Source organism: Lagopus muta, chromosome 4, assembly GCF_023343835.1.
Source record: "Lagopus muta isolate bLagMut1 chromosome 4, bLagMut1 primary, whole genome shotgun sequence".
NCBI lineage: Eukaryota > Metazoa > Chordata > Aves > Galliformes > Phasianidae > Lagopus > Lagopus muta.
Window position 1 is genome coordinate 68,341,338 of NC_064436.1, and position 1,153,433 is coordinate 69,494,770.

A 1,153,433-nucleotide genomic window follows, 5' to 3' on the forward strand; every position below is an offset into this window, starting at 1 on the left:
GGTGCATCAGAACCTTCTAATTTTAAGAACCTCTTGGTAAACAATTGCTAAATTTAGTGCCTGCAAGAGAAACATTAGCCTTGTTGTAAAGGCTTAACTGCTGGTGATGGAGCAGAGGAACGAGGAGGCCAGGTGGGGTTGCCCCACTTGGTTTTCCTGGAGAAAGGAGGCATAAATTAGAAGACCTCACACAAAGGGAGCAACTCGCAGACTCATTTGAACATCCAGCAGCTGTTGACCTTGCCAGTCCCATTTGGCTCATTGCATGATAGAGGGCATCACAGCAGGTTTTGCTTATGGATGAACGCTTTGAGTTTTGTTGAGAAATGCTCGGCAGTCCTGGAGCAAGGGCAGCCCTATGGAACCGGATGGTGGAAGAACAAGGTGACATCCTTCTCTTGTGGGGTTTGTACCCAAAGCCAAGAAGCAAGACATAGAGGGGAGACCCTTCACTCTTCCCACCCTGACACAGTTAAGCAACGTGACTCCCATCCCAGATGCTTTGTAGGAAACCACAAGGAGAATACACACACTTCTCTTGGGGCAACTGATGCCAAAATAGACACATTCTTCATTTTGCTCCTTGAAAGGTCCTTTGGGCAGCAGCCAATCTTATGGATAAATGACATGCAAAGAGATGAAGCAACAGCTTAAGCACGTGTCTCTTCTTTATCCTGCAAACTTTTTTATCTTTTGGAAAAACATTGCTTAGACATTATAAAACTATGCTGATGACCACATTTTGCTCAGCTGACTTTGAAAAGGATTTATGTGTCTAAGAAAAAAAAAAAATCCTCTTGTTCCAGAAGGCACTCTTAGCAAGGTCAAGCCAAAATCTGGCTAGGGACTAACATCTGTGCATACTGACACAGCCCAGGGGATGCTTACACTGGGGAGAGTGCTGCTGTTCAGCAGGACATGCAATTAAAGCATGAGGCAGCAAATGGGACATGCCGTGTACAAGTCCTCATGGAAGTTGTTGTCCCAGGGGAAGAGCAGAGCTCAACATTGTTGGGGTTAAACAGAACAGCTCTCAGCAGCAAGCTGCTGGCCTAGATATACCATGGTTTGTATATCCCTGCAACCTGGGTGAAGCTTAAAGCTGGCCTGGGTTACCCAAAGCCATCCCTCTGAACCCCAACAGTTTGGGGGATCCCAAGAGCTGCAAACCCATCCATCACACCTGACTGCACCAGCCTCCTCTTCAGGGCATACTGGGGGTGAGAACTGCTGCTGTTGGCTTACTGTTAAACAAAGAAACACATGGGCTGGCAAATCCTTGCCTGTACAGATGGAGAACCCTTCGAGGGAAACAAAACATGCACACACACACACATATGCTCCAGTGACTGAAGCTAGAACCCATTTACAAATAAACAAGTTTCTTCTCAGGAAGCCTGTTTTGGTCAGAGGAGAATTCTCTTGCTGAAAGCTTGAATACAGTACACAGATGGTTTCTCATTTATCACAGTCCTGTTAGCTTTGTACCAGCCAGACCTTTTTGGTCCAAATCTTGTTGCTGGAATCAGAAAACCCCAGTTCTGAGGGATTCGACCATCCAAAGCAGAGTTCACATGGTGTATTTCTGACACTGGGCAAACACAGCTGTTAATTTCCATGAGGGTCTTTGGGCTCTAATGCAAACCAGGTCACCTCTCCACCCCGACATTCTAGCCTGGCTGTTTTCTCAATTCTAATCACATTCAGTCAGGCTTGTAATATCATCTTAATTCACTCACACCAAGTCAGTTCTCAGATCATTTTCCTTATAAATTCCACTTCTTACCCACCTTTTTCAAGTACATTTGAGGGCATTTTCGAAGTTTGATTTGCTCAGTACAAGAGCTGTCACTGCCTGAGGTGCTCTGCAGGTGAAGATGTGCTCTCCAGGTTACAGAAGGAGAAGCTGCTAGGCTCAAAACCAACCCCTGCCAGGTATTTCTTACCCTTGGCATGGCGTTCAGTGTCCTCATGACTGAGCAGCATGCCTGCACAAAATATGGAAAAGGAAGGAGGGAATATGAAGGAAGGGAAGGGAAGGGAAGGGAAGGGAAGGGAAGGGAAGGGAAGGGAAGGGAAGGGAAGGGAAGGGAAGGGAAGGGAAGGGAAGGGAAGGGAAGGGAAGGGATCTATTCAACCAGTCTTCAGACCTCGTCTGGCCTGGCAATCCCCCAAAAAAGCAACCTAAATCATCATCTCCTAGCCACTAGTGTTGCTGCAGAAGAGTTTATCATGACAATGAATCCTGCTGGCAAGCTGGGAGCAATTAGACTGACCACAGAGCTGATCACAGAGCTGATCACATAAAGGAAGGGGTGTATCAAAGGTTCTAGAACGTCATCTCCTGTTGGAAAAAGCACCGATGCGAAAGATGCAGCACCCCTGCAGGGTTAGTTGAGCTTTCCCATCTTGAGGAGAGATTTTGTCCTTACCTCTACAGAGAAAACCCCTCTATGTGGACTAAGAGAAAATCTGGGATAATTGAATTTTGAGAGATTTAATTGAAATCCATGTCAGATTCTATACAGAGGCTCCAAGGGATATATATGTATTTTTTATCCAGATATAACATGACATGCTTTCTCGTTCCTTCAAAAGTCAGTGGCAATGGCCTTGACCCCCCCGAGAAAACTCTTCAGTATCAGTGGTTTAATTTAGACTTCTGGGCTCTTCTCAGGAGGCAGGGGCTGAAAACCTCACCTGTTTTGGACACCATTGCCCGACAAAACATGGAGTTTCATCACAGGGGAAGTTTGAGAACGCATCTTCTCATGATCCTCCTTCGAACACACATCAGTTTGAATGAAGTCTTCTATTTGGACTGCTTACAACTCCAGCTGTAGATTATGCTCCAGCTGTATCTACATTACCAAGGTGAGCACGACCAGTGTGTTTCAAGAAAAAAGCTCAAGGAGGGAAGGTTTAGATTGGATGTCTGGGATAAGTTGTTCATAGAGAGTGGGGAGGTGCTGGAACAGCTGCCCTGAAAGGCAGTGGATGTCCCATTCCTGGAGGTGTTCAATAACCAGGTTGGATGGGGCCCTGGGCAGCCTGGTCTGGTATTAAGTGTGGAGGTTGGCGGCCCTGCATGTGGCAGGGGGTTGGAGCTTCATGATCCTTGAAGTCCCTTCCAACCCTGACCATTCTGTGATTCTGTGACTTACTCCAACTTGCTCCTGACCCCCTAAAGCAGCTGCTTGATCCTGAACAAATCAAGCCAGCTCCAAACTCATCTTCTTGCAGGACATCTTTCCAAACCTTACTCTAGCTGTGCACTCCCCACACTCCTCCCTATTCTATTCAGCCCATGCATGGCACATCCTTGCCATGCTGTAGTGTCACTGCAGCCACGTGGGTTGCACCAGAGCAAGAATTCCCACTGAGAAATGCAAGGATGGAAGAGGAGCTTTGCTGAGCCCACCGAGGCTCACTGATGCATACCTTGAGACATGGGCCTACAGCAACTTACCTTGACTGGGGACATGGCTTAGTGGGCATGGTGCAACAGCTGGACTTGTTGATCTTAGGCAAAAGTATTAAAAAACTCTGACCAGACAGAGTTTCTCGGATTTGTGTAAATCATTGTGGATCCACCAAATTATATGTAACCCCAAAGACTTTAAGTTCTTGACAGAGGGAGTGGTGAGGTGCTGGAACAGCTGCCCAGAGAGGCTGTGATGCCCCGTCCATCCCTGGAGGTGTTGAAGGCCAGGTTGGATGGGGCCCTGGGCAGCCTGGGCTGCTATGAAATGTGGAGATTGGTGACCCTGCATGTGGCAGGGGGTTGGAGCTTCATGATCCTTAGGGTTCCTTCCAACCCAAGCCAGTATATGATTCTATGACTCTATGACAAGGCATAGGTTAAGACAATCCCCAACGAATTTCCACACGAAACTACAGAAAGGTTTCCACGAAGGCCCACAGCAGCTGACAGGCAGATGACACTGAGTTAAATACACAGTGATGCAGAGGGATCTCAGTGCTGACCTACATAAGGCAAACAACACTGTCTCCAGGGCACAATTCCTTGAACACATATCAATCAACTGATACACAGAATCATTCTCAAGATCTCCCTACTCCAAATTTCGTAGATAGGAAGAAAACCTCTGTTTTTGACATCACTGAAAAAACACGTAATAACTTACTGAGATGACTATCCAGAAAGCACCGAATCATGCAGTCTTTTTATTACAACATTTATTTTAGTATAGAAGGCACTTACAATACAGAAAGGAAAAAAATGATAGGCACTGAAAGTGCAGTTAGAATTAAAATGACAACAGTTCAACAGACAAAAAGAGCACCCTTCCCTGTTAACAATACAGCACACAGAAATGAAGCTATTGATGACCAGGCTTTTAAAACAGGGCTTTTTTTTTTTCTTCTTTTTTCTGTTTTTAATAGGAAAAGATAAAGGCTGTTCTACTGTGAACTGAAATAAAAATAAAATAATAGTAATAAAAAAAAAAAAAAGGAATCTCCTCCACACACCTGGAAAATGAATGGGGAGTTGGTGGTGGTTGCAAACATGGGGCCTTTTAGCTCCGGCACTGCAGGAGGTCCTGGTACATCTCAATGAGGTGAGCAGCCTCTCTCTGCCCAGAAAGCACAGCACCGTGGGTAGTGGAATAATACTTCCTGTGAGTGGCCTCCCCTGAAAACATCACCTGCATCGGCTGGAGGGGATAAGAAAAGTGGGAAAGCTCAGCAGAGCTTACTGAAAAGCACGCACAAGGCAAAAAGGAGATGATATTTTTGTGCCCTCCCACATCCCCCATGAGCTGATATGCTATAGGTGTTCATAGGTGGCTACTGAAGCCCCAGTGTAGTGTAGGACAGGCATAGCACATCTGGGAACATGCAGCTAACCCTTTCTGGAGTGCCTGCATGTGGTTCTTGGCAGAGCTGCGGCACCATCCCAGCTCCCACAGCTTCAAACTAAGCTGCACAAGTCACTGAGCATCCAACTTCTGTGCTTTCTGTCCTCTTTGCTTCCCCCAAATCACACCTCAGACTTCTGGACATTCAAGATTTATTTGGGAATTGCAACTTCAGAAGGAAAGGCAGCCACATCTCAAAACCCACAGGGTGAATCAGTGCCTTCTCTCTCACATCAATAGTTCAGTGCTGGGTAAAATTGCTCCTCGCTCACTTTTGAGGATTTCAGATCCCACTCTTCCTCAAGAATGAATGCGAAAGGTTCCTAAAGCTTCTGCTGTCTTTTTTAATAGATTTCCATGCTGACCAAAATTACACGGTGGCTCTGGGTGCTTGTATGGCTGTTTGGAGGCTGCATATCCATCAGACATTGTCTCTGGATTTGGATGGGGTGAGTTTGGATTAATTTATTATTGCTTATAAATTGAGCTGCAGTAATAATCTCCATGTGTGCTCTCACTCTCTTTAAGAAAGTGAAGACAGTATCTGGGGAACAAATCTCTCTGTCCCCTGCCAATGCACGAGTCCCTCAGCCAAGGACTGGATTTCCATTACCCTCTCCTGCCAAAACATAAGGATTTCCTAATATGCTCCTCTGAAATATTAAGACCTAGCCATTAGCAGGGGTTATGCACTTAATGCTGTATATTCTGTGTATGCTTTAAATCAGAATAACTTTTCCTAAGGAGCTCTGAACAAGCTAATGATCCCAGTCACAATTTCAGAAGCCACCTGGAAGCTCAGCTCTTGGTAGTTCTTTGGGAGAGGTAGGAATCCCAAGGTGTTGGGATTCCAGTCACTAAGGAGGTAAAATCCTACATCCATCACTTGTCCAGATGGGTATGTATAAAAACATGGAAAACACACTACTGAAGGCCCCAGAATCTCTCTCTTTCAATCTGCCTCCCAGAAAACCCACTGCCCGGTGTCCTATTAGTCTTCTCGTCACTCAGCTGATTCGGGCCATACTTACAGTAGTTTTGGAGCTCTCAGCATAAGGCAGTGGCTTAGCAAGTTTCTCCACGTCGGCCCCACTAGACCCAACTTGGGTGTAGGAGTAGGATCCACGGAAATTGGGATTGCTGCCCCAGGAGGACCGCAGGATCCGACGAGGTTTTGGAATGTTTGGATTCCCTGGATGGAAGGCAAGAGGAGAGAAAAAGTGAGCCTGCATTCAAGAGAGAACATCTGTGCAAGTTGTGAGTGGCTTGTATTCAAAACACATCCAGGCAGAGCCTACAGGCTACATGGAAGAGAACCTCAACCAGATCTCCTTTCTAATGCTATGTTCCAGGTATCTAAATAACAGAAACTGCATCCCTCTTAACTCCAGTCATCCACTCACAGCCTCGCATTTTAGGAAAGATTGTTAAAACACACAGAAGAGATTTGGGAGCTCCAGAGAACCCAGGACACGTTCTAGGTGAAAATATACAGCATTCCCTGCTTTCATTCAGCTTCTAGACCCTGGTGGTGATCAAGCAATTCATCTCACCTAATTTTAGGTATCTAACTGGGTGCCCACTCTAAACCGGATGATAGTCTCATAAGAGACACTCCTCCAAAAAGAACAGTAATAACATGAGAAGGCAAACCCTCATTATGCAGGTGCATAGGTAAGCCTGTCAGAAAGTTCTCAAAGCCTGTATTACTCACTCTAACTGCTACTCAGTCACCACCCCAAAACAAATCTAAACTCCAGCACACTCATTCTGTGGGATGCACGTGGCATGGAAAGGAGAATGATGCTGGGAGGAGGGTTTCTAGATTGCTGTAAGATTTCAATGTGGATGCAGGACATGGAGGTGAGGGTAGCTGAGAGAAAAAATTCTAAGAGGCAAAGTGATTGAGAGTTGTCACAGCTTACACAGCTCCTGTGGCTGCTTCAGGCCCTGGCTTGGTAACATTTCAACATGCTCAGCCTAGCACAAAGACTATCCAAACTCTGCTTTCTTCATAACAGCTTAGAGTGGGAGATGCCCAGCTCTAAAGATTAGTGCTAGTTAGTTCTACTACACAGTCAGTGCCTTTAATTCCTTAAAATCAGGAGCAAATTATTGCCATGGTTCAGCTACCACTTTTTGGAGTGCGATGCGTCTACCAGAATGATGAAATATAAGGCTGAAGCACAGCAAAGGCACCTGGGTGGCTTGCTGCTGTACCCTGTGAACACTTTCTAACCACTAATACACAGATCAAAATATGGCACACAGCAAACAAATACATCCTACAAACAAAATACACCCTATAAATGAATGTTGTTTCAGGACTGAGCATAACAAGGGCTCCAAAACACGCTCCTCCAAGAATCATCAAAGCGAGAATGCCTGGGATGGAAGTGAGAAGCCCAAGGGAGTCTGAGAATAGGGAGCTCTCAGATGCGTCAAGGAAATAAGTTATCTTGTTTTATTTTGAAGGGCTGTGGGAAAGCTCAGGAGAATACACCACAAACACCACGAGAGGACACAACAGCATCCATCCATTGTGCTGCATTACAAGAAACAATCATACAAGTGAAAGGAGTCTCTGCAGTGGGCTGATGATGCTTCTCCTGCATGTTCTTATATTCATTCCACTGCCAATGTAGAGTCAACATGTAAAGCATGCCTGCAGAATCATAAAATACCTCAAGTTGAAAGGGACCCAGAAGGATCACCAAGTCCAACTCCTGGCTCCACAAAGGACCAAAGAAACATCAAGTTTCTACTAATGTAGAAATACTACAAGCAGTGAGATGATGGCTTGTTTGATAAGGCCACACATTTGAAAGACTGAAATTTGTTAACAAAATAATTTTGGAGTCGTCAGCTCAATTAACAGTGGTATAAATCCTGTAATATTTGATAGAATAGTCATTCGAACCGGTAAAAGCAACAGCTTTGCATCTCTCTTGTGTTTCCCATGGATGATCGTGTGCCACATACACACAGAAGCAAACATCAGCCTTCCCAGGAGGAAATTATTCTTCACATAGTCACTTCCATCACAGGGGAAACCACAGCACGGCAACACGAAGCACATAGATCTATCTGCCAGCACGGACCTAAGGAGCCCTGGGTACTTTATATGGCTTCTCTTCTACACAGCTGCCAATCTCCTTCCTCAGCACCACACTGTGTGGTGCAGACAGCTCTCCTGAGATCCCCTAAGGTTTTCCTTCAAGGTTCTCCAGCACACCAGACATGATGCAAATGTCTCCTGTTAAACCTCTTGTGCTGCCGTTTGCAACACAGAAACTACAAAGACTGGCAGACTCTTTCAAGGAATACATTTAATTGGGCTTTTTCAATCTGCTTTTAAATAGGTGGGTAAATATGGTGCCTTTGCCTACAGACAAAAGTAACAACCAGCACAGATGTGGAAACTTGTAAGAACTGAGCACTCATTCACTGTCCAAACAGAGATAAAATGTCTGAAAAAAGAAATCAGCCTTCACTAAAATAGGACACATTTTTTATGCCACTGAGTCCCATTTGTGAAGCTATGGAAGATAAATTCACATGCTTCCAACAGTCCTCTCTTCATTCTGCACATTCACTGGTTATGGGACTGATACGAGACAATGAAGCATCACAGAATCAACATATACCTATCAGTTGAGACACCCAAACTTTGATTATCCACCAGCAGAGCATCTAAAATCTCATCAATGTTACAGAGATAGGTGGTACTATCCCTATACATCAGCATCCACAGGCAGCAAAGGGACATCAGGACATCCTAGATATCACACAGTATGGCACAGCACTGAAAAGAGATCCACTGCCTTTTGGAGAAATAGCAGGGGCACAGGCAGGACTCCTCAGGGCATCTCCAGCCTAAGCTTGGCAACTCAGAGGGAGCAGGCCTGCAATTATACCTTCTGGCATCTAATGCTCAGAGCTCAGCCAACAAAGAAAGCAAAGAGCAAGAGCAGTAATTGTCTGGAGGCATCCCATTTAATCAGCTCTACAGGAGCCTGCAGCCTTCTGTCATCCAGTTGTGAAGAGCTCTGACTGCCAATGGTTCTGAGGCTAGAACAATCCCAAATGTTTTTTAATCAGCAAAGCCAGATAAGCCCCAGCACTAACCTGCAAGTGAAATTTAAGGTCACAAAGGTACGTTATCTTCTCTTAGAGAGAAATACTCAGCATAATATAACACTCTAAAAGAATGGATTGACCGTAGGGCATGTCCAACACCCTCTGAAGCCAATGGAAAGGGCTCCACAAGCAACAGACCAAGGAAGATCTGAACTACCTTCCAGAAGAGCCTCTCTTTCCACCCTGAGGAGCAAAGTTAAAATTAGGAACCCAAACAATTATCCCCAAAAAACTCACAGGTGGGCTTTTGTTGTTGTTTGTTTGTTTGCTTGGAAAAAAGTGGAACAAGTCATGCTATATAATGGGTGATTCAAGGACAAGCAGGAGACTTTTGCAGTCTTAAGCACAAAACGTTCACCGCAGGGCGAAGCTCAGTAATATTCCATGTGAATTTCTCCAGGGTTAGATAACCCAGGATTGGAGGTTGAGACAGAAACCATTCAGCTGAAGAGTCTGATGGACAGTGACCAGGTGCAGCATCAGCTGGAACAGCAACTGTAGCACGTACCAATGACTCAGTGCCAACCTATTTCCATTCCAGGAGGAAGAGAAGAACATCCAACACACACAAAACAATAACAGCAAAGGAGCACAACAAGGAAGAGGGAGAATAAGAGAGTATACTCCCATCGGCCAAATTAATACAAAGCCAAGGAATCAACTCTCTTAGATAAATTGAGATGAAAAAGGTGATTTAAGTGAGAAGAGCTGCAGCAAACAAGGTTGTTTATACTCTCAGGGAGACGCCAGCACTAGAACTTGGCTTTAAAACCTCCTGCTGTGCTTCCACAGAGCAGCAGCTGGCCTGCTGAAGTCAAGAGGAATGAAGGCATGTGTGTACTGCTACTGTGACGTGACGTAGGGATACCCAACACCACTTAAAACAAACAGCTCAGGAAATAGAAGCTGCAGCACAACCACAGGGCCATCATCCATCACGGATGTATCACTGAGAAGAATGAACCAAGGATTCAGTTTTGGTCCCCGCAATGGAGTTTGTGAAAACAAAGTCTAGCCAATGTTTTCTAAAGAGAGTACTAAAATGGTCAATGGTCAGCTATGCAGGCAGTCCTCAGCTTCCAGGTCCCCTTCTATAGATCTCTGCCCTGACAGCAGCAAATGGTCTGTAAATGCAGGGGAAAGCTACACTCATGAAGGCAAATTTCTTCAATTAACTAGAGATCGTGGACAAGAGGTAGGGCTGGAAACTCACTGGGTGTTGAGATTTGGGTAGCATGAGGTAACAGATATAAATAGGTTAAGTGGGGGACTTGTTTCTAGAATAAAACATATCTAATCTTGAAGGACGCTGCTCTTACAAATACTTACAATTTGTGATTAAACAAAGCAGAGGATGTGGAATCTTCAAGCACTTCAGTCCACCACTTCCTGAGCTGGTTATCAGCCCCTCTGTATAAATAGCTTCCAGGCACACCCAAGCAGGAGCTATGCTGGAAGCACTTACCCAACCCAAGCAGAGCAACATAAGATGCCAAAGAACTAAAAATTACTCTAGCACACTTCCTTCCTAATGGTTATTCAACACCCAACCCCCATTCTCCCACTCTTCCCCACTCACCCAATGAACCAGGGCATGGCTGACCTGTAAATTTCCGTAGCATTTCGGTGCAGGTTTCAGCCACAGTTTCATCATCACACTTCTCCATGATCAAAGCCTCTTCTCCACAGATCCAGCCGCTCAGCACGTGGCCGTACCGCTCAGGTGGGTAGAGTACATCGAAGCTGCAGATCTTCTTGTACCACAGCTCCTCGGGGTAAGTCAAGCTCTCGCTCTCTGCCTCATCTTCCCAGACAAATTGGATGCTGTTGCATTCAGAACTCCAGAAAGGCTCTTCGAACTCAAGGAAAATCTTGTCAGTGGTATTGATGCCCAGTTTCTCAATGGCCATCACCTTCTCCTCGGGCAAGCGGGGATGGAACAGGCTCTCGTGGCGTTTCTTCAAGACTCCCAGGGACACGGTCACAATGACGTGGTCAGCTGGGATAAACTCACAGTCCTCGCACTCCACGAAGACATTGGAGCCCTTGTCCTCCTCAGGGAGGTCACTGTTGTGGTCAGCCACTCTCTCAATCTCCTTGCTGACCGACTGGTTCCAGTGGATGCATTTGACCGGCTTGCGGAGCTGAATGACAGATTCAGGAATGGAACGGGCTAAAATCTCCACGATTTTAATGAAACCACATGGAATGATGTGATGAGCCCCAGGGATCTCCGTCCATTCCCCAAATTCACTGAGCGAGACCTCATCCATGCTGTGGGAGCTGCTCTCACAACTCTCTACCTAAGGAAAAGCAACACAGAAGCAACATTGCCACAGAGCAACTCACTTTGCAAGGGCAAAAAGCAGATGCTTAAGCTGGGAATCCTGAATCCCTCTCTTAAAGCGCATTATTGTCACTAGTAAAAAAGTGTTCTGCAAGACCTGATGAAATCTGTCCCTTAACCTTGCTTCTAGTTAGAGAAACCACTTTGTTAAGATCACAAGCTGCACTGGCCTTGGTTGCATTGGCCACAGTTTCATCAGCCATGGTTAAGAGATGATGTGTCTTCTTCTGATGACACTGGGTTACAGTTCTGACTGTCTCCTAGCATTAAAAAACCACAGCCCTGTCCAGGACTTGCTGTTTGGCACTCCCACAACAGAAGCTGGAGTTGTGTTAATCGGATGCTCTTCCCCATGTTAATAAACGGCCTCTTGAAGAGCCAGGAAAAAAATCTGGCAGCTATTTCTGCTGTCTGCAGCTTTCAACATGCTGTCAGTCAGCAATCAGCACGCTAACTATCTGCAGGAGGTGGCAGGACCCAATACAGAAGGAACTAAAGGAGACAGGAAAGGCAGATGTCAAGATGTGAGACACTTGCAATTGGCTCTCTTGATGTGACTATCAAAGCTTTAGATCCACAACCTGTAGGTCAATGTTAGCAAGAGCATTAGATAGAGATGCAGCTTGCATCAATCCCTCAAACAAAGGCAGAAATGTTTGGTTTGCCTCATGATAAGTTTCTAATAACAATGGCTGGCACACAGTGATCTAAGAATCTTCAAATCACCATTATTCCCACATTGCAGTTCTTTAAGCATTTTAGATGAAGGGAACTTTACAGTTCCATGCCTTACCCTTTCACCCATTTTCCAGGTGCTTCCACACTTTGAAGACTACCTTTGGAAGCTTGGAGCACCCTGATGCAGGGCAGGAATCTCCATGCTGGGCTAAGACATCATGCAAACAAGTCAGATAGCTTTTTAGGAAAAGGTTAAAGTTGCACTAAGTAGCTCACAGGCTGCTCCTGGGAATGTATCAAGATGGTTGCCCCAACCTGAACAATGCACAGGGAAGGATTAAGCAGGAACTGCCACTGGGCCACACTGCCAGCAGATATTGAAGATCTGTCCTCTGAGTCTGCTGTGCTTCTGCCCCTTCCGTGCCACTCAGGGTCAGTACTGCTGACCTGTGCCCTGGGTCACACAGCAGAGCCACTCGTCTGGAGATGAGTGACTCATTATGGAGATAACAAACAGTGATGGCTGTTGGGTTATTTCAACCATGAAGGAAAAGGGCAAAACAGTTAACAGGGAGAAAAACAAGCAGCTACCATGCTTCATGACCATGCTTCAGCTGAAATACTGGTTAATTCTCACCTTCCCAGCAGCCACCCTGATCTGAGCGCCTTAAGTCTCAGAAGCTTTATTGTTCTCAGGTGTTTATATGAGAAAAGATTTGCAAGGGCTGCAGAAAAGACTTTGGCTGTAGCAACCTGTAGAAGCCACAAATGCCACCACCAGAAGAAAAACAGGAGTGCATCAAATGAATAATATCATCTGCACTGGTAAAACTGCATGAATAAAATAGTAACTAGTCATTAGGTAATGGAGCTGCCACTCTACACAAGTTCTTCATTTAGGATTCTGAGATACGAGCAAAGTTTTATGATGCCTGAGTTCAAATCTCAGCTTTATCACAGACCTCTTGGGATACTCTTTAAGTCTTTATCTCTGTTTCAGCTTTCCCACCTAATAACAGTGAATATCACATACTTACCCATGTGACAGAATGCTGCCTGGCTCCCCTGTCTCATTTCATAAGCCTTTAAGTCATTATAATTGAAAAAGGAATGACTGTTACACTTTACTTGTGGAGTGCTTGATGCAGCATTAACTCCTTGTCCCACAGAGATCTCATTTAGGCCAAGGCATCAAGGAGATAAAAGAACTAGGGAAGCCGTGAGGAAAGACGATTAGGACATTGGTTTATATAATCTGCCTTTGACTTTATTCCTTTACCTTTCAAAATGCTTTCCAGGGATTTCTTCAGCAAATCACTCACACCAGAGATACATTTCTTCTGGTCTCTGAGATATGGGCAGAGGCAGAAGGGGGTAAAAGATATTTGGTGGGATTATGGGGTGCCAAGTGTAATGCACAAGACAACACATCACTAAAAGAAGATGGCAACAGAATAGCTCCCGGTGTAAGAAAACCTTAAATCAGACTAGAAGATTTAACACGACCTAGGAAATCCCATTCTAATTAAAAAGCTAGAAAGCTAAGAAAAAAAGCAACGAATGCATTGTTTCCTACAGCACACTGTCTCAGCATATGTCTCAAGAGGAAAGGTTGTCCACATAAACAAAAAACTGCCCAACAGCAAGAGCCCACAGACAGTGATTCCTCAGTGATGGGACAGCAGTAAAAACAATGAAACAACGATGTGTACACACACCTTAAGGTACTGCTGGATCATGGCTAGTTTCAACCTCTTGACAGCCTCTGTGTCATCTGGATCAGCCTTGACACGTTTCCGGACTACATCCCGTGTGAAGACACCCACACTATTCTGGCTCTCAGCATTGACTGGTTTACCTCGTTGGAAGAACTCCTGAGTCAGGTTATAGACCTGTAAGAGATGGGACAAGGAAAATGGACATTGTGATTCAAAACAGCATCCGAGCACCCACGCAGGACGCTTTTTCCTCCATCCAAATCCAGCATGTTCAGGTTACCTTCCCTTGCCAACCTCTGAGATTTAGTTCATTGCACGCTCTGCTCCAACACCACGTGTGACTGCACCCACAGCTGTGCTGGGTAGAAGGAAGGAAACAAGACTTCCCTCCAGGCAAAGACTAATGGCCTAAGATAATCACCCTTACTCACCGGCAACAGCCTACTCACCATACTTCATTATTAAGTTAATATTAACTATTCAGTGATTATTTATTGGAACATGTGTTTTCTATCACTTGCAGAAGAGCAGGTGACGTAGTCCATTCAAAGTCCTCTTCCACCTCTGTGTCCCAGGTGCAGTCCCAGATCCCTGACATTTTTCAGTCCTGGATTTCTACTGTATCAGCTACTTAAAAGCAAGAAAACAACCATCCACCTTGGCCACCTGCTTGTGGCTGTCCGGAATACATCAATATTTCTGCCTCTTAAGACTCTCAGAAGAGCATGCAGTTGAATCACGGCTCTTCATCTCAATGGAAAAACTCTGAGGAATCTTTTAACAGAGGAAAGCTTTTAAAAAGTGCTTCCCAGAAGGGCAACTCATCCCATTACTGACTTGTTTGCCCAGAATGAGTCACTGTCGTCACCATCCCTGGAGGCTGGGGACATGGTTAGTGGGCATAGTGGTAATGGGTTGACTTGATGACCTTAGAGGCCTTTTCCAACCTTAATGATTCCATTCTCTCACTTACATCTCTGCTCAATTTTTCCCATCTAAGTTGGTTTCACTAAAACTCATCATCTTTCTATGGAGACAGATGAATTAAGCAAACTGAAGGCTTCAGCTCATAAATAAGAGCTTGGCAGGCAGCTAGCTGTCCATCAAAGGCTCCAACAGCTTTTCATTGTCTACTGATACAGATAATTAATCATGTTCCAGCTTCCTTCACCTCAGTGCTCCTCAGAAGCTTGATTTCCCCTGGGGTTTTAGAAGTACTGTGAATTTCAGGAGGCAAAACGGAAGAATAATGAAGATGGGAGGGTGCTGAGAGAAAACATACAGGAGTGGTAGGAACAAGAGAGAGCAGGTCTGTGAGTAAATGGAGGAGAGAACAGATGAGGACAAGTAAAGAATGAGGAGAAAACTAACAAAAACATAGGGGAAAAAAGGGAAGATAAATTGTAAGAATTAGAAAAATGAGTAGAGGAGCTGAAGATAAGTGAGACTTGCAGACACTGAGACATTAAGGCTCTCCAAGGAGATTTCCAGGTGAGAAAGGTGAAGACCAATGCCCTTTACAAAACAAAGGCTTCCAGCAAAAGAAAGGGAATGGTATCTTGTCTATCTCCTAGAGACAGCAATAGAATTTGGCAGTTTCAGCACCCCATTACTCTCAATCTATAGATTCCCAAGGCCCAGACCATCTCCAGCAAGTACAAGCTGCAAGGACCTTGAGTCAACACAGCTCAGCTTCCATAAGCTGATTGCACACTATAAGCAGATAACACATTCACAAGACAAGCAAAGCTGTGTTAAAATCCAGCTACCATTTGGCCAAAAGGATACATGAGCCATGGGTATGTTTTTATTACTCTTCATTGCCCAACAGAGAAAAGAGCAGAAATGCCCCCAACTCATTGTGCTCACCAAGGAAAGCTGCTCCTATGGATGTCACCCCATCAATCAGATAATGGATGAGCATGATTGGCACCCAGATTTTTTTTTTTTTCCCTCAGAATCCCTGTTATTTCAGTGCTTTTATCCATTATCAGGAAAGAAGCTTGATAATAGATGACAGCAAATCCCACATCGAGACATCCTACATCTGGGTTCAGGCAGTAAAATTAGCCCAAAAAGCACTACCAGCAGAAGCACAAGAAGTAGAATATCTCAAGCAGCTACACATTCTAGGCACATTTCATCCCTAGTTCTGAGGATTTACATTCAATCCTGAGGTTACATGGGATTGAAGATGAAATATTAAAATATGATCAGGTGTTAATGGAAAGGGTATGATCCTACAATGGCTTCACTTCTTCTGTCTCCTTTCTGACTTGCTTGGAAGCATCCAATAACAGGGGTCTTTGAAGAACATGGGCTCTACCAAGGACGTCCCCTCTATTACCTACATGTGTTTGTACGTCAGTGCTCACTTACCACAGGAAGAGGCAGTTTCTTAGGAAGAACAAATCTAAATAAAGAAGCTTCTCAGGGCTGAAGGAGGTCAGGAAAGCACATCCCAAGCCACACTTCTTCCTGTCAGCGCCAGTGATGATCCATAGCATTGCCTTTTCCTCACTTTGTTAAAAACTCAAGTGATTTAATCCCCCATCAGCCCTAGACCTTGATGGAAATAGGCTCCTGTTGTTACTAGGCCAGACATCTGCCAGTGCAAAGAAAGACAGGGAGGGAACTCTGACTCTCGATGGCCCTTCGGTCCACCTCTCTAAATAACACAACACACTGGAGCTTAATTGGAGATGGCACAAAGCCCAGCACAGGGTGGGGGTGTGAAGGGTGAAAAACTTTGTCATTCTTTGTCTGCATCCCTCCCCCAGTGCACAGGAGAGAGATAACGAGGCCATTAATTAGCTGATTGTTAAAGAGAGAGCTCCTGAGAAGCAGACCATTAGGGACTATGGCCTAACTGAGAAGTCTAAGTAAAATCTACTGCTGGCCAGTAGAATGCAAAATGCATGGGCAAGCATAGTGCATTTAACTGAAGCTCACCACCTCCCTGCCATCCTTCACAAATACCTGGGAATTGGCAGTAAATGCTTGTTTGCAGAGGAAAATGAGGACTAAATAGTGACAGAAGTGACCCATCTTAACTCTAAAATAGGCTGTCCTCAGTTACACTTTTCCCCATGCACACACAGATACTCAAGCTGCATACATAACCCCGTCCTTCCCACTCCTGCCCCTTTTCTTTGTGGGTCACACATAAGGAAATAGAGTCCTAAACACTTCCCAGCCCCAGGCTCCCCAAATTATCCTATCCAGAGCAGAGAGAAAGATGAGAAGACCAAGAACGTGTGGCATCACACCCTGGTGAAGCAGCCAGTGGCACTGAAGGACGTGGTTAGTGGGCATGATGGTGACGGGTTGATGACTTGCTGATCTCAGTGCTCTTTTCCAGTCTTAATGATTTTATGATTCAGTGCTGGTGCACAACTTTTGCTCCTTTCTTTGAGGGCAAATGGACCTCATGGACCTGAACAGTGCCAGTGCTGCACAGCGCAAGGTCTGAGACAGTCTTAAAACAACAGTTGTTCTCAGCTAAGACAGACTCTCATAGGAAACTTTCTGCTATAAAATGAAGATGGCTCAGCTTCCTTGTAACCAGATAGAGGCTTCTGTGAGGCACCCTTTCAGCTGTTAGAAATCCAAGCTACTGCAAACAAAAAGGAGCAAAACTCACATAGAAGCAGAAGCCAGCCAAAAAAGATTGGATAAGTGCCTGGAAAAAGCCTCAGCGCTCTCCAAATGAATTAGCGAGGCTAAGCTGGAGATACTGGGATACACTGCTATTCACACAGGGGGAATTCAGTATGCAGAGGAAGACCTCACCTTGTTGGCTGCAGTCTCAGTGATCCCATATCTCCAAGTGAAACACTTGAGGGAGATCCTCTGTGCTTTGCACTCACTTGAATTTGGTATCCAAATGACAAGATGGCTGAGACTAGAGAAATACACACAGAGAAGCAGAGGTGGAGGCACACACAGAGCCTAGGCACAAGGCTGCAGCAAAAGGAGAGCAGTCTGAGAGCATGGGAAGCAAGCATGCTGTGCAGGGGAAGGCAAGCGTCTGAAGCTGTGACAAATTTAGCCTCTGTCCATTCAGGACTACATTTTCCACTGTTAATGCCAGTGCTCCATCCCTGATTAGGCTTTGCATCATATATATATATTTTTTTCTTCTCTTTTTTAAGTCAGGACAGCTTGTGTCAGTCACAGCCTTTGCTATACGAGTCTTTTCTACAGGGGGAGATGCAGCCTGAGAGATGATGTTGGACCAAGGCTTCAAGAAGGGTCTGGGAGCTCCTATAAGGCAGAGCAGGAGCCTGACGACAGGGTTTGGTGATCTGTAAAATGATTGTTTGTGTTGGGCAACTTCACAGTATTCTAACACCTAGAATCCTATCTCCTAAAAGTGAAGAGTGGCAGAACTGAAGACCAAATTTCCACTGCTTCTTCCCAGCACCCATTTCATCACCAGAGAAAACAACAGGATATTGGGCAGCTGGGACCAAAAGGAAGTTGGAATGGACTCTTGTGAAAATGCAATTAAAAAAAAAAAAAGAAAAGAAAAAAAACAAGAGTGGGGTAAGAAGGAGGAGAGGAAAAAAATAGAAAAGCACCAGGCTGACTCAGCACATGTAAACAGAAACATTCCCTGCATTTATGTCAGAGTAAAGGGTTCCCAAAGCCGCCTGCATACTGCACATGTTCCTGTCTTCCCCCTCACTGAGGCATTTGTATATACATGCAGTCTTTTTAAGTGGTGATTTTCAGGTCACAGAAACCACTCTTCCTGATGGGTGCAGGGAAGAGCTCAGTCTGCCCTCTTAACTCAGATTGTCCAATCTGACACCTTGGAACAAGAAGCTAAATAAAAACATGGGCTGCCCTGCAAGAAATTCGAGCACGCTTTGAGGAACTGAAGAGAAAGCAAAGCAGTCAGAGGCTGCCTGATGTCCTCTCCTTGGGTAAGCTGTCCCTCGTAAATTCTTTACTGTAGAGAGTAGCTGTAGACATTTTTACAGTTCATAAATGTGAAACCATTCTCTGTTTCCTAGCAATAAAGATATCCTGTGGCAACGATAAGCTAATTACACGCTGCATACAGAAGATTAACTGTAAATGTGTTGTTCTCTCATGTCACTGGCTGCCTCCTTTTTCTTGCTTTAAAAGGAAGGGCAGATTTAGCAAATTAATCATTTTTAAAACACTGGCACCTTGTTACAGCCTCTATCTTACTGACTGTATCTCAAAGCCAAGTAGCTCTCATCTTTGCAGTCCCTCTTCCTTTCAGAGTCAGCACCTGACACCCTCCCTTTGGTGGAGACTTTCTTAATCATCTCTGAGATAGGATGATCACTGAGCAGTGCAAGGAGTTGGTGGAGTTTCATTTACATAAGTAATGCTGCTCACTGAGGTATTTTCACTTACTTCCTCCTCCTCTTCGATTCTTATATGCTGTTAATCTTGCTGCACATATTTAACCCATCTTTCTTTCTGGCTGGTTGTGGTTCTGTTTTGACCCAGTAGTCTGAAAAAGCAGTTCAGATGAATTATCCCCGCTTACATTTGTCCAGAATGATCTCCTTTCCATGCTGAATTACTAAATAATTCCATACTAAATTCCTAAGATTGCTAAATTCCTCCCATAATGAGGCTTCTTTGAAATTCCTATGACTTTTCTCTAAAACTGATATAATTCTGTGCCATCTCATCACAGATTGCAGTTTAGAGCCCCAGGATATATTACTAAAATTCTTTCCAAGTGAAAAATCCACATCCCTCCTCCACATTCAGTTCTTAATAATTCTTTACAGGCTACAGTGATTTTTCTCTTGGAGACTTTCTAAATTTTGATGGACAGATTTTTTAAACAGAAACTATCCAAGGGTAATTCACCCTACTGTGTGTTTATCCATGCATCAGATGCTATGAAGTTCAGTCAGATGAAAATATGAAGGTTGTGGGCATGCCTACAGACTGATGAAAATAATAATGTTTGGCTGTGATTTGGATCACAACTGTGTTGCCCAGTTATATCAACGTAGAGTTGGTGATTCTTGTCTAAGAATTTAACGCTGCCTTACAGCTTCTTCAGCAGAACTTAATCTTTCCATTAAACATTTATTTCCATTTCCATCTTGCAGTCTCCCTTTCAATATTTTTAGGTTCTGTATGTGTAATTGTGCGGGTTTTTTTTCTCCTGTTTGGCTCTTCTACCACATCCTGAAGCCCTCTTCTGTTCAGTGTATATGAGGAGATCAGTAAACACTGAGCAAAAAAAAGTTAGAAAGACTTTAAACCAAAGCCAATGCTGGCCTGAATCTACAATAAAAGATGTCCTTTCCCTTCTGATGCAGGAAAACTTGCAATTCCTACGACACAGAGTTGACTTTGGCACACTGCACTGTACACTATGGTATTTATAACATCAATAAAATGTCACAGGGCTACAATGTTTAGCTGGTTGTTGCTAAGCTTTTGCATTCTGCTTTGTTTAGTAATTTGATCCCTCCTCTTACCCTTTTCATTAAGTAGCAACTTTCTAGAGCAGATGATTGGGTCTCCCCAGCAATCACTGGAAGCGATTAAATTGACGTCGTGGAAAAATTGTTCAACAACAGTAATCCCACACCAGAGACAAACGGGTTGTGCTTGAGATGATGAGCAAAAACTTAGGGTTGATTTTTTGAGAAGAAATTCAAGACATTACTGGATTTCTACCTCTGTAGAAATAGCAAAGTCTCCCAGTGTTTCATGCAGAACTGCAAGCTCACCTAGTAGTACGCAGTACAAGCTCACACTGAATACCAACCTCGTTGTATAAATCACTGAATTCTTCAACCACATCTTTTGGGATCCTCTGCCCGTTGTTGGTAAGATGATAAGCCACCCCATTCTTGGAGTAAAGACTGATCCGGCCAACGCTTCTCTCACCATCAGTAGTCTCTTCAAGTAAACCATTGTCTTCTGCTAGATGATAGACTGGGTTTCCATGTGAACCATGAATCCACGTAGCTCCCAGTTCAAAAGTGGCGTGCCCTGCAGGACAGTAAATAAAGCACACCAGTTTTGGAAGCACATTTTTTTTGAAAGCATGAAGGGATGCTTCCAACAAAGATACATTACAGTGACACTCCTCTGATACTTAAGGTGAAATACAGAATCCTTTAGGTTCCCAGTTCTTACCATCATTGGTTGTCAGCTGCTCTAACTTTGCTACCCTGCCTGTCTAAATCATCTCCCCTAATCCTAAAACCTAAGAACACAAGTGAACAGCAGAGGATGTACTGCTCGTGTTGAAGTTTAAGCTGTGTGAAGAACTGGGGAGGGAGAAAAAGAAAAGAGCTGTAAGGAGCCACACTGCAACGCTGCAAGATATGAGGACACATAAGAAGATGGTTACATAATACAGAAAGAGAATCAAAGAATCATTAAGATTGGAAAAGACCTCTAAGATCATCAAGTTCAACCATCAACACATACCACCATGCCCAAGTAGGAGAGAAAGAGCATGTATACAGCAGGTTACTTTCAGGTACCTGCTGTACTCTAAGCAGGGGATAGAAGCCCAAACACATGGAGAAAAAGCAACGACAGCAGGGAGCAGGAAGAAAAACTGGACTGCCTTGGGACAGCAAGACTGATCTACAAACTGAACCCATTCCCATAATTAAAAGTGAAAGTTATTTACAAATATGGTTTGTGTTACAGTTGGTTAATAGTCAGACTAAATGAAATAGAAAAATGCATTTCCATTCTCCAAATGAGGGAACAGATCCCATTTTACTACTGATTCCCTTGAAAATTTCTGTCAGGTTCTTTATAAGCTGCAGGTTAAGCATCAAACACATTTTGCCTTCAGCACTGCTAGCAAAACAGAAAGAGTTTGGTCAGTCCCACTGTCCTCCTTTCCTTATGACTAACAGAGTCTGAACCAGCACTGGGCTGATGGCACAGGACAGTGTTCAGCAGCTGGAAGGAGGTGCTGAAAATAAGCTGAGGTCATGTCTCTTACCCACATTTCTACAGATCCTCAGAAGTCCTGTAGCAAAGTTTAACAGAGCAGCGTCCCAGGCAACAGCACACTGTGCAGCTCACTCTGCAAAGGTGTGCAAATGCCTCATTAAGTGGGATGCTAATAGGATCCGGCTCGATAAAGGAAGGATCAGGCAGTTAGCAGTCATCAGATACTGTTTAAGATGTAAATTGATGCTCAGCTAGAAAGCCACTGCAGCACCACACTCACGCAGTCAAGTTTAATAGATGAAAGCTTCAAGAAATGTGGCTGAGGCATTGCCTCAAAGAGAAACTCTACATATAACCTCATTTTTCTGAGCAGACAACAGCCTTGTCATTGAACAGCACAACTTTCCTTCAAAATACACATCAGAAGACTTGAGTGCTACATGTTCCTCACATGCATCCCTATGTGTCTTATGTGCTCCTATCACAAAGCGTGGGGTTTGGAGCGTGCAGCATCCAGGCACAGAGATGAATACTGAAGACACTGCAAATCCTAACACAGTCCCTGCACACCCAGCCTGGTGGAAACGACTGCTGCACATTGGCAGCCAAAGGTACAAAGCTCATAAATATTGCATGTGGCAGTCACCTCATTAAGGCAATCCTCCTGCGAGTCATCACATGCCAGATCAGTAGCAGGAATAGTGCCTGCTGCGTTATGTCAGGAGCTTGCTCTCTGCAGCACTAACAATCTTCCTGCATGGAGCTCTCATTTATGGGGGCATCTGAGCTTCGAAAGAAGATTGGTGCTCAGTTGCATGAATGATGCATTGCTATTTTCAGTAGCTGCACGGAATGTCATCAAATACCAACACATTGAAAATAGTCATTCTTGCCTGTGGGACTTAGAAAGGCACATTCATCTCCAAGTGGATAAGCTAGTCGTTACCTAATGTAAGTTACATGAGCAATTATTTAAAAGTGTCACATTAAAGAACACATTTTTAAGCAGAGAAAGTTAATTTATAGAAGATTTTTTGTTTCAATTCACTTGGAATGAATCCATCCATACAACAAAAATAAAGTCTACTTCCTACTCTGCAAATGAGATTACCGAGACACAAGCAGCAGTCAAAACAGGCCTGTGCACAACAATACACCAGAGCAGCAGCTTTCCAAAGGAATGCACAGATTGCATATCAAGCCTTCTGACTACGCACAGGAACTCTCCCATTTCCCTTTGAAGCCCTGACTATTCCTTGCGTATCCTGTGGTGAAATATCTGCAGTGGGGACAGATGTCATGGTTGGTGTACAATGAACACACAGTCCAGAAACAGAAACCCTTTGCCTCACCTGTCCTAGAGGGTTCTCCTGTTCTGCTGAAGATTTAAAGCAGATCTTCAGACAAGGAGTGGCTAGGGAAGTGTAACATTTAAATGCTGTTCAGACAGATGCAGATCAAAGTAGTCACATGTTGAAAACCCAGAATAACCACTTTTGTAACCATTTTTGGAAGTTTTAGGCAATTCAGAAAAATGAGCAGGTCTTGCATGCCCCAGGTGCAATCTTGCTGTTTGGAGCAGTGTGGAATGGAAAAAAAATAGAACTCAAGATTATACTGACCTTTTGCCTTGTATCAGCAAATAGGGAGGTTGTGGGCACTGCTGCTGCTGAAAACTTCACCACTCAACATAGCTCCAAAATCATTTAGCTAAAGGGAATGTGAATCTGTAAAGCATGCAAGGGGCCAGGACATGCTCCCACCATGGGAAAAAACTGCATACAGTCAATCCCTGAACAATATAATCTTGACAACTTGAAAAAGATCACTTGAGTTGGAAGGGAGCTTTAAAGATCCACTGTCTCTCTTTTGCAATGAACAGGGACACCCACAGCTCCACCAGGTGCCCAGAGACCCATCGTGCCTGACCTTGAGCATCTCCAGGAATGCCTCACATCAGTTAAAGTGATAACCAAGTGGAAGTAGGTTTCCAAGCAAAGGTAAAGAGATGATGAGTAACTGATGAAGGTGTCCAAAGAAAGAACAGCTCTCTGTACAAGTAGCACAGAATTATTTCACAGGTGCACTGACAAAATTATATATTGTTCCCTGAAGATTTCAGATCTTGACACTTCCCTCCTCTTGCAGACACGATCCAGGATATTTTTAATACAGTGCATTGTGTGTAGAGGACACACTTCCCATTTTAAGCTCTATGCCAAGTCTCAGCAGAACGTAAAGTGCCCTATTCAAACCCTGGAAATCAGATTTGCCTTTTTATTTATTTCCCTTCTAAAAGTTCATAGGACATCACTGTTTATTTATTGTGATGAGTTTATAGAGTAAAATATAGAAAGTGATGTTAGATTAAAAAAAAAAAAAGAGGCCAGCAAGAGGCCAAATCTAATAAATATACAATGATATCAGAAACAGAATGAGTTAACTGAAATAAGGATGGCAGTTCAGTAGAAGCAAAGAGTTTTTTGCTCTTGAGAACAGACAGGCAATGCCCTCCTAGATACCAAGGGAAAGCTTCACTGACTACTGAGCTGCAAAGGGCTACACATATCATATCATATCACATCATATCATACCATATTATGGAATGGCCTGGGTTGAAAAGGTCCTTAAAGATCATCTAGTTTCAACCCCCCTGCTGTGGGCAGGGTCACCAACCACTAGACCAGCTTGTTCCACTACTTTGCATTTGGAGATTTTACAAGCCCTCCTAACTGACTTGAGAAAGGAAGCCACAGAGGTAGGAAAGTAAGAAGCCAGTATGAAAGGATACACTGACGAGGGTTTTCCAGCAGCCTGATTCGCAGGGAGCAGTTCTAGGGAAAGTAATGGGGCTATCAGTGAAACAGAACAGCACTGAGCTTGCCCCTTTGCTGCGATGTAAGCCACAGAGAAAGAGACTAACTGGAAGATTTACTGATTGCTTCTAGTCAGCAGTCCAGCTGAAAACAGTGGTGCAAGCTGTCCTTTACAGTTATTTAATCATAGAGCTTCTTTTATAGAGTGAGTGTTATCATCAGTAAGACCTTCACTGTACAGAAACATGGTCCATTTTGGAGCAGCCCTCCCTTGCAAAACAAAGGTAAGCACACTCATACCAACTCATTCACCCTGCAAGGAGCCCAAGATGCACATGCCAAGAAACCTTTTGCAAGTTTCGTCAAATAAACTTCATAACAATACAAAAACCTGCCAACATTAAAAAAGAGAGCCCAATGGATGACTAATTCCCCTTGAAACACAGCTCTTACCAAGTTTCACACTTTGGACGCGGCCTCCAATTCGATCGGTCGCCTCAAGGATAGTTACATCCGTGAAACCGCTTTCCAAGAGCGCTTTTGCTGCGGACAGGCCTGCAAGCCCAGCACCAATAACTACTATTCGAGGCTGTCGTTTTCTCCGTAGGCCACTACTAAGAGGATCATCCGTGCTGTCTCCAGATATTTCACAACTTTGCATGCCGTCCAAGCTCTCTTTCTAAGGAACCTAGGGAAAAAGCAGAGAAGCGCGTTGAAGGAACTCGGCTCAGTGGTATCCTCATCAAAATCTCAAAGAACTCTGCAAAAAGAAAAGTCCAGCAGGAGAGATAGTGAACTTGGGATGTATAAGAAGGATAACTGAGGTCAAATTGGGTTGCAACAGCCTTTTGGACTGGAGCAGGCTACTGGAAACTGGAGAAATCCCCACCCTCTATTGCCATACAGACTATTTCCAGTGAAGCCAAAGGATTTTCAAACTCCCATCTCTTAATATAACCTTTAGAAGTGGCAATTTTGTGGTAAAGACTTTAAAAGAATGAATGAGAAAAACACATACCCACTGCTGACATGCTCCACAGCACACTAATGAAGCTTCACTTTGCCTCTGTGGCAACCACAAAGCACCAGCTTCAGATCACATAACGATGGGATAAGCTAGAGAGGATTTAGCTCAAAGCACAGAACTCAGATATCAAAACCAATCATTACCTAAGTGGTACAGATGGACAAAATGCTTCAAATGACGAAAGCCAGCGAGAGACAGTTCAAAAATTCACAGCCATGTGATACAGATCTTAGAGCCAACACTGTCCTGACAATCAGGAATTGCCTTATTCTTAGATGAGGAGAGGTTCAAACCCGCAATAGACCTAAGTAGAACAGCTTTGCCTACCCAAAATATCCAAAACCTTCTCCAAGCAGTATCCCGTGTTTTGCTTTGCAGACTCCTAAAGGCCATCTTTTTAACTGTGTATGCCATTACTTCTCAAATCCCATTGCCCTCTTACAGTACACAACCTCAGCTTTGTATATGAGGGTAGACCTTAATCAGAGATCTCCAAGTAGGATGCCATTATACACACATGTCAACGTCAGGACATTTGGCTCATACCAATCACACCAAGAAACTGGGCGCAAAGTCCCATACTCCTCCAAGTCCAAGAAGATATCAGTCCTGACTGACAACAAGAAACACACAGCCCTGGATTCTTCAGCTCAGGCATCAGACGGCGCCCAACAGTTTTGGACAAAACATGTACAAAATTCCCAGGTTTCTTACTGCTCTCTTACCCAATACTTACTGAAACCCAAAAAGTTACTATTGCTGCTTACCTGCTGCCAAGCTGCTGGATGCTCTTTTCTGAGCTCTTTCCCAATTCTCCAAACATCTGGCCAGCATCAAAGACTCCTGTTACTCCCTTGCATCACCAGGAGAAGTTTCAAACCTCTGTGCTTGAGAAACTGCTCAACTATTTTCATATACGACCCTGCGTGCTAATTAAATACAAAGCAACAGTGATTTCATTTGGAGAGTCCCTTTTACTCTGGGATCTTAAAGTATTTATGCATGTTGTCCAAACATCTCCTGCCCTCCATAACGAAAGTGACACCAGACTGCAGTCTACAGAGATTTCAGCAGTGGTGTGAACAATAATGCTGTCCTTCTGGTATTCCCGACAACCATTTTGAAAATGTGTAGTTTCAGCTTGAGCAGCTTCAATTCAATTCACTCTATGTGGGCTTACCTGCAAGGGATAGCAGCACAGTGGCTACAACAAACTGCCCATGCACTGTGCTCCAACTGCCACCAGGCAACGGAACAGGTGACACAGAGCCACATCAAAAACTGCCACTGCTGTTAACAGCCATCACCTCCTGATGTGCAGATCTTGGCTGGCAGATATTTGTCACAGGGAGCCAGCCACAGGTATTTGAAGAGTTATTTCCAAGCCCAAGTCAAACACGTCAAGCACTCAGTGCTTTCTAGTCCATGTGTGGTCATTTGGCAGGTAGGAAAGCTGTGAGCTGCCAACACGAGGTGCTGGACTTACTGCTGAACAAGCCGTCCTCAAAAGCACTGCAATACTTTGAGGAAGTGTAGCAAGAACATTTTCCCCCTGGTTTTGCAATCATCAGAAAAGTTCTTGAGTAGAAAGAGATGAGGAGGATGCAAAGCTCCCTCCCTACAGCAAGCAATGAGATGGGTTGAGATCCCAGCTGCACACAACTTCCATCATTGCTCATCTTCTCTGCAGATTAGGTGAAGCCACTGTATTTCATGGGACTTTGTACCAAAGCTTCTCAAGAAGCAAACAGCCCATGGATCAACCAGTACTACCTTACTTCCCAACCCAAGCATGCCAATTTATTGACTTTTCATCTAACAAGGTAAGAAGTGAGATTTCTTCAGCTTCTTTTAAGATCTTTAAAATTGGCCATGAACACTGGGACCTCTTTACTCAAAGCCTCAGGGAAGTCCATCACTGCGTATGAAGGGCAAAGAAAAGAATGCCTAAGAAAGGCCATAGAAAATCATATTGAGGAGTATGATTGGTACAAATAGGAACAACACTCTCCTAATTTAAGGCCAAAAAGGTTCCAGCAGCAAATCCAGTAGGGATGTCATAAAGTAGAGCCAGCATCCACACCTCTGGCTGTAACAACCCCTGCGGTCTTCTTCCCCTTGCATTTGCCTGCTCCTTTTTGAACACTAAGTAACAAGTATGGAGCTCCACAGTCTAATAATAACCCAGCCCTTAACAGAAATGCCTTCCACACTTATTACAAGCCACAGACGTTTACAACGCTCTCCACTTCTCAACCAGTCTCCAGACAACACATCAATGCAAGTGTTTCAGTTGCCACAGTAAAGAAACATCTCTTCTGCCACCTACACCCCATACGAACAGCTGTAGCTCAGCTTTTTAAGTACAGCTTTCCTAATCCTAGCTTTGGCGAGCTCGTGTGAATTCTTCGCATGAAAGCTTCAAGAAAATGTTTTTCCCTCCTGCTTCAGAATTTTAATACTGGATTAGGTGAGCTGTCTAGACAGATGAGAAAATAACAGGTTGTTTTGTATGTTCAGAATCCTGATTTAGAAACCACTTTTAATTAGCAAACAACCTTTACTGCATGATCAGCAGGGGAAGGCAATTAAGATTTAGCAAGAACCTGGGCTTCCCAATCAAATGCACGCTTCATTGTGAAATGAACAGACAATAAAGCATCTATGAATCCCCACTGCACTTGATTTCAGTATTATTTATACAGTGGGAGGTTCATAAGTAAGATAAGCACATAAAATACCTTATTTTTTTAGTGTGCGATGCCCTACCGTCATTATTTGCCAAGCCACCAGCCAGGGTTACACCCAGTTATGATATATATATGCACATCATCTCCATCGTGTCTTACAAATGCATCCTTGATCCTCTTACCTCTTATTTATGAGTGCCTTACTCATGGTATTCTACTCAATTCATTTCTTCTCACTGTCCATCACCGTGCTGCCCACACCTCCCTCAATGCCACTACCCTTCATTTGCCCCTTCTCACTACTGTCCTGTTACCCCCATTCCAAAAAAATATCTTTAAAAAAATCCCTGAAAACATTCCCAAGAAAAGACCTGTGCTCAACTGCTGCTTCCCAGCAGGCAAATCTTTACAGCAATTTACTTTCTCCAATGCTCATCGCTGGATGACCAACTTGGAATCTTAAGTTTCCATTCCTAGCATTGCTCCCTGGATGCTGGTATTATCTCCCTCTAAACCAGCAGCAAAACCACCAAAGTTCAGAGGTGTGTCCACTTAAAAATTCTCTTCTAATTTTGCCAGCAAAAACTGGCACAGCTCACAAGGAAGAAGCCAGGGAAACAGGGCTGTTCACAGCTGCCATCCTTATGACAACAATACTCTGTATTCTTCTAGGACCCTTAAGGGAAAGGTCAACGAGGTTCAGACAATATAAAATACAAAAATAAAATAAACAAAAACATTTCTCAAGGAAATCTCCTATTCTTAGCTCACTCGTATACTACCCTCATGGCAGCACTGTCGTAGCTGTGATGACACATGGCAATGCTCTGGAAACAAAGCTTGCATGCTTAAAAGTTTGTCTATCAGCTAGCTTTAAGAAAGACCCTCCTCCTTCAGGTTTTGCTTCATATCACAAAGTTATATGCAAGCAGGGACTGCGAGCTTCCAGCATGCCACAGACAATAATAATGGTCCCTTGAGGTGGGACTGTTCTCCTCAGTTACATTTTGGATGTCAATTTTGCATCAGCTGTCTGCAATCTGTCCATCAGCGGAGGCCACCACAGGGTAATCCAGCCTGCTGATTTTCACAGGATCACAGAATCACAAAGGTTGGAAAAGACCTCTAAGATCACCAAATCCAACCCACCGTGCCCACTAACCATCTCTCCAAGTGCCACATCTCCAAGGTCCTGGAACAACTCCCAGGCTGGTGACTCCATCACCACCCTGGGCAGCCTGTGCCTGGGTTCCCATTGGGTCTTCCTATGCTAGATATTAAGCATCATCCTTAATCAGCAAACTAAACAACAGCATTCACTGCTTTGTCTGTTTGTCTGAAAGGAACTCGGATAAAAAAGAACAAGATCTCACTTGATAGGAAAGACTAAATGGAAGCAGAAAAATCCACCCTTACTTTTATTATTATTTGAATTGCAACTATTCAGAATATATTCAAGACATGACAGGGCACTACATATGTGTTTGTAATGGAGGTTCATTGCTCTCAGTCCAGAGAGTGTTTACAAACAATGAATACTTGAAAGCAACCATCTAATTTAATCCAGGCAAAGATAAAGCAAGATTGAGCAACCAAGAGCAGAAGCCAGACCAATTCAGAAACAGAACCAAAATGACTATTTTTAATAGTGACAGTAATCAGCTGTTGAAACACTTTCCATTATAGCCAGTGAGGATATTGTTTGAAGCTTTTAAATCAGAATTGAACCTCTCAGAGGCTCCAGAACCACCTGGATACAGAGTATGGTGCTGCAAGTTAGCATGGTGCTATAGGGACAGTGCACACACGGGAGGTTTCTAGTGGTGCCTGAGAAATGGGAAGTAAAAAATAATAATTAAAAAAAAAAAAAAGCAAATTTTTGGATTCTGTTTCAAAAGCTTTTCTTTTTTTTTTTTTGTCCTAATAGCTGTTATGATCTCCATTATTTCATCAAATGCATACAAAAGAATGGCAGTGCTGCTGGCTGTGGTTCTCCCCAGCTCCTGGCACAACAAATGCCCGTTTTGTAACTTCTTCCCTTTTTCCCCTTTCATCAGCCTTCTCAGAAGCCTGTTATTTCAGGATGCTCTTTCCAAGCTCTCCAGGCTGTAAACTTGTCAAACTGGAAGATCCTTCTCTTTCTGCCTTCCCCTCACTCCTCTCTTTCCTAACCCAGCCAGCTCCCCGCCAAACTCACTCACAGCCCTTTTCAGAGTCATTTACACCATCACAGGTAAAGCACGGAAGCAGAAGGCAGGAGAATTATTAATTGAACTTAAGCCCTCCACATCAGTCAGATGCATGAGCGAATGGAACAGGCAGCTGTTAAATCTGCCTTTTGTTCCACAGTTGTGCAAACACCGACCCAGTGAGATTGCAACAGGTTTACTGCAGTGGAAGCAGGCACGCCTTGTTTGCTCTGCTACCTGGAGAGCTGCAGGAGCAGAATGGTCCTCAGCCATCCACAGACACACCAGGGCCCTTCCTGAGCTTGTAAACCTGTGACACCGACAGCACATGCACCAGTGAGATCGAGGTTAATTCGTGTTGGCTGCACATGCTGGAAACTCACCTCCTGCAGAGCGCTGTTTCGTCACCATTCTCCTGCTCAGGCTTTATCCAAGGCAACATTTCAGTCTGAACAAGCTTGCCAGCTGGATATGGGCAGTAGGAATAAGTCACCCAGCCCCAAAGCAGTCCTGCTGAGCTCTCCTGCAGGCTGCAGGGCTTGCTAGAGGAGACCCATTTCGACAGCTCACCAAAAGTGGTGGTCAGAGGCAGCAATTTTGAAAGCAGAATTTTCCAGGGCTTGAAGCACAGATCCTTGTGATTTTTTTTTTATCCCCCATCATTGCAACTTCAGCCCCTCGCTCCTCAGCACCTCTTCTTGTGCTGTTCATCTTCCCCACAAGGCACAAAGAAGACAGGCAGCCTTTCACAAAGACAAGCCAGCATTTCCACTACCTGTGCCCTGCCTTATGTTTCTGTGGCTGGAATTTATAGGGGTGGCTGTGAGAGAAAGGCAAGTTTGAACCTCAGTTCATCTATAGAATAAACAGAATCTCTTGACTGGAAGGGACCCTTAAAGGGCATCTCATCCAAATCTCCTGCAATAAACAGGGACATCTACATCTCCCAACCCTACAGGGACATTCTGAGGGTTGGGGCTTTTCAGTCTAGAGAGGGCTCTGGGAAGACTTGAGAGCAGCCTTTCAATATCTGAAGGGAGGCCACACGAAGGAAGGGGACAGACCGTATAGCAGTGTCTGTTGCGACAGGATAAGGGGAAATGGTTTCAAACATTATCCTCAATTTTCTGAGATATGACCAGGTGAAAGCTCAGGCTGTCAAATGTGTCTCGAGGCACTGAAAATGCTGCCCTTCAGCAGTGCTGCCCTTAACAACAGCATCGACAAGCCCCACTTACAGACTGCTGACCCACCCCAGTGACACACAGCACACAGCTGGATCAGACATCAAGGAAGGAAGCACAGTAATAACACACCATGTGTATTCTTAGACAGCAGCACAAACAGGATGCTTCCCATTTTATCTGTACGCCAAACCCTCAGCCTTCTGCTCCAAGCCTCCTCAGCATCAGTTTTTGGAAAGCAGCAGAGACGTTCAGGCTGATTTGGCATTCTTCTCCCTCCTGAAAATACCCCCAAAGAGACAGACGGAAATCATAGCGTTAACTTTTGCCTATCCAAACTCAGGTCTCCTCTAGTCTAAGAAAATGACCTTACCTGGGCTGACGAGATCTGTAACAAAGCACTTCAAGTCTTACCTACAATAAGACCTCACTGCCAGCTATTTCACCTGTATGTGTTGTATTTAAGACAACTCACCTGTGCAAAACAGCTCAACTAGTAATGAATTTTGGGAATGCATTGGCACAGCTGCACAGTGAAGTTGTGGAGTCACCATCCCTGGACATAGTCAAGAACCTTGGAGACACAGCACTTGGAGACATGGTTAGTGGGCATTGTGGTGTGGGTTGGGGTTGGATTTGGGGATCTTAGTGGTTTTAATGATTGTATGAATGAGAAAAAGCCCAAGGCTGCTCTTAGAATCTTAGAGTTGAGGTCGTGAGACTTTCTGCAGGCCACAGGCTCCAACAGCAGTTCCATTTGTAGCCCTTACCCTGCTGGCCTTGAAAATGAAGCAGAAATGTCTTAAGTTCTCCAACACAAAAACAGAAAGTTCTGAGAAACAGCATTTTTCATTTCTTTGCTGAATCAACACTCTGTAGTAAGAGCACTTAGTTGAGGCACAGTTGAGGCACTGGGCACCTCATTTCCTGAGCAGACAACATTTACTGGAAGCAATGTTGCAAGAAAAGACACAGCTGTATGGTATCTGCATCTCTGAGTGCCCAGCCCAGCAGCCCACGGACCATGGGAGATGTGAACACAGAAGAATCTACAATAACACACTCTTCGAGACAGAAAGAAGCTCAGGAAGCCTCCTCTACACTTCAGGCTCATCACAAATTTGCTTATTGGGAAAATCTCTACACTTTCGAATGCTTAGAATAGAAGGTTCTTTTGATTTTTGGGTTTTTTTTTTAAGGGTTACCAGCTCGTGCTTTTCATCAGGAGACCACTGCACATACTTTTACCACTGCAATCCAACTTGTTTTAATGCCTCAAACATCCCTCAAGTCAAATGAACTCGTTCAAAACTGATTCATACCAGTGCTACTTTTTCAATTGAGTAGCTGCTGACAAGCAGAATATATTTAACAAGCCCCAAGCATCTTGGCATGCACTGGAAAGACTTCTTCCTATTATGAGGTGGTTTTTTTTAAAAGCCAACATATGGGCAGAGCAGGTTGTCTGCCACAGGGCATTTCCATACAGCGCTTGGCACTAACCAGACTGCAAAGATATCCAAAAAATAAACTAAAGAACGTCATGCCAAGAACACAGGGAATGAATCACACCATTTATAGTGCTCTGATATAATCCTCCATTATGTGTTTTTCAAATCCTTCTCATCCGAGGGAAAAGAAAATAAATCAAAATAATTGGCTGGCCTGCGGCTGATTCTCAAGCCTGTTCCTCTGGCTGAATGGCAGCATGAGAATAGAGCAGGTTCAGCCAGCTCCCAGGTGCTGGGAAGGGAGCAGGGTATCTTCAGTATCACAGGTCCCTCCGACAGCATGGTAGAATGCAGCCTGTCCAGCAGGTCAGCACCATGAGATGTGGGCTGTAGAGCTCTTCCTGCTCACACAGCTGATGAGAGCAGTGCTTGTGCCAAAGGCTACTGCCTTACATAGGACACATTCTAAGGAGTCACAGCAGCAATAAAAAGCAGAGCCAATAAATCCTCTGCTCTACAAATCCCCCAAAGAAAAAACAAGTAGAAGCTGCAGCTGGCACACCAGCATGCCCTTTGTTTTAGGAGATTGTGGGGATAGGTACAAGGGCTCCCTTAACGAGCAGACATCTCACAACATCTTCTCCATCACCAGAGAGCTTACACTGTCACAACACTCTGCTCCCACACCAGGAGAAGCCGGAGAAAATAGAGGCAACTGAATGGTATCCAACCTGCTGCAGTGAATGGGATATTCCTATCACAGAATCATGAAACAGCTTGGGTTGGAAGGGACCTCAAAGATCAAGTTCCAACCCCCTGCCACAGGCAGGGCCACCAACCTCCACATCTGGCACTGTCCAGGTTGCCCATGGCCCCATCCAACCTGGCCTTGAACACCTCCAGGGATGGATGGGGCATCCACAGCCTCTCTGGGCAGCTGTTCCAGCACCTCACCACTCTCTCAGTGAAGAACTTTCCCCTGACATCCAATCTAAGCCTTCCCTCCTAGAGCTTAAAACCATTTCCCCCTTATCCTATCCTAACCCTAGTGATGGGAATCATGATCTAACCTTGAATTCTGTAACCTGTGGTGGTAGAAATCATCGTGTTTCTGCATACTACAGACTATCTGGGACTCACCAACCCCATGATTTGGCTAGAACCTCAATGAGCAGGGCAAGATGCAGAGGGTAAAGAGCTCAGGAAGACAGCTGTTGAGTTACCTGAGACAAACAACCCAACTGGACTCTCTTTTACTGTGTACCTGCATTGTTGTTCAGGGTTAGTTTGGAGACTCAACACAAGCTTGGCAAGCACTGGTTCACCCACTGCTGGGAACCTTCCCCTGATTTCCAGCTCTCAATGACATTTAGCACTGGGAGGCATCTGCTGCTTTTATGCTTCCCGTCAATGGCTTGGTGTTCAGGACTGTAAAAGGAAGGAGAGAGAGACAGCAAACTGAAGAAAAAAACAGAGGTAACAAGCTGAAACCACTGTATAATGGATCAGAACAATGCTGCAAACAAGTTTCCTGCAAAACTTACGTTCTGACTGCCAAAAAGAGCTGTGCCCTATCCCATCTGCACAGCCATGCGATGTTATCTTCACCACCCTACTTCTCTCTTCAATTGTTTGGGAAACTTAATTGATAAAACCCAGCCCTAATTAAATAGGAAACATGCCCATGTTTGCACAACTCAGAATACAATGGGGTCTCAGTCAAATAAACACTGGTGTCCCTGTTGCATTTGGGAATTCTTTGTGGTTTGGGGTTTTAAATTCATTTCAGCAAGCAGCAAAGTTTCAACAGGAATTTTCTCCTCCTCCTATCCTGCGTAATAGAAGGGTGAGACAGGGAATGAATCCACGCAGTGCTCCGCTCCAACTCAATGTGTACATGAGGATTATTTCAGGACACACCATATGAGACATGCTAGCCCAAAAGCAATTATATTTTCTCACCACTTCTCAGAATCCAGACCCAACAAACTGCCCTGAAATAGCAACACAACTTTCTAAACAACGTCGTTTATTCCCCCTGTTTGAAAACAACACCCACACTGAATCTTTGATTTCAAGCCATCCCCAAGCACTTACCACATCTTTACCATTCAAGCCACAGGGAAAATCATTAAATGCAACAGAAACACTAGGGGATGAGAACCAAAATTAGAAGAGCCAAACGCTGCACTGATTTTCTCCCACAATAACTGGGCTGGCTTCATCCTGCAGGAGGGCAGCCATGAATCCAGGAAATCTGTGTCTCTGCAGGTGGAGCAGTTTCCAGGGGACTTATCTCAGGCTGTGCTCTGCTGGAATATCACTTGCAAACAACTGTGCTCCAGCTCTGAGACAGCAGACACGAGCAGGGCTGGCTCAGCATGCTGTAACACACAGCTTTCTCCATTCAGCTCTCTGCACTGACACGCTCACACATCAGACAAGAGCCCAAGGCAGGGGAAATCAGGCTGGGAAGTGTGTTCTTAGATCTCAGTGAAGTCTAGGCTGTGGCTGGCAATGTTTTTCTGAGATTTTTACCCACCAGAGGCTTCCTTTGAAGAAGAAGGGTGCTTTTCCCCATGCTCCTTGAAGTGTGGGATTTGCATATGCCACCTCCCTGTGCTGATGTTCCTAATGTTTCAGTGCAAAAGCACAGACATCAAACACTGTCTGCATTCAGGTCACCTCGATGTACTCGCAGAAATTCTGTGACTGCCATATCCTACATGGGAACGTAATGAATAATGCAGCAAGTCACCCTGCTGAGGGATTTCCCTGCTGAGCGCTCACACGGAGGCACACCAAACAGAGCAGAAAGCAGAAGCAGCTGGCAAAAGACAACGGGTGGGAGAGGGAAGCAATGAGAACACAGCAGTGACACGTTTAGCGTTGTATCTACCTTGCTGCAAACATCAAAACAAAGCCCGATGATGAAACGTTGTCCTCTGGCTGAGTTCTTGTGCTCTGGGGTTGCTGAATGCCCTGCAGGGAACAGCAGCCCGAGTGCTGTGGGACGTGCACGAGTGATGGATTATCCCCCTCTGCAAGGTGCCTTTCATCCCTCCTGACACATCTGAGCTCAAAAGCATTTCTCCTGTGCAACGATCAAGACATTTTACTGAAACAAAGGGAAATTTGGTTTTGCTCTTTTTCATTAAATCCTCACAAACCGCTTTACAGAATTAAGATGAAGCACTGCACAGAAAGGAACAAATAAGACAGATAAAAACACAGGTATTTTAGATCTGAAGTGGTTTCCACAGAGCAGGAAGGTTTATCATGTGGAAAGCGGCAACGAGTGGGAATGGAGACACTTGTGTTTGATCTGCTCTCCCACAGCCTTCTCACATGATGAGGGCAACAGAATTACAGCCCTATCCACAAAGCAGCTAAAAATACAGTGAAGTTTCAGTGTATCCAGACGAGAGCTCATTGTGCTCAATGTGGCTTGCCTCATCCCTAACATACTTCAACTTCGGCGCATATAAAACAGCATTAGCACCTCACTGTGCCAAAGAAAGCATTTTGACTAATGCCCTGAAATGAAAAAGAATTAGTATAAAGCACTAGATGCTCAACGGGGCTACCGAGCTACGTGGAAGTCAGGAGAGATAACGAGCCAATGAATTTCAGATCACTCTCTGCATCCCTCCTGTACCGACACACTGAAACTCACAGAGCCTGCATGTCGGCAAGAAGAAATTGTCATCTCTAAATTTAGCACACACTTCAGCTATTGTGTGATGCTTCAGAAGCAACAGAGACATAAAGTCGAGTTTGTAGGAGATGCATTTAAACTCGACTGAGAGCTCCTCACACTGAGCAAAGTCTTTTCTGAACTGCCTTCCTGTTTGGACAATTGGATCCACTTCATTTTTTCCACCACAACCATGAGGGTCTGTCCTGCAGTGAATGGATGGGGTGTTTTTTTTTCCCCTGGGATAACTTCCAGGTTAAAGAGAAAGGATTTACACTTGAATGAAACATAGGCTCTGTCTTTGGAAAATTTGTTTTGAAAACTTGGGAAGGAAGCAAAGCCTCCTCCATTTCAAAAGGGACTCAATTAACATTCTCCAACAAATCTTCCTATAGAAAGAAAAGTACTCACTGGAGTACATGTGATCTGAAAGTTTTTCTCCCTGCTCACAATGTCCCTTTCTGAAATAGAGGCCACTGTTGTCGAGGATCTTTGCACAGCTTTCCAAAGAACTGCCCACCACAGCCCTTGACTCCAGGCGTACAATGTTCTATGATCTAGGCTCAGAAACTTGAAATACTACCTTAACAGGGAGAGCCTGGGGGCCATGGTTTTAGTGGGCATGGTGGTGATGGGTCGATGGTTGGATTTGATCACCTTAATACTCTTTTCCAATCTTAATGATTCTGTGGTTCTAATGAAGACCTGGGCTGGTGCACCCTCTCCCTGAGCACCGTGGATCCCTCTGCAGCAAGAAGGCTGGTCAAGAGAGTTGTCAGCCACAAGAACTAAGCATCATCACACATCTCACCACCTCATCTCCCTGAAAACATACATGTCTGGGTTTGGTTCCAAAAGGCTTTGTAAAAAAAAAAAAGAAATAATAATAAAGACACTAATGACCAACTGAGCAGGTGCTCTCCTTTGGAGGCATGTGGGTTTGATTTGCAGCAGGCAGTGGTCAGACAGGACCCCCATAGTGGTCCTGACAAACAGCTCTGAAAGCATTGGGGCATGTCTCAATAATGCCAACACAGGAGGAGGAAAACAGCCTATGCCATTATTTGTTTCAAGCTAAAACTATAGGGAAAATAAGGTCATTGATGATTTAACATCTAGTTTCATGTCTGAATTCCTTTATGCCCTGCATATGACAGAATATTCTTCACCCTTTAATAAGTGTAGGCTGAAGTCAAGCCCAACTCAAAGTTGATGACAGATTGAGTATAGGAGTTTAACACGATAAACAGCAGATCAGGATGAGAGAGAAGAGTATTATTACTGTATATTGCTACAGAAAGTATGCAGCCTCCACCTTAACGCTTTAGGGAGACTGTCCTTAACAGACCACACTAATTCATTTCTTCTGTGTGCCTCAGAATGAATTCTGGCCCAGACACGAAGCAACAGGAGGGAACTTACCTGCAACTCAGCCAGACTGCAGTGAAGACAAGGACACAGCCTGTCTCCAGAGGTCTCCAAGCTGTTTAGATGCTCAGATGTGAATTACCCTCCAGAAAAAAAGATCCTTTTCCCTGCTGACCATGCTCTTAATCCAGGCACTAAATTAACTGTGGATAAGCATCAAACCCCTCTGCACTCAACAGCTACTCCCTACTCCATCCAAAATAAAGTGATGGCTTGGGAGTTTGCCTACACATAAAAGGACCAGAACAGTTACCCTACAATCTTTTCCCTTCATTCAAAATAAAAGAAAATCTGAAGACACACGCTAGGCAAGGCAAGCACTCTGGAAATGAAGAGCCCTCAGCACCTCACGCAAGACACAAAGCCTTAAATTGGGCTTAACTTGAGCCTTATGTCAGAACCTTCTTTCCAAGAGAACCTAGGAAACATTTGGCTAGAGCGTGTTTCATTGACCCCATCACATTCCTTTGGGGAAGGATCCCCCATTGGGAGATGCAGTTCTTCCACCCAGAAATACGTCCCTTGGGAAACATGCTCTCCCAGGAATAAGAGGCGGTGACAAGCAATGAAATGTGCTCATACTTGCACAGTAAAGAAGCTGGCTGCTGGGAAAATCTAAACACACCTCTTCCACAAGAGTCCAACAGTTTCAATTACAGCTTTCAAGACAGCCAACCCACTTTCAAAACTGATAAATCGAGCAAATATACTTTCTCTGAAGGAAAGGGAAGTGTATTTCCATCATCACAGCACCTTCCTTCCATTTATAGAATGGGTCATGCCAACCCCCGGGAAAGCTTTCTGATCCTGTCAACCCTGCATCTTCTTCAAGCACTGGAAGAAGCTTTAGGACCAGCTAACGTGAGCAAAGTCTGAAAGCATCCCAGCTCTCTGCTCTGGGACCCAAATTCCAACCTAAATGCTGTAAACGCACCCATAAAGCTCCAGGAAATGAAGTGATGGGGACAGAGGGCTGCATTTACACTGCTGCTCACAGTCCAGCTTCTCATGTCCATTTGTCACCAAGCACAACTTCCCCTCCCTGCTCAAAGCAGATTAAGCTTAATATACTTATGTAGTTGTGAAGTGCACTGTCTATTATCCAATTAGACAGCTAACGAGATCTGAGTAACAGCACGTAGGCACAGATAACAGTTGGCTGATAGATGGGACAGATTAGACATGTTCTTTATTTTTCCAGCCCTTGCAGAAAGAGGGTTGGGATTCGTTCAAAGGCTGCTTTGAAGACTGGATCCAGGTAATTGTTTTATTTTGTTTCGGACCCATAAACACATCATGATTGTTTCCTCTTGATCTCCCGGAGCTGTGATATGGGCACTGTCCTGTTATGAAAGTCCTGATAAATCTGGAATGGTTCCCACAATTAAACTTTCAGTGGGTGCATCTCATCAGCTTCTGTCTTCAAAAACAGCCTATGAGCAATGCAGGATATATACATCAGCAGGAAAATAAGTGTATGTTTGTGCAGAAGTGATAAGGATATTCCAATATGCAATCTTTATTCACTCTTATGCTGTTCCATGTCACATTCCCATAAGATCCAGCTAAGAAAACATGATCTAGATGTAATCATCGTAAGATGGCTGCTTGACAACATATTTCTTGCAGCATAATTATCAAGAGTTTGCTATCTCACTGGGTTTTGCACAGGCACAAGAGCCACGCAATATTTTCATCACCAATCTGGATGATTGACTGGAATGTATGGACTTAACACCAAGAGATGATTGAAAGCTGGGAGGATGCACAAGCACTATGGGGTACAGGTTCCAATTTCCAAATTTGAAATGTTGGCCCAACATTAACAAGAAGAAATACTTACGAAAGAGAAATCACAGGTAGAAATGCAAAAATGGGGAGACTTCCAACACAGCAAGACTACAGGAAAGGCTCTTCCATTTTAGAGAATCAGAGTACAATAGCAAGGCAACGTTCCACTTTTGCATCAGTGCAAACTTTAGCCTGCAGTGTTAAAGAGATCCTAGAGACACTTAACCTATCCCCATAGATAGAAAGATGCAGATGCTATGGGAAGAACAGAAGGTGGTGAACATTTGTTTGGAGAACTGAGGTCAAGGGGTAACCAACAGACTGAAGTATTAACGGGCATCCTCTGAGGAATGGTGCTCCTCAGAAACAGCCAGCACTCACACTAACACTGTCCATTCTTGACCTGAATGATGGAGCAAGTTCAAGGACTGCATCATGCTGGGAGGGCAGGACTGCCCAGCAAGCTGGAAGAAAGCTCACGAAACTGAAAAATACCAGTGTGAAGTCCTACACCTGAGACAAAGAAAACACACCGTCAACACACACTGGGGACTTATTGGCTCTTCACTAAGGCCCATGGGAATTCTGGCAGACAGTGAATAGGAATTAACAGAGCGCCCCTGCAGCGATGAAAGCCAGGCAAATACTGGGCTGTACTGGGAATGGCAATAGCCAGGAGCTTAGGGACACAGTTCCTCTCTTTGGAGGATACACTCGGAACACAGTCATTCCCCAAGAAGGCACTGACAAACTCAGTGATGTTCTGATCACTGGAATACATAAAGTAAGAGATGAGCATGAGGGAGATGGGCTTGTTTAAACTGGAAAAGAAATGGGAGCTAAGGAGGGATCTGATCTCCATCTTCACCTGCCTAACTGGGGGTTACAGAGAAGGTGGAGGAGACTTTATGACACACAGCAAAAAGAGATAAGCTGCACATTTTGCAGCAAGGGATATCCTGATCACATAAGATGTGAATACTCTTCACCATGAGAGCATTAAGCACAACACTAACTTGCCATGCTTGACTGAAATGGTCCAAAACTGGATAGATGAAGGTCACAAGCAACTCACCTTTGCATTTGGACTTGCTTGGAGCAACAGGTTGGATTAGAGAGCTCCAGACATCCTATCCTACCTAAGATACTCTAACAGTACTCCTAGCAGTTCTAACAAAATCATCATGAAGAAACGCTGAACACAAGATTTTGCACAACAGCCTACAGCACTGTATACACCTGCTCAGTGTTAACAAGTGCTTTAGACTCAAAAGCTGTCAATAAAATACTTTCCACATGACTGAAGTTCCCTTCATCTGTAATTAAGGGAGGAAAAAAGAAAGCAAGCAGTAGGGCTGTCACTGCTATTTGAAACTGAACATGAGACACTGGAGACTCACATTATACGTGTTATCACAGAAAAGCTCTGCAAGAAAACTAAGGAGAGTTCAAAAAAGAAAGAAAAAAAAAAGATATGCACTAATAGTTTAAGCAAACAAAACCCAGACTGCTCCTCCCTACCTGCTCTGTCTACCACAATAAACACGAGTTGATGCCAGGAAGGATTTCAGACCTGTACAAACCAGCCTTCATTGTGGAGCTGAGTCTTCCTTTGTCTCTGGATGAAGACTCTTTCTATGCAGACATACCTTTCTCACAGGCTTTCTACTGTCTCCCACTGAAAGGTGCAAGAGGTGTTAATAGATAGATTGAAAATGCCTACAACAACCTACAGAGGAAAGTAAAGAGGAAACCCCCCCCCCCTTAAGAAAAGCACTCCAGAAAGTGAAGCCCTCCGTCACAGTTCAAATGAAACTGCTGCCTTCCTCTGAGTATCCTGCAAAACAAAGCCTACAAAACCTGAAAAAATAAATACAGCCACAGCATACAGCAAGGCTAATAACTGCAAACTGAGGTGTTTCATGCAATGTGGACATCCATCCACCTGTAAGCAGCAAGAGCCAAATTCACCCAGAAAGGCCACATAGCCCTCTGATGTGTGATGGAGCCAGACAACAGCTGTTTGGAATCATTTTCCTAGCCCTGCAATTACCAAGCAACAATCACTTTCAAGGAAATGTCTGATCACTGCTTTAAGGCAATCTGATACGTCAACCAGTTTACCTTAGCAAGTAATGTTCTAATGCTTACCCACTGTATTTTCTGTCACAGTTTATGTTTGAGTACTCTCTGAAAGATCTGCACAGCCACACTTGAACAGTTTTGCAGACGCAAGGATAACCTTATCCTACACAGAAACAGAGACACTGCCTACAAAATGAGAAGTACACAGTGTGACCACTGCAGAAGGTCACTCATAAAGCACAGCAGGAGCTCAGATCGGGAGAGCAACATTGCCCAAAGTGCAGCCCAGCTCACCACGGGGAAAGCCTTGGTGATAGCAGCTGGCAAGGACCTTCCTCATCCAGCTCTGGAATAGCTGGTGAAGATCCTGGGGACCTTTTCCTTGGGGAAAAGGCAGCATTTGAGCCAGAAAAGCCTGTGCTTTTTCTTTTTTCCCCTTTAATAGTGAGTAGAGGCACAAACCCATCATGAAGCCTTTCATGACAAAACATGTTATCTGTGCAGATGCCAGAAAGAAAACAAACACATCCAACATGCCCCAAAGTCTCCATATGGGCATCATATGTGTCTGTCAGCTCCATATAGGTTCGTGCCAGAGGCACACTGCAGCCCAAGGCAGTCTCAGCCCAGCTGCAGCTGTGGCCTATGCACAAAGCCTGCAGAGAGGGAACTTAACTCCTTTTGTACAATAACAAAAGGGCAAGAGGTCAGCAATTCTCAACTGCAGCAACAGAAACCCAAGTCAGAAACTAGGAAAATCTTGCTAATGCTAAGAACAACACAAGAACTTCGAAGGATCACCCAGGAAGAATGGGGAAAGCCCATCACTAGGGGCTTTTAAGGACTGGACAAACATCTGCTGGGAAAGTTTGGATAGATGTGACCCAGCCTTGGGGCAGAAGGTCAGATCAGACAACTTGCTAAGGCCCCTTTTGGCCATCTAGCGAGTCTGTATTATTCCTAGCACTTTGCTTCCTTCACACTCCACCCTGCAGTCAGAAGAGCTCTCTTTTTTCCTCAGATCTTCCTCTGTTCCTCCCTGGAATATTTTCATGCATAAATATCTTCAGGACTGGATCCCTTTCATGTTCTGAGAAGCTCAGAGCAAAATGCCTGTGAGTCTAACAACAAAAAGACCTTACAGATCATTCTGCTTAGTGTTACACACTGCTCTCCTATCCAGCACAGCTTGTCCACAGTAAGCCTGTGGAAAATCCCACCTGCACCAACTCTTCATGCAGAAATACCTAGCTTGTATCTCATCCCCAAGTTGTACAACCTTCAGTGCTTCCTCCCAGCTTAACCCTGGCAGTCAGCAATTGAGAACAAAGCTGACTTTACTCTGGACCCCCTGCAGGGCAATAGAACCACACAATTCAAGATCTTATCCCATGGGAATCAGAAGGCAAAAAAAGCGATGATCCAGTCCTTAACCCTAAAGCCCACTGTGTAACACTCAGCCACTTATCAGAGTGCCTCTATCAGAGACACCAGATGCTATTGTATAACTACAGCAATAGTGTGAGCTCCCTGTGACAATAAAGAGGACATTTATTTTGGCATATGATACTATTGGAAGCACTGTGCTTCTGCAAGTGTTAATTAACGGCACATAGCATTGCATGAGATCAGACAACCCAAGCAGCAGACTGCAAACTTAAAGTCTGGGAGTTCTAACCTTTATCTCAGGGTTAGAGCTGGAACTACCAACTTCAGCAGCAAGAAGGACTTATGAGCCTTTGATTCCTCATGTGCCTTATACAGCTCTTCCAGCTCATCCCTGGAAACACGAAGCCAGCTCACAGTCCTGCCTGTCTGTGGAAGCAAGCAGGGAGCGTGAGAACAAGATGTGATCAGAGGCAAAGACATCCACTCCAATTTGTGTGCACACGTGCGACAGCACATGAAGGCACAGTTTTCCAGTGTCAGGAAAATCATCCAAGTTTGCTGTCATTAAGGACAGCCCTGCTCTTTCACCAGCAGTGAGAGCCATAGGGTGAGCAAGGGATAAGTCCCAACTGAAAAACGACCCTATAAAAATAAGTAACGATCTGCTGACAGGGATTGGGAGCCCAAATCAGGATCTCTTGGCCACCAGCAGATAAGCAAGAATAGGACCAACCTCTACACCAGCAGCAGTGCCTTAAACTGCCATCTGTCAGCTGTGGCACTGCGTCCCGATGGGACTGGAAAGAGCTTACACAAGAGAGGAAGCAAGCAGACAGACAGCACAGTGAAAATAGCTTGACGTCGTTTCGCTGCTGAAACCACTGCCCTGCCAAAGGAGACTCCTTCCAGCAGCCCAGACTTTCTGAAAGGGTCTGTGGCTCTCAGGATTTCAACCAAAGGGTTACCAGACACGTTAACGACGCGTGTCTTCCTGGCAGCATCCGCTGGGATCATAACTGTGACTGATTCCAAAAACAGTATTGCTTGAGAAAGAAATCTGGAGATCAAAGCAAGAGGTTACACCTACATCCTGGAACATGCATGCTTATGGGACAGAAGAATTTTACATTCAGCTTCAGAATAAACGTCTGTTTGTCCAACAGAAACATGAGGTTAGCATGCAGCTGTATCTTACACCTGTACAAGATCTTCTGGAGAAGAAGCTGAGTGTTCCAGCATTCCTCACCTGCTCTGAAACAGGAATTAAACTGAACCAAGGCATTACAGAAGCAAAGAGCACTCTTCTTTCCCATGCAACAGCCAGCACAGGAATAAGCCAGCACTCCTGCCAACCTCAGTGCAAGGCATTTTCTGGATACCTAAACTACAAGGTAGTTTGAGTTGATGTTTCACAACAGAAATGATCCAAAGCAAAGCTTTTATTTCCCCTCCTCCAAGTGTGCAAACATCATCATATCCCATCCAATATCTGAGTCATTCCAAGCATGCCAGCAACCTACGCTGCTAAATGCCATTCAGCTAAATCTGGAGAGCACACTTGAAATAAAAATCAGAAAACCAACACACGTTATGCAGAATAATGAGCTACGCAGAAAAGAGTAAATAACCATCCATTGTTCAGAGCTGATCTACCTTTATTTAGTTCTCTACTTCGACGGCCAGGAAAGCAAATATTTTATTATTTATTACAGGGTAGTTCCTGCCTTTGAACTCGCAGATTTTAACAAAATTCTCAAGCCGCTATAAAGATCTTGCAGCCCTTGAAAGATCTGTTGGATAGAAGATGTGAGTGATCAAAACCAAAGACTCCCCACAAACTGAAATGAGCCTTGTTTACATTCAGTGCAGCTCCCTGGACATTGAAATGCTCACTGCAACCTCTGTTCTGCCCCCTATCTGCTCCGTGGCCTCCAGCTCTCTCCATCTGACCTCCTCAGAAGTGAGATAAAAATTGTCCCCGAGGACGATGTGGAAACAGGCTCTGCAGATGGAACACTCAACAACCAAAGCTCTGTACAGCACCACTCCAAGGCTGCAAAATCTGTTTCCCTCAAACCCACCGAGTTCCCAGACACTGTAATTCTGAGCTATCTGAAAGCACACTAACCATAGGAGTGTTGTTTCACTGACACTTGCAGAAAGCTTTAAATGATGGCGCAGTCACACTCTGAAATAGCTCAGAGACCAAACTCCAGTGTGAAAAGCAAAGGATGTTGTTATCCCCTGCTGTAAGGTTTTACTAGTATCTCATTACCTTCAGAGCAACCCAGGCCTTTCTCAGCCACACAACACTCCCTGCCGCATCCATCCTTACAACCAGCATGCCATAAGGATGCAATATGCACACACACATTGTGGTGATATGATAGGCATGCTCTGATCAGTGCCATCAAATCCACAAAAGCACACACCTCACATCACTCCAGCGATGATATCTTACTTCAGAAAAGACAATTGCATGCTTTAAATTAAACCTCCAGAGAACTATAGTATCATTAAGGTTGGAAAAGAGCTCTAAGATCACCAAGCCCAAGCCCAACCCACACCAACCCATCCCCATTAACCATGCCCCTCAGTGCCACATCTCCACAGTTCTTGAACATCTCCAGGGACAGTGACTCCACCATCACCCTGGGCAATGCCCACTCCAATGTCCAACCTCTTTTCTGAGAAGAAATGTTTCCTAATATTCAGTCTGAAACTCCCCTGACACAACTTAAAGCCATCACCTCTCACCCTATTGCTGCTAGGTGGGAGAAGAGGCCAACCCCTACCTTGCTTCAACCTCCTTTCAGGGGGTTGTAGAGTATAATAAGGTCTCTCCTGAGCCTTCTCCAGACTGACCCATCCCAGTACCCTAAGCCACTCTGCAAACTCGTGCTCCAGACCCCTCACAGCTCCACTACCCTTCTCTGGACACCCTCCAGGGCCTCAACATCTGCCTGGTAATGAGGAGACCAAAACAGAACGCAACACTCAAGGTGCAGCCTCACCAGTGACACTACAGAAGGACGATCACCTCCCTGCTGCTGCTGGCTGCTCTACTGCTGGTGCAAGACAGGATGGCTCTGGTCTTCTTGGCCATCTGGGCACACTGCTGCCCAGAGGCTTTATTACAGTGTACCCAGACTCACAGAAAGAGTACAAATGGGAGGTGAAGCATACAGAAATGCAACTGAGACGCAGAGGGGCTCGAGCTCAGGTTCGTACAAAGCCATTCATCAGACTGCTCATCCCATGCTGCACCAACTGGCTCCCAATGGGGGACTGTCACTCTTCTGTACGACTGCTGTGCTACAGTGAACCCTGCACCAGAGCAGGGCAGAACCCTTAAGACAGATGGTTTAGACACTGTTAGGAAATAAGAGTTCAAGTTTGTTCCCAACCCACTTCATTTCCAAGAGGTAATTTTTGTACTTCTTCATTATTTACCACTTTGACACAACTTTTTAGCTCATCAGCAGAAGCAAAAATCTCAGTTATTTAATTTCCATAGACCTGACTTCATGAACTTCTAAAGAGAACTGATGCTTGGAGCCACTGGGAATGGCATTTCTACATTTTTTCCATTTTCTGGTCTGTTAATTATGGTTACTAAGAGAAGGAGACAGAAGTTAGAGTTGTGAAATACTGTACTTTAATATTGGTCAAAGAAACAGAGAAAATGACTTCTAGCTCCTTTTGGTGTAATTCAATCACACAAACTAAGTAAAGCTACGTAGTTCAGAAGTCAGCATCGCCATTCTCCTCAGACCTTCATTTGGGCCAGCAGAAAACTGATGGAGAGTGTTAGACTTCGTTAGTACGATTATTAATTTATTATATTATTTATATTATTAATTAATTAATATTATTTATTTATTAAAAAAATACGAAGCGATATAAACCAGGTGCTGGGGTTTAGAGGACAGGCAGCTTTACTCCTGCAGCAAGCAGCAGAAAAACATCAAGTGTAGAAATATCCGTCCTTCAGTGGTAGAGATGGGGAGGAATCTTTTGCAGGTGGAGAACTGCAAAAAAACCCAAATCATCCTACTTGTCTGAGGTAGAGATCAATGCAAGAGCAGGACTCACATCTTTTAGACCAAAGGGTAAACACTCACTGTCATAGACTCACAGAATGGCCTGGGCTGAAAAGGACCACAAGGATCATCTGGTTTCAACTCCCTGCTATGTGCAGGGTCACCAACCAGCAGACCAGGCTGCCCAGAGCCACATCCAGCCTGGCCTTGGATGCCTCCAGGGATGGGGCATCCACAGCCTCCTTGGGCAACCTGTTCCAGTGCATCACCACCCTCTGTGTGAAAATCTTCCTCTTTCTATCTAACCTAAACCTCCTCTCTACCTGAGCTTCTCCATGCCCATCGAATTGAGTGATGTTCCCCCATGCAGGAGAAGACATGCTTAAAAAAAAAACAAACACCACAGGTAGAATCATAGAGCCATAGAATGGCTTGGGTTGGAAGGGACCTTAAAGATCATCCAGTTTCAAGATGATCCAGTTAATTGATGCAGTTTGGTGGGATAGACACAATATATTTCTGGGGGGAAAAGTAGGGCCTTTCAAGTGAAAGCTACAGAAAGTTATCCAAGTCTGCAGAAGAGAACAGGACACAGGCTCCCAGGACACAGGCTGGATGTTTGTGGAAAGCAATTGCACTGAACAGTACAGCTCAAGAGCAGCAGCTCTGCTGAGCCCAATGGGAATAACTACCAATGACAACAGCACCCAAAAGCAGCCAGCATTTTCAGGACTTAAAAGAGACAGATCTCCAGTCTATTTCCACACATATAATTTGGCTAAAATACCAGTGAGTTGCTCCTCCAAGCCCAAAGATGCCCACGTCAACATTGGAGTAGCTCTGCTACAATCCAGGAACTGAGTCAGAACAAAGAATCCTTTTGCCAATACTCATCTGTGCGTTTCCCAGCCCAGTTCCCCACTCCACAAAGGGCAGAGCAAGGGGACAAGGGAAATCAGTTCTGTTTATAAGAGGCAACACCAGCTGAAGCTATGGACTTTGCCACTCATAGAAAAACACCGTACATCTGTCCCACAGGAGCACCACGAAAGATTAGCTCAATCGTTCAGCTAACAATCCGAAAAGGGAAAAGGACCCAGGAGAGCACAACGTTATCGCTGAGTCAACAGAACAACATTTGTAGAAGGCTGAAAACATTCTTACACAAGGCAAGGCAGCACTGGTGAGCTGAGTTCACATCCTCCACTAAACCAGTCCGGTAAGTCCAGGAATAATCACGTACCCGTGTCCGACAGGCTGAGGGAAAAGTGGATCAGCGGGGTGAGCTGAGGACAGGGCACGGCTGTGTGCGGGGTAGCAGGGTGGACGTGGAGCTGATACATATGGTTTCACTTTGATGTAAAGCTTGCATGTGCATCTCATATAACAGGGCAATTACAGCTGGCTCAGCACTGCCTTTAGGTTGGACTTTAAGCTGGATCGGAGACCGCACGCCTACAGAGCGAGGAAAGGGTTTTTAGGGGCGCTCAGACAGCTAAGATCAAGCTTGCTCAGAAGCTTGGCTTGGAGGTTTGCTACCTCACAACCTGCAATTCCTGAACCGACGATGGAAACAACGCAGCGACTCGGAGGAGTCCAACGGATGCGACCGCAAGGTCCCAAGGCGCAGCCAAGAGCCGTGACAGCACCGACATCGACACAGCGCAGGAACACAAACACCGAGAAACACGTGAACCCTGCCCTGAGGGGATGCTGCACCTCAGCCCGAGCCTCGCACACCCGCAGCCGCCCCACAGCAGCCGCGCGGCTCCCAGCGCGGCGGAGGCAACGGAGCGAGGCGGCTGCCCTCACGCCCCTCACTGCCACCTCAGCGCCGGCTCTCTCCCTCCGTCCCCGGAGGCCCGCAGGTGGCCGATCCACCTCGTCGGTCCGTCAGGACTTTGCGGAGGGCCCCTTCTCCGAGCCCTCCGAGAGAAGCGGGAGCAGCGCGGAGCTGCAGCCCGGCGGGAGCGGTACCTCTCTCTGCGGTGCCGGAGGGGACGGGGCTCTCGCCGCCCGCCCGCTTCGCCTCGCTCCCCGCGTCTCGCTGCTCCCGGCCCGGCTGCGGCGGCGGCTCCTGGCAGTGCGAGGAGAGAACCAGCGCCGGCCTGTTTACAGCCGCCTCCCCTTCGGTCCGCCCCGGCCCCGCCTCGAGGATCCCCCCCCGCTCCTCCTCCTTCTCCGCCTCCTCAGCGCCGCCCGCCCCGAGGGGCCCGAGGGGAGCTGGGGTGAGGCGTCCTCGTGCTCCGTCACCCAGCGCTGGAGGGTCAGCCCAGCTTATCACAGAATCGTAAAGGTTGGAAAAGAGCTGTAGGATCGCCCGACCCATCCCACCGTGCCCACTGACCGCGTCCCTCGGTGCCACATCACCATGGTTCTTCAACGTCTCCATGGACGGTGACCCCACCAGTCCCTGGGCAGATGGACCTTCAAGGGCCATCTATTCCCACTCCCTGCTCTGAACAGGGACACCCACAGCTCCATCAGGTGCTCATAGACCCATTTTGCTTCACATTGGGTGTCTGCAGGGATGGAGCGTTCACTGCCTCTCTGGGCAACCTGCTCCAGTCCCTCTTGCCAATCTGGAAGCTATGGCTTTCCTCATATCTTCCCAGTTATCCCCCATTATCATCCTTTAAGGGGCCATACTTCCACTTGGATAGTCCTTTCTATCTCATTCCTGCACAACAAGCGACTCAGAATGGAGACCTGAAACCCTTCTGACACTTTCCACGATTCTAATTCTTACCATGATGCTCCAACCAAAGAGCATCCTTCAGCTCAGAGGAAAAACTCATTTCTGCGGCTTTCTGATGTTCAAAATACAGAACTGAGCCTGGAAACAAACACACCATACCTACAGTATTGTCCCTACTTGTTTGATCTATGTGACTTCCCATGAAAGCATCCAGCAACTTGCACAGGCCAAGGAAATCCACATCCGTCTCAATTGCAGCCTACAGCCAACCCTGTGCTGCAAATTGCTTTGAAAAGTCAAAGCCCTGGGTTTAATAAATCCTTGAGTACTTCTTTAGGACAGATCTGGGTAAAGAACTGCTCTGGGAAACACAGCGCTAACCCACAGTGCCTCTCAGAGATAGAATCCAGGCTGCTGTAGGATATACATTCAAACACTCCCCTCAGGGCACAAACCTTCATAGTACAGACATTTCCCAAAGGAAGGGAAAGCAAAAACCTCATTAGGGTTTAACGAGCCAGGAGAGCCCTGTAACAAAGCTCACTGTGGTGATGGGGCTTTCCTGCCTCTCAGATTGATGGCTGTCATGCCACTGCTGCAGGAGGTAAAACTCCAAGCAGCAGCCCTATAAACAGCACATTTGATTATAGCCCTTCCCCCAAAAAGGTTTGTAACCAAGAATGGGTGAGAAATATCTAACACACAGGATGAGGATTTGTGGTAGAACAGAAGATGGAAGCAGTCGTGGATGCAAATTGCCCCCAAGCACAGCATTCAGCTGCCTGCCTGAGGTTCACACCTGCAACACTGGGGTGAGGTTGCTCGGCCAGCCAAAACACCTGGAGAAAACAAGAATAACACGGGATTTTGCTTTCCCAGCTTCAACCAGAGACTTTTTTTCCATTTCTTCTATACAGTGGTTGGTTTTCTTTCAGACCTCACATTCTCATGACTGCTCTTACCCGTGCTCTCATGTCTGGAATCGATCCCTGCAAGGCACCTTAAGCACCCAGATGCAGGAACCTTGCTTGTATTTGACAGCCAGTGTAGGACAACAGGCAGTTCATGGCCACACACTGCTTATATATGTTTTGAAATGTGGTTTCAGAGCCTGCAAGCCACGAGAATGATTGCCCCCAGCCAGCACAGCCATGTCTGGGTGCTTTTGGATAAGAGCAGTGTTCTCATGCATGCCCCACAGCACAGGGTCTCCTACAGATGGAAGCAGAGCTTTGCAAATTAAAGTATTTCGGGGAAATGAGCCATATCCCTGTTTTAACTGGCTATATCTGGAAAGAGAATTGGCAACGAGGTGGATTATGTTGGCTGGAAAGAGCAGCCTCTCCCACAGGACCGGACAGAGTCTAGGATGACGAGGAAATAGGGTCAGTTTTATGGTCCAGCTTGAAGTGCCTATCTGGAGGGGATGGAGAGGAAACCAGGATTTCCTCAGCATCTCATAGAGCAATACCTGCCCCTGGGGGGCCATCTCTAATCAGAGCCTTGTCTCTTTATAGCCAAAGAGAAGCCGCAGTGCAGAGCAGACTGGTGTTCCCTGTTCCCACGGAGAAGCTGACCCATGAGAGATGCTAGTCATCCAGCAGCTGGGAAAGCTGGTGAGCCAATTCCTACTGAATGGCACTTCTATTTCCTCCATAGCAAATAAATAACCATTCTCCAGGACTGCACTAGCTGTTAGCTCTCTTGGCTGCAATCAGAAGGATTTGAGCTAATCTAGAAAGCTCAGAGCAGTTGGGGTCCCCTGGGCTCTACTCTCATTTTCCAGTTTCATTCTGGCAGCAGAGCCCACCAGCTCGAAAGCCCTGGTTCTGTTTGCAAGACGTTGTGAGGGTACATAGAAATGCAATTACCTATGAGAAAGTAAAGCTAAATTGTTTAGTGCATTAAGAAAGAAGCCTTGACAGGTACAGCTGATGTTGGTGGCTTATTGAAGCAGCAGTTCCAAAATTATTCCATGGGATAAAATCCTCAAATAAGCACTACTTGTGCCTCTGAGATTAGCTCTTAGCTGGTGGTCTGTGAGCAGCTGGCTTTCAAAGCAAGCAGGGCATCTTTCCTGGGAAGAGCCCATGGACCACAGGTTCGTGAATGAAATTCAAAGTGAAAGAATAAAGTCCCTAGAGTGCAACCAGTATGCCAGGGAGAAATACCTCCTTGTGCAACACAACTGAGGAGACTGCCAAGACATAATCCACATAAAGAAGGAAAAAGGTGTTGTCTGGGAGGTCTCGTTCTGTGTGGTTGTTTTTTGCACCACAAGGCCTCCCAGTGATAGATGGAAATAGCCTGATCTCCTGTCCTTCCTCACACACACTTTCAAAAGGGAAAAGAGTGAAGCAAATTAGAACAGGTCATCGAATGATAGAATCATTAAGGTTGGGAAAGACCTTTAAAGTCATCAAGTCCAACTGGCAACCCATCACCACTATGCCCACTAACCATGTCCCCAGCCTTCAGGGATGGTGACTCCACCACTTCCCTGGGCAGCCTATTCCAATGCTTGACCATTCCTCCTAAGAAATTTATCCTAAAATCCAACCTCAACCTCCCCTGGGACAACTTAAGACCATTACCTCTCATTCTAATCATGATGGGCAAGAGGAGCATGGAAAGATACCTGTGCACTGTATTAACCTGTTCTTTTGGGTTTGGTGGTGCTTGAAGTCTTGTCAAGGGGATCTGTTGGATTGATTAATGCTTTTTGTTCTGTCAAGCAGAAAGCTATCTGGTACAAACCACAGGGCATGATGCATGGGAGTGGTGAGGTGCTGGAACAGCTGCCCAGAGAGGCTGTGGATGCCCCGTCCATCCCTGGAGGTGTTCAAGGCCAGGTTGGATGGGGCCCTGGGCAGCCTGGGCTGCTATGAAATGTGGAGAAGTTGGTGGCCCTGCATGTGGCAGGGGGTTGGAGCTTCATGATCCTTGAGGTCCCTTCCAACCAAAGCCATTCTATGATTCTATGATTCTATTCTGTGCACTTGACAGACTGCCTACGTTTGCTGTGAGATTCAGAGTAGACTTTAAGAGAATGACTCTGTTACAAGCCAACAGTTAGGCACCTGCTTGTGCCTTCAGGGATCCACTTGTGCACTGACATCCTGCAGGACTCCCTCAGATTTAAATATAACTCAAAAGTAAATATATGTAGCATAGAACACGGCTTTTCTGATTTTCTTATCCAGGAATCATTATCAGAAGGGCAGCTGGCTGCTGCTTTTGGCTCCAAGGCTCTCTGCTCTGGATTGGGCAACACGCAATGGCAGTTTGTGTTCTTCCAGTAATACATGAATTACAGTTTGGAAATGCCTGTGTTAAACAATGACATTACGATTCTAAACAGTCTATCTGACTTTTCCATCCTCTCCATGGCTTGTTTATTAGAGAGACACTAATCCACTCTACCTGTTCCCGACACAGCAGGCAAAGCAAACATACCGATAGGGCTCAGATATACTGCTTTGTTATCTTTCCATGAATACATGCTATGGAATTTCCATGATTCATTCACCCATTTCAGGGACAGTAGAATAATCAAACAAAAACCATACATTCCCAGGAGAAAAAGCAAAATCACATCCGGTACAGGAGAGAGAAACATTTGAAAGTAAATACAAAATCCCGCTAGAAGTCTTATCTGAAGAAAAAATACTGATCATAAAACACAATGGGGAAGAGCAAAGATCAAACGGTATCAGTTCTGGTGACTGTGTTTCCCCTGCTTCTCGCAAGCCCTTGATAATAAGTCAATAAAAGGTTTTACCGAGGCTACAAAGGGGATCTGAAAACCCTGCTGCTTCCCTTTGAGAGTATATTCAGGCTACAGGCAGTTTCAAAAGCTGCTTCACTTTGCTAAAAAGCCTTGTGACCTTCCAGTCATTCCAGCACAGCTATAGTAATTCATAGGAATGAATATTTATGATGTTTGCTATTCAGCCATCATTTGACAAGCTGCCTAGGTGACAGGAGGATCCATCACAAATATGACAAACAAGATGGACAGAGAGTAGCCATGCAGCTCAGCTTTACAGTGAGAAACAAAACAAGCCCTGGTAAGAAAATAACTCCTGGAATTCCTTATTCCCATATAGGATGGTGACTTCCAGAATGATACAGCTCAAGCTGTATCTTCTAATAACCTGAAAGCTGCTGGCTTGAATACTTTTCTACATGAATTCTTGGAAGGATGTAGCTGCTGAGATGAGACTGAACTGTTGACTTCTCTTCAAGCCTCTTATGGTTTTGTACTCCTCTACTACACCCTTCTTACACTCTTTGTAGAGTCATAGATTCATTGAGTTGGAAGAGACCCTTTAAGGTCACCTGGTGCAACTCCGCTGCAGTGAACAGGGACAACTACAGCTCCATCAGCTTGTCCTGGCACTGTGCCTTCACATGAAAGCAGTAGCAGAATCTCTACTCCGCTTTGTCATCAGGACAGCATAGTTGATATGAAATTTGAAGCCCCTCAAGCTATTCTGACACGAAGAGTCTAAAAAATGAAAATCTGTCAGACTCAAAGGGATGGGATTGAGTGTGGAAGTCAGGGAGGGGGAGGTTTTGCTGATGATAGCAATGCTGCACCTGCTTGAGAGCATCGCATAGCAGGTAACAGAGGGAAGTGCAAGCAATAGCAACTGCAATGAGAACGGAGGTGGGGGGGGGGGGGGGGGGGGGGAAGAAGGCAAACCAGTCCTAAAAGTCACAGTTTTACTTCTTAGCTTTGAGCAGGAGACAGCAGGACTGCCACGTTTGGCTGATGTATCTGTTTGGATGTTCCCTCATGAAGGTAGATATCTGCCAACACCAGCCAACAGCCTGCAGAGCCCTGCTGCCCTCATCGCCGTTTCCATCCCCACCTCTCCTTTTGCGTTCCGTTCTGTGGTGCCTGCAGATGCCAGCCCACGGCGGCTTTCTCTGAGCAGAACGGCCCCGTTGTTCCGCGGTGCTGCGCTGTCTGCCTGTGCCTGCCTCGGCTGCTGGCCACATCGAGGTCACAGGGCGCTGGGACAGAGAGGGGCTTTGTCTGCTGCACATCTATGCTGCCAAGTGCAACGGGCCAGCCTGGTACTGTGCTTCCTAAAAATAGCTTGCCCTGCAGATAACCTGCAGCCTTTAAATCTCGATGATAAGCCTTCACGTCGCTTGTGCAACATCAGGAGTACAGGTTCTCCTCCTGGGGCAAAGAGAAATGCTTGGAAGAAATAGCCACAGAGCAGAACAGAGAAGCAATACAGCCTACATACACCCATAGGGTGCAGAAGGAACTAGTGCTGAAGGGCTTGGGGAACACAAGTGTGTACCCTGTACCTGCATGCAGATATAATGGAACAGCTGCTGAGCCACGGACTGCTGTACACAGAGCCTCCAGAAGACACAGCGTTGCTAGCCCCAAAAGTGATCTGAAGGAACAATGATGCACCTAAATCATCTGGAAAAGCACTCCAGTGTAGCTCCTTCTTTTCTCAATGGTATGTATTTTGGATAAAAAAGTACATCCAGATTGCATTTTACCCTTCCACGATTTGCAGCAGAGCCATTTACTCTTTCACATTTTATTTTAATAACAGGGGAATCAAGTGAGCTCGACTGACAGGTTGGTTCCCAGGGAAACACAAGCAACTTATTTCTCTTCAATAGCAGGCACAAATGTTTCCTGTGTTAAACACAGGCAGCCTGCTGTGACATTCAGAGCTCTGGGATATTATATAAGGACACAGTGTGTGTGCATGGGGTGGGGAAGGAGGATGGTGTCAGCACCTGCAGAAAGGCATGCAGAGGTGGTGAGCTGCACCAGAAGGAATCTGGCCCCTAAATCAGATTGGGAAACAGGTCCTAGTTCCCAGCTGTGGGTCTGCTGGACTTCACCCATGAAACCTCAGCAAATCTCTCTTCCAATCATTTGCCCACTGACTTCTTGAACCTCCCAATACCCACAGTAATCTTCAGCAAGCAGTTTGCAGCTCAGCCACCCATTGCATGAGGACTCATCTCCTTTGGCTTTCCATATCCCACCAATGTAATCGCTGGCACCCAGCTTTTGCATGTGCTGTGACACCCCATCCCTGGCACTCAGGATTTTCTAACCTCCCCAGTGTGCTCCTTCAGCATTTAAAACTGCATTCTGCTTTCACTCATCTCCCCTCACTTTGCTTTTGGCTTAAAATTAAATAAAGAAGAAAAAAAAGAATAACAAGATAGTGAAATACAAGTTCAGCGTGCCAGATTTTCCAGGTGCCCAACGTCCTGTTACCGGGACACTGAAAAAACAGCCAACAAACATGGGCCTTTGTTCTGCCAGCTGGAAACCTCAGGTCATGCTGCACCCAGACACCACTGTGACAGAATCCTCAGGAGAAGGTGATGTACAGCTGAGCAAAGCACGACAGGGCAACGCTTTCATCTCTAAAAGGATACCCAAAGAGACTTGGATTTTTTTAATGGAATTTCTGGGTTGTTTGGGTTTTGGGTTTTTTTTTTTTTAAAGTTTACCAAGGAACATTTTCAATGAAAAGGTCTCTGTCCATGCAAGTGACTCAGCCCAGCTCAACATCTGTGATTCATTGCCTTTGAGCGTGCCAGTGGTGCTTGGTGAACTGTGTGATGCAGGTCTCTTCCTCCCCCAAAACAGCCTTAATAAATGACATAGGCAACGTGAGATAGCCAATACGAGCACAGACAGCAGGCATCTGTCCCTTTTGGGTGCTTGCTCCCCATATCTCCCTTCCCAAGGCAGCTTTTTCTCTTCCATTCCATTTAGCTGCTGTCTGACTCCCACCTGGGCTGAATTTACCATCCAACCAAGCGATGAATTCACTCAGACACAGTCACTGTAGAATTCAAACCACTACCCTGAGCTTTCCATGAGTGTAAGAGAGAAAAAAAAACAAGGTTACCAAAAGGAAATTATGTGGGCCAAACATCCAAGGTGAATAATGAGCTTTCATGGAATTACTTGCTCATGGACACACACTCAGGTCATCTGTCCCAGCCGATCCCCAGTTGGAAACTTCTTTTATCAGGTCTTTTTGAAAAAATGAAATGAAAGATGAGATAGGAACTCATTCCTCTTTTCTGCATTCAGGCCAAATACCCAAATAACCAGCAGCTCTCAATGGCTTGATGTTCCATGTCCGTCTGAATCTTGCAGATATTTTCCAGAGAAGGAGAAAAATTGTCTCAAATGGAACAGTTGTGATCCCAAGCAATTTAAGCATAAATCTTTGAAGATAAGAATGGCTAGTTGGTGGTCAGGTTGGATATTGGGAAAAAGTTCTTCTCTTGGAGAATGGTGATGTATTGGAACAGGCTGCCAGGGAGTTGGTGGAGTCACTGTCCCTGGAGGTGCTCCAGAACCGTGGAGGTGGCACTGGGGATGTGGTTAGTGAGCATGGTGGGATGGGTTGGGTTAGTGAGCATGGTGGGATGGGTTGGGTTTGGGTTTGGGGATCTTGGAGTACCTTTCCAACCTGTCTGATACTATGGTTCTAAGTACAACAAGCCTAAAAATAATGGGTCTTTTTCATCTCTTACAACTGCCACTGTACTTAAAGGCCACTGTGAGATTCCTGCTGCCAGGGCATTGAGCAAACCATGGACTTCACACTGGAAGGCTCTTAGTTCATGCACATTTTTTTCCCTTTTCCACCCAGATAGAGCAATTAATCTCATTAGAGCCCACCTCTTAATGAAAGCCCAGCCTGTAGCCCAACAGTCCACAACCCACCATGACCCTGTACAAACACCATCAAATTTTCTTATTTCCTATCACCTGCTTTCCCCCTCTGCCACTCAGCCCTATTAACCTTCCACAGGGCCATGCAATACACAGAAGCAAAGCATTTTAAAAATCCAAAAAGATTTCATAGCTCCAACCTTTTCCATTTTGCAGACTACGGCCCCTTGTGCCCGAGTTCCCTCCTGCAGAAACATACAGCTCACGGATGGGAGCAGGGCCCTTTAAGTCCTTTGTTGTGCTTGCACAAGTGGAAAACAGAGCCTATAAAAAAAAAATTCCCTCCGTTTGCCAAGCTGTGTGTAGAGATTATGAATCATTAAATGGCAGCCACGTGTCAGCAAAAGTAGCAGGAAGTGTCTTGCATTTGACCTTTATTTGTAATAGCAAGAGCACTTCGCGGCATATAGTTACGGTGATGTGATTTAGCCTTGCTCAGATCCCTTGCCTGCATGGTATGTTTTTTCCATTAGAAAGAAAATAATATCTGGTTAATAGCTGTGAGGCTGGAGGGACTCTGAGAAGGTCTTCTTGGTTTCGTGTGCTTGGAAGCTGTAGGATTTCTTCCTTTGGGATGCTCGTGGAGTGGGGCAGCTGGAATGAAAGCTTGACAAGCTTGGTGGCTGGATGCTGGCACACCATTCCAGCACCAAATCCTCTCCTGGCTGCATGCAGGGAATAAGAAACACGTGCTAATTTTTTAATAAATCCCCCACATGAGAGAACATTACTGAGTCATGACAGAGTAGCTCCAGGCTTCACTGGGAAGCGTGGAGACGTGTTAGAGCTATGTCTTGCCTGGCTCTCATTGTGCACATGTGAGTTTTTGGTACCTGCTCAAGCAAAGGGCTTGATTCCAGCAGCCATGGCGAGTTGAATTAACTCTTGAACTTAGTTAAAACTTGAATTAACGTTGGATGAGGTTCATGGTCTAGTGGTTGGCAACCCTGCCCACAGAAAGGGGGTTGAAACTAGATGATCTTTAAGGTCCTTTTCAAGCCGGGACATTCTATGTTCTATGATTAATCCTGCTGTCCCCTTTGCCTCTTGCTGGGAGCCAGGGTTGGGAACCTGCTTGGCCATAAGGGAGCAAGAAGGCTGAGATGACCCACGTTAGAACAGCTCACTTACACCCAAATAGCCCCAGCACCATCCAGACCTCACCCAGCTCGCCTGTGGCCTCCCTGTCAGCTCTGCACCACACAAGTGCATTCTTGGAAAGGATGCACAGCACCCTGACGTGTGCTTGCTGCCACAAACGTCATCACCTCTCCCCACGTCCACTGCTGTCACACAGGAGGTTGTGAAAGCCTCTCTGACCCCAACAGGAAGCAAAGATTTTGGTGGTTTGGGAGTGGACTCCTATTCAAGACCAGGACTGTGAGGAGCAGATGTGTCATGTCTGCTAAAAGCTGGGTCAGAGGGCATGGTGCTGCCTAGCACAGCACCAAACGTGCAATCACATATCAAAACAAGCAAAGAAAAGCCCTCAGCCATCCTGCTGCCTCCAACACTGCGAGGCAGTGGGTGCACAGCTGGCTTGGCAGCACCAAGATACACTCCACAGGTATCTGCAGCCATTGCATAAGGCTGAAAAGCACTTTTTCCTGCAGAGTTCAGACTACATATCCCAGCATATCCCAAAATAATGGCATTCTTGTGGGAGGTGAATCCTGGAGCTTGTTTTACACCTCTTAGACAACTGCAGACAGCACAAGACTCTGCGTTTGGTGGTAATCGTGGCCACTTGACAACTAGGACAGAGTCTGGATGACAGAAATCAAGTTTTTTTGTTGTTGTTGTTTTTGTTTGTGTCAGATATGACAGAATCTTAGAATGGCTTAGGCTGGAAGGGATCTTAAATTCCATCCAGTGTCATTCCCTCTGCTGTGGGCAGGGTTGTTACCCACTAGACCAGTCTGCCCAGGGCCCGGCCCTTGAGCACCTCCAGGGATGGGGCATCTATACCTCCTCTGGGCAGCAGTGGCAGGGCCTCACAGCCCTAATGTGATGCCTTTTATCCACCCGTGGTTCTTCTAGGATGTGGACATTGTCAGCTCAAATATTGACAACAATACTGTCCTGATCCTCAGCATCTTTCCTAATGCTCAGCCTTGCACTTACACAGTTATAGGAGATATCCAGGTTTCAGGCACGCACAAAAAACACAAAACTCATTTTAATTTTGCCACCATCCAGTTTGGTGCTCTATGCTGAAGAGGCAGATAAACCTAAATTTTCAGTTAAATGTCAACTTTGTGATGAAGAGAAGAAGGAAAGACTGATTTACGAATTTCAAGTGTGTGCACTGGCTGCTCCTGGCATCTCCTTGCAATCCCTGGAGGAGCGCAGGCAGCAGGAATTTTCCAGCAGGGAGGTTTGTTTGCCCAGCAGGTGCTTCTGGCCAGCTAAGCCAGGAGTGCTTCATTAACATGAAATATGAACGACTCATTTTGCAATGCTGCAGAACCACTGAGGGCTTGGGAGCAAGACCTGAAGGGCAGCTTCGTGGGCAGCTGTCACCATCATATGGGATGCTGACAACCCTGAAGCATCCTTCTTCCATCCAAGGATGGAGACCATAGGCTTTCCCTATTAAATGTGGAGCCTGATGATCCTTGAGGTCCCTTCCTACCCAAGCCATTCTATGATTCTGTGATTCCCTACCCACCTCAGACTCACCCTACAGGGACAGAAAGTAGGGGAGTAAGTACAAATCATTCAACACGCATCGGACTTAATAATACTCAATGACTTCACGTGGATTTGAACCTTGTGGTCCAGCTGGCTGCCAACATGGGAAAGCTTTATTCCTATGACTCTTCTACCATGAAATCTATTGGAAAGTGGTTAAATGCTTCAATAGATGTTGAAGAAGAGGAGGACATGGATGAAGCCAGTCCTCTCATCCAAATATATGAAGTGTGCTCACAGGAGCTGTGTTTCCTTAAGAGAGCAAGATAAAGCTATCCCTATGGTGGGCAGCCTTGGAAATAAGGCTCCTCATTACAGAGCAGGGCAGAAAGCCAGAGCCTTTAGCCAAGAGCAACAGGTTAGGCAGGTCTGGGGTGAGGTTACACCCAGGAGACGGGATGGATGGCATGACACAGTCGTGTTTCTCAACATTACCTCACTCTCAGGCCTGCTTCACACCACTTAAGCCCAATCAGGCTATTTAGGAATTTTCCAGATAAACATTTTTTTCCATCAGGATGTGCAGAATCATGCAACACTGAACGTTTCACAGAAAGCACATTTCATGCAGTGAACCTCTGATGGAACACAAGCAGGGAGATATTTCCACCGGACAAGACAAATTTCCATAGGGAATCTGACTGCCAGCTCAAGTGATGGTGGTGATGAGCTCCTTACAAATCCTTACAAATCCCTTCTGGAAGTTCAGACTTCCAGGGAGCCAGATTTGCAGTCAGGACCCCAGATTATCCAGCTCATCTGGACAGAAGAACTCAAGGCTTCTACAGATTCATCTCTGATAACTGGTCAAATATTGGGATAAACTGAGTTTTGGGGAACTTCACTGTCCTGTCATTCAGGCAGCCCACAGACCCATCAAACCGAATGCCATAGGAAGCTCTAACTAGTTGGATCGCTGAGGCCATCACTCCTTCTTTTATCCCTAAATATCCCTGAAGCCATCCCTGATGAGAGCAACACAGTTCTCATCAGCTTTAAAATTTGGCAGACATCATACGCGTTTCAATCAGAATTGATGAGTCCTGGGGTCCACCCTGAGTCTGAAAGCAGTTGGGTTTGGCATGGCTTCTGATAAAAGTGTTAGGATATTTCCATTTGGAAAGGAAAATACGTCTGTAGTCAGCATCTGTAGTCTGTAGTCACAAACGAAATGTACAATTACCCATGAATTTCTACTGCTGATTGTATTGACCAGAACCCATTAAACTCATCTGCCAGCCATGCCTTTCTATGTTGCATAGGATCCCATCGAGCTACATTTTTAATGTAGTAGAAGACCACCTTCCCCTGACTTCAGGGCAAAGGATTAGTGAATCTAGGCAAAAATCAAGCATTGGAACAGGTACCCAGGGAAGTGGTTCCTCCTTCTTCCTCCTTCTTCTGAGATCTCCTTCTTCTGAGACCTCCTTCTCAGTCTCCCCCTCCAAATCCCTGAGACCCAGTGCCAGATAGGAACTTGCTCTTGCATAGGCTGGTCACTGAATTAAAGAGGCACAGAAGGGATGTGACAACATTTTATGTTTCAGGTTAGTCAGAACACAAGAATAATGCATAACTATAAAGAAGCATTAAGGGAGAAGTGAGACAGGAAGAGAAATTCACTCCTATCTTTAGGATGCTGTATCAGAAACTAGAACTAGGAGTTACTCACTCCCTCACACCCCACATTCACTATTGGATGAGGGAACACTACAGTGGTGTTATGGATAACTCCAGGAAGCATTTCAGATCATACACTAATCACCCCTGACGTGTCTATTAGCATTACTATCTATATACAGATATACTCACATATCTTAGAATCACCTTTAGGTTAAAACTCTCTGGTCCAAGCCCCTTGACCAGAGCATACTGCAGGGCAGTGAACTGTTTGCTGTCCACCAAGATCCTCAAGCTCTTTCATGTAAGATTTTGGTTTTATTTCGTTCTCCAGGAGACTCCTGACCAGCTTTTATATCCACATACACATTCTCTATCCACCTGTAAATCAAAAAGCCAAGGTGGCTGGGGCTGCTCCCAGGAGAGGGCGGCAGGGGCATTTCCCATTCTCCTGCTGGGAAATCCCATTCACTGCTCCTACTGCAAGGAAACACACAGAAACACCCAAACAAAACCAAGCCATGATAGTCAATTACCCTGTTTCAGCTTCCCATTGCAGATGAGGGACTTGCAAGTCAACTACCTGTATGGCCAGTCCCATTCACTAAGCTACAATGCTTTTGCAGGGGCTTAGACCTTTGGTTTTTATTCTGTAAAACTAGGCTTCAGACTTTTCATCACAAAAGGTCAAACAAACCCTTCACGCCCTTTGAGCAAGCTATAAATGATCTAATTAACTTGAACTATCTCCCTACTGCCAAAGCCACCCTCTTCATCAAGCAATTTGTGGTTTCCAAGCTCAATCTACATCTACACCACTTAGAAATATTGTTCACCTGGAACAGACTAACCATGCCCACTCCGAACAGTGATTGCTGTGAGTCTCCTAAGCGTCCCCTATTGCCTTTGTGCACAAAACTGTATTATTCTTTTTGCTGTAAAGGTTGTGCCATGGCCCACTAGCGTGGTGCTCAGGGTATGTGCTGAGTGCTCTTGGACAAAACTGCAGGCATATGGGTATGGCAGATGGTGCAAGACGTGCTGGATGAGACCATGCATACTGGCTCCAGGCACTTCTAGCACATGGCTTGGATGCTTTTAGCCACAGTATCCTAGCAGGGCAACTAGGAGATGGGATGTGCTGGCCATGCACACAAGGGGCACTCTGAAGGGAACCTACGAACCATTACTTGCCCTACTACCACATGAAGTACAGATGCAGCTGGTTCCTTTCACTTCATGCTGGTGAGCCATGTTACTCAAGGTCAGGCTATTGAACCACCAGCCGCAGTGCTAGCCTTGCTTTTTTGTTGACAAGAAGACAGTTTCAGAATGTACAGCACTTCCTCCTTTGAAGCATTAGAGGACTGAGGCTGTGACCTTTGGCTGATGTTTGAGTTCAGCAGCTGGAGATGGAACAGTCAGTAATCCCAGGGGTGAGAAAGGGAAAAGCCCTCTTTCTCCCCCTTCATCTCTTTATGGACAAACTCAGACCAAATCAAGCCAGCTGCAGCTGAAAAATACCCTGCAACAACATTCTCCACACAGCACTAAAATAAAGCTTGTCCCTAGGCTCCTTCAGTATAGGAAGGAGACTTGTCCACCTAGGGATCCATCCCATCCTTCTAAGATGAACAGGGCTCTGAGCACTTGATGGAGCTGTAGGTGTGTCCCTGTTCATTGCATGGGAGTTGAACAAGATGACCTTTAAGGGTCTCTTCCAACTCAAACAGTTCTATGATTCTATGAAAGTAATCCCAATGGAAAATCTTTGCACCTAAGTACAAAATAGTACCCAGAACAATGCAGCATTTCAACCAACGTCTATGTTTGTATTTACCCATTGCTGAAGCCTTTCTGTAATAGGAGTGGTCAGGAATCATATCAAAACAGCATAAGCACAAAGGTTCAGGGAAAAGCTGGAAAGGTCAGGAGGGAATGCTTCATGTTTGGACTGATTTTGGCTGACTGCTCTTAGAGATGGTCTGCACACGAACAGCATGCACAGCTTGATGGACTCATCTATTCCATGCAAGAGAGCAGTCACGTAGTACAGAGCTGCCTTCCTGGCAGGTACCATAAAACAAAACAAGGTTCTGTCCTTTTGTCCAAAGTCCAAAGATGTTTATCAAGCTTCTAATAAAAATGCAAGTGACCACAGAAGGCCAGATAGCACTATCTACCTTGGCAGAGCCAACTGAGGGTACAGCTGAGACATGGAAACAAACCATTCTCAGTCTTCTGAAAGAAAACAAAAGGCAATGATCATCTTGTAAAACTTAGCTGCCCTTCAGATCCACCTTGGTTCGGTCAAAATTGTGATGAGTCACCAGTTTTGCAACCCTGGCCCAACTCAGGTAAACTCATGCTGATGTCCCTACCGTACAAAGAGGGCAGATCTCACTTAGGCACCAAAGCAGAGCATGGATTTTCAGCAGAGCATCTAGCAAACGTGAGAACTGCAAGCCATGACAGCCTTTGGACTGTATTTTAAGGATGCATGGGCATCCTTCCCACTCTGCACAGACTGCTGCTGTCAATCTGTCTACTTGTTTTGATACCTGATAAGAAAAACGTGGCTCCATATTTTTCTCAGACATTCATCTCAAGATGTCCTGCCTGGGCACTGACCAGGTGGCATATCTAAAACAGAGTCAACTCAAGAGAGAATTTAACTCATTATAAGAGAACGTTTTAAACAACACTCCGGTGCCTCATCGATGTACTTGACAGAACACCTTGTCTATGGAGAGGAGAGGAAATGGGAAAGGGAAGAGAGAAGCACTGGAAGAGAAGCACTGGAATGCAGACCCCAAGCTGCCTGCTCACAGTGTCCCTCTTCTGCCAAAGCAGGCAAACCTCCAGCCTAAGAGAAGAGTATTTTATGCTCCTTAGTGAAACCTGCTCTTGAGCACATAAAAATCCTTCTGAAGGCTCCAGATGGCTCAGCTTTAACATGTGTTACATGCACCACTGCATGTTTCCAGTTGAAATTTCCATCTGTTATTAGGTAGCTTGATATATGGCCTATAAACTTCACACCTCTGGATACCAATAATGTCATTTACCTTGTAACAAACTAATTAATACCCTGTTTGCAAGAAGCAACTCCCACACAACCCTGTACCAAAGGCTAATGAGCTGGGAGCTTGCAGGTGTTTCTAATCTGAACAGATGAAGAGAGATGTTGGAATTTGGGGTAGAAATGATCACATTTAGCTGTTGGGAAGGTAAATGTGGAGGTAACAGATGAATTTAAGCATTTTGTTGTGAACCCAAGGGAACAAGAGGTCTCTGCTGATCTGAAACTGGGTAGGTGCTTGAGACTGGCCTTTTGGGACAACCTTCAGTGCTACTCATGAGTTATGGCACTCATGAAGATTCTCACACTAAAGAGGCTCACTGCCTTGATGGGATGATGTCCCCTGAGTGTGAATGCCAAGGACTGACAGAAGTTTAACTTCCTCTCCAAATTTCAGTCTATCTTTTGTACCCTCACCTCCAGCCTTCAGACCGTCCAGCTGCGGAACAGCAAGAGCTGCCATGAGGACAAGACATACTTCTATGACAACTAGCCAGCCTTGTCCCTCACTACATTGACAGTCACTACTCACTGTTGGCTCTGTACAGGCCAGTTGTCAGCCAGCTACGGTTCTTGGCTTGTTCTGGGATGCTTCTGATGTGAAATGTCTGCCTAAGCCATGCAAGGGGAAGCCAGATGGGGTAGCCAATGTTAATTTGCAGCTGCAGCAAGGCAGAGGCTTGCAGCCGTCAAAACAACAAGTGCTGGCATTGTGACTTCTTTCCTCCCTTGTGATCTGTGGGAAACAGAAGGAGAGCCAAGCTCTTCATGGGCAAGCTCGATAGCCTAGAGGTTCCCAGGCACAAGAATCTCTTTCTTTGCCCCAGTAAGTCACCTATTGGTTACACAGGTTGGATATTAGGAAAAACTTCTTTGAAAGAGTGATCAAGTGTTGACGCAGTCTGCCCAGGGAGGTGGTGGAGTCCCTGTCCTGGAGGTGTTCAAGAACCATGGAGATGCAGTACCAAGCGATGTGGTTAGTGGGCATAGTGGGGATGAGTTGGTGGGTTAGTTTTACTGAGCCATTTGATGTGTATTCTCTATAGAATGATTTGTGTCTAGTTAGTAATTAATTATAATTAATTTTAGCATCATATCCACTAGAAGACAGGAGAAAACCCAACAGCGTACCAACAAAACTCCCACAGCATCCTCTCAAGTCCTGATACCTAAAAAGTATTGAGTGCCCAAACCTACCATCCAGTATGGAACTATGAAATGGCCAACAAGCTCCTTTCATTCTGGTGACTTGTCTTTGGTCACAGCCAAGAGCGGCTGGCGAGAGCAGAGTGTCAGAATGCAGCAAATACTTTGCAATACTTCCCCCAAATATCCAGTCAGCTTCCAACAATCTGTGGCTTCCAGACTTCCTGTGCTATAGATTGCTTTCATATTTAATTATCTACAGTGTATTTTTCTTCTGTGAGTTTATCTAGCTGCTTTACGAACCGCCACAGATTTTCAACATCCACAATATCCTGTTGCAAGGAGTTCCACAGCCTAATTACGCCTTGGGAGAACCACCTCTTTATTTGTTTTGGGTTTGCAATTCACTGGTTTCATCTGATGTCCTGTAATTCATACTTAGGCAGAGGTGGGGAACATGCTCTCCCAGCCCACCTTTCACATACCACTCAGTGTTTTGGCCATAGCCCTGTTCAGATATCTCCCTTCCAAACTGATGAGTCTTCATCTACTTAGTGATACAGTAGCCACTGCAGAGTTCTGAGCATCCTGGTGTCCCCATCTGAGTCTCTTCCAACTTCATTTGCCCACAGCTGGAATGTGCCCGGGGTGTACAAACATGAACAGCCCTTCCTGTGAGCACAGCTGAACCCTTATGGGGCTCAAAGAGAGCCACAAAATCACCAGCAGATGCTGGCTGCAGCCATCTGATGTTGGCTGCCCATAATAGCTTGTCTGCCATGCACGTCTGCCTGTCTCCTCACTACCTGTGTATCCTTGCCCAGGGATCCAGGCTCATTTCTATCAATATCACTACCAAAAAAAATCCAGGCTCACTCAAACCCCAACCCAAGGAATGATAAAAGTCTCTCCATAAGCCTAGGGCTTGAGTATGGATGGTCCACCAGTAGACACCAATGTGAATGTCACAGAAAGAAGAGAGAATGGTGGGACTTCCCAGCAAGAAGGCTGCAGGCACCAGGAGCTCAACAGAAGCAGGGGACAAACTTTCCGTACAGAAAGGCAGAGAGAAAAGACATCAAGACTGCACAGAAGGAACCTATTAGCTCTGCTGGGCACAACCCAAAATTGATGATGTCTTGTCAGACCCAGGCCAAGGTTTCGGTGAAGACATGAGCTGGGTCTTGGCACCGTGTGCGCACAGAAGTGGCAATCAGTTCATGTTGGAGAGGAAACGGAGTCTGAAGGAGAGTTGTTTCAGATGGGAAATATTAAAATGTTTTTGGGAACCAGAAGCCAGTGGAAGGCTGAGCAAAGGGAGAGCCAAAGCAGAAGGGAGCAGTGAGCGACAGTGCAACGGGGTGGTATGGAGAGGCCTAGCTATGCTTGGTGCTGGGCAGGAAGCGGGGTGCTGGGGAAGAGGAAGAAAGAAATTTGCTCTTTTGCCAAAATCTCCCTGGAAGAGAACAGCAAATTCTTTTGGAGCCCAAATGGGAGAGGGGGGGGAGGGTCATCATAGGGGGGACCTCAGCTCCTTGGGTTACACAGGACATAGGCAGGTGGCAATGCCAGTCTGACTGCCGGCACCTGCAGTAACAAAGAGGCAGGGGGGTCATCATATCCTCTGGCAATGCTGTGGCTTTCAAGCAATAACACAGAAAGCAGTGTTTGCTTTGGCTTGGATGTGAAGTCAGGTTATGACAGCAAACAGATAGACGCTGGGACTTAGGAAATGTGATGGTTGGACTAGATGATCTTAGTGTTCTTTTCCCAACTTAATGATTCTATGACATTGGCTTTGCAGTTCTGAAATAATTGAAATGTTGCACTGGTACTCACCAGATTAAGAGGATCAGTGGGCTCATGTACAGCAAGCAGCTGTGATATTACCCACAGCTCTACCCGGACAAGTACCTGGCATTCTGGACTCCCACATTTCTCCTTTTCTTCATTCCCAGATGTCCAAATATCTCAGCTCCTCTGACGCAATGTGCTCAGATCAGAAATGTGGTGGCACCTGGGAAGGTCTCACAGCCAGAGCCAGAAGTTGTTTCACACTGATGAGGTTCCAAGGGAGCCACCCCACGCGTCCCCAGGGTCACCACTAGCTATGCCATCACCACCCTCTAGTGGCCACCTCTCATCTCACGGGGTATCCCCGTTTTCCACTCTTGCCCCTCGTTGGTAAGAATGAGATTTGGACATTACTCCACTGAGGACAATTCTCCCCACTGTGAAGGCATCTCAAGCAGCCCATAAACACAAAGCCACCTAAAGCTTCACCCCACAGTGTTTGTGTTGGTCCCCAGGACACTGTGAAGGTTACCCAGTGGTTGCAGCTTGAGTTCTGCTAAGCTATGACCCAAACCAGAGCTTGTGAAGTCAAACACGAACAGAAGTGTAAATGTTTTTTCAACAAAATATCCCATGGAGATGCTAAAAAACAAATACATCCTGCTGTGTGAGCAGGCAAAAGAGAACTGGAACCAAACTGGGAGGCAAAAAGGAAGTCAGCGACTGATGGGGTGGCACGTAACTCAGACTGCTTGCATCACTCAGGAGCCTATTGCAAAATGTCTGCAACAAAAATCTGCCTGTTGTCCATCTCACTCGGATTGCTAAGAAGTCCTTGAAAGGCAACCAAAGCGAGGTGAAGAGATCATCACAGAGGATTACTGAGCCTGAAGCCATTTGTCCTGCCAGCTTTTCCTGGTGACCTCTAGTCCTTGAGTTGTGTCATACAGCATCTAACCAGTCCTTGTCCTCCCCCAGACCATCCATGACCTTCTGGACCACTCGTGAGTCTTCCCTTGCTCATCTCTCCAAAACTACAAGTGCTTACCTGGCTATTTCTCATGGGCATGTCACTCCATGCCTTCGCTCTCCTCACTGCCCTTGTCTGGACATTCCTCCACTCCAACCCCTAGGTGAGGCATCCTTGGTTGACATGGAGCTACTGTGATATCTCCCTTCTGTTCTTTGTTCCATCATGAGAGTTCCAGACACCCCACCTGCTCCAGAGATGCTGAACTGGCGCCTGCATTGGTTAAAAATGTCAGTTGTTGGGTATGGCTTGGTCTCTTCAAGCCCCCACTGAGTTCATACATACAATAAGCAGTAATCCAAGAGCACTGAGCAGGAAAGGTGTGGGGAAAGTGGGTCAGGTGGGAAGAAGTCAGTAAGTGTGCTTAAAGCTGAGCTACTGAGAGTCAGAACAAGAGTAAGATCTCAAGGACATGAAATGGGGGCTTGGAAAGCTACTGACAGTGCAGAGGAGGGCAGGAAACTGTGTGGGCTTGCAGAGGAGTTCAGGGATGTGTGCATGACCCTTGTGCTGAGCACCTATTGTGAGCTCACAGCAACAAGGAGAGGCAGCTTTCTTATCCAAGAGGGGATGGAAAAACACAAGTGGCCAGTTCCTGTGGCTATTCTTCCTTGTGAAAACCCCTCTGGACATCAGCGAGCTCCTCACTGATCTCTGTGCCTCTGGATTTGCAGAGTGCCTGTGTGCATCCCAAACCAATGCAGCATTTGTGGCAGGACTGGAGATGGTAACATCAGAGAAGGATACAGAGTAGTGTCCATGGCAGAGCATCTCCTGGGACCATGACACAGCCCATTCTTGGCTCCCCCTGCTCCTGGATGGGGATGAGTACAGGGAAAAGGACAGGTTTGTTCCCAGGGTGACGAGCTGTTTCTGTCCTCCATCCCCTCTCCAGGTGCTCTCTGCTAATCTTCCCTGCTCACACCACAAGCCCTTTTGTCTTTTCCTCCCCACCAGGCTAGGTTGATGAAGCCAATTTGGGATCACATGTTGCTAAGCAACAATTATTATCCCTGACAACAGGAATAAATTGAATTTCCCCCATCTCCAGCATTTTATCTGAATTTTATCTACATTTGCATTTTTTGTGACACTCAGGCCTTGTAAGAAGGGTACTTGGTGATGCTCATCTTCATCTCCATCACTGTCCAAGCTTTTCTATCAGGGGCAGGTCTTTACCACAGCAGGTCCCAAATCTCTGTTCTGGTTCCGAAAACTTAGAATCATAGAATCAGGGAATTGTTTGAGTTGGAAGAGCCTTTTAAAGGCCATCTGGTCCAACCCCTATGCAATGAACATGGACACCTACAGCTCTATCAACTGCTCACAGTCCCATCCAGCCTGATCTTGAATGTCTCCAGGGATGGAGCATCTCCCACCTCTCTGGACAAACTTATGGGGATGGAACTATCACTGTCTACATGAAGGCAGTCAAATTGAGCCAAAAGTTGAGTTCCTACGGAACTTTCATCAAGGGATCCTGGAGAGCTATTCACAGAAAGCACCTGCATTTGGTTGGAGCAATTACTATCCAGGCATTAGTGCCTGCAGTGGCATGAGACTCAATGGGGCTGCCAGAATATAGATGTGTCGTGTACTTGGTGCATGCTGTGGTACCTGGAACATCCTATTGGGGTATGTGATGTGTATGTGACTGCCAAAGCAGCATGGTGAGAGGAATGTGAGACCCTGGTTATCTAAAACAGCACTGGCAACTGAACCATTATCGTTGAACCATAGAATCATTAAGGCTGGAAAAGACCCCTAAGATCCCCAAGTCCAACCCCAGCCCATCCCACCATGCCCACTGACCACATCTCCATGGTTCTGGAACACCTCCAGGTTTGGTGACTCCACCACTCCGTGAGCACGTGCCAGTGCCTGACCACTCTGTTGTAGAAGAAATGTTTCCTAATACCCAACCTGAGCACAAAACAACAGGATGATGAAAGCTTGGGCTGCGCTTGCTCTGGCAGAACATCCAAGATGCCAACTTAGCAGGTTTCAGAAAAGCCAGCTTCCTTTCCAAGAGAACAAGCTTCGCCCACGAAGGAAAGGAGCAACAATAGCTCCATTCTGTGGCAGCCCCAATAAACAAAAGCGGTGTCAGAGCTCCGTCCATCAAGGAGGCACAGAGGAACAAACTGCCCACGAAAATGCAAGGAATTTCCTGGCATGGCCAATCCTCCTAGCGTGACCCAAGCTCACGAGCTAGAAATCTGAATCCTCACATTCGCTAGGTAGGGATTTCAGTTCACATACAAGCAGCAATTAGCCATCGTTAAGCAGTGCTGTAAGGTGTTGAATCCTGGAAAAGGCAGCAGATCAAATAGAGCTGTGTTCAGAGGGCAGGAGGGGGCTTGTGAGGGACTTTCCTTGTGAGGGAGAAGGGAAGGTAGCAAAGCAGTGGTTTTGTGGGCTATGAGCGGCTTTGGAGTGGAGAATAGAGTGGAAAAGCCACAGAGCTGGGAAAAATACTGCAGACTGTGGAGGATGGTAACAGCATTTCTGCACACAGAGCATCACTGCAGGCTTTTGGGAAAGTGAAATGAGTGCTGTTGTGTAACAGCAAGGAAAGCACAGGGACTTCAGTGACAAGCACAAGGAGGAACACGGGTTACCACGCAACACTTCCTCCTTGACCTACCTGCAAGGTCAGACTGCTCCTCACCACGTTCTCTGGGCTAAAAATCAAAGTATTCAAGTAGGATTTCTGCAGGCACATCCAGGACTTCCTGAAGGTTGCTGCAAAACATGGAGAATGGCCAAGACTGTCTCTTCCTGAGCAGAAAAGAGAATGAAGGCAATGCGTGAAATCCTTTTCCTTTGCCTGCTGTGGCCCGTAGCTAATGTGACCCAGCACTGTAAGGCAACCCACAAGCTTTGCCAGGCCCTGGAGCGCTGAACTGAGGAGCCAGCACAGCACTGACACCATAAATTCCCAACTCCCCCAAGGTTATGATGGTTACAGAATTGCATAATCATTAAGGTAGAAAAAGAGCTCCAAGATCCCCAAGCCCAACCCCAACCCATCCCACCAATGACCATCACTGCCACATCTCCGTGGTTCTTCAACACCTCCAGGGATGGGGACTCCACCACTTCCCTGGGCAGCCTCTTGCAATGCATCACCACTCTTTTGGAGAAGAAATGTTTTCAAATATCCAACCTGAACATGTTGATCTTTAAGGTCTCTTCCAACTTAAGCCATTCTATAATTCTATGAAAGGAAACTGAGGCACACAGATGAGCTCCCACCTCCATCCAAAGCACCCAGCAGCAATGGCACATGAACTTGGGAGCTTCCAGACTAGATCCTGCTGTGGATCCATGTTAGCATGCATATGATAGCCCAAATGAAAGATCTTCCTACTGACCCCGCTCTGCCTGGAGCTAAATGAGGATGCAGCCCTCAAGCAAACAGCTTGGCTGCAACCTGAGCCCATGAGCCCACGAGCCCAAACCCTATTAGAAACTATGAGAGAAAGATAAGCAAGCTCCAGAATGTAGCCTCGTCCACTTCTACCCATGAAAAAGGGACAGGAGGGATAGGATGTACCCTGATTGCACTGCCCTGAAAACAAACTGCTTACCGGCTGTGGTTCCCTGCCCACCTCCCTGCACTGCCCTTGCTGCTTGTACTCTTGGCACAGCCCAACTGACCCGGGAGCTCGAGGACATTCGGAGGGCTGGGATGAGAAGCAGGCCTGTGTTGGGGCTGAATAGCAGAAAGGGACTGTGTGGGTTTCCCTTTCAGAGATGGCTGAGAAAAGGTTTTGTTGCGATTCTTGGTCAGGCCAGAAGCAACAGGAAGCCTTGAATTCTGATCTGTTTGTGCCGATCGCTTTTCATTATTTACCCTTTAGCCTCTGCGAGAGCTGAAGCAGCTCAGAGCTCTGCAGAAAGAGCTCCAGTGGTCCTGGCCATGAGGCTTTTTCATCTACAAGATCCAAGGAGCCCAAGTTCCCACTCACCGCCTCCAGAACCCAGGCACTAACACATGCAAGACACCACTGCTATGGGAATGGCCCCAAGGATGGCCACATCACCCCACAGCTTCCATGTCATCTTCCATTCCCCCAAGCTTACCAGGAGCCACAGTGGGAAAGATACACTCCATTCCAGCCAGCCCTGACCTTGTTCCAGCAACTCATCATCTCCTTGGGGCTGGCTGTTTCCCACAGATCTCAAATCTCCAGGCACAACTGCTGTAACTCGCTCTGCCTTGGAAGGAGGAAACACACAAGTCATAAAAATTCGTCTCTTTGTGATGTCAGCACCACAGGAAGCCACAGGTGCTGTGCTGGCACATCTTCCATGGCCCCTAGGTCCACCACTGCATGACTTGTTGTGGCATCCTTGGAAGAGGGACTGTCCTCAGCCACGTGTGTTCCTTTGCATCCTGAAAGCATCAGCCATAAACTGACACTGCATCTTGGCATGGAAACATCCATGGAGAATGTGCAAGGTTTTGTTTTCTTTTCAGCTTGGATATTAGGGAACATTTGTTCTCTGAAAAAGTGGCGATGCGCTGGCACAGGCACCCAGGGAAGTGGTGGGGTCACCATCCCTGGAGGATCCAGAACCATGGAGATGTGGCAATGAGGGACACGACCAGTGGGCACGGTGGGATGAGTTGGGGCTGGGGATCTCAGAAGTCTCTTCCAACCTTCACGATTCTATGATTTTGAATACACTATCCCCAAGCTCACTGCTCTGGTGCTCCAGACCTTGCATTCCTTCCCCCAGACAGAAATCAGTGGGGTCATCCCCTTTATTTCTGCTACTGAACTCTATCAGGTGCTTTGAAGTATATATTTTGACTTATTACAGGTAAACAAGGAGCTCTGAGGCAGTTCTAATTGATGCCAGGTGCCAGCCTCATCATGACCTACTGCAGGACAACATATGGTGCACCATGAAGGAAGGAGAGTAGAAAAGAATGAATAAATATTATTTAATGAGCATTAATAGTAACCAGAACCTCAGTCCTTGGTTAGGCTGTAAATTTAGATGTGATGTTTTTAAGTAGGATTTTAGTGCCTCATCATCTTAGGGAGGCAATTAATTAAAAGAGCCAGCCTGAGATGCAAGCCACTAGATAGAAAGCAGGATAAGCAAAACAAGTTTGTATGACAGAATAGTGATTTATGAATAACTTAGAATGAGCACAGGAGTCCCAATTAAATTCATAGAACCACAGAATCATACGTAGAATGGTCTGGGTTGAAAAGGACCACAATGATCATCTGGTATCAACCCCCCTGCTGTGTGCAGGGTCTCCAACCAGCAGACCAGGCTGCCCAGAGCCACATCCAGCCTGGCCTTGAATGCCTCCAGGGATGGGGGCATCCACAGCCTCCCTGGGCAATTCAGTCCTCCCAGAGGGAAATGTGGATCTAAGATTTCATATAGATTGGATTTTCTGGAGCACGAGAAGTGGCTCAGCATAAATCCTTCAGTCTATCAGCACTGCCACTGCACACACGGTGAATCCAGTGTCCCTGAGGATCTTCTTCTTCCTGCTCCTGGAAATCTGACCTCAGCACAGCTCGGCTCCAGCCCAGGGAACATCCTGGTCCTTGTTTGTCAGCTAGGGTTGATGTGGGGACAGTGTCTTCCACTCTGCACGTGCATGCCGAGGAAGGAGGTGACCCCAGATGGGACTCAAGGCTGCTCCGTGCTGACACTTTGCTCCCTGCAATTCCTCACGTGGCTGTGCAAGCCCAGAGAGACGTGGGGAGAGATGTTCCTGCAGGAACTGAGGGCTCCAAACAGGCACAGGCTCTCTCTGCAGCTCACGTACACATGAATGAAGCACTCACATACGCCCCAACAAGGCATCAGATAACGTGGGTGACAGAATGGGGCCACCAAGCTCATGGAGGGGAGCCCTCATTTCCCCGACCTGCTCATCCCCTCACAGTGTTGTTTACTTAGAATCATAGAATCATTAAGATTGGAAAAGAGCTCTCAGATCCCCAAGCCCAACCCCAATCCATCCCCACTAACCCACATCCCTCAGTGCCACATCTCCATGGTTCTGGAATACATCCACGGACGGTGACCCCATCATATTTCTGGGCAGCTGTGCCAACACATTACACTCTTCCTGAGAATAAATTTTCACCCACCAGAAAGCAATTTTACATGATTACACAGCCTTCTATTCTGCTTGGCAGTCACAAATTTATTAGTTAAAAGCACCCTGTAACTTTGAATTGTGACTGCAGTAGGAGAAGCACTTAACACCTCACCATCATCTCAACCTCTGATGGGTCTCTGCCTGTGGCACAACTCAGTGTGCTCACTGTGGGAATGGGGAGAGGTGAGAGGGGAAGAAGGTGATGCTGCTCTCAGCACAGAGAGCATCCATAGGGCAGAGAATGACAGCCATCCTGTATAGATGAGGTTCCATACATACTGATCTGCTTTAAAAGGACATAAATCTTCATAGGAGGTATTGGAGTCACCGTCTCTGGAGTTTTTTAAGGGTAGATGTCACACTGAGTGACATCAATCTTTTACAGTCTTTAGATTCATAGAATACCCTGAGCTGGAAGGGACCCATAAGTATCACCGAGTCCAACTCCTTTAGCTGGAATGCTTTTTCAAATTAATCAATGCCAGCCCAATGTAGAGGTGTTCAGCAGCATTGGGTAGAAGTTAGAGCCACTCCTGCACCCAAATTTTCCCCTCCATGGCCCCATGTGAGGCTTACACTCGAGCCAGGCAGGCTGCTACAGGAGCACAACCCTCGTGCTTTATTTATCCAGCACAGGCTGTGCTAACAGGCTCCCTGTGAGCTGCAGGGTTGCTTTGCAAGGACATAAGGTCACTTTCCTGGGCTCAGTGCAGAATTGAGCCCAGCACGCAGCAGCAGGGTGCAAATCCTGCACAGCCCCAAAGCGCTCAGTGAAATGAGAACCTTCTTTAAGCAATGCTTTTCCAGCATCTGCCGGCCAACCAGCTCCCTCTGCTGCTACTTCTCCCAACCTGACCCAGACACCATTTCCAAACACGAGAGGCCACCATGAGCGGGTGATGGGGGGTCAGCTGGGATCAGCCGCCTGCCTGAAAGATGCTGAGGAATAACTTAAATATCTGCATCCATCCCCCACAACAGCTGAGGGCCAGGAAGGTCCCAGGGCAACAGCTGGCTGCTGAACAGGGCTGAATCCCACCATCCACACCAATGGACTTCCCACTGACTTTAAAGGAACATCCCTGGGCTCAAGAGCTGTCAAAACTCCCTCAGCGTTGGATCACACCCAGCTCACAGCACAGGACCAGAGGGGGCACAGCAGCCTTCCCCTGGTTTCTGTTGAATCATAGCATAGAACAGCTTAGTTTGGAGGGGACCTTTAAGATAATTTAGCTCCAACCCCCTCCTGTCACAGGTAGGGTTGCCAACCACCAGGTCACTCAGGATCCCATCCAACTCAGCCTTGAATGCTTCCAGGTAATGGGGCATCCACAACTTCTCTGGGCAGTCAGTTCCACTGAAGACATCACTCTGATCACTGCTGCTGAGAGCTGTGTCCTGTTGACATTGTAGGAGTTCCCCTATACAAGCAAGCACCAGCCAGAAAGCACCAAAAGATCTCTTTCATGAAAGCTTCTATTTGTTTGGAGAGAAGGCCTTGATTCTGTTGTCTGTCTGCTTTTCAATTTCATCCACAAGGAAGAAAACTCTTGGAGCTGGCTGGCTTGGTTTTAAAATCTCAGTTGGACTTAGCGTCCTCTCCTCAAGATGTTCCATCAGCCTGGCATTTGCAGTGCTGACTGTTGGAGATATCAGGATGCCTGCACTTTCTGAGCTGGCAAAAATGGGGATTAGCAGCAGGAAGGTGAAAAAGAAGATCTGCTGACCTGCTTTACAATTAAGCCGTGCCCATTGCAGAAGTTATTATCTGTCATAGTGATGGGAATCCTACAGCTGCCAGTTGTCCCCATGAGACCCAGCATATTCAGCTGTGCATGTGATGTAGCAGGAGACAGGTTGGGCTGAAGAGCAGAGAGGTGAAACAGCTCCAGTTCACAGCTGGGGAAACTGAAGCATGCATTGGTTTGGAGAAGTCTGTGGTTGCATAGAAAATCAGCAGACGGAAGTGTGCATCTCTGCCTTGAGGGTGAAAGTGCCATGGAGGGTTGGTTGGGTTCAGTGTATGCTTAGAAGTGAGCAAGGCAATGCTTGGAGGGCAGGTAGTCCTGCAGGCAGGAGAGATGCAGGAGGGTTTCCACCCACCAAGAACATGAAGTTTGCTCCATTCTCAGCCATGCAACCCATGCCAGACGCAGCTGTGCTCAGCCCCTCTCCTACCCATGGTTGGGACCTGATAACCCTGGGTTGTTTGAAGTGCTGACTGGCAGCCAGACTATGCTCAGAATGTTTATTCAGATAAGGTGGCCATCCTGCAAAGAAAACAGCTGACATCCCGTATTAGAGCTGCACTGTGCTGCAGAGGGGTAGGAGCAGGACACAAAGCCCTGGCTGCAGGGTGTTGGAAATGTGTTGTACCCAGTGTGGTCCTAAATTCTTCTCTCCAGGCTTCTGCAGATGCCCTCAAGTCCTGCAGGCCCTGTGCCATTTCCACCAACTGCCCTGCCAATGAGGAGTAACATGGAGAAGGATGCACCTCCACGTCCTTCTGCTTGCTTTCCTTCTTGGCAGGCCGTTTCACCTTCCATGCTTGGAAGATCAACCATGGCATGTTCCCACCATGACACGAGAGGGGTGGGAATTCATAGAAGGAAGAGCACAAAGAGAGCCAGAAGGTTGGAGAGAGAGATGCAAGAGCCAGACAGACATTTCCAAGTGTTTGTCCAATGATAGAAGACTTGTTTTGGAAGGTGGTCAAGCTCCAGGGGAAAAGATTTATTTTTTTTCAAAAGACATAAAATGGGAAAGGAAGAATGCTTGGAGCAAACATCAGAGAGCTGCCTATAAGAAAGCTTTGTGGTCCTGCTTGGGGCAGAAGACCCAAGGGAGCAAGGTCAGGGTGATGAAAGAAAAGCAGTTCTTCATTCTGCCCCAGCTGCAGCCAGGCAAATTCAAGCCAGGACTCAAATGGCAGTGTTTCATTGTAAGGGGTGTGGTGCCTAATGTGAAATAAAAGGAATCAGGCAAAAAGCTGTATTGAGCACAAGCCTATCAGCCTGCCTGGAATGGTAGCAACAAGTCAGAATTGTTATCTGCTGGCTCTGGAGTGGAACAACCTGGTGATGTCAGCCCAGCAGCCCTAGCAACAGCTTCACAGGAGTCATAAATCATCAGCAATAAGTTAATCTCTTAACCTACTTGCTAAGAAGACAAGGAATGCATTGTTCTAAAATGAAATAAAATTTGACAGAGACAAAATATGGTATTCCCCCTCATTGCTTTCTGCTGTTGCCATTGATAGAAGAGCAGTCCTAAAGAGATTGGCTATGAAATCACTGCCTCTATCCCAGCTATGCCTGGTGGGGCAGCAGCAAGACTCAAGCAGTTCCAAAGTGAAGATCTCAGTGCCACCAGGTGGGTCAGAAGAGTTTCTAAAAGAAAAAAAGACAGGATAGCCCATGTCTCATCATAGAACCATGGAGGCTGGGAAAGAGCTCTAAGATCAACAAGCCCAACCCCAACCCTTGCCACCATACCCACTGGCCGCGTCTCACAGTGCCACATCTCCACTGTTCTTGAACACCCCCAGGGCTGGTGACCCCACCACTCCCTGGACAGCCTGTTCTAATGCATTACCACACATTCAGATAAGAAATTTTTCCAAATATCCAACCTTCACTCAGCAGCTGAAAAGATCTAAAGAAGCATGGTTCAACCTCATCCAAGGTTGCAGGCAATAGAGCCTAACTCTCAACCCTCCTACCCTAACTAAAGCATGCTGAATCTCAATTCAGCAAGGCAAGACAAGTCCTTCCATCCCTCTCTAGTGATGGATGCCATTTCAATAAAAAGCATTCAAAGCATTCAATAAAAGCCATTCAAGGCCAGGCTGGATGTGGCTCTGGGCAGCCTGGTCTGGTGTTTGGAGACCCTGCACGTAGCAGGGGGTTGATACCAGATGATCATTGTGGTCCTTTTCAACCCAGGCCATTCTATGATTTCTCCTCACTCTGAGCTTTCTGTGAGGTTTTTAAGCATGTTGTTCACTATAAGCTCTGACAGCAGATGCACAGCCCTCCTGAGCTGGATGTGCCTGAAGTCAGAACAGGAGAGGGACCAGCGCTCCCTGTTCCCAGCCCTCAGTCGGAATCACACTCAAGAGGGTTTAAAATAAAAGCTTTCATCGTGTGAACTTTCCAGAGGAAGCAAGTTTTCTCCTGGAAAGGACAGAACGTGTGTGTGGCAAGAACAGGAGGCTCCATGGGGGCCGCCTGTGCAGGAAGGAAGATGTTTTGATTTATTCTAGGTGTGAAACTTGGCCAGGGAAGCTTGCCAGGTGTTTGTATTGGCTCTGCTTCATCACCAGGCTGTGCTTCCGTTGGGAACTTTGCTCTGCTTCTCCCAGCTGGCCTCCTGATACCCAGAGCCAGGAGAGGGGATGGCCAGCAGCAAGGCCTGGCTTCGTCATGAGAAGGGCTGAGGGCTTCTCACAATCAACCTTGCTTCCACTTCCTCAGTGCCACAAAGAAAACCGAGGATCACAGAATGCTTGGGTTGAAAGGGACCCTAAAGCCCCCCCAGTTCCAACCTTCACCGTGTGCTGGTTGCCACCCACCAGATCAGGGTGACCATAGCCCTATCCAAGCTGGCCTGGAGCACCTCCAAGAGGGCACAATTAGCTCTCTACAGCACCCAGTTTATCACCAACACTTCAGTACAAGTTTACCCAACAAGGGAAAACAAAGCAACTCCTTCAGCTAGGTTGGGAGAAGCCAACCTTGCAGCAGCCCGAGGCATCGAGGTGACGTGTTTTTGCAGTCACAACACAACAGCTTCCCATAGATGGGGCCAATTCCCACTGGCCTTTGTGCTTTTGGACAGCATGAAACACAGCTGGGCAGCAGCCACCCACCTCCCCACTGCAGGAACGGGAACATTCCGAGATAGCCTGGCAGCAGGCTTTAAACAAACAAAAGGAAATGCTTTTTCACACCAAACACAAGTAGGAGGTGGAACACAATGCCAACAAATCCAGCCAACCTTCCTTCCCCTCTTGGGATGTGAAAGCACAGATTTGCTGCTTTTAACTCTTCTCCTTCTCTTTCAGTCACCTTTTGGCACAGATCTCATGGAGATGAGCAACCTGCTACCATTGCCTTCTTGCTCCGATCTTGTTGCTTTCTCACCATATCTTCTCATGTATGTACATGAGAAGGGCTGTAAGGACAGGTTGGAGAGTGTTTTACTCATCTAAACTCTCTTGCATTACATTTTCATCCTCTTGCCTTTTTTCCCTTTCTCAGCATCCCTAATCTACTGTGAAGGCAATGAGAATTCACCCAACTCCCCACTGCATCACCCAGCACTCGTTTTCCCATTTGCCTTCCATAGCTTTCCTGGGGCCAGGACATGACACAGTGCCTTCTGTTTCTGCTCCACTTGTAGAAATAACATCCTCAGAGAGTTTGAACAGCATGACTGCAGGGTGCTGCAAAGCAGCACGGGCTGGTATGAGCACTCTAAGCCCAACTTTCACCGTCATGAAAAGGATATCATGGTGCATGCTGTCACTTCCCCCCACTGTTGAGAAATGGATCTTGCAATGAACTTGAACTCCTATTTCCCAGAGTACTCACTCAGCTATTGCTATTTGTACATGTATTTGTTGCTGTTGCTAACACGTAGGAGCAGTTCTTCCTCAGAGCCCTAGGAAAAGAGCTGCATTAACAGAGACCTGGTCCATCAAACCCACCTGTTTGGATCTTCCCAAGGCATAAGCAAAAGAGCCAAGTGAGCAAAGCAAACCCTGTGGCTGAGCTCCACATTTCACCTGAGCCCATTTTCTTGAGGCTCCTGGTTGCTGCCTTATGTCATGGAACTCCCAGTGCAGGAGAGGAGCTGCTGGAGAACCCATCCCAAAGACCTCATCAACAGGACAAGCAGCAACAAAGCCTTATAGGAAAGCACCTGGCAGCCCTCTGCCTGCTCCCAAAGCCTCTCTGCAGAGTGGGGAGATGAAAGCAGCCAGCTGCACACGCAGGCAGCTGCAAAATGTGCTGGAGACCATTCTTGCATGTGCAGAGTGCCATGATTCTGGAGTAGGGTCAGGGTAGCAGAACCCACTCCAAAAGCAGACAGGCAACCACTTACCCACTTGGCTCATCAGCTGGGTCATTTTGAACAACCTTTGGATGTCTCCTGGGCTCCCTTGGACCCCCACCACCACCCAGAGGGCTCTGATCTGTAGAAGTGGGCATCAGCATAGAGAGAGGCAGCTTTGGAGATCAGTCAGGCAGCACCTCCCTTCAAACTGCAAAGTTGTGTTTTCCCCAGGAGCTCTCATCACTGTGAGATGATCGATGGGAAGTTACCTGGCAGATATCCCCATGACAGTCCTATATCCCACCCTATCCCCTGACCCAAGCATTATTTCCAGCAGGATCTGTCTAAGCATGCTGTGATATATGGCTCGAGGTGACGGCTGCTGTTTTGTAGGAATTAACCTCAAACACAGCCACAGAGTTTGAAAGAAAAGATTAAACATCAAAGCTAAACCTGCTAGAAACAGAACCCTGAAGGGACAAAATCCCCAGCCTCAAAGCAGGGGATTACACATCTCAAGTTCCTGGTGGTTTTTTGACTAGCTTTAGCTAAATCCTGCCGTGCTTCTCTCCCAGACAATGTTTTCAAAGCATGTTGCTTCCTTGCTGCAAAATCACTGCTCCTCTTTTCCAAAGCACATTTTACCTACAGGACCACCTTCCTGAGAACTACTGGTGATGGGTGGATGGCTGGGCTGGGTGATCCTGTGGGTCTTTTCCAACCTTGGTGATTCTATGATTCCATGATTCCCCAGGGCCTCTTCTAGCATGTAGTTGTGGATGCCCCATCCCTGCAGGCATTCAAGGCCAGGCTGGATGTGGGCAGCCTGGTCTGGTGGTTGGTGACCCTGCACATAGCAGGGGATTGAAATGATCATTGTGGTCCTTTTCAACCCAGCTCATTCTATGATTCTATGATTCTATGCATGTCTCGATAACAGGCATGGATGTGTCCCCAAAGCCAACAAACAGTATCAGCTCTTGGAGGCACTTTCCCCATGGCAGCCATCGGATCCAGTGCTCCAGCACAGATCTCGTGCCAGCATTGGCTATGAGCCACGGCTTCTGTTTACCCAAACAGTTTACATTGCCTCTCATTCAACACTCCCCACAAACAGCCCCTGCACCTGGTGTGGGAACATCTCCATCCACATCCAGGGGACTTCCTAAGTTCTCTTTGCAGGGGACAGCAAACGCCACGTTCTGCAGAATGGTGGGGATAACGGAGCCACAGTATGAGACAGATCCCATACACAGATCCCTCAGATCAAAGCAGGGCTCAGACACTCCATGGAGACACATCCAGGAAGGAACTATTTATTAATCCCTTTGGGATTTCATGATATTACAGCCTACATTTCCTCTGCGCAGATAAGTCCTTTCCCAAACACACCTGCTGAAGCAGATAGAAGCTGTTGATCCTACTTTGTGGGGTTTTCTTTGGAACCAGTGTGCAGTACATGACACAACCAGGCCATTTCAGCCATCTGATACAATAGTGCTGTGGGTACCAGAGAAAATAGCCACATCCCTTGGGAAAGAGGGACAAGGCTGGACAAGGCTTTGAGCACCTGATGGAGCTGTGGGCGTCTCTGTTCATTGCAGGGGATTTGGACCAGATGGCCTTCAGAGGTCATTTCTGACTTAAACTATTCTACAGAAACAATCATTTCAATAGGAAAAAATAGGAGGCATGCAATGTGCACAGAGGAGAGATGATTCCCAAGGGATGGCACGATCAGAGACCTTAATACAGGATTGCAGTTTGAAGTACGTTGCAATGCCCGTGGTTTCTAATCTTCTTATACAAGGCATCAGGCTTCTGAAAGCTCAGGGTCTGCTAAAGTTGGGATTTCTGAGGACCTTCTTCTTCATTACAAGTTCCTAATCTGTTTCTTCAGTGCTTGAGAGGAACAAGTCTTTCTTCTGCCTTCAATCCCTGATTCAGGGCATACAGTGCAGATCCAGACCTATCACTCAGGGTCAACACCCACTGTGGTCTTTATGATGCTTTCATAGCTCCTTTCTATCACAGATGAGAAGAAACCCATGAGTGGGAGGAAAAAACAAAAACTACCAGCCAGATGCCTCCACCTGCCTAAAAAATGGAGCAGACAGATAACATTAAAGCAGAAACATGCTAGCATAGCATCCTGTGGCTTTCTGTCTTAGTTCCAAGTGGGGCAAGGAGCCCATCCAGGAGGGCAGCAGCTAAATAGAGCTCGTATCTCTGAGAAAGATGGGATTTCCTGCATGCAAGGGAAAAGCTTTTGATAATAACTGTGGCGAAGCAGTGGCACAGGTTGCCCAGAGAGGTGGTGAACGCCCCATCCCTGGAGACACTCAGGGTCAGGCTGGAGCTTCGTGCACAGAGCAGCACAGCTCTGTGGCTGCAGGAAGCAATGGCCCCTGACCTCCACCTTCTGCCTTTCTTTTACAGCACAGGGAATTTCCAGAGATGAAACAATCCCTATGTTTTGTTTGATAACGACCCCCTGCTCGCTGCTTCCCTTCATCTCCTGTTTTATTCTGATACGTTCACCATCCTCCTTTGATCTCCTGCTTAGCGGTGACACCCTGGATAATAATTTCCAGCAGAGATTAAACATTTTGACACCTCCACCATCAGCATTTGCTATCACTCTGTTCTTGTACGTGTCCTCCCTTGGGCTGCTGGCGCACGGAACAGTTAACACTTGTCCTCATGCTAAGCAAAGCAAGGTCTGCCAGGGTCAAAGCAGCTTTGGGACTGAATCTGAGCTGTACAATAGGAAATCAGAGCCTGTAAGTGTTGGGAGCAGTGCCCTGCACAAGGTCATTAAAGGAAAGGACCGCTGCTTTCCACATTAATGCATGTCACCTGCAAACGCTGCATGAACCTCTGTCATTGTGCTGCTAAATCACCTGAACTAAGAGGAGGATGAAGGGATTGCTTATTGCTTATTATTCCATTACACACCTGAAGGACAACATAAATTTTAGCAGGGGCGACCTGGCATCCCTCAGCTTTCGAGTTCTTGGCTGGGCAACACTCACTGTCAGAAGGTCAACACCAACAGCGATGCTCAGCAGGAAAGAAGGGTGATGTGGGAAGGTTTCTGCAAGCTCAGACAGTGGGACAAGAGCTGATAGTGGCAGAGGTGGTGACAAAGCTCCTGTGGATGAGGTATCGAGGAGTGGCTCAGATTGGAAGGAACCTTAAAGCCCATCCACTTCTAACCCTTGTTATGGGCTGGTTGCCCCCCCACCATATCAGGCTGCCCAGAACCCCCCATCTAACCTGATCTCATGCACCTCTTGGGATGGGGCACCCATAGCTTTTTGGGCAGCCTGTGCCATAGCTCTCAGCAGTGAGATCACTTGGAGCCCTCCTTGCATATAGCTTTGAAACACTGCTTGCAACATGGACTGAAGTACTGAGACAGCACTACCACCCAGTTGCCACATTGCTCTCAAGCCCCAGGGTTTTGCTATCAGCCCACTGCAAAAGCCCAACTGTCCAGTGCTAATAACCAACAGCTGCAGTCTGAGCAGCGTGTCACTTTCAGAAACTCAACTCCTGCATTCAAATAGGCAGGATTTCATTACAGGGCAGGCTTACATGACAAGCCCTGAACTAAAACCAACCTCCTGGAGAACCCTGGTGCACCTGAGAGCCATGCCAACACCAGCTGATGACAGGGACGTGGCACAGGTTCAGTTCTGGGTGGCAACCTGCCATGGCATAGTGTTTCTGATCCAATCCTACAGCATGAGGAGCATGCCCTCCAGCCAACCTCCCTTGGCTGCCCTCCCATTTCATGGCCCTGGGAGCCACGCAGCTGTTGACAGGTCATAGAGCAAACTAAGCAGCTAGGTTTTAACATTTGGGATGCTGGAGCTGAAGAAGAGACCTTAGTTGGGTCTTAGGAAGATGCATAATCTGAACATTGTGTCTCTCGCTTACCCCACAACCAGCTGAAGCCATTGTCCCAACCAGAAGAAGAGAAGGCAACAAAAAGGACAGTATACCACCAAACAAAGCCCTAGGGCTGCTGGTAACATCCTTCCCATAGCTACAGGTTAGAAGATGATAGCAGTTGTGAGGTTGGAAGAGGAAAGGTGTTAGCAAAGGGCACATCTGGAGGACACATGTAGACTCATTGGGGTTGGAGAAGACCTCTAAGTTCACCCAGCCCAACCCATCCCAACTAACCACATCTCCATGGTTGTTGAACACCTCCCCAGGCAACCAGTTCCAATGCATCATCCCTCTTTTGGAGAAGAGATGTTTCCTAATAGCCAACCTAAACTTCCCCAGTGCAAGTTAAGGTCATTAGTTCCTACCCTATACCTCACTGTAGCTTAAGACATCCAGCTAGAGATCTCTTCACTAGCAGGCTGGAATGCCTCCATTCACAAGCTGAGCTTAAATAGAGTTCCTGGAGCCATGGGTGGGATGGAAGCTCCAGGTGTAACTATCTGGGGCTAGTCAGGCTTATGAGCACCCTCAGAGCCCTAATATCAAGAACAATCTCTCCACGTTTGTGTGTTGTGAGCAGCTGAATTGTGCCTGATTTTTGGGGAACAAAAACAGTGTGTTCGTTTTTCCTGCTGTTCTCACTTGCTCTCAGGATGTCTTTATTTTGGCATTGCCTTCTTCTAACTGTAGGACTGGCGCTGTATCTGTTTAATGAAGCATTAGAGACCCTCAAGCAAGGGATGTTTCCTTACTTCAGGACACAAGGGCAGACCATGAGACTGCATCATCTTTCCATCACTCTTTGAAGCGTGGCAATCATCTAATTAGTGGGGAAAGCAACTGGAAGCTATGGAGCTTAGAAATCCTGATGTTTGTGTTCCAAGGTGCCTGGTTTTATGGCAGCCCAGCAGGGAAACTTTTCTGCTATGATGCCAAATGATTGCTTTGGGGATGTTATCTCTTCTGAATGCTAATGGCCATGAGCAAACAAAGGCATGTGTCTGAAGGGGAAAAAGTCCCACCCTAGGAAGGAAGGCAGTCTTCTTTTCACGCGTTTACATTAAAAGCTGATTCTAAATTCAGCTTTGGGAAGGTCAGCTTCCATGCAGGTATCAACGTGAAGCATCTGTGTCCACAGGAAGGTTTATGGGTTGTGACCTTACCACCAAGGTGTTGGTCAGTCTCTCAGAAAGCCTTATAGCGAGCAAAAATCTCTTTACTGATTCACAAAGCAAATGCCATGGTAGTGTGAGCTGTCCCAGAATTCTTGATAGCCTTGAGATCATAGAATGGCTTGGATTCAAAAGGACCACAGTGATCATCTGGTTTCAACCCCTCTGCTATCTGCAGGGTCACCAACCAGAAGGCCAGGCTGCCCAGAGCCATCCTCCATGGATGGGGCATCCACAACCTCCTTGGGCAACCTGTTCCAATGCTTCACCAGTGAAAAAGTTGCTGACAGGTGAGTTGTACCTCCAATCACCTCCGTCCAGGCTGACTGCTGCCTCCCTCCATTGCTGATATGAGGTTACTCAAGGATCACCGTGACAAAAGCAGAATTCTCACTTTGTGGAGCAATAACTTTTTCAACCTTGCAAACCTTCAGATATGCAAGCCTGACCCAAAGCCCACAGAAGCACAAAGGGCCACTGGTTTCTGAGGTCAATAGATGGGATGCAAAGGGGAGGAGGAACCAAATCCTGCCGATAGGTGGAGGACACGGACCTCCAGGTCACGTCTACCACGCATGGGAAACGTGTTGGCCTAGGAAGGCCAACAAGCTTGGAGGCATTTCCCACTATCCTTCAGACTGCCTGCTGACTGGCAGCAATACAAACAACCCTGCCTGTAGCTAACGGTAATCTGAGTGGGAAATCCCTCTCCTTTCAGTTCTGCCCACTGTTACAAGCCCTGGGTGAAGCTGGCTCATTGCAGGTTGTGCAGCACCTGCCAACAGCTGAAGCAAACAGAAACCAGTACCAAGCACCTCATCAGTCAGGGTTGTCCTTGGCAAGATCAGGCCCTACAGATCGGGCTGTTTCTGTAAGCCTTGGCTCGTGCTGAAGAAATGGTAGAAGGACATGCAGGGCTCTTTCTGGGAGGGCTTTATCCATGGAGGGGGCTTGGGATACACCTGATTACCCGTAAGGACCCCAGATCTCTGCCTTACCCCAGGCAGGAATTAACAGCACCCAAAAGGTAGCATGATGGCATCCTTCCTGCCCTAGAATCCCGCTCTTGAGTGTCTCCAGATTTTCTCCTCTCTGATCCCTCATGCTCCTCTAAGACAGGGAAGCTTAAAACAGAGTGAAGCTAATTGTGGGAGCAGCAGTAAAGCATGAGCTGGCTGGGAAATGGTCACTTTGGAGAGAGAAAGTTTTAACACATAGAAGACATGAGCAAGAAGATGGCAATGCTTCCCATCTGTGAAGCATCACTGTGCCTCCACCCATCACTCCTTTCCTCTCTGAAAGCATCTGCAACCAGTGCATGGAAATTCATAGAAGCTTAGCAGAAATCTTTCCTCTCTTGTGTTCTCCAACTCCAAGATGGGCACACAAGGCCAGGAAAGCATCAGGTTCCATCCAGAGATGCTCTCTGGGGCTCAGAGCTGTTGCCTTCACTTCAAAAAAGCTTCACCTCAAGCATCCTTATTTGCCACCCAGGAGAGGAATATGTCCCCTAGGAAGGAAGGCTGCATCCACCCACCTTGCAACTCACTCCACCATGTGGGTCCTGTGGGTAGCAAACCCTTCCACGGCCCCTGTGCTTGAGGAAGACAAAAGGAGTGGATTTAAATTATCGTGATGTCAGGGCTCAGCCCTGCCCAGATGCTGGGGAAAATGGAACTCAGCTCCCAGGTGCTCCTGATTTTGGCCATCAGAATCTGACTACCCAACATGGACTCTAGCCACTAACACCTCTCAGGAGATGTTGATGATCATGGGCAAACAAAGGCAGCTCAGGGCATGGTCATAGCTGGTATTTCTCTGGGAGAGGTGGAAAAGTCTTTGAGATGGTAACTCCTGCTGGCAGTGTAGGACCAGGAAGATGATGTAGGCCCTCATGGTCAACCCAGCTTGAACCTCAACAGCTTTGGTTGCTGCCTCTTCCTGCAGCTCCCGACCCCACTTCAAGCTTCTTGGCTGGCTGACTGAGAGCTGTGCATGGCTGTAGGGTTTGCATGCATTTTTAGTGCCAGTGGTTCCAACTGGTCTGCTTCTGCTCCAGAGAGCTGATAGAGACAGAGTAGGAAAATAGCAGAGGAAAAAGATGTGACCACAGCTCCCTTTTGTAATCTGTGGGTGCTCTGTTTTTAATCTAGCTTGGGAAAACCCTGAGGGCTGTCTCTGCAAGGAAAATAGAGAGAGCCCTGAGCTGTCAAGGTTAACCAACTCCACCTGTTTCAGGATGGGGCAGGCAGTGCAGAAACTTGGCCACATACAAAGCCCTCTCTGAGCTATGAGGTGAAAGCAGGCCCAAGGCAGCTCCCATGTACTGAAAGCACAAACCATGGAGTTGCCATCACAGTGTGGGTGAACTGAGGCCAAGCCAGCCTGTGTCAACAGTCCATTTAAATCACTGCAGCTTCAGCATCTGTCTTCTAGGCCAGGCAAGACCTTGGAGCACTGGAGTCTGGAGCTGCTGCTGATGGCAAGGTGCCATCATGCTCACAGAATCATAGAATCATTAAGGCTGGAAAGACCACTAAGATCATCAAGTCCAACCATTGACCCACGCCTGCAGCTGCTCTAGACCTATGTCACTCGGTGTGACATCTACCCTTTTCTTGAAAACCTCCAGGGATGCTGTTTTCACCACTTCCCTGGGAAACCCATCCTGACTGCTCCTTTTGAGAAGAACTTTTTTGTAATGTCCGTCCTGAAACACAGAACATGGGGCTCCTCCATGGAGAAGGTGTGTGAGGAGCAGGTCTAAGGGGATGACGTTCTTTGAAACCCAATCTCTGTACAGACATCAAGGATCAGTATGGGGACATCTGGAGAATCTTTTAATGTCCATAAATCCCTGCATGGAAGTGCAAGGAGTCATTTCTCTCTGGCCCACGGAAGGCTTTTTGTCCACTCAGGAGCTCTCACTCTCATTTTATCCCTTCTCTGCCCAGTCCAGCCTCAAACCAAGGATATGAAGGTGTTCAAGACCAGGCTGGGTGAGACCCTGGGCAGCCTGATCTGGTGGGGATCAACCCACCCACAGCATGGGTTGGAGCTTGATGACCTTTAAAGTCCCTTCCAACCTAAGCCATTCTGTGATTCTATTGCTGGGGAACCAGGCACATATACCCATGCCTCTGCAATGCCCAGCCCATGGCTTACAGGCTTCAGGACACCATCCAGTCAGGGATATTTGGACAGATTCATTTTAATTCCCCACCAAAATAACAGGATATCTGGATGTGTGTCTCCACAGAAGAAACTCAATTTCATTGCCTTTCTCAGCTTGGAGGAACTGGGGAAAGCTGTTGTGCAAACATCTTTCTAAAAGGCAACACTGTGGGGAAGGGATGATTTTATTGGTTTAGTTTTACTATTTTATTCCAGACTGAAATGTTTGCACTCATCACTACACTAATAAAGTGGGTTGTTACACATCTCTAGGAGAAGTACTCAATGCTCAGTCCCTCCTTTAGGACATGCAGGCCATTTATTTCTCAAAATGGCATATTTGTAGGGCTCCTTGTCCCCAAAATCCCTGACTCCCCATATAAACCCTTAGCAATGAGGTCTAACCAGGTCTCACAGGCCTCCTTCTCTTCAGCAGTAGCAGAGGCTGAAGGCAGCTCATCACAGGGAGCCCAGTACAGCCAGACACCTCTGAGTCCTCCCACCTGCAGTATGGAAGGAGGGAGCAAGGGGCCTGAAATCAGGCACTGGATCTTTCCATTGCAAATGGCCCAACGGTGCCAAGAGGTTTTTTTCCACTCTACTATAGGGCTAATGAAAGAAAAGTTAATTATATCAACATCCTGTTTACTCACCAGCATGAAACAAGAAGCCCAGATATACTTGGGGTGTGAGAGCACGCTCTGATCAGGTTGCATGAAAGAAAAATCTCAGCCATGCAGCTCAGTCGTCTTCTTTTGCAGGCAAGGCATTACAGGCTTCCATTGACCCAAACTTTGGTAGGATTCCTATGGAAAGAAAATCATACAACATCTACTGGGCACAACGTGTCACTCCCTGGCAAGTTGCTACCATAATTTGCACTCAAACACCTTGACCTTACGGGTCATGGGATATGGTTGATGGGTTATAGGGTACAGGTTATGGTGGGCGCTTACTGGCATCAGTGGTGTTGGGTTTTCCTCCCTGAATATCAGCATGTTGTATTTTAAATGCAAACAACTCAATCTGTACAGATCTGGGGACAAGAAAGTGTCAATTTGTTCTTGCCCTTTCTGCTGGATTAGGAAACAGCAGGAGAAAACAACTTTGCCTCCCCTCTCTTGGCCAAAAAAACAGTGGTGTGACGTGATGGAAAGAGCTGAAAGGCACAAATTCCTGAGCAGGAGCTCAGCAGGCAGGAGATTTGTCACCTGGATGCGGTCCAAAGAAAGTGCTCAGGCCTGCCTGCAGATGTCATGAGTTAACAGCACATTTCTACCTGCGTATCGTATTGATGAAGCTGAGAGATAGAAAATCAGACAGGCAGGCAGACAGACGCCCACATCTGCATCTGAATTTCATCAGAGCGCCGGAGGGCCCAGCAAAGTTTGCGGTTGGGTCCATCCTGGTGAGAGCTCATTGGAGAAAGGAGGGCGTCTGGTGGAGCCGCGGTCCTTGTAGCTATCCTTCAACCCCCTCAGCCTTTCCCTGCAGGCCATGTGCCCTAGGCACCCATTTTCAGTGACCTTCCAGTGTTTTTGGTGAGGGCCATGCCTTTAACAGTGACCCCCTGGTAGCTTCCCAAAGCACAGTTCCCTCCTGCCTCCTGCAGATCCTGCTGCAGTTGCCAAGGGTTGTGCAGCAGCCCAAAATACAGCGTGGTGATGCAGGGTATCACCACTGTGACCACTACATGGTCAGATGCCCCCCAGCAGAGGGGTTGCCTCTCAGTGGTCAGGGTAGAAGCAGCTTCACATTAATGTCTGCATGTTATGAAGCTTTATGAATTGGCTTGCACAAGATGCTCTGGAAAGAGTAATTGAGAAAGGACAGATGGGCAAAGAGTAAGTGAACCTGAAGGACCTTCACACCCAAAAAAAGCAAGAACCAAGAACGCCTCAGCCAAGACTGAGTTAAGTCAAAGATTTTGCTCTTCTTGTCAAATGAAAACCCGGTCCTAATTAACATGAAGCCAAGTGCCATGGCCAAGACTTCAGAAGAAAACTCTTGTTGCCAAGTAGATGCAAAACTGAAAAGATGATGGGTTTTTCCAGGCTTCGTTATAAATTAACAAGGCTACCCAGGTGTATTTATCATTCTGCAACAGAGAAATGTTTTTGCAAAACATTGGGCCTCTTTCTCAATCTTCTCTCATGCCCTTTTTCATTAAGGCCATCTGAAAAGGAGGGGGAGATCCATTTCAGTCCCTGAGATGCATGTCATCTGATGGGGAAGATTGAAGCAAGAAGATGGAGTGGGCTACAGCTGCCCACTGCAGACTCCTGGACCATAGTGAAGCTCCAGGCACCACCTGCAAGGAGCTACAGGATCTGAGAGGACCAAAGGGACATCCACACCTTCACAGAACAGCATCTGGAGACCTTGAACTCAACAGCTCTATGGGTCAGTGCTTGCACAAGCGTCCCACATGAGCCATTGTGCCTTACAGCAAGCAGACGTGGATCAGATGGCCTTTTCCACCAAGAGATGTGGATTGAAGTGGTCAGAAGAATGCACCAATTTGGCAAGTCGTCTGACCAGATGAAAAAGATATACACAAAAGTCTGGGTTGTTTTCTTAGTTGTTGTTTTTTTCTTCGGAAAATTCAACATCTGCCACAGCTTATTCACACCAGCAGTACTAAATCAAAACGAGAGTTAAGGCTAGAAACAAAAACAAAACAACTCTTTTGTTTCGGGTCAAATTTCATCTTATTTTATTATTGTTTTTTTTTCAGTCTCTGTTTTCAGTGGAAGAGGTTCTTCTGTTTATTTGCCTCGTTTGACTCAGCCCAAAATTCCCTTTGATTTTGCAGGGTGAGCTGCTGAACACCGCACTGGGTTATTTGCACAGCTGCGTGCCCCACCACTGAGAACAAGGCCCTCTTGCTGGAGGACATAGGGGCCACCATTCAGGGTCACCACACATGACACGTCCTGTGACAGATCAGAAGGTCCTCCAGTGTTCCCATCCAACCCTTGTCATCATGCAAAGAAAGGAGTGTGGTAAAGCAAAAGAGCTGGAGGGTTCCTCAATGACAGCTCTGGCCACGTTGCCTCCACTGGATGCCTATGGATGGAGGGAGAACTAGGTCCATAAAATACATATTTTAGAAACTTCTCTGGGATTGAAAAGGAAGACAGAAAGAACTTCAAGGCAGCCACATGTGATCCTATCCGCTCTTTTTCTTGACCAAGCACCACAGAAAGGAAAAGCCCCAAAGTTGCAATGGCCAACAGAGGAGAGTTTGTTACCAGCCAGTGAGGAGATCTGCTCAAGGACAGAACCTTAACCATGGCAAACACTGCTGCATGATGAATGCAAGGACTGATTCCCAGTCCCCTGGCTTTCAGCCCCTCTGATGCACAAGACACAAGTTGTTTCCAGAAAACAGCTGGAATCTTCCCTTCCCACCCAACAGAGCAAAACATTTATTTTCTCTTAACCTCATTCTTGCAGAACGCTGAACAATTTTAGCTGAAACTTTCAATAAAAATAAAAATAAAAATAAAAAGGCAGCCAGCCTGAAAAAAAAAAAGAGTCTGACAGAGCTATTAAATTAAGTAATGAAAGGCAAAGTCTTATAATAGGAAACTAGGGGCACAATAGTAGTAGATACCCACTTTCTCTTACAGACATTGAAATATAGCTGTCCTGGGGTGTGCTGTAATGGAGAGAGTTATGGATGGATGGATGGATGGATGGATGGATGGATGGATGGATGGATGGATGGATGGATGAAATAAAGTCGTAAAAGGAAAAGAAACCCATTACTTGTAAAGGGCAAAAAGCAGGATGTTCTTCACAACCAGAGAGACTGTTGGGCCTCTTCCCTGAGGATCTCCAATATCTGCCAGGATGTGGGGCACCCTGCTCTGTGTGTCCCTGATGGGGCAGGGCTGGGACAGAGGGGCCTGGGGGGGCCTACAGCTTAAGCCAGGGTGGGATTCTATGAAATGAGTTCAACACTGCACAAAGCAAGCTCTACATGTGTAACTTTCTATAAAGCAGTTCTATTTGCCCTGGGAAATGCAGGCTCATGACTCAAAAGACCACCAAAAGCATTGTTGGGATGCAGTCCCAAATTGCACAGAGCACCTGAGGCTTCCAGGCAGCTCAGACACATATGGAAATGTAATTGCAGAACTCTGGAAGTTGATGCTCCGGTGAGAAATACATCCAGAAACTGTAATCCAGTGAAAGACAGCTGGAGGGTAGCAGATTTCCACTGTAACCACAAAACATCAGAACTGCAGATACAGCAAAAGCTGTGAACAATCTGAAAACCTGCTTGGGCCAAGAATATTTACATCCCATTTGGGATTAGCAGACCAAATCATTCAGACCTCAGGGGCATTGGCTCAAGAATTTTTGGATTGTCAGTGTCTTGTTTGGGCTTTATCTATTCATTTATTTATTTATTTTGTCTGTTTCCTTTATTCTGAATGATTATGTCCTATCTTTTCAGCTGCCTGCTCTGGAAAGCCAATGGGACCAGATGCTTTTCTTGTCTGAAGATGCATCTGTGCCATATGCTTGTGAAAATGTGCACACACAAGCCAAGGCTGCAAGGAAAAGCAGCCAACATCCTGCATCCCCTGTATCGTTCCTAGTTAGTTTCTTTAAAGAGTCTTTCTATTCATTGATTTTATTACTTTGGTTCCTGAGTGATCCTTTCACTGAGCAGGACTGCGCTGTGCAAGATGCCATGCAATGAAAAGCAGTTTCTAGTGCAAAGAGATACAATTGCCACTCCTTTTCCAAGCCACATTCCAGGTTTGCACCAAGCTTCAAAAATTGGGTGACATTTCCAAGCGTTGTTGAGCAGGAGAGTGACAGAGTGATAGGGTCAGCATCCCAAAAGCAGAGCCGAGAACATCTCCCACCAAGGGGCCAGAAGATGCAGTGACACATGCTAAGTCCCCATCCCTTCTATCATGCCTCAATTCCCATTTCATCACGTCGGTTGTAGCTGAGATGGACCACGTCCATCACTGCAGGAAATCCTGCACTGAGAAGGGATCACATCTGAGAGAGGAAGGAAGGCTGAGGAACGAGGCTGTCTGGGTTGAAAGCAAATATCCTGTGCCAATCACGTCATGAGTCCCATGACGTGTCTCACCAGGCTTCCCAAGCCAGGGTTCTCTTGTCCTGCACCCCTCTGCTCCCTCCATAACCCCACAGAGATGCTTCCTATCATGTTCTCCCTTCATCCTGGCACAAGCCATAGGAAGGTGCCAAGACCTAGCACGCTGGTGGATTTGGGAGACTTGGTAAAATCCTGGCTTTGCCATAAGCCAAATGGCTTCACTGGTCACCAGTCCATCACTCCTGCCAACAGACTGCCTAAATCCATCCCTCTAGCAGGAGAATGAGACGGATGTGCAGTCCAGATGCTGGCTTGCAGCTCTCCAGATGGGTTCTCAGGGTAAATGGTCAACAGAGGCAGTGGGGTGTCTTTCCACCATCCCTGAAATACAACCTGAAGTCTTACAAGCACAACACTTGAATCCAAACACGGATGCTGAAATCAACCCCTTTTACTTCCTATCATCTCTTCTCCAGCTCCCCTGTAAAACAGCTCCCCATGCTTTGGGAAATGTTAACCTTGCCCACTGCTCATCCATCCTTCATTCATCCCTACTGCAGGACCTCCAGCCTCGCTGCTCACTCCTCAAAGACTAAAAGCTCCTTGTCCCTAGAGCAGCTCAAAATATGATTTCTTCTGCTGGAAAGAGAGAACAAAAGATTTTCTGTCCTTCCCAGCAATACACAGCTCCTAGGTAGTAGGTTCTATCAATATGAACGTCAGCAAAGCATCAGTTGGACGAGATGATCCTTACGAGTCCCTTCCAGCTCGGGGTGCTGCACGGTTCTATGATCACCAGCAGGTTTAAATGCAGGTTTCTAAAGCCCTCTAGTAGCGCTGCAGAGAGCTGCTGGCAGGGAAAGAGAGCTGCTGTGCTTCTGGATACAGCCACTAGAGGATGGCAGTGTCCCAGGTCACCTGCTTCATTCTGGAAATCCCCGAGATCCAGATTTGGAATATAGGCTGTAGAGCAGATCCCAATGGCATGTGGCTCTGAGACCACTAAAAATGCTCTAGTGGGTTACTCTGAGATTCCCATGCAGTGACGGAGCCCAAGGAGTGTGTTGGGATGCACAGGAACCCAATGATGGAATGCCATCCCCATGCCAGGGAGAGAAGAATGCAAGAGGGAGAGTCGAACTGTGCCCCAACAGTGCTGCCTGAGGTACAGCTCAAAGATGTAGGAAGCATGCTTCCTCATGAGGAAGCATAGAAACTGAGCAGGGTTTGAATGAAACAACCTATATGAAATAGCTCAGCTGTTCTTCCAAAATAAGGCTGTGGTTAAGAACGACAAAATGTGTGGCTAAATGCACAATATTCGAGGCTGGGCATGGCCACAACACACTGCAAGTGGGTGATCATAGAATCATAGAATCATTAATGTTAGAAAGGACCTATAAGATCCCCTAGCCCAACCCCAACCCATCCCTACCATGTCCCTCAGTGCCACATCTTCACATTCCTTGCACACTTCCAGTGTTCAAGTGGTGACTCCACCACTTCCCTGGGCAGTGTGTTCCAATCCAGCCACACTGAGCCATGTCCCAGCATGGTGCCATGCTGGGCTGACCCCAGTGCACCCAGGTCCCTCTTGGACTGGGGAACCCCAAATGGAACGTGGTCTCGTGTTGGTCCCAGGAGCTGCTCCATAGAACTGCATCCCATCTGGGTGCCCAGACACATGGGATTATCCTGCCCTGGACATCTGCAGATCTTCAGGTGGGTCCTGTTGGATTGTTTCTCCATCCTACTGTTGGGTATGAGAGCTAAGTCCAGCCCAGGACTGCTGCTCCCTGCGATTAGATGCCCATAACACCAGTTTCAATGGGCATTGGAGAGGGATATCTGCTGGCATGCTATCTGCCTGGAGCATCCCTGAAATACTTTCCCAGTGCTAATTAAAGCCTCCGACGTAAGTTGCTTTATATCATGAGGTTACATAACACCTGGGGGTAGTCAGAGCTTCCCACTGTGCCAAAGGCAGAGGTGGAAATAGATCCCTCAGCTGCCATCTCCACACTCACTACCTGGCACTGGAGGGCTGGAGGATCTGCTGGCTCTGGGGAGGATGTTGTGTAGCTTGCAAACAAAGTGCAGGTGACAGCAGAGTGCTATAGAGCAGACGGCCCACCCTGTGGTGCCTTCAGATGGGGACCTCAACCCGTCACCCTCATATAAACGGTGTCGCCAAGCATCCAGACCCCACAGAATTCATGCCATGGCTCAGCTTCCTCCACCCAAACAGAGTTATAAAAAGACACGGTGAGACCTGAGCTCCATCCAGTGCATTCCTTCCAACAAGAAGAGTAGGTTTTCACAAGGGACCAGGCTGAAGTTTCAGAGCTAGAGCCAAGTCTTTCTGAGTCAAAGCTCCCTCCGGGTTCGCCAACTGGATGCGATCACTCTGGTTTCATGGAAAAGGCACCTGGCCAGGAGGTGGATGAAGCATTGCTCAGAGCAAGTGCTTCTCACCCGTGTGTAAAATGGGGCCTCGGTGACACGAATGGGAACAGGTGCCTCCTCTGTCAATTGGGAATCATCCCAAAGATGCACAGCTGATGAAGCACTAGCCTACAGGGAAGCCCATGGGCAGAAGGGTGCTATGGGTCTCCTTTAAGTCTGAGAACAACTCCCTTTTATTTTTGGGGGGGGTCAGTTCAACCAGACTGGCCTCTCCCAGTGCCTCGGGACAGCTTTGTGTTGGGCTGCAGCTCTCCCTGCCCTGTTCCTCTCCAGCTCCAGCCAAGGCTCTGCCCATGAATATTCCTGTCTTTTGGGAAATGCAATATGTTTTTCACATCCTTCTGCTCTCTGTTCTCCATGAGATGCTCTTCTACATCTTTCCTATGGACCTAAAAGGAGCAGCTGATCTTTTCCCCTTCTATTCCCAAGGGTGGTGTGGCACAGCTTCTCCCAGTGCCCACACAGAATCACAAAGCCAGATGCCTCAAGGGAGAACAGGTCACCTTGGTGGGCCGTGCCTCAGTTTCCCCATCTATCACAAGGGGATTAGTTGATTTCCAGGATGTTGTGAGGCCTGTTAATAAATTGAGCATCACATCAACTCAGCACCACCCAGGAAGAGAAGACACAACAGAGCCTCATATCCTCAACCAGCAAGGTGACAAGCAGAGACATCACATGGCTGGACATGCTGAGTTCCCCTATGTCCCAAACCAACTCCAGTTGCTGTGTCCCAGCTCTTCCACTCCTCTTGTTTATCCAGAGGGGTTATGCTTGGGTGCAGTGGGGTGGTGATGGTGCTGGGGGCTGCAAACTCCCATTGAGACATAAGGAATACAAAGAAATGGTCTCCAGTTGTGCTAGAGGTGGCTTAGATGGGACAGTAGGAAGAATTTCTTCATGGAAAGGGTGGTGAGACATTGGAATGGGCTGCCCAGAGAAGTGGTAGAGACAAGGTCCCTTGAGACCTGTGGATGTGGCACTAAGGGGCATAGCTTAGTGGTAGACTTGCCGTGTTAGGGGATGGTTTTACTTGGTGAATTCAAGGGCCTTTTCCAACCTAAATAATTCTCTGATTATAGAACCAACAAGGAAGCTGGGCTCACATCGTGTGGCAACCACCTCATAGCGGTACTGCAGGTGCAACATCACATCTCTGTGGTGCTTTAGTGCCTAGATCCAAAGTGGAGGCTCAGCAAGTGGAAAACCACCCAAAGGTGAACCATGGACCTTGACCCAGCTTGTTCTGAGCATACCAGGTAGGAGAGCAGCTGGAGCTGGACAATGCTCAGGGCAGCGACCACATCTCCTTATCCTCCAGAACCACAGAATGGCTTGGGTTGGAAGGGACCTTAAAGATCTCCCAGGTAACCCAGTGATAGAATGGCATGTAGTGACCTCGAGTTGTGCCATGGGAGGGACAGGTTGGATATTAGGAAAAATTTCTTCTCCAAAAAAGTGGTGATGCATTGGGACAGGCTGCCCAGGGAGGTGGTGGAGTCACCCCTTGTATGTGATCAAATACTGTGGAGATGTGGCACCAGGGGACACGGTCAGTGGGCACGATGGGGGTGGGCTGGGGCTGGATCTGGGGATCTTAGAGCTCTCTTCCAATCATAATGATTCTGTGATTCTACCATCCAGCCCCAAACCCTGCTGTGGGCTGGTTGCCCCTCACCAGACCAGGCTGCCCAGGGCCCTATCCAGCTGGGCCTTAAACACCTCCAGAGATAGGGCACCCAGAGCATTCTGGACCAAAACATGAGCAAAATCTCACAAAACCACAAAGCTACGGAAAAAAAAAACACCAAGATCAACCACCCTCAGGAAGCTGAGCTGATTTGCAAACCTGAAGGAACAGCATAAGAAGAAGGAATAGGGAAGATTTTTGGTTCCCCCTGCTGCAGATGGATCAGTCAGTGCCATCTGTTCTGTTTCCTTCTCCAGACCAGGCTCAACCTGCTGGATGGGAAGCTGGTGGTGCAGCGCTCCGAGGTGTTTACCCATGCTACGGTCTGTCAGAGCACGATGCTATCAGCAGTCACCGCCTTGCCTGTACTTGCAGCAGGTAATATGCATTCAGCACGAAGGGTGGGGACTTTCCTCCCTCCCAACTTAAAGGCAACTTCACAGAGCAGCATCTGTCTCTAATCAATGAGAGCAGACGTTTGATGGCTACTCTGCCAAATGTTTCAGGCGTGCACCCTCTGGCTGAGGGCCACTGGTAGCCATGAGAACGGGGCTGGAGATGACATTTCTTGCAGAGGCTCACAGGGATTTATCCTCCTTCCTTTTTCCCTTTTATTCTTTTTATATTTTATATATTATTTTTGTGTGTGTGTCTGGTGGAGAGCAATGCTGTGATGTCCTCAAGCTGACTAAAGGGATCAAAACCACTCTGCTCATCCCAGTGTTGTTGGATGGCCCTGCACATCCACCATTCGCCCAGGGAGGTTGTGGATGCCCCGTCCCTGCAGGCATTCAAAGCCAGGCTGGATGTGGCTCTGGGCAGCCTGATTTGGTGGTTGGTGACCCTGCACACAGCAGAGGGTTGAAACCAGATGATCATTGTGGTCTTTTTCAACCCAGGCCATTCTATGATTCATTGGCACTGCCCATTGAACGAGCACCCAGCTGGCTCCTCACAGATCATAGAGTCATAGAATCACAGAGTTACAGAATCATTTCAGTTGGAAGGGATCTTTAAAAGCCCAAATCCCCTGCAATGAATAGGGACAACCACAGCTCCACATCAGGTTCTCCCCATCCAGCCTGTCCTGAATGCCTCCAGAGACGGGGCCTCTACCACCTCTCTGGGCAACTTGTGCCAGTGCCTCACTACCCTTACCTTCAAAGAATTTTCCTTATATCCAATCTAAATCTCCTCTCTTTTAGTTTGAAACCATTTCCCATCCCTAAAAAATGCTTAAACTCCTGAGTCTCAGGGGGATGCTGGTGAGGTGGATGGGGCGGCAGACCCTTCAGGCACCTGGGTGTGATGCACCCATTGCTAAAACCTCAGCAGAGGTTTTGGGGGAAGCAGCGTGTGCATGTGGGACCGTCTGGGTCTGCACAGGGCTGCTTGGCCCCGTTCCTAGATTGGAGCATTCCTGCCTCTGTACGGCTGATGCTCTCCAGATGTTTCGCATCGCAGCCTCGTGTAGAAACATACGAGTCCAAACAGAAAGATATGCGTACAGCCTCTGGCTCAGGAAGTCCCGAAGCAGCAAATTGCCGGAAGCTGTATGAATATAATGTGGAAAGCATTTCCCTGGCTTGGCCCTCGCCTTGCATTCCTCCCCAGCAGCTCCTTGCAGTCCCCATCAGTGTCCGGATGCTGGAAGAGACCAGTGGTGGCTGGGGGCCAGAAGGATCTCTTACCACCTTGCATGCCTCTGGGTCTGCTGCCTGAGCTGCCAATTTTCAGTGGATTTTAAGAGCTGGGACAAGGCATGGTGCACCAAAGGGTGTCCAGGTCTCACCACTCATCTGGTCCCCGTGGTGGCTGCTCCCCATCAGCGGAAGGAAGGCAGAAAGCTTTCATGGGGTATGCAAGGATCTTGTTGAGTCAAAGGAATTCCCAAGCACAGCTCGGGAAACTGCCTGCATCCCAGGAGCAAGCATTCCCTGTTCTGGAAGAAGACACTTGAAATGTTTTCCTGACATCAGTGGTGGGAAAATGCCCTTGGCAGACGTCTCTCTGTCCTGCCAGATCATGCAGATTACAAGAGGTAATGACCCCATGTTGCACCAGGGGAGGTTCAGGTTGGATGTTAGGAGAACGTTCTCCTCCGAAAGAGTGCTGATGCATTGCAACAGGCTGCCCTGGGAATGGTGCAGTCACCATCCCTAGAGGTGATCAAGGAGAGGTTTGCATTGAGTGACACGGTCCAGAGTGGCCGTGGGCATGGGCTGACGATTGCACCTGATGATCTTAGTGGTCTTTCCAACTCCGGTGATTCTATGATGATTCTAAGAAACGTGGAGATGTGGCACCGAGAGACAAGGTTACATGGATCAGCTGTTGGACTTGATAAACTCTTCCAACCTAAATGATTCAGTGATTCAACCATTCTATGATATTTCCCAGCGTGGAGGTGAATGGTGATCATTCAAATTCCCCTTTCCTATTGAAACTGGCAGCACACCGTACCACTGCTGAGTACCACAGCGTGCAGAAGGGGAGGAAGAGCCTCGGGGCTTGGGTTGCCACCCATGAGCAGGACCTGCTCCACTCGTTGGGCTGGACCTGATGCATAAATTGTGTGGATGGGTGCGTGGAGGTGGGTCAGCCGTGGGCAAACCCAGAGAAAGCAGCCTTGTCCCTGACTCACAAAGCAATTTGTGAGTCAAAGCTCTTGGTTGAACGCACCCGACCACAAGGAGGAGGGAGGAAACAAAGTCCTGCTGATGCCACAGAGGGAGTGGAGAAGAGTTCAGAGGAAGAAGCACTGAGCCATACTTCCTCAGATAGGATCTTCCCAAGAAGGAACTTCTGAAGGTCTTCTGTATCCCACCTCAGATGTGGAGATGGGGTGGGAACTCCCTAAACACCTCATCTTTGCTGTCCATGCCGCCTCTTGGTTCAGACAGCAAAGCTACCCTACAGACCTCAAGGGAAAGGAGGGAGAATAGGAACCAAGGAGGGACCAAATGGCTGCTACATGTCCCCATGACTGGGCAGAGACAAGGTACAGGGCAGATTGGCTGTTCTTATGTCCCTTCTACCACTGTCACACACCAAGACAACCAAAGCCCATTTCTGCTGGCTAAGGTGAGCACACACCGCATCACTGATAGAGGGGCTGAGATTTCAGCAGCATAGACCTCACCCAGAACTACAGTTTGGGAAAAAGCCCAAGGGAAACAGCCTCCTTCTCCATGCCCAAAGGTGAATCAACCACAAGGAGGGAAGGTTGAACCAAAATCTTCCCACCAGAGCTGATGTCTTCTGTTCATCCACCTTGGGTTGCATGTGTGGATGCAAGCCTAACCACAGCAAATCCAACAATGTCACCTCCTACAAGCAGCAAAGAGCCTGGCCCTGTCCCACAGCCCTGTTGTGATCCTCCAAGGCAAACCCATAGGAGCAGGAGAATTTCACGGGACAAAATCGGGTCCCATTCCCGGCTTGTCACCTCATTCCTCCTGGAAGGACAACAAGTTTTCCACCTTCCCAGGAGGCAGATCCACCCTCCCTTATCACCTCATCTCTCCACCATAAGGTCTGGGCATGCAAGCCTGCTGGATTTCAATTGCCTTCACCCATCGAGTAGGAAAAACTGGATCTTCCCATTAATAAAGAGCAGTGTGATTAGCGGGAGAAAGTGAATGCTGTGGCTTTCTCTCAATCGAGGTGACGAATCAGAGCTTGGACATGCATCTTTGCTCCCCTGGACATCCTGTTTCGGGGTGCTGCTGTCCGACAAGCACTGTCAGCCAAAGGGGAAACTGAGGCTGGAAAATGTACAAATAGGAGCTGATGAACAGAGGCAGAAGCCTTGCTGGCCTTCAAGAGGAGCACCCATGATGGCCATAGAGCTGCTCCAGACCCAGCCACAGTCCTGAAATGCCAAAAAAAGCAGATTTTTCTCCCAGGATGTGCTGAGGACACACTGCATGCACGGTTCCAAGCTTTTCCAAGGGAGGAATGGCAGAACCTGATCTCCAGCTGCATTTGCTTCCCAAATTGATCCCAACCCTGCAGGGCCAAGGCTTGGCAGGCTCTTTACCTGGAGCACAAGCAAACAGCCACAGGCACTGCCAGCAGGTTTGGGCACACCCCTCTATGCAAGGTGAGGATTCCCACACAGCAGGAATAGGACTTCAAATTCCAAAAGTCAGCTCCTTGCATCACCATTCAGGCCGTGCCCACTGCCCTGGGCAGCCTATTCCATGCCCACCATCCTCTGGGGCAGAACCATTCCCTAACCCCCCCAACCTGACACAACCCAGTGCCACTGATGGCCATTCTGTGGCTCAGGAGGAGCTGATGCGAGGCGTGATGCCCACAGTTGGGCATTTTATGGGTCAGTTTCGTGTTGAGCAACGCATCTCACCCAGGAGGGAGGTGAGGTCACAGAGCATCCAACCACACCTTGGGAGGCTCTGACACCTCCTGCCAACCCCATCATCGTCTTCTTCATCACCACACTCACTGGCCTCCAATGCCACCACCTGCTCCCACTTCACCATCCCCACCTCTGCTGCCACCAGGAGCGTCCCCTCCTGTCCTCACACCGCTTCTATCCCCGGTGCCATTCCATCCCCAGGGCCACCCTATCCCCTAGCATCTCATGCTCCCACAGCCCCCATCCCCATGGTCCCCCTATCCCTATTGCTCACGTTAACTCTCCATTCCCCTTGTCCCCTCCCCCCCCCATCTCTACTGTCCCCATATCACCCCTACCCCCACTGCTCTCCATGTCCCCATGGTCTCCAATGCCCCAGTTATGTCCCCACTATCACTTCGTCCCCGTTATACCCCCCAACGTCCCCATCATCCTCTCTGCGTCCCCACTGACACCCCCGTCCCCTACGTACCCACATCCCCACTGCTTCCTATGTCCCCATTGTCACCCCATCCCCATCACGGCCCCAACATCCCCATCACCACCAAGATCCCAATAAAGTCCCCATCGTCCCCCAAGCCTCCATTACGTCCCCAACGTCCCCCAGCCGCCCCCCCCCCACTTATGACGTCACTCCGCACCAACCCGGGCCGCGCCGCGCATGCGCACTCGGAAGCGCGGTGGCCGTGCCCACAGGCGGGCGGGCGGGCGGGCGGGGTCAGGCGGGGGCGGGGCTCCATCCGGGTCCCTCCCCGCCAGCGGCAGAGCGGCGGCCGGGCTCGGGGCGAGGCGGTGAGTGCGGGCCGGGATGGGGCTGAGGGCTGCGGCTTTTTGGGCACCCCGCGGAGGTACGGAGTCCTCTTTTGTGCTGCTCTTTGTGTTTTCCCTATGGGGCGCGCTCTCTCCCCTAGGGCGGGGATTCCCCCATCCCGTTGCACCGCTCTGTGGGGCACGGATCTCCTTCCAGCACCCCTGTGGGGCAGGGATCTCTTTCCAGCACCCCTGTAGGGCAGGGCCCTGCTCTCCTGCATCCCCGTTGGGCAGGGCTCCCCCTCCAGCATCCCTGTGCTTCAGGGCACCTTCCCCATGCAGTCCTCTACGGGGCAGGACCCCTTTCCTATGCACTGCCCTATAGGGCAGCCCCCTCTCTATGCTGTCCCCTATGGGGCAGCCGCTTCCAGCACTCCCTGAGCAATCCCCTATGGGGCAGGGATCCCTCCAGCACCTCTGTAGTGCAGGACTCCCTCCCTGTGCACTCTCCTATAGTCCCCTCCAGCACCCCAATGGTGCAAAACCCCATCCCTGTGTGCTGCCCTATAGGGCTGCTGCTGCCCTCTCTGCTTTGTGCGTTCTCCTCCTATGCACCCCCCAAGTGCTGTCCTCTATGGGGTGACAGCACCCCTATGAAGCTCCCCACTTGAAGGCAGCGAGGACACCCCCACCCTGTGCCCACTGGAGACAGCCTTGTCCTGCATTAAGGGTGGGATTAAGCATGGCACGAACCCCACAACCCTCAAAGTGCAGCACAAAGGGACAGGAGACAGTTCCCCACCCCGTGTTTTCTCCCTACACCCCAAAAAGAGGATCCCCACCACCGAGCCCCGAGGCAGCGTGCCACAGCAATGTGCTGTGGGCTGCTTGGGCTAAAAAAAAAGAAGCCCAGATAAGGGGGAAAATTAAGAAAAAATGAGATTTAGGGATGGAAGCGGTGCAGCGGGGCGGGCGTTCCTGCCATGCAGGCACGTACTGAGTTTGCTGCTTTTGGCACCAGCTGCGTGTCGGTCCCTTAGGACTGTGAGCTGCAGGGGAAAAATGCACCTCTTGGGGTGGGTTTTTTGGTGTTTTTCTTTATTTTTTTTGTTCTTTTTTGCACTTTTTCTGCTCCTCTGCTCCTCTTTGTTTGGGGAGGAACGCATCTCCCATTCCCGAAACCCTTTGCACTGCACGTAGTGGGGTTTTGCTATTCCCGTGATGCCCACTAACAAAGCACAGCCGGACCCCGTGAGCCATTCCCCATTGTGCATATGGGGTTTTGTTGTTCTTTTTTTTCCCATTCCCCCCCCCCCCCCCACCTTTGGCAGGAGCTGTGCATTACATACAGCTCTGGCACGCTCCCCGCCTTTGATCTGGAGCTTCCTGCCTGCACAACGTGTTCAGCAGCACGCGAGCAGGGACGCGGACGGGGCTGTTTGCCTCTCCTCATCCTCCCCCCCTCCTTTATTTCACCCCATAAATCTTGCAGGAGGTGTACTCTGGCTTCCAGGTGTTGGGACACATTTTGTGGGATGTGGGGTGAAATAATGTCAGGTTTGCATGATGTGCTCGCAATGGGACTGAGGCTCATTCGTGGGCTTTTTTTTTTTTTGCAGGACAGTAAAATGCAAGTTTTTAATACTTCTTCAATATTGGATTCAGTATTGAAAGCTCTATGAGAGTCATAGAATCATTGGGGTTGGAAAATACCACTAAGATCATAGGGTCCAACCACTGACCCTTCACTACCATGCCCACTATCCCATGATTAAGGTTGGAGGAGACCTCTAAGATCACCAAGTCCAACTGTTGACCTGTCACCACCATGCCCACTAGTACTTTTCCTTGTGTTTCTCCAACTTATCCCCCTCCCCCATTCGCACATTCGGTTTAATAGTGAAACTGTAGCCTGAGTTCGTAGCAGTGCTTTTATTTTTTTATGATGGGTGTAAACAGAGCAGCCTCGAGCAGTGCTGGGTTAGTGGGGCGATGGGCTCTGTTGCTGTGCTCACAGAGGCTCCAGCTGATGCCTCTGCAGTACAGTGCCATCTGTAGCAAAAATTAAACAGATTTGGCCTGGAGCCTGGAAAGACAACAAACTTTTGGCCTCAGATAACTCAGGGAGGAAGGGTATAGCTCCCAGCAAATGGAGAGCTTGGGGGCAAAGTGGAAGGAACTCAAAATGCAGTAATTGGTGTATTTAGAGGGGGGGAAAAAAAGGGAGGGCGGTGCTGACATCGCCATGGTGTGTGCCTGATGCATCTTCATAGAACCGTATCATCTAACGAGATGGGTTGGAAGGGACCTTAAACCCATCTGGTCCCAGGGCTTTTAGCAACCATGGATCGAAATTCCCAGCCATCCTGAGGGCTTCTGTGCTTGTGGACCCCCCCCCTCTCTGCACCTCTTCGTGGAATCGTTTAGGTTGGATAAGACCTTTGGGATCAGCGAGTCCAAGCCAACCTCACGGCGGCTGTAGTAGAGAGGATGCGCTGCACGGCCCATCCCACTCCCTTGCACCACAGGACCTCAGTGGAGCTGCTTAAAGAACATCTGCATTGGGACAGCAGAAGGCATTGCAACCTCCTCTCCGACCCTGCCCCTCGCCTGCTACCTCAAAGATCCACGTGGCCCCATTCCGTGGGTGCACAACAGTAGGCATCCTGCAGCCATCCCAGCGTTGACGTGACCTCAGCACGAGGCTTTTGCACTTGGTTGCTCGGTGGTTCCCATGGAAAGCGTGCGTCAGAGCACAGAGGGCGGGGTTTTGGGGAATTCCCCTTGCACTCGGGTGTTTCAGAGCACGGGGGTTCTGTTTATTTTTGTTTCCTGCAATGGCTCATGGAGAAGTCATCGTTTGTTGATGTGTGATAACCTTCCTTTGCTTCCAACGTCCCTGTGCCGTGGCTCAGACTTTGCCTGGGGAGTGACGTGGTGTGCTTTGGCTTGGGAAACTCAAGGCTGGAGGTGATGCTGGGAAAACAGCAGCAAGGATGGGCGCTGAGCAGCTGATGGAGCTGTGGATGGCCCTTGTTTGTTGCAGTGGAGTGGCACCAGAGGGCTTTTAAGGGTCCCTTCCAACTCAAACCATTCTGAGATTCTATGACAGAAAGCAGCAGCACTGGTGTACGGTTGTTGCCTGTTGTTTTACTTGACAGCCATGCTAAAAATTCATTTTTTAACCTGAAAAGTGGGAGCGTGCTGAGCATCTTCTCCGCATCCAGGGATGTGTGGTACCCAAGTGCTCAGTGGGACTGGAGTCGCATTGTTCTGGTGCTCAGAGCTGCTTTTTCCTCTCCATCACGCCTGCAAGTAACTCAGATTTGCGTGTCCTTAAGCCCTCATTAGTTCACTGATATCTGCAAGTGGTTGAACCTGAGTGCTTCATGAGGATGGATCAACACAGGGTTGTGATACCGATGCACGTACCCACACCTCACTGTGGCCCAAACCTGGATGCACACCCGGGCAGCGAGAGGTAATGACCTCATGTTGTGCTGGGGTGGGTAAGTTGGATACTAGAAAACTTTTCCAAAGAGTGGTAATGCATTGAAACAGGCTGCTCAGGGTGTAGAGGGCTCACCTTCCCTGGAGTTGTTCCAGAACCGTGGGGATGTGGCAGTGGGGGACGTGGTGAATGGACGTGGTGGGATGGGTGAGGCTGGGCTTGGGGATCTTTGTGCTCTTTCCTGACCTGAGTGATTCATGAAGTGGCCTTGGATGTCTCAGTGCTGCAGCTGACGCCTTGCTCATCCGGCTTAAAGTTTGCTGTCAAAGCACAAGGAGCACACATGGTTTGTTTTGCAGCTTTTGTGCTCCCTGCATCACTGCTTTTGTGAGGAGGACGAGACCGGAGCAAAGGGCTCGTTTGTTTCCATGCTCGCTCCTTCTGCTCTGCGAATGTGGGAAGCAGCCAAGCCCTACTCCGTCTGGTTTTTATTACCGTGGAGGATCAGGCTGCAGGGATCAGGCTGCTTTTAACTCACAAAGCACCCGGCAGGAAACCACGCCAGTTCCCAAGCAGCGAGAGAGAAACTGAAAGCTGTCGGCCAGGAGATCAGCCTTGAGTTTATTTTAGCTGTTTCCCAACACCGGTGCTCCGGCTGCTTGGAAATAGTGGAGTGTTTCACAGCTCCCTGGCTGGGAAGAGCATTTTTGGGGGGAAGAAAAAAAGCCAACAACAAACAGCTGTGGGGCTGGAGCGGAGCAGGGAGGTGGATTTTGACCTATCTGGCAGAATGGAAGGCAAAAGGTAAGAGGGTGGGAATGCAAATATCCCATGCGATGGGGTTTGGGGAGCCCTGGTTCATTCTGGTTGGCGCATTAATCATAGAGTCATTAAGGTTGGAAATGATTAATAAAGTCCACAAGTCCACCCCACCCCACCATGCCCACTGACCATGGCCCTCAGTGCCACATCTCCACTGTTCTTGAGCACCTCCAGAACCAGTGACCACCAGGACAGCCTGTTCCAATGCATTGCCACTCTTTTGGAGAAGAAACGTTTGCTTATATCCAACCTGAAAATGCAAGCGTTGAATATCCAACCATTCAGTGCATCCTGTCACTGGAATGGCTCCTCCTGCTTGAAACAATATCCCGGCGCTGGGTCGGGATCACAGTCAGCTCCTTTCTGCTTGGAGCCAGTTTTGCAAACGAGCAAATATTTCTGCCTGCCTTTAAAGATGCGCTTTTGCCATTGTTCTGCAGAAAGCCCTCAGCTGGGCTGGGCTTCCCCTGGGGCAATTTCCTGGCAGATTGGTTATGAAGGCAGCTGCGTTTTTAGTTTTTCTTTTGTTTCCCTTTTGCGAGCTCAGCTGAGCATGTACACATGGCGTGGAACAAAAGCCGGCCCTGATCTGCGCCGGCGCGCGCCCGGCAGCTGGCATAAAAGAGAGGGTGGTCCGGGCTGAAACTGTGGATGGAATGAGTTAGCTTTCTTCTTTTGGACGGAAATTTGGATGTTTTGTATCTTGTATCTGTGCGTGCAAACCTGTAGTGCTGGTGTGAATCTGTGCTCCCATTTGTTTTTGTCTTTTTGGAGTAATGCTGCAGGGAACTTGCTTTACCAGTGGGGTTGGACTGGATGATCCCAAGGGGTCCCTTCCAACCCCTACGGTTCTGTCATTCTGTAATTTCCAGTCAGATCAGCCCAAAGCTCAGACCTCAGAGAAAAGAAGAGGCTGAGTTTATGCAACCCCTCAAACGTCCATCCCAAAGCAGATGGGACACTGGTACAGCATCCCCCAGATGGGATCCAGCCCCGTGGACATACTGCAAATGCCCCTTACCCTCATCCAAAGGGCTTTCAGCGCGGGCTGTGCTCTGCTTTTGTTGACATCTGGTTGGAAACTTCTTAAATCCTCTGGCGAGGGGGTAATTCTAATCCCTCTCAATGAGATCAGCGGATTAGTGTCTTATAAAATTGGAGGATTAGCTTGAGCCATTTTTTCTTTATTTTTTTTTTTTTCCCCTTCCTTTCTGTGCAGCATCGGGTCATTGCCGTACCGCTACTAAGAGAGATGAGGGGCTTTGCACTTTAAAAAGCTGAACCAAATTATGCGATTTTTCACAAACCAAAGCATTGAAAAGTATATCTTTAATCCTCGCCCATGGATTTTTGTGCAGTATCAGGGTTTTTTTAGCGCGCTGGCATCGCACTGCGTGAAGTCACTCAGCTGTGGATGGTTTGCAGCCTTTGTACAGGTAGGCATTGGGCTGAGTTGGAGGGTTTCCTTGAAGGAAATCAGCAAAACTTCTTGGGAGTGGCATTGCTGATCCTCTGTTGGTTATCACAAAGAGTTCAGGACCCATGGAGAACGTGGCTACGTCATGATGGGATGGAGAAACTCTGCATCGTGCACTTATTACAGCCCATGCCTTCGTCAGCATGCGATCTACAGCAGCTTTCATGATGCACAATGGAGGTTTTGCTCCAACGCTGCTGCACTGCCTATGTTTGCAGGGTTTCCTCGCGTAGCTCTTTCCTCAACCCACAGCAGCTGTGATCTGGGAATGCCTGGCTGCCGCCCAGAGCTTTTAAATCCCTACAAAGGCAAACTCATCGCTTCCACTGCCCTAACGAGGCCATGGGGCTCTCACTGAACTGTGCCAGGAGCCGCCGCGGTGACATTTCAGCAGCCTTCATCCCGTGAATTCAGATGTGACTTAATGCAGTGGCCCCGCAGCGTGGAGAAAGAGCTCCTTTCCTTCCCCTGCAGAATGCAGAACGGCACGGCTGCGTAACCCCATCCTCATCATCTCATCCTGGGGCTTTTTTTTCTTTGCCAAAAATGAGCATTTTGCAAATGCAACTTTACATTTTGCTAAGTTGGGGAAGGCGGAGAGTGGGCTGAGAGAGCTACAGTAACGTTAAGAGTGTGAAGATCTGGGACCTCACCGTTTGGTTTTAAAGGATGTGCTGGCCATGCAAGACTGCAATTTAATACTTAGATCAACTCAAATTGTCTTTAACTCATAGTAAAAGCATAAGCAAGGTTTCCTGGGCATCATGTGGTCCCCTGACCTTTAAGAAGATACTCGATGCAGCCCTGTGCTCGTCACTGAAGCAGCTCGTTAGCATCAGTGGTATATTATGCCTTCTAGGAGTTGATTCAGAGTCCAGGAATGCATGGAGCTCTGACGGCTGTGTTGCATGGCAGAGAGCCTCACTGCTGTCCTTGTCTTGGCAGCCTTGGGAGGGGGGTGGAAAATAGTCAGCAGGCTTTGTTCAACCTACTGCAAAACAAGAGATAATGGCCTGAAATTGTGCCTGGGGAGGGTCAGGATGGATGTTGGGAAAAGTTTCTTTGTAGGAAGAACGGTCAGGCACTGGCACAGCTGCCCAGGGAGTGGTGGGGTCACCATCCATGGAGGTGGTGAAGAATCGTGGAGATGTGGCACTTGGGGACATGGTCAGTGGGCATGGTGGGATGGGTTGAGGTTGAACTTGGGGATCTTAGAGCTCTTTTTCAACCCTGATGATTCTAAAAGCAACCCAGATGCTAAGCAGCGTTCTCTCAAGCCTTTCTGTGTCAACAGCAGGGCCTTAACATTCATCTGTACTAATTGAGGGTTAAATTGAGGAGGAGACCTGTATTTCTTTGGGTGAAATGATAAGTTTGGGCAGAAGATGCTCAAAGTGCTTCTCTGTCACCTCCTGGCTATCAACACCCGTGGACTCTTGGTGTTCTCCATCTCACTGCAGTCACGGAATCATAGAATCACCAAGGTTGGAAAAGACCCCTGAGATCAACCAGTCCAACCATCCACCTATCTTCAACATCCCCCACTAAACCGTGTCCCTCAGTGCAACATCTAACATTTCTTGAACACCTCCAGATTCCACCACCTCCTTGGGCAGCCCATTCCAGTGCCTTAACACTCTTCTCAGAGAAGTATGCAGAACAGGAGGACAGGGGATTTTCAGTGACCCCAAATGCTTTGCAGAATCCATTAGCAGAGCAGAACGAATGCTGAAAAATTTCCCTAAAACCCAGTAATTTTGTTAAACCAGAGGAAGGGCAGGCCAACTGCACAACTCCTTTTTTTTTCTGTAGATAATAGGAAAAATACCATATGGTGGTGACATGGTGACGGTATATATTCCCAGGAGGCTGAGGTTTGGGTTATTTGGGTTTTCCCAAAGAGTTTTTGGTGCTGTCAGCATCTTAACATCCAGCCCTCACAGAAATATTGAGGCTTTTTGGGCTGCTGTTCCTTAGGGTTTATTGGCGATTTGGGTTTGGTGTCCAGCTTTTTGCATCAAGCTGCTTGTTCTTGTGACATTTCTTACATTACTTATTATAATACTTACATTACTTATTTATTACTTTCTTATATTCTTGTGAAAATTAAGAGAATGGATCCACTGACAGCATTTTTTTGAGGACCAAAATCCAGGTTCTGGGCTTGAAGAGAGCAGCAGGCAGTAACATAAAGGCTTTTTTTTTCCTTTTTTTTCCATTAAAGGGGCTTAGGAAGCAGGGGTGAAAGGATCTCAGGGGGTTATAGAATCCATCTGCTTGTCAGTGTTAAAGAATGGAGAAAGCTGGTTGCTTTTTTGCTTTGCAGAAAGTGATTTGCTTTTGTTTAGCATGGTGAGGTTGTCTCAATCAAAGCCAGATTGTTTTGCTAGTAAGGATATCTTTGGAGCATCTGTTGTCTGCATCCCTCTGCTCTTGTCATCCAGATGTAATTTACAGTCCATACAATCATAGTATGGCTTGGGTTGGAAGGGAACACAATGATCATCAAGTCTGAACTCCCTGAATGGCTTTGGTTGGAGAGGACCTCAGCGATCATCTAATTCCATTTTCCGTGTGTTTCAACGCTGGGTTTCGGCTGGCGGAGCTTCCAAAAAGCCCATTAATTGGGGAAAACCCAGTAAATCAGGAAATTAGCACCTGAACAAGGGATGGGGCATGGTTCCAGGGTGAGCACCACGAGGGATGCTGCCAGAAGGAGACGCAGCGCATCCTTTCCCACCGCATCTTGAGCTCAGCAGGTCGTGACATTGCATCTGGGACAGAGCCACGTGCCAGGTAAATGGGCAAAAAAAAACTCCACAGAGCCAAAGGGAGAAAATTCCTCAAGCATTATTTCATCACGGAGCTGCAATTGAACCGTATTTGGACAGTCTGTGTGCATCCAGCATCCAGCGTCGGTTTCCCGAATGCAGAGCTCCGGACGCACGGATCCTGTGGCCACTTGACGAACTTCCTGTGGCTTTACCAAAACTCACTGCATTGCCTGGAAATTCCAGCAAAACAATTGCCAGAGCAGCCCAACAGCTGGCTGCTTTCCTCCTTCCTGCTGCCGTCATCCAAGGGCAGCACAAACGCTGGGTTAGCCTGGATAAAAAAGCAACAGTGTTTGTTTTGTTTTGTTATTATTATTTATTTTACCTTTTTTATTGTCTTTTTTTCCTGGAATTTGCAAGATCTGCCTCAGCAACAGCGTGGAGCTGATGTAAGCTCAGCAATGGGAGCTTCTGCTGACCTATTTTCTGCATCTTTCTGCACCAGCAGCACTGAAAACCTTCTCCCATCTAAAGGTGCGCTTTGAAGGTCACAGTGTCTGCTCAACCAACTGAAAAGCATCCCAGAAACTCACCGAATAGCACAGCACTGCTGGTGAAGCTGCCTTGGTTTTTTTTCTTCCATTTATTATTTGTTTGAAGACTTTTAGACCTTTCTGCTCGCTGATCTCTTCACTGTATTTCCACACTGAGGGGGTTAAATCTCAGCGCTCAGCATCGTCTAACCGAGGAGCAAAGCCAGGGAATCTTGATTCCTGTTCAAAAAGCATCAAATTCTCTCTTGAAGGGAGGGAAATGGGGATCAAAGGTCCGGAACGGCTCCTGCTGGGAGTCCAGTTGGATTTCTTGCTTGTGCATGCACCAACGACCAGCGTGCAGCCAAAATGGGGAAAATGAGCAGCTTTTGTTCCATCTGACAAGAGGTTTTATGGCGTTGGTGACCCAGCTGCAGTCCCACGTTGGGCAGCATCCTCCTGGACGAGCATTGCTGCTGTTTCAGGTTGGAAAGCTTCTCTGAAAGAGTGGTCAAGCACTGGCACAGCTGCCCAGAGAGTGGTGCAGTCACCGTCCCTGGAGGTGTTTAAGAGCATGGGGATGTGGAGCTGAGGGATGTGGTCAGTGGGCACGGTGGGATGGGCTGGGCTTGGGGATCTCTGTGCTCTTTTCCAACCTTAATGACTCTGTTGTGGTGGTGGCGATGGCTTGCTGGTTGGACTAGGTGGTCTTTTCCAGGCTTAATGATTCTAAGGGACATCAAAGATCATCGTGTTCCAACCAGGGCTGTGATGTGGATGAGAGCTTCCCTCCAGCCTGCTGGCTGCGCATCGCTGTCTCCCTGCTGGTGTCAAAGTGCCCAGAAAGGGGAAAGTCTGGAAGTCATCCCACTAAGCACACACAATGAATAACATTTATGTTGTGGATTTATCGCATGGAAGAACACCCTGCTCCGCAGCTGACACCAACCTCGGGAATGTTTTGCATTCATTTTAACTTCCACCCAAGTTAACAGCCGAGCTTTTGGGTCAACCTGTGTGAAACACTTTGTGGATTTGTGCCAATGCCTTTGGAACAGGAGATGTGTGCCTGTTACCCAGCCAACCAGATGTGCTGTTGACCCCCAAACCAGCCCTCCACCTGGGCTAAACTTAATAGAACGCTCAATGCTCGCATGGCCCATTTATACAGTGGTAAAAATTAATAATAATTAAAAAAAAAAATACATCTCCCAGCAATTCAGTGCAGGTCTGGTCCCCCCTTGCTGCAGTTCGTCAGTGCAGGAAGATAATTGCCAGCCTTGCTCATCGCTTTGAGATCTTCTGATGAAAGCTGCATGTAAGAGGCTGGCTGTGCTTATTCAGCGCATTAAGTGCTTGCTGTTATTATAATAGGGATTAATTTGGCTGCGTGGCTTATTTGGGTTTGCCTTTAACTGCCTGGCTTGTAATCAGAGCAAAGTGAATGCTGCTGGAGCTTCGTTTCCTGACTTCCCTGCTTGTTCACCTGGCATTAACCATCACTGGGGTTTTAATTAACGTGTACAAACCAGCATCTCCTGCTGGGAATTTGGGAATTTCCTACTCCAGACAGGATCCCTCCCCACGGGGAAGTCTCATCCCTATCACAAGGACGCTGAAATCCCTTTAATTTTGTAAGCCATCACGTCTTTCAACAAACATCTTCATGGGAAAATCTGATTTTCCCTCCTTTGGTTTCATCCTGGCCGTTGTATCGGCGCTGTGTGGTTTTATGGTTTTGATGGGTTGATGGTGGTCTTTTCCAATAATGTTTCTATGATTCTGTGATTATTATTTTGTCCAGCCCACCCTTGGGTCTCTCATAGGGCATCCCTGGTTTGGGGTTTTTTCACTCTTTTCCCAGGTTTATCCGTGTGCAGGTCAATATTTCAAGCCAGGAGCATCCAGCATCTTCCTACCCACCAAAGTGGAGCTAAACCCAGCCCAGGGGCATTTTCCAGGTCCTGTTTTGCCCCAACGTGGGTGCTGGGGACCCTCGGTTGGGAGAACACAGCATGAAGGCTTTGGTTTTGCCTCAGAAAGCAGCCGTCCTTCCCTATGGCACTTTTTATTTCTCTTGGCTGCGCTCTTGTAAAGCTGGAGCAGATTAAAATACGGTTCCTCCCCTACCACGGTCCCAACAAAAAAAAAACAAAACAAAAAGAATACCAAAAGCTTGGCTCCTCAAAATCATCCAATTTCAGTCCTTTTAAAGTTAACAGTTTCCTGGATCCCTGCACAGGATTTTTTAGCTTCTAACCTCATTTGGTCGCAGGACCAATGTAGAGGATGAACCTGTTGTGTGTTCCTTGTGTACCTAGGGACTGTCCAAAGGAGAATGAACCCCTGTAGGAGATGATGGCCACTTTGGGGGCATCCCTTTGGGGCAAAATACTGATAACACTAGAAAGATGGAGCTCTCATTGTAGAGATCTTTGAAGGGCTCGCTTGTTTTCCTATGGCTTTGGGCCAGCTGCGGTGATTTGAGGCCCTGGAACTTGTCCAGAGAAGGGTAAAAGAGCTGTGAAGGGACTGGATCTCAAGTCTTAGGAAAGACAGCCAAGGAACTGGGATGGGTCAGTCTGGAGGAGAGAAGGCTCCAGGGAGACCTTATGGCTCTGTATGAGACCCTGAAAGGAGGTTGTGGTCAAGTGTGGGTGGGCCTCTTCTCCCACGTAACAGTGATGAATGGTGTTGGCTTCATGTTGTGCCAGGGAAGGTTCAGGTTGGATATCAGTGGTGATGCATCTGCATAGCTGCCCAAGGAAGTGGTAGAGTCATCATCCCTGGAGGTGCTCCAGAACGGTGGAGATGTGGCACTCAGAGATGTGGCCAGTGGCCATGGTGTGGGTGGGTGGGATTTGGGGATCTTGGAACCCTTTTCCAACCTCAGTGATTCTGTGATTCTATGGTTCTGTTTCTGTTCTGTTTGAACAAAGCCATGGAAGTTCAGGGTCTAGATGAGATTGCCCAAAATGCCCAAACACCACTACTTTGTTCTCAGTTCACCATCAGCACTGCCTGTAGCCCTCAGTCTGATTAGGAGGAGTGTTACAAGGAGTTTAAAACAGAATCAGTCCTGTGCTGGTTGGTTGCACTGTTTCTTCTCGGAGATCTCTGCTGGGTTTGAGTGCTTGGCTCAGTATTGAATTGTTTTGTGGATAGGGCTCAGTGCAGCATCCCAGTAGCACCATCTTCAGCTGCTTGTCTTCCTTCAACCTTCAGTAAACCATCCTGCTTTTTCTCCCAGCCTGTATTCTCATAGATGATTTACAGTCCTCAAACCATAAGAACACATTTTGCTTACATGCAATCACTGACCATAGTGGATTCCAGAGCAGTAGCTGGAGTAGAAGAGTTGCTCCCAGGGTGCACTGTGGTGTTTGCATCCTCTTTTAATTCCCTTAACTCTCTCACCCTACAGAAACAACTCAGTTCTTCGAGGCAAGTGCCACAGCTGCAGAGTCTCCTGTGCATTCTGGTGATGGGGACAGGATCCATCCATGCTGATCAACTTGGTTGAGTTGAGTTGTGCTAGTGGTAGGATGGAGCTCCTGTTGTAGGGACTTTTGTAGGGCTTTGGTTGAGTTTGGGTTAAACTCTGTGTATATAGGTGCTGCTTTGCTGTGGAGCTGTGCCAGCAGCACTCGATGGTATGGGTAATTTCTGAGAGTTCCCCTTTCTTCTGAATGCTGAATTCATGCCTTCTGGGAGTCCCTGTTCACTGCAGGTGAGTTGGACTACATGACCTTTAAAGGTCCCTTCCAACTCATATGATTCTATGATGAATCCAGGCCATCCATCCAGGCTGGATGTGGCTCTGGGCAGCCTGGTCTGGTGGTTGGTGATCCTGCCTGTGCCAGGGGGGTTGAAACTGGATGATCATTATGGCCTTTTCAACCCAGGCCATTCTTTGATTCTGTGATGACTCCAGCAACCTGCAGCTCAGATCTGGTGCTTTTCAGCTTTCATTCCCCAGGATATCCTTACCCAGATCCCATGCTTTTGCCCCATCCTCACTTCCTCCCCAAAACCCACATCCACACACAGCTGAAAACTCCCTGCTTTGGGGGAATTTTGTTGTTCCTCAGGGCATTTAATCTGCAAAACAGGCTGCAGGTGGTTTCCCCGTGTGTTGTGAAGCTGGCACTGCCCACCTCCCGTGGGCAGTAACTGATGAAAGGAAAACCAGATAGGCTTTGTGACTTCCTCCTTGAAGCTGCGGGTGGGGAACTTTGTGTCTGGCCAGAGGTGTTTGTGGATATTCAAGGGTGAACGGCTCCGCGCTGAAGATTTGGCAGCAAAGCAAAGTCATTGGGCTGCTCTTCCACCCGGCTCCAGAATGAATTTGATTGAAAAAGGGACATTGGGGGTGTGCTGAACATGCCTCCAATCCATCATCCCACAGGAGCAGGGATGGGGCTTGCGCTGATGCTGGAGGTCGCTCGTTGGTGTGCAAACTCTGCAGGGGGATTTCTGCAAAGTGAGGGATTGGCCTTGGAAGCTGCCAGAGGGGAGGGGAAGGAGAACTTTCCTAAGGGCCTCCCATGCTGCTGACCCTGCAGACAGAGCCTCACGTCCTTCTGTTTTCTCCCTTTCCTCGCAGCCTACCCATGAGCTCGGATTTCCAGCATTACAGTTTCAGGATGCCGAACATCGGGTTCCAGAACCTGCCTCTCAACATATATATCGTGGTTTTTGGCACGGCCATCTTCGTCTTCATCCTCAGTTTACTGTTCTGTTGCTACTTGATCAGGTAAGAGAGCTGCCCTGGCTTTCTGCAGGAGGTGACCTCCTTCAGGTGAGGATATCCCACAGTGTTCAGTGCACAAACTGTTCCTGTTATCCAGCATCGAATCAAAATGGCTTAGGTTGGAAGGGATCTTAAAGATCACTGAGTTCCAGCCTGTGGACTTAGGCTGCTCATGCAACCCTCAGGAAACGTGTGTGGTAGGCTTCAATCTGGGTGCAGAAGTAGGATGAGAGGTGATGGACTTGAAGTTGCAGCAGGAGAGGTTCAGGTTGGATGTTAAGAAATATTTTCTCTCCAAAGGAGTGGTCAGACAGTGGAGAGGGCTGTCAGGGAGAACGATGGAGTCCCCCATCTGTGGATGTGTTCAGGAACCATGGAGATGTGGCACTCTGAGAGACAGTGGGCACAGTAGGGATGGGTTGGGGTTGGACTTGGGGCTCTTGGAGCTCTTTTCTAACCATGATTCTGTAATTGTATGGAAGTACTCACCCACACTGGGAGAAATCGATGCATTGGTCAGGAAGCGACGGCGTCACCTTTGTGCAGGGAGCTTCATCCTCTTGTGTGGTGACAGCTTGATGTGACCCATGAGATAGTTTGTATTTCCCATTCTAAGCAAAGAACGTGCTCAGCACTCTGCGTCACGGTGTTCAGATTCAAAGCAGCGCCATCCATTGCATCTCAGAGTGAACAGTTCCACAGGCAGTAAAAACAGCAGATAAGTATTTTGGGGAGCTCCTACATGGGAGTGAAGCGTGGTTAACCAGGTGGCCTTCTCCAAAAGACTCAAAAGCTGTGTTTTATGGCTCCTGCTTTCTGCTTAGTGTTTCAACACGTCTCCCTCTTTAATGAGTAACTTATGTACTGTGCACTTAAGAAATGTTTAATACCTGCTCCGTTCGTTACTGTACACAAATTGCTCATTGAACAAAGCTGTTTGGAGATTAATGATGCAGGGGTGATTTGTTGACCTGAGCGATGGGGAAAAGGAAGGGAGATGGTTGTTCCTATTTGGGGTGTGCTTTAATTATTTTACAGGCTGCTGGGAAGGGAATTAAGCCGCTAACTGAGAAGCAAAATCCCTTTTGCTGGAGGGAAAATGGAAGGCAGGTGGGGGAAGATTGGGAATCGAGGCAAATTTGGTGATGTGCTAATGGTGCTCAGAAGGCTGAAGGCTGTATTTTCCCCAAGTACAGCGGAATCTATATGGCTTCCCTGCAGAACTAAGAGGTGTCTGGACTTTCAGAGTGTTTTCCTGGGCACTGGGTCTTGCTGGGTGTGTTCTGCCCTGAAGAAGAAACAACAAGTAGTAATGTCTGAGAGACCAAGCCAGAAAATCTTTAAATTTAGAAGTTGGAGGCGTGTTGTAAGAGAGAGGGTGAGTAACCACAGGGAGAAGCCAGCGAGGGAAGTGGTGAGTTCTGTCTCTTGCTGTCTTTAGATGAAGACAGAGTGCCCTCCTGGAAGAGGCGTCTTGGCTCCCACTCCCAGAAGTAACGAAGTGCTGTTTAACGACCCATGATAGACAGGAGGCTGGATTAGATCACCTCATGATCCCTTTATAGCCCTTAACTGTTGCGAGTCGGTGAATCAAACCAGCAGCACCAGCAGCTCTGGGGTTGGAAGTCCTGCATGCCCAAAGCAGCCCCGTGCCCTGGATTTGGGCTGTGCTGTTGTTCCTCTGCAGCACTCACCACCTCCTTTGGATTTGCCACAGAGCTGAGCTCCCACATCTCAGCTTGGGTGAGGTTTTTTAAGCTTGAGGGTCAGCTTGTAGCTGGGCAGTGAGTAAGGACTATGCACAGAGCACCCCAAGTGATTGCTTTCGGATGGGTCAACCTCAGTGCTCCACTGCTGTGGTGGTGAATGGCGGAGCACTGCTAGAGCCTGGCTGCATAGCAAGCAAATACCCAGAGCTCTGCAGGATTCCATAGGAGGATTGGATATACGAAGCAAGATATTGAACTCAAGTTGGATTTCTCCCCCTCCTGAACCAGCTGCTAAAGCCTCCTGGATTACTGCACGCATTCCTGACCCCTTCTACATGGCTTTAACATGGGGTCACAGCTGGAGGCTGCAAAAGGTGAGGTGTTAATTTAATAGTGGGTCAACCACGTCCTCCCAGAGAAGCAGAGCATTGAGTGCATGCAGTGCATCCTCTCCCTCCTGGTCTGCAACTCGCACATCTGCAAGAGCTGGGCTAACAGCAAGCAGATCTCATGGGATTTTAGATGGTAGGGATTTAATGGGGCTGGGTGTGAGCTCCAGCCAAAAGAAAGGAGGGAAGGATTGCTGCAGAGCTCTGCTGCACAGCATGCATCCCTCCCCCCTGGCAGCCGCCTTCAGATGAGAAATAGGGAAAAGGAAATGAAACTTTGCTGGAGCTGTCTGTGTCTGCTCTCTGCTGCTGCTTTCGGAGGATAAGGCTGCAAGAAGGTATAGGCTGGGATCTGTGGGCTGAGGTCAACTGGATGGGCTTCAGCAAGACCAAGCACTGGGGAGGCTGCACCTCACATGCTGCATTCAGTGTTGGGTCCCTCTCTAAGGGAAGGACATTGAGGTTCAGGATTGTGTCCAGAGAAGGGCAACAGAGCTGCAAGGGGATCTGGAACACAAGTCTTCTTTTGTCTCCTGAAGAGTGGTGAGTCATACAGTCTCAGAATCACAGAGTGGCCTGGGTTGAAAAGGACCACAGTGATCATCCAGTATCATCCCCCTGCTGTGTGCAGGGTCACCAACCATCAGACCAGGCTGAGGTATTGGCACAGCAGCCCAGGGAGGTGGTGGAGTCACCATCCCTGGAGGTATTCCAGAACTGTGGAGATGTTGCACTTGGGGACCTGGTGGAGATGGGTTGGGCTTGGGGATCTTAGAGCTCTTTTCCAGCCTTCATTATTCTATGAAGGGGATAGACCCTGTAGCAGGGTCTGTTGTGATAGGAGCTGAGGAAATGGTTTCAAACTAACAGAAGGCAGATTTAGACTGGGTTTAAGGAAACCCTTTTTCGCAGTGAGGGTGATGAGGAGCTGGCACAGGTTGCTCAAGAGAGGCAGTGGGTGTCCCATCCCTAGGGACATTCAGGTCAGGCAGGATGGGGCTCTGAGCACCTGATGGAGCTGTGGATGTCCCTGTTCACTGCAGGGAGTGGGACCAGATGGCTTTGAAGATCTCTTCCAACTCGAATGATTCTACGATTCTATGATTTCCTCTGTGTTTTGATCTGTTGCCATGTATTTGTGGCAGATGTGTGGGTAGCAGCAGTGGCTGGAATTCCTGCAGGGTCACAGCTCCTGGCACGGCGTGGATGCTCACCACAACCTGGGGGCTCACATTACAGCAGTTGTGTGGGGTGGGATGGACCCATCTGGCCCAGGATCCTCTCTCAAAGCCACGTGCTCAGTGTGTGGATGCCTCCCCCAGAGCTCTCCCTGCTCCACGCACCTTGCACACTTGACTGTTCATACTGTTCATGTGCTCATGCTGTTCTCAAGAGGTTTTTAAGCAAAGTTATCCCATGCAGACCTTCCCACATAGCACCCGCACTCATCTAGCAGCACTGAGCTGCTTTTCCCCCTTGTAGGCTGTCTCCAGCAGCAGATTTCCCTTTTCCTATCTGTCTTCCATAAGCAGTTTCCCAGCCTCAGGGCTCCTTGTGAACAGAGCTGGTTCCATCCCACTTGCTCCACTCTTTGCACATTGCTGCCAGGCCCATCCTTCCCATTCCAATGGATTTACCCTTGGCTTTTAGGTCACCCAATTTCTGAGAAGCATCTTCAGAGAAGGCTTCTGAGCTCCAAACCGGGGCTCCAGAGCTGCCTTCCTGCATCCCTAACCAACCTCTGCTGCATTAAAGTGCATTTTTTTTTTTGGTTGTGTTTTTAATTCCAGCATTTTTCTGGAGGGATCTTTGCATGCTAATAGGATGGAGATATATATTTTTACATCTTGATGTTTGCATGGAAAATCGTGGAGTTCAGAAAAGGGAGATTGTGGGAGGTCCTGTGCTGACAGCTGGATGCAGATGTCATGTATCCAGCTATGTACAAAATCACAGCCCAGACTCTTGAAACGAGTGCACCATTTCAGGAAAGAAAGAAATGATTCCATAGGAGAGGGAGGGAAATGGAAGGGGGTGTTGGGTTGTTGTGGTGATCCTCATTTTCACTTTTCTCTCTGTTTTAATTCCAGGCTCAGACATCAAGCACACAAAGAGCTTTACGCCTACAAACAGGTGAGGTGATGAACAGTCTTCTCCCTTCTCCCTTCTCCTCCCTTCTCCTTCTTCTCCTTTCTCTCTTCTCTCCCCTTCTTCTTCTCTTCTCCTCTGTTCTTTTTTCTCACTTCTTCTTCCTCCTTCTTCTCCCTTCTCCCTTCTAGATTGGCTGACAACCAAATCCACATAAAGGCTGTGAGTTCCTTGGTGTTAACACCTTTAGGTTGTGCTTTCAATCCTATTGGGAGGTTCTTTCCTGTTTCTTTCTGTTAATGGAACCAACTCACCTGGTTTGAAAGATCTTCAGGGTCACCGAGTCCAGCCCACCTGCTGAGTGCCACCACTGCACCACATCCCTGTGCTCCTCACTCCCCACACATCATGCTGCTGATGCTCTGATTTGGGATTTTCCTGCCAGCTGGGCACCCCATGAGCATCCTGAGCTGCCTGTGGTTGCCTTCAGGTGTTGGCCCTTCAGGGGCAGGTCTTGGTGCCATCAGTTGGATGCAACCCAGGGTTGAGCCCAGAGGCAACAGGAGGGCTCAGCAGGAAAACAAAATAATAGAAATACAGGTATTTTTAAACAGTCTAAAATAAGAGTTAAGTCCCAGGAGCGTGGCTGCAAGATCCCCATATGGTGGGGACATTTCCCACCTTGGAGCCCCCCCTGGAGACCTCAGGGCTTTCCAAACCTTTTGTGAACAGTAACAGCATCGCAGCTGGAGGTCAGAGCAGCCACAGCTCTCCTGGGCAGCACATCTCCAGCTCTTGTGTGCAGCCACCCACACAGAGGTGAAAATAAACACAGGTTCCCACTGATGCATCCTGTTTTCTTCAGGGTTTGTGTCATTTTTCTGCCTCCATCATTCAAGCAGGAAACCTACTTGACATGGGATTGGGCTGATATGGTGTTGTGTACGGTGTTACAATGTGGGGAACCCCCTGGGGAAGGGGTGGAAGTGAAGCTGTACAGCACAGCTCATTCCCCCTGTGCCAGCCCAGGAGGTCTGAGTGCAAGAGGAGACCTCCTGGATTGTGTCCTCTGATCATTTTGTTTGTTTCTTTTGTGCTTTTTGGGTCATTTTTGTGCTCATCCTGTCCTTGCACTGGCTTGAGAACCATCTGTAGGTGGTTTCTGGCTCCTCTGGGGTGTTAAATGGGATCACTGCAGCTGTTACAGCACCAGAGTGCTCATGGTTGTGTATTTGCAATGACAATCATTGCTGATAATATCCAGCAGAAGTCATGGTTTGGTGTGCTTTTAGATTTTAGGCTACTTCTACGCTCTTTCTGCTGTTGTGCTGTAGAAGACCTCACCCTCTACCCAGATCTGTGTATGGAGCTTTGCACTGCACACAGCTGGGGAGAGGCTGGGACTGAAAGCAGAGGATTTTCATTACAATCAGGTGCAGTGGAAAGGGAAAATGTAATAGAAATGGGTTGCAAAACGTGACTTAAAGAGATCTGAGATGCTGGAAACGTGTGTTCAAAGCAGCATCCTGACCCCATCTCTGCCTTGCAGGTAATACTGAAGGAGAAGGTGAAGGAGTTGAACCTACACGAGGTGAGTCCATGTGTGGGTTTGCTTCCAGGGGGGGGTTCATGGCATCCAGACCTTGTGTGGTCCTCACTGCACAACCCTTGAGCAAATTGATGGGATTTTGCTCTGCAAGTGAAACTGTGGGCTCTGGGAAGTTTCCCCAGCAATTAGAAGGCAGATTAAGCCTAAATTGAGCTTTAAACTTCCTTTTATCGCTGTTTAATGACCTCTGGAGCTGCAGGACTTACCACCCCCAGGCTCACAACCCAGGGCTGCACAGAGCTGTGCTAAGCCACACTCTGTCACACTGCCAAGCCAACCCACGAGGCAAAGGGCCCTTTTTTTTTCTTTCCATGACCAAAAGCAATGGGATGAGACAGAGATTTTTGGGGAGCGTTGCCTCAGTTTTGCCAATCTGTGTATTTTTGGCTTGCAGAACCACTGACTTTGTGTGACTTGCTTTCAGATCTGTGCCGTTTGCTTGGAGGAATTCAAGCCCAAGGACGAGCTGGGGATCTGCCCGTGCAAACATGCCTTCCACAGAAAGTGAGTGCAGCAGGCCAGGGGCTGTTATTTACAGCATCACAGAGTGGGAGGGTCAGAAGGGACCTCAGGAGATCCCCTATTGCTAAGATTCTCTCTCAGCATTCTGTTCCCCTGGTGAACAGCCCCAGGGCTCTCAGCGTTTCCTCCTAAGGAAGATGCTTTGGGTCCCTGTTGCATCTGTGGCCTTCTGCTGGGTTCTCCCTGTCTGCCACTACACCGAGTGCGGTGCTCCAGGTGGAAAATCCCATTATCAGATACCTTGGAGCATTTGGAGCAACAAAAGCATTTGGAGCAAAAAAAAAAGGAGCTGGTTTCTGTGTATTTATTTGCATTTTATAAGGTTGGATGTGGCTCTGAGCAGCCTGCTGTGGTGGTTGGAGACCCTGCACGTAGCAGGGGGGTTGAAAGCAGATGATCATTGTGGTCCTTTTCAACCCAGGCCATACTGTGATTTATTGAGTCGTAGGATCATTAGGCTGGGAAAGACCTCAAAAACCACCAAATATAGAGCAAATATATACATTATCACAGAACCACAAGGGGTCAGAGTGGACTTCTGGAGATCATCCAATCCGACCCTCCTGCTATATGTTATTATAAGTGATTATACTCTTGATTTGTGTCATATAGTTGTTCTACATGATGTATTTATGTATATATTTTACATATAAAAGTACTTAAATGATGAATTAAGAACATACCGTTAACAACACTGCAAGGAGGGATGAAAATGGACCAGACCTGGCACGTGGCTGTGCCAGAAAGGTGCTGCTTTGGGGTCCTTATGACCTGTCTGTGCTTTTTCCCCCCCCAGGTGCCTCATCAAATGGCTGGAGGTGCGCAAGGTCTGCCCGCTCTGCAACATGCCGGTGCTGCAGCTGGCACAGCTGCACAGCAAGCAGGACCCAGGCCCTCCTCAGGGTCCCCTACCTGGAGCAGAGAACATCGTATAGCTCTGCATCAGCACAGACTGCCCCGGGGCTGCTGGGGGGTACCTGGAGACGACCAAAGCACTACGGCACCAGCAAAGGAGCCAAGCTGGGGACGGGAGGATGGAGAGCTGAGAGCACTTTAGGGAAGTAGCATCCCTGCGCCCCAAAACGGTGCTTGGCCTCGGAATGGGGTTTTCCTCAGCGGGAACATGGAGCTCAGTGACTGTCGGGAAGCCTCAGCATGATGCCTTGGGATGGAGCTGTGCCTGAATGCACTCATCCCCCTTTGAGCATCACCCAGGAGAGCCGGTGTCCGTCCCGCGCGGTGCTGTGGGCTCAGTGCCATCCAAGGGGGGAATTTTTCACCCCTGATTGCCATCCCTACTGAGGATTGCAGTTTCTCCTCCCAAAGGGCCGCCCAGGGTTTGGGGCCGGGTGCTTTTTGGGGTGGCTTCCCCCCCTCCCCCCTGCTCAGTGCCACGGGCTACCTCAGGGCTCCCTTCATCCCCACCATGGGGCAGAGCATCTCCCATTGGTGCAACCACCTGGTATCACAGCAAGGTGGGGGCAAACCCTGCCCTTTGGGTTCACGTTGAGCCTGGCTCTTTAGGTTTCCAAGCACGGATGGCTCAGCATCACCCAAACTCCCTCCCCAACCCTCCCCGAGTGCCAAAGCTGCTGGGGGCTGCACCACCCCCTCCTCTCCTTTCACCCCATGGGGCAAATTCAGCCCTTTTCCAGGCATCGTTCCCCCCCCTCCAATCCCACAGCTCTTTATGGAGGCGGGGGGGAGGTCCCAGTTTTACCCCACAGCGGGGCTGGGTGGGCTCTGGGGGGGTCCCTCCTGTACAGACCTTGCAACTCCCAAGCCTGTTTATGGAGCGTGGAGCCTCATAGACGTGTTTGTACACTACAAATTCTGCAGCAGAATATTTTTTTAAAAACATTTGCTGTTTTTTTTTTTTGGAGGGGGGAGGAAGGTGTTTTTTTTGTTGTTGTTGTTGTTTTTGGGGGCTTTTTTTTTTTTTGTAAGCTCTATTTTTGTATATTTAATTGCTATTTCAAGATTCTAACGCGTCTTGTTTTGCTAATCACACTATTCTTAAGGAAAAAAAAGAAAAGCAAAGGAGGAGGTTTGCATGTGATTTGACTTGAAATGTAAATAAAGGCAGGTTTTGGATGCAGGGTGTGTTTGAAGGGGGGACTGTGGCCACGGGGAAAGGATCCCATCCCCAACACCTCGCTCTGTGCTGTGTCTGCACGACCTGCATCTCCCAGCACAGCTTCAGGGTCTCATCTGAGACAGGGCACAGCTGAATGTATCATTTCAGACCCAAAGGAGAGGCACAGCAAAGGAGAGCACCAAGCAAGGAGTTTACAAATGGGATGCACTCAGCTTTTCTGGTTGTAAATATTATCCATTGTCAGCATCTCTGTTGTTCTGATCATTTATTGAGGAAGCAGTGTGCTACTTCCAAATCCTTGTCCTGAGAGCAGAGCATCCTCAGAGGTTGCAAAGTGCACAGCCTAATTCAGGCTGTGTGCAAGGAAGAAACACAAGAAAGAACAACTGCTGTGTATATGGGAAGGGCAGCTTCACCCCCCAGACTACTTTAGTGTATAAGCACTGAATGAAGCATTACAGAACAAATCCCAAATACATGACTGAAAGAAACAGTAAACTCTTTGGTATTGTTATATGCAGCCCTGCTGATAGCATGACTGTGTCCAGCAGAGCACTGTGGGGTCTGGAGGGAACAGGAATGGTCCTTATGCTGTTATGTGCTGCAGTTCTCACCCCTCCACAGATTTGTAGGACAATGAGAATGTGACATCTTTCATCTGCAGAACACAGAACCTTGCAGCTGACACCTGTAATATGGGAATTAAACAGACATACAGCACTCAGAGGCATTGATGAAAGTGCTTTAAAGCTTCATGTGGGCACTGTGACTTCATTGCTCGAACGTATGGAACCTGGATGGATCAGGCTGAGTCCAGGAGCTCCAGCAGAGCACCAACTGCACCAAAGTAACCCTGAGGAGCAAACAGATCTGTTAACAGCCCAAAGGCGGGCACACGAGCGACACGGGGAAGGAATAACAGGAAATGATAGGTTTGACAAGAGAAATGTGAAATGGAATCTCACCTCGTGTTCCAAGAACAGTGCTTTCAGCTGTCCCTTCGACCAGTAGTCCAAAGCATAGGCCAGAAGCTTCATGGAGATGGTGTTGATCCGGAGGAAATTGCCAATGAAGACGACCCGGTCGATGTTCTGCAAGCGTGGAGAAAAAGATGGGAACGTTAAGGCTGGATTCCATGGTTCTGCTTGTAACAATGGCAACACCACCTGAGGGTCAGAAGAAAAGCAATGACACTTTGTAGTGCTCTCTAAAAGGCCATCTGTAGCCGTTCAAGTATGTTTTCCACTGAGATGTTCTGTTGGTATGGTGCTTACATGGTTTTACAAGTAAATAGCAGTAAGTACAGACAACAGGAAGAGTGGAGTGTGCTTCCCTCTGTCAGCTCGGACCATAGGAAGAGGCTCAAACTCAAGAGCATGCCTCTGTTCTTTCATAGCCCTGTACAATGCTGCTTGACATGAACGCAACAAGGCAGCACTGTAAAGAAGCTGAAAGCACAGAGATACAGTCATGTCCAGGAAAGTGGTGCTGCTTGACCAGGAGAACAAAAGCAAGTGGTGAAAAGAATGTGGGAAAGGTCTCCCACCTCTCCCCCTCCACCCCAACTTCAGTGCTAAATACACAAGAAAACACACAGCATTGTGGTGGAAAAGGGGCTCTATCGTGCTGCCAAAGAGAACCTCCCAAGAGCCAGCCCCAAATTCATGGGCAGTAACTCAGCTCACAGTGATCTGCCTCAAAGTACACAGACAAGCAAGAACAAAATGTGGATTCAACACCAATGAATCCAAAAAAGGGGCAGATTGCAAAGATCCAGAAAGACAAGAATGAACACGCAGCCACAGGAAGGCGTGCAGGGAAAGAGAGACAGCAGAACAGCAGTACAGGAGTGAGGCTTCAGAGGGGAAACAGAATGGCTTTCCCCCATACCTCATTGAGCGCACACATCCGCGCGATGGAGCCGATGTTGTTGGTGATGGTTATCAAGGTGGCCTTGGCCAGGTCCTCTTTGCTCACAGATTCCCTCTTCTCCTTGCTCATCATGTTTCCAAAACTGTCAAGAAAGTTTTAGGGTTAAAGGTTTACTTGCATCAAAATTCCAGAAAAAAAAACACCAAAGGGAATTGCTGGGTTAACTCGAATGATAGTGTAAAAGAATCAGTGTAGACTTAAGACATGCACGTTTGGTTTTTCATTGCTGCACAACCTGTGCTGAGAACAACCCAGCAGTGACCACCATTACCTGGATGCTACGGCCCAGCCTGGCAGCCCGAACCGCTCGTAGTCTCCTCCATAAATGTCCCTCACCAACTTGTCCACTTTGGTGCTGTCCCCACGGGATGCCATCTCCATGGCCTCCTCAAAGGTGGAGCAACCCGTGAGAAGGCAGCAGAGCCCAAAGAAGGTTCCCCCTCCGAGACTGCAATGGAAAGCAAGAGGAAAGTCATTCACTGGGCTTTGGGGAAACGCGACGTGCCGTCACCTAACTGTGTTATTCACCATTAGTGATGTTTAATAGGAGTAAGACCTGTGCTGAGGAGTTTCATCAATGCTCATTTTCATGAACTTCAGGGAAGCTCACAGCCACAAAGCTCTTTGGCTTCACTGGGCAACAACAGTCGCATTTTCAATGCAGCTGTCCACAGAATCACAGAAACATCAAGGTTGGAAAAGAGCTATGAGATCATCCAGTCCAACCACCCACCTCTCACCAATAGTTCTCACTAAACCATGTCCCTCGACACAGAATCCAAACGTTCCTTAACGTCCAGAAGCTGTCTGGGGAACTAAGATTGTCCCAGCACATCTGCTGAACTGACTGGAGCTAAACGTTGTATCTCTGATACACCCAGTTAATTCCTGCAGCTGAGAAACCAGCTTCTAAAGATGCCTGTTGCAGTAAGGAGGCTGAAACATGAAATTCAGATTCCCATTTCCAGGAGGAATCTCTGTTGGCAGAGATGAGGGACTGCAGTAAAAGCTGGAGTGTGACACTCAACACAGCACCTTCGATGCAGCTTGCTCAGTGCAGAAACACACTGCAGGCTGAAACAAACTCCAAAGTGAACGCAGCCCGTTGCAGCACTCACCTGGTGCCCGTCACCCGTCTGTAGTTCTCCTTCGAATACACAGCCAAAATGCTGACCCCTGAGCCAATGTTCACCAGAAGGAGAGGGTAGGGATTCCTCAAAGTGAACGGGAGCTTCTGACAGCGTTCGGTGTCGGTTGGGTGTTGGAAATAGTAGCACTCTGAACGGCCATTGAACCCAACGGAATCGATGTACAGGACTCCTTTAATAAGGCAGTCGAGCTCATCCAGCTTACGAAGCTGAAGGTCACCCATCTGGCAGGGGAAAAAAAGAATATTGAAGAAGTAGTTAGGGATGGGAGAGTCGATGCTCACCGCCAGCTAAATTCCAGCTGTCTCCATTCCTCCCTATGGGGACAGAGAGAGAAGTGCAGATGATAGCAAGGCTGCGTCTCACCCCCGGTGGACTGCTGACTGTCCTGGCCCTGAAGTGGAGGGCAATAAACAACCTGAACCATTGGTGGAGGCCAGGAGAATCCAATCCCACTGGGACTCGGAGGGACTGGCAAGAAAAGCAAAGGAGATTTAAATAGGGCGTAAATGTTTGACAAAAAGAGAAAGAAAAGAAAAAACAAAGCGGGAGAAATCAAGATTGTTCTTCCCTTATGTCACCGCCTGGAGAGTGCCTTAAAAAGCCTCTTTATTTGGTACATTTTTCAAGCCTTGTTTAAATATTTAGCAGACACATACTTCACCCATAAACAAGAATCTAACTGATGATAATGGAGCCACGTGACGACGTCAAACTCCAACTGCTAACCCCTTCCAGGTAATTCACCACCTTATTTGCCTGAACCTCCATCAGCAGCACAAGGTGTGCTAGAAACGAAGCTATGGGAGCAAACAAAGAGTGAAAATTAAGCATGGGAACACACAGCAATGAGGAAGAAAGAACACTGAGCTGAGTGTAATCGCAGAGCGGCGATACAAAGCCCTGTAAGAGCACACGGCGGGGAGGGCAGGGAGCAATTTTAGAGTTACAGGAATGTTGCATGAGCTTTCAGGAGAGAACACAGCCTAATTTAGAGATGTGAACGTGACTCCACACCCTGCTTCCTGAGCTGAGTTTAATTCCAGTCTAAGCTAAGGCTTAGAAAAGCTGAGAGGCTGCAGAGAAGGACTGGGGGCATTTCTAGCTTTAAGCTTCAAGTTTCGCTGCCAAATCCGAATTGTATACAAGCCAAAAATGCCTACTGTGAGAAAGTCCTGCTCAAATTTGTACGCTCCACCTCCCGTGGCACATAAGGTAGTATGGAGGCTCGAGAAGTGCTTTTCGCTTCCCATTTGAATAAAAGCAGGCATGTCATGGGTAGGAAAGCGTATAAAGTGCAGATTGCCTTTACGTCCACACAGGGAAAGGTCCTTTAGTTCAAGGTGCACATCCCGAATGCCTGTGGATCCGTAGGCCACGTTTGACGTCAGGTACTTGCGGATGTTTTTGAGGTTTTCCACTTCTTCGTCCTCCTCTTCGGCAGTGATGTCCTTTGGTTCAAAATAAACAAGTTTGACCAAGGTCCCACCGATGTCCAGGCCGAACCAAGGGAAGACTGAAAAGAAAGGGGGAAAAAAAACAGAGATGGTGAAACACAGCAGAAGGAACTGCACACACTGCCTGCACTCCAAATCCTTACTACAACCCCAGGAGCACCACGAAGGCAGACGCATCCCAGGTCTTGCAGTATCCCTCCAGCAACCTGAATCCCCAGCTATTGCTTTTTTAGAGAGCCAGAGCCAAGGATAATAGTGGTGCTCCGACATCAAAGCCGTGCACAAACGGTAACTAATTACAACACACAGCACCGAGGTAGGCAAGTAGTCTAAGATGCCCCAGAGAGACAAAAACAAATGTCTAATTGGATTATTTTATTAGGCAAATTCCCCCACGGTACAAAATATGCATTAGTGTCAGGCCCAGCAACATTTACAGCTGTATGAGATAATGAGCTTCTTGGAAAAGATCAAGAGAAAACCCCCATCAGATGGAATCTGAGATTAGAGCTGAGAGCTGGAACGGATTAATATTGCTATTAATGAGCTAAAGGATAGGCTGGAGCTAACGAGATACCGTAGGGCAAAATGCAGCTTATATTGGCTTATAAACCCAATATACTGCCCTGCTGCCAGAAGTGCAGTGTACCCTCTCCCTGGTGGGTGGACTCAGAGAGCATCCCCACCTCCCCAGCAGCTGCTGCAGCCAGCAGCTTCCCAAGCTCTCCTTCAAGCATCAAATAATTTCTATGGATTTACAGAGGCCACCCCCAGCCATCACCAAGGGACAAAAGGAGGCGTGAGGTCTATTTTAGGAAGCACGTCCAAACCCCAACCACCCTCTGTTTCTGATGCATTCACCTGAAACAAGAAGAGAGAGAAAAAGAACAGCTGATGGATGAGAGAGGGAGCAACCTGCATGGCTGGCCAACAGAGAGCAACCCAAGGACTTCTGCACTAACACTGCTGCTGCTTTCCTTTCTCCTCACTGCCTCAAGGTTCTGAACCTTCACAGAACCACGGCATGGTTTGGGTCAGAAGGGATCTTCCAGACCATCCCATTCCAACCCTTTTGTCATTTCATTCCAAACCTTTGTCACTACATCAGCTGGGAGGTTCACACCCTAAACTGCAACCTGCAGAGACAGAAACCTTCCAGATTTTAGAGCACAAGAATGGCTTTCCCAGTCCCAGTAGAGGAAAAGCTCTTTAGAAACAGCACCCCAGGTCGTTTTCAGTGTTGGCAACATCTAAAACATCGATAATCTATGGGATGATCTGGGCAGCAGGAGATGGTGCTGCTCCCAGGCCTCCCAGGCTGGAGAGAACCATCACAGACAGCTCTACAGACACCTTATGCAGGTAATTAACTTCAATCAGACAGATTAGTGGGCATGGTGGGAATGGGTTGAGGTTGGACTTGATGATCTTAGAGCTCTTTTCCAACCTTCACGATTCTGATTCTTCATTACGGATCAGAGAATCGTAAAGGTTGAAAAAGAGCTCTAAGAATCCCAACCCGTCCCCACCGACCACATCAGTGCCACATCCCAATGCTTCCCAAACTCCTCCAAAGATGGGATCTCTCATCATGCACAAGTTAAGAATCCGAGGAATGCTCAAAACGCTCCCAAGAAAACAGTTCTTTGGTTTACCTATGCAAACAAACACTCAAATAACCAAGATCATGGTCAAAACTTCTCCCATGTGCCATGGGTTCGATTCTTTTTGGAAAGGGGTGTGGAGCACAAAATTATTTCCAGGTATGGAGAACTGTGCTTTTTCTTACAGGAAATCAGCCAACACGAGAATGCAAGGCAGCCACAGCCATTCCCTATCCGAGAGCTAGAAAAATCCAGGCCTTCAAAGGGAGGAAGCTCTGTTGGATGAATGCCATCACCATCTGCTATCGAGATCTGTCTTCAAATGCTGATTTGTTCCACCGTTTCTCATGCACAGCTCTCTCCCTCGTGAGCCCCCAAAGGCCATTCTGAGAGCTGCAGCACAGCACACATAGGGCTGGGGGGCACCAGGACCCTTCGGGCACTGACAACCATGAGCACCACTGCTAAGGTGAAAAAACAACAAATAAAACACAATGCTGTTCCATGTGGAAAGTAGCAGGGATGCAAGCAAGGAGCTGCAATCATAGAACCATGGAATGGTTGGGTTGGAAGGGACCTTAAAGTCCATTCAGTCCCAATGTCCTGGGATGCCCAGGGATGCCACCATCCCTGCCCTGTAAGCTCTTGGGGGCAAGAAAACCAAAAATGCCTCTGCAAAATAAATTGCTTTATAAGTCTGGATGGGTTATAAATAATAACAAAACTCAACAGATTTCTTCTGACTGGGTTCAAATTTGGAGAGCTGTGTCAAGATGAACGAGGTGATACAAATTACAGACCCCCAGGGGGGATTTTCTCCATGTGAGAAGTGGCGTTGCAGGTTGATCCTTCAGTTAAGAGCCAATTATTCTGGAAGCTAAGGAGATCTGCCTGCAGAGCAGTGAAGACTGATGGTTTAGCTGAGGGTATGACAAGGCTGCCACGTTCCCTCTCAAATACCCAGCATTATATTGTAGTGGAAATTTAACAGCTGGAAAAGAAATCAATAAAGGAACATTGGTCGGCATTAAATACAAAGTGACACCAAGTCTCCCTCTCCTCACATCTCTAAAAATAGGCTCTGCTGGGAATTCACAGCTTGTATGCAATTCCAAAACAGAAAAAGGGTATTTAAAAAAACATATATGTCAAAGCTTGTTTTGTATTGCAAAGCAGCTGCTGATGGTTTAGGTACGGGCTCCACTTTGGAACTCAGACACTTCCTACAACACAGATACAACGTCCTTCCCCTCTCCTTTTGTCAGACAGCACAGCACTGCGGATGGTGCCTGCCAGAAGCACCAGAACAAGCTGCTTATTATGATTATTTCCAAAGAACTACAGCCTGCAGAAAAGAGAAATATAACTTGTTTCTCAGGGAAACAAGCTAAAGCCATCTCTGCCAAGGAAAACTTGTTTTCAGGCAGGAGCAGAGCAGGGGAGCACAGGCAGACGTGGGATGGGAGAAAGCTGCTGAACCGAATCGCTGACCTATTTCTCTTATCAGAAAGAAGATTCTTTAGAGGAAAAAAAATACATTCCACTGCTCATTACCATTGGGTATCACCAGCTTCATGCCTGGCACTTCGCCCTGCCTGCAGAAAGCCACTGGGTACAGCTGTACTGCAGCTATGTTAGAGTAAACTCAATGTGAATGTCCTCTTTATTCACCTGCGGTGCTTCCAGTCCAGTGAGGCTGTCCTGGTTTCATCTGGGACACAGTTAATTTTCTCCATAGTGGTTGGTGCGATGCTGTGCTTTGGCTTTGGGAGGAAAACAAAGCTGGTAACGCAGCCATGTTTCAGTTTTGGCTGAGAGGTGCTGCACAGAGCCAAGGTCATTTCAGCTCCTCGTGCTGCCCTGCTGTGAGGGGCTGGGAGGGCACAAGGAGCTGGGAAGAGACAGAGCAAGGACAGCTGACCTTAACTGGCCAAAGAGACATTTCATACCTTATGGTGTCAAGTGGAACTATAAGACTGGGGAGGCTGTGCAGTGCTGAGCTGCTTGGTAGCTTGAAGGCCTGTAGCTTCTTCAAGAGCAAGGCTGAGGTGCAGGAGGGCACGCAGCTCGACACCCACTGCATTGCTCCAAGTTTATCTCTGACAGAGGATATCACAGACAGAGCTGCACTGATGACACCGTGATCCCAAATCATACCATGCTGACCTTCCAAACGTTCTGTCAAAAACCATCATCTTGTCCTAAAACCACCCTCGCTACATTTTATGGAGCCCTTAGAGTTGCAAGGGACCTTTAAGGATTATTTATACAACAAATCTGAACCTCAACAGAGATGGAAATACCCTTAAAACTTCCCAAGGGTGAAGTGGAAAGGGATAATTCACTCACCAAAAGCTGCCTGCCACCTATTAATGAGCACATCTCTAATCAACAGCCCTGAAGCTACAACTGGTACCTTCAGCTGTCATATTCTTACAGTATAACTCTGCCACATTGGAATGACAGAAATTACTACCGTCACCATGGTCCTTGCATCCCTCTGTGGAGCTCCTCTCCCATCCTCCTGGCCCTTCAGCATGCAGAAAACCCCACGATTGCCTGAATTACTTCACACAAACAACCATTTCCCAAGTGCAGGATGACTCCCACGGTCTGGGAATGAACGAAAGGGAGCACAGCCTCAATGAGCTGGAATGAGAACATCTCAAGGAAGACTTCTGATAGGAACTGCTGCACCTTTTGATTGCAATTCTTCTGTTTTCGGATGCACTCCTTTATTTCACAGTAAGAGATCAGGAAAACAAGAAGAGACGCTCCGTCCCCGAGGTCATTTCACAAACCTTCTCTAGGCAGGAGCCATCTGGCCCCGCCCCCTATTCTAGCCACGCCCACTTGCATCTCATTACCGATTACCCCACCCCCTTGGTCAAGCCCCGCCCCCTTCCTGCTGTCGACCTTAGACTCACTCCCTCACCCCCTCCCCTTTGGGCCCCGCCCCCCCTCCAGGCCCCGCCCCCGCGCCCCCTCCGCCTCACTCACGCGGGCGGTTCTTGCGGACCGAGTCCCGCCGAAGGCCGCAGGCTGCGCCGCCCCCCTCGCAGTGCTCCGGTCCCGCCGCCGCGCTTCCAGCGCCCGTCCCGCCGCCGCTCCATCGCCGCGGCTTCCCCGCTTCCGCTTCCCGCCTCCGAGGTTTCTCATCCGCGCCGCCGCCGTTGCGCCGCGGCTCCATCCGCCGCACGGCCCGGCCCCATGGGCCGCTCGCGCCGCACCGCGCCGCGCTCCTCAACGGCCACCGCCGCAGCCACCGCCCGCAACGCGCCTGCGCCGAGCGGCGCCGAGCGGCGCCCCCGGCCCTCGGGAAGTGGGAGGGAGAAGCTTCTGAGGCGGGCGTCCAATCGGAATCCTTTGTCGAACTTACCGACGGGCGGTCTGGCCAATGAGAAGCAAGGATCGGACAGAGAGCCCGCCTACAGCGTTATTGATAAGTCCAACTGTCCAATACGATACGGGAGCTCGGAACAGGGCGGGGATTAAGGAGGCCGAGAGGGGCGGGACGGTATGCGGCGCATTGGCCTATGGCGTCCCGTGGGAAAGAGTGACGCGGCAGCTAGCCAATGACGTGAGGTGTCTGATGGTGGAGGCAGGCTGATTGGCAGGTCGAGTAACCATGGCAACGCAGATGGGTGCTGAGGCCTTGCACATCCCTTCACAGCCAGGGGACAGTCGGGCATTAATTCGAGACCAAAGAGATAAATGCCTGACTGTCACTGTGCCACACAGAGGCTCTGAAACATGAGATTTTCCCTCAAGTTACAAACACAGCACCCTCAAAAGTTTTGTGGAGTGGCAAACAGTTTTTATTATGTATTCCATCCTAGGTATCCCTTTTGCTGATTTCTGTCTTTAAAGTGCTACACGACAGCTAGGAAAATAGAGGCACTTCACAGCAAACACCAAGAAAAACAAATGCTTTATGTGCTAATAAATCAGGTGTGTTTTCATAGGGAGTGCAGGAGCTAAAAAGCACTGGGAAAATACATGAAGAAATCTGCAGGCAGAGAAGAGAGCCTTGGTATGGATGCTGCTGGCTTGAGATCTCCCAAACACCCTCAAAAATGGCACAGAAAGCAGCAGGAGAAGATGTAGGCCTCCTCTTTCTCATGGTGAGAACAGCCCCTGTGCCCCATCTCTGAGAAGAGGATGGAAAGTGCATTTAAAACGCCCTCTCTCATCCATGGATGGGTAAAATGCTGGGCACTGAGCAAGAAGTGAACATCTCGAGTTCGCTCTTGGGCCCTGTCAGAGCAAACTCAACCACCTCACTCTTGCATGTATTTATTGCCCTTGTCCATTTATAAGGGAGGCATTTTGTGCATTTTGGGGCAAAAGGAAAAGTTGTCAGCCCTACTAAACCGAAGCAGAAGTCCCCCAGCCTACTGTGCTGTGACAGAACCATTTGTAATTTGGAGACCATTTACCCAAGTCAGAAGAGGCTAAATGATCTTATAGGTTGTTTCCAACCTTATGATTCTATGATTCCTCCAGACTAATAGGATGTTAAGGCAATCAACCAAAAATAAGGCAGAGCTCTGGGAAAACCAGCACGTGGCTCAACAACCTGGGAATATGGGACTGGAAAGAGGTGGGCAGGTGCCTTCCAAAACGCATTTCCTTTGGAATATATAAGAACCCAACTCATGCAAATACTGTGGTCAGAGCAGGTGACATCCAGCACCCCAAGGATACTATTCCATCTAGAAAAGCCTCAGGACACCTCAATTCTGGACACAGAGCCATCAGAGGAGTGCTCCTGGAGCAGCCCTGGAGGAGGAGCAGCCCTTTGTCCCACAATTGGGCTCACTGACCCTCTGCACCATCAGGTCTGTGCTGAGCTCTGGGCACAACAGCCATACCCTGCAGCCAATCCCAGGAAGCTCAGCAGTAGGGACAGGTCTTGGGAAACTGTGCTGAACAGCAGGGATCCAAGGGAAATAAATTATCAAATCAAGGAAAGCAGCAGCTTTCTGGATCAGGACTGCAGCCCAGATCAGGCTTGCAGCTCAGTCACTGCAGTGATTTAAAGCCCATAGCACCCTGGCCAGCCAGTCACATTCAAGCCATGGCTGTCCATGATACAAGCCTTCTGCTGTGCAAATCTGTCTCCACATCTCCATACTTTTTGCCCAACTTTGCCTCCTGCCATGGCTTCCATTTCCTGCAGCTCACAGGATTGCAGGGCAACCTAAAAGTCCATGCTGGTGCATTTAGAGCTTAAAAAAAATTAATAATCTCTAACTAAAATAACCCACTTTCTTACTTTTGTGCCTCTGTCCTTTTGGGAGGGAGCAGGTGAGTGATGGTGAACAGCCCACAGCCATAGCAACAGAGGAAACAGGCAGCGCAGCTTGGGGTGGTTCAACTCTGCCTGGAGTTGGACATGAAAGCAAACAGCAACTAAACAGGATCGCTGCTGCCCCTGAAAGCTGTCCTGAGCTGAGGGAACCAAGGGATGCTTATTTGGGTTTGGGATTTTCTCTTATCTGGAAGTGTTACGGCCCAAGCCCCTCAAACTCTCAAGGTGATCCCTGGGAGCAGTTGGGAAATGATGGACTGAAATTTTAAACAGAATCCTCAAGATAACTCAGAACATGTGGACCACCAGCTAGCACTGATGTATGGCCTCCCTGCATCACACAGAGCTGACCCTATTTATGTCCCAACCTCAACATAAGTTTCTATCTCATTGCACCAGGTACTGGGAAATGTGAGAATTACATCCACTCTCCTAGCCAGGCTCACTAAATACAGCCTGTAGATCAAAAGGCACACAGCAATCCTAGGTGAGAGCAAGTCTGGCTCATGCTGGTATTGCATGAAATTGTCTTCTGAAAGCATATGCTTAAATCCTTTCTCCCCCTGTCTGGCGGAAAAGAGAGGTAAGATTGATCCATGAGAAAGCTGCACAAGGGTATACACAACTCCTTCTGGCTCCACTGCTCCATCCCCAGGGGTGTCAGTGCTGTGTGTCAACATCCTGGATCCTGTGCCATTTCTGACCCACAGGTGCAGGGCACGATACTCCAAAGGAAAGCACTGAAGCAGGATGAGGGCTCCTGGGAGAGGGGACAGCTTGCACACAGTCCAGCCTGGCACATCCTCATCACAGGAACATTTCTTGGCAGGAGAGGGGCCATCCAGAGCCAAATGTGAAGATGAGAATGGCCAGGAAGGCTCTGATTTTGACCTCGAGGGATCACCTCCTGAAAGACACCCTCACTGTGGGTGAAAAAGAAGGCAGCACAGACAGGAAGGTGGTTGGGAATCAGACCAAAACCCAACAGCATCACACAACCAAGGCCTCTTCCAGGAAACTTTCTGGGAAGAGATTTAACAAAGCCCCTACAGTCCCTCTAACTGTTCTTCGGGCTTCAAACATGCTGGCCAACTTCCTGCTACGAAGAGGAATCTCCCTTTGGTAGCTGTGGCATCTCATCTTCTCTCTGCTGCTATTTCTGCAATCGTCTGTACACCAGAAACACTGAAATCAGTGCAATGCCAACAGCTGGGAGGATGTACAGCAGGGACGGCCCATTACTGTCCCCTGATGTGGGGACTTTGACCTGAGATGAGTTGGTTGCAGCATTACTTCCCTTGTTTGAGTCAGGAGAGCCTTCAAAGGGGACTGCTCCATCTCGGACATCATTGCCTGCTGCCAGCACAGCACTGAGGTGATGTTCCACATGGACCTCGTGGGTGCCCACAGAAGGGCTGGCCCAGCTCAGAGGTGGATAAGGGCTCACTCCAGCTGCCTTTTCTCCCCCAGGGTCTGCATGAACTGCTGGAGTTGCAGACCAGCGCCCTGAGTTGGCTCTGGACTGTGCTTCTCCAGGCCTCAAGCTGTCTGTGCTCACCATGAGCGGGTCGCTGCTCAAGCCAAGGTGACTGGATGTGTTGGAACTGGGGCTGCCCAGGTATCTGGCAGCTGCCTTTTTTGGGCTCTCTCCTGCTACAGACTGGAGGGCACCTGGCTTACTGAGCTCCACGTCTTCCTCCTCGTTATCATGAGATGCCCAGATGCTGGTAGCAGAGCTCACTCTTGAGGGGGTCTTCCCAGCTGCGCCTTCAAAGCTTCCTGCAGCATTCATAGCTGAGAGGGAGGCCACCGAGGCAGAGAGCACCTTTGGAAGACAAAGAGAGGGGCAGTCTCAGCTGGGTGCTGTGGGGAGCACCCGTTCAGCCTGTCTCAGGCACCCACATCACACAACCGAGCACACTTCTCTATCATTTTCTCCAGCTACTAACAGTGTGGCTGGGCCATGAAACAACAAGGGCAGGGAAAGCAGAAGGGGTAGGAAGGTGTTGAGGCTCTGGGGAGCCTCTAGGATTTGTGAGAGATGCAAGGAGAAAGGGGAGACAAACAGGGATAGAGATGACTGGGGTGGAGATGGGCATCTGGACTGACAGAGCCAGTTCTTTCCCCCATATACCTGAGGGCTCAAGCAGAGCCACAGAATCATTTGGGGACACCCCAGGTGAGTTTTGGGGTCAGGACCCCACTGGGATCACAATCTGATCTAAATGTTCTTTGCAACACCCACCAGCCAAAGCAGCTCTCCCAGGCATGCTCTGAAATACAGCAGGACAGAAAGAGGAACACAGCAAAGAAAAACCCCTAAATAAACCCCCCATCAGCTGAAAATCTCACAGTGCAGCAAAAACCATCCTTGCCACAGGGAGTTCACAAGGACCTGAAGGAAATGCAACCAATAACTGAAAGGTCACCTACTTGCTCCTTCTGTGGCATGGAGGGGGTGCTGCTGGCTGCTTCCTCCCCAGGCAGCATTCTCTCTCGTACAGGAGGCTTCAAGGAGGTGTCACAGAATGGGGAAATATCTCTGGGTGCAGAGGTTGAGACTGAGGTGGCTGTTTCCTTCCAAACATCTGAAGGAGAAAACAAAGCACGCTGCGTTAACCAGGAGAACTCAAGGTGAGCCTCTTCTCAAGGGATGCTGCAGTAGGATACATCACTTCCAGGGCAGGTTCTTACCTGCGTTCATGGGTTTTCATCTTTTTCCCTCATCACATCTCTGTGTTAATTTGCACAGAATGGAAACTGCAGCCTGTGCTCAGCACAGAGCAAGTGCAAGATGTGGGCAAGGGACTGGAACCACAGAGAAGCTCAGGGCAGTTGAGCTTTCCCAGCAGCAGGTGCAGGTAAAGCAGACAGCACCAGTGCAGCCTGCACCTCAGCACTGCCAGCCTGTTCCTCTCTCTTTGAGTCTGGGCTGTTCCCAGCCTGCTGAAACAGGAGGGCATGGACACAGAGCTATGAAGTTTTACAGCAGAAACAAAGCAAGCACGTCTGCCAAGTATATGAGGGGAGGAACAGCATCTGGAGAGAAAACTAGGGGAAAAAAAGCAGTCAGGTAGATGCCTGCACAAACCAGCTTCCCTGCCTTCTTAGAGGAGGTAACTGGGATCTCCTAAGAGACAGGAGCTAACAGCCATAACCAGCACCTTAAGTGACTGCAGAGCAGCACCTCCAGCCCTGCCCCGTCTGAACCTGCGGACTACAAAGGAAGGAAACCCACCTCCACCTCCTTCACGCTCTCTCTCAATCTGCTTCTGCTCTACATCAAACTGCTGTTGTATAAGCAAGGGGTTGTGCACATCCACAGAGCTGCTCAGGGGCCCGTCGTGCTTGGAACTGTGCACAGGTCGTTGCTCCTGTGTCCTCACAGAGGCTGGGGGCTGCAGTCCCCCACTGCCAGTGGTCTCCACCAGCCTCACAGGCAACTCGCTGGAGATGTAGACGTCTTCTTGGGGCTCGTTCCTGGTTTGCTCAAGGCCAGAAGCAGCACTCAAATCCTTTGGTGGAAGAGAGCCCAGATCCAAGTTTGGCACGCCACGTTGGAGGTGGTTTGCATTCCCAAAACACCCGTTGTCCACACACACCGGATGCCGGTGGCTCAGCCACTCCTGGCCCTGCTCAGGGGACACAGATGGTAAAACTGTGCTGGATGCCCCAGGGGTCTCCACTGCCTCTTGAAGCTCTTTGGTGGGGTATGGGACAGGTTTCTCTTTGCCATCACAGACCGTGTTCATCATCAGCGGAGGCTGGGGACTCTTTCTTTCTGGGTGCTGGAAGAAAATGAGCTACGTTAGATTACCATGCAGCCCCACTTCAGTTAGGATGAGGGCACATGAGGCCACCAGGGTGTCTCAAAAGCAAACCTGGTGACCCATGTGAGCCTGAAGACGAGTTGCACCCACTGAACAGGTCACAGAAGCAGTGAGCTTCATGTGTCAGAGAATACGGAGAGGCTGTAAGGCTGCACTTACATGCATGGAGGGGAGTAGTTACAGCCTTGTATAAATGCTATAAGAGAACAGTTGGCTGCCTCTCACCAGCAGCAGCTGCAAGAGCTCTGTGTGGAAACAGCAGACAAGGTGCCCTCTGCTTCTCCTCATGGGTGAAGCTGCCAGGCACAACGAACACACAGCAGAGGTCAGCAACAAGAGCCTAATTGTGGCATCCAAAACACCAACCCTCCAGTCCAAAAAGGATCTTTGCAGTCCCGTGTGCTCTGCTCACCGATTCCTGCACCGGTGCCCTGGCATCCAGTTCTGTGCTGGAAACATCCGAGCTCACAGCTGAGGTCGCAGTGGTGGCAGCAGCAGGTGAGAGAGGTGGATGGCCACCAGCAGATGGGTTGGAGCGTGGTGGCTCAGCCTTTGGGGCTTCTGCAGAGCTTGGCCCTGAGAATGGCTTCAGGGCACTGTCGGAGGAAACAGCAGGCCAGGCAGCAGAAGCTGAAGCACTTGGAGGAGCCAAGGCACCTGGAGGAGCTGAGGCAGCCCAGGAAAACCAAGGAGACAGAAGATGAGCATGGGCCCAAGGCAGCCCTTTTCATGCCCACGCTCCACCCCCATAACAGCCAAGCCCACAGTGCCTCCTAATTCATTTTTCCATCTCCCCTTAAGACAAGGAGAACAAGACACAAGCCACTGTCAGCCCAAGCAGCTTTGGACAAGGAACCCTGCAGACATTCTGCCATCCCTGGGCATGTCACAGGGGCAACACATCTTTGGGGACAAGTCACAGATACCCATGGACTCCTGCACGAGACACAGTTGTTGTATACGGACTCCCCACCAAGAACAGGAGCTAGACCCTGAGAGAAACAAGCATCCAAGCATGCTGGGGGGACCCAGGGGTGTTGAGGCCACTTACGGGCTTGGTAGAGGTCATAAACCTGCTGCAGCTCCTCAGCCAGGTGCCCTGCATTGTTCTGGTGCAGTGCGTTGATCAGATCCATCACCCAGCCCTTTCGGCACTTCAGGTGCTGGTAAAATTTGTACACAGTGGCACGGATCCCCCGCATCTCCTGCCGGGTGTGAAGCTCATCCTGAACAAAACACATTGAGAAGCACAGGCTGCCTTAGAAACAGAATCACGAAATGGCTTGGGTTGTAAGGGAACCTAAAGATCAGTCAGTTGCAACTGCTGCCGAGGGCAGGGACATTTTCCACTGCTCAAAGCTCCATCCAGGCCAGCCTTGAGCACCTCCAGGGATGAGGCACCCACAGCTTCTCTGGGCAGACTGTGACAGGGCCTCATCACGTTAACAGCGAGGAATTCCTTCCTAATATCTAATCAAAATCTCTTCTAGTTTAAAGCACTCTTTATCTTATCTCCACGTTCCCTGATAAAGAGTTCCCTGATAAAGAGTTCCTCCCCAGCCTTCCTGTAGGCCCCTTTATGTCCTGGAAGGCTGCAGTGAGGTCTCTCTGTAGCCTTCCCTTCTGCAGGCTGAACACTCCCAGCTCTCTGCCTGTCTCCACAGCAGAGTTCATAGTATCACAGAACCACAAAATGGCCTGGGTTGAAAAGGACCACAATGATGATGTAGTTACAACCCCCTGCTATGTGCAGGGTCACCAACCAGCAGACCAGGCTGCCACATCCAGCCTGGCCTTGAATGCCTGCAGGGATGGGGCATCCACAACCTCCTTGTTCCAGTGCTTCACCACCCTCTGAGTTGCTGCAACCTCTGAGCACCCTCATGACCCCATCCCAACTCACTCCAGCAACTCCACATCTTTGTGCTGGGGGGCTGAGAGCTGAACACAGCGCTGCAGATGGGGGCTCAGGCAGCAGAGCAGAGGGGACAATTCCCTCCCTCACCACTCTGGGCACACGTAAAGCAGCTGTACACCAACCCACGTCATACAAACATTGGGCAGAGTGCCCACGCAGCCCAGCAGCACTCAGAGCAACAGAGAATTTACCCTGTCAGCATCGGTGAGGCAGCTCAGGGAATCGACCAGCGACGCCACGTGGATGTTACAGAACCTGCTCATGTTCTTCAAGATGTGGTTGTACACTTTGTCCTCAGCAAAACCCATCGTGGCTCAGTGCCTGCAGGGACAAGGACTGAAGGTGAACAGAGCTTAGGAGCAGAGCTGCTGTTTGCCTCTTCTCTTAGCAAGCTGGGCTGTCAACAGCAGGAAGGGCAGTCGTTGGGCTGGGGAAAGAGCACAGGGGAAATCTCACATGAAATACACATAAAATATGGATAAATGGGCAGGGTTAAGGTTTAACTCTTGGCAGAACTTCGTTTTTCCTTCATGTTGGACCCACGGCCCTGTGTTTGCACAGCTGGCTGCACTCGGGTGATTCTTTTTGTCTTCAAAACGCTTTCTTTTTCCCCCCTCAATAACATTGAAACTTTCTCAAATCCAACGGAAAGAGGAAGAGAAAGCGGGCACAGCGCCCGGCCCCAAGGCGGCAGCTTCCAAAATCCCACGGACACGAAGGAAAAGACAGATCAGGCCTCCTAACCCGGATCCCAGCCCCGGTCCACGACCTTCTCCCGGTCTCCGTCCTTCTCCCTGCCCTTATCCCGTACCCGGCCCCACCTGCGTCGCCGCCACCTCCGCCCGTCCCGGGTCAGCGCCGAGCCCCGCCCACCACCTCGTGCACGCTTCTCATTGGTCACCGCGCCCGTCCGTCCCCGATGGAAGGGCGGTGATAGGCGGAGCCCTGGGCGGAGAGACAGGCCTGGCCCGGGCCTTCGGGCCCTAATGTGGCTCGGAGCGCCCTAAACTCGAGAGTCTGGATGGGTTTAATGTTCGTAGTGCTGTGTTATCATCAGCTTTAAATTCCTGACGCCCCGAATCGTTCTTTGCCACCACAAATCACAGAATCACGTCATAGAATCATAGAATGGCCAGGCTTGGAAGGGACCTCAAGGATGAAGCTCCAACCCCCTGCCACATGCAGGGCCACCAACCTCCCCATTTCATAGCAGCCCAGGCTGCCCAGGGCCCCATCCAGCTTGGCCTTGAACACCTCCAGGGATGGACTGGGCATCCACAGCCTCTCTGGGCAGCTGTTCCAGCACCTCACCACTCTCTCTCTCAAGAACTTCCCCCTCACATCCAACCTCAATCTTCCCTCTCTCAACTTCAAACCATTTCCCCTTGTCCTGCTGTTATCAAACCTTTTGCAGAGTTGATTCCCCTCCTGTCTGCAGGCTCCCTTTAGGTACTGCAGGCTGCAATGAGGTCACCCCACAGCCTTCTTTTCTCCAGGCTGAACAAGCCCAGCTCCCTCAGCCTGTCTTCATCTGTCTTCTCCAGCCCTCTGATCATCTTTGTAGCCCTCCCCTGCACTCTCTCCAACAGCTCTCTGTCTTTCTTGTATTGGGAGCCCCAGGCTGTCCCTGGGTACAATACCAAGGGTGCTGCAGATGGGGCCTCACAAGAGCAGAGTAGAGGGGGACAATCACCTCCCTGTCCCTGCTGGCCACCCTTCTCCTGATGGAGCCCAGGATCCCATTTGCTTTCTGAGCTTCAAGAGCACACTGCTGGCTCACGTTAAGCTTTTCATCCATCAGGACCCCCAGGTCCTTCTCTGCAGGGCTGCTCTCAAGGGCCGCTCCTTCCTGTCTGTATGGATGCCTGGGATTTCTCCAGCCCAAGTGCCAAACCTTGCACTTTGCTGTGTTGAACCTCATTAGATTCACTCGGGCCCACATTTCAAGTTTGTTGAGGTCCCTCTGAATGGCATCCCTTCCTTCCACTGCGTCAACAACAACCACCAGAAAAAAAAAAGTCCAAATTCAGAGTCACACGTTTTCCCCAAAAGCCGTGACTTTGAGCAAGGAGAACTGCTTCACAACCCCGGGCACAAGCCGGCAGATGGCAGCAGTGTGATATGAATACGAACACGAAACGTGGATTCTCCTTCTCTGTGGATATTCCAAATCCATCTGGAAGCTTTCGTGTGTTACCTGATATAGGGAAGCTGCTTTAGCAAGAGGTTGGATATCCAGAGGTCCCTTCCAACTCCTGTGATTCTTTAATATCCCCTTGTCATGAGGACGGGGTCCTGGAGGGAGAACACTGAGCCCTCAAAGACCCAAGCTAAAACCCAGGTTTCAAACAGAGCGGGAGAATACTGATGGAATGAGCAGAGCACAGCACATCCTGGTTGGGTCAGGTTGATGTCATTTTGTGTTGAAATAAAGGTAAAAGCTCAGCAGAAAATATTTCTCTGCCCCTTAAGCAGTTTGTGAGATTGGCACCAAGCTCAGGTGGTGACTTCTGTTGCACCCACTCAGCAATCCCCATAGTGCTGCTGTATGCATCTTCATGAGCTTCCAGCTCATGATTGGGGATTTATGTGCTAAAATGGGTGGAACGTTCTATATTTAAAGGGGGCTATGAGAAGAAAGGTGGCAGAACTTCAGCAGGGTCTGTTGTGGTAGGACATGGGGAAATGGTTTCTATCTAAAAGAGGGGAGATTTAGATTGGACATAAGGAAAATGTTTTTTTATGGTAAGCATAGCAAAGCACTGGCAAAGGTTTCCCAGAAAGGTGGTGGGTGCCTCAGCCCTGCAGACACCCAAGGTAAGGCAGGATGGGGCTGTGAGCACTGATGGAGCTGTGGGTGTCCCTGTTCAGTGCAGGGAGTGGGACCAGATGGCCTGCAAGGGTCCCTTCCAACTCAAACCACTCCATGATTCTATCCTATTAATTACGCGTTCTCATCCCTTCTCCAGCTTTCGGTGTGAGCAGGAGCCCCATCCCCAGCTGAGCTCGCTGCAAGCCGTGCTTTCAGCACATGGAACCCGCCTGGAAAGGACCACAGCACTACGGGATCGCCTGCCAAACTCTCGCCCCGCCCACTACCGGCCGTAGCCCCGCCCATTAACCCATCCTATTGGCCTTGCCTGTTGGCCCCGCCTATTGATCCCTCCCATTGGTCCTGCCATTGGTCCCACCCATTGGTCCCGCCCATCTGTCCCGCCCATCGGTCCCGCCCATTGGCCCCGCCCATTAGCCCCGCCCATTACCCGTAGCCCCGCCCCCATTATCCCCGCCCCTCGTCCCGCCCCGCCCCTGTCAGCGGTGCGCGCCCTGCATGGAGCCGCACCATGGCGGCGGCGGCGGCGGCGGGAGCGGGAGCGGGCGGGCGGCAGCGGGGGCGCCGCTGATGGCCGGCAGCCCCGCGGCGGGGCGCTGAGAGGCGGCGTTGGACAGCGCCGGGCCCCGCACCAAACCCCCTGCGGCCGCGTCCCTTCCCTCCGTCCATGCTCCCGGCCGTCGCGGCCTCGCAGCGGAGCCGTTGGGCGGCGGCGAGAGAGGCGGGGAGAGAGGGAGAGAGCAGCGGGCCCGGCCCCGCGCCCGCAGGTGAGCAGCAGCGGCGGGGGGGGGGGTTCCACGAATGGATCCTTTTCCCTTCTTTCCGTGCGGTGGAGCTCGGCCTCATCGTTCCGGGCTCCTGGGTTCGCTTAAAGGAAGCCCCCAAACTTTTTTTTTTGGGGGGGGTCGGTAGCGATAAGTCGAGAGGCGACGGCCTTAAGTTGGGCATTTGGGGGTCGGTTGGGTTGCGGGGATCGTTTCTCCTCGTTTCTCCTCCAAAAGAGCTGTGATGCATTGGAGTGGATCGGGCAGGGAAATAGTGAGCGTCCCTGGAGGTGTTGGAGAAAAGGGGCAGACGTTGGTTGGGTCCGACGATGGCAAAGCTCCATCCCAACCTTCACGACCACGCTGTGCTGCTCTCCTCCCGGCCAACCTTTGCTCGTCTTTCCCCTCCCACGCCATCGAGAATGAAGAACACGACAAGAAGGAAGGCAGGCTTTTTAATTATTATCATTAATATCTTTTCCTCTTGCTAAACACCTCCTGTTAAGATCCGGAGGCATCCCAGCCCCGTGTCAGGGCTGTATGAGGAAAAATGAGAGCTGCGAGGTTCCAGCTGGGCCGTTTCGTAAGGAGGAGGGATGGGGTTCTGAGAGCCTCAGGAATTTACTCGGGGCGTTTGCAGAGCGTTTCTCTGTGCAGCTCAAATATTACTCATCCCCTCTGTGCCCGTGGTTGGTGGGAAGCTCGCTGTGTGCCTTGAAAAGGTTTGGAGGTTTGCTTTCTGGACTGGCTGGAAAAGAAACGGGCGTTGCTGTGCCCTGTCCTTTGGGGTGGGGATATCCTGGAGGGGCTTTGGAGGGGGTGTTCTAGAGTTTCTGCTCGGTGTTAGTTAGAGAAAAGAGATGTTTCCAGGGACACCGCTGTCCTGGCATTGATCTGGCTGTATTGTTTTCGAGCTAATAGGATACATGGCTCTGCTTTTCTGAAATGTCACCCTCACATAACTGATGCTTTGTGCAGCTCCGTGCCGTTGGGTCACGTCCAACGTTAACATCCTCATGGAAGAGCATTCTGAAATCCTTCTCTCCGTGTCTCCGCTGTCTGTTCCTCTCAGACCCTCATTGCTGGGGGATTTTGGAGGCTGAGCTCTTCAGCAGGAGGGGGATCCCAGGTCAGCAGGACGGTATGCATGGACTGAGCCATGTCAGCCACTTTGCTTTGCATGCAAAGTGCTGGGCGATGGCTGTGCAGCGAGCGTGGGAGCTGCAGGGTTTTGTATGCTGCTCGTCTCCCAGATAGGTTTGAAACCCCACGGAGTCACTATGGAATCGCTACAATTCAATGCAGTGCTGGGCAGAATACCTTTATTTTTCTATTTTTCTCCCCATGGTAACACTTTGTTCATGCTTTCTGGCCAAAACGTGGTGCCCGTATGCTTCGGCAGAGCCGCAGACAGTAGAGCAGATGCACCAGCTCCTGGCTGACACCTCCGTGTTGGTGCTGGATGGGAGGGAGGTTGGCCTTTATGGCCATTTTCTGGTCTCATTCACAAATTGGGTTTTCCTCTTAAAATAAACCAAATGCCTCTCTTTCCTGTTGCGGTGGAAATCATTTGAATGTGACCAGGTACACAGGCATCTCGGAAGCCTGCGGACAGGAAGAAGCACTAGAGCTAAGAGGTAGGAAATGTCTCTGTTTATGGCAGGGGGCTGATTCATCTCTCTGCTCTTAACTCCTTCCCTGCTGCTAGGCTGTTTTTGGGGCCATCCCATTTCGCTGTGAGGCTCAGGGAGTATCACCAGATACCAGCCTTGTTCTCTAATTGGGTCACAAAATATTTCTGCTGCCTTGCACTGGGGTTTGTGTGTTGGATTTATGTGGTTAGGGATGGAAAAGGGATTGCATGCTGTGAGCATTTCATACCTGAGCTGGATAACCAGAACATCGGCAGCCACATTAGGAAGGATTAATATTTAATATATGGGGTATGTGCCATTGTGTTTAATCACTTTATGCAGGGATTAGGAAGAGATTTCCTGATAAGTAAACGGTTCTCTGGCTGTCTGGAGTGATTTCTTGCATCTTCCTCAGGAACAGCTGCTCCCAGGTATTGCGAGCGCCTGGTCTGAACCAGCTGTGCTTTCTATTTCTCTGACAGAGAATGGCTTTCTTCCCAAGTCTTCCTTTCCGTAAACCCATAAAGCCACTGGAAGGCCTCTTCTCAGACACAGCATGTGCCACGTTACACATCTGCTCAGCTATCACTCTTGAGGTTGTACATCCTTACTGTTCCCTGGGCAGCTTCTTTCATAGAATCACAGAATGGCCTGAAAAGGACCACAATGATCATCCGGTTTCAACCCCCTGCTATGTGCAGGGTCACCAACCAGCAGACCTGGCTGCCCAGAGCCACATCCAGCCTGGCCTTGAATGCCTGCAGGGATGGGGCATCCACAGCCTCCTTGGGCAACCTGTTCCGGTGCCTCAGCACCCTCTGTGTGAAAAACTTCCTCCTCATATCCAACCTAAACCTCCCCTGTCTCAGGTTTGGTTTTTTACAAAGCACACATTTGTGTGCTTTGTAGCCCAGCTGCAGTAAGACTGCCTCTCTGGTTTGCTGCAGAAGCACAGAATCATTAAGGTCAGAAAAGACCTCTAAGATCATCAGCCCCAACCCATCCCCACCATGCCCACTATGTCACATCTCTGTGGTTCTTAAACGTGTCCAAGGATGGTGGCCCCACCACCTCCCTGGGCACCTGTGCCACTGCATCACCACTCTTTAGGAGCAGAAATCTTTCCTAATATCCAGTCTGCACCTCCCATCGTGCAACTTGAAGCTGTTACCTCTTGTTCAAGCCAGGATGCCATCGGCTTTCTTGGCCACCTGAGCACACTGCTGGCTCACCGTGCTCAGCATCAGCACCAACAGATCCTTTTCCTCCATACAGCTTCCCAGCTGCTCTGCCCCACTCCTGTCGCACCACGCGGGGTTGTTGTGACTGTGCAGCACGCTTGTGAATGTGGCCACGTGTCAGAGCAATCACAGTGGTGCTGATGGTGCTAAGCTCAGCGTGGGCAACTCCAGATCTGTGCCTGTTTCTGGATGCATGCCTGCTCGTTGGTGTGTGCTGAGCAGCGTGCTGGTTTCGCCGCAGCGCAGTCTGTGTTTATGTTGAGCAATGAGAGCTGGCTGTGAATGAATGAGCTGCATTTGTGGCCTTGGAGCTGTGGCAGCAACCAGAGTGTGATCACAGAAACCCACGTGGCGAGGATGGCCTGTGATCCCTGCGCTGACCCAAAGCTGTGATCAGTGGTCATCAGCTCTGCTTCTGCCCTGGTTACACACATAGGAGACCTCTGTGTTTACTGTGGCTGCAGTTTTGATAGCAATACTCGAGAAGGTTGTGTGTGGGTTGGGTTTCAGTGTAGGAAGCCCTGGTGGCTACTGTAACAAGCACTGAGGTTGGCCACTTGCTAAAAATGATAGTGGGGACAGTTTGTTTCCACCATGTATGGCTGGAATGCCCTTTTTATTCCGCGTACAGGCAGATTGCTTCCTTAAGCATCAAGTCCTCTCTATTCCAGGATAATTTGTTGTCCTAATTTCCTCCTGTTGAAGCAGCTCCATTTTGTGTGCAGTAATTAATGTTAATTTGGGCCCAAGATGGAACACAAGTGTTCTGCAGCTTCAGAAGCGTTGACAAGAATGTAACCTCTGCCTCCTGCATGAGTCAGGTTGTGCCACGCCATCTCCTGCAACTCTAAAGCTAAATTAGATCCTGTGTGCAAGACCAAAGGCAGACACTGCAGGTGGGAGGGAGCAGGGAGGTGGAGCTGAGGGCATATTTGGGAGGGAGAACCACGTTCCTGTGTCTTCTGGTTAGACAGCCCTGATCTCTTTTCATTTGCTTGCCAAATTCCTTCCCCTGAAATTCGCCTCTGTTTGACAAAGGCGAGGTGCAGGCATCCTTCCTGGCTTCCACTGCGATGACCCGTGAAGCACAAGATGAATAACACCACCCTGTGCTGGTAGGTTCATTGTTGCCACTGCAGGTAGTGAGAACAGAGCCTCATCCTGCATCCCTACTTGGAATGGGACATGCCTGAGAACCTCAGCAGCCATGGGATGTGCTACAACTGAGATCACAGTATAGTTGGGTTGGAAGGGACTTTAAAGCCCACCCAACCCCTGCAATGGGCTGGTTGCCCTCCATGAGATCCATAGCCTTGGGCATCTGCAGGGATGGGGCACCCACAGCTCTCTGGGCAGCAATACCAGGGCCTCACTGCACACTGAGTGAAATATTTCCCCCTAACATCTAATTTAAACCTCCCTCTTTCAGTTTGAATGGGTGCTGAGGGACGTTAAGGCCCATATCTGTAACTTGGGGGTCTGAAACATTTGCCACTCTTAACACCCTCTTACTGGTTTACCTCAGAGGCCAGATTGGAAAGGTGCTGAGGAGCCGTGGCAGCACACAGTGTGAAAAGGAGGAGTTTGACGTGTTCAAGCTTGTGGGCTCTGTGTATCCACATGAAGTAATAGGTGACAGGAAGCCTCGGCTCAGGTATGAGCAGTGAATCAATCAGCACTGGGTTGTCCTGCAGCTGAGAGTGCCTCCTCTTTTTGGTGGCTGCCTTCCCATATCACGCCTGCTGTTTCGAAACAACCTCTCAGAGTCAGGATCGTCGGGATGATCTCAAGCCCAAGGGTTTAGCTCAGTCTGGTCTCCACCCCACCAGCATTGACCTTGCCCTGGGGCCAGCTGAGGTTCCTGGGCCACGTGGCTCAGCTGCAAGAGGTCGGAGGTCTCTGGAGTTTGCCCATATGCTTGCCCTCATTGAGTGCTTATGCAAGAAATTGGGATCTCCTGACTACAGGTAATGTGGAGAGGGTTCCCAAGGCTTGTATCAAGCACCCCCAGCACCCAGTTTTTCCTCTTACTTTGCAGCATGCAGCTTGGTGTATGCACACATTCTTGCCTTTACCTTTGTGGGAAGATCAGCGATCAGTGGTGATGTGTATGGGATGGGCTGGAAGGAGAGTGGGTAGCTTTGGGGCTTTTTGGGATATTGCTGCCCTTGGGAACACTGATAACAGCTGCAGTTCTGTGATGGGGCTGTGTGATGAGCCTCAAAGTGCTTGCAAAGGGATCCTCCTTTCTCTCTGCGTTTGTGTGGGGTCCATCCCTCGCTCGAGATCCTGCTGTTCAGAGTCAGTGTCTTGATTTGTACTCTGGGAATTTCAAACACTTCATTCACAAATTGCAGCTGGCTGAGGGGTGCTATTACTAATTTGTGTTAGTAAATTACGTCATAGTTCATGTTAGAGAGCTTTCTGCAGCCAGGAAATCTGTTCCTGGCCTCGATGTGCATTACACCAGCCTGAAGTCCTGCTATTAATCACAGCAATGGCTTGCAGGCAGCCGGGCATCTCTTAGCTCACCCTGTGAAACAGCAATCTTGTCCTTATGGGCTTTCTGATAAGCAATATTGTGATAACTGATGATGTGACCCAAGGAGAGGTAGGGAAGGTTTTCAGTTTACTCAGCCCTATCCATGGAGAAGGTGGAGGAAGGAGTGATGTGGCCAAGTGATGTCCCTGCTGCAACTTCACACCCACCTCCTAGAAGGTGCTAACACGACAAACACCGAGCCTGAATGATGAGTGTGAGATGAATAGAAATGAATTGGGAATGAATAATAAATTGGAAAGCACGGATAATCCTCAAGATTTTCTCTTGAGGGGACTTTAAACCTATTTAGTTACAGACAGAGAGATGTTTTTAATCCCAGTCGCCGTGTAGAATTTGCATTTTCATTCTGATGGCAGGTTGGGAAGCCGTGGCTCAGTGGTGGGGGCTTGTTCTTAGGCACTGGTAGCTGGAAAACAGTTGGTGAGCTTTGGTTTCTGAGGTTAAATTATTTGCTAAGGTTATGTAGGGGAGAAATGGGAAGACTGTTTTCACAATCAGCATTGTTTTAGTTTGAGGTTTTGTGTATGGTTTTCCTACATTCTGATTTTGCTCCTCTCAGTCTCCCACTACAAGGCAGTGGATCTGTGTATTCCTGTTTGTTCTTCCATTAGTTTAACCTTTGGAGGCTCGTTGATTGGAACAGTTTGGTTCTCACCTTTTGATAATTTGATTCAGTTTGGGACAGAATGCTTAAAATCACTTCTTATAGCCTTTCAGGTTGCTTCGTTAACGTGCTTTGCAGTGCAGCTTTCCCAGCAATTGCTGACATGAGGACTCTGTGCTGTGTGTACTGGAAGCTTATTGCAGCCCAGCAGGTCAAGGAACACGATGTAGAGCAGGGATTTGATGGATCTGGTTGCTGAAATGTTGTCTGCCAAAATGCCATCCTCTTGCATTGGAGACGTATTGCTGGACCACTGAGACGGCCTCTTTATATTTTATATTGAATTTTTCTTGCTCTGCTGCTTCATTAAGGCAACGCAGCATCAGAACTGCAAGTAATTAATGACAAACGTGGACATCACCCAAGAACCAGCTTTAATTGATACATGGAGGTCTTTTCCCCATCTGCATCCAGCACAGAAAGATCTTCTCAGGGTAACTGTGCCATGCCAGTGGTGGCTGTGCCTGGTCCTATCCTACAGGTGACACTGCCCACGTCACTTCAGCCTCTATTGCCACTCTCACAAGCTGTCCCTGGAGACCCTGCACACAGCAGGGGGGTTGAAACTAGATGATCATTGTGGTCTTTTTCAACCCAGGCTATTCTATGATTCTACGAAAGGAAGGCTGAAGTAATGGGAACTGCTGAAATAACAGGACTGGAGCATTCTTGCCTCTTTATCTCCCCTTCTCCAGCATCTCCAATGGCACGAAGCCGCAGAATCACAAATCCTCCTTCCCAGGAAGATGCTTTTTGGCCGTGACAATGTTAAGAGGTTTTTCCCCTGTCCTTTGATCCTATGGACTGGCTGCCATCCTCGGGATGCGGGTAGTGCTGACAGCACGTGTGATTCCAGAGAAACAGGCTGGGCAATTGCTTTGTGCGAGATGGAGGATGGGGGCATGGTTTCAGACTAAAAGAGGGGAGATTTAGATTGAACACAAGAAAAAAGTTTTTTAGATAAGGGTGGTGAAGCACTGGAACAGGTTGCCTTCCTCAGACTGCGACACAAGCTCATCTCTTGAGCTTGGACTGCCAACTCGTGTCTCTGCATTCTGAGAGCTGTCCCATCAATTCCTTTTGTCCAAGGTAAGATGGTTTTTCAAGTACCCGTCAAATGAGTCTTTTGGGGACCTTTTGGAGCTCTTTTGGGGACCTTTTGGAGCTCTTCAGCCTGTTCTCATGCTTACCCTGCAGCCCCAGTTTATCTGTGGTCATTTTATGTGTGGTTACAAATGACCCCATCAGACTCTAGTGTTGGGTGTTACATTGGAATCAATTTTCTCATTGCTGATAGCTGGGACCTAGTATTGCTTTGAAGAAAGCACTACACTGGATTAAATGCTCCAAAGCCTATGAAGAATTTGAACTATCTGAAGTGCATTCTCCCTCTGGATGTTCTAAAAGTTGTTTCTGTGTTGGACATGACACCAAACTCCATCTCTGTGCTGATCCCAGCAGTAGAAGCATTTGGCAGAAGGGAGAGGCCTGGTGCATAGGAAAGTAGTGGTATGGGGGAAAAGAAAAGAGCCACTTGAATGCATTTCTGAGCACAGTTTTGGTCTATCCTAATTTGGACCTAGCTTAGAAGTTCCTGGTTCTCCTTCCGTCTTTGCTTCAGCTGCCAAACCCTTCCTCCTCACTCTGTCTTCAACTCCAGGTCTGCAAATGGGACCACAGAAGATGCTGTGGATCCGTTTTCATCCATTTTTACCTCCCTGCTCTGAGCTGTTCTTGGATCCTGCCTCTCCATTGAGTTCTTGAGCATGTGTCCATGGCCAAGAGCCAAAAGGAGGTCTTGTAATGAGGTATCTACAGGCAGAAAGTTTGGCAGTACCCATCTGGCCCTTTCTTCGCCCATTCTCCTTTCCTTTTAAGAATCTATTCCATAAATTGTGTTCACAAAAATCACACTTGTGTTGAGCACTTGCTCACTTCATTCTTCTACTTGTAGTTTTCCTCTGAGCAGCGCTGCTTTTTGGCACCTTCGAGTGCAAAGGTGCCTAGTTGTCAAGTCTTCCCTGGCTTCAAACAGAGGAGCTGACAATCCTTAATATTCCTTTCTTTGAGCTCTCTTCCATGAACTCTCCTGCCCTTCCAATTGTGCTTCCATTTATTGATGCCTGCCTTATTTGCAGGCTTTTGTGCTCGGGAAGGGGCTGGGGTGAGTATTCCTGTTGGATCAGACCAGCCTGCTTGCTGTCTGGGGAGGGAAGGATGCAAAATTAAATATGAATTTGTGCTTCTCTGGTTGCTGGAGTGCTGGCTTTTGAAATACACTAAGCCTCACATCTCTTCTCCAAGGAGAAGATGTCTAATGCCTAACGACGCCGCTGCTTCCCACTCGAGCCGCCTAATGCTTGATATGAAAGAGATTTACTTGTTCTGAAGTGGGGCTCATTCAGTTCCATTTATATAATGGGCAGCTGAAAAAGCAACACTTCTCCTTTTTTTTCCTAGCAGGCAACACACTGAGGAGGATTCATTATTAATAATTAGATGCCAAACCTTGACATCCTTGAAGGCCAGACGTGGCTGATTTCAGTGATTCACTCCTGTGCTGTGACCTCCTCTTGCCACCAGCTGAGCCTATTTCACCGTTGATATTTGTGCTTAATATCTGTACTTTCTGCTTAATAACTGGGGGTCAAGCCCTGTCTCATCATAGCCAGGTGTTTTCCTCTTTTAAAACGGAGCAGGGGCTTGGTGGAGTTCAGGCACACCATCACTGCTTCAGGAGTTAATTCTCAGTGGAGCAGGCAGTGCTATTTCCCCACTGTCAAGAGGAAATCAAGGTGTGCATAGAGCTGATAAGCTGTCACGTGGCAAAGGTGAGACGGAGTAATATTGAGGCATTCTTGGTTTGGAAAGGCTGCTTTGTTGTTCCATCCATCCTGTAGGTGTTGGACCACGTCTGGCACAGGGTGGGACAGCCTGGGCATGGGGAGCTGAGGAAGGGAGCACTCCTGCTGGTTGCATCCTTTGGTTTTTGGCTATCCAGTGTGAGGGGGCTCTGAGTGAGCTGCAGCCAAACGTGTGACCCTGATGGGTGCCCTTTCTGTCCTTTTGGTAGAAAATGTGGAAACCAGATGTGACCCAACAATGCTATCTTGTTTAACTATTTAGATCCAGATGTTTCCAGCTTGTAGTGGTAATTTGCACTTAGGGTTATACAAAAGCTACATCTTGCAAGATGCTTTGCAGCCTTTGTATCCAGGAAGAGGAGTTGAAGCTACTATAACTTTAGTCTCCTGCTCCATGACTTTCCTCAGCCAAACATCTCTTGCATCCAGAGGAGATGCGAGTCTAAAAACCTCCTTTATGTAGGTGAGATTTTACTTCACTAACTGGATGAGAAGATTGAAAAGCAAGAGGAAGAAGTCTGTTTTAAAAGTAGTGAGCATTTCAGGGTAAGTACTTCTCAAGGGCCTTGCATCATGTGCTTTTTAAGACCACATGGATGGCTTTCTGTAAGGGATGCTTTTCCCTAGAGGCTGCACATGCCTTTCCTGCATTTTATTGGCGTGTGAACACTGAGCTCTGAAAGACTTGTATTAATTTTTCTAACTCCATTTGAAAAGCAAGCTGTTCTTCCAGCCTCCTGCAGCAGAATCTGTGTGACAGGAGATGCTGCAGTCAGGCTGCCCTGATAATTGCATTTTTAATGTGAAAGACAGAGCAGAGCTTCAAATTCTCATCCTCGACAGGCTCTGCGGGGACGAAAGCTAAAAAGCAAAACCCCCCCAAAAAAAGCAAAAAAAAACCCCACATTACTTTTGACATTTGAAATTGGTCTGGGCAGAACATTAGGAAACAACGTACTCTAGGGGACAGGATGATCTAATAGATCTGTCTTTAAAGAAACAAGCTCCTGTGGAAACTCGTTGCTGTGCCTATTCCAAAGCACTGGCTGCTGCCCTGGTTTCCCCCTGTATCAGCTCAGAGTAGTCTCACAGTTCTGGTTAAACTTCTCTTGTACTGTGTGCACTGTCATACAGTAGAAGCTTATCTGGCATTGACTGTATCCTGCCTGCCTCTTGAGCCTTTAAGGTTGCTGAAAGATTTGCTTTTGTGAAATTCACCCATAGCAATGAAACCCTGCAGCTTCCTGACCTGAGAAAAACCAAAGAACTGCCCAGACTGAGTTGTATTGGTATTTGGGTTTTTGGTTGGGATAAATGACTCAGCCTGTCTGTAAGCACATCAGGACTATCAGCAACACTTGGTCAATGGTTTCCTCTTGTTCTGGAGGCCTGTGACTGACCATAGGAAGTATTACTTTTCAGAAAGGGTGGTCAGGCACTGGAATGGATGCCCGGGGAGGTGGTGGAGTCACCGACCCTGGGGGTGTTCAAGGAAGGGTTGGATGTTGTGTTGAGGGACATGGTTTAGTGGGAGCTATTGGGAATAGGTGAACGGTTGGACTGGATGATCTTGTAGGTCTTTTCCAACCTTGGTGATTCTATGATTCTATGATAGAAATTGCCCTTGCCTCTTTCCTAATGCTTGTTATAAAGTGGATGTTTCCAGCTTGCAAAACTATGGAGAAAGAAGGAAGAGTGCTCTGCTAGGCTGTACAGGTTTGAGGGGCAAGTTTTCTGTTCCCTATGCTCTTGACCCCAAGTGCTACGCTGGCGATTGGAGCTTGGTGATCCTTGAGGTCCCTTCCAACCCCAAGCCATTCTATGATTCTAAGTCTCAGAACTTATAGATGTAAAACCTCTCAGCCAGTAGTAATGGGACACAGGAATCTTTTTGCTCTTGCCATTTTTCAGGGGAGCATGGATCTTGCTTCGATACAGAACTTGCCATTTACTGAACTCACTTAGGTGTTTCTCATGGCACGCCTGGATCTCAGCACACCTGCTGTAATCGTGATGTTAAGCTGACTGCACCTCCTCCTGACCTCCTTTCCATTTCCTTTCAAGTTGCAGAGCAGCTTAATTGTGTTGCTGCTGATGCTTGGTGTTCTCCATCTCGCATCTTGTCTTGCCTCCTTCACTGACCTGTGCTTCAGTGGGGTTTCCTGCTTCCTCGGTTTTGTTACTCATTCGTTCCTTTTGGTTGAGACTTTTAGGGCACAGAATCATAAAATCATAGGGCATGTTTGTGGGAGTTTGTCTGGGTGCTTCGTGCTGGTGGGACTCTGTGCTTTGACTCTTCTCTGCCATTCATTTCCAGGAGGAGCACCAGGAAGACACAAGGATGAAGCCCTTGTCTAAAGCTGATCTTTGGGAGTTGTAACGCTAAGTGCTGACCATAGGGAAGTACAGCTACTCCACAAATAAATCATTATAAATCATCCTTTACTCCAGCACTTCATTTGAGTTGATTGCAAAGTCACTTAAAGCGTGACAGAGTAAATAATGTCAGCATTTATGAGGTTATGGCCCTGCAGGAAGATAAGCACTTATCTAGGGCCGTGGAGAGCAGCTGGCTGTGAAGAGTTATGGCAAACTCAGATAGAAATATTGTGTTTCTAGGCTTTGGGGGACCATCCTTTGCACACAGGACAGTGGTATCTTCAGTTGTTCATCCCTTCTTCCTATAAGAACATAAGGGTTTGTGGTGATGCCATAGGGGAACATATGTGCCCGGGTGCTGAAGGCACGCCGTCAGCTTGTCAGCACGCGAGAATATCCGTATGGAAAAGGGTGCTTGTGGATATGGGAAACATCGTGACTGAAGTCAAAGCAGATGGGATGCACAGACTAAACCAGCCTGTCGAGTTTGTGCTTTATTAATTAGACGTGTTATCGAGAGTCATCTGTATTTTCTTTCCTCTTCTCTTTTCAAACCAGTTCTTCTGCTTCTTTGCCCGCCGAGTACTAATGAGGAGCAGAGTTTGAGTCTGGAAGGTTTGTATGGCAGTGCTTGTTTGTATCAGTGTGTATGAACACGGGAAGCCAGGGTGAGAGCTCAGGGGAGCACTGAGTTGCAGGCATCGTCAGACTTGAGCTGCTGGTGCTGCCTCTGTAGCATCTTCCCCTACGTGCCATCACCTGAGTGATGGCCCCACATCAGTGGGGCTGAGCTGTGCAAGTTGCTGTAGGATATTTTGCATGTTAGAATCTTATTTGGATGGCTCCAGGTTGTGCCCAGTACCTCAAAGCATGGGCTTGGGCAGCACTGAGCAGAGCCCAACTCCATGCCAGGATTTGTGGCCATGAGTAAGATCCCCCTGAGCCTCCCCTGCAGCAGAGCTGCTCCAGACCCTGCAGCACCTCGGTGGCCCTAGACTGGGCTCTCTCCAATATGTTTAGCCCTCCTGTACTGAAAGTGAATTGATGGGTCTTAGATCTGGTCTGTCATGAGCATTCTGACAGCATCAGGTACATACTAGTTTTTAGGAGCTGAATATGGAGCAGCTGGGAGCCGGGGATCGATGCTGCCTTTCGAATTTCCATCACCCAGAGGTGTTCCCAGGTTGGTATCCTAAATGGCAGTGCCACTTATCTGCCTGCAGAAGGTGACATGGATCATAAAACCCTTTGAGCGTGACGTGAGCTGCTGCAACCTCACAAAGCCAACGCTGGCTGAGGGAAGCACATTTCAGACCCACGCTTTGGGGACGTGGTTTAGTGGGCACGGTGGTGATGGGTTGATGATTGCACTTGATGATCTTAGAGATCTTTCCCAACCTTAATGAATCTATGATTTGTTTCCCAGCCTGCTGGTTAGAGGGGATTCTGCTCATTAGCCCTTGACAGATGGGTGGGAAGTGGCTGTCCGTGGTTGGTGTGGCAGCTGGCTGTGATGCTGCACAGATCCCTTCCAGCAGGACGAGGGATGGCTGTGTCCAGACTCTTCCCTTGCACATACCTCTAATGTATGTTCCCCTTGAAGTCCTTTCCCCAGGTGTGCATGCCTTTATGCCTGCACAGCGTCTCCCTTGTTAATAGGATACAAGTTGGCTTCCATCGGTGAGTTAATTGGGTCCCTGGGTGTGGGGATATTTCCTGCTGCTGTGTCTTTTTTTTTTCTCTAGAGCTCTGCATCCACCTCAGGTGCTTTGCTGCTGGTGGAGATGCGTGGTGCTTCATTATCTGCTGAGCCTGAAGGCAGCAAAGGTTAAGTCACAGCTAACCCTCCGGGACTGCCTGCAGGCTGGGGGGCTCATGCTCAGAGTCACTTTAATTGCAGCACATTTATTGTGATTACTGTAAACAGAGCAGGAGCTCTGTAAGCCCCTTTATGAGCTTCATCCTCAGCTGAAAAAAAACCTGAGTCGGATGCTTCCTCTTCAGCTTGTTTCAGACTTGAGTAACTTTGCCTCTAACATGTGTTTGAGGTTGATTCTTGCATCTGAAAGCAAGCAGCCCTGTTGCTAGGGGGAGGGAAAAGCCTCTGGAACGCTTATCTTCAGCAGTCCAAAACTGTAGATAACATTGAGTCACTGTTGAAAGCCTCAAAGCAAAACAGATGTTGGGTTTCTAGTGACTAAGTATTAAAGGTGCAAGATGAGCATCGTGTGTCTAGTTTTAACTGAAGTGTTTAATTTGTGGTTGGCAGCTTAGGCAGAGCATGAGCAAACAAGGTGCCAGGCAATAACAAGAGCCGGGGAATATCCTAAAATGAAACCTGTGAGGAGTCCTGAGAAAGAGGAGCATCCCCAGAATTCCTTCCTGGATGGGTGCATTAACCCTGTGTATTTTGTGATGTGGAAACTTGCATGGTTGGCTGCTTAGCATCGTGGCATTGGGAAGGATGGCTGAGCCATCGCTTCTCCCAGCTCATGGGGACAGCAGGGCTGCATCCTGGGGCTTTAGCAGAGCTTAGCTGCACGTATAGTTGGCTTTTGAGATCTCTCTTCTGATGGTGCCCTCCTCTATAGGTTTGCTTGGGAGCTTGTAAGCTGAGCTTTTAATCTTTCATTCAACTTAAAGGGTAGAGGAGCAGACATCAGCCCTTTTTGGCGCCTTATTTCGTTTCATTCTTGCATTTAATTGTTCTTGATTGGGCTCTTAAGACTTTCTCTGCCAAGATCAGGAAGCTGCAAATTAAAATAATTACCAGGGTGATGGAAGTAGAGAGGCCAGCAGATTCCAAGCCACTGTGCAGAGGAGTGAGTTGGGTCTGACCTGCTCTCCTGGGACATGCTGGCCTTCAAAGGTTAATTTTACTTCCAACTTGTGACCACGAGTAATCCATTCCTGCTGGTGGGGTCGGTCTCTTCTTCCAGTTAACTGTGATGACAGGGGATGGTCTCAAGTTGTCCCATGGGAGAGTCAGGTTGTATATGAGGAAAAATGTCTTTTCCACAAGATGTGCACTGACACAGCTCTCCGAAGAGTGATGGAGCCACCATCCCTGGAGGTGTTCCAGATCCATATGGCACTGAGGGATGTGGTCAGTGAGCATGGTGGGGTGGGTTGGGGTTGGACTGGGTGATTTCAGAGGCCTTCTCCAACCTCAGTGACTCTGTGACACAGGGAGATTCAGGTTTCCCTGTAGTATTCAGCGATGGGTTGAACCTTCTGTAGGGAGATGAGTAGCTGCAGAAATCCAGCTAAATTTGAATCACAGAGCACTTCATGATCACAGCTTGCTGGTGGATACAGTGGCGTCCAAACAAGAAATGGCCAGATAATTGCTCTCTTGCTGCTTTGAATTAACTTTTTTTTGAAATTTCTACCTGCCACTGTGAATGCTGGGATGGTTTTTAAGCAAAGCTCTTTCAGAATGGCATTTTTAGTGCTTTTTGTAAGGGTGGAAGGAAAGGTGTAAAGGTGCTCCACTTTAGCAGCAGTAATCTATCTCTCACAAGTTGTGATCTGTGTGCCCACCTACCACTGAAACCCAAATGAAATAGAGATTCGTGCAAGGGCAAGAAGCATTTTGGGTGTAATTGTTGGTAGACCTTTACTTTCATCATTTTGGTTTCACCCAAGAAAGTAACTAAACAATAGTGTGGTTCACTTGGGTGAATTTATTATGAGCTCTGACTGTGCTCTAATTTGATGTTTTTGGCAGCTCCGTGGGGGTTTTTAAAGCCTCCTCTGTAACATGTTCCTGGCTTTGTTAATACAGATGGAAGGGAGAGGAGCACGGTGCCCCAGTGCTGGACCTTCCAATGGGTTCCTTTCCATTGGCCTTGAGCATCTGCTTTCATAACCCTTCCCTTGTGCATGGGTTGGGGTTATCCCAAGCCCACATTGACTGGGCTGAGCTGGGAAACTGATCGCATCCATCATCTGAGCAAGGTGACGTTGGTGGAAAGCATTCAACCAACTATAATCAGATGTCCTCAGTTGTATCAGAGGATGGGTTTGGGGCAACTTTCTGGAGGCTGAAAAACCAAACCTTGTCCAGAAGCATAGTGAAAACTCATGGCTCATTGAACGCTGCATGCTGCCCCACAAAGCCCTGTGTCATGGGTGAGGTCTCGCCGTGAAGTCATCGTGGCTTTTCCCCATGTATTTCTCTCTTGTTCTCATTAGTTTACCCACCCGTAATTGGGCTGTGATTTACCATCAGCTCTTTAGGGAAATCTGTCACAGTGCTGTATAATAGGGTAATAAAAGTGTAACTGCTTAGCTTTAATGTGTCAAAATTGCCCATTTAAAATAGAACATTGGAGCCGTGAGAGTCTGTGAAACAGCTAAGGCTTGAGTGGGGAGGGAATATGGGTTAATGGACCACAGCTAGAACTGGGGGAAAACCCTTCCAGTTTGGGTCTGAGGGAACAGTTTATCTGCTATGGTTAAATTGCTCAAGCATCGATCCTTTTTCCATAGCTGTTTCAAATAAGCCACTCTAAAAAGCTTCAGTGTTTCTGGCCTCAGGAAGGGTGTGGGTATTTTTCCCCCATACTCAAATCAATGGTAACTTTTCTCACCTTCTTCCCTCTGTTCTCTATTTGTAATATTTGCCCTATTGTTGTAAACGACTGCTTGGCCCCATCCCAGAGCAAATGCCAACTGCAATTCTGTGTTATAGGGGAGCTGAGGTCTGGTAAGTTGCCTGTATGCTGCATGTCTGTGGCTGGGGACACGGGGTCTTAGTGATAGAACCTGTTTGGAGATAGGATTTGTGGAAGGTGAAATACGAGGGGATTACTCCACGTTGCTGGGAGGCTGCAGTCCAGTGATTTATACTGCAGGCTCTCCCTGTGAAGTCAATGAGATTTGCAAAGCGTGTAAATCACTATGGAATCTGGCATTTTCCTAGGAAAATAGGGAATATTTTCTTGCTTGCATATAAATTACTTGTAATAAGACTCTGCAGACACGACTGATCCTTCTAATCGCACCGTTGCTCTTTGCAGTCCCAAAGTTACTCTTTTTCTCCTCTCCCTTTAAATCACTGTACAAAAATGAAATCAATATAAAAGCAGCAGAGGTGTTTGAGCTATCTCAGACCAACCCGGCCTCATCACAACGCAGCTTGTGTGGTTTGGTGTTGAGATGTGTGGGAGGTGTGGTGAGCTCTGGTTGAAAATGAAATCTAAAACTGGGAAGAGCAACACACAGAAACTGAACGTGTGTAGAACTGAATGGCTGAGAAAATAACTGGGTCCCATTAAACTCGTTGCCAAGGGAATAATCCACTTGTCTCTTCCACCAGCTCAGGGGAATTGTTTTTGTTTTCATTCCTCCTTGCTAACTTACTCACAGCTCCAGAAGAGCCACTCACCTCCTCCCTTAGATTGGAGATCAGCTCTCACACGCCTTGTCCTACAGACCCTTCTCCATCTCCATAGCCCTCCATTGGATGCTCTCTAATAGTTTGATGTCTATATATTGTGGTGCCCAACCTGCACACAGTGCCTGAGATGAGGCTCTGCCTGGCCCAGTAGAAGGTCCCGGTGCTGCTCCCAAACCTTACGTTGTCTAGAGAAGATAAAACAAAGTTGTGTTTAGGGTTAAGTGGAGTAGTTTGGGATGCAAAATCTGATATGGCTGGAGATTTCTTCAGCATTAGGCCAAGCAATGTATGTTCTTTCTGTTGTTCTGTCTGTAAAACAGAGCACTTCAGGACTAATTTTTCATTTGGTAGGCTCCTGGTTTATTAACTGAGTGGATAACATTGGGCTACACCCCAAATGGTCTCAGCTCTTCTTACTCTACCTGGCTTCTGCAGTATGGTGTACTTCCAGATGTACTTAATATAATCATGGAATTATTAAGATTGGAAGATCCAGTCATGTAAAATGACCAAGCCCACCCCATCCCACCCCACCATACCACATCCCTTAGTGCCACATCTCCACAGTTCTGGAATACCCCCAGGGATGGTGACCCCACCACTCCCTGGGTAGCTGTGCCAGCGCCTGGCTGCTCTTTGTGAGAAGCAGTGTTTCCTAATATCCAACCTGAACCTCCTCTGGTACAATGTAAGCCTGTTACCTCTAGTTTGTAGTGCTAGAAGTCCATGGATTTATTCATAGAATCATGGAACCATAGAATGGCTTGGATTGGAAGAGACCTAAATATTGTCATCTAGCTAAATATTGTCATCTAAGCCCCTGCTGTGGGCAAGATTGCCCAAAGCCCCATCCAGCATGGCCTTGAGCACATCCAGGAATGGGACACCCACAGCTTTTCTGGGCCTCACCACCTTAAAAGTAAAACATTTCCTCCTAACACCTAACCCAAATCTGCCTTTTTTAGTTTAAAATCATTCCTCCTTGTCCTGTCACTATCTACTGGCATAAAAAGCTGGTCTCCCTCCTGATTATAAGCTGCCATTAATACTGGAAGGCTGCAAATAAATTTAAATAACAAGTATACCTTATAAACACTGTGCTACAATTTTAGACAGTAGGATCTCATAGCTGACAAAACTCAAAAGTTGAACTACATCAGAACTAAAGTTTTCTTAAAATCCAGGCTTTGTTATCTACGCTTGAAATGCAACATCATTCAAATACAATCATGGTACTTCACAGTCTTGAGGTTGATTACACTCCTTCAAATAGAGAGTATATAAACACAAAAGCTTCAGATTGGCCAGTGGGTTTGAGCCTTTTCCTCTTTTCTCCTTAAATTTGTGAGCATTTTTAATGCAGCTGGTAGTTATTTCACTTCTTTTTCCAAGTAATGCACACAAAAGCTTTCCTTACTCATGAATGCCTTGGAATCTCTACTAGGATGCCACCAGTCAGAGAGAATCTGGAAGTCACCTTCCATTTGGAACATGCAGCTGGAGACCATAGGCAGACTTTGATATTTCTTATATGTTCAGGATCTGTTGTGTGAGAACAGCCCCCATCATTCACAGTGAAGTTGAAACCTTTGGGGGCAATTAAAAAAAGAAATAATTTGCTTGAAGTGGCTGATCTGTGAGAGCTGGCTCACTTAGCTTGGCACAAGCCAGTAACCAGGTGTTTCTCTCTCCCAGGGCGCATCGAGGATAATCATCAGCCTTAATAAGGATTGATTGTGTGCTACTCATCGTCGTCCTGATTGGATACCAAACAGAAGAGCTTTGGCCATTGCACTGAGGAGGTGAACAGTTGGATGAGCGTCCCTGCTAAGGTACAGTGTGACCCTGGTGCTTTGAATGTGAAACTGGGGCTGCTGTAGCTCAACACTGGCCTTTGATGGTGCAGAGTTTGCAGAAGTCTCGTGGATTCACACCTCCAAGCCTTGCAGCAGCCACTCTGTTTTCCCCAAGTTTGTTCATGATGAACTAAGCTTTCTAAGGCTTTGATTTGATGCAAACCTTCATGAGAGTCTAGTATTTTACTTTTCCTTGAATGAATCTGTCATTTTTGGAACTTTTAGTTCATGCTGCAAGTTGTACAGAGTTGGATGTTAATATTTGCTCTATTTTGAAAAGGGTTTTTCATAAGGCTATTTTTTTTCTTGGTCATACAAACCAGCATTAGGTTGAAATTACCTGGGCACAGATGTTGCATAATTCTGGTGTGAATAGATTTGTTAAGGAGGAAGAGAGGAAAGAAGAACAGAGCCTCTTTGATGAAAGGAGGGTCATGGAGTAAGAAGGAAGGTCATGAAATAAGAAGCAATGTTACTCAGCATGATAGTGAGTTAAAAACCAGCATCCAGCAGGGAGGCTGTGGACAGTTCTTGTGATTGAAGTTCTTCTAGGATTGTATAGCAAATTCAGATGTGTGTTTGAAATGGGGAGATTTTTATAAACAGGGCTTTTCCAAAGCATTTTTTGTTGCTGTGGCTTTTATGTATGCAGATTCACACTGTCTAGAGATGAAGTTTGTGTATGTGGTTTGCTATTTCCTTAAAACTTTCACGTAGGTTCCTGTTGACACAGCAAGCTTCACAAACTTGACCAATTTATGGTTTCATGCAGAAATTCTTTGAATTCTTTTGCAAACCTGGTGTGATAACCTCTGTTCCAAACTGAAGAGAGTTGTAGCTTTCATGGGTGACTAAATGCTTCTCTTTGAATCTGTGGGATGCTTAGCAATGCGTTCCAGGTCTAGAAGTGTGTGTGTATGTGTGCATATGTACTCAAAGGAATTTCATACTGTTCTACTACGTGTATTTTCTGTTCTGCTTGGCTCCTACTGGGCTCGTTCTGCTGTTTCAGGTACTGTGAGCTGTTAGACCAAGCACAGCAGTGGATGCTGTTACTGTGTCACATAGATCCTGCTGGGCTTTTTGACTCTCATGGGCTATTGGAGAGGAGCATTGGGCTGAGTGGCTTTTCACTCTGTGGCTGTGAAATAGCCATTACCACCTGGCAGTGTTACAGCACTGTTTTATGGGTTATTTTTTAGTGTTTCACCTTGATTCAGATAACAAAGCATTCCGTTTTGGATGTTATGGTGGAAAACTACTGCAAGAAGAATACAGAAAGGAATCCTGTAGACGTATCCCTACTCTTGTTGGGCACTGTTTTCTCTGGTCACGTTTGCTCGTCACAGGCTACTTTTTTAGCAATGTCACTCATATATTCCTGCTCAGATTTACCATAGGGTGTAGCAGTGGCAAACCTAGGGAGTTTGCATTTGCAGTGTGCAGGTAAGAAAGTTTAAAACCTCATTGGTTTTTCTCACTGGAAGCTTTGGGATCCCAAGTGTCCTCGTGCTCTCAGGTTGGACAGCTCCTCTGTGCAGAGTGGTCTCATGGTTACGAAAGCAACAACACTCAGATAACTAGTGATAGGATGAGAGGTAATAGCCTCAAGTTATGCCAGAGGAGCATCAGACTGGATATTAGGAATCATTTCTTCTCCTAAAAAGTGGTCAGGCACAGGCACAGCTGCACGGGGAGTGGTGAAGTCACTGTCCCTGGATGTGTTGAAGAACTGTGGGGATGTGGCGCTGAGAGATGTGGTCAGTGGGATGGTGGGGATGGACTGGGGTTGGACTTGGTGATCTTAGAGGTCTTTTCCCAACGTTAGTGATTCTGTGATTCTTTGAACACTGCTCTGTTCTTTTAACATCCATCAGTACCTCCTGTCTTGAGCTGCAGCATCGCATTGCAGGGCGTTGTTGAGGGGTGAAACTTGCTCAGTCCTGCTGGATCCCTAGGGTTTGGTGCCTGCCCCACTCTACCCTGGTCAGGAAAGTTTCACCCTGCCACTCCTGGGTTTGCACAGCTTGTTCCAAAAGAATGACTTCTCTGATCCCAGCAGGGTAGGAAGGAAGCACTGTGGGTGCTGCACAGAGCTGGCCAGGAAGTCCAGTGTTTTCTGGGGCACGGCTGGGCTCAGCTTGGTGCCTCGTCCTTCAGCAACCAGGCTTCCACAAATAGTCATGTTTAGAGTAATGCAGCACATTGTTCAAAAGCTGTGGTATTTCAGTCTTAGGCTAGCAGAAAGGATGATTCCTTCAGAATCCACGAAGAAGCTGAGCTGCAGGTCAGGAGCTGCATTTGAGGATCATTGCCAACAGAGCTTTCTTGGAAACTCTTCCATGTTTAGCAGAGTTGGAGGTCTCAAGTTGAACTCAGGATGATAAACCACGGAGGTTTTGGCAGGGTGACATGTTTGGATGCTTTATTCTTGGCCTTTCTGGCTTGGATATGTAGGTGAACCCCCGCCTGGGCTGGCTCAGAAACTTCTGTCCAAGTTCGTAGCAAGCAATTTTCCACTGAAAAGGGAAGTTCTTTAAGACTGAAACATTTTGTTTTTTTTCTCTTGCATAGAATTCTCTAACCCTTTGACAACATATGTTCTAGTTCTCTGCTTCAGATCAGTGCTCAACCTACCCTATAAGGTCATCATTTTTCTTAAAACTGATGTTCTTCTTCTGTGTCTGCACCCTCTGCTGTGCAGCTCACCTGCCTGCCTGCACCTCTTGTGGTACACCAAGACCTTCCTGTGCATAGAAAATGTCTTATTTCTGGTAAATCTCACAGCAAATGGGGGTGATTTCAGAAGAGTACATGGAGAAGAGACAGCTGTGGACATAGCCTGGATTGGGAGTTAGCCTCGAGCCTGGGTAAGACTTGTCTTGGTCTTTTTTTTTGTATGGATGTCCATCACTTTCTCAGAGTATTATCATTCAGTTTTTCAGAAAACTTTAACAATTATGTTCAGAAAGCAAGAAAAATCTTTCCCTTACTCCAAGGGCCATTTTATCACCTCTGAAATCCCCATGAGAGCAGTTTGTCAGAATACACTGGGGAATGCGGGGCGCTCAGCCTGAGCTTGAATGCTCCATTGATTTGAGCTCATCTGTATCAGCGAGATACAATGGGAGCAAAAATCTTTTTATCAGTGACTGCACGGGGTTAAGAAGGAAGATTTCCCTAAGGTTCTTTACCACATTGTGTTTTCCAAGGAGGCCCTGAGAAAAGCAGCTGCACTGAGAAGCTGGTAACTGCAGGCAAGTAGCTGCACGTGCTGGTGTGCATACCCACATGTATGTACCCAGAGCTCTCCCAGATAGCCTACAACCTGAGAAAATGGAGATAAAATCAAAAGACAAGTGATGTTAATTATGTTTTCAAGGCAGTTGGAGATTGATGGAAAAATGCTGGGTTGAAACCTTGTGGGATTTGCGTCCTCCCAGCGAGGTTTCTCCTTGCAGCCCTCCCAGTGCAATTTGGTGCTGGGTGTGGGAGGAAGGCTTGGTGGTTGTGGCTGTCACCTATTGTCGGGGTCAGATGATGACAGCTTTTGTGTTTTGGATGACGCAGATGTTACCACCAAAACACAAAGCAAATGCTTCTTCGTGTCCCGTGCTGGATGTATCCTGTCATGGCGGAGGAATGTTCTTCAAACTGCACAGCACAAATTTGAATTCAATAGAAGTTTTGGCTTTAGATTCAAAAGCAAAAAACAGCCACTCTGAAACACGACTGAACTTTTTCTTCTACCCACACTCTTTTCCCTTCCTTTTCATCCTCACCAAAATCTGGCCTGCGTTTTGGGTTTGGGACAATGGTGAGGTTGCCAGCCCAACTTTGCATGCTGAATGAGCTTCTCAGAAGCAAAAAGGCAATTCTGAGAAGTCTTGGATGTCCCTTTTCTTTATAGAGGAACAGGTAGACAACCAAGCTAACAAAGGCCGGATGTTAGACACTTGGAGTATAACGGGCAAGCCAGTGTGGATTAACTAAATTACAAATGAATCCATTGTGATGGTTAAATGAAATGGATTTTGTGATGTGAGCTGAGGAAACAAAAAGAACAGCCATGTGTAAGGACCCCAAATCAGGGAGACCACAACATACAGACATGAAAACCTGTATGGGGGCAGTTTTTCTTGCCATGCCCTTCTGTGTTAGAGTGATCTTAGGCCAAGAACTGGCTTCAGGTTTTTTTCTGATCAACCTTTTGTGCCTACAGACACATTATAATAATGCTATCAAATGTGTTACTGTGCTGAAATTGCTCTGTGCATCTTTGACTTGGACTGGATGACCTTTATAGATCTCTTCCAACTCAAATGATGCTCTGGTGCATTTGTGGAAATCGTACTTCACCAGTAGATAATATTTAAAGGATAACACAAGCTTGTTTTATATCCTTTAAGATGGAAGGCCTTCCTTCAAAGAATCATGACTAGACAAAGTCAGTGCCTCATAGCAGATATAAAGGGGATAAAGAAAGTCTTTGGAATGGTCTTTCCCTCTGGCATCTTCACTCAGGTTCTTCAGTCAGTCATGCCAAGGAGGTTTCATGGAAAGGCGAGATGCAGAGCTGATACGACTTCCCCAGGGCTGAGAACTTCTAGAGCTGAGACCCAAACACTAATCTCTTTAATTCCAGATCGGCACTTCACCATGAGATAATTATTCTGTGTAATTAATCCATGAAATGCCTGTAAAGCCATAATGCTGTGTATGCATTGAGGGAAACCAACTACAAGTCCTCCTTTGAGCCGTTTGCTGTCCACAACGCCTTTCTGCTTGAACTGCCCTTTGAATACAAACGTGTGCATCATCAGTGCTGAAAAGCTCCACGTATTGCTTGTTATTCATTATTTTCACCTAACAGTGAGCAAAGTTATGTTTGTTCATCTTAGTTTCCTGAGGATCCAAGAGTGGTAACAGAAGACAGCCTGCACTTACCCTTCTGTCCCAAAGAGCCTTATGAACCATCAAGCGATCGCAGCCACATTCAGAGAACATCAAAGTCTTCCAATTTTGCAAGTGCTGTGAAAATTGAGAAGCAGGGAGGTTGAATGGAGAGATCAGAGCGCTTCCCAGGCTTGATGGTGTTCTGTAGTGTAGATTGACTTCTTCCCTGCTGCTGGGTAATCCACGTCTGTAGGATGACACCGAGTTCCCACTTGAGGTCACGAAGTCACCAACACCGTGTGAGTGATGCTGGGCAATCATTTTGCCCCTCTGCTGCCTATAACTCTTAGGGAATGTATGGATGGCTTCTTTGTTCACTCGGAGGCTCATGCTGCCTCTTTTACAGACATTAGCAGATTTACAGCCAGCAGCTCGCAAACTTAAAACGCTGTAAATGCTGTCAGTGCCCCACGGCTGGAGACCCTCAAGTATCTAATGCACCACGCTGCAAGCTGTGAAATTGGAAATTCAGCACAACTTGAATGCTTTTAGGTGGTAAGCAGCAGAACTAATGAAGCTCAGCATGCTAATGAGGGAGGTATTTATCGTCAAGTGCAGTGCTGCTAGGGAGTAGGCAGCGTTCAGCTTCACCCTTGGAACCCTTCTGGGAGGCTTGCAAGCAAGCTGCATTGCAGCAGAAGGAGCGTTGCCAGCAGCGGATCCTCCAGAGGGAATCCTGGTTCAGGAGAAAAAACACAACCAGAGGAGCTCCACAGAAATGGCCCAGAAAATAAAATCCCGTGTATAATTTATAAAAGAGCTTAAGGAGGAAAGAGGAGTGTTGATGTGGAACTGATTGTTCTTGCTGGCTAGAAAGTGAAGATGAAACTGAGAAGAGACCCAAGGCAGTAGTTTGCCCCTGGGATAAGAGAGATGCTAACAGCTTATACAGTAGCAATTGGGAGTATCCAAAAATATTGGCGTTTCCACATTGGAGAACTCGTCCCTTCTCCAGTGCTGCTCATGGGAGTCACTGTCATCCCTTAACTTTAATTGGGAAATGTCAAACTGAGCGAACGTGTTGCTTTTAACCTTCTCTGTACTTGGATGAAAAGCGTTTAGAGCTGGAAGGAGGCTTCACTGACTGGAGGAGGCTTCACTGAGAGGAAAGGCTCTTTTCTAAAGGCAGGACTTGAGGAATACACTGGCTTTTATTTTTGTTTTTATTTCTTTCAGTCTTTGCATCTCTAGGGGCTCTTTGGGAGGGAGGAACCATTTACACTTTCCGTATTTGTCATCTGGGAGGCTTAAATTAAAAGGAGAGGGGATTACTGGGGAGAATTTTGCTTGCAAGGATGGCTGTCAGTGAGACAAAGCTCCCATCCGAGGGGGTGTGGTGGCTTCTGTGGCTTTGTATTAATCACCACCAGCCCCAGGAGGCAGGGTTAAGGACGGCAAACCTCAGCCTTGTGTGGTCTGACAGCTGAATGACATGGAGCCAAGATGGACTCCTGAGCTTCTGTCTGAATGGAGCAGGGCTGCCGATGGTTTCAGTTTAGATACCCTTAGCAGAGAAATGTGCATCCACAAACCAGCGCACACAAATTCTGCTTCAGTTGCTTCGCATCTCCGCGTCTGGCTTGGGATGAGCTTCGTTTGTTTCCAGCAAGAACACGAAATTCCTGCTGAACCACATTGTGCAGAGCTCAGAGCCACGCGTTGACGCAGCGTTGGTTGGGAACACGAAGAGTTGGAAGAGAGTGGTGGGAAAATCACAGCAACCAATGCCTGTTGGCAACCAGCGGCCAAACCCGAGTCCTCTGTGAGCACAAGGCTCTACAATTATAGCAGCTTTCCCAGGTCAGGAAACGAATGCTGTGACTGCTGTATTCCTGTGTGCGATATTTATGACACACAATGTTATCTTTGTAATTGTTACGTCTGCTTTTATGTAGTGCAATTAGGGTGGAGCTGAGGTTAATGCTAATGTTAATCGTTTTCGCGTTCCTAATTTAGACTCCAAATGCTTTCCTTCAGCAGCGATTGAGTAACAAAAATTATTCATGCTATTGTCCTGCTGTCACATCTGTGATGTGGGGAGATGGCAGCAGAAATCGCCTCCATCCTGGATTTGCCCACTGAAAAGATCCTGCACGTGAGCTCTGGAGTGTTCTCCTGCTTGAACCACGCTGGGAAGTCCTCTGGGTCTTAATAGATGGAGATGCTGTGAAACTGAGCCCTGTGCTTCAAGAGGCATCCATCTGGATGGGCTTCAACCTGGCTGAAGCACAGGAACTATTTATGATAACCTGGTTCAGAGAAACTCACCTCTGATGTGAGGTTACTGGTGCCCTCAGCTTCCTAATGAGTTGAGATATGTATTTTTGTACCAATTTAAAGTTAAAATCATCCTGAGGACCAATCAGCTTGATGTTCTATCAACAGCAATTTCACAGCCATCTTCTTTGGCTGGTTGCAAAAGAAACGCATGCAGCCATTTTGCAGATGCTCAAACTTTGGTTTTTTTTTAAGTTGTGTTCACAAATGAAAGACTTCTTTGCTGAAGGCCGTTTGCTTTTCCTGCAACCAAACCAAAGGGCGTGAATGGCTGTGCTCACGGAGCACCAGAGAGTTGGCTGAGTTATGAAAGAAACAACTTCTAAGAGAGCTCTTCATTTTGTGCTTCCTCAGTTCAGGGCTTTCAAGCCTTTCACAAAACTGAGATGCATCCCATGGGGCCAAAGCCATCCTGGGGTGGTGGTTTGAATGACTTAAGTATCTTTTTTTGGTCTGATTTGTGACTTGTTTTAATTTATTGCCTCCTCTGTAAACCACAGATATGTTTGTCATTTGCAATTACATGGAAGGGAAAAGCAACAAGAAAAAAAAGAAGCAGAAAAAGCTTTATTTGGATTTTTAATTCATTCTTTCTCCTTGCCTTGGCGTTGGGTGCAGTGAATTCTTTTCATGAGAGAACTGGATTGAAATAGTTGCTCAAAGGGCACATGAGAGGTGGAGGTGATGCAAGCCCAAGGATAATAATGAGTTTTATGCCTTTGTTGAGATTGATTCAAGGAATGTTTAGACATTGTCTTGAGGGACGTGGCTTAGTGAGAAGATTGGTGATAGGAGGACAGGTGGACTGGATGATCTTGTAGGTCTTTTCCAACCTTGGTGATTCAATGATTCTGCTGCAATCTTCCACCAGGTCTGTGTTGCATTGAGTAATTTAAAATTGCACCTATTTTTTTTTAACCCTGTAAATCCTCTTCCTCTTTTATTTTCGCTTTTACGTCTTAAATTTAACCTACAAGAGCTGAACTTTGGGTTATCTTTCCCAAAGCTGCAACTAAAGTAGGCACAGTGCCTCCAAAGCCAAAGGTATCCACTCTACACCTAATATAGTACCTGGTGATGGGATCACCAAATGCACGTAGAACAAGACTTCTTGTTTAGTTGTTCTAATGCAACTTTAAAATCCCTACACTGAAATTCCCATGTCTCTATCACAATTTTTCTGCTTTACTTAACCCAATCTGGTAGATTTGGTCTCAGAAAGAGTAGTTGGTTACTGGCACTGACTGCCCAGGAAAATGTTGGAGTCGCCATCTCTGGAGGTGTTAAGAGCTGTGGAGATGTGGCACTGAGGGACGTGGTCAGTGGGCATGGTGGGATGGGTTGGGCTTGGATATGGGCATCTTTGAGGCCTTCTTCAGCCTTAACAATTCTATATGTTCGTTTTTGAAGTGGAGAGAAAATTGTGGTACAAATATTTTGGTGACAAAATACTTTGAGCAGATTCAGCGCGTGAGCTTTTGCATTGCCATCGATCAGTCTTACAACAGGGAGGGAGCAGAGCGTCACGTGGGTTGTTCTGTAAGGTTATTCAGTGTCTAAAGAAGGTGAAACCTGCTGCTTTCCCAAAAAGTTTTATTCTGTAGAACTCTTGTTGTGATGACTTTAAGCAGCAGCGTTGGCTTGGCAATGATTTCAAGATGCGGCGTCAGGGTGCCAGCCCTTATGGGGACCGTGGACACGGTGCTTGTAGTAATTGGGCTGCAAACAGTGGGAAAAGTGGAGTTTGTCACAAATATTTTATTCAACTTTAAGAATATAGAACTGCAACTGCTTTCCTAGAGTTTGTGCAAAAATAACGTGTGCCAACATAAACCACAGGGGAAATGGGAGAGGGTTTAGTGGGAGAAAACCAAGTTCTCTCTAGGCCGTTATTATAGGAGCTCATAGTATTTTTATTAGGAAAAGCATTGCTTGGGTTTCCTTATGTTTTCTATGTCATCTGGAGCTGTTTGGGGCGGGCTGTGCACATAGCATGCCTTAAAACCCTTCTGCCTTATTCATGGAGCAGCCTGAGCTGGTGGGTGGCAACCAGCAGTGGTTGGAACTGTATGGGCTTCAAGGTCCCTTCCAACCCAACCATTCTGTGGCTCTGTGATTCTACAACTCCGTGAAGCCATCGGTGCTTCTGATGCCCTTAGATGTTCTCATCCTCTGATGTTTAAAGGGTTCAGTGCTGTGTTTAGTGAAAGACTTCAGGACTGGAAGCTGCAGGTCTCTTGGCAGCACTGGCTTTCCGGTAGGAAGGTACTTAATCACCGTGATGCATCGAAAGGAATAGTAAAAGCCTTTGCTCATAAAATAGGAGGGAAAAATAAATCAAGTTGATTTATACAACGGCGTGATGGTATTGCTGGAAAAAAAAACCATGCGGACCTCAAAGATAATGGGAGCAGCACTGGGTTATATTTAAACAAACTTTGCCATTGCCTTTTCTTTATCAGATAGGGAGAATTGCGTGGGAAGAAATAATGGTAGAATCTGCTCTCCTCTATCAAGAAATCCCTTAATAGGTTTCACCAAATATTTTCACAGCGAATTGAGATTGCGGAGGAGATAAGATGATAGGGCTTAAAATGCCTCGAGGTCCCCGTGTGAGGGATGGTGAATGGGGTGTTAGCGGGGAGATGAGGTGATACATGCAGGATTAATGCCTGCCTGTTTGCTTATGGGGAGCAGAGCCATGAGATGGGAGAGGTGGGGATGCCAACGCTGGGAGGAGCGTTGGTGCATGCGCAGCAGTGAGAAGCTGCTTCCTGAGCAGGGAAGGGATGGATTCCATGGGCACTGCAGGTTGGAGTCCTATGGGAGGCTGGCATTCAAGGCCAGGCTGGATGTGGCTCTGGGCAGCCTGGTTTGGTGGTTGACGACCCTGCACATAGCAGGGGGGTTGGAACCAGATGATCATTGTGGTCCTTTTCAACCCGGGCCATTCTGTGATTCTATGGGAGCCTTTCTATTGCTGGTTGCATTCCCCCTTTTTGTTGGGTGATATTTATTGTTTCACTTGGCTTATAACTCCCTCATTGGTGCACGGGGGTGTGGGAGGGGGAAGGAAGTGACAACTTGCTTTCTTTGCGGGATGGTTTGAAGACCTGCAGATGAAAGGCTTGATGCGAGAGCCAGGTGTCAGCGGAAGCGATAGAAATAAATGCACTTTGGGAAGCAATTCCTGCAGGTACAGCGGGTGAAGTAACCTGAAACGCAGCACTCGGGGTGCAGCGGAGGAGCACTCGGGAAGATTGCAGCCCATCCAGTTTTGCTTCCTAACATTACACACCATGGAGAACAGCCTGGTGCTTTTCTCTCTGGGGTTTGCAGTGGTCGGGCGGCACTCCTGAACTCCTGTTCCTGGAGAGGAATGGTGGGAGCTGCAGGTTTGCTTTGTTTGCACAGTCACAGAGCCCTGCTTCCCCTTGTAGCACAGCAGGAAGCAGGCTGCTTGGTGGCAGGGCCAGCCCTGTTTTCTCGACAGCGCTCTGACAAAGCTGTGTCCACACCGAGTCCTGCTGGGAAGGGCTCCCATCGCCCCTAAGCACTCCCAAACTCCTCCCAAAGCGAGCCGAAGCTTTCTTACCTCACCCCGAGCCTTGTTTTTTACCCCACTGCGCCAAAATAAGAATTAAAAAAGACCCAAAAAAACACAAAAACTCAACCGTTTTCTGCTTCTTTCAGTACTGTTACATAAAACGTGGCTGTCACACCCACCAGCTTCCTTTTTGGTTCTGCCCGGCTCGGTGTTGCTGAGCTTGGGGTGCCTTCAATAAAGCATTTTGTGCTGGGTCGTGGCAGCAGCAGGCTTTTCCTACTGACACGACCAGACTCTCAATGTGACATTCAGGGCTTTAAAACACTGCAAACAGCTTTCTGACAATAGCTGGTGTTGTTCAAAGAGCGACAGAAATAATCAAGAGGATTTTTTTTCTTTTTGGCAATCTCCGTGGGCTTTGCCTGAGGGGAAACAGCCTGTTTGCATTGACAGCACTGGAAGAGTGATGTTTCATGGAGGGGAATGTGAGAATCACAGAATGGCTTGGGTTGGGAGGGACCTCAAGGATGGTCAAGCTCCAATCCCCCTGCTGCAGGCAGGTCCAACAACCTCCACATTTAATACCAGACCAGATTGCCCAGTGCCCCTTCTAACTTGGATTTAAGCACCTCTAGGGATGAGGCATCCACAGCCTCTCTGGACAGCCTGTTCCAGCACCTCACCACTTTCATAGGAAAGAAAAAGGGTGAAGTCAAAAGGAGGGGACTTCATGTCGTGATCTGGATGGTGCTGGGATGTTTCTGAGATTGTGGATCCAAATTTTTGTGTGTTTATAGCATCACAGGCTGGCTTTATGGCATATGCTTTGACTGATCACTGGATGCTTGGAAAGGTAGGGTTATTGGGCAATAGGCTTGGTGGTTGTGGGTGGATGGTTGGACTAGACGATCTCCGTAGTCTTTGACTCCAGAACAGGTAAGCTGGTTAGTGGGCATCTCTTCAGGTCTCTAACCAACCTCATTAGGGCAGGATTGTGTTGCTCAGGACTTCATCCATTGGAAACCTCCAAGGATGGAGGTTGTACAACCTTTCTGGGCAACCTGTTGTCCTCCTTCACCAAACAAATGTTGATAAGGTTTCTCTCTGTAGTTTGGGTGTCTCTTGTTTCTGAATGGGTCAGGATCCCTGGGGACAGAGAGTACAGAAAAGGCAGAGACACTGAACGCCACCTTCATTTTTCACTGCCAAGGCCAGCCCTCAGGAATCCCTGGTCTCCTAGGCCAGAAAGTCTGGAAAGAGAAGGACTTTGTTTAGTCGAGGAGGATCAGGTTGGAGTTCATTCAGGGAAACGTAGTGTCCATAAATCCATGGGCACCAATGGGAGCTGGTGAACACTATTGCTGGGTCACTCCATCATCTTGGAAGGGTTATGGAGAACAGGAGAGGTGCCTGAGGACTGGAAGAAAGCCAGTGTCACCTTGGTCTTCAAAAAAGGGCCAGAAGAAAGACCTGGGAAACTGCAGGCCAGTCGGCCTCACCTCCATCCCTGCAGAGGTGATGGAGCAGCTCATGCTGGAGGCCATCTCTAAGCATGTGGGGGAAGGAGGGTGATCAAGAGTAGTCAGCATGGACTCACAGGGAGATCACACTTAATCAAACTGATAGCCCCCTGTGTGAAGACAACGGGCTTCTTAAATGAAGGGAGAATAGGAAAAATGTTTTTCTAAGACTTCCTTGCTTCCAATCTTGCCATGCATTCCTGTTGATGCTCATACCCGTGATACGATACTGCTGCTGTGATGCCAGCACCCTCTGTCAGTGAGGCATTTCTTGGTGCTGTGCCCTGAATAGGGAACAGAGAATTGCTGCTTTTATTCTTTGCTTTCCAACACGATTCGGAGTGTTTTAACACGATTTGGAGTATTTTTCTGTTCTTTCTGGTAATTTATTACAAAAAATAAAAAAAGTCAAGAGCATAAACATTAGAGCAGCTGATTTCTTGGTAATTTCTCCAATATTATGGGTATGGCAAACTATAATGCATTCACTTTGCACACTGAGTGTGTACGCTGAGGAAAGAGCATTTGCGCTTCGTTTTGACTCAAATCAACTCCAGCCTCATCTATTGAAATCACTTCTTCCTCCAAACAGACTTAAATACTTCTAAGAAGAGAAACCACTCCAGAATGAAGCTTAAACTGGAAAGGCAGTGCGCGGCGGCTGCGACCGTGCCACACTCGGCCTGCTGCGTGCTGTGGGTGCAAATGAGGCTGGTGGTTTTGTCCTGCTGATGGATTAGGCACAGTTGCTACTGGTTACCTACACGGCTTATGTCTGCAGGGCTCTGCTTTTCAGCTTTCCCTCCCCGAAAGCATCGCCGGGGCTGGGAACTGGATGGGTTGCCACCGAGAGCTTCCACGTTGCGCTCGTCCCTTAATGTCACTCATGGGGCAGTTCTGCAGTTCTGCACCCCAAGAGCATCCAGGGGAGGGGCAGGATGGGGGTTAAGAAAAGGTTCTGCCCCACGGGGCGTTGGGCATGGAACAGGCTGTTCATCCTAAACTGCTGGAGCTCAGGGAGTGCTGGGGCACCGCTCTCAGCTATGGGGTTTGGGTTGGAGCTGGGTGTTGGACTCAGTGATCCTTGTGGATAGGAAAGGGCAGAATGACACCCACCACCTGTTGTCCCAGTGCTCAGGTTGATTCCCCCTGGAAAATAGCCCAAGTATGGAACCTCCTGCATCCCACCCACAGCTAAAATAAAAGCAGTGTTGGTGACCCAGCTCCAGCCTTGTTATGTGATGAGCTGGGGAGATGTGCTCAGCTTTTATCCATTCTGCCAGTGTTGTCAGGTGAGGTGCTGGCACAGACTGCCCACAGCAGCTGTGGGTGCCCCATTTCCAAGGATGCTCAACACCAGGCTGATTGGACCCAGGGCAGCCTGACCTGGTGCCTTATCTAGTGGTTGTGCAACCCTACCCACAGCAAGGGAGTCGGAACTAGATGAGCCTTAAGACCCCTTCCAACCTAAGCCATTCTATGATTCCATATGATTTCTTTGTCTTTGAGCGTAGAGCTGGAGAGCAACTACCACTCCCTTGCTTTGCTCTAGGCAGCCACATGCTCCTCATCCCCCTCTGCTGCCAGAGATATTCACAGCCCTTCCTCGGTGCCGATCTCCAGCTCTGCACTACACTGGGGATCATTTCCTAAGCCATGTTGTGCAATACAGAGCGTGATCCCACACGCATTTTGTGAAAGCAAAAGAGGATTTTGTGTGTTGCACTGGAAAATCAAAGCTGTGTTTGGGGGAACTTGTGGTCTGACGATCCAGTCGGACGAGCTCAGCTTTCCTTGCTATTTAAATATACTCTCCCAGAATTATAATGGTGCCTGGCTCCATGGCTATGGTTTAACACTTTAGGAGTGTGCAGGATTTCCCTGCTACGAACCTGTTTCCCTAAAGGTAGAGCCTTCATTCAAACGGACAAGAATAGCAAGAGAAGAGGAGCAGATCAGGGAAAACAATATATGTTTTTGTTAATGCTACAGGCCAGCAGTGCATCCACAAAAAGGAACCCAATCTGCTTTTTCCTGTGCTTAGAGCACACCAAGGAGGTGGGAAACAGATTTCTTTGCTCTTTAGGAACGTGAGGAGTTTATTGCAGCTGCTTGTCCTGGAAGCCTGGATACATCTATGCACAGGACAAGGTCCTGCCCTTGCAGACGCATCCCACTGCCCAGCTTTGGTGAGCATCTCATGCCTGACCATCCATCATATGATCTGCAGCAGCAAATTTCACTTCCTCAGTGCCTAATAAATGCAGGGAAGAAAAAATAAATAAAAATAGATGATATAGCGGAAAAAAGAAACGCATTTAGCCCTGTTCCAGTGCTGCATCAGGGGAACCTGTTATGTTCCAGTTTAATCCTTCACCCTCGTGCCTCCCACGTGTTCATCTCCAGGAGGGCCTCCAGGTGGGCTTGTGATATACAGGCCATATATATACAGGAATTAGCTGGTGGAGTGTCTTCTCACCTCTTAAATACGCAGCTGCTTGCTTATAGAGACGGCTGCTTGCTCATAGGGATTTTGTTGCAGTTGCTGGTCCTGGCAGCCTGGACACATCTATGAACTGGAGAAGTTCCTGCTGAGATCATAGAATCACTGAAACATAGAATGGTTTGAGTTGGAAGGGACCTGTAGGATTATCTAGTTCCAACCCTCTGAAATAGGCAGGGACACTGAACAAACCATAGCAGGTAAGATAGGAATGGGGCGCCCAGGTGGGGAGGCAGTGGTTTAAGCAGTCCTGGTTGGAACCTGGCTTTCACCTGGGGGGAAGGACATGAGTGAATTTGAATTGAAAATATCTGATTTTAAATAATAAAAAAAACCAAACAAACCAACACATCCCAACCATTTAAAGCAATACTTTGTACTTATAAACAAGGAATGCGAAGATACAGAGAAGATCTCCAGAGAAGCAAGCCGCTTCTGCAGACCCTGCACCAATGAAACAAAGCAGACACCCCTGAACAAAACCAAAGCCTCCTTCGTTTGGTCGTCTGAAGGCTGCAAGGGATTATGGTGATGGATTACAGTGAAGCCCTGCAGCTGCGTGCAACATCTGGCACCGCAGTTCGGTCGTAGATTTTCCATCCACAGGGCGGTTTTGTCCACGACTTTTGACTCCAGTTTCCATCTTCAGGCTTAACACCGTGCATCCAAAGGTTACAGAATTCCCATGGTACGACTCCTCGTGCAGCATTGCAGGGACCTTGCTACTGGCGTGATGAGTCCCATAGGTTTTGTCCTGCTGCCCTGCCAATAGCAGCATCTCGAGCAGAACTCTCCCAGCTCGTCCAAAGAATCTGGTTTGGGGTCTCCAGACACTAACCCTATAGGCCCTTTGTAATGTTTTTTTACCCCACGTAGTGAGATGCCTGCTGCTTTTGAACTTGATGCATGTAAAGATTTTGGGAGGTAATTCTTCTGATCCTCAGGTCCATGAAGATCCCACAGATACCCGTGGTATTAGGTCTGTGTGTCTGCTCAAACTGAATGTCCCCCAGCCTAAAAACTGCAGCAGAGTGAATCACAGAGTCACTGAGGTTGGAAAAGAGCTCAAAGATCACCATGTCCAACCCCAACCCATCTCCCCATGCCCACGGGCCATGTCCCTCAGTGCCACATCACCACTGTTCTTGAACACCTCCAGGGACAGTGACTCCACTACTTTGGAGATAGTAATAGGGCAGCCCCTGCCACACTTGTGGTTGTGTTGTTTCAAGGTGGTTATAAATAAATGTAAGCAAACACTTTTGTTGGTGATGCCTGAAAAAAGTGGGTGAATTTACTCACAAATTTTGGATAGCAAATCTAACATTGAATTGTTTGGGCAACAGATCTAAAAGTTGAATCTGATGGTCAAACCCGTAGGTGAAAATCTTCCATTAACAAACTGAGATAGAATCACAGAATCATAGAATCATAGAATCACCAAGGTTGGAAAAGACCTTCAAGATCATCCAGTCCAACCGTTCACCTATTCCCAATAGCTCCCACTAAACCATGTCCCTCAACACAACATCCAGCCTTTCCTTGAACACCCCCAGGGTCGGTGACTCCACCACCTCCCTGGGCATCCATTCCAGTGCCTGACCACCCTTTCTGAGAAGTAATACTTCCTAATGTCCAGCCTGAATCTCCCCTGCCGTAGCTTGAAGATGGTTGAGTTCAAGAGCCAGGAGTGAAAACACTTCTTCCTTTGCTGGGTTTATTTTGTTGTCTGATTTCAGCCTTCCTTTCATAGACTCATAGAATGGCCTGGGTTGAAAAGAACCACAATGATCATCTGTTTCCAATCCCCCTGCTATGTGCAAGGTCTCCAACCAGCAGACCAGGCTGCCCAGAGCCACATCCAACCTGGCCTTGAATGCCTGCAGGGATGGGGCATCCACAGCCTCCTTGTGCAACCTGTTCCAGAGCTTCCCAATGGGGAGCCCAGTTTAAGATGATGAAACATCTTGTAGCTCCGAACCCTTTGCCCATCAAAATGTGCCGGGGAACGTTTATGGAGGCCATAAAGGACTCACTGCTCTTTGAACACTGCCACAACTCTGAACTTGTGACCCGGAGGAGCAAAGCACAATATCCCATCTACAACAATGCCGTATTTATATCTGAAGCTCAGAAATCCATCTGCGCGGAGGAATGAAGAACATCCTATTGCTGTCTGAAGCTATAACCATTTTTAGAAATCTGGCTGGGGTTTGTTTCTTGCCGCAGCTTCCTGGAGGGCTGCTCCGTGTCCCAGCCCCGGGTTCGTATGCGAGAGGCTGCAGGAAATCGCCGCTGGAAGAGCTGCATCACATGGGTCTGCCTATAAAACACAGCTTGGTGCAGCTCGAGGGGCTGGAATGGAGGGATAAGAGGCACAGATATCAGCACCGTTTGCTCCAAAACCTGGTTGGTATCAAAGTCAAGAGCTGTGCCACCATCACCGTTGCAGTCCGTGTCCTCATTGTGCTGATGTCACCCCGAGCTGCTCCCAGTCAACCTGGAGCGTGGGTCTGTAGGGAGGATGACTGAGTCATGTGTTGTTTTTTCTTTTTTTTCCTTCGTAAGTATTTATATTCATTAAGGAAGTCTAAAGAGGAAGAGGAATTAAAAGGTTGCAAATGTTTTCCTGGGCTGGACATGGGACCTTAGCTACTGCACTGCACATAACCCCTTGCACGACGCGTTCATCAGCTCTCACACCCATAGCACAGAGCTCGGGGGTAATGTGCCATCCCCAAATGCATTCAGGTAGGGTCACAATTCCTGTACATCCCTACTGACAGCCAAATGTCACCCAGAGTGATCTGTGTGCCCATCGGGAGACGTGAGCAGCCTGCTGCAGTGTTGGCAGCCCTGCCCACGGCAGGGGTATGGAACTACATGATCTCTGAGGTCCCTTCCAACCCAAGAGAATGCGAGGGAACGATTCCTGTGTGCACACACAGATATGGCAAGGGAAGGAAAGCAGGGATGTTTGCCAAGGGAAACGATTTGTTAGGCAGAGTGTTTTCTTTACAGCTTTCTTTCACCCCTCGTTCTGGGTACGTCAGTGAGTTTTGAAGGTTGGAACCCTTCTGTTTTATCTCTGGGTGTGTCGTTGCTGCAGACTCTTATCAGGTGCGTGGCAGTGAGCTAAGCCCTTCCAACAAAACCCTTGCACATAGGCTGGTGTGCTGCATGCTGGGTTAATGTGTTTGGTCAGGGCTCGGTGTCTGCACCATTTTATTGCAGGATGGAAGTCCCAGGGCAGCCGGGGACAGCTGAATGGAAGATAGAAATGCAAGCAAGGATGTATGGGAGCGCCGGCACCAAAGCAAAGTGTTAGCTGCCTTGCTTAGGAGCGTGGTAAAGATTTACCTTCTGCGAGCTGCCAGCTTGTTCAGTTGTCAGGGAGGCAGCCAGATGCTTGCTTTCCTCTTGCCTGCTTGTTTAGCTTTGACATGCTTTTTGCTCAGATGAAAGGAGAAACATCAACAGGCGAAGCTGCAAGGATCGCTGGTGCTTGCTGCTGTCATGCCTGCGTGGGGGTACTTCCAGTGCAGTGAATGTGCAGGTAGAGTAAACATACCTTTTTTTTGTTGTTGTTTTAACAAGGAAGAAGATAATAATTGGATGCTGTCCCATTTCAGAGCAGCAATTGTTTGCCAGGCTTGAATTACAGGAATTGCTGCAGTGAGTCGGAGCAGCGGCTCGTGCCATTAACTGGCTCCAAGTTGGGCTCCATTTGAAGCAACTGCAGAAACTGTTTATGGAACTCTTTAGCAAGATCTATTGTGATAGGAGAAGGGGAAATGGTTTCAGGCTAGAGGAGGGGAGATTTAGATGGGATAAAAGGAGAAGGTTATTTACAATAAGGGTAGTAAAGCACTGGCACAGGTTGCCCAGAGATGTGGATGCTCCATCCCTGAAGGCACCCAAGGTCAGGCTGGACGGGGCTCTGAGCACTGATGGAGCTGTGGGTGTCCCTGTTCATTGCAGTGGAATCCCATATAGGAGTGGAATCAGATTACCTTTAAGGGTCCCTTCCAACTCCCACCATTCAGTGTTTCTATGATCCTTCATAGGGAGGCAGAGATGGGTTTGCAGCAACTCATTTCTATTCACGCTTCTGGGATTTCTGTTTAAGAATGGGGAAAAGCAAAACCACAACTCAGCAAATTGTACTCAGTGGGCGTGGAGGGGATGGACTGATGACTGGACTTCATCTCAGTGGTCTTTTCCAACCTTAATGCCTCTATGATTCTATGCATGGAGTGCCCCCAATTTTGACACGCCGACCCCCCATCCTTTGAGTATTTCCAACCTTCGAGGCAGCCCTTGATTCCACTTCCCTGCGCTGCCTCATTTCTATTCCTACTCCTTTTGCCTTGGGTTGCTTTTGGTTTGCCGTGTCTGACTGCGCACAGCAGCAATGGTAGCTTTGATCATCAATCCTCCAGGTGCCTCCACAGGATTTTGTGCTGTTTGCAGCCCGCGGGGTCCTGGGGGTCTGCCCTGCCTCCCTGCCGCAGACGTGCAGCTTCTGGGTGCTCCGGAGAACCATCTTTTGATATTTATAATATCAAAGGGCCAAAGAAATGCAAGAGTGCAACAGCACCGAGGCTGAGGGCGTTGAGCAACCTTTCACCTGGGCTGTGTTGGTTTTTAAGCATTGCTGTTCTCTGAAAATCCATCATTTTGGTTTGGTTTTTTTTTTACTTTGTGCTCTAAAGAGCGCATTGTATTTGCTCTCACCTGCGGCGTGATAAGTGTTACCATATGCTTTGTCCAAACTTGATTATGTTTAGGGTTCTTTTTTTTTAAGCACTTCTAGTGGTAGCTTAGTGCTCAGTGCTCTTCTGCAGTGTGTTTTTGAGCCAGGCAGAGTGCCAGCGCGTCTGTCGGAGGAAATACTCCTGGCTGGATCCTGGAGAATAGGAGCTCGAATTCCCTCTGAAGTGTGAGAGCTCGATTCCCACAGGTAGGATTTTTCATCGTAATGATCCCATTTGGCAGCTAAATTAGTAACTGGTTTAGGTATGAAAATTGAAAGGCTTCAGGAGCTCCCCTGGTACCAGCAGGGAGGAGCAGAACCCACAGCCCTGCAGAGGATCGTATCCTGCTGAGGATGGCTTGGATCTGTATGGCAGGTTTGATAAAACAGAGAAGATTTGAGTCTCCTACCCTTTATTTTTCTTGCATTCACATCAGCATTGTTTGCACCCCGGTGGTTTATTATTCTGGCAGCTTCTCCCTGCCTCCATCCATAGATCACTGCTTCATGCATCACAAGGGGGACAGGGTGCAATCTTTAGGAAGGAGAGTTTCAGACAGAGGAAATGCAGAGTGGCAGCAATCCCCACAGCTCTTCTCACCCTTTCTCCTCACCATTTGGGTTAGCTTTGGGAAGATGCCCCTGGTGGACTTGCAGGATGCCATCCTCTTCCTCCAGCTCACTCATGGCTCCCTCCCAGAGGATCATTGGCAGACTGCAAACACAATCCTAAAGTCTAAATCAGCATCATGACGCTGCCTGATTTATGCTCAAATTGTCCCAATTTATGTGTGTTGATACATATGATTACACCAAGCACAGGGGAGAAGTGTGTCCTGTTTCAACACGGGCGTAAAGCTGCCTGCACCACAGATCCAACATCAGTCTTTTGTGTCCCATTGCCCCCAAAGCTCCAGCAGCACAGAGGGGAGTGCAGCAGGAGTAACCCGCAGCAGGAGGCAGGAGAAGAAAAGATTCCTGTGCTGAGATTTGTATGGATTAAAGGCAGCTTTAATTTCCCTTGGAACACTTGGCTTTCAGGTGGATTACGCGGGCGGTGGGATTTGGGCTGTCTAGCCAGCTAATGCCTGGCTTACTGCTACTTTAATTATTTTAATAAGAGACAGAGCAGCTCGATAACTGTAGGCCACTTTTGTCAACCCCATACGAGTGGGGAGCAAATCTTAAGCATTTCAGCATGCAGCGTTATTTAGCATTAATGTGCTTGAATAACAAAGCTGCTGGTGTCGTCTGAAGTTTGGATATTAGGAGACATTTCTTCTCTGAAAGCAGTCAGGCATTGGCACAGCTGCCCAGGCAGTGGTGAAATCACCATCCCTGGAGGTGGTGCAGAACCATGGAGATGTGGCACTGAGGGGATGTGGTTATGGGCATGGTGGGATGGGTTAGGTTTGGATTTGAGGATCAACCTTCGTGATTCCGTGGTTCTGAGTCTCAAAGCACTTTCTAACTGGGCTTCTTCCTGAGTTTCTATTCCTCTTTTCATAAAACAAATGACATTGGACAGTAAAATCATTCCATAATGATGTGGATAGTCCAGCTCAGAAATGGCCAGCTTGAGTGAAGCTCTACTTTTGGATCCCTGTTTGCAGGTGTTAGTTCCCATAGCTTCCTTCCAACCACAGTATTCAGTGATCCAGGATTCTATAAGCATGGCTGAACTCTCCTGGCACACCAGGCATTATCAGTCATTGGATCTTCTGTTGGACCATCCCCTCTCCAGGGTTTGGAGCCTGCAGGTGAGCTGGAAAGCACGCAGCTCTTCATCTTCCACTTAGCTGTTTAAGAAAGCATGCAACCCATTCGCCTGCTTCTTAGCAGTAAAACTCATTTTTCATTGAATCTGAACAGAATACAAGAGTATGAGAATCACACTGCACATCTACCAGCCCAGGCTGCCCAGGGCTGCACCCATGGCCCTGAGCACCTCCAGGGATGAGGCACCCACAGCTCTCTGGGCAGCAGTGCCAGGGCCTCAACACCTTCAAAGTAAAACATTTCCTCCTAACATCCAACCTAAATCTCTGCTCTTTTAGGTTAAAACCATTCCTTCTTGTCCTATATCCACCCCTTCATAACTGAAGCTCTTTCTCCACCACCTTTGGGTTACTGCATGGCTTGGGTCGGTGTTGGGTTTCCCCATGCTTTGGGTCTTGGAAAACTGAACTTTGGTTACAGAAAATGGAATCTCTTTCCTAAAGGTGACATATCTTCCTTTCTATTGATGTGCCGCGAGAATGAATAGATATTTACCCAGCTGAATTGTCTGCAACCAAACATGGCAGCCAGGTACAACCCTGGGTGCAGGCAGGGCTGGGGAAGCATGGGGCAGTCCTCTCTTCTCAGTTCTGTTGTACATTTGCTGTTTGAAAATGAGGTTTCCTCTGCGATGGCTGTGTGACTGTTGTCTACAATGTGGCTGCAAGATATTCTTGTATTTGTAACACGAGATGCTCCTACTGTGATGTACGTGACAGTGCATGTCTGCGCTGTGCTCCTTACCTGTCAGAAGGAGAGGGTGCGTGAGTCACAGCCTTCTGAACACACAGCCTGCTCTAAAACCCACTCAGATGTGTTGCACTGACTTTGATAAGCATTTGGAGGCCCCCCATGCAACATCTTCAGGCTTCTCGTGCCCTCCTCAGTAATGTGCGAAGCTGTATTTACATCATAGAATCATTTGAGTTGGAGGGGATCTTTAGAGGTCATCTGGCCCAACTTCCCTGCAGTGAACAGGGACATGTGCACCTCTCCTATGAGGAAAGGTTGAGGGAACTGGGCTTGTTTAGCTTGCAGAAGGGAAGGCTCTGGGGAGACCTCATTGTGGCCTTCCAGTACTTGAAGGGAATAAACAGGAGGGGAAACAGCTGTTCATGAGGGTGGATAGTGAAAGGACAAAGGGGTATGGTTTTAAACTGAGACAGGAGAGTTTTATGTTAGGAAGAAGTGTTTCACTCAGAGGGTGATAAAGCACTGGAACAGGTTACCCAAGGAGGTTGTAGCATTCAGGGCCAGGCTGGATGTGGCTCTGGGCAGCCTGGTTGCTGGTTGGTGACCCTGCACATAGCAGGGGGGTTGAAACCAGATGATCATTGTGGTCCTTTTCAACCCAGGCCATTCTGTGATTCTATGTGCAGTGCAATCTGAGTTCTCAGAGCATGGCATCTTTGAAAGATGGGTATGTTGTGTATACAAATATCGATAGCAGCATTGCACACTGAGGGCTTTAACAAGAGCAAGCGTAGAGTCTTGCATCCAAGGAAGAATAACTGCATCCATAAGTATGGGCTGGGGGATGACCTGCTAGAAAGGAGCTCTGCAGAGAGGGACCTGGGAGTCCTGGTGAGCAACAGGTTGGCCATAAGCCAGCAGTGTGCCCTGGTGGCCAAGAAGGCCAATGGCATCGTGGGGTGCATTACAAAGAGCGCGGGCAGCAGGGTGAAGGAGGTGATCCTCCCCCTCTGCTCTGTCCTGGTGAGGCCACATTTAGATCCTGTGCCCAGTTCTGGGCTCCTCAGTTCCAAAAAGACAGGGATCTCCTTGAAGGAGTCCAGAGCAGAGCCACCGAGATGATGAGAGACCTGGAGCATCTCCCACATGAGTAAAGGTTGAGTGGCCTGGGTCTGTTCAGCATGAGGAAAAGACTGAGAGGAGATCTGATAAATGTTTATAAAGATGTAAAGGGAAGTGGGAAGCAAATGGATGAGGCCAGGCTCTTCTTGGTGCTGTGCAGCGATAGGACAAGGAGCAATGGCCTAAAACTTGAACACAGGAAGTTCTGTACTGACGTGTGGAAGAACTTCTTTATGGTCAGGGTGACGGAGCACTGGAACAGGCTGCCCAGAGAGGATGGGGAGTCTCCTTCTGTGGAGATACTCAAGACCTGGCTGGATGCTGACCTGTGCAACCCATTGTAGGGAACTGCTTTAGCAGTGATTGGGACTCAGTGATCTCTTGAAGTCCCTTCCAACCCCAGTGATTCTGTGATTCTCTAATCAGAGTCAGCACGATCACCTGCTTTCACTTCTTTGAAAGTCCTGATTGTATTACACTCAAAAAACAAAACCAAACAAAAAACAGATTTTTTTTCTTCTGTAGAGTTAAAAAGCATTCTGTGTGTCCATCAGATTGAAGTCTGATGGAGCCAACCCTTGAGGCAGGTGAGGAGCAGCAAAGTGATCACCCAGGGCTTGTGCTGAGCTCCACGGCTCCTTGGCATCAGATGGCCTCAGAGGCTGAGAGATGTCATTAGGTGGAGAAAAAATAGCTTTCATTTAGTTAAATATATTCAACTCCAATTTTAGAATTGCTTCGGGTCTCTAATTTTGTACTTTGTAGCATCAGCTCACAGAATGGGATTGGGGAAAGGAGGGCTTGGCCATGCAAGGAGTCTGCTGCTGCGTCAGAGCTGATGTAGGGCAGCAAAGAGATGCAGAGAGCCTTTGGGCTGCACTGACCCTATAATCTGTGTCTGGGGACGCTTGGATTTGGGGAAACCCATGGGTGCATGGCCGCCAGAAGTCATGGTGATGGATGTGCCTCTTTCCTTGGGGTGGGAAAAGATGAACTCTGAATATGATGAACTCTGAACCTCTGCATGCTCAAGGTTCCTTCCTTCTGTCCCCAGATGCTCTAGCTCGGCCAGTAATGAAAAATGTTGCTCTGCATATAGATAAAACAAAGTGAAACTGCCTTGCTGGCAGCAGTAGTAATTCTGTTGTGCAAAGATCTTGCTGAATTGTAACTGTTTGGTATTAAAAGCTTGGCGTTTCTGGCTTGTTTGCAGGGGCACCGCTGGAAGAACCTTTATGGGCTCCTAATGACATGCAGGTGGACGATTTGCTTACGATAATTAAGGTAAGAAGGAGTGTTATTAATTTTGGCATCGTGGAATGCGTTGTCTCCCTGAAATAAAATGGAGCTCACTGGTGGCAGACCAGTCATCGTTCTATTTTAGGGCTAAGCACACAACGACAGCAGTTTGGAGTGGCACTAAGGCAGTAGTTTGTTGTTTTAGAGCAAAGCGTCCCTTTAAACACAGGGGGAAGGGAAATCTTATTTAAGAATTACCTGGGAACACAGCTAAGTGGAAAAAATCCGACTTCCTCCCCCAAAGGATAATAAGGTCTCTGTTGGCGTAGCGTTGGAAGGGGCATGACTCCTGTTTGGGAGCACTCAGCACAGGCATTTTTTTGTTCTGCTAAAGCCCAGTGGTTGGGTTGGAATTCAGGTTCTAACTTCCCATTTTGAAAAAAAAACAACAAACCACCAAACAACCGAACACAGAAACCCTAAAAATACGTTTTATGAGTTTTTATTTTCACCATCTTGAGCTTCTGCGGAAAGCTGGTCAGCCTCCAGATGCGGTGAGGGAGCACTCTGTTCTTGATGAATGAAATAGAGGAAAATCCCTGATCTTAAATGTGATGAACTATTGGGCAAAAGTGGAAAGCACTGTAGATACACTCCAGGACCATCTACACACTCCTGAGCTCTTAAAACATTTCAATTTACGAGCTTGAAAAGCTTCCAGGCTCCAAGTTCCCACCAGCATGGCCAACCCCTGCCATGTGCCCATACCCAACGTGTAGCCAGGTTGGGAGAGAGCCTTGATGAGTGCAACGTCATGGGTTGGATGATGTGTTTATGAGGGCTGTAAATGTTTTAAGAAAGTGTTTGGGGTGAATATGGAGCGTGTTACATCTGTAGTCCTTTCACAGCAGTGTTACCTTATATCATAATTGGGGCTTAAGCTTCTTTTTAGTGCTGTGGAATTGGTGGTTTGCTTGTTTGGTGTTGCTGGGTAGTTTACTGGCAGAGGAGTCGGAGGCAGAGGGGGAAATTCAAGCTGTAACAAGAACAAATTCTTTTAATACAGGTTTATGGATCTCAGATGTATCTGTACTTTTTGTTTGGCTTGTGATAAGATGCACTCCTGTGGAATTTGCTTGGAGCAGGGATTTGCATGAATTATTATTTCTTACAAAAAGAACATCTGTGCAAAGCATTCTCCTTGTGTTCTGCGGTACCGGAGCGCCGTGAGAGGGGTTTGGTGCCTGGATGCAATGGTCAGCAAAAGCCAAGTGCTTGGGGGAAAGCAAGATGTGATGGTTGAAACAAAGCTGCTGAAATCAAGGGGAAAACTGCTTCCATACTGGGCGGACTGGGCTGTGTGACAGCATCCTGATGTGTGTGTTTATTTTATGCTCTGACCTCTTTCCTTCTCATCCCAGCATGATTTTTAGAAAGCCACATCCCCCAGTTAGGGGGAACCCGGGACAATTATGTTTGACCTCTCGTGGAGTTCAGCTCCATCGCTGGAAGGAACAACTCCATCAATGGCAGGAACTGCTGATTGAAACAGTATGGCCCAAAACACATAGAAGATGGGAGTAAACAGTCATTATGGATGGGCTCTTGATTTGGCACTCAGAGCATTTCATCTGAAGGGTTTTTGGTTCTCTTGGAGAGATCTTTCTATATATTCCTAATTAAGCATATTAGGTATAGTGTCAGCAGTCTGTCTTCCAAAAGCAAAAAGCTGACTTTTGGAAGAAACCTTCGAGCTGCAGGCTCAAATTATCCAATATTTAAAATTGCAGTGTCTCAGAGGAATAGGAAGAGCTATGAAAGAATCACTTGAAGCTGGAGTGACTTAAAACCAGGTTTTCAGAGGTTGACTTATTTTACTCAGAATTCTGGAAACAGGAGGGGAGTCAGCTCTGTGAAAGGGTTGATAACAGCAGGACGAGGGGAAATGGCTTTAAGTTGAAGGAGGGAGGATTGAGGTTGGATGTGAGGGGGAAGTTCTTTACTATGAGAGTGGTGAGGTGCTGGAACAGCTGCCCAGAGAGGCTGTGGATGCCCCGTCCATCCCTGGAGGTGTTCAAGGCCAGGTTGTTTGGGGCCCTGGGCAGCCTGGGCTGGTATGAAATGGGGAGATTTATACTATGGTAAGATTGCTGTTGATAGGGGAAAGTGATGAAGAGAATTTCTTTCTCTACTGAAGAGCTGAAGCTCATGGTGTGTGGCTGAGAGCTGAACCTGGTGGGTGGTGCCTCAGTGCTCCCATCACTCACTTTGAGAAGAGCACAGATGCATGTAGAAGGCAACACATGTGGAACTGGGGATGTGGTTTAGGGTCGCACTCAGTGTGCCAGGTTGATGGTTGTGCTTGGTGACCTTTGAAGCTCTTTTCCAATCGACACCATTCTGTGACTGATGATAGTGCAAGTGGTGTGCTTGTCTTGGCATGAGCTTTTCAACTCATTAGAAGCTATGGGTGAGCAGTGTGCTGCTCCAGAGTCCCAACATAAGCTGCTCACCACCTTCAAGCCATCCATGCCCTTCCCTGCGCCTCTCCCAGCCGTGTCTGCCAGCATCTTTTGGGAGGTGGGAGCCGAGACGCCATGCCCTGTGGATTTGCACAATAGCTTTAATGCGTGTGGTTTTCTTCTCGCCGTCACCAGCAGCGCTGATCGCTGAGCTGATGTTTCCTGCGTTACCCACAATAACTGAAAGATCTTTCCTGAGAGATAATAGTCAGTAATTGTGGTTGGCTCGCCCCTCTGGTATGCGTTCCCTTATTAACTTGAAATTTAATTTGTTGTCAGAGCGCGAGCAGGGGAGGCTGTGAAGAGGCACCGTTTGCTGCAGCCGTTGGTGGGGAGCGAGGAGATTTCCAGGAGCTAAGGGAAGTTTGGGGGCGTCTGCACAGCCCTCCTTTGTGTGCTGTGTGGCAGTTTGATGGCCTTATGCTGTGTGCCAAATCTGGTGCGGGAGGTGAGGTCCCAGCAGCACAGAGCAGAGCAGGACTCACCCTTCCCTCGCCTGGTGGCAGTGCTGGGCCTGGAACACCCCAGGGTACGGTTGGCTCCTTTGGCTCCGGGGCACAGTGCTGACTCAGATTCAACTTGCCTCAACCAGAACCCCCAAATCCATTTCCTCACTCCTCAGGAAGGAGCACCGTGCCATTGTTTTCATTACCTGGCAGCTGCGAGCAAACTGCAAGAGAAGCAAAGGGGAGGTGGCAGGTCAGGATCCAACCTCGTCCTTCACCATGTGTCACGTAGCCAGGAGGACCTTCCTTTGCTTTCAAAGCTCTTCACCCTGGTGGCATTTGCAGTGGATGGTGACCAAGCTGAGAAGAACAGAAATCACAGAGCACCAGTGCTTGTGCTCTTCAGTCCAAAGTAGCTGTGCTCTTTCGCCCAAACAAGCTGGAGGTGCCCCATCCCTGGAGGTGCTCAAGGCCAGGATGGATGGAGCCCTGGGCAGCCTGATCTGCTGGGGGCACCCAGCCCATGGCAGGGGTTGGGGCAGGGTGGGCTTCTAGATCTCTCCCACCCCAACCATTCTATGATTTTAAGTCAAGCAGGCTTCCCCACGACCCTTCAGACTTCCACGCTGAATTTGACATTGCTGATGCATGCTTTGTGGCCTGTTACAAACCAAGAGCACCCAACCATCAGCAGTGAACACACGCTGCCAGCATTGGGCTGCGGACTTGAATGAGACAGCTGTTTACAGAAGCTGTGCTGGGCTGCATGCTGGGACCTGCTGGCCATACCTGGAGCTGCTGCCTATAAACAAACGTCTCTCCTCCCTCTCTCGTTGCTGTCAGCAACCTCCCTGAATAGCAGTTCTTTTCTCCTGGTGGTTTGTTCTGCAAACAGGTTTCCTCCTGCAGGTGTTTAAGAAGACCCAATCTCAGGGCTGCCTGCACTCTGGTTGTTAATTTCACGCAACGATCGGTGCACAGAATGCAACAGCTCTTGTGTAATTTTGAGAACGGGTGACTTTTTTATTATTTTCTTTTTGCAATATGATCTTGAAAGCATGTCAGCTGCGTGGGACGGGAAGCAGCACCGGGTCGGTGGTTGCTCGCCCTTTTGCAGCAGCCACAGCCCAAACTTTCGGGAGGGTTGCAGCTGCCATCTGCATCCTGTATTCAGCTTCTCAGTGGTGTTTCTTGCTGAGTTTTGAGGGTTTCCTCAACATTATGTCTGCACTGAGGTCAAGCAACAGTAATTACAGTCAAACATGGTTGCAATTGAATCTGGAATATTCTTTTTCGCGTCAATGGCTTCAGACACATTTCCATTTTGATTGCATTGGTTGCATGAAAGGAGTGAGTTGATCTGTGTCTCCTTGAAAAGAATATCTCCTTCACATCAAGCAAAGAACGCACTGAGTGATTTAAGTGATCTTTTTCTGAGCAGGTAATGCTGATTTAGCATCAGCAAATCAGTCTGCGCTCCTCCAGTTGCGTGATATTGTGTAACAGAGGTGAGCATGAGCACACATTCCTTGCCACCAGAGCTTATCTAATCATGGTAAAAACAATGAGAGGAGGTGACAAGTTGAGGAAGTGAGAACACAGAAGGGAAGGCATTCAGTCTCCTTAGTCATTGCTGGAAGCTGGACGTGCCTCCGAAGGTTGGAGCCGTGCAGTGCTTCCTTTCTTTTAAATCACCCATTCCTGCTCGTTCAGGGCGTCCTCAGTGCAGATGTTGGCTTTCCATCCCCCATTTTCACCATTCAGCAGAGAATGTCCCTGCTGTCAGATGACAGAAAGCAAACAAAGCATCAGAGCAGATGAAAGGTCTTCAGCAGGAAACCCCAAGTGGCAATGGCTGACCTGTGGCAAAGGTTTCCATCAGTGCCTTCACAGAGCTTTTTGGGTGAACAGGGTGGCAGAAGTTCCTGCTACGTAATGCAAGGAAAGGAAATGTCATCAGCCTTGCTTTGGGGTTTTGGTAAAGAGTGCAGTTATTTCATAGACTGTTTGGGGCAATTTTTTCTGACCAGTTTTATCACAGTACCAATAGGGAGGATGCTGAAGGTAGAGGGAATAGCTGTGAACATCTCATAGAATCATAGAATGGCCAGGGTTGGAAGGGACCTCAAGGATCAGGAATCTCCAGCCCCCTGCCATGTGCAGGGCCAGCGACCTCCACATTTCATAGCAGACCAGGCTGCCCAGGGCCCCATCCAACCTGGCCTTGAACACCTCCAGGGATGGACGGGGCATCCACAGCCTCTCTGGGCAGCTGTTCCAGCACCTCACCACTCTCATAGTAAAGAACTTCCCCCTGACATCCAACCTCAATCTTCCCTCCTTCAACTTCAAACCATTTCCCCTCGTCCTGCTGTTATCAACCCTTTCACAGAGTTGAAGTCCCATCTTACACAAACCAAAGACCAAGAAATCACAGAGTTGCACCCTACAGCAGAACCTCATATGCTGCAGGAAGGTGTTGAGCACCACGGGGCCTTCTTGCATCTCCAGTCCATGGTTAGGCAGATTTGTCATGCTGCACATGCATGCATGATCTCCTTGCGGTGAGGAAGCACTGCTTGGTTGGGGACCTGCTCCCTTTACACACCCAGTCATTTTGAAGGCAAATAAATAAACATGTATGTATTATGTGGATGTGCACTGGAGGATAAGGCAGGCTGGAATAGTTACTCTCTGGAATAGCAGTGTGTTTGCAAGCTGCCATGTTCCACCCGTGGTGATGTACAGTAGATGTGGTTTATGGGAAGCAATATCTGCTAGCAGGTAAGCTGCAGCAGCTGGGGAGAGGCAGAGAAGCTTTTGATGCGTAAATCCTCCGGTTCTGAGACAAAAAGCTTCATCACTCTTACCCAGAGAGCCAACTGCTCTGAGCTTGATCTGAACGTGAGAACCCTTAGACCAAGAGAGAAGCCAGCTGCTACCTGCGGAGGCGCAGGGAGAGGTAAATTATTCCTGGTGCAAGAAGGAAGGATAATGTGGGGGAGGAAAGTGATAAAGGGAAGCTTGGTCTTGCTTGACTGCTGCTTGTTGACAGTGAATTTAATTCCCAGGCTTGCATTTTGAGTGCACTGCGTAGATACCTGTCAAGCTCGATGTATTTGCAAGGCGTACGCCCTGTCTCTGTTATTTATCCAGGTGCTTCTGTGCAGGCTCTGGTTTCATGAGGGCAGCGGTGTGCATGCTACACCTGGGGAAATTAATATGGCAATCTGTGGGGTTTTGCTGCTGCAGAGAGCGTTCGTGGCAGCATTCTGAATGTCTGCAAACCTCACAGCTTGGAAGTGAGGCGCTGCCATTTGATGAGCAAACCAGCAAGGTCAAGGAGCTCTTTGAAGAGCTGGAGAGAGGGAAAAAGCTCTGGAAAGTGAAATGAGTGATGATGGATGGAATTTATACTATAAAGCTGTGTTTAGGAAGCAAGGAATATCCAAATGCGTTTGGAAATGCGCTTTGTGTTTGGGATGGCAGCTGAATTTCCATCTGGGCTTCTGAAATGTAGGTGGGAGTGAGCAGGAAGGTCTCTGCAGCTACAGACCATTCCTACTTGGCTGCTATTTGGAAAGGGAGATGAGATGAGATAGCAGGAAGGATGGTTTGAGAAGCTGAAGCTGAGGAATACGGCTGGGGCAGTGGGGAGAGGTGCTTAGGACCTCTGTATGGTGGAGCCTTACATTTGCTGGACAAGAGGAAATGGTTTGAAGTTGAAGGAGGGAAGATTGAGGTTGGATGTCAGGGGGAAGTTCTTTACTGTGAGAATGGTGAGGTGCTGGAACAGCTGCCCAGAGAGGTTGTGGATGCCCCGTCCATCCCTGGAGGTGTTCACGGCCGGGTTGGATGGGGCCCTGGGCAGCCTGGGCTGGTATGAAATGTGGAAGTTGTGTTGAGGGACATGGTTTAGTGGGAGCTATTGGTAATGGGTGAACGGTTGGTCTGGATGATCTTTTAGGTCTTTTCCAACCTTGGTGATTCTATGATTCCATGATTCTAAATGTGGAGGTTGGTGGCCCTCCTTTTGGTTGGGGGTGTGGAGCTTGATGATCACTGAGGTCCCTTCCAACCCAAGCCATTCGGTTATTCTGTGATTTGCAGAGGAGTTGGACTGGATGGCCATTCAAGGTCCCTTCCAACCCAAGCCATTCTGTGATTCCGTGATGCAGCCTGTGCAGGGAGGGGTGCATTGCTGAAATGCTTTCTTTCCAGTCGGCATCAAGGCAGCAATGCACAGCTGAAGCCCTCAGCGAGGACAGGGGTTGTCCTCCCTTGTCTGGACCAGGTGTCCCCTTGAAAACACAGCTGAACCGTGCCCGAAATTACAGTTGAAAAAGCATTCTGAAACTACAGTTACAACGGATCGCTGCCTTCAGCTGTGTGGGTGTTACTTCGGGCAGCTCACCGTGTGTCACAGCTTGGGAAACTGCTCATCTTGAAGGAAGGCAGCCCATGGGCTGGCAGCACCCATAAGAAGAGCTCAGCACCACCAGGATGGAGCTGTGCCTCCTGTTCGGCCGGATGAGAGCTCGTATACACGGTGTGCATTATGAAGATTTGTTTCCCCGGGTGACCCGAGCACAGGAAATTAATTTCTTGGGGGTTAGAAAAGACCTCCAAGATCTTCAAGTGCAACCCCAACCCACCCCACTGCTGCTCCCTCATCCATCACCCACCATCAGGTATGACATCGAGGCCACAGCCAAGTGTCCTCAGGCACCGAGCAAACCAAGACTCCTGGCATGCCTCTGCTTTTCAGCTGGGTGCCCATGGATGATCAGCTTTGCCTCCTCTTCTTGGTTGTTCCTTCCCCAATTACACTTTGCTTTGCTTTGGGGACGGATGCGTTCACTTTTAAAAGGCTTTCCTTTTCCTGAGCATGAGCCAGAGGCTCCATCCAAACCCATTTAATGGCTATTTCTTTACTTTTATGTGTTTTGACTACAGCCTGAAATGTATCATTTGGGAAGATGTTTTAGGGAGATGCCCACTTTCTCTTCTCCATTAACTGCTTTAAAACATCTTTTCCCTGGTTCAATTTTATTTGCCCTTTAATAAAAAAGATAATATCTGCTAGACACTACTTTGTTCATCCCTCAGGCAGGTGTTTAAGAGTTTTCATTGTTTTTAAAGTGGCTGTTGCTGTGCTTTTTGAATGGCTGTCAGCTGGCTGAAGATGATGATTAATCTTATCAAGTGCTTAATTGGAAATGCTGTTAAAGCTGTGTAGTGCAGATCATCACTGAGAAGCCCAGGCTCACCTTTGGTCCTTATTCTGTGGTTTGGGCATCACTGCTTCAGAGCATGGGGAAAGGAAGTGTGCATTGTGAGTACTAAAGGGAGGGGAAGCTCTTTGGTTCATGGTGTGCTTTACAATATCATTATTTTGTTCATGCACCTATTTTTATGAACAGACTGGGGAGGAATGCAGTTCCTCAGGTGTAGGCATTTGCTGAACTCGAAGCTCATCCCAAGTGAAAGATAGCTTCAGTGCAAGCTAAACAGAAAGCAAAAGTAAGTGTGAAGCCTTTCCATCGGACAGCAAACAGGCTGACTTGTGGAAAATGCAGCAAGGCATTGGCTTGGAGCAGGAGCAGCAGGGAGGGCTCCCTCTGGCTTTAATACATGTCTGCAGAACTGGGTATCAGACACAAATTCCCCTTTGCCACGTATTCACATTAAATCACCTGTTAATCTGGCAAGTGCTCTACCTGGGTACATGTGCATGTGTTCAGCAGTTGGACTGGGTGATGTTGGTGGTCTGTTCCAACCCTAATAATTCTATCATTCTATGTATATCCTGGGGGAGGGTGATAAAATACCCAGTATTTTTTGTTTGATGAAGAACTAAGGAGGTTGAGATGCTCTGGGGACTGACATTAGTGAGGGCAGAGCACTAAAGCTGCTGGACACGTGAGAATGCCTTACTAGAGTCAGGATGAAAGGTGATGGCCTCAAGTTGTGCTGGGGGGGTCAGGTTGGATATTAGGAGACATTTCTTCTCCAAAAGAGCAGTCGGGCACTGGCACAGCTGCCCAAGGAGTGGTGGAGTCACCATCTCTGGAGATGCCCCAGAGCCATGGAGATGTGGCACTGAGGGACGTGGTCAGTGGGCATGGTGGGATGGGTTGGGGTTGGATTTGGGGATCTTAGAGGTCTTTTTCAGCCTTAATGTGTGCCAGGATAGGACAAGCACCTGTACTGCTGCTTTTCGATCATCTCTCATCACCTGCCTTGAGTGGAACAAGATGAGTCGAGGAAGGTGGACAAAATGGGGGATGGAGACTGGCTGGGGACCCGTTCTGAAAGCCACCATCTCCAGCAGCTCATGTTGCACTGGAATGTGTTGCACACAGATGTGGTGGATGCTCCATCCCTGCAGACACCCAAAGTCGGGCTGGATGGGGCTGTGAGCACTGATGGAGCTGTGGGTGTCCCTGCTCATTGCAGGCAGTGGGACCAGATGAACTTTAAGGGTCCCTTCCAGCTCAAAGCGTTCTGTGATTCAGCGATCCTGCTGGCCCTACTCCTGTCACATCAGCACCCTGTTCTTCACTCGTATTTCCAGAGGGATTTGGCTCTGAAGTGATCTAAGTGCTCTGAAACATTTGGATATCCCAATCAGCGTTTATTTCCAATTAAAGCCTTATAAAAACATTGTGAAACCTGAACCATCACCTCCATCCTGCTTTCCTTTTTGGAGAATACCGGGCTTTGATCATCTCCTGTCCCTGTAGGTTAGAGCCATCTCCACTCTGGTGTGCACAGGTTGAAGCAGCAGCAAGGCACGTCTCAGCCCTTCCCAGGGCCAGCCCCTGCTGTGAGATGGTACCAGCTTCAGCACTTCAAAGCAAGGTGTCAGCAATGTATAAAGAGCAATTACAGATTAATCTGCTCGTGGGGGTGGGTGCCTGCCCCCCTCCTGACTGCACTGCAAATTAGTGGTTAAGTTGAGCCCCGCAGTGCAGCTATTTATATCTGCAAGGGCTGAGTTATAGCTGTGTAGATTATATCATCCGTTTGTTTAATCCCTTTTCCTTTTTCTGTCGTGCTTTTGACCTCAGTGATTTTCCAGGCAGCGAGTTGCATTCAGTGGTTTGCTTGTGATGGAACAGCCTATTGGTTTTTATCTGCAGGAAAGGGGAGGGGAATTGGACGGCTTTGTCTGTACTGTTTTATTTTCTCTATTGCTCTCCCTTATTCAGTCCCTTTTTCTGAACACCTTTGCAAGGAAGGGGTATTCCCTTAAATCCCTTCAGGTGCAGCAGGGGGTTTGAACTGGATGGTCTTTAAGGGCCACTGTCCCACCCATTCTGTGATCCTGTGACTCGCCTGCAATGCTCAAAGCCTGTTTAGGGCTTTTATTTTGCCTCCTAGGCTTTGAAACAACAGAGCTGTGGGACAGCCTCTCCCCATGCTGCTCCTGAAGGGCACCATCAGCTCCAAAAAACCTTGAGAATGGTGCTGCCCACCCGTAGGTTCATGTCTCCTCCATTCCCACCACCAAGGAGCGAGCAGTGCGAGGGAGGGTTCCGTTGCTCTTGGATTTATTGGCTGTGATTTTGCAAATAAATGCTTTATAATCACTTCCTCGCCGTGCCTTGCAGCCAAGAAAGCGAGCCGTGCAGCGAAGGAAGGGCAGGCTGCCTGGTTGTGCTCCACGTTTCCCCTCCAATTTGCATTTCCTATTTCCAAGACCGCTTTATTTCGGTCCATTAAGAAGCAGTAGAGCACTCAAAACGTGCATTTATTCTCACAGCTCTTTCTGATGCGTATTTTAAACAAAATTCCAAGCTTGGCACTTCTCCACGAGTTCCTGGCTCTTCTTTTCCTTGGGACAGTCTTGCACTTCCCAGAAGCCAGCAGCAAAATAAAGGGCACAGGAGGTGTGGACACTCTGAGGTCAGCTGAATGTTTTTCAACGTTAGACCATGCCGTGCAAGGGTGGGAAATGACTCTGCAAAACTGAGAGCCCTTCTGCAGCACGAGCTTCCCACCCATCCCTCTGCGTGGCAGCTTCCACCTGAACCCTCCCACCAAAATGCTCCCTTTGGCTTTCATAGAGTCGTGCAATCGTTTGGAGTTGGAGGGTTTGGTCCAGTCTCAACCTCCCCCATTCTGGTTTGAGAGCATTGCCCTTGTCCCATCACAGCAGACCCTGCTGAGGAGTCTGTCCTTTCTTACAGCCCTTCTTTAGACACACTTGCATGGCAAGGCATTGGCGTAGATGAGCCCAGGATGGCAATTCAACCTTCATCTTTCCCCATTGCTTCTCTTCTTGGTCCTTCACTTTCGAAGCTGCTGGCTGCCGTTTGGCCATAAGTCAGCCTTTCTCTTCCTTGATGCATAGTTGGTGTATTCACAGAATCACAGAATGGCCAGGGTTGAAAGGGACCTCAAGGATCATGAATCTCCAACCCCCCTGCCATATTTAGGTGAAGAGGCTGTTGCCTGCCAATCTAAAATGGAATTAGGGATATTCATAAGACAAGGCTTCGGAGCCTGCATTTCCATGTGCTAGACAGGTCCAAAGGGATGATCCCTCTCTCTCTCCCCTAATTCTGCTCCTTCCCCTTTTTTCTCTGCCTTCGTCCCTTCTGCCTTTAAAAGAATGGGGAAAAGGAAAGGAAAGCAAATTAACTTGTATGGATAGAGGGGAGGTGTAATTATGAGCAGTGGGACCAATTTAAGAACGGAAGATGTCAGAGAGTCTCAGACTTACTTTGACATCTTGGGCTTTTTTGTAGAGGATAAAAGGAAAACACGCTAATTTATTCCTAAATTGTAATTCCTTTTTAGTATTAATCTGTTTAATTAGTGTAGTTCATAAATGCACATACGTGGGGGGGAGGTGGGAGCTGCCAATTGAAATGAAGATATTTTCAAGAGGAAAATCTGATAGGAAAGGCCTCCTGGCAGCGAGGTGTTTCAGTCTGCAGGGAGAAATAGCATCCCAAGAGAAGAGGTGGAAACTCCATTGCTTTGGACCTCTTTGAGTGAGTCAGGATGGAGTATTTGGGGAGCTGCTGGTAGGGAACAGCCCTGTGCTGTGTGATGGGTAGGATGAGATGATCTAATCAATCCATTCCCTGTCCAGGTCATCTGGTTTTCATTTCCTTCCGCTGAGAGGTCTGGGAGGGAGGTGGGCTGTTGCTGCTGATGTTAGGGATTGGATTAAAAACTAGCACAGGTCACAGCCATTTGTCACAGAGTTAATGTGTTTCTGGGCTGTGATTCTGTTACTCCGTAGTGTTTTAAATTGGAAAAGCTTTGTTAGCCTTTGGGCTCTTCCTAGATGTAGAAGGGTGTAACCATCATAGCAACGACTGCTCTTCTGAGAGCGTAGCATCTCCCAAAAGTGGCTCGTGTCAGTAGGGTGTCAGCTCTGGAGCTTAGCAGCTGAGTGCTCTTCCACTGAGATTTGAAGAGTTTTTCCTTTGCTTTCCCCCACAAAAAAACTTTCCCCCTCTGTGCTGTGTGCTGGGGTCACAAATTTGGGCAGAGCATAGCTGGCTATCGACCTTTTATTTCCCCTTTCTTCTGGTCTTGGTCATCCATGCAGATTGGTGTCAAGAAAAGAAGCACGCTAGGATTTAGGCTGTTGGTAATGCTAAATGATGAGGTTAATAGCTCTGAATCATGGCCTGAACACCACAAGTGGTCAACCACCAGCCTTGTTATCTACAGCGCGGTTCTGCTTCTGCTAACAGGAAGGGAAATGAGCATCTCTGGCTGCATGTGAGTTTCCAAGGAGGAATGGGGAGATCTGAGGGTAATTTCTTACCTAGAAAGAGTGGCTTTGCCACAAAGCTATATACTGGATGGTAGAGCAAGAGGTTGGAGGATGTGGGAGGAGGGAAAAGATAGGAGGGCATTTAGGAAGGAGATGGATTGAAGTTTGGTTTGGTGCTTGAGGCAGGGAAGATGAGGGTTGCAGTGTTGGATAAAGCAGCATTGCAGGGAGTTGAGGTCTGTGGTGTGCTTGAGCAACAGGATGCTGTGTTTGAGCATTCGACCTAATCCCATAGGGCTCGTGTGGAGAACCTGTACAAGGAAACCTGTTATTTAACCTCAGTGGAAAAAAAAAAGAGATTATTCATTACATCTCTGAAGAGCGTCGGCAGCACTGCAGCTGCTGACTTCATGGTTATATTTGTCCTTGAAACACCAGTTTCAGCGTGCAGTGTATTACCCCACTGCCTGCAGGTCTATTTCTGAGGCTGTATGAGCTACAATATCCATCTTTAGCTGATCCTCTGCTATAGGGCTGGTATTCCCTTGTCTCAAGGGTGAGAAATCGAATCAGACAAGGCATTTCTATCTCGGATGTCCTCTCCTAACCAAGACTTCAGGGGCTTCCCTTGGGTCCACGCTTGTGAGCAGCACAGAGCACATCCATCTCCTTCCCAAATGGGTTCGTTCTTGGGAAAGGAGATGGCTTTTCAGTAGGAAAGGTCCTTCACAGCAATTTTAGCCCCCCTGACAGCTTTAATTCCTTCTGAATTCTGCCACTTGCGAGGGACGGCAGAAACTGGATGCTGCATAATCTCCAGTCCCCTGCCAGTTTCTGCGCGCCTCTTCTCAGTAACGAATCCTGAATATTGTTTTAAAAGACACTTCAATCCTCCTTGGCAACAGGAGGAGTATTTTTCTGCTACTGCTGTTGTATGAAATCATAGAGTCGTTAAGGTTGGAAAAGACCTCTGAGATCCCCGAGGCCAACTCCAACCCATCCACCGTGCCCATAACCACATCCCTCAGTGCCACATCTCCGTGATTCTGGAGCACCTCCTGGGATGGTGACTTCACCACCTTCCCTGGGCAGCCTGGTAAATATCACTCCATATTACAAATCGTATCGTTAGAAATGCTGCTGTGGTATTTTCTTCCTAAATTACCCATTCCCTTGCATTGCCAGGGGTTACAGCTTTATTGCTACGTGAAGTCCAGAACGTGAGCGTGAGTAGAGCTGAAGATCGCACTGAAATAATCTCATCCCTTTTCTCCTCCCCTGTGTTGAGAAGGCAAGGTGTGTGCGAAGGGAAAACCATTGCCAAATGCATGGGAGTTTACAACTTGGCAGAAAATAACCCAGCAATTGTGGGCTGCTCTTGCATTTATTGCTCGGGCGAGGCAGGGCGATTATGGGATGTTGCTTCAATTTAGCTAATTCTTAGCAGCACAATGGTGATTTCATGGAAGTTATTTCAGTCAGTATCAAAACTGAAACACAATACAGATAGATTTCCCGATAACAGTTTCGAGCAAGGTTTCCTTTTATCCTGCGACTCTTAAATAATTGCCCCATTTGCTCTTTGCTTTTGTTGTACTTGAGATTTTATAAACTGAGGTTGTTTATGGAAACTGCTAATTTTAGGCACATCTTGATGCTTTATTGTTCCCTTTATTGCGCTTTTTGTAATGCTGTGGCAGAACCTCGGCGGAGAAACGGAAGTCATCTGTGTCCTGGGACTTGTAAGTCTAGACTGGATGAAGGATGAGAAAACCCAGCTGGAATCATCCCCATCCTTTTGAAATCCTTTTGTTTTCCCAATCCAAAATTCGCCACTGATTGCCTTAATGCACCCCAGCGTTAATTGGACAGAAGTACACCTACGTGGAATGAGTGTGAAACTGGGAGCAGCTTTCCAAGTCAGTAGATATGTATAATAGTCAACGTGGGCATTACAGACACAATGGAGTGGCCAAGGCAGGGCTTTCCAATGCTGCCTCGCACAGCCCCGTATCGTCTAATTATTCCGCTTCAGCGTCAGCTGACAATGAAAGGAAGATAAAAGCTTGGCAACCCGTTTGCTCAGAGGGGTCAATTTATCCCAGCTCTTTGTAGGGCAGTGTCATTTTAGGCTTTTACGTGGCGGATAACGCCGTCCCCCCCAAGGGAACACGAGCTGCAGCGCTTCCCTCAATAGGTTGGGAGAGGACAGTGAGTCGTACACGCCGAAAAACGTACCTTGGCTCACATGAATTATGTTTTCTCAATGGAAATAATAAGGTCTTGTCCTTACGCACCCAGATTTTGAGAACTGGGTCAGTTGGACACCTTCCATGCTGTGCTGGGAGGGCAGGGCTTGTGGAGCACGGCGTTGGTGTGTTCTCCAGCAGTAGCAAGGAGTGGTTTCTTTTTTTCCCCCCAAGAGAAATTTCTTCTGAAATAATGTACAGCAGGTGTTTCAGCTCTCTGAATGTGAATCCAGTGCAGTGGGCTTGTTTTATGAAACAATCATGGCGCTATTTACTAGCTCCAGTACTTCTGGGCGACCTTGGATCTGAACTTTGGAAATAGCTTAATCCCTCTGACCCCGGCATCCGAAAAGAAGGATCTCAGTTTTCTCTGACAGCTTCGATGTTTTCCAGCACCGTGACAAACTGCTGCTGTTGGCCGTGGTGAAGGGTTTGGGTACAAGTGGCAAAAGACCTGAGTTCCTCATTCCTCGTTCCATTGCCAGGCTGGATGTGGCTCTGGGCAGCTTGGTCTGCTGGTTGGCGACCCTGCAGATAGCAGAGGGGTTGAAACCAGATGATCATTGTGGTCCTTTTCAACCCGGGCCATTCTGTGATTCTATAATTCCTCCCCTCTCCACCATCCGGATACTCGTTACTTGGGGAGGAAATAGGAGGACTCCGGAAGGCTGAGCATTGGCAGTCAGGTGCCAAGGTAAATATAGCCTGGGCCCTGCCTTTAACTGACTCGAGGCCATCCTGATTACATGAGGAGCCCTGCTTGAAAACAGCTGGAACGGTGTGGCCTGAGGTGGACAGATGGCTTTGAACATTGGCGAGGGAGTGCTGCAAAATCCCAAGACCTTCTTCTCTCCCTCGGCAGCAGGCTGGGACCTGTCCCCCCCCGAGCTGCCAAAGAGGATCAGAACGCTACAAAAGATCAATTAAAAATAAAATATTAACACACTTCTGTCTGCCTCAACATGGACCTTGCTCCAAAAACCACACAGGAGATAAACAGGCGTGGAGGGGAAGAAGTTGCATTGGAAACCTTGGGATCTTCCACCCAAACCACAGATGCTGCTGGTGGGTACAGGATAGCTAAATGCCAGAGGTGCTTTTCATTTTGAAGTCTTGCTGAGGAAAAAGAGGGGAAGAAGAGCCACTTCTGTTAAGATTGTTCTGCAGGATCTCTGGGACCTGGATCAGCAGGGATTTAGCTCCTGGTTGTGGTTCTTTCACTTCCTGAGTATAGCTGCCTTTCATTTTGTGCAGCCAAAGGACTTCCAGGCTAAGAATTGAAATCCAATTTTCCTTTTGCAGTAAAACATGAAGGGCTGTTTGAGGATGACCCAGCGCAGTCACATGAGTTAGAAGAAAGAGGAGGAACTCATCCTTTTGTTTTGTCACTCGGTGCTTTCATTAATCCAGATGTACCTCTTTTTTTTTTCCCCTCCTTCCTCTGCTCTTCCGACTCTTCTGCATTGATGCTCAGGTTACGTGGCTGGAGGCACAAAACGTTTGGCAATTCTGCTTGAGCCAGGAGGGATTTTGGAGCTGACCCCTCGACCTGCTCAGCCCCTTACCTGTAAATCGAGCCACCTTTCATCCCTGCACTGTTTGGGATGGATGGAAGGAGGCTGGACAGCCAACTCCCACGGTCTGGCAGGGGGAAGGTGGCTGCACAGCAAGGGTTAAAAACAGCAGTGCCATTATTCATGCATGCTCCAAACAGTAGCTGGCTCCCTGAGGCAGCAGCTTGCACACAGTGAGGTACAACCTATGTTACAGGGAAATCAAAGACTGGGATTCAGGACACCTTGCTGTCCTTGTCTACCCAGCTTGTCACCCGCATTCCAGCTTGTCAGGGCAAGCAACCAGTTCCTCGACCAGAGGTGGGGAATACTTTGCTCTAGGAACCCACTTCTTGCCAGCAGCTGGGAGCAAGTGGTGCCAGATTTCCTCACCAAGCCCTTAGGTCCTGCAAGCTTTGTGCAGTTAAATAGCCCTGTGTGCTCCTGTGTGTGTGAAGCTCAGCTCCTGCCTGCCAAGCTGGGAAAACCCCAGCTTTGATGTGCTGCACCAATGGCTCTCGTGACGTTTCAGACCTTTAGAGGTGAGAGAAAAGCAAAAACTGCCCCACATGAAGATGCTGTCAGCTGCTGGAGTGTAGAGCCATGGTCTGCTCCAGGCAGGACTGATGCTGAGCAGTGGGGATGCACCAAGGGTAGATCACTCTGGGTAGATACACTTATGGGTGGGGACAACCTTTGGGACGTCTTGATGAGGTTGACCTGACTTGATGACAAGTTGGTTGGTGTTTTTGTGGCTGAGTGTGACATCTTTCGTGTGAGGTAGGTTTGACTTACCTGCTCTACTTGGATTGTAAGTACCAAGATCACCGCCACACCTTCGTTGGTAAGATCCAAAATAGATGGAAATGTTGCTTGAGTCCCACCCTGGCCTTAGCACTAATTTCTGCTGCTTAACATTGGAGCCAGTGAGAGTCAGTCTGAGAAATTAGGAAAGCAACATGAAGGTTTTGGGGTTTGAATCACAGTCTCATCATTGGGTGAGGTTGGCAGGGACCTCTGGATGTCAGCTGGTTCAACCCTCGCTCAGTCAGGGTGCCCATAAGCATGTCTAGATGGCTTTTGAAGGTCTCCAAGGATGGAATTATAGGATCATAAAGTGATTTGAGGACCTTAAAAATCATCAACTCATTCCATGGCTTCTGTTCAAGCGTCTGCAGCCCCACATTGAGATCTAAGTAGAGAAACTGAATGAGGAGGGAGAACAGAGGTGCTGAGACGTGTGAAATTACCCTGATGCTGGGATGTTTGGAGCCCCTTTGGTGGGGGATCAGACTTGAAATGCGTGTCAGTTCTCTACCAATAGTCTGAGATGCGTTAGACCTGGCTGCCACCAAAGAAATATTTAATCTTCAGAGTGAGAGTGAGGACAGGTGTCAGCAGGGGGAAAATCTGCTGCAGCTGAGAGCTGGCAGAGGGCTGGGAGGGTGTTGAAAGGGATGACATGGAGCACATGCATCCTGATAGGGCCAGGAGCAGAGCAGGAGGGCTCCTGTGTCTCCTATGGTGGGGTCTCCTTTAAAGTACCCTGTTGGATCAGCAGTGGAAATGCTTCAGTGTTCATCGTGAGATTCCAGCATCTTCCTCCATCTGCATTTTAGCATCTCATTCCCTGGGAAAACGCATTACCTGCTGCAGCCCTGCTGTTTTTCTCAGCTTCCTTGGTGTAGCTTTGGGGAAGGGCTGGCAGGAAGGTCACGGGGGAACGTGGGAGGAAGGCTGAGGTTGGCCCAGCTGGTTTCAGCCTGGTGCCCAGGAGCCGGACCTGCTGCAGGAGCAGTGTGTGCAGCCCTCTAATCCACGGCAGTAAATCACATGCAGAAATGTTGGCTGGTGGGACCCAGTCCTCCCGGGCTATCTTATGTAAAGTTATTCCTCTTCTATTACAGGGCTCAAGCTTTGCTCCCTGTCGCAGAACTGCAACATCTTCAATTACAGAAGCAGTATCTGCCAAAGCAGTGTTTGGATGCGCTCATCAAAGCATATGTGTTTTGCTCTCCTCTTCCAAGCTGCTTCTATGAGCTCACGCCAAAGTACCCAGCACTCCCTGTTGTTTGCATGACACATTTCTGCTCTCCCACTTCCCTTGTTTCTACATCCACGATGACCTTAGAGGTCTTTCCCATCCTTAATGAGTCTACTATTGTTTTTCCCCTGCAATCTCTCAAACCACTTTGCCCACAGAAGGAGGAGAAGAGAGGAGCTGGAGTGGGGAGGAAGGAAAAACGGTGTCTCTGTTTGGTGAAACTCTAACAAGCGATTTGGGATGTTCCCCCCCCCCCCCCCTCCAAACACATTGATCCAATTTGAAAAGCCAGGGCTTAAAAGTGCAGATGTTTGGTGTGACACAGACGTGGCAACTTCCTGGCAAGAGAGATGGCTTTGCTGCTGGTGAGTTCCTTGGGGCTAATCTGGGGTGAGAGGAGTTAAAGCATCCTTAAAGAAGCTCACCCGAAACTTTCCTTCCTTCTGTGCACTAAAACAGCTTTCACAGCTGCTCCTTATCCCTGTGGCCATCCCTTGGTGTCCCCAGGGCAGGACCAGCAGTGGGATGTGACCTTGCCCATGGTTCCATTGTAGTTGGCTGCTGGCAGTCCTTCATGCCCAAAGAGAGCAGTGGGGAGATGGTGGGGCTTCATTCTGTCTGGAGTCACATCTGGTAGCACTCAGAAGCACTGAGGATGCGAGGTGGGATGGTTTGCTTGCAGCATGGTTGACTGCTTTATTTTTTAACTCATTAATTTTAATCTCAGCCCACGCCACCGAGGATCACAAGTCAGGGGTGCTGCTGATGTTCGTTGCTTGACTCTGAATAAACATCTGCCATTTGTAACTGGTTCCTCCGGCTCCTGTTGGAGCACTCAGCACCTGAAATGCCTCTGAGAGCATCACGTGGAGACTGCAAGCGCTGTTCCCTTCCTGCAGCACATCACACATAGGGCAAAGTGTGCTTTTGGGACCGAAGTGTCTTTGCTGCCAGTCCAGTCAGTGCATGGCTGCTCTGGTTTGCCATCAGCCTGCTCTCACTTCATCTTGTGGGCTGATTTTGGAGCGCTTACTCTCATGCTGCATGCTGGCAGCTCCTGCAGAGTGCTGGCTGTGATGTGAGGCTTTGCTTGCAGCACTGCAGCCTTTGGGCACCTTGGATCTGAATTCTCTTGTTCAGCTCACATGATACTTGAGAGGGAGGGAAGGTGGCACCACCCATACCAGAGCCTGCAGATCTGCCTCTGCTGTAGCACATGCTCAACAAGATGCAGAATCGTTTGAGTTGGAAGGGACCCTTGCAGGCCATCTGGTCCCACTCCCTGCAACGAACAGGGACACCCACAGTTCCATCAGTGCTCACAGCCCCATCCAGCTTGACCTTGGGTGTCTGCAGGGATGGGGCACCCACTGCCTATCTGGGCAACCTGTGCCACTGCTTCACTGCTATGGGTAGGACTCAATTTTCAACCCATGTGCAAAATGACATCTCAGAATGACATCTCTTGCTTCCATCCCAGCTGAGGTACCCTTTCCTGCCTTTGGTTGTAGCACCATTTGCAGAGGGTCTTCAAATAATCACTCCTCTTCCTCTGCACCTGCTCCATGCGGGCACAGGGAGGTTTGAGGTGCAGTATAGGTTGGCAAACCAAGCACTGAGATAAAGAATCTGGAATTTAGAATCATAGGATCATCAATGGATTGGGTTGGGAGGGACCTTAAAGCCCATGCAGTTCCAGCCCATGCCAAGGGCAGGCACACCTGCCAGCTGGATCAGGCTGCCCATGGCCCCATCCAACCTGGCCCTGAGCACCTCCAGGGATGGGGCATCTTCAGTGCCAGGACCTCACTGCCCTCTGAGTAAAGAATTTCCCCCTAACATCTATTGTAAATCTCTCCTCTCTTAGTTTAACACCATTGCCTCTTTTCCCATCATTGCACCCTCTGTCAGTGAGTCCATTCCCATCTCTCCAGACTCGCTCTGCCAGCCAGGATACCAAACCAGTGCATTGTGCATCCTCCATTTGGTTCAGATTGGAGGCAGGTTTGCCCCTGGTTGTTGTCGGGCTGCGTTTTGCGAGGTCAAAATGAGATGAATTTGTTTGGCTTTGCCACCGAGCAGACAAATACAACACTGGGCTTCATCAACAGGGTTTGTCTTGTGTTCACAAAGCAACAAGCAGCTGGACAGAGAGCCAGCTCTGTTCTGTGTGAGCTCCTGTACCATTTTACGCCTGGCTAGGGGAATCTCTCATTTAATGGCAAGACTGAGGAGCCTTCTGTGTATTATGCTGCTAGCAAGAGGGTGGTGGGAAGGGGTGTTTGTGTGGGAGCGCTGCTTTTCAAAGCCTTTTCAAAAGGCTGAGACAGGGGACACTTTCAAAGATGGGGATGTCTCTGGTGCTGTCCGTGGCCATTGTATAGAAATAGAAATAAGGTGGGTGGAATTCTCTGTCAGCCCAGATAGGCCTCAGCGAGTTAAATTGAGCAGCGTCGCAATGGTCCAGCTGGAATTGTGTGTTTGCAGGGGGGGATGCTTTTATACAAGAGTTGGGTGCTGCAGGTTTGCCTTTATTGCTTGCTAATATGGAGTGTTTGAGCTCTGCTGTAGGTTCTTCATGTTTGTTGGAATATCAGTAAAGTAGAAGTGACATGAGGTGATGTTTAATGCCTGGTCAGGAAGATGGTGTTTATTGGCAGAAGGGAATGGGCCATAACAGCTGAGTTCCAGCATTACCTTCTCTCTGTTGTCTCTTTCATACGCACCCAGGCTGCTGTCATCAAGGAAACCTGAAATTCTCTGCTGGTGCTTTTGCACACAAAATGGCCAGAGATGCTGTGAATCCGTGGCGGAATGAAATATCTCTGATCCTGGTGCAAATTAAACCTCTGAAAATCTCAAAGAAACCATTTCTTTCAGCCACCCCATCAGTATCAATGGCTGCCCCTGCATCAGGCACTGGGGCACCATTTTGGGCTGAGAATTGCCCCAGTGAAGGACAGGGAGATGTTTTGTCCTGAGTGTGATGCGATGGCCATTGCTGCAGGAGGGAATCACCAATCTGACAATGTGCTGGCTTTCACCCTGGGTTTTTTCCAAAGCAGATTGGGTTGCAGGCTCAACCTCTCTCCTTTGTATTGGGAAAGGGACCTCAGGCTTCTCCTGGAGCTCCATCTAGAGGGGAGGAAGATGGGCCCATCCTGGTGGCCTCCCTCAGGTGTCCTCAAGGAGCCTTCCCATTGCTCTGGTGTTTCTTTTCCTTCCTTTGTGTTCACAGTGGTGCTGTGTGGAGCTGGGCGTTGGACCGGTGATCCTTGCAGGTCCCTTCCAGCTCTGTTATTCTGTGACTCTACAAACTCATACAACAGAGCTGTAGTTACACCACAGACACAGTTCCTCCTGCACCAGTGAAGGGGATTTCTCTACTGGCCCCACAGGTGCAGCCGTCCCCACTGAGGATGTAGAAACCACACCGTGCTCTGTGGTTTCTTGTGGGTTTGATGACAAAAGACAATTGGTTGTGGTTTGGGCTGGGGATTTCCTGGCGAAACAGGTTGGAGATGACGTTCCTGTCATGATGCTCCTGCAACACAGAGAGCACTTTGCCCATGCAAAGCTAAAGGGAAAGCCATGGAGTTGTTGCACAGAACTGAGCTCACAATGCAGCCTGGCTGTCAAGATAGAAACAATCTCACAAAACATTTCAGCTCCAGCTTGCCCAATCTGCCTTCACAGGATCACAGGGGTTGGAAAGGATCTCAGATCGTTGAGTCTAACCCCTTGCTAAAGTGATGTATAATAGGTTGCACAGGTCAGCATCCAGCCAGGTCTTGAGTATCTCCACGGAAGGAGACTCCCCATCCTCTCTGGGCAGCCTGTTCCAGTGCTCCGTCACCCTGTCCGTAAAGAAGTTCTTCCACACGTCAGTACAGAACTTCCTGTGTTCAAGTTTTAGGCCATTGCTCCTTGTCCTATCACTGCACAGCACCAAGAAGAGCCTGGCCTCATCCATTTGCCTCCCACTTCCCTTTAGATCTTTATAAACATTTATCAGATCTCCTCTCAGTCTTTTCCTCATGCTGAACAGACCCAGGCCACTCAACCTTTACTCATGTGGGAGATGCTCCAGGTCTCTCATCATCTTGGTGGCTCTGCACTGGGCTCCTTCAAGGAGATCCCTGTCTTTTTGGAACTGAGGAGCCCAGAACTGGGCACAGGATCTAAATGTGGCCTCACCAGGACAGAGCAGAGGGGGAGGATCACCTCCTTCACCCTGCTGCCCACGCTCTTTGTTAATGCACCCCACGATGCCAGGGCACACTGCTAGCTTATGGCCAACCTGTTGCTCACCAGGACTCCCAGGTCCCTCTCTGCAGAGCTCCTTTCCAGCAGGTCATCCCCCAGCTCGTACTTATGGATGCAGTTATTCTTCCTTGGATGCAAGACCCTACACTTGCTCTTGTTGAACCTTACCAGGTTCCCCCCTGCCCAACTCTCCAGTCTGTCCAGATCTCATTGAATGGTAGCACAGCCTTCTGGTGTGTCTTGCCACTCCTTCCAGCTTTGCATCCTCAGCAAACTTGGATGTACTCTGTCCCTTCATCAAGGTTGTTGATGAAGATGTTGGACAAGACTTGGCCCAGCACTTGCCCTTGGGGAACACTGCTTGTTACAGCCTCCAGCCAGACTCTGCACTGCTGATGAGCACCTTCTGAGCTCTGCCAGTCAGCTGGTTTTCCATCCACCTCACCATTCACTCATCTATTCCACATTTTCTAAGTTTCATAACAAGGATGTTATGGGAGATGGTGTCAAACGCCTTGCTGAAGTCAAAGTGCACAACATCCACTGCTCTCCCCCCATTGAGGAGGGGGAGAGCAGCCATTGATGACATCCAGCCATTGATGACATCACTGAAGGCTATCAGGGTGGTCAAGCATGATTTCCTCTTGGTGAATCCATGTTGACTACTCCTGGTAACCTTCTTCTCTTCCAATTGCTTGGAGAGGGAGTTGGATTCCTTCTCTTCTTAGCCATGGGATGGTTTTGCTTGGGTTGTGCCCATTTTCTGCTGGTCACTGTTCCCCACCGTGCCCTGAACACTTTGAAGGCTGCTGTGGAAGTCTTCACAGGCAGTGCTGCAGTCGTGTTGCTGGGGAGATTAAAATACAGAGTGAATCGTGAAGAACATGGCTCAAAGTGAACCACCCCATTGGGCCATTATGTAGTCACTAAGGACAAGAAACTGCATTTTTCTTTTAGGTTCTGCTTCAGTATCCCCAAGGACTGACGACTCTTTGTCTGATGGCAAAGCCATCGTGCCCAACAGCTGTCCTGAAAAACAGGAAAAATACAAAAAAGAAACGCGCATTTTCTTCTTCCACGATCTGATTGTTTCTCTGCCCTTCACCCGGTGAAATGCTGTGCATAGCTGCTGGCTATTAGCATCTTCTGCAACAGGAGAAGGACATCCTCTGCTCCAGGGGATGCGTGGCAGTAACCATGGAAATGCGCCGAGGCTTTTGTCTGAGCAGTGCCTCTTCAGATCAGCCCCACTTATCCCAAAGTAACAGCCTTTCTTGGCTGCCTTTTTGTTTCAGAGCGTGATCATGGGTCTGCATAACCCTGTGATGCGCCCAGCACCGTGGTGGGGCTCTGAACCCTTCAGCATGGCTTCCTTCTGGACCAGAACACGTGGAAAGAAAAACACCCGCGTGGAAATAGAGCCACCGGAGGCAAAACAGGAGTTTGGTCGTTGTTCAGGAGCGTGGGCTGAGGAGAGGAAATATTTGGGAGACGGATCTGTTTTTATAGCTGTAGCTTCTATATCATTATTTTTTCTAACGAACCATTTCCCAAGCCTTTTCAGACAATATTTTTGCAAGAGCAGAAGACTTCTGCATAAGCCTGCTGGCCGCAGCATCCTGGTAGTGCGGGCATTGCTGGGCATTCTGGAGCACCCGCTCTTTTCCCTTCATCTCATCCCACTCCTTCCACGCTCGTTGGCTCCATGCTGCAGATTCTTCCTCTGCGATGCTTCTAGTTGTATAATGTGGAAGATTTGGGCTCTCTCAAGTGTTGTCTGCACACAGATGATTCCGGGCTGTGACCGTAAGGCTCTCCTCAAATTGCTCCGCGTGCAGATGTGCTGATCCAGGAGTTGGAAATGAATTGAAATGGCTTCCAAAGGACACGAGAAAAGCTTTGCTTCCAGGAGGAACGTGTCAGAGGGACCGTCAGGACATCCCTCCTCCTAGGACTGCCTTTTGCACGTTTGCTTGCGCTGCTCTTACCTGCACTCCCCCTAATTGACGGTAATTTGGCTAATTGCTCACAAAAGCAGATGTTCTCTCTGTGGTCGCATCGGAACGGCTTACAGTGCGCTGCAGACACGAGCGCACAGCATTAAAAGCCTAATTCCTGTAAACGAGTCTGTTGGAGGGTTAGAAACGACGCCTCCAGCTGCACCAGATTCATTGAGGTTGGAATGACCACTGAGAACACCAAGCCCAACCACTGACCCATCACCACCACGCCGCTGAACCCCGTCACTCCAAATTCAAGCATTTCTTTTTTGCTTTAAGGCGGCAGTCACTCTTTTGCAGCTCTGCCGAGCCGTTCTCCTCGCACTTGCTGTGTGCTCTGCTAACCTACTTGTAGGTTGAGCTGGAAATGCTCGCATCCAGCAGCATTGCAGATTCTCAGCTTAGATTCTTGGAGCCTTGAGCACAAGATGTGCTTCCAGCGCTTTTGGCAGTCCCGTACAGCAGCGAAGGAGGGAGATGTTTTCAGCTCCAGTTCACCTCGTTTGCAAACTTCCTAATGTGAGAGGCTGTGGGCTGGGAATGCATCCCTGCACCGCGCTTGGGCTATCTCTACGTCTGTCCTCTTGCAAATAAGGGCATAATATATGCAACACAATGCAAATGTATGTAAAGAGTAAGGTCTGCTCTGCTGAGTCTTGCACGTAACCAGAAGGAAAACAAGCCAAATTGTTTAAAACTTCCCCAAAAGCTTGCTGGACAGGCAGCACCTCAGTGCTGAGCAACGTGTTGCTTTGTGGCGTTCGTCTTCGCCGCGCTCGCCATTGTCACATCGCTCACAGGGAGCCATTTGAGCACTGGAGTACACCCTAATTAGCAGTTTCATAATCAGTGATCTCGGCTACACCACAAGTGTTACTGTGGCAACAGGGCTGAACCGTTGAGCGGTGCAGAACCACCGCAGGTATATCGGGATTGGGCTTTGGCAGGGGCTGCTCCCCGCTCCGGCTCCTCGCCGTCGTCCCGGCCGCGCTCAGGGTAAGCACAAAGCGCCGCGTCGCCGAGCGGTGCTAAGCTGGCAGCTCAGCCTCCAGGAGGAGATCTTAAAGCTCTCGTGGGAACGATCCCCTCCAACACCGTTGTGTGAAGGAGGATGCTGTGCCTGTGGCTGCCCAGCGCTCGATCAGCTTGCAGCGTAGCTCAGATCCGTGCAGCGTTTGCCTTCGGTTGTTTTATTTGGGTGTTTTCTTGTTTTCCCTCCCCATGCACTGCGTGCTCGCTCTCCAAAATGTATCATAATGGCTGTGCTTCATCCTGGCTCCCAAACCAAAAGCAATTGGTCCGGTTTGACAATCAGCAGCGATATGAGACGCATCTTCCTATTGCTTTCTCACTATTACAAATGCTGCCTGGAACAAAGGAGAAACCTTAAAATATGATCTTTAAAACGGTAAACAGTCCGGTACAATTTGAGTTCTTTATTCCAGTTTTTGGAGAATCAAGCTGGGGTCACGCAGCCCCACTCCTGCCTGTAAGGATGTGCTCTTTGCTTTCCAGTCCTCCATCTCCGACAGCTCTCTTCCATCGCATGTTTCCCATTTTTCTCCATGTTTTACCTTTTCTCAGCTTTAAGGCTCCCCTGTCCTGTGGTTCCCTCTTCTTGTGGCCAGGAAGGCCAGTGGCATCCTGTCTTGTGGCAGCAGTAGTGCAGGCAGCAGGAGCAGGAGGGGTGCATCCTGCTGTACTGACACAGGCGAGGCTGCACCTCAAGTGCTGCTCTCAGTGTTGGTCCCCTCGCTATAGGCCATTCATTTGGGGAGTTAAAAAGCCCATTTGTGAGGCTGTGCAGCAGTAGGTGAGGCTGAGACTTGGAGATTTGCACTTTGTAGCAGCAGAAGAGCCTTTTAGCATCACTCTGACAGCACAAAGGCTTTCTGCACCCCAGAAAACCAGGTGGGATTGGGGTCCCTAATTACCCCTTCTGTGCACATTCATTGAGATTGCTGTGTCTTGCTTTGAAAGAACACTCCGTTGTAGTGAATGGAGAGTGGGAATTTAGGATGTGGAGATCCATGGAAGGTTGGGCAGGTGTTGGATGATGCAGAAAGCAAAGCCCTGAGCTCATCCTTCTCAGCATTGGTACCAGGGAAAGCAGGGCGGAAAGACCCCCGTTAGTGGGTGGGGGGAAGAAAGGAAGAAAAGAGAAGAAAAGAAGGGAGGGAGGGAGGGAGGGAGGGAGGGAGGGAGGGAGGGAGGGAGGGAGGAAGGAAGGAAGGAAGGAAGGAAGGAAGGAAGGAAGGAAGGAAGGAAGGAAGGAAGGAAGGAAGGAAGGAAGGAAGGAAGGAAGGAAGGAAGGAAGGAAGGAAGGAAGGAAGGAAGGAAGGAAGGAAGGAAGGAAGGAAGGAAGGAAGGAAGGAAGGGAGGGGGGGAGGGGGGGAGGAAGGGAGGGGGGGAGGGGGGGGAGGGGGGGAGGGGGGGGAGGGGGGGGGGAAGAAGGAAGAAGGAAGAAGGAAGAAAGGAAGAACGAACAAGTGTGTTTTAAGGGTGAATAGTCGCTGTGATTCATCTTTTCTGTTCAAGAGTGGAAAAGCAGAGGGTGGGGTGAGGGAATAATGCTCAGTGACACATCAAAGCCTTCACTCCAGCTTTGGAGAGGCATGCAGAGGATTAGTCACCCCGTGGTAGCACAGCACCACGAGCAGCAGCTCCTGTCCCACGATGGCCAACTCTGCTGTAACACAGCCTGCTGCAAAGCCAGAAGTTGGGGATGACGGGAATCGGTGCTGCGAAAGCACTCTGCAGTCGGACCAGCCTGATCCCAGCAGGCCAACCCAGAGCTCTCCTCCTCCCTTTGTCAGCTTTCTCTGCTTTGCAAAAGGATGGAGTGAGATGGCAGACACTGCACGGGGCTGGAGGGAGAGGCCAGACGGCGCACAAACCCGCTGCTCCAGCAATGTAAAGGAGCAGCAGGAGGGGACAGGGAGTGGAGGGAGCGGCAAGATTGTCTTCCAGCACAGCTGAGCTATTCTCATGGCTCTCTGCCACCCTTTCCTTTTGCACTTGCTCTTGTCTAACCCTACTGGGAGCTGCTTCGCCGAGCTCAGCACAAACCACCACCACTTGTTACATTGCAAAGCTCCTGCTGCCTTTTTTATCTTCTCCCCCTCCCGCTGACGATCGCCTGAACGAGATCTCCTTGTTTTCACAATCCTGCAGCCCAAACCCAACCTTCCTCCAATCCCGGGGCACAAAACCCCTCCTGCTTTTCTGGGAGCACCTCCAGCCAACCCTTCTGCTTGCTGATAGTTCCCCATTCCCAGCAAACCCAGCTCCTCCTTGGCAGAGCCCGAGACATGACGTCAGGGTGTTTTTCTGCAGCGCTCACAGGATGCCGCAGCCGGCCAAGAGCTGTGTTTATGTTGATAACATTACAAGTATTTCCTCCCTGTTTCCGAATCAGCAGGGAGGGAGCAGAAGGGGGGGGGGGGGGAAGGGAGGCTCGAGTTGCTCTGGTGTTGGGGTAGGGCTCTGGAGGCCCTTTTTTTGTCATGTTAGGAACTGGGCATGGTGAACCGCTGGCATTTGTTTGGGCTGCCCTGGGGGATTGGGAGGATGCAGAGAGCAGAGGCTGGGGCAGAGCTGGCCCTGCCTTGGGGATTTTGTACTTGCTTTCTCCTCCAGATCCATTTTTACAGTGATAAAACAGCTGATGGCCAGGAACAGGAGCAGCTCCAGGGGTTTTGTTTGATGAGCTGGTGATGCCCTAGGGGCTGCCTGGGTTCCTTTTGCTTTTCATATTCACAGCCTTGTCATAAAGCCGTAAAAACTGTTAGAATCATCAAATCATAGAATGGTTTGAGTTGGAAGGGACCTTTAAAGGCCATCTGGTCCCACTCCCTGCAGCGAACAAGGACACCCACAGCTCCATCAGTGCTCAGAGCCCTGTCCTGCATTACCTCCAGGGATGGGGCACCCACCACCTCTCTGCTTAGAGCTTACCTAGGCCTACCTGCATTTTGCTTTCTTTATAAAACCAGGCCAAAGCTCAGCAAAATGCAATTATTTGGTGCCACTTCCCCCTCACACGATGCTGGGGGCTGGAGGGGCAGGCAGTACCTCACTGCTGATGTCTCTTCACTCGGCAGAGCATCACCCATCTTGTCTTTTCTGGGCTTTTCCAGCAAGAGCCATGGGCTGGTCCAGGAATCACAGAATTGTTAAGGTTGGAAAAGAGCTCTGCAGTCCCCAACCCATCCCCACCACATCCCTCAGTGCCACATCTCCATGGTTCATTAACACCTCCAGGGATGGGGACTCTCCCACTTCCCTTTGCAGCCTTTGCCAACTGCCTGACCACTCATTGGGAAAAGAAATGTTTCCTAATATCCAGCCTTTCCTCCCAGCCTGTCCCTGTCTGCCTCCAGGAAGCAGGAGATGGCACAGATTGCCATTCATGGGGATTCTCACCAGCAAGAGCCAGCTCACATCATTCAAACTCTTAACAAGGGTTTGGAAGTGATGAAGATGTGTTTCTCCAAGAATGGGTTCACTGTGGGATGTGCAGAGCCCATGTGAATCATAGAATCACTGAATGCCCTGGGTTGAAAAGGACTGCAGTGGTCATTTAGTCCAACCCCCTGCTATGTGCAGGTCACCAACCAGCAGACCAGGCTGCCCAGAGCCACATCCAGCCTGGCTTTGAATGCCTGCAGGGATGGGGCATCCACAGCCTCCTTGGGCAACCTGTTCCAGCACCTCACCACCTCTGTGTGAAAAACTTCCTCCTAATATCCAACCTAAACCTCCCCTGTCTCAGTTTAAAACCATCCCCCCTTGTCTTATCACTATCCACCCTTGTAAACAGCCATTCCCCCTCCTGTTCACACATTCCCTTCAAGTATTGGAAAGCCACAACGAGGTCTCCTCAGAGCCTTCCCTTCCCCAAGCTAAGCAAGAGCCCCTCCTCCCTGTGCAGTGTGGCCATAGGATGAGCTGCATCCTGGGTCTAACAACAAGGAACGCCGTGCTGCCAGCAATGTTCTCCACTGATCACTTCCATTTTTGCCATGTCTTCGTTAGGAGGGAGGCGAAGAATGTAGGCGGGTGGTGCTGGTGGGAGGATGCTGCTGGTGGGGCTGCATCTTTCATGACATCAGCCTTGTCCCCTTGCCCAGAATTTGGGATGGGTCTCAAGTGAAGCATATTTGAATCGATACGACGAGAGCAAACAAGGCAGGGTGAATGAAAGAGGAAGGAGGGATTGCAGGAATGAAGCCCTTTCTGGAAGGGCTGTTTCAGGGGCTTGCAAGCTTGGGGCTGGATGATGATATCCGACCTCATACTTTTGATTGCCTCTGGATCCATACCTGTTTCAGAGCAGATAACCATACCCGTTTCTTAGGAGCTTTTTGGAAGGAAGAAACAAGCAACAGACGCCTTAAAAAAACTTTGAGCATGCATTTAAAAGGGCTGAGGGAGAAAGGTTGGGGATTGTTCTGGGAAAAAAACAATTTTACTGATGTCATCATCCTGTAATTTAATTTTTCAGGACGCTTCCTGAGAAGAAATGCACGGCACAATGCATGCACAGCACAGGCAGAGCTTGCAGATTGCTTTGGGTTATTCTCTGTAGCATGGCTGTTTGGGGCTTTGAATTAGGCTTCCCCAAATCCAGAATAACCTACAAACCTCCACCATGTGCTTGAGTGCAATGTGAAAAAGGGGATGTGGGTGTCCTGGAGATGGGTGATGGGGGCAGGTGAGCCAACCTCCCCTCTTTTGTGCCTTTAGGATCACAGCTCCTTGCTGTGTATTGCATTTAGGTTTCATCATGGCACTCTGACGTGTGCACTGTTACATCAACTCCCTGCTGATTTCCTTTTCCAGGTGGGGATGTATGAACATCCAGATAAATCCTTCCATCCACGTGCATACAGTGACTCCATCCACACGCTCACTCGTCCCTTCCAGCTTTACACAGCAGCATCCCCAGTGTGAATTAGTTTGGGATAACAGTTCAAATAAGTGTTTTTTTTGCTCTTTTTCTCAGGTCAACATGGATCTATGGTTCTTTGTCCTTTTGCTTGGAAGTGGCCTGATCAGCGTAGGTGCTAACAATGTCACAACAGGTAAACCTTGCTTATTGTCTCCTCTCTTCTGCCCCTGAATCCTCTTCAGGATGGAAGGAGGAAATGCTCTTGTTCTTGTGATTCACCCCTTCTGTTAGTTGTGCTGCAAGGGTGGCAAACTGCAGGTGCTCATAGATGGGACCTGCAGGTTTTTCCCATGGCAAACATCGATCCTCTCTTACAGGGGCACTAATTCTTATTCCTTCCCTACATCACAGTATGTGAGCTGCTTTTGTAAGACTGGCATCACCGTGCTGTGCAAAGTGCTCTCTCTCCTAGACTTGAGATGTGTTGGTTGTTTTTCTGCTTGTAGTTACAGCAGCACAAATCTATAGCATATAAATCCTCCAGAAAAGTAACTTACGGATTCTCCTTTGTGCTCCTCATCCTCACAGAGCCACCCACAACAGTGCCCACCTCCACCAGGATCCCCACCAAAGCTCCTACAGCAATTCCTGATGGTGGGACGACGCTGAGAGTGAGCAGCCTCACCGTTAGCTCTCCGATGACCACTTCTACCCCGGCGTCGGAGCCTCCTACAACCACAGCCACCAGCATCTCCCCCAATGCCACCACTGCCAGCCTCAATGCCTCCACTCCAGGGGCATCAGTGCCCACCTCTGCCTCTGTGGCCATCTCTCTGCCACCCAGCGTGACACCGTCTGCCCCGCACACTGCACTGCCCAGCACAGAAGCGGAGACGACCGAGAGGAACGTCAGCGCGACGGTGACGACGCAAGAGACCTCTTCTGCATCCCACAACGGTAGGTGCCGTGCTCATAGGATCACAGAATCACAGAGCTGTAGGAGTTGGAGGCACCTCTGGAGTTGTTGCATTCCTACCTACCCCAAAAAACAGGTTCTGCGCAGCAGGTTGCTCAGGAAGGCAGCCAGGCAGGTTTTGAGTATCACTAGAGAAGAGCCCAGCACGTCTCTGGGCAGTTTGTGCCAGGGCTCTGTCACTGTCAAAGTCAAGAAGTTCTTTCTCGTGCTCAGATGGAACTTCTCGGGTTCCAGTTTGTTCCCATTGCCCCTTGTCCTGTCTCAGAGCACCACCAAAAAGAGCCTGGCCCCATCCAATTGGCACACCTCTGTTGGTCCAGGCTGCCCTAATTGTGGGCTTGTTTCATGGAATAGAATCACAGAATCATTAAGGATGGAAAAGACTGCTAAGATCCCCAAGTCCAACCCCATCCCCACCATGCCCATAACCACGTCCCTCAGTGCCACATCTCCATGGTCCTTGAACACCTCCAGCAATGGTGGCCCCACCACCTCCCTGGGCAGCTGTGCCACTGCCTGACTGCTCTTTCCGAGAAGAAATGTTTCCTAACATCCAGCCTCTTCATCTTCTCTTGTTTTGCTGAGCAAATAGGAACGAGAAGACACTTTGGGGCAAATTCCATGGCAGTGTGTAACAATATGATACGCTGAAGTGAGTAAGTGCAAAAAGATCCATCCCCTCCTTAGTTCAAACAAGGGAGAAAAACAGTCCCAGAACCACAGAATTGTAGGGGTTGGAAGGGACCTCCAGAGATCATCGAGTCCAACCCCCCTGCCAAAGCAGGTTCCCTACAGCAGGTAGCACAGGTAGGCATCCAGGCAGGTCTTGAACATCTCCAGAGAAGGAGACTCCACCACCTCCCTGGGCAGCCTGTTCCAGTCTACAGAGAGCAGCCTGTAGAAGAGATAAGGCTTCAGGAAGACCTCCTTGGGGCCTTTTAGAATGTAAAGGGAGTTGATAAAAAAGATGGAGAGTGACTGTACGCTTTTTGCACCGTTTTGTGATTCTGTGATTCTGATTCTGAAAGCTGCAGTTTCTTGCCAAGATGTTGGGTGTACCAGACTCTACAATCTCATTCCACTTCTGTCACAGATGAATTTCATTGCCTTTTGTAGTTTCTTGGAACCACAAAACAGGGCTGGCACCCAGACTCCAGGTGCTGGCTGTAAAGTTGGTCCTCAACAGGTTTGTGTAAGCAATAGTAATAAATGACTTTGGGATGTTGATCAGCTACAGAGCTTGGGTTATTCGTACTGCTGCTCCACAAAGCAGTTATTTGCACTTTGACACCAGCCATGGGCTCGAGGCATGCTTTTTAGCACTGCACATGGACAGACACAAGAAAGCAGTCCCTGACATGACAGATTTAAGGCTTAGACTAGATATCACAGAATCACAGAACGGCCAGGGTTGGAAGGGACCTCAAGGATCATGAATCTCCAACCCCTCTGCCACATGCAGGGTCTCCAACCTCATTTAATACCAGCCCAGGCTGCCCAGGGCCCCATCCAACCTGGCCTTCAACACCTCCAGGGATGGACAGGGCATCCACAGCCTCTCTGGGCAGCTGTTCCAGCACCTCACCACTCTTTCTGTCAAGAACTTCCCCCCGACATCCAACAGCTCCTAGAGAGCTGCCATCGATCAGGCTGTTCCATGCACTGAATGTCTCAATTTTGCATTTCCCAGCAGATCCAACAACGCCTCTGTTAGCAGTTTTTATCCCTTACCTTGGGCCGCTTTAATCTTTCAAAGATCTGGATGAACAGATGTCCATATGGTCTCCCTGCTGTCGTTGCCCTCTTGGCACATCGCAGAGGTGACCGCCAGGCATGTGGAGTTTGGGGTGATCTAAGCTCCTCTGTACATCTGTGTGCTGAGTGCACCCTTTTCCTTTGGGCATTTCTGGGAACTGCAGCCTGGTGAGTCTGCCATCACGTTGTCTTTGCTGTTGGCATTGAGATTGAGGCTGAAGGACGTTCACGGCCCACAGAACACTGCTGAACTCATCCAGTTTGCTCCTCAGCCCCAAGCCCTCCAGAGTTTTTGTGACTTGGTTACTCCTTGTGCACTGCAGCGAGTTGGCCATGGAATCAGCAAGGCTTCTCTCTTGCTGTCAGTCCCTAAAACAAATGCCCAAGCTGATTCTTGCTTTATTTCAAATGATTTGTCAAAGAGCAAAATTAGTTTTAGGGCTGCCTTTTCCATTCATCTTAATGGGAAATTTGGAAAGCAGTCATCAGAGCATTAAGTGCTGCTCAGGAGATGGAAAAGGAGAAAAATAGGAAATGCTTCTCCCAGTGGCTCACAGACCAAAAAGTAAAGTCATAAATTTTCAGGTTTCTCCTTCTAATCAGCAAAGCTACAAATGTGCATTTTATACCTTTTTTCTTACGACTGAGGGAAAGCTGGAATGCATTTCCATATCATGGCTTCGGGAGCAGATATTTTAATAAAAAGATTTGCAAGGAGACGGTGACAGTTACTACATTTGTTGCTATTTCAGTCTTTGATCCTCACTTAGGAAAATGTTGGTTGCTAAGAGACCTCTGTTTTCTTTTTCTGCAGGTAACTCTGACAGAAGAGGTAAGAGATTTGTATTTCATTACTCTTTATTCAAGCCCTAAGTAAAGGCATTTTCAGAAGCGTTCTGCTATTAGACAGCTCTCCTTATCACCCGCTTTCAAAATGGCTTTTACAAAGCATATCGAGCTCTTTAGAAGAGGCATATTGATATGTTAATAAGAGTTGGGCTCCTGCTTTTCAAAAATAAACAATTCAGCACCAATTTGTACTTATCCTCTGAGATAGGAGGAGTTCCTGCTGCACTCACTGAGTGTATCAGCACTGCCTTCTGCAGGGCTGGATGAAAAGGTTACAAGCTGCTCAAGAAACATCCTCTTTTTTTTGCTTATGAATTGTCTTTATTGACCGTGACTTGCCCTGTTTGATCAGGACCCGTTCTGCAAATGATGTGAATACTTATCATTCTCATTAATTTTGCTGGCAAGAAGTAGCAGAAATCCATTTCTGGTAATATAATAGCACTTACACTCATTTTTCCATCTCTGATTCAATGACTGAGTTCTGAGAACCAGCGTTGCTAACAGAGTATTTGCAATTACTCATTGCTTTAGCAGCAGAGGAGCCAACAGACCAACAGCAGGGCAGCCTGTTTGCTTTCTTTGTGTTTTCATCATGGTCCTGATGGCGTTGCAGCTTTGCACACTACATGGCACTCCAACTCACTCTGCTTCTTCCTGAAGTCATGTGGAAATTGGTGCTTTGTCACTGTCTTTCACAGCAACACCAAACTCTTGTGTTGTCTGCAAGTCCTTCCCCATCCCTTTTTAGCCTTGTAGGAGCTCATAGGATCTTGGTCTTATAGGACATCTGTAAGCTGTACTCATGCTACTGCTGATATGGTGTGATCCATTGCAGAGAGAAAGGGAGAAACTAACCATGGAGTCCTTGGCAGGCTCTTTAAAAGGCACTGCCTGCTTGGGAGCAAAGCTGCACAGGTATTTAACACTTCACTTGTTCCAGAAGTGATGCTTTCAGTGCCGTGTGATGGGGCTGTGATATGGTTTGCACATACACACCGGTCCTACAGAATGAGAACAGATGGCTGGGTTTGCCATTAGGTAAAAATCCCCTCTGATTTTCTGGTATCTTGGTTGGATTTTAGATTCAGAAGTGACTGGGATATCCTCTGCTTTGAGCCCTGTGCAGCTGTCCTTGAAACATCACACAGAACTGAGGTTTTGGTGCAGGAACTCAGATCCCAATGAACTGTCCTGCCTTGGCCATGATAGAGATAGGCACAGATCAGTGGGAACTTCTTTAACTTACTGCTTTGCTTCAATGAAAATGGAGCCTGCTCATGCCAAGCTCAATGACTTATCCCAAACTGCAGTGTCTGTTCTGGCTTCTTCTTATTTTGCTTCCCAAGTGCTACTGGGAAGGGGATCCACCAAGAAACCAAACGGAGGCTTTGTCATGAATCCGGTTCTGTGGGCTCTTGATGAATCATGGAGTCATTAAGGTTGAAAAAGGCTTCTAAGATCATCAAGTCCAGCCCCAGTCCATCCCCACCGTGTCCCTCAACACCATATCTCCACTGTTCATGAACACCTCCAGGGACAGTGATTCCACCACTTCCCCATGCCAACGCATCAGCACCCTTTCTGAGAAGAAACGTTTCCTTATATCCAAGCTGACTTTCCCCTGATGCAACTTAAGGCCATTATCTCTCATCCTTGCCATGTACCTGCACCTCATCCAACCAACGGTGTGTCTGGGAAGCCTGGCAGGCATCGAGCAGGGCTTTACAGCAAGAGGGTTTGATAAATTCAACAACATGAACCACGAAGATGAGCCATGGCAGGGGGGAGGTGAGGGCTAGGAACAGTTACCGGGTATGCAGGAGACAGAAATGTGTTCAGATGAATTTCTTTTTCACTGCTGGGCTTTGGGGGGATGCAGATGGAAAGAACAAAGACAGGGAGAGGTGGGTTTTTTATTGTTTGCAACAGTAGGTCTCCACCTTCACATCACTGTGCATAAGTCAGATCTTTTGTTCAGAATCACTTTTCTAGAGCTTCCAGATTGAGTGAGCTGATGGAAAATGAAAATACCCCTCTCTGGCTCTGCTGCTGCCCATATTTTTCTGGAAATATGCCCTTTAGGGCTGTTTTCCTATCTGTTAGTGTGGCTTGTCTTCCAGCTGCCTCTGGGTGATGAGCTTGCTCCAAGCACTGCTGCTCTGACTCCAGGGGCAGGTAACAAATAGCTGGCAGCAAACCTCAGCCCTGGGCTGAACACAATTGGAGTCAGGGCGTAGCATGGAAACATTGCCTGGGCACGAAGCTGGAAGAAAAATCATGGCTATCTTAAACAATATGGGATCTGTATGGTCCTACAAAGGCCATCGTTTTCACCTATTGTAATATAAGGATTCTCACTGAGCTCTTGGACGAATTTAGAAACTTCATGTATGGGCCTTTATAGGGCACTTTTAATCCTGTTTTTGTCTTGTTTTTTTATTGTGGGGCACTTCTAATTGTGTCCCAGTCGTGAAAACCCTGGTGTGGCCACTTCTTCCCCTCTCACAACTTTCTCAGCAGGAGTTTGCATCCATGATGCCACAAGGTTTCCCAGCAGAACTGCTCTTAGAAAAGATCAGGGTCCTGTGACTGGTGTTGACAGCTTTTAATCTAATCTCAGCACGCTCCCTTAGATCAAGTATCCATCTTCACCAAACCACAGAATCGTTAAGGTGGGAGAAGCCCACTGAGATCATCCAGTCCAACCAGCCGTGACAAATGCAACCCTATGGAACAAGTGGGTTGTTTTAAAAGCAGGAACTGTAGAGGAATGGTAAAGTGATGGCACTGGGTGGGTTTGGATAGCCGTTGGTAACTGCACCTTTCTTTCTTTGTTGCAGATGAGACTCCAATTATCGCCGTGATGGTGGCCCTGTCCTCCCTCCTAGTCATAGTATTTATTATTATTGTGCTGTACATGTTAAGGTAAGAAGGGCTTTCATGCTGACTTATTTGACAAATGATGTATTAGATGGTTAGCTGAAGGACTGGCTGCTCTCTATCGTGAGCTTTTTGTTCTGCTTCCTAAGCTATGCAAGCCTGACACAGGCAATGTTATAAAAAGAAATCTGGAAGGGTAATGAAAATTATATTTGGGGCTATTTAATAATTGTTGCTTATTCATTTCATTTAAAGCTATTCCTCCTCTGTTCAGTTAGTGAAATGGTAACATTGAGAAGGATGGATTAGTCAAAGCCCTGCTTGTGCAGATAAGAGCAGGCAAGGTCTCCTTCCAAAGCTCAGGTTGATGAATTGAGGAATCTGGTGAAGCTACACAGAATTCCCCAGCCATAAAATCTTCTGCATTATTCCCTCATTCCCATCACGATATCAAACATGACCCAGTGCCCACGGACAGCCTTGGGTACTAAAGCTGCGTGCTGTGGGAGCAGGTTTGTCCCAGCAGAACCATGCAGGGCAGTGGGTGCTGCAGCTGTTTGGACACACAGGGCGATGCAGCAGCTGGAGCTGCAGCACAAGAGAGCCTTTCTAAGACAACATTTTAAAAATCCAAGCATCTGGGCTGCTCCAAATGATGCCTTCAATGAACCCAGCTCCTGAGCGCACGTCTGCTCAGCTGGAAGAGAGCGTTTATTCACCTGCAGTAAACATCTTAATTTACTCAATGTTTTGATGATTAAATAATTAAAAGGGGAAGAAAAAAAAAAAAAAAAGCAATTTCCTTAGCAATGGTGGAAAAATTCCCTTCGTCTCTTGGCTCGGGGCCCATCTCACTGCACTGAAGCTGAGGAGGGTTTGCTATTCCAGAAGGTTACCTGGCATCTCGATGGCCAATTCCTGACTTTCTCCATGCCCTTTTCTTCTTTAGGTTCAAGAAATACAAGCAAGCAGGGAGTCACTCCAACTCCTTCCGCCTGCCCAACGGTCGGACAGATGATGCAGGTAAGGCATGGCGTGGGAACAGAGGTACAGATGAATCACCACAGGATCATTAAGGTTGGAAAAGACCACCAAGATCATCAGGTCCAACCATCAACCCATCACCACCATGTTTACTAAACCACGTCCCTTGCAAAACATGCCATGTGCTTGCAAACCACGGCATGCCAAGCATTCTTCAGAGTGGACCATTCATCCATTATTAATGGATTATTTGACTTGTTTGTTTTCTTTCCATTTGTAATCATACAAAATTATGTTAAATCATCAGAAAACAGAGCTCTGTAGAAGCTCCAGGAGCCCCTGAGCTCAGCACTGAGCCCAGTGCAGTGACAGCACCCAGCGAATCACTGCTGGATGATGCTGTTTTAATCTGTTCTGAACTCTCACTGTTTTCCATGATTTTAACAAACCTAAACCAACAATTCTCTTCCTAACTTTAATTCCATCAACAAATGTTTTCCCTCAAGTGTTTTAATAGATTGTGATGATCACTTCCAAAACTGAACTGCTGGCAGTTCCCCCTTTAAATTAGGATGACAGCTGAATAAAACTCTTGTGAAGCTCTTCACATTGACTGCAGGCACCAAATTAACATTGTGGAGATAAAGCTGGGAACACATCGTTTCTTCCTTATGAAAACCTTGAAAGATAGGCAGAATTTACAAGTGCAATTAAAAAGTCTTGTGCCAGCCTGCTGTAACGTGCTTATCTACTGTAGGAGTTGAAGAGGAACCTCAGTGTCTCAGGGGCAGTCTCAGTGATCCTTGTGGATCCCTTCCAACTCAGGATATTCTATGATTCTCTGAGTCAGACTCAGTTCAGATCCTTTTTCTGAGCTTCTTCCGTATTAACCACACACATACAAGGGAGCACTAACTGAAAATCAGCAATGTTTTTTCATGCTGGCAGCTAAAACCTTCCCTGCCCAAGCTTTATATTGCTGTAAGCTAAGGTGTTAACTTCATAAACCCTCAGTTGTGTTGATATAACCCTCCTGTGGCCTTTCTTGGCTTCGCTGGCGTTGCTCAGCAGAAACCAAACGCAGCAGCTACCTTTACTGCATTCACCTGGGAGCTGTGGCATGGTCATTGTGCCAAACTTCCCATGTTAAGGAGGGAATTCAGAGTCTTCATAATCAAATGGTTTGGGTTGGAAGAGAACCTTAAAGCCCATATGGTTCTGATCCACTGCCAAGGGGAGACACCTTTCACTGACCGGGTGCCCAAAGCTCCATCCAACCTGGCCCTGAGGATCTCCAGGGATGGGACACCCACAGCTCCTCTGGGCTGCAATGCCAGAGCCTCAGCTCCCTCACAGTGAAGAATTTCATCCTAATATCTCAGCTACATCTCCCTTGTTTTAGTTTAAAGCCATTACCCCATGTCCTGTTGCTGCAGACTCTGGTGTTCATCCCCCAGAACTGATGACTCGATCCTCATTTCAGCATCCTGGCTCTATAACAGGGCAGTGCTCAACTCCAGGCTGCTGATAGAGTCCCAAGTTATCACAGCACCCCCACATTTTCATGGACATCCCAAAGGAGGAGCAAATCACAGGAGCAGGGACAGCCGAGTGTCCCTAAACGCGGCGTGCCCACAATGTGGGAGCTCTGTGAGGATGGGTACTGGGCACAGAGGAGCATCTGGGGACAACTCTGACCCTTGGGTGTCATTGCAGAGCCCCAGAGCATGCCGCTGCTCGCCAGGTCCCCCAGCACCAACAGGAAATACCCACCTCTGCCCGTCGACAAGCTGGAGGAGGAGATCAACCGCCGCATGGCAGATGACAACAAGCTCTTCCGAGAAGAGTTCAACGTGAGTGTCTTTGCTTCTCCTCCTCTCCTGCAGCACGAGGGATGGGTGGGAGTAAGGAGGTTGTTTACTCCAGTTCATTCCAATGGACACAGCCGAGCCGGTACAGAGTGGCGTTCGTCTTTCAAAGCGACGCAGAGGTTCCTCTGTTACTCTGCAAAGCAGTGGGTGTTTATTGCAGGGTGGACGGTGGTTATCTGCAGCCATGGAGCAATTTCATGGCTGATGAGATGAAGAGGTTGATGGAGAGAGAATTGAAAAGCAGCTCTGTCTTCTTTCCCTTAAATTGCACAGCTCGAGCAGGATGCTATCTGTAAAGCTTATGACACACAACAGAAGAATTCTGGTCTCATTTTGTAGAACAGCAGAGACAAAACAGCTGGTACATCAAAGGCGAAGCCACTCGGAGATTTTTACATATTTATTGCAAAGCACACAAAGAGGTTTTCGCCCTTGTAACTGGTCCCTGGTATCTCTCTCTTGTTGCCTGTGTCCCACCCAGCTGCTCTCGGCTTTGCTAGCAAGCAGCACCATGGGGTTACATTCTTCTGTGTCCAGGAGGTCTTGGGATGGAAGAGCTCTGAAAGAGTTTCCCTGCCTGCTGGTTTCCTCCCAGATAGAGCCTTCCCTCCTCCTCCTCAGGGCTGTGACAGAAACACTGCCAACATGAATTGCTGGTAAAGCTGTGTCATGGTGTTGTGTCAAATGCAGAAACAGCCAAAACAAGAAATTGAAACAACTCTACTTAATGTGAATAAGCTGGTAGCTCTGAAACTGAATGATGACCACTTAGAGCACAACAGCTGGCCTTCAGCACTGATCAGTCTTGGCAATAATTCAGATATTGTCATTACCCCACAACACTTCATCATCTCTTCTGAGATGTCTGAAACTTGTTCCTGATGTTGCTGAGCTCTCTGATTTCTTGTGATGCTGAACCTGGTATGGTTTCATTTTGGCCGTGCAGAAATAGAAGTGATGAGGGAGGGGACACCGTTAACTACTGGCTGGAGTGTCATAGCATATTGCTTAGGAACTGAACTAACTGGATTCCCCATCGGCTTAATTAATGAAAGAAAATCCACTGCTGGTCTGATTGCACTGCAGGTGCTGTCTGCAAATACATAAAACCTTAGGTGCAAGGTGTGATAAGCTGATATCAGGACTATGACAAGATTAAAAAAGAAAACGCAGCCGACTTCCCCCAGCTGTCGCACAACTCGATACCCTGCGTGTCAGAGGAGGCTGTGAGCCCATGAAACCAAATCCACATGCTGAATAACAAGGGAAGCAATCACTTGGGTTATAAATCCTGGATCCTGGGTTGCATGTTGTCGTGCCAGCTGAAGGAAGCAGCACATGCCATCCTCCTGGCTATTACAGGGTCACGTTACAAGTGATTCCAGCACCCCCATTTGGAGGTCCTTGATGCTGCTGGAAGGACAGCAGATCCCTACTGGGGGTGGGATGGTGCAGCTCTCTCCCAGCCCTGCAGGTGCTGGGCAGTGGAGTTTTGGAGCAGGGAGGGTTTGGTTGGGTTGCACAGTTAGCATCGCTGGTAATGGAGGAAATGTCAGCAGGAGCCTCCCTGTGAGCTTCCAGAACCCTGTGTTGGTGGGTTTGGTGTTGGAGGCTTTGCTGCCACCTCGTGTTTGTGTGTCCAGAGGCTTGGGATATTGCATCTGAGATGGGATTTGCTGTCTGGTACAGCTTGGGCTGTTCAAATGATCACCCTGAGCTGGGTCGGGGCACAGAGCAGCACAGGAGTGATGCTGAGGGAGGTGGGTCGAGGGGATTCATCCTTGTGCAGGACTCCTTGTGCCTGAAAATATCACATAAAACCCCATTTTCTGCCATTACAGGCTCTCCCAGCGTGTCCCATTCAGGCCACATGTGAAGCTGCTTCCAAGGAGGAGAACAAGGAGAAGAACCGCTACGTGAACATTTTGCCCTGTAGGTATCAGTGGGGCTGGGGGGCTGAGGGAGGGCTCACCCAGAGGGGCTGCTGCATCTGCATTAGCCTTAGATGCACACTAGGGACTCCCTGGAGCTGTGAGCAGCCAGGAGGATGTGGAAAATGAAGCTGATGGGAAATGCAGATGATCTCTGTGTAAGGAAGGTCCATCATCTTCCTGGCTTTGAGCATGGAAGGATTTCAGGGCATAAAGTCACTTGCGTATTCTGGGAACCCCCTAAGCCTGGGCTCCACTCCAGAAACTCAGCTCAGCTCTGCAGGGCTCTGGTTTTAATGCAGAATTGTCATCTTTCTCCAGATGATCATTCCAGGGTTCACCTGACTCCTGTTGAAGGGGTTCCTGACTCTGACTACATCAACGCCTCCTTCATTAATGTAAGTGCCTGTCCTGCCTTGAGTGACTCCCATCCCTAAAAATGAGGCCTGGCTGTGTGTGTGGCCTTTATGAAGTGCAACTTTAGTCTGGAAGAAGCCAAAAGAACACGGTCCAGCAACTGGAGTACAAGACAGAGGGCTGGGACTAATAAATTCTGGCCATAGTCCTGCCATGCTCAGTCCCATCTCTTCACACCTCTCTTTTTTTGCCACTTCTAAAGCCATGAAAAGCTCCTCAGAGTGTTGCAAAGGCAAGCTGGCTGTTTGGGATGGGGTTTGGAACCATTCTGGGGTGAACAGAGGATTTCTGATTAATGGCTGATGAATCCTGAGGCTGATTAATCACTGGTACTTCCCAGCTTGCAGGGCTGGACATGTGAAGGGCATGGAAAAAAAAAAAGAAGAAGCAGCAACACAGCTAAAATATCCTTCAAAGCAACTTTGCCCTACTCTGCTCCTAGGAGGCAGCAGGATTTGTGCGTTTGCCAATGGCTTTTGTTAGTGAACTCATTGATTTCTGAGAGGGAGAGAATGCAGTCCAACTTTTCCCTTTTGTCCATGTTAGCTTTTATAGCATTCATCTGAATACAAAATGCATTTTATTAATTTAGTGTCCCGTTTCTTGGGAGATGTGTTCTGTCCACAAGGCACAGAGGGGAGCTGCTAACGTAGCCCACATCAGTGTTACAGTGGGAAGGGTAATATGAAGAAGTTGACTTTGAGGGAGATGGAGGCACATGAAGAAAAGCAAGACCCCAAAGGGTTTTTTTTTTCACCTTCTTCAGCACTAACTATACAGCCATTAGGAAATAATCCGTATAACTCACTGTGGGTTCAACAGCCTGAACTCTTGAAGATTAATGCTGATTTTCAGATGATGCCAGCAGAAAGGTACTGAGCTACCACCTCAACCATGCTTTGGGCCAGCAGCTGACAAATTACATGAGTGCAGGCAGTGCAACACTTCATGACCCTTAGAAAAAGACTGGCCTTTCATTTGTCTTCTTTTTTCTCCTTTTCTCCATAGGGGTACCAAGAGAAAAACAAGTTCATTGCTGCACAAGGTAAATGCTCAATTATTTTAGGAGCTCTGCCCTATTGGATTTGGGTCCTTCTGCTCTATGAAACTGCAAATAACCCAAATAACCCCAGTACAGTGCCATGTGAGTGTCTCTGGTCAACATGAAAGGAGATCTGGCCAGGCCACAGGTTGTTGCAGGAATGTTTTGTTCCTGCTGGGTGTACTGGGGAAGAGCAAGAAGCCTATGGAGTCCCCATTGCTGGATGGTTTCTTCCATCCTACCAGCCCCAGATCCTCATCCTCCCCCTGAGCCACAACTGCAGGTGGCTGTGATCTCTCAAAACGTAGCTAGCTAGATACTTAATTAAATTTCCTTAATAAAGCTGAGAAATCATTTATGTCAGAGCGAGCACCACACCGATCCAGTTTCATTATGCTCCTTCTAAACCCTCAGCTTTTAAGAATGTGGGCTTATGTCCTTGGGGAGAGACTGAGCTGTAATAATCTTCACATGGGTGGCAGGACTGTTAGCTGCAAGCATCAGAGCCTTCCTGAGCTCAGCTGCCCACAGGCAGAGCATCACCATCGTGTGTGCAGCTTTCCCTGCTGAAACTGAGATGCCCAGGCATGGGACCTTCACACTAGCAAAAATCATAGGAAGTTTTCTCTAATCCCCCCCTTTGTTTGTGAGTTGGATTTGCTGCACCTGTCCGCCACCAGCCACTGTCACAGAGGTCCCAGCTTGCGTGCCTCGGTGCAGCCACCCTGTTCTCTTGGCTCTGGCTGGAGAAGGAAGGCTGCATCTCATCAGCAGTACCAGGCTGGGGTGAAGCTTTGGCTCCGTTTTCCTCCTGGCTCACCCTCAGCCTGGGGCTTGGCAGGGGATGTTGGGGTGAGTCAGCTCCCTGTCTGGCAAGGCAGTGAGAGCTATTCCTGTGCCATATTGAAATAGGATCCTGTGGTTAAAGCACAAGGCTCGGGGGCAGGACTTGTGCATGCTATTTGTGACAGCCACAATTTCCCAGTGTGACCTTGGACAAGTCGTTTCCATGCTCTGTTTGTCTGGTTTCCCCTTGTTGGGCTAAAAATGGAATTCCTGATAATAAAAAAGTATCCAGTCCCTTAGAAAACAAAAAAAAACAAGAAAAAAACCCACCTGCTCTTGTGCAATATGATTGTTCTCTGGGTTCCCAGACACCCATGGAGCATCCTGTGCTGACATCTATCGGCAAAAAGAGTGCTACACTCCACACTCTGCAATGGATTTTAGTCCCACTGCCTGTGGAGTCGATGCCCCTTTCCTAACCACGATGCATCCGTTTCCCTTAGGACCAAAGGAAGAAACAGTGAATGACTTTTGGAGAATGATTTGGGAGCAAAACACAGCAACGATTGTCATGGTGACCAACCTGAAGGAGAGGAAAGAGGTAGGCACCGTGTCGTCCAACGGGCATCGTCTCAGTGAGCACAGAGGCTGTGCTGAGCCACGCAATGTCTCAGCTCTCACCACGCTCTGTTCCCAGGCTTGCTGGGTGCTGAAGCTTACCCGTCTGCCTTCTCTGTCCCTGCAGTGTAAGTGTGCTCAGTACTGGCCAGATCAGGGCTGCTGGACATACGGGAACATCCGCGTTTCGGTGGAAGACGTGACGGTGCTGGTGGACTACACCGTGCGCAAGTTCTGCATTCAGCAGGTGCTGCTGCCCTGCCCTGTCCCTCCCTGCCCCTGGCTGCTCTGCCACTCCTCAGGGTTTCACCTCAATGACAGCAACATCCCTCTTCATAACTGTAAGAACTGTACTCACCTCCAACAGAGAGCTGTAAGAACGTACTCACCTCCAACACGCGGGACCCCATTCTCCGCGTCTGTCAGCGGCGTTGCATTGGAAGAAAAGGAAGCTGGTTGATTCCAGTGAAAATGCAGTCCTGTAATCCTCCAGGGCTTGTTGTTACCACAGCAGGAGGGCTGGAACTGGATGATCCTTAGGGTCCCTTCCAACCCAAGCCATGCTGTGATTCTGACCCACAGCCGCTTAGTGCCTGCAAATAAGTCAGTTTCATCTCGTGAGCTGAGACAAAATCCAGCGCTTTATGCGTTGGGTTTTGATTATTTTCCCATCTGTCGCTACACTGTCACATCCTCCAAGCTCAGGATTAGTCACTCTGTTTGTTTTCCTGATGTTCTCGGAGGCAGGCAACAAAGCACTGATGCAAGGGAGACCGAGTGCCTTGATGAAAGGCTGCCTAGAGTTAGATCAGGCTCTCCTGGACCCCGCTTTGTGCCTGGTTCCTTACATGCTTTTAATGCAAGGATACTGCATCATCATCTTTATTACTGAAAGGAGCCATGCCTTCTTTTTGAGCTGGGCCCATTGGCATTGAAGTGTCACAGATTCTGCCAGGCTGGAGCCATCCAGGTGGCATCTCTCACCTGGGTGATGTTCTGCTCTACTATTTCGCAGCTTCAAGGCCACCCTTAGGATGCAGGATATGACAGAGAGCAGAAAAAATGTCATGCCTTTAGAGCCTCATATGGCCCTGCAGCCTGGATCCATGTCCTTTAAGCTTCCAGGTGGCAGTGCTTCCTAAACCTTCCAGTTGAGCCTTGGGACTGTAGCTCCCTCTCTGCCTTAGCTTTTGGGAAAAGAGAGGAAATGTGAAGCGTTTGTGATTGATCTGAGCACGCATTTCCCCTGCAGGTAGGTGACGTCACGAACAAGAAGCCTCAGCGCCTGGTGACGCAGTTCCACTTCACCAGCTGGCCCGACTTCGGGGTGCCCTTCACCCCCATTGGGATGCTGAAGTTCTTGAAGAAGGTGAAGACGTGTAACCCCCAGTATGCAGGAGCAATAGTAGTGCACTGCAGGTGAGCCTCAGCCACGGCTGTGGCTGCCTCTCCTGGCTTGTCTGGAAAGCATCTGCTGCAGTGCTTGGTGATGGCGTGCAGAAGAGACTGCATTGTTGGAGTCCGATGCTCAAAGCAACTCTCCAATGGAGACAGGCTGAGGGAGCTGGGCTTGTTCAGCCTGAGGAAGAGAAAGCTTTGGGGAGACCTCATAGTGTCTTTTCAGTATTTAAAGGCAGCTTATAAAAAAAGATGGAGAGTGACTTTTTACACGGTCTGACAGTGATGGGACAGCGGGGAATGGTTTTAAAATACAAGAGGGGAGATTTAGGTTAAATGTGAGGGGGAAATTATTTACTCAGAGGTGCTGGTACTGCTGCCCTGAGAGCTGCTGGTGCCCCATCTCTGGAGGTGCTCAAGGCCAGGTTGGATGGGGCCCTGGGCAGCCTGGGCTGATGTGAGGCAACCAGCCCACAGCAAGGGCTGGAACTGGGAGTGCTTTAAGATCCCTGGATGCTGGATGTGGCTCTGGGCATCTCTGTCTAGTGATTGGCAACCCTGCACATAGCAGGGCGTTGAAACTAGATGACCATTGTGGTCCTTTTCAACCCAGGCCATTCTATGAGCCTATGATCCCTTCCAACACAAGCTATTCCGTGGTTCTGTGACCAGAATGAGCTTGCTGTGGAGCTGTGCCCTGATTGTTTGCCCTTCTGCCATTGCAGCGCCGGGGTGGGACGCACGGGCACTTTTATCGTCATCGACGCCATGCTGGACATGATGCATGCCGAGAGGAAGGTGGACGTTTATGGCTTCGTGAGCCGGATCCGGGCTCAGCGCTGCCAGATGGTACAGACAGATGTAAGTGTGCTGCTGCAGGCTCCCTGTGGTTTTCCTTTGTGTTTTCCCAGCCTGCAGCGAAGCCACCTGCAGCAGCCCTGTGGGCAAGTTGAGTGGCATCCTTAATTTTGGAAGGAACACTGTGTCAAGTGAGCTGTTGGTCCTGCACTTTGTTATCTGCAGTTTGTCCTTGAGCTTTGTGTCAAATCCCTGCAGGTCATGTGGCAGATAAGGTCGTAGACCTCTTACGAGGGGAAGTGCTTGGGCAGTGGGTTTGCAGCCAGATCCCATCCCTGAGTGCAGCTTCTCCCTGTGACCCTTTCAGATGCAGTATGTGTTCATATACCAAGCACTGCTGGAGCACTATCTCTATGGTGATACAGAACTGGAGGTGACCTCGTTAGAAATCCACCTCCAGAAGATCTACAACAAAGTGCCAGGGACCAGCAGCAACGGGCTGGAAGAGGAGTTCAAGGTGAGCCTGGTTTCCTGTGCTGGCAGGTTTGTTCAGCACACGCTGGGCAGCAAGGACTGCCCATGCATTTGCTTCTCCTTTAGTGTCTCTGCAAGCTGTCACTGCTTTCCTTCCTTCCTCTGCAGAAGCTCACTTCCATCAAAATTCAGAACGACAAGATGAGAACGGGCAACTTGCCAGCCAACATGAAGAAGAACAGGGTGCTTCAGATAATTCCATGTAAGTTGTGTTTGTCCAGTTGAAAGAAGAATGGAGACAGAGGCATCTGTGGGAGTGGGGACACGGAATGGTTGAGGTTGAAACGGACCTCCAGAGGCCTCCTGGTCCATTCCTTGGTAGGGAAACCATGTAGGGATGGGGCAGAGTCAGGGTGAGGTGGGTTTTCATGGACAGATTTAACACTGCTCCAGAGCTTTCTTGCTTTGTTCTGCCCTGCCCCTGCCATGACTTTGTTCTCAGAAGGTTGATCCTCCCCAGGGCTTTCTGCCTTTGGAAGAGGGGAATATCTGCTGAGCAGGTCCCGCTCCTTGAGTCCTCAGTGCCTCCCTTCTGCCCTGGGCTCCCCAAACCAGGGCATGGCAGAAGGCAGAGCTGAGTCTCCTCGTTGCATAAATGGGTGCTGTGGACACAGGGCCCCCCTTCCCTCATCTCAGCACTTGGTCTTGGTGACTTCCCAGCTGAAGGCCATGCATAATTATGTTTTTAAAGTGTTTCCCAAAATGCAGTCGTTTTGCTTTTGTTTTAGATGAGTTCAACAGAGTAATCATTCCAGTGAAGAGAGGTGAAGAAAACACAGACTACGTTAATGCTTCTTTTATTGATGTGAGTCTTCTTTGATCTTCTTTCCATCTTCTCTCCCTGGAAACTATTTACCTCACACTTCTTCATATTGAAGGTTTTGTCCTGAAACACTTCTGTAGGTAGAGGAGATTTGGAGCCTAAGCTTGGCCTCTAAATCCTGGTCCCACTTCCACAGCTGTGGGGTTTGATGATGGATTTGAGAAGCGGATGCACAAAGCCAGGGAAATAATTACTTTATGGCACTGTTCATTTGGTCAGAAAACATCCTCTAGATTAGTTCTGGAGCAACAACACGGATCCCAAAACCCCTGAGAAAACCAGGTCAATCCTATTACACCTGTCTTGGTGACTGGAGGAAATGAGGCAGAGAGGTTAAGTGCTTTTTCACTCCGAGGAGGAGATAGGTGATTGCACATCCTTTGCTTGTGAGTAATCCTGTTGACTTCAGGGCTCCATCTCATATGAGTATTTATCTTTGTGCAGTGATGCCAGCACTGGTTAAGTAACAAAGAAACCTGCTCTTTTCCAGCCCAATTCCTACTTTCATTTCCTAATGGCAGTGTTTTTTCCCCCCGAAGTGTGATGACTGCTTTGTGTTGAACCAGTAAAACCAGTATATTCCCAGATACAGCCTTCCAAATGGTCTGCTCCCCCAGATCTCACTTGCTGGCTCCCCACATTGTGCTCTGGCTGTGCTCTGGCTGTGTCAGCTTCTGACAAAACGCAGATGTGAGCAGCCTTCTCATTCTGCATCTAGATCAGAAGGCTTAAATGTCATGTAAGCAATTTTGTTGAGGATTCAATTTCCTGCCTCTGCTGAACTTTGCTTAAATGACAAACGCCAAATGACGAAGCATCTGCATTCACAGTCTGCTGTGAGGTCGCAGGGGAATAGTGGAGGTTTTCATTCTTTGTAACAGAAGCAGTTCTTGTTGTGGAGCAGAGTCACCCTGACTTAGTACAGAGCCTGGTTTTGCTCACTTCTTCCAAAAAGCCTAAGTCTTGGTGCTTAGGCATGATGGCTGGCTCTGCTACAAAATTCAGACTATGCCAGTGTCCTAGGAGTACTGGAAACAAAACCTTCCTTTGCCAGATGTGATCCTACTGCAGCTGCATTCCCCCAAAAGCAAAGGTCTCACCGTGGCAGCATCTCAGCTGCCAGGTGTTGGGGCAGGGGAAGCCAGGTGGTGGCTCTGCTCAGGCTGGGGTTGTTCACACAGTGGTGCTTTGGAGTTCAGCTCAACTTGGCAACTCGTCCAAGAGCACATTGATGCATTTGCAGACCTGAGCTGCTGCCTGCATCCTCCAGTCTGCATGAGGCAGACCTAATCCACTGGATTTGCCTCTTTTTGGTTGAGTTGGAAGGGAGAGCTCACACACAGACCTTGAGGCAAGCATGCAGAGCGGCTGGCACAGGAAGCAGTGACCAGCAGCTTGGACACAGCAGCCTTAGCCTCGCATGTAGAAGCAAGGCATGGAGAGAGAAGGATTGCTAAGCTGGCTCGCTCTTTTTTCTTGGCACTTCTAAGCAGGATTAAGAGTGCCTGCACTGCATTATTTGCTGAGTTTGATGTATCAAAGAGCTCCACAAAGGTGGTGCTCCAGTCTGTGTCTTGCAAAGAGTTGGTGCTGTTTCATAATGACGACACCCGTGCTAAAGCTCAGCCCCCAGTAGGTACCACAAACACAAACAACTTGTTCTGGGGGTGTTTTCCCCCCAGACCAAGTTGTTCCTTTATTTCCATGCATCTACATGCACTGTCATTGAACCTGCTGGGCTTTTTGTGGTCGTTGTGCCTGCAGCTCTGCTCTGCACTCACCTCCTCGTGCTGCCAATTCTCTCACTGCCATGTTTGAAATCACAGGGCTATCGCCAGAAGGACTCCTATATCGCCAGCCAAGGGCCACTGCAGCACACGATAGAGGACTTCTGGAGGATGATCTGGGAGTGGAAATCCTGCTCCATAGTGATGTTAACAGAGCTGGAGGAGAGAGGTCAGGTAAGCATTTGCTGTAGCGGCAGCAAAGGAAATCAGAGCACATCCATAAACCCTCCAGTGCTGTGCACTGTGCTGTTCCCAGTGCTGTGCACCTTCAAGGCAGCGAGAAAAATGTGTGTTTTCACCCTGCCTCCTCTTGCAATTCTTTCTCAGGAGAAATGTGCCCAGTACTGGCCTTCTGATGGCTCTGTGTCCTATGGAGACATCAACGTGGAGCTGAAAAAAGAGGAGGAATGCGAGAGCTACACAGTGCGGGACCTGCTGGTGACAAACACCAGGGTAAGGATCTGCCACTGCCCTTTGGGGAACTCTGGTTGTCTTTTGGTTGCCTTATTCCTGTGCCTGCTATCCCGCTTTCCTCGTGCTCCCCATTCCCACGTCATGCTCTGCCATACACCAAGCAAATGACTCCTCCCAAGCACACACACCTCCTATGGGTTTCCATGAGGCATTCAGCAAGTTGGTTCGTTGGTATGAATTGGGCCGTGCTGAGTTTCTGCCTGTGCTCTTCTGCCAGGAAAACAAGAGCCGACAGATCCGACAGTTCCACTTCCATGGCTGGCCAGAGGTTGGGATCCCCAGCGATGGGAAGGGAATGATCAACATCATCGCAGCCGTGCAGAAGCAGCAGCAGCAGTCAGGCAACCACCCCATCACTGTGCACTGCAGGTGAGCCTGGGGAGCTGCTTCAGGCTGCAGAGATTTGGGGTTTGCTTCACCTCAGTGCTGCGGTCTGACTGTGCATCTTGTGCATGGAGATAACAAAACCAACCTGACAAACCTGGGCTGCTTGGGAACGATGGATGGTTTCACCTTCTGGTTTCTCTTTGCCAGTGCCGGAGCAGGAAGAACAGGAACCTTCTGTGCGCTGAGCACTGTCCTGGAAAGGGTGAAAGCAGAAGGGATTCTCGATGTCTTTCAGACAGTGAAGAGTTTAAGACTACAGAGGCCGCATATGGTGCAGACACTGGTAAGCCCTGGACCTCAGCAGGAATGAGTTGGGGACTCAAACCTGTTAAACTGTCGAGATAAACTTCCCCAGCTGAAGGTTTGCTCCCTCTGTGAAAGAGTAAGGGATAGAGGTGGGGCAGGAGGGATCTCCCTGTCCTCCTGTGGTGTGTTCAGAAGAGAGGAGCTGGCCTGGCTGGTTGCATCAGCCTCCCTCTGACATGAGCTGTAGGAGCCTCCCTGCAGACATCCTCATCTACAGTCCCTGGCATTCTGGGCTCCAGGAGCCTGGAAACCATATTTAGGTTGGATGTGAGGGGGAAGTTCTTGACAGAGAGAGTGGTGAGGTGCTGGAACAGCCGCCCAGAGAGGCTGTGGATGCCCCGTCCATCCCTGGAGGTGTTCAAGGCCAGGTTGGATGGGGCCCTGGGCAGCCTGGGCTGCTATGAAATGTGGAGGTTGGTGGCCCTGCATGTGGCAGGGGGGCTGGAGATTCGTGATCCTTGAGATCCCTTCCAACCTGGGCCATTCTATGATTCTGTAGGAGCAAGCTGTAGGGATGGCCAGCCCCATTTTGAGGGGGAAGGCAAAACCAAGGTGGCATCACCACAAGCCCTCCATTGGGAGCTACTCGTGGCTGGGAATCCATGGCCAGCACTCAGTGCCCAGAAGTGCTGTCCCATCACCCATCCCAATTCTCCACGGGCTTCACCCTTTTCCCAGCACTGTGAGAGAGATGAAGTGCTTTGGTGTGCAGTAATAACTCAGCTCAGTCCCCGCTGCAGGCCAGGAAGCACCAAGTGATTTCTGAAACATGGTTTTCCTCGGGGTAACGCTGTGCCCTCTCTGCTCTGCAGGAACAGTACGAATTCTGCTACAAAGTGGTGCAGGAATACATCGACGCCTTCTCAGACTACGCCAACTTCAAGTGAAAAATTACAACAAACAACCTGAAACAAATGACAGAAGAGTTGCCTTCTTTAATATTTTGTAATATTCTGTTTGTTAATATACCCCTCCCCCAAAATATGTGTATATATCTTAACTGTTTTAGAGGTTGGTACCATAAGCTTCATATTAGCTGGAGATTTTATATGTAGCAAAGTGTTAGTGCAGATACTGTCAGCTCCTTTTTTTTCCAATGTTTTATTGGGGAATTAAATAGCGTGATGTTTGGATTAATATTGTCACACCATCTCTCTTCTGGAGAGTTGATACAGGCTGTTATTTTGTTTGTAAATCTTTTTTCTTTTCTCTTGAGGGAGTAAAGCCTTTTTTAAGAAAAAACAAAAACAAAAGGAAAGAATAATTCTGGATCTCATCTGAACCAATAACCCACAAGCAAGCACAAGCTTTTGCAGACCTGCAGGGAAATGGTTTCACATTTTTCTGCCAGTCAGCTCTTTAAAATAAGGAGAAAAGAAACCAAACCAACTTATTCTGTGTGTGTGTATGTATCTAAATATCCTGATTTTTGTTTAAAAAAAAAGAGAAAAAGCATTCTCTCTCAGGGTCAGGCCATCACATTGGGGTTGGAAAGCTGAACCTGGCAGTGTCTGTTGGGATTTCAAGCAAAACGAAGAGGGGGAAAAGGAGTTTTGCTCCTTGAAGGAGCTCTGTCCCTTTGCTGGTGGGATGTGGGGGTGCCTGTGCCCGTCCCTTTCTCTCCTGTTGGTGCCATTTGGAAATAACTGGCATACAAAATGAATTTGGGTTGTCAGAGCAGAAGGTGTAAAATAACTGAGTTTGGAAGTTCCCAGAAGAAAAAAACATGTAAAAACTAATGTTTGTGGCAAGCCAAGGTGCAAGAAGAGCCCTAAGGGCAAAGAAAAGACCTGAGGGCAGAGGGGTGCAGGTGACCATAGTTTAACAGTTTTTGTGGCATCGAGAGCCATTGGATTAATTGCACAGATGTGATTTTAATGAGGTTTTTTTTCCCCCTCCTCGGTGCTCAGAGCAGTGTTTTGGGGCCTGGGGAGCATCCCTGCCCTTTGGCCATGTGCAGAGCTGCTGGAGCATCGCTTTGCAAACAGCAGACAGCTGTAGGTAATCCGGGCTAAATCCACTTCCCACACTCTGCTCCTCTGCTACAAACCCAGAGCTGTGGCCAGGCGGAGATGCAGCATCCAGCCCCATGTTTGGAAAAACTGGAGGAGAAAAGGGAAAACAAGGGTTGCCAGCAGTATCTTCTATACCATCTGCTGCGGGAGGGGGCACTGAGATTTGCATTCCCCCCCACCCCCTTCCATGAGCATCCTCAAGCTCTGGGGTGGGCTCCCACTCAGCAAGCACTGGCTGCCATCTCCCCAGGGAGTGGGGTCGACGTCAGCACTGCCAAGCCCAGCCCTACAAAGAGTGGTGGCAAGCCCAGCCCTACAAATAGCGGTGCCGAGCTCCTGGGCAGGACACAGCACCAGCCACCGCCATCCCAACAGGTGAGTGCGATGCGGGGAGCAGGGTGGTGGGACCCCGATCAGCCCTAGCAGCCCCCGGGTACTCGGCTTTGCTCGTGGGTGCTCATCCCCTGCAGCATCTCCATCCTTCCCCTGAGACTTTATGGTGCCTGTCCTTGCTGCACCCAAAGCCAGCTCCATGCAGCATCCTGGAGGTATTCGTCCCCTCCATTCCCAATCCCAGCCCCAAACAGCACCCTGTGGGTGCTTACACCCCCTGCCATCTGCATTCCCAAACGTGACCCTGTGGTGTCCGTGCCTGCTGCACCCAAGCCAGCACCCACGGATGCCTGTCCTATCCAGCATCTGCATCCCCAAACCCAGCTCAGGTGGCACCTTGGGGTACCCCTCCTTGCTGCACCCAGTTTAGCCCCAAAGAGCACCCATGGGTGATCATTCCCTCCAACATCTCCATCCTGAAACAGGACTCTGGGGTGCTTGTCTTTGCTGCATCCAGCCCAGCCTTATGCAGCACCCATGGGTGCTCTTTCCCTCCAGCACTTCCAATCCCCAAAACAAGCCTAAGAGGCACCTTGGGGCACAGCTTCTTGCAGACCCGAGCCCACACCAAGCAGCACCAATGGGTGCTCTTCTCCCTGTCACCTTCATCCCCAGGTGGGACTGTAGGGTGATCAGTGTTACTGCAACCCAATCCAGCATCCATGGGTGCTCATCCCCTGCAGCACCTCCGTTTTCTGATAAAAATGTGGAGTATCCATCTCTGCAGACCCAAACCAGCCCCAAGCAGCACCCACAGATGCCCATCCCTGGGCACCTCCAACCCCAGTCCCAAAAACCACTCAGGAGGTTCTCATCCCTGCTGACCCAGCACTGGTCTGGGCACTGGTTGGCTACCAGCCCCATTCCCCTATTACCTCTCCATTACTTCCCATTACCCCGCAGCCCTGTTTGGTGCCATGGCTCCTGGTGGCTGCCTGCTGCTGGCCCTGCTGCTGCTGGCAGGCACTGTGCAGGGCCAGCACTGGTCCCACGGATGGTACCCAGGGGGCAAGAGGGACCTCAGCGCCCCACAGGTAGGGACCCTGCGTCCTTTCCCACATCATCCCCTAACCCTAATCCTGTCCTCACGTATTGCCCCCTCAGTGCTCTCACCACCTCCCTCCAATAACCCCCCCTTTGGGTTATTCTCCCCCTATTGCTACGACCACCCCCATTCCCCCTTCCTCAGGGTTATTCCCCTTCTGGGATTATACCACCACCCTCCTTCTATGGGATTATTCCCATTCATATCAATCCCCATTGAGACTCTTCCCATTCCACACACACGCTGGGATCACCCATCCCCAGAATTACCCCCACATACACAGATTACGCCCTTTCACATAGGATTATACCCCCACATGGGATTATTCCCACATAAATGGGATGAAACCTCTTCATAACTTCACACCCTTCCACACAGGATTTACCTGACACAGGGGACTACTATCTCACAGATTACCCCTCCATAGGATCATCAACCACTCACACATGGGGGTTTTTTACCTCACACACGGGGGTTTTTACCTCACACTCTGGGTTATTACCCTCGGGACAACCCCCCACCCGCAGGTCCCCGCCGCACTCCGGCCCTGCCCGACCCCGCCGTGCCGCCCGCTCCAGCCGATGCCCTCAACCCTCCGGGCCGCAGTGTGGCGCCCTCTGGAGGCCGCCCTGCGCCAACCGCATTGAGCAGCCCCACGCACTACATTTCCCATCGTGCCTCGCTCCGCGCTCTCCTCTCATTGGTCCGCTACTCCCGCCTTGTTCGCGTCACATCCGGCCTGCTGCTGGCCGCCATGTTGGCGGCGCTGAGGTATTGCGGTCCGCGCTCCTTCCCCTCTGCTGTTACCGGGCCTGTCCCTGCTTGGAGCCCGTGGTTGGTGCCGTGTCGGGGCCGCAAATCGCGGCACGATCCCCCCGCCAAATCTAAAGCGTCGCGGCTGAAAGTGCCTCCTCCTGTCGACCCCGCCGAGCTCTATGTGGTCACCGAACGATACCGGCAGCACCGCCTGGTGCTCAGTGCCCTCCGGTACCGGCGGGGCTAAGAGAGGGTGGGGTGGGCGGGTGTGGGGCTGTTATGGGGCAGGAGGAGTTTTGGGGAGAGTGTGGGACGACTGTGGGGTGTCTCTGTGAGGCGGCTGTGGGACTGTTTTGGGGCAGAAGTCGGGCTGATGGTGGAGCTGGGGCTGCTGTCAAGGCATGTGGTGGATATGAGCACTGCTTTGGGGCAGGGTATAATTCGGGGAGTGGTCCAGAGTGGCTGTGGGGCACGGATGTGGCTATGGGACTGTTGTGGGGTGGAATGTGGGGTTGTGGTGTGGTATGAGGCTGCTGTGGGGCAGGGGGAGGGTTCTAGTCTGGCTGTGGGACTGCTGTGGGGCAGGATCAGGTTGATGGGACCGTTTTGGGGCAGGGTATGTCACTGTGGTGGGGTAGGGGAGGGTTTTGTGGATGCAGGGTGCATGTGGTGCAGGGAATGGGTATAAGGCTGCTGTAGGATGAGATCAGGATGGTTTGTATGGAGGAGGATTTGAAGGGTGGGTAATAGGGTATCTTAAGGGCAGAGGAGGACTGGGGAGATTCTGGAGTGACTTTGGGGCAGGATTAGGGTATGGGGGTATAGAGTGGGACTGGGACTGTGGAACTATTTTAGGCCAGGATATGGAGTTACAGTGCATCTGTCATTCACAATGTGATTGGGTATGGGGCTGTTTTGGGGCAGGGGATGTCGGGGGGAGTCCAGAGTGGCAGTGGGGCAGAGGAGAGCTGGGGGGAGTCTGAAAGTGATGTGGGGACTGGCTAAAGGGTTACACTGGGCTGGAAGAGGGGTGGGTGTTGAGCATCGCTGGGAATGTGGGCTGAATGTGTGGGGGCTGAATGTGGGGCTGTGCTCAGTGCCCTGCTCCTTGGCAGCTCTATCTTCAGGTCTGAGGTGGTGCAGAGGAAGCATGAGGCACAAAAGGATGCTGAGGACTCAGCAGCACTGTCAGAGGAGCACCGTTTGCTGATGGCCTGGAACGATGCTGAGAATGCACGACAGCGGGCACGCAGGTGAGGGCAGGCAGCCTCAGTGCTAACTGCTGCTTCAGGTTGTGTTTCAAAACCAAATAAAACATCCAGATAACCAGGCCATGTTTTTGTAAAAATAAACCTGAGTGGTTCATCCCTGCTTGCCGCTGGTGTGCTGTGACTGTCACAGAAAAAAAACACTAAGATCATGAAGTCTGTCAACCCATCCCCACAGTGCCCACGGGCCATGTCCCTCAGTGCCATGTCTCTGTGGTTCTTGAGCACCTCCAGGAACGGTGATTTCACAACTTCCCTGGGCAGCTGTGCCAATGCATTGCCACTCTTTCTGAGAGGAAGTTCTTCCTGATTTTTAACCTGAGATATTTCTCTGTTTTCACTCCTATTCTGCTCCCATGGAGCCATCCCCTGGTCAAGCATTGGAAGTGCACTCAGAAAGTCAAAGTAGTCAGCAGATGAATTCAGGCAGAGGTTAAAGGGATGAAGCCTGTTGGTCTGCTCCTCCATTTCTGCTGCACTCAGACCTGCAGGCATGGTGCCCCAGGGATTGATGTGTCTCACTCAGGTCATAAGTACCTAACATAAGTTTTCTTCTTTCCCAAATGGCAGAGAAGAAAGAATTAGGAAAGAAGAGGAAGAACAGAAGATGCAGAAGCTGCAGGCTGCGGAGAACAAAGCCAAAGTGATGGAGGCCTTTCTGAAGGAGAAAGAGAAAGAAGTCCTGCAACTGCAGGTGAGAGAAGCTGGGGGATGCTGGGCAGATGGCTGCCACCATCCGTGTGAGTGATGCTCTGATGGCCTGTGTTCTGTGGAAGGGAAATGTTGGCTCCTTCCTGGAGCTTGAGGAAAGGACGGAGGTGAAGTGAGAGCTCAGACAGCAGGGATAGGAATAATCACAAGTGAGGGAGTTACAGTGCTGTCTTTCAGACTGACTGCTGGGATGTGAGGTTGGCACATCTGCAGGAGCCCCACAGCCAGCAGCGGTGTGTGCAGAGGTGCTGGCAACCTGCTGTGGTGCCGATGTGCCCAAAGGCAGATCCTGGTGACCCTTGGGGCTTTCTCTGGTGGCGTGTGCTAACAGCCAACACTCCCCTCTTTCCTACAGGAGGAAGCAAAAACCTTCATCACTCCTGAGAACCTGGAGGCTCGGATTGAGGAGTGCCTGGACAACCCTCGCAACTACAACTTCGCCATTGACAAAGAGGGACGCATCGTCAAGCGCACTGCACTGTCCTAGCAGCTCTGTCTCATGGCTGAAGGGGATCTGCTGGCCTGGCCTCCACCTGGAGGCCGGGGTTCTTCCTTTTAATGCACAAATCAGCCACAGAATTGATGGACAAACAGCCTGCTTCCTGTGCTGCTGTTGCAGAGGTAGGGGGAGAGGAGGGAAATGGTGTTATTTTGAGGTGCAGAGCAGCACTCTGCCTCAGTCCTGCAGTAAGGCAGGCAGGAGGAGGAGGAGCTGCTGGTGTTCTGCTCCCGTTGCTCTAAGTGGTGCTCTGCAGTTCCACCTCCCTCTGGTTGGATCCCCACTGCCCTTGGCTTGGAGGTGAGGTGGAGCAAAGCAGACTCCAGGGCAAATCCTCAGTGGTTTTGCACTGGAGAGATCTCATCCTTTTGTCTCCTCTGCTCAGCTGAAGCACCTCAATCTCTGGTCACTCTCCCTTTATCTTTGGCCTTCTGATTTGTTTTTCTGCACTCAATTGGTCTTAAATACGTGCAAGAAAAAGGCACACCTGTTGGACCTGGGCCTTGCACAGTAACACATTGCAGGGAGATTGTATCTGACTGGTTTTGCACCCTTACCTCTGTGGAACCCTGTGACTACATCTGCTTCTGGCACAAGCCCATCATGGCCTCTTGTGCCAGTGGCCCCAGCACTGTTTGCATTTCTGCCCCTCTGGATGCCTTTGATGGAAAACAAGGTCTGGATTGTTTTGTAGAAAACACAGACGCTGTGTTTTTTGTTGCTAGGTGAAATAAATCATTGTTTCTGTGTTTTCTGCTATGGTGGAATGACCTGTTGTTCCTGTTCATCCTTTAAACCCTCCCTTGCCTTTCGGTACTTGAAGGGAGTTTATAAACAGGAGGCAAACTGATTTTTCTTTTTTTAATTACATGGTGCAATAGTGATAGGATAAGGGGGAATGGTTTTAAACTAAAAGAGGGGAAATGTGAGGTAGATAGAAGGAAATTCTTTACTCAGAGAGTGGTGAGAGAGTGGTGATAATGCTGCCCAGAGAGCTGTGGTTGCCACATCAGTGGAGATGCTCAGAGCTGGGTTGGATGGGGCCCTGGGCAGCCTGAGCTGGTGAGTGCAGCCTGCCCACCCAGTGGAACTAGATGGATTTGAGGTCTCCTCCAACCTAAGCCATTCTAGGATGACTTTTAGCACAACAAAACAAGAAAACCACAGAGGACTTCTGAACAGCACCGTCTCAGTAGGATCCTAGAGCTGAACCAGGCAAGGATGGAGAAAAACACACAAATACTTTTTTTTTTTTTTAATTCTCTCCAAGTTTTATTTCTAATTAAGAGCATCACTTCAATCTGAGTCATGGTGCTGGGTGCTGCGCTGGTGCAGCCCATGGGACAGCAGATCCTGCTGGTTTTTCCTCCTATGCAAACAGCATTTCTTGGTTGCAAGATGAGTCAAGCACGCAGCCCTCTGCTCAGGAAGAGAAGAGGAAATGAGCACCAAGCAGCCCTCAGAGCTCCATCCCTGTGCTGTTTTGAATAACATCAAACAACTTGGCCTCGGTGCCCCGCAGTAGCGACAGGTCCATCCCCAGTAACATCCTCCCCCTCCCTGTTCTGTACCACAGCCCTGGGGTGGATGTGAGGCCCCCCCTGGTCTCCCCACGTTGCTCACCACTGCTGCAGCAGATTCCTGGTGCTGCACAGCTCGCCCCATCCTCGCCGCAGGCTTTCCTCCCAGACTCACAGGGTGTTGGCAGGAAGTTCTCCTCCTGGCACCGCAGGGTTTCAGAGGTGCCCAGGTAGCAGCCCAGCTCCTCCCCACAGCAGATGTTGGGGCCAAAGCAGTGGCCTTTGTTCCTGGGGCCGCAGGGCAGGCACTGCACAGGGCATTGAGGAACAGCGTTAGGGATTGAGCCTGATCTCCCTGCCCTCTGCCAGTGTGCTTGTCCTCATCTTGCTCTCAGCTCAGTCCTCATCCCAGTGGTTTGCTCTGGAAGGCTCTGGGTTTGTTTTCATGTAGGAGTGATGAAAAGATGTTGATCTTTTCTCCCAGGTAACAGTGGTAGGATAAGAGGGAATGGCCTCACACTGCACCAGTGGAGGTTCAGGTTGGATATGAGGAAAAAATTCTTCAAAAGAAAAGGCATTGACACAGGTGGCACAGAGAGGGCTGAAATCCCCAAACCTGGAGGTGTTCCAGAACTGGAGATGTAGCACTGAGGGATGTGCTGGGGTTGGACTTGGTGCTCTTAGAGATCTTTTCCATCCTGAATGATTCCATGACGATCGTGGCTTTAGTCAAGTGGCTGATCATGCACCAAATTCACCCTCCAGAAGTTAACATTCTACATAAAAATGGTGCCACTGCCCCATTGGAATTGTTTTTTTTCCCAGCATTGAGAAAAAGCAATGGGTTTTCATCAGCATATTGCGTCTGGCTGCCTTTGCAGCTCCCTTTTGCCTCCCCATCCCCAAACTGCTTTACTTTAAGATTCCCCCTGCTCTGAAACCCCGTTCCTATAACATCCATGCACCTCACCTTGCTGTTTGGCAAGCTCAGAGCTGCCTGATGAAGGGGTGGCAGGCGCTCTCACAGCCCACCCAGCCCACAGGGACCTACCTTCCTGATGTCCATGTCTGGCACGGCACGCTTGCCCCCGATGGGGCAGTTCTGGATGTAACAAGCTGAGGAGAGAGCCAGGAGCCCCAGCAGGCAGACGGTGAGCGCCCTGTAGGACATGGCTGCAGGATCAGGATGCTTCTGGGTCCCGTCCTGGCCAGCAGCAGTATTTATAGGCCCCCCCTGCTAATTATACACGCCAGCACCATCGTCATTGATTTCCTGTTAAAAACACAAGGCGTTGCTTTCCACACCAAAGGGCTCGGCTAATAACTGGAGGTCGAGGACGTGAGGTCAGTGCTGTGGTGCTGATTTGCTTAGTGCTCGCTTTGACCGCTGTAAGGGGATGCACAGGGGCTGCAGGTGCTTTTTTTTGGGGGGGTGAAACCTTCTTGGATGGCCACGCTGTGGTTTTGTGGCTCCTTGTCCTGCTTGGCCAAACCCTATGCGTTGGGTAGGGTTGGAGTTTGGTGATGTGTCCTCCTGGTAGCAGGGTGAATGGGGTGAGCTGAAGTGAAACTCTGTGCCGGCTGGGATTTGAATCTCTTCTGGTGGGAGGAAAAAAAGCAAAGCTGGAGAGCTTTGGGTTGTGATATGTGGTGCCTGGTCATTCATGCCCGTCTCTACCTGGTGTTAGGGGTGCTCAGCAGCATGCATGTCCCATCTGGGAGCATGGTGACATCACTGAGCATTCCCTAGACCATCCCACCTTCTCAAAAATACCCAATTTACCCATTGGCAAATGCTTGAAAACCCAAATCTCCTGTAACTTCTGCCCTGGAGCCACACACATGGCATGAGTACAGCCAGCCTCCAAGGCCTGAACCTCCCTGCCTTTGTTACTGCAATTAAGGGCTTCCTGACTTGAATAAATCCACTCATTCTGGACAACGGCTTACGTCTATGGAGACCGTGACCCCAGTCCTTCCCAGTGCCTGCTTAATTGGGGAATGCAGAGCCCAGTGCCACAGAGCTGTCACCTCTGCCATCCCCTTTGCCCTGTGTCTGGTCTGCCACTTAGTGGGGTCATGTGGAGCGGGCTGAGGCTGCAGCTGGAGCGCGGGGCTCCATACTAATGGGGTGGGATGGGGGCTGGTCACCGTGTCGGGGTGACGTGGGCCAATGGGAGCACCACTACCCCAAGGTGCCACCTCCCTTTGGGGACATTATAAAGGCCAGTTGTCTCCACAAAGCAGCCAGATGCCAGCCCAGGGGGACAGGCGGATGATGGGAACAAGGGACGTGGCTCCTTTTGGGGACGCAGCCCCCAAAACGCCACACGGAGCCTGGAGCAGGGAACCCAAAAGGGTAAGAAGTTTAGGCAGCATCTGCCCAAATAGCCCCGGGTTTGGGGGTGTTGTGGGAATGATGTGGGAGCAGTTTGGTGAGTGTTGGTAGTATTGCTGCCATGGGAAGATCATACGTGTGATCGGGTTCAACTGGGAACCCAAAGCTTGTGGCTTTGGGATGTTTGGGTTTTTGAGTTGGAAGTATTTTGGGAAGATAGTTGCTGGGGTTGGTTCAACTGGGAACCCAAAGCTTGTGGCTTTGAGGGGTTGGGGTTTTGGTGTTTGGGGTATTTTGGGAGGATAATACGTGTGATGGTGTTCAACTGGGATCCCGAAGCATGCAGCATTGAGGGGTTTGGGGCATTTTGGGAGGATAACACACGTGGTTGGGTACAACTGGGAGCCCAAAGCTTGCAAATTTGGTTTTCAGGGTTGGGGAATTTGGGATGGTTTTTCTTCTTTTTATCCCATTTAGGATGTTGGACCTGGCCAAAACCACAAATCTCACGGAGGGGTGAGATGTGATCTGTACGAGGTGTAAGCCCCAGAACCTCTGCCAGGACCTGAACACCAAATCCTCACTTCCCAAAGGCAACAAAGCCCCAGAGTGCAAGGAGGTGACGGCATCCAAAGGCAGATCCCCCATCACAAATCTGAGGACAGGGTGTGAAAGGGAGGTTGGAATCCATGCATGCTGATGGGATCCTGGGGTGAGGATGGATGGCCTCAAATCGTGGCTCTGGATGGGATTTTTCCCTTTTAGCACCAGGGGGCACCAGCTCAGCAAAATCCTGTCGAATGGGAGCTGAGCCTCCAAGGTGGAAAACAGTGGAAATGGGAAAATGAGTTCAGGGAGTCAGAGGAAGGCATGGCACCCACCTGCATGGCCCCATCCTGCCCATCCCCAAGCTCCCAATGAACCCTGGAGCTCAGTACTCCCCCCCCCTTATCCCCAACACCTCAGACAAAGCCAGCACAGTGCAAGAGGACTTTATTAGATCTGCTATTTACAACGGGTCCTGCTGATATCCCAGCTGCTCAGAGGCCGGGCTGCTTGCCCTGCTGCTGCCTGTTGGCCAGGTGCATCAGCCTCAGCAGTAGGTCCCCAGCTGTGCCATCCAGCACCGTCAGGTTCTTCTCCTCTGCCTCTTCTGGCTGTTCACTGCCTTCCTCCAGGCACACGGTGTCCATGGCACATGTGTCTGCAGTGGGGAAAGCATCACAGTTAGGAGCAGTTGGTTTCAGGTCGTAGAATCATAGAATGGGTTGGGTTGAGTCGGGTTGGGTTTGGATGAGTTGAGTTGGGTTGAATTGGGTTGGGTTGAGTTGGATTGAGTTGTGTTGGGTGGAGGGATCTTAAAGATCATCTGTTTCCCATCAGAGAAGCCCAAACTCCAGCTTTATTGCTCCCATTAATGAGGAAGCAGGGATTTTTTATGGTTTGTGTGTCCAGCAGAGGGATGTCTCATGGTGGAGACGTGGGAGGGAGCTCTGAGCTCCATCTCTGTCCCAAGCTGGCGACATCGTCTGCTCTGTGCCCCCGTTTGGAGGATGCTGGTTCAGAAGCTGAATGCTAATTTTGGGGGATGCTGATTTTAGAGAACGCTGGTTTGGAGGATGCTGCTGCTTTGGGGAGGGGCGCCGATCCTTTTGCAAAGCACCAGAGCACTCACCAACCCTTTGCAACCCCCCATCCACCCCAGTCCCCATTAACCCTTCCCACCCCCAACCACCTCAGCTCCACCCACTCCCCATCTCCCACCACCGAGCATTATCACCCCCAAAACTCCCCCCAGCCCCCCTTACCAGCACTGCAGCAGACACCGTTGGCAGCGCAGCGCCCTCCGGAGCCGCAGGGCTGCCCACCAGCCTGGCAGGGTGAAGGCACATAGTCCTCCTCAGCGCAGCGCCGTGTCTCTGCCGTGCCCAGGTAGCAGCCCAGCTCTGCACCGCAGCAGATCCCGGGTCCAAAGCAGCGACCCCTGTTCCCTGGTCCACAGGGGAGGCACTGCAGGGACAGAGCATGTTTGAGTGCCCATCTTTGAGCTCACAGACCCCCTATAAGACATCGCGTATCGCACAGTGATGCCTGGCCTGTCCCCACCTTTGCCATCTGACGCAGTGGCTTGATCCCGATGCCACCCTTAGAGTCCTCCTTTGTCCCCCCACAAATGCTCCTGTACCCCCAGCTCAGCCATCGCTTCGGGACCATGCTCTTGGCCCTGTCTCCCAACCCAAAGATTGATTGGCACCAACCAGCAGATGCCAACAACCCCCAGCAAGTTCCAACACCCAGCAGTTGTTGGGCACCTTCCACACCCCACACAGCCCCCATTTACCCCCGTGCCTCCATACCTGCCGCAGGGCTGTATCACCCAAAGCCCTCTTGCCACCCCGGGGGCAGTTCTGGATGTAGCAGGCGGAGGATAAAGCCAGGAGACAGAGGAAGGAGAGGGGCAGCGAAGGCTCTGCCATGCTGTGTGTGCCCAGAGCGATGCCACGCGTGTGGGGAAAGCTGCCCTGCTGTTCGTTGGCTGCTGTGTGTCTGGCACTGTGCTGTGCTGGTGCCTATTTATGCTGCTGTCTCCCCTTCCCAGGGGGAGGAGAAGGAGAAGGAGGGCGGGCTGTTGTCTTTTTCTTTTCTCCCCCCCCTTGTTTTCTTTCCCAAATTGCATCCAAGTGAATCTGTAATCGAGGTGATTCAGTGCTGAAGCGCAAGCGGCGGCGCTCAGGGACAGCGAATCCCCCGGTGTGGACAAAGGGAGGGTTGTGGGAGTTTGGGAAGGGCTGAGAGTTTGGAGGGAGCTGGATTGGCAAGAGAGGGTTTTGGGAGTGTGGGTTTGGAGGGTATCGGTTTAGGGGGGATGGTGGTTTAGGGAAGGATGCTGGTTTGGAGGGTGCTGATTTAGGAGGGTACCAGTTTGGAGGATGAGGATTGGGGGTGAGATGTGGTTTTGGATGATACGGGTTTAGAGAGGGATGCTGGTTTGGGGGAGACTGCTTTGAAAAGGAACGCCGGTTTGGACGATGAGGGTTTGGAAGATGCTGGCTTGGGGAAGATATTGATTTGGAGGATGAGGATTTGGGGAGGGATGCTGGTTTGGAGGATGTTGGTTTAGAGCAGGATGCTGGTTTGGGAAGGGATGCTACTTCAGAGGATACTGGTGTAGGGAGGAATGCTGCTTTGGAGGGGGATGCTGGTACAGAGGATGCTGGTTTAGGAGGGAACCAGTTTGGAGGATGCTGGTTTGAAGAGGAATACCAGTTTGGAGGATGAGGGCTTGGAAGATGATGGTTTGGGGGAGATATTGATTGGGAGGCTGAGGATTTGGGGAGGGATGCTGGTTTGGGAAGGGATGCTACTTTGGAGGATGTTGTTCTGGGGAGGATAACAGTTTGGAGGATGAGGATTTGGGGAGAGGTGTGATTTTGGAGGATGCTGGTTTGGAGAGGGGTTTTGGTGGAGAAGGGATGCTGGTTTAGGGACGATACTGATTTGGAGGATGAGGATTTGGGGAGAGACGTTGTTTTGGAGGATGTTAATTTGGAGGATGCCAGTTTAGCGGGGATTTTGATTTGAGGGTTGTTAGTTTCGAAGTGATGCTGGGTTGGAGGATGCTGCTTTTGGGAAGGGATGCTAATTTGGAGATTGCAGCTCTGGGAGGGATGTAGCACTGGGAGCAGGGCTGGACCACGGCTCACTGTGATGCAAAGACCCCCACTGCAACCCGGCCCAGGGGACAGCCATCCCCTGCCATGAATATTCCTGCTGGTCTCATGTTCCCACTCCAGCAAAGCTGAGGGCGACCTCGACGACGTGAAATTAATATGCAGAGGGGAATCAGGAGCCTAATGAGCATCCGCCGTCCTGGTCCCAGCGGCGGTGAGGAGGGGCTGTGGGAGGGATGGGGACAGGCAGTGGGGATGCTGTGATCCCACTGCTGGGATGATTTCCTGCTCTTTAAGCACCCCCTGAAATCATCTGCACTAAAGATGAGGGACAGGGGCAGAAAACTACAGAAAAAAATAGGGTTGCAAAGGGGAAACTGAGGCACGGAAGGGTAAGGGTGGGCTCACAGCTTGGGGGTGATGCTTACGGTGTTGGCGATCCCAGTCCCAGCCTGGGATGGATGCATCCTCTGGGAGTGTTGGTCCTGGATTTGAGAGCTCGGGGATGAGGGCAGTGGCAGTGATGAATCATTAAAGGCTGTACCTTAATGACCAACATCGTTAGTGTTGCCCAGCCCGGCCCTCTGTGCTGCTCACAGCGGGTGCCCAACCCGCTGGCGTTGCAGGGCCGGGGAGGATGTGAAAGCACTCGGATGGGAAAACTTTTCTTTAAAGAAGCCCAAAATGTCACGTCTAAATTGGGAGTTTCGTGCTCATGCTCTGTCTCTTCATTACTGTATCGTAAAATTACATTAGTCAGAACGAGCTGCATTCAAATGACTCTGTGTCTGGAATGATAACGCGGGAATATGAGATTAAAATGTAATTATGCTCTTTAAAGTCAAGGAAGGTTAATAAAATGTTTTCCAAGTTGCAGAGGCTCCGCAGCCACAACGCAGAATCACTTACTGAAATCAAGGGGAGGACGGGGAGGGATGGAGCTGGGAGGGAGGATGGATGCAGAGCACAAAAAGAGTGTTTGGGGGGTGAAAACATTGGGGGTCACAGTGGGGGGACATCAGGAAGGCTCAGGCAATGGGGCTGTGGGGCAGAGATGGTCAGGAGCATCCTGCAGGGCAGTGCTACCCAACGCCCTGCAACACTACGGGGCTCCCTGAGCTCATGGGATCCTTTCTCTGCATCCCCAGCACTGCTGTGCCACGTTCCATTTCATCCCCAGGCTCCTGCAGGCCCCTTCGTTAGCGCTGAGCTCCTAACGATGTGGTTACGGCTGCTTTCAGGTGATTAACCAGCACAGTTAGCTGCCTGCAGGGAACTTTGAGAAGCCTTTGCTCTGTGCCAGAGTCACTTTCAAGTCACGCTTGCAGAGGGAATGCGTCCATCTCCTGTCTGGAGAAAGTGATGCTCCCCAAATTGGCCCTTTTTTCGTGGTATTTAGCAGCGACCGGGGCTCCTCCACGTCCGTCAGAGGAGCGTCACTCGGTCACCGCGCTCTGCTGGCTGATGGGGCTTAATGGTGGCAATGGGGAGGGGATGCAGGGGACATCAGCCCAGCTGACGGATGGGGACAACAGCCTGAGCAGGCAGAGGGCCATCGGTGGCTCTTCCCCAGCTCCCAAGGAGAAAACATCAGCCTGAACCACGCTGCCTGGCAGCAAGGCTGGGTGAGAAACTCCTGGGCAGAAGGGATGCTGCCACAGCTTCGAGCTCCATTGGAAGCAGTGCGGACAGGGAAGGAGATGGCTGCACAGCTGGGCGCTCGCTGGGGAGCTGGGAGCTTGGGGCGGAGGAGGTGCGAGCTGAATCACTCCTGGATGCTTCCTGCAAACCCAGCAGCACTGCATGCCAGCGAGATTTCTGCTGGCCTCCGAATCGCATGACTTTGAGGAATCTGACTGCTGGTGAGTTAAAGATAGGGGGCTTCCAATTTTGCTGCAAATGGAGATGGATGATGAACACCCACTGGTGCAGACAAGGAGAAAGAGCAGCTCAGCGCCGGCACGGAGCGGTGTCCCAATTGCTGGATGAGGCTGATATTTGCTCAGAGCAGAAAGCCAGCAACATTATGGGCTGCTCAGCACGGCAGCACCTGTTAAGAGAACAGGTATTACACGTAGGTGGTTCAGCTGGAGGCTCATTACCCCAGAGAAAGTGGCACAGAACATCAGTAAGAAATGTTGGCTCTGCAGAGAGAAATTATCAATGAAGTGGCAGCAGTGGAGGGGGGGGGGTGCAGGTGACAAAACCCTCTGCTGTCACCCTCACTGAATTCAGGATGTGCTGCAGACAAGAATGCATCTGAGTGATTTTCCCTCTGGCCTTTTTCTGAGCAGCTCTGTGAAGAGCAGGACTCCTCCGAGCAGGATACGTGAGGTTCAGTCCCAAAACCCCACGGTGAGAGCTCACAAAGCTGTGCCACAGTGCCTCTGAAAGCTGCGGGGCTACAGCTCTTCTTTTCGTGTCGACGTGGCTTTTTCCAGCCCATTTATTCAGCACTCCGCCAACAGATTCACCACACGAAATCATTAACACACACAGTGAGGCCAATTACGAGTCAGAGAGAGAGAACCTGACTTTAACCATAATTTTATTAAGGCTTAAATGTCTATCAGCCAGACGGGAGCCGGTCCAGTCACACGACAGAAACCGAGAGGGACGTCCTGTGTAATGCAATGACTTTTCTACACGAGTCCAGGGATGAGATCCCTGCCAGCACTCGGGCACCGGCTGCTCCTCTCCTGCCTTGCTGCAGTGGGGAAGGATGAGTGATGTGCAAGGGGAGCTGGAGGGGGGGAGGGGAGAAGTTGGGTCGTTTGCACGTTGCCAACCACGAGGACATTTCCTGGTCCACGGCCGAATGGCTGCTCGTCAAATGTTTAAATGGTTTTAAGTCACAGGGAAGCTAAACTCACTGTCCAAAAAGGCACCTATGCTAACCACTGAGCCACTGGGATGGTGGTAAGAGGGCGGGTGCGACAGGTGGAAATCAGTTCTGTATAAATACACGTTCCTTGTTAAAGAAGCTATGGCTTTTATTATCCTCAAGATCGCTTTCTGCTCCGGCACGATGCTCTAACCCCCCCCACTACTCTGTAAGCACAAGGAGACTTCTCCACGATGCTCATCTGGCCGTCGTCCTTGCATAACCCACACAGACACGTGGGACAGCAGCAGCTCCTGTTCTCCTCCCCAGGCATTGTTAGAAGTGGACCCTCCTGATGTCGTGCGTGGCCACCGACCTCTTGCAGCTCGCACACAGGATGGACAGAGCTTTCTGCTTCTCAGCCAAGCACGGGCGACACATGAGGTGGCCGCAGGGAAGCTGGTAGATGGGCTCTGTTTTGAAGTAAGATGAGAAGGTTTTGCCACAGGACGTGCATCCCTGGGTCTGGCTGCTCCTGCTGTGCTCTGCGAAGCCAAGAGGAGAAGCAGTGTGGTCAGGGACATGTGACAAGTGCCACCCCGAGCCGGGCACAGAGGGCTGGAGGTGCCCATAGCTCAGGACCACAGCCTCTTTTTCCCAAGCCTACCATAAAGTTTGGTGGGCATGGTGGTGGTGGTAGGGTAAGGATTGGACAAGATGACCTTAGTGGTCTTGTCCAGCCTTAATCTTAGAATCATTTGTGTTGGAAGGGAACTTTCAAGGCCATCTGATTCATCTCCCATAATGAGACCCACAGCTCCATCAGGTGCTCAGAGCCCCATCCTGCCTGCCCTGAATGTTTCCAGAGACGGGGCACCCACCACCTCTCTGAGCCTCACCATAACAATCTTTTTCCTTATATCCCATCTCAATCTCCCCTATTTCAGTTCAAAACCGTTTCTCCATGTCCTATCACAACAGATCCTGCTCAATAACCTGTCTCCTTGTTTCTCACATGTAGGTATTGAAAAGCTGCTATCAGGATTCTGTGATTAAAAAAAAGGGAAGGCTCTGTCTTCTGGAAGGGTTGGAGCCCAGGTATGGGCTGGATCACATCAGCCTTTGCACCATCAGGCTTTTAAAGGATGACGATACAGCTTTTCACTTTTTTTCTGAGATTGAATTGGCCTCCCTTCCTCTTTTCCAGCACTTGAAACAAAATCCCTGATTCCCACGTGAAACACCGTAGGCATCATCTTGCATTCCTGTCACACGCTGCCTATAAAGGGCTACTCAGTCAACTCTTCAACAGCAGCAATTTAAAAGGGGACAGTAAAAAGCTTAATGGCTTAATGCCACTGTGAAACATCAAAAGCTATTCAGAGAGACAGGCAGCCAGTGGGAGCTGCCCAGCCCAGTCCTGCCTCAGGGACACAGGAGCCTCCTCCAGGGAAAGCAGCAGCCAGCAGTGAGCACATCACCTTGTGGAGGGGCATCTTTTAGATCCAGGGCTTCCAACCCAGCTTCTCTGAATCCCAAAGACATCTTTTTGGATGGTGCCATTGATCAACACGTCTAGCTTCACAGCTGGCACGTATACATTAAAATCTGATGGGACTCTGAGAACAACCATGGCTCACCGGCCAAAGAGGCACGGAAAGATGCTGAGCTGCAGCACAACCCTCCCTATAAACCTGGTCCCTGTTCTCCTTTCCCATTTGCTGCTCACCGAGGATGGAGCCCATGTTCCACGAAGTGCTGCAGCCTCCCTCGCCCTGCTGGCTCTTCATCAGCTTGGCTGTGAATGATGGCATGGAGCTGAGCGCCGAGTTCAAGGCGGTGTCCAAGCTCTCAGACAGCTTTTGTTCGTGAGAGAGCAGATCTGCAACAAGAAGCACAAGTTTGAGAGGCTTGTGCTGGGGAAAGGCTGTTGGTGTGCAACAAAAACCCTGTGGTTACATCTCTCAAAGCTTTGCCAATTGCTTTCTGAAGAAGCCTCGTCCCCATCACGGTGTTGAGATGGGGATGTAATGCTTCAACTTTGAGCCCTCGGGAGGAAAACTCCTCTGGATTCACACAACAATGTCATAAAGTCAAAAAGACCACAAAGCCCATCAAGTCCAACTGCTGACCCATCGCCGCCGTGCCCACTAACCTGTGTCCCTTAGTGCCAACCAACATTCAGGCACCTCCTTATATCTCAAAGTCTGAATGAGGTAAAAGATTCATAAACGTTCTTCAGAAGCCCTGAGGCTGCTAACAAAATCAGAGGCACAACTCTTGGCTCCGGAAAACCAGCATTGCATCAGTGGATAAAGCCAAAGGTACAGGGCTGGATCCTTCCTGAAGGGCACGACAGTGTTTTGTCTGATGCATTCCCAAAGCCCTGCTGTTAATTGAGACTGTGCATTAGGAGCACAGTGTCTGCATCACTAATTCTGCTCAATCCAGCTCCCACAGGGATCCTGTGTGCGTTACCCCTGCACATTTGCTGCAGCAATCAAGGCTGACAAAGAACTATCCCACGAGGCTGTGTCTGTGTTCACACGCAGGCACGGCTCCCTGGGAGCACCAGCACCCAGCCTGCAGCAATCCGCACCACTACCTCCAGCATGGAATGATGGATCAGAGCAGGAAAGCACACTCCAGCCTCTGCTCTTGCTGGTACTGATGAAAATTAATTACTTTAAGTCTTTAATGAGCTTGTTTTAAGTCAAATACCCATCTAAGCTTTCTTGAAGCATTACCTTTCAGCAGTTTTGGGAGTGGAGTGCTGCATACCTGCAGGATACAGCAGCTTTCAGGAGCTGTGGAGCATTGTTTGGTGCCACTGCTTCCTAGGGAAACTCAACTTACCTGCCCAGAGGGACGGCCCTCTGTGACCGCCCTGCACACACCTGACTGCCTGCAACACAGCTCTGCTGCTCCATCCAGCCTCACACAAATGTGAGACAGCAACCAGTGGGGCTTCTGCCTGCAGCAGTGACTGTGTTTAACAGCATCAGAGGGAAGATGCAAGCATTGCTGTACAAAGAACAGTTATATGTACAGAACAGCTGCACACCAGCAACTCCAACACGTTTCAGGTATTCCTGCACAAACAAGGGAGAAAGCAGCCGTGCAAAAACAGATGTGGATTCTAGCAAATCATCTGGCAGGGAGACAAGAGAAGCAAGTGCTTGGGAGCCAGGCTCTTCAACCAGGGAAAGGGGAGCAGGATCAGCACAGCCTGCTGCCCCATTCCTGTTTTTCTCCTCACTTCAATCACCACCTCCATTGGGTTTTCCCATCCTGTCAATCCCAAGCACTTGTTTTTCCCAATTACTGCATGTTTTCTTGCAAGCTCAGGCACCCAATACGTGCTAACAAATCATTGATGATAAAAAGAGACATCTTCAAATCAAGACAGCACATTATGAGAAAAAGGTTGCTTTCTTAGCAAGAAGGAGAAGAGAAATGAAACCCTGAAGGGAAACAAGGCAACCTGAGCTAACAAGAGGGCTGTGAAACGGACTGTAGATAATACAGGAAGAACAACAAGCCTAAAGGTGAGGAGAATGGGAGTAACCATCACCCAGTGACAGCAGGTTGGGCTGAGGAGAGGGGATGTGAATGAGATGATGAAGCCACTCCTGTGACATTGATACAACAGCCTCAAAGCTTTCTGGAGGCGGCAGGGGAAATCAGTGTGGGAGCCTCCTGACTTGGAAAGCTGGCCCTGGGCTGCCAAGACACTCAAGAAACACAAATGATTCAGGGAGCCAAGGTACCTGTAGAACAGTCCATCTGGATCAAATGCGAGTCACTGTCAGTTTTCATTTTTTTAGCACTGTTCTCTGAGGTAGATGTGACAAGTAAGTTTGTAGAAGAAAAATAAAGTGGCTGCACAGAACTCGGATCCATACAGTCCATCTTCCTTTTCAGAGAAGACGTTACAGAGGAAGGTATGAGCATTTCGGAAGCGTGAGCCCTGCCGAGCAGGTTTGTGCCAGGAATGCTGTGCTGTAAGAGGAAGTGATCTATCCTGGCCTTGAGGGTGGGGTGAGGTAGGGGCTGTGAGTGCTGGCTGAAGGCCACCCCAGTGAAAGGATCACTGGGCACCCTGCCCCAAGACGCCTCACTCCGGTTGCATTTTTCCAAGGTGCTCTGGTCAATCACCTTCCCAGAGGGCAGGAGCATGGGGAAAGTCATGATCTCCAGAGTGATGGGGTCCAGGAACTCTTCAGGGATGTCTTGGACGACGTCCACCAGCTTGCGGAGGGCCTGCTGCTCGCTGTCATTGGTGCTGAAGGGCACGCAGTCGCTCTCCATGGGTGTCCAGAGCTCGGGTTTGAGGGTGCCAACGTCCTGGGCGACGCACTGCGAGGCCACCTGAAAGATGCCCTCGATCACCTCCTGTGGGCACGACTTGGCAGGCTGTCCCCACACCTCCAGCCTCTTGATGCCAGGCAGGCCGCCTCCGGCCACGTGGGTGATGCAGATTTTTAAGTGCGACACGTTGCTCAGTGAGGAAGGCCCTTTGTTCCAAAGGTCTTGAGACACGGCGCCAGGGTAGGAGAGGACATTTTCCATCTGAAGGAAGGGAGGCCTCGGTTTGAAGCCTCTGTGGCCAAATGTCACTTTGCTTTGATTTTTTAAGACAGCTTTGCCCACCAGTGTGAAAACATCTTTGTCCGACACAGGCTGACCGGCCAGACCTGAGAACTGACCCTCGGGGCTCTGCCAAGAGGTTTTATTGCATGAGGTAGAGGTGTAAACTTCGAGCCCGGAGAAGGCTTGGTATCCCCCAGATGAGATATCGATATTAATCCTGCAGATCTCAATGTTGAAGGGAAAAGAGATTGTGACATGGACCGGAGGCTTGATAAAGTATTCGCTGCGGAAACCACGATTCCTCCTGGCAAGGTCTTCAGAGATCAGGTTCTCCACTTCGTAACCATCAGCAGAAATCTGCGTTGCAAGAGAAAGCCAAATTTACATTGAAGAATGAATGTAGAGAGTGAACTAATTTCACGAGCAATTAAGATGACACAAGTGAGGAACCGTGGTTCCATGCACAAGACTGGAGATCCCTGCAGATCTACTCCTGCCCTGCTCCCAACCACATGGTGTCACTCCCTCTTCTCTGCACCCTCTGCTATCTACAATCATAGAATGGCTTGGATTGGAAAGGACTTCAAGGATCATGAAGCTCCAACCCCCTGCTGCATGCAGGGCCACCAACCTCCACATTTCATAGCAGCCCAGGCTGCCCTGGGCCCCATCCAACCTGGCCTTGAACACCTCCAGGGATGGACGGGGCATCACAGCCTCTCTGGGCAGCTGTTCCAGCCCCTCACCACTCTCATAGCAATGAATGTCCCCCTGATATCTTGTCCCCATTTCAACAGCACTGAATAGTTATGTCAGCTCATCGTGCCCTGTAAAAATGTACTCTGAATCAGCCAGCTCCAGGATCCCTGCAAAACCTCTGGGCTCAGCTAGCAGAATGCCTCATCCTGCTTGGGGTCAACCTGCCCAACACTGAGAAAGCTCTGTGTCAGTCCTCATATTAATGAGTAGAGGCCATTCAACAAACACTGTCAATTGATGCACAGTCTACTTGGCAAAGGGAAAGCTGTGACATTGCAGGGAAGAACATCTACAGTCAAAGCATGCACATCTGTGAGCACATAACGTCATCTTGTTATGAGATCCTGCAAAATTAGGGCATATATCCTCCAATAATTACTGTGTGCCACAACAAAGCACTCACAGAAGGCCACCCAGTGTTCTAGCATAACTACTAGTTAGTGTTAATTAATAAAAGCACAGGAAAGGCAAACCAAGGTGCTCCCTAAAGCACCGTGGTCTCCAGTTTTACCTTGTTGCAGTGAATTCTTGGCTTGAACTGTGGGAGACAGACGTTTATTACCATCTTTGCAGCTGGAGAGAGCTCAGTTCGTGAGCATCGGATTCAGCTTTAAAAAAAGAAATAGAAGGCAAAAAGCATCAGTGATCTGTAAAAGGACCTTGTGTTACAGCACCTGCATGAATTACAGGCTCAGGAGCTCCTGAAACACAGCTCGGATCTGAGTCTGGGAGGTGAGGCCAACGTTAACTGTGGAGAGATGGAATGGGAAGAAAAATGTGTTAAAAATATTAAGTTGTGAACCCCTGGAGAAACATCAGAAGCTGGAAAATGGCTCTTTTTACTGAAAACCTCCTACCTATGCTTAAAGAAGGTGCTTAGATCAGATCTGAATGCTAACTGCAGGAGGTTTGGCAGCCATAGTCGAGCAGACCACTTGCATGCCAAGGCTCCAAGAGGGTAAGAGCAGCCATTCCCAGTGCTGCCATGAGGAGATGTGGCTCCCAGGGGCTCAGGGAGCCTTGGATACAGGCAAAGATGAAACACCAATATTAATAACCATTACTGGTTGCCCCAAGGGAGCATTTAATAGCTCTAAGGGAGATTATCTGTGTTCTGGACACTGAGATGATTCTTCTAACAGTGCTCAAGTGTGTGCACCATCTTCACTGAAAGAACGTGACTCGCATTGGTTGCATCCAACTCCTTTTAAGAATGAAATTATCTGCGAGGTAGGAGCTTTAACCTTACATTAACCTTAGTTTTAATATGTTACTGCCTCGGGCGACCTCAGGAACCTCCTGCTTCCTTCAAGGACAAGCTGCCTTTTAATGCTCCACAGCCTTTTATTGGTTCTCAAGTGCTGATGTTCAGCATCTGAGGTACAGCTCAGAGTGGCTTGGATTGGAAGGGACTTTAAAGACCACCTATTTCCATTCCCCTGTTGTAGACCGAGTGGCAGTGTTCAAATAAACATGGAATCATTAATGTCAGGAAGGAGCTCTAAGATCACCAAATGCAACTCCAACCCATCCCCACTGTGCCACTGAACCACATCCCTCAGTGGTGCTTGAGTCCCCACATGGAGATGGTGACTCCACACTCGTATCAGCCCCTCTTCTACCCCAGAATCTTCTCTGATAGGGATTTGCAATAACACAGGTGCTGGGCAAGCATGAACCAAAGCTCCTCCAGCATCACTTTTCCTGCCTTTCTGAGCCTGATGCGTTCCCCATTGCTACAAGGGAGGCAGCGAGGAATTTTCTCAAGTAGGCTTTTGAACTGCTTTGACTTTTGGCACTCACATCTAATGGCAGTAACTCTGACTACTTGCTGTCTGACAAAGCGACTGCTCTGAAGTTCATTTTGAACCTGCTGTCAGTTTAGCCCTTTCCCACATCCCCTTCCAACAGAGCAGATCGCTGCATTTGCACGTGACAAGCCATGGTGATGCCTTCTTTAAATGAAAATGAGCAGAGAGGTGCCTCCACCCCTACCTTGCTGCAAACTCAAACGTTTTGAGACCTCATTCCCACAAGTTGCTGTTGAAATTTTGCTTGTGGGGGTTCCCAAGCCCCTGGGGGTCCTGCAAGTGTGCTGCCTGGTGCCAAGCAGGTGACAGAAGCCACCCCTTGGAACAGAGTCACATTGTGACCCAACAACATGGGAAAGCTCCTTCCAAACCTGAGGCTGTTACTGAGATCACATGATTCTGTTATTCTTCATCTACCAAGCTCTTCATAACCTCTGTCAATTAAATTGTCAGTGACAGCCCAGGCAGCTGTGACATAAGGAGGCTCCGAATTTACGAACGCTGTTAAAGCACAACACCCACAGAACAGCAAAACAAACCCAGCAAAACAAACAGCTCAAAGATTACGAAGGACTCAAAGACCCCAACCCACCCCCACCATGCTCACTGACCATGGCCCTCAGTGCCACATCTCCATGGTTGTTGGAGCAGTGACTGCATCGCCTCCCTGGGCAGCCCATTCCAATGCCTGACCTCTCTTTCAGGGAAGAAATTTCTCCTGATATCCAACCTGACCCACTGGAGCACAACTTGAGGCCATTACCTCCTGTCCTACAGTTACCTGGGAGAACAGACCAATCCCTAACATCTATTCCAATTGTTTCCTAAAGATCGTGACACTGTTCTGCACTCAGAGCAAACAAATCCATCGGCTTTCATGAAGAATAGAGGGGGGGGAAAAAAAGGTAATAATGGAAGAAAATTAATATGAAGGTAAGTTTTATTTGTCACAGCAGCATTTGCAGATCGATGTAACAACAAGGAGCACGGGACACGTGGTCATGAACAGAGCAGAATTATCTAAGACAAGGCAGATCCAGCACATAAAGCACCTACAGTAGCTTCACCAGCACTCCAAAGATCATTTCTAACCAGCACCTGGGAGGCTGCAGCAGCCCCCCAAGCAAGCACACCCCGGGCTGTCAGCCAGCCTTGCTGAGCAGCACTGGGTTGAACACCTTGTAATGGAGGTAGCTCAGTTTCTCCAAGCGTGTGCGTTTGAGCAGGGGGAACCATTCCCAGAAGGGAAGCTCCACCACCACGTAGCCCAGCTGCTTCAGCTGCCGCCTCTTCAGGCAGTGCAGCCCCAAGAGCCGCTTGGACAAGTAGCAGTAGTGGTTACGGTTGGACACCTGGATGGCCAGCCTTATCCCTTGGGGCTGCTGGAGGGGCACAAGAGAAGGGGAGGCCCCAGGGCAGCTCCCTGATGGAGCAGCGACTTGCAATCCGGTGCCTGTGGTAACGGGTCCACCCACAAATGATGCACGTGGCGTTGGTGCTTTGTTCCACTCCTGTCTAGGAGCCGTGGCTTCAGTTTCCACCTCTGCAGAGGACTGGCTGTTAGATTTCCCTTTGATAAGCTGAGCCATTAGGTCATCTGTTAGACTAACTCCTATGTCTCTGAGCTTCTTATTTGCAACGGCGTCGCTTGAGTTGAAAGGGATGGGATGCCCATCCATGGCCAGATGAACCTCCAAGTCGCTCGATCTGGTGTGAGGCAAAATCATGTGGTTTTTCACATACTCAGCACCACCTAACATGCTCTTGAGAAGAGACACGGCTTCCACGATTTCAGGCCTGACAAAGATTTCCTGCTCTGCAAAATTCAGAACGATCTCAGTCATCTCTTCATAAAGGTGAGGTGAAAGACGGCTGCCTCGGTAGCCTGGGCACTCAATTTCAACACTCTTCCCAAGCGTGAACAGGTCCTTTCTGAGTTCATATTTACTTCCTCTCACCTTATGGACAAACTCATCCCTCAAAGCATAATCTATCAGCTCCTCCGGGAAGCGTTTGACAAATGCCAGGCCAAGCAAGCCAGTAAGGAGATGCTCTGGAAACTTCTCAAATTCATGGCGTTTTCTAAGCATCTGCTCTATCAGGCTGGAGTAAAACTCTTCTTCATTTGGAGGTTCGTAGTCCAGGCATCCAAACGACCATAAGAACTTGGCAGCATCCTTGCTGCGGCAGTAAGACACTTTGGAAGGCAAAGACGCGGCGACAGCAGCCAAAATGCCTTCATCATAGTAGTGCAGGGATGAACAGCTAAGAGTGATGTGCATGATACCCTGGATGTTTGTTGTAGGAATTCGAGCAGGGACAACCTTCCCAAGTTTCCTCAGCAGGGGCAGGTGATCCATGCGAGTGTAGCGGAGCATTTTAAGCACGTTCACTAAAGCGTAAGTGCCCATATCTTCCATCTCCAGGGAGACTCTGTCTGCAATCTTTCTCATGACGTGGTCAGAGATACCGCTGACGGATTTGAAGAGCCCTAAGCAAATAGCACCCACCTCCTCCAAGGTGCAGGAATCCAAGTACTTCAAAATCACACTTTCCAGCTTCTGCATCAAGTCCACGGGTGACTTGCGGCCTTCGCCGATGATATAAACAAGCTGAACAAACTGGGGCAAAGTGAGCTCTGTCCAATGCATGTTGGCATAGCTGAACAAAATGCTCAGGTAGGAAGGCACGCTGCGCCCCAGGCAGCGCCAGCAATCTGCCACCAGCAGCAGCTGGTCCAGGTTCATGTCCCACACGCGCCGGCAGAATTCACTCTCGCAGGCGTTCAGCACAGGGTGGGTGGGTGGAACAACCAAACGAACGCAGGCCTTTAAGATATCAGTGAGTTCTGAAGTGCTGAACGACTGGATGTTCTCAATAGCACAGCAACACAGTGTATTAAACCTGGGGTCAACCATCAACCCTGCGCGTCGTTCCACCGGCAAACGACTCAGCTTGCAAAAATAATCTGTGACAGTTCCTGGGCTGTGGCTGCCCTTGGATATGGGTATGCTGTGCAATATCAAGTCACCTTCTTCCGAAGAGAGGGTCTCTATTGGCTCAAATTTATCATAGCTGAGAGATTTGTACTCAGGCCTCCCTTGCTGGAACACACGAGGGTCCTCCTTGGAGTCGTGCATCTCTGCTTTTTCCATTTCTATCTCCTTCTTCATGGTCTGTGCTGCAGAGAGTTGTGCTGGTATGGGCTGTTTGAGGTGCGGTTTGGGCTTTGGCAGGGCATTTCTGACAGGTGGCAAAGCTTGAGCAGAGGTGGCAGTGAATGTATGCTGAACCTGGGAGGTGCCAGTGCTGGTGGAATCATCAGTGAGAGCCTGGCTGCAGCTCCTAGCAGCATTCTGCTGGGAGGCTGCTCTGCTCTTGGCATAGGCAGAGGGATTATACAACACTCTGTAGTCCAAAGGATCCAGCAACTGGATCGTGGCTGTGGATTCGGGTCTGCTGTTGGATGTTTCTGGGTTCTCTTCCTCCTGCTTACTTTCGTTGCTTCCGCTCTCGGCCTTGAATTTGGCAGTAGTCAAAAATGTAGTCACCCTGCTCAGCCTTGGAAATCTTCGGCGTATTAACACCGTAGCCATGGATCACAACTTACTGGGGTCACAATTGCTTCCAGGTACTGAAAAAAGGGCAGACGAAGAATGAGTGGCTTCCACCTAACACGAAGCACTTTCTAACCTATCCTTCTCATTACTGAAAGTTAAGAGATGGCAGTGCCTCCCTTAGTGAGAGCAGCTGTTTCCCTGCAAGTCACTATCGAGCATCACATCATGCAAAGGCAGCTCAAGACAAGCACGCAGGTGGCCTGACACACCTGGAGATGTGGTACTTGGCAGGCAGGTATCACCAGCTACACAGCAGTTACAAGTAATCTGGCAGAGACTGTAGGATTTCGGGGGGAAAAAGTCATCTCTGTCATTCTGTAAGAGGCCCAAACTGCTTTTCTTTTATTTTCAAGAATGAAAACGTAGTTCTGTAGCAAAGCCTTTAAAGGCTGCAGCTGCATGTATTCAAACTGGGCATTCTGCTGCTTCGGTCAGCAGTATGAAGCACCGACCACCACCCAAGAAGCTGTGGAAGTATCTGTGGTGCCACTCTGCTCCTTGCATGAGAACACCTGGAGTCAGCACATGAAGGCTGCGAGCAAAGAGCCTCTGAAACCAGCTCATGCTGGAAGGTAGGCTGCCCATAACCTGCAGCAGGAAGGAGAAACAGCCGCAGAACAACGTGGGCAAAGAGCATGGAAGAAGAAACACAGATTAGAACAAGACACTGCGTCTCGAGGAGAGAACTGGAGGGATAAAAGCTTTACTCTTCAGGCACAGGAGCTTTTCCCAGTGTTAGGGGGTGCCTTCCCAACTCCTGTCTATAACAGCTACAGCAGAAAGGGCGAGGATGAGACATCTGTCAGGAGTTAAGCTTTGTGCTGCCAGCATGCACGAGCTGCCAAATGAGCCTGTTTACGATGATTCAGACAAGGCTGAAAAAAAGCTCTGGGTCAGCTCTCTGTGTAACACACCCTCATCCCATCTCGGGTGTCCAACACCAAGGATGAAGCACAGCAGGGGTTTTCACCTTTAAAATCACTTGTGCTCTCACTGCACAGAGGGCACATGCTAGAACCAAGGGGTGTCAAGTAACCAGGAAAACCAAAGCCTGGCAGAGACACGGCAACACAGATATGCATTAGTTGCTGTCCTCCCAGCACTGGGGAAATAAATCAAACGCAGACACTCCCTGAGTTAGAGGTGGATTGAGACGCCCTGTGAGAGCAGGCAAACCCAATCCTACAGCAGGACAATGAGGAAGAGGTGTGATGAATACTGTTTTTGCAGAGTAGGAGAGAAGCTGCAGTGGGGTCTGGTTGAACATGAACTGGATTTCATTTCGAGTACAAGGCTCGCACGAGCCACCAGGTGATTTATTCCAGCACAACGGTGAAGCATCAGCTCCTTCCAAAGAGAATAAAATAGAGAAGGAAGAGAAGAAAAGAGGGAGGGATGCTGGGGAGAGTCTAAGCAACAGACTTTGCTCCTTGTTAGTGCCAGATGCAGAGTGCTGCCTGCTTGGGGGTTCCCTGCAGTAGCCGCTGCTGTCACTCCTACGCCATGTTACTGCAAAGGCAGTAACAGCAATAGGCAGGAAGCACATCTGTGCTCTGGAACAGGCACGAGCAGCCTGCTGCTCTCTGAAGGCTGTTCTCTCACCACGTAGCCTCGACATGGCTGTGCTTTTGTCCAAGCATCTCCACACAGAATTGAAAAGAAGTAAAAAAGCGTAGGAAAAGCTGGAAGCGCTCAAGGACGAGCTCTTGCAGCCCTCAGCTTCTCTTTTCCTCAATGCCATGGCACAGCATGTAACATCCTGCCTCTGGAAGAACAACAGTGAGGAGAGGAAGAAGACAGAGGGTAAGGGCACACACACATTTGCTTTGCAAAGGGCTCACCAGATGCAGCATCACAACCACTGTCTGCAAAGAAGAAAGGAGCAGGACAGGCAGGCAAGAGCTCCAGATCCACTCTCCTAGCACACAGCAGAGTGGTTCAGTTTAGTTCTCTGAGTCCTCTCCACCAGCCTGTGTAAGGAGCCAGGCAGAAAAACGGAAATACTCTCTTCTGGCATGAGAAGTGACACTGTGACAGGAGGAGAGATACTGTCCTTTCCATACTACTGCCTGGTGAGCATGGGAAATAAGAAGCTCGCTGAGAACTGGGCCACTAAAACCCTGCCCAGTGCAACACCACTCCCAGTGCTGTAAGCAGCAGCAAGAAAGCACTGGATTTCAAAGCTCTCCAGCTTATTGCATATAAATGTCAGATTAAAATGTAATTTCCATCTCTGCTGGCTACTTTCTTGTCTGACTCTGCTTTGCACGCTTTCTATCCAGTTTTCTACTATTGACAGGCAAGCAGTATTAAGCCACATCTTTAAAACATGTTCTATTTGCTGTTAAAAGGTGATGCCACCTACAAAACCCAGCACTGCACTGTTACCAAAACCACCCCCTCTCAGCAATGACAGCCCTGCTTCAGAGACAGAGAATCAAAGCCGTGGCGTCTGCACACCAAAGGCAAATGCTGCATGTAGCTAAGAATATCATCCACACAGCTTAGCATTAAGCTCCATGACGTCTTCAGGAAGACATTCAGTAAGTATATTTTTTCTTTCTTCTGTCCCACATTCAGCAAAACAGCCATGGAAAAGACCATGCAGAAAACAAAGCAGGAAAGAAACTAGATGGGTCAAGGTACTTGAAGCACCTTAGGAACAAGCATGTCCACGTGGCTTTTTGCCCATCTTCAAGTGCCCAAACTTGTTATGATCTATATTTCTACAGCATTTCCAACTCAACCTACATCTCTGCTCATTTCTCCTCTCTTCTTGCTACTCACAGTAATCAGCCTCTCTTTCTCCCACCACTGCAATTCTCATTTAATAGCGTCCAAGCTCCCTTCTATCCCTGCCACTAACCAGAAAATTCACTCCCAGTGACTCATCTCCAAAAAGGCTGCAAAGCCTTGGAGATGGGCCCTGCAGGCTGCAAATGCTCTTTGTGGAGGCCTTTTGGGATGGAAACATCTTTGTGTTTGTGCTTGTGCCATTCTTACAGCTGAGTTTCCAGCCAACAGGGAGCTGAACACCAGGACAACAACATTCCTGGAGAGATGCCACATGCTTCTGGGTTCCAGCTTTGTGAGAGGGGAGCATCTGAGTCTGAAATACATCCTTTGGAAACACCCAAACAGCCTCACTGTACCACTGGAAAGTCTGTGAGTGATCCAGGCTCACAGATACGTTTCCCTGATAGTAAGGCCTCATTCTGCATTCCTCCTGCCCAGCAGCCCAGGCAAAGGAAAAAAAAAAAATATTATGGCTCCCTTTCTTTCTATTTTTCCCCATCAGATCTGCTCAAATGAGAATGGCTTAGGATAGGACCGTTCAGCTAGAAGGACCTTCAGCGATAACGCAATCATGAAATATCCAGGGCTGGCTGGGACCCACAAGGACTACTGTGTACAGCCCCTGGCTCCACATAGCACCACTCAAACCAGCGGGCGGTTCCGTGTCCCAGCTCCGGGCCGTGCCAACTGCCACATGCAGCCTGTTCCATGCACTGAGGCAGAGCCTTTCTGTAACCCCCTCCTGCCCCCTCCCCTGACGCAGCTCCACGCCGTTCCCTCCGGTTCCATCGATTCCCAGCGGCAGAGACCGCACCTCGCCCCCATTCCCCTTCGACAGGGAGCAGCGAGTTTTTCTCTCCGCCTCTGCACCCCGGCTCGCTCACCAGCTCCCCCACGCCCCTGCCCACCCCGAACGCCTCCAGGCCTGAGGACCGCCGTGGCCGCAGCTGGGGCCGCGGAGCCCCACTCACCGCCTCACTCCGATCCCCAGCCCGCTCCTGGCTGAGACCCGCACAGCCCCACCGTGGCCGGAATCCGCTCGCACTCACCGGGGCCCGGCGCCGTCGCCGGCTGTGGCCCTGCCGCCCGCCAGCCCCACCGCCACTTCCGGCCACCTGATAGTGACGCACTTCCGGTCGTACGGGAGCCGAGAGGGGAGGGGTGAAGGCAAGGCGAGCGACTCGCGGTACCGGCAGATGGCGGCGGCGGATCGCCGTACCAGAGTCACGTGGTGCACTGCTAGAGGCACGTGACAAGGGCGCAGAGCTACCTCAGCGGGGTGCCGCCATGTTGGGGCTCATCGGGGCTGCCCTGAGGGGTCGCTCCTGGACTCCAAGTTGTGTCACCGCTGCACTGAGCCATGCTCCGTCTCGTTGCACCTCCCTGCAGGGCTTTATGGCCGTGGATAGGATCCCCCTGAGTCTCCCCTGCTCCATGCTGAGCAGCCTCTGCAGGGCCATGGCTGACATCTCTATCTGGGTTGTGTCATCCCCAGGGCGTCCCCACCTCAGGTCTCATTCAAGTTTGGATGGGCTGCTCGCATTCAAGCTCAGTATGAAGGAACACATCACTCCAGTTTTATCTCAGTAATGCCTGACGTCCCAGTGGCTTTGGATCAGCCTTGAATGTGATTGTGAGAGCTTGATGTGGGAGGAATTCACAGAATGGCCAGGGTTGGAAGGGACCTCAAAGATCATGAAGCTCCAACCCCTCTGCCACAGGCAGGGCCACCAGCCTCCGCCTTTCATACCAGCCCAGGCTGCCCAGGGCCCATCCAAGCTGGCCTTGAACACCTCCAGGGATGGACGGGGCATCCACAGCCTCTCTGGGCAGCTGTTCCAGCACCTCACCACTCTCTCCGTCAAGAACTTCCCCCTCACATCCAACCTCAATCTTCCCTCTCTCAACTTCAAAGCATTTCCCCTTGTCCTGCAGTTATCTACCTTTTCAAAGAGTTGACTCCCCTCCTTTTTGTAGGCTCCCTTTAGGTACTGCAGGCTGCAATGAGGTCACCCCGCAGCCTTCTTTTCTCCATGCTGAACAAGCCCAGCTCCCTCAGCCTGTCTTCATAGGGGAGGTGCTCCAGCCCCCTGATCATCTTCGTGGCTCTCCTCTGGACCTCTCCATTGATTTGGGAGTGAATCAGTTGCCCACATGGAGGGGACTGGATCCGTCTGAGTGCTGAGAGACACCACGTCTATGAGAGGTGCTGCTCAGACAGCTGTGGAGCATCCCCGTCTAGACTGAGCCAAGGTTAGACCTCAAAAAAATCATAAAATCATTGAAGTTGGAAACGAGCACTAAAATCATATAGTCCAAGCATCAGCACATCACCACCATGCCCATTAAACCATGTCCATCACATGTTTCTGTCTCACCATCGCTGCCACTACCGTGGGTTTGTGCTGCCCACCAGTTTGTGATGCTTGCTCTCAAATGCATGCAGAGCCTGAGCAGCCCTTGTGCCCCGGGAAACACCCCATCCCTGGAGGTTCTTAAGGCTAGGTTGGATGGGACCCTGGGCAACCTGATCTGGTTTGGGGCAACCAGCCCATGGCAGGGGTTGGGACTGGGTGGGCTTTAAGGTACTTTCCCACCCAAACCATCCTATGATTCTATGATTCTGTGAATGCAGGACTGGAGATGACCATCTGCTTGGAGGGAAAGACATGGACACGTCCGTTTCTCCACTCTGCTCCACTTATCCCCTTCTCCTCCATGATGCCAGCTGCCTCCTCATCCTCTGGGCTGTGCTTTCATCCCACTCAAATGGGCTACAAAGAAGTAGGAATCTGGCTGTCCTGGTGTGGCTTTCCCTTATGGGGCCATCTCCAGGTAGCCTCCCAAGCACCATTCCCCAGCCCACGTCCCTCCCAAAATCCCTCATGGTCTTGCTGCTTCTCCCATTTGCAACACAACCAGGCAAGCCACACAGTCAGGTTTTTAAAAGGGGCCTTTCTCCATTTTATTTTGCTCAATAAAAATCCTTCACAGTCAGATAGAGATAGGAGAGTGAGAGATACGTATACATATAGATCTTCATATATATTTATATATATACATACCTCTGTACAGATATATATATATTCACTGTAGAAAATCGCAAAGGCAGTAGCTCTTCACATCTTTATAACCCCATGGAAACGTACAACAGACTAGCAGTAGATTGTGAAGTGTGGTATAGTTTTAACAAGAGTTTTCTAAACGGATACACCTTCGCTGCACAAAAAAAACCCAGAATGCTGCATTTTATCTCTTCATTTTTCAACCTCTTCTCTTTAAATACACTGACCAGAGGCAAAGTCAAGACAACAGTGTTTGGAAGTGATTGGTGGACAGGAGAGACACCCAACCTTATGGAATTCTTTTTAAATACTTTATTTTTAAGTTTATATATAGATATATATATATAATTTTTTTTCTTTTTCTTTTTCTTTTTTTTTTTTTTCTTTATTCTTTTTTTTTTTTGCAAAGTCTCGTTAAACGCAGTTCAGAGAACCAGCAACAGTCAACGCAGAACAAACAGTAACAGAGTCAAGTTCAGAACACTTCTGGTTTGAATTCACAGTAAGAGCAGAGAGAGATCGAGGCTTCAAGAAACAAACAGAGGAGGGGAAGCACAAGGCTGGGGTTGAATTTACAGTCAGGCAGGTCCAAAACGTTGGACAAAGGGTCTGATGCAGAGATCCTACACACACACACACAGCCTGGAAAGCTCTGGCTGCTCTCCCACGGGGCTTTTATTGCTGGTGAGATCAGACAACAGGCTTGCTTGGGGCACAGGCTCGCCCAACCTGACATCCCACTATTGGGGAGCTGGGTTTTAGGGGCCTATTCTCCTGGAGAAGAGACACAGAAACCAGTGATTAAGAATGTGCATCTATTTTGGATGAGGAAACCCTCGCAACCGCACTGCCCTGTGCAAGGTGAAGGCTGAGAGTGAGTCCTGAAGGGCCACCTCTCAGCTCACAGCATTTATCGGGTCCACATGAGTGCAAACAAAGACACCTCGGAGGAGACCCAGCCTCCTTGGGCTGGGCTCTGCAGGGACACTGCTGTGTGGGAAAGGACTGCATAGACTCATTGGTCAGTTGTGCAGCATTTTGGCACCGGCGGCAGTGCGTTTTTGCACCGGTGTCTGAGCTCTACCTGGACATGTTTGCTCCCTTCGGCTACTGGAAGGGAACCTGTGTGCCACCATGGGCATCTTCATCTCTGAGCGAGTTCGTAGGACAGCCTGGCTCCCAGGAATGGGAAAGCCTTGTTTCCCATTGGTGCGTGGCTGTCATCAAATATGACTTTTGGGTTCAGACACCTCTGGGGACCCAGCGGCTCCCATGTCAGTGATCTGCAGTGAGCTGACTGGCTGCAGGCACCCAGTAACAGTCACGGGATGGGCACCAAAGGAGGATGGTCCACACATCCCAGGGACCCACACTGATTGCCTGCTGGACGTGGGCTCTCTGAAGGAATGGGGACCACCAGGCTTGTACATTTTTCACATTCCTAATATGGAGCCAGACCTGGCCTCACATCGCTTTTTGAAGGAGAGCCCAGAACTGGAGTTATGATGATATTTAAGAGAGCACTGGATTGCCTGCAAGTATCAGAGTTGGGAAGTGTCCTTTTTAAACCTCCCCAGAAAAACCTATTGCTTTGTGACAGAAAGCAGAGACTTTCTGCTTAGAAAAGACATCTGTAGAGGAGCCCTGAAAACACAACCATACGTGTCAGAGGTTGTCCCAGGATCCAGATCTGATGCAATCCCCCTTCATGGAGAGAAACTGGGAAGAGGCTTATCCTGAAAGTGCACAGGCTCACTTCTGTTTTGCTGACAGTTGTGCTGCCAATGTGGAACATCTGATTGGGAAGCTGGCATCTGAAAACTGCTGGATGTGATCCCAGTGCCTCATTGCCCCCATGGGGACCCAGTGGCACGGGAGCTGTGTGATCAAGGTTACTTTTATGTCCCTTACACCCCTGCCTTTGCAAAGGGTGGAAAGACTGGGGAAGCCTCAGTGCTGGCTGGGTTTAGTATTGTGATGGTTTGAAGTCCCGTGAAGTGATCTCAAAGGATTAAAGGCCACGGAGATGTTCTTCAGCATGAAGCAAGATCTCTCATGGAATTAAAACAGGGCTGATGTAGCTGACATGGGAATGATGGAGAGATGTGAGGATCAGTAGTCTAGGAAGGTCCTCTAAGGGCAGGGTCAGGGCAAGCTGCTCTCAGTGTAAGCTCCTGCTTGTTAATGGAAGTGTCTGGGAGAGCACTGGGAAAGGCAATGAGTGTTCCTGGGACAGTGTTACATCAATGAACTGAAATCAGGCAGGAGAGTCTGGAGAGCTGATGCAGAGGGGCAGCAGGACACAGGCAACATTGTGAGCAGATCTTGAATGAGGGATCTTGGTGAAAGGTAACTCTGTGAAGTGCCCTTTAAGGCTTTGACTGAAAAGATGGGGTTATAGTAACAGCAAGCAGGACATGCTCCCAGACAGAAGTGAGGGCTGCCACTGCCCATCAGCAGGCTGTTATTCCTGTCAGAAATGGAGCAGAGCTCAGCACAGCCACGGGGCAGAAGCATGGTGCAGGGGCACATGGCAGAGGCTGAGGATGCTCAGTGGTGATCTGGGGAGGGAACAAGGGGACAGTCAGAAGGACCTCTGGCTCTCACATTTTCCTGGCCCATTCACATTGAACCAGAACAGGCCTTCGACTGCTAAACTACAGACCTGTGGCTCTGAAGACAAGTGTAATGGCGCGGTGTGCATCCTTACAGATGAACTCCTTACTGCTCAAGAAAAAAGGGGAATCAGATCCATCCTGCCTGCTGAGTCCCTACTCACCCTGGGTGACACATGGAGATACTTGGCACCAAGGAGGACACTGGCATCACCAGCTGGGGACACCCTGGAACTGTGAAAAGTACCCTCCTTTCTACCCTGTCCTCTCCCTCAGCCCACATCAGCCTCTTCCTTCCTGGGAAGGCTGGGAGTCAGCTCCAAGCACACAGTCCAACGCTTTCCAGAGATCTTTGGTCACATTTCTCAGAGCTCGCTGTCTCAAGCAAGCTGTAAAGTGCCACAGTGAGGGACAGGACGGGGGTGGGTTGGTCCTTCCCATGGAGCTTGGGGGGACACCACTGGGAGCCCCAGTGCAGGAGGTTTTCTGGGGATATAAGATGGGCAGGGGGACTTCAGCCTTAACCTGGGGGCAATTGTAAGTCCTAGCTCAGGGTGAAAGCAAGCATGGAGGCAGCGCAAAGTGACACCAGGCTGCTCTCTTGGAGCTGATCCCAAGCAGATTGCTTTCCTGGGATTTGCTGAGCCTTATCCATTTTCCAGTGCAGCCAATAGAAGCTCAGAGGGTGCTGAGCACCCTCCAGATAATGCTCAGTGCTCAAATGCAACATCTGCTGCTACTTCCAACCCCTTCACTGGTGTAGAAGCCACAAAGCTTTCTTGTCTCTTCATTTAATCATCCTTATATAGAGCTGGGCTGTTACTCACATCCAAGTACACTTGTCTCCATATAACATAGCAGTGTAAGAACAACGACTGAACTCCTATCTTGAGTGGAAACCCAGAGGAGATCTCCCTGTGGCATTACACTAGTGACAGCTGGAACTCCAGCTGGTTGCCACGAGACGCTGGCAGAACCTGAGTGGGACTGTGTGAAGCAAAACGTGTGAAGCATCACAGCCAGGGAGAGAAAGAAATGCTGTCTGTGCAAAGGGTGCTACCTTAGTTGGGTGGGCACCTTGTAGCAACAGGATCACAGCAGCCTCACCGTGATGGTGGAGCAAATCAACTTCACTCCCAGGAACTGGTCAGAAGGGCTGCTTGCTCCTCTGCTTGCATCAGGAGAGCTGGTCAGCCTAAGTCCTCATGGGTGGAATTTGCTGGAGTTAATCAGTGCCCTGCATTTGTTCATATAACAGCTGTGTGCATGCAGCATGACTCAGTTTCCTGCATATGGGTTGTATTCCACTAGGAATGCTCCAGGTCTTCCCACCTCTGGCTCGTTCTTCCACAGGGCTCGGGTAATGTTGGTCTGCCCCATGTATCAGGTATCTCAGACCATCTCTAGTGGCTCTAAATCCTATCTGTGGACAATTGACCTGAACCCCTTGTGACTCAAAGCTCTTACTGTTAGAGACAAGTTATAAAACAATTTATCTCTAACTTGCTTCAGTAAAAACACTGATCACATGCAAGATTTTGAGGGCAATACCAGAACCTGAAGAATTACACCTGAGTACATCACATGGATTCCCATCAGCTCTAGAGCTGGATGAGCAAAGATGGACGGGGTACCTGGGATATGGTCAAGCCCAAACTCTCTAGGACAGAAGCTTTTTACCAACCCTGTCTGAACTTCAAAGGAGGACAAGATGTGACTCTTCTTAGCTGTTCTTCGGATATGTCATCAAAACACTATTTTGGCACCTGGGCAGCAATCAGACAACCCTGCTGCTTCCAGGTTTCGCTGGGACTGTCAAGACACATTCATCCTTGAAAAAAAAAACCAAACCCAAAAAACAAAAAAAACAAACCCTAAACATCTGGGAAAAAGATGACAGAGCAAGCCTGGAACACTGGAGGGCTTGCCTGATTGCTGCTGGGGGGATTTGGGTACGTGGGGAGCCTGTTTTTCCTGCCCCTGGACTAATGAGGAGCTCTGGTGAGAAGGTGTCCCACAGGATGATGCTGGTGCCAGTTCCTCTTGGATGTTAACGCAGTGGGGAAACGTAACGTACACCTCCTCAACATCAGATACTCAAAATTCAATCACTGTAGGAGTTCTTGAGCCACTGACTGAAAGCCTGGTTCTTGCAATGGTTAATAGGAAACCAACCTCAAATTCAGCAGGGCTGTGAAGAACGATGACCCAACAGTGAAATAGATCACTGGACCCATCTTATGGCCAGGGTACTTTCTGTTGATGGACTGTTTCCTTTTTGTGTGGTGGCTTCAAAATCATCAAGAGACAGGCATTTGAGACTTGAAACTTCTTGCATTTCTTACATTTCCTCCATGCTTTGCCCTTTATGTCCAAGGACTGCAAAACCCTTCACAAGCACAAGGCCCTGTCAGCTGCTTTGGGATGGAAGACGATACAGATGTGGAAAGAGAGGCACAGAAAGCTGAGATAACACAAGACATCATAACTTCAACCCTGACATTGTGGGGTGTTCTGCTCCATCTACAAAGCTCAGTGTATGAAATGGAGGAAGCCCAAGGATCTACCTGCTAAGGGTGTATGCAGCATATGTAGGATGTCTTTAGAGCCTCTGGCTCAGGCTGCAGCCTCTGAAACACCAAAGCAAAGAGGAGGGCTGGCATGGGGACCAAGGACCTGCTCCATTGATTCCAGCAGGTTGAAGCAGTTCTGTGCCAATGACCTTCTGCCAGGTCCTTGCTGGAGGACTGGAGTCTTGAAATACCCTGGTCTCATTGCACATCTCCATTTGTTTTACAGCTCCAGGGATCACTGCCAGCTACCAGCAGCTCCTCACTGTAGCACTGTCTGTTGACTTTGGCTGGAGGTTGGTGAAATCAGTGGAGTCCCTTCTGTCCTGCTCAGCCTCTTTGCTCAGTCTGTAGCTCACCATAACACCACATCACCCCAGCATGAAGGTCAGATCTGGTGACAGAGAGGGGAGTGCTCAGAGGGAAGGGAATGTGGAAGGAAAGTGGCTTCTGGACTTTTGTTTGAAAGGTCTTCAGCCTCTCAACACTCTGAGGTTCTTCCTTATTGTGCAGGCATCATCAGTCCAAACCCTCCCTGAAGTCACCTCATACAGGCCTCCCAAGGTATAAATTCTGCCTTTGTTCTTCTAGCTGCTCCTCAGGGAAAAGAGCCTAAATTTCCACTTGCATTGATCCTTTGGCTACTGCCCAGTCAGTACAAATCCCACTTTACAGCACTTTTTATTCTTTGCTGTAGATCATGGTAGAAAAGTGTCTGTGAAAGGGAGAATTTTGCCCACCTTTTAAAGTGAAATGCTGTGTTTTGGTGTCTGCATCATGTTCAGTGAGTGCACATGTAGGATTTGGTTATTATTCTTCTGCCAGGGCATAAGCACTTGTATGATCTTAAGCACTGTGTCTTCTTATGAATGCTCTCATACTCTGAGTTAGTAGCTGACAATTTTCTTAAGCTGGCCCTGCATTATCTCTAATCCTGGAATAGATGATGCCATGTGGGATCACGATGGGCACTATTCCAAATGGTTGTGCTGAAGGCTGATGCTCACTTCCCTCACTGCAATCTAGTGGTAGTGCTGATATGTGCTCCCTGCAGCTCCTGAGTGAGGCTTGGATGCCATTTGTAAATAGACCCTGGGCAGAGAGAATGCACCAAACTGTCTCTCTTTTGGGAATGGGTTAGTACAATTGTCCACTATTGGGAAATTGCTAAAGCTTCTGTTTGCATAAACAACCCACAGGTTTGGGGGTTCCCCAAACCTTGTTCCATTGACTGTGGGAATTCAGAGGACTCTGGAGAAAGGGAACTAGCTTGGATCTAATATTTTTTTTTTCTTTTCTGTATCCAGCATGAATATATTTAAGAACAGAGGGATCAAGGCAGAGGTGGGAGGGTATTTATGCTCCCAGGATCAGGTCACAACCCAGGAGGCAAGTGGAAATGAAGACAGAAACCACAACAAAACGAAAACACAGCATGTACCAAGCTCTGTTGAGTCTCAAACAAGGCTCCTACTGAGTAACCACTCCTTGTTGGCTTATGTTACCAGGACTAGCTCACACTGCTTCACAAGTAGGTCCTAACCTCTTGCAACCATGCTAGCCATGGGCTGCAAGAGAGAGTCATCTGCTGGAGATATGTCTGGTTTCAGTGAAATCAGCGGCCAATCTCCCACTGACTTCACTAAGACCGTTGTCTAGACAAGATACTTGATGCAAAACAGTGAGTTTGCTCATGATCCCAAGAGCTCTGCTTCGTTAGCCAATGTGGCTAAAAATGCCCTAGAAAAAAAAAAATTAAAAAAAAACCTGCCAAATTTGCACTGCTTTGCTGCACAGAAGTGCTTGGAAAACCAAAGAAACCAAGTACAACCCTCCAAAACAACCAACCAAAGAGGGGTGAATTGTAGGAGAGGGGATGGCAGCCTCTAGTGAAGTAACAGTCACGGCAGATTACAAATGAGCCAATTGACCCTCACCAGCTGTACTAGGAAAAAAAACCAAACAAAGAGATGTCGCTTTATCGATAGAAAAACAACGCACGTCCACGGTTATTTACCTACAGAGCACAGAAGAATAGAGTAAGGGTGATGGAGCTCAGTGCAAGCCACCTCACACCGCTCCTACGGTATTGTGTTATCCTTCAGAGGACCACTGGCTTGAGCAGGTAGTACATGCACAGCAATAAAAAGAATCACGGGTATTGTCCTGGTCCCACCTCAGATCTCAGTGGACTCTATTCGCTCCAGCCTGGAAGGAGTCCACGTTTTTTTCTCCTCGGTGTGCGGCGGGCTGGTGGTCTTTGTGTTCATCTCGTTCACCTTGTGCTCCAAGAGTTGGTTCTTCTGGTACATCTCCACGTAGTTCAGCTGCAGCTGCTTCTGGTACTTGATGACTTTCTCCTTCTCTTCTTGCCACGTGCGCCGTTCCTCCTCGAAGTCCATCACCTGCTGCTCCCGTTGCTGCCGCTCCAGCTTCAGCTCCGTCTGCAGCCTCTCCACCTCCTTCCGCAGCGCGTTGACGCTGTCCTCGCTGCTCTGCCTCTGCATCTTGGCCTCGTCGCTTTCACAGGCCAGCGGGTCCTGCAGCTTCTCAGCCAGGTCCCCACCAAAAGGCCCCGGAGGTCCCATGCTGGCAAGTGTCCGCTTCAGTCCTGAGACCTCCAGCTCACAGTGGTTCAGTTTTTCCCTCAGCACCTGGACCTCGCTCATCTTCCGCTGCAGCTCGCTCTCGCAGATCTCCAGGTTGACGCTCTTGGAGCTGTAGGAGTCCTTCAAGGTGAGGATTTGTTCCTCCTTCTCCCGGAGGAAGTTCTTACCTTCCTTGAGCTGTGTCCGCAGCCCCACAATCTCGTTCAGCTTCTGGGAGACGTCTGCTTGGGAATCCTTCAGTTGCTGCTTAAGCAGGGAGATCTCACCCGCCTTCTGGCACACCTGTGGGGAGAGCTTTCATGAGGCAGGGGGAAGGCAGCAAGAAGGCACCACCTTTGCTTGCCCTACAGGACCTACAGGTTGTTTCTGTAGTAGTGGGGGACATTTGGCTCTCAGGGATTTGATGGTGTTCCCAGAGTTAACCAAAAAGCTAAGCTAAGCACTGTGGTCCGCAGTGAGCTGACACCAGTGTTTCCCTCCATTCACATTCCACACATAACCACAAGCTTGTGGTGCCTGACCTTAAACCCTCTGCACAAGTTATCCCACTGGCCTCAACGGGTGCTGGACCTTGAGCAAGCCTGAGATGGAAACATCTCAGACCCAGAGACCAGCCAGGCTCTCCCGAAACACTGAGGACGTAGACAGGATGCAGAGACAGTGGATGTTAGCTATTTGCTGTATGATGCTCTCCTTCCCAAAGGTTCCTAAAGAACCCAGTTGACTTTTAGTGTTCACTGCACTGGGGGCAATCCAGGGACTGGTAGCTATTTAATTCCTTTGGGTTAGTGCATGAAGAGTGACAGCCCTCCCTGCTAAAGATCAAGGTGAGAGATGCAGCTCACTCTTGCTGAACTGGGGCTATCAAGCACAGGTTTCATCCTGACTGCCTCCAGTCTCATCCATGTGGTTAGGAACAGAAGTCCCATGCAAACACCTAGTGGAAATACCCCTGCTGTGGTGTGTGTATGTGCTGTGTAGATGGCACAGTTATTACATGACACATCTCTAGTTCTGCTTAATCCAGCAAATGTCCACAAAAGTGTTGAAAGGGATCTATAAAAATGACCAAACCCTTATTTTCCCATGGACTTGGGGGTTTCCATGTCTTTGTATTAGCAGATCTATCTCTGGATGATTGCAGAGAAAATCTGTGCTGACAGGAACCTGGGCAGGGAAGCAGCATGAAGGGACTAGCAGTGATCAGAGAGGATGAACATAATTAAAAACAGACTTGGTAGCCACCTCCAGGACTGGATGTCCTGCCTTCCTGAAGCCCCTGTCTCTTGTCACACGTGACATATTTGTCCTTTTCTCCATTTATCAGCATCTGCAAGAACCATTCCTGTTGGGAAGGATGCTCCTCCACTGCCTTCATTGCAACCTTAGTTTTTCTCAGCTGTAGAAAACTACTCTGGTGCATAATACTGAGCAAAGCCTTTAAGCTTAGCAATCCGGATGGCCCATTGTCAGCAGCTGAAGAGCTAGGATACATACCCACAGTCAGTTCCTGCAGATACCAGCTTTTTCTGGAGCTCAAAGACATAAATCTGAGTACTCACATCCACCCCAGTGTTTCTCTGCAGCAGATGCAGAACAACATCACGCTGGTTTAGCCGTAGTTACAGTGACACAGTTAATGCTCAGCTAAAAAAGTGCACAATCCCAATCGTGGGTTTACTGGAAGTGCTCTCCGTGGGCTAGCTTTTCCCAAAAGGCAGAGAAATACGTGATGAAGAACAGCTTGGATAAGAAGCAACTAACAGATTAAAACACTTAAATTTTGGTCTTTAGTTGCGTGCTGGGGAAATTTAGGCAATACAGTCTGTGGAGTCTGGAGTGTATCTCAGTCAATGAGAATAGGTGTCTACAAATTTTAGGTGTCAAGATCCATCAGCTGAATCGCATCTCTTTGCATCTCTATCACTGGGTTAGCTGCTGCAGACTGAACTAGAGCAGCAAATAATCAAAAATCATTTGGTGGTTTTACCAGTGCAGAATCAGGAAGCTTTCCAGACCTAACTTAATTGGAAGACACACAAAACCTGGGCAGAGCACCTGGTCAAAGGAGGCACCATGTTGGACAAGGCAGCCTTGCTTGTCCTGCATGTAACTTGCAGAAATTTTAGAGCAAGCCTCTAATAAGCTCTGCTGAATATCTCCAAACAGTGTGTTGCAGAGCCCTAATTAATCCCACTTCCACTGACTTTTCATCAGGATTAGCAGAATAGGGCCTTCATGATTCTAGAGCTACTTCTTTTTTTCCTCCCCACTGCAGCCTTAATGAATTTCAAGTTTCTAGCCAGTCCATGGAAGGATTAAAATTCTTTACACGATCAAGCTGAAAAAAAAAACCACCCAAACTGTGTTAGCACTGGCTATTCAAATGGGTTTTGATAAAATGTTCTAAAAATAAAAACAGAAGTAAAAAATATGTAAAGAGGAATTTGCCTTTCAGCCTTTTGAACGAGATCAACTTATTAGCAACCGAAAACAGGGCACTGCGATGGAAAGCATGAGGTCGACTTGGCTATGAGTATCATCCTTAGCTCATTTGCTTTAGATCTTCAGCAAGAACAGAAATCAAATATTTATTTGAAAAGCCATTTCAAGCTTTGCCCAAACGCAGGTGTTAGAAGAATTTAATTAAAACAGGCTTAAACCCAATTTTGGGAGGCACAAATACCTGTATGGAGAAATCTTTATTCACTGAAACTGGATTCAAATCTCCCACATTGCAGTGACCTGACTGTGAAGCCTAATTATTAACCAGCACAGGACATGCACACAAAAAAATTACTGCACTCATTTTATTTTAATTGAAAACTGTAGGTTTGAAGCTCAGACACGGAGAGGTGGCCAAAGTGTCTCCTGTTATCTACAGGCCACTCACCCACAGCTCTTGTCTTGGGCTGCTCATGGGACCAATGCAGGTACTTTGGGTTATCGATGAAAGCCTCATTCAAGATTTCTTACAACACCACGCTTACCTCCCATTTGGTCTCTTCAATCTTCGGGAGAAACTCAGCCTGCTCCTTCTTGAAAGCCACAAATTTCTTCTCCAGCTCCTCTCGCTGCTGCAGGAGTTGCCCCATGTCATCCTGGAGTTTTTTTTTCTCCTGCTGCAGCTTGAATATCTGGAGCTGCAAGGCCTGTTGCGCCCGCTGCGCCTTTTTAGAGACCTGCTGCAATTTGTTGGCGTAGTTTTGCCTGAGATCCTCCATTTCCCGCTCCCAGATCTTCTGCTTCTCCTCAAACACTTGGAAGATGGCTGCCTCGCTCTTGTCCAAGTTTCTTCTCATCTGGAGCACCTCCTGCTCCTTCTCCCACAGCCTGTCTTCCAAGTCTTGGATGATGTCGTCGGTGGAAGGAGAGTGGAAAGGCATCGTTTCGTTGAGATGGTTCAGTCTGTTGAACGACGAGGTGCTCTTGCTCGAGGAGCGGCCGCTGTCTGAGGTAGATATCCCGTTGTACCCCACGATGTTCTTGTCCGTGTAGGTCGTGCCGATGCGGTTGATGTGGCTGGTCGAGGCGCTCATGGGGCCCACGTGCTGGCTGTAGCCTGTCCCATACGTGGGCAGACTCGTTAACGAGTTACGGCCCGAATCCGAAAGGCCTCCCACTTGGTTTGTAGTCCTGTTAAGGCTGCTCTTGTCGAGTCCACTTTTGGGTGCGGATGGGCTATTGCTGTTGGCGTGGTTCAAGCTCTTTCTGTTCTCTGTCACCCCGTTGCTCTGCGGCGGGCAGAGGTTCTGCATGGAATGGAAGTTTTTAGGAACTACTGGTTTAAAGGCTGAGGGTCTAACTAAGGGCTCATTGCTCTGCAAAAGGAAAAAGGATCACGCATCAAAGACAGCAGGACGTTTGATAATGACACACACAAGAGATACATCAACACAGGCTGAGTCTGGCAGAGCTGAGGCCACTCCAGCTAGCTGGTTCAACATTTCTCAGCCTTAACACACCCCGGGTCATTTGGGATTTAACATGTGAAACCTGAGGAGTCGGCCACTCATAAATTAACACTTCATCTTCCTTGGCCCAAGTGACAAAAGAGCTTGAACCTGTCCCAAGTCTGCATGATTTTTTCCCAGAATACCCCACTGGTCCTCTTACCATTGGTTGCTCTTTGCTAAAAGAACAGCTGCCACCTGCTTACCAGACCTGATCAAAACAACTTCGATTTTGGCAGATTACATTCTGAAGGACACCTAGATTGGAAGGTGCATTTTTCTTCTGCTGAAAACTGAATTAACCCCATGGATGAACAGCTGTCCTGCTCTAGAAGCACATGGCAGTCGGCTCTCCTCTACATGGATATCATATCCTTCATGCACTGGGCAGGAGCAGGTGGGATCTACAGCCCCATCATAGTGATGCTGGGCAAGTAACGTGCTGAAGCTGCTCCTGATTTAATTTTTTTGTTTCCTGTGAACAGACACAACGCTGGAGGGAAAATGGATTGCAGCTGCAAAGGATTTACAGAGGATTTTAGAACCTCTGAAGTCTTGCACATTCCTCTCCCCATGAGTGCACCTACAGAAATAAAATTTTCCTCAAAATAGGATTGAGTCTCCCCTACTGTGGGTTGGGCTGCAGGTGAAAATTAGCCCAGAGGAACCAGCCTCGTATTTGAAAATGCCTTGCAGAAGAAACAAAACGAGTCCTGGTGAGCAGGCAAGGCTGGAGACCAAAAATCTGGCATCTGTCACGTGGGATTGAGATGGACTATGGGAGGCATCAGGTTAATGGCCCACGAGACAAGGCCACCAAACGCTGCAGAAACGACACTGCTTCTGGCAGCCTCCCCAGGACACAAATTATAGGATCTGCTGGAGCAGAGCAGCAGGCTGCATAAAACATCTGGGCTCTGGGCATCCTCTAAGCTGATATGAGCCATGAGGACTGTGCTTGGACAGGGAATAATGTTTGCAGAGGTAGTTTACAAGCCTCATCAGATTGCCCCTCACCAGATTTTGAACAGATACACACAGCTTCATTCAAGTAAGACCTTTCTGTGGCAGTGGGCTGTAGAAGATGGTTTGTAAATGGCCCCAGAATAAGAATTTGACTGATGCTGGGCTGACTGGAAATTGAAGCAGCTCCGGCTCTCCCTTCTGTCAGTAGGAGAGATAGGCACAGTAACTGAGGTGGGTTAAATAATTCAAAGAACTGGAAGCTTAGCTGTGAAAGAGTTGTTATCATGCTCTTGGATCCCTCCAGAACTAGCATTCTCCTTTGCTCAGCCCCACGAAAATAGTATTGCATTAACTGTAAATAAAAACTGCGCCATCTACATAGTAAGAACTAAGACTAATTGTCAGGATTACTCCATTGCCTGGGTTGTGCTTTTAGAGCCAAGCCACAACCAGCACACTGCTCCAGGAGGCAGGAGTTCTCACCTGGTCTAGTTTGCCGGAGATTGGCAATATCTTTGGTGGGTTACTGGGCTCTCGGTACTGGGGAGGAGGTGGCATGTTCTTCTCGTTGTTGGTGGTCACATTCCCACAGATGTCCATCTTCACCTTCTCGCTCTTACGCAGGTCGCCGTTGATGTAGAGGGAATTGGAGACCTTCTCTGACTTGTACGTCTTCTCCTCGCCGGAGTAGCGGTTGGAGATCTCCCTTGTGGAGAACCCATTGCGTGACCCCTCCATCTGCCGGCCGCTGCTCTGCGTTCGGGTCCCCACGCTCTTCATGGCAAACTCCTGGTCGTTGGCCACTCCGCTCCCCACGCTCCCCATGATGCTCCGGGAGGTGTTTTGGGATGGCCGAGGAACAAACCCGTGGAAGTGCTCTGGATTGGGGTACGTTGGGTCACTAAGAACTGGCAGCGTCTCTAGCGTGGCCATGGCAGCTCACAGGTGAGGTGGAGGCACAGGTCAGTGGCACTGGAAGAAGGAGGAAAAGCGGAGGAATTTTAAAGAGATGCCTTTTTGCCTCCATACCCTTTTGTAGATCGGCATCATGCAGAGATGAGCAGATCCATGGGCTGGGTGGCACAAGGGCAGGAGCTGTCACAGCTCAGCGTGTGGCATGCAGCAGATGATGGGGCTGCCCTCCTTTCTGTGACCTTCAACCCTCCTAAGAGGAGCAGCGCTCAGTCTGTGCCTTGGACTGACCAAAACAAGGGAGATAACATGCTGATAAATGGTTGTTTTGACCTAGTTGCAGTCCCATAACACCTATTTCTTTTCCTCTTCCATTGGAACCAGCCTTCACACGACTGGATACTGTCCCCAAGCTCTATCACCACCTGAAACCCCAGCCCTGTGATTTCAGCCCTGGCTTCAAAGACATCCAAGCTCTGTGAACATCTGTGTTTTGGGGAAACACCTGAAACATCTGTATTTTAGGGAAATTCCCCAAATAGTGGTGGTTGCATTAGTGTTGAACTTGCTAACAACTGAGGGGATCAAGGTCTAGAGCTATTGATGCCCAGACAAGTCTTGTAGGAATACAATTTATCACTTCCAAAAAAATTCAGGCCTCTTCTTGAAAATCCCTTCTGAAAATAAAGCTGTCCGTGCACTCTTGCACCCAGCCTTCAGGATCTACTCTGCATTGGGTCTTACCCCATTTCAAGAAATAAAGGCTCACAACAAACCTTTTTTGATTGCCTTATTAGATAATGAAGAATCTGACACCAAATCTTATTACACTGTACCTTTGATGCAGGATCCTGTTACCTGATACGTTGCAAGGGGAGGGAGAAGTCACATTGCTAAGTTTGGATGATTGTAATGAATCCTACAGTCTCTATATTTTGTGAAAACCAATGCACTTCTCATTTCTAACTTGCCTTGTAGGGTCTGCATGCTCTTCCCAGTGCTGCTCCAGAAGGGCTTTAGTCTATCTGGAGTCCCATCTTTGATCTACCAGCCCGTGCAGAGGTCTCTGATGCCTTCAGGTGTTTCAATTCACACTGGGCACAGCTGAACCAAGCCTTCAAGCTCTCAATTTCAGAATTTCCAAGGTGAATCATCCTGCCAGGATGGGTACTAAAGCAAGACTTAGGAGCAGTGGGGGATGCAGGTTTCCCTCTGGATGAAAAAGACACTGAGAAAGTATTGCCCTTTGGATAGAACATTGGTGATAGGGAGGCTTAGGCAGGGCTGGCAGGAAAGGGAGATCAGGAGGGTATTTCAGTGGGGTTTCCCTTCTTTTTGAGGTGGAGTTGTTAAGTCAGCTCTTCCCCAGCTCCAGCAGAAGAGCTGAGCTTATTTCTTTGGAGAGCTTACTTAGCTGTAGAGCTCAGCTCTGATGTAATATTGGTATTTATACTAATAATGGGAAACTTGTACTAATAATGGAAAAAATCATGAGTCTGTGCTGCTTGTCATTGCATTTCTACAGACTTCCTTCTGGGTTACTGCTTGTAGCCTCCTCTATGTCTCCAGAGCCCTGACCTTAAAGAAAACTGCCATGAAACGTGGTCTGAGTAAGGTGGGGCTGGCACCATGGTGCTGAAGGGAAATGATGCAGAGCCCCTCTGGGCCAAAATAGGGAAGGGAGAGAAAGTTGTGCCAGGTGGGTTGGAAAGCCAAGCTCGAGTCCTGAGTGGACCTGAAGGAGCCTCTGTGAGCTGAGACACACCAGGTGTGTCCACCTGTCCATAACAGGATGCGGCTGGTGGTGTAACCTTCTCCATACTGAAAGGACATCCAAAATCCACCCTGCAACACTGGTCTGGCACTGATGCTTTCTGCGTGATCCCCTGATTGATTCTTAGTATCTCCATCCAACACTGCAATCAGAGAGATTGCTACGAGAGGCAGTTATTTATAACAGAACACATTTACGTTTACACACTTGTGCTGATTTCTGCTCTGTCCATGGATGTGGCTCAAGGTCAGGATGGAGCTTTGGGCTCCTGGTCTGGCAGGAGGTGGCCCTGCTCATGGCAGGGGTTGGAACTGATTGGGCTTTAAGATCCCCTCCAACCCAAACCGTGCTGTGATTCTGAGGGCAGGATGAGATCATTGGAAAGTCTGATTCTTCAAAACAAAACAGAAAAGCCAGCACAAAAGCAAGCAGTGTGAGCTAGAAAAGAGAAATGTTCTTCTCTCAGGAAGGAGCTTCGGTCTGGACAGAGAGATGACAGTGACCTTTAGGCCACCATAGAGGAAGGTGACTTATCAGCTCCACCATCAGTGGTCCTCATCACAGCCTTTCTCAGCCCTCAGAGACCCCAAGGATCCCAGGGAATGGTTTTCACATCAAGAGGCTTTCGCTTAGGATCACATCCTTACAACACTGAGACATTGTGCTGACATTCCTGTTCAGCCCCAGCGACCCAAGGGCAGATGCTTCAGCTGCTGTCTCACGGCATGGGATCAAAGCTGTGTCACAGAGGCAGTCTCTGCAAATAGAACTTTTTTTTTGCATGATTTCTTCCCCCCCCCCCCCCTTCCCTTTTAACTGGAAAGAATCCAAGAAAATATTCTGAGAAAAAAAAAAACCACCAAAAAACTGGCTATTAGCTTATGTTTACTGTAAACCCAGGAGCTGATAAGCAGAGCATACGGGCAAGCATTTCAAATATGTTTTCAAGGAGATTCCAGAAGTGCCAACAGATCCCCAGCATTACAGCTTTCTTTGCCAAAAAGGGATTTTTTGGGGGGTGGGGGAGGATCTGGGGGGGAACTTTTGTTTCTTTTGGCCAGCACCAATTCTTAGCCAGTTTTTGCCTTGCTCACCCCTTAACTGAACTGTGAAATCAGGTTTTGAGCATGGCTGGGGTGAGGGATGGGTGCCATGGGAATGCTAACTAAAATTGGGTTTATGGATAATTCCCAATGAAAGAACCAGCCAGAGCTGAGCTGGGGCTGTGGCTCGCTGCCTCCACGTCTGATTTCTTCTTTCGTGGTCCTGCAGAGCTTTTCACCCTGTGCTCATCCCCAAGGACCTCAGCACACTGTGCAACAGCAGCCACAGTATTTATGAACCCCCAGATTTCATTAGATTTACGGTCCTGTGCTCCCTAGGAAGCCTCATTAAACACAACCAGTCTAATTAAAGCGTGAGGCGGACGAGATGAGGTAGCAAACAATGCAGACATCTGTCCTGCTGCTCCATCCATGGTGGGACCTCGGGACTGGAAAATTCCCACTCTGCCCTCCAGCACCTGTAAAGCTGATGCAGAACTGGGGCTGTGCTGGCTCTCTGGAGACGCAGCTGTTCTTACACTGCATTAGCAAATTAAAGATGGAGCATCAGGCCGGCGTCTGCTTTTTGGCAGGGCTACAGCCCATCTAGCGTGGCCTCCCAAGCTATTCTATTTTTTTCTCTGCAAAGAGCTTTGACTTTCACCCACCCCTGGGGAGCCTGTGAAAACTGCTTGGTTACCTTAACCCAGTTAGCTCTGCACAACCCAGATCTCCTTGGCACAAACCAAGCAGCAAACCTTGAGAAGGTTTTTTTGCTCCCAAGTTCTTTCTTTAGTTGATGAAGGAATGAGAAGCATCATGAAAGTTGGAGAAGACCTCTAGGATCACCAAATCCAAACCCACCATGCCCACGTCCCTCAGTGCCATATCTCCACGGTTCTGGAACACCTCCAGGGTCGGTGACTCCACCACTCCCTGGGCAGCTGTGCCAGTGCATCACCATTGTTTTGGAGAGGAAAGTCCCCACTTAGCATGGCTGGGTGGTGAAGAGATTCCCCAAGCCATGCAAGTAGGGTGGAAGTGGATCTGCAGGAATCACCTTGGGAGCACCAGGGCTGCCTTCTTGTCCTCACTGGGCCCTGGAGAGCACACCTGTTCTATCCCACCATCCCAATGCCCATTGCAGCTGCAGCCACCTAAGAGCCACCCCTCAGCCCTTGCTCTGCCCATGGCTCCCCAAAGCCCCTTGGCAACAGCTAACCCAAAGAAACAGACTTTCTGCAGGAGGAGAACCAAACCATTCCAGAACAATTCCTGATCTAATTGCCCCACTTCCAAGCATCTGCGTGTTCAAAAAAGCTGAAAAGAGTTTCTTTGTCTGCCTGGATCGATGCTTGCAGGCATCTTCCCAACACCACATGTCCATGGGTCCAAGCAGGTTCCCTCTCTTTCCACACCCTTCTCCATATTGCATGAGTTGCTCGTTCCATCTCACTGCAGGGTTATGCAGACTTTCCCTGAGCAGCCATGCCTTGTGCACAGTGACAATTTTGCATCTAATGCAGAAAACCTGAGGTGAGATTTCCTTCCTCTTGCATGCGGTGGGTGAGTCCTTCACGGCTGCCTCTTAGCATAGTTTTCATAGATTCCTGGGCTACAGCTCCACTGCCTTCACACTTTGCCTTATCCAAACGAGTTAGCAAACGCCTTCCAGTTAAGCAGAAGAAAAACTGCTCTCCGATAAGCAGCTGAATAGTTAACTAAGCCTAGATTATGAAGGCCTGGCTCCATTTCTGCCTGAGCAGGTTAATTGTTAACACTCTAGTAACAAAGGCCTTTGGGAGACATACCTAGGCACTGTGCCACGTGGGAGGGAAATCAATCGCTGCTCGCAGGCAGGGCAGGCGACAGCAAACAGCCTGAGAGCAATGCAGTGCATTGGAATGCTCACGTGTGGTTCCCACTTTCCTCCTCCTGCAAAGGCACCCAAAGGTCAAAAATCCCCCCCCCATGCACCTCGTAACAGGTGTGCCCACGACCTTCAGCTGTCAAGTTGGTTTGCTTGGGTTTTAATGAGCACGCAATCAGTGGAAGGGCATAAACACTCGTTTCTGTAGGACCTACACCTGCACAGTGCCTAGGGCTCTGTTGGTTTTCCAGTTTGTTGGCACTGGTGCCAGAGAGGTGTCTGGAGAACAGCAATTCTTAGAACAGTGGAATGGTTTGGGTCGGAAGGGATCTTAATAAACCATCTGGCTCCAGCTGCCATGGGCAGGAATGCCTTCCACTAGACCAGGCTGCCCAAAGCACCATCCAACCTGGCCTTGAGTCACCTTGGTCCAAGGTGATGGAGCGGGATAGGAAAAGTGTCACAGTTTGAAAGGAAAGTGCTGTGATCATATCAGCTTCTTACAGAAAGATGCATGGATGAAGAAGGGAAGACCACTAATAGGCTAGCTGTGGGATGACAGCAGACTGTAGGGAGCAAAACCACCTGTGTTTGGAGGTTAACAAGCCCTGGAGGAGAACCAGCACTGAAACGCAAAACCTGCAGTTAGGCTGGGCAAGAACCTCCTTGGAAGCCCATAGAATCATTGAGGTTTGAAAGATCAGTAAGATAATCTAGTTCAGCCACCCAGTCATGTCACTTTAGTGCAACATCTACCCTTTCCTTGAACACCTCCAGCAATGCTGACTCCACCACCTCCTTGGGCAGCCTTTTCTAATACCTCACCACTCCTTCTGAGAAGAATTTTTTCCTCATATCCAACCTGGTGTTTGAGCCTGAGTCTCAGAAAAGCACCACAACCTCAAAGGTTGCTGCTGGGGTTGGTATGGACACCCTGCATCCCCAGGAAACACCTCCAGAAGCAGTAATGAGATGGGAGCCCACCTCCTGTCCCTGCATGGAGGATTGCTGCAGAGGTTGGATGGACTTGCCTCATTTCTCCAGCAAGGTTTTCTTTGTTACTGCTGCTCATGTGCTACCTTCTTATGGCCATGCTGGGCCCAAAGCAGGCCAATCATAGAATCATTAAGACCAATAAGTTCATCTAGTCCAACTTGTTAACCCGTCCTCATCATGCCCACTAAACCACGTCCCTCAGTGTCACATCTCCATGTTTCCTGAACACCTCCAGGGATGGTGACTCCACCATTTCTACCACCATGCCCACATGAGTGCATGCAAGAAGCAGGGACACCTCTGCTCTGCTCTGATCTGGCTCCAGCATGTCAGCATCTCCTCTTCTCCTTCACCCTTCTCAAATTGCCTCACTTTGAAGAGGAAAACAGAATGAGGTTTCTCAACTGCTCGCTCCCAGGCATTCTTTCCATCCCTCAAATCATTGTTTCTGCACCTCCCCCAACTCCTTCTCCCCTCTCCTGACTTGGTGGCTGCCAGGTTTTCTTCCACCACTGAAATATGGCACAGAAGCACAGCCCTGCTTGACGTGAACCTGTCTGCGGACTGTGCAAATTGCTGACTTCCCTCCCACAAGCTTTTTCCATCGCCAGAATCCAGACAACGTCAGGAGAACTCCCTGTGCTTTCCAAGGACCTGGAGCTCTCCTCCTTTCCCCAGGCCACTCATCTCTGCCATTTGCACCATACCTACACTATCATCTCAGCTTGGGAATCCTGCTGGGAAATACTGCTTTGGGGAATAGGGGACCCACAGCAGTCCTGGAGTTACTGCTCTCAGTTAGAAGCCATCAGCCCCCAGGATGTGGCTGGGTAGGAGACATCAGGACCCACTGTGCCTCTCTGTGCATGAAGTCAGGGTGGCAGGAGATGGGACACTGAGGTCACCCTTGGGGGCTGCACTTTCTTGAGCTTCTGTGGGAAATAAAAGCAAGTGGCTCAGAAACGCTTCCTTTTCCTTTCTGCCTGCTAATGAGATAATTACAGCCTTTTGTATTCTGGGAAACTACTTTCTCATTACAGGGGCTGCATCAGCTATTTACATAATAAGCCTGAAACAAAAGAGATGAGATGAAAAGACCCAGGCAGCAATTCAGGGAGAGCTGCACTGCTGCCAAGGGGGAGCCCACAGATGGTGGCTTCCTCCATCCCCATCCATCCCTCTGCTGAGGTCAGGAGCGGGTGGCAGTGCCCAGTGTGGGACATTCCCAGCATGGGATGCTGTCTGTTCTCAGCTACAAAGGGCCTCAGCTGGGTGTCCCAAGAGTCCCACCACAGGGGATGCAATGGGTACCAAACTCTCTCATCCCTCATGTCCCAGATTCTTCATCTTGCCAGCTGGCCAAGGAACATGCCCCATCCCATATCATATTTATCTCTTCAGTTGGCCAAGGACATATGGGATACAAGCCTGTCCCATCCCATGTCCCATGTCCTAGTTCTCTCTCCCTACATCTAGCCAAAGGACACAGTAGGTACCAAAATATCCCCTCCCAGTTCCTTGTGCCCCAGCCAGCCAAGAGACACACTAGATACCAGTGTGTCCCATCCCATGTCCCAGTATCTTATCCCTCAGCCAGCCAGGGGACATGCTGGGTTGTCGAATATCAGATCCCATGCTCCATGTCTTACTTCCCTGTCACGACAACTGGCCAAGGGACACATCAGGTACCAAAATGCCCCATCCCACATCCCATGGCCAAGTTCCCTATCCCCTTAGTTGGCCAAGAGATGCTCTGAGTTCCAACCTGTCCCATGTCATGTCCTTTTTCCCCAAGCTAGCCAAGGGTTAGCACTGGATACCAGCCTGTCCCATCCCACATCCCACATCTCAGTTCCCTGTCCTTCCAGTTGTCCGAGGGACACTTTGGGAACCAACTTGTTCCATCCCACACCCCTACATGCTGTCCCCCCAGCTGCCTAAGGGACACTGTACACCAACTTATCCCCAGCATGCCAACCCCACCACCTCCCTTCCCCAATAAAGGCCCTATTGTTCTTCCTCACAAAGCCTGAATAGTGCAGCCTGCTCCACCTTCTCCAGCTAATCCTCCCGCTTTGCTATCAGTTTTCCCCCAGCTCATCGCTGTGCTGAAGGTACACACTCTGCTGCCATCAGGAAGTGGCAGGAGGGAAATCACTGCAATGCAAACTGAAACCTGTGCTGCAACAGATCAGTGGGACGTTATATCCAACCCTCTGCTCAGGAGCCGCTTGCCCAGGATCACATCCAGACGTGCTGTGGGGTTGCTACAGGTTTTGCAGTCTCCATCTGGAGGTTTTCAAGCTCCCTTCCAATGAGGGCAACCTGTGCTTGGAAGACCCCAATGGGGACCCATGTGCCTTTGGGCCACCCTCCTCCACCTGCAGCATCTCCCGATCATCCCCACTCCTTGACCCCCCATGGGATCTCCTGGGCATCCAAGCAAAATTCAGAGGGGAAGGACCATGGGGTGCCCCATTGGGCCAGGGTTGGCTGTGAACCAGCCCTGTGCCAGCCGGATTCCATCACCATGGGCCTGGCTGTGATTTATAATTAACTCACTCACAGGAATTTCAAGGGCGTGGAGCAGCTGCCTCGTGCTGCTGGGAGAAACTGTGCTCACATTTTGAGCTGGGAGCCCCCCAACAACTGATACACCACACTGAGATGTGGGGATACTGCATCCCCAGAACGAAGGGGAGCAAGGTGCTGGTGGATGCCAGCTAGATCCAAGATGAGCATGCATGGCGGGAGGGGGAGGGGATAGCATTTCCCCCCAGAGCAGCCCACAGCTTACATCCCACCACACACAGCTTGGGGACAAAGCACGTCCCACCCCGGTGCCACTCCAAGCTCTAACAAAGACCCCAAAAGCTGCTGCAAGAGGGAGAAGGAAACAAACCCCCTCCCCCCCCCAAAAAAAACCTCCCCCAACTCTTTGGGGTTTACCTGGTGCACCCAGTGCTCTGTCCTCCCGCATTCCCCGTCCTGCTGTGGGCTGTCTGCTCATCATCCACCTGCTCAGCACCCCCAGGAAAAACTCCCAAATCCTACCTGGCGTAAACAACGCGCCCGCACTTTGCTCTGCCTGATTGGCCTCCGCCAGCCCTGTGCCGTGCCTTAACTCTTTCTTTGCATCTTTGCACCCAGAGGCCAACAGTGTGAGGAGGAGGGAGGCACCCAGAGACCATCCAGCATCTCTGCATCTGTCATGGAAAGGTGCTGGGGGTTCTCACAGCACAAAGGGATGTGCGACATTTCAGGTGCCGGACCCACTACTATTAGCCCTGGGAGAGAGATTCCAGCCCAATAGCTTTGAGACAGTCTCAGCTCTTCAAAATTTGGGTTAATTCATATTTTATATCTTACAACGCATGCAAAGATTTGGGTTAATTCATATTTTACATCTCACTGACAGGCACGGAGGAGGCGGATTCTGGCTGTGTTTTCTCTGTGCCAACGCTGCCCTACCTCAACCCCAAAATCTCTGATAAAGCCACGTATCAATTAAAACAATAATTGAAAACAGAAAAAAAAAAACCCTTACTGATGGTGGGATATGATCCCTGCAGCCCATTTGCACTTTTCACATTTCAGCACAGAGGAAATGGAAGGGGCAGTTGCTGTCTCCCATGGAAGCGAGCAGTAAGCGGTCACGCTGCCCATCTGTCCATAATTGTGGCAGGTTCTGGCTTCCTTTAGGCCATTTGGACAAATAGGTTGGAGAGGTTTCCCTGTGCACACGGATAGGGGAGGTGCTGTAAGTGGGATGCTCAGTGTGGGATGCTCTATGGGCAATGCTCTACGTGGGATGCTCTAAGCATCCAGGCTTGGCTGCCAACCAATCAACTTGCACAAAGTGGCCTCAAGCCCAGGCAGAAAGAGCTCTCAGCTGTGGCCAAAGAGCAATCAAACTTCTCCTGGGGGGCCAACCAGCCCCCAGCACTCATGTGGGATTATTTGTAGTTACACAGCCACACAAAGCTGCCGTTAATTTGGACTTACTTGCTCAAGGGAATTTGCTGTCAGCAGGATGGCTGCGTGTCAAAGGAGCTGTTGGTTGCAGCCTTGCAAACACAGCATCGCCCACCACATGCTAATTGCTGCAAGAGTGGTAAAATAGCAATAATGCTAACAATAACCTAATATGGGCTACATGTGTATTTAAACTACAGCAACACACGCTGCTGGGGTGCATGGAGAAGGTGTAAATCATGCAGAAATAGATTCCTACAGAGCCTCAAGCTCTTAATTTTGCCCCTTGACTTCAGAAGTGGGGGATTCCCAAGAGGCAGTGGCTGCTTTGGGCTTTACTAGAAGACCCCCACCAGCAGGATTCATGGCTTGCACCTTGGAAATAGAAATACTGGAAAAAAGCCTTTCCCACCCCAGGGAGAACAGCTGGGGTTGTGCAGGTTGATGTTGCTTGAGGTTATGCTCATTCTTTCTTTGGGAGCTTTGCTATACCTAAGCACTTCCTGAAGATGAATAAATCACAGTGGAGGAGGCTGTGGAGAACACCAGGATCTCCACCACGACCCATGCTCCCGGCACTCTCAGACAAGCCATAAGCTTCTGAACCCTAAATTCCCATTTCTAACCAAGGACAATGAGTGTTGAACCTCCCATCCACCAGGACCACCTCCACCAAAGCCTCTGCACAGCCTGAGAGACATCAGAGACCCCCAGCTCACAGTATTCTATCTTGCAGGGGTTCTTGCACGTCCAGTTGCATCTACACCATCACGTTTTCCAGTCCCCAAAGGATATAACCACCAAGCCTCTTCGATTTTAGGTTTTATCTGGATCTACACTGCCCTTTTTGGGCAGCTATGGTCAGTTCCAGGTAGTGACCACCCTTCTCTGCCACGGGTCAGACCACGAGTCTGCCAATGCGCTTTTAAATGCTGTTTAAATTCAACCAGATCATGGTTATCAGCACAGATTGCACCCTAATTAACAACTCAGCTTGAACTCTAATTAGCATTCTGCAGAGCTCATCAGCAGGGACAACTTTCAGCCTTGTGTTAGGGGTTAGGAGTTACCCACCTGCCTACCCAGCAATGATGGACTGTGTCTTCCTGGGGGAAGATACTTTGAACACCCACCAAAACCCCAGAGTTCATCCTGGAACTCTGGACGCCCATGCCAAGAACAGCATGGATTTCCACCATGCACAAGGCTGCAAAGCATCTAGCAGTGCAGAAGAGGTTAAAATTAGAGGGGTTTGCAGATTTGGGGTGGGAGCCACAACAGAAAGAGCACCTGTAGTTGTTCAAAAACAGAAAGAAAGGAAGAAGAAGGGCAAAAGGAAAGAAGCAGATCTCCTTTCCCCGCTCAATGAATCTCCTGGACTGACTGCTATCAGATGGGACCCCAGGGACTCCTATTCATTTTTTCTCTTCTGCAGAGAAATTCTCTTGTTTGAGAATTATTTCTATGGAAATGTTCTGGTGTTTTTCTCTCTCCCTTTTTTTTTTTTCCTTCTCTTCAATGAAATAGGGTGTGTGTTGTTTTCTTTTCCAATGCCCTCTCCTTCTCTTGAATAAAATTCAGTTTTCAGAAAGAAAAAATACCGCTTTACCCCCCAACCCTCCCCCCCCTCTTTTTCTTTTCAATGCCTTTTCTTCCTCTTGAGGCAAAGAAAAATAAACTCGACTCAAAACCAAACGCTTTGTTCCTTGGATCCTTTGTTTCCCTTTTCCTTTCTCTTGCAGCAGTGGCTCTGAGCAGCTCCCTGGCGGGGTGATCTCACTCCTGCTGGAGCCATTTCGGTTCAAGATCTCTAAGCTTTGAGGTCCCCGAACTGTGGCTATAAAAGTGGTTAAGTGTTTTCTGCTCCGATCAGAGCAGGAGCAAAAATGTCAGCAGCAAGGAACGTCACCGGGTTGGGATTTTCCCCTGGGGTTTGTGGGCAGAAAGCATCAATGTGCTTGGGGAGAGATGGAAATGGGAGCAGACGCCTGGCTCCCCGCATTGGGATTTCTTCCTTAAAGAAATGCTCAGTCAAAACACCCTGATGTAGGCTAGAGCCATCCTTAGACTCCTTTATTTACAGGAGTAATCACTTTCAAAGTCTCGAGGAGATCAAAACCCCAAACCTCCCAAATGGGCACCCTGCCCTGACTGTGGGGCAGGGTTGTAAATCTCCAGAGTTTTCCAGCCAGCATCACTACAGCTTAAATTCAGTTCCAGCCCTCAGCTGGGAGCCAACTCCACTTGTTGTAGAATCACAGAATCGTTTGAGTTGGAAGGGACACTTAAAGGTCATCTAGTCCAACACCCCTGCAATGAATGGCAAAAGTAAGCAGATAGCATCCAACAAAGTAAGTGAATGGCGTCCAACAGTCTACATCCAGAAGGTCAATCTCATGCTGTAACTCCAAATCACCCCTTGGGGTGAGCTACAGCAGGGCTACAGCTTGTGGAGGGGTTTTATAGGATCACAGAATCATTAAAGATGGGAAAGATCTCTAAGATCACCAAGTCCAACCCCAACCCATTCTCACCACGCTCACTGTCCCTCAGTACCACATCCTTAGGGTTCTGGAACACCTCCAGGGATGGTGACTCACCACCTCCCTGGGCAGCTGTGCCAGTGCCTGACCACTCTTTTGGATAACAAATCTTTCCTAATATCCAACCAGAACCTCCCATGGCAGAACTTGAGGCCATTACCTCTCCTTGAGCGTTCGCAGCTTCATGTCTTGATGTACCTTGTTGTAAGCTGCCTTGAATCTGTGGCTGTTGTTTGAAGATTTGGACTAGATGATCTTAAAGGTCGCTTCCAACCTTGTGATTCTAAGATATTCCCCACTATAAAAATCACAGAATATCCTGAGCCAGAAGGGAACCACAAGAATCACCAAGTCTAACCCCTGAGATGTCATCCCTGCACCGGTCTGAAAGCTAAAACGCTGAGGGAATTTGATCGTGCTCAATAAATAAAATTGAGGCACTTCCATACTGCCCCAGAAGTGTGGATTGGAGGGGACCCTCTCCAAGTCACCGTGGAGGACTGGTGGGGGGGTCCTGATCACTGCAGAGCTGGGTTGGTGCCATTTGTTGCAAGGGGGGTGCTTTCTGTCTCCAACCCATGACAGCATCTGCTTGCTCAGCTTGAGGCAACGAGAACAAGCCAAAAGACTCTGGTTCCTGTTGTCCAGAGAGATGGTTTCCTATTCTGGCAAAGCAGCCCTGCTGGTATAAGCTGTCTCTTCCTGAGAGGGCTGTGTTGGCTCCACACTGAGCAGACAAGCTTATGCAGTGCTGGCAAGCCTGGAGCTGGTGCATAGCCCAGGCCTTCCCGTAAATCACAGCTCCTGCAACTCCAGCTGCAGATGATGAAAGCCTGGTGTGTGTGCTGTGATGCTTCAGCATGGTGGCTTGGCCATGCTATGTAGGTCAGTCTGAGCTGTGTGGGGGAGCATGTGATGCCTGTCCCTGGCCATATGGCACTCCCACTCGTGCCTGCTAATCGTAGCTGCTCTTAGGCAAGAAGAAATGCACTTTAAATGGTCACCTTCCTTCCTTTAGCTAATGAGAGGAAAAACTGGAGGGTTTTCTTTTCACTAGCCCTTCACACCACACGTCCTTTGCCTGGGAAGAGAGCTCCTGTTTCTCTCATGGGAGCTAGAACCACATAAAAGCTGGACAAGGTTCTCATCTTTTGAGCTGAAGAAATGGTGTAGGCAAGCAATGCTATCCTTTTTCCCTTCTCTTTCTTCATGCTTTGGTGGAGCTACCCCAGGATCAGGAGACAGTGACAAAGTCTCCAAAAAGAGGAGTCAATATGCCTGGAGAAAGTTGGGGTTAGTAGCTCTCCCAGCTGATTTTTAGGCTGGAGAAGCTTGTCTAAGCATCCGGCCCTGAGTGCTTATCCAGAAGAAAGGAAGCAAACCTCCTAGAGAGTGCCCAGGCCCATTCATAGTCCCAAATCAGGAGGTCAACTCCGGTAAAAATTAATTGGAGCAAAACAAATTGCCACCAGAAGAGCTAGCTTTCCAATGGAACGAGCAGGTCAGCATGCATCCTGTTTAAAAGGGCTGTTTCTATCCACATTGGGATTCAGGGATTGGAGGCAGCCCCCTCGGATGAGGATGGATGGCACTTTTTTTGGCATCACAAGGGAGGAGAAAGGCTAAATCCTCAGCAAAGCCTCTCTGGGCTTCAGCAGGAGCAGGAACAGTGGGATCTGCTGGAGGTGCAGGCAGCCTGGAGCATCTCAGTGGCCCCAAGCTGGTGTGCCTGCCCTGAGGTGTACGCTTTCTTTCTAGTTCCTGAGGATCCAGGTACAGATCACAGAGAAGGATTCGTCTGAAGGTGAGTGGGAGTTGAAATGCCATCTACATCCATGACTGATGTGCCTGACAGCAATGGGCTCTGGCAGGAGTTAGTTTACAGTTAATGAATGACACGAGTGTAACAAACATCCCTCAGCTATTGGCTTCCCCATAGATGGCTTCTTTGTACTCAGAGCAATGTGGGGATTCCCTGCCCTAAACACAAATTCCTGTGCAGTGGCTGGCACTGAACCATGACTGGAAACCAGTCTCTCCAGTAACGGCCTTAAGTTGCACCAGGAGAGGTCGGATACGGGGACACGTGGTTAGGGGATGGTGGGGATGGGATGACTGTTGGACTCCATTTTTTTCTTTTCCAATCTTAATAATTCTATGGTTCTAACTGGAAACCACCAGTTTTGTCTCCACTCCCTGCTCCCCTTCCTATCACCTACTAATAAAAAAAAACAGCAAGAAAGATCCTTTGGAGCAAGCAAAGCTTCCACCATACTGCCCTTCTGCTTACATACTGCTTGCCTGACTGATTCACCCATTGCTTTCTGAATAATCCATAGAGACTTTAAAGTGAAAGAAAAAAAAGGTGTTGAGAAGAAAGCCATAGATGGGCCAGAGAAGGAAAATTTCCATAATTGCATAATAATAACATCAGATTACATAAGGACATCTCGCATCATCTGTGGAGAAGTAATTACATCTACACCACACATCCAAAGAAAATATCATCACGTTAGCTTCCATATCCTATAATTAGACCTCACAAGATATGTGCCAGGGGTTTTATTATTTTGTTTACGTTGACTATTCCATCTTTTTTCACCAGCTAGGAGAGTTTTTGGAGTTAAGTGTGGCAGCTGACCCAGCTCCCCATGGAAAGGGATGCAATGAGTGTCATCCTTGTGAATGGGATGGTAAAATATTTTAGCCACCTCTCTCAGTGCCAACTAGGATGATGGGGACCCTGGTGGGACAGAAAGGCAAAGCCAGGGCCTTGGTTTTCAATCCTTCAAATGGTCTCTGATTTCTACCCCTGTGCTACAAAACTTGGGAAGCCACTTCTCACTTGCTAAGAAAATGACCTGATTTGCAGGGAGGTGTTGCTCTCATGGGTTCCTGAGGTGTCTGCACAGATTCATTAAACAAACACTTCTGCTCGCCTAGCTTTGGACTTCACAACAAGATTCGGGCTTTGAACACTTCTCCCTTCCCTCCAGATCCTCTGCAAAAGGAAAATGAGGCTTTGAAATCATTACAGGGCTTGCAAATGACTTGGTTTGATGTAGTCTTTCTCATGTGCTTTGTCTTGCTTGTGCAGCATTTGGATGAAAAGGAGCCAGAAACAGCACATGACAATTCTCTTCTCTCTGGATCCAACAGCACGATGGACACAGCTGAAAGCTTTGGGCCAAGGAAAGAGGACCAATGAAACACAGTTCATCTACAGTTCTGGTTTCCTCCTTGCTTTCCATTTGCCAATAAATGGGTTGAGAGCACTGGGAAATACCATCAGCCCTGTTGCAAATGCAACAGATTTGTCCAAACTAGATGATCATTGCAGTCCTTTTCAATCCAGGCCATTCTATGAAATCATGCCAAAGAGGCTCCTCCAGCAAGATGGCACATTTCTCTAAGCCAATTGCATTCCCAACACCATCATCAGCTGCAGAAAACTCATCTCTACCCTGGGCTCTTAGGATGGGTTTTGTCCCCATTTCTCCTTTTCACTATCTTCCATCTGGAAGACTCGGAGAATCACAGAATGGCTTGAGTTGGAAGGGACCTCAAGGATCATCAAGCTCCAACCCCCCTACATGAGGGATGAAGGAAGAGAAGGACTACCAAGCTCAACAGAGCTGTCATAAGGGCCAGATCTAATGGAGACATAAAGCCCTGCATCACTGAATAAATAACCAGTGGATCAGTGGTGTTTGAGGTACTCCATGCATGCCATCACATTGTGTTTTGTTCCCATACCTACATGAAGAAAAGCCAGCTTGCATTGCCCTCATGGTCTAACCCCACTCCTATTTCTTTTTCGCTTCACTTTGTGCAAAAGCAAAGTTAGGTTATTTACAACCATGAGAAAATGCTTCCTATGGTTTCACGAGGAGTAAATTAACTGTGTAGATAACCTGCTAAGCAAACACTCCTTGGGATGCTGCACTCTGAGCTGCCAACATTACTTGTGCTACTGGGAGAACACGACACCCAGTTTCTGGAGCACTGTCTCCACCCCAGCACTGCTTTCAGGAATGACTGTGCTGTACCCATCCAGCCCTGCTCACCCTCAGCCTTGTTGGACTAACACCACTGAGCCCAGAGTCCCACCTTAGCCATTGCTTTTCCAAGCTGAAGAGTCCCAACCTGTTCCTTACGGAGAAGCCATACCCCTTCCATGTCCATCTTAATGTCCCATTCCCATCTCAGATGATGTCCTCCTGTCCCTATCTCCCCTGTGTACCACTTTGTGACCACCCTGAGCTGCACCATGATCAGGTCCCAGACGCCTCTGCTCCTGCCTCAACGCCAGGCACCAAAATGCATCCTCCACTGATGCCCTTTGATGGCAAACGCAAAGAGCAAGAAACCTCTAAATGATTATTTGAGAGTCCTTATTCTTGCATTATGAGGATTATTCCTCCTGACAGTGATGATTTCATAGAGCCTCATACATAGACCTCCTCCTGAACCATTTATTTTTTTACCTAGTGCTTTGTGCTATGTGCTAGGAGAGAACCAAGATGTGCAAAGGGGAAATACTGCTTGGGGCTAGGCCCTCACCAGCTCCCAGGACTCCTGAGGCTTTGGTTCTCAGCATGGGGCAGCAGGATGCTTCAGACCTGCAGGTAAGCTGGGAAGCTCTTGTGAAACACGTTCCAGAGGAGCCTGGCATGTGTTGAAAGCTTGCACTTCCTATCTTTGGGGCGGAATTCCTTCCAGCACAACATCCTTATTAATTTGCCTGGGCTGTGAGCAGACAACAGCAATCCCACGCCGTTCATCTCACCTGTGCTGCTGACAGCAGCTGCCGCGGGATCTGCTGCTACAACACCAGATGTATTTTCAGCATCATTCCTCTGTAGGTTTTTAAGTGAATCCATGCTGGAAAAGCACTCAGGGAGGGTTTACAAGCATGCTTTAGGGCACTGCTTCAGACAGGACCACAGCCACAGTCAAATTATTCACACAAGTCGATCCCTGACTTCTTTTTAGGGTGGGAAGAAGGAGCACGAAGCCAACTGCCATCAGGAGCCAGAGAAGGGAAGAAATCAGGAATGCCCACTGCTCCAGGAAGGTAGAAGGGTGCAGAAAGGTCTGGGGAAAACCCAAATGATCATGATCCAGAGGGTCATCTGTGCATGCTACGAAAATAATACTAATAAACGCTAATATTTTGCTAAGTGTAAAATAAGCAGCAATTTTTCCAGACCAAGGGCAGACTATATGGCAAGAGGGCAGAGGGCTGCACTTGCTTAAAAAATGAAAAATAGAGAGGAATTTTCTTTTTTGACAGGACCATCCTGCACACAGGACTCCCTGCAAACCCTGCTGGGGAAACCTTGGTGTGTCATCCTCTGCAGAAGGTGGTGGCTCCCAGAGACATCTTCAGAGTAGGAGCTATTGTGCTACAACAAGACAAAGCACTGGGGGTGTCCTGGGTCCATATGAAGAGATGACTGGACACCTCTCATTGCATTCTCAGTGCAGCTTGCTGGCTGACCTGAAGCTTTTTTTGGGGCTCAATGTCACATCTTGTGCAGCTCAGTAGACCACAGGCCATCCATGTTCCACAGCTGGCATACAAGGGGTGGCTTGACTCTGAGGGTGATGCTGTCCCAGAGCACTGGCAGCTGGACAAGTCCCGTGATGCCACGCCAGCAAGTAGCTATGCCAAGCTGCGTTGACTCCTGGGGAGAGGATGCCAAGAAATGCAGGAGCTGGCAGCTCACCAGCACACAAACTGTGGCACCGGGCAGAGCTCCGTGGGTCATGCAGGTACACAGGCATCCAGGCCAGGTCGACATGGTCAAAGGATTGGACTCTAGAGAAGCTATTATAGAGCAGTCAAGCATTGACACGGGCTGCTCAGGGAGGCGGTGGGGTCGCCATCCCTGAAGGCATTTCAGAGCTGTGGAGATGTGGCACTGAGGGACATGGTCAGTGGGTGTGGGGGGGATGGGTTGGGATTGGACTTGATGATCTTCCAACCTTAATGATTCTATGATCATTCATTCTCTCTTCCCAGTCTCCTTGACTCCTCCATCTGCTCATCCTAGCAGGCAACATTGTATAGTACCTATTTGCCCAGGGAAAGGTCTCTGTTACCTGCTACAAGGCTTGCACTGCCCCCAAGGAGCCAATTTTTACTTATGTCAGTATGGCACTGGGGATGGCTGTTGAGCAGTGCCTTTGAGTTCCCTCCCCGTGCAAAGCAGGTGCACCACAAGCTCTGCATGGCTGAGATGCTGGATGTGGGAGGAGGGAGAGAGGCCAGTCACCCCCAAATAGCAGCGGTCCTAAAAATAGGCAGCCTTTTCCTGCTCACATTGACTCAGCCTTCACAGACCGCAATTTTGGGTTCATCCCTACCAGTGGGGTCTTCTATGCCTGAAGATGCCCTTCTTCACCACAGGGAGATGGAGCACTGAGAATCATGGAATCATTAAGGTTGAAAGAGACCATTGAGATCATCTAGTCCAACCCATTATTTACACCCATCTCCACCGCAGCAGGTAACAGGACCACATGCATATCTGTTCCTTCCAAACTGGATTTCAGCTGTCTCTCATTCCAACCCTTCTCCAGTCCTCTCCCATCTCTTCCAAGTGCTAGCACTTATCCTCCCGTGGGAATGGCTTGAAAACACCTCTTCAACTCTAGGAAAGACACTGCCCCAATGATTTCAGAGATGCTCCATGTAACTGTGGCCACCTCAGCTGGGATCACAGCCTCAAAAAGCCATCACACGACCCTGAGAGCCCACAGCCATGGGGTCCCACTGCTCAGAGGGACAGTGGCCACAGGAAAAGGGGCAGAAGGGGCTTCATGTTGTGTTTTATCCTGTACAAAGCAGATGCAAACAGCTCTGTGATCTTTGGTGCCAATCCGGTCCCACTCAGCTCTTTTTCAGCCTTCTGCCCATCCAGAGATGTCTCCTCCCCAGCACCTGCATCTTCACATTTTTAACCCAATCTGCACCAAACTCTCCAGTTTCATCACTGGGGCCATATCCCACCAACACAGAGGTGCACAAGTGTGTGCTCTTATCTTCTGCCCTGTGAGGTCCTGCTGTTACAGAGACATCCAACCTACAGCCACAGCTAAAGGAAGGGTCATCATTGATATTTCAGAAGCCGCTTCCTTCCCCCCCCCTCTCTTCCAGAAAAGCCTTTTGTCTCTGGGTTTCTTTCTCTCTTTCATTAAAAGGAAACGCTTTGAATAGATTCAAATGCAGCACTGAATGCCTCTCGGATGGGGCTCTTCTGGGCAAAGGAGGGATTTTCATTGTGTCCAACTTTGGAAGTGAGGAAACCTGTCTGCTTCTCCCACTGCTCCCTGCCTGGGTCCCACATCCTCACCCAGCTCCTGCCTTAAGTCCAACTGCCCACTCCATGAGTGTTCAGCACATTAAAAACAGGCATCCCCCCCACTGGCAGGGGTAAATCTCCATAGCAGTGCTGCTCCAACCTCTGAGCATCCTCGTGATCTCCTCTACCAGCTCCATAACCCCATTCTGGGGGTCAGAACTGCCAGAGCAGAACATGCCATTATTCTGCCTCGAGAAAGTTACAGCATTCACTCTGCAATCCAATTTGCAGCGAATCTCTCTCCCAGTCCCGTATCAGATCTCTCTCAGACGTTCACAGACAACCAGAAGGAACCCTCCTTTTATTTTGCAAAACGAAGAACACAAAACAACTGAGCTGCAACAGCGTTCCCAGGACTTGGCTGGTGATCAGAAATAGCTGGTAACAATGGAGAAGAGGCAGAGGCACTCAATAATTTCTCTTCTGGCTTTGCAAAAAGCAGGCTGATGTTCTCGTATTGCACAGGGGCGACAAAGTGCTTTCCAGTCCATTAGTATCCTAGGAAAACACTCAGTAGCATGGCCTAGGGATAAACATTTTTAAACAGCGAGCTCTCATAATGTGCTCCCAAGGGTCCCATAGAAGCAGGGTGAGGAGTGCTGCGGACTGCTGCTAATCCTATCTAAGAAGTCCTGGGATTTCTCTCCGATTCCAGCAGACTAGGAGGATGCTAATTGCAGGGCAGCAGTCAAGAAAAGAGAGAAAAGTGGAAAAGAAGAGCTGGAGGGGTGCATCCCAGCCCAGCAGAACGGATGCAGGACTGGAGGGATGAAGCACGGGTAAGCGTAAATGGATGGCTCATGCTGAATAAGACTTTGCAGATCCATTCAGCTCCATTTGGGGCAGGCTGCATTAGATGACCCAAGTAGCTTCACAGATGGGAATACACTTGTATGAGGTCTGATCACAGTCTGATTTTTGGCTGGTTCTGCATAGAGCCAGGAGTTGGACTCAGTGATCCTTTATGGATCCCTTCCTACTCAGGTTATCAATGATGCTGTCTGGTCCCTCCTCACTCAAACCATTGGCATTTTGGCCTAGCAGCTAATTTTGCCAAGGAGGGATGCTCTCATTGCCCTTTCACAACATCTCTGCAGGTCACAGTGGTCCCTGTAAGGTGGCCCCAGAGCAGAAGCCTTCTTGCAGCACAAGGCACCGTCCACTGCAGACCCTCCGATCAGCACAGTAATTTATGCCAATTGCTGCAATCAGCTAATTATCACACAAGATCGATTCAAATGAAGTTAGGTGTCAACTGCTATTATGAAAGCTTGCCACGCTGGAATAAAGCTGTGAAAGCTGTCAGGGCCCAAAAGCCATTCTGGCAGTGAAGTGGGAAGAGCTGGGTGGTTAGACTGAGATTCTCAACCCACCCCCACCATACCCACCAACCATGTCCCTCAGTGCTACATCTCTATGGCTCTTGAACACCTTCAGGGATGGTGACTCCACCATCCCCTGGGCAGCCTGTATCATAGAATCCCTTACAGTTGGAAGGGACCTTCAAGGGCCATTTAGTCCAACTCCCCCACAATGAAGAGAGTTATCTACAGCTCCATCAGGTGCTCAGAACCCCATCCACCCTGACCTTGGGTGTCTCCAGGGATGCAACATCCATCACCTCTCCATGCAACCTGTGCCAGTGCCTCACCACCCTCACTCTAAAAGACTTTTTCCTTCTATCCAACCTAAATATCCCCTCTTCTGGTTTGAATCCACTTCCCCCTGTCCTGTCACCACAAACCATGCTGAAGGGTCTCCAGTGTGAGGTCATCCAGGCTGAGCACATCAGCCCATCCTGCCTGGTGGGTGTGGGACATGGGGGACCAGAGCCAGGGGCAGGCACAGAGCCCACAGAGACATGGGATAATCCTTCCCTAAGCCGTCTGCGACAGATTTAAAGGGTGTTTGTGTCGGTGCCCCGGGATCAAGATCCTTAAGGGATAAGTGTGCGAAGGAAATGAAAGGATTTGAGTTCTCAAGGCCAGGCATGAAACAGAGACACAGCTCCAGGGTGGTGTGCGGGGGGAGAGCAGGTTATGTTTTGCATGCTCTGCCTTGTTGGAGCAGGATACTGGCCCAAATCCCTGCCTGTCTCTATGAGGCTGAGCCATGCAAGTCCTTCAGGGTACAACAGTGCTTCCGTCCCCATGCCAAGGTGGGGAACTGCAGCAAAAGGTTTTGTCCCCATCCTACCTGGTGCCATGGTCCCCACATCCTCCCCTCTGCTGCTCATTCATTCACCCAATGGGTCTCTCCCAAGCCACCACACTACTGCCTCTTCAAGGGTTAAGGAAGAGGGGGAAAGCCATCAACAGATTGATGGAGGAGTTCATTAAAGAGGGAGCAATTAAATTCCAGCAAGGAGGAATGACCTGCACATTTATGTAGCCCCAGGGAGCAATGCTGGTAAGGCTGCACAGGGCACACGTGGTCATGCTGGGGGACAGGTTGGTGACCAGCAAGACTTGTTCTGAGAGCAAACACTGTGCTGCATTCCCTCCAGGATTGTTTGCAGTCCATGGGCTGCCTTGTTTGCTCAGGGTTGTGGTTTGTTTTACTGATATTTTAGAAAGTTATTATTAAAAGCTACTTCAGGTCCCTGAGAGCATGGAGGGAAGACGAAATTCTGGTTGTCCCTAGGGAATGTCAGTGGTGCTGTGTTTGCCATGGATGAGATGAGTTTGGCTGGGCTCTGCTGGAAAACAGAAGTGGTCTTTCGGCTGCAGGAGATCACCTGCCCCCCAAAACACACGTGGCTCATAGATTAACTGAAATAAGGTATTAGCATAGAACCATGGAAACATTAAGGTTGGAAAAAAGCTCTAAGACCATCAAGTCCAACTGTCAGCCCACCCCCACCATGCCTACTAACCATGTCACCCTTTCCACCATCCAGACAGCAGCTGGCTTTCCCCACATCCCACCTCCTTGCACAACCTCCTGGGTACCATTGCTCTGCCATGTCAGCCTGGCCCTAAAACACCACTTGTGCCTATCAGAAGTGAAGTTCTGGAGAGCATTATGGAGAAGCAGGGATGGGTGGTGGGTCTCCATCTGCCTTAGTGCCCCTGCTGCAGGGATGGCCCTCCCTGGCTTCCATCCCACAACAGTAAGGCAAGGTGCATTGTCTGCCTTGAATGACCACCAGCATAGAATCACAGACACATTTGAGTTGGAAAAGACCTTCAGTATCACCAAATTCAACCATTGACCTGACCTACTAAATCACAGAATATCATCAAGCTTGGAAAAGTCCTCTAAGACCATCAAGTCCAACCCCAGCCCATCCCCACTATGCCCACTGACCTTGGGCCCTCAGCATTATGCCTCCATGGTTCTGGAACACCAGACTCCATCACCTCCCTGGGCAGCCTGAAACATATCCCCATTCCTTGTTCCCTTACAATTCCTTGCATTGTAGGGGGGCAGAGGACCATGATCCCAAGAGCAAGAGAGACAGGGCAATGTATGTGGTGGGATATATAATCCTCCCATCCTTATGTCTTGGGTGGGATGGTTTTGTTAACACTCCAAGTGCTTGTGAAGGGCAATGCTGGGGATATAATTAGGGCAAGGCCCGTAGGGAGCACAAAGAGCTTGTACTAGATCAACTGATATAATTAGAAAGCAGGGACAAGGAGATGAGCTCCTGTGCCCACGGCTGGTCTATTTTTCCCATCTCCAATTGGGCTAATAAAAGCTGTGACCCTCACGTGCACATCATAGAATAGAATCATACAGGTTGGGAAAGGCCTCTATGATCACCAAGTCCAAGCTCAACCCACCCCCTCCATGCCCATTGACCACGTCCCTGAGTGCCACATCTCCATGGTTCTTCAGCACCTCCAGGCACGGTGACTCCACCACCTCACAGGGCAGCTGTGCCACCACCTGACTGCTCTTTCAGGTAAGTTTTTCCCCTGATATCCAACCTGCACATCTGTTTTGCACATCCCAGCCCCCCTGTGGCACACGCAGACATCCCTGCACAGCCCCATGCCCTCCTGCCTTTCCCCAGCTGGTGGACGTGCAGTCAGAAGTTGCTTATCACACATTTTTCCTGGCTCAAATCATTATTATTGTTCCTGGTGCTGTGCTTCCAGAGGAAAACATGTCTTTGGGCCACATACCAACGGATTTGGTTAATTCGTCACCCGCAGACGCACATATATTTATTTAAAAGCGCCTCTTGTTATGTTACTTGGCAACTTCTGAGCCCAAGTATTTCTCCAGCTGATAAATATTTGGGAGATTGTGTGCATCTGTTAATGAGACCATCAGCTTTCTCCTGAGCTTCCCTGGCCCCATTGCATCTGGGCAGTCCCAGAGCGGTGCAGGGACCAGCCAGGCTGATGCAGAGGATGCTCAAGGGTTGGAAAGCAACTGAAGAAAAAGATAAAATTAAATCATAGAGCAAAAAGTCCAGCTCGGCTCATTAAATAAATCCCTGAGCTACTACTGCTGGAGGATGGAATGCTTTCTTCCAAAGGGGAATCCAAACCATTCACAGCTCTCTGGGCTGTCCCAAAGCTTAAAGCAGGTGCATGAGAAGGGTGGCCACTATAAAGAGACTTCATGCAATAAAAGCAGCAAGATGAGAAAACCCACAGGTTCACTAACAAGACCACATGAGAGGGCAAAACTCAGGTTTCCTGAGATGAAGCAGGGGCTTGGAGGCTCCCACATGGGATATGAGGGGACTTCCACCTCCCTCCAGCTCATGGCTTCAACCTAACTTGATTATAAGGACATCCTTCCCAATGGCTCATATAATACTCATATTTTTGCTACTTAAGGAGGCATAGGAGAACGAGGGAAGGCGATCCTGTCCCATTGCCCCAGCCCTAAGGGGACCTGGAGGCACCAGGGCTCCCAGGCATGTGCCTCCATTTCACTTTCAGATCCCTCAAATAATAATAACTGTGTTTGCCAGCTCCTGTGACAAGAATGACTAATGGGGAAAGATCTGCCGAGAAGGGAAGGAAAAAAAAAGAAAAAGATTTCCTCTTTTCACCCTTCATTTGCTGGATGTCTCTGACAGCCCTAGGCACATCTGGGATTTCCCTGGTGCAATCCTATGGGTTTCAAAAGCCTCAGCATAGCTCCAGAAACACCCTTGTCACACATCAGCTTCCTCAAAGGGACAGGAATCCATTCAGTAAACTTTTTGCAGCCTGATTTACCCAAATTCCTGCTCCACAGTGAGCTATAATGCCACGATTTTCACCGTGTGTTTGGAAACCACTCTATTCATCTGCTTTTCTGCAAGGGAATGGAGAGGTGCCCTCCCCATACACCACATCATGGCCTGGACCCTGTGGTGATGCAGCAGAACCTGCAGAGGTTGAGGACACTGGCAACACTAAAAAATGCTGGGGACGCTGAGGGAGATGGCAGAGGTAATGGGATGGAAAGCTCAGCAACGACAGCAGAGCAACAAGGTCCTGGGCTACAGCAAGAGAGGATTTGCTCAAATACAATAGCCACAGAAATAAAGGAAAGACACTGCTTACCTTCAGAAGGCCTCAGGTAGGCAGGGATCTGCAGCAAGATACCCTTACCTCCACTGCCAACCCTTAAATGAGGTCTGGGAAGGGGTGGATCCTGGCTCCACCCTTTCCAGTCACTCAGGTGCATGCAACGCACCTGAGCTCCCCTGGGTTGGCTTTGCCTTCCTACCAGATGCTCAATCACTTTTTCCAGCTGTGACAGCATTTCTGCTACAGCAGTGTTGGGGACATGTTGGGGAGATGTTGAGGCAGATGGCAATGTTGGGAATGCTGGAAAGGCTGGGGATTTTAGGGTTGTTGGGGACGCGGGGATGTTGAGGACATTGGGGGTGTTGGGGAAGACGGCAGTGTTGGGGATGCTGGGGATGTTGGGGAAACTGGCAATGTTGGGGGCTTTGGGGACATCAGGGATGTTGGGGAGCCTGACAGAACTGGGGACTCTGGGGATGCTGAGGATGTTGGGGAAGCTAGCAATGCTGGGGACATTAGGAAAGCTAGCAGTGTTGGGGACTTTGGGGACATTTAGGATGTTGGGGATGTTGAGGAAGATGGTGTTGGGGATGCTGGAGATGTTGGGGAAGCTGGCAATGCCGGGAACGCTGGGGACATGGGGGACACAGCGGGGCTTTATGGGATGTTGGGGACGTTGGGGATGTTGGGGAAGCTGGCAGTTTTGCAGACTTTGGGGATACTGAGGATATGGGGGATACTGGGGATGTTGGGCTTTCCTGCACTTTTCAGCCTCCTCCTTTTGGATCTGGGGGATACTCCTTAGGACATCAGCCTGCTGACCCAGCAAATATTGCCTCGGGGATGGGGGATCCCCTCCGTGAAGCCACACACCTCCCTGTGCTGCTCTTTAAATGCCCCACAAAGCCATGGGGCGATTTTCATCCCCTACACAAATCCCTCCCACGCTCCCACATCCCCACGCATGGAACACAGGGGAACCACGCCGTCACTACGCCGCTCCCCATCTCCTTCCAAACCATTGCAAGCAAATCCATTCCCCAGCCAGGCTGAACTCTGATGACAGCATTGCATGCTATATATAGCGACAGCGGATCGCCGCTCCATCCAAGCGGGGCCACACATAAACAAACGGCAGCGCGCGGATACCTCCGTAGAGAAGGGATGGTGTGTGATGGAGGAGCCCCCAGACCCCATAGCAAGGGTCCCGAGCCCCTGTTTTAATGCCTGCATGGCTCTGCTGCTGGTGTAATGTGGGTTTGAAGATGAAGGATGTGCTGGAGGGTGTTGGGAGAAGAGCTAAAGGAGGCACCAAGGGTTATCCCGTGGGGCAGAGGCATCCCCAGGATGGGGTCGTGCTGAGAGCTCAGCATCCTTCTGAGCATGCCCTCCCCATAGCATGACGCTGCCACGGGGTCCCCGGGTTTGGACCCACGGACGGATGGAGGGATACATAGGGGTTGGCACACCCAGATGGGGCACAGTGCTGCACTGCAGCACAGCCCAGGTCTTGCCCTGGCTTTGCCATGGGGCCGTGCCATGGGGACAGATGGAGCCCACGGGGTTGGGGAGCACCCACATCCCTGCCAGCGTGCACCCACCCCTGGGGGTCTGCACGAGCAGCACAGCCATACCCACATCCCCTGGGCAAGGTCCCAAGCTGGGAGCCCCGTGTCCCCCCCATGACCCCCCAATCTCCCCCCCTCGTCCCTCCCTGCTGCCACCGCTGGGCCACCCAGCGCCGAGGCAGATGACATAATTCCCAGCAGCTGCACACGGAGATCGCTCGGCCCCTTCGCCGAATCCCACCCCAGCCCCTTCCCCTCCAAAATAAGCTCACAAACGAAGGAAGCTGGGGAAGAGGGGAGGCGGGGGGGGGGGGGGGGGGGGAGCGATGGGGATTTGGGGGGTGAAGGGGGGTACAAACAGGTTTGCAATCCCCCACCCTTCACCGCCCCTCCCCTCCTCGCACTCTATTTTTGGGTGCTGTCATTTCCAAGCAGCTGTGACTTTAGGCACAAACAAGCAGCACCCCCAACCCTCTCCCCTCCCCCCCTCCCCCCCCCCCCAAAATAATTAATAAATAAACCAAACAACCCCAAACATTTTCCATCACAGAGCTCCCCCCTCAGCAAATTCCTCATGGGTGGGTGCTTGGGGTGATATCCCCCCTTCTCCCCACACATCTCCCCTCTAATCTCAAAGCCACTTTGGCAGATGCAGGCAGAGATAAGGGAGACCCACCCCCCCCCCCCCTCCCCCCAGCATCCCCCCCAATCCTCCCGCAGCCTTCTCACCAGTATCTCCCAGTTCCTCCCCACCCTTTGCCTTACTGGTGGCGGGGACTCTCGCCGGGCAGAGCTGCGGGGTGGCGGTAGGGCTGAAGCCTGGGGGGCCCCTCCGGCCCCATCGGAGAGCTCTCATCTCATTTCGTCGCGCGTGTCACCCCACGCACACGCACACACACACGCCTCTCGCAGCCACGTTCCCCCCCTTCTTGCGGCAAAACGGCGGCCGGCCCCGACCCCACCCCCTGTCAAAGCTTCAGCCTAACAGCGAGGGAGGGAGGGAGGAAGGATGGAGGCAGAGCTGCTCGCTGGCCCTTTAACCCTTCCCTCTCTGAATCCGCTGGGGTGCAGCCTGGGGACCTCCCCCCCCCTCCTACCCCCCCCCCCCCAAATAGCCTCCTGCTGTGCCTCGCTCGTCTGACGGTACACAGATCTGAGCTGATTCCCCCAAATCTTCCATACGCCGAGCTGCATCTGGAGCGCTGTGTCCAGTGCTGGGCCCCAGCACGGAGGAATCACAGGATCACTGAGGTGGGAAATGACCTCTGAGATCACCAAGTCCGATCGTCAACCCATCCCCACTGTGCCCGCATGTCACCCAGCCATCCAGGCTGGTCACTTCATCCAGAAGCATTGAGACCACTGTGAGATGGGCTCCAAGTCCCCTCTGGAAGGGGGCACTCCTGGGTACCCCAAGTGGACAGGAACAGAGAAGCAACCCCAGTTGTCCTCCCCAGTGATGGGACATGCTCAGAGGATGCTCAGTGCAGCTCCACCAGCAACCTATCTGCAGTACAACTGTAGATGGACACCCGAGGGAAAGCAAAACCAGGACAGTATTTTCCCCCAGCACTCTCCAGTCATCTTCAGTTTAGGATATTCCCAGTGGGTGAGCTTTCAACCAGCAGAATGAAGGTCTCACTGTACCCCATGTTTGGAGCATCAGCAGTTCCCAACTCCGCTTCCACACTGTTACAAAAGGATGGGTTTTGCAGGGTGCAGGGCTCAGTGAGATGTCCAGGTTAGATATTAGGAACAATTTCTTCTCCAAAAGAGTGATGGGGCACTGGCACAGCTGCCCAGGGTTGTGGTGGAGTCGCCATCCCTGCAGGTGTTCCAGAACCATGGAGATGTGGCACTTGGGAGCACAGTTAGCTCACATGGTGGGGCTGGGCTGACAGCCTCTGTAGAAGCATCACCCCAGGCTAGCATTGGAGCAGCAGGTTTTGCAGCTGTTGATCTCTTTCCACAAGTGCTTGATGAGGAAGTTGGCTCATGCAGCAGCCCAAGGTGAGTGCTCTGTCCGGGGGACATCGCTGTTCCTCTGCTGTTTGTCACCATCACTGCCCTGCCAGCATCTCGAGTGGACTTTGTTTTCCCTCATCCTCTGAATGTTTTGTGCATCTCGATGCGGTTATCGTGCTCCATCCGTCAGATTGCAGCGAGTCCCAGGGAGAAGGTGCCAACTTTAACATATGCCTGAACAGTTCTTTTCAGACATATACAAACTGGAACAATGCCTCGCTGAGAATATGCTTGTTGATGCAATTTGCCAACTGTGGTTTCAGATCTGCTCTTTTCAGCAAGTACCAGCTATGTGTAGACAGTGCAGAATCTTGGATAGCTGCGATCTGAAGGGCTCTCTGGAAGTTTTCTCCAGGCATGGGTGAGCTAATGGGGAAGAGAGTGTAAGGATGAGTGAAGACTTCCATGCATATTGCAAATAGCTCTCAGAAAAATGCAGCTCTGCCTCTAGGAACTGCAGTCCCACTTCCCTTTGCTTCTCTCTGCTTTAGGAAGTGGCCAACACTGGTTTCTCTACAAGGATTTAGAATCAGAGAATCATTAAGGTTGGAAAACACCTCTTAGACCATCAAGTCCAACCTCACCATGCCTACCAACCACATCCCCCAGTGCCACATCTTCTCAGTTCTTGAACACCTCTGAGGACGGTGACTCCACCACCTCCCCTGGCAGCCTGTGCCACTGCATTACCACTCTTTCAGAGAATACATTTTTCCTAATATCCAGCCTGAACCTCCTCTGGGATGATTTAAGGGCATTCCCTATCAAGCAGGACTTTGCTCGGCTCCTCACACCCCCTAGGTTCAGATACCTTCACCATCAGTCCCCATCATAGAACACGGTTGGTTATTCAATGGGTTGATGGTTGGGCTAGATGACCTTAGTGGTGTTTCCAACCTTAAGGATTCTATGATTCTATGATACCAAGGTGGGTTTGGAGTTGTGTCCAAGCTTGCCAAGCAGGCAATGAAGCCTGCTGGGTCTGATGAGGCAGAGATGGTTTCTCATCACCACCCTTCAGGACGTGGCTCTACTTTTGCTTCCATGCCCTTCAGCTCCCTGGGGCAAAAATCACGCCTCGTTCTTTGCTGATGGAACACCCTGAGCAGCTGTAGGGTTGGCTGTGGGCAATTGGTGAGTCAACCCAAGAGCAGAGGGTCAGTTCTGAATGGCCCATTCTGCACAGAGCACTGCCAAAGGCAATGTGTGTTTGAGGCAGCAAATAATCAAGAGACCATTGTTCATAGCAACCTCAGTGGAAATATTTTTGTGTGTGTATGCATGTGTGTGCTGGCATCCAATTTGGCAATGGTTACTCAGCACTCGTGGGCGGCCTGTCCCTTTCTCTCAGCTGGAGTCTCCTCCTCCTCACAGGGATCCAGAAGAGGGTTGGAACTGGAGCAGATGGTTTGGGGGTGCTCAGAAATACCACTGCCAAGGGCTGTCTCATCACCAGCTCCAGCTCTTTGGTGTGCTGAATGTGCTTGAGACCAAGGAGGTCTCTCCAAGGAAGTGGGGACATGGGGACATGCCAGAAGATCCTGGAGACATCATAGAATCAGAATCGTTTGAGTTGAGGAGGACATTTGAAGTTCACTTAGTCCAACTCCCCTGCACTGAACAGAGGCACCTACAGCTTGATCAGGTGCTCAGATGCTCAGAGCCCTGTCCAGCCTGGCCTTTGGTGTCTCCAAGAACGGGGCATCCACTGCCTCTCTGGGCATCAGCTCTTGGTTGGATTTTGAGAAGGAACAGAAATGGAGATCTTTGGATCTTTGGAGATCTTCCCTACCCACACCCAAGAAAATTTAACCTGCCAACACTGGGAGGACAGAGAGACCTTGCTGAGCAGTTTTGCTGTGAAAAAAAGTTTTTGTCCAGGTGAGAATCCAAGGGTGGAAACCTGGATAGCGGACGAATGCTGGAATGCTCCATACATCCACATATCTTCGAGTACAACGCAAGATCTACCACAGAAACTCCAAGGCTACCATTGAAAGCCTCACTGCTGCTCTCATTCCCACAGAAGTGAATGGAGAATGACTTTCTCCTGATCTCTGTCCCCTCCACAGCTCCTGGCACTTTGCTTTCTCCAAAGCAATGCTCTGAGATCAGCCGAGATGAAACGGAGCAGCTCCTACACACCTTGGGAGCTCAGGCAGGGCTGCTTCCCACGCAGTGTCTTTCACCCAAATTAAGCAGCTCTCAGCTGAGCTCTGCCATCCATCACGCCAACCCGCAGGCACAGCTCGCTTTTGGCAGCTTTCTACACATTTTGGTTCACGTTCGGCACAAAACAAGCTGGGACCTTTTTTGTGAACGTGTTGCAAGGGGCACACAAGGCTACAAAACTGCAGGGCCATCCTTGAAATGGCTCACATTGGAGTCAGTGGGAGGCTTGCAGTCATTAAATATAGACAAGACCTGGGTAACTAGTGCTGTATTCAGACCGCCCACTACAGGGGAAGGATGGATGGGGTCTGTCCCCAAGGGCTGGGTCACTCCATGGGAGGTATCACTGAGGTACTGGGTTTCCACTGAATAAAACAGCCTGGGGACCTTGGTACAGCAAGAAAGTAAATAACAGCAGGCTTCTCTGGCATCTGCATCCAGAAGGGTGAGTGCACTCTGTTGGTGGTGTCTGGAAGCATTGCAGAATCATAGAATGGTTTGAGATGGATGGGGCTTCTAGAGGTCATCTACTCCAACTCCTGTGAGATGAATGGGGACATCTATTGCTTGACTAAGGTGTGGTCCAGCCTGACCTTGAACATCTCCAGCCCCAGGGGCATCCACCACATCTCTGGAAAACCTATGCCAGTGCTTCGCTAGCTGGATGTAATTCAGCCACATCTTGGTGTCTGAATTGATGCATTGCCCTACACTGTATTGGTAGGAGGCCCCTTCAGTGTCTGAAAGCACTGTAGGTGTCCCAGGTTATTACAGGCAAGGAGATGGAATATAGCTTCTGTGTTGGCATCACTCAGTGGAGATCCTTGGTGGAGACCAAAAGCTGCTTTCTCATGTAGGCTGACATCTGTGGTGACAAATGCCACAGCCCCCCGTTCACATCCAGCTGCTTCAGGTGGGAAACTGAGGTGCTCCCAAGCAACCTGTGCCAGAAACACCTGCACTGTTCATGCCCAGATCCATACTGGGTTTGGATGGCTGCATTTCAGAAGAAATCACCATTGCATTTTTAGCTCTGCATCCTTAGCCAGGGCTAGCAAATCCTCCATCCCCTCGCTGCCTGCTCGCCTGAGAGCAGCCCCAGGGAATGACCTTAGACTCAAATTGCATTAAGAAAGGTCCTGGTGAAGCAAGGCGGCTCTCAGAGCCAGAGTTTGCTGGCAGCCTAGGCAACCGCCTTGGGCTCCTTCCAGCCTCCAGGGAGAAGCACAGTCCCCAGGAATCAATAGCTGAGTGCTTCTAACAGTCAGCAGGGCTTTGGCTTGATCTAAGCCATTCTGTTTGGTTATTTTCCTCTTCTGAAAGCAAACAAGGTCCCTAAATGAGGGTTCTGGATTCAGGCAGCCTGCAGAGGATCAGCCCTGACCCATTGCAAGGGGAGGGTTGGGTTCATGCTGGCTGATCACATTTGTCCCTCTCTTCTCCTGGCCTCTGGAATGCTGAAATCCTATTATGGGAAAGTTGGGCAAATAATAAAAGATCCTATGTGATGCCAACTCTCGTAGCACATGGGAGAGGTAGGCTGAGGGGGTCCTGCTCTAATCTAATCTGGGCCATATAAAGCCCCCATGGAATCAATTAAGGCTGAAAAATACCTCTACAACCATCAGGTGCTCCAAGAAACCTGAAAAAGAAACCCTGAGAAATGTGGTTCATGGCCAGAGATGGCAGAGCTCAGCCCGGTTCATGCAAGAGGGGTGGAAGGTGAGTGGGTCACGTTGCACACACTGCACTGGGGAGGCTTTTCCAGGGTTCAGAGCTCACCAGCATAGCTGGGAAAAGGCACAGAGAAAGGCAGCGAGGAGCTGTAGCTGCCTGAATTCCCAAGTTCACCCATTTTTCAACAGTGAGGGTGTTTCACCAGCTGGACAACTTGCAATTGGAATCTCTCCCAGTCTTTAAACTGAGCCCATCTGTGTTTTTAAGTACTGAGTTTAACCCCAGAAAATTATGATCTGGATGGAAAAACATTGAGCTGCGAGCCGCGTTCTGACAAGGTTCAGACGAGAAGCACATAACGACCCCCCAGAAACAACATCCAACCTATGCACAGCTCCGAAACTAACTCCAGGATGTTTTAAGATCTGTTTGTGCTACGCCTCGCATCATGTAGCAACAGCTGAAGGTCATAAGCGCTGTATAAATAGAAAGGAGATTTTATTGTGACATGTCCATCCGGAGCCATTGCTCTTGGGGATGCCATCTGGGACAGGGGAATGGGATCCTGCACATTGCCTCTGCAGTAGAGAAAAAGCAATCCTTGTCGTTGCAGGAGTGTAAGATGATACTGTGGGTGCAGGGAGGTTGCAACTCTGCTCTTAATTTTGCTGTTTCTCAAGAAGAGCTGGATGTGTGAGAGCCACCTTTGGAATGCAAACAGTCTCCAGTGGGGCTTAAATCGTATACCCAAAAAGGAAAGTTTTCACCCATAAAAAGAGAACTCCTTAAGAGTGACTTATAATGACCGTGCTTCCCATGTGTGCACATCAGTGCTCCCATTGCATGGGGTGCCTGGGGCTCTCTGATGTGCTGAAGGCATTTGTGCCTGCAGAGTCTGACACATTGTTGGAGTATTTTCTAGAGATGGCCAAATCCCTGCGTCAAGGAGCTTTTGTGCCACCCATCAACTCCTTGCAGCAGCCCTTTGCCTTCCTGGTGTCTATGGTGAGCTCTTCAGGCTCTGAAGCAGTCCATGCTGCACCTTTGGTCTCTGCCAGAAACGATGGCGGCTCTGGGAAGTCTTCAGCAATCTGAAAGTTGACCTGGAAGTAGGAGAGAATGGGGAACTATGATGGAGGAACCACAGAAATCACAGCAAAAATGGAGGGGCAAAACACATGAGTTTGATCCCAGCTGCCTGGCTGAACGTTGGTGGAGGTCCCTGCTAGGGAGGGTCACCTCAACACCTGCTGTTCCTGAAGCAACACATCAAGGTAGCCTTGGAGAGGAGACGAGCCCTTCCCTTTCATTGCTTGGTGCTGAAGATAACTCGTGGTATTTACTTAAGGAAAGCAATCTGAGAGGGATGTTGGCTGTAAATCTTCAGGCGTCGTTGCTGGACGAGAGCCAGAGAGCCTCTCAACTCCATCTGTGCAAGGACCCAGACCGTGCCATGGCTGTGTTTGCCCTCCCATTGAGGGCAGCAGCATCACATCCTGTCCCAGGACATCATCCTGCTTCCTCCCAGAGCCACGCTCCCCCTGTTCAGTGCAGGGGAATTGGACTAGGTGACCTTTAAGGATCCTTTCCAACTCTAATGACGATTTGATAAGGAGGATGCCAGTGCTCTGCAGCTATAACTGCTTCTTCCCCTCCTTGAAAGACAGCCCTGTGCGTGGCATTATAACCACGGGGAGGAAAATCTTTCCCCTCCTGCTATGATTGCTGATACGGTATTGGATTGTGCAATGGGTCACACCTATTGATCACAGCAGGCTGAAAAAGAAACAACTCATAAATAACTCCTGACATCCCCAGCTGTGCCAGAAACCCTGGCTGAACAAAGAGCTCTTGGGAAAGCTCTTGTTGGTATTTCTCTGTCCCTTTCCTTTGGAAAATACTTGGGACAGTTTTGGCTCAAGCCAGATGATAAGGACTCACTAAATGCTATTGCAGATGTTTTCACAGTAAAGCTGAGTTATCTCAGCCCTTAATCCAGCCCTTTCTGGTAGAGCATCATCAGCCTAATTAGTTTGGGGCAGTGCTGCTCGTGTCCAGCCCAGTGCTGGTCCTGTGCCCTCTCTCACTGATGCTGGAGCTGGTATGTGGGCAGATGGCACGGCCAGAAGGCAAAGAAAGTCACAAAAATGAGTGAATTTGGCAAAAAGAACTGTAATAAATGTATGCTAGGGAGGCTGAGGGGATCATTCTTGGGTTGTGCTTTCTTAAGGAAACTCAGCCCTAAATGGATCTGGGGTGATGAAAAAAAAAAAAAAGCATGGTCCATGTAGGGCACCTGAGACACATCCAGTGCCTCTGCTGGAATGCAGCAATAGGAAGCAATTGGGCTGTTCAATGGATGAGAAACTGGTTTCAAGATTGCACCCAGAGAGTGGTGGTCAATGGCTCAATGTCCAGATGGACATCAGTGATGTGTGGTGTCCCCTCAGGGGTCAGTACTGGGAGCAGTGCTCGTTAGCATCTTCATCAATGACACTGACATGGGATTGAGAGCATACTCAGCAAGTTTATGGGTGACAGCTCTTCTATGAGGACAGGCTGAGAGAGCTGGGGCTGTTCAGCCTGCAGAAGAGAAGGCTGCAGAGAGACCTTCCAACTCAAAAGGTTCTATGCTTCTCTGAAGGAGCAAGAGGAGATGCAGTGGGGCACAAAGAGTGGCTAACAACAAGAAAGGGCGGACAGACAGACATCAGGATCCCTGGCAGCAGTGCCCTCCGTAGAGCACTCACTGGTGCTCACCAGATCCCATGTGCTCTTTGCAGAATGACCACAGTGAGGGACATGTGAGAACAGGGAATTCCCAAGCACGGCATCTCTCCTCCCTCTGCCTCGTGCTCCCTTTCTCCCTCTTTTTTTTCTTTTTTTCATGGCAGAAAACAAAACAAACAAACAAAAAAAACCAACAAACTTTTCCCCACATAATGATGATTTGGCCATCAGGTCAAGCATGAGAGATTTCATTTTCAAGCTTGGGTCAGGCGGTAAATTGCTTTAGTGCTGTTGGCACAGAGATCACTGTGCTGAAAGGCTCTTTCCTTACAGCATGTTGTAAGGGTGCAGAGCAATGCACGTCCTTGGTACGTGAGTCATCTCATGAGCAACATACAGTGGCCATACACCATATAGCTGGCAGTTGGACTGGGTGTTCTTAGTGTCTTTTCCAACCTTAAAGATCCTGCGCTTCTATGATCTCACTGACAATGGCCCTGTGATGTATATTAGGGCATGCTGGTGCTGAGAGAGCTCCAAGAGACACCAAAGCCCTGATATGAACTTCAGAAATAAATCCATCTCACTGCAGAGGGAGATGGAGAATAAGCCAGGGAGGGGAAAGTTTATTTAGAGAAACAACCGTGGGCTGCCTGCCCACACCAGGCTTTTAGCTGATGAGCTGCACGTGCCATGCTTGGGGGTGGCTGGGGGAAGGAGGCTGTGGATATGAGGCACGTGGCATCTCCTGCAGAGCCCCAGGGCTGGTCCAGCAGGACCTCACTTGTAGCATCACCTCTGCCAAATGAGATAACCCCAGCCAATCCTACCTCTTTTAAAGGTTCAGTGAGGAAAATCAGAGGTGCCCAAGGCCATGGATGGAGCCCTGGGCATCCTGATCTGGTGGGGGACAACCAGCCCACAGCAGGGTTTGGGGCTGGATGGGCTTTAAGGTCCCTTCCAACCCAACCATTGTATGATTCTATGATTGCTTTGCTGTGGGTGGATGAGCACGCAGACAAATCAGCCTTGGGAATCCCAATGAGTGTGGCTGTTGTGGGCTGCCATGTGTTTGGATACGTGGAGGAGATGGATGGCCAACATGCTCATAGCTCTTGGGGTCCCAGATGTGCTCTAGGATCAACCACATCTGTTTGCATGGGAGCAGTGGGGAAGCTTTGGTGCAGGGCACAGGACTCAGTGGGCTTCCACATGTTGTCACTGTATGATGTAAATGGGTTTTCCATTCTCCTCCCAAGCCCATCAGCTTGTTCAAGGGCACCTGGCTAACTGCTTTCCCGGCCCCACGCTGTGCATTCTGTATCCCAAGAGAACTGCTCACACGCCTTTAATTAAATGTCAAGTTGTGCAGGGTTTTTAAGAGCCCTGGAAGATCAGAAAGATTCATGGAGAGCTCAATTATGGCGTAAGGAGGAGGTGGGCAGGGAGGAAGTGATGGGTAGTGAAATTCACGGCATTCAGTTCTGCGCTGTGTTTCCCACCCCTGGAACAGGAAAACTGAGGAATGTGGGGGTGCTTCCTAATGCAAGACCCTTAGAGGTGTGGGTAGACGCCACCAGCCTTGCATCTTCTCCATGCCAAGTCCACTGAAATCTCCTTCCTGTCCTGACTGCCTCCCCATTAAGGTTGGGCCATAAGAAGTGCACTGGCTGATTGGGAGAGATGCCAGATGAGCTTTCCTGCAGCTCACTGTACAGGGCTGAATGCCAAGTGCTGGCACTCCCAAAGGAGTTCGGACTTTTCAGGACAATTTGTTCTCCCAAGGAGACCTGGAGGTGGCACAGGAGACAGGCAGGCAGGATGGAGGGTTGAAGGTAGGACACATCCATCATCTTCCCATAGGCCATTGCTAATGCTACATGCAGGCAACTTCTGCCCCGGGGCTGCTGCCTTGGGTCAGAGGATGCCCTCAACAGCTTTTCCCCAGTGAAGAATCTCTCAGTGCCTGTGTAATGTCTTGTTTTTGGTGGCAGAGCTTTGAGTTTGATCTGGTTTTTGCAGAGCTCAAAAGGTTTCTGTGCTGCTCAAGAGTGCCGGTGGGGAGTGATGGGGTATGGAAATCTGAAGTTGTGTGTCTTCCCTCTCCTTTCCCAGTGAGAATCTTTGACCTACGTGTAAAGGACCAACAAAAAACACTTTCTGATCTTCTGTGATATGAACAGCTTCCTCAGCTTTTTGCTTCAGCTCCAGACCTGTCAGTCAGCACTGGGGTTGGGAAAAGCCTTTTTAATCTTGATAAACTTTCTGATCCCAACATAAATCTTGCAGTGATGACAATGGGATTGTGGAGGTGCCCTGATGGGATGTGACACCTTTTTGCCAGCTTCTTGGGAGCCCAAAATACGAGCCAAGTTGGAAGACAGGGAAATTCAGTGTTCCAAAACAATCATAATTTCTCCTGAAGATCACTTAGCGAGGCTTTTCAGCTAGCACTTGGTCCCTTTGAGTAGGCAATTTTCTGCACTCCTGGACTTCTGCACTTCTGGACTCCTCTTCATCCCTAGGCTGCAGTGGGAGGAAGTGTTGGAGTCACTGTGCCTGGAGAATTTAAAGACCCGTGGAGTTGTGGCACAGAGGGATGTGGTCAGTGGGCACGGTAAGGGATGGGTTGGGGATCTCAGAGGTCTTTTTCCAACCTTAATGATTCTGTTTCTATGATCCATCTGCACATAGCCCAGAACCCAGGGGAGGTGACCTCCATGACACCTCTGTCATCTCCTCTGCCCATCAAAGCCCTCAAACACGGCCCCGTGACCCCAGCATGAACCTGAGGATAGGAGAGGCTGGATTCTGTTGTGTGCAGCAATGGGGACATTTTCCTATTGCACCACAGCTTCTGGTGCTTCTCACCCTCCCTCCCAGAGCTCTTCAGTTCACAGTCCCGTTCTGTTTTTGATGCCAGTGACAAGAGAGATATCCCAATTTGTGGGCAGGAGGAAGGAGGAGTCACTCCCTTCAACAAAACAGGGAGAACAGTGCTTCTGCCTGGACTCTTGGAAAGGGAACCAAAGAGAAGAACACCCAAACTGTGGTGGAACACTTCAAAATGTCTGTGCATCTCTGCCTTTGAGATGGCTTTGGTAGGATGCCAGAAGGACTAGGAAAGCTCACAGGGCACCGGTGTGTTGGTCTCACCTTGGGGAAGCCATGGTCTCACCCAGTGTCTTCACCTTCCCCCTCTGGGATGCTCAGCTATGCGTGGCCTTGATGGAACTGCTCTTCTTGATGTATTTTGAAGGCCTTGGCTGTCTGGGAGGCATCCTAATGTTGTTCCTCTGGTGGGATCTCATTATGTGATGAGCTGAACATCTGGATTAAAATAGATCAAATAGGCACTAAATCCTAAATAAGCCTGAGAGCTCAGTGGCAGCCATATGCTTCCTACTGAAAAGCTCAAAAAAAATATCTCTCCTTGCCATCAGCTCACACTGCATACGGTGTTTTATGCTCCTCCAACCCAACTCTGGGACCAAACTCTTCTGCCCTTCCTCCCCAGCCATCCCTGCTTGGCTGTTCTCTGAACCTGTAGCCTCTACCTCAGCAGGGCTGGCTGAGGGCACACTGAGCTCTGCTGGTGAGAAGATGGGTGGGCACTGACACCCTGCACAAAGCATTTGTGAACAGCAGGTGGTGGAGTCCCCATCCTTGGAGGCGTTCAAGAAAAGGGTCAGTGTTGTACTGGGGGACACTGCTTAGTGGGCATGGTAGTGAAGGGCTGATGGTTGGCTTGATGATCTGAGTGGTCTTTTCCAATCTTCATGATTCTATGATTCTGTGTCCTTAAGTGTCCTTAAGAGGAAGCTGTTCCTGGGGGCTGAGCCCTCTGTGTTCCTCTTGACTCCAAAAGAACGCAGCTAACAAAACACTCCCATGTTCCATGTTGTTCCAGGATTTTTTTGCTAGCTGAACCCATTTTTAATCCAACCATGAACTGTTAAACAACAAAGCTCTGCATGAATCAAAGAGTCGTTAAAGGTGAAAAGACCTCTGAGATCATCAAGTCCAATGCCAACCCACCCCCAGCATGCCACTAGACCATGTACCTCAGTGCCACATCTATCTTCTCCTTGAACATTTCCAGGGTCATGGTTAGTGGGCACGATGGTGAATGACCTTTGGACTTACTTAGAGGTCTTTTCCAACCTCAGTGATTCTGCAATTCTTGTTTGGGGAACCTCATAGCATAGAAAATAAGGCATGGACATTGCCTCAGGTCATGAGCCTTATTGAGCTTAGTAAGACAAGGCCAAAGGTCTTGTGAAGTCAGAGACCTCTTAATGCTCTCAGCCCCACCAGCACATTGCCCAGTGCTCAGATGAGTGCTGCCAATGCAGTCATGCTGCTGGCATCTTGCTTGCATGCAGCTTTAGCCAAGCTTTTGGCTACAGGGTGGTTTCACCCCAAAATACCCTGCCAGATGGCAAAGGTCAAGCAGAAATAAGTGATCATACTATAACCCAGTCTACTGGCTGATTGGAAAGAGGTGTCAGCACTGGTGAGAAGTTATCAGCAGTGATCCCAGCACCAGGGTGACAATTCCTAAAATTTTGGGGTGCTGGTGACTTGCTGTGACCACAAAGGAGAGGTAAGCACAGTGATGCAGGAAGGGATGGACGGCAGGAAGTCTGAATATAACGGTTGTAATTGCATTATTAATGGGAATTTGCACTAATTGGATAATTTGAATGCTACACGTTGGCCTCATTGCAACAAGGCTAACAAAAATTACTTGCTTTATCTGGATGTGGTTGTCAATGAGGCTAACACCAAGCTCCCCACTCTGTGCATAAGGTCTGTCCCCTTTGCCTGCCACCAAACTTCAAAGATAATAATCTGGAAAAAGCACCTGAAAATAAGGGCACCCACAACCACAGCTGGTCACAGAAACCCTCCTGTCCTCTCCAGGCCCGGGTTTTGCAGGGGATTAATAATGGGATAAGTGTGGGGGTCCTGCAGGTGCTCCTTTCCCCACACTACCCATGGTCACGGTGGCCATTGGGAGACACGAGTGGCAGCCTTTGTGCTGCCATGGGGCTGCTGGGGAGGTCAGAGGGCCCCATTTGGGCTGATGCCATTTGGCAGAAGGAAGGATGCGGCACCCACCATCGGGTTGCACAGCCTGGAGGAACCACCATTTCCAGACACATCTCTCCACGCTGCCCCAGCTCCCCGTTTTTTGGCAGAAGAGCCCGGCTGTGCTGCAGTAGCACAAGATGGACACGCTTCTTTCCCCCTTTGGGGCAAGATCCCCATGATTTTACAGCTGATCTCCCAATTCTTTTTGAGGGGAAACAAGAGGAAATGACATACCCCAGGATGGGAATTACTAAGTCAGGAACTCCCCCAGGCTTTGTTTCGGCTGGAGAATGTTTTCCTTCACCTTCCCCCTCCCTGCTTGCCATTCCCTTGGCTTGTTGAGAAAGGTCTGAATTTCAGGGTGGTGGGGGAAGGGATGCTCTCCGCGCCGCCTCTCCTGCCTCCGGTCGTGTCTGCTTGTAGCCGATCCCTTCGCTGTGCAGGGTGATGCTGATGTGGAGTGACACTCGACCGCGCCATGCAGGGAGAGGGCAGCCCCTGCCAGCTCTCCCCCTCCTGCAGCCAACGTTGCTCGGGGAGCTGACCCCTTGGCGGGGTGGTGGTCGGCACCCCACTGCCCCCAGTAGGGTCCCCAAGATGTGGGGCAGGGCAATGAGGGTTGGAGTAGGGCTGGGAAAATGCTCCTGTGTGTCTGCTGGTGAAGATCATCCTTGGAGGTGCTGGAGGGCAGAAGGAATCCTGAGGCTTGGGCTGACGTGGCTTGCAGATTTGGATGATAGGCTATGGGAGATGTAGCCAACAGCTGAGGGCTAAAGGTGACCCAGCCTCCATCCCCAGCCTCTTTTTATCCCCACCCACCATCTATTCTCCATTCCATCCTCCTCTTCTCCATCCCTGTCCTCCATTCCTCCATCCTCAGTCTCCCCTTCTCCATCCCCATCCTTGCCTTCTCCATCCCCAGCCTTCCCCTCTCCATTGCCAACCTCCATTTCTCCATTCTCAACCTCCTCTTCTTCATTCTCAGCCTCTCCTTCTCCATCCCCACCCACCATTTCCCCATTCTCAGCCTCCTCTTTTCCATCCCCAGACCTTTCCTTTTCTAGCCATAGCCTCTCATTCCTCATCCTCAGCTTCCTGGTTCCTTCTGTTAACCCTGTGCTTGGGAAAGACTCACTGTTAGCTACCTCACTCTGCTCATCTGCCACGAGCTTAACTTGGCTGCATACATCCCAGCTCTGTGAGACACCAAGGTCTGTGCTGTGAAACAGAAACCAGGAGGAGAAAAAGCAGAGCCTCTGTGTTTCCACTTCATACCCAAGTTCAGTGCAGGGTCTGAAAACGCCAGCTGCAGAAAACAGACCTGATTTCTCACCCCCAAATCAAGAAGACACAGGGCAAGGGACATGACCTAGTTTTCAGTGGCAGAATTTAATATTTCCCCTGCAAGGAGAGCCAACCCAGCTTCCTCTCCCTCCTGCTCCCTGGCCAAGCAGAGAGGCTGGCCCACTGCCTTCCCACCGGCATGGGACGGAGGGGAAAATCTTACAGTGCAGCCTCATCAGAGCCCAGATGCGCTGCTGATTCATCCAGCAGGGAAGCATCTGTTTCCTTCTTATTGCTCTATTTGTGTTCAGCTGCAATGGCACTGGGGAGATGCGCTCCTCAGGATAGCACTGAGGGGAAGGAGCACCCCATCCCATGTCCAAAAGTTGTAGAATCATATAATTATTCAGTTGGAAGGGACCCTTAAAGGCCATCAGGTCCCTCTCCCTGCAGTGAACAGGGACACCCACAGCTCCATCAGCTGCTCAGAGCCCCTTCCAGCCTGACCTGAATGTCCCCAGGGATGGGGCATCCATCACTTCTCTGGGCAACCTGTGCCCAAGCATCACTAGTCCTCATATGGCGTCGTCTGAAACCCAGAGAGGAGTTTTGCCAGCCTGAATGAATGCGATGGCCTTCGCAAAGCAGCAAGGGACAACTCTCTATGGGATGCTTGATGCCCTCATTCAGGTAATTGGGTGGATATAATTTGATTATTCCTTCCTAGTTGTTTAGCATCACAAAGGGGAAAGCTGCCCTCCAAGATGAGCCCGTGGAGCCACCACTGTGAGAGTGGTCTGGGGAAAAAAGCTTCCCTTGTTTCACCTCGTGCTTTGTTGAATTATATAGGGAAGGACTTGGGTTACTTGTGGCACAGTGTTTCCAGGTGTGGGCATCAACCTGAACCAGCTGGAGGCTGCACAGAGGCTTACCAGCCCGTCTTTACCACCAATCAATGAGAAACAAAGAAAATTTGGATGGCTCCTCCGATCAGTTGGAAATGTTTAGGAGCAGCAGGGCACTGCAAGAACACCTCAGCTGCCATAAACTGTGTTGGTCCTCACTCACTATAGAGCAATCAATGGCTGTTGCTGGATCCCAGATGTGTTGCTCCTGAAACAAAGAGGTTGGGCTCTTCTGGAGAAAATGCAAAGCTCAGGCACCGCTTTTGCCTCAGGGCTGATGGAAGTTCACAGGATCATTAAGGCTGGGAAAGGCCACTAAGATCATCAAGTCCAACCGCCAAGCAATCACCACCATACCCACCACATCCCTATGTTCCATCTGCCCTTTTCTAGAAAGCCTCCACGGACAGTGACTCCACCACTGCCCTGGGGCTGCCTGTTCCAGTATCACTCATTCAGGGAAGACATTTTTCCTAATATCCGACTCGACTTACTTTATTTGCTTTCCAGTGCAGACGCCAGAATCAACACAGAAAGCAGGGCAGTCTTCTGCCAGGGATAAAAATTCATCCTGTGAAGTGAAGAAGTTTCAACAAGATCCATAAACTCCTAATCTGGCTTAGCAAGAGTGAAATCAGACTGAGAAATAGCTGGGATTTTAGCTGGGGGTGTTTTAGCAGGAAATCTGATGGCAGATGTGTGCATCTGTTGAGTGTGTGTGTACACACAGAATGCAACAGAGGTTTTAGAGAACAATGTTGTACAAAAGAAGAACAGCATAGGTTATTCCTTATCAAAATAACACTGTGAAGATGAGTGGGCTGGTTGCCTCCCTCCAGCTCAGGCTGCCCAGGGCTCCATCTAACCAGACCTTGAGCACCTCCAGGGATGGAGTACCCACAGCTATCTGATCAGCAGTGCCAGGGCCTCACTGCCCTCTGAGTAAAGAATTTCTACGTAACACCTAATCTAAATCTCCCCTCTTTCAGCTTAAACCCTTTGTCCCATCACTGTCAGATCACGTAATAAGTCAGTCGCCCCACCAGGAGATGAGCAAGACATTGGCCAACCAACTCAAGAGGCTTTGGGCCATCTTATGAGCCGCAGATCCCAAATCAGAACTGCTGTGCAGGGGAGGAGCCATAAAAATGCTGGACCTGGAAGTAGCAAGGGGGAAAGAAATCTTCATGCAAGGGAGCGAAGGAGGCAGCTCAGCAAGTCGCTCAGGACCCAGAGCGGTGCCTGGCTAAGCTGGGGCTTTAGAGTGATTATAAGCGGCTTTAAGAGCAGCGAACGCGGGAGTCACACACAGAAAAAGTCAGCAAGGAAAAACAAACAGTGTCACTGGTTATGTAAGGGATCAGAGAGGCAATGAAGCGGCAGCCGGCAGCCACGTGCGCTGCCCGGGGTTTTCCAAAGCGCCGATAACGCACGAGTGGTCTTTTGGCCCATTAAGGGTTTAGGGGAAGATGCAGAGAAGGGTGAAAGAAGGTTTGAAGGTAGGTGGCAGCTCGTGTGAGAGTGCTGACAGAGCGGGGTTTGAACGGAGCTGCAAAACCAGGAGTGGTTGGGATTATAGAATGGTTTGGTTGGGAGTTGTAGAACGGCTTGGGTTGGAAGGGATCTTGAAAATCATTGAGCTCCAACCTCCTGCTGCAAGCAGGGCTGTCAGCCACTGGATCAGGTTGCCCAGGGTCCCATCCAACTTGCAGGGACGTCTCTTCAGTATCCCATCCATCCATCAAGACAACCAGAGCTAGGAACCCAATGCCCCACCAAATGGGATGAGAGTAGGGCAGGTCCAGGCTGAAAAGGGAGCGGATCCTCATCACGTGCACTGAGCTTAAACTGAGGAATCACTGCTGCAGTGCAAAAAGAGTTCATGTGGATCCCAAATCTGTAGCACACGATCATCCAGAAAAGACTCTTCCACCTGAAGATCCCACCTCTACCTTAGAATCATAGAATGATAGAAGCACACAGCTGCAGAACATCCCAAATTAGAAGGGACCCACAAGGATCAGAGTCCAACCCCTGGCTCCACACAGCACCACCCAAACCCTATGGCTGAGAGCAAGGTCCCAGCACCCCCTGAGCTCCAGCAGCTCAGGGAGAAGCACCAGGACTTGAGCAAACCCACAGCAAGACTGACCTCAGCAGCAGCAGAGTTCAGCGGAAGCAGCCAGAACAACATGTGCTGAGCCCATCTAACAGACATCCCCTCCAAGACAGACACCCTGAGCTGTCTTTTTTTGCTTTTTTCTATTGCAAAGATTAATTTCCCTGGTTGGAAAGTTTGTGCAATATTGCATCACTCCGTTGTTTGGCTTGGCCAGTGAGCAGTAAGCACCAGGACTTCAGCTGGGTTGCTTGCCTGGAGCTGACCCCATAAATAGCAGTGAGGTGGGGAGATCTGCATGGAAATCCATCCAGGACAGCAGGGGCCAAAGGCACCTCTGGCTTCGTTGTGTTGCACTCCTGTAAGCAGTCTGCAAGCAGTCCCTCTATTTGGAGAGTGGTCAGTTATAAAGAGAGGTGATAAATAAGAGCTGAGAGATGTTTTCTTTTTACTGCCCTATGTCCAGGAATCTTGCTTCCTAAAAGGGAAATGAGGAACGCACAGCTCCAGGAGGGCTGGCAGCAAGTAAACCAGCAGCCAGCATCTTTTATAGGAGGTGGAGAGCAGAGAGTTGGCCATATATGGTCAACTGGGGTTGCCCACAGGACCATGTGGGCAGGAAATCATGGAATGGCTTGTGTTGGAAGGGATTGCCCACTTCCAACCTCCACACTGTAGGCAGGGTTGAAGACTGCTAGATCAAGCACTAAAAGAGGCTTCCTAGGGCCCCCCATCCCACTTTGGCCTTGAACACCAAATCAACTGGTCACATCCCTGATCATTTAGCTTGATTTCTCTTTGTGGGAATCTCAGCACAGGAGAGATCTCATGGGAGTATCTCAGAGCTGCTGTGTGCCTCAGTTTCCCCTGCTTTGAAATAGGGCAGAGAAACACCTCGTGTATGCTGAAAAATATGCAGAAACAACTCGGATGAGAAGCAGAATAGATAGTTAGGAGGAGGCGTTTGCTTGCTGCATGAAGTTTCAGCTTTTCATTAAAGCACAGCCAAAAAAGCCTCATTTAGAAAGGATGATGAGGAAAGGTTTCCACTTCTCCAGCTGGACAGGAAGGTTTGCCTCCTAAAGTCGCCTCCCAGAGCTGCTGGTGGTCTCTGGAGGAGAGGACAACTCTCACCACCCCACCCCTCTAACAACACCTTCTTTGAGGTCTGATGTGGCACCATCCAGCCATGCCCAGGAGGTCAAGGGACCACTGAGACAATAATCCCTTAATGATGGGGCATGTAATAACAGGACAGTAATCCCTTAATGGTACTAAAAGACCTGCTGAGCTAATTGTGTTCTCCAGGTGAGCGTTTTGCCTTCTGTCATGCCATGTAATGATTCCCAGCTTTCGTTAATGTCCCAAATGCTGTAACTTCTGTCAGAGCTACACTTTCCCATCCACTCCCAGCAAGCACCATCCTCCTTGTGGGGATGTTCCGTGCCTCCAATCTGCCCTTGTTTCCCTCGTGGACCACAAATAGTTGTGCCAGGGGGAAGCAGAGCATCATCCCTTGGCACGGGCAGACAGACAGACCTGTGGTTTCTATGGCAACCAGTTCAGGTGTCAGGATGCTGATGTGGGCTGGGATGGTGACAGCAGTGAGGATGGGGATGTAGACGTGGATGCCTCTGGCCCAGAGGAAGACCAGGATGTTGGGATGCTCAGGGGCTGTGCTCTGCAGAGAAGCAGCAGTGCTGGAAATCTCTGGCAGATGTCAGCGTGGAGCTGGGAGCAGCCTCGCCCAGCGGGCTCGGTTTGGCACGTCTCAGCAGTGAGCTCATGTCTCCTGCAGCCCTCGGGACACGGCGGGGCTGGATGGAGGACCGGACAGACACGGTGGTTGTCCTGCTGGGAAGGTCCTGCAGCCTCCTGCAACCTCAACACTGGGCTGCTCCCAGCCCGGCTCCATCTCGCCCATCCCAGCCTCCAACCTCTTTGGGCTGCAATCCTTAACAGGCTTCCTGAATCCAGGCCAAAATGTTGTCCTAGAGGCTTCAACATAGCATAGCATGAGAGAGGGATCTGGATCCCAAGTAGCCCTGGAGAGGAAGAAAAAAAGTCCTTGCATAAGTGAAGGTCTACTGCCCTGGTCACAAGCTTCTGCTTTGTCCAGGGTCAGTGTTGGGTCCACACAGGGTCTGACAGAAGGTTTGAAGAACACAGGTTGGAGGCAAAGCCCTGCTTCTGTGGCCTACAAGGGACAGAGGGGAGCAGTGCCTGGGGTTCAGGAACAGCATCACGTTCTTGGAAGTGCTGGGCTGACCTATGATATGACCATATGACCTATGATTCTATGACCTGGGGTTGTTCATGCAGTCACAGTTTAGACACAGGCTCTCTCTGATGTTGCTTCAGACAGCAGCATGGACTATTACTTCTCCTCACCTCTTCACCCACATAACAGTGATAGGAGAAGAGGTAATGACCTTAAGTTGAGCCAGAAGAGGTTCAGGCTGGATATTAGGCAACATTTGTTCTCCAAATGTGGTCAGACGCTGGCACAGCTGCCCAGGGAGTAGTGGGGTCACCATCCCTGGAGATGCTCCAGAACGGTGGGGATGTGGCACTGAGGGACGTGGTCAGTGGACACAGTGGGATGGGTTGGGGTTGGACACGTGGATCTCAGAGGCCTATTCCAACCTGAATGTTCCACAGTGATGTCATTGTGTTCTGCAAATACTGTTTTCTGCTGCCTACATAAGCAGTTTACTTTTTATTCTAGCCTTCTATTTATCCAAAATGCCTTGGTATGCAGGAGACAGACAGTTCTCTGGGATGACTGCATAAACTCAGCATGAGTTCTTTCTGCCAGTCAGGCAAATAATCTCAGCAGGGAGAATGAGAAAGGAAAAAAACACAAAGCCATGCAGCATCTCTCAGGAACGGGCCTGGTGATATGGGGCCATTTGGGCCACATGTCCACTGTGTTGTGAGGTCTCTGAGGTGAGAGCTGTGAGCATGAACTCCAGCTCCCACTCAATCATTAAGGTTGGAAAAGAGTGCTAAGATCATCAAGTCCGACCCTCAACCCATTGCCACCATCTCCCCACACCCAGAGCAGAGGTTGGCACAGTTTTGTATTGGATCCCAGCAGCTTTCCCCAGGTCTGTGTTTGGCAGGCACCCTCTCCATCCCTTAGGGATAAGGGCAAATCACTGCTGACAAAACCTTTTGTAATTACAAAAGGAAATAAGGTGGGACCTACCCAATGCTTCCTCTCCAAGGAATAAAATGCTCATACTGAAGAAACTCAAATCTATAAAGAGCCAGAGCCACCTGACAGATACCTATAGACCCCCATAGCCCATGATGTGCTGTTTTTTTTTCCCTACAGAGCTGTATCTGCTGTGTTAGGCCATAGCTGGGACATGAAAGCACAGCAAATTCAGCAGCCAGAGCAGCTCAACAGAAGGGAAACATAGGGTTGTGCTGCATCAGGTCCAGGGGTGTCACAGCACTGTCAGCACCTCTTGCTGGAGCTGCAATTCCAAAGGGAATGATCCAGAGAGAAGAGCTGGGGCAGAACCTGTGTCACTCACTGGCTTCAGGCTTAGAGCTGGCAAACAGCTCAGAGAGCAACTTGCTAAATAACATTAGAAAAGGGCTTTAGAGAGCATCAGGTTGAGTGGCCAAATGTAAAGCGTTAAGGGAGCAACCAACCTTAAGAACCTCTTTCCAAAGCTCCTTTGCCTTCCTGGAGGAACTCTTTGGGCCGTGCCCATGGTGACTTGGTTACGCTCAAGACAATTTCACTGCAGCCTCTTGGTGCAGGCTGAGGTCCCAGAGCTTCACCCCGATGCGTGTGCCCCCAGCCACTGAAGGACAGGTCCCTAGTGACAGCCAACATTTCATGGTGCTAACTGCAAAAAATTCAGCGTGCAAATCTCCGGTGAACGGCCACGATGCTGTAGCAGCAAAATGTTGTTAGCATGCCTATTAGTGCACGCTAATTAGCTCCCACCGCTGCTCCTGCCTGCAAGCTGGAGGATGGATTATGCCATATGCACTAAGCAGCTTAGTTTGGGTGGCAGCTCACAGGGAAGCAGGGAGCAGAGAAAGCGGCCAGCTTACCGAGCTCTGCACATCAGCTGTCTGTGAGCAGCACGACGGGATCCAAGCTATGGCTTGCAAGTTTTGCAGCAGCTTTTCCCTCCTGCAAAAAGAAAAGAGACTGATTCAGCAGAAACACCCTGCTTGTCACCTCCATCACGTCACCGTGCTGCCAGGCGAGGAGCAGAGCAAAGACAAGCAGGCAGAAGGGCTACTTGCTGGGAGGCGATGCCTTTCCCTGTCCTTATGATCAACCCCCCCAGCCCAGGGATGCACCGCTCCCGTTGCCATAGGGATGTGTGAGGGATGCTGCTGCCACCTCCTGGATGGAACCCACAAGCGTTGCTACCACCCATCCTTTACTCCTTATAAAGGGATAGAAACTCAGACAGAGAGGCTGTGGGGGTCTTGGGAACCTCCAAAAGCCACCTGAGCGTTGGCAGCCTGCTTTGGGTGTGCCTGCCTTCAGCCTAACCACGTGAATTCATAACGTTGGTGTTCGGTGGGCAACCTTATGGGTTCACGTGGCTCGTGCCAATGGCCAAAGTCATGGTGGCAATGTTAAATGCCTGAATGGAGGAACACGATATACTGACTGCAGCGGGTCACTGGAATGAGATGAGAAATGCTTGGATTTTTTCCCATGGTTGCCTTACTGCAGGCTCTCTATGCTCACAGCCTTCCTTCCATCTCCACCAGTGCCCTGCTCCCACTACGCCTTCCTCCAAGAGCTGATGCAAAGTGGGATCATAGAATGCCTTTGGTTGGCAAGGACCTTAAATCCTATCTGGTCCCAAGCCCCTGCTGTGGGCAGCTTGCCCCTGACCAGATCAGACCGTCCACACCCCATCCAGCCTAGCCTTGAAAGAGATGGAGCATGAGCTTTCACATTGTCCAGGGGAATATCTTGTTAGCAGGAAGAGATAGAGGGGAAAAAAATGTGTAATGCAAAACCTTCTGGTGCAGGAGGCAGCCCAAAGGTACCAGCAAAAGCAGAGCACCTGTGTCCTGCACCATGCCACCCATGCTCCTGGCTGCAGGTTCTCTTGGCAGGCTGAAATGAGGCCATCTCTCCGCCACATTCTCTGACCTTCATTTGATGCTGGCAGAAGATTTTCTGGTGGACAAAGCAGAAATCTGTCATCTGTGGTGGCCCTGGGTCCAGGTGACATCTGTCCCTCCTGCAGCTCTGGTCTGATTTGTCACTGAGCAGGCAGTGTCAGGCCACTGACATGGGTGACCAAGGGGAATTCTGAGTCCCACACTGCAGAACCACGTAGCAAAAATAAGGTCTGAGCCCTGAATCTCCATCAGATCCTCTATCAGACCCAAGCTTCAAGATCATCAAACCCAACCTGCTGAGTCCCACCACTGAATCATGTCCATTAGTGCCATGCCCACACATCTCTTAGTTACCTGCAAGGACAGGGATGGTTACTCCACCACTGCTCTGGGCAGCACGTTCCAATGCTTGTCCACCCCCTCCATGAACAAGTTCTTCTGATATCCAATCCAAACCTCTCCTGGTGCAACTTGAGGCTGTTGTTCTGCTCAAGTTGCTGGGCCAGATCCATAGGAGCAGTGCTGAGCACAAGCATGGATCTGTGTTTGTTCCTCTGTCTCACCACCACACCAGTCTGCTTTGTAGTGAGAAGCCTTTTGAAGGCTTATTGTGATGACACAGATCAGGATGGAGTGGGAGGGCTGAGAAGTGTTGGGGCAAACTCTTCTATGGATACAGATGCATCCATAGGGGTTATAAAGCGTTGGGGCAGGAAGGGGAGTTTTTGCCCCTTATTTTAAGAGAATTTAGAAAAGATTATAAGAATTAAGTCTCTACAGTACCTCAAGCACAAAACTTGCCTGGACAGCAGCTCTTCTGGTCTGCTGGTGGGAATCCCTGCATTCAAGCCTAAAGTTGGCAGAAATGCTCAGTAGTTTGCTTCTGAGGTTAAAAAAAACAACAGATCTGAGAGCCCAGAACATGGCTGCTTCTGTGCAGAGGGGAATATTGCAGCACTGTGACTCACTGCCAGCTTGTGATAGCCCCCATTTCCCTAGAAGGATCAACACAAAGTATCAATTAAAAAGATCAGCCCAAATCCCCCAGAATCTCCCTGATATCCATAGCTACAGACAACAGCTGGAAGCCACAAGGCTGACGGGCTCTAAAACTCACATCACAAACAAACTAAACAGAAAGTTGTGACATTTGTTGCTTTTAAATTTTTATGATGCTTCACATAACCTATATAGTGGGCAGCTGCTCTGTTCTTGCACTGAGATGCATGAAAAAGAAGAGTTCTCCTTGATTAGATCTCACACAATGTGAAATGAAAACAGGGTTCTGAATTTAATTTTTTTGGCTTTTGCCTTCAGGTGGAATGGCAAAATTAGGACAAGCTCAAATGAGCTAGTAATTATTATTATTCCTTCCATGAACAACCAGAGTACCTTGGAGCTCTTGTACTCATTCAGAAAGGAGCATGGTGATAAATGCTGCATAATGCATGGCTGAAGCTTAACAGAAAAGAGGAATGTTTTGTGCAGAAAGAAACAGGGGAATGTTCCAACACTTCCTAACAGTAACAGGAAATTGGAGAACGAATTATTTGAATACCTGAATTTTCCTGTTAATGCCGGACATGACAGGAGGACCAGGTCGACACAGATGAGCGCGGTGGCTGGGTTCTGTGCTTGACCCCATAAAATTTTCCATGTACACGGACAGGATTCAAGATCAGTGCTCCAGGTGAGTCAGAAATGGCTGGATGAATCAGCCTCGGGTTCTCCTGCAGGACAGCAAGAGGTCAGGGCTTGTTCTGAACGCCAAGGAAGGGGAGGAAAGCGCAGAGGGTGCCCTGCTGCCAGCACAGCACAGACATGCTGACATCAACTGGGTTTCTTTGCCCTGGCTCACACAAGTCGTTGGCCTCTCAATGCACACACAGTAAAGATCAAATTGCACACACAAAAAAATAACAAAGAGTGAGACTAATTGCTGATATGATGCTACTTAGGTCCCCCAAAAAATACAAAATGGAAATAGTGGATAAGGACTGCAGGACAGATTGGCTGCTGGCACAGAGTGACATCTTACCCTGACGATTCATCTGAGATAATACAGTCAAGCTAAACGGCGCTGGCTCTTTCACAGACCATCCCAAGCCCTGTGCTCCAGTTTCTGCACAACTCCACAACCTTAGAAACAAAATGGAAAGGGTTAGGGTCCAGCATGCAGATACAGTGATGGAAGAGTAGTCACTACTGGGGAATCACAGCTACACTCAGGTGCAGACTCTCAACAGGCGTAAGAACAGTACTTGAAGGGACACAAAAGTCCAATCTCACCTTCCACAAAGACAGACAACAGATGAGATTTAGTGAAGAAAGAGCTACAAGATTTCTTCTGTTACACTCAAAGAAACACTTTGGAGTGATTCCAGGGGATTTAATGGAATACCTCCAGCCCTCCACAAGCACTGAAGTCTATGGTTGCTGGCTCCTCTTACACACACACACACCAAAACAAATGCACATTTCTTCAGTTCTTTCAACAGAATTTATTTTACTGCAAAAATAGTTTAGGACAGAACCAGAAACATCATGGCAAAACCAAATGTTGAGTAATTCAGAGGCTTTAGAAGCCTCCCATCAAGTAACCTCATTGAGCTAAGTGGTGCAACCCAGTAATAATGACTTGCTGATCTTACATAGCATGGTGCTGTGCTGTAGCCCAGCACTCTTGCATAGCATCACATTGAGCAGCAGTGCAGAAATGAGACAGCAATCAAACAACGGAAGGAAGCATATTTCCTATCTCATCCCACTGATAACACAGCTTTTAGCCTACTCAATTTACCTCTAACTTTGGAACAGACAAAACCAACTCCTTGTCCTCCCCAGTTATTGTGTGGATACACAGATTCAGTTGAATTCAAAAAAGGGAATTAGCAAGCATCAATTAGGTTATTAAAAATAAATATTCTTATGCAGGAAACACATTGACCCCCTAGAATTAAGATATTAGTAATCATTTACTTGCAACTTCAATTGCATGATTCATGCTGCCAGACCTTTTTAATACATCAAAAAAACCAAAGGCCATGAAGTGGGGGTGTTTGGGGTCCCCAGACACACTGAGCCAGCTTGTACTTCACAGGATGAATCATCAGAACCTGGTTGCTATCAGAATTGTCCTGCACAATACATGAAGCAAGTTAGCCTTTCCCTGGAGGCGTGTGTGTCTCTCAGCAGAAGACAAAACCCCAAAGCCTCATTTCCTAAGTCCTACTGTTCCAGGCTGCATTTATCACTGCCACGACATTATACTCTGCAAGTGCAGAGCATGCCTGGCAAATTCAGAAAGGGGTCTGAACCAAATGTATTTGATATAGATTAGAATTTGGAAACAAGTATGGGTACAGTCACGTGAGAGTGCCTGCCTAGATAAAGTAACTGGGTGCCAGTTACTGATATCCCTGGTGTACACATGCATCAGAGTGCTTAAGCCCCACGTTCTTGACTAGCTTATCTCATACGAATTTTTTATCAGCCCTAAAAGAACCAAAAGCAAAAACTTCTGATCAATTCTTGCAGTTAATGCTTAAACAAAGCGCCCTATTATCTCCAAACACTGCACAGAGACTGGAAGGGTTCTTGTTTGCTTTTCGTTACGTGGTTTATTCATTAAAAAGTTCAACTCCTGCATTTTCTCACGCCACAGTTTCATGCCACAGTTGGAGCAACAGCTTGGCTGTCAGGCTGGAGGTTGATCAGGGAATTGCTTGCTTGGACCAGCTCTGCAATGGATACTCGTCCTCTCTGTTTGATAAACTGAGCCACAGCAGCCATCTCCTCTGGCGTAATATAGATGAACTTTCCTCTGTCATCAATTACACCTACAGGGGAAAAAGAAAGGACCTTCAAGTCAGCACTTTGGCTCTTCCCACTTCCCAACAGACATTAGTTACTTCTTTTTGGATGGGGCCTTTGAACTGCTGAGGCTGCATTTCGTATCTAGGGCAGACAGAACAATGTGCTAGCAGTCAGTTAACATCTCTACTGTTGAGCTTTTGAATAGGGTTTTGACAATACCTGAGTGCCTGGGTAAGACTAATTTTGTTCAGCAAGTAATGCATTTTTTTCCCCCCACTGTGTGTAGCTAGTTGGGAATATCACAGCAGTGCATTCAGGTACATTGCATTAGTGTTGATATTCCAGGGTCAGACAGCCAACTGAGAAAGGAAAAGCAGAAAGACCCAGGCAATGAAATCTGGAGCCCCTCTGGGAGGTCATGAAGCTCAACTTCCACATTTTGGTAGCTCCATCAAGAGTGAGAACTGACCTCTTTGTTCTCAATGTCTTATAGGATCACATTGTAAAGCAGGGTGCCTTACTGGCACATCTTTTAGCCAGGACAGTACACATTTTTGATTCAGATCACTTTTAGGTCATTCAAGTGGGTATCCACACGTACCCATTAAAACACAGCTGCCCTGGTTGGCAAACAACTATCAGGTCAGCAATGTTTGCATTGGCACCTTCCCCTACTTCATCCTTGGGAAGAAAAAGACTGACCAGCAATAAAACAGCCTTGTTCAGACAGGGAGCTACCTACACACTCAGTCTCTGCTTACATTCCAACCTCGAGTGCATAGGCACATAGTTAGAAACAAGCACTTCACTTACTACAGCTCCTAGTTTTGGAGTGCTCTGGGATGTTTGCTTCTCCCAGAGCGTGCCATGCCTCGATCCTTGTGGGTCCCTTTTAACTCAGGATATTCTATGACTCTATGACACCCCATATCAGCTTTAGCCACTGCAGTTTTAAAACAGGTGTGCAAACAAGCCTCAGGATACCCAAACAATTCCTCCAAATTCAGAGGATGTAACCTGCTAGTAAACCCAAAGGCCCCTCAGCAGGGTTAATAACACGCCGAAGCCTCGTGCTGAAGCATTGGGACCATTTACCCCCCAACTTCTGTAAAATATATCACTGAAGCAATTATCTCCCATATTGCTTTCAACAGCAGTTTCACGTCTGCCAAAGCAGAAATAATACAGCTTTTGTTCAAATCCTGCAAGGGTGCTCTCCAGTTTAAAATGGAAATTACACTGGATGTCTCTCTAGCACAGAGGAGACATTTTCTGCACCAGCTGAAGAATGGGTGTTGTGGCTGTCACCTGTTAGAGTGCCATCTGCCATCAGGTCCTGGATTCTGTTAATTGCATCCTGTTCAAAAAGGAAAAAGGAATAACCAACCGATCAAGAGGAAGGCACAAAACATTCTGCATGCTCAAACTAGAGGATGATGCTTACATTTAAATCCTCAGCGTTAAACACTTCAGTGAAGGATACACATTGGTGGTTCCACAGAGATGGATGTAGTAAGCCCTTTTTAGAAATGGTTTGGTCTTAGAAAGTCAAAGTGAGCTTCTGCAGCTTGGGGTGTTCAAATAACTTCCTTGCCAGCAAGGAGTTTTTATTATTAAATTATCTGACTCTATCATGGAGGGGGAGCTAAACACATTTTCCCAAGGAAAGGCTGTCCTGTGCCCATGCTACACACCAGCTCCATGAAATGATGCACTTCTCCAAGAATCTGGCTACACTCAACACACTGCAGAGCTTTTTAGTTTTTCCTGCTCCATTTCAGAGGAAACAGCTCCTTACCAAGCCAAAGAGCAGCTTGTTGAGTTTATTGCTGAGTTAACTCTATGGTTACTCCAAGCACACTGTTCTGCTGCACCTAGAACTGGTATCTGTGTGCCAATAACCTTGGTTTCTGCAGTCCTGCCCCTCTCTCTCCCACCAGCATTTACAGGACTGCAGAATCAAGCTAGGGCTTGGATTTCAACTTTAACTGGGCTCACTGCATGCAAATTAAGTTCTAGGAAAGCAGAGAGAGGCAGGAGGCAGCACAGCCTGGATGTCCAGCTCTTGATTCCCAATTATCATGAATTGCTCTATTAAAAGAGCTGCAAAAATCTGTACAATCCATTGGCCAACAAGCAGCCACACTCTGCCCTTTTCACTAACATCCCTGTGAGCCAGCAATCCTCTGTGGCTCTCTGATGAATATCCACTTTTTAGGGCTGAATCCACTGAACACCACCAAAGTAATGCCAGAACAGTAACACAAACAGTACCCTTAAGTAACCACTTTCTCTCTTACCCTTTTAAAGTCATTGTTCTTGTACCCCAAAAGGTAGCACTTACCTGAGTTCTTAAGCCCATATGTGAAGCTAAGTCCTCCAGCTGAATTACCTTTGTTTTCTATGGAAACAAACAACAGTTACATGCAGCTGATGAATTAGAGGGTTAGCAAAACATACAAAATAGAACCTGCCCTTCCAACTTATCCTAGTAGGCACTTTTCTGTGTTAAAAAAAAACCCTTTAACTTACATTATTTAAACCAATCTGCTCAGTGCAAAGACTGGATGCTCTGACCCATTTAAGTGAAGGCTCAAATACATTAGCTAACATCCTTGAGTACATCCCCAAGAGCCTTACATGTATGGCCACACTTACATTATTGGATGTCATACTAGTGATAAATGCATTTGTTTCTGATCTTGAGAGTACACTGAAGAATTAAACAGAGGCTGCGATAGAAGAATCTTTTTCATCAGCAAAATCAAAGACTTAGCAGTTGTGAAGTTTGATGCAGCCAAGCTAGAGAACTGAATACCATGGACTGAAGGCATGGAATTGAAACCAGTCCATGGAATTCAGTTCTCAGAGCTGGGAACTGCCAAGATTCGTCACATCTTCTTTTAAAAGGAGAGGGGGTGCAAAGTCATTACATGAGAAAACCAGGCTTTACACCTTTGCTTCAAGATGTTTGCCCTCAGTGACAGAGCTCACTGGAAGCTTTCTAAGACAGCTCCTGCTGCGGGTAGCAGAGCAGAGGATGGGATGGAATGGGGATCCAGTCTCCACCCACTCTGAAATATAGCAACACTGCGAGGTCCCAGCTCAGCAAAACACCACAGATTTCATGTTTTAAAGACAGGCTTAACTCTCACAGAGCAATATACATCCATCCACACTTCACCAAATTCATTTCACTTCATGTATTTTTTTCTGCAGCTGTCTCCAACAAGGCGTGAACCAGAGCAAGGGCTCCAAAAAGACAGACAGAACCTTTTCTCTTATTTCTACATAGGAAGCCAGGTGTCAAAGCACTTCTGAATTTGGTTCTTCAGCCTGTGCTTAATTTCTCTGACGTCAAGCCAAAGTGACTAATATACAACTACATATGTGCTTAAACAATGAACTGAGATGGTGTGACTAATCTGTTCCGTCCATCACAGCCACCAGGGCAACGTGCAGAACCAGAGCCTATTGTATCAGCCCTTGGAAACCCTTCCAATTTCAATGGAAGATCTCAAGGGACACTGTCACAAGTTATGTTTATTAATAAAGAGCAGCATATTTTCCTGAATCCAAAGCTTTGCTTGCAAGACAGTGCTGTAGATAGGAATGTGCAGTTAGCAGTTGAAACAGGATGGTCTTAGCAGACACAGCCACAGTGAAGTCCTCCCTTCTTCCAAGAAAACCCCTCTGACTTCTATGGAAAGCAGAATATTGAAGTCTCTGCATGACTCCAAAATAAGATGTGCCACCTGATGGTTTGTTTTCACTCTATGGCTTTTCTTAAGCTCTTCAAACATGCTACCTATTGCTTTTCCAACCTAGTCTCAGCTGTCTCATCTGCCTTGGGTGGTGGTTCTGATCCCAGTTGATCACCTTACGCTGACGACTCAGTGATCAAGAAACATTTTTGCTTGGGCTGCAACAAAGAATACACAGCCTACTACCAGCTCATACATTTCCAAATGACCTCCAGAGATCCCATATGATCTGAAAGCATTTGACAAAAGCAAACGTAGCCTCACTGCAGCCCAATGGCAACTGGATGCATCACCAGGTCCCAGTGGCACAAGAGACAGAGAAGAGCACAGCAAAAGATGCTTGCAATGCGGCTTCGCAGTAACCCTGGAATGCTGTTCCTGTTTTCCAGAACTAGACAGCAATTAGCAAATTGATTCCTTATGGAGAGCTACCAAAGAGCCAGAAGTGGGTGCATCTCTAAGCTCTTGGTGGAGATGCAAAACGAGTCCAGAATTTGACATTCTGAATTAAGAAAATGATCAGAAGGTCACTAAGTGTGCAGGAGAAGTGCTTACTAATGAAGCCTTTCACACACACATACAGTATGTTCACAGAGTCCAGTTTCCAATAAAGGCCAAAAGGGATTAATTAGGACAAAAAAATAATCACATAAGTATGCTTTAGGCTAAGGGTAAGAAATCACATTTCAATTTTGATACAACAGTGGTTAAAGCAGCATTTGTTGTTCCAGATCACAAGTGGAAATCTTCACGAACACGCCACAGGATTTAGACAACCAAGCATATAACATCATGAAAGGTAAACAACCCCTGTCAAGAAAAGTCATTTTTGTTCTTTAAACACCCCTATGAAACATCAGTGCTGTAAATAGCACAAAAGAAAGAAATCACACAGAGTCTGACTGATCTTTACAACACCCGCGTTTCAAACACGCGCATCCTGCACGGCAGGCCACATGCTGGTACAGCACCTCTCATTCATGCTGAGCTCAGATGCAGAGACTGTGAGTATCAGCTATGATGTAGGCAACAAACAAAAAGCTCAGCTGTCCCAAATCCCACGCTGCAGCCAGCATTTCTGATCAGAAGCCCTGACAGTGAGTTTCACACGTCTATCCTTATGAATTAGGCTATGGGCTACAATTTCATCCCCCCAGTAGCCAAGATAAAGCTGTAACTACAAATAACTTCAGCAATGATTAGCATATTCATGCACAATCAACTAAATAATGCGGACTTCATCTCAGGCATTCCTTTTTTTACTTGCTGAGTATTTAAGTAAATTGAAGTAGTAAAGATTTCCCTTCTTTCTATCACTCAAAGTTATTTCACTTATTCTAACAGTATGGAAAGAGGAGAATAAAATAACTTACCTTAACGTATTCAATAAATTCCTTCAGAAAGCTGCGAGTCTGGAAAGGAAAAGAATTGTTATTTTAAATTTATACATATTGAAAGCATCACAAACTTGCACAGTATTTAGCCTGTCTACATCTGAAATTTATATATATATATATATATATGCATAGAGAAGACTTTGAAGCGGGGAAAAAAGGCATCTAGATTTAATCTCAACTAGGAATTTCCAATAGGCATTTTCTAAGCCAGAATATGGCTCAAGCACAATTTGTTTTCTGAAAGATGGTTGAACCTTTTCTTCTTCAAATCATACGTACCCTGAAACACTCACATCTGGGTGAGTCTGTGTATTAAGTACGTCCACTGAGGACCTTTTGTATGGAGGGAAAGTACAGAGTGATTCAGGAGGCAGCTCGTGCAGATGGTGAAGTGCAGCACACAGCTGCGCAACACATGTGGAAGCTCAAGCCCTTCTCAAAGCCATGCACCTGAAATCCGGCATTTTAATGTAAGCAGCTCAGTTTTCAAAGGCCATGCAAAAAACATGCACTGAAGTGAACAGGAGGTCGAGTTACTCCGCAGCCCTGAAAATCAATCAGCCTTAATTAGCTGCTTAACTCTGCAGCCTTAGCTTCAAGCAGGAGTTTCAGCACGCTGCTCTCATCACCACATGGCAGAGTCAGCTTGTACCAGGACACCAAAATGCTTCATGTGCATTACCCACCCTGAGACAGAAGGGTGGCTTGGCATTTTTGCAAGGCTGATGCTTCCAAATAACTACATACCTGTGATCACTTCTGAACATGACTTTCAAATTGCCTGCTATTAAAGCTTTACCTCCCCACCCCTATAAAGATATATCTGTGCTGAGATCCATGCACCATCAATTGCCTCCCAGGCTCTTTTGGAGTGAGGAACACCCTTCCCTGTTCCCACATACAGAAAAATTAATTTCTCTTCACCTGTGTTCCCACAGCTGCCTGTCAATAAATACTCTCTACCTTTCAAGGGAGTCTGAAGTGGAGAATTTAATGTTTTAGCTACTTGATCTTCTAACAGAACAGACACAATATAAAACGGGTTTTCAAAAGCAAGTACTTGTTTAATTCTTCTCTGCATCTTAGGAAGTTTCCCATCATCACATACAACTCCTCTTGGTGCTAACCCTGGCACAATAGAGGAATTTCTGTTAATAGAAAGGGTTCCATGGTGAGAATCTGTACCCATGGTCAGCGTATACTGACTAATTGCAAGCCCCTCAGCCCACGCTCAGTGATGCTGAGTGCAAATGTATTTAATTCAAGAGGGTCACTTAGGCAGAGGAAGGAGGGGAACAAATCTACATGGCCCCCCCAGAAAAAAAGTACCTATCATGTAATCCACTGGACAGCCCAAATTTGGCAGCTGAAACTCCAGAGCCATTTCAACATTTGACTGCAATTAAAATTAACTTAACACGTTTTCTCCTCGGCAAATTGAGGGTTCTACCTCCCACAAGAGAACCTTTTCAAGTTTGCTGCGCTATTATGTCAGCATCACATTTCAACCACCATCGCCAGCAGCTCGCCTGGAGGCAGCCACAGGAGGAGCACACTGGAATATTATACTGAGTTTGAAACCCTATCAATGACTTGCAGTCATTTGCAACACTGAGCAGTTTTCCAGTGGAAAGCCCACAAGCACCTAGATTGTGTCCTGTGATTTCTCCAGCTTTCTCTCAGCTCGATTTTTCATTTGATTTCACACCACCTAACTCCAAATCTGCTTTCATCTGTCTTGCAACCACACGGGACAGCAGTAGGGTAAAGCTGGGGACAGTAGAAGAGAATCTGCCTCCTCAAATTAGTTTTATTTCAGTCCTTACACAAAGGGAAGACAGAACTCATTCTCAGTGATGTGCACTTGCCTGAGCACTCTGAACTAAGTGAGAAAGTCTAGAATGAGGAACTGTAGCATTCCCCAGGAAATTACTCCAAGTTAATACATACTACATACACATCTCTTCAAAGCAAAACCATTTGTCTGGATCCCATTTTGAAGTCCATTTTACAAGAGACAGAATGCAGTAAGGACAATCTGAATTTAACAGTGATCAAGAAAGCTACAATAACAGACTAGTTAGTGTACATACCTCTTCCTCTGTCATTGATTCTTCAACCCCTTCCTCTTCAACTACAAAACTCTCCTTCAGCTTCAGGTACTCTTCATACTCTCTCTTCTCCTCTTCTTCCTTTGCCTTCCTTTTCTCCTCTTCCTAGAGAGAAAAGATGACATGTGGTCAGCATGCTCCTCCCCAAAGGGGGTTTAGTTTTAAGTACAGTTGCGTTTCCTTTATCTGCAGTTTGGTCCTACTATGGCAGACTGCAGATAAAAAGCTTCTAAAACACATGTGAGTTCTCCCTTGATGGTATCATTCATTTCAAAAGCTGCTCTGACACTCTTCAGATTGCAGTCATCCTAACACGGTGTTGTAAGCCTGCACAAGACACCTAGGCTGGCTCTTAACAGGTCTGACACAGGGGAGAAAACCACTCCTATATAGCAAGCTGCTTTTGTAATTTGCATGAACGTGTTTCTTCTGAAGACCGAGCGACAGGAAGTTCCTGCCCCTAACTGCACTTTGATGCAACACCCACATTTCTGTATCCAGCCCCAATTCTGCTCTGACATGCACCAGTGTCCAACGGGAACGAATACAAAGAGAACTGGAATTACACTGGTCTCCATCTGCGTACATGAGTAAGTTGGACTGCAAGAGCTTCAAGTAAATCACTCGTGCCATACAGCAAAATACGTCCACACTGAACGTGAAGAACTGTGCCAGCTGCTTTATGCCGAGAGAAGTTGTATTATCACATAGAAAGGAGTTTATTTTGTAGGTTTTGATGAATGGTCAAACCTAAGTTCCACTCTTGGTTACTCACAACAAGAATAGTATCAGTTACCTATGCTGAAAGAAATGGTTTTCAAAACCATGTGCCACAAAGCAATAAAAAACAACCAGAAAACCCTAAACGCAACATCAGTGGGGCAGAGAAACTGATGCTTGCACAGCACCTGGTACAATGAGATCCCAACTTCACAAACCTCTGCTTGCTATTACAGCACAAAGGATTGATTAGTACTTAGAAACACGAGTTCTTCAGATTTTAGTGTCAGCCTCTGTCCTTTTCCTTTACTATTAGCACGGGAATCGATCTCCTAAAGAACAACTCTATTGATTCCTATGTGCTTGCCATGCTACATCTTCAGCACTAATATGGCAACTGCTTCCTTAAACAGCTCGAAAGCAAACACTTGTCCTATTAAAACAGGGGGAGACAGGAACAAGTCATTAAGTATAATATGAATGGTTTTCAGTAAAGGCATCATGTGAGGTGCTGAGCTGCCAGAAACAGGTGCAGCAGTATTGCCCTTAATTAAAATCACTGAAAAAGTCTATTCAGCCTTAATTGCGTTCAGCCAAACCCTGAGCAAGTCCTGAGGAGGAAGCATTTTCCACAGTGACATTCAAGGATGAGAAAACCAGAGCTGAAAGGATCTTACTGAATGTGAAGAGTCAAAGCCATTTTTAACCATTATCTCACGAAGGAATCCTGCAGATCTGAGGAAGCACTTGAGACAAAATGAGACCATTTTCTAGGTCATTCATCACCATAACGATTATTAATAAAAGCTCAGCACTAATTTCTGTCCTTGTGTTACAGGTGCCAAGAACAACACAACCATAGATCATTCAGAAGTGTTCAACTGGTCTTTGCTTGAAAGTACTTCAAATTTAATCTTCATCCTGGAAATGCAAGAGTAGGGCACTTAGCTAAGCATTTCCAGAAGCTTTTTCCATCACCCAGAAGAAAAAAAAAAATGCAGCCACTCTTTGCTTCACCCACCTAAATTCAACCACAATTTAAGCTACAGAAAAAGAAGGATTTAGAGAAGCTGCAAAGTGATTCAGAGTAAAGGGAACCAGCAACAGCAGTAGGAGCAGGGCAGGGGGGAGTCCTGCTGAAGTCATGTTGTTTGTTAGCACTCATTTTCAGCTGGTGTTCCACCACCACACCAGCACTCTTTCACATGCCCAAGTCATGCAGCAGCTGCATGGAAGGTGCAGAGTCAGACATAGCCAGGTTCCCATGAAAAACAGCCTGTGGGTTATGCATAACCCACACATGGAAACACTCTCAGCACCCCAGGGACTACTAATTAAACAAAGCCCAATACTCGCTGCCTACGAGTCACACAGAGGGCACAAAGCTCAAACAAGACTTTTATAAAGCCTGTATTTTTATCAGTCAGGAGGGTTTTTTTGCTTACCCCCATTCTAATTTCCCATTAAGTGCTGTGGATTTAAGTGGCAATGCACGTCTGCTTGGAGGAGAGAGAATAGTTGGGCCACCTCCCTTCAGCAATGGGTGTGGTGGTGGGGAAATCCCAGCTCTATGGAAATTTGGTAACTGCTGATGTTCACCTTCAACTGCTTTTTTTTTCCCCTAAACTCTGCAATGGGTCCCCTGCTCTCCTCACCCACTTCAACCTTACCAAAACCAGGGGCTTGTTACAGCATAGATTTGTGTTCTAACAGCTTTCTGTACCACGCTTGAGGAATGTGGATCTGGGCAGCCTGGTCTGGAGGGTTGAAACTAGATGATCATTGTGGTCCTTTTCAACCCAGGCCCTATCTATGAACTTACCTTCCCACTGCTCATTGCTTACCTTGAATGCAATGATTATTTCCTCCATCAATGGCACAAAATCCCAATCTTCCATCAGCTCAAACCCAGAGGGACCTGAAAACCCTCTCAGATTTATAGCTGGAAGCAGACTTTTGGGACCACAGAGCCTTCTGGAGCCCTGAGATGCTGCTGAGTAACTGAGAGATTACAGCCTTTGAAGGTTTACTATGCATCACTATTTTTAACAAAGGGTGAAGACCCTTACAGCACCATTTAGCCAGAAGACAGCAAGCTACTGCTCCTAGCTTTCCATGCAGTAACCCATTTAAGGTGACACTGACACTGAGTGGTATTGGCCTATACACTAAGCAGCTCTTGTGAGAGCTTTGCCTAAGCAGCTTTCCCAGAGAGCAAACTGCTAGTTGTGTGCTCTGCCATCTCTCCTCCAAATCAGATAAAGGACCGACTTGCTGACAAACAAATCATTTATAGGCAGCTTATTGCACTGTGCAGTGGAAGAGATCTCACTGTAAGAGGAAGGGAGAGCAAAGACCAGGCTCTCTACAACCACCACCTGCTTGCAGTCATTCCTTGCCTGCAGCTTGCAGGAAAAGCATGGCAGTTCCTATGCCAAACGCTTTGAGGTTCACAGAGCAAAGAAATCCTCCTCATAACCACTCTATGATATCACATCCAGCTTTTGTGCTGTTAGTACAGCATCTGCAGGAACCAAATAGGGACTTCACAAATAACTGATATGACAGAGTAGACTGAATCTAGGCTGGATGTGGCTCTAGGCAGCCTGGTCTGGTGGCTGGCGACCCTGCACATAGCAGGGGGGTTGAAACTAGATGAGCATTGTGGTCTTTTTCAAGCCAGGCCATTCTATGATTCTATTCTGAATTAAACATTCCTTCCCCATCACTGTTCAGACAGAAATAAAACCTTTAGGAAGATGCAGCGTCTCCTAACAGTTCTCATCTCACCAAGATCTGAGTAGGATGAGTCTTCTGCAACCTTTTCAACCTGTACTTTCTTAAAATTAACTTTTGGGAAAGCATGTATTCCACAGTTAAATAGCAAATAACCGAAACTTTAGGGTCTCAGCTTACAACAACTTCAATAACACCCTGGGGACCACGAGCCACTCCTCCACTCCTGAAGTTTTAAAGATCCAGACCACTCTTACTCAGGTACTGAAATGCAAAGCTGAAAGCCTAATTGACATTTCCTGACTTTGGAAACTTTGGGCACAGCTGTCCTTGAGCAATACAAACCTTGTTCTAATACAGCAGTGAACAAATGCCAGCCCCCACTCCCACTGTGGCTTTTTATTTCACAACCACTGAAAGCTCGCTCAGTTGAAGATCAGTAGTTTCTCTACTACAAACTGTGCTTCAAGAGCAGCTCACTCTGCAGTGCATTTGCAGGCAACACACCCTGATCAACACTGCATTTTAGTGTAGAAAAGAGATAGAATCACCGTGAGCCCTGCATCTGCATAAACCATATGCAGTTTCCTTAGCACAGCAGAGGTAGGCTAAGGAACTAAAATCTACAAAAATCCCTGTGCAGGGTGAAGAGAAAAAAAAAACCAACACAACTTTCTGGCTAGCAACCTGCAAGACTTTTTGATGAAGACACTGTTTTGCAACATCAGAGGAAGTTCGCTCTCATTGATAAGGTGTCAGTTGGTAAACCATCTCACCACTAAAAAACTCCAGGAGTGAAAGGGAAATCCCCAGGGTAAAGCAGAGCTGAAGCAAATGCCAGTTATAAAGGAGCTTCCTCACATGTGTAGCCAATCAGGTCATCTGAACACTGGAAAGGAAACTTGAATTTAAAAATATGTATTATTTGGTTTGCAACACAGGAGTCAAGGGGCAACCACATTTTATTTATTCGTGCATACAAATATGTTTAGACAGAACCAGGGGGGTGTTTTTCTTCATGAATACACAAGATCTTAGCCCCTGCAGTCCCCATGGAAGGGAGAGTTCCCATTTATACTGCATCACAGTATAGAGCTGCCCAAAAATAACTGCAGAGAGCTATCTTTGCCTATAGAAGAAAGAGGGCTTTCATGTGACTCAAGAATTCATTATTTCCACTAGTCTCCCTTTCTCAAACCACTTGCAGGGGATGCGTGTGAAAGGCTTGGCAACTCCAGTAACTTATCAAAGATCAGGACCAGGTTGCCCAGGGAGGTTGTGGATGCCCCATCCCTGCAGGCATTCAAGGCCAGGCTGGATGTGGCTCTGGGCAGCCTGGTCTGCTGGTTGGTGACCCTGCACATAGCAGGGGGGTTGAAACCAGATGATCATCGTGGTCCTTTTCAACCCAGGCCATTCTATGATTTCTACAGGATCCACAACACAATTTTGTATCTTCTTCTGTTTGGCTTCCCCCCATTATTTGAGGGACTTTCAGACAGCATTTAACAGAGCAGGAATCATCCAGAGCTGCTGAATAGGCCTCAGTTGTTGAAAGGCTGCAAAGCAGCTCTCCTTGACACAGAGCCAGTCTCAGCATTCATGGAAGTCAGCACAATTGTGGGAGCACTTCTTGGAAGAGGGAGCAGGGGAAAAAAAACCAAAAAACATGCAACTGAAATTTCCCCTACTATTGCACAGGCATGACTAAAGCAAATATGAATAGCAAGATAGATTTATGCATCTGAGTAATATTCGAGCTTCTAGCTGTCCTTTGGAATACCAGGCACAAAATTGAGGTAAATCAAAGCCTTAATTCACATTCCTCATTTTCATTTGGCCTTGCAAAATGAAGGTGAAATCATTGTAGTACAGTCTTTATTAGGTATACTGAAGATCAAAATGAAACCAAATGAGATTCCCCTCGTTCAACCAAAATAAATTATTCAGCTTTAAATTGAAAAGGAGGTGATGATTAAAAAAAAAAGTTAACTATGTTAATAAGCACTTTCTTCATGAAGAGATCTCAGTCTGGGTGGAATTACACCCTTATTTGCTACCCAGCTCTTCAACTGTGTCCAGGTGATCCTGATTAGCCAGCTGTACTGCTAAGCCCCAGGACAAACTTGGAGGTAACCAACAGGACAACAACTTTGTCCTGGATTATAGCTCACTTTGAGCAAGCTGGCCCAGCTCAGCTGCTGTGTGATTAGCAATCCACCTGTCTTATGGACTGCCACTCTGGAGTTGAACTGTTCTTAGCCTTGTCTAAAGGAACTGACACCAAAGCAATGCTAGCATCCAGCCAGGGTGCCTTCTTAATCTCCCTCAGAGCATTGGACTGTTCTAGTTCATTTCAACCAACTCTTCAGGGTTTCAGGGATATTAAATTTCTAAAATCTTAAGAAGGACGACAATACACTTATTAAAAGAATACACCACTAGAAGAAAACATGCCATCTGTGTTCTCCCTTATGCTTTGACCTGAAGGGTGGAAAAGTCCCCCAGTAAGCAGGAAGGACAACAGATGGGTGCTTTAAAAACAGCCACAGTTCACCTGGCCTCTTTCCGAGCTGGAAGTATAGGGAGAGAAATGAGAAATGTTTAGAAGGGGAGCGATCTGCAAGGCAGAAGATGGTGCTATTGAAGTGCAAGGGCAGGGGGAAAGTATTGAGCAGAAATCCATAGGAAGCCAGGTCTGACAGTTTTGCTGTTGTGAAACAGCTCTGACTAGCCAAAATTAGACTTCATACCCTCAATAAAAGAAGGGAAAAATTGTCTTTTCTTCTTTGAAAACGTTATCAGCAGAACACCTCACTTGCACAATCTGTGCTTACAATGAATTAAAATAAATCTGCTCACCACAAAGCACAGATTTGCACATTTAAGCATCATGGAAAATTCATGCTGAACGCTGGGGGCTACACTCCCCTGGGACTGCAATTACTCAACGCAGGATTGCACAGAACACCTTGCTCCTTGCCTCCCAAAGCACGCTGCAAAGCTACCACACAACTTACACAAGCACCAAAGAGCACGAAAGCTCCAGTTCTTAGCCAGCAGCACTGACTCCTGGAACACACAAAGCAGCTCTGAAATGTTTGCCACCCTCACTGATGAAAGGTTTTTCCACAAAGACACTTCAGTCGCACAGGATCTGTTTTTCTGGGTCACTCCTAACGTGCACCTTCATATATACAGGTTGAAAATCTTTAATTATAAAGCACATGTAAATTTGTGTAATTAGAACTAAACAGTATAATTTTACATGACAGTTGCAGAAGTGGTTGATAATGCCTTTCGCTTTCTGCCCTGCTGGTTACAGCTGTCAGGCAGGCAGATCTAACAAGCATCAGCAAAAGACACAAGTTGCAACATGAAAAATGATCAACTATTGGAACTGGGGCTCAGCATGACTGAGACATTTGCTACCCCTGGAGACACCAAAAGCTTATCTGGACAAGGTTCTGAGCAACCTCCAGAGATCCCTTCTAACCTTTGCCATTCTATGGTTCTGAGAACTAAACTTTTATCAGACATCAAGCCAACTTCTCCTGCAGCTGAATACAACTCCTTCATAAACGTGCATTGAAATAGACTCCATCAAACTAAGGGCCAATTTTAAAAGCTACGTTTGTCAACATAAACTGACCAAACAATCTGTCACTATGGAATAGGAAGCTACTGGATCCACTGCAGGAGAGGTTTCATATAGCCCTGGCCTCGACTGTGGGTTGGTCCTTGCTGCTAAGATGTGTGCTGATGTTTGGAGGAAAAGCTTTCACTTCTGCCAAGCACTTGGGGAAACAAAACTGGGTCCTGCAGTTGAAATCACCAAGTATCACTGTAATTCATAAAAAAATGGAGCAACAAAACACAAGATGTAATAGCATTGAATACCAAAGAGTTTTGCTATCAGAGAAGCCATCTCCAAGACAAACTTGGTTCAAAATTTCCTCCTATAAATGCAACCAATCCCACCTGCCGCTCTTCCTCAAGGCGGATTCTCTCCTCTTCTTTCCTCCTTTCCTCCTCTCTCTTTGACTCAAGTTTTCTCCGTTCTTCTCGCTCTGCTTCCTCAGCCTTAAACACAAACAACAAAAAAGACCTTTAAACAACCAAAGAAACACAAGACAGGCTTTAATCTCCCTCAGTATACATCTTTTACCTTCATATTGGAAAGGCTAAGGGGGACGTTCCTGACTATCTTCCTGTATGCATGTTCAGAAATAATAACCTAATACAACAAGTCACTATGATTCAACTTTCCTCACCCCCCCAACCTTCAGAATATTTAACATTGTGGTAAGTTTAAAAATTACTCTTCTGACTTGAAAATGCTCATTGAGAGGGAGACAAGGCAAGCTTTGTATGTGCACATACCTTATAATTAGAGCGATATTATGGAATATCATAATTATTCTGAGGTAAAGGGAAAAAAAAAAAAAAAAAAAAAAAAGAGAAAAAAAATCCCTAAAAGCAAATAGATGAATTTTAACATGGGGAGAATCTCTTAAAGAGAATGTTGTACTTGTCTCTTCAAATCTACAAATTCCTACTATTTCTAACCAATCTCAGCGAAGGGAGATTGTCCCAGAACAGTAAAAATAAAGATATTTTGTGTATTGTTTAGAAACCTTTTGTTTCTTAAGTTGTGCTTTAGTGGATTTGTGGCTTTGAACGTTTCAGCAAAGACGACTTAACCGAAAAATTTATTTGTCTACGTGGGAAAATAAAAATCAGCACGTTTTAAAATGAAACAGAAAGATTCCTCGCTCAACCAAGCGATGCTTATCATTCAACTTTGCTCACATTTTCCACAAAAAGAAAAGCAGCTAATTAAACAGAATCACTGTGGAAAGCAATGATAAAACGCTTCAAAGGGAGCGAATGAGAAAAGGATGGTAAATGTATACAACACTAATCAGGTTGGTTGCTAACCAGCCATCCTTTCTATAGGACAAACCACCACGGTGGTGGTAAAGCAGGAACTGCATGCATACCTCAGGTACCTCAAAATTCTCCTGGGTTTCTGTCACCACCAGTTTTTGCTGAGTATCACTGTTCAGGTTTTGCTCTGAGCTTTGCACGTGGCAGGAATGCTTACCTCTCTCTGAGCTTTTCTGGCTTGTTTCTCTTCTAATTTCCTCTGCTTTTTTGCTCCAATTTTCCCCGTCACCTGAAGTTCTGGCACCTCCTCAGCATCATCTTCCTCTGCAAGATTGTATTAAAGGGCAAACAACAAGTTGTAAATTGCACGTGAAAAGTCCATTCAGGAAACATGAAACATGACTACTTCCTAGGAAAACAGCAGCACATGAAAAGGATGCACACATGTATTTCAAACAAGATAGATGGAAAAAGGCAAAAAAAACCAACCTTCCAAAGTAGGAGTAACGAGGCAAGACAAACTCAACTCAGAGGTGAAAATGTAGTTGATATTTAAATCCTGGGTTTAATTGCAACAAAACCATACGTAAATAGTTCACTGTTGTATGACAAATGGTTGTTTATAAAGATGATCTCTGTAAATGTGGAATATGAAAGAAGAGCTTTTAAAAGATGGCTGTTTCCTTTCCCCTCCTCCTCCCTCACATATTTCACAAGTATTTGGCCACTTCATTTCCTAAACAAAATTTAGCCCTCAATCTTAACACAGACTGACCATGGCCTTCAAAGGTCATCAGCTCACTCCATCAAACCTCACCTGGAGATGACTGTGGTGTGGCAGTTGCCAAAGTTAGTTTGGCAGGGCTGGCAGCAGAATATTCCCCCATAGAGAACTCTCTCCAGAGAAAGTGGTTCCTTTCTATTGCTGTGAAGGAACCCAAGGGAAGTGCTGTTTAAGAAGCACGTGGATGAACAATGCTCACCCTTCTTTTACATGCAGACCTACCTCTGAAACGCTTTTGTTTTACTAATTTCAATACACAGTATGGTGCTATGGTTAAGCCACTGAGACACATCAACAGAACCAAATGTAATTGAGATCTGTGTAGGTGGCTCTCAAGCAATTTAGATGTTTTCAGGATATGGAAGTTGAGATGAGGCAGGCTTGCTAGTTTGGGCTTCAGAAACACTGGCATCTGATCACTGATGCCCTTCCTCCATCTCAAAGAAACACTGTCTAATCTGAGTGTCCCCAGCACACAGTTGCTTCTATAATTTTGCTGAACCTTAAAATATATTGATTTTTAATCCTAGGCCAAGGGGAGGTCCAAATGCAGTAGGTGAGCAGCACAGCATTAGCAATTACTACTCCCAGTTGACAGGTTGCCCAAGGAGGCTGTGGATGCCCCATCCCTGTAGGCATTCAAGGCCAGGCTGGATGTGGCTCTGGGCAGCCTGGTCTGCTGGTTGGTGACCCTGCACATAGCAGGGGGTTGGAACCAGGTGATCATTGTGCTCCTTTGCCACCTGGGCCATTCTATGATTCTAATGCTGGTATTATCCCCTAGAAAATTATTTCTGGGAAAACACCACCTCCAACACAATTCAGTTCGAAGCTCTGAGTGCTTCCCGGATTTCATCTACATTGAAGATACCTGAGCCAGAGGTCAGGCAGAAGCTTTTAAAGCATTTTTCCAGTCCTGCATCAAGCATGCCTATGTTCAGTAGTGTCTGCTTTCCTTCAATTTAAAGCATCTGATGTGATCCCTTAGGTCCTGCTTCCCTCCAAGCTTCTTCTAGTGCATGGAGTTACATCTAACAAAAGCCAAGAGACAGTGATGCAGATGCAACCCGTGATTCAGCAGAGCATTAAATGTTAACAATGCACTCAACCTGGGTGCAATTAGCATCTGCTAAATAAACCTGAATACGCTGACAAGAGGATGAGCACTTGGTATGAGAGTTTGCTGAATCAATCAGTTATTACAGTGCAAGAATAGCTGCACCAAAAGCAGAGAGGATGCTGCACAAAACCAGATTGTTTTCTTTTCTTCAACAGAAAGAAGCTACTGGAAGCTGTAATTTCAGCCACATGAAAAGTGCTTTTCACATATGTAGCTGACAACAGTCCACTGTACCACACACCGTAACTGCTGGTGTGCTTCAAATGTGATGTGACACAAATACAGCTTTCAGAGAACCTCAGCTTTCCCTTAGTGTTTTAGAGGCCAAACAGCATTCAGTAGTCATGCAGTTGTTTGAACCTCTTGAAATTTAAACAGTTCCTTTTAAAAATATCTCCCAATACCATTAGATAAGAGTTAGTATACTGATGCTCTCTGTAAGGACAGGGATTTACACAGTAGTGTACAGAGTAAGTAAAAACAGCAAGTTGAAATGTGCCACATCATGACTTTGGATACTTTTGACATCAGTGTTAGAAGGCCTTGCTTCCTCCTTAGTTTTGGAAGTGAAATTTCAAGGTCAGGCTGGAAAGGGCTCTGAGCACCCAACAGAGCTGTGGGTGTCCCTGGTCACTGCAGGGGGGTTGGACCAGATGGTCTTTATGTGTGTCCCTTCCAACACTAAGGCATTTATGATTCGATTATTCCCATCCCCCAGAAAGAGTGCTAGCAGTAGATATGGCTACTCACACTTCTGCTTGATTTACTGTTTACACAACACCTTACAAAAAAGGGTAGGAAAAAGAAGGGAAGGTGCCAGGCAAAACAAAATTAATCCTGGAGACACCAGACATATGCATGCTATTGAGACTGAATATATGACACCAGCTACTGGAAAGGAAGCAGTCCACCATATGGAAAGGTGTGGGCATTCATAAGCAACACAACATAATAATGACTTTTTGTTTTTAAAAGTCTGATAGGTACCCAGTCTAGGAAACAAATAAGACCTCATGCTTATTAATCTGCAGCTGCAAAATCAGTCTATGCTACAGATAGAAAAAGGACAGCAAATAAAGGACACGAGCCCCTGTGAGCTGAAGTCAAACAACTTCAAGCTCTCTCTTGAACCAAGCCATATGGCATAACTGAGAAACCACACACCTAACCTCTTTCTACACGCCATCTGCACTTGTCTGAAGGGCAGGAAGAACACTGTGGATACTTTGATATCACTGAGGCTCTATATGAAGAGTAGCAAGTCAAAAGTCACTTTTGATTCACTAGTTAGGATATTAGTAGTCAAAATTTAACTGTACTAAAAAGATTTTCCTACTGATTAAGCACTAAAATTATTCCCATTACGTGCATTAGTATTACTCTATTTCCAACTGTTTCACAAGAACACCATGGGATCACATCAGCATTTATGCACCACTAAGTGGAGATAACGATTGCAATTCATTTTAGATATTATTCCTCCCTCCAGATATTCATGCAAGACCCTTTCATGGGAGATTTTTTCATGTAAGATTTGAATGCTGGATTTAAAAAGCAATAATGGGCATTTTAACATGGCCAATCACTACAGGTTATAAACATACATAGATTTATTTTTTATACATACATTTATTATTTATTTTGTGCTTTGTTTCTCAGTTGTGATTGATACTTGTAGAGGAAAACATGCAATCCTAACCCCCAGTGTCTTGCCAAGCAAAAGAAGAGAGGAATCTATGATTTAATTTATGTTGTAACCATTAGCTTTACCTTATATTTTAACTCATAAGCTAGAGGCTATGACAGGACTATTAAAAGCTCTTGGCTTTATCAATTGTGTAGAAATCATTTACATTTAACCCAGCTTTCACTGCACTGCATATTCCAGTATCTGTTCTCAGATATACAGGCCTAACTACTGAGAGAAAGGCAAAGAAAACTGGGCTAACTACTGAGAAAGGCAAGGAATAAGATGCCCAAAGAGGCTGTGGATGCCCCATCATTGTCCTCTGACAACAAACAAATGGGATCTGAAATTAACACTACTTATTCTCATTACTCCATGCCACAAACAATCCACAACCTGACTCCGATTCATCCCTTTTCCTTCCACTGCTTGGCCTCTCCTGCTCCAATTATTAATACTGGAAATCTACACATTCATTCCTTGCAGTGAATTGTTGTCTTTGCCATAGCTAGGCCCACAAAGCCACCTCTGTTTGGGTTTAGTTTAAATTAAGATGCAACAGAGGCAATCAAATCTGTTATCAAACTGGGCTATCAGGAGCAAGCTAACCACACAGATACAGAACTATCCTTCCAGACTCATTTTCCATTGGGAAAGGCACATGCACTGTGCTACATGCATGCAGTACAGATACACTTTGAGGCACACAGGTTTGAATGACAGCTGCTTCCATTGCAGTGGGCTGCAAGACAGCAGCATTATGACTAGTTTGAAGTTGTGCAACACAAGCCAAACTCTTCTAAGTCACATCGAAAGAACACAGTTCAGGGGCTTCAGTCATTTGGAGAATTACTTTGTAGCCCATGAAAAGCATCTCCCCAGCAATCTTTGGTCATCAGAAAATATTAATAGATGTTGACTTTCTCAAAGGAGATGACCTCCTTTGAGTATTCCACTAACCACTGAGAATCATTACTCAGCCAAAACCCAGCCAGCGTAGGCAGCTGGCTAGCAGCTCTGTCCCCACGGTGCAGTGCAGCCCACATGGAACCCATGAATAAGGGACCTACATACACAGCGTGGGCTGCAATTCTGGTAGGAAAGTCAAGGCATTTATTGCTTTCCTCTTTGCTTTCTGTCTGTACCAACCTGCAAGTAATTTAGTAATTTAGGTGCCTTACCCCACCCAAGCTAGAGGAAGAAATTAGTCTGACTTAGATCCACTTGCAATGGTTGGAGATTTGAATATTCAGTTACTATCCCTGTCTGTATTAAATGACTCCTCCCTACCTGGACATGCAAGGAAATAAAGCTAAGCCTAACAACTACAGAAAGGATAATTAAAGGCTACCAAGGTTCTGATCCTAATGCCACAGTTTTTGCCTCCCCCTTTCCCCCCCCATTACTCTGTAAGAGTTTTCGATACTGGCACAATATGACAGCTCAGCACAGGCAGCACAAACTGTGGGCTACAATTTTACCCTTGAAGCTCAGGTTAGATGGAAAACAGAAAACCTTCACGCTAACCACAACTCCAAAGCCTGCAAGGGTTGCGTTGAGCCCATTTCTTAACATCAGCAGAACTGGCTCCTGGCAGGCAGAGTGCTGCAGTGCTAACAGCAGCTCCTACCTGACACCATTTCTATGTCTGTGGCAGTAACACAGGCAGTGAAAAAAAATCCTCTTCAGCTTAGATGTCTAGAAGCCTTCTAAAGCAACAAGAACACTCACAAGTCAAGACGGAAGAAACCAGACTGGCTTGTTCTCAGTATGTCTCTCTACACCAGCAAATAACTTCACTCTTCAGCCATGAGTGCCCCAACTGGTCCTGCACTGCACAGCCCTGCATGCATTCTGGGCACTTTTCTCATGCGAGTCAACTCATTTTTGTAACACAGAACTGAGCTGTGGTTGTTGGGACAACCTGCCATTTCAATAGGTTAAAGGGAGGCAGCAATGACACAGCTAAAATAGCCTCTGCCCAGAGGAGACAAATCCTAGAGGATATTCCAGGATTATGCCACGTGGCCACAGAGGGGGCTTCAAAACATGCCATTCAGCCTTCTTCAAGGGAAGAAGCAACTAGGGGGGAAAACTAGGGACAGATGCTTCTTTTCACAGCTATACTATCAATGCCTACATGCAGTCTCCAAAGGCTGTGTTACTGCTGCATAGCAGCGCTCAGGCACTTGGAAAAGCCATCCCAGCATATGAATGGGAGACAAACCAAAAATATGTGGAAGTACAAAACAGAAGAAAAGAGCAAGAAGTTGTTTCAATATGAAAAAGATTAAAAAATAGAAGAAATGTCATTTCAAAGAAAGCTTCATGCAAGAGCTGCAGCGCTTGCATCTGATATACAGAAGGCTGCAAAAGAATTATTTATAAAGCCCAATGACACAGCCTCACAGTGACAAAATAAGAGAAGTCATTTGCTTTGACAGCCCACTTTCAGCCTTTGGCATGAAAAACTTTTGATGTCTGGAGTTTAAGGAAAAAGCTTTTTCGATTTCATTTTTCTTTGCAGGATGTTATCACATGGAAAGAAAGAACCAAAGTTGAAGAGTTCAGGCCTGTCAGTTTTCCATTTGCACAACTGTTGGACATAATTAACTTGGAGAGCGTGTTTACCTGCCAACGTAAGTGGAAAATGCTTCCTACAAACTGCATGACAAGAAAGCCAAGAGAAAGTGCAATTATCCCCCAATTATGGCATCGCTCAGATGAGTGCTCACCACTTCTCACTAGTCTAGGCCAAAGCCATTACCTGGATCCCCTCTGCAAACTCAAGTGAAGCAAGGTCCACTTCTATTAATACCCGAGTAGAAACCTTAAAAATTTAACCTACTATCTGAGAGCAAAAGGAATTCAGTTAGAATCATGGTGATACCATCTTTGTGGAGTAACAGATGTGTGAAGTTTCACCAGAAGAGTGAGTGGGACGTGTGTGGTATAGAAAAATGTTATTTATCACCATTTTCTTGCCTATAACCACACTAAAGAAGTGTAGCTGTTAACTGCAGATCCTGCACCAGGACCAATGGACTCATTGCCAACAATCTGCTGGCAGGCAGAAGAAATGCTGCAGTCAGCAGCGATCTCAGCTAATTGGGCTTGATCCTGATCATCAACCAGATGGTTTCTCAGAAAGTAAACTCCAGATTTTGCAAAGGTTACATTAGGGAATTAATGCTTCCCACCAATTTACAATAAACACTGTAGAGCAAGGTGATGATTCTATTTACCTCAATTTCACCTGCATGTCTAAGAGGAAATACAAAAGGCAGCTTCTGTGAAGCAAGAAGAGAAGCTGTAAAGACAAACAGAACAGGGTCAAGCTGCATATGGTTCCCAATCTATTGAAATGAACACTTTTCTTCAGGAGCCAACTGTACCCCGGCATCTGCTGCTGAGGCCCAGTTTAATGCCTGGAAGCTGAACTGCACCAAGCATTACCTTCCACCCATTCCTCTGCCTGTTGTGCTCTCCTCTGGGCCATCATCCGGTTCCCCAGGTTCCTCCGGCGCCTCGGCATCCCATCGCCCCGCTCTTCAGCATAGGGCTGAGGTCTGACTGCTGCAGCCACATCTTGCTGGTGCTCCTCATCAGCTGCAGAAGAGAAATAAAACCAATGAGAGCTGTTATCCTTGCTTGCTACAGTTGTCCAGTCAGTTTTTGCAACCAGAAGCACAGTACTAATGACACGATACATACGGCGCTGTCTCTGTTCCACCACATTGATTCAGACTACAGGTCTGCCAATAAATCTGCATACAGAAGGAGAGCAGAAGTCTGCCTACATCTTCAAAGGTCACTCATCGCCAATATACTTGTCACTCTCTGCATATACTTGCTGTTAATTAAGACTGGAGCAATATAACAGGAACAGTTGAAAGATGGTACAGGAGGAAGCAATGGACTGTGGGCTTGGTTCAGAAGTTCTCCTCAGAACCCCCTCCCCCCAGTTTCTCCTTGAGATCTCCATGATCCCACTGTTACCAACTACAGCAGCCATGCCAGAACAGTGATGATAATCCCAGATTATCCTCGATAGCTGCTTTGCATATTCCTTTGATAACTGCACATTCTGTTGATAAGAGAAGCTCGTATTTGTGTATGTTGTTACTTGCTCAACCCTGCAAAGTATTAAACACTCTGACCCTCATACAGCTCAGTATTCAAAATGTCTCTGAAAACCACAGAACTCCTCATTTATTTAAACTGAGGACACATTTTTGGGCTTTGCTGGATTATGTGGTGTCCCAGCAGGAGCATAAAGTGCTCTCTACGCTCTGCCAAATCTCTAGCAGCCTCTGATCCAAACAATGCCTTCTAAATAAAGCTACCATTAGCATATCTGTCATCAGAAAATAACATTCATTATGACTACATCTACATGACGATCAAAGGTGTGCTTGCAGCTCATCCCAGTATACTTCAATTAGCTTCAAAGCAGCCAACTTCAGTGCTAATAACAACATAGCTGCAGCAGCACCGAGCTCAGAGTGAGCAGGGGAAGTATTGGGCCAGCAAAGCTATTTGCAGTTCAGGCCTGCTGCAACAATGCTGTTAGCAGACCCCCAGGAAGCTCTGAGCACAAACACACGCTGTGACATTTTGAATTGAGTCACTGCTGTCACCCTCCTGTTCTCATCCACTCCTTCTGTCTGGGGACCAAACCAGAGCTGTAATAAATGACAGCACACAGGCTCTAGCAATCAGATAACTGCTTCAGGACTTGCCCGGGCTTATTTGTAGTGTGATGATGCTTATTCTGAAGGCTATTCAGCAGCGAAGGAAGCATTGTACTGCACAATAGCAGTTCACTTACTGAGAACGTTACTAAGTGCCAGAAATATTCTTAGTCTGCAAAAAGACTTTTTATACAGATGCAATATTTCTCTCCATAAATTATTGAGACACCCTGCAATTCAAACCTTGGCATCCCTCCAGCTGAAAGCTTCGCTGTGTCTACCTCAGTATTTTCCAAAGGTGGTTCTAAGCACAGCAAATCACCTGTGAAACTCTAACGTCCATTCATTCTGAGGCTTGGTTTTGGTTTCTATCGTCCTGTGAAACAGAGACTGCTTTGCATTTTATGAAAGAGGAATCTATTTATGAGCCATGCATTCATTTCAAGCTGACATTTTTAACCCTTCACAGAGAAGCACGTGTGAATGAAGCTATCCTGTTTCCTCAGATTAATTCTCTCTGAGTGACACGGCAATATCTCAAAGCTGACTACTTTTAATGGGGCTCAGAAAATAGTGAAAAAACAGAACCTGACCTATACAAATGGTCAAATCCATGAGGCAGCTGTTGGACAATACTTATCTGTTCAGATCTCCAAAGTATTCAGACAATTAACAGAAGACACCTAGACATAACAGGTTGTAATTCAGCAGAAAAAGATACACTTTACTGCATCTCTTTCTTTCCCACTGCCCTCAGCTCAGCTTTGCAAAGCATTCAGCTGGAAATCATCTGGGAAACATGATGTTTATTCCTTGCATATCCATCCATCCCTCATGAGAGGGAGGAGAAAAGAATCACCTCATCTATGTGCAACGTGCCTATACCTGCAGTTTGTCCGGGGTCAAAGATGTGTCTGTGCAGCTCAGGACTCACCTGCTCCTTCCAATTTCTAGGAATTTAATGTGCTCCCCTTCTCTTTTCACTCCCTCCTGCACTGGAAATAACAGACTGAGCAGAGGTATGACTGGTGGTTGCAAACAGCACAGAGAACAGACTTAAAAACCACCTTACTCATATTCTCAGAACCGGATTGACTGTCAGATTTGGGGTCAGGCATGATTTTCTGTCAGGTCAGGCCCTGGTGTTTTTCACCCCCCTTCTGCAGCACAGGGTGTGGTTCAGCTGCTGTGATTATCTGGATATATCTCAGTTCATTTTCCTGTAGCTGCAGAGGTCTCAGACTGAGCGGCACCCCAGGCTAGCCAGTTCATGCATAGATTAGTCACACAAGAACTAATTAGGCTTGATACAGAGCCATCCAAGTGAAATTCAATGACCAACATTATATAGGTCAGACAAATTGATCCGGGAGTTGCTTGGCGGTTTGCAGAGTGGCAGGCCAGAAGAAATTAATTAGATAAAGCCTTCAATTAACAGGCAATACAAACAAAAAATTAAAGAGACGTCTGGAAAACGGATGCAGCTTCAAAGCTTGGTTAGCTTTTATTCTAAGCTTTAAGATCTCTGCTCTCAGCTTTCCAAAAGGCCAAGGAGCCAAAAAACAGGAACAAAAACCTCATTTCAGGGGACAGGTTTGCTGCCACACTGAGAGCTCTGTGTTTTCAGAGACATCAGCAAAGTGCAGAGGCAGTAACATTATTTCACACAGTTGCTGCGAGTCTGCACTTAATCAGAGCTCTTAGAGAAACAGCTCTGTTCTCTGAGCAAAGTTCTGCTCTCTTTCCTAATCTGGATGTGAAGCACCACTGTCATATCACTACAGTGAATACTGTGAAATCTTTTGGCATCTCTGCTTTCTAGGACCTGATTTTACAACCTCCATGTAGAAACCTGCTCCTTTCTGAAACTATGCAAACTTCTACTTGCTCAGAGCAAATATATTTTTTCCTGATAAGCAATCTTTTGCCTATCACAGCACGTTACCTTCAGTTCTATCAGATAAGCACATCCATCAGTGTAACACCTGGGCTGGCTAAGTTTCGAGGCAGTCTTCAAGACAGCAGGGAGAGCAGAGCTCCACCTGCTGCACCCTTAAGCACCAGCTATGCTTTCCTCAGCATTTACAGCATCCTTCACCTTCCTGCAAACCCATCCTGTGAAATTCAATGAGAAAGTGACTCAAAATGCAACAGGTGGAAGTTTACTCGGTGTTCCTGAAGAAGCACTTTTGCACAGTGCTGCTTATCTTACAAGAGCCCGTTTACAAACATTTATGCCACACGTGTGTCAAACCCAGCAACGCTGCCTTTTTTCTACCCTCAGCAGAACAAGCTCAGGCATGAACTTGCTGGAACGACCTTGCTGCCTGAAGTGACCTTTCTCAGGAAATACAAAGTCACAGCAGTTACCTGATCGCCAGCCCCTGAAATGATGAGCAGCCTATTTTTGAAGATGTTAAAGGGTAATTTCGCAAGCCAGAGCATAAAGAGTCCTCATTCCTCAAGTCTCAGTCTAAGAAGGGAGGTCCCTAAGGTCAAGTTTCCCTTGTTTCAAGTTCTTTCCATGCAATAGGATACATTTAGTAGCAGGACCGCAGCAGCTTCCTTTCCTATCTAAGACAAAGGAAAACAAATTCCCCTTGAAGACTTAATCTTGCAGAAATCCAAATACATTTAACCTCAGTGGTTGTGAAAAATAATCTGTTGTGCAAGGAGAATGAAGTCATCCCCACACACTGAAATACCATAGAAGAGTTTTTACTGATAGAAAACAGGCTGTCAATTTTCTTCAAGCAGAGAGTAAAATAGGGCAAGACCAATTATGTCACAGAGATGACGCTGAAGAAGCAACTTCAAAACAATTACATTATTCTCAATATAAACTAATTGTAACCAGACTGCTCAAAAATAGCAAGGAAGCTTCCTGAGGAGTCAGATAATTTAAAACAACAGTTTGGCCTTCAATTTAGTTAGGATTTTATAAGCTTGAGAGGGAGAGAAAGAGAAATCCTCCCCAGCCTCACAGCTTATGATTTGTGTAAGTTATAATACAAGTCAAGCTCAGGAAATAATTCATCTTCAGCAGTTTCATTTCTCTGGGGCAGGAATCACACAATTTTCCCAGATTAGCTCTAAGCAACAAGGAATCAAGATGATCAGAGGGCTGACCACCACTCCTATGAAGAAAGGTTGAGGAAACTGGGCTTGTTTAGCTTGGAGAAGGCTCTGGGGAGACCTCATTGCAGCCTTCCAGTACTTGAAGGGAGCATACAAACAGGAGGGGGAACGCCTGTTTACGAGGGTGGATAGGACAAGGGGGAATGGTTTTAAACTGAGACAGGGGAGGTTTAGGTTGGATATTAGGAGGAAACTTTTCACTCAAAGGGTGGTGAGGCACTGGAACAGGTTGCCCAAGGAGGCTGTGGCTGCTCCATCCCTGCAGGCATTCAAGGCCAGGCTGGATGTGGCTCTGGGCAGCCTGGTCTGCTGGTTGGTGACCCTGCTTCTAGTTGATCAGTATAGACTCTTATGACTCTTTGCTTGCACTAACAGTATTTTCTCCCCACGGAAGAAAAAAGCAACACGATTAAAGCTACCTGACTCCCCACAGCAGAAAGAGAAACAACCAATGCCAAAACCAACTCCCAGTGCTGGGCTCCCCAGTTAGGAGCAGGCAGGAAACTGCTGGAGAGAGCCCAGCAGAGTGCCAACTATGGCAATGGGCAGCTGGATGGGAAAAGGCTGAGAGCCCTGGGGGTATTCACCTGGAGAAGAGAAGGCTGAGAGGGATCTGATCAGTGCTTATCAGTATTAAAAGAGTGGGTGTAAAGCAGAAGAGTCCACGCTGTTTTCAGTGGTTCCCTGCAGGCACAAAGCGGAGCCCAGGAAGTTCTATAGAAGAGGGGAGAAGCGGGGGGGAAGGAGGGGAGTTGTACTGCGGGGATCTCCAGCCACGCAGAGGTGGAAATGCTGCATCATCCCATCCCCAAACGGAGCTGCGTGTTCAGCGCTGGGATGGCCGGGAGAGGAACGGGTGAACCGTGCCTATTGCAAGGGAAGGCCCGAGGCGAGGCCTCACCCCACACCCCCCCCATACACACACTGTTACCATGGAGATGCCCCCCTTCCCTCGCCCCCAGCGGAGAGGAGAACCAGAGCTCGGGGCTGCGAACCCGACCGTACCGCCCCAACCCACCTGCCGGAACCGAGCGGCTGAAGCGGGTGGCGAAGAAGAGAAGGACGGCAAGCAACGCGGCCACAACGGCGAGAAGCACCGCGTCCATCCTGAGCGCCGGCACGGCCCGCCCCGCCGCAACCACAGCGCCCGGGGAGAGGGGGGAGGCAGAAGGGGAAGGGGGGAGGCAGCACTTGGTACGTTCCGCTCCGCCCCGCTCCGCGCGGGGTGGAGGCGCCTCAGGCGGAGGGCCGGCCCGCAGTAGCGAGGCTGTGGGTGGTTATCGTTGCTCTGATCCAACCTAACCGTGCTGTGGGTTGGAAGGGACCCCAAGGGTCATGAAGTTCCAACCCTCTGCCACAGGCGGGGCCACCAACTCCACATCTGGCACTCGCCCAGGCTGCCTAGGGCTCCATCCAACCTGGAATGAAGCACCCACAGTCACTCATGGGGCTGTTCCAGCACCTCACCACTCTCTGTGAAGAACTTTCCCCTGATATCCAATCTAAACCTTCCCTCCTTGAGCTTAACATCATTCCCCCCTTGTCTTATCTCTATCTACCCCTTATCAGACAAGGAGCTGTTGGAGAGGGACCAGAGGAGGGCCACAAAGATGATCAGGGGACTGGAGCACCTCCCTATGAAGACAGGCTGAGGGAGCTGGGCTTGTTCAGCATGGAGAAGAGAAGGCTGCGGGGTGACCTCATTGCAGCCTGCAGTACCTAAAGGGAACCTACAGACAGGAGGGGAATCAACTCTGCGAAAAGGTTGATAACAGCAGGACAAGGGGAAATGGTTTGAAGTTGAGGGAGGGAAGATTGAGGTTGGATGTGAGGGGGAAGTTCTTGAGAGAGAGAGTGGTGAGGTGCTGGAACAGCTGCCCAGAGAGGCTGTGATGCCCCGTCCATCCCTGGAGGTGTTCAAGGCCAGGTTGGATGGGGCCCTGGGCAGCCTGGGCTGCTATGAAATGTGGAGGTTGGTGGCCCTGCATGTGGCAGGGGGTTGGAGCTTCGTGATCCTTGAGATCCCTTCTGACCCATCCTATGATTCTGTGGTTCTGTGGTTGGGTTTGATGATCTTGGAAGTCCTTTCCAACCAAGCTGAAGCTCTGAAATCTCCATCCTCCTCCACCCCCAAATCACAGCCTAAAGCATAAAGGGATATTTCAGGCCCCAAATTGCCTCCATGTGACCAGACAGCAGCTGGGCAAGCCAGGGAAGGTGCCAGGAGCTGCTGGTGGCTTTATTGGCTCCATCTTTCCCAGCTGCAGCCTCACCCCCATCCTTTCCAGGGCTGAATGAGCCCAGAGCTGGACTTCTGTTTGCCCAGAACAGAGCATCATTTTCATACTTAAAAAGGACTGATTGCATTAAAAGACCTTGGAGGATGGAGACTCCTCAGGCACGAGGGAGCCCAAACTGCCAGCTTTCTCTGGCGTTCAAGGCCAGATTGGATGGGGCCCTGGGCAGCCTGGTCTGGTATTAAATGTGGAGGTTGGTGTTCCTACATGTGGCAGGAGGTTTGGAGATTCATGATCCTTGAAGTCCCTTCCAACCCTGGCCATTCTGTGATTCTGTGATACCCAAGTCAAAAGTTGATTCCCCTCCTTTCTATGACCCCCTTTTGAATACTGGAAGGCTGCAATGACGTCTCCCCACAGCTTTCTCCAGGCTGAACAAGCCTGTCTTCATATGCTCAGCCCTCTGACATCAATGCTGCTGTCCTGCCATAGTGGAGCATCCCAATGACAGGGCAGGTGTGGGGGTCCTGCACCTGGGGAGGAAAGATAGCAGGATGCATTAGTACAAACTGGGGGCTGAGCTGCTGGAAAGGAGCCCTGCAGAGAAGTGTCCTCCAGAGGTCCCTTCCGACCCAAGCCATTTTATGATTCTCAGTGTGACAGCCCAAAGCAGTCTGGGTGCTCAAATGCCCTGCAGCCACACACCAGCACAGAGCAAGTAAAATGTATCCAGAAAGAAGCATTATTGCAGTGATTTTACTTTGTTTGTTTGACTGCCTAACTTGCTGTCATTTCTGCTCTGCTTGTTAGCAGTAGGCTACTGTAAAGGGAGCTGGTTGCTCCTGGATGCTGTCATCATCCAGCTAATGGCCTTGGTCTGCAGCCAGCCCTTGTTTGTACGAGTGGTACAGCTTTTATTTGCTTACTTGATCCTTACAGCCTTTAATAGCATGGTCATGTTAAAGATGCGCTGTCATCTGAGCCACGGTGGGATGCAGAGGTAGAAGATGATTTTTTTCCTGTAGGTGTCACCATTATGCCATATAGAAATAGCTTCAACTCTGCAGGAGATGAAACAGTGACTCAGTTGCTCAGCTCGGTTTGGTTGTGCCACCTGGGTCTTCCTTAGAACCATGTTACATCCCTGGGGCTCTATCTCTCAGATGCCTTTCTATATTTTCCCTTGTTTAGATCTGTGAAAGTCGCTCTGGTTCCTTTAATGAGCAAAGCATTCCTCTGGTTTCTTTCATATTCAAAGGGCTTTGAGGCTGACTCCCTACCAAGGCGCTAGGAAAACCTACATGAATTAGGAGGGCAGTGTGAAGGCTGTGATGAGCTGTGGGTGTTAGCGAGTTAACCTCGTCCCACTCAGTGCAAACACTGCACTACAGTGGGAATGAAGCAATCCCAAATCTGCAAACCCAAGCGATTTCCTCATTGCTTGGTCCTGACGCTGACAGTTTTTGGGCCAGGAAAGAAATGTGCCCTGAGCCCTGTGGCCAGCTGGCACAGAATGCCCTCTTCCTTTCTGGTCTTGGAAAGCATCTCGCTTTCCAGAAGAAGGTGACTGGATGTGAGCTGGCTGCTGGGAGGTATTCTTGGACTGTTCTGTAGCTGGGAATTATCTAGGAAAAAGCAAATGAACACCCAAATTTGTCCCAGGGAACTTGCTCACAGTTTTCTTACATGGATGATTATTTTCCAGTGCTTCAGCGTGCCCAGATTTACAGTATAGATGTAACTTTCGTGTAACAATATATTTACGTGGTGAAACAACGCTTTTCTGTGCCTGCTCCCCTGCCACTTGGATATGTACCTTTGGTATTCTTCCAAACACTCACCCATAAATGTGTTAGCGAATGGATGCATTTCTGCATCCACTCCTTTGTGCCAGCACCTTCCAGGAAGCACTCAGAATGGCAGGATCAGATGGTGGAAGGTCTCCTATCAGTGTGCCAGAAATGCTGTGTGCATTGAAAGAGCTACAGATGTATTTTATTGATACGATGAGCTGATACCTTATATGTGGGAGTGACCAACTGGGACTGGGGTGAACCAAGTTTTAGCTCAGCACCTCCTCCAAGCTCCAATATGAGCTAAGCTTGCGTTCTGTTTGCATTTGTTTCTTGTGCTGGAGTTACAGAAATTTTCATGTGCACAGGTCAGTGTGTCAGGGCTTTTGCTGCAGAGCAGAGCTGCAGCCCTGAATGTGGCTCTGGGCAGCCTGGTCTGGTAATTGGCTGCACATTGGGTTGAAACTAGATGATCACTGTGGTCCTTTTCAACCCAGGCCATTTTATTATTCTATGAACTCGTTTCTCACCCTGGGACAGTTCCTATTCATCTTCCTTCTTTAGAGTCCATGGCATGTCAAGAGGTGCTCTAGGTTTGAAGCCATCGCAAGGTTTGCCTGATGGTGTTGTGTTTCATGGCTGTTCATTTCTGCTCTGGAGATCTGAGTGCCTGCTCATCCCAGCTGCTTCTGGGACAGATATTCAGGTATTCCCAGCTGCTGTCTGGGGCAGATATGCACCTGAGTGGTGCAGGCAGTAAGATCTGGAGATCAGCTCAGGGCCTCTTTTTCCTTAGAAGCTGGGGGAAGATCTGAGCCAAATAAAGCCATAAAAATAGAAATCTAAAAGCAACCCAGTGAGGCTCAAGATTTCCTTGAGCGAGTCTTCAGAAGTGTTTGGAGGTGGAGACTGCTGAGCTTATAGGGGATTAAAGACAACACATTCGTGAAGCAAAATCTGTAGGACTGAAATTCCGAGGCTCTCCTCCTGTGTAGCTGCAGAGGAGGATTTACCTTTGTGGTGTGACTCAGCCCAGCAGGCAGGGCGCTGGGTTAAGCTGCGTGAGCAGTGTGGGTGAGAAATGATTCTCCACCATTTCTTGGTGTGTGCTGAAGCAAAACCAAGACCTTAATGAAGCTGTGCAGGGTGTGCAGGTTTATATGTCCTGCCCCATAACTGGGGCTGTCCCTGCTTAGTGCATTAAACCTCCTGGTTCAGGAGTTTGACTAGGGCTATGTGAATGTCCTTCCACCTATTTGCGCTGTTTTATTCATATCTTCTGGCTGTAAATTGTACAGCACAGCTCCTAGATGAAGTTTCATGGAAACAGAGGCATTCCCAAAAAAGAGCCACAGTTCCAGACTTGTGCTTCCTGCTGGGAATCACCCACAACTAACGCCATGCAACTCAACCGAGCTCCCTCAACACCAGGGAAGTTACTGTTCTGTGCCTGGCATTTTGTGGCTGAACATCGGAGATAAAATCATTGAGTCAGACCTGGGGAAGACAGCCATGACACAAACAGCAGTGTTATTAACCTCCAGTAGCTGCTATCGTTCTGGATATCTTTCAACCAGTGTGGCTGCGGTGGCACAGCCGCTTCCCCCCCCAGCCTGGCCTGCCAAGCTGTTTGTTCCTGCTTTAATGAGCTTCCTGTATCTTTTCAAAATGTAAATCGTAACCGCTTTAGAAGGCATTAGTTAAGAAGTCTGTCACTGCAGCCGCGGTTTAATTTCATCTGTCGGTTCACTTGTTTCAATTAAAACCCATTTAATTAAAAAAGCTGTCTTGTTCTCAGGGCATTCATTTCCATCTGAAGCTGAGGGGTGACAGAGCTGTGACTCAGATGGCAGTGTGAGTGGCCGCTGGTGCTTAATAGCACTGCGATCGAAGTGGTGGAAAAAGTGCCTCTGTGATTTTAGACGGTCTTGTGTGGCACTGGAAATGGTCCTCGTGGGTCCCTTCCGTCCCTGGAGGTGTTCAAAGCCAGGTTGGATGGGGCCCTGGGCAGCCTGGTCTAGTATTAACTTAGAGGTTGGCAGCCCTGCTTGTAGTGATGGGGTTGGAGATTCATGATCCTTGAGGTTCCTTCCAACCCGGGCCATTCTGTGATTGGGGTATTCTGTGACTCCATACCTACCAGCACTAAGGAAAAGAGAAGCAGTGATGTCGAAACATGGCTCTATTCCTGCTGCACACAGGCACACTGGAGAAATCCAGGACAACCTGCCCTGACCTTTCCTGTGCCCAACCCTGCTAGAGGAGTATGGTTGCTAAAACGCAGCAATATATCTTGAATTGGCCCCAGGAGCTGATGGGAATTTGCAAATCTAATGTGATTACTGCTTGAGGTAAGGCTTTAGCTGCAAAAATATGTTTTTCTAGCCAAGTTACTTAGATCGAGTGTGCTTAGCTGGATTGCAAACTCCACTTAATGTGAGTGTTGCTCACCATTTAACATTTGGTTTCAGCATTAGCTGCTTGAGTCATAGCCTGCATTTCTCTTTCTGGATGCAACACATGAGCCGTTTTTGCTTTGCTTTGGCTGGAGGTGAAGTTCTGGTCCTCCTAGATGTTGCCTCTGGGGCAAAGTCTGGCTCCTCCTCAAGACTTCTTGCTTTTCACACCATTCCTCTGCCTTCCCATGGCCTCATGATGAAATGGGCCAGGGAATTTATCTTGCTTTCTGATAACTTTTTAACCACCAAAAGAAGTGTCTATGGAACAACAGCCTTACAGAAATACTGGTGTAACCTCAAAGTGTACTGTTTGCTTGAATTCATCTCCCTTTCAGCCTTCTTCAGCGAGGCTGAACAAACCCAGGTTCTGCAGTGCTTCTGATGATGCCAGACTGCTCCACACTTCTTTCTGCATCTGTCTGTCCTGAATAAGAACGAGTACCTGCATGAAGGGATAGAGTGCACCCTCAGCAGCTGATGGCTGGCCAGGAGCTAAGCAAACTGCATCACTGAGGTGAAATATTTGCTTTTCTTCTTTAACTACCTAAAGCTCTGAGAGCTGGCAGGCTGTCTCTCTCTCTCTCTGGGACTGATCTAAATAGATTATGTTGCTGGAGGGAGCTGGTTCTGTTGAAAAGGTATTGTTTTTATTGGGAAAAACAGTCCTTAAAATCAGAGCTCTTTGCATGGGTGTCCAGCAGGATTGGGAGCTACTTGGAGTTTTCTGGTGTTTATCCCTTGCCTTGCACATCTCAGCTGAATTGCCTGCTGTCTCCAATAAGTGGTGCTCCTCACTAGTGTTAATTTGGCAGTGTAGGGAAAAGAAGAGAGCAACTGTCTGTGCTGTACCAGATCTATGGATACACAGGGGAACGTAAGGCTGTAAGGAATGTTAGGCTGAACTAGGCTTGGGGCACGTTTCGTTGTGTACCTTGCTGCCTTCAATAGCCAACACAGCAGGGTTCCAGGGCTCATTTCAAGGTGCAGAATGTTTTGGAGGAGGAATCAAATCTTTCCCTGAAATATTGTCCTGTCTGCCTGCCTTGTGGGGTCAACTTAACAGGCTGCCCAAGGAGGTTGAGGATGCCCCATCCCTGCAGGCATTCAAGGCCAGGCTGGATGTGGCTCTGGGCAGCCTGGTCTGCTGGTTGGTGACCCTGCACACAGCAGGAGGGTTGAAACCAGATGACCATCGTGGTCCTTTTCAACCCAGGTCATTCTATGATTCTATGATAACTTTCAACAGTCAGAACGATTTTGAGGGCTCTGTAACACGTTTTGTTAGGAAACACAGCTTGCTCCCCACAGGTAGGTGGGAAAAGATGAGCACTGATGGATAGCCAGGGGCTACCAGGAGCCTTTTGCTGCCTCTGTATGTCTTACAGCATGCACTGAAATGTGAAAGCCTGGAGCCTCTAAAAAAAAGAACAGGGAATCCTAGGTACCATTTGTGCCCACATAGCAGCCACAAAAACACTTTTTCAGGTGTCTGTTTCTGCAGAGTTCTGTCTCCAGCAGAGGCCAAGCTGTTCAGAAACAACCTTTGCTCCAGGAAGGAAAAGAAGTTGAACTGGATCCCCTGGAGAGAGACACAAAAGCAGTGGTCCCACGAGAAGATTCACTGCATTTCATCTGCCACTCAAAACCAAATGATTAAGGAAAAAACAGGGTATGAGGTGAAGCAGTTTCCAGGTTTGTACTGGGGTTTAGAAGGAAAAGTTACCGCCAGGATTTGAAATTACATTTTTCCTTTATTTTCTCAGCTCTGTTCCACACAAGATGACCCAGCAAAGGAAAACCCTGGCATTGAGACTTCATGATTTCTGGTTTGTTGAGAAATAAGTGCTTGGTGCTGGAAGCCATCAACTTCCACAGCATAGCACCCGATCCTGTTCTTGCCTTAATAAAACCATGAATTCTGAAAACAGAATCTGTGACAGCTCCGTTGGCTGCCCGTATTCCTGTAATGGCTGGCCTTTCAGAGGGCTTTTTGCTACTTATTTTCTTTGTTGATATGCTGTTGTGAAAATGGAAACATGCCTGCCAGCAACAGTACTGAAGAATACCTACTTTCCCTGGTATGATTTTCAAAAATAACAAGTCCTTTGGGGCATATATGGGCTTGATCCGTTGTTTATTATGGGCTGTCGCTGGCTGGCGATGATGCAGGTATTTCCATTTGCTCTCATCTGATGGAAGGTAAATGTTTACCTGCTTGCTTTGCCTTTGGAAATCAGCTTTCTGAGGGATATTTCCTGTGACACATCTCTGGGGTTGAATCCATTGCTTGATGTTTGCTAGATTTGATTTCTGATTAGGCTGCTCATCTGGTTGGTGATGGCTCACAATTAGCACGAGATGTGAGAAGATGGGGGGGGACCTGCTGAATTTTAAGCATGACCCAAAAGATCTTTCAGAAAGATACCAGGGGTTTATCTCAAGTTCCTGATGAAGTCCATCCTAACTTTTCTGTCTGCAATATTGGAGAACACACAAAAAGATTTGGGAGCTCACAGTTCCACTCCCTGGACAATGGAGGGTTTCTCACCAGACCCCAGCAGGACTCAGTGAGGTACTGTTTCCAGTAGCCAAACACATTGACATAGGAACTGGATGAATAATAGATGCAAGATCCCCGAGGATGAGTTCTCAAAGCTATGCTTAAGGAGTCCCAAAACCAGAGCAACCCATGCAATGTCATTGCAGAGCCAGGACACAACACAAATGGAAAGCAGCACAAGCATGATGTTTGCTGCCTGAGGCGTGTGTTTGTTGCAGGGGGCAGCCTGCATTTTTCTCCTTTGCCTCCAGAGGAGATTAATGATGAATCCATTCAGGATTATCACTAGGGTGATAGAGATGAGATCCAAGCTAACAGGCACGTAGGTGATGAACTTCATGATTAAACTCCATGGAGAACTTAAACATATGCTGGTAGGCAAGCACTTAAAAGTTTCTTTAGAGGTCCTCTTGGCTGTAGTGTTGTGCTGAAGGTAGGGGATTTGGAAGACAGTGCTGAAGATCCAGCAGCAAGCAAGGATGCTGTTCATGTACTGCCCCTGGTGACTGATGAGCTTGGACCAGGGATGTCAAGTATGTGGATCTTTACCAAGTGAAGGAAACCTCTCCACTGTCCATATGCTGATCAGCCTCAGCACGTGATACGCGTAGAGGAGGATATGACATTCCCTCTCAAAAAAAACAACAACAACAAACACTGCTTCCAGCAAAGGAGAGGAATACTGAGGCCTCTTTGAAAGCAACAGAGCAATAGGTTCACCAGGGCCATACTGATAATGATCCAGTCCAGGGGCTGAAGGACTTTGTACTGGATGGTGTTGTTGGTAAAGGCAAAGAGCGCAAAGAGGTTTGCCTGTTGAGCCTATAAATGCCAAGAGAAGACAGAAAAATTCTTACATACCATCACTGGTGTGTGGAGAGGGATCAGCTAGCCTTTCTTAGCTTCTTTCCTTGCTTCTTTCTGTTTGCTTTGACTGCTTGAACCCAGCACCTCTTGCTCTGTGCCCTGGGCTCCCTGCTCCCAGCAAGGCATGCAAGCTGCAGCTCCTGTATGCTCTCTCTGTGCAGCTGCTGTTACCTTGCATGGGATGGTCGAGGGGGGGCTGAAAAATGTATGTATGGAATTAGAGAAGTTTGCAGATGGAAAGCCCCACGAGGAACAGTGGGGCTGGGGGTGAACTGGAGAACTGCAGAGAGGTAAAGCTTTCATGAAGTTTGAATGCAGAGATCCTGCTCTGATCAGTGCTATCAGAGCACGTCAGGTGTTATTAGCATGGCTGGTATCAGCTCATCAGACCTGTGGCAAGAGACAGGTGTAGCTGCTCTGCTAAGAAAAGCAAAAGTCTGGTGCATTAAAAACAAGAGCCAAAATCTGGTTTCACATCACTGCTGTCTAAAATAAAAGTGAGAAGAGCTCAAGTGAGCATGTATCTACCTCTCAGTCTGTGCTCCCAGGGGGAGGATGCAGTGCAGCTGGTGTAAGCACTGAGGTGCTGTGCTGCAGGGTGGGTGCTGGTTGTCCTGCAATGAGGTGAGGGCTGCAGGTGTGTGCTGGTGGTTAAAATAAACTCTGAGAACAACAACCAGGACCTGGGGCTTGTTTGTACTTTCAGACACCCACAGCAGTCATTCATTTTAAGGTAATATTTCAGCCTCAGTAGCAGTATATGTATGTATATATATTCTCATGCAAAACATTAGCCCTGAGAGTTGTTTCTATTTTAAACTTTAAAAAAATCAAGCAATCATTTATTTTGCCAATAGGAAGTGGAACATTTGATTTTTTCCTCTCCTTTCTTTTCTCCCAGATGACATTGGCTCACACTGGCTGGATCACAGAGGGAGAAAGAAAGCTCCCATGGTGGAGTGCAGCACGGTGGTTGAGGCTCTGTGGTCAGTGAACCTTTCCCCCTTAGATTTGCATCTTTGTTTTTGAACCCATTTAAGGCAAAGCCTGCTGCAACAGGAGGCTGCAGACACCACAGCTGGAGGACGTAGGGCTGTAAATCCATGCCTGAGAGCCCAGCCTGCTCTGCAGGCACATCTGACCCCACTGCTGGGCATTATTCCACCCACAGCCTGGGTGCAAAGTGTTGGGGCTGAGCTCAGTGCAGCTGCTGGAGGATTGCAGGGAGATTGATGGGCACATAAAGGCTGTGCTGGGGAGAGGTGATGTCTTCTGTGCCATTAACATGGGGATGGAAGTGTGCATTGCTGGCTGCTGGTGACAGCCTAGCTTATGGGTTGTCTTCTCTTTGATTTAATCACTGGATGATTAGACCAGAGCTTGAGAATTAGGCTATTAAACATTATGCTGTTCCTCTTATTTGATTACTAGTGGTAGAAGTCATTGGAAGGCTTCCAAAGCTCTGTTCTCATGGTATGCAATGAGTAGCTAGCAGCACATCTCTGTGCCCCAAACCAACCTTAGCTCTGTCCACTGCACCCCTGGTGTTTTTCCATCTGCCCCAAGGCCCCCATAAGTGGGACTCATCCCCCACCCCAAACCCTTCCATCTCATCACACTCCCTGGCACAGTAAGGGTCTTCCTAATGGCTGAACTAAGTGTTCCTGGGGACATCGTGAGCCCAGTGTGATCACTGCTTGGCAGTGAATATTCATTATCATTCTGTCATGAATAACGAAGGTCAGTGCTCCTTAATAAGAAAGAAGAAAGGCATACAGGAGGATCATTCGGTGACAGAAGTGGCTGGTATATGAAGCTGTGAGATATTATAATTAATATCACAAGAATCACAACGTGCTACGACAACTCCTGGTAACCAGATGAAGGGATGCCATGAAATTTTAGCTTCAAGAAGTTAAAAAGAGCACTGACTGAAGTTAAATGAAATTCTGCCTGCATAAGAGACACAGGTGGAAAGGAAAATCGGCTTATTTTAATCAAAGCAAGAGGAAAAGCCTAATTTAAATCAGTCCAAGTGATTGCAGACTTAATTCTTTCTCCTTATTAGACTCTTCAATCCTAACCCTACAGCCCTAAGTGATCTCTTAACACTGGAGATGCGAGAATTTGATTTGTATGCATGTTGACCCTGCAAAGTGCTGCAGTGAAGCCATCCTATCCCAGCAGGGTGGCATTCAGGGTCTGTTTTCTGGTAAAGGTGATTACACTGAAGCTATTTATTTCTGTATTTTGTAATGGACAGGGAGAAACTATAGAGCTGAAGAGTCAGCTGTGCTCTGTATAGCCCCATGTCAGAGGGGGACAGTATCATTAGAGGTAACCAGATGGCTGGGAAAGGTGGTATTGCTGGAGCCAAGAATATGTTGGTGCAAAGGAAATTTCAGACAGCTCTCACCTTCCCTCATTTCCTCTTGACAGCACAGCACAGCTTTGCCACCCTTCCATTTCAAGTCTCATCAGACTGGTTTAGAACTTGTTCTGGGCTCTTCAGCATTTTCAAGAAGAACGTGTTTGTGTTACTGAGATGGGCTGGATGCACGTGGCCCCACTGTGGTGGCTGACAGCAGATCAGGAGCTCTTCAAGACAGGTTCTGTGCCTTGCCTGGCCGTTGGGAGATGCCCCTAATCAAAGGAAGCACTCAGCTCTGTGGATTCGATAGGGAGGGGAATGGTTAAGCAGGAAATCATAGAATCATCATATCATAGTATCATGGGATGGCCTGGGTTGAAAAGGACCTCAAAGATCATCTGGTTTCAACCCCCCTGCTGTGTGCAGGGTCACCAACCAGCAGACCAGGCTGCCCAGAGCCACATCCAGCCTGGCCTTGGATGCATCCTGAGACATCCACAGGGCATCCACAACCTCCTTGGGCAAATGGAAGTGTTTATTCTGTTCATTTATATGTACATATAATATCATATTCATTTTCTGTTTCTTTTTTTTTTCTTTTCCTTTTTTCCATCACAAAAATGGCATAGATGGAGAGGTTTTAACTAGCCAATTCAGCTGGATAAATGGAGGAGAGACCCCATTTCATTCTGGCACTCCTTCTGGAATTGAGGCCAGCTCATTATCTAGAGATCTCTGCATCTCAGCTCTGCTTTGCTCCCTGCCCTGCACGTGTGAGTTCCTCCTGCTCTCCTAGAAGTGCTGCAGTAAGTTGCAGTAAGACTACAACTCAGTCTTAGAGCCTGATCTCATGCCATATTTATATAGATTTGTGTTGGTAAATAAATAGATAAATGAGCTTGCTTTTGAGAACATTTTTATTCTTCAGCCTTCCCATCCATCTTCCCTGTCCTCAGGAAACATCCAACCCTGAGAGATTCAGCCAAAAAGAAGTGGAAATATCCTGGCGTGTTGTTGCAGTTACATTGTGTGGCTTTCTTTCTTTCTTTCTTTCTTTCTTTTATAGGCATTTCAACAGAAGACCAAAAATAACCCTGAGAAGTAGAGCTGAAAGCAGACTCCTGTTCCCAGGCAAGGAAACACCAAAATGCTGTTTTACCTCCACTTAGCTCCGTCCCTTCAGTTATCATTGGGTTCAGCTCTCAGCTTGCTTTGTCCTCTGATGCCACCTACAACCCTACAACCAACAGCTGGGAAAATTGGTTTTGGAGACTTCCCCAGAGATGGATTTTCCTGACATCCTGTAGTCATTCCTTTTTGAAGTCCCCGAGGTGGTCTCCATCCTGTAGCAAGTCTGGGGAGAATCATAGAGTTGTTTGCCTTGGAAGGGACCTTTAAAAGTAATCTAGTCCCTGCTATGAACAGTGTCACTGATTAGGCAACCAGAGCCCAATCCAGCCTGAAAATCCCCATGGTACCCTATTTTCATGCGTAGCACCAAAAAACCTATAGAAATTGACCCTTAGATTTCGAAAGGACGCATGCAGGAAGGCTGGGAGGCCAAAGAGAAGCTCCTCAGCTCATTCCAATGGGTGCTGCCTGCCTGAAATCAGTCTCGACTCTTTGTGCCTCAGTTTCCCCAGGTGCAGGATAGAACCTGCATGGAGAGATGCTGCAAATGCTCATGTGGTCCCAACAGGTCCCTGCTTAAAGCTTGGTGTTCGCTCTTGGCTTTGAGTTACTTGCTGATGGAGTCACTTAAACAGCTTCTAAGTTTTGGTCCAAATCCACTCACTGAAACCCTGGCCAGAACCCAGCCATGTGCTAGAAGCTCCAACACCAAGTATTTCTATAAGAAAAGCCAACTGAGATGCTGTTTCACCTTCTGGGTCTATGCACTGTGTTTGCATCTATGAATAAACCAGCCAGGACCAGAGTTGTTCTTTGCCCTTGAGGCTAACTGGCCTCCTCCAGACATCTCAGCCCTTAAACTGATCTCAAGGATTGCTGTAGGACTGGCTCACTGGCTCCAGCACTGGCGATTTAATTGCTTGGGCAGTTGTTTTAGTGCTTCAACAACTAGTGTGGATATAGCATGGCAGATCATAGACTCCACAAAAAGCAACACCTTCTAGATGATGTATTTCAGCACTGAGGATAATTCTGTATTCCCATCTGCTTTATTTTAAGCAGTTCTGGGGATCGAAGGAGCCACCTTAAGAGAATATAGCCAGAACCATCCTGCTCCATCCACCCACGGGCTGACAGATAAAATCTCGTTTGCTTGTGCCAGAAGTCTTGCTCACTTGTTTGTCATTATCAGGAGCTTTGTTAGGCCATGTTAAAAAAATAAATAAATACACAAAACAAAACTTTTGTTGTTTTTTTTTTTAAATAGAAGCAAAGACAGGGAAGGAGAAAGAGCAGACAAACTTCCACAGAGCAGCTGAGGATCAATGCCATGATACCTCTGCCAAAGACATTGGAGGGACATATCTGGAAAAGCAACAGCAGGAACATCTGCAGTGCCATGCACCCCATCTTGGTCACCCACCTGTCCCCACAGCCCAGCTGCAGGGCGTGCAAATCTTCCTCCGCTTCTAATTGCAATTTGCCTTTCAAAACGTGCTGTTAGCTTCTAGATGCTAGGTGCTGTTAGATGTACTGCTGCACACCTCCCACCCACGCTGGACACCAACACTGGAATACCACAGCAGATTATATTCTCCATTAAGATACAAAAGAAGTCCAGATAAGAGCTGAACTAACACATTATGTCATTATGTGTTTAAATGTTCCGTGTTGGTATTCTCATCTCTTTGACTTTGCTTTTCTTCCCCTTTCTTTTTTTCCTTTCTCTGTTGGCTTTGCATCCCGATCCAGAGTATAGATAAGGTGTACTTGACTTTGTTACTTGGAAGGCCACCAGTTTCCAAGCACATGCCAAATACCAGCTCTTCATAACCTCACCATATGCTGCAGAGCTAATTTTGACAGTTATCAAAAAAACTTAGACCCAAAAGAGAAGGAAGAGATGCCCCCACATTCCCGTAGTTCATGTAGCCAAACCTGGCACCCCATCCTCTGGGACCCACGAGGTCATCCAAGTAGTGAAGTGCACATCTGTAATACAGCTGTGCAGCTCAAAGCACAGCCAACGTTTCCCTTGCTGATTGCAAGCCAGCTCTGAAGGAGAGACCATAAAACTGGGAGAGAAAATTAACTCTGAGATCCTCAAATCCTGACGGTGTAGTGGCTCTTACTGTGTGTGCAGGTTTGGGCAACACAAGATAAGGATATAAAACTATTAGAGAGAGTCCAGTGGAGGACTACAAAGATAGGGAAGGGTCTGGAAGGCAAGAGGTGTGAGGAGTGGCTGAAGGCCCTTGGTTTCTTTGGCCCTTGTGGGTCCTTTCCACCTTGAGCCTATGATTCTGTCATGCTATAATTCCATGACTCAGCCTCCACAACCCAATCTCCCTGCAACCCAACAAGCACTTTCTTAAGCACTGGAAAAGTTAAATTGTCATTAATTTTGAATGATTCTTACCCACTCTGCTATGTAGTTAAACATGACCACGACGTCTCAGGTTCTTCTGATTGCTCACTAAAACATTGGTTAACAGAGAGTTTGCCCAACTACATCTAAGCCTGAGTGACTTTCTCAGGGACATGGAAAGTGACACTGGCAGAGCAGGGAGCAGAACCCACATATCTGGATTTCCAGAGGGCTGAAATTCCAGCCAGACATTCAGTAGGCTATGCAAAATATCTACATCATGAGCAAGGCCAATTTTAAGCCTCTGTTAACATCCCTCGCAGCCTGTGGTACATAAGCCTCACCAGCACAATCACTAAATCATCCCTTTTCACTAATGGGAAGGAAAACCCCACAGACAAAATCAACTTTTCCATTTCTCACTCCACCGAAACAGCACTTGCAAAATTTGAGAGATGGAGCTGTACTTATCTCCAGAGTGACTGGCAATATGTTAAAGCAAACTGCTCGAAAGAGCTGGAAGAGTTATTCTTTTATCATCAGGGATAGAAACAAAGAGGGACATGAACAGCCTCTGGATAGATTTAAGCATGGAGCATCTTGTTTTGTCTTCACAGCCCATTTAAATGTTATTACATCTAGTCAAATAAATTGCCCAACAATCAGGCCATTCCTTCTATTGACCTCTAGAGACTGAAGACAATAAAAGCTCTAGCACTTAAATCAGGCCATAATGAGAAGATTAATGTCTTTGGAAAGGCTTGCCGACTGCAGTCTGGACCACTCTGTGTCATGAGTTCCATTTAATGGACCAGCATTGCAGAGGCCAGTCTGGCTTCCCCACCTGCTCCTTCTTGCCTGCAGCCAGGCCGTTCTGGGGCCTTTAGCCAGACAGCCCCAATGGTTATGCCTGAAATTCCCTCACTTGGCCATAGAAACAGAAAACTGTTTTAGTTGGAAGGGACCCTTGAAGATTATCTAGTCCAACTTTCATGATGAATGGCCAAGGTTTTCTTCACATGGAAGCTCCTAGAAAGTGGCTTTGATTTGAGTAGTTTTTTCTTTTCTTTTTTTTTACTTTTTTTTTTTAATTTGGTTTGTTTTGAGAAGAAAAGATGGGGAAATCATAACAAAGATAAGAAATTCATGAGGTGGTTGGAGGTTTCATGGTGAGACCAGTCCTATGCGGTTCCAGCACGGGGCAAAGCCAGCTCTCTGCTGCTGGCATTGCCCTGGGGCTGGCATCCAACATCCAAGCTCATCACACAGGTGGTTGGAGAAGGACAGGGTTTTGATGTCAATCCAAGGGCTGGGAACTGGATTTTACCATCAGGGGCTGCCTGAGGCTGGATGCAAGCCCCACAGTGTGGTGGGTATGAGCATATTTGCACGTTTGTGGATTTTCATAGGAGCATCTACAAGGAAACTTCTTACGTCTCTAAGTCTAGGTTTCTGTACCCTGTTTCTCTATCAGCTTCGCTGTGGTTTTGTTGCTTCAGAGAAAAGCCTGAAGCTGTATTTCAGGTTGTAATCAACACATTATGCACCAAACCGGTGTGTTGATTGGGGGTAATAAAAGCTTTCAAGGAAAGGAATTTATTTCCAGCCAAAACCCTGGTTTAAAAATGCAAATCCAAACCTGTTTTCAGAGGCAGTGCTTGGATGAGATTTACAGCTGGGTAAAAAGGTGAAGCTTGAGAGGTGGGAGAGCAGAGTCATCCTCAGCCAGGGCATTGAGTATTTGCTGACACAGCATCCTTGGAGCTATTCCAACCCAAGCCCCAGTTTGCTGTGGCAAAATAGTAGGTCTTGGCTCAGGCTGACAGAATATTTTAAGGCATGAAAAAATGCATAAGCAAAAACCCTGCAAGAAAAGAGTAAGACCAAGCAGAAGCACAAAGACGGTGATAGCAGCTTGAGGAGTCAAGGGTGAAAATTGTGCAAAATGGTATAAGATGCTAAGGAAAAAGCAGGAGAATTGGAAGGTGACAGCTTGGCAACACCCAGGATGAATTTCCAGGAGCTTGTGGGACAATCCCTCCCTCATTGGAGATGGTTTGAAATGCTTTGGTCTACTCTGGGTAATAGCCAGCAAGATGAGCACCTGAACTGTGCATATTGAGCTCACAAAATCTCTTGGTGCGTGGAGAAAAATTGACCTTGTGTTTTTACCTTCTCATCATGCCATCCGTCCTTGAGACAAAGCACAGACCCAGGAGCTCTGAGCAGCTGAGCTCAGGGCGCTTTCATCTCTGAATCTCTCAGACCAACCCTGATGCTCTCACCCCAGGGTAAGCACACTGCCCTGCAACAAGCTGGTGCGTTGCTAGAAACAAGCCACAAGGTTTGCATTGGATTTGCAAGTTGTCATCCATGCTCTGTCTGAACTTCTCACCTGCCTGCAGCTCCCTTGCACTTGGCTTAGCCCTGATAGCAGTTCCTCTAATTCAGCACATGTCTAATGCAGCTGAGAAGCGGAGATGTGGGATACAGGAGGGCAGGCAGGGGACGGTAAGAGACAGGGGACCAGAGACCCTATGGCTATAAACAACACATTCATGGGCAGGAAATAAATGCAGCCCTGTAGCTGGGGAAAAAATGGCTTTAGTGATAACAAATGGAATATAACCTGCATTAGAGGAACCTCATATAGTAAATTTTGATGTAATGTGGATTTGTAGACCAATGAAGAAAGTGCAAAGGTGTAAAATCATGTTAGCAAAAGGGACTCTCAGTAGATCCTGGAACAAGCAAGAAAAGACTAAAGACATGAACATCATATTCCTCCTAGCAAAGAACTCCAAATAAAGCTGAACCACTGTGTCATCCACAGAGGAAGAAATTCAGTATGCAAGTTTTTGGTAATAATTAGATATGGATAATGATTTTACATTATTTAGGCCTTTCTCCAGTGTCAGGTGAAGCTTGCAAGTGACAAGGGGACCACTGAGTCAAAAAATGCTAAGGGAAACAAATATAGAGCAGCATTTTAATCCCTTTGAATTTCTCCGAGATGAGGCAGGAGATCTGATTTCATTTTTTCCCCCTCTCACTTTGCAGCCTTCCTCTACTTGCAGAACTGAGCTAAAAACCCACAGAACTGCTAATTGAAAGCTAAGTGTCAACAGCAGCTCAGCACAGAAAGAGTTTCAATTAAGAGCAATTTCTGCTTGCCATCCAAAGTAATATTTTCCCTCCTGGCTAAATTTTAAGTGAAGCACAAAGTGGTTGCTTGTCATTGCTTTAATGGGCTCTGAACTACAGTGTGGGAAAACTTCATTTCACTTGGAGGCTAAGGAGCTTTAATTTATCAGCACTGAGTGGAGGATTGCTTTTCTGTATGATCTGGCCACTTTGCTTTTACCTTCTGTGCTGTGGGGCGAGGAGTACTGAAGGTCACACTGAGAAGACTATTTAAGAGTTAGAGCTGGATGGGAAGAATCAGTTTTTCCTCACCATCAGTTCTTCTTGGATCTCCATCTGTCCCTCTCCGTGTGCTCAGTTTGGTTCTAGCATCCAGGCTGGCTGAGCTGGGACAAGCCATGGTCAGGAGATCCCAGGTGCCAGCAAGCCTTGATGAGCTTCATTTGGGTTTCTGACCTCATGTGGATGAGCCACTCAAAAGCAGGAACAGAGAATCTCCAGGCAAGAAGAGAAGAGGAAGAGATGCTAAGAGGATGGTGAGAGATGCAAGGAGAGAGCTGGGTCTGGGGATATGAGGAAGGTTGCCACAGAGGCTGGTGGCATCTCCTGTGGAAGAAATCCACAAGGGAGCTCTTGGAGCAGCTCCTCTGGAGGAGTTTGGGATGGAAACCACATGGCAGTAATGGAGAAGCAGGGGAGGAGGGGTTGTGGGCTGGTGGATATGGTTGGTAATACTGGGAAGGAGCCATGGGGATGGAAACATGAATGTAATACAGTCAGACTGAAAGATTTGCTGCCCCATTGTGGTAGCAGAGGAGGATATCTGCATGGCCAGGCTTGCATGCTGAGGGCAAATTCTGTGGCTTCTGACTGCTACTGGAAGTAACGAGGAAGCAGGACCTGTAATTCCACCAAATACAGCCTCAGATACCTGGTCTTGTGTCTTGCTCCCTCCAGAGCCAGTCTGGATGGCCTTGCATCAATCACTTCTCCTCTTAGTCCCCAAGTGCAGAGACAGGATATGGCAGGGTATCACCTTCCCTTACTCTATGTAATAACAACTAATCAAGTGTGCAGGTTATTAAGAGCATTTCCAGATTTATTTTCCTGAAAAAGTGTCTGAAACCCACTAAAAGGAAGTGATAAAAAGTGACAGCTGAAGAATAAAATGCTCTTAATCATTGCAAGACATAGAAAGTGTTCTGCCTAGTGTTTTAGGGCTCGCACATAAAAGGCATTCAGAGAAGGTTATGGGGGTTGTGTCTCTTTGAGTCGCTCAAAAGCAGCAGATCCTTTTAGGAATACAAACACTAAATGCTTCTTTGTGCTCCAGCTTCAGTCTAGCCAGCACTGAAATCTGCTTTAGCACAAAATTAAGGATGCGAGGTTCACATTACTGCTGCTCCTGGGCAATCAGTGGGGAGCAAAAGAGGTGAGCAGATTCTCAGTTTCATCATGATTTTTTTTCTTTGCAGTTCAAGTCAATCTACTCTAACTACTGGTAGGGACTGCTGATGATGGGCACATTGCCTACAGCCTCACTCCGTAGGTTGGATGTTTGAAAAAGCTTCTTACCTGAAAGAGTGAACAAGCAGTGGCACAGGCTGCCCAAGAAGGTGATGGAGTCACTGTCCCTGAAGGTCTTCCAGAACCATGGAGATGTGGCACTGAGGGACACAGTCAGTGGGCATGGTGGGGTGGGGTTGGATTTGGGGTTCTTAGAGCTCTTTTCCAGCCTTGATGATTCTGATTTCTTTCTGCTTTAGAAAATGAAGGAATCTGCAAGCCTGTGAAAACAAACTGAATGCAAGTCAGACCAGCATTTTGCCTCTCCTTCTCAGTGCTTGCTCATCTGTTACCTTTGGGGAAGGCAGCTATTGAGCAGATATTGAGATCCTGCAAAGGATGAGCTCTATGGATACCTCCATTCCAGTTTTGCACCTGGATTTTTTTCTCCCTCCTCCCCCCTTCCTTTTTCAGGAGATGAGCCACACGTAATAGACTGAAATTTGTCCCTGCAAATGACACGTGCATTCAACAATACCTGTAAATCACTGTTGAAGCAGGTAGAGTGTTAAGAGCTGGAGCATTTTCATTTTCTTTTGCTACAGAGCCTGGAAGAGTCGTGGCAGGATGCTACACAATGAAGTTGATAAAGAGCTGCCACGCAAGGTTGATGTCAAGAGAAAAATCTCTGCAAGACAGATGGGGCTTGGAGCATTGAACATAAATGTTAGCAGCAAAGTTTAAAAGCAATCTGAGCAGTCACTAGTTGTCCTTGCGAGTTGTAAAGAGGATGATGATTGCTCTGGATGGTACCCTGAAGACATTTCTCATGGCAGAGCAAACAGTGGAAAATAATAGGGAATTGGGCAATGCTCCCCACAGAGTGCTGCCACTCCTATGCCATGGTGGGCATCAAACCAGAGCCCATCTGAGGCTCCCTACCTGTAAATCACAGATGTTTCTGCTTGTTGGCAAGATTCAGTTATGCTTTATGTCCATCTGTCCAGCATAGTCCTTCCACCCAGTATGTTCAGACATCAATCTAGAAGTAATGTGTCTCAACAGGGAAACAGAACCCATGTGGCAAATTCAGGTGGAAGAGTGGTTTTTTTTGTTTGTTTGTTTGTTTTTTTTAAGGCTTTGACTTTTCGCAGAGCAAAAGTCTCTCTGCCAGAGCAGACAGGCAGTTGCTCCCATTGCCAATAGCTCCCCATTTTCCTGGCAGCAACGTGTATATTTTGGTCTGCAGATGTGTACTTGTGATCATCAGCCACCCGATGCCCACAGGGTTAGAGTCATAGAACCACCAAGGCTGGAAAAGAGCTCTAAGATTACCAAGTCCAACCCCAAGCCATCCCACCATGTCCATTAAACCACGTCCCCCAGGTGCCACATCTCCACAGTTCTTGAACACCTCCAGGGATGGTGACTTCATCACTGCCTGGGCCAATGCCTGACCAGCCTTCTGGAGAAGAAATGTTTCCTAATATCCAACCCGAAACTCTCCTGGACATAATCATAGAATCATTAAGATTGGAAAGAGACCTCTGTGATGTTGGAGTCCTTCTCCCATAAAGCTCTCACTACAAGGGTCTGCATATAAAAGAAATCATAAAATCATAGAGTACCCTCCATTGGAAAGGACTCATAAGGATCAAGTCCAACTCTTGACTCCACGCAGGAATCAGATCATATGTCTGAGAGCTTTTAAACCCTCTAATTTTCTTACAGTCCTCAGAGGATGGCAAGCTATGATCCAGGCATAAGCTGATGATTAATAGCTTTTCACTGCTCTTGGCACAGTAGGACCAAGGTCACATAGAGGAAGCAGATTTGGGACTCCTTTGAGATGCTTATTTTCCAGGAACATGGAATTGGGTGTAGATTCCAGCTGCAGAACCTCTAGATGTCAGATATGGGGCTAGAAAAGCAATTGCAAAGGACAATTGCTTTGATATTCCCATGCTCAGTCATGAGATAAGCCCATCATCAAGGTTCTGTTCTTGCTCACCAGACTCTATATGAAACGATATGCAAAGAGCAACGTAAGGGGAAAAAGTCCTGGTCCTGATCTCCCTTGTCTTTGCAAATCTGCTCTTGCCAGAGGTGTGCAGAGCACACAGCAGCCCTGTGCATACCTCCAGGCTGTGAACATGCACACTAGAGTGAGAGAGCAAAGTGGGGTTGATGTCTCCCAAGAAACTTTCTGCATGACATCCTGGGGAACTTTTAGCCCTGCTTTGTTTTTGAGCACTCATAAACCCTTCACTCACAGTGACACACCATCAAATTTTGATGTCTAACGAAGGAACAATTGTCTCTTTGCCTCTCTTTTATAGCAGCTGATGCTTTCAGTAACATTATCCTGCCATGTTTTGACATCTGGCTCGTCAGCGAGAACATTATCTACCACAATATGTTTTTTCCACGAGCAAAACTTTGACATAAATTCACTGGCAGGCTGGCTTAGATGCTGCTGTGTGCAGCAACCACCACTTCCAAACAGTAAACACATCCCCAGATGCAGAACTTCGACCTTTTGTTTTAGTCCTAGGAAAAGCAAAATGTGAAGCACTGCACTGAGCATTGCATTGACCACCATTGGACTATGCAAAAATAGAATCCCAGCAATTTGTTCACTTTATGTGTAATATCTGAGGACAGGGTGCTCTATGCAACACTGAGTTGTCCACGGGATATTTCCCATGTTGTAGTGAACCTCCAGAAGAATCTGTTTGGCTATTTACCTCACCACCAGCTGGTTTTGTTTTACATACTCTCTCAAGAATGCCGTGCCTCATGGACGTATCCCCATCATCATTGTGTTTCCATGACTTGGAGCCATCCACTCCATTCCTGGCACCAACACCTCTGCCACTGAAGGTCTCTGGGACTTCCACACACTCTCAGAGCATTACACCATCATCTCTGCCCTGGGCCAAGGGCAGCTCAGTCACCTCTTTATCATAGAGTCACAAAGGTTGGAGAATACCACTAAGATTACCAAGTCCAACCACTGACCCATCACCACCATGCCCACTAACCTATGTCCTGCAGTGCTGGGATTTGCCAAGAGCACAGATCTTGGGAACATCTCTACCAAGCCCAGATGGTACTTTCACTTCCCCTCAACCTCCTACCCATGCTCTGACCAGCACAGAGGGTGAGTCTCTCCATATTCATTCTTGAAGACTACAGGAAATTCATGCTAATCTCCCTGGTACTCCAAAAGTACATTAAACCATTCTTCTGGAAAGAAACTCTTGAGCAACCCTGTTCTCAGATTTCTCACTGCTTGGGATAGAGAATGCTGGTCGTAGTTAGTCACAATGGGAAAGCTTGCCTCATCTGATTCTAAATACATAGAAGAGAGATAGCAACATTCTAGCTGGTCTTTGTCTGCTCTTGCCAGCTAGATCTGGGAGGTGACACCTGATTTGGACATTGATTTAGAAGGAGATAATTTGCACCCCAGAAACATGCTCTTCATTGACTGCAACAGGCCTACCCTGTAGATCACTACCGAATCACAGCTAAAGGCATTTCATAGACTTCCCATAGCAGGGGAGCACAAGTGAGATGATCTTTGAGATCTCTTCCAACCTAAGCCATTCTGTGACTTGTACATAGTCCAGCTTTCAAAGCTTGCCCATCATATCCTTCTTGTATAAAAACCAGCACAATGTTAGCACGAGGCTCAGCTCAGTCCCACCAACACCTTTCCCATCAAACTGACCTCTCTCTTGTTATCCTTGCAGCTTGTAAGGGAAGTTGGTAGATGCATCTCCTTAAGCCTGATCACTGAGAGTGTTCTCCCTTTTCCAACCTTCTCTCCCTTGGAATTTTAGACATTCAGGGAAGGTCTTCAGGGTCATCACTCAAATCTCACTTGCTGCACCCCAGATAATTAACCTGGGTACCAGATTCCTTACCCAAGTTGTTGAACAACACTGTGAGAGAAAAATAAGAACACATCATTGAAGGAATGCAGTATTTCAAACCATGCAGGAGGGATTCATCCATTATCTGAAGGGATCATACAAGAAGGATGGGGAAAGACTCGTTGTCAGGTAATAGGACAAAGGATAACAGATTTAAACAAACAAACAAAGGTACATTTAGGTTAGTTATTAGGAGGAAATTCTTCACAGCAAGAGTGGCAAGAGATGGGAACAGGCTGTGCAGAAAAGCTTGTTGCACAGATCACATATGCACACAGGTACATGGGCTGATGCCAGCCATAAATCCCCTTGCTTTATCTCCCTACTCTCAGCCTTGCCAAAAACAGAGTGCTGTAACCAGTTGAAATTTTAATGCTGAGATCACAAAATTGTTCCAGCCTGGATCTGCTCAGGGCTCTTCTGTCCCTGCCTTTAATGCTTGCAAGAGGAGTTTGGGGATGGATTTGTCTTTCAGTTAAAAAAACATGACCACAGCCTGGCTGTCACTGAGCTCAGTGCAGAGATGCTGGGTCACCAGGGGTATGGAGTAAATGAAAAAAAAGTATTATCAGCACTTAAATGCCAAACTTTCCCAAGCACAGCTGAATCAGTGCAACAATCACAGTGAATCAGTTCACCCCCTCAAGGCCCAAGAGATCTTAGATATATGCTGCAAGGGATATTTGCTATTTATGTCATGGTTGAGAAGCCTTCTTTGGATGACCTGCAAGGGTCAGGTGTGGATGATTGGGGTGAAGATGCTGCACAAACACACCCACCTTAAGCTGCTTCCTCATCCCCTGGGTTCCCTTTTCTTTATTCCATATAAAAACCTCTATGTAAGGAAAGACTTGAAGAATATCTACTAGGATCAATCTTCACTGGCCTTCCTCAAGAGACCAACATCTTGATTCAAAGCAGAGAAACCTGTTTTCTCCTCCTTCAGCTCCTCTTCCATGGGACTAATCATTCTGAAGCTGGGAAGGGGCCCCATCTCAGGCAGGAAGAGATGTCCCTGTTGTGTCCCCAGAGGGAGACAAGCTTTGGACAGAGGATTTGTACCAACAGAAAGATGTTGGGTTAGCAGCACATTTCTCCTATGCACTACATTGTCTTCCACTACCAGACAGAATACCTTATTCAGAGGCTTCTCCCACTCTGCAGCCCTGGGTGCTGACTCTTCCTAACACAGTGTGAAGGCAGGCAGGCCCTTTGCTGTGGCATGGGGCTATTTTTGGCTGCAGGAGAACTGACTGCAATTCCTTCTAATTGCATAAGCATTTGTATAATTCATTGGCACTGGATTTCATCATTGTGAGCCTGGGTTTACAGAATAAAAAAGGACTTGTGCATTTCCTCTCTGTCCTTTATTTTCTCTCCAGCAACTATTCTGCAGGCAATAGGTTTCATGCCAGGTTAAATTCACTTCATCTGCTCCTCTTTGTCAGCAGAAAATGCCCTGTTTCATTCCTTCCTTTGTATCTTAAGGAATTCAGGACTGACCCAGCTTGAGCAAGCATTTCCTCTAGCAGATTGCAAGGCACATGCCTTAGATCCATAGCTTAAAGCCAAAAGGACAAATTGGCACGCATGGAAAGGCTTATAGAGTGACATGGGCCAGTTGTGTACTGGAAGTGACACACCTCTAAGTCTGTGATCCCAAAACACCTTGAAACAATACAAAAAAAACCAAGCTGCCCCTCATGTTCCCTCTTTAAGATTAGGAAAGACCACTAAGATCATCAAGTCCATCCATCACCCTATTTGCTACTGTGCCCACTGATCTTGATGTCCACAGCCCTGCACCCATTGAGAGAGAGCCCAACCACCAGCCCAAAATATTTCTGAGGTTACAGTTGTAAGGTTTTGGGGTGAATGAAGATGAATGCCTCAAACAATCAACAAAAGGGTAAAATTAAGGTGAAATATGTCTTGGAAGCCAAAATGAGATAAGATCCATGCAGGCTCTGACTGCATTATGTTGGAAGAGATGTTTTAGCACAAAGCATTCACATCATTTTAAAAGAAAAGACCTTCTAGGTCTCATAGCATTATATTTTAATGCTTCTAAGGAAAATGACCACTGTAAGAGAAAATACATCTCAATACTAGAAAGAAAATCACCTACCTGCTTCTCTGTCTGATTTCTCCTTCAGAAGGCCCAACCTCCCTTACACCCTTCCTCCAAATGCACCAATCAGTGGCCTATTTATACCTGAGCTGCCAGGTGGGTGAAATCCAAACATTTAGGGGCTGTAGTGCTTTCAGCTGTGGCATTTGTCTTCTCTATTAGGGGGTGCTAATGGTTTCCTTGTGGTGCATGCTGTGATTGATGGAGCTGAGAGACGTTGGCTATGTGTTATGTGATGTCCTATGTGACTATTCAGTTCTTTTTTTGGCCAAAAATGTTGCTCTTTCCCAACAGTTTACGTCTGCTGCTGAAGATGAGCAGATGGAAAGGTGTCTGTGAGTGGGGTTTCTCCCTTCCCTTCCCTAGATTCACAGATCTGGCCAGCTATCTGCACAAGAAAACAAGTTTGTGCTCATGTTGTCTCTGATGTTTATGTGACAGTCTAGACTGTCTAGTTTTCAACCTGGAGCTCATCTGGCTGAAAAATACCTCCAGAGGCACATCTGCTGCTACACTCCCCATTCAGGTAGAGAGGACGCCCTCCTTGAAGTGCACCTAGGGCTATATCAGCACAGTATGTTCCCCTAGAGAGCTTTTGCTTGGTGATGCCATGTAGCATGTGTGACAAGATGTCTGTCATCCCATGGCTATGTCTTCACTGACCGATGTCTTCTTGCATGAACATTCCCCTAGCCTGGACACCAGTCCCTTTTGGCTCTTGCAAGGAGACTCTTTAAAAGCTCAGCTCATCACCTCACAGCGCATACCTCCACCCAAATGAGAGGCACTGAGTCTTCCTTCATCCCATCTCGCTTCTGGCTTTTGGTGGTAGGGACCACCCCAAGTCTGTTCTGAGCAGAGGGCGGTGGCGTCTTCTGAACAAATAAAGGTCTGTGCTCTCCACTAGGGGCTGCAAAGCAGACATTTCTGTCCATTCTCTGTAGGGTTGTCCTGGACGTAACTTTCTACACAGCTCTGTAGCAGGAGCCATTCTTTCAGGTTACAGCACTGAGCATGGCTGGAAAAGGAACGATGGCTAAGAGATGGTGCACAAAAATATTATGAGACTGTTCCACACGTGCCTATGGTTTTGTGTCCCTCTCTCTTTGACATATGAACAGGATCACATATTCCCCCCAGATTTCTCTCCTCCCTTAGGATGTTATAACTAGTTTTCAAGCATCAGAAAAACCATTTCAAGGGCCTTTTAACACCTTAGCTGGTTTGGGTCATGTAAAAGCTCACTCTTCCTTCCCATCTCTCCATCACCCATTCACAGCAGAGGACAGTCCAAGGAGGATGTGCTACTCCATTCTCCGGAGGTATTTCTGGGAATATCTGTTTTGCTGATATTCCTATCAGAAGTGTCACTCTGCCTCCATCCATCTCACATCTTGCAGCTCATCCTGGAGCTCTCTGCCTTCTGTTTCTTATCTGATGTGAGTTAAACATTCCTGGAATTGGTCTTAAGGAAACTCGGCTCCCATCTCAGGTTTGCCCCTCCCTGTGTGGGAGGAAGGAAGAACTGATGCTCACATAGAGAAAAAAACAGTTGCAGAGGGAGCTTCTGCCCAATGTCCCACATTTGCAGCTTGGACAACACAGCTGGTGTTCAACTCAGCTTAGCTGGGAGCTAAAACCAGAGCGGGATTTTGGGATGATCCGATGGGAAGTGGATATAAATAGTTTGTTCTCGAATCTGAAGAAGGCGTAGATAAATCTATAGGTTTGTACAGGAAATTCCTGTATACAGGAGAATACAGGAAATCCTGAACCAAAGACAGTGCACTCATGGGAGGAGCAAGGAAAGGATGGAAACAAGCAAGCTCTTCTCCCTAGGCAGCAGGCTTATGCTCATTTCATTTTCGCTTGAGGTCTTGTTAGTGCAACAAGTTTCCTGGTCAGAAAAGGTCACCCAGGGTAATTTGTGAGGAAGGCAAAAAAATTCCTGGAAAGCACAAGGAGTGCTCTGCTATGTCTCTATGATGGAACAGGATTGTTTTGGGAGCACCCAAGTTGGTAGATGCAGCGGGAGCCTGAAACCGAGTGGAAAGCAATGCAAATAAAATTGACACCCTTCGTGCCCACGTTGGACTTCTAGAAGCAGTGAAACCCCACAAATGGAGGCAAAGACACAGCTATCCATGCCAATGAGTTTGGTGGAGATGTTGCTTTGGTCTGTAGCAGTGCTCAGGAGGCAGCACTGGAGGCAGCTCCATCAGAGATGGAGCACTGGGTGGGGAGCACAGTGTCTTCCACCCACTGAGGGCCACCCTCACCTTGAGTGGTGCCTCTGCCTGGGGAAATGAGTGTTGCCAGGTCTGCAAAAGGCTGGGAAGGGCTCGTTCCTGGGTGGGAGAGTTACTGTAGGAAAGGAAGAGGGAGATGGGGTTTAGCGTGCCCAAGTGTTTGGATGGAACTGATGGTTTACTGGATGGGACATCCTGCAGAACATTCCAACATGAGCATTTGTACTGATCCTTGTTTCTTTTAAGGATGAAGAACTCTCTCAGTGTGTTAAGACTCATTGATTATAGGTTTTGCAAAGAGCTTTGCTGGCTCATATCCCCAAGCACATCTGCAAGAAGGGATGGATTCTGCCATTCCCTCCCACTGTGGGTTCTGTTTGCATTTTGAATGCTTTCCATGTTCTGCCCACTGGCATGGAGACACAAAGACCTCTTCAGCGTCTGAGTGATGTGGGCTTTGCAGTCACAAAAGTGTCAACAGCAGACAGTCATGGTTTGGGTGTCTGTAGGAGAATGAGCAAATCAGTGGAAAATCCACCGTGGTGGAGGAAGTCAGGAAAAAAGTATTGAAGAGGTGTCCAAAGACACTCTAATAAGCTCTTCAGGTCTGGGGAAGAGTCAGTAATAAACTATCCAAGCAAGTTCTGATCTGGTTGTCTTAATAATATCTTTGCTAATTAACTGCTGTTCATTTTCCTCATCAGTGGACAGATTTCAGAGTGCATTAGCAAACAGTTTGACTTAATTATTCTCCTCCTTTAATGAGAGAGAATTGAACGAGCCTTGGCTGCCTCTCCACCCCTGGGACAAATGTGGTCAGAGCATCCCCTGGAGAGGACAGAAGGGAAATCCTTCCATGGACATTTCCCAGGAGGTGCAAAGGTAACAGATACAGGTGTGGCTGCTGGGCCAGGCTCTGAGCACCTGATCAAGCTGTAGGTGTCCCTGCTCATGGCAGGGGAGTTGGACCAGATGGCCTTTAAAGACCCCTTCAAACTCAGATGGTTCTATGTTCCTAGGATTTACATCCAAACAAAGGCTGTTTGCATATTTCATGCAGCTAGGGTTACCGTACAGAGAGGACAAGGCTGTACCCAGAGCTGTGTTTTATTTGGGAGCAGGGAGGAAAGCAGAGCAGTCCCAGTTGCCCCTCATTCTCTTCCAGTCCTACTCTCCCTCCGGATGAGCTGCACATTTCCGTCCGCAGCCCAGGACAGCCTGGCCTCAGATGAACGCCAGGGAAAGACTCTTACATAACCCCTCTTCATCCATAATGGATGAACATCATCAAAATTCAACGGCAGCCTCCGGAGCCTTTCCGGTGCCTCGCCTACAGATTTCTCCAAGAGGCTCAAAATCCCTGATTGAGCACTGCACGTTGATCAGAGAGAAAGCTGGCAGTTTGGGCTCCCTCGTGCATGGGGAATCTCCATCCTCCAAGGCCTTTTAATGCAATCAGTCCTTTTTAAGTATGAAAATGATGCTCTGTTCTGGGCAAACAGAAGTCCAGCTCTGGGCTCATTCAGCCCTGGAAAGGATGGGGGTGAGGCTGCAGCTGGAAAAGATGGAGCCAATAAAGCCACCAGGAGCTCCTGGCACCTTCCCTGGCTTGCCCAGCTGCTGTCTGGTCACATGGAGGCAATTTGGGGCCTGAAATATCCCTTTATGCTTTAGACTGTGATTTGGGGGTGGAGGAGGATGGAGATTTCAGAGCTTCAGCTTGAATTGCTCAACTCAGAGAGCACCACTGAAGAGTCATGGAATCATTAAGGTTGGAAAAGACTTCCAAGATCATCAAACCCAACCATAGAATCACAGAATCACAGAATGGCGAGGATTGGAAGGGATCTCAAGGATCATGAAGCTCCAACCCCCTGCCACATGCAGGGCCACCAACCTCCACATTTCATACCAGCCCAGGCTGCCCAGGGCCCCATCCGACCTGGCCTTGAACACCTCCAGGGATGAACGGGGCATCCACAGCCTCTCTGGGCAGCTGTTCCAGCACCTCACCACTCTCTCCATCAAGAACTTCCCCCTGACATCCAACCTCAATCTTCCCTCCCTCAACTTCAAACCATTTCCCCTTGTCCTGCTGTTATCAACCCTTTCACAGAGTTGATTCCCCTCCTGTCTGTAGGCTCCCTTTAGGTACTGCAGGCTGCAATGAGGTCACTCCACAGCCTTCTCTTCTCCATGCTGAACAAGCCCAGCTCCCTCAGCCTGTCTTCACAGGGAGGTGCTCCAGCCCTCTGATCATCTTCGTGGCTCCTCTGGACCCTCTCCAACAGCTCCCTGTTTTTCTTGTACCTGGACACAGTACTGCAGATGGGGCCTCACAAGAGCAGAGTAGAGAGGGACAATCACCTCCCTGTCCCTGCTGGCCACCCTTCTCCTGATGGAGCCCAGGATCCCATTTGCTTTCCGAGCTGCAAGAGCACACTGCTGGCTCATGTTAAGCTTTTCATCCATCAGGAACCCCAGGTCCTTCTCTGTAGGGCTGACCCAACCACATCCTGTCCCCACCATGCCCACTAATCACATCCATCAGTGCCACATCTCCATGGCTCTGGGATACCTCCAGGGACGGTGACACCACCATTTCTCTTGGCAGTGTGTTCCAGTGGCTTTTGGAGAAGTTTTTCCTAATATCCAACCTGAATAATGGGTTTCTCCTATTCTCAAACCTCTGGACAAGTTTTGTAAGCAGAGCCGTGATTGCTTGTTCAACTATCTGTGAGAGAAAACAGGCTCATCTGCAAACAATCCCAAGATGCTAAATGGCAGTTCAGTGCCTGCTTAGGAATCTGTGATGATGATAATTCCTGTGGTTTATCCCAATTTAACATCTGCGGTGACTCTGCTGACATTATGTGACAATGGGGGAGGGAGCATAATTTCCAACACCCTTCAACATGAAAGCATATGTGCATGCAGCCTCCAAGGGAAAACATTTTTGCTTCCAGTGATGCTGAGCTTGACTGAAATGGACCATATCTGTGGAGTACAGCATCTCATACTTCTTTCAGATTGGATATAAGGAAGAAGTTTTTTACAGTAAGGGTTGTGAGGCAGTGGGACAGGTTGCCAAGAGAGGTGGCGAATTGGAGAGACTCAATTTCAGGCTGGACAGGGCTCTGAGCACCTGATGGAGCTGTGGGGGTCCCTGTTCATTGCAGGGGATGTGGACCAGATGGCCTTCAAGGATCCCTTCCAAATCAAACAATTCTACCTTTCTATTACTCTATGCCAGACCAATGTTGTTTATTTGGTAATGGGTCTGGCTTGGACCAGATACAGGTCTTTCCTTAATTCCCATACCTCAGGTCAGCACCAAAGCTAGTAAATTCTTGCAATGGACACTCATCATGTAGTATAAACCATCTCAGATTTAGCTGTGTCATCTCAGCCAGCTTTCCATGCTTTCTCTGTAGGCAGTAGAGAGAGCTCAGTACCTGCAGGTGATTCAGCCCTTGCATTTTGCCTGATCACCATCGGGTGGGTGGACTTCCCTTCATCAAAGCCATCTCTCCCTATGGACTTCAGAGGGAATCCACGCAATGTTCCGAAGCAAATCCCTCCTCCTAAATTCTGGAATGAAGTGTGCTGTCACATTGGTACGAACAGCCAGAGCTCAGGCTCTGGTTAATGTCAGCATCCACTGGGCTGCTTTTTGGCATTTTCATCTGAGACACACACAAAACAAGCTCCTTTAGGATGTTAAACAGGGGCTCCTTGGATGCAGACTTGCTCTCCAGGTTGGCTGACAAATGAGCATGAGGGCAGAAGTCACAACTGGGGAAGATATGAGTCAGGTCTTACCTCATTAGGGCTGTAGCAGCAACGGGGGGCTGTTGGTGGTGCACAATATGATCCCTTATCTCGAGAGTCTGAGGCAATAGGAGCTACTACCAAAAAGCTGATCTGGGTCGTCAAAAACACCTTGTGAATTCCTGCTAATTCACCCATTACTTCAGCTGGAAGGAGCCCTGCAAACGCTGAAACATTTTGACAGCTGAAATATTTTAGCACTCTTGCATGAAAATGCTTCAATTTTCTCATTTAACAGCTACATCTAAGTTTTTCCAACTAACTTCCATTTTCTTCAGTAAAAATCCTGGGAATAAGCTTTTAAAAAGAAACAAAATTAAACAATTTAGGTCACAGATACTTCATGAGAACCTGTTTTGGTTTTCTTTTTTTCTTTCTATTGCAGATGAACTATTCTTTTTTTTTCCAGGTGCAGTAATAACTACAGCTTTGGTAAGAAAATGATGGCAGCCATGTAGCATCAGGTCTTGAAGTAGATGCATGTAGCATCAGGTCTTGAAGCAGACACCTTGCACCGGTGTCTGTAAGTCATCAGAAAGTGGCCTACATCACGATTAGAAGCAATCTTCCCAAGTCTCAGGTTGCATATTAGGAAAGTTTCTTCTCTGAAAGAGTGATCAGACACTGGCACAGCTGCCCAGGGAATGGTGGATCACCATCCACAGAGGTGTTCCAGAACCATGGGGATGTGGCACTGAGGGACGTGGTCAATGGGCATGCTGGATGGGTTGGGATTGGGCTTGGGGATCTTAGAGGGACTTCCCAACCTTAATGATTCTATGGTGGAGAGAAGGAAGTGGTCCTTTGGAGCTCCACAAAGGATGCGTGTCGGCATGTCCGAGTGACCCAGGGACCAGCTGTGGGCAGACAAAAAGCACCAGGGTTTCTGCATTTCAGGTCTCCATCTGCAAAAGGTCAACTGCCTGTGCTGTTGGCACTTCTTCAGAAGGAGGTGTGTCCCAGGCTAAATTGGAAGCAAAGTTTGGGATGATAAAACTAAGCAAGCAGCAAAACCCATTATGCCAAAACCCCTGACAGTTCTTTAGATTAGATCCACTGAGGCGCTAGGAAAGAAAGAAAACAAACCATCGCTCTGAGGCCTTTCGATGCATTTTGCACAATCACTGCCTTTTGAAATGTAAAAAGGAACACCCAGATTCTCACCGGGAGTGCGTGCTCTATTCACATGCAGAGCTGAAGGATTCTCCCTTACCATTTGTGCTGAGATGAAAGAACACCCGGTCTGTTGTTATTCAGGAGCAACTTTCCAGCTCGTATGTAAACCAGCACAGTCCTTGGGATAGTACTTCATAGCTGCTCAAATGGAGATGGTTTGATAAAGACGTGCAAGCCAGGGGGGAACCTGAAAGATGTGCTGTGATATAATGAGAGTTTTCATGAATTACAGAGACCCGAAGGGAAGAGGGATTACGTTTTAAATTATGCATCATTTGTAATGAAGATGTTATATAGTGCAATGGATCATTGACCTGTGCAAATAAAGCATCTATCACACCCAAACAGAGCTGTTATGTGCTTCATCCTTTGGTCTTGTTTCGCCTTCTCCTTGGCTTTCCAGCTAAATTCATGGTTTAAAATTGAATGAAATAGGGTACATTCAGATCTGCTGTCCCCAGAGTTCTGTAGCATTGATTTTCAGGTCTGTGCAGTGGGAACCACTGAGGTAAACTCCTCTAGTGCACGACTTCTGAAAATGCGTGGAGAAATAGGGCAGTTCAAGTCCTTGAAGGAAATGGCGATCATGGAGAATTTGATTGAGATGCTGTTTGTAGTTCTGGGATAGGTGTGGAAAAAAAAAGGTCAGGAGTAAAATATTAAGGTAGTCAAGTGAAAAAAAAATAGCATTCAGCAACCTCCATTGCTGTTTGCCTTGTCTCTGCATGAGGTTCCTATGGGTGTGCTGTGTGTAGGACTCACCTCAGCCAGCATTAAATTCCCAGTGCTTGGATGCAACTGCTTGAGCTTCAGATCCTGGGCTCCTTCCCAGGCTGGTGGAATAAAAAGTCACTGAAAAGGGCAGTTCACCCAACCTGTTCTGGATGTGTTTTGCATCATTCCTGGGAAATGCTGCGTTGTGTTTTTTGGCTATAAGATCTTGTTGGCTGCGGGTCTTCGTTGGTCATGGAGCAAAGCAGCGATGCTGAGATGCAGGCGACCACCTGGAAAATGCTTGCAATGGGGCACTCTGCCTGTGACCACAGACAGCTCTTGAGCCCCAGATTTGATGGAAGGGGAGCAATCTCAGAAGATATTTGTTCATGAAAAAAATGGCCAGAAAGAAACCTCGGTTGTGCTTCCACTGAGAAGAGGATGCAGACTGAGATCTGCAGTCCCTCATGCCCAGTAATTCCCATTGGGAAACACTTAACCCAGATTGCTTTTCGATTACAACAAGCGAAGCCAATCATCCATGAATAGAAATACAGAGAAAGCCAGCTCTTACTGTGTGGTACACATAGAATTATGTATTTTCAACCCAAGAATCACTAAAGTGCTATTTGCTGTCTTAGTTGCCCATTGGCTAAAGAACCCAGCTGGTGTGATTTTGTCCGAGAGAATAAAAGACTGAAGACTTAGGAATCTTGGATCCAGGCTAGGGAAGGACTGTGTTTTTGGTCCATCTGTGTTAAAAAAAAAAAGAGAAAAAAAAAAGCAAACAGAAAACAGTAGAGAGTATATCATTCTCCAAATATTAGTGCTTTGATGTCTTTTAATGTCACTGACGTAGGTTGCCCAGAGAAGTGGTTGATGCCCATCCCTGGAGACATTCAAGATCAGCCTGGATGGGGCTCTGAGCACCTGGTTGAGCTGTAGATGTCCCTTTTCAGGGCAGGGGAGTTGGACCTTTAAAGGTTTGGACCTTTAAAGGTCCCTTCCAGCTTGAACAGTTCCATGATTCTATGACCTGAGATCCCTGAGACATTCATATAAGCCTTGCAGCAGCAACAGAGGAGCTGTGGGATGCTCTCACCTGTATTGAGATGTTACTGGAGGTCGGTTGAGATAACTCAGAGCATTTCCCACAGCTCTGTGTTTAAAGAGGTGAACCCAGTCTGAGCGACTACTTATCTTGTTATTGGAGTTATCTTTCATGCTTATTTTTGTGATTAGGGAGTAGAAGGCTTTGTAGGAACTCGAGATAGCATGCTGTGATTGGCAGGGTGTGGGAGACATGAATCCATAAATCTGTGCCAAGGCATAATTGCTCGAGAGAGTTTTTTTTCCTAGCTCTATCCCAGTGAACATATATCACAGCATTTTTAGGTGGGCCCCTTGAAGACCTGAGAAAATCACTTGCTCTGTGCAGTGGGAAAACAGCACAAGGTCACCAGGAATCATACTGGAATCACAGATTCCTAGCTGAGGGATAGAAAGGGTCCCAGGGTGTTTTTGGTCATTGGGATGCAGGCCTGAGGTGCAGAGCAAGCCACGTCCATGTCGTAGGTAGATGGTTGGACTTGATGATCTTGAAGGTCTTTTGCAATCTGAACGATTCTGTGATTCTAACTGCTTTCATGCTCCTTACCTGGGCTGGAGATGCAGCCCTGTCCCTGCACAGCCACGGCAGAGACAGAAATAAATTGTTGTAGACAGGTAAAAGAAGATCCCCTCCCCTATTTTCATCTTCCTGCCTCTAGCATTAGTTGCCTGAGACACGGCTTGCTGTGCTGTTATTGTTGCTTTTGTTTTATTTTTGTTTGCAGAGACAAACCCTCAGAGGCCAGCTTTGCAGCGTAACAAGCAAAATCCAGCTGACAGGTAAAGACAGGCCTGGAGAGGCGAGCTGGGTCATATGGGCTCATATGACTCATATTTGAGAGGCAAAAGCTTCCTCCCCCACTCTTTCCCATCTCGTCCTCACAACAAAACACACTGCACAGCATCAAAACAGTCCCAAGAAGTCTCTTGTCAAAGCCACTCGCAGTGATAAGAGGTGCATTTCCCACTGGGGGGCCAAGCCCTGAGATAAGTAGAGATGCTCTTAAAGGACACGGCTCTATGGGCAGCGCCATGAAGTGCCAGGAGAAGTCTGCAGGAGAGGGAAATGTCTGCCTCTGGAGATCTGTTGGGGTGATTATGGCTGAGCTGTGGGCAGAGCTGAGCTCCACAGTAAAGCCGTGTGTCTCCAAATTCGGAGAGGGGCAAAGCTGTGGTCAGTAGGGCTGCCCTTTGGGTCCATGGTTTAAGGGAGTGCAGGGATGTTTGCATGCCTGCGTCTGCGAGCTGAGAGACCCCAGTTTCCACAGGTTTTCCCTGCTAAACATTAAAACGGATGCCTGTTTTCATTTACCTGTACATCTCTTACACTCCTCGTCACCAGACAGTTCCAATTTGGGTGCCAGCTGTGGAGGAAACATGAATGTACGTATCAAGCAAACAAGGGGAGGAAGAGTGTCACAGAATCTGATTCATTAAGGTTGGAAAAGACCTCTAAGATCCCAAGTCCAACCCTAACCCACCCCACCATGCCCACTGACCACATCCCTCAGTGCCACATCCCCACAGTTCTGGAGCACCTCCAGGGATGGTGACCCCACCATTGTCCCAGTGCCTGATCACTCTTTCGGGGAAGACATTTTTCCTAATATCCAACCTAAACCTCCCCTGGTGAAACTTACCTTTCCTTTACACGTGGTCCCTGATGAAGATAGCTCATCACTAAAGAAATACAATCCCCTTAGCACCAGAGAAGCATTTCGTGCATTATCACAGTCTTTCCTAGCATAGAGTTCTTTTGCCTTCACAAACACTCAAAGTTCACAGGATTTCCCCCGGGAGCTTTAACATATGCATTTATTTTAATGCAAAGCGTGTTTCACATGTTTTTCGTTGATGCAACCAACCTGTGGCCTATGTGAATGTTTCTTGGGCATTGGTCAAGTTGGATGAGCAACTGCAAGCATCTTGTCCATGTGAGGTAAAGCAAGTCTGCATGAGAAATAAGGCTGTGATGCATGTAGTGTCATTTGAGATGCATAGGGGGAAAAAAAGGAAGCTTGGACCACTGTAGACTTCATCCCAGCTCCAATCAAAACAAGGGAAATATTTTCTTCCTTACTTTTCTTGTGTGCAAATTCGTGAAAGATCTGTTCTGATAATTTTCCCCCTCCAGAAGAGACTGCACATTCTAATTGCTTGATCAGGAAGGGTTAGGAGGAAGTTTTTCACACAGAGGGTGGTGAGGCACTGGAACAGGTTGCCCAAGGAGGCTGTGGATGCCCCATCCCTGCAGGCATTCAAGGCCAGGCTGGATGTGGCTCTGGGCAGCCTGGTCTGCTGGTTGGTGACCCTGCACATAGCAGGGGGTTGGAACTGGATGAGCATTGTGGTCCTTTTCAACCCAGGCCATTCTATGATTCCATGATTCTATGGTTACCATCCAGAGCACAGTTGTAGGCGGCTTGCAAGACTTTGCAATACGCTTTGGGATTCCTGGATGAACAATAGACTGGGATTGGCTCTTGACATGGGGTGTGAACTCATCTCTTGTTGTCTTAACTGCATCTGTCAGCTTAGATATCAGCCCATAGCTTGAAGTTTTGCAGTCCAGTAAAGAGAAAAGTTCACTTTTGGCTGCAATTTTTGGTCACCATGAGTAAAGCAGCAAGAACTTAAAAAAAGACTTTGGTCTTAAAGATTTCATAAATAGCTGCTTTCAGACACAGATAAGCAGCTGAAATCTTGCTCGAGCAGCTCCAAAAATAAATGGCTTCCTGCTCCTTCAGCTCAAGAGAAAATCAACAGCTTCTATGCATGAGCAAATTAATTTTTACCACTTGCAAAGCCCCTGTGATGGATGATTATGCATACGAAAGTGATATTGCTAGCGGGATAAAGGGGGGTTCTCCCCAGGCTTTTGGCCAGGCTTCCCGTGCTGCTGATGTTTTCCTTGGCATTTCTGCTGAAGCTTAGCTGCTCCAGGGGAAGACTTTGCTGGCAGTTTTCCCTAACCAACCCTGCTGTGACAGCTTCGTGCTGTTGCCTGTCACTGCCGTGTGCGATGCCCATCTCTTGGGGTTGGGAAGGCAACGGCTGGGTGATCCTCAGGTCACCTTCATCCAGGCTGGATATTAGGAAAGATTTCTTCTTAGATAGAGTGGTCGGGCACTGGCACAGCTGCCCACGGAGATGGGGGAGTCACTGTCCCTGGAGGTGTTCCAGAGCCATGGAGATGTGGCACTGAGGGGCATAGTCAGTGGGCATGGGGGGATGGGTTGGGCTTGGGGATTTTAGAGGTCTTTTCCAGCCTTAATGATTTTATGATTCTACTATTCTATTTGCTGAGCCCTGGGCTCACTGGGACTTCAGCAACAGAAAAGATAAAAGATGCCTGTGGCCAGCCTTGATCTCTTTTAAAAGGGGAGGAAATAAGGACATGAAGAAAGCTAGCAGCTCTAGAAGCCCTAACCCAACTGGATCTGGGGTTCCCAGGGCTCTGCATCACGCTTCGAGTAGCAAGGAGCCTCTATTCTGCATCTCACCAGGCTCTGGATTACCCATGTCACATCAGACCTGGACTCTGACTCATTTTCATAGAATCATTAAGGTTGAAAAGGACCTCTAAGATGATGAAGTCAACCATCAGTTTGTCCGCACAGTGCCTAGTAAATTATGTCCTTCATTGCTGCATCTCCACAGTTCTTGAACACATCCAGGAACAGTGACTCCACCACTTCCCTGGGCAGCCTGTTCCAGTGCTTGATCCCTCTTTCTGAGAAGAAATTTTTCCTGATATCCAACCTGAGCCTTCCCTGGCACAACTTGAGGATATCACCTCTCATCTTGTCTCTTTTACCTGGTGCAGAGGCCGACCCCTACCTCGCCACAGTCTCCTTTCAGGCAGTTGTACAGAGCCATAATGTCTCCCCTGAGCTTCCTCTTCTCCAGACTGAACCATCCCAGTTCCCTCAGCCATTCCCCATAAGACCTGTGCTCCAGACCCTTCACAGATCTGTTGCCTTTCTTTGGACACGCTCGAGGGATTTTGGATCTGTGCTGCCACCTGCACTGATCCATCTGGCACACTGTTTTCCATCTGGCAAAGCACAGATGTTGGTCCTACTCTCCAGCTGTCCCAAGCTGTCCCTGGAGATATCTCTTAGGGACAATGGATCTTCATGACCAACACAATGGAGGAGCCCATGAGGCCACAGCAGCTTTGTCCCACCACAAGGAGCTGAGGACAGATCCTGGCCAGCCACACTGCAGGGCACCTTACCCGTGCTGAATTATGCAGTGGTTGATCCCGTGCCACCTCCATCTCAGAAGGATGCAATAGATTTCCCTTCCCACCCAGCATCACACACCAGGGTTTGGGTTTCCAAAGCACCCTGGCGTCTGCCAAGCCTGTTGGTGTCAGTGGGAGCTGCTGGCACCCAACCAAAACTGTGCCCATTCAAGGTGACTCAGCTGAAATACAAAATTAGCCAGAAAGGTAGGGCTGAGTTGGAAGACTTGAGCAGTTCTGCCTTGATTTTAATTCTGGCCATGCGTATCCTTGCAACGTTACAAAAGCTGCTGCACAGACTGAGGAAGGCAGAGACACACACACATCTGATTTTCAGAGTAGTACAACAGACAAAAGGGCCATAGATGGGCCATAGCATCCCGCAAAGAAAAGGTTGGCTTCCACATGACTCAGGAATGTCCTAGAGATCAGCTTTATCTATTTATATATTTATTCCGGCTGGCATCTGTGAATCACTGCTAATAGCAAAGGGTTGCATAATTGCAATGAGGATGCTTTTGTGATGGCTCTGACCAAAGAAAAATACATCTATTTTGGCTTGTGTCTATGAATAGCTACTCTGCTCTGACTCTCTGCATTTGCAAACCTCAGATACTACTGAAAATAAGATATGATTGGCAGGTACAACCTGATTAGCATGTACAAATTGCTGTGGCCTTTCTCCAAGCAATCATTTGTACAAATTGTTTCCTCTGCTTCGTATCTGAACAGCAGCAGAGCTATTAGGTAAGTTGAGACTCGAGAAGAAGCAGCACGAGGCGAATGCTCACACCATCTCATTTCACACCCTTCTGAGTGTTTGGCTTTTTCTGAACTGTGCTCTTTTCCCCTCCCTCAGAAAAAGGCCAAAAAGGCTTTAGGCAAAGAAGGAACTGTTTTATGGTGTTTGTTTTTTTCTCCTGAAGATAATCCTAGCTTTTTCCTTTCTAATTTTTTTTTTTCACAATCTTCTTTATTTTTCTTTTTCTTTTTTTTTTCCTCGCAGCAGCTGTTTCTAAAATATTTGCTCATCCTGGGTTTTCAAACAGACAAAAAATACCTCTCAAAGTTTTGAGCCTGTGTATTTCATTCCAAATTGCATCAAAATGGAAGAAGGGGAAAGGAAGAGAACCTTGCCTGGTGGAAAGTGCTTCAGAGTGGGCTGGGATTTTATGCCTCCTTTCCTTTCCAAGCCAGGAATAGGTTTCATGGCACTTTTTTTGAGTCATTTCATTTCTGCACACTGCTCTTAAGACATTTGCCAGTGCCAGTCGTGGAGATGCAAGCCACGAGTCGGATATGCCAAGCAGCTGAGACTGGCTCCAAAGATGTGCGCTCCCTCCCACTCATAGGAATAATTTGCTTGGCTTTATGGGATTTGGAGATTGTGTTGCACCATTCCTGGCAACCAAGAGCGATCAGACAGTGGGATTTTAGCAGGGTCTGTTGTGAGAGGACATGGGGAAATGGTTTCTAAGTTAAAAGAGGGGAGATTTAGGCCAGGTATAAGGAAGAAGTTCTTTACAAGAGGCACTGTGAGGCACTGGAAAAGGTTGCCCAGAGATTTGGAAACATGGTGGATGCCTCAACCCTGAAGATGTTCAAGGTCAGCCTGGATGGGGCTCTGAACACCTGATGGAGCCGTGGGTGTCCCTGTTATTGCAGGGGAATTGGGCCAGACAGCCTTTAAGGGTCCCTTCCAACTGAAATCATTTTATGATTCAGTGATTTCCATGGTGGTGAAGGTTCCTTTGGCTCCAGGAGACGAACACTTAGGACCTTCCTGTTCCCTGTAGGCAAAGCGAGGGGCAGCTGGAAAGTGAGTCAATGGAACCCCTATCACTGGCTCCTTTTGGGTGAGGATGTCACTCCAGGAATTTGATCCTACCCAACGTAATTACAATAACAGCAGCACTTTGTAGAACAGCCCATCCAAATTTCATAGGCTTTTGAATCAATAATTAGGCATCTTAATGCCGGTTACGAATACCGAGCTGAATTCTGGCTGCAACCTTAATTAAAAACATCTCGCAGCGGGATAAATAAATAATTCCCTTTTAAGTGTGAGGCCATTTTGTGCTTCAGACTCTGCTGGGCTGCAGGAGGGCTGGTGTGTGGGAGAGGCACGATAGCTCTGCCTCGATGAGATAAGCACTGGAGAGGCAGCATGCGTTCTCTGATGCACTGCAAACCACGGGTCTTCCTGAGCTCTGCAGACTTTCTGGCCACGATCGCTTTGCTTTTTCTCTGCTCTCTCAGTGATACGTAAGATATATTTATTTCTACCCTGGTCGGTTCTCTGAGGGCTTAAAAAAATAGAGCGTGAGTGGGTGGGTGGGTGAGGGGAAGAGGAGGCGCTGGGAAGCCAAGAGAAGCGTGTTGTGTTGACGCAGTCATCATCTCCCATTTGCACAGGGATTGTGGTGCAGTGCTGCCCATCCCAAAGCACGGGTCATCCCCTGAGCCCAAAATGCCACGTGGGATACGAAGCATCATCCTAAAGGGCTCTTCCTGGCCGTGACATTTGTGCCGATAACTCAGACGGTGATGCAAAATGAGTGATGGCTTCAGCTGGGAAAAAGATTACTGGTGTAACGTGTAACGAAGCAGGGCACACAAAAACACTGTGAGTCATGTGGGAAGTGCTCTGAACAGTGTTTCTGAAATAAATGAAGAAGTTTCAGAGGCCACAATCCAAAATGAGCTTGGAACAAGAGCGCGTATGTCAGTTCAGATCAAGGAGAAGATGAAGGCAAAGCAGGACCCCGAAATGACAGTCCTTAAGGAGCAATGCTGAGAAATTCAAGTCAGTGAAATCATAAACAGGTTTTCAAAATGCATTGCTGCACGGAAAATCTCTGAATATGTGTATCTGGGTGACAGCTCCAGGTTTGCTGGACAAATTTGAGCTTTGGAATGGTAACTGGTGATATAAAGGAATAAAGGAATAGGAAAAATACAGGGTAGTGCCTGAGCAGAAATGTAGAATGGATGAATCCAATGAATCGATGGCCCCGATGAGCACTCTGTGTTGCTTCTCTTATTGAAAGCTGGGAAAATGTGAGTTATGAAATGGGAATTTCTGATCTGAGGTGAAAAGCCAGCTCTGTTTTGGATAGCTAACCTTGTCGTGGAGTGCTGAAGCAGCCAGCATTCCAGCTGGCACAGGAAATTTAATTAAAATCAGACCTGGGGATGGGGTGTGACTGGAGAAAACAGCAAGTAGTCTCTCTGTCTGAAAGAGGAAAAAAAAAATGATCCATGCAACTGCAGACCTTGTAGTCTGCCCTCAGTTGTTCATTGAGGAGCAGTGTTCAGGCTGGAGGAAGAGCTGGAGTTGGGAAGAGGGATGGGGAAAAAACCTTGGGGAAGAAGCAACTGAGCCCCAGCTTTGGACTGGCTTCAAGGTGAGCAGGAAGGTTTCCACCCCAGTGCACAGCAATAGGATGAGAGGTGATGGCCTCACATTGCACCAGGGGATGGTTGGGTTGGATAGGAGGAAAAATTTCTTCTCCTAAAGAATGGTCAGGCAATGGCACAGCTGCCCAGGGAATGGTGGGGTCACCATCCCTGGAGGTGCTCCAGAACCATGGGGATGTGGCACTGAAGGACATGGCAGTGGGCATGGTGGGGTAGGACAGGACTTGGATCTGGGGATCTTCTCCAACCTTAATGATTCTATGGTTTTATGATGGAACTCTGAAGGAAGGCAGTCCCAATCCCCAGTGCATCTATTAATTGTGGAGCATGCTCTGTATTTTGCTGGCTGTGGTTTTGGTGGGCACAAGGGTCATCCTCCCAGCTTTCCAAAGGGTCTGGCAAAAGTTGAGTGTCTGCACATCGATTCTTTATGCTGGGACATACAGGGACTGATAACATTTAATGCATTTCTTGTTGTTTGAAGGTGAACATTTATTCCCCTGCAATATTTAACACCTTGCTATGGATCCTGAGGAATATCTGCAGCTTGATCATTATAATTAACAATAACACCATGCTGCAGGGGATGAGACTTCTCTAAATGCTTTCAATTGTTAATGACTCAGACCTTAAGGTTTAATTCATCCTATTCCCTCCTCATTAATTAAAGGCACTTGGTCTCAGCCAGATTAAAAAAGGGAGACTCAGGGCAGCTGTTACAGCCATGGCACTTCCATAAAGGTTATCCCAGCCCCAGATACTTTGGGAATGGGGATCACCGTGGGCAGTAGTTTGCTCCATCTGACTGGCTGCAAAGATGGAAAATGTGCAATGTGGTGATAAACCTCCCTTCCAGAGCTCCTTAAATCCCTTTCTTTACAACCCAGAGATTATGGCTACAGCTTGATTTCAGCTCCGATCCCTTGATAGCCAGGGATTTCTTATTTTGCAGCTGTCAGATTGTATTTGCCACATGCAGAGCTCTTCTATTTTGTCTGTCTCAGATATCCTGGGGTTTTATACCTGAGTTTATGTTGTCTGAAACTCCCTTAGAAATACAACGAAGCCAAAAATAATTGTGTTTATTAAAACTCGTATTGCAGTTTTACTGCCAAGAGGTAGCAGAGGTCAGGACCCGGTGGGACGCTTTCCAGGCAGAAAAGGGGTCAAGGGAAAAAAAATCAATGCATTTTTAAGGGTGGGTCATATATCTGCAGCAGTGCTGTATCAAATCCAGCTATCATTTCCAAGATCTAGATAAGATCCAACCCAGACTCCACTTGAAATTTAGTGAAAGTGAAAATTTATTTGCACTACTCTATTCAACAAGAGTAGAGTTGAAGCCAAAGGCGCCTTTGGTTGGTGGCACCTTCTCAGCCCCTTTCCATATATCCTTATATATTTTCAGTCCTTCCAACTTGGCAATGGTTTGGTGCCAGTGCCAAAATGCTGTTTGGTAATGGAAGGCTTTGTCAGTCCCCTCCAGGGAATACATGTGAATAAGAGGGGTTTGGCACGAGGTCTAAATGGTGGCACGTTCTTTGGGCAGAGCACAAAAAAAAAGAAGAAAAAAAAGAAATCAAATAATTTTTCTCTGCTTGAAAAAAAGTGCTTTCATGTTAGACTGCAAATATCCTCCTGGTATTTTTGTATCTCCGGAGTAGCTTGGAAATGAAAGCAGCTTTGCAGAAAGGGCTTCAGAGGGGAATTTGTAGGGGTCTGAATTCTCTCTCTTGGTCCTGCCTGGGTTCAGGCAAAATTGGGAATTTTTGCTGCAGAAGTTAAAATCTGCTCAGGGATTTGAACCCACTCCCTGTCCCTCCCTGGGCCCCTGCTGCCATGGGAGAATCACACATTCTTTACCCTTGAAAACTGAAAAGCACACACAGAGATTGATTCATCCTTTGCCACTTGATAAAGTGGATAAAGAGAAATTTAAAACCTCTGCACATTTTGAGAAGATGCCACTTCTCCAGGTTTGCTTACCTCCCTACAGCAATTGCTGCTTATAACAAACTCAAAGCTGCAAGAACCAAGTTATCAGTGGTTAATCCTATTAAAGCAGGCACGAGCTGAGGCATAAGGTGGGTTTCTCTCCTCCACCAGTCATGGTGCCTGCCAAGTTATTTCTAAGACCCTTCACCTCATCTGTGACGTTTTGCTGAGCATTTGCTTGACCAGTAGGTTCAAAAGTTAGTAGCAGTGGGATGGACACAGAGACAGGGTGGACAGATGGACAGAGATCACAGAATGGCCTGGATTGAAAAGGAGCACAGTGCTCATCCAGTTCCAACCCCCTGCTATGTGCAGGGTCACCAACCAGCAGACCAGGCTGCCCAGAGCCACATCCAGCCTGGCCTTGAATGCCTGCAGGGATGGGGCATCCACAGCCTCCTTGGGCAACCTGTTCCAGTGCCTCACCACCCTCTGGGTGAAAAACTTCCTCCTCACCCACACTTCAAAGATCCCTATTTGCACTGCTTTGCGCTGATCTAAGTGCACACATCTGGAGCACTGACTGTGTGTACAACCAATCACTGTACGTCAGCCCACAGCTGGATTTTCTTTGGGTTCATTATTCAGCACTAATATTTCGGCTTAGAAAAGATCTCTTTCACCATGATCTCAGTCACCATTTGATGCTCTGTGCCATATTTGGAGTTCACGTTTTTATATACATAATTTATGTACATATTTATATACGTAAGTTTTGAGTGAAATCTTTTGAGTGCAACTACATGTCTTTCACAGTGAACATATTCCCAGGGACACAGGGAGAGAGCAGAGTTCAGCAGAGCTGCCATGGGAGAACCAGAGCTTCCAGGGGAAAGCCAAGGTCCTCTTCAAGAGTTTTTACAGTGGTCACAAATCAAAGAATCATTTGAGTTGAAAGGGACCCTTGAAGATCATCTGTTCCAATACCCCTGCTTGGAGATATGATTTAGCAGAGGGTTGTTAGAGCTACTAACCATAGTATGTTAGGCTGTGGTTGGACTTGATGATCCTTGAGGTCCCTTCCAACCTGAGTAATTCTACGATTCTATGAATGGACAGTGAAATCCACAGCTTGACAGGATGCTCAGAGCCCCATCCAGCCCGACCTAGAGTGTCTCCAGGGATGGGGCATCCATCCCTCTCTAAATCAGAAAGAAGTCTTTTCTCTGGAGTCACAGAAATATAAAAAGAATATATGGAAGATCTGATTTTTTTTTAAGCTAACTTCCATGATGACAACCAACTTGACCCCAGAGGGGAAAAGAGCTAAGAAAGCCTTCCCAAACCAAACTTCATCCAGATTTCAGGGCTTTTACAATGAAGCCAGAGGTTTGTTTGGGACATCTGAGAAGAAAGTCTTTGCTGCCTGCCTATGTGTGAGATATCTGCAGCTTAATGGAACCTCCAGCCCTTCCAACGCATGGTGCCAATATCCCACCATGCCCTCAGATCCCCCACACCCCATCAGATGATGGAATTACAGCAGTGCACCCACACATGGCATGGGAGAACAGATGGAAACCCACCATGCCTACGTAAAACCCAACACTGAGTTAAGCAGCCAATTTCTTCCAGCACAGCAGGACTGAACCCATAACAAGCTGCTCAGCAGCTCCTGCCCCATCCAGCATCACACTGTGCACATGATTCACTGCTGGCACTCCTGTGTTTTTAGTGCACAGATGTTATAATCAAACAGTCCCACTAAAGCCCCCAAGACTTGAGTATCTGCAGTCATTAGAGCACCAGAAATGCATATTGAGCAACTGTTTTAGTTCTTCAGAGGGCAGAAAAGAAATTGAGGCGAATGCAGGATTACTGTAAGGGTGTTTGAGTGTGACAGAAGGGTATGCAGGGTTACAGAGAAAGGCTGCAGTCACCAATGGGCATTGTGAGGTGATGGGGACCATGATGCCATCATCTGTCATGGTGGGAAGAAGCCACCACACCTGCCCACGAGCACTTTAGCCTCTTTCTCCATTGCCAACTGGATTCTCGGTTTCATTAAGCCAAGCATGGCCAAAAGGTTAAGGGAGGTGATCCTTCCCCTCTGCTCAGCTCTGCTGAGGCCTCATCTGGTGTGCTGGACCTGGTTCTGTGTCCACAGTACAAGAAAGCCATAGACATAGCCCAGCACAGGACTGCAATGCAGGGCCAGGGGGACCAAGAGGGGCCTCCAGCATTGGCCAGGATGGAGTTCCTGGATCCTGGTTTTTCTGGGATGTTTGAAATTCTTTGCCACTACAGTCCCGGGTTCCCAGAGATGTAGTAATCCTCACAATGATGGAAGGAAAGAAGTCTCACCACTATTATGCAATTCTTTCCAGGCCTCTTAGAATCACTAAGGTTGGAAAAAACCTCTAAGATCACCGAGTCCAAGCATCCCCTCCATGCCCTCTGACCACGTCCCTCAGTGCTGCATCCCCACAGCTCTGCAACACCTCCAGGGATGATGACTCCATCACCTCCCTGGGCAGCCTGTGCCTGGCAAATTTTTCCTAATATCTAACCTGAACCTCCCCTGGCATAAATTGAGACCATTACCTCTTGTAATTCAAATCATTCTTTCAGCTGTAAATGTTCTCAGGGAAAGGAAGAGTGTCCTTCTTTAGGACAAACTCTCCAATTGCAAGAATGCAAAGCACTGCAGGGCAGGAATCTATTGGAGGAGCAGTTGTGCCTGCAGAGAGCTCACAGTGCCTTGGGCATGGCTAAGCCATGGTTTTGGAAATTGCTTTCTGTCTCTTCCCTTTCTCTGCTCTTCTGGGGGTTGGCATCAGCCCAGGGTGGAGATGGCAATTTGTTTCTGGAAGCTCAGAGAAAGGTTCTGCTGTGCAAAAGGATGGAAAGCATAGATTTCTCTGTGGAATGAGCATCCTGGGGAGAAGCCAGCCTGGAAATGCCTTTGAGCTACCTTGTTCTGTTGGTATCTAACTACCACTTACACTACTTTACCACTCACCCTACTATCATAACATTGACTCATCACGAGGGCCCAGCACTGGGTTATAAGGAGCATGCATATTGGAATTAAGCTAAGTGAAGGCAAAGAGGCTCATTCAGTGTATCAATATCTAACTACCTTTGTGAATCTCTCAGTCCTTCTTCCACGTTTGTGTTCCCCAGCATGATGGCCTGGAGGCAATAAAGGGTTTCTTAGACAGTGAGAATTATTTTCACTGAGAGAAAGGAAGAGAAGCTGCTATTTTATGCATGAAGATGCACGTATTTGCTTTGCAGCTCAGGAAGAAAAGAGAGATGGATGAAGATAAAAGGGGAAATAAACCCTGCCAGCAATTCAGCCACCGTGACAGGAGAAGGTTGTCTCAAGCAATTAGCAGAAGCAACCAACAGCAAGATTAAGTAGAAATAGGATCCCTGGGCATGCCAGCATTCATACATTCCTAAACCAGGTAGCTGGCCTCCGCATTCGGGAGGGTGGTCCTTTGGTCCTCTACTATGTTACCTGCAGTGCTGATGTACTCTTTGAACTATTTGGACAAAAAAATAAGGAAGGCTGTGTCAAAGTTCTCCTTTTAGCTATTTTTGCTGTGGGGTGGAGGTGAGTGACTGCTTTCATCTTGGAGGACTGCTATGGGCTTCACGTTAGCCCAGTCTTGGATGGAATATTTTTCGTCCAGGCTTGGGTCCCTCCCAGTGAAAGAGACCTTGGGGAGCTGGATGTTCTGCCCAAACAGGAAGGAGGCTAATGCATCTAGGGAGCACACATCATGAGGACAGTTAAAATGAACTGAGATAACTTATTTTAGAAGGGATGGGGCTAGGAGGTCAGGAAAAGATCAGCTTCCCAGTAGCTAAAGCATTGTGACATATAGGACTGACTGAATGCTCTTGACATCCACTAAGGAAGGGCAGGACAGAACATCAGAAAAAAAGAAAGATTTTTTTGTCTAGTAGTGAGGAAGCATGAAAGGCTGTGAAAAAGCTTGGAACTAGCTGTGAATATTTAAGGCTTTCTCTGGGAGCAGGCATCAGAAATAGGTTTAAAATACCACTTTGAACAAACAAGCCCTGTTAGTGACCAGAATGACCACGCTGTGGGGTCAAAGTTACAGGACAAAATCCACAGGCTTGTAGCTCACAGAGGAGTATCTCCATCCCACTAAGAAAAGAAAGTGAACAGATGCTCCTTTGGGGCTGTCCAGATGGCCAAGTAGCTGCAAAAGGCATAAAGAAGGATCATAGCCTACAGCAGCTTTCAAGTAGCCAAACAGATCTAAAATGAACAACGACCTTCATAAACCCACTCGATGTAAAATACACCCTTGCAGCAGGGTGAAGATGAGGGGGAATCTCTGTCTCTCTCACTACATAGATATTTCAGCCACAAAAAGGATTTCGGAGTGAGAACAATGTGCAGTCTGCTCTCACCACCAGAAAATCCACTTTTCCACACCAACTTCTTGCTTTCTAGGCAGGGTGCCAATGGGTACCTGGCAGCCCGCTTGCAGGGCACCACTCCTAATCACATTAGAGGAAAAGCACTTCCTTGGAAGGGAGACAGACGTTGCAAAGAAAGGAGAATGTGGGCTGATCTTGCTAAGGGAAGTGAGCAAAATTACCACCCGAAGTGTGGTGTGAAACTTGGCACTGCAGAAATGGCATCTTTGTCTCCAGATGCTTATTAGATACAGAGAGCCTGGAGACATTTGTAGAAACAATAGATGATTGGGGTTTTGGGGAGGTCTTGCATCCATCCTATGATTCCATCAATCCTATGATTCTATGATTCATTCTCCTTCTACAAGGACCATCCCCAGTCCTGGGGAGAATTATCTGTCCCAGCTCATAAAACCTTCAGGAACGGACCTGATGTGACCTGGTGGTGTCCACAATGGCAATAAGGCTTTTGTTTTGCCTTTAACTATCCTACATTGGGACTTTTCTATATCACCATGGAAAAGAGTGACTCTAACAGCAGAATTGTGTAAAACATTGATCTCTGCCATCAGAAAACCTGGGGCTGTTCATTTTACAGATGGTGTAACTACAAAAGGCAGCTATGTTTAGGCAGCTTCCCACTTACCTGGTTGCTGGAAGGAGTTGCAAATGTCAGGACCCAAGAAGTTATAGATGTTATGGCCACATCTGCAGCACTTCCAGAGGAATTCCTGTAAACCAGCACGTGAAAGGAAAGAACAGCATATAGGCAATGGGAAACATGGTCAAGTAGAGGCAATACACTGATTTTGGGGAGAAAATGTCAAACAAGCAAAGGCAGAGAGAAGAGCAGGGCAGATCTCAAAGGATGCATGTACCTTGGCACACTTGAATGAGTCCCACCACACCTTTTGCTTGCACAGCCATGCAAAACCTCCTGCTATTCCATGTCTACTCCACATCCATCACTCCTCCTTACTGTTTCTCCCATTAGGTGAGAGCCTGGAGCCCAGATCTTCGATGTCTTTACAGCACTGCTACAGAGGAGCTCTGGTATTAGATGGTTTGTTTAGGGTCTGGTGCTCACATGCAGCACAGCACAACTTGGACATTATCAGTGCTTTTGGAGGTTTTGGGACAGTAGATGGTCATGTTATGAAGTAATGCAAAAGCCATTTAGAAAATGACTTCAAGAAAAGAGTTGATGTGGCACTTTGGGGACATGGTTTAGTCAGCATGGTGGGTTGGGTTTGGACTTGGTGATCTCGGTGGTTTTTTCTAACCTTAATAGTTCTATGAAAATACTTACAAACAGACCTTTAAGATTTCCTAAGTTGTGTGTTTAAATGCCTTCCACATAAAACGTTCCTCATTAAAAAATCATTACAAATTTCTTTCTCTGGAATCAGACTCTCTTTGATGTAAAACAACGTCTTCCATGGGAAAACTCCAAGCGTTTCAGTGGAAGATGTCCAGCCAGCTCTCATGTCAGATCTCACTGGAATGGTTCATGTGCAATAAAATGAACGCTCCTCTGCAGCAAAATGCATGTAACAGAATTAGCTTTTGCAGAGGAGAAAGGTCTGGTCAACCACCCAGTTGTTAAGAAATTAAGTTACTTTCTGTGAAGGACTCTTGCTTATCACAGTGTAAAGTTGCTCAAACGCTTTTCTGCTGGCAGGGCTCCTAATCCAAGTGAGGACTGATGTCAAGTCAGGGCTCTTGCTTCTGAATCTAGCAGCACAAAGTGAATGAAGACGTGCATGAAATGGAAAAGACAAGATTGTCCCTTTACACAGAGGAGGGAAGAGCTTCTGAAGAGCTGGGCTTTCACAGCTCGCCAGTTGGAAGCAGAGCCGCTGGATGAGTTTTATTTGATGTGAGCAGATTCCTCCTACTGCTGCACTTGAAAGGCAGATGGAAAGACCTTAATCTGGTCACTCCTGTTTTAAATTATGCATCCTCCATCTGCTGACTAGAGCACAGACATGCTGACAGTAACTGCTGCGCTTCTTAAAATAATCTCCCTGCTGCAACAGCTACTTGTGGAGAGGTTTACACATCTTCCACCTATGAATGGCATCTGCACACCACAGCTGAAAGCCTCTCTTGAGGGCCAGAACCCAACCTTGAGCCCTGCAACACTGGAAATCTCCAACCCCTGGTCTGTAATACTACTTGCAATGGGTCTTGATGGCTTTTGAGACCACAGCAGCCAAGCCTGGTTTCCCATCTCGTTGGAGCTCATGGGAATCTGGATTCAGATTCCAGCATGTGGGTCCATGGAGCAGAACCAGAACTTGGATGGGGACTGATGCCTGTACTCCACACTGAACACTCTCAATCTTTTGCCCCTTTCTTCCAACTCTAAATCAGTTCTGTCAGCTCCTTAATTATTTTAATTTTTCTTCCTTCTCCAAATCCCTTAAATATATTTTATACATAGGGTACAGGCTTAAAAAGGAAAGCTACTGCTGTGCCCTTTCCTCTGAAATATTACCAGAGAAATGCATGTATTTCATCTCTACCGTTCATTTTCCCAGACAGTTTTTGCTTTGAAGGAGTTTGAAACAGTAATAGACTGATGGCTACTTTCCAGCTCTATTGATTAACAGTGAATGGTCAAGATCTTCAGTGCCTGAGAATATATCCAGAAATAGGGACAGGTGAATTATTGCATTTTCCCACACAGGGAAGGAGCAGGGGACGATGAGACCTACAACAGGGAGTCCAGAAGATCAGCCTACCCCACCTGGGTGCAATGTCGCAGCGTGGGGAAGAATCAATGATTATTTGTTTTAGCACAAAACAAGGCTAAATCATTTACAGATCCTGTGATTTCAGAGCGTTTCTGTGGGTTCCTCCAAGCATGAAGCAAAGAAGAGGGTTGGATCTAGATGATCCTTGAGATCTCTTATAACCCAACCCATTCTAAGGCTTGGCGGCCACCATTGCCCCTCCATCTCAGTGCTCATCTGATAGAGGTGCAATTTTTCCACCGACCTTCCAAGAAGGTTTTTTTTACTACCAGGAGGACAGAGAATTTTTGAAATTAAGTGCTCTCCTGGGATTAAAAAGCATTTTCTCATTTCTCCCATGGCATCCCAACACTGAAGAACGAGGGAGGGCAGATGCCAAGGGTGATGGCAAGCAACTGGTCCCCACAACGTGCACAATGAGCCTGTGAGGAGTTGGGAGTGAAGTTGGAAGTGTTTGGATCTTCTCTGCAAGCTGTTGGTGCTGGGGGTGTTTCTGAACTGCCTTTCAGCTGGGCATCCAAGTGAAGTTTTTGTCTGCACATTAAGTGCTGCCACATCAGCCTCCAAGGCCATCAGAGCGCTAGAAAGCTGCCATTTCCAATCCCAATGCAGCTAATAGTCAGTGATGCCTGCTTCTATGATATATATTACAAAACTCAGATCCTGGCAGGATTAATGCACTGTGAAAAAGACTCAAGATCTTCAGTGTGGCAGGATGCTATTTTAACGCATCAGCTTTATTGGGCCCATGAGTGCCCAGTTTTGGAAGAATCAGGAATCCTTAAATGCAAAGAAATGTAGTGAAGAAAAACAGAAATGACAGCAAAAAAAGATAAAAAGCACCTGTAGAAAGTAAACTATGACAAATTTTTTGGTTTTTGTCTGTCAAAATGCTTAAGTCAATAGCTAACTGAGAAGTACTAGCATCAATACATATTGGAAAGCTGTGGAGTCCAAAGGAAAACAAATCTTTGTGTACTATAAAGTGATACATGGTGATATATATCACCAGGCAGCTGAAACACTACAAGAAAATCTTGAAGGCATGTTCTCCATCTTTCTACTTATCTTTTTTATGGAATGAGATTGAACTTATATTATCTCCATTAAATCCAAGAGAATTTGCCAAGGGGGTTTCATCTGTTCTGCAGAAATCTAAACTACCATTTTGAAGACAACTTTTTCCACAACGTTTTTGCAGTAGGAATAATGCATCTCTTAGGCTGTTCTGACTTATATCTTGCCCTGTTCACCCTCAGCTATGTATGTGCACCTCTCTTTTCTCTTCCCCTTTCCTTGGAAGGTGCCTGCTTGTTATCCACATGCACTGACATCGCAGGAGGATCAGCAATTTACGTACTCACCCAGGCTTGGGTCAGCTCTGCTCTCTTCATTTCTGTCCACTGATCTCAACAAGAGTTGGGTTCGAGCCACATGGTACCCCTGGGGATTACTCATGATCAACCTAGGGCTGAGATAATACTTGATCAGGTTTAGGATAAGCAATAAGGAGGAATAAACTAAAGCCATACATCTTTGACATTAGTAGTCAAGAAGTATCCCAGAGTGCTATTTCACTGATTTCAGTGGAATTATGTCATGCATTAATTTGAGCCAAAACCACAATACATATTTCAGTGCTCCTGAAAGCCCTCTTAGAATTTATTCTCCAGTGGATGTTCCATTAAAAGAAAAATACACGATTTTTAGCCATTGATCAGAATATATTGTAACACATCTGAGCAGAGAGATTACAGAATACCTCACGGAAGACTGACCTTTTGATGTGTGACAGAAAGATTGCTGGAAACGAGGGAACAATCCAAGACTTATTAACTGAGAGCACCCAGGGGCATTAAAATCACTGCATTATGGCAGGCTTGGACTCTCGCCGTGCCCTTTATGTGCAGCTAAAAGAGACTTGCAAAAGAAGCTCCTCTGAAGAAATAGATACAATATTTTTGCAGCCAGTGACAAGAGAGTTTTGACAAATTTTAGATCAGCTCACTTGGAGGGAACAAAGGCTGCCGAAGCGAGTCAAGTTCACTCTTCAGTAGTCATGACAACACTTTCAGGAACTCACAGTTTAGGGAAGAAGAAAAGGAAATAAATACTGATTGGAGACACAAAGCTATCTATTATTGCTTGTACGTTATCTCTCACCATCTGTGTGGCTTTGAAGCTATGAATCCAATGCTTGGTAGCATCCTGGGGTCCTGGCACTACGTGGTACATCACAGCCGAGGTCAGAGCTCAGCAACTGCTGGGCAAATATAGGATCACTGTGCAGAAGTCCCATGGTCAGAGCCTGGGATGTTGTGGACTCATCGTGGGAGCGAAGAGGCCAGATTCAGTTCCTTCCAGCTCTTCACCCGGGCCACTTTGGGAGATGATAGCATTGGTGGACAAAGGAAGGGTAACCGATGGCTACCTGATATCCTGGGTGGCAACCCAGGTTTAAGATCTCTTTCAACTTGACTTCTATCATTCAGTGTTACACCTCCCAGGGCTGCATCATAGGAACACAATGGCCATCTTGAGGTGGGCAGAGTTGAAGGGGTAGGTCCAAACTACTGCTGCTAATGCAGAGCACTCAGATTTTACATTGAGGGCAATGAAGAACGCTGGGTACGCTCCATCCTGCTGGCCCCTGGCCTGGTGGTGGCGTGGTTACAGACAGCTGGAAGATAGGAATATCAGAAACAACACCAACTGCTTGCTAAATGGAAGCAGATCTGTGCAAGTGCTTGCTTTGCAAGTCACATCTGTTCTTTGAAAGTCTATTTCCCTTCTTTCCATTCCCCCAGGAAGTTTCCTAGAGCATTATTAGATTTTCTTTTTCCTTTCTCTCTCTTTTTTTTTTTTCCCTTCATCTCTTTATATGTAATAGCTTCCCTCCAGCTAAATCTCTTCTTTGCTTCTTATCCACAGAGCTTCTGCTAATGCCCAGCTGGACAAATGGAAACCAGAGTCCTCACTGGGCAGTGATGGGCCAATGGAAGCTGGAAAGGCTGCATGGCAGGGGAAAAGGGATTGGGATTGACAGCCCTGGTGCCCAGGCTTCCTTTGCAACCCCTAAATGGAGTTGGAAAATAAACAAACAAACAAACAAGCAAGCAAGCAGCAAAGAACCAAAATAACAGCAAACCAAACTGGACAGAAATTATGGTTTCATCTGTTTGTAGCACAATGAAGGTAGGTGTCAGAGCTGTGCTGAAGCAGGGCAGAGGAAATGAGAATCTTCCATGGAAACTAATCTGGAGAGGCTGTGCTTGTGACCTGCGACCTCTACCAACAACAGAAATTGTCAAGTGGGGGACTAATTGGAAGGGAATGGATCCCAGTGCAGCTGAGGACATCTGTATCTCTTTTTAGTCTCTTGAGAGCCTCCTTGGACAGCAAGGTTCAAAGCATCACAGAAACTGAGCCTTATTGGACAGAGGCAAGAGATTGCATCCCTTTTGTGTGAAGTTTATGTACTGTATGTGTGTGCTGTAAGTGCCCACATGAGCACTGAGAGTACCTTGGCTGCATACCCCACTTTAAAGTAGCAATTATGGGACCCAACCAGAGCAAACACAGTTGTTGCAATGTCACCTTGTGCCTAGTGTGCCAGAAGAACCACATCCAACAGCAGTGATAGATAGAAGATCAGCTTTTTTATGGTCACCAAAACATCCGAGAGATTGCAAACGTGCATGCACTGCTTTCCTGGGCAGGCTGTGAGATGGTCTTAGGGATACTGAGATGAAAAGTGGGTGAAATGCACAGCAGACCCAAATCCCAAACTGCAACAGGTCACAAGCACAGCCTCTCCACATTAGTTTCCATGGAAGATTCTCATTTCCTCTGCCCTGCTTCAGCACAGCTCTGACACCTACTTTCATTGTGCTACAAACAGATGAAACCATAATTTCTGTACACATCAATTATGTTTACTATTATGTTGATCTAGAACATGAAATTTCGACTAACTCTAAAATGCTTGCTAACAGTGAGTTTAAATCTAATCCTTAGGCAAACAAACAATACCCACCCCTTCTGGTGAGTCAACCAACTTGGCTGTACATGGAGGTAATTCTCATCACCACATTGAGAGCCAAAGGGAAAACTATTGCTATAAGCTGTACAGAAATCTGCAATTCTGATACCGAGTTTTGTTCCAGAAAGGATAAACTTTCCAATCTTACCCACAAATAAAAATGCAAGTTTTCCATCAGGCCAATGAAAACTTCCTCCTCTTCACTCAAGCAAAATGTTTCACTCCAATTTCAGTCTTTTTATAGGTTGCTCTTTATCACGTAGAAAGAAAACAGTTTTCTTGCTGGTTTGTGGCAGTTAACAAAATTATATTCAGCAGCAAGCAAATAGCCTGTTAGAGGAAAGACATAGTTATAGGCATTATAATTCCTCTCCCAACACCATAAATGTCAAATACCTTCAAAACCACAACGTTTTCCAAGAAGCAATGGATAATGCCTTCTGTGAACATCACCACAGAGAGTATGGCTGCATATGGCAAGGAGAGAAACGTGATATAGGGCTGGGAGAGACACAGGTGCTCTCTGGGTGGTGCTAGGGCTCATTAGCCCACCCATTACTGTTTTAGCTCAGGTGATTCAAGCTTTCAGCACTATGTTTTCCTATCAATAACGATGCCACTTGGCTGTGTTTGCTTGGAGCTTTGCAGCACATGGATGAATTCTGGGTTAGCTCATAGAATCAGAAGGTCATTAAGGTTGAAAAAGACCTCTAGGATCACCATGTCCAACCCCAACCCATCCCACCATGCCCACTGTGTCCCTCAGTGCCACATCTCCATGGCTCTAGAACTCCTCCATGGATGGTGACTCCACCAGCTCCCTCGTGCCCAACCAATCTTTTGGAGAAGAAATTTTTCCTACAATCCAACCTGACTCTCCCCTGGTGCAACTGAAAACCATTAGCTCTTGTACATTGGTTTGGAAAGTGAAGGCCTTGACCTTTCTAGTGCTTTTGCTGAGGGCATTGGGCAAAACACTGAGAAGTGCAGTTAATGGCCTAAAAACTGCCAAACATCCCTGCAAATTTAAACAAGGAAAGATCTGCTTTTCTCCATCTTGGAGTCACAATAATAAAGATGAGACCAAACAGCTGTTAGACTTGGTTGTGCCTTTTTCCCCCCCTGTATACCTAATGACATCAGTGAAAATGTCAAGTCTTATAGCAGCTCCTTCCTCCCTTTCCTGTTTCATAATCCAGTGTAAAATGCAGTTAGAAGAGAGGCTAGGAGCTGGTTTCCACCCAGATACACCTATCCTTGTAGTTTTCCCACACAGAGCTAGTGTTAAGTAGAAAAACTTAATATTTTAACCCAAAGCACTCACTGTTTCATCTGCCTTCACCCATGCCCAGCAGCTGTGGCCTCCAATCTTTACAGACCAGCATATTTCTCCAATGCTTTTGGGTACATACTATTGGCAACAGAAATAACTCATTGGGGGACATCTATTTTTCCAAAGCCATGACCCATCCATGGACTGTGGTTTGGAAACCAGATCCTTAAACAAAACACTTCCAACCCTTGAAATCCCTCCTTGTGCCTGGGGCTTTGCAAGCCTCCACTTCCTTTTGGCATCCATCTCCAGATTGTGTCACTTGCCAGCTTAGTTAAGAAGCTGATTTGAATGTTGTTTTATCACACTGTGCTTCTCAGACAGCATTGAGTCAGCTTTAAACCAGCGCAGTGTGTGCTAGCTCCCAGTTAATTATAGTCATAAAACATAATTTACTCCAGTAGAAGGAAATACTTGAATCTGGAGGGCTCTTTGTTGCAGACACCAAATCCTGAGTTGGGTTTTCTTTTCCCCCTTTATCACAGTGTTAGGAAGTGAATTTTCTGACTGTGGGATGGCAAATCACTGAGGACCACATCCAGACGACCCACAGTGCACGGACGATCACAGCAAGGATGCTTTGTCTCCAAATATCTTTAATGCAGCCCTGAGGAAGAGAGGAAAGGAAGTTGCACCCTCAATAATTAACAGTTTGCATCTTTATTGGGGCTTCTTGGCATCCACCAAAGCCCCCAGGTACCCATCCTCCCTCCAATGGGACCTACCTCAGTCCCCCATGGAAATGCCTCACAGAGTTGATGCTTCCTCCCATTTTCACTTTCCAGGGAGCTGAATTATTCCAGTACTAGCATTCTAATGGAGAACTTGATTTCCCAAAGACCACATGCTCTCAGTGCAAAGAGCTGCATCCTATTTGTTGTCCCTACCACAGCTGGACTGAATTCACTTCATTAAACCCATTCCTTACATCCATGTCATTAAGCAAATCCATCTGATTAAGGCACCTGATGGTTTGAGAGCTGAAGGTGGAGATAAGGAGAGATCAGCGCCCTCCTTGCTGTAGTTACAGCTCTTGGAAACATCCCAAGTACAGGACTCAGGGTTATTCTGGGATCATTTGCATGTGTTAGAATCTCTCTGCCATTGTCCAGAAGGGGGTTTTTGGCCAGAAACCAGGTTTAAGGTTTACACAAGAGGTTCAGGCTTGTACAGCTCAGCGTTTTCCCACCAAGAGGTTGCCTTGGATGAGTGCCCAGCTACAAGGAGACAGCTGGGGAAGGAGCATGGTGGAGGACATACGGTAGAGCTGCAGCAACAGCAACCCACTCTCTCCTTCAAACTGTCATGAGTGTTTGAAATAGGTGGGAGAGGTGTGGGCACAAGCTGGAATATCTTGTGAGAACTCCAGTGGGAGCAGCTTCTGCTGATGGGCACCTTGGAGGGGGCAGCTTGTTCCCAACAGTGTTTGAGGCATATAAGAAGGGTGAGAGCAAAGTGGATTTGCTGATGGAATGGCATATAACCGAGTCCCTTATCCTCACCTCTTTCCTTACTCCTTGCTGCTGGATGAGAAAGTCATCTCATCCACCTGCTTTGTAGCCAACACTGCATGAAACTGTGGCGCTCTCAGATCTCTTCCCTCCAGAGCTCTCCCAAAACAGAAGGAAGAGAGGCATGTAGAGGATACGTTGGCTGTGACATCATAATGGTGAACTTGATCCTCTCCAAATATTCCAGCAGATTCCCTTCTTGTTTGTTTCTCCAGCACTGATGCAGAGATGGTGGGTGGAAAAGCAGCTCTTTTAGGTCTATCTGGCCTATATCTTGTGTCTATCTACCTCAAATCCCAATAAACCCTTAGGAGATCCCAAATAGAAACTGGCAGTTGTGGATTCAGCAAGAACAACCAGCCAGACACTCTCCTTTAGGTTTAGGTGCTAACCAACCAGAAATGTGGTTCTCTTCCTTATGGGTATACACCCAAGTCCAGTAGTGTCATTTATCATTATGTCCTCTGCTCCTTCATCCAGCCTTGCTGGGGATGAAAGGAGTTGCAGGACAAGTAGGGAAATAAAAGCAGCTAGAAGAGAAATACACCTCACGTTTCCTCTTTTATCATCTTTCCTCTTCTGCTTTTTAATCCGATATTAGGAGGTGGGAAACTTTGTTCCAAATTTGGACAGGAAAGACCCTGGAGATGTGAATGCCAAAAGGAAAGGCAAGCCACCTGCAAGACAAAAGCCAAATGCAAGCTGTGGAAGCACAGGCAGATGTTTGCAGAAACAAAGCAGGGGATAAAAATAAAAACAATCTGCCAAATTTACCCTTAATGTGTTGGTTGGTTTCTCTTGCAGTGGGTTATTCAATTGCAAAGGATTTTGAAGTTCTCCATTTCCTGGGTGTGTTACAGGAGCAGCAGAGTTGAGACACAAGCTTTTAATGAAGTTTATGTAAATTTGGGTATGTTTATATTTAGTGAACCAGATTTAGGAGCACTAATAAAGCAGCAGATGAAGCGTAGAAAAGAGCTGGTGCAGTTTTCCACCGCTGTCATCTTCTAGCTTCCTCCCACCATCCCCAACAAAAAGAGTCTGTTTCTGTTGCCTCTTTCCCTTGCAAACAAGTGATTTAAAAAGCCCCTTTTATCACCGAATGCTGTCTCCTGAGAAAGCAGCAGGGTCTGTATCTAAAGACCACAATGGAATGTGGAGAAAGAGAAAAATTTGGAGATGCCAAGAGTGGTGACCCCAGGTCCTCACGTATTCCGAGGAAAAGCTGGGTAATTAACCATTGCAATTAGCCTAATGACAGACGTGAGGTGTGTTGACTCCTGTCCATCTGCACAGCACTGCAACCTGGCTGTATAGTTCTTTGATTTTGGGAAGTGAGTGTAGTTGGACAGCCTGAAGAATGAAGTGAGAGCCTACAATGACCTATGTGGGGTTAAGCTGGAGACCCATTGTGTCCTGATGCCTTGCTGCAACTTCTTTGGAATACGTAATTCATCCAGTCCAACCATCAGCTCATCAGCATCGTACCAGTAAACCACGTCACTCCATGTGACATCTGCTCTTCTTGAAAACCTCCAGAGATGACCTCCTGGATCTGAGCCACCCAGGCATATTCAAGCACTTGGATGGGGCTTCCAAGGAGCAAAGGATGATCCCACATTGAGCAAACCCTTCCTTATCAGAAAAGAGCAGCACTCCTTTGTACACACAGGAATTCATGTTGAATACATCTGCCAGTCACAGGCATAAAAGCCAAATGAGATTTACAGGCTTGTGCTTGTGTTGGCTTGATGACCGGTGCTGTTTGGGTTGCATCCAGCCTATCTTAACCATTTATCTGGTCCTGTTGATTCCCTCTCTTCCACAGGGATCCCTCATTGTGACCATAAAAGTGCATCCATTTGGGGAAAGAAAAGTCTTTAGTACTAGAAATTTCTATAGTCAGAGGTTGGCATCCAATGAAGTGTGACAGAGATTGTTACAGAATAGTGGGCAACAAATGCTACAGAAATGCAAATAATTTCTCTTGTTTATGCCATCTCCAGCTTCTTATTTTATTAACAAAAGGGACAAAGTCTGGTTTTAGGATTAGCATGGTCAAAGCTTAGGTTTGAGATGGAGCTTACCCACATCCCATCTCAAAAGAGAAGCAACGCAGTGCAGCTGATGACAACAAAACAGCAAAACCCAAGCGTTTCCTATCTGCTTCTTACATCACAGCAAGGCAAAATTGCTGCCAGGCAGAAAGATAGCCAACAGACGGGAGCCTTGCTTCTTGTCTGCATGATTTAATGGGCGGTAGACATGCTGCATGAGAAAACCACAGCCACTTTCCTTGAGCCCAGCCTAAGATAGCCGATCGTTCATGTTTTCCTCAGGGATTCCATTCCTACAACACAAAGAGAGTTCTGAAAAACATTTTAAGAACTTATATGTTGGCAAGCACTCATGATATATATACATTTTACAGGAACCAACCATCTGCTTTAACAGCATTCACTGGTGCTTTAATGCTCACCAGGGAGGAAGCCTGCCAGTGCTGTGTGTTTTAAATCAACACCACCAAGCTGAGCATTATATCCAGATCTTGGCTGAAAGGCTCTGACATGGAATCACAGAAACACAAAAGCTTAGAAACATAGATTTGTGTGCACTAGAATGGACCTTTAAGGGTCAGCTAGTCCAACATGAGGAGCATGGAAATAGGCTCCACTCATCATGCAAGTATGTTAATCGGGGAGTTTTGTTTCTGGTTGAACTTTGGGTCATACAGTGGTTGCTGGGCCCATCTGAATCCTTCTCTTCCCTTGTAGGACTTCAGAGACTGTGCATCTGTCCCTGTGTGGCCCATTAATGGATGTTACCTGGTCACCTCCTCTTTGCTTCTGCTTTTCTTCAGCTCATCAGGGAGCAACCAGCAGTCCAGCTGGATCAGCCATTCTGACAGGGCTATCTAACATCCAGATACCACAGCTAAGTAAAGATGAACATATTCAGTGCATCTGCCGTGCTCTGGAAATGTTGAACTCGTGGTATTTGCATCTCAATTAATGAGCATTGCTTCCCTGGAGTGGAAGTTACAGTCCAAAGGGATCAGGGGAACCTGGGTGGGCATCTCTTAGGAATGGGGGTTTCTTGCTTAATATAAGGTATTTTTGGAGGAAATGGGCTTTTTCATCAGCACTCAAATGTGGTCTTGGACTCCTTAGTGATCCAAATGCATGTGGTGATGTAGAGACAGGAAAACAAAAGCCTCTCAGGACTGACAGACTCACAGCATATGGACCGAACGCTCAACCTCACTTGATTTTTCAGCTGCAGCTTTTTTCCTAATGAATCTAAAGGTGCTGGAGGAGGAAGAGGACACATCTGGAAAAGAAATTTTGGATCCAGGAACCAGCTGTGATTACTGAACTAGAAGACACAGGCACATGAAGAGAACAGAAAGAAAAAAAGATGAAAAAGCCAAAAATACAGCCCAAAAACACAGGATCTACCTAGGAGCTGTATTTCATCTTTCTTTCCTGTAGGCTCATCCAACCCAAGGAAGAAGGGCACTGCCATCACAAACCAGACCTACAAGGTTAATACCTATGTGAAAGATAAAAGGGAGCAGGAGAGAAGCCAGAAACATCCCACATGGTGACCTTTGCCATCTGGTTGTGGTGGTCCAGAAGGGAAGGACCTGGGGTAACTGGTTGGAATCACATTGGGCAGGGGATGCAGCAGATTAGTGCATCCAGCTCCTGACATGTCAGCGAGTCTCGTTAATCCAAGTTTACATTTTAAACAGAGAATAGTAGCTTCCAACCAAGAGGATTTATATGCAAGGACTTAACAGTTAAATTTATTCATGGCTAAACTGAAAAGCCCAGAGTTATTAAGGCATGAAATTGTGCCAGTCAATTAAAGCGTCAATCACAGCCAGGCTCATTTAGTAGAGCTGCTTTAATCCCAAGAAAGGAACATTTTTTTTTTGGCCTAGTGAGAGAACGCACTGACTTGACTTTGGTTTTAGTGAAATAGCTGTTCCTCAGTTACTGTTCACAGATTTGCCAATTTTCCATTAATTTATTTATTCAGATATTCTGCTGCCATGCTCCTTCCAAGGTGATACGTGTAGAGACATAGGTGCAGTTTGAGCTGGAGGTGGGGTAGCTCTATTGAGCTACACAGCAAACCAACCAGCAGACAAAGAAACGGAACAGAGAGGTATTTAAACTGGCAAATATTGCAACTTCGGGTCACCTTTTTTTTTAATTCATACAATGGTTCTTCTTTTCTGTTTAAAGCTCAGCAATTTGATTATTCTACTTGTCATTTCATGCAACATCTGTTTGTTTTATTTGCTCTTCAGACATTTTTTTTTTTCTTTCTGATCCAAATGCTGAATGCTGACTTCATTCGTGGCACAGTTTAAACAAACGTTGACTGTCATTTGGCCTTAGGTGAAGCATGGCTATAGAGAGCAAATCTCATACCTTATTGTAATGAGTTTATGGTCAGAAGAAATGTCTCCAGGGATGTTTTACATGGAAATGCTGGAAGAAAAAAGGAATAAAAGACCATATTCAGCATCTGGGCTCACATTCATTTCTGACATAGGGCTGGAGAGTCAACAGGAGCTCAGGGAGGTCCAATAGCTTGGCCAAGCTTGCACTGGAAGTTGTACATGGAGCTTGGTAGAGAGCTGATTCTCCTTCCAATGTATGAAGCTTATGTTTAACGTGGGGCCAACACACATCTTTAAGCAACTGTCAGAGCCCTGCTGGCAATGCAGCAGTATCTAGGACCACATAAGCAGTGAATTTAGTGAATTCAAGTTCTCTGGTTTAAGGAGGTCAAAGCATTGTCCTCAATATCTGCTGTAGCAGTGGAGCATGTAGGTGAACCAACCCCACCTACAATAGCAGGGTCTGTTGTAATAGGACCAGAGGAAATGACTTCAAACTAAAAGAGGAGAGATTTGATTGGATCTGAGGAAAAATTTCTTTACAGTAAGGATAGTGAGGCACTGGAAGTGCCAGAGAAGTGATGGATGTTGCCCAGAGAAGTGATGGATGTCCCATCCCTGGAAACATTCAGGTCAGGCTGGATGAGGATTTGTGCTCCTGATGGAACCATGGGCATCCCTGTTCATTGCTATTTGAGGCCACATAAGATGAAAACCAACAGTTGTGCTGGGTGGGCACAGATGTGGTGTCACTGAAGAGATTAACACTGAGCACTGTGGCTATGAGCCCTTGGCACTGCTTGGCTAAAGGGCTCAAGATGTCTTCCAGGAGTGAGTTCACAGAATCATTAAGGTTGGAAAAGATCTCTAAGATCTCCAAGTCCGACCTCAGCCCATCCCACCGTGTTCAAAACCACGTCCCTCAGGGCCACATCTCCATGGTTCTTGAACACCTCCAAGGATGGTGACTCCACCACCTCGCTGGGCAGCTGTACCAAAGCCCAATCACTCCTTCTGAGAAGAAATATTTCCTAATATACAACCTGTATTGGAGAGAACCCTGTAAGTCTCCCCAGCCCTCCACCCCTGCCTCCATGAAGAAACACCTCAAGCCTTGCAGGGGGATGAGGCACTGAGTACATTACAGATGGAAGAACGCTGAGGTGTGACAGTGATTGGAGCATTATATATACCTGAGAAAGTTGCATCTAGCTGTGATTTGCAGTATTAAAATAAGCCAATTTAATTACTAGGCTGCAGACTATTTTTTCCTGCTCCCACCTGCCACGAGATATTGTGAGGAAAAAATAGCACATGTGAAAAGAGAGCCTTAATAAAAAGTTGGGAGAAATTTAAGTGGGTCTTATCTCTGTTAGTATCCAGGTAACTCCTTTTAGTACTAAGGAAAAATTTCTGAGGTAGGCTGTTTGATTTATTGTCCGGGTCTTAAACTAGAACATTTCTGTCTTTAGCTCTGACAGTAAGAACAGAAGTGCTAAGCATAAGATGTCCACATTGTTCTTCATTTTGCTGATGGATGGTTTGACAGTCGAGAGACTTGTCACTGCCATCTCTTTTTTTCCTACCACTGATTTTTATAGGATGTTGGCAGGGGGAGAGAACTGAACTTGCCATCAGCTGGTGGCATTTTGTCCGTCAGGTTTTTATGGTGAAATCTCAAATAATGTCTTGTCAGCTTCCTAAAAGCTGCGATGTTTTTCAAGTGTCACAGCCTTACATCCTTTGCGGCACGCAAAACGTTGTGTGTGTGCATTTTTAATCACTGACTTCAGAGAAAGTTCTTCCTTTATTTAGGATGACCTTGTTTAAATCCACTTGGACCCTCCTGGGTCAGCTTTCACCTTGATTTGTCAGGTTAGCGAGGCTGAGTAAGCTAAATTTGCAAGCAATGAGACTTAAAATTCAAGCAGACACGTCTTTTGGGTCAGTGCATCACTGAAGGGAAGGCTGGTGTCCCACAGTCCCTCTGGCTAGCTACATTTACATGGCCAGCTAGGCATTTGAGCATAAGCCACACTCAAATTAAACCACAAGACTGCTTTAAATGGCCACTTCAGCCCAAGATCTTGAGCAAAGGGCAAAGAAGGGAAAACCAACATGCTGGGCCATGATTCCCTGTGTGTCTCATCTACAGAAGTAGGGGGAGATATACCCACAACGGATGGACACTACAGTTTGGTGCCTTGGCTTCATCAAGGACCAGCCATTTGAGAGTTTTGAGCGTGCACTGTGTGCCCACAACTTCCCCATCAATTTAAGGGCTTCCATTTGTTATTTCTCTCTACTTTTCTGTGTTACTTACTGGACGGAATGTTTCTAACTGATACTGCCGTCTGATTTTAACGACATCACGGACACAGACTATGGCAGTCCCTGTGTATGTGGGATTTCTGAGTCACCACCAGACACTTCTGCCAAATGTTTTGACACAGCTTTCCAAGACATTGAGATATACACAGGCAGTATAGAATTTATCCATTCAAATGCAGGTAGCTCCAGGGTAGCCATCTGCTCTGGGCGAGTCCCTGTGGGCTGTTTTATAGCACTTGGAAACAAACAGGCAGTGAAATGCATCTCATCTGCAACAGACAGCTAATTTTGGTCAGGAGAATAACTTCCTTAAAAGCATTTATTTCTCCACGGCAATGGCAACAGAAGCACTGTGTTACTACCTCAAACACAGGCATTAGGCATCGATGACTCTACCTCATTTTCTGATCCATGGGCAGCTCTAAATGGAACCTTGATGGAATGTTTTGGTGACCCTGGGTGCCAAGGAGGGAACCGTGCATCTTTACACTGCAAGAGTTTGGGAAAGGTGAAAGAAACTTATTTTCTAGCCAGCTCTGTTTATATTCTTTTGAAACATTTCCTGGAAGAAATCCAAGGGAGCATCCAGCCTTTTGTGTCTAGAGATAGTCCCCTATAAGTTTAGATCCTAAAATGTTCTCCTGGCAAAAAGCTGCAGGAGGAGATGTCTCTATCAGGCTGTGTCATGACCCAGAAGAAGAAAGGGAGTACAGCCTCTTCAAAGAAATTCCACTTGTGCCCTTTGGTTCCGTTTTACTCTGCTGAATTTTTACTGCTATGCTAACAAAGCTCGTTTGGATTGCCTGGACTGGGTGCCTAAATTCTGTGCAATGGGAGTGAGCTCAGCCACGGGAGTTGTGTTGAGGAGCAGGTCGTGGCTGCTCTCTGTGCAACTCACAGTGCAAGAGAAACTCGGATGGGTGACATTTGTGTGACAGCTCTTATGAGGAGAGGTTGCCAAAAGAATATCTCCCCAGGCTACAAGTGTCCTTAATGTCTTGTGAAATTATCCATTAGAGCATGGGCTGTGCTGAGTTTTGGCTAGCAATTGGCACATGGAAGTGGCCACGCCAAGAGTCTCTCACCTTTAGATTTGAGCGCAACTCTTTTTTATCACTTATTGCCATGTCTCTCTGGAGCAGGGGGAGGCACAATTCCCCTCCTCATTCCTCTTCCTACCTCCTCTTGCAGCTCTATTTAGTGATTTAGGAGACTGAGCCATAGAATTCAAACCTAATAATGGGATCGTGCTGATGTATTGATTTACTCTACATCTGATGAGCAGTGCTGCTTTATTCTTCTCTGGGCTCAGCAGTATTACTTGTAGTTCATCTTCGATGAGATGTCTCTCCTTGAAGCTTTTTTAAAAAATGTATTAGTGAGCATCATAAAATGCACATGCAATATAAAACACGGGGTGAAAATGTACTACATCACACTGATTTCCAAAAGCAACACATCCTGGGTTGTTATTCGCTTCATTTTCTTTCCTTGATCCTTGGTTCTTGCAGCATTTTCTCACAGCGGTGCTTTTGCTTTCTCTGTAGCATTTCTATTACTCCTGCTAATGTTTTTCCAGCCACCTTCCTTAAAGAGGTATTATGGAGTTTTCCCTATTAGAAGACAACCTTAACTTGTAAACTGATGGGACAAAAGAAGTCTGAATCCATTATTGGAGGGTCTTTGGGCTAAATTGTTATTACTGTTATTATAAAGAGGAGGAGGTGGAGGAGTATGGTTAGGGCTAGTTCTCACATCAGTGCTGGATGCCCAAGAGAGAGAAATGTTTCTTCTTTCCAACACTCTTGAATGTGTCATAATGTTCATGTTGTTAAACTAAGGACTCATCATCATTAGACATTTCTCCTCAGTTGCCAGTGGAAAAACATAAAGAAGTAAGCGAGGAAAAGCAGCAAGCCAAACTTCAAGCCATTGGTGTCCTGATAGGATTTTTAAGTAAATTTGACATCAAAACATGTATGGGGTGGTGTGCAATGAAGTCTACACCTGCTGGGGAAAGATGCCTCCTTGGTCACTATATCAGAAGCACTTTTTTTTCTCCCAGAGAGACATGAACATCTCCTTATAGAGACAAACATTCCCTGAAACCATTTTCTTCTCAGCTATTTTGAAGGCCGTTTCATCCCCTGGTTCGATCCTGCAGTCCCAAACTCCATGCTAATTACTCTTCATTTAGATGATGCATCAATTTATTTACACTGCCGTCATGCAGACCTTGAGTTTGGATTTCCAAAGTTTGGCAGCAGCCTTGAATACTCAGGGGATCTATTCACCCTTCTTCTCCCAACAGTCCTGAGATCCAAAGGGCTGATGGAATGCTTTCCCCATGGACTGCTGTGTTGGAGTCATGTATTGGTGGGCTTGGAGGGCTGGGTGAGCAGTCAGTGAGCCCCAGGGTGCTGGGAATTTGGATCATTCCCCAGGGCAGTGTATCTGCAGGCCCCACTGAACTTATCTGACTGTTAGCATGTTGGATTTGTTGTAGCTAAAGGCTGTTGGCATTCTGATGTCTTTTGAGGATGTAATAGAGAAGTGAGTCCCGAGGAGTGACAGCACTAAACTCTGAGTAACGTCTCCAAGGACCTAGATATTCAACCAGAACCGTTTTCTTTAAGCTGCATCAATTTCCATATGCAGCTCAGATTTTATGACAATGCTGTAGAAATATCATGCTTGGAAAAGAGCAGTTTATTATGAGGAATGTTTCTCCTTCAAAAGGAAAAAAAAAAAAAAAAAAAAGACTGAAATCCTTTAAAAAAATCCCTGAACATTCTTTCAAAAGTAATTAAGAGGTGACATTCCCACTCACTCTCATCCACTCTCACCTGAGAAACATCAAACGCCCTCAGCCTGGAGGTTTGCAGACAGTCGTGAGATTAAAGGGAAAAAGCAGGGTGATAGGAAGTGAAAGACTGGTAGAAGCCACAGGTAATCATGGAATCATATGATAGTATCATAGAATGGCTTAGGTTGGAGGAGACCTTAAAGATCTATGTAGATCTATGGATAGTTCCAACCCCCTCCATGGGCTGGTTGCCACCCATTAGATCAGGCTGCCCAGGGCCCCATCCTACCTGGCCTTGAATGCCTGCAGGCATTCAATCACATGTGGCTTTACTAGGACATTTCTGCTCCCAGTCTGCCATTGCTTCTCTGCTATTGCTTCTCATGTCAGGAGAACCTCTTCCAGACCGTGGCTCATCTGGGTACGTTCATGCCAGGCACATGACGTAAGCTGCTGCCCAGAGCTTTGTCTGTGAGTCAAATGGCTGAGGCGTTTAGGAGTCTAAAAATGTATATTTGGCATTCAGATTGTCTGCATTCAAACAGGAAAATCACAGGCTTGTGAGCTGTGCTAATGGTTTACGAGCACGAGGCTGTGTTACCAGGTACTGTCACCAAGTGCCTGGCATGTGGCCACTCTCTTCCTCCCTCTTCTCCTCATTGCTGTATTAATAGACCATGATTGCATTCAAAGGTTCAGATACATGAAGCTAGGAATTGCAGAGAGGCTGAAAAATGGATCTAAGTAATGTGGTTCTTAGGCAGTTTTTCTCATCACCTGGAAAGAGTTAACTTTCATCACCTTTTGCATGGGCTGAAACAAGGGAGGTGGTGGAGTCACCATCCCTGGAGGTGCTCAAGGCCCATGGAGACGTGGTCAGTTAAGGGTCAGCTAAGGGACGTGGTCAGTAGGCTGTATTGGCAGTAGGAGGATGGTTGGACTCGATGATCTTGAAGCTCTTTTCCAACATTAATGGTTTTATGATTCTATGATGTCAGACCCTATTTCAGTTTGTGGTGCACTTAAAGCCACATAGACTGTGACACCATGCTGTACAACATCCCCACCTTCCTTGGGCTGGGACGCTTTTGTCACAGGGAAGCTGATATTTAAGTAGGAAACACAAGGAATCAACCCTGATGGGAGTTTTTGTCCACTGAGAACAGGAACCCATTGGCAACAAGGGACCAAGCCCAAAGTTCATCCAGGGCAAAGTACTGGAGAGAGCTAAAGACAGCTGTCTGTTTGCAAGATGTATTCTCCTTCTCCCAGAATAAGACATTTGTGTAACATCATCTTTCAATCTCCACTTCTTTCTTGTTTCCTTGCAAAATTGCACATTCTATGTGAAAGATCTCATGGCCATTAAAAGAAAGTGGGCCCATGGAATAGGTGTCTGTTTCCTCCCCTGTGTGGGAGAGCAGACACTTCTTTCCTGATGTTTTGCTTAAGCTTTGTCTCAGAATGATGCACAAGATGGAGAAAAGGAGCCGAGTCTGACGACTGAAATTCTTGCATGCTGAATGTGAAATATTTGCAGATAAAAATGGCAGTAAAACAAACAAATGGAAAATCATTTCTTATGTAAGAACACAGGAGGAAAGTGTCACAGTGCTGACAGTTGTATCAGACATGCAGCTTAAATACTGCTAAGAGAAGGTTCAAAACAGAAGGAGCTGTTTTACAAGGCAGGTAGGAGAACTCTAAATTGTCTTGCCCAAGAGCAGAGTTGCTAAATATCTATATGAGTTTGAGTGGGAGAGTAGACAAATCATCCAATTCAGGAAATAACTTGGTTGGAAGGGAAAGCTTGGTATCTCTGGTTTTATGAGCTGCTCAAAGGATAGACAGCTTCAAAGGTAGATGGAGTTACTCAAGGTCTGCTCTAGTGGAGATCTGAATGACTCCAGCTGTACCTTGGGGAGCACCAGGCCCAGCATTGGCAGCTGGTAGAGCATTGAGATGCAACAAGTGAGGGTCAGGTGGGGGTTATGGAAAGGCTCTGTTCCACAGGGCAGTAGGGATGGCCCTGAGCTGCTGGAGCTCAGGGAGCAACACTGGGACATTGCTCTCAGCCATAAGGTTTGGGTGCTGTTTGTAGATGGGGGTTGGACTCAGTGATCCTTGTGGGTCACTCTCAGCATCTCACTGATAAGGGTACTGGCCCTTGCTGAGCACTGTGCATCCCCTAGGAGAGGCAAGATGTCCTGTCCCTTTATTTTTTGCCCAACTACATCTGGGACATCCCAGCTGCTGGGAGACCAAGGGGAGAAATAAGACAGAGGTCTTCAAAAACATAACTGACCTGGGAACGGTGCATGGAGATGATTGGTTTCAAACTTAAAGAGGGTAGATTTAGGTTGGATATAAGGAAAGTCTTTCACAGTGCGGGTGGCAAGGCACTGGAACAGGTTGCCCAGAGATGTGTTTGATGCCCCATCCCTGGAGACACTCAAGGCAAGGCTGGATCAGGGTCTGGGCAAACTGATCTACCTGTGGTGTCCGTGTTCACTGCAGGGAAGATGCACTGGATGACCTTTAATGGTCCCTTCCATGCTCTAAGGATTCTAGGGACCTCTAATGGTCCCAGCTCTAAGGATTCCATGGTTCTATAACCACTCACTCACCTTTCTAAAGGCAGGGCTTGAGTGGAGGTGAAGAACATGGGGATTTTGCTGAGCTCTCCATGCAACTCTCCAGCATGCGTTTCTCAGCTGAGCCCACCTACAAAGTGCTGACTTGAGGCAGCTGTGAGGTTTTGTACCCTTTGAGCAGAGACACACTGGCTTTCACTGCCCTGGGCTTTTCGTTACATCTCTAGCTGATCTCCACCAGCTTTGCTCAATGTCATTGTCAAAAATTTCCAAACCCCAGCTGGGGTGGCTGTAGGGGTTTGTCAAAATTGTCTTTTCTCTCCAGATCACTTCTGTGTGTGTTTCTGTACATATTTCCTCTGCACGCAGAGTGGGATAAAAAGCTGACTTGAGACCTACTCATTTTATGCCTGAATTACTTCGATTTTCTCTGCCCGAGGCTCCTCATTCTTTTCCACCGTGTTGCTACCGGTCTGCTGGGAATCTCTTCTTTCCTGTGAAAGTTTCTTTTGTCCTCCAAAATGTGCACTTTTCCCAGTGATCTCCAATTTCTGCCCCTTAGATCTCACGCAGTTCTGTTAGACACTTGTGTATGCACGCTCGATTTCAAAACGGCTCAAATTTATGTCCAGCCATTTATATCTATTTATTTTTTGGGCGATGATGCACTGATTCCTGTCTGATATAAAACAAAAAGTGCAACAAAACAGAGTGCATTTTCAGCATGGTTTAGCAGTGCCTCTGCAAGAATCTCGAGTTGCTTAGCTAAACGGTGGGTGCTCACTTGGGCGTGGAAAAGGCCTTGGTGTCTTTGGATGCGTATGGCTTTACTTAACCTAAGTACAGTCTTACCCTGGAGAGTCAAAAAGCAGAAGGCGAAGGTGATATCACCACAGTTTGGGTAACACTGCTGGAACGTTCATAAGAGACTCCTCAGTATTTTGAGCAAAATGCTTTGTTTCAGTGAAGCCGTCTCCAGCGTTTGGGATTCTCAAAAGGCAGTCTTAGCACTAAAGACTGAGGCAAAGGAGTTATTCAGTTGCTCCACCGCATTTAGCAGCAGACCTGCATTTTCCCTGGTCTTCCTTCTGTTACTGACACACTTAAAGACACCTTTCTTGTTATCCTCCATCTCCCTGATCAGGTTTAATTCCAAGTGGGCCTTAGCCTTCCCTGTTACATATCTGATGGCCTCACAACCTTCCTATATTCCTTCCAAGGGCCCAGACCCCTTTTCCAAATTATGAATACTTTCTTTTTCCACTTGAGTTTTTCCACGAGCTCTTTGCTCATCCATGTGGGTCTTCTGCCACCTTTGCCTGACTGCTTACTCTTCAGACTGCATCAATCTTGACCTTGCAAGTGGTGCTTGAGTGTCAATCAAATCTCTTGTGCCCCCTACCTTCCGGTGCTTTAACCCATGGACATTCCATCCCAGGACAAACATTGATTTTAAGAAAACCATTCTTCATGATCCTTAACTTACGAGAAGTGTTGTATTGGATCATCCAGAATCATATTCTTTCCTCCTTTTCCTCCTGAGGAACAATCAGTTTGGAAAAAAAACCACCACTTTCCATATGCTTTCACTTAAAAGGATCAAACACTTAGTCTTCATAGCTCCTCTCCATTCTGTTTTTAAGCAGTGCTGGGCATACCATCAGAACAGGGATGTTCAGAGGAATTAAGCAAGATTACAAACTCTGAAGGCAGTTTAAGAACTCACAACACAGAAAACTAGTATAAACTTGTCATTACCACCTTATGCATATATATATATATATATACATACATATATATATATATATACCAGAGCAGAACAAACCAGATTTTTGCTATGTGCTGTCTATGAAGTGTTCCATCCTGGGGGCTTTTGCATTCTGGCAAGACATTCTGAATTAGCATCTGGTTAGTTTTAATCCTGACAGTGCAGTCAAAAGGGCATCATTAGCTCCATGGCAGGGAAGAAGATGGAGAGCTTAGGGAGGAAATCAAACCCTGAAGCAAAAACACATCCCTGTGGCCAGTCAGATCCAGTGACCAGCTGCTATTAAAATGCTGTGACAGAGCTGATGGTGGCCCAAAGTGTTTTCTGGGTGGAGAAGACTTGTTTTTGATAAGTCAGTCCAGAGATGGGCAGTCAAAGGATGACCTAGAGACATGTGGGTGTGAGAGTGCATATTGCACTAGCTTGGAAGCAGAGTCATCATGAAAATTGCAACCAAGATGGGGAAGGGTGATGGGTAACAAAGTGCACTAAAGTGACAAGACAATGACATTCTAAAGTAGGGAGGTTGTAGCACCTGTTGATGTTCTGGAAATGAACAGAGAGTGAGGGTATGCTCATGTCATACGGTGTCTCGTTGCATCCCTGGGATCCACGTTTTGCAAGGTGAAAAATCACAGGAGAATCTCAGGGATACCCCTCCATTTTCCCTGGGCGATGGCAATCTTCTTCGGAAGAACACTGGAGAACAAATCTCAACTTCTGGCATTGCTTTGTGTTCTGGGCAGGAACATATGACTGTAGAGATAAACAGCATCTTTGGAACATATGGAACCTTAGACTCATACCGTATGAGTCCCTGTTCTTTGTCTTGCATCAGTACTTACCATGGAGGCTCCTATAGTGGAGGGTGGACTGTAAAACTCCTTCTCAAGCCCTTATCTGAACAGTAGAACTTTCTTTCTGATCAACATCTGACCCCATGGAGCATTGTTTATGTCCTCTTTCTGTTGAGGCATGTTTGATGCAACAGGATTGGTCAAGAGCAAAGATGAATGCAGAAAAACAAACCCCACCAGTACATAAACACAAAAAGACACTTTAAAGCCCAAATACCCGAAGAAATTACACCAAAATAAAGAAACCAGTCTTGTATATGTATTTTTTAAAAAAGATACATCAATTTTAGTGTATTTTTTCAAGCTTGCTGGACATCGTACTGAAGCACTGTAAAGCTGTCAGAGAAATTATATACTTTTTTTTCTGTTGTCAACCAAAGCGTGCTTTCATGGAGTCAATTAGCCACAGATTATGAACACACATCACTTGTCTGAGAATGAATTACAGTACACCCCAATAAACATACCCATCTTTGCTCACTGGTTATCCCCATGATGGGGATGGCATCAGATTTTCCTATCCAACCATAAAGGAAACTGCATGTTCCTGTTTCATCCTGCAAGTGTGCCTCTTTCAAATGCTGCAGTGCTACAGTGTGAGGGGAAAGAGGGTCATTGGTGTTACTGCTCTGGCGTGCAAACCTGGACATGAGCTCAGTGTGAAGACTGCATTTACACCGGTGGAAAAAGTTCGTATAAGCTGGGATGGCATGAGTGCTTGGATCTACAATGGAGCCTATAACTGCTGTTGTATCTGATAGAGAACTGCAGTCAGCATCATCTTTACATGGAATATTATGTGCTTTCCACCGACCTTAGAGCCCTTTTTGAAGGTGGAGAGCCACAGTCCTATTGAGATTTTTTTGTTCGGTTGGGGGGTTGCTTTTTCTTTCCTCTCTTTTTTATTTTTTATTATTATTATTTTTTTTAACAGGTGGGGAAACTGAGGCACAGAAAGGTGGTGTGATTTGCCCACAGTTGGTGATAGACCTTGAAACCCCCAGTCTCTCTCTCAGCTGCTCAACTCCCACCTGGGACACGGTGGAATGGCTGTTTGCTTGGTTCTCTTGGGGGAGAACTGCATCTCCTCCAGGAGAGAAGGGAAAAGTGTCACTCTCAGTGGCAATGTCTGGCAGTGGGCAACAGCACCCACGGTTTCTGCCACCCCAAGAGGCAGGAGAAGCAAGGAACCTGAAATGGAGGGGCAGGAATTTGCTGGTCAGGCACTGAATTGGAGGACACAGCTCTACAGGATGCATTCGTGTCTCTCTGTGGCTTTCAGGGCCTCGTGCATGCTGGCGGCAGAAAGTCTCCTGTTGATATTCCTGTACCTGCACCTCAGAAGGTTCCAGAAGGTAGTCCTCAAGTCTCGGTTAAAGAAAGCATAAATTAAGGGATTGATGAGGGAGTTGGTGTATCCCAACCAGAGCAGAGTCCTCTCCAGCCTCAGGGGCAGGCAGCTGCAGTGTATACCACAGATAAAAGGCCGAGCCGTTGACATAAGGAAGAACGGCAGCCAACAAAATGTAAAAGCCCCCACGATTATACCAAGGGTCCTGGCTGCTTTTTGTTCCCGTTTGAAGATGGAAATATTCTTCCGGTCTTGCCGGAGCAGTTTGGAGAGAGTGGCACATTCCTCCACCGCCTTGGTGCGCTTGGAGCTGGGATGGCCGCGGCTGGAGGCCTCCAGGCAGTAGACACCCTCCTCTTCGTAGTGCTTGGAGAAGTTCATGAAGCGGTGCTTCTCAGCGCTCACCTTGGCAGCTTTGTAGATCCGGCTGTACATGACGAGCATGACCGCCATGGGGATGTAGAAGGCGACCCCTGTGGAATAGACGGTGTACCCAAAGTCCTGGCTGATCAGGCAGACTCTTTCCACGGTGACGTTCTTAGCCCAGCCAAAAAGAGGAGGAAGCGTGATGGAGGCGGACAGGAGCCAAACGATGAAGACCATCTTGGCCATCAGCTTCCCGTTTTGTCTCACGGGATACGTCAGTGGCCGAGTGATACCCAGGTACCTGGAAGAAGAACAGTTGCAAAGCTCAGGAGGGTTTTGAGGCATAAATACTTCTTACAGAATCATAGAGTCCTTAGGGATGGAAGAGACCTCTAAGATCATCTAGTCCAACTGCTCCTCTGCCACCAGTATTACCCACTAAGCCGTGTCCCTGTGTATCACATCTACACATTTTGCTTAGTGTTGGGTGATTTTCACTCCTAACTAGTGGTGAGGCCCTGGAACAGGTTGCCCAAGGAGGCTGTGGATGCCCCATCCATGGAGGCATACAAGGCCAGGCTGGATGTGGCTCTGGGCAGCCTGGTCTGCTGGTTGGTGACCCTGCACATAGCAGGGGGTTGAGACCAGGTGATCATTGTGGTCCTTTTCAACCCAGGCCATTCTGTGATTCTATGAACTTCAGCCCGGAAAGGGAGTAAGAAATGAATTTCCCAAGTGAAAACATTCCCAGGGATCTGCAGCATCTTCTGTGAAACTTATTTCATACTCCTTCAGCTCTCTTGCCTAAAAGCCCTTTTTCAACTATTCCCTGCTGCATTCTTGCAGCCTCTCCATGCATGATACAAGAAGTCATTGAATTTATGAGCACAATGTGGGACCCGCATGGTTTCCTTGGGAATAAAAATAAAGCTTAGTTTTCCACCAGAGATAGTTTGCACAGAGAACACGCAACAAATTCCAGCAATAAGATGTATGCTTACAGAATGGTTTGAGTAGGAATGGACCTTTAAAGGCTATCTGGTCCCACTTTCCTGCAATGAACAGGGACACCCAAAGCTCCATCAGGTGCTCAAACCCTCATCCAACATGACCTTGGGTATCTCCAAGGAGATGGGCTATCCAACGAATGGAGGATCTTATAGGAGGCACCACAAGCATGCGGTGACCTGTGGGCACACGTGTTTTAGTGGCTGGAGTTCTGAGTTACCTTATTAGGGTACATCAACCATCAGCTCCCCTATCAACAGCAACGCATGAATTTGAAACACCCCCAGTGTCGAGGGGGTTTGTATGACTAAGAAATTTTGTCAACTGTTAATTGGGAAATTGCAGTTGTACAAATGAGTAGGGAATTAGCCACTGTCGGCAAGGGTTCCCACTGGAAAACTTCTGCTTCCTATTCAGCTCCAGTGAGTGCAGCAAAACCCTCCAGCTGTCGTATGGATTTCTTCCATGTTACAGCCAGTTTCGTACGAGCCCTGCCTGCTGTCAGGAATTTGCAGGCATTTTTAGGCAGGATGGAGTCACCTCCTAATTGTCTTGGATAAACTGGGTCAGGCTGGAAAGAAAGTGAGAATGGCAGCTGTATGGGCAGCTTTTTGCTGAAAGCTTTCCCAGTGAAAAAAAGGCTTTTTTTTTTTTTTTTCCAAAAGGAGAATTTCTGTGGAGAATGATACCCTTGATGTTTCAGTTATTTCTCTCCAACATTCCAGCCACCTCACTGTAGGTGTTAGCAGGTTTTTCTTCCCTGATTCTTTTCCCTTCTCCAAATCCTCCACCAAGAGTGGAAAAAGACAGAAATAAAAAATAATCCAATTCTCCCTTCCTTCACCAGCACCAAATAAATTCTAAGCTGGAGTATTCTCCCCTGAATTCCAAATGAAATGAGTTCTACCTCACTGAATTACTCTTTACCTATTTTCCTCTGTATTTTCCTCAGCTGGCCTTAGTTGCAAAAAGCAAGGCAAACCTTACACAACCACCTACACTGCTGAGTGCCTCACACTCGCACAGGCTGAAGGATGGTGTTCGTAGGCACAAACTCAGTGCAGCCTCAAAGGAAAGCACTTCTAACTCCATCACCCCATGAGAACATGTCTGATCACTGCAGAGGAGTTGGACTCCACGACCTTTGAGGGTCCCTTCCAACTCAAACAATTCTATGATTCTATGCATTGAGATGAATGAGATCTGATGAGACAAAGATGGACAGTGGGACTGGTTTTGGTGCTGAGCTTCCAAACAAATTATCTTCTCCATCTTCCTGCCTGATCCGAGCTTGGTGAGAAGTGATGAGCTTAGATGGGAGATGAGGCTCCAAGGGTGCAGGGTTAGGACAACAGGCTGAGAGGGAATGGCCTCAAGCTGCATCAAAGGGGGTTCAATGTTGGATATTAAGAAGCATTCCTCCAAAGGAGCGGTGATGCACTGGCACAGGCTGCTCAGAGAGGTGGTGGGGTCACCATCCCTGGGGGTGTTCAAGAACCACGGGGATGTAGCACTGAGGGCAGTAGCTGGGAGCATGGTGGGGTTGGACTTGGTGATCCCAGAGGACTTTTCCAGCCTTAATGATGCTAACGAATGTCCCTCCTGCTGTAGGAACCAGCTGCAGACTGGATGTCTTTGGAGCTAGGGGAGCACCATGCCCTGCTGCTACATCCCCAAACACAGCACAGAAAAAAATAATCACTCTTTCACATATCCAGGCCAAGAACTTTGCACGCTAATATGTGCTGCACTGTGTGATATCCTTTGTTACGCTATTACCCAGTCTTCAGAAGCTGATCCCACTCGGGATTTGCTGAAACTTCAAGGAATTTACAGGCTAGCCAAGCAAATTCACAGTGACAAGATTAGAAAGGCAGGCAAAGCCAACACATCTCTACTGTGGGTGCCTCGTGCCATCTCTGCTGGAGGAAATGGGGCCGTTCTGAAGTCTTTGCTGATGGCTGTGATGAGAGCGGGGAGAACTCAAAATAGGGCAGCATCTGCCACAGAGCAGAGACAGGCACTGAAATTCAGATCAAATTCCCTCGCTTTGATTCATTCTCATGTGTGTGTGTCTGTGTTGCAGTTAATCGTGTTTAGTGGTAACGAGGAATAAAGGGCAGCTCCCACAACAGGGATTTCCTCGTGCTTTGTGTGACTTTGCTGTTCCATCAGTTGCTCCAGCTTCCTGGACCGGCCACTTCAGCACATTCATTCCATGCCCAATGGCAGCTACTGGCTCCTTACATCAGGGATTAAATAATAAAGGGAAGGAAAACCTCCCCAAGGTGCCCCCTGTCTCCATGCTGCAGCAGCTGAACAAGAAGAGGAAAAATTGCACTCACTTGGGTCACCCAAGAGGACAAGATGGAATCGTTTCAAGTTGTGCAAGGGGAGGTTGAGGTGGGACATTAGGAAACATTTATTCTCTGGAGAAGTGGCTGGGCACTGGCACAGCTGCCCAGGGAGTGGTGGGGTCATCATCCCTGGAGATGTTCAGGAGGAGATGTGGCACTGAGGGACATAATCAGTGGGCATGGTGGGGGTGGGTTGGGGTTGGACTTGATTTTAGAGTTCTTTTCCCACCTTAATGATCCTGTGATTTTAACTGAGCCCAAACGAGCCCAGAGTTGAGGTTTCTTGCAGCCCGCTGTTTTACCTGTGCATTCCTTGTGGCCAAATTCCAGCATGATGCTTTGCCTGCCCCATCCTGCTAAGGGAAAAGGGACCTCCAGGTGGAGGACAGCGGGCAGCTGGAGGTTGTGGCTTCATATATCCATCCCCAAAGCATCCCTGGGAGCTGCTCATCCTGCTGTAAATACACCACAAGGGTCTCCCTGGCCAGGGGTACGTTCGGATGAAGCAACAGGAAAAGCAATCCAGCAAAATGCTGTGCAAGTTTCATCTCACCAATGCTTTCATAGAATCATGAAGGTTGGGAAAGACCTTCGAGATCATGAAGTCCAACCATGAACCATCATCTATGCTCACTAAACTTTCAGGAGGCATCCCTTCTATTGGAGACAATACCAACTTGGAGCTCATCATGGGGTAGAAAACACCAGGAAGAAGGGAGAGCCCCACAAGGATTGCCTAGGAAATGGATGGGGATTTCATCCTCCGTTCCTCCACCAGGAAAATATAAGGCATTTTGAGGGCCTTTGTTTATCCACAGCTTGGATTCTTTACAGAGAGCTTCATTTAACCTGAGTATCCAAAAGGTTTTGGTTTGTTTTTTGTTTTTCGTAATAACGAATCTGTAGCTTTGGCAGGCATTTATATAAGAAAAACGTAGGGGAAAGATGGATGTTTCCAGCATTTTTCATTCTTGATTTAAAGGAAAATCAATCAAACGCCACTTCAGACAAGATTTATTCTACCAGCTTCAATCAGGAGGCTTTTAGAAAGCGCTCTGCATTAATAATCAATAATAGCAGCCTACATTTTAAAAGTAGCCATCATCTTGGACAAACTGAGCATCTTTTATATCTAAGCTAAGCAAAGAGTGAGGACACTTCAGCCATCAATAAAAAGGCAGAACCAGGCAGCTGCCCAGTGGTGCCGACCAATTCAGCATTCAGGAGGGCACCAGAGGAAGAATTCATGTACCCTAGGATGTGCCAAGGGAAGGATGCACAGGTGCTGTCCCTTCTTCTTGCAGGGCAGGAGGAGCAGCTTTGGGGAAAATTCCAGCAAACCCTTCACTGAACAGCGCTTTCATCTCTTTTAGAGCAAGTATTGCAGGCTCTCTGCAAGCTCAGCAATCCTTTTGCTTCAGCTTTACATTAGCACAGAAGATGAAACGCATGCTTTTAGAGATGTTTCTATCAGGGGTTAAGCCTCAAATCCCACCCATCCCAAGATCCTGGATCCACGCTCTCCCTCCATTCACCTCCATCAGGAGCCTGATGGGAATAGAGCAGATGAAGGCTTGATGAGGAGCAATAGTGACTTAAAGGGTGGTTCATGCAGCCCATAGCCCTTTCCTAGGGATACTTGAGGGAGAAAGCAGTGGGAAGTGCCTCATTCTCTCCTCAGGGAATCAGAGAACATCCAATATATTCCCCTTCCTTAGGCACGGGATGGACTGAACCCAAGTTGAGCTTGGTCAAGAGGTTCACCCACCCATCCCTCTGTGTCAATGGTCAGGCACTGGCACAGACATTCCAGGGAGCGAGGAGCTTGGAAGCTGAATGAGATGGGTTCAGGTGGACTGGCCCCATTCCTAGTCTCCTCTAGCCCAAATCCACATGCCCAGTCCCACCTTCGTGGTGAAGGACAGATCAGTGTTATCCAGGACATTTGCTTGCACTGTGCCTGCCCGCATTGACAGTGGTATTGGGCTGCAGAGAAGTGGTAAACGTGTGGGGGATGAGATGCAGTGATTTTCATATAGGGTTTGTTCTGTTTACTTGTGCGTTTGGGAGAGCGTTTGTGTGTAGGAGGGAAAGGGATAAAAAAGGAAGGGGAAAAAAGGAAGGGGAAAAAAGGAAGGGGAAAGAGAAATTTGGAAACTGAAGCCAATCTAGTTAATGTTCAGCTGCTGCTTCACTCCTCACGCATCGAGAACAGAATTTCACCTATTACTGCATTTGATCTCACTGACACAGACACGCTTTCCTCCTGACTCTTCATACACCTGCTTTTCAGGAACAGCCTGTTTGTGAAAACCACCAGTTCAGCCGCAGAGCTGTGAGGTTGGTGGGGATTTTGCTTTCTGAGCAGCAGCACCCCGTGCAGAGCAGCAGCTGGCAAAGAGCTCGGGTGCATGATGCTGCAGCAGCCAGCTTATGACTGACCCTCCTGCTTTGTCACCCACTGCCACACCTGGGTGAGCCACCAGGGAGCTGTGACAGTCACTGTGGCCAGGGAGCGCGTCTTGCCAACCCTGTCCCTTCTCAAGCTGCTTACCACAACCCAGCCTGGCTCAGCAGTGCCAGCACAAAACCAAATCACCCTTTCCAGAAAGCCAGCATGCGTTTCAGATCTGGATCCGTCCCACTGGCTCGTCAGCACAATGTCCCTAATGACGCAGGCTGCTATAATTAGACCCAGAGGGTGCTGGCTTGCCTGAGTCGCGTTGCTTTGCCAGACATGCTCAGCCTTTCCCTTTGCACTCCAGGTGTGGGAGCTCAAACCAGCAAGACCACACTGAAACATGCACTAGGCTACATCAGGGTCTTATGGAACTTGGGATGGGGTGGGGAGATGCCAGCAATCTTGGCCAAAGCACAGGTCCTGAGAGCAGCAGAGCATCCCATAGGGTTGGGCTACAGGAGCTCCATAACCTGAATGGCTCTGAATCTGTACACTTCTTTGGTTGAATAATTTCATCGAGCTGGACTCCATGATCTTTGTGGGTCCTCACCTGTGCCCTCCAACTCAGGATATTCTATGATTCTAACGTTATGAACCAACCCCCTTCCATGGTGATACAGATAGACAAAGATCTAGCGTCGGGGCTCTGTTCTGCAAACCAAGAAAGACCAGCATGCTGTCCAAAGGGTGAGGATGAAGCAAGTACTTTGAGAAGTTACTTGAGCTGCAAAGGGCACCTAATTAATACAGAAAATCCTCACTCCTCCTGTGCACTTGGAAAACACATGCAGCAGCACTGCAGAGAGAAGTTGTGGAAAACCCACCTCTGGAGGCATTCAAGGCCAATTTGGATGGGATCCTGAGATGTAGTGGTTGGCAGCCCTATCCACTGCAGGGGGGTTGGAGTTCAACAATCTTTAAGGTTCCCTCCAACCTAAGCCATTCCATGATTCTATGATCTTGATTCTGGTGGCCCTCAACCAACAGAAAATCCCCGTACCCAAGCACGCCGCTGCCCCATTTCCCTTACCTGTCCACGCTGATGATGCACAGGGTCATGATGGAGGCAGTGCAGCACATGACATCCATGGCGATGAACACGTTGCAAAACACCTTCCCAAAGAGCCACTCTCCCCCCACCAGGTCCGTGATGGTCACAAAGGGCATGACAGCGAAGGCCACTGAAAGGTCAGCGGCAGCGAGGGACACCACCAGGTAGTTGGATGGCTGCCGGAGCTTCTTGACAATGCAGACAGAGATGATGACCAGACCGTTGCCTGCGATGGTCATGAGGATGATGATGGAGAGCACAGCTCCAATGACGATCTTCTCAGTGTCCCCATAGAGCAGGATCTCCTCGCCGCAGTCCGTTGCGTTGGTGTGGTTGGAGGAAGGCAGGTCTGGCTCGGCAGGGACGGAGGGTTCCTCAGTCATGAATGGATTCGGGAGCGACTCCCGAGCTGGGTACTGCTGCTCTGCGTTCTCCACAAAGAGAAGATGGTGCTCCAGAAACCGCCGGGGGCTGCCCCTCAGCAACATGCTCTGAGCTCTCTGCAGCGGGCAATGGCACAGGCTTTCTCCCAGCAGTGACACCTCCAGTGGCAAAGCAGAACATTTTTTATCACATGCAGGCTAAGAAAATAAAATATCACCTTCCAGCCCTACCTCTTGCCTCTCGTAGCTGCAGATGGAGCTCATGTGCTCAACGAGGAGCTGTTTCCCAAGTCTGCCTAAAGGCGCACAGTTTGCTGGATCTGGAGGATGCTCGGAGGAAGCTTGCTCCACTTCTGAAGGAGCACAAGCTGCCCAGTCTTCCCGCAGCGGCTGCCTAATTGCCTACATGCTTTTCCAGCAGCACAGATAGCAGCAGCTGATTGCAATTGCTCATGGCATTAAGCACTGCTGCCAAACCGTGATGCTGGGTTCGCACTTCCCATGCACATCTGTGTGCCCTGCACATACCATAAGTGAATGCAAGAGAGTGGGTGACAACCTCAGCCCCAGAACGATGCCCATGCACCACCAGCTGCATCTCCTGCGTGTGTCAGTGCACAAACTTCACCCTACAAATCCATGCAGTGTCAACACGGTGACTGCACACACTGAGCTGCATCGGGAATACACGCAGCATCGCTGCCACCAGTACAGGCAAAGGGAGGGCTGGGGCATCCCCGAGCTGTGGGGTCCTCGATGTGCACACAAGCAAGCAGCAGTGCTCCCACCCATAACATTCATCCCTGCAAATATTTCCCCACCACCGATGGGGAAACTTTGGGGCGAGGCTCACCCTAAGCAGAGCTCTGAGCATCGCGCACGCCCTGCATCCTCCCTCTTTCTGCTTTCCCCTTGAAAGGAGTTCTATTTAAACCCAAGGAATCCCGCAGGTCCCTATCTTCCCCTTTTTGCATTCTACCCCCAGGGGGTGATGAGGATCCCGTCTTACCTGTGCCGAAGGGGTGAGACATCCTCCAGTCGAACCCCGCGATCTCCGGGCAGGAGACGAGCCGAGAGCCCCCGGAGCATCATCCTCTCTCCCCTCCCCGGTCCCTCCCACCGCCTCCCTCCCGCCTCTCCCAACAGCTCTGCCTGAGCCCCAGGAAGAGCAAGGAGGGCACAGAGTTATAAGGGGGACAAAAGCAACGGCTGACACTGAATCAAGCCCTACCAGTGGAAAAGCTGGGGGGCACAGCTGGAAGTCGAGCAGCCATCCCTGAGCGCGGTGCTTCGGGTGCAACACAGCTCTGGGGCTGTGCAGGACCATCAGCATCCTTCCCCACTTCTTTTTGCTGAAAGGAATTTTGCAGGGAGGGGTTTCTCTCCCTCTTCCATGCCGTTCTTTTTTTCCTTCCTTCTCCCCCTCCCCACTCCCTGCCAGTAGGAGGTCCCATATTCATACAGCTTTATGCTAAAGAGATGAGAACAGCTCAGGCTAAGCCTTCTGCTAAGGAAATGGAAACAGAGGAAAACCCAACCTAGCAGGAGCATGCAGCCAATTCCATGGGTTGAGCCTGGGAGCACTGGGCAGTTCGTGGAGAACACACTTGGGGAAATACAATGGGCACCTCTAGCATCTTCTCTTTGCCCAGCCCAGCCCTATACAAGCTCTCCCAGTGTGCAGCACCTGTGCACTGATCACGGGGAAAAGCAGCTTTAACCCAAGGTGCTGCACATTGTGACACCTCAGGTCATTGCCAGACGTTCCCTTCAAAGTGCATCTGAGAATGAAGCTGCATTGAGCTGAACTGGGGCTCAGGCTGAGCTTACCACTTGTGTTTCTCCTTTGCTGTGTGTGTGGGAGGATGGCTAAAATAGCTGCCTTGCCAGGGCAGGCTGTGCTGAAGCGATGGCTCTTTTGCTTATTGCAGTAGAAGTTGCTGCAGCCAGGCGTTAGGATGGGATGGGGTTGATCCCAAAATTTCTTCTCTGAAAGAGCCCTTCCCAAAGAAAAATCCAAGGGTTTCAAAGAAGCAAGTCCAGGCCTTGGTAGGGGGCGTGGAACTAGATGATGTTTGAGGTCCCTTCCAACCCAAGCCAGCCTATGATTTGGCTTCTCTGTGCTTGGAGGGGTCTGTAGTAGAATATCACCCTCACATCCCTTAGCAATGGCTGCAACCAAGCCCTTCAAGGTGAATGAATTGCAACAAAATCCACTTTCTGACCTTCTGGGAGGGAAACCTGCAGCAGGGAACATCTCTGTACAGCACCACAAAGCACGTTGGTTTTCCCCTTCCAGCAAACAAGAGATGAACCGAGCGCCCCAATCTCTGCCCATCTGTGTTCTTCCATCTTCACCTGTGGCCACCGAAGCAGCTATTTTAATAACTATTAATTGTCGACATTAATCTCTATTATCGCTAATGATGAGGTAAAAGTGATTAATATGCAAATTCTGAGAAATCTCATTAACTCCAAGGTCTTCGAGCTCCCAAAGTTTGTGGGATTAGCATCCCAAATTAGGCTTTCCTGCATTGCAGGTGCTGATATTTCTCCCTCTGAGGAGGCAGAACCAATCCAGAGCAATAAAATTATTCACTTGGCCCTATCAGTTTTCAAGGAGCATCAGTAGGGACTGCTTTTGCTCCTAGGGAGCATCAAAACCTTCTTTGATTTGGAAACAGGGGAGCAGACAATAATCTGACCCCATGGTTCTTCACTGGTGGCTGAGGTCAGGAATGAGGTTGCCCGGAGTGTTTTAAGGATCTGTAAAGCTTCCAATGTCACCTCCTCCCCAGGGGTTCTTCCAAAAGACATCCCTGTCTCCTGATGGGTGTATAAGCTCAATTCCCAGAGGTTCCAGCAAACACCATCTGGGTATTGTGGGTACCCAAGAGGTGGTTTAAGCCTCCAAGATACGGCAAAGCAAAATTAACCAGACACTTGAGTTGCCCAAGATGGCAGTAGAATACATCCTTCAAAAACCAACCTACAATGCTAAGAAGGGAAAAGAGTATTCAAAGAGTCCCTAAATGAGATATGTGGATGTAGAAAGGGATCAATTTTGGTTGGACTGGGACAAGATTTCTCGACCCTCTTCCTCAGCATGAAGTCCTCAGCCCAGCCTAACATTCTCTACTCTCCCATTTCCTTGGCTTCCCCCCAGCAGCAATACAAGGCATTTCTACAGAATTAAGGTTGGAAAAGACCACTGAGATCATCAGAGCCAACCTTCAACCCATCACCACCACGCTCACAAACCCTCAGAAACTCATCCTCAGGGGAGGAGATGAAGGCACAGTGATGGGACACTGCTCAAAGTGCCCTGTGGGGACTCAGGGTCTGGTCCCATAGTGTTGACAATGGTAGCCAAAAGATTTCAACAAGAGAATCCAGCTAGCAAAGAGCTTCCTGCATAAAATTCTCTTTCCATGTAAGGAAAAGCCAAAGGAGATTTAGGAAGTTCACAACCAATCTGTGATTTGAAGTCCTCAGAGCTAGGCTGTTGTGGTTTTTTTCCCCTCTCTTACTGGACATTTCCCCAAAATAGTCAGAAAAAAATAAGAACTTTTGTTACAAAGTGATGCCATGAATTGTGCTGCCAGAATAGACGGGGAGCAACAGGGAGCCTTGTAGAAAAACACTGTCCCAAAGAGACGTGCAAACAGCTCATCTCAGCCTAGAGAGGTGGAAGATGCTCCATCCCTGCAGACACCCAAGGTCAGGTTGGATGGGGCTGTGAGCACCTGATGGAGCTGTGGGTATCCCTGCTCACTGCAGGGACTGGGACCAGATGGCCTTTAAGGGTCCCTTCCAACTCAAACACTGTGATTCTATGAGATGGGTGTTATAGCATCAGGCATGGCCACGCTCCCTCTGCTGGAGTCTGCACAGACAGCACTCAGCTTTCAGCATTCACGTTGCCAGAGATGTGCATGTTTTGAATAACCAGGAGAAATTACCATTGGGAGTTACCTGTGCACCCCAGTGCAGCCAACCCATGTGCTAGTGGCATCACAGGGTCTTCCTGATGGCCTGGAGAGATGCAAGTGATGAGGATGAGGCAAAAGGATGCAGGATGGGAAGGAGAGGAGCCCCCAGCAGCACCTGGTGGTCTGCAGATCCAGGAGAGGAAAGAACTGCAAAACTTAGAGAGGAAAGGGTGAAAAAATGAGAGATTTAGTTGAAGTTTCTGATGCAAACCTCCAGCCACACAGTACACAGGCATAATCACTCAATTGCCAGCTTTTATTAGCAAGCTGCTATCATTACTGCCCAATCTTTACTCCAAGTGGTGGCCACATGTTGGATGTGCAGCATTTTCACCTACTGCTCTCCCATCCACCACCTCTGGGGTAGAGCCTGCCTTTAGATATCTGCAGTGACACGTGGACTACTTTATTTTGGGTTGGGGGGGGCATATAAAGAACATACCATCCCACCTCCATCCCATCCAAACGAGAGATGGAACAAAGCAGGTGATACAGAACATGGTTGGACTTGGTGATCTCGGGGGTCTTTTCCAACCTTAATATTCTATGACTGCCCTGGTCGACCCTCTTCTAGATCTCAGCTGGATACAGACCTCTGGAGAACAGCAGGGAGGTTCCTCTAGGATGCCCCCACCAGATGGGACCAAAGCAATGGGGACCAACGTGGTGGTGGGCTGAGGACCTTTGGAGGTGGCAGATGCGTTGGGGTCAGGGAGCAAACAGCATTGGTTTGGAAATAAAACCCTCCTTGTCTTCTTTGGTCTGTCCCCTAGATGGCACCTGCTCTCAGCAGATTAAATCCCTGATGGAAAGCAGTAGGAAGAGATACATTAAAAACAAAACAACCCTAGAAACCTAAACAACAACAAACCGAGAAAAGCAAAGAAAGAAAACCCCAAACATCAAATGTATATATTTTGATCGATGTATATATATTAAACAAAACCTAGAATTTATAGCTGTTTCATCATTTCTGCTGCTTTTTCCTCTCTGGGTGTTCAGTTCCCTCCTCAAAACACCACTGGGAGAAGGTTACTGGCCTCACCCCAGCTGCTTTCTGCAGCAGTGAGGGGTCATCTGGGGGCAAGAAAGGCCACCATCAGATCTCAGCACCTCCATGAACACTTCATCCTTATCGTTTTGGCTGAAGGATGAGAACCCCCACTCCTGCGCAGCAGCCATCAGTGTGTCCTGGTGAGGAAGGGAGGATGAGGTGCAGGGAACACGTCCCCATCTGACCCCTTCCATCCCGAGCACTGAATGGTGCTGACATTCAGGCTGACTATTCTTAGATCTGCTTTGAACAGGGCACTTGGCACCTCAGAGGGTTACGGCCCTGCCAGGCTGATGCCCAACAGCCACAGCCTCATGTGATGACAGCCAGAAGGCGAGATGTCCTGAACACCCCTTATCAGCTCCTCATGTATTTAAAGTCCTGCTGTAACATCAAGAACATCATCGCACTGCTTCGGCAGTTTTGCAGCCTTCCCAGTTCACCCCTGCACCCAGAATGGACCTGAGGGATGTCCTGGTTGAGGCCCTGTCCTGTGGGCTGAGGACAGAGACCACAGGGGAGGCACAGGTTTCCCTCTGGAGCTGTTGGATTCACAAACTGACGCATGAAGGTCTGCGTAGCAGCTGGCTTCTCCTTCCCTAGGGAGCCCATCTGCTCTTGGTTAGCTCATTTATCCCTTCCCAGCCATCACTGCAGCCTCACACATGGAAGAACATCATGCTGGACCACTGGAATCATCCAAAGCATTTGGCTTTGACATCCCAACATCCAGCTCTGCACCCTCACTCACCTCAGACCAGGACTTCCAGACTTACTTACTACCATTGCTTACCACTGTAGGAATGCCTCCTTTCATAGAGTCATTAAGCTTGGAAAAGAAAAAAATCAAGTCCAGCTGTCAATGCATCAGCACCATACCATCAGCCCTGTCAGGCTGGATGGAGCTCTGAGCACCTGATGGAGCTGTGGATGTCCCTGTTCATTGCAGAGAAGGACCAGGTGGCCTTCGAGCATCCTTAACTCAAACCATTCCGTGAGTCAATTCTGCATGTCCAGGACAGACTAGTAAGAACATGTTCTGGCTTTCTAGTCACCTTGCTAGAAGTAGACAGCAGGCAGCTTCGTACTGAGCACAAAACCCATCAGGGCCTCAAAATTTGGTGCTGTTCTCACACTGAGCAATGAAAAAAATCACCAGAACTGTCTCTGGGACCCATACAGTAGGGCAGAACACGCCTCAAGATTCCTCAGAAGCAATTCTATCATTGCTAAGTTCTCAGCTGTGAGGGTCACACAATGCTGAGGAGTCTTTGGGAAGAGCTCTCAGCTGCCTTCCAGGTATCAGAGCTGTGTGCAGTGCTCAGCTCTTAGCACAGAGATCTTGCTTTCTGAAGGATGATCCACTTGCTGAGTACAGGTGGTTGGAAATCACCTCTCACTCCTTCCTCCCCAAACCCACAGCCTGTCCACGTGCATATGTAAGTTATTTCAAAGAGTCAGTTGTAGGGCAGCTCATGCTGACAGAGGGAAGAATTGATCCTCTGGCCAGAGACCTGTGAAGATGCAGAACCTTCCTCCTTGCAGAGGATGCCACCATGCTCGTGCTGTCCTATCTTTGCCTCAATCTCATGTCCACGTCTGCAGTGCAAGACTCTTGAGGACCCTGGTAAACTACAGGGAACTGGAGAGAAACTGTTCAAGCTTGGGTTCCATGTAGATAACTAATGACATCATTTCCAGGAAACAGCTCATCCTCAGGCTCCCACAGTGCACCATCTCACTAATTTGAGGCTCGTCTCCACGTTGGGCAATGCCAACACAGAGCCATAAAGGCAATGGTAACCAGGCCTTGACTCTCTCAGTGCACTGCATCAGCTGAAAGGTGCAATTATTTCTTGTTCTTCTCCATTAACCATAGCATATCTCAAGTTGGAAAAGACCCATGAAGGATCACCACATCCAACACCTGGCTCCAAGCAAGACCACCCAAAAATCAGACCCTAAGACACGAAGCAATCCCATTGTGGCTGCCCAGACGCCTGCCTACAAGATAACGCGTCTATTTACCGTCACAGTTGAGATGCTCAAATACTGCAAGCATTGGGGATTACAGAATTAATCTCAGCTACAGGGATACCCACAAATAACCAAAGAAATGCATACATCTGTGCTGGGACAAAGACCCAAGCTGTGCTGGGAGCTGAAGGTTAAATAAAGGACACTGATTAGGCATGAAGTAGAAATATATAAACAGTATATTTCTTTTTATTTTGCTTTTAAATACAATTTCCTTACACAATAAAGGAATCCCCTTTCCCTCCCCCTCCCCACGTCCCAAAGCAACTCTTATCAAAAGAAATCACCCACTGTAAAATCAACACTAGATAGAGGCATGCGCTTTGAGAGCATATTTAGCAAGTGCAACATCTATAGGTCCTACCTCCATAAATAGGAACGTGTGCTTTCCCTCACAATAGTTCCCCAGCAACCTGGGGAACAAACTTCCCAGACACCAAACCCAGAGATGTTTAAACCAGCTATGTGCCATGCAGCAGGAGAAGTGGCGCCGAGGGAGGTGGTCAGTGGGGTTTGGGAATCTTTGAGGTCTTTTCCAACCTTAATGATTTTGAGAGCAGAATGGGGGAAAATGAGGAAGCATTTGAGATGCAGCCCCCTTCTCAGGTGGAACCAAGGGTTTGGTTTGCACTCATGTAGGACCACACATTTTGGGAGGGAAGGTTGCTGGGTGTCTTACTTTAAGACAAGCCTTGCTTTTAAGGGTAATTCCTGTGCGGAGAAAAGGCACGGCCCCACATCGTTGAAGAGGATGGAGGAAAACAGAGACTAAACAATTCTGAAAGTAACAGAGCACAAAGGCATCTGACTCACTGAATCAGAGCAGCTCCACCAAATGCACGAGGCTGAGATCCTGCAGGGGTCAACAGCACGATGGGTTTCTCACTCTCCAGCAGCTGCATGATGCTTTCTCCCACCCTAGGATGGGAATGCCGTGGTCCCACATTGGAGAAGCTCAGAAAGACATGACGACACATTAATAAAAGAAAAATGAAATGGAAAGGTGGCCAAACTGCTCCTAAAGGTAAGCAGTTAATGGAGGAAGGGCACGCTGAGTTGCTCAGATGTCCACACCAAGGGCTGCACACTTTGCTCCATTGGGCAGGACCAGCATGGCCATGTTATACCACCATTGCCTACGTGGACAGTGGCAGAAACTGCCCAAGTCATCCAACCTGGTGAAACCGATGTAAATTTGATGCTGAAACAGCGATTGTTGCTGATAGGCACGGTGACAGCTGATCACAGCCACCAGCGAGCTGCCGAGCGCTGAAACCAATACCCCAGCTGCTGAATTTGATACACTGCTTCTCAAAGCCCACATCACGTAGCTCCACTACTGCCACAGCCCTTCTGTTTTGACGTGCGAGAAGCAAAAATTCAGCGGAGCTCAGAGGTTCAGAAGGAGAGAATTTAATTGCCAACTATTTTTTCCAACTCTTTGCCTTTTTGTTCACTTTGAGACTCCCACCTGGGGCAAAGCAAGGGATGCTGATGGCCTTTGTGTAGCAGCAAGAAGCGTCACATGGAGGACAGAGATGCCACACGCATCCCCTCCTCCTGCAAGCAGATCTTTGCAGCACAGATGCAGATGGGGAGCAGAAGGCAGCACGTCCCTTGGGACAAGCTCTTAATATTTAACACTGCATCAGAACTGTGCCAAGCGATCCGAGCTCATGCAGAGTTCTCTACAAGGGAGAGAGTCACAGCCAAGGATTGTCTTTGCTTGGAAGGAAAACACACAAAAGCTGAAAAGGAAAGTGCTAATTTGTAGTTCTTAAGCATGTGCTCAGGCAGCTCCCTTGTATGTCTGCTCCTTACACCATATTGATGGCTTGCTCTTTGCAACTAGAGCCAGAGCCAGTAGTATAATGGTCAGGGTTGGCATTTAAATGCCTCAATTAGATATGAAAACAATTAGAGAAGGTTATTCTCTTCAAACATCCACAGGCTGCAGTACAGATAGAAAACTGGGCAAACCCCTCCCATACTGCCTATTTAAATTGTTTTGGAAGCATGACAGATGAAAAAGATGACAGCCCGACTGGAACACTGTGCCATAAAGTAATCAACTAAAGAGATGCAGAAGACAGAGCAACAGCAGGACAATTACAAATCCTTCCTAATTGCCCATTATGGCAGAGCGAGCCCCAAGGGAGCAGCCGCTGCCACGCTGCTGCTCAAACACAGGCTCGTGTTCTCCAGAGAAAAATACCCACTCAGCATTTTGTCAGCATTCCTGCAGTTGGGGATGCCAGAGAGCTTCCAGGAGAGAGCTGGAGAAGATGAGATCTATGTCAGGAGATGGCATCAGAAGCAGTGAAAACACTGAAGTTTCGGAGGAACGCACAAAAGTTTGAGCCAACTCCCATTTTTTCCCTGTTAGGCCATTTTGGTGATAACATACCAAAGGACAAATACAGAAAACAGTGGATAAGATTAAGGATAAACATGAGCACACCCCAACCGATGGGGCAGATCCTAGTCTGTGACCCATTAAGTATCCAAGTGGAAGGAGCTCCAGGTGACACAGCATGTCTCAGGTTCTCCTCCAGCATCTTCTGCAAGCGTTATCCAACTTTGACCAACTTCACGTATTTCTCTGTTGTCGTTTTGCTTCTGTCCCCAAAGAAGGTCCAGAAAAAACACAGTTCAGCAGCAGTTTCTGAAGCAGACAAATACAACATGCAAAAGTTTACAAACTGTTTCAGTCTTGGGGATGGGGACCTTTGAAGGACAATTATTTGAACCACAGCATGTGGGTGCGATCGTCTACCGTATTTGTTTTTTTGGAGCATCCCAGTTCACACAGGTCATCCGGAAGCATGCATCACATCTGACAGCTGTTGGATTCATCTTGAAACACTTCACCAGGTGGTACAAACTAGTTGAATTCGTTTTCTCCACTCCTATCCTTCCTCAGTGATGCTTTGACGTATCACCTAACTCCAGTTTGACATTTATTAATAGCTTCAGATGTTGATGCCAGAGAACACGGGGGGTTGTTGTTAGTGATGTTGCCAGACTTGCTTTCTAAGCAATCCAGAAAGTGCTATATTGCCTGTTCAGCAGCCCATGTTTCAACAACTGCCCTTCATTTACATGGAGAAACGACTATTTCCATACATTAGAGCGTCAACATCATCTTTGAAGGCAATAAAACGAGTCTCAGACCAACAAAGCTATTCAGGTACAAATCCAATTTTAATTATCAAGCTAATTTCTAGCTCCTACATTCAGTGCAAGGATCAAAAACTACAAATTCAAGAGTAGAAATTTATTCTATTCTCAGTTTCCAATTGCTTTGGCAACTGTCAGAAGACAACTCCCAAAATGCATTTATTCCAGAAGCATTCTGCGACCTCTGTGGTTCCAGGTGAGCATCACGGACTCTCAAAAGCTACCAACATCCTTCAAACCCAACTCTTTGGCAACAGTTATACATAGCATTGTGCGTATATAAAGAGCTTATAATAAAACTTCTTTTACATTCTAATCGTCTTAACCTTCACAGAAGTATTAAAGTGCTCGATCAACTCTGAACAGTCCCTCCTTCCCTAGTTAGCCTACTTCCTGGAGATGCCTGCCTACACTTACGTCAGCAAAACCAGAAGCAAACAAGAGAAAAGGTACTTGTAGGAGGAAAATCCTCTGCAGGACCATTGCAACTCCTCAACAGCCACGAGGCCTTGGTAGTCTTACATCTCTCCATTACCCACATCTTTAGACACGGGTCCGAAATATTCACACAGGCTAAACCAGCCCCCCATCACTTGATTCTTTGGCCCCACGCATTCTGTAGAAAGAAAACTTTGCAAAACAGAATCCTAGGGATGCTACTGAGAAAACACAAACACTGAAGTCATACTGGCAAAGCAACAGCAATGAATCCCCAACCCAATAATTGTGATGGCTATTTAACTCCCCCCAGTTATCTGGATTTTAAGAGACCTTCAATTAAGTTTGACTCAAACCAACGTTTTCAAATTGACGCTTTTTTGGTCCTTGTGAGGAGAGGCTTGGAGGGCGCATCTCAAAATTAATTCTTCTTGCAACACTTGCATGCCAGCCCATCTCAGCTACTCTGCACTGGAGGAGATTTCATCCAGGGCCTCGGAGAGGACCAGAGGTTCATCCCAGCAAGCACACTGTCTCCTCCTTCCAGCCACAGCATCCACAATACAGTTCAAACTACCCTGCAGGATGACTTCTCTCAGCCAAGAGCTGAGACACCAGCAATGTACTCCCAAGATAGGTAATAGTTTACTTGACCATAAGTTAACACTTGTCATTCTAGTTCTGGTTAAGTATAACATCCCCAACACACAAGCATTGTCAGGCCTGTGCAAGTGCTCTTTCACAATAAGTACTTAATTGTTTGCTGTCATCTTTTTCTGTTGACTGGAGATCAGAGATGCTTTTACCGCCTCCACCCAGTCCCCAAAATCCTGTTTGCCTATTGCTCACCTTCTCTTTCTACATGTAGACCTTGGTAATAGCCATCAGCAATTTCACCACAAAAATGACTCAAAGCCCAGAAAACATTGATGAAGGCAGTCAGAAGCCATGCACAGATTTGCATTTAGTATCACACCACTGGTCAGACATCACATGAGTTACCCCTGCTGCCTTCAGGACCAACTGAAAGCCCAATGTGTGACGTTTACCTGCTTTCATCTGCTGGAGTGTTACCTTGACCTGCAGCCTTCTCAGCATTCACAGAGAATGGGCTGTGACATGAAGGCCTTGCTGCTGCTTGGCTTGCTATGAAAGCTGACAGCTTTCCCTGTGTTAGCTCTGGGATGCAGTGACCATGCCCACAAGGGAGCACATTTAACACTCTCTTTCATTAAGACGAAGAGATTCCACAAGAAAATAAACCTTTTCACACACGTGTGAAAACCATAGGTAACTGCATCGAGATGAAATACCACCTGATATTTAGCACAGAGACAACAAATCATCAGCGGCTCGAGTCTGTTCGTATGCTGAGAAATTCTCTCTGCAGCTCTCCTCCCTCTCATTACAAAGTTGGCCTTCCTCATCGTGCAGAGAAACACCCAACCCGTAGGGAACCGAGCAAGCAAGCAACATTTCTCTCTGCTAATTTACAAAACAATTTCCCCTTTTCTCATTTTTTGCTGTTTTGAAAGTTTGTCATCATCAGGACTCCACTTCCCTTGAAGTTTTGCCTGCAATCTGTAGCGTGCAGCAATGGGCAGGCATTGACATAAAGGGCAGCTGGTTTCACAGTACTTCAAATAAGAAAACTGACCACTGTACAAGCAAAATTAAATAAACTGAAATATAAAAGACTGCAGAAGTTAGATTCATCCAGAAATATAATATAATGTCTGGGAGCAGGGGAAAAAACTGGAGATTAGTCACAGAACAGAAACAATGAAATGAGCAACAAATATTGATTAGGCAAAGGAGGAGAACTTTCATTGCATGCTGTACATTAAAATTAAATGCAAAATTCACATATCAGACCACCAAGACAGAATGATGAAGGTCTCAAGCCATGGGAAAAGGAAAGTAAAGAAACATCTTGAATAAAGAATTATGGAAAAATAATAGTGAACAAGCAGCTTCAGAAGAAAAAAAAACAAGGGACCATACAACAAATGAGAAAAAGCAGCACTAAAGCAGAGAACAAGTATATGGTCAAGACACCACAGGTAACACTGATTGCACAAAACACTTCTGATATTTTGAAAGAACCAGGCCTATTTGAATATCTATGCAAAATATATACACAAATCCATATGTATATATGTACACAGAGGCACTACTGTACATATGTATATGCAATCATTAACACAACTGCCCTTCAACAAGTTTCAGCATCTGACTCTGGGTGCAAGCAAGGACATTGCAGTTGTGCAAAACTACACTTCTGTGTTTGATTACCAAGTGGTAAAATCAGAAAGAGCCAAAATAATTCAGACCCAGATGCAGTTCCACCAACATCACCACGTGAGCCCAATTTCTGAATGCTTCCAGGTCATCTGTGGGACTTAAACACTCATCCAAAGCTGTGGGTTGTGTCAGTACAAACTAACTTGATTCCAACCCTTCTGCTAATGAGTCTGAAGAGACAGTCAGACATTTCCCCTGACAACAGTTTGCTATGAGGCCATCCCACCTGGGATACCAATTTGGGAATGCTGGATTAATAGGAAATGGAATTCAAAGGCCAAACTAAATAGGACTGTCACTCTGTAAAAGGGTCAGCTGTTGTCCTTACAGTGCTTTGGAAAAAAGGGACGTGATGCATACAAAAGGGATTTTCCCCCACCCCTCAAACAAGGGAACACATAACAACTCTGAATGCATGCTCCAACTGTATGGCATGCTGTTTTTCCAGGGTTTCCAGTTTGGGGATGAGAAAAGTGGCATTTCCATCGAGCTTGCTTGCCTCACAGCTCCAAAGATCACTGGCCTCCCAAGTCCATGGCTGTTTTGGTCTGACACTCCAATGCTCAATTGGTCTTTGATATGTGTATTACCAACGCCATATTAGAGCAGAAAGAAAGTGGTGAAAGAAAGAACTGCAGATAGACTGTCCTATGCCTTGGCAAAGACGCCCCATCCTTCCAACTCCAAGAGAGCCATCCTCACAGCTCCGCATGCAGCAGATCTTGTTTAGTGCTCTGCATCCATAGCATCCAAGTACTTGGCTTCAATGATTCTAGGGAGCAGGTTATACCTAAGAACGAACCAGAGAGAGTGCGTTAGAAACTGTTCAATTCAAGTGTTTTGTTTGCCAAGTCTGATTTTCATTCGCCTGCAGACACACTCATGTTTTGTGCTGGGGAGGCAAGCAATAGCTTCCTGCTGTCCCCAGCTTGCTAGTGGACGGATTACTTGTCCACAAGTCACAATTTATATCCTGTTCCTGTTTTCTTAAGCACTCTCCCTACAGTTTTCCAACACACAAACCATACCTGATGCAGCCTTACATCCAGTACAACACTTTTAACAGCAAGTATTGAGGGTCCACAGGAGAAACCCTTCCCAAAATTTCAGGGCTGGCACAAGCTTTAGGATACAAGGGTATTTATCTTGCATTTCCTCAGTCCTCCAAGTACATCAGGTCACTCTTTCCAGCTCTCCCCACGAGGAAGTTTTAATGGGAACCCAGCAGCTTCAGAGAGTCTTTTAATAAGCACAGAATACATCAAGACTTGAGATCAAGAAGTTGAGCAGGGCAGTGACATTCCAGCTGCTGGTAAGGCTCCATGCCTACCCAGCCCTTAGCATCCATTTGATCATGGAGGTAGTGATGCCTCTATTCCCTTGCTTTCCTCTATTCTGGGGGGTTTGTTTTTTGTTTTGGTGTTTCATTTTTGTTTTTTGTGTTTTTTTTTGTTATTTTCTTCCTCCCCACAAACACCTTCATCAATTAATGTATTTGGGTGAGAAAAGAAAGCCACTAAGAACATGGTAGGAAGCTGCTCTATCAGATCCCACTGCACATTTGTAGTTTGACACTTTTCTTATTCAAGGAGGAAGCAATTCAGCTGTTCTGATAGTGTACAGTGCTAGAAAGCCAGTTTACGACCTGAAGGGTCTTTTCAAGAGCTAGAAAAGAGATCCCAAACAGCACTTGCTGCTGAGAAATGCCCCACCTGCTTCGACTGACCTGCCATGAAGTAAAATGCTTGAAAGCTGTGAAAGCACAGAAACAGAATGTCGAAAGATTCTTCCTCTCTGAGCAACTCTAAGTACGTCCCAGGGCAGGGATAGGAGTGTAACAATAAACACCAGACACCCCCCTGTTTTGGCTCAACGCTTGGAATTGGGCACACCAAAAAAATAAATATCATTTTCTCCCAACAGACCATTCCACTGCAATAGTAAGTCACTGAAATCAGTTAGGTTTCAACACTGACACTGGAAAAAACATTGGACCCAGTAAATGACAATGCAAAGCACGTGTTTAAATGCAGTTGGAAGGAAGGGAATGCAGCCTTGAGACAAGCAAACCATATGGCAAGTTTTCTGGATGGGACACCGAGCTGTGACTCATTCAGCTGGGTTTGATTCTCAACTCTGACCCCTGGCTATTCTCTTCTTCCTCCCTCTGCTTCTTTAAAAAAGCATTTCTTCTTTTCTGCTTCATCTATTTAGAGCGCCAGATCTCCATGAGAAAGTCATTATTTGCTACAGAGCTATGCATCATGGTGCAGCCTTCTCAGCTGGAGCCCACAGACATTGCATGAAAGCAATGTGGAATTCAGAAGGAAGGAAGCAGAGGGCAGCTTTCCATTCCAGGTACTACCATTTTCCCCTTAGCAGCAGGGCCAATTACAAAGGCTATTTGAAAAGCTGCTCTGGCAAGGGAAACAACTTAGTAGATATAGCATAAGACGACAGTGCCTTATTTAGTCAAAGAAAACATGTATTTGCACCATTAAATTACCCAGCTTTTTGAGAAATTCAGGTTCTCTGACACAGCATTCTCCACAGTAATTTACCTTATAACAATTTATATTAACTGAATATTTATACCTGCCCAGAGATTGTGAATACCCCATGCTTAGAGGTGTTTGAGGCCAGGTTGGATGGGGCCCTGGGCAGCCTGGTCTGGTATTAAACATGGAGGTTGGTGGCGGCCCTGCCCGTAGCAGGGGTTAGAGATTCATGATCCTTGAGGTCCCTCTTCCAACCCGAGCCATTCTATGATACTGTGACTTAAGTAAGAATGCCCTGAATTTTCTTTCCTGTACTGAGATACTCTGCAGAGGCTTGGAATTCCCACAAGAATCCGTCATCCACAAATTATTTGCCAGCCATTTAACCAGGCATCCCTAGAGCCACCTACCTGAATGGTGGGAGAGCATCTCCTACCATAAGAGCAACCATTTCAGTGCTCTCTACTGGCTGGTTCATCTTCAAACACCCAGCCCAAATAGCTCTAACTGGGATCCTGCTGAAAGCCATGGCAGCTGACATTTGCTTTTGTTTTGGAAAGAACTGAACCCAGCTTTACCAGCCAAGAGGATTGCCACCACAATAGCTGCTTTTGCAGATTATCACATCGGGAGCACTGAGCTTCCATATCAGATGCAAAACCTCCAGCACTGCAAGCTCAAAGAGAACTAGATATCACTGGATGCCATACAGGCCTAAAAATAATCAAATGGACTGGAAAGAGATATGTTCTAAGATCTTATTAAGGCTTCTCATTACAGCCTAAGAATGGAGAAGAAAGCATGATTTAACTGAAGAATGATGGACAGACACTGTTTAAAGAACATTAGGAAAACACTAAACTTCAATTATTCCCTTTCAGGGGTTGGACACGATGATCATTAAGGGTCTCTTCTAACTCAGGATATTCTGTCACTGAATGAGGATTGCAAGATATTGTGGGGTTCCTGTAGTTTTATGTTAGATGCATTTTGAAGATTTCAGGTGGTCTGTCTGAGCTGATTACTTACAATGGCATTCAGCAACACAGGTGGTCTGTAAGGTCACTGCATCCCAGCACTATATAAAAGATAAGGATTCCTTCCTCTTTACATTCATGTGGTGCAAAAGAGAGTTTCCAGCTCTGCCCTGACTGCAGGTTTTGGGGAATCAGAATGCAAAGCAAGATGGAGCATTCTCAATACCAAGAGGAAAGGCTCAGATGACTGCAGCTACTCAGGAAGACATGTGCTCACAGGCACTGCAAAGGGAGACCCAGGTGCCTCTTTGCCAGCTAAAAAGTGACAAACCAGACCAAATCCCTTTGCACAACACTTCGTGTTATTGAAGTCAAAGGCTCTCTGTGCTATTCCTCCTCAAGTCATCATGTACTCAGGAGACCACTGTGTCTCCTCTTCAGCCACTCAGGCTTCCAACAGCTGGAAGACAAGAAGCATTGGAGATAGTAAGAAATACAGCCAAGCTTTGTTGGGAAGAGTTTCTTACCTGATTGGGATCATTCCTATCATGATGAGTGGGAAGATCATCTTCATGTAGGGCAACGGTGACATGCCAAAACCACATAGGATGAGGAGCTGCAGGACCTGCAAGCCTGTGAAATAGTGGATCTTTCTCTGGGGCACTCTGCGGATGTAATGAGTCGGAGGATAAGCAGTCTGGGAAGAGAAGAATGATGTCTGAGAAATGCAGCAACCTGGACTCGTGACTGCAGGACACAATGCAGGCTTCAGAACAAGGGTTTTAACAAACCCAGTTTACACCATGCTGTGCATTAACAGTCCTTAATGTGCTCAACAGCTGAACGTAGGATTTGTAGGGTTAAAGCATGCAACAACCTGACTGCATTGGCAACAACACACAGATGATGACTGGGCACGAGAAACCCGGGGGAGAAATAACACACAATGAAGACTGCCTCAGGGAGCATCTGGAGTGCAAGAAAATATCTTGATAAGTACAGTAATGAGATTCCCCTGAGTAGGATTATCAGGGCTTTGCAGCAACACATGAAGTGCCTGAGGGGGTGCACAGAGAGTGATGGGAAGCAGAAATATTCATCCAGCAACCCCATCACTTGTTTCCACACCTGAAACCCAGCTCTTCATTATTACATAGCCTTCCTCCTGCTGATCAGACTATGCTTGCCCTGGTGGTCCCATTTTCCATCCGAACCTTGCTACGGGAACAGCAAGAGATGAGATTGTGGAGGTGCTGGAAGAGGCCAGCCTCCAACAGCCATGATTCTCCACTCACATGAACTACTCGCTTTTGAGAAAGAGCAAAAAGTGACATTAATAGGCTAAATATCACTCGTGGTTTACACTGACAGTGACTTGCTCATGTCTGAGTACAGGCTTTGACTCACTGTCTATACATCAATGAAGCGTATGAGCGACTGTCTGCTGGCACTGATACAGACTCAACGGATTCAGATTGTGCCATGACTCATTAAAAGGTTTCCAGAAAAGTGAGAGTTCCATATTTAACATTACTTTTTAATTTTCCAAGCTGAAGCTCGGAAAATTCCACAGAATTTGTATTAAAATCAGAAGTAATATTCCACAGCATCACTATTCAACCGCATAACTATTCAATCTCCATTCAAAAAATCAACATGACAATGGTAATCTTTACCCCGATTTCACAGTCTTGATCTCTGATGTTACATCTCAGAGGTTAAGACAGATTAGCAGAAGCACCAGGCTTGCTAAGCCCTTGACCCATTACATAAGAGGTGAGCTGGAGGCTCATTATTGCTCCCAGGTACTGCCCACAGTGCCAACGAGGGCCTTAATGCACTTGTCATACAGATGGCCTGAAAGCAGATTTCCAGATTTGTTTTCATCCCACATCAGGAGCATCTCAATAGCACAAGTCATTTCATTTTGAGTGTACTATCTCATGACACTTTGCACATGTTGAGACAAAAGCATAAAACGAGGCACAAGTGACCTTTTCTGAAGCTTTGTCAGCAAAACTGAAAGTCATCATCGTAGATTTGTTTCTTTTTTCCTAACTATTCTTAAGACACACATACTCTGCAGCTGACAGACACTGGGGGGGTTTTAAGACTAACACACACCCCGTGTGCAATGGTTCTGCAACTATCACAGGCAGTGTTTGAATGCATGTGTTGTGTGAATGTGTTTGTGCCCTACAGAGTTCAGAGCAGGTCTTCTCCTGGTTCCACCCATGCACTCATTCTTACCCTCCTGGAGAAAGGCTTTCTAGAGCAATCCTGAAGCAAACTGAGAAGAGTGGGATTATCTGGGACACTACTCCAAGCAGGAGAACTCAAATGCTTTCACAGCAGGGAAACGAAATGCAGAAAGCAATTTATGCAGAATTTGAAAGGAATGAGATGAGGTGTAATTCTCTGAACAATTCAGCTACCACTTTTTTCTAACCCAACAATAACCTTGCCACTTTTGTTGTTTGACACAGCATTACTCTCTCACTTGTTCATCTGCTTTCACACAAAAGAATTCTCTTGCTCATGTCTCAGTGACAGTCAGACTCAGCCAGAGACATCATCTTTCACTCCCTCCCCTCTCTGCAGAGAAAGGTGAAATGGATACGCAAGGTGCAGGTGGAAAATGGAAATCAATGGAAATCAAGATGGAAGATGGAAATCAGCCTCACGAGAACATGAATTCTGGGGGTAAGCCCATTCCCAGCACCATCAGCTTGCCACACCACGTTAGCTCTTGGCACTGGCTGGCTCCCAGGTTGTAAGCATGATTTATTTACTCCACACCAAGCCAATGTGTGAACATTACCTGTTCCTTGAGCAGCAGAGCCACCCTCTCAAAGAGCTGGTTCCCATCAATGGAGGTCAATGCAATGTAGAGGAAGAGGCCATAGAGGACTGGTTTTGGAATCCACTGAAGAGGGAAAGGGAGGAGCAGGAGCGAGAGGCCAACCAAGAAGTTTGCCACCAGACTCGTCAGCCGGGTCTCCTTCACACTCACAATCCTGGAAGCAGAAAAACAGGAATTAGTGGAGAAGGATAAGAACCCCAGTACCCACATAAACTTCTTACCGGGGCACACAGCTCAGAGGGAGCTCAGGACACGTGCCACTCAGGAAAGGGAAACTCATCTCCACAGCACTGAGATCAGCACTTCTGGCCCCACGCTGACACCGAGAAGACAGAGCTCTGCTGGATCCAGGCCAGGCACTTAATCCACGACTCAAACAGAGCACCTGGAGAAGTGCCAAATTCCCCTTCTCCGAAGCTGCACAGATCCCCATCCTGAACTAAATTGCCCTCTAAACTAATTCTATCCAGCACATTGCAAGAAAATAGGCAAGAATCCTTTTTCTGGGCATTAATCCTTCCCTCAATTTACCCAACGCGTATGCAACTGGCTTTTATCCAGAATAAAACTCGTTGGCTTCTACAGGAACTAATGAACGTCTTGGAAGGAAAAAGATGGATCTGCATTCTCAACTGAGAGTCAACGGATGTATGCGAGGATTGCCTTGTTTACATGGAGGGAATGCTGGAAGCACTATGCATGGAGCTAGAAATTTAATTCTGCTGTGGATTACAGCAGCAGTGCTGTGAATTGCCTACCACCATGTAGACCTTATAATTCATTAGTGCAAATTTCATAGAATTTATGAACAATTTTTAATAAATAGCAACAAAAGATTGGCAGAAAAGTGTGCAGCAAATTCCAGAGCCTACTCAGGGGTGAGAGGGTTGTTTTGTTTTCATTCAATGTAAGCCCAAAACAATGGGAGGAAACAAAACCCTCATCTCTCAAGAGTACTTATAGAGAAAAAAAGAGATTCTTAATGTAATTCATACTTATACACATATTTAGAAGATAAATCCACAGTATAAGCGGGTGAATAAATCCCCTATTATTGGTGAAACTCTTGCCACAGGCTCTCTAGGCATCATCTGGTGGCTGCAAGACATTCTGAATTAACCCTCTACACAAAGCACTGTGAGGATTAGCACAAGATCTATGAGAACATTTCCCTTTTTTCCAAGTACTGCTGACACTTCGTAATCCCTTCTGTACTAAAGAAGGTTCCTTCTCAGTGAATTCTTTCAGTATTGAGAGCCTTTCTTTTAAACATGGTCAGGTTGAACATCTGAAATTTTGGTTTTTTTTGCATTCAAGAACGTAACGATGCTGTGGGGGAGCTGGATGAAGGAATCTTCCACACCTGTATTTAGGGTCTGAGGGAAAGCACAACAGGCCAAGGCTTGCTCTTAGCACTTGGATAACACAGAATTTACATGAAACCTAAGGAATAACAACTATTACAAACAGAACACCAAGTCCTGAGGACAACACTTAAATTTCCCAGTGAGTGTTGAGGCAGATTCTATGTGTCATCCAAGATTACCAAAAAAGGATACGCAGAAGAGACAGGAGGTATTAACCTCTGTGGAACTCCCCTTCTTCCTTCACATCTGAATTTAAACAGTCAAAACCACAGCCTTCCTCCTTCCAAACACACTTTTGCAAGTTTCTTAATGGGATGTCCCTCCCATTGCCTGGAGAAGCCAGAGGAGGAGAGCTGCTTCCCCCTGTTATCTGCAAACTGCTCCATCAGCTCTGGAAGAACAGGAACATCAGCTGGGGGATATCATTTGGCATCATTTGCACAGCCTCCAGGCCTGCATCACTGCAGAACAGAAGTCTCAGAGACAGAGACAAGCAAGCTTTAAGTGCAACTGCAGGGGCTATTTCAGATTAATCTGATAGTCCAATAAGGAGCAGTCAGACCACTTTAGTGCCATCAGAACCACTATGAGCCTCTCGAGTGTTGCAGTAAAGCAGGAGGGAAGAGATGCACTAAGTGATTCAGTCCATCCGTGTGCAGTAAGAGCTCCCCTAGTTTTGCCTTTGGGCAAGCTACCAAGGAAGCATTTCTTGTTTTGGGAAAAAGAAGATGTTCACAATCTGCAAACAGAGCATACACAAGGTTGCTAGGTTCCTTGTGAGCGCAATGATGGAAACTGAAGAGCTCAGGATCAAAGCTAGATATGAAACCAACACATTTCAATAAGATATAAGCCTGCACGGATGGGAACAGCCCAGAGCAGCAGCCTTTTGGTAACAGATTTTTGAAGCTCATCACATTTTGTCGTCTTCTCTTAGGGATGCAGCAGTCACAGCATTGAGGAGTGTCTGAATGTACATAAGTTCTGCAATAACTATGCTCACTTGCTGTTAAAGCCATATAAAGTAGCCTGGAATCTCTTGCCAAAATAGTTAGAACTGCTCATTATTTATCAAATTCCATGTTTTTGAAGCTGAACTTCCCACCCTTCAGATGCTCCTTTGCCAACTCTGGCACCTTTCTAATTTCCAGGAAAAAAAAAACCAACAGTTCAGAATCTGGTTCGTCTCTTGAGGAAGCAGTTCCAGAAAGTCTGTACTGCAATGGAAATGATGTAATTAACAGATTATAGAGCAGAATCCAGGCTCGTTTCCCTAGGATCCTTTAAAATGGTTAGCATGGGATTAGCCATTCCCCACCTCCTCCGTATGCCTATTTGCAGATTGCCAGATTCCCATCAAATTCAAGTGGTTCACCCACAGGGAAGAAGAAGAAAATTCCGCTTTCATTGTGACGGAGCTTTATTCCTGTTAGTGCCATCATCCTCATGGAGCTTTGATTCGAATGCAGGAGAGGAACCTGCCAAGGGAGTCAGCACCAGAACAACTCCCAATTTTCTAATTGAGCTATGGTACGTTTTCTTTTTCAGCAGAGCTAAGAGAAAAAGGTGACAGCATTGCTCAGAGCCTCCTGTTTATGGCTCAGCGCTTTGCAGAGAACAAGCAGCTTCAGTCTCAAAGGGAATTCAGACAAGCAGGCAGCCCTTATTCCTGTCTTTGCTCCCTGTATTTGGTTCAAAGCACAAATTTACACAGAGGCAGAGCAGTGCCACAAGGGAAAGTACATAGAGAGATTAGGTCATCTCTCAGTTCTTTTTAGGGTAATCACTGGACCTACATCTATGTTAACAAAGCAAAGGAGGGCTCTCCCCTGTTATTTTGGGGGCAGCTGGGTGACAGAGCAAAGGACAAGGACAGAAGGCCCTTAATTTGCACAAGGAACTGAGCTTTGCCAGGAGAAAACAGCACAGCATAAAGACAGTGGGTGGCAAAAGATGAAAGGAGCCACTAGGTATCTGACAGCAGAAAATAGGGAGGCTTGGCTTATGGGTTTCAAAGGGAAAATGATGCATCTCCTGGACTATAGTTGTCTATAATCTCTTCTGTAATGCATCAGGAGAAACAGACGGATCCCAAAAACGTTTCTTCTCCAAAAGAATGGTGATGCACTGGCAAAGAGGAGTGGAGTGGTGGAGTCACCACCCTAGGAGATGTTCAAGAACCATGGAGATGTGGCACTGAGGGACGTGGTCAGTGGGTATGGTGGGGGTGGGTTGGACTTGTTAATCTTGGATGTCTTTTCCAATTTAATGATTTTAGTTTATGAATACAAGCCTACAAACCCCATTAAAGCAACTCAAGTTTTATTCTTTTTTTCCCCCCCTTCTCATAACATAATGCTTTCCATGGATTCAAAGCAAAGATACAGTTGTAGGAACAACTAATGCCAACACACACTAATGGGAATATGAGCCCAGGAGCTGACATCCCAACAGAGGGCTACAAAAGCACTGCAGGGAACAGCAACATATGGATGTCATGTGAAATATCTACCAGCAACCCAGAAAGCAGACAAGCCCAACTGGGCTGGGCCCAGAACATAACAGCATAGAGGCAAGATTGAAATTAAAAGACAGATCCACTCCATTTCCCCAAAGTAAATGACCACTTAGTCTCACTTATGAGAAGTGAGGATTTTGAAAATGGAAACAAAAAGATAGCATAATTAAAACTAATGGCATGTGAGTGGAAATTACCACTTCTGAGGTAAAAGCGTTCGAGTGTAATGTGCCGAGATCAAACGGACCAGATAATCTCTATTCTGGAGGAAGTTTCATAAGAAATTGGATTTTTTAATTATTATTTTCTTAAATAAGACCCTGATAAGAAAGCATTTGACAACTCAGAGCAGCAAAAAAAAATCTTGCCTTAAATAGAATGGTGTGACCCAGGCATGGTTTTTACTTAAGGAAAAGAGAATTTAATAAGCCTCTTGCCTTTCCAAAGCATGGTGGAAGAACATAGGAGCTCTGAAATGCTGCTGCATTTTTCCTATCCTTTGTAATAACCACTAGACAGGTCCCACGGGATGAATCAGACTGGATTTTTTCTGGTGAAGATATCTAGAGAAGTCTGGCCAAAACATCTCAGCTTCACACAGAGATAAAAGCAAAGAAGGTCTTGGCTGACTCTCTGCACCTAAATTTGCTGAATTCCTTCAGGCTACTTCCTGCCATTGAGAAAAGCACGAGTTTGTGGCTCTTCTAGAACAAGTGATTCGGGGAAGGGGGATGAAGCAGAGCAACAAACCGTAGCAGCTGAGGTGGCTTTGTTTGGTCCACGTTCCCTTCCACTTTCATCTCTCAGAGCGTTCAAGACAAGCTAGATCTCCAACCATACCCTATATCCCATTGTACCCAAAGCATAAGGAAAGCTCAAATCAAACCAAAGAGAGCCATGGTAGCTTTGCGGTTCCTACTTACGTCTCGTAGATGTGCCCGTTTTCAACCCTCTCCTCTACATAGGCCAGAGCACGGACGTGCATTGGAGAGTGAGGGAAGGCAGCATGGATCCATGGAAGGCCAAAGATGGACAGCCCCGTATTTATCAGCGCCACAAGGAGGAGGTCCCAGTGGTAGGCTGTTCCCTTCACCAACCTGAAACGGGGTACGGTTGAGAGCTGTCAGATTTGGTGCTAACAGCAGCAAGGCTGCTCTTCCTGAACCTCAGCTTGAATGTTAAACCAAGTGCACTTCCATGCACTGAGCAATTTTACACACCTCCTGTCTTACAGCTAATGTTACGTGAACACAAACTGTAATGGAACTTGATAGCTTTCTCCCAAAGCAATCAACTTCTGGAAAGAACAACGCTGAGCTAAAAGGCAATCTGCTAAAATAACAGCCCATAAGACTCACATCAACATTTTGCCACTATTGTTTATTGCTAAGTCAACTCAAAATATGCAGGTACGCCTGCTAACAGAGCTGACATGGGCATAGGTTGTCAAACTAGCAACACTGAAGTTTCCTCATCTGCCCTGCTTCTATCCCTGATCTCTCTCCTTCCCCACAAGCAGACCCAGGAGCTGAGTGCACGCTTAATACGCTGCAGTCATCTCCCACAATTATTGCTTCTGCATGATAAGAAAATAGGACATGAATTCATTAAACTTCAGCTCCTCCTCATTAGTCAGCCCAGGAGATACGCTCCTAACTTCAGTTAACGCTGCAAACCCTCCCCCCACTTTAGTTGGAGGGAAAACAGCCCTTAAACTGGAATGTTAACCAAGGTGTTAGCCACATCACATTCACTTTGGGCTCCATAGAGAACAACTGCTAACACTGAACTCACAGCTCTTCTAACACTGTGATTTTTTGTAAGGTCCCCTTCCCAAACATACCACTGTGTGCTCAAACAAGTTGAATCAAGTTCACATTTTTATGGGTGGGGAAATTCAGCCCTCAGACTGTGTTACCTAAGTTAAGGGTCCATCATCATTCTGTCTCTGGGTATCAGAGCAAGATAGCACTTGGGCCCTCTCTGACACAAGTAAAGGATCAGCTGAAATGCTCCCCAGGCACCATCAACTACAAGGCATGCTCAGATATCATTTAGGTGTCTTAACACACAACAGTTCCTAAGCAGAGACCTGGAGCCATCTCAGATGCTCCGGGATAGTAGGTACCTGGATTTAGCAAGCAATCCAGCACAGAAAGATTGTCTTATGGGTATGAAAACAGCACTCTCAGGTGGAGTTCAGCTTTGGAACAAAGACACGTCATACTGAAAGTGCTCACCTCCATTGAGGGAGGAGGCAACAGGGTGACTCAGTCAGATGGATGTCTACACTGCTTTGCCTCTGAAAGTGGAAGATGCTGGCAGGAAGGGTGGGGTTCAGAAGGGTTGTACACTCTTCCTGTGTTGGCTTATACTTTGAAAGCATGGCCTTTGCCCATGTGCTGATTTCTCAGAGCACAGGGATCACCCACCTCCCACAGGGTCATCACTGCTTGTCCTATCTGCTGCTTTCAAAGGGTTTTCTGTGTACAGAGACCATATGTTCAGTGCCAGCATTGTTTTAATACTTGTCTCAATCTCACAGCATTGACTACACTCAATGCACATGCTTCTGAGCCTCTGCCTAGCTCAACACACACAATAGCTCTAGGTGTCTTACCCTGGGTTATTCTCACACTATCCAACCAGTCTATTACCTCTTGGACTGTCCCATAGCTTTCTTCTATTATTCTTTAGCAAAGCAGCGTGCTCTCAGGTACATAACATTTTCCCTGCTCATTCTATAGGAAGACACTGCTATATTTAGTAGGACTCCAAAAACCGTATTCTCTTTGGTTGCAATAGGTGATGGAATTTTTATTCTGTGATGACACCACAGAGCAAGCTGTCAGGCTCTATTTTCCTCCTCTCCACACCCCTGCCCTGAAACGTGACCAGCATAAGCTCAGCTCTGTACACAGCATTATGAAAAATGCTACAAAGAAATACAAAATGTTTTACGTTCCTTAAGGGCACCCTATTGGAAACAACAACCCACACTGGGATAAAGATGACCCACTTACATTACAAACTTATGTAATGCTTTACCTGAAAGGGGGATGATATAATCAAGATAACAGGAATAACCATGTAGTCAAAGAAAGTCAAATTGGTTCAACTGAATTTGAGCTTATCTTTTCTCCTCTAATTGTGTCACTCTATCTACAACATGGACTATAACACAAATTAGTGTTCAAGGAGAACCCTCCCACATATCACAGCAGTGAAAAACCCTGAAACACAGTATTTTCTGGAAAGAAAGTCACACACATTCAACTTTCAATATCATCTGATTGCAGTTGGAAGAAAAAGAAATGAATATTTTCATAATCTTGTAACTTTAAACACAAATCAGATCTACTAGATAAAAGTGAAGCTACACCAGATATAATATTTTACTTCTCTTCCCCATTCTCATTAGAGATAAATAGCTTCAAACACTCTCCTAATTCCCTAATGATAGTTGTGCAAATCACTGACTGGTCATTTATAAAAAAAAAGCATCCTTTCTGAGAGAGCTGTGTACATATCCACACGGATCAGATGCTCCATAAGCCGTATCTGGATGTACATCCATAGAAAACCATAGCAAATACCAACAAAACTTTCACACAGGGGCAAAGAAGAAACAGGCAGAGGCATTGAGCTTATCAGTGCTCTGCATTACTGTTTGATTCACTACAATATCAGGTTTTGGGGGATGGTGACGAGAAGTTCTGAAAGGTGTCCTGAATATTCCAATAATCAAGCTGGATTTTGGATAAAGCTATCAGAAGACAGATTTGCTCGAGGAGCAAGGTGTAGAACATAACTTGAGAACTTCCTTTTGTTTTGTAGCACTAGTTGAGATCCCACTGGTACGGGTCAATAGGATAGGAAGAAGTTTCCCATCACAGGGACAGCAGAAAGTTGAAAGCATTACCTGTTCTCTGGAGCATTTGTGAGCGATGCCACAATGTTCTGCTCTATGAAGAAGAGCATTGAGAGGAGGAACCCCAGCCCCATAGCACTCATCACTGAACCAATGGAGAGGGACTGGACAGGAGCCAGCACAAACAAGCTCTCAGATGGGTTGTAGTTAAATTTGGACACTGCAAAGAGGAGAGGAATGAAATTAGGGTCTGCCTTCTTGCCAAACCATCTACAAAGACTCACATTGTTCTACACACGTTATCATCTACAGGGAACCAACACAAAGTAAGCCGTGATGCTCTGACACGTGGGAGCCAGAAGGCCATAGAAGACAGCTCTATGTGGCTGCTATAGTTCAGTTTTCCTCATCCCCTAAGAGCTTGGCTACCATCCTGACTTGTTGGGTTATGGCTCATTCTAGTGAGGCATTCCCTTTTTTGAACAAATGAAAAAAAGGGGAACTCATTTTCCACAGACACGAAGCATTTTTTACATTAGAAATACTTCTAACTAGCAGTCGACTCCTGTTCATCAGCTGACAGGTATTCTACATAAAACTTCCCCATGTGCAACAAGCTGTGCCCCTGCTTTCTGCCAGGGGAAAAAAAAATATCTATCAGTATGGGTAAATTTCATACAGCCAAACATTCTGCAATCCAACTGAATGGAATGGTCAGAAAAAAGCCATTTCTTATGCGTTTCCATACATTTCCTCATATCACCCACTCACGTCACCACGGGACAATGCAATTCCTGTCCCCATTATCACTTCCTGACGTGGAAAAGCTGATCAGTGTGGCCAATGAATGGTGTATCATTTTTAGATTTCCTCATGTAACTTACAACTGCCCAGATGCTCTGCACTGTTTCACCTACATTAGGAAAACGTCAAGTGGAGACAAAGAGGACAGACTGGGATCATCAACTCTACGTCTGCACAACTGGCAACAAACCCTTCCTGCCTGCTAATTACTCTGCCCTTTGTTCTTTGCCAGAAATTGTTGATTCTCTTTATTGTAAGAGATACACACCTAAATCACAGCTAAATGAAAAGGCAGGCTGAAATAACTCATCTAGAGAAAACTTTAACCAGTCCTGCTTGATTATGGTTTCAAATAACTTATATCTGATACTGATGAAATTAGAACTCCTGGAGTGGGAGGCAGTAGAAACAGTGTCTGTAATATTATATGGAGGAACGTAGATTATTATTTATTTACTTGTAGCCAAACTTCCCCAGATTCAACTTTTTCTTGAATTGCAGACAGAATAGCATCCCTTAGCACTGCAAAGAATAAAAACACAACTTACTTTCAATTTCCTTGAAGATATAGGAACCCACAACAGAAAAAGTCAACACTGAAATGGGTAAGGCACAGTCGGACAGAATTTCACGGACTCTCGCATGCAAATATGGGCTGTAATTTAAAGACAGAAAACTTCCATCAACATTACACTGAAAGGACAGTTGCCCAATCCAGAGTGTTAACATTAACAAATGAAAAGTCAGTCCAATCTTACCATTCTAAAGAGACATTTGAGGTGAAGAAAGTCTTTAATTCAGCCTAAACCCTGTGGAATCTATCTTTGAAGGTTGATGAATACATAAGCAAAATCCCAGAAAGAACAAGAAAATAAGACACAAGCTGGTCCTCCAGCATCAACTGGCATCTAATTTTCATAGCAATTTTAATTACTTGCTTGGCCATTTCAAAGAGTTTTAAAGGCAATAGTATTAAAACCACATTAGAACTGGGCACCTGGCTTCCAAGAGCACAACAGAGGTACCTTCCCAGTAGGCTTTCCTATACCATCAGGAGTTTCACCCCCAACAATGGCTTAATGCTTATTTGGGGAGAGTTACAAGTTCCAAATGTTTAATATGATTCATCCAAAGCTTTCCAAAAATTCACCTGTGATGCCAAATCAAATACGGAAGGGCATCAGTCAGTGACAGAACATTTTGTCCTGCTCTAACATTTTCCAGGTGGCCAGCCAAGGTCACATCTGGTTTTGGCTTCCACCACCACCACCATTAATGGGAGAGTTCCACCTGATTTCACCGGGTTACAAGAATTTGGACCTAAACCATTACTGATGCCTCACAGGTAATATGAAATAATCAGTAGTCTGAGCTCTAAGGCTGAAGTAACTCACCTTTTCTTAAACTGATAGAGCGTATGACCAAGCCAAAGGGTACCCAGCATCAACATGAGACTAAGGACGGCAGTTTCACGTCCATAATGCACATCATGCGTGCCTGTTTGATTCTCTAGGGACATGGATCTGCTCACTGATGAATTCATCAAGAAGGTGGTATTGATGCCGAGGCTTGGAATAGCATCAGTTCGTGCTTTTTCCAAGTAACTGTCTCCTGTGCGCCCATGGTAGTAATATTTCTTAAAAACTGTACAAACAACCAACAGGCAAGCATTAGGATAGGTTTGTGACAATCAGAGCAAGTAAAATAATGTGTTTTTTTTTCTTGCTTGATCATGCAGTATTATTAACGTTATGCTTCACCAGGTTTATAGCTCTATCCCTCAAGCCAGAGAAAAGAAATCAGGAGAGCTGCCTCTCTTACAAAGACAGCACTTGACAGATTCTTCTTTTCATTCCTTTTCACCAAGTGAAAATTACACTCATCTGAAGCAACAGATATGAACTGTAAGAACTTATAGCGCTAATTATTTACGTTATTTTGTTCCTCATTGGAATCACTGCTCTTAAACATAAACAGACATCAAATTTCAGCAGGCCGCTAAAAAATTACATCAAAAAATTAAGAGCAGACAGGCTACTTAGACCCTTAAGAGGACTGCACAATGCACAGTAATTACTTTTCCTCCAGGACCGCTCCAGATTTGAAGATAAGTGTTAATGATATGCAAAACCTGGCAGAACATTTAAAAATCACGCTGCAAATTGAGATAGAGTTATAAAGCATCTGAAGTAAACCTGAACAAGTGAAATAGTAGTGCCTCTGGAACTTCCCATAAATGTATTAGATTTAGCTCAGTTAAGAGTCATTTATACAAGTAATTAACAGTTCTAAGTGTACTCTTGCTCTTCAGTATTTAGTCAAGTTCCCTTTTGTATGGCATTGTCAGGCTCCAAGCATACAAACGCAATACTGGGATAATTTTGCCTCTTTCTGGAGTAAAAGCCTGGAGGTATCACAAAGAAGTGAGAACAGATGGGGGTTGGCCCTTGTAGTCTTCCTGCAAGAAGTAGGTAATGAGAGGTAATGGCCTCAAGTTGTTCCAGGGGAGGTTCAGATCGGATATTAGGAAACATTTATTCTCCAATAGAGTGGTCAGGCACTGGCACAGACACGTCTCTGGAGGTGCTCAAGAACCGTGGAGACGTGACACTGAGGGATGTGGTCAGTGGGCATGGTGGGATGGATTGGACTTGGTGTTCTTAGAAGTCTTTCCCAGCCTTAATGAATCTGTGTTGCCACTGGTAGCCAGCAGACAGCTGGTTCTCCCCTGACAGGGGAAACATGGGAGGATGGAAACCACCATGTCAGAGCTTGGAAGCCCCTCTGCCTTTCTTTGCTTTAGGCAAAATACTCATTCAGGCTTCACGAGGGAAACTCAGAAGTTTAGGGCAAGAGCTTCTCCTTCAGACAAAAATACAGCAATCTCAGTCCAAAACTGCTTGTTTTGGACTTCCATAGCATTCTGTACCATGCACTCTTTCCACCCCATGAAAAACCCCAAGCACCTCGTTGGTTTTTTTTTTTTTCTGATGCTGTTCTCAGCATGAGCCAGAAAGGAGGAGAATATTGCAGTTTTAATTATGAGAACCTCCCCCAGTAAGGAGCAACCCCGTTACGACCTCCCTTCACACCACGCACTTCTGCATCGCGTGCTGCGGAAGAGGCTCTGCTGTTATTTCCTCCCTATCCTCACAGCTGCATCCAGCCCAGTCAGGACACCCAGGTCTGCTTTGCAAATAGGTAAACTGAGGCACAGAGCACTGCTGCAACTAGCATGAGACAGGTTGTTGGAGTGTTTGCTGTTTCTGGCTCTGAATAATATAAAGGATGCTTTTGTCATCACAGAAATGATTACTGGAGATCAGTAGCTGATCAGGGCTGAAAGCCTGCTCACTGTCTAAGCAGACCCTCACAGTCACTAAGCCCTAGAGATGTACACAATTACTGAGCCTATAATAAACCAGCAGTTGCAGAATTGCATGTGCTATGCAGAATATGCTGACACGCCTCTATTTAGATTTGAAATCATACAAATAAAAATTCAAGTTATTTACACAACAATGTTTTAAGTCTTGGGGATTTTCTGTTTCCCAAGGGATACTGCATTTCTCACACATTTTAATAGATTTAGGGTTGATCACAGCTATGTGCACCACCTCTCAGGCTGCAGTTGAATTTGCACCCACCTCAAAACTGGGTAGGGCTGCTCCAGTTAACCCTAAATATAAGAGGAAGAAGCGTTCTGTCTTATTTACCCTTGGATTTTAGTGCACTGAGGATGTGTCAAGGCAGTAGCATATCGAGGGCTTTTCTCTGAACGACTTGCTATAAAATACTAAAAAAAATTGCTATAGGTTTTGTCATTTTTGGTTGTTTTTCTAACTGAGAGCTACATGGATCTTGCTGCCCCATTCAGAGCAAAGCAGGTGGTGCTCCAATTGAATCAGAGCCATCCTCAAGCCCAGCGCACACTCAAGTTCCTTCCAACAACATTAACTTGTGTTGTTTGCTTCAGCCAGTCAGTCGTCGTTTCCTGCAGAGTGCAGATGTCAAGATCAAACAAATACAGCTTTGGTGGCTGGGCCACATGCTGAAAACAGTGTCAGTGGGGATGGCTGGTGCACCTGGCCCAATTCCTCTGTACAGGGTTGCAGCCCTCCCCCATCTCTTTCCTGCGTGCATATAGTACCTTGCAAAAACCAAGGCTATCAGCAGGCTAAGGAAAATACATCTGAGCAAAAGGAACATATCCATTAGCCTTAAGGAAGACGATGTTGCTGATAGCTTTTACCAATGCCAGCTTTCTCCTTTTACCTAACTGTTCAATCCTTATTTTGAGAGTTAAGTGAGCAAGTATCTCCTCCTGCTATAAGACTGGAGCGGAAGAGGAAAGATGAGCACGTGGCTATACTGGTGTCATCTGTTTAAATATGAGCACCAAGAGGGTTTAGGATCAAGGCTGTGCCTGCCAACATCACTGCCCTTCTGCACCTGGGAACCTGGCTGGACATGGGGTCTCATCTGCTGATGAATTCAGTGCTCCCAGATGCAGCTCAAGCCAACAGGAGCTGCTGAACAAGCTGTGTGCTGGCTTGAATTTATTACCATTGTTCATATAAACAGCCCTTTCCAAGTTCAAGGGAAAATTAGACTAATTAGGCTAATTCACTAATTAACATCCAGCCTCTTCTACTGTCCCCAGTGCAATGCACTGATTGAGCTACTACTCCCATATTCCTGAAAGTTTGGTAGCAGAGGTAAATGGATGCTTTCCTCACCTTTAACCCATATCCCATGCCTTTGCTATGCAGAATTAACTCCACACTACAGAACAACTGCAAACATGTACTGATTTTCACAGAGCAATTGAATACTGCTGAATAACAGCCTAGTGCCACAGGTAGAATGCTCCATGCCTGCAGTGCAGGGCACTGACAGGACACACTTCAAGTACCACACAGAGCTGCATCTTAAGCAAGAAGGCAGCAAAATATCCCAGAGCTGCTCCCTCCTTCACCAAGCTTTTAACTTTTACCTGAGAGTGCCATAGAAACGTGAAGGCTGCTCATGTAAGTAACACAGATTAACCCATAAATGGGCAGGTGGTGGCTGGAAAGGGATGAATAGTTTGGGAGCATGCTAGAAGGCACTGCAGTCACTAGGCCACCATTAAGGGAGAAGGAGATCTCAGCTCATAAGGATGGACAATCTCAACATATCTTTTGCCTCCCATTCAACACATTCAACAATGTGGTGTGGAGAAAACTCTGCATTTAAATAAGACTTTTTAGCATGGGAAGACTCTCACTGAAACCTTGGTGTGGTTTCTCTACCTAATCCCATCTCAGCCAACTGAAATGAGAGCTAATAGAAATTTTGCATTTCCAAGTAAACTGCTGACACAGAGCTGCTTGTGTCTCAAGCACTTTGATTTTTTCCCCGAAGACTCTGAATGAACATGGATCAAGGAAATGTCATGCATATTTGCAGCCTCATATTTCCCTGTGGCAACAAAGCAAAACAGAGATCTGGACTGAAGAATACTGTTGCAAGACTTACCTTTAATAATACCTTTGAAGGCATCAAGCACAAAAGTGATTGATATAAAAAGTGCAATTATTTCTTCTGTTGACCTGTGAAAAAATTCCATGAATTAATACAGCTATTATCAGAGCATGCATTCAACTCCATTCAAAGAAAATCAGCATATTCAGGCATTCACATCAAAATATACAAATTACAGTTAGACTCTAACTCAGGAAAGAAAACCCAGTGAATCTTTTAAAGCTTCTTTTCAAGCTGGAACAATAAGCCAAAATGATACGAGCTTCATCTCTCAAAATACATTTTGCAGCAAGTTTGTAATTAAGGAGCTTGTGGAATGTGTAATTTTTCCATTTGCTGAATAATCCGATCAAAATATGACTTTTTGAAAATAGCTACCTTTTAAAGAGCTTCATCAGAAGACTGAAATTAAAGAGGGAGTACATCACAAGGAAAAAGCTGTTCCACAGTCCAATCCAAGCATAGAAAGCACTGAAATCCAAGTTGTAGTCATCACAGATTCCTCGAATGACTGCGGAATTGAAGCATTCACACATCAGATTAAGCTGAGATTCTCATTTGCTTGATGGCAAGAAGAGAACTAATTTTAAGACTTCGCCCAACCACACCTATAGCAGACACCATTAAATCTGTTCTTATACTCCATGTACAAGTATTGGATCAGTCTTTTTTTCCTCCTCTCCCCCAGCCACTAGAAATAGAGCAAAAAATATTTGGAAAACATTCTCCCACACTGCTCAAAGCATCCTTCCTATGTATTAAGGCCACAAAATCCTGCTTAGAATTTGCTCTTCATGACAACTCAGGTGCTGTTGAGAAAAGGATCTCATGCATGTTTTTGGAACACGTTTACTCTATCAGTGCACTGCAGACTAAAACTTCCCAACTTAATTGGAGTCCATTGAATTGTTCCTAGAGATACTGATTGAGTTTGCTCCTTTTCATCTCTGGCTCAGTAGTATAATCTCCCAGCTGTAACTGGAAAGCTACTTATCACACCATATCAGAGTGATAAAGATCCCTCGTTGCTGGCTCTTATCAAGGTGGTGAAATGCAGCTCCATGAGAAAGTAGCCAGATAAAAAGATTTCTTTCTTGAAGCACAAATGCTTATTCTCATGACTTTTTCTTTTCCCCAGATCATTCCATTAAAACCAAGTCTCTTTAACTAAACATGCATCAAGCTTCTTCTCTCAGCACCAAATGTAGCCCTTTACAATTGACTTAATAAAAAGAAATGCAACTAGAACTCTAGTAGGGTTGCAAGATTCTCACACGGAGCCACTTTTCACTAATCTTAATCAAATCAGCCCCCAGCATACACATTTAATAGGCTTACCATTAATGTAGAGTGCTAAAGGAGCTGTAGTCAGGAGCACGACAAGAGGCTGCCCTGAGAAGAGTGCATAAAGCAGCCCTCCAATACACTGGCCAACGATTGTCTTCTGCACATCTATGAGTAATTGGGAAGGAAGGAAAGAAACTTTTTTTCTTCTAATTGACAGAATTCTGTATTCACAGAGCAGACTCACTGATGAATAAGAGGAATGCTTTGAATGCGTAGAGGTGAGAAAGCATGAAGTGACCCTACGCCTAGTAAAACTGAATAGCCAAGCGTGGGACCTACAAAGGTCATCAAGTCTAACAGTATAATAATTTAGGATGTCAACAAGTTTAATCCAGAAGACCTTTGGGACAGAATTTTAACTCAATCTTATGAGCTGCTTCAGGGACACAACTGGGGCAGAACAAATCCACCACTCTATCAGTATTTTGGACACTGCTAATCAAATTTGGATTAAAATCCAGCAGCTTGCCTGGGGAAAATGTACACGCAGTACACTGCATAGTTAGAAAGCAAGTGTTATTTAATAAAGGCAGGGTATAATTCTAGCTGTTCAGGTCTGATGATATTACCCCCAAATAGTCAACCTGACTTCTCAGAAAAATCATGAACTTAAGATCACTCAGTGATGCTTTATTAACAAAGAAGTATAAAAACTGAGTGATTAGGGCTACCCAACTTGAACACACTGGATCCTAAAGAGATAGAAAGAGGATAAACTTACCAATAGCTCCTCGGGTGTTTTCATCATTGAGGGACCCGAAAGCAATAGATGGAAGGAGGCAGGCGAAATACAGAAAAATCATAGTTGTGATGTATTTTCCTATAGCCTTGTTGTTTCCAATAATACCTAGTGTAAACCCAAAAAGTTGTTAGTGCTGCACACTTGGAAATCATTGAAACCTTGTTCAGAAAAGGTGTCTGTGCCATTAGATCTTTTAATACTGAGACACATCAGGAGAAATGTAGTCCACTTTAGTCTAAGAGTCTAGGCAGTCTTTGGCACTTGCTTCTGCACAAGTGCATTCCTGTGCACCTAGTACCAGAACAAGCACTACCAACAGCACCACATTACAGGCTGCTTCAGCTGGCACTCCTGGCATCACCAAAACAGGAAATCCTAGGAGCTGCTTGTTCAGTTTAAGAAGCTCGGAAAAGGATCAGAGCAGAAGTCAGAATGTTAATGTTCATAAACCCCGACCTCCTGCCTTTTTAATACCAACTTCATAGGTATTCTGTGCTATGGCCCTAACAAGCTTCATGATGATCACTTGCCATTGCAACTCACAATGCTCAAGGCAGGAAAACATGAAGCACTTCATTTCTCCCTAAGTAGAAATCTGAGATTATAAGGCTTGAATCAATAAAGTGCTTTTCTGAGCCAATTAGTGCTAGCAGACTTATCAAAACAAATAGCACAAGAGGTCAGGAATGCGTACATTAATAGAGTTTTGCTTTAAAAAAAAGCCTTTCTGAAAGAATGGCTTCTTTTCCAGCCACTCACCCCTTCTCATCTCCATCGGAAAAAACACATCGGGCTGTAACAAAAGCAGCCAGAAAGAGAATTAAAGTGTCATAACATGAATTTAAGGGCCTCTGAAGTAGCTTCCCTTCCCTTTCCTGTTTTCAGGCTGATGTCCATCCCCAGTGAGCTCATATCACCCCTGAGGGAAAGGATACAAGATGACAACAGCTGACATTGCTCAAGAAGAAGCTCAAGAAGTTTTTGTGAGCTTTTTTTCTTTCCACTGAGCAGCCTCAGAATGGTTATGGCAGAAAGAATCTCCTCCAAAATAAAAAAAAGCCAACAATTAGCCTTCAGTCTGCCTGTGCCACCATTCTCAATGATGCCTCTGCTGAAATACTTGGGCAGATTTGGAGTCATCCATTTTTCCCTTTTGTGGAAGTCACTTGAGTAGGGAGCTCCCACCCATCTGCCCCCAAGCTCCCAAATGCCTATCAAAGCCTCTGCTACTATCAGGCTCTTGCCAAAGGAAGCTACCAGCACAAGAGTTGGATCTGAGAAAGGTATTTTGCATCTGAGGCTTTTGGTGTCACACAGAAAATCAGGGCATTGCCACAACTGATTGCTTTTCAGTCCAGTGATTGTCAATCACTCAATGACTTCCAGATCCTTATCTAACATCTGTTTCGTGCACCGCTTGCAGTGCAGAGATAGATAGAAGGAGGATGCAAAAGCCAAAAAAAGATGTGTAATGATCGAGCAGCCATACGAGTCAAGGACACCTTGTGAAGGCTCCCGTTTGCAGACCTGAGAAGTAGACACAAATAGGAACGATGCTCAGCATCCTTAAAAAAGTAATAAGAAAACAGGGAGAGCTGAAACTTGACAGGAGACATCCCAAGCATGCAAATATAAGCCTGACCTTCCAAGAGTCATGGGACCAGCTGTTTCAGGGCAGATTCTTTTCAGTGTATTGTGAAGATTCAGAAACCACAGACCACATTCCTGACCACTCTTGGCAACCGCAGTGCCTGAAACGTTCTTTTTCCAGATAAAGTGTTCTCATGTGATCAAGTTAAACAGCTACAGGCTCCCACCTCACACTCCCAAGTGCCTGAGACCTTTAGAAAGGATGAAAGGTTCTGTAGGGCAAAGAGGAGACTAAGCATTAGTTTCACAAGTAGAGATTGTCACTCCTTGCTCTGAGAACAACATGGCTCCAGAACACAGGTTTCTTTGGACAAAGGAGTCTTTCCAGTGTGAAAGATCAGAAGCAGCAGTTCTTGAAAGCTTTGCATTCATAAAAGGACAGAGAAACAACAGATGAAAGAAAAGGGTCATTTTCTGAACACAGAAAGGTTTGTAAGTGATGAGGTTGTAAAACCTCAGTTAATTAAACCATGGTATAAGCAGGTGGAAAGAAGAAGCCTTGAAGGGACTCTCTAAAACTTATGCATGGCTTTTGGCTTCAGCCTTGCTTTGCAAGCAACTGTTAGAGCAGGAGTCTTTGCTGATCATGGAGATCCTTATGCAGCATTATGGCTGAGTTCAAGATTCCCAGCAGAAGCAAACTTTTAGTCCATTTTCAGTCACAGGAGATCCAAAGAGCAAAGAAACCCTTCCGGTTGCAGAAAAATTCACTTCATAATGGAGATAACTACACCAAATTTAATGTACCCTTTCATAAATACTATCGATCACTCCCTATTCGCAGTTAAAATCATGAGCAAGTACCTCCTCGTTGTACAGACACCACTGAGACAAGCACTAAATTCCAGCATTAGTCACAATTTACCTTTTACCTTTTTGAAATCAACATCTGGCTACATATTTTCAGGGTTTATTAGCAATCTGGAGACTGTCATTATTTCATTTCATCTCTAAAAAGGTGGGCTGCATTACGACAGCATTTCACCTGCAGCAGGCTCATAAAGCCATTGAAAAATGTGTCACTCCAACTGCAGCACATCAATTTGTAGCCACAAGTCAACTTAGTTCAGCTGTGAAATTTGAGTAATTAACTATTACTGGAGCAATCCCTTGAAATTAAGGTACATCTACACATTGAAAGGGGAAGCGATTATGTTCATCAACATGACAGTTCTATTTTACTTGCCTGAATTTCAGAAGTGACTTTTTCTTTTAAAATGACAAGGTTAGAGGTTCACAGAATACCACGTTGTTGGCCTCACTTTGCCTGGCATTCTGCAACAGTATTTAAAGACTTACAGGTCCAGGGGCTGGCACTGAAGCTCCTTACGTCTACTAATTGTACATTTACCGAATCCAACTTGAGATGGACAGTCCATGATTCATCTGACAACTGAAGTTCCTTCCCAATTCTCCGAAATATCTAATGCAAAGTAGGCTTAATTAAACCAATTCGCATCACAGCAGCAAGGATATGTCTATTAAAACCTTGACAAAAGAAATACCTTTCAATGGTTAGAAGCTAATGATAACACTATCTATAGCCTTCCACGTATTAAGCCATAAAAAGGCAAAACATTATAAACCTCTGCTAAAGCTCTCAAGCTGGGTTTTTACTTCTGTTAGCAGCTGCTGGACTCCACCCAACTTCCTAAGGACACACAGAAGATGAATCTTCCCTAAGTCCAACAAAGAGTAAATCACACTACAACAAGCAAGACTAAGAACTAAAAAAGTAGATCCAGCTGATCTTGGGGCAGAGAAACCAAGAATACGCTCAGACTAGGGAACAGTGAATAAACAAGTAGCATGTACAAATGCCACCAACTCCTGAGGATGTCACTGGCAGAGGAGCTCTCACAGGAACTGATTGGGAACGGTGCAGGACCAAGGACAGGGAGAAGCCAACAGATCCAGCCAACTCTCAATCCACCACAGATAGGAGCAAACAACCTCATAATAAACCTCACCCTTACCTCTTCTATTCACCTTCCTTCCCCGAGAGGTGAAGGGATACAGCAGAATCCAACACTGAAGCTCATCTTAAGAGTTCAGAGAGAATTCTCTTAAGAGAATCTTAAGAGCTTCAGACACCCCAAGTTTCCTCAAGCACTCCACAGTTTTAATTCCTCCATGTTGTACCAGGAAATGTAAGCCAAGGAATAAGAGTAGGGTCTTCAAGGGGTGGCAAGTAACTTGTAGCTGAGTCCAGGCTTCTTCTGAGAGTCCCTTCTTTCACTCAAACCAGCCTCAAAATTCAAAAGTTTCAAGAAGCTAGTAAGCTTCGATTGAATTTTAGAGTAATAAATAATTGGTAGCACAAGTGTTTTGAAACTGTTGACAGGACAAGATCAGGAGGAAGTTCTGTACAAGTTTTGCTTCAAAAAAGAAAGAGCCTCGAATAATGCAGCCATTAAGAAAAGACTACACATCACATTGACTAAACCCTAGCTTTAAAGGAAAATCACACGTTTTCCTTAGGCTCAGCATAATCACATTTTTCATCTTCAGATGCTCCCACCAAAACCTGTTTACTACAAGCCACTTGTACCATCAGTTCTGGAGAAAACCAGAAAGCTCTTTGTTATTTGCACATTCAGACATTGAAGACTTCTACAATCCAAAGCAAATTTAAGCTTGACTAATTCCTAATCTGGGGGAAACTAAAAAAAAGACTCCTTTCTGCTCTTTCCCACATCACAATAGCTAAGGACAATTTAAAGGCCAGCTTTCTGCATCATGTGAATAAGATCAATCACACAAAAAAGTCCAACTGACAAAATACTTGCTGGCCCTACAAAGGCCTTATTTATCACCCAGCTGTTAATCGGTTTATCCATCTCAACCAAAATCCCAGGATGCTTCTCAGATTAAGGATTTAGATTCCAGCCATTCAGCAAAGAGGCATCTTTGCTATTCAAAGTTCTTTGATGATGCACGTGTGATTGTCTGGAGTACAGATATTTGGATAGCTCAATTCCCTAATGTTTTGGTGCACTGCTGCTTTGAGATGGTCCAGGAATTTCACATTGTTGATCACCTTCAGTCTTGGTGGTTTATGGCAGATATTTTCTACTCCATATGGTTTTCATTCCACAGAGATCTTTTTAAAAGAATTTATCTTAATTTCCAGTTTCTGGGAAGTAGCACATAGAAATACTTCCAGGCTTTTAGAAATTCTCCTCCCTTCCCTGTATCATACATGAAAGAGAGCATGACTCCTTCTAAGGTGAACTTCACTTTTGGGCTGAAATAGTTCTCAAGTTCAGCTTAGCTCACTTCAGCATCTTCTCTCTCCAAGAGCTGTATAACATGATAAATGACTACATGCTATATTTACATTTTATACCAGAACAATTCTCTGCAATATTTGCAATGCTGCATTCTCACCATGACAGTATTTCAGAGGCAGCCAAATGAACAGTGCTCCCAAGCCAATCAACCCCAGCATCTTGTCTAGGGCAATCTAGATCTACTGCATGCATTGGTGTGCAAAAAGCTTGCCAACTTGGCTATAGTTGGCAGGGTCAAGACAGAAGCAGAGGAATAGTTACTTTGGATGCATGCAGAGCATCAACATGAACCCAAAAATGGATTCCCAAATCTGCTGTCAGCCTGTTGGCTACACGACCATCATACAATGCACTTTTGCCTGTTAACCTACTGCACACTCAGGGTATGGACAGCTGTAAGTATAGCAAGTAGCTACAGCTAAGTCTCAGCTTTCCTAAAAGGATGTTTCTCTGTGCTGCAAGATCCTTATTCACTTCCCTTCCCCTTACAATGATCAGTTGGAATCTGGAGGCCCTACAAAGAAATAGCCATGGAGACAAAGCATCCTGAAACCATTTCAGGGGTGTACAAATTAGGAGCTCATGTCCTCTAACAGATCTGATGCTGCTAGCCAAGAAATCATGCTTGTGTTTTTCATCAGGCTCCTTGCTGCAACTGTGAAAACAACTTCTTAACGCTCTTCCTTCTCAATATGCCCTCAATCCCCATAAAAACATAGCCTAAGCTTGACTTCACATAGAGCCGCCCTCTGTTAATCTTAGGCCTCACAGAAACAGTTCCATTCCAGCAGTTACAAAGCTCTTGTAAAGGGTATCCAGCACAACCACGATACGAAGTGACAGCAAATTCCATTTCATTCTTTACAACAAAATGGGTGCCACCAACTGCAAAAACGCTTGTGGTATGCACCTTGTCTTCTTACACCACCTGCAAAAGGGCAATGCAGGGAGTGTACTGGGATAACTCTGCCTTGGGCTAAAGAGTTGAATAGCAGAAAGGCATTTGATGATCTCCCAGATTCTCCTTGCCTACACTCTACATCTTTTGCTTATGCAAACTTTTTTGGGGTTGATTCCAGATGACTGAATTATTAATAGACTCCCCCAAAAGCTGTAAGGAACTGAACAAGCTTTGATGTCAGGCAGAGGCTCTGAAGTTATGGTTTGCTCTGAAGACTTTTCATGGCTATGAAGAACCTCTAGAAGTAAAAGCCCACGAGTAGAAAGGGGAGAAAACTCTGAAAAGCAACACTGCTGTTGTGGGAACTATACAGGGCCCCACACCTGAGGCTCAGTATAAACATCATGTTACTGCTTCTATGATCTGACTACAAAAGACAAGCTATATCCTGTTTTTAAGAGGCACTGAGCTGAAGTTACTGCAGCTCAGGTTTTGTTTAAGCACTCTCTACTCCCACTGCATCACCATAATTACTGTTGAAGCTGGCTTGCAAGGACAGCAAAAAGGGTCTATTAGGCCGCTGCTGACTAATTAGGTTGCAGTGAGTTGAACTGTGTTTGCACACAACAATAATCAATCTACTTAATCGCTTCATAGCTTAATAAGAATTAAAATCCTCATCTACACACAGCTATCATCTTTATTTAGGGAATACTGCAAGCTTCTCATCTACAATGTGTGCTGCTGCCTATTCATAGGCTTTAGTCAACATGCTTGTTTAAATAAGAACTAAGAGAGCTATTACACATATCAAAGAACATATTCAATGCACACTGTAAACAGGACATCATATCACAAATTCAAAAATCAGGCCAACGTTTCCATAAATACTGGCCAACATACCATCAGTGAAGTCCAACGCGTACACTGGAAATCTTCGTGCAATGTCATCAAAAATCCCCTTGCCAACATTGAGAAACTCATGCAGCTGAAGAAAGGAAGGAAGTGCTGTGTCAGTTTAAAGGCTCGTGTATTGTCAAAGAGATTAACCTCCTTATTCAATACTGATAGGAGCAACACTGGTCATTTTGAATAGGGCATTCAAATTGGATTTCGTAATGATAATAAAAATAGACCCTTCACTCTTCAAACTATATCTTGAAAAGCACTGTAAGAGAAAAATCCCCAGACCACCCTATTTTCCTCCATTCCTTCCCTCTTTCTCATCCTATTCATGTCCACATCCCTGCTTTGTAGATGAGGGAGCTGATGCACAGCATTGAAGAGACCTGCCAAAGACACCCCTTGGCCAACAGTTGGATTAGACCTCAGGCACAGGGATAACATCTGGGTACCCATAGCATAAACATGAGGATAAAGAGCCCTCCCCCACTGCTCCAGACAACTTGCTGATATGTCCCACCAGGAAATTCTTCCCAAAAACCACATGAAACACGTGTAAGAGGGTCTGCACATTGTGCTCTTTCCTTTAGCATGGCCACAAAAGAGAACATCTCAAACTGGTATAGTCTGGGAACTAAGACTATCTACATCCCCAACTCAGCTCAAAGGGAACGGGCTGAAGTAACTTCACACAATCAAACAGTAGTTTCTGTCTATTAAAAGCCAGTAAGAACACTGTGAAATGGTTACAGAAACCTGACATGTTCCCTTTTACTTGTGCTCTGAGGGCCTGCAAGGTGCAATATGCTTGTGTATATGAACTGATGCATAACACAAGCAACAAGGAGCTTTACAGAAATAAAAGACAGCTGTTATTGACTTACAGCCTCCCAGTTCTCAACTACATCATTAAGAAAAACACCAGTGTTCCCTGTTATCCTCAATTCAGAGTACACATGCTATTCCAAAAAGAAAATGCAGCCTAATACGGTGCTAATTATCCCAACTGCCTCATGAAAAACATTGTATGTTTCCTGCAGAACAAGGGACACCACTAAGGAAGCGTAAAGCGAAAGTCACAGATGAATTCTATATTAACAGACCATCTTAAGCCAGCACAGAGGTCATCTTTCTACATGTTTGGTTGTTTTATGTAGAAATGGATGGAAGCTATTGCTATGGAAAGGACTGACCTTGCCCCGCTCTCTCAACAGACACACAGCTTTGCTTTTTCTTACCTGCCTGGCAGTACCTGGAAATTCAGTCATGTCACAACATCAAACAGAATAAGAAAATGTCTCTTACAAAGGGAATACACCATAGCACATCAAACACTTAAGGTTTTTCAGGTGCAAAAGCTCTCTCAAAGCTCTAACTCTTTTATCAGTCCTTACCACATCTTAGGTCCCAAGTAAGTCAAATTCTGTTGCATTTTGCCAATATACCTCCAGTGCTTGTAGAGAGTTTCAGCTCTCTGCAATGAACAACCAGGAGGAAAGGAAAACAAATGGTATAACATAACTGCATTTTAAGTATTTCCGGAAAAAACAACAACTATGAACTCAAATCAACAGGCATATTTGGACATCAAAGCCATATGCACTTAAAAAGCAATTTAATTTCTCCCCCCAGAAAGACATTCCTAAAGGCACGAGTCAGCCAGCAAATCACAATGGCTTTAATGACTAATATGTTTACTTGTCTCACTGCAGTGACTATGGGAAAAGGATGCTCAGAGCAGCTCACCTTTGAGGGGAAGAAGCCACACACTCACTGCTTGCCTGAGGCTGAGCAGGATGGGGTTGCTCATGCAAGCTGCCTGCTTGTAGGAAGCAGGGAACACAAAAATGTATTGATCTTAGTGTCCCACAAGGCACACTGAGGCAAATTTGAGAAAAGGTGAGGCAGCAGGTTATGTTTGAGACCTTTGAACCTTTCTTTACGCATTTATTTCTTGCCTGTGGGCAAGTTTGGCTTGGAGTGAGGATGTCAAGCTAAACCTCAGTGCTGTTTCTATAGAGACCACTGACATAAAATCTGTGGCTAAATATGGGGAACATTGTTTATCCTGCACAAGTTACCCTCTTACTTTCCTCTTGCTCTAACTTAACACTGAACTCTTTTAAGTTTGAGCCTCCCTTAAAAATATATATCTTAAGGACAATGCTGGCACTTCATTTACTTCATCCTCCTTCTTCGAGTTGCTTCCTCACACCCTCAAGAGCTGGTGATCTCTTGGGCTGCCATTCCTTGCTTCTTTCCCTGTCAGTGGGAAGAGTTTGCTTGGACCTCTTTTCCACTCCCATTCATGGCAGCAGCTCTCTCACGGCCCTATCATGTTTTTGGCATGACACACCAATCCCAGGTGGCCTTATCCTATCCATTTTTCTTCCATTTTCGCTGCATCCACACAGCAAGCTCACAGCTTTCTACCTTCCATTCTACATCTCCTTCCATGCCTCTTTCACAAACTACCATCATTTGAGTTAGCCTATTTCTCTACGTCAGTACTATAAGGGATAGAAGAAAATATTAATTGTGCTCCCGCTCTCCATCAACACCCTAAAGCCCCATTTCTCCCCCATCACTACAGGATCAAGAGAAAAAGGGAGTTAGGAAGCAGCTTTTCATGCCTTCAGGACTTCACCCTCCCATGGGCTGCTTGCTATTAGAAGCAGCTCCAAATTAGGGTATTTATTTCAGTCAGGGGAGGTTCACAGGTTGAAATTACACTCTTGGTCTCATATGAGCTTGTTCTCATATTAAGTGGTTCCTTTTTAAAGGACTATCACACAGGGCAGACAGGAGAGGAAGGCTTCTGCATAAGGCTTTCATTAGAACTGATAAACACAGGCTACAACCTCAACTCAACTTCACTTGTCCAGGCAAAGCTTTGCCAGGGACATGGGAAGGGGTCCAAAGTCTATCTCCCAAAATCGATGCTGGAGAGTCCCCTTTCAGGCAAGGGCAGCTTCTTTCAAGAGACATAAGAAAGCAGAATTACTATTGCACAGTCTGCATCCCTGGGGAGCTAGAACACCTCTAAAAAGCGATGAATTACCAAAGTCAGACTAAGAGCAATTCAATGCTAAGAGTAAGTGTTAAAGAAGCAAGTGTCACTGTTTCCTGTGCCAGCTCAGAGCTGTGGAAGCTCTGCCTGGCCATGGTTGCAGGCCCAGCAATGCAGGCAGAAAACACCGCTTCAGGGCCCACAAACATTGCATCCAGCCCTTCTGCTCACCAAACCAGAGCAGAAATGCCTCCACATTTTAAATAGGCTGCTCTTAGAAGACTTAATTTCTCCTGTGTGTATGAAGTCAGACACCTCAAATTCTCTACCAGCACCATCTTTGTAAGTCCACATGCAAAGAGTCAAGCTTACTTTTCTGCAATTACTCCTACAAAACCACCACTCTGAACGACCTCTGCTTGAGAGCATTGCAGGACTTGTCCTGCAAACTTAAGGGCTGGTATGGTGTCTACCAAAGTTAAGTGCTACCTATAAGCAAGGGGATTATGCTGGAAAAAGAGTTGCTCATTTCCAGATATGCAGGTCAAAGCCCCTTAAGTCTACTTCAGTTAAAAGAGTTATATGTTAGCCAGTCTCTGCACTAGAGACAACCCAAAGCTTCAAGGTTATTTGCAATCCAAGGACAGGAACAGCAGGCTAGGGATGATACAGTTTGTTTTTCAGGTATGCTGCTTGGTTGAAGAATGAACTTCTGAACGGAAAAGCAAAGCAGTGACCAATACACAGGAAATTCCAGAAAAGAAAGTGGAGTTACAGCATTTCCCTCGAACTTTAGAGTACAAAGCAAGTAACGTTTTACAGAGCTACAGATCAAACAGTAGGAAGCCAAGCCAAGAACTGACAGGCAACTTTTAAGTGAAATTACTGTGCTGGGACAGCCAAGAAGTCTTTTGGCTGCAGGAAAGACAAGCAGCAGCTTCTTCAGAGACTTCTGATTGTAAGGATTAAGTACCTTGGACTGACAGCACACAGTGATCCATTAATCCCATCCACAACTAAGCATCTGGATTCAAAATCCTGTAACCATTTCAACCCCCTACTGTTCTGCATCCCCTCGACACCTGCATCTTTGAAGTGCTTTCTTGTGATTTACAGCAGGAGCTGAGGAAGGTAGGCAAACATACTGGAAACATTTAGAGCAACCTCAGTCCTGAGAGCTCTAGGAAAGTCTGATGGATGCAAGCACCACAGGCGCTTCAACTCCTTTCCTGAAAACCCTTGCATTTATCCATTTTGACACCAAAGCAGTGGGAGGACAGCTGGAAATGTTGGCCAGCCTTACCTTGAGTGGCTTAGGACCGTGTGGCATGTGCCCATCGCTCATTGCTGAGGGTCTCTGATTCACCACCGTCAACAAGTGGCGTTGGTGGACTAAGGCTTCCTTGAACTCCTCTTCAGTTTTGGTTTCTAGCAGTTTCTGCCGAAAGGTTATATCCGAAAACATCGTGGCAAAGGTTCGGCCCACTTCTGTGGCTGTTTTGGTACTTTTCTGAATTAAAAAGAGAAGGAAATACTTAAAAGCTATTTTCTTTCAGTTCTAGAAGGTAAAGTTACTGATTTGCCCCACTGGGCACGATATCCCAGAGACACCCAGGGGAAAACGGCACATCCCTCAGACACACCAACCAACATCTAGGCCCTGACCAGAAATACAGATCAACCTGTCTTGATTGACCTGAACCAAATCTGAATCTAACTGAACATTTATCTTATCCCCTCGCCCTTCCCTTCAAGGCTGAGGAGACTAAATAGGAGCCTTTGCTAGCCTTAAGGTATCTCAGCCTTACTGCCACCAGGGTGGAAGGACACCGAAGGCTCCTGCAGATTGAGATGTCTGGATGTTTTTTCTTGGAGACAGATTGCTGTGCACATAGGCATGATCAGCTTCTTATTTTCTGGGCACTAAAACTCAATTTGTTTGCTTCTTTGCAACAATCCCAGCAATGTAAGTACAGATACAGGCAGGGGAGATTCAGGCTGGACATTAGAAAGTATTACTTTTCAGAAAGGGTGGTCAGGCACTGGAATGGATGCCCAGGGAGGTGGTGGAGTCACCGAGCCTGGGGGTGTTCAAGGAAAGGCTGGATGTTGTGTTGAGGGACATGGTTTAGTGGGAGCTATTGGGAATAGGTGAACGGTTGGACTGGATGATCTTTTAGGTCTTTTCCAACCTTGGTGATTCTATGATTCTAGATTCAGGGCTCTCAGCTCAAGTAACTACTAGAATGGAGAAAAACAGAGCAGAAAAGCAGTTGAACACCCACAAGCAGCAGGGTTCATCTTCACCAAATACCTGCAAGGGACAGAAGGCCTGAAATAATGAAAAAGGAGTGTGTCTAATCAGTCCAACATTTCTGTGAGTCACAGATCTGGTCTTTGAGAGATGAGCTTTAATGGTATCAAAAGCCTGCTCTCCTGTTGCTCCTAGCACTTTGGAAATTAGACATGAAGGAAACAGTAAAGGAGACTGAGCTCCTCATCCCCACACAAACCCACTAAATTCAGGCTCTGCAAACTGATCTGCTCAACTGTTTGCATACTTCAGTCAAGGCAGGCAAGTTACCTACTAAGTTACACAGAATCAGAGCTCCTTAAGAGCTTCTTTTTGATGAAATGTTTTTAACTCCCACTTCTCTCAACTATATTCAACAGCCATAATGCAGCCTTTGCTCAAGATACCCAAACAACCACCTTCTTTTAGACATATTCCTAACTCCTTGCCTTACTGTCGGAAGTAGTGACAAGCATGTAATTAATCTAAATCAATTATTATTCATGAAGTAGCTGAACAATTTCTTCAAGAGCAATTCAGTGCTGCTCAGTGCAGAGGTGTAGAAATGCAGGCAACGCTACGCTAGTCCTATCATTACTAACACTATACTTGCATTGTCACTCATGGAATCATTATAGCTGGAAAAGACCCCCCAGATCCCCAAGCCCAAGCCCAACCCCAACCCACCCCTCCATGCCCACTGACCACAACTCTTTGTGCCACATCTCCAGGAACAGTGACCCTATCACTTCCCTAGGCAGCTGTGCCAGAGCCTGACCACTCTGAGAAGAGTTTTCCTAATACCCAACCTGGACATCATCCCCAGTACAACTTAAACCTGTTACCTCTCATCCTCACTTTGCTCTGTGAGCGCTCAAGTCTTTCCATCCTACATATTAGAGAAGGACAAGGATCCAGGTTCCTCAGTACAACAGATGCTCACTCTCTGGGCTTTTTCTCTCCCTCCCCAAGCAAGACTCATTTCATCTGTTAATGTCAGCAGGTTAATTATTTTAACTGCTGTACCAGAAATGCGTACTTAGTGCTGGCTAGATACAACAATTTAAAATAAAGCACATTGGCAACCGTGGTTCTGCTTGGCGTCCCCTCCCTTTCCTTAATTTGATGCTGTCCATTGGAACTGCAAACTTTCAGGATAGGAGCGGATGCAGAGCTGCTTGTTTGGCGCTTTGCACGTAGTTGGCTGGAGATAAGCTCACTGCCACACATTAAAAGATCAATGCAATCGTAAGCAGGTTCAGATTTTGCCTGCTGTTTCTCATAGGGAACGTCAATATGTTTTAAGCCTGCTGGGTTTGAGATCTATGCCAAAAGCACTGAACTGCTCAGGTGGGAAAGAATCTGCCAGAAATGAGGAAACACCACTACTTCCATTTAAACAAGGGTGATGGTGGATGCACAGGAGACAAATCAGACCAGAAGGTCCCAGGGTCACTCAGATAGCATTGAAGAGCAGGAAACTGGATCTGAACCTGTTCCAGACAAGGTCCCAAACCTCCCCATTACCTCTCAGGAGCACAGACCTAGTAACCCCAAGGTGTGAACAGCCAGCTTAAGCATGAAAAGGTCTTTAGCTTTAAACCTTTCAATCATTAGTTCACAGGACACACTGATTTGATTAAGCCAGTGCTTTCTAGGAAGGGAAGATGCTGATTCCCAATTGACCTTGATGTCTTCCCCCAATATTGTAATAAATGAGCACATTAACAGGTTATTAGTTCAGCATGTCTGCAACATGGAACTACTAAGCACACCCAAACTTTAACCTTGCTGTTTCAAGTACGGAAAGCTAAGGAAATGCTTCTCAGAACACCTCAGCATAATCTGACCTTCCACAGCACTCCCATTCCACATGTACACTGTCTGGAATAAACAGTCTGGGCAACAGCATGGAAAACCTCAGGCTTTTTGGTGCCCCATTTGCCTTAAAAATAATGCATTACCATTGACTCTACAGAAAGAGACAAAAAAATGACATTGGGAGAATCCGCTTAAGTAAGAAAATGAAGAAGAGAAATAGTCAGGTATCATGCAGATGATTGAAGGGCTGGAGCACCTCCCCTGCAAGGACAGGATGAAAGAACTGGGGCTCTTCAGCCTGGAAAAGAGAAGGATCCAGGGGGAACTTATTGCAGCCTTCCAGTACCTGCAGGGGGCCTACAGGAAAGCTGGGGAGGGACATTTTATAAGGTCACATAGCAACAGGATGAGGGGAAATGGTTTTAAACTGGAAGAGGGAAGATTTACACTAGATATTAGGAAGAAGTTCTTTACTGTGAGGATGGTGAGGGACTGGAAGGCATTCAAGGCCAGGTTGGATGGGGCTGTGAGCAACCTGGTCCAGTGGGATGTGTCCCTGCCTATAGCAGGGGATTGGAGCTAGGTGATCTTAAAAGGTCCCTTCCAACCCGAACCACTCTATGATTCTATGAATACTCACCATTTTAGGAGGCGCCAGGACTAATATCACAAATCTGACTTCACAGGAGTTCTCACCCCAGTTCTGAGGCCTCTCAAGGCGACTGATGCAAACATGACGCCGCTGAAGGGACTTTATAGTGCAACTGTGGGGAAAGATGGCATGGTTACACACAGCACTACAAAGCACACTGAACACAATTCTCCCTCTTCCATCTGCTTTCTAATAACAAAAAAAAAAAAAAAAAAGAGATAGCAATGTACCTTTATTTGTAGTACTACAGAAACTCTTGCAAAGTAGCCCTCAAAATCCAACACCTACATTAAACAAACACAGTTCACACCTGATTTGATGCAATCTTCTAAAATGCTTTTGGAGATGCAAAGGCAAGATGCCAAACACTTCCATCTCTTTTGCCTTGGGCAGATCTGTTTGAATGGCTTTCCCTCTTTGCTTTCAGCTGTTATTTTTCTACAAACTGTACCAAGCCAGCTTTTAAGTTATCACCAGCCCAGACTGCAGCTCTCCTTAATAAATAAAAGAGACTTAGAGTCTCACAATACTTCCCAGCTCCTCTGGAAGGTACAATGAGATGTATCTGCCTATCAATACTGATGTACGACTTCCCATAACAGAGAGTGGCATTTTTTTCTGGTTTGAAGTCACTCACATTGCTTGTTCCATTTGATTTGTCCAGCAAGATCAATATCATAGTCCTTAGACCATCTTCCCTCTAATTTCTCTGCCATTAAACCAGGCCATCTTTCCTTTTAAGAGATATTCTAATGCTTTTACATCCTGATAGTCGTTCCCAGTCATAGCAGCTGAAGATCCTTGGCTGGATATGTACTAGTTAGAAGCACATTACATTCTTCACAAAGTTCATAACCTGCAAACCAAATCAGCCCAGCAAATATCTCCATGCTGAGTTCGCCTCCAAACTGTCATCAGGAAGTCAAGTCACCTATGCATATTAGTCTCAGAAAAGCACTTGTCCTAAAGCAACCCAATAGCTTCATTGTAATCACATAGGTTATGACTATGAGGACATTATTTTCTATTTCCCTTTCACCAAGGCCTCTTAACCTCTTCCTAGTCAAATCATCTGAAGTAGCCTTGAGAGAGGAGGGAGTGGGAATAGAAATAATTTTTAACAATCCAAACAGTTAACATTAAGAATAAGTCTCTAAGTCATGGAAATAGAATGCAAGTTATCCTTTTTCCACTAAGCCTGCAGTTGGTCTCCAATACACTTCAGAATTGCAGCCATTTTTACCTTTCATGTCAAAGGAAGAAATAAACACCAGTTTTCACAAGCAAACAGAAGCCGTCAGTAGCAATCCTGCTGCAGCTGGACAGCATACAAGATTATCATGGTTCAGGAAATCAAAAGAACCAACACATGAATTCTGCATCTAATAGGAAAGCCTAAATCAAGTGACCTAACACCTTAATTCCTCTTACCTCACCTTCATCCATTGAAAGAAGTGCACAAAAATGAATAGTTAATACACTAGAAAAAAAATAATGAGCCTTTTTTTTGTCCTCTTCTCAGCATTTTCAGACCTCAGTTGAAAAATGCTTTGGAAAGAATGGATTTCTGGACATTTTGTACATAATTGTCAGCTGGACCTGTTGATCTTGTACAGCTTTTCCTAATCATAATGATTCTGTGACTCTATACCCGTTCTAGAAATGGCCAGACAGATACTAGACACCTATTGCTCACAGTGCTGTACCAACACTTTACAAACAAATCTTTCCTTTACCACATCTATCAAGCAGCTCCCAGCATCTCGAGAAACTACTGAAGCCCAAAGCACAGCCAAAGACAGCATCCTACAGGCCAAGGGTTGATCACACCAGCACATGGCCAACTGCCAGAAGTAGGGCAGGTTACCAAGGCATGCATGTGAACACATTTGCAAGTGATGACATAAGTGCAACTTATTGTCACCTCCCAGTAATGCTGCTCAGCAGTACCTGTTTGCCTGCTCCTCCACATTTGAGTGAATCCAAGAGCTGAAATCTTGCTAAAAAACAGTGAATTTCTGCTCCTACCTGAGGAGAAAAAGTAAGTGTGTGGGAATGCCTGCCTCCCTGGATATGATATGTGAAATCACATTGCAATAAAGTTATTTGAAGAAATAAATATTATATAGGGCTATAATTAAGCCAGCTATTTGTTCTTCAGATTAAATGTCACAGCTACTGTTCTCCCTCAACTGGCAGTAAGATGCTCGAGCTCGACCAAAGGTGCCTTAAGTTGCAGTAAAGGAGGTTTCAAGTTAGATATTAAAGAAAAATTCATCCTGGAAAAAGCAGTCAGGCCTTAGAACAGGCTGCCCAAGGAAGTGGTGGTGTCATCATCCCTACAGGTGTTCAAGAACCATGGAGATGTGGCACTTGGGGACGTGGTCAGTGGGCATGGTGGGGATGGGTTGCGGTTGGACTTGATGATCTCAGATGCCTTTTCCAACCTCAATGATTTAACAAAACCAGAATCAAAGCTACCCAACTGAAATCCAGCTGTTTCTTTGTCTAGCACTTACTGTCCCCACTTCTTTGCTTTAATTCTGCAAGCCAGATAAAATGAACCCAATCTGGAACCCTTTCTAGAACTGTGCAAATACTTGTAAAGAAAATAAAGTCTATTTGGCTCACATGGAGTTGCCTTAAGCTGTGCAAATTCGTAAGTAAAACTGTGCAGTTCAGGCTAAAAATGTCACTGGAGTAGCACTTGAATAAATTTCCACTTAAAGAGAGACATTTGGACAGTAAACAGCCAAAGCTCCTCCAGAAGCCTGAGGACTGGCAAGACATTTTCAGCTGACTAAATCAAGTATGGTTCGGCCAAAGCCTCCAAGTTGCTTTTTGGTTTAAGTGGAGCTAAATGCGATTCTCTTCTGGTTTGGCCAACAAGCAGAAAAATCTATTTTCAACCCATTATTACTCACATAAGGAAACATTTGGTTATGATTTAATGACATGTCAGGTTGCATTCTCAGCAGTTTCATCATTATTCGCCAATAACTGAGCTTACAAAAAAATGGCCATTTGAATTATAGCACAAATTCCTGCTTCACTGCCCTCCTCCTTCCGGGCTGCATATCTTGCAGCACCCAACGTGGCACTTAAATGGTGAGAACTGGCAGCATTCCACCAAAATCACCAATATACAAAGTCACACATGCCGCAGTTCTGCCCTATGCCCAAGATATTATCAGATTAATAATATCTCTCAGAGAAGCCATAAAATGGGTCAAACTATGGAGACCCAAGAGAAACAAAAAGCATCTTTAAGCTGGGCAAGAAAGGAAGTCATTTGAGAAAGAAATTATCCCCTGCAGTAAGAAAAAAATGCCCAGTAGAGGTAATGAGCTAGCCAACCTTTTCCTGTCCCAATGCAGAACAATAGTGACACTGCCTGTTCTCATCCACTGCAAATAAATCATTGGCAAAGCAGCTCCAGGCACAGGGCTTTCAAAAAGCAGAATTTACAAGCGAGGAATGGAGCTGCAACCAGCAGGCCAGCTCACCAGCAGTTTGGCACTGGGACGGTTCGGAAGTACAGAGCAAAAATCAGTCCAGGATGAGGATTATTTCTGAGCGACAAACGCACTGTGCTCTAGAAAGAACATCCTCTCTAGTGGTTCATCTCCAGGGGAGTTAGGGAAAAAGCATTTCCTACAGGACAGCGCAGCGGAATCCACCCCTTCCTCCCTGAACACACTTGTAGGCACTGAGATTTGTCACTGTTCTTGTCAACAGCTCTCCTTCAAGACTCAAACTCCCAGTGAAGGGTTTGGATTTCACAAATCCCTTGAATAACACAGCATGCACAGGAGTTTTGACTCTAACACCAACAATAGTACATTAAACATCACTACTTTGAACCAAGCAGCACTTAATGATGACAGCTTTGAAGTTTGGGGGAAAGGTCCTTGTTTCCAGAACTCAAAGTCCAGTTAAGCTGTTCAACAGCTGCGTTGTTTGATATCCAAAGTAACCTCAAGCTACTAAGTTTTGAAAGGCTACCTGGTATTTTGAATTGTCCTCCTCATATGGATTTTTGCAGTAAGGTTATATGAGAATAAACAACTTTATAGCAACGTGGGACACAAGCCATTGCATTTTCAGTTGCAGAGAGGCTTCTTCCCCAGCTTTACCTGTTCAAACAGCTCTAGCAAATCAGTTGAATGCACTGAAATTAAGCCCTTCACCGACCAGCACACCAAATCAAACCAATTTCAAACCAAAGGAAATAGTTCTTCATTTACTCAATACAGACTACAAAGCAGCCCCCCAGTTTCATGTGTTTTTTTCTTTTTTTTAATAAAGGATTCAATTCTGGAAAGCAGAAATTATATTCATCTCCTGGCAAGAAGAGTATTGCCTGGAGGTGGTACTGCCTGAGGAGTTCCACTCTGCTCAGGCAGCATTTGTTCAATAACGCATCAGCTGGCATTTCTCACAGAGGACACCAGCAGTTCACTGTCAATGACTGCAATACCCTTAGAATTACAGGTTCTACATCACATCCCAGGAAACAAAAACGTTGGGCATTCACATCTGCACTTGCCACATGATAAGGGTAGTAATTGGGCTTGATAAGACATGTTTGCAATCAAAGCCACTTTTCCATACAGTGCCTGCTGGAAAAGGGGGGCTATCCTTTGACTTTGAAATTTGGCAAGACTAAACCAACACCTCTTATACTGGCTTCTTCCCCATCTAGACATGCAAAGCATCTACTCTACCTCTTCCAGACTCTGGATCACAGTGAATTCAACTGGTTCCTAGAGAAAGCAGACGTTCTTCCCAGCAGTACATGTACCTGCTGCAATCATTGCTTGCTGAAAGAATATCAGTGTCTCCACAAGCTCCTACTAAAAGCAGAGCTTCCTCATGTCAACTGATCAATTAAACATGATGGATGGGGCACTGGGCAGCCTGACTTTGTGCTGGATTTAGTAGTTGGCAACCCTGGGCAGGGGAGAGTTGGAACCAGGCAATCTTTGAGGTGCCTCCCAACTCATTTTACAATTTTATGACATACAAATACATAGCAACCTTCACTTCTCTGCAGGTGAGCACCACTTGCTAGCGGGGCATGCAGCCCTGCGTTGCTCTCAGCTACACAGCATTTTAATGAAGGAATCCCAAGGTTTCCATGTGCTCACGTACCCTGGGTAAGGCTGTGGTGAGAACAGGTAATTCTGCAAATAAATAAAATCTCTGAAGTCTACTGTGAATCAGAAGTCAGTTCTTTTCCTGGACCTCACTGGAGCATTCAAACCTTGAGATCTTCAGTTCCAACAGCTTATTCTGTCCCATGAACGTGGCCAGGCTCAGATAGTACTTCTGACCTTGCTAGTGGTTTAACAGACCTGAAGCTGCCAGGAGAGCATCAATTGCAGCAGAAGCAGAATAGCTACTTTACCCTAGGTTTTCCCCACCTCTCTTCTCCCTGAGGTTTGAATGAAAGGAAAGAACACACCCTCGTTCCAACAAGAGGAGAAATGGAAGCAAGTTTTTGTGTCTGTGAAGTATGCAAGAACTCACTGAAAATCCCCAAAAGCATTTTGTCTTCAGGAATATTTCAACCTTGTACTTCTGCATTGCATCTGAGGAGAAAAAGTACTACCAAAGCTCTATCTCTGAGCTGCTCCTCCTCATTAATATAATCTTATTATGATACCTAAACTCCTTTCATTTGCTAGGAGGAAAAAGTTAAGGTGCACAGAAAACAGCAGAGCTAATTTAAATCTGTACTCTTCGTTAAATTTAAGTGCAATATAAAACAGTAAAAAGCTATCTTAGATTCTTCCCACTCGCACAGGAAAAAAAAAACCATCAAATTCCTTTTACTTCAGAGTTTGCAGTGTTGTTTTGCAATCTGACTTCAAGAAGAACGTAAGGTCTAAAAATACCATTCTCAATCCATTGCACAATAGCTACAGCAGCAATACAGTGCAATAATTATATAATTACAGTTAATAACTCATCACTGCTTTCCCACCACTTTCTTCTCCCTCTTTAGAGTAACAAAAAGAAGAAACAAGGAAGTTTTGCACAAGACACCTTCAGGCTGCAAGCTTGTTTTTCAGATCATGTCTTGTCATGGAAGCTAGCATTACTCAGATGGATATATTCAAGCCTTTGATTCACCTTCTACACAGAAATACTGATCCTACCCTTTTCAGCTTCATGTATATCATCACAGCATTTGTATCATGACCTCTACAAGTGCTTTGTTATTAAATCAGCGCTCTCTACAGCTTTGCACAGAGCCATATCACGTGCCATAGTAGGAACTCCCACCTCTGTACTCCCTAAAGTTGCATGCACATTCCCTATCATATCTATGACATGCAACACAAACAAACTGCTCAGAATCCCTCTATGTTGAATCATAGAATGACCATTTTTGCTATGTGAACTCATCTCCTCAGTTGAGCAAACTATTCTGTGCATCCCAGGGATAAGAGTAGAGGCTGACAGTAGTACACATGGCACAGACATTATCCAATTGACTTGCTCCACAGGACAGACACCTCTGACATGCAGGAGTCCTCTTTTGTAAGTGATTAAAAAATTAAAACAACACAACTGTCTCCAAGGCAGAATAGTCTACTTTTCTTCCAGCTGTAAGCAGAAACACTGCTAGGAGAAGAAAAGCTATTGTGACAGCTGTCCTACAAACCAGTTATGAATTTTGCTACGTGCTCGTACTCCTTGAGAGCCTGTAGGCATATACACAACATAGGTTAACCCCATTCCCAGATAAATGACTTGGATATCTCATGACAACTTGACTAGAGATTACATATGAATACAGAAACAGATTGAAGTTAGATTGTTTCAGTTAGCTCAGTGACTCAGACTTGGGCATCTCTCCATGAAGGGACAGTTTGGCTCACCCTACACGCTTGACTATGGGACAATGATTTGAAAACCAAGCAACCCAGCTTCAGTCAAGTGGAAACTGGGGTGAAGTCATCCTGGCTTCTAAACACTAAGTGACAAAGCCCTTACTGCCTTATGGGGCTGCTCCAATGTTTAGCAGTGTTGACAGCGTCTGAATTAATTGCCAGCAAACAATCAGTGTCTGAATAGTGTCTGAATTTCTGAATCCAATTTCTAGTTGCAAGGTTTTGATGTTTGCAAAGGGCTTAAGAAGTCTTTCAGTACAAGGTCACAGGCTTTGGCAGTCAAAGTAGTCCATGATCAAGTTCATTTGTCCTTTTCTCAAGAGCTCCTAATTAACATCCGTAGTAATTAGAATAACCGGGCTCTGAATTTTTTCAGCATTGTTTGTTAACCCTAGATTTAGACAGCATCCAGCAATTTAATGCCTTGTGGAGACTGTGGTCATCACTGCCCAAACTGCTGCTTGCAATTCGTTTGCAAATGAGCCCAATGCTCAGAGAGCCCACCAGGTCAGGACAGATGGTCAGAGAAGGCCTCATCACCTCAACTTAAAGAGTGTATTCTCAACTGCTATTCCTCTCTGCAGTAGGAGTAGTTGCAAGTTTTGAGCAACCTGCATGTTCTGATAATCAACAACCCAGGTACTTACATGATACAGAGCCAGGACTGCTGATACTGCACCCCTGTGACTGTCGCTGTGACCCCTTGAATTGTATCTGATAAGAGGTGAACTAGGGGAGAAGGAAAGAAGCATTACAAGCTTGTTCATATTAGCATGCAACTACAAATTACATTTCCTTTCAAACTGAAGCTAAATGCTAATACCAAGCATATTTAGCTGCATACTGGATGGATGCAAGGATTGGGGACGACAATAGGAAGAAGTGGAAACATTTGAATTGATGCCTTTGAATTCTGCCTTAAACTATTTGCAGCTTGAAGAGGCAGCTGTTTTCTCCCTCTAACATCATTCTACCACAATATTAAGTTATTAGAATAGCATTATTCAACACACACAGGACTAAAAGAGACTTCATCTTCCAACTCCCATGCCCTCTCTCCTCTCTTTGCAAGTATTGTTCTCTCAGATTGTTTGATGGCACCGCTTAGTTTTTTCTTATTGGCAGAAAGCCTAAAATCAAGATATAAATGCAAAGCACTAAGACAGGCAGCAAGAAGTAACCAAAGCATGAACATGCTTACTACATGCTCAGAACTTGACATATCTGTTAAATAAATTCACTCAGGCTGTGACAGTTACATTTGAGGTGCGATGTACATGTTTGTATATTCATTCCTGTTGGCTCTGAAACGTCATGGATGCCTACAGAGAAACAACGCTTAGTTAAGCTTCTTTACATCCTGGGCTAAAAGGCAGTGTTTTAGGCTGTGCTATGACATTCACTGGTAGATAAGGTGACACAAGCCAGTGTTTTTAAGTCTACCCCACTTTCGAGTTTCTAGAGTAAACCAGTGAGCCTCTTGCCCCTTCTAGTGAGCTAGGGTCAATGTGAAGGCTCAGCCTTCCCCCCAAAGAACTGCTCATTCAACTCAGAATTCCTCAGCCTGTGTGAATTCAATTGGAGAATCACAAGGCAAAAGGAGCCACTTCTGACACTAGAAAGCATCTCCCTGCAGAAGAACATCTGACACTTTTCTAAGGACAGTCACTCCTAATGTGATTGTCCAACTGACAGGAAATTCCAGTGCTGGAGACCTCTCCCTCAGCAGAGCATTAGTGCATCTAAATGGAACAGTGACAAAATTCCACTTAAACAAAACTTTGGAGACGAGGCCCTTCAGCCTAGCTGACCAAAATAACCCCCAGCACTGCATGCAACATGCACATTTGGGAAGCATGCATTAGTGAGTGGTCAACACGCCACCAATGAAAAGGATGGCTAATAACTGTTATCTGGAAACTAATCAAGTATGGATTACCATTCCCTTCTCGCGGGGTCCCTGAATCTGTGAATAAAGTGCTCATGATTTTTTCAAAGTTACAGCTTGGCTCCGTGTTCTCGGGGTCTTCAGCAAAATGTTTCAGCATCTCTCGAAGGACGTCATCCAAAGAGGTGGCTGTTTCATCAAGGATGATGCTGGCTCTGGCCAAGAACCCATCCAGGTCTCTGTGGGCTCTGACTTCTTCCTCAAAATTCTTTAATTTCAGGTACTGTATTAAGAAGACATAACAGCATTAGATAGGTGTACCAATACCAGACAAAGGAGTAAGGTTTTGTAGTTCACAAGACAACAGCTTTTTCTGATATTACTGTCAACAAACCAATGATTTTAGAATCACTTTTTTCAGATCACATTGCAAAAGTAGTTTGTTTTTTTTTTTTTATATTGTTAATGCATTAAAAGGCAATTTTGAGGCTTATGCTAATTGAGTCTCCATGGGTGATTGCCTGGTCACAGCTTCCACCCTGATGTTGAATGCAGTGATGAATAAATAAACCAATTTCATTTCCTAAGATAAAAGATAGCCTGCTTATGGTACCGTCTTAAGCCTTCTTCTGGTTTAAACAATTCAACATGTTTGCAATGACACGGGCAAAGCTGTCAGGAAGAAATCAAGTCCCAGCTCAGCAGAGTAAAGAACTACTAGCGTGCATCTCTAGGCATCCTATGTCAGCTCTTCCCAAAGAGCCATCTCTCCAAGTCTTCCTAATTCAGGAGCTTGGAGAGGGAGATACGGAAATCCCATGCAGCCCAGTGTCTTTTTATTCTTCCTACATTCTTAGTGTTGTCCCAAGGAAATTTTCTTCCTCTCCACATAACATTTAGCTTTGAATCAGTGTGTGAGAGGAGGAAAACCAGATGGCAAGAAAAGGCCAGTACTGCCTCAACTCTGCTGGCTCTGTCTGCTGTCCCAGTCAGACTCGCAGACCTTGAAATGGAAGAAACAACCACGCTGTATTACAGAAGCTCAATTCCTTTCTTCATTTGTCAGGTATGACATTTGTTAATTGAATTATCAAACTGCAGATTTTGTTGTTCCCATTTCACAGTTCTTAGAAATCCACGCACGCAGTTAACACTCTCAGTAGTGAATCAAGGACTGACAGTCCTGTCCTACCCTTCAACAGCTTGAGATAAAACAAGGAAATAGGACTTGCATTTCATTATATGGATCTTCCATCCCACAGGAAGCTAGACAAGACATTATGAGTCGGCGGACCGGATTTTAAAGATGCATTTGATTCTACAACTCCCCTTAACCTCAGTAAGATATACACTCCAAATTGCTTTAATAAAACTGAAACCATGCTGCCTGCACAACAAAGACCTTGGCTCATTGCTCCCCCTGATATAGGGACCACTATACTGCTTGAGTCCCTTCCTCTCACATATACCCACTCCACCTTTTCCATTTATAGGCTAGACACTAAGAAAAATGCTAATATCTCACTAATTACTGTAATTATCGCAGCAACTATCAAGTTGTCAGTACACATCCATTGCAATTAACACTGTTTTACTTTGCATCAATCATTTCTTACACAGCCTTGGAGGACTGAGACTGAGGATTCTCTGAAGGATTTCATTGCCACCCCCGAGGCTTTACTGCCATCTGCTCTTAGGAGAGGAGACAGTGACACAGCTATGTCACCATCCCACCTAAGGTGGGAGGTGGTAGAACTGCAAGTGGCCAATCCATCTTAGGCTATCACTGCATGAAAGCAGGTTAAATACCTATCACCACCCGTAATATTTGTGCTCATGAGTTCACCAGGTGACAAGAACTTCTCTCAAAGGCGTCCTGTTCTGGCTTGTTTAGCACAGAGTCCAACCTAGGATGGATGTTCAAACAGTGGAAAGATTAAACAGTCTACAGAGGATTTAGAGGAGGTTCTAGGTGGATTTTGTGAAACAACTTTTCCTAAAGAGCAGTCAGGCACTGGCACAGGGAGGTGGTGGAGTCACTGTCCCTGGAGGTGTCCAAGAACCATGGGGATGGGGGCACTTGCAGCCACAGTCAGTGACCACAGTGGGGATGGTTTGGGGTTGGACTTGGTGGTCTCAGAGGTCTCTTCCAGCCTTCTGGATTTTATGATTTAACAAAAACAGAAGAATATGGAGCAAAGGAAGTATAAGAAAGTTAAGGACAATTGGAATGCTGCAGCATCAAGATGGTCTCAAGAAAGCAAAAGTTTTCATGTCATCAATTTCTCACATGCTTGAGAGAAGTCATCAGCAACAGAATCATGAAAGCAAGAAGTTGGCTGATAGATAACAGAAATGAATCAGAGGCATTCAGCAGATGGCTATTATCTGCCCACATCACGTCAATCAACGCCGATCCTCCACTGATCTGCACAGGACAGCAGCATTTGCTTGCTGTGTTAGGACACCAATGTCAGCAGCCTTGATGCAAGTCATGAGGATTTGACTCAAATGCAAGACCTTGCACATGGGTCGAGGCAATCATCACTACAAGCTTGGGGATGAAAAGATCGAGCACAGCCCTGCCAAAAAAGAACTGGGGGTACTGGTGGATAGGAGGGGGAGAAATGAGTCAGCCCTGAAAGCCCAGGCTTTTAGTTGGGTCTGTGGTGATAGAACAAGGGGAAATGATTCAAGCTTAAAGAAGGTAGATGTAAGTTGGATATAAGGAAAGTTTTTACAATGAGGGTGGTGAGGCATTGGAACAGGCTGCCCAGAGATGTGGTTGATGCCCTGTCCCTGGAGACTTTCAAGGTAAGGCTGGATCAGGCCCTGGGCAGCCTGATCTAGCTGTACCATCCCTGTTCACTGCAGGAGAGATGGACAAGATGAACTTCAGAGGTCTCTTCCAACTTTAAGGATTCTTTGATTCTATAACTCCAGCTCTGCAACAATCTTCTAGCAATGCCTTCTGTAAATAATTTTCCATACTACACCCCTGCTTTATTCCGCTGCTCCTGTTCTATTATATGAAATAAGCACAATAACTACCCCTATTACCACTCCTATAACACTAAGATATACACACAGAACACTGCAAGGCAGCATGCCACTATGAGAGGATATAAATACATTGCTCACCAGCTGAGACAAAGCAAGAGCAAATTAGTTGAATTGCTGGTACAGCAACACCTCAGAGATAGCTCAAACAGAACCTGTTTCAGGCAGGACACCCACTGTTTTGAAGAGAAATTAATGACTACTCCTTCACAAATATTTTTAGCCAGATAGTCAAGTCACACCAGGATACTGCATGGTGGAAACTTCCTAGCAAGAAACTCAAGACAGCTACTCAATAGTCATTTTAATAGTACGCGTATCCCTAATTGCAAAGCTGTACAGTGCATCATAGCAAGAAGAGAGGCTGTCATTTCAGGAATAAGAATGCACTGGAAACAGCCTCCCCTAACATCACACAAGCAGGACCCTTGGCCAACATCCATTAGACCAAGCAGTACACAATCCATGCAAAACAAAGCTTTCAACACTTATCAAGACGACCCAAAATCAACGTCATCTGCTGGCCTGCTGCTCCATAGACAAAGTCCACTTACAGAGGGCTGCAAAAACCTCAGGAGAAGGTGTTCCCCAAAACCACATTGTCCTGAGCACAGTTCCACCCCTGCTGCTGCCAGATACTCACAGATGTTTCCTCAGAAGCATACTGAGATGGTGATTAAGTAATTCAGACTGTGAGCAGATTCCCTGCGCACCCATCAAGGGACATACCAAACTTGTCCAAGACATGCATTGCCTTTCCAGCACTCCTCAAGGGAGGCAAGAGCCATGGACTATCATCAGAGGACAGGGACAGTCCTGAAGAGAAGTGTCTCTCTGCACATAAAACATCTGACTGAACTCTTTTTCTTCTAGGGATGCTTTCTCCTGTGACCCAGGACCCAAATTCCTCTACATTTGAAGCACAACAATTTTACTTGTCCACCATGGCATTTTTTCCCCTCTAGCCTTGCTAAAGCACGCTATCCCCTCTGGTATTTGTTGCTCTATAGCACACTAAAACACTCATGCATGAACTACAGGCCAGAATTGCAAGAACCCTACAGCTCTGAAGAAAAATGCTGGAAGACAAGATATTTCGAGCTTCCAACTATTTCTTATCAGAAGCAGATCCTGCATTTGGACTTAGAATTTTCACCTTAAGTGATCAAGTTCTTAGGTTACTTTCAGTCAAGTGCAACCAGCTCAAAGCAGCTTAGGCAGTTGTATTAGATGAGACAAATCAAACAAGCCTGTAATATTAAATTGGCCAACATCAGTGATGTTACAAGTTTACACAGCCAGCCCCTCCAGCCCAGGTGGGACAAGAGATGACAGCCCAAAGCACCACAGGTCATGCTTCAGCCCCAAAGATCAAGACTGCAAGTGAAATTAAATATCAGTTCATTTCCTCTCTGCATACTTTGTACTTTCATAGTTGGAGGTCTGCAGTAACACAGCCTATGGGAGGTTTCTCATGTTTCTGCCTTATCATTATCAAGTTACTGTCTCAAGAGTAAACTAAACACTGTTTCCCAATTGTCCTCCTAAACCCAGTGTTTCCATGCATTTCACTCCTGCTGAACCTCATGGATGCAGATCTGATTAGTGGGAATAAACAGGAAATCAAGTCACAGCAGTGTCTACGGGGTGTTTGTACTTTCAGCTGGAAAGGAACTAAGCAGCCCGGGTCTCTGTGGTGTATGCTTGGATCCCTTCGCAGGCAGCTGCAGAAGAGAAAGTGATGAATTAACATGTCAAGGAATTGTCTGGGACAAAACACAGTGAAACAATTACAGAGAAATCGTTTGGAGAACAAGCAGCATGTTGGCTTTGTATTCTTAAATGAAGACTGAGGAATTTAGGGAAGAAGGTATTAACATATCCTGCTCTGGCCAATAAAAACCATCTCCCCACTCCCACAGCGTGCTTCAAAATCCTTTGCTCTGCTTCTCGATGAAGTCTATCACCGGGAATCCCTACTTACCTTCCTCGATGTGTGTAGTAACACGCAGCCAGCACTTTCATTTTCAGCTGGAAAAGAAAAAAGTTAAACAGTGTTACTCTCACAGGCATCTGACAGGCAGCACAAGGCTCAGGACAAGGTGAAGTATCACTCCTGGCAGAGGACTGTATCTAGAGAAAAAGCAGAGATTCAATTTTCACAACATTTCCCCTATAGGAAATACAAACCAAGTACAGAAGCAGCCTTTTACCAGTCTGATCAGCCACAATTTGAGTCCTGTAGTTTTCTGTTTTGTTTTTCATATTCCCTATGTATTTTTACCCTTTACTACCCACCCCCTTTCCCCGCTGCTTCCCCCTCAAATCTAATTCTTAATACTTTAGGTAATCATTTAATCCCATGCATCGCTGCTTGATAGATTGAGGCTAAGATTGCATGAGTCACTCTCGTTTGGAAACCATTCTTGTCCTCGTTAAAAAGTCAACAATAACACCCAGGCACTTCCAAGGGAGCAGGCTGTGAGAGATCACACGCAGTGACTTGAAGATGAGCACATTAGTGTCCCATCAACTCACCACTCTGCCTCCATAAATCAAAGCGTAAAGCAACAGAGCTCTTGAGAAAGAAAACCGCTATCTAGAGACTATTAGCTGTCACTCATTATGAAGTCGAGCTGCAGGGACAGAGGTGTCCAAGAGTTCCTGGTTGGAAAGATAGTGTTAACGTCATCTTAGGGTGTCTATGAAGCAGATCTTGTGATATAAACTAAAAAACAAATGAAATCCCACTGTTTTTGCCATGCCCCCTCCACTCTTTGCTGCCTACAGCATTACAAACACTGCAGGTACTGTTCACCCTTCTCCCTCAAAATCTTCACCTTCCAACTCTTCCAAAGAAACCACAAGATTGTGCAGCTACTGAAATTATGAACAATTCTTGTCCAAATAAGCACAGTGACATGGAAAAAAACTACTCAAGACCAAAAAGCCCTTCCAAGCTGTGGAAAAGTACAGGGATGTAATAGAGAGTTGCAGACATTCATGGGACATTTGTTTCTTCCACATACCTGATTTTCCAGGTCTCAGCCTCTCAGAACTGCTTCAACCCCACTCCACAGGATGATCCCACTACAAGCTCAGCCCTGCTGCCCTCTGTACTCAGCACCTTGAGTGCTGTGTTCTGTTTTGGGTCCTACACTAGGAAGGGTCTGGAGCACAGCTCTTATGGGAGCAGCTGAGGGAACTGGGATGGGTCAGCCTGGAGAAGAGGAGGTTCAGGGGAGACCTTATGATGTCCCACAACTGCCTGAAATGAGACTACAGTGGGATGGGAGTTGGTCTCTGCTTCCAAGTAACAGTTACAGGGACAGACATGATGTATTTACTTTGCACCAAAAGGTGACATACACAGTTAAACGGTTAAAACACTGGGAATCAAACTGGAGACAGAGTTGACTCCACAGTAGAGAAAAATGGGGAGAGGACTGCATTCATCTTTAAATAAAATGGTTCAGAGGCTTTGGTTACATCACTCAACTTCTTCTAAAGTTCACTTGGACACTCTACACGTGATTAAGAGCATCACTTAAGTCTGCTGGCACAGCTGTTCCAATTATTACTGCTTTTGACACATTCTTTGGAAAGCACAAGCTGTTTTATCTTGAAAATGCTATTTATTATTAAGAAGTAAGCACGCAACTAAACCAGAAACATCAAGCATTTTCCTCAGGCTTTTCCATTTGTAGTTCTCCAGCGCTCACTTACTCAATTTACAGCCTAATTACACATGCAGAAGTATGCTGGAAGATTTGGAAGCCATAAATATTCATTGAAGAGAAAACATGTTTCGGTTTTTCAGCTTTTGCATAAAATGAATCTAGAGAAAAAAACACAGTCTTGAACAATAGCAAGCACGTGCTAAAAGCTGGTATCTGTGGTCTGTCCTTCACACCACGCCTTCACTTGCATGCAAATGCAACAGAAATTTATGTTGTCCTTTTATCATGCAGCATCTCTTGGCTCCTCTTATCAGCTTCAAGTGCATATCAACCCTTTCTGCTGACAGCTCTCTCAAGTACTCATCGGGAACGAGCTCCGAGTGCTGCTTTATCAACACAAGCAAAAACATCTAATTACTTCTGTTGGACCAGAATCATTCAAACTTCTCAAAAAAAAAAAAAAATAATAATGCTGTTTTGGGCATAGAGGTGATGTTTTGGGAGCCTCATTCATCATTTCACCAAAGTAATGCAGTGTTCAAACTCAGTCCAGGAAGAGGAGACTGATGGATATCACCGTCCCAGTTCTGGGCTATCATCTGGAAGACCCACTGGCATGCTATAGCATTGCTGAAGGACAACTGCAAACTAACAGCAATATAGAATCGTGATAGGACAAGAGGTAACGGCCCTAAGTCGCACCAGGGGAGGTTCAGGTTGGGTATGGGAGAAATTCCTTCTAACAGCAGTGAGGCACTGGAATGGGCTGCCCAGGAAGGTGGTCACCATCCCTGGAGGTATTCCACAACAACAAGTGGCACTTGGGGATATGGCTTAGAGGACATGATGGGGATGGGTTGGGCTTGGTGATCTTCGAGGTGTTTTTGAACCTTAATGATTCTGTGAAGAATGGGGAAAAATACACACATTTCCCAAGAGCGTTTGTGTCTGGCTTAATGAACATCTGGCTTCATGTCACCTACCACAGACAGAAGAACCTGATAGGCAAACCAGGATAAAATCATGCAGGAGATTGCCCATGACATGTCTATTAAGTGATAATTATGCTCAAGCCTAAGACCAGCATGCATCTGCCTGATATCTATTTTCCTCAGCCTCCTGACACTGTATTACTGCTTCCCCCTCCAATTTTGGAGGAGCCATAACAATGCAACACCCTCAACCTTTGCACTCACACACTTCACTCGGGGCAGAAAGGGCATGGATTCACTCCTTATCTACAGGGAGGCAGGTTCCACCTACCTGTCAACCATCAACTACACCTTGCTACCAGGAATAATTTCACACCTGAGTGTCAAGATTAAGTATACCTAAGCAGAGAGATCAGGGTCACATAGCATCCCCATTTCTATTTTCATGGTTCTGCATGCTGGACAAAGCAGGCTGCACCAGTTTATATTAGGCAGTCAAGTTATGGGCATTTTATCATCTTTGTCCTCTCACACAGTTAGAGCAGAGCTGCCAGGCCTGCTGACCTTAGCTGTTAGGCTGTGCTCCAGGTTCCACTCAGGATAACCAAAAAGTCAGCAACACATCTCTGGCATCCCCTGGGATCACACCAAGGCAACACACACAGCCCAGATTTCTAGGAATCACGCATCCGTGTGTGCAGCAAACGCACTGCAAGCAGCTCTCTGGGAGCGAACATCAACATTAGCAATGGTGATGAATTGCCAACATTAGACTTGCTCTCATGGCCTTGTGTGAGCACACTTAGACCCCCGGAGGGACAAACATGGCATGCCTCCATTTTGTCCTATCCTTCCACTTGCAGAATCTGGATGGGTCCTGGATGTGAGCAAAACTTCATACATGGAAGCAAGAAACGCAGCAGGAAATCTATTCCCTGTAACTTGAAGCAGTTCCACTGCCTGCCTTAATATATAATTACTGATAGCGACACAGACAAATGAAGTCTAATTGCAGTTTTTTAGCCTCTTCTACATAATGAGATCTATGAAAAGGCAGCCCTGAAAACAAACCCACAGAAGCCTTACGCCAAAGTTTAAGGCTATTCGCATTCCATCTTAGACATGGTAGATGCCCCTCCTTCAAGATGCCCAAGGTCAGGCAGGGCAGGGCTCTGAGCACTTGATGGAGCTGTAGGTGTCCCTGTTCACTGCAGGGGAGTTGGACTAGATGACCTTTAGGGGTCCCTTCCAACTCAAACAATTCTGAGACTCTACAATCTCCTTTCCATTTCTTTCTTGCAATGGTCCCCAGTGCCACCCTTAACACCTGAAGAGACCTAAAGCCATTGGATCAAAGCAGCTCTGCAGGAGATATTTGCAGTATCTTTTCTTTGGAAGGTAGGAAAGCAAATCAGATGAGGAATGTTTTGGCTGTAGAGGTGTCAGCAGAGTTTATTTTGGATCTACGTGAGGCTCCCCAGCATATCTGGGTGAGCAGGCTAATAAATGACAGCAGAACACTATATTAGCATTTTCACAGTCCTAAAAAAGAGAAAATGCAAGGATCTGATGTAAGTGGAAGCACTTGAGCATGGATTGTTCTGTTTTATAAATGAAAAATCTCATCTAGGTATCGGTGATTTCTCCCGGGCCCAAAGCAAATCTAAGCTTCCACTACTTGCGTAAGGCAGATTTGCAAGCAGCAAAAACACTCTTGCTGTTACAATTTCTTGCCTTTAAAACAAAATTAAATCCCATCAACACATGTCAGGAGAAGAGCTCGTTAGCAGTAGCAGAGGTACCACTTGCTCCTTGCTGGCAGCAAGGTATTGCACAAGCAGGATCTCAAGGGGATTCTTCACTGTTCTACAATTACTGTGCTGAGTCTGGCCTCATTCCCATCAGACTTGATGGATTTGGGTTGGATAGAAAGCTTTGATAGTTGTGTCTCAACCAGCCCACATTCCTAAGAGAGGGCAGTGGGCTAAGGAGCAAAAGAAAGCTAAATATAAGCTGAGTTCATCCCTCTGGCTGACAACCAGGTTAAAGGCAGGTGGCAATAAGAAACAGGCTGCCAGTCTGGTTCAGAGAGGGTGGGGAGGAAATCCTCACCTGAATACTGCTCAGCACAGGCATTGAAACAACTGACCTTTGAACTTCTCTCCTGCCACTGCAGAAGGATTGGAAAAAGGCAGCACAGAGGTATCTTGCACAGACAGGGCAATAGAGTTGAGTACTGTGCCACTCATCACACCTCCTAACTCATAGAATCATGGAATGGGTTGAAAAGGACCACAGTGATCATCTGATTTCAACCCCCTGCTACATGCAGGGTCACCAACCAGCAGACCAGGCTGCCCAGAGCCACATCCAGCCTGGCCTTGAATGCCTGCAGGGATGGGGCATCCACAACCCCCTCGGGCATCATGCACTCCAACATTCACACATCACAAAAGTAAATTTTCAACAACCAAAAAAAAAAAAAAAAAAAAAGAAACAATAGTTTTCATGATTAAATTAGAAGGGGGGGGAGGGGAAGCTCATTCCTATGCCAACTGGCAGGATAAAGCACTCCAAATTTTGGAGAAGCTGTCCCAAAGCAAAGGACCCAAAAAGGCGATTGCTGCTTTTGTGCAGAGCAGCCTGCACTTCCACCCCCACCTCCCTCAGCTTTGTGAGTGCTGCTTTGAAAACACCCCAGCCAGGAAATTGGGAAGGAGGCCATCCATCCCCCCCAGCACAATCGGTGCATCCACTTTCCATTAGAGTATAGGAAGCTTCAGGAGTCCAACATCCCACCCTGACATCAAACTGCTAAAACAGGAGTTATCAGATGGAACGCGTGGGTCAGCATTGTGCCTCGAGACATAAAAAGGACCTTGGTATTAATGTGAGGAAATGTGACTATTGTGTGCAGAATGATACCCATTCAGGCCCAGACCACTTGTCTCTGGACGCTACTCTCTCTGGAATATCCTTGGCGCCAGCATCCAGTGTTTCTCCTCATCCCTTTTAGGAAAGAAAAAAAAAAAGCCATCTCTGCAGGGGCCGAGTGTGAGCTGGAGCCCCGTGTTTTGCAGGGAGCAGCGGTGCACGTGCGTGCCTCTGGAGCGTGTTACAGGAAACCGTTCATTCCCCGTATCTAGGAATGATCAATTGTCCAGAGGGTGGAACAGGCTTTCATTTCTCGTGAAGCGTAAAGCGTGTTCCGCTATTCGCCCCCCATCCCTGCTCTAATGAAGCCACATCCTGCCTCCCCATTGGCTTTGGGTTGCCAGTGGGATTTTGCCCACCCCCCTCGCCCCCCAAAGCCCAAAAAAATGCTCCAGGCACCTCTCTGCAGCCAAAGCCGCTGATAAAACCACCAGCTGCAAGCAGAAATGCATGATACAAAAGCTGAGCAACTACAGCTTCACCCATCCCTGACCAACTGTGCTTGGGTTCGGGGAAACACTACAAACCCCTCTACAACAGTCCAGCAAAGGGAAGGCAGGGAGGAAACAAAGCTGTTTCAAAACACCAGGGTGTAAAAACAAGATCTCAATCACAAGGCTATTTGCCTAGATGATTTAAGAGCCCTGCCAAGCAGGTGAGAGTGCCACAACTGCCTGCAGTGCCATCACCCCACACAACGTGCAGACCCACTGCAATGCCAGACTTGAGCTACCCACACGTGCCAACCTTCAGAGCCCAACTAAACTGAATTGCTGTACTAATTTGTGGGGATTTACTTCCCAGGGTGTTGCAGATGAAGCTGGAAGACAGCAGTTGAGCCACTGAGTTCGATATTTCAGCAGCAGGTTGAAACAACACCTGCAGACTCAGCTCCAAGGGAATTTAGGTACAAATTTACACATAAAACACACAGACTCCAATGCAATTCTAGACAGCACTAAAGCAGAAGGCTTAGCATGCTTCTAGGTCAGATGATAGGGAAGGAGCCACAAAGCCATGCAAGGATGCCTGCAAGACAATACACAGCTAGCCTGCCAGGTACTTCACAAGTTGGACTTGATGCCCCTTACAGATCCTTTCCAATTCAGGCTATTGTATGAAATATCCATGGTTTGTAACACAGATCTGGAGAAGAAAACTTCCCCACTGCACACAGACTCATTGATGCTCCCCATCCTCTCCGGTACCAGAGCTGGAGCACCAGGCTTGATTTCCTCTGTTACTTGATTTTCTCTAACAGTGCTGTGGGGATTCCTAACCCAGGACAGGGATGGTAGGGAAGAAGTACTTCACCCAGTGCAGGACCTCAGCACCAATTCCTGCCAAAATACACATGATGGGGTACAGACCATTAGAGAAAATTTCTCTCCCAAAAGAGCAGTGATGCACAGGTACAGGTTGCCCATGGAAGTGGTGCAGCCTGGTCTGGTGACCCTGCACATAGCAGGAGAGTTAAAACTGATGATCATTGTGGTCCTTTTCAACCCAGGCCATTCTATGATTCTATGAGTTAAGAGATGTTGTGAGTGGCACAGCACTCATACCAGCTGTTGAAGAACTGTAGAGATGTGGTACCGAGGGACACAGTTCATGGGCATGGTGGGATGGGTTGGGCTTGATGATCTCAGATGTCTTTTCCAGCCTTAATGATTGTATGATGTTACTGTATGCCTTCACTGCTATCTCAGCTCACGTCTCAGTCTCTTTATAAACCATCCTGATCTTTGCTCAGAAATGCAGATTTGAGACTCTAAAGCATCCAGCTTCAGAGAACAACCCACCTTCATGGCAGAGCTACCAATACTGGAGTTGGACTCCATCCTTCTGAGTCCCTTCCAACTCTGGATATTCCACAATTCTACATTTGCTGAAAACAGATGTCTTATCATCAAAACACAAGCTGGAAGACTCAGAGGCAAGAGAGAATAAAATAAGTTTTTATTGGCTTCCACAAGGAAGCAATAAAACACCCAGGATAAAGGACCCAAGTGTCAAGACTGAGAAGCATTTTAGTGCCTGTGCATCTGCACTGATTGGGGCTCAACATTCAATGCAACAACAGCCAGTATTAACTAAAAATCAGACAGGCAATACCTTAAGCCCTAGATTTCTTCAGGTTATCCTGTATTAAACACATCTGTGCAAGCAGCCCAGCATTTCATGACAATGGTTAATTGTCAGGGTTTTATGGGCTGTGCTACGTTTTGTTGGCTCAGTACTTAATCCCACACAGAGGTCTTTTTAAAAACAGAATTACAGTAAAGTGCATCCAATTATGCTTGCAGCAAGCTGTACATCCATCATACCAAGATTAACATCTCGACAGGACAATGGCAGAGCTGTTACCATGCCTGTGATTTGATTGAACATTACCTGCCAGCACCCAGCCCCTTTGCAGGGGGAGATTTTTGGATTGTGGACCAATGCTACGCTAAGGTAGGAGGAAACTTTGTAGCTTGCCATAAGATCTCTAAAAGAGAATCTGGATACCACCTTCAGCTAAGAAAGCAAACTGCAATGACCAGATAAGCCATGTAGAGGCTCACAGATAGTCTCCTTTTTAAGGTTTTCCTGCCAGAGATTAAGGAACTATGCTTTAAGCATCAAACACCAGGGACCAAACCAACACAGACAGCATTGGAGATCTCTCTACAAATGGTCTTCAACGGTCTGCATGGCACAAAAGGGTAATACCAAGCTCCTTAGCACAAATAGGAAACAAAAGCTTCACAGAGTGACCAGGCATTGGCACAGGCTGCCCAGAGAGGTGGTGTAGTCACCACCCCTGGAGATGTGACACTGAAGGACACAGTGGGGTGGATGTGATGACCCTGGGAGGTCTTTTCTAACCTCAATGATTCTACGTGAAAGAGACCTTTAGACTCAAGGGCTTCTTTCAACCAGCTTTAAGAAAGCAAGAAAACAAGATGAGGATGAAAAGATATCATTCCCACATTCACTTTTCACCGTGTTTAAAGAACATCAGAATCTTTGGTGCATGAGCTCATTTTGGAGTTGGAAATGAGCTGTGCAAGGGAGGGTCTTGCACTGCCTGGAAAAATCTTAATGCTTTCCTCACTCCCCAAAGCTGGAAACAAGTGCTATAAATGCACAGCATTCATGGGTTAGGGATTCAAAGCACAGATATAGAAGAAAGTAACCAGAGAGCAACAGCAATGCAAGGGAATTTCTGAACTTCTCCACTCCCTTACAGAGTTAAGCAAGTAGCATTACATGCAGAAATACCTTGGCCATGGCATAGTTAGACTTAATTTCTGGGAATAACTTAGATTGAAAACAAGGATTGTTTCCTCGCTGCAATCCCTCTACCCCTAGCAGTTCAGGCTGCTTTCACAAGTCAAGTTAAGCCCCAGCAACTCTTCTTTCAACCACCCAAGAAATCAGCCATGCCTCCATGTCCAGAGACTGATTTGATATGTACAGAAATCAACTCTGGAAGATGCTTCATCAAAAGCACCTTTGATGAAGAGCTGACAGCCTAGAATAAATTAAATACACGGATTCTGAGGAGCCCTATGCTTGATAATCACTAAAGAACCTGGATTTTTTGATACCTGGCCCAATTGGTCACTATCAAACAAACAAACAAGGCTCACTTTACGCCTTTCCTTCTTAAAGCCTGGTTTTAAGATTACCACCCTTGTGTGCTGGAGTCTCCTTTCCGAAAGTCAGAAGCCCATTTTTTTCTTTAAGCATCCCAAACAGCTGAAGAAAAAGGATACGACTAATTCCACCACAAATATCACTGCTAGAGGCAAATACACAAATGTTTTCTTTTTGTCCTCTTTTGAATGGAAGGGAAAACATTTACAAAAAGCCCAGGAGGACACATAAGGAAAGTCAAACTTCTTCACATGCAGAAGAATCCACAGCACGTACATTCCTTATCCCCAGAAAACACACCCCAAGGCATTAAGTCCAGACTCATCACAAAGCAGTGGGTCCCCTTCAGTCTTTCAATTAAGATGGCATTTGTAAAATTGCAGGCTTGAAAATTGCTAGATATAATCCATAAAAAGTCACCACTTAGGTTCAGAAAGCAGACCTGATGTAGTCAGGCACAGGTTTGCACCACAGCACATGTTTACTGAATCAACATTTCTAGTAAGTGCACTCTGTAGATCTATCAGGATTTGCACTTGCTATGAAAGCCAGGTTTGCTACACGGTCTTCTTTACCACCTGCACATGCACTGTGGGCTTAAAATCATGCAATGGGAGCAAAAGCACAGAGGGTGGAAGTGCTAGAGTAGTGCTGCACTGTGCTTTTAGCACCAGTGCCAACGAACACCACTCCACAGACCCTCCTCTCCTGCACAAAGCTGTCCTGCAGCTGGCATAAATGTTTAAGATTTAGAGGAATTTGGCACTTGGAGACAAAATTCCTAGGAGCAGGTAACTATGTTTACAAATAGAGCCTGGCACATAACAGTATTTCTACACATTGGGGACATATTGAGGATCGTTTCAATGCAACATTGGACGCCCACACACAATTGATGCTTTTTGTTGCCACTGTTCAACTAGCCAATTTCTCAACAAATTGTCTGCTAACAACACCCAAAAGCAACCAACCTTCACCAACGCCATGTTGTCCTGTGGCTTGCACCTTCTCTAGGAGCCAAGGGCAGGGACCAGCCTCACTCAATACACTTATCACAACAAAACACAACTCATGGCTGCAGTCCTGGATTCACATGCTCTACAAGGCAAGGCAACTAGAAATATCCATTAAATTTGCTGATGCAAAGCTATGTTTGCAAGAGGGGATTTCCAGCTTTACACTGCAGGCACCTGACCTCTATCAGAATTATCTAACAGGTCATTTTCCCCCTTATTTTCACTACATGCCTCAATGCAGAAGGTGTGGGGATTGACTGCAGCCAGCACAGTTAAACCCAGGAGGCACGGGATACACCAAAAGCCCCTCTGCACTCTTGCTTTTTATAAACTAGCAGCTGCTGGAGAGCAAAAACTGACCTGAACTCACCTCTAACATTTTAAAATAATGAAAAACAAAACAAATTTCACACATACAACCAGGTTTTAGAAGTGTCAGAATGACACTGAAGTTAGAGACAGTATGTGCACCAAAAATAAATTGCTCAGTGGAAAGCATCTCTCCACCAGCTACCAGCCTGCTATTGCTTTTGCTGCTGCAAAACCCCAGGCTCTAAACTCAGAACCATTTCCCTCCAGGCCTGCCCCAGGCTTCGGGCCACATTTTAAGAAGCAAGATCTTAATTTTGCAGGGGTGGTTGCAAAGTCACCAAGCCCAATGCTGTGCTGTACAGCCTAAGTGGATGCACTGGGGAAGCGCTTCATGTTTTGGGAGAAAGGGAAGGGAAAGATGATGCAGGTGGCTCGAGAGCAGCTCAGCAGCCAGTTTTTAGTGGGTTTTCCTATAATGACACAAAAGAACTCGGCAGCTGAAAACCAAAATGCTCAGAGAGGAGGGGGAGGAACTGCTTTCGTCCCGCCGAGCTCCATCACTCACCAGCAGTGTTGGGCGGCACCTCCAGGTTGACGTTGACGAAAAATCGGATGCTGTCCCCTGAAACGATGGAGGAGTTCACGGCATCAAAGAGCTCCTCTCCCCCCGTCTCCTCCTTGGCCTCGCAGCCATCGTCCGTGTCACACTTGAGGTACCCTGCCAACGAGAGGGGCACGCAGTTACAACCTTGCCAAGAGCTGCGCTGGGCCCATGCGGGCACACATACGAACCCATGGCTGTCGATAAGGGCTGAAGGTGCAAAGCCTTCGCGGCCCCACAGCCTTGCAAGGGCCTTTGCCGCGTCCTCATGGGGCAGCTGCCACAGGGAAGAGACAAAGGGCTCCCACATGGGTCCCCAGAGCAGGCAGCAGGGCCAGCGTCCAACACAGCTGCCCTGCAGTCCGGCCACATGCTTGTGGCCTGCATTTGGGTGCAGGAGGGTGGGAGGTCTGGCACCAAGCTGCAGCGCCACTAACGGCCTAACGGCACCAACTGAACCTCCCTGGCACCAACTGAACCTCCCTGCAGCTCAGCACCAGAGCCTGGAGGAGGGGGGGGGGAGGGGGGTGGTCAGGTTTTAAGACCCCATTGGTGGAACTGACACACAGCGCATCTCCAGGTGCACCACTAAGCAGCTGTGCCTCCTCACAAGGATGCGGAAAAGTTAAGGCTCTGCCTGCAGCAAGCCAGGCCTTCAGCAGAACACCACCAAGCAACAGGCTCTTTCAGACCCCAAATCTGGATGAAATCTTGGCCTGCAGACCCCAAATGTTTGCATTTTTCAGCTGTGCCACTGCCTTAACCCAAGGTGTTCACCCACTCCACACGCAGCAGGGCAATCACTGTGCTGCCAATCCAGCAGTTTTAACCCCAGGGAAAAGCAGTGGTTTCCAAGGAGATGCAGATGGACAGACAGACTTGGAGCTCCCCACAGAGCTGAGCAGCAGGTCACAGGAGGGGACAGCACAGAGGAGAAGAGACACATTTCTTAATTACAGCAGACAACTCCTCACCCTTTTGCAACATTTTAATTAGAGTTTAACCTAGTTGCATTCAGCAGCAAAGCTGGTTTGCTGTGATGCTTTCTTGCAGGGCAGCTGGAGGATTCTTGTGGTGTGCCCCAACTTTGTTCTATTAGAAAAATTAGTGACATTATAGAACGTCATTTTATTATTATTATTTTTTTACGCATTGCTAGGATTATTCAGCAGCTCCTACCCATCTCCTGACAAGTCTCTGATGCCTAATTTGAAGCAAAAAGGAATATATTTCATTAGCTCGCTTTGGCCACTGTTACACAATAAAGACAGTGAGCTTCAAGGCAGAAGATTCAGTGGAAACTCTCAAATATTGATCGCTTTTAAAAAGCAAACATGAATGCAGCAGCACCAAGAGAAGCAGCTAAAAGCAGTGCATAGAGTCTTGCAGGGATCTCAAGCCAATTGCTCAGCACTGCAAAAAAAAAACAAAAAACAAAACCAACACTGCGAGCAAGGGAAGCCACAAACAGGAACTCTGCAAGGCAGGACAAGGGCTGCAGCCCTTCCTGCTGCAAGCTGCACACCAGTGCGCTCCTCATGAGCGCTCAGCATCTCCCAGGAAGGACTTGGAGGGCACAAGGGGCTCAACGAGCTCTTACACAGCTTCTTATTTGCTTATCTGAGGCGTGGGATGCCAGATAAACTCAACCCTCCTTCACCACCTTTGCCTCAATGACTGGAGAAAAACTGACCCATCTAAACTGCTCTGAAGGCTCTAAGAAATATCCAAGCTCCTGCTGTCTTCCTTCAGCTCAGACAGCCAGCACTTTGCACCAAGTACAGTTCTCTGCTGTTGCTGGTGCTTAGGCAGCTGTTTGTATCCCTGTTGTATAAAACAGCCAGAAGAAAGGGGGATGATAAGAGCACAGAAGAGACTTTGGCATCACAGCCACCATCAGGCATGAAATAGGGCTGGCAGATGTGCCAGGACCAAGGGGCAGTCTGTGTCCTGGAAGGACAGACATGGTGCCAGTGCTATCAACCCCTGTGCAAACATTTCAGTCCCAAGCAATATGCTAGACCTGGGGCTTGGCTCTTCTGAAATACGTAGTAACCATAACCTCTCCTCACCAATGCAGAGCTCTCATTATTGGTGTTAACACCACCCCGATGTCACAAGAGCTCAGGCAGCCCTACAAAGGGAAAAATCAGAAGAAAGATCAAATCAGCCTAGGGTAAGCCAAAAATCCACGATCCTAGCTTCTCCATCTCAACCATATCTGAGATGGTAGCCCCAGGGAAGATGTCAAAACAGGTCTCACATCTCTATCCTTTGTGCTGAGTGGGTCAGACAGAAGGTACACGAAGTGGGATTTAAGCACGCAGCACATGGTTGACCTTTTTCTCCCCCTCAACCTATCCCTGTGCAATTAAGGTTCAGGTAAGAACAAAGCAGGAAAGCTTATACATTTGCTTTCCAAGCCCTGAAAGCAGAGAAGGCTGGAAATGGGAGAGAAATGGTGCAGGAGCTGAAAGAAGGGCAAGGGTGGAGTAAGATCCCAGGGTTGGGCAGAGGTCAGCAAGGACTCTGGCAAGGGAAGCATCCTCAGTTCCTCCCTCCTTAGGGGAGGAAAGAGCAAAACAAAAGGCAGCCGAGCCACACGTCCCCTGGGCAAGGGACAGACAAAAAACACTGCTTGCAAATAATCCCAAACCTGGGCTGTACAGGAACTGCACTCCCAGACAGGTGTCTGCTTTATCACTAAACCCGCTCCTGTTTTGAATCCAGCAGCTCATTAAATCTGCCAGGTATTAAAATGTGAGCAGCTTATGCCTGCTGAGAGCAGGAGCACCTCAAGGCGTACGCATGGCAGATGCACCTTCACTCCAAGGACAGCACAAAAGTTGTCTCCATCCCTAGCAGCTGCTTTCTCCCATCACCCCAAGGATCACTGTGTCACTATACATGACAGGGTCAATATGTCAGACTGAGCACAGAAAGTGCCACTTCAGTCTCAAACAGGAGGTAGAAACACCACACCAAAGATTTTGCAGTCTGAACCCAGAGTTAGGAATCAAGGTCATGTTGGCTGTAAAGATCAATCAGCAGAGCCCCTCCAGACCTTGAAAAAACACCTACGGTCAAGAAAATTCCCCTCAGCCCTTCAGGACTCATCTGATAAGGGACAGAAACAGAAAAGAACAAAAAAAGTAGCCAAGAACAGGTACAATCCTGCAGGAACAAAATCCCCTCTTAACTGCAGCTAGCCAGAACCACTCTTGACTTTAAGTCCCTCTGTGCTTCAGCCCATTATCTGCAATGTGAAAATAAGCCACTACCCCCCATTTTATGCAGGTTCTGGGAAGAAAAATACAGTTTTTCCTCACCATTCTCCTCTAAATCATCATCCTACTCTCAGTAAACCATGCCTGGCTCAGAACTGACTTCTTCCACCTCAGTATCCATGCCAGTCTCTCTCTTTATTGCCATCCATTTTGTCAGAGCTTCTCCAGTCCTACTGCTATCAGCTATCCAAACATAGATGACATGATTACACTTACAGCTTTTTTATTATTATTATTATTATTTTCTTTTGAAAATAAAACAGGGTCTGTGAGAACCCTGGGCTCTGACTGGGAGAGCAATGAATTGGCCTGCAACCATTGGAGGTGGCAGTATCTCTCCTGCTGATGCGTTAGCAGCACCTAGCAGCTGCAGCAATAAAATCAGGAATAGCTTTCAGAAAGTACAACTTCATCCCCATTCCCTAGAAAGGGCAACAGAATCCAAGGAAACAAGGTCTTAAAAAACCTTCTAGGAAAAAAAATGCAGCTATTTTCCTAACAACATCCCAAGGTTGGAAGAGGCTCTGAGCAGCCTGGTCTGGTGGCTGGCAACCCTGCCCACAGCAAGGGGGTTGAAACTAGATGATCTTTGAGGTCCTTTTCAACCCAGGCCATTCTTTGATTCATTCTATGACATCATCCCATAACCCAAGCCAGACATAGCCCATATCATAGCCCTTGGGTGTATCTCAGAAGAAAGCACGCAGCCAATCATGGTATTAACCAACATCTGCCAGCATGAGGTTAGGTTTGCAAATTCATCTACCCACTATGCTTCAGTTTAGATATATTGCTTTCCTGTGCTATTCATCCACATAGCTGGAACAGCAGAGCAAAATAGGAAGATGAGAATCAGAGCTCATCATTTGCTTCTGGCAAAATCCCTGCAAAAACTGCAGCCTTTGTTTTTGAAGTGCCACAATGTTAACACTACAAATACTTAAAGCAATCTCTTTGAAACAGCCATCTCACCCTCAAGGTAAGATCTACCCTTAACTATCCTCCCAAAGGTAGCCTAAGCTACAAGTCTGGAAAAAACCAAAGTAGTGCTCCCACTTACAGCACCTGCTTTGCACAGCAATGCCAAATCCTTCAGCCAAATCCATGCCCCAGCTCCCTGCTCTTTTTCCAAAATGGTAACGTTCCCCTCCTGAAATCTCTTAAAGCCAGGAAGCTAAGTGGCATTCGAAGAGATCTTTTCGAGCACAGAGTTGGCAATTCAACAAGATCAGCTCATCAGATTTAAGAAAACAGATGATTTTTAATGAAATTTCTAGGCACAGATGGTAGCTAGTTGCAGGACAGTCATTTTTCCATTGCAGCATTGGTCACCTCACCAGAATATCAATAACAATGTGCACTGCTCTCCTGTCAGATTCAGCCAGACATTTTACCCTGGGAAATGCAAAGGCTTTCCTTCCACCTTCACTGCTTTGGATATTGGTTTGGTTTTTTTTTTTGGTCACTAATCCTAATCCATCCCAAACTGAAATCAAATGTTTTGCCTTCCTCTTTGCAACTCAAGCCATGCACTTCATACAAGCCAAATGCACATCTCTGCCACAGTTAAAATTCAGAGAATCACTAAGGTTGGAAAAGACCACTAAGATCACCAAGTCCAACCATCAACCCATCACCACCACATCCACTAAACCTTGTCCTCCAAATCAAGCATAGGATTTTACAGGTTCTTGTTTTGAAAGAGCCTAGAAGCATATCCACTTTCTCAAAAGGGAACTCAGATTAATTGGGAGATTAATTATGGCAAGATCAACAATAATAATATATGTCCTACAGTTTATAAAAGTAAGGGGACACAGAATCATAGAAAGGTTGGGGTTGGAAGGGACCTTTAAGATCATCTAGTTCCAACCCCACTGCTATAGGCAGGGATACCTCCCTCCCACTAGACCAGGCTGCTCAAACAGACCTCCACTGGGATGTGGCATTACCCATATCTACCTACAAGCTAGTTCTGATAAAACAAGCCACTTCATCTGATTTTTCCAGTCCTGGGGATTTTCAGCTTGCTTTAACTAACAAAAAGCATTAATTTTCAAGAGCACGAGGCTTTAATTAGCCTAAAGCCCCCCCCCCCCCCCGCGCTGCAAGTTATCAGAGGGTTTGCTCTGTTTCCTGAACAGTAGATTCATCCCATCTCAGAAAACACCCCAATTCCCCTCTGTTAAGTGCAAAGTAAACACAATAATGGAGCCTCCACCTCCATATTGACCTTTACATGCTGCACAAAAATGAGGCTCATGCTGCCTCCAAAGGGCAAATAACCTTACACTTGGTTAACATTGGCAGGGATAAAGTAATCAAGGGATGCAGGAGATGGTTAGAAGCATTACCAGTTCTCCAGAAACAAGAATTGAAATTGCATGCCTACACACTGATAAAATGCTAACCAGGGTGAGCTTCTGGTCACGCATCATGCTGATTTAGAATCAGAGAATCCTTAGAGTTGGAAGGGACCTTTAAAGGTCACCTATTACAATTCCCCTGCAACGAACAGGGATACGCACAGCTAAATCAGTGTAATTACTAAAAGCAAAGTCATTTGAGACAGAAGAGCAACTGTATGGATATAAGAGCAGATTTTCAGGTAAATGTTCGCCTGGATTTTACATCTTCCTGCTGAGGTCAATCTTCAAAGCCATTTTTGGTTTGGTGGTTGGTTGTGTGTGTGTTTTGGTAACTCACAAGCCTGAAAAGCAGTCATAAAAAAAAAAAAAGCTCCTTCTTCCTAACAAATTATGTCAAACAAGAAAAAAATCAGTTCTGTAGCCATAGAGCACCACTCTCCGAAGGCTGCTATCAACTCACATTATGCAAGGCTCTCTCCAGAATTAAAATTTTAAGCCACACTGATTAAACAGAGCAGTTCTGCATACAGCTGGATGCCTGCTAGAACATTAAGCTTTTCCTTTGGTTCACAGTTGAGAGATCCCCTGGCAAAGCTCACTATTTTCAGCCGAGGGAGGTTTACCCACCCTGTGGCAAGCAGCCACGTGGAAAGGTTCTGCCAACTTTCTCAGGAGCTGTCCATAGGCCACGATTTTGGACTGCTTAAGGCTTGCTGACAACAAATTGGCAAGAAGGGTCCAGATCTGACTCCTGTGCTTGTGTAAGGAGATCTCCTTTATTACACCGAATGCTTTTTGCTAGCACAGGGAATCATTAAGGTTGGAAAAGACCTTCCAGATCCTCAAGTCCAGCCCCAACCCATCCCCAGCATGCCCCTCAGTACCACATCTCCATGTTTCTTGACGTGCTACATTCAGGATACCCCACCTTCCCACTGCCTCCAGCATGGATTTGAGAGGAGAAAGACATTATCTATACACACTGCTTGGAGAAGAGCTGTAGAGTAGCTGTGCTCAAGGAGATTTTTCTGTGTTTTTGTTTTTGAGAGGACATGATTCTCGATCCTGAGCAAACTGGATAAATGTGAAATTAAATCAGTGCACTACAATAGTAGAGATGCCCCACTAGGGAATACATTCAAAACACCTCAAAGCATTTGAATGAACGCACCAGGTCATCTTTGTCAGCGTGCATATAGCTGTTCAGAAATACTGGATGGTCCATGCTGACTTCTCTAGATCATTTACATGGGATTTAGAGAGTGTCTTCCAACTCCATTCCCTCTACAGGTAGAGACTGATAGACAGAAGATCTGGGGAAGTGTTGATGATATTTCTTGGCTCCAGAGCAACTATTAGGATCCCAACAAGAACAGGTTTGTGGTCTTTTGTAGTAATGACCCCATGCTATGTAGATGTCAACCCATCGCTTAAGCTTCCAGCCTGCTTCAAGATGACACATGGAACCAAAATTTCCTCAGGTAAGATTAAAACAAGGTAGTGGCTAGCAGGTGAGTCACTAGACAAAAAAATCCCACATCTTCCACATAATAAATACTTCCACTACTGGCCAGCCATAATTTCTCACTTCCCCACTTCCAACCTTATTTCAAGCCTGTCTTTTGTCATGAAGAGCCAGATGGAAGTATAAACTTTCCCCTGCCTCCTCAGTAATAATTCATAACAGAACTGAAAGAACAGATCTGCTACAGAAAACACCCAGGCACTTTTGAATTAATTCCAGTATTGTATTTTGCAGCCAGATTTCTAGGAAATGTTGTGAATAATCCAAGTAATTCAGTGGGGCTTTATTTTTTATTTAATTTTTTTCTTTAAAACACAGCAGCACGTGGAATTTCAGTTCTGCATCTGAACCCACAGAAATCAGGAATGTTTGTTTAATTCTATGCCTCCTGATAGACAGTTCTTAAAAAAAGAAAACACATCTGCAAGAGATCCTCTCAATCTCTCCATCCATAGGTAGCAGTAGCACATCTCCTACTCTTAAACACAACTTCTCATCGGGGGGAACCCTTTGCAAAAGGATTCGTTTCATGAAGGCATTTAGATTAATCTCTTAGTCTTGCAAACAATTCCAAAACAAAGACAAATCTTAAAAAAATACACAAATGCACTACACATACTGAACTAACTGCAAGCTGAAAAACAAAAACAAGTAGATAAAATATATCCAAACATCCCAAGCCAGACTGGGGCCCTTCAGCACAACTGCAATTTATTCTGCCAGCAAAACCAATTAATAAGTCAGAGGAGACCAAGCAGTGAGGGATTTGCTCGAGAAGACAAAAATTTATGCTGCAGTGACTGTTGAGCCAGCTTTAAAACAATGCAGCAATTCAGATATCCCCAGCACTACGCTGGGACTCCTTCCCTGGGATTTTGCACCAGAAAAAACTTTGGTTTCATATTTTAGAGAATGCTCATGTCAATTAAAAAGCTCATCACACACTGGCAGAACTTAATTGCTTGCAGCTAATACTGATGCCTTCAGAGCTAATCCACTCGTAGTGAACACTGGATGCTCACCCTCCCCATTCCCTCATTATCTGGGCACAGGAGGTCGATGGCCAAGAAACAAGACAGTGCAGGGTTTGACAAGTTATTCTCAAAACTGAAATGCAGCTCAGCATCTCTCATCAAGATTCCAATTATCTTTAAGTTTGGATTTGGTCTACAGTCATCTCATTAGTTACTTCAATTTGCCAAGAAAACTCATTTGAGAAAACAACCTGAAAAGTCAAGTGACTTAAATGCACAACCTGCATCAACACATTACCACAGCGTGCCAGATTTTTTGTTCTTTTTGTGTGAGAAAGGCTCAGTTCTACTCCATGCTCTTGTCTGAAAACAGATTTTCAGCAAGACGCTGCTGTCAGAAGACAGCTACTAAATGTGATGAAACATGACTCAAAAGCAGAACATGGCCAACAATACCACCATACCTGCTGTCACACCGTGCTCTCCATCATCAGAAGCTTCTAACTGGGTAGATATGAAATTATTTCCTCATTTTTCCTCTTAACATTGCCACTGCAGAGCAGCTTTCCATTTGGTTCCTCTAGCAGTAGCTGAAAACTGGAGGACGCCATAAACCTGCAATTTGTCCCCAAACACATGGGCTCCCTTTGATCATCATTCCAGACTATTTTTTTAAAACAACAAAGAAGTTCATATGCTTAACACATACCAGGAGACCATAAAAACCCCCCTGAGCTTTCAGAATAGCCATATATCAGCATCCATTCTATGGAAATTCCTTCCTGGGCTTTCCTCAGCTCCTCACTATCTAATGAAGAGAGCTACAAATTACTAAATACCACACTAAGTTCCTATCCAGGGGTGTGTTACAGAACACTGTGTTGGTGCCACAGCAGCCATTACCCTTGCTACAACACCTTAGAAGCTGAAATTTCAATTTCAGCTTATGTCTTAACATTGCTGCAGTTGTTGTTTAGAAGACGAGTAAGAAACATTCGCTGGAAAGATAATCTTTGAATAGTGCCTAAGATTTGCCCTGGAACAAAAACATCCTTATTATAAAATATACAAAAAAAACCCACATGTATACACAAGATCTCATGAGGAGATAAAGAGAAATATCAGCAGCACAAAGAGAAAGTATTAAGAGATTTTTTTCAATCATTGAGGGGGAAAAAAAGAAGTGCTAAGCAAACCAAAAGGAAGAGTTGGTTTTGTTTTTGTTTTCTAGTCGTATGTTTTTTGCAGCTTGGGGTTTTTGGTTTTAAAAGAAAAAAAAAAAAAGCTTAATTTTTCTGTTCTTTGAAACTTTCAGGGTGGGGCAAAGAGCATATGTTGGTCTGAATGCCAAAAGAGGCTGAGCTAAACAAGTGGTGCCAAGAAGCAGCTTAATGATGACAGTTTCCAAACAAGCTGCTTTGCACCAGGTTCAGGTTGGATATTAGGAAATGTTTCCTCTCCAAAAGAGTGGTCAGGCACTGGCACAGCTGCCCAGGGAGTGGTGGGGTCACCATCCATGGAGGTGTTTCAGAATCATGCAGACATGGCACTGAGGGATGTGGTTAGGAGCACAGTGGGATGGGTTGGTGCTGGAGATCTTAGAGGCCTCTAGCAGCCTTAGTAATTGCATGGACACAGCCACCTTTCTGCAACCTGTGTTCTCTGTTCCCTGCACCAAGACAGATGAGCCTTCTGACATCTATATGCATCTGCAGGCCTCAGTAACAAGAGTATTTCAGTCCTTTGGCTTTCATCATTAGGAAATCCTGAATGCTTTGAGTACTACTTCTAAGGGCAAGAAATCCCATGCCTTCAGAGGGCACATGCCACTGGGACTGGCCTTGGGTTGGTACCTCAAAGCAATCTCTCCTTAACAGCATTTCCCCAAAACCACAAGTTGGAACTTCACTGCACTTCAACTTCAGCTGTACGCAGTTTCTGCCCTTCATCATTATAATGCCTTTTAGAGCTCAGCCACCTTTGCTAAGGCAAATGATACAAGCTTACAAATGCCTCAACTTAATGCCAGTTCAAAGAAAAATCCTTGAGAGTATTCTGCACTGAAACATGCATTTGCTGAGACTCTCATGTTTGATGCTCTTGGTAGAATGTCTCCAAAGGGATCTGACACTTCTGCTGCTTCTCCACTCCAAGAAGATTGAAATAAATACACTCACCAGACTGCAATACACGAAGCCATCCTAAAAGGACTGGGAAAACAAAGCCACCCTGAATAGTCAGTGCTGACAGCATGAAGGTGATCATTTACTAATTTGAATATCTAAAACATCTACAGGATATAAAAATGCAGAGTCTGCTTCCAGTTCTAGATTACACAATCACCATGCAAGCCTGCATTCACATCCTCCTTAAGCTACACATTTCGTATCAGCTGTTTCAAGTTCTTTGCTCTCCTTTCAATACAGTGATACAGCACATAAGTAAGTCAAATAATACTTGCCACTCTCTTCAAAGAAGTATCCATTCCTTGACATCGCTGCTGGTGGAGATTCTAAAAAGGGGGGGGAGAAAAAAGGAAGCACATGAATCATCGAGATGCTGGACGTTTTCACTCCGTTGCTATGTTCCATTGTAAGCCCAAATTACAGCCCCAAAATACCAAGGGCAGAGACTTCCCTCAATGTGGCAACTTTAGCCTTTTGTTTACTGACTTCAGCATTTACCTGAATAACTCACGCAATTGCAATTACTGCATGAAAACAGTTAGGCAGTCTCAGACAACCTGGGCTGGAAGCACAAAATAGCAAGATTGAAGATCAGGACAAGCCTGACTGTATCAGAATGATCTATTGAATCTGAACAAATGCATACACAAATAGATGCTAATTATCCACGAGGCTCCTTTTTAAAAAACACAAGGCATAATCAAGTCCAGTCCATATCCCATATCCCAATAAAGAGAACCAGTTTAGTGTAGCAAGAAATTCAGATGAGAACATGATTTCCACATCTTATTCCACTGCTCCTAATCATTAGGACATCCCTAGAATAGCCCTTGGTACACAAGACAGGCACCAGAATTCTGCAACCTTTGCAGCCACCAACACTCGTACTGAAGTGGTCTTACAAGCACATCACGAATGGGAGATGACAGCAGCCAAGAGCAAATCCACACATAGCAGCAAGACAACCAAATCCTGGAAATTCATTTTAGAACACGTTCTGCTTATTAGCAAGTTAGTTATCTGCAATTACTGCTGGTAAATTGGGTGCCTAGCATGCACAGAGAAATTTCAACAGCATGGGAGCACCTGATATCAAGTCTGGTATCTCAACCCTGTCTGGTTGTTAGCAATGTTCAACAATTCAGACTGTCAGCTAGAAATACCAACTTTTCCCTACAGGTGCATGCTGTTTTATAACAAGTTAACAAAGCCCTTTGTTTCAAGCCTTATGAGTCAACTGAGCAGTCCCTTGCTAAGCAACTCCTAGATGCCACCTCATTGTATGTAGCTTCCCAGCCAAAATGCAATCAGAAAGAGGAATAGATCTGCTCCATCTTTCCCCACTTCATCAGGCTAATCAAACATTACCTACGCAAGCCTGAGATGAATTTGGGCCAACAAGGAAAGAGGTTTTGCCTGCTTTATTGTTCTACAGATTAGGTTTCCTGCTTTTCGTTTGAGGTATGAGACTATATTTCCCAGAGACCCTCTTTCTATCCCATAACTTTTGACTTACAGGTTACGTGCATGATTTTTTTTTTCCCCTTTCCCTTTATTGTCACATTTTCAAGCAACATAATTCATCCTGGTCCACTGGGAGCTTTTGTGCACCAGAAAGACCCAAGTCACACCACTGACAACAGCATCTTCCAACCCCACTGCTTGCTACAGCTCAGCATGGCTCAGAGCATACAGCATGAGCTGCACAGTTCCAGGAGAAACACCCTGATGGTCATTTAACATCACATACAAATCCAAGGGCAATTCAAATGTCTGGTTCAAGAGAGAAACACGATGTTCCAAGTTCACCCCAGAACAATGGGCTAGAGGAACAAATGCACCGTGGCCAAGGGGCACCCATTACATGAGTCAATTGTTTCCCTCCACCTGGAAGGGAAGGAGAAGATCCATCCAGGCTGATTAACATGCTAATGATCAAAGGAAAGTTTTTTTGTTTTTCTTTTTTTTAAGAGGCTCTTATTGTGTAATGATTGCATTTACGTATTTCAAAGAAACAAACAAAGTATGCCTAGGCAGATGGATTACCCAAGGAACGGAGGTCAGACTTCCCCCTGGGATAGTATATCAATTTCTCACGTCTATTAGGGCTTCTAAGGGAGCCTGAAGCAATGTGTTCATCCATCACTAGGCAGAATGAAACACTGCTTGCTCTTCCTTTAGCTGAACACACCCATTCCTATGGGTCAGATGACACCCAATGAGCAGGCTTTCAGAGTGGGACACCTTCTTTAGAAATGACTTCAACTGCAGCATTGCCTGGGTTGACACGGCCCCTTTACAGGAGTCTGTGATCAAGTGGCTTCCTGGATTCAGAAGAGTGAAGAGCAAGGTGTGGGATTACTGAGGGCAATGCCATTTCATTAGATGGAACTCATTCCTCCGAGTCACAAATGAGTGATAGTCCTCCAGGCAACGCTCTCAGGCAATTATTTTGAGGTGCTGTTTGTTCAGGTGAGTCATAAAACAGAGGTCTTAACCTTGTAATTAAAGATGCAATGGCACATTTAGGAAAAAAAATTGGGCGTTCACCCTACAGTGTCCTGCCCCATTAATTTGCCATCTTCCTATGTCACACTGCCCTACAGCACTGATGGTATTTGGTCTTCATAACAGTTGTGCCAGAGCCCTTTCGACAAGTTCCACAGAAGGAAGGGGTTACACATATTGACATCAAGAACAGTGTGGAACATGCCCAGGAGGCAAAAGGTGATAGGGGCATTTACACAAGTCCAGACACTTGCATGAAGCTATAGGACTAAATTAAATGTCAACATATTCACAGAAGTGGAGGAATGGTGAAAGTAGGAAGGGTGAATTGAGGACTACATTACCTGCATGTCAGAGTATCTAGAGACAACAAGATACACTCAACTTTTTAACCACATGGAATGAAGGAGGCATTTGGGAAGGAGGAATATCTTTCTATATACCAAGCTCCACACTTTGACCCGTCAAGCTGTTGGCACAAGCAAAGTAGTATGCCATAAAAAGCTATGCTAAGACCAAGGCCAGCTCCACTGTATTTAAGTAATTGCTCAGTAGCCATCAGAAAGGCAAACTGTATCAGCAAACTCCATATGCCTCTCCTTTCACAAGGCTTACAGGAATTTAATTTCAGAGGTCTCAGCTCCTTAGTCATGTTTTGCTCAAGACTGGAGCAATGGGTTTGAGCTGTCTAGAACTGACAGCAAGGCTGTTATCTTTTCAGTGAGGCACATACCCACGTCCTGACACACAGAACTGCATTTCCTCTCCCCATCTCAACTCCACTCCTTGAAATTAAATAAGCTCAACCAAGAGGCCGTTATGAAACACCACTGTAATCAATGTATTTGCTTTGCTGAGGATAGTCTGGCCAGGGACAAGTCTCCAAATACGTTAAAGATCAACATCACAGCGCCCCAGGGTTTGCCTGGAGTTGCAGAATTGTTTCCATGCAGTATAAATCAGAGCCTGCTCCTTTTCAGGCTGGAGGAACAGACCACCTGGGCAGCACTTTGTTATTGCAGGATGGGAGTTCTCTCCCTGCACCACTTCTATCAGATCCAAATCCATATTACTGTACTCCCAAGTCTTCCTTTAGATTTCAACAACTAAAATCCAAGCAAAACCATTTCAGCAAGACATAAGTCCAGTCTTCTGAGGACAAAGTTGGAATACATTACCCTGAAGGGATAAGGTACTCCATACAGCAAGTTCCCTCTCATCCAATACCTACAAGGACAATCACTCTTGAATTTCTTTTCCTATTCAAAGGTACAAGATGCCACCACCAATTATCTGCCAAAAAACGTGGAACTCTTCTGATAACTTTGCTGTTTTTAAGAGAGTTTACTCCAACAGCAACATTTCTACTGCCAGCCCACCTAATTCCTGCCAAGGATGTCTATTAAATATGACCCAGTTGCACAGGCATCAAGACGCCACAGTCACTTCTTCAAAGATAAGCTTCTGACTAGTACCTCATCTCTTTAAGAGCACTGAATTCAAAGGCAAAATAATTGAAGTGCTGCAAAGTGGAAAACAAGGCTTATTTCTCTAAACTCAGGGATACAAGCTTAGATTTCAAAAGCAAGCCACTGCCCTTTGACTTGAAACCATTGCAGTGACTCAGAGGCACTGAGGGGGAGATGAAGTTCACAGCACTTCTAACAGGTAGGACATTGAGTTTGATGTAGCATGAGGTGCTTGTTCTTCAGATTAAGATGATCCACAGGGGGAAGCATCAGCAAGAAGCGGGCATCCTTCCTGACTTCCTGCATTCTTACCATTTTTACATTTGCATTTAACAACAAATACAGACAAAGCCCTACCGTGCCATCTCCCATTATTAAATTCCTGCAGGAGATGCTTCTCAGATCTCTTAATAACCCATTTTAAGTCTCCTGTTTTAAGGTTAGTAATAAGCTCTCTTAAGCCTTGCAATATTAGTGGATTACAAATAAAAACACATTCTCTGGATACTTTGATAACTCAATTAAAATGTTCTGCTGCTGGCATCTTCCAAGTAAACAGCTCTCTGCAGCTCAAGCCTCGTATTGAAGCAAAAGGCAGCTCTAACAAGTTTATAGCATGGGTATTCCTACAAATGGTACTACAGCCTTCGTGACCTCCTATATCCCACTTCCTACCACTTGCAACTGATCAAAACATCCACCTGTCTTACAGAGAATTAAAGAAGTGCAGATCATTTGAACAGACTTGTAACTTCTTGTTCAAGCGCTCAGCTTGAAATTCCCAGCTCTCATATTAAACAACACTGAATATACCAGATAGCACTGGTTATCTGGAAACAGGTGCTCTGTCCATAGGACACACAGTGTTTCAGCTTTGAAGCAAGGTTTTAGGCCACTTCCATTTGAGTTCCATGAACATGTTTGTCAGTGCTAAAAGCATCCATCCCTACCATCATAGGGTCATTAAGGTTGGAAAAGACCTCTAAGCTCATCAAGCCTAACCCCAACACACCCCCACTGACCACGTCCCTCAGTGCCACATCTCCAGTTCTTGAACTCACAGAATGGCCAAGGTTGGAAGGGACCTCAAGGATCATCAAGCTCCAACCTCCTGCCACAGGCAGGCCACCAACCTCCACATTTCATACCAGCCCAGGCTGCCCAGGGCACCATCCAACCTGGCCTTGAACACCTCCAGGGATGGACGGGGCATCCACAGCCTCTCTGGGCAGCTGTTCCAGCACCTTACCAGTCTCACAGAAAAGAACTTCCCCCTGACATTCAACCTAAATCTTCCCTCCCTCAATTTCAAACTATTTCCCCTTAGGACAGCGATTGCCCCCATTTCCTCCAAGGACAGCAATGTACCTGACCACTCTGAGAAGAAATGTTTCCCAATACCCAATCTGAATCCCCTCTCCCAACTTCATCATGAGACACATCATTCCTATGCAGTGAGGTAACTTGGAGTTGGTTGCCCTACTTCATGCTGACATCTAGAGCAAGGCCTGCTTTAGTCAGGACCATGGTGCCATTCAAAGCTTAGACCAGACAAGAAAAAGATTTCCCTACCCTGGATTCCACTAAACCACTTATTTTAATATTAATTGCAAGCTCAATCATCATTCTTTGATTCTCCCCACGCCTCCATATACTAAAAATCACAGAACAAGGGACTGCAGCTGCACAGGTGAAAAGAGAGCTGCACCATCATCTATGTGATTGGGGAAGAAGATAAATAATTTGTTTCACATGCCCACTAAATCATATTACTTCCCTCCTCCACCTGAAGTCTGTAGAAAAATCAAAGAGAGGTGTAAGAAAAAAAAAAAAAGAAAAAATCCCAAGAGAAACCTACAGATTTTTAAAAAAGGATTATTTGGAGCATTGAGTGAAAGGAGCCTGCAGTTGGAAGTCTGAAAAATCTCCGTATGCAGCAAGAGCTCAACAGCAGCCAGGGGAAGGAAGCTTCAAACCTCTTTCATAACAACTGCATCACCACAGAGGAATAGAAAACAAGCTCAACAGGCTGCAAGTCTGATCACACCGACCCACTGATCAAGTTCAAAGGGTATCAATATTGCAGGATCTTCCTGCGTAGCATTGCTCATGCCTACAAAATAAGATTCGGTAATTTTCATGGAAGAACCAAGCAGGAAGGTCTCCTGGTGTAAACACCTGCTGCAAGCTATTTAAAGCCATTCAAGTCGGCAAGAATGAATGGACAGCAGCATGTGAGAAGCTGTTTTGCCTCAAGTTACCACTTCTCATTGCCGTCTACACAATTAAGGAGTTGATCTATTCCCACTTCAACTGGAGAACGCTGGTGGGAACCATCTCTTACTGGCAGTCGGAGATGAAGTGTGATCGTATGCTGCTGTTCTGGGCAATAATGATCAACACACAGGACAAAAGCTTAAAGATTTTACTCATTTTCTCACCACCTAAGAGGTGTGCCCAAAAAAAGCCAGAAAAACACACAAGAACTGATCACCCTGATTAAGGGAGGGTAATGTAAGCAAAATAACATGTGTTAATACTTGGCCAAGAACGTAGCTGGTAAGCACAGCACACGAGCACCACTGCCTGTGGCAATCCCAAACCTAGGTTTCTCCTCCTGAAAGCATTCCTTTGCATTAATAAAGGCAGAGGAAAACATGATAAAGTCATTACCAGTAAATATCAGCAAAATGGCCTTTTGCAATTCATTACATGGGCAGTATGAACACTTACCTCCTCCTAAGGACTTTCTTCCTTAAAGGGATAAAAGTCAAGATCAAATGATGACTTCTTTTTTTTTTGACTCTAGTTTTACAGCCTTGCTCCCTGTGCAAGCACCACACAGTGCCGAAGCCTATAAGCATCTCTTCCCAAGGGAAACATGAGAGGCATAAATCCTTTCACAATCATAGAATGGTCTGGATTGGAAAGGATCTCAAGGATCATCAAGCTCCAACTCCCACACTGCAGGCAAGGCCACCAACCTCCACATCTAATACTACACCAGGCTGCCCATCCAACCTGGCCTTCAACAGCTCCAAGGTGCATCCACAGCCTGTCTGGGCAGCCTGTTCCAGCACCTACTGCTCTCCTAGTAAAAATCCTTTACAAGACAAGCAAAGAAGCAAAAGGCTCCTGCTTGTCTTCTATTCATCTGAGTGCAACAGCCACTTTGACTAAAAGTCTTCCTAACACTGCTTTCTACAGAACTGTTTGAAGAGATGCTATCTTCTTTCAAGACCTTAACCAAATAGGTTTAGTACAACTGTGTGCAAACACCTACACCAAATCAATGTGGGAATTCCTGAAGATAATCCAGAAGGCAGTCATGACCCAAGGAGATTTTCATCTACTCCAACCCCCCTCTACCTTAGTAAGCTTTTAGAGAAGTGTCCAGAGCAGGCATGAAGGAAATAGTCCAACCTTATTGCCAATTCCTACTCCAGTTGAGAGACTCAGATCCACTGAGGCATCATCTTTGCTCTCCTTACACGTAGGCATGGCCACCCAACAGCACTCTTAAATATTTATATACATATAAATACTTTAAATACTCCTCTTACAACAAACCTGTGTAGATGCAGCATCCTCTTCCAACTCTTATCTCTAAAAAGAAGCAACCCCAAAGGATTTGCCCTGCTTCTTTGCTTCCCAGATAGGTTACAAAGCCCCATATTATTATTTATTATTTATTTTACACCACGGTCTGGGTTACCTGAACCTAAACTCTAAAACTCCTCGAGAAAGCTCAATTTTGTTGGGTTTTGGAAGACACAGCAACAACAGTCTGACATCTCCTAGGGCAACCCATGGTGCACTGGATTCACTTGGGTCCAGCTAAAGTATTCACCACAGTATGACCACTCTAGGATGCCAGTACAGCAATTTTATGGCTCCACAGTTCAGGAAGCATTAAAGCATTTAATCTGGGCCCATACATGAGGAGCTGGATATTCTTCTGATGCAGGGAAAGCAGTGCAAAGAGACCTTAAATCATGCGATGGTCACTCCAGCAAACAAAAAACCCTAGGACTCATTTTCACAGTCGCTAGCTGTAAAAATAGAGAAACATCACACTGAAAGAATAGAGCAGGAAGCATCCTCCTGCCTGCTCATCACTCCCAGGCAAACACCCACCCACACACAGGCTCAGGGATCAGACGAGCCTGCTTTCAAAGCATTTTCCTTACTGCATTGAGTAATTCCCCCTCCCCTTCATCCCTTTCCCCAGCTTCCTCCAGAACACCCATTGCAATAAAACTACCTAATGAAAAATAGTAGTTGTCACTGTCGCAGCTGGCAAGACCTCCTCTCCCCCAAAAAATACGCATGCAGAAAGCTGGCAGCAGGCTGGCCAGGTTGACTCATCACAATTGAGCTCACCCCAAGCAATTAACATCCAAGGGTGCCTCCCAGAGGTGAGGAGGCAAACACTGGGAAATAAGAGCAGTGCAGCTGCTTTGCTCTTCCTCCTTGGACAGGTTTCTTGGCCATCATCTCACAGGTGACCAAAGCAAGCCACGGAGCTGGGGGACAACAGCACTTTGGGATTTGGCTGACAAATGAACAATTTGGGTCATTAGTTTTATTTAACTCCCAGGTTTTGTTGGGACCTCTAAAAATGTGATTTAAGACTTGTAAGGATTTCTTCCATGAGTGCTACCTGGAGAGGAGTGAAAGCAAATACCTCCAGAGATCCCACAAGCTGGCAAAGACCCAAGGACCAACCAGCAGAAGCTTTCCAGTAGACCTTTCCTGAACACTTAAATAATTTAGAAAGCTTTAACTCTTACTGACAGCTTTTCAGATGGCTCTTTTCACTTGCAAGGCCCTATCAAAAAAAATCTCATAGCTCCCATCGAAAGAGATAAGGCTACAACCCCAAATCTTGGTCAGGACTGGATATGGGTTGAAAAAGGGTGGTTTTAAAAGGTGACTGTTGTGTTTTTGGTTGAAATCCTTCCCCACACTTGAAGGTCTTTCAGAGGCCATCTGTGCTGCTGCGTAAAACATGCCAACATGGTTTAAGTCAGTAGAAATTCCACCTGCTTGGGGCTTAAAGGAGTAGAGCTGCTCCCTGCAATGGTTCAGCTGGATTAAATGCTGTAAAAATTAAGCTGCAAAGTGGAAATAAGGAACTACACACCTCAGGTTTGGGATTCTGGTGGAAGAAGTGTTCCAACAGCAGCAGTACACACTCTACCATTCCCCAGGACACCAGGACCATGTTTGGGAATGTAAAGTACATTACTACAAAGTTTTTATTGCCACTAAGCAGGAAAAATGTTGTTAAAGAGACAATTGTGGATGACCAAGCTTTGTGTCAAAGCTTATCCTGTACCTCTTCCCAAATCCACTGCCCAAAAAACCATCTGAATGGATCAGAAGCCCTGCTCTCATTCACACAAAACCAGAAGATTGAAACCAAGATCTATACTGAAAGCAAGAAGGGATGAAAGTAGAGCAGTGGTCAGCCAAATGATCACCAAGCACATCAAATTTTCAGCTGTGGAAAGATACCAGGAAATATTTTCAGTCAGGAAAGATACCTGAAAGGAAAGCATCCCCCAGTATTAAAAACAGCCGAAAGGAAAAAGCAAAGGCAGGCAGCTGATTCCTTCAGCCTCAGCCCTCCCCACAGAAGTGATTTCATATCCCAACAGGCTCGACTGGATGGCACGAGCAACACCATAGCATTTCGATATCCAGGAGCCACTAAACAGCAAACAACAGTGACAAGAACAACAACGTGGGCAAGGGGAGAGCCAGCAGCTCCACATCAGTTCTTGCCATCCATCATCAACCCAAAATAAAAATGCTTTGGTCCAGTGATGAAATAATTACCAACTGACAACACATGTCAGAGTGTTTATCAGTAGGACACTGTTTATGGTTCGTCTGCATGGCTTCCATGGCTACAGCATCAGGAACGATGCTTGCTAGCATTTTACATCACACGCATGCATTTTGTTTTCACTCAGCACTGCACTTTCCCCACGTGAAACACATCAGTATGTAAAGCCTTCTCCTGCAAGCTGGGAGGATATTTCAGCATTAATTTGAGAGGAAAAAAAATAAAAGAACAGGCAAGACATGCATAAGGAGATGAGCACAAGGTACCTTGAAACTAAACCCAACCCCTGAAAGGCAGCACTCTGGCTAAAGTAAACTGAATTCAGGAGGTACACTCCATCCTTAAACACAGCACAGACATCCAGCACAGCAATAGACAGCATCACCGAACAGCAGAGCCCACTGAAAATCCATCAAGCACTGCCTTACTTTAGTGAATTAAATAATTCAAGAGCTGGCAGAGCTGCCTTTCTGGATTTCCTGTTTGAACGCATCACCCGGCATCAGCAGCGTTCCAGTATTGTTGCTTCAGACCACAACTTACCTGCGCTACTTCTTCAGTAGAGATGCTGCTCCCATCCAAAGAGCCTCCGCTCCTCTCCTGGCTGCTCTGAGCCAATTCACCCAATCCCCAGTGCCACTTGCTCAGGTGGCCGAGGCAGCAATGGCTTGTGTTTTTTCAGTGCCTCCAATATTAATCCAGCCAGAGCATCTTTCTCTCTCACTTCCAATTGGTGAGCGGCAGATGGGTGGAGTGAGAGCGTGACCCATTAGCTCCCAGCTGGGCACCTCCAGCCCAGCACCCAAACCCAATGCCGGACAAAGGATGCCAGCAAGCTGCTAACTTCACACCAAGATGGGATTCCTGTTTTCTCCTCCAGCCCCCACCCAAGATCCAGAGATTTTCCCCTCTGGGAGCAAAGCAGAAAAACAGATTAAAGCAACCCTGCACTTGGGAGCCGGAGCTTTTTGCTGGATGCTATGCAGAGAAAGCTCATGTGCCTCCTTAAAGAAAAAGGCTTTGTGGCAGCCAGGCTCAGCCAGAAGTGAGATGCTGTACCTTAGGAGAGAAGTGCAGGGAAAACAAGAGGATGCAAAGATGCAAAAGGAAGAGAGGGGAGAAAAGCTGCTGCCGAGAAGTGGATATAGCGAATCTCTTAAAGACATCGCTGCTCTACTCTGACTGCACAGCTGCCTCCAGTGTCTTTTTCCCAGCACAGGCAACAGCAGCACAAGGGTTAACGCAGGCATTCAGCAGCAAACCAGGAGCCTTTGTAAGGGAATGGGAAACAGAGCACTAAGTCCGGGCTGTTACAACAAGTTGCAGAAAACAGAGCTGAAGAGAGCTCACCTCATCCAAGGAGGTTTATCACCCAGTCCGATAGCCCAGCACTTTGCTAAGCAGCACCCACAAAGCTTTGGGGGGGGAGGGAGGAGGGTGAAGATGCCACATCCTCTCCCCCACACTCCAGCCCGTTCTATTCCTACCGCTTTACTTCCCGTACAATGCAAGATTCTCATTACAGCAAGGCAAGTCTCCCCCAGCTGGATGCTTACAGCCCAGAGTAGCGACCTATTCCAGCCAAGAAGAATGAAGGAAGAATAAAACAGCTCCCCAAAACAGCATCAGGTCAGCCTCCCAAAAGGCAGAAAGCTACGGAAGAGACAAGCAGCAAGTTCTCCAAACACCAGGTACTGCCATCTCCGAGTCCCTTCGATCACAGCAATCCAAGTTGCTGTAACAGTCCCTCAGCAGTCATTATTTACCAGGAGGCAGCCAACACTTTCCACGCACAGGGAGGTGGGGGAAAGGCATTGCTTTTAGCAGAGGGATTTCAGAGCCACACTGCCCATCCTCACTCCTCCTGCTACAGGCTTGCTTCCGCTGCATGAAACCACAGCTCATGTTTTTAAACACCTCCCACGCATTCTCCCTGCTGAGACTGCTCAGCTGCTTTTCTCCATTTCTTTACATGCCACCTGACCAGCTTTGCCAGGTGAGGTGCATGGCTGCTGGCTCGTTAAGATGCAAAGCAAATTTGCTTTAAGGGTGGGAGATCTTTGGAGGTGCCCAGCAATGCGATCCAGGCAATGCAGCCTTAGAGCCATATCAAAGCTGCTCGGGACCTCATTTCACCAACTGCAATATCTCTCTTGAAAAAGTTTTTACAAAATACAAACCTTCAGGATGGGCACTTCAAGCAGTCTCAGCTCCTACAACAGGATTTACCATTTCCCCATATAGATGCCTTGCAATAACAGTGTTGACAGCTCTGAACCAAACTAACGCGCGTATAAGGAACTTCCCTGTAGTGCTGAAATCTGCAATAAAGGATCTTAATCACCTATCCCCACACTTGATAACTTTAATAACAGTTTAAGAGATAAAGCTGAAAGCAATGCAGCCCTAAAGGTGAAACAAGCCTGCTGAGCCTCCAGCAGGTATTTCAGGTTTCAGACACTGATGAATTCATATCAGTGAATGAGCAAGCTTGTAAGACAAAGGACTGCCAAAGAATGGTTTCTATTTTTATTTTTTCCATGCTGAGGTTGTTTATCAGCTCCCCTGGTTGAGGTACTCCAGCTGCTCCACGATGGAGGTGGCAGCAGCCAAGCAAGCATCACTAGGAGAGATCTAGAGGAGGGAGCACACCAACAACCCCACACCAGCACAGCCACCAACCCTCCGCGCATCACCTCCCTCTTCCATCCACCATCCAACTCCAACCATCTCAGCGCTCATCTCGGCTTCCCAATTCCACCCTCCTCGGTCCCCAGCCCACTCACATACCATCCACCGGCCCGCTCCATCTCTGTGGCACTAAGCGTTGAGGCCACGGTGCCAGGTCCTGTGAAGAGCCAGCACTCGCCCCAAACTGCCCATAGGGTGAGCGCAGGAAGGTAAGCTGGGGGTAGCAAAAAGAAGCCGGCTCCATGAGGACAGAGAAGAGAGGAGAGCCAGGTACGAAACAAACCGCGTCTGCCTTCACCTCCTTCAGCTGGTACTGTTGGGACATGCAGTCTCAGAGCCTTCTTCCCAACAAATCCCTTTCTCAAAAGGAATTAATGCAAAAGGAATAATAAAAGCCTCTTGAGAAGCCCTGTTCCTGCTGACACGGCCTCACGGAGAGCACTGGAAGGCTGCGTCTCCAGTCTGTATTTAAACGCGCCTCTCAGAAAGCAGAGATGCAGCACAGGAAGAGACAAATTCCAGCCCTGCGTCGGGCTGATAAGCCAGGTTTATAATATTCAAGAAGTATTGGCATTACTACAGTTCCTCCCTCCACCCCTCCCCAACGAGGATCTCGGGCAGTAGCTTGTTGTGCACAATAAGCAAAAAAGCCCAATCCCTTAAAAGAAAAAAAAAAAGCCTGTTCCGGTGGGAACAGCCAACGCGTTGAATAAAACAAACACACGCGTGCTAAACCCTGGGGATGCAATTAGGCTCAGAGCAAGGAAGAGGCATTCAGCTCCAGGAGATGGAGACGAGCGGGAGGAAAAGGAGAGTAAAGCTTAATCCTGAGGCAGTGCCCCTTCAGGTGGGGTTTTTCCCCTAAGGGGGTGATCCTGAGCAGCAGCCCCTGCTTCTGTGGGGTGCCAGCAACTGTACTGGCACTAGAAAGGAAGAAGAGCTCCTCATTTTCAGCCCTTCCTCCTAATTCTCTCTCCCACTTGTCTGCACCTACTGGTAACTCACTCCATCACCTTTACTGGTCAAGGTTGGATATTAGGAAGACTTTCTTAAAGAGCGGTCAAGTATTGGCACAGGAAGCTGGGGGGAAATCACCATCCCTGCAGGTGTTGTGAGCTGTGGAGATGTGGCACTGAAGGTTATCTGTTATCATGGTCAATGGGCATGGTTGGGTTGGGGCTGGTGACTTTAGAGGTCTATCTCAACCATAATGATGCTATGATTCTACCTATGCACAGGGTCTCAAAAAAGCTGCCCAGATGAGATTCAGATCAATGAATTTCCCTCATTACCAACTGTCCCCGTCCACCCCACCATAGGGCAGCCATAAGGATGCACGCAGTTCCAGCCTTGCAAGCCAGACTGCTGCAGTTTGCATCAGCTTCAAAGTTGGGAAACTCAAAAGCACCCATAGGAAGAAAGCTCAAGTGTAACATCAGCGCTACCCACTCCAGTGGCTTTTCTCCCTTCCTCTTCTTGCAGTTTCTCCAAATCAGAGACGCCCAAAATGCCCTCTGTTCCCTGCGCCCTACCCAAACCACAGCTCTCACCAGGAACACAGACCCTTCCTCAATAATGGAGGGAAATCCAACTTCTCACTGATTTAATCGCAGGTTAGAGCCAGGGGTGAGTTCAGAAAGGAGGAATAGAAAAACCCAGTTAGAAGTGCCAGCTGAGCGCTTTGATATCAAAGCCAGCACTGACAGATGCAGGGCTCTGCTCCTGGGCCAGCACATCACCATGCTCAGCACAAGGGCGTCATGGAGAGCTTATGCTAGAACCATATCTAGGAAGTGACTTTGCACTGAGAAAAGTTCTCCCATTTCACCCAGTCCCAGCACAGATTCCTGAAGGAGATGCTCTGCAAAGTCACAAAACCCTGCTCGCACTCAGATGAACTTGAAGGAACAGCCTCAGCACTCTGTTCCCAACCTTTTTGCAGTGCATCATTGCAGAGGACCCCCTGCTCCCAAAGCAGCAACGGCACCGTGCCGTGCTCAGCCACCACAAAGGTAGCTGGGATGGAACACATGCTGGATATCTGCTGCACTTGGCAGCCATCTGCGTGTTTACAGGGTGGATGACAGTTTCACAATGACAAGTCATTAAAGCATCCCAGACTTGCTTACTCCCAGAGAAATCCCACAGAAGGAAATGGGACTTCTCCAGAAGTGGTTTTGCACTTGGAGCATGCTCGGTAGCTCCGGTGACACCTAAGCTCAAGTCACTGAAAGCTTTTGGATAGCATAGCTGTCACTGGGGCTTCCTAGAGAAGCACAGTACGAGAATAACTCAGTAGGGAAAAAGAAATAAGTGAGATTTCTCCTTAGATACAGTTTTGGAGTTGTCTTTAGGCATAAAGCCCACACACAGAGCATCACTATGGCTCAGCAAGGGCAACATTTAAAGTTTCAACATTCCATAGGGTCTAACAGGCACCAATCAAACCTCACAGCTCCCTTCAGCAAGAAACACCAAACTTACCAGCAAAACATATTTTTGAAGGTTGCACAGAGTGCTTCTGGCTTTGAAAGAATCTAAAACAAGTCACCCTCATTTTTGCTTTGAATCATTGAATGGCTTGGGTTGGAAGGATCCCCAAGGATATCAACTCAAAGATGAAGCTTGCTTTAAGGACCATTTACAGCCTGAAGTGATTTATTATAGCTTTACTGTAAGTCCAGGCACTCTGGGTTTAAACACAGCTCTTCTTTGCCACTTGGCGAGTCAAGTGAGCACCACAGTGAAAAGCCCCACTCACACTTCAGGCTCTGCTCGTTTGAATGAGCTGAAGTGCTCCAACTGCCAAGGAACAACAGGAGAGCCAGAGAGGAACTTCCACTGTGGTACAGAACTCTTGTGGAGAGGCAACCACACAAAAGCCACAGATGTTTCAGAACCAGAAGCTGCGGCCACGACGGATTGGCCAACGCATCCCAGTTACAGCAGGGAAACAACAGCATGCAGGGATGGCAGCAGTGACTGAGGTTGACAAGAGTGAAAGCATTGCATCACCATTTCCTTCTAACCTAAACCTACCCAAGAACTGAACAGCCCCAGAACCAACTCCAACAGCAGCCCAGGTGAGGTGGCTGAAATGCTGCTGGCCTTGCACAACCCATGGGTCAAGCAGTTTATTACTTCTTTCAGCCACACTCTGTGGGATGGGAACTATACTCAGGAGAGATAAGGCTACACTTACAACTCGAGAAAACCCAAAGGTTTATAGAGAAATCTTGCATAGGAAGACATCACAGCAGCTTGGAAAGAGTCTATATGCTCCCAAGTAGGCACTGCTTGTGTGCATCTTGCTGCTGGTCAGCCCTCACCATAAGTCCTCATAATGACAGCCCTGGACACAAAAAACAACAGTACAGGAAGTTTTCAGGAAATGCATCAGAACTGAAGCAACCTTTCTTTCCTTCCTTAAACAGAGGTACAGCCCTCCCTCCCCAGGCTGAGATCCCAGAGTGAAATCTATAGCCCATTCTCCCCGATTACAGCTTTGCAGGCAAAGCTGTTGTGCCACCTACAGTTGCTTTTCCACCAGAACGAACTTCTCTATGCAAACTCAACTCCCCGTCATTTAATTTAGTGACAAATCAGCACGAATGCAGCCACGCTGAGTAAGGAAGCACTCCCTGTGGGAAGGCACTGGGGGGGGGAAAAACACAGCAGAAGGTAACTTAAAAGTTGAGCAAAAGCCAAAGAGCACAACTCAACGTGCATTTAAATCCACCCGGTTGCAAGCACTGCAAATTGAAGCTCACAAACACATTGCTGGGGTCCTGCCAACAAGCATCGCTGTCCGAGTACCTCTGATCGTTCAGCTCAAGCTGCTTCACTTCATTGTTTTTAATTATTACTATTAATTACACCGTTGCCAAAGTGAAGCCAAACGACCGCATCCGCAAACAGAGAGCTGGAGTGGAGCTAACAGCAAGCCATGCCCTCCTCCCATTTGAGGTATAAACAAAGTACACAAAGAGGGGAAAAAGACACCCAGAACAACAAAAGGTCCCGAATTTAAATCGCTCCTTCATCCTCTTCCACGCTGTATTTGTGCCCCCTGAGTTCACCCACTCCAAACCCGTGCCCGCTCGGTGTAAGCGGCTCGGTGCTGTCCAACGAGCCCAGATGCAAAGTGTCATCACCTCCTCAAAACAACAGCCGGCTCCCATAAAAAAAATCCCCAAAACAATGACGCAAAGCCAAGTTTCTCCCACTTTCCTCCCCCAGAAAACCCCTTCCAAGAGCAGGGCACCAGCACGCATCCCATTGCATCCCATCACCACGCATCGCACTGCCGGCATTCCCCCCCCCCCCCCCCCCCCATCTCCCCATCCCTAACGAGGGGACAAACCGGGGACACCCCCCACCCTCAGCCCCTTTCCCCCCCCATGTGCCGTAACACTCATCGCACTGGTGTTGCCGCTCACCGCATGGCTGGAGGTGGAACACCCGCCTGGCTGCCATGGCTGCCTCTCTTTTTCCTCTCATCCCGTCTTCACCATCTTGACACTTTAAGACTTTTGTCGCGGTTTCGGGGTCGGCGGCGGTGTTTTTATTTTTACTATTTATTTTTAACCTTTTTTCACCCCCCTCCACGGAGAAAAAAAAAAAATTAAATAAAAAGACGCAGCGCAGCCAAAACTGAAAGTCCCCCAAGCGGGAGTGCGGCTGAAGGGAAGGGCCGGGGGCACAGCCGGGTCCTAGCGCCCTCCCAGCCCGACAGCAGGGCAGCTCCACGTGTATTCAAACGAGCAATGTTTCAGGCTTCAATTCCTCTTTTTCCTCCCCCCCCCTTCTGCTGAACTCTGTGTGCTGAGGTTTGATGCTACAGGTGTTGGCAGGTGAGGTGCTGCCTGTAAGCTCGCAGCTGGGTGGATGCACCAAGTGGGGGAAAAAATTATCTCACTCCCCTAATAGCAAGGGCTGATGGTAGAATGGCAAGGATTGGAAAGGACCTCAGAAATCATGTAGTTCCAACCCACTGCTGCAGGCAGGGTTAACAATTGCTAAACCAGACACCACCTCAGGCTGCCCAGGGCCCATCCATGGCCTTGGGCACCCACAGCTCTGGGCAGCACTGCTGGAGTCTCACCATTCTCTCACTGAAAATTTTCCCTCAACGCCTAATACAAATCTCCCTTTAGTTTAAAGCCCCCCCCCCCCCCCTTTCTCCTATCACTCTCAGACACATACAAAGTCACTCTTCCCTCCTGTTTATAAGCTCCCTTTAAATACTGGGAGGACACACAGATGTCTCCCCAGAGCCATCTCCGGGCTGAACACCCCCAGCCCTCAAGTGCATTCTTATGACCTCCTCCCAACAGCTTCCCATCACAAAGTCCTTTCCACCAAGTCACTTCTCTGCCCCTTCAGAACTACCCCAGACACATCCCAACGAAGGTACATCTGAGCCCAAAGCAGACAGCCAGGTTTCAAAACAAACCCTTGGAGCACATCAAGCCTCTCTGCAAAACCACACAACAAACACACACTTCCACAAGACGTAGAGCACTGCTCCCAGCCTACAACCTTTAAGAACAAAAGCAGGCAAACATGACTAATTATTTCTTTCCCCCCTCATTTGCTGCTACGTTGTTTCCTCACAACCACAGTAAACCTCAATGCCTTTTGCCCCAAATCCCTCTCCCAGCAGCATCTGAGTGCCACCACCAGGAGCAAGGAAAGAAATCAGAACAGGGACTCAGCCAGGAGCCCTGAGGTGTGAACACCTGCAGGGAAAAAGCAGAGATTGAAACGTAATGCTTGTGCTGGAATAAAAGCAAGGTAGCAAATAGAGGACATTTGCACTGCCTCCAGAAGCATGTGAGGATAAATAGCAACACAATCACACGAGCTGGATGGTTTTATTGCTTCCCCACCTCTCCTTCCTTTAGGACAGTCAAAGTTCCCACCTTTTGATCGCAGTCAGGAGACAACTGGGAAAAGCTATGAAGTGGGCTGCTTTCCTAGAAATTAAAGTCTACTGTATTCCATAGACTTACAGCTCTTCCCTCCAGCCCCATAGCAGTGAATCATAGGATGGCCTGGGTTGAAAAGTACCATAATGATCATCTAATTTCAACCCCCTGCTATGTGCAGAGTCCATCGTGAAGACATCAAGACTTGAGTCAGCCAGACTGGTGGGGGAAAGGAATAGGTTCAAAGCTGCAGAAGTTTGGAGAATTCCTTCAAGACATCCTACAGACACAAAGCCAACTGTGGGCAACTGAGCCCAGTGTTCTTTGTCTTTTATACCTCAGACCTAACCATACCTCCCCAGGATGAAGAATTATCTAACAGCATATATCCCTTCCTGGAAATATTACCCCACCACCAGCACAGCTTTCTGGACAATGAACACAGGTATCAGCTTATCTGATTTGATGTGTGGCACCACAGAAGATATCAGATACCTCCTGTCTGGCGCTATCTGGTCCATCCCAATGGCTCCAGCTCTCTTCTATGTCCATAGACTCCACCAGCCCAGCTAAGCAGTCACCCACAGGGAGCATGATCCAAGGAGCAGAAATTAAATCCAACCCTGAGCCTAAATGAGAAAATAACTTCATGCAAAGACAACTTCTCTTCAAAGTGAATGTTTGTTTTCCTCGTAGCAAGGTTATTTTTCCCCTCAAACATCCAATTGGCTTTCAGGAGCTCTTTGTTCCAAGGCTGGTTTGTGACTGCATTCAGTCCTGACAGATATTGGGCATCTGTGCTTTTTAGTGAGACACTTCCAGCAACACCATGGCTTTTGTGGTGGACTAGCACCAGAGACTGTGAGAGTTTGGAGCCTAGAAAAAAAGGCTAAGTGGGATCCAAGCATTGCAGAGTGATTCCTACCAAGTACCCATGCATGAAGTGGTGCTGGGATTTCCATGCCTGCAACACAGCCAAGACTTTTCATTAAAAGAAAAAAAAACATCAAAAATTGCTCATGGGATCAAAATAAGTAGTAAACTAAGTACAATCATAAACTGCAGTTTGTGTTGGTTTATCCTGTTTTAATCACGCCCTGAACCCCTTCAATCCCTCCTGCAAACTGAAGTGAAACCAAGCTGCTTTGCACCAAGCTCCAACGGCACAGCCTGGTCTGACCCCAGCTGCAGGAGAGCAGCTCTGCTTGCAGGACCATGCAATAAATGCTGCAGCACAGCAGAGGGAGCACAGGGTCCTGCTGGAAGACCCTCTAGGGGAGCAGCAGCAAGATAACATCTCCCTTTTTTAACACCTTGTTGATGAGGATTTCAGCATCTATCCCAGTGAGTCCTCCAGAACCCTTAGGTTTCACCCTTGGAGCTGAACACCACAAATTGCAATCACAGCACTCAGGATCCCATTGAAGGACACTTGTTGGAAGTCACTCTTGCACAATGGTGTGCAGAGACCTATGTTGGGTTGGGGCCCCATATTTGCTTTGGGAAATCAAGGGGATTCAATATCAGAGGCCAAGGTGACAAGTGGTCTTGCAGGTTGAGACACCAGAGCAAGTTGTCTGGCTGTGAACGCCATTCCATGCCTGGACCAACTGACAGCAAAAGCAAGCAAGCAAATTTTAGGCAGGACTGAACTGGTGCCTCCAGATGCAAAGGTGCACAACTAAAGTCACCCTGTAAGAGCCAAATCTTTTGCTCTTAGGGTTGTTCTCCCCACCACCACCCAAGGGTTACTCATCCAAACTGGATATAAGACTTCAGAAGTGGCCACAGAAAGGTAACTCAAGAAAAGGCATCTCAAGAAAAGGCATGAAAGCAGCGCATTATCCTTCATTTCCCTCCTGCAGATCTGTTTTTCTACAGCTTCCCAAGCCCCTCAGCTCTACAGGTTCTGGAGCTCCACAGGGCAGCAAGGAGCAGAGCTGGCACCCAGCCGGAGAGTTGCTGGGAAGGGCAGGCTCCTGGAGTGCAGATTGCACCCAGATGCCCATTTCCTCCTGGCTCTGGTAGGAGCTGGAGAAAGCAGCCAGCCTCTCCAGCATGCTCTGCCAGAGGCAGAAACTCTTTGGCAGAAGTCAAGCCGGCATGCCCCTTTTATTAGGGCCAGCACCATGCATTCAACTTGCATTGCCACCGATTGCAGAGAGATGCAAGCAGGACCAAGCCATCAAAGATCACAACTGTATTTAGGATAAGCACTGCAGTAAATACAACTCCCTCCCCAGGTCCCAAGATATGCATCCTTCAGATTGAGGAAAGTGCTCTCACCTTTGGAGCACGCTGAAGATTTTTTGTTCTCTTTGGAGGAGTGCTCCAGCTAAGCCTCATCACTACAGGATGAGAAGGGATAAAGATTCCCTTAAGAAGCCTGGATGATCCTGTAAACACAAAGGTCCATCTGCCAGTAGAGCTAGGGCCAATGATGCTGGGCACTGCAACGCTAAAATGTGGTTCATGCGGTGGACATTAACATCACCAGGCTTCTGACTATGCAGGTAAGCAGAACAAATCCTCTTCTCCTTGCCTGGAGGCATAAGGGCCAAAACACTGACTAGGATCTACTTGGCCATACCTGAAAACTGGCTGATCACAGAGTGAGAAAAGCATCCCTTGTTCTCAGGAATGGGGGACACTCAGGTCTTTCCCACCACAGGGACATTAGAGATGGGAATTTCTTTCCAGGCTTCCCTAGGGAAAAAGTCAAGAAAGAACCTAACTTATGATTCTAAAGCTTAACCTAATCCTTAATCCACACCTTGGAGTCCTGCCTCACACCAAACACCATCTCAAGATGTGGTTTAGTGGCAGGTGCACAATTGGACAAGATGATCTTGGAGATCTTTTCCAACCTTGGTGATGCAATGATTTTAAGTCATTCTATCTCTTATAGGAAGGCAGAAGAGCAATAGGCAGGAAGACTCAATATGGCAAAGGAAAGCACAAGCAGAGCAGCTCAAAAAAGGCACAATAGCATGTGAACTTGCACAGTCTCATGCCCCTACAGTTGTGGTTTGTTCTCCAGCACCTGAACACAACCTGCTTGAGAGAAGGACTGAAGCCAGAGTTTGAAGCAGTGTTGCTCATGGCTAATCCAGAGAACAGTGCTTTTAAGGGAGTGTGGCGCCGAGGTTCAGCTCCTACCAGCAAGTGAAGCTCCAATCACCCACTTCAACAGAGTGTCAGTTTTAGCTCTCTGTAGCAATTAGAAGGACCTCTCCAAGAGCTTGTCAAAGCACACTGTAGCTTATTAACAACAACAAACCACATCTCTACCTCTAACATTGCTCTCCAGGCTTCATAGCAGACCAGGGACTGGGAGCAATTACCAGCAGGGAACTTCACCAGGTAGCACCTCACCTTCCTGCATATGCCTGAGCACTGGCACATCTCATCACTATAGGGCACAGCATGCCCTGGCACAGCAGGATAGCTGAGCTCCAGCCACCGCAGCTGCAGATTACAATATGGAAGATGTTTTTCAGCTCTTTGCTTTCTATGCAGAGATGATCATGGGAAAAAGGACAGCCTTACGAGATGCTACAGCTATGCAATGAGCTCTGTTAGCCTAAATAGGTCCCAGACAGAGATAAACACACAAATGCACAGAGCTGCATCTGAACAGCTGAGTTCAGCCTCAGAACATTAAAAGATCGTTGATTCCAGTAGAGAAGACACTTGCCAGCCTTTTTTTTTTGTGCAGTGCAAAGAAAAAACCTCTCAGTAACCAGTCCAGACACAGAGAACCCACCCTCCCTTTTGCACTCAGCAGCAACTCAGTGTGAATCTTCTCACAGCTGCTGGAGGCAACAGGCTGGCAATAAGGATAGGTTAGTTATTTTCATGGCTAATGGATTTAGAAATAAGTGATGGTCCTTACCCAAGACTCAGCCAAACATGTCGTGAAGCTCAAAGGACAGACAAGAGCAGCAGATCCAGATGATGTCATATAATAGAGAAATAAAGAATGATACAACTGAAGGCACCAGATAAACAAGGACACTCAGCAACATCTAAAAGGTTTAATTGAGGAATAACCTTCGGTCTCAGCTATGCACACCAGCAAAGCCCCTTGCCTAATATCCACCTAGCTCACACTATATTCACAGATGTAAATATATACCTGAAATCTTCATGACCAAGAAGGGAAGGGCACCAAGGATCGGTTTCATACCAAGCAAGAGCACGCAGGAAGCAGAGGAGAAGAACACAAGACAAACGAAGACCAGCATTTCCTGGCCAAAGCCATTTCTTGCAGACTCAGCAGCAGGTTCATGAGGACTCGCATGGAGGAACTAAAGCCAGCTTGAAACAGTCTAAAAACCCCACTTCTGACAGAAGAAAGGATCATATGCTGCGATGCGGTTCTGAGGATTCTTCACACTTTGGGATGACAACTTTCATCTCCCTGAGCAGATACAATTGCTGGCAGCAAACACACAAGAACAGAAAAAACCTCAAGTTCCACAACAGGCTTCAAAGCCCAGTAGTGTTTTACTTGCTGCTAAAACAGATTCACAGTTTGCTATGCTTGTTTAATTTAATTTGAGTTGCATGAAAAGCCTCTTGCTTCTCCTTGAGGTGCCGCCCTCCCAGCAGCATACAAGTAGCATGCACTCATTTTCTGCCTTCTGTGATTATGATTCAGCACCCCCAGTTTTGGCACTGCACAGATTGGAGTCAGGATTGGGTACTTGGGCAGACAATGCAATAGAAGAGCTGTTAAGTTTGCCAAATGCAAGTAGCCAGCAGAGGGTTTGAGCTGAGAGCATGAAAGCCATAGAATCATAAAAGCTGGGGAAGATCTCTAAGGTCATCAAATCCAACTGCCTACCTACCACCAATATTGCCTAATAAACCCTCTCAGCCACATCTCCATGATTCTTGAGTACCTCCAGGGATGGTGACTCCACCACTCACTCCCTGGGCAGCCTGTGCCAGTGCATTACCACACTCTGGGAGAAGGAATTTTTTCCATATATCCAAACTGACCCTCCCCAGCACAACTTGAGGCCATCACCTGTCATCCTATTACTGTTCCTTGGCCTTGACCTCTGCCTCTCACAGACAGAAGTTTGGGTTGTGCTGTGTGGATCCAGAGTTTGGACTTGCAATATTCTATGACTGTGTACTCATGGATTTTTGCACCTGCTCACATTTGTGAGCTATCAGTTCAACAGAACATCAATTCTCGACAAGACTCCTGTCCTTTAAATACAATAAAAGGGAGCTGGAAGCTAACAGCACCACAAGCCAGCAGGGGAATGACGCTATGGAAGATAACTCTTATTAGAAAGGGAACACGGATAAGTAGTTACACCTGGTCCCTACTGGAAAACTGGGGAGCCTCTTGGCCAACCAAATACGGTATTTCATGGTGATCTGGAGACCCCATCAGCTATAGCTTTGTGTTTTAACAATGTGTTTTCACAGAGATGATCAGATTAAGCCAAGCTAATTAGCAAGTTAATTCTCACCCCTGGACAGATCAATAGGCAGCTTTACATCCCCACCACCAGCACAAACACAGCTTCCAGGGTTCAATTAAGAAACAAGGGGATCCATTTTTTTCCCCACTGTTAAGAAAAAGCCCCCACCACAGGAGCTACTAAGGCATCTCAATTGCACTGTTAGCTGTTAAAAGAGTTTTGTCCTGTTAAAATTTGTCTGGAATACAAATGATCAAACCTAGAGCTGTATGGCTTGCAGTCCCCTCTTTCTGCTAGGGAATGAAGGTGCTCTTTGGTCACCTACAGGACAGGCATAAGGAGGTGCCAGTGTTAGCCCTGAGCAGTCAGGTAGAATTCACATCCTTTAAACGTTGGTTGAGTTTTAACTGAAACCAACCCTGTTCCAGCCCTATAAATGTAGAACATAATTCTCCCATTTACAAGTGAGACTTTCAGAGCTAATTAGAGCATGAAAGCAGTAGTGGGATGTCCACATACCAAAGTACAGATGATTAAAATTGTGCTCTTGTTACTCAAAAGCTTAAATCCTTTGCTGATGATCTGGGCCATAACAGACGACAGAAGCCACTGCCTGACGATACAGCCACAGCTTTGCCTTATTTCCACACACAGGTAGGAAAAGTGGATGCAGAGGGACCATCACCTACTGTGGTGATTTAGGATGCCTGTACAGTCCTTGCCACCACTCCAGCATAAGCACTAGTTGCGCCTCTCAACAGCAGATTCAAGATTTTGTAATCTAACTCCCATACAAAGTTACCCTCCCTACTGCCAGATTAAACAAAACCAAGCTCTTCTGATGTTAAAAAGCCCAGCTGACCCAAATATGCGAGCTATTAGATAGCATTTGTTCTTTAAAACTAGTTTAGACCAGTAGCATTCCCACTGCTTGGAGAACTGGATAAATAAAGCCCTTAATGCCATTAGGGAGCAGCTCAGCAACAGCAAGTTTCCGCACTGAATGCTATACATTAATGCCATCAAGGCCTTGTCTTTCTATGAATAGTGACAAAGCCAAGCAGAAGAGAAAATAGTTATTTGCAATGACTGTAGAACTCTTCCATGTTCTTACATAGCTGTACAGTTCTGCACAGTTGCAGAAGAGAACTTCTGGTTGTTAATGCAAATGGTCACACTGCATCTTGGTGCTAGCTGCAGTCAGCTCAAAGCTCTGTTTTGGTAGGTTTTCATCTCCCCTTTCCAAGGGCTGCCACATATTTCCATTTTCCATAGGAAGGCTGTCCTCATTCTCAAGAACACATACACATATCATCTCTCACATGATTAAGGCTGCTTTATACAACCCTTCATAAGAGCTCTGAAATGTGGTGTTATCTGAAGCCTTCTACCTTTCTTTTCAGTGTTTGTAAGGCAGAAGGAAAAGATTTAAGCATCTAGTAACCAAACACTACACTTGAAGTCACCAGGCAGTCTGCAAGGGGCTCGAGGAGAAGCTCTTCCATGAAAACTTCCAGGCAGACTGATAGACTTGCATGTTTTACATCATCTCTTTCGTGGGTTACATTTGTCCTGTTCATAATCAAGCAGCTTAATATTAACAGCCAGAATCTTAAGTAACAGAGCTCCGTTGCTTGGCATTAAATGTTGGGCAGGTAGACTCAAAGCATGCAATTGGAAGCACTCACTCCACCACTGTCGGCAGAACCAAACAGGATCCTCAGAGCAAACAATAAAATGATTTCTCAGAAAACTGACCTGTGACGAAAGCAATTGTGGATAGGCTTCAAGACAGGGAAACTGGAAAAGAAGAGAATAAATCCAAGCAAGGTAATTTTGGCTGACTAGCAGGAAAGTTTTCGATGAGGAAGCAGATAGCCTGCACTCTACCTATCTTCTCCCAGGAGATTATTATTCCTGCACAAGCTGGAAAAACCTGAAGGCTGCCATATAGCAAAAAAACTTTTTTTTTTTTTGAACAGCAGAGTTGGAAGGAAAACAATTAGTTCTTATCTCTGAATTCAGTGTCTTACCTCAAGTTCTGTGCCAGAATATAAAGTTACCTCCTTGTGACAGGAAAGATCTTGGCAACTAATGGGATGCAAGATACTCACTGTAGGATTCCTCTCTGAACCTGGTGCCTGCACACTATATAGCCATGTTCAGATGCACAAACACTTCAAGGCAAGTTTAAATTTTGCCAATAGCAGCTTTTCTTACCTAATCAAGAGTCTGTAACCCATCCAGATTGTTTCAACACTTCACCAATGTGAATGGGCACATTCAGCTCCAGTGCACAACACTCAACCCACAAAATGTCTGGCCAAGGTTGAAAGCCACAACCTGTTTCTGGGACCCTACCACTTACTTTTGATTTGTTTTAAGATAATTCAGCCATGCTCTAAAATTTTCCCTCCTCTTGCCTCGTTCTTCACGTGAGATTGCAGAATCAAGCTTTATGCACCCAACTGGGCCCTTATTTTGTTTGAGAGCTGCATTCAGAAACATTCACCACGATAGACATGCATACATCAAGTTGCAGAGCCTGTTGTACAGACAGCTGCAATTATGACACTTATCCTCCATCCTTTGCTTCCAGATTTTTTGGGTATCCTAGCTAAAAGATAATTAATAGACTCTGAAAGCCACCTACAGAAGTGCTGGCACACCACCATCCATTCAGATGGCTTCCTCCTGCAGACAGACTGGCTCCTGGCTGGGGATCCTCAGGAAGTAGATAGAAAAGACTGAAATTAAGGCTGAGAGTAGCCTGAGAGTAATTTCCTCCTCTGGGGAGCTCCCACATGCCCTGCCCTTTTACCAGCAAGCAAGAAGGTCCTGAAGTCCAAGGATGTAGCAAGTGATTACACTGAGAGCTTGAATAAAACATCTGGAAAACAACTCCTTTGCAGCAAGGCACCATATGGCCACCCAAAACCAAGAAAAGTCCACAAGATTTCAACCAGTTTGAAGTAGCCACAAAGATCAGCCCATAGGCTTTATGTCATTTCTGATCTATCAGCACCAGGACAGCCAGATCTAGAGCTCTGCTTACAGACAAAGAATTTTCCCATCCACTGCCTTCACATTAGATACAAAACTACATTTGCCCTCTCACTGAATTACCCAATATTGTTGGTAGACTGAAGGGTTTACTCAGTCAAATACTGGAGAGAAATCATGTGCGTTCAAGCTTCTGAAGGCTTATAGAACCTGAGAACAATTCTACAGACAGATATAAAGGCACACAGCTAGATTCAACAGAATGTTTTCACAGCCTGGGAAACCAGAAAGTGGTTTGATTTCAGAAACTTTTGAGTTGAGAGCTAGAAACAGCTCCTCTATTCACAGTATTTCTTTTCTCCTGAAAACCTGCTTGTCACTTCTTGGCTTTTCTCCAAGCAAGTGCCATTGTTTTGTCTCTGAATATTGAGATCTTGAACTAGAGGTCAGCTTGGAACCAAATGAGGATTAGGGTCATCGAGTTGACATAATTTAATCAACTAATGCACAATACCTGCTGTACAGAAGATGTCCTTACGTGAACAAATTTACTGTAATTTATTTGTATTCTAGTCTTCAGAGGAAGAAGAACAGTGATTCCTCTCCAAATGCAGCAAGTGACCTCCCATCCCCTTCCAGGTACCCAATATGTCAATGCACAAGAGACCTCAAACAAATAACCTCTCCCAAGCAGTAATATTACAGATGTATTTGCCTTCATATCAATGTGCCAAGCACATCCATTAAGAAACTAGCAGGGCTCTTCTCCAAAGCACTGTAAGCACATTTATTTCAGAAGCAGTATACACATTATCTCCTTGGCCATACAATTATTACAACAATCAACACAAGCTTTATTCCCTCAAATCTCTCATTTTCAGCCCAAGCTACAAAAAAGTTCTGTACTGCTGTCAGCTGGTGAAAACAGAAGGAAGCAAATCAAGGCAGCACTGAGTGAGGATGACTTGGGTACATTGCTACTCTTGCACAGTTCTCTTTTCAGCTTCGAGACATAAAAGCAGATACCTACAGTGCATCTGAATAGAGGACTTCCCTGCCATTACAAGAATTTTGACTATATACTAGAAAAGGAAACAGCAGTTAACTCCATCTTCTGCCAGTAAGTGCCCCAGGGCTCCCTTAGCTTGCTCAGGCTATTTTAACGATTGCTACCTGAATTATCACTGTCAACATACTTTACTATACTCTGAGGAAATGCTGTGAACATCACTAAGCACTGGGAGCCCAGTTGGGATCATAATTTGTTGAACAATATCTCCCCAGGCCTCTTGCCTCTTCCTGAGTATAGAGGAGTCAGAGTACAATAGTTTGGGACTAAGATGCCCATCCAGTTATAAATTAAGTGCTCTTGTTAGCACTATACAGAGATCCTCACTGAAGGGTTGACCCAAGCTTGCTATCCACCTCCAAACAGCCCACGTACACATTGTCTCTCTGGTTTCTGTAATCCAGCAGCAGATGGAGAAGCTATTGAAGTCCAGATTTGTGCCTTTCCACACCAGAGTCACGCTGGCTCTGTCTCAGTACCAAAAGAATTGCTGTAGGTTTCAAACTCTACCAAAAAAAAAAAAAAAAGCAGGTAAATTACATCTGACAGTCCTTGAGAAATTCAAAGCCTGTTGTCTTGTCCCTTATTGCCCAAGCTGAGTTCCAGCTCACAATTGTCTAACAACTGGCAGCTGATGTTAGTGCACATCAGGCTTATCACTGCCTAGATCTAGCGTGGATTGAGTCAGACTGTTTTCAACTGCACTCATGAAAGACACCGAAGTCACTAAATAGCACTGTCCCAATTCTAAACAGCATATTCAAGTGCTGAGAATACCATCCTAGCCAGATTCAAGGCAATTATCTGTCTTTCTGAAAGATGAGGTAAGTCATCCTCTTCATTTCCACCAGAAATGCTGAGGTCATCAACAAGCAATAGAAACTGTGGGGAAGTAGTTCAGCAAGTCCTGTGAAAAACTTAAGGAAGATCAGTAATAATTGGACAAGAGATCAGGATGCAGACAGAAAAGCCCATCTTACACCACCCATACACAGTGCTTCTGGCAGTACTTCCTCCAAAGACACTGTGTTCATGTTTTGGTCCTGCAGAGAAAAGTAGGCAAACCCTGGGCCACTCTTACTGCTGATACCTTTGAACATAAGGGGAATTGCTGGGGATGTTTACAGGGCAAAGCAAAACTGTCTTTTCAGCTCTTTTCGTGGACCAACAAAATCTGCATCCAGTAAAGCACCTTAGTTGCCAAAAAAAAAAAAAAAAAAAAAAAAAAAAACAAAAAAAAACCACAACCACCACCAGCAGATACCTAGGAGAGAGCTTTAGCACCAGCAGAGCAGTCTGGGAAGAGCTCACAGGGCATCCTGAGCTTCCTACAGGTCTGACAACCAAGGCCCTTCCAGTGATGATCCTTTCAGTGGAGATGGGTCTCCACACTTCACAGCCTACAGCACCTTCCAAAGAAGGGGTCATCACTCTTTGATGCTACCTGCGCTTCAGCACCTCCAAAATCCTGCAACATGGAAACTCTTCTTGTGACAATATGTTTTGTGAACCAATATTCACATTCCTTTAATTCCCACCTTTGTTCAGTTTCTTTAGTGACTGTTTCCAACTCAGAAGAAAGTTAATTACTCGCTATTCCTTGCACACAACCCATTTTTTAAGGCTCTTTTTTGCCTTTCTGCTCCCACCACCAATGCCTACGGCTGCTGGATGGGCAAGCACAGGCACCACTGCATTTTGGAGCACTGTATGTTAAGGTAGACAAGCCAGGTTCACAGAACAAAGGGAGCAAAAAGATGAAGACACTTCCCCTGGGCTCCAAGAGATAAGTGCTTTTCTTCCCCTATCATCTGGTAAGCCACAAATTTTTCCACTCCATTTCCAAGAAGCCCAAAAATCACAGAAAGATCATACCATAGGAAGCCATTCAGATCTCCAGTAGCTTTGAAACAGAATTAGCCATAGCCTGAAGGAATACAACTTTGATAAGCAGAGGTATGCTAAAGCAAGCTGGGCTCAGTAACACATCCCCATTCCAGTTCCCTTTGTGATCTGTCCTTCAGTAATAATTCTGGACACAGGTTTGATGAAGCCTGACCTGGTTAACAGTTGTGAATAGCAGAAATATAGAACCAGAAGGTTGAGATGATAAGTAGTTGTCCACTGATTATCCTAACAATAGTTACTACTAACACGAGACTTACAGAAATTGGGTTATTGTTGAGGCAGTAGCACCTGTGCCCCAACATGAGGTGATTTGCACAGCAACCACAGCAGTTTGGTAACATTTTTTTAGAAAGGTACAAAACATGGCAGCCCACATGAACAGAACTGAGAACTCTGGGGGAAGCAACTGAGGAGCTTTGGAGTGGCTTTCTTCAGATAAACATTTCCCAGTCGCGTTGAGATGCATACAACCACGCAACCTTTCCTAGTAACAGGCTGTGCATACGAGTAGGTTCCCAACACAAGAATCAACAAGTTTTCCCACACTATACATTCCCCAAACTTTACAGCATGAGCTTGCATGTGTGCTGGAACAAGTGGTCTGTCTACTGCTAGACTGTTGTGCTAATGGAAGATGAGTACTGTGTCCTACCAGTGGCTGGAGATGTGTACCCAAGAGACCTGAAGGCTGCCAGGGGTCTTCTTAAGACTAGAATAGTAGAATCATAGAATATCCCAAGTTGGAAGGGACTCACAAGGAGCAATCAGGAGTTGTGCTCGATATCTCAAGAACACAGTTTGTTGGTGCAACCTCGAAAAGGCTAAAAGCAACCCTTTTCTGTACACATCCTTCAGAACCAGTTCTGAAAACTGGAAGTTCACAACACATCTGAGACCAGCAGGGTATGAGCGGGCTCTGAGTACTCCTCACCACCAATGCTCCTGAGAGATGTTGAGGGTTGTGAACGCCAGACACTGGCAACACTGGCTGCTTCCCTCTTTGCTGTGCTCTGGAGAATGAATGAAGCTCTGACTCCCATAGGGTTGCTACAGGACAAGCTCAGGAGCTCTCCAGGGTATCCTCAGAGCCCTCCTCCCTCTTGCTTCACATGCATAGAGAGCAAAGCATCCCTGACCACATCCCAGCACGTGACACCTTATCTAACCTATAGGGCATTCATTACACAGATACGCTCAATTTCCTATATTCAAGTCAGCAGTATTGAGCGCTAATAATGAGTTATGAAGTAACAGCAGTCACCTTGCACTAGTAGAAGCTTTCACCATTTGCTTCACAGCGCACTCAAGACTTCTCCTTCCAAGGGGAAGGCAGAAAGACACCAACCAAGCAGACTATCTCAGGCTGGCTTTGCCTCCAGCCTATCCACTTGAGGCCAATACCATTTACCAGTCCCACCATCCCCATCCTGCCACTGCGGAGGAGGCAGCCCACAACCACAACCCACCACCTTGCAGCCACTTCACCTCCAGCAGACTCATCTCTTCATCTCAGCTTAGAGGGATGAAGGAGTTGTTCCCCTTCCACACCAGTCAAAATACAGACACCCTTTCCAATCTTTGTTCTAAGACCATCAAATCCAACCACCAACCCATTCCCACTATCTCCCTCAGTGCTTGAACACCTCCAGGGAGGGTAAATCCATTGTTCCCTTGGGCAGCCTACTCCAATGTCTGATCACTCTTTCTGGGAAGAAACTTTTCTTTATATCCAACTTGATCCTTCCCTGGCACAACTTAAGGCCATTACAAGAGTTACACAGGGCCAGGCTGCATCGCTTTTCCAAAGGCAGCTAAGAAAGAGGTGCAGGAAGGACACCTTCCCCCACCTCTAGAAGCAGCTCAAGGGGAAGTTCCTTGCTCAACAGCTTCCTGGCCATGCAGGGGAAGTTGTTTGTGCTGTCAGCCCTGGCCAGGGGAATGCTACAGCATTTTGGTTCAGCTTGCATTAATTACCCATGGCAGGAATAGCTCCAGGGCTGTCATGCAGCAAAGCAAAGCCATGAGAGTGGTAAGAACACTCGAAAGAGTGACTAGGACTTTCAGCATCTCCTGGGGAGGAGTCCCAGCTGCTTTTCACTCCTTCTCTCCTAGCCTCAAAGAAAAAATGGTTGCAAACAGAGCCATAGAGATACAGTAGCTTGCCTGGGTTCAAGATGTGAATAGAAAAGCGAGAGCAGAGCTTCACACCACTCTATGCCACACATGCATCTGGGTGATCCTTCCCCAAATCCTCGCACAGATAAAGTTCAACTCCCCTCATCTCTGCCATTTACCACTCACAGAGCGACTGCTGCTGGGACGAGGCCCATATCTGCCAGCAGCAGCAGGGAAGAAAGCCACAGCTGAGAACAGCACATTTCACTTGGAGCCTCCTGGCCTTTAGGGGGCAAAAAAAAAAAAAAAAAGATTAAAAAACATAAGTCAGGAATTGTGTGCAAGAAGTGCTGTGTTTTATTACTGAATGAGTTGGTCCATAAGGCAGATCCCAATTAAGGATGTCACTTCTGAGTGCCACAATATTCCCAGTGCAAACACAGCCTGCTCACATCATTCAGTTCTTAGAAATATTGAGGCATGCGGCATGGGAGGGTTTTTGAGGGTTACTCTCTAGGTTTTCAGCCATCCAGACAAAGTCAGAGGCACACAAAGCTCTTATAACTGCTGCTCTTTAAGTGTGTAGATCTGTAATAGGCTTTCTTTAAAAATAGTTTGGGCAAGATCCCTGAGAGATACTTGAGATAAAAGAGGCCTAAGCAGGTGTAGACAGAAGCAAGAGCTCTGCAGCTCTGCCATCAATTCCTCTTCATTCAAAACCACTCTATGTATATAGCTCAGGTTTTGGAGCCTTTAACCCAACAGCAATGCATGATGCCTCTTGGGCTTCTCCTTTTCTCTTGCACAACCAGGGCCACCTACGGACTTAGTGATCTCAGTGGTCTTCCCAACCTTAATGAATCTGTGATTGTAAGTGTGTTACACCGAGCTCCCTCTGGCCACACCATCCTGACATGCATTCTTACTCCCAAGGTAGAAGGTGGCCAAAGCCAAGGCATCCACAGCAATTTCAATAGGCATCTGGATTTTAATGCACACTGTGGCAAGGCCACACATAATAAACATCTTGAATTTGTCAAAATGGACTTGAATACAACTGAAAAAAAAAACCATAATAGTTAAATATAAGGAGAAACATAAGAGTTTCTCCTTATAAAGAGGCACCCTGCAGTACCCCAAGAAAGTCACCATTTAGCAAATGGATTTCCACTTTTTTCCCAATGTGGTCAACTCTTCTGTGCCAGACTGTTTTTGTGCTACAAAGTTAACTCTTCCAGACAAAAGAGGGAACAGTGAGTGGGTTATGACTTCCTTCTGTTAAGTCATTTAACAAGAAAGGAAACCCCAGCAGAACACACAGCACAGCATGTCCTGCTTTGTCCCACACCGTAGGATTCCTGTTCTACACATCTTGAATTTGACTGAATTCAATTGCAGAGCTCTGCTTCCCCCCACCCTCTTCAGAGAGCTGACACGTCCCAGCATGAGTGCCTTTGAGTGTCAGGAGGCCTTTCTGGGGACATCATATTTCTACAGCCAGAAAAGCATGAACAGCTTGCTGAGAACACCGACCACCATGCAACAACCAAGCTTTTATAACGCAACCAAATGAGGTCCAGAATAGGTATGCATGGTCTACTCTGCTCAGTTCTGGCTAGCACTCCTCTTGGCTTTGCTCTGACATTTGTTGCTTCATAGCGAAGTCTCCTGTGACATTACACAAGATTTCAACCTCTCAACCTTGCCAACCTCACACATCATTACCCCAGCCACTTCTCATGCCACCTCCACACCACTACCTTAGCCTACAGGCTCGCAGCAGGAGTTGGCCATCAAACCCATAACCAAGATGGCTTGACAAAAAGCTGTCTGAACTGGGCCTGAACTCTCAACATTTCAGATTACAGATGAGTAAGTTCTGAATTTTTCACACACTCTAAGTTGAAAGTCCCTCAGATGCGAATCTGAACATTCAGCCAGAAAGAGTTGCCAGAGGCCAACTTGAAAAGTCTCTCAGATCTACTCCAGATTGCCAAGCTGTGTGACCCAAGAGAGTCTTAAGAGATTAAACACTGCATCTCTGAAAAAGGGACATCCTGATTCTCACAGGGGGATGTTTATCCCAGGGGTTAATTTCAGATTTTTTTTTTTTTGATTAGCAGAACTTACTCACATGGTAGACCTTAATTTTCTGCACGTTGCAAACCACCAGGACTTTTGCAATGCTTTAATGCTTTTCTCCCAGAGACATACCTTTCATCTGAAAGTTCATTTGGCTTGAGAGAAATGCCATTGCCAAGAGGATGGAAGGACTGCTACCACATCTGGGTGTATTGGTTTCCTGAGAACATCCTGCAAGATGTACAGCTCCTCCCTCTTCTACACCATGAAGGAGGAAGGCTCACAGGCAGAGCAAAGCATCTCAAAGCCACCTCAGCACTGCTAAAGGAGAGGTGCAAATAGGCAAGAGAATAAGGAACACCTTTGGTTTACAGCAGTTCTCAAGCCACAGCGCTGATGCCTTCTCTCTCAAAAGACCAGGGATCAGAAGGAAATGCCTACTCAAGGCAAAAGTCCCCAAAGTCCAGATGGCTGAGAATATCAAGGGACAGTTATTAAGAGGGATTGGGATGGTTCTGGTTGGCAGGTTTTTGCTGCCTTTACCTGTGGGATGAACCAGATGTCAGCTACTCACAGGGAATTTCAGATACCCTGAATACAAACACACTGTTCACAGTGTATGCAGAAATCAAGATGATATTAGGGCTGTTGAAGCTGTTTATGCCTCCCATCCACTCTTTTCCACATTGAAAGCACACTTGCAGATATTTCAGTCTATCACCCAGTACCATTTGTTTTATGAAGTTCTTACAGACAAAACAGGGTGGGTGTTGGCTTTTTCCCTCCATCTCCCTTTCTGCTTTTGCTACTATTTGCATAGAGTAGACAGATTGTATTTTTTTTCCCCACAAAAAGACAGCAAAAAAAAAAATCCTATGACAAATTCATTTTTAAGCTGTTATTGCCAGATTGGCTCCTAGCTGGACTCCAGAGACAGCTAAACCTTTGTAATGCAGCATGTTTTTATCTGAGGCTGGGCTGCTTATCTGTTAGCCCAAAGTCAGATCAAGCAGACCTTGCTGCCCCATATCAGAAGTCACTGAGCTGCTGGATGGCTGTCACCTGGGGAAGATGTTGCTTCATCTCACCCCATGGAAGCAAAGCAGTGCTCTTTGCTTCTAGACATTCAAGCAGCAGCTAAGGCTTCAAAAGCCATCAAAAACGATCAGAATTGAAAAGCTTAACCAGAACTGCAATTAAGCAAGAATCCAACAGTCAAAGCATTGTAAGGGTTACTTGCATAGCCGTGTTTCTATATCCAGTCTTTAAAACAGAGCTCGTTAAATACACATTGGAGACTGCATGCCCCACCCCACATCTGCTCCCAGCCACTGGAGCCATTCTATTAGCTGCTCTCCAAATTCATATTTCACGCTACAAGTGGTGGGTTGAACAGTCATCCAAGCAAGCAAATAAACACACATTCTTCTCCAACACACACAACTACCCGCCTCCATGGATACATACTTAAATACCAAAGCAGCCTACTCTTTAAGACTCCTCCAAAAACATGTCATTCTCACATTCTCTCATCTGCAAAGCAGGAGAGACCAAGTGACCATGGCACACTCATGACATTTTAATGCTCTCCAGTAAATCTTAATCTGCATGTGAATTTTAAGCCTGGGTCAGAGTTACCCAGGCCTCTGTTCCACCATCTGTGCAATGCTGCCCACATCATGCTTCCCATTATTTCTGATGGAAGACAACAGTCCAGCATCAACACAAAGATCCACCTAGCCATTCATGGGGTGTAGAAAGACAATTTCTAAGTGAACCTCAGCAGCCTGCTAATGGGCAGAATGCAGCTGGAATTTGTCTGAGTCACACATCTCCCACTGCAAGCCACAGGACCTTGCGTACTTTTGCAAACCTTGTTCCATTAAAACACCTCACTTCTGCCCCAAAGGAGGATGCTCACCTTGCACAGACCCCCAGATCTCCAGAAAGCTTCTGCTGAACTTGAATTGCACAGCCTCATCAGCGGCACGGACAAAACAGAGAGCACAGTTTAGAACCAGTCAAGACACTGCAGTGTTGAGGTCTTGGGTCGTGATGTTCTAAGCACACTCAGGTGACAGCATTGCTGCAGACTACTGACATTCAAAGGTGAAAACAAAGCTACCCCTACTTCTAAGCACTTGGACTTTAAGATAGACTTCAGCTCCCATCAGCTTTGTTTCAAGAGTCATGTGTCCTTTGGTTCTCATTCCCAAAGAGCACTATACCAGTTCTTAAAGGAACTGGTCTACTTCAGGGTCATCATAATTAACATGTCTCCTAGCTTCTAGGTGAGCTGCATGCACAGCAAGGGAGAAACACCTTAAGAACCCTGCAAATGGTGAAAAAAACAAATTCTATCTATGTAAGTAACCCATCTGTTTTCAAGGAGGAGAACACTGATACAGAAAAGCTACATTTCAAAAGATTGTGAACAATATACAGGAAACCCACAGCACACAGGGGATCCTGCAGAATCTGAACTGGAGGTTGCCTGGTGGAATAGGGGCATCTGGCAAGGACAGTTAAACTCCCCTGAGCTTGGGTTGATAGTTGGCCTCAGACATCAGAATTTAGTTTTGCAGGAAAGTTACGACTTCCACGCGTCAGCAGAATTCATGTTTTCTACTAACAACAGATTGAGAAAGAGGAGAGGGACTTACAGCATCACAGTGCTCTCAAGGAGATCAGCACTGCAAGTCAATCCCACTTGAGATGGGGAAATCAGTAAGCACCAACACCAACATACAGGAATTAGTGCTGAATCTATGTGTATATATATATATTAGCTTGCTAAAGGAACGAAAAAGCATTGCATTTTCAAAAAGGGAACAAAGGCAAGCTAACTAGATGTTAGTACCAGCTGTCAAAAAGAGGTTACAACCATGGGAATGAGGAAAAACAAACAAGATCTGTAACTGCTCCCACTCAGGGAGAAAGGAGCTGTCAGCCACAGACACAACACTGATGAAACGAGGAGGATGCCAATTAGACTAGAACCTTGGTATTTAAAGAAATCCACCCTTCCTTCTGCCAAAAGGAGATCTGCCAAAGGAAAGGGGTTTGTGCTTGTTTAAAAGCAACTTGGGCATAACGAGTAGCATCCTCAGACAGCGAGATTTTAAATCTGCATTTTGGCAGTTCTGGTTATAAGCCCTCATCTGCTAGAGGGGAGCACACAGATCAATGTAGTTACAGCCCTCTCCTGCAGTGCATTTACCCAGCTCCAGTACACCATGTACTATTTAATATACCCACATGGAAGAGTCACAGACAAGAGCTACAGCTGAAAATTACTCAAGAAATACATCTACATCAATAGAAAACCTGCCTCAGGGAATTAGTGCTCATCATTTCTAGTTTCCTGTGCCTGTACTGGTCTTACTAGATAACTGTGTCACTCTTGGGTTACCTAACTACCTACCAGACCCCCCTCTTTTACTATTTTAGGTGCAATGACTCAAAAGCATCACCTTCACTTCCTGCTGACCACCAAAACTTCATTTCCTAGGAGTTACAATAGAATGTAGCATCCATTCAGTACTTATGAGCCAAAATGTTATTTAAATGCCACCCTCAAGGATGAAGAAAAAGAGTCATTTTTAGAAAATCTCAGGTAATTCAGCAGGGAAAACCACTGAAGTTTCTCAAACAAAAGTTTTCTCTTCCAAGTGACTTGCCAGAAGAGGTATCTAAGATATCTAAGAAGAAAGTCATGGGTTAACAATTGGACTTGGTGACCTGAACAACATTTTCCAACCTTCACAATTCTATGACTTTATGATGGAAGTCATATATACATTTAGACAGAACTCAGTAGGGAGCAATATCACTGCTCATCATACTTCCTTAGTCAACCTAAAAAGATCCTCATTATAGGAAAAAAACTTGTCAGAAACGAGTGTTTAATGCACTGTCAGAGCTAACATCACAGAGGCCAGCTTTTTCTAGTCCTCTTAAGCTAATCCTACCCTGCTAACCTTAAACCCAGGAGGAAGCCTCAACTTCAGCACCTAAGCTTGCTGTACTTTGTGTCCCTACTTGTTTTCCCAAAGCATTCATTACCCCCAGTGCACAATACCCAAATGATGGCATACCCCTTCCCTTTAGAGGACAGAAAGGCTGAATCAACTCAACATTTCAAATGCACTGCTAGCAAAAAGTCTAACCTAAAGGCAGGCTTTTGCACCACAAACACCTCTTTGGCCACACCTACACTAATAAACACTTTTAGACTGTCCATCTGAAATACAGATCAGCAAGTGTGCCCAAGGCATCAGCAACACCTAGAGCAGACCTAAGACAGATGCTCATCACTATGCTTAAAGCCTGCTTGCTCTTGGTCCCTTTCCCAACTTGGTGAGATTACTCCAGCCCTACAGCAGCCCTGCGGAGCAGATAGCATCCTCAGCCCAGCCCTTCATGAGGATATCTGAAAAATAAGACTCAGCTGTAGGTCCACGAAGAGCTGGTGGCATAACAGCTTGATTTTGAACACCAACAACGCTAGATCCAGGCATGTGCTCATCCAGCTCCAGGGCTTTTTTTTTTTTTTTTTTGAGAGCTAGCAATCAGGAGAACTGGCTATTTTACTTGTTAATCCCATTGCTTGTTACCATGGAGCTCTGTCGTGAGTTCAGAGCTGATCGCCCACGCCATGCACCGAGGAACATTATCACAAGCAAGACCCTTCAAGGGCTTATCAGGGAGACACTGCCCACCCAAGATGCTAAGAGCAACTTCGGTTTGTCAGCAAATGTAGCTTGATTTTTGAAGACATCAGGTAGAAAGGCACAAGGAGGGGAAGGCAAACACACTCATCTCTGTGCTTGGCTTCCATGTACATCCTAAGCTGCATAATAAAGACCAACAGCCCTAAAGGCCCAGTCCATCTATGAGTTGGACTGTATGAGATGTGTATGAGATGATGCACTTGCAAGAGGTAGGGCTCCACTTAACACAGTCAGTACATCCACACTCATGAACACCATCACCATGCAGGCTCCCCAAGAAGCAGTCATGGCACTGAACTTGCTGGAGCTCGAGAAGCATTTGGACAACACTCTCAGACACACGGTCACATTTTTGGGTGGTCCTGTATGGAGCCAGGACTCTATGATCCTTATGGATCCCTTTTAATTCAGGATATTCCATGATTCTATATGCAAAGAACCAAAATTTCAGGAAGTGATAAGGGATACTTCTGATGGGGAGGAAAGCAGCCAAAGTGAGAGAACCCAAGACCATACAAGATCACTCACTGACAAAATCCCAAGCCTAGCTCTGTTGCTGCTCCATGCCCTGCTTTCCAGCATAAACCATTGTGTTCTCCTGGGAAAAGCAGCCAGTAGTCACTGCTCAGAAAGGATTACACCTCAGCACCTCTGAGTAAGGAAACAGGGCAGCAAAAAGTGGTCTTTCAGTATCTGCAAGGTGGCTATAAGACGGAAAGGAGCAGACTCATGAGCAGGTCTGTTGTAATAGGGCAAGGGGAAATTGTTTCAATCTAAAGGAGGAGAACTTTAGGCTGAATATAAAGAAAAAGGCTTTTTTGTTTTTGTTTTTTTACAAGAAGGATGGTGAGGCAGTGGTGCAGGTTGCCCAGAGATGTGGTGGATGCCCCATCCCTGGAGATACTCAAGGTCAGGCTGGATGGAGCTGTACGTGCCCCTGTTCATTGCACAGCAGCTGGACAAGACAGCCAGGATGGCCTTTAAATGTGCCTTCTAATTCTGAGGTTTCTATGTTTTTAATGAAAGCCTTATCATAGAAGAGAATCTGAGCAGGGATCCCTCGTGCTCCCATAGAGCACTGAAAAGCAGCAAGAGCAGAAAGGGCTCCCTAGAATCTAAACATCAGATGAGCATCATAACAGCAGGTCGGTTCTACATTCTTCCCTCTTTCCTTCCAGACAAGAGCATATAGCAAGGATCCTTTGAACTACTGAAGTTATTAACATGCCACAACCCTCGTACCATTGCCAAACAGGAAAAATACTTGGAAAGCACACTGAGAAGGAACGTACCATACAACCCTACCCATGGCGGGCAGGCAACAAAAGCCCCAGAGCCTTATGCACCTCTCCTTCCCCTCAGCCCCCCCAAAATGAGGGCATGCAGCACTTCCAGCCAACACGAGTGCATGCATTTCAGCCATTGCAGAGCTCGTGCACAGATGCCAGATTGACAAAGGTCACTAACCTCTCACAGGAAACATCTCCATCGCAAGGCGCTCACTTTAACGGGTCAGACGAACACACTGCAAAGCTGACAGTAACAGAGAGGCCAAGGAGCAAGTCTCAAGAACCAGATTCTGGTGTAACACTGATAAAAGCACATTCAAAACAGTGAAGCCAGCCAAGTCTGGCCTTCCATTTAAAGAATCACTAGATCAACACCAGGCTTATTCCTTAAGATACAGACAGTAGGAGATGAAGTTTTTAAGAAGCTGCTGAATCACACCCATTCTTAAAAATAAATCAACTGTTAAAAGACGCGCAGCTCTAGAGATACGTATTCCTCATTGTCCTAATTACAAAGTTGGCTGAACGCAGCTCTTTGAAAAATGAAACATGGCTGTTGTCATGCTGTTTCAGCAGGGTGGTGTGTCACAGGAAGTTCTCCAGCAGACAATGTTCTTTCAGGGTCTGATTGTATATCTAAGGGAGGGCCACATGGCCCATGACCCCTGAAATGCATCCATTAAAGAAAATAGACTCGCAAGCACACAATCACTTCCATTTGTCTTTTGTGCTATTGTGGTAGATTCAAGAATACTGGGCTATTTAAACAGGAATTATGTGGGGTCTGCGGAGGTCTGTGCAAGAGTGTGGCAAGTCTGAATTCAATCCATCATGTTCTCAAGGGAATTCAGCAGGGCTCGATTTTTTTTTATTTTTATTTTTTAAGGGAGACTTTTTAAAGAGATAATATTCCTTCCAAGACTGCATCTTTTGACAATATTATTAAGGCTGCCTAACCCTTCCCAGTACTGTTTTCAGTTGCTTATAAATTCACCAAGTCCCGGCTGTTCAAGATAGGGCTTTGCATGCTAGCCGGCTCTGCCTCAGGCAGAGTTGTTTTGGAACATGTGCATTCAACTGCTTCTCAGAAAGCAGCATGGGAATAAACACATTGTTTTGTTCAATTTCTGGTGACTTTTTTTTGAAAAGCCTTGGACCCATGATTTAGAACTGGGACTTTAATGAGCAGGGGCTAGCTTTTTGTGTCAAATTTAATTTTTGTCATCGCTGAAAGTCTAGGCAAATTATAAGCCTTTTGAGGGGAGCAGAAAAAGCAGCTAAATTGCATATGCTCAACAACCCTTAGACTTTAGGATTTAAGACTCAAGGGTTTGGGCTCTGATGAGCAAAATTGGAAGCAGGTATGGGGCAGATGGGAGGTAATGAGGAGCTGGAGATGATTAAGAGCTGTAAGCAGTGGGAGATCTACTAAGAGGATGAGTGACCATAGAAGATTCGAAACCCAGGTTTGAGGCCAGTAGGCTTTGGAGATTGGGAAGACCAAAGGCTTGTAACAAGATGTTGGTCCTGACATAGCAAGAGATCATCTACAGGCTCTACCACCGGATATGCCTCTGTTTTGAGGGAACCTCATTTCACTACTTTTTTCCACATAAAACCATTTGAGTTGCATCCCTTGAAGATTACCTTGCCCAACACCCATGCAGTGAACAGCAACACCCACAGCTCGTATCCCATCCAGCCTGACCTTGAGTGTCACCAGGGATGGAGCATCCCCCACCTCCATGTGGGCAACATGTGCAGGTGCCTCACTGCCCTTATTGTGGAACCTCTTCCTTACATTCAACTTAAATCTCCCCTCTTCTTGTCTATTTCCTCTTGTTCTATCACAACAGAGCCTACTAAAGAGCCTGCCCCCTCCTTCCTTAAAGCACCCTCTCCCTTTAGATAATGAAAGGCAGTGCCAAACTATGCTTTCACCAGCAGATCTTTAGAGCAGCCCAACTGTAGAAGCCATGTGCAATTGGAGGTCTTCACATTAAGGTACCAATCTGCTCAGTATGTCTGGAAATGCAAACCTGCTGATGGAGGGCATGGAGAAACACTTTCACAGCAGCAAGCAGGAATTGGCTTCTGCAAGTTTTCTTATTTTAAGTGAAAGAATATAAACCAGTCTTTAATTATTCAACAATAAACCAGACAGCATTAGATCCATCATTTTGTGTTTTAGAGTGCAGCATTCTGTGCCTGTGTTTTTTTGTTGTTGTAAACAGTTTGGCATGAGGGGTTATGTCTTGGTCATTACGCTCAAGGGAAGCTGATCTGAAACAGCAGCATCTGCTAAACCTTATTTAACATTTGTATAACCTTGTAGCTGATTATTCAGCTACTATTCCCTGTGCTTTGCAACAGAAGTGGAAAGCAGGAGCTATGGGCAGATCCTCCTTATCAAGTGAACCACAGGTGGTGTTTTCATTATAGAGATCTCATGCTGTAATGAGGGATCTGCGTAGTACCAAAAGCCTGAACTCTGCTGTACACAAACCACATAGGGTGCAAAGGTTATTAATACAGCCACAGGCAAATGCCTGTCCAACAGGGGTCTCCAGCATTTGGAGGAAGGACACCTCCAACTGTGAGACTCCACACTTAAAACGAAATGCACTGACAGGGGCCAGTGCAACTGCAGAGACATAGTTACTGCATCCAAGAGCTCCACCATTTGTTGGTGAAGGACATGCATGCCTACTTCTAATCCATGCCATATCAGCGTCTAAAGCAGAAAACCTTCCCCTGATCAGGAGTGGCACGCCACCTCTTCCTGTAGGGTCTGGGTTTCCTCAGTGCATTCAGCCTCTCTTCTGAGCTGGAGATGAAGAATTTTAACAGATGCTTTAAAATTTGAAGCGTAAACAACTTGAAGTGCACACGATGCAAATGTAACCTCAGTTCTGATCCCGTGGATCTTTCTTCCCCCTCCATCAGCCCACGCTCTTAAGGCCAATTTTATATGCTTTTATCTTGTTTTCTAGCCCTTGCCAGCTTTCCATCCACACACTTCTATGGCTTCTCATACCTTATCCAGGGGACAATAAAAGCATATGACAGCATCTGAAAGCAAGGCAGAAATGGATCTTTTGCACTGCATTGTTGAATTAACAGCCTGCAGAAAAGTAATGAAGCCTCAGTAGAATGGGAGTCTACCCCTGTTTTGCCACATCCAGATCAGTTTCACTATTTGCACAGAATTTGGTATCATTTTACTGAGACTTTAAGAGCTGGTTTACAATGAGATTGCTTGCCTAAATAAGGATTTTGGATCTCCAAACCAGGCAGAGCCCTTGTTAGCAATTCTATAGCCCTGTGCTTTAAGTACAGCACAGGTTAGAATAAGCATTCTACAAATTTCTGCCATTTAGAGGCAGGTCTCAGCTAATACCCAGTGGTGAGAAAACTTTGATGGGCTCTTCAAGATCACCTTGGGCACAACAAGTCCCTTTTGAAACCTGCCTTGTAAATATGAAGTCTGTAAGCCCAGCAGAAAGGCAAAGAGGACACCCTCTGACTCTGATGATGCTGATACAGGCACACTGCATCCAGCTAGAATGATAATCTCCAGCTTTCCAATCACTGAAAGTAGAAGGGAGGTACTACTTTCACTCCACAGGCATTTTTCACTTAGGAAATACCAAAAATTTTATATCAGCTTCTGTTTCTAAAGCAATCCCAATCCTATCCTTGAGGGAAGTATCAATTAGAAGGCTGATGTTAGTGAGATGCATCTCACTACCAGCCTCTCCTTACTGTAAAGGGAATGAGCTAGAAGCTCCTTTCTCCCCAGTTGTGTTTTGTTCAACACCATCTTATTAACAGATTTATCTTATTAATAGAGATTTAGCTGCAGTGGTTTATGAATAGACTTGCTAAACCACACCATCACTTCCTCTGTGCTCATGCAGTAAGTTCCTAAGCATGCATTGTCTTGCTGGGCAGACAGATGCAAAGCTCTTCCTTTGCTTCCCTGTTTCTTAGAAGTGCACTGTCATCTGCCCTAATTATAGGAAGCTCTCAGTCTTGAGAACAACCTCACCCACACCCATTTCCAGTTTTTCCTTACAAACTGATACTACCCTATCAAAACTGAGAACTGTTTGACATCAGCTTCAGTGAAAGGTTCAGCTCCCAGCCCAGCCTTGTGTCTCTTATGGTTTTACATGTACTTGTGTGCACAGAGAAAGGCTTTGCCATAGAATCAGTGAATAACTTGGAAGGGACCTTAAAGATGGTTCAGCTCCAGCTCCAGCCAGCCTTCTCAAACTTGGTGAGTCTCTTAGGCTTATCAGCCTACACTCAGGTCTCAAAAAGATTTGGATGTACTCCATTTTCATGAAACAAGGACACAGAGCCCACCAAAATACCCTTCTTTCCAGTAGGCTGCAGGGTGCTGTCTGCTTGGTACACATGCTTCAGTATCAGAAACTGGAGGATCCCCAGTTTAACTTCCTGCCCATCTCCACTGTGTTATACTGCAAGCTTTGCTATGCAGTCATATACCACCCTTAAACAGGAAGCACAGTAGCAAAGGGAAAAAGATTCAACTGAACAGTATTAACAACTTTACTCTGATTAATTGCTATCTAGCCAAGGTTTTTTCCAGCAAGCATCTAAGATCACACTACAGTGTGTTGAGGTGAGCTAGTTAAAATTGTCAGCGGAATCTAAGTCAGGACGTGCTGCAGTATTTGAGTCTAATGACACGGAGAAAAGCAGCTCTGAGAAACAATAAAATCAAGTGACTGAATTAACCCTGGGATCAAAACCAAACAAAAAACCCTATGTATGGGTTCCTTAGTATTCAGTACAGGGCCAGAAAACTTCAGCATGGATGCTACTTGAGCATCTCCCTCCCTGCACCTCATTTTAGGCCCTGAAAGAGGCTTAACATCTTTGAAAACCTGTCAAATTTGGCTGTAGCCAACTGGGAGAAGAACATGTGGCACCACTGCATAAAACCTAGCTAATCTAAGAGCATAACCTACCCTGTGACCCTGCTGGCTCTCCTCTGAACCCACTCCAGCAGTTCTAGGTCTTCCTCGTGATGGTGGCCAAAGATTCACAAACCAGCAGCCCCTCACATTAATCCAAGGATCATTTAGCACTGGTAAGCACCTAAAGATATTGGTGTATATTTGAGAAGATGCATGGAGGTTGTCAAAACCTTACTGCAGGTCAATACTATCATCAACACCAGCAGACACCAACACACCAAGATGTGTTGGTAGTTGGGATTGGTACGTTCCATTGCTTCTGCTCTCTAGGTACTCCCTCTGACCCCTTTCTTGGAACAGAAGAACTGTAGCAGAAACCCATCAACAATGGACAGCAAATGGACTATAGAATGTTACAGAAAAACTACCAGGAGAAATCAGGAACAGCTTTGTGCATGAGAGTCTGTGATCTGCAAGGACAAGACTCCTCCAACTACACAGGCTAGAAGATAAGAAAGCCTCTGTGCTCTCTTCACTTTTGGCTGCCCAGGGTGATTTTACAAGGCAACACAGACCTAGTTTTTGCAAGCTTCAGCTGGCATATAACCTTCTCCAACTGTTTTGGTCTACAAAGCACATTCCTCAACATGCATTAAGCCAGGGAGCCTGGACAGACCCATCTTGAGCCACTAGAGAACTGAATATAGGCATGTATGTTAATGCCTGAACTTCTCCTGTTGAAGATGAGCTACACCTGGAGAAAGAAGCCTGACTTCCTGACAAAAATAAGCACAGAAAACCTTAAGGTTCATGGATTCAGACATCCTGTTATTGTCCTAGTATCTCTTACATAACACCACTGCAATCCTAATGAGATCTCAGACACTTGTACTTGAAAGAAGCCTACATAATGCCAAAGTTACCACCAGATCAGGAAACAAAGTCGAGCCAAGGCAAAGCTGCCACATAAATGAGCCTGGCCCCATGCATTGGAATCCAGGAAATCACCAAGAGAACCCTCTGCCCTCAGTGCTCATCCGGGTAAAAGCCTTCAACTCAGAAGTCAACAGGCTAATTAATTGCCTGCAGAACTCAAGTGTTTTAGAGGTAAGGCAACAGCTGGTACATAAAAATTTATGCTTTTCAATTATGACTAATCAGAGCTAGTACCAAGGTACAGCTTGCTTGCTGTTAACTTAAACCTTTTGTTTATCATCTTTATGCAAGACAAGAGCAAGCTGCCTCATCATCAGTTCACCTCCCTCACAAGAGCGTCATCCCTCCTAAAGGAGCACAAGAGGAAGCAAATTATTTGAGGACATGCCAATATTCAAAGCAATAGAAAGCAAAGAATATGCTGATGCCAAAGATGCAGGGATCTTATTGTTATTCTTGAAATCATAGAGGATGCCATTAGCTGCTTTCTTGATCCTGGAAAACCCAGAAAAACACCTAAAGCTGTAGGTTTGCTCATCATGGATGAGCTCTCTCAGTGTACACCTCCATTGGCATGAACAAAAAATGGTTGTGGTGGAAGTACACTGCCCTCAAGCAACTAAGAGCCCAAGGCATTGACCTCTAGGAGAAGGCAAACCAGTATTATTATCTGTCCTTTGTGGATTTGTAGCAACTTTCATTCTAATTTCAGCACTTTTTCAGCACTGGCAAGACTGTGTCAAGAAACTGTCTAGTCCTGAGCTCACCAGCACACACAAGCAGCCAATTTGAAACCTTGAAAAAATGACCAAGGAAGCATCTTGCAGCTGCCTAACAGAAGGCAATATACAAAGCACACAGCAAGACATAGGAAAACAACCATTGACTCTAGAAATGGACATTTCAGCTCAACATTATGTATTTTCCCCAGTGACAGTGGTTGAGCGCTGGATCAGGATCTCAAAGGTGGAATAGTCTCCCATCTTCCGGTGTACTCAAAGCTCATCAGGACAGAGCCGTTAAAAACCTGCACTAGCTCTAAAGATCACTCTGCTTAGAGTGAGAGGTTGGACTGGAGGCTTCCAGCCCCATTCTAGAATTAATAGTAATGGAAGTCTTATCTTTTGCTCAAGAAATTGAAAAAAGTTAAGTCCCTTCCCACTCAGTACAGCAGCCACAGAGGTCAAGGACAATTCCACTCCAGACTTCTCAATCCTTCACAAATCAACAATAATTAAGCTGCAGGAAACTTCTCTTTTGCCATTCTTGCTGCTGGTGAGTCATGCCACAGAAGGAGACCAAACAGCTTATCTTCCAGAGGGATAATTTAAAAAAACAAAACAAAAACAGGCTTGAAAGTTTACCTGGACTGACCTCAAGGCAGGTACTTCTATGCAGAACAAGGCCACAAAGAACATTGCCTAAGGGTTTTTGACTTTCAGTTGCAAGATGGCCAAAGAGAAGACCTCACAGACTTGCTCCCTTGGCATCAACATTGTCCTGGGGGTGGGTGGTGATAATGGAATGAGAAAACTGTGCGAGTTTTCTTCAAAGTCTCTGAATCTGTTGCTGGTGCAGAGGTCTGCTTGTGCAAAGCCTCCCACAGCCTTCAGCACAGCTCTCCTGCCCTTTCTCTTTAGAGAGCTGCAAACAAAGCAGCTTGCATGCACCTTCCCATAGCAGCTCCTCTGCTCTGAGGGCTCAGACTTGGAGCCAGTGGCCTTTCTGACAGCTGCAGATCACAAGCATTCTTCACAGAATTCAAGTTCCTAAACATAGCCAAAATCAAAGACCAGCCTGCCTTCCCTGCCAAGAGATTGCTATCAGAGAGAGACAAAGCACAATCCTCCAGGATAGCAAGGGGGAGAAAACCCAGCTCACTTACAGAGAACACGTCGAGGTTGTGGCTTTTTTTTGTTAAATCTAATTCTGCACTCTGAATTGCAAATTTTCCATCTACATGTTGCACTACAAGATGCAAGTCTCCAGCAAGCAACATTGCCAGCATAGAAATTCAGTCACTTTCCTGGGTCTTGTCACCATCAATAGGAATGTGGAACTTTCTGCTTAGGATAATAAATTTTAGGGAAAGGTAAGCACTGTTCAACGAGGAAACAGATTTTAAGCAGTGGCATTTTCTCAACTGAGAACTTCAAGATGGAATTGAAACATGCAAACAGATCAAAGCACATTCCCTTGCTGTACTGCGCTCACCAAAAGGAATCTCCCACTTTCTCACTTCTACTACAACCACATTTTTGCACCAAGAGCCCACAGCCCCACCTCAAGGCTTTTAACATGCAAGAAAATTAAAGTAGAGCCCCAAGCAATATATCTTTCAAAGCGAGAGCTACACACAACCTCGTGCTTTCCACTGAACCACGTCTTTGTGTGACCTCCATGTCACTGAGTCCCTGCAAGATGGGGAAGACACCGAGTTCAAGAGCAGTAGACAAGGTAACAGCACCATCCAACCTCAGACAAAAGTCAGTGGAGTTTCCTGCAGCCTTCTGAGGCAAGAAATGAACAAGAAATGAACTGACCTCTGGAGATGTGCATGGTCGCACTGGGAGTGTCACAACTGCAGATCAAAGATAACAAACAGCCACACAATTAGGGGCTGCTGTAAACACAGACATGAAACAGAAAAGTGTTAACCAAGGCTAGACTGTGGCTTGCTTGCTGTCCTGGAGCCACACTCAACTGGTCCCCTGAGCATTGGTTCAGAGCTTGCAGTTTGCAAGCTAGATGCCAGTGAGAGCAGCTAGCTGGGACATGCTGTAGGGTTTCTGGAGCCTACCTATCTGATCTTATCACCTACAGGCATCAGGGAACAGGCTGCACAGACAGATCAAGCATTAAACACACCGGCTTGGTCCCTCCTCTAGGTGGGAATGGAACCAAGAGATATTTACCCACTGCCATGCAAGCCATTTCTATCAGATTGCATCTGCAGCAAGACTGGGAGCCACTCAGGAGCAAGCGAGGCTTCTTTCAGGCTCCAGTATCACATGTCCTGGTGTGATCACCCGTCCTTCAGATGAGATGGGGGTTGTGAAACAGTGGCTCTGTTGTCAACAGATTCCTGTTCTCATTTCAACGTGACCTCACCACATCCAAATGGGGATCAGATTCTATCTTCAGACTCACCACGACTGCACATCACTCTCCTGGCAAAGGCTGGGGTGCTGTCAGCACCACCCATCTCCAGCCTTCCTATGTGCTCTGCAGAGATAGGAGTCTGTCTCCAACTATTTGAGAGGCTGTTCAGCAGATATCCTCTGAACCAAGAGAGCCCAACCCAAGTCAAGTTCAGATCTGCACTAGGCAGCAAGCAGTCATGCAGACAAAGCTGTGCCCTGATTGCTCCATCCCTGAGTGCTGTTGCTGTCTATTCAAAGCGTAGTTCTCTATGCAAAATGCAGTATTTTCAGAAGGTTTTTTTTTTTTTTGAAGTCTAGCCCTTAATTTTAACTACAGCAGTACAGAGGGTCCTCAAAACAATAAAACTTCATCTGCTTTAGAAGCTACTTGTTGAGATTGACTTCACCTTTCCCACATGGGGCAAAGCTGAGGTCATCACCTGTAACATTCCATCAGAGCAATCACGGGGGATGAGAAGAGGTTCCCCTGCAAGTCACATTCAATGCAGTTATCCAACAGAAGAGCAAATCAAAACCATAAGAAAACCAGGGTTTGCCCAGCAAGACTTCTCAAGCAACAATGCTTCAGCAGCCCAGCCTAGAACAAGAGCATGAGAGCAAAAAGACAGCAGCTGCACTAACCAAAAACATCCCAGACACCTTGAAGGTCATCACCATTTTCTTAGGATGCAGGCACATGCACAGTTTCACAGTCATTAAGAAATAAAACAATAGTGTTTCCCTTAATTAAGTCATCATCCTGCCTTTCCTGCTTCACAGCTGCCCCTTTTAGATGATGTTTCACATGACTGAGCAAAGCAAAGGTGTAATATCTCTCCCACAAGGTCCACTGCCCCCAACTAAAAGGAAAGCATTGCTGACATCTGGAAACAAGAAAAAAATGTAGAATATATTAAAGGTAATATAATACAGATTAATATAAATACTAAATCATCTCCCAGCTACCTAAGAAGCCAAGGGAAGCAAGTAGACCAAACAAATCCACTACCTGCTGGACATACATGCCAACAGCTCACAGATGGAATGGGAGAGTCAAGGTCAGGAGCTGCATCCATACATCACTTATGCAGCATTTGTGTTGGAAGGGACCCTTAAAGGCCACATGGTCCAACCGCCCAGCAATGAACAGGGACACTCACAGTGCTCAAAGCTCCCATCCAGCCTGACCTTGGGTGCCTCCATGGGGCACCCACCTCCTCGCTAAGAAACTTCTGCCAGTGCCTCACTGCCCTTTTTGTAAAAAAGGCTTCCCTATAGAGGAATCTAAATTCCCAATCTAAATCTGCCCTCTCTTAGTTTGAAAACATTTCCCCATCTCCTGTCAAACATTATTTGCACCCATCCTCTGACCCATGGCCTTGCCCAACTGCAGACAGGATCTGGCAGTACTGATACCATTTGCAAACCACAAGCCCCTACCCAATTTGACTACACTAATTGCAATTCCATAAAACCTTGGAAAACGAATCAGCATACCTTTCAGTTTCAAAGTAGAAATGCTTGCTGTATTCCACAGTATTAAGACTTCAGCCACTGTTGACGTGAATCAACAGCAGCAACAGAGAAAACAAAGCTGAGAAGCACATGTTTTTCAGCTCTCTCAGATTCAACAACTGCTCTCAGTTTACATAGCAATTATTCAAATTTCATTTGTCACGCTGAAAAGCAGCAAGAAAAGAAACAAGCTGGGTGCCTGCTCTCCATGCTAGGTGCAGACCAGCTTTCCCCAGGAGCCTTTCCATCAGGATATGCAACTCAGCTGGCTCCAAAATCCAATTTCAGAATAATTTCAATATGCTGCATTGCTGTATAATCCATGCAGCATCATTAAGAGGAAGGCACAAGTTTATTTTCTCTTTAAGTTTGGAGTATATTTTCCTACTTGATGAGTTTTGATATGGTGCTTAGTGGGGAACCAGCAATAAGTCGTGTGCTGGGTGAGAGATCTGGTGGTTTTGTACAGCATCTCTCACGAGGCAGATGTTAAACAGGAAGCGTTTATTGACTTCATGCTCACTTCATAAAACATTTACATGGCTGAGAGGAAAAAAAAAGAGCTCCCAACCAGTCAGCCTGCATTTCAGTTCTAACAATGATGAGTTTATGCATTGTTCCAGCACACAAGTGACAGCAAACAGTGGGCAATCTGAGCTATAAAGCTGCAATAGGCTCCTGGAAGAATCAAAACAGAGCTGTCCCATCAGGACTCCCTATTACTCAGGTGCTACAGTAGCTATCTGCAGTTCTCCCTTTGATAGCTTAAATCAGTATAGGAGAAGTCACCAGACAAAACCTTCCCTTTCTTCTATCTTGCAACACAACCTGGAAGGCAATCAGAGCTGGCTGTCAGCAACACGCTCAACTGGCAGAGGTTGGATCCTCAGCAACGTTCACCAGTGAGAAATCACCATCAGGATATTGAAGTTAGAATCATAGAATGGTTGGGTTGGAAGGGACCTTGAAGTCCATCCAGACTCAACCACAGGCTGGTTTCACCCCCCATCAGATCGGGCTGCCCGGGGTTCCATCCACGGAGATTTCTAAGGATGGCCCACCCATAACTGCTCTGGATGGCCCATGCCAAGGCTTCACCATCCTCTCAGTGAAGATTTTTCCCCAACACCTAAGTTCCACAACTTTCAGCCTTCCTGTTTCATCCATTCTCATTACATCCAATACTCAGGATGGGAAAGAAGAAAAATTGTCCTTCATCCTCTTTGACTCAAAAACATGGACGCAGCAGCCCCATTCTGTGAGCCACAGCAATTAGTTTTCATTACAAATTATAAGCGTATTGTTGTGTTTTAAAGAAGATACCATGAAACCAATTGTGAACACAGAAGGCCTGGCCAGGTAATTTATTAATTTCACAAAAGAGATATTCCTTACTGGCATCAAGCTGAGCTACCCACTCCCAGTCTGGCAAAGGAAGTGTGGAAATACCCAGATCTAATTGAAGGCATTTCCCATGAAATGTATCACTCTAGGAAATACTTCAAATGCTCTTGCCTACCACATGAATCACATCCCTACCTCCTTCTGAGGTTGCTGACAGATGCCACATATCAGATCCCTTTTTGTTTCAATTAAATTAAGCAACAAGCCTGATTCGATTAGCATGAGGAAGTCAGCAATCAAGATGTTCTCACAGCAGGAGCAGTGGATCCTGACCAGTCCTTCAGCTTACTGCCTTAGACACACATGGCCTGGCCACTAGAAGAGCAAGGAAGCACAAGTACTGCCTGCAGGAGGATTGCTGCCATCCACAGACATATGCTGCACATGCTGAGAAGGGATGTTGAAGGCTGGATACCTATAGGCTATTTTAGATTGGTCTTACAGGCACCACTCGTAGCCACCATGTGTTATTAATATACCCCTTGCCTGGATGCATACAGCCACAAGCCCTAACACACCCATGTCAACATGGATTACGTTTTTAAAAACGCATTCATTTCTTTAAAACCCAGTGCAGATTTCTTCATTTTGTTCTATTAATTAGCTGAGGATTGTTAAGGAAACACTCCTATAGTCAAATGGAGATAAAAAAAAAAAAGCATTGCATGACATCTGGAGGCTTTGGCCTCAATTCCATTTTTGGGAATGGCTGATGTCATTTCTTTTTCCTGGGAACATACATCCATTTGTTCCAACTGCACAGAACTTTTCAGAAGGAGCCACACAAAGATCAGATGGCCCCAGACATGAGAATGACTCTGCCCCTCACCAGGGCTTAGGGTAGACATGCAAAGGGCTCTCTCCAAGCCTCAGTAGACTCTTTGAGCTGCCCTACCCATAGCATTTACATGGGGGCAGATCCAATTCCCAACAGCATACATCATCTCGTCTGCAACACCAGGTGTGGCTGGAGGCTCCCACACCCACATTGCTCTTCTACATGCACTGGGTGCTGAGTCCATCTCTACTCAGTACATTGGCAGAGGTCAGCAGGTGCCAGTTGCAACAACCTATGACACAGCAACCTTCCTTCCAAGAAAACTGACCAAAAAAAAAAAAACTTAACATGAGTGAGGGCAACTGGACTCATTTCTCTTAGTAACAACCTTAGTATGCGGCTTGTTTCTCCCTCAAGAACCATCTCTCTATGATCTCGTGATCATGTCATCTTCCATCTTGACCCAGATAAGCCCCTGAGATGTCAGTCCATATGAGATCTAGAGCCTCAGGGTCTCCTACATTCACATGTTTTGTGTGACTATGTCAGCATGACCCTTACCTCAAGTCCTGCCATAAGCTTACAGCTGGGGTAATTACATTACACACTGCCTCACCTGCTTTTCACCCTGTTCTCTTCTGGGAGAGCAAAACCTGAAGAGTCAGTTCTACATCAATACCAGCAAGTTACAGGACTGGAGAAGATCTTGACTTCAGCTCTCCCTGAGCAAGGCTTTAGCCAAGTCAGCTGCACAAGCATTTGCATGAAGTAAGAGCTTTTGGCAGTTGCTGCTCATCATCTAAGGCACCAACTAGGAGCAGTCTTTGGTATTTATCTCTGGAATGAAGGTCTGGTTGCATGGCAGTGCAGATTAGGGGTCTCACAGCACCCACTCACAGTTCTTCCAAAGGGAGGGTGTAAATGGGAAAGAAATCAAGGAGCCAGCTCTGATTTCCCCTCTTGGCTGAGAAGTTTCACAGAAAGCTTTAGCCTTGCAGATTAAGGATTTCTCTTACTGGATATAAAAACACAAATACTTTCGAGACATCCACTTCTGACAAATACAGTTAAGACTGGTTGACGGGTTAAGCATCAGAGCATTTGGAGTGTGTTTTTCATGGACAGAGCAACCAGGAAAACAGGACTGGCATACTCAGACCAAGCAGACGATGCACAAACCTTATCCCATTGGGTAGGCAGGGATTATTTTAAGGTTCAACATTCCTCTTGAAAAATAATCAAAAACAATCACCACCACCACCACCAAAAAACTGCCCCAAAAATATAACCACACTTTGAGCCCTTTGGGGGAAAAAAAAAAAAAAAAAATCACACAAGTTTGAATACCCTTCCTGCCTTCTCAGGAAGAGGAGCCCAACTAGACACACTTAATTAGAAGATTCCCAACCACCACTTCCCCACAAGGGGTTTTCCTATGACAACCAATCAACTTATGAAAGAAATCTCTGCCCTGCTTCCCAGAGCTTCTCCTAGCAATTGCCATGTGACTCAGCCACCACTTGATCAGTGGGGACAGCACATGGCATCACAGGAGACATTCATCACAGGGAACATCCATTGCAAGAGATAACAGGGGCCAGTGGCTTTTGAACCGTAGCTCTCATTCACTGCAGGGCAGGAGACAAGTTAATATTCTAGGTCAGTGCCATATCTCACAGCTATTCAGTAAATTCAGTATTCAGTTGGGTTATTGCTTTGAAGATTAAACTGCAGGGAAGTTTAGTTTCACATTTTCTCCCAGGGCTGGACAGAGAAGATTTACAGTTCCTATGAGAAGGACAACTGGCTGCTCTGTAGCCTTTCCCCAGCAAGAACATGGGACCCCGGAACAGCTTAAGGGTCGCTTTTCACAGCAGCTGTCCTCAAATCAAGTCCTGAGCAGCAGAAAGAGAAAGATACGTTGCCACGAGAGCTAAGCACAGGGCAAAGCCCATTGCTAATCCAGCTCCATTACCAAGACAGCAGCACCTCACCCCTTGGTGGGAGGACAGTTACTGTACAATTACAACACGCAGGAAAACATCTCAGAAGAGGTATTTCCCACCCAAAAGGCTGCTTTTGCTTCCTCACAGCATCAGTAGCCTCAGCAGTTGGAGGAGATTTTCCTACATATCTCATTTCCTGCCCAAGAATATTTTCTTCTTCAGCTCTTCACATCTGACTCTAGTTCAGACTTAATGCCTTGGTTGAAAAATGGATCAGACATTCAATTTCCTCCATGTTGCTTAAACACGAATTTCTACATCCCTCCCTTTCAGGAGTCAATTTGACCCATCGAGGCACATCCAGATGGAACAGCAGCAAACACAAAAAGACCATTGCCTCCAGGGCAACAGGAGAAGCATTCCTATTGCCCCAACAGCATTAAAACCAGATGTAACGTGCATGGCCTAAAGGTTGCGTGCAGAGTGGATGAAGGAATGGTGCACAGGTGTTGCCCCCACACTTCTTCACCTGCCACACATCCTGAAGAAAAAGTTGGCTTTGGTTGCCCAACACAACATTACACAGCCCACAGCTTTGCTCCTACTGACCAAGCACTCACAGCTCCCTGTAGTTTATTTATCCCCTTGCAGCTCAGAGATTGCTAGGAATAAAGAAAAAAATCCCTAGGTATCATAGTTGTCTCATCTCCTATCCACACACTTCTCCAGAGCAACAAAACCCACAGCATTAACTCACTTAGATTATATATTACTCTGCCACTGAGCTTGCATTACCACAGGAGGCACAAGAAGCTTCTATGAACAGCAACAAGGAAATTTCTTTCCCACATCTATCTGCAATAGCTGCTGTTCCTCTTAAAGATGGCACTGTTTTAAGGACAAGAATTACAACCTTGGCTTTCCCACTATCCAAGCTGGGGTTTATACTTTCTACTATCTAGAACTTACAACATAAGTGATTTGCTATTTTTATTTTAAAAAAATAAAGTAAATAAATATCAGTTCCACAACAGAAGACTTTTCAAATGGCCCCCTCTCTTAATCCAGATCTCAGGCAGCTCTCTACTTTACTTGCTTTTCTCCATACAAAACCATATTACTCTCTCCACAACATACACTGGCTCGCTTCACTTCAATCATCCTCCCTGACACATAAAGAGAAAGCAGAAAGAAATTCATGACATACCAGCCTGAATAGCAAGTGCATTCCCATTGTCTGGAGCCTTCTTTGACTCATCTTTCATCTTCCCAGGATGCAGGGGATGGAGGGCACCACTCTGCCCTTCTCCCTCCTTATCGTTGGCTCTTACAGGAGTTAGCTCCATTCATCACCCCTACCACAAGCCCTAAAGGAACAGCTCCTCTTCAGCCCAGGAACAAAAAAAGGGCACCCCAGGGTGAGACCAGATCCTCTAATGAGGGTGAGGAGGAAGCCAACCTCCCTACCCACCCCAGCCTTAACCCTCAGCTGTTTCCTATAAGCTCGTTTGCACTTTGGGGCTCTCCTCAGCTCACTGGGTTAAAGCCCTGGGGTCTATCAGCCAAGGTCTGGCCCATCTGGGGATTCTTATGCTGCTGTTCTGGTGTTTTAGATACTCTTTCTCCCCAGTGGGGACAACATGTCAATGAGAGGTAGTTATAGATGTGCAATTTGCTCATCTGCTCACGGCAGGAATGGTAGTGAAGAATAAACTGTTGTTTTCTGGAATTCTCCAAAGTTTTGGAGACACACTTAGTGCTGGGGTTGCACAGGTGATGCTGGGCAGCCTGATGGGGAACCTGGTTCAGCTGGGGAAATGGGTTGCCCTTTCCTAGGCAGGAAAGGGCAGATCTAGATAATTGTGAAACTTGGAGAAACTGTTGTAACAGACAAGCGTGGCACTAATATTACTTTTGATTCTTATTTCTTCCCCTGCTTTCTTACTGCTGTGCTCCAGGTGTGCTTTTATGGGCAGTAATTAGGATTCCTGACACAATCCGGCATTTCTGATAGTTCTTCAAAGTAATTGCTTGTCCTGGTGGCAGAGCACTTTGCTTTATGTTTTATGTTACATTACTAGGGTCCTGATAACAAAGGTAGGAAGTGACAAGGTGTCTTTGGGGAGGAAAAAAAAAAAAACAAATAACTTACCAGCTAGTTGATATTATGAGATTTCATATCTCAGGTAGATTTGAGGCTTTAACCCAAACTTCTGAGGAAGGAAAAGTATATATATACATCTTTGAGCACATAAACAAATGATAGCAGGTGATACTTAATTTTGTTCTTTTGTGTTTTATCCCTAGAGGTGTTCAAGTCCAGGCTGGATGGGGCCCTGGGCAGCCTGATCTGGTGGGGGGCACCCAGCCTATGGCATGGGGTTTAGAAGCTTTTAGGTCCCTTATAACCATAACCATTCCATGATCACTTCTTCCATACTCAGAGTCTGAAGGGAAAAAAAAAAAAAGTGAAAAACATCTTTAAATTTGCAAAGCTCTGAGCTTTATCACAGCAGTAATTTTATTCCGTCCTTTCATTTTCATCTATTCAGTAACAGCTCTCAGTGCTTTTCCTCTTGCTGGAGCCTTTCTCCATGAAGTTATTTGCCATTTTGTTTTTCAATCCTCCACACTTGCTGTGGGGTTACTTTAAGCTCACCATTTGTATCTTGTTCTGAAGATGACATGTCTGTCCTTGTAGAACAAACTCCAGTTTACATAGTGGTACCTATGATAAGCTCTGAAAACAACTCATACAGCTGCTGCAGTGGGAGATCAGAAGGATGCAGCCCTGGCTTTCTGCAGGTGGCTCCTTTTCATGGCAATTTGCAGCACAGTCTGACCCATCACTTGCTAGGCATCGTGCCCTGACTCTACACTTTCAGATATTAGGAAAAACATATCCAAAAGAGTAATCAGGCACTGGCACAGCTGCCCAGGGTGGTGGTGGGGTCATCATCCCTGGAGGTGTTCCAGAACCATGGAGATGTGGCACGGAGGGATGTGGTTTAGTGGGGACAGGTTGGCGGTGGGCTTCATGATCTTGGAGGTCTTTTCCAATCTTAATGATTCTCACCAGTGTTTCACCCTGGTGAGGGGATATCCACCAACCCAGAATGAATGAAATGCAAGCATTCCACTGTGAAAATAGTTTCCACCCAGCATGGAAATTACCTCAGCTCTCAGATATGTTGCCCTGAAATCTAGATTATGCTATACCTCACAGCAAGTGCCAGTGGCGTGATTGGACTCAAATCAGAGATCAAGTTACCCATCAAAAGGGATTTCCTCTGGCTGACCTCATTAACAAGCACTGATTGGAGTCGGTCTTGCCATTTTTTATAGTAACATCAATAACTTCTCTGAGGTGTTATCAGCACAATAGATGGAGCATCTTTCTTCCAAGAGACAGTGAGGCCATGTGATGTCTCAAGAAGTCGGGACAATGCAGTTACATATCTCACTAGCTGACACCTGAGCTGCTTTTGTATGAGTACCTACACTCAGAGCAGAGTCTGTCATCCTCGATCCCACCTTCTCATGTAAACCAGATTAAAAAATGAATACCTGAACAGAGATGTCTGCTTTTCTATAGGTTTTGCAGGGGACACCAGGCTGTAGGTGTCCCTGTTCATTGCAGGGGTTTGGACTAGCTGGCCTTTAAAGGTCCCTTCCAACTCAAACTCAAAGTGCATGATTTTATCCATGGGGATGTGAGAACTGGGAGGAAGGATGGGTGGGAGACTGCTAAAGTCTCTTTCTTCCTCTCAGCTGTTGGTTTTCATCAAAGTAGCACGGAATTCATAGTGTTGTGCCTCTGTCAGGTTGGAATTGGCCAAAGGTTTCAAAAGTTATGCCTGGGAGGAGGCAGAAGGAGTAACGTGCACGCTCACACAGGATGCTCCTCTACAGACCATTCCATTAGAAAAGAGGGCTGATAATGTTTCCTGTTTTTCACTTTTGACACCAGAAATACCAACATTTCCCACTGTCTGAGAAACTATTGTTATTTGTTCCTGTAGCACAGAGGAGAAATACCATTGTAGCATAGCAATGAGAAGGGTGGAGGTGTTCTTGGCACCTTCAGCCGTCACCTTACAGACACAGCTCAGGTCCAGTCTTGCTCTTTGGATGGACTTTACCTTCAAGCAACAAATTCTGTTCATACTGTCCTCACAGTAATTTAATCCAAAGGGTAGATTATGATCTATGTTCTTTGTTAATTTTTAAAATCTATTTTTCAGTTCCAATGGATTTGGCTATTTCAGTTCAAACCCGTGATCAGGAAAAAAATATGTTGTTTCTTCATTACCAAAGAAGGAGAGAGGCAGAGGATTGATTATTGTTTTCATCGTAGTGATTTTCCTAAGGAAATGAGGCCTATTACAGTAAGCTGTGTGTGGAGGGGGAGGTCGTGCCATCACACCGGTAGGGAATGACTTCTCAAAATGCCTTATGTTTGCAATGAAGTCTGGGAGCATATGGTCAAGATCTGAGGAGCACACAGGGATTTATTTTCTCTTCCTTGCAAACGAAGACTTGGGATGCAGAGTTGAGGATATTGATCTAAAGTCGGCTGGAGCTTACAGCTTCAGAAATGTAGTATTTCTCATAGCCAAATGAGGGTGAACAAGATGCTGAGGAACTCAAACCTTCTAAGGACCCTAGTGAATCTGCACAGAGTGACATCACTGTGAACCGTAAGAAAAGGTTCTACAGGATATCTTGCACATCTGGACATGAGAATGCAGTCATCAGACACCAATCCATGCAACAAGGACAGGCGTTAATCTTCCTGCGGTTCCCTGAACTGCTCATTTTCATCTCAGTTTCATCACACAGTCCTGGAATGAGTAAATTCAGGCAGGTAACGGAAGGATAAGCACTCGAGCACTTAAGAGCAATGCACATTTACAATAACTGAATCACATAATAGCTACCCATGCATCCAAGGCCATAATCTCAAATGGCAGCAGCAAAAGACAAGTTAATAATAGTCATTGTTACATGATTAAATTAGGTGGACAGGAATAATTTTTGCAGGACTCATAATGGTTTTAATGATATTATTTGGTTACCAAGAACAATATATCTTCTCTATTCATGAGTTCCTGGAAGTCAAGGATGTTGAGCTGTAAAATATGTTTTTAAAGACAGAGTTGCAAGTGACAGACTCTCTGGAAGTTAGTTATACACGATACTGCAGTTCTACAGCTATTGAATTGTGCTTATGAAGTAGGCAGGATACGCTGAGGGCCTGGAGCAAGATTTATATGAGAACACTGGGCCTTTGCATGACATTCTGAGTGAATTTAGATTTTGAGCTTGGGTTCATGAATTGATTTCAGATAGAATGAAAGCTTGGAGATCACTGTCATTGTGTTGCAGGAAGCCATACTGTCATGGTGTGGTTTGATATTGACATTTGGCACATGGCTGTACTGTATCCCCTATACATTCACCAATTCAAGTTAAGAATCTTTGAGGGTGTCAGAGCCCTGAAACAAGCTGCCCAGAGAGATGGAGGAGCCTTCTTCTCTGGAGATATTCAAGCCCAACTTTCCTGTGCAACCCATTGTAGGGAACCTGCTTCCGGAGGGTTGGAATAGGGGATCCTTCCAGTACTTGAAGAGAGCATATAAAAAGGAGGGGGAATGGCTGTTTAAAAGATGGATAGTGATAGGACAAGGGGAATGGTTTAAAACTGAGACAGGAGAGGTTTGGGTTGGATATTGGGAAGTTTTTCACTCAGAGGATGGTGAGGCACTGGAACAGGTTGCCCAAGGAGGCTGTGGATGCCCCATCCCTGCAGGCATTCAAGGCTCTTAGCATGGTCTTCTTATCTTTTTCTTTCTAAAGTCACATCTATCAATCTGATAAACAAATAAAAGAAAGCATTGTGCCAGTAGGGATGGAAGACAGCAATGAACATAATTAACATATGCTTCAATGATGTCCTAGAAAGGTAGAAGATCCAGATCTAAAAACCATGGGACCTCATAAAAGAATTTTGAAAGGATTTGGCATGCCTTAGTGAGAGCTTAGGAGAATGGAAAATAACACTCAGCGACACCTGATCACTCATCTATGGTGACTTAGAGAAGTGGAAATATTATTTTAGGCCAAAAGACCAGGTTTGTCTTTGCTTTACACAATCAAGCAAGCTGGCAACACATTTTCTATCTGAATGCCCATCTGAACAAAGCTGGAGCAATCAGCCCTCCTGACTACGATCTGGTCTTGTGTCTTAGATCTAAAAACTAAGACAGGGAAGGCTTAGGTTAGATATTAGGAGGAAGTTTTCCACCCAGAGGGTGGTGAAGCACTGGAACAGGTTGCCCAAGGAGGCTGTGGATGCCCCATCCCTGCAGGCATTCAAGGCCAGGCTGGATGTGTCTCTGGGCAGCCTGGTCTGCTGGTTGGTGACCCTGCACATAGCAGGGGGCTTGAACCTAGATGATCATTGTGGTCCTTTCAGCCCAGGCCATTCTGTGATTCTATGATTCTTCCATTCTGTGATGGTCCTATACCTCTGTTGGTCACCCACTGAGCAGCTCACACGCACTTTGTGTCTTCCATGACGTAGACTGGCTGTGTTCACTGCACCATCTAAAACACTTCTTGTCAACTGTTATCAGAGTCATTTTCCTACAGACTATTTTCCATTTTCTTGTGTGCACTCTCTTTGAACCACATAAAATGCACAGAAAATCTCCAGCTGTAGTGATGCTACAGTGACACGGTGCTGGCATATGCCAACGTCTTTGCACCGCTGGGAGTTGTTACACAAGACAGTTTACTATGCAGCGTGGAAATGCAAACTGGAATCAGGGAGGCATATTACAACAACAAAAAACAGTCACTGAAACATACTGAAACAAGTCAGATAGCTGGTCCCAGCAAGAGCTTAAATTCTTGGTTGGCTTGAGCTGGGCTGCACCAGGAGATACATGGAGTGCTGGCTGTTCCACCAGTGTGAGTCTGGGAAAAACAGAATGGGAAGTCCAGAAGAGTAGCTCATTGTGCTCCCAGTGTAGGATCAACTGCATGTCTTGATAAGCCAACAGATCAGCACAAAACATGATTTCAGCAATGCCATCAAGAGGCCAAGGCAACTCTTGTGTTGGAAGACTGGGATTGTGCAGGTGAATTTACAGTGGTAGATGCAGATGTTTAAGCAGCTGAGCACCCATAGTGAAGAAAATAATGGGAGGGAAAAAAAAAAAAGCTGCTAAGCTAGCCACTGGCAAGGAGCACAGGAGATGTGTGCCCTGACTTTGGAGTACTGATACAATCTCTCAATGTGGTTTGGAGAAACAGTGAATGACAGAAACATCTGTGGTCCCCAAACTCTTCCTTTCATCACCTTTTAGTACGACTATATTTTGACAACATTTGCCCCATTTAGCAGCCCGGTCGAGACCATGAGTAAAGACTTGCTTTTCAGCTCTTTGTGTAAAGTCCTACCTTCTCCCAAGAGTAAAATGAACTTTCTTTTGTTATATAAACCAGAATAGATGTCCTCTCACAGAATAAGGCTGCTAAATGAGTGCGTCACTGTGAGCATCTCCTCATGCCAGCCTTCACTGGCAACGCAAAAGAAGGTCCTATGAGGCTGTATGTCGATTTGTCATCAGCTCTTAATTAAGATAACTGCTTTTTTAATTCCATGATTAGATTTAAGCCTGTAATTCCAATGCTGGGTACAATAGGAAAAAGAATCAAAGGGAGGAAGTCATAGTGAAAATGTTCTTGACAGCATTTACAGATGTCCGTTACACAAGAGGGTGTAGCCGTCACCTGCTGAAGTAAAGGAAGAGTTCCCATTCACAGCACTTTGCAAATTCAAGATTCCTAAACATTGCTAGTTGACTGTAAATGAAGTTTACAACACAGCATGCGAGGGTTTCTGGTTTTTCTTACTCTGAATTCAGTCAAAAAGTATTTGTATTCTCAGGGGCAAAGAGTTTGAGAATGGCCAACCCAAGCCATTCTATGATTCTATGATTTGTGTCTGAGAAAAGCAGAAGTAGCTGAAGTTATTAACTGCAAAGTCCTTGCGGTATCATACAAACTGAGTAATTTCAGCAGCATTTCTTTCTGAATCAAGAACATTATTTAACTTGTGCATTTTAAGAGCTTCCCTTTTTTGCCATGGAAAGTTGGTGGATAGAACGGGCACCTTGTCCCACCACCTTGCTCCGTGATTGAGTGAACTGGGGACATGACTGATGCTGAACTTCCAAACTCAGCTATGTGACCTGATCCCTTCTTTGTGCTGAATGATTGCTATCATGCCTCGTATTCATTAAGCGTTATTAAACCACCTAGCAAGAAAAAAAAGCACAGGAAAGTGGAATTTTTCAAGCAGATTTGGAACTGTTCCTACTTGAGAAACGCTCAAAGAAGCAGCTAGAAGCCCTCCAGGTGCCAATAACAAAAGCTCTTTTGTGATGTCCCAGAAAGTAGTGACCACAAAAAATGTTACATAAGGTTGAGAAATCTGACAGAATTTCTGCTTGATGGCTTATTAATCCTCCTGCAAACAACAATCACGTTCCGTTTCTCTCCACTGCTTTTCTGTTTTTAATAAGGCTCTTACCATGGTCTTCTTGTCTTTTTCTTTCTGAAGTCACATCTATCAAGCTGATAAACAAATAAAAGAAAGCATTGTTCCAGTAGGGATGGAAGACAGCAATGAACATAATTAACATATGCTTCAATGATGTCCTAGAAAGGTAGAAGATCCAGATCTAAAAACCATGGGACCTCATAAAAGAATTTTGAAAGGATTTGGCATGCCTTAGTGAGAGCTTAGGAGAATGGAAAATAACACTCAGCGACACCTGATCACTCATCTATGGTGACTTAGAGAAGTGGAAATATTATTTTAGGCCAAAAGACCAGGTTTGTCTTTGCTTTACACAATCAAGCAACCTGGCAACACATTTTCTATCTGAATGCCCATCTGAACAAAGCTGAAGCAATCAGCCCTCATGACTACGATCTGGTCTTGTGTCTTAGATCTAAAAACTAAGACAGGGAAGGCTTAGGTTGGATATTAGGAGGAATTTTTCCACACAGAGGGTGCTGAAGCACTGGAACAGGTTGCCCAAGGAGGCTGTGGATGCCCCATCCCTGCAGGCATTCAAGGCCAGGCTGGATGTGTCTCTGGGCAGCCTGGTCTGCTGGTTGGTGACCCTGCACATAGCAAGGGGTTGAAACCAGATGATCATTGTGGTCCTTTTCAACCCAGGCCATTCTGTGATTTTATGAAATCTGAAGATCACTTGCTGATTTTAATGGAGTTGAGCCATTTTCTGGAGTCTGATGCTCATCAGCCGCTTGAAGGCATGGGATCAACCACATCATTTAGTGGTGGCCTTCTGTAGTGCTCACTTTGTGCTTTGCCGAGATAGTCATGTTTTGCTCCACTTTTGCTTGCTGTCTGTGAGAGAACGATTTCTCTTAGAAATCACATGTAGCTGAAGGTCACAGAGTCTGGTTCTGTTCCCCTCACACTGCCTCTGAAGCTTGACAGGAGCCACACTGTGTCTAGGAAATAATATCTCCGCCCCTCATTCAGAGGCCATCTCAGATGGAAAATCACGAATGCCATAATGAATAACCACAGGGTTGAGGAAACCTCCCAGTGGAGGCAGGCTCCACTGCTTGTTAATGAGTCCAATCATTAGGGTGAATTTAATGCCATTGCTGAAGTTCTGTTCCCCATTACTCCTGGCTTTGTTTAACTACAAGCTGAAGAAGACACGCTTCTCCAGATGAAGAAGCTGAGATCAGACTTCCTTGCAGAGGGCTGATGATGCTAATACCCTTTGCATGAGCTTGCTTGGAAGACAATTTTTCAGTTTTTCTCCAGTGAAGATGACGAACCAGAACAGCAGGACAAGGCAGCACAGTGCACTGTGACGTGTGCAGGGAGTTGAACACAGGACTGGGGATTTTCTGGGGCTACATGGGTCACTTTGCTATTCTCCAAACAGTAATTAAAGCCAGACACTGGAATGGGAAATGAAGTCTCAATTTTTCACAGTGGATGTGAAAATCTCTAAGGGCAGTAGAGTCCTCTCTTGCTTCACTTCTTGAGATCAAAGCTAAGTCTTTCTGCAAGAGATGCTAAAGGCAAATATAAGCTAGCAGCCTCTTTGCAGAGCTAGTAGGGTGATATGAAAAGGTCTGTTCAGGTCTTTTTAATTTAATAGGTTTTTTTTCCAGCCTTTACAGTTATGATTGTATTGATTTAACAAAAAGTACTAAAGGACACTATCCCACAAATTAATTTAACATTAATTTTCGCTCATTTGAAATCACAGAATCATGGAATATTCCAAGTTAGAAGCATCATTGAGTTCGACTCCTGGCTCCACACAGGGCCATCATGTCATCTTTAAGCAGAAATAAAATACAACAAAACATGCAGAAAAAGGAAGACTAACTACTCTTTTGCATGAAGCCTACAGTGGGCTCTGGAGATTTGTTCGTTGCTTTTCAGATCTTTTATATGCTTACAGATTTGGGTAAAGTCTCATGGGGACCACATAGCTCACAAGCACACCTGTAGGCATGAGGCATTGGAAGACAAGGTGAAGAACCAAAGTACTATCAAGATGGAACTGACCTTTTCTGACCCACCAAAGGCTGTGTCCATTAGGGTATTAGATTTACAGCTCCTCCCAAGTTAAATATCTGAAGTGAAAAGATGAAAGGATGACAAAGCACATAACATGGAACAACTCAACGTGGAGAAATTCAACGTGGAGAAACTATCCTCCTGGGAAAAGAAGCAAAAGGGATGGAACAATTTACCTTTGGTGGAGCTTGGCTCTAGGGGAAGGATGAGAGTGTTGGGAAAGAATGAAACAATCTGGTCTTCTCAGGAGAGGCAATGTCTGGGCACAACTAGACAGAGCAGATAGCAGGTCCAGAGCAAGAAGGAGAATGAACACTCAGATCATCAGATATCAAAGGGGCCAATTTAGGAAACACATCACAACCACATCTGGAAGAAAAAAAGAGTTGACTGCTTTTTGTTGCTGTTGGAAATAGATGTATAATGGTCAACTCCCAGAGGATCCAGACAGCATTTCAGCAGTTTTAGAAATTCATGGAATCGGATGAATTTCGCAGCAAAGCATTGCAACGTGAGCTTAGATCAGGGAGAAATTGTGTGAGAGCACAGTCTGCCAGAGAAAAAATACCACTTCCATTTCTAAAGCAAAACAACAGTCTTTGGGAAAGCTTGTGCAGCCTCACCAACAGTGAGCAGAGACCTGCTGAAGAGGGTTGTGAGCCTTCCCTTTTGATGGCCATGGAGCAGCTTTGATTTGGCATTAGCAGCGCTGCTCAGTGATGCTGAGCATCTGATGCTCACTCCTGCTGGTCCTCAGGCAGGGGATTGTGCACAGTCATAAGGTGGTGTGACCCCCTGATGTAGTTTCTCCCAAAGTCTGAGTGAAGGAACTCAACTATGTTGAAGCATCACAACAGGGAATGAGCCTTGTTGCATCTCTGTAAGATCCTCTCCATGGAGAGCCGCTGACCTTGTGGTTCAGTTCTCATTGTCCTGATGGACAGCCTAAATGAGAAGAAATCTGGGCAAGTGATCTGTATCATCATTTCCCACTAAGGTCTCAGCTGCCAGCTCCGTGTCCCTGGCTTTTGGGATGCCTCTGTCTGCCCTCCAGCCACTGCGTTTTGCAATGCTGTGTTTGTTTATACTGAGGACACTTCTGTTGTCAGATCTTTCTTAGCTGCTCCATGGGGGCATTTACAGATGAAGATCTTGATGTGGTGAAGGAGGTGATGGGGTGAAGGAGGTGCCCCCATTTCCTGAATTTGGGAATGACTCAGAGATACCTTGTTCAGGAGTCTCAGACCCTTTGCAATCAGCAGAAAACACCGGGTTCACCAGTGAGTCCTCTTAGTGGCTCATATTTACTGAATGCATAAAGTCCCAGGAGCACAGAAATGCCTTGTTTGTTCACTTAGAGATGAAATCCTACAGTCTCTGACCACTGGGCAAGCATTCCTTTTGTGACTCAGCCCACAGCTCTGTCAGTTGCCAGTGTTTTCAGCAAGCTGTGACTAACTGAACTGCTGACCATCCAGGTTGCCCAAGGAGGCTGTGGATGCCCCATCCCTGCAGGCATTCAAGGCCAGGCTGGATGTGGCTCTGGGCAGCCTGGTCTGCTGGTTGGTGACCTGCACACAGCAGGGGGTTGAAACCAGAAGTTCATCGTGGTCCTTTTCAACCCAGGCCATTCTATGATTCTGTGATTCTATGATCTCCTCAGCCTTTGGTCACAAAATGGAGGTAGGAGCCCTGGTTCACAGTTCCCACCACATCCCCCCAATCCCCAGGCCCTTCTCAGTGACCCTCTCCATGAAGCCAGCCTTTGCCCATGCTGTCAACCACATTCTTGGCCACGTTCAGGTGCATCCTCCTTGCGTGGCAATGAAAGAAGCAGTATTTTTCTCTATCACAAAATTCCTTCCTTCATCCTTTATGACTTCCCAGCTTTTTTTGTCATCTGAAGGGTTTTATCAGTGGTGAATGTATGTTTTCTTCAGGTCATTAATTCAAACATTAAATAGCATGGAAATGCTCTCTGCCCAACCCCAGTGGAAACATGGTCACTGTATTTATTACCACATTTGCAATGACCCTTTTAATCTTATTAATTAGCTCCTTTGTAAACCATTTAACATCTTCTACACGCCCTGTGTACTATTCTAGCTCTTATTCAAATTAAAAACAGGGCTGAGCTGAAGAACCATTTTCTGCAATTTTTTGACAAAACCTATAACACCAACGTTGTTACCATTCTTAAAAAAATTTGGTAATCTTATTTTTTAAACAAGGCACCAAATTCACTTGACAGTGTTACTACTTGGCTTTAGTTTTGCTACCCTCCTTTAATTTCCTTCCTCTATTAATTATCCTCCTTTAATTTATTGCATCCTGTGTGAGATTCTGTATTATTTTGCCTGGGACTGATGCCAGGCTAACAGACTTTCCTAGGATATCCCATTTACCTTGTGAAAAACACAGTTACGACGTTAGCCGGACTCTCGTCTTTCAGAACCACCCAAAACAACCCACAACCATCATTAATGTTCCAGAGACCTCCTCTGGCTTTTAAAACTCTTGGGTGCAGTTATCCAGATGCAGCCGTGTCAGGAATTAATAGTTGCCTGAGCCCCCATTAGGGGGTTACTGTTGGAATGGAAAGCATTTCACCATCTAGGTGTAATCCGTGATTGCATTATCTAGCTATCCCCAAGTACAGAGCAAAAATATTTATGGAACTTTTCTGCCTTCGTTATTATCAACACTGTTTTCCATTTCAATTATCTGGTAATGGCTCAATATAATGGCTAACTTTTTTGTTTGGTTGGTTTTTTGTTTTTTTTTTCTTTTAACATCATTTTAAGACTCCACATTATACTCAATTCTCCTGACCCTTGATCTCTCCTCACATCCTCTGTGACCACGGCTTAATCTTCCTTTTCCACCAGAAAGACACCCAAGATGAGAAGTAGCATCAGGTTCTCCACAAGTTAAGGGGTCAACAGCAGAGGGGATGCTGAGCTGCTCCCTCCTGGAGCACACTTTGCACCTTTCCTCTCTGTGCTTTGATGTGTCTGGCTTTGTCTCTCTGTCTCTGCACCAACGGTCCCACAAACACACTGTGTTGCACAAGGAACGTGTCACGGGCACAAGAGCTGCTACAGGCAGTCCCAGAGCCATCTATGAGACGATAAGGAGAGTGTTATCTCTCCATGCTGGCCCTGTTCTGCTGGATAAACCTCCTTAAATGTCTGCTATGTATCCACTTTACAAATTGGAGCACTGGCCTTCTAGGTGATTGCTCCAGTGGCATGGAGCTGGTGTGCTCTTAGACCTACATTGTGTATTCAGAGCAAATGTGTTCTCTGGGATGTGGTTTATTTGGCATTACTGGTGGTAGGTAAATGGTTGGACTTTTAATCTTACAGGTCTTTTCCAACCTTAATGATTCTACGACTCTGTGATCCAAATATCTTCCAGTGTTTGGGGTTTGGTTTGGTAAAATATTACATTTCATTTTGGAAAGGGATACATCAGAAATACAAAAGCTGCAATGGAAAAAAAGAAAATCAAACTGATTCACACTCAGTGTAACGCACTTGAGTAGGAGTGTTATGAGTAAAAAAGGTAAGGCCTTGGATGTTAATAGGAAGGGTTTATTTCTGCTCAAGGAATATTTGATCAAGACAGCAACTAAGTTATCTTCAAAGCCCCTGGAAAATGATTGCAAGGGAGAAGGTACAACAGACTCTTATTTGAAACACTCTTTCATCTTTGTGTTTTATTCCAAGCCCTTCAGTGCCCAGATAAAGTGGGCAGAGCTGCCTCGCCTCCTGCACAGCCTTTCAGCCTGTTCTCTGCATGAAGGCAGCCCAGAGTCTCCCCTTGTAGCAGTCCTCAAACAATGCTTCTACCAACATAAAGGGAAGAGATGCTAAACAAAAAGAGACCAAAACAATGGCCAAGGAGAGTCCCATGTCCCACTTAGAAGCTCTTGAGCAGCTGCTTTGCTGAAACTGGCTGCAACCCTACAACCCTTGAGCTGACCAGCACATGGGAATTTGGATGTATGTAACACACTTTAATGTGAAAGCAGAACTAAGACAAGAGTGAAACTGCAATAAAAATAATCATAATCCAAAATGTTAATTCTCAATAAAAAGAAGAGAAAATGTAGAGGGAGAAAGGCTTCAGCTTATGCCTCTTTGCAGACTTCTTTTAATGTACTTTGAGAGGTTCAGACCTATCCTGTGTTCTGTCCTCTGGAAAGAAAAAGCTCCAGGGCAGTATGTAATGGGGATGGGACACATTGCCAGGATCTCTTGTCAGTGGGAAGGAACTAACTGACAAACAGATGAGAAAGTTTCTCCCTGGAAGAGGTAGGGCAAGGAGGAGATTCCCAGCATCCACCATGTTTATCACTGCAAATCCAGGTAGACTAGACAGACCGGGTGACTTAAGCTCTCAGCATGCATTGTCCACTTCTGAAACAGACCCATATCTTCCTTTGTTGAGGAAGTCCATCAAGGACAAAGGCAATGATTCAGAAGTTCAGTGAGTTCATGCAAGAAGTCTCCATCTGGTTCCACATCCTGACCCCAGGTGCAAAAGGACTGTGGTGAAGGTGAGCAGTGTCCTCCTGGGCTGATTTCCTTCCATTCCTATGAAAATGGTCACTGGATTGAAGGTAGGAAGGATGTCTCAGATGTGTGGGTGAGGTCTAAGCTCTTGGTGGGCTCTATCTCCTTGTGCAAAGCTTTTCTAATGGAAAAAATCTGAAATAAATTCCTGGCAAGGCTGGCAAGGAACCCAACACACATAGCAAACCCTTCCTCATTTTGATCATCCCACCAGGGAAGCTCAAAGAGTAAAATGAAACCATGGCCATGTAGGTGTTTGCTCCTTTTTTTAGCATACACAGCTCTGCAATGAGCTTGTTGCTCAGAGAAATGAGCAAAACCAGGAGACCCAATGTATGTGGCTACCACCTCAGAGAGCAAAAAACAAAGCAGCCATGTGCAGCTAAAATCCAGCCTCTAGAAATGGAGAGCTGCAGAGCTGGGAGGTGTTCTATACTGCAGTCATTCCATGGTCAGCTCCCTACCCAGTGTAATGGGAGAGCTGGACTTGAAATGAATGCAAAGGAAATGAATATTCAAACCCCTTCGCAGCTAACATCATTTCCCCAGTCTGGTCATGAATGTGGTTCTGAAGGCCTTTGTCAAACCAAGCAACACTTAAACTGCACCAATTATGTGTTTAAAGGCTAGTCCAGGCCTGAAGAAGCTCAGTAAAATGACTTCTCTGCCTCTTTGGTAGGGCTGGGTCTCATTCTACCTCAGAATGGAGAGAGAGCTGGCTGGCAGGGCAATTTCTTTGCCTCCATTGGAACATTAAATCTTGGTTTTCCTGCGCTGTCCTCCCTGGATCCAAAACCCCCTGCATTTGTGGACATTCTGGGAAAGTGGCAAAAGACATCTATTCACAATAGGATTACTGGAGACAGCTGAGGGATGATTTCCTGGAATGATGGAAAAGACTTCTTTGTGGATATCTGGCTGGAGTGTCTCTGTTTGAGCGATGATTTTATTGCTCCTGGGGTTTTGCTGAAATACTAGTTATATGTAAAGACATGCTCGCCCTCATATGAGCATGTTTCAGTGTTTGAATAGAAAGAAGCTGGTGAATACTAGGGCTGAAAAAAAAAAGGCAACAATACGTGGCTGAAGGCAAGTATATTTGGGTTGGGGAGGGTCTGTATGGGAAGCATCCATTCCTCCACGCTTGGGTTTTAAATTTATAGTGCAGTGTGTTGTTTCATTGCTGCATGCATCTTGTTTCCGAGATGAGATAGAAAATTCAACCTGGGCTACCCTGCAAGGCACAGAGGCAGAGCCATAGCCACTGGCAGTCACTCTACATGTTTAGATGCTGGCTAATGCAGTGGTTAGTGCACACGTTTCTCTTGTCCTACAGAGAGTTTCAAGCAGGCTATTTGAAGGAGTTATCTAGAATCGTACTGCATCTGAAATGGACACAAGTGCTCCGTTACAGGCATCGCCATGTCACCTGCACCCCTTCTTTTATTTTTCTTCCTTCTCTTGTCCTGTCTCTTTCCCCTCACATCACCAGTCACCTCTGTCATGTCCTCCCTCCTTGCTGCAAGCAGTCTCACCATCATCACTGTCCCACCATCCACTTTGTTCCTTGTAGAGCAATTCATCTGCCAGGTCAAGCACAGCAAGCCAAACGAGAGTTCAGCAGGTTCAGCCACTTCCCTGCAACTTCAGGCCATTCCTCCAGTGTCATCCTGCATCCTCTCCTCTCAGCCCCACACAGGCTTTGTCCAAATCTTACCGTTTCTACTTTGTGCCCTTCTTTTATTTATTTATTTCTTTACAGGGTGGTGGGCACGTAACAGGCTCCCTAGGGCAGTGGTCATGGCCCTAAGCTGCTGGAGTTCCAGGAGAGTTTGGACAATGGATTCATCCATAGTGTTTGGAATTTGGGTGATCCTATGTGGAGTCAGGAGCTGGACTTAGTGGTCCTTGTGGATCTCTTCCAACTTGGGATATTCTATGAGTCTGTGAGTCTATGATTCTACTTCTTGCTACCTCAACAAAATCATCCTTCTCCTACTTGAGTCAAAGGTCTCACTGCAGCCCTACTCATCCTGTGCCTCAGCAACTAGGAGCTGCATCTTGTCTGGCCTCAATGGCAACATCTTCCTCCGGTTGGTGTTTCCAGGAATATCCTTTTGGCTCAGTCCCACCACTCCCTATTTATGGCCCTCCATGGACTTCCTCAGCTCACTGTCCTTGCATGGGCTCACAAGAAGACTGCTTTTCCTTTAGGGTTGGCCGAGCTTCAAGCTGTCCAACAATCCTTGGCCAACAATGGCAGATGTGGGCACCATCCCTTCACCCAGCCACCCTCGTGCTTCCCTCACACACGTCCCTTTCTCCCTCCCCCACCACCTCATCCATCAGGATCCAGCACACAAACAACCGCTTTATGAAAGCAAAGAGGGAAAGCCAACAGCAGCTGCTTTGAATCTGTTGTAGTGCTGGCGGCAATTGCATAAGGCAGAGGTTTTGTTGACGTCCCCACCCCATTCCTGAGAAATATTTAATTTATTTGAGTGTCGCTGTGCCCGCTGCCCATGCCCACAGCACATTTGCAGCGCGGGAACCACCCGTCCACATTTGCAGCATGCTGCCAACGAGTGCCAGCATCAAAGCCCATCTCTGGATTCACTTCTCCCCCGACACAATCCCACAAGAAAGAGGCAAGATTCAAACCAGCCCGCTCGGCCCAGCCCGGCCAAGTTCCTTGTCATGCCCTGGACGTGCAGAGCTTGGTAAACAGATGGATCTCACTGTGCCCAGGGGATTGGTGGCTCTAGGCCCTGACAGAGCAGCAAGTTCCAAATTAAATGACCCTTCAGCAAGAGGGCCCAGCCCGCAACGGCTCTGTCTGCCAGCAAGACGCATCTCTCAGCCCCAGGCACGGATCTGTCCCAAAGCTCTGCTTTGCATTAAAGATTTTAGATGAAGCAGCTGCCCTGGCTCGAAGGCTTTGCCTCGAGTGCAAAATCAGGTCTTGTGTCTCCAACCCTGGATGCTGAGATCTACTGCATCAAAGAGCCACTTGCACCATGGGATGCAGATGGGAATGGGATCGAGATGCTCTCCTGGATGTGATGTCCAGCAATGGATGTGATGTTCCTCCATGGAGATCATGGAAGAGCTGGCCATGCCACAGCTGAAGGACATTCAGGTTTTCCTCTGCTATCAGACTGTGCAGACCATCTTTTTTCCTGAGGACAAAAAATAATAAGATCATTAGGGTCAGAAAAGACCACTGAAATATTTTCAAGTGCGAAAGAACATCAGCGTTAAAAAATAATAATAATAATAAAGCTATCTACAGCCCCATCTGTTATTTCTGAACACCTGCAGGAATGATTTTCAGCGTAACCTTCCCTTGGAAATCGGGCATACAGTCTAGGTAAATGTGGGACTCATACTTGTGAGATATCATTGCTGCTGTTGTACAGCTAACAATAGCTTGTAGTTTTTTTGAGGTGTCATGAAAGGAAGTCGAGAATGTCCCCTAAATCTACAGACACTAATAAACTAAAGCCAAAAGACTCCCAGACTTCCCAAAACCTCTGAGAACTGATGAGCAAAAAAGATCTCTCCCAGCATTGTTGCATTGCCTACAAGCACCTCAAATCTCAGTGCTCAGAAAGTCATGTTTTTCTTACCATTTTACTCTGTGACTTACAAGGGGATTGGAAACATGTTCATTTTTCAGGAAAAGGTTCCCAGCTTGGAACAGATGACAAGTATTGAATGAGAAAACGTGGCATGCTCCAAATCTGCTGTTCCCATATGGACATCTTCCCCAGCCTCTGTTCCCATCTCCTTAGGGACTGCAGTCCCATTCCAGGCATTAAACACCTCAAAAAGAGGGTAATGAAGCGCTCAGGATTGTGATGCTTAAGTCCTCAGTAAGATTTATTTCCAAATGACTCGTTCAGAGCTACAGAGGGGATTTGTAACCATGCCAGGAAATAAATCCACATTCCCCGAGCCCCAATAATTTCTCTTAACAACAATATAATTCATCCTGTCTCCCAATAGGGACATTTGGAGGCTTTAGTTTAGACTTCCTGGGCAAGAGAAATTTTTGTCCCTCCAAAAAATTTAAAATTTCTATCAAAAACTGAACATTTTGAAATCTCTCATGGATACATTTTTATTCTTTTTAATCCCAGCATATTGGGATTAAACGAAAAGTTTAGTTTAACTTCACAGCGTCTTGCTTCATCCTGTTTTGACTTGGGCTAGCACAGAAGTCAAAACAAAGTGAGATGACAGAGTCTGAAGGCAGCTTTCTCCTTGCACTTCTTTCTTCCAAATGGAAATGCTGAACTAAAAGTTTTCGTTTCCCATGGCAAACAATGTCAAACCCAGCGGGCCCCTGGGAAATGGAGATGCTCCTGCAGAATTCCTGGAGCCATTGGCTGTTCTGCTGATGCACACATCTGATATTTGCTCTGTCTCTTCCCAGTGTCCACTAAGGAGAAAGGAAGATTTTTCTGCCTGAGTTTCAAAAGGGCATTGATAGGACAAGGGGGAATGGTTTTAAATTGAAACAGGGGAGGTTTAGGTTGGATATTAGGAGGAAGTTTTTCACACAGAGGATGGTGAGGCACTGGAACAGGTTGCCCAAGGAGGCTGTGGATGCCCCATCCCTGCAGACATTCAAGGTCAGGCTGGATGTGGCTCTGGGCAGCCTGGTCTGCTGGTTGGTGACCCTGCACATAGCAGGGGGTTGGAACTGGATGATCATTGTGTTCCTTTTCAACCCAGGCCATTCTGTGATTCTATGATTCTGTGAAAAGGATTTTGGATTAGAAGATAGAGGAAAGTTTCATCTGCCTTAGGGACTCACAGCTGGCTGAGAAGAGAGGAGACATGAAAGAAGTCTCATCCCTGGAGACACCTTTCAGGATGGGGCTCTGAGCACCTGATGGAGCTCTGAGTATCCCTGTGCACTGCAGGGGAGTTGAACAAGCCAGCCTCTAAAGGTCCCTTCCAACTCAAACCATTCTATGATTCCAAGTGCAGTAAAAGTGAAGGACGTTTCTGAGGGAACAGGCTGGGAATCCCTCCGTCATGTCTAAAAAATGAGAAGAAAAGACAACAACAAAAAAAAGCAAAACCCACCCAACAAAGTCAAAAGGCAAATAGAGCACCTCATCAATTTAAAATGTGTTATTACAATGCCTAATTAAGCTGTGGAACTCATCACCAAGAGCCATTATGCAAGCTCAGGGGTGAGCAAGATTCAAAAAGAAAAAAAAGACAAACACAAAAGAAAGGAAAGAAAATGACATTCATCTGTCTAATGGAGCATCTACAGCTATGTTAGATGGCTTTGAAAAGGATATCAATTCTCATACTGCAGAGCACAAACAAGCTACCAACAGCCCATTAGGATGAAACTTCCCCTGTGGGAAAATTGCATAATTTATCAAGTGTAGCACTTCTTACATCTTTCTTTGAAACAGCTGGAAATGATTAATGTCAAAAGCGAGATCTGGAGGGAGATTGGCCACTGGTTCTGGCACACGTGGGCAGTTTTTGTGTCGCCAAGTAATTAAACCTCTGAGGATTTCAGCAGGCCAGGACAGAGTTAAATCATTCTCATATAATTTGGAGACCTCCCGTGTGGGTGCAGGAAGGGAAATTGCGTTCTCCAATGACTGATTGGCTGATCCCTGGAAATAGAGGCCATGTGGAACACGTAGGACCCTCTTATGACGTGAAGGCAGATGGAAGAAAACATTTCAGAGCACAAAGGCAAAGCTAGAGATATGTGTACTCGGATTCTCAAAGTGAAGGCAATGGTTGCCTTGGTGACAAAACGATATGGAGATTACAACTCAAGAGGACGTTAACCCAAGGGAGCAGTGTGACAGCAGAAGAGAGGGGTTGCTCTTAGTCATAAATATGAGGAATGGTGACAATCTTTGTGTTTTCCAGGCTGTAATGGCTCTATAAATTGCATAAAAGAGGCGGTGACATCCACCAACAAAGATGCTAGCTCCATTATCAAGTGGTGGTGGTCAGGAATCTTCCTGGAAACCACTTTGGTGTCTCTCATTTTGCTCATCAATTGTAAGCAATTTGGGACAGGATCAGTCTTTCCATCCCATACACAGCTCTAGCACAAAGTGGGGCCATAGTTGGTACTTTGTGTTTCTATAGTAATCCGGATAATAAAACCAGACAAAAGAAATTACACACTTTTTTTTTCTTTTTTTTTTTCCCCCAGTCTACTTCCTGGAAAAAATGCTTTACTTCACACTTAAAGGTCCTCAGCTAGACAAAAAATTCCCTGATGTACCCTGGCCACAGAAACTCGTCATGCACCATGAGGGGAGAACCTGAGATAGGACTGGAAATAACACAACTTCTTCCATTTTAATGGCGGAGATGGAATACAAAGTGACAGCTTTTGGTGATATTTCCCAAGATTGGGCTCATAGAATCCATCATAGAATCCAACACAGAATCCCATCTGGATAGATTAGATGGAATCATAGACTCATAGAATGCTTAGAGATGGAAGGGACCTTTAAAGGCCATCTAGTGCAACTCCCCTGCTATGAGCAGGGACATTCACAGCTCCACCAAGTTGCTCAGAGCCTTGACAAGGTCCAGCCTTGCCTTGAATGTCTCCAGGGATGAAGCATCAGCCACATCTCTGGACAACCTGTTCCAGTACCTCACCACCCTCACTGTAAATGACTCTTCCCTTTTCATCCGACTTAAATCTACCCTCTTCAAGTTCAAAAGCATTTCACCTTGTCACCACGCACCCTGCTAAAGAGTCAATCCCCTTTTTTCCTGTAGCTCCCCTTTAGATAACCAAGTTTTGATGTCCCTTTTTTCCTGTCCCTTTGCTTGGTGCTAGTCAAGATTTTCTCAGACATAGGTAGTGCTTTTTCCACATCATGTAAGGGCCTGTTTTCCTTCCCTCGTTGTTGCAACCTCCTCTGCACACTGACTCATTCTTTCCACTTCTCCCCAAAATGCTGATGTAAGGCCAAATGTCACGAGCTGGCTGGAAAGCCTTTCCTCTTTTATAGCCTTTCATTTTCCCAGGGCTCACCCTGCTCCTTAAATAAGAAGGCAATGTTATGTGAGAGCCCGGTGCCTGCATGGAAGTCCATTTCAACGTGAAATCTGGGGCTCCTCAGTGAGGAGAGTATCACTCCAGCATGATTTTCTCTGCCTAAGATCTTGTGCACAGAAATATCAAATACAGCTATCTGCACTAATGACATTAGCATGGGCATTGACTCCAGCTAAATAGGACATTCAATTCCCATTAATGATGAGCTAATTAGAGCATGGTAAACAACAATCAGAGAAGAAAACAAAATCTTCTCCTCTGTGTAGAACTAGTTATAATTTCCTATAAATGCATAGATAACCCTTCCCTTCCTTGAGCTCAAAGGAGGATGTATACTCATTGATTAGAACAACCAGCAGAAATCTTCAAGATTTCATCTTTCATCTTTCGCTCAGGGATAAATTTAACTACAAAGAAAAACTGTTAAGTTTTCATGAATGCAGGCAAAGACACCCACATTAGTCAGAAAGCCTGCTTTGCTAAATACAGTATGTGCACTCAGAGTGACCTAAATATCTGTAAAATTACCCTGCCTAATTTCAAGCAAGAAGAAGCTACCCAGAATTACTTTAATTAGTTTAAAAGGATGCTGTCAGCCACTTTCTCACAGTGGATTTAATGCTTCATGTTATTCACTGCACACATGGTATCCCATGGTAGGAGAAAAAAACGCTCGTCTACTCATTAATATTACCACTATTTATTCTTATCCAGATCTCCTTAGGAATTGTAGAATGTAGTTTGTTCTCCATGGAGTGCTTCATCCACTCACACATTTATCTTCCAGCTTGTTTCCAAAGCACCTGTAAATTCTAAGAAACTAGAGGAGAGCTAGCACTGATTAAATTCAGCGTTATCTCCCAGAAAAGCCCAGATGTTGTTAACTGCTCAGTTTCGTGCTGGATTAGATCTCAGCATCTCAAGCCACATTCACTGAAAGCAAGAATTTGTGGCTCTGTTCGTAAAGTTTGGGTTGACCTACCTAGCATCACCAAGGAAGTCTATAGCAGAATTTGAGTCTGCATGGAAAGATTCCTACATCTTGATTAAAGAGATCGTGGATGCCCAATCCCTGGATGCATTCAAGGCCAGGCTGGATGTGACTCTGGGCAGCCTGGTGTGCTGGTTGACGACCCTGCTCATAGCAGAGGGGTTGAAACCAGATGATCATTGTGTTCCTTTTCAACCCAGGCCATTCTGTGCTTCTCTGCTTCTGTGTTTCTATGCTTCTATGTTTAAGTGAGCCAGTCCCTTCCAGAGCTGGGTTTATGGGCTACCTTAAGTCTCAGTTTTGAGCATTCAATTGTTGAACCAAATGGTGGTGACAGAATCATAGAGTCATTAAGGTTGGAAAAGAGCACTGAGCCCAATCCCAACCCAACACGACCATGCCCAGTGATCGTTCCCCAGGTGCCACATGTCCACCGTTCTTGAACAGCTCCAGGGATGGTGAACCCATCACTCCCTGGGCAGCTGTGCCAGTGCCTGGCTGCTCTTTCTGAGAAGAAATTTATCCTAATATCCAACCTGAAAAAGAGGAGAAAAACACTGCAGAAGCCGGAGGGGCTTAGAGAAGGGGAAATAGGAATAATGGTACAAGACTGAGGGAGTATCCTTTGAAACTACCTCATGACAGGAACAAACATGCAGCTGAGATGTGAAGCTTCCTAAAGCCAGATGCAACCAATGCTTCACATGTGTTCAGAAATAGTTTAGGGAAGAAGAGTACACAACAGGAGGTGGCAGAGGTTTCAGCAGATCTCAGCCTGTGGTCTGCAGCCATGAAGGTCATGAAGCTCCATCTGGATAGCTGTGGGCAAACAAGTGGAACCTCAACACCCAGATGTAAGTCATCATTTCTGCCTCAAGTGTTCATGAGCTTGGGTAGAAATCTTTTCATTTTTGAGTTCTGGAAGAAGAAGTGATGACAAGTCCTTCTTCCCCCTTTGGCTAAGGAAAGGATCAGAGAAATTCCTATCATGCTGACCAATTTGCAAATTGGAAAAGGCTGGAAAAACAAATCAGCTTCAAAGACAAAGGTAGCTTTCAGCATTCCAGGCATTTGGAGCATCCTTCCTGTCTTTGGTCTCTTCTGAAGTGTAACATGGTGCTGAAGGCAGGGAAACAAGACTTGGAGCCCATGAGGCAGTGGAGAAGCTGAGGAGGTGAAGACACTGCTGAGAACAGCAGAAGTAATCTAGCAAGAGCCTCCCTCTTCATCACCGGAGCTGCATTTCATCCCAGTGAACAAGAGAAACCCAAACCACAGTCTCCGCCAACCCGGACAGCCCAGCGGGTTGCGGTAGGGAAAGGAGGAGAACTTCATCTCATTAATCACTCCCAACTGTGCGAGACGGGCTGGGAGCAGGCATCCTGCCAAGGCGTCACTGGGTTTCCCAACCTGATGCCATTCTCCCTATTCTTTGCTCCCTGACACCTCCCTTCTGCATCAGATCCAAAAGGAATAATGTCCAAATCTAGAACGTGCAAACGGAGGCAAATTTTACCCCTCACAAAAATCCAAACCAGAGACTTCCCCCGGTAGGACTAACATATCCTCTAGGCTTTCTGAAGATGCTCACTGGCAATTAACCTGTCCAAAGATGATTTTTTGGGTACACAACCCAGTGAGAACTGGGAGTCGCTGGTCACAGTGCAGGTGTGAGAGGATCATGCCCATCATGAAACATGCAGATGAAGGAGAGAAATACCTGTATCTCCTTCCTGACATAAATAAATGCAGTACCACTTACTACCTAGGAGAGTGAGGGACTCATGTCTTTGAGGGAATACCAGACAGCTTCTTTCCTATTATGCTTTATGCACTGAAATGCAAGTAAGTGGGAAAGAATGAATTTGAGTTGCTAAAGGCAACCAAGTTACACAGGGCAACTTCAAACATTGCAAATCCCCATCATTTTTGAACTCTTGGAGCTGGCTCTGCTTCTCTCCCATTCCCTAGCTTTGGCTCTCCGCTCCGCACCAAAACTAAAACTGAATAAATCTGTTAAAAAACTAATCAACAAAATCTTGCAAATTATAGTTCCTCATTAATCATGGACAAGGCCTATCTTACCTCTCACACCTGGGCCCCCAGACTTCCCTTTGGCTTCACAGCAGCATTCAGCAGTGCTGGGATGCATGAGTCTACAGTGTTTTGCCTTCCTGGTGACACTGGATTTGCCATAACTCACACACAATGCCTTTCACAGGAGGGCTTTGGGGAACAGATCTACCCACTGTCAGTCCCACTGGCCCTTCGCTTTCCCACTGGCCTCCTGCTTTCTCCAGAATTAGGAAACCTTCCAAATGGAAATGTAAGGAATGCAAATTGATGTCTTCTCTCTGACATGAATTATCTGACTCCTGTGGCTGTCTCTGCAAGATCATTTGAGCTGAACTTGACTGTTGCAATAATTAAGTTCCAATCAAGCAAATTTGCGTAAATCTTGCCTTTAGAAATCTGCCTTAAATCAAGAGTTTAGGCACCACATTCCAGCTTGGTTTCATTAAAAATAGATTGCTATTGAAAGCTGCCAGCACTGTAAATACAGGCACCACGCCACCCTGCAGGATGGCTTGGATACACACTTTCCACATAATGAAAACCTGCCTTAAATGCCATCCCCACAGCAAATATGCCCTGCATCTGGGGACTGCCATGTTGCTAACTGCAGCTGTGATGACATTCTCTTCTTGATGCATCTAACATCGCAGGGCTGGCTTTGAAGTAAGAGGAATGAAGGCTCCAGGAAGAAAGGAGGTCTTGACAATTTGAGAAATATTCTCGGATTTCGTATGCAATCCAGAGCAGTCTGCTGCTCTGAGAGGAGAAGAGAAACCTCTTTTCATAGGACATGACAGATGCATCCATGAAAAATCTTTGATTCCACGATCACAGAAGATGACCCTGGGAACATGGAGCCATCTCCAGAGAGTGAGGCTTGACTCATTAAAAGCCCCATCTGATGACATGCCATGCAAGGCCAACTCCTTCAAAGGCTTTATCTACGCTGTATTCTGCAAGATGCCCTAGAAGAAAGAAAATCATTCTCCTATTGTTGCTGAAGTCTACAACCATTGTGTATAGATGAGGTCTTCTCCTTGCACAAGCACTGAGCAACACCAAAGTTCTTGTTCCTGATCTGTCTGTGGCCAGCTCTGAGGTCCTCAGAAGGGTTCATATCTCTGGTTGTTAATGAATGTTTCTTCAAGGGAAAGAATTGATGTAGAAAAAGAGGAAGAAAATTTGGAGCCAGGCAGAATAATATCTGGTAACCCCAATTTCCAGCTTCTTCAGCCACCAAAACCACAGGGAGGATTAACAGTACAAGCCTGCCTGCTGCTTGAAGCACACCATGTATTCTGGGCCTGGGAATGAATGAGAAATCTCCCAGACAAACCAGTGTCTTGGCATGTTATTCTGAGACTTACATTGTTATTTATTCAGGGGGAAAAAAATCTATCATCGTTTATTGGCAGCAAGATACAGGAGAGTAGCTACTCGTTTCAGGAGTATTTTTTTTTATTTTTTATTTTTTTATTTTTTAAAGATTTTGTGTACAGCTTTTCCTTTTATTATTACTTTATTATTATTTTATCTTATTTTTACTGGATCATGCTGTTTAAACAAAGGAAAAAAAAAAAAGTAAATCAGGTATGCCTGCATGGTACTCCTTGCTTATCAGTCTCCCACCCTTCACAGCCCACCCAGCTCATGCTTGAGCATAATGAAAATGGATGGGTGAAGGACTGCCTGTGAAAAGATGGGAGACAAAAAGCCTGGATAGAGGAGAGCAGCTGCTTCTCCTTTATCCTACTGTGAGATGCTGATTCAGCAACAAGATAAAGGTGCTAAATAGATTCTAAATGCATTGGACTTTGGGACCAGGATCTTCAGAGTCTCAAAGATTCAGAGCAGTCTGATCTACTGGGGAGCTGGAAGATACGATCAAGATTTCCTGTATTTCCCTTTATTAATGCTCTCCAGTGCATATGAGTATAACCCAGAATCCACCACTCCAGGTGCTGGTTGGCTGATCAACGTCTTTGGTAAAGACTAGGAACATTCCTTCCAGTGCATTTATGGTCACTTCTTGGTCTAGAATATAACCTCCTTTAGTGTAGAAGGTGCTAAGACCAAACTTTAGCTCAGCTCTGCTGTGACTCCAGGGATGTGTGCTGATTCCTCTTTAGGGATGTGATTTAGTGGGCATGGATGATGGGCTGGTGGTTGGACTTGATGATCTTAGTGGCCTTTTCCACCCTTAATGATTCTATGAATCTTGGTTCTGGGAGGAGAGATGCTCTTTTTCTCCCTGCCTTTCTACAGCTCTCTCATCCTTTTATACTTTCAGATTGGAGGTGATGCCTGTAAACCAAGATGGATCCCACTATCTTATAGCCTTGGGGAGGTGGTTCCCTCTTCGTGTCTTTCAGCTCTGATGGTATCAACTGATTCTATCCGAAGGAAAGCACACTAAGTAAGGGCTAATTTATGGAGTTTTGAAGTTGCCATGGAGAGGCATTTTATGCTCTCCTGTCAACACACAGTTTCTGTTCAGAGTACTAGGAGAGAGAGATGGAGAAGTCAGAGAGATGGCATCAGAGAAAGGAAGATGAGTTAGTTTTCCAAAGCTATTCACCACATTCAACACCTCCCCTGGAGCAGCATTGCTCCTAAGAGCTACTGAAATCCCTGTACTGAGAGCTGAAACTTCTCTGCCATGTGCTGCTCTTATCCCACTGTCAATACTTAATAAATAACAGAGATTTATACTGAAGTCATTCCTGCCATTAATCACCAGCAAACCCACACCCCCAGTGAATGCATTGATAGCATATCCTGAATCAAGCTATAACATTTCTTACTTTTCTGGTTTGTACCTCACTGGCTGAGATGCTTAAGAGCCCTGCAAAATGACTTTCATCAGCTACCATTCAGTTGGTCTCAGAATCTATTTTCCAGTCTCCAAAGCAAAAATTACAGTCATTCAATATTAAAGTATTTGCAGAGCAGCATTACGCAGGGGTGCTGCTATATTACTTACCATGGCAACTCAGGATGCTAGTTTATCTTTTCCCTAAATATGAAAGAGCCAAGATACCCAGAAATACTCTGTTCTTAATGTGATAACATGAAGTTCTCTTGCATAAAGCTTTTTATGTGCACAGGGAAGTCTCTCTGCCATGCTCAGACAGAGCTGGGGAGGGTGTTTGCCCACTGATTAGATGAAGTAGAATGTCCTGGAGCAGTCAACTCATTTTGTTCATTATATAGGATGAGGAGGAGAGGCCTCCAAGAGGATCTGAACATCTTCAGCAGAATAACATGGGACACTTCTGCAAAAACCTTCCCCTGGTTTTTGCTTCAAGTTGGGTCATTCTGAGTGTTTTGCAGTGGGTGTTTCCTCCTCAGCTCAGGTATATCCTGAAACACCACTTTCCAATGTCCACATTTCTTTTCATTTGATTTAGTTCTACCATCTTTCAACTACATCAAGTGATCCACTGCTTTCCATGACTGCTGTTAGGACTTTGTTGCTGAAGGAAGCAGTCCCTATTCCACTGATCTGACACACACTGAAACGATTTCTCCACAAATGCATGAGGGAACTTTGGCAGGGTCTCTGATTCCCATCCTGGTGAGAGAACCAGCCTCGTGTTGTCTAAACATAATTTACCACTGACCATGTGCTTTCTTGGTCCCCAAGATCTGCCTCTTGCTTCTTCATCCTAAGCAGTCTTCCTATCTCCAACATCTTCCCATAAAAAAAACTTTTTCCTACTCCTATCGCTCTCGGCTATGTCTATGTTACAAGACAAGCAAGTCCAAGCCACGTCCAAAGTGCTTTTTAAGGTACACTCTAGGTTTCCCCCTTACTACACCCCACTGGGGAATGACCTACAGTGTTGTTTATCTCCTCCCATACCTGCATACCCACACCTTCCTTAGAAACTCAGCTGGACAAGACGCTGCCTCCTAACACAAAGTCAAAACATGGCCAAGATGCAATGAGGAGCCTGGGGACTTTCATAAATTAATGCTGCCCCACAAAGTTGATTCAGCTTCTGTTCATCCCTCCCAAGGCAGGAGGCTGGGACAGTCTGTGATGTGGGAAAGAAACATATTTTGCAGAAATGGAACACTAATATGTGATTATTAGCAGAGATCTTGCTCACCCTAATTATTTGGTGTGGTTTGTGTGGCGTTCTTTTCCCTTCACCATTGGTATCTGAGGATTAGGCTGGAATGCTATTCTTAGCTTAGGTCTGCATTTACTTTGGAATTCCAGTATTTATTCAATGCATAGAGATGGACACGTGTCCGCAACCCAACAGTTCATGACACTGAACCTCACATATTCCTCTAACCAAGATTGTTCCAATTTCTCAGCCCTCCCTCATTAGTTCAGCCCAACATCTTCTGCTGTTATGCAATCCACTCACCACCACCACCTTTCAACCTTCTGACCAGAAACAAGACACACAGAAGCTGTCAAATCACATCAGATTCATCACACTTTGGATTTTCCATCCAGCCAGGGCAAGCACGGACCCTTCACTGAAAGGTGGTCCTTTGTTGATTGAGTTCCTCGTGGTTACGAATACCCTGGGCTCTTGACATACCCTTGTGAAAATCATCATCACTTTGTCAACATAAATATCATTGTACTAGGGCTGTTGAACTGATTTCCACAAAAAGAACCTGGGGTTTGCTTGCTTTGAAGTTTTGAAACATGCACAGGGTTTGGTGGGTGAGTGAGGGATGGGTTTGGACAGGTAAGTGCCAAAAAAATTCAGAAGTCCATTGACATCCTCTTGGCATTAGAGGAAATATTCAGAAGAGGGAAGAAGTAGGCTTGGCATAATAGGAAGCTCTGCTATATTGGGAAGAAATATTCTTCTCAGAAAGATTGATCAGGCACTGGCACAGTTGCCCAGGGAGGTGATGGAGTCACTGTCTCTGGAGGTGTTGAAGAACCATGGAGATGTGGGTGGGATGGGCTGATAGTTAGATGTGATTATCTTGGTGGTCTTTTCCAACCTTAATGATTCTATGCTTCCATGGCTCTACATGCCAGAGGAACTACTCTGGAGTAAAGCAGAAAGGGCAACCTCTGTCCCAAAGTCAGGACTGCTCTTTTTAGTTTTGCAGGAGGCAGTGGACTTTTTGTTCTCCTACAGCTCTCCTTCTACTCTGCCTTTCACATTTCACTCCAGACTCCTTTCCCTCTCCAGCCATCTCCATCAAAGTCCCTCTTGTTCACACCTGCCATCAGCTTTTCCTCCTCCACATCCTGTTCAACCACAAACCAGAGCCCTGGGCTCTCCTGATGTCCTCAGTGATCCCAATTAGCTGGCCCTGGCTTACACCCCATATTCTGGGCAAACGGATCACCCCATCCCTGGAGCTGTTCAAGGCCAGGTTGGATGCGGACCTGGGCAGCCTGGTCTAGTATTAAATGTGGAGGTTGGCAGCCCTGCCTGCAGGGGGAGGTTGGAGATTCATGATCCTTGAGGTCCTTTCCAACCAAAGCCATTCTATGATTCTGTGATTCTATATCTACCTCCATTGCTGCTGCTATCACACCACTCACATCTTAATCCTTCCACCAGGTTTTCTTGTCATGAAATCCACCTCCCTTCCTCCAGCTCTTCCACCTAGACCATCCTGCTTCTAAAACTTCTTCACTAGTCACACCCCAGCCCTATGCTTCCTCACCAACCCCAACAGTCACCTTTGCACTGCTCCCTCTGTGCTGCCCAGTCTTTGTGACCAGGCACCCACCTCACCCATGCCCTTTTCAGTCTCAGCTGGAGCGTTCTTGCTGACAAGCAACACAAAGCCCTTTTACATCATGCCATGTGGTGGTCAGGAGGGACTTGCCTGGGAGAAAGGCAACAAAAATCTTCTTTATGGGATCTGCATACACATGGCCCTCACAGCACTCTGGCGAGCACTGCCAAGCGAGTGATCTGAATGGAGATGTCCCTTGCTGAATTACAACGGCACTACCAACCCCAACCCACAATGTGTAATGTAGTATAAATGTAATCGTCTCTGCAGAATGAAAGGCATGTTGCCAGGCCGCACACAGCTTGGCCCTGGACAATAAAGACATAATTAAGGCTTCAGTGGGTTTGCTTTGCTTTGAGGTTGCCATCAGTGGTGAAATGTTGTTCCATCCTAACCTTCGGGAAACAGATGATCTCATGAGCTGAAACTGCACAGACCGAGCTTACCAGAGAGCCTATCGAAATGGGAGAGTTGACAGCCTTTCCAGTAGGCTGGAGGGAGCAAGGCCATGAGATGCTTTGCCCTCCAGAGACCTTCCTTCCTTGGCCCGTTATCTGCTGTGGTGCACAGCTCTACTCATTGTTTCTGATCTTCCCCTAACCTGGTAAGTCAGGAAAGCCACCATCTCTGCAGGAATGGCTTTGATCCTATGTGCATTCCCATAGCTGTGATCCCTCAGAGCACAACAGCACTGTGCTCCCATCAGACCAATCTCCACTGAGCAGCATGTCCATGCTCACATTGGGCTAGGCACCCAGTTCTTGTCTGCTATAGATTCCCTTCTACAAAATCCAGCACAAAAGGGAAGAGATACCATCAGGACGCAGCTTTATATGATCTTAAAAATCCACCACCTCCCAGACCACATCCAAAACATATTCCTCTGCAGCTCATACCACCAGTACGTACAGCTAATCTGCTGTCTTCTGCAACACTTTCCCTTCCCTCTCAAACAAAACCTCAGTTCAACCAAGCTCTATAGAAATACCACAACAGGCAGAATCAAAAAAATTGCTTAGCAAATTAAATGGGGCTGAGACATGTTGTCTGGACCTGAAGTGGGACAGCATGAGCTGTGTTCATACTCTTACCTTTTCCCCCGTATTTCCTCCAGATGATGTTCCCTAGCTCTTGTAGCATTCCCAGCCCTGGTTAGGGAGAACATTAGTTAGCACAGACCAGACCAAAACTTTCTGGAGACAGCTATTCCAATAGTCATCTAACAGCGTTTGAACCTATTCTCCATCCCGTTTCATTTACTAGTGTAGAAGTTGCCACTGACTCTATTAGTGGCGTGGTACATCACGTCAGCCTGCTTCTTCAGGAGACTCTCTACAGATTCCTGCTGGCCAAGACAGACCCTCTCAGGCCTCTACTCATTTTATTTCACTATTCCTTAAACATGGAGGGAAGAAGAAAAAGGAGGAAGCCAAACCTGATGAATCTCTCTAGCTGAAATCTCCAGGGCTATCCAATAACCTTGCTTGGCACGGTCAGCCATTATTGCCATGTATTTGCTGGCAATTATTTATGATGAATTGCTACACTCTGCAGCCTTCAGTCTTCCAGTGAGCCTTTACATTTCTTCCCCGTTTCCCCATTTTCCCTGTTGCCTTCCCTTATGTTGGCAAAGGAAGGAATGCCTGAACATGCCATAGGATTCAGCTGAGCTTCACTGTATTACTGATATATTCTGCAGCTGCTGCAACAGCTTGCAATGGCCTCTTATTGCCTGGGAGAATAACTGGAGAAATCAGTTGCATGACATTGCCTGATCCCTATGGTTTTGCATGGAGCAGGGTTTTGGGTCCGATTTCTTGTTGTGATGAAGGGTTCTCGCAAGGCAGGATGACAGGACATGCTGCATGACCAGAGTCACACAGCAGAGCACGGTTTTGTAACCCAGTTCAGGCAACTTTGGTTTGTTTCTAAGCTCCACATTCATTTTCAGCTCCATCCTAAAGGACATGCTTTATTGCAAAGCTCTTTTCTTTATATGACTTTCAGGGATTTCAAGAGGCTACAATTAAACCCAGCTTTTACTAACAACAAGTTATTTCCAACAGCACGTTCATATACTCCAGCAAACATTCCCCAGCTCCAGTTCCCCTCTCTGGTTGGACTTACTCTGAAAACAATGTATTTGTCATGGCAAACCGTTCCCAAGCTCTTCTCTTTCCATGTATTTGAGTACTTAAGAAACAAAACAAACTGAAACAACAATCAAGCAAAAATAAAACCCCAACATATGAAAGAATACCATTAAAACACCCAAACACCAAATGGGCTGAACAGAACAATTTAAGGCCATCAACTGAATGTGTACATTGCTTAACCAGAAAATACTTCTTTCTTTTCCTTTCATTTATTTATTTATTTATTTTCACAAAACCAAACTTCACATTTGTGCTACCTAGGTTGGTGAGAGAGAGAAACCATGGTAACTGCACATTTTAATTGGATGTTTGTTGGCTAGAGAGAATGGGAAAGATTGCATAACTGGTGCTTGGGAGTCTACATAAACATGACATGGTTTGGAGAGCCGAAGGATTCTGCTAAAGAGGAATGTGATGGAGCACATGTGGCACTGGGGTGTATTGCTTTATGCAATGTGAAATCAGAGGGTGTCAGGAGCTTTGCACGGCTTCAGCGAAACAGCACAAAGGCTGATGAGTCAGACATCCCTCACCACTCCGTCAGCCGCCTGACCCTGGGACCAAGCTGGAAAACAAAAAGGAGTGGCTTCTCCCAGGTCCTCTCCTCTGAGCCCTGCTCACTTCCTAGCAGGGAGAAACTCACCACCAGGCAGCTCCAGAACTCAAAGTGCAGTTTCTTGGAAGTTGGATCAAAGTGATGCCATCAGACCTCGAATCTCTCACCTGAATAAGGGGAACCAACAAGCTTTGCGGCTGCTTAAATTTCTTCTTTCACTCTCCAGTTACAAACTTTGGCCCTTGTTTCTCAGTGCTCTCCCTTGAATCATGTCTCTTCACCTATTTGGCTAAAATTTAGCATTTACCTATCACTGTGACACCTCTACTGCAGTTCAGCTGGAATGGGCTGCCCAGGGAGGTGGTGGAATCACCATTCCTGGACGTGTTCAAGAAACGTTAAGACATTGTACTAAGCGACATGGTTTAGTGGGAAAATATTGGTGACAGGTAGATGGTTGGACTGCATGATCTTGGAGGTCTTTTCCAACCTTGGTGATTCTATGATTCTAGGTTCTGTACGCTCCCGTCTCATTTGCTGCTCACACCGACAACTAGGGCATTGCCTTCAGCTTGGTCTTCATCTGTAAGATGTATCTAAGCCTTGGAGTTAAACTGTGTGAGAGACTTCAGAGATAATGTCTGCAGTTCTGGTTAGACCACAAGATCCAATGCACATATTGAGATGCCGCTGGAGTTCTGCAAAGAAAATCTCCCAGCCTAAAAAGGCATTTGGGACTTAGGTACTTACAAGGTAGTGAAGGACTTCAGTATGTGAAGTCCAGCAATGACAGCTACTGGTTGCTTTGTGTTTTTTCCCTTCTTCCCATATCTGAGGACAGATCCATAAGGAAGACTGAGCTTCCACCTTCCAGGCTAGAACAAGCAGCACAGCAGGAGAGGCTTTAGTGTGCATTCAGGCTTTACTTTCTTTGTAGGCTCCCCAGGGCAGTGGTCATGACACCAGGCCTCACGAAGTTCAGTAAGAATTTAGATGACACTCTCAGACATATGGTTTGGTCCTTGGGTGATCCTGTGGGGAGCCAGGAGTTGGACTCAAGGATCACTGGGGTTGCTGTCAACTTAGGACATTCTATGATTCTATGATGATCCTATGATTGAGTGCAGCTCAGAATGGATGAATGTGATCCCCCCAAGCTCACTGCAGTCATCTCAGTACATCTTCTCATGGCCTTTAATCTCTACCTTCATAACTTGAGGTCCCATTTGAGTTCTCAGGATCTTTCCTGCAACATAACATCTTTGAGCTAGATGGATGTTGGTGTTGCTGACAGACCCCCCCCCAATAAGGCAGAATGAACAAAATTTACAAGAATCAACACATGTCAACAGAATCAGAAACGGAACAGAAAAAGAAGATGATCGCACTGAGAAAATAAATGGCACACTTGACCTCAATGCAAGAATCAAGCTCGTTCTTGTTTTGGGCTACTCAGCAGGTGTTCAGCCACCCCTTAACCCAATTGTGACTCTCCCACTGTGCTCTCTGCTTGAGGAGCTGTCAGAAACAAGCTGGCGTGCTTGTAGCCAAGCCTCGCGTGTTTGTAGGGTTAGCAAACCATGCTAAGTGGATTCTGGCTGTGCTGTTTGTGTTGCTAAAGAGCAGCACATGGGCACATATTCCGCCACTTGGTGAGGAAAGGCTGGAACCCAGCTGCATTTCGAAACACGAGATGTAAACAATGATTTGCCAATGAGAGTAAAAGTAACTGCCTCTCAGCAGATGCTATAAACAGTCTCCTGCACATCGAATCCAGAACCGTGGGGCCATTAGACTTGCTATCGATACCTTGGTAATGAGAACTGGGAGAAACAACTGCCAAATTGCTCTGCTCTATGGCAGCTCTTGTACATCCTCTCCTTACAAAGGCCATACCTCTCCTTCTTGACATAGGCAGAAATTGCCTATGGCTTTCTGCAGTGACTAGGGTTGGCTTCTCTATTGCATTTAAAAACTTGGCAAGAGGCCTTATTGAATATAAGCTGAAACTGAACCCAGTGGAGGCACCCAATCCCTCTCAGTGGAAGATCTCTCCTGGGCTTAAGTCATGGGAGCTGAACTTTTCCACAGTGCAGGAGCTTTTACAAAACGACAGAATTTTTGAGGTTGGAAGGGACCTCTGGAGGTCATCTTAACCAGAGTATTCTATAGCCAATTGCCCAGGACCACATTCAGGTGAGTTTTAAAGATCTCCCTGCAAGTAAGGCCTGATGCCTTCTGGCTTTCCTGCTGCACTCAGGGTTGACTGCCCACAGTGCAACCTCATTTATCCTTGTGTTTGGCTGTGAAAGGCAGATTGCTTTCCCAAAAGTCATTGGTCTGTCAGTGGAGGTGACAGCACAGGAGAGGATTTCACAATCAGATGTTCTCCTCCACACTGAGTCCACACGCTAGAGCTACAGGGCTAAGGGAAGCTGCTGATTAGCTCTGATCCCTGACAGCTTTCCTTTTGTTGGCTTCTCCTGTTCAACTCTAGATCGCAGAATCGTGGAATCATGGTATCATAAAGCTTGGAAAAGACCTCTAAGACCTCTAACCATCCTCTGCTACCAAAAAATCTGTCACGGATTTGACCAGATCAATCTATGTCCGTGACAGGGGCGACAGGCCTCTGCCCTCCCCCCCCCCACCCCAGTCCCACAAAATGGGAAGGAAGGAAGGGAGGAAAAGAACAGCGGCAACAATCTATGGAGGAAAACTTATTTTACTATAATATCGGAATACAGGATAACACAATAGATACAATTTAATTGCAATTGAGATTAATAAATCAGACAAGATGAGAGAGAGAGAGTTCCCGGGACCGATTCAAACCTGAAAAGCTTGGAACGGCTAGGAAAGCACCCTCCAGCACCCACTGCAAGGCAGCAAGAGCGTGCCCCCCCCACCCGGAAGGGTCAGATCCCGTGACTGCTGTAATGTACAGGGATAGGTACTTGGAATTGGGGCAGTGACACTTTAATGCCCCGTACACTACATGATGTTTTGATGTGGAATACTGAAACCCAAAATAAAACAAACAAACAAACAAACAAAAAACGTAGAACCATGACATTCCACCCCTTATTCTACATCATTACATCATGCTTAAAATATATATACATATATACAAACAAAAAATGATTACAATGCATTACACACACATAGCTATACATATATATATATATACATACAATTAGTAACTGCACTCCCCTGCCATCAAGTTTCCCTGTGGTACACACTGGACATCCCCATTCTTCTGCATTACCCACCAAGTGGATCCTGGTCCCTGGGCAAAAACTGTACCACGGAGAGGTTTGCCCTTTCCAGAAGCTGGAAGAACCCAAACTGCCTTTCCTAACATGTTCTTTACATGTACAACAGGGACTTTATCTCCCTCTACGGTATGTAGGGAACTGGATTGGTTAGGACCATCACGATTGATAGATCCTCTGGTATTGACCAACCAGGTGGCTTCTGCCAAATGCTTCTCCCAGTGCTTAAATGTTCCGCCACCCAGTGCTTTTAGCATCGTTTTTAACAATCCATTGTATCGTTCAATTTTACCAGAGGCTGGTGCATGATAGGGAATATGGTAAATCCATTCAATGCCATGATCTTTGGCCCAAGTATTTACAAGAGAATTTTTGAAATGAGTCCCATTATCTGACTCAATCCTTTCTGGGGTGCCATGTCGCCACAGGACTTGTTTCTCGAGACCCAGTATGGTGTTTCGGGCGGTAGCATGGGGTACTGCATATGTTTCGAGCCACCCAGTGGTTGCCTCCACCATAGTAAGCACATAATGCTTACCATTGCGAGATCGTGGCAAGGTGATATAATCAACCTGCCATGCCTCCCCATATTTGTACTTTTGCCATCGTCCTTCCTCCCACAGAGGTTTCATCCTCTTGGCTTGTTTGATGATGGCACATGTTTCACAGTTATGAATAACCTGTGCAATGGCATCCATAGTTAAGTCCACCCCTCGGTCTCTGGCCCATTTGTATGTTGCATCTCTCCCTTGATGACCTGAGGTCTCATGGGCCCACCGAGCCAGAAATAATTCACCCTTGTTCTGCCAGTCTAAGTCTATTTGAGCCACCTCAATTCTGGCAGCTCGATCTACCTGATGGTTATTTTGCTGTTCTTCAGTAGCCCGACTCTTGGGCACATGAGCATCTACATGGCGCACCTTTACAACCATAGTCTTTGTTCGGGCAGCAATGTCTTTCCACAGTTCAGCAGCCCAAATAGGTTTACCCCTTCTTTGCCAGTTATTTTGCTCCCACTGCTGTAACCACCCCCATAAGGCATTTGCTACCATCCACGAGTCAGTGTAAAGATAGAGCATTGGCCACCTCTCCCGCTCAGCGACATCTAAGGCCAGTTGGACAGCCTTTACCTCTGCAAATTGGCTTGATTCTCCTTTCCCTTCAGTGGCCTCTGCAACTTGTCGTGTGGGGCTCCACACAGCAGATTTCCATCTGCGATGCTTTCCCACAATACGGCACGATCCATCTGTGAACAGGGCATATTTCTTTTCATTCTCTGGTAGTTCATTGTATGGTGGGGCTTCTTTAGCACGTGATACTTCTTCTCCTGGTGGTGTTCCAAACTTTTTACCTTCAGGCCAGTCCATGATGACTTCTAGGATTCCTGGACGGCTGAGGTTCCCCATCCGCGCTCGCTGTGTAATCAACGCAATCCACTTACTCCAAGTGGCATCAGTAGCATGATGGGTGGAGGGAACCTTTCCTTTAAACATCCAGTTCAGCACTGGCAATCGAGGTGCCAGAAGGAGCTGTGTTTCAGTACCGACTACTTCGGAAGCAGCCCGAACCCCCTCATATGCAGCTAAGATCTCCTTTTCAGTTGGAGTGTAGTGCTCTTCAGACCCTCTGTACGCCCGACTCCAGAATCCCAGGGGTCGGCCTCGTGTCTCTCCTGAGGCTCTTTGCCACAAACTCCAAGTGGGACCGTTCTCTCCAGCAGCAGTGTAGAGGATGTTCTTTATACCCTGTCCCATCCGTACTGGCCCTAGGGCCACAGCACGGGCTATCTCCTGTTTAATCTGTTCAAAAGCCTGCTGCTGCTCAGGGCCCCATGTAAACTCATTTCTCATTCGTGTCACATAATAAAGGGGGCTTACAATGAGGCTGTAGTTTGGAACATGCATTCTCCAAAAGCCCACTGCACCCAGAAAAGATTGTGTCTCTCTTTTGCTAGTGGGTGGAGACATGGCAGTGATTTTGTCGATCACGTCTGTCGGGATGTGACGACGGCCATCTTGCCACTTTATACCTAGGAACTGAATTTCCTGGGCAGGTCCTTTCACTTTGCTTCGCTTAATAGCAAAACCAGCACTCAGAAGAATTTGGATCATTCGCTCTCCTTTTGTAAAGACTTCTTCTGCTGTATCACCCCACACAATGATGTCATCAATGTACTGCAGGTGCTCAGGAGCGCTGCCTTGTTCCAATACAGTTTGGATCAACCCATGGCAAATGGTCGGGCTGTGTTTCCACCCCTGGGGCAAACGGTTCCAGGTATACTGAATGCCCCTCCATGTGAAAGCAAACTGTGGCTTACATTCTTTGGCCAAAGGGATGGAAAAGAAGGCATTAGCAATGTCAATGGTGGCATACCATTTGGCCGCTTTTGACTCCAGTTCATACTGGAGTTCTAACATGTCCGGCACAGCAGCACTCAGTGGGGGTGTGACTTCATTCAGACCACGGTAGTCCACCGTCAGCCTCCATTCTCCACTGGCTTTACGCACTGGCCATATGGGGCTGTTAAAAGGCGAGTGAGTTTTGCTGATCACTCCCTGGCTCTCTAGCTGACGAATTAACTTATGAATGGGGAGCAAAGAATCCCTGTTGGTGCGGTACTGCCGCCTGTGCACCGTTTTTGTAGCAATCGGTACCTGTTGCTCTTTTACTCGCAGCAGCCCCACAACAGATGGATCTTCTGACAGGCCAGGCAAAACAGACAGCTGCTTAATGTTGTCTGCGTCCACAGCAGCTATTCCAAAGGCCCACCGATACCCCTTAGGATCCTTGAAATGCCCCCTTCTGAGATAATCAATCCCTAGTATACATGGAGCCCCTGGGCCCGTCACAATAGGATGTTTTTGCCAGTCCTTACCAGTGAGGCTTATCTCGGCCTCCAACACAGTCAATTCTTGAGAGCCCCCGGTCACTCCAGAAATATGGATTGATTCTGTCCCTTGGTGACTCGAGGGCATCAGAGTGCACTGTGCACCAGTGTCCACCAGGGCCTTATATTTCAGTGGTTCTGATGTGCCAGGCCATCGAATCCACACAGTCCAATATACTCTATTATCCCTTTCCCCCCCCTGACTGAGGGCAGGGCCCCTCTATTCATTACCTGTGGTAACTGGAGCAACTGCACTGGTGGTTGATCTGCTTTGTAATTCTTTCACCCGGGCTCGTAGTACAGGAGTAGGTTGACCGTGCCACTTCCCCATGTCTTCTCCATGGTCACGTAGGTAATACCATAAGGTAACTCGCGGTGTATTATTCCTTACTTGAGCCGGAGAGCGTTTGCTTCTAACAGCTGAGATCTTTGATGGTGCGCGTGAGAAGGAAGGTTCATCATCTTTAGTTAGGTGGGCTTGCATACATTTCATCATCTTCTTCATCTCGTTCATCTCCTTCATTAGACTCTTTTGATTATCCTGATCTTCATCAAGCGTCTCTGATACTGTTACAGGTTTGTCACGGTTAATCAGTTGAGACATTTGCTCCCGCGTTTCATTCAGTTGATCGGTCACTTTTGAGATAGCGGCTACAGCAGCATGAATGGGGGATAGCAACTGCTGATAGTTTTGGAGCGTAAGAATTAATTCATAAACTAAGGGTGTTCTCTGTTGTTCCTGGTATCTGTCACACGCTGACGTTAGTGTAGCGGCATATTTGTCCGGCGCTGTTGTCACGAGTTTCTGCCATATCTCAGGCGTCGTCCTCACTCTTTCAGGGTCGCGGTTTTGTTGTGGGTGGTTAGGAACAAAGTTAGGATCATACAACATTTCCACCACACCTATTTCCCTCAAATACTGGATACCCTTTTCAACTGTATCCCATTTTTTCATCGCAATCTTCAAACCGTTTTTGAAGGGATACTTTTCCTTCACAGCTGTTAACACTCGTTCCCAGAGGGAGGCAGCCTCATCCGAACATCGACTAATTCCTCTATCAATAGCTGGATCTCTGGCAATGGCACCTAGTTGGCGAGCTTCATTACCATCCAGAGACAAGCTATGGGCCCCACTGTCCCAACAGCGAACCAACCAGGAAACAATACTTTCATTCATGCGCCGTGTGAACTCCTTTCTTGAACCTTGGATTTCAGTCATCTTTAGAGGCCGGCGAGTAGTAATGGAGACTTCCTCTTCATCACTATCTTCTGCATGTCTCTTAGTTTTCGCTTTTGCCTTTCGCGATGGTGGTGGTTCTGAGGAGGGCCCCTCGCCTGGATCTTCCTCCTCCTCCTCCTCTTCTTCTCTTTTTCGTTCAAGACGCGAAGACACTCGTTTCCATTTCTTGCCCTCCACAGGAGCAACTGGTATTGTTACTGGTGTCTCCTGTGATTGATTAGAATTGACTTGGGGATTTTCCCCTTTGGCTTGAACCTCAGCTCGGAAACTCTCTCTCTCCCGAATGGTATTATATAGGGCACGGTAAGCACAAGCCAAACCCCAAATAAGTTGTACCTCCTTAGATTTATGTAAGCCGCATAGTCCCTGACTCAAATACTGGCTTAGTTTCTCAGGATCCCACAGGTGTTCAAGAGTAAAATCCCATGACACTGCGGGTCCCCATGCTTCTAACACCTTTCCTAAACCTCTCCATATTCCCTGCCAATCATCATTCTCTAGTTTTGGAGAAGACTCCTTATTACAAATGCGTTGGAGTACATTCAGGAGAATTGATGACACGCACACCAACATGAGTATTAATTCAAGATTCGAAAAACGTTTCACAAACCGAAAAGAAAACCCGGAGACTGGTCTGAACATTGTGTTGTTTGTAAAATTAGCTATTCCATTTGGGATGTAGCTGTTTGTGAAATTAGCTACTCCATATGGGATGTAGTTGTTTGTGAAATTAGCCATTCCTTCTGGGATGTAGATGTCAAAGTTCAAATCATACCACATTGCAAACAGGTAAAACATAGGTGTCTCCATCAGTGTCATTAGGTACCTATATATGGTTGCAATTCCACAACACATAATTATGAGCTGGATTATTGGCCAGTAGGTTGTGACTAACACCATTGCTTTTAATCCTTTACCCAGCACCCCCACGATAACGAGTGGGTTCATCGCTGGTGCTTGCTAAAAAAGGGTTAATGAATTGAAGCTAACAAGAGGAGAGGAAAAAAAAAGAAAAAAAAAAAGGCACTACCCAGACTAAGTAGTGCTCAAAGTTTACAAATATCCCAGAACACTGGCAGTACGCCTAATCTTTCAAGGTCAGGTTTTCCAGCACAGAAACCTGAACTACTGATAATGCTCCCTAACGAAGCTCTCTAAGAGCAGAGAGAAAAAGAGATTCGTTCAAAAAGCTAAAAAGCAGTCGCCCCACGTTGGGCGCCAAAAATCTGTCACGGATTTGACCAGATCAATCTATGTCCGTGACAGGGGCGACAGGCCTCTGCCCTCCCCCCCCCCACCCCAGTCCCACAAAATGGGAAGGAAGGAAGGGAGGAAAAGAACAGCGGCAACAATCTATGGAGGAAAACTTATTTTACTATAATATCGGAATACAGGATAACACAATAGATACAATTTAATTGCAATTGAGATTAATAAATCAGACAAGATGAGAGAGAGAGAGTTCCCGGGACCGATTCAAACCTGAAAAGCTTGGAACGGCTAGGAAAGCACCCTCCAGCACCCACTGCAAGGCAGCAAGAGCGTGCCCCCCCCACCCGGAAGGGTCAGATCCCGTGACTGCTGTAATGTACAGGGATAGGTACTTGGAATTGGGGCAGTGACACTTTAATGCCCCGTACACTACATGATGTTTTGATGTGGAATACTGAAACCCAAAATAAAACAAACAAACAAACAAACAAAAAACGTAGAACCATGACATTCCACCCCTTATTCTACATCATTACATCATGCTTAAAATATATATACATATATACAAACAAAAAACGTAGAACCATGACAAAGACCACCATGCTCAACCCCAAACCATTCCCACCATGACTACTAACCTTGTCCCACAGTGCCATGGTTATGGAACACCTCCAGAGACAGTGACCCCACCACCTCTCTGGGCATCCTGTTCCAACACCCGACCACTGTTTCAAAGAAGAAATGTTTCCTAATACCAAGCTGAACCTCCACCGGCAGAACTTGAGCCCATCACCTCTCATCCTGTCCCTATTACCTGGGAGACCAACACTCACTGCCACAACTTGCTTTCAGGAAATGATGAGGTCTCCCCTGAGCCTCCTCTTCTCCAGACTGAAACAATCCCTGTTCTCTCAGCCACTCCTCATAAGACTTCACAGCTTCATTGCCCTTCTTTGGACAGGCAATGCTCAGCTGAGGAGAGCCCACCAACATGATGAACTTCAAGGTAGCCTTCTGTCCACCTCCTGCTTTCTTCTGCAGGATCTCCATCAGAGCTGGGGCAGTTCCAAGCCTGGCAGAGAGCTCACAGAAGCAAGGGCTGCAAATGCACTTAGGAAACAAAAGAACACAGAGCAAATTGCTAATGAAACAATTCAATACAGAAAGAGACAGCATTGAATCTCAGAGCTCTGAGCAGCTCTGAAATTGTTGGATAAGGCTTATTATGACAAAAAATATCCTTAAAAAAAAAAAAAAGAAAAGAAAAGAAAAGAAAAACACTGGCTTGGAGCAACCACACCATTCCCAGGAAGCTCCTGGGATTCCTGGAAAAGATGCAGGGAAGGCTGACAGTGAGGACCAACACGTGAGAGTGGCCTACAGAGACGGCTCTTCACATCTGCATTATGCATCTCCTTGCCACTGGATCATGAGGATGCTGACAGTTTATGCCAGCTCATATGGAGAATGGACAAATAAATGGGGGAGAAATTAACTGAGAACTGCTAAATGTGTAGAGGCAACACCTCAGCTTGGGAAGTGTCTAAGACAACAAGTCTGGGGGCTGGGAGGATCTTGCTAGGCTCGTATGAAGGTTCTGTTCTTCTGACTTTCCCTAGGATCCTCTGGCCATGGTTAGACATAAGGCACAGGGTAAGATGAATGTTCTGACTAACCCAGCACTTACACTCCTGTATGACATAGCCCTGTCTTTGTCCAGATATGTCAATCAGGATAAATGGAAGGATAGATCTGCTCAGCCTTTGCTCCTACAGAGGACTTCATTTAAACATATACGATGACAAGCAAGCCAGAGACCTTGAGACTGTGCTTAGCCAGTAGCACAAACACAGCCCCTGGGATTATGGTACTGAGAGGCCTCAGAGAAAAAAGACAATTACAAGCAATCAGTCTTATGTTGCTGGTTAGGAAGCAACACATTTTGTCAGTGCAGAGAAGGCAGGAGCAGGCTTGGTGCAGAGCACTTTGCCCAGCAGATATGCATCTGAGAACCATGAGGGACGTGGCTCAGTGGGCATGATGGTGAAGGGTTGGCAGTTGGACATGGTGATCTTAGTGGTCTTTTCCAACCTTCATGAACTCCCTTTCCAGTCCCACCTTCCTACCTGCGCTGTTCTACCTCAAACACACAATGCCCCATCAGCCTCGTTGTCCATAGCATCACACTGGGTGTTGGGACTTAACAGATCAACCTCAGATCCTTTTTGGTCATTGCTTCCCAGGCAGCATTGCTCGCTGTATGGTCATGGTTTGCCTGATAGAGGCCAACATCACAGCTTTTTGGAAATTCACATATTTCAGCCATGAGCTTCTGTTTCAGTGGCTTTCCTGAGGTATCTGAAGCCAGCCCTCTGAGCAGCAGTATGTTCTGTGTTGTATGACTCCAAACCTTTTGCTTAAGTATGCATTTCATTCCCCTTGTTGCACACACAAATTGCTGCAAGCATCCGTTCAGGAGAGAAGGATCACTACACAGATGTTATAGAAGTCCAAAAGGGCTCATGACTATTATATATTTCCTCTGATTCTTTCTTTCTGAGATGGAAAGAAAACAGAAAGATAGAAAGTATAGAACCTTAGAATCGTTAAAGTTGAAAAAGACCACTACAGTCATCTAGTCAAACCATCAGCCATCACCAACACTCCCACTTAACCACGTCCCTCAAGAGACACATTCTTTGAATGAATTGAATCATAGAATCATAGAATCATAGAATCACCAAGGTTGGAAAAGACCTAAAAGATCATCCAGTCCAACCATTCACTTATTACCAATAGCTCCCACTAAACCATGTCCCTCAACACAACACCCAGCCTTTCCTTGAACACCCCCAGGCTTGGTGACTCCACCACCTCCCTGGGCATCCATTCCAGTGCCTAACCACCCTTTCTGAGAGGTAATACTTCCTAATGTCCATCCTGAATCTCCCCTGCTGTAGCTTGAAACCATTCCCTCTGGTTCTATCACTAATGACACGAGAGAAGAGGCCGACCCCCAGCTCACTGCAACCTCCCTTCAGGAAGGATTGGATGCATTAGGGGTTGTTTTTAACAACAAAAAAAAACTATTGCTACCTTTATACCTGAGCCCAGATTAACCTCTGCCCACACAGTGCATGTGCTCACACTGCCTTCCCCTTCCATGTGTTTTCTCTTTGCTCATCTGTTAGCAGATCTACCTCCTGCTCAGCAGGACTAAACAAAAGGATTTTCCACCCCCAAAACATGCAGCCAGAAGGAGATTTCCCCAAAGCCACATCTGTTCACAGTGAGGTCCTGTGTCTCCCACAGCCAACAGGCTTTGATTGCCAAACCCCAGGAGATGCTGCCCATTTTCAATGAAACTCACCCTTGGGCTGAGCTCATTTTGGTACCCCAGAAGAGTGAAAGGATTGTGCAAGGAATGAGGTTTGGAGAAATCCATTCATTTATTTCCCCATCTGAAATCTTCAAACGCCAGTGGCAGCTGGGGATGCAGGAAAGGGAGCACTTCAAATTCCACTTGCAGGATTTTATTATCATTTGTTTATGGGGAAAAAGAAAAGAAAAAATGTTATTTTCTTGCAAGTGTTCAATATGAATAATTACAGCTCCAGTGTACATGCTGATTTGACCTGGGTGGAGGTCATGAAGACGTTTTCCTTCCCTTCCCTTCCCTTCCCTTCCCTTCCCTTCCCTTCCCTTCCCTTCCCTTCCCTTCCCTTCCCTTCCCTTCCCTTCCCTTCCCTCCTTCTCTTCCTCCTTAATTTCCTTTCCTTTTCCCTGATATTTTTTTTCTTTTTACTTTTACCCTTTTTCTTTCCTCTCCTTTTTCCTTCCCTTCCCTTCCTCCTTTGCTTTTGCCTTTTCCGTTTCTCCCTTCCTTTTCCCTTCCTCCTTCCTCCTTCTCCTTCCTCCCACCTCATTTTTTAAAGAAATACCCATTTATTTCTGGCATCTGAGAGCAGCCCCTCAGCAGGAGGGTACAGCCCCTGGGGGCTGCATGCTCTGTAGCACGGATGTTGCAGAACATCTCTGTCCTCCACCTCCTGTTGATAGCAGACACCCAGGCGAGTGCCAACACCCCTCTGCCAGCAGCACAAATTCATCAGTGGTGGGTTAATTATCTGACAACCAGCCAGTTTCATTCCCTTATCTCACAGCACACAAATGAGGCTGGTGAGGCAATACTGCCTGGGAGTGGGCTTCGTTAGTGCAACATTAAGAAGCCAGCCCTGAAAGGAAAGCACCCAAGGAAATAGAAAATATGAATTCTTCCCCTGGTGTCTGCATCCTTTCTAACTGGGGTGAGAAAATGCAATTCTGCCTCTGTCTGAAAGACTCCTTAATACAAAAGTTATTTGTCATAAGAGCCCACAGAAACCCATCAGCGTGGAGAAAATGTCAATTAAAGAAAATGTGAAGCTCTGAGAAATTCATTAAATCTTACTTTTCACCTCTCCTTTACCAAAGAGTTTCTGGCACTGCCAATTGGTTTGCACCCCTACAAGCATTTCACCAGCATTTGGCATGCACACAATTTAATGTTTTCTTCTTCTGGGGCTACAGAAGAAGAAGGTAAACAGAAGGTTTACCTGGGACTCCAGTTTAAATTCTGAAGTTGCAGTAGGAGTGTTCTCTGTACAGCTGTGCAACATTGAAATGATGTGGGGGGGCTGTACACATAAAACTACAATGCATGTTTTATAGATGTTACATTCATTTATAATGGGCATCAATAAAACCTGCAGGATTCAGAGTGTCTCATTCAAGACAGGAAGAATCTGAAGAATTGGGTGATACAATTAATTCCCCCAGTCAATAGAATGGAAATCTGCTCATGTGAAAAATCACTAAGGCTGAATTTGGATCAGGACAGGGATGGAGTAGGCTATGAGATGTCCCTGCCTTTAGCAGGGGGGTTGGAACCAGATGATCTTTAAGGTTCCTTCCCACCCAAACCATTCTATGATGCTATGTTTCTGTATTCACCAGCCAAGATGTTTGTTAAGACAGCCTGGAGCAGTTCTTCTCATCAGCTGCAGATTTGGTGCTTATGATACAGGGAATAGAATAATCTCTGTCATCGCATCAATAAAACCAGCACTTGGCACAGTGGTTCCAGACCCAGTCACGTGAAAACTGCCCTTGGAAGATCTCTGACAAGATGGATAGCTTGTGGGCTCGTTCTCAGGTGGTGAGAATTCTTCACTGGCACAGCAGCCCAAGGAATGGTAGAACAACCATCCCAGAACTGTGGAGATGTGGCACTGAAGGACGTGGTCAGTGGGCATGGTGGCATGGGTTGGACTTGGTGATCTGAGAGGTCTTTTCCAGCCTTTATGATTCTATGATGATATTCCATTCTTGCATGCATTGAGCCAAAGCAGTTCTCTCTCCTGAGAATGAGAATTTCAAGGCAGCTCTATTGGGTCTTTAATCTGCACCATGGCCTTTAAATCCAAGTAGGATGGACTCTGTTGTGATGGCTGTTGCTCAAAAACTGTCACGTTACCTGAGGGGAGCAGCTGTGGCTGTTCTCCTCCCATACCTCCTCCCCTCACTCACTGCCAGCAAACAGTTTCCCTGGAAAAGCCAAACACAAGAGATCTTTTGTCTCAAAACCTCAGTGAACTATTTGTTAGCATCAAGTCTGGCACTTTATTTACGTGGCCCTGAAAAAGAGATTTTTTTTTAAAAACTGTGAAGATGAACAAGCACCAAGCTGGGAACGGGATGGAGACCACAAGAGGGTTTTCCTGGAGAGGAACTGATGGATGGGAATAAAGTTTCTAATGCAGTTCAAAGGGGAGCCCATCGTGACCCTCTTACAAAACACATGTAATAGCTCTGACTAAAGGAAGAGCAGGGAGTTGATGGTTGCTGTAGATATCAGACATAATGACACCGCAGAGGCTGTTATCATAAACCAAAAAAAATACCAGAATTTAAGAGCTAAAAAGGGTTGCATACAATGATGCACAGTACAAGGATGTGCACCGAGGGGATGAAACATAATGTTTCTCTAAACAAGCAGAAATTACAGTTTGGAAGTAATGGAAGAAAGTGTGGGTGCATGGGATATCTATAATGCAAGTAACTGAGCATGTGGGAAAACGTAATCAAGAGTAAGGAGTTTCTAGGCCTTGTAAGCTGAGTTACCTGGCTTGGCCATAAGTTCCTGGCAGCAATAACATCTTCACCTCGGACATCATCTACTCTGCAGATGGTTTGTATGCATAGCTCCCATAACAAGGCTTCCTGAAGAAGGTGCTGGTAGCAGAGCTTGAGCAGAAACAAACCCTGCAGTTCAGGGTCTAAGCAAGGGTTGTGGATTTTTATTTTGTTGGTTCTTTCCGTTTTTAAGGAATGAATGTTTTTCTGTTTGTTTGTTTGTTTGTTCATTTTTATTGCAGTGTGGGGGGGTTGGAAGTAGATGATATTTGAGGTCTCTTCCAACCTAAGCCATTCCATGATTCTACAAGCTGAGCTCTTGCAAGAGAGGAGCTGCCACGTCAACCTCATCTCCCGAAGCAGACACCACCTGGTGATCACTATTATTTATTCCTCCTTCTATGAGAGACAGATGCCCCAAAGAGGAATCTCTAAACCCCCTGAAGAGAGCTGCTTGAAGCTTAAATAATGCTTTTGGGCAGCAGTTCCCACAGGCAGAATGGCTGCAGAGGACTCCACAGGAAAGGCAGCAAGATAGCTCCCTAGGAGTGGCAGGGAAGAGAGATTACAGATATTTCCTCTGTTTGTTAGTCAAACAATATAGAGCCTTTGCTTCTCTCCTAGCAGCAGTGCAGAGCTGCCCTCTATTCATGTGCAGTGTGCACCCTGCTGTCCTCAGTCTCCAGCTGTCCCATGGGGACAGCACTAAGCAGGGATAAAGGACAGGAGAGACATGGAGCTGGGGGGTGGAACACCTCCCCTGCAAGGACAGGGAGAGCTGTGTGCAGCACGGAGAGGAGAAGGCTCCAGGGAGACCTGAAGGGGCGATTCAGTATCTAAAAGGTCTGTAAGAAGGAAGGGGACAAAATCTTCAGCAGAGTTTGTTGAGATAAGACACGGGAAATGGTTTCAAACTAAAAGAGGGAAGATTTAGATCAGACGTAAGGAAAATGTTTTTTATGATAAGGACAACGAGGCACTGGCACAGGTTGCCCAGAGAGATGGTAGGTGCCCCATCCCTGCAGACACCCCAGGTTAGGCAGGATGGTGCTCCGAGCACTGATGGAGCTGTGAGTGTCCCTGTTCAGTGCAGGGACTGGGACCAGATGGCCTGCAAAGGTCCCTTCCAAATCAAACCATTTTATGATTCTACGAAGGTGGCTGCAATGGTTGCACTTCCAGCCAGGTAAAATAACTGAGCTGTTCCTCCTACCTGGTTTTCATTCTCAGTCTGGTCCCACAAGTCCTTTGACTCTCGCTACCCACATCTTTTGCACGAGTGGGTAGAAACTGGCACAGGTTGGAGTAGATCAGGAATCTGTCTTCTTTTCTTTTCTTAGAAAATCTCAGCTTGTCCAAAAGAAAACTGAAAAATAATAATAAATGGTTGTCATGCTCTGGGAGCACTTCTGATCCAAGGTGAAGCCCAGCCCTTGATCACCTCTGCTGCTGGAGCACTCACTGGATACCAAGCTTCAAGTCCTTCTCCCAAAGCCCAGCAGATGTCCAGGTCCACTGAAGCAAACACACCATCACAATCAGTGCTTCAACACTATATTATCCTCTTTTAGACATTTTCCACAACTGTGTACCTCTAAGGATGGTGCTACTGTCCCATTAGGGACAGCATGCAAGGCTTGGAGAGCCATGGTTCACCTACATCAGGAATATCCTACAAGTCTCCAATTGTTTGCTTGCTCAGAGGGAAGAAAGCTATATTGTTCATAAGTCGCTCTTGCTTTAATCTTTGGTTATGTTTAAACTTAAAGTGGGATTTTTTTTTAGATTGTTGTAGTGAATTTACTAGGGACCTCATGCTCCATAGAAGAAATTGCAGTTCTTATGAGTCAGTGATCATAGAATGGCCTGGGTTGAAAAGGACCACGATGATCATCTAGTTTCAACCCCCCTGTTATGTGCAGGGTCTCCAACCACCAGACCATGAAGCATGGAGAAAAATTAAGTCACACCTCAGTCTTCTGATCTATAAAACAGGCAGAAAACTGACTGTGCTCTCCATCTTCTGGGGCTGCACTGTGCTCCACTGCAAAGAGCTTCCCAGTTGGGCATTACCAAGACTGCAGCTGCTCAGAAATAAAACCTTTCAGCAAAACTGAAATTTCTCTTGAAAAATAAAATAAAATAAAATTAATTTGCTAGGAAAGGAATAAAAATGCACCAAATGGTCCCTCTGGGAAAACGGTTGGGTGATTGGGTTTCTCCTACCTGCCTGACTGTTCGGCTCCACATTTTGTCTGCTTTTGTTTAGGCCTGAGATCAGTTTTCTGCAATACTGAGAGCAGCTCCTGCTCAAATGAACCATCTCATCTGCTCGTCTGAGGTGCGTCTCACTGCTGGAAGGGAATTGTTTGACACATTGGATTAGATGGTAAAGGAAGCTGTTTCACTCAATGCTAATTAGACGAGCAGCGAGTGCAAATTAAAAGAAAGGGAGAAGCTGATCTCTCTTAGAGAATCTTAGACAGCTTTAAAGGAGCCAAGAAGGATAAATTCTGAATTTTTCTTTTTTTTCCCCAAGATTCCTATTTTTTTTTAAAGTCTGTAATTCTGAATCACTGTTTTCCACAGAATTGGACTTTTCAGCAAAAAGGAATTTCTGCGTTTTGCCCAGTGGTAACGGCAGCACACAGGCACTGCTGTTAATTTTCATGTTCTCCAGGGATCCTGCAGTGTGTCTGTGGAAATTCGTGAAGAATAAGAGCTATGATCGCAGCATTGCCAGCAAGAGAACATTATCGTGGATGCATCTCAGTCATGAATCTCAGTCCAGCAGCAAAGGGGGTGGTGAGGCTCCAGCACTGCTGCCCAGAGGTGTTGTGGGTGCCCCATTCCTGGAGGTGCCCAAGGCCATGGATGGGGACCTAGGCAGCCTGAGCTGGTGCCTGATTTAGTGATTGGCAGCCCTGCCCATGATCTTTGAGGTCCTTTCCAACCCAAGCCATTCTATATCATTCCATGATTCTTTGATTTGTATGTGCTGCCCCTGGTCCCCCAAACCAGGAGAGAAGCAAATCTCTGTTTTCACAGCTCCAAAACTGATGTGTGAGTTCAACCACCATGGCCTTCACCCTTTGCCCAGACATCAGCAAACCACTCACTGTCAAGAAATTGTCCTGTTTTATTGCCCCACTTCCCATGAGGTTTTGACTAGACAGTGTTTACACTGAACATCCCATACTGCAGGCTGTACCCTTTGCCTTATTGCTGTGAGGTAGAGACAAGGCACTTTTATCACCTACCCACTCAAGATGGTAGTACATTTCTGAGGTGCAACAACCAGTCTGTTTTCAGTAGCATATCACCCACACAAACGAAGATAAGCCTGTCTTCTCCCTTCCTACACGTCTCCAATAGATGGCATCTGTGGTCCCTTCTCTGTTATTTCGGGACCACCAGGCCACAAAGCAAACAAAGTCAAACCAATTGCCATACCAACGTGCAAACTCCTGCAGAAGGTGAACTGCACCTTGAAACTCCTGGAGGTGGAGTGGGAACTCATCTCAGAGCTTCCTCCTGCCAGGGTCTGGCAACCAGGCATTTTCCTTGCAAAGCCATCTCTGAGCTCAAAATCCATGTTTTCTCATTTTCAAGCAAGATCATATATTCAAATACCATTTATTTTTTTCCTCTATTTAAATCTGCAACGACAGATCATTTGTTCTCCCCACACACTCCATCCTTGCAAAGCAGGGATGAGTGAAAATAAACAAAAGCAACATATTTCTGGAATTGCACTTCTTAGAACGGCCCGTGCTGCTCACTCTATCTCAGACACGACTACAACAGGTGAAAAGTAGTCAAGAAGCAGTGGAGGACTAGAAGACATGACATGGTGAGCGAATTGCTTGTGCAGCTGGGATGCTTATTTGCCATTACACACCTTGGGGAATTATGTGGTCTCTTCTGACAGATCTGCATGTAGAAATATGGGCAGTTTGTTTCTGGTAGGCAACCTTAGCATCTCCCTGTGCCATCAGCTGACCCATGGTTAGGCAGGGGTTGGACTCAATGATGCCTGTGGGTCCCTTCATACTCAGGATTATTCTACAGTTCTGTGGTGACTTTCTACATCCCAAGATAGATAACCAACACCCAAAACAATCTTACTGCTGTACTTCCAGACTTCCAGGAAACACTACAAGGGGCCACAGTGAGCTCTGTATGGTAAGATCATGGAATCATTGAGGTTAGAAAAGAGGTCTAAGATCCCCAACTCCAAGTCCAACCCATCCCACCATTGCTCACTGACCACGTCCCTCAGTGCTGCATCTGCACAGTTCTTGAACCTCCAGGGATGGTGACTCCACCAGCCCCCTGTGGAAGATATGCAGCAGGTAGCCAAGTGTGGAAATACAACCAAGGCAGTGTACACTCTAATCCTTGGCTGCATTTCCCCACTCCACTCCAACACAAAAAGACAGCTTACACTGTTCCTTTGCTTTGCAGAAACCTGGCATTTCCAGCACAACAATACCAGACCCAACTCAGTGATGTCAGTTAAATACTTCTCTGAGCTTCAAAGGATTTAGTGGCAGATCAGTGCCAGGAGGCGGCGGCTCTTAGGGTCACCTCAAACACATCTTTGCTGTTGTGAGGTGCCAGGTCTGGGAACTCATGAAGCAGAACGGTGCCCAGTCTCTGTAGGAGATTTTGTGCTTTTGACTCATTTCTGGTTCAAGTGTTCACCTGAAAGGATAGCAAAAGAGAAGGACATTATGGCGTAAGGAACTGTCAAGAGCTTTGTGTTCTTCCTCAGCCTGTGAAAAAATCACCGTTCATTAAAAAGAAAACACTTGAAAAAGCTCAAAGACAGCGATGCATAAGATGAAACAATTTGGTGACAGATCTGTCTGATTATTTCCTCTGTTGTCCCTTAAAAAGTACCTTTGCATCACAGCAGTTCCAGCTTTGTGCTGCACGTGGGCAAACTCAACCATGCATGTTTAAATCCCGTGTACTTAATGGTCATTCCAGTGGTGGGGTCCCCATCCATGGAGGTGCTCCAGAACTGTGGAGATGTGGCACTGAGGGATGTGGTCAGTGGGCATGGTGGGATGGGTTGGGGATCTCGGAGCTCTTTTCCAGTTGTAATGATTCTATGACACTGTGCTGTCCTTCAAACACACCCCATCATGTTGGTTTCCAAAGCATTTGTGGATTTTCCTGCCTGCTCTGTGCTGGGTTTGCCACATAAGGAAGCCAGCACAGACCTGCATCACTTGAAGGTGCTGGCCTGGAGAATTTTAAAATGCAGCCTCTGCTTTATTTCCATGTATTCATCCTCTCTTTCCAGGGAAATAAACTGGAAAAGAGGCTCGCTGCCAACATCTGAAGAGTGAGCAATTCTTCTGCGTCTCTTAAATTCTGGATTCCTGCTGAGTGCTTTATAAAATAAAAAATAATAAAAAAAATAACTTCCAAACCAGCTCCCAGCTTTCCAGCCAAGAGACTCCCTGAGTCTGGAAGCCTTCACAAATAAAATAAAAATTACAATGAAAACGACTTCTCAACCACGCTCTGCAGGAGAAGGCTGCAGAAGGGCTGCTACGATCCCATGCCTTGGCCAGCTTTTGTGAATGCACGGTGCTGGGCTGCCATCCTGCTGATCCCACATTGCTTGTGGTGAGGTGAGCACCATTTAGAGAAAGGTGGGTGCTTTTCTACCAGAAATTTATCCTTGTTCTCCAATAGTGATGCCATTTTCCAGGGATGCATGTGGCCAAGGGCTACACCCAACCCAACAGGACTATTTGTCAGCCCTCTAACCATGCAGCACAGCCACGGTGAGGACAGCATAGATAAATTTGCCTTGGCCCAGCCCATGAAGACACATCTATAGCTACACCTCCACATAGATATCTGTTCTTCTGCTCTTCGTGAAGATCTAATCAGAAACAGCCCTACTTGGAATGGACATTTCTTCTTGAACATCTGGTGCCTGCACTCCTTCCACATGGTGTTTATAATCCATGCTCCTGTCCACCCACACAGCCCCTGTACCCACACAGGGTTATAGCCATTGCCTCTCATCTGGGCTTGGCTGATGCAAATTTGCCTTTATTTCACATGCAAAACAATTCTGCAAGAGTATTTTTAGGTCCTTGCCTTGATTAGGTCAACTCTTTCTAAATCTCAATTCTCTTTCCATTCACTTCTGGAAATAGGCAATAAATGACTGGCCATTGTTATCTAAGGTAACACTAAGTGCCCACTCCTGTCTCATCTAGCAAGAGTCCCACAGCCACATTTATTATCATCCTTTGCCTTCTGGATACTTCTGCAGCACCATCAGTAACCTCTGGATTGGATAGAGATGGGTGGAGAGTCACGTTGCAAAGCAGACCCAATTAATGGCCATAAGCAACTGGAAACATCTTTATGCTATGGCATTGCAGACTCTTACCCCAAAGATCCACCACTGTCTCCTGCAGCTTCCTGGGCCAAGTTCTGCTCCCTGTGAAAATCCCTGTGAAAATTTGAAAATTTTCTACAAATTAGGATGGTCTCAATGCTGGCATACAAATGAAATGTTGTGTGCTCTCCAGCTGCTGGGTGTGGGGTTGGCCACCTCCTAAATGACACCAACCCCACACCAAGTAGGGGAGCAGGGGGAGACAGATGCATGAGGAGGCTGTGGGTTCTGCACCCCAGGCAAAGGGGATGAGCTTGGGAACTGAGATCTCAGCACAGTTTACACAAAATCTCCCCTCTTTTCCAGAAGAAATCTTTTTCTCTCTCTTTTTTTTTTTCCTCCCCTCTTTCAGCCAAATACTGGGAATTTTTGTTCCAAGAATAGGCACCCATTCAGCTGGCAATTCTATTTCCCCCCTTATTGTTTCCTGCTTGATCAAGAAAAGTTTCAATATCAGGAGACGGAGCTGAAATGAGAGAGACAGAAACAAGGGATACGATGCCACTTAGTGGAACATAGCTAGATAATAACCAAGAACAATATTCCAACATCCACGCTGCAAATTATTGCTCATCTCCATGAGATGCTGTTCCTGTTCCCGATGTGCACTGAAGATTTCCCAAGGTACCAAAAGTTATGGAAAAAAACCTACAGAGAAGCAAAAGGTGCCCAGATTAGGAGCAAGGCTGCAGCAACACCCAAACCTACGGGCAGCTGCAAGAGCTGGCAGGCAGTCAGTCCCCGCTGCCCTGCCAAAGGTTGGATGTTGATAAGAGAAAGTCTATTCCCTCTCTATCTCCCTGTAAATACACTCCAGGCCATACATTGCAGAAGTGCCAGGCTTTGGTTGGAGGCAGCAACCTTAGCTTGCTTGCAGGCTCTTTATAGTATTTTTAGCCTTCCTGACATGAGCAAAAAACAGAGCCATCCCTGTGCTGGCACATGTATATAAGGGATGGGGCTGCTGGGAGCTGCCTGCCTTCTGCAAGAAGTGGGGAGCTGCGGCCAGTTCGTGAACAGGGTGAGTAGAATCAGCTCCATTTGGGGTTATTTCCCATCTTTTTTTGTCACTCTTCTGCAGAAGTTCTCTTTCCTCCATCCATTTCCTCATATGCCATGTCCTCACCTGATGGGAATGGAGTCTGGCATTGCTTTTCTCTTCTGGTCCTTCTGATTCTTCCCGTCCCCTGACCACCATCACCTCCCCCCAACCCATGGCATTCTCCATCCCCTCTGCATGCCCTGCCAGTCCAGTTCCTATAGGAGAATGCTGCAGAGATGTTGGGCAGCCTCACTTTGCTCCTATTGTGGAGATTTTCTATTTGACCCTTGATATCTTTAAGCTGCCACGGTTGCAAATTTCCATCCTCCTGACATCGAAACTGCACAGAGCAGCCGGTGATAACATGATGCTTTAGAGTCACACTCATGGTCAGGGCAGTCCAGGAACAAAGCTGAGAGCCTGCTGATAGCACAACCGTCCCCAGAGTTCTTCTTCCATTCAAATCAGAGAAGATTGCTCTCGTTGCCCCCCGCAGCAGCAACTCGGGAATGAAACAGCACCTCTAAAGCTGGCTTTTCATGGATTAATGTGGTGGTATCACTGGGGTAATGCTGGATGGAATTTGGGGGGAAAAGTAAGAAAGCAGCACTCCTCTATTCTTCCCTTCTCCAGCTTCCAGTAAGCAATGATTTAGGGATTTCTGAGGTGGGCTGTGTCTGAAGGATCCAGTTTAAGGCAAGGGGAGAGAAAACTTCAGAGATGTCAACGTGATGCTTTCCCTTAAATTTCTTTTAAAGCCCTAAATGTATGAGTGGTATAGGATTGAAATAAAATGCTTGTTTTCATCCCCAGTGAAAGATCTCTGATATTTTAAAATAAGACTGAGCACGTGGGTAGGTCCATCTTCAGTCCTATGGGCTATTCCACTATTTCTAAGTGGTCGTGCACAGCAGCCCCTCTTGGTTCCCATCCCAAACATGAAGGCATCACAGGGAGGTGTGCTCAGAGTGAGAAAGAAGGGTTGGGGCAAAAAACTGGGCTTAGCAAACCAACCGGTCTCCAAGCCCTGCCAAAGCAAATTGAGAAAGGCTGTAGCTCCCAGGACCTGCTGGGATTTATCTTTTGAGTTGGTCAGTGCTGGTTCATGTCAGGTAATGGCCACGAAGGGCTCAGAAGTGGCCTCTTGTTGCTCACTTAAAAAGTGGCAGCTGAAATGCCTTTGTGCCTGTGACAGTGGGTGCCTGCGCATGCACAAGGACAACTCGAAAGTGTCAACAGCTGGGCACTAACAGTTTGTCTCTGTGGACTGGGAGTAAATAGGGAATGTACAACCTCAACGGGCAGTACAGAAACCCCACAGCAGCCCTGCAAAGGCAAATATCTCATGCACAGGGCATGGAGGACAGACTCATAGAATCATTAAGGTTGGAGAAGATTTCTGAGATCACCACGTCCAACCCCAACCCATCTCTCCATGCCCACTGATCCTCAATGCCACATCTCCACAGTTCTGGAGCATCTCCAGGGACGGTGACCCCACTCAGCAGCCTGTAATTGGTGAGCATGGAGTATTATCCCATCTGGATGAGGCTGTCCTACACTCACAAGCCTCATCCAAAGCAGAGAGAGGAAAATCAGGGATGACTGACATCTCGCTTTCCTGGAAGAGCGAGGCCAGCGCCTGGCACAGATGTTGAAAAGCCAGCGTGGGAGAGGCTGGATGTGAAGAGTGACAGTTCTGGACGACACTAAGTGGCTCACAGCAGGCTCTGCTATTTGCATGGCACAAATAGTCATTTCATGATTAAAAACAACAACAGCTAACGGGAGCTAAACCAAGATAAAACCAGAGAGCGCTGTGCAAACATTGAGGGCACGTGAGAGCTGGCTCAGCCCACAGCTTTAACCCAATAACCCCATCAGTCCTGGATTCCACCTCCCACTTTGTCACCTGTTTTCTCCTGCAGGCTTCTCACTCGTCTCAGCTGCATTTCAAGTGCAAAGCTATGAAGTAAAGGGTGACAGTATTTCTGCAAGCCCTGAATGGCAGAAGCAAATCCCAGCAAATAAAAAACACATTGGGTGGGAGGTTGGGGAAAAGGAAAGATTTGCTGAAAGATGAACTTATTTGGAGCACCGAAACACTAATTACATTAACTCCTTGCTCTCCTTGATTCCTGCCTCTGGGGGCAAGGAGAAATGCTCTGTGATTGGTCTGAGCTGGGCTTTAAATGTCCCTTCCAATTCCATCAATTTTATGATTCTACTTTTGGCTAACTCCCATTGACCAGATCCCCATTCACTATAAACAACCAACCATACTGACTGGTGGGCTTCTTTTGTAAAAAAAACTCATCTGCTTTTCCATCCACAGACTTTGTGATTTCTTCCTCCCTTGCCCACTGCACGAATGAAGACCAGCCATGATGGATCCAAGCCATCCAAAACCCACACCATCAAAGCCAGAGAGCTGATTCTCTCCCCACACTCCAGGAATGGGGACCACCATGAAAAACAGCCCACACAAATTACATCAGAATGGGCCCATCCTAAGAACCATGAAGAAAACACGATGCCATCCCAGGCAGATGACCTCTTGCCTGGTCAGAGGGGAGCTCAGATGTCGGATGTCTGTAATGGCAGCTTTAGCCCGGGACATGTTTCTGAAGAGATCAACCTCAATAGCTCAGAGAAAATCCCCCACCAGGACAGCAATGCAAACAGGAACAAGGATGGGGTATTAAAGAAAGCCTCAGCTGTGCAAAAAGTGAGAAATGAGCCCAAGGATTCCCCGTCCAAGGATATTTTCTTGTTTTGGGCCAATAAAGTTAGCAACAGCACCAAAGAGAGCAGCACCTTCCCAAAGCTACTGCAGAAATCATCTAGGACTGCAGGAAACTCCTCTCCAGCTCTCCTTCCCCAGGAAGGACTCAGCTTAAAAGAGAATCAGACTGAAAAACCCCAAAGAAAGACCAGAAAAGATCTCTTCACTGACACAAATGTTTTCAGCCATATAGACACTCACGTCCTCCATGTGAGCCAGCAGGTAGGTCCTGCAGTCTCTCAGCAGATCCATGTCCTAATATTCAACTTTCAGCCTATGTTCTGATGACAAGATGGTGCCCAGTGACCTCAAGAACCTGGGGGGTGAAGTTACTATGGCCAAAGGTCTCTGTGCCAGGACACCAAGCAGGACTGTATTAGGGTTCTACCTGGAGACCCTTCTGAAGGGCTCAATGGGGAGAGAAAGGGGCCACGGGATACCCCAAGGCAGGACAGGCTGTGTTTAGCTAGATAGGAGCCAGTGACCAGAATGCACAGAAAAACACACACAGCCAACAACAGCCACAGTCGAGCTGTATCCAGCAATCTCTTCATATATGTGGCAGCCTGAGTCTTATTTTTCTTAAGCAGAAGGCTTCAGTTGTGTCCTCATCTCAGTCTGTGCCCTGCTATATGATATTCCCCCTTTCTGGGTGCTTGGGAGCCCAGAAGGAAGGCATCAAACTCTTAATTCCTGTTACCTGAACCACACACTGCTGCTTCAATTTCTCCCCCAGGGGCAGCACAATTTGTCTGGGCAGTGAACTCACAGCTTACATGTCAACTCATTAGTGAGAGTGAAGAGGTACAAGGAATAATTGTGCTCTTCGTTAGAGTTGAAACCTGCAATTTCTACCTAGCCCGAGGCTAAAATCCCTTGGGAAGAAGAATGCTGTTGTGTTTCAGAGTCTACCAAGTCTATTAAGAGGAAAAGAGAGGGGGAGGAAGCTGGAAGAGTGGAGAGAGAGGATAATAAACAACTGAAAATACCTGTAAGGCAATGGGAACAGTTTGTTTCCCTGTTTATCCAAGGTTCTTGCTGAATTAAAATCTGATGCACCTGGCCTTTTTTCCCTAGATGGGATTTACAAGTGCCAAGACCAGCAACAGAGCAGCTCACTGAGTATTGCATCTCTGGTGGCGGATGCTGCTTTGCTGTTGGTGCCCTGGGAATGTAGGATTTTCCCCTCTCCCCATGCCTCTCTATTCATGGGGGATTTGATGGAAGACCCCGGGCAGTATAGGTGCAGAGCTGGACCCCTTTTCTGGACACCTAGGAATAGCCTGGAGACTGTTTCCATGAACCCACATCAGGGCCTGCTCCAAATATCTGCAGAGCCAGCAGTTCTCATGAACTGAGACGCTCTGACCCATTCTTCAGGAGTCTTAGGAGTATTCAGGACCAGGATCACCTGGGGATGTTGTAACTCTCAATCTAGGACCTAAGTTTGCCATTTCTGATTGAAACAGAATTTCACAGACTGAATTTTGCACCAAGATGTGCCAACGGGGAAGCAGGTAGCTAGGTATCTATTGGATGAGTACATTTTTTTTCTTCCTTGGGAGTAATTATCATTACTTATTTGCCCAGCAGCTGCACAATCATGACAACATGATAATGGAAATGCAAGCAAACAGCAAGAGCACCATCATTTTAAAATAACTGCTCTCTAGTCGCATCTTCATTTTTAAACACAGCATCACAAGGAAAATATTCAGCTGTTACAAATGCAACATTTCCCATACGCAAAAAGAAAGAGATTTCCAGCTTTGGTTAGGGCAGGAAAGTCATTGAGGAACGAAACAGCAGGGGCAGGAGGTTGTAGAATTGAGCTGGACTAAATATAGCCCAGTGGAAGAAAAATCTACTGCTAAAAATATTTGTGCTAGCACAAAAGAGGGAAGAGCCCAGGAATGTGGATGAGTGAATGGGAGGAAAGGGGCAGAAAATCTTTCTTTGGATTAAGAAATAGGTGAAATTGTAGTGGTAGAAGCAATTCCTTCCACCCATTTTGGGGCATGAGTTTGACTGCTTTCAGAGTGTCAAGAAGAGGATCTGATACACATAGATGCTTCTCTTCTGCACAAATAGACTCATAGAATCATACAGGTTGGAAAAGACCTCTAAGATCCCCAAGCCCAACCCCAACCCACCCCTACCATGACCACTGACCATGTCCCTCAGTGCCACATCTCCATGGTTCTTAAATACCTCCAGGGACAACACACTGAGATGTTATTTGGTGTGGGGTTGGAAACCCACTTCCACCAGAAGATGCAGATTCCCCTAGAATGTTGCAGATTTACACCACTAGAGAAATAGCTACCACAAGACCTTCTGGGCAAAGAAATGGGAAATGCCACCTTCATTTCCACCAAACAGCAACTCCAGTCCTTAAGGCCAAGCATAGGAAAATGGAGAAATGTTCTACCGTAATCCAAATTTTTGGATTTCCAGTTCTAGAGGGAGAGAAGTGGAGCTTTGTGGTCTTTGTGATGTACTTTTCCTTCCAGCAAGGCCATCATCTCAGCAGCCACTGACCCATGCAGTTATGACACCAAGAGTGCCTTTATCTCACCTGTCTTCTCCATTGCAGCTGAAATCGGGGCACGCCACGATGTCGGTCCAGGCCATCGTTCCCCTGATCACTGCCAAATCCCAGAGCAAACTGGAGATGGTGCGGGCCATATGGTTCTGGCTTTGCCATAACATTGGTAAGTCTGGTCCCAGTGTTTCGCAGTCACGTGGTGGAGCTCAGAGCCCTTTCCTTGAATGCAACCTCTTGGATTTTGGCTCTTCGTGTCCTGCAGAATAGATTCTACAATGTTTTTCTTGCAACCACAAATTCCAATATTCCCCTCTCAACTTTGGGAAGGTGCCTGGGATGGGGACTGGTTGCAAACTGAGAGCCTCCATACTGAAAGTGACACCTGCTTTAAGGCACAAGCCACCACGTGAGCACCAAATCCAAAGAGACACCAGTAAAGTTCTCAGCTTCAATGCATTGGAGGGCATTTTCCCAATGCGTGCATGGTGCAAACTCAAGGCAACTGAGCTATGCCTCTAGCAGTCATCTGGGGACAGCGGGGTCTCTGCACAATGCAGTCACTTCGTGCTACTTTACCCTACTACATCCATGTGTGCAAGACAATATGACTGTCACTGTACCTCACTTGAATGGCGCAACCACTGTTTACATGCACTGAGAACCCAATTCCCCCAAGGCTTTAGCAATTCTTTGCTCATATGGGGAATTGTCAAACTCTTGAATAATGATTGGGAGAAGAGCTGTCATGGCTTCCAGGGAGGGTAGACAGAGAAACAGGGTTGGGCAGGAGAAGGAATGGGTTCATTTTGGAACTAATAAATCCTTACATTAGCCTGAGATTGGGTGGTATTCTCCCTTTCCTAGAATATGATGTGGATGGCTTCCTGGGGCTCTCTCAGAAGATCCACATGCCAGAGCAGGTCCTGCAGACGGGGAGAGCTGTGTGTTCTGGATATGCTCATTTATGCTGGGAAATGTGCAGGTAAAACTCGCCTTGGGCTTTCTCCTCCTGCTGCCTTGAAGATATGAGGGGGGAACATTAAGATAGGATGGGCACTACCCCACAAATGGCACAGAATTATAGAGCATCCCAAGTTGGAAGGAACCAGTAAGGATCGCTGTGTCTAGCCCCTGGCTCCACACAGGACCACCCAAAAATCAGACCATGTATCTGAGACCACTGTTCAGATACTTTTGAACTCCAGCAGATGCTTAAACCATTTCCCCACCGTGTCTGTGGGCACTGCAGTTGCCTCCCTTCTTTTCTGCTTGAATGGAGGAGCAGAGATATGAGTTTGGCAAATCAACTACAATCAGAGATGCAAGGAATGAGGGTTTGGAGTGAGCAGGGAGGGTTGTTGAAGAGTGAATTTGGCCAACATCTGGCACAAGCGGAGCAGGGCCTTGGCTTTAGGGAGGTTGTACTTACCTCGGAAGTTGGGCTGGTTTCCAAAAAGCAGGTACCAAGCAGTGTTTGGTGTGCTGTTACCTCCCCTATTTTCTCTCCGTGGCAGGGAGGCAGGTCTGAGCAGTGTGGAGATCCCGGGGTTCAGCCGAGGCCCGTGTGCCCGTGGAGGTCGGCAGTGCCAGCAACAGAAGAGCAGCCACATGTGGAACGCAGTGCAGCTGGAAGGACAGTGGTGGCTCCTGGATGCCTGTTGGGGCGCAGGCACTGTGGACACAGAGAACAGGCTGTTTGTGCCCAGGTGAGACAACCTCATCCCACCACCTCTGGAGACATGTTTCTTAATGCAAGTGAGCAAGGCTCAACCTGACCTCAGAAATGGCCATCCCATACCTTCTAGTAGACCCTTACTTACCAGATTTGCCAGGCCTTGAGCTCTCGTTTCAAGTGCATCCCCAGATACTGCTTGAAGATGGTCCACTTTTTACCATAGTGGTTGCTCAGGAACCCCGTGCAAAAATAGACAGTCTACACATAAACACCTACTACATCCAATGCCTTACTTCCTGAGCTGTAGTGGCAACTTCTCAGGTGATAACCACCTCCACTCCCCACCAACTTATTTTATTTGTGGCCAGTGTCACTTTTGACGTAACAAATCCTTGTTTTTACAGAAACTTTGCTCTGATGTGGCTCCAGACATGAGATTTCTTAGCCCATGCTAAGCAAATAATGACTCTCACAGAGGTTATTTATACAATTTAATAATTTCCATTAACTACATTATGGGCTTGACATTTTTAATTCTTTTTTTCTCCCTAATAATGCATAATGAAATAATTGTGGAATTTCTAGTGGGTAATTATCTTGCTGAGAACAGTTTATAATGCCAGGGAGTATGGGCTGCTTTTAACTGAGCAGAAGCAGACTAAAACATCACCTATGGCAACAGGCAGAGATAACGGCTTCTTGTGGGTCCATCCCTTAGAGGATCTGGTGCTGGCTGGGCAGGCTGAATGTCAGTGTTCTCAGAACCATCAGATCAACAGATGCAACAAGGCTTCCCACCATGAGCCCAACACAGGGGAGAAGGTTGACTCAATAAATGCCTAAGCAGAGGTGGTACCTAGGTCAGGTTGAGCACATTCAACTTGTGATGCATTTTTTCTTCAAAACAAAACAAAATATGGGTGAACTCTTGGAAGAGGTCACAGGACTGGGTATGTGGAAAGCAAGACTACTAAGTACTATAACGTAGTTGATCTGGAAAGTCTAAACGAAAGCTTGGCCCTTCCTTACTGATGTCGGTTCCACTCTGATGGTGTGGGGGAACTTCTCATACAGAGGTACATCATTATCACTGCCCTGGATGCAAAGTGTTTTCTTGCTCCCTCCATAACATCCCCTTCGCTCCCCTTGCAGGCATGATGATTTCTTCTTCCTCACCGACCCTGAGCACTTCATTGAGACCCACTGGCCGGAGGACCCTGCGTGGCAGCTCCTGCAGCCCCCCATCTCATGGGAGGACTTTGAGCAGAGAGTGTTTAAAACTTCAGAATTTTTCAGACTTCAGCTCTGCCTCCTTTCTCCGAACACTTCCCTCCTCAGAACAGGTAAATACAGAGCAAGGGGTAAATCTGAGTAATATAAATCCTAGCTTGCTTTTAAGAAGCCCAAATTGAGGATGTTTCTCATTCAAAAATGGACCACCTGTTGATATTTGGGGTCTCTTCCAATCCAAGCCGTTCTATGGTCTATTTTTAAGCACAGGTTTAACATCCAGTAGAGCGGAGGAACATATTTAAGCAATTTCTGGAGTCATGGCCATTGTGTGATACTGCGATTAGTAAACTGGGAATTAGGATTCATAAATCATAGCTAATGGAGCCAAATCACTTAGACCCTTTTGTGCATGGCTTTTCCCCTCTAAATTGGCCAACAGTAGCAAAATAGTTTCAAGATACCTGAGACACAATCCTCATTGTGTTCACCAGATGGGGAGGGACGCTCCCAGACAAAACATGGCCTGAAACAGTCACGTCCCACATTCTGAAAGGGAGGTGGAGTTGTTTTTCCTTGATTGTAGTTTTCTGACAGTTTTTCAGGTCAGATGCATCGTGACATGACAGATACATGTATTTTTTGGACACATTTTGTACGTCTGTTGCCCTAGATGGTTTCATGTGCATATAGATTTTTCCTGCAGTTTAGTTTATCAGCAGAGCCAGACAGGAGGTAAAGCTATCTCAGATTGTAGTCAGGCTTACAGAAAATGAATGTACAGCAAGGCCCACCAGGAGGATTTTGACTAGGAGGATTTATTACTTACCTAGGAGAGAAAATCCTCCAATATTTCCAGGACACTGGACATTGCTGAAATGGGCTGTTGCTACCTTTGGAGCAGCAAGAAGCTGCACAAATCCAATGAAATTGGGAATAGTTGAGAGGCTGGTGATACCTTTACAAAGAGATCTTATGGTGCCTCTCCACTGCAGAAGCTCAGAGCATGCCAGGGAAGGGACTTCGTCTTCTACCAAGGGCCATAAAGCCCCAGTGTGGAAAGCCGCTTTCCATCATCTATCAGAGTTCCTGGTCAAGTGGCGAGGACTCAGAGGATTGGAACAGGTTGCCCAAGGAGGCTGTGGATGCCCCATCCCTGCAGGCATTCAAGGGCAGGCTGGATGTGGCTCTGGGCAGCCTGGTCTGCTGGTTGGTGACCCTGCACATAGCAGGGGGGTTGAAACTGGATGATCATTGTGTTCCTTTTCAACCCAGGCTATTCTATGATTCTATGATTGTAGGCTTGCCAGTGTGATTCTGATCTGTGAGAAACGTGGTAAGGAGGATGGCTAGGCCCAGAAAGTAGTGGTGAATGGAGTCAAATCCAGCTGGCAATCAGTCACGAGTGGTGTTCCCAAGGGGTTGGTACTGGGGCCTGTCCTCTTCAGTATTTTTATTGATGACTTGGATGAGGGCATTGAGTGCACCCTCAGTAACTCCTCAGATGACACCAAGTTGGGAGGTAGTGCCAATCTGCCTGGGAGCCCTTCAGAAGGATCTGGACAGGCTGGATCACTGGGCTGAGGCCAGTGGGATGAAATTCAACAAGACCAAGTGCCAGGTCTTGCACTTCGCCTACAACAACCACAGACAACACTGTGGGGTTGGGGCAGGGTGGTTGGAAAGCTGCATGGAGGAAAATGATTCAGGGGTGTTAGCCAATGCTTGGCTGAACGTGAGCCAGGAGAGTGCTCAAGTGGCCAAGAAGGCCAATGGCATCCTGGATTGTATCAGAAATAGCGTTGCTAGCAAGAGCAGGGAAGTAATCATCCCTTTGTACTCAGCACTGGTGAGGCTACACCTTGAGTACTGTGTTCAGTGTTGGGCCCCTCACTACAGGAAAGACATTGAGGCCCTGGAGCATGTTCAGAGAGAGGCAACAAAGCTGTGAGGGGTCTGCAGAACAAGTCTTATGGGGAATGGCTGAAGGAACTGGGATTATTTAGTCTGGAGCAGAGGAGGTCAGGGGAGACCTCACGGCTGCCTACAGCTACCTGAAGGGAGGTTTTGGCAAGAAGGGGGTCAACCTCCGCTCTCATGTAGCTAGCAATAGGACTAGAGGAAACGGCCTCAAGTTGCACCAGGGGAGGTTCAGGTTGGTTGTTAGGGAAAACTTCTCTGAAGAAGTGATCAGATGCTGGAATGGGCTGCTCAGGGAGGTGGTGGAGTCACCAACCCTGGAGGTGTTCAAGAAAGATTTAGTTGTTGTACTGAGGGACGTGCTTACGTGCTTTAGTGGAAAATGCTGGGTAGGTGGATGATTAGACTGGATGATCTGGAAGTCTTTTCCAGCGTTGGTGACCCTATGAATCTAAATGGAAGGATGGGGAGGCTGAAGAACCCCTTTCAGGTCCCAGCCACGAGGGAGCTCAAAGGCACACAACCAAGTAACACAAAGGTTGTAGCCTCAGAGGAAAAACAGGAGATCGAGATCAACAGCCCAACCAGCCCCTTGATCTGCATGCCAAAGTGATAAATTGCAGAACATGGACTCTCACAAAATATCATTAACTGTGGTAGAAAAGCCCAAGGGGAAGAATGAGGAAAAATAAGTGTTTTGTTATTCTCTCTCGTCCCTTTCTTCAGTTCTTCATAGCCAAAAGACATAGGAATGGAGTCTAGCAGCAGCTGAGGGCTTTGGCCCTTGATAGCCCACTAGATGCCATGAACTAAAATTTCCTGGGAAGAATATTTAAGGGTACAAAGTAAAGCACATTCCAGTGCACCACTGCTCTACACCCCTTGGAAATCCTGTCCCACAACCATAGAACTCACTGGCCGACCTGGGCTATGGGCAGTTTTCCTTTTTTCCTCTAAAACTGAGATGAAATGAGATTTTCCCATTAGAACGTTAAAAATTGCCAGCCCTTTTTTTCCCCCGTTATTTTTTCATCTTGTGGAGAGAAGAGCTTTCCTGGGCCTAAAGCCTAACTTGAACAATTTAACCACTGCCATTAGCCTCAACATCCAGAGCCATATCAGAAGTGTGCTTAAAACACCAAATTACAAATCCAGATTGCAAATCAAGGCAGAGGTCTGCTTTTGTTGATGCAAAATTATGATTACATTGATCTAGGTCAATGGCAGGAAACTAGCATCTTAAACATTCAAGACAATCTGAGTACAAGAATGCTCAAGATCTTTGGTGTAAAACCTATTTTCCCTTTTCAGCTACTGTGGATCAATTCCTGCTTTATTACGTTTGAACAGCTCCCATCTCTGTAAAATGCTGAAAAGCTTTCAGCCAGGGTTCCTCCCACAAACCACTATCTGATGGGATCTGGAATGGGAACACCTTGCAACAGGACCTGATTTTCAGGAAATATCAGACTCTGTAAACTCAGCCCCTTTAATTGGTAACGTGATTTGAACCTTTAGAGTTGGTAAAACCGTAGAACCATTAAGGTCAGAAAAGACAACCAAGATCCCCAAGTACAACCCCAACCCATCCCACCATGCCCACTGATCTCAGTACCACATCTCCACAGTGCTGGAACACCTCCAGGGACAGTGACTCCGCCACTCCCTGGGCAGCTCTGCCAATCCACTCCTTTGGAGAAGAGATTTTTTCCTAGTACCCAACCCTGGCACAACTTAAGGCCATCACACCTCTCATCCTAAGCTGCAGACCTGGATGGCATTTGGTCCTACGCAATTAGAGCTTTGTAAAACTTTTGCATACAGAAAGGCAGTTGTCAGTGGCAAGCTGTAGATACAAATATCTAGAGTGGGAGGGGGCAGGGAAGACTTTTAGAGAGGACTTGGAGAAATTAGAAACACGCCTGTACTTCTTTTTTCCCCCCAAACAATTAATGCAACATACATTGGCCTCCTGCAATGCTGCTGGTGCTGACATGGGAACCCACCTCCAGCTTCACCTGGCCTCCCTGAAAACCAGGAATCTTTAGCTGATGGCTTGAATTAACCCAATAAAACAAACTAATGTTTGTTTTAAACATAGCCATTAATTATCTCCTCGGGTCCCCTTCCCAAAGCAAAGCACATTGCTGGCTTCCCTATCTCATCATCGCTGGCTCCGCTGCATACAATGTTCTGTTCTTTTCTTTCTTCCTAAAGATCCTAATATGATGCAGCCGGCCAGGCCAGCAGCTTCGGAAACTAGCATAGAGGGAATTTAATAACAAGAAAACCTGCAGTTAATAAAGTCTGTCATCAGTAATGTCTCCACTGAACACTTGCCAGGAGAGAATTGTTTGCACTTACTGTGTGAGCCAAGTCACAGCTTCAACAGGCAAGGCACAAATAAAACCCAGCCTTCCCATTCTTTTCACGTCTCTGTTTCAACCTACCAAGAAAGATCTGTGGGGCAAACAATGAAAAAATCCAGATACAAACAGGGGGGGGGGAAAGAAAAAAACAACAACAACAACAACAAAAAACAGTCGCCCCATTATTCATTAGATTATGAAACATGTTTCGCAATCCAGTAATTAGCAAGGGACGATTTTTTCAGCATGAAAAAGGAGGCTTTTGTCATGTTGTGTTAGCACCCCAAACAAATGAACATCGCGCACAGCGCGGGTGCCGATTCCACCCCCGGGCTCCCGCAGTGCCATCGCTCCGTACCGCTCGCCTCTCTCCAGCAAAAATGTTGTGGTGAGGACGGGACGACGCGGAGCAGCCACACTCGGGACATGAGATGAGCCCCCCCTGGGCGCTCAGGGGCATGGGGTAATGAGGAGCAGGCTTGATTTCTACAGACCTTGAGGATGGTGGGTTGGAGAACGCATCGCGGTATGCCAGTGTCTGGGAAGCACTCTGAGATGCTCCAGGGGCAGAAGAACTCAATGTCTTGTCCTCTATGGTGGTTTTTCCTCATCCTCTACCCTATACCTAGAGCAACAGAGTACAAAATACCATGAAAGTAGGGTTTTATGGCCATGCAGCCCCTGGTACATCCCAGTACATGGGATGATGCAGCTCACCACGTGCTGAAAGCAGCCTGCTGGTTAGATGGCCCCATCTTCTTTGAGGCTTGTGAAACCTTGCCCTGTCCCTGCAAAACCAACCAACCAACCACCCCGTCTGCCCAGGAGCAGATGGGAGGCGCTGGGGAGGGTTTCCTATAGCAAGCAGCAGAGGGCAATTAGAATAGAACAGGCTCCCCAGGGCAGTGGTCGGCAAACCAAGCTGCTGGAGCTCAAGAAACATTTGAACAATGCTCTTAGACACAAGAGTTTGAATCTTGTGTGGTCTTCTGTGGTTGGATTCAGTGATCCTTGCTGGACTCTTCCAACTTGGGATAGTCTACGATTCGAAGATGTGGCACACATGGAGTGGTGACAGCAGTGATTCTGTTCCTCCATAGGGACTTCTCTTGGAGATGCTTCAGTTCTGGGTACGAGCACAGGCTCAGACCAGCTGAAAGCCTCCTCCTGGCACTAGAGGCACCAGATGGCGATACCTACACACCCCTCCTGGACTTTCTCTTCTCCTCTTCTACATGGTTAGAGTTCACTCCAAACCAGAAGCTTGTAGATATTTGTGATTTACAGTGATGCCAAATTTTAGAAAGATATTATAATCATTATGAGGGAAAAAAAAAAAGAAAAAAAAAAAAAATCAACCCCATGGCAGCATCATGGGATCTCCCACCAACCAAGCTGGGAAATTCTGATCCTCCCAGTTGCTTTGTTGGATTGATACCAGAGTAGAAGACCTGCAGCTTAGAGGAACAACACCAGGTCAAGAAGCCATGCAATGATAGCCTCCGTATGGGACACTGGCTTTGTTCTGAGTGTCTCAGGACCCAAAGTGTAACTCTTTGTTATTCTCTCCAGGCCTAATATTATCAACATTTCTCTTGCAACAACGATAGAAAAATGGTAGGAGGCAAGGAAGGATCTCACTGGTGTCCTTTAGCAGTTAGGGTTAAAATGAGAGGGAGAAACAGGTCTCAGCCTCCTGCACAGATAGTTTTGGTCCATACCCCCAAAGACCTGGGTCTGAGATAAGAATGTACTACACTGCTGATGAAGGATTGTTAAAGGTGTTTTCTTTATCCTCCTACAGCCCATGGAGAGGCATCAGTGATGTTGGGGAGCACTCATCCAACAGAGTTCACCTACCAGCTCTCCAAACTCCAGGGCACTATGACCACAGAGGATGTAGGCACTGCTCATGGGATGATGACAGTGTCTGAGAACAGTGTGACTATCAAGGTGATTCCCCCAACCAAGGGTCTGTATGACCTCATGATCTTTGCACGTCACGCTGACTCTCTGGACCCTTACAACTGGGTGTGCTCCTATCAGATCCTGTGCCTGGAGCCACGCACTGCGGAGGCACTGCCTGAAAACCCTTTTCATTTCTGGGGCCTTCACCAAAAGGTGAGAGATTTTGGCATTGAGGAAAGCAGCTACAAAGGGGAGCTGCTTGTTGCTCCACAGGGGACTTTGCTCTTGACTCTCCGGACGTCCCGACCCTTGCTTGCCAGCTATGAGCTGGTGAATAAAGATTTAGATTCCACTCTGAGTAAGAAATGTCTGGCCGCTCGAACTGAGGACAAGAAACTGAGTTGCCACGTCCTCTGTCCATTCCAGGGTTACTACCGTCTCTCCGTGTTTGTGAAAGATTTAGGAGGCACCTCCTTCAGGAACACAGCCAATTTCCTTATTCGTTGCTTAGGACCCATCAACCAGAACGAGCTCTTCCCCTTGGGGTTGAGCATGCACTGTGGGAGCGGGATCAGCTCCAGTGGCTGCGGCCTCTCCAACCCCAGCCACTCCGACCCCATCATCACCACCAAGCTGGGCAAGTGCAACATCACCTTCCACGCACGGGCTGACGTCGAGGTGACCGCCAGCTTGAGCAAAGACAAAGTCAGCAGCACTGAGTACCCCCTAGAGAGGTACGTGCTGGTCACCCACCTGAAGTCTAAAGTCAGCGTGTGCGTCGTGCTCCCTGAGCCGGGCATGTACAAAGTGGGGCTTTTTGGGAGAAACAAAGACCACAAGGAGTTTGTCCATATTTGTGACTACATCGTGCGCTGTTTCTCAGAGCTGTGCTGGCCTCCTTTCCCCAAGGTCTACAGCCTGTGGAGGAGAGGATGCGTGCTGCTAGAGCCACGCACGGGGCTCCTCCAGGAGCAGAGCTGGGTCCGCTTCAGGGTGAAAGTGCCAAAAGCCCACAGAGCTGTAGTCCTCGGGGGGGAGAAGACGGCACTACAGCTGAACCCCAGCTCTGTTTGGGAAGGGGAGGTGTTCAGCGGGGCGGCGGGGATGCGGGTCCGACTGGCAGCCAGCTTCAGCCCTTGCTGCTCCTCCATGGAGGTCCTGCTGGAATTTGAGGTGGGATGCAGCCCACCTGCCTCCACGGGGCGCTCGGGGTAAGCTGGGTGCTCTGCAAAGCATGCAGAAAGCCAAGGGAGGAAGCAGAAGTTCTTAAAACTGAAGGACGTGGAGACACGGACAGAACTCCCAGAACGTTATGGCATGCTGGGGGGAGTCTGGGTGTCACACGCAGAGCTCCTCTTCCCGCAGGATATCCAAATACTTGCTGGGGCCTCCTATCCCTCTTGGAGACCTTACTGCCGCATAAATCAGGATCAACATATGGAAGGCTCCTAATATTTTGCTTCTGTCAGAGGAAACCATTGTTCAGCTTCTCTACAGGAAGGATGTCTCGCTGCTTATTACCAGCTTGAATAATCGTTTGGAATGCTTCGTTTGACATTTATTCAAGAACTTGGAAACCACACAGTTTCTCTCTCTGGAGAGGATGACAACAACAACAATTAAAGAAAAAAAAAGAAAAAAGCCCACGCCGGAGCCAACAGCATCAAAAAAATGTAAATATATAGTAAAGAAAGGAGGACCTCCTTGCAGAGAAAATCTGTGCTTGGGCAGAGGAGGGGGGAAAGGAAGGAAGGACATACTGTATTTTATCAACCACGTCTTCAAAATATCTTCCAGGTCTTCATTATTAAGGCTGACATGTAGATATACACTTAAGAGCAGCAAGGACTCGAAATTAAGAGAGGGAAGAGGCAAGGAAGTGACTCTGCAGCCAAAGCTTCTAACTGCAGAGTGGAAAACACAGACAACTGCTCTTAGGTTCTGGCATGTGCTGCAAGGCACCATAAACAGGAGATGGGCAGGGCCCTCACAACATCCAGAGGAGCACATATTCGTCATCTGAAGAAAACATGCTAAAGTAAAAGGCAGGAAAAGCAATTACATCATCCAATGCTTAGAGATGGTGCTACTGTTTGGATAAATTTAGAGGCCATGGGCTGGAAAATACGCAGTAGAAATACTTCTTCATGCTTGCAATGGGGTTTCTGGCTGCAGTAAGGAAGAACTGCTGGTTAATTTTGGATGCACAATAGATGAGGAAGGGAGACTGCTTTCTTCAAGTCCAGCAATTTAAACTTGACCTGTAGCAAAAGCTGAAATAGATTTGAACCTTCTCTGTTTCCTGGAAGTCAGGCAGCACAACTGATGTGCCAGGATCTGCATTTCACAGCAAACTTGCTGGAACCACGCTGATGTGTTGGAAGATTTGTGGCAAAATCCAAGGACTGCTCTGAATGAAGCGAAGCACCTGCAGTGGCAAACAGGAGAAATGCCTGCCTGCAATGCTGAAGAGCAATGTAAGCAGCATGGACCCTCTCTCCTCACCTGTAGTGTTGCAGCTCCCTGCTGGGAGCTCCTCAGGGCTCCCCAACCTGCACACTGCCCACAGACAGCACTGCTCATGAAATTATATCTGCAGAACCAGCAAACTCTCTTAACTACTGCTTTTTCTTTTTTTCTTTATTCTGTGGAAGAATTCTGGCATGGCAAACCAAAATGGTCGACAAGAGAAATTACTCTCAGTCCTTACTGCCATCTTCCCCCCTCCAGGGAAAACTCAGCTTTAATTAATTCCTCTTTATCCATCATACCGAGGTCCAGGTTAGCGTTACTTTGATTTGGGGTCCAAACAATTCATGTCAACATATAATTACCAGAGGTGCTCAGAATTTTAACGATGTTTCCACAGGGGATTTTTTTTTTTTTTTTACTTCAAGGACCTGAAGTCACCCTCTCACATTTCCCTCTATGCACACTTGGGTACAGCATGCAACCCATCTTAAATGTCATTCTGATTTAGGCGTACGTACCTCAAAGCCCACACCCCCATCTCTGAGTGCCTTCGCAATAAGCACCAGCAGCACCTCTCCAACAATAACAGCCCTGGAGCAAGCATCACTCATGAAAAAACAATGGGAAGAGAAAGAACGCTCCTGTGTGTCTCTCCTCCTCTCACTCCCTCTGCCCATCAGGATTAAATGAGGTAAGGATGGATTACAGCACATACCTGCAGCTATAAAACATGCCTAGCTCTGAGCTAACTTGGTTCAGGAAGCCATTGGAAGGCCTCCAGGTGTACGTGGAGCTGTGGACAGCATGAAGAGAAACACAAGGGCTGTGCTCAGCTCTACCAGCAAGAGGCTCCTTCATAGGTAAAGTCAAAAGGAAGTAATACCAGGATGGGCTGAACCTGAAATCCCCATACTAAAAATGCTAACTTGTGTAGAGTCATGAGATGTCAACCAAGCATGGCGTCCAAACTCATTGCCTTTACACAATTCCTTGTGCTACATCTGTGTTAAACTGGTCATCAGGGAGAACCACGTTATGACTCGTTTAGTCATAACTAACATATGTCATAACATATCCCCATAGGATAACTATGGGGCTGTAACAGTTGAGGTGTCCATACATCCTGTGTATTCTTCAGCTTCTTGTGCTGCTCTTGCAGCTTCAGTAGCAAGAGTAGGACCAATCTGCAGTAGGATATCCACACTGGGGTAGGAATTGATGTCTTTAGAATCATACAATCATATGGGTTGGAAAGGACCTCTAAAAACCATCAAGCCCAACCCATCCCCATCATGCCCACTGACCATGTCCCTCAGTGCCACATCTCCATGGTTCTTGGACACCTCCAGGGACAGTGACCCCCCCATCTCATGGGCAGTCGTGTCAGTGCCTGACCACTCTTTCAGAGAAGAAATATTTCCTAATATCCAACCTGACTCTTCCCTGGCGCAACCAAGGCCATCACCTCTCATCCTATTGCTGTTACCTCAGAGAAGAGGCCGATTTTTAAAGGGCCAGACCTGCTGAAATGGCTGCATGTGATCAAAGGAATCCAACAAGTATGGTAATGGCACAAAAACTGCTGTATTTCATTCAATCAGGTCAAAGAATGTGGCTGTAAAAGCAGTCCTTGCAATGCCCAAGCTTCTTCAAAATACAGAAAGACGAAACATCACTGACTTTCAAGGGTAATTTCAAACATTTCCTCCTAGTCTGACAACTGGGATTTTGTGGCAAAGATGAAAGAAAAGAATGGGTATAGGCGAGAAGAATGTATGTAAGAAGGGCATTCCTCAAAGCTGAGCCAAACTCTTTAATGCAGTCACTTGAGACGCATAAGCCAGGGCAATTCTGTTCAGCAAGTCCCCAGGAATACAGCTGGGAGGCTGAGTGAGAGGGAGGAAGGGTTCAAAATGTGCTTGAGAGAAAGCTGGGCTGTGTCCTGCTCTCTGCAGGCTGGCAGGTGAGAGGGACTGGAGATAGACCTGGCTAGAGGTGCAGTCCCCTCCAGGTTGGCACCATTGATAACTGGAAAAGATTAATCTGGGAAATCTTTCAGGAAATGGCACGGGTGACTGTGAAGACCCCTTGCCCCAGGAAAAGGGAGGAGGAGGTGATGAGCAGAGCTTTTCACAGGTATCAGGAGAGAGGACTCGCAGAGATGGAGGCTGGTGGGAAAGCTGCAAAGGGCATTTCTGTAATGGCAGAGATTAGCTCCTGGGCAGGCTAAGCACCAGGCAAAACACATCTCCCAAATCCCACATTATTAAGGATTTAAGCTACTAACCCATTTTACAAAGCTATCCAACCATGGGCACCCTGTTAGCATTTTCATGACAGCAGCCAAAGATGTTCCACCTCCAGGGCTGTGAGAACAAACAGCCACGGGACATGAGCAGGACAAGAACAAAAGAGAGAAGGAACAGCTTCTCATTGTACCAAAGAGCTGAAACCCTCACCGAGAGCACCGAAGTGATGCTAAAACCATGACATCATACTTCCAACACTTTCACTTGCTGTACCAAAGTCTTCATTGTTGTGTCCGCTGCTTTACAGCCTTGGGTACAAAGCGTACTCAGTACATATATATATATATATATAAGAAAGAGACCTCGGCTATCAGCAATTCTGCTCACCGTAAATAAAAGCATGGTAACCAAGGTTACTCAGGTTTTGCTCTTATCATTTTTGTTCCCAGAGAAAGCAATGTTCTCCCTCCTGCATTTGGTGGTGCACTGACAGCAGCCTCCCCATGGAGGATGGGTTCAGGCTCCTTTTGGTGGTGCCCAGCTACAGGACAAGGAACAACGGGCACCAACTGGAACACAAGAAGTTCCATCTGAACTGCATCCCAGGCTGCAGTAAGAAACCTGGTCTAGAAAGAGGTGTCCCTGCCTATAGCAGAGTGGTTGGAACTAAATGATCTTAAATGTCCCTTCCAAACCAAACCATTCTATGACTCAGTGAGTGCACAAAGGAGACATATTGGTTTCTTGTTGTTTGGCACTCAGTAACAGCTCCTGGCTCTGCTGGCAGCTGGGCAGCCACGGATCTCATGGCAGACCTCAAGCAGCAACAAGGGAGCCACCAGGAGCAAACAACATCCATGAGGTTGTGTCACCCAAACAGATCCCCCATCCCAACCTTAAGTTCTCCCTTAGCAGGACACTAGGGAAACACAAGGGAGCATTCAGCCTCTGCACACAGACCCTTTGTTTACCTATGTCAGATAAACACAGCAGAAAGGATATTTTGCATTGCCCCTGTTCAGTTTCTCTTTCCTTGCTGAATTCAGTTTGCTGCAGTGCCAGAAGGTGGGACAGCCAGGCTTGGGTGTCCATTTTTGGTCACATTAGTGTCACAAACCCAGCTCTTGTACAATATATACATTCAGATTTAATTTGTCTCTTTATTTTAGAGACATGCTTAAGCAGTATTTTGCTTTCCCCTAAGCTTTCTCCAAGGAGAATCTGAATTGAACAATTCAGGTATCTTAGAATGGGAATAAAGCGCAGCTCAGATCCCCAAGGTAGCTGCCATCAAAGAAGCAAAACCAAAGCAAGTGAACAGCTGTGCTTTTGCACTTTGTTTTCTTTCTCCTACCTTCTTTTTACCTCCCCTTGGGAGGAAAACAGAGAGTAACCTCTGCTGATGGCCTGGCTATGCTCTGCTCAATTCAGGAAGGGCTTCATTTCAAGAACCTGCAGCTCCACATGGCTCCAGGCACACCTTGAGGTCTCGCAGGTGCTTCAGTGCACAGTGGCTTCCCCCTCCTTATATCCTCAGAGTCAGCTTGAGAGCGGGATCCAGCAGAACCATAGACTATCCCAAGTTAGAAAGGACCCAGATGGGTCATTCCTGGCAGTAGAAGGGTTTTTTTTTTTTTGCTTGGAAAACCTGATGCATCCTCAGGAGGTTCTGAAGGTTTGCTGGGTGGTGAAGGGCATCTCTGCTGATACAGCTGTCCATGAAAGGAGACACATCTTGGGGATGGATGATGGATTTGGCTTTCCCTGGAAGGACACACTAAGATGGCACCTTGTCCTGCTCTGTTGGGCTGCACTCTGTCACGTTCCTTCCTTGAGTTGGTGGAAATCAGCTGGAGAGGAGATCCAGGTCCTTCCATCCAACCAATATCATTTTTTGCTGTGACAGGCAGCAAACAGCTCAAGCACAGCCAGTAGCCTGAAATAAGAGACAGCAAAATGGGATTTCTCCACTCTGAACAGAGACCACACTCTGAGCAGGCTCTCTGACCTGACCATGCAGAAAAGGCTACAGGTGACCCATGTTCAAAGAGCTGCAAAGCATCTTCCCATGGTTTCCTCCCATGTGAACCCTCTGGTGGCCCAAATCAGACATGAAGCAGAACACAGCTCCTCACAGAAGGTTTCATTATGGTTGGAAAAGACCTCTGAGATTCCCAATCCATCCACCGTGCCCATTGACCGTGTTCCTCAGTGCCACATCTCCAAGGTCCCTTAACGCCTCCAGGGATGGTGACTCCATCACTCCCCAGGCAGCCTGTGCCAATATATGCAAACATCTCAGCAACCTCACTGCAGCCCCATTTGGCAATATCCTGCTCAAGGGGAAGGTTGAAGCTGCCCCATGACACAACACACTACAGCTGCACCATCTATGGTGACATCGGGTTCAGCTCTCCACTATACAACCTGGCTGCATTTCCCTCTGTCTGCTGCGCTGATCCTTGACCATCATTTCTCACAGCCCCTTGGCTTTTATTTCCAAGCAAGGCTCACCATCTCCCTTTTCCTCCCTTAGAAATGAAAGAGGAAATTTGGCTGCATACGATACGTAATTAATTGAAAGGCTCCAACTTACAGAGACAAAAGGAAAAAAAACAGAAGTCAGTTCAGTTAAAAAATTAATCTGCAGCTGACGAGTTGAGACTGGCTTTCTGCAAGCTAAAATCTTTCCCACATATTGCATAATGCTTTAAGGGCTGCCTGACAGCCTCAAGGCCACTAGAGTGCCTTCCCCAGGTAAAGCTAAGAGCATCTTTCAGATTTACAGAGCTTCCATTTCACCTCCACATGGTGACTTCCAGAAATCCAGTGGTTGGCAAGGCTGCCCATGGCAGGGAGGTTGGAACGAGATGATCTTTAAGGTCCCTTACAACCAAAGCTATTCTGTGAAATCACAGGAGGGGACTTTGGGAGCAAGGATTAGATGGATAACATGGGTAGGAAGAGTACTGCATGGAGAACTGCATGTCTAGAGCAGGAAAGTAAACAGCAATAACATATAAAATCACAAAGAAAAATGATTTTCTCCTCCCCATAGGATGGCAGAGTGGATTGCTGGCTGGGATGGCAATGAGAAGCTCCTGGGAAAGCCCATGCAGAGGACCAAGCAGGTTCATGATCCAGACTGGGCAGATCTTTGCAAGCTGCATGCAGCATGCATCACTTGCATTTGAAATGTCAACTGGGAGCTCAAGAAGTGCTACTGAGTTCAAAAAAAGGGATGAGAGTTATCAGCTTTGAGCAAAACTTGCTGCACATAATCATAAATGTTCCCTCACAGTGCAAAGGTCAGCCCAGGACAAGGGGAAAATGCCTTCCTGGCCCCATGCTGGTGTCTGTATTCCCTACAGCAAGCTTTGCCAGAGGAATCCTCCAGACTGCCTAATGCAGACGTACAACTTTGATTGGAAATGATCATTACTTTTCTCTCCTCACCAGCTGCCAAGAAAGCAGCAGAGGGGTGAACTTAGTGCTGTCTGTGAGCCAGCTGCATCAGGAGCTCCTTGAGATGTGAACTTCTCTGTGCATCCCAAAGGGACTGGCGAGCTCACGATGGAGTTCAAGATACCCTGGATGGTGCTGATGGGGTCTGCCTCTGCTACCACATCCCAGGCTGCTGAATAGTGCCATCTAGATCCTCAAGGGAGGAAATTCAAAGTTTAAGTCTGGTTGAAGAGGGAAAACCCATAGTTCTAACCATGTTTCTAGACATCAGCCACCTAGGTGTGCAATATTTCTGGTGCTCCTTCCTCCTACTGGAAATGAGCCCTGCCCTTCAGTGCTGCTTTGGGACATCCCATCCATCCCCATAAGCACAGCCAAGGGATGTTCCCACCAGGCTGATGCTGCATGCCACAGTGCTGCCACCAAGGAATCCCACCACTTTTCCTCATCCAATTTGGCCAAGCAGCCCCACTGGGTTTGCCAGACTCTACTCCATAGAATGGCTTAGGTTGGAAGGGACCATTCAGTTCCAACCCCTTGCCATGGGCTGTTTGCCCCCCACCAGATCAGGCCATCCATGGCCTTGTGCACCCACGCTTCTCTGGGCAGCAGTGTGGGCACCAGAAAGGCAGGTGGCTTTTCTCACCTCCTTACCACAGCTTGGGTGCATTGATCCAGGCTTGGCTTTAATTTAATGCCATTGCAAGGCACTGGGTAGATTGGGTAGATGTAGTTATGCTGTCATATCAAGGTAACACCATGCAAACAATAGCCCCTCATATCTCACATGACTCTGATGACTCCTAGCAATCAGTCATGCCTCACTCCCCCTCTCTCCCTGCCCCCATGGCCAATTTGCCCCTTCTCACTCTAGGGATGTTGCTCTCATCTTTTGCCAGATCTGTACCATCTTCTCACATCTGGAGCACATTTCCACTCTGCTTAATAAATCAAACAATAGTTTGCTCCTTCATGCTGAAGTTGAAGGGAAGTGGGACCACAGTGCTCCTCAAGGTTCCCTGCAAGGACACCAAAATCTGACACACAGACCCATCGCCAAGGGCTTGGAGGGATCACGCTACCTTTCCCCAGCCTACATGGTTCATCTATAGGTAATTTCCAGGGAACGAAAGATGACTTTTCATGGATCTTCCCATCCTTCTGCTCATTCTTTCTCTTCTCCTTTCTACAGCGCTTGAAGTCCACTTAATTTGGGAGAAGAAGCACACAGGGGTGATAGGATAGAGGACACCATGCTTCCTTCTGTGCCCACCCTGTTCTCCCACATCACCCACAGCATCCCATCCCAGGACTGGTGCTGGCTCAATCCCTCTCTTTGACCTCTATGTGAGCCCATCTGTGTTCCCAGGAAAGCTTATTGTTAGAATCTGCACCCACCTATCTTAACCAAACAAACAGCCGCTAGCGGAAGGGACACCCTTCCCAATCCAAGTCAGTTTCATAACAGCTGTATCCTATTCACTGTGCAGCAGTGATTTTAATCTGCAGCACAGACCCAGGCAGGGCAGTGGTCCCCTCCCAGCTCCCCTTGCCTATTGTAGGGAAATTTCCCCCTCAAATTATTTCTCTGTTCTTGCAGCCAGAGAGAGAAGGCATCTCCCATATCAATCCTGCTCCATCATAACCACCATCACAAGGGAGAAGTCCTCAAGCAGGGGGACAACGTGGCCTTCAGGCAAAACAATTTTGTTTGGAGGTTGAAGGACACATCACTAAACATGAGAAAGCTGGAGCCAGCTCTCTTGCATCCCTGCCCTGGGCTGGACCAGCAGTTGGAGGCACAAGAAGACATGAAGATGCTTCAACTAGATAATCTTTAACCTTCCAACCAACCATTCTATGGTTCTGTGCTGACTAAAGGATGGCTGGGTTGGATGGAACAGGTTGCCCAGTGAGGTGTGTGCTCCCTCCCTAGAGGTGTTCAAGGCCAGGCTGGATGGGGTTTTGAGCAACCTGGTCTAGAGAGAGGTGTCCCTGTCTACAGCAGGGGGTTGGAACTGGATGATCTTAAAGGTCCTTCCAACCCAAACCATTCTGTGATTCTATGACTTGTCTTTCTGCCTTCCTTCGTCTCCTTCCCAAAAAACAAAGCAGAAGTCTTCCATTCCCACCACAGCACCTCCTCGTACCATCTGTAATCACTGATGCAGATGCACATTAGGAAGATGCGTGTCATCCTGATGGTACATTCAGGATAGAATACACTGAATAGGGGCAGGTCACCTCTGACAGCACAAGGCATAAGGCAGGCACCATCACTTGTAATTCCCTCTTTGTGTTCTTCTTCTTCGTGCCAACAGAGAGAAGGGATGTGTCTGCTGGTACAGGATGAACCTCAGCCCTTATCTCAAGAGGTTCCATGGGGAAATACAACAAAATCCTCTATTGTTATGCAGGAAACACATCTTTCAATAGCTTTCGGCACCAAACCTGTCTCTGGGACCTTCCCTGTCTGCTGCTGACATCCCCTCTGACCTCGAGGACGGCGCTTCCTCCCCATCTCTCCACGTTGCAGTGAAGTTTTGGAGCATCAGGAGGGCAGCAATGCCCAGCCCTGGGCTACAGAAGACAGCATGCACAAAGCCTGTGGGCCCTACGTTGTGTCAGGGCAGAAGCAGCTCCCGGGCTGACAAGATAAAGAGTTAAAGCAAAGCAAAAGCTTCGGAAGAAAAACGGTTATGTAATAAATCAGAGATTAGAAGGCAGGAAGGTGTGCTATATAGAGGAATCAAAGTCCGGAACAGGATGTATATAAAGCAAATATTGAACTAACTTTGATAACACAGAAAAATAGAAGATTTTTGGTGGGGTTAACTGAAGGCTCAATTTTAACTATTATAAATTTCCTGTTTCACTCGTGTCGGGTGGTTTTACAGTGATCTATACAATACATTGTGTGCCTAATGATTTCCTAGCCATGAATGGGTCACTCAGATTTTACTTTCCATGCTCTTTTTTTTTTTTTTTCTTTTCTGTCTGTCCTGAAGCAATCATGCTATTGAAATCCTCCAGGCCTTGCCCATTGGGTGTTTTCTTTCCTACCAAGACATCAGACTAGCAAGAAGGTTTATTTTAAGCGAATTCAATAGAAGGGATCACACAAGCACCTTGTTGGAGGCGTACAATGGGAGCCGAACCCAGGGCTATTCAATTAACAAGTGTTCCATTTTCATGCAATTCCTGTTGTGAATTCATTACTTTAATTAGGCTGGCAAATTGCGAAGCCAACAAGGCACCATTTGTCTGCAGACACATAGGCTAAGAAATTCCACATCACAGAAACACAGAATTGCCTGGATTGGAATGGACCTCAAGGATCATCAAGCTCCAACTCCCCACCACATGCAGGGCTACCAACTCCACATTTAATACCAGACCAGGCTGCCCAGGGCCCCATCCAACCTGGCCTTGAACACCTCCAGGAACGAGACACCCACAACCTCTCTGGGCAGCCTGTTCCTAAAGCTCAGCTTCTTGCACCCATACTGTTAGGCAACACAAGCTTTGGCTTGGCTCTGCCTGCAGATGCCATCAGATGGGATGATGCAACTGAAAAGGAACTCTGCAGGGCACACCTGCAAAGCCCCTAACAGGTGTTAGAGAAGGGGTGTTCTTTGGCCTTTGGTAAATATTCAGAAAACTGATGGCAAAAGGAACAGAGTTGTCCTCCATGAGCACTGCTGGCTCATCACAACTCAAAGCATATTACTTATGGCCAACATTTTCTGAAAGTTTCCAGCTAAATACTCTTGGGACAAGAAAAAGCTGTTTTCCCTAACTTTTGCCCATGGAAAAGTAATTCTATAAGATGGAGCATCCCAGGACTACCACCTCTTTTATAAACCTAATAAGATGATGATTTTTACACTTTAACAATCAATCGCAAACTGATTTCAGATTAAGTCTTAGTTCCACTTGAGAAGTGACATCAGTAAACCCATAAGCTGAGGCTGTAGATTCCCCTACTCAAGCATCGAAGGCATGGTGGAAACCCTCCTTATTACTTGGTCAGCACTAAGATAACAACACAATCATAGAATGGGTTGGGTTGGAAGGGACCCCAAGGATCATCAAGCTCCACAGGCAGGGCTCCTAACCTCCAGATCTGGTTTTAGACCAAGTTCTAGCCCAAGGGATTGACTTAAGAATGCATGCCCCCATTAAGAACAGGGCCACAACACTCTTGGGAAAGCTAACGTAAATGATTTTGTGCAGCCTGTGCAGAAAAAGGCAGGCAAGGTGGGACTGTTCATTTGTCCCCGTTCGTTGCAGAGGAGTTGGACCAGATGACCTTTAAGGATCCCTTCCAACTCAAATGATTCTATGATTCTATGATAGCCCTCTTAATAGCAGCCTGATTTTAGACCAACAGAAGCCAAGGATGCAGTTTCAAGATCAGTTACAAACACAAGGAGCAGGATTTAGCTCTTGCATTTGGATATGTGCAACTATCAACTTACGGTAAAGCAGAGCTGGTTGAAGGACTGAGACAGCAAGTGTGAAGTCAGTTAACATCCCTCCACCAACTCATCATTAGAAGTCCATGTAAGAAGGTCTAAAAGAGCAGCTTAAAAAGTAAAAACACAACAATTTTGTTAAGTGTTCAGATTTTTGTTGAATATGAACTTGTCACTTTTCTGATCTTCTATATTCCTCTTAACTTTACCAGCTTAGAAAAGTAATAAATTAAAAGTAAAGGGGGTTGGATGATCGATGACCTCTGGAGGTCTCTTCCAACCTCTACAATTCTGTGATTCAATTCTGTAACACACTTTTAAAGGAAACTTCAACAATCAGCAATCCAAGGTGAGGAAATAACAAGCATAACTGAAGGAGCCAACCAGACAGCAGATGGATACTGTTTATTGGTTCTTTCCATCACATCTGAGTTACAGGTGTAAAAGTCACACAAACTGCAGGTATAAACATGTAAAACAATACAAAAATAAATGGAAAGGTCATTTCATATTTACCGAATCAAGTTGTGTAATAAATACAATAGGCAAAAAAAGCTTCACTCACACCATTCAGTTTGACTGAAGTTACAGTAGTGTTTGAAAAGACAAGTTTTTAACTTAACGCTGCAAATATTAAAGCATTGAGAACTAGTATCAAAGTGAATTTTGGCACGTTGTAAAGTGAGAAGTGTTACATCAGCGTCGGACTCGTGTAAAAACGAAGCAATTTCTCACTAGCTTTCTGAGGTACGTTTTTAAACAATCTAAAATTAGATCAGCAATGTAGTTCTAACAGCTCACAGTTCACAATTCACTATACTAGTTACAATTTTTCCCTTTTAAGAATACCAACGTATTCCAGAGCTTAAATCTGTGCAAATTCTGAAAAAAAATTTCAATTAAAAAACAGTAATAATTAAAAAAAAAAAAAAAAAAAAAGCAACTTAGTAGGGAACTTCTACATGCAACTTAAGTCCTCCCTGCAATCAGTCTCGTGAATTGCAAAGCGTAACACCAGGCTAACAGCACATTGCATGGCTTCGTATCAAACACTGCCCAAGTTGCAGACGTTCCTCTCCTAAGTTGGTCACATTTTTTTCTCCCTATAACTTCAGTAACTCCTGATCGCACTCATTCTCCGTGAGGGGGAAGAAAAACAAACAACACATCACCACCACGAGCTGCTAACATGAAGGTCAGCAAAGCATGTAAACCCCTTGAGGACTCTCAGCATTTCTTTCCCATCTCAGAAATGCCTGGACACAAAGTTACTGTTACCATATTGGTTTGTTTTTGTTTCTCTTTTTTTTTTTTCCCCTAAAATACAGTAAAAGATAACGGAACAGTGTTTAATGGCACTTTTTCTGTATCCAAACATTTGTGGTTTAGAAACGGTGCTTTTTGTATTCTATTTTAGTTTTACAGTAGCTAAAAAGTTTTCAAAACTAGATCCTTTAGGAGTAACTCCATCCTTACCCCGACTCCAAAAGAGTGAGGAAACCACATTTCCAGCTTATAAACATCTCTGATCAGAGTACAAAAGTTATGCTTTTCTAAAAAACAAAACAAGAAAGAAAAGTGCTGCTGACTGTTACAAATAACCCCCAAATAATCAGCAACTGCTAGCAGCAGCATCAGGCGTTTACACCTCTGAGTCCTCAAAGAGCTTCCTTTTAAACAGTATTTGTGCTAATATTCTTCACTAGGTTAAATTTTAAGTCCTTTCACCAAAACTGTTTTTCTTTTTTAAAGAAAAAAACAAAGAGGTTGCAAGCAATGCAACCCACGATGTCCATTTATTTTAGGCTTTGGGCATAAATGGCATCGTCTGCAAGGCACTGCTCTGTTTCAAGGATACCTCTGTCACAGTTTCACTGTTTCAGTAATTTTTCAGTTTTGAAGTCACAGTTAAAAGCTAAAAGAAAAAAAAATAATAACAATAAATTGAGGTAATCGAATTGTTTCAATACCAAAATATCATCGTTGAAATAGTACCAGTATGGTGAAAGGTCTTCCTAATACACAGCTATCCTCACATAGCATGCAGTACGGTATATCTGTATACTAGGCCTTCGTTCTGAGCTCTTCTGAGCTGGTTTTTGAAGAACACCTCCATGTGCACACGCTGCACACTTATTTCACTTGAGTTCACGGGGCATTTTTTGTTTGTGACGGATTGCTCCAGGCCCATCAGCCCCATATGAACCCCCGTGTTCAAGCGCTGCACAAATCGGGGCTCTTAAAAAGAGTTCAGCAGAGCAAAGCAAGCTACAGCATCTTCATCTATGGTTCAATCAATTGCACTTAAACCTACACGGTTGCTGACTTACAGCCATTCAGCCCCCGTTGTTTCTTCTGACGTCGCGCCGTCATTCCGCTATCCTAGATATATGGCTTTGCAGGTTAGATAACTGGTACTGAAAAGGAGCACGCCGGGTTTACGCTAAGTTGGCTGGCAAAGAATCCGACCTCACGAATCTCCCTAATGCCCCTTTTATTGCAGCGTTAGCTCCAGAATTCTGTTCCCTCATAACCCTGGTCTGATACGTCGCTTTGTGCTGCCAACTGCACTTAGTTCTGTAAACACCTGCTGGCCCCCTACATCCACTGCTAGCTACATTTCTCTACCAGGCACTACAGTATATTAAGACTAAACCCATAGCCATGCATAGATAAACTCACGAGCCTTATCACGATGCTCTATACCTGTAATAGGGTTACCCAGAAAGCCTAGATACACAACTATAGCTGGCTTTCACCGGCCTTAACAGGATACAAGTCGTTTATAAAGCCTCATGGTGTGCAAAGAAAAAGAATTCTTACGTTCAGACGACTTCTTAAATCTAGGAGGAAAGCTAGAATGAAACCTTATCAACATCTATATCCCAGTCTGCAGCACCTGGAATTCCACACCTGCACCATGGGACCACCACAGAGCAGGCATGGAGCCAGCTAGTAGCAACTCACACTGAAACCTCGCCAATGAAGTGTTTCAGGTTCTGATAGGCTTCTTGAAGTTTTGGCCATGTCAGATTCCAAAGGTAAAAAATAAATTCCATAAGCCACGTGCAGCCATAGGTTTTCATGGCGAGAGATAAATCTCATTTTTCTCCCATGGAAAGAAGCTGGGTTATGTATAGGTATTTCCTGTAAGAGATCATTCAATTTCTTACCATATTGTATACAACTGACCCTAAGACAGAACTATTTCTAAGGACCTGGAATGTCTTCACTTGACTAAATTCTGAATGCACAGCATGCTACGATAATCTGCTCATTCAATAAGCTTCAATAATGATGTTAAAGTAGCTTGCTAGGGTACCACATATTGATATTCCTACAATGAGGTATGAGGCCTCGCTTCAAGTTGCACCAAATTCAGTTAAAGGACACATCGCCCAGGTTCCCATTACAGAACCCTTTGGTGACTGTAGATGTCTGGGTGCATCAGTTCAGTGTTACAGTGTGCAAAGCTTCCCAAATTCTTTCCTATTTCAAGTACATCTTTCGATTTTTATTTTTTTTTTTACCTTTGGAAACAAGAAGAGCAATTCTTTAGCTAAGGAATCCTGGCTTTTCATGCTCTCCTCCTTTGCTTGCTCTGCTTAGTCTTTGCTACTCAAGTAGGAATCGTTTAAGCAACAGCAAGTTGTACATTCTAGAAAACACGACATCAATTGCTAGAACAGCACTGGAAAGGAAGAGGTATCTCCACCTGTCTCTCCTTTCACCTTGAAATGTATAAACATCTTTTCTTTAAATAGTCAAAATTTTGACCGCAGATTCAGACCGTGCAGAAGGTTTTGTAAGACACCCTTGGGAGCAGAGCAGAGGTTTGTGTGTCCCCCCATTTCTCGCTTTAGGAACACCCTTACAGCAGCAGGATTGGGAACTCCTCAGAGCTTTTGACATCCCCCCATTTCTCGCTTTGGGAACATCCCCCCAATCCTACATAACTGAAGTATACCACTGCTCTTCAGTGCCCATGGGCAACATGGTTCAAGGGACATCCAAGAGATTAAAGCAGATTGATTCTCTGCACTTTGGACCAATTCCACACTTACATTCTGACCTGCTAGGAAATACAGCTTTCTTTTTTCTTTTTTTTTGTCTTCTTTTCAAGACATTTCCACTACTAGCCAGAGATTCCAGGTGATGCTTTTTACAGTCTGGAATTAAGGTGAAGTGGAAGCAAACCTGACAGTACAAACAGCTAAGCAGTTACCATAGTAAAAATGCCAACCTTACAGGAATGATCTTAGTTTCAAAAGGAGTGCAGAAAACTGATATTTCACTTAATTTTCTACCAGCAAGGACAACAGCATTTTTGGTTACTGACAATAAGTGGTCTAGAAGTCCACAGAATACACGTGCTTATGTCTTCTGCTCAAAGAGATCGTGATACTCTTGCTCTTCTAGTTCTCTGTTGTACTTCTCTATCTCCCTGTTGGCTTCTTCCAAGTAATCGTTCATGAATTGGTCCATTACTGATTTTGAAAAGCTAAGGAAAATAAGAACATTTGTGCCAACGGTGTTTGTTACAAAAGAACAGATTGGAAGGATCTGCCAGCTTAGGGACACTGACTGAAAATAAATCCAATGCAATACTTTCCAGGAGTCCCACAGTCAGACCCAACCACAGCTACTCTTCATTAATGCAGAATAAAGGAGCTTCCCATGAGAAATAAAACATGACAGCAGAATTACAGCAGGTTTGCGGATGTTGATAGCTACTTTAGTAAGTGAAAGTCAATAAAATCAGCCCAACACAGACCTGCCAGAAGTGCCTGCACAAACATCATCTCCTCCCCAGCCCCAGGATCCTGATGGTGTAAAGGTTGAGTGAAGAGCGGAGATGAAGTTCACTGTTACCTCATTTTCTGCCAGTGTTACACAGCCAGAAGTCTGCTGATAGAAAATGTAAACTTGTCTCATAGGAACGCAGACATATCTGTTCTTAATCCCAAACAGAAGCCACTCATGTTTTTGTGATGTTTACCTCAGTTAAAGTGAGGTCAATAGGGAATTTAAGACCACTGTAAGACTGAAATTTCAGTGATAAAACAAAGGCAAATAAAACTACAATAGAGATGCAGAGAAACAAGAAGAACAGAAATACATTGGAAGATGAGTATTACTATGGAGTTTCTTGCCAGAGACAAGAATACAGTCAGGTTTAAATAAAAATTAAAAAAGAAAGAAAATCAATATGGTTCTAGAAAGAAAACCAGAAGACTCTGCTTTGGCTCTAGCTCTTTTTGTAACTGATATCAAACAATACCAGTAAGGACAAAGCATTTGCAAACAAACATATATCACCATTAGATAAGTGCATCGTACTGCTTCCTAAGCTGAAGTACTTTTAAAATAAGATTTTAAATGTTCAAACGAGTTTAAAAAGTGATTACAGAAAATGCACCACTGCACATGGGTCATATTTCTGCTTTGCATCCAGAGAAGGCTCTGGGGAGGCTTCATTGTGGCCTTCCAATGCTTGATGGGAGCGTATGAACAGGAGGGGGAACGGCTGTTTACAAGGGTGGATGGTGATAGGACAAGGGGGAATGGTTTTAAACTGAGACAGGGGAGGTTTAGCTTGGATATTAGGAGGAAGTTTTTCACCCAGAGGGTGGTGAGGCACGGGAACAGGTTGCCCAAGGAGGCTGTGGATGCCCCATCCCTGCAGGCATTCAAGGCCAGGCTGGATGTGGCTCTGGGCAGCCTGGTCTGCTGGTTGGTGACCCTGCACACAGCAGGGGGTTGGAACTGGATGAGCATTGTGGTCCTTTTCAACCCAGGCCATTCTATGATTCCACAATTTGAATTCCAGCTTCGCCACAAAGACACAGGCAAAGCAAGAATGATACCACAGCAAAACAAACCAACCTGATTGCTTTTACTTTGGTGCAAAAATGTCCATTTAGAAATGTCATCAGCTGTAGCCAAGAATTAAGCAACACTGCACAACTAATTGGTTTGAGAAACATTCTTTTGACAAGCTGGGGTCCACAAATCATCCATTGCACGTGATCACATGCAGCAATTTAGGGGATTGGGTTTTTTTGGTTCTACTTTGCTTCCCAGATCATACCTCCAAAGAAAAAAAAAAAGGTGTTTTAAAAAGTTTTAAGTGGCAAGTACCAGTAAACAAACTGGCTCTCCAGTGCATCACCTGCTTTGGCAGCCTACAAGTCAGATCTGCAGTCTGTAGCCTTCCTACCTAATCCTTCACCAAAAAATGCACTTTAAAGGATACACGGATGGTAATCCATTTTGTCACCAAAAAAGTTCACAAACTGTGTGCCGTTGTAAAAATAACCAGCTGGAAGCGGATCCAAGTGGCGTTTCACCTAAAGTAAGAAAGAATATACTGCATATTAAACACTTATACGTGAAAATTGCTTAGATACAGACCTAACAAGCTTAAACAGAGAGGAAAAACTCCTTCTTCAGCAGCCAGGCAAGAAGTTACAGCACCTGGCTAAAAAGTAGCACTCTGAAAATGCTGTATGAGAAATGATATTTACACAAAGGGTATTCAGCACAGCAACACTCATCACAGCCATGCCAAACTTTTAGTACTCCAGAGATAGCACTTACATCCCAAAGATAGTTGATAAAGGCAGGATAAGGCTTTTGGGATCCTAATTTGGACATGATAATCTGTACAATACAGTGCAGGAAGAAAAGATGGGTAAAGCAGACCATTACATCCTATAGTTTCCCCCACTTTTCAGGGCTTACTGAGATAAATGCCTACACAACACCAAGATTTATCTCTCAATTCCCTCCTGGACAGACTCATCTATGTTCTGAGTATATAAAGAGACAGTAAATGCTATAATTTAGTGTTCAGCACACTTGTTATGGCAGATATGGGAGGTGCTCTATCCTACAAATGGATACTTGAGAAAAATCACCCAGAAGGACCTGTTATTAATTGCTTCTACTTACATGAATGTTTTTTATTTCCTGAAGGGTGAGCATTCCTCTGGTTTTCAGGGCTTTCCTCTGAGGTTTCTGTATAAAGGATTAGACCCCAGTTAGACACCTTCTGTACAACAGTGTGCCATTACAGTTCAGCTACATTAGAAAAACAGCAAAGTACTTCCTTGAAAATGCAGATTAACCCACGCTTGAGACACGCAATTCATTTTAAGTTCCAAGCTTTAAGAAGATTAAAACAGTATTTCACAGAGTGCTCTCTTACGTGGACAAAAAAATCTGTCTCCATATATTACCTGTGTGATATATGCAGAGCATGAGATATCATTACAGAAAATGCATACCTCCTTGAAGTAACCTGCAGGAAACTTATTTCCCTTCCCACACAGTGTTCTTGAGATACTATGCAAATCCTATCCCATTAAAAAAAGTAATTAGGAGCATCTTTAATTAAGACGTTCCAAAATGGCATCATAAAAGGGCAGAGTTGGAACTACAGATTCAGGATCCAGCTGAAGTACTAAAATAAACTATCTGTATGGTTCAACAATTTCCCAAGACCTTCACCTTCAGTCTGACAAAACTGCTGGTACTACTTGGCTTTGTAGGAGAAAACTTCTCATCCCACACTCCTGGTCAGGCTGTGCCTGTGTCTGAGAAGTTAGAAAGAGATCACTGCTGCAAAATGTGCTTCCAAAGCTTCTTATGGCACATACCCCATTCCCTACCTGTGTTGTGTATGTACACTAACAGGATCACAAATGCACACACATTTAGTGTGCATAGCTGTACACTAAAATATAGCAAGAACAAATGAAAAAGCTAGACCCTCTGTTTTAGTGCATTATTTGCCAAGGAGATTTAATTTAAGGACTCAAAACATGTTTTCAGCATTGTTCAGCTACTCCAGGATTTATTTCATACTACATTTTAGCTTTGGGCAATCACATCTCAGCTTAATCATCTCGTGCTTATTCTGGAAATACTCCATTTACTCAAGTGTTCAAAAGCAGATCAATCCATGAATATGCTATAGCAGTTATTAAAACAACAAGCATTTGCAAACTATTAGTCCTCTCTTTGAAATACAACTTGCACTCTGGAATGCTAATAACACCTTGGCAGAAGAGAAAGGAGATTAATGAAAAGGTTTCATCAAGACACTCAGATTTCACCTTTCATTGTTTAGAAATACCAAACAGGTCACGCTCAATAGAAGTAAACATGCCCACGAACCTGTTTTGCAGTTTCTCTGAGCCAGTCTTTTATATCCTCTTCCTTAAGGGAGCAGCCAATGAACACAAGGAAGTACTCCTGTTGACCGCTGCAATCTCTGCTATCATGTCTTGAATCAGGAGGAGTTGGCCCCTCCTGAACAGGCACAAGGCTTAGCGAGTTGGATGACGTGTTGTGACAAACCTCAATCACTTTGTCAGAATCTATTGAGGAGAAGACAGAAGAAAAAGGCGCCTCGATAACTTGCTCATCTGATTTAACACCAATGCATTGGTGTGTTTCCAAATACAACCGCATGCAATACAACCCTAAACTGCAGAAGTAATATCTTGCCCTTACCTGAAAACTTCACTTTGCCCATGATATGATATATGTTTCCAGAAAAGGGACTTGGCTTGAGCAGTGACTTAATTGCTGTTAGAAATGGAGGACAAACACGTTATGTCACTTCTTGCTCTTCTCCCTGGCGCAGTTTCTCATCAGTCCTATGCTACAGGTCTCTAATCCACATCCTAATGCTTTAGGGGGAAAAGCTGCAGTGTCCCCCCAGAGCTCCCACTACAGAACATTTCTACACGTTCAACTCTCCTCTATGGGGTAGGTGGGAAATAATGTGTTCAAGCATAGTGAACGCTTACAGTGCGTGTGGAAAGTAAAGTGGTGCTCCTTAACACTGCTTTGCTATGGAAAGAAGGAAGGGCATGGTTATACATCTGGTCTAGGAGCCTAACATGCAGCTGAGCCTATTTTCTAGTAACTACAAATAACTGTTGGGCACAAATAGTAGGAATTGATCCTCTCTTACAAACTGCAGTTCCATACCAATAAATGAATGTGAATTTAAAATAAAAAGCAAAACACATGAAGATAACTGTCTCAGCCTTTAGACTTTACATCTTTATCTGAACAAAATCATGGGTCAGTTTTCTAGGGCAGATGCTAAAGGTCATTTACTGTACTTCAAGGAAGGAAAGCTGCATATTCAATTAAAAGTTTGCTTCAGCAGTAATTAAAGTGCTACGTCAGTGTCTTCCTTTCCTTCTACTCCTCAGCCTTTTAAAGTTGGATTTAAGTCAAGTCAGTCAAAGTTCACTTGTACCTTTACATTTGGTCACAAATCGTGTTTTTTCCAGAGGACGGCTAAACCACACACAGATCTGAACCATGGGAGGAAAGACAGACCCAGCTCCGTATTTACCTTCATACCTTGAGACAAAAGAAACAGATTTCAAGAATGAAAACACACACATCTGTGCTTTTCACCTAGCAAATCTCTTAAAAAGAACCTTCATTATTTCACTACAAGTGGCTTTTTCTCATTGCAATAAAAACACCAGGGTTTTTTTTCCTACAAAGAAATCCATTAAGGCCCTGGAACAGGTTGCCCAGAGATGTGGTTGATGCCCAATCCCTGGAGACACTCAAGGCCAGGCTGGATCAGGCCCTGGGCAGCCTGATTTAGTCATGGTTTCCCTGTTCATTGCAGGGGAGTTGGACTGATGGCCCTCAGAGGTTCTTTCCAACTCTAAGGATTCTATGATTCTACAAAAGGGTGATATGAAGCCTGAGATTGTTCAAAGTGCTTAGCAATCATTCTGATGTTCTTCTGCTACTAGTTTTTTTCCCCTTACATGCTATCTACTTACTGTTCTTGCACACTATCAAATACATTAACCGTTATCTAAAGGTTTTCTCTCTTTTCTTTGGTCCCCATGCAATTTGCACACTCCCAGCCTTGTGCCAATCCACTTTAGGAACCCCGCTCATTCCAGATTTTGAGTAAGAATTATGAACAAAGAATATACACGTGTATAAAGGACTGGCAAGGCAAGGCACATAAATCATACTTCCAAAGCTATCAACATTACTAGGAAAACAGTCAGCCAGGAGTTCTAACAGCTGACAAGTTTACATTTCCTGCCAAATAGGTGTAGCAGATAACTACAACAAGATGTGCAAAGCACCCCAAATAATGAAAACTATCACTATGAATTAAAAGCAAAGCTTGGTACAACTTATTATTGAGCCCTCAAGCCTTTGCCAAGACTGTCAATAAAGATGCAGCTTTTCCTTTTCTTTTTTTTTTAAATAAATAATTGTTCTGCTAATAGCAAGTTCATTCCAGTAAGGCTGAATAGCTGTCAGAATGAAATTACTCTCATCATTATTGGCCTCACCCATCCCAAGCCTTCCCAGCTTATTCCCAGAGGGTACTTTTCTATTCTTCTTAAAAGCAACAGTAATCTGCCATTGATTTAAATGGTGTCCAGAAAGGATCCTGTTCCCCTTAAAAGGACAGCAGTTGTGTATCTGCTATGAATACTCATCAGCTCTCTTTCAAAAATGATTTACAAAGCTATTTTCTGTTCCAAATGAGTAGTCTTAAAAAGAGTATAAATTAAGTTAGAGAGACTTTTTAATCTTCAAGTTAATTAGAAAAATAGTTTTAATATTTCTCAGTCTAGATACTTGCCAGCCAGGATACATTAAATATCGAGCTCTAATCTTCTGAGGATTTGAGAAACTGCTTTCTGAGAGAATTAATTCAATATCTTCATTCCTACAGAGGGATAAAGACGAACATTTTTAATTTATGACCTCAATAAAAAGGACACTATCTGTATTCTGCTTAAATAAAACAGAATATGTTAGCCACAGTAAATTAGAGTATCTTCCCACCAGTATGACAGTGACAGTGAGATAAATCACACTCTGCAAGCAAAAACATACGTTTCCTATTCTCTATATTTATACAACCATAAAAGTAAGGGGAAGGTGCCTTTTGCATTAGAAGCAATTAAGAAAAATAGGCATCTGTCTAAGTTACCAGAGTAAAACAAGAGAATACAAGCTTCTAAAGGCATGTGTCCCATCTGCCAAGAGTGACAAATGGTGGATGGTGATTAACATTACCTCGTTACAATCCCATTTTCCGCCAGGATGAATGAAACAGCAGGATTTGCTGCTCGGATGAGGCTCTGCAGCTGCACAAGGAGCGGATGCCTCTGCTCTGTAGCATGACTTGTGAAAATCACATTACTCACCAGCCCTGTGTAAGGAAATCAGAAGACAGCATACACAAGTCAGGTGCACAGCAGTGACTAAGAACTGGTTCTCTCAACTCTCAACTCTCTTGCCTGCCCAAAGGAACCCAGAAGCCCATCTAACTTCACACTGGAACAGTGAACAACCATCACACACAGAATTATAAACTATTTTGCTGCAACACTGAGGGCGGCCAGCTCAGAAGCCCATTTAACACAACTGTAAGCATGAGGGGATGGCACCTCCTGAAGGAGAGGATTCTTTTCAGTCGCTGCAATGACTCAAAGAAGAGCTCTGATAATCTTGTGTTTCAGTGAAAATAATCTTACAAGACAGCCTTAAAAAATTAGCCTACCAAACACCAGGGGTTGGCCTCTTCTCCCAGTTAACTAGAGATAGGATAAGAAGCGATGGCCTTAAGTTGTGCCATGGCAAGTTCAGGTTGGATATTAGAAACCATTTCTTCTCTGAAAGAGTGGTCAGGCACTGGCACAGCTGCCCAGAGAGTGGTGGGGTCACTGTCCATGGAGGTGACAAGAGTGAAGATGTGTCACAGAGGGTCATGGGCAGTGGGCACGGTTGGGGTTGGACTTGGTCATCTCTTTTCCAACCTTAAAGATTCTGCTAACATCAATCATCAAAGACGACTTGACTAATGAGGAAGAAATACTCAAGGATTTATCATCCAACTAATTTCAGTGTTCCAGGATCTCTACTTCACAATTACGTTGAGGCAGTGTTACACCAGAATGAATTTCAGGCCAGCAAATTTCTTCACCAAAGAGGAGCTCCAGGTTTTTCAGATATCCCTGGGATGTCAATAATTGTCCACAATGTAGAAGAAATGCTGTTCCTTTGCTCAAAAAAGTGCGTGTGCAGCTTGAATCAAACACTTCCCTCTAAGTGCAGGTATAGCATGAGGCAGCCCAGTAAACTCTTCAACTACCCATGAATGTTTGAACCAGGACACATTCCACCTTAACACCATTAAAACAGAACACGTAATGAAGTTCACCTCGTCATCTGCTGCCTGAAGTTATTCCTATAGAATAGTCTATAGAAGTGATAGAAGTCTTGAGAGTGCACTTATCCTGGCAGTGGTTTCCTTGCACAGAAATCTGGAGTTGAACTCAATGACCCTTGTGGGCCCCTTCCAGCTCAAGATTTTCCATGTCTCTACGGTTCTATGGATTTCTATGCCAACCATACTAGGTTACCATTATGCCATATGCTCCCATTAACTGTTACTTGCATCACTGACCTTTCCAAGCTAAGATTTTAATAACACATGCCAACTACCACCATTAGTATTTCTGTTTCTTAATCCTCCACAGAATTTTCCACTCCAATTTCAGAAACATCTATAATCTTCTGCACTACACAGTTCCCTTGAGAGAGACTAGGGAAAAGAACAGCAAGCACATTTAGGAATTTAAGTCACATAAATGCTTGAAATTACTACGTAGATCATGCAATTAAGATGAAAATTATGAATCAGCTCATCAACAACCACCACAATGTGGGTGTGCTAAATGCAGTGTGTGGTTTTTTTTCTTTTTTTTTTTCTTTTTTCTTCCTTTTAGCATCTTCGAAATTGATACTGATTTAAAAGCAAAGCTTAATTAAAATGCTAGTTACACTTTCTGTGAGGTTGGGACAATAAACAGTCTGTGTCATAAGTGCTATGGAGAATATCTTACAATTAGAATAGCTGTGCCTGGGAGAGAAAAGGTAATCGTTAGCATCTAAGCTGGCAAAGCCTGAAGTTCAGAAGATTCAAGGAACAAAATACCCAGCAAATCCAAGAACTGGAGAAATCTCATCCTATCCTTCTCACTCATACTCTTCTCCACCTGCTTCCATTGCTTGTCTCTAAAGCAGACAGCTCTAAGGTGCTAGCTGGCATTCCTGTTGTAAGCTCCCACACAGCCTTGCAGGAAACAAAATCTGTGGAACTTGCAGGCTTCAGCTGCACACACCTATGGATACAACTTGGAGGCTTCTTGTATTAACTGGCAATGGTCAACAACGCTGTGTTGATGGACAGGTGGTGCAACCCCAGACTGTCTGAAGCAGCCCACACAGCTTTATTACTGATCATTTTGGTCTTTTCTATTTGAATTGTCACTGTCATCTGTATTTCTTGCCTGTAGCCACGTGTATCTTTTCTTTATGCTTGTACAATGTACAGTGCAATGCTGTTTCGGCCCATAAGTGCTGCAGTAACACTAACACTACTGGGGTGCAGAAGACAAAAAGGTGAGGACAAGCATCTCCCAGTGAAGGTCTTGTTGAGCATTGCTCCTGTTGAGCCAGCAGCCAAGTCTCTGAGCTGTGCATAAAGCTGGATCTTGCATTCCCTCTCGCTCTTCCTTACTCCTCTGCAGTGACACATCTATAGTGTTTGCATTTCCACAACCTACAATACTCCTGATTTTTCAGCAGGGGTGCTGGAAATAAAAGCTTTGTTCATTCCAAGCCACTTCACGTTTATTCTACTATAAATGTGATCACAGGATGGCTTGGGTTAGAAGGGATCCCAAGGGTAATCAAGTTCCAACCCTCCTGCCACAGGCAGGGCCACCAACCTCCAGACCTGGTGCAGATCAGGCTGCCCAGGGCCAATTCTGTATGTGTGTCACACTCTCAAACTTTCCAGACATCTCAGTTCAAAGCAGTTTTCCTCCTAGAACTTTTTAGACAAAGATTTGCTTTGAATGAACTGATCTCTAGGCTATCTGATGTCACGTTTTCTATCTGCCAACTAGACGACAAAACCTTGCAACATGCAGAAACAATTTGCTGCCAAAAGAACATTTTTCTAAGTCTCAATGCTTCTTCTCTTCAGCACTGGGTTCATAGGGAAAATTAGCTATTCTTGTTCTAAGCATTTCTTTTTATTTTAATTTTTAAATTGCTAAACTAACAAATGAGAACAAAGCACTGATCTATGTAATTGCACCTACATACTTTCCAGTCTGCTCATGACTTCATTCTTTTGGGTTTCATTTTTTGGGGGGCTCCCTTCACACACACAAATAAAAAGTGGCATAATTCTGGCAGCAAATCAGAGCAGTACAGAGTCTGAACAGCCACAAGAAGAGAACGCAGCAGAATCTTGCTTTGACAACTGCATTTAAAACAAAAACATAGTCATGGAGTTGAGACAGGATCAGAAAGTCATGCCATGGTAACAGTGGTCTGAATGTACCTTCAAATCCCCACTGTTCCTGGTTTATCTGATTTCAGGCTGCTTAAAATAAAGATTACTTAACCTGTGAAGGTGCTACTGCTATTGCAAATTAAAACTACTTGATGGTAGGTCAGGAAGCCCACTGACACTAATAAGTGCCCTAGGTTCCAAGTCTGACAAAGAAAATGATGCAGTAAACGTTTCATTTCAAGAGTCAGGACATAAAACTGAATACACAGGTAAGAAACAGCTCTTTTGCAGGTGTGCTTGTCTGTTGCAATGTCAAATGAAACTCAAAAGGATCCCCCATATGGTATGAAGAACTGGTTATGGGAAAGAAGCTACCTAGCTCACTCTTAGCTTTTTAAAACAGGAGGAATGGAAGGAGAGCTCTGCTTCCTCATACTTAGCCATAGAAAAGATGGGTAAGTATGAGGAAGCAGAGCTCTCCTTTCAAACCCCATCCATTTGGCAGCTAGATTAGCAACACATAACGAGTTATAGCAGCTTCAAGGAAACAGTTTGACTTATGGCCTTCAGAAATCCATTCTCCAGGAGAGAACAGTTAGAATGTATCAACATACAGGTTATTATATCCTCTCCATGCACCTACATAGAGAGAAATTGTCACTTCTGCACAGATGGTTCTTACTGAAAGAGCTCATCACCACCTCTGACTGCGTGCATTTACAGTGTATTTATCCGGCCTCACCACTCACTACTGGCTCAGCTACTTGTTCTGCACAGCTTACAGTCAAGAGCAATGACACATACCTTGTGAGCACTGGTCCAAGAACTTGGGAAAAAGCAGTCTGCAATAGAAGAACAAAAGTTTACATACAGGCAGTTGGTATTACTTCTGCATGTCCAAATGAATGGCAGCATTTGAATCGAAGGGACACTGACAGCTGGAGTCTTACCACTCAACCCACTGTCATGTTGCCCTTCCCATATCTATACGTAGGGATGTTCCAGTTATGTTAGCATTTTGAAGAGCTCGTCCCCCAGAACTTGCTGAAAAGCAAGTTGCCACCATGCAACCTATTCTGTATTCTAGGAACTCAGAAAGAAATATTGAAGTCTGTTTAAAAAAACAAACAACAAAAACAGGAATTGTGTTCAGCTTGCCCTAAAGAACTGTGCCTTCTGAATACAGGAGGGAATTCCTTCTCAGAAGATATTACATAATGCTTTCTGACCATTTTAGGCCACATCTGCTATTGTATCAGACAAGTAGCAATTATTTTTATTAACTTTTTCCCACAGAGAAATGCTGTGAACAGGAGACAGTACCTTATCTGTTTGTATTTAACAACCTATCCCCTGTCCTGGCTTGCTGTTCAATGCTTTACCCTAGCAAATGAAAGAATCAAATCTCCAGAGCCATAAGCTTTCTGGGGCCAGGAAAGGATTTTGCTCCTCTTGACAGCAAAAGTTGTAAGTCAAACATCAAAAATCACTCTTTTTGACACTCATGGTGAAACTGCCAAAGTTTTCCAACTGAAAGATTTGTCATTGGCAGTCCGTGGCTCATTTGTAAGCTCTTATCAGCACAAACTTCAAAGTGAGACATAAATAGTCTACAGCCTAGGCTAAGCCTCTTCCTTCAATTGCTACTGCACTTCAGTAGGCAAACAATGTTAGTCAAAGGCTTGCAGGCTATTGCTGCTATAAATACCACACTCAGTGCCATGAGCACAAAACACTGAGGGAAGGAATTGGTCTCTACTATAACTTGCAAAAGAATAAGTTTGAAGAGCAACTCCAGCATCCATTCACCAACATTTTATGTAGTTCCTATAGCTTACAATCTTGGCCATGAAAATCCCCAAAAGCAGCAAGGTAGCACGTATTATTGGCTAGTGCAAAGCACAGAAGTTAATGGTTCATGTTTTGAGAACCACACTATTTTAAAATGTTACCTATTTGGCTTTCTAATGGATTTATTCCCAACCTGCCTCTGGGGTAATCCAGGATATCAGATTTTTAATACTTGCAATGCTTTTGCCTCTCTGCTTTGCCATTCTTTTTCACTACGTTTGACTGCTTTCCTTACGTTCCACGCTTTAAATACAAGAAATCTTCATTTAACATTCCAAAACAGTGATAGAAACAATAACCCCAAATGAGATGTGTATCCCATTTACACAACACTCATAAGAAAGACTACAAAAAAAAACAAACACAAAGCAGGACAACTATCCAGATTTAACAAAATATTATTCACATTACACATTATTGGAGGAGTATGCTAATGCCTCGTTTATCCTTCCACACAATAAAGTTCTATTAATATTGTGTATAATTACACACCTAGTCCAAATCAAATTTCATTATTATGAACCCAATGCTGAAAGTTCATCCAAGACCAACCACCTAAATCACCTAACGGTTCTAAGGGATTTAAGACAGTTATGGCATTTAGCCATCACACAGCCTGTTATCATAACAGTGACCCCAAACTCATAAATAACCCATTCTCAGACTGCTAATAATATTCTGCAGTATACCTGTGCTCTATATAGCAGCTCAGTGGCTCAACACAAGTATTAACTGCCCCAATGATGAAAGAAGACTTCACATCTGGGTCAGGATGAGTTTGTAGAGCCTGCACAACATCAATAACGTCAGTATATCTGTAAGAGAACAAAACAAAACAAGGTTTCAGAAGAACAGAGCAAAACCTTTTGGCATCACCTCTCCTTCCTATCTCTCATCATCGAGAAGGTTGAAAACTCATGTCACTTTTATTTTTTGTAGCTAAAAAAGAATTAAAGTAAGGACTGCCATGTTGGATGGGGCCCTGGGCAACTTGACCACTGGCGGCCCTCTGACCCACAGCAGGGATGAGGAATGATACCGTTATTTAACATCTTTTCCAATCCAAAACTATTCTTTTTTCTACGAAATGGAAGGAGAAAAAATACAAAAAGATGGTAAATACTGAAGGGAAAAAATAAGGATTGGTTCTTATCCTTATTGCAGCATGTTCATTCTCTGTTTAAAAAAAAAAATAAGCAAGACATGCAGCACCTCAGGCTTTCAAGTTTCTATTTTGAGGGAAAAAACACTGCAAACTGAATGGGCATTTCCTTCTAAAAACTACAAATTTGTTCACTGATGATTGTCTAGCATTCACTGATCTTTCAAAAGTTGATGGCACCGTTTGTAGCCAAGAGAGATGATTATAGCCTGTATTTCATACCATATCACACTTCTTGAAATTAAATTCCGTTCTGAAGCTGCACAAATTAGAAGTTACCAAAACGTTCTCAGTCATCTAATGCCTCAAACACAATGGATCTTCCTCTGAAAGAAACAGGGAGGTGCTCCACCCTCATTTTTCATCAAAACAATTTCAGTATTTTTGCAACCTTACAAAGAAAACGGTACGTGAAAGGTACAACATGAAGCTAGCTAATGCTTTTCTGCATTCTTTAACAATTACAACATTTATTGTGTATTTTACTATTTTGTTAGTTGCAAAGTATAGGTCTGTTGCCAATAATTCATTTGTGTACCAACAGGAACTACAATATGCAACCCTCCCTCTATGCATTACAGTAATGCTACAGAGAGACATTCAAGAATATTCACCTGCAGATCTAGAGTGCAGCTGGCAACGTAATCTCATGTTGTCTGTGCTCTATTGTCCCTGCCTGTCACGGAGTTGACTAGATCAATTTATGTCCGTGACAGAACCATGACACTGCCTAAATCTATGGCTTTAAATATGGGCAACCAGGGCTTTTATAGGTCTGAAGGAGATGTGAGAATACAAACATGAAGACAAAACTGATGAATGTGAGCATGAAACAGCCTTGGAAGGACCATCACCTCTCTATCTAGGATGTCTGGGGCTGTTGTGGGGGGGACAGGAATATCTGTTCCACTGGAGTGCTATTTAACAACAGAATCACACAATGAACAGGTTGGAAGGGACCTCAAGGATCATGAAGCTCCAAGCCCCCACCACAGGCAGGGCCACCAACCTCCACATTTCATAGCAGACCAGGCTGCCCAGGGCCCCATCCAACCTGGCGTTGAACACCTCCAGGGATGGACGGGGCATCCACAGCCTCTCTGGGCAGCTGTTCCAGCACCTCACCACTCTCTCTGTAAAGAACCTCCCCCTGACATCCAAACTAAATCTTCCCTTTTTCAACTTAAAACCATTTAGTCAACAGACTAGGGTACAGCTGGAAAGGATAAGAGGCCAAAAGCCAATCTCTCAAACAGAGGATATAGACCAAATTCAGTCTTTCCTCCCACGTCAAGAAAGGAAGACTTTGTATATTTGTGGGTATTTTTTCCTGCAATGGAGCAGCAAGCAATAAAATTAACAAGCAGCAGGAAAGTTGAGTTTAGTGTGTACATTAAACAGAATTAAGAGAGAACCACGCATTAGAACTGAAACGTGAATGCCTGCAAGTGATGGAAGTACATTAAAAACACCTTGGAAACAGGAATTGAACAGAAAATCCCCTACTCTGTGCTACAGTCCAAACAAAGTTCAAACACTTACCCTTGCAAGACCACTAACAGCCGCTTGCTCCTCCTGGCATAGGCGGACTGACGGACGCTGTGCTTTTGCTGAGCCTCCAGGACACCAGAGAGATAACGCTGGAAGTGGGCTGCACTAAAACACTCAGGGCTATCCATAGTCTGTCGATAAACTAGCCACCTGAAACAACAGAAAACAACAACAAAATAAGTGTTCTGACATCACATTTCCGTTTACTTTTTGTTTCGACCCACCAAAAAGCAACCCGACAATCCTCAAGGCTCCACACCTCTCATAACACATGGGAAAGTGGAATTTACTTAGTTTTCTATCATTTCAGCATGAACACATTCCTTCAATCAGTGCCAAAAGGGTTTGTGCTTTCTCCTTGTTGTGTTTTTGTTTCTGTGTTTTTCTTTTTTTACACAAATGATGCACATCATCACACGAGCAATTCTGATCTTCATTCACAATGCAGTTATCAGAACTTAAACTAATGTGATTTAAGAACTCTGGGCATGAAAATATTTCACTGCGAGATGTAATAACAGCGTTTGTGTGGAAAACTTACTGAAAGTTGGCATTACAGACCATTCAAAACTCACCTGAAGCGTTCACCCTAGAAAAACAACCACCAAGATATTCCACATCAGCTTGCTAATATGAAGACTCTGAGTTAAAAGTGACACAAGACAACAGTCCAGAACCTTACAGAGATTCAACTCTTTACGGTGCTTGGCTGTAAGATTTAAAATGTCTTGTTTCCCAGATCAAAGATCTATATTAACACATGGAATGGTAAATCCCTACAGCGGATTTGTCTTTTTGCAATACATGTCCTGAATACACCTCCCTGCTGCACATACAGAATGGAAAGTAGGGCAGATTAAAAACAATGCTGTTGAAAGGATCATTAATACAGTCTTTTCTCCAAGAAGAAATGATGCAGTACCACGTAAGTCAGTAAATGGAAGCTCCTAACATTGTGACAAGCTCACTTCCATGCTTCAGACAGGATTCATTTGGCCCTTTTATGATTCAGCTGCCCACAGCATCAGTGGCAGTTCCAGATCAGATCTATAATGACAGCTCTGCTATTTGGAATAAGGAATATCAACAAAGAAATTCTGTGGTGTTTTTCTCCTCTGAATCTACCTTGCATTGCAGTTAAATGAGATACCCGAAATAATTGAGTTGTACTCATTTAGTGCTTCCCCATCAAAAATACACCCTAGCCTGTGCTGTGCAGAACTATTTAAAAGTCCCTGGTAATAATTACAAGAATAAATTCAATAATACAACTAATTACAAGTCAGAAACCGAGATATTCTTTTCAAAAAAGTGAAGCATTCCTAATTCTATTTCCTTCACATCGAGCAGCTCTGATGATACACAACACCACTGCTATGGACACCGAAACCAGAACCATACGAACCTCCCATGCTCCTTGTTAAAAGTGATGAGAAAAGCACACAGATCACTGGAGCGACATCCTGGAAGACCTGTTATGATGGTGATAACCACCTGAAACACAGGGGAGGAAAGGGAAGAACTTGAAAGATGAGAAATGAGCCTGCAACGTATGCACATAATGCTTTATCTCCATAAAACCTCAAATCAAAATACAAAAATCAAGCGGCATTAACTCACACAAACAGCAAGGCAGTGAACAATGAGTGTAAAGCATTTACATATTCAATCAGATAATAGATCATTTAAGAAAGATGTTTTATCATTGTTTTCATACCTTAAATACAATGAAAGGATAATCAAATACAACAGACTATTATCAAAAAACCATTACATCAAAACCTCACCTTAAAATCTACACTAATGTAAATATCAATGCAAATGTGAGACAGAACACTGCAGACACCAAAAAGATTATGATGAAAAGGGTAAATTTAAATACATACAACAGCGTTTGAGAAAACAGCTCCAAGGAAGTGATGATGTATTTTGAACAGCCCTGCTGTCAAACACAGAGAAACACCAGGTTTCTGAAACTGAATGCTGAGTGTGTTGTAAGGAAAACTGATGACAGCTTTAAGCAAAACTCTGTGCAGCTTTGAGGAGGACTGGGAAGAGGCTGCACAGTAACAGCTCCAACATGGCAAGAGTTTTCCTGCATACAGCAGCCCTGCTGCCATTCTTTGCATTCTTTGAGGTGTTCAGAGAGGGATCAGAGCAGAGAAACACAGAGAGAGCCAGAGTGCAACTCCAAAGCATATATAGCTCTAAACCACGTGGTACAGAGGCAAGCAAATGAGCTCTGGAAATGTGGTTAAAAACCACTCTGTGCTGTGCTGAAGGAAATTACTCTGGTAATGGTTCCTATTACTAACAGATTAATTACCTCTTCCAGATTCTAGCCATATTATTGCTGAAGACAGTCACCTGTACATTATTTGTATCCTGTTTTATTTTGGATGCCCACAGGCATTGAGTATATATAATAAATATAGAGGAAAAGATTGAGTGCTTTACAGAAACTGGTATGAATGTTAAAAGAATCTTTAACCATTCACAAAGACATTTAAACCAAGTTTAAAATCAGATCTAACACCAGAAGGAAGGGCTTATTATTTAATACTTAAATTAAATGTCAGTATGGTGGCTGAGCTAGACCCTAGGAAATAAGGCTGTCATCATATTACAATATTCAGAGAAAAAGGCCATATTTCTGCTGCCTTGGTTTTGTTGCTGACAGCAGACTTCAAATGCTGGAAAGTTACAAAGAAATAATTTCTACTGAAATCCTATTTAAAGCACCCCGTAAGTTTGACAATTGTTGCTGCCCCTATAGAGAACAGAATGTTCCACAGATAATATCAGCAAATGTTAAATATCATGTGCTACCTCCATGCTATTTAAAGGACTTATGTTCCAGAGAACAATTCCATTAAATTATTCAGCAATTCATAAAAACAAACTACTGCTTCGGGGCTGAATCTCTGGACATGAGAGAAAAATGTTCAGTTGAAGATCTGCTCCTCATTTTCTGCCTGTATTTTATCAGGTTGAAGGGCCATCAGCACTTCCAAAAGATTGTTTATATGAAAAAGAAAAAACAAGTCACATAAACAGGGAAACAGGACAGGGCAATTTATTCTAAGGAACAGACTTGAAGCAAGCTCAGGATGAACTGGTGGTACTGGAAAGGAGGCAGAGAGGGTTTACATCTGTCTTGCAATGGATGACACTGCATCATAGAATGGCTTGGGTTGGAAGAGACCTCAAGCATCACCAAGCTCCAACCTCCCTGCCACATGCAGGGCCACCAACCTCCACATTTAATACCAAACCAGGCTGCCCAGGGCCCCATCCAACCTGGCATTGAACACCTCTAGGGTCAGGGCATCCACAGCCTCTCTGGACAATTATGTAGTAAACAGGACTAGGGATGGGAGGCAATGCTGTACTGCTTGCTTACCTTATCGCTTTCGGCTCTGCTGTCAGGAATGGTTTCTGACTGTTGCAATAAAATAGGAAGATGTGCTGACATTATTGGCTCACGACTGACACTGCTGACAGCGAAGTGCTGCATGAACCTTTCAGGAAAGAAAAGATATGTTCTCCCAGTTAAGAGCAAAATACTTCATTTGTATAACTAGCTGGGAAATTACTCCAGTAGCATTGTGAAAAGGTCAAACAGAAGCTTCCCAGGGAGGAAATAATTCAAAATAATTCAAAAACATATCAAGTGGGAAGACAGGCTTAGTACATAAGCAATTTCTAGACAAGCATTACGTGTACCAAAATATTTTTTGCACTGTTCCTTTTGAGCCTAATGCCTTAGAAATAGAAATCATTTCTCACCTCTCTAACTCTGGGAGGGCAGCAGATATTTTCAGCTCATTGCATCTTTCCCCAGAAGGAAAAGACAAAGAACTGAACAGCTTCTGAACACTGGAATGCCTAAAAAAGCACAGAATTAATTGGTTAGTTGAAAGAAAAGCCTAGAAGTTTTTCTTCTTTAAACCAGATGGCACAAAAAACCAAAAGAGCTTTGCATTAAGAATGCAGCAATTTCTTTTTGAATCATTATCAAAATCTGTGTCAGCGTTTTTCTGATAACAGCACATAGTTAACCTACAATTACACGTAGCACGAACTTACAGTCTCTTTTGTTCCACAGACAGGAATTCTTCCTGGACAACCCTTAAAGATAATCCTGAGTTTGTCTGGTTTTGCCATGAAGAGAAAACCTGCAACAGAAAAGGACAACTCATAAGAATCATTAGTTTGCAAAATTTGTGTTAAGACTTGCCTTCACTCACCTATAAGATACATTCATTTTAGCTAGCCATTACAACTGTCTTTCACAATACTGGTTTTGTTGAAAGTATTCAAAACACAGAGTAAGTCTCCACAGATTAGATTTGAAAGCTTTACCAGACTGGAACATTTATCACTCAGTCCTGGCATGCCTAACTACTACAAATGCAAAGCACTTACAGTCCAACTGCAGCACAGCAGGAACTGAATTCATATATATCTCCTTTAATTACTGTTCTAATTACCATTAGGTAAGACTGCAGCAACCTTATTTCTAGAAATTTAAGAAAAAATGTCTTTTCACAACCTACTAAGTCCTCATTTCTCTAGGGAACAGTATTTTGGCTGACATCCTACTGCTCTGGCCAAGTCACATTAATATGAATGGCATTCTGAAACTAGAAATCAGATTCAGATGAATCATGCAGTCGTTTAAGCATTCAGTATTTCCCTTCTTCTCCTAAGTAAAGGCAACTGCCATTGTCATTTTTCACAATAATTTTCTACAAGATGAAACAATTTGGGCAGAGTGTGAGGAGGAAGACTGCTTGCCATTAACAAATAGGCATCCCAAGCACAATGAACACCGAGACAAAACACATGAAAATAAAATAAAGTTGTGATATTAACAAAAGCCTGAATTGCTTCTGCAGAACGAGCCACGCAGCCAAAGAAATAATGGCTTCAAGAAATGTGTAGAAGAGACCAAGGAAAATGTCTACGAGGGATGGGAAGAGGGACTGGTAAACAGAAATATGTCCTCTTTAGAAGTCAAAGGGCTGGGTGAAAACGCAGGTCAGATTGGGTGAGAACTTGTAAAAAGAAACCAAGACAACTGGTTTACAAAAAGTCCCTTTTGTATGACTGAAAAGAGAGGAAAAAAGCTGCTACAGTATTATAAAATACGAAAAAACAACAGAGAAAATCCCAAAGCCTAAGCAAAGCCACCTCAACTATCAATTACAGTGAAGATGTGAGAGAAACTGCTGCCTCTTTGCAGGATCCTCCAACCAGATTCCATTGCCGCGTGCTTAAAGTCTTGCAACCAACACTGCAGTTCCAAGGAATAGAAAGCACTGAGATCTGAAGGGATGGGGAACTGCTGTTTTCTATTTCAAGGGGGGCTTAAAGTAATTAGATCATACTTACATGAAGCCTGTTAAACAAGGGACCACATGTCATACGACTGCAGAAAAGTAAAACCATGAGCTGCAGTTCAGTGAATCCCTGCAGCTACTGGTCTGTCGAGCAACAAACGTGTCTACAGAACTCCAGTTGTACGTGGTTTTAGAATAGATTTTGGAGAAAAGCAATAAACAGCTGAAGAAAGACACTAACAAAATATAATACCTGATTCACATGGCTTACATACTGAGGAACACCTGGTCTCATGCACAGTCTTCGTTCATGAGATACCACCTCCTAGACAAACGATACGTTTCATCCACTTGAACTCAAGCAAAGTTTGATGCCAGATCAGAAACTGATAAATCCTAAAAACTGTGACTTGGTTGCTGAAGTGTAGGTTCCATGACACCATCTGCAATGATCTGATATGAACTGAAGTGAATCAACAGGATTGTGAAGAAACTAAGTTGGATGACCATCGTGGAGCACTGTGATGCTTTAGAAACAACTATCTAATGAATAACAGTGGAATGCACCAGACAAAAGTATGAGGCAGGTAAGAAAGAAAGCAAGAATGAAGACACAAGCACTACTAGAATCAGCTGGAGTGTCAATGGTGAAATAATTGAATCATTACAGTTGGAAAAGACCACAAGGATCAAGTCCAACTGCCAATCCATCACCGTCGTGCCTATTAAACATGCCCCAGCAGAAGGGGACCTGAAGGTGTTCCTCAGAAAAAAGGTCTGCTATCTGTTAACTCTAGACAATATCACAGAATCATAGAATGGCCTGGGTTGAAAAGAACCACAATGATCATCTGGTTCCAACCCCCTTGCTGTGTGCAGGGTCACCAACCAGCAGACCAGGCTGCCCAGAGCCACATCCAGCCTGGCCTCGAATGCCTCCAGGGATGGGGCATCCAAAACCTCCTTGGGCAGCCTGTTCCAATGAAGTAGTAGTGCAAATTCAAACTGCAGGCAACTCTGAACTACTGATGAGCACTATTATTTTGTCTATAGAAGAAAGAAATACCCCTCTCTACAATACTGCACACAGTTTGGATGTCTACAGTCAAAAAAGAAACAAATCAAAAGAGAACTATTACAGTGATTAGAGGAAAGAAGAACATTTTTATAACGGCAGACTAAAAAGGATCTGGTTTTATTTCATCAGGCCAAATAAGCCAGAAAGAATAGGTCTGAAATCTCTGAATAGCTCAAACATTCCCACTGGGAAAACTAAATAAAACCAGGTTTAAAAGTAGACCTAATAAAATCAGTTAGAAATTCAAAACCAAACAAAACATCCCCAGCCAAACATAGTGGGAGAAGTCAAAGCACTTAAGATAAAAGAAGGAGAAATTTTATGGAGTCATTAATGCTACCAGTGGGGACTGTACACATTGATCTAGGTGGTCTTTTCCAGTCCAGGCTTATGATCGCCTGCTAAAACCCCTGTGAACTCCTAAAATCTCCAGACTCACTTCCTCAAAAGCTATTGTTATAAAGTTTTGCTCATTAAAAGCCTCTGCATTCGAATGCATGAGGCCAATTTACTCAGAAAATAGTACAGTGCCATATGGGATACTTAAAGACTTAAACCAAACTTCCCAAAGGATCACAATCCGAACGTGTCTAACCACAAGAAACACAATAGAACCTCTGCCACTACATGCAATTGCTGTAGCCAATTATACACCAGCACTACATTTAAAATGCAACCACTAGAAAACAAGCCTTAGAGCAATCACTGACTTCAGAAGACAAAATGAAAGCACATGGTGACCATTAAGCCCTAGCAAGCAGCACAATCACTAGAAATGCACACTAAGTTGAAGTTTCTCAGACTTAGTGCAAATTCCTAAGACCAGGAGCAATCAGCTCTTGGGAAGGACTACAATGCAGGGAGGCCTGAAGCCGTTTCAAATCTGCAGAAGAGTTGCCACAGCTCTTGCAGGAAAGCCAGATTCCTGGCTAGAAGAGATCCTCTGAAAGTCTCCATACCAACCTTCTGATGAAAGCAGGACAGACCAGCTTAGCCATTCATTTCCCCAGCCAAGTTTCCAAAACCTTCAAAGCTGGAGATTTGCTTTCTGAGTTCCCTATTCCATTGCTGCAGCTCTCTCTGCTGAATACCACTCTCCTAATATTCAGTTTGCACCTTCAAAGCTGCAGTCTGTGCTTACCTCCCCTTGTTATCTGCCACTAATGAATAAGATCTCTGCAAAAGCCCTTCCTACAGTTGTAGGCTGCTATACCTTGAAAAAAGCTGAAATATGAAAGACAACAAGCAGTTTCTAAAATCAAAGCCCCCTTTCAATACCCTCCATCCATTTTCACAGAAGTTTTCAATCTATTTCCTAACCTGTTGCTCCATCAATATTAACCACCTCTTCTCCCTTCCAAAGTGTGAGCATGGAGTTGCAAGGAGAGGTTTTGCTTGTGATAAACAACTGAAGAATGATTCCATATCTTAAACTTTCCTGCACCTACTTACCAGATGACAAGCTTTAGCAGCTCTTTAATGTGAAAAACAAATCCCTTTTTCTTTGTAAACGTAGTTACTCAAGGCAGATGTTAACACATTCAACTCTTGTCTCTCAAACATGAAGGATAATTGTTTTGAGTGGGGAGAAGAAAAAAAAGAAGTTTCTAACCTTTATTTACTTTACCTGTGAATAAAAAGCTTTATAAATCTTGGTTTTGGGAAAAAGTGCAATCATCAAAAAGTTGTCTCGGGTATGGAATTCAATTGGTAGATGAGCAAGCAAGGAGCTTTTGAAGTCTACAAAGAGAGCAGCAACAATGCCAGTCGAATCCTAGAAAAGGAATAAACAAGATAATTTGTGAATAACAGTTGTTAAAGTGAGAACAAAAAAATCTTAAAATGTTAAACATATCAAGAAAGAAAAGTGAAAGTCACAGCTGGCACTCATAAAGGTCTTAATGGCTTAGCTTCCATAGAAGTGGTGTGCAGCAAGAATTACCTGCAGCCACTTGCACAACTTCTCAGTTTCTACCTTGCAGCAATTAGCAATATCATAAACGTTAAAAGAAAGCCTCTGAGATTGTTCCTACAAGCTTTGAATCCTTAAAAGCACTCACACAAAAAAAAACAAACAAAACACTTTAGTTTTAATATCTATTCCTTCCCCCAAAAGCTAGAATTCTAGGCCTGCTGAAGCATTACAGAGCCACCCTTATCTCATAGAGTCCATAATATCATCAAGGTTGGAAAATATCTCTAAGATCATCCAGTCCAACCATCCCCTATGACCAAAATTCCCCACTTATCCATGTCCCCCAGTTCAACATCTAAACGTTGAACAGCTGTATATCTGCATCCATCTCCTTTGACACAGGCACTCCAGAAGAGTAATGTCAATCTGACATCAAGAGGATGGCATGGTGCTATTGCAAACTGAGCTGAAAGAACTCTCCTCACTGATTTTAAAAGAAGGCTCAAATTGGGGAACATTTACACAAGTAAATCAATTCAATGGTATCAATTCAGTGACATCTGCAAACAGGACCTCTACCCTTTGCTGACTCAGAGGTGAATTACACCCTTTGCTGACTCAGGGTTTAACTATAAAAGTCACCTCCTGAAGTCACTGAGGTTACTGAACAACAATAAAAAGGCATTCTAGGAGGAGAATTTCTCTTAAGAGAAAATGCTTTTAGCTTTTGGACCCACAGACTTAGATCTGAATTCCACAGGGTAACAAAGATGTCATGAAGAGCAAGTGAAAAGCAAACTCACACGCTGCAATCTGCATGTGAAATGCCCAATCTAATTATCACTCCATAATATTTATTCACTTCATGACTAATGACCAAATCAAATACTAGATTCAAGTACTTACAAACATCAATACTTAGTAGAAATTAACTAAGTGTCTCTAAGCTTTATACAGTTAGGATGCCTTGCTAAACTTTACTGAGACATTGAACACTATAGAAGAGAACTAAACCTGGAAGTTTGGAGACTGGGGGGCAAAGCAGCCTGCTGGATATTTTATCCTCTTTTACCCCCTAGGATGGCTGGTATTATGCTAGAACAGAGCAGAGTGGTGCTTCACATCCCAGGAAAGTAGAGATTGTGTCTAGCTCTCACAAGATTGGAACAGGATGTTATTTGCTTTCAACCTTCACAGCAAAGCTTTGCGAGCAATGTGCCCTATCCTCCAGGGCTGGATGTCTGTGATCCCCAATGACCAGTGCTGGATGTCTGTGATCCCCAACAACTCCAGGAGCATAGCTGGCAGCTAGATGCTCAGACTCCCAGAAGAGAGAAGCTTACAACACGTTAAGAGGCAGAAATGCAAACTTTTGCAAGTCAGGGAGAGAAGCATCTTGAGACAGCTGCTAAGAAACTGTAGCTCTTTGTATCTTTTACTTGAATCCCAGCATTTAATTATCCTCCACTTTTCATCAATACTGTCCTCGCAATAACTTGAAGAAAAAACATGCTAACAATTACCTTTCTTCTCCTGACACTTCTCAACATTTAAGCTCCCCACCCTTGCATTACGCCAAGTCAGTTGAACAATAAAATGCTCCCTTGTCAAGGTTTAACTTGACACAAAAATCTGGCACCAGGTCAAGAATGATATCCAGGTCCCATAAATAGCAAGTTTTATGAAAGTGAGTGTCTTGACTCAAACAATAGAAGGAAGGTCAGTGTTAAAATAGCTTCTTAAACGACCACGGGGCAAGCAATACGATGTACAAGACAAGGCAGCTAAGGTAAGATTCTCTCCATCGTTTTGAATAACACACTTTTATTGTATTTTACTGTTTTCTTCCATTATATGATGAAATGGAGGCTACACAATGCCTTCTGGAGGTCACTGAACAAAAGCGTAAAGCTGCACCTGAAGAGAACAGAAATTAAAGGAAACAAAGATTTTTTTTGGAGGGTGCTTAGCAAACAATAACCTACCCAAATAATCTCTTTTCCACCCTTGAAAAGCAATGGTTAAGGCAGCGTGCCTGCCTTGAAGAGGAAAGCAAAAAGCTTTGCAGCCATGGACCTAACTTAATTTCACTAAGCCAGAAAGGCAGACTGTTAGGTGGCAAGAGTTAGCAAACTAAGTGGAGAGACATAAATTGATCATGAGAATGGCAGAAGTATGCGCCTCACAGTGTGTCTTTTAGCACCATTACTTGGCATGTGCACAATCACAAGCAGCACGTCGTTCTGTTTCACCTCTCAGCCTGGAGAACACGGAGCAATCCCTCCCTGCACCCTGTCAGTTACACAACGCCCTACGACATGAGACAGACACTCTCATGACCCTTGGAGATAAGGAGTGCACTGCCACAAATGTTTGGCTGAAGGTTAAATGTATTTTGAACAGAATGCAGAATTTCACTCTCTGACACAGCGCAGGATTTCACAATGCCTTGAGCTTCTCTCTGCCTGGTCTATCTAGGTGTTTTATGAATGCTACATTCAGCTTTTCCATTAAAGAGCAATTTTACACAGTTAAAACACTGCCTAATAACTCACCTCTATTCCTTAAAGCTTCACGGACCAATAACTGACTTAGCCAACCAATGCTAAAACTATAGATCCTAGAATCATGGAATGGCCTGGGTTGAAAAGGACCACAATGATCATCTAGTTTCAACCCCCCTGCCATGTGCAGGGCCGCCAATCAGCAGACCAGGCTGCCCAGAGCCACATCCAGCCTGGGGATATGTTTGCATCACTTACTAGTTTTATACACACTCAGAAACATAACTAACATTGAACACTTTGAATCAGTACCCTCAAAGCAAGACTAAAATTTGATTTAAAAGTTTATGATAGAAGGAACAAACAAAACCACTCACCCCATCATACAGAGAAACGGAATTGATGTGGTCCTTTGAAATGGAAATGCTGCCATGGTGGGGATCGCAGAATAGAATGCCATCTGAGAAGAAGTACAATTTGCCTGCCATTTGAAAGGAAAAAAACAAGAGTTGTTTAGAGATATATCAGTATCTCAGCATTGTGTGAAGAATGTCTCTTCTGTCTGAGGAACAAACTCTGTTCTTGCAGGATCTTATCATATTTTCTGTGGAATATACCTCAGTAAAATTTTGCAGTAGCTTTCAGGCAGCACTCAGCACGGTTATCTGTTGCTCACTGGGTCTCACTGAAGAGAGAAGTAATCATGGCTATGTTTATGTCTGCATTTGCTTTAGTCTTACCCCTTGAATCTCACTGATCATGAAAATCATCAAATCAGAAAGGCTTGCAGGCATACAGCAAAGTGACAAAATGATAACAACTATCATGCAGACATTAAAAAAATAGATGTTTGAGGCGATGGTTTCCCTTTACTTTCTCATTAAGAGAATCCTCTGCCTGCAGACTCGTCTTGTTTCTCTCACATACACCAAAACACCCATTTCACACCCACTCCAAACACAAGCCACGCACACGCTGCCTAAACACTTCATCACTGTCTCAGATACATAGCAGCACTGTCAGGATGGCCGAGCGGTCTAAGGCGCTGCGTTCAGGTCGCAGTCTCCCCTGGAGGCGTGGGTTCGAATCCCACTTCTGACAAGTTGTCATTTTTCTCAGCGGGCCCCCAGCACCTCACTCTGGGCTGCTCTGTTTGAGCAGCAGTTGGACCACAGGACCCCTTCCTAACACTGATTGTGCTGGAGTTCTGAGACAGCTTCCTGCAGCAGCAATTTTCCTGCATGCCACTGCATGCTATAGCAGAGAGGAGACAGAGAATTCATTTAACTCCTTTTTTCATGATGTCTTACAGAATCACAGAACGGCCAGTGTCAGAAGGTACCTCAAGGATCACGAAGCTCCAACCCCCTGCCACATGCAGGGCCACCAACCCCCACATTTCATACCAGACCAGGCTGCCCAGGGCCCCAAACAACCTGGCCTTCAACACTTCCAGGGATGGACGGGGCATCCACAGCCTCTCTGGGCAGCTGTTCCAGCACCTCACCACTCTGTCTGTCAAGAACTTCCCCCTCACATCCAACCTCAATCTTCCCTCCCTCAACTTCAAACCATTTCCCCTTGTCCTGCTGTTATCTACCCTTTCACAGAGTTGATTCCCCTCCTGTCTGCAGGCTCCCTTTAGGTACTGCAGGCTGCAATGAGGTCACCCCGCAGCCTTCTCTTCTCCAGGGTGAACAAACTCAGCTCCCTCAGCCTGTCTTCATAGGGGAGATGCTCCAGCCCTCTGCTCATCTTTGTGGCTCTCCTCTGGACCCTCTCCAACAGCTCCCTGTCTTTCTTGTACTGGGGGCTCCAGACCTGGACACAGTTCTGCAGATGGGGTCTCACATGGCAGAGTAGAAGGGGACAATCACCTCCTTGTCCCTGCTGGCCACCCCTCTTCTGATGGAGCCCAAGTTACCATTTGCTTTCTGAGCTACAAGAGCACACTGCTGGCTCATGTTCAGCTTTTCATCCATCAAGATCCCCAGATCCTTCTCTGCAGGGCCGAGAACAGACTGGTTGCTGGCAGGGAGAACCAGCTGGAAAGACAAGTAGCAGCAAGGCTCAGCAGCGTCATGGATAAAAAGCCAGCTCCATCCAAGTCCTAGACACTGATACAGCAAACAGCTAGTTTCTGGTTGGCATAGGGAAGCCATAAGCTGGGGCTGTTCACTGGACCTCTGCTACCTGTGCTACGTTATGCATTGAAAGCAGGATCACATCCCATAAAGGGAAGCACACGATGGAAAGGTTATCTCATTTGACAGAGCAGCAATGCTTGGAGCTATGCTCTAAGAAAAAGCAAAGCTGAGCAGCAGAACAGCTACGAGATACAGTTACAAATGACTGCACACACAGCTCCATCTATCAAACAACATTTAGGTAAACAATGAAGAATTGGACCATTTTCCTCTTGAAAAGGTAACTCAGAGTGAGATCTTCAAAACTGCTCATTTTTTTATGAAGCCATAACACTGAGCAGAGCTTGATATGACTCAAGTCACAACGTTTAGGTAGTGATTCTATCAGGCACCTAAAAAGCAGAGTCTGTGAGCTGTGAACACAGCTGTTTTGGAGTGAAGCTTTCAGTTAACACTAAAGCTGCATTGGAAAGATGACTATTATATAACACACTGCTATTCTAAGTAGGGCAATGCTAGCAACACGAATTCAAGATCTGAATTCAGAGCAAGTAAAATGGAGACAAAGCTTAGGTGTCAACAAATGCACCACGTTGTTCACGACACCAGAAAGCTGTACCTCATGAAACTGATGTGGAGAGGAGTAAGGATGGCAAAACCCAGCACTTGGGACTGTGTTTTTATCAGATCCCAAAGAAAAATCACACAATTTGGATTACGTGTTGAGGGACATGGTTTAGTGAGAGCTATTGGTGAGAGGTGGATGGATGGACTGGATGATCTTGAAGGTCTTTTCCAACCTTGGTGATTCTGTGAACGTGTCAGGAAAACAGGCAGAAGCCAGATTTAGTTCTTTTTTTCCTATTTTAGAAAAGGAAGCCCAGAAGAACAGTAATTAATCAAAAGCAAAATGGCCTCTTCTAGCAGTAAAGACAGTCAAAAGAACAACTTGGTGTGCTATGTATGTATTTTTAATGTGTCATCAACCTCAGAAGCAACAGCTTAATTGGTAAGAGTGATTGACTCACCCTACAAAAGCACAGCATAGATATATTAACGTGCCAAAGAAAAGGGTTAAAAGCCTGTATATTTTTTTTCCACATGACTTTTCAACATATAAAGCTTAATATAGCAAGGCACAAATGATAGAGAGACGTGTGCCCATGCCAGCACCTTTTTCCACCTAACCTTTCCTATCTACATGGCTGCAACCCCAGCAGGGCTCCAATGGGAGCACAGCAAACTGAGCTGCACATGAAAGGGAATGGCATCAAGTTGATTTTCACTTGACACCTAAGCAAATATCTCACTCGTTGAAGTGTTACACAACGGTCTTTCTATCACCTACTTATAACCCTCCAACCCAAGAGTTACAGAAACATTTAAGTCAAATGTACCAAAACAGGGAAAAAACAGCTCGAGTGGAGCAGACAGCAAGTTTTCATGTAGCAAAAAGGGAAAATTCACCATTCAGCCTTCTGGTTTTACTGAGTGAGCTTGCACAGCCAGCAGTGTGCTGCAAAGTTGCTAAGTATGTTATTTTACATTAACCTCTCCCTTAAAATCCTTAGAGTGCAAATAAACTCCACCATGTGAAAGCTGTTTAATTGTCTTGCATGTCATTTATCCTCAGTCCTCTCCCTCTGTAGTTACAAAAATGAAAGCTGAGTATTTTCTCTGAAAGTCTGTCAGCTTATATAAACCACTTAGATTTCAAACAGTAGTCATTGTACTGGATTGCTGTACAACTACACTGTGACAGCAGCACCTTCTCTGGACAGAGGAACATAGAAGTGCTATGCCCTAATAAAGAAAGTTAAGAAAAAACATTTATTCTGCTCTGAGTTTTCTGAAAGCAAAGCGAGGGACATTATTGCAACGAGTGTGAAGTGAGGGCAAATCCAGCTAACAGTTCTTCAGAGTTGTCTTTAGTCATATTATTACTGGGATACTTGTGCTACTTGAGCTCTTAAAGGAGAAGGCACAGCCTGTTCAAGGCCAGGTTGGATGGGGCCCTGGGCAGCCTGGTCTAGTATTAAATGTGGAGGTTGGTGGCTCTGCTTCTGGTAGGGGGGTTGGAGCTTGGTGATCCTTGAGGTCCCTTCCAACCCCAGCCATTCTATGCTTCTATGGTACAAACAGACACCAGATTTGTGAATCCCAACACGTGTGCATCTCTCATACTTAAAAACACACCAAAAAATGAACTGATGCTGCATGCAAGTAAAAATGCACTCACCTTCTGCAGGCATGGCCTGTGGGTTGCTAGAATAAATATAAGCTCCATCATCTCCAGCAAGTAAAGTGCCCAGAAAGGATTTGTCTTCCTAAACAGGAAAAACAAACAGTAGTATCACAGACCACATCATGGGGTACAATTCAGATAGAAATATTCTCTTATGGTTTTGCTTTAAGAATTCTTCAACAGCAGCTGTCAGAACTTTTCAAGAGTTTGAAACTGCGCTGATGCAGAAGCAGTGAAAGACACAGCATGTCAAGAGCATAATTGCTCAAAGAACTTTCTGGGGCCATATGGTTTTGCCAACAGCTATTAAGTTGCAAGTTATTGTCACAACCACAAGGCACAGCTTTTGGTTTTTAGATTGTCAGTCCACTGAACTTAAAGTATACGCTACAGGAAAATAAATCTATTTGTAATGAAGATCCTTGGAAACCGCAAATTAAGCCAGAAATGTGAAACTCGTGTGGTTTAAGATGTTCCCAGATCCCAAATTCTTTTATTTTTCATACTGCTTGAAGTGTTTTCCTTTAGACATTTTAGCATCCTAATTAAGTTACAAGGAAGTTGCACGTAGAGCAGCACTGAGGTTCGGTTCTGTTGTCTTTTTATTTTGGAACACATGAAGCCCATGGGTAATACCTAGCAAGACTTCCATGCAATCTCAGCCTTATTAAAGCTTTGTGCTCTTGGGTTTTGTTCCTTTCATTCCTTCAATGAAAGAAAACCACCAACTCTTACATACAATATATTTACTTCTTTTGTAGGTCAAGGCTTGAAAAACACAACTCTGGCATAGAAGAGGAAGAAGCAGCATGCTCAATGCCTACTTTACTAGCAGTCAAAACTTCTAGAATATTAGATCTTGAGAAAAATCATCTGATTATCTCATAATCTCATCACAAAAATGTTCAATTTTACCTTCAATATTAGCTGTGCCTTTTCAGACAGTTTCACATCGCTATCTTCAACCTGTAGCCAGAAAACATTCCCATGTGCACAGTTAGTAGATAAAACAAGGTTAATTTAAAGGAAAATCATTAAAGAAGGTTCAGGGAAAACAAGAATCACAGTTAAAAGTCCAGAGATCAGACTGCTTCAAAGGCAGCTCTGTGCTTTTTGATACCATAGGGCTGAAACAGCTCTTAGAAATATATTCAAGGGGATATTCCCCACTGAACTCTTCCACACAGACTAAAATTGAGTTGCATAGGCAAACAAAAGGGCATCCTATTCAGTCTTTTTAAACACACTATTACTAAAGTGGTTCAGAAGTAGGGATCATGTCATCCATCTTCTGAACATTCATAATGTCAGAAGAAATATATCTCTAACAGTTCCTACAGTACAGGTCAAGAAACAGACCTTGAGGTTGAGGCAGGCACTGAATTGACCTGAAGTGCCCCCACAATAAACAGATTTCTCTTAAGTTACACGTTCTTGCCTTCACACAGCTCAAAATTGAAGCAGTGATGAAAAGAAAAGGATTTCATCTTGTAATGAATGGAAACAACAGCCTGTTTCCACTTACAAGTCACACACTCCTTGTCCAAACATAGAAACCATAGCATCACAGAATTTGGTTTCAATGCATGGGTCCTATACTTTTTCCTCCATGCACCCATACATTTAAAACAAGTTCTCAGTTGTCAATTTGTATTCACAGACAAAAATTGGAACAAGTTTTTGCATACTAACCAGCCAAGATGCGTATCGTGGGATAGCTGCAGTCAGAATTATGTGGCTGGTTTCTGAATTAATACTGCCATCTGCAGGGAAGTAAATGGAAAGCAAAGTAGTATACACCATCCATATACTTCAGACTGTTTAATGTTAATGACTGGCACTTTCTCTGTAAAATACAAGTTGCCTCATTACGACTCATTTTTAAATGAAGTTTTCCCAGTGGAGCAGCTCTCAGCCTTCCTGTGTTGTAACACAACCAGAACCAGCACACAATACAAAAAAGAACCCTGGTGCACCTCTTACCAAAACCAGCTTTTTGGCTATTTGCTACCCCTTTCTAGCTCACAGTATGGCCTGAGATACAGATTTACCTTCTCAATCCTTGCCTGCAACCTATCCCAAACTGCAGCTGAAGACTTCTGTTTGAAGATGGACTACAAAGTTTTAATCAATACCTTCATATTAGTAGTTTTTCAACAGGATATGCTTCCTCCTCTGCTCTCTTCTCTACCAAAAACATCCCATCTCACACAGTTAAAAACCTCACAGCATGTCTGGATACAAGAATTCATAGATATTATCCAGACAATCTTAACAACTATGCTTCTCTGACACGGGTAAACAGTCTGAGAAACATGCACTTGGTAAAGCTATCACTCAGTACTCTGTATGTTAAATCTAAGACTATTCCAAAACCAACTGAGGGGTTACAACTGTTTACAAGGATGGACAGTGATAGGACAAGGGGGAATGGTTTTAAACTGAGACAGGGGAGGTTTAGGTTGGATATTAGGAGGAAGTTTTTCACTCAGAGGATGGTGAGGCACTGGAACAGGTTGCCCAAGGAGGCTGTGGATGCCCCATTCCTGCAGGCATTCAGTGCCAGGCTGGATGTGGCTCTGGGCAGCCTGGTCTGCTGGTTGGTGACCCTGCACACAGCAGGGGGTTGGAACTACATCATCATTGTGGTCCTTTTCAACCCAGGCCATTCTGTGACTATATAGTTTTGTCTCATTTTAACTTTCAAGCACAAAAACAACTGAAATTAAAGCACATCGTATAAGAGTGTAACAGAGTAATGAAAGTGAGCTACAATAGCAAACAATCACTAAGACTGAAGGAAATTTGGGAAGATTACCACCACACTTCAATTCTGACACCCAAGCTCTGTCATAGGACAAAGCAGCTACAAAACCAAAGCTCTTTCAGTGAGCTCAGAGAAAACTGTCTTGACAATAGACACTTATTACTGCAAGCTAAAACTTTCATGATCTTTGAATTAACAAAGGCTTAAAAACATAATAGCAATAACACCCATCAGAAGCCCTTTTGCTATTCCTCAGCAAGAAAGTTCAGAGTATGACAATGTCAGCATTAGCATTCAAAATAGTTACCTTTTTCTTTTACATGTATCTGTGATGTTAGGAATGACTCTGAAAAGACAACAGATCCCAAGCATCCTCTTCCTGTGAGCAAGTCTGGAATGTCAAACACCATCATAGAGGCCTGCAGCAATCAAACAGTTGGACAGGAAAGGAAGAGAAAGCAGAATTTAAAGTATTTCAAGGAATGCAGCAGATCCTGTGTATTATTATGTTTTTTTTTACTTCCTTCAACACAATGCTTCTATTTTGAAATGGAAAGACTCAGATTTTAACTATACGTTAATGCTTTCCTTCAAAGTCCACTGTCTGATTTCACATTCATAGTTCATCTTGTCTCAGGTTCTGCATCTGAAACTATCTCTCCTCTTACATTATTTCCACCCAAAGAGCCACTCAAGCTCTGCTTTCTAATAGAAATATATAAGGCAAATATTGAACTGCTTACTTACCGTTTTAATCAAACTCAGGCTATCCTCATTGTTCAATGGAGTAACTCTAGAACAAAAAAGGATAATTAAATATTTAATGACTGATCATTTTGAGTGACTTTATAACAGTCACTGTTTCATCTTAACATATGTTCTTATTTGTGTTGGCCATTTGGGTTAATTAGACAACATGGGGATCAAAAAGCACAACCTTGTAACGTTAAACAAGTTAAAAGCACTGTTTTAATGGAAACTCATGATGGGCTCGTGCTGCTTCTACTGATTGAGGGAGTTAATAAAAATATTCTGCACACTTGTTTGGTTTTTTTTAAGAGGTTTCTAAGATTTGATGGGATTGGAGACATAAATGCAATAAACTGACACCAACAAAAAAGCAACAGAGGCATCTCGTACAAAATAATCAACTGCAATGCTTTCTCAGTCTCCAGAAAAGAACAACAAACTCACTGGGTTAAGCAAAAACCACAAGCTTAATCTATTGATAACAATTATTATAATATAACAATCTATTGATAACATTAATAACAAGAAGTGATACAAACCTTCCATGATTATTCACAGCCTGAATTTGAAAAGCAACTTTGGAGCTGTAGAACAAAAAGCAGTAACAGATTAATAATTGTTGGAGTGACTGAATAAACAGGGAAAGAAAAACAAAGCACTTATCACGATTGTAAGAGGTTTTGAACACATTATGAAGTCTCAAAATCCACCAGTTATGCAAATTCCATTAACATTTTGTCTGTTTTTTTCCCCCAAAAGAAGCTAACACACTCACATGATTTGTAGATCAGCAAGTATTTGAAAATCCTTACCGTAGCACAGTTTTCATTTGTGTTAAATGCAGGCTGTCCAACACAGACATCAGCATCTGCTCTGCTGCCTCCTTGGCCTGAAAAAAGGAAATTGGGAATAAAACATCTTTTCCTGTGCTTCAACATTCCAGCAATTGCAAGAGCACCTCTAAAATACAGACCACACAGTAAATAATAACACACCAAGGCACCCAAGAAAATTTGTTCACATCTCCCAGTTTTCTTACTGTAAAGTAAGGGAAACTCATGGAAGATGAAAAAACTGTTACATAGTAAGATACTCTGAAGTTTCTCTAATAAAAAGCCTGGCTGGAAGCCACAGTATTGACCTTATTTATGTTATGCAGTTGACTGAAGTGTTTTGTGAAATATTTTGGGTTCTGGGGAGATGAGATGGGGGGGTGCCTGCATGTAATCTTACATTGCAAGTAATCCAAATCAACAATGACAATGTACAGAATCAGTGCTTCATTTACCTTGGATTCAGTGGAAGTTTTAGCATAGCACTCAATGCCAGCAAGCACAGCCTCTACAACAGCAGTATATATTTGCGACAACAGCATACTGAAGAGAAACACAAACACAGCATTTACTAGATGGAGAGAATTTGGTTTCTTCCACTGTTCAAAAGGAACATTTTTTATATGTTGTTAGCAGCCTTTCAGTACAGGGGGACTGTAAGAAAGAAGGGGGAAGGCTCTTTAGCAGGGTCTGTTGTGACAGGACAGGGGGAAATGGTTTCAAACAAGAAAAGAGGAGATTTAGACTGGATATAAAGAAAAAGTTCCTTCCAAAAAGGGCAGTGAGGCACTGGCACAGGTTGCCTACAGAGGTGGCAGATGTCCCATCCCTGAAGACACTCAAGGTCAGGCTGGACATGGCTCTGAGCACCAGATGGAGCTGCAGGTGTCCCTGTTCACTGCAGGGCAGTTGGCCCAGCTGACTTCTAGAGGTCCCTTCCAACTCACACAATTTCAGCATTCTCCAATTCCTCTTAACACAGAACTCCCTCACGTGGAAGCAGTCCTCATTCAAATGACTACAGATGTAGCTTGTGCTAAATATCTCAGTTTAAAAAAAAAAACAAAAGCAAAACCTGGTGTTGCTCAAACCATACAATATCTCAACATAAAACTCTTGGCAGAAAAGCAGCCCTGCTCTTTTCAAAGGAAAAAGATGTCTTATTGCTGTCTTCCATTGGGATTGTGTTGAAGATCACACCATAAATACTCAAAACAAAACAGAATGGTAGCCCCATGTTCTGCAAAAACCAGGCTGGTAAACACATGGAACCAACTTTGGTGACTGTCTCCTTCTGCAGAATGTCAAACAGAAGATAAACCTACAATGAGCCAGTCACCACCTTTTGAGAGTATCTACATCAGGCTTAGGCCAATTCTCTCTGGAGAGAATACTACACTGAAGTAAACAAAGATTATGTGAAGCCAGAAGTGATTTACTGACATGTTCGTAGCTACAGAGCTAATGAAAACAAAAATCTGTGCCCAAGTAAGAAGCATCGACCTCTTGTCTTGCAGCTAAGCTGGAAAAGCATCAGCTTTTTGTCTTGGACCCAAGTTGGAGTATAAAGATGTAGAGGTCAACAACACATCCCTACTTCTCTGAACTTGTACTCTTCTGCAACTACTGCATTATGAGGGAAGGATGGAGGGGAAAAGAAAGAAAACAATACAGCATATAAGCCTATGCAAAGCATTTCTGAAGGACAGGAAGAAAGAATCTGAAGCTCCCAAGCATAGTCTAATATGAAGAAACCTCAAAACACACCAAAACTTGCCCAGACAGACAGTGGCCAATTCAAACAATCCCTATTAGAGGTACTCTTCTTCTAACTAACCTCAGAACAGTTCCAAGAAATCATCTCACAAGGGACTGCAATTCAAACTAACATGCTTTAGATCCCCTAACCTTCTGCCCATCTTAAAACTGTAACATTAAAGGCAAAAATGTGTGCTAGCTCCCTCCAGCACATCTTTTCTTCCTTGCTAAAACCAGGTTCCTGAAAATATCCTATCTAGTAAGGAGGAGGAAGTTTCTATGGCAAGACCTGGTTTGTTAGCAGTCCCAAAGTAGATTATCTACTATCTTCTATGGAAAAAAAAGCAGGAATCAGTGTGGATAAATCATGTTATTTTCTTAAGGTCAACGTCACTGAAAGCTCTGTAGCTTATTAAAAAAAAAAAAAAAAAAAAAAAAAGAAATACAAAAAACAGAAGTTCACTTCACTTTCCACTCAACATGTTTGCAAAGGACACAAAACAAGGAGTGCCAAGGGGTGGTGCTGCCATCCAGAGGATCTCGACAGGATGTAGGAATGGGCTGCCAGGAACCTCAGAGAAGTCCATAAGGGAGAAATGCAGAGCCCTACCACTGAGGAGGAACAACTCCAGGCACCAGCATGTACTGGAGGCACCCAGCTGGGAAGCAGCCCAGCAGGAAAGAACCTGTGGGTTCTGGTGGGTTGAAGATAAGCCAGCATTGTGCCCTTGCTACTAAAAACTCTACCAGCACCCTGGGCGGCATTAGCCAAAGTCAAGGGAGGGAAGCTTTCCCCTCTATGTAGCACTGGTGAGGGAGCAGTTTCCATCTAGAGGTAGTCCATGTTGGAATTTTCACTAAGAAATACAAACCTCAGCTTGATGAAATTAGTTTAAGAATGACTTTTACTTCCATGAAACCTACTCCCAGTTCTACATATTTCCACCCTGGGTTTAAGGTGCATTTTGATGTAATTCAAATGAAGTGAACTTTGCTAACACTGCCTTTAACATTTCACTGTAGAGCTGGTGGAATGTCACACCATGTAGCAATTCCTGTTTTGCTCATCAGCATCCTTAGCAATCTTCTCACATTCACACCATTCTAAATTTAAATAGTAGCTCTGAAAATGCCTATGGCCACTGCTGACTAAAAGGGGTTTGAGCTACTGCAACAAAGCTGAAAGAGCAAAGAAGTTGAGGAATAAAGTTGGAGCTTACACTTGTTCGGGTTTCTTGTGTATCTCGTTGTCGTTTCCTGTAAAGAAAAAAGTTTATTCTGAGCACCTTTGGAAGGCATTTACCCAGAACCTCTTGGACATTCAGTTCTGCTGCATATTTTTTGTGTCATTATCCAACACTTTGTATAATTTCAACTTGTTTGTAGATTCAAAGATCAAAGCACAGACGAACTCACGGCAGTAGAACCTGTACATACAATGGCTAAAATTAAGACCTGCACCCCCAGCACAGCTCCACTGGGTCAGAACAAAGATGACTCTCATGCTGGGTCCTTTCTCCCAAAGGTGCTATTAATGGATGCCCAGGAAAAAGCATGACTAGTGCATACACATGCTACAGTTCTTTTGGTCTTCAGTGTTTCTGACAACCTTCTTACTGAGCTGGATGAATTTGAAGATGTATACTAACACTAAGGAGACTGAATTTATTTACAGATCCCTCCCTAGACCCTAAGCTAATTCAATTTTTTTTTCATTTGGCTTGCTTTTATTAGGGAAGATTAATATTACATTTCAATCATAGAAAGATGACTGAAACTGACTCAAATAATTTTCTATTCTTCCAAAAAAATCCTTGGACAACACTTCACTTTTGCTCTCCGTGAAAAACCCACATAATCAACCACTGAGCAAAGACTACATGGCCTAAAACTCATAAAGGAATCAAAGCCAACTTTTAATAACTGGAAGTCTTAAATAACCAAAGAGAAGCACTACCTTAGAATACCAGCTGGTGTGCTTAACATACTTACCCAGGAAAGGAATGTGAGTGGTTCCAAAGAAATAGGTCCTTGAACAAGCCAAAGGTCCCTTTGGAGATACACACTGCACTACCTAGTGGTCAGTATTAATGAGACACAGAGAGACCTTAGTGAAATAAAGAATTGGTGTAATAATGAACAGTAAACTAAGTTCCCCTTAAGTATTCTAATAACTGATATACTACAGGAAGCATACAACACAGACTTCACTGGTTTAAAAAGAACTACTTACGTTTTCAAAGGTCTATTTCATTTTTTACTTGACCTGAACGATTCAAAGGCTTTGGAAAGGAGATGAGCTCTGACTTCCATAAGTGTTAACAATGTGTTTTCAGCTTCCTATGCCAACTGCTCTTCTCATGAAAAGGGAAGTGTGTCAGGTTCCGATAACTATGCTTGCACTTGGCTTTATTTACTAGTTTCATGGTACCCTATTAAAACAGTTTCACCTGTACCTGTAAACAAACCATCTTTTTAAGAACAACATCAGAATCGTGGGACAAGAGATGGAGCAGGTACTGCATCATAAAAAAAATTGTACTTGCATTCTGAGAGATCACACATGGACTCAACTGGAACGTTAACATGGGGAGAAAAAACAAAATTGGAGGTGTCTTCAGAGAAATAAAGTCACGGCAGCAAATGGTGAATGAGATTTCACTGGAATGCTAACACAACTCTTTCTTTCTCAGGCCTCTGACACACGTGAAGTGCCCGGAGTACCCATATTCATCCATCCATCAGGCAGCTACGTGTGAAATGTCATGACAAGATCATAACATCAATCCCTCAATCACACGTTCACTCCGCATGACCTGTACTCAACCACATCCACCTCCTCAACAGCACAAACTCTGGACTCGCACAACTGACGGACACTCCCAGGGGCACAGAGATGAGCCAGCAGGGAGAACTACACAACACAAGCTGCACTCTACCTCTCCTCCTTCGCTGTGAGTTACCTTCTTGATGCACCCAGCCCAGCCAGGCAAAGGATCTGAATTCCCTGGGGCCGCTTCCCCACTTACGTCCCCTGCGCAGTAGTGCAACAAGCCATCGACCTCATCATATGTTTTACAACTAAGCTTTTACTTGGAAATGGAAACAAGTTAATCTTACAGCTTAATCTTAACAGTTGTTGAACACCAGAAAGATTTTCAAAGTTAGGAACTGTTTGGCTCCTGAAGCATATGCTGGAATTTGGATGTACATACTGGATATACATACGTATTCTTGTGTACTTACAAAGCCATTATAAAAGGAAAAAGCCCAAAACAACTTGCTGTTTCTTAAAAGAAACAGCTAAATAACTGAGATTCAATTAAACTCTGTGTGTCAGAGTTAACTGCAGTGTATGCCACTATGATGAAGATTTTACTTCTAGGATGAGTGTCAGCTATAATTCGCTCTCCCTCATCCGCACATATACAGCACAAGTTTAAAAGAAATAAAAAGTAGCCTTTAAAGGACTGCTTTCAGGAGTCCATGATTAAACATCCACATATTCTGAATTGGAAAGAGGGAAAAAAAAAGTATCTGATTGTTAAGAATCATAGAATGGCTTGGGTTGGAAGGGACCTCAAGGATCACCAAGCTCCAACCCCCCTGCCACAGGCAGAGCCACCAACCTCCACATTTAATACTAGACCAGGCTGCCCAGGGCCCCATCCAACCTGGCCTTGTACACCTCCAGGGATGGGGTATCCACAACCTCTCTGGGCAGCCTGTTCCAGCATTAAGGTAACATATGTTCTTCTGCATTAAGGTCTTTAATGGAAAGCAAGTGTTTTAAGGGCACAAAAACATATAAAGGCAACAATATACACCCCCCCCCCTCCCCCTTAGTGTTGGATAATTACTGAAAAACCTCACCATGTGTTTAGCTGTGCTCCCACCAAGGCCAGTGTTTCGAACAAGGTGTCCTTCTGATGGAAAATTGAAATTACCAGAGTTCAAGTTTTCTTTTGTTGAGTGGCTACCAAACAGAACAAAAGGCTGCCGGCTGGGGCTGAGGAAACAACAAAAAAAAGAAGCCATTACTACCCAGATACTGGAGGAAAACTAGAAGCAACAAATGAAATCCAAGCTTTCAAGTATGATGGACAAACTGTTCAATTCCCCATGCTTAGAATAGGACAAACAACTTGATACAGCTACACTGATAAAAGTCATAAACCTTCCCACTGAAAAGACCAAGTTCCAAAGGAAAAAGGACTCGAATAAATCAGACTTATTTATTTAGTACACAACAGCACACCTCAAAACCCTGAAATAAGTACAGTAGAATTCAACAAACTCAGTTTGGTTTTAGTTTCTGGCTTGGGGCCCACGAGTCAGCTGCTGAGATCAAGGCTTTTCATTATTTAAATGAATAATAACACACAATTCTGAAAACAATCAACAGTGGGGTTAGTTCAGTGTCATGGAATTCCAAATAAAGAAGAATCTGCACAGACGCTGAGGAGCTAAGCAACCTTTATTTAGCTCAAAACAGCAGAATGCTTGCTTTTGCAACACAAACCCCCCTCCTCTGAAGATTCTGGGCCGAAACAAACTTAAGATGACCTAAATTCCACCACTTACGTAGGCCAAGATTAAGTTTTTTAACTGTCTTGTTTTAAACGTTGGTTTCGTGTGTTGTGACATGAAGTAGTAAACTGACTCCTTCAACCTTCATATTTTAGCTGTTTGTATCATAAACAGAAGATCCAAATTTTCAAAGAAGTTCTTGACTTTATTTTCATATGTGACCATGAAGAAATTGATCATATTGGAAAGAAGACTTGATCTTATAGTGACATTCTCCATGTAGCATCTACAGAATTAAAACCCAAGAAAATCTGAGGTATCCCTTGTAAAAGTGCCTCTGCACAAATGCAAAGGCAAGATGTAATATTGGAACAGACCTGAAAGGAATTACAAGCATCCTTCTGGCATCAGAAACATGGAAATAACCTTCAAGAAACTCACACCACCACAGTTTCAGAAGGAATAATGACTAATACCTGTTATCTGTTATATGGCTTGAGATCATTCCATGACTGAAATAACTTCTGAAAGGCTGTGAAAAAGGAAAAAAAAAGCATTCTGATTAAAGAGCAAATGAATAGAATGTGATTTATTCTCTTTATTATCAAGATCCAATCTGAATTTTCTTCTAAGTTTCCTCAACCTTCAAAAACTACTTCCCTTCTATGTAAACAAACCTAGACACCATTAAGTTCTATATAAGCTTAAAAAAAAAAAAAAAGCAGCCACTACCAAAAAAGCAAGAAGCAAATGCACTGCATTACTTTTATCCATATTCTATGTTATAACCAGTCATGCCTGAGATTCAACTTGTGAAGCCTCAACTTGTCAGTGCACAAAGAGGAGCTTCCATTGAAATGATACTTGATCCACCTACAAACAGAGATGTGCTGTGCAGATCTAAGGCAACTAAGCTGTACTATCAGTGAGCACTCTCAATGACATCATGCAGTCCCGTGCCATGTACAGATAAGATGAGTGGTGATCTTGAAGTACAGGTTTTGATTCCTCAAACATAAAAGGTGAGATGGGGTAGGCAGGGGAAATACAGCAACAACTTGGAATGCTTATTATTACTTCTATATAGATGACACCAGTATTTCAAAGAGTAACTGAAGTAGGCATACCTCCCCTGCCTGAGATTCTGATAGCTCCAGAATGAAGGGAATTTCAGTGTCAAAATTAGCAAAAAAGTTGGTCCACTGATGTTCAAAAGTCATTAAATCCTAGAAGAAAAATATTCAACATTAATTGTTGAGTGCTACACCAGAGTAAGAAGTCACTGATGTTATTCAATGAACCCAAATTACACTTCTGTATGCAGTACAGAATAGAGTCTGTTCAATGACACAGAAAGAACAAAAACATGTAAATATCCTCTAGCTGTTAACTAAAAAAGTAAAAATAAATATGAAATGTTCTAAGTTCACTCGACTTTGTCCTTACTAAGAAAACCAGGCATTTTTAAAACCAAGTTCTACGAAATCAGAATTGTATGAATAGTTTGTTCATTCATTTCAATGTTCTAGAGAAAGTTTCAAGTCAATAATTTTCATGCTGAAGACTTATAAGAAAACAGAAGGGTAAGTAACTGTGCTTCAGAATAGACTTATGTCCTACAAAATGGTCCCAGGTGTTTATCTCCCTTCCAAATAGGCGACAATTACTGATAATCATTAATAGAGAATATTCACTGCCTAAGCTGCGACATATTACAAGCTTATTTTGCTGCCAAACTTGAAACTGAAGAATAAATTAGCAACCTTGATCCCTGAAAATCTGACCTACATTTAGAGATGGGATTGCCATCAATGCAGAAGTTGGTGTGCAAGCTGTCCCAGCTGAAATAACATCCTATTTTGAACACCTGAACACGTACAAGGGGTATTTTAAACTAAGATGGGAGACTTAGGTTACATGTGAGCATGAAGTTTTTTCCACACAGAGGGTGGTGAAGCACTGGAACAGGTTGCCCAAGGAGGCTTTGGATGCCCCATCCCTGCAGGCATTCAAGGTTGGTGACCCTGCACATAGCAGGGGGATTGAAACCAGATGATCATTGTGGTCCTTTTCAACCTAAGCCATTCTATGATTCTATGGTAGGTCAGAGATGCAGGAAGTCCATCGTGAGAATTCATGTAAAGACAAACAATATTCATGGCTCCATTTTCTAGCACTGAGATCTGCCCTCCTTCAACTGAGAAATCACTTTACAGTGTCTGTTTGTATTTCACAGAGCTCCAGGGTAACCACTATGTGTCACTGTTATCCACTTAAAGCAGTTATGAAGCAATCATGGAAGTGTTCTTTCCTTGAAAAACGGCTGCATGTATGGCAGTTTTTCCCCTTACTACAAAGGAAGGATTAATGCACACAAACATACAGCCCTCTGTACTTTGTACACAGTCCTGTGACCTGAACAATGCCATTTAGGGACTCTTTTTTAAGACTTTCTGGCATCTTCCTATGAAAAAAGGTTGAGGGAATTGGGTTTGTTCAGCTTACAGAATAGGACTGGGGAGCCCTCCTTGTGAGCTTCCAATATTTGAAGGGTGCATGTAAACAGGAGGGGGAACAGCTGTTTACAAGAGTGGATACTGATAAGACAAGGGGGAATGGTTTTAAAGTGAGACAGGGGAGGTTTAGGTTGGATATGAGGAGGAAGTTTTTCCACACAGAGGCTGGTGAGGCACTGGAACAGGTTGCCCAAGGAGGCTGTGGATGCCCCATCCCTGCAGGCATTCAAGGCCAGGCTGGATGTGGCTCTGGGCAGCCTGGTCTGCTGGTTGGTGACCCTGAACACAGCAAGGGGTTGAAACTGGATGATCATTGTGTTCCTCTTCAACCCAGGCCATTCTGTGATTTTAAGAGTTACAAGGAACCCATGTCTAGCTATTTTCAAGTTCTGCGGACTCTGCAGCTGTTTGCAGTATTACCTCAAAGAGCAAATCCTCCAAGGAAACAGGATCCATCTTGCTGTATGTTTTCCACAAATCAACGCTGACATCCATTAACTGAAAAATATTTTAAATGTAATTCTGTAAGAAGTGCCACGAGAAACATCCCATATACAGGTCTGAGATGCATTGAAAACAGACCTACAGCATACTGCCCAGCCACAGCCCTCCTTAACTCTGCGTTTAAAAGTATTTTTCCATTACTGGTTACAAAGGAATGGACTGGAAAGGATGCAAATATTCTGAACGCTCATCAGCTTCAATATGCACAAAGCCTTGCTCCCATCTTCCAAACAAAACTCTTTTGAAAACTCAATTAAACAGTTAGGAATAATGGCAGCTGGTGCAACCAGAAGGGAAAAGTCCATTTTCTGCAGATTTCAGGTGCTATACAATTGCCCATTCACATTACATGCAAAGTTGACATTTAGACAAAGCTGGCTGAACCTGGCAATTAGCACTGCATTCTTCCAAGCATTAAAAGGATGCATACAACAACACTCTTCAAAAACACACTACTGAAGGACACCTGCATCTGAATGACTTCTGCATGTACTCTGTCCCCTCTAAGCCTCACTGTTTTACAGCGTTGTTTCAACTACTAATATGAAGACAACCGTTTCCCAAACAAAACCAGATAACAGTATCTCAAGCAAATCGTATAACATTTATTCTACCACGTAACACCCACGACATTTCTTACAGTTCCTACAGTGTTGTTGTGTAAGAGAACAAGTGCCCTAAAAATACTGAAAAAAGGTTAGCAAGCTCTCAGTGGATTTAAGATATTCTAATTTAGCAGCATTGAATGCACAGCAGAGGGAAGCTAAGTTTGAGGATCAAGAAAAGCCATTCCATTTTAATAATGGAGAAAGTATTAATTTACAGACCATCTACAGCAATCCCAAATGCACTTCCCTCCACAGATCGTTTTTCCTTTCCCTGCCTGTGACACACAGCAGCTGCTTGACAGAGAACCATGCAAAAGCAGTTATGTAAAAAGCTAAGAATGCCACTTCCCACTTGAAATCCCCTTATGACTTGGAGGAGGAAGGAAGCAAGAAGTCATGCTGGAACATGGCTCAGAGGTGAAGTAACACACTCACTGCTCCAATTTTCTCAGCAACAGCCATTTTCTCAGCTCATTCTACAGCATTCATTACTAAGCAGCTTCTCTTACAGCACTCATAAAGATCTGCTCCCAACTAGCAAAGCTGAAGGAGTTGTGTGTCTGCTATTAGGATACCACAGAACATAAAGAAAAACATTCTAAATCACAGCAGAAGGCTCCAGGTGGAATAACAACCATTTAGCCAGGACTGAGTACTGGGCAGCTCATAACAGTCTTTTGGTGAGTCTTGCATCTCCATCCTTGGACATTCAAAACACAGCTTGGAAAAACACCCAATTTAAAAGCTGAGCCTACTGTGAGCAGCAAGTCAAATGATCTCATTTTTGGCTAAAAATGATTCCATGAATCTACTTCTGTTTCAAAAAGGATGACGTAGGAAAATGAAAAACTGAAGCACTCACTTCATACTTCATGGTAAAGAAGCCATCACCACCAATTCCTTCCAGTGCAAAAGCCTGCACTATCGGCCACTTCTCGACAATGAACATATCAAAGATCTGTAGATGACCTGCAAAAGAGAAGATTCACATAACCATTCTCTCACAGACACTGTCAGCTCCTGTACAACCTTAGAGTGCTCTGAGATTCTAATAAGGGCTGGCTCTTGATTATCTTGTTTGTCCAACTTCAAACATGTGCGTTTTTGTGAGGAAGGCAGCTTTTGAAGACTTTTCCTTCTCTACACCTCAAGTTTACCCCTTTTTCCAGTTATCAGCCTAAGAAAAGGTATTACTCCTCCTTGAAAATCTGTTTCCAAGAGCATTTTTCCTCATTCAAACTCTAGATAACAGGCAAGAAGCAGTGCTTATCCCAAAATCTTCTATTCCTTGGCCATAAGTTCAATATAGTCATCACTGCCCCCATTTTAGTCAGAATTTTAGGTTGGGGAAGAGGAAACTGTTCATTCTGGCATAGCAAAACTCACCAGTGGAGCTCTAAGTCATCTGAATTGAAGAAGAATCACTGTCCTTAAGACACACACTTCCTGTAGGGATTTCCTAACAAAGGGCCTCCATCCTTCCCCTGCCCCAATTCATTAAGGATTTCACAGGCAATGAGAGCATATCACCTTTTCCTTAGGGGAAGCAAAGAATCATAGAATGGCTTAGGTTGGAAGGGACTTCAAAGATCATCAAGTCCCAACCTCCTGCCACAGGCAGGGCCATCAACCTCCAGATGTGGCACTAGACCAAATAGCCCAGGGCCTCATCCAACCTGGTCTTGAACAACTACAACGTTTCCAGATGCTGCTGTTTAAACTTCAAGAACACAAGCAGAGGGAAAACGCAGTACTGTTACTGAGAAAACAAAGCTAACGAAAGTACTCTGCTTTGAATCTGAACAGTTAAAAAAAAAGCCAGTTTCTTTTTAGGAGAAAAAAAAACCCAAACCAAGAAAACTACTTGTCTTTCACCTACTGTACCACAGATGAAAAACCCCACAGTGAGTAAGCACATGCATTGCTTTGCTTCAGCATTATTCACTGTTAGGGATACAGCAAAATACACTTTACTGAACAATGTAAGATTAAATTGCTCAGAATGCAAGGCTGGCTACAGATCATAACAGGAAGCCACCACACAGCCCAGTTTCTTCAGTGCTAAAATAGGAAACCTGCATAACGAAATGTTTATTCTTTCTTTACATAAAGGGGCATTTATCAAGCTCCCATCTCAACAGAGAACTTCTGTAGCAGCAGAACACACTCCTCTGAATGCAAATCACTTCTCTGCCTCACACTGAGAGCATTCACTCTTCACATGAAGTCTATGGGCTAACGTTTTTCAGAAAGAAACCCAACTCCTAAGCAGGAAAAAAAGGCCAGAATAACCCTTATTTCTTACCAAGGGCAAAGAAATCTTCATTTCTTGAACTGCTTGACTTGCATGCTGCAGAGCATTTATGTTAAGCATAAAGCAAACTAACCCACCTTGGCAGCTGTATGGAATACCAATGCGACTGCAATCTCGAACCATGTCTACAAAGCTGGAAATCTTGAATTCTTCTGCAGCTTCTTCATCTTCATACTGAAAAAGAACATTCAAATCAGTGGGCTGTTAGTTTTACCATGAAGAGGACATATATTGTAGAGCTTTAATGCTTTAATCTCACATGAAGCGTCGTATCATGTAATCCACCAAAATACTACCTACAGCTCCCAAAAACTGAAATAACCTCTTCAACCTCTCTGTTTTGAAGACTACATCATGGCACGGACACCTTCAAGCCAATGGAGACTTTTCCTATTTTTTAATCCAGCTTTACAGCAAGGTTTTTAATAAGGCTGTATGAAGGCATAAATGCATACCGTATTTTTCAGTTATTGGTGAAATATTTTCAAAGTCAACTGTTTGATCCTGGACAATTTTTCAACAGTGAAAGATATTTTGAGAGTATACCTGGTGTGCCACAAAGAAAACAGTGGGGAAAAAAGCAAGTAGATCAACAGCATTAATACAGGACAACAGACTGACTAGTTATGCCTCAGGTCACAAGCAAGCAATGAGAACTAATTCATGACTGCAGGAGCAGCATATGTAAGAAAAGCAGGAGGAAAAAAGTCACAGCCAACCTCATTTCATGAGACACTTGCCTTTCAGGGCATGATCAAAAGGCAGAGGTGCTTTGCTTACCTTTTATCCTATTTTACTTTACATTGCCTAAGGTAAATTACTCGATCAAGAACTTTCTATATGCAGCTCTCGGGAGCTTCAGGCTACACCCAAGACATTTATTTTAAGAACAAGTTCATTTCAGACAAGCCTGAACTTAAGATGCAGCCTAAGTTCCTCCATGATGTGTTCTTTACTCAGTCCCAGAAAACCAGATCAAAGTTTCAGGTCAAAGCCAAGCACTAAAGAACTGCCAATTTCTCAAAACTTAGAATGCCATCAGAACAGGAACTGGTTTTCTGGCAGGATGCTAAAGGCTTGCTATCTATTATTGCAGACATACAAGAACCAGTGCAGTATATAACCAGTACAGTCATGATACTCAGAAAGCTTATACAATTCCTACCTTACTTGGCAATAAACTCGTGTCTTACTCAGCCATTTTGAAAACAAGCATTCCTCAGTTGTATGCTTCTCCTTTCACCAAGACAGAATACCCACTTAAGTTAGAGTAATAGAATGGTTTGAGCTGGATAGGGACCCTTAAAGACCATCTAATCCAGTTCCCTTGCAACAAACAGAGACACCCACAGCTCAGAGCCCTGGCTACATTTCTTTGGTTGCAGCCCAGGATCCAGTTGGCTTTCTGGGCTGTAAGGGTACACTGCTGCCTCACATCCAGCTGCCACCCCACCATTATCCCCAGGTCCTTTGCAGCAAGGCTGTGCTCTGTCCCCATCTCCCCCAGCCTGCACTGATAGCAGGGATTGTCACAACCCAGCTGCAAGACTTGGATTTACTGAACTGCTTGAAATTCCTGTGGTCCAGTTACAGACCAAATGGGAAAGAAGGAAGGAGAAACAAAGGTTTTGCCAGTTTTATCAAGAGCTACAGAGCCAGGTATGGCATTACTTGCTGTATTTCCAGAGCAGTGTTTCACTTTTTAGAAAAGCAAGCAAAAATTATTTCTATCACTGGCAAAGAAAAGAAGGCTGCTTGAAAGCCACTCCAGGCAATCTTTGTGTAAACAGGATGTATCTAAAGATTGACACAGCAGCATTCTTTTAATTGTGTGGGGTTTTTAGTAATTCAGAAGTAATCTAGGAAACTGGCAATTCTCATACATAAGAAATGAGAGGAAGTGCTGCTGCATGAATGAGCAGTGTGATGCAATGAAATAAACCCTGTATTTTCAGCATTAGAAGTCCCAAAGTTTCCCATTTGTTTCTGTACAGTTCACCTTTGCAGCTGGATCATTATTTCAAGCTACCACTGTGTGATTAAGGTGACTGCTTACCAGGACAAATCATACAAAAGCCCATAAGCAGATGCAGCTTATTTTAAAATAGCTTAGACTGCAGTTATGCTAGCAGCAGTGTGTTAAGAATGCCTCCATTCCTCATTCCAAAATGCATGGTTGACTGCCTCCAGGCATGCTGCAAGATTGGTCCTTTCAGCAGTGTGTTTCACAACATGAAAACCTTAGGAGGTCAAGGTTTAAGATTTTGCTATGGTGTGTTTTAACTGTTGCTCAACTGTTTCCATCTTAACAGCAAGCAGCTAACCACGCAGAACTCATGGGACCCTATCCAGAAGACTGTTTGGGACTGGTATATAAGCTCAGTGGAAGGCCACCAAGCACAACAAGGGGCTGGAGAACTCATCCTATGGGGAGAGGCTGAGATTCTGCTATTGCTCAGAGGCTGTGGTTGCACCTCATGGCTTCCTTTCAACATCTAGGAAACAGTTACTGAGATGGCAAAGACTCTTCACAGTGCTATGCACTGGCAGGTTGTATGACAAAGAGCAAGGTTTGAAACAAAAGGCATACAGATTGGATAAGAGGAAACACCTTCTGTCATCAGGACAGCCAACTAATGGTAAGACAGGCAACCAAGAGAAGTTTTGCTGTCGTCATCCTTGGAGGTTTTCAACACCCAGCTATAAAAACTTGATCTGATCTCACTGCCGACCCTGCATTAAGCAAAGGGTTAGACAAGATTATTTCTGAAGGTCCTTTCTAACCTAGATTATTTCACAGTTCTGGGATATAATCTCACTAGAAAGCAGCCCCACAAAAACATTATTAATTGTAACCCCCATCACTTTCAAGCTGGAAGCAGAAGGGAACAAAATGATTGCCTCCCTGACCTCCCCACTTGTCCTTCCACTAGTTTCACCCTTTTTCATCAAGGCTCCTAAGACATCATTCACAGATTTCAGCATCACTCTAATTTAGAAAAGTAACAGAACTTAATGGAGAAATTTGCCCTCATAGGACTGAATAAACACTACTCCAGTCTCAACTGGAATACAAAGGCTCATACTCTGCACCTCCATAAGCACCAGAACTAGCTGCAGAGTAGCACACAGTGGCAACAGTGCTGCTCTGTAATCCTGCAAACCTACAGAAGTGGCACAGTCCTTGGCAGCTAAGCAACTGATTGTCTGCAAGCACCTTCCCTGGTGTCATTCACTGCAAAAAATAAGAATGGGCAACTATTTCCATTCTTTACTCCTCTATCATTACTAGGATAACTACAATACACGTAGCTCTTCTAAGAATTCCTTGGCTTTTAAGTGCAAGATGTAACTCTTATCCAGTAGCCGCATTCTGATTGAAGTGAGTGGCACAACCCAGCCTTTCTCATTACTGAGATAAATACCACTTGAAAGGAATAGTTGAAAGTTAAAACCAAGATAGATAATAGAGTTTACTGATTTTAAATGCCTAACTAAGCCAATCTTTTCTAATATTACAAAACTATTGGCATGCAATGCATTAAAACACTGCTTTGATAGCAAACACAGCCATCACTGGAAACCACAATGCTGACTGATGTATGTGATTCAGATCCTGCATTTCTTCTAGCCCACGTTTTTCCTCATTGAAAGATCACTGAGTCATATCAAAACAAGAGTAAATTAGTGGGGGAGCAATTTCTTTTTACATGCCAGCAAATGCAGAGTACTCAAAACATATTTTTCTTGCAAACACTTGCAAAGCAAAATTAAAATGATACATAAATTCAGATCATTCCCTATGGAATATGAAATAGAAGAGGAATTCCAGAGAGAATGTAAAAGTTCCATTTTGAATGAGTTCATTAGAAAGGTATTACTGAAATGCAAGTCTTATCTGCACCCTTTTTCCACTTACCTCATTTTCAGTCAGGCAGTGAAAATGCAAGTTCCTCCAGCAAGCCACGTATGGCAGAAGATGATTGTAATTCACAGGGTTACAGTACAGATGGACACTATCAGGTTTGATTAGTATGATTATGTCTGCAACAACCAGAACAAGCATTATTTTCCAGCACCAGGACTCCATAACTGTACAACCACAAAATGAACACAGGAACTGAACAGAAAACACTTTCCCTATACTGTACCTCATTAAAAGAAACCGTTTAACTATTTAAATAAACAATCATCCCCCACTTCTTTTTTTTCCTCAAAAGGAACAGTTGGCAGCCATACACTGCTCCAACTACAACAGTACTTTTCACTGGAACAACTGTGGGTTTATTCTGAAGTCTTGCAAAGAACTTGCATCAGCCTGTCCTTTGACAAGCCAAGAGTGTCAGAGATGAGCACTCACAGAGCACTCAGAACTGTAAACTACAGCTGCTCTTGCCTGATATTACATCAGGGGGTTGCTCCAACTGAAAAGCAGCCTTGCAGCACACAGGATGGAGACTTAGAGCTTCGTAAAAAGAAAATAAGGGAATAATGCACACAGTGATTGGCTGCCTTTCAACTATTACAAAAATGAGTAAATATGTTCAAGTAAAAGCAAAAAACAACCAAGAGTATTTTAAAACTCCACTGGTTTATCACACACTGATTGATATCAAATGAACAAACATACCATGACTGAACCAGGACTTCTCATAGTCATTTCTCCACGTTCATAACATCTGAGTGGGGTATATTTGAAAACAAGAGCTCTTTGGGAGTGCTCTCCATCCAGTTTTCATACAATTAGAGCGAGGTGTGTCCCTTTTCCCAGCTCATTCCATCTCCAGAAAGAGGAAAGAATGGGTGAAAATGCTAAACTTACCATCAAGAACTTCTTCAGGAAAACCAGTTCTTTCAAAGTCATTGTTACTCTGATTATACAAGCCAAAAAGCAGATAGTTGGCCAGCTCCCTGCAGCCTTCATTGTATCGACTGTCTATTCCTGCAAAAGCAAAATCATAAGTGAGATGTTCTGCATTAATACTCTACACTTGAAACGTTTGGGTTCTTCCCAAGTAAGAAAGCTTTTTAAATAGGAGTTTTATCTGAACACTTTCTCACGGTCAGGGAGCATTCTGCTTTAACATAGTGGAAAAGCAGGGGAGGGAAAAGGGAGTTTTTCAAGTTTGTTGCTACACACTCTCACTCCTCCCTTGACCTAAATCTACAGGATCTGCTTTAAATAAAGTTTGCAGTGTTCTGAAGCAACAGAATTTCAACCTTAGTGATACAAACGTGACATCTGTCGCATGCAGTGCTCATTTTAACAAATATGTTCTTGATTGAAGCCTCCTAACAAACTAATCCTGTGACCTAAATCTCCTGCTTTGGAATACATGATTAAACACTATCTTGCAAGTATTACAGTATAATCCCTGAGTCACCAGAAAGCCACTGCAAACTTCAAACAAATAATCAAAAAGGTATTCTGTCCAAATGGTACACAAATTGGAATTATGTGACCTGACTGAAACCATTCCACGATGCTCCAATTCTGCACATTAGGAGGCGTTCCCTGACAAAAGGGAGCCTTGGCAGCTCATCTGGAACTCAGGTCACAGCACAAATACGACTCAGCTGAACAATCCTCAGACTCAGTCCTCTGTGCTCCCTCCCAGGAAGCAACCAGCCCTCTGCTCTTGAGAACTATTGAAATGTAATCAGTCACCTTGAAATCCAGGATAGCATTTGAAAGCTGGCACACACAATGCGCTGAAGATAATCTGGTTTACTGCTGACTTGCCTAACTGAAGCATCTTTTGAAGGCAATCAGATGAGCGATCAATTGAGAACAAAGCAAGAGTTAGGATGGTCCCCTTCAGTGACAGCAAGCTGTTAGATCAGTTGTTCTGCAAGGAGGTTACTGATGTTCCACAAGCAAACATCTCTTACCATACCTAACACTAATCTGACAAGACATCACCAACTGTGGGTTGAGCAAAGGAAAAGGGGCAAAAGTCACAGCCACTTCCATCCAGCCAGGCTCATGACTGTGGCCTACAAGGCCTAAGGAGCCCAGGTGCTGAGCAGCAGGGACAGGCAAAGAAAGTAACAGAGTTAGTAGGAAAAAGGAGGAATAAGAAATCTGGGAGAAAAATAAAATATAATAAAAAATCAGAGGAAAAATGAGAAATGCCCTTATTAAAAAGGTGTAGTAATCATTGGAAGAGTTTGAGAGAAGCATCCATATGCACCAGCTCTTCTTTAGCCAGGATTTTTCATGCTGTGGATTTAGCGCTATTCTACAGATGGAGTTAAAGGAACATTAAGTACAGTGGAAAATAAACAGGAAACGAGACAATGACAAAGATAAGATGCATCCAAAAAGTCTATCAGGAGCCCTCAAGAGAACAATGGGGAAGGCCAGCAAGTAGGAAACCCACCGTCTGGCTCCAGCAGAGCTGCAAATTTAGTAATCTCTGTTCCCAACTCATCACAAGGGCGTTGCTAGACAGTGACTCAGGCCAGCAGCCCACTGCTGCCCAACAGCCAGTGTTGCAACCAGTGCTTATCTGGCCTCTCCAAGCTGATTCAGTTCATCAAACAGGCTGAGGGCCAGGCAGGTATGGAAAGCCTGTCAGCTCAGCAAGATGCACTGCGTGCAAGATATCAGAAGAACACCAGAACTGATGCAAAAAAATAAAGAGGAGCAGACTAGGGACAGATTCAGACACCTTCTTCAGCAACAAAAGGTTACTCAGCCCTGCCATTTCACATATTTGCCATTTCCCAGTTGCTAAGCTGACAAAAACAACCTAGAGGGAGAAGAAGTGCTGCTTCCTGTGTCCTAGCCAAGCATTTGTGGCATGCCCTTCTGCAGCAAAACCAAGAGCTGTTCTGTAACATGCTGAATGCCCACAGGAGTACAGGAAGGTGATGCTGGAGAAAACGGACAGGTCACCTTTTGCCAGCCATTCAAAACCATCACATAGCTGTGGAACTGCCATGCAAGATTTACTGTCCCTGAAGGGGATAGGAAAAGTAAACGTCAAAGTCCATTAAAATGTATTATCTACACGATAGATCAAACTACAGATCAATCAGAAGAGCTACAACCCACAGACAGATTTACAGATACAACCTACTGAAACCAAACACACATCCTTGGGAATCAGATCAATTTAACAGAGAGCTAAAAGGTAAACTGTGAGCAACACAGTTTATTTTTAAAAGTGACAGTGTAATTTAGGGAGGTCGATATACTGTTTTCTTAACAGACTGAACAGCAACACAGCCCCACTGAGGTTTCTGAAGACACATCTGACACACATCTCTTCTCCCCTGACCTCCACGTTCCTTTTTACTGTCACTTGCAAGGCCTTTGTCCCCAGCAAAGAGTGCACAATGCCACCGTTCAATACTTTAAAATATCAGACCCAGGATTATTTGTAATTAGCCAAACTAAAGCTGGGGCAAGAGAAATCCATTAAGCCCAGGTCATTAAATATAGCCAGGAAAAATATAACATGTGCTGACTGCTGAAAAAGTGTAAGATTATCTGCTTTGTACAAACGTCAGGAGGAATCAAGACATTTTTGTCAAGCCAAGTATGAATTCGAAGACTGTTTTAAAGCATTTGTAAGAAAGACATTCTTGCTTAACCAGAAGTTATGTGAGAAATTCTTCAGACTACATTAGTCAGGTCAGATTAGACAACAGTCTCATTGTGGATGCAGAAAGAGATTAATGCAGAGCACAAGTTTAACAACAAAACACTTCCTATACTTCCATAAGAGAAAGGCTTATTAAGAGGTATGGTCTTATGCATGGTCTTAAACATTCCACATTACTCTGAGGCTTACTCAAAGAGATTCCTTTTAACTGATGTTTTTTATAAAACAGGTCAATCTTTTGCTTGGGACTTAGTGCAGCTTTAGCATTACCAATAGTCAGGGAGTAATGCAGAGCCAATGGCAGAGATGGCACAACTTGATGCATTTCATGAAGTCAGGCTGGCATCAAAAGCAAAACCAAGATCTTTATCTTGTATAATTAAATTCCACTGACACAACTACCTTTATAGATCTTCTAGCTGTGAAGCTACTACTAACCTTAGATCTCAAACTATTACAGTAGGAAATGTGGGTTAGGAAGAGTTATAATATACAGACAACATCAAACTAAAAAGAAGTAGGTTCTACTATTTCTTTTGTGGCCCAAGAAAACTTCAAGTCTTCTGCACAGAATCACAGAACGACCAGGGCTGGAAGGGACCTCAAGGATCATGAAGCTCCAACTCCCTGCCACATGCAGGGCCACCAACCTCCACATTTCATAGCAGCCCAGGCTGCCCAGGGCCCCATCCAACCTGGCCTTCAACACCTCCAGGGATGGACGGGGCATCCACAGCCTCTCTGGGCAGCTGTTCCAGCACCTCACCACTCTCTCTCTCAAAAACTTCCCCCTCACATCCAACCTCAATCTTCCCTCCCTCAACTTCAAACCATTTCCCCTCGTCCTGCTGTTATCAACCCTTTCACAGAGTTGACTCCCCTCCTGTTTGTAGGCTCCCTTTAGGTACTGCAGGCTGCAGTGAGGTCAGCCTTCTTTTCTCCAGGCTGAACAAGCCCAGCTCCCTCAGGGAGGTCTTTATAGGGAAGATGCTCCAGCCCCCTGATCATCTTTGTGGCTCTCTTCTGAACCCTCTCCAACAGCTCCCTGTCTTTCTTGTACTGGGGGCTCCAGACCTGGATGCAGTACTGCAGATGGGGCCTCACATGGCAGAATAGAAGGGGACAATCACCTCCCTGTCCCTACTGGCCACTCTTCCTCTGACAGAGCCCAGGATACCATTTGCTTTCCGAGCTGCAAGAGCACACTGCTGGCTCATGTTCAGCTTTTCATCTACCAAGACCCCCAGGTCTTTCTCTGCAGGGCTGCTCTCAAGGACCGCCCCTTCCAGTCTGTGTTCTTCTGTTCTTGCTGCACCATTAAAAATATACATATCCATATATAGATAGATAGATAGACAGACAGATATATATTAAACAGGCTATGGCAGGAAATTCTGCCTAGTATCACTTCTTAATGCAAATCATTAACCCATTTCCCTCTGTAAGCCAAGCAGGGTGAAAAGCCATGCTTGTTCTCAACCACTGCTCTCCATAACCAAGCACACCATCATTACTAATGCTGGCACTCATAGGGTCCTCTCCAGTCCCTTTACTTCCCTGCATTCATGGAATAACCAGCCTGCAACACACCAGCCTTCACCTCTCACACCAAGAAACACAACGTCGCCTGGATAGCTGACTTTCTGTCCCAAATAGATTAAGTTCTCCCATCTTTCTTCCAGTGTGGAGATGGAGAAAGATTCCCTCTTTCCTTCAGCCACTGAATTTTCTCAAGGCTTGGAAAAGAGCATTGATAATGTTATTATTGCACTAAGCACGCCCAAAATTAGTAAATAGACCTAATAACTCTTTTAGGGATCAGAGAGTTTAATTATCAGATCGATGTCTGCTTGCTGAAGAACAATGGGCAACAAAAGTAGATTATGTTACTGTTTCTGAAATTCATGGCATCTTAATACAATGAGAAGAAGAAAGAGGGGGGAAAAAAAATAACACTAACCTAAAATGCAAAGGATTCCATCAGGTTGAGATTTGCTGCTTTGTGTCAGGATGCTCTGGATGTTTCGCAGGCGGCTGCAGCTGCAAAAGAAAGAGAATTAGTCCTTAAAGAGAAAACTATAACCTACAACTTTTGTTTTTAAGCATGTGCCCTGGTTAATCTCTCACCTCCAGCAAGAACTTCTGTTCATGTTTCCCTGCACCAAGCCAGCAGTGCTCCTTGCTCTACCTTACAAGCAGGTAGCAAAGCACTGCTGGACAGGTGAAGCCCAGGTAGAGGTGATGAGAAAAGGGACTGCAGTGGTTCTGACAGCCCAAAAAGGGTTTGCAGAAGCTGGGAGAGAACTCAAACACCCCCAGCACCATCAGACCACTTCCACCCTGTGTTACCACTCCAGACACACTCCAGATTTACTTGGTCCACACTGGGGAAAGTGGAAACCAATACTCTCATAACAAAAGCTCAACTCAAAAAGAGTCAAACTTTTTACTACAGATTTGCTTCTGCACGACACAGTAACAGACATCACTTACATGACTGGGTTTCCAGCTCATATAAAACCCAGCACAAAACATGTTCAGAATGAATAATACTTAACACAAGTTTACATGAACTTTCCCCTCCTATAGCAAATGAGACACCTGGAACATTTCCCTCACCTTTCCCAAGTAACCTTTAGCTCTTGAACTGAGCTAAATTTATGATATACAGAAATAAGCAAGAAAGCAACATGGAGTATTCCTGTTTTCACAGTTACTTAAGTAAAAAGCAAATATATCTATTTAGTGAGACTACAATTATCACGCCCTACTTTCTCTGAAAGACAGGAAAGAGATGAAAAATGTCATTAGATGACATTATAGCTCATCTAAATGCCATTCAAACACTAAGATGAACAGTAAAGGAGAGAGATTAGGAGGAAGTTTTTCCACACAGAGGGTGGTGAGGCACTGGAACAGGTTGCCCAAGGAGGCTGTGGATGCTCCATCCCTGCAGGCATTCAAGGCCAGGCTGGATGTGGCTCTGGGCAGCCTGGTCTGCTGATTGGTGACCCTGCACATAGCAGGGGGTTGAAACCAGGTGATCATTGTGTTCCTTTTCAACCCAGGCCATTCTATGATCAATTGACACGCTCAGCTCCAACAAAAGGCAGACCTGACCAAATAGGTTCATCCTCTGTCAAGAAAAAGCAGCATTACGTGCCCATGCAATGAGCAGAGAAGAGCATGAATGGGAAACATACAGGTCAGACTCTGTGTTACTTCATAACAAAATATAAGACCATAGACACATTTATTTCAACCTTTAACATTCAACAGTCTTTGGCAGGACGTTTTTCCTTGCCTCAGTTATAGAGGTGGTTTCTATGAAAGAAATCTTTGAAAAAGCTTCTGAGATATTTTCGAGGTCATTTGAAGTGTGCATCAATCGTTACATTGAAAGGCTGACATTAAAAACAGGCAACTTCTGTGTCTGAAGAAAGATGTTATTCAGAAACACTGAAGGGAATCGTTAGAAATCTTCACTACACGCTTTTAAACAATACAGGCTGGACTGTGTATGAAGTCAGAGAAAAAAAAATGGCAGTTTCTTGCATTTCACATTAAGCAGTCATCTGACAAAAACACAGCAATGGCCCTGGGAACAAAACCCCTGACTTTTCCCACCTCCAAAGGGAGTGCTGTACGTAGGGAACTGAGTCTTCCATTTTGCCCCAGTAACACGATTACAAACAGAATCATAGAACGGCCTGGGTTGAGAAGGACCACTATGCTCATCCAGTTCCAACCTCCTGCTATGTGCAGGGCTGCCAACCAGCAGACCAGGCTGCCCAGAGCCACATCCAGCCTGGCCTTGAATGCCTGCAGGGATGGGGCATCCACAATTCCTTGGGTTGTAATGAAGAATGTCCTTTGAAAAGCAGTAGGACCCCTTTGGGTTTTGGGATGCTCTCCTTGAAGACTCTGATCTCCACACAGAATCATAGAATCCTTAGAATTGGAAGGATCCTCTGAAGGCCATCAGTCCAACTCCCCTGCAATGAACAGGGAAACCATGACTACATCAGGCTGCCCAGGGCCTGACCCAGCCTGGCCTTGAAAGTCTCCAGGGATGGAACACCCACCACATCTCTGGGCAACCTGTTCAAGCACCTTGCAGAATCACAGAATCACCAAGGTTGGAAAAAACCTTCAAGATCATCCAGTCCAACCATCTACCTATCATCAATAGCTCTCACTAAACCACTCACTAAAGCAATAACTCTCAATACAGAATGCAAACGTTCCTTGAACACCTCCAGGGTCTGTGACTCCACCACCTTCCTGGGCAGCCCGTTCCAGTGGGCTCCTCACCACCCTCACTGTTAAAGATTTTTATTGATATGCGACCGCAGCTTCATGTTACAGCAGCTCAAGGCTGAAGATGAGCATCAGGCACGTTTGAAAGCACAACTTACTGAGCTCTTCTAGGGCAATCCATAATTCTTGGACTTCAGCAAGCTTCGGACAAGACCTGAGCTGCAAGTTACTTAACTAAGGCTACTATAAACACACCCAGAAAGCAAGCACAGGCAGCCAAGGTTGCCTTCAAAGCAGGTAAGGAATTGATGTAGGTGAAGGGAGAATGCTTCCACCACACAATTTTTAACAGCAGATGCAATTTCTACCTTGCTTTATGACAGAATAAGAGCCCTCATTGCTGCAAGGCTCTGTCTCTCCCTTTGTATCTGTGCTAGCGATCTTGAAGCCACGTGTCAAGTCAGATGAGCTTATGGATCCAAACAAACACTAGAGCAGGGATTAAAAAATATATAATGCTTTCAGTCATCAGCAAGCTGACCTGACTGCTGATGTAGGGGGGGTCAGAAGGCAAACCACAGTGCAGGGCAGCATCTGGCAACAACGCGTGCTTAGGCCAATTAAGAAATTGTTTGTTACCGTAGTGGAATAGATGCCAAAAAGGGGGGGGGAAGAATGATAATCATTAACTTCTAAGAATTAGAAATGCTGGTCTGTTCACACGTCTTCATACTGATTATGCAAAATGCCTTTGTAACAGCACTGCCTCTCACAACCTACTGAGAGACACAAGCTGTGCGTGCCAGCAAATGAACACAATTAACAACTGTGCCTTTCTCAATCAGAAAAAAAAACCCCACAAATACGTTTTTAAAATGATGCCACTCCGTATTTAACATCCATTTAATTCATGTTTCCACGGTGCTTTACTGCACTCCTTGCTACCAGCTGAATTCATTTGGTGCACAAGCTTCTTTTCTTGTTGTGACCCTACGGCACGAATGCAGCACCATCAGCATCGATCTCCTATCAGTTCCAGGTTCATCTCTGTCAATGTCTGGGATGGCACAGCTGTGGTTTCCGTGCTGTCGGGGTGATGGATGTGATTTCAGGGCAGCACTGAGCTGAGCATGTTTTGCTCCATATTGGCAGATGTTACACTCCTCCCCCACAAAGGCTAAAAACCCACACGTGATAAAGCCTGAACAGAGAGCAGCCAACATGGGGGAACACCGAGACTCCCCCTGGCAAGACCCAGCAAACCTTCACATCAGCAATCAGAGAATGATTTGAATAGATACAGGCTGGCTACCTAAGAAAGATACAGTTTTAACTCAATTAAATACAAAGGAAAGAAGGAACGGCTCCTCCTTTCTCCCAGCTCTCGCTCCCAGTGAGCTGGCTGCTACTACCATCTGTTTCCACTCTAGTCGCCAGAAATAAAATAAATCAAGTTTGTTCTTTGCAAGGTTTCTTTGCTGACCTTCCAATGCTGTTATTTTCTGTGCAGAGCAGAGCACTGCATTTCCCACAGTCTGACACGAATCCCCATCTTAAAACATTTACGAAAAGAGAAACCAGAAGCAAGGCTGTGCTAAAGGCTCTCAGAAATCCATCAATTTCCAAAGCAGTCTAGTTTAAATTTAATATCCAGCTTCAGTAAGACTTGTGGCTTTTTTCCTCTTCTTAATCCACAAAAATAATTCTGTTTTACTGCACAAAAGACAATGGAGCTCGCCCACCTTCAACTCAACACGATTTCCCACCTATTTACAGAGTTTACCTACAACGAACACAGGCAATTTCATCGCAAGTAGGAGACCCACCACCTTTAGAAACAGTACACCCAGCAATGTTAATTAATTAGTATTTAAACTGGATCTGGAGGAACAAGCTTCAACTCAGCGTGCATTATACAGGACCAAACTCCTTGCTTCTCGACTTCTGTTGTGCTCTTCTACTTATGTTATGTGGACGAATCCAACCCAAACACTTATTCACTGTAAGCAGACAGAAGACCATGCTTTATCATGCTCTGAAATCAGAAGTGCTACAAAACTAAATTTACTTTCCTGAGACTGAATTCGCTTTCAGAGCCCATTATTGGACCACCAGCACTGCAGCCATGTGGCCACACAGTACCAAACCAGAATGCTCTCCATCATCTTGAGCCCAATGACCTCCAAGAGCTAATGGTAGCAGGAGCACCACATACAGCTGAGTTTATCTCATAGCTCGACTCCTTTCCTTGATGACTTTTCCTTTTTGCTCTATCATTCCACTTCTATCAACCACACAGCACCACATCCTTTCCAACTTTGGTCTCAGCCTGGTAGTCAACAAACCCTAAAACACCTTAGTTCTCCAGTAAGGTAGGAAGCACCTAAATTTGGGAACTTCTCATCTTCTCCATCACCCCTTGAATCATAGAATGGCCTGGGTTGAAAAGGACCACAATGATCATCCAGTTTCAACCCCCTGCTATGTGCAGGGTCACCAACCAGCAGACCAGGCTGCCCAGAGCCACATCCAGCCTGGCCTTGAATGCCTGCAGGGATGGAGCATCCACAGCCTCCTTGGGCAACCTGTTCCAGTGCCTCACCACCCTCTGGGTGAAAAACTTCCTCCTAATATCCAACCTAAACCTCCCCTGTCTCAGTTGAAAACCATTCCCCCTTGTCCTGTCACTATCCACACTCACAAACAGCCGTTCCCCCTCCTGTTTATATGCTCCCTTCAAGTACTGGAAGGCCACAATGAAGGAGAAGAGAAGGCTCTGGGGAGACCTCAACTTGAGGTCCTTCTCTGCATAACTAAAAAAGAGAGAGCTCCTTTAAATAAAAACCTCTCTGGAGGTTGGTGGCCTATAGCAGAGGGGTTGGAACGTGATGATCTGTGGGGTCCCTTCCAACCCAAAACATTCTGTGATTAAAAATAATTAGGTGAGACAAGCTATTACAAATCCTGAACCCCGGTGTAAGTACACGAGGAACACATGGATACAAACTGTTAATCTTTCAACACAGAGATGTCCCCAGCTACAATTGGTTGGGAAACCACAGCAGCTCTTCCACTCCTGCAGCACTACTCTCCCAAACACCCCACTGACTGCTCCTCTGAAGCTGTAGGAAAAGAACCCACACACTTCACCACTCGGTGATTAAAACCAGAACGGTTTAATATTAGGTATACAGGCAGAGACAATGTAAAATGAGCCCAAGTACTCATTTTGCACTTCCCCACACATAACACAGATTAGTTCTTGCTGTGCATCTGTTGTAAACGTGGGTAACTAACAACAGGGATCTGCCCACTCTATTTCACACAAAGGTAATGCAAAATTAACAAGCTCACACAGATTTTAGATGGTGCTATCTAACGGAGGCTTTGTTCAGAAACTCATGTATTCTCAATTAAAACATTCATTCACTGCAAAACACAGACACATGAAGCATGACATCATCTTCGAAAAAGGCATATCCTTCTTTGGGCATTACTCATCTTTTAGTTAAGGGGTGATTTTTCCTCTTTTCTTTCTTTTTTTTGCAGAACTTTCATTCTTCCTTTCGTTGTTGCAATGCTGAGGGTCCCTGTGGTCAACCAGCTCCCAGCACATCATACAGCACACCAGAACTCCGAACCACCAGGTGGAAGAACTCCAAGAATCATCTCCATCCGTTTCCCTATTCTTTATATAGTCTTAAGAATTTTTCCATTCCTGTTTGGGACTCAGAGGGGGGAAGGGAGGAGGAAGGGAGGGTAACGGATTGTTTTGTTTTAAGTTATTTTTATTAACTGCCTGGTATCTGCTGACCGCTGGGGAAATTTATTGCAAACACCGACCTCCCTGCCTCCATCTGGGCTGCAAAAAGGCAGCATAAGAACCAATGCTGGAGAGGGAAAAAAAAAGAGAGAGAACAGATGACATGCCTCCTACAAACACACCAAATTGCAGATGCTGTCCGGATCTCCCAGCGGAGCTCGAAAGCTTGCAGATGTTCACTGAACGTTCTCATGACAACTCTGAAACAGGATCTCAAATTACAGAAATGGCTCAGAAAAGAAAGGGGCTTGAGTGGAAACCATTTTCTCTTCCAGTTTCTGCTGGGTTTTTGTTTGTTTTTCCTGCCTGTTGGGTGTTTTGCTACCCATTATGAATTGCAAGACGCTCTCCAAATTCTAAGCTTTTTCTAAACAAGCAAGCAATGGATTTATTAAATATATATATATGCTTGAAAACAGTCAATCCTCCTTTTTTTCTTTCCCTCCTGTGATCAATTTGCTTTCTAAGCACAGGCTGAGAAGGAACACAGCCATCACCCAGCAGCCATATTCACCTATCTCAGGCAAACAGAACGACTTCCATTTCTCTTAGTGCCCAATTTCTCTCTTCACACGCACGTTGTCTGCGAAGCAAAAGCGCTTTTATTCCCTCCTTGAGCAAAACCAAAAGCCTGCAGTTCCTACATAGCCATTTAGCATGGCCAGCTGGTTGTTTGCTGGCAACCTGCAGCATATCACTTGATTTTACACCAGTGGGTGCTTCCACACCCACTATACTACATTATACTACACTATAAATGTTTGCTGTCCTCGTTGCCCTGGGCTGCAACCTGTGACAGCGAAATACTGCAGGTAATGCACTACAGCTTAACACACACACACACACATACACACACACCTTGAGTCTTTAAAAAGAAACACTGCTCCAATGACCGACCGACACCTGAGCTGACACCTGAACTCCAGGCAAGCCAACACCATCACCAAACGCAGCCCCGCATCCCTCTCCTGTTCAGAAACAGGACGGCAGAGCTAAAAGAGCGAATATCCCTGCCTTCCTGCCCCCACCTGCCTCTGCTTCTGCTCCCCAAATCACCGTCCCCATCTCCCGGCGTTCACCAAACGCCCCCCAAACCCGTCGCTAGCACATCCCTGCGGAGTGCCCGCTACCTGACGAACGCCTCGGCGGCCCTGGGGCGGCGCGTTGAGGGACGCGGGGACGGCCGGAGGAGAAGCGAGCGGCCGCACAGCGCCATAGCGACGGCGATGCAGCGCTCGGGCGGCGGAGCCGGCAGCACTGCGGCCACTGCGCCCGGCGCGTACCACCTCAGAACGGGGGAGTGAAGGGGGGGGAAGAGCGGGAAGGCAGATAAGCCGCTCCCCGCAGCACCGCACCGCAGCAGCCTCGGTTTCCTCGTAGAACTCAGCACAGCCTTAAGTTCGATGCAGAACTGGCAAGATTTCGTCAGCTTGGCAGAAACGCTGCGGGAAAGATGGCTTCTTTCCTCACATCTTCTCCCCCCCCCCACGGGGAGAATGGACTCATCCAACGCTTGCCCTCGGCGCAGCGCCCGTTCCGCCTCACAGGGGCGCGTCTCACCACACACACACACACACCTCCCCTCCCGTCTACTCCCCCCCCTCCGGTCCCCCCCCCCGCGGGCTGCTGGGCCGCTTGGGCACCGATTGGCTGCGGCTGCGGTTTCTCCATCCCCTTGGGCACGGGTTTTGGTTTGTTTTTTTTTTTTGTTTTGAAAAGAAACAAACGACGGCGTGTTTTGGAACCCGTCAGCTGTGCGTCCCTGCGCTGGCGCGGAGCGCGTCCTCCTGTTCCTCTGTGAGCCGAGCTCTTGGTCCTAAGCAGAGAGCGAGACGAGACCGCTTCTCTGCGCTGTGTTTTTATTCCTCTCTTTGATTTTATTCCTTTTTTTTTTTTTTTGGATGCAAGCAGCATAAATCCCTAAATGTACAGCGACTGGGTGCAGGCGTGGGGTGGTGAGATGTCCTCAGCTCCTCAGCCATGTCACTGCGATCTCCTCAGCCATGTCACTGATGTCCTCAGCCAAGACAGGGGATGTTCTCAGTTGTAGCACAAAAATGTCCTCAGCTGTGCTAGGGAGATGTCCTCAGCCATGTCAGATATCTTCAACCACATCCCAGAGATGTCCTTGGCTGTGTCACTGAGATGCCCTCAGCCATGTTAAGGGTCAGGCTGGCTGTGAGGAAAAGGCTCTGACCCGTAGCGCTGCCCAGGGCAGTGGGCACAGCCCCAAACTGCAGGAGTTCAGGGAGCAATATTGGGACATTGCTCTCAGCCATAGGGTTTTGGGCTTGAGGGTGCAGTGCGGACCCTCAGTGATCCTTGTGGGTCGTTTCCAACTTGGGATATTCTATGATTCTCTGCTCTCCCCAGCCTGGGCCATAGAGGGAGCAAATGGGGCTCCAGAGCCCACTCTTACCTCACACAAGTGATGGCTTGTTTTGCAGAGGTGTTTCCTTCTTTCCTCAAAAACCAAACTGGACTTCGCTCACTACCACAGGGCAGAGAATACAAGATAAATATGCTGGGCTGTGACCCAGCTTCCCTGGGCCAACAGAGAAATGCTTTCACTGGCCTCATTGGTACAGCTCAGGTGGCTTGGATGGACCCACGTCCTCAAGTTGTGTCACATCTCCCAGCCCCTCCTTGGATGCTGACAGCGAGATCATGGGCTCTTCCCATGATGGAGACTGCTTCTGTTTTGTCCCAAAATCTTGCAGCCAGCAAGAGAAGATTTGGGCTGTTTGGACCACAGTAAAGGTGGCTGAGGGGAGGAGGACTCATGGCTGTCTACAGCTCACAAAGAATCATGCATACAGAATGGTCTGGGTTGGAAGGGATCTCAAGGATCACGAAGCTCCAACCCCCTGCCACAGGCAGGGCCACCAACCGCCACATTTCATAGCAGACCAGGCTGCCCAGAGCCCCATCCAACCTGGCCTTGAACACCTCCAGGGATGGACGGGGCATCACAGCCTCTCTGGGCAGCTGTTCCAGCACCTCACCACTCTCTCTGTCAAGAACTTCCCCCTCACATCCAACCTCAATCTCCTCTCCCTCAACTTCAAACCATTTCCCCTTGTCCTGCTGTTATCCACCCTTTCACAGAGCTGACTCTCCTCCTGTCTGTAAGCTCCCTTTAGGTACTGCAGGCTGCAATGAGGTCACCCCACAGCCTTCTTTTCTCCAGGCTGATCAAGCCCAGCTCCCTCAGCCTGTCTTCATAGGGAGGTGCTCCAGTCCCCTGATCATCTTTGTGTCTCTCCTCTGGTCCCTCTCCAACAGCTCCCTGTCTTGTGCTGGGGGCTCCAGACCTGGATTCTCCTCACAGGGAGCAGAGGGGCAGCGCTGAGCTCTGATATCTGATGACAGTGATGGAACAGAATGGTGCTGTGTGAAGAGAGGGACAGGTGGGGGTTAGAGAAAGGGTTTGCTCCATAGGGCATGGAACAGGCTGTCCAGGGCTGTGGGCATGGCCCCAATCTGCTGGAGCTCAGGGAGCAGTATTGGGGCATTGCTCTCAGCCATAGGGTTTGGGTGGTGCTGTGTGGAGCCAGGGGTTGGACTCAATGGTCCCTTCCAGATTGGGATATTCTATCATTCTATGAATACTTCCTGGAGAAGGAGTGAAGGGGGGAGAGGAAGGGGTGTCTGGCAGCATGGCTGCAGCGGACACAACATAAGCTGCTGTTCCTGAGTTTCCTGAGCTTCACTGTCCCTCTATTGTTCCAAGTTTTGAAGGCTACAAAAACTGAATGAAATCCATAACAGCTGCCAAAGAAAGGATGATGAATGCAAAGTGATGGGGAAAGAGGGCAAGCTGCTGCTGATCTTCCTTGGAGGGTTCTCCTGCCCTAAATTGCATCCAACAATAAAGCACAAAATCTGGGTAAAGTCTCTGTTTGCTTGGCCTGGATAGGGCTTTCTCATTATGCTTTCAGCCTGTGTAGCTCCACATTGGCATCTGCCTATGGAAACAGCTGCCTTCGTACCATCTCTTGTGAATACATCCTTATTTTTAGTAAATCCCTTCTGCACCAATGGAGAAAACAATGCTGGAATGAACACTAGAGTCCAAAAATAGCTTTTGTTTGACTCGATATACGCACCTGGAGAGATCCTTCTTTCCTCCTTTTAGGGAACATCTCAGCTTTTCACCCCAAACTGGTGGCTGCTGAGGAGTCTGGAGGCTGCATCTGATAGAAAAACCAATTACCTGTATGTCATGCTACTGGGATGTCCCATGCCTAACACTTCCCACCAAAATACGTGTGCTGCTCATTCTGTTGGCATGGGAGATGGTGGCCATGGGAAGGCTTGGATATCCTTGCCCGTGCCAGCCATGATTCATCATGGACAACTTTCTAGGATGGTGGAAGCCCCATTTTGTAGCTGGAAGACGTTTCTCCATCCCTTGTGTTCAGGCAGGCACAACCAGGCAGAGGCAGCTCCAGAAACAAAGCTGGAGGGCAGAGCTCTGGCTCTGCTTCTCTCTATGGTGCCAGGCGCAGCTGATATCTGGTGGCACTGACAGTGCAACTGTTGCAAGTAACAACATACAGAAAAGCTTTATGGCTTACACAGATCTAACAGTCAGCCTCCTATAAGCCAAGGCTACATCTTTCAAGGCTCTCAGTTTTATTACTTCATTTTATTTTATTTTTTTTATCCCTGTGTTGCATCAGAAATACAAGGAGCAGCTCTCCTGCTGTAGCAGCACGTTTAAGGAAACGATTCAAACTTCCTAGAGAGAAAAAGCAAAGAGTGCCATACTTCATGCTAAACAAACAAGGCAGCCACCTGCTGTGTTCTGCAACAATTGCTTTTCCTCCCTTCCATTCCGATTTCTGGGACTCCGGGGTCTTTCTGGGATCCCATAAATGTTTCAGCAGAGTCCACCTTTCGGGCAGCGTCCTCAGAGCAGTGTTTGCGTTCATGCCACGAACAGATGCTCTGCCTAAAGAGCTCTTGATGAAACATTTATGAATAGCACCAGCCAGGGATAGAACAAGACTCAGGGGGGAAAATTAAATGATAAGCAGTGCTGGTGATAAATACTTCCTACTCCATTTATCCAAGTTCTCCAGGCTAGAAGATCTTAGTTCTACCCAAGTGTTATTTTGGGAAGACAGATATGAAGATTTCCTCTACCCTTAAGTCATTGTTTTGCTCTCCTTGCAAAAGGCAGCCCTCAAGTCAAAGACAATAAAAAGGCAAGTTTATTCTCCACCAAGATGAAGACTGTGTTTATAGCACCGGGAATCTGGCGCCCATGAAATGCAGGGTGGGGACACAGGAGATGATGGAGACGTGGCACACCAAGATCCTGCAAACAAAGACAGTGCAAAAATAGCATTGCTGACCCCAACTTACCTGGGTGTCTTTGATGCTGCTTTTTGTTAGCAAAGAGTTTAGCTAAGAGAGATGTGAGGTTGAGGGTGAGCTAAGAGGGATGTGAGGTACTCAGGTAGAGCACAGTGGATTGGAAGGGACTCATTACCCCACGTAGGCATGGAAAGCTGAATTTGGGGCTGTTGGTGCTAACTGCTCAAGTTGCCTTGGACTTTTTCATGGGTAGTTGGAGCAGGGAAACGTATGCTGCTGAATGGGGGAAGCACTGTCCCTGGGGTAGTTCAGTGCCATGGCTTCTTCATCCCCACGTGGTCTGGGACGTCTCCAGGTGCTGTACTTCTTGATGAAAGAAGACATCAACTCTTTTTTTTTTCTCTTTCTTTCTTTTTAATCTGTTCACCTTCAGTTCCTGGTGCTGTTCTGTCTGGCTCTGTGAAATCAAATTCAGATCTCTGTTTACTCACAGCATGACCCTGGAAGTTGGAAGCAGCATTTTGACAATGTCAGATTTACATTGTGGGGTTTTGTTTTTTCTGATGAAAAACAGGAAATAATTGTCAGGAATGGTGTGCTAGCTTCCTTCCTGTAACCTCTGGATGCTCTGGAAAGACCCTACAAGTGGAGAACACTCTGGATATGCCTTAAGAGTTGTATGGAAATTCAGATTGAAGGAACCTTATGAGGTCTCTATCCCAATCTCCTGCTCCCAGCAAGGTCAGCTATGAGGCCAGACAGGTTTGCTGAGGGCTTTATCCAATCTTGTCTTGAAAACTTCCAAGGATGGAAACAGTGTAGCCTCTCTGAGTCCCACAACCCCAAACCTCTGAGACCTGCTCCTTCCCAGCTACTTGACCACATCCACCTCCATCTCAGCACTAGAGGTGTCCTCCTGCTGGGTGGCCTTCACTCCTGGAGGCAACCGACCCTACACCCATCTCCTTCCTTCCCTTTGACACAGTTATTCCAGCCTCAGATGCACCAAGGAAGCCAGGACCTGCTGTGCTTGCTGTGTGGCCTCCCTGCACCTTGTTATCTCAAGGAACAGCTTCCCACCTCTCCCAGCCCGCTTCCTCCAGGGCTCAAATCCTTCCCTGCACCGTGCTTCGCCCTTCCAGGAGTCTCCTCTGAATGCTGCCTGGGGAAACACTTCCTAATACATGATTTAAGTCAGCAGCAGCAGTTCCTAAAGCTTTCCAGCTTGTTCTCAAGTCTCTACCTGTTGGCCTCGACCGTCAGACCGGGGAGAAGCTGCAACTCCAGGCAACGTACTGCCTTCAAAGGCGAAATGTGTGGGCCAAGAGCATCCCTGTGCACAGCAGAGCTCCTCAGCTGGTGGTCCTGGAGAGCACAAACGGTGCCTGAAGAAAGCGAATTTGTCAGCATGCTTAAATTTGCTTTAACTTCATTGCATCATACTGGAAAATTTTTCAGGGCTTTTCAATGATATCATAGAATCACAGAATAATGAGAGAGCTGTGTTGGTGTTGGTGCACCTCTCTTAATTTTGTTCTGCTAAACGGACTCCCAGAAGATGTTTCTGTCTCTCTGAAACCATTTCCTTCCTCTTGTCCTGCACTTTTCCTCCAAAACAGCCAGAATTTCTCTGGCATTTCCACTGATGGATTCTGTTTCCAGCTTGCAAAGGTTTCTGGCTCAGTGAGGCTGTGAGCTGACAAGGCCAGGGATGTCAGCAAGGGAAAATCTGCCTAAGCTTTACATCTCCTTTGCCAACATTTCATATAACTGATGTATTCATGCTGCCAATGCCAACATCTTCAGCTGCTTCCAACCCACCACCACACTCAGTCCAGTGCTGTCCCTTTCCTACACAAGAAGAAATCAGAAATGGTGCAGTGATAACAGAGACCTGATTCCTCTTAATCCCTTGCTTCTCCTACAAAGGACTTCTATACCTTTAGACCCTCCCATCACTCGTTTCCAACCTGCAGTCACCACTGCCTTTCTATTCCCTTTCAGACCCCTTGTATGACATGACCACATACCCACCAGGTTTCCCAGCTTTCAGCAAAGCAACACCATGCTCTCTGTTTGTCAGCAGCTGGGGTCAGGGGAAGGAAACAACAATGATATCATTTGGAAAGCTATTTTTTTCTGATTCGGCTTGCTCAGTGGGAAGCCAGGGGGCTGATCAGCAAATGCTGAGCTGCAATTTTCTTCACCTTCTATGAGAAATTAAACTTAATCTCACAGGACATCATCTGTGAAAGCACAGGTGATAATGCAAGCCAGCAGTGGTCTGCTTTTTCTTCCTCCACTCTGCTTTGGTGCACAGGAGGAAGGCTGAGCTCGCAGCCCCGTTCCATGGTGGGGCCTTGGGAACCAGTGGGGGTCCCGTGAGTGGGACAAAGCCAACAGCCGACGTCCTGCACCAGGCTCAGCTCCCAGCTTTTGTTCAGTGATGTATGGGTTTGAACACGTTGTACCCCCTGAGCAGTTTATTCACTGGTTTGATTTTGGGCACGCATCCTCATGATCTACAGCACTCGGCCGTGCGCTCAGCAAGCTTCTCTGCGTGTCTGCATTCAGCGCTCATGAGCTGCCATGTCCCACTGTTACCAAGACAAATCAGAGGAATATAGCTCATTTTACAGCTTGCTCTACCTTGATCAGCTGTGAAACCACCCAGAAAAGGATTCCTTGCAAATCGAATATGTGGTTCCAAAGATTTGGAAGGGGGAAAATGTATTTGGTCAATGTGCTGCCCCTTGGCCTAGGGCAAAATAAAGCTTGAAATCCAACCTTGGGAAGAAAAGCTTCTCCGTTCCAAGCTATTCTTGTGAGCTATGCAGCAAACGGCTGTAACAAGCCATAAATCTTGATTCACTAATAATTTCTCCCTACCTCTAGGACAGTTGCAGCTGGAGAGTGAAACTCTGCCGCATGTTGTATAAAGGCTGGGGAAATCTCCACCAGGAATCAGAGCTGCTGGGCAGGCTTCAGAGAAACTCTCCTTCAACCCCAGTGAGCAGTCTTTCAGCTTTTCATGAACTGAACAGCCTTAAGAGACTTGGGAGAAAGCATCTGGAAGCAAGACCAGTCATGGAGAGCCCATGGGGAAGGCACAGCGTTGGTGTTGCACACAGGCAGCTGCTGAGTCTCCCTGTAGGAGGTGCTTTGGCCACAGGTCTTACACAACAGTGACTTGAAATCAGTCATTTTGGCCCCAAATCTGCTTTTTGGCTGGTGTACGCAGCAGGACTTCATGTGCTGAATGCTGAGCATTGGAGGGGTTTGGCTGGAGCCGACTTCTCCATGACTTAAGCACCTCCAGGTCTTGCATCATCCCCAGCCTCTTCCAGCATTCATTTCCCTTCCAAAATGACCCTGGGGCTCAGGGAATGAGACACCTAGAGCATCTTTGCAGCAGGGGGTCAGGAGGAGGGGGGGGGGGAAGGAATGAGAAATGGGGAGTTGCTGAGCTGGGGAAGAGCAGTGGGATTTGGTGTGCAGGCCTGGGTTTCAACTCTGCTTTGTCTCAAACCTCGCTTGCATCAACCTAAGGAATTGTGTAACTGTATTGCAATAAACCAGCACCATCCTCCTCTAAAGGACCATGATTTACTGCCCACTGGCGTGACAGCAGTGGCAGCAGGAATAGAATTTCTCAGCGGGTGTCTCAGCACTGAATGCAACAGTGCAATACCTTAGTGGGGATCCCCTAGGCACTAATTTATTCATCATCAGTAAGAGCAGTAATACCAATACACCAGCAGAGAGATTAAAACACCCGGTGCACAGGCATAAAACCCTCCCCAGACCCCACAGACGGGCTGGCTGGGCTGTGCTGCTGGTCCTTTCACACCGAGTGATGCTTTTTCCTATTTCACCCCAAACACAACAGCCGTCTCATCGCCCACAAGCCATCCGAGCCGAGTTAAATCCCACGGAGCAAATGCGCTTTGCGCTGTCACCCGAGGTCAGCAGTGTTTGACTGGCGGCTGCTTTGCCCGTTCCCCCAGAAACGAGGCATGGAGCAGAGCAGGCAGCCTGTTCCCAAGGGTTTTCCCAGCGCTCTGGCTTGCCCTCTCCAGCTTTAAGTGGGGAAGGGGCTTTGTCAGCCCTTTCCTGGCAGTCATGCGTAGCAGCAGCTGGGTTATTTATGCGGCTCTGCCTGTCAGCTGGCAGCACAATGCACAAAATGGTCCCTGGGAGCTGCTCGTGCAGGGAAGCAGGGCATGCAGGCGAAGCTGGAATTTCAATTCCATCTGAGCAGCAGCTCTGCATGCCTCTGAATAATAGTAATAATAATAAATCTTTAAGAAGCTCGCGGCCTTTTCTGCTCAGCTTCTTACAAACCTCCTTCAAAGGGAGATTGTGGTGAATGAGCAGCAGCTATTGCAATCTTTCCTCACGTAAAAGCTTTCTTTCCCACAGATATTTTAAATGAAAACAGAAAAGGCGTCTATCAGCTCCTTTCCCCAGCATCAGATGCAGCTGTATCTCAGCTGACACGTGTGGTCACTCAGCTAAACGCCCCCCAAAACTCAGCCTAAAGACTTTACGATGTATTTGAGGTGCAGTGCTGAATACACAGGGGACGTTTGGGGATGGGACAAGAGGAGATGATTTCAAACTAAAAGAGGGGAAATTTAGACTGGCTATAAGGAAAATGGCTCTTAGTGATAAGGGCGGTGAGGCACTGGCACAGGCTGCCAAGAGAGGTGATGGATTCCCCATCCCTGGAGACATCAGGTCAGGCTGGATGGGGCTCTGAGCATCTGATGGAGCTGTGGGTGTCCCTGTTCACTGCAGAGAATCAGATCAGGTGACCTTTAAGGGTCTCTTCCAACTCGAATCATTGTATGATTCTATGCAAGTGCCGACTGAGCTCACTCTGCCATCAGCTTTGGGGCAAAACCTGGCCAAGGTGACACGGACACGTTCAAAGTGGAGCTGGGAGAATGGGAAGGAGAAGGATGCCAGCTCACAGCATCACTGATACACTCTCAGATGCATCAAGGAAGCAAAATCCATCACCTCCGTGTAATGAGAGCACAGCAGGATCTGAGAGACTCAGTGCTCCTGTGCAAAAAGCTCTGGATGCTCCAGCAGAGGGGCTGGTTGGTAATGGCTTTTAGGTGGAAGAGTGCCCGGTGTGCTGCATTTCACTGTTGGTCCCCTGCGGTTCGATCCCCTGAATCAAAATCATTTCTCCAGCTTTTGGGGCAGTTTTGCTGCCAATTTGCCTGGCAATAAAGCTTCTTGCCAATAGCCCTCGGCAGGCAGCACAGAAGGGGAATTTTGTCTGTAAGCCTAATAAATAGGCAAAAAAATGTCTCGGTCTTATGGTACAGTGCTTTTTCGTGGCTTCCTTCTCCTTCTTCACTCAAAAGAGCCCTTTGTATTCATTTTTCCCCCAAAATAATATCGCTCATCTTGGTTATTACCTGCATCGTGAAGCTGGTAATTACCCCAGAACCATAAAATGACAGCGTGGTTGGGTTGGAAGGGGCCTTAAAGTCTCCCCAGCCTCACCTCCTCCCATGGGCTGGCTGTTCCTTTCCAGCTCAGGTTGCCCAGGGCCCCATCCATGGCCTTGGACACCCCAGGGATGGAGCACTCCAACCTATGCCATGATATGGCTGTAGGTCCCCAAAGAGGGATCAGGATCTGTGCACCCTGTGATCCAGGTGATGATGCTTCTCTCTCTGTCCTCAGCAAGGGGGACAACAATGAGGCCAGATTCTGCATTAAGGGCTGGAGCTCAGGTAGAGCTGCAACAGCTTTCCCAAACCGAAGCGAATGGATGCAAACAGTGCCCAGGCCTGAACCCTTGGGCTTTGCTGATGTACTGCAAGAAACATATGGGGACAGAAAGGCAACCTCCAGTGTCATTAGCTGGGAAAACAAATAAACCATAGGTGTCTTGCCTCCGTTGTCTGGTTTTATATCTGGAACTAATTTTGTCATCGCTCTGATGAGTGACGAGATAATTGCCGCAGCTGCGCTATTCAGCCCCATCCAAAGAAACCCCATTTTGTCATTAATTCGGGCGGTGATTACACACTCCGAGCCAAATTTCTTCTGCATGTCACTCCATTAAGGCAGAGCCTTTACCCTGGGGATGGCTCGGCCCTCCCTGTTCAAACAGTGCGCTCACGTTTTCTTTGTTCTCCTGGAGACAAAAGAAACGCTTTTTTCCTACATAGAAAATATTAAGAAAACCTGTTGTCTTTCCTGCACAAAACCAGACACTTGAGATGCAATCAGAGACAATGAGAAATGAGCTATTCCTGCCCCAGAGACAGCGATCTGGCCTGATCTTCAAAATGCATGTGAAATATTCTGTTTTCGGAGGAAGGAGGAGGAGGAGCGGCGAGGACAGCGGGCGTCTGCATGACAGCTATTGGAAAATGTCCCCTGGCCAGCTGGGAGAGCTTTGTGCAGAGGAAGGGCTGCATAAGGCAAGAAAAGAGATGAAAAGGAAGGAGGGGTGAAGCCCCCAGCGCCAATCGCTGCGACAGCATGTGTGGAAATGCCTGCAAAACCCCCTCGGTGGGCTCTGCGCTTTCCTCTGTGCTTGAGCAGCGCTGCTCTGCTGGTAATTTAGCAAAGATTGAACAGTTTGACAAAGACAAAATTTAGCAAAACGGTTGGAGGTTCGGCTGGTGCAAAACGAGGTTTCATTGCTGATTGCTTTCCGCAATGTAAAATAATGATAAGAGGAGTTCAGACTGCGTGTGGAATTGGAGACTGGGAGACTGACTCGATGATCTTGGTGGCCTTTTCCCACCTTAATGGTTCTGTGATTCGATGAAAATAGGTGTGGGTTTAATGGGAATGCAGATCCTGCTTAACCAGCGCAATGATACTCACAGCATTGTGGCTAAAAGAGGCTCAAATGCAGATTGAAAGCAAAGTCCTGTGCTGAGAGCACAGAAATGAAGCTGTCCTATTGGCAGAGATGAGGAATCTCCTGTCTTTGACCTTGACGTTCACCTTGTCTGCCTTCTGCTTTGTTGTACCCAGAGCTTTTCATCCGGGCTTCCCCTGGCTTTGCCCTTGAATGGGAACAATAGGAAGCAGGCTGGCCAGTTAAACTCAATATATAGCTGTTACCCACCTCCAAAACAAAGCAGATTGGGTTTTCCTGCCACTGATTGCGAGCAAACTGCTTTCTGGGCAGCCCATGAAACACAACTGGTTTCAGCAGCATAGCCAGCTTGTGCTCCCAAGGCCAACAACACGAATCTCACAAAGACCAAAAATCTCTTCTTTTTGTTTGCTACAGGGGATGTTCTTGCAATCAGATGGCTTGCTGGAGATAGCTGGAGTTAGACAGCCTCCATCAGAACGCTGTGTTCATTTTCAGCCCGAATCCCAACGTTATTTCCCCTTCCATGAAAACCAGGACAGTGTCTTGGGAATCTGGGTTGAAATTGAAACTGGGCACAAAATCCCAACAGCTCCAAATTGCTTATGGAACTGGAAACCCACAGAGTGTGCCTTCAGATCATTGCTTGGCAAAGACGTGAAACTCATTTCTTCTTTGAAATGGACCTTACACTTCGATTGGAATCCTAGAATACAATCATAGAAGCGTTTGAGTTGGAAGGGACCCTTCAAGGCCACCTGGTCCAACTCCCCTGCAATGAACAGGGACACCCACAGCTCCATCAGGTGCTCAGAGCCCATTAAGCTTGACCTGAATGTCTCCAGGGATGGAGCGTGACTTTGCTGTCATGGGTTTAAGAGATGAAACCAGAACGATAACACGTGTAGTTTCACATGGGAAGGTCCATCTTTAGCCTGGAGATGTGGTTGATGCCCCATCCCTGGAGAATGTCAAGGCAATGCTGGATCAGGTCCTGGGCAACCTGATTTAGCCACGTATGTCCCTGTTTGTTGCAGGAGAGTTGGACCAGATGACCTTTAAAGCTCCCTTTCAACTCGAAGGATTTTATGATTCTATGATCCACTGCTTTCACTGAACTCAGGCTGCAGAGAGGGGCTACAGGTCACCCCTAACTTCTTATTTCAAGGCAAAAATCATTCAATGCCTTACCTACAATGGAATGACACGGCAGCCTTTGTAAAGCTCTTGAGGCAGATGATTTGGAACTATCCAAGGGCATGCTGTGGTGGGTCATAAATCCACGACCAGCCACCAACAGCCAGTAGGGACAACTCAATGTCCTCAGCCAAAGCATGGAGAAGGGCAGCAGTTCACCAGGAGGAGCTCTGAGCTCTGCTGCCCATGATTTTCTCCCCTGGTTGCTGCTGGGGAATCTTGGGCTACAAAATAGTTTGTGGTTATTAAGTATCCTTATTAACTTGAAAAACATTATTAACTGAGTAAAAATTATTAACTTAAACACTGTCATTAACTTAAATATATATCTCATCTCTGTGCATTCACGGGCAGGGATGCTCCTGGTGGTTGGCTCCAATTTGCTATCGGACAGCCCCAAATGTCTGAGACTGGATATGTGGCAGGTTGGAAATTGCATTTCTGGATCTCAGTGCCTGTGCTGCCTGTGCAGAGGAAAACCGCAGCAGTTCCTCACTTTGCAGGCACCAGGAGGCAGCAAACGCACAGTAAAGGTACAGAGCTGTGGAACAGCCCTGCTGTTGCTTTCTCTCTTCTCGCTGTTGCACAGCTAGAAAAAACAAAAGTAGCAAAACGTGTCCTGTTCCCGTGTTTAACTGCAGCATCTTCTTCCTTGCAGACCCACGGATCCGGGCAGAACGTGGCACTGCTTCCACCTGCAGCGTGAAACGCAGCACGACCCCAACAGGAGCACCGTGGCATGAAGATAAGGCTGAAAACCGCAGGGAAGTGAGCCCCCCCCCCCCCCCAATGCACGGCTGTGATGCTCACTGTGAGGGCTCGTCGACCGTTTGGTGCCTTACAAATCAGTAATGGAGTTCGTTGTAGTAGGGTCACTGCATCCCCTAAACGATGCAACTCTCACTGACTGTTATTTCTGACATCCCTGAAGTCCTTGCAGTGTGTTGGGTTTGTCCTCTCAGCACAGATGTGGCGCAGACATTCAGATCTTCCAGAGCTGGCTCAGAGGTGTTGGAAATAAATACCACCTTTATTGAAGTGTCAACCCATGGATTCCCTTGGGAATTTTGCACTTGTGTGCTGTAAGGGGTAAGGCCCCATGTGTCCTGCTGTGGCTGGGTGCTGAGCTTCTACTGCCAGACTAATTGGAGGTTAAAATCACCTGGGCCAGATCTGTACCTTTGCAGGAGCTTTGCAGGGATTGAAAATCCAATTTCAAGTTATTCAAGCACTGTAAAGCCTTTAATGCTTGCAAAATTCAAGTTAAAAAAAAAAAAAATTAAAATGAGGGAAAGAAAAAAAAAACAACAACAGAAAAAGCAAATAAACCCAGAACAACACACCATCAGCATCTCTACTGGCACGGCAGGATAAACAAATCCAGCAAGGTAATGCAATCAGGTTCATGTCTGACAGGCCACAGAGAGCTGCATGCCAAAAAGACTCAGAAACTCACATTTGGCACTGATCTCTTGTAATTCCTCCAGGATAAAAGAAGCTTTTCCCCATCCTTGAGTCGCAAGCTCGTGTAGGATGCAGAAGAGATGGGGCTCCATTCTGCAATGGGGCAGAACAGCCCATGCTTTAATCCTGATGTGAGTTTCAGGTTTGAGGGGTGGATTCTCAGCTGCTGGAGCAATGCAGGAAAGCAACGACTCACAGTGCCTAAGACAAGGAGGCAAGCAGTTTCTGGTTTGGAAGGAAAACCAGTTTCCCAAAAAGGTCCCTTCAGTTCCCCAAGTAATCATGGAATCATAGAACCAGTAAGATTGGAAAAGTCTAGTCCATCTAGTCCAACCATCAACGCTGGTCTGCACTAAATTATGTCAATCCCTTTTAGCTCTGCATGGACATCATGTTGAAATGGCTCATTTGCTGTGGGATGGCAGAAGGTAAAGCTGCCAAACATGACCTGTGCATCTCTCCTCTCCGGTGTTGGGCTGAAGCTGTGTGGTGGCAGATCTGAGCCATCTTGATGACTCCAGACCAGATCACAGAGCAGAAGGAGCTGGACTGCATCCCTCCATTTAGGAGTAAGGACAGCTCAGAACTCAGTCGTTCTCCACTTTGGTTCTCTGATGCTGTTTGAAGACCACTTGTAAAATAAAACAGCAGTAGGCACCCTGTCTGTGCCTCAGCCACCCAGCCAGCAGGGAGAACCACAGTAAGCTTGACTCTGTAGCATCCAACAGCACCCAGCAGACCATGGTGAGCTCTTGCATTCATGCTGAGAAGAGTAAAGGCATTGCACAGCCTGGAAAAATGGAGAATATTGCTTTTCCACGTAGATTAGGTAATTCAGGATTTGGTTCTGAAGCTTGTGATTGGACTTTGGATTCTTGCCTTGTTTCTCCTTACTGTGGTGTGGAGAAAGCAGAACAATTCCATCTTTAGTTGATGAGGTTTGGGTCCTTTCTCTGCTCACTGTGCCAACCTTTGTCAGCACCTGAACAGTGAAGGACCCATAACTGCATGGCACAAGGCTCAGCTGTGATCCTCGCTTTGAATTTGAGACCAAGTCCTGGCAACAGCTGGGAGTGCGAGCATCAAATATGGGCTGTGTGTGTGAGACATGCACCTCTCTGGACCAGGGCCCTGATGCCATGAAGCCTTCAGCAGCAGCACGACAGCTGCTGTTCCAGCAAGTACCAACAAGCAGAACCTAAAAGCCCCAGTGCAGCATGAGCTCCAGCAATCCCACCCTGCACCTCCACGTCCCAACCTGTGAGTCTTTTTAGCCTTGTCATGGTGGTTAATGACAACAGCATCTTGGCCCTGTTGCCTCTCGCGTGCTCCTCGGGCAATTCTGATTCCTATCTCACCCCCCCCACACCCCTCTCACCTGTTCCTGACAAACCCTGTGTGCTCTCTGTAGTTTGGGGCAGGAATATCGACCTTATCTTCTTCTTCATCTGCTGCAGATCCCTAGACCCCAAAGAAACATTTGGTCTGTGCTGGACAGAAGGGATTCAGCATAACCTTTTCCTCCTACAGGCTTAGACAGATTTTCTGCTTGGCCTTTGTAACCTGTCCATGCATTTCCCTTCTTCTCTGCTGCCAGGATCTGTATGCCCAGGCTGCTGTAAGTAATGCTAACAGCTGCCAAAACCAAAGCAGCCTTCCTTTAGGAAAAACAGAAGTCATTAAAATTAATAATAACCTGTCAGGAACTCACGATACAGTGAATAATTTTAAATCAGATCTCACTATGCTCTCTGCAGCCTGGCCTCAGAGGCCTTGGAAGCTGGAAGAAACAAGTTTCAAATAATTGTGTGTTCATGCTTGGATTTTAATTATATCCACATGCAGACACTGTTTGACATTTTATGAGCAGTTTTCTTAAAGGCATGAGCTTGGGATAACCACAAAATCTGAGGGAGGCAGCGAGTGAATTAAACACTTACATCCAACAGCGTATAATTACACTCCTTCATTTCACATGCATATGCCTTAATGCTCTTTACTCATCCATCCATCCATCCATCCATCCATCCATCCATCCATCCATCACTCATCCATCCATCCATCCATCCATCCATCCACTCATCCATCCATCCATCCACCCATCCATCCATCCATCCATTCATCCATCCACTCATCCATCCATCCATCCATCCATCCATCCATCCATCCATCCATCCATCCATCCATCCATCCATCCATCCATCCATCCCCTCATCCATCCATCCACTCATCCATCCACTCATCCATCCATCCATCCATCCATCCATCCATCCATCCATCCATCCATCCATCCATCCATCCATCCACTCATCCATCCGTCCATCCATCCATCCATCCATCCATCCATCCATCCATCCATCCATCCATCCATCCATCCATCCACTCAACCATCCATCCATCCATCCATCCACTCATCCATCCATCCATCCATCCATCCATCCATCCATCCATCCATCCATCCACTCAACCATCCATCCATCCATCCATCCACTCATCCATCCATCCATCCATCCATCCATCCATCCATCCATCCATCCATCCACTCATCCATCCATCCATCCATCCATCCATCCATCCATCCATCCATCCATCCATCCATCCACTCATCCATCCATCCATCCATCCATCCATCCATCCATCCATCCATCCATCCATCCACTCATCCATCCATCCATCCATCCATCCATCCATCCATCCATCCATCCATCCACTCATCCATCCATCCATCCATCCATCCATCCATCCATCCATCCATCCATCCATCCATCAATTCATCCATCCATCCATCCATCCATCCATCCATCCATCCATCCATCCACAAATTATGTTTCACTGTGATTTTAAAACCCTCTCTCTGCTGAGGCACCTTCCCTGAGATGAGTAAATCCCATATAAAGGTGATGGGAGTAAAAAGCCAGCCCTGAACTGCAGGGTTTGTACGGAGCTCCCGGACAGCTGCGCTGTAAATCACAAGACTTTCATGATCCCATAAATCACGATCCTAAATAGGGTCAGAGGCTGCACGTGCTACACAAAGCAATGCCAGGTCCTGCTAGGATTGCTGGGTCCCATGGGAAGAAAGCCACTGTTTCTCTCCACAGCAAATCACAAATTACTGCAAAGTCTTTGTCTCCCTGGAGCCCAGCACTGAACAAAATGAATCCTGGTCTGTTCGGGATTCTGCTCTCACCTGGCCTAGACATTTATCTCTGGAGGATGAAGACAAAAAGTTGCATTGCCAGATTCAATATCTTATCATGGCTCAACTTGCAAGCTGCTCAGAGGTTTGCAACATGAGAAGCAACCCTGGTGGAGACAGGACTTCAGGTAAAGAGGGTCAGCTATGCAGAAGAGACGTTGTTTATCTACATTTCTGAGTTCCAGAGCCACCAAGCCAGACTAGAATAGTTCCCACACTAGGATCTGCCATCCAAGAAGCTCAGCATGCTTGACAAGCAGCAAATCACAGCTGTACGGCCCCCTCATCTGTCAGATGGGGATTCCACGGTTTGTTCTAACCCAAGGAGATTGGGAAGCTGCAAGATGAAGCCAACTTCATCTCTACCGGTTGCAAATAGTTAATGTCCCAATTGCAGTCTCATAACTGCAGCTCTCTCCATCAACACATGTTGTTGCGGGGTCTATTTTAGAAATAGGTGGATAATAGGATCTCAGTCAAGATCTCAGGCCAAATTCTTGATGAGAGGTGATAGTGTGGTCTCTTTATAACGAAGCTCCAAACCTCTTCCAATGTAAGAAGCGTGTTGTCGGTGTAGGATTCTTCCTTTATCTCTCTTTCCTTTCTTGTAGGAAAAGCTGACTGATCCCTCTGGAGATGAGCACATCCCACACCAAGCCCTTTTCCCATAGAGGCTGTCCCATTGCAAATGGTGCACAGCTCTTGAGTCTGTGTTGAATTTTAACTCTTCAAATATAGAATGGCAGGATCATAGAATGTCTCAGTTGGAAGGGAGCCATAAGGACCATGGAGTCCAACCCCCAGCTCCACAAAGGGCCACCCCAAAATCAGGCCATATAACTGAGTGTTATCTCCAGTGTTTTCAAAACTACCTCCCTAAATAGTGAAAAATGCAACTTCTCCCAGGAAAATACAGAATTTAATAACTAGACAAAAAACAAAAAACACACAGTCATTCATGGGCACAGTGAAAGCTGCCAAGTGCAAATGATGCCACAAATGACATTTATGTCAAAGATTTTCAGTATCAGGAGTCTAAATTTAAAACTTTGAGTCAGCAAAATAGAATCCCAGTGGTTTTCTTGGCTGAGATCTGATAATTCTCACTCACTTCAGCCTGACTCAGGTTATTCCAGTGTGGATGGCGCTAATTATAGAGCTGTGCCACTGGGGGGAGAGGAGGAAGAAGGATCTAATGGTTGGTAATCCTGCCCATGGCCAGGATTGGAGCTTGATGATTGGTGAGTTGTCCAGATTTTGGGGAAGGCATGGATACATGCCCTGTCTGTATCACCAAAGAGAAAGGACAGCATGTGATCCAGAACCCTTGGAGATGCCCAGCTACCACAGACAGTAGAATCATTAAAGTAGGAAAAGGGCTCCAAGATCTCCAAGCCCAACCCCAGCCCATCCCCACCATTCCCACTGGCCATGTCCCTCAGCAACACATCTACCCTGTAGTGAGTTCACTGCTTCCTTGGCAGCCTGTTCCAATACCTGTGGTGTACACAGAAATGCCAGGACGTGGGTTTTTAGGGGCACAAGGTCGAGTTTGTAGCAGAAGAATCATATAATAATAGAACATGAGTAGCCCCCAGGGTTCTGGGTGATGAGATGCCTTCAGACCCCTCTGATCTCAGCCGCAGGTTTTGGCATCTCACAGCCACTTGCTTCTGTAGGCAGACAGGGAGAGCAAATCGTGATGGGCTGCACATTTCACTGCCTGTGGGGACAGCTGGGTCCAATCTGAAAGGACGGAGGATGGAGGCCCCATCCCTGGAGGTGTTCAAGACCAGGTTGGATGGAGCTCTGGACAGACTGGTCTAATATTAGATATGGAGCTCGGTGGCCCTGCATGAAGCTTGATGATCCTTGAGGTCCCTTCCGACCCAAGTCATTCTATGATCCTATGGTAAGACCAGACCAGGGAGGGAATTTTGGAGGATATGAATCTTTACCAAATGTGCTTCAGGAACCAGACAAGAAATAAATAAAATGACTCAAATGCCTCTGGAAGTCCAGAGAAGTGTTTAGAACTTATTGTTTGGAGAGGATGGATGGTTTGGTTTGAGCCAGCCCTGCACCGTGGAGCGCACTGCCTCGAAGCACAGCCCAGCACCTTTGCTCCTTCCCATCACTTGAAGCTTTTCATCTTTGGATTGATTGAGCTCGGTGTTCTTCCCAACCTTAATGATCCCATGATTCTGTAAGGTTTTGCTGGATTTAAGGCATCTTGTTCACTGCCTTCCAAGAAGTGTGAGTGAGCGTGCGGATCCTGGGCAGATTTACGGAGGTCCAACCATTTTTCATTCTCCTTGCTCTTATGAAGTGCAGACAAATCCGCCCTCCGGTCAGGGTAATTTGCAGCCTTTTATGTTGCATTTTGGAATGTGTCATTCTGTGTATTTTGCAGGAACAAGAGCAATTTTAAAGCGGCATTAAATAATAAATTGCCCTAAATAATAGCCTTGCTGATACCACTAAGGACTTGAAATCCCGTCTTCTTGGGTTAGGAGTAAAATGCAGCACGGTTTACTGGTGGATACTTCAAGTGTGCAAAAGCAAGACATCTGGAAGTTTAGCTGTGTGATTAAAGAACCTTCTGTGCATCTTTTAGGGTGATCATTTGGGAGAGTTATTATTTTGGTAAATAAACCCACGGACACAAAATAATACGACATAAATAAACATGCTTAATCTTTCGCTCTCTGTTTTTTATGCCTCTTCACAAGCTGGCATCTGCAAAAGCTAAACTGAGTATTTTTATTCTCCCATCAATAACAGGGCATAAAATACAGAGGAAAATGAAACCCCAGGACGTGCTGGATGTGGAGGGACTGATGGCAGTGCGAAATCTGGCTTGAGGTTTCCTTGTGAACAGATTAGTGAGGTGGATAAGTCCCACCCTCCGACCTGCCAGGGCTGCTCTGGTTGTGGTTACAAAAAGAGAACACAGGAAAACAGCAAAGGAATCCTGAAATGTGAGACTTTAGTGAGAACTATTGGTGCTAGGTTCGACTGGATGATCCTGTAGGTCTTTTCCAACCTTGGTGATTCTATGATTCAACGATTCTATGAAATGAAAGTAGGTTTGGGTTTTGGGTTGGTTTTTTTTTTGTTGTTTGTTTGTTTGTTTTGGATTTACATTCAGACAGGCCGAGCAAAGCTGCTGTCTGGGTAAGAACACGTAAACCAAGATCTGCCAAGGAACAACTGCCATCAACTCGTGATGTTGAAATGCAGTCTGGGTGATGACAACAGCAAGGTAAGCAGCGCGTCAGTAATGATGCACCCTAAAATGACCTGCAGGAAGCCCTGCTTCCCCACCTCTGCTGGAGCAGCAGAGAGGAAAGCCGTTCTGTCAGCACAAATCAAATGAAAGAACTGGGCAGACTGGTCTGACTGGTGGGGACAATGGCTGGTGGCCTTCCTTGGCCATTGTCCAGGAAGATTGGGTTGCAAGGTTGATTTGGGCAGGCAGAGCATGGCTGGGAGGTATGGGAGGGTAAAGTCTACAGCCCAGCAGCTCCTCTTCCCCATCAGGAGTAAATTACTGGGCTTCCCATGAGGACAGCTGGTGGCTCATATGGAGAAAAAGCACTGGCCAACAACAGCAACCAGAAATCCCTGACATTTCCCCAGTCACATTTCTAGGTGCCTTCCTAGAACTGATTTTCCCATGCCTGTCATGATGAAAGATCCCTGTCCTTCTTCCCTATGCAATAATACTTCTAAGAAAACCATCCATCTTTTTAATTTCCTTTTGATGCCAGCTCCGTGGATTTCTTCTTCTGCAAGAGATCAGTATCTAAATGGTTGTCTGATTTTTACAGCTGCACAATTCTACAGCTGCAGGTCACCTCCAGGCTTGTTCATAAATAAATCATTGCATGTTATTATTTATATAATGTCAACAGTATGATAAGTGCAACATAAGGCAAATTCACTGTGGCAGCCAACTTCCCATCTGTTTTCTTCTTGCAGATTTCTGATGCAGTGAAATGGAACGCCTTCCCTGCTATTGTTCAGCTCTTCCAAGAGGTGAAATCTAACCTCCTTGCAGCCACTTGGATCCAACCCATCTGAGCACCACCTCCTGTGTCCCAGTGCCCATGTCAACCTCGGTACTGATGCCTACAATCACAGTGTTGGTCAACAGTCAAACAATCTGACTCATAGATCACCACACATCAGCAACGGGGCTGATGGTTAGGAATTTCAGGTTGGATATGAGGCAAAACTTCTCTGAAAGAGTGGTGATGCATTGGAACAGGCTGCCCAGGGAGGTGGGGGGATCGCTGTCTCTGGAGGTGTCCAAGAACCGTGGAGATGTGGGACGTGGTCAGTGGGATGGGTTGGGGTTGAGGATCTTAGAGGTCTTTCTGACCTGAGTGATTCTGTGATTCAGTGAATTACTCAAGACAGGGAGAAATTTTCCATTTCCATCTGCTAAGAAATGAAGGCTGGTCCTGGGCAACGCGCTCTGGGTGTCCCTGCTTTAGCAGTGCTATTGGACCAGATGGACCCAGAGGTCACTTCAAACCTCAACCATTCTATGATTCTGCACTGCAGCAGGGATGCTCGCATCCTCTGAACTTGCATGATCAATGCTAGAGAGACAGGGGTCAAAAGAAATTTTTTCTCACTACACCAAAAATGTCAGCAAATAGGGGTTCCAATTAGGCAGTGCCTCAGCTGCCCAATTAGACATTGTCTTCCAAGGAGTTATTTCCAATGAATAAGTAATTTTTGCTGCTGGGACAGTCTCCGGTGAGAGCTAATGGCAGCAGATTTGTTATTTTAATTGCTTCATTTGTTCTCTGTAAATATTATCAGAAAGTGACCTTTAGCAACTATCATCGCGGTACAAAATCCTCCCCTGCCCCGAAGGCTGTTCCACAGAGCCTCTGCACTATTTACCTTCTGTTTAAGTCAGCCGTGAGTTGTCTGATTCTGAAAGGGCAAAAATGACCAGTTTGCAGCGACCCAACACGTGCTGGGTTTGCACTTAACAGCTCTGCTTGTCCTTTACATATCAAAGCAGCAAGCTCTGGCTGGAAGTTGCTGGGACTTGGGAGCATCCCTGGAGCAGAGCTTGCTTCAGTCCCACAGGCTTTTTGTGTGAAGGATGGAGCAGTGGTCTTTGAAGACCCTACATCTCCATATTTTCTGTAGCATGTAGTTGTTAGCAGAGCAGGCTGAAGAACTTGCATAGGCAAATCAAAGAGGTAAGCTTCCCTGAGACTGAAGATTTAATTAAATCACAGCTAGAAAACCCACACAATTGTTTTCGAGGTATTAAAAGAGAACATTTTAACATTCAAGTGTGAAGCCCTTTCATTTTCTCATTTCTTTTCTCTCTCTTTTTTTAATGTCAGTGTCTCGTGGATGTGAAAGAAGAGTCTAAATAGAAGCAGAACATTTTGGCTGACCAGAAGGTTCGGGGGATTTTCAGCGATGCTCACCAGGTTGCAATGTTTTCTCTGATTCAGAACAGCAACGTGATTTAGAAGTGTGGCATCGTGTCATGCTGAAATCGTGTCCCCCCCCATAACCCACCAGTGACTGCATCCCATTTGCACATCAGGCTGTATCCGTGCAGAACACTACTCAGCCATTTAGGGATGGAAATTAGATGGAAATTCATCTAATAGAGACATAACGATGGGCTGGGAAGGGGGCTGGAAAATCGGGTTTCTCATCTTCAGCCTTTGGAAACTGTGCCAGCATCCCTGGAGGTGCTTAAGAACCATGGAGATGTGGCACAGAGGGATGTGGTCAGTGGTGGGCTTGGGGATCTTAGAGGTCTTCTCCAACCTTACTGGTTCTATAATTCTAAGCAATGTATCCCACCACATCCCTAGCAGGATGCTGAAGTGCATCTGTACAGGCTCATGGGACATTTGTGACACTGCACAATGAGTCAATAGGGAAACCAGAAAGCCTTGTGCCATTGACATGCTCCTAGGGCTGCAGGCAGCCATGCAATGATCCTTATTTCTTGTCTTCCTAAAGAAAGAGCTGGAAACAAGAAAACAATTCTATAGTGCTGATTTTTTCTTTTTTTTCTTTAATTTCAATGCTACCTGCACTGCAGTTCTGCAAATTAATCTTGTGGATGCTCACACACATCGGGACAGAGAAAAGCTCACTGCAGAGACAGCTTGAGCCACTGCTGCTGGAAGGGAGGAGGGTGTGCTGAAAGCATTAGAGAGAATCTCATCCATAAGAAATTAATCAACCCAACGAACACCTTCCTCCTTCATGAATGCAAAGGTATGCAAAGGGGGAAAGAAAAAGATTGAAATGCAATTTGGCATGGCTGCAAATGGGAAAGAGGGGAAGCTGAGAAAGCAGTGATGGGTAAGGAAATAATGATGGTGAAGGGGAAAAGGAGAATTTGGAGGCATCCTTGATAGGAAGAATTAAAGCTCACATCCTCAGGAATGCTCCAACCTTACTGATCTATGATTCTGTGAAAATTCAGGAATGGCTGGGTTGAAATCTGCCCATCAAATCTCCTTATAGGATCATTACAGCCAACGCAAACCAAAATTCAACTCCTTTCCATACTGGCGCTGTTTATTGGCTTTCCAGGCATGGGGAGACTCACTGTGCTGCTCTGCTGGGAGCAGGAGGTCTCAGCCAAGGACAGGGCATATTTGTGCCAAATGAGACCAGAGGAGGGGTGGCCTGGTGGCAAAGAAAGAGTCCTGAGAGGTCCAACTCTTCAAGAGGAGACAGAAAGATCAGAAGTGACAAAGAGAGAAGCAAAGAGCTGAAGAGGCGGGTGACGTATTTGAGTGAAAATCACAGCAACCATCGCTCTCTGCGTGTCAGGCACTCTCTAAGTGAGAAAAAAAAAGAGAAAAGAAAGGATGGAAGTGGAATTTCAACCCAGCAATTGCATATTTTATCTCCTGCTTTTAGTACTGTTAACACAAAAGAAGAAAAACAAACAACAGAAAGCAACACCACCCCCTCTGTGTGGCTGTGCTAGATGTTGGTGGTGGGCAATGGGCAGTAGGCATGGTGGGGATGGGTGGAGGTTGGTGATCTCAGAGATCTTTTCCAACCTTCGTGGTTCTGAGACTCTATGATTTTATATAAAGCTGTCTCTTATCAGTTGTGGCTGTCACGGTGGGACCAGAGATACGTGGCTGTCACACTGTGTTTGGGCACAGGATTGGAGCTGGTGGCCAATTGCACAGCAGCTTTAACGAAGATCTAATGATCTCACTTGCAAAGAAATGGATTTGGATTGTGAAGTCAAGCAGGCAGGAACAAAACCACCTTGGGCACCATCTCCTTCCTGCTCCAGCACAGTGGATGCTGGTGGTTGGCGACGCTGCCCGTGGCAGGGAGGTTGAAACTAGATGATCTTTGAGGTCCTTTTCAACCCAGGCTATTCTATGATGATTCTTCGATGCTAAGGGAATTTTCAGACCTGGGCAACAAAAGGGAAAAATTAAAAGAGTCAAAGAATCAGAGAATCGTTATGGTTGGAAAAGACCGCTCACATCACCAAGTCCAACCTTCAAGACATCCCCACTGTGTCCTTTAGGAAGACTGACTGACCTCTGTCCTTTAGGAAGACTGACTGACCTCTGTTTTAAAGAAAAGATGAGATGATGCAGAATGGGACTAATTAGTCAAATGAATTAAATGACTGCAAGGTGGACCCGCAGCATGGCTTGGAGAAGGAAAGGGGAAGAGGAGAGACTGGAAATTGTGTTCCCCCTTTCTAAAAAATGCTGAATTTAGTTTTCTCCTCAACTCAGCCAACCTGGGTTTAACAGATCTGTTCAGATGCCGTTAGAAATCCTCGTATACACACAGCAGCCTACCTTGATTTACCCAGAAATTTCTCTAATACACAAACTCTTTCAGTAAGCCCTTCTTTCTGGATTGGAGTTTTACTTTTAACGGGCATTTGCATGCAGGCTGGAGAGACATCACCCCGACTTTCCCCTTCCATCGTGGAAACAAGCAAAGCAGCATGTCATAGATTAGTTCATTTTCCATCACAAAAAGGTCATTTCCTATTAACCATCCTTGTTAATATCTTGCACCGCTTGGTAATGAAACATTTAATGCCGAGGTCTTTATGCTGCCCTTCAACTTGCCAAGACCATGAGGATGTTAATTGCAGCAAAAGAAAGACGAGACCTGGAGAGGTCAGAGAAGTGTCTCAGGAGGAGCCTGGGAGCAGCAAAAGCAGAAATTTTTGTGATGAACATGTTATTTCCATGGAAATGAGGCCTCTCACTGGAACAGAGAGCAGGTCTGCAGCCAGCCTAACTGGCAAGCCCAACATCCCAAGGGACCCAGTGAAGACAGCTCCACAGTCAGCTCTGCCGCACCGGTTGATGCTTGTTGATGGTAATTTTTCCACCTTTATTTTACTCTCAGAATCCCTCTGTGTGGCAGCAGGAGGCTCCATTTCTCGCAGATCTGAAGAGGAGCAGCCAAGGACGGGATAACCCTTCATTCCTGCTCTGCCCTTCAACACAAAGAGCATCAGCGCAGGCAAGTGGATGCTGAACAGGGCTGATGCATAGGAGTAACGTCTAGGGATGTTTTTTTCCTTTAGGTTTCTCTCCATAGAAGGAATGCTATTGATTTTTCTTCTGTTGATCTAATCAGTCTGGATTTCCCCTGCGCTCCTGAGTCACTTGTAGCTCAGCAGAGACAGCGACGACAAGTGATGCTGACCCAACTCCAGCTCCAAAACGAATCCAACCCTCCCAGAGCCCTCAGCCTTCCTTTGCAGAGTGAAGCTTTCTGCCTCTTCTGCTGTCAAGTGGGATTAGAAAAAAATATCTTTCTTTTTTTCTCTGTGACCTGTCTGACTTCATAAATCATTCCTGTAATTCCTGGCTTCTGCAAGATGAAGTGGGTTCAGTTTAAAGCCGTTATTATTGTCTGAGGGCCAGATCTTCAATGGACAAAAGAATGGTTCTTGTTGGCTTTAAGCACAGATTTGAGGCTGAAGTGGATTGTTGTGTTCGTGTAATTGGGCTCCCAAAAGAATTCAGGCCATAGGATTTGGCTGAATTAATTTGCACCTTGAGCATGCAAGTTTCAGAATGGAAGATGCTATGAACTGGATCAACATGAATCTTCCCTGGCTGTCCATGGCCAGGAGCAGCATCACAGCAGGCACAGCGTGCTCCATCCCTGGGTAACTGCAGGCTCATCTGCAGGCCCCCCAACTTCTGTTGGTGGTCAGAGGATCCCAGCACACCTCATTCACACCAGCTGCCATCTCCTGTTCCAACTCCTCCAAGATATCCCATCCCTCCCAAGGTGACACCCCTGCCCCTCAGCTTTGATCACAGTGGGTATAATTTGGTGGTGGGACCAAATGAAGGACACAGAGAGCGCTGCTCCTCCAGAAGCCATGCTCAGCATCACACTCATCATCCATTCCCGAGCCCTTGACCCTCGTGTACCTTTCTGCTTCTCTTTAGTCGTGCATAAATACATTAATTTTATACAAAAAAAAAAAGAGAAAGAAAGATCCCATTTCTTTGGCCAGCCCTTCTCTGTGCTCATCGCTCCATAGAGCAACTAGAAATGCCTAACAGGACCCAACCATCAGTGCTGAAACTAAAACCCATCTGCAGATCACCAAGGATGGACAACCACTTCCCCCTTGGCATTTTTAGGCCATCACATCACACCATCCACAGGGACAGACAGCTCTCCCTTTCACAACCAGGGTGATATTTCTGTAAAAGTAACTCTAAATGCAATAAAACACAAAATGAGGATGAGAGCTGCTGTAGGTTTATTTGGAGGGCACCAAATTTCTCCTCTGCCGGGCTCAGCTTCAGGACATCACTCAGGTATGTGCTTAATTGCAAATCCTTGCTTAACTCCTGCTGTGAGCACCAAGGAGAATGCAATCTTCGATTTCCAGGGCATTAATCTGGAACTCTTTATGGACCCCAAGCAAAGGGGAAGCACTTAATTTCTCACCAACAAACACATTTCTTTGGTTAATAAAATATGACTCCACCTAGAAGGACTCGAGGAGTCCTTTGATTTGCACTCCTTGAGCAGAAATCAAGCTGCCTCCAGCCGTCCTTGGAGAGGAGTAGTGGATGGGGACAGAATAACTTTATACAGCTGCTGGTAATAAATTATTAAAACCTTTATGAATACAACATATTATCTGTCCCAGTGCCTTCAGGCATTTTCTGTTCCTTTTGTGCTTTCAAAGCAATTAATCTTGCAACTTCTTACTGCTTTCAGAGCCGGTATTACAAGTCTGGAGTATGTGTGAAAGAGGGAGAAACTGCAGATGGCAAGTGGCAGACGAGCTGTGGCGGCCGTCCTGCCCATTGCTGTGGCTTTGCAGGATGGGGCTGCCCTCAGCAGGACGTCTTCTGGAGTTGTGCCTACTGGAAAAAGCAAGTTCCCCATGCTGGGACTTTCCTCCTTTTCTTGCAGAGCTCTTAGAAAGCACATCTTCCTTGCCAGTCCTCTATTAATCATATTATTCCCAGCTCTCTCATCTGTGCGACCCCTGCATCACTTATTTCTTCTTGGCAATGCTTGTGTACTTTCCAGGCACTAAACAGAAAAGAGTGCTCTTATATATATAAGAGCCCTCTCCTCTCCTCTCCTCTCCTCTCCTCTCCTCTCCTCTCCTCTCCTCTCCTCTCCTCTCCTCTCCTCTCCTCTCCTCTCCTCTCCTCTCCTCTCCTCTCCTCTCCTCTCCTCTCCTCTCCTCTCTTTTCCATCACATCAAGATGCCACCCAACCTTTTCTGGCAGGGCAGAAATGATTTAAATTCAAGTGCTTCCATCCTAACACTGTTCCTTTTGATTGTAGTGTGGGGTTGAAGCCACCCTATGGAGTTGTGAAATCAATGCAAGGTAGGCTGATGGCTTCACCAGCAAAACAGGGCTTTCCACCTGGAAATCTGGATTCAATATCTCTGTAGGAAAAGGACAGCTTGCAAAGCATGGCTGCAGGGAGAAGCATCCAGGAGGCAGCAGGAGCAGCAGTGCTGCCTAGATGATAATGTTCTTGCTGGCGATGTCCCTGTCCCACAGCAGGGCTGTGGAGCAGTGGGGTTTGCAGAGCAGCCAGGAGATGGAGCCCACATTCAAGGCACCAGAGCTGGAGCTGGACTTCTCACCCTGTCAACCCACAGCAAGTGGGGACGTGCAGCTGGGCCCTGGGGTGCTGAGGGGAGAGGAGTCCCCGGGCATCCTTACACTGAGGGGTTGCAGGATGGCTTGTGTCACCTTCCCATCTTCTCAAGGGTCCCCCACACGTAAGCAAAGAGCCACTGTTGTGACATTCTCAGTAGCCCCAACATCTCTGACCACCACATGCAACAAGTGACCCGAGCACAGCCCCCAGGCACGGTGTGACTGGCACATGGAGGCCATGGGTGGCCTCAGCCTGCAGGGAGCCAAAAGTGGGAGATTCCAAGTGGGAAACCACGTGTGTAAGTCTGGGATGAAGACATCTATAATTTACTGCCTATAACAACTCATCCTTCTCTCCAGAGAGCAGTGTTCCCCAGCTGTTAGACGTAATTTATGGTGACAAGTGATCAAAGGAAGTAAAAATCCTTTCTAGAGCTCATGGACCTGAATTGGGGTTGGGGTATAAGTGCTAATACACCACTAAGGTACAAGGACTGGATTTCACAGAAACATAGAATGGCCTGGGTTGAAAAGGACCACAATGATCATCTGGTTTCAACCCCCTGCTATGTGCAGGGTCACCAACCAGCAGACCAGGCTGCCCAGAGCCACATTGGGTGGACATTGAGGTCCCTTCCAACGCAGCCATTCTGCGATTCTAGGATTCCTGATTCTCTATGGACCAGGAGAAGCCCTGAGCAGGGAGATGGAGCAATGATCCCAACCCAGCACATGGGATCTTGGGGTCAGGCTGGCTCCAGTATAAAACATTTCCTGGTGAATCCTGCTTCCCTCTATGGAGAAACGTCCCAGCACATCCCGCCGCCCGTGGGGCCCCCCGCTCATAATGCCCTTTTATAAGGCTTCACAAAGCCCTTCTTGGTTCACATCCAGGCTGTTAGGAAAGGTTGCCAAGGGTGTCTCTGCAAACAATAAGGGGCCTCTGTTTGTAAGGCGGCTGTGGTCACAAACGCTTTTTTTGTGACCTCCAAATGAAAATAGCTTCTTCTTTCCCAGCAGATCTCCTAATTCTGTGTCTTCAAGTCACATCTGATTGCTGAAGCATACAAGGGCCATTCTGCTAGCAATGATACTACTCGGGGGAAGAGAGTCCTCTCGTTTTGCTAAAGTCCTTGCCAGCTGAATCCTTGCTGCAAGCTTTTTAATTGCTTGTGGAACCCGAGAGCCTCAAGGAACAGTTGGCTTCACCTGGCAGTGCTCTTCCCAATGTGTCTCTGCCAGTCAGTGCAGCAGGACAGAAATCCTGCTGGACTCCCTGGTGATGTGCAATTGAGTGGACCAGGTTGTGCTTGGCCTCATGTGCCAGTGCTCCCAGTTTGGGGCTCTCATAGGGTGCTCCAATAAACTTCCAGCTTCAGCCACTGCTGCACATGGCTGTTAGAATTTATTAAGCATTTTCATGAAAGCAAGCAGCTCCTCCCAAAGCTCAAACACATGTCCCTTCAAAGTGAAGGTTCCTCAAAATCTCTCTAGAAAACACTGTCATTTCCTGCCTGGTTGAACAGGACTTTCCCTTTAGGGTCTCTTCTGTGTTTTCCATTGCCCTGCGGTCCAACAGCTGATGGTACGCAGGAAAGTACCAAAGCAATGGTGTGAAGCATAGAATCACAGAACCAGGTTTAGATGCTGTACGTGGGGATGTGGTTTAGTGAGCAACATTGGTGATAGGCGTGGATGGTCTTCAAGGTCTTTTCCAACCTTGGCGATTCCATGATTCTATTATTAAGGTTAGAAAAGAGCTCTAAGCTCCCCAAGTCCAACCCCATCCCACCGTGCCCATCAGTGCCACATCTCCATGGCTCTGGAACACCTCCTGGGATGGTGACCCCACTGCTTCCATGGGCAATTGTGCCAGTGCCTGATCGCTCCTTTGGAGAAGAAATGTTTCCTGATATCCAGACAGAAAAAGGAAGGGAAGCATGGAGATTACAGACAGCCTGCTGAGCCCAGCGGATGAACACGCTGCCAAAATTCCAAGTCTGCAGCAGAGCTGGGTTTCCTGGGAAGAGGAAGGCAGAGCTTTGATTGTATCCTTTAAGAAATAAGTGTTAGGACTGCCCAGACATGGAAAAGATGCCATTTGGAGCAGAAAGATGTACAGCTCTCTGCTACTTTCCAGCGCTGACTTTCTGCCAGCACATGGGTTCACATGGGGAACTGGGGATAAATGCAGGCTTTTCTTTCCTTGGTTGAACTGCTAAAGCCCTGTAGAGCTGAGAACACCGCTCTGCAGGCAGACAGACCCGGGGATGCAAGATTTATGAGCACGTGTTGCTGTGTACCCATCTGACCGATGCTTCTCATCCCGATGTGCTTTTCCAGTCTCGCACCCTAAAGAGCGACATCATCTATTAATTAACCTAAATGGTGGAACACATGCTTTCCTCTTAGCGAACGATAAACAAAACCAGATGACCCGTGAATGAAAAATAAGGTGGTGACATGCTCCAGGCAACGTTGTTCCATGATAAAGAGATACCGTCACTGCAGGATGGATGGTCTTGCCATAAAAAATGAGGCAGGGGAGAGATGGGCTTGGCTTACAGACATAGCTCTTGAGCAACCCGACATGAGCTTAAATAAATCAGTGCAGGAACTCATCAGGGCCAAGAAGGGACCAGAATCCACAATGGCAGTGCAGCGCTGAGCATCACTTCCATGAAGCGACCACTAGCTTTGTGCAATGAGTTTCGTGGCCTCCATAGATTGCAGAGCTGTCGTGGTGAGTAATTGTCTCCTTTCCTGTTAATGTTGGAAGGATTCGATGGTGGAGACCGAACCCCTCCCTTCCCATTCCGTGCAAGGTGTGGGATGAACTGCTTGGACAGAGGCTTGTTCTGCTGGCGAGTCCTCCGGGATTCATCTCTGCGTAATATAAATCCATTTATATTGGGAATATTCTCTCCTGACCCACAGTAAAGGGTGACTGATTTCCAGCCTGAAGAACAGCACTGAGGCAAAACAGACCACAACTCTCTGTGCAAACTCTGCGAGTTCAGATGTGCCATAAATTCATGACCTTGCTAGCTCTAGGCAGAACTTGCAGAGGAATTGGAAAGATTTGTCTTTAGATTGTGCTGAGTTCACTGTTTTTCTCCCATTACTGAGTTAATTGTTGTACCTAAAGAGTGTGGAGGAAAAAGGAGCAGCAGCAGAAGGATTTATACTTCAGCACAGCTTGCTTGTCAATCCTTCCTTTCTTGTTCTTATAGCTACATGAGATGTGAATATTTATCTCAGTGTTCATGAGATTGATTTGATTTAGGTCTGCAGGAGAGACACCAGAAAGATGTGACTGCTGGTCTAAAACTTTCAGCCTTCTCTGATCCAGGCTGGAATGTCACAGCTGACTGCAGCAACTCAAAATGTGCAGCAAGCCTGACCAGCCCCTTTGTGACCTCCCAACAGGAGAGACCTTCTTCACTGGTCATTGCCCTGCATGTTGCTGCAAAATCAGTTCATGGAATCACAGAGTGGTTTGGGTTGGAAGAATCCTTAAAGCCCAGCCATTCCCAAATCCCACGGTCAGGGACACCTCCCACCACTCCAAATTGCTCAAAGCCCCATCCAACCCAGCCTTGAGCACCTCCAGGGATGGGGCATCCACAGCTTCTCTGGGCAGTCTGTGTCACTGTGCCATCATTCTCATGGTAAACAATTTTTGGCCACCTCACTAACGGGGGTTTTATCACCACGGCACAGCCTCAGCCCTTGACTCCTCTATTATTCTTTCTATCTCAGTCTTAACTATGAGCTCTCCAGAAGGAGCAGGGAGGTAGGATGAAACACCATCGTTTCTATGAAATCTCAGTGCCTCCTGGGCTGAGATTGGGCTATTTAGGAGAAGCAGTGCTTGGAGAGAGACAGCAAGAAGAAAGACTTTTACTGCAGGGTGATACAGAGAATAATGAGGGAAAATGGCAACGTGTCTGAGATGCTTGCAGTGCAGGGTTCTGCTGGCATCATTGATCTAAACACAGGCACAAGTGACAGCACTGTCCACGAGAGAGAGAAATCCACACCTGCGTGCTGCATGGTTGTATGACATGGATGGAAGGGCAGGAGCCATGAATTGTGCCCTTTTAGCAGTGCCAGAACATGGGGCTGCTGCAGTGGTCAGAAGTATTTCCAGCAATAGGGCAGATCCAGCAATAGGGCGTTGGTGTTGCTTTATCAGGACATCCCCTGGTAACATCTACCACCAGCAGCTTTCGAACCAGAAGTGATTAGAAATACCTGTCAACATTTGTTCCTAGGCACTAAGAAGGAGGGACGTGGTTTGGTGGGCATGGCAGTGATGGGTCAATGGTTGGACTGGCTGGTCTTAGTGCTCTTTTCCAACCTTAATGGTTCTGTAATTCTATGATTCTATGATTCCAGCAAGGATGCCCATTGCTTCTGTGCAGCTATGCAGTCCGTAGGTGCTATTTCCTCTATGAGGGTCTCCATCACGAGCTACTGCACTGAATTTCCTTGGGTCACCACAGTGGCAACCACTTGGTGGTTCTCCTCCATGGAGAAGACTCTTCAGCTGTGCTATAAATGGGACAAATATCCCAGAAACCTGCAGTGTTCCCATTAGTTTTCTTCAGCCAAACAAAAGTAACACTGTGGAATCATAGAATCATTAAGGTTGGAAAAGACCACTGCACCCAACCCTCAGGGCCAAGGGTGCCAGGAGAAATGTGGGTGCAGGAGATGGGGAAGAGGATGGAGTCACCAGCAGTTCAGTGCTGAAAGAAGATCTCTGATAGGAGGAATTATAAAGCAAGTGCACAAGTGTTAGTGCAGCAGTTCAGCTCTGGCAATTCCTGACTACAGGAAAGGAGAGGGTTAAAAGAAAGCAAGACCTCTCTTGGATGCTCTCAAGGACAAGCTGCAATCTCCCCAGAAGGCCTCCTACCCTTTTGACCAGCCTGGAAAGAGAATGTCTCTCATCATTAAAGTCAATTCTTCCAGGATGGCAAGGAGGGGCATTTTCATGGCTGATTAGCTTTGTGAAGCTCAGGCCAATTCAGCTGTTATAGGCAGATATATTGCCTTTCTGCCTTGCAACAGCCGGAGCAGGCAATCAGTGTGCAGAGAGTGGGAGCCACAAGAATAGATCCAGCTGGGAACTGAAGAAAGTCACTGAGCTCAAAAGCCACATTTGAAGTCCTAAAGTTTCCTGGCCACGTTCTTGGTCCCTATTCTGCCACTCTGCAGTGGGTGACCATGCCCTCAACTGCACCTGGGGAACTATGCCAGCCTGCGTACAAGGGCTGAAGGCAATAAATCCATGGGGTCTGGGTGGAGGATCTCAAGACTCACGTGTTAGAAACTGATTCTCTTCTCCAGCACTGCTTTGTGAAGCAGTGAAGAAAACCACAGGCATTGCTGAGAGCTTCTCCAGCCCCCAAACTTAGAGCCTTCCCAACAAGTGGATGTCAGCTTCCAGTAATGTTGCTCCAGAGGCTTCTTCACCCGGCTGGTACTGAAGCCTCATTTTCTTGATCATGCCTTAAGAAACATTCTTCTGCTGACTAATCCAAATGTCACTCATTTCAATTTAAGTTTAATCAACTGGGATGACATCACTGGTCATCCCAATGGTTCTCCATCCTTTTCTCTGCGAACAAAGACTGACTGCTGATAGCTTCTCACCCCAAAGACTTTGTGTTCAAAGAAATGCCCATCCCAAAACCAAAACGAGCTCCCCTTCCAAAGCCTGTTTAATCCTTATGCCTCTACCATGGGATACCAGGCGGAAGCAAACATCAGCAGTCCCAACTCATGGACTGTGTGTCCCCCAGCAGCTTTCTGGACTTCTCTACTCATCATCCAGGAGTCCATCGTGGTCTGTGTTGCTCACACGGAAGAAGAAGCTGTAAAAAAGTGTATAGAAATGGGAAGAATACATGAGTGACAGAGCAGCTCTTGCAGAAATATCCACTCTCCCGTGCAGATGCTAGACACTCATTGATCATGGCATGGTGTCTGTGTGCAAATTGAAGGGTTTGGGTGTTAAAGCTACGGCAAAGGATGTGGATAAAGGCTGGCATCTGGATATCTGCAGTGATACACTTCCCCTTCACCTCTATCCTGACATTTTTATAAGGCAGTGTAAAAAAATTTATATTCAACAGTGGCATTCACTGTTTATTTAAGTAATAACCATCGAGCTCGCAGACATTTCCTGGAGATAACCTTCTGGTGGGGAGCTTTCGTGCTCTCACTGCTCATCAATCCCCAGAGAATATCCTCCTTTGACACCATTATTGAGACTGCTATACGAGCACCGCTGGGACTCTTATGCCGACGCTTAATGGTGGGTTGTTATTTTTCAGCACTTAATTATGGCCGGGTGCTTGTTGTGTGTCGCTGAAATCACTCCAGCGCAATCATCCCCGCTCCCAACCCCCTGTTCCCACCCGCAGCTCCCAGTGAAACCCATTCAGCTCTTTGTTCCGTTTGCCCCAAAGCAGGTCGTTAGCAAAGCGAAAGTGGAAAAAAATCATCAAAATAATTCATGTGCCCGGCTGTGAAAAAGAGCCCCTTTCCATGATCATGAGATTTCTGTGCGAGCCGAAGGGCCGTGTGCTGGCCCGAGGGGCAGGGTTATTTATGGCACCTCTCCAACAGCACACTGGGACTTTTCCACAAACCATCACTGCTGGGGTCATTTTCCACCTCATCCCTCATACACATCGTCCTCGTGATTCCATCCTCGCCCTGCCTCGCAGGCTGAGGCCCGTACCAAACAACAGCTCCTTCTTTTCCATTTTAATTCCTTTCTCCAATGAGCTGCATCCTTTGCAACCCCCAGAGTTTGGTATTTTTTTTGTCTGCTTTTGCCTTAATTCTCACTATTGCTTAGAAGGACATTCCTTACTGAAGTTTGTACCCCACAGAAATTCAGTACATATGGTGTCCTCTGTGAAGGGAGCACAGGACCATTTTGGCCACCAGCTGTATGCCTACACTGTGCTCGACAACAGAAAAGTTCAATACTCTCGTCACCAATCCATTGCCACTAGAAGTGCATTGATCTCTTTTAAAGCTAATGGCAGGATGCAATGTCCTCGTTCTCATTACCAGATGTGACTCAATAGTGTTTCAAAGAAAACACATGACCATTAGTCAGTGAAAGTGATGTGGTTCAACCCAAAACGAGTCAGCTGTCAGCTTCTGGTGGGATACCCTTCTATATAGGGTTCAGGCCAGTTCCAAGCTTATGGTCACAAGCATATGGGCGAGTGGTAGATTTTAAGATTCACTGTGTAGGTTTGGAGCTCAATGGAGGGCTTCTGGCTTGAGAGATCACCCCACAGCATGCTGCTAGGGCAGCTCTAGGCTTTCCAGACATCATTCCATTACGTTCTGTTGTCTCCAAGCTCTCATGAGCTGACTTCTTTATCCCAGAATCCCTAAAGCTGAGGTTAGAAGGGACCCATCTGGTCCAACTGCTTAAGCATAGAATCATAAAATAGAGTCATGGAATTGGAAGGGACCCTTAAAGGTCATCTGGTCCAACTCCCTTGCAATGAACAGGGACACCCACAGCTCCACCAGCTGCTCAGGGCCCCATCCAGCCTGATCTGAATGTCTCCAGGGAAGTAGTGCTGGTAAGGGATCTGGTGACCTCATTCTGAATCAAAATCCAGGCAAAAAAGAATTTTCAGCTTTGAAAACTGCTGAGAATACTGTCCTCAAGCAAAGAGGACACATCACAAGCAGCCCAAGGCATTGCTGAGCATCTGAATCAGGAGTACTGGAGCTCTGACTGTGTCATGGGGAAGATGTAATAGATCATCCTCATTGAGGATCAAGAAATTCTGATAGGGGAGCAACACTGCCGTGCTTTAGTTTGTAGTTAAACGCAAGTGAGATCCTCGTGGGCAGCTGAAGGTATCTGCTGTGCAAAGCTGTGTCTGTATGGATTGCTCAGACATCCTTTGCAACCGCACATAGACAGACCTCTTGGAAATCCCCTGCTGAACTGTGATTCTGTGAAATGCCTACAGTTCTCTACTGACCACAGAGAAAACTTCTGGGACTCAAATGGAGACATCTGTGCTGTCAATATCTCACGAGACATGAGAGATGAGTCCCAGCCTTTGAGCAAGAGGCAGCAGTATTGAAAAAATATCCAATAACGTGGAGCAGATGCAGCACTTCTGGGTTGGAGCAAGGACAGCGTTCATGACTTTGCAAAGGCCATCACCGCCCACTCATTGCTGGAACACGGTTCAGCCAAGGAATGCATTTTCTTGGCTCTCCCCGACGGTTCCAGGCTTAACCACAACAACTCCTTCACGCTGATCTCTGCATGAAGCAAGCAAACGTGCCGGTCATATCGATCGTCTGTGTCTCAAAGCTGTTCCTTCGAGGTGGGTATTATTGTATGTACTTAAATAGCGTATTTATCTCCCAGCACCGAGCGCCAGCTGACTCACGGATCTGCAGATAAAGCCTCTATCCGGGGTTGTTTCTAAAACACACAGTACAGCTCTAAAGACACCTCTTGGGAGCATCTCGTTGCTGGAGAGCTCCCTTTCCACCCGCATTTTCTGCTGCAGCCACCTTTGTGTGCACACGGATTAGATGCTTTTTAGTCACTGCACGAAACATTTCCACTCTTCCCACACTAACCTCCGTATGCAGAACGTGCTGAACAAGGTTGGGTTTTTCCTCTTCCCCTGCCCCTCTTCCCTTCCTGCTGCCTCTGTTCAGACTGGACACACACGGTAACGATGCTCAAAGCAGCAGAAGAAAAGCAGCAGAGCCTTTCCTTGGATGAGTCACAACAGATTTTACATTTTAATAATGTTAAATTGAAAAAAAAAGGAAAGAAAAAAAAAGAAGCAAACCCAACTCCCAGCTCTTTTTGGCTTATAATGAGACACTGTTTCCTCCCAAGAAGCCCGAGGGATTATACAGCAATATTCTTCTTGAGCCAAATGCTCTGCTTCCTCAAACAGCTGCTCAAGGCACACTTTGCAGCACAGTGCCCTCGAATTGTGCCACAGCATTGAGCTGTTCCAGCGCCCCCGGGGACACAGAGATGTGAGACCCATGGGGTGCAGGTGGGTGGGAGCACAGCACACTCCTACAGTGCTCCCGGATGGAGGCACACAGCCACAGTCCCTCCTTGCCTCCAGTTCCTGGAGCCTATCACTCATACACTGTACTGGAGTCACATCCATTCCTTGTTCTTCTCGCCTTCCCTTTCTCTTCCACCACAACCCCTCTCCTCCAGATTTTGCAAGGACTCATTCCTCTATGCAGAGCCCATCTGCCCGCAAACCCCACACCCTGCTCACACTGCTCTTGAAGGAGCGACACTGACTGAAACAAGTGCAGAGCGAGCATTCCTCCTTCCAAGTTTCTCTCACTCATAAAATTGCTTTAATCCTCTGTTAAGCCCTGTAATATGTAGGTATTGGTGGCTGTGCTGGAGTTAAGTAACGTGAAAATATTAATCTTGCTTTAGTGGCCAAAGTTGGTGACCAACTATTTATTTTCAAGCCCCGAGCGCTGCTCCGAGGTTTTGAGGGCTGGGAGGGGTTGCACCTGGTGATGCCTTCCAATCTCAGGTTTGCACAAGACAAACACATCCCCAAACACTATGCGTGCTCTGTATATAATTGTGCACACCCCTACGTATCTTTTTACTCCCCGGTGATGTTCACACTGCTTCTAATACAACACTCGCTTCCACACTGTCATTAACTTGGGCTTTGTTAAACCAATTATGCTTTGCACAACTATTTTTGCGCTGGGGTGCAAGAGGCATTGGGAGAACTGGTTTCAAACCTGGATTTAAAATCAGTGGCTGCATACTGGTTTGTCTCGTCGCAATAGGAGGAAGTAGAACAAGTTGATGCAACCTGGAACCAAGTTCACTGTCTGCTGTTTCATCAGGGCATGAGGAGGTTTCACTCTTGTTAAACTGCAGGCACAAGTTCAACCACATATGCAGGCACTCCCACGGAAGTCTGACCATTCAAGCTCTTAATTACACATGGAAACATTTGGGTGAAATGTAAATTAATGTGCTTTGTGTAAACCAGAGGAACTTCTGGTGAAACCAAACAAGATTGAGGTGGTTGGACAACACAAAATCATAGAATCACAGAATGGCCAGGATTGGAAGGGACCCCAAGGATCATGAAGCTCCAACCCCCTGCCACAGGCAGGGCCACCAACCTCCCCATTTCATAGCAGCCCAGGCTGCCCAGGGCCCCAAACAACCTGGCCTTCAACACCTCCAGGGATGGACGGGGCATCCACAGCCTCTCTGGGCAGCTGTTCCAGCACCTCACCACTCTCCTCTTACAGTTGGACCAGATGACCTTGATTGTCTTCTCCAACCTTAATGATTCTATGATTCTGCAAACACAATGCCCAGTCCATGATTAAATCAGTGTAAAGCAGCATAATTTCACTCAGGGAAAAATTAGGGCAAGGCCAGGTTCTGGGCCTCCCAGAGAAGTCAGGACATATGGGGAGTACCCAACATACGGCCTTGGTGATGCTGAAGGAAGTGCAGTGTTCCTGTGGCGAGAGGTTGAGAGAGTTGGGGCTGCCCAGCATGGTGCAGGGGAGGCTCAGGGGGATTCTATCCATGCCCATAAATCCCTGCAGGGAGGTGCAAGGGGACAGAGACAGTGCCCAGAGTCAGGGCACAGCCTAGAGTCCAGGAGCTCCCCTAGAGTCCAGGAGCTCCCCCTGCCCATCAGCAGCCAGGGTGGCGTCAGCAAGCCTTTAGCAAGCCCCCACAGGCACCAGCTGCTGCCACAACCCCAATGCCTCCAGCTCAGACTCCAGAAACGCATTGCAGCCCAGCCTGTCTTCACTGTTTTGTCAGGGTTTTGCTTCCAACGCACGAAACTGCCTTGCCTCCCTTTGTTCCTGCCCAGAACGCACTGAAGAATCACGGCGGCTCTTCTCCTTTCAGCCCCCAGCTGAACGTGCCACATTGTACCGGGCTGCCTCTGAATGCACGTCTCCATTCTCTCCCTTTTGCAAGGAGAGCAGACAGAGCTGTTTTTATAGCATCCCCAGACTGCATCTGATTCGGTACTGTTGGTCAATGGTCTTTCAGTCACTTCCCACACTCAGGACTTTGCTCTGTGCTTGCAGAAAAAGGCCGCTGTATTCAGAGCACTCTTTGCAAAGAGCAGTCTGGATGGGGTGGCTACACCAGGCAGAAGGACTGCTTACAAACAACACATTTCTTTTTAAATAGAGTGGGATTCAGTAAATTTACACTTCTGGGGTAGTTTTCCAAATATATCTGTAAGAAATGGCTTCTCGAAATGATTCTCTTCCCAAGAAGTGCAAGTGACTCGCTTTTGAATTATTATTTTCTTAATTTTCCCTCTTTTCTTGCAACGCTCTGAGTTTTGCTATGAAACTCAAAGTCATCCCAAAATACGCAGAGATTTCATAGCAGTGGCTTCACAGAGATGATGGCTCTGTCCTGGGATCCCTACTTCCCAAATCCAGACCTAACCTCTGTTCCAGGCCCACGCACACCCACATTCTCCCAAACACACGCTCTGTTCTCACAGCCACCCAAGTCGAGGCGATCGAATGCTGTTTTTCAGAGCCTGCACATCTTCCCACTAACACAGGAGAGATATATGGGACAAATCTTTCCATAAAGCTCTTTCAAGACAACCTGGAAACTGGAGCACTTTTGATCAGAGGCAGCTCAAGGCAGACGAACGTCATCCCGATAAAGCTTTCTAAATTTCGGTCTCATCAGGAAGGCTGGCTCAGGTTTGGCCAGTGTTTGAATAGAAAATCTACAAGAGCAGATGTGCTGCGAGTAACTCGGCCACCGCAGTGCCTTCTACTGAGCTGGGCCACATAGCTTTACAGAATTGTATAGCATGAAAGGTGGGTTCTTTTGAGTGAGGCAGAGGAAGCATAGAATAGTAGAACGGCTTCAGTTGGAAGGGACTGTAAAGATCATCTGCTCCCATCAGATCAGCTTGCCCAGGGCCTTGTCCAACTTGGCCTTGAGTGCCTCCAAGGATGGGACACTGACAGTCTCTTACAGCCTGACTACAGCTTTGTAATATTCGGTCATTCTCTGTCTGAATTTCTGCAGCCACAATGAAATTTTATTATGAGTTTCCCCCGATTCCAAAAATAAAAGGATCTAAAGCATCTGTGCACACACGAAGTATTTTACTGCTACTCATCATTAGTCATCAGACCTTTGTCCCCTGCAGCACTTTATTTACTATATTACACCCATTATTAAGCATTTTCTCTAAAGAACTTTGGTCACTACGTTCACATATAAAAAAAGGAAAAATAGAGGTAAACCAGAACTCTAGCAATCTCCAAGCTTGTGCCTATATGTGCTGTAATATGTGGATCATAGAATCATAGAATCATAGAATCACAGAATGGCTTGGGTTGGAAGGGACCTCAAGGATCATCAAGCTCCAGTCCCCCCCTCACAGGCAGGGCCACCAAGCTCCAGATCTAATACTAGAACAGGCTGCTCAGGGCCCCATCCAACTGGCCTTGAATATTTTCAGGGATGGGGCATCCAATGAGCCCAACATGCTCATGGCAGGATTTCCCTAATGATGTTTGGAAGGAAGATCACACGGCAGCTGTTGAGCGCAGAGCTCACACACCTCCCATACAGCCATGGTGGTGGTGGTGTGCAATGGTCCCCGTGATGGATGGATGAATATTCTTTTCCCTTCTCCTGCTCTTTGTAATGCAAGGAGGGTATTAGGGTGGGCAGCAAGGACACGCTGTTGGACTGGCGTGATCCAGGTCCAAAGAGGGCAGCTGGAAGGCCATTGAGAGAAGGGAGGATTTGGGAGCATGGGCAAAGGCGGGGGGGGGAAGTCAGGTTGGGTGAGGAATAGAAAAACTGGTGATGCTGGGTTGGGAGCTAATTGGGAATAGCTGGTGTCAGGCCCTTGGGAAGGGAGTTATTCTGGAGTTCAGTTCCTTGGTGGAGGAAAAATGCATTTACAAGGTGCTGCTGGGGCTGTGGCTTCACATGGTTTTTGACCCCAGGTATTGCTGTGACTCGACCCATTGGAGCTGCAGAGATAAAGAGGCAGAGGGACGGCACCTCTGCTGTTTACTCTCCCAAGACACCCAGCCCAGCCCTGACTCAGCCCTCAGCAATGATGGTCTGATCCTATTAATATCAATGGAAGTCTTCTTAACGAGGACATAATTTCATCCCAGAGGCCAATGTGTTAACGAGCGTCTCTGGCTATCCTGTCATTGGGCATGTGAAGAGGGTAGCAACTTGACTCAGACACTGTGCAAATATGTGCACAGTAAATACGCATTTAATTTAAATATAGTGACAACGTACAGGGTCATAAAAGTTTGGCAGCAAGAGTGAAAAAGGGACGAATGCAGTTTATAACTCAGCGCTGGTGGTACATTGCCCATTGCAGCCTTGTCTGCAATCAACATCCAAGGAAACGCTTGCTTACCAATTAGCTGCTGCTTTCAAGTTGTGTGACAGCCCCCTAAGTGTTATCCTGATGACATTTTTTTTTTTGCTGTGATACAAGAGACTCCTCCGTCTCTCAATAAATCCTCTTGCTATGCATGGTTTGCAAAAACACCATTGTCTTGCTGAGCCTGCTGCCAGGAAAGGGCGTTTTAATCATTCTACTATGTCTATTACAAAGTATTTCTGCTTTCCAGAATAAAAATAGCCTTGCTTGCCTTCTGAGATAACCAAACCCCTCCCCTTCCAACCCGTATTTGCGTGTTGGAAAGTTGCTTGACACACACACACACACACAAAAAAAGACTTTGTGAACATTCTTCACATGTTAAAATTGGACAGATTAAACTTAATTTAACAATAATGATCTCCCACAGTTAATGTTTTATTCCAGATAGCAACAGGGCACAGTGTGATCCCTAACAAGGTCAGGAAAGGATTTCTTCTGTTGTGCAACGCTCACGGATGTTAGTCTTCTCTGAAGCATTTGAGATTGGCCACTGGCAGCTGATGAATGCTGCAGGAGCTGACAGATCAGCGTGCCATGTTGTGATAACACTTTCACCCTGCTCTCATGTGCCGGATGATCCTGTACAGCTGAGCTGATCCTCCTAAAGCCTTCATTTAAGAGCTGAAGTTTGCTTGGTAACACCAACCAACCGACCAACTCACTCCAGCACAGATCTGATTCGTCGGTTATTGAGTGGATTCTTTTTTTTCTCTTCATTTATCAATTTTAAGGAACAAGTTGCTATAGGAAAAGGGTAGGGAGAGATACAAGGAGAGATGGCATCTTGTGTTGTGCTAACAATTTCAGGTTGAAAAAATGCCCAAGCCATGTAGCACAAAAGCTCTTCTCCAAGTTTGATGCAGAGAAATTCATCTTGAGGATGCGAACAGATTGCCTAAGTTTATTCTCATTGCATCAATCAATGTTTTTACTTTCATCCCTTGTGTTTGGTAAGAAAGAGGCAAGCAGGTGTTCTGAAAGTAAAAGTATTGTTCTCTCCAATAAATACAGGTGGGCAGATCTGGGCAGAGGATGGGGATTTTATTTGACAGCAGATGCTGACCCTTGGCCACAGCAGTTAATATCTCCGTCCCAGAGAAATTTGCACCACTGGGAGCTCTTTGACTCTTTGACTTAAGATGGCTCGATCACAGGGTGCATCTTGGAGCCAGGCTGGCTTGTGCTGGCAATTCCCTGGGCAGTGGCAGGGCAGTGGCTGGTCCCTGAACCCCCCCAGGGAATGCTGGCAGTTGTCTGCAACCCAGGAAAATACACGTATATAGAAATATCCCCTCTTTATGGTCCAGAGCGTTTTGGCAGTCTATTTCTCATGTGACCTTTTTTTCCTCCCTTGTCTATCAAGTAAACCCCAGCACAGCATTTTTGAAAGAAGCCAAGATTTTATCCACTTTCTTAGGCCCGAAGCAAAAAAGGCAAACAGAAATTTCATTAGAGAGTTGCTTGACTGTGAAGAAGACACATACGTTCCAGTCTTAAGATTGTTTTCTTTCCTATCTGCTCAATACCTGTCTTTTCAGTATCCCTGGTAACTCACTTGGAAGTCACTGAAGCTCCCACTGAAGAGCCTCTCTCAGCTCAGTTAGCCGGCAGCTTGATTTGTAAATACAAACGAACCACTTAAAGGCAGTGAGTTGGCTATTTTGTCTACTTTGTTGTCTGTCTCTGCATTGCTGTGCCTAAATCCCGCTGGCCCTTTTTACGGGGAAAAAATATGAGTAAAATTTCATTCGATCTCAGCTGCTGTCATCTTTCTGCAATTGAAACAAGGTTAATTAATTAAATTAATTACCCAAGTTATGAGACTGCTTCTAAGGAAAAAGTATTTTTGGCCCTGGAGGCAACCAGGGTCAGTCTGGATGGGGCTCTGAGCAGCTGATGGAACTGTGGGTATCCCTGTTCACTGCAGGGGAATGGGGCCAGAGGGCCTTTAAGGGTCTCTTCCAACCCAAACCATTCTATGATCCCAGCACTGAGATGTCACTTGGGTGAAACCGAGGCACTATTTGACTCCACCACCTCCCTGGGCAGCTCGTTCCAGTGCCTGACCGCTCTTTTAGAGAAGTAGTATTTCCTAACATCCAGCCTAAATCTCCCCTGGTGCAGCTTGAAGCCATTCCCTCCAGTCCTATCACCAGTTACACAAGAGAAGAGGCTGACCCCCAGCTCACTATAAGCTCCCTCCAGGTAGTTACAGAGAGCAAACCCTGAGCCCATGTTCTGCCATTCGCCCTGGTTGTGTAAGGAAATCCTGAGGCTCACCCATCATCACAGGCTGGAGAGCCTAGAGCATGTGAACGAAACTGTGTACAGTTTGGGGCCCCTCACTATAAGAAAGGCGTTTGGAGTGTGTCCAGGAAAGGGCAGCAGAGATATAAAGGATCTGGAGCACAGATCCTGTGAGGAGAGGCTGAGGGGATGGGATGGCTGAGCACGGAGGAGGATCAGGGGAGACCTCATGGCTGTGCACAACTGCCTGGGGTGAGGTGGGGTCAGCTTCTGCTCCCAGCTGACAGCGTTAGGATGAGTGGTGACAAGGGCAACAAAGCTGGTGAGGGGTCTGGAGCACAGGTCATATGAGGAGCGGCTGAAGGAGCAGGGATTGTTCAGTGTGGAGAAGAGGAAGCTCTGGAAGACCTTATTGCTCTCTATAACTACCTGAAGGGAGGTTATAGTGAGCTGGGGGTCGGCCTCTTCTCTCGTGTAACTGGTGATAGGACTGGAGGGAATGGCTTCAAGCTGCACCAGGGGAGATTTAGGCTGGAAATATTACTGCTCCAAAAGAGTGGTCAGGCACTGGAACGGGCTGCCCAGGGAGGTGGTGGAGTCACCGAGCCTGGAGGTGTTCAAGGAACAGTTGGATTTTGTGTTGAGGGACATGGTTTAGTGAGAGCTATTGGTGAGAGGTGGATGGTTAGATGACCTTGAAGGTCTTTTCCAACCTTGGTGTTTCTGTGATTCTTTCTCTGCGACAGCCTCAAGCTGTGCCAGGGGAGGGTCAGGTTGGATATTAGGAGGAATTCCTTCCCCAAAGGAGTGGTCAGGAAGCAGCACAGACTGCACAACAACCTCCCCATTTCATAGCAGCCCAGGCTGCCCAGGGCCCCATCCAACCTGGCCTTGAACACCTCCAGGGATGGACAGGGCATCCGCAGCCTCTCTGAGCAGCTGTTCCAGCACCTCACCGCTCTCTCTCTCAAGAACTTCCCCCCTTACATCCAACCTCAATCTCCCCTCCCTCAACTTCAAACCATTTCCCCTCATCCTGCAGTTATCAACCTTTTCCCAGAGTTGATTTCAAACTGAAAACACACCACCACCACCACCACTAAACCTAAAACTTTCTTTTGACATTTATTTCTTTTCTTCCCCCCTTCAACCTCGAGGGATCGGAAAAACGGCTCCCAATGACGGGGCGCCCAACTCCCCCCCGCCCCTCAATCGCCTCAGTCGAGGTGAGAGGCGGGAACGGCGCCCGCCGCGCTGTGACGTCATCGCCCGCGGCCCGGCGGCGCCTCCCGGCTGCGCGCTCCCCCTCCCCCCGCCCCCCCCTTTCCCGTCCCCGCCACCTCCTCGCGGCCACCGTAGCGGCGGAACACCCCTCCCCCCCCCCCTTTCCCCCTCCCTCCGCACTCGCCGGCCACCGTCCCGGGGAGGAGGTGCCGCGGCGGCGGATGGTCCGCGTCGTCCCGCCGCCCCCCGGCCGCCCCTCCTCCCGCAGTCGGCGGCGGCGGCGTCGGCGGCAGATGGCGCGGGAGCGCGGGGCGCGGCGGGGCCCGGGCTGGCGTGGAGGGAGGCCGAGACGTTTGCTTTTGGCTCTGCTCTTATTGCTGTTACCCGCTGTGCCGGGGCTCGGGCCCGCCGCTGCCGCTGCCGCCGAAGAAAAAGAAGAGGATGGGGGAACGGCGAAAGAATGCGACAAACCGTGCGCTAACGGCGGGCGGTGCCAACCGGGCAGCGGGCAGTGCGAGTGTCAGCCCGGTTGGGTGGGCGATCAGTGCCAGCATTGCGGCGGACGCTTCAGGTGAGGTCGGGGAAGGGGTTGAGGGGGGGTGACGAGGAGGTGCTGGGGTGCGAGGAGGCCGTTCGAGGGCTCTCAGAGGAGTGACGGGGTGTGAGGGGGGGGGGGGTAGGGCACGAAGAGCCCATGTGGGGACTCACCGGGAGGTGTTGTGGTGTGAGGAGCAAATATTGGAGCTGGGGAGGGGAGGCTGTCTGGGGGCTCAGGAGGAGGTCTGAGGGCTGGGTGTGGGTCTTGCAAGGCGCGGTGAGCAGGTTGGTGTGTTTGCAAGGAGCTGGGAGCGTATTTAGAGGCTTCCAGAGTGGTGTGAGAAGTGGGTTTGGGGGCTCCCTTTCCTAAGAAGCAGTTGTTATAGTCGTAGGGATCAGAACTGGGGCGTTTGTAGAAGGGTGATAGGGTGTAAGGGCTGGGTTAAAACCCAGCTTTCAAGTTGCAAGGAGCCGATCTATGGGCTCACAATGGGGTGGCAGGGGTGTGAGGAGCCCATCTGGAGGTTCACAGAGGTGGTGAATCTCTGAGGTTGGTTGTGGAATGTATGAGGGTAATGGGGAAGAAAGACAGACCCCAGCCAGGGTGTTAGGTGTAGGGTTGGTAGTGCTGTTAGAGTGGGGATATTGGAGGCTTGGGTGTTCCCAGCTGGGTCTGGGAGCAGTGGGAAGTGGGTGCAGGGCTGTGGGGAGGAGAAAAGTGGGAGATGGTAGCAATGGATCGGGAGCGATTGGGTTTGATTTGTGTAGGGGCTGGAGAGAGAGTGAGGTTGGGCTGATTGATGGGAGAAACGTGGTGGGGGGATTGGGGTTGTATGGGAGTTGGGTGGAGTAGGGGCAGGAGTAGGGGCAGGATCCAGCTAGCAGCAGGTTGCAGTGGGGCAGGAAGGTGTAAGGTCGAGGGGGGGGTGACATGGGGAGATGTAGCTTTTAGGGTAGGTAAGAGCAGTGTTGGCTGTTGGGGAGGGACAGGGGAGTGATGGATTGATTCACTTGGGGATGAGGCCAGAGCTGAACCAACAGCACTGGGGCTGGTGTGCAGGGTTTGCCTCTGGGCTGGAGCATTTTTGGGGGGGGATATAAGGCTAAAAAGTGGTTCTGGGCAAAGCAGCCCTGTGTGCTTTCAGACAGCATGCATGTATGGTGCTGAGGAGTGCCTGTGGGGTGATCTCTGGGTTGTACTGTGCTGGTACAGCAGTGTTGAGACCGTTTATGGTGGTGATGGGATGCTGAATTGGGCTGTGTCTGTCCCACTGTGTGCCAGATTGGAAATCCATGCAGAAATAGGTTGGGAGTGCACCCTGGCTTCACTTACTGTTTGCAGCAGAAGCGTCTGTAAGATGGTTACCTGCTCTGCTTTTATCAGTGTGTGTCTGCATGTGTTAGGTGCATTCTCAGCAGGGTTGATTCTTGGGGAAGAAGGAAATGAAAATGTTATCCTGGGCAGCGCTGCCTTCTGGGGGAGCTCCTATGGAAAGCACCATCCGCTCTCTGGTGATGCTTAATGTAAATCTGGGGAAAGAACAGCTGCATGCACAAGGAAAAACACTTTGTATGCTTGAGAAGTTGAGGTTCATAAAGATACCTATAATTATTACTTTTTTTTTTTCTAATTTATATTTTTATTTACATGGGATGGATGTGCGATGCAGCTGATTATAAAGGGATTTTCCAAGGAAACTCTGGAAGCTGAAAGCTTCCTTTTGAATGTTTATAGCCAGCATCATGATAAGTATTTCCCTCTCATCTAGAGAGCTTTTTGAGATAGCTACTTATGCCTTAGCTTCCTCAAGTACTTGAGGATATTTGTAAGTTGAAGGGGACCAAATCTGAATAGAGGCAGAGCGACGGTGAAGTGCTGCTGGGTAACAAAAGAGCTGGTAGACGTGAGCTGCAGGCTGCTTTTGTCTGTTTTGATGAAGCTCCTTGTTGTTTCTTCACACACGCTCCAGTGTAAAACTTCCACTGAAAATATCAGCCTGTGTTCTTCTCTCCATCTGCTTCGTTTACCTGTTTGCGTGTTGGTTTGTGAAACGAAGTTCCTTGTCATGTTTTTAGACTTTGAGCCTTGAGAAAAGTGCCAGCGAAGGTTTCTCAGCAGTGCTCAGAGCTTTGCAGCCATTGCTCATGTGCATTGAGCTTACCCTTTCCTCTGTCAGAAATGGCATTGCAGCTTTTCTTTCATTTTTAATTACTTTTTGTGGTTGCCAGGAGCTTGGCTTTAAAAGATTTGCAGGTAGGAATAGGAAGTATGAGGGCAGGTGAAAATTACTTTGTAAGCGTGGCATATTCCACATGCTTATCTGCGTGACTGTGAATTGTAATTAAATTCGGCATGTTGATCACTTTGTTCTTTATCTAGATGTTTGTGATGACTGTATCTGGGGTCTTGGCTGGTTTATGTTGCGTGCCAGAGCTGTCATGACACATAGCCTGTGCTTCACCCTCACTTCTTCCTATGTTAGCAACTGTAACCTTGTGGCTTCATGCTGCAGCCCATGAACACTCTCTCTACACACTGAGAACAAGTCTTAATAGTTACAGCGTGGTTAGAAATAAGGTTAGCAATCCAAGGGTGGACTGTTTTCTTTCTTTCTCAAACCCTGCCCAGGGGAGATCGCTTGCAATGCAGTGCTGGGGATGTGTTTCTGTTCTTTCTGAGGATATGCAGTGTGCTGTGACTTCTGGAAGATGATGTGGGAGAAGCTCACCTGCATGTGGTTGTGTTGGTGGTAGTTTGTAGCTGGAGGAGGCTCAGCGGAGACCTCATCACTCTCTGTTGAGGTTAGAATGAGGTGGGGGTCGGCCTCTTCTCTCTGGTAAGAGTGATAGAATGAGAGGGGATGGCCTTAGTTGTGCCAGGAGGGGGTCAGGTTGGATCTTAGGAAACATTTCTTCTCTAAAAGAGTGGATGGGCATTGGCACAGCTGCCCAGGGAGGTGGTGGGGTCACCGTCCAGAACTGTGAGGATGTGTGGCACTGAGGGATGTGGTCAATGGGCATGGTGGGATGGGTTGGGATTGGGCTTGGTGAGCTTAGAGGTCGTTTCCAACCTGAGCAATTCTATGATTCATGGTGCACTTGGGTGTGTGTAAGAATGAGGTTTGAATTAGATGTCCCTCTTCAGGATGAGGAAGCAGTCACCTCAGTTTGTCAAAGGCAGAGCCCCAAAGGTTTCACATAAAGCTTTGTGAAGTTTTCTTGTTCAAGAGGTAAAAGCCAGGCTCTGTGACGCTGTTGTAAATGGCTTTATTGGCTAGATGTTGTATTCAGGGTTCTTGCCTTCTGAAAAGGTAACTGTGCCAATTGTGTCTGTAGAATCAGAGTCATTAAGTTTGGAGAAGACATCTAAAATTCCCAACCCATCCCCACCATGGCCATAACCACGTCCTTCAGTGCCACGTCTCCATGGTTCCTGTACACCTCCAGGGCCAAAGACTCCATTGCTGAGCAATCTGATGTATGGTTCTAGTTGGAAATGTGAACAGTTTGTATTTTGAGTTCAGAATCAGATAGCAAATGCTTCCAGAAAACTGAGTTTTGTGTGCAAGGGGATTTTTCTCCTTCCCTGGTAAAACTTGTTTCATTTTTGGGGTGGAAGATGGAAAATGCAAAGCAATGCTTAGCAATGGAACAGAACAAGGGAAGGAAAATATCAGAGATGAACGTATCTTTTAAATGGCCTTTTTATTAATTTAATGGAGGCAGTTACGGGCTGCTGATTGAACGTTATGAAGGAGTCTGCGGTAAGGCAGTTTCCTTGGCCAAAGAATATTACAGAGGAGAGGGATTTTATCTGCAGAAGATTTGGGGTAAATCATCACCTGAGAGAGTTGAAAGCTGGCAGAGAACTGTCACAGTTCCCCTTGTTCAATAAATGGGAACGTTGGTCGAAAGCTGGTATGCAGAACTGCTTTCTTTACAAAGCCACCTGATGCAGTTCGGAGCCTTAGGAAAGTCAGAAAGCAGCTTAATAAATTAGAGGATGTTGGCAATTTGAATCAAATCATTTTAAGTGCTGAAATTAGATTTGGGTGCTGCATTTGTTCCTGATCCCAATTCCATTCTCTCTTATCATTGTGCTTGAAAATGATTTTCTCTTTCACGTTGCTGAGATTTTACTACGGTTGGTCAGAGAACAAAGACTCCTGTGTGAAATAATGCTGTATTTTTGACAAAATATCTAAGTGCATTTATACTCTGCTGAATGGCCATTGTTGTGCAATGATGCACAGGTTTTCTTTTGCTTCTTGTGAGGCCCCATCTGGAGTACTGCATCCAGGCCTGGAGCCCCCAGTACAAGAAAGATGCAGAGCACTTGAAACAAATCCAGAGGAGGGCCACTCAGATGATCAGAGGGCTGGAGCACCTCTCCTATTGAGAAAGGTTGAGGGAACTGGGCTTGTTTAGCTTGGAGAAGAGAAGGTTCTGAGGAGACCTCATTGCAGCCTTCCACTACTTGAAGGGAGCATATGAACAGGAGGGGTAATGGCTGTTTATGAGGGTGGATAGTGATAGGACAAGGAGGAATGGTTTTAAACTGAGACAGGGGAGGTTTAGGTTGGATATTAGGAGGAAGTTTTTCACTCAGAGGGTGGTGAGGCACTGGAACAGGTTGCCCAAGGAGGCTGTGGATGCCCCATCCCTGCAGGCATTCAAGGCCAGGCTGGATGTGGCTCTGGGCAGCCTGGTCTGCTGGTTGGTGACCCTGCACATAGCAGGGGGTTGGAACTGGATGAGCACTGTGGTCCTTTTCAACCCAGGCCATTCTATGATTTAGATGTTTGCAGTATGCTCACTTCTGACTGAAGTAACAAGGAGGTAACAGCAGAAAACACAGGCTGGAAGAAAGGCAATGCAGTGCACTCTGCATCCAATGTCCTCTCTGTTTCGTGCACATCAGATGTTGTCACTGTGGAGCACAGGTAGTTGGAACCATCAAGCAGCTCGCAGCACAACCCAGGAGCAATGGGAGCAGTATCTGCTTGCCAACTGCTGAGCACTGAGAGCTCCAGGACAGGCACAGGTAGAGCATCATATCTCTGTGCCACCCAATTCCAGCAGCACACCGCTGCCCCCCACCTTCCTTTGGGGATTTCCTTGGCACCCAGCACATGGGGCATTTCTGTCCCATTTCTCTCTCAATATCACCCCGCCAACTGACTCAGTTTAGCAGAAGTTGTCTGACGCTGCTCTGGGTTCTTTCCATTATTTCACAAGCTGTTTTTTATTTCGTCACAGTTCCAAAATAGACCCACAACCCAACTGGGTGTTCGTTACCATCTTAAACAATTTACAGTTAATGTAGATGTGTGACAGATCTCTCCTTCCTGGCTTGTTTCTCTGCACATTTCAAACCTCGAGCTTACTGTGCGTAATGTCTGCATTGATGATGATCCATGCTGAAAACCCACTATCTATTGAGATGATGTTGCTGCTGACCAAACTGCTTCATTTCTGCATTAGTTTATGATCCCCTTGGGTGTTCTTCTCCTAATCAGTCAGTTTCCTTCAAAGAATTCTCTTTTTCAGTTTGAAGTTCCAAGCTCAGCACTTGGAATTGGCTCCTTGATCTGGTGGAACTTTGCTTTCTTTGTGCACTCAAAGTTTTCTTTGCAAGCAGTTCTTTAGGAGCTCTTAAATCACGCTTACTAAACCACGGTGAAAAACTACAGTAGAAATGCAGAAGGAGGGATTGAGAGTTACTTGATTTGGTGAGGAAAGTGGTTTTAGAGGAGGAACAAGCCTCTGCAAACTGGAGTTTGCCCAAAGAAGAAGGAGCTCACCCATTTTATTCATAGACTCATAGAATGGTCTGGGTTGAAAAGGACCACAGTAATCATTTGGTTTCAACCCCCCTGCTGTGTGCAGGGTCTCCAGCCACCAGACCAGGCTGCCCAGAGCCACATATTCCACAGTATTCTAGCACTTTGTTCTTGCATTGCTGTATGCTGAAGGCTGCCCACGTACCCTCCACGGTGTCTTGAAAGCAGAGTGGAAAACTTGATAATCAATAATGCAGCACAGGACAGACACGATCATTTGCTATTGTGCATGGCTTTGAATCCAATAGTCATGAAGCCACTGAAGTGCTCAAGCATTGGTGATGTATGGTTGTTGCTTCCTGCTTTTGTTCCCTTGCTTTGTTTGTGGCAGATTCTCAGGGAGCTCCTTTGGATTTGAGATCACTGCTAATGTGCTTTCCTCCCTTTCCTTAAAGTAAATGTTTATTTGATATCTCTCTGGACAAATGGTGACACAGGTTGCCAAAAGGATTTCAGTGGATGTGTTGCATGCACAGGATTCGGGCGTGATTCTGACTTCTAAAACCTTTATTCCTTGGGATTCTCAGAAGGAAAGGGACCCATCCTGGTTGTGAAATGGGAAGGGATGGCGAAGGGACCTGAGCTGCACACTGAGCAGTCCTGATGTAAAACCTCATAAGCTAAATTTAGTGTGTCAGAACAGTGGAGGGCTTTTAGAAGACTGCTTGGAAGGAAATGCACTAAGAATTTGGGGCTGGTTGTAGCCTTACTCATGTGGAATGTACTAAGAGGGATTTGAATGGCAACTGATGGGCTGAGCGATGTTCCTGGTAAGGAAGGGCAGCTGGCTGCTAGACCACATGGGATGAAGTACTTGAGGGTGCCCTGCATCTCATCAGTGTGCCTGCTGCCCGTTGTGCCCTGATAGGGTAAAACTGCAGTGTCAGCAGGGTCTGAATTTTCAGTTCTCTGAAAATGCAGAAGCAGAATTCACTTGATGTGAGGGCGATAGTTGCCAGCTGAGGTTTTCCAACATGTAAGGTGACGATGATGATGGTTTTCTCCTGCTGGGTTTGTAGCTGCGTGCACCACACCCATCATCTCACATGATCTTAATGGGTGTCACAGAAGTACAGACCAGCAGTGTTGCTCTGTGTAGGTAAGGAGAGCATTACACAGTCCACTGAGAGGGAGAATTATTTGCACCTCTGCTCAGCACTGTGCAGGGTGTGCAAATGCAGAGTTGACAATCCCACTTCTCCTGCTCTTTGCATTCTCTCTGTGTCTCTCATTTTCCAGGAGCCTTAGTTTTTTGTTTGCTAGCTTCTCTGTTCTGAAAGGATACGTAAGAAGCATGGTGAAGGTAGGAGAAATACCCTTTGGAAGAGTTTCTTATTAGTCCGTGTTTGTATTGCATGAAAATTTAATATCTGCCTCTGAGGTTGTGCTTGTCTGCTATAAGAGGCTCAGCACAGACAAATTAGCATTCCTATAAACTCATTTTATGCACTTAAATACAGAAGGCCAGGACTATTTTTTCCATTCAGAAAATTTAGCCTGGATTTAATATTATTTCATTGTCACAGAATCCTAAAATGGCCTGGATTGAAAAGGAGCACAATGCTCATCCAGTTCCAACCCCCTGCTGTGTGCAGGTCACCAACCAGCAGACCAGGCTGCCCAGAGCCACATCCAGCCTGGCCTTGAATGCCTGCAGGGATGGGGCATCCACAGCCTCCTTGGGCAACCTGTTCAGTGCCTCACCACCCTCTGTGTGAAAAACCTCCTCTTAATATCCAACCCAAACCTCTGCTGTCTCAGTTTAAAACCATTCCTTCTTGTCCTATCAAGAGGAAAGAGTAACCATGCCTCCAATTCATACACTTTGAAAGTGGTGTTATTTTTTCCTCCTTGCTGTTGTTCCCCTCCTTAGTATTGCCACAAAGAAATGGCACTGCAGCACATTCTGCTTTGGTGAGTTGCTGCTGATGTAAGGTATGGCTGTGCTCGGTGTTGGGGTTTTTTCAGTATCTTTGTGCACCCAGTGTTATATCCTTCCTTTCACAGCTCTGCAGAGCTCTCAGCATTGCTCTGATGGTGCTGTCACCAGATTCTTTGCATGTGATTGCCTTATCTGGAGAAAATCTATGCCCGAGGTTCGCTTTGCACACAGGTTTTGGATTTCAGTGTTTGCCGTGATCAAGAACGTGTTTGCATTTTCTAAAACAAACTTTCCAAGACAGCTTTGTGAGAGCCTTTCGGTAGCACCGTGCAGCACGTTTGCTGTCAAAGTTGTGCACCAGCCTGTTTAATGATTAATTTACGAGGCTGGTACCTATTAATGCAGGCCGGAGGGTGTAGTGTGAATTTTAGAGCCATCTCAGTGCTTGGGATCTCCAATATCTGCTGTTGTTACACAGCTGTCATCCTTATTTTTTGCTATCTGAGATAAGGAAGGGGTGTAATGATGAGGTCAGTTGCTTGTGGTTTTTCTTTTTCTGTAGAAAAAGGTGAAGCTAAGTTTCTTGTTGTGCAAGATATACTCTGTGCTTCCAAATGCCTTTATTTATAGTTGCTTCTTGCATGCCTGACAGTCTGTTAGTGCATTTCTGTTAACTGATTGATTTATAGCATCCAAACACATAGCAGGGAGGTCCTTCAACGCAGGTCAGTCATGGCTGCTTCTCACAAGCACAGGTTGCAGAGATCCTTTCAAGTTGCTGTTTTTCATTTTGAGAATGGCAATGGGTGTTTAAATGTGCCCTCGTTCAACTACTGTTGTATGAATCATTTTGAGGAGGTGTTGAAGTAGTTCAGAGTCAAAAACAAGACTTCTTTCCCTATGCACAGTCCCTCTGAAACGTCCATTCTGACGCTGCTGGTAACGTTGGGTGGTTTGTTATTTGTTTTATTTTTGTGGTTATTGCTTTGTTGTTGTGTTGTTTTGTTTTGTTGGTGGTTTTTTTTCCTAACAGTGAATGTGCTGACATTTTATTAACACATTTTGAACTCGTGGTATAAATTCAGACAAAAATCCAACCTCATTACTTAATAGCATCCAAGTGTGAATTTTTGGATCGTTTGCTGCTGTTCTCAGTAACCTGAACTGTTGAAGACTTCACATGCATACACTCGTGGTGTGGATATGTGTGTGATTCCCTAATGGCATATCTTATACTTTGCCCAGGTTTGGTATTTGACATGAAGGGATGGGGACGTGGTGAAAGTTGGGAATGTAGGACCAGCTTGTAAAGCTGGAGGGGCTTCCGTTATAAGAAGTCACAGCTTTAAATTGCACCACGAGAGGTTCAGGTTGAATATTAGGAATACTTGCTTCTCTGAAAGAGTGGTCAGGCACTGACACAGGCTGCACAGGGACACAGGGGAGTCACCATCCCCAGAGATGTCCAAGGGCTGAGGAGATGTGGCACTGAGGGATGTGGTCAGTGGGCCTTGATGGGGTGGGCTGGGGTTGGACTTGGTGATCTCAGTGGTCTTTTCCAGCCTTAACAATTTTATGAATAGCACCTACAGAAGGGTGAAATGGGGTGAGTGGACTTCAGTCCTGAAAAGGCAAAGAGAATGAATAAAGTCCCAATCTAATTTGGCACATTGGTTGGTTTTATAGAGCGCATGAGCTACTATGAAATTTTGGTAAGGTTTAGCCCTCAGTGGGCTGGCTTCTGTTCTGTCCCACTTGTGAGGCCTGCACTGAGCTCAGCTGCAGCGGAGATGGGAAATGGGTGTGAAAATGTGGGCTGCCCTTTGTCACAGCTACTCACCATGAATGCAATGCAAAGATGCTTAGTCTTCATACTGTGTGAACTGTGGGATTCCCCTCGGAAATGAGCTGGCACAGATTGCCCAGAGATGTGGTTGATGCCCCGTCCCTGGAGACTTTCAAAGTATGGCCCAGGAAGCCCTGGGCATCCTGCTGTAGCTGTGCTGTCCCTGTTCATTGCAGGGGAGTTGCACTGGATGGCCTTCAGAGCTCCCTTCTAAGTCTAAAGGATTCTATGTTTCTATTGCAGCTGGCGGTGGTGTTTCATTTCCTCTTCAGTTCTGCCAGAACCAGAAGTGCCACCATAGCAAATGATTTGTTTTGTTTAGAAAGCACGCAGGGTGTAGCTTTTGAGCATCCATAGGATGCAATTGCCTCGAGAACAACTGACTGCACAGTTTCAGCAGTAGAGCAGAACTACAGCTCATCTAATCTTGGTGTACTTTCCCTATCAATGAAAGAAGGATGAGCTGTTTATAGGTTCAGAAGATGTTCTGATGAAGATGTCATTCTCATGGAAATGTGAAGGTTTAAAAGCAGTTGTAGTGGCTGGTTTGCATGGCAAGTGGTATTCCAACTTTTGCCTATTGAGACCATTATACTGCCCTACAGAAGAAATGTAGTTAATGTTGCTATAAATACGCCTAAATCGGCGTCACTGAGCCTTATGAAATAGGATGTTCTGTGTTAAAAGGGAGGAAGTTTAAAATGTGATCTTAATTCCTCTATTCAGCTCTGAGAGGAATTTGTCATGTGGAATTTAAAGAGAAAAAGTCCTGATGCGAAAGTCGTGTTATCTGATCAGAGCTGATCGAGGCATCAGAGCATCTTTTGCTCTCAGTACAAGATGGGTGTGTGTGAGAGCAGCGTGCGTGAAATGAGATGCCGTGTTGAAGAAATGATCCATTTTCTTACTGCCTGAAACCTGCTGGTCTTTCAGCATCTCAAGGTGCGTAGGGCTGGAACAGCTAGGATAAGAGGTAATAGCCTTAAGCTGCACCATGGGAAGCTCAGGTTGGATGTTAGGGATAATTTCTTCTCAGAAAGCAGTCAGGCACTGGCACAGCTGCCCAGGGAGTGATGGAGTCACCGTCCCTGGAGGTGTTCAGGAGCCATGGAGATATGGCACTGAGGGACGTGGTCAGTGGGCATGGTGGGATGGGTTGGGGTTGGACTTGGGGATCTTAGTGCTTTCTTCCAACCTTAATAATTCTACAGTTCTATCATGAGTGCAGGCATGAAGGTGGAAGGTCTCACCCTATGCAGATGTATACTTGGCCTCCTTGAGCAGCAAGGTGGGTGTTAGTATGAGGTTTACCACGATTGGGGAGATCTTGCAGGACCCTCCCAGGCAATGTTCTATGGGGCTGGAGGGACCCCCGGGAAGGCTGAGGGAGGGAGGTTTTTGGTTTTTTTCTTTCCTGTAGGTTGAGGAATTGTAGTTCATCATCCTGGGAAATCAGCATAGCTACTGGGCTAAAAGCATAGGCTGTGCCATGGGACTCATGGTGTGCAACTGCTGGGATCCAAGTATTTTTCCTGTTCACTTTTTGTAACCTTTGCATTCCTCCCCAGTCCATAGGTCTTTGTGCAGCCTTCCAAGAAGGATCAGTGGTTCTGATCTCCAGACAAAGCATTTGAGCTTTTCTTTATACGCTGTGAGGAGCAGAGCAGTGTGCTCTGCCTGTTGTCTTACAGACCCACTGCAGCTTGGAAATGGTAGGGAGTGTCCCCCTGTCCTCCCAAGACCCCATATCTGTAATGTTACCTGGAAGAGATGTTTCTCCATTGTGTCTACTGTGAAGTCAGCTCTCAGAAACTGTTTGCTCTTATTTTGTGTGTTTTGAAGTACACAGTGGACATGATGGGGATGGGTCTATGGTTGGACTTGATCTTAGAATCGTAAAGGTTGGAGAAAACCTCTTAAGATTTCTGTTTAACCTCTAATTGTATACATTTCTTGCTGCTTTAACCTTATGTGCCTTGTTTAGATTTCCTTTTAGGAGGAAGTTTTTCACACAGAGGGTGGTGAGGCACTGGAACAGGTTGCCCAAGGAGGCTGTGGATGCCCCATCCCTGCAGGCATTCAAGGCCAGGCTGGATGTGGCTCTGGGCAGCCTGGTCTGCTGGTTGGTGACCCTGCACATAGCAGGGGGTTGGAACTGGATGAGCATTGTTTTCCTTTTCAACCCAGGTCATTTTATGATTCTGTGATGGAGTTCTGGGCATCAGATCTGCAAAAGGTTGGACTTCTCATAGCTGAGCTTCTTGGCCTTCTCTTTGGAGCTGTGAGTGCAGGCTGGTTACATCCCCCTGCCTCATGGGACTACAGCACTGGCATTGCTTATTCCTCTAGTGTCTTACAGCACAGCAGCTTTACAAATGGTGTGGCCAGAAGCAACAAATTTGCACTAAAAAATTAGGGGTAGCCAGATGAAGGCCACTTGCTGTCAATACTGGAGGAAATGCACTGCTGTGAATGGCTTCTGTGGTATCTGTCTCACATCTGAAGAAGAAAAGCTTCTCATTTCGAGGCTAGCAAGCGACATGGAGAATTTTTATGTTCTAATTTACGCGTGTAAAGGTGCTGTGTGTAATAAACAGAGTGCTGGAACCCCTGTGGGAGTCTGAGCTGTTGATAGGCTGAGGATTTACAGCAGGTTGGGATTGGGACTTGGCACAAATTGCTTTTACTTTAATCTCCAGTTAAATGAAAAAATGATAGCTATGATTTTAATGGGGTTATAACATGTATGCATCCAGTGACCTTCTGGCAGGTCGGCAGAGGCTCTCCTTTCTGCTAATGACTTAGAGTAGAAATCACTTGATAGCAAAGAAAACTTTCTATAAGCCTTTTCTTTTGGCCAGAAATAACTCGAATATTTAGGAAAAGTCTTCAAAAACAAAATCTGGAAAGCTGTGGCCCTGATTTGTCCGGTTTTGCCGTAACAGCTGTGTAGGCTGAGAATAGGAGGAGTTGCAACTTTCTAATGTCTTTTGTTGTTGGCAGTTATCTTCAGGTTGGGTATCAGGAAACATTTCTTCTCACAAGGAGTGGTGATGCATTAGCACAGCTGCCCGAAGAGTGGTGGAATCCCTGGAGGTGTGGAGATGTGGCACTGAGAGCCATGGTCAGTGTGTCTGATGGAATGGGTTGGTCTTGGTGATTCTGAAGGTCTTTTCCAGCCTTAATGATTCTGTGATCTTCACCTGTCTTGCAATGTGGTGCAATTGCCCACGTGTGGACTCGGAAATAATTGTGCATGTCAGTTCATGTTCCTTCAGTGTGTAATGTCATAGAATCATAGAATGGCCTGGGTTGAAAAGGACCACGATGATCATCTTGTTCCAACCCCTTGCTGTGTGCAGGGTCACCAACCAGAAGACCAGGCTGCCCAGAGCCACATCCAGCCTGGCTTTGAATGCATCCTTGAATGTCCTGGTTAATAATGGGAGGACATATCAGAAAGAGAGAAGAGCAGATCAGTGATGCGAGTTCCAAAGTAGTTTCAGTATATCTGTGTCTATAAAATGGCAAGTATCTTCTTGTCCTCATCTTGTGAACAAAAGTCTGTTTGTAAAGTAAAATATCTACAAGGCACATTTGCTGTCACTGATACTGTTTGAGGCATTCCCTTACATGTGCAATAAACTAAACCAACGCTTTCCATTTGAAACATTTTCAAATTAAACCATGCTTATCATCTAAAAATACAACTGAAGTGCTGCTGGAAGCTGCCTTTGGAGGAGCACTACCCATGGATGGTTTGGGAGGTGACCACGCTAAGGCAGGCACCTGGAATTTGAGGTGGCACGAGTACGATGATGTCAGTATGCTGATGCAGCTGCAGATGGAGCCAAAGGGAGCACGGCATCCATCTCTGCTGTCTTTGCATCCCAGTGGTACCAACAGCAAACTTGTGGCAGCAAATCACAGCAGGGCTGAAAGCATGGAAAAGGAAAACCCCGTGCATTCCCGTGTCTGTTCCTTTCCAGTTGTGGTTTGTACCCTGATTATTTCTTCCTTCTTTTTTTTTTTTATATTTCTTTTTTTCTTTTTTTCAGTGAAGATTCAGTTAAGCAGGCTATGACACGTTTCCCTTTGCGAGTGAATTCAAGTGAGATGGAATTACGGGATTGATTTATGAACTGGTTAATTGATTCAGCACAGCCAGTGCTTTGCAGCCCTTGCGGACTGAACCTTCTGAAGCAAGTCAGTGCCGTGGCTGACTCAGTCTGCAGCTGATAATTGAGAGCCTTTTCCATATCCTGTTCTGGGGAATGCAAGAACCCTTTCCCAAGGCCCCAAACTTAGGTCGCAAAGCTCATCGTGAGCACTGGAGATGAGAATGTGGCACGTCTGCACACATATCGTATTACTTATTTGTACTGAGGGAGTATGTAGGAGTCCTAGTCATAACATTTGGATTGTGTTTCCCCTAAAATAGGCTGTGTTGTAAGTTGTCTCGATTATTTGTAGCAAGGAGATTCACGTTCACTGGTTCAAATAAAATGTTCTGCCTTTTTCATTGCTGCTCTTTCGTCTTACCGCCTTGGTCGTGTTTTCAGAAGTTATGTTGAATTCTCTCTATCATTAATTCACTTTTAAAATCTCTTCTTCACGTCAGCATTACCAGATTTTTGCCCTTGAGCAAACATACACTCGTAATTTTTTTAAGAGCAGTTTTAAAGAGTTACAAGAGTGAGGAGCTGGTCATAGAGATATAATGTTAGGTGAGTCTGCGGAGTGCAGAATGGCATTGTGTGCTGTCTGAAAATTTCTGTTCAGGTGAACTTAGGGACATGGTTTGGTAGGTCTGGCAGTGATGGATTTCTGGTGGAACAGCTGTTTATGAGGGTGGTTAGTGATGGGACAAGGGGGAATGGTTTTAAACTGAGACAGGGGAGGTTTAGGTTGGATATTAGGAGGAAGTTTTTCACTCAGAGGGTGGTGAGGCACTGGAACAGGTTGCCCAAGGAGGCTGTGGATGCCCCATCCCTGCAGGCGTTCAAGGCCAGGCTGGATGTGGCTCTGGGCAGCCTGGTCTGCTGATTGGTGACCCTGCACATAGCAGGGGGTTGAAACTACATCATCATTGTGCTCCTTTTCAACCCAGGCCATTCTATGATTCTATGGTTGGGTTTGATGACCTCAGTGGTCTTCTCCAGCCTTATTGTTATTCTGACTTATCCAAAAAAGGCTCACAAACAGTAATTGGTCTTTGAATTCTTATTTCCCAGTGCAAAGCTTTTTGTAATGCAAAGTGAAATAAAAAGTGAGGGAGGGAAAATACGAATATTGCCTAAAGCACAGTCAGAGTCTCTCCTGTATGCACTGATCAGGTCTGGTTTGCTTTTTTAACCCCTTGTCACTAACAAGAGCTGTTCTGCCCTTAGTTCAGGGGTGTAGTTGGGGCTTTCATTGAGACTTTTAATGGCTATCGATCAGCAAGTGCTCTCACCTGCAGCTGTTTCTTACCCACACGAGGAAGGAGTCATATCATAGTGTGTCTTGGGTGCAACATTTCAATTACTGGAGGTGCACTTTGCCAGGCATGTAGTGCTCCTCTCGTGTTTTGGAAAAATGGAGCAAAGGACTTTTTTTTTTCTTCTTCTTTTTCATTTTTTTTTGCAATGAAGCAATCTCCAATGTGTTTAATGTTCAAATTGTTCACATGTCAGTATTTTCCTAAATGGAGAAATATTTTTTGCATTACAATTCTAGCACTGTTACTACGGAACAAACAGCCTCAAATGGAAATGATTAAAGGCAAATGATGTGTATTTGCTGTCACTCGGCACTGGTTGACACAACAGCAGGGTGAATGGGGGTTTCTTTTCCGGCCCTGCTTCCCATCAGGGCTTCAATTAAGCAGCATTCCTACCTCCAATTCACACTTTGACCAAATCTCAACTTCTGGGGTACAAGAACTTCAGTTGGGATTGTATTCTTTTTAATGCAGTCCTAAAATTGGTAGCACAAAGCCACGGTATGGCTATCGACTGGTAATCTGTATGTGAAACTTCCCTACCTTGACACTATGAATAAAACACTCATCTTGGCAGCGTACCCATGTTTGGTCAGTGTGAAAACACGTCTGAATTAAGCAAGCTCCCAAGTTCTGTGCAGCAAATTAGAGGCAGGACAAGGCTTTGGGGCTTGTTTGGCAGAGCGGGATCTGCTTGTTGACAAGTCGCAAGGCTGCTCATGCAGAAATAATTCTGTCTCTAGAGCAGTGAGAGTGAAGAGCCCTGGGAATACACTTGGTTCACAGTTCACGGTGGACCCAGGTGGATCGCGGGCAGGAGGCAGCTCTGAACCAAGCCCATAATAAATGAATTAACTGTGGCTTTTACTACCTGCTCTCCGTGTGTGAATTGCTTATTGATTATGGTGCCAACCTGCATTAAGAGTATGAAGTCCTTTGCCTTATCGAGGTAGGAAAGTGGCTGCGCAAATAGCATCTAAATTCTATTGGGTTCAGGAGCAAGAGCAAATAGTGGTAGGTTTAACCCACATTTTGTACAAACTCCCTAAAAGTATCTCATTTCCTCCAGAGGTATCTGGACAGGCTGATTGATGAGCTGAGGCCAACGGGATGAAGTTTAATGAGACCAAATGTTGGATCCTGCCCTTCTGTCACAGCAGCCCCATGCATCGCTGCAGGCTTGGGGCAGAGTGGTGCAGAGCTGCCTGGGGGGAAAAGAATCTGGAGGTGTTGGCTGATGGCTGATGGTGAGCCAGCAGTGTGCCCGGGTGACTAAGAATGCCAGTGGCATCCTGGCTTGGTGTCAGCAGTAGTGCAGTCAGCAGGAGCAGGAGGGGATCGTCCCCCTGTACTCACACAGGTGAGGCTGCACCTCGAGTGCTAAATTCAGTGTTGGTTCTTCGCTATAGGACTGACATTAAGGCCCTGTGATGTGTCTGGAGAAGGGCAGTGGAGCTGTGTGGGGTCTGAAGCACACATGGGTCTTATGGGGAGTGTGTGAGGGATGGTTCAGTCTGGAGAGGGCTGAGGGGAAGCATTGTGGCTCTGTTCAACTCCCTGAAAGGAGGTTGGAGACTGGGGTCGACCTCTTCTCCCAGGTAACAGCAATAGAATGAGAGGTGATGTCCTGAAGTTGTATCAGGGCAGGTTCAGGTTGAATATTAGCAAACATTTCTTCTTCAAAACAGTGGTAATTCACTGACACGGGCTGCACAGGGAGTTGTGGAATCACCATCCCTGGAGGTGCCCAAAAACTGTGGAGATGTGGCACTGGGGGATGCTGGCATGGTGGGGTTGGGTTAGGGTTGGACATAGTGATCTTATCTTCTTTCTTCTTTGGAACATCTGCCCTTCTGACTGGTCATCGAGGTGGAGGAAAAATAAAAAATAATGATGTGATTTGTTACGTGGTTGATATGAGTGTTTAAATATTGCTGATCCCTGTTGCTTTTGAGGTGTTATTGCCCATTGACCTGCATTTGAAACCAGCGGCAAAGGCAGCGTGTGCTGTGCTGTACCTGGGGCAGCTACTGCTTTCTCACCTGTAATATTTAACTAGTGGGGAGTGGCTGATGTGCTTTAATCTTACAGCAAAAAGTTCAGTCCCAGGGAATGCCATCTCTTGGTTTGAGGCTTGTTGGATGCTTGGAATGCTGCTTGTTAAGCTGGAGGTGGGAAGCACAACCCCTAAGCAAAGCAGACGGAGAATTGGAGTATTTCCACTTTCTCTAAAATAAGGATTGTAATTAGGGGGAACAATTTTGATAACAAACCGGTTCGAACAGCCTGGCTTAATCTAAATGAAACCAAAATGCTTTGAGCAAGTTTTGTTTCCCTTCTCCTAAATCAGACTTGAATAAATAAATTAAATAATGAGACGCCGAAAGCTCGCAATGGTGCTGCAGAGCTCTTGGCAAGCAAGAAAGCATCTGTTTCTGCAGGTGGGATAGAGGGGAAAACGTTTGGGTCTCCATCCTCATCCTGCATTGATTTTGAGTCAGTGTGCAGTGACAGCTCTCCTTTGTCCCTGAGCTCAGAATGACAGTCTGAAGAGCTGGGCAGCCTGGTCTAGTGTTAGATATGGAGGTTGTCAGCCCTGCCTGCAGCAGGGGGGTTGGAGCTTGATGATCCTTGAGGACCCTCTCGAGCCAAGCCATTCTATGATTCCTTGCTGCTTTCCTGGGAATCGCCTTTGCTTTTTGATCTCTTCTGTGTGCTGTGATGCAGGAGGGCTGTAAGGTGCCCTGTCATGGGAACTGTACCTGGGGGAGCTCATGCAGTCCTGGTTCTTGGACAGGCTCAAATGTGGGACTTGTAAATTTGAAAATTGCAGAGAAAACATTGTAAATCCTCTTATTTTATTTTTTTTCTGGGCAATTAGAAACTGTTGTGAGTGAGTATTGCAGAGGGTTGCTAAGTTTGTAGAGTCCCCTGTGAAAACACCTCCATCATGTCAGCAGTGGTTGCAATCAAATCTGAAAATGCATCTGCCTGCCTTTAAATTACAAGACAGCAGCCATGTGACTTCCTGTTTATTCTTTGCTTAAGTAATCTTCTCATTGAATCATTAAGGTTAGAAAAGACCTCTAAGGTGATCAAGCCCAACCCATCCCTCTACCACACACTGGGCAGCCCATACCAGTGCCTCACCACTCTTCTGGAGGAGAATTCCATCCTAATACCCAACCTCAACCTTCCCTGGTGTAAGTAGTGGAAGACCAAAATGGTTGCAGGAGATAGGTGCCTCTGCTGACCTGTATCTTTGTATTACATGTCAAGGAGAGATTTATTACTATGATTGCTTCACTCCTTATCCCTTTTTCTATAAATGAGCTCTGGCAGATTAATTTGAAGTGCATCAGACAAGAGGAAATGACTGACCTTGTGATGCATTGGTGCCATTCACCTTTAATTGTTGGAACTGCTGGGGTTGAGCACTCGATGTCAGTGAGTTCCACCTTCTACTCCAGAGGATTCTGTACAAGTGCTTCTCTTTCGCCATTCAGGAAGGAATAATTGAACTCTCATGGCTTATTTTTTTGGTAATTTGAAAGCAGGAGGGAGCTCTTTCTTAGAGAGTGTAAGGGTGCTTGTAGTATTACTCTCTCACATTATGTATTGGGTCATCTTGGTGATGAATAGAGGTAATGAAATGGCAATCATAGAATGGCCTGAATTGAAAGGGATCGCAGTGATCATCTAGTTTCAACCCCCCAGCTGTGTGTAGGGTTGCCATCCACTAGAAGCTGGGGCAAGGCAAAAGCATTCCTGTTTTTCTTGATGATAAGAGGAACGGAGTCAACAGAGCAACGTTTGGTGCAGAATATCTCATTAATGTGAATGTACTTTTCCTATAGATGTTACCAAAATGAGGAAAGAATTTGTGATAAATAATGATGTAAGATTTTATTTTTTTTTTATCTTTCCTTGAGAAGTGGCCTTTAAACCATGCTCAGTTTGGTTGTGAAGTGAGAGGTTATTTCCAAACTTTGCATAGGCAGTGTTGAGCCATTGCCTTTGTTTTTGCTGCTACAAATCTGCTGGGAGCAGATGGAATTTCATTTTTTCCCACTCCCGTCCAAGAATAACTCCTTTTTGAGGCATTTCAGAGGCAGTGGGAAAGGTGCATATGGCAGGTTTGGGGATGGAAATGATGAGTTTTGCAGCTACACCTGCCCTGGGGGTGTTCAGTATTGCTGGATGGCTGCGAGTTCTGCAGACCTGCCACCAAAATGCCTGGAGGATGCCCTCAGTTGCCTTATTTTCTAGATTGACTCCAGTGTTCATTATGTAGCTTATCTATTGGGTCAGTTGGACTCTTCTTCAAAACCATTTTATTTTTAAGGAAAGACTTCATTTCAAGGCCAGGCTGGATGTGGCTCTGGGCAGCCTGGGCTGCTGGTTGGTGACCCTGAACATAGCAGGGGGTTGAAACTAGGTGATCACTGCAGTCCTTTGCAACCCGGGCCATTCTGTGATTCTGTGATCTGTAGATGAAGGCGTTGGCTTACTATAAGGAAAGAAGGAAAATAAACTTGTGTGCACACCCTCCCTCAGTGCTGAGCAGTCTGTGGGCTGGTGGCTGTGACCCTCCCTGCACTGCTGAGCTGTTCGTAGACAAACTGCTCACGGCGCGAAGGAATGCGAACAGATCCTGGGTTGCAAAGATATTTTGGCATGTCTGTTGCTAAGGCTGCATTGACATAAGCCATAAATTCTGCATTATGTGCAAATCGCTGCCTCATTTCTAAATTTTCAGCATTAACTCAAAAAGGAAAGCTGTTTCATAGAATCATAGAATGAATCACAGAATGGCCTGGGTTGAAAAGGACGACAATGAGCATCCAATTCCAACCCCCTGCTATGTGCAGGGTCACCAACCAGCAGACCAGGCTGCCCAGAGCCACATCCAGCCTGGCCTTGAATGCCTGCAGGGATGGGGCATCCACAGCCTCGTTGGGCAACCTGTGCCAGTGCCTCACCACCCTCTGGGTGAAAAACTTCCTCCTAATATCCAGCCTAAACCTCTGCTGTCTCAGTTTAAAACCATTCCCCTTGTCCTGTCACCATCCACCCTCGTAAACAGAACACGAACACAACAGTTGCTTGGTCTTTGCATGGCTAACATGCATGTAAAGCTGCTTCCTTTTTTTTTTTTTTTTTTAATTAGGTATTTAGTGGCGATTAGCTTCTTTGTTTTCTTCTTTTTTTTTTTTCTTTTAAGATTTTCTTGCAATTTCCTGCATTCCAGTAAAAGAAGCAGGGGCTGGGCTTTAATACCTGTCTTGTATGACTAGGAAAGCTCTCACAGCGATCCAAATTTAGTGATCCTAATTTAGAATTCACTGACACAGCTGCCCAGGGAGGTGGTGGGGTCACCATCCTTGGAGGTGTCCCAGAACCATGGAGATGTGGCACTGACGGATGTGGTCAATGAGCGCGGTGGGGATGGGTTGGGGTTGGGCTTGGTGATCTTAGAGCTCTTTTCCAACCTCAGTATTCTTTGATTTAACACGTAGCAATGTGAGGGATGCCACTGTCGAGGCATTGATGCTTGCTGGGCACAGGGAAGATGAGGAACACGTTCTGATGTTTGTAAATCAGTCTGTGTCTTCTCATGGAGTGGAGATCGGTTGAGTTATTGGGTACTGTTCACATTTCATTTATTTTCCTGAGCTCTTTAATAAAAAGTGATGGTTTGAGCAGTGTGGGCTTTCTTCATTCTCATGAGATGTCAGTGGAAAAATTGAGGCTCGCTGGTGGACTGAGCTGAGTGTGGCTCAATCACTGTTACCAGCAGCAGAAGTTTTGATTTAAGGCATTGAGGTGAATTCATCAAATCTACATCAAATCTGGCCTTTTTCCTCCATTCATTAAGCCAGAATCATAGAACTGTAGGGGTTGGAAGGGACCTCTGGAGGTCCCCAGTCCCACTCCCTTCCTGAAGCAGCTCAGGAAACATCCAGATGGGTTTGGATATGTCCAAAGAAGAGTCCCTCACCTCTGTAGGCAGCTGTGCCAGGGCTGTACCACTCCCAAAGGAGAGAAGCTGTTCCCTGTGTTCAGATGAAACTTCCTGAGTTCCAATCTGTGCCTGGTGCCCCTATAGCTGCTGCTCTGTATTTGAGTATAGATTCTAAATGGGCTTCCATCTACTGGATGTGGAAAGCATCATATCAAAAATCCTGTTCCTCTCCAGTGGCAAGTAAACGAAGGATTCACAGAGCATTCATAGAGTTCATCTTTCAGAGGATTTTCAGGAGGTTTTTAACGTTGCCTAATAAAAATCCACATGCAGGAGCATTTGCACGTCTGGATTTCTTCACAGTTGTACTTCACAGACTTTATAAGCAGCAAGATTCCTTTCACAGTTGAATACACAGGTTGGTGTTAATACGCAGACGTGCTAGAGTTGCATTTGATAAGAAATTACTTCTTTGCGTGCTTTTTCCCTACCTTGTTTTTGTGTGTGTGTGTGTGTGTGTGTGTGTGTGTGTGTGTGTGTGTGTGTGTGTGTGTGTGTATCATGTTGACAAGATCATAGAATCACAGAATGGCCTGGTTTGCAAAGGACCACAATGATCATCCAGTTCCAACCCCCTGCTATGTGCAGGGTCACCAACCAGCAGCCCAGGCTGCCCAGAGCCACATCCAGCCTGGCCTTGAATGCCTGCAGGGATGGGGCATCCACAGCCTCCTTGGGCAACCTGTTCCAGTGCCTCACCACCCTCTGAGTGAAAAACTTCCTCCTAATATCCAAGCTAAACCTCCCCTGTCTCAGTTTAAAACCATTCCCCCTTGTCCTGTCACCATCCACCCTTGTAAACAGCTGTTCCCCCTCCTGTTTATACGCTCTCTTTAGGTACTGGGAGGCTGCAATGAGGTCTCCATCTCTTCTCCATCATCTCCAAAATGATTCTTTTATTCTATTATTTTATTTTATTGTTCATTCTGCCTTGTATTCTTTAAGTTAATGCACATGAAGTTTTGAGGCCAACTACGTCCTCATCCAATACAGACGTACCCACTTTAGTTGACTCCTTTTGCCTCTCAAGTTTAAGTTTAATGCACAGTGCTGATTTGGGCTCCCATGGATGTTGTGCTCTTCCTGCTACACGTGGCATCCTGGAGATCACTCAGCTTATTGATGGTATAAATAGGCTTTCAGATGTACTATTAATCTGTTCCGTTTATAAACAGAGTTTTCTTCCTAGTTTGTTTTTGGATGCTTAGTTGTCAAAAGCTGCGTTTGTGCATCACTAATGTGAAGAATTGAAACCTGTGTGGCTTCCTGCATGTTATCAGTGTAAAAGCTCTTGTGAATATTCAGTAAGAGCAGCAGCAAATCAATGTAAACAAATCCAGGCTGCCCCAAGCACGTGTTTCAGCCTGGATTCCTCTTTCCCTATCGATCTCCTGCACTTTGCATGACCTTTTCCACATCACTGCAGCCAAAAGACTGCTTTAAATGTGTTAGGGATTGGCATTGTGTAGGTTCACAAAACCTTCTCTGGACCTTAGGATGTCTGTGTTTTATTTCTTTTGTGATCAGCACTTGCATATCTGCATCAAAATCCTTTTCAGCTCAAATTCAGCTCAGAACCGAATGGATGTTAACCTTTACACCAAACTGTTTGCTAACTTGCATGAATTTTAGTGTTTTATTTTTCTTTTAGGAGCATTTCCCAGCAGGTAACACTGCTTGGAAGTTTTTGTATGTCAGGATGAAATAAAAAGAATTATTGCAAACCCACATTAGGAAAGTGGGTCGGGTTGTGATACTTATTTATAGAATGTCTCAATATTTTCATTTTCCTTTCTTTGCCACAAATGACTGATCTTTGGCTTTAGCTTTCTGTAAGTGCTGCTGCTGGTTGCTGTGCTCTGCATCTGGCCTAGAAATCAGCGGTGCTGGATGTAGGCAAGCTTGCAGCTGGACTAAAGGGACCTGAATGGTGAGGGTCTTCTGCTCCATGAGGGTGAGCTTAAACTCCTTTCATTTCAGGAAGCTGAAGTCAGCAGCTCAGCCCGATTTCATTCACAGTACAGCATGTGTGCCACCAACAGACTCTTTTTCCTAAGCTTAAGAGTAGGAATGGTGCCTTGAGAGCTCGTTGAAGTCAAGGATTCTTCAGCTAGGAGAGAATATTGATGTGCCTGTTGCTCATCTGGAATGGGATTGGTGGCCCTGCTGGATCTTGATGGTCCTTGAGGTCCTTTCCAACCCAAGCCATTCTATGATTCTATAATCATTTGTGTTTCCTTAAGCCTTTGAGCCAGCAAGATCTGGACTGGTTTCTGTAGGTATCTTTACTCGGTTTGAGATTCTGTGTACACCAAAAGTGTGTGTAGATTTGTTTCTGTTAAAATTACAGATTGTAATTCACCCTTAGACAAGTTAGAGCTCCTGGATGAATGAACTCATTGCTAAAAGCAGAAATTCTTGACTTAGATTTTTGCCTACAATTAGCTTCATCTTGATTTTCTGATCAGAATTTTAGTAGTACACTGCTGTATTTTTTTCTGTACTTTCCACCAGAACGGGATGATGAATTTAGATAAAACACTCGGGTTGGATATGAGGAAACATTTCATCTCTAAAAGGAAGGTCAGGCATTGTCACAGCTGCCCAGGGAGGTGGTGGGGTCACCGTCCCTGGAGGAGTGGGATGTGGCACTGAGATGTGTGATTATGGGCACAGTGGGATGGGTTGGGCTTGGGGATCTTAGAGCTCTTTTCCAATCTGAATGGATTTTATGATTCTTCCCTCACCCCCTTAGCTTACATCGGATACCTTGTATATTACATGAAGCCAGGATCTTGGATAATGCAGTGCATTTGTTTGATCATCCGGTGGCAGGCCTTGAAGAGACCTGTCTGGCTCAGGAGCTCTTTCATCATCAAATTCTGATGATTCTCTTTGAATGTTATCCTCTCTCCCTACTTTCCTTTTACAGGGAGCTCACTTGGGGGGTGATGCTGAAGCAATTAGTGGGGTGAGACTGTTTGTCAGAGCTCTTGGCCAAAGGCTGTAAGGATTCTTATTCTTAAGGATACTTATCTTTTCTTCTGCCAAGTTAGATGCTGTGTGATGCACCAGCTCTGTTTGTTACTGCTACAATCCAGCAGCCTCCAGGCCCACCGGCGAATGATGGGAGTTGAGTCGTTTTAGGCAGGGTGAATGCTTGCAGCTAAATCATCTTCATTTCAAAGAAGTAGGCCAAGAGCCAATAAATGGGTTTGTGAACAGATGGGGAAAGCATGGAGCAACTGTTAGAGCAGCTTCATAGACAACTGCAGGAGCTGACACCGCCTGCACGGCTCTCGGTTCAGGTACAGGAGCTGGTTGAAGGTTGGCTTCAAAAAGACGAATCCAAGTGGCCTTTCAACATGGAAATATTTCCACATATAATACAGACACTGGAGAGAGTGTTTTGAAAACAAGCACTGAATCAAGATTGGGATCACAGAATTGCTGAATGGTTGGTGTTGAGCTGTGGAGGCAGAGATGGGTGTCTGGATAATGGCGATAACAAAGCAAAGCCACGGAAATCTGCACCTCCAAGATAGTGCTTATTTTAAAAAGAGGATTCTGTGGGGTAACAGTGATGTTATTGTATGGGTTTTTTTTCCCTCAGTCAATCTGAATGGGGAGAACTTACTTGATAAGATTCGGATTTACGCAGCAGCTTGGATATATATTCAAGTCAACAGAGACCTGGGCTTGTGCACTGAGCAGAGCCATGTGCTGTCTGAGATGGGGCTGGAAATAAAGGTAGAAGGATAGGAAATACAGGTAGATAAGAATCTAAACATGTGATGACCTCAATTTGACTTTTGTTGCTGGACTAATTTAGGAGCTAGAACGTCAGCTACAGCAGGTTCCTGATGCTACTGTTATTGCAGTGTCTGTAACCTGTGCAACACTGGTGAAGTGGTGATGTCTTTTGGGATCTGGCATGGATTTTCAGTGCTTGAATTGGCACTGGGGGAGGGAGGTCAACTTTGTTGTTTCTGTTGTCGTGAATGATGACCTGGGTAATTTAATGTGTTCTTATGCAATTTCTTGATGGATATAATTTCCTTAGCCTGCAAATAGGAGTTGTAAGTAAGAGTGGAAGCAAACGTCTTCCATAAAGAGGAGTTGAATCATAGAATGGCCTGGGTTGAAAAGGAGCACAATGCTCATCCAGTTCCAACCCCCTGCTATGTGCAGGGTCTCCAGCCAGCAGACCAGGCTGCCCAGAGCCACATCCAGCCTGGCCTTGAATGCCTGCAAGGATGGGGCATCCACAGCCTCCTTGGGCAACCTGTTCCAGTGCCTCACCACCCTCTGTGTGAAAAACTTCCTCCTAATATCCAACCTAAACCTCTCCTGTCTCAGTTTAAAACCATGTTTAAAATGCATTAAAGTGAGTTTTCAGACGAAATACCGTTGAAATCCCTTCCCCTCCCTGGCAGGAGAGCTGGTTGGACACAGGAAACTTGAAGGGATTAATGAGACGACTGGGAAGAACTGCAGGCTTGGGTTGGTTTATTTGGGCTGAGGAGGGGATGTGGTTTGAGATCAGCCCTGATGCTGAAAGCAGGCTGTGGGTAGTGGCAGCAGGCAGCCTCAAATGGGACAACTGCGAGGGGCATTTATTTTTGGTGACAGCAGGAAAGCAGAAGTCAGGAATGGGAGCCTGGTGCCAATCATAGAGGGGCAGTGTTGGAAAATAACTTGGTTTCTAGCTTGGTGATTTCACAATTTATAAACCTTTAGGAGCTTTTGTGCTTTCTGATCTCTCCTAGGCTGCAGGCATTGATTCAGGCTTGTTTGGAGCTTGGCATCTTGTTGGATTGAAGCAGATATTTCGTTAACAAAGGGATTTAGCATCAGTGGCTGTGTGGATTCCTTTCACCTGCTGTAATTTCTCTGACTCTCCTCTCAGACCTTGCTGGGCTTTTCAGGCTCTGCCCTTATCTCTGATCAGCAACCAGGAAATCACCTCTTGTATCTTAGAAATGTCCCACAAAAGGGCAGAGCTAACCTCTCCTTTGAAGAAACTGTGTTGCCTGTCTTAAATTAACTGTGTCAGTCACTGTGGTTGTTTTTGAAGCAAGACAGCTCTTTACCCTCAGTTTAGCAGAACCATGGAGGCAGGATGAAGCCAGGTGCCATTAAGTGCAGAAGGTGCTCGTTCCTCTTTGACCTCCTTGGGGAAGACAGGCAGAGAAGCATGGAGAGTTCAAATGGCTTTTGAGGAGTGTCGTCTTGTGGGGTTGGGACCTTCAGATCCACCTCACAGCGATGGAGGACACAGTCTGGGCTTTCTGAGGTTCATACCCTGGAGTGGTGGAAGTCACAGGTAGAGCTGTCTTGAACCCATTGCAGAAATGGTAACAACATTCCTGGAGGACTGACTGTGAAAGCTTTGGAAGAACAAACTCTTGCATGACTTCGGTGAGGAGAGATCAGCAGAACTTTTGTGAAAACACAGAGTTGTTTGTGTTCTTTGGTTGCGTACCAAATAGGTTAAATCCTTATCAGACTTGATTTGGCAGTGATGCCATCTGTGCGAGACCTGGTGTGAAAGAATGATTTCGTTTGAGCTGTACGTATGGTTTGGGGATCTAAGGTGTTAGAAATTCATGAAATACATGCATAGATGTTATTTGTCTCTTTATTTCATAGACTCATAGAATGGCTTGTGTTGAAAAGGAGCACAATGCTCATCCAGTTCCAACCCCCTGCTATGTGCAGGGTCACCAACCAGCAGACCAGGCTGCCCAAAGCCACATCCAGCCTGGCCTCGAATGCCTGCAGGGATGGGGCATCCACAGCCTCCTTGGGCAACCTGTTCCAGTGCATCTCCACCCTCTAAGTGAAAAACTTCCTCCTAATATCCAACCTAAACCTCCCCTGTTTCAGTTTAAAACCATTTCGTCCTGCATGTGGCTGATTGCTTTCCATGCCCATACACTGGGACATGTAGGAAACCATAGGATATATCAGTGTATGGTTTTTGTGTTTACTGGGTGTTCTTTTAGAAAATGGGCAAAGCTAAGTTGTTAATCAATTCAGGGTAGAATGCCATTGTTCTGTAATAGGCTGTAGCAGCCCTCTGTTTATTGGGTGCAACTTCAAATTAACCCAAAACAATGGCTTCTAATTGTGGTGTTGTTGGGGAAGAGAGGGGAGGGAGGAGGAAAAACTCACTGTGTGCATCAGCCTCTAGTTTTAGCAACTTCAAAATTAGCATGAGCAATTGGTTTTGGGGGTTTTTCCTGTTTTTAGCAGAAGGAGTCTCTGGTGGGAATGCTGGAGTTCTGTTACGCTGTAAGCAATGGAAACCAATGAGATCTGCTGAGAATCTCAGGCAAAATTAAATATATTCAACAGCTCACTGCCAGCATGTAGTGGATCTTCAATGTTGCAGTGTATTGGAAAGAATACAGAATTTGGGTGGTACTGTGTGGAGCCAGGAGCTGGACTCATTGATCCTTATGGGTCCCTTTCAGCTTCATTCTATGATTCTATTAACAACCTCAAACAATGATTTACTCTGAAGCAAGAGCTCCTCGATGCTGTTTAGATTTATTAGATAGTAATTAGAAAACAGCTTTGAGTCTTCACCTCACTGTGCAATTCATGGCTCTGTAGGGACTTTGTCAGTGTACAGTAATTTGTATTTAACAAATACACACAGCATTGCTGACACTATTAAGAGCCTGGGTGAAAATCAGTGAGGAATCGACATCAGCTGTGAGGAGCAGTGGTAGCAGTGGTAACAGCCCTTCAGTAGTGTCTGCATGCATGTTAGCATTGATATCTATTTTAAAATCTTGGGTTTTTAACCAGAAACATGCAAGAGTTTTTTCCACTGTGGTGGTGGTGGTTTTGAAGTCAAAGTCGTCGCTCTGGAGGAGTTCAATGCTCTATCTGTGCTTTGCTAAAAGCGTTATCTTTGCACTGCGTGTGTTTTTCCACCGTGCTCACCCATCATAGAGAGCACCTGAAGGACTTTGCTGCTTTCTTTCATAAGGTGCAGCACCTTCAGGCCGAGTTGTGCTTGTGGAGAGTACCGTCATGGGCTGTCCAATTAGCCAAGGAAAATGGGAGTTGGTGCCTCTCCAAACTGTATGCGGTTCAGTTTGCATTTGAGTGAAGAAATTATAAATATGCATAATAAATTCAAGGACATGAGGATACTGGTGGAAAATACATCATAGAATCATAGAATGGCCTGGGTTGCAAAGGAGCACAATGTTCATCCAGTTTCAACCCCCTGCTGTGTGCAGGGTCACCAACCAGCAGCCCAGGCTGCCCAGAGCCACATCCAGCCTGGCCTTGAATGCCTCCAGGGATGGGGCATCCACAGCCTCCTTGGGCAACCTGTTCCAGTGCCTCACCACCCTCTGAGTGAAAAACTTCCTCCTAATATCCAACCTAAACCTCTCCTGTCTCAGTTTAAAACCATTCCCCCTTGCCCTGTACTATCCACCCCCATAAACAGCCATTACCTCTGCTGTTTATAAGCTCCCTTCAAGTAGTGGAAAGCCACAATGAGCTCTCCCCAGAACCTTCTCTTCTCCAAGCTAAAACCTTGGAGCTAAAAGATCGTTCTCATATCCATGCTGGAGGCATTGGAAACTGATGTGTTCTAATTGTAGTATCAGCTGTGGGGATGTGGCACTGAGGGATGTGGGCATGGTGGGGTGGGTTGGGGTTGACCTTGGGGTCTTAGAGATCTTTTCCATCCCTTAGGATCCTATGGTTAGAGTTAGGGTAGTATGGTTAGGTCTTAATGATCTTTAAGGTCTTTTCCAACCGGAGCAATTCTATGATATTCTCAGGATTTCACATCTGTAGCACATAGTAGGGTAAAAGACCTCAGACCCTGATGGTGTTGGCAACAGGTTGCATGGGTGTAGGACTTTTTTTGGTGTACATCCTGAGGGCAGCCCTGTGGGCATAACCCTGCGAGTACCGTGGAAATGTTCCACACTGAGCAGCTTTGCTCCTGGAGTGCTTTTCCTCCCCATTACTCATCCATTCTCTTTCCAAGCCATATCTGGAAATCGATAGATATGAAACCAAACCAGTACCTGGGCTATGCCCTGGTTATCAGTGCTCACAAATACGGAGCATGGCAGCATCATGTGATGTGAAGGGGAACTGAGTTCGTTTGCTTTTTTAACTAGAGCTGGAGATTAATATAGCTTCTTCTATTGAATATAAAGATAAAATTCCAGCTTGTATTGCTTAGTTTTTGTTTCTATCTGTCTTGGAGCATATCTCTTCCAGTGTTTGTACAGCGTCCTACCCACCCCAGCACTGAGAGCATTGCTCCTATTTTTTCTCCTTTTGGAGGCTTGAACTTTGATTTTATTATTATTATTATTTAATATCCTTTAGTTATCTGTAGTGGCAGCAGCTTCTAAAGCTTAGCAAGGAATCTGAGTAACTTACAGGTAGGTATTCAACAGTGTATTGAGGAAGTAGGATTGCTTATTTTATTTTAATCTATTTCTTTTTTTTTTTAAACTAAATCCTATGGTTCGTTTTTGATTTGCCGTTGTATGACTGTAAATTATATGGATGCTGAGGCTCTCTGAGATCAGACACGGCTGGTATTTAAGAGTTGTTTTCTTGTAGTGTTGCTCTCGATGGCATTTCAGTGGTGAATGATTTAATAATTGTTGCCAGAGAAAGTTGTTGAAGGAGTTTGCTGAGCAGAGGCTCTCTGAGAGCTTGGCAGGGTGCATAAGGTTGTTTTTCAGCATGCAAGACTTGCTCAGGTTTCCAGCGCCTGTTTGCTCTTGGTTCCATGCAAAGTGCTGTCAGCACTGACGTGGTCTCATTCCTACCCTTCCACGGTTATTACAAAAGGACTTGTTGCTGTTTTCTACAGTTAGAAATTTCCATCTGTTTTTGCAAATTCCATGCCAATAGATAGGTAACTTGAATTTTCAAAGATACTGAAGCTTTAAAATGTGGTGTGAATATCATAGAATGGCCTGGGTTGAAAAGGACCATGATGATCATCCGGTTCCAACCCCCTGCTGTGTGCAGGGTCACCAACCAGCAGCCCAGGCTGCCCAGAGCCACATCCAGCCTGGCCTTGAATGCCTGCAGGGATGGGGCATCCAGGGATGGAGCCTCCTTGGGCAACCTGTTCCAGTGCCTCACCACCCTCTGAGTGAAAAACTTCCTAATATCTAACCTAATGAACCTTCCGTAAACCTAAAACAGGTAAGATGCTGAACAACCATTTTGCCTTGGTCAAGATATTAGATGATGACATTAATGGATCACCAGAAAGACCAAGCAAAAGGTTCCAAGTTATCATTTCTGGGATCTCACGGTATTGGTTCCTTCCTTCATTTTTCTTTCAAATTTGATCTTTCAGAGTGTTTTTGTCTGACTGAAGCTGTTCTAAGTAGGACAAATGGAATTTGCTAAGAGGCTTTGTGCTGGTGATGGGGTGTCTAACCTCCCTGGGCAGGAATGCAGTGCCAATGCTCTGCCAACACGTGGTGGTGGGATGTCCTCAGGTGCTGCTTCCATTTCCTTTCATCTTTCTCAGGGGATTTGTTTTCAAATGGGTTTTGCTTCACTTGAGCGTTTTGTGAAACTGATCTGGAATTGATAATTAATTTCTCTGAGCTGGCAGCGTGGCTCTTGGTTTTATCATCAACCCACGGGTCTCTGTGCTGAGGCCAAAGATGAAGGATCTCAGTGGCTGGTTTTGGGGAACCCAAGTGGTAGAAGGGATCCGTTGTCCCAAACTCCAACTGGATGCCTCTGTTACCTTTTAGATATTGTGGTTGTCCTCTCAATCGTCTGTGATCTTTGGAGAAGATGTTGAAATCATGGAGGAAATAAGTCATAGCCAAAGCCTGTGTGTTGCTACCTTCAGGGAACGCTCAGGTTGGATATGAGGAAACATTTCCTCTCCAAAATAGCAGTTGGGCACTGGCACAGGCTGTGCAAGGAGTGATGGAGTCACCTTCACTACAGGAGTCCAAGAGCAGTGAAGATGTGGCACGGAGGGTCATGGTTTAGTGGTCATGGTGGGGATGTGCTGGGATTGGCCTTGGGAATCTGAAAGGTCTTTTTCAAGCTCAAGGATTCTGTGATTGATTTTGTGCCACTGTACGTATGTTTGGCTGTTATATTTCCAGTATGAGTGATGAGGATGTGAAAGCAACCTTTGCATGTCTTTGGTCACTCTTTCCACTCTCTGTGTTAGGCTTTTCTGGTAGAAAAACCAGCACTCTGAACTCATTCTCCAAGGACAGTCATCAGAAAGCACGTAGACTTGAACAGGAAAATCCCAATTGATTCACGTTGCATCGTTTTTAAGGGCTCTTCAGAAGGTGAAAACCTAGCGACAGATCTTCTAAATTCAGGATATCCTTTGTGAACGTTGTAACTTTGAAGACTAAGGCTTGTGTTCATTATTTTTTGTTTACAGACTCACTGAACCTTCAGGGTACGTAACGGATGGGCCTGGAAACTACAAATACAAAACAAAATGCACCTGGCTAATTGAAGGAAGGTGAGTAGAATCAACAGCTCTGCTTGCAAACAGTGTTGCTTTTGTTTTTAGATCTCACAATCCTTTTTTCAATTATTTTGTTTGATTTTTTTTTTGCTATTCCTAAAACTACGTAGGATAGCACTTAGTTATTCTTGGAAAATGGGTTTGTTTTGTTGTTGTTGTTTGTGCAAATTGCTGTCTGAATTTATGGCTTCCTGGTGTAAAATCTGCTTTGCTTTGAAACCACGTGGAAAATCAGAATTAATGCACCTGTCTGAGTAAATAAAGGTTTACTACTTATTCAACCATTATTGCAGTGGGCCATGGCAGGATTCAGTCCATATAACTTTAGGCAGTATGAAAAGAAAAACCAACACAGTTGAAGCTCATGGAGAGACAGTTTATGTAATGCTGCACTTGAGATTATTATGTTTTTTTTTCACATGAACTTCAGAAGACCTTCTGTGCGAAGATTTGAACTGGGAAAAGTCCCTTAGACCTGTCTCTTCATTTCTCTGTTGCTGTATATTTGATCTTTATATTGCTTGCAGTGATCCCTTGCAGAGGTTTTAGCAACATCCCATATAGCGTGTACTCTCTGACTGTCTTCTGATGGATGGGGCAGCAGATAAAGGGTGTTTTCCATGGTAGCATGACTGTAAAATTCATCTTTATAGTCCATATAGCTTTGATTGGTCAGTTTTGATGCTCTACATTAACAGCTGTATCTTAGATCACGTTCTATACTGTTCCGTGACACTGTAAGCAGAGTGGTATGTGGATAGGATCACGTCTTGTGAGAGCACAAACTACTTCATTTACATTTAACACCTTCTATACTCAGGTCTCTCAGCATCTTGGATGTTTAGAACTTAATAAAAGACCAGGGGTATGTTTTTCTTTTAGTCTTTTCTTTAGGATGTCTGGTGGGTGGGGGTGGAAGGGTATTCACTTCATCCACTTCAGACATTTATTTTGGATGACTGATTTACCTTTGAATGTATTGGGAGCTTATGTTTGTAAGGGCCAAGCTGTTGCAGAGATCCATCCAGATCCAGAGCACTGCAACTGGGGACCTACCACCAACTGTTAACTGGGAGGAGCCCAGTGCTTTGATGTGGTTGAGCTCCCAGTGAGATGCCCTGAGTGGCAACACCTCTTCATTTTTGCAGATAGTAAAACTACAACTGCATTTGCTTTGGAATTACAAGTTAAAAAAAATGTTTTTAAAGGATGTTATTACAGACAAAACAGCCTCTGCAATTCCAGTACAGTCAGCATAACCCTCAGAGCTTCTTATTTATTTGTTTTTTCCTTTAGAGGATAATTTGTCTCGTGTTCTTATCAGAATGGAAATGCTTCTCACAGGTCCTTGATAAGGTCACCATAACCAGTTCCTTCAGCCTCTGCTGATCCCCAGAGGCTTCTTGGAAAGCTACCACTTTGTGAGGCTTGAAGTGAGACAGTACTTTTGTGGTCAGGCATTCAGAGAGATGTCCTTTTCCTGCTTCTGGTTGTTTGTACCCTGCTGTCAGAAGATGGTGGTGAACAGAAAGACCACGGTGATTGAAACAGCTGAAACAGGCACCCCTGTGAAAATAGCCCAAGCTCTCTGCCAAATATGACATTCCCAGAGAGGTCTGGACTTGGAAAACAGATTCTGCAGAGCTGTTAAATTCTGCTAAGTGCCTTCACCTCGGTGCTAGCACACTGGTATGTAGAGGCCTTTTGAGGTTAGCAAGTAAAGGCACAAGCTAAATAAGCAAAGACACCAGATACATTCAGATGGGAAGGAAGCCACGTGTTCCTTACTTTTTCACACCACTCCTGACTCTTGGCTGCTGTGTGTGCTGTGTCCTCGTGCCGGGGGTGTGAAAGGCAAAAGCAGATGTGGTCCAGCCCAGACATCCCATCTGAGGCTGAGCCTGAAGCCCCACGCCTTGCAATTCTGCAAACGAGCGCTCTCTGTTAATGAGTTGCTAGCTCTACTGTAGGTATTCTTTCTTTCTGCTCTGAAGCTTTTATTGATGAAGGATTCCACGCTTCTCCACAGCTGTCATGCCATTAAAATAGAAGCAAACCCCCTACAATTTCTTAGAGTGCTTTGTTTTGAAAGGACGAGCACTCTCTGTACTTTTCCTTCAGCGAGACGTTATCCTTGAGTTGCACCTGCCTCTCTTTTTCCAAAGGCATGGAGAAGATCAGCGTGCCTATCAAAAAGCATTCTCTTGCAGAACAACTCCCTAAAGAATTCCTCTTCTGTTAGAAAGAAGGGCTCGATGGCAGGCTGACATTGTATTAATTTCTTTGATTAGGATGAACAGCGATTTCATCTGTACCCAAGGGCAGTGTACTGTTGAGAGATCCTAATCACTTTCATCTATCCTTTTCTGGCCATGGGTGGGAAGAGGCAGCGTGGCTATGGATTCAGAGCCTTTCATCTCAGGTCCAAGCACAAAGCTGGTGGGGTTTTCACCCTCCCTGAGCTGAGTGTTAATGAGATTTCTGCTGTGGCTCTGGAGGGATTCTCTTTAGATGTATCTTTACGTGTGAGCAGTGAAATTAATGGTATCGAAACGTTCATTGCACGGTTATGGCTTTGTGGGCACCTTTTGTGCATCGAATGGAAGGAACATTGGTGAGTAAACCAAACATTTTTCTTGCTGATACATTTCAGGTCACACATCTACATTCAATTGTTGAATGGTTTGAGTTGGAAGAAACCCTTAAAGGCCATCTGGTCCCATTCCCAGAGCTCCAACAGGTGCCCAGAGTCCCATCAGCCTGACTTTGGGTGTCAGCAGGGGTGGAGCACCTCCACCACCTCTCTGGGCAACCTATGCCAGTGCTTCACTACCCTTATGTTTCTGATTTCCAGTTCAGAAGGACTTCTTTCAAGACGGCCTTTCAAGATCCTGCAGAAGTGATAGGGTGATAAGTTAATAAAAGAAAGCTTTCTGCCAGCTTCCAGGCAACTAAATAGTCCATCATAATTGTGTCAATCTGCAGAAAATCCCTTGAAGTAGGAAAAAAAGGATTGTTTAATGGTGGCTGTGATTCTTTACATGTATTGTATGTGCAGATTTTCTTTGCTTACCCCTGCAGAGCCCTATCATTAGAGGTAAAGAGCAGTGGGCTGGTTGTGCGTGCTCTTCAATTTCTGCCCTCTGTGGTGGGGGAAGATTTAAGGACACAGTTGTTTTTCTGACTGTAAAGAATCTGTTCCCTTAATAACAGTGGAGCGTGCGTGCCAAAAATGAAAGCCATGACATGTTTGATGCATCTACATTTGCACTAAAACTGTTTCAGTCTTGTTTAGAGGCATGCTTCACATTGCAGGAGCTTGTTGGAAGGACTTTGCTGTGTGTGTGGAGTGGCTAATTCCAAATCTTTTAATTCTTCTTTATTATTTTTTTTTACAGGCCAAACACAATCCTGAGGCTTCGATTCAATCACTTTGCCACAGAGTGCAGTTGGGACCACTTATATGTGTATGATGGAGATTCAATTTACGCTCCTTTACTGGCAGCTTTTAGGTAAGTTCACTTGTTAAGAGTCTTAACTGTAAGCAGTGCTATTTCTTTAACTTGGAGCCTGAATCAGATGTGGCTTTTAGCAGCATAAATATGTTCCAGTAACCTAAATATATAATACTGCCAGTACAGCACATACAGTGTTCTTTTGTGCAGTCATCGGCAGCATCAACAATTATGGAGTTGTTTTTGCTTTTACAATGAACAGATCATGTTACTACACTGTAGCATGAAAGTATTAGTTTTTCCCTTCCAAATCCTGATTATTTTAGGCACAGTCATTGTCATCTGGTTGTGCTGGGGGTGATTTGGTGTGCTGGCTCCTTCAGAAGCATCAAACTGCCCCATTTATTGAGCATGACTGTGACTTAAGTTCAGCTTGTGGCATGTTCACGCTGACACAAGGCAGAAGCCAATTAATCAGTCCTGCAGCCATGTGGTTCTTACAGAACAGCATCTTGGTGTTCAGAAACAGCAGTGGTAAGTCAGCCTGTAAACCTCCAAACTCTAACCTGAGGTTAAAGCAGAGCATGCAAACAAAGCGTTAGGGCCATCTCTCCCCATTTGAAGAGAAGAAGAAGCCACCTCTCTGCTAAAAAGAACCTGGAATCCCTCTCCTGGTATCGTGTGCTGAATTGATATGCATGAAGAGGAAGAAATGTCATCTTGACTCAGAGTCATTTTGCTCTAATCGAGGTAATTTTTAATACGCCGTTGAAAAGGTGAAATGATCTTGATTTGTGCCTGCAGTTCCTGGTGTGTTTTCCAAAAATTAATAGGCTTTTTAAATTGAGGTTAGAAGTAGTTCATAGCATGAACAATTACAGTTCAGACTTGAAAATCGTCTGTAAATCACTGGGAAGTCTGTGCCCGAGGACAAGCAAGCGTGAGCTTAATACAATAACATTTTTGAGGTAGGAAAAAAAACTTTTTTTTTTTTCTAATTGCTTCTTTAGATGACATTTGAGTTTTATCTTCATTAGTACTGTGCTGTGTTGTTCACTAAACCAAGTTCAGGAAACAGCAGATGCTTCTAATTTTGATCAAGTGCGAAAAAGGCATCTGTTGAAAAATACTTTTCTCCAGTACAAAAATAAATGCTCTACGATTTCTCAAGCAGTGTTCACATTTTATTTATTTTCTTGGCTCGTATTAAGTTTTAACATTAACCAAAGCCATCTTTTGCTCTTCACTATTTTTGCACTGTGCCGGAGGACTTGCAAGATTGAGCTTTGTACCTCTGGGCACTGTCAGCTTTCTGAGTTTGTTGATAAACACTGTAAATTCCTCCCAGAACTCTCCAAGGCTCAGCTTTCTTTTTTTTTTCTTTTAAACCTCACTTCCTTCTCTGCTCTCTTTAACTTTCTCAGCCTTCTGGTGTTCACATGCATTTGTTTAAAATATGATGTTTATCCTGGAGATCCTCAGCACTGGGGCTATGGAACAACTGAAATCAGTTTTATGCATGTTAGCTGCAAGAAAGAAATTTCACAGAGTCCTAGATCGTAGAATGGCCTGGGTTGCAAAGGAGCACAGTGCTCATCCAGTTCCAACCCCCTGCTGTGTGCAGGGTCACCAACCAGCAGCCCAGGCTGCCCAGAGCCACATCCAGCCTGGCCTTGGATGCCTGCAGGGATGGGGCATCCACAGCCTCCTTGGGCAACCTGTTCCAGTGCCTCACCACCCTCTGGGTGAAAAACTTCCTCCTAATATCCAACCTAAACCTCCCCTGTCTCAGTTTAAAACCATTCCCCCTTGTCCTGTCACCATCCTCACTCATAAACAGCCGTTCCCCCTCCTGTTCATACGCTCCCTTCAAGTATGGAGGGCCATAGTGAGGTCTCCCCAGAACCTTCTCTTCTCCAAGCTCAACAATCCCAGTTCCCTCAACCTTTCCTCACAGCAGAGCTGATCCAGCCCTCTGATCATCTTATTGCCCTCCTCTGGACCTACTCCAAGAGCTCCAAATTCCTCTGCCACAAACATGTATGTAGAATATCTGCCATCAACTCTTTACTGAACTCCTTGTAGCCTGAGTGTGTGGGGTGGTCCCATCCTGTACCATGCTAAGCTTTGCTTCTATGAAGCGTTGTCAAAAATGCATTTGCTGGTTTATACTGGCAATCATAGGCAACGTAATGCTGTTTAAATATTTTGCTTCAGATACACAATTAAGGAGCAGGGAGCTAATTAAAATCTAGTGTTCTCATCAGCACTGAATGGTGAAATCTAAATAACTTACACTCTGTCATCTGTGAACTTCGTTGCTGCTATTTTTTGCTCCATGTTAAACGTTTACTGGAGCTGCTCTTGAGCATTTACCTTTGTTTTGGGCTGGTCAGCATGCTGTGTTCTTCCTGCTCACAACGACCTCTTTCTGCAAGACCTTTGGCCGCCCCGAAGCACCTCGCTGTGGTGTTGGGCACAGATGGATGGTCACAGCGACAGCACTGACAGATGGCACTGGCTGCCCCACGGACATTGCTGCCTGTGAGCTGCCCTGCCATCCTCACATGGGAGCAGTCCCCTTTCACTGGCTGCTGCCCATCAGATGTGGCACTGCCAAACCCAGCTTGAGTCAGAACGTGGGGTGGTTGCGTTGGAAGGGACATTCAAGGCCCTAACCCAAAGCCAGGACAAGTTGGATGGGGCCCTGGACAACCTGATTTAGTGTCTGATTTAGTGCTTTGCAACCCCATGTGCAGCAGGGCGTTGGAACTGATGATCTTTGAGGTCCCTTCAACCCCAGCCATTCTGTGATTCTGCCTTCCTCATCTGTTTGGCCCCTGGCCATCAGATTGGTCACTGGCTGGATGTGCTCCAGTCTGTTTTGTGCTGGGGACCTCAAGTTGGAACCAGTACAGTCTCATGAGACCTCTGGGTTCCACTTCCCTCAGCACATTAGTTAGAAACTTCCTGTTCTTCGCTTCTCCTCCTTCACTGTGCACGCATGTTGCGTCTCCTCTGACCCCACTCCTGTGTTAGGGTTTGTTTTCCTTCCACTCCCCCAAGCCTCTCTTTCAGTGCCATTAATCATAACTCGTATTGCTGCCACAGGCACGTGTAAATGCTCGTGCTTTCTTCTGCTTTGTCCTCAGCACCCTTCCTGAACCACTCTGCAAACCCTGCTCACACCCTGCACTCAGTTGTGTTGTGTTGCTTGTAAGCATTAATTGACCTGCTGCACAATGTCCCTCACTGGCAGTTACCCTGTATGCTGCCTGTGAGGCAGCTGATGCTTTGAATAAGTGTGATTTGCTCAATCAGAATGCCTCTGGAGTGGAAAAGGCCACTATGGTCCCCAACTCAGCCTCACTGTGCCCACTGTCCACATCCCTCAGTGCCACCGATGCTGTGTGCCCCTTGCAGGCGCTGCAGCAGCAGTGCTTATTGCTGTCCTTAATGAAACAGGGAAGATGCTTTCAAGAAATAGGCTTGCTTTGGTTGTTGCCAGCTCTCAGTAATCACTTGGATTGGTTTTTGGTAATTGGTATTGTACCAGCTTTGTCTGCTGAAGAGCCCACTTCTGGGAGTCATCTCCTCGCACAAGCACGTTAGCTTTTCCTTTAAGAACAGAAACTTGAGATCTGTTTCCTTATCCTCCTCCGCCGTTTTCTTTTGGCATTGATTTATTTTTAATCTGCTGTAACTTCTATTTTGGGTTTGTTTATTTTACGCTTGTTTTTTTGCTGTTGGGAGCATGGCTAACGCACGGGGAATGCTTTAATAAGGTGCAGTTTTGCACACATGTACCCAGATAAACTAAAAAGAATGATTTTGCACTCTGTGTCAGGAGACTGAGAAGCCAACATGCCATCAAGTTTTGGTGTCACCTTCATCCTTCTGCTTCCCTGTGATGTGAATCCTGCATTCCCCCCTCTCTGTACACAGCTCCCATCTTCCTCCTTGCTTTTCATCTCTGCCTTCCTGGCAGGTTCTGTCTCGAGGGTGAAGGATGAATCTGTGCTCCTCGTCCTGCTACCATAGCAAATGAAGGAAAAGGAAGGAAGGAGATGCCCTTCATTTTAGCTAATTCCTATTGGTGTGTGGTGCAGGGAAAGAGATCAGGGCACGGTGTGGGTGATGGCAAAGTTGGGTGCCCTACTGTTGTTTTCACTGACTCAACAAGTCCAGTGCGCAGCAAATGGAAGTGTTTCAGGCCAAAACAGGGGCTTGCCTTACAGCTTCTAAGAAGCAGTGCCATTGGACAGCTTGGCTGAGTAGGAGTATTTGTTTGCTTTGGAGTAGTGGTGGTTGCGAAATGGTCTGCAGCTTTCAAAACCAAATGGAAATGGCGTGTTGTGAAACAGAATGATCTTGGCCAGAGCCCGAGAGATTCTGGATTGTTGTTTAAGGGAAGTTTTCCATAAGCTGTTATTCAGATTGTGCCTGCAGGATTTTTTTCCTAAGGGTTGGAAAGGACCTCAAAGAGATGACCAACCCCCTGCTAAAGCAATTCCCTACGATGGGTCATAAAGGTCAGCATCCAGATGGGTCTTGAATATCTTCATAGAAGACTCTGCAGCCTCTCTGGGCAGCCTGTTCCAGTGTTAAACTTGTGCAGGTGGGATAAATCACACAGGTCATTCATTTGAATCTCACTCTACCACTCAATACCCGTGTAGCAACATAAAACACGATTGCTTTCCTTATCTGTCTGTCTGTCTGTGCCTCGGAAGTGCCATCAGCACACAGGGAACGTCAGGGAAGCAAAAAAAGGTAGTGAGGAAGGAAGGAAGAAGGAGAACTAATGCTGTGGAAGTACTTGCCTTCTTACCAAGCAAATCCCCAAAGTGAGATTTCTAAGAGAAAATGACCAACACAAGCATTTATATTATTAGAGAAGATGGTTTGAGGGGGATAGCGTGTGCTTTCATTCCTGCTGTTTGTTCTGTCTTTTGGTTGGTGTTTGCTGCTTTGCTCTCCCTGCTGCAGGGCCTTCCAGCTGAATTCCTGCGTCGTATCAGGGATATATGTTGGAAGGATGAGACCAAAGGAGAATAAAACAGAACAAAGGAGTTTTTGGTCCCCGAGCTGTAGTTTGCCTTTCCCTCAATTCTATTCAGATGTCTGTTTTCCTGCGGTGGAGGCGTGCTGTCCTACAGTTTGCATTACAAAGGAAAACTGTATATGAAGCAAACAGCAAAGAGAAGTTTATTAGGCTTTTTGTTCTTTGATATTCTGGGAGACGGCCTTTTGGGAGAGATCATCTGCAGATCAGAAGTCTGAAATTTCACAACGAAGCCGGCACCTCTGATGCGCGTAGAAAAAAGCAGTGCGTTTTGCCTTTTAATCCTGTATCCTTGAGATCTGAAAGGGAAAAATAATTGGCCTCCTCACAAGGAAATACGTATTGAGCTCCATATCTGCAAATGTGCTGCTGTTGTTTAGCCAAAACACGGGGTGAGGTCACAGCATCATTATGGCACGTTGGTGAAACGAAGCATGAGGTTGGGTCAGTGGGATGACTTGTGCAGAAAGGGCCGTTGTGCAGGCTGGATATTTACCCTGACATAGGTAATGTGCCTCTGGCATTTGTAGGGCAAACACCCCCACCGTTGTACAGCAAAAGCCTTCAGTCGGGATCTCTGCAAGCACATCATTGTATTGTATTACAGGCACAGAAAAATTTAGGTCACAAAAAGTGTTTTACAGGTGATGTGAATGGGTTGCTGTGGTCAGCTGTGGGTTCTTTCCGTAGGTGTAGAAATGCACTTAACCTGTGCCAGCAGCCATCTTCAAAGCTCCCTGTTCTGAATAACTCTGAAAAGAGGAAAAATAAGATCTTTTAAGGGGAAAGACTCTTTTCATCCTTGCTTTTAGCTGCTCTTGCCCCTGGATGTGCAGGATCCCTGGAGTGCAAGCTGGGTTCTGCTTTTCTAGGACCCCATATTTGTGCAATATTGGAGGCTCTGCTTTCAGAAAGCTTGGGCTTGGCCTTTGATGGAAACAGGATGGAGACTGGGGGGGAAATTACTTCTGTGTAAGAAAAATAGCAGCCAGCTATTAATAGGTGGTTGTAGATAATATACTTTGCTTAGGTAAAGGATTAAAAAAAGATTCAATAGACCTTCAGAGTTATGACTGCTCTTGTGTCTTGTGTAAGGGAGGAATTAACCTTGTTTTATGGGTGTCAGGCTTCTGTTAAAAGAGGGATAAGCATTCCCTTTCAGATGGAAGCTATTTTGTGCAATAGGTAAATTGTGAGTGGTTCATTTTTTTCAAGAGACATTTACTCTTGCTGGTTTACTTCCAGTATTTAGACAGTATATTCTATAAAAGAGTACTGTGCCTGCTAGAATAGAATCAAAGGCTTATCTAGGCTGGAAAAGACCTTCAAGAGCAGCAAGTCCAAGCATCAGCGTGACCCGTGGAGTCCCATCCCTATGCCATGTCCTTCATTGGCACATGTCTTGAATGCCTTCAGGGCTGGGGACACCACTACTTCCCTGGGCAGCCTGCTCCTATTCTTGACCATTCAGTGAAGAAATTCTCCCCTCTCTCCAGTGTGGTGCATTTTGAGAGCATTTCCTTGTGTCCCATCACCTGTCGCATTGAGATAAATGGTTTTGGCCACCATCCTCGTTTCTGTCCACCTCTCTCCTCAAACTGGAAGGATCTGACAGAACTTGGAAGCCTGTTGGGGTTGATCACAAGCATGAAATCAAAGGATGAGATGGGGATAAGGAGCGTGGCAGCCTTTCAGGTTCAAAAAGGTGGGAAGAATGGATGTGATGAGTCAGATAGAGCTCTACACAACAGGAGGTGGCAGAAAGTGGTGAGTAAGAGTGGTTATACTGACTTCTCACAGTGGAGAAGCCCAAGCAGATGTGAAGCCAGCAAGGGCTTCCCTCTATCACTGCAGAGTTGAATTGCTGATCTGCCTGCTGCAGATGATCCAGGCAAAGAAAAAGCAAATAGATTGCATTCTGCAGGTCAGAAAGTGCCTCAACTGTGGGTTTCCAGCAGCTGGATAACTACACCACCAGCATGCTCTGTGCTTGCTTCGTTTGTTGCAGTCTTTCCCAAGGATTTGCTTAGAGGGAGATGCCTGGTTTGACAGTCCTGTCATTTGGCTTGGGTTCTGTGCTTCTGTGACATTAATTTCTGTCTTGAAATGTGTCACCTTGTTTCAGGAACAGATCCTGTTTAAACTGTTGAAGAACAGCAAGAGAGGAAAGTAGGTTTTTATAGGTATAGGAAAGCAATGATTGCAGACAGCTTCAGGGTTACTCAAACACTTTTATTGTACATTTATCTTTCAGGGGAACCCACTTGGCTACTTCAGGGTTTTCTATTTGCATTCCTTCTTCAGTCATTCCTTCTTTCATGCCGAAATCACGCGTGCTGACAGCAGTGGTAATGCTGTTTTCAGTGCCCTGAGATTTGTTAGGACTCTTTGGTCGGTAACGTGGCCTCTGTTTGGCACATAATTAAGACGTGTGTTAATAAACTGGTCCCTGTGGAATGCAGTTTTCTCTTTCTGAGAGGTCTTGTGTGTTCTTACTTCATTTGGAATGGGTTTGTTGGAGTGTGCTCACAAGTTTGATGTATTTTCTTTTGAAATGTTTAAGGAGCTCTGTTGAAGAAAACCTGTCTAATAACTGCCCTGTGAAAATGGTAATTACTGTATGCAAATTCGTTATACTTGAAATAGATGCAAATGAATACTTTTGGTTTCAATTTTCTATTCATACCTATATGCATACTGTGTTTGCTCTCGTTGTTTTGCTCCCTTTTGTTTCATTTCTACCTTTTTTCTCTTTTGCAGTGGTCTGATTGTTCCTGAGAAGGACAGCAATGAAACGGTCCCAGAAGTTGTAGCTACTTCTGGATATGCTCTTCTGCATTTCTTCAGTGATGCTGCTTATAATTTGACAGGGTTTAACATCACGTATAAGTAAGTGGTACCACTCCAAAGTGATTTGTACATTGCATAAATGTTGCAGGTTGAGCAGAAGGAGGTTTCCTCTTCCCTCAATCTTGTCTTGGAAAAAGCAATTGCCACTGAAGCATGTAATTACGAGCAGATACTTGAATTTAGATTCTATCTTTATTATACTCTTACACTGGCTAATAACTGTAATGTGCTCAGCGTCAGCTTCAGTTGTCAATTGTGAGTGTGGGCAAATGTTTGCTCAGAAAGGACATCATAGTATTTATTTTATATGATTAGATTTTATGTGATCGTATTCAGGCAGGCAGAACTGATATATTGTGTGTCCTTATGCATTTTGCAGAGATGCTTCTGCACAGAAATGCTTTTGCTTTAGTGCCTGCATTTCACTTGGGACACTGGATGGGACCTATTACTGAGAACCCTTCAGCAGTTAACCATGGAACTCTGCTTTTAATTGGAGTGAATGGCTGAGTCTGACTTCTTATTCTAGAATGGTTTTGTTCTGTTTTGGGTTTTTTTGTTTGTTTCATATTTAAAATAGGAAACATATACATATGCTCATACAAATGACATATGTGCTGCACCAGGAGACTTTAATTTGGGTGTAAATTTAAGAAGTTTTTAGCTCTATCTTCAGAAAGAACCAGCTGCAAAGTCCTCGGTCACAACCAACTAAATTGAGTTCGCTCAGTTTTGAAGCCAGTTTTGGTGCTTTCCTCCTTTTTAAGCACTTCAAAATGCAGTCAACTGTTAGAAAAACGTGGGGCATCCAGAAGGAAACGAGCTTTTGCCTTGTTGCCTGAAACACGGGAGCTGAAGCAGTTCATTTTGAAAGGTTGGCTGATACCATAAACCATGACACCATCTACTGCCAGCCGTCAGCATTGCACTGATGCGATGGTGGTGAAGCTGTAGCTGTAGGCATCCCTGTTCATTGCAGTTGGACCAGATGGCCTTTAAAGCTCCCTTCCAACTGATAACATTCTGAAATTCTATGAAGTTCTCTCCAAGCGTAATCTGCCTTTATAATTTTCTCTATAACTTCTTAATGTGTCTTTAACTCTTCTCTTGATGATTTCAAACCATCTTCAGGTACTGTTTTGTATGTTTTTCTCCTGTCAGTTCTAGTTACTAGATTTCCTCTTAATGTTTTTGAGGAGTAATGATTTATTTCTTTTGAGTTTAATGGTCTTTAGAGTTACTACTGGAGGCAGATATTGTGAAATCATGGGCTTGAACCCAGTGATTCACCTGTTGCTTGACAGTAAGAATATTGAGAAGTAGTCCTTGAGTTTTTGGGCAGTCCTTGAGTTGACCCTTTGGGTCCTCAGCAAGAATGTGTCTGATTTTGCCTCAGTTAAATTGCCAAAGTTATAGAATTAGAAATGATTCAGAAGAAACACACCTTTGGCTTGGGATTCGTCTCAAGCGTGTTCATTGTATAAACAGATCCTAGAACAGCATCTGAATGTGAGCAGCTTAAGCCTACACTGCAGAGCCACCACCAAAGCCTTGTGTGCTGATGGAATTCTTCACTTACTGTTGGTGATTTTGAGGCAATCTGTTAGCATTACAACTGGCTAAAAGTCACCCTGGTCATTTTACATAGGTTTAACTCATGAAGTGGGGCAGCTCTGCACATTATAGGTACAGAACAAATGCAGGTCCATCACATCGAACTCCAGATGATTCTTGGTTTGCTTAATAACAAACAACTGAACTGCTCTATTAGCTTCTGTTCAGCATCACTCTTGTACTAGTTAATAAGGGGAGCCTGTTTCATTACTGATGAACCTTCTTTCCCTGACGTTTGCAGTTTCAATACGTGTCCCAATAATTGCTCTGGCCGAGGAGAGTGCAGGCTCAACAACAGCAGCAATGCTCTTGAATGTGAATGTGCCAAATACTGGAAGGGAGAAGCTTGTGATATTCCCTACTGCACAGATGACTGTGGGGCACCAGAGAGGGGATTTTGCAACTTCAATGATACTAAAGCATGTGTTTGCTCTGCAGGCTGGCAAGGTAAGTCTGAATATTGTGAAGAACCTCTTGTTAAGAGGATGTATGTGGTTCTTGAAAGTGTTTGAGACTGTTCTTGACAAATGTTTATGCTTTAACTGGGAAGAAAATCAAGCTTCCATCCAGCTTCTCCTATTAACAGATTGTTGGGAAGAAGTTCTTGTTAGCAGCTGTGCTACCATGCAAAGTTGCCAACTTGACGTATGAGAGCATCAGATTAAAATGAAATTTGAGAACAATAATTAAAAAAATAATAATCAAAACTGATCCACCCACAACCTTTAAGCCTCGGGGAGCTGGAAGATCCAAATTGGCCACCGTGTGCTGCTTTTTTTGATTGTTTTGTGAAGATCTGAAGCGTGGACGAAATTCTGTGGGTCCTCTAGTTGGACTCAGTGATCCTTATGGGTCCCTTCCAACTTGGGATATTGTGTGGCTTCTCCAAACTTTCCTCTTTTGTGGCTCTTAATGGGGTCCCACAGAGTAGGAAGTAGCTCTGAAGGGAACCCTGGCAGTGAAGCTGCTTTAAGAGCAGCAGAAATATAGATAAAACAAGAAGTGAACAGTTCATAAAAAACATGGCGCTGGAAAGGGGAGGAACAAAAAACAGGAAAGACAGCAAACAGTGCTGTATGACCCTTGAGTGTTGGGGCTCCTGAGGGTACATGGCAGGCAGAAAGGTGGTGGGAGGTAGATGGCCTTGTGTTGTCGAGTGGGAAGGGGTCTGCACCATTTCCCTATCATCACAGGGGCAGAGAACAGAGCTGGGTGTCTGCTTTGCTTCATCACAGCTTTGCCTGGTCTGGATCTGCTTTTTCCTTCTACAGCCTCTTGTAGTATATGGTTATGGTTCCATCACAGGAGTCCCTTCACATCGTATCCATTGTAGATCATTTCTGATGAGCACAACTTCCACCAGGCCGTGCTCTTTGCCACCAATGTGCGGGATACTGACCTCTAGCTGAAATGCTGACTTTGGAAAGCATTTGCTTAACTTCTAAAACTGTTTCCTAGGTCCTGGCTGTTCAATTCCCGTTCCTGCAAATCGGTCGTTTTGGACCCGTGAGGAATATTCTCTTCCAAAACTTCCTAGAGCATCTCACAAAACCGTCATCCACGACAATAAAATGTGGATTGTTGGAGGCTACGTCTTCAATCATTCTGACTCTCAGAAGGTTTTAGCGTGAGTATAAACCCCAATAACAGAATCTAAGCACAAAAACAGAGATCTGAGAATTATTTTTAGAAAATGCTACCTGACACACTGTGCTTTGGCTTATGCTCCGTGTCCAAGGGGAAATAACAGTGATAAAACTTAAACTCAAGGTTGGAGGTGTGGGAAAATGCTGATAAAGTAGGCAATATTGGAGAAGAAAAGTATAAGCTTCTGTTGCTCTGTGAGTTTTTGGTTCATCTGCTTGTGACAGCATTCAGCTGTTTACTGTATGTTTTGTAGGCTGGCTTGTAAATTACATCTAGCCTTGCAATCCAGTTTTGCTTCTGTTTTATTAGCCCTTCCTTATATTGTGTCTGTCTGTATTCAGTGTTTGATTCCTTAATGAAGACACAATGATTCCTGGGGATGTGACTGTTTATGTGTAGGGAATGGGATACCAAACTGGGAATGGCACTTAGGATGATGCCATTCATGCAGACTGTTTGGGATACTGAACGTTAGCTAGGATACCAAACAATAATTGTGGTTCCTCATTGGAATGCCCCATAAAAACACGTTCAGGCTTTCTCTTGAACTGGATGTCATTGTGGGAGATCCAGGCAAAAACTGAGTTTTTCATTTCCATTGACCTAAGTCAGAGCTGTGCTTTTATTTAGCAGGAGTTACAGGGCAGCTGCAAATGTATACATTCTTGTAAAATAGTTGCAGATTACATTCATGGTTTGCTTTTTCAAAGTCATGCCTGATTTTTCAACTGATAACCTGTGCCTTCATTAAAGACTTTCTCAGAGATTATTTTATCTTGCACAGCTGTAAGTCTGGCAAATATAGTTCATTCGTTTATCTGAAAAGCCAGAGGCCATTTTCAGGGTAGAGTTTTTATCTTATTTCAAGTTCTCTGAAAAAATATGCTTGAATGACAAAGACATAATTAAAAGTGCCTTCTAACAGTGGCAGTTTTATTTTTATCAAGTAATTGGAATTTACCTGGGCTTCGAGTAACCTTTTTCTACTCTTTGGGATGGATCATCTGTTGTAAGTTATAGCATAGAGGCAGTGCATCATCTCTTGGTTCTGCAGGAAAGGAAAACTCAGGGTAAAGCCAATCAAGATGTGGATGCTGAGTAGACTTGATGGGATTTTGTTTTTTAATCCATAAGCAGTGTGTGTGCATACTTGGTGTATGCTGAAATCTTGATAGGACTTCTGTAAAATAAAAGAATTTCCAACCCCTAGAAAGAACAAACATGAATTTTCTCAACTTGGTATCAACTTCTCTGGAAATCTTTTCCATTTTTACTACACAGGTATGATCTTATTTCTGAAGAGTGGCTTCCACTGAACAACACTGTGAACTCAGTAGAGATGAGATACGGTCATTCACTGGCACTACATAAGGTATGTTCAGTGCTTTTCATCCCAACCCTACCCATCCCTTTCCACAGCTCAGTCTTGCTTTGGGAGAAACTTCTCCTTCCAGGATTTGTCCATAGGTAATGCAGTCTGTGCACTGCAGGGAATCCTTGGCTTGGGGTCCTAGGAGGCTGTAGTGCCTTTGCTTGTGTGTTCCTCCTTTCCCACTTTTCTCAGACATCCTAAGGATTATGTAAGATGTGTGTGATGGTTGGGGTTTATTGGAGTTCACCTGGTTCGTAGAATCATAGAGTGGCCTGAGTTGAAAAGGTCCACAATGATCATCTAGTTTCAATCCCCCTGCTGTGTGCAGGGTTGCCAGCCACTAGAGCAGGCTGCCCAGAGCCACATCCAGCCAGTTTCCCATTTGCCTTTCGTGTAGACCACACGATTGCTGTGAGCTCCCAAGGGTCTGGTTTTGAAGCATCTGTTGTCCAAAGCACAGTAGGAGAGCTGGTGAGTTAAGGATTTTTGGAGTCTGTTTTGCAGTAGATCCATGAATCTGTTCTTCCAGCATCTAAAATAAATGGATTTGACCATTTCTTACCTCATTTCTCACCTGCAGTGTCTTCCTGTGGGTGCAGACCACATGAGAGCAGAATGGCCAGGTCTTTGGCTTGCTGGTTCATTTGAGAATAAAGTGACCTATCGCTTCGTTGATCCTTGACTTTTTAGATTGTTAAGTAGGTTATTGCAATGGAAGCTCATATTAAACATGATTTTAAAAACTTGAAGAAGTCCAGACAGCACCATCCACAAACAGAACCCTGGAAAAAAACTGAGAAAGATGGGAATCCCTGGCTGCAAGTTACTGGTGCATGTTCTGAGGATAGAAACAGAATCACAGAATGGCCTGGGTTGAAAAGGGCCACAGTGCTCATCCAGTTCCAACCCCTTGCTATGTGCAGGTCACCAACCAGCAGCCCAGGCTGCCCAGAGCCACATCCAGCCTGGCCTTGAATGCCTGCAGGGATGGGGCATCCACAGCCTCCTTGGGCAACCTGTTCCAGTGCCTCACCACCCTCTGTATGAAAAAGGATAACTGTTGGAAGTCAGACACTGTAGTATGTTCACTGTCAGCGACAGGCAGTTCTTTTCTGCAGTTTTCCAAGCAGCACCAGCTATAGCAGTAGAGCTTCCCTTTCCAAGGTTACCATCTTGTTAGCAGCAGAGTGGGGCTCCTGTGGACCCTTGGTATTCATGAGTCACTGTGAGACATCTGGAGAAACCCACAGATAAAACTAGAGAAGATTTCAGGAGCTTCACTCTTAAAGCATGATTAATAAAACCTAGTTTAACTATCCTAGCACTCTTCATTCCAAAAGCACTTAATTTCTATTTTTACCTGGTAGACAAAATTTTGAATGTGCTGACAACAGAGGAGTTTCCATCTTAAGTGCCTCTTTTGCCAGGCTGTTTCCTAAATGCCAAACCCATTGGGCTCATTTTAAATCTCTCTTCTTTTAGGATGACATATATATGTATGGTGGAAAAATAGATGCCACGGGGAATGTGAGCAGCCAGCTGTGGGTGTTTAACATTCCCAGCCAGTCCTGGACTCAGGCAGCACCAAAAGCCAAGGAGCAGTACGCTGTGGTTGGCCATTCAGCACACATTGTCACCTTGGAGGATGAGAGCGTGGTCATGCTTGTCATCTTTGGGCACTGTCCCCTTTATGGGTACATCAGCAACGTCCAGGAGTACAACTTAGGTGAGTTTGGGCCCCACCTACCATTTGTTAGCAACTGGTTTGGAAATTGCTGAGATGATGCATATCCAGATTGCAACACAGGGGGTGGCTGCGTTCTTCTCCTTTCAGTTGTATTTATGAGAAATTCAGTCCTACTTTTAGTGTTTGTGTAGCTGTGTGAGCAGACAGCCATGTACTTGCAGCTTTATGCAGCTTATTGGATCCCAAAGATGAAAAAGCTGTAATTGAGAGGTGAAGCAGGATAACTGTGAGACATCTAAATTCATTTTCCTTTCTCTTTCTTGCAAAGCAAACATTTTCAAAATTACTTCTGCCTCCTCCGAGTACAAAAATGGATGTAACAATTCAGACCAAGCATCCACTTAACTCAATATCCCAACCTCTGTAGCAGTCATTAGTGAATCCTTAGGGGAAAAGGAGAATAACTTTCTGGACTCCCATTTGTCCCATATCTCTGGGAACAGTCCAGACTCTGATTTGAGAATGCAGAGATTTCCACTGTTAGCAATGGAGAAGCATAGGAAGCTCTCCAGATGAGGTGCTGCCTAAGGCAGCTGCTCAGAAATGGCCAGAAATGGCTCTCTGGAGGCATGTCCTTGTTCTGCTGACCACGTAAGGAACGTACCAAACAAATGTTATTTTAGTGAGCAAGAATATAGAGTCATTAATCACATGTTAGTTTCTAACTAGAGTGCTCTTCATAATCATCCTTAACTTCTGTGCAGTCTGGCCTTAAATATTTAAAATAAAAGTGCTCTCGGGTACAATTCTGAATCAAGCTGCAGTGCTGTCATTTTCATGTCACTGAGATGCAATATATTCCTTCTGTGCTTTTTATCTCTCATTTACTTAGCTTGTCTGCAACGTTTAATAAGTGACTGTAAACGAGATTTTTCTGGTCTAATTAAAAACACTTGGCAATAATTCTTTGCAGCATACTTACTCCTTGAAGGAGAATATTTTTGGATGTCAAATCATAGAGAAGGTATCTAATTCTGAGCCAAGTGAAACCCAATTTGTTTCATCATCAGATTTGTCGATAGGTTACTAACAGAGGTAAATTAACTTGTGTTTTGTCACTCACTTTTTTTCATTTCTCAGCCACAAACACGTGGAGCATCTTACAGACAAGTGGAGCTTTGGTACAGGGAGGGTATGGTCACAGTAGTGTTTATGATCCACATACAAGATCCATTTATATCCACGGAGGTTACAAGGCATTCAGTGCCAACAAATACAGGTTAGCAGATGACCTCTACAGATATGAAGTTGATTCCCGGATGTGGTGAGTACTTCTTGTTCCTGTATGCATCTCACTTTTGTATGTAGTGGAAAAGAGGATGGGTTGTGTGATAAGGGTACAGTTGCACATAGCTACTTGCATTCAGGACAGTGTGCTCTTTTGTCTGTAAGTTTGATGCCCCTTTATGACAAGAGAATCATGCAGTCACATATAATCAAGGCTGTGATCAAGCCAAGAAATCCTTTTTCATCTATCATTGTATTAAAGCTGAAAGGAAAACTGTTTGATGGTATCTTTTTGCCAGCACTTCAGACCATGCATATGAACGTGGCTACTGTAATCAAGTGAGTGGTAATTCATTCTGCATTAATCCCACACAAGAATTTCTATGCATCCCCATTTTCTTCCAGCCCCATAATTATTTGAAATGTTTATTTCCTAAACTGACATCTTCTGTGATTGCTTTTTGCCCAGAGGTGAGTTTTATTATACAGCTATAGCAAAACTTCACAGCTTCAAGCTGTAGAGGTGAAGTACATTTTTGTCAGTGTTGTGTTTGTCTTAATTTATTTTTAAAGGCTCTGTGTGAATACGAAGGCTGGTATTTGAATGGCCATGTGTCATTTTGAGTCACTATCCCTCTGTTTTTTTGAGAGTTTAAAGTAGTATTTCTGCAACAGATGTTGGTGAGTTTTTACTGATGAGTGAAGTAACTAATTGCCAAAAATCTGCCTTCCTGCTCAATCACATGCAGCGACAACCACACTTCCTGTCTTGGTTCATTTGTTCTTCCCGTTCAGCTTGGCAGATCTGGCTGAATAGGCAGAAAACATCACAAATGGGACAATATCTGCCCAAAGCATTCAGCAGCAGCTTCCTTTTATGTTTGTTTTGTCAGCCTTGTTGGCTGGCAGGGCAGGCAGCAGTCACCCTGCAGCAGGGCACCTAGCGGTGTCTGCTTGTCCTTATCTGTAGGTTTCTTGCTCTGCCAACTCTCTCTGATGTTCCATGGATTTCATGGTAAGTTAGGGCAAAAAAAAAGCCCTCTCCTCATCCTTATCAGTGACCCTTTGTGTTCAGTGCTGTTAATGATGCTGATTAAAGGCGAGGTCATTGGTAACACGATTAACGCCAGCCCTGATTTAACCGTGGGTGAGGCGTTGAGCTTTGCAGGTGCTGAGCTGCAGGGCTCTGCTCTTGGCAAGTACACAGATGATATCCCTGAAATATTTTGTTGGTTTTGAGCAAGAAATGACACCCCATTTTAAAAGAAATGGTTTAGATTACTATAAATTTCTCTGGACTGCAGTCTCCCCAGGCAGTGTCCGTATCAGCACGTTTTAATTGACTGCGCTCGAAGCTGTGTTAGTGTGAAAGCTCCACAACCCCTAGGGAAAGAATTGATGATTAAGATCCATGGCTTTGGAGGGTTGCTTTCCTAGATGTATTTCTCCTATAAATGGGAAAGCAGATCAGAATATGAGAGTGAGATTACGGGAGGAATCGAACAGTCCGCAGAGAAAGTTGTTCAATCTCATTAGAGAAACTAATTAAATAGTACCCTCCACCTCTCAGTTTCCTTCTTCAGCTTGGATTTATTATTTGGTGCCTTTGCAAGGTTCCTATCAGTTTCATTAATCCCTATCTTTCTATTTCTGAAGGACGATTCTTAAAGACAGCAGATTTTTCCGCTATTTGCACACAGCCGTGATAATGAGTGGAACCATGCTGGTGTTTGGAGGGAACACGCACAACGACACCTCCATGAGCCACGGTGCTAAGTGCTTTTCTTCCGATTTTATGGCCTATGATATCGGTAAGTTCTTGGGGGAAATAAGAACAACACAAAATATCCCTGGACATTTTAGAAGAGCTGCCTTAGAATCATAGAATCATAGAATCACCAAGGTTGGAAAAGACCTAAAAGATCATCCAGTCCAACCGTTCACCTATTCCCAATAGCTCCCACTAAACCATGTCCCTCAACACAACATCCAGCCTTTCCTTGAACACCCCCAGGCTCGGTGACTCCACCACCTCTCTGGGCATCCATTCCAGTGCCTGACCACCCTTGCTGAAAAGTAATACTTCCTGATGTCCAGCCTGAATCTCCCCTGCCGTAGCTTGAAACCATTCCCTCTGGTCCTATCACTGATGACACGAGAGAAGAGGCCGACCCCCAGCTCACTACAACCTCCCTTCAGGAAGTTATAGAGAGCAATAAGGTCTCCCCTGAGCCTCCTCTTCTCCAGGCTGAACATTCCCAGCTCCTTCAGCCTCTCCTCATCAGCCCTGTGTTCCAGACCCCTCACCAGCTTTGTTGCCCTCCTTTGAACACGTTCCAGGGCCTCAATATCTTTCTTGCAGTGAGGGGCCCAAAACTGGACACAATACTCGAGGTGCGGCCTCATTAATGCTGAGTACAGGGGAACAATCACCTCTCTGCTCCTGCTTGCAACGCTGTTTCTGATGCAAGCCAGGATGCCATTGGCCTTCTTGGCCACCTGGGCACACTGTCGGCTCATGTTCAGCCGAGCATCAATCAATACCCCCAGGTCCATTTCCTCTACGCCGTCCTCCAGCCACACCGCCCCAAGCCTGCAGCGTCGCCTGGGGTTGTTGTGGCCGAAGTGCAGGACCCGGCTTCCCGAAGCCTGATTTACATGCTGGGTGTATCGGAGCAAACGCTGCTAAGCATACTGCAGAAGAATGTTTAATCAGGAGGAGCACATTAGCTTAGTGCATATTACCAAGCAAATGAACTGCTGCAGAGATTTCTAGGCAAATACAGCAGCGTTTTGTTGGCCAACAGTTTGTACGCCACCTTAGACATTAAAAAACGTCTTGAATAGAACACACATTCTTCTGATGTCTCATCCCAAAAGATGTAATGAGGTTTTGAGCATGCTTTAGAATCAGATAGAAGGGCCTGGGTTGAAAAGGGCCACAGTGATCATCTAGTTTGAACCCTTCTGCTATGTGCACGGTCACGAACCAGCAGACCAGGCTGCCCAGAGCCACATCCAGCCTGGCCTTGAATGCCTGCAGGGATGGGGCATCCACAGCCTCCTTGGGCAACCTGTTCCAGTGCCTCACCACCCTCTGGGTGAAAAACTTCCTCCTAATATCCAATCTAAACCTCTGCTGTCTCAGTTTAAAACCATTCCCCCTTGTCCTATCACCATCCACCCTCATAAACAGCCGCTCCCCCTCTTAATCTCTGAGTTAAGGAAGAAGCACTGTTTGGATGGTAACAAGCACCAGACATTGCTGGAGCTCAACTCATCCATTGTATGCTCTTGTTTGAAGTGAGGGCTGTCTCTATTGCTTCACTGAGCTGTTTGCAATGTCAGTCTGTTTGCGTGTGCTTTGTAAGCATAAATGTCCCCGTAAGTAGTATTTAATCATAAAGCCAAGCAAGCGGATTTTATTTGGAAGGATTAGGTTTTGGTGGGGGTGAACAGCCAGAAGAGGGCAGCATTTATTTGTGAATGTGGAGTCCACAGGCCACGTTTAAGAAAAGGAAGAAAAGGAGATGAAATTCTATAAAAGGCAATGCATGCACAATCCAGATAATTCACACTGGCAAAAAACGCCATTCTGTACTCACATCACATTCTGTCTTCTGCTCCTTATTTCTTGAAATGAGGGTTCTGGTGATTTATTCCCAGAAATGATCACGTAAACCTGCTTTCCTGGAAGGACTGTCTGCTGAGATGTCACTCCTGTTTTGTGAAGGGAATGTGCCAGTGAATGGATTAGTTTGATGATCAGTCTGGCATCCTTGTGCTATTTTGCTATCTGGAATTGTTCCCCGACTTTCTTTGATATCGCATCACCTCCCTGTGCAATCTGTTATGTGCTCTTAGCTAACTTTATTTTGAGTTTTTAACTTGAGAAACATTCAGTATGTGAGGTATTTTGACAAGTGCAAGAAAGTAATTTCTATCAGCTTGCATATCAATGGGGATAGATTTTTCTTAATACATTTTGCTGTCTTCCCTCACCCAGTGAACTCTATTAGGTGTAAAACACAAATGACACAAATTTGAAAAAAGAAATGCCAGTAGTGAAGTTCATTTTGATTCAGTGCAGTTAGCAGGCGATTCCTTTTACAGGAACTGCTCATTGCAGTTTGCCAGCCCAGTTTTTTACCAATTTTATGCCAAGAATTATAGCTTGCGTTGATTGCAATTGGCATGAGAGTGATGGGAGTCCTTCTCGTGCTCTTCCTTCCCTCATTCGTCGGGGCAGAGACTCTCAGGTCAGATCGTGGCAAAAACAGCTCTTCAAAGGAAAAAAGATCACTTCTTCTTTCTCCTTCATGTCAGGGCAGCTTTACTGGCATGGTTTGCCTTGTCTCACTGAGAAACACTTATGGAAAATGGACCAGAAGCGCAGCCAGGAATGCGTTAGGGCCCTGGTAGGAAGAGTGGAGAAAATTGGAGTTCAAGTTGAGGAAAGGCTTCAAAGACAGCTCTTCCTTATAATTGTGACTTAATGGTTATTTCTGTAGTGACTTGTTTTATTTTTCCTTACCATGTTTTTTCTTCCTTGCCCTCCCCAAGTTTTCAAGTAGTCAGGCCACGTGCGTTGGGTTTTGTGAGGACATGCCTTCTGTTTTGTGGCATGCAGAGGTTCTTAGAGGGTTTTTAGATAGATCTGAGAAGGCATTGATGCTTCTTATCCTTTTACCCTGCACCTGGCCAGGTTGGGGCTTATCCCATCCTTCTGCCAGTTTTGGAAGGTGTGAGGATAACAGTGCAGCTGGCTGTACATGAGTGTGTTTCTCATTGCTTCTCAGGATAAGCTTTGGTTTTGTTGATTTTCAGGTTGGGTGAGCACTTGGGTAGAGCAGCCTCACAGTATTTTTCCTGTGTCCTGTGCACCACGATGACTGCTTAGCACTTCCCATTCTCCAAATCAGTCTCTCTGGCCGGTATAGAAGAGTTTCCTAGCATTTGTTTCTCTGGGTGGACAAATGCCTTCATCCAATTCTCTTCTTCCCTTGATTCATAGCAGCAGAGGAGACAAGGGTGGGCTGCAGCCCTTGCATCTCTTTATGATCAAATCCAGCAGCGAAATGCAAAGGTTGTCCTTTCCAAAGGGTCACATCCCTCGTGTATGGGATGAATGCAAAACAAGAATAGTAACTTCTCAGGCAACTTGTCTCAAAATGCAGAATCACAGGGGTTGGAAAGGACCTCGAGGGACCATCAAGTCCAACCCCTCTGCTAAAGCAGTTCCCTACAACAGGTTGCACAGGTTGGCATCCAACCAAGTCTTGAGTGTCTCCACAGAAGGAGACTCCCCATCCTCTCTGAGCAGCCTGTTCCAGTGCTCCGTCACCCTGACTGTAAAGAAGTTCTTCCACACGTCAGTGCAGAACTTCCTGTGTTCAAGTTTTAGGCCATTGCTCCTTGTCCTATTGCTGCACAGCATTGAGAAGAACGTGGCCTCATCCATTCGCCTCCCACCTCCCTTAAATCTTTATCAATGTTTATCAGATCCCCTCTCGGTTTTCTCCTCCCCAGGCTGAACTCACAGCCTTTCCTCATACAGGAGATGCTCCAGGCCCTTCATCACCTTTGTGGCCCTCTGCTGGAATCAGAGATCCGTGTCTTTTTTGGCAATGGAAAGCCCAGAACTGGACGCAGGATCTAAATGTGACCTCACCAGGGCAAAGTAGAGGGGGAGGATGACCTTCCTTGACCTGCTGTCCACTCTCTTTGTAATGCATCCTAGGATCCCATTGACCTTCTTGGCCACCAGGGCACAATGCGGGCTCCTGTTGTCCACCAGCACTCCCAGGTCTTTCTTTTCAGAGCTCCTTTCCAGCAGTTCTTCCCCCAACCTGTACTGATGCATGTGGTGATTCCTCCCCAGGTGCAAGATTCTACACTTGCTCTTGTTAAACCTTATCAAGTTCTTCTCTGCCCAACTCTCCAGTCACAATTACTGTGGTTTAAGTAATCATTCGCTTTCATTTCTAAACAAGTTTTAGCTTTGTTGTTTCTCTTTGTAAAACACAGCAGGAAATATTCATGCAAAACCTATGCTCGTGTAATGGTCTCTTCTCCCTACAGGAGAGAAATTAAAACTTTTCTTTCTCCCTTCAAAAATTCAGTTCTGATGCCAGGATTGGAAGGAGGTTAGATGTTTTTGTAGCATATGTATTCTATTTGAGTAGCATATTTAATAAAATCCTCTGCATTGTAAGCTTTAGGCTTGGCTTAACTTCTAAGTCAGGAAGAAGTATATTCTTTGCAGTTTTAGAAGCAGTCATTTTTTCCTGTACTCACTCTTCTGTTAAAGATGGGAAAGAAGCTTAGAAAGCCAAACATTCCAGACCTTCTGTTAATCTAGAAAAATATGTTTTTTGGCCTTGCATAACTCACAACTTGCTGGATAAAAGATTGCAAATCTCTGTCCAATTCTGAGGTCTCCTGTTGGAAATTGAAACCATGCATGCTTGTTCCATAGGGTAAATTCTTCAAAAATAGAGCAAGTGACGTTTAAAAATAAACTTCAGAGTCATGATTTACCAAGTGTTAAACCCAACCAACTGGGTCATACATCTTCTATTTACTGGCACTCTCAAACAAAAGTTTCCGCAGGTGCACAGTGGAGGATCAGCTTTCTTACCCAGCAACTCTCCAATTAAATTTTGTAAAGTAATGAAGCTGATTTTCTCTGCCCTCTTGATTTATTTATGTAGTGGTTTGAGCTTATGGACTTCTTTTTTCAGAGGTTCACTCCCTGTAACAACAGTTTTATCTTGCATTAGAAACTGCGAGCGTTTTGGGGCTCTGTAGATCTTTACAGCAGATTGACTTTTCTGTCTTAATTGCATAAATTGCATACAACTGCCTCTGGGACATTAACCCCCAAGGTGATCCCATTCCCTTTGCAAAGCTGAAGTGCTGTGAATTGGACTGACTTCTCCTGCTTTTGTTCCTTTGATTGCTCAGTGGGTTATAGGTTTCTTAGGTTGTTTTTTCTGTGCTGCCTAAAGGAAGAAATTACCTGAGAAACCAAGTTAGAAATGAAGCAGAACTTATAAATGTTATGCTAATAGAAAAAGATGGAATAATCTCACATTATATTAAAAGAGAAAAACAACCAAAAATCCCGAAGCTATGATGAGTGAAAAATATTTTTAAAAACATGGATATCTACCCTCTAGGAACGTAATTGCAATGAAAAAGAAGAGGAAGATAAGTCTCTGTTCTCAGTGATGCTGGTTTGAGGGCAAAACTGCAAATAATTCATGTCTCAACAGATAAAAACAGAACTTGTTATGCAATGAAATACTCCATTTGCAAAGGAGAGAAAACAACTTGCATTGCTGCCATTTAATTACACGTGATTGCCAAAGAGCCAACCATCTATCATGGAATCATCATACAATAGCCTGGGTTGAAAAGGACCACAATGAGCATCCAGATCCAACCCCTTGCTATGTGCAGGTCACCAACCAGCAGCCCAGGCTGCCCAGAGCCACATCCAGCCTGGCCTTGAATGCCTGCAGGGATGGGGCATCCACAGCCTCCTTGGGCAACCTGTTCCAGTGCCTCACCACCCTCTGAGTGAAAAACTTCCTCCTGATATCCAACATAAACCTCCCCTGTCTCAGTTTACAACCATTCCCCCTTGTCCTATCACCATCCATGCTCATAAACAGTTGTTAATCTACGCCACACAAGGCCACAAAACTGGACTGTTCAGGTGGTGGTGCAGAACAACCACATCCTTCCTTACCCCCTCTGTCATCTGGGACATGGATGGCAGTTTGGCCGTGCACAAAGCAGATACTGCAGTGCTTTTATCAGCTGCCCCATTTGATTTGAGAGATTTTTGTGTTTTGTGTACAGGCAGAATCATTTCCTGCAGCTAATCATCTCCTCTCTTTAATCCTAGCCTGCAACAAGTGGTCTGTTCTTCCTCGCCCGGGTCTCCATCATGATGTGAACAGGTTTGGACATTCTGCAGTGCTGTACAACAGGTGAGAATCCAAACAAGTGTTTTTCATAGCTCAGCCCCATTTCAATACATTGGTGCACATTTGTGCATGTGTTGAGATATTTATGTGTGTATAGTTAAGGACACTGAGACTGGAGAAGTGAGATTCAGTGTCAAATCTGCTGAAGTTCTCAGATCTCTGCTCTCTCAGTGTCTTCAGCAAGCACCTCTTTTATCAGTGCTTCTACTAATGCATCTTCCCAGTTCCAAAAAGACAGGGATCTCCTAGAAGGAGTCCAGTGAAGGGCCACAAAGGTGATGAAGGGCCTGGAGCATCTCGTGTATGAGGAAAGGCTGTGATGTGGGTCTGTTCAGCCTGTGTAGAGAAGACCGAGAGGGGATCTGATAAATGTTTGTTCATTCAGAAATCATTTTCTCACATTTTTTTATTTCTTTCTGCCCTCATTTAGCTTCATTGACCATTTATATGCCCAAATTCATATTTTCCCTTGTGGTTTCTAAATTGCCCATGTTTTAGTTTCCAAATTGCCCATGTTTTAGTTTCCACGGTGTATCCTGTGTCGCTCTTTACCAGTGATGTGATGTGCAGTAATTAGGTGAAATCATAGATGAGATTCCTGCTGTTAAGCATTATATCACTGTAATGATATCCACACCTTGAGGTGAACAGCTGTTGCTGTGCTTGGCTCTGCAGAGCTCAGTTTGAGGGTGTCTGCAGGGATGTGGTATTTCTGAGGAGTCTTCCATTCTGGTTCCCTGTCCCTTTGAGTACAGTACATCTAAATCAGTAACATTATTTAAAGCACAGCTTAAGTCAGTTTGAGAATACTGACTTTAAAAAGAATGTATGCTTTCAAACAGAAACCCTTGTTTTTGGAAATCTCACTATACCTGTTGCAGTGTACGCTGATTATCAGCTGTCTGTTTGCTGCCCTCAAGAGCAGTGAAGCCTCTGCATTAATTGTCTTCTGAAATAGGATGAAAGTAATGCTAACAATTGTTTATTATTCATACAAAACTTCTGTTCAGTTGCAGAAACTTCTGTGCTATCTCACTGAATATAAGTTTACAAACATTGATGCACAGGTGTTGTTTTTTTTGAGCTGTGTTTTTGTGTAACCGCTGAAACTTGATGTTATGCCTGAAGCAGTTGTGATGTTATAGGAGGTTTAAAAGAAACAGAAAACAAAGCATCTTTTCCCACCCTCAAAACATGAGGGGGAAATGGATCTCTGCTCAGTTGATAACAGCCATAAAAATATCTGTGGTTTTGTCGCAGCAGTGCGGCAGTATGTGACAGCATTGAATTGTTTTGTCACAGTTCCTGACTGCTGGTTTAATAGTGCAATATCGTCTCCCCTGTGTCAGCCTTCTTCCCTTTCTTGACACTGTTTTTACAGGAGGATCGTGCATTCCTGCAGCATTTTATGTATATGGTCACATTAGTCAGGTGTCACACAGAATTGTGGCATCTTTTTGGGTAGAATCACAGAATAGTTAGGTTGGAAGAAACCTTAATGCCCCTCCATCACTGGCTCCCCACCAGCTCGGGCTGCCCAGGGCCCATCCATGGCTTTGGGCATCTCCAGAGATGGTGCACCCACAGATTTGGGCCTCACCACCCAGTGAGTAAAGAATTTCCTCCTAACATGTCAGATGTTATCTCCCCTCCTTTAGTTTAAAGCCATTGCCCCATGTCCTATCGCTGTCAGACAGTGTAAAAAATCACTCTCTCTCTTATGTTTATAAATTCCCTTTAAGTAATGGAAGGACTCAGTGAGTTCTCCCCAAATCCTTCTCCTCTCCATGCTGAACACTCCCAGCTCTCAGTCCCCCTCCATAGCAGATCTCCTCCAGCACTCTGAGCATCCTCATGGCCTCCTGGACATGCAGCTGCTCCAACAGCTTCCTTCTTGTGCTGGAGGCCTTACAAGGGCAGTGCAGACAGGACAGTCCCTTCCCTGCCCTGTGGCACCCCTCTGCTGATGTAGCCCAGGGTACTGTTGGCCTTCCAGGCTGTAAGCACTGGTACACAGCCAACTTCTTATGCATCAGAAGCCCCAAGTCCTTCTCTGCAGGACTGCTGTCAATGACTTCTTCTCCTAGGCTGTAAACATATCTGGGATTACCCCAACCCAAGTGCAGAACCTTGCCCTTGTTGATTCTCATTCAGCTCTCATGGACCCACATTTTTGAGCCTGTCCAGGTCTGTCTGGATGGCATCCCATTCCTTCTGTTGTATCAAAAGGCTTCCTCTCCCAGATAACAGCAGTAGGATGAGAGGTAATGGCCTCAAGTTGCACCACTGGAGGGTCAGGTTGAATACTAGGGGAAATTTGTTCTCCAATAGAGTGGTCAGGCACTGGCACAGCTGCCCAGGGAGTGGTGGGGTCACCTTCCCTGGAGGTGCTCCAGAGCCATGGAGATGTGGGACGTGGTCGGTGGGCATGGTGGGGGTGTGTCAGGGTGGTACTAAAGGATCTTAGAGGTCTTTGCCAACCTTAATGATACAATGAATTGCACCTCTCAGCTTAGCGACATCAGCAAACTTCCCGAGAGTAAACTCAATCTCATTATGTCTGTGCCACTGAAAAAGATGTTGAGGAGAAACGTTTCTTTACTTGCATTTTCTCCAGCACCATGTATATATTTGGAGGCTTCAACAGCCTCCTGCTGAGTGACATCCTGAAGTACACACCAGAGAGATGTGAGGCCTTTACTAACGAGACCTCCTGCACGCAAGCAGGACCTGGTGTGCGCTGTGTGTGGGCTCCTGCCCGGCCTGGCTGCGTGCCCTGGGAAATGGCCACAGTGCAGCAACAGCAAAAGGTCCTTGAGGATTGTCCTGCCAAGTCAGGTATGTGCCACATCCTTCCTATTTCCCTTTCCTCGTCTGCTTTTCTCTCCGGTGTTGTTTGTATGTACGGTCCCACACCGCACAGGCGGCATCAGGGTTGCTGCTCTGTAGGTGCTGGCCCTGAAGTCTGACCTTGTGAGAGCTTTCTGTTCATTGTGAGGGGAGGGGGGAGGACCTGGGCCTGCTGTGTTACCCTGAGACAGCAGGATAGGTGGTTTATGTGCTTTCTGTCACCTTCTATGCTCTTATCTGGGTTGGGGCACGGAAAAAGAGCGTTATTTTTAAGGTCTGATTCCTGTGTTCTTCGTATGATAACTTTTTAACAACTTTTCAACACTTTATCCCAGTGCGTTCATTGCTCTGAATTGAATTACATGAACCTCGATTCTGTAATAGATTGCAGCCTTTAATTATTTAAAAGAAATTGATGTAAAGGGACACTGCTTTGATGGGCTCTGAATGTACAATAAATTCTCACAAAACACAGGCGATAAGCAATTGGAAAGATGAAGTGGAAAGTTCAAGCTTTGCATGAAAATGCTGCACATAATTGAAGGGCAGGCTTTCAGCAAAATGGGCCTGCAGTGGGAGATTTCCCTGTCCTTGGGAAACGTCCTCTGGCATGGTTTGCCTGTGCATTGATGGAACACGCGTGCCCCATTGCTTCTGGTGGGCTTCAGTGTCTCAGTGTGTTTTCTGCTCTTGTGTTTTGATTGCTACCTGGGCACTAAAAGCAATTGATGAATGCAATTCTCTCTCCGTTGAGTGAAAAGAAAGAATCCCATTTACTAACTGGTTGATAAGAGGAAATCTCCAGGCGCTACTGTTTGGTTGTATCTTTTGCTGTATGTAATCAAGTTCTTAGAGCTCTGTCAGGAAATGCCTGTTTTTGGTCATGCAGGTTTTTTTCTTTAATAGTTGTAGACAATGAAAAATGTGATCAGATTACAGACTGCTATAGCTGTACAGCAAACACAAACAACTGTCAGTGGTGCACCGACCAGTGTATCTCAATGCATAACAACTGCACGGAGGAACAGGTAAAGTCTCTCTAATGCTTCTGTAGTTTACGTTTTGCCTTTGAAATAACAATTGTCTTCATCTGACAGCATGATGACCCCCATCCTTTTGTTATTTCCTGTGCTTTTGTGCCTCTGAACTGCTCACAACCTTGAATTCTTCATGTGGGTCTGAGGGCTTTTTGTGGGACTCCCCAGTCCTGAAATGAGGAGGATCATCATCACTGTAGAATCTTAGAATGGCCTGGATTGAAAAGGACCACAGTGATCATCCAGTTCCAACCCCCTGCTATGTGCAGGGACCAGACCAGGCTGCCCAGAGCCACATCCAGCCTGGCCTTGAATGCCTGCAGGGATGGGGCATCCACAGCCTCCTTGGGCAACCTGTTCCAGTGCTTCACCACCCTCTGAGTGAAAAACTTCCTCCTCATATCCAACCTAAACCTCCCCTGTCTCAGTTTAAAACCATTCTCCCTTGTCCTATCAATGCCTTAAGGGCAGAGGGGAAGAGATGAATCTTTTACTGTCAGGGTGATGTGGTTATTCAGTAAGGCTCAAAGCCGTTTGGATTTGCCGTTAGAGCCCTAGAAAAAACTCAGCCCTACCCCTAGAGGGAACAGCTTTAAGGAGGAAAGTGCTAATCTGGGGGAATATCCTGAGAGCACACCTCAGTGTTTCCACATTGGAACATATAGATTGCCTTGTAGATCTGAAACGTGAAGTTGAGCATGCTAGTCTTTATGACTGTTACAAACTGATGTTACTTGGATGGGAAGCCTCATTGGTGCCATTTATTTTAGGTTCCCATTACTGCTTATGAGAATTGTCCTAAGGATAACCCTGCCTATTACTGTAACAAAAGGACAAGCTGTAAAAGCTGTGCCATGGATCAGAACTGTCAGTGGGAACCAAGGAATCAGGAGTGCATTGCTTTACCAGGTAGGTATTGCTTGAGTTTATGTAAGCAGCTCCACATTCACCCAATCCAAAAGTATTGGTTGCGATGTTCATCTTCTTTTTTGGTTGGTTTTCTTTTTTTCTTGTTTCTTTTGCTTCTGTTTAAAACAAAACTCCCAACCGGGTGACAGTTTACTGCTATATAGGAGTAGTGTTCTTTAATCAACCCAATTTTGGCATGAAACTCTATTTCAAGTAAATTTAGAAAGTCTGATGGAATATTTTTGAGTCCCAATTGTCTGAAGAGCAGTGTAATCATTTGTATAATTATTAGCCTGCATTTCATCTCTCTCTCTTTTCATTTGATGAAAGCAGCACTGTTGATATAATAGGCTTCGGTGAGGCATTAGGTTTAATAATGCATGCCATTTGATTTTAGAAACTAGAATTGTGCAAAAGCAGAATGTCACATACTGGACGTGTTAGGCAAATAACACCTAAGTGTATGAGGAAAATTCTCTTATTAGCATGTTTCCAGTGGGAGCTCATAGCAGTTGTTTATTAGGCTCCTCCACAGAAAGGATTTTTTTTTTCCCAGTAACTAGAAGAGAATTATAGCATCTTCAGAAATTGGCTTACACAGTTAATAAAATATCGTAGAATCGTAGCATCATAGAATGGCCTGGGTTGAAAAGGACCACAGTGATCATCCAGTTCCAACCCCCTGCTATGTGCAGGGTCACCAACCAGCAGACCAGGCTGCCCAGAGCCACATCCAGCCTGGCCTTGAATGCCTGCAGGGATGGGGCATCCACAGCCTCCTTGGGCAACCTGTTCCAGTGCATCACCACCCTCTGTGTGAAAAACTTCCTCCTCATATCCAACCTAAACCTCTGCTGTCTCAGTTTAAAACCATTCCCCTTGTCCTATCACTATCCACCCTCGTAAACAGCCATTTCTCCTCCTTTTTATATGCTCCCTTCAAGTATGGAAGGCTGCAATGAAATTTCCCCAGAGCCTTCTCTTCTCCAAGCTCAACAATCCCAGTTCCCTCAACCTTTCCTAGCAGGGGAGAAAGAGAGAAAAACAACATGGACAGGACCTTTAAAAAGGCCTGGAGGAACTTCCCCTGGTGACTCTGGACACGTCCAGGTCTGCTTTCTGCTAGTCTGGGAAGTGAATAAATGAAGAGACATCAGAGAAGAACCATGAAAGTGAAAAAAACATCTCTTAGTGATACTGTTGAAGGATTTGGTGTGTTTAATTGGTTATAGAGAAGGGAGCGAGGTGATCATATTTGTAAAAAGCCCGTCTAAAACCCAACTCTTGATAGTTTTCAGATGAATTTAAACTGAGGCTTTGATCTGGACATCAGCTCTACAGAATGGTTTGAGTTGGAAGTGACCCTTAAAGGCCATCTGGTCCTCCTGCCTGCAGTGAACAGGGACACCTGCAGCTCCATCAGGTGCTCAGAGCCCCATCCTGCCTGACCTTGAGGGTCTCAGGGATGGGGAACCCACCACCTCTCTGGGCAACCTCTGCCATTGCCTCACTAGAACATCTTAGGAGTCAGAGGAATAATTCTTGCAAAGTGTAAGGAGTTCTTCTCCACTTTTCCTTTGAAACAATTTCACTGCTGGATGTTCAAAGATTTGCTTTGTCAACCTGTTGCCGGTAACCAAGTGGTGACTTTGACTTCAGATCCCCTACACAGCTTTCTTCTGTGTGTTACTTGTACATAAGTACTTCTGAGCATGCCAGTGTGTCATGATGGGTTGGATGGGGCTGTAGAGCTCATTTTGGTGGAAGATGTCTTGCAGCTCAGAACACTGTGAAAGTCACCCCCACCTCAGGTTTTACTCTTTTCCTTCCTTCAGAAAATATCTGTGGAACAAACTGGCATTTGGTCAGCAACTCTTGCCTGAAAATTACAAATGCAAAGGAGAACTACGATCACGCCAAGCTGTCCTGCAGGTCCAGTGGAGCTTCGTTGGCTTCTCTGACCACCCAGAAAAAGGTGGAATTTGTTCTGAAGGAGCTGCAGAAGATGCAGTCTTCGGTGAGCACTTCTCTTTTATGTCCTCTGACTAATTAAGCTCTGGCTGTGGAGGAGTCCTTGCTGAGGCACGGTGTGCTCTCTGTGGAGCAGACATGCCTCTTAACTGAGAAGGACCGATTTTTCCTTTTGAAATTCAACGTACCCTATGGGTGTTTTTGAAGTGAAATTGTAGAGAATGTAAATGGGAAAGATAAATACAAACATACACGGTGCCTCAAAGGTATTGCTTTCTGTAATGAAATCACACACACATTTCCCTTGTGGGATACATGGCTGCGAGAGGAGTGCAAGTGGTTCTCTTGTGACATCTACACAGTATTTTATAAATAAAGGTCCCTTTGGGGGCGCCGGAGGTGTTTAAAATAAAGCATTCAAAGCTATTTATTCTGCTCAGGAAAGCACTGTTTCAAATGTCAGCTTCTTAACTCTGCAGACCTGCTTGGCTTATTGGGAGTTATTTACGTTTGATTTAGTGGCAGGTGCTTTGCTGTCTGAGCCAGTGAGGAGTGAGTTGGAATTCATCCATCCTCAAGCAACAGGAAAATAAATATTGTTTTTTTTCCAGCCACTTGCAGAAGTGCAGAGGTATTCGGGGCAGGTTGTGTGAGGGGTGCTTGAACCATAGCAAAGTGTGGTGCTCTGAGGCTCTGAAAGCTTGGTCTGAAGGCATCAGCTTTCCTCATCCTGGGTCTTAGGGCTGGCAGGAGGTTTTTATAGGAAAAATCAGACTGGAGGCAGTAGGATTGGTGCTTCTCAGACGGGAGCATACTTCAGTATTGAAGAGAAATATTGCCCTGTTGAAACGAGCTTTTCCTGCTTTGATTCCCTGTGTGAATTTTCAAGTGATGTTTCAACAAGTGTAGGGTTTTTAGAGGGGATTCAGCTGAACCAGTGTAAGGTAAGAGTCAGTTCACTTGAGGCTGCGTGTTAACTCTTAAGTGAAGAGAGGAAGCCAAGCTCTGGACACTGCAGAACAGCTCCAGGAGTGGTTAAGTATCATGTAAATTCCTAAAGATGCATTAGCAACCCTTCCTTAACAGCACTTGCTCCTTTACATTGGAGGAAAAACATTTTCCATGTACATATTATTTCCTGCTATGGTATCCTTTAAAATGTGAGCCCTAGGAATGGAAATATTAGCCCTTTTAGTTGGTATTAAGTGGTCAAAATGTGGGTAATGGTTTTGCTGAGGGACAGCTGTAGTAAAGAAGAGCTGTGAAGCAGGTAAACTTCATCATTTAAGTTGTGTAGGTAATTTCATTTAACTTGCAGCTAATTTCATAATGAGCTGTGTGAGTGACTTGTGCTCCTCCTGTTGCAGATAAATAGAAACATAGTGTAAAGAAAAAATAATAATTGCTGTTTCCAAGAGAATTTCTCTACTTCTGTAGCACTAAATTCAGATGGCACTGAGAAACACGTATCTCCCGCATGCGTTTTTGCAACACCAAATTTGTCGAAGTTCCTTACGAGCACTGTGCTGATGTTTGTTTTAATACCAAAAAATAAATAAAGCTGTGTGATAACTTTCCCCCTCTGTGTTTCTAGTCCAAAGCATTGACTCCGTGGGTTGGCCTGAGGAAGATCAACGTGTCGTACTGGTGCTGGGAGGACATGTCACCCTTCACCAACACCCTGCTCCAGTGGCTCCCCGATGAACCCAGCGATGCTGGATTTTGTGGTTATCTAGCTGAGCCTTCCAGCCAGGGACTGAAGGCAGCAACGTGCATCAATGAAGTCAATGGCAGTGTCTGCGAAAGGGCAGGTAACACTGGCTCTGAGTGTACGGCCCTTAGAATCATGGAATCCTTAGAGTTGGAAAGTACCTTTAAAAGTCATCTAGTTCAGCTCCCCTGCAAGGAATGGGGACGTGCACAGCTAGGTCAGGTGCTTAGAGCCCTGTCCAGCCTGGCCTTGAGTGCCTCAAGGGATGGGGCATCCACCACCTCTCTGGGCAACCTGTTCCATTGCTCACCACCCTTATTGCAAAAGATTTTTTCCTTATCCAACCTAAATATACCCTCTTTAAGCCTGAAACCATTTCTCCTTGTTCTGTCACCACAGGCAGTGCTAAAATAGTCTGTCCCCTTCTTTCCTGGAGCTCCCCTTTAGATACTGAAGGTCTAATATTAAACATGGAGGTTGGTGACCCTGAATGGGGCAGGGGGGTTGGAGATTCATGATCCTTGAAGTCCCTTCCAACCCTGGCCATTCTGTGATTCTGTGGTACTGAAATGCTGCTATCAAGTCACCTTGTAGCCTTCTCTTCTCCCCCTTCTTTAGGGGACAGGTTGATATGTAGATGTTTGTCCCTGAGAGTAAAAAACATCCCGTTTTTTATCCCATTTGCATCATGATTTTGCCAAAGAAAAGTGGTTCTGAAAATGTGTCCTGTGTAGGTATTCCAAACAGGGATCAGAAGTTATAAATAGCTCTACGCTTACATTGCTAACTGTAAAATTCATAAAGTACATTAGAGTTTAATTATTTTTCTCTAAATTGCATACCTGATTGTGACATTTAGGTTAATTACGGTACGGAGCAATCTACTGTTTAAAAATAAATAAATAAAAGCCACTTTCCAATTGAACTCCCTTCCCTGCCCTCCCAGGCTCCATTGCCAGAGGAGGATTTTTATCAAAGTTTGAAATTAATTGGGCAAGACACTTTGCAGATAGGAGAACTTTGAAAAAGAAGCTGTTGGCTTTTGGGAAAAGTCTTCTGGCTTTGTTGGAACTGCATATCTTTTTTTTTAAAGTGGTTTGGTCTGTTAACTCCGCTCAGTTATTAGAGCTGATTATTTCTGAATACCAATTAGTGCCTTTTAAATTTTAGGAAAGTTGACTTTATTACCTAATATTCATAAGTGAGGTACACTACTGTAAGGTGAGCATCATAGAAACTCAGGGTACAGATTGTGAATGTGGAATCCTGACTCAGAGTTTCTCTTTTAACTGACAGCTTTTTGAACTGTTTAAGCTTTCACTTGGTTTTATGGTCTGAGAGCAATCACTTAAAGCTGATGATAAAGCATTGGATCACACCAGCAGTTCCTCACTTAGTTCTGCTTTCAGTACTAAGTTTTATGTGTGGAACCTATCAAATAACTTAAAACCCATCCCAGTGTGCTTAGTTAATCATGGGGGTTCCTTCCCGGTCTAGCACTGGCAGGCACTGCAGGGAAGTGGTGGAGTCCCATCCCTGTCAGTCTTTTCCAGTTTAGATGATTCTGATTCCCAACACTTTAATTGGGTAAATAGGGAAGGAGCCCATCAACAAACCTGTTGAGATAAGCAGTGTTATAAATATGATCTTTAAATTGTTTTCCGACCACTTTTGAAATCATGAGCATTCATGGATAAGCACTCATAGTAAGAGAAATGCTGTTTTACAGTCCTTATAGTCTGATTTTTGGGTGGTGCTGGGTGGAGCCAGGAGTTGGACACATTGATCTTTACAGATCGCTTCCAACTTGGGATATTCACAGAATCGTAGAATCACAGAATGGTCAGGGTTGGAAGGGACCTCAAGTATCATGAAGCTCCAAGCCCCGCCACCATGCAGGGCCACCAACATCCCCATTTAATACTGGACCAGGCTGCCCAGGGCCCCATCCGACCTGGCCTTGAACACCTCCAGGGATGGACGGGGCATCCACAGCCTCTCTGGGCAGCTGTTCCAGCACCTCACCACTCTCTCTGTCAAGAACTTCCCCCTGACATCCAACCTCAGTCTTCCCTCCTTCAACTTCAAACCATTTCCCCTTGTCCTGCTGTTATCAACCCTTTCACAGAGTTGGCTCCCCTCCTGTCTGTAGGCTCCATTTAGGTACTGAAAGGCTGCAATGAGGTCTCTCAAGAGCCTTCTTTTCTCCAGGCTGAACAAGCCCAGCTCCCTCAGCCTGTCTTCATAGGGAGGTGCTCCAGTCCCCTGATCATCTTTGTGGCTCTCCTCTGGACCCTCTCCAACAGCCCCCTGTCTTTTCTGTATTGGGGGCTCCAGACCTGAGTGCAATACTGATGAGGCCTCCCAAGAGCAGAGTAGAGGGGGACAATCAGCTCCCTGTCCCTGCTGGCCACCCCTCTTACCAATGTATTAAATATCTCATGGACTCATAGAACCATTCAGGTTGGAAAAAACCTCTAAGATCAAGTCCAACCATTAAAGCATCCCCTCCATGCCCACTAACCCATGTCCTTCATTGCCACCTTTACCCTTTTCTTGTACACCTGCAGGGTCAGTGACTCCACCACCTCCGTGGGCAGCCAGTTCCAATACCTCACCATTCTTTCAAAGAAGAAATTTCTCCTAATATCCATTCTGAACCCTCCATGGCTCAACATAAGCCCATTAAGTGCCGTTGCATATTGTCACACTGAGCTCTACCACCAAGACACTACCAAAGAAATATGTCACCTTTACGATGCTGAACTATTTTCCAGTCTTCATAACCTACTTCAGGGGTTTGTTACCTATGGGTTTTTGGCTCACAGCTGACCTTTACCTCCTCCCACAGCCAACCACAGCGCCAAGCAGTGCCGCACGCCCTGCGCCCTGCGCACCATGTGTGGTGAGTGCACGAGTGGCAGCTCTGAGTGCATGTGGTGCAGCAACATGAAGCAGTGTGTGGACTCCAACGCCTACGTGGCCTCCTTCCCCTACGGGCAGTGCATGGAGTGGTACACCATGAGCAGCTGTCCACGTGAGTCCTTGCTTTTGCTTCCAAATGGGTGGGAGAGGTCTGGTGTTGGCCAACAGCTCTGATCGTTGGGTATCCTGTACCACTGTGTTCATGGAGGTCTTCAAAAACACAGCCCTGGGAGCTTGGTGTGTGCAGCTCAGTCTTACAGAATCCTCTGTGTCGTGTAAAGAGTTGAAGAGAATTGGGGTCTGATAAGGGACACTATCAAATGAACTCAATGGTGGATGGTCTTCAATGGCAGATAGTCTAGGCTTTCAAATAATGAAATCTCAAATTTCTTTTTCAGTGCTTGCTTCATTATTTGAAGCATTATTTGATTATTATATTTACCCTTCCAATTAAAACTCTTACACGATTTCATGTGATTAACTTCTGTTTGCATCTCTTCTGTATCTTCCATGCGGAATCATGAAATCCAAAGTATGGTTTACATATATGCTCTGATTTATTGCATATCCCCCAGTAGAAATTTTGTGTTTAAAATAAATTATTTTCTTTGTTTTGTTTGTTTCTTTTGCTTTGGGATAATTCATTTCTAATTTGAGGATCAGGCAGAGATGGTCTCTAGCTGGGAACCCTCAGCTCTGATTTCAGTGTGTGCTATTTAATGGTTAGATAGCCCTTATGTTGGTTGTTTCCTACCTTATGTTCCATTGTTTCCTAATTCACTGCTTGCTTCAACCTTTGTTAATTAAGATTCTAAAATAAATATTCTGATAGGAATGAGAATTGATACCTCTCTCTCTGCATATCAGAATAAATATTTACAGGCTTTGGGGAGAAAATGACTCTAAGTCACAAAAGGGCTCTCTTTAATCATTGCCTTTTTTTTGAGGCCATGACTTACGTCACAATTTGATTTTATTTCATCTTTTTAATAGCTGAAAACTGCTCAGGCTACTGCACGTGCTCTCACTGCCTGGAGCAGCCTGGCTGTGGATGGTGCACGGATCCCAGCAACACTGGCAAAGGGAAATGCATGGATGGCTCCTACCGAGGTGCACTCAAGATGCCAACCCCATCTGCAACAGGAAAACAAAGCTTGGAGCCTGTCCTTAATGTCAGCATGTGTGCTGGAGAGCACAATTATAACTGGTCCTTTATCCAGTGTCCAGGTAAGTGGGTGAAGTGTAGCAGAGTTAAATGCAGGGTGAGCAGCTTCATACCTGTTAATGGAAGGAGGAGGAGAGCTTGGAAGACACAAAAAGGAACACAGTTTGAGATGGGAAGAGTTGATCTATCTGCAGAACAGCTGCAGAGGTTTGCTACCTGAAGACCTGCCTTCAAGAAATGTGCAGATGTGGCACTTAAGGATATAAAGTTATAAAATGGCCTGGATTGGAAAGTATCTCAAAGATCATCTGGTCCCAACCCCCAGTGGTTGGATGTGGTTTAGTGGGCATGATGGGGATGGGTTGGTGTTGGACTTGATGATCTGAGAGATCTTTTCCAACCTTAATGATTCTGTGATTTAATTTTTTTCCCTAATCCATGGGTTGTTCTTGCAAGATTTTTCCCTTTCTTCGAACCTTTACTGAGTTTTTAGCTTTTATTTACATATTCATTTTAAGGTTTCTTAAAAAGAAGGACGAGTCTTTCTTTGACAGTTGATTTAGCTATTAGTAATGCTTAGGGAGATGCTGAAATAATGTTTTTGACACTAAGTACATAGAATAAAATCACTGAATTGCTGTTAAAACCTCTCTTCCCCATTCATCCTTGTAAACCCATCCCTCTATCTGCTTCCATTTCCATCTGTCCAATATTCACAGCAGTGATTTAGAGTTCAGTTTTCTGTTTGCTGCTTTAAATTTCAGGTTTTCAGTGCACGCTTCTCTCTGAGTTTATGTCTCTCTAGCAAGACTGCAAGAACCTCTTTGAAAGTTGGGTGAAGTGGTTTCATTCAGCCTCTCCAGAAGTCACAGACTGCTGTGTGCAGGGCTGCCTTTGAGCACAGATACTCATCCTTTTCTCTTTTCTGCAGCCTGCCAATGCAATGGGCACAGTAAGTGCATAAATGAAAGCATCTGTGAGAAGTGTGAAAATCTGACAACTGGCAAACACTGTGAAACTTGTATCTCTGGCTACTATGGTGATCCTACTAATGGAGGAACGTGCCAGCGTAAGTGATGCCTGAATTCTTCCTTTGCTGAATGCTATGGTGTTTTATTGCTCTTTACTCATTCCTCTTCTATCTTAACTGAAATTATATCCCAATAATACATTTCTTTCCTGCAGGCAAGGCACCATCCTTGCTTCTTTGCATCCAAGATGCAGAAATGGCTTGATGAAGTTCTTTGACTGGTGTTGCACAAGATTAAAATGATTTTCCCCTCCTTCGTACATTTCAAATGACCACACTGAAAAATGAGTTAGCTTTGGTGTTTGACAATCCTGTTTTGAAAAGAAATGGTGTTAATCCCAATGTCTTGGACAAATTTCCGCTTATCTCAGTTCCACTTTCTATTACATTTGCTTAATGTGTTGTGCATTTATTATTATGAATGCCTGCTTCATAAAAGGATTGCCGTATTTCACTGAGGGGTTGGCTGGGTTTCAGTTGAGGATTAAGTGATCTCTGTTAAAATTGCCTTTTAAGTTTGTAACATGCTTTCGGTCTCTTTGGCACAAAGTAATTTTTCAGTTGTGTAAGATCCAGTTAACAAAAATGGAAAGAATTCTTTCTTGAAGGACCCGTACAGTTTCCTTCAGTAATACTGAGAAATAAACCTGTGAGATTTGGAGCTCTGTCCTCAAACCTTTCAACGACATTCAGAAGTTGTGTAGCGCTGTAGCTTGGGGACACCAGTTGTAAACCAACATCCAGCTGTGGTAGAGGATATGCAGATGAAAGAGAGGATGCTTCTTGCTCCAAGGAGCTTTAATAGAATGCAGTTAGGTGGAGTAATTATAATATGACACAGTGATGGAAAGAGTAGAGCATAAATTGCATTGTTGGGGGTGAGAGTTGTATCAGCAGTTCTGTGAAATGAATGTGAGTGGTTTGTAGGCACCCTGGAAGAAGTGAAGGTCATTAATGAAGGGACACTGAGGACTTCAGGTTGCTCCTTCCAAATATGGAGGCAATCCAGGGGAAAAAGAGACATTGGAAATCCATCTAATTATGTTTGCTGGAAGCAGCATCATCTTTTTTGGGGAAGATGAGAGTGGAGAATGCATGGAGGCCCTCAAGTCCAAACTGAATGGGGCTGTGAGCAACCTGGTCTAGTGGGAGGAGTATGCCTATAGCAGAGGGTTGGAGCTAGATGATCTTAAAGGTCTCATCCAACCCAAACCATTCTATGATTCCATGATATGAAATTGTGACAGGCAGCTCAGTGCTCCTGGTACAAAGGAGAAAGTGCATGTTTGACACTTTTATTTTACAGTGTTATCTGCAAGATTAAATGCCGCTGATATTCTTAAATCCGTTTTGCATGAAGATAATTTGAAGTGCAGGAATGAATAAATTGAGGCTGAGCTGGCATGAGAAAATGTACAATCCTGCTCTGAGCATTCAGATTTAATCATTGCATCACAGTGTGCCTTTTTGTATTCGTTGCATTTCTGTGCTTGTGAAAACTCAAGAGTAAGTTACTTTAGACTCTTCTGTGTGAGGACTGTCCAAAAATAAGTTTCTTGTCGAGATAATGTATGATAGACTGAAGTCAGCCAGACGCCTGACAGAGAAATTAGAAAATGTGTTGAGAGACTTTGGAGCAGCATTCATTCGCTATCTGATGAAACTGGTAGCTCATGTCAGAAGTGCTTTGCTCTCAAGTGCTTTGGGCCCAGGTTTTTAATTTGCTGTGATTTAATGCTGTTTGCTGTGATGGTAAAAGAACGAGGGAAGCAGGAGGGTGGGCAGCAAGACCTGTGTGGGACAGAGGAGGTAAAGCGAGAGGAAATCATTGTATCTGATGCAGCCAGAATGATTGCTGTTAACTTGGAAGTTTTGCTTCATGAGAAGAATTCTGGAGGGGAATGCCTCGCATGAGGATCAGCTGATGGACAGGGGAGCAAACTCCTGCTTTCTCTCTCATTTAAGCTGCCATCTCTCCTTCTCTTCCCATTAGTGATGTGCTGATCCCACTCTTCTTGGGCGTGGGTGTGCAGTGCTGTGTGCTTCTCTATTTGGGAGAAAAAAAATCATGAACTAATACAATCATACAATCATATCAAAAACCAGATGATCGTTATGGTCCTTTTCAACCCAGGTCTTTCTATGATTCTGTGATTTGAGAGCCCGTGGTCACATCTGTTCTGGAGACAGTCGTTGACAGAATCATAGAATCATAGCCAGGGTTGGAAGGAGCCTCAAGGATCACGAAGCTCCAACCCCCTGCCACATGCAGGGCCACCAACCTCCACATTTCATAGCAGCCCAGGCTGCCCAGGGCCCCATCCAACCTGGCCTTGAACACCTCCAGGGATGAATGGGGCATCCACAGCCTCTCTGGGCAGCTGTTCCAGCACCTCACTGCTCTCTCTCTCAAGAACTTGCCCCTGACATCCAACCTCAATCTTCCCTCCTTCAACTTCAAACCATTTCCTCTTGTCCTGCAGTTATCAACCTTTTCAAAGAGTTGAAATACCATCTCAATGAGCAGGCATTGAACACTTAGTGGGAGTTCAATCCAGGGGTCATAAATATCCCCAAAATGTCAAATATGCAGGACTGGTGAAACATGGGTGGGACTATTTTCAATTCTGATGAGATATCAGGAGGCTGAGAGACACCATAGGGTCAGTAGTAGCCTTTCAAACATGTAAGGCTGTGCAGAGTGAAAAGCAACAGAGGAAGAGGAATAAGAGTGAACAGAACCAGATGCCTTTTCCTGCTGCTCTGTTCCACCAGGGCAAATGAACTTTGCTATCTCACTTGTGTTTAAGAATTGTTAGCAAACTGCTGTTACCTCTGAAGGAATTGTTTGCATATCATCACAGGCTTTGGTGTTTGCAGAGCTGGGCAGATAATAACGAAGCGGCAGGCAAATCACTGCTCAGCAGTTGCTTTTAGGAAGTGCCCAACGCAGAGCAACGTTAATCGGGAAGGGCAGGAATTGCAGTACATCAAATGTAAAAATAGCTGCAAGGTGCTTTCACTGCATTCAGGATTTTTTTTGAAATTTCTGATTAAAGTTTCCCATGAAAATATGCTGGCGGTAGATAAGGAAGTTATTTGCAAGAGAAGGGAAGGTGCTGTTGTGCCAGCAATCAGATTGCTGCTTCCACGTGCATCTGCCAAGCGTTTGCTGGTGGCACAGTGGTGTCTGTTCCATCTGGGTGCTTGGGAACAGAAGCACTTGTCATGGGAAGGTCGGTCAGATGGTGGTTGCCATAGGGGTGCTGAAGAGTCCCAAAGGCAGGAGGAGGTGATGTGATCCTGTTGACCATCTCTGGATGAGTCAGAGACTTAGGGATTGTGAAGAAGGTGGAAAGAGGCTTGCTGCAAGGCAGGTCAGGTTCATTGTTAGGATTGCACAATCCAAGAGCCATTTTCAACAATTGTAACATTCTGCTTTGCACTGGGGAGGACACATCTGGAGCACTGCACCCAGTGTTGGGCTTCCCAGCTCCAGTCAGACAGGGAACTGCTGGGAGAGTCCAGCAGGTGGCTGCAGAGCTGGTGGGAGACTGGAGCACCTCCTGATGGGGGTGGATTGAGAGCCTTTGGCTGTTCACCTGGAGAAGAGAAGGCTGAGAGGGATCTGAGCAGTGCAAAAGTCAAGTGAATAAGGCCAGGATCTTTTCGGTGATGCCCAGTGAAAGGACAAGAGGGCACAAACAGGAACAAAATCCATCTGAACATGAGAAAGAACTTCTTGCCTTTGATGGTGGCAGAGCCCTGGCACCAGCTGCCCAGAGAGGCGTTTTAGTCACTTTTTTTAGAGATACCCAAACCCACCTGGATGCTTTCCTATGCAACCTGCTGGAGGGAACTGCTTTAGGGGGGTTTGGACTGGGGGATTTCCAGAGGTCCCTTCCAACCCCTATGGTTCTGTAGTCCAACAAGGTTTCCTAGTGCGTTTTGTTAATAGTTTGTTTCCAACCTCTTTATGTCCTGAAAAGTCAGGAGAAAATCTCCCTTCCCTGTGCATCTTCCAGTCCTTTACTGAATGATCTCCAGTAATGGGACTCGTAGGAAAATGTGTGAATAGGGCTGTTGTTCCAAATAGACATGTTGGGATGCTAAATCTAGCCATAATTTTGTGACTAATGAGTGAGGAAGGACCAAGTGTTAATGCTCAACATGCTGTTGTCTGCATCTAAACAACACACAGCTTGGAACTTCTCATTTTTACATGCATTATTGTTGAATATTGAACAAATTTCACTCAGCTTATGCATTGCAAGGCAGAAGGAAGTAGAAGACATACTCAGTAGTATTAAGAATTATTATTTTTTCTAGTGCCACTAATGAGAAGTGTGTTTGCTTCATGGAATACAGTGATTTTGTCAGATCTTCACTCGTCCACTTGCTTCCACAATAGCCCTTTGTGCCTCTTGCTATTTTGTTCCGTGGTGCTGCTAGGAAACCACTCATCCGCAGATGAGAAGCACAATTAAGCATCTGTGATACAATAGAGCTTCCCTTACATGCCAATACAAAGGAGGCATCAAAAGGATTCATAAAATAAGGTCCAAGGTGGGCAAGAATATTCGGGATGGGGACTTCATCTGAGAACCTGCTGGTACATTGTGGCACGTGCCTTGAAGTGCCTTGACACCATCCTTTAAACCATGCAATTTCAGCAAGGTCAGAGAGCACAAATGAGGGATCTTTTCTTTATGTCCTTTTCCCACTTCTCACAACTCCAGGTGCACACATCTTCCAGGCCATCACCAGAACAAACTCTGAAAGGCACCCACGGTCTGGGAGGAGTTCTTAGATCCGTTATTCTGACTTCGATTGAAATTGACTTTAATGACAACTTCTGTTGTTTCATTTTTGCTCCTATCTCCTCTACTTCTATGCAAACAAAGCTTTCAGAGTGTGTCAGCATGAGTGTTTTGTTGGAGGCATATCCACCATCTGCTGGGGGACCCACAGCCATCTTAAACTATATTGGGGTTTGGCCCCCCAAGTACTCAAAGCACAGGCACCAAAGATCTCACACACTGCAGATGCACTTCCTTTAATTCTCTCAACAGCAGATTTATTTCTTACAGAAGCCCCGAAAGCACCGGGAGCTTTGCTTTGCTAGCAGAGAATAGAGATCACTGTTTTCTCTTGGGTTTTGAGTTTAAATGAAATGTGTTCGCGAGCCCCAAATAATTTGAAACTCTGCCTTTTTCCTACCTGTTATGATATCCCTTGTGCTATCTGGCAACACGACAGGAAGTGAAATAGATTTTGGAGGCTGAAGAGAAGCATTCGGATTGTGATTTCACACAAAACCTCGTCCCTGGAACCATTCCGTCATCTGGTTCTATTTTTAACAGCCCTGAGAAACCAGAGAGCACCCAAAGAGTTTTTGTGTACACGTTGTTGACTTATCACCATTTGGATCTAATTGCTTATGGAATGTGTTTTGCTTTGTTCAACCTTGCACCCTTTTCCCACCAGCTTGCAAGTGCAACGGCCATGCCTCCATCTGCAACACCAACACAGGGAAGTGTTTCTGCACCACCAAGGGAATCAAAGGAGATGAGTGTCAACTGTGAGTTCCTTTCACTTTGTTGTTCAAAAGGGCCATGCTCATGCTTGCACAGAGCCCCCACGTGCTTTAATGACTGTATTTATGATGTCTGTGCCCATCTCTTCCTGCTGATAGTTGACTAAATCCATTGGCTGTGCAGCCAGCTGTGCTTCCCCTGGGGAAAAGCAGGAACAAAACAATTGCCTGGAGATTTCCATTTTAACGTTTCCATTGGGGATGTTGTGCAGAATGGATGGGAGGAAAAATAATGCCTCCACCCCATAGGATGTGCACACCGTTTTGCTTCATCCTTAGCTTGATCTTTCTAATTGGGTTGATTTTCACTTTCTCTTCTGGGGGAATATAAATATGTCTGAAATAAGACTTCGACACTGGGGCATTTTAATGGAGCTGTTTCAGAGCAACGAATTTGCTGGAGGTTTCTCTGCAGCGCAACAGAAATGCTTTTAGTGTAACGTTAGTGGAAGTAATTTCATCTCAAATAATTTCATTGGCGGGTTTATTTTTAAAGCACTACATTAGCAAACATGTGGAGGACTGGATCCTGAAACAGACATAAATGCAAATGGAAACTTCAGATTTTGACTACAGTAATACAGGTCCATCCATTGCAAAGAGCTGTTAAACACATTCCAAGTGAACACAAAGTTAGTTTCCTTAATTTTGTATTTTAGTTTAATTCCGTTCTAGTTTGTTTTGCAGGGATCTGGCAGATTTGGGTAATTTCTTCAGCAGCTCAGTACAGCTCAGATGTATGTTTTACTTTTAATTGCATGGTGTTATTGGAACAGATGTGTTTTCTGATCTTCAGCATCTGGGTATAAATAGAACTGGGGAAAAAAAAATAAATAACCTTCAAAACATTTGTTTTCTTTAGGTGCGAAGTAGAAAACCGCTATCAGGGAAATCCACTTAAAGGAACGTGTTACTGTGAGTACAGTTGGGATTGTGTTTGTAGATAACAAGTGTTTGACATTTAAAATATCCTGTTTAAAACTCACTCGCCACAGATCAGCTTACAGTCCCAGAGATTAAGGCTGAGGCTAGAAAATGCTCTTTTAGAACTCCTGCTTTCACTGAAGAAAATCAATGCGCTCTTCTTGATGCCTCTATTGGACTTTCACAGCAAATCTTTGAAAATTTCTCACGTGGCATTCAGATGAATGGTGGTTTTCTGGAAAATACTTGGAAATATATACCTAACAAGTCAACATCAGAGCAGGTCTGCAGATTTTTTGTTAGTGGAACACACTGTTTTTTATTTATTTTATTCCATGTTAGAGTGAGTAAAGCTTCCAAATCCCCACATTTCCTCTGAAATGAACAGTTGGATTCCTGTGCAGCTCCAAGGTACTTTGCCAAGGTTCAGATTGCCTAAGGGAAACTCTCCAGCTTCTATTTGCAAATATTAATGATCAGCACATTGGCAGGCAAGGAGAGATATCATTTTAAATTACATAAAGGTACGATCTCGAGCAGTGTTTTTGTGAGACACAGAAGTTGCCAACGTGCCATATTTAACAAATTTAAATTCCATTTGTGTTGCAAAGCAAGGATGCGACAGCAGCTCGTGACAGTCACTTTGCAAGGGTAACTCACCACGCTGATGCAATTAGCACCAAGCTGGTAAAGTGAGCAAAAAGAAAAGTCAGAAATGCACGACTCTCACCAGAGCAACTCTCTGTGCTGGTCAGTTTCAGTCCCACCAGGTTCTCTTCTTGCATGGAAATTTCTATTTAGTGCTTTGTCAAAGTTGAACATAGACATTGGAGGGTTGCCTAGCTCATGTCTACCCAACAGAGGGTCCTAAGAGGCATTAAGAGGAAAATAATAACAAAAGTTTGTCCCTTTTGTGTGAAATCACAGTGGTTGGACTCGTTCATATCAGCATAGTGACTCCTAGGTGTTCTCTTGTGCTGGATGTGCCTTAGTAATATTAGGCTTTTCTTTGTGGAAGTTTGTTCTGTTCCAAGACCTGCAGTAACTTGCTGTATGCATTCCTTACAGATACTCTTCTCATTGACTACCAGTTCACCTTTAGCCTTTCTCAAGAGGACGATCGCTATTACACAGCAATCAACTTTGTAGCAACACCTGAAGAGGTAAACTTTCTACTTTCTCGTGAAATATGGAGTCACAGAATGGGGACTGGAAGGGATCTTTAAGATCATCTCGTTCCAAGCCCTCTGCTGTAGGCAGGAACACCTCCCTCTAGACCAGGTTGCTCACAGCCCCATCCACAGCCTGGTCTTGAATGCATACAGGGAGGAAGCATCCACAAGCTCTCTGGGCAACCTGTTCCAGTGTATCACCACCTTCACAGTGAAGAATTTCTTCCTAATACCTAGTCTAAATCTACCCTCTTACAGTTTAAAGTCATTTACCCTCTTCCTATCACCAAATATCATCCTTTGGCTGTGTGTTTGTTTTCCATGGCCATAGAAAAAATATGTATATACTGTTGCAGTACTGGGAGTCTCCAGCTGTAGTCTCCTCAGTGTGCCCAGTTCCACAAAGTTGCACGAGAGCTGTGCTTGGCCATGAAATTTGAAATAGTCATGGGAAAATTTCATACGAGCCACAGTCGGTTTGTTACGGTTGTTTAAACAACTGCTGAGCAATTCTAGCTCTGCTTGTTGCTCAGCCCATACCTCGTATCTCTATTCTTCTTGTTTCGTTTCATGCACATGACTTGTTTTGTTCTTTATTACGTTCTCCTTGGGGAGGAAAGTACTGCTTTCAGAAAATGGAAGTAGTTCTGCAGGCTGTCGTTTGCTTAATGTGATGACACTTGATGTGTTTGCTTCGTATAAATAACAAACTCCAAGATTATTTTTCAGTGAGGGTTTGCTAGGAAACAGTGCAGCGAAATTGCTCCTCTTAAAAACTGTGGGTATTTCTGTTGATCTGTATTTTGTTGGTTGTTTTTTTTTTTCTCCTCTAGCAAAACAGAGACCTGGATATGTTTATCAACGCATCGAAAAACTTCAACCTCAATATTACTTGGGCAACAAGCTTTGCAGGTAAAATTGGAAGTGATCTAAGTTGTTTGGTAGCTTGCTTCAGTTACCAGTTTTTGACACGTGCAAATTTTGTCTTGGAAACATCTGCTTTAACCTGTGAACTCGCTGTGTGACGTTCTTTAATGCTGTGCCTTCGGGGCAGGAGTAAAATGTTAAAAAGAGGTATATTTTTCCATCTTAATAGTGTGTTTTGGGAACAGCAGAGGAGAGCTAATTTAATTTTTAGTAATGCAATATTCTGGCATACAGTGGTTTTGATAGCACAGAGCAGCTTAAGGTGGTCGTGTTTAGATGAATAGTGAATTTTAGAGCATTAGGATTCTGGGTGATTGGCCCTTTTTATGTGTCATTTGAAACATGCACTGAAACATGGTTTTTTTTGTTACTTCTTAACATCTGAAAACAGCTGGCACGCAGGCTGGGGAGGAGATTCCTGTTGTTTCAAGAACAAATATAAAGGAATACAAGGACAGCTTCTCCAACGAGAAGTTTGATTTCCGCAACAATCCAAACATCACCTTCTTTGTCTACGTCAGCAACTTCACCTGGCCAATAAAAATACAGGTAGGAGCTCTTTGCCTGTGTGCAATTATTCCTATGTACTTTCCCTTTCTCATGAGCAATGTGGCAATTCAGCTGTGCTGCATGCTGTCCAAGCCGAAGCAGCTCTCAGTGTAATCCTGCAGCAGACTTCTACTGTTCCTGATTAAGAGCACAAGGGTTGTGTTGTCTGCTATTACCTCAGCCCAATGGGTCTGAAAATGGGCTGTGAAATCGAGTGGGATGCTCGTTTATTTACTGAGCTATGCTCTATTAAGGGCTTTGACTTTAAAGGTGCGGATATGGATTCTGAGGAAAGCAAACAAAGAGTCATAGCCACAAAACCAAGCCTGGAATGAGAAAACAGAGGAAATGTTCTTAGTGTCTCTTTTTAACATCATGTTCTTTAAAGGCTCTGCTGGAGGGCCATCCCTCTTTCTCCTCGTGCTGCCAAAGACCGGTGGTACCTGCAGAAGAAGGTGATGCTCATTCTTCCCCTTAATGCAGTGCAGTCAGTTAACACACATTGCCTTAGGTGTCAGGCTGTCTGTGGTGATAATGCTAATGCTGCACAAGCAGTGGATGAAGCTCAGTGGATCATGAAAATGCTCGTAGATCACAGAGTGCAGTCACAGGCACTCTACAACTGCTGCTGCAGCTAATAATTCAGGGCAGCCTCGGGCACCTGCTTGCTCTGGGCTAATTCAGGTATCAGCACAGTGTGCTCAGAGTGATAGGGGGTCCCTGTGAAGGACAAAGCTATTGCTGGGTCTGGAACAGAGATCACAAATTTTCCCCTATATTCAGCACTCGTCAGGCCGCACCTCGAGTACTGTGTCCAGTTTTGGGCCCCTCACTGCAGGAAAGATATTGAGGCCCTGGAACGTGTTCAAAGAAGGGCAACAAAGCTGGTGAGGGGTCTGGAACACAGGCCATATGAGGAGAGGCTGAAGGAGCTGGGAATGTTCAGCCTGGAGAAGAGGAGGCTCAGGGGAGACCTCATTGCTCTCTATAACTACCTGAAGGGAGGTTGTAGTGAGCTGGGGGTCGGCCTCTTCTCTCGTGTCATTAGTGATAGGACCAGGGGGAATGGTTTCAAGCTACGCCAGGGGAGATTCAGGCTGGACATGAGGAAGTATTACTTTTCAGAAAGGGTGGTCAGGCACTGGAATGGATGCCCAGGGAGGTGGTGGAATCACCGACCCTGGGGGTGTTCAAGGAAAGACTGGATGTTGTGTTGAGGGACATGGTTTAGTGGGAGCTATTGGTAATAAGTGAATGGTTGGACTGGATGATCTTTTAGGTCTTTTCCAACCTTGGTGATTCTATGATTCTATGATTCTATGAAACAAGGCTCTATGTGTTTGATTAATGCCTTTTTAAAGAAACTCGGTCAAATTGTAGAGGATCAAAATCATCCTTCTCCACCCTTATTCAGCCAGTGAAACCAGTTACTAAGTGAAAGCTGGAAACTTCACGTGGATTTGCATGGTATTTTAGACACAGTTATTGCACAAACTCATCATTGGCATCAGTTGTTGCACAAAGTCACCATTGGCATCGCTTCCAACAAAGATAACACATGTTACCATGCTGTGTAAAGAGGTGAGGTTCACTTGAGAAGATGGCATTAAGCTGTGCTGATATTTTTCAAGTTTTTTGTTCTGTAATTTTTTGAAAATATTAAGAATACTTGTGAAAGGTCCACATCACCTTCTTGTAAAGATAGCAGTGTTTAAACGCTTTGGAGACTGTGGTGTTATTTAGAAAACGGTAAATTTGATCCCCTGACTTTGGATTGCAGTTTGGTTCCTTCCAATATTGCTTACAGTATTGATAAATATTATCTAGTTTCTGCTTTATAGATTGATAAAGCCCTGAGTTTTAGATGTGAATGAGTTTGGAGAGCTGCAAGTTTGTCACTGGCTGCAGAAGCAGCAAATAGTAAAGCTGTTTGTTTCCATTATGGATTAGAATTGCTCTCAGGACAGTCCTGTGTACAAAGCTGGACACTTGCTCTATGGCTGATGTAAGTTTTCAAGCTTCTCTTTTATCACATTGGTAATTGCAGGTGTCAGGAAGAAATACATGATTTATTTTCCAACTTACAAGTTGACTGATACAGATGTTGACTGTTGGCCTTCCATAATGACTGCTGGACTGTAGCTTACAATGAATTCTTTATTTTGCTATGTCTGAACGCAGAGCTGTGTGTGAGCACTTGTAGGTCTTTAAGAACAGTGCTGTTCCTGTTCCTTAAGCTTCACTGTGATCAGTCTGGTCTCTACCCTACCTGTGCTTACAGTTTTGGTCAGCCTCATTCAATGTTATGTGGCTCAGCTCTCACCATTTCTTTGTGCAGCGACACTTCTGTGTCTTTAATGGACTTTTCTAGGTCCTTTTATGGCAGTAACTTGTGTTCTTCCTTCTCATGCCTCCAGTGGTTAATAGTCCTTATTCGTTTTAACATGGCCTAATATACTCAGCTCCTTCACATCCTTTATTTCCAACTGATGAGCTCCCTGACTGGATGGCAAACATTCTTCTCCATCCCTAATAGCATCATAAAACGTTATCCTGCTGCTGTTACTGCATAACATTGCCAGTCCTGAAGATCATCTAGATTTTCTTCAGTATTATTCTTTCCTATTTACTGACAATCCCCTTCAACTTCATCAGCAGGACATTCTTAACACACTTTGTCAGGGGTCTGCCGTTAATAAATATATTGTTCAAAGCCTGTCCAACTCAATCCTTGAACTAATTTCTGCCCACCATCTTAATCTTACCCAGGAATTTCCAGTGCAGCCTCATACTGAAAGCCATAATGAAATTAGGTGATGGCTTTAAGCTGTGCCAGGGGAGATTCAAGATGGATATTGGGAAGCATTTATTCTCTGAAAGAGTGGTCAGGCAGTGGCACAGCTGCCCATGGGGGGGTGGTGGGGTCACTGTCCCTCTGGGTGTTCCAAAACCATGGGGATGTGGCAGTGAGGGCTGTAGTCATGGTGGATGGGTTGGGGTTGGACATTGTGATCTCAGTGGTCTTTTCCAATTAATGATTCTCTGATTCTATGTAACTTGCATTCTTTGAGCTGCACTTCGTAGGTCTATACAGTGTTTTTACAGGCAGAAGGCATTGGGTCAGCAGAACACAGTTCACCACTGCCAACTCTTGACATGTTCCAGTTTTTGTTCTTCAGTTATTGCTTTCAAACAACCTTACATGCTGTGGGAATGGGATATCAGGATTCTCTCTCCTCCTCTGAACACACCTTACGTTTTCTGTAGCACCATGCTTGGCTGTAGATGGCTCTGACCACCTTGTTACCATTCCTTTTGGAGTGCAGGGATGAGTGCTGTCTGCTTTCACTGACTTTGACCATAGGAAAACATTTGTGTTTTGTATCCATCTCATTCTCTGCTTATAAGCTCATTCCCGTTAGGTGCTTGGCCTTGCCGCCCATGTTCGGTGTCCTTGTCCTTAATGAATGCTCTAATTCAATTGTAAGATTGTAGCTGATTGATTTTAGCCTCCTGCCTATCCTTATAGCATACCCTCTCCTCCTTCCCTTTATATTTTCCTTTTCTTACACGACTGAAGCATCTCTCCCCATTTTGTTTGTGAGTTGCTGAGGTCTAGCACAGCTTGACATTCAGCAGTTCCTGTTTTATTTCTGTACCACTCACAGCTTCTAAGACATTGCTAATGAATCCCATCCACTCTGTAGTTTGTGGATTCTTTAATTGTTCTTAATGTCCTCTTAGAGGTCAGTTCTCAGTTAGTTTTCAAATAGTTTTGTATGTTTGACCTGATAGAAATGGTTAGATGGCTGCTTTCCCCTTCCTTGTCTCCTTGGTCCACTTGATTTTAGTGTCTGACTTAATTTCTCACTGTTAAAAAGAGTGAACTTTGATTCTTTTACCCCACCTACCTTCTTTTATCCTTAATTTAATCTGAGTGCATGTGTGTGCATTCAGTCCAAGGTAATATTATATCACCAGCTCTCCTTAATGTCCTTGTTACTTGCCAAAATAAAGTCCAAAATATTGTCAGCTCTTATTGGCAGAGAGACATTTTTTGCAAAGAAGTCTGGCAGTAACAGCACATCCAGGAATATATGGTCCTTACAATTACTCTTAGCATATGCTCTTCAGTTCATAGCTAAGAAATCTGGTTCCCCAAACTGCTGTTTTTCTGACTTCTTTCTCTGGATACCTGTTGGTGTCTGCACTTAGGAGGGTCGTCCCATCTTCATGCAGAGCCTACAGCCATGTAGACCTGCTTTTGTCTGGTGTCATGCTGTACCTTTGGTCCATTCTCCATCTGATATAACAGTGCTCATATATCTGATGCCACACAAAAGCTTTATTGCACTGGCTGCTAAGACACTCTACAGTTTGTTACCACACCTCTCACACCAGCCAGCAGTGCTCCTTCACTCCAATAGTTCTTTTCCATCCTCCCCATCTTGGTAAGAGCAGCTGCTGAGTAGGAGATGGTATTATGGAAAGTTACAGCTTCATATGGAGAAAAAACTAGGGAAAATATAGTAAGAACTATATATATGATTTATCTGCAGGGCTTGTAGTGTCCTTTCAGGTCTTGTGCAATCTTCCACAGTGGATTGAGCTGCCCTCAATTGCCCTTAATTGCAATCTGTGTTCCTACCTGTCCTTTCTATGCCTCTGTCCTATTTGCTTTATTTTTTTTTCACAAAGTGTGAGCTTACTGTACAAGTTCATCTTCAATCAGGTGAAATAGAAGATAACTCAAGATACGGATTTCTGGAATGAAGACTTCCTCTCAATTGATCCTTGATTGGGGTTCAGTGCAGGATTTAAGATAGAGCCCCAGGATGACTGCTCACCTGGTGACCACTCTGCTTTCCTCACTGCTTCTTCAGGGCTTTTATCTAGCCCTTTCCTCTATTCCTTCTACTAGTTCTTTTTCTAAATATTTCCTCTGCAGCTTGGATTTGGTCCTCCAGGTCAAGAAGACTTGTTAATTAAAGCTACATGTTGCAGATGGCCAGGATGCAAACTGGTTTCCTTATCTCAGAGACTGCCACCTACAATTCAGCCCGTTGCAGTTGCACTCTTCAGCTTTTTGGAGCTAGAGAACGTGTTTCAATTTACCTTTGGAAGCGAGACTGTTTTTAATATAAGCAGTGTGATGCTGCCAGACTGCTGTTGGGAAATGCAGGGAAATATTCCCTCCTTGTGTGCACATCACCTTGCAGCACACACATTTTTTTGGGTCTGTCCCTGGGCAGTAAAGTATATCCAGCTGCTCGTGATTGAGGTCTGTCTCTCCTTTCCTCTCTTGCTGCCTTGCTGAGTGAGGACTTGGGTATAAATGCTCTTTGTGTCAGAGATAGCTGTGTCCCTGCCAGCACCAAATTCTGGCTTTTTTTTTTCCCCTCCTTGCTCCACCTCTCTTCAAAACCACTTCAGTTTGGATTTTTGTTAACTACATTGGTTTGGGATGTCTCGCCCTCCCTGCCTTCTGACTCGAGATGATTATTTTGTAAAAGAAGCAAAAGCTGCAAAATGCAGAGAGCCTTCAAAACTCAGCAATCTGCTTCCTACTAACTTTGTCAGAGTAGTTCCTGCTTATGAAAGCAACATTACGGAGCTCCTTTAAAGTCTTAGCTTGCCAAGCTTCCCTAAAAACTCAGGTAAGGACTTGTCAGAAACGTCTCTGTATTTCCCCTCTCTGCTTTGCAGCTCTTTCTGCTCCTGCATGCAGTCCAACACAGCCATGTCGTCTTCAGAAGCATCGTGCAGACCTCAGCTGTTCACCCTTCTCTCTTTTGCTTGGAAAGCACTGCCTGAAGGGTTCCTTACCTGCCAGTTGAAGCAGTGCATCTCTTCCCTCCCTGCCTATTTTATGTATGTTCTTAATCTACGTTGCATGTTTTGTTATTCACTCAAAATGTATGTCTTTAAAAGATGTAGAATGTTGCAATAAGGAGCAAGGAAATTTGCTGCGGTAACTTGAGAGCAACTTCATGGGTTTTCATTTCAGGTGGCATTCTCTCAGCTCTCTGGGATGTGAAACTGAAGTTCTAGATCTGAGAAGTAGCTCGTGGCGAGAGCTGGAAGCTCTTTGATGCTTGTATTCCTGCTGGCAGTGTGTTTATTTACATGGGACGTGTCGCAGAAGTTGATCTCTCCAGAGTGTAATGGGTCAAAATTAGTTGCTAACGGAGCTAACTTCCACCCCTCCAGTGGCTCTGAGCTCTGTGCCATTACAGCTCAGTCCTATTGGAGCTTTCTTCAACTCACTAAATATGAACTTAGAATCATCAAGGTTGGAAGTGACCATGAAGATCATCCAGTCCCACCATTAACCCATCACACCGTGCCCATTAACCGTGTCCAACACAACTTGCGGTTCCGCCTTGTTTCTTACCCAACTTACTGCTGTCATTCTCATTCTGTCCCATGTGATTTCAGGCTTTGCTCTCCCACAGTTCAGATCCACCCTCTGTAAAGCTTTTTACATAGATTGCTGCTTGCTGAGTGCGTGTAGGAAGCTTAGGAGCTGATTAAGAAAAAAACAACCAGTTTGTAATTGTGTCATTAACTGGCGATTGCCTCCTCTCTTTCTCTCGTGTTGGTTGAAGTATTTTAATTTGAACGTGCTTAAATGTTAATTATAAGCCAAATGTTTCAAGGGACAAAAAGAGGTGAAGGAATTTTACAGCCTTTTGCATACAAAATAAGCAAAATCTCATTGCTCTGCAATTCATCATCGTGTTGGGCTTCGGGAAAGTGTCACCGTGCCGACGCAGCGTCACCGCGTGCGATGCTTGGAGGAGTGCTGCCATGGCATTAAACATCACCCACTGTTTGGGGCCTCTGCAAGATATGAGGAAACTTTCAAGTCACTGAAATTGCTGCCTTCTAGCATGATTTAATAAAGGCTGTGCTGGAAAAATAGCTAAAATTGCCTCTGCTGCCTACATTTCTTTAATTTCGCAAACTTCAGCATGGGCTGTTGAAGCTTCTTTCAGGGTTCCTCCAGCTGATTTATTTCACAGCTGAGGGTCTATATAGTCTCTCCTAAAGCTTTATTCCCTTCTATGCTGAAAGTTAATGGAGTGTGGATAGCTTAACTCAGTCACATAATGTGTTGTCATAATTATTCGGGATATTTCAAACAGGCTGTTTACAGTGATAGGAAAATGTTTGCGAACCCACTCAAAATGTTGAACTGCTGCATAGTTCATCTCCTGAAATTGTGAATGGTGAACCGAAAGGTGGAAACAATTCATCTCTGTTAAATTGATGGCTGCTTTACACGGAACTGCCAGAAGTTCAAGCACAGGAATTGTAACAAATGGCAGAGCCAGCCGAAAATTGAGGACAGCCTGAAATCTGCTGTAATTAAATCAGCCTTTTATTTGCAGAGCTTGCTTTTGGTGATAGGCCAGATGACTGTCACCAACCTGCACGTGTAGACTTATGTGTCCGCATGCTTCCCTGCTGCTGTGTGTGCAGAGCCCCCATGGAGTCCCAAGATGTAAGCTTCTCCATGCAGTGACGTGCTGTTATTGAATGATCTATGACTCATAGAATCATTACGGTTGGAAAAGACCACTAAGATCATCAAGTCCAACCATCAATCCATCACCACCAGCCTCGGACCTTTGTTTGGTGCTCTCCTGTCAGCTCTTCGCATTGCTTTTGCTAAATTACTGTTGGCATAACGTTACCAGGTTGGCTGCGTCCAACTTCTGAAGCAAGGTGCACATCTTGGTGCTCCAGATAGAGCAGAGTAAGGTTTCACATTGATATGAAAATGTGTTTGCACTCAGAATGAAGCTTAGTGTTTTGGACCAGTGACTACTGCATCTGCAACCTTCTCTTAGCATCATAGAATATCCCAAGCTGGAAGGGACCCACAAGGATCCTCAAATCCAACTCCTTCTTCCCTTAGCTGTTGCTCTGAGGGAACCAACTACACTCCGTTTATTCCTGCACATCAGAGGATTTCTGCTCTGCCTCTCATTGCAGCTGAACAGCTTGCTGTGGGGTTGTATTATTTTTGCTAATGGCCTCCTTTGACCTCTAAATCAGTTCCTACTGGTTTACATGCATTCTCTGAAGACGTGTATAGGAGCATAAGGAAGCAGATTCCCTGTGTGTCTGTTTGGCATTGCAGAGCTGGCAATTACGAGTAAATGTGTCTTTTTCTTAAGCCAGAGGATATTTCCTGTGTTATTATGTAGGCAAAGTTCACATGGAGCCATATGCTGCTGTTGTCAGCTGTATTTCAGAGCAGAGAGGAGTTATAAAGTAGACTGAGGTTCTTGTAAGGAATGGCTCTCTGGCTGGATGAAGCAGGCTCATTTCCCCTTATGCTGAACAAGGCTCTCCAAGTAGGAAAGAATAGCCAGTGTTTTATAAAGTGCCATGAATTATATTCCCAAAAAGCCTTTGCAACCTTCAGACGAAGCTCTTACTCTCATCTCTATCATCATTAGTTTAATGCCTCACGGTTCATGTGTCTAGCAGAATGCAAATACTAAATTCTTCCACGCTCTTCTTTTTCAAAGGAAATCTTCATTAAAGCAGATTTAGATTAAATTTCTTCTTCTGATACCCGATTCCCCATCCTGCTATTTGTATTGGCGGCGTTGCCCATAAAACAGGTGGTTGCCATTAGTGTGAATCATAATACCACTTTCAATTAAGCCTCAATTTGACTTGCCATTCAGTGCTTAATGTGTGTCGGAAAGCGTTGTGTTACCTTGCAGAGTGATGGATGAAGCATCAGCGCAGCCAAAAACAGCGTTGGGGTAACTCAGCTCCTGCCAGATGAGGAACATGGGACCCCAGGAATGCTGCATCCCATGCTTCCTTTTAGTAGAGGCCTTCCACTTCTCTAAGGTGACATGCATACTGCTCATGATGCTCTCTAGGGTTCCCTCTTTGAGGTTTACAGCCTAACTAAAAGGCTTTGATAACGCTGGTAACAAGGCAGAGCAAAGATAGTGTTCTGGAGTTAAAAAGCAGAGTCTGTAACTGACTCTAATACCCTGATGTGTCTCTGGAGGAAACATTTGATACAGGGCGTAAATATCCCTGAGGATGGATGTGGCCCGTGGATCTTTCCAGCCTTTCTGTAAATAAATGTTGTTCTGTAATCAAAAGCCACGGGCTAATCGAATGAAAGCTCTCCATAGGGTAAAGGAAAAGAAGCCTTTGTTGTTGGCCAATGAGAATAAAATCCGTACAGATAGGTAGGGATTGCTCCTATAAAATAATTAGGTAGGTTTGAAGCCTTCCTGAGGCCGGTGATCTTTCCTTCCAAGTCCTCACTGTGCCTTCCATGCCTCTAATTAGGAATAGGCGTCGGTGATGAGATATAATCACCCTCTGCTCTTTGGGATCCTTCCATTCGTAAGGCCTTCTTTCAGTTTTGCTTCTGAAAGCCCTGGAATGCCAGAGTTGTTTGCTAATGATGTCCCTTGCCTTTATTTAGATGTAACTGCAGGTGCTTGGGAGCCGCTCGCTGTGTGAGAGCCTTGCTTGCTTCCACCCGAACAATGAAACGTAAATCAATTTGTTAATCTGATGAAATTTGCCGTTCAATGTAATTACTTTTGGAGACATGCAATTACATGCTGATTTCCAGAACAGGCAAACTGACATCTTCTGCTGGGGATGGAAAGATTTGAAACAGTACAGTTAAATGATACTTTAAAACACGAAACAGCTGCTTCCTTTTTATCTGTTCTTGCCTTTGTATTTTTGGCATCGACCGATGACATTTTTCTCCTTTTCGAAGTTGTTCCCTTTCACATTAAGTAGTATTTTCCTTAGCAGCTTCTTAGAATCACAGAATGGCGTGGGTTGAAAAGGACCACAGTGATCATCCAGTTCCAACCCCCTGCTGTGTGCAGGGTCACCAACCAGCAGACCAGGCTGCCCAGAGCCACATCCAGCCTGGCCTTGAATGCCTGCAGGGATGGGGCATCCACAGCCTCCTTGGGCAACCTGTTCCAGTGCCTCACCACCCTCTGGGTGAAAAACTTCCTCCTAATATCCAACCTAAACCTCCCCTGTCTCACTTTAAAACCATTCCTCCTTGTCCTTGTTCTTAAATCATTAAAACTTGAGGTTTTTCTCAAAGGCAATTCAACCTTTCTCAGATGGACTCCAACCTCTGCTTTTGGCTGGAGGCTTCAGCAGCACTGAGAACTGCACACACTTGATTTTCCCCAGATGTTGTGTTGCTGCACAGGGTTGCTATCATTCTATCCAACTATTGGAGTCTTGGGGTTGATACCTACAGCTCGAGCTGTACTTGGGATTGAACCATGACCTCTCTGCGTGTCGCATCGTGCTCTGTCGTGTTCACTGATGTGGGCTGCTGGTTGGACTTGGAGATCTCTGGGGTCTTTTCCAACCTTGATGATTCAGTGACATCTGCTCCGACTGGAAACGTGACGCTCCATCACAGCCTCTTTCAGCTGTACCAGGATGGGAGGAGCCTTCAAGGCTGTCTCAGTCTGCACCACATTTTTATTTCCCTATTTTTATCTTCCTTTGAAATCAGGAAAGGTACCATTTTAATGCAGGCCACCCTATTAATATTCTTTCGTTTTGTTTTCTCGTCACAGTCTCATATGGATGATTTAGCTGTGTTGAAGAAGTAACTCACACATCTCTGTTTCTGAAGCTTATCATAATATGTTCATGAAGCATTGGAAGTCTGGCCACGTGGCTTTCCCAAAACATCAGCTACATAAATAAATCAAGTTATAGGGGAGCAGAGGTGCATACGCTGAGATTCAGATTTTAACAATACCAAAAGGATTTTGTAGGAAGAGTTTTCTTTTGGATGTGAGAGCAAGATGTATGGATAAGATATGTATGGGGCATTCTATGATTCTCTCACCTTTAAAGATAGATGATTTTTTTTTTTCCTCTTTCTTTCAAGTTTCAGGACTGGAAAGCATCATATAAAAAAAAAAAATGTAGAATTAATTTTATGTGGAAGCAAAGTCTGCATTAGATTAGCAATAATTCCTCCTGGGTGAGATCCAGGGTGGTGATGTGCCGACTGCTTGCAGGTGCTGTGCTTCTGTGCTGAGCAGCTCTTCCTGAAAGTACAGTGGGCCACTGCTGAATGTAAATGGGAAGCATTGGGTTGAAATATGTTTCAGCAAATGAGCGATGTGGGCCATTGCTGGGAAGATTTTATGACTACCAGAAGAGCTGGATGTATTTCCTTAACGTGAAAGCTCATTTAAAGAGCCAAAGAACAGTACATGGAGTGAATGAAGAGGAGAAAAGTGCACTGGGAATAGAACACAAGAAGCCACAACACTCAAACACAGTAGACAGAACTATCCACTGGGGGAAAATCCATCCCATAATAAGTGGGTTGACAAAAGCAGAAGGTTTGTTTGGCTGTCTGACATGACAGCAGAGCCACCAGTGCTCCCCTAACAAACCTCAGCTGGCTCTGCAAGTCTGCTTTGCTCGTGTTGAAAACAATCCATTCTTGGAATATTGCTGTCTTTCCTGACTTCACATTAAGATGTTTTTACCATACTGGCAAATCTCACTCACAGCACAGAGAGTTGGGGTCAGGGCAGCGTGGCACTGTGGCATCCTGGTATAATGAGGCCACTAGGAACTAATTTCTGGGAAGATTGGGTTTGGATTATTATTATTTTTTTCCTGTTTTTCTATAACAATGGGTGTCATGCATAGTTATTTCTTGAAACAGTGCAAATAAGACAGGTTCCAACCTGGTTTCTCTACTTGGAGCTGTATCATCACCAAGTCCCACCCCACCATGCCCATAACCACATCTCTCAGTGCCAATCTCCATGGTTCTTGGCCACCTCCAGGGACAGTGACCCACCACCTCCCTGGGATGCCTGTGCCAGTGCCTGACCACTCTTTCAGAGAAGAAATTCTTCTTACTATCCAACCTGAGCCTCCCCTGGTACAACTTAAGGCCGTTCCCTCTACATATATCTACCTGGATCTACATTGCTCATTTTCCCCTCCCCAGCAGTGATTTCTTTCCACATTAAGATGTCTTTAATGCAAAGTCATAACAGAGGCTCTTAAAAAATAAAACCTTGATGCATGAAGCAGTCCAGCTCATGAATTCTGGCTTCATCTCTCCTTGAGGATGTGGCTATCAGTACCACATAACGAGGCTGTCCTTTGCTCAGCGGTCACACAGGCTCCATCTAATCCATTGGAAGGAAACCTTCCATTGTGGTTACCCTCTCTTGAAGAAAGAAACCCAGATCAGGCTGCAGCTCATGGACACATCTTTTCTGATACAGATTGATCAGTATTTTAAATGATTCCTCCTGTATGACTTCTGGGGAGGGGGACCGAGCTCTTTCTCCACTTTTAGAGCTGTAGCTGTCAGCCCTCTCTTGCTTTGTCCTGTGCTTTGTCTGGTCAGAGATGATTCAAGACAGAAGGTTTTGGCCACTTCCATCTGCCAGCTATTTTGCGGCCTAAAAAAAGCTTTCTAATTTGTATTTAGCTGCTTTATTCTTCTCATTATCTTTGATTCCTGCTTGCTACCCACATTTGCCCAAGGAGGCTGTGGATGCCTCATCCCTGCAGGCATTCAAGGCCAGGCTGGATGTGGCTCTGGGCAGCCTGGTCTGCTGGTTGGTGAAACTGCACACAGCAGGGGGGTTGAAACCAGATGATCATTGTGGTCCTTTTCAACCCAGGCCATTTTATGATTGTAAGCTCTTCAGGAAAACAACTTTTATTCCATTTACGTAAGTTTTTTGGCAGCCATTCAGGTGGCTGTATGCTGTAAGCTCACTTATCCTGGACTTCCAGTGTCTGGGAAAGTGGCTGAGCTGTCGTGTGCTGAAGTTTTAACTTTTTCCATGTTGAAACTCCCTGTGAATAGTTGGTCTGCTTGCAGATCTCACTGCACACAGATGGTGTTGGAGCTGTGCTGGGCGCAGAGCCAGCCAACAGGATCCTTCACAAACACATCCAGGCAGCAGCATTGGGTGCAGCAGAGGAACTTGGGGACTTGCAGCAGGGAAGGGTGGAGCATTGCAAACTCAGTGGCTGCTTTCTGTGTCTGGCTTCCGTCTTTGTATTTGCAAGCACACTTTGCAAAGCAGCTCGAGGCTGCTTCATCTCCGCAGTAATTTTTGCAATAGTGTATAAATCCAAATCCACTGAAAAACAGGGTGTATTTAAGCATTATTTTTCCCTCTGACAAGATTCATATAGAAAGCTCGCTCTGTCACCAAAACTTTATTCCCAACTGCAGATTAGTGCCTCTTCCTCCCGTGGTGTGAGCCAGATGCTGTGGGATGCAGTCGTGGCATTGGCCCTCCTGCTGCAGCTGTCAGACCGACATGGGAACGCAGTCCCCACTGCCAAGCTGAGATAACTGGAAACAGCTCCACAGCATAAACACATCTGAGGTCCAGCGTAAGGGCTGGTATTTTAGATAGGTTTTTAAGAAGTCTCCTGCACTCCCAAATTTGTTACTGTTAAACCGAGAGTGGTTTTTTTTTCCCTTCTTTTCTTTTTATTAAACAGGGGATTTTATTGTGTTGTTTTCCTCTGCTGAATTCCTCTTAACGGGGTGAGCTCCTGACCTGCATTTCCTTCTCTTCTTCCCCTTCTAGTTAGACTGTTGAAGTCCAAAAGGCACGAAACATAGTTCTTGTGCTGTGGTTGAGAAGTTACTGTTGCTTAGAGGTGGCAGAATGAAAACCAGCAGCACAGAAGTTTGCTCAAAGAATAGAAATCCCTTTCCAATGGGCTTTTACCAAACCTGTAGGTCAGGCATCAAGGTTAAGTGTGGATATACAAAAGTTTGTAAGCAACCAGAAATCCTTTCTTGGACAAAAAGAAGAGCTTTGGAAGTGAGCTGTGTTGGGGCAGAAGCAATGTGACAACATCTCTTTTCTGCACTTCTTATTTATTTCTACTCTCTTCCCTTTGAATTGCAAGCAGAGAATTTGCTTTCAAAGGCATACAGCTGGATACCTTAACAATATACAGACTGTGAGAGGCCACAGGTAAGTAGAGATTTTATCTGCAGGCAGTGTACAAGGTGGGATGTTTGGGACTGTTTGATTCTGTTTCTGAGCCTTTAAAATAACTTCAAGGAGTCTGTTTTTTTAATAACTGAAATAAGGGATTAAAGTTAGTCTTTGGTTAACATTAATAATTTAACTGAGCTTAATTGTTGTTACCTCAGAATGTCCTGTTTTTAACTTTTGTCTTCAGACTGAGTTCTTATGGAAAAAATCACCACATTTTGGTCAGTTGCTGGCGAGAAGTAAGACAGAATTATGTGTGTGTCAGGCTCTCTGCTATGGGAAGGGATCAGAACTGAAATTGTAGAATTCAGCATCACCAAGATTGGAAAAGACCTTCAGGATCATCCAGTCCAACCGTCCACCTACTACCAGTGTTTTCCCTACTAAACCGTGTCCCTTACTACAACATCTTAAGGTTTTACAGAATCACGGGGGTTGGAAGGGAACTCAAGAGGTCATTGAGTCAACCCCCCTGCCAAAACAGGCACCCTACAACATGTCTCACAGGTCAGCATCCAGCCAGGTCTTGAATGTCTCCATCAGAGACTCCCCATCCTCTCTGGACAGCCTGTTCCAGTGCTCCGTCACCCTGACCGTAAAGAAGTTCTTCCACACATCAGTGCAGAACTTCCTATGTTCAAGTTTTAGGCCATTGCTCCTTGTCCTGTTGCTGCACAGCACTGAGAAGAACCTGGCCTCATCCATTTGCCTCCCACTTCCCTTTAGATCTTTATAATCCCCTCTCAGTCTTCTTTTCCCCGGGCTTAACAGTCCCAGGTCACTCAACCTTTCCTTACATGGGAGAAGCTTCAGGTGTTGAATACAAGAACTCCTTTGAGATCCTCATACTATGGAAATCCAATGAGTTTGGACTTAGACCTTTCTCATCTGAGTTTGTATCTCCTTCTCATCTCAAATGCTGCCCCATCATTTAATGTTTGCTTAAACTTTCCTAAGGCACTGGGGAGTTCTGTTGTAGCTGTTGTAGAAGTCGCTTCTTGAGTTTTCAGTTTTGACATTAAGACCAACAAAATCGAAACTTGGGGTAGATTTACAGGTGTGAGTTCCTTCTCTAGCCCATCTCAAAAGCTGCTTTAACTCTTGGGTGTGAGAAGAGCTGTAGCAGTACATCTTAACCCACAGCAACAAGACATAGCACCATCTCTGCTAGTCATCTCTCCATCTGATGCCAGCCACAGGCATGCTGCTTTTGTCCACCTTTCAGAGCAGGAGCTGAAGGAGGAGCACCCAGCAGCTGACCCCAAGGCCTGGCTACCGGAGAGGTCACAATACTGTGTGTTCCATGGCACCCAGCAGCCAGATACTGCTGCTGCTGCCTTCACAACCCGTGAGGCTCACCACCACAGCATGACTTTTGCTGTTACTTCAGGTACTCCCTCTTATTGACACAGCTCTGGAGGCAGGAGCAGGGACCCTTTTATTTCATTTTTTCTCTCCTGCAGGATTGGTCCAATAGCCTCGAGCTGCGGTATTCCTCTTGTCTTGTACGACCATTCATCAGTCTGTGGGCAGGATCTGCAGATGGCCATGGAAAGGCCTGATCTTTAGTTTTGAGATATTTTCATATTTTTCAGCTCTTCGAAGAGCTGAGTGTTTTCGGGCCCTACCTCAGGTTCTTGAGGCATTTGGTACCGGGTTACCATAAGGAAGATTATAGAATCATAGAATGGCTTGGGTTGGAAGGGAACTTTCAGATCACAGAATCACAGAATGGCCTGAGTTGAAAAGGACTATAATGACCATCTGGTTTCAGCACCCCTGCTATGTGCAGGGTCACCAACCAGCAGACCAGGCTGCCCAGAGCCACATCCAGCCTGGCCTTGAATGCCTGCAGGGATGGAGCATCCTCAGGCACTCTGGGAGACCTCCTCCAGTGTCTCACTGGATGTGCTCAGGGCCCAAACTGAGCTTGCTGCCCTGGTTATGGCACTTCCCAGAGCACTGTTTGCTGGTACACTTGAAATTTAGATGTGCATCGCTATTCAGCACCTGGCTGTTTTTCTGATCAAATACTTCCCATTTGTCAGGTTTGTGTGGTAATTTTTTGTGATGCCCAGAAACGGGGGACTCGATCTTAAGCTCTATTTTTAATTTAGAGGCAGCTATGCCTGTGTTTGCTCTGCACAGCAATCGCAGAGCTCACATAGGGAGACAAAGCGTAGATAATTGGCATTTCTGAGCCAACTGCTGACTGCAGCCAATTAGCTGAAAAGTGACAATTTGTGACTACTGCAGTAAGGCGGCACAGTATTGGAATATAAATCGATTTTCAGCTTGGTGTAAGTTCAGAAGTGAACTAGTTTTTATATTTGCACAATATCAAATGTTTGTGCCATAAAGGCTCAATGGCTTAGTTAGCATTGCAGCATGTGAAGAACAAGTCATTTGTCTCCTTCATTGGCTTTCCACACAGGAGCAACATGGCTCACAGTAGTAGGTGTGAAAATCAAATTTTACTGGAAATTTTATTTTTATTTGTTGTAGAATATAAATTTGGGCGTATGAACCTCTTCAGCTGTGCTGAATTTACCAAAAGCTTTTCTTCTACGAGGTATCAGAGCAGTCTGAGTGTGCTTACTTGCAGACTGGTTTTGAGCTTCTGATGAGCAATGGGGAAAGTGAATAGGAACAGACTAAATTCTGGGACATCTCTCCTCTCTGTGACCCAGTTCTCATGGATCTTCAGCTATTGATGGCTGTAGAATATCCTGAGTCGTAAGGGACCTACAAGGATCAACAGGTCCAACTACTGGCTCCACACAGGACTAAAATTCAAACCATATTTCTAGGAGCATTAAATAAAGAAAGAATTCTGGTGAAGTAACTAAGGGCAATGCAAATAAAATGGATACTACACTGGTGAAGACCAAATATCTAATCCTGAGACAGTTATATTCTAAGATATGGTACTTCAGATGTTAAGAAATAGAGTGCTACACGTGCAAGACCTTCCTTCCCTGAAGCTTCAACCCCACTCATAAAGCAGTTCCCTACAGTAGGTCGCGTAGGTTGACAACCAGCTGGGTCTTGAGAATCTCTAAGACTCTACAGCCTCTCTGGGCAGCCTGTTCCAGTGCTCCATCATCCTGACTGTAAAGAAATTCTTAAGCATGTCAGTACAGGACCTCCTATGTTCAAGTTTTAGACCATTGCTCCTTGTCCTATTGCTACGCACCATTGAGAAGAGCCTGGCTTCATCCATTTGCCTCCCACCTCCCTTTAGGTATTTATACACATTTATCAGATCCCCTTTCAGTCTTCCCCAGGCTGAACAGACCCTGGTCACTCAGCCTTTCCTCATATTAATCACCTTTGTGGCCCTCCACTGGATGCCTTCCAGAGATCCCTGTTCTTTTAGAATTGGGGAGTCCAGAACTGGGCACAGTATTCTAAATGTGGCCTAATAAATGCAGAGCAGAGGGGAAGAATCAGCTGGCCACGCTCTTTTTAAGTTCCTAAGGTTAGCTCTCTGCTGTCCTACCAACCTACATTGCTCATTACAGATGTTGGCAGAACAGCACACGGCAGAGCCAGGACCGTTGTATAGATGGTGGAGTTGGGTTGTCAGGTTGATTGGTTTTTCCCAGACCCTCACTGCTGAGTTGGCATACAGCTGCTGACAAGTGGAGAGAACCAAAAACAACACCATGAGTTTCACAAGGGCAAGATGAGTTCGTGCTTAAAGGAGAGCTGCGGTCTGTAATGGTGCTGCCCTTAAGCAGAAGAGCACTCTTTCCCCCCATCGTTCTCACAAAGGGCACAACGAGTGTTTTGATGACTTTGGCATCACTCAGGAGCACTCAGAAAAAAGACACATTTGTTTTTCAGCTGGTCCTCTGACAGTAGCACAGGCACTCAGCATTCAGGCTGTGGCTTCCTCTTACTGTTGTCTGTATTCTCCAAGGTCGGATTGAATCCTTGCCTCTAACCATTAAAAAAGAAACAAAAAAAAAAAAGGAAGAAAAACAGAATAGAGAAAGTGGAGGTGCTGGAGAAGAAATAGAGAAAGGTGCACATAAATGTCACGTGCAGCTTGTTTGGCTGTTGGCTCTTTGGATCCCCTTGGAGCTTTCAGCCTTTTTGTTCATTAACTTTGGCTTTGGGGCTGTGTTTAAGTAGAAAGCAAACAGTCTGAGCTCTCTTCATGTCCCTGGCTTTTGATGCTGACTGGTTCTGTAAACTTGGACACCATGAGGTGCTCCCACCTACAAGGTGAAGCTGGTGAATTGAGTGCTAGGGACCCTTTTTAAAGATCTTATGAATTCAAAGCGAGCACCAAACCCTGGTGGTCAACCTCCTACTGTGCCTTCTTTGCTGTACCTCTCCAATTTCATAAGTTAATTAAGTTTTATATTCTTCCTTTTTCTAAGAGAGCGTCCTCTTCAAAATACCATTTCCAGTTTCACTTTCTCCCCCCTGATGGGGAGTGGGGTTGGGAAGAAAGGCAGAACTGACGTGATTCTATTTCCTTTATGCAAAAGTGGGAAGAAAATACAGCAAAATAATCCTGAATTGTTACAGGGAGAAAGAAATGCTGTAAAAATAATGTTTTCTCTGTTCATTCATGTTTTCTCAAGCACCGAGGTACCCCAAATGCTCCAAAATATGTTATCATAGTGCTGTACTGGTGGTGTTCTTCAATCCATTGGCAGTTCTTCAGGCTGAATGAGTTATGTTGAATACAAGAAATTATTTGAGCCTGGAGAGAAATTTGCCCCACTCCCATTGTGGCTAATAGTTCTGCTTTTATGTGTTGAGAATAAGCAATAATTTCCAACACAACTGGGAAGAGTTACTTTGTGATGATTTATGTATAATTCTCTTCACTATTTCTTCCTATACTTAACAGAAAACCCACACATTTTTACAGTTTCTCATCAGTTTGGTGTTACTAATTTTTCTTAGTGGTACATGAAATCCAGATACTTTTTTTATGAGCTGAAGGCACTTGTAAATCAAAGAACTGGGGCTTAAATGCCCTAAGATATGGTTGTACATAAGGGCATAAAGTGAAGTTGTTTTGAAATGAGTCGCAGACTAAGAATCACTTGGTCGCATTGGGAGGAAAAAATAAAGTAATTCAAGTTATATTGAAATTTCTTTGCTACTGGAACACTGACTGTGTTACTAATGCAAACCAGTTCCTGGTATGTAATCATCCCAATTTGTTTGTCGGTTGTTGTATCAGTCACAGGCAGTAGTTTCACTCCAGAAGAATACTGAGTTTGAGATACCAACTGTTACTGAAATTTCAATTGGGTTCAAATCGCTTTTCCTTCAGACAAAATGTTCTGTGGCCAAGTGCTTTGAAACTATTGCATGTAGATGGCGTTGGGTGGTAGAAGTAGACCAACTTTCTTTTTGCCTTCATATTTTATGTTAATTGAATGGTAGAGGAAGTAAAAGGTGAATGTGGCTCTTGGGATGTGGTTATGGGCATAGCTGGGTTGGGTTGGGGTTGAACTTAGTGATCTTTCCGACCCAAACCATTCAGTGGTTCTGTGATCTTAGTGGTCTTTTCCAATTCTGATGATGCTGTGATTTCTAAGAAGAGTTGTTGGCACGACACGTGGTGAATAGTGAGGATGCATAGTGATAGGACAAGGGGGAATGGTTTTAAACTGAGACAGGGGAGGTTTAGGTTGGATATTAGAAGTTTTTCACCCAGAGGGTGGTGAGGCACTGGAACAGGTTGCCCAAGGAGGCTGTGGATGCCCCATCCCTGCAGGCATTCAAGGCCAGGCTGGATGTGGCTCTGGGCAGCCTGGTCTGCTGGTTGGTGACCCTGCACATAGCAGGGGGTTGGAACTGGATGATCACTGTGGTCCTTTTCAACCCAGGCCATTCTATGATTCTATTCTACCTGCCATGGAAGTGACATGGTGACTTAACAGCAGAGCTGAAGTTCTGCTCGGTGCCTGGAGGAGGTCCTCCCCCCCTCCTGTGTTACACGCTGTGTTTTCCTGCACTTTCCCTGCTTATTCTTTCGGTACAAAATTAGATTTTGAGAGTGGATAAATGAATCTTCCACTACCGTCTAAACTTAATTAGAAATCCATACCGCTACGAAATTTGTGCTGTATTTTCCCTATATTCAGGATGAACAGTCTACTTATAATGGCTATTTCTAACCAAACTTTCTATGTAACTGAATTAATTAAGTCCTAGGAACAGATTATATTAGGGGAAATTAAGCTTTAAGTAAGCAAACCATTAACAATTATGATGCTAAATTGCCCATGACACAGATTGGTCAGGTTTAATAACATAAAATGTTGTGAGAAGTAAACTGCAGAACTCAACCTTGCCATTCTTTCAGTCTGTGTGTGATGTGCAGCCACTCAGTTGATCTTTGCAAAGGAAGAGCTCTAACAGGTAGGCAAAAGAAACACTGTGGATGGTGTAGAAGGCCAATTATATCCTGTGCTGCATTGAAAGAGGAGTGGCCAGCAGGGACATGGAGGTGATCATCCCCATCTACTTGGCTCTTGTGAGGCCCCATCTGCAGCACTGCATCCACGCCTGGGGCCACCAGCACAGGAAGGACATGGAGCTCTTGGAGCAGGTCCAGAGGAGGGCACTGAGATAAGCAGAGGGCTGGAGCAGCTCTGCTGTGAGGAGAGGTTGAGGGAACTGGGATTGTTGAGCTTGGAGAAGGCTGCGGGAAGACCTCACTGTGGCCTTCCATACTTGAAGGGAGCGTATGAACAGGAGGGGGAACGGCTGTTTATGAGGGTGGATGGTGACAGGACAAGGGGGAATGGTTTTCAACTGAGACAGGGGAGGTTTAGGTTGGATATTAGGAGGAAGTTTTTCACACAGAGGGTGGTGATGCACTGGAACAGGTTGCCCAAGGAGGCTGTGGATGCCCCATCCCTGCAGGCATTCAAGGCCAGGCTGGATGTGGCTCTGGGCAGCCTGGTCTGCTGGTTGGTGACCCTGCACATAGCAGGGGTTGGAACTAAATGACCATTGTGGTCTTTTTCAACTCAGCCCATTCTATGATTCTATGATAGTGTTTCTGTGAAAACATTCCAGGCTTTCCTATATAGATATCAACTGTTGGTACACAATGTGGTCTTTGTTTGACAGCGCATCTTTGCCCACAGTTATTCTCAGCCCCTCTTTCTCACACTGCTGGAAGCAGGACGTGTTTTATTTTGGTGTGTGGTATTACAATGAGAAAAATCTCTGCCTTAAAGAAACACCACAACAGCTCTGCAAACAACGAACCACCTCAGTCACCAGGCTGGCTTTAAAACATAAAGTGAGCTCTTCATCTCTCTTCTCCTGCTCAGAAAGACACTGGAAAGCACTGAGCCAAAAATCAAGTCCTGTTTTCATCTCTTTCAGAAGCAGTAGTGCTGAGATCACACGCATCTGGTCTGCAGCTTTTCAGCTGCCTTTCCAGCAAAGTTATGCGCTGCGAAGGAGCTTTCAACTTAAGAGCATTGCAATCTATTTGTGACAAAGTGATTGTGGTATTTGGAGCAAATGCGATAATAGAAGGTGTTTCTGGTTTTTGCTTCTTGTTTTGCATGTATTCATGATTTCTGGAAGGTGGCTGCTGCTGGGAGCAGAGGTTTATGCTAATGTTGCAGTTCATTAAGAAAGGGAAAGAAAAGATGCCTTAAGTGAATTTAATGTCCACCAGCAGCTTTTGTAGGTGAAATGCAGATTTCAGTTCAGTTTTGAAATGCATTCAGATACTTCATGAAAGAGTTAATTTCCTGTTGTGGTGCTGCGATTGATAGTCAGAGGAAATAGGAGGTACCTGGAAAGAACTTCTGATTCCTAATGTTGCAGAAGTTGCCTTGCTGTTGGCTTGCCTCCCCTCCGCTTTGTTATTTTTACCCAAGCTCCCTAATCTTTCCCCTTGCCTTTAACCACCTCCCAGTTTCCTGTTCGCTTCTTCCCTCTGTTTTCTGTCCAAAATACAGGCTTGTTTTTTCGCTCTTCTTTGCAGTTGGTGCGGATTGCAGGGCAGCGAGCTAAGATGAATGCCATAGCTGTTTTCACAGTCTCTATTATCTTCTGTATTTCATGCCTCTTTGCTGCTCTCGGTGTAAGTTACTTATTCAAGGAGATTCTGTTGCAAGAGTGTTCTTTGTGCAGGGGCATGCGTTTAGAACTTGTTCATGTTGTGCTTTGCTGTCGGTACGATAATTACAAACACTCCACTGGAGCTCTTTAAAACTGCACCGAGTCGTGCTTTCTCCGCAGTGCTTAGCATGCACTGAATGCCATGCCTTGCCTATTGCAGGGAGAGACTTTTAGTTTCTTTTGGATATGTGTGGCTTCAAACAATGTAACTTGCTTTCTTTTCCCTCCAAATATTCCAGTGCTTTTTCAACTTGGACTTACAGCATTATTTCACTGTCATTTCTCCAGCCCCAGAAACAACGCGCGTTAAGTATAACTTCACTTTTCAGTAATAGAAAGCATTTTGCTTTTCTTTTGCAGATTGCATTCTCACAACACAGCAACTTTATGGACCTGGTACAGTTCTTTGTGACGTTTTTCAGGTACATTTCCTTACAGACAGCTCAATGTTTCTTCATTTTTTTTTCCGTCGCGATTTTGTTTTGCAGTGCAGTCTTTGTTTTTCTGTTGTTGTTGTTGCTCTTTTTTTAATTAAACATCCTGCTTACATGACAGCCCAGAAAATGGAAATTCCTACTGTGTTTAAAGCGTTTAATTAGGGATTATGTTAAGAAAATTGTCTGCCTGCGTTCGCAGATGCATCTTGTCCTGTGCATGCAAAGAAAGGGAGCTTGGGGGAGGTGGGAGGCTCTCTGAAGTGCAGAAGTTACTTTTATAATGGTATAGGAGACAGCTTTTGGGTCCCTACGTCCTGCAGATCAAATATGTTGTAGAGAAATTACAGATATTCCCATATCCTCAGGTGCAAGTTATAAATCAGTGATTTTTACTGAGTTAAACACGGACTGGTTTCAAATTCTGTAGGGGAGCACCTTTTGATTTCAAACTGAGCTCCGAGAATACATCAAATATAATCGTATAAATTGACACAGTTGAAGCTGAATACTCATTCAGGAACTGCTTGGTAAAGTTCTTTCCTTAGTGTAAAGTAAATTGTTGATTCCATAGGAGTGCAACCAACAGACATATTTTTGGTATTTGCTTCCTTTTCCATCCTCCAAAGCAATCCATCCCTGACACAGAGGTTAACTAAACCCCCAAGCACAGCAGCCGTCTCCTTAAGTCTTCATGATCTGATGCTTTAGTCCTTATTTTAGGAGCTGGTAATGCTCCACAGATACAAAGCAGTAATTGATCTATAGGAAGAACGCACACAAGTGGGGTTTATGTGTCTGTTTAGTCCAGAACTTACAGCCTGTTTTAAACTATGCAATATTGTGCCCATTTCAAAATGAGCAATGTGAATAACACCTTGTTTTAGATTCCGTGCTGAAGTTCGTTAAAGCAAGGAGCTCCAGATGGGTCCTTCAGACAAGTAGTTTATATCAGATCCGAGTGGTTTCTTTCTGCAGTGTGTGGTGTGCTTTAATACAATCCCAGGTAAACACCAGCTTTGAACCACTGCTTTGTTGGCATCAATAGGCAAAAAGTGTTTACTCCTTGATCAGACTTAATGGTTTGTTCCATTGCAGTCGAGACCTCTTCTAAAAATCTTTGTGGCAGGTTAATTTCTTACAAGGAGAACTAACAGAGGAGTAGTTTGGCTCTTCATTTCCTTTTTAATGGCACATGGTTGCTTTGTGCTTTCCAAATTAGCCATCCGCTCTTCACAGACCCAGGTCCACCTGCAGATGAGAGTTTGAAGCCCTTTAATGTATGTAGTTTGGTTATTGGAAAAGCACAGCAGTTTCAGGCAGAAGGTACACTGGAACAGGTTGCCCAAGGAGGCTGTGGATGCCCCATCCCTGCAGGCAGTCAAGGCCAGGCTGGATGTGGCTCTGGGCAGCCTGGTCTGCTGGTTGGTGACCCTGCACACAGCAGGGGGTTGAAACTGGATGAGCATTGTGGTACTTTTCAACCCAGGCTATTCTATAATTCTGTGATACATATGTTAAATACCTCAGTGAGCTCATGCTGTTGGAAACACAGAAGTTAGGTGCACCAAAGCCAGGCAGCAATGATTTTCCTTCCTTCCCTCACTGCTATCACATGGCTCTCCCTAATAAGTAATGCTTCCATGTCACTTTAATAACATCTTAACATGCCAGAGGAATAAGAATGCATGTGTTAAGGAGAAAGACAGTTTACTGATCCTTTCCAACCACACATTCATAATGCATTAAGAAGTCTTCGTTTCTTCAACTGTAACTACTGCTGGGATCCTCTCTTAGTATTTTATTTTACATTCATTCCTACTTGCTAAGGAACCAGCATGATTCATCTCTGTGTGTAAGGAAAACTATTGAAACTCTTGTATTTGTGATGCTCTAGGATGCACTCTTGTATTTCTAATGCTCTGCTGTGCATCTCATAATCACAGTTGAGTCCAAGTTAAAGTATAAAATAAGTAAGAGCCGATAGCCCCCTGTGATGCTAATGAGATAAAGTTGGCTGAAAAATCTGCACGCTGAGCAGAGGCAATGGAAATGCTTTCTGCAAAGCCTAAAGGCCATTGGTAAAACCACTTTGGAGATACAGACCATCTCTAATGCGAGAACTGGAACGTCTGTCACTCGTTGAATGTGATGGATGTGAAAACAGACTCCTTGTCCTGGAAAATGAATGTTCAGAACGACTTCGTTATCCTACAAGTAACATTTATATGAATTTGCTCTGCTGGTGATGATGTGGAATGTTTCCATCCCACAGGGGCCACCCTGTGCTTTGTTGTCACCCCAACCCCAATATGCCCTGCTGCCATGCCACCAAAAGACACAGCTGTGTCTTGAGGTTCATGGGGAACCTTACAGGGAAATGGGTGTTTTACAGTCTTCATTTCTTTACTGTTGTTTGCTGTGACTGAGGTCAAGTAAATCCCTCTAGTGGGCACTGGAGTGCAAGCCACTTTGTGTATCTCCAGTGCAGCTTAACTTAAGGAGCATCACAGGCTGCTGCACAGCCCCAGCTCTCTGTGAGGCACATAGAGAAGCCAGGAACCAGGCAGTGCACTTCTGTGACATCAGGATTTGGTTTCCATTTAATTTAAGAGTTGGGCTACTTTGGGTCACAGGGGGGTGAGTATTGCATCTGGAGGTGCCCTTAGACTCCTGGAGCTCCTTTTCGAGTCAGTGTGGCTATGTGTGGCCATTATTTTGTTTTGCAACACGTTAACTGCTTATTTCAAGCAAAGGAAATGTCAGTGGATAAAGGCTGAGGTACAGCGTGAAGTTGCAGGGTCGTTAATATTGCATTATAATTGGAACTGCAGGAGAAATGATATTCTAAGCATTGTTAACCTTTGCAAATCTAAATGAATTGCAAGCAAGTGTTTCTTTTTCCAGTTTCCTTCTCTGTTTTCTGTAGTGCAACTCTTTAATATCAAATCTTGCCAATTTCTTTCAGCAGAAAGTTCGAGCTTTGCTGAATATTGTTGTTGGTATCTGTATTTTATTTTCCCCTGTGTCCCATCACACCAGTCTATAAGATGTATTTTTCACCAGTACCTCATTTCATATAAAAGATGTGAAAATATCAAAGCTTTTAAACTCATGGTACTGACCTCCAGTCCTCTTACTTCCTTTCCTTTTTTTTTCTGTGTAAAACATTGCATCTGTATTTCATCAGTGCTTCTCCATGTTCAGTAGAGACTTAAAAGATAAATATTGATAGGTTTGAAGGAAATCAGGGTGGAAAAGCACGTGTAAGCACCTGAAGAAACAGCAGAACAGAAGGAGAAAGCGTGCCTTGTATGATAAGGATCATGATAACATGATAAGGATCATGGTTGTAACTCCCTTTCATCACAGAGAGGAGACCCCTGTGCTCCAAAACCTGGAGAGGGTGGCAGCGAGGTCACAGCACGTCGTCATTGCTGTTCAATGCTGTTTTCCTGTTAGCATAGCAGTCCTAAGAAACTCAAAGCAAGGAGACATGCATTCTTTCACTGACTTGCCTGAAAGGTCAGAAGAAGGAAGCGAACAAAACTGTGTGGCCAAAGGGGTCTTCCAAAGAAGCTGCTGAGCCTTACATGGTGTGAAAGACTGCAAACTATGCTTGCTGTGTCCAGGGAAGAAGCCAGGAGGTATGGCAAGGACATGGCTGCCAGCATCCCTTGTCCTCTGTGCAGGAAACAAGCAAGGTTGGCCAGATAGATGGCCACAGACATTTGGAGGTTTGGGGTCTAAGAGTGCAAGAGGGTATCATTGCTTTTCCATGGGCTATATGGACTTATTATGAACTATAATCACCTTCTCCTTCCATAAGCTCACCCTATGCTTTCTTCCACTCACATACATTGCGTGCTTTTCCTACTGCACTTCTGCTCTGTGTCCTCATGTGCAACATTCACCCCATTTCTTGGCTGCTCCATCTTTTCTTTCATATCTGTGCTCAGAACATCCTCCCTGGGATGCTCAGTGCTGCCTCTATCTAAGTCTCCTTGCAGTCTTACCACGGTGCTTCAAGATAGAGTCCACTGCAGATCTTGTCTTTTCATGGCACCACAGCATTGGTGTGAACATTTATGGCCTGTGCTGAGGTCTGCATATCAAGTTGTGTAGTTTGCTTTGGTGCAAAAAGAGAAAAAAGGAATGGTGTTTATCTCTATATGATTGTCAAGCAGGTGGTTTAAGGTGCTCTATATTGGTTTTCATGGCTGTAAGCATCTGCCCAGTGTTTTTATTAAGTAGGAATGACCTGTTTTCAATAATTCAAACCTGAAGTCGTGCTGCAGCTACTTTATTTAATCTTTTTGCTTATTAAATAGTTTCTTTCTGCAGCAGAGATACGTATCTAAGATACAGTCTGGATCTTTTTTTTTTCCTTCTGTTTTTTTCCCCAAGGTAAAGGAAAAGCTTGGAAATATCTGAATGTTATTTCTGACAAGATGAGGAAAATTAAGAATTTGCTGTTCATAACTTCCTTCTTTCCATGTTCTCCTCATCCCTCTTCAGTTACCTCTCCACAGTGGTCACACATGGTGCAGCACAGAAGTGCCATATGGTCTCTGCTCCATTAATTAATCCCATGCTTATTTATGCTTTTGGCCTCTGCATTCTCCCATGGTGACACAGGGGTTTGGGGTGAGGTATAAGCACTCTTTTTTATTTTCTTTTAAACCTATTGACTCAGTGGGTTTAGCTTACAGGTTTGTAGAGTTTAATTTAGGTTTGCATATGTGTTGTGTCCTTGCTCTTATCTTAGTCGATACAGGTGATGGAAATGAAAGAGCAGTGAGTTACAAGACATTGTGTCCATTCCAGGTGAGCCAGGTGTGTTCCAGCCATTCCAGGTGTGGATCTCAACACTCCACTGACAACAATTAATTGGGGCATTTCCCATGAGTTCATAGAGTCATAGAATCATAGAATGGCCTGGGTTGAAAAGGACCACAATGGTCATTTAGTTCCAACCCCTGCTATGTGCAGGGTCTCCAACCAGCAGCCCAGGCTGCCCAGAGCCACATCCAGCCTGGCCTTGAATGCCTGCAGGGATGGGGCATCCACAGCCTCCTTGGGCAACCTGTTCCAGTGCTTCACCACCCTCTGTATGAAAAACTTCCTCCTCATATCCAACCTAAACCTCCCCTGTCGCAGTTTAAAACCATTCCCCCTTGTCCTATCACTATCCACCCTCGTAAACAGCTGTTCCCCCTCCTGTTCACACGCTCCCTTCAAATATGGAAGGCCACACAGAGGTCTCCCCTCAGCCTTCCCTTTTCCAAGCTCAACAATCCCAGTTCCCTCAACCTTTCCTCACAGGAGAGCTGCTCCAGCCCTCTGCTCATCTTATTGCCCTCCTCTGGACCCGCTCCAAGAGCTCCACGTCCTTCCTGTACTGGTGGCCCCAGGCGTGGATGCACAAGTTCATAATAACATCACAGAATGATAGAATATCCCAAGTTGGAAGGGACCCATGGTGATCACTGAGGAGTCCGCACAGCACCACCCAAACCCTGTGGCTGAGAGCAATGTCCCAATGGTCCCTGAGCTCCAGCAGCTCGAGGCTGTGCCCACTGTCCTGGGCACGCTGTTCCATGCCCATTGCCCTGTTGGGCAGAGCCTTTCCCTTCCTCCCACCTGACCCTCTCCCCTCAGACAAATCTATTAAAACTTGCTTTCCAGAAAGACCTCAAAGCTCTAATCAAACTGGTTCCATGATAGTGGAATCCGCCATGGTTCTTGGCACTGGTGAGGCTGCACCTCAAGTGCTGTGTTCAGTGTTGGGCCCATCGCTACAAGACAGACATTGATGCCCTGGAGCGTGTCCAGAGAAGGTCAATGGAGCTGTGATGGATTTAGGGGCACAAGTCTTATGGGGAACAGCTGAGGGAATGGGATGGCTCAGTCTGGAGAAGAGAAGGCTCAGGGGGGACATTATGGCTCTGCACAACTGCCTGGAAGGAGGTTGAAGTGAGGTGGGAGTTGGCCTCTGCTCCCAGGTAACAGCAGTGGGGTGAGAGGTGATGGCCTCAAGTTGTGCCACAGGAGATTCAGGCTGGATATTAGGAGACATTTCTTCTCTGAAAGAATGCAGTCAGACACTGGCACAGCTGCCCAGGAATGGTGGGTCACTGTCCCCAGAGGTATCCAAGAACCTTGGAGATGTGGCACTGAGGGATGTGGTCAGTGGGCATGGGTTGGGGTTGGACTTGACAATCTTGGTCTTTTCCAACCTTAATGATTTTATGATTGGTTGTGCTTATGAATAAGTAGATCTATTTTTTCTTTTAAAGTACAAAAAAAAATCAGCTGCCACATCTAAGTTGGGTTGCTCAACGTCAGCACTGTCTTCAGCAGAAAGATAAGGTCATTAATCTGTAGCTCAGGTCTATTGGTTTGCTGTAGGCTGCAGAGAGCTGTTAGGCAGAGCCCATCAGCAACACACAGTAATAAGAGAGGCATTCAGCCAGGCTGGTTTTGCCTAGCGTCATCATATGGGCAATTCCTTCAGCATTTTGTATTTGTTTCCAATTACTCTGAGGTTTAATGCATTGAGTAGTTAAAAATGTGTCCTACAACTCACCAGCCCATTAAAAGTTTCTTTCAGATAGCAATTTGTGATGTGCTGCCAGTAATCATTGCAGTGCTTTCTGAAATTATTAAACGACCGATGTATGTTAAGGCATATTAGTATTCAAGCTGCTGTATATTTTGGCATTTAAAGCTGCCATTTTTACTAGCAACTCTGATGTAGATAAACATTATAGGAGAGTTTAATAATTGGGCCCTAATACGCCAGATGGATTTTCTACTCTCTTCATGAGAATGCATCACATCGTTGTGCTGATGAAGTTTTCCTGCCATTTAAAATTGAAAGCGTGCTTATTTGGAGAGCTTTAAGGGTACCTGGGGTGGAGAGAATATGCTTTTTACCATGGAAAGGAGTTTAAGGGTAAGATATAAAACCAGACAGGGTGTTGAAGTTGATATTTTTGTTTGGAGCTGGAAGTAACCCATGGCATGAAGCGTGCTGGATGCATACCAGGAAACCATTCATGCATTTGTTGAGACCAACTGAGGGAAGATTACTTACAATCACTGCTCATAATTGATTAAATAATTAAGAATTACTTAACATGCTGTTTATCAAATTGAAAATTCTCCATGAGATGTTAATGTAACCTCTCCCTAGGTTGCAGTGTTTATGCTGCATAAGGGACTTTTACAATTTCTGTAGGCCAATGAAAGCTGCATTTGACTGAACCCGACTCATACACAGAGTTAGATTCAAATTTCCTTGGAATGAAAATGTCTCCAAGGATCTCAGATGACTCTGGATGGTTCTTTTTCCTTCCTATCTGATTTCACATTGGTGTTTTCCGGCGTTATCTTGGTGAGCAACTCAGTTTTCCGGCCCTAAAGGTGAACTCATCTCTGGATTTAGGAAAACTGGACTGTAAGAGTTGGTCATTTAGGAATGATAGATGAGGAGAAGTGTTACCAAAGCGTTGTTTAAGGTGGGAGGAGATGGAGGGAGAGGATCTGAGCAAACAGTGGATTTCAGGGAGCGAAGGACGATGGTGGTGGGAGCTATTTTTGGAGAAGGAAGAAACAGAAGGAAAAGGTAAAGCAAGTCCTGAAGCAAAGGTTTATTTTTAAAGCCATTTTAAAATGGGTGCATATTCCTAACTGGCACGGAGATCCTTGGGGCAGAACACAGTATTTAACCAAGACATTGCCAGCTATAGGCTCCTGCTCCAGATCCCTTTCCGACACAGCACTCTTCCACCCAGCTGATTCTGTCCTTCCTTCCATGCTTACACAGTTGCTTTCAGAGAAAAGGTATGGATAAAAAATTACCTTAAAGCTTCTAGCATGGGGGCAGGTCTTGTTATTTCAGGATGGTTTAGGCTGGTCAAGTCAAGATGAGCAGACAGATCTTGACTGCTCTGGGACTCTTCCAGCAGATGATGTAGTGCAGTGCAGCAAACAGGCACTGAGGTTTATTCCTCCCCAGGTGCTGCCAAGGGGAGGTAGTGCAAGGGGGAAATATATTTCCATAGTGGCTTTATGGCTTTTGTGGGTATTTGCTGCCTCCTTGTGACAGCACCAAGATGCATGGTGCTGTTCCTCTGAAATACAGGGTACTGTGGTGAGCATTTTAGGAGGAGAATTTGTTGGTCTTTAATTGTTAATTCCTTTCTTCAGAAATTCTTGGCTGTGGGGAGAGAAGCGAGGGAAGAAGCAAACAGGGAAAGACTCTGGCATGTGCAGAGTTAGGAGATACACATTTCCAAAGTGGAATTTTCTATGAGGATAAAGACAACCCTCTTAATTCTTCAATTCCTAGCCTTTGTCTCCAAGGGAAGAAGTGAATGTGCAGAGGGATGTGATCTTGCACGTTTCTATCCTAGAGAAGAGCCATCCTGAGGGAAGTTCAGTAGATTTTGACATGCATCTTTGGTTTGACGTGTGTGTCAGATAGATGCAGCACAATGGAGCACATACTTCTTCTAACAGCCTCCTGCAGGTGCTATGAGTGGTGGTGCTTTTGTGGTCAAATTAAACAGACAGTCAGGACACTTCTCCCCACTGCCTTGAAGATTTAGTTTTATCTCTACCCTTGCTGTGTACATGGATGCTGATTATTTTCCTGAAAGCAAAACAGACGACAGACAAAAGGTTCAGCATGTGGTCCTTGCTGTGCTGGTTTTGCTTGGATGCACTTTGGATTTTTGTTCATCAGGGAGCACTGTCCTGTTCGGGCCTCAAAGATAAAGCAGATGTTTCACCTGAGAGTTTGTTTCTTTAGTGGGAAAGGAAGCTTATAAAAAGGGAAAAGCTCATCAAAGCCCTTGAATGAATGTGGTGGCTTTCCTGCTGTGGGCAGCCAAAGGGAGTCCCAAGACAAATGTGGGCACTCAGAAATTTTGTTAGTCCATCATTCATTTGTGCCTGTTGAAGTGTGGTATGAGTGGAAATCCATTTAGTCCAAGTGTGACCTTGTCCAGGAGAGAAATGCTGTTACCGAGTGGTACGGTCTGCTCTCACATTTAATACAGCAAGAGGGAGCTTTGGGGAAAAAAGGGAAAGCTGAAGGTATGACATCCTTAATCATCAGTCATGCGTGTTTGCTTCTTTACCAAAGCAGCAATTAAAGTTTTAATGTATATTCTTTACTAATTAATGAGTGGCACAGTGCTTTCCACTACAAAGCTCAACAGTAATCCATTACCTCTCAAAAGGAAAAATAAAATTCCCATTAAAACTGCACATCTAAACTGTTTGTCCATTTTCACTGCAAGACAGAAATTTCATAGAATCACAGAAAGGCCTGGGTTGAAAAGGAGCACAATGCTCATCCAATTCCAACCCCTGCTATGTGCAGGGTCACCAACCAGCAGACCAGGCTGCCCAGAGCCACATCCAGCCTGGCCTTGAATGCCTGCAGGGATGGGGCATCCACAGCCTCCTTGGGCAACCTGTTCCAGTGCCTCACCACCCTCTGAGTGAAAAACTTCCTCCTCATACCCTAAACCTCCTGTATCTCAGTTTAAAACCATTCCCCCTTGTCCTATCGCCATCCACCCTCATAAACAGAGTGAACAGTTAGAATGAACAAGTGTCAGATTTTAATATTTAGAGGAAATGTGGGAGAAATGGTTTGGAATCTGTACCTCTTGAAATGAAAAAGGCCAAACAAATCTCTCCGTGGTCCTGCTTAAATTTGTAAAGAAATGAGCACTGCAGGAGTCTGTAAAAGCTGTGCAGATGTTTTAATGCTGAAGCCATGCAGGCACCAATTTTTTAATATCTTATGGTATATGAGGGTAAGACGTATATCTCTGCATTTCTGAGACTGAATAATATAATTGTGTAAGTGCTGGCTGCTCTTTGAGTGCCCAGTCACATGCAGTTTTCGTAATATATAGCCTATGGATAATGATATGGAATCAGGAACAGACCCTCCCTTATCCTCGTCTCAGGGATCAGCTCCTGCTGTCCGTCTTTTTTTGTAATAATTAATAATAACATTGCCATGTCTTTGCACTACACTCTGCTAAAGAATTTGCCACTGAGAAGAGGACCCCCAGTTGCCCAGAGGCCAAGATGTGAAGTCCCTTATAACTTGTATGAGGCAAACAGCACAAAAGGGAGAGGAGAAGATAGGGAGGTGGTGGGATGCAATGCCATTGGTCATCATAAACTGTAGTCTTGAAGTCAGTGGCACAACCATGGTTTGTGTGCAAGTAGAGAAACTCATTGGGGTTGTAGGCATCTGTATGGGAAAGAATCATAGAGTCATAGAACAGCCTGGGTTGCAAAGGAGCACAGTGCTCATCCAGTTCCAACCCCCTGCTGTGTGCAGGGTCACCAACCAGCAGCCCAGGCTGCCCAGAGCCACATCCAGCCTGGCCTTGAATGCCTGCAGGGATGGGGCATCCACAGCCTCCTTGGGCAAGAGAGCACAGTGGAAAGCATAGAAGGGTGGATGTATGTTTGGAAGCAGTGGAAACATTACATAAAAAAATACTAAATATATGGAAATATAATAAATATATTAAATAAATGGAAATGTTTATTGGTGAAGGCAGGGAGTAGTGAGTGGTCCCTCTGCTATGGGCTCTGTGGGAGCCCCAGAATGGCGAGAACCAAACTATGGCCCATCCCATAGAAATCCCCCTCCAGAGCACAGCAGCTGCCATAAATGATGCACTTCAGGAAAGCAGTTGTCTGCTCTGGTTAATCTTCCTATAAGCACTCTGTTTAAATGCACTCTAGACTCCAGAGGAAGGACTTTCTTTTACCCATCACTGCGCTACTTGAGAAGAGAGGCTTTCATTGGGGTGGTTACACAAAAGGATAAATTTTAATCTTAGAAAGCCTGCGTGCCTTGAAGTTGCTTGTTAGGTATTCAGCCTGATAACATCATCACTGTCAATAAAGTCGGCTTTTATTATTATTGTTATAGCTGCTTTTTTGTTAAATCTTCTTTTTTGCATTTTCCCTGGAAGTCGATAAACCCATTCATCCATTTTTTCCTCTTTAGACTTAAAGAATACAGATTTGGGGAAACCAAGCAATGCCTATAGTTCTGCAGCAACCAGTTAAAAAGAATCCAACGACTCTACACTTCATCTTATTTTTTGTAATTTGGAAATGGAAAAAAAAAAAAATCAATTTTCTCTGCTGCTTTCAAGGCTTTTCTCTTGTGGGTTATCATCTCCATTTACATATTGCCAAAGATAGTCGATAACTGGCTTTTTCCAATATGATTAAATCTCTGTGCCTTACTGTTCTGATTGCCCAGTGAAAGCTGGTTTGTGTGTCGTGTAAGGAGGTCAAATAGGTAACATTGGAACAGCAGTTTCGTTCCTCGCCTGGTGTAGCGAGCACTGGGCTGTGCAAACCGTTTTGCACTGCCACATTATCTTTCATCAAAGTATCTCTAAGTGCCATATGAACATTTAGTCTGTTTTTTTTTGATTTGCTAGAGTCTTTCAGCCCCTTTTATGTCATGAGCAAGGACAGTAAGATATTTGTTTTCTTTTCTCTTTTACAGTTGTTTCCTGTCTCTGCTCCTGGTGGCAGCTGTGGTCTGGAAGATTAAGCAGAGTTGCTGGGCATCGCGAAGAAGAGAGGTTGAAATGACAAAATTGAATGCTATTTCTTAAATGTCTTCTTTATAGTCCTCCTGCCTTATATTTGTTCACCTATGCACAGTATTAACCTTCAGTTAAGGATAAGCTCCACTAATCTGTAAATGCTTCTGTTTAGGCATTTATAATAGTGTATTTTCCATTACAATTTCAGTGACAAATGATTCTATTTTACCATCCTGATACTGCAGTTCTTGCCAAGCACAAAAAATAGGGATGAATGTCCTGTATTCCCAGAACTTGGGTTTTAGACAGCATAAAGATAAAACCACCAGCAAACTAGGAGACTATAGATGTGCTTTGAGAGAGGAACTATCTCTGTTACAACACTGGGCACGTGAGTTCACACGTTAATGTGTTGAAAACAGACAATTCCCTTTGTCAAGTGAATAGCTTGTACTCGTGTTGAGGGGAATTCTGTCTCATATGCTTTAATTGCAGAAGCATATTAGCGTTAAAGAAAGCTGGAAGGAACCACACAAGATGTTGGAAAGCTATTAATGCACTTCACAGAAAGCAGTTTTTAGTACTGGAGCTTTCTTCCTTTTGTCAAGCTGGGGCCCATAGCAACTTCCCAACTTTCTTGTGTTGCAGCATATGAAAATGCATGCTATTAATCGCTTAAAACAGTGTTTTTCCTTGCTTGTGCCTGATGTGTGTGGTGATTCCTCACCCCCCTTCTGCTTCTGAGCTGGAGCTGTCATTACACATTGCATCCTGAGACACAAAGTGACCAATAGGGTAACCCATGTTGGAAGGGACTAGAGATCAAGTCCAACTGCAGTGATACAACAGCCAGTGTGTTGTCACCCCAGAACATAAAGAATATATCCTTCTTTCTCATTTTTTAAGCACAGATGTAGAAAGTTGTATTTGAGGAGTTGTATTTGTGGAGAAGCAAGTCCTGTGTGCTGCCATGCAGATGGCCACATCGTGTTCCTGGGGTTCTCATGCTGTGGTAGGCACTGAAACCATGGAAAGCAAAGCCTGGTGTCATGTGTGAATACAAGAGAGGTTAGGCTGAGCTGAGCATAGGGTTATTTTGGAGTTTTGCCTTGTGCTGTTTTCTTGTATGCAAACGAGAGAGCAGTTATGCTTTATCCAAGTGAATCCATGTGCAAATTCTAAATGTAGGTGTCTGTGCCTCGTCAGGTATTTTTCCCAAGAGGTATCTTGTGCATCTCCTCTGCTTATGGATTTTGAGGTGAAATCTGTCCACTGGTACAGCTTTTCCTCCCAGCTGCAATCTGGGATGAGGGCAGTTGCAGGCACAGAAATTAAGTTCTGTGCAAGAGATTGTTTCTTGCATACCTTAAAAACCTGTATCAGGTTGTGCTTTCCAGTGCAGGAGTGGGAGTATTATAAAATTACTCCATCTGTGGATCTCCTTTCTTGTAATAAAGCAGGGTGATGTCTGATAACTCTTCTCCCCTTCTTCCTCTTTCTGCTTCAGTTGTTTTTGCTCTTAGTAGTGAACTCAAATGCATAATGTAATCAGTGTTTTTCAAACAGATAACCCTTAATCTTTGAAATAATTTAAGTCTTTGAGGCTTTTCATATTCTCTGAAGGTAGATAAATTTTGACTACCATGGCTGGTTTTTTTTTCTTTATCTCTCTTGGCAAGAAAGGAAAATGGAGTAAACATAACGTTCCCTGCTGGCTCCTGGGGTTAAATGTTATCAAGGAATGTATAAGAAAAATAGACTGAGAAATAAATACTGTGCTTTCGAGCTCAGTTAAAATATTGTAGCAGTGGCCCAAATGAAAGATTTCTCCTTAAATTATTTTGAGTCTAATTTGTCTTTTAAGAAAGAAAAAATCCAAAGTGCTAACAAGGCCTGTTTGAGCCTATTTAAACTCAGTTTACATGTGCAGCTCTTTCATAGAATCACAGAATCACCGAGGTTGGAAAAGACCTCCAACATCATCCAGTCCAACTGTCCACCTACCACCAATATTTCCCATGAAGCCACGTCTCTCAGTGCAACATCTAAATGTTTCTTGAACACAAGGGCACTTTCAAGGCAGGTCATCAGGACATTCTTTTCTTGTCAGGTTTCAGTCTGTCTGCATTCTTTGCCCTGCTCCTTCTCTACATCCCTTGCATCTATCTGGTACTTCGTAAGTCTCTGCTATTGCATCCCTCTGTTGTTGTAAAACATGAGGAAACGGCTTTAAATCCTTGCCATGCATTGATTAAAGATATTAATAAAGACTGTCCCTCGAAATGAAAGTCTGCTAAAAAAATTGTTTGGCTTTTTTGTAGAAACTATGATGGCTTTATAGCTGACGATGTTCTTTTCATGCACAACTTCAATAAATCCTATCAGGGCTCCCTTTAAACAGTGGTAGTTAAAATGATGAACAGCAGTTTGCTACACTGAACGTTTTAAGTGTCCAAAAGTTTATACCTCTGTTGTAACAATGGTTTTGAAGGATGAGATTTTGAGGTTCACTATTTCTCCTTTCTTTGGGAGTGGCTGCTCTCTGTTTTTCTCCATTTACTCTTACAGGAACTTTGTGTGACAAAGTTTGTAGACCGGCTTGGGGAAAACAAACGTTGTTTAATTACCTTTTTTCCTCCATGTATAAAGTGATGATGTATTTGGAGACCACCTCTTCCACCTCCTCCTGCCTTGTTACAGTTCAGAGGCTGGGTGAAGGGAAAGGTGATGAAGCAGTGGTGGCAAGACATCCGAGTTGGACAACATGTTATAAGCTTACACTTAATGCACAGAATCATAGAATCACTTAGGTTGAAAAAGTCCATCAAGGTCATCAAGCCTTCTGAATCCCATCACTATACAGTGTCAGTAAGTGCCACGTCTGCATGGCTCTTGGATACTGCAGGTATGAGGATTCTGCTGCTTCTCTTGGCAGCCTGTTCTCATGCTTGATCAGCCTCCCTCTGAAGAAATTCTTCCTAACATCCAGTCTAAACCATCTCTTGCAGAACTTGAGGCTGTTTTCTCATGTCTTATCAGCTGAGATTAGAGACCATCACCCATCTTACTGCAGCCTCCTTCCAGGGAGTTGTAGAGAAGGATGAGGTCTCCCCTCAGCCTCTCATTCTGCAGGCTGAACAGCCCCTCAGTGACTCCTCATGTCCTGTTTTCTAGTCATTCCATGAGCTTTGCTTCTCTTTTCTGGATGCACTCAAGTGACTCAGTATCCTTCCTGTAGCTGGGGAGCCCAAAATTAAACACTTGAGGTGTGGTCTCACCAGGGCCTTGTACAAGGGGACAGTTACCTTCCTGCTCTTGCTGGCCACATTATTTCTGATGCAGGCCATGACTCTGTTGGCCTTCTTGGCCACTCGGGCACACTGCTGGCTCATCAGTCAAGCAGCACTGTCAAGTCCTTTTCTGTTGGGCATCCTTCTCTTCTTCTCAAGCCTATACCGCTCCTTCAGGTTATGATCCAAGTGTGGGACTCAGCACTGAGCCTTGTTGAATGCCAGTGGTTGCACTCAGTCCATAAGCCTATCCTAGCCAGATCCTTCCCACTGTCAAGCAGGTCTATACTCCCACCTAACTTCACATAATCCAAGATCTTAGGGTGTCGTTGATCCCATGAGCCAGATCATAGGTAAAAATGTGAAACAAAACTGGCCCAAGCATCAACTGGAATGAACCCCATTCTCTGGGAGCCATTGAGTTGGTTCCTTGCCCAGTGAACCATACATCTGTCAAAGCCACAAGCAGCCAAGAAAGTACTGTGAGAAATGGCGTCATATGCTTTGCTGCCATCCAGATGGACAGCAGATCCATAGCCTTTCCCTCTCTTGCTAAATTGATCATCTTCTCATAGAAGGAGATCAGGACCTGCCCTTCATAAACCCATACTGGCTTTGTCTGGTCACTTGGTTGTCCTGCATATGCTGTGTGAAACGCTGCAGCCATGGTAGAAAAAAATTCTCTGATTTTTAGAGGTGTTCAAGTTACAGTTGCTTCTTCCCCATGGGTTCTGCTGCAGTAATTCTGTGCTTGTTGTTGTCTAATCGTAACCCAAAAGGAAAGTGAAATATGATGCAATCTGCAGATAATTCCCAGCTATCAATCACTCTTTCCAATATAAGCATCGCTAGCGCTCCACTTCTTATCCCAGTGCTGGGTGAAAAATAGATAGTGAAGCTTAATCCAAAATATGTTTAGGACAAAAAAGAGTAAGTAGGATGATGTGGTAGCCAAAATTATTCAGGCTATTATTATTACTCTTTGGTCAAGTTTTCGGTCAGCTGCTTGCACGTATCAGTGCTGATGTTCCTCAGCCTAATAGTGAAAAGGTCTTTGGGTGATCAGATTCAGCATAGCAGATGTGTATCTGTAGGAAAATGAGTTTGGAGTGCTGAGTTCAGGCCTTGCAGAGTATAAAACTTGACCTGAAGTAAAAATGGGAGCAATCTGTGTCATATCAAGCGGGGAGGAGATGGGATAGTAAATTGTGTGTTTATCCCCTGTCCGGCGAGCACCAAGTTTAAATATTTTCAGACACCTTAAGAGGGAGAATGGAAATAAAAAGGCAGCTTTTATAGGAGGCTTAAAATGAAGTGAATGGCATTAGGAAATAGGGATAGGAAGCTTTTCTGTCTCGTCTCTGGAAAATGACATGTTGAATGTATCAAGGTGGTCATAGAGAATAATGTGCAAAATATGAGAGTGGCATTAGAAATTTAACATGCCCATCTGCTCTCTTGATTTTTCCATCTATTGTTTTATCTCAGCAGCCAAATCCTATTCTCTTCACCCTCAGGCTGCTTCCTGCTCCTCCACTTTGGGCAAGAAATAACTCCTGTTAACGTGCCCAGCAAATGGAGCGTGGATAGCAATTTGGCAACTGGCTGCATGAGGGTCAGCTGGATGGCTCTCAGTGCCCCACTGTGTTGGGATAACTCCATTTAAGTGTCCAGAGCTCAGTTCCACCCTTAATATACATAATATTATCTATGCTTTGCCTTCTTTATTGTCAGGACTATCTAGTACTGAATGTTTTCGCTCTGTGCAGCACCCAACTTATTCAGGATGGGTTGTGTGTTTTGATTTACTGCAGGGATTATCCTTCTCCTTCATGACCTCATTGCTGAAATCTTTTTCCATCCCATGTGTATTCAAAGTGTAGCAGTGCTTCTGTTGTTACTAGCATCCTCTATATAACAGTCATGAACACTGAATACCATTTCAGCAGGCTCTTTTCTGTATTCACTTGCATAGCAAAGACTTTCCAAAGGATGTGTGCTGGGTGTTATTTATTGCCCTGCCTCTGCTTCCATCTCCTTCCAGCTCTCACCTGTTAGCATTACATTCATCTCTTGTATATTGCCTCTTAGGGTGTGATTTAGGGTGTCTTTTCTCAAAGAGAAAGATTCAGAACTGGCGTATTCTCACACAGTAACTGGAAATTGGAATCTTCATTGCCACCTGGAGTTTCTGCTGGTGTTTGAAGAAGGTTTCATATCAACCTTGTGCTAGAACATTGAAAGTTCAGACTACAGCTATACCCAGAATGGGCAGTGGGCCATCACAGCACCTTTGGAAGGCATATAAGAAACGGGATGTGCTGGTGCTGGATGTGCTGCTGCATTCATCATGTTTCCAGCCATCATTTGGCTTGTGGACCATGGTGTTTGATAGCAGTGACAATGCTGCTTGACATCTGTCAGCTCAGAATAACGTACGAGCTTGTTGGCTGTAGATGAAACACAAATTGGAGGGATGAGGGACTACGGCAAGCAGATAACTTCTGCAGAGGTCAGGATGATGTGGTCAGCATGCTTGGTTGTCTTATTACAGTGTCAAATGTAAGTCTGTATGCAATATCTCTTTTTCAGCAGTTGCAGGAGATTTACTTCCAAGATGATCCATATCCTGGAAAATGGGCTGAAATGATGGTGGTCGTGTTGATTTAGCAGCTGTGTGTAAATTCCCAAGTCCTGCATTTATAAGTAAAGTAATAAACTCAGAGCACAGGGTTAGCATTTTCAGCAGCTGCTTATTGGAATGCTGTGTCCACTCTGGTTTCAGCAATACCCTGAGTGTTGCAGATGGTTCAGAAAAACACTACGAGATCCATTTGTTATCCAAAAGATAAGTGAGAGACGAAAGCATCACGAATCACTCATTCTATCCAAGGGAAAACATATTGAGATTTGATGATGTGAGTGAGCGTCTGTGAAAAAGAATCATAGAAGATTCATGATGGGATGAGTCTCTTCTAAATAATCAGCCAAAGGCACGATGCCCAGCTATCTGCAACTGGGGCTGAAGAAGTTGAAAGCTGCTTTGTTTTTCTGCTGCTTTGAGGAGTGATGCTAGCAATTCGTTTTAAAAGCACGGATCTTGGAGTGCTTTTGGAAAGATGGTTTCTGGGTCAGTCCAAATCACGTGGCTGTGGAAATGACATGGTGAAATTCGGTGGCTCGTACTACATGGGAGGTCGGATCAAATAATCGTAACTCTTTGTGCTACCCCTGAATTTAAAATCTATGAATGGGAACCAAGTCATAGTGCCTCTAGGCTTTTTCCAAAATACAAATGCTGAGTGCTCTCTGCAGTGATCTATGTGTCTTTGTCAGCAGCTGAAGGAAATTAGAGCAGAGATAAGCGATGCCCTGAAGAGGAAAAACAGCCCAACGTATTAATGTTGACAAGAGACTCCAGCTTAGGGGGAAATTGATGGTCCATTTTTGTTTGAACATGCTACTGCCACTTCTGTGCCTAATTGAGCTCATCTCTGGTTGAACTTGCAGATGGCTGGTTACAGTTGACCATTTGTGGCTTTAACATGGCCATATTGGGTGCCACCATGACATGTAGATGACAGCACCCAGCTGAGCACTTCTCACATCATGTCCCTGCCAGAAAATTAAGACAAGCTGCAATTGCTTGTAATATGTCATTTAAAAAAAAAAAAGAAGAAAAAAAGAGCCATCGGACAGGATTTGGGGTGATGGTGTGATAGCAGAGCTCAACCTCATCTAAAAAGAAACAAACAACTATATGTTTGTTGAAGCTGTTGTCGTTTCAGGCTCCCGGGTCTTTCTCTGATGATAGGAATCAGTGGCACAGGTATCTAATTTAGCTATTTGGGAAACTTAGGGAGGGAAGCAGTGCTGTGTAATTATGCTGGAAGAGCTCCAGTCAATCAAAGGTGTGCTCTGCTATTGTGCAATTATCTGGGATTGGTATACATTCTAGTTTGTATACACCATATATACTTTTGCTCTTTTCAAAATGAATGATATCTTACTCATATTAAAGGTCAGTTTGTTTCTGCCCACCTACTGGGCATGATTATGATAAATAACTTACTTATCTTAATCAGCCTTGGATTAAATATATTCTGTCATTTCAGCATGAGGCAACTTCCCAGCAGCTTTGCTTTCTGGTTTGTTAGAGTTTTGAAGTGTGGAAATGCCTGTTGAGAAGCATTTGAACATTAATTCTCTCCTCTTCTCTCTTTCAACATAGCCTGCAAAGTCAGTTACAAAACTAATTAGCTAACATTAATATGTGCACTGCTCTAGGGGCGTAAAAACTTAATTTTCAGTGATGATGGAAGCGTCAAAAGAAAATTGTTTGTTTGTTGACTTACATGGTAGTTGATGTAATTGTAGCTAAATGCTTTAAATCACTTATTTCTGAAACAATTTTGTTCATCTTCCTGGAGTATTTGTTTCTTATGTCTTTGTGTCTTTGCTGGTGCCCCTTCTTATTTTATGGGTAGCACCATATTGATTGATGTTCTCCCATTTCTCCCAAAGTTACCAAGTGACTGTAACAAAAAGCAAAGGTTCCTGTACCGGTGTAGATGAGTGGGCAGTGAGGTGGGTTGAGAACTTGCTGATGGGCAGAACTCAGGGTTGTGATCAGAGACTCAGAGTAAGGCCTATAGATAGCAGTGTTCCCCAGTTGGTGCTGGATTCAATCTTGTTCAACTTCTTCATCAGTGACATGAGTGAAAGAATAGAGTGCACCCTCAGCAAGTCTGCTGATGATACAAGGCTGGGAATAGTGGCTGACACCTCAGAAGGCCGTGCTGCCATTCAGCAAGAGCTGGGAAGGCTGAGAGTTATGTGGAGAAGAACCTTATGAGGTTTTTCAAGGGCAGATGTTCTAAACCTGGGAAGGAATGGCTGAATGCGTCAGTACAGGCTGAGGGCTGAGCTACTGGAAAGGAGCTGTGTGGAGGTAGAGCTGGTTGACCCAATGGTTGGCCAACAGTTGACCAAAGCTTGACCACAGGGTGACCATGAGTCAATCCAAGAAGGCTAATGGGACCCTGGAGTGCATTACAAAGAGATCTTATTGGTTCTTATCAGTATCTACAGGGCAGGGGTCAAGTTGGATACAGCCAGGCTCTTTCTGGTGGCACACAACAACAGGACAAAGGGCAGTGGGCACAAATTGAAACACAGAACATATGAACATGAGGAAGAAGAACTTCTTGACTTTTAAGGGTCTCAGAGCCCTGGAACAAGCTGCCCTGACAGATGGTGGAGTCTCCTCCCCTGGAGATAATGAGAACCCACCTGGATGTTTTCCCATGCAACTTGCAGTAGTGCCCCTGCTATAGCAGGGTTGGGATCCAGAGGTCCCTTCCAACACCTACAGTTCTGTGATATATTGAAAGTAAGTGTTTCTTCAAGATAAGCCTAAGCACCTGTCAGTGTTGACTGCTTAGAAATTCAAGATGAGACTTGCGAGGTATCCCCTTCCAACACTGGCTGTTGGGAGGCCACAGGCTGTCATTTCAGCAGATGTCATTACAGGAGAGCTCTGGGACCGGTTCTCAAGACAAGCTTTTCTAAGTAAGCCAAGCAGAAGTGCTTGGAAATAGGCAGTTCTTAAGACTCACTGCTGCTTGTGAGATCTCTGAGTTTCAGCTCTTCAAACCAGTTTATCTTTGCAGTATGCATAGGGTAGTGGTTCAAAACACATGACAATGGCAATGACAATGGCAAATGGCAAAAGTCAGGCAATCCTGGCTTTTGAATCACAGGATCATTGAGGTTGGAAAAGACCTCTGCGATCACCAAGCCCAACTCCAACCCATCCCCACCATGCCCACTGACCATGTCCCTCAGTGCCAGATCTCCATGGTTCTTGACCACATAAGGCTGACTCCACCACCTTCCAGGGCAGCCTGTGTTACAGACAGCTGTTTTGGTTAGCTTTTTAATGCTGTTATTTATAGGGAGCAAATCAAATACAAACTGTGTGGTTTTCATCTGGAAAAAAATGGCATCCTTTCATGCCTGAAAATATCAGAGCCTGATCCTGAGAGGCACCAGAGCCCCACGCTCATAAAAGGGGCTCCGCAGGGGGCAATTGCTGAGATTGATGGTAGCAGGACACTTATACAGAAACCAATGACTGGTTTATTACCGTAAATAAAATGTTCAGGCTCTTCTTGTCAGAAAACACAGCACAGTTTATATTAGTCAATTAACCTGGTAACCCGAATAGCTGTTTTTCTTTTGCATGAGAGTCTGTGCTGTTGCACAAAGGGAATGGTTTTCCTCGGGTGGTTTTTCTCCCATCAGTCACACGCTGTTCATTGTGGATTTCCCATCACTCCGTGGTTATTCATACAAAGAACTGTCGGGATGAAACACTGCGTTTCTGCACCACGTTTAGTCCTATGCAGTATGAGATGAGCAGCCCTGATCTCTCTTCCTCCCTGATGTTCTCCTCCGCTGTAAGCAGTTATTAGGTAGTCCAAGCCTTTGGTTGTAGAATCATAGAATGGGTTGGGTTGGAAGGAACCTAAAGGTCATCCAGTCCAACCCCCCCCATGCTGTGGGCAGGATTCCCACCCTCCTGATCAGACACCAGGCTCCACAGGGCCCCATCCAACCTGGCCTGGAGCATCTCCAGGGATGGGACACCCACAGCTTCTTTGGCTGCACTAAAGCTTTCAAGAGTCGTTTCAGCCCTCCTCATTCTGCCACAAGCTTTCTCTTGTGGCTCTTGGCAATAGTTTTTCTACTAAGAAAAAGAGTAATCAGTGCAAATAAAAGTTGTGCAGGTTCTCCCTTTAAGTTTGCAGTTCCTTCGGTATTAGAGGTCCATGGTGTGTTGCATTACACTCTTTTGGATGTGTTTTTATTGCAAGCTTGTCAGACTTTTTGCCTTTAAGATCCTCTTCAGATCAAAGCAGTTTCAAACATTCCCAGGTTGTTCTGTTAATTGTGTGATCAAGAAACCAAATCTTTGAAGGAAGAGTGTTCAGGTTAATTATTTTAAACCTCAGAAAGTGAATCGTTAGGAACAAGGGTTAGCAAGGTTCAGGGTATCTTGACATTAGCTGCTGCTGATTTCTAATGACACGCTCCACATCTTGGCTAGGGAAATGCCACAATTTCTTCTTTACAACATTATAAAACTTTTTAATTGACATTTTGTTGCACCAAACAAACATGGAAGGATATACACGTGCATAGGTTAAACGCGTACGGTGTGTGCCTTGGGGGAAAGAGTGACATTCTGGCTTGAGAGCTATTATTTCTCACATTTATTCTTAATTTTCAGGGAATTGGTTTTGTAACAAGAAATTAGCAGAGAAAGGATGTTCTTCCTTCATCCTTTGCTGTTTTGGTGACAGTGTGGATCGTTGGTTTTGCCTGGTTTGGGCTCTTGGCTTTGGGACGGCCACATGGATGCCATTCCCTGCTCAGTTTTAAGGATGAGAGCAGAAACATTGCTGTCAGCACTGCTTTTCCCATCGCTCACACGGAAGCCTCTCAGCTCAGGGTTTGGTTTCTTGAAGCTACTGATGACTTCAATAGGAGCCGTGTTGCCAAATGGCACGTTTTCCTAAGCTAAACTTCCTTCGAAAGAGCTAACAGCTCACAGTTCATGAGTCTCCTGGACATCTTCATCAGGACAGCTTGTTCTTTGATTTTATAGCCATTAAACAAAGCACTTTATGATAGCTGAAGGGGACAATTGCAGGAACAACAACCCAGCAATCTGTTTCACACTTGCTTTAGTCTGCAATCTGCTGGTGTGCTTTTAATATTCAAAAGCTCTGTGACTTCTTCTACTCAAGTGTGAGGTCCACACAAGTTTGCTTGCAAATACCTTGTGCAGCTCCATTTGGGTGAATTTAGTGGGTTTTTTGCTTTGTAACAGTATCTGCAATCTGCCCTTATGTGCTTTCTTATTATTTTTGGGGCTGTTTCTGTAGATCAGTGTCCCCTTCTGCCCTGGTGAATATGGACATGTCAACCCTGGTTTACTGGGATCTTGATGCGTTTTGTGTCGTTCCCTTTAACTCTATGAATGGTCCTTTAGGGTTTGAAATATCAAATCACCCCAACTTAAAGGGGGAATGAGGATAGTGGTGGTGCATACCATTTGGTAGTGACTCCATTTAGCTTTAAAATAGTGTATAAGTAGTAGTCCTGCAGCTGTGTACACAGCCTAATGCTATGTTTGAGTGGGCTTAGGTAACTTGCTGCACTTAAGGGCACGACTGCTGGTTTTTACAGGCTATGCACAGTATACCTCTCTTCCCTTATTAAGAAGGGGCACTGAGTCACATCCACACCTATTGCTTCTCGGAGTTAGGGTTATGGTTCTGCATCCAGTTATTGGCTGCAATCAAGGAGGAGCGTGCCCACAGCTTGGCTGTATAGGAAGTGTCATTTTTTGTCTTAAAAAAGGGAGCTGCATCCCAGCGCTTAATGCTGCTTAAGAGTACATGAAAAGAAGGAAAATGTTTTCTACTTAATGAAACACGTTGCAGCAGGGACTTGTTTGCCATTTGATACGTTTGCTATGTTTAGGAAGGAAAGAAACAATTAGGAGAAGATAATTACTCAATAGCTGCCTGACAACATTCTGCTAGTGCTGCTCTAAGTAATGCAAGAGTATTTCTTGCAGCTGTTTTGCCTTCCCATAGATCCTATGGAGTCCCCTCGTGTCCCAGAGAGGTGATGACAAACAGCAGAGGGAACGCAGCTTAAAAAGCGCCTCTGTGGCAATTTGTTTAGCTTAGAGAAGAGAAGGCTCTGGGGAGAACTCACTGTGGTCTTCCAGTACTTGAAGGGAGTATATAAACAGGAGGGGGAACGACTGTTTATGAGGTGGATAGTGATAGGACAAGGGGGAACGGTTTTAAACTGAGACAGGGGAGGCTTAGGTTGGATATTAGGAGGAAGTTTTCCACCCAGAGGGTGGTGAGGCACTGGAACAGGTTGCCCAAGGAGGCTGTGGATGCCCCATCCCTGCAGGCATTCAAGGCCAGGCTGGATGTGGCTCTGGGCAGCCTGCTCTGCTGATTGGTGACCCTGCACACAGCAGGGGGTTGGAACTGGATGATCACTGTGCTCCTTTTCAACCCAGGCCATTCTGTCATTCTGTGATGATTCTATGAACTGAGGGCAATGTCTTTTCCTCCACCAACAAGTCAGGCTGTGGCAGTGCTGCACAACTTCACTTGCACTGACTTGTTAAGCTGTAGTAAGCTGAATATTCACAATAAGCCCTCTGTACCCCTGTTAAAGCACCAGGAGGTTATTTTTTCCACATCCGCTGATATTCCTTTTGCATTGGGCTGCTTGATTTCTCACCCTCGTGTTGGAACAATATAATAATAATATTTTTCTGTTTATTACATTAGCAACTACTCCGTGAGATGCAACAGATGGCAAGTCGCCCCTTCGCCTCCATCAACGTTGCCTTAGAAACAGATGAAGAGCCGCCAGATCTCATTGGGGGAAGCATAAAGGTGAGAGCTGGTGCTCGAGGATGGTCCTCTCCGCAATTAATCACATGGCTGCTTCTTTTAAACTGCGCTTAATGCCTTAATCCAACTTCTATTTGTTACGTATCCCTGAGAAACTGTAAATCTCCACGGGCTGACAGATCTCAGATTTGATTTTTGTACCTTCAGGTGCACGTTTTCAACTTTCAGCCCAGCTTAGCTGAAAGCTGTGCTGTTTGAAGGCTGTGGGGTTTTGTGCTTGCCTTGTTGGTTTTTATGCCTTGTAATAGAGACGAATGCAGTGTTACACAGCAGAACATTTGGCCAGAAATAGCTATAGGTGCTGCAAATAGAAAACGTTTTTCTCTGATCTCCCAAATCAAACAGGAATACCATCGTGTCTGTGTACTCTAATAGTATCAACATATTTCTGGCTATAAATACACGTTCAAATACATCGTGTGATACAGAACTGTGGAGAAGTGGTTGTGTTAAACCTGCCTGGCACGTTCTTTGTCACAGCACATTGTGGATTGAGCAAAAGCTTGTTTAAAGGGAAACAAGTTAATTAAAAGGTCCTTTTTAATGCCGTACTTTCACCAGCAGACTTGTGCTCAAAAAGGAAAAGTTAAGAACCTGAGAATCCTGGTTTAAATTCTTTTTTCCCCCTATCTAAGATAGCAGTTTAATTTTATCTAGACTTCAGTTTTTTCAATGTCTTCATTAGTACCAAAAAAATCTGACCCCAGAACTTCTGTTTGGTGAATATTTGTAATTAAATCTTGGCCTCAGTATCAGGGAACACCACAATTAAGGGTGCCTATGGAGCCCTGGCAATTCTTTACATAGATGTGAATATAGTCTTTCATCACAAGCTGCAGTACTTCTTCCTCCTGGTTCTTGTCGTGCAGTGTGTTGTGGGTAGGAGAACAGAAGAGAAAGGATTTCACTGTATTGTCATAGTTTCATTATTTTTCCTGGTTATTCGCTGTATTTCATCCGTACCTTTTGTCCCAAGCTGTGAATGATTCCTGTCACTGCTCCAGAGCTGAATGCTTCATGAATTAATCATCAATGCCTCTCTCTGAAGTCAGGGGTTATTGTCCTGGTTTGCAGATAGGAACCTTCATAGGCAGTGAAAATAAAGGAAAATTTGCAGAGACACTCATTTGGAGGTAGTGGAGTGGCACAGGTCAGCTTAGTTGGGACCATTCCTGGCAGGCACCAGGTGACCCTCATCCCATGGACTTCCACATGACTCCAAATCACTCTGTTTTCCTTTGCTTTTATAACTTCTGTAGTTTTATTATGAACCTGGCAGATAATAGGAATTATTAGCCACTAAAAGCTCGCCAAGGCACTGCAATACATGCTTGTAAAATCTGGCTGTCATCCAACAAACTAGAGCCTTCTTTTCATCAAAGAAGCCATGGGATGTGTACACGTGTTCCCATTGGGATGGAAGCATGTTTGTGTGACTGTTGCCTGGGTGCTGATGTTTTGGGGCCACAGTGTGTCTGTGCAGGGGCACTTCCCTTCCCTTCCCTTCCCTTCCCTTCCCTTCCCTTCCCTTCCCTTCCCTTCCCTTCCCTTCCCTTCCCTTCCCTTCCCTTCCCTTCCCTTCCCTTCCCTTCCCTTCCCTTCCCTTCCCTTCCCTTCCCTTCCCTTCCCTTCCCTTCCCTTCCCTTCCCTTCCCTTCCCTTCCCTTCCCTTCCCTTCCCTTCCCTTCTTTCTTTCCATTATTGACACTATTTTTCTGCAAATTCTAAAATCATAGGATGGTTTGGGTTGGAAGGAACCTTAAAGCTCATCCAGTTCCAACCCCCTGCCTTGGGCAGGGTTGCCACCTACTAGATCAGATTACTCGTGACCCCATGCAAGCTATACATGCTAACTTAATGCACCTCTCCCATAGAATCAGATCAGGGCAAAGCTTGTCCTTAACTTTTTGATCTCCAGCAAGTTTGTCTACACTGAGTAAATGCATAGAAGATGCTAAGCCTTGACTCTGTAATATTCCAACGTGTGTGTTGTTATTCTTGTTCAGCCAGCAGTGCTTGTTTCTCTTCATGTGGGCTCTGTGGTACATTTTCTCCTCTGTAGCTCTTTTTATTCTTCTCAGTTTCTTCTTTGATTAGAGGAATGTGAAACTCTCTTTTGAAGTGCTTCCATGGACAGCAGCGCAGACAGGATTTTGTCTTTCTGGCACCAGCAGCTACATTTCCTTGCTTTCCCATGTCTGCTGTCATCCTCCATATCTCACTTGTCTGACCTCCTTCAGTTACTCAAGAAGAGATGGAGAAGCCATTTTCAAACATAATAGCTAAGATTGTGGACAGATGGACATATGCCTATTTTCAGACCCAGAAATTGTTACCAACTGCTAATTACCCTCTGTGCTGATAAGTCCTTGAAGCAATTTGTGCAAACATTTCTTAGTCTACATCAGACAAAAACCAAAATAATCTAATTTGGGCAAATGGCACAAACTGTGTGCAGCAACATGAAGCCAAACTGGGAACGTGGACGAGGTCTGTGCCAGCAGGTGACTTCATCTGCTGAAAGCTACGTGCATGATGAGGATGCTTTTGTGCAAGGAGAGGAGCTAAGTTTATTTATTTGTTTGTTTTCTGTTAGGTTGCAGAATTAATGTGGAGGGTGGAGACATTGAAGGTCAGCTCCGTGCAGCTGATGGAGCTGTAGGTGTCCCTGTTCATTGCAGGAAGTTGGACTGGATGACCTTTAAGGGTTCCTTCCAGCTCAATCCTTTCAATGGAAGCATGTATGGAAGTCTGGAGTGTTTCAGCAAGGTTGCAGCTGAGCAGAGAGGAGCAAAGCTGCAGGAGAGCTGTGGGTTGTGAGCTTGCTGGCTGCTGCATAGAACTGAATTGTTTTAGAAGTGAAAAAGCAATCTTATTTTATCTGTTCTTCAGCTATTGGCCAAAGAAGGAGTGAGGGAAAGTGTTAAGTTGTTGGACCATGAAGTGTTTTCTGGTTGCTGCACCACTTGCTGTCAAACTTTGAGAGCTTTCCTTATACATAAGAAATCCGGGCTTATGTTACCAAACATGCATTGATGTTTTTCTTTCCCCATGCAAATCAAAGCCTTTGGTTAATAATGAGTTTATTTGAGAGTTACAATGTAAAAGTGGAAAATGGGATGTCTTGTCTGCTAGAGATTAATTTTCTTTTCCGTTGTACATAGCCAATTGGCAGCCAAAGTCAAGCTAGTTCCATCCCAAGCAAATGTTTTCCAGCTGGACAGTATTAGAACCGTTTTCAATTACTATTTTTCCTGGGGTACTTAGAAGCAATAGAAGATTTTTTACCTGCAGGGAAACTATTCATAACATAGGCTGCAGCTAGGCAACACGTAACAAACTCCTTTGGTTTATCTCCTGCACCAAAAAATACCTAATGAATCACAAATCTACCTCTAAATGTGCTTAGTTATTACAAAATCCATTGGCTTTTCTCTGCAGCTTTTCATGCACTCTGAGGTGCTGTGCATTGCAGTTTCTTCTACGAGCATTTAACATCTGTGGATATCCAGAGCCAAGCTTTGCAGTTCTCTGCAGTGATTTTCAGAAGGTTTGCTGTAAGAACTCAGGAAGATTTTAGTTTTTACAGTGATTTCCATGTATCTTAGAGGTGGTAATATAACAAAGCTAACACTTGTGGGAAAACACTATAAAGTGCAGCAGGCAAATGCTTATCTGGAGCAAAATACCTACAGGCTCGTTGCATGGTTGCATTAGAGAAGTTTATGCTCAAGTTGGACAACATTGCCACAGAAGCTTTCAGAGGCTTTGAAGAACACTCTCATAAAAAAGCATTTGCTGAGCAGAGTTGTTATGTGCAGTTATTCTTTTGCTGGGCTGTGTTTAGAGATGCAACCTGCGAGTGCTTACAGGTGATTATCTTTTCATCCGCCATCAACAGACCGTCTGTATTTGTGGAATCTTAAATGGAGAGGAGTATTTGGTGAGCAGAATGCTGCTGAAGTTCATTCAGCATGTTCTGTACCTTTGTGCGGGCGTGCATTTAATTCTGCTGTGTTAGGTTTCCGAGGGCAAAATTGCTTCTCTGCAAATCCTTAATCAGGCATCAGCTCACTAAGCTGGCTGACTCCTTAAAAATAGCAGAAGTTTGATGGAAAATAGCGTCTTACTCTCCTAATTAGTTTATTTTGTTACAGAAGAGACTGTTGTTGAGCGGTTTAAAGACTGCCAGAAGGTCCCATCTGTTCGAGAAGCACAGAGATGTAGTGGTGGGCTGAAGGAGGAGTGGGCAGGGGATACTGCAGATTTGTATCCTCAGCTTCCTTGTATTTCACAGCTGAGCACTGCTCCTGTTGAATTCTTTTTACATTGCAATGAAGTTGCAACCACCAGGACTAAACCACAACTAAAGACGTAAAAAGCAATGGGATTTAAAGGTGTTATCCTCTTCTGGTTGTCACTCATAGAATCATTAAGGTTGGAAAAGACCTCTAAGATCACCAGGCCCAGCCCCAACCCAGCATCTCCATGTTTCTGGAGCACCTCCAGAGATGATGATTCCACCACTGGATCCTGTTCCAATGCCTTACCTCTCCTTCTAAGAACAAATACTTCCTAATATCCAACCTGACCCTCCCCTGGCAGAACTTGAGGCCATCACCTCATCCCATTGCTGTTACCTGAAGAAGGGGCCAATCCTCGCTTTGCTCCAGCCTCCTTTCTGGGCATGGTAAGGGGCAATGAGATCTCCCCTGAGCTTCCTTTTCTCCAGACTGAACCATGACCACTTGGGCACACTGCTGGCTCATATTCACCCAGCTGCCAGCCAACACCCCCAGATCCTTTTCCTCTGCACAGCTTTGCAGCCACTCTGCCTCAAGCCTGTAGCATTGCATGGGGTTGTTGTGACAAAAGTGCAGGACCCAGCAGTTGGTCTCGTTGAACTTCATCCCACTGACCTCAGCCCATCAGTGCAGCCTGTCCAGGTCCCTCTGTAGAGCCCTTCCACCCTCAGGCTGATGTGAGCCTTCCTCCCAGCTTGTTGTCACCTGCAGACTTACCCACGGTGCACTCAGTCCCCTCATCAAGATTGTTGAGCTGAGGGTCCTCTTGCAAGTGAGTGTGTTTGGATGGCACACTTGGAAAGTGCAAGGGCTGTGACATAGAAGCAGCATTGAGTAGAGACAGCCGTGCTATTGAGATCATCATGATGGGGTCGGTGCAGGTTAAAATCTTTCACAGCTGGAAGGGAGAAGTGTTCTTTGAAGAGCCTCAGAAAAGTAAGTTTGGAGAAAGGGGGTGAATTTGAGGGATGAAAATAAAAACAGAATAAACTTAATCTGATGTGGCACGCGCTGGAGCTGGCTCACACACAGCTTTGAGGCCAGAACGCTGTGTTGTTTTGCCTGACCTGTCCAACACAGGCAGTTCAGGCTTGTTAATTCCTAATGTATTTATTTATTTACTCATGTTTGTTGGTCCTGGGAGCCTATCCTTGCATCAGAGCGTGTCCCCTCATCAGAACAGAAATCACTTCCACTCACTGCAGCCCTCCTGGTGCATCAGGGTGACACGGAACGAGAAGTGACATCCCAGCTTGCTCTCTGTATTCCCTGTTAATCCTGCTTGTGCCACTTGCTCATTCACAGCAAAGCTCCCACTCCCCTTTGAACGAGTGCTGTGCTTGGGGAGTCGCCAGCCATGAGAAGGGAAGGGAGGTGTTATCTGGGCAGCAGAGGTATGCAAAAAGGATTAGCTGCACTCAAATTGGGCAGAGCCTGGCTGTCATCTGCGCTCCGAAAGCCACAACAAAAATACCTGATAAAACCTGAGCCTGATGAATTATTTCCAGTTAACGGCCTCAGGGAGTCTTGTTTGGATTTGTTGCAAGATGAGGTACTCAGGGAAAACTTTTGCCACTTCGTGCACATGGTAAATATTTGGAAGGGACGTGAGATCAGCGCAAGCATCTGTTCTGCCTGTGCTGTATTTAGGGAATATTTGGCTGATAATTGAGCTGAGATTAAGCTGGGTTTAGATGTGAAGGCTGTAAGGTTTTCAGCAGAAGAGCCCTGATTTTAGCTGATAAGGAGGAGCTCGCTGGAGGGAGAGGAAGCTGCACAGAGCTTCCTACAGAAAAAGGGATTTTTAAGCTTTTCTTTCCCTTCAGCACCAACAATTGCCTCTTCAGATTGAAACACCAATAATATCAGCAGCTTTCCAAATACACGATAGGGAACCTGTTTGCATTCATTATGCCAAGTAGTTGTTTTGTGGGTCTCGTGCTTGCAGTCTTCAGCTGCTGTCCTACTTCCTTCTGCTGCTTGCACTTCTCATCACAAACCAGCCAAGTGGTTGAAAAGAGACAAAAATGGAAATAAATCGACACCACTCACCATATACCTTCTGTCCAGATTTGCTACCCATGGCCTCATCCATCCCATCCCCTTGCAAAGAGCCAACTTTGTCGTTAAGTGCAATAGGAGCAAACTCCGTGCCCTGTGGTGTTGGTTTGTATGCACTCTCTGCTCAGCTTTGTGTTTTCAGTTTCGGGTTGTTAGCATTCATCCAAAGGCTTGAATCACAGAATCATAGAATTGCTCAGGTTGGAAAAGACCTTAAAGATCATCGAGTCCAACCACAACTTGACCATCCTACCCTAACTCTTAACAGCCCTCCACTAAATCATGTCTCTGAGCACCACATCCAAACAGTTTTCAAACACATCCAGGGATGGTGACTCAATCACCTCCCTGGGGAGCCCATTCCAGTGCTTTCTTAAAGAAGTTCTTCCTGATATCCAACTTAAACCTTCCACTGGTGCAACTTGAGGCCATTTCCCCTCATACTGTAACCTGTCACCAATGAGAAGAGACCAATCCTACTCTCACTGCAATCACCTTTCAGACATTTGAAGAGAGCAGTAAGGTCTCCCCTCAGCCTCCTCTTCCCCAGACAAATGTGACTGCTGCTGAGTTCCTGGCACACAGGAAGGCAGTTGTGGATGAGCAATGAGCAATTCATTCCCCAACCCCCGTGTCACTCCCAAGGTAGATATCAGGGACAAGGTAAATAGGAATTTTTAATCTAGATTCATTTACCACAAATTATGGCTGGACGTTTATTCATCTCTGCCTCGGAGGACATACACATTACCCCGAGAATATGATTTTTAAAACTTAATACTCTGTATTTATAGAAAATTGCTTGTAACTTATTTTGCAAATGTTCAGCCAGCTTTTAATGGCACAATTTAAAAACTTGCAAATGGAATTTGACCCTTTTTCGGCAAAGTGAAATCATCTGAAGAAGCGAAATCAAATAATAAAGTTAAACTGTTTCAATAATGTTCCCCTTCTCTTCCCCCACCGTAAGACTTTTGCTTTATTTTAATTTCCTTGCTGGAAATTGAAAACCATGTAAGAGTTATTTGATCAAACCACAGAAATATGTTTTCTTGTTAAGGAGAAATAGTCTCGACAGTATTTTTTATACGTTCTGAAAAGCAATATTCTGGCAGTGTGTTACAGAGCCTAAATAAAATTGATGCTGTGTTTTTTAAATTGCACAAAATATTTATTGTTCTGGCCATTAGTTTGATGTGACATCTTATTAACCTTTAGAGTTTGTCAAATATAAGCAGCGTAGGGAGAAATAATGACAGGAAATAAAGTTCACAAAAAAGAAGAATTTTTTAGAGTTGAACGCCGTCCAATGGAACTTGATTGTGAAAAGCATTTGGCTGTGAAATTGTCTCCCAAGGGAGCTGGTAGTGCACTCTACACCTGGGTCGCATCGAAACAGCCCAAACAGAGCAGTGGAAAATGCAATATTTGTGTAAAAAATACTGCCGTACTGTCAGACTAATTAGATGGCTTAATAGGGCTCTTCCAGCCTCTGTCTCTTATAATTGTTTAAGCTTTACCCATATTAAGGACGTATCAAAGCCCATAAATAGCAGAAATAGCTTGGTTGTTTAGTGGTGCTCTTGGCCAATAAAGTCATCTCTGGGAAATTGCTGAGGATGGGTTCCCACTGCTCCCAGGAGCAATGAGCTCGTGTCGGCGCCCTGTAAAACATCATTACCTTTCTGTTTCCATCCAGAATCACTGATTCCAAGCACTACCCAATGCAAAACTGGGAACTGTGGTTCCCAGTTAAGAAGCAGATGCTACATGGATTTTTGGACTTTGTTGTTTCTTCTGTCCTCAAGAGTTTGGCCCCATCCACTTCACCCCCGTTCTGTAGATATTTATAAGCACTGGTAAGATCTTCTTTCTCCAGATGAACATCCCCAAGGCTCTCAGCCTGACCCCATCAGGAGGTGTTCCAGGCCCCCACCATCTCTGGGCTCTTTCCACCAGAGCTCATGGTCAACTTGTTGGCCAACTGTTGGACTCCAGGATACCCCCACCACCCACCTGGCCCCTCTGTACTGTGCTGGTTCCAAGTATCAGCCTCTGGATTGCTGATGGCAAAGTGTCCTGCAGAGTTTTTCTGCTCTTCCTTTATTTGTTCATATTCAAGTAGAATTTTAGCTGCTCTCAGTTGACCCAGTGCACCAAAGGCGAGATCTTGTTATCCCATTAGCTGCACCCCTGCAGCAACTGACTGCCTGCCTTCTCCCTTTGGGGTGGGACACCGCAGTTTGGGCACAGCATGAAGCACACATCATGTACCAAGTGTCTGATGGAGGCACCCTATTTGCATAGATTTGAATAATGTGTACTTTATTGTGCCATTAAGCCTTCAATAAAAAGGAATTGCTTTGTATAATTCAACAATGGGTTTATCAAAGCACTCTAAATGACAGTCTCTGGCAGAGGCTGCCTTTAACTGTCTGATGAAAGGTGTTAAGAAGTTTGGAGATCCACTGTTTCCTTTATTATTTTTCTTTAAGTGGGCCATTAAAAGCCACCTGTTAGGCCGAAGCACAAGCATTTATGATGATCTGATCTCTGCTTCCTAAATCCACTCTGGAGCATAAGTCTTAATGGGGAGCCGCTGTGGGAACAGGGATGGTTCAGTCTGCAGGAGGCTTAGGGGAGACCTCAAGGCTCTGCACAACTCACCGAAAGGAAGTTGGAGCCAGGGGAGGATCAGGTTGGATATTAGGAAACATTTCTTCTTGTAAGGAGAGCTAATGCATTGGACCAGGCTCCAGTGGAGGAGTCACCATCCCTGGAGGTGCTCCAGAACCATGGAGATGTGGCACTGAGGGATGTGGTCAGTGGGCACAGTGGGATGGGTTGGGGTTGGTGATCTTAGAGGTCTTTTCCAACGTTAATGATTCTTTGGTTCATTGATTCTCTTGCTTGCATGGAATTGAGCATTCCCATTGCTTGGCTGTGACTCATCCCACCAGGCTGTGCTCTGTCACCCGGCCTGGGGACTGTGTTCTGCCATGAGATGTGAGTCACAGATCAAAACGCTGCTGCCTCAACTGCTGCTGTCAAAAATAAATTCACAGGACTTCATTCTTTATGCCACTCTTGCTGTTGCTGGCTGCAGCTTTCTCAGGAAAATGGGTGGTTTTGATGGACACGAGACTGTTTTTCTACTTCTTGATTTAAGAGAAGGATTAGCCACAAGAAGATAATCTTGTTCTTAGTGTATTCCCTTCAAATTAGCTTGCAATTGCCTGGCAGATTTTGGGTGCATCTCAATATAAAGTGTATGTCCTTGCTTGGCATGATAAATAGAATCCTGCCAGCAGTGAAGTATTAACAATTCCTTACTAATGTTTGGCTTTTCTAAGCAGGGCAACAAGGGAAGGGGGCAGACCCAGAGATGTAACCTCTGCCCCCGGCTGTCTGTGGTGCTTTAAATGGATTGAAAGTTCATGGCAGCACGAGGGCTGGGCTCAGCCCAGGGTAATAACACCGAGGTTATGTGTCCACATGGCCAAGGACTGCTGCTACACCTGGGGACAGCACCAGGGACACATGGGATCCATGGTCCCACAGGGGAACAGATAGGAGGAAGGCATGTGACCTTGAGGAACAAAATAAACATTAAAAAAACCCATGGAAATAGAAAGATAGTGCCCACAGGGACTCATAATGAAAGTTTCTGCTGCATTCTGCAGGTTCATTAGTTGAAAAGGGCAGAGGAGGAGAAGGGATCCTGCTTGGGGCTGAGATCAGCTAAATTACCCTCAGAGTCCCTTCAGCTCTTTGACCGAGAGCTGCATAATGAACTTGATTTTCCCTTCCTTACCTTCTTAACGTGTGCAGGAGGATCAGGATGCTTTGATACCACTCTCAGTTCACTCTTCATCCAGAGCAGAGAGGCACTCCTGGGAGAAGTGGAGAAAGAGGAGAAATTGTGCTCAGATGAGCCAGAGAAATGTGGGTCTGTGCAGCACAGGGTGAGCATCAGGGTGCTGAGGAACGTGAGCTGGGTGAGTGCATTCTGATGGGGGAGAATTGAGGTTCAGAAGAAGTGTGTGGTATGAGAGCAGCGGGTCTATTGAAAGGGCTGGCATAGGTGACAGTGCAGGTAGGAGGAGTGACTGCTTTTGAAGCAGAGCATTATGGCAGCATGTGCAGCCAGCTGCCCCAGCAGGGGTTGGGTTCGGTGACCACAAGAAGGGCTGAGCATTGCTGTGCCAGTGTTCTCATCAGCTTGCATTGAACAATTGGTGCTGGGAAGCAGAAGAGGTGCAGAAGTGATTAATCCAATGGGACTTAAAAGCAAATACATTAAAAAGAGGTTAGAGAAGATGATCTCTTTGGCTTGTTTGCTCACTCCTTCATATTTCCCCCCCATGCTTGCTCTTATTCATAGAATCACAGAAAGGCCTGGGTTGAAAAGGACCACAGTGAGCATCCAGTTCCAACCCCCTGCTATGTGCAGGGTCACCAACCAGCAGACCAGGCTGCCCAGAGCCACATCCAGCCTGGCCTTGAATGCCTGCAGGGATGGGGCATCCACAGCCTCCTTGGGCAACCTGTTCCAGTGCCTCACCACCCTCTGTGTGAAAAACTTCCTCCTCATATCCAACCTAAACCTCCCCTGTCATAGTTTAAAACCATTCCCCCTTGTCCTATCACTGTCTTTGCTGAGGATGAGGGTGGAAAGGTGCTTGGTGCTCCCTGCATGGAAATAAACTCTGTGCTCGGTGCACACTCCCACTCCGCACTGTGTTTCTGCAGTTGTCTCCTCCATGCTCTCTCCATTACCTCTGGTAATTGTGTTGCCCGTGGGATATAGCAAAGGGTATGGTTGGGTGCTTTGTGGGAAAAGCATTCTTTCAAGCTGGAGCCCTTTGTTGGGGGTGGGGAGAAGACAGAGAAATCTGCAGTCATAAAACAGGCAGACTGCAGCTGACGTTGTTAGTCTGTGCAATACGTATTCATCCACCTTGCACAGACTTAACAAATGGCTCTTGTGATCATTACAGTGGATAGGAGATATGAAAGCGATTTGAAGCTTTGTTTTCCTTGCTTTGTTTTTCTTTTGTTTTTATTGCACAGCAGTGATTTCATTGCGTTGTTTGACTCCTGTTCCTTTTCTCAGTGTCGTGCCTCATATTGAGTTTCTGTCGAGCACTGAAGTAAAGAAGTACAACGGTATACCTAATGAAAAAAGCAATAATTATTTCATTAATATCAGAACAGAGTTTAGAGTTTGTCTGTATCAAACAAGAAATCACCGAGTGTATCAAGTCAAAGAGTTTCTCAGCTTTTTTGCTAACATGAAACAAAAGCAAGCAGTCTCTTGAACCTGCACTTAAAGACTGAAGCTTGCATTCTCAACCTATTCTTGTGACATCCCACAATAAAGCTGATCGCAGATGATTGTGGGGTAGTACTGGGGCCTGGCTTGGGTAAGGTCTGATTTTGGTTTCTGGGCAATACTGTTGTGTTTCCTCTCTCTAATAACATGTTAGAGTAAAGCAGAGCTCTTGGAACGAATCCAGAGAGGGCCACTAAGATGATCAGAGGGCTGGAGCACCTCTTCTATGAGGAAAGGTTGAGGGAGCTGGGCTTGTTCAGCTTGGAGAAGAGAAGGCTGCGGGCAGACCTCATTGTGGCCTTCCATACTTGAAGGAAATGTATAAACAGGAGGGGGAATGGCTGTTTGTGAGGGTGGATAGTGATAGGACAAGGGGGAATGGTTTTAAACTGAGACAGGGGAGGTTTAGGTTAAATATTAGGAGGAAGTTTTTCACACAGAGGGTGGTGAGGCACTGGAACAGGTTGCCCAAGGAGGCTGTGGATGCCCCATCCCTGCAGGCATTCAAGGCCAGGCTGGATGTGGCTCTGGGCACTGGTTGGTGACCCTGCACACAGCAGGGGGTTGGAACTGGATGCTCATTGTGGTCCTTTTCAACCCAGCCCATTCTATGACTCTATGATATCATAGGAGGGGGGCTTTCAAAAGGTCAGTGATGAGGACAGGCCTGGCTGCTTGTATCTTCATAGCTGTCACTTCACTGTTATCCGAAAACTATTTCATGGTCATGACTGTGATTTAAGTGTGAAACCTTCATAGAACCACAGAATCATTGAATTCCCCATCCCCACCCCACCATGCCCACTGTCCACATCCCTCAGTGCCACATCCTCACTGTCCTTGAACACCTCCAGTGACCCTGAAACTGAGTTGGAAGACAGACCTGCAGAACAGCTTAGAGGAAAGGAAAAGCAGATGAGAGTTACAGGAGTCAGTGTTCTTCACCATGTTAATGCATGTGGGGCTGAGCTCTGGCAGTGGGACGTGGAGCGTGGGGTTACTGGTCATGATAGCACTGCTGATGGGTTTGAAGAGAAAAAAAAGCTTCATCCCATTGTTTAGCATAAACTGCTCCTTTGTTATTGAATTTACGGAGAAAAACAAGCCCTGTGCAGCGCTTGACTTTTTAATAGCTATATTTTATTAAGTAAATGTGTTTTTTATGATGACTCGGGTTTTGGTGGTTGCTAACATTGGTTTTAGCTTTGCGAGCGACGCGCTGGAAATTTGCCAAGCACAGCAATATACAGGTCATGCCCTGAAGCTTGTACAGCCTCAAAAAGGAGGACGCTGCAGGAGGAGGGAGGGTGTAATGATCTCTCTAACACTTGTTTCTCTTCTTCCTTTCCTCTCTGCAGACTGTGCCGAAGCCGATAGCGCTGGAGCCGTGCTTTGGTAACAAAGCAGCTGTTCTCTCTGTATTTGTGAGGTTGCCTCGAGGGGTTGGGGGTATCCCACCACCAGGACAGTCAGGTGAGGAATATCCTTTGTCTCCACTGCCTTGTTATTAACCTCTGTGCTCCCTCCCCAGCCTCTCATTCACCTTACAGCTTTGCACTTGATCCTGTGGCGATTGCTGTATGCACACTGCAGCTGGCGTGGATGTGCTTAGGTTATTTGAAGCTGGCTTGGGATCTGCTAGCTTCCTGCCTGTAGTTGGACTCCATTTCTTGGGTCACTTGGTGGATGAACATTTGGTATTTGGATTACAGTTCCATTTACTGCTGTGAAAAAGTGAGATTCGTTGCAGTCAGACTCTCAGCAATTAGTCATGAAGGTAACTTGTCTTCAAGCCTGTTCTCTGCATTCCCAGCTCCATCCACAGCGGGATATCAGGTCATAGAATTTTGGAAAAGACCACTAAGATCCCCAAATCCAACCCCAACCCATCCCTACCCCTCAGTGCCATATTGCCATGGTTCTTGGAACCATGGAAATATTTCTTGGTTCTTGTCACCTCCAAGGACAGTGACCCCTCCCCTCCCTGGGCAGCCCATGCCAGTGCCTGACTGCTCTTTCCAAGACCAAGTGTTTCCTAATACCCAACCTGACCCTCTCCTGGCGCAACTTGAGGCCATCACCTCTCATCCCATTGCTGTTACCTGGGAGCAGTTACCTTCCAAAGCATCCTCTTAGCAGATCCATGAAGTTTTCTCCATCCATCTTAAGTTCTCCCAGCCCCTTCTCACCTAAATCTCATGTCATACTGCTGAGACTTAATCTGCTCAGGAGTTTGTGGTTTTAACTGAGCTTTCTCCAATGACTGGTGAGCATCGATCTTCAGAGGTTATTAGTTGACTTTGAGGTGGGATGGTTTGGCTGGGAGCTGCATTGAGCTGAACCTCAGATGGCCACGGTGTTTGCCTGTGGTTATGCTGGGAGGAGGCTGCAGAGCTGAAGAATGTCCAGGAGGTGCAGGGAAGCCACTGTGCACAGGTGCTTTGAGCATTTATTTCAGTGCATTTACTGGTGTAGAAAAGGACTCCTCCCTTGAATATTATGGGTTTAACTCCATTATTACTTACTCATCTTATTTCCAGTTTTTTTCTACAGCATTTGCTTTCAACAGAGCAGGCAGCATTTAAAAGCTTATTTCAGTATAGCCACTAGAGTTTAATCTCTAAACAAGGATGTTTTTCTGCTTTTTTTCTTAAGAACTCGAAGCACGATTTTCGTTTTGTGGCTCAGAGGGTTTTTCTCAGCTGGGGTGGAAGAATTTGTTTCTGTGACTGTTTCGTTTTGTTGCCTCAGGTCTTGCTGTGGCCAGTGCACTGGTGGACATTTCACAACAGATGCCAATTGCCTACAAAGAGAAATCGGGTGCAATACGAAATCGGAAACAGCAGCCCCCTGCACAGCCAGGAACCTGTATTTGATGCATGGACATCAGAAACTCTATAGGGTTTTAATCAAAATGGTAACGTACCACCGAGGAGGAGGAGGAGGAGGAAGATTCTCAAGTTGTGTGTCACAAGAGACTAGAAGCACTCAGAAAAACACAGCTTCCTTGAACCCAACCTTTTCTCTCATCTACGTGATAGTTGGCTTTATTTGGCAACTGCTCCACTTAAGTTTTACTGACACGTGGCTTCAGATTGCGCCTTTGTTTTCTTCAAGTTTAAAGTAAAATAATTTTCTTGCAGGTCCAGTAACATCCAGTCGCCACCATTCATGGTCAGTGTAAATAGAACAGTAGTCCTATGAATGACACTCAGGTTTATACATGGAAAGTGCTTTGTAGTTCATGTATTTATCAAACTGTACAAAAGAAGAAAAAAAAAGATGCAGTGTTTACAGGTGTCAGCTCTCAACACATAAACACTACTATTAATCTTCAAAGCATCTTCATCCTTTTTTTTTTTTTTTTCTTTTAATTCCCACATTATTTAAGTGGAACTCTCTTCCAGATACAGTTTTTGTCACCTTGATCCACAAGGGGAAAGCTAGAGTGGCTCAAAGGGTGAGTTTGTGTGTTGCTCAGACTGCTTGTTACACCTGGAGAAGTGCAACGTCGCTGCTGAAGGACTCAGTGTTTACATAGTCTTAACCTACTTGGAGTTCACCACACACAAGTGCCTAGACTTGAACAGATCTAGGGAGCAAGGAGACTACTACACAGTTGTTTTTAACATAATTATATTCCTTTTCAATATATATATGTGTACACACACGTACATATATATGTGTAGTCACCCAAGACAACCTGTGTTCTTTATATCACATGTGGTCAGGGGAAAATGGCATTTTCCTGACCAGCAAACTACTCTGCCAGATTCAAATATCTGGAGGGAAAGCAGTGTTTCAATATCTCATAGGAAAACGCCTGGTTTCACCAGTGCTTTTAATAGAAGCACTTTGTGTTCTGGGTCAGATATGTTACATTTCTTTTGCATTGCTCTGCACAGTTTGGCCTCTTCCCCTCTTCCTTCCCTTGGGCCATTTTTATGGGTATGAGCTGAGCTGTGCTGGTGCACAAAAGCACCACTCCTCAGCTGTAAGACTTTGTCCCAGCTCCTCAGTGGGTGTAAAGAGCAGCACTGCACTGGCCAGATGCTTGAAGATGAAGAATTCAAATAATAATAATAATTAAACAAAGGCAGAGTATCTTCATTGGGCCACGTTTGAATTTTCTGTGATTTCTGTGATTAATTCTGGATGTTCCCCATTCAGGTCAAGCTGCTGTAGGTGTTGAAGAAGTTGGCTTGTTGGTGATAGGAAGGGGCTTGCAAAGAGCAAACAGAAGGTTTGGCTTTTGGAGGACGTATCAAACCATCCCATGGTTTTTAAAATAAACTAGTTGGGATCTTGGCTTGAGGCTCCAGTTTGGGCTGTGCCCATCAATCTCCACACTGCCACGTGAGATCCCCTCTGATTCTGCTCATGGTAGGGAATGCTGTGCCAAGACCACGAGAAGTTGGGATAGTGAAACCGATGGGAAGATGTTGCAGTGCCAAATGAGGTGTTAGTCGATCATTTGAAGCGTGGTTCCATTCAGGTTGCTGGTTTCTGGTGAGGACATCAGGTGGTTAGGGAAAGGAGAAGCGACAAATTTTGGGGGGGGGCAAAAGGAAGAGCTATCAAATCTTTTCTCCAAAACAAAAACCAGTACCTGCATCTTTTTTTTTTGCACACATTTTGGTCATCACTCACATATCAGCCACCCGTTCCTTTCTGTCAGTACGTGTTTCGGAGAACCTTTTTGGAGCGCGGCGTTGCAATAAAGGTGTGAGCTGCTGTCTGTATCCAGCTGGTGGTGATGGGGTCATCAGTCCCTGGTGGGCGCATTCATCAACATGTTACATGACAAATCCAACAGAGCAGCAGAAAAAAAACGTGGTGGGAATAATGCATGTATCCATATAGGTGTGTATGTATATATGCGTGTACGTACGTATATCCCACAGTCTGCTTCTATACCAGAAGTGTAGAAGCCCATTGGGGAAGCCTGAGGGGATGAGCAATGTCTTTCAGAATGAAGGGTTTAGGCAATGAAGTCGTAACTGATGCACAATTACCTCAGACAGATTCATCTCCTGAAGCTGTTTTGTAACTTTCTATGTGCATAGGGCTAACCTGGACTAGGCTGTACCAGAAAAGTACTACTGGACTAAAACCCCTCCCCTGTGCTTATGTTCCTGCTTTTGGTTCTAATGCACATCCTCACGCTCTGAGGTGTCTTCTCCCACTTCTCCAACCCTTTTGGGAGAGGAGAACTGCCAACCCAACTTGAGAAAACTCTTGTGCTGAAGTCTCTGTTCTGAACTCTGCAGGTTTGGAAAGGCGATGCGTTGTTAAGAAAAAGATGTGATTTTCCCCCAGAGGGAGCTGGGTGGTCTGGTCTCAAGAGGGGTGTAGCCACAGAGGTGTCAGAAAGGCGAAAGATGAGCAGAAATGATCCAACACTGACGATGGGCAGAACCAAGAAAAGTAAATAGAAGAACAAGGCGTGCTGATATAAATCAAACCCAACGGCGCCTGGTGGATGTGGCTCAGCTCTGCGTCTTATCTCCATGCTGATGAGGGAAGGAGAGAACTCTCATACATATCTCCACTGCAAACAGTTTCATCCCAGCTCAAAGGTAGAAGTGAGGCGAAGGTGGGAGCGCTGCTGGTGGTTCATCACCAGGCCATTAACCCAAGTGAAGGATTTGTGGGGTGATTCAGCTTGGAGGGAGGGGAGGGGGGAAAGAGCAGCGTTATTTCGTGGGAGAATCTGTAAATAAATGGAAAATAACACACCGATTTTGCACTTGTACATAAACTATACAGTAGTGTGCAGAACGTGGGAAGATTTAAATGTATATAAACCAGAAAAAAAAATATTGAATGTATTTTTGATGCATTTTAAATGATGTATGAGTTTTGTCTTAATAACTTCTTCGTATGATGAGTATTAGATGACTTTCCAGAGCTTTAAAGAAACGTCAGATTATATTCCTGATATCTTGTGGTGTAAAGCAGGGAGGCAGAATTTGACCTGTATGTATTCAAATACTTTTCACTTAAGTGTACAAGAGAAGTTAAATAAAGCTCTTCTGTTTGAAAGGGAAAAAAAAATAATCTTGAAGATAGGTAATAAATGTTCTTAAAGTAGTCATTACGTGGAGGATTAAGTCAGCAGTTTAAGCCTCTGCTGCTAAGATTGTGCCAGCGATTTCCATTCAGAATCACTACTTTCCAGCATTTATAACTGGCTGAAATTCAGCATTCAAGGTCTCAACCCATTCTATTTTTTCGAGAGAAGCCATTAAAAAGAGCAAAGAAATATTGCAGCCCTCCTTTCCTAGGAAGCAGCAGTGCCACTGCATCTCCAGATAACACATTTGGCCTTTGACATTGCCCATCGTGTAGCCTAGAAGTTTCTCTGGACTGTTGCAATGTTGAGCGACAGGAGACCTTGCCACAATGCGTTGGGTAGAAGAAAATCTATGGGACACAACTTGTGCATTGTCGCCGCTCTGACGGGGCTGAAGATGTGCCGTATGGAAAGATATGCCAAAAGATGACCTCTGTGTGACTGGATGGTGCCTGTGATCAGCATCATAGTGGGTAATATACCAAAATGCGATGCTGTGTTACCATAGGAGCACGTGGGGCTGCACAAAGCCATTCTTGGATACGGGCTTCCTTTGGGACGCTGCGAGCGCTGAATGTTGTTCCGAAACATCATCTTCTCTGTGCTTCAATGTTTTCCAAAACGTGTCTTCGGGTTCGTGGCGTGGTTTTATAAGGCAGCTCGATGAGAGGTTGATGAGCTTTGATGAGATCCACGTCCACCCACGAGGCCAAAAGGTGGTGTCAGCGCCAAGTACCACGGCACAGAGCCCCATCAGTCAGCTTTTGCTGCTTTTGCTTTCCTGCAAGACCCCAGGTTGGGGGCAGAGCCTCAGCCCTTCACCATGAGTCTTGGCAACCCCTTCTATCCCCACAAATATGGATTTGTCGGCGCTGAGCTTGCAAGGAAGTACAGATTTGCTCCATGCCAGGAGTGACGCTCAACTCAATCCACCCAACTTACAGCAAGCTTGTTGGCACCTCTTCTATTCCTGCTCCCTCTTTCCATTTGGGAATGGCGTGGGGACAGGAGGGAGCGCTGTGGTGTTGGGAGTGGAGCCACAAGAAGGGGAGGAAGAGATGAGCCCCCCCCATTTTCATCCATGCCATTGGAATTTCGGTCACCTCCACGCTTTTTCTGTCGCAAGCTGCTCCGATGAGGCGAGTTTCCCATGCTGGGAATACAACGTTGTGGATGTACTGTTTGGTTTGGCTTTTTTTTCTGCTTGTGTGTCAGGTTCCCATTGTAACCTCCTAACACTACGCATGGGCGATGTTGTGCGTCTTCCAGGCACTGTAGTTCTGTAGGCATTTCCTCTCATTGACTCCACAAACCTCACCAGAAGACAGGAGGATAGAAGCTGTGGAGGAGCGTAACACGTCGGTCCATTTTTAACAAAGGAAAGAAAGTAAAAAGAACATAAATACAGGTTTTATATTACTCTGAAATTTGTGCACAATAAATGTTCTTTACACTAGGGTCCTTGAATTAACTCTATTCTGGATTATTATTATTTTTTTTGTTGTTGTTCTGTAATTATTTACGATTCTTATCCGTGTTCAGACTTGAGCTTAGTTTGTTAATATGTATAATTTAGCATTTATTGCATTCATATGTAAATATGAGCAAGTATTGTAAACTATTTCATTGCTGGGGACTGTGGGTGTTATACATACACACATTTAGGACTGCAGTTTTTGGTATGATTTTTTGTATTGTAAAATAACAGCTAATTTAAAGCAGGATCGAGGAAATTATTGGGAGGTCTGTGCATTTTAAATACAAATGTGAAGTACCTGTACATAAATAAAAGTAAATAATGCAAATCTTTCCTCTGAAATAAAAGGTAGACGATCTGGTTAAAAACTCTTTTTTCTTTCTTTTTTTTTTTTCCATCTCTTTCTTCTTTCTTAACCTTATTTCTTGAGACGAGGGGGGAAGGGGGAATAAATTGATTGTAGATTTAGGGGTGAGAGTTAGGGATGTGTTTTTGCTGTGCACCAGATGTGAGAGGAGGAAGAAGAGCTTCATAGAATCACCAAGGTTGGAAAAGACCTACAGGATCATCCAGTCCAACCGTCCACCTATCACCAATAGTTCTCACTATTGAAGGATGGTGGCATCCTTCACCTCATCTGCCAAAACCATCCCACACCTCCATCTCCAGTTGGGGTGGAGGGTGCACTAAGGCACGTAACGTCATAGGATCACAGGATCCTTAAGCTTGGAAATGACCTCTAAGCTCTTCAAGTCCAACTGTTGACCCATCCCCATCATGCTCACTAATTGGTGTCCCTAAATAACCACGTTGCAGCCCTGCCAGATGCAGGAGCCAGGCTTGTAGCTAAGAGAAGAGGCAGTCCTATGTGGAGCTAGGAGATGGACATGATGATCCTTATGGGTCCCTTCCAGCTCAGGATATTTTGTAATGCCAGAATATTCCAGCTCTTGGATGGGTTGCGCATCACTGGTTGGTATTAAAGCCATCTTTTTGGTATGGTGGAAGAACAAACATCTGATTTTTCCACATTAATGGGAAAAAGGGCAAGAGAAAGTGATGAAGAAGTGAACCAGAGCACCACAGCTAATGCAGATTGCCATCTTGGCAAAAAAAAATGTGCAGAGGGTTTTGTCTTTCTCTTGGTGGGTTTTTGTTGTTCATGGACTCATCACAGAATGGTTTGAGTTGGAAGGGACCCTTAAAGGCTGACTGATCCAATTCCTCTGCAATGAGCACGGACACCCACAGCTCCATCAGGTGCTCAGAGCCCTGTCCAGACTCTGAACCTCCAGAGGTGACCCTTTAGGGGTCTCAAGATGTTTGGTTTATGGGTGTTTTTCCTGGAAATTGTAGAAAACCACTTCACTTGCTCTTGCTTCAGCCTTTGTCCCTGTTCCTGGGCAGTTTAGGGACATGGTTAGTGGCATGCTAGGGGTGGGTCAATGCTGGGCTTGATAATCTTAGCAGTCTTTTCCAAACTTGATGATCCTATGATTCTGGTATCTCTTTTCTGCCCAAAATTTAGGGTGATTCACAGGCATGCTTGAGCCAGCTTGCAGTGAGCAGGGATACCCAGTTTCACCTTCAAGATGTCTTTTGGAGATCCCTAAGGATGTCCTTGTTGAAACCATGGGCTGAGTCCCACCTCTGCTGTCCATCCCCATTGGGGCACCTGTCCCTGTGTCCTCCAGCAAAGGCCCAGTGGGCTTTGGTGTGCTGAGCTCAGGCTGAGAAGCAGGAAAAATCAACTCTTTACAAGGCTAGATAACAGCAGGACAAGGGGAAATGATTTTAAGGTGAGGAAGGGAAGATTGAGGTTGGATGTGAGGGGGAAGTTCTTGACAGAGAGAGTGGTGAGGTGCTGGAACAGCTGCCCAGAGAGGCTGTGGATGCCCCGTCCATCCCTGGAGGTGTTCAAGGCCATGTTGGATGGGGCCCTGGGCAGCCTGGGCTGCTATGAAATGTGGAGGTTGGTGGCCCTGCACGTGGCAGGGGTTTGGAGCTCCGTGATCCTTGAAATCCCTTCCAACCCTGGCCATTCTGTGACTCTGTAAAAAATCCATCCGACCTGCAATGTTTTCATGGCACATTTCAGATTCCACTGACTGGAGTTTCCGCAGAAAATTTTCCGTGTATCTGCAGGTACAAATTTCATAGGAAAAAATGCAACACTGGACTCGAGTCACAATGGGTCCCTTCCAACTCAAGATTTCTGTCTCTTTATTTTCTTTTTTTTTAGGTACCAAAAATGGCCCACAGGTGTTGGTAGCACAAATCATCTCCATGCTGGCTAATGTGAACTGCTGCCCTTCCTCACCCTCTTCCTACCTATCTGAGAGCACAGCCTTCCCCACGTTGCTCCCAGAGCTCCACGTGTGCCATCTCTGTGCTCAGCACATCCCCAGAGCTTGAGCAGGTCCGTGGGTTGCGTTGGTGGCTCTCCTTTGGTTGTGTCTCCATAAAGCCATTTTCTCCAGGCTGGGATGCACCAGCTTGGAGTTTCCAGCCAAGTGTGAGGGCTCTGAGCCCCAATACTCTATAATCTCCCCGTAGAGCATCCCCCCATTCTTTCCAGCTCTGTTATAGTGCAAGAGGAGTGAGTTTAATGCACAGTGCCTGGGCACAGCCAGACCCCGCGTCACAGACAGCAGCAGGCAGTCAGGAAAATGCATGTGTGCTTTATTCATGGATATGTCTGAATATCAACTCGTACAGAAGAGATAAGTACAGGTTACACCCCGGCAGTACAGGCAGACACCAAGCATCCTCCCCATGTGCACACACACACACATCCATCAGCACCCATCAGCATCCCCTGCCGCCCATAGAGGTACTTTCCCAGCATCACTTTTCCTCTCTGCTCGTGCTCTTGCTTGGACAACAACGCAGTATTTGTACATACACAATATCTCACAGATGCGAGGAACTGCCGAACCACTGCAAAACGGTGCTGAGCAGCCAGAAAAAAAAACAGAGTTCAGTGGCTACAGAAAGTTGGTTGGCCACTGCTTTTTTTCCCATGACTCTTCTTTGTGCTTATGGAAGTCCCCAGGTATGGAGTGATTGCTAAAAAGTTGTCTCCCTTTCTCTCCTTAGGCTCACTCAGTCCTTTCCCTCTGCTGCTGTGACTCTCTTATTTTTGTTTGCAAAGTTTGGTTTGTGAATGGGCTTAGAGGGAGAGCGGCCATGATGTATCGTTAAAGAAAAATAAGGTGGAATGGTCAGGAAAATTTATGCAGATTTTTTGGATTTTAATTCCCTCACAATATTAACACCCATCCCAACCACTGGCCCTTTCCTGCTGCGTGGAGGCTTGTAGCTCCGTGACTTTCTTCATTGGGAAGCATCCCCAGACTGCAAGGAACTCCTGGGCGAGCAGCAGGCTCTCACTGCTGGGTGGATGCTGCTTCCAAACTCACACCACAGCACAAGGGATGAGGATGGGGAGCGCATTTTCAGACCTGCAAAGTCAGCTCTGTAGGTGCTGTTCAGACCCCTCATTCAAGACCACAACAAAGAACCCTCCAGCAGACCCCCATTTACATTTCTGCAGGAATCCCAGCAGAACATTCGCCTTTATTTTACCCCCTCATGCAAGGCCTCTGTGATAAGATCCGTAGTGATTTGCTGTTGCTTTTCACAGCCTCAGGACACCTCTGCCATCCTCCCAGAATTGAGGACACAAGAAGACACCACAATGGGATCTGAGGGTCTGTTTGGCCAGCAAAGCTCAGGGACAACCAACATCCTAAGATGTTCTAAGCGTGATATATACATCCCAACCCTTGCACACCCATCCTGTGCAGAGACTCAGCCCATGATACAGGAAGACCAAAGGCTGGTGGGGACCCATCTGCTGAAACCAGGTGGGCAAAAGAGCAAGGCTGGACAACAGGACTTGAAAGGAAAGCAGCAGATGAAGGCAATTCACAGCACGACCTCACGGCGTCGAGGAAGTTCCTTGCCATTCTGCAGTAGGATTTAATCTTTCCCACCCGTGGCTCAGAGGACACAGGATTTTGGGTTTACACCTCATATTTGCACAGATGGCCCCACTGATGCTCTGGAAATGTTCACAACAGCTCAGGGCATGGCTATGAAGGGAGGTATGGGACCTGTGCCACCACCTGCATTTCCAATACTGGGAGATCCTCTTGGCCATGAAGTTTTGGCACACACAATTTGTTTCAGCACATCCCCTGGCAAACTGCATGCAAGATTTCAGTGTGTTCCAGGATCCTGTCTCCTGGATTAGGACAACCCCAGGTGAAAAACTTCAGCCAGGACACAGCCGGGAGGGTTTCTGCCCTGTCTTATGCTTCCACAGATATTCATTCGCAAACAAGTGTGGTTTTATATTGGAACAAACCCCAAGAAAGTCGCTGCTGTTTCTCAGCAAAACCTAAAGCATAAAGCAACGGAAAGTGCTCTGCAGGGAATGGAAATAAAAAGCTCCAGACCTTGAAATTTCAGTTGCTTCTAAACTTTTCTATGCCTCCAAATGCTGAGCAACTGATGTTGTTCTGTAGAGAGGCAGAAACCGAAGGGTGAATGGGCTGATGTAAAACTCACAGGGAGCAACGAGCCACTCCTGTCCTTCCTGTAGTGGTCAACCTGGGAAAGCATTTGTCCAAGAAAACCTCGCTACTTTTCCTTACCACCTTCTTTATTGTCTTGGTCAAGCGTGGAATTCATCTCCCTGCAAAGCTCTGGGACACCCCACCTCACTTCCTCAAGGGAAGACCTCTGGATGCTCATGTATAACAAGGTCACATGTATTCCCTTCTGTGCCCTGAGCAACCAGGGAGACATTTGTCCTCACGCTCCATCTGGTTGGGTCACTTTGCCAGCCTCTGCTTAAGCCACCCCTTGGCTGACTAATTGGCACTTGGCAGGAGGCAATGTCATTAGTGTGCTGGTCTGGTTTACCTGGTGTAGGGAACCTGCTTTGACAGGGGGGTTGGACTCAATGATCTCTGAAGGTCCCTTCCAACCCCTACAATTCTGTGATTCTGTGATTACAAGCTAACAAGGATTTCCTCCTCCAGCTATTCAAGGAAGGGGGCTGTAACAATCCACTCCCTACCAAGGACATGAAAACCCTTTGTATCCTATCTCTTCCTTACACAGATAATGACGTCCCTCAACTGTCCCTCTGTCTCTCTGTGAGACCGACAGGAGCACAAGTAGCTGGTGAGAATGGATTGTGTTACACTCGTATCAAGTCCTACCTGTAGCCTCACAGGTTTATCCTGCACATAGAGAGGTTGGCTGGGAGTGGAATGACTTTGGCCCCTGGCTGCTTGGATGTCATGAAAAAATACCAACCCCAAACACTTCACAGGACCGGTAAGTAGAGATGCTAAGGTTGAGACACGAAGAAAGCCAGCCATTAACAAAATGCAACACACGTGTTTCTTCCTGAACATGATCAATACATGACACGTTTCTCAGACAGGAGGGCCCAAGGAGCAGGTGACATCTTGGAGATGCGTGCTGGTTGCATGTCAGCTGTAGTTTCAAGCAGGTGGATGGTCCCTGTGAGCCAATAGCCAATTTGTTGTATGGCTGCTTGCTCCACCCCAGAGGTGCTTCAGGATCCTCTCTGGTGAACAGAACCAACTACCTTCTCACCAGGTTCTCTGGTTTCTTCACTCTGAACCAGATGGGTTGTTCTTTGGGTCCTGAGCAGCCCTGGAGATGATCTGTACGACACAACGCTTGACTTGTCCTGTCAAATGTCCCACAGCGTGAGTTGGGGCTTGAGGAAATGTCCTGACAGCTCATCCATCAAAAGTCTTTCCCCTCTTGGCTGGGGAAGGTGAAACCATTTCCATTGCAGCTCTCATTTTTTGACTCAGCTCTCTCCTTTGGCTTTTCCAAGGGAACTGTCTGTGGCTCACAACCCCAATCCACAGAGAGCTGGAGAGACAGCAACCACACTGTGGGGTGAAAAGTGGCCAGGACAAAGATGAGCTGGTTGTTGGTGATGCTGATTGTATAAAATCAAACAAATTGGAAGATGGATGAGGAGGAGAAAGGGATGCCTACACACTCACCTCTCCTTCCCATCCCTTCCCTCCTCCTACCCCACCTCCTGAAAGAAGTTCCTTGTCTGGTTGTTTTGTTTTGTTTTTTTAAAGAAACCAACACAAAGAGAGTCGCTGCCTGGCGTGATCCCACTCTGCTTCACATCACAAAGAGGCTCAGCACAGCAAGAGTAGGGAGAAGCCACAGCTGCAGGTGGGAGGCTGCCTGGTGGCAGGGAGCTGCTGGGCTGGAGGTCTCTGATGACAGACGAGTGGAGCCCCGCAGGAGCCTCTCCTCTCCAGCCACCTGCAAGAGAAAGGAAAAAGCATGGGTGAGTGTCATGGTTTTTAGCCTTGTGGTCAGCTCAGCTCTGTTGGAGATGATGGTGGTGAAAGTTTCTTTTTGTAAAATGGGGGCCTGAATGCCCATTTTGGTCAGGGGACATCCATACCCGTGGAGTCATCACCAGTCAATGACTTGACGCGGTGACCTCTCCAGGTGGAGATATCCCCAAGTATTGGAGGTATCTCCATGGCATCAGCAGGCATTTCACCAAGCAGCAGCTGGGACCCAGGTAGATTACTCCATAGGTAATGGCTTTACATTGTGCCAGAGGAGGTTCAAGTTGGATATGAGGAAAAATTTATTCTCCAAAAGAGGGATCAGGCACTGGCACAGGCTGCCCAGGAAAGTGGAGGAGTTGTCATCCCTGGGGGTGTTCTAGAAGGAGATGTGGCACTGAGGGACACGGACAGTGGGCATGATGGAGGTGGGTTGGGGATCTCAGAGGTCTCTTCCAACCTTAATGATTCCATGATACTATGAAAGAACTGTGCACGTGGCCATCTGGACCAGGCTGTCAATCACGAAGGAGTTTCAAAGCTTCTCCATCGCTTGCAAGTGGTGGCTTGGATAAAGTTCTCAGTGCAGGGTCTTGGCCTTTGACTCAGATTGCACAAAGGTTTGGTGAGCACCAGCAAGTCCTCCAGCTCTCCTGGATGCAAATCTCCCCTGATGAAAATATCTCTGTTCTGTGCACGGCCACCCATGCCCTGAAAAGCAGCTTGGGAAGCTGAGGCCACACTTCTGCACCTACTGCAAGACCTGATAACTGCTCAGTGAAAACAAAGCTGTGTGAGATGGTTTGGGAAAAGGTTTTAAAAACCTGCATGTGGAAGCTCCCAGGAGGTACCATCTAATTCAACACAAGGCACAAGCTCAGTCCTCAGAATCTAGTGACAGTTTCTGTTACCTGCATGTTCAGCAAATCAGGGTCACTGTTAATTGTTCAATAGTAAAATAATTCAATCTGAAGATTACTCTAGTGGGCGGCGAATCAAGGTCATTGCTTTTCACTTAATAATAAAATATTTAATGCTTATTACTGTCATCATCAGTAAATTAACCTGGTATTTGTTTTAGAACGATTTCAATTTAATATTACTTCGATACTAAAAACTTGCTGATGGGTAGAATCTTTCAGCCGAGGTTTTTCAATGCTTGGTGATCCTTGCTCAGTTAAGTTTCAATGTATGACCTCCAGCAACTGAAAAGCTTGTCTGCACCTATGTGAATGCTCCACAACTGGGCAAGGAGTTGAACCAGTGGTTCTGGTTCTCTTCTACACTCCCAGAAAGCACAGGGATGTTCCTAGAATACCCATCTTTCTCATTAGCTTCCTCTCTTCAGTACTTGAAGGGAGGGTATAAACAGGAGAGGGAATGGCTGTTTATGAGGGTGGACAGTGATAGGACAAGAGGTTTTTAAGTGAGACAGGGGAGGTTTAGGTTGGATATTAGGAGGAAGTTCTTCACTCAGAGGGTGGTGAGGCACTGGCACAGGTTGCCCAAGGAGGCTGTGGATGCCCCATCCCTGCAGGCATTCAAGGCCAGGCTGGATGTGGCTCTGGGCAGCCTGGGCTGCTGATTGGTGACCGTGCACATAGCAGGGGGTTGGAACTGGATGAGCATTGTGGTCCTTAGCAACCAGGCTATGTGATGCTATGATTCTACGATTAGCACTCATGAAAGAAAGGAGATGGTGATCAGCAGGACTGAGGAGAGGATGAGGAATAGGATAGCATTGCCTTGTGCTTGGTGTCGGGTAAGAAGATGTCATGGCATGAGGAAGAAGATGAGTCAGGGACTCTAGAAAGTGGAGGGGAGGCTGGTTATCTGCATGTAGATGCAGTGACACAGTTGGAAAATGGAGCTGCGGTGAGGAGAGCTGGAGGACAAGGAGAGGCACGGATACATCCAAGTGACCCTTGGGCCAGGTTCTCCTACCTTGGTAGGCTGGAGGTGCTCAAAGATGTTCTCACTGAGGGTTGCCACAGCTCTGTTGGCATTTCGCTCCTGCTTGTACATCTGTGTGGTGGGGGGGATGGATGGGGCTGTGGCTGCGTTCAGGTAGGTCCCATTGCCGAAGGCCTGGATGGCATTTTCTTTGTGTGGGGAAGAGATGGAAAAAAGCACCATCAGGGCAATGCTCCCAAGGGCCAGCACACGCATCCTTCCTTGGGTGATACTTACGGAGACAGATGTTGTCCGTGAAGAGGTGCAGGAAGCTCTCGCACTCTTCCTGCCGGTTGCCGCTTGCGTTGCACGTGCACCAGGGTGCTATGCTGGAGGTGGAGTTGTCAATGTAGTTTGGAGTGATGGGGCTGCCTGTGGGAAGGGAGGAGAAGTGTTACCCCAAAGCTGAGAATCCAAGGGGGGGGACAATGTCATCTCTTTGCTGCTCTCTTATGTTGCTCTGGTTAGTCTCAGTCATGCTCCTATGTGATGAGAAAACTCTTTTGGTGCTGATGTCACAGCTCTGCTTTGCTCCCAGGGAGAAGAGGATCATTTTCTATCTCTTAGCTGACCCCACCACCAACAAAGCCTTTAGTCAACTAAAGTGTGCTCTAAGTCTAAGGAATGGGCAACTTCCAGGAGCTGAGGTTTCCTAGTTATATTCAGATATTGTTTGTGAATGTTTGAGGAGGTTTTCACACTGGCATCAGAGAAGCCAAACTCAGCCTTCAGAATGGTCAGAGACAACAAAGGAAGGATTAAATGAAGGTCAAGGTCAAGAATGAAATCTTGACCCAAACAGCTGCCAATTTATCCCTTCCCTTTGGAACGGACCAAGTCCAATTGCCACCGGTGCTTCTCTTTGGACTCTGGATGTGCTTGTGCTAACAGCTGCCAGCAGGGCTTCTGCAGCATCTGAAAACCCAGTCCTCTGACATCCTCTGAGGTCAGCAGGATGACAGGGAAATCCAGCAATGAGATCAGGGCTCACCCAGCAGAGCAGGTTCTCTGGGACAACCCATCACCATGAGCATCAAGCAGAGCCTTGCAGCAGCTCGTGCTGTGTGGTTTCCCTCTTTCTGATGCAGCTATCATGAAGTTACCCCATGATCATGGCTTAGGCTCCTTCTTTCACATAGCAGAGGGTCTCCTTGAGATCCTACTCTCAGATGTCCACCTTTCTACTTTCATAGCTTTCCACTGGCTGCAATACAGGAGGCTTCCCACTCAGGGAGTGAAAGATAGAGCAGTGGAAGAACATGGGACCTTACCTATGATCCCAGTGTAGGCCAGCAAGCAGGCAGCATAGCTGTCCCTCCGGCAGCCACTTGCAGTCTGCAGGGATGGCTGGCAATTAAACTGGAACTCTGCATAACGAGACCTATTGGAGCAAGAAGGCAAAAACATAGAATGCCTTAGGCTGGAAGGGAGCTTAAAGATATCATCGAGCTCCAACCCCCCTGCCATAGGCACGGTTAAATGGGACTTGAGAGCAGAAATATTTGGGGCGAAAAGAGAGATAATAGCACACTGGAGGTGTCTGCTGCATTCACACAGAAGGGGATAATATTCTCAAGATTCTGTGCTGCTGTAGCTGTTGCTAAGCCAGTTTGAATACAAAGCACAGGTTTTCGTCTCGCCTGCCCCTCCAGCAAAGCCAGAAGTGAGTTTAATCACCCTGAGAGGAGATGTGGAGAGGTGCTGTAGGTCACGTTGTACAAGCATCCTCTGAGACTGCAAGAAAGGTGCAGTCTTGGAAGAAATGTTTGTTTTCTGATGTGCAAAGCTGATTTTCAAAGGAAGAACTGTTGCAGACAGCAAGATAATTCATCCTCTATTGCAGCTATCTGACTCCAGAGTACTAATCTTCCCTAGAGACCTAAGCCTTCATTTTTGGACTGAATTGCTGAAAGAGAGAATCGCTCTGGTCCGCTTTCTCTCTCTTCAAAGATTATGCTCTAAATGTTGCTGAGGATATCTTCAGTTTAAGGGCAGTGCCCAAAGGTTCTGATATGCTCTCTCCATCACCATGGCTGTTGCCATTTCCTCTGCTATCGGCGTCCACTCTCAGAAGATTGGACTCCCTGGGGTCTGTGCAGTGAGAAGTGCATGCCACAGTGCTTCAACCACTGTTGTGCCTCAGCTTTTGTATGGTTGGGCTGAAAGCATCAAATCTATCAGCACAAAGTGGTTTCGAGACCCAAATCTGGGCTTGTTGGGACCCTCCATGCCAGGAAATAGAGGAATCTTTCAGACATGCCAGACAGCTCTTTGCATGTGGCTACCCTACTACCGTGGTAGGAAAAACTCAATACATCATGCTGCCAAACAGATATTTGACACTTAATTCTATAGGAATGGGACAATTGTTGGCACGTCTGGTGGCAGTTGGACATGGCAAGCTATTTAAGTCATCTACATGGGGCTCTCAGGTACGACATAGAACTGTTGGAGATACAGATGCACCTAGTCAAGCAGCTGGTGACCATCTCATCAACCTCTCTTTCCTGTGCTATGGCCAGGCAAAGTATGCTTACCAAATCTTTGTTGTATTATTTGAAGGAGGGAGGGATCAACTGCAATTTTTATACTACTCTTGTTAGTAGAGCCCACACCTCCAAGCTGGGAAGCTGGAGGGGGTTAGGACTGGTAAGAGGACTTAGCAGTGCAGCAGGATTTGCCCTGGGGTATTTTACTCCTTCAAAGTGCCATGATTTGTTCTTGGCTCTCCTTGTGCTTTCTGCACTGCTGGCTTTGACCGGCTCACACTTCCACCCCTTGCTCCTGCCAATGTCTCTAGAGGTTGTTTTATATTATACATTCAGAGACCAAGGAACTGGATAATTAACAGCTGTGCTGTTTGTGGGAAATGGTTTCCAGCCTCTTGGGAAGCAGCACTCTCCCCTTTGAACCTCTTCTTTCCCTCTGGGCCCACTTGTCTTGTTAGGGAGAGGGCAGTACTCATCTGATTTGATTCTCTGGATACCTGGGGGGAATTTTCAAGCAAGAACTGGTGGGACTAGAGGACTTTGGAGTCAGCATCAGCTCTGTATCTCAGTTTTTCTGTTATCAGCATTTCTGGGTGCATTAATGCCAGGACACCCTTCCAAGAAGATGTGTGCTACATGCAGCAGCCTTCACCTTCTCTTAGGAAAAGACAATTTTTTAATGCACTTTAAGGATGACGTGCTACACGTGTTCAGTTCAGGAAGTCCCAAAGCCCAGAATAATTAGAGCCTGGAACAGTTCTGGGAAATATATCCTACACTGGCCTTGCTCTTCTACTCTCCTCCAGGTGTTTGCTCATGGCAAGAGCTGCACACAGGACAAGGAGCTGGGAGCATCACTGCATAGAATCATAGAATCATAGAATCATAGAATCATAGAATCATAGAATCATAGAATCATAGAATGGCCTGGGTTGAAAAGGACCACAGTGATCATCCAGTTCCAACCCCTTGCTATGTGCAGGGTCACCAACCAGCAGACCAGGCTGCCCAGAGCCACATCCAGCCTGGCCTTGAATGCCTGCAGGGATGGGGCATCCACAGCCTCCTTGGGCAACCTGTTCCAGTGCCTCACCACCCTCTGGCTGAAAAACTTCCTCCTAATATCCAACCTAAACCTCCCCTGTCTCAGTTTAAAACCATTCTCCTTTGTCCTAGCTTCTGGAATATGAAAGACTTTATGAGAAATAGAGGGGTGAAAAAAGTGCAGCTGAGGGAAAAATAAATCAGGAGAGTGCATGTGAGTATCCAAATTAAGATATTTCTGTGTATGCATGAGTGCATGCACGAGTCTGGAATGAGATCCACGCTGCATCCCTGCTTAGCTTCCTGGAAATATTTCCATAGTGGGCTTTTCTTTGGAATGAATCCAAAATTGATAGGAAAGTTCAAATAAGGCTCCAACTTCAATTTGTTCTGCTCATTAACACTTTCCATATCAGGGTATGAAACAAAGTCACGGATCATGGGAAGGAGCCACTCACACAACAGCCTACATTAGCAGGTCGTGGTGAGTCAACTGTAGAATCATACAATCATAGAATATCCCAAGTTAGAAGGGACCCTCAAAGACCATCGATTCCAACTCCTGGCTCTACATAGCACCACCCAAAACCTAAATGCAATGTCTGAGAGAGGCGTCCCAGCGCTCCCTGAGCTCTGTGAGGCTGGGGCCATGACCACTGCCATGGGCAGCCTGTTCCATGTCCACCACACCATCTGGGGCAGAGCTTTTCCCTAAATCCCACCTGCCCCTCCCTTGACGCAGCTCCATGCCATTCCCTTGAGGAAATGGTGAGATATGTGCACTCCACCAGAATCCTACAGGAAAATACACAGCTCTGCACACCGGGCTGCCCCCAGTTGAAGAACCCCAGGCTTGGTTGGGCGCCGTCTCTCCATGTCACCCACCCCACCACAATGCACATACCTACAGACATAGTTCTCACGGCAAGAGTCCAGCGGTGCCAGGCAGTTGGGTTTCTCCTTGGATTCATAGGAGCAGGCTGGAACGATGGTCTGCCGCCGGCGCTCAGCACAGGCTGTGTCTTCACAGGGGCAGAAGAGCAGCTCGTGGGTGTACTCGGGTGGCACGCGGTCGAAGAACTTACGTAAGGCCTTGTGGCACTTGGACCGATTGCAGGTGTCAGCCCGAGCCAGGCGCCGGATGCAGAAGGAGACATATTCCGTCCGCAGCCGCTGGCACATCTCGTCCACGTTGCAGGCTTTGGCAGCATCCAGGCAGCGGTTCACCTGGGTCACCTCGTTCTCAGAGCCTGCGGGTTGGTGTAAGATGGGGATGGGGTTTAGTGCTCGGCTCCCACAGGCAGCAGCGCCCCGTTTTAAGACCTTCCTCCCAACCTTTTCCTTGAGGTGGCCGCCACTGGCTTCAGAAAAGCTGTGGCCATGTGGAGTCCACATCTGCTCTGTGTTGAAGTAGAGCCAAATCCTTTTTCCCTGAGATGTGCCACGGCCACAAAACAAACCTCACACCCCAAGCCTGCTCTACCTCATTCCTGCATTTAATGAAAGGAGACTTTGCTCTACCTTGGGCATCTTTGCTCTAGCTCAGGCATTGATCATCATGAATTAACACCAAGGCCTGGTGAGGCAGCAGCCATTCATAGAATCGTAGAATCATAGAATCATAGAATCATAGAATCATGGAATCATAGAATCATAGAATCATAGAATCATAGAATCAGGTTGGAAAGGACCTACAAGATCATCTAGTCCAGCTGTCCACTAATTATCCTTGCTACCACATTAAAAGACACATCAATGTATGACCATGACTGGATTCACCAGTGTGATGGGATTTGTTCCAATGGACTTCCTTTTGCCCAAGATCAAACACCGAGTCAATGGCCAAGCTAGATCTCCTGACACATCTAATCTGCTCGGACCCTTGCACCACAACTTCTTTTCCCTGTGCAGTGAGTTTCCTCAGGCCTCTGGAGCTGCAGATAGATCCTGGAACTATTTCAAAAGTGGATGGAGCTCTCTTTTGTATCAGGAAGAATGCCACAGAGTCACCAGTAGGAATCTGTTGAGACATAAACTCTTGCTGATGGGAGAGATGAGAAGAGGGTCCGCCATGTGCTAGAGAAATGAATTTGAATTCTCCATCTCTCTGAATTAAGCCCATTACCTGAAGCACACTTAGAAGGATGTTTTCCCCAGCAGAGAAGATTCTTTTTTGCAGAGGAAAAATCCCCAGAATAAAAGAATTTCTGCTGCAAAGTCAAGCCCTGTCTTTGACCAGGAGTTAAAACCATCCAGTCACCGTGACAAGTGCTGATGCATTGACAGTCACTCCGAGCACTTCAAAACTGGCTGCCCTCCTTTATTTTTGCAGCCATTGTCAGATGCTCCATCTCTGAGCTGTTTATTTTCCCCTTCGTTTTGTCTCCTCTGTTTACTAGAAGATGAATTTCAAGTTTTTCAGTCATTTTACAATGGATGGCAATTTTGCTCGGTGCATTTCTACAACATAAGTGCTCCTCTTTAAAAATGCCCAGAGATAAATATTGTTCAGAGCATCAGTTTACGCAGGGGAGCTGTCAGAAAATGTGTGGGAATGCTACTTGGAAGGGTTTCATTACCCAATCAGCTAATGAATCACAGGGAACATGCCAGTTGTTCTCCTGCTCACACGCAACAGCGGAGGACTTACTTTTAACGTTCACTATTACAATTAGAGTGGAGGGATATCATCCTGCTTCTGTATTTTTAATGGTGTCCACATATTGTTTTTTGTAAAAACTGGGTTAAAAATGCCTGTCACTCTGACTTGGCGTGGCATCATGGGAATGTCTTACATTTCAACGAGTTCTTGGGAATTTTTGGAGTGTATTTGTAAAAGGAACCTTTGGCAAGGCTGATCCTATAATTCTATGCACTGGACAGGCACAGCGTGACAGGTCATGAGCCGTGTTATGGACTGTTCTGATGTACAAATAGGGAAGAAAAAATTAAACCAAAAAACATCATGTGTCTCCATGGATGCTGAGTCCTTTGGTATGTATCCCTGCTGCTCCAGGCTCATTGGCTTTGCTGCCCAACCAGTTTCAATCTGCTTTAAAAACCTGTCTGTGTGTTAATCATGCATAAAAATCCCCGTTCCTGGATGGATTTTGCTGTGCTCTGAAGTGCCCCGTAGGACTTCTAGAAAAAATCAAAAGGAAAAAACTCTTGTGAAGAAGGCCGTGACCTGGCAAACAGCTTTGTGCATGCTTCACTTTGCATGCTCAAATCAGTCAAGTGGAGTCAATAAGAAGATGTGAGGTCAGGGAACATTTCCCTTCCCTTTGCTGGTCAGATTGTCAAGGGCTGATGGGTTAATTTGCTCCTGGACATTTTCACCTAACAAGTGCCTCGCTGTCGAGGGGACTGCAGCCATCCATCAGCTGCAGGGATGTGATGCTCTCTGCTTGCTTGGGTGCATTCCAGCTGTGTCCTCCACTCCAGAGCCAGGTGCACACTCAGGAAGAGATGTGAGAGGACTGCCTCTGACACATCTTCCAGAGACACAAGTGGAGCAAATCACCTGTTTCCAGGTGTCTACTCTGGTAACAAAAAATCACTGTTGGTAAAGCTTCCCCATGGTTTTGGTACAGGTTGTGCTGGCAGCAGTGACATTGGTGATGGATGGCTAAAAGCTACAGCACTGACCTTTTAGCTGCTGAGCCAAGGGTTCATGCCCTCAAGGAGGTTAAAAGGTAGGGCAGCTTTGCTCGTGTTATTAAGGGGATTACATGATTCAGAGCCTGAGTCCACAGGCTGACCTCAGGGCGTGGGGTTAGAGGTTGTGATTGGGATCAAGCCAGTAGGTTGGACTACTGACCTTTTTGCCTTTGGGGTATCTGACCCTGTGATTGATGAGGAAGCACCTTCTAGTCCCTAATGGCAAGCAGCCATCCACTGCTCACCAGGGTTTCTGCACTGCACAGGTGATACACCTTGCTGTGGAGAATCAGCCCACGGATGATGGCTGATCACAAGAGGCTTTCCTACTTCATCCCTCTGCCCCAGCCCTTCAGAACGGGCATTTGAAAGACAAAAATGATAAAAACTGCAAGTGTTTCTTCAGGGGGATATATTCTTCTACCTAGCCATGCAATGCTTTGTAGAGACCATGAGAGACCACGGAGGACTGCCTCCTCCTTAGCACTTGACAGCCAGTTCTCCCACTTTGAACCAGCTAGTGTAAGAGCATCTTCTCAGCCACCTACCTGCAGTGATGGAGGCCAGCCGGACGTAATCAAAGCCCCTGATGAATGGCTCATAAGGAGAACTTTCCAGCACGTTCATGCCTGGTGTGAAAAGAGCATCTGGTGAGAAGGCATTAGAAGAGCCTGAGATGTGCAAGGCTCAACAGTTGTAGCACACATTGGCTTGGTTGGTCCAAGAATAATTGTGCTCTAAAGGTCATAAGTAAATGGATAGCCAAGGTCACAGCAATTATTGGGATCATATCCTTAGAGAAGAGAATAGAATGCAGCTAGGTTTGAAAAATATATTGTAACTATGGACTCGATCAACACCTCAGAGAACAGCTGAGTTGCAACCTCGTGTAGCTCAAGTCCTGGGTCCCTTTCTGAGATTGCCACTGAGGACACCAGATCGTAACACAAGCTCTTGCTTATGGGCAGAGCTCATGCTATCATAGAGTCAGAGAAGCATTAAGGTTGGAAAAGACTTCTTAGGGTCACCAAAACTAATTCCAACCCACCCCTAGCATATCCACTGACCACATCCCTCAGTGCTGCATCTCCATGGTTCTGGAACACCTCCAGGGATGGTGACCCCACCACTCCCTGGGCAGCCTGTGCCAATGCCTGACCACTCTTTCATCTCCTAATACACATCTCCTAATACACAAGCTGACCCTTTTTGGCACAACTTGGGCAATCACCTCTTTTCCTATTGCCTACATGCATTTTCCAACACCATTCTTTTTTTTTATATATATCCCTCCTTTGTTCAGTGGTCCTCATCTCTTTCTAGGATGCAAGTTGAGCAACATTTCATATTTATTAACACCTCTTCTCTTCTTGCCTACAGCCCCTTCTTACCTGGCACTGAGCTAATGACCCACAACTACCACAGACACTTCCCCTCTTTATTTTTAAGTCACTGGGAAGCTAATTTTATTCAATTGGTGCTTCCCTTTCATCCGTTCAATGGTCTGTAATGCCCCGTCACCCTGATAGATACTAGAGAATATTATTGAAGCAAACAGCTCGGTATCATTTTTTTTTATTAGACATTTAGATGGATATGGACAGCAGCAGCAGATGTACTGGCTGGGATAAAAGGACTATCAAATCTCTTGCTCTGGGCATATGCTGATCACCAGCTGCGGTCAGGAAGAAATGGCTCCCAGGGTACACAGCACTGTGCAATTACCACAGGTGCATTACAAGGCAGCTTTACACCTTCATTGAAATATCTTGCATCGTTACTGACTGGAGAGGGGCCCATTTGTATGTTCCAGCATAGCAGTTTTATGTCCTGGTGATATAGCACCTTATCAGAGAATTGTTATCGGGTTGTCATCATGTTATTGTGTCTCCAAATGGGAAGGTGGCTAAACACAGGCACACACAAGAGAAGCTGAGTAAATAGTACGCTTTATAAATTCCCTGAGCACACACTTCCACAATTGATTTTATAAGAGGACTTCTAGGAAGCTTTTTACAGCCTCCTGGGTACATACGACTGAAAGACAAAGCTCTACAAGGAGCACATAGATTGGCTTCCTTTCTCAGTCAATTAAACATGTGTAAGGACTCTGAAACATGTGACTATTATGAAATGTATTTCCCCCGGGAAATTAAGGTAAGGAAATCAAAGGCTTGAGAGTGTGAATCTGCAATGCAAGTGAGCTTGATGCTTGCAAAAATGCAGGGCTCAGAACATGACAGCAGAGAAGTAGGGCAGTCTCTTCAATAGCCCTTCCACAAGAGGAGGGCTGAAGCTGCTGGACCAACATCCCACCCAGCCTGGCCTGCATCCATCTGGAGATGCACACCTGGCCCCTGCCCACTGTCAGTTCTCCCTGCCATCCTCTCCCTGCTCTTCCAGAAGTGGGAATCCTCCTTGCATCACTGTCCTGCACACTCACATTACTTCAAACCACTTGTTACCCAAACCCTCTGCTCTTCCCCACCCTCTTCACTTGGTAATTAGGGGAAAGATCAGATCCTGGGTGATGCTGGGGCCTCTTATTTCCCATAGTGCCACCATGCTCTGTGCCCTGCAAGCTGCACTGTCACAGAGTCATGGAATGGCCTGGGTTGACGAGGACCACAATGACCATCTGGTTTCAACCCCCCTGCTATGTGCAGGGTCACCAACCACCAGGCCAGGCTGCCCAGAGCCACAACTTTCACTACTTGAAAGCTTTCTGAGAACTTGATCAAGCAGCTCCCATTCTGTCAAGCTAGTGCTTTATGGTCTTCATCCTCTTTGTTTTGCTTGACCTTTTGGCCTGTCACCCCTGCACCTTTCCTTCCAGCTTTCAGCCAGCAGTGTTTTATTAATCTATTTTGCAGCCTATGGTTGGAAGGTTCTGTTTTATTCCCCATTTTAATTTTCATGGTGCATAAAATACTCACCAGCCTGACAACGAAGAGTTATGACCACAGAGGTGCAATTTTATGATGACTCTTAAAAAACGTCAAAATCCAAACTTACTAAACACTCTAGGAACACTTTAAATTCCAACTTGATGTCACCAGCCCCAAATCTTCACTAACCCAAAGACACCCGTGCACTTGAGATCCTCCAAGAGAGTGATTTGTTTTAAATTTACACCATTTTTTTTCCTCAGTGCACAAACTTTTCTGTAAGATATGCAGCTTCAGGGCTTGGCTAGAATACTTCTATTTACACACAAAACATACCATGCCTTTCTCCAGGGAATATCTCAAGGTATACTGGGAACATCATGAAAAAGAAGACAACATACAAAAAGAAAGGAGATGTCTCAAGTTTCCAGGGTATCTTCCTAAAAGTGCCAATACTGTGGGGCATCATAGGTCCTGAGATGGAACAGGATATGATACATATGACCTTCATCACACTGACTTTATGTTGGGGAACTCTACAGAGGGACTTAGCTTTTGGGAAGACCCTAAGAAAAGAGCACCGTACCCAACTGACCTTCCATCAGCGTGTGGTGGATGCTCCAGTAGACACTCAAGCAGTGCTTCTCCTTTTTCATGCCTCGCTTGCACTTGCAGCCGTAGAGTTGGCTGGAGAGCAGGGCAGTCACTGTGCTCCTGCACTGGTTCTTGGCATCGGGGCCCAGCTTGTTGGCTCCATTGCCTGCGATGCATTGCCGGAGGGTCCTGAATTTGGAGCTGCAGATGGGGTCGTTGGTGCAGGATTCACCTGCCTGAAGGCAGTCCCTGCTTGAGCTGACAGCTTCCGCCATACCTTCTGCAAGAAAACAGAGGAGGGATGTGAGGCTGAGGGAAGAAACCCTGGCTGGGAAATGAGTTGTGTATCCCATGAGATGGACCGGGTTGGGATGTCCACTTTCAGATATGAAGGTGGAAATCAGGCACATTACCACTCATCTACAAGCAAATACCTTGCTTCTGAAGTTCTTAAGCAGGCAGATCTCTCCCCAGGGTATCAGCTGGAGGATTTAAATGTCCAGGCTCACCACTCCTACTCAGAAATTGCACTGAAATGCTCCAGCTGATGAAGAGCCCCTGCTTCCTACACCTCTCACTGAGGAGCCAGAAGGAGAAACCACCTCCATCCTTGAGACCATGGCCTCATCCTGATTTGAGAGAGTGGCCCCAGATGGGGTCAACCTGGAAGCCAGATTGTACATGCTTGTCCTATCTCCATTTGCAGCATAGAAAGCTCTCCAAGGCCTTCACCCCCCTCACTTCTCTATCTCATCTCTGCTAACTGACATTAACACAAACCCAATCTTGTTGAACACTCCACTCTCTTCTCCTTGCACAAAATTTGATCTTGCTCACACCCTCCCTGAAGCTCTGAGTTGCTTTGTGTGGGGTGTTTTGAGATGGAGCCAGCCCACAAGTGTCCCAAGAGTTGGCCCTTGTTTGCTGTCACCACCTCCCCAGGAATCCCATTGTTTTGTTTTGCCTTTTATCAAATGCCTACAAATTCCCCTCAGAGTTACTTGTGAAAATACTAAATGCTCTGTTCCCCATGCTGCAAGGACAGAGAAAAGCATTGGAGGAAGGAGTCATTGCTACATGCACACCAATAAATTAAGCATCCCCAGCAAGGTTTGGTGATGCCAAATCCCCATGGCCCGGAGCAGACCATTGCAATGTTATTAAATGCTCTTCCTCTCTACAGCAGGATGGCCACATCCAGAGTGACTCCAGGGAATGGGACCTGTGCAATGGCATGCCAGGGCTATGAAGGGAATGGTGGAGAGAAAACAAGAGAATTGTGCTCCTTCCAGTTGTGGAGCTCTGGAGCACACTGATACAGGTCAAGGATGGTTGCACCATGACTTTGTGGGAGTGCTGAAGACGGAAACCTGGTTTATGAGAGGGAAGGTTCAGTCTCCATGTCTACAATGTAACTTCTGATTCTGCTGTACTATAAAAACAGAAACTGCTTCTATGACCTTGAAGGAGGACTTCTCAAACAACTCTCAGAGGATCTCCTTGTCCCAGCAATTCTTATCTCCCTCTGGATGGGAACACATTAGAGCTTCACAGATGAGGTGAATGAGGTGGGGGGAATCTTCTCATTTTTGAACCCTTACAGAGTGAGAACCAAGTCAGACAACATTACAGAAATCACTCCAAGGAAAAATGTGGGTCCAACATTCCCATCTCCAAGGGCTTCATCAGATCTCCCCTTTCTCCAAGAGTCCATTGATTTCTCCAGAGTTCTTTGGTCCTCCTTCCACCTGCTACCTTCCAGGCCTTGAATTTCTGCTCCTGCCTCTGCTACTCTCCCCATGCATGTAGAGCCCATTGCAGCCATTCCCTCCATCCCTCCTCCTTTGGCAATAGCAGGGCGTTTGCTCAGAAGGAGCTGCTTCTGTCACTCTTTCTGATTAGAGTAGAAGGTAGCAGCTGGAGTTCAGATATTTCAATTACGTTTATTACAAACTTTGGGTGAACCCACCAGGAGGTTTCTCCTGAAATACCCCAATGGCATCTCAAATGTAAAACCTTTCATCAAACTCCAGACTATTTCAAAGTGCCTCATGGCCAACGTCAGGCTTTCAGTTATCTCAAATCGCACAACACCTCAAATTTGAGTTCCCCTCCCTCTGATTTATTCATAGACCCGGTTTATTTAGCACTCAAGGCTTGCTTGGATCTGCCAAATGTGGAGAGAGAAATTATTTCCAACACATAGAAAACTCTGCCTTGGGCTGTCATATCTTGAAGAACTCAGAACACAAGGAACCAGTTTCCTTGAAATATCATTCGGTCTGCAATTTCTCTGAGATCTATAAAGTGAGCTGGAGCTATAGTCTCTGCCTTCAGACACTGCTGCATTTTCCATGCGCAATCTTTCTGCACAGAATCTGTTGGGGAAAAAAAGCACTTGACTTAATTTTGCCCGGGCTCCCTCCAAAGGATCTCCTCTGGCCTCCAATAAAGCGTGGCAGGTTTTATTCTAGAGGAGATGACTTTGTCAGTGTCATGTCAGCTGCTAAAAAAGTAAGTTAAAATAGAAATTACAGCCCTCCTTTCCCCACTCCTCTACGTGAATGGCAGAAGATACTCCCCAGGATAGTTATAAACACAGCCAGCCCATAAAAGCCATAAAACTCCTTGGGATCTCACTGAATAAATCAAGCAGATTGACCATTTAAGAAATTTATCTGCAAAAATTTTAAGTAAATATATCCTTGCTCTCTACATAGAACAAAGACTGGGGGTGAATATTTACAGCCCGATCCCAGAGCATCAGACACCCTCGTGCAGGGTTTATGGTAGAGGAGTTTGAAGCAACCTTAACTGGAGCGTCACGAATGACCCACCCCATAATCATGTCACTTAAAATCCAAATCATTCAGGGGCTTTTATTGGTAGCAATGTCTTTGCAACTGAGACAACATAACGCTGCGTTCTCCTCCTCGCGCTACCCTTGAGAGAGTAATTTTATGCAACATTAAGAGAGCGCCTCTCGGGGAACAAAAAAAAACAGCCCTGAGATCTATAAAATAGATGGTGCTTCCTAACAGGCAGGGAGAGAGCAACATCAGGTCTGCTATCCCATTGACAGAGCAGCCTTTCCAGCATCCAGGCTGGATGTGGCTCTGGGCAGCCTGGGCTGCTGGTTGGCGACCCTGCACGTAGCAGGGGGTTGGAACTGGATGATCACTGTGGTCCTTTTCAACCCAGGCCATTCTGTGATTCTATGATTCTATGATTCTTTAGGACTTCACCTTCACAAACACCGCTTTACGGATGCTCTGCAGCGGGGTTTTCCTCCACATCTCTCCCCAGCAGCTCAGTGGGGGTGGGGATATGTGCGTGGCTTGGGAGTTTTGTGCCTCTGCTTTTCTAATAATGCAACTTCCAGCTCCCTCTGCTCTCTTTAAAAGCCCATTTGTCTGGATTTTTATTCCTCGCTCGCTGCTAATTTCACGCTGTTTACGGTGGGCAGATGGGGTAATGAGTTTATTTTCCCATCCTGTTTGCAGCCGTGCACCACATCAGTTTTGACTCTTGCTTACCTCGGTGACACTAACACAAAGGCACTCCTAACCTGCAGGGGTAAGAGAAAAATCTGACTCTTCCGTTGCCTTCACCTACCCCAAAATGCATTTGGATGGACGTGGAGACCTGACTCTCCTCCAAGGAAAACGTTTCCTTCACCGTGGAAATGCAGCTGTGTCTAGCATACAGAAGTGTGAAGGTGACTCCACATGCCAGCTTGGAAACAGCATACAAATCCTTTTGTATGAGCACACAACAACTTTGGACCCTGCACTCTGATTTTCTGATCCTTCCTGCAGCAGGCCCTGTGTTGTAGATGCTTTAGGAGGCACCGCATCACACTGCATCAGAGGTAATGGCCTCCAGTCATGCACCAGGGGAGGGACAGGCTGGATATTAGGAAACATTTCTTTTTGGAAAGAGTGTTCTGGCACTGGCACAGCTGCCCAGGGAGTGATGGGGTCACCATCCTTGGAGGTGATCAAGAATCATAGAGATGTGGCACTGAGGGACGTGGTCAGTGGGCATGGTGGGATGGGTTGGGGGTTGGACTTAGGGATCTCTTTTCCAACCTGAATGGTTCTGTGATTCATGGTGCTGTTCAACCTAGGGCTTTGGCACACCTCCCCATCCCCTCCAGATTTTGGATATTTTAGGTGTGAATCCATGCACAGTACTAGGAAGTGATGAACACTGTTATTATTTCCCTGACAAGCTGTTGACTCCAGATAGGGTTTTTTTTTGTGTTTTCTTTTTTATCTTTTGCATGGTTTGTTGCTTAGAGGAGAACAGCCATCTGAAATCTCCTGTAGAGCAGCAGAAATGGTTTATTGCTCGTTTAGGTTAGTTGGATGTCTTTTACGTAGTTCTTCCTTAGTCAGGCCTGCCAAATCTTGCACAATGAGCACAAGTCCTGCACAAAAAGCTCCTGCTCAGGCTGAATCCCCTGTGCTCACCCATCCTCTTTGCTATGGGGCACACCCTTGCTTTGCCACATCCTTTCCCTGCCAGACACGGAGGTTGGCGCTTGGTAATAGGCAACTGCCTGATAACCAATGACTTTCTGCTTACCCAGAGCTGCTGGAAATAAGTTGTTACTCTTTTTTTTTTTTGTGTACATTTTTTCCTGGAGCAAGAAATGATGGCCAAGGGAGTCCAGAAGAAATAGTCATAATATTTCCCATGTATCCATGAGCCAATAATGATGGGCACAGGTGACTAATGCTGGCAGTCACTCTTTAACCTTGTTTAGACTGTGTTTCCATACCCAGATTTTACAGTCAAGTGCTCAGTGTCACCTAAGCAGCAAGCCTTCATATGCAGAATTAATTTCCCACCTACTGTTGAAATAGCTGCAGAATGTGCTGTGGACTGTCTTCCTTGCAAGCACATGGTTTGGAGGCACATACCTGAATACCTCAGATTTTCTCCAAGAGGGGAAGAAGCTGTGGCTCTCAGGTGTCCCTCTCTCCAAGGGCCCAATTTGGGGCACCTAGGAGAGCCTGGGCCATGTCAGAGTGGAAATGCCACTGGCATTTGGCTGTCTGCATAATTCTTTTGTGCATTTACTTGGCCTTGTGTTGCTGGACAAAAACACTGTGTCATGCCTGAACTGGAAATGTTGATGATCCTTCCCCCAGATCTGTCAAAGAAAAGCCCTATCAGGAGATTCCCTATGCCTTGTCCAGAACTCACAGCTGTCATCCGGATTTCATAGTGCCCTGCAAAGCCCTTTGGGATGCTGTTTTGCTGAATTAGATCAGAGCAGCTCATGCAGGGAAGATGTCAGCATTCATTGCTATCAACTCCCTGTGGAATTGGACGGGTTTACAAATATTACATACACAGAATGAAATCCCCCAATGCAAAATGATCTTCTTTTGCTAGCAGATCTTCCTGGTCAGTGTTGGGCTGGGGGAATTTGCTGAGAACACCTCAGGAATGCACTGTTTGAGAGAGACTGTCAAAGCAATGCCAGAAAGTTCGAGCCAGCAACAAGCTATGTGTCTCCAGCAGGCATCATAATGTGCTCAGCTGATTCTTTGTACCTAAATCTCTGACCTTTCTCCCCTTATGGTACGGTTACTAGCAGTTTTTATCAATATTGGCTAGATGCATTCAAGCAGGACTTTAAAAGCATTTGGGATATACAAATAAATGTGATAACATTCACTAAGTGGTGCCTCCTTCTTTAATAGTTGATCGAGGTGGAAGATAATTTACTCACTGAACAGAATCAAACCATAAAGAAACCTCATTCATCCATTCTGTCTTCCTTTTGTAGAATACATCTCACCTTGACACCAAGCCTGAAACTTTAGATATGACGGCAGGAAATTTATGAAGCAAGCCATCCTACCCACCTCTTGGCATGATGGATCTGCACAAGTCTGATGATGAGGATGTGGTATTGGTGGGCTATTCTCTGCCCCGTGGGGACTCCCTAAGGCTGCAAAGTGAGAGTGAAATGTGTTGACCATAAGTGTTACATGGAAGCAAGAATCACTCAAGGAGGGCATGGTAAGTTGGGTTTTAGACATGACCATTTGAAAATGAACTCAACAATCCCAAATTCGTCTTTGGTCGTCCTTCTCATTCATAGCACCTGTAGCCATTTACCAGGAGGCAAGTGTCACTATGACTTTGCTGAAGGTTGGAAAGGTGAAGCAATTTATTTGTCACTCACCAAGCCAGTCATTAGAATTTGACTGGGAGAAAGAAGTGAAACAACACAACAGCAGCAAACCAACCGTGAGTTGGGACATCAGTTGCCAGATTGTGTCTGCAAACTTTAAGGCTGGAAGAAAGCCCTTAGCCCTCTGGATGCCCATAGTCTGGCGAAGTCACATCATGCTTTCATTACCCTGAAGGAGGAAAAAAATTCTTCCTGAAAACTCTCATGATAACTTGGAGTGAAGCCTCGCTAGTTATCATTATTCCCCTACATTAGCACATCCTTTCTGACAAGCCTTTGTTTTGTAAAGATGCCTCTGGAAAGCCCCATCCTACACAGTTGACTCAGCCAGACTAATCACCGACTCAGCTATAAACAGTGTTTTTACAAAACGAAGATGCAAATCAAACCATCATGCTCAGTGCGTGACCTGGATGCAAAGAGTTGTATACCTAAGTAAGATTCATCCATCTCACCTGAATGGAGGCTTAAACGATTTGAGCACCAGCTTGTCTCCTGTGCTTCTTTTCCCCTTCTGAACTGTCACATTCCTCATCTAGAGGTCTCCCAATGTGCTGGGCATGGCTCAGACATATTGGTACCTGATTTTGGTGACAAGATGAATATTCACCCAAAATATGAAGGCAAACAAGACCTTTCATTGCACGACTTCAAGGCTGATATTGTCCTGTTGAAAGCACATCCCAAAGAAAGTGACTCATGAAGAACATCAAGAATCCTTCAGTAAGAATTATCTTTATTCTTCCTATTATTCTGATCCCAGGGAGGCATCGTTGGCATCCCGTATCAAAGAGAGGAATTAGTTGCATATTTTCTTGGAGACATGGCACAGTGAGGGAAATTTAGAGAGTACTGCTCATACCTGGAGTTTATTCAGTCAAAAAATGCAGCTGATGGGAACATATATGGACTGCAGAGCTGAGGCACTAAGTGTATTGCTTTGTATGTGTATTTATTGCTGGCATTTTAAAGTAACTCTTACTGGCACATCAAAATACCTCCAGTGAAAGCTGCCATTGAAAGAGGAATCATTATCACCTCAATTGGCAATGTATTCCGATGAAGTGAAGTGATCTAAAAAGGAGAGCAATTGCCTGTAATGTTCCACATGCTGGTGACTTCCATTTGCCTTGTCCAGCACTATGAGATTTTCTCTTCTCCTTTGAAATCTTTGAGAAGAAGAGTGTGTGACATGTCAGAGCTTTCATGTGCAATGGGGAAAGCAACAGTCCTGACAAGGTGCTTCTCTAAGAGAGATGTGGTTACAGCAGCCCCACAGATAAAAATCCATCCCTCACTGGAGAGAGGAGCATGTTATTAAACGTGTGGCAAGAAGGGGCAATTTAAGACAGGAAGCAGGAGATTTTAAAAAAACAGTTACAGTTGCATTGGTGATGACTTGATTTTTGACATCATCTGGAAGGCAATGACCAAGTAAAGATGTTGGGGTTGGCACACAGAGTGGAAATAAAAAGTCCCTGTGTGTGCAAGCACGTGTAGGAGGCACATGGTAAGGCTGGCATAATTCTATGCATCACAGAATCACAGAATCATACAATCATTAAGGTTGGAAAAGACTTCTAAGATCCCCAAGTCCAACCCCAACCCATCCCACCATGCCCATTGACCACATCCCTCAGTGCCACATCTTTATGATTCTTGATCACCTCCAAGGATGGTGACCCCACCACTCCCTGGGCAGCTGTGCCAGTGCCTGACAGCTCTTTCCAAGAGGAAATTGCTCCTGATATCCTGAATCTGAAGCATCCCTGAAAATAGAGACAAAGACAAATGGAGGCCTACAGATGGGAGAGCTAGGAGAGCTGAAGGGTATTTTAATCAAAGTGACATCAGCAACGTGCTTGCTGTTTACAATAGTCTCCCCCACACAAATTCCATGCAAAAGTTCATTACCAGTAATTGCCTTGGAGCTGATTTTCCCAACTTTAGAGGAAATAAAGCGCTATGTGCACCACTTATTAGTACAGGCATTTCTCTGATACTTGAAATGGCTCTTCTCAAGAGAAAGTAGTGATCAGTCTATGTCTCTTACCCACAGGCACTGGGTTATGAGACTCCAAAAGAGCTTAGCACTGCGGTATTTGGGGGTCCTCAAATGTCCAGATCTGTAGCAAGATATGCATTTGAAATTTACCCATATGTCACTACTATTTGAAATTGACCCACATGTCAGTAGGAGATTGGATAACATGCTGTTGACATGTTTTCATTGTCTTTCCTAGATTAACCTGAACACAAACACTTTATAAGTCCTTCCCTTCTGCAAACAGAACTTTTCCCCAATTACGGTCGATTGCCACTTAAACAGCATCCAGGGGTTATTGACTACAGAGCCTGTAGAAAGTGAACTCCTCTGCTTTCATTTGATTTTTGTCCATACATTTTCATCCATCTATTTATCTCTCTGTGTGCCTCAAGATCAGATCAGCTTCTCAGCCCAGATTTGAATAAGTCCAATGCTTGGCTTTCTGAGCAGAATTCCAGCTAGTGCCTTAAAGGCTGTCTTCTGCCCACCAGAGTGAGATACAGATCTCTTTCAGAGCCTGCAAGAGTTTTATACACACATGTAATTATATAATATGTAGTTTTAAACTCCCTTAACTCCACTTTTCTTCAAGTCATTTGACTAAATGTTCTGGTTCTGCCAACTCTTTGAAACCTTGCAATGCTCAACCAATACATATGGAGTTTCGCAGGAGTTTTGTTTCTAAGAGCCCGTATTTGCCAAACTAAAGGTTTATTTTTTATTCCCACAAGATACCCAAATAGAGTATTCTCCAATGTGGACACTGGGATAGACTCCTCAAGGAAGTGCTCACGGCACAAAGCCTGCTCAAGTGTTTGTAGAATGTTCTCAGACATAGGGTTTAATTTTTAGGCAGTTCTGTGTGTAGCCATTGGACTCAATGACCTTTCTGGGTCCCTTCCAACTCAGGTTATTCAACGCTTCTGTAATGCAGTCTCAGCATAGACTGGATACTGAAACAGGTCCGCTATATCTGAGCCATCACCTCTGTTTTTTCCTCTTTGTGGTAGGAATTGTTGACAGGTTTTGTACTTCTTCACCTTTGTGTTCATTGGAAACCACTGCAGTACATTTCTTGAGACATTTTCAGTGAAATACATCAGGCTGTAATATTTGTGGCACTACTAATTTTTGTGCCCATACGCTATGATATTATATACAGACAGCTCTGATTTGAATTGATATGTTACTCCCAAGCCTTCTTCCAGAGGCAGTGTTATTTTCTGGCCATATGGCTCACCTCCAGGTGACATGGCTTACCAAAACTCAGCTGCTTGCTTTCTTCTCTGTCTTTCAGAACTCCCTGTTCAGGCTGGCAAGCCTGTTTCATTTTGAGCCCTTCTGCATAAGAGCCCAGGAAGAAGAACCATAATCTCCTTTCGCTACAGGAGTCAAACTCTGCAAATCTTTCTTATTATCTGTTAAAGCAGCATATCTGCAATAGCTTGGCTTGGGCCAGAATCTGTATACACTTACACTCTTCCCCAAACATCTCACATTTCTGATTTGAAATTAGATTTCTCCTGCCATATCCTTTTTTTTTTTTGTGACCCATTTCAGGGTCAGGAAACATTTCTTTTGTTGTCTTCCTCTTTCAGCATATCATCAATGTGTATTGCAGTGTCCTCATTTCCTTCAAATGACTCTTGCACTTTCCTGTCAAAAACCTCAGGAGCAAGTTAAAACCCAGAGGGAACTCCACTCAAGCAATAGCTCCCATCAAGGGCATTGGAAACGCAGGCTCTCAGCATCTTCTCAGTCAGGGCAATTTGCAAGGACCCAAGAGGGCAGCTAACAGCATAAAAGAAAACACATCTCCAGTCACTGTCTTGAAAACATCCCCCCGGCAAGCAAAGGAAAATATTTTCTCTAAATATTCCTATTGAGTTCTTTGGGATCTGAAGGGCTCGTCCTTCTTTCCTACTGTTCCCGGGGGCAGGCGCACTGCAGTAGATTCTATGTTTAAAACCAATACCCAGTGTTAGCAGATAGCCCAAGCCCTTTTAATTTCTGTCTCGTGAACAGAAGAGCATTTCTGCAGGCTGCAGCACTGAGTGCTTGGAATCTGAGAGCACGCATTTCTCCGCCTTGTTCTCCATTGGCATTGAAGACATCCCAGTATCGTTGTGTTTTTCCTTCTTTATTATTGTGGTTTGTCTATTTTTCTTTTCCACCTGGTTCATTCTTTCAGTTACCATCCTTCCAAGTCATAACCTCACCCACTTCTGGATTGTCACCAGGGTGAATCTTATTTTTTAGTTTAATAAGATTTTACCTTACGTCTGCGTGTGCCAACCTCAAGAGGTGGCAGAAAAGCAGCATTTTTAGCTTTCCAAACCTTATCAAGAATGTGGTTCCAAAGGAGCGGGCAAGGACAAAAAAACATCCTTTTTATGGAAGCAGAAGAAAGAACAAGGTGAAGTATGGATCAGCCAGGTGAATAAGAATGGCCAGAAGGGTGACACAGTATGATTTTACTTTGGCATTTGGCAGTAGTCCATGTGATGTACCCATAAGAATGGCTCCTGTGCAATCATGGTAAAATGGGTGCTTGTGAGTACTGTGCTCAAAAAGAAATGGCACATTTTCAGACTAGAAGGTCTTCTAGGGTCTATTCTGAGTCTGGCACTGTTCAATATTCTCATAATGACTCCGATGATGGAATAGAGAATAGATTTATGTAATTTGTGGCTGACAGAAGACAAGAAGGGGGTCACAAGCAATGAGCAGGACAAGACCAGAATTCAAAATGATCTCGGTTCGTTGAAGGCAGTGTTTGAAATCAGGAGGATGACGTTGAACAAAAGCAGAAGCAACACTGGGCAGTGCAATACAAGAGGACAGGAGGGAGAAGTCCAGCAGCAGGGGAGACGTGGCCGTGGGGTGGGAAGTGGCCAAGGGCTGAAAAAGGAAATGCAGCAGCATGCATACACGAAAACACAAATTCTGGGACACAAATGCATATCATGGAATCATAGAATCACAGAATCACAAAACAGGTTGTGTTGGAAGGGACCTTCTCCACTGCAGTGAGCTTTAGCTGGAGTTCAGGTCCAGCTCTTTGGCTGAACAGCACGTGTTAAGGAAGATGAAAGAGATCTCAGAGGAATTTAATGATATTTACACGTTTTTTGTTTTTTTTTTTTTGCAGGCCTGATTTGTGAGGAAAGGCTGAAAGAACTGGGTTTGTTTAGTTTAGGAAGATGGCTGTGAAGAAACACTCGCATATGTAAACAAGAAGCAGATAGTGATAGATAGATCTCCACCGTTGTGGGATGTATGATGAGAAGTAATTTTGAGTTAAATGTGTGGCAAGGGAGATTCAGTTAGATATTAAGAAAAATGTTATATGGGAAGTTAAAAAGTGGAACAGATTCAATCCCCAGCAGTGGAATCACTTACAGAAGCAATTGCCAGAAATGGCTCCTGCATCCTCCCTCTCTGTTGGAGCAGAAAGCTGTGTATGTGCCTTCCTGCAGTCCCTCCTTGCTCCCAGTTACTATGACCCCATCCAGTAGTGGTTTTGGAAGATCCTGGGGCTGGATCTTGTGCCCTTGTGAAGTGAGAACAACTGCCTCAAAACAAAAGAAACCATGCTGGAGTGAGACCCAAATGAAAGATGAATCACAAATGCATTGGGTTGGAAGGGACCTCAAGGATCATCACACTCCAGTCCCCAGCAACCTCATGAACAAAGTCCGTGTGATTTCTCTCACAGTTAAACTGTTGTTAGTAGTAACTTCAATGAAGTAAATGAGATGAAGGCTTGTGAAACTGAAGGCAAGAAGCCTTTCCAACGTTAATGATTCTATGATTCAGATCTAGGAGTACTTATGCCTTGTTCAGCAATCTAATACCCCCCAGGTTCAGCCATCCAACTTTGTAACAAGAGGAGCAGCTCTTCTCTGCTTTACCAGGCACTAGCACAGCTCCTAAAGCTTTGTATTTGGATACTGGCTACTACCAAACACTGACACTATCACCAATCACTGACACTACCACCAAAGCAGCATAAAGATGGCTGGCATTTGTTTCAAGATGAACATTTTTGCACTTGCTGGTGCTCTGTGTTCTCCTTTGCCAGAGAGCTGAGGGAATGAAGGGCAAGCTGAGCCCAGTAGTTCCCTCTGCACCGTCCATCTCTGCAGGCCTGATCTTAAAGCAGAGCACGTAGCATCCCCATGTACACTCCTGCCAATAGCATAACAAGTGCAATGCCTTCAAAGGCAGAGGAATCAGTACATGAAGTTCAGCAAGCTCTCCAAGGGAGCCACGATGCCCACTGAATCAAACAATCCTAAAAGCATGTCAACATTGCTGGTTCATCAGGGACCAGGACAATTTTCGGGTTACTATTCACACTGTAGAGGAACAAAGAGAAAACTGGATTTTCTTTTTTTTGATCTCTGTCACTTTTTGGACCTGTGATGTCAAGTTTGACCTAATGCTAGGCTAACAACAGTTAGCAAAATGGAACAGTGTTAGCACCACGCCTTCGTTAGGTTCAACACATTCTTTTCTATCCTATACATCAAGACATCAAACAAAGCACTGAAAAAACTTCCCACCCTGCCTAGCTTGCAAAATACAAGAGCAATCAAGATGGACTGCACAAACCTGGAGCATTCATTTCTAAGAAATGAATCTCTCCCATTTTTAAAGGGTCATTTATCAGTGAACTCCCTTCTTAATGTGCCTCTTTAAAACACTGTAATGACAGCGCGTTCTGCATCGCACTGTCATGATAGAGAACCCAGCCATATGTCAAGCAGCAAACTGTGACCCCTTTTTCTGTGATTAAGTTCATTTTTGTTCTATCTGCTTTTTTCTTTGTACATGATTAACTGGTGAATAAAAGGGTTCTCTTTTTTATTTTTCTTTGCAGGGGCTGAAGCAGTTTTAATCATATATAATTCAACACTTGCTATGTGATTTGCATTCCCTGCTTTAAGATGAATTTGGCACTAAACAACCTCTCAATTATACTCCCCTGCCTCTGTTTTCTCTGGAAGTCACAAAATCCATTCAAACAAAAGCTAGCCCCCCAACCCCTCCTCCCCTGAAGTTTTATGAAGATGAATGATGATTAAAATCAAGGAACAGAGATCCTTGTCCTGACTTTATGAAACCACAGGGTTCCAAAATATATCCTCCAGTGGCGCTTTTCCAGGCAACCTTAGGTTCAAAGACAAAATTGTGTATATGTCTGTATCAGTCCAGGTCATTGCACCCATCTATCATCCTTTCTTCTCGTGCCCAGACTACTTTTTTTGCTTCTGACAAGAGAAGTTAAACTTGAAGGCTGGAGTTTGCAAGCCTGAAATGTAACTGAGGCTGAATAAGGCAGAAACTGAGATTAGAGAAGGAAGCCAAGCTGGAAAAATAGGAGAAGCTTCTGTCTGAAGAGGGAAGGAAGAGAAAAAGAAGTGAGAAATGATCAGTGAAGAAGGATTTAGGTATGTGGCAATATATACAACTTCTTGTAGATGTATGTTTGCATTTAAATATAAATATGCATATAAGTAGACACTATCTATATACACATCTTCCTGCCCAGGGAAGTGGTGGAGTCTTCCACCACCATCCAGGGACTCCACCATCCCTGGAGGTTTCCAAGAGAAGGGTAGATCATAGAATCATAGAATTGCTGAGGTTGGAAAAGACCTTAAAGATCATTGAGTCCAACCACAACTTGACCATCCTACCCTAACTCTAACAACCCTCCACTAAATCATGTCCCTGAGCACCACATCCAAACAGTTTTCAAACACATCCAGGGATGGTGACTCAACCACCTCCCTGGGGAGCCCATTCCAGTGCTTTCTTAAAGAAGTTCTTCCTCATATCCAACTTAAACCTTCCACTGGTGCAACTTAAGGCCATTTCCCCTCATACTGTAACCTGTCACCAATGAGAAGAGACCAACCACACTCTCACTGGAATCACCTTTCACACATTTGAAGAGAGCAATAAGGTCTCCCCTCAGCCTCCTTTTCCCCAGACCGAACAGCCCCATTTCCTTCAGCCTCTCCTCATAGGCCATATTCTCCAAGCCCTTCACAAGCCTTGTTGCCCTTCTTTGGACCTGCTCCAGCACCTTAATGTTATTTCTGTACTGAGGTGCCCAAAACTGAACAAAGTACTCAAGGTTAGGCCTCACCAATGCCAAGTACAGGGGCAGGATGACTTCTCTCGTCCTGCTCACCACTCCATTCCTGATCCAAGCCAGGATGCCATTGGCTTTCTTGGCCACCTGTGCACACTGCTGGCTCACATTCAGCCGACTGCCCATCAGTACACCCAGGTCCCTTTCCATCAGGCAGCTTTCCATCCACTCCTCCCCAAGCCTGTAGGGTTGCCTGGGTTGTTGTGACTAAAATGCAGGACCCAACACTTGGCCCTATTGAAACTCATACAATTAACCTTGGTCCATCAATCCAGTCTATCCAGGTCTCTTTATAGTGCCTTTCTCCCCTCTGGCAGATCAACACTCCTTCCCAACTTGGTGTGGTGACTCTGCCCATGGCAGGGGAGTTGAAAGTAGATGATCACTGTGATCCTTTTCAACCCAGGCCATTCTATGATTCTGGAATATAATTCTGTGATAGAGGATACTGAAGTAATTATTGCAGTAAAGGCACTTCTATGCCTACATTAACTACCAGTAGAGATGAAGGAATCTCACTTAGATGTGATTGCCCCCAAAGCCAACAAGGCTGAAGGAGAGAGACAGGCAGAAAACACAAGGCTGGAAATGATGGAGGGAAAAAAGAGGCTGTTCTGGAAAAGGGAAAAATAAAGCCATGAGAACCTGTACTAAAGCAAGCAAAACTACACATAAAAAGGACATTGATGCTGTAAAATCAAGGATTCAGAAATTGAGACATGCCATGAGTAAAGCAAAAGGTGACCTACATCCACACTTCTCATCCCAAACCAGCACTGCGGTGTAGTCTATACTGATACAGTCCCATAATAAATCCAGTCTGTGTATTGATACACTTTTCCATGCTGGAATGCTTCTTATTACGTGTATCAACGTTGCTCAGAACATCAGGAGCTGACTGCAACGTTGGCACAGAGGTGCTATTTCAGCCATCCAACTTGGGTTAATAATCTACCTTTGGAAGAACGCAGGCCTCGTATCTGGAGTATGGGCTAATATTTGGGGTGCTGCACAAAGCTGTAAGAAACAGCACTGCAAGATCTAAGCAGCTTTGGCATGATTTTTCAAATATGTCTCATAAAAAGGAGTGTGAAAAGATATTTCATCCAGCTAACTGTTAGTAATAAAAGGCATAAATCCAACGTGGAGGCCACAGAACAAGGAAACAGTGGAAATAATCTGTGAGAAAGAGAGAAAAAAAAGACTTGCCATGTCACACAGTTGTTCCAAAAAACGAGATGTCAGATTGATTTTCACTACAGATGCTGAGTCAAGGCACTGGGCAGGAGGCAAATAGAAATGGGCAGATAAAGAAATATGGGGCAGTGTGTTAAAAAATACCATATACAATAAAACGCAAACATTCATTCTCTATAGGAGGGGGAATCATCTTCTTCCAGTGGAAGAAGATGGGAATCATCTTGCATTCATTTGGTTATTCACATCTGAGCTATGTATCTGCAGTCCTAGAGGACTGTCACTAGAGAAGCCAAAGTAAGGGTGCTCAGTGTTGTAGGGCACTTGAGTCATGAATAGGACTGCAGATATGAGACATCTATAGAATCATAGAATGGCCCGGGTTGAAAAGGACCACAAAGATCATCAGGTTTCAACCCCCTGCTATGTGCAGGGTCACCAACCAGCAGACCAGGCTGCCCAGAGCCACATCCAGCCTGGCCTTGAATGCCTGCAGGGATGGGGCATTCACAGCCTCCTTGGGCAACCTGTTCCAGTGCCTCACCACCCTCTGCATATTTCTGATGTAGTAACTGGAAATTGATAATAATCTAGAACATTAGGTGGGGAATCCATTCAACTCTAGGTAGGCACGTATATGAAGTTATAGGAGATTACTCCTGATCAAATGGGAGCCAGATGTTTGTTTGAAGATGCTCTGAAACAAAGTGAGATGGCAGTAAAAATATAAGCCCCAGGTGTCAAACAACCCCACTGTTGGGGGAAGTAGCAAGATGATAAAAGAGGAGACCTCTGGCTTGTGTCAGGAATTAAACAAAGCATTTGGAACCAGATACAAAGAGGTAGAGATTGTCCAGGGTGGGTTGGACTTTCACAGTGCAGCAAAGTGCCAGTTGTGCTGTCTGCCATAAAGACTGGATCCCCTGGGAAGGCAACACTTCTGAAACTCCACAGAAGGAAACATGGTCCTAAAGTCAGAATGTCTTCACCTGAATTAGACCTGCATTTATGGAAATTACATTCCTTCCATCCTAGAGATCTCAGGGGATGGAAGGAAATTAAATAATAATAAGTTATTAAGCAAGGTTTGAACTTTCATGCTGAACTTTCTCCTTATGCCCTCCCTATTTCTGTCCTGGAAATCTGTTTTTGGTCTCAGCTCAAATAATCAAAGAGGAATTTTGCTGTAAGAAATGATCTTGTAATCCAAGATAACTTGATCTGTACAAAGGTCCAGTAACTTGCTTGAAGGCTTCTGTTACTTTTGTGAAGCGAGAGTCCACCCAGAGACAAGAGCAAAATCCTAAAATGTAATTACAGGCTTCAAGTTGGCTGCAGTACACATGCAATTATTTATATCATACTTTCAGTGATTATTCATGGGTTTCATATTGGGGTAGGCAGGGGGAAGGTTACCAGGTTGCAAACAAACCCAAAATTCAGAATTGCTTGCTGGGGAAAGCTGAGAGGAGGTGATGATGATGGGCAATAGAAGAGATGAGCATAAGGGAAATTGATTATGAAGGTTTACAGGAACATGTGGACTATTAAAAACTCTATTGCACATCAGTGAATTTCACACCCTTAGATTGACAGCACCTTTAAAAGGAAATCACACTTTCTATCATCTAATCAAGGTAAGTAGCAGTGTGGTTGGTCTCTCTCCCCAGCTCTCTTTTGACTTCATTTGGCCAGTTTAGAGAAGTTTAATGTTTGATCTGATGTTAAGCGTCATGAAGTTTGAACAGACCAGAGGCAGCAGAAAAGGCCAGCAGTAATAAACTTCAGCATTCCTCTAACAGTCTGCATGGAGTCCAGCTAATCATAGCTCTCCTCGAATGGCATTTGTTATTTCAATAACCCTTCTTTCCCCACGTCACCGTACGTTGAGCTCTCTCTCAACCCTGTTCCACTCTGCTGAAGGCAATGCACATTTGTGCCAGCATCTGGCTGTGAGGATCCCTTCATCATGTGGGGAAGAGTAGTTCAGAGCTGCCTGGGACTCTGCCAGGGACAACACCACCAGTCAAGTCCAGATCCTCTGCTGCTTTTCACCTTATAGAGTCATACTCAACATTGCAAACCCTACTGCAGTCAGGGGCCGGCATCCCTGGCTGTGTGTGGAGATAAACAATAAGACAAAGCAGTCTTTCATCTTAAAAGTGTTTTTTTCAGCTGTGGATGAACTCAAAGTTCCCAGTGCCCAAGGAAGATTTGAACTCCAACACTACTGCTATACTCAAAAGCAGAAAGGTCCCGACGCAGAAGGTTGGGAACCATCAAAAGACATGGTGAGCCCAGCACCCTTGGGAAAGGAAGGTTGCTATCCACATGTCAAAGCACAGAAATCATGTCAGAAAGATTACAGCCAGAATGGAATGGGCCTGAGACTACCTCCAGACTGGACCCGTTCATCTCAGGTTGGAGATTAGGAGAAATTTCTTCTCCAAATGAGTGGTGATGCACTGGCACAGCTGCCCAGGGAGGGGTGGAATCATTGGAAGTGTTCTAGAAGAGTGGGAATGTGTCACTGAGGGATGTGGTTTAGTAGGTAATAATGGTGGTAGGTTGATGGTTAGCCTTGGTGATCCCAGAGGCCTTCTCCGAGCTTAATGATTCCATGATTCTTTGAATAGCAGGGTGCAATCTCAAAGGAGGAGCCTGCTGGAAATGCAGATGATGGACAAGTTTAGGATGTCGGTGTGGGTGCAAGCTTATGTGGTCTCATAGTGAGTTGTCAGCAGCTGCTACAGAGCAAATGAGTCCAAGGAGAGGCAGCAAATTAGGCAAGGCTCTGGGACTGTAGGAGGCTGATGGTTTTGCAGATAAGGGATATGACCATGAGGCAGAACAGAGCTGTTATGCACAGCTTAGAAGTGGGTCAGTGTCAGGTTTTAGGAGCAAGAGTCACCAAGGGAACAGAAGAGGGGAAAGGTCTGGAGCTCAGTGGCTCTCCTATCAGGATCTGCATTACAGCCAGGATGTGTGAGCAGTGCTGTTCTGCTGCTGTCAGCAAGAAGTTGATTAAATCCATCAGTGCTGCGTGCATGAGCGAGACAGGGGCCCTTCTGAAAGCCAAAAGCCTGTATGATTCACAAGTTCAGAGGCCAGGAGGCTGAGCTGACCTCCTCCATAGCACAGCTCAGAGGACTCTATCCGCTTGCGGTGGTTATGGCCCCTGTAATTTCTCTTTGGCTCATGTGCCTTTTTCAAAGAAGCACCCACCCTTCTTTTGGAAGACCTCAAGAGACAAAGAAATCTGTTATTGTGGGTAGTTTGTTCCAATGGTTAATTACCCCTCTTGCAACCATGTGTTTCTTTTGGCTCCTTTGGTTGCATCTGGACTGAATTGTTCCCCTGCTTTCTTTGTCATTGCTTTCTTTGGGAGATTTGGAAATAAAAAAGAAAAAAGAAGAAAGAAAGTAACACTTTTCAGGTTTTTCCTTCTATCGAGAAACCTTTGGCAGAAAGTCTTTGCACCACACACCTCCCTTCTGCAACAAACTTTTTTCCTCGAAACCTCTGGCCCTCTGGAATTACAAATTATTGCAGAATTACAAATAATTTCTGCAGCTCTTTGCTCCACTGATTCAGTGGCTCAAAACCTGCTCTCAGGTACATGGAGGGTTCCTGTCTCCACTTCAGTGGCATCCAATGCAGCTCATCTGATCTCCACCAGCTTCTCTTTCTGCATCCACGCAGGGCTTCAGTCCTGCACTCATTCTGAGCAAACCATCAGGATTTCTTGTTCACCATGGCCTCTCATTCCTTCTCTCTCTGCCAAAATATCCTCATTCTGTGAGAAGGGATGAGTTTTTTCCTCCCACCCTAGAAGCCTGACCTTGTGTTCAGCTGAAGGAAAAGCTCACTGCAGCTGCCTTCCTTGTGTATCTGTGCTGAGGATCTGTGCCTTCAGTTACTCAATACCTCCACGCTACAGATTGTTATCGTGTCAATATCAGTATCTTTAATCGTGCAATGAAAGACCAGAATGGATATGCACCAGGGGAAAGGAATTAAATAGTATGGGCAGCCTTGGATCTGTCGTGGCCTGCCCCTTTGCCTTCCTTTGGATGCTCTCTAATGGTTTTATGTCTAGTTCTGGGCACAGGACTGTGTCTATCCACGGCTGATTTACCTGGCCAAGGAGGTTTGCTCACATAGCCTGACTGTGCCATCGACATGATGTGCACTGGGGCACAGAGAGCCTCCGGTGCTAAAGGAGCCATTTAAGAAGCATCTAATGAAATGAGATTGAAGCTCTTATATCCTTGAGGGGCTTTTGATCATTTCAACCTGGTTTTGGCTGCATTTGGACCTGGATCTGCTTTCTTTCATAGCACTTCTGTCTCACACCACAGACATCACAGACATCCCCTCTTAAATGCTCATCTCACAAGCAGCCAATTCCAGTTTTCCTGCAGCTTTTGTGGGGCATTTTCCTGGGGATAGACTAAATAGGAGGAATGTTGAACTTCTTCCTAGCCTGTTTAGTTCTTCTAGGCTCAGCAAAAATTGTCTTCAAGTGTCCTTTATCTCCTGCAAGTCCAGCTAATGGTTGGGACCCAAGCATTGAACTACATCACCCTTTCACCAGTGATGCAGGATAGTGCAAAGAGTCAAATGTAATACTGCACATAAATTCAAGGTCACATTGGACAGGGCTATGAGCACCTGATGGAGCCGTGGCTGTTCCTGTTCATTGCAGAGGAGTTGGAACTGATGGCTTTAAGGGTCCCTTCCAACTCTTAACCATTCCAGGATAACCCATTCCTACTGGCCAGAGGAAACTAAAAATCAGTTCCCAATCGTAATGTTATGGAAGGTGCCTGAATGTCAGTGCCAAGGCTGGTCTTGGATTCTAATGCCCTTTCTTCTAGGAAGGGAATTTTAATTTCCTATAAATGTCCAGATTTCAAGAATGCCACTGGAAGAACATTTCTGGGATAATTCTGATGGGCTGCAGGATTCTACCTGGCTGCAAGATTACTTATTTTTAAGATCATTGAGTTGCCTTTAAAGACAGATTCTCCAAGCTAAATTCTCAGGATTCTAGGCAGATTGCAAACTTATCTGTTCACCAGCTCCAGGTCGTGAACTGGGCACCATTCCTTTCCATCCAACTCTGTCAAATAGCCCCTCTTTAGATCACTTTGGCGACCTTTTCAGGGGGGAATTTTGTGCTAAATTTTTGCTGCTTGTGCATTCCCAGTTTCCACGAGACAATTCCCAGTTCCATTAGACAAGGAACCAGGATGCGACTGACTCAGACTGCTCTCCTGAAGCTGTGCTGATTTACACCAGCCCGGGGGAATGATGCTATAATTCTCCTCTCCTTTGAGTGAGTAGCCACAGTGACAACAGACTGAATAGATGACAAAATAAAACAGCTCGTGAATCTAGAACATGCAGCTGGAATTTCCCCAGTGGAGTCACAGTGTGAAACATCCAAAACAGGCCCATGAAATATGAATTAATGTAAGGACAAGGTTTTAATCGCAGTTACACAACTTTAAAGCTGCAGTAATTCCACAGAGCTCAGCCTGGTGACTGGATTTTTGCTAATAGAGCAGATGCCTCTAGTATACAAAGAACAGCCATTGGTCTCATTTTGCTGGTGTGAATTCTGCAGCGAAGTCAGTAGCGTAGCACAAATATTAAAGAAAATAAGAGATTAAAGACATCCTTCATGGGTTGAGTGATTTGCTGGTGTGACTGAACAGCTCTGTTCCTCTCCTTAGAATCATAGTATCACAGAATCATTGAATGGCTTGGGTTGGAAGGGACCTCAAGGATCATCAAGCTCCTATTCCTCACCACAGGCAGGGCCACCAATGCCCACCCTCCTCCTCTGGAGGCTGTGGCCCTACCAGCAAGGTTATTGCACAGTCTCTGCTCTGAATATGCAGTGATGTTGTCGTTGTGCTGCAAATCAGAAGTAAGTGATATGACAATGAAAATCGGGACAGCCAGTTCTCGTCTGCCCCTCATTTACAAAGGGCTGTATCTGGTGAAGTAGTGCAGAGTGACCTCCTGCTGAGCACTGCAGATGTTTGGCTGCTCTGAGAGCAGACTGAGCTACGTTCAGCAGCAGGAAAATCATGCAGTGAGTTTGTCTGTCACTCTTTGCATCACCAGAGCCAACTCTTATCAGTCACATGGAGCTCACAGACCACGAGCCACGCTCTACCCTGGTGTCACCACTTTAAGGTCATGGGGAGACTGACTTTTTATGAAGGCACACAGTGATATAGCACAAGGGGAACAATTTTAAACTAATAGAGGAGAGATTTAGATTAGGTATTGGAGGAAATTCTTTACTCAGAGGGCAATGAGGTCCCAGCAAGAGCCATAGGTGCCCCATCTCTGCAGATGCTCAAGGCCATGGGTGGGAGCCTGGGCAATCTGATTTGGTGGTTCACAGAATCACAGAATCACAGAATGGCCAGGGTTGGAAGGGACCTTCAGGATCATGAATATCCAACCCCCCTGCCACATGCAGGGCCACCAATCTCCCCATTTAATACCAGCCCAGGCTGCCCAGGGCCCCATCCAACTTGGCCTTCAACACCTCCAGGGATGGACGGAGCATCCACAGCCTCTCTGGGCAGCTGTTCAGCACCTCACCACTCCCTCTGTAAAGAATTTGGCAACTGCCCACAGCAGATAGTTGGAACTTTAATGTCCCTTCCAACCCTAGCCATTCTATGATGACTGGATTGCATGTGGGATCATAAATTTTGGCTTGGGAGTGGAGAAAGCAGCAGCTTCTTTTTTTGGAAGCACACTGCTCACATCCAGGTGATAATCTAGAGACCTCTCCAGTGTTGAATCTTGTTGCAGTCCTAACAACACACAGATGTGACTTCATGCACAAGAAGGTATTCCATCCACGAGTAATCCCAGCAGTTACCACTCAATGTAGCCCCAGTGAAGATAGATTTGTACACTTGCACACTGCTAACTCACTCATATGTCATCAAGAGAAGGAACACACAATCAGAGGAATGAGCATTCCTGGCCTGAATGTTGCCTAGATTCTTCCAGGCAGTACATCCAAATTTTCTTCTTACAGGGATAAAGGGTGGCTCAAAGTAAAGAGCAACGTGTGGTGAGCCTTTGGTGGGACAGGTCAAGGTACACCAATGGGAACAGCAATGAAAGATTTCCCATGATCTAATAATTTATACAAAGCCTGGGATTCACATGCTCCTACAGTCGTAAAACACCTATGGAAATTGAGGTGCCTACATCACGTAAGTGTTTCTGAATATAGAGCTCATTATGTGAAAAACACAGCGGTGCTCAGGTCCAGAAGAACAATAGATCAAGCAGGAAATCAATGGCACTTTTAGTAAATTAAGGAAAATAACTGCATTGACTTTATACGTGACTGGGGAAAGGGACCCAGGCTAAAAATCTCATTCAGACCAAAAGAGAGGAAGCTTCCTCACATTCTCTAAACAAGTCTTCAACCTTTTTCCTATGTTTTACTTTGGGCAAGGCCTATTTTGAGGAGAAAATGCCATCCCACGCAGCAAATGTTTTAGAATAATCTGCTGTTGCCAGTAAAGAGTTAATCCATCTGTACGTTGACATCAGCTCTGATAACTGCATTCAGTTTTAAGCATGTGCTGGGATAGCTTAGGGTCAAAAGAAGGCATTTTTTAATTGGAAGTGGAGGTGGAAAGGAGATTTAAGGAAAACTGGAGGTGTGGGACACTGTGCTTTCAATATGGCTTTTTGTCCAGATTAGACTGTTTCCTTTTCCAGTTAGAGGGAAAGGAATGTAGAAGTGAAATGGGCTTGCACAGAGCAAGTGGAGATGCACAGACAAAGGGAAGGATGTTTTTACCTTTAAATTGAAAACCCAAATGTCCCCAGACCAAGATGAATGCGGACTCTGAACTACTGAACTGTGGCCGTGGTGAGTCCTGTAATCGGGCTCAGTTCTGTTCTGAGTATCACAGCTGGATTTCCTCTCCCAGCATGCTCTACAGATGCAGTTCAGGATCCAAATCACCTCGTTTGCAGCCAAAAACATTTTCTCTTTTGCCAAAAATTCAGCGTGAGTGCCTTTCTTGCCTCTGGTTTTGTCAATATTTCCCACAGAGGAAAAACAAACTCCAAAGGTTTTGCAACCTGTTCTGCTCAGTTAGAATAAATGCCTGCTCAGTGGGTTTGGTCATAGGGCTGAGGATACCCCACAGCCAACATCTGGGCGGCCCCATAGCAAACAATTGCCTTGTTTTTCAAGTGATGCTGTTTAGTTGCAAGCTGCCTGGGTGGCCTTTAGATGCAGCCTACAAAGGGCTCTTTTATCAGAGCGACCACACAGGGACACGGCCAAAATGCTCTTTGATTGTAAGGATGCAACAGTGTGAATGCCTTCTATAGCACATGCATTGCTATGTATGCTGTACAGCACATAGAACCCAGCCCTTGGTGCACCCAGTGACTTCAGCATCTGATCACAGGCTCTATGGAAAGTAACTGCAACTCCTGATCTTGCCTCATGTTTACTCCACGATGTCTTGGCCCTTTGCAATGGATGGATGATCCCTGAGTTGCTCAAGGCTGCAACCATATCTACCTGCACCTCTTCTCCAGCAGAAGCAACATCATTCTGAAAGAATTTCCTCTTAGTCTGTGCTAAGGGATGGGGCTCAATGATAGCCAGGGATGTCCAACTGGATGAGAAACATGCATTTCTTACTGCAGCCTCAGATATCTGCAACTACTACCCTCAGACTCCCAGACCCACTGGCAATCACAAGCCAGTACCAGAGGAGGTAAAACTTTATAACCGTTTTTCAGTGAGTCTATCTGGTATAAGAAAATTAAATCTGATGCAAGGCAAGTTGTAGCATGGACTTCAGCACGGAAAATTCCCCCTTTACTACAGATCCTCAGTTTCCCTCTGCTTGTTAACTAACCTGCAAAAAAGCCAGGTACAGAGAGGATACTGTGCTTAGAGAACTGGATACAGCAGGGCTGCCTGGGAGCAAGTTTGCACTCCCTTCCCCCTCTTGGTCATGTGCATTTAGCAAATGTGCTTTTAATCTCATTAATATTGTTTGAAAGAAGCAGTAGTGGATGAATCATCTGATGCAAATGAAAGAGTTTAGGGAATACATGCATTTTCATTAGCCTAACTTCTCCTCCAGCACTATGTATTAGTATGGAATTAATCCATTAATTCTATTGATTTCTATTAATATTGTGCATTCCATCAGTGCTCGAATCCCCATGGATTCCCAACCCTCTCCAAAACCGTCTATAGGAACTGGCTTGTTTAATCAACATTGCACAACTAATCGAGGCAACTGTTCGGGTCAGGAAGCAAAGAAGAAAATTCTTTCTAATTGAGACTACGGGAGGAACGTGGGGAGACATAATTATTGCTGCTGGAACAGGGCCAAGGATACCAGCAGATGAGCTCCGCTGATGTTGTCAAAAGTGCCACAGAAGTTGTCACAAGCACAGTCAACGGTGGCAAAAGCATGCCTGGTTGCCTGTTCTGAAGTCCAGCTGGCACTGCACCGGATGGAGTAGGGACAATGGTACCCTAAAATCCCATGGGATCTTCTCAGACATCTTTCTATCTGTCACAGATATTCATGTTCAGATATTCACTTTCAGGAAAAAGGGTGGATGGGGCACCAAGGGACGTGGTCAGTGAGCACGATGGGAACGGGTTGATTTGGGGATCTTAGTGGTCTTTTCCAACTTTAATGATTCTATGAATCTGTGATTCTATACAAGTGCAACAACTCCAGGTAGGACGAAGAAAACTTGTCATATTTCTACAGCTGCAAACATCTCACCAACAGTTTGTAAGAGTCACATAGCAGGATGGCAGCAGTCAGAGAAGCACAGAAGTGAAGGGAGGAGGAGGATTCGAGAGACTGTCAAAGCTGGGTTATAAAGATGGGTTTTCATGTTTCTGGCTCAAAGCTGCTGGGATTTCCTCATTGCTCAGGTGATAGGATGGCTCTGCCTCTTGTAGCTTTTTACTCGAAGAGGATAAGTGAGGTCTTTGATGTAAAAAAAAAACAAAATTCAAGTCTGGGGCTCCCAATACAAGAAAGACAGGGAGCTGTTGGAGAGGATCCAGAGGAGAGCCACAAAGATGATCAGGGGACTGGAGCACCTCCCTATGAAGACAGGCTGAGGGAGCTGGGCTTGTTCAGCCTGGAGAAGAGAAGGCTCTTGAGAAACCTCCTTGCAGCCTTTCAGTACCTAAATGGAGCTTACAAACAGGAGGGGAGTCTACTCTTTGAAAGGGTAGATAACAGCAGGACAACGGGAAACGGTTTGAAGTTGAGGCAGGGAAGATCTGGGTTGGATGTCAGGAAGAAGTTCTTTACTATGAGAGTGGTGAGGTGCTGGAACAGCTGCTCAGAGAGGCTGTGGATGCTCCATCCATCCCTGAAGGTGTTCAAGGCCAGGCTGGATGGGGTCCTGGGCAGCCTGGTCTGGTATGAAATGTGGGGGTTGGTGGCCCTGCATGTGGCAGGGGGTTGGAGCTTCATGATCCTTGAGGTCCCTTCCAACCCAAGCCATTCTATGATTCAGATGAAAGCAAACATGACAAAGTTCCTATTTAAACTTAGCTTATTCACCAACATCTTGTTCTGGCAGTCTCCTCCCTGGGTAATCAGTGCAGCAAGCTCACCTTTCCACTGAATCTGAACACTGAGTCTATATCCAGTGACATTTTTGCAGCCCTCTCCCAGCAATATTTAGTCTCAAAATGCCTTTGCAAAAGGCTCTCTCTACTTCCCTCATCTTAATCCTGCCTCATTTTCAGCAGCAACCCAGATCCTGTCTCTTGCATCCTGGCCTAATTATTAAATAACCCTGTCAAAGTATCCAGTTGTTTGCTGATATTTTACTCACAATTAGAACTATGAATGTGCTCCATTAGGTTTCTAATATCCTTTATGCTCGGGCTGACATTTGGGGAGCTATTTTATTACAGCTGGTGCTCTGGGAAATGGGGCTGCAGTAGTTAGCATCATTAATGGAGTTATTGACCCCAATTTTATGAATGCAGGAAGGTGTTTGAATGTTACACCCTCCAGTGTCCAGCAGGTTCTCATTGTCTCATACCAATGTCTGCTTTGGTAGCTGTCACAGTTTGGTAAGATTAGAATCTCACCACGTCCTAATATCCAACCTGAACCTCCCCTGGCATAACTTGAGGCCATCACCTCTTGTCCCATCGCTGGTGGCTTGGAAGTAGAGGCCGACCTTCACCTCACTCCAACCTCCTTTCAGTGACTTGTAGAGAGTCATAAGGTCTCCCCTGAGCTTCCTCTTCTCCAGACTGACCCATCCAGCTCCCACAGCTGCTTCCATAAGACTTATGCTCCAGATCCTTCACAGCACCTCACAATAAGAGGCCAACCACCCCCAGCATCACTGGCAGAATGTCCTTCCAGCCTCCATCAGCCAGTAGGACCAAGGAATCCCTGTTGTCACCAGCAAGAAGGGATTTCTTTCATCAGTTTGAGGTTGAAACATGGAGTTTGGCATCACTGAGCAGATCTGAAAGGCTGCACAGCTGTCTCAGCATCCATTATAACCAGAGGAGAGACTGGGAAGGATCTGTCTGCCTACACAGTGGTGCTCCATGCACTTTCAATGCCTTGGGAAGACAAACAGGGTACCAGGGTTGTTACATCACCAGGAGCTCCACCTCTTCCTAATAAAGAAAAGAAGCTTTTAAACCAAATTCTCACCCTCCCCCCCCAAAATCACTGCAGTAATCTCTTTTTTAACAGCTGGGTCTGCCTCTGGTCGATCACCAAGGGAAGATTCAGCGTGCCCCCACCTCGCCATTACCTCCCTCAGCACACGCACACCCTTCTGCAATAACAAAGCTCCAGCCTCTGGCTCTGGAAATTAAATCTTATCTCTGCAAACCACTCCAGCCCCACACACCCAGGATCCCATCTCTCCCTCTCATCTGGCTTTAATAACGACATTGTTCCCCTTCGGAAGGGAAAGGACGGAGCCCAGCTTAAAAGGAGCTGTTTAGCTGGCAGCAGTATTACCTTCCTTTGCCCTTTGATTTCTGATTTTCTTTTTTTTTTGGTTGTTGTCGCTCTTGCATTTTTTATTGAGCACCCGGGTTGAATGGCTGAATAAAATCGAACTTCCCAGCTGAGACCACAGATGCTCAGCTGTGCATACCTTAGGGAAAAGAACGTGTGCAATTTCCATTTTGGCCAATTATTATGCAAGGGAATCTTTTATCCTGGTGGGAAGGTGTATTGGAGGAAGAAAAGCTTGTGGAGGTGCCGATTATCTTTTAAAGGAAAGCTGGCCATTTGAAAGTGGTGAGCCAGAACTTGGGCAGACGTGAATCAGCAGAGATCCTTCATAAATACGGAGATAAAGAGCTAAACATTCAACTGGGGAGCTGGGGCTGCAGCTGGAGATGCCCACATTTATTTACGTGCCAATCAAATTCTCATTGGTAGGTATATTTTGGTGGGGTTCTTTTGTAGTGTTTTCATTCTTTTTTTTTTCGTTTGCTTTTATTTTCTCCTGGACACTGGAAATCAACTGGTTTGCTTACATTCACATTTCTGTGACTTGATTTCATCATTGAACAGCAGCATTCCTCCCTTCCACCCTCTCCAAGGGTGCGTGGGTCACTCAGTGCCACTTTTGTGACCCACTTTTCACGCGAGCCGAAATCTTTGTTTTGTTTGTCTTCTTTGTGCTCAATTTGGCTTTCCAGACCATCTCTCCCTCACCCCTCCTCATTCTCCCAGCTGTTTGAGATCCAGGGCCCTGTGCTGAGATAGGTTACCTCCCTGCGGATGCAATCATGGTGCACCACTGTGAAGACTTGGTGCCAAACAGAAAACCACCCCATGGGGCAGTTTTGCAAAGCTGTGGCCTTGCAAGGTTACTACAACTTCCCCTATTTGAGTCAGGGAACACTTAGGTACTTAGAAAATGATGTGTTTGGGGTAGGAACTGCTGCTTCTATCTCCAGCAAAAATCCTAGCCATCATTCTGAACTCCGTAGAAGAAACCACCAGTAACATGCCATGATGCATTGGCTCCCTGTTGGATTTCTAAAGCTTAAGTTGATAAATGCTTATGGAGGACAAAAATAGCAATATTCCCTGTCTGGGACCAAAAATGACAATGGTCCTAAGCAAATAATTCCAGAGAAGCTTGTAAAAGTCTCCTTACACCCTGCCCAATCTCAACCATTCAAGAACCATTGCAGCCACCCCTACACACATGTATCAGGTTAAAGCCCTCCCTAGTGACATCATGAGCTCCTGGGACTTTTCTCTGCCCTGAGCACATCCATTCCACCATATTTGCATCCTTGCAAAGAGCTGAGAGCCCAGTGAGGAGCAGCCCATGCAGCTTGGCGAGGATGGAGTGGGGAGGGAAACAGCATGGGGCTGGCAGGTTCAGAGGCAGGTCATTAGCTTTGTCCCAGAGGGATTGCCTTTAACTTTGATCAGAGCCTCTAAGAAGTGTTTTGAATCCAAGCTTATCAAAGAGCTCTTTAAGTCCTACCCCTCCATCCCTCCTGCCCCAAGTTATTGACTCGGGGCTCCGTGCTGTGCAAGCTGCCAAGGACCTCAGGTGGCTGTGCTGTTTCTTGTTCCCCACTTAGTTAGATATCACATCCTTCCTTACCCCAGCAGAGAGGCTGATATCTTCTCTCTTCCCTCACCTGCCTGATCAGCCTCAGATAGCACTCTGGGCACAAACAGCCTAAGGACTAATCCTGAAAGACGCGTCTTCTTCTCCTGTGCTGACACCCTCCCCCTTTCTGCCTTTTTCCTCTCCCTTCCTCCCCCTCCTCCCTCTTCTCCGAGCATCTTCTCCTCCTGCTGGGTTCATCTCTCCATCTGTTCTCCGTCCACTTTCCCTCCCTGCTGAGCTGGGAATCAGCAGGACTGTAGCACAAAGCTGGGTTTGTGCTCGAGCCTGGCCTCACCCCACCTGCATTGCTGAGCCCCCAGCAGCCTCTCTGGAGTGCGGGTGCTTTGCTGCTTGCAATTTATTTCTTACAAAGTCAGAGATGTGAAGGAAGAACGAGTCTGAAGAGCTGGCGTTTCTGCTCCGTGTTTTTTTTTGCTATTCATGGTCCCCTGTTATTGGATGGATGGGAGATGTGGTTCTGAACATCCTTGGAATTTGGACTGGGTATGCACAGAAAGCAAAGAGAAAAGCAAAAGGTTGTGGACACCCGTCCTGGTGGGATGAAGCTGAACCATCCCCTGGGGCTATTACAAATGCCTCCGTACAGCCTCTGAGTTAAAAAGTTTCTCTGCTATCAGTGTTGAGCTGGAAGTGCAGTGAAGGCTCCTGTTGGACTGACCCTTGCTCTGACATCATTAAATCACTCATTGACTCCACAAAGTAGCATTTAACCTTCCCTGACCCAGATTTACGTAGGAACAGCCATTCCAAGGTACTTGTCATCCAACAGTGACCAACAGAATATGCCTAAGGAAGACAAAACACTGGGTCCAGAATATAATATTGCCCTCTGAAACCCCTCAGGCTATGGATGTCCTGAGCCAGAATTGCTTTCTACACAAGAAGTGAGTCTCAGTGTATTTGTCATTGTGAAATTTGTCTGTTTTCCCTGTAATCCATGTAAACACCCATCACACCCTGCCACAAGTAGTTCCACAGCTCATAGAATCATAGAAATATTAAGGTTGGAAAAGACCTCTGAGATCACCAAGCCCAACCTGCACCACTGCCCACTGACCATGACCCTCAGTGCCATGTCCCCATGGTCCTTGAACAGCTCCAGGGATGGTGACTCCACCACTTCTCTGGGGAAAGGTCTTTGGAAGACAAAGAGTCTCATGGGCAAGGCATCTCCAAACAAGACAAGTGTCATTGAGTAACACTCAAACACACTCTTGTAAACAGAACTATGACCTGGAAATGTGCTCAGCCTCATCAACACCACTGCTGCTTTCAGACACGCAACACACTGCTCACATTAAACCCACACAGATGATCTTTGAGGTCCCTTTCATCCCAAGTCATTCTGTGATGATTCATTCATTCTATGATTCATCTGTTCTGTGATCATCTGATCCTGGGGCTGTCCCTGTCAAAAGATTTTCAGGAGGATGAAAGCCCCCCCAACTTTTGAAACAATACAAATACAAAGCTGATGGACATTTGATACAATGTGCAGAGAAAATACTGTATAACGGGGACAGTAAAAGACACCTTAAAGAAGTTTAAATAAAGAAAAAAAAAAATGGAAAAGTTGAAAAAGGAAGCTTGCTTTGTGATGCCAACTGAATTGTCCCGTGCAAGCAAGAGGAAAAGGAGGGGGAAAACAAGCTGGGTGATTTAACTGCTTGGCTTTGGTTAGTGGATCTCATCTGCAAAGTTTTGGAAAAATCAACTTAGAAGGGAAAAAAAATGAGAAATATTTGGATAATAACAGCCCTGAATTCCTGAGCTGCAGTACAGCTACAGCCATAAGTATAGGGCTCGGTACCTTTCTCTCTTTCTCTCATGATCAGACCTTCTAGGGGAAAAGAGTGAAAATGGGAGTGTAAATAGGAGGGAATATGTCACAAATTTTGTGAAACACATTGTGATTTTGGATTAGAGGCAAGATTTGCCCAGAACAAACTCTACTTCCCAATGGGACATGGAGACCTGAACTGAAACAGGTGAAAACAACACCAAAAGACCAACCCCAAACCCAGACAGGCCCACTGAGAGGTGCCATCAGTTACATCAGGCACTGGCACATGGCACATCAACCCCAGACCCTTCTGCAGGTGGTCCTTCTGCCACCCAGACTGGGCATCCTGGAGCTGCAGCCCCCGAAGCAGCAGGACTGGCAGCATCAAAAAGGTTTTCCCTTCTGCTGGATTAGAGGAATGCTCTTGTTCCTTTCAAACCCCATCACGTTCTTAGTCTTGGGATGGCTGAGAAAATCTGCATTAAATACACTCTGACAGGCCCCCTGGGCATAACCTTGAAAACAGTGGCTCCTCTCAGCGTTTCCTTGCTATTAAAAGAGTGTGAAGAGTTCCTATTTTTACACCAAGGGATGGTGTTTTCCATGCTCAGAAATGGGTGGAAGACACCCGGTCTCTATGGTGTCCTCCCCACACAGCCCAGGCCCATCTCCTCCCGTTATTTCCAGTGCTCTGCCTTGATTCAGGTTTTCCATCTGGGGGCTGGGTGTAAAATCCCTGCTTTCACCTCATTTGTTTCTCTGCCCAAACCAAAGCTCCCTGAGCTGCTCCTGCTCCTTGCCCTGCAATAGCTGTAACCATCATTACAGCTCAGTTTGCACACACAGCAATTGGGTTTTGCATGGATTGCCTCTGCTAACCAGAGTCCCTATCTTTGCTTACAGAGCAGATAAAAACCTCCTTTAGCAGTAGTCTGCAAGGAAATATGCATGGCAGCACTTCTCAAACAAAGTATTTTCGGGGCCGCGTGAGGAATACGGCAAATTATTTCAGGCTCAAAGGATAAAATATCTTCACATTAAGGTCTAAACACAAGCAAAGAAAAACCATAAAGCCACAGGCTCCCGCCTCCGGTCCTGCATTAAAAGATACGGTTCTTATAATCGCAGTGCAGTGGGTGAGTCAGGAGAGTGTGAGGTTTCCTTTGCTCTTTGGGGCTTTGATGAGTAGCTACGGGTTGTAAAAGAAAAACTCACGACCTTGTTAAATTTTGTGCTGAAATTTTACACGGCTACTTTAATTGATTTGGAATAATCCATCTTCATTCCGCCAGACTGTTTCTAAAAGGAAAAAAAATAATCTCTTTTCTTTCAGACTGAGAGACAAGAAGTGTCTGATACATGTGGTGTACTGAGGGATGTGGTTTAGTGGGGAAATATAGATGGTAGGTGGATGGTTGGACTGGATGACCTTAGAGGTCCAACCTTAGTGATTCTATGCTTCTCTGAACACAGCTGTTCCATCAAAGGAACATCAGTAATCTAATGAAGCAAATAGGAGCTCTGCAAGACTGGCAGCACCACAGAGTTGGTTGGCGGCGCTGCCCGTGGCAGGAGGGTTGAAACTAGATGATCTTGGAGGTCCTTTTCAACCCAGGCCATTCTGTGATTCTGTGAAAGAGGGGATGAAGCACTAGAATGGTATCAGGACTGGAGGAACCCTTCAGAGGAGTTCTATCCATCTACCAGGATCTGGTCTTGGTGGCTGCTGCTCTCGCTGTGCAACCAAATGGATGTTGCAATGGTTGAAGCTCTATGTGACTTCCTCTTGTTTTTTCATATATTTTCATTCGGGGAGGATCAGGCTGGATATCAGATTTCTTCTCCTAAAGAGAGGTCAAGCATTGAAACAGGCTAGCCAGGGAGGTGGGGGAGTCATTGTCCCTGGAGGTGTCCAGAAACCATGGAGATGTGGCACTGAGGGACGTGGACAGTGGGCATGATGGGGATGGACTGGGGTTGGACTTGGGGATAACAGAGCTCTTTCTCAACCTTGACAATTCTGTGATTCTATGATGGCGCCCTAACTTTTTTAAAGGCTGGCAATGTGCTCTCCCATTGATTTTGCTCTGCTACCAAGAAGCACACAAAGAACATTTCATCTGTAAACACATGCTCTGAACCTCTCTAAAGGCATGCTTGCATTGGATCAGGGTCACCAGGGCCAGCTCTCCATCCCTATGGGGAGCAGGGGGCTCACAGCCTCTGGGAGGCAGGCACAGCTCTGTGAAGGCTGATAATGCATGGCTGCAGCCAGATCTGCTTCAGCTGCCAAACACCACCTCAGCAACAAATGTAAAGTTTGCACTGAGCTTTCTGAAGTTTTCATGGCTTTATTAGTAACAAAACAGCGAGTGTGGCTTAATTAGCATCTCAGATCTTCATTTCTTTTGCCAGATCAGGCTATAAGATTTTTGGAGTACCCAGCCTTCATCATGAATTAAAGCATCAAAGACTTGAGAGCCTGCATCTCGATTTTTGTACAGCTGAAGACCAAGACTCAGGCCTTTTAGTCAGACACAGCTGCTAAAAAACCCTTAACACTCCCTCTCCTTGCACGTGAGTTGTTGTATTCTTTCCCACGCACATCTGAAGCGATGACTTTGGTCTTCTCTCAACATCTCTGAGCTACGTTTCTCTGTTCTGGCTTGAAATGTAGCTGCTCAGAGCTTTCCCTTCCTCAAAGCTTCCTCTTCAGCCGTGTTTTCTTGCAGGATGTTGAAAAATCTCTCAGAGGAGCTCCAAGGCCTCAAAGGGGTTGTGGAAACCACCTCTTCACACTTCAGTTGTTCAGGAAATGTATCGAATCCTCCCATATTTTGAGGAGTTTAAAGGAGGTCTTTCTGGTGGCGTGCAGCCAAGAGGAGAAGGCAGCTGGAGAAGCAGTCATACTGGAAATACCTTGAAAGGAATCAGCACACGGGAGGGTTTTATGCATCCCAAAGGCAATGGAAGGGCGGTCATTATTTCTTGCTCGTGTTCCATTCTGCAAACACTTTTTAGCAGTGGTGTGAATCTATACGATGATCATGGAAGCATAGAATCATAGAACATAGATTCATAGAATAGCCTGCGTTGAAAAGAACCACAATGATCATCTGGTTTCAACCCCCTGCTGTGTGCAGGTCTCCAACCAACAGACCAGGCTGCCCAGAGCCACATCCAGCCTTGAAAGCTTCCAGGGATGGGGCATCCACAGATTCCTTGGGCAACCTGTTCCAGTGCTTCACCACCCTCTGTATGAAAAACTTCCTCCTAATATCCAACCTAAACCTCCCCTGTCTCAGTTGAAAACCGTTTCTCCTTGTCCTATCATTATCCATCCTCATAAACAGCCGTTCTCCATCCTGTTTAAAAGATCCCTTCAAGTACTGGAAGGCCACAATGAATTCTCCCCAGAGCCTTCTCTTCTCCAAGCTAAACAAGCCCAGTTCCTTCGGCCTTTCTTCATAGGAGAGGTGCTCCAGCCCTCTGATCATCTCAGTGGCCCACCTTTGGACTCAATCCAAGAGCTCTGTGTCTTAATTAATGATGTTTCAGAGCATGGGTAAAATTCCTGGGGAATGGAATGGTTCATACACAGGTTCTAAGAAATACTCTGCTATATTTCTAAAAATATGCAGACAAATCAACAGCGCGTCGTAACAAAAGGATTTTCTATTGCTATCAGTTGTTTTTTTCAAGTTTGATCACCTTTTGTAACAACCCTGTAACACTTTTCCTGCTTCCCTCCTTGGCATTCAAGAGGCAAAATGGGGAATATAAGAGATTCATCTTCCCACACACACAGGGGATGAGACATTGCTTCACTTTGTCTTTTCAACATGAACCTAAAAAAAAAATGAAAACAAGGATGGTTCAAAATTTTTACCTATATCACCACATATAGCAATGAATTACTCTGGGTGTAAGCTGCTGTGACTCCAGCAGGTATCTGCCCTGTTATTAAGTGACTGCAAGGAAGAAGAAAAATTGCTGTTATCTTTTGGATATATGGTTTTTTTAATCCTCCCCTAAACTGGTTTTCTGTCATGAGATAGAGGAATTCAGACTTCACAATCATGGGACAGGGCTGTTGGTATTTGACAAGTATTACAAGGTTCTGAGTGATGTGCTGAGCAGTTAATGAAGCCACCTAGAAAAGCTGACGTATTTGCATTCATGTTAAAAGAAAATAATAATAATAATTTGAGGCTGATGAAAAGTGCTCCTCTGACAGCCCTGGAGAATGTCTTTTATTTACCTGCAGAAGTGAAGCAACCTCTGCTCCTGCTGTGCGACTGCTGTTTCAGAAGGGATGAGCCTGGGTTTGGACATGATCGATCTATGCTGAGGGTGAGCTCCATTCCACATCTCTACTGTCTGCAGCCTCATTTGCCAGGCTCAGAGGCAGCCAGAGCACCTGTGAGCTGTGTGTCTGGGTTTGGGGTATCTCAGCCTCTTTCCCATCCCCAGCTTCAGCATATTCACTGATCCTCTTGTGAACCTTTTTTCATTCCTCCCTTTCTTCTTTCATTCCCTTTCTTCTTCCCTTCCCTTCCCTTCCCTTCCCTTCCCTTCCCTTCCCTTCCCTTCCCTTCCCTTCCCTTCCCTTCCCTTCCCTTCCCTTCCCTTCCCTTCCCTTCCCTTCCCTTCCCTTCCCTTCCCTTCCCTTCCCTTCCCCTTCCCCTTCCCCTTCCCCTTCCCCTTCCCCTTCCCCTTCCCCTTCCCCTTCCCCTTCCCCTTCCCCTTCCCCTTCCCCTTCCCCTTCCCCTTCCCCTTCCCTCCTTCCCTCCTTCCCGCCTGCCTCCCTGCCTGCCTCTCTGCCTGCCTCCCTTCTCCCTTCCTCCCTTCCTTTTCTACAAGCCTCAGAAACCTTCAGACCAATCTGCCTAGGGAGCTTTCCTTCAGCATTTCTGTCCCAGAAGCTTTCTGGGTCACTTTCTCAAAGAAACAGCTTCCTGCTATTCCATAAATCATGGAATCACCAAACTGGAGGAGATAATGTCAAGTTTGAAGTGACAGAAGATCTTCTAGGACCCCAATATTGTAATACACTGCAGCCTGCCCTCAGTTGACTGCACAGCTTCTGTGCTGAGGTCTGCTTGGGAAAGTACTCCAGCACGGCTTTGAATGGGCTGGAAAAAAGGTTGAACTGATGAAGATCCCACTCTCTGCATTAGGCTTTGTCAGGATATGCTTCACTGCTGAGAAAAGCAGGAGGGAAGAAAGCATCAGGGAGAAACAACAAAGAGAAAAGCAAAGAAGAGAATTTGGGACTGGGTAGTTTCTGGCCAACGATTGTTTCTAACAAAGTTTGACTCCATTAATTAATTGAGATGTGCCTTGGAGAGCTGGAGCTGCTGCTGATGGAAGTCAGCCAGGAAGAAAAAAATCTCATTTTCTCTGCAAACCTCCTGATTAGACCTGAACACTGAGGTTCACTTCAGCAAGCTGTGGGGGCACAGGTGGCCTTCAGGGCCTGTGACACAGCCATTGGGTAGCGATCGGCTGTCATGAGCTGCCAAGGGTGGAGAAGGACAGGAGATCAAAGTGGGACCAAGCTGAATCACAAGCTTTTGATTCAGCTTCCACATGGAACCAAATGGCACATGCTTTCTTTCTCTGTGTGGGCAGAAAATATACACATTTTTCATCAGAGGATCAGGTCATCAGTGCGCGTTGTTGGAGGGTGTGTGGCTGAAATCACACCGCAAGGGGTGTGCATCGTGTGCAAGAGCATTCATCATGTGTAGGGTGTGCAAGGATCTTTTGTTTATAGAACCACAGAATCATAGAATCATAAAATGGCCCGGGTTGAAAAGGACCACAGTGATCATCTGGTCCCAACCCCCTGCTGTGTGCAGGGTCACCAACCAGCAGACCAGGCTGCCCAGAGCCACATCCAGCCTGGCCTTGAATGCCTGCAGGGATGGGGCATCCACATGATGGTTTGCACTATGGGTTCTTGTAGGACTTGGGTAATGTGCTCGAACAGGTGGTTTGTGAATCTTTCCAGTCTAAATGCCAATTATGGATCAGTGGGGTGAGGACAAAGCTATCCTTTCCAACTTCGCTTTGTTCCTTGCTTCGACCACAGCATGAAGGAATCAGCAGGCAGTTTTTGTGCTCTCGGTCCTTCCATGAACAAGGCTTCCTGTACTTCTTCATGAACAGCCCTCCCATTGCTACCACAAGGAGTGATGGAGGTCCAGAAGCATCCTGCAGCCCTGCTGACTTGACACCAGTAGCACAACATGAGGCTTAAACACGGAAATATTGACCCAAGGAACAAGAATTTCAGTAGACAGAGACACATCTCTGTAAGACTCGATGACTCCTGCTTGCTTTTTCTTGCAATTTTCCCTTCCAGACTCTCTGCACATTTTACACGTGAGCAGAAGGAAACTCGTACAGCTGTTTGATTTTCCTATTATTACATACGTAACTCCTACAGGTTGGAAATTAGGGGCTGTTTTTAGACCAGATAGAGTGAAAACGCTGCAGACAGCCCTTCTGACTTCTCCTGTGCCAAGAGGTGCAAAGATGCTCAACAGAGCTGGGTGCTGGATAGCATAGGGCTCAGATGTGCAGGAGGAGTAGGGCCAATGCTGGGATTCCCTCATTTACTCCTTCCACTTCTGATACGATTTCAACACATTCAGAAAGAAACCATCCTACTTTTCTGCAGATTCTTCTGCCGTAAGAGGAAAAGAATCGAGACTGAAACTACTTCCACTAATTATCTCACTATTTTAAATCTGAAATGCTGCCAGGTTGCTGCCTGGGAATTGTTCAGACAGCTCTGGTTGCCCTTCTCTTCTGAAGTCCTTAGTAGGACTTTTGCATAGCAAGCATTCATCTCGCACCTCAAGAGATGTGGTCTGGTCATACAGCCTAACCTGGCTAGCCCTCAACTCTATCAAACTGTGATTCCCAAGATGTGCTATCTGCTCACTGAAAATTTTGAGGTCGGTAAAGATTATTATATGCTTTTAAATAGTTATGGTTGAAAGCAGATACTTTCTTCTAAAAGACAAGTGACTCTTATTGGCTTCAGATGAAGGACTTGTTTTTTGCAGAGGAAAGAAGTGAGAGGAAATGTTTTCAAGCAGCTTTGTTAAACCTGAGACAAAGCTAGCTCATAAGCCCCTTTTCTTTCCTCAATTATCAGTGGTCCTACAGTGTTGCCTGAAGCCATTTGACTTTGTCTCCAGAAGATGAGGTTACAACAGCCTCAAAAAAAAGCAATCTGCAGAGAATTCATGGTTCTGGGCTCAAATGAAGCAAATTCATACATATCTGGTTTGCCTCATAGGACTTCATGAACCTACCTCCTCTTAAGACAACACTGAGAATGTCAGTGCCCTAATGTCATGTAGAAATCTCAATATTTTGCAAGATATTGCCCAAGTTCTCATGGCTAGACCATCTGATAATAATCTCATTTAACATGCAAGTGTCCTCTGAATGCTTTGTGATTAGAAATGGTGCAATTTTGGTTATTTACTCAAATTGGTATCCCTTCATCGTCCCTCCTGGTCCCAACATTTCAGTATTCTGCAACAGTGTTTTCCCTCCTCTTTGATGACTCAATCATTTACTCTTCCAGAAATCCCTTCCTTAAGCACTGAGCTTACATTCTGAAGTGCCTGCTTCAGAACCGTGCTTTCTCATGATGAACATGGAAAGCCAAGTATCTGAGAGTGGTTAATGTCAGTAGTGCTTGCCTTTATGCGTGCTGACCCATGCAAACGGTCTCTGGGTGCTCTGGTCATCTAGGTGTGAACACATGGATTGGTGTATACTCTGCATGAGGGCACATACATACAGGGAAAGCCAACAGCAGACCAGCCAGGAGAAAGGAAGATAAAATCTGTCCTATTGTTTTTAATGAAAAAGCAGGACACCAAACATGGGCCCACCCAAGCAAAGTTTTCTGCTCCATATAGCTGCTGGATGTTATTTCGATTGTAAATTGGCCTCAGAGTGCCTTCAATGCACTGAGAAATAGCTGAGAAATGGTTAACTCTGTTGGGAAGCACTGGAAAGAAATGGAAAACATTTTGGGGGGAAACGAAGGTGAACCCCTCACTTCTGATTGCAGCTTGGGTTGTATCTGTACCACCAAATGAAACTGGCCAGTACCAGACTAGATAACAGCCCTGGCTCTATTGACCATTTCGTATCTACCAATGTGTAGCCATTTCATGCCTGTATGTATGTAACTTCAGATGTGAACACGTTTGAATATTACCACAGTCATGGATTCGCATGTATGTGCTCACTGCAAGTCTGCCATCCCAATGGGGAACCCATCTGGTACTAAAAATATTTCAGTGTTTGTGCGTAAATTAAAGTATGACTGCAATAATAGTCAAAAGGGAACCCAAAAGAGAACAGAGAAGATTGATTATGTGCATATTTTAAGTGCTTTGTGTCTGCGAATGTTTATTTGAAAAATAAGAGCACTGACACCACAAATAAAAATAATATAGGGAAATACATCTCTTCTATTATTAAATTATAGATTAAAATAGCAAACGTGGGGGAATATAGAAACATATATCTCTCTGTGGAGGCTTTCTATAACAATCAGCATAAAATAACGTAGCGATACCTGACAGCTTAAATAAAGATAGGAGCCTCAGCTCCTATCTACGCATTTATCTCCTCTGATCCAGACAGGGTAAAGAGGCATAAAAGGCTCACATAATAGCATCTTTTCTGCACACTGCTCCCAAACGATAGGCAGATTTTATACTCGGTTACTCTACATAATGTCAACATTGTTAGAAAACAAAAGCACCATGAAGAATTTTTTTTCCCCCCCCTTCTCTCTCTTCCACTCTCTTCTTTCATTTCAGATCGTTTACCTTGTGATTTCTGTATAACATGCTATGGGGCAGATGTGTGCCTCCGTGCCTTGAGATCAGACCCTGGGTTTGCAAGGCAGCAGCACATGGGACCACAGCAATGAGCAGTGAGGTTCAGACGGGCACACACAAATCATGTGCACAGCAGAGGAGAAAGCACCAGCCAATTCACTTAATCCCTGTCCCTTCCACACTTCAAGCTGTCGCTGTAACTATTGTAGTTGACAGCTATCGACCATTGCATGCCATGCCATTAACCTTTGCCACCCAACACGTCAGATGACGGAGAACGAGGACGCTGTGTGTCACATCTGAGTGGAGCAGCACGTGGGAGGTGCAAGCAGAATCATGGCATGTGCTGAAATGCGTACTGAGGCTGCCAGAACATCACAGAATCATAGAATGTCCCAAGGTGGAAGGGACACATTAGGATCATCGAGTCCAGCTCTTACAACTACATGTTCCCTCTTGTCATGCTTTGCCCAACAAGGAAACATCTTGGGGGGCTTTTCCTTGTCCTGGAGGGTTTTGCAGCTTGGCATTATCCTCTGAAGATGACAGAATCACAAAAACAGAATCACAGAATGGCCAGGGCTGGAAGGGACCTCAAGGATCATGAAGCTCCAACCCCCTGCCACATGCAGGGCCACCAACCTCCACATTTAATACCAGACCAGGCTGCTCAGGACCCCAAACAACCTGACCTTGAACATCTCTAGGGACGGGGCATCCACAGCCTCTCTGGGCAGCTGTTCCAGCACCTCACCACTCTCTCTGTCAAGAACTTCCCCTCACATCCAACCTCAATCTCCCCTCCCTCAACTTCAAACCATTTCCCCTCGTCCTGCTGTTATCAACCCTTTCAAAGAGTTGACTCCCCTCCTGTCTGTAGGCTTCCTTTAGGTACTGAAGGCTGCAATGAGGTCACCCCACAGCCTTCTTTTCTCCAGGGTGAACAAGCCCAGCTCCCTCAGCCTGTCTTCATAGGGGAGGTGCTCCAGTCCCCTGATCATCTCTGTGGCTCTCCTCTGGACCCTCTACAACACCTTCCTGTCTTTCTTGTACTGGGGGCTCCAAACCTGGACACAGTACTCCAGATGGGGCCTCACAAGAGCAGAGTAGATGGGGGGTCTGTCAGTCTATGTTCCTCATTTCCCTGCATCAATACTTGTTACCTTCTGCATCCCGTGTCCTTGGTATGACCAAGGGGTCACCCCGGCAAGTAAATCCATCCTGAAGGAGTTCCTGCAGAGTTCCATCCTAACATCCATCTCTCTGGAAAATGAAGTCCTCCCGAGAATGTGCAGCTGGCACAAAAGAAAGGTACTGGGCATTGAAATTGCCAAGAGAGCTGGTGGCTGCCCTGCTCCTGGGGACACTCAGGTCAGGTTGCAGGGGGCTCTGAGCACCTGATGGAGCTGTAGGTGTCCCTGTTCACTGAAGGGGAGTGGGACCAGATGGCCTTAAAGGTCCCTGCCAGCTCAAACAGTTCTATAGTCACATCATATTAGCATCCACAGTTATGGTACTACGTCATGGTTAGCTTCCACAGAACCATCCTTCCCCTTTGGCATTTCTCAGCAGCTTTTACCTTCTAGAAGCAGTCCTGGATCTACACAAAGCTCTCAGTTTGCCTACCCTCACTGGATTTGTGAACTGCATGAACTACTTTTATGTTAACAGGTGTTGGGCTCTCGCCAATCTCACCCAACACTCACCTCGAACCCTGGAAGTCATTTCTTTGGCAATATGCAGATCTGTGTCATGCATCCTACTGCTTAGCTGGAAATAAAACAAGCAACAGTATAAAAGGAGTCTCTCAGTGTCATATCAACATTGTTTGCCTCCTAAGACCACTACAAAACATAGCTTCATACCAGACATTATGAAGAAAACAAACTGTCTCCCATCTGAAACCAGGACACACATGCACCTTTTCTGCCATGAATTTCACTAACTTCTCCCTCAATGGGCAACTCGAGGAGCTCACTTCTTTTTCCACAGTTGATTTCACATCAATCCATGGAACCTGAACATCTTTGGAGACTGCTATCAAACATCTATATATATCTACATAATGATATGCATACATATATGTACAAATATGTATAAAACCTAGCTGGGGGGCTCAGCAGTTATTTAAGGTGGACAGGATGATTGATATGTCTACAAGTTACTTACTCAGGAAACCACAGGCTGAAGAACAGCATAATTAACTTGTTTACCTTTAGTTGGACCAACTTGTTGGTTTTTACTAGCCTGAAGGCTTTTCTCTGGGGACACCTATATTTGGCTTGTTGATTTGTTATGAGAAGAAGGAGTTCTTGGCACTTGCGTGGGGAGACAGGAAAGAATCTTGGCAGCAGCTACCTGCATTTTTTGGAAAATGCTTAATTTTGAGTCCCAGAATAACAGAAGGTGACAATAAGAATGATTGTCCAAGCCAGTCTTGGAGCTAGTCCATCAGGGAGCTGCATCCAAACTCCTGCCTTCCCCATCTCCATTTTCAAGGAGGACAGGGCCGGATCTGAGGCACTAAAAGCAAGGTTGCTCTAGCAGAGATGAGCAGCAGCCACCTCATCACCCATTAACAAGATTTGGAGGCTAGCCAAACCTCTTGGTTGTCCCAGATTCACCCACCACTGAGCCACCATCACACAACTATGAAGACCTTTGGTCAAGCAGCACCATTTTTCCACGATACCTTCAATATGAGTGTAGGATATGGGGGGTGGAGGGAAAAAGGTGGTGAAGGAACTTTGGCCAACCTTCTCTTTCAATCAAATGAGAGGGACCTTGACCTGTCTTCGTCTAGGAGGTTACACAGTCTCCTTGTTTAGCTCACGGATGCACCTATGATGTAGCAATCCAACACATAGATGTAGCCTTTAATCCTTATGGCCAGAAACTCTAAATGTCCTGAAAAACAGTTGCATCAAGCTTCATGCGTGGCCCAAACTACAGCCCTTCAATTTCTTTTTCCAGTACAAATGAGAAAGAAAAATAGCTTAGGCATTCTGCTCAGCTTAAAACTTTTTTCTTCCTCTGCTTCACACTGTTGCTCTCTCCCCTCATCCCCTGTTTTAAAGTAGTGTGACTAATCCTCTCCCTCCCCTTGCTCTGTTACCTTGAAGGTATTTATAGAGTGTGATCATGTTCTCTCCTGTGTCTTTCTTCCCTTTTCAACTCTAGATAATTCAAGAATCCTCAGACTTCTCTCATGTGCCTTATCTTTCATGAGGTCATGCTAACTGCAAGCCAAGGAAAACTTTGGTGATGGAGAGGACACTTCAGAGTTGATAGAGCTATGGAGCTTCTAATGTGTGCATGCACAGCCCCGGCCCCTTGCCAGCACTGTGCGGTCTTGCATGCACCTGCTTGCTTTAGAAATGGGGATTTATCTGTTCCCAATCAAATTAGGCAGCACTATCATTTATTTTGTATTATCTCATGTCATTGACAGTGTTCTGCCTTCTGAGCTGGAAACAGCAGAAAGGAAGATGAATGTGTGGGGCTGAGATTAAGCTTGAAGCACATTTGTTCAACAGCAACTGCAGGATGGGGCTGAGAGACGACCAGTGTCTGGGAGGGAAAGGATGGTCTAAGATAGGTAATTAAACAACTCGAGATGCTGGTCCAGAACTGCCTCATCCATGCTATTAAAATCCTTTCCCCTTCAAAACAGAGCATCCACATGCAAACCACCTGCTGCTAATGGCCCTTGGCTCATGCAGGATCCTGACCCGTGCCCAGGAGATGGCTAGTTGGCCCTGGCCAAAACCATTTCAGGGAACATTTGGCAGTTTAATGGGCTTGAAAACCAAAGTTCAACATCCCCAAAGGCTCCTGGGCACCGTGTGGTTTACAGGTGCTTTCTGGGGAAAGGAATCATAGAATCACAGAATCATAGAATGGTTTGAGTGACTCTTTGGCTGCTCACCCCATCACCAGTTCATCTCTTGAGGAACATCAGCCTTGGTGGTTTAGGAGGGGTACATATGAGCTTAGGACATATAACATTCAAGGAAAAGGATTAAAACTGCCATCTTGTTTCTCCTTATAATTCCTGGAGTTGATATAGATCTGCAGAGAGGATAAATGCTCCTCTGGACCCAGCAGCCCCTCTCTGTTGACTAAAGAGGCTCCAGAAGAATAGCAGGTAGGATGAAACCCATACCTGCTTTCTGCTGGAACCATCCATGTCTGGAAGTGAGCAGGTGACAGATGAGAAATAGGGTCCATTTGTCTCCATGTCCAGTGCCTCTCCAGAAGGAGCAATGTAATAGGAAGCTGTTTTTTTTTTAAATAAAAGCAGGTAAAACAGAACAAACACACCCAATACGTAATTTTACTCCTTGATTTTCTTCAGATGGAATTACCCTCAATAAGTATTCAATTTTCTGTTCTCTATCTTTTATGGCAGTTCCTGCTATTCCTGATTTGTCAGTGTTGTTTGGAAGCCAAATTGTACCAAAATCCCAGTTTTTTTGCTGTTTTCCAGCCTACTCTACTATCAGAGCCTTTTAGTTTTTGCACCCCAGAGCTGCTCCCTTGTCTCCATGGCACATCACTGAATTCATCTCCTTCTCTTTAGTCATGCACATCTCTAAACCCAACTCACAGTAGGACCACTGATCCCCATGTAGGGGATGCAGGCAGATTTTCAGAGCACATTAGCCAGCAGCTGCACAAGTGCCAAAATAAGAGCTCAGTCGACTGTGTGAGCAGCAGGTGCTGCTGAAAGTCACATTCATTCTGATACAACGGTGAGTAATTTCAGTCCCACTTTGTAGGTAGCCATTCTGCACAACATCCCAGGGCAAACACCACTCTCACCTGCTCCTGCCTCGTGGTAATTTGTCTACCCCCAAAATATCCCTCATTTAGACTGAGTTGCAGTGAGTTTGCATCGTTTCCCAAATGCTGAGAGACACTCAGAAGTAGATGTCATAATTCCTGAGTGTAGGACAGCATTTGCCTTGCAGATTAGGAACTTATGCAGAAGTCCACTGAATTTCTCTTCATTACTTGCTAGAGCGTCTTTGTTTTGCTTTGGTTCTGTGTTGTTGTTTTCTTTGCTTGTTTCTTTGTTGGTGACGGTGATTTTTGCTATAGTCCTACCAATTATGGTCAATAATTAATTGGTAATGCAATTATATATAAGCAACCCAACTAGAGACCCAGACCCCCTTGAGTCAGGTACTTAATTACCAACAGTCATTCCAGCAGACATTAAGGATTGCCCTGCCTGGGTCTGCAGGAGGAAGAGTGAAGCAATATCAGCAGAGGGAGATAAATTTCCTCAAATCACTCCCACGAGGGTGATCACTTGGAACTGCTTTATGCCATGTGTATGCCTCCGCACACCATGCAGATGGATGGGTCCTCCAGCTGTCAGTTCTCATGCACTTCCCCAGCATGACTTGTGTCACCATTCACAGAGGGGGGAGTCCAACTCTTACGGCTTTCTCAGTTCCAGAATTGCTTTCAGACCCTTACAAACTTATACTTCCTACTTCTCAGCTCCTGGGTCCCCTATTAAGGTTCATCTCCAACTCCTTTCCAGCCTTTTCTCCTCTCTTTCCATCTCCAGACCAGAACCATAGAATCATAAAGTCATTCAGGCAGGAAAAACTTCTAAGATCATCAAGTCCAACCCCAACCCACCCCCACCATGTCTCTATGTGACACATTTCAATGGTTCTGGAACACCTGCATGGATTATGATCCCACCACTCCCTGGGCATCCAGTACCAGTGACTGACCACTCTTTGGGAGAAGAAATGTTTCCTAATATCCAACCTGACCCTCCCTTGACACAATTTCAGGTCATTACCTCTTGTCCTAGATCAGCTCTGGTCCATCTCTTCTGTTTTTTATTGCACCTTCTAGTCCACGGGGAGAAGTCTTAAGTTTCAAGGTTAATGCAATTCTTTATCTTTTCCCCTAGAGAACCCCAAAGACAGGCTGGGTCTATGAGAAGGCAGCTCAACTGGGTCTCAGGTCATTTCCATTCCTGTTTCCCTTCAGTTATTAGGGAACTATCACAGAAATGGCATAAACTTGAACCTGGGAAAAACAAGAAGCTCTCTGGGCAGCACAAGTTATGGGAATAAGATTTGTTAATGCCTACAAACCCCAACAAGCCTCAAAGTGATTCTACCATTTTCTAAAGGAGAACCTGCTCCGCTTTCTTCCTTTAAGTGATCAGATGTTGGCTCAAAGCAAAGCATATATTCCTAATATACAGCTCAATTTCCTCCCTGCAAGGAGAATAACTCTTCCCCATTACATTTAGGGTATCTGTAGGCTGTGACCTTAATGACTCCTGAGCACTTTTTCCCACACTGGAAGGAAAGCAAAGGCAGTCCAGTCTCGTTGGGTTATGTTCTGTTATAAAAGGAAGAAACAAAACAAGCCAAAGGGAGAAGAAAAAAAAGAAAAAAAGAAGAAAAAAAGAAGAAAAAAAAAAAGATCTACCATGAAATTGCTATAACTCATGTGTCAAATCCAGGGCATAAATCAACCAACCCTTGAGAGGAGGAGTGTAATTCCTCACCGTGCAGAGGAAACACTTAGGCAAACTCAGCCTTGTCTGAGGTTTTACACAAACAGGTCAAATGGCTTTGATTCATTCCAAGCCCTGTCTAATAACTCAGCATCCTGGTTTGCTCCCCTCTCCATTAGGAGATGGCAAACACATCGTCCTAACCTGCAGCCTTTATTACAGAAGAGTCAATGTGCATGGATTTATGTTGCCTTGTGACACCTTTTTAAGGTGCCTTGTGCTGTACACACCGAACATCAAAAGAAAACAGAGAGCAAGAAAAGAAAAAACATGCAGTGCTACAGCAGACTTCTGCCACCTATTTCCAGATTGCAGGTAATGGAGTGAGCTGTATAATATCTGAAAGATTGCTGTGAAGGCTGTCATGGGGAGATGCATTTTTCTTTGCTCGCATGGAAGTTAAAGCCTCAGAAGAAATACTCAGCCTGTTATTAAGAACTTTTTATCCAAAGTCACAGAAAGAAGTAGCTATGAGTTTCCCCTTGGCTTCCCAAGGTGTTGGACTCAATGATCCTTATGGATCCCTTCCAACTTGGGATATTCTATTATTCCATGCCTCCCTCCCCAAGCAGGTCTGAGCTTTTTGGCTGGGAGGAGGGGCAGGTGGGCTGCAAGTCAAGGAAATATGCCTACAACCAGGATCCAGGGTGCTGGTCTGGAGCTGCTGGACACCACTTACAAGTGATGCTGGTGACCAATGGACAGAAAGAAAAAACAAATTGCAAACACAGTGAATCAGTTGCCATCGAAGGGTCCGGTATGAGCAGGAGGAAAAAAGAAGACAAAGCATTCAATAAAGGTTGCCACAGTAAAATAAGATGAGTTGAGAAACTCAAAACCCTTTAAGATTGATTTGACTGCTTATGTAAAACTCTCACGGACAGGACCACATGAACCCTGAATGAGTGGTGGCCCAGACACCAGATTTGCTCCAAAAAACTCACAGCTGTCATCCAAGTACAGGCTCTTTCCCATGAGGCTGTAGCTGCCCTATGTTTCCTTTGCTGTGTTTAATCAAGGATGATGGGATTTCCCAGGTGGCTGCTGCAGAAGCATCAGCCAGCCTTCTTTGATGCAAAACTTGAAGCAAAGGCTGATGACTTCGCAAAGATTGTGCTCTCTCTGTGCCCTGGACTTCCTCCAGAACCTGCCCTGAGCATTTGCTATGCCCAGCTCAGCTCTGAGTCCCACGAGACCTCAAATCACACAGCACTGGACTCCCAGAACACATTCCTCTTGCAGACAAGCACTTCCCACAGACACCTCCGCTCCTCATGGGATTTACAGCCATTAGCAGCTGAACTCCTCCAAGGGAGAAGAGACCTGAAACACATGCTCACAGGGCAGCCTGCAAAGCAGCCTCAAGCATAAACCTAGACGAGGGGATAGAGTGCACCCTCAATATGTTTTCTCAGATAGAAGTTTCAGTGTTGAGACTTGACTTGAGTGATGCCCTTTTGCTCTTTGCACAAGAAGCAGAAGTGGTGAAAAATAAAAACAAAGCTGAATGGTTTCTCTGGTCGTAACTCCCAGACCTTTAGCATCTGGACTCAGTTAAAGCCCCATAGCCAAAACGTACTGCCATCCCACTGGGGACCAAGAATAGATGGCAGGACCCAGCCACGTGTGAAAGATGAGCAACTTGATCCTACTTTTGGAAGAAGCACCAGAAAACCATTCCTTTCTCCTCGATAAACAGGAACCCATGAACTTAAAACCAACTGCCTGTACTTGCATGTCAGAATGACCCATGCAACTGTCAGCAGTCGCATAGGGAGCACTGCTAATTGCCCTGTCAAAGCACTCAGCGAGGGCAGGTATCAGAGACAGGTTTTACCAGTTGGGTTCAATAAATCAGAACAACAGCACAACTGTTTTGACTGCATCTTTCATGCAAACAGCTTCCCAGATGGCTTTGGACAGAAAGAGCAACGTGTGCAGCAAGGAGCTGCCTGCAGAGCGAGAGCAGGGATTCGCATGAAAGGAGGTGAAAAGAAATAAGTGACAAGGCAGTCCTGAGCTGGGAAATAAAGATCTAGTCCGATGGGATATAGGAAAACACTTTTTCCCCATGAGGACAGTCAGGCAGTCGAGCAGCAGCCCAGAGAGGTTTCTGTGGTCTGCATCTACAGGTATCTAAATCCCAGTTACCCCAACAACTCCAGTCAGATGGACAAGGAAAGGCTTGAGATGACTGGGCTCTGACTACATCCTATGTCTTGCATAGATGCCAATCCCAGCAGCAGGGAAATATGTGGCACTGCTGAGCCCCTGAAGCAGATCTTCAGTTGTGGGATACATTCAAAGCCAAGCTTTATGGTTTCCAGAGCAGCCTATCTAGTGTTTGGTAACCCTGCCCAGGGAAGGGGGGTTGGAACTAGCTGATCTTTGAGGTCCCTGCCAACCCAAGCCACTCTATGATTCTATGACAGCTTCCTACCTGCATAGCTCACCTAAGATGCTTGGAAATATTCATGAAGACACCAACATTTCTGAACATCTGTCAAAACCTTTACAGCTCAAAGGATGCCAGCTGTGGCATTACTTGTTATTAGACCAAAATCCTGGAGGAGCCACAGGTGATTTGAATACAGTGTGACCTTAAAAGATGCTTCCTCTTTCTGCACACTCATTTCTATTCCCTGTGGCAGCCCCAGGATCTCCTTACCCAGGAGAAATGGTGTTTCCACCTTCTGCAGAGCCATCCTGCTCTCCATACAGCAGTACTGAGTCCAAGGCCAACATCACCTTGACCACCACAACTCCCCCTGGACACATATGGATGCTTGTGAACACACTGGGACACAATCACCCACAGTGACATCATAGATGTGTTTCCTCCTGGTCCATCTCCAGGACCCAATGCCCACCTGTGGTTCCACTTCCCATCCACCTCTTCAATATTATCCTCCTAGCCTTGACTTTCAAATACGATTACAACGGGAGCCCAATCCCAGCACACCTCTATTTAAGCCTTTAAGGCTGTGATAGCCACAAGAGTTGCATGCTGTCCATACAGAGTGATGGGCATGGCTTCCCAGCTCCCTCACTCACCAACACACAGCTCCCAGCATCAGCCCAGCCAGGCTTGAAGTCAGAAGTTATTACCAAAGGGGATTTTGACAGATGTATTTGGAATAAAACTGGAACAGGACTGAACTGAAGATTGACAAGGACAAGCTTTCTTTTTATTTCTTTCAAGGAAATGTGCCTTGAAATGCATATTTGTGGCACTGAAGGACATGATTTAGTGGTCATGGTGGTGATGGGTTGGGGTTGGACTTGGTGATCTTAGAGATCTTTTCCAACCTTGATCGTTTTATGATTCTGTACCCTTCTAATTTTTATTTTTTAGCAGAAATCCCTTAGAATTTGTTCTCTTCCACCTTTGGGCTGAGAAAAAAGGGGTCCATTTTCTTTAAAAAAAAAAAAACAAAAGGAAAATGAAGCCCACTGAATGGAAAAAAAAACACGGATGTCTTGGTTGCAACGTTTTTTCATTGAAACACGACTGGCTTCACCCACAATTAAAGTCATGCTTAAAAATGACCAAATGCAAAGTTATGAAAGTGACAAAACTCAAGCAGAAATGATGAAGAGAATTTCAGGCACAATAGGGACCTTCTGTGAAAACTATCAGGAGAGCAGAGAAGGCATTGCTTTCTCCCAAAACAAGATAAAGCACTGCTCACAGTAATTCACACTAATTATTAGACTTAACTAGTACTAATTTTGACCCTGAAGTAATTTTTGTTTTAGGGCCCAAAGCTCTGCAAAACAAATAAATGTGTTCTGGGTGTGGCAATCTCCTTGCAGAGGAATTTGCACCATGGAGAGAGAAGTTTTGTTTCTTCCCCGTGCCAATAAACAGGCATAAATATCACATTCTTGTTGATGCAAATAATGCACTGCTCCTGTCAGAGCTGACAAAGGCACTAATTTAGGGACTGTTTCCCTCTCTTGTGCACACAGATGCATTTCTGTTGAGATTTTTGCTCTCCCCATGGGATGTGTGCTCTCAAAATGGGTGAAAATCCTTTTTGTTTCATCACATCTGTGAAGAGGCTGTGGTTAACATATGCCAGGAATGATGCTAACTACCCTGAACCATAAAACTCCCCAGGTAAACTCAGCTGTTGTCAGAGGAAGACGTCCCAGATGCCATTTGGGATCCCACCCTCCATCCCAGTGATCCACTACTGCATAAGGAATGAGCAGTGTTCTGGGAGCTGGTCAGAGGTATTGTCTGACATCTTCATAAAATTAATGACATTCTTTGTATTTAATGCTTTCAGGAGGGTGGGTTTTATCATAGAATATATATCTATACACAGTAGAATGGTTTGGGTTGGAAAGGATCTTATAGATCATTGAGTTCCAACCCCCCTACCAAAGGTAGGGTTGCCAACCACTAGATTCACCCTTCATAAAACCTTCCACAGTTACCTGAATATATCTGACCAGTATTCTGCATGTGGGATTTCTAACCAGTGCCACAGATACAAGCAAGTATTAGGGGACACTGAGTCAGCAGTGAATGCCCACAAACCATGGCCCTGTCCCCAGTGATGTGATCTTACATTCTCCTTGCTGCTGGTACTGATATCATTGTAGCTGCTGGTGAGACAGATCAGGGAGCTGATCTAGATGAAAAGTAGCTGAGAAAGTAAAAATCTCTTCAACTCTATTATTATTTCTTTTCTTTTGTCTGGTTTCCCCTGCGTGCTTGTGCCAATGGGGAGCTGGGTACGAAGTGACAGCAGGAGATCTCTATCTTTGATGGAGATTCTGCCTGGTCCCACTCCAGAGAACCTAACTGCTTCCAGCCCTGCCTCCTCCACCCTGCATTGTCCCAAAACAGGGGGGGGACACACAAAAAGGGAGGTATTCCCACTGCAGCCCTCACGGTTTGCAGGATATTGAAAGCTGGATAGTGCTGTGCTTATAGCTGCAAAGGCTCCATCACCAGCCCAGAACCTCAGCAGTCCCCATCCCCATCACAGATATCTCCACATCTGAACAAGCAGTTATTGTCCATCCATAACACAAACATCCAGGAAACATCTATAGAGCAGATGGAGGGCTTGGGATGGCATCTGCTGAGATGGCACTGAGCCTGCAAGAGTCCAATGCTAGTCCACAGGTGGAAAGGTCCTTCTGGAGTCCCTGAGATCAGAAGATGAATACTATCTGATGGTTTTGCTCTGGTCTGGATGTGAGATGATGGGTGTATCCTTAAATCCTGCCCACTAATCCCAATTGCATTGCTGACAATGGAGAGCTGGCCATTTGCAGAAGCTCTTTTCTCTAACTCGGCTTTCTCTAGAGAAAATCAATCAGCCCACCAGCCAGTCAATCAGGCACTCCATCAGTTACCCACTCAATCTGAACCACATAGAAAAGGGGTCATGCAGAGACCTGACCTCCCACCCAGATGCTCCACGAGCCTCACAGGAGAGATCTCCACCTCTGTGGCAGCCTGAGACCTTCCCCATCTCAGCTCCAGTCCCTGCAATCAGGAGCTGAACTAATCTGGACACCCCAAACCCACGGAGTGAACCACTCCAGGGCTGGAGACAGCTGCTCTTGGGAGTCGAAACCTCCCACTGCCTGGTGGGACTTGCATGAGTTGCTGCTGGTGACATCTAGTGACAGGGAAAGCGAGCACGAGGAGTCACCTGGAGCTCTGACAAAGCCATCTTCATTGAGCAAAAAAAAAAAAAACAAAACCAAAAACCTACTGTGGTTTTCACCCAGGACGTGGGATGAGAACGGGGATGCTCAAGGTACATACAGGTCGACCAGGATATCCCAACCACTTCCAGTCCTTCTTCCCAACAGCCACTCGAAGAGGACCAGCACATCCCACCCCCTGCCTCTCTGCAGCCTTTCCTGCTTTATTCGAACCCACGTTTTGGGGTTTGCCATCTCAACGAAGCACGGAGCAAGGGGGAAACACACCCTATGAGGAGCTGTCGAGGTTGTAGCCAAAGCAGTGCGGCTCCCAGCTGTGGCTGCCCGCTGCCGGACACATGGAAACTGCTCAGGGGACTCGGGGACCCATGAGCATGGCACACGGGAGAGATATGGGTTATAAGTGGGATGCTCCAAGCACGGATGCAGCGGACTGCATCGCAGCAGATACAGCAGCATCCCACGGGGGACGGCATCTCCCAGCCGTTTTATAGCTCGCATAGGAGTAAAGGGAGGCAGCTGCCCGTGCAAAAAGCCCTGAGGGCACCCAGTTTTGGGAAGGACCAGCGGGAAGCCCCGCTGCACAGCTCCACACGTTGCGGGGCTGAGGCTCACGCATTGCCATCACCCTCCAGCACCGAACCCCGACATTTTCCGTCTCCTCCACCACCCGGCGCCGTACTAAATCCTCACCCACCCAACACCTCCCTCTAAGCTCCTCTTCCCCAGCGAGAAGTGCGTTCATTCTCTTCTCTAATTAGCCAATTCCCGCGGCAAACGGAACTATCCGGAGTGACAGTAGCAAAGATCCAGCGCTTGGCTTCAGAGCGAGCACAACAGAAAGCGGGCTGATGCTCCCGGGGTACTGGCAGGAGAGAGATCACCCATACCCGGAGGCGGACAAGCAAACCCCGGCAGAAAGTTGTTACTCACCCAGGAGGATCAGCGTGCAGAAGTAGAGGATGCCCCTCATCCTAACCGCTCGGCACTGCTCGGTTCACACCGACTCGGCACGGCTCGGACCGAGCGGCCCGGCACGGCTCGGCACGGCTCGGCACGGCGACGCCGGAGGATGCGCGGAGGTTGAGCAGGGCGGGAGGAGTCCCCGCCGCCCCGGTTCGGCCTTCCTGGGGTGAGGACTCACGGTTCAGCCCCGCTCCGGCCCCGGGTGTTGCCCGGGCAGCGGGGGGTCCCGCCGGCCGCGCTCCGCCGCATCCCTCCGAGGCAGCTGCAAGGAGATGCTCTTCCTTTTTTTTTTTTTTTTTCTTTTTTTTTTCTCTCTCTCTCTCTTTCCGTATCTATCTACAATTCTTCCCGTATTTATTTTATTCTCTTCTGTAATTATTAGTATTTTTCCCTTTTTTTTTCCCCTCCCTTTTCAGCAATAAACTTCGGATCGCCCCGACTCCGTACCCAGAGAGCCGGGGCAGCCCTTCGCCGCCTTCCCCGCTCTCCCTCCGCCGCCGCCCCCGCCTCTACCGCGGCCCCGGCCCCGTGGGGAGGGGCTTGGCGGCCCGGCCCCGCTCCTTCCCGCCTCCCTGGCCCCTGCTCTGTGGTCCCGGGGGGTTTTTCCCCCAGCCTGGTGGATCTGTATCTCAAAAAAGCCCCTCGGCATCCCAAGGTTTTTAATTCCTTCAGCCCTAGGTGTGTTTTCTCCCCTCCCTGCTGCCCTTTTTGGGGATCCCGGCGTCCCCGAGCCCCCATCTTAGCACCAACACCAGCTTTTTCCGTTTGTGACCTGCATTCTGGTCTTGGCTGCTTGACGCTGGAGCCCTGAAGTCTCCGGCCAAACCCTACACCCTCCTTCAAGCAATCCCCTAGAATAAGATCCTCTAAATCTCCTCCCCAAACCCTCTCTGTAAATCTATAAACCCCCTCCCAAATCCCCGTGCTGCCCTGAGCCCATACAGCCCCACCAAAATGTCCCTCACCACCTTTCCCTTATGCTTCTCCCATGCCCTCAGCCTCTCCCACCTATCATCCCCATGTCCCAGCATAAGACTCTCCTATAGGAAGCCAAGCAGCAGAGCCTGGCTCCTCGAGCCACCTCTTAATCATTATGATGACGAGTGAGCATCATTTTCCTCTACCTCCATTTCATGCATGGAGTAGCTGAGACACAGAACATAAAGTGATGTCTTCAGGTTTGCTCAGTCATTAACTGACCATCAGAGTAAGAAGACTCAGTACCCTTTAAAATACAGCTACCCCTGTTCTTCCTCCAGCCCTAAAGCTTCAAAAGTCCTTTCTTTCCCTTCCTCTTTCCTTTGCCCTTTCCTTTCCCCATTTCTTCCCTTTCTTTTCCTTCACTTCTCCCTTTCCACTCCTCTCCTGCTCCCTTCTTCCCTCCCTCATTCTTTCCTTCGTTTCCTCTCCCTTTTCCCAACACAGAGGATCCTCTGAGGACAGAGAGAAGCACCACTCACTTTTTCCTCCCTGAAAGCTCAGGAATTTGTTTTTGAACACTTGCAGCAAGAGATTTTCTCGAGTGCTGGATCAGATATTTTGGCTAAACAGATGTTTAAAAGCTCTTGTATTATTATTTATTATTTTTTGCTGGAGCTGTTCAGGGTTCTTAACTTGACTTCCTCGTGGCATCACCTCATTAATCCTCCAGCAAACCCTCCTGGAAAAGCAGAGGAACGGCACTACTTAATTTTTTTTTTTTTTTTGTGAGAAAAAGAGAAGGGAAATAATTCATAAAGCCACATCTGTAGGACTTAGGCGCAGAGCATAAGCAGGCTGAGAAAATACATTTTCTCTATTTTATTTCCCCTGGCAGATCAAAAAGAAAGGGGTGCTCCCTGACCCTCCTCTCCTCTGAAAGTATCTACCGTGTTCCAGTCTCGAGATGCTCAATTAGTGAGCTTTTAGTTCTCTGTCAGAATGGGAAAGCTGTAAATAAATGAATGTCTTTAATAACTGTATTTCACATCTAAAACGAGCTTTTTCCGAGTTACTCAGTGGGGAAAAATAAAGTGTTAATAAAGCCTCATTTGGAGGGAAAAAGCATTACTCTTGAGCTGTTGTTTGTTGTTTTTGTTGTTTTTTTTTTACTTCTTTAAAGAGAGTATGATTATGCTTAAGCAGATTTCAAAATGGAATTGCAATGAGATGCAATTGAAACGTTTAACTGGAAGACTTGGGAAATAATTGCATTTTTCTGCTTATTATTATTTCTAATTATTTTGCAGATTCTTTTTTTATCATGCTATTCTTGACATAGCTATTTGACCAGTGAAATAAATGTCACTGGAACATATGTTATCCTTTGTGTTATGATGACAAATGAAAGAGTATTTTCCTTTTAATGTGTCTGCCCTCTCCTCAAGAATGAGGTCCTATGTTGGAGGTAGGACTAGAAGGATGATCATGGAATCATAGAATGGCCTGGGTTGAAAAGGACCACAATGCTCATCCAGTTCCAACCCCCTGCTATGTGCAGGGCTGCCAACCAGCAGACCAGGCTGCCCAGAGCCACATCCAGCCTGGCCTTGAATGCCTCCAAGGATGGGGCATCCATGATTTTAATGTTTTTTTTCCGACCTTAATGATCTTGTGGTTCTACCTGATGCTGCTGGACCAAAGAAGGTGACCCAAGCCCTGTAAGCCCACTCATTAATGAAGGGATCTCACCAGTGCTGAGAGCATGGATGTGAAGACACCGCATCTCGTCCCCTTGCTATGCTTGAGGTCAAATCAGGGAAGGAACATCAACATCTTTGTAGAATCAGAGAACCACTGAAGTTGAAAAGACCACTAAGATCTTCAAGTTTAACCATCAACCCATCCCCACTAACCATGTCCCTCAGGGCCACATCTCTGTGCCAATACCTCCTCCATTTGCACAGCTGGAGACAGAGTAGGAGCTTGAAGATCATTTCCAACCCAAGCCTTTCTATGAGTCTAATCAAGGATCATAATCCTTGCAGTTCCCTCTCAGGCTATGAACCAACCCCAACCTCTCCTGCCTGAACAAATGGGAAGCTTCCAAGGAATCAGTGCTATGAAAGCAACATTTCTTCCTAAGTTTGCAGGAAAAAAAGAAAAAAAAAAATAGTAGGGTTTTTGGGAAAAGGGGAAAGTCCAAACATAGGCAACCCCTACCATTCAACCCAATACAGAGGCATTTCCTGCCTTTTCTGTGATTACTGCATGTGGGGGAGACTCAAACACTGGAAAAACCACCCAGAAGAGACATGCCACAAATACTATGAAGAGAGAGGGATCATTGTTCCTTGCTGCCTTATTTATCAGATCTGGGCTTCCTCTTAATCTCTGGGTGGATGCTGAGATGAGCAGTTAATTAAAACACTCCTCCCATGCACAAACACACGCACTACACACCCCTCCTAAAACCTGCTACCTTTCCTTACGAAGGAATCAAGGTATTGATCAGTCAGGTCTAAATAATGCCATTGTTGCTCGTGTTAGATCTATCCCAAAGAGCCTCTCCCCAGAGCTCCGGATGAGAGGTTTAGCAGTGCCAATGAAAGAAAGAATTGTTTGGGTAGTCCATGGAGAAATTGCTGGGCAGGGAAAGCACACAAAATATGCTGATTAACAGAAATGCACTTATAAAAGCAAAACTGGTTACACTGGAAACTGGAACACCATTTTTTTTTCTGTCTTCCTGGAGTAAGATCACTGTGGAAGCCACTTCTGTGCTCTGCACATCTCCTTGATCATAGATCATGCAAAAAGTAGCCATAAAAACAAGGCAATGGAACTGCTATTGTCTCTTTTTATGAATGGAGAAATGAAAACAGACATATTAAACAAGCCATGCAATTCAAATAAATGTGAAAATAGCCAGGATCACCACAGGACATGCATACATGCATGCATGTATCTTTCCATCCCCCCTTCCTCCCATCCATCAAACCACCCACCCCTATCCTTCCATCCACCCATCTTTGTTTAGAATAAGAAGAAAACTGTCTAGAAATGTGAATCAAGGAATATGAGAAACTGAAGAAGATGAACTAGGCAGCAGCTCTACATAACCCCCAAGCACTACCTTGGCCTACAGAACCAGGAGTGAAGAGATTACTTCCTGCCTCAAACATCCCTAGACCTCACTGCTTGGGAGCTTTTGGAAAGAGGTGAAATTTTGACACAGATAGGCCCATCTCCAAACAAAAAAACACCACACTTTCAGGTCAGCTCTACAAAATTCCTTGATCTGGCTTCAAATTGGCTTGCTGATGAGCTGACTTTATTGGTATCAGCTGATACCCCTCCGTGCATTCATACAGCTGTAGGATTCTTAAGTGATTATCAATCACAGAGACAAGAGAAACCAGCCAGAGCCATAGAGAAGCAGCAAATTTCAGCGATGTAGATAGCATGCTTGTCAGTGGGATTCTGAAGCTGTTAGACCTTTCCTGAATAACATCTCTCAAAAACCATTTCTACCTGCAGCTGGGGGTAAGGTTGTTCTCACACATTTCATCTATGCCATACAATCCAAGATGTGGATCATAATAGGATCATAGAATGGCTTGGGTTGGAAGGGACCTCAAGGATCATCGAGTTCCAACCCCACTCCTGCGTGCACAGCCACCAACCTCCACATTTAATACCACACCAGGGCCCCAAACAACCTGACCTTGAACATCTCTAGGGATAGGGCATCCACAGCCTCTCTGGGCAGCTGTTCCAGCACTTCACCACTCTCTCTGTCAAGAACTTCCCCCTCACATCCAACCTAAGTCTTCCCTCCTTCAACTTCAAACCATTTCCCCTTGTCCTGCTCTTATCCACCCTTTCAAAGAGTTGACTCCCCTCCTGTTTGTAGGCTCCCTTTAGGTACTGGAAGGCTGCAATGAGGTCACCCCACAGCCTATGGAAAAGCTTCTGTAGATGGAATGACCTCAGCCTGGCTGCCATCAGAAACAGATTAAATTTTTCCTGATCTGGCCAAGCTGCTCTCATATTCATCCTTGTTTGCTATGCTAGGGCAGTATCTGTGTTCCCTCTTTAATCAGGTATTGTCTCTGCAGGGCAGGAGATGGGTCTTGGCTATCAGGGTTTTATGAGTGTGTAAGGGCAGTGAATTTTAAATCTGCTTTTTATCTAAAGACTGCAGAGTGTCTAAGCACCTGTAGGGTGTTTAAACTCATTGCAAGCAAGTGCTGCTTTACAGGGAACTGCAAGGGCTTTGGGAATCCTTGTGCATTTTGCAAAACCTGCTGAGAATCTGGACCTGAGCTCCTGTGTTGAGATCCTGAAAAGCCTGAACTCTCAGATGAATCAGCTGGAGGACCACATTGACTTGCAGAATTACATCATTAATAAACAGAGCAAATCTCCTCATGGTATGCTCCTTTCCCATGACCACTAGAGTGCAACCAGCCCTTGGGTGAGATGCATCTGGATTAATCTGCCACACTTTGCAATTATCTTCAAGTGAACCAAAGGAAAAGGGCATCTGAACGTTAAGAAGAGTGATAGGAACCCCAGTCCTCCTGTATTCCTCATATAGAGTCATTACGTTTAGAAAAGACCTTTCAGGTCATCAAGTCCAACCATAATATATTCAGTCGTGGGATACTTTGAAATGAAAACCCAGAAGAATCCAGGCAGGGAATATACAGTGAAATGAGAGATGATGATTATGGTTGATCTCCATATATGTGTTTTGTCATAATGTAGGTAAAATGTATTGGGGGAAAAAAGAAAGTATTTTATCTTTATTCAGTTAAGAAGAATAGGATGATAAAAGCCAAGCATGTCATGGAAATGTATGGGAATTTAGAAATGAGAACTACAGAGAAGCTCTAATCCAAAAAGTGCTCAAATCAGAACAACTCTTCATCAACACATCTACAAGATGATCTACCTGATCATACAGGATGAGAGATAATGACCATTAGCTGTGCCAGGGGAAGTTAAGGTTAGATGTTACAAATCATTTCTTCTCCAAAAGAGCAGTCAGGCACTGGCACAGCTGCCCAGAGAATGGTGGAGTCACCATCCTTTGATGTGTTCCACAACACCTGGAGATGTGTCACAGAGGAATGTGGGCAGTGGGCATGGTGGGGTAGGTTGGGCTTGGTGACCTTAGAGGTCTTTTCCAACCGTAATGATTCTATGATACGAGGGCCATCATGCACAACTTTGGATCTAGAAGTAAGGAGTCAAAAGAAAACTACTGAGTCAAGGTGCAGCTTCTGGGCTGGGGAGCAGAAAACAGGGTTTGTATCTGAAAGAGAGAGGAAATCTAAAATACGATAGAGCTGCTTGTTTCTGCTCAGAGCTTCACTGCACTTTGCTACAACTTAGAGGCACTAAAGACATGGGGAACAACTAAGAGATCCTAGCATGTGAACCTGATATTTTCTTGGATAAAAAAAAGTTTAGTATGAAAAGTAGGCATGTGAATAATCTCCTTTTTGGGAAGACAGAGAAATGAGAAATTGATGAGGTGCCATGGAATAACCTTGTTAGTTCCTTAGGATAAGATAGAGTTTGATGAGGGAACTGTGAGACAAGGAAGAATGTGGCTAATGGGAAGTGATATTGAACAGTGCTGGAAGGGGAGCACATCTGTTAGTGGAGTTTCTCTTGGGTCTTTCTTATTATTGATTTGTTTAAGGTTTGCAATAACGATTTTGGCCCCCAAGGTAGAAATGAAGTGCTAATGAAGTCAGTTGGTTGAAAAAAAGCTGAGAGACATCAGTGGGGAGGAACTGAATAGCACGGAGAAGACCTCATTGATGAGCAAAAACACAACAAAAGAGTACGAAATGGGAAGTCATGAATATGAAAGCAAGGGTTCCCATAAATGGGGCACTTGTTCTCAGCCATTTCTTTGTTGGAAATCATTCCCAGCTTGAGCCTTGGCAGTTAAAAACCATAATGGACATTGATACACACAGACCAAGGGGCTCCATTTCTGGGGACTTGGCTAAATCCCACCATTCAGACCAGGTGAAACCACAGCACAAGAGTTGACTTCACTAACGTAGGAGAAAGTATCTCAAAAGCAAACATCCTGCTGCCGGGAGCTTCGCATTAATCCAACCAGCACCTGCCTTACAAAGTATGGGGGAGGAGTGAATGTATTTGGGGGGGGAAAAAAAGATCCCTGGATTAGGTGAACCCAACCAAGTGCTGTCCATGCCAGGATGTGACACAGTGTCTGGTCCAGCTTCCGACTCCCGAGATGGAGCCACTTCTAAATCCACTTAAGATGTGCAAACAGCCCTGTCAATAATAGCAGTTCACGGAGCTGTGTGCTGAACTGTGGCTTTCTCTGGGCTGCAGTAGCCTTGGTAACTCTCGGGGAAAAAATAACCTAATTTTCTCTTTCATCCATAAGCCGAACCCTTTAATTTGCTTTCAAGTGAATTAAACATAAGCCTCCATTTTTCTAATTCCTTTGTCCTAATTTAAAAATAGTGACATTTATCAAAGGAGTTTTCGAGATTTCCAGTTTTGTAGCTCATTGTTTTAGTGTTGTTTTTTTTTAAAATAAACCGGAGATTGACATTTTTATTGCTGAAATGCATCCTTTCCTCCTCATTTCCTTAATAACACGGTGATATTGTTTTCATTTCTGAAGCTTTTTTTTTTTCTAATAGCAAGGAGAGAAACCTGTGTCCTACTGCATAATCAAGGTGACCATGTTTTATAATTTAGCTGTGCTCACTGACTTGTGTAACACAAGAGGATCTTTGAAGGCAAACACCCTCAGCTGGTTCATCATTAAAGCTAGCATACACTATGGAAAAAACATGATTCTGTGAAAAATGTTATATGCCAGCAAGTTCTTAGAATCATAGAGTCAGTAAGGTTGGAGAGGAGATCATCTAATCCAACCATCCACCATTGCCCACTGACCATGACCCTCAGTGCCACATCTTTATGGTTCTTGACCACTTCCAGGGTTGGTGACTCCACCACCTCCCTGGGCAGCCTGTTCACTTGCTCATAGAATCGTAGAATCATAGAATCATAGAATCACCAAGGTTGGAAAAGACCTAAAAGATCATCCAGTCCAACCGTTCACCTATTCCCAATAGCTCCCACTAAACCATGTCCCTCAACACAACATCCAGCCTTTCCTTGAACACCCCCAGGCTCGGTGACTCCACCACCTCCCTGGGCATCCATTCCAGTGCCTGACCACCCTTTCTGAAAAGTAATACTTCCTCATGTCCAGCCTTAATCTCCCCTGCCGTAGCTTGAAACCATTCCCTCTGCTCCTATCACTAATGACACGAGAGAAGAGGCCGACCCCCAGCTCACTACAACCTCCCTTCAGGAAGTTATAGAGAGCAATAAGGTCTCCCCTGAGCCTCCTCTTCTCCAGGCTGAACATTCCCATCTCCTTCAGCCTCTCCTCATCAGCCCTGTGTTCCAGACCCCTCACCAGCTTTGTTGCCCTCCTTTGAACACATTCCAGGGCCTCAATGTCTTTCTTGCAGTGAGGGGAAATTCTTCTACAAATAATGGCTGCCTGAACAACTTTTATGCTACAAAGTGGATTTGGTGCACTTGATCCAGCTGCCTGGCTTTTCCAAGAAAGGAATTTATCTCATTCAGCATTTGCACAATATTGTGTACATTTTGAGGCCCTCCTCTCACGGTTGGCATGAGCACAAACACAGCAGAAAGCATGGCCTGGGACAAAGAATCTTATTCTTTGTGGCCGAGATCTCTCTTGGAAATTTTGTGCATTTATTTTTCAAATTATTTTTCCTTTCCATAGGGCTGATTAAATGACCTCAAAGCTAATGGTAAGCCCTTGGAATCCAAAACCAGTGTTGGACTTCATTCCACTGCCGGGCTGTTTTTGAGTGGTCCGTGACATATCTCCATTTTCCTTCTGAATTTTGGGTTGTATTTTATTTTTGGACATTGATAGCAATTTCACTACAAATGAAGTTATCTAAGAGTATCTCAGAGTTATCTAAAAGCTATCTTCCATCAATGCCAATGAGTGCTCTCTTGGGTCATGGCATCTGGGGGAAGTGATGGAAAGTTCTTAGCCTTAGACAACCCAGCATATCTCATGAGATTCTTGCTGAGATCTGGGAGCATCTGCCATGAGTTCTTCCCATTAGGATGCACTGTTTTGGCTGACACAACCCCATCCCCATGCAGACACTGCAGCTTCCCTGTGGTGCCCAGTGTTGTGCACTGTGCATTCTAGTTTGGACAGAATGATAAATGGAGTTGGTCCACTATGTGCTGATACGAATTACTTTCAGAGGGTGAGTTAAGATTGGTAATAAAGAGATCTGCCTGGAGCCAAGATCTCACACTATGACACTAAGTGGAGGAACAAGCTTGAGAACACTGAGCTTTCAATGGACTTCTGCCCCTCATTCCCTGACAGACAGTTTCCTTTTTGGAAATCACTCTTTTAAAAGTAAAGCAAGATCCCACTCTCTTCTGGTGGCAATTAGAGATGCAGGGTATTGCTGTCTTTGAAAATCGAACCTCTTATTTAACTATCTAAATACAGATTTAATTTTCCTGCTTTTGGCACCTAGACTTGAAAATTTTTCTTCTTACAGATGAAAATAGAACGTTACAGAAATTGAGTCTGTGCCATTTTTTCCCCGCTTTGTGAGGAAAAAAAAAAATAAAATCAAAGATAATTTATCAGCATTTGCACCTTCTTTATTCTGTCTGCTTTGAACTAAAATCTTAGGTATTAACTCTGCACTATATACCAAACAGATGCTTCCTTAAAGCTTGAGTTACCCAACCCATGGCAAGTGGGCAAGTGTTAGCCAAGTTCTGAGATTTCAGCTGGGAGAGAGACAGGAGCAGAAAAAGGACTCCATAAATTTATATGGAAGACCATAAAATCCTTGCAGAAACATGCTGTAACACAAACCAGCACAGCGCTGCATTAAATCATCTTTGGGAGGTCTGCACTTTCCAACACCTCTCTTTACAACCCATTTCGGGTCTGGGGATGTCACCTGTTCAGCACAGCTCCATCACACTCTGTGGGACGGTGTTAGCAGCTGATACACTCTTTATAGCACAGTCTGACACTTCAGCTCCCACGGCCACAGCAATCTGCAGCACAGCAGCCAGTTCAAGCCATCCAACTTCTCATGGGAGGTGTGTGCAATGGATATGATGCAACAGATACGGTTTTATCCATAGCACACCTTGTAAAACTCTCTCTAACCACCCCTTGTTTGTCGTTAAAAGTTTTTTATGCCTCAGGGGAGATGATGGGATAAGGGGGAGGATTCAGAAGACATGGGAGATGTACTCCTGTCTGTAACCCAGACAACGGATCCAGGGCAAGACAGTGTGTCTCTGCAGCTCCCCTACCCTTATCCCTTCCGACTCTCCAATCAGTATTTCTCTGGAGTAGGCTCTACCTATTTATCCAGCTGCACAGCTGCAAAGTCTTTGATCTCAGTGGTGGTCTCTGGAAACTCCTGGAATACGATTAAGAAAGCAAGTGCAAAATAGAAGCATGGAGTGATGCACACCTGCCTTGCCTCTGCCTCTTGCCTCTCCCCCATGTCTTGTGCCAACCACCTTCCCCAGGGTGCTCAATAGGTCATGGGACCAACCACCTTCCCCAGAGCATTTCACAGGCCATGGGGCCTTAGCTCTGGGGAGGAGGGGATCGGTCCCTCAGTTCTACTGCTGGGAGCGGAGGAGCAGGCCCCAGCATCTACCCATGTGAGCATGACTTCATGTTGTGTATCATCTTTCCATGGAAGCAGTTTGCTTGTAGGGTGAATGAGACAGAAAGGAGGATAAGGGATGAGGATTTGTGTTACAGAAACCAGAGAAGGATGTCTTCATCAGCTTTGGTGATAATGGGGAAAACACTGCAACCAGGGCTGGTAAATGCGTTGCTGAAGAGCGATGGGGTGCTGAGACCATGTGTTGTGTTTGTTTCTGATTTAATGAGTAGAAATTCAGCATGGAGATGAGAAAAGTGCATACAGGAGGAAATGCCTCACCTGCTCTGAGGGGCTGAGAGCATGGTGTGCTGGGACGGGGTGGTCCACAGAAGAGTTCCCCCATTTCTGCTTAATTAGGCAGGGCTAGGCAGGTGGACCTGCCAAAATGATTGTGAGGAGACCACTGGGGTTCCTCCCACACCACCATCCCTCCATCCAGGTGGTTCTTGGGCCTCAGACTGCTTCTCTCCACCTCCTACAAAAGGATTCAGCCCTTTGCAGCACCCTGCAAAAAGCACTGGCTTTGCTATTCACAGCCATGACTGAAAACAGCTCACACACATCAGAAATAGTTCAGGCAGGGATGAAGCGAAATAATAAGATGCTGATGTTTTGTCTAATTTTCTCATCTTTCTTTTTCCCTGCTCATCTTCTCCTGGAGAAGGTGAACAGCGAGGAGCACATAGTGAAAGGGATAGCAAAAGTGTGAGAGAAAAAGGAAGAGAAGAGTGAAAGAAAAGAATGAATGAAAGAATGAAGGAAAAAAGACAAGAGCTGGAAAAGTGAAGAAGTGAGAAAGATACGAAGGGAGAAAGCAGAGAAATAAAAGAAAGAAATAGAAATGAGAAAGAGAGTGAAAGGGAGAAAGATAAGAAGAAAGAAGAAAGGGAGGAAGGAAAGGGGAAAGGAAGAGAAATAGAATGAGAGAAAGAGAGAAAGAGAGAAAGGAAGGAAGGAAGGAAAGGAAGAAGAAAAAAGGAAGAGAAAGAAGAAAAAGGAAGAGAAGAAAAGAAAAAAAGCAAAGCGAGGAGAGGAGAGGAGAGGAGAGGAGAGGAGAGGAGAGGAGAGGAGAGGAGAGGAGAGGAGAGGAGGACAGAAGAAAAGCAGAAGTCTGAATGAGTCCAGATTTTTATTTCATTCAATATTTACTTTTCCAAGCCTGCACTTTCCAGTTTGCCTGGTTTCCTATACGTTTATGACACCTACCCTCCCTCATCCCCCAGCAGGGCTGACCATCATTTCTTCCCGGCCACAATCCCACTCCTGCCTTTCCGTGCAGCAGCTCTGCCCTGCACGACCTGCCTGACAAACGTGCCCGTTTGTCCCCACAGCCAAGCCTCCAACTTCACATACCTGCTGAGTTCACTGTAATTGCCATAATCTGCTGCCTATTAAATCTGATAGCTCTGTTATCACTGTTAATAACAACTAATTAGAGAGGCTGTCACAGGGAGTGGTTCTGTAAGGCAAGGTATTTGTCCTTAACTCACATAAAGGCTCGATATTAAATCAGAGGGAGGCACATGGCTTCAAGGGCATTGGCACTCAGTTACTTTCAGTCCCTCGCAGTGAAATGGAAATGTTCCTCTGACTTCTCCCCGATGAACCAGCATTGTATTTTTGCCAAAAAGGAAAAAAAAAAAAAAGAAAAGAAAAAGAAAAAGCTGGAAAAGAGCTGCCCAAAATCCCTCCTGGCAGCAAAAATAAAAAGGCAAGAGGAAAAATGCAAGCAGGGAAGGAAAAATGAGAATTGGGATGGAGAAAGAGGTGGTGTGCAGGAGGTTCTGGGGGAGGATGCCAGGAAAGTGTTTGTGATTGGGGAGTGGAATCATAGGAGGGGGAAATAATGTCTTCTCGTGACATGGTTGGAAGTATGAAATCCCCTCCACAAGTCAGAAGATTTGCTGAAAGCTGACAGGGGTTGCCACTGAGCAGTGAAGGATGCTTCCTGTTCCGATGATGAAACATGAACACTTTTTCCACAGTCATTTTTTTTTCCCAGTAAAAAGGAAAAAACAACCAACGTTTCTCATTTTTAAGCTTGAGATTTCATCTCTGACACAGAACCTTCACAAACCAGAACGTAAATAGCTGGTTTGCCAGGAAAGGAGAGCTATTGGAAGGAGATTGTTGCCCACCCCCCAACCCAGAGGTGTGAATTTGCACTGGGATTGCCCAAAACTTCATTCAGGTTTCTGGTTTTGAGACACTTGCTGCCAAAGCTGCAGCAGCAGTAGAAAGGATTGAGAGAATATAGGTTTCAACAGGACAAGGTAGTGAAAAAAAACGACTCTGAAACACTTCTTTCACATGAAAGGACAGATGTAGGATCTGTTTCACATCAGTGCAAGGTGGGAAGTGGAATCCTTTCCCATAAGATGTTGGGTCTACAGATGAACTAGTAACATAAAGGGCTACCAGAGCAAGACCTCATCCATACCTCAGTCCATCCAGGATTGGGCCCCTTAACTCCTGAGGAGAAACAACCTTCTATCATCCATCATAGATGCTTATTGAGTGCAACTCCTGCTTGTGAATAGCAACGAAGCCTTTAATCACTTTGGCAGTAAGTGAGTGCCTTGGCTTTCCAATATTTGATAAATAAATCCAAATCGTTACAGTCTCGCTTTAATTAGAGCAGCAGCAATTTTGTGGGATGATGGATGGTACCACGATGACTTTGCTAAGGTGGCCTCACGCTGCTGCCAGGTTCAGGAGGTGAATCTGCTGGCTGGGTTTATTTTACTGCTGCTGCCGCTTCTGGGGTTTTGGCATCTGGTTTCACTCATCAGGCAGAAAAGGACTGCTCCTAAAAGCTTCCTTAATGTATGGCTGAGACCTTGTAATGGGAAATGGTTGTGTAAAAGGTGCCACAAGAGATGAGCTTTGTTTTCGTCCTTTAATCTTCCTCCTTTTCCTTTTCCCCGTACAGCTGCTGCCAGCAGGATATCTGCAGCCAATATTCTCCCTCCCAGTGTGGAGGGAGAGCAGTGTGACATCCAGGGGAGCACATTTTCTAACGTTGAAAGCATGCACAGAGCTTCACCACCCCACATTTAATATCCTTGGAGCCACCACTTTTGCTGCCACAACCTAGAATCATAGAATGGCTTTGGGTTCACCTAGTTCTGACCCCTGCCATAAGATATGCCTCAGTTTCCCCTATCATAAAAATTTGTAATACCTGGGAGGGATGTCTGGGGGCTAAGAATTATTGGAAGGTAAGAAGCTCATGAAACTTGCTCTTGCAAGAGGACAAACATCTACTCTGTACAACAGTCCTGTTGTTCTCAAATCCATGTGTTTCCCAGGCTTCATCAGAGATATTCCCTTCCTATTTCATTGTTGTCAGCACCTACAGATGTTTGCAAACAGACAGACGTTGGCAGTCTCTGTGGATGGTAAGCCAACTGACAGTGAGGTGCCTCTTTGCCAGGACTCCTCTATCTGGCATTACTCTATCTTGCCCCAGCATCTCAGAGGCACTCTTGGCAGTTTGTCTTCTTTGGTAAACAAGGAAGACAATGCTGAAACTCAAAATATGTGATGGGCGGATGGCTGGAGACATTGGGAGGGAACAAAAAGAGATTCCGACTGCGAGTTGGAACTCAGTGTTCTTTAAGGTCCCTTCCAACCCAAACCTTTCTATGAAGGGTTGATTCTATGGTGGGTTGATTCTATGGTGGGTTGACTCTATGATTCTATGATATGATTCTATGATGTAGGTAAATCAAACCCAATCCTATCTGTAAGGAATCAGTCCTGAAGGACCGTGAGTCTGTTATAAAAGTACACACTTGTGATGCTCAGAGCTGTTTGTCCTGTCTTGTTCTACCTTCAGAATTATAGCCATGGGCAGCAAGATGCACCCCGTGCAGCTCTGAGGAGGGAGGGCTTTCTCTGGATAAAGAAACTTCTCCATCCTAACCTGGGCAGATATATGTTTTCAATTGCAGACTACAAAGCCAGTGATTTTAAAGGCTGGGTTTTGATATCATAATGTGCCCTACTTTCTATCTTTCAGGCGTGAATAATGGAGTGTTGCATCTGCAAATGCACCATTCCTTTCAGGTTGCTGGTGAAGGAGGTTCAGGCTCTCCTATGGCTGCTCTCCTTTCATCTAATCCTGGGGCCAAGGCAATTTCTAGAAATGCATTTAGTGGATGGAGTCAGTGTCATGGAGTAGTGTGCAAGTGTGGGGAAGAATCCAGCCACTCCACCCCACAGCCCACAGCCTACCTGTGGGATTAACTGTGTTTGCATCCTGCAGAAATGTTGGATATTAATCTGCACATGAAAAGGCTTTGCTAACAGTACATGCGGCTACAGGAGGTGAATTTGGGCTCCCTGGAAAGTAAGCTGAGTCTTGTAGACATGAGTCATGGTGTTGCATTCAGATATGTTTAGTTGCAGTCCCAACCCTTCCCTGTGTTAAGGAGCATCCTAATGGGGCAAGGAAACCTCCAGGAGAATGACCTGAGGTGTGCAAAGAGGTAACCCACTGGTCCCATATGCTGCAGGTGTAGAGCAGTGGCCAGTTTTGGTGACACTCTTCATCTCTTGGCCCTTGTCATAGATAAATATGCTGTGGGATCCAAGCTGATCAGTTTCTTTGGGTTAGAAAACAGTTGGGAGAAGTGAGCTGAAATTACTCCATCCTCAGACATTCAAATTCAGACTTTTAAAGGTAGTTATACACTTGATATAACCAACAGATCTGGTAAGGGAAAAGATGTGGGAGGGTCACCAGTTTGTCAGGAAAGGCTGATTCCAAGAAGCTATTGCCCCTGAACTTCTTCCCCAATGCACCTACTTAAGGAACTCTTGGATTTTTCCTTGGTGACTCTTATGTGTCTTGTGCAAGAACAAACTCACCCTTCTAGTTCTACTCCTTGTCTTTCCAGATTAACAGTTTTGCCTAACATGACTAAAACCCTGAAGAACAACTCAAAATGAGTTTCCTGTGAGCCCAGCTATAACTTCTGAGGCATTTGATACATGCCATGCTGAGATGTGGTTGTGTCTCAGAGAGTTCCATGCAAGAGCCTTGAAGCCTGGTTTCCCTGTTTGCACAGTTGCCTATGGCCACATTTCCCCAGCAGCAGGATAAGTCCCATTCCCATTTGAGAGGGGTCATCTATTGCAGCAGAAGGCATGTTAGGTCCAAGTGAGCCTGAACACCACTCAGATTGATCAACCTGGTGTCTGTGACAGCAAGCTGCTAAAGCAAACCAAGACTGATACAGGGCAGGCAACCTTCTTGAGTATGCTACTCGTCATGCCTCCTGTCTTCCCTCTCACTAAGCAGCAATGAAATATATAACTTCTGGATGAGCTGTGTTTGCTCTCATTGGATGTTCTGGAGCCTCTGATGCTTTTTGAAGACAATGTTGCATGGGAAGGAGGTGTTGTAGTAGAATTCAGATCCAGCCCTTGAATCAAGTTGCATTTCAAAACACTCAGATCTTGTCTGGGATTAAGGGGAATTTGGATCTGCCTTTGGCAGCTGCCTCCACAATTTGAAGAATTCAGAGACTGAAACTGGCATGTTTTTTTTTTTTTCCACTTGTCTTTGGGGCCTTGATAATAGTATCATCCATTGATTCATTATGTCAAATGATGTAAGTACAGCCCAGAGGCAAGTTTGAACTGAAACTTCTGAGATCCCATCCAAGCCTTCTTATATATTCCAGCCCTTTGCCCTAACTATCCTTTAGGTGAATTTGGCTGGCAAATGTTTTTTTCCTTCCTGAAAACAGGGACAAAATCAAAGCAGAAAAGCTTCTGTTCTTCAAGGATAAAAAAAAATCAACCTTGCATTGAACTCGGTGTTTTCTGAGGTTTTGGCATAAAGCTGCCTTGAGTACAGTCTTGGATGAGAAATGGGAGTATTTTGAAAGGAAGCAGACACTTACCACATGCAAAGGATAAAAAATAAAATAGAATAGGATTGTTTCATTTCTTTCAAATGTTTTTTTTTAAAAATGCTGTAATTGGGATCATTTTGACAGCTAACCCCTGGATGAAATGTTACATTTGAACATATTGAATCACCTTCAAGAAGAATCCCTGCCTGACTCTGCTTTTCTTAAGTCCTGACTGTCTGGCCTTCTTCATCCTGCATCCAGTGGCTGATGGATGCCATATCTACTCCTCCTCATTCTTGGGTTGCTCACTGCATCACACAACACAGTCATCCCCTTTGGCACTCTGTGCTTTCTGCAAAGCCAGTGCCCAAATAATTGCTCCTTTGCTGGCTTCCCATCGGACCTCTGGGCACAGCCCTGCTCCGTGCAACACCTCCTGCAGGATGACTCATTGCATTACGACTTCAGAGAGTGCTTTCCAGTTTATTAGTTGGGAATCTTCCATTTCATTAACCAGAATGTCGTTTTGTGTGAGTGTTGGCTTTTTCTTCCTTTCTTTTTCAAGCATGAGGCATCCTCGATCTTACCCTGTGCTCTCCCATTAGCGTTTCCAATAACCACTCCAATAGAGAAGGAAAACATTATTTTAAAGGCCTGTGTTCTCCAACTTATTTTCTCTCAGCTTTTAAAATTAGGTGACATTACGACTTTCCTCCAGGGAAGCATTTGAGGATATTCTTTGCTTCCAATTGCAATTATACTCTGTCCCCTTGTAGTGCATCTCCCCCCTGGGCTGGAGGATAGCAGCACAGAAGCACGGCTTCCTGCTCCAGAGTTTCATCAGCTGTGATATTTTTCTACCTACTCCAGGAAGCTGAACAGAAGCAGAGAAGGATGTCAGCAGGAGCTCTGCAAGAGCTATTTTTTCCTTCCTTGTACTCCTAAAGATCTTTCTGCAGTTCAAAGGGAAAGGCACTCTGTTCTAACCCTGATCCTCACGTGGCACCACTTTTCTGAGAGCCTGACTCCCCAGCCCTATTCTTGGGATTAATTGTGGTTTTCTTCTGCAAGAATTATTGAATAAAAATTAATGATTTTCTTCTGTTGCTAAGCTTTGTCATCAGCTTTTCAACCTTATCAGGATGCTCTGTCAAGATGAAAAAGCCAACAGATTCCTCTGTGCTCACTCACCCCAGTGTCCGTTCAGCATTTTCCAGATGCAACCTACAAAATCATAGAATCACGAAGGCTGAAAAAGAGATCTGAGATCTCCAAGCCCAACTCAACACATCCCCACCATGCCCACTGACCATGTCCCTCAGTGCCACATCTCCATGGCTCTGGAACACTCCCAGGGATGGTGACCCCAGCACCCCTCAGGGCAGCCTGTTCCCAAATGCCTGGCTAGGTGAAGTCATGTGGTTCATACACTTTGGTTTGGTGTGAGTAAATCCTGGTTCAAAAATAAGAGAGCTCCTTTCCTGTGACATGGTTTATAATTCTCACAAGTTCAGGGGCATGTTTCTGAAGGGTCCAGCCTGGAGCTGTGTGTCAATGTGAGTTTTCCAAGCTTTGCTCCATGACTGAATTATCTACTTTAGCACAAAGTCACATCTCATGGTCAACAAAAGATATCTACGTCTTGTTCTCTCTTTTATCTAGAAAAAAAAAGCCAAGGAAAATGGTGCTTGCAACTTGGCATATACTGCTTGCCCAGTCCTTTCCCACCCCCAGAGGCCAGAGATGAGTCAGGGCTATCATATTTATATAGAACTATGCCAAAATTGACCTATGCCATGTTCCAGAGTTCCTACAATTTGAGAAGAGAGTCCAGAGGACCTCTAGCTGCATCTTATCTCAAAGCCACCTTTTCTGTCTCTTTAAAGAGGTGCAATAACAGGGTCCTCTGAATCTCCAAGCCAACCCCTTCTGTTAATACATCTCTCTCTGATGACTCTGTGTTGTTTCCATCACCCTCATCCCATTTCCAGCATTTGGAAGGGCTTCTCGTATTCCCATCAACACACTTGACACCTGGCCTTGCTCTGTGGACAATAGGATGAAGCCTCCATCCTCCATCCTCCCCAACAAACCTGGCTCACCCTGCCTCCCAGCTCCAACATCATGTTCCCTGATCCTGAAAAGACAGCATTCCCTTACTCCATGGTGCTCTGGCACAAGGAGGGTGTGCTGCAGTAAACTCTTGGCTTGTCCTGAAACTTTAACAACACCAGTTGACCCTAGATGACTCTCTTTTCCTGTTTATCTGGATTTTATGCTGCCTGACCCTCCATCTCCTTTACTTCATTCCTGGGGGATGGTAAATTAGGATTCAGTGTTCTCTGTATAATGAGAACCTCAGGATTAATTTCTCAGTTGATGTAAATGAGTGTATATCCACCAGCTCCCCTGGCATTGATATGCACTTGAGGTGAGCATCGACCTCCTTCCTCCCCAGTCCATTTTAGTCCTTTCTATAATGTTCTAAAATAAAACACACCTGTGAAAAAAAAAAGTTATTTTTTTTTCTTTCTTTCTTCCTTTTTTTTTTTCCCAGTAGACATTACAGAAGAGCAATTTCTCCAAAATGTACTCTAGAAGCAGCAAAAAGTGTGGCTTGATTAGTTTGCAAGCTTTGCTGGTGATGCAGCTGCCCAGAAATCAGGCTGAGAGCAAGGATGGGAAACTGCAGCTCGCCACCTTGGTGCATAGAAATTCAACCAGTTTAGCTGGTCTTTGGCTTCCAAAAACTGCTCTTTTGCTATGCTTCCCCTCTGAGGTTTCAGAATCAGCTCTGTTTTGCCAATGATTCTTCTTGTATTTTGTTTCTTTCTTTCCTTCTGTCTTTCATTTTCTGTACGTAAAAATGTTGTATGTAGAAAAGGAGAGGTGCTGAGTGTAGATTCATGGCTGAAATGACAGGACACAGAACAGAGTCCTCTCTCAGGACACTACAAATGCTTTGGGAAAGGAAATCCCAGACTGCTTGAATTTCAGGGCTAATGGCCCCAGCATGTGTCAGAGATTTACAGAGGAGATTTGGATTGGTGGGGCTGAAGGGGGAGGTTCAGGTTGGATGTTAGGAAAAATTTCTTCTCTGTAAGGGTGGTGAGGCATTGGAACAAACTGCCTATGGAGTTGGTGGAGTCAGTGTCCCTGGAGGTGCTCAAAAACTGTGGAGATGTGGCACTGAAGGACATGGTCATTGGGCATGGTGGGATGGGTTGGGGTTGGGGTTGGAGATCTCAAAGCTCTTTTCCAGCCTTAATGATTCTATGAGTCTATGAAATCTTCTCTTTCTACTTTCTCACCATCACGGCTGAAAATCACCATATTTGTGGTCCCTTATTTGTGTGATGGGAGATTTTACACCACTGTCCCATTGTCAATGGCAGCAGGCCAGATCCTCCTCCGGACATGTCCCAAAAATCACAGCTAGTGTCAACAGGAGAGCAGAGACATCTGTGACTTCCTTCTATCCTAAATGTGGTGCTGTAGAATTTAGCACTCTAATCTGTCCTGTGCTGATTACACAGGGCCAAGACAAAGCAAAGTCCAGGACTAAAAGGAATATAAATAAATAAATAAAAATACCCAAAATGCAGCCTTATTCTTCAAGGAAGATTCTAAACCATGCCTTTAGTGACTGAAAGCCAGGCTGGTCTGTGTTGTTCAGCTGTACAAGCAGGAACATACAGAGGCTCAAGGTCATGAAATATGAACGCCATTCTCCAGCCAACCACATCCCTCTGCAAATAAATCCCTGTGTTTGAGAGCAAAATCCACTGATCCTTTTTGTTTACAACAGTAGAGACCAAGACCTTTGTCCATAGCATTTCCTATTCTCTTTCCCATAGCTGACTGAATTTCTTTAGGAAACACATGTAAGGTCTCTTGCCTGCTGTGGATTCTCTGATGCCTCTTCACTGAAGGTGCTCAAGGCCAGATTGGGTGGGATTCTGGGCAACCTGAACTAGTGCCTGATCCAGTGGTTGGCAATACTGCCCACAGCAGAGGGTTGGAACTTGACTGTCTTTGAGGTCCCTTCCAATTCAAGCCAGGCTACGATGATTCTAGATGAAGTCTAATACAGGACCCTGTGTTCACCTATCTCATCTGAAATTATGGGTCTCTGCCCTTACACCTTACTGCTTCTTTTCCCAAGATTCGTTAGCTTTTCAACATCTCCCTGTGAAATTGTTTGAAATTGATAAATAAGTTTCAGGAGTCATTTGGAGGAAGAGAGGAAGAGAGAAGACCTATAAGCAGACAAAAATTATCCCAGTTCTTTAAGAATGGAGTTGGATGAGGTGGTCTCATCAGGGAGCTGTTGTAGATGTGTTCTTTTGTTCCTCATGCTCCTTCTGACACGGGAAGAGAACAATCTGGCAGTCCCATAGTTGTGCTCATTAAAGTGACCCCAGGGCAGGTCACCTTACCTTTTCCTTGTCAATCATCTTGCCCCAGCACTGCCCCCTTGTCCAGCACTTAAAGACTTGTCGCTTGTCCCTGGAGATGTTCAAGGTCAGGCTGGATGGGGATCTGAGCAGCTGGCAGATCCATGGGTGCCCCCATTCACTGCAGGGGAGTGGACCACTTGGCCTTCAAAGGCCCCTTCCAATTCAAACGAGCCTATGAGTCTATGATTCTACAACTGATGTGCTTCCAGCTAAAGCCCCAGCAGAGACAAGGGCTAGATTTCTTTTCCTGAAATCTTTGTATTTTCAATTACTGCCTATAAACACAGACTATTTATAGGCAGGAGATGGTACTCCACTCGCGCTACCAAGAAATGCAGCAAAGTTCAGAGCTCAGGAATCTTCTTTTTGACATCCCCTGTTTTACTAGGAAATCAGAAAAAAAATGGTGTCAGTCAAGCCCAAGCATTTCCCCCTCTTTTTCTTTTTTCTTTTTTCCTGAGAAATGAAAAGAAAAAAAGAAGCCAGAAAAAAAAAGCAAAACAAAACAAAACAAAAAAAGATTATGGTCAACCCCAAGAATTTCCCTTGGCCACCTAATTATTTTTTCTTTATTTCTAAGCTATTTTTTCTTTTTTTCTAAGCTATTAAAAACAAACAGTTCCATTACGAGAGAAATTTCACTCCAAAATGACAAATAGAAGCTGAAAAGTCTTGCTCTGAAATCACCCTGATGTTTCTGATGTGAAACATGTGGCAGACTGAAACGAAGGATTTTGACATTTCCCTTCCATCATCCCCATGCTTTCATTTCCAGCAGAAGCCATCAGCCATGCTCAACCAATACTCCCAAATAATCCAGTGCCCCCAAACCCTCCGTCTTTCATCAGAGTAATTATTTGAGAAAAATGACTCCCTGAGCTCTATTCAACGTTGGGTACAAGAACTTCTAATTGCTGTTTTCTTCTTTTGGAGTTTACCATTCATGCAGCAACCACGAGGCCAGTGGATGTTGGACCACAGTCCAACCTGAGAGGGAGAAGAGCTCACTCCCTTTCCTTGTGGAAAACAGAAGAAGGAAAAAAAATGATAAATGACATAGAAAACTCTTTCCTCAGCCAAAGCCCAAGGTAGTGCAAACAGGAGGAGAGCTTTTCCTTTGGTAATCCCATCGTCAGGGGTATGTTTGACCTGTAAATCCCAGTGTTTGAGTTTGGGGTCAAATGCAAGTGGAGAACTCTCACCAGCCACCCTGACTGCAAAGAATGGGATGGTGAATTCTCTCTCTCAGGAGTAAGTTGTAAAGGAGAATGTCTATTTCTTGGTGAAATTCCTCTTTTTAACGTCTTTTCCTTTAACAACCCTCTTCAGGCAGCACTTTCACAGGCTGAAGTTAAAATTGGATAATCATCTGGGCTGAAGTAAATCTTCCTCTTGTTGTAAACAGGCCATTATTCTACTGGTTTTCTTGCTCCTAACACACATCTTGCTGTAATTGCATCAAAGTGAGAGAGGGCAATGCATTCATTGGGGACAGCCAACAGGAGGGCTTTGTGATACATGGCATCTACCCCATGAGCTTGCAGGTGTGCTATGGCCCAGCTCAGTTCTCCCTAAGGGACTCTAGGCTAGGAGGAGCAATTTTCCAGGAGGAGAGAATCTTGCCCTTGACACTGGGATTTCCAAGGGTTCGACTCATTTAAAATATGAACTGCAACCAATTGAAAGCCCTGTTTGGTGCTTATTCAGAGAGCCCATAAATCTTCAAAGTCTGACTTTGCCCGCTGGACTGCCTTCAGAAGACTGAAAATAAAGCCAGAGCCAGTCCTAAATATTTCATGTCCCCATGTTCCCAAGCTCAAGTGAGTTTGACAGCTCTGGTAAGCTGTAAGGAAACAACCAGAAAAGACCATGAATCTCAGAAAAAGAAAAGCGTTTCCTATCACCTCTGAAGGGAAAATATTCCTTTTGTTTCCTTACTTCTTTTAGATGGAGGGGGACAAACTGGAGGGCTCCTGTTGATAAACTGCTGTTAAAATCCAGGTGCTGAGGACCCACAGGAAATTCTTGCTCATCTGAAATGATCTGCCTGGAGAAGAGGAACCCCAGCAAGCTGCTATGAATCAAATGCAAGTTGGCTTTAATACTGGGGGATATTATTTTTCTACCTGGAAGTGCATCTTCCTAACTGGTTTCTCCTCATTAAGGATGGTAGGCAGAGAACAGTGGGCCTGTATGGCTCTTTTCTCTTCTGTCCCTTTTCTGAGGGTAAACACAGGACCACCTTTTTCCCAGCCTGTCAATGTGGCACTTTGGAACGTGTCCCAAATTCACTTAAAATAAACAAATCTGCATGAGATCAACTTTCTCATGCTAACCAAGTCGCTTCAGAATGTGAAGACAAATGCTGTGGGACACAGCCTATGAACTTGTGTTCAGCAGGGAGGCAGTGACACTCCTACCCCCCCCCCCCCCCATTACGGCCAGACTCGTGGCACAGTGCCTGCACCCATCCCTGAATTAACACCTCTGTGTGCTTCATGACTATGTTAGCACAACCAAATGTCACTGCACAGCCAATCCTGCCCCTAAACAAGACCCAGCACTGTCTAGAGACATGAACTTGTTTCCACTGCTTGGTGGTGGAAGTGCAACCATAGAAGCATAGAATATCCTGGGTTGGAAGTGACCAGTAAGGGTCATTGAGTCCAACTCCTGTCTTCACAGAGAACCACACAAAAATCAGACTATATTTCTGAGAGTGTTGTCCAAAGGCTTACTGAAATCCAGCAATCTTGGTGCCATGACCACATCCCTGGGAAGCCACCAGTCCATTGTCCCACCACCGTCTGGTGAAAAAACCTTTCCTGATATCCAACCTGAACCATGGATCTCGTGTCCCTTGACCCATGGTTTCTGAGATGCCAATGGCTACAGAGGCCATTTTATCATAGAATCACTTTACCAAAACAATCTAGTCCAACTGTCAACTCCTCCCCACCATGCCCATAACCACATCACTGAGTGCCACATCACCATAGTTCACCATGGATGGTGACCCCACCACCCCCTGGGCAGCTGTGCCAGTGCCTGATCACTCTGTTGGAGAAGAAATGTTTCCTAATATCAAAACTGAACTTCCTCTGGTGCAAATGCATTACCTTTCATCTTATCACTAGTAGAAGGTGACTCTTGCCCCTTTGTAGATATGGGCTGTGTCCAATAACTGAGAACAAAGAGCTGTTTCTCTTCCTCAACTTTGTGATGTTGGCATCCCTAGCTATGTGAGCTGTGATACTCAAGCTATAAGAAGAGGAGTCCAGTACTGTCCTGTCTTCAAGGAAACTCTGCTGATCAGGATCGTACCCGATAGCTCACAGTAATCAATCACAGGAAGGGCCTTGATTTACATCACGCAATAATCCAGTCTGCTGTCAAACAGCAGAGGAAAGAGGCAAAGTTCCATAAAATCAGAGGTGGATGCCTGGAAAACTCATTAAAAAAAAACCCTCAAAATACAATGCATAATGCATCCTCAGCGGGCTATAATGCCTGTGTAACCCTGTGGGCAGCCGATACCACATTTATCTTCCAAATGTTACCTCTGGTCCCTTAAAACACATTATCAGAGCAAATCTGTGTTGCTGGAGGACTGGAAGCATAAATACTCCAATTAAAATCTTTATCGGTCAGACAATGCCTGAGAATTAAAGTCCTGTGCTGAGCCTGCCCATCTCCCACTGATGCCCCCTGAGATACATTGCTAAGAAACCTTTGCAAAGTAGACTGGGGAAAACACCATTCTTTTGCGGCTTGTCAGCTAATTGTGGGTTGGTGCCACTTTTCCTTTTCTTTTTTATACTTTTGCTGCTGTTGTGGTGGTGTTTTGTTTTGTTTTGTTTTTTTCTCTGTCCCCCAACACAGAAATTCATTAGTCACAGGGGCACGAGGTTAAACGGCACTGCGTGCAAATCGCATTTTATTTTAGGTTGCATAAGCTTCGCAGAATTTCTGCCTAATGCTTTTGTATTCTCTCATGCCCTCTCCTCCTCCGTCCCATTATTCTTGTCATTCGAACAACTAACAAGACTGATCTTGCTCACTGCGTTCTGATCCCTGCTCCCCCTCCCAGCTCTCAGTTTACTGTAGTTTTTGTTGTAATACAGCTGAATAGGGAAGATTCAAAGGCACAGAAGACCGTGAGGGATTTGCTTCCTGTCAGTCTCCGTTGAAGCACAGGTGTCTCCGTGCCCTTGAAATCTCACCAATGTGGGGAAACTGTGGGATCTTAGGCTGATCTTTGAACTCATCCTCACACTGCTCTCATTCTGCCCCCTCTTTCAGCACTCAGGTTCATGGGTCAAGGAGTATGGAAATGAAAAGAAGCAGCAGGTTTCCACCAGCTGGGAAGATAACCTAGGAAGCCTCTGTAATAGCAGAACATGTGGTCTTGGCTCTGTATTTTTATTCTTGCTCCTTACTCTACAAGCCTCATAATGATGCTGGAGTGCCTTTCCTTCCTATTTGCGCTGTAATTACGGTCATTTGGATTCAAATCGTTTGAAGTCTTCAGACTTTAAGACTTGAAATCAGTGTATATATCTCCATCCGAATTAGCTGCCCACCCTCCATTGCTAATCAAGGGAGCAAAATGGGTACTTCTAGGAATGACTCATCGCCTCCTAAGCACATTTCTGAAGTAGACCAGATGGCTTGTATCCTGTTTCAATCCATTGGCTACAAAAGGAGCCCAAGGGGCTAGATCCAACACAGACATCTGTACTTCAGACCTTCCTGCTTGGCCAAAGGAATCCCACTGTAGATGACTGGCCCAAGAGCAGATGTGTACAGTGAGGTCATCTAACCCTGGGGGAGATTTGAGTGGAACCAGTGCTTTTGGGATGGACACTGAGACACAAGACTTGTTAGTCTGAATTACATGAACATCACAAACAGTGATGACAATGGCTCTTTCTAAGCAGGCTCTTTCAGCTCTAACTGTCACTTAGGACACTGAAAAGTTTGCTGGATGTGTACCACTCTAAAGAGAAAACACAGTGACAGCTCTGAGTTGGAAAACATGAAGTGTTTAAAAAAGATGTAAGGATGATTGGACAGGAATGGAAATGTCAGGGCAATCAGGAGAGTTTCTAGTGTTTATCTACCAATGGTTTGCTGGTTTCAGCTGTTCACCTGTCCTTATCAAAGGATCTCAGGAAGATACAGGTGGAAACTTGTGTTTTTTTGTACCCTTAAATTTTGAGCTGTATTTACCACTTGTGCCAGGCTTGGGAGGTGATGACATTTAACAGATGCTGAAAAAGATAAAGAAGGGTATTACTGCTTGCTCATCCTGATGGTGATTCGGTGTTGATGCTCATGGGAGATGCTGGTTCATGGGATTCAGGTGGGAGCCTAATCTACACGTGATGAACATGCTGTACATTTGGCTTCCAAGGAAGTCCAGGGAACACACTCACCTGTCTGCCATTTGCTCAACCCTTACTTTGATCTTACAAAACAGGAGCAGCAGTGCTCCCATGTCCTGCTAGTGCTCAATAGTGCCCAGCTAGTGCTCCATAATAGAACATTCAACATGGAGTCCAGAAAAATATTGTCTCCTCTCCATGATGTGGACACCAACAAAACATCCCCGTGTCAAAACATCTGAAGGACTCATAAAGGCCCGAGCTTTTGTTTTTTTCAGCAAGAATAACTTTTTGGCATAAAGAGACCTGGACGTCCGCAAGTCATGGAAGTTCCACTTTGGAAAATGTTCTTGGGGAAGCAAACTGGAGCAAAGGGGAGATGGATGTGAGATCAGTTAGAGGCCAGCCACGCACTCTATCAACCTTAAGTGAACGAGCTGTCACATGAATATACAGGGAGAGGGACACAGGTTAGTAAATTAAAACCCTGACAATTCTTGACTCTGATCCAGCTCGCTAATTGGAAAGACTTCAACTGTTGCCATCCCCAGAGACCTATATCTCAATCACAGGCCTGCCCTCCCCAGGTCAACCCAAGAGCTGTTATCATCTACTGACTGATCTTTTCCTGGAAGAGGCTCAGGAGTATGAGAACAGGACAAAAGATGTTTTCTTTGCTTCTACGTGACTTCTCCAAGCTCTGCTGTGCCTGAGTGGGAGCACACATGGGAGGGACAGATCCTCAGTCAGGGTCTCAATGCTGCAGGGCTGCGATCACTATCTAAGAAAACACTTTGTGCACGCTGGAGACCCTCTGGTGGTGGCTGATGGCAGAGTTACTCAGAACTGAGAGAGGATCAGTCCTCATTACCCTGATGTAATAAACAGTGAAATTTCACACTCTTAATCAAAGCTGTAACTATTATTGGTTAAGTACCAATTATGCGGGTTTACTGTAGCCTTTGGCATTGCCTAAATCCAGCATTTGATGTCTCAAAATGGTTTGGATAAAACAGTATGGAGATCAAGATGTGGGATCTGAGATACTGCTCTTGTTCAAGGGGCAGGAAATAAGTAGGTTACCTGGGTGGCATATGCAGAGAAAACCCCAACTTTAGCAGTGGCTATTCTGACATAGCTAGCTGATCTGTCTCATCTTGGTTCACGAAATCATCTTGTTTCCCTTAAAGGATGCTAAAATTGTTGATACCTGTTGGCTGCATTTCTGGGTGGGCACTTTTCCAGCTACACTGGGAGTAGCTCTTAGCCAGAGCTGGTCCTAGAGACCTTATTACAAAGTGACATACTCTTCATTCTCTTGATCCTTCTGTGGAAGTTATGTAAAAATTTGGCAATGTGCATTTTTTAATAATGTATCACAATGCAAATGCACAGATGTTGACTTGTGGACAGGTTGCTCTGAAGTTATTGGAATGGTTGACCTTCCCAGGAGTAAAACGTGATCCACTACTTTAAAACTGACCAAAAAATGTAAAGTAAACCTTTAGCTATTCCGAGAGAGCCCCAAAAGCTACAATTACCTCCAGAAATTAGGACAACTCTTCCCTATGACCCAGAAGTACCAATTGAAGAAAACATCCCTCTGAACGTTTGCTTCAGTCGATACTTCGATAAGACTCAACTTAGGAAGCCCCAAGCAAAACAAAGTTTTCTTAACAAGTTATTCCATGCTGCCATGCAGTCTCTGTGCTCAAGAGGAGGACAAGCTGTTGTGACCACATGGCTCCAGGTACAGAGCCTGGCTCAGGACTTGAAAGCCGGGCAGCCCTCCCAGCTCAGCACTGCTCCAGGGGCAATTAGCTCTGCAGTGCTGAGAGCTGAGGCACAAGGCATGTTTCACTCCTGAAGCAGCCACTTCAGTGCTGTGCCTGGGACTTCACCCAGGCTGACCCCTCATTGAGTATTCACACTCGGCTTTTAATTACTGCTACAATTAGCATTGCTTTCTTGGCTACGCTCTCATGCAGCTTTGCAGGGAACAGAAGCTACCGAAGCCACTGCTGTAAAATCAGTGTGGAGGAAGAGACGTGCCCTTAAAAGACAAGTGGGGAAGGAAAGGGGAGTCAGTGAGCAGAGTTGAGAACCCATCAAGATAAACCTTGGTTAGAAATAATGAGGGTCCTGTTCAGTGCCCAGAGAGGGAAACCAGAAGTGATCTGAAAGCCATGTACTGTCCTTTCGAACAGGTTGCCCAGAGAAACTGTGGATGCCCTACTTCTGGAGGTGCTCAAGGCCTGGCTGGATGGAGCCCTGGGCAGGCTGAACTTAAGTGTCTCAGGAATCTACATGCTTTCCCCTTTCTCCACACACTTATATCTCATGCATGTAAAGTAAAGTATGTTGTCTTTTTCATTCTACGCGCTTCGTGACTCAGCTTTGCAAAGTCAGCCTGACTTTGTGTTGGGCATTCAAGCAGGGATAATGCACGTGTGCTTTTCCCAAGTCCTCCTAAAGGGCATGACTTCAAATCACAGCAGACTGCAAATGAAGATGTCCCTCGACCTTCTTTCCATTTTTTCCTTGCTGAATGTCTCCTCAGGTTTTCTGAGCTCTGTATTAGAGTGTCCTGATCCTCTGCCTTATTCACAATACTGCTCATACACTGTTCTTGCCCAGACACAGTCCTATAACTGGCACAATGCAGGTTCTGCAGGAAAACATGTCCTTCTGCAAAGCCTGTCTCCCAAACACAGCTGTGTTCTCAACACCAAGAATCATAGAATCATAGAATACCCCAAGTTGGAAGACCCCATAAGGTTAATTGCATCCAACTCATATCTCCATGCAGGACCACCCAGTGTCCAAGAGAGTTGTCCAGAAGAAGGCCCAAATCCCAGGTATGCATTGCTACCAACTCATCCATTTCAAAAAGGTGATTTACACCAGAGCCCTCAAAATGTACTGTAGGTGAAGCATCTTATGGTTAGGTTGCAGTTGGACTTGATGACCTTTAAGGTCTTTTCCAACCTGAGCAATTCCGTGATTCTATGATTCTATCAGTGATTTTATCAGACTCTACTAGCACCTTGTCTCATAGGTTTTAAGGACTGTATAGCTCGAACTCTGGACCATGGGATCCCAAACAGTCCCCCCATTTCTGCACTGTCACAGATCTAGCTCTGAGACCTTATTATCATGTGCTAGATGTGTCCTGCAGCACACAAAAGATTACTGTGCAACTAAGGAGCTTGTGGTGTGGCAAGGACATACAAGGAAAGCATTAATCACAAGGAAAAATGTGAGGAATGCCACTCTCTGTAAAATCAAGCCCTTGTTATCAATTTGAATGACTGCCATTCCAGAGCAGGCCAGGGTTGGTTTTCCTTTCAGACCTCCATCAGGCCAACACCACTCACACAAGGCACCATTTACCTTTCACTCTGGAGGGTTGGGACTGACATAGCCATTTCTCACCCTCTGCAGTGACAGAGCCCTCACTGCTTTGGTCAGGCTCCATGGTACCTTGTGGGACTGCAGGAATTTGGACTCCCAAAAGCCAGGCTTGTGGTAGAGCAGGGAAGCAAACACCACAGTGCTTGGGAAGAATAGCTTTAGCAGCAGTTAGAGAGACTGGTTGGAAACAGCGGATCTGAAAGACAGAGGAAAAGGACCATTGCCTACATGGCTGGGACATGTGGAAGAGCAGGGGTGGCACAGTGGTGATGATGGTGAGCCTTGTGAGGATGTGGGGAAGTTGCTGGGGGAAAGAACACAGCCTCCAAGGGTAAGAAACAAGTTTGCATGTGTAATGATGTTGCTGACTCCATCCCAAAACTTTTCTTTACCTGAAACACTATTTCTTTCCCCTTGCTATGAGTCACTTTGGTTTCTGGCCTGTTTAGGTGGAAATATCCCAGTGATCCAAGTAAAGAAAGAAGAATATCCCTACTTCCAGGGACAGAAAGGTCCTTCAGAGAGTCTGTCTCATACTCCTTTCCCATATTTCCAAGCACAGCCCCAAATTGTCTCCTCCTGAGCCTTTAAGTTTGCGATCTCTGATGTACTCTCAGTTCAGTTTCATGTTGATTACCATGAGTGTCACTGAAGAGGGCTCAAGATGGATGTCTGTAACCTGAAGCCCCATCCCTGGAAGTGCTCAAGGTCAGGTTGGATGGGGTCCTGGGCAGCCTAACTAGTGCCTGATTCAGTGGTTGGCAATACTTGCCCATGGCAGGGAAGTTGAACTAGATGATTGTTGAAGTCCCTTCCAACCCAAGCCATTCTATGATTCTATGATTCTCTCTCTGTGGCCACATTTCCCAAACCTTGCCAGAAGTTAAAGGTCAAAAAGAAATCTTCTGTTGAAAGGCCTGGCCCTTGCTAATTCCTACTAAGGACTGAGCAGAGGAATGCTGTGACTCCTTTCCTCTGTTCACCATCAGATGGCAGAAGGAGCTCCTTACTCACTGAGCTTTAAACCATAGCATGGATGTCCCTGTATACCCAGAGAGACTTTGGAGAAGGGTGTCATTAACTAGCAGAACTGCTTATTCTTGGCTGTGAGCTTCACCCAATCACATCATTTCTTTAAAACATGAATTGTACACCTGATGTCAAAAATGTGGAAGCCAAATTTTGTCCCTGGGTTCTTTGAAGCAGTGGTCCTGTTCGTATTCTTCTCATGACTTCTGGTCTGGATGCAGCTTTAGGCAGGTCTGGGCTGTAGGACATTTCTTCAATGACTCTGATCCAAGATTTTGCTGTTGGATATTTTCAAGACCAAACTGGATAAAGCCCAGAGTAACATGGTCTGACCTTGTATCTGATCCTGCTTTGGGCACAAGATTGAACTGGGAAACTCCTGAGGTCCTTTTCAACCCAAGTGAGCCTGTGACCTTGTGATGTGGAATGAATAAAAGCTCTGCTGCATCTTGCAGCCCCACAGACACATCTGGTCTGATAGCCCAACCTCTCAGTGTTGTGGATCTCTAAAAGGTGATGGTCTGCAGTAGTGTTTCAGGGCCAAAGGGAAGTCCAACCATTATCCAAGGGTTTAGTGCTTCCCTACATGGCTCCTTTTGCTACTCTGATCCCAGCCATACCTATAAGTGGAAGCTGGAGGAGCCCTTCCTTGCTTTACTTGCTCTGTTGGAGACGTGTTAAGCCAACACATGCAGCTTTTGCAGGTCCATTAACTTCTGGGCTGAGGGAAATGAAGATGAATTTTGCAGAATAGGGATTTGGTGGGAGAAGATAAATGGGTCTGCTTTCTTTTTCACTAACATAAAATAACAGAATCATAGAAAGCATTGGGGTGGAAGGGACCTTTAAGGATCATCTAGTTCCACTCCTCCTGCCATGGTCATGGCAGAACTTAATCAGATTGCTTGAAGTACCATCCAAACTGGCCTTGAACCCTCATAGACAGAGGACATCCACAGCTTCCCTGGGAAACCAGTATGCAAAACAGTTGGAACGAGGACCCAAAGTGAGGTTTACATTGTGGTTGAACATTCTTGCAGGTTTTGTGAGAGAATTTTTCACTTTTGCTCCCTTGTGAGGGCAGAATATCCAATAAATAAATAAAGCAAGTGTAGAGGAAAAGGAGTCTTCTCTGATTCATCCAAGTGGATATGGGCCTGGAGCACTGCAAACCTTTTGCACGTTCCCTCATGAGATATTGCAAAGATTGTGTCATGTATTCTTGATGGTTGCTCATGTGAAATTACAATGCAAAAGAAAAAAACAAAAGTCAACAAAACTGCATTTTCAATTCATAATGCTCAAAAACTGCACAGATCTTACGTGTTCAGTGACCTCAAATGGCCAGCAGCAGCTTTTATATCTCACTGGGAATCACAGTGATTCAGAACTAAGAGAAATTGATGAGAAGATTGATTTTAACTGAATTTCAGCTGAGAATAATCCAAACCAGACTTCTTATTTTGCACTGTCTCTCATTTTGGGGTCTGCCAGTTCCTCATGGAAGTAGCAGTTCTGTGTTGCTAGCCCCAGGTTTTGCTTTATATGCTTCTCTTTTGGCTCAGGTAACACCTTACAGGTTATGTGGCATTCCCTTGTGTTGTCTGGGCTAAATCTCACCACCTCATAGACGTCATTTTCTGTTATTCTGTCCAAATATTTTTCAGCTTATTGCTTTTCTTGACTGATTTTTTGGCTCAGTTCGAGAGGAGAACAAATATCAAAACCAGAGAATTTTTTTTTTCAGAAGGTGAAACTTCCCATTTCTAAGCCCTTGTTAATTAACTTTCCCTTCTGGCTTCCTCCCCAAAGCTGATCCAGTCACCCCCTTGATTTGCTGGCAAGAGCTGATGAGATCACAGCCCCATGTGAACATAAATCCCCTCCTCACACCTCTTGCAAATGGGGGAACTGACATATTTGAAACCCAGTTTTCTTCTTTAATCCCAGCATAGCACAAATCCAACATCAGGGAAAAACGTGCTCCTTGAAACTAGACTCAAGCAATTCCTAATGAAATGTTTTGAGAGTGATTCTCGTTGCTAAGCTCCAGAACCACGCTGATTTCTTTGCTTAAGTTTGCAGAATCGCTGTATTTTTCACTTTTTTATTTAACCTAAGCCGACATCCCTTCCTGTCTCAGGAGAAATTTCTGTATCACAATTAGAGCAGCAGCTGCAAGCTGAAAGCTGCACACGCAGAGGGACACTCCAGCAAATCAATCCTCTTTGCTTTTTAAAACAGGGCAATCACTTAACAAGGAAGACAGCAGGATGCACGTTACACGACAGCCTCCTTTGGAAGGCAGCAGGGTTCAAGGCTGGCCTCTGCTGCTCAGTCTGTGTGTCACCTATTGCACTTCACTTTGAGCCACAGCCTCTGCTCTTTGTTCACCAACGGAGAGGTCACAGCCTCCCTAAACCCAGCTTCTAACCATAACTAAAGCAATCCCCTTTCCTCAGACCGGTCCAGCCTTGTCTCTGCTGCCTGATAGGAACCATCTCTGGACTGCACCAGATCCTGACCCACAGATGAGTGGGTTGACATTCCTAGCAATGGGGAGCTTTTTGTAGGCTTTGTGGGGCAAGAATGGGAGGCATCTTTGCCTTCCTTTGAGGACATGGGTATCTCCACCTATTTAAAGAGCCCTTACTAGGTATCTTGGGTGAAATAGGGCTTAGTGGTGGTTCTACAGCATCTACCATATCTGTCTCAATGTGAATGGTTTGACTGAGAGAGATGCTAACATCACAGTCAGGATGATCTTCTGTTTGAGGGCATGGATTTACTCATCAAAACTACACCATGTGCCTCACTCACTAAACCTTAAACCACCTTCCTACCTGGGCTGGGAATCCCATGAGTTTCCCTCTTCTACATGAAATTATGTTTGCTGAGAAGACTATTGCTGGACACTCTTCTCCAATGCTTTGGAGACCTTTAGATGCCTAAGGTAGGTTCACAGATCTGTAAGCCAGAAAGAGTCATTCGTGGATTGCCAGCCTATTCTCCTAGAGAGCCCAAGCCAGAAAAAACATTGGTGACTCTTCCAAGGACTGTCTGTCTGAGATGTGTTCCACTCAGCTGATCCATGGGAAACTAGCCTGAGACAGATATTCTCCATCATCTGCTCTGAAGGAGAAGACTTAGGACAGCCCTACATTAAGGCAAGAGTGAAACTTCTGCTCAGGCCCCATTGATATCCTATTAACGAGTCCCACCAGACTGGCATGGGGATAGGGCACTGCTAAGCCTCCAAAAAGGCACTGTTTGGACTTCTTTGTTTCCCTCTCTTGATCTCCATGGGCTCAGCCACCACCTGGGTAAGAAGCGTGGTGCAGAAGGAAGGCACAGATCAAACAGCTTTGTTTGTTTGTTTGTTACAGTGCTGATCACATCACCAGCCTGAAGGCCAGGATTGTTCCAAGAGCACTGTGGGAATTAGATACCCTGGAGAAATTCATGTGAGCCTGGCTGCATTTCAATAAGATCTGGGCTCCTGTGTTCCTTTGGCTCCCTTTGAAGATCTCATCCTTTAACAAATTAATAACAACAGGGAAACAAACATCACATTTGAAAGCACACTGTGTCCAGCCCTTAGCAGAGGTCACAGGAGGTCTGACACTTTGCAGCAGCTGAGGATCTGACCCAGAGACTGTTTGCTTTGTTTTGGAAAAAAAGTATATATATTCCTTCCTGAGCATCTCTAACAGGCAAGCTTTGGGCTTTAAATCCATCCAATTACCTTCAGCACGAATGTCCTTCAACCACACGGGAACATTAGAAAAAAAAATGCAGGAAAGGTTCCCTATGTCCAAAATGAATTTAAATAACCCAAGAGTAGACCAGCAGACTCATTAGTCTCACTGCTGTGTGTTACCTCTTATTCCTGCCATGTCTTTGCACTTTCCAGCAGTTACTTCTGCCTGGGGAGACCCCTCCCCTCCCAGCTGGGCAGGAAGATGGAAATCTGGACATCCAACCCTGAGCTGACCAGCATGCTGTGCTGTAATTGCAATCTGCCATCTCAGGGAAACAGGCAGATTTGTTTAAATAAAGACAACCCCGAAAGCACCTGTCCCCAGATGAAAATGATTCTGCCTCCAAAGCCAGTGTGAAAGGTGCAATTTGTGCCCGTGACTGAGTTTGATTAAAAGCTCCTCCAGGCTCCTTCTTATCATGATCAGAGTAGGCACCATCATGCTTTTCCTCCAGACTCATCAGTATTGCTACAGGGCTGGAAAGATAACTGTTCTGAGGCATGTAGACCAGTATTTAGGTAAGTTATATGTACTAAGAGTTAAAAACTTGCTTGTAGCTATTTGATATCATCACATAGCTGTTAGTCAGGTCAGTCACTCCACAGGTTGCCTTGCTGGCCAGTTTTTATTCCAGATTCAGGTATTAAATCCTCCCCAGCCATCTGTCTGCTGATTCACCCCAGGAGGATGTACTCTCAGAAGTGGAGGATGTCCCATCTTTGGAGACATTCAAGGTCAGGCAGGACAGGGCTCTGAGCACCTGATGGAGCTGTGGGTGCCCCTGTTCATTGCAGGGAGTTGGACCAGGTGGCCTTTAAGGGTGTCTTCCAACTCAAACAGTTCTCTGACTCTATGACTTACAGTCCTTGCTCTGCAACCACACTGGATGTGCCACCAGTTTGTAGCCTGTTCCTCTGCTATTGACTGGTTGTGCAAGTTGCTTGCAGAGCCCAGAAGTGAGTTGTTCAGTGTGATAGTAACACCTCAAGGACTGCTGCAGAAAGCCCACCTTCTGTTCACAGTCTCTATTGCATTGCGTGCTGTGGTATGGACACCCCAATGGAGGAGTCATCTTTCTCACTCACAATGAGCAGTCACTGCCTTTCTAGCAGCCTTTACTGCACCCATCCCTATCAACTTTGGCCTGAACAAGAGTAGTTCCTGTCTGGGATGACACAGCAGATACACACCTGAAGCATGAAGCACCCACAGCAGTGGGTCATGGTGCACAACCTCATGACACAGCCCTTCACAACCCCAAACGATGTGCAAGGGCTGCTGCCTGGGAGCACAGAACAGAGACAGGAAGCCAAGAAAAATCCCCAAATTCCCACTGATCTTTTCAAGGAAACATTCGCTGCTTCCTACATCCTCACCTTGCCCCTCCAAGATGGTCCCCCCAGTCCCCAAATTCCACATGGTCTGCTATTTGATCTTCATGCCACTCTTATCATCCTCTCCCTCTGCTGCTGTCTTCCTTCTCTTCCTTCTTCACCCTGGTAGTGTTTTCTCTCATCTCCCTCATTTTCCCATTTCACATCTCATTTCACCTCATAAAGCATTTGTCAAAAAACAGTGGCTGAAAGATAGCTACAAAATAAAACTCCTGAAAAACACCCGAACTCTGTAAGGGAAAGCAAAGTAGCAAAGTAACCACTTAGTATTTATTCTTGAAATAATGAATTAAAAAAAAAAAAAAAAAAAAAAGACAAAATGAATAAATAGAGTAAAATAAATAAAATAGGAATAGAAGAGAGGCATCCCCCTGTAGTTTGCTCTTTGGGAGAGTGGGACATTGGGTGTATGTAAGGGTGGATCCTGCACCAGATAGGTGATGTGCACATTCAGTTATTCATATTTTCTTCTCTCACCTTAATCTTATTTATCTAGGTGTAAAAAGCCTTGGAGAGGAAAGAAGATGCTGAGTCAATCAGACATAGACACAGAATTACAGCTCCTGCAATGTCTTTCTTCTGCATGATGCCAGAAGCAGCAGTTAGCACCGGTGGCTGCCAAAGGATGTGCACACATAGGTACTTTGCTGAATCTGCATGTTTCCAACAAGATTCTTGGCCTCTTGTTTGTTTTTTTTTTCCTTGGCATGGCATCTCATATTCTCCCAGTCAGTGTAGAACCATAGAATCACAGAATGGTTGGGTTGGAAGAGAATTTAAAGCTCATCCAGTCCCAACCCCCAACCATGGGCTGGCTGCCCCCACCAGCTCAGTCTGTCCAAGGCCCCATCCATGTCCTTGAGCACTTCTAGGGATGGAGCACCCACAGCTCTGGGCAGCAGTGCCAGTATCTCATAGCCCTCTGAGTGAAGAATTTCTTCCTAATGTCTAATCTAAAGACTCCCAGTTAAATCTAAACTATTCTAAAGCCTTTAAGTTAAAGTTGAAAGCCATTATGCTTTGTTCTATCACCACATCCACCAACTATGAGCCTCTCCCTACCTTTCTTCACAGCCCCTTTTGGTATTGGAAGGCTGCAATGAAGAGGTTTCCCAGAGCCTTCTTTTCTCCAGTCTGTATCCACGTTTGGGATTTCCCTGACCCAGTGCAGGGCCTTACAGATGGCCTTGTTGAACGTCATAAAGTTCATGTGGGCCCACCTCTTAAGTCCATCCTCTGGGTGATTTCCCTTCCCTCATGCATGTTGGCACCCATATCATAGTATCTTAGAACCATAGAATCATGTGAGTTGGAAGGGATTCTAAAAGGCCATCTAGTCCCACACCCCTGTGATGAACTGGAACACCTCAATTAGATGCTCAGAGCCCCATCCAGCCTGATCTTGGATTTCCCCAGAGATGGGTCATCCACCACCTCTCTAGGCAACCTTTGCCAATGCCTCACAACCCTTATTATTGTAAAAAAAAACTTCCTTATATCCAGTCTACATCTGCCTTCCTTTAGCTTGAAACCATTTCCCTATCAGTCCAAATGGAAAGATCTGTGGGCAGCAAGGATTTGATGCTAGACACAGAGAATTGGGCATCCTCCACTCCCACTGCTGAAATTATCAATTAGGACTAATCACGTGATAGAACCATGGAATTATAGACTCCTTAGAGTTAAAAAGGGACCTTTAAAGATTGTCTATTCCAATTCCCCAGTTGTCTTAGGATTGTCTTAGGGTGAGAAGAAAAGGTGGTAGGGTGGAGAGTGACTGCAAGGATTAGTGGCTTTCTTTTTTTGCTTGAAAATACAAATTTCCTATGGAAATAAAGATATTTTTGTAAGAGTTTCAGCAGCTTTCTATGGATGGAACTTTTATTCAAATAGTACATTCTAAATTCCCCCCATGGGAAACTGAGCAAACTGCCCAGCGCCAGAGGACACAGAGGTCTGGATTGGTACCTCGCACTTGCATTTTCTATGGAGCAAAAAGAAAACTACAGGAGTATCAAAAATATATGAGAATCTTTTAGATTAAATAAGATGTGCTTTTATTAGGGTTGGTCCACAGATCCTCAGCTCTTTATTTCTCCCCTCCAACCTTTATGAAAGCCCTGGTCTGTCTTCTCCCACTGTCCTATACGTGAGCATCATTTCACTTCTGATGGTGAAGGATATTAGAAATCTGAGGGAAAAGGACTTGCTTTGTGCATTGTTGTTATTTTTATTGCCATCAGACAAGCGTTCTGACCTCCAGTGCTTCTACATTTTTATGATCTCCCGTACTGAATTCTCCTCAGATTTATGTACTGTAAATGGTAAGTGCTTTGTTCTTTAGATCATGTGCCCAGGATCCAGATGGCCGTGTTGTGATGGTCTGTAAAGTTTAAGGGCATTTGGGGAGCTCGTAAGAAGAACTTCTGTGCCATTGCATTCAAAGCTCTCCCAGTAGGTACCCTTCATGCACCCCTGATCGCCAGCTTTCACACGGAGGATGCCTTCATCTCTTGGCTTCAGATCTCCTAATATTTTAAGATACAGGCACAAGATTCTCTGCACAAACAGGAAAAGCAGCTCCCAGGCTAAGTCATTCACTCTTTATGTGGGATAAAGCAGACATTTTCCAAAACGCATTTCATTTCTCTGGTGGTTGAATCTCAGTAGGAGGGGGAAAGATGGCAGGGGTGATAGGGAGACAGAGCCAGAAATAGCTGAGAGATAAAACTCCTTGCTTAAAACCCGTCTGTAATAGCGAAGACAAATTGCGAGGATGTCTGAGAAAGCAGGATGGCTATTGATAAAGAGGCAACGAGGGGATTTTCAGAAGCTGTGAACAGACACAGCACAAATCAATCACCCAATTTTTGGTGACAGAGGATGCTAAGAAATTCACTAACAAATATTTAAAACTGGAAATTGCAGAATTAAGGAATTATGAGGACTGAGCAACGTTCCTTCTAAAGAGAAAGGGACAGTGCTAGGACGAGATGCACTTCTCACTCTTATTCCTTTGTTCAGTTCAGGATGTTTGGAAGGATGCTTTAACTCATCTTCAACAGCTGCTGGAAGAGATGTGGTATCATGGATCCAGAGATGTATAGGAAGAAGACAGTGAAAAAGAAGAGTGATCCATGCAGTTCTAACTGTAACTAATAGAATATGTATTGAGAGAAATCCGTGCTTACACAGTGGATAAATAACAGAAAAATAGCTCAAATCCACAAGCATATGCCTGAGTTTATAAAGAGTAAGTCTCAGCAGAGAAATGTGTTGCCTATTTTTAGCTGAAACTAATAGTGGATAAAGAGTTTCTGTTTGGGTTTTATTAAAATCCTTGCAACTCTGTCTCCAAATGAAGTCAAAGAAGCATTGCTTAGCCAGGCTGCAATGAAGGGAAACTGGGGTGTGAAATGTGCTGACCATGGATGGATATACGACCACGGTAACTCAACTGGATTTCAAGGACTAGGACTCCCAGGAAAGATGCAGGAGAAAGTAGAATTGAATTCTTTTGCATAACTCTTTCTCTATTACCCAAAAGACATTTTCCTGATTTATCTCAAGCGAATCCCATGAGCTGAGCTCTGCATTACTTTGCATTACTTCAGAGGGGAAGCTCTACTTCTTGCTTCCCTCTTACTTCCCAGTAAGCCCAGAAGTGCACATGAATGGATGCAGAATGTGATGTTAGGAATTTCTAGATGTCTCCTCTAAAATCACAGCCGTCTGTCTGCAGGTAAGATATCTTGTCTGAGCATATCAGCCTGAGGAGAGCTTGCTGGTGTAGCTGGTGGAGTCTAGGCCATGGCTCATCCTATGCTAAAGGAGGTCACAGAATCATAGAGTGGCTTAGGTTGGAAGGGACCTTAAAGATCTCTAAGCTTCAACTCTCCTGCCACTAGAAGGATTTCCAAACATCAGATCAGGCTGCCCAGGATCCCACCCAACCTGATCTTAAGCACTTCCAGGGATGGGAAATCTTCAGCTTTTCCAGGCAACGCCTTCATTCAGGCAGGTGGATCACACCACCATCTCCACTGCCTTCACCAATTACATTCCCATGGAGGACTTGCACACTTAGGACATACTGAGATGCCTTCAGATTTTGCTGCTTTACTTTGTTTTGTCTTGGCCTGAGTGCTGAATTTGGGTCTTTTAGGTAGTTAGGGTATGCAACCTCACCAACAGAGGGTCTGCAGTGTCCCAGTCCTGCATAGGCATCTTGGATACCCCAGTGCATCTCAAATGGCACCAGACACCTTTGCATGGGCAACTGAATCCAGTGTCTTCAACATCAGTATTTGATGCCTAGGTGTTCTCCAAATTATAAAAGGAATCTCTGCGCTTCGTATATATAGGCACCTGACCTTCAGTGTCACCACCAGCTAAATGAATTCCTAAGGCTGAAAATGAATCCTCTTCTTTCGATCTGTAGGTATCAGATCATACTGAGAGCCAGGACTCTCTGGACACGACCATCTTTGGATGGTCATCTCTATGGTGAGGTTCTGTTCAAGGCCCTGGCAAAACACACAAGGCTTCTCTCCTTGGGACCACAACTCTGGTCTTCATCTTGAGCAAGAGCTGGAATTCTGTAGGTATTTTCCACACCTCAGAGCACTGAGGGAACACTGCACTTCACAGCAGCAATCCCTGTCACTCTGGGAAGAGGCTGGTGATGGAGTGCCACAGGGCACGTGGAGAGATTAAAAGCAGAGGCTCCAAGTCAGGGACATCTTAAAAATGTGTGTGTTCAAGTAAAGGGCTTTTTAATGTTTTAATAACAAATATTACAAGATATTTTTCTCCATGCTCAGTGCCTGCTGAGCCATCATGCTGAGCTTATATTTATGGCACTGTAAAACACAATGAAGGCAACAGCGCTAGGAATACTAATAGCCTCAAGTTTATTACACTAAGGCTGAGTGCTTCATTTTAATTGCATGGAAACATTTAATTTGTTAGATGAGGTGTCATGTAGTTTTCCTCAGGCACCAGTAACTCATATCCACACTGGGACAATCTAAGTCTAGGGTAGGCTTTAAAGTTAAGTGGATTTTACTATGTCTTACCTCTTTGGAGTGTGTGGGTGACAGGATGCTTGGGCCTCATAGAGTTAAAATATTTCTGCCTCTTTCTTCTGAGATTTGATTGGGGACAATCTTGTCTTCAGAGCTGTCCAAAGCAAAAAGAAGTCTTAAAGTCATTGCCGTAGATGGTAAGCAGACAAATGGAAGGGCCGTGCATCCTCAAGTCTCTCCCTGTCTTGTTAGATGGACTGAGGATGCTCGCTGCCTGTCCTCAGTGGCTGAACTTCCTAATGCTGCCAACCAATGACCATTTTCTATAGCAATGGGGGCATGACATTTTTTTGAAGGAAGGGTGGGAGTTCAGAGCACAGTTCACTGGTGGATCAAAGGCACTGTCATGCTTCTCCTTGTCATCATTTCTTCTGACCATTTATATTAACAACATTTAAGGAGTACGGGGGAGAGGAAAGCCAGCTGAGCAGTAATGGATTCATACTTTGAAGTGATGTCAAACCAGGACATATCAGGAAAAATAAAAGGCATTTTTATGGAAAAAAAAATCCACTTAAGAACAAAAAGAAAACTTGCCAGTGTGTCCCACAGGGCAAAGGGATGGGGCAGTTGGAGACAAGCTGGGTCTGTCAAAATAATGATAACGGCTCCAATTTCCTGCATAGTTCAGACACGTGCTCAGACAGCAGTGATGAACATGGAATAAATTCCTGAGTCTGTTAGATTTCTTTTACCTCTGGTGGCAGGGGATCTGCAGCTCACATTAGTCTTGTTTCACCACATGGTGAGCCAATAGGTTTAGATGTTGAAGTCCGAGAACTTGACGTAGGAAATGAAAGGTGATTTTTGTGGTTTTTTGGGGTTTTTTTGACAGTGCAGATAAACTGCAACAGCTTTGAAAAGCCAGTGGTACATACCTTATCACTCCAGGTTTTAAAGTGAGATAGGAAATCTCTCTAAAAGACGCACTGTAGTTCAGCTTCATGAGCTCAATGCCATCATGTCTGGGCTTCAGGAGAGTAATTCTCCCTGCAGGACTTAACAGAAAGTGGAATATTATGCAGAAGATGAGACGCTCTGATGTCTTTAAAATCTACATCATTGACAAAATAGAAAACATGGCAATAGGCAAACCTGGTGATAGACATGTGATACGAAGTTGTGGGCTCATAATGACAGAATTGGCCAAAGCCCCCATCATTTGGTTACCTCAGGTCTTGAGGACCACTACCTGTGGTCAGGTATTGCCATACATTGCCCAGGGAGGTGGTGGGGTCACCATCTCTGGAGGTGTTTCAGAACCACGGAGATGAGGCATTGAGAGACATAGCCAGTGGGCATGGTGGGGTGGATTGGAGTAGGACTTGGTGGTCTTAGAGGTCTTTTCCAATCTATATGATTTTAAGCCACAAAAAAAAAAAAAAAAAAGAAGTTGTGGGAGGAGAATTAATCTTCCAAGCATGGAATTTAGCTTCCAACAAGCACTTCAGATATTCCACCAACTTTTGCTGGAAATTTTAAACAAACCTCTTCAAATGTGTCAGTGACTCTTCTTTGAGTGTGCGTTTTCTGAAAATAGTCCTGGCAACGAGACTGTTGAGGCAACAGCTACAGAAATTGGCTGACCCCAACAAGCATCCAAGAGCAGCCATGAGGATGGAGCTATGAATTGATTTATGAAGCTAAAAGAGGCCCTGTATGCAAATGGCTATCGGATTTCAGTCTCTTGCTCCCATACTGAAAGCCTTAGCTTACAGTTAGATAACGCCCAGTTTCTAGGAACTTACTTCCAAGTTTCAAAATTACCCCAGAAACCTGGTTTTAAGTTTCTCACCCAACAAGAGGCAGAACCTTCAGTATGTCACCTTTCTGAATTAATAGCTCAGTATATTTCCACTTGGCCCTATGCTGACTTTAGCACAAAAGCAGCTCAGAGACATGAATAATTTCATCATTATCATCAAAGCAGTCCTTGCTATGGAAGGAAAGGTCCAGTTCAGAGTGGCTCAGAGGCATTAAGTGATGTGACCAAGGTCAGCTGTAGATGTGCTGTCCCATATAACTCTCCTAGAAGCCAACTCCTGGACCTGAGCATTGTCCCTGCTTTTAGATGTTATCCCACTCACATTCTCCTTACAAACAGCAGAAAAGTCCAAGTGTATTCACAAGGTCATCAGTGAATAATTTTGAATAATTCACAACCTTGGGAAAATCACGAATTGCCTGCAGAGAATTCGTGAGCAAGAAGAGGCAAAAAAATAATGGCAGGATGAATTCTTTCCTGGACACCTGTCACTTTTTTAGTGCTGTTTAAAATGAATGAAAGGAAATTTTACTTTTGGACAACGAATTGGCATGCACTGACAGCAAAGGGAAATCTCAGTAACCAACAGTTTTGAATATCAGATGGGTGTGACTCCATGAATGAGCTGAATGGCTCACTCCTCCAAAATATAGTTGTTCTGTTTCCTCTCCTCACACTTTATAGAATTATAGAATCATAGAAGAGCCAGGCTTGAAAAGGACCACAGTGATCATCCAGTTCCAACCCCCTGCTATGTACAGGGTCACCAATCAGCAGACCAGGCTGCCCAGAGCCACATCCAGCCTGGCCTTGAATGCCTGCAGGGATGGGGCATCCACAGATTCCTTGGGCAATCTGTTCCAGTGCTTCACCACCCTCTGTATGAAAAACTTCCTCCTAATATCCAACCTAAACCTCCCCTGTCTCAGTTGAAAACCGTTTCTCCTTGTCCTATCACTATCCACCCTCATAAACAGCCGTTCTCTCTCCTGTTTATACATTCCTTTCAAAATTGGAAGCCACAGTGTGGTTTCCCCTGGAGCCTTCTCTTCTCCTGTTCACAGCCACGTGGTCATGTTCTGGCTGTGGCACTCAAGGATTCTCCTATGATCTGTTTTGGTTCCATGGCACAGCAGAAAATTGGCCCTTTTTGGGTGGGCTCAGAGCAAGGCCCCTTTGGCCCCAATTAGCAACATGAGATGTGAATGAGACACCAGACCTAAATGAGAGCAGAGATGTGGGATGTGCTGTGGGGTCAGGACATAAATTACACCTCCACCCACCTGGCCACATATTTAGCAATCTAATGATGAGCATCTAATTCTGTAACTCTTGACCAATGGGCCAAACTAATTTGTAGCGGTCGTCTCATTTATTAATTAATTCCTAGTAGGAGAATAACCTGTCTCTCTATTCCAAAATAGGGTGAGTGTAGGGGGATCACTGTTTTTTCCTTTTTAAGGGAAAGACAAAGCTGTGCCTGATTTGAATTGCAGACAAACATTTAACAGATCACTTTGCTTTCCCAAACGTACAGCACAGCCTCTAAGAGCAAGCTAAATTGCTATAAATTAAAGTTAAATGTCAAAAAGGCAAAGATGTGCAGGAATGCAAGAGTCGATCTCTGTGCAATTGGGGTTGTTACCGAGCTGCTTTTATCCACTTTGCTTGCATATTGTTAAGTGCTCTTCCTGGAAAGGGGAACTTTTTTCTCCCCACTTTCAAAGAAGACCCAACCCCCTTCCTATGAAATGTTATAATTTTGCATTTCCAAATATCATCAGAGAAAGAATCACGATTGTCCACTCGCTGTGCTTATCATTTCATTTGAATTCTGCAGCCTGCTCTCAGAGAAATGCCATCCTCTTGATATAGCAGGTATCAACCCGCCCGGTAAAAAAGGAATTAAGATGCCATTCCCACCTATGTTGAGTAGCTGGCCTCTGTGGGAGGGAAGTGAAGAGATCCCTGCTTCTTCTGTCACTTTAAAATAGCAAATAAAATTGGAAATGCGCTGCGAGCTCGATGTGACTGATGAGAAAATAACTACCAGTGTCTCAGTAACTGCGTCTCACCTATGAAGAATCACTTCTCTTCTTTGCTTCGCTGGGGCCAACCCTGCCTGCTTGGTGCAAGCCTCCATCCCCAACAGTGCCTCTGTGCTGCATCAGCTGCAGGTAACAGAGGATGGGATGGTGCCTGCTAGCTCTGCATCCTAATATTCCCCTCACTCTATCACCAGTGCTGATGTCTCCAAGGGATGCTTTCAAAGTTGTGTTCCTAACAATGCTGAGACCCTCCCCAGGGCGTTCCTCATTCTGTAATGAAATGCAGTAGCACAGCAGAGCACATAGCATGCTACGTAAGCAAAATCAGCCTGCTTGCTCCAGGAGCCTTGCTGACTGACAGATCCTTGGATTCAGTTTTTCAGCAGTGGGGCATTGTCGGCCCACAAGAAAGAGGAGCATCTCCATCAAACGCTGCTGCCTGTACAAGACAAGCAGTGCTCTTAGGGCTCCTGTTCAACCAGCATGACACCACCACATCCCGTGTTTTCAGGAAACGTGGTTTTGATGTTCTCTGATGCCTGTACAACCCTTTCATGTGGCAGAAGCTGGCACAGCCCCCACAGTTACTCGGCATGTGGCTGCAGCTACCTTTTGACGTGACTTCTTTCATGCCGTGTCAAGCACCCCCTGAAGAAGAGTTTGGGTGATTCATATGTAGGTTGTGAGTGCCTGAAGGCCATTGCTTAGCGGTGCAGAGAGTTTCCACTAAGCCAAAATGTTCATTGACAAATGAGATTATGCTTGCAGAAACATGATGTGTGTACCTACATGCACAAAAGCTCTCAGAGCTCAGTTCAGTTCTGAGCTGGAGGGAGTGATCCCTGGGTCCAAGGGAGATCACTGGCTCACACATGGTCTGAGACACCAGATTGCAAAGCTCACTCCACTGAAAGAATTTCGAGAGTTAGAGGTCTTTTCCACTGTACCTGTAAAGACCTAACATTCTTGGGAATTTAATTAGGACTGGGGGAAATGGCACTGTAAGTGGGAAGGTTGATGATCCTTGAGGTCCCTTCCAACCCAAGCCATTCTATGATTCTATGATTTCATTTCATAGAATGATTATCATTGCCATGATACCTCATGGCAAGAAGAGGTATGGCTGATTTGAACTTGGATTGGAGATTGCCTTTCTGAAGTGGAAGGCTGAACTGGAGAACTTCAGATATCCTCTTGACAAACATTTCTGTAATTCTGCTTTCGGTCAATTTTTCCTCTATGCTTTTTTCCTGATCGAGTCAAGCCTGCATCCCACCCTTACAGAGCCCTAAATTGGTCATAACAATTATAGCTGCCAAACTTACCATGCTGGCTGTTCCTCTTGATGAAGTGACTAGCTCACAGGGGGCTCCATCATATTTAGCTGTCTAATGTCACAGTAGTCAACAAATATCTAGTCAATGCAAATAGAAGAGTGTTTGCCATGATTATTCTGGTTTAATATAGATGTTTGTTGGAGGATCTACCTTGTTCACTGACTGTACTAACTAGATTGTGTTAATCACCACATGACTCATAATGTCCCTCTCCTATTAGGATACCCCGTAAAGGGTTTAAAGTGTCGTACTGAAAGTCTTAAACTCAATTCAGAGACTTAATCTTGCTGCCTAATGGTCTTTATGATGTTCTGTGACAATGAAGTCATTCACAAGAGGCTGGCAGATGGGTCAGAAGAATTACGTATAAGCTTCACGGGTTCAGCTACAGGCTGTGGGAGATACCCTAGGTCATCTCTAATCCTAATCACAGAGTCATAAAATCATTAAGGTTGGATTAGACCACCAAGACCATCTAGTTCAAACGTCAACCCATCCCCACCATGCTTACTAAACCAAGAACCACATCTGCTCTTTTCTTGAACAGCTCCAGGAGTGGTGACTGCACCACTTCTTTGGGAAGGCTGTCCCACTAATCTCTGCATTAGACCCCTCAGCAAGTCTCAGATGATTCCAAAGATAGTTCTGACCATCGAAATATACATCATAACACCTGTGAAAGCTGTTTTTAGCTAATCTGGTCTGTCTTCATTTGCAATGTAACGGAGAGAATCCTTATTCCCTGGAGATCATGAACCTGCTGTACCTGTGGTCTCCTGCAAATCCAGTCAAGGCAAATGAAATGGGAGCCCGTTGGGTAAAGCATGACTGCTCCTGATGCTGGGAGAGCCCTCGTGCTACCAGATTTACAGCTCTAACCTAGAAAGTCATTAACAGGACTTGTTATTTTTGGCAGATATGCTTGAAACCCTGAAGAACAAGAGCTGTGGACTGAAACCCCGTGCGATGTGAGGCCTCTGCTTGGCTGTGACACAAGACACATCTTGGATGGGATAAAAGCTTCCTGCCATGATCTCTGGGTGAGACCCTACGGGTGGGAGGACTCCTCTCTGCTAGGAATCCAGAGTGTGCACATAGTTCAGGCCCTTATCTGATGGTTCTGTCTACATAAATATTCTGTGAAAGGCACAATTATTTTTTTAGGATGGCTTCCTGGGGAAACAAGCCCTTTATGTAACTGAAATATCTGCTGTCTGTCTTCGTTCGCCTTCACAACTTTTGAACCCATCGACAAATTTCAGGCAATTTTTTTGGCTCAAGGACCTTATGCTTCTATAAATCTGATGAAAAAATACGTCTGGCTGAAAATCAACAGATTTGAAATGATGCTCCCAGTGAGAAAAATGTCACGGGAAGAGCTCAGACACACTGTGAGCTTGCAGAGGCCAAGTTCAAGAAACCTGATTCCACCAAGTCCTCTGTGCATGGAATTATGGGTTTTCTGGTTTGATGATATAAATAACATTTAAGTGCTAAGGAGAGCAGATTAACAATGTGTAAGAAACACGGGGCTTGGTATGGCAGCAGAAATGCACGTACTACATTAACAGAGTGCAGATGCAAAGACTGAGTCTTTTAATGTAACCATCCACGCATAAACAGCAGAGCTATGGATTTTGGTTGTCCCAAAGCACCTTACAGACAGAGAGATCTTTCCCAACCTCGGTGATTCTATGATTCTATGGGTACAGGATGATATCCTAAATTCATTACAAATGATGCTGCAGTTTAAGTATGGTTTAAGTATGATTGTTTAGTTACTAAACTACAGGGAGGAAAGAACCATATGGAGAAAATTGGTGAAAATCCCGGGCTAAAACTCCAATCTGCTATGTGAGGAGGACAAGTCTTCTTTAAAGAATAGAGTAAAGGAAGGAGAACACACTGATTAATGTGCACTCTTAAACATGATGTCACAAGCAGTTCCCAAGCAGCCACGCTGAGATAATCTTTTCTATTTACATCATATCCTGCAGACTGCCCTCAAGCACCCTGCCCTTCTTTCTTGAGTACCTTCCTACAGTTTGCCTCTGGCTAATCCTCATAGAGAACTTACGTTCCTTTCATTGCCAAGGAAAGATTCTTAGATAGCAAGCCCACAGATGCTCTGCTGAATGTCTGTCCGATTGCATTCCCACTGCAGCCCATGCAATTTCAGTGGGTAACCTCTAATCTTGCCTTCTTTGGGGTTGGACTTGGGGATCTTAGAGGTCTTTTCCAACCTCAATGGTTATATGATTTTGTGAACTTATTTCCTTCACAAAACAAATGTAAGGTACAAGCTCAGAGCTCAAAGTCTTCTCCTGAGGAAGTGGCCGCTGCCCCGGTTTCCCCCTTTAGATATGCTGGTATGTTCTATTTCACTGTTGCAGTAGTTAAACTTAGGCCCTTCAATGAGCCAAGGAGACTCCTTTCCTTCCCAGAGTAGCCAACAGCAAAAAAAATCAAGCTTTTAGATGCAAATCCAAGCGGAAAGGTCTGATGCTGCTCCCCAGCAGGAACCAGGTTCTCCATCTACACTTTCCCACAAGCTTGTTTGAAGCATTCAGTGTCCTTGTCTCCATCCAAAATGAAGCTTTTACAAAAAATCACCATCACATAAACCATTTTCCTTGCTCTTTTCTCCCTCCTTCTTCAACACCTCAGTTGGCACCTCTTCCCAGGCACTTTTGATCTCAACTCAGGATGTGCTCCAAGTCCATCCTGGACATACCTTTATTAGTGCTGTCTCCAGGGCTTCTATTTTCCCATCTGGAAGACATGAAGGTAGAAAAACGTTTGGGGTTTGGGTTTTTTTTTCTTCGTTTTGTTTTTAATGGAGCACACAGACCATGTATGAGGTCTGCTCCGAAAGTAATGCCTCCTGTTTCGTTATGGGGACTGCTCCAAAAGTGAGTGTGCTGAGGCCAAATAGTTTATGTGTGCACAGTGAAAGATGAACTGCATGGGTAATATTTTCTTAGCAATGACGCTGTCATAGATCTGTGAAAGGGTGTGTCATGTCCATTGCTGTAGATTATTACCAGTGTGGTATATAGGCTCCAGTTCATATGCATAGCTAATGGTGGTAACCACGTTGAAAAATAGTGTTTTGTAGCTGAGAGTTTGCTCTATCCTGCAATGTTTTCGTGCTCTTTGTTTCTGTTGTGGTTTCTGTGGAAATAAATAGAAGGCATTACTTTCAGATCTACATACATCCATCTGCCCTGGGGCATTGTATTTCCTACTCCAGAAACCACACTCCTCAAAGAGCTCAGCACTCTTTCTGTAGTATCCAAACTGAAAACAATGCAGAGAAAATTTACTCCTGTGCTCCAGCAACAAAAGGTTGATTTATGGCTCATTCATCCATGACCTGAGGACTCACAAAGAAACTTTAGGAATCACTGTCCCAAGAGTTTCAGAGTCATAGAAGATGGTGACTGCATCTAAGTCACTCACAAAAACAAAAGCTAAACAAAGACAATGACCCTGATAACTCTCTGAGCAAACTGAGCTTGGAGACATTCCTGCCAAGGTTATTCATGACAGCTATTCTTTCTCTTCACCCAACGGAGACTTGTGCTGCTTTCAGCATTTTAGGGCTTGCATGTTTGTCATTATAATACTTCTGTTTTGTTTTGTTTTGGTTTGGTTTTGGCTTTCAACGGGTTATTCCAGAAGCAAAAACATAGTCGTCCCCACCACTGCCATGTATACATATATGTACATATATATAAATATATAAGGGTGTACACTCACATACTACACATATATAAGTTACACTCCATAAAATTCCTAGAGAAACCACCAGCAGGATTGATTGAAACAGGCAATTTCGTAGTGAGCTGCAAAGTTCTTTCTTGAATCAGTGAGTCATGGTGCTCTATAAAACACACACTAAAACGTCATTATGACCTACCACTATTATTTCTTCCTTAAATCTTTACTGCGAGAGCAAAGGGAGTGTGCAGGGAGGGGGCAGGAGGAATTGAGCTGACTGCAGCACGAGCTGAGGCTCACTTCTGTGAGCTCTCCATGCCAACAGCACTGTACCTAAGGAGAAGGCAGGAGATGCTCTTCTAGGGTCAGAAATCCCCAGATCACTTAGAATCATAAAGGTTGAAAAAAACCTCTAAAATCACCAAGTCCAACCATCCATTTAGCACTAATATTCCCCACAAAAACATGTCCCTGAGTGCCACATTGACGTATTTCTTGAACACCTCCAGTGATGGTGAATCCTCCACCAACCTGAGCAGCCTGTTCCAATGCATTACCACTCTTTCAGAGAACTTTGACCTAATATCCAAACTGATGGGAACTACTGCACCCAAAGTAGTCCTGGCAGATATTTGCCTTCCTCCTGTTCTCAAAAGCAACGCTAGGCTACGGTCATCACAGTCTCTCAAGCAATCATTTCAGTGCTTAGAATGTGCTCATTAGTTGAGACATTCACAGACAGCGCCAAAGTTAAATCTTCCTTGATAAGTTTATTATTTCCTGTCCTTCCTACACTGGACTCATAAACTGATCTTCAACTGGGTTACTCCCTCCTCTGGTGGGCCTGAAGGTCATGCTGTCCTGTGAGAAATTACCCTCAGTGGCCGCAGTTGTTATATAAAAGCTGCCTAACTGTTTCCAAAAGCTGGTAAATTCAGGAGGCAGATGAGGACTGAGGTCTTCACCAGCCTTCTAAAACCACAAAAAGTCTCAGCTTTTGGGATGAGGATCAGTAATAAAAGGGAGCCATGCCTGGTCAGGCTTCCTCTGTAAGTAGGGCTGGAATACTGTCTTTATGCATGCTGGCCTTGGTGCTTGCTAGCTGATATGGTTTCTACTTCAGTGCAGAAAGGGAAGGGTAGAAAACTGTGAAGTGAACTTAGCAGTCACCTACTTGCTCTTATTTACTCTGATAAGCTGTGAATTCTTCTTCTTGGCATTGGCAATAATGGCAATATTTAAACTGTAATAGTCTCAAAATAAGTCTTCTCAGCATTGTACCAGATGCTGAGATGCAATTTTTCCCACTTACACAACATCATCTCGTGTATCCTCTCCATTGATTGAAAGATGCTCCACTTGCAAGCAACTCTGCTGTGCAGCCAAATGGGACATGCATTGGGCCAGGACTCTCATTCCATGCAGTGTTTGTGCAGTATCTGATGCAGCATACTGCAACGTGGGTTCACTTGTTTGTTTTCCTAGGAATTGGGAAGGTTGGAGGTTGGCAGCATCACACATTTGACCCTTAATTTAATACAGTGAGAAAGAAAGGACAAATGAAATTTATGTCAATATCCACACGCACACACACAACCCACTGCTGGGTTTTCTCACACTCATCTTCCCAACTACATAGAATCACAGAATCATTAAGATTGGAAAAGACCTCTAAGATCATCAAGTCCAATCATCATTATACATAATGGCACATTTTTTTGTCACAAAGAAATCACAAAGACTGGAAGATCAACTCATCACATTCTTTCTTTTTATTCTGATAAGACCTTCCTCTATTTTCCAGCCTTCTATACCACCTCATCTCCCAAGGGTTTAATTTTTTTTAAATGGTTAATAAGGAAATAAAGTGGAACAAAATGTGTAAGCTTGAAAAAAATGGATTTCTGGTTGGAGGATTTGTTTATTTGTTTCTGGAAAAGAAGTAAGCAGAAATATTTTCCCAGCAAGCAACAAGTTTTTCTTGACAAATTCTTTCCTCTCCGTGAACCGTGTCACCATCAGTGTTGTTTCAGCCAGTTCATGGGTTTTGCTGCCAAATGAATCCTGAAGCTGAACTTAAAATAAGTAGTCTTAGCTCTTATGTACTCAAAATTCCATGGGAATGGGATAACCACTGAACTATCACTGATTTTCTCTGAAGCTAAGAAAGTTCAGTTCCCACTGAATAGCCATAGCAAAGAGTGATCTGTTGCCTCTGAAGGTCTGTGATCTTGTCTGAGGATCCAAACACGGTCCCTTCCAGATCAAAGGATTCTATGATTCCATGATTTTAATTGTACCCATGGTAAGAGCAGCATAAGGAAAGATTGTGTCTCATTTCTGGTGGCAATGGTACTGAAGAGTTAGTCTCAGGAGGGGCACAAAGCAGAGGGATGTAACCTTGCTCTTGTTACCCATGCAACATCTCTATGTAAGTTCGTTCTTCTCATACCACTCTTATGAAGGGCAGTCAACTGGCAGTGAGAAATGTCAGCCCATTTTGGACCACATCCTGGTCTAAATGTGGCAGCGTGCTTTTAAAATAAGCCATCATATCCATGAAACAGAAAATGGGAAGAAATATAATTGCTAGTTCACAACCGAAAATATAACTGACACAAATGGAATTTCTGTTGGACCTTGTCCCTCTTTCCTGTGTGTATTTTGAGGTAAACACCAACCACCATCATCAGCTGGGAGGATAGTCTGACACACTTAAAGTTTGTGCTACCATTCAACAAGACCTGGACAGACTGGAGATTTGGACAGGGGGGAACCTGATGAGAGCAAGTGTAGAGTCTTGCACCAGGGGAGTAATAAACATCAGTACAGGATAGGGGAAGAGCTGCTGGAGTGGAGCCCTGCAGAGAAGGACCTGGTTGTCCCTTCCAATCCCTGTGATTTTGTGATCTAGAGATGGGAAGCCAGTGCTTTGTCATGCAAGATGCCTGACAACTATTAAAGAAAGGTACTGACTTCTTCCTTGTGCCTGTCAATGCTGAACTTTAAAAGATTACTCTCTTAGCTGAGCCCTATGCACACTCTAGTGCAAATATTAGCAATACTAAAATGAATTGAAATGTAATAATAAAATAAAATACTGTCAAGTAGCATAACATAAAATAGCAATATTATGGCTCTGCACTTGGAAAGCAAACAGACAAGAAGTTATTAGCTCCCCTTTGCCTTATGCAGTTCACCAACACCATCCCAATGTTTTTGCACCTTCACCACTGCCCTCACACTACATTTAGGACCTTGAGATCGTAACATTCAGTGCTATAAATCTACTTCCCAGTGGGCTGCAGGGATATAGTCCATGAACACATCCACTGTGGCAGACCAATATGACCCCAGAGGAGACCCACAAAATGCATTGGGTTGTGTGGGCATCACCAGTGCCCTGATGCTTTCAAAGCACACCTTGCTTTACAAGCATTGCAGGGATTAGTTACTGCATCACTTAGAACTCAAACCAGAGATTTGTCTTTCACTTTTTAAATTATCTGTACAGACCAGTCCCAATGGATAATTTATAATGCATGCATTTACCCATCCATATGTAGCATAGAATCATAGAATGGCTTGGGTTGAAAAGGACCACAAGGCTATGTGCTATGTGCAGGGTTGCCAACCACCAAACCAGGCTGCCCAGCTACAGTGGCTTTTCTATCCAGAAATTTAGACTGCATCCAACCATACACCCAACACCCTGCTATAAGAGTGGGTAAAAGCAGATGCCCAGGGAAGAGAGAGTGGAAACATTCAGCATCCTCAACACTTTGCAGCAAGAAGTTCCACTGCTCCTCTACTTCTCCTGCAAAAAAAAAAAAGGAAAGCAACATTTGAGTTCATTTTTAACTGAACTGATCTGTCATTAGCTTCCTTCAATGGCCCTTCCTCTTCAGTGGCAAAAAGTTAATCCTCTCCATACTTTAGTAGATCCCCAGCCTTTATTATCCCTCCTCAGTTGTCACTAGCACAGGTTTAATCCCTTCCCCAGCTTCTTATTTCACTGCTGAATTACTCCAAACTTATGCAAGTATCAGACAATTGACTTGCATGGTCATCTGAACCTAGCTATAGCAGTTATGCAGGAATAAGGAAAAAACCACATTTCTGGATTATCTCGTGACGCTTTGCTGATGCACACATTTTTATTGACTTCTGCTGGATCAATTTTCGATGTCTGTGTCAGTGTTTTTTTTTTTTATAAGCAGACGCCAGCAAATTTATTTGGGATTGACAACCTCGATGTGTAGAGAGATACTGTAGCACAAATGTCATTGCAATGAGACACAAGGACACCAAGGAAGATGAAAATCTCGTGATATGGAAGGTGAATAGCATCCAGGCAATTTTTTTTTTTCAACTTCATATCTCGTGTATAGATTTTGATACATCTCCATTTCCAGGAGCGTGAGAAATCAGATTCAAGTCCATGAAGGCATTTGTGACACTGTGACTTCAACACGTTGGCGACTCTTTGCAGGACCCAACCAGCAAAAAGAACTTATGAATTCAAATACAACTTAACAAACAGCTTTCAACTCCTTCTATACAAACTTTTCTTCTGCAGAACAGGGAGCGTGGCTTTGCTGTCCCACTCTCATCATTCATCAGCATCACACAGAATCACAGAATCACTGATGTTGGGAAAAACCTCTAAGATCACCAAACCCAACCCTAAACCACCCCCACCATGCCCACTGACCATGTGCCTCTATGACACATCTCCACAGTTCTGGAACATCTCCCCCCCACTCCCTGGACAGCTGTGCCACTGCATCCCCAGTCTCTCATTGAAGAAATGTTTCCTAATACCCAACCTGACCCTCCCCTGGTGCAGCTTGAAGCCATCACTTCTTGCCCAATTGCTGTTACCTGGCAGCAGAGACTGATCCACATCTCACTCCAACCTCCTTTCAGGGAGCTGTTGAGAGTAAAGAGGTCTCCCCTCAGCCTCCTCTTCTCCAGACTGATCCATCCCATTCCTTCAGCTGCCCCCCATAAGAGCTGTGTGCTCCAGACTCCCTGCAGCTCCATTACCCTTCTTTGGACACACTCCAAGCCCTCAAAGTCTGTCCTGTAGTGAGGGGCCCAAAACAGAAGACAGCCCTCGAAGTGCAGCTTTGCTTATGACAAGCTCACATTTGAATGAAGAGTATTATTTTAAACCCCAAAGATGAGTTTTTCAGGCCCAAATTGGCAGTAGCGTGCTCCCTGTTCCCCGCTGCAATAAAAATGCTTCCTAAGGGCAGAACAAATATAAGGAGAAAGTGACTTGTGACAATTTTGCTGTCATGTTGCTATGGACAAGAAGCCAGGGTGATCCAGCCACCACAGGGAGAGGAGATAAAGAAGCAGAAAAGGTCCAAAATGGAATAATGTGATGTGGGCCAATGTAAACGGCCCAGAATTGGTCCAGGAAATGATGTTGAAAGACATATCTGATTAAAAGCTTAAGGCTAGAAGTGCATCATCAAATAACAAGTGGGAAGAGTGGGGGTGGCTGCCTCAGGTCAAACATTTACTCAGCCAAATGTCCTGCCTCCAAGGAAGGCCGTGAGACACATCACTGTAAAGGCCATGAAGCCATGTGAGAAGTATGCCGAAGCCATGTGAGAAGTATGCCTGGACCATTAATTGGTGCAGGCTTTGCAATGCAGATCTTAGTTCAGAGCCTTTGTTGCCTCCCAGAATGAGACACAAAGCAGTTCTGTGGTATTCAGGCTGCTCTGGGTGCCTTGAACAACCCACCAAAATGCTTCTTATCAATAGGACCTACCCAAACTGTGCCCAGATAAGTGTCCTGAGCTCCCAAACTTTGTATTTAGAACTCATATGTTGGGAAGTTTAAGTCATAATCTTTGTTTTTGTGGAGGCTTTTGGGGGGATGTTTGTGGGTATGCATATGAGTGGCGCAGCCAGGCTGTAATTCTCATTGCAGGGATTTAGATGGACCTCCAGTCCAACAAATCAAAAAGCTGGAGGTTTCATGGAATCCTTAGAGATGGAAGGGACCTCAGAAGGCCATCTGATCCAACTCCCCTGCAATGAGCAGGGACACCATTCAAGTGAGATACTCCTGATTTCAGCACAAGACCATCCCAGCTTTGCTTCATACCCAACGTGCACGCAGCCGTGCAGAGCTTCACAGAGCTCTTCCACCCCTAACACCGTCCTTCAGTCATTGCAGGCAATTCCAGTGATTGCTGCACAATAGGAAAATAGTTTGATTGATTAATTGGTTCATCAGAGAGTGAGTGACAGCTCGTGCTGCCCCGGGTGTGTGATAGAGACTAAGAGCTCGAGTCAGTCGCTTCAATAGCAATTGTGGTGAAATTAGGATTCCTTTGTGAGCATTTCACCCCTATCACTTCTGTCTCGGGACGTATGCTGTAAAGAGGCATCTTGCAAATAAACAGGAACGTTTTCTATCCAGAGTGACTGTCGCACAGCCAGATTAAGAACAGGGAAAATGGGCACACAGTGTTCAGTCGTAAAACTACTGGAAAAGATGCTCAACAATGAAGTGGAATTAAATGAAATTCTAGCCACTCAGAATACATTATCCCTGCAGCATGTCCATGAAATCACTCTCTGAATTGCAGAGTAATTTGCTCTTAGCCTATGAAACCTTTCTTCTTTTTTTCTCCCCTTTTTATCCCCCCTGCCCTTAATTTTTTTGTATTTTTTTTTTTTTTTTTTTTCTGATAGCAATCATTTGGGAACTCGTTTCTCACTCATTTTGCTCCTGAAGGAAATATTCTACAAGGGAACAATAGCGACGTGTCATCGTGATGTTACGGGTCACTCATTCAGTGGCAGTAATATGCCCACTTCCCAATTGCTTTGCCTGTGAGCACTGAGCTGCTTCTGGAAAGGCTTTCATGTCCTTTAACTCTTTGCAGCACTATGTTGTTCCAGCAGCCATGAACTTGCCTTTGCTAAGAAGCAGCCTGTGTGGACTGACATGGCAAGGATGCACATGAAATACTTTTCTTGACATGATGAGCAGGGATGGGGAAGGAGGGAGACTAACATTATACAAAGTCTAGTTGGTGCTGTGGTTAAGCTTAGTTTGACCCTGTAATGGATAAATTAATTGCTCTAAAGAGCTGCTCTGTTGTAGATCCCAGCCACAGTGTGCTGGAAAAAAACAGACCATTGCTTGCATCTGCTGTGATTCTTAGTGGAGAAGCTGGAAAGGATTGCATCTATGACTGTGACAGGGTCACCAACCCTGGACGTATTCAAGGAACGTGGAGATGTGGCACCTGAGGACATGGTCAGTGGGTGTGGGTTGATGGGTGGAGTTGGTGATCCTAGAAGTCTTTTCCAATCTGGATGATGGTCAGCGTGGAAATGGTGCCTTGTCACGTATAAGAGTTTGCTGTCCATCCATTGGATCACAAAGAAATGCAGGTGGCTGAATTTGGCTGCATGGGACATTTTGCAGGTAGGTGCCACTGTGAATGTTTGCTTCAGCATTTTCCTGTGCAAACCCATCTGCCTGTATCCATTCCTCTCATGCTTTATAATTAGTGCTACCTCTATCTCAAGGCCTCATCTGTCATTCTGCCTTCATACAATTTGCAGTGCAGTGGAGCACTTTCATGCACAACCACTGTTTGCAGATCAAGAAAAAGGACAGCCTAAAAATCTCCTTTTGGCCAAGCTTTGAAACAAAGGCAACAATTAGAAAGAAGAAGACAATCGAGGAAAGACAGAACGAGGAAGATGCTAATTAGCAAAAATGAGAAGCTGTGAAATTAAGGCAGTTGGTTAGGAAAGCTGAAGGCATTAGGGAAAGTCCCAGGCTTAAAGGACTGTAGAGAATATTAAAAACATGGGAGAGATACTTAACCCATTGCTGGTTGAAGAGAAGTATTAACAAGTTCTCCATCCCCCAAGATGTTCCAATTCTTTTTTTAATGAATATAAGAAAAGCAGGTTTTGTTCATGAGTCTGATTAGTATTAATTATCAAAGAAGATATTAAGAATCTAGCGGAATGCATTTGTTTAGATATTGCTAAGTCCTTATAATGCATCTGAGAATCCTGAAAGTGTTTGCTAAGGGGAAATCTGCACAAGCGTGTAGTAAGCCCTGCGCAGCTTAACATGAGCTTTTACTTAAAGCAAATATATTATCAGTCATAACAGGGATAAAAGGGATTTTAAACAGACAATTGCCAAACTACACATGGAGATTTAAGGAATGCTGGCTATGCTAGGGAGTGGGGTTAAGGGGTCTTGGAAAGCAAGGAGCTCACCATAAACTCCCACTGTGCCTCTGTAGCAAGGAGAGCAACAGAGACCTTGGAGGAGACGAGCAGGGAGTTGTAATTAGGAAAAGAGAAATGTTTTCTGCTTCTACACAAGGCACCAACGAGACCATGTGGAGCAGCTCGTTGTCTGCTGTCAGGATTTTAAAAGGGGGTTTGAGAGAGGTCTGAAATGTGCCCCTAAAGAACAAAACAAAGTGCAAGAAGAATTGCTTCAGAGCCAGAGGACGTGCCTTGCTCTGAGACTTTCTGCCATTCAATCTGCTTAGTTTATCAGAAAGAAGGTGGATAGGTGACTGGTTTGATTAAAGCATGTAAGTGCTTCCATAAGGGTAAAATTTGGGTTAGCAAAGCCATCTTTAATCTTGTGGAGAAAGGCATACTTATGACTGGAAGTAGGATCCTGACATATTCAAATAGAAATGATTTTCAGCAGAGTGATGGACCATTTGAACAAAGTGCCATGGAAAGCACTGCCTCTCTCTGCTACTGAATGCTTTCAAATCGAGTCTCAATTTCTCCCTCAAAGAAGTCACATTCACCCTAAAGCTCTGAGTGTGCTGCTAACCAGCCTTATTCAGTAATATGAGGTCAAATTAAATGATCAAAGATAGCTTCTGCCCTGGAAGTTACTGCAATATCAGTGCAGTGCTCTGGTCTTCAGGCTGTCAGAACCATAGAATCATTAAGGTTGGAAAAGGCCTCTATGATCATCACATCCAGCCATCAGCCCATCACCACTGTGCCCACTAAATGTCCAAACGGCCCTCCAGCCATCCTCTGACCTCCTGGTGTCCCATCAAATACTGGGGGCTTAACCCCCCTATATGGACTTTGTGTCAGTTCCATGACCACATCCCAGAGCACTCCTGCATTCTGAGCTGCCATTCCCTACCACTTTTTCCCTTCTGTTTACCCATTTAGTTGTTCAGAAAAGGACCCTTGAACAAATAACCTCACACACGGCACAACAGAAGCAACATTCAACACAGCCTTCATTAATCCCATGATTTAAGATGGAGCCTCTGTGTATATTCACTAGATTAAATGTCTTTGCTGGAAGTGCACCGAGATGGCACATTTCCCAAGACATATATTCCAAGTCAGTGTGAGCACATCTAGCACAGCCTAGTTGTGCCTCCCAAGTCCTGCTCTGATGCAAACCAGAATGAATATATGAAGGTCGTAAAGAGGAAATGCAAAAGCAGGAAATGTTTCCTGCCCAGATGACAGAGTTTGGAAGGTACCTCTAAGCAAGTGGCAATTAAAAAAGAAATATGCTGCACGTCTCCTTGCATTCCAGGGAGAAGCCTGCAGAGCATGCTGCCCATGCAGAGCTTCCCAATCTTGGTGCTCCACCTTCCACTGGGTTATGGCAGCATCTCTGAGCACTGCTCTTCTGCCCCTTTGGAAAAGATGTCAGGGAGCCCTCTGGGGAGCACCACCCCAAGCAAACGCTATGAAGACTGAATTGCAAAGCAGAGCTGCCAGCTGGGACCCAGCGTGCATTGCATCCGCAGTGTGAAAGCCATCCCAGTGCAGCAGAAAATAGCACTGTGTTGAGCCATTGTGTGGCCCTCCATAAGGATAGAAGTGCTACCAGGAGTTCCACGGCTGGCTGTGTGCATCCACTCATTTCCTAATTATTATTTCTGCCCCCTCCCCAGCCTTTTCAGCAATACATGAATTAATACATAAGCATTCCTATCCCTGTGGCCATAGCTGGAGCGCCCATTAACCCAGAGACCTTAGGTGGCATTCACACATCTCAGCCTGGTACTGGTGGCCACGATTTGAATTAAAAGGATGCAGCAGGGAATTTAAAACCAAGGGGCAGGATCATCAGCTGAATTCAGGGTAGTCCAGTCAAAACCAACAGAACTACAATTATTTAGATTAAACAGGGAGATCTGGCTGCATGCACACAAAACTCTGCCCAACCTGCCTGTGCTCGTACCTCTAAGCTCTCACTATTTGCTATCCTCTGCAGAAAAAGAGGTTAATTATCATCATCTGGAAGCAGCGGAGTGAAATTAAGTAAAGGAGGATTTAGGAGATATGTCAGGAAGCATTTCCTTGCCAGAGCCTTGCTGGGACGTAGCATATTCTCACAGGCAAGGTGAGGAGTGCATGATGGGTTGTGTTGTTGAAACCTGGGGTGCTCCAGGCACTGGGAATGGTGTTGTAAGGAGGAGCACCCCTCTATCCTAGGAAAAAGATCTGAGATCTGAGCACTTCTGGTTGATTTCTCGCTTCTGAGTGATCAGATTTCCCCACGAAAGCACTGTGCAGGGCACAGGCTATCTGAATTATTATCCCAGCAAACACTCTCATTCTCAAAATCTGGGAAGTTTTCCAGCTTAATTAACATTAACATTTGTTTTCACTAAGCCGTCTGTCAATGTGCCACCAGAAGCACTAAATATGAGCTTCGAGCACACACGCGGGTAGGTAGCAATTCAGGTGGAGCATGCAGTTTTATTTCCAAGCTTTGTTCCTTACAAGCTTCGTTATTTTTCGGGTCTGTAAATCATCTCTTCTTCGAATGGCAGAACCCTTTCTCCTGACACACGGTCTCATTGAAAGCTAAAGACCAAACATCATGTCACATCCTCGGCTCAGCTGTAGCTTGACATGAACCCTGATTGCCTTTGGTTGCTGTTGATATTGGTAGTAAGGGGGGTGCATAATAACAGTTTCAGAGTGGCATTGTGTCCCTGTTCTCCTCCACAGCTCCATTGAGGTGCAGTTTTCTTAACTGTCAGCCCTGTAGGGTTAGATAGCTGGTCCCCAGTCCATCCCTACAATTACCTGCTTTGCTCTTTATGGGTTTCAATGTCATGCTCTTATTTACAAACCCCTTTCCCAAGGGACAAATGCTGAGGGATGGAGAGGCTGTATCAGTGACATTGTGAGCCAAATCACTGGGAAGGACCCTGGGGTGGTCCCTAGAGGTATTCAAGAACCATGGAGATGTGGCACTGAGGGACATGGTCAGTGGGTATGGTGGGGTTGAGTGATCTCAGAGGTTGGGGATCTTGGTGATCTCAGAGCTCTTTTCCAACCTTCATGCTTCCACATCAACATCCAACCCAACTTAAACAACCTTGCAAAAGCTGTATTTCTCCCATGGATGAGCAGCTTTTGAGAGAGCAGCAAGAGATTAAACAGATTCCTACCTATCTCTAAGGTTGCTCTAACTTCTGCTTTATTCTGCTCAAAAGGCAAATTCAGTATTTCCATCACAAGATTCAAAGCAGCAAACAGCCTCCCTTAAAGCTGGATGTACATATTGATACTTAGGATTGGTCCCAGGTGCCACCAATTCCTTCCCTGGTTGCCTGGTCAATCTGATTGGAGCATGGCTCCTCTGAAGCTATATAAACCTGCCAGAGGGCTGGTACATACTGTTCTGGTCAGAGCTTTTGCTGTGTCTTGATGTCAACTTTTTTCCTGCTTCATCTTCCCCTATGGAAAAACCTCCAACACCTTTTTCTTCCATTCATGCCTGTGCAGGTAAGTACAAGATTAAGGAGCTCATCTTCAGAACTCGGGTGCAGTTGACTTGGGTTGACTCTATGCCATTGTACCCAGGTGATAGGGCTTAAAAGGGGGAAGTTGTGCAGATGGGGATCTTGAAATTGGTTGTATTTCTGGTGGATGTGGCTCCCTGTGATATTTTGTGCCTGGTACTGGATTGGAAGTGGAGCTCTCGCTCCGGTGTCTGCTTGGCAACAGAAGAAAATGTTGGCATGGCAACTCTGATCCAACACATAAAAGGGGACAGAGATCAACTGCTGTCACATCCACAGAGAGAGGGACAAGAAGGAAGGCAGCTGAATTTGAATTAGAAACACTGTGGATTGTAAGGAAAACTTTACCACCCAATAATGAAACATTTCACCATGTTCTTGAGGGAGGCCACAGATTTCTCATAGTAGCAGTGCTTTACAAATAGGGCAGATGAAGTTGTCATGGTTTGTCTAGGTGCAGTTAACCCCCTTCTACGTAAAGGCTTGATCTGGTTCATTTCTCGAAGCTTTTTTGCTGCTTTTTCCTTAAGGGCTTTTCATTTGGTTGAACTCCTTTGGCTCTTCCCAGCTTTGCGATCAGCACCCAGGAGCTTTTTGTTTTCCAGTTCCCCTCTTCCATGCTGACATTAGATGCTGTTGATCTCTGCATCCGTACACTGGATACACATCCATACAGTGCACTCTCTTGTAGTATCACACCTTATCTCATTACTCTGCTTCTAATGCTGGAATTCACTGGAACAGGTTGCCCAAGGAGGCTGTGGATTCCCTGACCCTATTGGTTGGTATTCAAGGCCAGACTGGATGTGGCTCTGGGCAGCCTGGTCTGGTCCCTGCACATAGCAAGGGGTTGAAACTAGATGATCATTGTGATCCTTTTCAACCCAAGGCCATTTTATGAATGCTATTTTACCAAAATCCCAAGGAACAGCTAAGCTTTCTGCAGTTTTCCTAGTTGCCTTCACCTTGTTTGTCAACATCCAAATTGTTTTGGGATGTTTCTGCTGCACCTCATCTTTTTCTTCTTCCTCTCTTACAGGTCTCCCTCAGACTACTGCCCCTATAACTGTCCACTGTCTCTGGCACCTTCTCAAACTTAATATATTATTTCCACTTCATAGTACTCAATTTGTGAAACAGAAACTCAGCTTTGTGCCAGCTGTATCTTTAGAGGGTTCAGATAGAATGATATGAGAAACAAAAACTGAAGGGCCCAGCTCTATAAAAATACATGTGTGGATATTGCTGAAAATTAACCCTTTCATCCGAAGAGAATACAGTTCTAACTCAGGGGTTCTAGGATAACCCAGACTCTATCTTTGACCTTGAGCAGCTGTATTGGACAGCACTTCATCAGAAGAGGATGGGATCGTATCACTAAGACTGCAGAGCATCCTTGGTGCCGAATGCAATTCTGGGTGCTGCAAACAAATGTGAAGTAGCAATGTAGAAGCACTGGTAAGCAAATTCAAGCCAGTACATGCACCCTGCTCTGCAAGTCAAAGCTCTGCGTGAAATCCTGGCCCGCTGTTAATTTTCACCACATCCCTTTAAATTGGAACTTATGTTTGTTCTTAACCCATTATTATTTCTGTTCTTAGTCCTTTTCAGGGCTGCTTAAACGAGGATGGGTTCTAACTGTAGAATTTGTGTGGCTATCTGGCACAAGCTATCTAAAAGAATGGAGCAGCAGCACATAATAGAGATGGGGATATTAGGAGACCATCATGAGGAAGGCAAGGAGAAATCCAAGACCAGAAACAGCATTCTAAATTATTCTTTACCTTTACTTGGTTAAACTGAAGTAAAACAAAATGAACGAAGCCATGAGTCAGAAGCTCGATCTCCTATCAAATGAATAATAATAATACCAAGCACACACTGAGCCTCTCCGATCCCAGCACAGAATCTCTGCCTGCTATAAACACTGCTGGATTTAAATATCAAGTATATTCAATGCATCAACAACAACAAAATATAATCCACGCTATTTCATATGACAATGCACGGAGTACAAAAATAGAAAGGCCCGCTCCATTAAGCTTGCATCTCAAACTGCACTGAAATTATAATCAACGGCTTCTTCAGGGCAGAGGAAGGGAAAACAAAGGAAGGGAGAAGAAAATAAATAATAAAAAAATATAAATATATATAGTGTTACTCAGAAGGAGCCTGTTTCAGCCTTTTTTTTCTGGATGTAAGCTCTTGCGTGGTCATTGAAGCCACTCTCCCTTTCTGGGATGACCCACAGAGCTGCAAGTCAGGTTCTACCAACAGGGTCCACTCAGATCCCTCTGCTCCCTTCCCTGATGACCATGTAAGCCACAAGGAAAGCCAAGACTAGATCCTGCAGGGATCCATCCATGGGTCAGGGAGGCTCAGTGGGCACAAGGGTTTGTTTGGGGTTTGGGCACAGGCAGCTTGACGTTCAGACCAGGTCCCTGCCCTATTTACTGCCTTTCAGCACTCCCTTCTCTTGCTTTGAGGCTATTGTAGGATGGCACTGGTCCAATTTGGGTGCTTTTGAACAAGATTTTTCAACAGACACCTGAATATTATGAAGACTTTTTTTTTTTCCCAACTGTATCATTACTCAGGACTGGTCAAAGCTACCATTTCAGAGTTTTCCAGACAACTGAATCAAGCATAAAAATAAAAGTGCCAATTTTATTAGTTTTTTGGGTTGGTTGGGGTTTTTTTTGTTTGTTTGCTTTTTTGTACTACCTCACCATTGGGTTGTAGCCATAGGAGCTGCCTTGTCTGAGCAAGGAAGGTTTAGGAAAAACCAGTCTGCCTGGTGCTGCTCTCTTTGGAGCATGTCGATAATCTCCAAGCTCCATCCTCTCATTTCCCAAGTTCCCTGCAGCTATAGAACCTGAATTCTGTTATTACACTTTTTTTTATCATTGATTTATGTAAATTAAATAGCGAGAAATACCAACATTCCAGCCAAAAGGAGAAATGCTGGTTTTACAGCCTCAATATTTCACACAGGTTATTCATTCTTCTTCGTGAGCAACTTCTTCTTTTCCCCCTCACATTATATTTTTACTGATAGCATTAAATGCTGGATGTAGGCAATATCTTTGATATATGGACAATCTACAACGCACAGAGAGAACCTTGACGGGATTCTTCTTCGTTTCTTTATCATCTTGTTCATAAATTAGAGCTGCTCCAAAAAGGGGACTAAGCAAAGGGAAAGCATGGCTCTGTTTGAGGGGTGGAAGTGTGGTCTATCTGTAACATATGACCCGGACCATCAAGCTGCATTTGATGCACCTATCTCTTGAATGCACCAAGGTAGTTTGCTTGTGGCCTGAGGGTTGTATATAGCCTTGTTGGGCAGTTAATTCTTTTGTGCACTGCCTTCCTCAGTGCTTTCCTTTTTTGGGACAAACTGGGAATGGACAAAAAGGGGAAAAGATGACAGGGTGAATTCATACAAGAACAGCCATGCCTGCACAGGGCAAGGGCTCATCCAGCCCAGCTGCAGAGTCACAAAGCCCTGTGATGACATGCAGCTGCCACTAGAACAGACCTTGGGAAGGTTATAGTAGACCAAGCATGCAGTTACAGTTATTGATGTAATTCTTCAGTCTCTGGAAATATGCTTCATAAAAATGCTGGGATTTTTGCCATTTTTCTGATGTGATTGCAAATCATTGGACAGGAGCATGGTGGCAATGGCAGAATAGCTGGACTAGATGACCCTAGTGGTCTTTTCCAACCTTAATGATTCCATGATTCTATAAGCTCACATCTTATTAACTCCACCTACTTTCACTCCATTATATCACATGAGGAAGGCAACCAGCTTCCTGCAATCCACTGTAGGAAGGAGAATCACAGAATTGTAGGGGTTGGAAGGGACCTCCAGAGATCATCGAGTCCAACCCTGAGCACAGAGTCCAGCATCTCCTGCCATAAGAATGGGAAAAGTCATAATGGTCACTTGACCTGCACACAAGGAGATGAGATGAGACACTATTTCTAGCCTAGAACTAGGACTTCTCTCTTTTTTTGCCCTTGAGAGTTGTGTTAGGAGAGATTTAGGCTGCATAAATGGAAAAAAAGGGTGTGGTGGATACCCCATGGAGACACTCAGGTCAGGCAGGATGGGACTCTGAGCACCTGATAGAGCTGTGGGTGTCCATGTCCATTGTAGGAGGTGGGACCAGATGGTCTTCAAGTGTCCATTCCAACTCAAACAGTCCTTGGAAGATTTATGATGTCCTCTTGCCCTTCCTCCTACAAACCTTTTAATTCAAGTCAGATGTCACTGACAGAGACCACAGATGGAGAGTGTGACCTTCCCTGCTGGGATGACAGGGGAGCATGTTCAAGGCCTTCCTGTGCAATGGAATGACACCTGGAAAGAATAAGGCTGGGTGAAAGCCAAAGATGAGGGGAATACATGAGCTATGAATTTTCTTCATCTTTTCCTTGGAAAAAGCATTTTGTTCCTTCCTCTGGGTCATAATAGCAGCAGAGTGGAATGCTTAGAGAATTGCTAGAAATGTGTGTAGGGAAGAAGATTGTAAAATCCTACACATTGGAATTATAAGGGTGGGAAATGAAAATAGGTGGCATTTCTACAGGAACACTTAGCCCATCCTAGTTAAATGTTCTGTTAATAGAAATTTCCCCCCTTGAAGTTATTCACGTGAAGACATGCTCCAAATACGTGAGGAAATGTCAGCGATGAGGTTGTTCATCACTGTCATATCTCAGCCACAACATCTGTGTCTTCCCTAGGTCTGGGTGCTCCATACACCCAGAGGAAGGCATCCTCCCTTCTTGTGGAATACCTGGACAAGGAAAACTCAACTTCCATGAGCTGCCAACCCTCAGCTGCAGTTTTAGGCCTTAGTCAGTTCTTAGAGGACCGTTTCAGAAGATGGTACGGTGTGTGTTAGCTTTAAAAATGTGTAGGTGCTGTATTAATCTTGCTTTTCATGCATCTGTAGTCATTTTCCTCTGTTTGTAAGCAGCACTTCACTGCATAATTTGCTACCCCCACAGGGTCTGTTTCAAACAGATCTCATGTTTAAAGTAGGATTGTTAGGCTCATTCTTTCTTTGAGATGCGGGTCGAGGTACACCTGATAAATCATCTGTAGGTAAAATCACAGCAGCTCCCTTTGTGCCATCTCAAGTCATGATTCCTTTATGGCTGTTGGTTCCAGGATCGTGATTGTGATGCTATTTTGATTAAGGATAAAAACAATGCCAACACTGACAGCCTTGGCACGAGCTTTCCTACGAAACAATTGCTTGATTGCTCTGTCTCAGCACCTCCTTCCACATGGATACTCCTATGGATGGGTAATCTGCCTCCAGCTGGGCCTGGAGACATCCTTTGCACATCAAATCTTCAGAAAGACAGTGAGCACAGATTTGCTGGCTAATGAAGATGTATTCAGCTAAGAATGACGGCATTTACACTGAATCCATAGGGCTGGAATAGAGAAGGAACTCTCCTCTTTCCTCCCCAACCCCCATCGCACCTGCAGAGTATGTTCTAATTCCTTTTGCCTTCCTTTGCATAGTGGCCAACCTCTGCTTCCAATCAGAGCCTGGAGAAGGGCCATCCCCTCTGAAAAATTTGCTCTTTTCTCCAGATAAATTGTCCTAACAAAATACATTGTTTCTATCTGAAAACCTGGTCTTGCTAAAAAAGGGAGAGTTTTTTGCAACGATGAAGTTATTCTACAATCACCCATTATCCAGAAATTAATTCCCTTTAGCTAAGGCTAACAGGATGTTTAAATGAGGCATTTAAATACACTGTGTTCAAGTCTTCACATGGAACTTGTGAGAGACACAGACCTTTTAGTGAGAGACAAATTATGATGTTTCACTTGCAGATAACGTGTCCTTTACCACAGATTTCAGTTAAGCCATAGACTACAGCTGATGTTCTATTGGTCTTAAATGAAGCTAACTCAAAAAGTAAAAAAATAATTAAAAAATTGCAGAGCCTTTTACTAAGACAAAACTTTCCTCTATTTTTTTCTTATCCATCTCAAACATCCATCAGATGCTTACATTGCCCCTTTCTCCTACAGAATTAATATTTTGTCAGGAGCCTGACCTGTAATTCCTTCAGAAACAAAAGATTTTAATTTCATTAGTGCTAAATCCCTGAAAGAAGCAAACCCAGTAGGCAAAAGAGGAGCTAAGAATTGAGAATCCACAAGTCAGCTCTGCTGATGACTCATAGGACTCATGACAACATATCAGCACAAATAAAATGTCACATCATGAAAAATCCTCATTGTCTGCCCCTAAGTCCTTCTCCCATCTGAGCAGTCTCCCTGTCTCATGCCCTGCTAAAGGCCACAGAGCTGTTCAGATTTCCTCGTAGGGTCCCTGTACAATGTGGATTTAAAGAAGGGAGCCAATACTTTTCCAGGCCAGGGCTTGGGAGGCCGTCTGTCAGTTCTGACATCATCCGGACTGACATTTCTGAAGAGATGTAGTTAAGAAGCAGTGTATTAACCAGCTGGGGAAGCAGAGCAGAACCCTGATGTGATGGCAATGAGGAAAGTGCAATCTGTAGTCACTCTTTCTCATCTGCCATGATAAAGTGGGGAAGTTCCACTGGCAGCAACAGTCAGCATCCTGTGTTTGAATGTCCCATTATCATGTCCTCAAAGTACTTACGAGGGACAAGCAGGCTTACATTATTACAGGCAAAAGAGATAGGCATTGCTCATTGATCTCCTAGCACTTGGGCATGTGCTGTACCCATCAAATGACTGCAGAAAGAAGGATGAGCCCCTGTCTGCTGGCCTAGCCATTGTCTCTGCAGCTCTTGTTTGGGAAGATGGGCTCTCATGTCACAACAGGCAAAACTCTGCATGTGGATGCCCCGTCCATCCCTGGAGGTGTTCAAGGCCAGGTTGGATGGGGCCCTGGGCAGCCTGGGCTGATATTAAATGGGGAGGTTGGTGGCCCTGCATGTGGCAGGGGGGTTGGATATTCATGATCCTTGAGGTCCCTTCCAACCCTGGCCATTCTGTGATTCTGTTTTGGGTATTCCACTGGGTCATTAAGAGAGGATAGTTCAACACAGCCATTCTAGACATGTCTTTCTACAGCCCATCTAAAGTCAAAATATAAAAAACAGTTTTGGGGTCCAAAAGGTGTGATAAATCACCAAGCCAAGCAGTTATTCTCTTCTCCTGAACACTACCAGTGCATTTACTATGTGCAATGATCTTTGTACAAGATTTAATTCTGATGTGCTGTAGTTTTGCTTCTTCTCCCCTTGAAATGGACAGGAGATTTTTCTTTGATGTGGCAGAAAGAACTGTCAGGCCCTGAAGGACAATCTGTGATTTAAACTCATCAAAAAGCTCATTTATTTCATTCCTATGGCCCAACCTGCCCTCGGTTACACAGCTGGGGCTCTGGAGAAGACTGCACTTCCATTTTATGAAGAAGCTGTCCTAAAATAGTCCAGGGAATGACTAGGGAATGGGGAATTCCCATTTCACCCCAGATGTTTCCCATAATCAGCCCTTGCTCTGGTTGACTGGTTGCATTCCGCTGCCCAGGAGCAGTATTTGGATGAAAATTGCACTGTTCATCTGAACGTTGGCAGCCACAACATTTGGGCTTGCAGAGTTGAATGCTGTGACAGCACAACCTCCCCGTGGTGCAAGCTCCTGTCCTGTCCTTGTCTACAGTAAGAACAGCCATGGTCTATCCAACTATCTGAAGACAAAGCTCATCGAAGAGCTAGACACAGAGTTGGAGCAAAAAAAAGCTTTTCTTTTCCTTTTTTCCCCCTTTTTTTTAACAAAGCAAATGAAACTGATCTCTGTTTAATGGCATCCAACTGTGGAAAAGCCACCATGGTTTGTACTGAGTAGCTTCATCCTCGAAACAGGGCATGGACCCTTCAGCCAAACAGGTTTCCCATAAGGGCTTCATCACACCATTTAAATGTGATGGGGGAAAATTTCTAATTTAGATGACATGAGAATTAAATGTCTCATTTTACATCTGGCAATTCCTTATATTTCTAACAGCAAGTAATGACTTTGAATACATTGTGATTTCAGAATTAAGTGACATTCTTCTCTCATGTGGACGCTGCAAAGTGGGACCTCACAACTCCAAACTGCATTCCGAGCTGAGCTTGCTGAAGAACTTTACCTTCAGATAAAAAAGAAGGCATCTTTTCACTGCTGAAGCTGTGTGGTGCATCCTGAGATTTAATGATCAGGCATGTTATGGGAGATACAGTTGTAGGAAATCACTGGGGTTGCTGTGTCAAAATACAGAATGACTGTAGGTGGGTTGAGAATTACAGCTTAAGAATGTTGATTTGATCAGTGGGGTTGGGACTTCCAACAAAATAATAGGGGATGTGGTAGCAATCTTAATATCAAGCATATCAATTTGGGAGTTTTTTCATTATTATCCTTTGGGTTGAAGTTTCTGAAGCCAAGAAGTCCGACATATCTGGATCTCTTGGGATTAACAGGCTGTAGAAAATTTGATATTTTTTAGAGGTTCTGTTCCATCTTGCAAGAAGAAGGCAATGTTGAGATTTTTAGGCAGAAGGAGGTAAATACCTTATTCTACTCTGCTTGAATCAGCCTTGTTATTTGCAAATACGTGCAGGATTTCTGAGTGAAGGAAAAAGGGGACTGTAACCATTGGAGGTGGAGGGCTGGAGCACCTGTTGACAGCTGATGCCTTTCCCCCACCCACTCCTTTTGCTGTGCCTGTGTCTCAGAAAATGCAGCACACACCAACAACACACAGCCAACAGTTCCAGTTATCCTTTCGTGATACAGACTGAAGAGCTCTCATCTCAAATTACTGCTCCCAAGCAGGTACTTACAGACAATGATAAATTACCCCTTAACCTTTTCTCAGTAACACCAGGCAGCATCTGCCTCCCCCCTGCTCCTGTCATCCCCATCCCCAAACCTTCAGTTGTTATGGCTCTTCCTTGAACAGTTCATCAGCATCCTTTTGAAGCAGAGACAAAGCAAACTGAGGTACCCAAGAAATGCAAAGCCACCTGCATCCGCCTAGGTGTTGCTCTGCTCCTTGTTGGCAGAAGACCTTTGCCAATGCAATTGCAGAGCAGTTTGTCATAAGGCCCTCCACCATTCCACTCCAAATCACCCCAGACTCTTTTCCAAGTGGGTACTCTGACTCATGCTGCTTCTCTCCGAGGGAAATATTAACCTTAATGACCCAATGTTGTTCAAATTAGCAATGATTTGGGAAAAGCCAATTCTCATGGCAGGACAGGAGATCTACAAGATCTCTTTTGGTCCTAATTTCTAAGATACGACAAGACTTCAACCCTTAGACACTGTGTAAGTGGAAGGGAGCTCTGTAGAGGTCCCCCCCATGATTATAGAGGTTGGAGAAGCCTCAACATGTTCATATAATCATTAAGGTTGGAAAAGACGACATCATCAAGTCCAACCATCAACTCATCGCCACCATGTTTCAGCCCTACCTGCTGTAACACAATATAATTTATAACATCCTGCTCTGGCAGCATGTTTTCTGCTTTTAGTATTGACAAATGCAAAATGAGCCCAAGATAAACCCTTCAGCTCCTCTCCTGACATACCTGCTACTTGCTTATCGCTGCTGGGAGCGAGCAAGCAACATCCACTGGTACCTCATCCATCACTTCCAAATGACAGACCATAACACGTAGGAAACCTAAATCAGTGGCTGCAGAGAGCAGCGTGCTGTTGGGGCCAGATGAAGCTGTTTTACTTTTCTATTAAATCTGACAGCTGGACTGGTGCCAGGACAGCATGGGTTTCACGATGCCTCCCTAAATTACAGTTGGACTGTGACATACTCAATCAGCGTTAATTCTGTCCGCCAGACATTGAGTGTGAGGAGAAAGGTCCCTTTCAGTCCTCAAATGTATTGATCTGAGTGTGAGGGACCCTTGGTGGGAACCGAAAAAAAGTGCTGGCATTTATGAAAGGGAAAGAGGCTGCATTGTATTTGGTGGCGGGGAGAAGAAGAAAAGGCTGCTTGTCAAATTCAATGAGCGGTTTCATATGTAGAGAACTGTTTATGGCCCTTTCTAATTGCTGTAATATTCCTGCTGCAGCCACAACTCTCTTTCTAGCTGCTTCACTTGCTTTGACAAATCAGCTGCCAGGAGAAGAGAAAACGGTAAAGTAAATAATTTAAGCAGTGAAAGGAAGGGTGACCAATCTTGCTGATTTCTCAATCTCCACTCTCTGCTTGCAGAAAGGCTCCCAAACGAGATGCAAGGACGAGCCACGCCTGATCAAATATCGGCCTATTGACCTCTAGCTATGGTCAATCTTCTATCTACACCTTGAGGCAAAGGCTGCCTCCTTTCTGTGCAACATATCCCATAAATTCAGTTTTATCATCCACAGGAGCGGGTAGCAAATGTCCTCTTGAGTGCAACTTGCTGTTGAAGTGTGAGGAGCAGGTTGCCCTTGCTTAAACTTCACAGCAGGAAACATTTTGGGACCCAGTGTTCAAAATTGCTTTAAAAACCAGACACAACATCAAATGTGAGGTATCTGTCCAATGCCTTCCTTTCAGACTGTGAGCTCTACTAGGTGTGCACTTTCCCTGATGTATTCTTGCTATGATGCATAGGATGTTGTCCCAGGGGTGAAGAACTCATTGCCAAAATTTTCTTCACAGTCCATAAATGTGCTTCTGAAAAGCCTAAGGGTTCGTTCTGCTTGCCTGTGTAAAGCTTTTTGTCTGTTTGGAAACCAAGAGGCAGAGATGAGTGTCATTGTCTTGGACTGGTAGGGTCCAGTGGATGGGCATCTATAACAAATCATGGATGAATGGGGGCAACTGATGTGCACCAACCTTTCCACAGGCCAGTAGGCAGCACCAGCTGCTTGGCATCTGCTGAACCATCAGAGCACTTCCGCAAGAAGGAGGGATACTGTTCTCCAGTAAGGGTTTGGCACTTTTCTCACAAAGTACTATTTTCACCCGGTGGTTGGATTCATGGAATACTGCAGAATGGTTTGAGTTGGAAGGAAACCTTAAAGGCCATCTGGCCCCACTCCCTGTGATGAACAGGGACACCCACAGCTCCATCAGTGCTCAGAGCCACATCCAGCCTGACCTTGGATGGGACACTCACCACCACTCTAAGGCAACCCGTGCCACAGCCTCAGTGCCCTTACTGTGGAATATTTTTCCTTAGAATGGTTGAATAGAGATATATATATATATATAAAAGATAATAAAATAATAAACATCCCTGTCTTGAATATATTTTATTTATCCCCGTTGTTTGGAGAGTATTGGATGGCCAAGCATGTCACCACTTTATCCGAGGGAAGAAAACTCTCCAGTACTTAAACCTTTGAAGAAAAATTGCAAGCCCATTTCTTGTTATACAAAAATGCACAAAAGGTTCATTATATTGGTAGTTTGATAGAGAAGAGCTCTCAGGAAGTACATGTAGTGCTTTTCTCAATACAGAGCAGAGTGACTAGAGTACTTAGGCAGGAGTACAAATGCCTTTGAACTTGTCCAGTTACTAATGACGTATGCCTGGCTTATTGTTCTTAACTAGGGTATTGTCTGCAAGTTGCTTTTAGTGGTCTTTTGTCACAGGCAGGAAAGATAATCTTCCTTTTTCAGAAGCAAAACATAGAAGTGCTGACATGATTTGACCTCTTTATAGCCTCAATCACGAAGGTTTGGCTGGACACTTTCTTGCAGCACAGAATGCAGGAAGGAGGCTTAATTGGAGAGATAGGCTCCCACCAGAGGAACAGGCTGCCCAGGGCAATGGGCACGAGGACATTACTCTCAGACATAGGGTTTGGGTGCTGCTGTGTGGAGCCAGGGGTTGGACTTGATGATCATTATGGGTCTCTTCCAACTCATAATATCGAAGATTCTGATTTATTGAAGCATCCACTGAATTCTATTTTCACAATCAATAGCAGCTCCCTTCTGTCCCCTCTTCCTCTTATTGATGCCAGGGGAGAAGGTGCAGAAAGTGGGTAAGTCTTTCAGGAAATCTTACTTGCAGTGCTGAGGGAGTAGCTGCTCTGATGTGTTCAGCTCCCTGTGGGTCTTTCTGAAGATCTGAGTCGTATGTTACTTCTGTGCTGCCCAGTGAGTGAATTCTCTGCTGTTTGGTCCCTTGTTCATACAATATATGGTCCATTCTCAACTCCTTTAAGGAGTAAGGAAACTCTGGAGTAGTCTGGGCATATTTTAGCCCATCAAGAATATCCTACAAGTCATATAGCTCATTTCAGACACTCAGTCCTCAAGTTCTCTTCATCAATCATTAGGATTTCACAAAGTCATAGAATAACTTAGGTTGGAAAGGACCTTAAAAGATCACTGAGCTCCTCCCCTCCTGCTGTGGAATGGCTGCCCCACACCAGATCAGGTTGCCCAGGGCCACATTCAATGTGTCCTTGGGCACCCTCAGGGATGGGGCATCCACAGCTTCTCTGAGCAACCTGATTTGTACCCACTGAACTCTCTTTCTCCCTATGATTTCCCAACAAGGCAGACAACACATTTATACTCTCAGAACCACGCAGTGAGGCTGGCTGCAACACAGCTATTGCTTTATTTTAGGTCCTTTGATCTCAAAACACATGATCACTCAAAAATAATGATGACATGCTGGCTAGAGGAGCTCAGAGGAAAGGAATCATTCAAGGGTGGAGTGCCTCAGCAGTATGCATATGAACTGCTGTGCGCCAGGTGGCTGGAAGGACAGAGATTTCTCTCTGGTCAGAGGGTTAAAACATTGTTTATGCATCTGTAGACTTTTCAGAGCAGCTTTCTGGACCCACTTTGGAATCTGAAGAGAGATAACTATAAGGACTTCAAAAAATGAGCATTTCTGCAAAGCCTAGAAAGCACGTCAGCATCTTTAGGCACCTGAGGACCTTTAGAAATTTCAGCTCCAGCAGCTGAAAAGGAGTTCCAGCACTTCCAGACTGCACTGAGCTGTAGCAATCATAGAATCACCAAGGTTGGAAAAGTCCTACAAAACCATCCAGTCCAGCCACCCACCTATCACCAACAGTTCTCACTAAACCATATCCCTAACACAACGTCTAAATATTCCTTGAACACTTCCAGAGTCTGTGACATACATACGAGTTGTTCATACATATGAGTTGCTCAGCTGTTTATGAGCTTCTTGCAACTCATTTGGAGTTGGAGACAAAAGCTATGCCCTCACAGCAGCTCAGTTGCTTTAATCTTTGTCCATACCTTTCAGATGTTTCCTGGGCAGCCTGTTCCTATATGATGATGAATGGAGAAACTAGAAGTGGTGGCTTCCCAGCTACAAGACTCCAACCTCAGTGGCCCTCTCTGTCCATGTCCATGGGGATCTAACACAAGCTACAGCCTACCAGGAAGAAAACTGGCTTGGTCTGGTTTCTGGGAAAAGGTCCAAATGAAGGAGGAGAGCCGCCCTTCTTCCTACTCTTCATGCAGCAGCTTGTGAAATTGATTAGCAAACACACACTGAGAAGAAAATAGGAAGATTAAGAAATGGAACCACCATTTTATAATAGAATGGTTGGCTTGATGAAGGGGAAAAGAAAAATTAAAAATGATAAGGTCCCTCAACAGCATGCTGTCTCAAGAAAAATGTCAGAATAGGGGTAAAAAATAAGGAGAAAGGCAGAGATTTAATATTGTTTCCTCCATTGTAGAGTCAAGGTCAACCGTGTTGCAATTTTCTCTGTAAATCCCCATTCTTAGATGAGCTCTGACAAGACAACACTGAAGAAGAGATGTTTCCATACCAGGAAATTGGGGAATTGAAGCTTTCCTCTCCAGATCAGAAAAGTTGTTATAGTGAGTTCCAGTCTGCAACAGTTTGAAGTGTTCATATTATTACCAGGTACTTGACCTCTACCCTTGTAGGGATAGGGATCATCCCCCCCAGCCTGAGACATGCAGGCTGCAATGGCTTCCACCTGAGCTGGTCACTTCTGGCTCACCTGGCAGACATCAGTAAGAAATCACCACTCCCAGGGGATGGTTTGGCTTGGCTAATTTGTGTGAGATTCATCGTGTCATGGAAGTGCTATTGACTATAATGGGAGCTGAGGGTGAATATTGCTAATGGAGATGTTGCTGTGAGTACCATGCTATGGAAGGTCAAGAGAGGGGCAATCAGCACAAAGCAACCTATTTTGCTAATTCTGGCTCCTTGTTTCTCTATGGATAGAAATAACTGCTGGCATCTATTGGAGGTGATCTTATATGCTATCACTACCTCTCTCCCTTGCACAGAGGTCTGGCAGCTTTGCAGAGAGGTGACTTGAATTTATCCTAGTGGTCATAGAATCATAGAATGGCCTGGGTTGGAAAGGAGCACAATACTCATCCAGTTCCAACCCCCTGCTATGTGCAGGATCACCAACCAGCAGACCAGGCTGCCCAGAGCCACATCCAGCCTGGCCTTGAATGCTTCCAGGGATGGGGCATCCACAGCCTCCTTGGGCAACCTGTTCCAGGGCTTCACCATGCTCTGAGTGAGTCATGGCTGTGTTAGGCACAGAAAAACTGTGTGGATCTGAATGGCCCCAGCAATCTGCACCATGCAGGAGCTTACATGCAGAGTGAAGCTTCTGTTGCTTTTTGATGCAGCTAACTTGCAAAATTGACACAGGCGAAGGGAAGATCTAAGAATTCTTCTGTCCCTTTGGTGCAGATATCGGTCTGGACTTGAATCCCACAGTCCCTCCCTGCAGATATGGAATAGGGTGTATTTCGAATGAAACAAATTAGGAAAAAACCATCATCAGATGCAAGATAGTTAATGCCAGCCCCTTGTCTTCCCGAAAATACCATTCTGCTGGAGAATGAAGGGAAGGATTGTTTGGGTCCTCCCAACACAAGGCCGTGGATGGAGTGTGGCACAAACAATCCTTTTACAACCAGACATGACCTGACCTGCTTGCCCCTCTCTCTGTGTGCAGGGCTTGACATTTCAGGCCAGCCATGCAAGATGCTGCATGAGATCACTCTGCATTTGACCCAAAGTTGTTGGTTAGAGAAATACTCACCCATCTACTCCTCATCATACTGCAGAGCATCAATAGCTGCAAATTAGCTGCCAGTCACAGAGGAAAATACTGCTGCTAGAGAAAACTTTCCATTTAGCAGTGCAAACCGCATCATTAGTGTTATCGTTAGCATTATTTTTAATTATTAATTTATCCCTGTCAGGCACGGAGGTCAGGATCAGGGTTCAGTTGTTGTTCGACTTTCCAAAACGCAGTGGTGAGTAACACCCCCTGCCTGGTGAAGCTTACAGCCTTAATCTGCTTTGCTGAAAGTTTCAAAGGGAGTAGGATCAGATTGAGCGGATGAGCATTAATCTCCTTTTCCTTTCTTCCTTACCCTTTGTGGCACTCCTTTCTTCAGCTGTGTGCTCACATTCACAGTGAGAGGTTGGAGCTGCTCTGGCTGTAGAGTAGCTAAATCTGCAAAGGCCACCTCCAGCTACAGGCTGCCACAGGCACCTGCCCAGAGTGAGAATAAAACTCAGAGAAGCGAGTTCTTTGGTTTGTTGTTTTCAGTAATTACACCCATGGCCAACCATGAGGATAAGGCTGAGGCAATGAAGGGCTGCAGCTACTCCAGCAGAGCTGGGACCTCTTGTACTTTGGTGAAGCGCTGAAACAGGCTGCCCAGGGAGATGGTGGAGTCACCATCCTTGGAAGTTATCAAGAAAAGGGAAGATATCACACTGTATGATGTGGTTTAGTTGCATGGTGAGGATGGATTTGGGTTGATGGTTGGACTTGATGATCTTAGAGGTCTTTCCAACCTCAGTGATTCTGTGTTTCTATACCAGCATCCAGTATCTTATGCATCATTCGCTGCCCACTGGTTCCCTCTCACCTTTAATGTTCCTCTGAAGTGAGCAATTCCCATCACATGAATGGTCAGTGAAGATGAGACAGTCTGTTGGATGATTACTGGCTTGTCTTGAGGGACCGGACCAAAACTGTTTTCTTGGTTGAGAGAGGATGATATCATTATTAAGGTTGATACTGGAAAAACTCCCATGAAAGTTCATCCATGCTGGAGTAAAAAGCATTATGGAGAAGAGTAAGATACAATAAGGCAGTGTTTACAAATAGGATTTCTGTCCTGGTGGAAGGCCTGATGCTTCTTACTCCAGGTTGGGGTGAAAACCTGAAATATTAATAACAAATAAATTATTATTATTATTTTAAAAATATGTAAATAAAATATATATCTAAATATATATGTATAATAATTAATAAATGAAAATTAAATAAAATGTTAATACATAAATTTAGAAAAGATGAAATGCTTTACATCAGCATCCATAGTGAAATGAAATAGTTGACACGCCAGAGACTAAGCTCTGTGCTTGTTTGCTGAAACTGGCCCAAATTTCACCACTTTTTTATGTCTGTCATTCTTTCAGAACTGTTTTTTGTTATTGTTGTTCTCACTTTTTAAAGCTCACTTTTTAGCTTTATCCTTGGTCATTCATTTTGGCTTCAACTGATTGTTCTGGTGCCCAGAAACTGATTTTGGTGAAGGGGGTGTTTGCCTGAGCTGTGTTGGAGAAGGCAAAGATAGAAGGTTGACAGAACAGTTCTTAAGGATCTTTACTCCCAAACAAGATGTTCCTCATGGTGGCAGGACTGTCTTGTCCAATATTATGGTGGAAGAAGCAGCATGTTTTTGGGTGGTTACTTTACATATCGTTGGGAGGATGGGAGCTGCAAAGGTTCACTTAGAATGGTTTGAGTTGGAACCAAAGGAACGTTTGGACTTTGTGTTGAGGGACATGGTTTAGTGAGTACTATTGGTGATAGGTGGATGGTTGGACTGGATGGTCTTGAAGGTCTTTTCCAACCTTAGTGATTCTGTGAGTTGGAAGGACCTTTAAAGGCCATCTTGTCCAACTCTCTGCAATGAGCAGGGACACCCACAACTCAGAGCCCCTTTCAGCCTGACCTCGATTGGCTCCAGAGATGGGGCACCCACCACCTCTCTAGGCAACCTGTTCTAGTGGCTCATGTCCAGCTGCTATCCACCATACCCCAGGTCCTTTTTGGCAGGGCTGTGCTCCATCCTTACATCCACTACCTTATATCAATAGTGAGGTTTCCATGACCGATGTGCAGACCTCGCTTTGTTGAACTGCCTGAGGTTTTTCGTGGAACCACTGCTCAACCCATCTAGGTCTCTCTGGAAAACAGAATCTATTCATAGAATGATAGATTCACTAAGGCTAGAAAAGACTTCTAAGATCATCCAGTCCAACTATCCACCTACCACCAACATTGCTGATTAAGAAGGGTCCCTAAGATTCCCATGCTCGCCACAACACAAACACTGAGTCCCACTTGCTCAGTGGCTCGTGGACACATAATTTTGGGATGGATGGAGGAAAGCTGGCAGCTGGAGACCCACACAAACATCTCTGCCTTTGTGCCGTGGCGTCGGCTGCTGCCGATAAGGCTGTACGGAGCAGCCTGTCTGCATGATGGCACAGAGGGAGAGGGAAGGAGGTAATGAAAGCAGCAGTTTGGTGAGGCAGCACGTGTGCAAATTTCAGATTTCTCCTTTTGCCTGCAGGGCTGGTACGCTGCTCGTTGAACCGGGCTGCTAATTTCCAAATTGATACTTACTCTAATCCCATCCCTGAAGGCGCCATTATGGTGCAGTTATTGACTGCATTATGGGCTGTTATTTGGGCTTGCTGGGGGAGGGGGGGGATGAGAGCAAAAGGAGGAGGGACATTTTTAGAACAACGTGCTGATGATGGAAAAAATCAGCACTGCAATACTCCTTCCCCAGTTTGCAAAGTGATTAGGCTGCTTTAGAGCAGTTTGCTCTCCCTTGGTTTGTCTACAGCCTTTTTTTGGGGGGGGGGGTTGGGGGGGAAAGGAGAAATTTTAGAGAATTTTACTGCCTCATAACACTTATCCCAAGAATCAATATTGATTTTAACATAACGTTTTAAGGCTCCTTTTGTTGTTCTGCATTTTCACTCTTAATGTTAATAAGGTTTATAAAATCCATGATATTTCCTCGTTTCATAAAATCTTATTGGGATAATTACCTTGCTCTGTTGACAGATAGTTGTGCCTGAATTATATAGAGAACACAAACTGTTATCAGCTTTTCTTCCATCACTTAAAGAATGCTGTCTTACTTTACCCTGCATTGGGCATATGAACATAGAATACATACTAAGAAATATTTATTATATTCAACGTGACCTCGGTTACTTTTTCCCCTCATGGAAAAGAAACCCCAAAATATCACCCAATACTTGCAGGTAGTGTGACCTTTACAGTAAATAGAAAATCAAATAAATGAGAAATAATAATGGCTAAGCCTTCAGGACAGAGCATGCATTACGTATGTGTCTTGCCTACCCTATCCAAGACAGTATAGAAATAACAGACAAGCTCTGGTGCTCACTGACCATTGGTCAAGCTCATAATTATTTTTTGTTTCTGTCCTTCCTCAGGGTTGATACCTCCAGATAGTCATCTCCATATGAGCCAGGCTACCAAAGACATTGCTCATGGGGAATTCTTTTGCAAATATAGCACAAAAAATTAGTGCTTCCTTTTCAACTTCTTGAGACCTTACATCTCCTACAAATTATCCCGGTTTGTCTGTCACAGGGTTAATTGAGCCCAAAGATTTCTAAACTTCCAGAGCCATGCTGAGAACAAGAAATGGAACAGATAAATCTATCATGGCTTTGGATTCCCCCCAGCAAACCATACTTTGCTTAATCCCTCACAGGATGTTTTATTCTATATCTAAGATTTAGTTGGCATTTTCATCTCAGTCATTAAACACAGCTCACTGTTGGTGAATAGCCATTGCACAAAAACAGTCAGTGTGAGACCAGAACTGAGTGCCACATGGTCCAACAGTTTGCAGATCTCACAAGGGCCAAACATTTCCCCTAGGTAACAGAAAGAGCCATTCTACAGCCTTGTCTCAAGTCTCAGTCAGGCAGCAGCTACGAGGGAAGGGGTTTGTGCAGATGCAATTACCAAGCATGGAATGGAATCATAGAATCTGGTTGGAAAAGACCTCTAAGATCACCAAGTCCAACCCCAACCCATCCCCACTGACCATTTCCTTCAGTGCCAAATCTGCATGGTTCTTGAACACCTCTAGGAACAGCGAGTCCACCACTTCCCTGGGGAGCCTGTGCCATTGCATTACCACTCTTCCCTCTTTCAGAGAAGAAATTTTTCCTAATATCCAACCTGAACATCCCCTGGCACCCCTTGAGGCCATCATGTCTTGTCCTAAAATAAAAAGGTAATCCAGAGAGTGGAAAGAACAACTCACAGTGCCTAAAAGCACATCAGATAGACTTCACCAGATGAGAGTCTAACATCCAGTCTCACCTGGTGTCTGGATGCCCTTGGGAGTCAATGAGGATGGATCATCATCTTCAGTAAGCAATCCACCCCACTTCTCTGGGCTTGTAATAGCACATAAAATGGAATTCATTCTCTGGTCATAGAGAAAAAAGGCATGGCATGGCATTGTCTGGGACCTCCTGTCCAGACTGTGTTCTCTTTACCCCCTCCTTCAGGGTGGCTCTCTCTATTTTGCCTTCTAGGAACTGCTCCTGTAGTACCCTCTTATTTGGTCCCATTCTTGCTGAGGCTGTGTGCTACCTCAAGTGCTGTGTGGATGAAGCCTTGCTAGGGAGAAACTTCATACTTGGTGTCAGACCATAGCTCTGGTCCTGTTTGGTTTTGGCAGTAGGATTGGCTCTGCATCTGCAAATATCAGGTAGCTTGCACTAAACTGTGTTTTGAAAGTGAGCAGCAGATCTGCTGAATTCTATCTTTTTCTCATTGGAAAGGTCAGCTTGGAGCCAGGAATTGGACTAGATTATCCTTATGGGTCCCTTCCAACTCGGGATTTTCTGATTCCACGATTCTGTGATTCTGTAATTTAGCTTAACAGTGCTCTGACTAGAAGGGAAAGTACTACATTTCAACATTGACCTTCAAGATTCTTAGACACTGAAGGACCCCAGCACAACAAGGACCTCTGACTCACCTTTTATCATGTGAGACTCCTTGGAAAACAAAAGACTTGATGTGCTTTTAATTTGTTTGGCAGACTTTGGTGGAGGAGGTTGTCTGAATGCTAGTGATCCCTTATTTATGACCTCTGTGATGAGTGGGAAGCAAGATAGGTGTCCTTTCCTAGGACAGGTGAATCACTGAAGAGCTCTCCTAGTCATGCCTAGTGAGATGGAAAGAGGAAAAGCGTGCATCAAAGCTATTGCAAGTACTTTAAGCACTGAGTGATTTCTGAACACCTGGACTTTTATTCACAGTGAACTGCAACCAGGACTAGAAATAACTCCAGGCTGCTCAGTTGCGTCCATCAGAGCCCATCATTGCTCTCGCCTTCAAAGCCAGAACTGGGAAGGTCAACACACCTTGTGCAAAGAGTTTCACATGTCAGAGTGACAAGGAGCCACAGACCCAGCCAATCTGCAACTCCATGTTACTGCTGGATTAGTTACCTTTCCACCCAGCTGGGAGATCTGGAGAAGAGTTACTTTTTGCTGCATTTAAACAGGCACAGATGGCAAAGCCAGATGCTTGTTCTTTTGTTCCTGTTGGCATCGCAGAGGTGGCTCTCGGTCAATTAACAGTTATTGCTGCATGGCTTCTGATTTCCCCAGGTTGGCAGCCCCCTGACACATGTAGCAGCTGTGCCTGGGTTAAGGTGAAGCATCAGAGACCAGATGAGAGCAGGTTTTGGAAGGCAGATCCTGCAAAGCACTCTGGGCTTTGGTGAGAGGAGGTGACTTCCATTACTGATGCTTTCTAACAATGATGGTGTGACTGGAGAGAAGGAAAGGGAAGCTTATTACTTTATCAATACCTTTGCTCTCGTGACATTGCTCTCTTTGAGAGCACTGGTAATATTTTATGGCTCTTAAGAGACAAGATACTTTCCAAACAGTATGTTTCTGATGACTGTTGTAATAGGGAATAGGAGGGCTACCGAGTTGTTAAATTGACTTACCAGGTTGTGATATGAGCTAATACCAGAGTGGTGCTTACAGAAGCTGAGAAAGATTAGATCTTCCTCAGGGAAGACACTGCAGATGTCTCATGGTGCCTACATTTCATTAACCACTCCTTTCAATCCGATTTCTTTATCACATTCAAGTGACTACTTTTATTTTTTGCTTGAATGCACAAACTATTTTGCATGTGTTTTGTGTAGGATTTGTTCATGGTTGTCTCATGAAACAGAAGCCAGGGGGGAGAGAAAAAAAAAAGCAGCTCAGGCAGTGATCAAACTTGATAAGGAAAGTTCAGGTGACAGATATTGAAAACAAACTTTGGTATTGGTGTCTAGTAGCAACCCAGCACATGCTGGAAACTCCTCAGCTGAGTGAAGTGTTGCTGTGGTACGGAAGCACCTCCTGAGCTTTGAAGAGAAGTCGTTGAGCATAGGTCAGAGACAGCTCCAAACATCCTCCATTAAATGTCACTGCATTCCTGCATGATGGCATTTTAATGAGCACAAACTGTTTGCATTTTGTCAAGATTTCCAAATAAGTGAGGACAATATGACACTGGAAGGAAAAGAATCACGCTTAGGCCATCTCATAATAGCTATAAATCTTCTTCCTCCCCAAAAAAGTTAATAACTGCAATTAGTAGCTAGAGGAGACAGTTAAGCTCCGATAGCTGTCAGAAAAGTGCACTATAAACTTCTGGAGAATTTTAAGAAGGGCTGTAAGTCACCACTAGCTATCATTATGTTAAGGAAAAGGTTAACAGAGAGCCACAGACATGGATTTTATTATCCCATCGATTTGCTTTCCCTGTGCTCTGGAGTACTTTCCTTAAGTACAGAGACTGCAATGGAAACCTTGCTGAAGTTTGCCCTTAGCAAAAGGGGAGCCCTCTGGAAGAGGCAATGTTAGGATGAAACAGTCTTTGTTTAAAGGAGAAATCTCTCTGGATGACCTTAGGGGTTGTTATGTTTGTCCACAACCAAAAGAACAGCACTCACTCCCAGTCTGTACAGAGCTGAGAAGAAGCATACATTAATAAGCCCAGAAAAATTCTCTTCCTCCTTGGATTTTTGACATCCTGCTGACAAAGATTATCAATCCATCTGCTTCCCATAGTATTGGTGAGAGCAGTTTTACAGTGCTGGTGCCTGGGACAAAGGTTTTGTAGTCTTGGAGAGGATGTGCTTGGACATATCCCCTTGGGGTACTAACAGCCACAAAGCTCTACATCCCCCTTGGCAATCATAGAATCAGCAAGGTTGGAAAAGACCTACAAGATCATCCAGTCCAACCATCTGCCAGTGCTGGTCCAAGTGTTGGTTGTAGTGTGGTGAAGACATCATTAAAGAAGATCCTCGTGATCATTTTTGCATCTGAAGAGAGGAAGAGTCTGTGTGGACCTGTTGATGCACCCATGGGACATGGTTGGTGGGCATGGTGGTGGTGGTTCAATGGTGAGTTGATGATCTTGGTGATCTTATCCAATCTGAATGGTTCTGTGATGATTCTATGTCTTCATGCTCTTTTTGTGGTGCTCCTTGTCACCTCTCTTCTGGACTTTGAGAGAGCAGCATCAGTTTGGCTGATTCTTTACCTGAAAGAGCTATGGTTTCACCAAGGTCTGGTGGTTCACGTTGAAACAAATTGCCTAGGAGATCCCTGAAAGTCTGGACTGGGTGTTCCTCCTACCATGGAAAATAAATGAGGACAACAGCTGACACTGGTACAAGTCCCTTTTCCACAGCAGTATCTATCATTTCACATACATGAGCAGCTCAACCCAGTGAGGGCCAACCCAGCTGTACAGACTCCAGGCAAAGGTCAGTAAGGTTTTGGAATCCTACTTGTCTATTTCTCTATGGTGTTGTACCCACATAAAGCAGAGCAAAATCACAGACACTGGAGTATTCTGTGTTGTAAAATACCTCCTCCTTCAGCTGAGACAGCTACTCCGAAAATATGTAGATCTTGAAGAACAGAACAGGACTTGCACAACAAAGTGTTTCTGATTTCACCTATTATAGGGCAGTAGGGCTGGTGAACAGCCACACTGCACAACCATATGCCCATACCTATTCATTGCCACCTGTCCAAAAGGCAAAGTCCTCTGCCTTATGAGAGAACAACTCCTCCATGCACCAAAACGCATCTGGATTTGATTTTTCCTATCATTTGATATGAGAAGAGAAAACAAGTTGCAAAGCAGTTGAGTGACTTGCCAAAGGTCACAGTGTTCAAATAATAAATGGGACCTTTTAGAATGGGTTTGATTCCCAGTCCTGTGCACCAGCCTCTTGAAGAACAAATAGCCTTTAGAAAACACCCAAGGTGAAATCCAGGCAATACGTCTTTAGAATTTAAATTTAGCTCTAGTACAGTGCAAGCAATTATTTAGATCTGTTGGAGGGTTTTGCTTGCCTGAGTTTTGGGGAGACTTGCTATATGCAGTTATCTAAAGAACCTATGGTTGGGCTTGATGATATTAATGGTCTCTTCCAACGTTAATGATTCTAAGATTGTATTTCCATACACTGATGGAGGGAAGTAAAATTGGGGTAAAAAAAAGGAAATGCATGTCTGAGAGCAGATACCAGCTCACCAACCACTTCCAGGCCAAATTTAACACAAACATGAGCCCAAATCACCGTGAACATCTCCTCTGTGACCCAGAACTGGACCCATCTCTTCTCCCCTTTTGAAACAAACACATACACACAAAAAATCCCTCTTTTCTCTTGCAGTTGAAAACCTGCCAATTTATAAGTGCTATTATTTCAATTTCTCTCCTCAGCAGTTAGAAAGTGCTAATATTTTTGGCTCTGTCCCAGCTGACCTGACCTCTCCAACATCCTATATCACATGAAAACCCTCTTGTATGCCTGTGCTGGTGATAGTGTCATAAAAAGCATGGAAGGGGAGGGAGAAACGGACTGGGGAGGGAAGAGAAAAAGAATGATTAAACAAAGCAATAGCTAGGCACCCACATAAAAATCTATCTAGGTGATGAAGCTGCAGTAAATGTGGCACATCTGAGCTTTTGTATAAACGATCAGAGTAAAATATATTTATATATATATATATATGAAAGTGTAGTTTAAAAATTACTCTGAGACCACATTCCCCACCGTCACCAAAAGGAAAAAAAAGAAGCCAGAAATGCAGTATGTTATTGATTTTTTATAAGTCAGGGACAAATTTATTAGAGAGAAAAGTTCATTATTTAGTAATCCCACAGCTCAATCTGCTCTGCTGGCTGTTAACCCTCAACAGTTCCCATGATAAACTCCCCATGAACTCTCTCTGTGCTGCCTCAATGAGCTGCCGATGAATTCTGCTGAGTACTTGTTCAGTTCATCTGGATATTCATCATGTTTTTTGCTGACACAGGGCTCTGTTCACTTAGGTGCCTTAGCAATGTCCATACCCACCTTGGAACCCACATGATGCTTCTACATAGGAATCACCCTCCAAGCACTCATCACTCATCTCTGCAGGTCCCATCTATGCTAAGAGTATTAAGAATGAGCAACTGCATGCACCAACTCTCTTAATTCTCCCTCCATTCTTAAATGAATTGATATCAAAAGCTCACAAAGCGTGAATACATTGGGTAAATAATGGACCTTTTCACATGCATCATGGCACCGTTGGTCATGGCCATGCATGCTGTGCACACATATGTAGAACACCACTACATACAAATCTGCATAGGCACCAGTTACTTCAAACATGTACATGGGCATGACAATCCATGGTGGGGTCTTGTTTCAGCCCCATGCAATGTTTTCTGACCCCATCCTTTATATCTACTCAGGTAACATGGGAAATGTTGTGGCACAAGGGTCAGGACAGAATAAGTGGAAATGTCACTGTTATCAGATGGCTTTTTATATCAAATCTGGATATTAGAAAGCTCTACTCTGGGTAAAGGTTTGCTGGGAGCCAGGCAAGAGAAGCAGAATTCTAAAAAACAGTGCTGTGGAATTATGAGGAGAAGGAAAATATATTTGCCTTGCATGTGAAATCTATCTTGGTAAGTTATTTGATAGAGTAGATGAATTGCTCATCTGAGGCAGGTTGAAATACAGAGTGTGAAGGAAAGGAATAATTGAAACCAGCCATCATAAACACTGAGGTGAAGAGAAATGGTGCGTTCAGGAAAGGTCCTAATCATCCAGTGACCATGAGGTAGGTTACAAAACACAGGGCAGCATCATGGAAAAGGAGCTATTGCTTCAGCTACCACTTTGCTCCAGTTCTCATAAATCGGGGCTCTTTCAACATCTCTGCCTCTCTGAGTCTCCAGTCTCACCTCATGCTTATGTAATGTGTTTGCTCGTTGGAGGACCTCTTGAGTTTCTTTGGCTCTGAGATGGGGAATGCAGTAACAGTGAGGAGAGCAGACGCAGGTGGACACTCAAATTATCATTAATTATGGAGTTACAGCTAATCAGTTGAGGAGCAGGGTACATCAGCACAAGAGCACACACTATCCAGTTACTCTGCCCCTGCTGACTGGTGGTAATTTATTAATTTGTGTTGGCTGATTTTGGTTGGAGGCTTTTCAGCAGGATATCAGAGCAACACTCAACCACCAGTGAGGGGCAGGACAGTTACCAGATGTAGAAAAAAGCATGCTTTGAGAGCTTTATAGGAAATTTGCTGTATGGGAGGCTGGCTGGCACTGGGCAACTCCTTACTCCATCAAAGCAACAAGCTGGAAATCATAGATCATTGTGACTCATGGTGGGGTCACTGTTCCTGGAGGTGAAGCCACGGGGATTGTGGCACTGAGGGACATTGCTCACTGGCATGTTGGGGTTGGGTTGGACTTGGACTTGGTGATCTTAGAGGTCTTTTCCAACCTTAATGACTATATGGATCTGTGATTTTAGGATGAGCCTTAGCCTCCATCAGCTAACCAAGAGTTTCCCAGCCACCACCTGAAGGAGTGGGACAGACACAGCCGTGCTCCTGGCCTCAATGCTTTCTCCTTCTCCCATGCTCACACAATGGTTTGAATGGACAATGTTGTTGATACCTGATGAGGTATCAACCTGTCGTGCACTTCTGAATCCCTTCCATGCAGAAAGAGGCAAACACCATTACCAACATCCCAAACACAGCTGCTTCCACCAAAGCTGCCTCTTTAGTTTTCATAGGACAACACTGGGCTGTGGCATCACCTGGGATCTGTTAGTGATATATGCTTGTTGATAGGTGTAAAGCCACTTGAATCCAAGTGGGATGAAAGAGATTATTACTTGGGCTTACTGAGCTTGCATTCAGCTCACACGAAGGTTCATTAGGAAGTGTTATTCCTCAGTCAGCTCATCTCCATGCACTCACAGTGTAAGCCAGCTGAACGGATCGAGAGAGCTTAAAGCTCCATCTTTCACCCTCACCATTTCTGTCTAATGGCTGGAGAGGAGGGGAAGGGGGAAACAGCAGCATAGGATGCAAATGTCACCACAGAAGGGGTGGGAGATGCCACCACAAGAGGGGAGATTTAGATTGGATATAGAGGAGTTTTTTATGATAAGGGTGGTGAGCACTGGCACAGGTTGCCCAGAGAGGTGGTGGCGCCCCATTCTTGAAGATACTGAAAGTCAGAGGATGGGGCTCTGAGCACCTGGTGGAGCTGTGGTTGTCCCTGTTCATTGCAGAAAGTGGGACCAGATGGCCTTTAGAGGTCCTTTCCAACTCAAGTTTCTATGGGTATATGGAAATATCCTCTGCCCTTTAATAGAGCGTTGTCTCACATGTGAAAACAAATCACTCTTCTCCAGGGCAAAGCACTCACTTCCTAAGCACCTGCCATGAGGTATCTCAGGTTTAAAAAACATCTCAGCTTTGAAGATTATTTATTTGAATGTTGGCTAATTTTGAGTTCTGTGCTCATAAGCAAAAAGCCTTTGGAAATACAGAATCACAGAATGTCCAGGGTTGGAAGGGACCCCAAGGAACATGAAGCTCCAACCCCCTGCCACATGCAGGGCCACCAACCTCCACCTTTAATACCAGCCCAGGCTGCCCAGGACCCCATCCAACCTGGCCTTGAACACCTCCAGGGATGGACGGGGCATCACAGCCTCTCTGGGCAGCTGTTCCAGCACCTCACCACTCTCTCTGTCAAGAACTTCCCCCTGACATCCAACCTCAATCTTCCCTCCCTCAACTTCAAACCAAATAAGTGGGCATGGACAGGTATTTCAGCTGCTCTCTGTACTTTATGCAGCCAACATGCACAGGGAGGAAAAACACCTCAGTGGAAACAAGATGACAAAGATCACACCTCCAATGCACGATGCATCTTGGGATCTTCCTGGCTTGTAGAAATGTGCTGTGAGCCGTAGCTGCTGCTTCAGATAAATCTAAGACAGGAGCAGGTAAAACAATGTGAAAAGAAGCTTAAAAATAAAAAGGACTAGGGATTCTCCCAGAAGTTTTATTTATGTAGAACTCTATGGAGGTATTAAGTGGATTCTTCAGGGAGCAGTCCTTTGGTCCACCAGCCTTGCCAAAGACATCTGGTCTTTTCCCCCATGGTCAACCCCACAGTTAACCCTATGAGGGTATTGACTGGGTCCTTCATGGAGCAGTTTCTTGATCCGCTGGCAAAATGGATCAAGTTTTTCCCCCCATGCTCAAGGGTTGGAGGCAGCCTGAAGTCCAGGAGGCAAAGCAGCATCTGGGATGTGGTGGGTGCCCACAGATGAAGAGCAATCCCCTAGGTTGCCTCTGACACCAGTGGAGCACCCTGCCCCAGCCTGACAAGTTAACAGAGCTTGGCCAATCTGCACAGACACTTCAGGCTTTCAGGACTGTGTGGCTTTATCCAGGTCACTTGCTTTTTAGGCTTGGCAGAAGCAGACACAGCTTTTCCTCTGCCTGTGAGCACCAGCTGTATTTGCAGTTGTCTCCGAGGAGGAAAGCAAGAAGTTTTAAATCTCCTTTTTGCTTTCAGGGTCAGTGAAGTAAAACAGGTTCTCAAAAGTGCCCAGGAATTAGGAAAGGGTAAATAAACCTGTCCCTAATGGAGACAACAGTCTGCCCATTTTGCTTTCCAAAAAGAGAAACTTCTCTGCTTTTTAGATTTTTCTGGACAGAGGGACAATTGCTCCCAATGGCTGGGAATGTGTCCTGGATGTGAATTCGGTGTGGAGTAAGACACACATTTTTACCTAAGAAGATAACGAATGGGTGGTTGGCCCAAGGTCGTTTACCCTCAGAAGCCACAGAGCAAGGTGTGCTCCGTGTGATTCAACCCCCAAGGGCAGATCTGATTCCCAATGCATTTTTCTTTGATTCACTTGTATGTTTTCCCAAAATAGTGAGCAGTTACACCCCGTGTTTTCTGAAAGCTGCATTGCCCCTTTCCAGGACACAACAGCTTTACCAGCTCTTCATCTGCTGTCAGTTTTTCAAGAGTGAGTACATCAGCAGGTCTATGTCTCATGGAAAGAGATTGTCAGCCTTTAAATCTCCTTCAACAGAAGTAAGGGAGCTGAGATCAAATGACAGGAAGAACCAAGATTTGTGGCCCTTGCAACATCTGTGATTTATGGTCCACAGATACAGAAAAAGACTCTTTGCCATCCCACCCCCTGCTAAGCTCTTCCATTGATTGCTGTTACGTTTTGTCTGGGATTGATTCAGCATAAACACTTGGATCTCCAACAGCATGTTGAATAACATCTTTTCAAGAAGCATAAATAAAACGGATGCATGCCTTCAGCCATCTACACACAATCAGATTGTTTATATTTCAAACCTTGGTCCAGTGAACTCTGAGACGAAATGCTTTAGAGAAACACATCAGACATGTGAGTTCCTTCACGACCTACAGGAGATGGTACAAACTGGAAATTATGACCCTGTGGCTGACACAAACATCACACCTTCAGGGAAAGAAAAGCTGTGACTGGAAGAAAAATAGTATCATAGAATAGAATAATAGAATTATGATTAAGTTTGGAATAGAGCTCTAAGATCCCGAAGTCCAACCCCATCCCACCATGCCCAATGACCACGTCCCTCAGTGCCACATCTCCATGGTTCTTGAAGATCTCCAGGGATGGTGACACCACCACTCCTTGGGCATCTGTGCCAGTGCCTGACCACTCTTTCAGAGAAGGAATTTTTCCTAATATCCAACCTGAACCACCGCTGGTCATCACCTCTTGTCTTACCACTAGTTATCTGGGACAACTGCTTACAGTTACTTGGTTGGTGATAAGAGTCGTTATTTTTGCAGAATTCAAGATTCCGAGAGATTGGTCTCCAGGTACTTCAAAGGGTAATGAACAACTGGCTGTAAGGAATCTTAATCATAAAATCATAGGATCACCAAGGTTGGAAAAGACCTCACAGAATCACAGAACGGCCAGGGTTTGGAAGGGACCTCAAGGATCATGAACCTCCAGTCCCCCTGCCACAGGCAGGGCCACCAACCTCCACATTTAATACTAGACCAACAGAGTTGGAAGGAAATCATCATACAACCAATGCTTGTTCAAATTAACTTTTTTTTGTTCACTTCTTTTCATAAACAGGCAACGGAGAGCTAGGATGACTACTTGAAAAAGCTTTAGCTGAAGGATCAGCTTGCATCCCCCTCAACCTAGATGATAAAGAGCATAACACAAGGCTCAAGGCTCTTCATGGTGTTTTTGCATGTACTTTCAACTCAACTCAGAGAGAAGGAAATTCTCTGGTATGTATAAGTGGCATGCTGAACATGGGGCAGCTGTGCCCATACTGGTGCAAAACAAATAGTTAAACACTATAAAGCAGAGAGAAACCTGATACTGAAAAGTCCTTACATGCGCACTGCATATTTGCATCAATTGGCTTTGACCAGTGGACTTTGACCAACTGATTCTGGCTCAAAAATTGTCTCCTGGACATTCTATCAATTGGCACTTGTAGGTGATGTGAAAATAATTTACAGATACATATGTATGTTTTCCATGAACAAATGGACCATCTGGAATGTTCTGTGAAAATTCGGTGATGAGATTTCCATTTTTGTCGTAGTTTCACTGTTGTGAACAGGCTGGTTATATGTAAGTGAATGTTGGAGCAAGAGAACAGACAAAAAAAATCAGTGCTTTCACCACAATTTTTCTGATTTGGGGATTTTCCTATATTTATTTTCCCTTCTTTTTGACAAATATACCAAAAACTTAAGGAAAATGGAATTTTTCCATCTTTTCATCTGTTTCTTGGCTGAGAGTGGAATTGCAGTGCTGGAGTTGATATGACCTGTGACTGATGGATTTTGCATGGAAAATAGGGAAAGATAAGAGAAACATCCTTCCAGTCCACCCACTGTATGAAGTGAACAAAGCAGAGCTCCTATGCCTATGATGCCCCACCACCGTTCAGGTGGACCACAGTCCACAGGTCTTTTATTATTTCTTCATTATCTTAAGACAAATTTTAACAGCTTTCTTGCATACAAGCCCTCCATAATTTTGCTTTGGTGATTTTGCCAGCATGCTGATTTCGTAGGATTTGATGGGAGCCCAATAGCACAGCTCTAAAGTTCTTCAGAAAATTGCTCCATGTGGCTGGGAGCTCCCTGTGAGGGTTTCTATGCCCAGAGGCCCAGAAAAACTGCTGAGGCAAGCAGCAATTTGCAGCAGTTGCCTATTATAAATGGAGAGGGCTCACATAGAAGATGTAGCGTGAAAGCAACAGGAGTCTGGCTGAGAAGACAGGGGTATGATGAGCAGTTCATGGATTCATGGAAAACAGTTCAGGATGATCCATACCTGTCTCATTTCAGTAAAACATTTGTTTGATCTGATCTCTGACATTCAGAGATGGAATTCCCATTCTTACCCTAAAAAATTTTCTCCGGACCTCTACTATGTCAAATCTAAAGCCTCAGATTAGCATTTTTCTAAATACTTTGCCAAGAATGTTTCATGCTTTTCTATTATCTGGTTCCTTTTCAGCCCAAAATACCATGTGAATAGCTTTTCTGATGATGCTGTGTCGTAGGCTTTACTCCTTTTCTTGAATTCAGTAAGGAAGCAAAGAGGAAATGCGGCCTGGGGAAGGAAATGAAAGCAATGGAGTATCTCCAAAGCTCAAAATAAATAAGGAAATGTTTGGGTTTGAGTTCTGGGCATTCATTCAGGATGGCTCTAATTTTGTTTAGACTGGGTGGCCCATTTCTCTATTTGTTAGGATCACTAAAATAACGAAGGCTTAAAAAGAAATGCTGCAAGAACAAATGCTGGGAAAGTCTTTTATGCATCTAATGACACTTAATTTCCATAGTAAATGCCTAATGTTAAACGAGTATTTTATTCTTTCCCAATTTACATATTTATAGTTAACTTTTGTAGCTGCTCGTGAGTAATTAGCCTTCTGTTTAAAGGGAGCCTGTGAACCATACAACCACATGCTCATTCTGGTGATCATAACAACAAAAAAATGTATTTGGACTCCACTTTTAGGAAAATATTTGATTACAGGTAATAGAAAGAGAGAAATCAAAGGAGACCAAGGCGTTGCATGATAAATAAAACACAAGGAGAAAAAAATGGGACAAGATGACATTGAGTTTGAATCTAGAGAGACTTTCCTCAGTAGTGAGAATATTTGCAAGTGCTGAGGAATATGGAATGATGCTGTTCTTGTGTGCCAAGTCCATCACCTGTGCCATAAAGAAATTGTCTAATTTCAAAGATTAAGGGATTCTTGTCACTGCCTTCATGAAAACCTTAAAATCTAACTTTTCGACCTGCCTTAGTGATTGGAGTGATCAATTAAGAATGAAAATTAACAGTTAAAAACAGGTATATGACAGGATAATAACAGGTAAATGAGGTGCTTGGGAGAAATATTTGCTGAAACGTCCTGAAAGTTACTGCTGATCAACAACATTCAAGGAAAGTCTATGGTTAGGAATGGAACCAAGTTTCCACGCAGATAGTCAAAGTCATTCGTGCTGGTTTGTAGATTTGCTACCAAATGCAGTAATTGGCTGTTTAACCTTTATCTTGATAGAATAAACTAGTCAGGCTCTTCCTTTTCTCAAGAACCGCCTATGGCAGAAGTCTGTGGCAAACTACAAATATAATTTTTATATATATGAATTCTGAATGTGCAAATATTCCAGGCACCCATCGTCCAGCATAAGACCAATGAAGCAGATTTCTCTTAACTCCCATGAATCATCACTTGTAACATTTGAATCTGAAGATGGTAATAGAACTTAGCATATGAGATCGTGCTCCCCAGCAGTCTGAGTCAGTGTTTGTTTGTGCTTTAAGCCCGTGATGTAGGTCGGTTCATTGCAGCTCTCATGAAATAAATTGGGAGATCAGAGAGATTGGATTGGACACAATTATTCTTAAGGCATCTTGTCCGTGTTTCAGAGGAGAAAAGGCAGGAAAGAGTGCACTAACAGTCAATAGATCCCATGAATATATTTGCTTTTCTTCTGATTTTCCCCTTGGCTGTCCTGTCGAAGCACTGCCATTTCTGCTGTTAAACACAGAATCTCCTTATTAGAGTACCTAAATTATTCTGGTCTTTGGAAATCATTCTGTGCTTCCCAACACTCCTGGCTACTTTTAGCATGACAGCTTACGCTTATTAGATCTGCTACAGAGCTGAATTAAGTTAGCAAGAGCTTTTGTGCTCATTCCAGAGGGCTTTGATATTTCCACACGTTGTCCTTGGCAATGCTACGCTTCCATGCTCCGTGTTCACATCCCAACTTTCCTATGGACAGAGCATACAATTGTTCTGCTGTGATCCATCAGCTCAATCCTGATCCTTCTGGAGCTGGAGGGACATCACATTGAGGAGATGGAAGGCAGAATCTCAAAGAGGTAATGATGGATGGGAGGGAAGAAAACCTCATGAAAGGTCTCCATTCCTCTATGGGTCCTTTTTCCAAATAGTAACATCAAAGCTCTCATCTCAAGTGCTGGACGTGGCAGCAAAATAAATCTAAATGCATTGTGCTGCAGGTTCAGACCCTCAGTTACCCCATCCTGGGGCAGTTTAGGTGGTGGTGATTCCACGGATATTGAAGGTCCACAAAGTGTTGGCATATCTACGTTTCAGCTGTTGGAAATCACAACAAAAATATGCTCCAAATTCATCTAGCATTTGACCTAAATTCATCTGGCAGGGAGAGTCAGCAGGACTTTTTCCAGTGACCTGTAGAACATTTTCTCCTCTTCTTTCTGGCTCATGCTCCAAATGACTGAATTTTCGAATGAGACATGATGAGTCTGCTATCAGGTTGGCTGAAGCAGGAAGGCACAGATTTCAGAGCACTAAGGTAGATGTTTAATAGCACAAGGGGGAAGGGTGGGTGGGTGGAAGCAAACAGAATGATTAGGACATCATCTGGTGACTTCTTGTCACCACTCATCCTCCCTCTGTGTGGGCATCAACCGTATGAGGACATCACCAGAGGCTGTTTTGAAATGAAGGCCATTCAAGATAAATCTGTCTTCATGTTAAGCTGGGTTTCATAGGGTCATAAGGAAGACCAAACCACTTTTCCCATGGAGCTCCATATTATAGCACAGCTCTGAGGAAGAAAAGGAACACTTGTGGTGAAGCAGAAGAGCGCTTGGAAGTGACAGCATGTCACTCACATTTCTCAAACTTTTCAGTTTGTTGCATTCCAGGGTCTTTACTGGAGGCATGAAGTTGGTGACTTTATAAGCATCTAAAAAGGAGAAGTTGAGGAAAGTACAAATGAGTTTCACCTCAGATCCAAGGACTATAATTTTCTCTCATAACTGTAATTTCTATAATTAATGGCTGCATTCTTCTATTGCTGCAGTATTTGGAGATGACACGAAATGAGCAAGTGTTTTTGTTTCAGTGACAAAAGAAGAAGGTTAGCTGGTTGAATGCTGATAGGAAATGCTTTGTGGGAGGAATAAGCAAGGAAGGACTGATAACAACTATTTTACTGGAAGGGAACTGCAGCAAGAGCAGTGATCTGATGGAGTGCTGGAAGCCCCTCTATCCTCCATGGAGCTTGGTGACTTCAGCACCTGGATGGACTCCTTAGGACAACTACATCCATCACAATTTTGGTCACATCATGAGGCTAATTTGAAAGGTCTTTGCTCCGATCTTAGCTCTTCCCAAATCTCACACCTGATCATTTAAACTCTCTCCTTGGACACCATCCCATCAGTTCAAAGAATCCCTTCTGTTTCCTTGGAAGGTGCCCAGAAAGGCTTGTGGTTTCCCTGAGGTTTGCATCATAACTTGGCCTACGGAAATCCCAGCCTAGGTGGATTTGTGGTTTGTTTGTTTGTTAGTTAGTTTGTTTTTCTCAAAAGAAATCTCCACCATTGTTTGGTAACAATAGTAAAACAATAATCATCTTCATGGTATGGGTCAGCTTCCTGGATTCCTACCCTGTGATGCAGGAGTTACACATCCCAAGGCAATCAATACTTTCTGAACAATGTTATCTCGAATCATTTTCTGTTATCAGGTAGTGATCATAACAGAGAGGCATCTCTAGGGTGCAGATGGCCTGGATGGCACTGCTGGCACGAAGCCTGCCTTCCTCTCTTCCTCACTCACAGAGATCTGTGGTTACAAAATCTTAATGAGCAATCAGACTTTGCTGCCACACTCTATTCAAATGGCTGTTTAGGTGAATGGCCACACTGAAAAGAGTTACCTTCAGCATTCAGCCGGCTGGGGACTCAATCCATGTTTCCAATCTAAATTAACATGTCTCTAAAGACCATCTCACGAATTTGTTTCTGAGCCTGGAGGGCAGGGAGGTAATGAAATTCAGACTTCACCTGTAACCTTCCCAGATTAAAAAAACCAAAGAATTCTTGCATACATGATTCCAGCATGAGGCCATCAGCTCAAGGAAATCTCTATGGGAAAACAATGAGATTTTCTGCATTTAATGTATTCAGTTGGGGAAGGTTGAGTTTCACCTTGTGATGGTGATTTTTCACCCCCTTTTTTTGCCAACTGATTTCTCTTTGTACATCCCACGTTGGCCTCAATGATCTTTAAGGTTTATTTCCAACCTGAGTGACTCTATGGTTCTATGGTCACCCTCCACTCATGCTTTGCCAATGAGGGAGGATGTTGATGACTGAGTGTCCTTTCCATTCCCATTCTGGGACAAGGGACTCGACTCAATGCTTTTTCTTCCTTCCAGAGATGCTGCTTAAAACAGACTCCAGTATTTTACACTGCCAAACTGCACCTGTCAGAAAGGTTACAGAAGCCTGTCCAGATAGATGTGCCATGCTTTTGGCTCGCTCTCCCCATCTTTTACTGCCATATGTTTGTTAGCTGCAGAACTGGGAAAGAGAAACATTTGAGCACTTCTTTAAGCAAAAGAGAATTTTTTTCCCCAGTGCTCAGAGATAGTACTCAGTCAATGAGTAAGAAATCAAATGTGAGGGTTTTTTCCCATCTAAAAATGGTCTTTAGGTATTAAAAATTTAAATCCCTAAATAATAATAATAAAAATGGAAATTAATCATGAATTTTGTTATCTTCTGAAGATGGAGCAGCATGAATTCAGGAAGAGGGAACTGGCTTGCACTGGGGGGAATGTGGAGTGAGATGAGGGCTGTATATATTCACCACATCGTTGGTTTATCTGTTGGTCTTTTCCACATTAAACAAATTCCTCTCTATTTTCTATGAGGGGTGATTCTACCCCTTGGGTTGGTGTGCTTACAAGTCCAAGCCAGAGAATCATAGACTCATAAAGGCTGCAAAAGACCTCTAGGATCCCCAAGCCCAACCCCAACTCATCGCACTGTGCCCACTGACTGCATCCTTCAGTGCCACATCCCCATGATCCTGAAACACCTCCAGGGATGGTGACCCCACCACTCCCCTGGGTGGCCTGTGCCACTGCATTGCTACTCTTTTGCAGGAATTTTTCCTAATATTCAGCCTGAGGGTGAAGAATATACTGAGGTCAGTTAGATACTGCTTCCATTTGGCTTTCTGCTCCCACCGAGTTTTCCCCATTTCTCTTAGATGTGACCCCAAAGCCAGGGCTGTGGTGAAACCTTGTCCCACAGACAGGTAGAAGAGTCAGAGGACAAATCTCAGTTTTCATGGCCACAAGATGACTGCAACCACAGTTCCCCATTGCAGAGAGAGGAGAATTAAAGTGTGTTAGCTCAAGCTTTACAAACAATTCCGCCATTATTAAAATATGCTAAAAAATAAGAAAGGAAGAAAGGAAGGAAGGAAGGAAGGAAGGAAGGAAGGAAGGAAGGAAGGAAGGAAGGAAGGAAGGAAGGAAGGAAGGAAGGAAGGAAGGAAGGAAGGAAGGAAGGAAGGAAGGAAGGAAGGAAGGAAGGAAGGAAGGAAGGAAGGAAGGAAGGAAGGAAGGAAGAAAGAAAGAAAGAAAGAAAGAAAGAAAGAAAGAAAGAAAGAAAGAAAGAAAGAAAGAAAGAAAGAAAGAAAGAAAGAAAGAAAGAAAGAAAGAAAGAAAGAAAGAAAGAAAGAAAGAAAGAAAGAAAGAAAGAAAGGAAGCCTTTAATTATGGGTTTGGGTTGCATCAAACCTGAAATAAATCCTTCTGTCTACTTGTTTTGGCTTTTTCTAAAAATAAAGACTAACAGAGGTCAATTTTGAACTATCACTTCAAACCTTAAAAAAGGAAGTATTTTGCTCTGTAATTGGCAATCAAAAAGCATTTCATATCATCCAAAAATACATAATAATAGGAAAAAATAGAAAAACAGCCTTCCAAATTTTTTTTGTTATGTTTTGTGCTTATGTTTTGCTGAGTCCACCCAGAATGAACAAGCATTTCTGGTCAACCTGAATAGATGTGTTCTTTTTCCCAGGGAGATAAAATATTCTACCCAATGTATGCATTTATTTATTGTGCATTTTAGTTGTAAATACAAATGCTGTTTTATGCCCACAAAATGCACAAGCTATCATTTAAAAAAATGTTTATATTAACACTGGAAGCTGGGCGTACTGCCTAGCAGAGAAAATAATGTCAATTACCCACACAAATAGCTTTCCAAATCTCTCAGTGCCTGCTTTCTGCATGAGCAGTTAGATTCATAGAAATTAGAGATGGGTAAAGATCTTATTAACGTATCTCATCTACCTCACTGCTAGTAGAGTTTTGTCCCCCATTGTGCATCTTCTAGCTAGGTTTGCCCAGCCTAGATTTAAAACGATGGGACCTGTAGGGTAATTCTTTCTATATGTACATATATATATATCTATTATAAATGTATGTATCTTCATTAGCAAGCAGAGAAAAAATGATGTGGAGTCATCACCTATATTGGCCTGTAGTCAGCAGAGAGTCATAGAATAGCTCAGGTTGGAGAGGATCTTAAGGACCATCTACTTCCAACATCTCTCTGTGGGCTGGTTGCCAATCACCAGATCAGGTTGCCCAGGATCTCATCCAACCTGGCCTAGAATGCCTGAAAGGATGGGAGCATGCAGGATCTGAAAGTAAATGCTCCCCTGGGTTGAGTTTGGTGAAGTCACAGACCCTGGAGATGATGTTTCTATCAGCCTTGTTGGCCTAGCAGCACCAGATGGATAGATGGAAATAGAACCTTGATCAGACTGGATTACTTCTCTTCTTCAAGCCTTTGCTCCATCTCCACTGCTCCAGAATTGATAAAACACTTTCATGGTGGGAGCCCTCCAGGTATCCATTGGACTGATTTCTGGTATCATTCCCTTGCTGATACTCAGTCTAGAGCAAGGCATCTTGGCTCAATTTAATCATTGTCACTGCTGTGTCTTGCTGGACCATTACTTTCCACCTTGGACTAACTGCCATCCCAACAGCCCACAAACATGGCACTGCAGGCTGCAACACCTGAGCCCAAAAGAAAGCCCAGCACGGTGATGCAATACCCAGGGATGTCCTTGTCCAAGCCCAACTGAATGGGTGCTCAAGCAGAGAAGAGGGAAAGCACACTAAAGCTTTGTTTACCTGCCAGCTCTCTCCAGGATCTCAGCAATCAGCTTTTAAATTTGATAGCAGCTACATGCCTGTGGCTCGTGTCCAGCCAAAACCACTTTGACAGTGAAACTCTGACATATTCTTTTTAAAGGTCACCGTAAGTGAGCCGGCCTCCTTCTATCAACTTATCAGTTCTTTACTTAAACCAGCTTAAAGAGAAACTTTCCATGGTGAATTACATCCTAACAGTATGTTATTCTGTGATAAGCACCATCCATGGGACCCAAAACATTCTGTGCTCCAGAAATCGCTGATAACGGTGCGCCTTTTTCTTTCGTGAGGCACAAAGTTATCTGCTGTCATTGTAATGCACCTTCTCCTCCATCCAGACACTGAGCACATAGGCAACTGCTGGGGCAAACAACATTTCCCCTGCGTGATTTCTAGTTTTGGCCAAAAAAAAAACTAGCTAATTCGCTTCTGTTCTTAGGTAGAAGTGGTTGCGTATTCTTCAAATCTTGTTAATTCAGTCCTGATGATGCTGGATAGTGATAGAACAAGAGGGAATGGTTTTAAACTGAGACAGGGGAGGTTTAGGTTAGATATTAGGAGGAAGTTTTTCACCCAGAGGGCGCTGAAGCACTGGAACAGGTTGCCCAAGGAGGCTGTGGATGCCCCATCCCTGCAGGCATTCAAGGCCAGGCTGGATGTGGCTCTGGGCAGCCTGGTCTGCTGGTTGGTGACCCTGCACACAGCGGGGAGATGATCCTGTGCAATCTCATGTGGGAATTAAACCTTGCTGGGAGCTGCTCCTCCCATCTCCTCTTTCTCTGTGGCTGAAGACGTTGCCAAACTTGAATAATTCAAACTGAATTTTTTGGCATCGCAGTATCCATACCAGGCTGTGTGGTCTTGGAAAGCTTTAACCAGAAAGCATATTAGAGAACATTTGTGCTGTTAAAAATAAAATGGTAACAGCAGTGATCCTTCCCGCATGGTGTGGGCAGGGTCCCAGCCTGCTCTTTCTGGGAAGGAGGGAACTGGATCGCTCCAGTACGAAGGGTGTGAAAATGTTTTGAAAACTGGATCTGCTCCTCAAAACATGAACTTTTCTTACCTTTCTCTCCCACTTCTGTTCCCAGAGCATGTCAGTGCCAGCCACAAATGACAGAACAGATTTCCAAGCTGTAGAAAAGCCCTATAAGCACCTTGCTAAGATAAGCACGATGGTGACTCTTCCACCATCTTGCTGTCCTATCACTCTCCAAAGAGAAAAGCAACCATCCCAGCCTCTCTCCGTTGCTACATCTGAGTCCCCACTGGCACACTCATAAGAAATGGAGGTTGATGATGACAACTTCTGATGTCACTTATGTAGATGGACCATGTGCACATGGTGATGCCATGATGCCTTTTTGCTTGATTGCTGGAAGGCCTCCAGGGTACAGCCATGCCCACACCTGATGGTTCAGGCAACCAGTTCTGTCCTCTTCCCGCATATCATGCTTTTCACACAAGAGGGGCTTTGTACCTTCAGGTGTAAGGGCATCCTGAAGTGCCTGTCCACATGGGAAGCTGTTTCATTCTAGAGATACAAGAATTGACCAGCTGTTCCCAGTCCAACTTCTGGACAGCTGCAGGCTGGGTTGAGTCCAGGATGGACCTCAAAAGAACAGTGGAATACCTCACAGAGGAATAAATGGGATCTTTTGCCAGCCTGCAAAACCTGAAGCCAACCTCCACAGAAATGAGAAACAACAGGGTTCCAGGGAAGCAGTAACTTGTCAGATCCCTCACAACTTCAACTCAAGCTTCCTCCTTCCCCATCTTCCACAGAATCATAGAATCACAGAAGCTTTAAGGTTGGAAAAGACCTCTAAGATCACCGAGTCCAATCCCAACCCACCCTCACCACAGCCCTACATCAGCACTGAATTTTTATGAATGCAACAAGGGCAGGATTCTTCCCCTCACTGACCTGGCTGGCCATAACTCAATCTACATTCAGTCCATAGCACACACAGGTTATTGGAGGTATCAGCTGGTTTCTTTCATATTACCTCTCCCACTACCCTTCACACCTCTGTGGATGCTGCTCCTATGTGGTCCTACATTACCCAGCCATGCACAGCACTGCACCAGAAGGGACATTACAGCTCCTGTCAAATGAGTCAACTGTTATTAAAGCTTTTGTTACCAAAGTATTGTGTAAGAGTGACTGACAGAAAGCTGGAATTCTTCCCTGGCCCCTTTGCGTGGTTGCAGCATGCTTCATCTCCTGCAGCCAGGAAGCATCCCTGGGGCCAAAGGACTGCTCACTCCTTAAGAACTAATTAAGAACTTAAGAATTAATTTATTGCCTTTGCTGTGGACATTGATCCACTAGAATTTAGGCACTCCATTGGGAGAGAGGTGTGGGATCACCACAACCTGTCTAGATGAGACAACTGATGTATATTCTGCCCCTATCCTATGTCCTGGGCACCACCATTGCCCATTCAGCAAGGGCAATGTGTCCCTTTCCCAACAACGTGGCCTTGGCTTTATCATGATCCAGCTCTTTTGGAAATAAAAGCCTGAGCAGCTCCTGTAGCTCAGTGCCAGAAATGAATATGGCATATCTAATCCTAGGACCTCTTCCAATCCCAGGACCTCTCCTGTCCCTGGAGGCACTCAAGGTCAGGCTGGACAGGGATCTGAGCACCTGAGCTGTAGGTGTCCCCATTTATTGCAGGGAGTCAAACCAGATGACATTTAAAGGTCCCTTCCAACCCAAAAGATTCTATGGCTCCAGTCTCCTCTTGTTATTAATCTGCTAGGAAACCTTGGGAAATCACTCCCTTCCTCTTCTCCTCCCAGCACCTGGCCTGACACAGAAAAACCTTGGATGGTTTTTAGGCTTTTCTGTAGGTAAAAAATGTGTCTCAGGCCCCTCAGAAATGCAGATGGATTTAGTGTGATGCTGAGGAATTAACCACATAGAGATTCAAAGATTTACTCAGTGATGGGGCAGATATTGCAACCAGCTGCCCTTAACTCAAAGCTGGCATTTCCTTTACATGGTCACTTTTCTCCTCCTGAGTGTCCTGTGTACTCCATGTCTGTTTGCTGCTTTGGCAAGACTGGAAAAGCAAACATGTCCCTCTTAATGTCATCTTTCCCTAGCACTTTACTTATTTAACATTGTTTGTGTTCCTCTCCAATTAATTCTGATCCCTCAGTTGGCTTCCCTTTTTAATTGTCTCCTATCTTTGTGATAACTTATAGCCTTGCTCCAGCGACAGTAATTGATCAAGGAACTCAGGGATAGGTGCATTTTTGAATAATTCATTTTATTGCTGCTCTTCATTTCTTATTCTCTTTCTGTACTGCTCCTCTGATGTAAACCAGGAGTGGATTTTCTCATTTCCAATACACACCTTGCAGCCAAGTTTCATAGAGCTGAGAAGGAAAATAATTAATAATAATAACAACAACAAAACCAACCAGAAGTGGTAAAGGATGAAAAAGTAGCAGTCTGAAAGCAGATAGGTGGTCATTAATACTAGCTAGCACTGAGAGATGGCGTCGTCCCATGGATTGGTTCAAAAGAAGATGCTCCATTGGACTCTGGAAAAGTCTTTATTAAAGCATTCAAATTTTAGTGTTTTTAGCCTCCACCTGAGCAGTTTTGCATAGTTGAGTTCCCAGAATCAACCACAAGATCTGATTGGAGAAATTTGGGCCACCAAGCAAGCATCTGCTCCAAAGTATGGAATCATAGAATCGTGGAATCCAGGATCTCAGCCTGCAGACTTGCCATGGGGTTTCAAACAGTGGGAAAGATCTACTGACCCCCAACAACCTCCTCCTTCCTCAATGCATCATTATCCTCCAAAACACCTTCTGAATGTCTGCACTGATCTACAAGACAGGAAGCCAACTTCCAGCATGGAAATGTTTACCATCAACCCACAAAATGGAGTGAGATCCAGAAGACTTCTCGCTTCTAAGTACAATGCAGAACAAACGTGTCCACAGCTCCCTCCATATGCAGTGCCTCTAAAAGCTTTTCTGAAGCTGTGTCTGAGCATTGCTGGCCTCCCTTCTCCCTGCTTCTTCCTGAGAGTGCTACTAACAGGGTTAATACACGGGTGGAAAGGAGCCTGGAAACATTTCTGAGAATATCGTAGGTACCTCTGTTTTTTATGGCTTCTATTATTATGCCCATTATTCTGCTCAAATGTGGTTATTGGTTCATTAGTATTTAAATCAGCTGATAATACGTGGAGAGATATTTCTTCTGACACAGCCTATACAGCTGGTTTCTGTAGTGTGGAAGTTATAATGGTGCCAGCTGATGCCATTTATGTCAAACAAGCTTTGATTTTCAGCCTGCAGCAAGTGACAGAGCAGGGCTGTGCAATTTGGTAAGCTTAGCATCTTGCCATCCACAAAGGGAGGATTATGGATCTTGCAGAGGGTGGCAAAAATGAATGGTGAGTGAGCAACGCCCAGTGGTTTGCTTTTTTATGGCCAACATATCCCCATGGCAGTGTCAGGGTAAGGACATGAGGGACATGTTTTAAGCTGCTTTGATGGCTGCAGAGTCCTGTCTGGAGCTGGATTGGAGACAGGAGAGTGGGAGAAGCTCACATGGAAGGAGGAGGCAAGAATCAACATAGGGAGAAGAGGACAGAAAGTGGGGAGCAAGAGAAGGATGGGAGCTGGGAAAGGACTGAAGCCAGTGGTGATCTCCCTCCCCACACCCATACCCTGCATCTAGACTTTGTTTTGGGCTGTTGGTGAGGAGAAATCAAAATAGCACAATTACAGCCTTCCGTTGTCCTTGGAGATCCTGCTGGTGATTTTGCTTCCTTTTGTGCAGATTTGGGATCTTTCAGGCTTTTGCTTTGAAAACGAATGGGAAAAAAAAACAACCTTAGTTTTCTCTCTGGCAGGTATTTACAGTCCTGTCTGACTTCTTGTTTGAGAGATGAATACATATGTGTACATCAGAGGCATGTGGTATGCAGATTACATATCTGGCTAATTATAAATAATTCTATCCCTCTACCCACTGTTTAATGACATCAGCCCTCTGTGGAAGATGGGGACTCTCTGGACCTTGTCTTGGGGACATCACTTGTTGAGTGCTACAACTCCAGATCATATTCATGATGCACTACAAGAGTTCAGTTTTGCTTTCTATCTGTCTTTCCCCAAGCAAAGGACCTGGGGGGTTTACCTGGTGTCAGGTTGGTGTTTGACCCAGGAACTTCAAAAGCCCTGAGTCTCAATAACTCAAAATGTTAGAAAACACCCCAGAATTATAGATTCCATTTGGTGCTCGGTATTGTAAAGCCCTAAAACAGCACCAGCTCATTTGTGCCCTCTGAAGCTGGTGGGACTAATTGAACTGGTTTAGCATTAAACGTGGGGGTTGGTGGCCCTGCATGTGGCAGGGGGGTTGGAGATTCGTGATCCTTGAGGTCCCTACCAACCCTGGCCATTCTGTGATTCTGTGACTTGGGACTCATTGGGCAATCAGGAATTGCCTCCAGCAGCTTTGGTGTCCATCGTGAAGACCACTCAAGATGATGAACCACTTGGGCACAAGACCTCAGGCACGCACCTCAGTTGGTTAAGAAGCATTGTGTGACAGTGCTAAACAGAGCCTTAATTGCACCCAAATTCTACACCAAATTTCATCTCTAGTGCTAGGAAGGTGCAGCATCTCTTCCCACCCCATGCACAGGGCTCAGCATGAAAACTCAACACTGCCTCTGTGCTAGAGAAAGGTTTCCTTACTCTCCACCATCATTCCCCATGGGGTGTGTGGTTGGTAGAGGTGAGTGTGCATGATGTGCATGCAAACACCCCGGGGAAGAGACCAGGATCCCACTTGTTGCAGCTGTGGGACTCCCCCATCTGCCTCTCCAGCTAACGCGTCTGCCTCAGTATTTATGTCACGTCCCAGCCATTAGCTGCAAGCACTCTAACAGACTCCCTGAAAGAAGCACACATGTTTCCAGATGCCTCCTCCTCCAGCTGGGGAAAAGAGATGTGTACATAGTGGTAATAGAAGAAAACTATATTTTCTCCAGTGGCGTGGCTCCATGAGGGAAAAGCAAAACAGTGCAACGGCAAAAAATTTGAGCAAGAAAACAAACAAACCAAACAAACTCTGTGCATTTCTCCATTTCAAAACACAGCATCTCATCTGTGCTCATCTATGCTCCATCCCTGGAGGCATTCAAAGTCAGGCTGGATGTGGCTCTGGGCAGCCTGGTCTGCTGGTTGGTGACCCTGCACATAGCAGGGGGTTGGAACTGGATGCTCGTTGTGGTCCTTTTCAATCCAGGCCATTCTATGATCCTGTGATTCTATGATCTATCGTGGGACAGCAAAGGACAGCAGTGCAAATGGGCTCTCTCCTCCCAGAAAACTCAGAACTATTACTAAGCAAAAGGAAAAGGCCAATTTTTGTCACTGCCATCAGAGCCCGGAGGCATCGCGCAGTTCTAGGCCTTGACAGCAGTATGCTGTGCCACTGTGGTCACAGAGATGTGTGCATGTCCTTGTTTTATTCTTGCAAGGAAGGCACACGTCACAACTAATTACAGCTGTGATGGAAGGAGGCAGTTTCCAGTCATTGAGTTTGCTTCTGGAAAGAGTTTCTGTACCAGGAAGGATGATCTGCCCACAGCCTCTGCACAGGGGCCAAGAATGGGGCCAAGAGCTGAAACCTGTAGAGTAGGTCTATGGATTTGCTGTAGGGCCTTACACTGGGTATGTTTGAGCATCTATCACAGGACACTGTTGCTTCTGATGAGTCTTCTGAGCAGTTTCCATATGCAGTGGGGGATTTTTTTGCACAGAATTCTATTTTTGCAGCACCTGGTGCTTTCTAATGGGACCTGGGAGGTTCAGGTTGGATATCAGGAAAATGTTCTTCTCCAGGAGGGTGGTTGGGCACTGGAACAGGCTTCCTAGGGATGTGGTCATGGCACCAGGCTGGCAGGACTCCGGAAACATTTGGAGAGCACTCTCATATGTATGGTCTGATTTTTGGGTCGTCCTCTGCAGAGCCATGAGTCAGAATCAGTGATCCTCATGGATCCATTCCAACCTGGGTTATGCTATGATTCCATGGTGCAGTGGAGCTGTCACTTTTCTGGAGACAACAAAAAAGGATGGGGATAGCTATGGAAATATATATAATCCTGACTCATGCCTTGGGGCAATTAGGAGATTCCCAGTAGCTGGGAATGCAGAAAGCCCCCAGTGCTCAATACTGCACCAGTGGAGCAGTGCACTGCCTACACTGATGGCAGTACCACTGGTCACTAGGCCAGTTCTCACCCATTCCAACCCTTCTGCACCCAAAGCCATCCTGCAGGTGTTAGATCCCAAGAATTTTATATCCTGCTAAGGAATACAAGGCTTACATCCCTCCAGACAGTGGGTCAGTCCCAAAATTACCATGCTGGAATGAACTGGCATTCCCTTAGAGAGCATCTTCTGCTTCTCTCTGGGGTGATTTCAGACCCACCACCACACTGCCTTTCTGGGACTGTACCCTCTCTGCTGAAACTTACCAGCTCTCTATGACTTTCTCATCCTCCTCTCTCCCAGAGGAGCTCGAGCCAGGCACGGAGTTAACAGAAGCACTGATCAACATGGGCAGTGCTGCTATAGAAATGCCTCCCAGCTCTCATCACTTGCCCCATCTTTGGAGCATCCTCCCTGCATTGAGGAAAGGAGCGATTGCATCCCAACCTTGGAGCTGCAGAAAGATGGCACCAGCCTTGCACACTCAGCAGCTGTTTTTCCTGAGGCTGGAAGGCAGCTATCAGTCAAAATTAACACTGCATGAATTCCTGCAGTAAGGGTTTTTCACTGCTGAACAGTAACAGGATGGGGAAGGAGAAGGGAAGCAGCGTAGATGGAGAGAACAGACTCATGCAGGGGGCAAGGATGAAGGGGGATTTTCACCTCTCAGTGGAGAGATGCAATTTTAACGTTCCACAGTGGCTCTGATGCTGTCCCCTCTTTGCTGGGGTATTGCAAGGGGCACACAATCAGGAGCTGATTGACTCTGTATACAGGAGGAGAGGTAATGGGCTTAAGTTGCTACAGGGGAGGTTCAGGTTGGATATTAGGAAACATTCCTTCTTGAAAAGAGCAGTCAGGCACTGGCACAGCTGCCCAGAGAGTGGTGGGGTCACCATCCCTGGAGATGTTCCAGAACCATGGAGATGTGGCACTGAGGGATGTGGCTATGGGCACGGTGGGATGGGTTGTGGTTGGACTTGGTGATCCTAGAGGTCTCTTCCAACATTAGTGATTCTATGATTCATCACGTGGACCTAGAAAAAGCAAGCAGGGTCCTGTGGGGAGGTGGTGATGTGAGAAGAATTGCCTGGTTTCCCTCCAATTCCCCACAGAATTGTTCCTCACCTCGTTGCCATCACCAAAACAATGGTGTAAGGTGCATGCTTAGCTCACAAAGTGCCACAGAATCCAAGCAATAGCTGCAGCCGTGGTGTTCTGCAGAGACAGATATCTCTGGTGCACTGGTCTGCCCCAAAAAATCAGAACAACAAAATTTCTGTGTGTTCCATTCTTCAGATTAATGCTTGAATCCAAACCCTTTCCTATCTCTCTTTTTTTCCTTTTTTATCTGGTGATATATATTTTTTTCCCCTCTGAACACAGCAGAACATGTTCCCCCCTTCACTTCACTGCAGGATCTCAGCCAAGCATTTCAAAGCTCTTTCCTCTCCCTGGACAGAGCCTTAGCAAACAATATCAATGATCTAAGCTTCTCTCCCAAATGAAAGGAGGAATACACTCCCTGGTGCTCTTGTGTACGGTCTGAACGCAATCCCCGCGGAGAGGAGTTTGCAAATGAAATGTGACAAGTATTTCTCACCATTGCATCTCTTCCCTAATCACTTTTGTCTGCGTGAGGAGCAGCCGCCCTTCTCCTTCCTGTAACTCTTGCTAGGATAGATGTGGTCCCACTGTTGTCATAGAATCAGATGGGGTTTGGCCTCTTCTCCCCAGGTGACAGTGATAGGATGAGAGGTGATGGCCTCAAGTTGCAGCATGGGAGGGTTGGGGTTGGGTATTAGGAAGGATTTCTTCTCTGAAAGACTGGTCAGGCACTGGCACAGCTGCCCAGGTAGTGGTGGGGTCACCACCCCTGCAGGTGTTTAAGGAAAGGGTAGGTGCAGTACTTGGTTTACTGATCAACATTGGAGATTGGTGGATAGCTGGATTAGAATCACAGAGTCATAGGATCATTAGGGCTGGAAAAAAACTATCTCAGATGCCCAAGTTCAACCCACCCCCTCCATGCTCACTGACCACATCCTTCAGTGCCACATCCCCACAGTTCTGAACACCGCCAGGGATGCTGACCACACCACTCTCTGGGCAGCTGTGCCAGTGCATTACTATTCTTTACAAAAAGAAATGTTTCCTATATCCAATCTGACCATCTCCTGGTGCAACCTGAGGAAAATTCAGTCCTCCCATTTCCTGAGCTGGAATAGGCTAGAAGTATCTGGAGGGCTGAGGTGTAGTTCTGCGAAAATCAGATTTTCCTTGGGAAAATCTGAGCATGATGGTGCTCAGGTTGTTGGCCTCTGTGCAGGAAACACCATCCATAAAGGTGAGACATTGCTGGGGTTGGCTTCCATCATCCCCATGCATCCCATCTCTTCCCATAGGGCTCTTGTGCATGCTGTGATAAGCACCTGTCAAATTCAATAACAGGGATTTGGATGAGCAAAATACATCAGAGGATGCTTTCCCCTCTCACTATGAGACTGGATGTGTGCAGAGACTTTCCTTTTTCTGTGGATGGAGGCGCTTTGGGTCACATGAAGGGTCCACTGAGCACTCCCCATAGATGATTCTTCCTCTCTCTGCAGCATGAATGATATGAATATGATTCTATGATGAATATGATTCTGTGATTCCATGAAACAGCACTGTATCATTCAAAATGAAAAGAAAACACACTCACACACACACAAACCAAATCAGCAATCAGTTTTCAAGCTGGAAATCCACGCATTTTTCCTAAGAAAGGCTTGTACTCCTCTTAATTCTTTCTAATTCTATCTGCACTCCTTCCTATGCTGTGGGAAATAAGCTGTTCCATTTTAATTGAGAGAATTGCAACAATAGCTTGTTTAAATGCATTTTGGGTCCACCCAGAGCAAAATCTGAAGAATATAACCAAATTTTAAAATGCAGTATTGCCATTGCCCCTCCCTCCAAAGCAGAGGAAAGCAGGATGCGCTGTAAGATATTACTTTGTTCAACTCTCAAAGGAAAGGTTTCATTTTGTTTTGTCCCCACCTCATTTCGCTTGTAAAGCAATCACCTGCATTTTGCTAAATTTTTAAAATGGGCAGCACTGGAAAATCAAAAATCAAAACATTCCCTCTGACAAAGTTATTAAAATTGAAATGCCGTGACTCTGCTGCAGCAGATTAATTCTAAAAAGCAATCCAAAAAAAAAAAAAAAAGAAAAAAAAGAAAAAAAAAAATCCTGTAAGTGGCTTTTGACCAAATGACTGGAAAATGAGTTCATTGAGAGTTTCACTCAAGCCAAATCTGCATTTTGCAGCATAATAAACTATTTGACCAAACATCATTTCATGTGCTAGAGTGGCCTCTCTGCTACATATCAATAGGAAGGCTTGAAGAAAGAGCATGCCCAGCTGGGTGCTCTGTTAATGGGTCAATTTGTGGCTCATTTTCTGTTATCATACCGTATGGGAGACAAGCTTCTCCATGTTAACTGGGAACCCTGCAGAGACAATGGGTTTCAGCGGGTTTTATTACCCCACGGTCCTGAACTTGCCTTTGCCTCCTGTTGTTCTAGGAAATCTTTCTGAGTGCACACACTGCTTGCTTTTTTGTTCTTATCTAAGTGTGTAGTGGAGGTTCTAAGGGCCGTCAGCTGCTTTATCCTCGTCTGCAACCTCCCTTAGCCTCATACCTAGCCCTACCCATGACCATGACCATGACCATAACCATGACCATGACCATGACCATGCCACAGCATCCAAGATCCTCTATGCAACTGCCTCCTTCCTGCAAAAAGAGGCTGAAACACTTATAGCCACAAAAAGTTTTTCCAGTAAAAGGGAGCACATTGAAATCTTGGTGGACCTGGGAACAGGGAGCTCATTTACTCATAGAGTCAATGAACTCATCTTCCAGCAAGCAGGAGACTTTGATTGCCTCTACTCCTACAGAAAGATAAAGTGAATAAAGCAGTACAGTATTTGCTCTTTTCTGCCCATGTATACAACAGATTTCTGTTGTGCTTCTTTTAATGGGCTGTATTTTAATTGCATTTGTTACCAACATGGAATTTTAAGCTCAGCATCATCTTTCTTTCTATTCTTTCTATTACACTGTGTGTGTGATGTTCTGCATCTCTTAAATAACCCCTTCCTTTGACATGATCTCAGCCAAGGACCAGACAACCCTCCCAAAATGTTTTTATCTGGCCTCCCTTCTGAAGTCTCCCCAGAGCCAAACACGTTCACAGCTCCGCAGGATCCAAAGGATCCTGATGACGTTTCATTAATGGAGCTCATCTACCCACGGATCCAATTTTGTCTGCTCATCAATGCTGTTGGCGTGTCGTGTGAACAGCATATGCCACAGCAGATGGCACAGACTCAATTCCAGTGAGCAGCACTGGAGTGAAATCGCTCATCTGCTCTCCCCTGCTTTGGATGAGCCAGGGGTGTTACTGGAAGAGAGGTTTGAATTGAAAGGAGAAGTGAAAAAATAGCTGAGCTCAGTATCTCCATTGCCTGAACCCTGCAAAGTATTCAGGTCCTTTACATTGCCTTACTCAGACTATATTACTCTACCTGCCAAATTAAAGATTCCCTTACTGTGACTTCTGCTTTAGAGCTGACATTTACCCAGAGAAGCTGTGGGTGTCCCATTCTTGGGTGCTCAAGGCCAGGCTGGATGTGGCTCTGAGCAGCCTGGTCTGCTGGTTGGCAACCCTGCACATAGCAGGGGGGTTGAAACTAGATGAGCATTGTGGTCCTTTTCAACCCAGGTCATTCTATGATTCTATGATTCTATGATTGGGCTTCTTACTTTACCTACATGTCATCATAATGGGTTTTCTGCTTTCCCAAGTGGAGGAACTCCATTTAGAATAGGCTTCCCTAAGAGAAATCTTCCTGTAAGAGTTCTCCAATCATGTCTTTATTAAAGATCTTAGTCAAGCTCCTACCCAACCCTCCAAGGATTTCCTGCCTACGAGCCCCATTGCCATCAGCCACATGTGGTACAACATAAACCAGAAATTCATCCCACTTTCCACCATGGCTGGTGTGTCTACCTGCCATGTGATGCTGATGGAGATTAGCATGTGTCTTGAAAACATCCGTCATTTGGATCTTCCTCATTTTGCTAATTAGTTGGGTCAATTAACTTAGGAAGTCCCCTGTTTTCCTGATTAGAGCCTTAATCCCTGAAACTTTGGCACTGAGCAGAGATAATCCTGCTTTTTTTTTTTCTTTTCATGAGATTTCCCTCTAATCCCACTTGGCCATTCTTCACCCACACAGCCCTAGAGATTGCACCATTTCTCACACCTGAGTTGTTACCTCCATACACCAGTTGACATTTCAACCCATTGCTACAGCAAAGCAAAACATACCCCTTGAGTAACACCAGCAGATAAACTTTTCTCTCCTTCCTGGGATTCGTAGATTAGTTCATTAACATTCTAAGCCAGGCTGGTCAAAGATTTGAATGGTGATCAGACAACAGTTCAACACATTCAATTTACAATGCAATTACATTTTAATACGTCGTGACCCTTGAGGCAGGACCTACCACCTGTCAGCTGAGATCCAGCAGGTGACCTCATCTCAACCACAAATAGATGCTCTGCAGCTGAGGAGTCAGGGTGTAATAAAATAGAACCTCACATAGTCGTCCAACTGGACCCTTACTGTCTGACCTCAGCAAATAGTGGGAAACAGATGCCTCAGTTTCCCTGCAGGTATAATTGGGGCCTTATTTCTGGCTTTGCAGTGATGCTGTGGAGAATTGGGAAGTCCTTTGGCCTTCCCACTGGCCCAGCGGGGAGGTAAGATACTTTAAAGGAAAGGGAAACGAGCAAAAGCCAAGTGTTAATCACCCCCATCTCCCACTTTGTGGAATTGGGCTTAGAGCAGCCTCCAATGCACTTCAGCCATTCCTGTCTGTAACTAAAAGACTGGCTGCAACCATAGTAATAATAAAAAAATAAAAATCTATCCATAATCCCTGATGACAAATTCCTGAGAGGGTCAAATTCCTTTATGAGCATGAAACGAGAGGTTTTATGATCATGCTGCCTTATTATACCCAGCTCCCTGTAGTGTCATATGCATCCTAAGAACCAATTTACTATGTCTCTCCCTATTTCTCCAGTGATATTAGGAGCAAAACATCTACTAAATGTCCTTTCACAGCCATAGCTGTTGGTTTTTTTTTTCCAGTAAACATTTGCTTAGTGGTGCTTGGAGACCCAGTCCTTGCTGAAGAGCCAAAGGATCTAAGCATCCACTGAGGATACAAGTGGATTTTGGTGGTACTTTACAGGGAATAAAGACTGAATTGCTTGTTTTCTTTGTGATAGAAGAGGGCAGACAGTCTCCAGAGCCATGCTGGCTGCAGGCAAGGGTTGGACAATGCTTTTGCTTTATTTTTCTCAAGGGACATCAGTAAAACCTCTGGTTTAAATGAAGACAGCCAGTTGCTCCTAAAAGACAATCACAACCCAGACAGCAATCTCCCACACAGCTTATTTTGCCTAGAATATGATTTTGGAGGAGTATTTCGGGTGGGGTTTTATTGGCATACGTGTTTGATTTTCTCCTCCTTGAGCCACAAGGGTTAACACCACTTGGAGGTTCCAAGGGGCTCCATCTACTCACTGTGCTTTTGATCGTATCATCATAGCATCATTAAGGTTGAAACCCCTGTGATCATTAAGTCCAAACACCAACCATGCCCACTAGCTGTGTTTCTTCTAAGTGTGCTGCTTTTCATGGCTGCTATACATTATTCTTCCCTGGATGTCTTCAGCCCATAGAGTTGAGCTGTATCACTGGAATCTGCTATGTCAGAGCATCTTTGCTCTCATCTCTGGCTATGGATGTGCAGAGGGCTGTTGTAATGGGCTCCAGGGGATTAAGCAGTGGAATGTAATGAAGAGGTTTTCTTTTTCCAAACTCTGGAGGAGGAGATAGGTCACCTGGAGTCAAACGCTGTTGTCCCAGGGCACTTCAGTGCAGCAAATTCAGTTCACCTGTGAGTAAACCTCAAAGTCAATGCTGGGAAAAGACAGCAGCAAAAGCAAGAGACAGGCAGAGCACTGGAGCTCCTTTTCTCAGTATGACCTTTATTTCCATCCTGAAGCCCTTGGCAGCTAATTTTCCTTGAACTGGGGTCAGATGCTGTGTAGGAGAAGTGCATTTTTCCTCCCTTTCACCTGGACAGATACCCTCAAACAGCTCTCAGCAACCTGACTATGCAGATCCAATTCATTTCTCTTCTATTCCCTCCCTTTGGCTACATTTTCTTGTTTTATCCCCCCCCATCCTTATAGTTCTGAGCCCCCTTTTTCTTTCTTTTCTGCCTTCTTTTCTGATTCACACTTCCAAAGCCACTCTTAGCAGAGAAGAAGGGGAGAAGGAAGACAACCCCATGGATACATCTCTCTATTTTTAATGCTTCAGAAAAGAAGCAGGGATAGGGGACAGGGGAAAGAACACACCACACTGAAAGCCCTGGCAATGCGTTCCTGCAGCTTTCCTAACTGCCAGGGGAGTGTTATCTGGCCTTGCACACCAGGAATGAGAGCTCGTGCCTTGTGAAGTGTAATAAGGAGAACAGCGCCTAATGGAAAAATCATTTGCTTGTGGCATTTAATTAAATATGTAAATTTATGAACGGCCCTGAAATCATCAAATGAAAAGGCAGAGCCGCATGAATTTTGATTTTATTTCCTCCATGGGCTTTCCCCTCATCCTCCCATACTCCCTGTATCCTTATCCAAAAAGGTGGCACATGGGGAGGCAGAGTGACTGCCGGGCTGTCCTTGGGGTGTCCCCAGCAGTGATGCACACACAGGGTGCTTTAATTCCCTGCACATCAGCTGCTGGGCCAAGCAGATGGCAGATGGGGCTGCGCCAGCTCCATCCATCCCCCTTTTGCACGGAGCATGGAGATACAAGTGGTTCTTGGCATGGGCCTGGAGCTTGGTGACGTGGCAACACGTTCTTGGAGATGCCACCCATCCACAAAACCACACTTCATGGAGGACATCCCCTGCACACAGATGAAGGGACTGTACAGTGTCAGCATAGTCACAAAATCACAGTATTGTAGGGGTTGGAAGGGACCTCTGGAGATCATCCAATCCAACCCCATCACCTCCTACCAGATGCACAATTCCCAGCACTGTCATGGACACAAAAACCTCCAGTGAGAGCACTTTGGTCCCTTGCTGTGCTCCAAAATCCACCTCAAGATGGTTTAGAATACCAGGATTTCACCAAGCTTCTTGGTGCTATGATTCTCATCTTTTAGTACTATCTCTTCCCATAGATTCAAAGGTGGGAGGCACTACCCTCGGTGTCCATCCTTGCTTGTCATAAATACTTGGCCTTGCTTTGAAAAACCAACTTCCATTTTCAGAGCTGGTGTTCTCAGAGAGAGAACTGGCAGGCAACCCAATCAAGTTGGCCTTGATGGTTGGACCTGATGGTCTTGGAGGTCTTTTCCAACCCTAATGACTCAATGATTCTATGGCTTTTTGAATTGCAGCCGACCAGCTAGAATTTGGAATTGCTTCAACCTTCCTGTTCCCAGCATGGCTGTTGAGTCTGACACGTGGACTCTGGGATATAGGGTGCACAGGTCCTGCTGATCCCAGGAAAGACATTTTCTCAGAGAAAAACCACAGGAAGGCCATGACAATCCATGTTTATTTCTAACCTGTTATTTGTCAGGCAGCTGCAATTAGAACAACAGTTAACAGTGTTAAGTTGCTCCAGGGGAGGGTTAAGTTGGATATTAAGAAACATTTCTTCTCAGAAAGAGTAATAATGCATTGGAACAGGCTGCCCATGGAGATGAAGTCATGGTCCCTGGAGATGTTCAAGAACTGTGGAGATGGGCCAGCTGGGGACATGGTCAGTGGGCATGGAGAGGGTGGGTTGGGGTTGAATTTGGTGATCTTAGAGGTCTTCTCCAGTCTAAGTGATTATGTAATAAAAAGTGTTCAAGTGATAGAGAAAAATCAGCCTGCTCAGGAGGGTTTGTCCAAACACAGATGTAGGTGTAACAAAGATAGGAGAGCCCCACTGCAGCCAGAAGTGAGTGCTGAACACTAAAGAAGAAAGTAAAATAGAAAATGGAAAAGGAGAGAAAGAAAAGGTGAACCTTTTGGTGTACAGGCCATACATTCATGTTTGCAATGATCCAGCAGTAAGACTGGAGCTATGTCCAAGAGGATATGGATATGGTTTTCTTCATCACAGCACACGTTACAGCAGGCACACACACTGCTCTGGTGTCACCTCTCACCTGGAGTGGCAGATGTGAATATAAGGTGGCCTCATCTCCAAACTCCCCCTCCCCAGTGCCACCTCTACAAGTGGACTGTGAGCCAGCAGCAAGGAAAATCCTATGACTTCAGCAAGTTTCTTTTGGAAGACCTCAGTGTTTCACAAAAACACCTTGCCCTTCTTTCCAGAGGCAAGGCATCCCTGTAACGAGTTCATCAGTTCTTCCACCAGCTCCAGGATTTCCCCTTTCAGGTTGCAATGACAAACCCAAAGCACAGAGTCACTTCTCAGGGGTTGCCTCAGGTTTCCATGGAGCATTTCTTTACCCCCTGTTTATGTTGGTGTACGTGCCTAGAATTTGGCCATCTTTTGCTACCTTCCAGGCTGCTTTAGCTTTGGGGTAGAATTGGTCTTGAGGTTCAAAATCCATCTTGATTTGATACCAGCAGAGGAGACATGATGTGAGCACCACTCATGGCGTAAGCGATGCACGTCGCCTCCCACTCATGGATCTTTGTGGGAGATGTTTGCCAGCTCCCCAGGTACGCAGCCAACTGTCTGTTGGTTTATTTATACATCTGCCTGAAGTGGGAAGAAGAAATCTGTCATTAGTGTATGGGAGATGCAGGACACATTCATCCTGCTGTGACACTGCACTGATACACTTGGAAAATAGCAAGTGGAAAGGATGTCCATCATTTCAGCCTGCCCCTATTGCTGGTTCTCCAAAGAGACCAGGGACAGCTCCAGCTGTGCAAATGAAATTCAAGAGACTTAATAACATTTTAGTGTGTGCTCTTAGCATGGAGGGTTGGTTTTTTTTCTTTCCCTTCTCAGTTTCCTTTTGATGATTATAAATGGAGGGGATGTCATTTACTTGTACAGCTGCAAGGCCAGGTCTTCAGAGATGGTAAGGGAGGACAAGGGAGAGGATTTTATCAAGAACTTGAAAGAAAGCATAAAACATATGCAGGTGTGCTGATTTCCCAGACAGGTCTAATGAGCTAACAATCTAATCTATCAGCCTGTCTCAACGGTGATGAAAGTCTTCATGTCTCCTGGATGAAACTGCACTGCCCATCATCCCATCCCCAACACTGAGCTGCTCAGGTTATTACTGGAGGAGAGAGAAACCCAGTTATGAACATCTGCCCTGGAGCTGCCAGTGGGAAACATGCACCTGAGGCCTTTATTTTTGTGTGGTCTTCCTAGAATCACAGAATCATAGTCATAGAGTCATAGAGTCATAGAGCCATAGAGTCACAGAATGGTAGGGTTCAAAGGGGCACCACAGCCCAACCAGCCCCACCTCTGTCATGAGCTGAGTGCCCCCCACAAGCTCAGGCTGTCCAAGGCCCCCTCCATGGCCTTGGGCACCTCCAGGGATGGGGGCACCAACAACTCTCTGGGTAAAGAATTTTCTCATAGAATCAAGAACAATCTGGATTGGAAACGACCTTTAAGATCATCTAATTCCAACCCCCTGCTATAGGCAGGGACTCTTCTCCCTCAAACTGAGCATCTCTGCAGTCCTATAGCTAGAACACTAGGCTAGAAAAATTTTCTTTACCCTTCAGACACCACTGATCTCCATGCAAACAAACATTTTTCCCTGCACTGAGCTCTCAGAAATTATATCATACTCATATTTATAATCCCCTCCTCCAAATAGAGTGTCTTCCCTCTGTCAGTCCCTCCTGCTGTCTCTTCACTGTTCACTTTCTTTCCAGAGTTCTTGCTGTTCTGCTTGTTTGGAGAATTGCTGGATGGTGCCATCAGAGAAAGATGACACCCCAGATGTCCCATGAACTCAGTGGAGAAACACTTTGGAAATGCAAGCAGCCAGCACAGCCTGCAAGGACATTTTATAACTTTGCAGCCAGATCTCTGAACATCTCCAAGTTCAGCCCAGGGCTCAGTTCACAACGTCAGTGTCTATTCCTCACCTCACATTTGGAAGACTCTTAATAGAATGCTTGGGTTGGGCCTTAGAGCAAGGTCTATGGGATGCACAGAAGCCAAGGAAAGGATGTATACAGAGGCTGAGTGACTCCAGGCTTACCCCTGGGGTCAGGCTCATACCTGTCCTCATCCCTGCCTCCCTGGGAGCCTGGGTTTGGTGCAGTACAAATGGCTCCATGTGTTGGATTGAATCCTTAGCAGAATGGCCAAATTTCATGGCCATTGGCCAATTCCTTGGCCAAATGCCTTGGTGACCTACATTGCCTGCACACAAGAAGGTGTAAACAGATACCTCCCTTTTCATGCTGCCTTACTCATTCTTTTCTTTCACTCTCCAAAATTCCCATCCTCCTATTTTCCTTCAGCTGTTCTTTCAGCTTCTGTTAGAGAAGTGTGAAGCGCAAGAAAGAAGAACTGCTTAAAGAGTGACTCTCTGCATCCCTAAGAGATATTGATGAGGCAAAGTGTGGAGCAGAGCAGGAGCTGACAGCTCCAGCAGACACTGGCACTTTGGTATACTTACAGCAGGATGCTAAAACCAAGGAAGAGGTCTAAAATGTTCCAGTACTCCTCAAGAAGAGGCTTTTGGAAGAGCTGCCACTGTTAGTGTGGTCAGAGCTGTAGGGGTGCATAGCAAGCACAGGCTGGGAAGGATGGGAGATTAGAATGAGGAAAGCACATATGCAATGAACTCTCTGCCCCTAAGCCTCCCTTGGCAGACCTTCATCCAGCTTCTTTGGCATTCAGAAGGAGGTCATGCAAGAACAACACAGCTGTGCCAAATCTTTCCCTCTCTCTTCTTTCTTCCAGCCACCTCAGGGCTGGCTTGGAGCTCCAGGCTCTTCCCAAAATGAGAGCAGGCATGATGTGCTGAGCAGCTGAAATCTAGTCCTTTCTTCCTCCTGGAATGGCATTCTCCAGCCTAAGTGAAGCTTAGCTTAATGGCTACCAAATGTCATAAAGGCTACTCTAAAGACTTTTGGGAGCCTAAACTCCATCAAAACCTCGAGGAAATAGGATATTGAATGTCACCAATACAGTTTCCTAATTGCAGAGGGTGTCTGCTGCCACTGTCAACCCCTCTGCTTCCAAACCCATTTCTGAAGCCATCCAGCAACACGGGTTTCCTCATTTTGGACTGTGATCACCAATGGGATGAAAGTAGGAAAAAATATGTGTTTTTTTCTTTTTCTCCATCTCCAAAAAAAACCCCACTCTCTCCGCTTCCAGCAAAGACAAGGTGGCAGAGGGTTTCTAATTCTGAAGCTGTCAGCTCATTTGTTATTGTGGCTGCTGGAGCAAGCCAAAGCAACGACGATCTGGAAATTGGTGTACCTGTGCCAGCAGTTTTTATCTGTTAATAGTATTTGTAATTGGGTGACTTTAACAAGAAGGAGGGGGGGAAAAAGTCTTGCCTGGAGATTTTAACTCGGTCAAGTACCAAGCCATCTTCCTTCATGCTTTTTTAATAATCCACGACCAGCATCACAAATTTTGCTGTGCCTTTCTCGAGTGCAGTTGTCTAATGAAATCAGTGTTTGTCTGTCACTTGGACACACAGGCACTGACTTGCTCTTGCAGTGGCTGTTGTTATTCTCGCTGGTGCTCAGGCAGGACAGAGTCACAGAATCAAAGGAGCGCAGACGTTGGAAAAGAGATCTCAGATCCCCAAGCCCAACCCCAAACCATCCCACCATGCCCACTGAGCACATCCCTCAGTGCCACATCTCTGTGGTTCTGGAACACTTTGAGGGACGGTGATCCCACCACTCCCTGGGCAGCTGTGCCAATGGTTGACCACTCTCCAGGAAAATTCTTCATTCTTCAGGAGAATGAATTTTTCCAAATATCAAACCATCCCAAAGGTCACCAAAGGGAAGCCCAACCTCTTCTGTTGGCAGCAAAATGATTTTGTGTCCTCTACTAATCCACATTTCTGGAGATGCTCAGAAGGGCAAGTTTTCTCTCTCTTTTTGTCAGGCTTGCTTTTTGTGGTCTTCTCACAGCAGCCTTGCAAGTGACCTCTGGCACAGCAAGGTGAGGTGCAGGTGGATGGGATAAAGGAATTCACCCCTCCATCTTCTAACCCTGCCTTTCAACTGCCTGCACTGGGCAGGTGAGCTCATCTCAAAGGCCACAGCATCCTCTCCTCACCAACCACCAATGACTGCAGGAGGCCCTGGTCACCATGCCCCTGAGTTGCACTGTGATAGGAACAGGTCCAGCAGTGCCTGAGCTGGGTCAGGGAGAAATCAAAGGGAGTTGTGCTGGTGGGGAGCTTGGTAGACACAAAATCCACTCTTTGAAGAGTATATTTAGGACTCCAAGGATACCTGCTGTGATGTTTCCTTGGCAACACAGCATCCTCTGCCCCCAAAAGCTGAGGACTCACCCCACACACCTTCCTGAGCACTACACACAAGATGGAAGGGCGACCTTGTCCCTGTCTGACTCGTAACAACCAGAGAGCATTCATTGCCCAGACCTCAAACTGCAAATGGTACTAAAAAATGAGAACAGCAACAGTACAACACTGGGGGTGGCTGCAGATTTCACTGAGCCAAACTGGAAGGAAGTGTGGAAAATCCCACATCCAAAGGGAGTGGATCTTCATCCTGTGTATCCAGGGAAAGGGCATTCACCACAACTCTGGGCAACCTGTGCCATTGCTTGGCTCACCTCCATCCTGTCTTAGGTCTGCTGCAGGCAGGGAGAGCCAGGCCACTTTACCTGGGCAAGCCCAAAGTCTCAATGACTACACAGTCTTTTCAGGCTCAGAGCATGGCAGCTGACTCTTTGCAACATCCTGGATCTCTTTTTGTTAGAGCTTTTGGGCCCATGTACTTGTTCGTTTCTTATTAACATAATTTTTCTTTTAAGGGAGCTGAATAAGGCTGGCAAACAAAAGGATTTCTTCCCAGCGATGAAATCAAGCTGACAAGTGTAGGATGAAGCCTTACCCAGATGATGAAGCATCTAAAGGGATGAAGGGTTCTGTTCCCTATACATCCCAGCCTGAAACCCAACTGTATCTCCAACACTGGCAGATGGATGCTGTCAGACTGTGTGAGATGCTGCCAGGACAGACAGACCACCAGGACCAGACTGGAAGGGACAGTTTCTCTGCTGATCCATACCACTGTAGTATGTCAGGCCATTGGCTAGTTATCAGTGTCATAGAATCACAGAGTCATTAAGGTTGGAAAAGACCTCTAAGATCATCTAGTCCAACTGTCAGCCCATCCCCACCATGCCCACTAACCAATTTCCCTCAGTGCCTCATCTTCCTGGTTCTTGAACACCTCCAGGGATGGTCACTCCACCACCTCCCTGAGCAGCCTGTGCCAATGCATTACTACTCTTTCAGAGAAGAAATGTTTCCTAATACCCAATCTGACCCTCCCCTGGAGCAACTTGAAGCCATCACCTCCTGTCTCATCACTGCCACCTGGAAGGCCAACCCCCACCTCTCTCCAACCTCCTTTCAGGGAGTTGTAGAGCACTAGAAGATCTCCTCTGAGCCTGCTCTTCTCCAGTCTGAACAATGCCTGTTCTCTCAATCTCTCCCCCTAGGACTTGTGTTCCAGACCCTTCACAGCTTTGTTGCCCTTCTTGGACACCCTGCAGGGCCTCCATGCCCTTCCTATCCACCAGTTTGCTCAGGAATTGCTGTCACCACGTAGATACATACATGTGGACATCAAATCTGTCCACAGGGATCAAATTGAGCATGAACCCAAAAGCATCTCCCTCCTGGGACAGTGGGCAAATCCCTTGGAAGATGCAAAACCAACGAAGAGAGGCAACTCTTCCCTTGTTACCCAGCAGAGCTGCACAGCTAGACACAAGAAGCTGTGGGTGAGACTCACACAGGCTAATTAAACACCAGACTATTCTTTATCATCGCTTGTCGTTGTCAATGACAGCAGCTGCCTGCAGTGGCACGGACCAGGTCAGTCTTAATTAGCCACAAGATGAAGTGATAACCTCGAGGGCCATGGCAGACCCAAACACAGTGTTGTCCTCCCCATCAAACCAGCAGCGTTTCAAAGGCTGTCAGCTGAGATGTGCAGAAACTGGGGGAAACAGAGTGACATCAGAGGAGCAGGGAGAGAAGAAGGGAGGGAGAGGAGCGTGGGGCTTCTTCCTTGAGATGTGCCAACAGGCAGTGCCTGTCTGGGGTGGAAGTGGTGGGGGATCCCATCACCCAGCAGCAAATGAGCCTTAATGCTCATTTCCTATGGAAAACAGGCTGTGAATTCTTCCCAAATCAAGCTGATTATGTTTCAGTTCCCACTGGCACAGGAACAGAAATTTGCCTGCCTTACCCTCAGCATCACAGCTATTTTAGAACTTAAGAGCACCACCTCTGTACACGCACATGGAGACACATGGGAGGCACGTGGAACTCCTTTCTCTCATGCCTTGCTCAACTTTTCCTATGCAGTACCAATGCAGCCTCAGCCATGGGAAGCAATGCAGTGGCCATCCTGGGTGTCATCGTGCCAAATGGGTGCTCTGGGATGCTGTGTGCTGCATGTAGAAGAAGGTGACAGACCAAATTCCACCCCACAGTGCTAGAAATGGGGCTGATGCCCACAGCTGATCCAACCTGGCCAGCTCCTTTGCCTCCAAACTAACCTCAAGGACATGAAGAGGAAGAGCTCAGCCTGCTCCTTGAGGGTGTTTGGGCTCAGCTGCTTGGCCTCAGAGCACTAAGGATCCCTTTCTCCTCATTGGATGGCAATGAACTCTGACTTTTGGACTGACGAGAAAGAATCATCATTTCTCCTTCAGCCAGAACAGCCCGAAATATCTGCGATGCCTTCGAATCACTTCAGGCTCCCTTGGGAACAGCAGCAAAGTTATTCACCCTGCCATCAGTAAATTTGCTGGCTAGAAGAGATAACACCCTGCAAGCAGTGTCCTCCAGACACCCAGAGAGGAGAGTAGGAGACAGGATGCCTGTTGTCTATTTGATAACCCCGCTGCTGTCCCCCCTGGAGCTGCACCAGTCCCCGTTGTACTGCTGACGAATGAAATACCCCAAATGCCATCTTGCACACTGACCTCAAGGCCTTTAATGAACTTTTAGATGTCAAAATCTATTCTCCAAGCCACATTTCACTCAGTCTGCATCTATACTGGTTTCTTATCCAGATGAGGCCATGGGAACATCTTTCAGTTATGCCCCTGACATGATTTTGGGTTGTTCCAACCACAACTCCCCCAGTCAAGGCTCTGGTATGACAGAGGAAGCATAGAATCATAGAATATCCTGAGTTGGAAGGGATATGTAAGGATCACTGAGTCCAAGCACCACAGATATCCTTAGTGATATCTCTTCTTCCACATGGAAGTGATGATTTGAGGGTGGTGAGGCACTGGAACAGGTTGCCCAAGGAGGCTGTGGATGCCCCATCCGTGGAGGCATTGAAGGCCAGGCTGGATGTGGCCCTGGGCAGCCTGGTCTGCTGATTGGTGACCCTGCACACAGCAGGGGCTTGAAACCAAGTGATCACTGTGGTCCTTTTCAATCCAGGCCATTCTGTGAGAACCAGAGATGAGCCCAAAGCACACCAATTACAGTCCATGTAGTATCTAGTCCTGGTCAATTGATGCATTCAATGGTGAAAAGTATGGTTTGCTTTGAGTCAGAAAAGAATTTGGCTCAGCTTATTGCCTCCCATGGCATCAAAACAAAATGTTGTTTAGCAAGATATGTGAACTGGACTCTATTGGTCAATTTTTCTTTTTTCATACTCCTGCCACGCAGCAATTTGTTCTATTGGGGATGCTGAGGGGAGCCTCTGCCTACTCCCTCTTGTTTCTGTTCATGCTGTCCGTGAAATGATCAAATCTCTGGTGGGTTTGGATGTGCCATAGTCCTGACTATCTGGGAAGGAATGTGAGGAGTAAGATGAAACTGAGGTTCCTGTCTTCACCATTATAAACAAAGCCAGCAGCTCACCAAGCACTGTGCTCTCTTCATGGTCCAAGAGGAAAACCATCCCCTGCAGAATCACCTGCAGGGTCCAGTCGAGCTGTGACACAGCATTTGAACACAATATATGTTCCACCCAAATCAATAGCTATTTCTTTCTGTATGTGACCTCACACCCCAGCCAGGCTCAACTGCTGCTTATTTATGGCACACACTGCTTCCCATTTCAAATCACAGCCTTTGTAAGGCCCATGGGAGGAGGAGAATGTGAATGGAAGACAGAAAAGAGGGAAACTCTGCAAGCTATTGACTTCTAATTCAGCCTTCTCCAACCAGAAGCCAAAGAGGGATGGCAATTCCCACAGGCACATCCTACCCTCTGATAAAAGCTTGGCTTCGCAGCAGGCAGCTCTCCCAGCCATCTTAGTATGCCCCACCAACTCTGAATGCAATAAAAGCAGCAGGAGATGATGGAGAGCAGCTCACAAACTCAGGAACTTCCATCTTTGTCACCATCATAGTCTTGTCATGTTGTTATTAGTGGAAGCAAAACAGTGAAATCCTTCTCCAAGTCTTACTGCTACCAAGAGAGGAGTAACGATTTTTTGCACAAGCAGTAGGGAACTGGGGAGGTCAGGTAGGAAGTGCTGCATGTAATCAGACCCAGGCTCCTTGCAGGCTGTCATCCAGCTTTGAGAGCATTCAGCTGGAGATGGTTGAGAAAGATGAAAGAGCCTTTTTTCCCTTCATGGACATTGTGCAGACAGAAAGGATGCTGGAAGCGAATCCTTCTGGAAGCCTTCCTCCCTCCCATCGCTCCTGTCTGTACCTTGCAGCAAAAGGCCAGTTTGTAGTGGAGCTGGGAACTGGTCCAAGACGTTGCAATGCCAAGCATCCGCCTTGACCATAGAATTTCCCATCCTCACCACTATCTCCACCTCTTGCAAGCTTTTTTTGTTTGCAAACCAGAACCAGCCTCCACTCAGCTGTGAGAAATGCAAGAAGGTATTTGTGGAAGGAGGTTGCACCAAAGAGGATGGAAAGGCTGTATTTAATAGGCACAGGCACACACAGAGGAGCAACAGTCTACTTCTCTACTCTCAGCTCCCAGAGCCAGGGACCCAAGGCAAAGCAACTGAGGGATTCAAGAGATTTTCTGCAAAGATTTTCACTTCAGCTGACCTTTAAAAAGCAATTTTGTTGCTTTTGTAGTTAAAGCTGACCAGGGGGGGCATTGTTAACAATTATTTTTCTGTTTTTAACTTGTTCCCCATCTTTTTTTCCAAAATTGCCAATTTAAATCCAGCCCCACCTGCATCAACTAGAAAAAAATGAAGGTAGTGACTCAGGTCTTACTTCCTCCATACATGTGCTTTTGGCCCAGCTTCTCTCCAACCCCCTTGTCATGTAGAACCATGAACACAGACTCCCCAGCCATTGGCCCCTTTTCAGACAATAGAATCACAGAATCATTTGAATTGGAAGTGACCTTTAAAGGCCATCTTGTCCAACCCCCCTGTAATGAGCAGGGACACCTACAGCTCCATCAGGTTTCTCAGAGCCTGATCCAAGACCTCCAATATCCCCAAGACCAACCCCAACCCATCCCACCGTGCCCATTGACCACGTCCCTCAGTGCCACATCTCCACAGTTCTTGAACACCTCCAAGGGCAGTGACTCCACCACTTCCTTGGGCATCCCATTCCATTTTCATCATCTGCTCTTTGTGCTCCGATAGCTGCCTCCTGGCCTTGAAATTTCACCTTCATATTTCTTATAGCCTTTTCTTCCTGCCATATCCTGGCTTATGGAGCCGTTACCCTTGGCTAGTGGAGGCTGTTCTGCAAAATCCTCCTCATAGCAGCCCACAGCACAGCTTTGTGGGGTTCGAAACATAACAGGGGAACCCCTGGCACAAGAAGCAGTGAAGTTTCATGACTCCAGTGGTCCTTCTATCAAGGATTACTGCCTCCCACTGATGCTTTGAGTTCTTGTTCCCCTCTGACAAGGACTGCTTTGGTTTGGTGACAGCACCAGGTCACATGCAATGAGAAGGCTTGAGATGTGGCCTCACTGGGGATGAGAGAAGATGCACACCAGCAAAATCAAGGCAAACCACAGGCTTGCCTTGCCTGGTAGCCAGCAGCTGGATTCCAAAGGAGGAACAGGAAAACCAAGCAGCACAGAGTGGGAGTTCCCACATTGCTCTTTCTGCTCTTTCCACACAAGTGGTGCTTTCATTTAGTTTCCTACATCTGATGGCTTTTTTCCTTTTGTTTACTTCTTTTTTTCCCCAATGACCTGCATGGAACACCCTGGCATCTACAACATCCTATAGAAGTCATTGCTTCAGCTACCTGCTGTACAGGGCCACATACATTGTATGTTCAGAGGCTGCCACTTGTTACATCCTGGTTTTCATCCTGTAAAAGACACTGAAGAACCAGCATCATCCATCCCTGAGTGTATCCTGTTTTTATAGACCACCCTCAGTACAGTCAGTGTGTTTATGTGGATAGCTGTGCCTAAAATTGAAGGAAATACACCTGCCTTATAGCCTAAAATGCTCTAAAAACAGTTACTCACATCCCACTGCTTTGTTTGCATCATACCTCTTCTAATGAATTAAGGCTTTAAAAGACTAAAAGGGCAGAAGTATTGCCACCAAGTAAATTACCTTATCTTCCCCAGCTGAGAACAGTGTAAAATGGGCACAGAGAACAGGTGAGCTGTGGAAAACCACACAAAAGGTGCATCGATTTCTCTTCTTTCTTCCCCCTCCCTCTTTCCCACCTCCCAGCTGGTGCCAAAAAGGAGATATGAGCTGCTGGGACTTCTAAGGGGATGAGTCACCTTCTTTCAAGCCCCTGCAACTTGACTTAAAATAAAAAAGTCAATGAGAGAAAAGCCTCAGCAAAGTGAAAACTAAAGTCAGTGAAAGAAAAGGCAGCAAAAAGTGAAATCTGGAAGATCCTCTCACCTGGTGCAGAGGGGGAATTATTCGAGGAAGATCTGTTAATGGGAGCAGGGAAGGGAGGTAGGTTTCTATTTTGTGGAGATGGGGCTTCAAACTCATTTCTGCTCTAACCCTGGATCAGCCTGGTGGGGTGAAGCATCCCCATAACACCCTCCGACCCTCTTGCAGCTGAAAGCACAGAGCATGAACCAGGGCCATGTAGAGCTCGACCCCTCCTGAGCGGGATGTGAGTGCTTTCTGTGTGAGGAGACTCAGAGAGAAGGATGGGTCAGGTTTGCAATGGGAAGCAGCCAGCCCAACCAAGGCACCCTCTGCAAGGCAGTGAGAGCCCCAAGATGAGTGCTCTGTGCCTCTGCTGCAAGGGTAAGGCAGAGGAGAGGTGACCAACAAACATTTGAGTCTTCCTGTGTAACAAGAGGTAAATGTCTTCAATTATTTGCAAAGAGCTTGCAGAAAAGGCTGCCAGCTGAGAGGATGTGGAGAGGACATTTGTTCCCTTTGCCTTCTTCTTCCAACACTTTAAAACCTCCCGGTGCCCATTTCATCATCAGCACTGACTCACAGGCTGCTCCAAGGAGGCATTTTCCCCAAGAGACACTTCTGGGGGCTCTGGTGACTCACGATGTTCTTTGGGCATGCTGGCTCCCTGCCCTGCTCTGCCCCTCAGGAAGGGCAAGGAAAGGATGCTGCCTCCAGCCTGTATCCCTCATGCATCCCAACCCGTGGTGACCTCTCTGGTCCTCCTCCTGCTGACCCCCAGCTGCTTCTCAATGTCCTATTGCCAATTCTTCATGACTCTCATCTGTCTTGACAGCTGCCCAAAGGAGAGTGCTAGACACCACGGATCCTTGTTAAAAATCACCCACCCTCTGCAGCATCGCTGATCTTGGAATCATGCATCCCAAGCTGGAAGGGACCCATAAGGAGTCCAACCAAGTGATGGTCAGATCATGGCTCCTCATCCATTGCCCTTGGTTTCCTCATTGCCAGGGCTTGACCCTACAGGTCTCCCAGGATTTAGTACTGCTCTGTTACAGCATTCTTCCTCTTTATGTACACAAATGCTTGTGTCGTGATACAAACCTGACAGAGCTGTAGATGACTCTGTTCATGGCAGGGGATTTGGACTGGATGACCTTTAATGGGTCCCCTCCTACTCAAACCATTCTATGATTCTATGAATTTCAGCCATAAATGCTGTGTCATTTCCACCACCTCCTGAAAGCTGCACCTCATTTGAGTTTGCCAACTGCTCCACAGGCAAACCTGATGGCTTTCCCCCTTATGCTGAGTGCAGCACCAGGGTTTCTGTACCATGTCCTGCCTATACTCTGCTGTAGTTATAGAACAGTTATAGGGCACATATTCATCCACTTGAAATGAGGATGGGCACAGACATGCCAGAATTTTTGGTTGCATATCTGGGAAGAGGCTCTAATCCTTCTCCAAAACAGAGCACTGGATTCCCCATGTAGGCAAAAGAAAGGGGTGGAACATTCAGATGACCTCAGGATCTGATCCCATCTTCTCAGTTAGACATCTAAATAAAATACACTGAATCAGTGCCTTAATCATGGTCTTCCTAGCAGCGCTCATTATCACAGCATCAGAGTATGTCACAACCCATTAATTAACTAATCTTTGCATCCTTTGAGTGCATTATCCCTACTTACAAATGGAGAGTTGAGGTTCAAAATGCTTAAAATCAGAAGTTTCCAGGAATGCTTGGTGTTCTGTTTCATGCCCGCTCAAGACCACTTCCCACTGCAGGAAGAGTGCTAAAGGGTTCACAATGGAAGTGATGCTGCCTTCTACTTTTTGTGGCACTAATTATTATATTCCCCAACTCATAGAATCATTAAGGTAGGAAAAGACCTCAAAGATGACCCAACCCATCCCCACCATGCACACTGACCACGTTCCTCAGTGCCACATCCCCATGGTTTTGGAACACCTCCAGGGATGGTGACTCCACCACTTCCCTGGGCAGCTGTGCCAAGGCAACACTACTCTTTTGGAGAAGGAATGTTTCCTAATATCCAACTGGAACCTCTCCTGGTGCAACTTAAGGCCATTACCTCCCATCCTATTTGTACCCTTTCATGTGTTTCTTTCTGACCCTTTTTCCATCCACCTCTACACGCATTAAGTGCCTTAGAAATACCAGTGTCAGGCTCCTGGTTGGTTCAGGTCCATCCATGGTCGTGGATGTGACCTATGAGTGACACGCTCGTTCCTGCTGAGGAATTCCTCTTCATAGGATGACCTAGAACTGGTCACAACTCCTCTCCTCATCCTGTTCGTATCTGCCAAACCCACAGATAAGTCCTACAGAGCATTGTTTGGCTGTGAAATGAGACCCACAACTTCTGGGTAACAGCAGAGCTGCTCCGAGCTGCCCCACTCATAGTCACTACAGGCCTGAGCATCGCTTCCTCGGGTGAGTTTACACCCCACGAAGGTGGTGTTATCCAGTAGTGATCATCAGCTGTACAGCTTCAATTGACTATGAAATGGAGAAATTCCCAAATGGGAGTGCAATCTGTGAAGCGCTTTTTGATGGATGTTTAATGTGAATATTGACTATCTGGGCTTTTCTGCCTAATAGGTGGAGTGGATTTATGTGAAGGCTCATTGTTCAGCTTTCAGTGTCATAAAGCAGCTCTGTTTTGATTACGGTGATTTATTCTGCTCCGCTGCGCTGGCTGTAACAGCTTAAAACTGATTCAATTGCCTATTACCTTTCCACCCCCCCCTTCCACCTCCCCAAACAATACAGCTACATTGGGGACTTCATAGATTTTTCAGAAAAGCACAAGAAAAATCCATCATGATCATTTTGCTGTCCTGTGAGCTTTGGGGACTAATTCCCACCTCAGATCCAATACCTGTGATCAGACAAGTATCTCTTCTTTAAGCTGAGCACAGCCCACCTCGGTACAAATGTCACCAGCAATAGAGCCTTTATCTGCTACACCTGTGGTCAATTATCCTCTTCATTAAGAAGGAAAAAACACCTTTTGCTGTGCTGATTATCTAGCTCAAGCTTTCATGCGCCGACTCTCATTGTGCCAAAGATCCTCTGCCACTGATTTCTGCACTTCTTACAGGTGTTCATGGGTTGTCGTAAAGCCACCCCCTAATCCTGTCTCTTTTAACCTAAGTGCAGACATATCCAAAGCAGGTTCCCAATCTTTTAGGTAAGTCTTGGCTCTTTGAACCTTCTCCTGTTAACTCTTGACCCCAAATTGGACACACTCTTCCCAAAGCCTTTACAAATGCTACCAAAGCGGAGGTGTTGTACCTTCCTTTTTTTCACTATAGCATCCTTTTGTCATGCATTGAATGAGACCACCACTTGCAAAATCGCCAGAGATCTTCCTTCCTTCCTTCCTAAGGGCTCAAGTGCTTTAAATCATTGAAACACATTTGGTATCTTCAATTTCTAAAAGTCTACTGGGAGCGTGGGTCAGTGGCTCAACATGGAGGAGAGCAGTGCACTGCTGATGCAAGAGTATCACTTGTTTTCTTGACCAGCTCAACTGCAATTTGAGATATCAGCCTATGGTTCCTGAAAGCAGAATGCAAACTCACATTCAGCCTGCTTTTTGCACATCTTTATATAGAGATGTGCTTCCTAAGTTCCCAGCTGGATTCCCCTCTCTTTAATTCTCAGTCCAGAAATAAACAAAAGTCAGTAGATACATAGAATCATAAAATGGTTTGAGCTGGAAGGGACCCTTAAAGACCACTTAATCTAACTCCCTGCAAGGAACAGAGATACCCACAGCTTCATCAGGTGCTCAGAGCCCTGTTCAGACTGCCCTTGGCTTTCTGCAGGGATTTTGGGGCAGCCATCACCTCTCTGGGCAACCTGTGCAACACCTGTCCTGCATCTCCCATTTTCTGAAGCCCCACTCAATCAGGACCCATTTCCTCATCTCTACTGTTGCAGATAAGGTAGTTGGGACCTCCAAAAGCAATCTTCCCAAAGAAAGAGCTGTATCTCTCCTTAAGTCAGTAGACCTGGGAAAGAGAGTTTCAAAACTTGGCTCTGCCTCAGGCTGCTGATGTGATTTTAAGCAAGTTACATCATGCCAGAGATTTCAAAGAGCTCAGCTCCTGTTAGAAAACCAAAAAAAAAAGGAGCCAGATTTGTTCCTGACCAAAAGGCTGTTGGCAATTCCCACTGTGACATGAGGAGCCAGGTCTTCAAAAGAGCTGGTTGAAATCCAGCCTGATTCACCCCAGGGCTTCTCTTTCTTCCTCCAAGAGGAGAATGCTGTCTCAGATCATGGAAGTGTTTTGAGGCCAGACTCACTAATATCCATGAGCAGCCTTTCAGCAGGCTGAAGAAAGGGCAGATAAGATTATTTGGCTGGACAGATGGAGTGATTTTCCACTTCTCTTTTACAGTCCACATAGAGATGGCTAAAGAATTTTGCTCTGAACAAGAAACGCTCCTCATGACTGCAGCATCTTTTTTTGTTAGAGTCTGCAGGAACTTGACAAAACTGTGACAAGGGCTCTCCTGCCTGCAGTCCCAGCATCCATCCCATCATGGTTTCCTCATCCAGAGCATCTGTGCTTTAACAGCCCTCAGTGCATCTCTTCAAAGAACATCTCTGGTCTCCTATTCCTATCAGCCAGGCCCATTATGGTGGGACCTGCCAAATGGAGACCAGTCTCTTGCTTGTTGCACTGTGGGCTGCTATCTCCATGACAAATCAGCATTTCAGGTTGGATATTAGGCAAAAAAAATATTCTCATTGGAAGTGGCGGAGTCACCATCCATCATCCCTGGAGGTTTTCTAGAACCATAGAGACGTGGCACTTAGAGATGTGGCTATGGGCATGGTGGGGATTGGGTTGGGGTTGGACTTGGGGATCTCAGAGCTTAATGTTCCCCTGGCCATCAGGATGGCATCCTGCAGCATGTTGAGGCTGTTCCTGTCACAGAACAGGAAGGGAAGTGAACAGGACCTGCCACAAGACACAAGAAATGGTCTTGTAACGTTCCAATTAAACTAAGCTCGGGGTTGATGGAAAACAATCAGAAATCACTCTGTTTCAAGGATCCACTTTTGGATTGTGATTTTGCCAGTGAAGAGATGCTTTAATGAATTCTTAAACAATTTCTGACGAGCTCAAGAAGTTGATATATGCCTTGTAAACACGGCTTTTTATACACAGAGCAAGTACAAATACTTACAGTTCAGACTGTCTGACAGTTTTCACTACAAGAGCTTATTTACAGAAACGAACAACTCTGTAAAGCTGAAACCAGATAGTCTAACATTTTCTAGGCAGGATGCTTTACCTCAGATTGACCTCATCTACAGAAATTGTTTCGCTGTTTCCAAGAACAGGGTTGAGGGGCTATCTACTGGTTTGCCTGTATTCATCAATTTGTGATAAGGAATTCTCTTGGCTGGTCTCTCTGCACTAGGACTAATTGGAAAAAGCAGTGTGTGATCACAAGCCTGAGTTTACTGGTGGTTAGGGTTGATGGTCAGGCTTGATGATCTTCCAAACCTTAATAACTCTGTGACACTGTAACTCTGTATATTGTATGTATGGTGTTGGGGGGATTCAGATCACACAGCCCACCTCACAGGCAGCATTTCCCAGCTTTGTGTTTTACAGCTTTATGTTATTGTAGATGCCCTTTTCCTGGAAGCACTCAAGGCCAGGCTGGATGGGGCTGTGAGCAACCTGGTCTGGTGGGAGATGTTCCTGCCTGTGGCAGGGGGTTGGAAATGGATAATCTTAAAGGTTCCTTCCAAACCAAACCATTCTATGATTCATCTGTGGAACAAGCTTTCTAGAGAGGTGGTAGGTGCCCTATGCCTGCTAGTGCTCAAGTGAGATTTGGATAATGGCTTTAATAACATGCTTTAACTCTTTGCTGTTTCTGAAGTAGTTGGGCAGCTGGACTCAGTGATTTTATAGGTCTCTTTTAACAGAGCCATTCTAATTTGGGGGGGAAAGCAGTAGTAGAAGGGGAAAGCAATGGGTATGATATCATAGAAGGTTTGATTTGAAAGAGTCCCTTAAAGGCCATCTGGTCCCGCTCCTCTGCAGTAAACAGAGACACCCACAGCTCCATCAGCTGCTCAGAGCCCCATTCTACCTGACCTTAGGTGTCTCTATGGGGCACCCAACCCCTCTCCAGGCAACCTGTACAACACATATGAGCCCTGCTGCTGATAGCATCATGGCACTGTTCTGCTCCTACCTTTTAACGTTACCTTTTAATGCAAAATCTGAGAGCTTTGCCTTGGCAAGCCTAAACCCTCTCGCTGCCCTTGGCTTCCTTGCAGCATGCTGCAGGTCACAATGCAGGATGCCAGGTCCCAGCCACATGCTGGGGCTTTCACAGCAAGCCAATGCATGCATTGCCAACCTGAGACAAGGAGGCTGCAGACAGCCATGCTGGCACTGCTGCTTGTCCCTCCCTGCCGAAGCAGCCTGCCAGCAGCTGATGCCCAGGAGGCATTTCTTCTCCCCGCAGTTGGCCACCTCTGTTTTTTTTTTGTGTCAAACTGTCATCGTGCTGTTTTGATGGTGTTTTGTTTTCCTCGCCTGCCAGGTCCTACACACCAGCCTAGTTTTGGTTGTTCTGCATTCAAAAGCTTGGATGTGAAAGCCTCTGTTTTGGCTGCTGATGCTGCTTTTCTGTCCCTGCTCCCTGCTTTTTGATTCTTCTTATCTTTCTGCAGTTTTGCCCACAAGCAGCAATGCCTATTCTGCTAAACAGGGACATAAGATTTCCTCAGGTCTACCAAACATCCCTCCCAAGCACTCAGTATCTTTTCACTCATAGCATCAATATTTATGCTGCGAAGTGGAGAAGCAGGCAGGATTTCTAAAGGAAATATAGAATCATTCAAGTTGGAAAAGACCTCTACGATCCCAAAGTCCAATCCCAATCCATCCCCACCATGCCCACTAACCATGCTCCCAAGTGCCAAATCTTCACGTTTCTTAAATACCTTCAGGGAAAACACCCTCTAATCCACCCATATGAGGGTTTCCAGCTCTGTGTTATTCAGCAGCCCAACTCTCCCTACCATGGGCACCTCCCATGTGGAGGCTGAGCGCCAGAATAACTCCCCTCAATGGATGAGAGCCATGAAATAGGGCATTCATAATGGGAACAGAGAGAAAAAACTGCCCCTGTCAGAAACAATCCAATTGCCCTTCCCATCTTCAGCAGCCCGATGCCAAACTAAAGGTCACCACCCAGAATGAAGTCGCCAGAGATGCTTCACCACAAGGAATCTCTCAGCGGGGATATAGCTCTCAGCAAAGGAAAGCAGAAGAAGACAGGACTGTGCAAGGAGCTGTAGGTCAAGATATGGTGGCCCTGGGACAGGCAAGATGAGGCCACAGCTGTTTGAGGCTACTGGGGAAGAGAGACGGCAATAGTAAGGGAGATCAGTTTCCAGCTTGGATTCAGGAGAAGGTTCACATTTGATCCAGAGGGTTCCACAGGGCACTTGCTCTATGTCCTTAATGATGTGGATCTCAAATCCCAAATCCCCTTACGTGTTCTGCCATCTGAGAAGAGTTCCTCACAGAATCCTGGAATGGTTGTGTTGGAAGGGAACTTAAAGCCCACCCAGCTCCAACTCCCACTGTAGGCTGCTTGTCCCCCACAGGATCTCCTCCTCTTCTCCAGGCTGAACACCCCTGGCTCCCTCAGCCTGTCTCCATAGGAGAAAAGCTCCAGCCTTGTGATCTTGTTATAACCTCTCTTTCCTCAGACGAGCACAGCAGATCAGCTTGAACTCATCACATCCTCACAGTGGGTGGGAGGAGGTTCATCCATGCGCCCAAACAAAACATTCATTTATCCAAAGCCTTTATCATGTCTCCCTGCCTGGCTGTTTTGGGTTGCAGCTTGGAGTTGCTCATGGAGTCCCATTAGTCTCCATGGATCAACCATGCTCTCTATGCAAGCTCCAAATCTCCCCATAAGCTACTGATGCAATATTAAGGAGAATGCTGCAGGGCGGTTGGAACTAGATGACTTTAAAGATCCCTTCCTACCCAAACCATTCTCTGTTTCTAACCCAAACCATTCTACAACTCCAACCCAAACCATTCTATGATTCCAACCCAAGCCATTCTATGACATCATGCTAGCCCTATCCTGTAGGCATCTTCTAGGCATCAGTTTCTGGCCATCCAGTGGACAGTGATAGGCAAACTATTTGGTCCAACCCAGAACACTTGTTCTCATCAGAGCAGCCAGCATTGACCCTTCTCATGCCCAAAACCTCCAGCCAAGCCACCTACAGAGGACTCGATGTTACAGGGCAGCTCTGTTGGCTTGGAGAGATAGCTGAGGATTTTGGATGCTATTCAGAAGAAAGCTCATTCCTGGTAGCACACATGACAGCTAATTCAGTGCTGCCTTTTCCCTTGAAGCACTTATAAAAACAGCCATGACAAAAGATATCCCAACCCAACCATTTCAAAACCCTGCTCTCTCATTGCTATTAAATGAATGCCTGAGAGGTCTGCCTTGTGTAAAGGAAAGAGAACACGGAGACCAGATCCTCAGGTGGTGTAAGAGGGCATCCCTCCAAGGGAATCAAATGGCTCTCAGTGATTTTCAGCCCAACCAAATGTCTTTGAAACTCCATAGAGAAGATTGCATTGCTATTGATCAGATACCAGCTATCACCAATACAGGGGGAGATTTGTGCTTCCTGGGATGCAATAGAACAGGCTCCCAGATCCTGCTGAGAGAAATGGCAATTTAATAAGAGTTGAAACATGCTGTCCACTGAAAGGAAATGGAATAATCATAGAATCATAGAATGGCCTGGGTTGAAAAGGACCACAATGATCATCTAGTTTAATCATGCTCGCTGTTGAGAAGCAGGACATGATTCCTACGGAGGAGAGGTTGTTTTGTAAGAAGGGGATTAGCAGTCAGAGTCTGAATCCCAGTGCTCGGCTTTGGAGGAAGAGCTCCTACCTGTCACAAATCTCCCTGTGCTGGGTACGGAGTCATTTAAAACAACATTCGGGCAGCAGCATCCACACCAATTTGCCTGATAAAGCCTTGATCTGAATCTTAATAGGAGCCGACAATTGTTGTCATCACGAGTTAGCAGCTCCGAGCTGCAGCCGAGAACCTGCTGAAAGGACTGAGCTGCACCTCCTGGAGGGCTTCTTAAAGTGCTGGAAATAGGTACGAAAAATCGAGGGTCCCTATTCATTTCCATGCAGTTATCTGCAGGTAGTGCGTGAAGTTTGCCTACGGGGATGAGGCTGGGCAAAGTCAGGAGACCTTCCCAACCACTTCTTCCGGGCCTGGTTTGGCACAGAAATAGTATTGCAAAAGTCTGATGGCCGAGAGAAAGAGAAATCTCTGCACTGGGGTGGTGGATGCAGGTGCAGCCTTCCAGCTCCACCGCTGCCCTTGGAGACAAAAAGAAAACACAAGGCAATGGGTTCAGCTCCTGCTCTGTAAATGAGCATCTCTCAGCATAATGAGGTGTAACACTGATCTGTTCGTGGGCTCCTATCACCTCTATTTCTGTCTCACACCTCTTATAACTCCAGATATTTACCGCAGACATCCGTTTGTCTCAAATCACTCTCCAGGCTGCAATTCGTCTTATTGCAGATAGACACTGGAAAGTAGGTCATATTAACCCAAATGTGGACAAATGGATCCTACCCTAAGTGACAACTTCTGTCATGTGCAATTCGCTCCTTTCTGTCACAAACAGAGTAAGTTAGAGCGTTCAGCACAGTGTTACTCTGTAGGATTTATTTTCTCTTTTTTTTTTTCTTTTCTTTGGCTGTCACTGGTTGGGCATTGGCACAGGCTGCACAGGGAGGTGGTGGGCTCACCATCCCTGGAGGTGCTCCAGATCCATGCAGATGGCACTAAGGGACATGGTTAGTGGACATGATGGGATGGACTGGGCTTGAGCTTGGGGATCTTAGAGGTCTTTTCCAACCTTAATGATCCTATGATTCTATAGATTCCATAGACAAGGGCCAGCAAAGTGTCTTTTCTTATATCCACAGGTCATAGCATGTAGACCACAAAACTATGCTACTTCTTAATGACAAAAGGTCATCTCAGGTCTCAAGGACCTTACAGAGTCCTATAATGTCCGCAGTCCATCCAGAGACCACTGCTCCATATGGCTGCTAAGTGAGGATTATGTTGGTAAATCACTTTGGCTAAGATGGGACCCTCTGGAAATCACCAACCTATGGGCCTGACAACATCTTATCCAAGTCCTGGACCAGTTTGGTCTTACCAATCCTTGCCTGTAAGTCCTGTACTGATTTATCCCATGCTTACTTATCAAGCATCAGGATATAAGGAAAAAGTGGAGAAGCACTGGCACAGGTTGCCCTGAGAGGTGGTGGGTGTCCCATCCCTGGAGACACCCAAGGTGCCATGCACCTTTCCCAAGTGACAGGAACCACATTGTAAATACTTTCTTGCTTTGCTCTGTGCAGGACTGGCAAAACAAATGGAAAAGGTGCAGCAGTATTCCCTTCAATCCCTTTAAAAACATTTGGTGGCAAATATTCCTACCCCGTTTGGTCCTCTGTTGGAAGATTAACAGCTTAAGTTTGCACATGTGCCTCCCTCTGCCTCTCAGCCCTCCTCCTTTTCATGACAAACACCAATTGATGGTTTTGCTGCAGCATTTCCAGGCATTTTCCTGCCTGTTAAAGCCAAAAAATGACCACCATAGACTTAATAGTGTTTGTGGGCAGGTCTTACAACAAACGTCTGAACTGCCTTCACACTGTGCTTCAAAAGGCTTTCAGGGGTGGCACAGTGGGCTTTGCAAAGGCTACTTAAAAGCTTAGTGCTTATTACAGTATTACTGCAGTGATGGGTAACACCCACCTTTGCATCACAGCCTGGTCAAAAATCTTTCCAGTTTTGTTTTCTTTGTTCTGTGAATTGCTCCCTGGAATCACTGATGCTGCACAGGACGCAGGCAGTATTGATCTTCAGGCTTTCCTTCCCATCACATCCCCCAGCACTGTTTCTCTGCTTCAAGTGTTCCTCTAATTACAAAATAAGCTATTACAGCATATGTCCTCTTCACACTGCACAAACGAGATGCAGTAAGACTTCAAATCCCTTTTTCCTAAACCAATATATATGAAGTGTGAGCACACAACTCCTAAATAAGAAAGAACCAAGCAGGCCGTGCCTGACCCCATACCTCCCCTACATTACCAGCTTTGGGTGTTTTCTATTTCAGCAATATCCAAGCACATTCTTCTTATCAGTCTGCTCTTGCTTGAGGTCTAACTTCCCAGCTTTCCTCCACAATTAGAAGAGCTTTTACAAATTAGCCTTTGAGAGGGAAGAGAAGAAAGAGCATAATCATGCTGCTCCAGGAACTGGGACTTCCAAAGTACATCAAAGGCCAAGATACTGGTGGTAAACTATTGCCACCTGAGGGACTGCTACTAAGATAAAACTCTGATCAGCCATGCCTGCCTGGGTTGGGGTAACACTTGAATTCCTGAGCTCCTCTGCCTTACAGCCTCTATGCTTGCCCTTTGGTTCTTGCCTGGCCAAGATGGATGCTCGCACCAGTGGCCATGTTATACTCACTCATTTGTGTTTTTTCTGTCATTCTTACTTACATTTCTAAATCAAAGAGTATTGTGTTGGCTTTGGTTTTGTTTTCAACCTTTGGGAATTGCTTGGTTTCTCTCTGTCCACGTGTTTCAACCCATTTGGACGGACTCATCAAAATTACTGCACTGTGGGGGACTCAGTCTACGGACAGAGAAGATGTGTTTGTCTAAAAAGCCCTGAAATTACACCAAAATTGCCACCTGGGAGAGGGCAGTGAAATCAGTGTAGAAGGGTGGTCAGTACTGAGAGTAATCAGGAGGTGTCAGGTCACATTTCCTTACAAAGGGACATGGATAGGCAGAGCTGCCACATACCAAGTCAAGAGGGGAGGAATGAGTTGGGGGACAGTGAGGACAGAGAGACACAAAGAGCTGAAATGTAATGGGACCTGGGAGGAGGAGGAGGCTGGGGACAGAGCAGGGCTAGGAAAAAGCAATTTGTGGGGGCTATAAGTTATATGGCTATATGGTGGGGCTGGGAACATGGCTGGAGCCATGGCAGGACCCATATGATTATAGAGCATCGTGTGGCCAATATTAAGTGCTTGAACTGTGCCCAATTAGTGAGTGCAGAGGGACCACCTGAAAGGTGCTGTTTGAAAAGCTCTGGTCTGAAATAACCAGCAGCCTCTGGTAGATGCATGTGGTACCAGCAGCCTTTCCACCAGGGGGGTTGATTTCAGTTGTAAATGGGCTTCAGCTGCCCAGATGGCCAGGTGAGCTGCTCCTCTCACCTGCTTGGGATGGATGGATGGATGGATAGGTGTAGGGCTTCAGATAAACAGGGAGAGCAGGAGTTGAGGATGGATGGGTGGCAATGGCAATGGCAATGGCAGCTGTCCCTGAATTTGCTGTATGTTGTGAGTTGGCTCTGACTCAAGGTCATTTGCAGGTGGGTTTCTGTTACTATCCCCACCTCCCAGTGGCTGGCTGTTTCTCAAGAACCAGCACGCTCCTTGATTTCACACCACTGTTGGGTCAGATGATGGAAACCACAAACAGCTCGGCCTCATGCCAACAAGCTTTCTGGCTTTGGTTTTCATTCCCCCTTCTCACGCCTCTCTTCTAGAGCTGCTCATCTGCCTCCCTGCTCATGGGTACCCCAACATCTGCTGTGCTGTGTTCAATCCATTTCCAGTTGTACTGATGTCTTCTCCTGGATGGTTATTTTGGCGGTGAGTGAGGGAGGGATTGGAGATGTGGCTGTACTTGTCAGAAATGTTTTGCTCCAGATTATGTTCTGTTTTGGTAATTGCACGCAGAAGTCTGGGTGTTGAGGAACCTTGCAACAAAATTGAAATCACAAGGTAGGAATGAGCCCTCTTTGGAAGCTTTCTGTGTATGCACTACCATCAAGCTAGCATAAGGCTGGGGAAGACTCAGTTACCCCTGCTTTTCTTAAAAACAGTGCTGCTTATTTAACATACTCCTGCAAGGTATCAGATTTTCTACATCCCAGAGCTTTGATGGATGGCTAGGATGAGCTGAAATGAATATGGCACACGTTAAGGGGATTCAAAGCCCTTGGCTGACCTCAGCTTGTGCCAGCAGGCAGGAAATGTTTGCATGGAAGATGCCTGAGGGATCATGTCTAACATGACACACGTGGAAACCCCAAACCACACCAAAGAAGCCTTCAGAAGAAACAAGACCCTAATTTTGCATGCATAGGGCTGCCTAGATGACATGGTGAGAAGAACAAAGGCAGACAGCGAGCACACTGATACCATCCAAGGTATAATCAGTACAGAGGCTCACAGAGTGATGTTGAAAATTGTGTGGGTTTTTGAATGCATAAAAAAAGGGATTTTGGAGGGAGAGGTCATATTCCATGTCTGAATATAGCAGTAGGGTTACCAGGACTGGGACACTGCATCCTGTTCTTGTATTTACCTTGAAAGCAAGAGAGGAATGATTGGAAAGTCTGAGTTAACCTGAGAGGACCCAGGAGTTCAAGTTGTTTTGTTACGAAAAAGGAAGGCCGAGGGGTGGCTGGAGCACAGTCTGCCATTCCCCTCATTAAGCACAGAAAGCTGGCATCCCTTGTCAGCTGTCAGACAAAGAGATAACAAGGTCTTGAGGACAGATGTTAAGGAGAGAAAAAAATCAAACAAGAAATTACGTCCGCTTGTCCTTTCACTTGGAAAGGTAAATAAAAATGGAACCACTTATCAATGGCTGTGCTGCCAAGAAAGACTTTCAAACCGGTCCTAGGTGAGTTCTGTTCTTTTACCAACTTCTACTGTCATTCCATTAAATGGGAAGTGGGCAACATCTTCCTGGCCTAATGAGACATCTCCAAAATCCACATGGGAGCTGTGGGGCACTTTCCACAATCACTGCAGACCCCAGGAAAGGAGAGAGCTTCAGAAGTGCCTCCAAGGCAAGAAGATGCTCCAGCTTCCTGGGGGCCCTTCTTTCTTTTGCAAGGTGAAAGATGACAGGATTGCAAGATGGAAGGCAGATCACCCTTAAAGCTGCCTGTCCTCAATCCCCTTTTGTTTTCCCAAGAAAGGAGGAGGTCACCAAGATCCTCATTTCCTGATAGCAAGGGGGGACAAGCCAGAAGACTTCACAGGGCTCATTATAGCAAAGGAAAGCCCACATGTGAAGGGAGCAGATGCACAGGAATAACCCAACCATAGACCTTTGCTCAGATGCTTTCCAATCTGAAGGAACATCCTCCTGTGTCTGTGCTTAGCTACAGCGGCAGTAATAGTGACAAAAAATGTACAGCTGAAAGAGGGAAAGAAAATACAGCACCCCCTAAAATCAACGAGCCCTTAAATAGGTAATGGTAATTTCCAGATTAGTCTTAAATATTTAATTAGAACGAAGTGAGGAGGGGAAGATAAAAGTAAACCATTGATCCGGTGTCCAGAGCAGCCACCTCTGCTGTTCCTCCCCAGTGCTGAGGGCACAGACAGGAAACTGGGAATTCCTAGAGTTCCTAGCCAGGATATTTTTCACTGAGTCGATCTAAGAGGTAGGACCTTACCCAAAGATGGATAAATGATGTAGCAGAGGTGCCAGTCATTCCCTATTGCCTGTTCCAAGAGTCTAGGGAGCCATGCTCATGAGTTAGAGTCAGATAAGAGAATCTGAAACGCAGGGGTTGGATATGGTCTTTATATCAACCCACAGATGGTGTGAGCCACCTCAACTCAGAACTCATCCACAGTCACACGTGGTCCTCAAAGCAGCCATCAGTGTTCAGGAAAGGTCACGATGCAACTTGGCAGCCCTGTGGCCAGCCATGCCCAGCCTGCAGACCCAAGCAGAGTGGCGTTCCTCTAATACCTCTTGCTTTATAAACCAATAAAAAGCAAAATCCAGGTTCTTCTGGGGGCATTTTTGGAAGACCATCACGAGCTCCCATCAGATCACAGTGGTATGCCTTCTCATTAACACATCGGGCACCTCCAGAGAGCGTCATAAAAGCAATTTATTTTCCCTCCAAGTGAACACAGGTCTGAATATTGGAACGAGATGAGGAGGCTGGGAGGGAGCGAGGGGTGTAGTCTGCAAGCAAATCCCCATTGGCTCTGGCTGTAATGTTGAATTGGGCTGCATCTGTCACATCTGATTAGAGTATGTTGTCCTTTTTTATCTCCCTGATCTAAGCTATGATTCTTCTGTTTTTATGTGACATTTCCTTGGCAATATAACTGCTTGGATTGTATATTCAGAATGTTTCCGAAACCATAAAACATCCAGATTGCAAAGGGTACTTATTTGCACAGTTATGTTTTTGTTTGGATTTTTTTTTTTTTTTTTTTTTTGCATGTTTGTTATGTTTTGCTTTATGGATTGTTATTTTTTAAAGTCGCTTTTTTATTATTATTTATTTTATTTTACAAGTGCTGATGCTACTTTCAAGGAGGCTGCATGCAGCTTTTTGCATTGACTGTTTTTAATTCAGAACAACGACGCCCATGTCATACTTGAGTAAGAGTGGGACTTTTGAGCTTAAAGATCACTGTTTCTCTTCGGTTGACCTGATGTGAAGGCAGAATAAATCCGCTAAGCCTTTGGATCAACAAAAGTTTAAGAGAAACAAGAATCTCACCCAAAATGGTCATATCTACACTTTATTTTGCTGGGAAGTGCCTGGACTGCATCACCACTTGTGCAATCCATGATTGCTGGCAATAGTGACAAACACAGAAATTGGGAGCTGCTGCTGCTTTTCAAGACACGATGCCTCCAAGACCTATGAGTTACACAAGAGGTTGAGTGAGTGTCAGCAGAATGAATATCCCGGATAATTCTCTTTCCAGTTGTGTGTATCCCTGCAAGTCTGAGTACAAACAGTGACAAACCAGACCATCCAGAGCTGGAAACAGGCTTACTGAGCCCAGCACAGTTCATGTTGGGTATTTCTACACTATCTGGAAGAACTCAGCCACTGTGCTGACCCATTTAGCCACATCTGGTGTCCTGATCGTGACCCAGATGCACTACCCTTGAGAAGACACAAGGAGGAGGCCAAGGGTGAGACCTTTCTCACCTATCCCTCTGGCACAGAGAACCCATCCCTAGCTACTTCTACTTGAATAGTTATGCTCCAGATTGCAACTTAAAAACACAACTTAAGAAAATGAACTGCTCCAATGTCATCGTGTTTTCATAAGTGGATGATTGCTTCCAGGATTCTCTCTTCTTGTTAGCTCACACACCCTACCCTGTGAGGCCTCACTAAGCTCCTCAGTTAAATGACCAGCATGGCTGGGATTTTATGACTAAATCACTGTGATGATCTGGAAAGCCTTTTGGTCCCGTTAAATGGCTCTTGGAATACCCAAGGAGAAAAAATGATGGGTCTCCAGAAACAGACTAAATTCGGCTCCAGGTAACCTCTGGAGTTCTCTTGATGACATTCATGCTTCCTCCTGGTAGCCCACAAACACAAAATGTGGGGGAGGAGTGAGCAGAAGAGATGGTTATCAGCAGAACGATGGACCCAAGTGGTCCCCATACCTCCCAGCTCTCTCAGAGCTGCAGACCCCGGTGCCAAGTCCTGCAAAAAGCATCTGACACACCTGTCCAACAGCCAGGCCCTACTAAATCTAGGCACACCTTTGTGCCTACATAATCTTTCCTCATTTTCACCCGTTATCGGCAGGGTCTGAAAGAATTCTATTAAGAAACAACCTTGTGCATGTGTATGTGCTCAGAAGATAAATAGAATCACTGGCACTGATTGACTAATAAGCTCCTTTCTAGAGTCTGCTGATTATTCCTATGGAGGCAAAACCATGCTGATGAATTAGCAATGGATTATTAGAGTAGTCCTGTGTCCTGTCTGCAGGGCTAATTTTCCTGCTGAGGTAACGTGTGTTTATTCAGCCAAATATACTGTCTTATCTTTGTCTTCTTGTTTGCAAGAAAGTAATTCAGAGCTTCCTCACTGAACTCCGGCTGTGGACAGGGGAGTGATTGAAGGGCTCTGCTGTTTTGACAGACTGGAAAAAGAGGTTGTGTAAAGAAATGTTTCCCAGCTCAAACACAAGTCATCTATTAAATAAACTGACAAGAAAGACAAACCATCTCACACAGAGCTCGAGCTCCAGCTTTGGTTATTGTGTTTACCAAGGAGACC

At 46.0% G+C, this 1,153,433-nt stretch overlaps 18 protein-coding genes, 3 long non-coding RNA genes and 1 other non-coding gene across 57 annotated transcripts; 6 read left to right on the plus strand and 16 right to left on the minus strand.

Annotated features, from left to right (window-relative positions):
- Positions 1 to 4,183: 4,183 nt before the first annotated feature.
- On the minus strand, positions 4,184 to 49,614 carry SMOX (spermine oxidase). The gene is made up of 7 exons (XM_048943651.1): positions 49,466 to 49,614; positions 24,968 to 25,202; positions 20,545 to 20,771; positions 13,767 to 13,940; positions 10,627 to 11,326; positions 5,915 to 6,075; positions 4,184 to 4,679 (listed from the first exon to the last, which is right to left on the minus strand). Exons 2-7 carry the CDS (start codon positions 25,173 to 25,175, stop codon positions 4,542 to 4,544), a joined length of 1,608 nt encoding a protein of 535 aa, XP_048799608.1. The 5' UTR covers positions 25,176 to 25,202; positions 49,466 to 49,614; the 3' UTR covers positions 4,184 to 4,541.
- A 54,545-nt stretch (positions 49,615 to 104,159) lies between these two features.
- RNF24 (ring finger protein 24) lies at positions 104,160 to 126,544 on the plus strand. 7 transcript variants are annotated; one of them, XM_048943677.1, is made up of 7 exons: positions 104,160 to 104,234; positions 105,812 to 107,673; positions 117,856 to 118,005; positions 122,191 to 122,233; positions 123,738 to 123,779; positions 124,222 to 124,301; positions 125,116 to 126,544. In XM_048943677.1, the coding sequence occupies exons 2-7, from the start codon at positions 107,582 to 107,584 to the stop codon at positions 125,252 to 125,254; spliced, it is 546 nt and encodes a 181-aa protein (XP_048799634.1). In that variant the 5' UTR covers positions 104,160 to 104,234; positions 105,812 to 107,581; the 3' UTR covers positions 125,255 to 126,544. The 7 variants fall into 7 exon arrangements, with proteins under 7 accessions (XP_048799634.1, XP_048799636.1, XP_048799637.1 ...); XM_048943676.1 differs by having other exon boundaries at positions 104,203 to 104,290; XM_048943679.1 differs by lacking the exon at positions 105,812 to 107,673 and having other exon boundaries at positions 104,171 to 104,234.
- Positions 126,545 to 126,807: 263 nt separating this feature from the next.
- PANK2 (pantothenate kinase 2) lies at positions 126,808 to 135,825 on the minus strand. 3 transcript variants are annotated; one of them, XM_048943659.1, is made up of 8 exons: positions 134,508 to 135,407; positions 134,230 to 134,321; positions 130,661 to 131,013; positions 129,468 to 129,721; positions 128,621 to 128,797; positions 128,308 to 128,431; positions 127,383 to 127,508; positions 126,808 to 127,270 (listed from the first exon to the last, which is right to left on the minus strand). In XM_048943659.1, exons 1-8 carry the CDS (start codon positions 134,711 to 134,713, stop codon positions 127,220 to 127,222), a joined length of 1,383 nt encoding a protein of 460 aa, XP_048799616.1. In that variant the 5' UTR covers positions 134,714 to 135,407; the 3' UTR covers positions 126,808 to 127,219. The 3 variants fall into 3 exon arrangements, with proteins under 3 accessions (XP_048799616.1, XP_048799618.1, XP_048799619.1); XM_048943661.1 differs by lacking the exons at positions 134,230 to 134,321; positions 134,508 to 135,407 and adding an exon at positions 135,559 to 135,825; XM_048943662.1 differs by lacking the exons at positions 134,230 to 134,321; positions 134,508 to 135,407 and having other exon boundaries at positions 130,804 to 130,919.
- Positions 135,826 to 136,251: 426 nt separating this feature from the next.
- Positions 136,252 to 144,503, minus strand: MAVS (mitochondrial antiviral signaling protein). Of its 8 annotated transcripts, none has more exons than XM_048943642.1 (7): positions 144,442 to 144,503; positions 143,812 to 144,047; positions 142,754 to 142,928; positions 142,115 to 142,368; positions 141,111 to 141,660; positions 140,306 to 140,460; positions 136,252 to 139,697 (listed from the first exon to the last, which is right to left on the minus strand). In XM_048943642.1, the coding sequence occupies exons 2-7, from the start codon at positions 143,926 to 143,928 to the stop codon at positions 139,026 to 139,028; spliced, it is 1,923 nt and encodes a 640-aa protein (XP_048799599.1). In that variant the 5' UTR covers positions 143,929 to 144,047; positions 144,442 to 144,503; the 3' UTR covers positions 136,252 to 139,025. The 8 variants fall into 8 exon arrangements, with proteins under 8 accessions (XP_048799599.1, XP_048799602.1, XP_048799605.1 ...); XM_048943645.1 differs by having other exon boundaries at positions 143,812 to 143,941; positions 144,432 to 144,490; XM_048943648.1 differs by having other exon boundaries at positions 143,812 to 143,941; positions 144,442 to 144,489.
- A 2,486-nt stretch (positions 144,504 to 146,989) lies between these two features.
- Positions 146,990 to 700,522, plus strand: PTPRA (protein tyrosine phosphatase receptor type A). Of its 2 annotated transcripts, XM_048943626.1 has the most exons (24): positions 146,990 to 147,220; positions 165,662 to 165,798; positions 190,189 to 190,259; positions 221,044 to 221,122; positions 221,518 to 221,886; positions 224,475 to 224,492; positions 227,353 to 227,437; positions 228,342 to 228,415; positions 230,093 to 230,229; positions 232,089 to 232,179; positions 232,500 to 232,576; positions 233,604 to 233,640; positions 234,927 to 235,024; positions 235,169 to 235,288; positions 236,294 to 236,460; positions 237,165 to 237,300; positions 237,605 to 237,754; positions 237,880 to 237,973; positions 238,500 to 238,576; positions 240,421 to 240,555; positions 240,709 to 240,834; positions 241,073 to 241,224; positions 241,390 to 241,525; positions 242,361 to 242,487. In XM_048943626.1, exons 3-24 carry the CDS (start codon positions 190,227 to 190,229, stop codon positions 242,433 to 242,435), a joined length of 2,466 nt encoding a protein of 821 aa, XP_048799583.1. In that variant the 5' UTR covers positions 146,990 to 147,220; positions 165,662 to 165,798; positions 190,189 to 190,226; the 3' UTR covers positions 242,436 to 242,487. The 2 variants fall into 2 exon arrangements, with proteins under 2 accessions (XP_048799583.1, XP_048799584.1); XM_048943627.1 differs by lacking the exons at positions 240,709 to 240,834; positions 241,073 to 241,224; positions 241,390 to 241,525; positions 242,361 to 242,487 and adding an exon at positions 699,692 to 700,522 and having other exon boundaries at positions 240,421 to 240,556.
- Positions 244,936 to 248,986, plus strand: MRPS26 (mitochondrial ribosomal protein S26). The gene is made up of 5 exons (XM_048943666.1): positions 244,936 to 244,990; positions 245,529 to 245,988; positions 246,873 to 247,010; positions 247,596 to 247,719; positions 248,092 to 248,986. Exons 1-5 carry the CDS (start codon positions 244,951 to 244,953, stop codon positions 248,221 to 248,223), a joined length of 894 nt encoding a protein of 297 aa, XP_048799623.1. The 5' UTR covers positions 244,936 to 244,950; the 3' UTR covers positions 248,224 to 248,986.
- LOC125692752 (neurophysin 1-like) lies at positions 249,499 to 250,951 on the minus strand. Its single transcript, XM_048943685.1, has 3 exons — positions 250,807 to 250,951; positions 249,859 to 250,063; positions 249,499 to 249,654 (listed from the first exon to the last, which is right to left on the minus strand). The coding sequence occupies exons 1-3, from the start codon at positions 250,924 to 250,926 to the stop codon at positions 249,605 to 249,607; spliced, it is 375 nt and encodes a 124-aa protein (XP_048799642.1). The 5' UTR covers positions 250,927 to 250,951; the 3' UTR covers positions 249,499 to 249,604.
- Positions 253,042 to 254,748, minus strand: LOC125692751 (vasotocin-neurophysin VT). Its single transcript, XM_048943684.1, has 3 exons — positions 254,451 to 254,748; positions 253,902 to 254,103; positions 253,042 to 253,297 (listed from the first exon to the last, which is right to left on the minus strand). The coding sequence occupies exons 1-3, from the start codon at positions 254,568 to 254,570 to the stop codon at positions 253,134 to 253,136; spliced, it is 486 nt and encodes a 161-aa protein (XP_048799641.1). The 5' UTR covers positions 254,571 to 254,748; the 3' UTR covers positions 253,042 to 253,133.
- UBOX5 (U-box domain containing 5) lies at positions 258,336 to 273,326 on the minus strand. 2 transcript variants are annotated; one of them, XM_048943652.1, is made up of 5 exons: positions 273,217 to 273,326; positions 264,452 to 264,548; positions 262,359 to 263,538; positions 260,318 to 260,470; positions 258,336 to 259,133 (listed from the first exon to the last, which is right to left on the minus strand). In XM_048943652.1, the coding sequence occupies exons 2-5, from the start codon at positions 264,503 to 264,505 to the stop codon at positions 258,925 to 258,927; spliced, it is 1,596 nt and encodes a 531-aa protein (XP_048799609.1). In that variant the 5' UTR covers positions 264,506 to 264,548; positions 273,217 to 273,326; the 3' UTR covers positions 258,336 to 258,924. The 2 variants fall into 2 exon arrangements, with proteins under 2 accessions (XP_048799609.1, XP_048799610.1); XM_048943653.1 differs by lacking the exon at positions 273,217 to 273,326 and adding an exon at positions 273,139 to 273,158.
- Positions 264,581 to 273,328, minus strand: FASTKD5 (FAST kinase domains 5). 2 transcript variants are annotated; one of them, XM_048943628.1, is made up of 2 exons: positions 273,217 to 273,328; positions 264,581 to 269,385 (listed from the first exon to the last, which is right to left on the minus strand). In XM_048943628.1, the coding sequence occupies exon 2, from the start codon at positions 269,345 to 269,347 to the stop codon at positions 266,894 to 266,896; it is 2,454 nt and encodes an 817-aa protein (XP_048799585.1). In that variant the 5' UTR covers positions 269,348 to 269,385; positions 273,217 to 273,328; the 3' UTR covers positions 264,581 to 266,893. The 2 variants fall into 2 exon arrangements, with proteins under 2 accessions (XP_048799585.1, XP_048799586.1); XM_048943629.1 differs by lacking the exon at positions 273,217 to 273,328 and adding an exon at positions 273,139 to 273,155.
- Positions 275,112 to 316,430, minus strand: LZTS3 (leucine zipper tumor suppressor family member 3). Of its 6 annotated transcripts, none has more exons than XM_048943636.1 (4): positions 316,245 to 316,430; positions 288,429 to 288,917; positions 286,017 to 286,847; positions 275,112 to 283,308 (listed from the first exon to the last, which is right to left on the minus strand). In XM_048943636.1, exons 2-4 carry the CDS (start codon positions 288,876 to 288,878, stop codon positions 282,595 to 282,597), a joined length of 1,995 nt encoding a protein of 664 aa, XP_048799593.1. In that variant the 5' UTR covers positions 288,879 to 288,917; positions 316,245 to 316,430; the 3' UTR covers positions 275,112 to 282,594. The 6 variants fall into 6 exon arrangements, with proteins under 6 accessions (XP_048799593.1, XP_048799594.1, XP_048799595.1 ...); XM_048943637.1 differs by having other exon boundaries at positions 316,209 to 316,430; XM_048943638.1 differs by lacking the exon at positions 316,245 to 316,430 and adding an exon at positions 313,945 to 314,975.
- LOC125692754 (uncharacterized) lies at positions 327,293 to 337,784 on the minus strand. Of its 2 annotated transcripts, XR_007376818.1 has the most exons (4): positions 337,566 to 337,784; positions 337,155 to 337,354; positions 331,864 to 335,533; positions 327,293 to 327,413 (listed from the first exon to the last, which is right to left on the minus strand). It is a non-coding gene; the product is annotated as an uncharacterized LOC125692754 (long non-coding RNA). The 2 variants fall into 2 exon arrangements; XR_007376817.1 differs by lacking the exon at positions 327,293 to 327,413 and having other exon boundaries at positions 331,014 to 335,533.
- DDRGK1 (DDRGK domain containing 1) lies at positions 341,093 to 370,615 on the minus strand. The gene is made up of 9 exons (XM_048943667.1): positions 370,482 to 370,615; positions 365,088 to 365,240; positions 358,258 to 358,364; positions 357,132 to 357,233; positions 349,677 to 349,799; positions 347,560 to 347,598; positions 344,767 to 344,823; positions 343,731 to 343,779; positions 341,093 to 342,445 (listed from the first exon to the last, which is right to left on the minus strand). The coding sequence occupies exons 1-9, from the start codon at positions 370,567 to 370,569 to the stop codon at positions 342,273 to 342,275; spliced, it is 891 nt and encodes a 296-aa protein (XP_048799624.1). The 5' UTR covers positions 370,570 to 370,615; the 3' UTR covers positions 341,093 to 342,272.
- Positions 420,445 to 428,112, minus strand: LOC125692753 (uncharacterized). 5 transcript variants are annotated; one of them, XR_007376815.1, is made up of 5 exons: positions 427,976 to 428,112; positions 426,314 to 427,857; positions 426,066 to 426,247; positions 424,039 to 424,555; positions 420,445 to 423,346 (listed from the first exon to the last, which is right to left on the minus strand). It is a non-coding gene; the product is annotated as an uncharacterized LOC125692753 (long non-coding RNA). The 5 variants fall into 5 exon arrangements; XR_007376813.1 differs by having other exon boundaries at positions 423,654 to 424,555; XR_007376814.1 differs by lacking the exon at positions 420,445 to 423,346 and having other exon boundaries at positions 423,504 to 424,555; positions 427,242 to 427,857.
- LOC125692734 (5-hydroxytryptamine receptor 7-like) lies at positions 443,745 to 453,836 on the minus strand. Of its 2 annotated transcripts, none has more exons than XM_048943656.1 (3): positions 453,740 to 453,836; positions 452,105 to 452,667; positions 443,745 to 445,549 (listed from the first exon to the last, which is right to left on the minus strand). In XM_048943656.1, exons 1-3 carry the CDS (start codon positions 453,833 to 453,835, stop codon positions 444,778 to 444,780), a joined length of 1,431 nt encoding a protein of 476 aa, XP_048799613.1. In that variant the 5' UTR covers position 453,836; the 3' UTR covers positions 443,745 to 444,777. The 2 variants fall into 2 exon arrangements, with proteins under 2 accessions (XP_048799613.1, XP_048799614.1); XM_048943657.1 differs by lacking the exon at positions 453,740 to 453,836 and adding an exon at positions 453,518 to 453,599.
- Positions 459,830 to 594,087, minus strand: SLC4A11 (solute carrier family 4 member 11). 6 transcript variants are annotated; one of them, XM_048943619.1, is made up of 21 exons: positions 593,834 to 594,087; positions 538,136 to 538,186; positions 527,484 to 527,636; positions 516,384 to 516,430; positions 511,391 to 511,622; positions 510,711 to 510,773; positions 510,099 to 510,180; positions 502,538 to 502,661; positions 499,087 to 499,293; positions 494,774 to 494,858; positions 488,006 to 488,131; positions 487,276 to 487,389; positions 486,316 to 486,448; positions 485,932 to 486,005; positions 481,806 to 482,055; positions 480,960 to 481,066; positions 479,659 to 479,827; positions 476,660 to 476,833; positions 471,810 to 472,005; positions 469,516 to 469,685; positions 459,830 to 466,303 (listed from the first exon to the last, which is right to left on the minus strand). In XM_048943619.1, exons 1-21 carry the CDS (start codon positions 593,970 to 593,972, stop codon positions 466,240 to 466,242), a joined length of 2,760 nt encoding a protein of 919 aa, XP_048799576.1. In that variant the 5' UTR covers positions 593,973 to 594,087; the 3' UTR covers positions 459,830 to 466,239. The 6 variants fall into 6 exon arrangements, with proteins under 6 accessions (XP_048799576.1, XP_048799579.1, XP_048799574.1 ...); XM_048943622.1 differs by lacking the exon at positions 593,834 to 594,087 and adding an exon at positions 554,822 to 555,022; XM_048943617.1 differs by lacking the exon at positions 593,834 to 594,087 and adding an exon at positions 550,482 to 550,843.
- LOC125692755 (uncharacterized) lies at positions 610,221 to 625,306 on the minus strand. Of its 2 annotated transcripts, none has more exons than XR_007376819.1 (3): positions 625,165 to 625,306; positions 624,821 to 624,877; positions 610,221 to 611,036 (listed from the first exon to the last, which is right to left on the minus strand). It is a non-coding gene; the product is annotated as an uncharacterized LOC125692755 (long non-coding RNA). The 2 variants fall into 2 exon arrangements; XR_007376820.1 differs by lacking the exon at positions 610,221 to 611,036 and adding an exon at positions 618,543 to 618,961.
- LOC125692720 (kyphoscoliosis peptidase-like) lies at positions 648,575 to 668,276 on the plus strand. The gene is made up of 7 exons (XM_048943625.1): positions 648,575 to 648,683; positions 651,040 to 651,711; positions 654,086 to 654,203; positions 654,902 to 655,019; positions 655,552 to 655,743; positions 656,865 to 657,055; positions 663,036 to 668,276. The coding sequence occupies exons 2-7, from the start codon at positions 651,076 to 651,078 to the stop codon at positions 664,352 to 664,354; spliced, it is 2,574 nt and encodes an 857-aa protein (XP_048799582.1). The 5' UTR covers positions 648,575 to 648,683; positions 651,040 to 651,075; the 3' UTR covers positions 664,355 to 668,276.
- On the minus strand, positions 676,190 to 743,562 carry DNAAF9 (dynein axonemal assembly factor 9). The gene is made up of 37 exons (XM_048943616.1): positions 743,397 to 743,562; positions 736,144 to 736,223; positions 731,393 to 731,512; positions 730,490 to 730,614; positions 726,648 to 726,744; positions 725,119 to 725,225; positions 723,565 to 723,642; positions 721,756 to 721,854; positions 721,105 to 721,160; positions 719,972 to 720,107; positions 718,091 to 718,172; positions 717,319 to 717,355; positions 714,796 to 714,883; positions 714,320 to 714,396; positions 714,047 to 714,091; positions 713,505 to 713,550; positions 713,065 to 713,176; positions 711,683 to 711,753; positions 710,906 to 710,956; positions 709,985 to 710,072; positions 705,976 to 706,079; positions 702,807 to 702,953; positions 698,846 to 698,934; positions 698,546 to 698,644; positions 698,160 to 698,277; positions 696,162 to 696,250; positions 694,748 to 694,906; positions 692,733 to 692,858; positions 690,997 to 691,034; positions 686,898 to 687,033; positions 686,458 to 686,544; positions 685,084 to 685,190; positions 684,324 to 684,398; positions 683,985 to 684,187; positions 682,758 to 682,823; positions 682,060 to 682,153; positions 676,190 to 680,290 (listed from the first exon to the last, which is right to left on the minus strand). The coding sequence occupies exons 1-37, from the start codon at positions 743,480 to 743,482 to the stop codon at positions 680,178 to 680,180; spliced, it is 3,531 nt and encodes a 1,176-aa protein (XP_048799573.1). The 5' UTR covers positions 743,483 to 743,562; the 3' UTR covers positions 676,190 to 680,177.
- On the plus strand, positions 706,617 to 706,699 carry TRNAL-CAG (transfer RNA leucine (anticodon CAG)). The gene has a single exon. It is a non-coding gene; the product is annotated as a tRNA-Leu (tRNA).
- Positions 743,563 to 788,660: 45,098 nt separating the features above from the next.
- Positions 788,661 to 877,722, plus strand: ATRN (attractin). The gene is made up of 25 exons (XM_048943615.1): positions 788,661 to 789,043; positions 820,526 to 820,609; positions 824,014 to 824,127; positions 831,896 to 832,024; positions 833,841 to 834,046; positions 835,058 to 835,226; positions 836,528 to 836,618; positions 838,101 to 838,344; positions 839,446 to 839,629; positions 841,249 to 841,403; positions 847,508 to 847,592; positions 850,207 to 850,427; positions 851,346 to 851,467; positions 852,247 to 852,385; positions 854,221 to 854,402; positions 855,951 to 856,167; positions 858,919 to 859,104; positions 859,986 to 860,219; positions 861,089 to 861,226; positions 866,675 to 866,768; positions 867,646 to 867,698; positions 868,776 to 868,870; positions 869,713 to 869,791; positions 870,198 to 870,355; positions 876,363 to 877,722. Exons 1-25 carry the CDS (start codon positions 788,694 to 788,696, stop codon positions 876,390 to 876,392), a joined length of 3,759 nt encoding a protein of 1,252 aa, XP_048799572.1. The 5' UTR covers positions 788,661 to 788,693; the 3' UTR covers positions 876,393 to 877,722.
- Positions 877,723 to 939,297: 61,575 nt separating this feature from the next.
- On the minus strand, positions 939,298 to 1,009,344 carry GFRA4 (GDNF family receptor alpha 4). The gene is made up of 8 exons (XM_048943663.1): positions 1,008,824 to 1,009,344; positions 955,640 to 955,918; positions 952,705 to 952,785; positions 949,401 to 949,746; positions 946,235 to 946,344; positions 945,201 to 945,335; positions 944,955 to 945,112; positions 939,298 to 942,975 (listed from the first exon to the last, which is right to left on the minus strand). The coding sequence occupies exons 1-8, from the start codon at positions 1,008,861 to 1,008,863 to the stop codon at positions 942,829 to 942,831; spliced, it is 1,296 nt and encodes a 431-aa protein (XP_048799620.1). The 5' UTR covers positions 1,008,864 to 1,009,344; the 3' UTR covers positions 939,298 to 942,828.
- Between the last annotated feature and the right edge of the window lie 144,089 nt (positions 1,009,345 to 1,153,433).

What these genes read in the sequence shown, in the direction of transcription:
- MRPS26 (XM_048943666.1), top strand. Translation starts at nt 244,951, where the DNA reads ATGGTACCCAGGGGGCAAGAGGGACCTCAGCGCCCCACAG. An exon ending in GGGACCTCAGCGCCCCACAG is followed by an intron (nt 244,991 to 245,528) that starts GTAGGGACCCTG and finishes CCCCACCCGCAG; the next exon opens with GTCCCCGCCGCACTCCGGCC. An exon ending in AAGAAGTCCTGCAACTGCAG is followed by an intron (nt 247,720 to 248,091) that starts GTGAGAGAAGCT and finishes TCTTTCCTACAG; the next exon opens with GAGGAAGCAAAAACCTTCAT.
- PTPRA (XM_048943626.1), top strand. Translation starts at nt 190,227, where the DNA reads ATGCAGGTGGACGATTTGCTTACGATAATTAAG. An exon ending in TCTTCCGAGAAGAGTTCAAC is followed by an intron (nt 230,230 to 232,088) that starts GTGAGTGTCTTT and finishes CTGCCATTACAG; the next exon opens with GCTCTCCCAGCGTGTCCCAT. An exon ending in GCCAGATGGTACAGACAGAT is followed by an intron (nt 237,301 to 237,604) that starts GTAAGTGTGCTG and finishes TGACCCTTTCAG; the next exon opens with ATGCAGTATGTGTTCATATA.
- ATRN (XM_048943615.1), top strand. Translation starts at nt 788,694, where the DNA reads ATGGTCCGCGTCGTCCCGCCGCCCCCCGGCCGCCCCTCCTCCCGCAGT. An exon ending in ATTCACTGGCACTACATAAG is followed by an intron (nt 836,619 to 838,100) that starts GTATGTTCAGTG and finishes CTCTTCTTTTAG; the next exon opens with GATGACATATATATGTATGG. An exon ending in GGATTGTCCTGCCAAGTCAG is followed by an intron (nt 850,428 to 851,345) that starts GTATGTGCCACA and finishes TTTCTTTAATAG; the next exon opens with TTGTAGACAATGAAAAATGT.
- DDRGK1 (XM_048943667.1), bottom strand. Translation starts at nt 370,569, where the DNA reads ATGGACGCGGTGCTTCTCGCCGTTGTGGCCGCGTTGCTTGCCGTCCTT. An exon ending in CAGCCGCTCGGTTCCGGCAG is followed by an intron (nt 365,241 to 370,481) that starts GTGGGTTGGGGC and finishes TCTCTTCTGCAG; the next exon opens with CTGATGAGGAGCACCAGCAA. An exon ending in GCCTTGAGGAAGAGCGGCAG is followed by an intron (nt 349,800 to 357,131) that starts GTGGGATTGGTT and finishes TTTTCTCTCTAG; the next exon opens with GAAGAGGAGAAAAGGAAGGC.
- SLC4A11 (XM_048943617.1), bottom strand. Translation starts at nt 550,707, where the DNA reads ATGTCCCAACAGTACCAGCTGAAGGAGGTGAAGGCAGACGCGGTTTGT. An exon ending in TACTACACACATCGAGGAAG is followed by an intron (nt 511,623 to 516,383) that starts GTAAGTAGGGAT and finishes TTCTTAATACAG; the next exon opens with TACCTGAAATTAAAGAATTT. An exon ending in CTTCAAAGGTATTATTAAAG is followed by an intron (nt 482,056 to 485,931) that starts GTAAGTCTTGCA and finishes TTGTTTGTACAG; the next exon opens with TTTTTAAGAAATATTACTAC.
- FASTKD5 (XM_048943628.1), bottom strand. Translation starts at nt 269,347, where the DNA reads ATGGCTACGGTGTTAATACGCCGAAGATTTCCAAGGCTGAGCAGGGTG.
- PANK2 (XM_048943659.1), bottom strand. Translation starts at nt 134,713, where the DNA reads ATGATTTGGGATCACGGTGTCATCAGTGCAGCTCTGTCTGTGATATCC. An exon ending in CTGGACTGGAAGCACCGCAG is followed by an intron (nt 131,014 to 134,229) that starts GTGAATAAAGAG and finishes CTTTCTTTTCAG; the next exon opens with TCTTCCCTTGGTTCGGCCTG. An exon ending in TTGAGCAGGACTTTCTCACA is followed by an intron (nt 129,722 to 130,660) that starts GTAGGCATTTTT and finishes TTCCCCTGCCAG; the next exon opens with ATGGGTGACCTTCAGCTTCG.
- LOC125692751 (XM_048943684.1), bottom strand. Translation starts at nt 254,570, where the DNA reads ATGGCAGAGCCTTCGCTGCCCCTCTCCTTCCTCTGTCTCCTGGCTTTA. An exon ending in GTGATACAGCCCTGCGGCAG is followed by an intron (nt 254,104 to 254,450) that starts GTATGGAGGCAC and finishes CTGTCCCTGCAG; the next exon opens with TGCCTCCCCTGTGGACCAGG. An exon ending in CGGTGTCTGCTGCAGTGCTG is followed by an intron (nt 253,298 to 253,901) that starts GTAAGGGGGGCT and finishes TCCCCACTGCAG; the next exon opens with ACACATGTGCCATGGACACC.
- LZTS3 (XM_048943636.1), bottom strand. Translation starts at nt 288,878, where the DNA reads ATGGCCACGCTAGAGACGCTGCCAGTTCTTAGTGACCCAACGTACCCC. An exon ending in TCTCCGGCAAACTAGACCAG is followed by an intron (nt 286,848 to 288,428) that starts GTGAGAACTCCT and finishes TTCCTTTTGCAG; the next exon opens with AGCAATGAGCCCTTAGTTAG. An exon ending in TTGAAGAGACCAAATGGGAG is followed by an intron (nt 283,309 to 286,016) that starts GTAAGCGTGGTG and finishes CTCTCCCCACAG; the next exon opens with GTGTGCCAGAAGGCGGGTGA.
- LOC125692752 (XM_048943685.1), bottom strand. Translation starts at nt 250,926, where the DNA reads ATGTCCTACAGGGCGCTCACCGTCTGCCTGCTGGGGCTCCTGGCTCTC. An exon ending in CAGACATGGACATCAGGAAG is followed by an intron (nt 250,064 to 250,806) that starts GTAGGTCCCTGT and finishes TGCCCTGTGCAG; the next exon opens with TGCCTGCCCTGCGGCCCCAG. An exon ending in AGGAATCTGCTGCAGCAGTG is followed by an intron (nt 249,655 to 249,858) that starts GTGAGCAACGTG and finishes CTTCCTGAGCAG; the next exon opens with AGGGCTGCGTGCTTGACTCA.
- LOC125692720 (XM_048943625.1), top strand. Translation starts at nt 651,076, where the DNA reads ATGAAGACCAGCCATGATGGATCCAAGCCATCCAAAACCCACACCATC. An exon ending in TCCTCCATGTGAGCCAGCAG is followed by an intron (nt 651,712 to 654,085) that starts GTAGGTCCTGCA and finishes TCTCCATTGCAG; the next exon opens with CTGAAATCGGGGCACGCCAC. An exon ending in CTGGCTTTGCCATAACATTG is followed by an intron (nt 654,204 to 654,901) that starts GTAAGTCTGGTC and finishes TCCCTTTCCTAG; the next exon opens with AATATGATGTGGATGGCTTC.
- UBOX5 (XM_048943652.1), bottom strand. Translation starts at nt 264,505, where the DNA reads ATGGTAATAAACGTCTGTCTCCCACAGTTCAAGCCAAGAATTCACTGC. An exon ending in CCAGATGGACTGTTCTACAG is followed by an intron (nt 260,471 to 262,358) that starts GTACCTTGGCTC and finishes TTCTTGTTGCAG; the next exon opens with ATCTGCTCTCTCACGAACAA. An exon ending in GAACATGGGCTCCATCCTCG is followed by an intron (nt 259,134 to 260,317) that starts GTGAGCAGCAAA and finishes TTGGCTTCGCAG; the next exon opens with AGCACAGCAGGAGCAGCCAG.
- DNAAF9 (XM_048943616.1), bottom strand. Translation starts at nt 743,482, where the DNA reads ATGGCGCTGTGCGGCCGCTCGCTTCTCCTCCGGCCGTCCCCGCGTCCC. An exon ending in TGGAATCCTTTGCATTTTAG is followed by an intron (nt 731,513 to 736,143) that starts GTTAGTGTTATT and finishes TTGCTTTTGCAG; the next exon opens with GAATAGACAGTCGATACAAT. An exon ending in AGCTGCTATATAGAGCACAG is followed by an intron (nt 691,035 to 692,732) that starts GTATACTGCAGA and finishes CTTCTATTGCAG; the next exon opens with ACTGCTTTTTCCCAAGTTCT.
- LOC125692734 (XM_048943656.1), bottom strand. Translation starts at nt 453,835, where the DNA reads ATGGTCCTGCACAGCCCCAGAGCTGTGTTGCACCCGAAGCACCGCGCT. An exon ending in GCCCCCCAGCTTTTCCACTG is followed by an intron (nt 452,668 to 453,739) that starts GTAGGGCTTGAT and finishes TTGCCACTGGAG; the next exon opens with GTGTCACTGCTGGGAGAAAG. An exon ending in TGCATCATCAGCGTGGACAG is followed by an intron (nt 445,550 to 452,104) that starts GTAAGGGAAATG and finishes TTCTTCTTCCAG; the next exon opens with GTACCTGGGTATCACTCGGC.
- GFRA4 (XM_048943663.1), bottom strand. Translation starts at nt 1,008,863, where the DNA reads ATGAGGGGCATCCTCTACTTCTGCACGCTGATCCTCCTGG. An exon ending in GCTGGCCTCCATCACTGCAG is followed by an intron (nt 949,747 to 952,704) that starts GTAGGTGGCTGA and finishes ACCAACCCGCAG; the next exon opens with GCTCTGAGAACGAGGTGACC. An exon ending in AGCACCTCCAGCCTACCAAG is followed by an intron (nt 942,976 to 944,954) that starts GTAGGAGAACCT and finishes TTTCTCTTGCAG; the next exon opens with GTGGCTGGAGAGGAGAGGCT.
- RNF24 (XM_048943677.1), top strand. Translation starts at nt 107,582, where the DNA reads ATGAGGATGGATCAACACAGGGTTGTGATACCGATGCACGTACCCACA. An exon ending in GCACACCCGGGCAGCGAGAG is followed by an intron (nt 107,674 to 117,855) that starts GTAATGACCTCA and finishes CTTTCCTCGCAG; the next exon opens with CCTACCCATGAGCTCGGATT. An exon ending in AGCTTTACGCCTACAAACAG is followed by an intron (nt 122,234 to 123,737) that starts GTGAGGTGATGA and finishes TCTGCCTTGCAG; the next exon opens with GTAATACTGAAGGAGAAGGT.
- SMOX (XM_048943651.1), bottom strand. Translation starts at nt 25,175, where the DNA reads ATGCAAAGTTGTGAAATATCTGGAGACAGCACGGATGATCCTCTTAGT. An exon ending in TCAGTGATTTATACAACGAG is followed by an intron (nt 13,941 to 20,544) that starts GTTGGTATTCAG and finishes CATCTCTTACAG; the next exon opens with GTCTATAACCTGACTCAGGA. An exon ending in AATGCTACGGAAATTTACAG is followed by an intron (nt 6,076 to 10,626) that starts GTCAGCCATGCC and finishes CCTTCCATCCAG; the next exon opens with GGAATCCAAACATTCCAAAA.
- MAVS (XM_048943642.1), bottom strand. Translation starts at nt 143,928, where the DNA reads ATGGGTTTTGCTGAGGACAAAGTGTACAACCACATCTTGAAGAACATG. An exon ending in AGAGCGTGAAGGAGGTGGAG is followed by an intron (nt 140,461 to 141,110) that starts GTGGGTTTCCTT and finishes TTTCTCCTTCAG; the next exon opens with ATGTTTGGAAGGAAACAGCC. An exon ending in CCATGCCACAGAAGGAGCAA is followed by an intron (nt 139,698 to 140,305) that starts GTAGGTGACCTT and finishes TGTCTTCCAAAG; the next exon opens with GTGCTCTCTGCCTCGGTGGC.